Source organism: Aspergillus steynii, assembly GCF_002849105.1.
Source record: "Aspergillus steynii IBT 23096 chromosome Unknown P170scaffold_6, whole genome shotgun sequence".
Lineage (NCBI taxonomy): Eukaryota > Fungi > Ascomycota > Eurotiomycetes > Eurotiales > Aspergillaceae > Aspergillus > Aspergillus steynii.
The window spans coordinates 2,092,489-3,113,268 of NW_020194403.1; the positions used below are offsets into that span (position 1 = coordinate 2,092,489).

Here is a 1,020,780-nt window from a genome sequence, read left to right on the forward strand (position 1 = left end):
AGCAGGTTAATTATTTATTAATTATTATAATAAATATATAGTTTTTCTTTAGGGTTAAACCCTATAGTAGTAAATAAGTGTTTTTACTATAAAAAATATTTACTAGCCATAATTAAAGCTAATAATTCTGCTTTAGTAGTAAATAGTGTAATTATTTTTTATTTTTTAGCTAACCAATTAATAGGTCTGCTAAATAAGCAGTATATAAACCCTTCAGATAACTTTTTTTACAATAAATCTGTATAAGCTACATTATTAGCTATTTTTAAAAATTAGTAGTGATTTTAATTAATCTATTAAATTAAGACTATATTAAATTAAATTAAATCAGGTTCTATAAATAAATAAAATCAGGTGATTTACTATATTCATATAATTTAAATAAGGTTTGGCCATATATTCTGCAAGGATTTCGTAATTTTTTACAATATCTGGCCTAGAAATAACTACGGGATATAGAACTGAGCCAATTTTCTTTTAATAATCCAGATAATAGGGCTTAATAAGTAGTTATCCTATAAATTCGCTTAAATTACCAGATAGTAGGGGTATTTTAGGTAAATTCTAATTAGCTAATTTAAAGCGGTAAGCAACTTTTTTAATATAGTCTGCTTAATTAAGCTAAATTATTCGATTTTACTGGTTTCAAATAACCTTTATATTTAAGAATTAGTGAATTTCACCTAAATCCTTCAGATTATATATCAAAAATAATTAATTTTTTAATTTGTTAATTTTCAATTAATGATTTTAATTATATAATAGAATAATATTATCTATATAAATCATCAAAATCATATAATCATTTATAAATAGGCAGGGATCTTTAGGCACTGATTTTAGGCCTAACTTTTATAAAGTATTCCCTATTTCGCGTTGCCATAGTAATAGGGATTAGTATAGTTTATATAAAGCTTGTTTTAGTTTAAAAACCTTATTTTGTTAACTAAATCCAGGAGATGGTAAAACATGAATTAATTTATTTAATTCACTGTTTAGAAATGTATTTACTATATCTTATTAAGCTCTTTCAAGGTCAAAAGCAGCAATTAGGGCTATAATAGTCCTAAATATTTATATGGCTAAGGTAATGGCCCTAGAATTAAGATTATTAATTAATTAAAGGTCTCCGTGAATGTATATTCTTGTTTTAAATTTTAATAATTAATCTTAATTAATAAATTTATATTTTTATACCCATTTTAATAGTAAAATCTTTTAAATTAAATTATCTGTTTTAGGAATAGCTTCCCAGGTGTTCATTTTAGTTAATTAATTATATTTAATTTTATATATATTTAGCTATTCATTACGAAAGGGCGAATTCATCATTTTATTCTAATTAGTTGGCTTAATAGGTAAATTATTTCGATATAATTTATTATTGCTAATTTAAGCTAATACAAAATTTTAAGATAATTTTAAAGATCCTGGGTCAGGTGATTCTAACCTATTTCTTTTTAGGGATAATAATTTATGAAAATTGTTATAATTATTAAACTTAAATAGTAAATTATTAATAATAACTTCAGGTGATTAAAAATACAGGGTAGGAGGTTAATCTCCTAAAATCTTATTACTTTAAGTATTTAATTAAATTAGATTATTTTGATTATTTAATTTAATAATTTAATTTTTATGTTCGGGCTTATAGTAAATAGGATTATATTCATTAGATAATTCTGATTTACTTTATTTAGGTTCAGAATAAATATCATTAATAATTTTATTCTTAGTAAACCCTAATTTAGTAGTTTCAGGTAAATCAATCAAAATTAAAGAGATTAAATTATTAATTTTTTTAAAACTGAGCGGTTCGGGGTTTTCTAACCTAATTAGGTCTAATTTAAATATTTAAATATTTTATTTATCTTTATAGACCTTTATTTTATCAAAAATATAATTATGTGCTAAAATAACCTTATTTTAACTAGATATTTATATTCTCCATATATTTAGGGCAACATACCCTATCAGGTAGCTAATCAGAGCTCTCGGTTTAAGCTTACTAAGCCTAGGGATATTTAAAATCCTTATATAGGCTTGGCAACCATATTATTTTAGGTTAGAAAGGTTTAGTAGTGGTATTATATATAATAAAAGCTAATTAAGATGTTTAAATAAGGTTTTATACGGGGTACTCCACTTTAGTAAATAAGTAGGGGTGTAATTTAATATATATATTACTATATTTAATAATTCTGGCCATAAATATGGCAGTAATCCTAAATTAATAAATAAAATTTATATTTTTTATGTGATTAAAGCACCTGAACACTTTATAAATAGATTTTACTTAGATTACCTAATTAGGCTAGTACTACAGATTACCCCTTCAGATCTTGCGTAATTATAAAAATAAGCTAGATTTCTATTTTAATCTGAATAAAATCGTTTAATAGTTACATAATATTAACGTTTAATGAATTAAATTATTTCAATAATTAAATTATTTATGTAATCTTTTAATAAAATTATCTTAGCTATATAGAATTTTAAATAGGGGTAATATATATAGCTAATATATTGTTTTTAGTAGATTCCCTAATTCAAATAAATAAGGTCCTAATAAATGGTTTTAAATGGTTTAGTCCCTAATTAAATCGGAATTCGAGAAATTTAATGTTTTGAAATTAATAATTAATAAATCAGGCAATAATCTTCAGTTTTAGTCGATTTATCATTAATTTTTACTCTGTTAACTACTAAATCAAGGTGTTTTAGGGCTTTAGAGCTCGGGTGCCCTAATCTTGAATACCATAGTTCAGCTATTCTATAAGAAATAACTAGTTTATTTAAATTTCTTGTTAAATAAGCCTCTAATTTATTTACTTTAGTATTTAGTAGTAAATTCTATAGTAAATTCGGATAGTGAATATGATTATCTTCAGGAGTTAATTCAGGTAACTATTGAATTTAATCAGTAGTATTTTATTTAATCAAATAAATACCTGCAATTTCGAGGACTTTACAAATCAGGTAGTAATTAGGGCTTTTTAGGCACATAACCCTAAAATTAAGGTAAATACCCGATTGCTTTGCTTTTGAGGCAGATAAAATATTAATATAAAATTATAGAATATAGGTGTAATAATATAATTTAAATGCTGTTTTATTTTTATAGGGGTTTGAAAGTTTTAAATTAACTATTCTAAAACCTTTAATTAATATCTGTGTGTTTCCTATAGAGATTAATATAAGTGATTTATAATAATCACTGAATAATAATTGATTATTACAGATATAGGTATCTGCAGCAGTATTAAACGCCTAATTAGGACTAGCGTATTTTTCTCATCTTATTAAAGTTAAAGCCATTACAATTAAATCAGTTAAAAATTCATTATTTTAATTTATTGCTTAATTTATTGATTTTAAGCAATTTTTTATGGCTTTAAGTACTACACGAAATTTAGGATTCCTAGAGGCTCTATTAAATTATTAAACAGCCTTAGGATCATGTAACTAATTTTCTGGTTTTTTTAATAAATTATTAATATAAAAATATTAGTTAAATTCATAGTAGCCTTTATTAAAATCTGATTAATAGAGGCAGTTTTGTTCTTTTTTAAGAGTTCTAGGGTTAAACCTAGGGCTTAGGGTATTTTCTAAGATATCTTCTTTAAAGGTTGCTTGAGCGATTCGGCTTGGTTGATTTGAATATTTAAATATTAGGAATATTTTTATATAATCTCTGAATTATTTAGTCATATTAAAAAATGACAGTATTTTATTATATAATTTAATTTTATTATTTAATTTTTCGCTCTAATAATTTGTGAATATTAAATAAGACCCATAAATGGTTTTAATAAAATTATATTAAACTTGGTGTGGATTATTCACTTTGCTTATTTTAAATGATTTCGCTTTAGTATAGATGTTTTCCTATAATAAAATATATAAATTAATTGAATATTTATTCTGCAGATTTTTAAGCATATAATATTATTTAATAATATCGTGTTTTCTTGATTTATTAGTAGGAGCTAGTTTTGTTTAAAGGATCTGCAGTATATAATATGAGGTTTCTTTATCAGATACTAAAACCCTATTGGCTGATGATATTAAGTTCTTAATCAGAAGTAGAATTAAGGCTAAACCCTTATCCATATAATAATATTTTTAAAGCGCTAATTTATAATTATGTAAAAAATCTTAATAAAGCGCTCGATTATTTTAGGTTAAATTAATAATTAATCTAGCATTCTCATCAAAGTTATATAGTTCCGGGTAACTAGGCTGTACAGGTTAATCAGGCATAGTCATATGACTAAGATTAATAAATTCCCAAACATGTTTGCTTTTAGCAATTGTTTTAATCATGTTAAACTAGTATATCTAGTTATATAACTGGTTTAATTAAAAATTAAGCTTTGTATCCATAGTAATAAGCTTAAATAATCAGGATAATTCAAGTTAGTATTAACCTGAGTTTCACCTTATTTTCACCTGATTTTTACCTCACTTTTCTTATATAAATTGGTGGTAGAAGTGAGAGTTCAATAAATTGAAGGTAAAGTGAAAATAAACTAGGTGGATAGATGTCACCGGCGCTTATCTCAGCGCGGAACACGGAACAACTGGACCGCCGGAGGTCCGCAGGGTTGCCGAGGTATTCGGGAACCAATTCCCGCGAAACCCCTCATTAAAAGAGACCACCCGCTTGACCCCTAGGAGGTTAAGCAATCAATTCTATTTATTATATACCCGTCCCTTAACTCCTTGTATCTCTCAGCGCGTAGCAGGCGGTCCGCAGGCGTATCACAGGCATCCTGAACTCCTTGGTATATTTATTTAAGGGAACTAAGTACCCGGAACAGAACTTTTATAGCTGCCCCTTATAGTTTTAATTACTTCTTCTCCTACTTTACTGCTATTATATTTATATATAGATAATTTTGTGGGGAATAGAGATATTATATTTATTAAATATTTTTAAATAATCTTTTTTCTACCTTAAAGAAAGTAATTTAATCTTTTATATTAAATAATAACCTTTTTTTTATTTAAATGCTTAAAAACCATTATTCTAAATAGTCCTCTAGTTATTAAAAGGCTAGTAATTAGCCTGCGGTCTTTCCGCCGGTACAGATAACCCCTGATATGCTAGTAATACTAATAAAGACTTTAAAAAAAAATAAAAAAAAAATCTTAAACTTAAAAAACCAGAGGTTTTCAAGGATAAAAACTTATATTAATATATAATCTTTATCTAAAACTTAAAGTATTACTTCAGAAGTAAATCTTGCTCCTTTTTTTAAAAAAAAATAAAGATTTTATATATAAAAATACGCCTATTAGAATCTCTTAAAAACTTATAGTATTTAACACGCCTTGGGGATCTCCAGGGAGTAATATTTAAAGATTTTAAGACTTTTTTAATAAAATAAATAAAAAAAAAAAAAAAAACTAGAGATAAATCTATACTTATAATTTTACTTAACTAAGGCAGGGCCCTAATTAACCTGTTTAAACTATATTAAATAGATATATTTTTCTTACAGAGCTTATATAAAAGGATATTAATTAGTTTTTTATTAATTATTTTTTTGAAATATTGCAGTTAGACCTGTAAAAAGATATTAAGCAGGCCCCTGAATTATTAACTAATAAAAGGCTAAAAAATTTTATTAAAGCAGGTATTTTAGCGGAATAATATAAATAATTAATAAAATAGAATAAGAAATCTTACTAAATATTATAATTATATAGTAGATTATTCTTTAAAGATAAATATTCTTTTTAAGGGGAAAACTTCTTTCAGGAAAGGAATCTCTCCCGAGATAGTTTTTTTATTTTATAAAATAGTTTTTTTAATTCTCGGGGCGGCAGTATATTACACATAAAATATAAATATTTTAAAAAAAAAGATAGTTATTTTAAGCAGTAGATCTTTAAAGGTAAAAAAAAGTATCTAAGTAAAGATAAGTGCTATTTTATTTATAAGAAAGAAAAATATTATTCTTAAAATTATTATCCCCAGAAAAATAAGGGACTATTTATAAATATAATTTCTGGTAGAGTAAGATCCTTAATAATAAAAAAAAAAGGTAGTTTTTTTCTCTAGTAAAAAGGCGCACCTCTGATCCTTAATATAATTAAACCTGATATTTTATTATAATTCTTTTTTTTTCGCGCGGATATTTAACTATGTATAAAAAAAAATAGGCTACTATAAATATATTATTAAATATAAAAATAAATAATAATTTTATATTATATTACTAGCTGAAGGGGCAAAACTTCTAGTTTAATATTAATTAAATATTAGCCCCTGTCTGTTTTATTAGAAATCAGATAATATCTTAATACAGAATATTACAGAAAGATATAAAAATTTTTAATTTAGATAATAATATATATAGCTATATTATATAATTTTATATTATTAATATAATAAATTATAATATAATACTTGGCAGGAGCTGGATAAGTCCTATAGATCCTAATTTTAATATTACTATAGGAATCTAGCAGTACTATAGTAGATTATCTGCGGTTAGCTTAATATCCTATTATTAATTTAAATAATATTACTATATTAGAGAATCAGAAATACTACTCAGAGTAGTTATATTAAATTAAGAAACTTCTAGTTTCCCTAAGCAGTATACCTAGTTTAAAAAAATATTTTCCGAGCAAGAGATAGCGTCTATACTAATAAGATTAACAGAATATACTATTTTTTTAAAGCCTGGTACAGAACCCCTATATAGACCTTTATATAGTATATTTTATATTGAGTTAAAAATATTATAAGATTATTTAAATAAAATAGTCAGAAAAAAATAAATTTAGCTCTTTAGTAAACCCGCTGCGGCCTTTATTTTTTATATTAAAAAACTTAATAATAGCCTGTAATTATATATAGACTACCAGGGATTAAATAAGATTATAATTAAAAATTATTATTTACTTCCGCGGATTAATAAGATTATAAATTAGTTAAAAGGCGCTAAGATTTTTATAAAGCTGGATCTGCGTGACACTTATTATTAAATATATATCTGCTAAAAAAATAAATAAAAAACGGCCTTTTAAACTTATTATAAATAATATAAATATATAATAATACTATTTAGACTGTATAATACTTTTTTTATATTTTAGGCCTATATAAATAAGGTGTTATAAAAGATCCTTAATAATTACTATATTATTTATCTTAATAATATTTTTATTTTCTTGAAAATAAAGAAAAAATATATTTAATATATTAATAAAATACTAGAATATCTGGAACACTATAATCTTTTCGCGAAGATATTAAAATATATATTTTATATAAAAAAGGTCTATTTCTTAGGCTTTATTATTAGCTGAGAAAAGATTTAGTTAAACCCTTTTTAATTAAATATAATCACGCAGTAACCAGAGTTATAATTAATTTATAATATTTAGATATTTCTAGGATTTACTAGATTCTTCAGGAGATTTATTTATTAGTATATAATAATTATTACTTTTTTTATTGACCTGTTAAAAAAATTAAAAATAAGGGAATAGTTCTAGATAATATTTAAAGGATATACTGCTTTTAAAAAGTTAAAAAAATATTTATGAAACTATTAGTATTAAGATATTTTGATTCTAAATAGTAATACTTTATAATTATAGATATTTTAGGCTATATAGTAGCTGGTATCTTTTTATAACCTGTAAATAGATTATAAGGGTCCTGCAGGCGAGAGGCCTAAAAACTAATTATTTTTTATTTAAAAAAGCTTAAAAATACTAAATAATAATAAAAGATATATAACTAAAAATTATTAATAATTATTAAATATTTTAAGATATAATAGTACTACCTTACAGGCGGACCGCAGGCAGTCTGTATATAGACTAATTATATAAATCTTAAATATTTTTTTATAATAAAAACTTTAAATATAAAATAAGCCTAATAGATTAAATTACTCGCGGTTTATAACTTTATAATTAAGTATAAGCCTGGCTATAAAAACCCCGCGGATATATTATTAAAATAATAGGATTATTAGCCAAGTACTAAGGAAAAATAAAATATTAAAATATTATTAATATTTTAAAGAAAGCTGCAGCTGAGGAATCTCTAAAGATTATTTTTATAAAATAAGATAGATCCTAAGAGATTATTTTAAAAAATAAAAAAAAATCCGGAATTTTTATCTCTAAAAAATAATATTAAAATTAGAATTAATAATATTTATACTCTAGATTATATTATGCTATATAAAAGCTAAATTAACGCCTGAACTAGTTTGTGGAAGGATCAAACCAGCAAGTAGACAGAAAATAATAGTATTTTACAAATAAGCTTAATTAGCGCGCAGGATAACCACAGAAAGACTAAATATAGATTTAATATTAGAGGCCTTAAGGCCTTAATATAGTAAGTATAGTTTAAAGACACCTTTATATAATATATAACTAATTTATAATATTTATTTAATTAAATTATTTCTTCGGAGGCTTAGAGCCTCAATAAAAAGGGTCTTATATAATATAAAAGTATTTTATATATATCTCTAGATATTATACTGTAGTAAGAGCTACTGCGTGTCTATTATAATAATTTTTTTATAGGATATTTTAGATAAGATAAAATACTAGACTTTATTTATTAGTGTTTCTAGTAAGATCCTATACTAAAGGATATGGCAGATTATATTACTAGCTATATTATTTATTAGTATAATAAAACCTTATATTATTATAAGTATAAGCAGTTAAATCCCCTACTAGTCCCAAAAGGACTATAATAATTAATAATACTTGATTTTATTATAGGCTTACTACTAGCAGACTATAAAAATTCTGTTTATAATATAATCCTGGTCCTAGTAAACAGGTTTACTAAAATAGTATAATATATCCCGGTATAAGATATTATTAATGCTAAATAGTTAGCTAATATTTTTATAAAGAAGATTATTTATAAATATAGAGTATTAAAAAGATTAATTAATAATAAAAAATTATTATTCACAAGCAGATACTAGAATAAATTCTGTTAAATTCTTTAAATTAAATATTAAATAAGTATAATATTCTATCTCTAGACTGATGATTAAACAGAATAGTAAAATTAAATTATAAAAATATATTTATATTATTATATAAACTTCCAGTAAGATAAATAGGCAGATTAGCTGCTATTTATAAAATTTACTTATAATAATTTAACTTATGCCTCCTTAGGCGTGTTCCCTGAATTAGGCGCTAATAGGCTATATTTCTGTAGTATTCTAGCTATCCGACTGTGAGGCAAAAATATAGCGTGAATTAATTAAACAGTAACAGAAATATATAGATAGCCTTAGAAAAAAACTAAAAAAATATTTTTAATAAATAATTAAAATACAGAAAAAATACTATAATTATTATTATAAACTAGTAATATTTTAGGTTAATAATAAGGTTTTATTTAGTAAAAAAAACTTATTAATATAAAGGCTGTCTAAAAAGTTAAATAATAAATATATTAGATTATTTAAAGTTATAAAACCTATTAAAAAATAAGCTTACTAACTATGTTTGTCTAAACTATAAAAATAGATTTACTTAATTTTTTATATTTTTTTTTTTAAAACTATAGATTTAGCAAACTAGTAGTAGAATATCTGCAGTCTAAAAACCTATTAAAATTAATAGTTAAAATAAGTAAAAAATAAAGAAGATTATCGCGTATTAAAATTAACAAAAAAAAATTTAATATTTTATTAAATAATCTGAGTTCCCTGATTATAAAAATATATAAGAATTTATAAATAACTTAGTAAACACCTTAGAGGCCCTAGATATATATAAGAATTTAGGATTTTATTATTTTTCTTGAAAACAGAAATAATATTTTTTTTTATAAAATTTTTTATTTTTCTAATAGAAAATAGATCTCTGGTAATCCGCTTGTAGGATAATAATATATTTTTTTTTTATCTTATAAGATTAAAAATTTTAATAGTATATTAAAGGCTACAAGTCAGTGATAAAATATAAAAAAAAATAACCTGAAGGCCTGTTTTTATTTAATATAAAAAAAAAGAACTTCTTGCCCTTATTAGGTTTTATCTAGTATTTTATTATTTCTAATTATAAATATTATTTTTTTTTATACTAGGTCAAGATAAAACAAACCTAGCGCCCTTTATTATAGCTGTATAAAGCAAAATATATTATAATTTAAGAATTAATATATCTGAAGTATTTTATTTTTAACACTTTAGTAATAGCGCTTAAAGAACTTTATAATTATAATAAACTATTTATATATTTTTATTAAATTTTTATTTCTACAGGCAGTTTATATTTTACTTATCTTTTTTTATAAAGGAACAAAAACAGGCTTGTAAGGATATTTTATAGTTATATAATATTTATATATTTTAGTAGTGTATAATTAAATATATATTACTTACGGTTTTAACCCTAGCGCCTTTATATATTAAAGATACTAGACTAAAATAAATACAGCTTTAGGGGGCTCCAGGATAGAGTAAAATAATAATATAAAATAATCCTAATCTTTAAGAGAGGCCGGAAAAAATTAAAAAAATAAATAATAACTAATTTAGGGGGATTTTTTGTCCGGGACTTTAATAATATCCTCTTAAATATCCTATACAAAACCAGAAATATTACTCTTTAATAATAGAAAAAATATATTAAAATACCTTAAATTTTTATTAAGAAAAATAACAGGATAATTATTCTTAAAAAAACGGGATAAAAATAATATAAGATTTAAAAAAAAAATCTTATATTTTTTAAAGCTTTTATATCCTAGCTATTCTTATTATAATATAAATTTAAGAATATATAAGATTTATTTTTCTATTTAAATATCCTTTCTCTTACAGGATTAAATATATTAATAAGAGTTATAATCTATAAAAAAATTAATATTCTATTTATTTTTTTATACAGGATAACAGTATACTGAAGCTAATAATCTCTCGGGCTTAAAAAATAGTTTATTATCTAAAAATAACTCTAGGGCGCGGGCTAATAGGTCCTTATTAATAATAAGGCCCTTAATAGCAGCCTGGGTAATAACAGCCTTAGTAGTATAGCGGGTATCTCTGATATGCTATAAAAGATCCTATATAAATAAAGGATCTTTCTAACAGAGAAAAGAGTTATTTTATTAGTTTTAATAATACTCTTATAAGTTAGCCGCTCGGCGGTAGTAACTTTATTTTTTTTAAAAAAATAATAGCCGGCTAGCTTAATAGTATTCTTTAGTTTCTTAAAAGCCTACACGCACTTAAAATTAGCCTTATACTAGTCTAGCCTGTATACCGCAGGACTCCCGCCAGGATTTAAAAAAAAAAAACTTATAGAGGTGGCAGAGGAACCTTCTTTTAAAAAAAAAATAAAATAAATATATTTTTGCCCTGTTAGGGCTATAATAATATTAAATAATAAAAAAAATAAAAAAACTAGCTAAAAAATTAATTTTTATATAAATTAATATAAAATCTATTACCAGGGCAGCACAGAATCTTATAATTAATTTTTTTTAATATGGGAAATAAACGCGAGAATTTAAAAAAAAAAGTTTAATTTTATTAAATCTATTTATATTATTTATATTTACAGGGGGGTATTAGGTGGCCTTAGATACCTATAAAGTACCTAACTATCTTAATTTCCATACGGCGAATTAACCCCTTATTAAATAATTAAAATTATAACGGCTATAGATAAGCTACGGAAATAATTTTAAGTATAAAATAATTTTTAAAATAAAATAAAATAATTTTACTTTATATAAGAATACTAAGGCAGAAGCGCAGGACGTTATACTAAATATCTAAGAATAGCTACTTTATTAAAAGGGACATATTTATTACCAGTACTTATCTCAGCACAAAACACAAAATAACTAGACTATTAGAGGTCCGCAGGATTACCAAGGCATTCGGGAACTAATTCCCGCGAAACCCTTTATTAAAAAAAACCACCCGCTTAACCCTTAGGAGGTCAAGCAATTAATTCTATTTATTATATACCCATCCCTTAACTCCTTGTATCTCTCAGCGCGTAGCAGGCGGTCCGCAGGCGTATCGCAGGCGTCCCGAACTCCTCGGTACATCCATCTAAGGGAACCAAGTGCCCGGAACAGAACCTTCGTGGCTGCCCCTTACAATAGAAGTTAACTAAATCAGACAGGTAAATAATTTACTGTAATAGTGAATAGATAAGTAATTAATTAATTCGCGTGTATGTGAATTTAATTAATAAATTAATAAAATAATTCAAATTAATCAAACACTTCAGACAGGTGAAATAAAACACTTAAAGTGAGTATACAGGTTAAATAAATTAAATTAACATAAATAGTAAATAGTTCACTGTAGTAGTGAGTAATCAAATAATTAATTTATATATGGGTTAAATTTAATCAAACAAATAAATAATTAATTCAGGTATAGGTGTGAATTCGATCAAACATATATGAATTTAATCAGACAGGTAAATGATTAATTCACGTGTATGCATAAATAATAAGAACAAAGGGCTAGACCGGGCTCATAACTGTCAGATAAAATACTAACCCGGGCTCATAACTGTCAGATGGGGTAGGTAGATCACATGGGTTAAATAGAAATTTTAAATAGCTTAATAAAATAAAGAAAATCAATCAGTCAGATAAAGTAAACAGTTTACCTGGACCACCTAGATCTGAAATAGATAGACCAGAGCTCCTACCATTCGCTATACATGTAAATAGGTGAAATTGATTGAATAAATGAATAAAATTTAATTAAATGAATTAAGTGGGTAAATTAACTTAATAAAAAGAATAAATTAATACAGGTTATTAACTACATATTTATAAACAATTAAATTAGGGCTAATTTAATCTGGCCCTAAGTAAACATCATAAACATAAAATTATTAGATCTTTTTAGGCCTTTATCTATAAGTTATATTATTAATCTAGGCCTTCAAGATCAACCTTATAAATCATTATTAGATTAATATTTAATTATTTAAATAATTAAATAATCAAGATTTCATAATCAGAATAATCAGAACAATCAAGATTTAACATATAAATCATAATAAAATTATTTAAATAATATCAGAATAACCAGGATAGTAATATTTACTTTATGGCTTATAAAATAAATAAGCAAGACATTCTGGACCTTTTGTATTGATTATCTGAACAAAGCTATTAATCACAGTGGTTAAAATAAACTTTTAATTTTCTTAATAGGAAATTTATCGAATTATGTTTTCTGACTTCCATAGGATTCTAGCGACCGGTGATTTTCTAATTAGGAAGGTAAGCTAGTCTAAAATAGGAAATTCTTCAGAGATTTTTCTTTTTCATTTTTTGCTCACATTGAGCTCAGTTTTACCTTACTTTTCCCATATAATTTGGTGGTGGAAGTGAGAGTTCAATAAAGTGAAAGTAAAGTCGTAGTGAATTTTGAATAATTTCGGTTGTGGGGCGAGATCAGGTGATTCTGATGAATCAGGTGATGTCAGGTGACCCCAATTGACAATATAAAATAAATAAAATTAATTACTTAATTTCCTAAGAGTCAAGTAGTTAGTCTCTTTAAATAAGGGGTTTCCTGTATATAATCTTATCACAGGAGTTGGTTCCTGAATACCTTAGTAACCCTGTGGACTTCTGGCAGTCTGGTTGTTCTGTGTTCTGCGCTGACATAAGCACCGGTGACAATTAATCTTTAAAATAAAATAAAAAATTTTACTTTATATAAAAATATTAAAGTAAAAATACAAAATATTATATTAACTATTTAAAAATAATTATTTTAGTATAAAATATAAAATAACTAGACTATTAGAGATTTATAAAATTACTAAAATATTTAAAAATTAATTTTTATAATAATATTATATATAGAAAACCTTTTATTTAAAAAGATTACCTGCTTAACCCTTAAAAAATTAAATAATTAATTTTATTTTATATTTGTCTCTTAACTTCTTATATCTCTTAGTGTGTAGTAGGCAGTCTATAGGCGTATCACAGGCGTCCTGAACTCCTCAGTACATCCATCTAAGGGATCCAAGTGCCCGAACTAGAACCTTTGTGGCTGCCCCTTACAGTTACATACTGGGCACGTAACTACCCCCCCGGCGTCTGGTCCCTTACAAGGTGGCCAGGGTGGGCGACTCGCCCGGGAAATACGTTGTTAGACCTGCTTGCTTAGTCAAATCCTGTAACATCCGCGTTAAACCACCAATTCTAGGCTTTCTTTTAATTTTCCGCCGCAGCAACATTATTACGCTACTCTGGGAAAATGAAAATGTTTCCTTAAAAAAAAAGCACCCTAACAAGAACTTATTTTCTTCTGCTCAACTTAATACATTCGCCCTCTGTTTTTAGCATAGTGTCCAAGTCGTTCCAAACATGCAATCATAAAATATAGCACTGGGCACCTCCATGACTAGTGCGCTCTCCCATCTAATGATTCGAGGAGTTACTCCCCTTTCTCATTCTCATCTGTTTTGGTGCCCAAGTCACATTCTAGAGTTCTTATAATAAGAATCTACCGCCATCGCCTACATACAAAGCAACTGGTAAAACGTTACCATCACCAACATATCTGCATAATCCAAGAGGCTTGCGTTGAATGCAACTGAAATTATTGTCTGGGTTCATTTTTTTTGGCGTCCTGTCCGCGCTCCAGAAAAATGAGCCTAGACCGTCATAAGCCTGCTTCCACAGATGAGACGAATCGTCCACCGGATGACAAGCCACCTATTCGCTCTCAATTTCCCTCTTCACCTGATGTTATGAAGGTAGGAGAGCCGTCCCTTTAAGACACATATCCGATCCTCATTACCCCTAGGGAAGAGGCCCCGACGACACGACTCCATTTCTCGTTGATCTCAAGCGTAGGATATCCGAACCTGTGGTCGCGGCGTTTGTTGCCGGAGGCGTCGCAGGTGCCGTGTCTAGGACGATCGTGTCACCTCTCGAGCGCCTTAAAATCCTACTCCAAATCCAGACAGTCGGCAGAGAAGAGTACAGGCTTTCTATATGGAAAGCCCTGGTTAAAATAGGCAAGGAAGAGGGGTGGAAGGGGTATATGCGAGGGAACGGCACGAATTGCATCCGCATCATCCCCTATTCTGCTGTCCAATTTGGCAGTTATAACTTCTATAAAAGAGTACGTGCATTGGATTCCTATTCAAAAACTAGTCACTTGCTAGCCCGGTATGCCTTGGTCGGGGGGCAAATCATTGTGATTGTCCCTGCGAAAGCTAATTATTTCAGTTTGCTGAGCCCCATCCGGGTAGTGACCTGTCCCCAATGCGTCGTCTTATTTGCGGGGGCGCTGCTGGTATCACATCAGTAACTATCACTTACCCCCTGGATATTGTTCGAACGAGGCTCTCCATTCAATCGGCATCATTTGCGGCGCTTGGGCACCGGGGAACCAGTGACCGGCTTCCTGGCATGTTTCGAACCATGGTTTTAATATATAGGAACGAAGGAGGTATTGTGGCGCTTTATCGCGGTATAACCCCGACAGTTGCCGGTGTCGCCCCATATGTACGTCCCCCTATCATGGTGTTCATCATTGACTAAACCGGAGCAGGTTGGTTTAAACTTCATGACATATGAGTCCGTTCGGTCATTCTTAACCCCAGAGGGAGAGAAAACACCCAGCTCCATGCGTAAATTACTCGCTGGTGCCATCTCAGGGGCAGTGGCTCAGACATGCACATATCCCTTGTAAGATATAGCCTGTGCTGCCAATCATATCTATGCCCACCATATTGACCTGATTCCAGCGATGTCCTCCGACGGCGTTTCCAAATCAACACAATGTCCGGGCTCGGCTATAAATACAAGTCTATCTGGGATGCAGTAAGGGTCATCATAGCGGAGGAAGGACCCCGTGGACTTTTCAAGGGAATTGTGCCTAATTTGCTCAAAGTGGCACCTAGCATGGCCAGCAGTTGGCTAAGCTTTGAGCTAACGCGCGACTTCCTTGTATCCCTAGATGATTACTGATATTGCAGATTGGAAGTTGTGTATATCATTTGTATGTACCATCAGACCGGCAGGTAGTGATGAAAAGTGTCAACATCATAACGTGTCATAACCATCCATCGTCGACTCCGCCTTCTTAGATCCGGCCCTTATATAGTCTCTGGGCATTTTTTAAGGTGATAAGTTAGTTGGCCAAGCTACTAGTGATTGTAAGCTTAGGAGCCCTTGTCGGACAACCTGTGATATGAAATTTCGAGAACGACGGGAAGAAAGCAACCGATATTGACGGCTTTATATTAGTCTCGGTGGGTATGATAGTCGTACAATTGAACCGCAATATTGGAGAGCCCTAACTATGGTAAGTAGAAGGCACTCTAAATAATTGTGTCCGGTTCATTAAGTCGCGGCTTCAAAGTAAGTGGGAATAATGTATAAGTCCTCCTGAGGTGATACAAAATCGAAGCGTACTAGTAGGCTAGGTACTACTGATCAGGAAGCCTTCATCCCAGGGTGGGTCACAAATTACGGAACTTCCGCGCCTCAGTGTTTTGATTCGCGGGAGCGGCGGCAAAGTGCAGGAATGCAGATTAATCGACCCCGCCTCAAAGTTGATATGATCTTACTTCGTAGTTTGTGATATACTACTCTGTCGTCAAGTCAATGACTCCCGGATATTTGCGAATTAGTAGTCCGTAGAGATAAACTACCCTGGGCTGAGCGTACTGCGTATAGAGATCCAGTCTCTGATTCTTTGTCCCGATATTACCAGACATGATTGAGCCTTATCTAGGTAGTCTGTCTACGCAGTAGAATCTGACCTGCTTCCTGCAATGCTACTCCGTATATTCTGTGCCTTTGCTCCCCCCTCCTCCCAATCGATGCTGGCGGAAAAAGATTGATGTGGACCGGTGGAACCTTCCGTGACCTAGAGTTCTGCCGGATATACGTCGTTGCAGACTCTCTTCTTGCCAATCGTCTTAGAAACATGTGCTTGTCATAACAGGTTTTCAGGAACCCCTAGTGGTAATCAAACTGCGTGTCTGCTCCGTAATAGAGTTGGAATTCTATAGGGTATCTGGGTAACGTAAGTAGGTGGCAGGTACCTGTAGATAGTGTGTCAGGTACGGTACAGTACCACAGTACGCAGTAGGGAGTTCACGGCCGTCCGTGACGGAAGGCGGTGGACAGGAATTCTCTGCTCGAGAACTTTTTGGGCAGTACTCCGTCCGTATTACAAAGAACAAAGTAGAGACGCTGGTTCCACATTTGTTTTAGGTTAGGGCTCAACCCGCACACACCGTCCATCTGAAATTTGTAGACTGAAAACCTCACCAGCTTCACTTTGCATACGGGTGCGACAGCTAGCCAACTCCCAGGTGTCCCGTGAGATTCAGCAGCAATGGGTATGTCCGCAAATGGTCCTTTTTATCATCTGAAGCCGATTGTCAATTGGATTCGAAAAAAATTCGCAACATATTGAATTTTGAGCGTGCCTACATTGTCTCTTTACTGACGCGCAACATAATAGGTATCGACTTGGATCGCCACCATGTGCGCAGCACCCATCGCAAGGCGCCTAAGAGCGAGAACGTGTACTTGCAGGTTCTGGTGAAGCTCTACCGCTTCCTTGCCCGTATGACTTTTCTCCCATTGTCCCCGACTACGACGGTTCGATATATGAACAAAACTGATCGGTATACCTAGGCCGTACGGACGCGAACTTCAACAAGGTCGTGCTGCGTCGTCTGTTCATGTCGAAAATCAACCGGCCCCCAGTTTCCCTCTCCCGCATCGCTACCAACCTGACCGACGCACACAAGGGCAAAACTGTCGTTGTCATCGGCACTGTCACTGATGATAACCGCCTTCTCAATGCACCCAAGGTGTCGGTTGCTGCCTTGCGCTTCACTGCCACTGCTCGGGCTCGGATCGAAAAGGCTGGTGGCGAGACGTTGACCTTGGACCAGCTTGCCCTGCGGGCCCCCACCGGAGCTAACACACTGTTGCTGCGTGGTCCCAAGAATGCCCGGGAGGCCGTCAAGCACTTCGGCTTCGGCCCTCACAGCCACAAGGTAGGCCGACTTTTTCTTTGTTCGTTGGTGACATTTGGTATGCTAACATTCGCCAAGAAACCCTATGTGCGTAGCAAGGGACGGAAGTTTGAGAGGGCTCGTGGACGGAGAAGATCCAAGGGCTTCAAGGTCTAAGGGTGTCTGTTATTTGCCTGCCTTGTACCAATGGCGAAATGCAATGTGATGGAAAGTTTTATGCGGAACACCTATAAAATCATGGCGCTTTGAATTACATGGAAGTACGGTTAGCTACTCGACTCGCGTAGCTGTGGAACCAGTAACATTTTTTTGAAACAGCTGGATTGCAAAGTACAAACACTGTTGGTAATATGGAAGATACTTCTATGCAGTGCTGTTTATTGTTTTGATACTCAGCACAGCGGCAGGTTTTGGTGTTTCCATGTTCTGCTTCCATCCACATCAGAATAGTCGCAAGCTCGGTGACCCGCACCCCGCACAAGATATTTATAGATTGTCAAGCCATCTAATCCGACCGGGCCCCTTGAGTGAATCTTGTTCGTGCTGATTCCAACCTCCGTACCAAATCCATACCTCATGCCATCCGCAAATCTTGAGGATGCATTCCAGAATACACCGGCGCTGTCCACACCGTGCATAAAAGCCTGAGCAGCGTCCCTTGAACTTGTAACGATCACATCTGTGTGTCTTGAAGAATGCGAATTTATGTGAGCTATAGCGGTTTCAAGAGCAGAGTTTTCGGGTGTTGGGGCGATTGTCTTAACTGCCAAAACAAGATCCAAGAACTCAGTTTGGTAGTCAGAATCAACAGCACTCTGAATCAATGCCGGTGGTGGGCTTTTCAGGGTCTTAAGTAATGCATCCCGGCTTGACGCGTCGCAACGAAGAGACACCCCCTTAGCGAAGAGAGCCTCAGCAACAGCAGGGAAAATGTCCCCAAGGACATCTTGATGGACGAGAAGAGTTTCTAGAGAGTTGCATGCTGCAGGGTAATCGGTTTTCGAATCCACGACGACTCTCAGTGCAGTTTCTTGATCAGCATCAGAATGGATATAAGCAGAACACAGACCATCAGCATGACCAAGCACTGCAATTTTCGTATTATCCTTCACAAATCGAACCAGGTCATTGGAACCTCGGGGGATCACTAGGTCAATAAATGAATCCTGTTCCAGCAAAGATGAGACGATATCTCGTGTTTTGACAAGCTGTATGGACGACTGAGGAACCTTGGTACCGGCGATAGTTTCTGAAATAACATTTGAGATAGCAACGAACGATTCAGTCGATTCCTTGCCGCCTTCAGCCGTATTAGATCCAAGCACATGGCCTCAGCAAAATTCATGGCTTACCTTTGAGAATTGCCGCATTTCCCGATTTGATGGCAAGGGCAGCTATGTTCGCGATAACCTCGGGCCGCGCCTCGAAGATTATGAGCAAGACCCCGATAGGACAGCTAACTTTTTCCAGAATGAGACCGTCATCGATAAGGGTTTTGAGTGTCACTTTCCCGACTTTTACCAAAGTTAGTTGAAGGCCTAAGATGTGAATTACTCCCCGAGAATACATACTGGGATCATCCAAATCTCGTACGCCCAAAATCCCGTTCAGCATATCATCATATTTTCCGGGTTTGGACAAATCTAATCTTCTGAGAACACTTTGACTGAGATCACCATTTTCAGCCGCTTTAGTAGCTATTTCAAGATCTCTTGCATTTGCCTCGAGGATTTTGTTTTTATCCTTCAATAACGCATCGTGTAGCGCCGTCAGTGCCTCCTTGCGATCAGCGTCTGCCAATGTTGCTAGGTGACGAGACGCTACCGATGCAGTTTTCGCGATCTCATATGCCGGACATTCAGTGAGCGACATTTTTGCGCACTGTACAAAGTATTGGCTGCAGCGGGGGGGAGGGGGAGTTGCAATTTCGGGCTATCGTACCTAGGGACTTAGTGGGAAGGAAGGCAATGACTCTACTCTGGTCAGGTGACCGTACCAGGATGATATCACGTGGCACGGTTGACCTTCATCAATAGCTACCTACTCACAATAGCATACTCTGTGCAAAGAAGCTAGCCATATAAGACATTAGAAGATGTATTGCTTGACATTTGGTTTCACTTCCTATACTAAGCACCGAGGTCCCAACTATGAAGTCCTGAAGACTGAAGACAGTAGTGTATAAGCCCAGAAAAAAAAACGAGGTTATTTTTGAGGCTCTGCAGATTGCCAAGACAGTATTACTACCTACCTACCTACTAGTATCATAACTAGGGACGTCAAGAAAGATTCAATACACTGTACGTAGTAACATGTGGTGGTTACCTATCTACTTTAGGTACCTAGGTAATGTATCTAGTGTACTTATGGTGTGATGGACAATGCAATGTAACCAGGGGTTATTATCCGTGAGTTCATCTGCTTACGCATAGCGGAATGTGACGGCGAAACCTGCCGGATTTGCCTAACTATTTTCATTCCAACCTATTCTCTGGTATAAGGCCCACCTCTATTACATCGCCAGTACATTGCATGTGGATGCGCCTAATGCAAATCAAATGGTAGGTAGTTGTAGGAAAACCCACTCCTATGGAGTGTGGTCAGAAAGCGCTCGTAGGACTTACTAGGTAGCCAAGATTCGAGAAAGTTCGGTTATGGCATTTACCGCTAGCTGTACCGCAGCTACCTCACTCACCTTACCTACTCCTTCCTCCTAAATCTTACTTACACTATCTCCTGGATTTGGCACCAACCACCTAATCCTGACATCAACGCCAGTATCCGTGGCCAAAGCATAGCCCAGCTACCTGGAGTCTATTTCTGACAACCAAGAATAGCACGATGTCTCGCCCTGGCACTACCCTGTATGTCACCGGTTTTGGGCACGGAACTCGAGCTCGCGATCTTGCCTACGAATTCGAACGGTACGTGCCGCTCGTCGATTGCTACGCCCTACTATGACCCGACGATCCGTCTCTCCTTCTCGCAGTCTACACCTCGGTTGAATCTCGCAAACATCGACGTCGGAGCTCTATCCATAGTGTCATCATATTGATTTATTCGCTTCACAACTTATAACTTCCTTCTCCCTAAGCATTCCCAACCCCGAGGACCAATTCATTTATTGCGCGCATTTGGTCATTCTACGCCGTCTATTCACTTGACTTATGACTCCGTGTTTGTTTATTTTGGGTTTCTGTTTTTTTTTACTAACCTTGCCCCAGATATGGCCGTCTTGTTCGGTGTGATATACCAGCGCCGCGTACCCCATCTAGCAGGCTGTGTGTTCAGAAACTCCCGCAATTGACTAAGTTTGCGTTCTAATTTTTTTTTCCCTCAAGGTTCGCCTTCGTGGAGTATGAGAGCCGTCGTGATGCAGACGATGCTTACCATGAAATGCACAATAAGCGAATCGGTCGCGATGACCTACTGAAAATTGAAGTAAGTATCGCAACTTTTCGTTTTTGAGTTCCTTTACTTCTCAAGACCAAGTCAACTCGTTAACCTGGCACTCAGTGGGCTCGAACGCCTCCATCTGCTTCTTGGCGGTTCGACTCTGGCCGTGACCGCCGCCGCGACCGTACTCCTCCACGCCGTGGCCGCTCGCCATCCCCTCGACGTGCTCGTGGTGACTATTCTCCTCGAAGAGACGATAGATACGAGCGGGATTATGATCGGCATGATCGCGAATACGATCGCCGTGATCGAGATTATGACCGTCGAGACCGTGACTATGACCGGCGCGACCGCGACCGTGAACGCTCTCGTGACCGTTCTCGCAGTCCTGATGAGCGGGACCGTGACATTAAGGATGATCGTGAGCGCCGTGATGACGACCGTGAGCGCCGAGACGATGAGAATGAAAATGCACCAAATGGAGATGATCGAAAAGGTTTGTCTATGTGACCATCCACTCCAAGTGATTTATCACTCATTATGGCAGTTTCTTTAGATCCCATGACTTCGGCTCATGATGAGCTTGATACTGCTGAGTAGGTTTAAACTCACGTTAATGAAGCCGGATTCCACTTTATGCGCCTTGACCATGCTTGTTGCAAGGGGAAAAGAGAGTAAGGTTGTGTGAGATGAAAAAATTAAGGTTTATTTTGCTTTTGATGCCCATGTCATTGAGGCAACAAGAGCTTAATAGCCCTCGCGCAAGACTGTACGCCGGTATTTCATATGTTCCTGTTCTTTCGTTTTACCCTTTGCTTTTTTTTTTTCTATTTCCTTTTTGCTTTGCACCCGATCGGACTTTCCTTCCTCGCTTCCCTACTCCATCCTTCTCCCACATCCCCTCTTAGAAAAGTTGCCTTTGTGATGGTTTTCAGAGGCTCGGACTTGGTTTCAGTTTGGACATTGGTATTCATCGTGGTCAGCAGCTCGAGCCATTACCGATCGAACATCGAGCGACCGCTTTCATCTCACGCCGCGTTTTGTCGTCCTTTCCCTCGTCCCGATTCCCAGCCGTCCGTCGTCCGTCTAAAGCACAAATTAATATAAGACGATTCCATTTCCCGCTCACCGCACCCGGTGGTTGCGAGCTTTACAATGTCGTCTCGGACCGAACTAAAGCCGTCTCGGGCTTGGCGTAGTGTACGAATTGCTCTTCAACACCGTAGTCTTTGAGCCTCGTAGTTCGATCGCTTAGCATTAAAGTCAATTTACATATAGATGTAACTCATAACAGAACCTTTTGTATTTCACTATTCTTCTTGCCCTCGCAATTAGTAAGTAACCTCATGGGACACAGCAGCTCAATGGCTACCTTGCCCCGCGTGCGCAAATTTTGGGGCATGACGCCTGATGTTACGACAAAAGAAAAACTTCTTGTACATGCGAACAGCTAAAACCAAAACCTCAGTCTGGAACTAAGTTATAGGTAGGTGAAATAAGAGTACAAGGAATCCTTAGATATAGAGCCGAGATTGGCGGATTCCTGCTGCAGCATGCATGTCATGAATGGGGTCCAATTTAAGAAAGCACGTTCAACCATTGCCACCTAGTCGAGAACAGGAGAAACAGAAGCACTAATGCACAATTTCGAAATCACTGCATTTTCTCATGTGTGGCCATAAGTGAGCCTGTTTCCGTAATTAGTATGACTACTACACTCACTTTCAGAACGTTTGTGAATCAGACTCACCGATGAACGTGGTAATCAAACGAGACCGCACTTGGCAGATATCCTCAGGTACCAACCAGATAGTTGCACCTAACTTCCTTGCTATGCTGATGCTTAATTTGGCATTTCCATATGCCTCCTCATCGGTTCGGCCTGCAGTAACAAGTTCATAGTCCACATATGAACTCTTCAGCCCACTGAGCACATCCAGAAGGAATATACCAGTTCCAATTGACTGGTCTTTGAAGCTGCGAATGGATGAAGTTTTGCCTCCCTTACGAGACATGTCGTTGGACCACCGAATCATTTCAGAATCGGTAATTTCACGTTTGCCCATCCGCTGGGCCAAGCCCGAGAGGGTGTTCGTAATATCCTTCCGCATCAATTGCCATACCAGTCCTAATGTGAGGGTGCGCTGGCCATCGGTGATATCGGCCCCTTGTACACCTACAAGGGAAAAGCCAATATGCTTCCCAAGCTCGGTTGCATAATTCGTATTCTCCACAGCCTTAAACCGCATCATCTCGTTTCCTGAAGCTGGTGCTTTGTTAACATGTCTCCAATTGACACTACCCGGGATGACCTTATCGTAGGCCTGCAGCAGCACAGTGCCATCCCGAAGGTCGTCGAATAAAGAATTAACCGCAGGCTGAACATCCAAGGAATTCAGCCAGAGAGTGAACACTCTAGCTTCTCGTTCCCCTTCGGCATCGAAATCCTCGACCTCTAGTTTCTCCTCTTCGGTTATCGGCTCGAGTCCGGGGATGGTGTTGAACAAGTTGGCGACAAAAGCGAGATTGAGTTTTGGATTCCCAGCAACGAGTGAAGTGGGTGTCAAAAACTTCCTGCAGCCTACTTTATCTGCATTCCCCAAAACCTGTTCAGCTCGCTGAAGTAGGTCCTGAGTTTGTAGGGGGCTGCGTGAGCATGCGTCGGGTGCAAGTTGACTGAGAAGAACGGTATAGTTTTCGCCATCCTTCACATCTGTAGAAAAGTTCGTCACCCTGGAATGGCGATACATCAGTAATCCGGAATTTTCACACATGACGCCTTTCGTCCCTCCCACAATCTTTCGCTACCAGAGGCTTCAATATGTGGGGTCAGGGTGTCACAAGCCTACAAAACACAAGGCTGCAATATGGCCAAAACATAACGTACCTTCTATCCCACTTCGCGTTCTTGAGGTGGTAATTGAACCATCGCAGGAGAATTTGCTCCGGGGGCAGACGAAGAAATTGCTCCAACGTTTCGTCATCCTCCAAAAGCCTGTATAATTCAGGATGGAGTTTTATGTCAATCTTGCCAAGAAGACCCCGACGGATAATCTGCCAAATCAACCCTAGAATAAGGTGTTCGCGCACTTCTATAATGTCCCCGCTGCCGATGTTCACAACCGAGCAACCAATGCCCTTGGCTGAGTTTATCACAATGTTGTTGTTTTCAGTCATGTGAAATGCATTAAGCTCCTTGATTTTCTTCCCGGATTTGTTCAGAACGCGTTCGTCAATTGTATCAGGCACGCTGTCGTTGATCAATTTCGCCAAAACTAATCCGTCCTTGCACTTGTCGAACATTTCAAAGGTGTCAGTGGGGAATGGGAGGGAGTTGCCAATGTCTGGATCGCCCGCTAGGACAGCATTGATATGCCTTGTAAATTCAGTTCTCTCGTCCTCGTTAATAGTATGGGTAACATTCGCCGAGGATCCTTGAACGTGAATCTTGCCCCCAATACTGTTTCGAGGGACATGTCTAGAGCCCGTCACATTTCCCTGTAGAGCAGCTGGGGCGGGGCTATCGACCGGCCTGGTTTGATTCGGAGCAACGCGGAGTTTGGAGATAAGCTTTGGTTTGATTAGCAGGCTGGTCGCTGGTAGATTTGGTGATAATATACTAACATCAACGTAATCTTCGAGCTCCACCCGACGAGAACTGTCGAGTTCGACTTCCTTCAACGCCTGGCGTACGACATCATACGGTTGACGTTCCGATTGTTGGGTGGACTTAATCACAGTTGCTTCATCCAGGTAGCCTCTTTCATCAATGTCTAATTTTCTGAATGCATCCTGAAGGGTGAAGATCTCGCCTTGATCAAACTGCGGGAACTTCCTGCGGGCCAGAACAGTTAGAGCATTCGCTCAGGGATACACAAACGACGGAACTCGAGGAAGTGAAGAGTAGCATACCGCTGAAGTTTGATCACATTCATTTTGCTTTCCCCTTCCTTTTTGTGCCCTTCGCAGCTGACGGTACCTTTGATGTAAAAAGCGGGGGTTTGGCTGGCAGAGATGCAGGAAATAAGATTCAAGGTCTGTATTACGCACTGGAAGCTTTGTTGTTGAATGAGGAAGGAATGAAGCTGTCAATGCCTTTCTTTCCGTCACCAGTCTTGTTAAGGGTTGAGTTTTTGGGAGAAGATAAGCGAAGTAGGTCGAAGCCAGCACTGCCCGTTCGGAGTAAGTATTTAGGCAGCCTGGGTGAGACCCGCCTCAAAAAGGAGGGGTGATGGATGTACTCCGTGCTTACAATACTTACACCTTACAAGTTGATACATTTGTCCCACCTACCTTACCTACTTGTATGGGTAGGTAAAGTATGTACATGTTCTGAGGATGATGGCTTTACTTAGTTACGTAATTTACCAGCCTAGGTAGGTATGGTAAGGTAACTGGTAGTCACCAGGTACCTTAGGCACGACAGAATACAGTACATACACGGACATCATACTCCCCACTAGTTATGTACATGTACCCTGGGTAGGACGGTAGTTAGACGAGGTAGTTAGGTACTAGGTATGTATGTAATGTATAGGTATGTACCTGAAGTACCCAAGTACTTGTAGGTGTCGAACACTTCCAGGTTTCTAAGGTACTTACTTACCTACCTTCCACGTGGAAGAGTACCACGATCCTTCCGGTAAAAGGGACAATTTTGACCTTCGGGAGTTTGTCATTCGATTTATGCAGTAAGGGTTGACCGTGATAGGCGCATAGACCTTACCTGCATCTGAGGTACATACCTTGAGGTACCTGTAGGTACTCCGTAGTTTTCAATAGGTACCTTGCACTAGTTACGCGGCCGACACAATAAGTGAAATGACATAGATAGTTCTCTCTATGACGTCAGAAGTGATGGTCAGCGACCTGCTACACAGTTGGCAGTGGTACTCCGTACTAGGTAGAGAACTATCTGCTCGTAGGCCTGCATGCTTATCTATAAAACAAGGCGGGGTATCCTGCTCTCCGGTGGTATTAAATAAACCGGTAGGGAATTCGTGCCAATAATGACCTGACTTTTCGTGTTGGTCGGGTGTTTTGTGTCATACCTTACCTACAGTAAGGAGAAGGGTGCCTAATATATTTGGGGGCTGCAGGTACCTAAACATCTAGTTACGTACTATAAGAGGAACCTTTTGACTTCCTTTTTTTTTTTTTTTTTTTTTCCCACGAGCCTTTGTATAAGGTATATACTTTACGGAGTATACAGGTAAATATTAAATTGTTTTCGTCGTTGATTGGCAAGGGACCGTAGCTCGAGGACTGACGGAGGAGTGAGTACCTTATCAGTTTTATGATCCCGACGGCAACTTGGTCATAACATCATCATCTCGGAAATCCTACATGCACCCAGCCCACATTCTCACTGCCGACGCGAGAAGTACGTCGACAAAATCCTGCCAACCTGCGCAGACTGTATAGACCTGTGCTGAGTTTTCTGGCACCGCTTATACCCCCATTCCCCCTCTACAAAGCTCAATGTCCCAGGAACAGCATGGCGACCGGGAATCCTTTTTGGGAACAACATCACGGAATGTGCCTCAGCCCAACATTGTCCATAAGCACAACCAGGACGTTCTGCAACAATCCAAAGGCGAAGACCACACAGTCACACACACACATCGATTAAGTCTGCGCCGCTATCCCAGGGATTGCCCCCCTTTGCGAGTAAGATGGTTCTATGCCGTGGACTCCCCTAAATGGAAACCCCAGTTGTGGGATCAAAAGAAGGACGCCTCAAAAACCCCGCCCCCTCCTAAGAAATTCGTTCCCTTTTCTTCCAAAGACTCCCACGCGATCGAGACCGCTTTCCAAAGGCTTTCAGATATCGAGGCGGCGCACGAACAATCCAAACACTCCGAAAAGAGCGGCATGCCGCAGGGCAGTACTGCAAAAGTAGCTGTTAACGAAGACTATCTCTTCGACGTGGATGTGGAACGGAGGGAGCTTTGCCCGGCTTACTGGGTAGGGCCCGTTTACGAAGTCCGTCGTGGGACCTGGTTCTTCCAGGATGGATCTTCAATAAAGCCATGCGAGGAAAACCTAGCCACGCAACTCGAAGAGGGATACCTCAAAGTGAAACCATGGCGGTTCCACGATATCCACGACACCTCCACGCAGCCCTTCACGCAGCCCTCCACGCACTCAAAGTCTTTTGACACAGGTGATCCTAGAATCATGAAAAGCGCCGCTGCACACATCGCTAATTCAACCAAGCAGCGCCTGGGCTTTTGCCGAATTCAATCGGGCATACGGCACCTGTCTCGCCTGGTGGACTCCCGAATCATCGTCTCTTTGGTGCATATATGAGAAGTATCGTAACCTATCAGGACCACTCGGCGGCATTGATCACAAATGATGATTTCATGTCGCGAGTGAGCACAACGGTGTACCAGAAATTAGGCGGAGTGCCCGGTACAAAAATAGTTCGTGGGTTTATAGACTCTGGGAAAGAAAAGGGCATCTCGAACACGCGGAGACCAGCAGAAGAGCTGTTGCCCGAGACACCCGTGGAAGGACTGGAGGCTCATGAGGCAAACACCTATGGCTCAGTGGATGCCAGGGCAGCTTACAGCCAATATTCTCATAGAAGCTCTACAGGCGACATATCAAAATCCACGCTGGAGCAGCAGATGTCCTCCCTAACGGGTGAAACCCAAGACGAGGCGCAGCTTGAAGAACAAGCACGCAGACAGGAGGAAAAAGAGATGGAGGATTCCCGAGAAGTCGACAACGAGGACAGGGAGCGACAGATTGATCATCTGGTCCTTGTCACACATGGAATTGGCCAGCGGCTTGGGCTACGATTGGAGAGCATAAACTTCATACACGACGTGAATGTTTTACGAAAGACCATGAAAAATGTTTATAAAGCCTCACCTGACCTGCAGGCTCTCAACTCTGCATTCGCGGATAACTACACAAACTGCCGTGTTCAAGTACTTCCTGTGTAAGTTGTTGCGGTCGGAATCTACTATAACTAATAATGCAGTATCCTGGGATATAATATAACAGGAAACCTGCTGATTTCTTCTAGGTGTTGGAGACACCTGCTTGACTTCCCATATCGAGGAGCGAGACATACTCGTAAAGAGCTCGATCTTGCTGATGCTGATTCTTCCGATGACGATTTGTTCCCCAGCCTAGCTGATATCACTTTAGAAAGTGTACCGGCCGTTCGAAATTTAATATCTGATCTGGCGATGGATGTTCTTCTATATCAGAGCGATTATCGTGAGCATATATCCAACATCGTCAGTCAGGAAAGCAATCGAATTCTCAAGCTCTTCAAGGAGAGAAACCCATCCTTCAGCGGATCGGTTAGTCTCTGCGGTCACTCACTTGGCAGTGCTATTTTCTTTGATATTCTTTGCCGCGAGCAGCCTGGTCGCGAGTCTGATCAGAAGACCTCCGTAGAAAAAACAAATACACCAGAAAACAGATCACGGAATCAGCAACTGCATTTTGAATGCGAGGAGCTTTTCTGCCTTGGGTCTCCTATTGCCCTTTTCCAGATGCTTAAAGGAAAGACGATTGCAGGCAGGTCGGCGCCAGGCATTAGCAGATCCGGACTGCCGCTTTACTCTGCTGAAGAAACAGAGGGTACCCAACTATCTTGTTCTACTTTAACCATCCTTTACTCATGGTGCCGCAGGAATTGAATATTTCGATACTCAAAACATGGTGTCTTCCCCGAAATGCCGCCGATTGTACAACATCTTTCACCCATCTGATCCAGTGAGTTATCGTATCGAGCCTCTTATATCACCGGCAATGTCTTCATTAAGGCCGCAGCCTTTACCTTCTGTGAAAAAGAGCCTATGGTCTACATCTGGCCAAAGCCTTTCAATAATAGGTAGTCGCGTGGGGCAGAGTGTTGGATCTCTGTGGAACAACTTTACTTCTGGTGTTGCGAGTAGTCTGCTCAACCGCAGTCTTGGTCTAAATCCTGACGATGACACATCTCAAATTTCCTCGAGCGAGGGCATTCAAATGCAACAGTCCAAGTCATCTCCTGATGGAGACATTGCAAATCCTCATCCTGACCGGCACCCTACTCTTATAGACTCGGGCTTAGAAACACTCTATGAAGGTTTCCAGAGGACTCGGAAAGACGAAAGACAGGAGTCTTTGAACCCCAGCGGCAATTCATCTATGGAGGATGAAGGACCAGATGATCGATTGAAAAAAATACGAACCGAAGATGCCAAAGTGAGAGCACTCAACAATAATGGACGGGTTGATTACAGTATTCAAGAGTAAGAAAGCCTTTAAATTCCTTTGGGATTCTTACGATACACAAACTGTCCAAACTGATCACTTGTTAAACAGAGGAGCTTTTGATATATCTTTGATTGCTAGCATCGCTAGCCACTTGACTTACTGGGCAGATGAAGATGTCAGCCACTTTTTGCTTTCCCAAATGCTATCTAAGAAACGGCCTCATTAAGGCGACTTGAGAACGACGCCAAGTTTCTCTACTTCAATCCCTATCCCTGGGGCCAATTTTTTCAAGCAAGCGAAACCTAGGTAGCAACGAGCGTTCACGTGTGCCACAAGCCTAACAAGAATTTGATTTGCCTATTCGAACTGATCAAAGATAACCCCCCCTCCACAGACATAAATTCCACGCCAGGGGAATGTTTACTTGATGTAACTAAATAGATAGTTATTTGAGCTCTCGTAAATTTTAGAGTGGGGCGGAATTATCAGCAGCCCAATTCTCGCCATGTCACTCTTCTGTGTAAACCTGTCAAGGGCGCGTATCCCGTAGAATGTAATGACTTTTGGTACTATGTACCTACCGTGCCTTAGATAAGTAGGTACGTAAGGCCAATAGATAGACCGTCAAGGTCAGTACTCGTTACATGCTAGGGGCTGTAAGATAGTAAGGGATATTGAATTGCTGTAAGATTTTTGAGGTGGGGGGAGCAAGAAAGAAACAAAAGTTGAGGAAAATAAGCCTATCCTACATTTGGACTATTTTCATTTTTTATTTATTTTTTATTTATTTATTTATTTATTTTGTTGGAAAAAAGTTACAACCAGTGTTCTGATCAAAGGATATAGCCGGCTGGCACTACTACCGTAATTACTCATCCATAAGCGGGTTACTCTTTTATCCGTTCCGCCAAGCGATAAACTTTTATTACTCATAAGAAAAATCCCGGACCAAATTTTCTTCTTCCTTTCTTCGCACACAGACATTTATCAATAACAATGGTTCATTGGGATTGATGCGAATTTCCAGCTCCAACCTGGAGCTTGGGAACTATTTAATGTTTCTAGGTCCGCAGCATGGTTCTTCACTACCAGCAGTTTTACTGACAAGCTGTTAATGTGTGAAACTGGGTTTGCTCGCTATCTTGGGTTTCGTACTCAAAGCTTTACATCAAATGCACTGGCCAAGTACTGCTTTTTGATCAATAACTGCCCCCGGCCCCCTTCAAGTGCTGACAACTACATATTCATGATGGCTATGGGGCCCCTTTAGAGCAGTACCTGCTGTAAATTGACTTTTTGCTAATGCTATGTTGGGCGGGTATCATATTCTCGCCCCCGGGTTGATTGTCAAGCAATCAAGCAAGGATGGAATTAATGCCTCGGGGAAGGTAAAATAGAGTCACTCCGCATATATTTGCTTGATGTCTGACATCTTGACATTGCTATCTTCTTTGCATCTGGCATGAAAAACATATACTTTGAATGACTGGATTCACTCGGATAGCGAAGAAAAACACCATTCTTTTAGCTTTAGATGCCGTGTCTTCTTCATATAAGACAGGGTAATTGTGAATGGGTACATACTGAATATTTATATACTATTAGATAGATATGAACATGTATGTACCAACGAACCCTGCTGTTTATGGGGTAGCTTACGGTATAATTCGTTGCTCATGATTCTTTATTTTATCTCATGCCTTGGGGGGAATGGTGGATCTAGTATCAATAAGCCCCCTACCTAGGTACATACCTGTGGAAATAGTATAGACAACTGAAGAAGGCCAATTGATTTATTGTATTTTGGCGGATGTGTTTATAGTTGGTAGACATCTATGGATGCTGTAAGTACCTTACCTCAGGTACCTAAGGTACGTAGTTTCGTCGTACTACTGCGTAATTTGGTAAAAAATACATATTATGTAACCAGGAGCACATACCTACCTAGCTAGGTTAGTTAATTAGTTAGGAGTGTACTCTGCAGGTAGGTGATACCCAACAACTTGCCCTACCCTACACGCTGTTCATTAATCCAGGTATCCCCAAGTCACATTAATTTGTTTGATTTAGTGAGGATCTAACTGAGATTTTCACAAGCATGCTGTGACTAATGTCTATTTATAAAGTCAATAGTCATGAATGGCCCCCATGAGAAACCCAGCCCAGCGCAATTGCATGGGTTTGAGCGTGATAAAGAACCACTCGACGAAAACCACACACGAATAAGTGATGAAAGTGGGAGCATCAATGGTGACCAAAGACCTTCTCAACAAAGAGGAACTTACGGTCTTATAATCCACCACATTTCAACATCCAGCAATGAAGCTCTCATTTGCGTGTGTATCTGCATAGTGGGCGCAACATATGTGCTGCTCGGGAGACTTGGCTTGCTCCTGATTGGACTCGTTAGTGGTGTCATCTTACATTCATCATGGGAGGGAACGAACCCCAGCGACATACCGAACTCCACGACGCGGAGAGAACTTTCATTGAATGTTGTCAATAGACTACTCGATTGGCCCAGGCGCTCTGTTCATGCTGAACATGAACTTGATGAAATCCAACCATTTATCACCAAGGACCTGCCACAAATATCTGTTGATTATTCTCCCTTCCCTCCTAAAACAGCAGCTGCGTTGGATTCATTGACGGACGCAATAATTCGGGACTATGTGAAGTAAGCAGTTCACCCATTCCATGAGAATTGAGCTTACCAGACGCGAAGCCACTGGTATGAACCGATTCTGCCTTCTGAAACAACATTCCCTCGTGCCTGTCGCGAAATTTTGACCGGTTTTGTCAAGTCAATGGCCTCCCACCTCGCGCGCAAACGAACTACGGACACTTTCCTTGAGTTTTTGACCAATTCCTCGTCTATCATGATCGTGTTTCTCAATGAACTCTCAACTGCTTTTGAAAACGTCGGATCATCTACGAAGCCCGAGGAAACTGTTAGGCGCTATCTTGAACGATATCCGGAGAGCAGCCTAGCAAACGTGTTGGCTGACCAACAACAACGGAAAAAACTCAATATTATAGCCGATGATATCCTGTCTAGCTTTCTGGACACTCCAGCTTTTGGCTGTGCCCCTCTTAGAACCTTCTGTCGGGAAATCTTATGCGGTGTCGTCTTGGAGTCCACCATTTCCAACCTTTCACGACCGGAGTGTATCAACAGCTGGATAATACATCTCTTTAGCGAAGGAGAGTCTGAAATAATGAACGCGATTGATGCCGGCGTTGAGGGGGCCAGGAACCAGGGCGTAACTACTACGAAACGCCCCGGGGATGCGGATGCGCCTCGGTCAACGTCAACCGATAGCTTTGGTTCGAACTCGAGATTCTCTAGTCAGGGTTATAACGAAAAGTCTGAGTATGCAGACAAAGCAACAGAAGACGCAATAACTGAAGCAAAACGATTGAGCGCCTTGATCGCCGCTCAGGATTTACAGCAAAATGGATCCAATGATGAGAACGCCTCAGAAGCCCCTATTACTTCGCAGAAGGAGGACCCTGCCTTGGATTCTGATATTATAACGAGAAATAAAGAATCTGTACTCGAGCCAGTGGAGAGGCAGGGGCGTCCAGGAATTTTGCCAGATGCGGCCATTTCTCGGATGAACAATGCTGAACCAGAATCAGCGTTCTCATCGCCGATGCAAGCGAGTCGTCCATCGCACCGGAAGTTGGAACAGCCTTTGCAATTGCCACCTTTAACGCTTCACCGTGCATACATATCAGTGGAAGACGGTTCGGAGTCCCGTGGGGCCTTGGTTCGATCGAAACCAATGTCCAATTACATGCTTCAGGTAGAACCAACATCTTCTCAGCGAACTGGGTGGATGGTCTTTAGAACCTACAGAGATTTTGAATCGCTTCATGAGACCCTGGAAACCATTTCAAGGCTAAACAAAATACACAGTTTCGCGGACACTTACTCTTTACTACCTACGTGGAAAGGATTGACAAACGGAGCCTTAGCAAAGTCTTTGGAACAATACCTACAAGCTGCGCTTCAACACGAGTCTCTTGCAGAATGTGAAAGAATGAGACGTTTCCTTGAGAAGGAAGGTCCCGTCAGCCCCGAATTGAAAACTGCGCCCACAAGGCCTGGTTTTTTCCCTACCCAGGCGGCGTTGGAAAATGTTGGAAGGGGGGTCTTGGATGCTTTAACTAACGCACCTAGGGGCGTCTCTAGTGGCAGCAAAACTGTTTTTAGTGGGATGACTGGGGTGTTTGGAACAAATTCAAGCAAGAAATTCAGCTCGTTTCCAGATGTCGATAGCCCGCCACTTGATGGCACTGCCCAGTCCGGGGACACAATTGGCAGTGCGTCTCAGGCCATTCAAAATCCAAAAGCAGAAGATATGTCATTATCTAGGACATCCAAAAGCGGCGTACCTGTTTCTGCTACCGAGCCCTCTTCAAGTGACGGCTCCCTCGACAGTTCAAGACCCACGAGAGCGACACCAATACGCGGCAGCTCAGATTATTCTCCAAGCGAAGATCCGGTCAACAATTCGGATCTAGAAACCAGGCACGTGGAGCATGTGCCATGCTTGGATGGATCCCCCGAGAAAAGTCCAAACGCAGTCAATGTGGGCGAAGCAACTTCCGCTGAACACAGCATCTCAGGAAACCATACATCTTCCATAACACATGAAGAGACTCGTATCGCAATTGAGCTCATCTTTGCTGTTATTAACGAATTGTATACTTTGTCTTCCGCCTGGAATATACGGCGAACTCTTTTGAATGCGGCCAAATCCTACATCCTACGCCCCGGAAACCCAAACCTGGAGACAATTCGTGGTCTTCTGCAGAATTCAATGATCGATGCCAATACATCGGACGAGGCAATCGGGATCTACCTTGTCAAACTGCGTGAGAATGCCCTTCCAACCAAGTTTGAACTTGATTCCTGGCCGCCGCCTCCCAGCGAGGCCGAAAAGGAGCGTTTGCGAGAAACAGCCCGAAGAGTGTTTGTACAGAGAGGGTTACCACAGGCACTAACAAGTGTGATGGGAGCAGCTGCTAGCCGTGAGGCCCTTGAAAAGGTCTTTGACTGCCTTCAAGTCCATAGTGTCGCGAGGGGTTTTGTTTTCTCTATTTTACTGCAGGCCCTGAGAGCTATTATACTTTAGAGTACACGAAGCATGCAGGTGTGAACATATATATTTTCATCGGCAACCATTTTCCCATCAGTTGGCCCAGCACCAACCCTATTCCGCGTACGGAGTGCTCTTTTCACTGCACCGCTGCACTCGACAGCTCGCATTGATAATGGAGGTTTTTGAGTCCCTGTAGGTACCATAAAGGCAGGGTGTCTCAGTCGGAAAGCCGACGAGGAATTGTGCAGTACATACGGAGTGATGATAGCAGTGGGTAGGTGGAGCCTTCCGCCTTCCAAAAAAGGCCTAGTATGTGGCAGCACCCAATTTAATTACTACTAGTTAACTACGGAGCAGGTAGGTCCTCTGTGCCTGACCTATAAGTTTTATCATCCGAATAGCTACCCTAGATAGCTCGCTCATATCCTCCATTGAGCATGCAATACGGGACATAATGGTCTCCGAAGTCAGAAAACGTTCGCCAGAGGCTGATAGCAGTCATGGTGAACATTCTCAGTCCAAGAGAGCAAAGACCGCGTCGCTGCAAAGTGCCACTCCGTACACTCGTCCCCACTCAAAAGCATCGGTGAAGATCGATTCAAATGGGGATAAATACTGGGAACTTTCAAAAATGCGCAGAGTCACAATATCCACATTTCGTGGCAGAACCATGGTTAACATCAGAGAATACTATGAAAAAGATGGACAAGAGCTTCCTGGCAAGAAAGTAAGCTCCCTCTCAACCGTATTTCTTGCGACCAAGAAGGTATGCTCAATTGCTTCAAGGGAATTTCTTTGCCGCTCGATCAATTCGCCTCGCTTGTGACCATGCTACCCGAAATCGAAGCCGTGCTCAAGGAACAAGGGCAGTCGATTCCTCGGCCTGGGTATACGGGCTCGGACAGCCGCCAAAACGAGAGTTCTGACCCAGACGATGATGAAGAACCCACAAACTCACCGAAGAAGAACATCGAGGCAACCAGTGACGAGGACGATGATGAAGACTAAATCGCCCATACGAAGAGATATTGCTGGATGAGGGTTGGCGTGATCTTGTCGTATGATTAACGGAAAACTACGGTTCTAATTGCTGGAAGCTTTTTGCTGGTATTGGATTTTCTGGTTGAACTGAGCTCCAATCAGGCTCTGTCCAAGGTAGTTCACTATCGCAGTTAATTAAATCTACCGTCTCGATCCAGGAATTCACGGGAGCTAGAAGTAGTCAAAGGGAATTTCTTCTCGTCGCAGGCTCCCTTAGGCACCTGTTCCGAGGGAAGGAGGGGGGAGGTTGTTCTTAACACGAAATGCTCGAATCCGACGACAGTTCACTTTAGACAGAATGCTAGTAATAAGTGTTGATGTGGTCTTATAGACCAACCGCATTTGATATGTTGACTATTTTTTGGACCTGGCCAATTTGGCTGGGTAGTCGAGTACCAAGGTTTCTTCCTGGGCACTGCGGAGTAATTCCGATAGTCAAGGTCATACCCCATTATTAGCCCCTTTTCAGTTTTCACTGCGTACTCTGTCATCCAGGTACAGCTGGCTGACCGACTTGCCTTCCGGGATTTTAGTTTTACTGCCACCAATCCAATTATCATAATACTTATGTTTACTCCGTTCTTAGAACGCCCTTAAGTTAGTATCGCGGAGTGCCCTTGAAACCCCTTTCTTTAATAACAAGGATGATAAAAATAAAAATTCAACCATAAAAAAACAAAAGAGAAACCAGCAGCAGTACTACTAATGATAGCGATTCCCTGGAGGGCCAAATAAAAAGAATTCAATGTCCGAAGCCGGGTTCGAACCCGCGAGTTATGGTGTGTCCCCTTCCAAGGGAAATTCAGACCAGAAGGAGGAAAAGTCGTCTCGGGCGGCCTTCCCCCCTGGGATTTTAGTTTTACCCTCTATCCGTAGCACATGCATCCATTGCTCTCTCCTGAACTCCATTCCTCCTGATCTAACAATCGCGCCGCCCCTCTTCGCCATCATTCCTCCAAGCAGCAATCTTTATTGCTAATTACCACAACTACCTACGGTCGTATTACGACTCGGTAGGTGCTTGTTTCTCCAGAGTAACTCCCGAAGCGCTGCTTGTCAAACGGAGTGACCACCTCAGACTGGACTTTGGCTGACTCCAACCCCCCAACAGTAATTGACCCTGAGGAGTCCAGAAATCAATTCGAAGATACTTGATCCTTCCCACCTCTCGTTATATCTCCTGAACACTACACCACGAAACAATCTCAGAAAACGCAAAGACTAGTGGGGAGGGAGAATCTTGAACGGAGAGGCGAGCACTTCTGTCCTCGCGGGCCGTGGCCAACAACTATAGACAACGCCCTGGTCATGATGTGCAACCCCCAATGAATGATCAAGTGCTGCCTTGGCTTCCAGGAAACACATTCTTTGTTGAAGACCAATCAATCATCACCTTATGCCAAACCTGAATGCGGTATTATGTGCTCGAAGCCAGCAGGCACTAACGGCGAAATTCCAGGACCCATCTCACCAATTTCCATGCAAACCCGCGAGACGGCTACAAGACGGCCATCTTTCTAGAATCTGGGGAGGAAGAGTAGGATGAAATCTATAGCCTAGGTTCCCAGCAACTGCGGCATCTCTTATTTCTTGTAAAGCGGCAGGCGTATTCAACAACCTCGGGATTAATTCGCTGACGCCGTCGAAGTCGTCAATTTGCCCCGAAGGGCGCTATTACTCGGCTCTTGTCAGTCTAAGGTGTAAAGAGACAAGCTGGTAGACTTGGACATAGTCACCACATCACTCAATCTGCTTATTAACAGCCGACAATAAATCCGTGTCTTACAACGAAGAAGGCCACGAATCCAATGTCGGAAACCGCCGCGGCAACCCCCGCTAGAACAGCCTCGTCTAGGCCAATGCCATCCGAACCAGCAAATGAAATGGATCGAGTTGGAGTCAGTGGTTTCGAATATGAGCCAGTAACCGCCATTTCGGGTCCCGTCAAAACGTCGGTCACAGAGTCTCCCCCAACCAGCCCAGGTGATAGCAACATCCGAGAAGGCTTGGGAAGCTTGAACCGTTGGTCCCACTCCACAGCATCGAGCAAGAATTCAACTGATCACATTGGTTACTGTGCGGGAAGCCATTCCAGGGTGCTCAGCATCGCTGGTGGCGATCACCCCAAAGGCACACATCCAAGCGCGAACATGGGGTTCTCGACCATGCCGCCTCGTGCCACCAATTCATCCACAGGCAATGGAAATTACCACCAGTCTAACCCAGACCAGACTATAACTGATACTACAAACCCGGCGATAGCAATGTTTGAACTTGGAGGAATTGACATGGCACCAACTTTCTCAGCTGGCCTTATGAGCGTACCATCAGCGGAAGGTGATTTCTCATCTGAGCCGACAATGATTCCAAATCTATTCCAGAACCCGTGGTCCATGAACGGCGCGGAGTTGAAAAACCCCCAGCATATGCCCGCCAACAATGCTGTTGGGCTTCCCCAAGACAACGAAATCCCGGTTGACGGTGAACCACATCTATCCACTGAACGGCGGCGACGGGGACACTCCCAGAAGGCTATGCTTTCAAAAGCGCTGCAGAAAGCGAATACTGCGGTTCTTCTTGATAATGCAGCTAATTTCGAAGGCGCCATGGATGCCTATAGTGATGCCTGCCAACTTTTACAGCTGGTGATGCTTCGGAGTAACGGGGGCAAAGATGAAAAGCTCAAACTTCAAGAAATTGTAAGTCTTCAGTAACTTCGGCTCTGTACCAGGACGAGGGGCTAAGTTGTTCAGCGCGACACGTACATGATTCGAGTCACCGAGCTGCAACGCATGGACTTCTCTTTTCGGGGACGTGAAAGCAAGGCACTTCCGGAACGCCCGCTGAGTCAAGAGTCTTACGGGGGCCTTTCTCAGTCAGTTGAGGATGATGAGGCTGGGGTTTTATCTGGGGATCATGCTCAACATCTACATCGTTTCTCCGGTCCTCGTCTTTCTCTGACGGAGGAATCAAGACCACTGGTTCTCGATCAAGTTCCACCAAGACGCCAGTCGCTTTTACCTTCTGTGCTGGATGACCCGCGAAATACAACCACATTGGCGGTTCTTGATGGACATGCTGATGGTTCCCATTTCGAATCATTCCCCAGGGCTTCAGGAACGGATCATTTAGATACGTTAGCTTCACCCGCTGCAGATCGTCTTGCAGAAACGCTTACCCCATACCAAACCTTGCTTGACAATTCACGGTATTCCGATTTACCGGCGAGTCAGACACATCCTAGGGATATATACGAGTCAACCTCCTGGCTTGATACTATCGATGAATCTGGCGCATCATCTCCTGCTTCCATGGGCTCGAAAGCGTCGTCGGTGTATCTTCGTCACAGAGGAAGTCGCCTGTTCGGTCACACTACAGAGGCCGATTTTGATGCTGCTCTCGATGCCGCCGTTGAGGCTGCCTACGACGAAGGCCTGGAGCCCGCAATAGAATCAAGTGAGGAGCCCCGCAGTGATGATGTTGTAGCAAATGCCCGCAGGAATGTTGAGTTGGCAAAACAAAAAGTCCGAGAGGCCGAACGAGAGGCCGAAGTGGCTATGACGCGCGGCCGAGACGTGCATTCAAACCAGGAGCAACCGCCAATTGATCAATCTCTGGGCGTTGACTTGGGTTATCTTGATGAAGAAGCCGAGGAGGAGGAACGTTTATTGGAAGAGATGACTAGGGAATACGTGATGGATGAATTTGAATTTGATCTTCAATCCAAGTCTGCTCTTCCTCGACAATCAGATTCGAGCAACCTGTCCGGAAGAACCTGGGATAGCTCAGCGGCATCTCAAACAACCATGGCTGGCGCAGCCTTGTCTCCGCTTGCAGAAGATATCCCTAGCGAAGACGCAAACGTACAACCGAGCCGAACAGATCCAAACAATATAGCCGGTGCTTCCTCCGTCCTCACCAAACCAGCTCTTCCACCAGTGCTGGGACCAAGTGTACGAGAACGGAGAATGTCGCGGCAAAAAACGGCTGAATTGAAAATCGAAACACGGCTCAAAAACAGCACTGATCTATCTGGACAGAGTAAAGCTTCAGCGCCGCCCAGTTTTCGACCACCATCCCCACCACTTAAAGATGAACCCAAGACCGGTTTCCCCATGAACATAGCCAAGTCTTTGGACCGCCCCGCTTCAAGGTCTGCTGTACATCCAAGCAGGCGGAATGCATCTGTGGGCTCTTTCATCGGAGAGGTCCCCGCAAAGACAAGCCTCGGCCGGGCTACAGATGATGTCGATACGACCGAATCTGCAAAACTACCATCACCGGTGCGTCCAATTGGGAAAATTCCTTCGGCGCCAGATAGCTTGGACAAGCCTCACTTGGGACCGAAATCAATCCGAACCAGAAATGTATCAGTCTCGGGTCTTGATTCGACTCAAGAATCCCCAGGTACCCCATCGAACAATGCTTTCCCTCTAGATTATCAGAAGGGAACGACCGCTGCTGCTGCGCCAATTTTGCCCACGCCCACCGGCTCGAGCTTTGCTCCCAATGGTCTTCCTAGTGGCGGCTTATACCTTTTTGACAATCACATCCATTCGCCCACTAGTCTTGGTTCTCCCAACTTGATGGCCACTAATGCGCCCTTACCCCTTGAGCCTTGCCCTGAATCCTTTCTGCTGCGCCCTTTCTGGCTTATGCGATGTATTTTCCAAACGATCACCCATCCTCGTGGTGGTTATTTGACGACGAAGTTGTTCGTTCCTCGCGATGTATGGCGAGTGAAGAACGTGAAAATCAAGGCCGTTGAAGAGAAAGTCTCGAATTGTGATCTGCTAACAGCAGCATTGCTTAAATTGGCCAAGGTGGATACTTATGACGCCGATGCTGTACTAGAGGAGATGCAGTCGCTGGAAAGTATTCTCGACCAGGTGCAAATATCCTTATCTAAAAAGGTCGGCAGCGATGTTGGTGTCCAGGGCGCCATGCCACTTTTCAAGTCTTCCCAATCTACCGAGGATCCCACACACGTCGACACTCTACCCTCAAAGTCCTCAACTGGAGCTGGGAAGTCATACTTGAGCTCCTGGCGCAAACTGCGATCCAAAAACTCCGGATTTGGCGTTACAACGTCGCTTTCCAGTTCGAGGGATGCCAACAAAGACAACCTCACGATAAGCTCACTTCCTATGACTCTGATTCCCAGTGCGCAACTCATCAAACACACTGTGAATCAGCACCAATTTAGTGGACCCAACGCAAATTACATGGGTGCTTTGGCTCGACTGTGTGACGCAGCTCAAGTATTAGGTAAGTGAAAACCGGCTACCGGAACGTGTTCATCGAATTAATAATTATCCGGACAGATCAAATTGCTCAGCAAGTTGAAGATCCAGGTCTCAAGCACTCATCCCAGACACTTGTTGGTCTCGAATTAAGCACGCGCCATGCTGCAGAATTCTTTGGTTTCTACATATGCCGTTTTGCTTTGGCTGACATCGGAGTGATGCTTGACAAGTTTATAAAACGAGGTAGTGAATGGGTTCTAGTATAAGCGACTATAGATACCAATGTATTTCATTCCATCTTATAATTGGTCCCGACTTTTCTACGTTGAGGATTTTGCAATCAGTATTCGACGTGGGACGATATGTTTATTGTGTGTTTTTCTTTTCCTTCCTTTTTTTGTGTTTTCCCCCTACTTTTTTCCTCTTTTCTTTTTTTGATCACAGCCACCGGTATCCACGAGGGTTCGAAATAGGCAACACAAGTCCAAAGACGAACCGGCGCTGTCGTTGCTGCACGACACAAAGAATCTAGGTAACTACTTTCTCATAGTCCAGGTATACCTGGCCAATCAATACCTGGGTTAATCTTACTACTTGAAAATTGCAACAATGCGTTTCAAATGGGCAAGTAGGATTGGAGTAGAACAGCCGAACTAAAGCAAAGAGACCACTCCAGTCTGTTAAGATAAGAATTTCTGCTACTGCAGAAGCGTCCATGCGCATGTAGGAGCAAGCGTGCTTGGTATGGGGTTCAGTCTCTTTGAGGGGATAAACTAGGATGAGAACCGACCCCTGCGGTAGACACACCATTCGAAGTATCACCCATCAAACCCGTTGCCCTGTCGACATGAGACATATTTGCCGGCGTCTTTCTGCGTCTCTGATGATCTCTGCAGATAATTTCAAACTGGGAGCAAGATGCGCATATCTACCGACCTCCGCCATGACACTGGATATTATCCGGTCCACCTGAATTGTTGGGGGTAGTAAGATCGAAAGGGCTGGAGACATCGTTGCACCCATGATTAACAGAGTCTGTGAAACCATTGATAATGCACCCTGCCAAAGGTACGGAAGATGACCTTCGCGGTGGCTTGTAATATTTTCGAGCTGGCGTAAGGTAGCCTCCAAGCATCGTCGACAACACTCTCTCACTCCTGGGTCCGCAGATGCCTGCTCGTTTTCGAAAACAGCCAAGATGTAGGGTCGGTAGATAATTGTACGACATGCATAATATCGCAGCCTGAGAACAGTTTGAACCGGGTTGGAAACAGGTGTGTGAGAAAGGGGGAATTGAAGTGGCTGAGGCAGGTTTTCATACCACTGTGAGAGTTGGAAATCTAGCTCCGAGACTATTGGTCCAAGCGAGCCCAGGGTGAGAGAATTGTCCTTCTGGTAAATCATATGGCTCACTCGGTTGAGCAGGCGTCTCAAGGCAATCTCTGCTAGGAAGTACCAGAGCTCATCACGACCTACAGACCGACTACCATCTTCACTCCCTTGGCGTTCGCCGTCTATTTCCTCCTCCTCCTCTTCCTCCTCCTCTTCCTCCTCGAATCCACCCGGGAGATCGACAAGCTCTTCAAAGTGCACAATGCCCGAGTGTGGCAAGTCCAGCTCTGCTAGTAGGTCACTCTCGTATAGAAGCGCGTTCCAGTAAACCCTGACACTCAGTTCTCTCCATTGTGAAGGAACGCGCGAGGGATTGCCAAATAGCAACTGCAATTTCATACTAGCATTTGAAAGTAGAGCCCAGGCTTCCAGGGGCCGGACCAAGTAGAATAGGTAAGCGGAGGTAAGAATTATGCACTGTGCGGCAAGTACCGAGTTGCGCATCATGACGGATGGTAGAAGGCTCCATGCCGCTGCAAAATATGAGAGACCGGGGGCATCTTCATTTTGAGAAATGCATGAGATACTACCACGTTGGCCGGCACAACCAAGAGCTAATACCAGCAGAACAATGCAACTTTCAGGTCCTTCGCGAAATCTGGTCGAGACAGCGGCACTGTAGTACTGAGTCCACGTATGGGGATTGACACAGGCATACCATACATTAACTCGCTCGAAGAATATCTGAACATAAAGGCTAGCATTCGACATGTCGAACTCCATAAGGGTGGTCGTTCGCAGCGGCTCACGGGCCATTTCAAGCTGTAACAAGGTATGAGGATCATATGGACCTGAGACCAGGTCTCGGATCAGCGGCCACTGCAAAAGGTGCAGCGCAGGCGTAGTATGTAATTTGGGCATCGTGGATATACTTGTAGGTGGATTAGCCCAAGACCCGAGCCCAACTACAGATATCCTTCCTGGCATGGCAACGGGGTTTGACGTCTTTCCCATGACATCGTCGCTATGGGTATCATTGCTGGTCGTAGGCGAGTTTGTGGACAAGGGAAATGAAACCGGCTGGCCGGTTAGACTAGATTGCAATAATCCTTCGATTCTGTTCAGTCTTTCAATGATCAGCTTGTCCCCTGCATCGAGTTTAATGCCGGGCTCTCTGTAGATGCAGTCTACGTCGAGGTCGGTGCATAGCTGACATCTTGGCCGTGCACCATTGCATCTTGTTTTTCGGAGGCGACATATCTGGCACTGTCATTCCCCTCGGTAGTCGGCGATCAATATACGGCCATGCCAGCGAGAAGTATCGGAAGATGACACGTTGGGAAAGTTGGGGGGGCGGTGATAAGACATGGGCTATACAGGAACAACGGAGGACTTACAGCTATTGTAGCACGTCGCCGAGGGTACTCTGTCACCTCCGAATTTGAACGTTTTTTCTTGCTCGCTTGGAGACCAGCGGAAGGAATTGCAGTGGCTGCGTCAAGAAGCGCATCCCCATCTTGTTCTGGAGAAGGAGACATGGTGGATGTTGATGCCGGAATGTCTTGAACCGATGGAAGCGGGTTGGATAGATCCTGCGGATCCTTCACTAGAGGAGAGAGGCGGCGGCGCATGCACGGGTCAAGAGAAATCAATCGATCCGTCATCCACTCATTGTAGGATCAACAGCATATCTCGGATCCAAGACATTCTGGAGAAATAGAATCGGATCGGATAAAAAAAAGCGGGTTAAGGAAAGAGAGTTTGCTTCGCGGCGGTAACCATCTAGGTAGGTAGGTAGATAGCAGAACAAAGGGATCGGGCTTTCTGTCATGGTACTACGCAGTAGGAGTACTACTAGTAGGTCAGGTAAGGACCTACCTGGTACGGAGTAGGTACCGAGGAGTAAGTACTAGCGACGTTGCCATCATTTCCACCAACCATGCGGTCGTAGCAAAAAGCGGGGCGGACGCTACTCATAGGGTACTACTGTAGTACGGAGTACGGACTACGGAGTAATGTAGGTACAGTACTGTCGACAGGTCCAAGGACTGGATTACCGGCTTGGGGGCGGCCAACGGCCCGTGATCAAACCGTCTCGATCATTCCAGAGGGCCTTGCCTCGGGAGGTACCTATGAAGTAGGTACATGTCCATACTGCGGAGTATGTGCATACTACCTACGCTACATGTACTTACTCCGGAGTAGGTACATACTCCGTACATCCAGACCTGGCAGCTAGTGCGACCGGATTCTTTTGCCATTGGCCGGGCAGATTGACCGGCGGAACCACGTGCGGCCCAAACGCGTTCGGCCGCCAAAAACAAAAGAAACGCGACGGCCTCTTCCTCAAATTTGGACGTGGGAAATAAAACACAACAAACTGGCCGCAGATACTGTCCCTTTGATCGTTGACTGCCCTGGTTAACGAAACAGAGACTGCACCAAAGGCGAGAACAAAGAAAATCCGGTCGGTCGATTCGAGCTTTCATCCACAGCCAGCATGCCGCGCCCTCCCTCAAAACGAAGTCGTCCAGTCCCCAAAACCTTGACGGCCTCCAAGGAAGCGTCCCGGCGCAATGTTCGACATGGGGACGCCATCTCCGCCCAAACCCTGGGGTCCTCGCCAAAACGCAACCCGGATGTAGAAATCGCTACACATTCCAGGAGAGACCAGACTCCCGTATCCGATGCCCAGGAAGTCGCAATCGAGTCGTCACCGATGGGGGAGCGTGGAGCAACAGGGAGCCGACCACCCACTCGATCTCGTGGCTATTCATCTACGCTTTCCGTGGCCGGCCGAAAAGGAGAGACTGGCTCTAAGGTTCCCGGAACGCCTGCCTTTGAGAGTTCCATCCTGAGTAATTTCAGACGACGCCCGAGACAACCCAGTATCCTGCAGATGATGCAAGCAGAAGATGGTTCCTCAGATTTCGACGATGATGATTTTCTCGGTGGCTTCAGCCCAGAAGACGAGTCCACACCGCTGAATCTCACCAGGAAGAAATCACTCGCAATGCAGAGTGCTGTGGATTCGTCTCCATCCCAGATATCGTTGCCTCCCAGCGGTGGATCACGCAAGCGCAGACGATCCTTGAACGAAAATGCAAATCTCGAGGCACCCGTGGCTGCAATTCCTTCCAGTCCTGTTAACGCGGCAATTTCACCAAAACATCCCCGTGAACGAGAACTCCATGCCTCCGTCCAATCACAACAAACTCCAGGATCTTTCGCAGTGTCAATACAAGCAATGGAACCGCCCTTGAGCAGCAGCTTGCCTACAAGCCCCGCTCAACCGTTGACAGAGCCTCGAAACCCGACAGCAGCGACCACAGAGAGGGAGTCTGATAACAAGATCAACCTTCCGACCACCGCCCTCCAAGACAAGCTCCTTCCTAGACGACGTCAACGGCGGCGCAGACCCCGTCTCATGCCGGACGTGGAAGACCCAAACGATTCAAGCGACAGTGATGGGTCTGTGGGTGAGCAGGAGGAGGATGAATTGAGCTATCTTCCCGGCCAAACCACGTCACGGCAGCAACGAAGGCAACCGGCCAAGCCTCAAACGTTCCCCAATCTTCGCAACACACATGGGGCTCGGAAGGCCGCTCAGGCATATGAAAGCCAAGCCGCCGAGAGCTGCGATTCGACGGCCACACGTTCAAAACAAACGAAGGAACAAACCGGGAACGAGATTCGCGGGGATGCGTTGGGGACGGACAAAGAGAACAACGAATTGAACACCTCTTCCCCTATATCGTCCCCGCCTAACTCGGAGGCATCGGAACCGGAATCCCTGCTAGAAGAGATGTCAGTAAAGTTCGTCAGCGAGGAACTGAGAGCACAGGCACTAAAGTTTGCCGAGGTTGATAATTGGAAAATGGAATACGAGGACCTCCCCGCTAGCCAAGGGTGAACCAGTTATATACCCTTTACGTTAATCAGCAATGCAACCCTGGCTTCACCCTGAAATGCCAAATCTGCCTGTCGTAGAAGCCATGCGATCGAAATCCTTGTATGTACAGCATAGCGCAAGTTTCCCAGGACTTGCCGACGTTAGCCGACGGATGGCTGGCGTTGAGCCCCGCAATCAACCCCTCCGGGGCCAGCCATTCATGATTTTACAAATATTGCGTTCTTCATCCTCGATCCATGCTTTGGTAGTTCGAACACTGCTGACCCTGTTCCGTGCACATCTTTTCATCGGAAGCGGACGACGATGTCTACCTTAGAAGCCGTTCTAGCCGGCAAATATCCGGCCAAATCCCACGCGCGTCGGGTTGCTGAACACCTGAAGGCACGTGGGCATGACGGCCCTGGTGTCATTTATTTGGAGGCGCAAAAGACCCGTCTAATCGAAGACAATGACGAGCCCATGCCTTTCAGGTACACTTCGACCGCCCCCCCCCCCTCGCACAGGATATGGTCACTGATCGATTTCTAGGCAGCGCCGTCCCTTTTTCTATTTGTCAGGATGCCTGCTTCCTGATTCTTATCTAATATATGATGTGAACGCCGACAAACTGACTCTGTTTATCCCCCCGGTTGATCCCGAGGAAGTCATCTGGTCTGGCCTCCCTCTTTCCCCAGCCGAGGCCCTGGAGCGCTATGACGTCGACAGCGTGCTTGCGACGACCGAGCTCAACGAGTCTCTCCTTTCTATCGCCTCGGTATATCAAGGAAATGCCGTGGCTTTTGCCATTGCAGACCAAGTCTCGAGTGAGACTAAATTCGAAGGCTTTCTTGAAACCAACTACTCCGTCCTGAAGGAGTCCATCGAAAGGACCCGCGTCGTGAAAGACAGCTACGAGGTTGCCCTCCTAAGGAAAGCAAACGAAATTTCTGCAAAGGCACACGTTGCAGCCATCCAAGCCTCTAGGTCCGCAAAGAATGAACGTGAAATCGAAGGTGCATTCATTGCAGCATGCATTGCGAACGGCGCGCGTGAGCAATCCTACCACCCAATCGTCGCTCGCGGCGAGAATGGGGCCACCCTCCATTATGGTAGAAACGATGATAGCCTGAGTGACCCCGTGTCTCAGCAGAAGAAGGGAAGTGTACTCATCGACGCCGGAGGGGAGTATCGTACGTACTGCTCCGATGTTACCCGTGTTTTCCCTCTAGGTGGCAAATTCGCAACAGAGACTCGACAGATCTATGAGATTGTCCTCCGAATGCAGAGTGAGTGCATTGCGATGCTCAAGGACGGTGTCCAGTGGGAGGACGTACATGCCCACGCGCATCGAGTCGCAATCAGTGGATTGCTAGACTTAGGGATCTTGCGCGGCGCGAAGGACGAGCTGTTCGACAAAAGAATAAGTGTCGCGTTTTTCCCCCATGGACTGGGGCATTACCTTGGAATGGACACTCATGATACTGGAGGCAATCCAAACTATGGAGACAAGGACTCTATGTTCAAATATCTGCGAGTAAGAGGTCGTCTGCCGGCGGGATCAGTAATCACCGTTGAGCCAGGAGTAAGACCCCACTTTAGCCCTGGCCTCACTCTTGTTACTGACATTGTTTGTCCCTTTAGATCTACTTCTGTCGCTTTATCATTGAGCCTTTCTTGAAGTCTCATGAAACAAGCCAATACATTGATGCTAATGTCCTGGAGCGTTATTGGAGCGTTGGCGGAGTTCGCATCGAAGACAACATTCATATCACGAAGGAGGGATACGAAAACCTGACCACAGCCCCGAAAGCTATCGAGGAGGTAGAGGGAATGGCACAGTAAAACATGATGCGCACAAATTCGGACCAAATAGTAGCCAATCGAGTGATATTATCTTCTTCTACCTTGTACAGTACTACATGCCTTATTTTTGACTCCTGAGTATTGTTGTACATGCCAACTCAAAGGCCGCTCCGCAGTCGTTTTCTCCCACTTCCCTTAACACCGGATTCGGCTTCCGCTCTATCCTGCGACCGTTTTTCCTTGTGATCGAGAACAAGGCTGAGGACGTCGAAACAGAACTGGGGAACTTCAATACAAAGTTTCTTGAATTCTTGTTCCGCTTCATGACGCAACACATGACTCCTCATCGCCCAGAACGAAGCTACTGGCTTCCTAATCGTGACATCGTCTGTCGGCGTATGAGTGTATACATACCGGGCGTAGGCGATTTCACCTTGGGAGGTGCTGTTGATACGGTGAATTTTGGAATGAGCGAGAGTCTTCAGTGACGGAATACCCAGCTTCTCCGCCAATGTATAGACCCGTGCATGCTTTAGCAGCTGATCGCCGCTGTCATCAATTTCCCCAACGACAGCCTCTTCTGTGGACGACCCAGTAGGAGAGGCAGCGTAATCGCGCGTGTATTGGAATTGTAAAAAGTAACCGAAAGCTTCTACATTTTCGTCGGGAAGTTCGATGCGTCGCTGTTGGGGTTAGCAGATGCCCCCATTTGACCGGGATTGGGGTGTTAGATTACAGAGCTTGAAGCTTTAAAAGCCGCGACAGCCTCTGCAAGCAGTGGAGATTCTAGGAGAAGGCTTTGGTGTGCGGTCAAGACCGTTGGATCCTCTTGTGGCCCAACAACAAGTTCCACGATAGGCGACGTGAGAAAACTGGAGCGACGTAAGCAAGAGACCTCTCTCGCAGGCCAATGATCAGAGGAAGGAGTAGATGGCCTAAGCTAGACAGGCGACCGAAGGAGAGAGCCTTACTCGAGGAATTGAAGCATAGGTTTCTTCTTCACCGCAGCTGGCTCCTCCAGTGGCTTCGGTTCTTCCATTTCTGCATCTGGCAGAGGATCTTGAGTAGGTTGTGGCTGGCCTTCATTCGCGGCATCCGTGTTCTGGGTCGAGCCCATGACCACATCAGGCGCTTCATTGTTCGAAGGAGCCTGGGTACTTTCTGAAGCCTGGGTGGGTTCAGGACCGCCAACCTCTACGTGGGGCCTGTCCATCGGAAATGCCGGTTTGCGATGATCGCGTTAACGAGTAATGGACGGTCGAGGCGCGGAGAAAAATGCAGGAGAGTTGAAGGGAAACAATTGGCTTCGAGCGACGTGATTAGAAAGCGATGAAGATTGTCCGGAGTGTTGCAGGTGGAAAAGAGGGTAATCCAATGCACGGGTTGACAGGGGCAGGACGGAGCTGAAGCGAGAGCTTTGGCGCCCAGGTACCGGAGGGAAAGAACGTATGGAGTAAACGTCAACAGTTCCTGAGTTCCTGAGGCTCCTTTGACTACGAGCGGTCTACACACACAACAGACATTTCATCTCATTTTATTTTTAATTGCACATCAGGTTCTTGCCTGATGATTGATAGAAGAATATGTCTCAGTGTTCCCCCCCTCCTTTCTTTTCTCTCTCTCACCCCTCACCCTCTATCCATCTATCTATCTATTATTATTATTATTATTATCATCATCATTTTTGAGGAAATTCAGGTAACCGAGCTCTCACGGTCCATGTGTCTGTCTGAGGAAGAGGGTATTGGCCTACGGACGTATAAACTTGAATAATTGATTGATGTACCTAGGTACCTGGGAGGATTCCAGAGAGCTGTAGATATTCCGTAAGGTACCTTAGGCATGTATCTCTTGTAACGTAAGATGAGGTACGGGTATTTACCCTGGTAGGTACCGTACGTACCTACCAGGTCTAGGTACTGTACCTCTGGGGCGGTCTTTCCGCCGGTAGCCGGTCATGTCACGGTCGCAATTTTTCCACCTTGCCAGTTTTGTCAGGTGGTGAACAACTAGGTCAAGTGAAGACAACTCCGTAAGGGCTAAAAAAGACGACTGGGATTTGTCTTCTGCTATATCTCCCTGATTCCAAGCGTGGTGATCTCTCCCACCACCCGACCACCCCACCCCGCACCTCAGTTCTTACCCCCAACCCCTCCTCAAGATGGCAACCGCTAGCAACCCACGCAGGGATCCCAATACATTGAGTAATTACGATAGCTGGGTGTCGACCCATGTCGTTGCAAATTTCGCGATCCTCTTCGATGAGAAGAAGCTTGCCGGAAACGTTGTCCATAAGCTCAAATCAACAACCGATTCCGAATCTACCGAGATCGTCCTGGACACCAACAATGTGAAGATCGGGAGCGTGCAAATCGATGGCAAGTCCTCGTCGAACTGGGAGCTTCTGCCTCCGCTGGAACCTTACGGCGCTGCATTGAAGATAGTTCTTGATCATGGTGTAGGCCGCAACGAGATAGTCACAGTCGATGTATGTTTTCCTCCTGAACTTTGCCCTACAACCAATCAATCAGTCTAACATTGCAATAACAACTAGATTGCCGTCGAGACAACTGACCGATGCACTGCGCTTCAATGGCTAACCCCAGCCCAAACATCGAACAAAAAACATCCCTATATGTGTACGTTGACACCCCTCTGGAGCCGAGGCAGGGAAAGGCACGGCCGATGTGTTTCTAACAAGCCATATCTAGTTTCTCAATGTCAGGCGATCCACGCACGGTCCATTTTCCCGTGCCAAGATACTCCTGATGTTAAGTGTACTTTTGATTTCAATATCAAATCTCCACTGCCCGTGATTGCTAGTGGCTTACCTATTGACAAGGAAGAGCCGCAGTCTAGTGACAAAACATATCATTTCCAACAGAGAGTGCCGATCCCTTCTTATCTGTTCGCTCTTGCTAGTGGGTAAGTGATTACAATGGCTTGTTAATAACCAATGCTTACTTTAAGGATGACAGTGATATTTCAGAAGCTACCATTGGACCACGGAGCGCTGTTGCAACAAGCCCTGACAAACTCCAGGAATGCCAATGGGAACTTGAAGCAGATACAGAAAAATTCATCCATGCGATCGAGGTTTGTCCCCTTAGATTGAGAGCAAACAATCGTGTTCTCCTTCTAATTCTCGTTTCTTAGGCGATTGTCTACCCCTACGCTTGGGGTAGATATAATGTCCTGATCCTACCGCCGAGCTTTCCGTACGGGGGCATGGAGAATCCGATCTTTACGTTCGCCACTCCTAGTATCATTTCCAAGGTCACTAGTCCCAGGAATTTGAATCCTGCAGAGAGCCATGACTAGATGCTAACCTAAGTTGCAGGATAGGGAAAATATTGATGTCATTGCGCACGAGCTTGCGCATAGCTGGAGCGGTAACTTGGTTACGAATGCCTCTTGGGAACACTTCTGGTTAAACGAGGGCTGGACAACCTATCTTGAGAGACGGGTATGTGCTTGGCTTATGATGCTTCGTTCTCGCCTGCTCCTCAGAGAAAACACCACTAACTGCCGATTGCACATTAGATATTAGCTGCAGTGTAAGCACTCCATACGCTCAAGCTCGGCCAACCCATCCATACTAACCCAAATATAGCCATGGTGAACCATATAGACATTTCTCAGCCATCATAGGCTGGAAGTCGCTTGCTGATTCCGTGGAACATTTTGGACATGATCACGAGTTTACTAAACTCATTACCGACCTTAAAGGCAAGGACCCCGATGATGCATTCTCAAGCATTCCCTACGAGAAGGGATTTAATTTCTTGTTTCATTTGGAAACGTTATTGGGGAAACATAAATTTGACCAGTTTATCCCTCACGTGAGTTTCCTATCAAAATCCTGAATAATGAGTCACTGATCATTTGTTGTAGTACTTCATGGCATTCAAAGAAAAGTCCCTTGATTCGCACGAATTCAAAACGACAATCCTGAACTTTTTCCAGTCTGATGTGGAAGCCTATAAGTTGCTCAATGATCTCGACTGGGACACCTGGTTTTACGCGCCTGGAATGCCACCCAAGCCCCACTTTGATACCTCTCTTGTAGATGTTGTTTACGAGCTGTCAAAGAACTGGAAGTCGCTTCCTGAATCATCCTTCAAGCCCCGCCCGAGTGATATCGAAAATTTGACCGCAAACCAAGTGGTCGTGTTCTTGGAACAGATTCTGCTCGGAAATCCACTCACACCTGACCTGTCTAGGCTCATGGGTCAGATATATGGATTTGCTTCAAGTGAAAATATAGAGGTCTCAAATCTTTATTTTCAAGTGGGCCTGAAGGCCGGTGACGAAAGCGTGGTTGAGCCAACCACAGAACTACTAGGCAGGATTGGGAGAATGAAATTCGTTCGACCGCTGTAAGCTTTCTTTTGTGGCTGTGTGCAACGGGACTTTCACTGACTGGCTAATGCAGTTACCGAAACCTGCAGCGATTCAGCCGTGCTCTTGCAGTTGACACCTTCGAGAAACATAAAGACTTCTACCATCCTATTTGTCGAGCCATGGTTGAGAAAGACCTGCTCGGCAAAGGAGGATTGTAGATTGGGGGAAGTGGCCTCATCGGGCGTCATATCTTAGATGTTCGAATAGAGAGCATGCCCGATTATGGACCTTTTTTTTCTTTCTCGAAATGGAACGTGGCTTTGAGGGATTGGGGAGAGGATAACCTGAATGTTCAATAATGAACTGATGCTACTGCGAATCTCTTCAGTTCCTAGGCAATAAAACACTGGTGTTTCGCTCGCGATTTGTTCAATATATATTGTATAATTCTGGTCTGCTGTCAGTTGCAAATGGCAGTATTGGCCTTTATTATTAACATATTGCCTTGCAAAGGGCGAAGGCATAATAAGACAATAAGGAAGAAAAGGCGTGAAGGGGGAGGTTGGTTCAGCTGAACGGGATTGGATGGTTTGCATCCAGACCTGAGTTCTTGTTTATATGTGCCTCTTGAGTGCCATCAGGGGAGAGAAACTATCGCCTCGAATCCACCATAGATTTGTCAGAGACCGAGTTGCCAAATATGCCAGGCTGTTCTTTATTCCGCTCACTTAGCTGGAATATCAGATCGGCTTCGGTCACTTGAGAAAGCTCCGAGGTTACTCGCCGCATATACGAGACAACACGAGCAATTCTCGCCCAATCCAACTCTGTTCCATCTGGTTCTGTGTAGCTTGCTTTCCACAAGTTTCTCCAAACTGCCGCTCCTAGGACTGCATCTCCTTTCACAAGACCCTCGTCATAAGCCGCAAGGACTCCCCGCCACTGGATGAACAGATCTTTAAGAAACTTGTTTCGAATAGCACGGCTGGTTAAACCATGAAGCACATCCATTCTGTGTTCAGCGTTGTGAGAAAAATGATCAATCAAGTGCCTTGAATATGTCTGGAAGCTTTCATGGGATGGCAGAGCTCGCAACCGGACTGTCAGCAGGTACATGTGAAGAAATGTTACTTGTGACCAGGTCGAAAATGTCGGAAGAAGACCCAAATCTGGCCTCCAATGATTAGCTCCACAACTTCGCTCACTCAGGATACCATTTTGCTGGCTACACACCTTCGTACCACCACCCTGCCCCAACACCTAGGTCCTCGCCAGCTGCAGTCTTGGGCACCTGAGCCCCCTTTTGCGATACTTGAGGGATACTGTAATCTGCCTGCACGGAACAGGCCTCGAAGAGCTTCTGGGTCATTCCGTATGCCACATAGGTCTCCGCTGCTGAGCCCTGCCGCGGCATAACAGCTTGTGCTAGTCGCGAGGAGTTCCTGTGATGCTGAAGAACAAAGCCGGAACGGGACAGCGTCGTCGGCTGGAGCGATTGGCGTGCGCTACGCGAGGAACACGCATCTGTGGAGAGAGAATTTCGGGCTACATCTGACGAGGTGGACGCATAACGATTGAGGGTGCTTGGTGAAATCGACGATCTGTAGATGGCATGCACCTTATCGCTCACATTAGTCCCAATCCGTTGAGCACATTTTCCAAAGTCGATGCATTGCCATACCTGGGGTATCGAGCCTCGAGGACTAGGAAGCCCTCGCACTCCAGAATTGATTGTCAATGTCCTGTGTAGCATTGTGCAGGTCATTTTTCGAATATTTGGACTTGATGCATTGCTGCAAACTCATGGAAGGAGAATGGTTTTAGCGGTCGATCCCATGTTTGCACTGTTTGCCACCGATTCCTCGGCGACCGCGGAGACTCACTCCTCCACAAAGATCCTTCTCGTGGCTGGACATATTCTAATGTCGTAAATTCCCGAACAAATACTACAGGGATTTAGTGAAAGATCACCATGTTACAGAATGATACCGAGTCTTTCTAATCGTCACTATCTCCTGAATAGACATGAGTGAATATCTGCGTGTTGCTAGGGCCTTGGAACGATTTAACGAGCGTAATGAGCATACAACTGGTCCTTCATCCCTTCTCCGTGACACTGGTCCAATCAAATTTGAATTGCTTTTAATTTGTAAGAGATTGAACAACATCGCTGCATCGGTTATTAAGTAACGTTCCTCGTCCCATCTACCCGAGAAGAGGGTTTATTCTGGCTTTTCAAAGCTTCGCCATCGATGAAGGTGTCCCGTACCAACAAGAAAATAGTGGAAAATGGCTGAAAGCGTCGCTTGAATAAACAAGTCTGAAAATTCCTAGAGCATTGTTCACTTACTAGGATAGATCACACGGGGTTTGGCAGTAGATGCCAATGTTGGATAAGTGACTGGACGAAAATGCACTCTAGATGTGCAGTATTCGGGGTGCTTGGGCATGTAGGACGCAGGCATGAGGTGTCAGGGTTTAGAAGATAGCGTCCCAGATAAATCAACGATTGCGAACTCAGAGCTAAGCAGAATAGCATCTTTGTTCACTAGCACAATTTTGACCCGGCAAACTATGAATTGGTTTGCTAGGGCATGTGCTCACCTGTGATAAAGTTACCGTAAGGGGCGTCCTTATCCCTGCAAGTGGGAAGCAACTGGGTGGAGCACCGTGCTGATCGGATTTTTTCTTTGCTCCTCATGCTAGCGATTCTCAACGTAAGAGGATAATTGACAATGACGCTCTCATTATGGGAATGTGACCATTTCTAATTTCTCAAATCGACCCGTTCTAAGCGCTTCTCCAGGAGTGGCAAAGCTTCTGAAAGTCTATTGGGGTCTCTCATCACGGCTGGGACGTCGTCTCTAGTAGCTGCCAATACCTGTATGTGATCGGTTAGCCTTGGGTCTTCCATCAAGTTTTCCCTGAGAAGCTGGGAATATACCCGTCGGACGGTCGCGTAATCGCATTCTTTGGACTGATATTCTCGAATCACCTCCATGCTTTCGAAGTCGACGTAGACCCTCGTATCTCTGAGGCGAACCAGGACATTATCAAGCCTCATGAAGAATCTCGATAACAAAAGCAGTCGCTTCGGCATCACACGAATTTTACACGATAGCGTTGTGATACCATTATCAGCAAGTTCGTCTTCATATAAGATGACCTCATCAAAAAACAAAATAGGGTCGGGACGCTTCAGTAATTCGACGGGAATCGGCTTTTCTGTTGCCTCGAAGGGCAGGCTTTTAGTATGAATAGTGCCCAGATAATCTGTGCTATAAGACCAGTCGAAAGGTTTGACAACTTCCTTGATGCCTTCATGTGTCTTCTCCCTATGTTTTTCTCTACAGTCAGATCTAGGGTCTAGATTTTGGTGGGGGGGGGTCGGCTTTACCTGCTTCTCTGCCACTCTTTCGAATAAGCAACCTTCAACATCGACGCGCCCGTTTTGTCTACACGATCCAAGGCATCGAATGCGTTGAATGTTATTCCCCAGTGCCCATTTTCTTGTTCTATCGTTACATAGTTGTCTCCAAAAATCATCTCCGGCGGCGCAATGCCTAACTTTTGAGTCATATCTTCGATCGGATCGGCTTTCAGTATGGGACGTTTCTGGGTAGTGATTTTGAATCCCATGACGGAGATGGTATTGGGGCTTGGGTCTAGGAGAGACATTGTGGCTGGATGTATCGCTGTTTTCCCTTTTTTGGGGGGAGAGGTTCTCTGCTAGAATCGGGGAATCACTGGGAGCGCCTGGAGCGGCGGTGGTGAGCTACCATCTTGATGCCCCGCGGCCCCGGAGAAAGAGGCGGACCGACTGGTTACCCCGGTGATGGGTCTAGCAACTGGCCGCGGATAAACAGCCTGTCAGCTGGAGCTTCAACTTCCCTTCCCCCGTTTATTATTTATTTCATTCTTCTCTTCCGACAAAACACTCAACTCACCTCCTCATCCGATGCATCTGAGCAAGGCTATGCTACAATAATCGACTAAATTTGGAACAATCTCGTTACCTGTTTCCTCCTCTTCCTTTCGTGCTTCAACCCCACAAAGCATCCCAATGTCTACGAAGACGCTGGAAGCTCGCCTCGAGCATCTCTCCGTTAAAGATGAAAATGAGTCCGGGAATAATGTGGGCGGGTATACGAAGCATAAGGTAATATCGCACCATTCAATACGGTTACATGGCCGGCTAATGAAGTGCTTCAGAGCTCTTTCTCAACAGCGGCCTCCCTTGCGGGACTTGGGACTTCTGCACCGTTGAATAACGCCTCGAATAGGTCCAACCTGCTTAAACTCGCTTTGCAAAACACCAATGACAACAAGGTCAATGCGATGAATGTTGGGTCTTCCCCCACAAAAGCCAATTTACCACAGCGCAATGTGGACGAGAACGGAGACCAGCGTCATGCAGCACTTTACGAGCAACCGTCCCCCAAGAAATTACACCTTGGAATGTTTGAGATTGGCAAGCCGCTAGGGAAGGGGAAGTTTGGTCGTGTTTATCTGGCCAAGGAGCGATCGTCGGGCTTCGTATGTGCACTCAAGGTCCTGCACAAGTCCGAACTGCAACAGGGCGGGGTGCAGAAACAAGTCAGGCGCGAGATTGAAATCCAAAGCAACCTACGCCACCCTAATGTGCTACGGCTTTATGGCCATTTTCACGACAGCAAGCGCATCTTTCTTATCCTGGAATTCGCCGGCCGAGGTGAACTGTATAAGCATCTTCGCAAAGAACACCGGTTTCCCGAGTGGAAGGCTGCCCAGTACATCGCTCAAATGGCCGCTGCCTTGAAATACCTGCACAAAAAGCACGTCATGCATCGAGACATTAAACCCGAGAACATTCTAGTGGGAATTCATGGTGAAATCAAAATCAGTGATTTTGGTTGGAGTGTTCATGCGCCGAACAACAGAAGGCAGACGATGTGTGGTACATTGGATTATCTGCCTCCGGAGATGCTCAAACCTGGATCGCAGGACAACTTTTACAGTGAAAAGGTTGACCTGTGGAGCTTGGGTGTGTTGACATACGAGTTTCTGGTTGGAGAAGCACCTTTTGAAGATACCCCCGTCATGACGCAGCGAAGAATTGCACGAGCAGATATGTCGGTCCCTTCCTTCGTGAGTTCCGAAGCAAAGGACCTTATCAAAAGGGTATGTTCAACCCTGCCTGTTAATACACACCTGCTTACTCTTTATATATAGCTCCTCGTGCTTGAACCAGAGAAACGCATTTCTCTGGATGAGATCCAACGACATCCCTGGATTCTCAAACACTGCATCAAGGAAGAGAAAACCATGAAACGAGGCTCTGGGTTGTCTAAAGATGGTAAATCTTGAAGCGTTCACGCATTTCCAGGGGTTTTGGTGTTGTAATGTTAATTCCAAGGGGGTTATATTGCACTGCATGGGTGTTTTCTTTGTCTTTTGCTTCGTGTGGGTTTGGTTTGGAGTTTGGGGCCTGGCACTGGGCACTCCCCAGCCCAGATAAAGGTGTTATATGGTCTTCCCATGTGAGGATATTGAATAATATTACAATGATTTCTTCCAACAGGAATGAGGAGAGAGATACATGACAGAAGGGTATATATGGTATGGTATCATCGATAAATTTCATCGAAGGGTCGCGTGTCCCGGAAACAACTGTCCCAGACCTCATTGACAACTTTCGCCGCATGGGCCTCATCTTTACATCCCGGTCTTGCTCGTACTGACAAAGTGGCCCGTCTTCGCACACATTCCTGATGTTGCTGCGTGAACTTCCACTGGCCTCGACGAAAGAACTCTCTCGCCCATCTACATTCCCCACTGAGAGAACTGGCGCGGATCTGGAGCAAAGTTAAATCAACCAATCGTCTTCTAGCCACGCAGAACTTGGCCTCTTGCTTACCTCTGCACAAGCAGCATGCCGAAGGTTGTCCGACCAATTGACTTTGAATCTCAAATGATCATGGGCATGAACCATTTCATGAGCCATTGTGTCCTCGAGGTGCCCTTGATCTTTCATTTCATTGGCGCAGAGAAGTATTCCGTACTCCGGATCAAACCCTCCCGCTTTTCTATTTGTGCACCGACGGCAGTAGATATTGTGACTGGAAAGGTCCCCTCCGAGCTGTCGAATGTTGTCACTCAGATAGCGAATGACCGGGCCTAGAATCAATCTCGTTGAGCCACCTGTCCGAGTCTACCATAAATGGGGATTGAAGACGCACTCCACTGTAATAGGTAATCTCGCTGGCTTTCACAACGTTTGCAATCTTCCGCCTCATTCCGGATATCTCTTGCCACGCGGAATTCTTCCTTTCCTTTCTCTGTCATTTTCCCCGACAAGATGGCAAAAACATTGCGCCATTGGGTCCAAGCGTCGTCCCCGGGTACAAATCCTGTGTCCTGGGAGCTTTCAGGAGAGGCTGGCGTGCTCGGCGGCCGGGACTCTGGCATTGCGGGACAGATAATTGCGCTCCGAGCTGATGATTGAGGTGAATCGGTCAAACAAAGACCAGGGAGCTCCGCGGGCAAGGAAGCAGAATTTCGCCGCGTTTCTCCGCATTGGCGGTAACATGCGGCAGAAAAGGGCTGATGCCAATGAATCAGAGCATTGAATCATTGAAATGGTCTTGTCAGTTGCGGGGTCCAGGAAGTAAGCAGCCTTGCCTACTCAGAGGCTCTGCCATGGGAATTACTGTGACTTCGTATTAAATCAAGTCAGGTTAGCAACACAATGGCCTCTCCATCACGGTTAACGATTGTCATCAAGCTTGGTGCGGCCAGCCTACCTTCCTTGCAAGCCGGTCAGTGTCGATGCTGACTCCTTTCCTCCAGGAACAAGCTCTATTGTGGATGAGAATACGCATGAACCGATTCTCTCAATCCTCACATTGATAGTCGAGACTGTTGCTAAGCTTCACCGGGACGGCCACAATGTCGTCCTCGTTTCTTCTGGTGCTGTCGGCGTGGGACTGCGGAGAATGGATGTGGACGAGAGACCGGACAATCTTCCCCGCATACAGGTATAGACTATGTGCTCCCGTCACGAAGGTAAAGGCCCGCAGGCTAATTCTACCCTCAGGCGCTAGCGGCTGTGGGACAGTGCAGGCTTATGAGCCTTTGGGACGGGTTATTCTCGCACCTTCGGGTGCCAGTTGCCCAGATTCTGTTGACTAGGAATGACATCGCAGACGTGAGCCACCTGGTATTTACCGATATACGAAGCATGAGCTCTAACATCAGACCAGAGAACGCAATATATGAATGCTCAGAATACCTTCGGGCAATTGTTTGACATGGGAGTCATTCCTATCGTCAACGAGAACGATACACTTGCCGTTTCAGTATGTTTCTTCTCGGCTCTCATATCTCGAAAAGCCAGAACTGACTCGAGCCCTGTCTAGGAAATTAAATTCGGTGACAATGACACCTTGTCGGCCATCACGGCCGCCATGGTCAAGGCTGATTACCTTTTTCTGATGACGGACGTCGACTGCCTTTACACTGCCAATCCACGCCACAACCCGGATGCCCACCCAATTGAAGTGGTTTCCGATATATCTTCGTTGGAGGCGGATGTCTCCTCGGCTGGCTCATCTCTGGGTACTGGAGGTATGAGCACCAAGATTGTGGCAGCCAAACTGGGCACCAGTGCTGGTGTGACAACCGTCATTACTCGAAGCTCAAAACCTGGAAATGTTCATGAAATTGTGAAATACCTTCAGCGAATTCAAAGCGATTCTCATATTCATTCTGCACCGGGTGACAAGACAGGGAATGAGATCCCGGCGCCTCCTCTTCACACGCGATTTTTGCCCTCCGAGGATCCAATACAGTCCCGATCATTTTGGTTACTACATGGCTTAAAGCCACGGGGCACTATATTCATCGATCAGGGTGCCTTCACCGCCCTTCAGAATAAGGCCAGTCTCCTTCCAGCAGGTGTTTTAGACGTGGATGGTCTTTTTGCCCAGCAGGAAGCGGTTCGGATAGTCGTGATCCAAAGAATATCCCCTGACTCCCTCAACGGAGACTTTCTGCACCATGGCCAGGAGCCGAAGGAGGTTGGTCGCGCATTAGTCAATTACAGTAGCCATGAAATCGCGCGCATCAAGGGTCACCGAAGCACTCAATTACAATCATTGCTGGGATACGCAGACAGCGAATATGTTGCCTTGCGAGAAAACATCTCATTTTGGTAGGCGTTCCTCTGGCAAGGTAAAGAGTGCTCAGCTGCTGCGTGTTGAGGAAATTCACCCGGAGAGCTGGCCCACTGCGTTATCCCGTATCGGTCGGCTCTTTTTTTTTTTCCCTTTTTTTCCCCTTTTTTTTCCCCCTGGAGGGGGTCCTTGGTTCATGAAGGTTTTGGTTAAAGCGGTCTTTGGAAAGTACATGGTTTCTTTATTCTCCAACACGATTCACATGCTCCAGACACGAAATGACAGTAACTACAAGATAAACGAAAGATTACATTATTATGAGACACAGCCGCAATATCCATCCTAGCCCAGCCCTGCAACCGAATACATATTCGTGAAGTACATGCATCATAGTTGTCATTAAGCCTAGTCTTTCCACCTCGCCAAGAACTTTTCCATTTCCGCGTCATCGGGATGAGGTGCCGGCGACGCCTGTAATGGAAGTTAGGTTTTGCCAGTCGCTCAGAAAACAAAGGAGACTATACGCCAGGCAGGGTTCTGGTTTCACGTACCGTATTCTCGACACTGACTACTGAGTATGTTCGAGCAGCCGACAGTGTGGCCTTGACTGTAGGCGCGGGAAGATATGCCGTCGCAACACTATAGGCGCTGGTTGGAAACTGGGGGGTTGGCGACGACCTCGCGGGGATCGTGCTTCTGGGCTTCTTCGCCATTGGTGCATATTTTGTTGGGCCACTCTGTAACTGATATGGGATGGTGTACGCCCCTACAGCCTGTCTTTTCCGCAGGTCTTGGTGTGCGCGGTCATCACTCATGAAATCGACGCTGTCGTGCCCGGCCATTCCAGTGAGCGTAAACCAACCCGAATGGCGGACAACTAAGACGTCTGGTCCTGAGGCGACCATTTTCAGATAACTGCGAGGTGGCAAGACAAGCACTCCGGTTAGTCAAGAAGGTCCACCTCTGCTGGTATATGACTTAATTGCTCGTACTATGCTTCTGGTGCGTCGCCGCTAACATCTGGATTGATTTCAAAGGAGACCGAATTGCCGCGGGCAAAGACACCTCCTTGAATCAGGAAGGCGGTTTCATCCTGTACATCCCCGTTTCGATCAATTGGTGACCTCTAGCAGTAATTCACGGCAATCCAACGCAGAACCTACATCTGCACCGGGTGCGTCCCAAAGAGCACAAAGATAGAGGTCGTACTGTACGAGATCCGAGATGCGAGGAGACGTTCCCGAGTCCTTCCAATGCGCCGTCACGACATGACCAGCTTCCAGGACTGAGCCGGTTACTGGGTCGGTGAATTCGATATCTGCCAAAGCAGTCTGAAGGAAAGCACAGGCCAAGAACAGTAAACAAGAGACGTTCATGATAGCGGAGCGGGCTGGCTTTCGAGGGAGAAAAAGCATGATGGGTCAGGTCCCACCAAAAAAAGGAAGTAGGAGTAGAAAAAGAAAGGCTTGCATAGCAGGATGGCTTCTTGGTTGATGAGAGAAGGTTGACACCCTACCAACCACCCCCTTGCGAACCATTGGCATGCAGACTGGTATGGCCCTATCGCCCAGTGGATTGCTCTTTCAGGTAGGATGATTCCTTGCTGCAGACAGATGTGGGAAATGCAGCCCGGTGAAGGGATTATTAACTGTCTGACATGAGTTTTCGTACATACATGATCACGAAGCCTGTTGGTCATTGATCAGGGCAGGCCGGGTCTGTCTCTGTCCGGGTGGAGCTGCGGCGCATGGCCGGATCCAGGCTCCAAGGCAGCCAAGGGTGGCATGATCATTGCATCCATCGACTAGCGAACTCTTGCCGAACTTCAAAACAGCCAACGACCAAAGCCGGACCACGTTTGGCTTGACGATGATTACAACCCGGTTCCTGGCGAAATCCCAGTTCTAGACCACACTCGATCTTCTCGCTTCGTGTTCTCGTCGACTCCATCAATCAAGATGGGCAGTCATGCGGATTGGAGGTCCGCCAGTGGGATAGCTACAAGCTTACTTGACGGGAATCCGATTGCCATTGCCGTCACTTTTTTCATTGCCTTCGGGTTACCGGTCTTACTGCACCTGATATTCTACCGGACTGTAGCGACTCCACCGTCCAGCAATTTTCTGCTCCTTGGGCCGAGTGGAGCAGGCAAGACTGCTCTTCTGTCCCTGGTAAGTCGGCCTGTTCTTAGTAGCATGCCTGACCAAGCCTTGCAAGCATTGAAGGATGGCCATGCTGACATGATCTCGGGGACTAGCTCGAAGCGAAATCGTCTCCCCGTACGAAGAAATCCCCCGCTACGCATACGTCCCAGACCTCTACCTTTGCCACGGTCAGCCTTCCTGCTTCCGTCCCCACCGCTTCGAACCGGTACCGGTCTGTGAATGATCCCTCCCTGAAAGATGTTTCACGGAATCCTCTCAAGTACCGCGTGAGGGATACCCCTGGCCATGGGAAACTCCGCGAGTCGCAGGGACTCTCGGAGCTCCGCTCCATGTCGTCCTCAAAGGACAACAAGTCCAAGGTGCGCGGTGTTTTGTTTCTGGTCGACACGGCGGCCATTTCGGAGGCCGATGCACTACATGATACGGCTTCCTATCTGTACGATGTGCTCCTGATGCTTCAGAACCGTGCCCTGAAGAAGGGAAGGTCCTCGATGAAGGCGGCCTCGGAAATATCCGTTCTTGTCGCGGCCAACAAGCAGGATCTCTTCACAGCCTTGCCGCCGAGATCGGTGGGAGAGAAGTTGGAGGATGAGATTGACAGAATCCGGAAGTCCAAGAGTAAGGGGATCATGGATGCGAGTGCTGATCAGGGCGTCGAAGAGGATGAGGATGATATTCTGGGAAGCAGCGATGTCCGAACTCCCTTCAGCTTTAAACTTCTGCACGACGAAGTGGGTGTGAAGGTTGACGTTGTTGGGGGAGCTGTCAAGGGTGACGAGGAGGGCAATATTGGAGCTGGTGCCAGGGAATGGGAAAACTGGATCGGCCAGTGTCTTTGATTGGTCTTGGGCGGGGTTGTATGTTGCTGTGTATGGAGAAAATGTGTGAATAAGTGAATGAATTAACCGCATGATAATGAATTCAAAACTCTTTCATGTTTATGCATATATCAGTGACTCCATGAACACCACTTATTCCCTCTTGGGCTCGACAAGCCCGATAACAATGCATAATTGGGCTTCTATTTAATGCAAATCAAACGGCTATTAACAATAGCCAATTAAAACCCCTGACACAAAAATATTTTCCAGTGATCATGAGACGGCTGCCTTTCAAATCTGCTTACCAACAGGTATCAGGAGGCATGCTTATTGTGATGAAGCAGCCAGCTGAGCAGATCAACCTTTGTGGCAACTGCAACCGGCTTCATTGCACCATTTTCACCTTTTTCGGTGACAATTGCTGCACTGTTCCATTCGAAGAATCGGTTGAGAACACTCAGTGGGGTGTCCATCGTAATCTCCACAAATTTGCGATTGCGGACCTTGGAGCTTTGAGTTGCACCGGAGTCACCCCCGCTGGAGCTGGCCAGTCCCATGTCTCTGGGGTCAGTAACAACCTCGGGGATCTTGCTGAAGTTGAACATGACATCGGCAACAGGGCTCTTCCCCGTGGCCCGTCCATGCGTCAATCGACTAAGAACGTTTCCAAGAGTGACCAGCCCGACAAGCTTTTTTCCAGAAGATGCCAGAACAGGGAGTTGATCAAAACCTCGGTCTCGCATGACCTCAATAGCATTCTCACAAGGTGTGTTCGATAGGACCGTGGTGATTGGCTTCAATCTCAAGGAGTTGACCTTGGATTCAGCGAGTTCATCGCGCTGTTCCTGCGGCGCCGGGGTCGGGGCGCCAAGAGATGGCGACGATAGAAGTCCATTTGCAGCGAGCCAGTCGTCGTCGGCGAACTAGAATAAATGAGTAAGAAACCGGACATCGACGCAGGATTAGATTTGGGGAGGGGGGCCGGGATGTTCCGTATATTACCTTGGTGAGATAGCTTCTTATGCTGTCGGGCAGAACCACAACAACCACATCGTCCTTCCCAAAGTTGTTCTCTTTAGCAGCCTGGACTAATGCTGAGATGGCACTTCCACTGCTTCCTCCGACAAGCAGGCCCTCTTCGGCTATCAAGCGTCTAGCGTATTGGAAAGATTCCTTATCTTCTGTCTTGTACCATTTGTCAACAGCCTGCTGGTCGAGGACTTCAGGAATGAAGTCATATCCGATACCCTCGACCTTGTAGGGCTCATTAACATGTTCCTCGTTGAGGGCAGCTGGGAGAGCCAAGATCGATCCCTGGGGGTCGGCTCCAATCACCTGGACCTTGGAGTTGTGCTTCTTGAGACCCCGGGCCAGTCCGGTGATCGTGCCACCAGTCCCGGCACCGGCAACAATCGCCTTAATTTGCCCGTTGGTTTGGGTCCAAATCTCTTCGGCCGTACCAAATTCATGAGCCAGCGGGTTGTTCTCGTTTCCATATTGATCCAAAATGTGGGCATTCGGCAGCTCCTTCTCGAGACGCTTGGCGACCCCAATATGAGATTCAGGCGAGTCATAGGCGGCCTCGTTCGGCGTACGGATGATAGTTGCATTCAGCGCTCGCAAGACGGCTACCTTCTCGGCGGACATTTTCTCGGGGAGCGTGATGATTGTCTTATAGCCTAGCCGATGAAAGAAAGTCAGCGCACTGTGCACGTTGCTGAGCACCTGGAAAATATGGCATTACTGACCTTTAACGGCCGCGACAAGCGCGAGACCGATACCACTAGAGGGAATAGATGGTTAGCTTGATAGAGGGCCGAGTGGGTGATAAAAATAGGTGATGTACGTATTTCCACTCGTGGGTTCAATCAAAGTATCGCCCGGCTTGATTCGACCGGAGCGTTCGGCCTCCTCAATCATGCGCAAAGCGATTCGATCCTTCACACTTCCACCGGCATTGAAGTATTCTAACTTCGCATACACAGTCGCCTCGATCCCCAAGCTCTGGGGTAGTCGGTTCAGGCGCACCAAGGGAGTATTACCGATATGCTGGGTGATCCTGTCCAGAGCCACCGGAGGGATGGCGGGGGAGGTGATCGAGGACATGACGGCGGAAGCAATGATTTTCTGGGAGGCTTGGTTTGACTCAGTATACAAGGGGAGAAGCGTGCAAGAGGAGGTCCAGTGGACGAAGAAGATAATCCAGCCCGCAGGAGTTTGAGGGCCTCGCAGAAGATGACCGGTGCAATCCGCAATTCGCAATTCGGCGAAAAAATCTCACGACTTTTTCCCCTCCCGACGGTAGCCGCCTTGCATTGCATGTGACGGGTGAGTCAGCATATTGTCTTAGTCATCCGCATAAAATTGGCAGAAGAGGCTATTTAGGGTTTAAGGTTATTCGGTACGGAGTATGTAGTATGTATAGTATGTCTATATTCTTATTCTTGGGAATCGCAGGAGTTAAATAAATTTATTCTGGCTGTCCTCATCTGGTCAGGAAGTTCCTGAACTCCTCAGGTACTATGCAGTAGTATGTACTTCGTGTGTACAAACAACCACCATCGGGCGGGAGATGATCCATTGGTGGCTGTGCAGTCCTTTTTCATCTCGCTCCCTCCAAGACCCCCAAGACCCCCAAGACCCCCCAACAAGCACTAATCGCCGCCCTCGCGTCTGCCAAGGTTTCAAAGCGTGTGCATCAAATATTAATACACACCGCAGGGTCTGGCCGGAAGAATCATTTGCGGTGCGTTTTCGAGATGCACATACTCCGGAGTAAGGCTTTCATGGATAGCTACCTAGGACAGACGCTCGTTGCGATCTCGACATAATGAGTCAAGATGGACCTTCTCGGGAGTCCATCCATATATGCCAGAGTAGCTCGGTGGGTGGAGCACTGTTAATCTTACTGCTTATCACTGCCAATTAATTATTATTTGGACCTCTTACTCCGTAATGCTGCCAGCTCATCCACCGTGCACTTCTGTCTGGCGTTGCTGCAACATATTTTTTTCACTGCTTCCAATGATCTGAATCTCTTGGTGAAATCTTAATCTATCTTAACTGAGCCATTTGTGACCGGTCTCCTTGTTTGTTCTCTTCCCTCTTCTTTACTTTTTCTTGTTTTCAGCCGCCCTCCCCCCGGATTCTGACAAGACATGACGAGTCGTTTGACGGAAATCTCATCTTGCCATCCCTGACCGAATCTTCCCAGCTTGAAATGGAAAGCGCGAAACAGCAGCCTCCGACGCGACAAGAGAGCGGCAGAGTCGACGAAGGCGTGTTGAATCCCGCTCCCTCTAAACAACCGTCCAACTCGCGCAGTGACTCTGTGCTGCCCACCCACCACAACCATGGACTTCGACAAGGCCTGTTTCGCATTAACACGGCGGGAGAGAGTGGAAGAAGTGGAATTCATCCGGTTCATCTTCTAAAAGTGTGCTTCATGAGTACTTGCACGCTATCAATGCTGGTCAACGTCCTGTGGCCCTTTGTACCGGCGGCTATCACGATTTACTTTGCTCGCCCGGATCTTCATGTCTGGATCTTTACTCTCAACTACATTGCCATGGTTCCTTCGGCTAACTTGCTGGGATTTGCGGGCGGAGAACTGGCAAAGAAGCTTCCCAAGGTGTTTGGCGTGCTGCTGGAGACCACGCTGACCTCGGTGGTCGAAATCGTTCTCTTCATGGTTCTAATCCACAATGATGAGGGTGGGAACCTTATACCGGTCATCCAAGCCGCGATCTTAGGGTCCATCTTGGCGAACCTCTTGCTTTGCTTGGGCCTGTGCTTCTTTTTTGGGGGAATTGGCCGCGAACACCAGTCTTTCCATGAAGCCGTGAGCGAGGTGGGCACGGGGCTCTTGCTTGTTGCTGGCTTCGGGCTCTTGATCCCGAGTGCCTTTAACGCGGCATTGAGCGGGGGCTCGTCAAATGCAGAGATCACCCCCGAGGAGTTGATGCACTCCACCCTGGTCATCAGCAGGTCTACATCGATCGTCCTTCTGGTCGCATTTGTGATGTAAGCTACGAGCCGCCGTGCTTTCCCGGCTTCCCGGCGGAGAGGAATTCAGCTCACGTTGTCCTTTAGGTACTTGTTCTACAACCTGCACAGCCATCACAGTATATTTGACGAAGTGCTTGAGTTTGATGAGCATCGCGACGAAGATCGAGAAAAAGAACGCAATCGTGCGAAGCTCACATTGACCGAGTGCTTTTTGGCCATAGTGATATCGCTTGTTTGTGTCTGCCTGTCGGCGGTGTTCCTGGTCCAGGAGATCGAGAGTGTTGTCCATGAAAGGCATGTATCGGACAGCTTCATGGGTCTGATTCTAGTACCCCTGGTCGAGAAGGCTGCGGAGCACTTGACCGCCATCGATGAAGCCTGGTAGGTTCACCTCCTCGACAGGAGAACAGCTGCTGACGTTGCATAGGGACAACCAAATCAATTTCGCACTCTTTCACTGCCTTGGTCCCTCGATCCAAACCGCCTTTCTCAACGCGCCGCTCGCGGTTCTAGTAGGCTGGGGCCTCGGCAAGGACATGGACCTGAATTTCGAAATTTTCATGATTGTCCTCGTGGTGCTATCTATTCTAGTCGTGGGCAATTTCTTGCGGGACGGCAAGTCAAATTACCTCGAAGGAGGTCTCTGTGTCTTGATATACGTGATTATTGCCGTGTCCACTTGGTATTATCCCGCGGTCACACGGGAAGGTTCGGCCCATTAGAAAGCAGGACTAGTATAGATAATACTCCGTAGATGCACAAAGTTCTTTCAAGTCGGAGTGGTGTGTGGAGTAGCAGTACGTATCTTTGGCACTAAGGCGGTTTAGCGGGGCGGAAAGAGACACCGTGATCCACGGGGCGGTCCAAAAGTTATCGGGTCGCGGAGTTCTCTCCGGTGGAACCCAACAAACAAACAATGACGAAGTCAATCAACCCGGCCAAATCTATCCTTTCGATCTTGAAAGAACGCGATATTCCGGTCAAAGGAAATGAAGTCACGAAGGCCTTGGAGAACCAGGCAGATTCCAGCCATGCAGAATGGACGAGACTCCTAGGCCAGGATTCCCTCCTGTCGCAAGAGGAGCTCACCTTGTATACCACCTTTTCTTTTTGCATTCTTCTTCTTATCAGCATTGATACCAAAGCTCCCCATGCTGACTGAATGTGTTTCCATGACAAGGCTCCGTAACCTCGAGAGTTCGGGTGCCCTGCAGGGCATCCTCAGCGACCCCGACACCAGCAGGACGCGACCGCTCCTAGATGAAGACTTTCGGGAAGCGATTGAGTCGCTTAACACGTCGACCGCTGCGATCCAGAAACAGACTGAAATACTAAAAGCTCAATGCGAAAATTTGAACAAGCACCTTGGTCTGGAAGGAGAGCGGGCACTCGTGCAAAAGAGGGAATCGGAACGGCTACGCCAAGAACACGAATGGGCGAGGCAGGGTATAAAGAATGCGGTAATGGTTTCTGTCGGCCTTCGTAATAATGGGCAGCTGCTGAGACTCTATTTAGTCGGGTGAATTGGTCGAAGAAGTGAACGTGGACCTGAAAAATGAGTCAGAGAAAGTGATGATAGATGGGAAAAGGATACTTTCCTCACTGTCATCGCGATTGAAGGAGGATGACAGGATATTCGTCCACCTGGAGAGACTGGCATCTGAAGTAAAGTCTACTGATGAAGATGCCTTGTTATCGAAGCAAGCCTCGGGATTGTCTACAATGTTGGCCGAGTATACCACCAAGGAAATACAACACCGACTTGACAGATTGTACCTGGAGGGCATCCAGGACTGCCACGGAAACGTTGACGGCTCGGCGGAAGTCTATACTGGGCTCATATCTGCATTGGAGGAGGAATTGGAGTCTCTCTACCCGGAGATTGACGTACTCGCTGAAGTTTCTACGAAACAGCAATACAGCGAGCCTATATTACGAGAGGTCCACAATCAGCACGAACAACTGCGCGTCGTCGCACACAAGAAGCTTGACTGTGTAAGTGTCTACCTCGGTTCGATAATATTTGCTAATGTTGGGTAGATCATGGAAGTTATTGCGGACTTGGTAGCGTCTGCTGAGGGTTCGACCAAACGTCTGCAAGATCGCGAGTCCGTCTGCGGCGCTCTCGAGACTCTCAGCGCTGCCTACCAAACCGAAGTGAGAGATCAAATCCCACATCATCCGGTTTCAAGGAGAGATACCATGAAAAGGCGCTCTGTCCAATTCAAACCGATGCTGGTGCCTTCTGAAGAAAGCACGAGCTCTTCTCCCGAGCACCAGGCTCTTGCAGGCCTCTTGCGCCGCACCGGTCTATCCCTGGAGTCGGTCTTTCAGTCCGAAGAAGGCCAGGGTGGGGCCTCTCTCGATGAAAGAAGACTGGTCATGCTTGAGTGCCAAAGCGGCTATGGGGTCGCAGCCGATGCGCCCTTGATGGCTGAAATGGCCCCCACCGACCGAGCTACCCGACTTTTATCATACTATCTTAACACGAGTGGTCAGCTTGAGGCTTCGCTATGCGACGCGGGCAACGAAGACAGGCTTTCCCAGCTTGATCAACAACTGCGGCACATCCAACAGGGAATCGAGCGACTCGACCTGGAAGGGCTCCATCGACGAAACAACGACCACGAAGGTTTTATGACAAGGTGGGCATAAGGCAGCAAGCTCGTCGATTGGCGTCCATAGCCTTGTAGCGAGTCATCTTTTATTCAAGAATGCGACCGGCCGTTGTGTCCGCAGCCTCGCTGTTGAGGTCATGATCCATGCTAGTATCTCGTATCCAATCGATTTCCCGTCAGCAAGGATCAGCCACCGGGACCAAGCCCCTGGTGGCTGGTGTGATGTAGTTCTGCGCCACATCGCCTGCAAGTCATGTTCCTTTCGTCAGCCCATCAGAGGGCCGGGAACTGTCCACATGGTGTGCGAGGCATGATGCATCTAAGCCATGCGGAAAGCTCCCATGCAGTGAAAATAGCTATTGTGCGCGAACTAACCATGACGTTGGTCCCCCATTAGCCAGGAACGTTCCCTTTGCCTTGCAGCCTCTTCTGCTTTCTTCTAGGCTTCCGCTATACACGCCCTGCCGAGGGAGGCTCGAGTCACATTGCAAGATGATTCATTTCCAGAGGGAGGAAGGTGAGGGGATAAAAGGCACCGTCAAAGGAGCTGGGATGACGCTCCATTTCTTTTGCGGTTTTCTTTTCACTTTGTTCCCCCTTCTCTTGTTCCAACCCATTATTAAACTTCCTTTTTATCATTGCCTCGCCCGGCTGACTCGACAGCGCACCGTGTGACCAAGGCAAGCTGCACCTACGCACGCTCTACTTGTCTACCAGGAGACCTTTCATCCTTCCATGAGATCTAGGGTAAATATAATTTTCCTTTTCATTTTACTGGAGTGTATGCCCCGTAAATGGATGCTCTAGGCTCCAGGGGTGCATGTTCCTGAACGCCTAGGGCGGATACCCTCGCGGGATCCTGCATTCATTACACAGGACCGAGTATACCTCGTTTCTATCTTGCCATCTTTTTCCCTCACTTCACTCTTTTCTTTTCTTTTATTTCTTTCTTTTTTCCCCGAGAAAAGTCAGTGTCTCGGTCTCTTTGTCTCATTTCTATGTCTATCGCTAGTCCCCGTTACCCTCTCCAGAATAAAAGGAAACATTCCAACGATTCCATCTACATAAAATCAGACGAGTTGAACCCATGACTTCAGGCACATGTATCTCGTTCATGACGATACTTGTTTGATAAATAATTCACATCACGGGGAAGAAAGGGAAGGGGAGAAAAAGGTAAAGTGAGCTAACCGTTCTCATTGTCTACTACTTTCAGTTGTTGCTGCTATTCTTTGTTGGTTTCATGTTGATGTATGTGCTATTGAACCAGATTAGATGAATGGCTCTCTCTACCCCACGGTCTTATGTTACCGATCTCAAAGTTTTTCGAGAGCATCCTTACCAGAGCCCCTCAGAAGAATATTTCTAACAGCCATTGTTATTTTCAGGTTGAGTCCGCGCATCGTGAGGCACGCGCCCGGGAGAGCGGACGGGGGTGTTGAAGAATCGCGAGATGTGCCTCGTTGAAGAATTCACTGATGTATATCCTATGGAAGATCGATTGAGAAGAGTTATATACCACTGTTCGTCCAGCGATGGCGAAAGAACCTGCAGGAAAACTAGAATACGGAATTGTGGTGAAGTGTACCATGCTCGCCATGATCATCCGACGAACTCACCAGAGACACCCCCGTTGAGATACCGAAGAAGCCGAGCAGACCCTCAATCTGTAAGAAGGGTTTCGCCAGTTCGAAGTCGTCCATTCAAATTACGCTTTCCGTTCCTCAAGTCCTCCCCAGAGCATGTTAGAGTGCAGGAAATACAAGGACCACGAGACCGCAAAGCGACACTCGATCCCTCTGCCATAAGAGACCCACATGGTGATGATACAATGCGGTCACGACAAAGATTCCATGTATCAGCCTCCCCACGCCTGCATACGACTTCACCGCAAAGAACGGCAGGTTCGGGATCGACAGGCAGAGAACGAGAACAAGACAATTCCCTGTCCCGCGAAGCCCGCCCCCAACAACGATCTCAGGCGCGGCGCCTACCAAGAGAACGGACTCCGGTTGTCGAGCGTGTACCTCTCAGACGCAAGGACCCTCAGGCCCCAGCTCGCGTGGTGGAAGTTCACAACGACCCCCGTGCCAGTTGCGACGAAGAGCAGCATGGTCGGAGAAAAGGCGACCGGCAAGTCCGCTTTTCCAACACGATCGACTATGAGGGGGGCGTCAGCAAAGGTCGTCAATATCCCAGCACTCCAACGGAGCCGCGCCGAGACTATTTCCTACCCGGCAAGCTGGCCGATAGGTATAGAAACGTCGATCGGAGGGCAAGTCCTCAGCGTGTTTTCTCGAAGGAACGCCCATACATCGAGACCCGGACCCCGCGATTCGAAAGGTCTAGAGACGCTGCTCCAAGTCCATCTGCCTCTCTCGGACCAAACCGCCCGCAGCCAAGGATAATCCAAGATGGTAACCGTCATGTGGCAGAAGCGGGTCAGCGCATCCTCGTGGAGGCTCGAAGACGACAGACCCGAGAACGATTCACCCGCGATCTCAGGTCATATACTGCATGGCGACCGTGGAATCGGCGGTCTGAAGGCTTGCATGAATCTGATATCAGCGAAAGAATTGGGGATGACGGAGGATCCCGTCGATACAAGGGTTGGCGTTGGCGTTGAAAAAATCCCTCATTGGTGCTCTAATAGTTTTCTGTTTTTGTAATTCCGGTTCAGGTTGGTGCAGGAATTGATCAACTCCTTGGTGGCACCACGCAAGTGATGACAGTGGCTTGGGCAGAAGGTCGGCCCAATAAATGTCCGCCCATTTCGCTCCGTAGCGGTCACGGGGTACGCACTGTACTTCCGGTCCTTTGGACCAGCTACCCATCAACAATCCCAGGTAGTCCGCAAAAACCAATTGGGCCACAACATCCACAGCATCTTCCCAGGGCCTAGAAATCAGTGTCCTCAAGTACTACCCTCGGCTCTTGCTTGTACTTCACGCCCCGTTGCAATCGACTCGATCTATCGACCCTCCTGCACGCGGGGCTTGGTCCCACCATGCGATTATCAGCTGGGAACTCGTCACTTACATGTAGGTCCAAAGCCCTCTGTGGACTGTTACTCTTGTTCAATCAGCCATTTGCAGCTTGTCGCAATGAGTAGCCAGCATGTCGGACATGAAAGGGCCGAGAACGCGTCGGCCGCGAATACATCACTCTCCGAAGACCAGGCCATTGATGTCAACCAACTGCCAGCGGCTGCAGCACTGGAAATATTATGCACCAGCGTGGAGATGCTCTCTAGGGCAACCGCGGACTATTCGGATGAAGAGAACATGGACGCTGGCCCTCACTTGGTACGGAAAACTGGGATCGACAATGCATCCTTTACGCGGGCCTCGAACAAAGTAACCGAACTACATTGCTCGGCGGCGGCAGACGAGCAAGTAGGACACGATTTCTTTCAACAAAGCATGCTGTCCAAACGGTTTTTCTCCAAACGAGAGCCTGCGATCTCGCTAAAGGACTACTTGATACGGCTTCATCGCTACTGCCCCATGTCCACCGCGGTCTACCTGGCCACAAGCATGTACATCACACGCATGGCCAGCGTCGAGAAAGTCATTTTGGTTACCCCCAAGAATGTGCACCGCTTGGTACTTGCGGGAATCGGCGTAGCGATGAAAACTTTGGAAGATCTCAGCTATCCCCATAGTCGGGTGGCCAAAGTCGGCGGAGTTTCGGAGCGTGAGCTCTCCAAGCTTGAGATCAGCTTCTGTTTTCTCGCAGACTTTGACTTGCGAGTGGATGCTCATATGCTCTTCAACCAAGCCACCATTTTTGATCAAAACACTGCTTCCGGCCACGACTTCGAGAGCTAAGCACTTCCGGTCTCTGCTTTTTCTCGTTGGGTTTTCTGGGCTTCGTTGGACTTTGAGGGGTGTCTCGGATCACGAATGCGAGAGGGCATTCAGATACCCCCGTCATTATTTCTGCCCATTTGGTTTACGTTAAAGGATAGGATGTTCAAGAGGATTGTCAACATGACCAAAACGGACCATCGTTCTAGCAGTGATGTTTGAATCGCCATTTATACGGAGTATTTATTAGTGTAGAAGGAGACAACACGGCTGCCTAAATTAATCAGCCCCGTTCGAGCGCGGCTGAGTAATCCTCCACTTGGGTCCCTCTGCCTTCGTCTCCACGATTGTTGGCGTCAGTCGTGTTTGTGCATAAGAGTGTCGGCCTCCAACATAGGCTGAAGCAGCATCGTCACACGCAAGGACATTTGTCGGTCTTCAATTCTTCAGGACGAGAGATTGAGGCGCAAAGGGTAGATCCGCCGTATATGTTCTTTTAGCGCCCGTCACGCCAGTTTCTCCGAGCCAAAGAGAAAAAGACTGAAAAAAAAAAAAGGTGAAGTGTTTCTTTTCTTACCTGTCCCCTTTCCTCTCTGCCCGGGTTTTTAGTCTCTCTCTGTTTCCTCCGGGGTTTGAGCAACATCAGGGCAATTTCGTGGATTGTGGTATTGACTCCGCAATGCTTCTTTAATAATAGTCACCGCCGAACGCTTCCCCGTACTCGCATCCGCCGTCACCCTTTCCCCTGCTTCCTATCACCCGGACAAGCCACACCTCATACGGAACAGATCACCGGGGTTGCGATACACCAAATATGCCTTCCGGGACTTCCTCCGCGGAGTCTCCAAGCGGCAGCAGTTCCGCCGGTCTCAGTTCCACCTCACCATCCGCTCCCAACGGCAAAAGCACCACCCCTTCCCCGACGGTCACCCGCGAGGATGCCAGCGTCGAGCTTAAAGCCATGAAACCGGAGCGGGGGGTTGTAAAGGGCTCAATTCCTCTAGGAGAAGATATCATGCAGATTGCCCGAATCGGCGAGATCCCGGCTATGCGACGACTCTTCGATGAGAAGAAATTCACCGCCAACCACCAGGATGACGAAGGCATAACCCCTTTACACGTACGTGCGTTCCGGACTGGCTGGCAAGATGGGAACTCCTCTGACTGACATGTATGAATCTCAAGTGGGCGGCGATCAACAACCAGTATGCGATGTGCAAGTTCTTGCTGGACTCCGGCGCCGACGTGAATGCCAAAGGAGGAGAATCGGTGGCCACACCCGCCATGTGGGCGGCACAGCGGTGTCACTACTACATCGTTCACCTCCTTCTTCAGCGCGGCGCCGATCCTCTTCTCACCGACGTGCAAGGGTACAACATCCTACATTTGGCGACCATCGATGGCAATGCGTTCTTGCTTGTCTTGTTACTACAGCAAGAAATACCGGTGGATGTGGCCGACCAACAGGGCCATACGGGACTTATGTGGGCAGCTTATAAGGGATTTCCGGCATGCGTTGACCTGTTCTTGCGCTGGGGCGCCAATGCGAACGCCGTCGACGACAGTGGTCTGACCCCCCTTCATTGGGCACTGGTAAAGGGCTCCATGCCATGTGTCATGAAGATTATAGAATATGGTGCGGATAGATTCGCGAAAACCCAAGATGGTAAAAGCCCGGCAACAGTGGCCGGCGAGATGAATACAACGAGGATATGGTATCGCGCCCTGGATGAATGTGGCTTCGATCTGGATGGGAACATGAAGGTCATTCCTATGGGATTGAACTCGTGGGTCCGGAACAAAAACATCATGTCGAAGTTCTTCTTTCTTTGGCCATTTTTGATGGTCTTCGTGGCTCTATGGATCCTAAGCAACATGGCCGTGTATGCCGCCATCCCGATCATGCTGGTTACCGTCTTTGGGCTACAATGGGCTGCGCAGAAAGCTGCGAGTAGGAGCGTTCCGGAATATAGGATCCTTCAAAAAACGGTATGTTTTCACCGGTCACCCACTGCGCATTATGCAACCTTCGCTCTCTTGCTCGACACTCTTGCTGAATCCCTCATCCAGCCATATTTATCTGGCGTGTTCGCAGGCTCTTTATTCTGGGTCGGCGTTCGATACGCCCTCTATGTTCTGCCCGGTACGTCATCTTATCCCCCCATGGCCAGATTGATGAAAGCTAACGGCTCTGCCTCGTAGCCACATACTCCACTGCTCCGTTTTTGAACATCTTTTTTGTCATATTCTACGGCTTGACGACCTACTTCTATCTCTATGCCATGATCGAGGATCCTGGCTTTGTTCCCAAACTCGGAAGCCGAAATCAGCAGAGAGCGGTCATTGCCGAGCTCTTTGAGCAGTGGAAATTCGACGAGGAAAACTTTTGTGTGTCTTGCATGGTCCGGAAACCTCTCCGGAGCAAGCATTGTAAGCGTTGTGGGCGCTGCGTTACAAAGCATGACCAGTGAGAACCCATCTTCCAGGCCCGGTCAGCGTGTTTATGACTAATTCCCTATAGCCATTGCCCCTGGATCGATAACTGTGTTGGGGCGAACAACCTGCGGCATTTTGTTCTATACATCACGTGTCTCGAAGTTGGCATTATCTTGTTCCTGCAGCTAACCTTCATCTGTGAGTGTACTTGGCCGTATCGCGCTGGACTTCGCTAACGCAGGGGGGGGGGCTAGATATCAACGCTTTACCAGCACCGGCATCGCCCAAGTGCAATGTGATTAACGACGTGCTGTGTGATTTCGTGGTCCGTGACACGTTCACCCTTGTTCTTGATATATGGGTTTGTATTCAGCTGGTCTGGGTAACAATGCTCTGCGCCGTTCAACTGGTTCAGATCTCCCGAAACCAGACAACGTACGAGAATATGCGGGGGCATTCGATTGATAGAAGCTATCCGAGCTCGCGAGCTTTCGCGTCGGCTCTGGCTGCCGGGACAACTTCACTTGATGCCGCTGGCCTCTCATCTGCGGGTCAAGGACCGAACCCAGCCTTGGCGCCGGGTGCTCTTCACCGACCGCGAAGACATGGGTGCTTGCAGCAGTGGTCATCTCTTCTGGGTGTCGACACCTTCTTCGCCACCGCACGAGATGGGCTGCGGGATGGCCGCCACTCGCAGCGCCCCAAGAACCCCTTCTCGCGGGGCTTCGTTACCAACTGCCGCGACTTCTGGTGTGATCCGGCGCCCTACTTTGGCAAGCGTGAATCTGGCTCCGCAATGCTTGGTGGTGAGGTAATCAACTACAATCAAATGTACGAGGCTCCGTTGCGGATGCATACTGGGGGCGGGTACCGCAGCCTGGCCGGGGAGGAACCTGAGCACATGGTTTGAGAGCACATGGTTTGAAGATGATTTGACGATACGATTAGTTAATCTCTCGATGTGATCTCTCTGGTTTGGGGGGAGGCCGAGTCAGAAGGGAAAGTCACATTTTGGTCCTCAGAGCGATATTAACGAAACGAATATCAGAGGAACCTCTGTATAGACACGCGCATGGCCGATTGGATTAGACGGCCCCTGATGGTTGTACTTACGAACTTTCTTCTTGCTTTCGTCTCCTGTGTTTGTATAGTCGTAGATTTTTTGAATTTCAATCAATTACTAGTGACATGTTTCTCCCGGGAGATTCTTCGTCTGAAGAAGATCTCCCTCGAGTTCTCTGAGTCCTTTTGCTCGAGGGAATGAAAATAACAACTGCCGTTAAAACCAGTGAGACCAGGGCACACGGCCAAAAAGTCTCAAGATCGGATCAAAAACAAGGATCGGATCCTGGGAAATCCGTGGAGGGTCAGGAGAAAAAAAAATGTATCGTCAAGCACGCGCACTGGTCCAAGTACGGTAGGTATGTACATACTACATAGCCATCGTCCTTCGCGGCCTTCTAGCTGCTGTTGACCGAGGCAGGTATCAAAAGTGGTATCATACATACATGTTCATACATACGACATACCCTACTGTGTAACATACTGAGTGTATTGTACTGTACATACAGCTCAAGCCGACCGAAACATCCGATCTCGCAAATTCCGCGCGCCTTAATTAGCCCAAAGTCAAATGCCGCGCTAAGATCTTATCTCGGAAGGATGGACAAGTGGGTTTTTTTTTTTTTTTTTTTTTTTTTTCCTTTGTCTTTTTATTTAGTATTTTTTTTTTCCTGGGTCGAAGAAGGAGGATTGTTGAAGATTATTTCTTTTTATCAGATCGTCTTTTTTTGGGTCATAGTATCTAGTAATTTTTAAAGCCCTCGGCTCTTCTACAGTCTCGTCGGGCTATGTTTCTTAATTGCTGCGTCTATTTTCTTTGCATCCAATGTACTCCGTAAGCTCCGTCTAGGGGTTTCTTTTCTTTTCAATTTTTTTTTTTTTTTTAAAAAAAATCCAGTAATCAAAAGATGTTCTTTCCCTTTACAGTTTAGGGAACGACAAAGGCCTTGAAACTAGTGCAAGACTACACGAAAATCCCTGCTGGAAGTACATGGTCCCAGAAGTTCTGCCAGTCAAACAATCACGTCTCCTTCCCTTTCGTTCTGCAGCTGTTTTCATTGGATTAAAACGTAGAATTAGAAGGAGAACAGGATTTTTATAATTTGCTCGCAAGACAAAAACAGAGGGGATAAAGTACGGAGTAAAATAAGTAAAGTAATGCTGAAAGGATGATCCAAAGAGACCAGCAGGCTCCCCTGTTAGGATAAACGCTAAGTCGCATAGAACCGCCACTGCAGTAAGCTTCCATCAATTAAGGGAAAGGAAAGAATGGGTGAAGGTAGTGTATATTAGGCCGAATATGTCTAGATCGGCCATGGTTAGTTCCTGGAGTGTACAGCGTTTTGTCTTGCTCTGACTTGATTTGTTTTTATTTTTATTTTTATTTCCTCCCCCACTTTGGAGACCAGGATAAAAGATGATAATTAAACCCTCCCTTCGCTAAAGAGACTCACCCTCGCTAGCTCTCCTTCGGAGAGGTACGCTGAAGATGAGTCGCAAGTCCGGTCAATCAACGGGTTCTGGACCCGACCGGTCCAGATATTGCGAGCTGCGCGAGCTGTGGCATACGGGAAGTGGGATCATCGTCAGAATCAACCGAAACGGGGGAAATAGTCCGACACCAGAGAGCGTGGCATGGGTGGCATGATGGGGACAGATGGGGAACTCGGCAGGATAAATGAGAAATTCCGAGGGCATCAAGCTAGCACGGAGAGGAAAAGGGAAAGGGACGAAGGAGGGTAGGCTAGACAGGCTCCTCTCCGTCCTCCGTAGACGACGCCGTGCTTTGGTCCGAACCAGGAAACCGATGATGCAAGCAGCGGGTTAAATTTCTGGGTGGCTGTGGGTGCAGGGAGAGAAGAGCAGAGGCAAGAGCCAGTCAGAGGCAGTCTGGGCGGAGAGAAGAGGAGAAGGAAGTGGGTACTGCCTGCTCATTATCAATCAATCATTAATCAATCAGTTACCTAATCAAGCAGCTAACGCTGGGGGTTCCTGAACTTCCTGGCCGGAATTCCGAGAAAATACCTCGGACACCGAGAGAATGGAGAGGGAAATCCAGTGGGCTAAGGGGACCAGGCCAGACCAGACCCGACTCCGAGAAAAGGGCCCTGCATTGCATTAGTTCTCATGAAAATGCAGCGGTGCAGGTATTGCATGCCATCCATGGTCCATTAATCATTACCTTATGAAATCAGAGCCACAGCTTTCACGAGATCCCTGCAGATCCAGCCGGGACAGCAATTAGGGAGGGGAAAAAAAAAAGTGCTCGCAGTCCGTCAGCAGTGGGCCTGACCTCTTCTTTCCCTCGTTTTGCTGTCCTTGGCAGTGGATGCTCTGGTGGGCACGTTGAGCCTTTCAGCGTGATGGAAAGACCGAAGGATCATGGATGCAAATGGAGACGCGAGAAAAAAAAAAGAAACAAGGAAAATAGCGCGCCAGCCACGCCTCGGTCTTGGTCCCAATGCCAATTGACGGGTTGTGGGATGGCGCCATCAGATAACAGACGAAAATTTTTATCTGATCAGATTATCAGGAACCGACCGCATCTTTAATTCCTGCGCCTTGGGAAGTTGCTTGGAGACTTCCCGCAATTGGATTTTGCTCGGAGTTGACTCCCCTATAGCAATTAGTTTGGTAGCCCTCACCGAGTTTGATTTTTCTTTCTTTCTTTCTTTCTTTCTTTCTTTCTTTCTTTTTTTTTTTTTTTTTTTTTGAATGGGCTGGCTTTCTTGTGCGTGTGTGTGTGTGTGTGCGTGTCTGACGCGGTAACATCATTCGCTTGATTGTCGGCGGGTCTCCCTCTCCATCGTGGTAGGTTTGCGACACAACCCAACCAAACGGCCAGTCCACCACTCAGGCACGCGGCTAGACTGGCAAGCCAGAAAAGTTTCCCGGGAATAATGGAGCTTTTGTCTCCCTCCCCTTGGATCTGTCGGTGAAATCGTTCAAATCATTCGTGTCTACCTCTCTATAGAATGTATCTCCAAAAAATAAAAAGAAAAAGAAAACAGCAGGTTAATAGTGGTATGGAATGTACAATATCGCATGAATCTTAAATGTTCCACAGGCAACTTGAATGTATCAGTAAATTTTTGGCAAAACCCCTGTGGGGTTAACTCGGCGTATCCCTTCCCATTCTCCGGGTTCACTGTTCAGTGTTCCTTTCCGTTTGCTGGCCCGTTCGCTGCCAGAATTATTCCTTTAGCGCCATATTCGCCTAAACAAGCGGATCTGGGCCACGATATTTTTCATATTTTTCTTTTTTTTTTACCCCCTTTTCCCCATCCCCTTGGTCGATTTTCAATTAGAGCATAGCGCGGAACTTGGGGGTGTCCGGCACCACCCCATCCGCAAGCTGACTTCCAAAGAGCGAGTTCACCATCTCTCCGCCCCGAGCGGCCAAGACCGACAGAAGACTGTCACTCAGGCCATGCGTTTTCTCGTTGGATCCCTGCAGCCAGATTCCGGCCTGCGCGGCGACCTTGCTGGGGTCTAGGTCGACCCGATAATCCCGGCTCGGGTTCCACCCCTCCTGGCCCACAGGGCGCAAATGTTGCACATTTTGCAGGAGCTGCTCGTGTGCGTTGCGGAAATAGCCCGTTGCCACCATGAGGGCGTCAACCTCCAGAGTTTCTTTGCCTTCGCTCACCGCACTCTCCGTCTCGTCCTTGGCAGACTTCAGGTGCAGGCGCATCCGGCTCTTGGGTCCGTAGTGTTCGACTCGCGTAACCTTGCGGTTGGGCAGGATGCGGTGCTGCCATTGCGTCTCGTCGGGGTTCCGGACTCTCTGAAGGTACATATCATTGTAGATCTCCTCGATCAGTTCGAGCCGGACAACACTGTAGTTGGTTGCCTTGTCGGCGGCGAGGGAGCGCTGACGTTCGGCGGGCGAAAGGTGGAAGAATTTATCGACTCGCTCGGGGTTAAAGATTTCGTTGACACTGTATCCTGCATTAGCGCCGGTATCCCAAGACCGGACGGAAATAAGAGTCGCCTTACAATGGAGAATCATCACTGGGTCGCATGGCCGAGTCCCTCATGATTAGAGTAGTCCTCGACTTGGGGTATCGCTTCTGAAGGTCGTGGAAGATCTCGGCGGCACTCTGGCCGCTTCCCAGAACCGCAATGTTGTACGCTTGGCGGTCGTCGTTCAGCAGAGCGGGTAGGGTTGTGCAGTACTTGGACGAGTGCATGATTCGGAGGTCCTGGGGCAGGCCCGGGGGAACCTTCGCGATACCTCCGATGGCCATAACCACCTTACGAGCGCTCCTCGCGGTGATGTCGCCGGTCTCCACGTTCCGCGACTTCACCGTGAAGAAGTCGACCACCGAGCTGTTGGGGTCGGTCTTGCCCGGAACCACCTCGACCACCTCCTCTCCGTAGCTCACGACGTCGGAGAACCGTTGCGCGCACCAGCGCATGTAGTCTTCGAATTCCATCCGAGCGGGGAGGAAGGTGCTCAGGTTTGTGAAATGGATCAGACGATCTTTCTGGTGCAGGTAGTTGAGGAAGGTGAAGCTACTGCGAGGGTCGCGGAGGGTGGCCAAATCCTTGATAAACGAGATCTGCATTCTGGAGCCCGGGACGAGCATACCGGAGTGCCATGCGAATTGTTTCTGTCGCTCGAGGAAGCAGACCTTGGGCTGCCAACCAGCCGGGGCGGCCTTGTTCAAACACGGGTCCAAAGCATCGTGAAGCGCAATGCCGATTGCCAGGGAAGCGGGTCCGAATCCCACGCAAAGAAGGTCGTGAAGCTCGTCATGCGGCGTGGCCTTCAGGCGGGGTAGCTCTCCAGAGGCTTGCTGCTGCGTGGAAGGCATGTTGCGGTAAATAGGGAAGCCGGCCTCGGGCTTCCGTTCCACAGGCTCCATTGAATTGGATAGGATCTGATATGGAATTATAAGAGAAGGGGGTAAAAAAAAAAATAGGGGAAGTAGGAAGTTGGGGAAAAGAGAGTCTGTGAGGGGGTAAAAAAAAATGATCTCAACGCAGCTGCGGGCGAGGGGACCGTACTTTATATGTATTAGCCGATGGGGTATAAGCAGGGACAATAGCTTTTTTTTTTTTTTTTTATTCAACCCGGAGACTGGAACTGGGCCGAGAAAAAAAAAAAAAAATAAAAATAAAAAAAAAAAATAAAGAATAATAATAAATAAAATCAAAATCAAAATTCGTCAAGTTAACTTCAAGAAAGCGGACCCAGCAAGACGGTCTCTCTAGGCAAACCAAAACAGGCGGTGGTTCCTCTGACAGCGGGCCGGGAATGGCGTAGGAGAAGTCGTCCTCGGTCCCACCAACTGATTGATTAATTTTCTCGGCTGAAGAAAATTCCTAGGGGGAAAAGAAAAGAGGGGGTCGGATAGTAGTAGGCATGCAGTAGGGTGACATGATACAAATGATCTTGTATACCTCCTATGACCCGTGGGTAATACAGAGTACAGGAATCCTCGTTTACAGTCTCCCCCCATAACCCCAGGCCAGTCAAGGAGCAATCACCACGAGGGAGAATAGATAATTAAGGAGAAAAACAGAAAATAAAAAAGCCCATCCAGATCCTGCACCGCCAGCACCCTGGCCTCGACCGTCCGTTCCTACGAACGGTCGAGTTTTGTTCACAGCCGAAACACGCCACGAAGGTTCCACCGACGCTGCGTTTCCATCCATGTCCATGTCTGCAGACAGGAACAAATGACGGTATACCACTCATTGCACACCCTGCTCAGGCCACCCAGCCCGGCAGCAAGCCCCACGGCCCAAGCCAATGTGCTCGGCGTTAACTGCAAGTGGGATGATGAGACGTTTAGATTAGATCCGCTTGGCCCGATGTCGGGAAATTCGCGCTTAGCCTGTCCCGTACGTACGGTACATACCGTCTGTACTGTACATGGCGTATCGCTCGCCTGTACTGCTCGGTATCGTTCGGTACGGTTACCGCAGTGCTCCGTATCTGGTACCTTTACTTTCTACGGAGTAGGTCCCTATATACTAAGTAGATACTTACGTAGTAGACAGGCAGGCCTGCCTGAGGTCCCGCTGGAGGTACTAATCGGAGGTCCTGCGGAGAGACTCAATCACCAGGGTGGCTGCCCTGCAGCGACCGAGGGTCTGAGTGGAAAAGTTTCCCGCATGATGCAATGCCTCTGATTCGTATCCAGGCCGATAGTCCTGGTGGCCGGCGTTTCGCCATATACGGAGCATATCCCCTTGGATTCAGGGCCTCGCGCACGCACCTCTCTCGACGTCGCCAATCATCCACCGGCGTCCCCCGCCCTGAGAAATGGAAGGGACGACCGTTGTAACGGAGATGAGCATTTGTGACCCATTATTTCGATCACAACCGGATTGACGGTCATGCAGACACCCACTTATGCAGGCATCCTCGCCTGCCCCGCAGACGTACCCCTCATGTGCCCTGGGTTCTTCCGATCAAAAGGAAGGCTGACTTCGGGGTGCCTGTCCTGACCTGTCCTGGCCCAAGGGGCGCAGATCGACGGTTCGGTCTGTGGGTTGACGTCGTCTCATTCATTGTCCAGTTATATCTTCCCTAATACTAAGCACCTCTTCCAAGTCGTGCAGGCCCTTATTCTCCCCCTCTTTGTCGAGTGTTCTTGCTGAACCCGGTCTTTTTCTCACTCTTGTTTTATGCACTCCGAGGGTTGCAGGACCTTTTATGTTTATAGATGTGGGAATGGAGACGGATTGAATCAAAGATTGACCATATGAACGCCAACCGAACATTCTGCTTTATATCACAATCAAATTCGGAGGTGGTGGCCCTTGCATGAAAAGACACTGGAGTAGCAGTGACACCTGCATCCCATCCGATCTCCAGGGCAAGCGGAATACCGCACCCAAGGAAATCTTGACCAGACATCAGGATGGCCTGTCAGCGTCGGCCGTGTTGCGTCATTGGGGTCTAGTAGCTTGCCTCAAGAGCTCTGGTCTAGATCGTTCCTTGCTTGGTGAGATTACATCCCATGGCTCATCATGATGACGTTATATCGTGGAGATCAAATTGCCTACTACTCCTTGCTGGACACAGCTATCAAAGGTAAACTTTGAGGTTGCTCCATCGCGTAGCAGCACTATAGACGTGCTTGTCAGATTAAGGCTTCTATTCCGTCCGACGTTCCCTTCAACCTTAGTCTCGGGCCACCGATCCTTGCATTGGAGCAGATGATGGAGCTGGTAGTGTGCGTATGCCCGCATGCATCTATGGCGGAGATGCCATCTGCAAAAAGGTCTGTTCTGCATGCAATCTTAAATTGGGCTTCTCTATCGACCTGGTTTCAGCTAGATAGTCCATGATGCAATTAGATAACTAGCAGCAACTTTCGCTTGCTTCAAATTTACGACGACAACGGTAGGTCCAAGTAAAGGCACGGTTCAGGAGAGATGTGTACCCCGAGAAAACAAAGGGGAGAATGTGCAGATCTCATGACTATGCCAATAGGTAGATGGCCTTGGACTCGAGGTCATGCTATTTTCATGGCAACATTTGGGGCAGAATTCCTGGCGGGGGTGTGCAAAGTGGCGAGAAACCTGGGAAACTTCGGAGTATCATGGTTCGCAAGGGGCTGACCATAGTGTCAGAGCCTCGAAGAAGATCCGGACAGGCGAAATGACAACCAGGGCACACGCATGGCTAGTGGCTATTTGGGGAGGAAGCCTAATATGCGGTGTAAGGGATGGGGAGGTGCATCTACGGAATTAGATATTCTCATACGGGCGCATTGAGATATGGTTTCAGGCTAGTGGGATATATCCATACTACTAGGTTGATTGAGGGCGGATGGCGGGGTCAGAACGGCGGTTGTGCGCGGTAGGGATGAAACTCACAAATCAATTATTTGAATCAAGGGTGAAAATATTTAGTGGAGGGCAAAACTCAGCGATTACCAGACCGGTTTCTTCTGGGATTACATTGTATTGGACAACACTACCAGCAATTGGAATGGCGGTTGCTGCTCACTGCCTCGAAGCTGCCTAGGGTTTCGCTAACCGGACGGTCGCCGTGGTCGCAAATATATATCTCGGGATTATACCACCTTCTGGATCTATGTAATGCGAGATAGCTGAATAATTCATCTGCAGCGGGCAACACGCTTGGGATCCGGGAAGTGGACATGAAAAACCTGGGGGCCGTTGGCATGAGGATTAAGCTTCAATGCGGATGATGATCCAAGGGAAAATCGAGTGGAGGCTTGCTGGAGAAGGATTATCATCCTCCGTGTTGTGATTGATCTCGGGACCCTGCCTAACCTCGCCGGGGACGAGTCGAGTGCCCAGATATACAGCGGACGGGCGTAATCGAAATACCCAGACCATCGATCAAATAAGATTATCTCGGTGGGTAAATTGATTTGGCGGCCTGATAGGGATCTGGCGCTCGCTATCGGTGACGAGGGCATTGGACATGTCCACAAGAGACACGTGGTAAAGAGGAGACCCCAGACCACCGAGCAGGCAGTCCTACTGCGTACAACGTAGACCCAACGGAACGATGCCGTCGACAGGGAGACGTCGAGACGAAGATTCTAGAAGTATCCAAAGAAGACGATGGACAGGTGGACAGGTGTGGACAAGACGACAGGTGCCTGATCGGGTGCCTGTGGGTGTGTTTTTTTTTTGCCACCGCGGCACTCCGTAATTATGGAGCACATGACAACATGGCCCCCGGGTACCTTACGGAGTACGGAGCAGGTACCTCCTACGTATACGGAGTAGATTATCTTGGGTACAGGAACTGTATCAGGAGATAGGGAAAGTGGCGAAAGTCGCGTTGCAACCGAGGACGGAGGAGGCAGCGAGAGACCATGAGATCCAGGTCAATGGAAATTGGCGCACATGCAAGGGACGCGAAGGCTGGGCTGATGCGAAGTCCCCGCGTCGTTGCTTATCAACATCAGGTATTATCGATAGGCGAAACCGGTGGGTATGTGCCTTACGGAGTAGTACCTGATGAAGTACCGGCCGGGGAGGGGGGGGGTTGGGTCAGAACCTGTTTTCCGTCGCCCAAAGTGGTTCCGACCCGGGGTTCGCTGTTGACCTGAGTCTGACCGCGAGAGATGGGATCGCGACCAGCCCACGCCTCCGATGGACCGGAAGGGCAGTTCTTGAGGATAGATGTAGACCTGGTAGGAGTGTAGGAGTGTAGGAGTGTATTGTATCGTATGATGCGGACTGGGGCGCGCGGGAACCCTTGGGGCTACGCGTGACTCTCCCGGCGCTAAGCCCAAACAAGGCCCCAGTCAACAACAAAAGACGCGCTGCGCGTGCGAGAGAAAAACATCGAGTCCCGCCTGAGGATTGGCTGGAAGTCCTCGGAGGAGGCGACATGGACCTAACTGGCCGCTATTTTTTTTTTTAATTTTTTTTTTTTAATTCTCTCTCTCTCGCTCTCCCTCTAACTAGCTTCAGCTCCTGTCAATCTTCCTGCTGTGAGCAGTTTCCCTTCTCGCCAAATCCAGTCCGTGAATTCGATCCATTTCAGAAATAGAATCGCGCACTGTCTGCCAACCCCCCCTCCCTCCTCCCGCAAGGGAAATTCCTCGGGTCATTTATCCACTGAGGACGCCTGCATACCGCAACTTCATCAGCCCCTCCGTCCATCTCATCCCTTCCTTCGTCGCCTTCGCTTTTCGCGTGGCCATCGTTTTTGGAGAGACTCGACCTCTTTCGCAACCCCTTGCGCAATCGCCTTTCGCTTTATACGGTCATACAGGGTTTTTAAAGAAAGGGAGACGGAAGGGACAGAAAGTTGCTGCTGCTGCTTCTCTTTCTATCAAATCAAATCGGCCCGTCTGCGTCTCTACGAATCCTATCGGTCTCTTGCGCGTCGGCCTGTGGATTTTTCCACCCTCTAATATTTTATTTTATTTTTTGATTTGTTGTTTTCCCCCCTTCTTGCGCCGCCTTCGAATTCCCGTGTCAACCTCGTCGCGTCTATACTCGTTTCATTCGCTCCTGCATCTTCGCGACGCGCCTGCTTGTTTTGACATTTTCGTGGTCACACCCTGAAACATTCCTCGCCGAATCCCAAGCGCCGACGGATACAGCGAGCGCCGACGTACATTGTGTTTCAGGCGCGTGGCTCGGTGACCTGGGTGCACGAAGAGGACCGACCTCCCCATCTGTTGCCCTCCATCCCCCTCCCCACTTCCTCTGACGCAGTCGCGCTGAGCGGACAGAGGCATCGCCAAGTGGGTTGAGAACTCGGTCTGCCCGCGAATAATCGGGTGGGATGTGTATCCTTCGCTTGTTTTGTACAGTCATCTTGTTTTCTCCTGACACCCCCGTCGCGGTGCCTTACTTTCGCAGCATTCCGCTGGGGAATCGACTACCTTGCTACGACGTGCTTACGGGCTAAGGCACAACAATAATCGCACCGCCACAACGGACCCTACACGCCATCTGTTCTGTTGTTGTCATAGCCTGTCGCGGGTGCAGAGCCCTGTATCCATCACGAACTTACCCTTCGACTCGCTCTTCGACCCCATCCAGAGCGTACCCAACCCTCGAATCTCGACCTACCTAGATCGATCAGTCCGCTATTGATTGTTGGACAACAAACCCATCATGGTCGCGACTTTTTCACCTCACCGTGATGCGGGTGGTACCCTCCATCTGCCGTCCCACACGGGAATCCATCACGTTGATGCCAGCTCGGCCATTCGCCAGTTGCGACGATCACTGTCGCGATCCCCTTCCAAGAGTTCCAACTTCTCGTTTCTCACATCCCGGAACCAATCTCCCTCCAAAACAACGCCATATATCTCATCTCCTCTGTCGCCCTCGCGACGCTCCTCGCAAAACAACTTCGTACTCTTTCCAAGCTCCTCTCACCAATCCCCATTCGCCGTGCCATATCCTCCAAGCGCCAAAATCACTCGACCGGTAATGCGCCGTGTGCGGACCTCTCCGAGGAGTCCTGCTAAACGCGCCTTAAACATTTCTGCTGACCAGGGCAACACGAAGCCTGCACAGTCGGTCCCAACCACACCCGACGTGGAGAATTTCCCATCAGCGCAGGGCGTGAGCGTGCAGTTAGATGATGATACAAGCGGGAATGGCTGTTCAACTACTCCAGCTGGATATCCGGAGACCGCTACTCTTTCGCCGCGTCCACCTCTATCTCGAGTCGAGAAGCGGCGGAGTGGGACCTTTGGCTCGTATGCAACGGTCAGCCCTCTGAAGCGCAGCGACGGAATAATGAATCTTGATCGGGCCTCTCGTGGTAGTCCGTCGGCCAAGAGGCGGAGTGTTCACACGGCCAACCTCTCTAATGAGTTTAGTATCTTCGACAGCGAGGATGCACCTGCGACTGTCGATGAAGCCGCAGGCGAGTCGCTGACGGATGACGAGACACCCTCGTTCCCCCCTTCTGTTACCCCATTCAGCCCTTTTGCCACGATCCCGAAACGCTCCTCTTCTCTGCGACGCTCAACGCTCCAGCAACGCCAAAGCGATCGCTCTATTTTCTCTCGACCAAAAGCCATGGGCGAGGTCGAAGCCTCGGACAACGGCTCTCCCCTGAGTCCTCGCCCGCGTCTTTCCCTGGATAACAACCTCTTCCAACCAAGTCGCGATAACTTGTTCCCTCCCCGACCGGCCCCGGCCAGCCCTCTGTTCTCGTCAACAAACAATGCTAACGGGCAGCCACGGCCGAACGCGCACCCACTTTCACGGACCATTACGCAGTCGTCATCGAGTTCAAGCTTGGTAGATGACTCGCCAACCCATGAACCCGTTCATAAGACTGACCGTCCCAGAGGGGTGTTCAATTTCTCCAAATCGCTCCCTGCAGGTGCCACCCGACCAGGGGCCGTTCGTCCACTGACCCGCGAGGACTCGACGTCTTCCATGGATTCATTCGCAACCCCAGAGAACTACAAGCTCGTGAAACCTCTACCAGCTGCTTTCATGTCCACCGGGCTCATCTCGAAAAAGAATCGCAATGCCGAGGACCCCCAAAACATGATGGGTTTCAGCAAAAATATGCCTGACACGCCGTGCAAACGACCCGTCAATCTATTCCCCACCGGACAGAAAGCGCAGCCGGAGCTGTCCTTGGGCAGATCAACACTCGGTCGACCATCGGATGCAACACCCCAGTCTCCATCCAACCCTCTTAGCACACGACCTAAGCTAGGCCCGTTCGCCCGGGGCATGGGTATCTTTGGAAACTCATTCAATCGACCGGAGGCCTCGCGTCGCGGTAGCTTTGTCAGTGTAGACGGTGACGAAGGAATGCAATCGCAGTCCCCATCAGCCCGGCATGATAGCCAGCCACTCAGTGAATACGACCTTCCTCCGACACCGACCAAGCAAACCTTCTTCCCATCGCGCACCTACCCCCCAGCCACCTCGCAGATAGCTTCTCTTGAGAGACTGTCGGAGGCTATGGGGACGAACTCGAGCCCTCTCCATGACAGATTCCAACGTGGATCCCCGCGCACTCCGCAGGATAATCTCTTTCCACCTGATCCGAGCGGCCTGTCGATCTCCGCGCCCAATGACCAACATTCTATCAAGACGGACTTCAATTCCTCGGAATTGCCAGCCACCCCGACTGGTCCGCGAGAGTCCTTGCTCCAGTCTGGGAAGAGAACCAGCTTGACCCTGAGTGGATATCATGCGCCTGACGTCGATCCGAGCCTGACTTCACGCTTTGAGAAGGTGGAACTTACCGGTACGGGAGAATTTTCCCAGGTTTACCGCGTGGCCGAGCCTCACGACCAAGGCGTAGCGTCGATATTCTCAGGTCGGCTCAAATCCCCGAAGCCAGTGCTTGAGCAGGTGTGGGCAGTCAAGAAATCCAAGCAACCCTACTCCGGATTGAAAGACCGCGAGCGTCGCATTCGAGAGGTCGACGTGCTCAAATCTCTGACGAATTCCGATCACATTATCTCTTTCATGGACAGCTGGGAAGAAAACGGCCATCTGTATATCCAAACCGAGTTCTGCGAAGAGGGAAGCTTGGATGTTTTCCTTGCCCAAGTTGGACTGAAGGCGCGGTTGGATGATTTCAGGATCTGGAAGATTCTGCTTGAGTTGTCTATAGTATGATTTGACCCCCCTCCCTTCCGACGCCGTTTTCACAGTTATGCTAACCAAATCAACAGGGACTAAAACACATTCACGACATGGGATTTATCCATCTCGACCTCAAGCCGGCCAACATCCTAATTACATTCGAGGGTGTTTTGAAAATCGCCGATTTCGGTATGGCTACGCGGTGGCCTGCCGACCATGGAATCGACGGCGAAGGAGACCGCGAATACATTGGCCCGGAGATCTTAATGGGCCGTTACGACAAACCCGCGGACATATTTTCCTTGGGTCTGATTATGTTTGAAATTGCCGGGAACGTTGAACTTCCGGACAATGGTCTTTCGTGGCAGAAGCTTCGAAATGGCGACACCAGCGATGTTCCCAGCTTAACGTGGAGTTCCGAGACTGGCGTTTTCCGAGACGCGTCCGGCAACCCCGTGTCCGAAGAACCGTCCTTTGAAGAATTGTGTGCCTCGGACTTTGGTGACGATGCATTTGGCGACGACAGTTTCCTCGGCGGATCTGGCGAGCGAAAAGCTGCACCCCTGGCTCGGTCTGGCGAACTGGTCGACCCCCCAAACTTCATGATTGATGCCGGCCATGCGCAAGCCTTGGACAGAATCGTGCGGTGGATGATCTCTCCGGAGCCGTTTGATCGGCCCACGGCAGATCAAGTTTTGGAGACGTACGGCGTCCAATTTGTGGGACGTCGCCGCCGCGCTGGAGCCACAGTCTACGAAGGCAACTGGGGCCCGGCGGACGAAATGCTCGCTGAGGACGCCGAGATGATCGACGTCTGATCCCCAAGGGTTATCTGATACCATACTGATTGATGCATTTGGTTGGAGTTGGTGCTTTCCTTACAATAACATTTAATGATGGCGTTGAGGTGAAAATCTGGGATTTGAATAATTTACATGCTTCTGCTAAACCACGCAGCGGCAACATGGATGCTTCTAATGTGCAATGGGGAACGCCCACGTCATGTACTGCGGCAATAACGCTTTTTTGTTTTCCTTTATTCGACTTCTTCCAACACGCCTTCCGACCACTCCGCTGCACTACTCCAGGCCGTTGTTGGCCCGACGTTGGCCGGCGGTGCTGTTTTGGAGTCTGATGCACTCGAGTCTCACACACTCCTTTTCTCGAACGGAGTCGAATTTTCCTTTGTTCTCACCGATTGAGCGTTTGATGCTGCTTTTTCATTTCATTTCTTTTACGTGCGACTTTCCCCGTGTTTCTGTATGATTTTGAAGAAGGTTTTCTTGTACTTGTTGATGTACCAGCCCGTCTTTGCGTTTCTCTCCTTTCCTCTTCTGGCCTTCCAGAGACGTTTTCTTTTTGTTTCTCGTGCACTTTGGGCGATTTTAATGACTACTACCACCCCTTTTTCTACATTTGTACCTCCATGTGCCCGGCGGCCGTGGACTTCCCTTCTACCACTGTTATTAATCTTCTTGTTTTGTCCCTCTGTTTCATAGGTCGATGATGGGACGGCATGGCTGATATGTGATCAAGCGGGCTTGAGAGCAGGTAATGCTTGTGAATTATACTCTTGAATGCAACCATTTCTGGACGCACAAACTGCGATAGAGAAGCCCGGTGTATTGTTTACAGTGTAGTTAACCAAGTAGTAGTTCGTCAATTATGCACATACTCTGTATGTACTTGATGAATCATCACCGCATCGGCCGATTTCTTGGCGCCTCGGGAGCTTCTTTCGCATCGCTTGTGGCCGGCCAACTTCCCTTCGATCTACCCCAAATCCCTCTCATCTCAGGGCCACTGTCTGCATCACCCCTCGGAAATAGACCATCGTTTGTCACAATGTGCCTCTCGCTTTAAGTGGATCGTTCACGGAAAGATAATTGACTGGGAGAGACCATTCCCCTCGAATATTTGAACCTCAGCAGATCGGGTTATCAGAATCGCTAAAGCTGCCGCCTCCAATTATGGACAATCGAACCTTCGTATCGGATTCCCTCCTCCGCCTCACCAACGCGTCGGACCCTACCGTTGTTGATTTTGTTCTCGCCACCGCAGGCTCTGCGAAATCGGCGACATCGCTGCAAGACAAGCTCGTTCCTTTCCTAGAAGGCAGTCCAGACGACATCGGCTCTTTCTGCAGCGAGCTCTATGGACGGGTAAATACGAGCAGCAGCAGCAGCGGCAAGAATGAAGCTAGCGGTGGGGACTCGACCAGCTCGCGGGGAGGCAACGCTCCTTCGAGGAAGAAATATCGACTTCTAGAAATGGAAGAGGACGTGCCGGATTCCGCTGGCTCCCTAGGCCCGATGAATATCGAAGCGGAACGAGACCGACGGAGACGCAGGGATAACAAAGATCGCAGTCGGGGCAAGGATCGGGACCAGGAGGAGAGCCGGAAGCGGGAACGGAGTCGCGAGGAAGGGAGTCGGGATCGACCGCGATCGAAGAAGCTCCGGCGACGCGATGCGGACGATTTCGATGACCGTTGGGGCGACGAGGAGATTCACGAGGAGGAGCTCTACGAGGAGGAGGAACGGGGCGCCGGCGACTTCGCGGAGTCGCCATCGAAGCGCACGCGTCTGGAGGATGGGTCTGCGTCGCCACGGTCGCCATCGGCGGATCTGGACCCGGAGGCGAAGCGGGAGTCAGAGCGAAAGCGCGATCTGGAGGAACGAGACGAGTTTGCCAAACGGTTGGCGAAGAAGGACGATGGCAAGACGAAGAAGATTGTCGAGGACCGGACTCGAGATGGCGAGGCTGCGCGAAGACGGGCTCTGGCTGACGATTCAACTGCCCGGGCGGCTGTCATGCCAGATCTTCGACTGCGCTCTCGCCAGGAATATCTCAAGAAGCGTGAGACCGAGCGATTGGCCCTCCTTCGTAGGCAGGTTGCGGAAGAGGCCGCAGAGCTTCGCGAAAATCCGAACCTGACGCGCAAAGAGAAGGAGGAGTTTGCCCGAAATCGAGAGGTTCTTCGACTCGCGGAGGAACGACTACGGATTGACGACCACCGCGATGGGTACATGATGCCGGAGGACTATATTACCGAGAAAGGGAAGATCGATCGGAAAAAGAAGGAAGACGCCCTCTACAAACGATATGTTGACCGCGACGACTATGGACAGGAGCGGTTCGTCACGGAACACGAGGAATGGGAGATGGAGCAAACGGCCAAAGCCAAGGCCCAAATCAACCGGGCTGAATTTGTGGATGAGGGTGACTACGAGTACGTGTTCGATGATTCGCAAAAGATCAACTTCATCATGGACGCCAAGATGGAAGGCACACAGAAGCCCATGACCCAGGAGCAACGGGCGTTTCAAGAGCAGATTGACGCTGCCGAGAAGAAGGCCGCATCAATGGAGGACACTCGGAAGAGCCTGCCGATCTATCAATTTCGCGATCAGATCATCCAGGCCGTTGAGGACCACCAGGTCCTCATTATTGTTGGTGAAACTGGGTCTGGCAAGACCACCCAAATCCCCCAATACCTCCACGAGGCCGGCTACACGAAAAACGGTATGAAGGTTGGATGCACGCAGCCTCGACGAGTTGCTGCCATGAGTGTTGCTTCCCGAGTGGCCGAAGAAATGGGAGTGAAGATAGGCAACGAAGTTGGATACGCCATCCGATTCGAGGACAACACGAGTGATAAGACAGTGCTTAAGTACATGACGGACGGCATGTTGTTGCGTGAACTCCTGACAGAACCTGATCTAAGCCAATACTCCGCGCTGATGATCGACGAGGCGCACGAGCGGACGGTCCCCACGGACATTGCCTGTGGTCTCCTGAAGGATATCGCCAAGGCTCGACCGGACCTGAAGTTGTTGATTTCCTCCGCGACCATGGACGCGCAAAAGTTCCAGCAGTACTTTGATAACGCACCCATTTTCAACATCCCCGGCCGTCGATATCCGGTTGACATCCATTACACCTCGCAGCCCGAGGCTAACTACCTGGCTGCCGCGATCACTACGGTTTTCCAGATCCACATTACCCAGGGCCGGGGAGATATCCTTGTGTTCTTGACCGGACAAGAAGAGATCGAGGCGGCGGAACAAAGCTTACAGGAGACGGCACGGAAACTGGGCAGCAAAATACCGGAGATGATCATCTGCCCGATCTATGCCAATCTGCCGTCCGAACTGCAGACCAAGATCTTCGAACCCACGCCGCCGAAGGCTCGGAAGGTGGTTCTGGCTACTAATATTGCCGAGACGAGTCTGACGATCGACGGAATTGTCTACGTGATTGATCCGGGGTTCGTCAAGGAGAATGTTTTCAACCCACGGACGGGGATGGAGAGTTTGGTGGTGACGCCGTGCTCCCGGGCCTCGGCCAACCAGCGGGCGGGTCGAGCCGGTCGAGTAGGACCGGGCAAATGCTTCCGCCTGTACACCAAGTGGGCCTATCACAATGAGTTGGAGGAGAGCACGACGCCGGAGATCCAGCGAACGAACCTGAACAGCGTGATCCTCATGTTGAAGTCGCTGGGGATCGACCAGCTGCTAGAATTCGACTTCATGGACCCGCCACCGGCCGAGACGATCATTCGCGCATTGGAACAGCTCTACGCGCTGGGAGCACTAAACGACCGGGGTGAATTGACCAAGATCGGCCGACAGATGGCCGAGTTCCCGACGGACCCCATGCTTGCCAAAGCAATCCTGGCAGCGGACAAGTATGGCTGCGTGGAGGAGGTATTGTCCATCGTGTCGATGCTGGGCGAGGGAAGTGCCCTCTTTTTCCGGCCGAAAGACAAAAAGATCCACGCGGACAGTGCCCGCAATCGATTCACCATTAAGGACGGCGGCGACCATCTCACGCTGCTCAACGTTTGGAACCAGTGGGTGGATTCAGACTTCAGCTTCGTCTGGGCCAAGGAGAACTTCCTGCAGCAGCGCAGTCTGACGCGGGCGCGCGATGTGCGCGACCAGCTGGCGAAGCTCTGCGACCGAGTCGAGGTGAGCGTCAGCACGTGTGGATCGACCAACCTGATCCCCATCCAGAAGGCCATCACGGCGGGATTCTTCCCGAACGCCGCGCGACTGCAGCGCGGTGGAGACAGTTACCGGACGGTGAAGAACGGGCAGTCGGTGTACCTGCACCCGTCCAGCACGCTGTTCGAGGTGAACCCTCGGTGGGTGATCTATTTCGAGCTGGTCTTGACGAGCAAGGAGTACATGAGGAGCAACATGCCGCTGCAGGCGGAATGGCTGGTGGAGGTGGCGCCGCATTATTACAAGAAGAAGGATCTGGAGTCATTGGGATTGGAGAAGAAGATGAAGGGGACGGGGGCCGCGGGGGAGAAGAGCCGGGATTAACGTATTCATACGATGCATTGTGTTCATATCTCATTCTATTCATCATGTCCCTCTGTAGTTATTGGCCAATCAGACGGACGCGATTTCAATCGACCGCGGCTCCGACGGGCGGCAGAGTTACCTCGGCTCTTCCCATCTCCGCTTTTGCTTCGACCCCGGAATCCCAGCTGTATTTCACTCCTCCTCTCCTCCATCCCACCTCCCCACAGTCACGATCAGCCAAAATGTCCCAATCCTTCACCCCCGCCGACGTCGCCGCCCACAACAACGCCGACAAGGGCCTCTACATCATCATCGACAGCAACGTCTACGACGTCACCGCCTTCGTCGACGAGCACCCCGGCGGCGCGAAGATCCTCAAGCGCGTCGCCGGCAAGGACGCCTCGAAGCAGTTCTGGAAGGTCCGTCTTTCTAGCTACTCCTTTGTTTTTTATTACCTTTCCTCGCCCCTCCCTCTCCCTCTCCTACCCAAGCCTCGATCATACGATCTATCCGAAGGTTGAGAGGGCGGGGGAGAGGAGGAGCGGGGTGTTAAATGGACCTGTTGAGTCGAGTTGCTAATCGGTCTGTTCATTCCGCAGTATCACAATGAAGGCGTGCTGAAGAAATACACCCCCAAGCTGAAGATCGGGGAGGTGAAGGATGCCGCGAAGTTGTAATCGGCCTTTTTGTCTTTTTTGAGTCGACTCGCTCGAGGTTGTGATTGCCTGATAGAGGGATGAAGGGATGGATGATATCATCTGGGTCGAGAATGAGGAAATAACCCATTCACCCTACGGGGCGTGAACTATGGACCATGAATATCGCGACGGCTATGGCTATGGCTGTGGCTACTAGAGACTTGCGACAAAAGTGGACGTCCGTCCGTCCGTCTAACCTTTTCACTTTTGGGGATAACTGTTTGACTATTGATGTTTGTTGATGTATTGAACTATCTATCATACCTATGCTAGCGAACTTGCAGACATTGCATACTTTAGAGTGTACAAATCTTGCTGATACGAAAAAAATCCATGATCTCCACTGAATGATTGAATATACTATATTGTAATCCGAGAGTATAATCTTTCGTGAACCGAAAAAACGAAGGCCAAATCCAGAATGGTATCGAGAAGATCAAATCGAGTAGGTAGCTATCTCCCCCAAGAAACAAATGGTATCACATCCATGCACGGGACTATCGAAGGCAGATGGTAAAGCAGGGCTCCCGTCCCACATGCAAAGAACAAACAATTACATACAGAGAAACAAATGTACAGGCCAGAACGAGACAGAATTTCGCTATGCGATAACAACAGAAGAGCTTTTTTCTTTTATTCAAAAAGGGCAAGAGCGGAAGAGAGAGAAGAGTCAAGGAGGGAGGGAGAGAGTCAGAGTGGAGAGGGGAAGGAGGGTCTAGAATCCCCGGAACGGATCGTCGTTGTGAAATTGCTCGGAATCGTCATAAGGGGAGTAATTGACTTCACGAAACTTCGGATTCGGTGCCGCCCACGGGCTCGAAGCCTTGCGACCATGTCGGCCGCGCGTGGGACGGAATCGACTGGCGTCCGCCTGGTCAATGAACGCTTCCATGCGAACGGTGCCAACCGCGTCGAAGAAGTTACCCGTTCGGACACTGGTTTCCGAGGTGCGGCGACTGAAGCTGCTTCGGCCGCTGTTGATCGTCGTCGCCGGGCCGTGGGACTGCGGCCCGTACGTGTCGGAGGATCCGCGCGTGCTGGGGTTCGACGGCATCGTTCCCTGGCTGGAGAAGCTGCGAATGGCCGGGATCGCTGGCATGCGAGGGGTCGTGTTGCTGCGCTTGCGCGCGTGGTTGGAAAACCGAGGCACCGTGGGTGGATCGGCTGCGTCGATCGAGTTCGTCGACTCTCGGCCTGCGGAGATTTCCGGCACGGGCTCCGGCTGATTCAACGAGCGCTTGCTCTTGGGACCGGGTCGAGGTCGGCCCTTCGCGATCCTGATCGAGTCTCGGATCGGGTTTCGGCGCAAGGAGGCTGTCTGAGCAGGCGGCGTGAACTCCTCCTGCGGCGCCGGGGGGAGAGAGGAGAGGTCGTGGAGACCCATGGCAGAGTGGCTCAAGAACGACAGGGCAGTAAGCCAGACATAATGACGCTCGAGGCTGGTGGCGGTGAATTTGAGCGCTCGCTGGGGCGTTAGGATGAGAATGGAACGATTGAACTGGTTCTGCGGGTTGACGCCCTTCGGTAGAGGGTTGTCATCCTTGACGTCGAGCACGGACTGGATCATCACTGTTCGTTGTATTAGTGGCCATCTTTCTCGTAAACGGGGATATAAACTTACACTTCCGGCCACTCTTGCCCAGAAGGGCCGGCCCACTTGTCGGCTGCTTGCTGCTCCACATGACGGCTCGTTCGTAGGGAGCCAGCCAGACCCATCGTTTGTGCCGGACTCCACTGTTGGTGATGTTGGCTGACACCTCCTCGGCATTCCGGCCTTCCCAGTTGTCCTTCGATTCGCCGACGCCGCCAAACGATCGTCGTCGACGGATGTACTTGAACATCCACTCTCCAACCATGGTTTGTGCGATCGCGTCGACCACACTCGTCGGCTGAACCGACGTGGCCGTTGAATCTTGTCGCTCGTGGAACGGTCCGCGGGACGGGGCCGCCGCACGGTGCGTTGACCGCCGCTGGCTTGCTCGTCGATCCCGAGGCATAGTGAACTCATCAAACGGAAGAGGTGGGTGGGGCTGGGGACTGTCTTGCCCGAACGAAGAGCCGGACATGGGAGAAGAAAGACTTCCTTGTCGGTCACGCTCGGTGTGGGACATCGCAGCGGCCGACCGGACTCGTCGGAGGGTGGGACGTCGTACAATCGGCGGACGCGTTCGATCAGAGAAATTCCGGGGATGGTTGGAAGGAGTCGGACTCTGGCGGCCCTCACTCCCGGTGACTGGGAATTTCCTGGAGCTGAGACGGACCGGCACCGGAAACGGGGGAGCGACGCTCGACGCTCCGCTAGCACTTCCACTGTCGATGCTCGGCTCACTGGGACTTCGAGGCCGGATCTTTTGATGAGCGGCTGCTCCGCTGGAGATCATCGCCGCTCGCCGGATATCCTGCTGGCGTGCCGTCGAAGGTGTCACCATCCCGGATCTTTGGCCAGACTGCGAAGACGTGACGAAATCCGCGTCGTTTGCTGTAGTATCACGGCGAGCATCTAGATCGATCAGATGCTCGTCAACCTCGCGCACGGTTTCATCCACGCACGGCCGGTCTTGCGTCGAAACCAGCTTTCCGCGTTTTAATTTGTACGCAGCAAACGGCCGGTTGAGAAGGGCGTCATCGGTGAAGATATCCTTGGACTCCTCGGAGGACTCCTCGTCGCTCTGCTGCTCGAACCCAGCGAAGAGGCTGCTCGATCTGAAAGGCCGCCTAATATCCGTCTTCGACTCTTCGGACAGGGGACCGTTGTCATTGTTCCCAGGATAGGCCTGGGTATGGTCTGCGAACTTGGGTTCCGAGGCAGCCTTCGCCGGCTTTTCGTCAACCGATGACCTCGCTTTTCTTTCGCCCTTAGCCGGCCTTGGAGGGGGCGCCCGATACGGCTGCACCGGCATGTCCTGAGGGCTCATGTTGAGCGGCAGGTCTGGGATGGCCGACGGGAGTAAGCTGGCAGGCAGCTTCACGGACCGTTGATCGATCCGGATCTCTTCCGTCTGGACGCCGATCGTTTGGGTTTCGACGGCGGGACGGAGATCGACCTGGCAAGACGCGCTCTTGGTCTGGGGCGGCAGGACAACGCTCCCACGGGGCGACGGGGGATCCGAGCATGGTGGATGGATTGCGATCATTGGGACCGCGAGTTCGGGTGACGCAGAGCCGGTCGCCTGCAGACTGACACTCTTAGATTCGGTCTTGGCGGCTGCATCTTCCGTTTGCACCGAGACAGAAACCATCGCAGTTTGCTCGGGCAGCGATGGCGAAGGCGGCATTTCGCTCACCAGAGGTGTCCATGGAGGAGTGGGAAGATCCGCAACCGTCTGGCAGGACGTCGATACCATGTCAGCCGAAGCCATTGACGTGCTGCTGTCCTTGGACGAGTAGTGCGGTGCAGGCGGCTGGGCATCGTCGTGATATTCCCCTGAATACCGGCTTGACGGCAGGGTTTGATTCTTCGTGGGTGGTTTTGGAGAGGGTGGAGGAGAGTACTGAATGCCCGCGTCCCGATATACATATGATGCCGGAGCCTTCCAGGGGCTGCTCGGCTCCGACGTGCCGTCGCCTCTGGGGACATGACCATCGCCGCTGCCGTGGAGAGAAAGTCCAAGGATCTTCCTCGCTTTCGCTCCCATGCCGATGGTGTGAGAGAGATGAGATTGAACCGACACCGGCCGCTCTTCCGGAAGCGCCTCGGGGGAGGCGGGCACAACCAGATCGTCGTCGGGGATCTCGAACTCCTCATCTTCATCGAACGCCAGCTCCTGGGCAAGGTTCAGGCCGTCGTTCTTGTTGATACCCGGTACGTTCGCAATGCTTGCTACCGAGTATCGAATGTTGTGAAAGTCCCCCTCGTCGGAGCTCACGCTGGTGACACTCGTCCGGCGTCGTCCTTGACTACTGCCGGAACGAATGCTTGCCGAGTCACTGCTTTTCCCTGTGGTTTCGTCTTTGGTCGTCGTCGTCTCATCGGTCTCTTGGGCCAACTGCGACGAGCCGGCCGTTTGAGTGGCGGCCACTTCATTCAATACCACCTTGAGGCGGCCTTCTACCACATGAACCTTACGCTCCATGTTTCGGCGTTCGTTCTCCCAGGATTGTTTATCCCGCTCCCACAGGTTCAACGTCCTCTCCATTTCCTCCTCCCGGCTTCGAACTCGTTTCTGAGTCTGCTCCAGCTTTTTGCGAACATCCGAGATGTTTTCTTGCGCTTCGTCGCGCTCTCGGGCAAGCTCGGTAAGGGCAGACGAGCTGCCGCCTTCTAGCAACTGTAATTGATGCCTGAGTGAACGAGTTTCTTTGGTGCTCTGCGATAGTCGACCGGCCAGGTCTTCATTCTCGTTTCGAGAATCGTCCAGGCTTCGTTCGAGCACGTCAATGGCCTTTGTCTTGCTTTCTACATCCCGCCGGAGGGACAGAATCTCCGACACCAGGGAGGCATGCAGCGTCGGGGTGAACCGACGCGGATCGAACGGTGACAACGCCTCCTCGTCGGCGATGTCGTCATAGTCACTGCGCCCATCGGGCGAGAAGTTTTGAGAGGGGAGATAAGGAGGCGACGTCAACGGACCGGGCGAGGAATCCCCCCTTACGTGAATCGAGGGGACCCTTTGTGGGGTGGCGGACGGCGTTGGGAATGCCTGCACCGGGGGACTCCGAGGCATAGTGTCCGTAGCCATCATGAATTCGACGAGAGTAGATTTGACATCGAAGACCAGAAGGTCGTCCCCAGTTCGAACAAGTCGTGGAATCGATCTCCTTTTTCAGACACTCGATTCCATTCGACGAGAAGAGATCCGTCGGTCACTTTATGGACCGTACATTAACCTGTACGCCGGGTCAAGGTGCCAAATGACCGAGCAAAAGGAACTCTTGAAGCCAGCCGGGTCTCGAGGGTAAGAAAAAGGAAGCGCAGACCAGCAGCGGTGTCAATCGGATTCAACAGCCTGCTTCTGCAGCTAAATACACGGACCAGCGGCGTCAGCGCGATGCGGACAATGTCGCAAGCGAAAGAGGCAAGAACCAGATTAAAAGTAAGAACACGGACAGCAAAATTTCTCACGTACGTTTTCCCTCAAGCAAGTGGTCTCACACTTGCGCGGTGAGAAGCGTTCTCCTGCAAGGCGAACCAATATTCCGACACCGAATCAGGATACCGATGCCGCGCACGGTTGTATATGCAAGACCCTTTTTCTGGCCACCCGACGAAGGGAGAAAGCTATGAAAGAAAGACGAGGAAGAACAGAAAGAAGAGGAAGAAAGAAAAAGGAAAAAATAAAAATAAAAAAAATAGGGAGCCAGCACGAGGCGTCCAAAAGTAGATCGAGTGCTGGAAGCGGGGGGGCGGGCGAGGGAACGAAGATCAAGCAAAGCTCCAAGAGCAGCAAGGTTAAAGCTGCGGAGACGGCGAGGAAGTTGATTGACGTTGTCTCAGAGGCAATATTTCGGATTCTCCTCCCTCGGACGAATGTCAGAGTCTAGACAAAGATCTGAGAAGGAGGGGGGGGATCACGGCCAGTCAAGAGCCGACTATCTATCGCGAAGCACCACGACCGACGAGCGCGCATCGGGATAGACACGGCATGAAGGCAAGCCATGGCTAGGATACTAGGCAATTAGCTCGGCCAGGGGTGTTCGTTAGGGGGACGCGGAATGAGGAGAAAGGCCAGGAACGGGTCCACCGGAGCTGCCAGTGGCTCCATGGCCATTCAAAGTAGTAACAGAGAATGGGCAGGCAAATAAAAATAACCAAAGAGAAAGAGGCAAGTCGACGACGATCCCGAATCCCACAGCGATCGGGAGGTGGAACTGGAAGGACGAGTCGTCGAGGCTTTAGCGGGCCAATAGTCGCGATCCGTCGAGAAAAGGGGGAGGATTGGGAAGCGTCTGAAACACGCTCGGCCAGTCAGGAAGCCAGAAAATGGAAAAGGGGAATCATTTCTCATTTCCTCTGATTCCTCCGTCTTGGAGTATACTGCGTACGATCATACGATTCGAGATCAACCGTTTGCCCTGGAGATCTCGTTTTTGTGGTGTTTCTGTCCGTCGGTCTTTTGCGCCTCTTGATCGCCAGCGCAATTTCCAATGAGCCCGTGGTCCGTGTTTCAGGATGCCAGCGGCCTATATTTATCGGTCGTATCTGCCATCGATCAGTCTGCAGTACGGAGTCGCAGAGACAAGAGGAATCGGGTTGCCATCATCCATTCCCATCGAGGCAAATCCCCCGGCAAGACCTGCATTTCAATTTCCAATAGTGTTTCCCCCGGGCGATAATAAGCGGCGATATTTATGCATATCCACTGCCCAGACGCGCCTCGCAGGGTATGGACATTAAACAAAGGGGAATGAGGGAGTAGCCGAGCAGGGGAACCTTGGATCGCAGCTCTCCACCGGCCTGCTCAACTTTGGGCGCGCATCTCCATTTCGGAAATTACCTGGTCGTGGCTGGTTTTTGGGTCCTCTTTCCAAGCTCTTCCTGGTCGCTTTCCCGCATGCGAACCTTGGGAAATGACGCCCTGGATTCCACATGGATGCGACATGACAGGCCTTGCAGATGACGTTTTTTTTTCTCTCGCCAGTAATCTAACGGATTGGCCGCTAACCCGTCGGGATACGACTTCAAAAAGATAATTAATACGGAGTATCCCCGGGCAGAGATCGGTGATGTGCATCCAATTTAGAAAATTTAGAACGGAGCACGGAGGATGTCGTGGGAGCGAGGATGGCCATTGGATGGCAGCATCACATTCACACTCTAATGCCGGTTCCGAACGTGTGAGAAGCTGCCGACTTATTCAATCCTAGTGGCACTCGTTAGACCCACTTGGTCGCCAGGATTTCGCGCCTTCGACTCAGGGGCACCTACTCGACTGCCAGTGAGCCGCCGTAATTACTCCGTTCTTTGTCTTCGCGTCAGCAATTTCGTTGGTGGAGAGCGTGGATTGGGACGCAAATCCTGCGAGTCGATTACGGAGGATTCACCCACGGACCTTGGCCGATCACGTCGCAGATTCAGAACCACCCAATTTAACCCAGTGAACGAAAGAGGAGTCCGATGGAAATGCACCGTTGGGGAGATCATCCAGGCTGCAGCTGTCAGCCTTCCTACTCCTGGTCGGCCAACGGCCAGATGGCGCACGGCCATGCAGGCGCCATTCAACCTGAAGCGCCGGCCGAAAGTGATAATGTGATGGATCCAGAGATCGCCCGGGGTTCTCTAGCTCTGAGTTTCCCTAGTGAGTACTACTCAGAAATACCTCGTCGCCTGAACTGGTCCAGGGTTTCCTTCGGAGCTCCCGAGCCTCCCGGTGTCCATCGCCAGAAATGCCCAGCATTCCTGTCTCCTGGGTGCTCAGTGGATTCCTACAATCAGGAGGGCGTCGCAGTCCCTGGCGACTACGGAGTCTGGTAAGACATGTCCAGCGCATGAACGCCCTCCGGAGGACGAGTCTTGTTTACAGTGGACTCGACAATGGGATTGACCAGCAGAGCCATCACAAAGCAGACTTCACTCCGAATCCTCTACGGGACAACATTCTGTTGAGAATCTCGCCAGTAGGCCCATTCTCTCGCCTTTGCATACAACGACACCGACCTCCTATCTCGGTGTACTGCGTATAGGAAAGAGACCGCGGATGAGCCACGTTGGAAGCCCACGCAATCTCCGGGTGGCGAATGTCCACAGCCCTCAATCACTTGCGCCCCGATGCTAGACTGTTCACGGAGACAGACTCCATTCCATGGACCGGAGTGGCAGGGGTCATCGAGCAGGGGGGAGTGATGCCGTCTTTCATTTCTTTGTCTTTCTTTGATGGCGATGATGAAGCCCAATGTTCCCCCCGTGTCGTCATGGCGAGTCCTGATCTAGATTCCATAGAGAGCCGCGAGTCAAGTCCAGTCCACTCGAGCCTAGAAAGCCGGCGAGATTAAACTCCTGAGTTTTAATATGTCGAGATGTCTCACCATCGACAATCTACGGGCACGGCAATTGTTCCCCGAATTGATTTGACTGGAGAAAGGAGGCATCGGTATTTGGCCTTTGGGAGTCTTCGGCCCTGGTGGCCCATGCATTTTGATTAGATTACCTTCATTTGGAGCCCATTAGTTTAATATCGCCGACGATACCTAGTTACACAGCGTCACAGCATCCAGCGGTTTCCAACCCCTACTCTTCTTTTCCATGGGATGCTGGACCCCCTGTGAACCGGAAATGGTGACGTTCGGATTCGCCTTCAGGCTGAAAGTTCAGCCTGACTCCGCCCGCACTCGCATCACCGAGACTTCCCCTCTGGTATCATCTCATCCCTTTGAAACAATGGACGAGGCCTGCGATGTGAGAGATCTCGTGCTGTAACTGCTTCGCATCACTCTGACCCGCCACATTGCCTCGGCGGACGCCGTGCAACCCCCTGTTGCCCCGCATCATTGCGTGCATTTCGACACGTCCATCGTCGCTACCATTCGGTAGGAGTCGGCAACCTGCAGATGACCCTTGCCTGGAAACAGACAAAAAGAAAATAATAAAAGACCGCCATGCCGATCCAAACGCTCCCCCGATTTCTTTTCTTCGACGTCTTTGGCACCGTCGTCGAGTGGCGTCCCCGTGTCACGTCGGCGCTGCAAGAAGCCGCCGAGCAGGTCCTCAATGACCCGCGACGACACCTCGCGGCGGAACTGCGCGCTCGCGTTTCATCCATGACCGCGCAAGACTGGCAGGGAGTCGCGGAGGACTGGCGCCGATCCTACGGCCAGTTCACGCGCAACTACGACCCGTCGCAGGCCTTCGTGTCGGTCGACCAGCACCACTACGCCGCGCTGCACTCGCTGCTGCAAGACCGACAGATCGAGGCCCTCTTCACGGATGAGGAGAGATGGCAGCTGGCGCTGGCCTGGCACCGGTTGGAGCCGTGGCCCGACAGCGTGCGCGGCCTGGCGCTACTGAACCGCCAATTCCGCACCTGCACGCTCTCCAACGGCAACGTCGCGCTGCTCGACGACCTGAAACGCCATGGCAGCCTGCCCTTCACGGACGTGGCCAGCGCCGAGAACTTCGGGGCGTACAAGCCCTCGCCGCTGGTGTACCGCGGCGCCGCGCAGCGTTTCGGCCTCGACCCCGCGGAATGCGCCATGGTGGCGGCGCACCTGAATGATCTGAAAGGGGCCAAGGCCTGCGGCTTTCAGACCATCTACGTGGAGCGGCCGCAGGAGGAAGTCGTGGACCCGGACCAGGCGCGGAGGGAGGGATATGTGGACCTGTGGATCAGCCTGGAGTCTGACGGACTGGTGGAGGCAGCGAGACAACTGGGGATTCCTACGGACTGAGGGTCTTGAGACGGTAGGACGTTTGTGATGTTATTCTATAGATGCAATGCAAGAGCTGGGAAATCATAACCATCGTTTCTCCTTACCCATGTCCATCTGTCGCCCAGTCTCCCCCGATCTCTAATAAGTTCCGCTCTGCTCCCTTTTTATCGCCGGACTGTATATGTTGGCAGTTGTGGCTTGGAGAAATCTATGCTGGTTTGATCTTCATCGAAGGATCCCTACTCTCTTATGGTGCGTAAGTCTGAAAGTCCCAATATCTCAACATTAAATATCTATTACTAATTCTCCGGGGGTATGATGACACATTTCGCGATTACGCCATTCGAGAAAACGCTACGACGTTGTATCTCCGCTGCTTCTGCATTAAACCAAATCCTCCTTGGCGATGACGTTGCACGTTGGACGTGGATTTGTAAGCTTCAATAAACTATTTAGCTGGCCAACCATCTGGCATTAACCATCGGTATATAGTAATATCTACGGATCGAAGATACTTGAAAGGGACCTCATCATCCAAGATGACCGACACAGTGAGCAGATCCAGGACATACAGACCTACCGCCCCAACCACTTCCAACCCATCTAACGAGAAAGCAGGAATCCAAAATCTACCATCACGCCGACGCCGACGGGCACTTCCGTCGACAAGTCTCGTCCTTCCGCTCCTTCGTCTCGCCCGACCCGACGGCGGAATTCCCGGCCCAGAAAGACCGCTACGTGCTCTACCTCGCGTACGGCTGTCCCTGGGCGCACCGGACCAACATCGTGCGCGCGCTCAAGGGCCTCGAGGAGATTATCCAGCTGGTGGTGCTGGACCCGGAGCTGGGGCCGGACGGCTGGTTCTTCTCGGGGCGATGGGGGTCGGCGGAGGAAGACCCGCTGTACGGGTTCCGGCAGCTGCGCCAGCTCTACTGGAAGGCCGACCCGGAGTATCAGGGGCGGTTCACGATCCCGGTGCTCTGGGACCGGCGGCGCGAGACCATCGTCAGCAACGAGAGCAGCGAGATCATCCGCATGTTCTACTCGGCCTTCGACGGGCTGCTGCCGCCGGGGCGCCGCGAGGCCAACCAGCCCGGCGGCGGGCTCTATCCACCGCATCTGAGGGGGGAGATCGACGCGATGAACGAGTGGGTGTACGAGCGCATCAACAACGGCGTGTACAAGACGGGGTTCGCCACGACGCAGGAGGCCTACGACGCCAACGTGTATCCGCTGTTCGAGGCGCTGGACCGCGTCGAGGAGCATCTGGCGCAGCCGGGCCACCAGCCGTATCTGTTCGGCGAGCACATCACCGAGGCCGACGTGCGGCTGTACACGACGATTTGCCGGTTCAATGTCGCTTACTACTTGATCTTCCGGTGCAATCTGAAGATGATCCGGCATGACTATCCGCGCATCGATCGCTGGTATCGACGGTTGTACTTTGACGAGTCCGAGAGGACTCGCGGCGGGGCGTTCAAGAAGACGACGTTCTTTGATATCGTGAGTGAACCGTTTGCACTGCAGCTCCTCCCTGGCCTGAAACGCATGCTAACAGCGTTTTCTCTTGATCAGTATAAGTACAACTACTTGAAAGCGCTGGGAAAGAAGGTAGGCGGGTCTCAGACCGTCATCCCAGCCGGTCCAGTGCCGGATATCCTGCCATTGGAGAAACTGTAGCAGTCAAGCATGTCATGTAGGAAACTGTCCTCACCTGCCTGTCCGCGCGTATCATCCAGCATCGAAATCGAACGACCCGCCGTACTCCGAGCTACCGGGCCATTTGCACCCCCTGGAAGCACCTCACCTAGACCCCTGTCTTAACCACAGCCCCCGGGAACTGAAAGACCCCTCCCTCTTCTATTCCAGGACATTTCCACAGTCTGGCATCTGTACCCAACATCTTAGGCACTGATCCCGTACAGTGTAGATCTCGTTGCTGCCTAGTAAACGTTAACATCCACCGCGAGGTTGACAAAGGGGGAGGGGAGGGAGATCTAGACTATTGCTTATATTAAAAACGGCACATAGGTCAACGGCCACCCTCGAGCCCTGCCCGCCAGCTAAGCCTTTTTCACTCCGGAAATAAACACGCACTCCCTCCCGAAAGGGCTTACTGACTCTGTGGGATTCCACCGCATTTGCTCCCTCCCTGGACCAGACGGAGTAGGCTGGAAACCCGAAGTCCCGCCCGCGGACGCAAACCTAAGACCGCCACCGTTGATCGCACCCCCGATCTGGCCGAGTAGACGGGCTCTGGTACGTCATGGCGAGACGAGGATGAGAGGGTAGCATCCCGGAGGAGTTATGGACGCCCGTTGTGGCCGTGCTGGCGGCCCACGGGAGCAGATAGTATCTGATGGGGCTGTTATAGGTAGAGGGAGACTAGAAGACGACTATGTCCAGTTTTCATAATTCTAGAAGATTGTATGCTCCATCGTGGTATCTGGTTACGTCCGAACCGATCTATCTTAGCATTCTCCGGAGCGATCATGGATATCCCTCGCCCTGTAAGGATCCTATCATCAAAACCACAGCAAGAGAACAGGCCAATACATGAAGAATAATAGTAAAAAGTTAGAGGAGAGGGGAAAATGAAGAACCAAAAAAAAAAAAAAAAAAATCAACGGGTTGGGCCTCGAAGTTTCCGAGCGGCCCAAAGTAGTGGAACGCCCCTGACCCATCGCTACTCTGGAGGCGAATTGGTTGCCCAAACCAACCGGGTGGGGAGATGGGAGAAAAAAAAGGTTTCTTTTCGACCATCAGATTGGTTCGATCCATGTCGATATGAGTGCAGGGCAGGGGAAGGCAGGATGCATGCATGCAAGGGCGAGAGGTGCCGACGCACAGCCGCGGTGAGAGGGACGTTAATTTACTGCCATGTGCATACGGAGCACATCCTACGTAAATGCGTCCGGACGGTGCATCTGTAAGTCTCGTTACCGACGAGGAGAATATAAATAGCAGGGTAGGATTGGATTCCGGCGAGAAATTATCGACCGGGGTGGCTAGGGGAGCTGCATGCGCCATGCGGGATTATTTCCCAGAGAGAACCACCGAACTAGTAGAGAATGGGTTAGGCCAGGATTTCCGGAGTCGCTAGGCCGCCGTTGACACCAGACGGAATTCTCTGTGCGGTGCGCTCGAGTCAGTTTGATTATGATGGGACGGGGACGGACTAGGACGATCCTCTTGGGAAGACGGATTGCAGAGGGGCTGGACGGAGCATAAATGAACTCCCGCAGTCAGAAGTTAATAATAATATCCATGGATGACGGATCGATGGCCATGACGATGCCCCCTGCCTCGGTAGGTTCCTTCAGAGAGAGTGAGACACTGGAGACCGGCCACCCACGTGGAAATCGACGGGGCCCGGGATATTAAGGTGGATGTTTTCTGGATGGCTAGTGGCCCTGCACGCCCTCCGTCTCTTTTCGCTGCCAGCCGGACTGCCTTCTAGAAGATATCGTCCGTAGTATAGGCTAAATGGCCTGGCCAAGGACACATATCCCTTCTGTAACTGGTCGGCAGACGGTCACCAGTCGAGGCAGCCCAATCGCCAGGTTCAAAGCAGCCAGAGAAAGAAAAAGAAAAACACGGCGAATCCCTGTTGGCTCGTGGAACGCACAGTACCCGCCATGGACCGGCCCGGCATCTGGTTATCGACGGAATGGAATACTGCTGGCATCGTGATTCCTGACAGGAGGACGCCTCCAGCGTAATAATAGGGGCAGGAGGGGCAGCTGCTAAACCGTCACCCCCACTACTCCGACTTACTAGCATGGATCGTTCGGTCTCCCTGGTGCGAGTTGCTCTGCTAAGCCCTGACGAGGCGCATGGGTTTCCCTCGTAGGCTAGCCAGGTAGGGCTTGGAGGAGAGATCCCTCGCGGTGAATGAATCAAACCATATTCTTTAGGTTGAAGATACACGGTATGTTTGCTTTTGGCCCCAATGCGACAGTGGTGGAAGGCGAGAAAAGCGACGAGACGTAGCTTACGGAGTACGCCTGGAATGGGCGCCATGAGGTAATCCCGAGGATCAGGAAGATGGGATTTTAGCCCGGTGCTCAGGGGGGCGGCGGAATGTTCGATGCTGCTTCCCCGTGAAAAAATGGGGAACGACGGCGTCCAGGGGGACATGCCACGGTGGATCCGGGCATCAGGACATCAGGAAAGGAGGATGGTTCAGCATTCAGGACGGCTTCAGATGCAGACGAAGTGAGCAAGTCTAGATCGATGGCACCACATCCGCAGCTGAGCCGACCCTTGGAACCGACCGGAATCAACCCAATCGCCGTGCTCGATGACGGTGGAGAGCAGCCCTGGCCTTCACCCACTTTCGTGTCTACCCGAAACCATTCTCGCGCTGCGTCGCTTGTCGGTTTCATCATTGCGATGCGATGCGAACGACGCAAGAAACAGTCGGAGGCCAGTGGCCCTGTGTAACCCGCCGGTCGGGGACCAAATGCGCGATCTGATACGTACGGAGACAGAAGAGTCGGCGGGGGGAGGTAGACAGTGTCGAGAAGGATAGACTAGGGGATTCTTTGTATACCTGCTCCTTTTCCCAGTCTGGCCGGAGGGATCGTCTCCGCCGCTTCTCAGTTCATTTCCTGGTCGATTCGATTTTTCTGTAGCAGCAGGATAATCTCCTTTCGTTTCATTTATTTCGTTTGATTTCCAATTAATTTTTCTTCTAACATTGTTTGGGCTTAGCATCGGTCGGATTACGGAGTCGTTGGTTCGTATGGTGATTCTTCTGGTTATGATCCTTACTATTTGAGTCGGTTCGTCTTCGTCATCTCGGCGTCCTGGCTTCTTTCTTCCTTTTCTTCCTTTCTTTCTTTTCTTCCCTTTCCTCTCTCCATCCCCCTGGATCTGCCACCTTGACTCCGTTGCCAAACCGTTTGGGTTTCGCCCCTCCTCGTCCATCGGAATCTAGTCTCCCCCTCCTCCTGCTTCCTCCCACCGTCGACCAGCTCCTTTCGACTATTTCTTCCACCTTCCGACCGACATACTCCGTGCTCCTGCGTACATCCTGCGTACATCCTGCGTACATCCGCTGCGGGCGATCCCTCTCTGCCTGTCGCTTTCCCCCTCCCCCCTCACGTGGCGGATTCCAGTTGAGGCGAACCCTCTGTTTTACGCCGCCATTTGGATCCTTTTTGCTTTGGATTGATTGGGATCGTTGATTTATTTTTCTGCCCGCCGGATTTCCAACCATTCGACCGTTCTTGAATTTTCCTTGCCTTTCCTTGCCTCCCGAGACGTCCAGCGTTGTCACGAGAACCCCGAGCTGCTTGACTCGGAACCCCCTCTCTTTTCTCCCACAAATTATTTGTCACTTCGCGCCCTCTGCAATCGTGCGAATTTCCTCCGGTATGTGCTTCACCTTAGATCATTCCCCTGCAAATCAATTCTAATTTATTTATTTTTTTTCCCTTGGCTGATGTATCAGGGTCATAAATTAGACAAAAGGAAAAAAAAAAAAAATCATTAAAAAAAAAATAAAAACAAGCAGCAGAGCTGTGCGGGCTCGTGCTAGGACGGCGGTCTGAAGCAACGACGATTATTCCCGGTGGCTAATCGCGCGCACTACCAAAATAACCGTTCTCTTGGGTCCCAGCATCTCACAACACTCCGTTTCCCGTGTCCGTGCTCACCCTGGAGCATCCATACATTGCTTCTCACGCTTATTTTTCTTAATTTTCCATCTGAACTCCCTCCTTTCTCCTGTCACCCCCCCCCCCCCCCCCCCCACTGCTCTCCTCGACTGCTTTCTTTTCCCTCGACCTCCCGTCCCATTCGATCCAAAAACGCCCGTCACGCTTCCACCGTGCCCGTCGTCCTTGGGCATAATCCTCAGTCACCATGTCGGGAAAGATGACGTTGTACAAGTTGGTGGTGCTGGGAGATGGTGGTGTCGGCAAGACAGCGCTCACCATCCAGGTTAGTCTTGTCAATTCTCCACGATCCGCTGATGTCCCGGTGGGCTGACCGTCCGATCTGCGTGCCTCCAGCTGTGCTTGAACCATTTCGTCGAAACGTATGATCCGACAATCGAAGACTCGTACCGGAAGCAGGTGGTGATCGACCAGCAATCGTGCATGTTGGAAGTCCTGGATACCGCCGGCCAGGAAGAATACACGGCCCTGCGAGACCAGTGGATCCGTGATGGCGAGGGTTTCGTGCTGGTCTACAGTATCACCTCGCGCGCCTCGTTCTCGCGGATACAGAAGTTCTACAACCAGATCAAGATGGTCAAGGAATCGGCCAATTCCGGCTCCCCCTCCGGGGCCAGTTATCTCGGCTCCCCCGTCCACGCCTCGTCCGGCGCTTCGCTCCCCGTTCCCGTGATGCTGGTTGGCAACAAGAGCGACAAGGCCGTCGAGCGCGCCGTGTCGGCCCAGGAAGGACAGGCACTGGCCAAGGATCTGGGCTGCGAATTCGTGGAGGCCTCCGCCAAGAATTGCATCAACGTCGAAAAGGTGTTCTACGACGTCGTCCGAATGCTTCGACAGCAGCGTCAACAACAGGGCGGACGATCCCAGGATCGGCGACCGACCGGCTTGGGCAGCATGCGCGACCGTGATGCCGGCCCGGAATACCCCAAGTCTTTCCGACCAGACCGTTCACGACATCGCGGCGGTATCAAGTGTACCATCCTGTGAGCGGGGCCATTGGAACGATCCCGTCGTGTCGGCCGGTTCGAGCGGTCGCCCAAGATTCCCGACTGTTCTTTCCTTTCTCTCATGTCGATCTCGTGATTATTATGGCAGTACAGATGGCCTGTCCTCCCTCCCGTCCTGCTCCGAACGGTTTGCCTTCGACAGTTCATCCGCGAGAGCTCATGCGAGCCTGCTCCATGACCAATCCTTTCTCTTGTTTATATTGACTGCCACGCAAATTTGGCCGTCCTCCGGTTTTGCACCTAGCGCCTGGCTTTAGTTTTTCATCGGCAGACTCTTTCCTGCCGCCTCCTTTCCCCTCCTCACTTTCCTCCTTCGACTCGCTGGGAATGCAGCGGTGGGTAATTCCATGTGCTTGATGCATTGTCCTTTTTTTTTTTTTTTTTTTTTTTTTTGTCTTTTCCTATCATACGTGGGAGGCGATCTCTCAAATCCATCGCAGGGTGTTTCGGCTACTGGAGAATTTTCGTGCTTTACGGGGTTGGGGGACCCAGGCTCTGCCGGGACCATAGAATTCTCTTTTCTTTTTCATTTCTCGTTTTCCTTCGATGTCTTCCGCCGTCTCGCCGACGGTTCTTTTTAGTCTCCCCCACCTCATGATTTCGTTTCTTTTCCTTTTCTTTTTACGACCAGACTTTCCGAAGGGGGTGAACCTGGGCGACCGAGGTGATGCCGTGGATCAAGGCGGATCGAATTCGGAACATGGCTATGATGATGATGCAGGCCGATTCAAGAACGGAGGGGTAATTTGGGCTTCGGCGGAGGGCGACGGTGATTGTGATTTCCATGAAGCCTACAGGATGGCAGTCGACAGTTTAGCAGGCATTGCGATATGATACCCTACGGCTGAGCTTTGAGTTCTGGTTTTTGATGCATTTGTGAGTAAAATCCAAAGAATACAAGAGGTCGATCCGAAAAAATTCTCTGTCCGGGTGCAAGATAGAATATTACGATCCAAAATAGAATCCAGTTGTTTCTTTCTTTCTCTTTTTCTTCCTTTCCCCCCCGTACCTCATGCCTGGATTCGGTGACGTGGAGGGGGAGTTGAGTTACATCCGACCAACAATTCTCTCCAGTCCAGACCTGCTCTTCCACCCATTTTTTGGGTCTGCCTATCAGAGCAGCACTGCCATCCATGGATTCGGCATTACCTAAAGGTACAGAATATTGGAGCGCAGCGTGCGGGGAAAGCTCCGACGCTATCCCCAACCTCGGGCGCTCGTTCGTCGCCATCTCTGAATTGCGGTCTTTCGATGCTTCCCCGCACTCGGCCTGCGTCTGGTGGACTCGTCGTGACGAACTCCTTTTTTTTTTTCCTTTCCTGTTTTCTCCCTTGCTTCCCTTGCTCCCGCGTGCTGTGATATCCGATTGGAACCGTCCATTACGGGCTGAAATAACACGAAGCTCAGCTCAGCTGACAATTACCTCCCTCTCTCCCGCGGAGTTCTCTGGGAAAGTGCACCACCTTGCGTCGTTTCGGATTAAGAGATTTCCTCGGCTACCTACATCAAGTGATTGCTTTTTTCGAGTTTGACTTTCCCTCTTTCACCCCCTCTGGTTTCTGTAGTGTTCTATTTTTGGGATCGAGCCTATGCACGATGCCGACCCATCCCCAACACGAAGCGCATCGCTCGTCACTCGACAACCCCGAAGCTTTCTGGTCCCATCATGCCGACCACCTGGATTGGCATCGGAAGCCATCCCGGGCCATCAGCCGGACCGTCAAGTCGCTCCCCGGCGGTGCCAGTCATGACCACTGGTCGTGGTTTCCCGACGGCGAGATCTCCACGACCTATAACTGCGTGGATCGACATGTGCGGAATGGCAATGGAGACAACGTGGCCATTGTCTGGGACTCGCCCGTGACGGGGACCAAAGAGAAGTATACGTATCGGCAGCTGCTCGACGAGGTGGAGGTGTTGGCCGGCGTATTGCGAGAGGAAGGGGTGCGAAGGGGGGACGTAGTCATCATCTACAGTATGTTTCATTCCTTGCTGCATTTGTCCAGATCGAAAGATAAATCCGGTACTGTACTAACAACGAGAAAGTGCCCATGATCCCCGCCGCACTGATCGCAGCGCTGGCAATTGTCCGGTTGGGAGCCATCCATGCCGCCGTGTTTGGCGGCTTCGCGCCGAAGTCGCTTGCGCAGCGCATCGAGGCGGCCAAGCCGCGCGCCATTATGACGGCCTCGTGCGGAATTGAAGGATCCAAGGGCCCCATTGCCTATCGACCGCTCGTCGAGGGGGCCATCCAGTCGAGCAGTTTCAAGCCCGAGAAGGTCATTGTATGGCAGCGGGACCAGCTGCGGTGGAATCAACCCGACAAACGGGGCGGGCAGCGGAACTGGCAACGTTTGGTGAAAAGCGCGCGGATGCGCGGTGTCAAGGCCGGACCGGTTCCGGTGAACAGTGCGGATGCGCTGTACATCATTTATACCAGCGGTAAGAACCCGGCCCATTGTATCGTTGCTGGGTTGGACACGGCACGGCTGATATTGGGGGAACCATCTAGGAACCACCGGGCTGCCCAAAGGAGTCGTCCGGGAAGCCGGGGGACACGCGGTGGGCCTTCATTTGTCGATCAAGTCGCTGTTTGGCATCCAAGGTCCGGGCGACGTCATGTTCTGTGCCTCCGACATTGGCTGGGTTGTCGGACACTCGTACATCCTGTACGCCCCTCTCCTGGTCGGGGCTACAACCGTTCTGTTTGAAGGGAAGCCGGTCGGGACGCCGGACGCCGGGACCTTTTGGCGGGTTGTCGAGGAGCACAAGGCTAACGTACTGTTCACGGCCCCGACGGCGATGCGCGCCATCCGCAAGGACGACCCAGACAACAGCTTGTTCAAAGAGGTTGCCCGTCGCGGCGGGCTCAAGCACTTCCGGGCCCTTTTTCTCGCCGGCGAACGAAGCGAGCCGAGCATCGTTCATGCGTACCAAGACCTACTAACTCAGCATGCCGCTCCGGGGGCGATGGTGGTCGACAATTGGTGGTCATCCGAGTCCGGCTCGCCCATCTGTGGCGTGGCGCTGAAGAGTGCCGTGGGCACAGTGCAGCAGGGCGGAGACGACGAGCCATCGCCATTGCAGATTCGACCCGGGTCGGCAGGACTGCCAATGCCGGGGTTCGATGTCCGGATCGTCGACGACGAAGGTCGTGAGGTACCTCGGGGCACGATGGGCAACATTGTCCTTGCCCTCCCGCTGGCCCCTACCGCCTTCACACGACTCTTCAACGACGACGAGAGATTCTACCGCGGATACCTGAAGCGGTTCGAGGGACGGTGGATCGACACGGGCGACGCGGGCATCATCGACGAAGATGGCTACGTCCATGTGATGGCTCGATCGGATGATATCATCAACGTCGCAGCGCATCGGTTTAGCACGGGTTCGTTCTTCCGCACTGCCAGTTTCCTTTTTATCCATAACCCGCCCCAAATCCCTGACTAATCCTCATGACACAGGAGCCATCGAGCAAGCGATCCTCTCTCACCCGGAGATCGGCGAGGCCAGCGTCGTGGGCATCCCGGACGCCTTGAAGGGCCACCTCCCGTTCGCCTTCATCCAGCCACGCGCCGCCAGGAGCACGGTGCCCGCCACGCCGCGAGGCGAGCTCTTCAACGAAGTCAACGGGCTCGTGCGCGAGCAGATCGGGGCCATCGCGTCGCTGGGCGGAATGATCCAGGGGCGGGGGATGATCCCCAAGACGCGCAGTGGCAAGACACTGCGACGGGTGCTGCGGGAGCTGGTGGAGCACGGGGCGCGCGGGGACTACCAGGCGCCGGTCAGCGTTCCGCCGACGGTGGAGGACGCCGAGGTGGTGGAGGTTGCGCGGGGCAGGGTGAAGGAGTACTTTGAGCAGAAGAAGCGGCAGGTGAAGCTGTAGGTTGGCCCGTACTAGAATCTAGACGTAGATATGTTGGGAAATCCTTAGATCATTGTCATCTCTACAATAGACCAGACGGACCGATAGGCAATTAGATAAAAGATCGTGACTTCAACCATTAGGTATAAAAAGCGAAGCTGAGTATACACACAGGAGTAAACAAAGTAAATCAAAATCAAAACCTCAAAATAAATATGTATAGAGATAACCGGAGGCCAGGAGAAGATATGAACAATCCGACTTGGTTCGACGACAAAAGACAAAACAGCGTAGGGCGTGATCTGGATCCGAAGGAAACAAGTAAATAAAAAAAAAAAGTATGTATGGTATCGGTCGTATCACCAAGAGATAAGAATAGTCATGATAAATGATATCGGTTCAATCGGATATACCATACCTCCCAGCTGGAATTGGATATCGTACCGGTCTACCGAAGTAGGGGGGTAGCCTGTCCAACAGTTATGTTAGACCAGGCTCCCTACCTACATAGACACGATCACCGAGTCGAGAGATTGAGAGTGAGAGCGAGAGAGCGAAAGGGGTATAACGGCAATAGATTGAACGGATATCATATCAAGACGAAGACGAAGAGAAGAAGAAAAAAGAACCACCACCAATCAATCAACCCCTAAACCCAATCATCCATAGACAGAAAGAGATCTATCTACAGCAAGTAAGCGACCAGACCGAAGACGGTGGCGAGACCGGCCCCGGCACCGGCAGCAGCGCGCGAGGCACCGCCGGTGAAGATGGGAGCGGCGGGGGTCGTGGCGGAGCCGGAGGGCAGGACGCCCGAGGGGGCGGGGCCGGAGGGAGCGACGCCGGAGGGAGCGGGAGCGCTGGGGATCAGCGGGACGGAGGGAGCGGCGCTGCTGGAGGGGATGACCACGGAGCCGCCGCTGCTGCTGGGGGCGTTGGAGGGAACGCCGGGGACGGGGTTGACGTTGCTGGGGACGGAGACGACGGGGGACTTGGTCTTGGAGGCGCTGTTGGAGGTTAGGGTCGGAGGTTCAGATATCTAGAAGAGCAAAACATACCACTTGTTGCAGCGGGTGACGGTCGAGGTGATCAGAGGACGCGTGGTGCTGTAGCGAACGTTGGTGGCGGACGCCGGGGCGGGCTGCGATGACGGTCAGTATGAGGGCATCGTCATGGATATACCCGAGTCGACATACCTGAGTAACGGTGGTCTCAGCCGGCAGAGTCGACACCTTGGGGCAGAAGGTCGCGGTCTCGGTGACGATGACGGTCTGCACGGGTTCTTCGGCGGCGACGACACCGACGGCCATGGTGGCCAGGGCAGCGGTGGCGAGAGAGAAACGCATGTTGATTGATTGGATTGGAGTGGGTAGGACTGGGATTGGCTTGTGGTTTCTGAAGAGTCGATCGCAACAGTAAAAGAGTGACTGAGGGATATAAGAGAAAGAATGTACTCGGTCAAGACCGGGGATGATGCTCAAGATGAAACGGGCTGGAGGGAGGGAAGAGAGAGAGAAGAGAGGAAAAGGAGGCAGAGTGGGCGAGTTCGATATTTATTCTCCATAGCCAATAAACCTCAGGAGTCCACTATTAATCAAATCAGGGACCGAAAAAACGGGATCGTTGCTTGAGTCTAGGAGGCTTAGGGTTAGTGCGGTATCACCGGGGGGTGGAAATACTATATCACACACCACCGAGTACGCTGCTGAGTCCTACGAGCAGTCGATCCACGCACCCCCCTATCACCACGTCCAGACACCCCTTTTCCTCTCCACCTTTATCCTCCAGTAGCTCCGTGGCTTTGGGTAAGGATCGACCACGTTCCTTCGGGTCCAGAGCTCTAGCGGTGCCCTCGTCCACGGCCGACGTGACCATGCATCGCTTGGGCATGCAGCCTCGCAGATTGGTCCTGTTCCTGATCCCATTCCCGGGCGGATTTTGGCTCGGATCTGAAAATCAGATCGTGTTTCACTTTCTTTTTACTGTTTCTTTTTTCTTTCTTTCTTTTTTTTTATGCCCTCTGGCTCGTATTTTCTTCTGCTGCGCCCGGTCAATCCTTTCCCGGTTGAGGAGTGTCTCGACTTGGGGCCAACTTTGGGGCAAATAATTGGCATGATTATTGGGAACGGTCCGTCGTGTAATTCGTCCATTTTTCCTCCTCGTCGGGTGCCTGACCGACATGTTCTCGGATCTGTCGACTGCAGAAAATAGAAACATCCGCGGGACTCTCCACATCCACCGACTCAGTCCGTGGATCCTCATTCCCCTCTGCAAGGCACGTGTCGGTGTGACTGAAGAACTTGGACTATTTCACCTGATACTGTGAACTGTAAGGTACCGACGGAGTGATTCGCGGTTCCAGGGTTGTTGGCTGCTAGTCTCTGCGTACCTGAAGGTAGTCTAGCCGACCCACCGTGGACTCCCGTCTTCCGTTGGCTCTATCGATTCCATTCAGTATGCATACACATTCTTGAGCAGCTTAAAGGTTTACTTTGACTTCGCCTTTTGCTTTTCCTTTTATTATGACCCCTGAAGCGACCCGGATTTCGGAAGAGACTATCGTGCACGTTGACCCCTTGCAGTCGACAGTAGCGTCTTACATTTGGTCTTTTCTATTGGAGTGCTCACCCCTCGCCGCTTTTTGCTCACTGAGCAGGCCTTGAATAGAGGGGTGGATAGCCTGAGTGGGGTAGCTTAAGAAAACGCACCCAGCTAGAGATGCTCAGTGTGGTCTATGTTCATGACGACTCAACTGCGATTTGGAACTTGTCAACCAGGAAACTGCCAACGAGATGGCGTTCTCACGCACATACTTTGGTACAAGGACGACGTTGGCGCGGTGGATGGATGGGAGCAGAGCAGACTGATGAGCGAATACAGGATTTTTGAATGACCTCCTATGGTGGCATTGGACGAACCACTGAAGGTCTTCGCCAAACTGAACGCCATGGCATCAATTCTACACAAAAGCAGCGACCATTGCACCCTGGTCATCAACACCAGAGGTTCGGAAAGCGAATATATAGCGTTCCTTCCGCTAGGGTATAGAACGCGTCGTCCGCCTGTACCGTGGGCTCGTCCGGCCGGTCTGACGTTACAGTTGTATCAAAATGGCCCTCAACTCCGACTGCGCGAAGGTAAGAGATTCTGGAAGCTCTCTATATCTTTGCTGCCGGGGAGCTGCGGTGCGAAAGGCCGAGGCAGGGGAATCCGAGTCAAGATACTCCATCTCACTTAGGTAGCATTCCGCGTGCCGTGTGGATAGGTCGCTGCCAGTGTCCCTTCCGAAGGCCATTGCGTCTTTTCGCCAGTCCGAGGCAAGACCTCATTAATTAATTTGCTCTTCTGTTGGCAGAAATCTGGTCCAGTACCTTTGTTAGTTCTAGACAGACAATTACCAGGATGAACCGTGGCTGGCATCACGTGCTCCCTGGGAGTGTTGGACCGGGCTCAATTTCCAGACAATCTTAAGATACGATATCTGAGCGATGTCCGAAACATTATTCGGGACAGACAAAGAAACCAAGATTGGATGAAACTGGTACGGAGTAGAATCAATTTCCAATTAACACTAAAGACTAAGCGAGCCAAGGTATCTTATCCTCCATCACGCCACGGAAATGGCAATAACACAACAGATCCAATCCGATTTGTTCGTTGTCCCAAGTATGGATGGTGAAAGGCGGGGACATATCAGCAGCGCCCGGGAGAAGCCAGCCGAGGCCGTCCGCTCCACGAGAGCTGACCAGGTAGTCGCCGTTTCTTCATCTTGGATTTAGTTGTGTGAAGAAAGGAAAGAGAAGGGAAGCCGCGGCGGAATTTGACGATGCGCCAGAAATAAGCGAGGCGGAGAGGAACATCCTTTTGCCGCCCGTCGGAGATGCTAGGCCCAACGCGGACTAGCGCCGTCAGCTTCCCGCGGGCAACGGCCGCCGCCGTATCAGCGGCGGCTTGTCCGAAGATAGGACCTCCTCCTTCTTTAATCGGGTCCTTGGGGAGCTCCTCACTTGTCTTCTTTCCCGACTTTGCTTTTCCCCTCCGTTGTAATTCTTGCTTCCTGATCTCTTGTATACTACCCTCGACCCCAATTACAAGCAACCGACGGCATCATGTTGAGTCGTTGCGGCCGCCCAGCCTCGCGCTTGCTCCCGCTCGCCGGAAGCTCCTCCAGAGCTATCACTGCGCAGCTCCGACCTGCCGCCTCCCACCTCTCCAGATCGACTCCGCAGTCGCGCGGTGTTTCGTCCGCCAGTCGCGATGGACAGCAGCATGTATGCGCCAATTGATGGACTCCCTAGCCGAGTGTTGCCTGCCTCGATCAATGCTAATGTTATATACTGCTTCTAGTTGCTCTCCGCATCGCTCAAAGAGGAGGACCCCACTATCCACAATATCCTTGAAAAGGTGCACTTGCTCGCTGCCATTAGGCTTCATGAACAGTATACTCATAAATCCGCAGGAGAAAAAACGCCAGAAGCACTTCATCAACTTGATCCCTTCCGAGAACTTCACCTCGCAAGCCGTCCTCGATGCGCTGGGCAGTGTGATGCAGAGTCAGTACTACCGACGCCGTCGGCCTGCAATTGATGTTCTCTCGTCGCTGACCGCACCTAGACAAATACTCCGAGGGATATCCCGGTGCTAGATACTACGGAGGAAACGAATTCATCGACGAGTCGGAGCGACTCTGCCAATTGCGTGCTCTGGAGACTTTCCGGCTGAGCCCCGAAGAATGGGGAGTAAACGTGCAACGTGAGTTGTCTACTGATTCTGATTTGACATTGCGGAAGCAATTGACTGATTCGTTGCTAAAGCTCTCTCCGGTTCGCCGGCCAACCTGTACGCCATTTCTGCTCTTCTAAACACCCACGACCGCCTCATGGGTCTGGACTTGCCCCATGGTGGCCATCTGTCGCACGGTTACCAAACCCCCACCAAGAAGATCTCTTTCATTTCGAAATACTTCGAGACGTTCCCCTACCGTCTGGATGAGTCCACTGGTCTGATCGACTACGACGCTCTTGCCAAGAATGCTCTTCTGTATCGTCCGAAGCTCATCATCGCCGGCACGTCGGCCTACAGCCGACTGATCGACTACTCTCGCATGCGGGAGATCGCCGATGCGGCCGGCTCTTACCTCCTGAGCGATATGGCCCACATCTCCGGTCTGGTCGCTGCCGACGTCGTGCCGTCGCCCTTCCAGCACTCGGATGTTGTCACCACCACCACGCACAAGTCCCTGAGAGGTCCCCGCGGTGCGATGATCTTCTACCGCAAGGGTGTCCGCCGAACGGATAAGAAGGGCAATCCCGAGATGTATGATCTGGAGAACCCGATCAACGCATCTGTCTTCCCTGGCCACCAGGGTGGACCTCACAACCATACTATCACCGCCCTGGCCGTTGCTTTGAAGCAAGCGCAGTCGAGCGAGTTCAAGACCTACCAGGAGACGGTGTTGTCCAACGCACAGGCACTGTCCGATCGATTGGGTAACTCCCAGAACAACGGAGGCTTGGGATACAACATCGTGTCCGGCGGAACGGACAACCACTTGGTTCTAGTGGACCTGAAGAACCGCGGCGTGGATGGTGCTCGCGTTGAGCGTGTGCTGGAACTGTGCGGCGTGGCCAGCAACAAGAACACCGTGCCCGGTGACAAGTCCGCCCTCAAGCCTGGCGGCCTGCGTCTCGGTACCCCGGCCATGACCACGCGTGGCTTCCAGCCGGAGGACTTCCGCCGCGTGGCCGACATCGTGGACCGTGCCGTGATCATCACCCAAAAGCTGGACAAATCTGCCAAGGAAAGCGCCTCGGCCAAGGGAGTCAAGAACCCCAACACCGTCAAGGCATTCCTGGAGTATGTCAAGGAGGGCGAAGAGATCCCGGAAATTGTGCTCCTGAGACAGGAGGTTGAAGACTGGGTCGGCACCTTTAGCCTTCCGTGGGCCCAGGACGAGTAAAATGGCTTGATTCTCTATTTGTTAATTTATGACCCGGCTTCAGGAGGTGTTTTTGTTTTTGATGGCTTTTGCTTTTGCGAGCATATTTGCGTTGAATGAATTGTCTTACCCGTTGATTTTCTTTTTCTTTTTGATATATGCATGGATGTACAAATGTTCAACACATCTACTAGACTCAATGACTGGCTTTACTGGATTTCATAAAGCAATCCGAGCAGATTGTAACTGCCTGGCCTGTGCTTGTAGGTGCCTAATTTCTGACTGTGCGAAACTATGTATGTACTTGTGCATCCTCACTCATCTTACTGTAGCATTGATTTAACTGAAATGTAATCGGTACTTATTAGTTCCTTATTTCTTATTGTTTCTGCTTCCTGAGTTCCAGAGCAGGACTGCGATAGTGAGTATTATCGAATAATGGATGGCTAATATCGAAATCTATCTTCGTCCTTTGATCCTATCTTCTTGTATCCTCGTACATCTTTTACTGATGGTCATCTTGACCAAGTACATATACTTGTCTGCCTGGAAGCAATCAGCACTTCAGGCCATACTTGCTTACGGATACTAGGCACGACATAAGAAGGCTTCAGCCTCACATAGGCATCCTCGATTCGTCAGCTTCCGATTCAATGGTTCCCTTCTCCCAGTTCTGTTGCATAAATCAAAGATGAGCTTGCTGCGTATTGCTTGCGCCAGAACAGTTTCAGCCAACACTGCTGTAATGGATCACGATATCACCCACTGGAGGACAGGGATGGGATCTACTACGTTGTTGGAAGTGTGTTGAGTTCCACAAGCATGCTCACACACTGATATATTTAGTCACAAGGAATGCACGATCAAATATTTTAATCGTCTAACAACCTATGGATGCTATATACCAGTCCCACAGTTCCATTGTACTACTGCACAGGTCTAGAATCGTTGGCAGATAGGTGGTAGACCATTCCTGCGTCGCCATCGGTCTGCCATCCATACACCTCGGGAACAGGCACATCGCCATGCAGACATCGACGAATAGCATACAGGCATTGCATTGCGCTTCCGAGATATGAATTCTAGATTCCCATTTCATGAATAGGTTTAACTCCTCGAAGATGACAGGCGGTGGGTAATAGCTCCTAAGCGGGCCAGTCGTGAAGTGGACTTTCCTTGGGTCAGGATACACTCCGGCGCGATGTTGCCTTTCGGTTGTGCCCGTATTTCTTTCGGGGAGGGCAGTTGTTCCCATTTCTTGAAAAACGAAGAATCTTTGACTTCGAAGTCGAGCGAATGTGGGACTATAGAGGGCGTGAGCCGCATGTGTTCTTCTTTGGAGTGGTGTTTGTATCCCGCAGCTGCTGCGTTGTAAGAAGTACCAGCCCGGCCAGGGTCAGCTGATTCGGTATTCTCTCTCTCCCTTGATATCTCGACTCGCCAAGCTGAAACACGTAAATATCGAGGGTAGAGCTGGGATCAATTGAATGAAGTGATTCAGACCTCCCTGCTGGCAGAGACGGCCTGCTCGGCGGGTCTCGTTCACCTTATCCACCTAAAACTGGCCTGCATGAGCGCATTCGTCCGGTAGTGTTGGAGAAGACTTCAAGGGGAGAGGGCACAACAGGTGGGGGATATGGCCAGGGCCGTTGATTCATACCGACTCCAATTCGCAAGTGATAGCGCAAATGCCTTTGCCTCACGGGCTATGAGTATATATCTAGCCACCACCACTCTGTTATAAATTGTGAGGACCCCAGTTCTAAGGAAGTGTAGGTCTTTATCTGCTTCGGGTTTCATCACGCTCTCGCGACTTTTTTTCGTTCACTATGATGGGATAGTAGCAGACCGGAAACACTTCATATTTCATGACGGAATTTCGCAAGAGCACCTGAAATATGTGAAATTTGAAATCCAAGATTCGAAAGCAAATGGGTATATACATAGTTGGACTGATCCACCGGAGTTAAGTCCAGGTAGTCCGATCTTCTCTCACCAACAGCATTCACAGCAGAACAGACCGGTAGGAAAACTAACAAGACACATCAGCGACTATAAGACCTCGTCGGGGTGAACTACATACCATGAGGATCCTTTCGCGGTCTTATCTGACTTCCCCTCACGCTTGAGGGCGTTTCCTATAGCCTGGATATAAATGGCATAATCGCTGGCGCCCTCGGCCTCCAGGATCATCTTCGCCTGTCGGAGCTCTGAGACCGACAACCAGGTCAATTGGAACTCGCCAAACTTCGGTCTTTCCAGATTGACAGCACCCTCCATGGGTCCTGGATAACTCGAGTCAGCACGAGCATGAAGGCCCGGGGACACATAGCTTACGCTCCACTTTCTCCAGAGCCCGGAATGACTTCCACACCTTCACTTTCTGTTCCTCCGTGGTGGGACTGTACGCAGGGAACTTGAACACCTTCTTACCAACCCTCAGTTTCTGCCACCAGAAGTACTCGTCGCACGACAGATATTGCTCGAGCACTTGTCCCTCGCGGTATATAGCCAACCCGTCGTCGGGTAGGCCGAAGCGGTAAGGGCCAATCCCTTGGTTCATGGTCCTGGTTGTGGTGTATGTATGTCTCGGTCTTGCTCCACGCCTGTCTTGATGCGACACAGACCACTACTCAAAGCCAGTTTCCAGCCTGTGACAAGAGGACTCGACGATCTGGCGGGACCGTTCTCAGGTGGTCCAACGATTTACGTGGAGAAGTATCGACAGCTGAACTTCCGCAGTAGTTATACGGAGTAAAAAGTGACAATGGTATAACTGAACGGATGTTAAGGGGTAGGCGACGATCCTCAGCACAGCCCCGAAACTAAAAAGCCTCGACACGCATGTGGGGCAGGGAGATTGGATGGTCGCTCTCGTCCAGTCAACGTGTATACCGGCGGACCGTGGTGGAATTGGCTGGGCCGTGCTTGACTGCGTTCCTGTCGCTTTCGATCTGCAGTCGGCGTTTTTGATGTCGATACTTGACAGGTTCTGGGTGGATGGACAGAGGATGTACTTTGTTTAAAAGGACGAGTCCCAAGGACTTGGCACAGCGCTATGACGGCATGCGATAAGCGAAGGCTTATCTCTCGTCTCCGCATTCCCCGGAATTACGACATCCCTTTCATTCGGATTTCTGACCTCAATTCCTTTGTTTCCATTTCCAACGTCTGTCAGCACGGAAGACACGATTGCTCACCATGAAAGTCACACAGGTAGCTTATCCGTTACGACTAAACCTACATGTTCAATGGTTGACCTCGCACAGCTCTACACATACCCCATCAAATCCATACGGGGTGTCGCCCTCTCCGAGGCAGCGGTCACCGGCACCGGGTTCCACCATGACCGTCGCTTCATGCTGCTCAAGGTGAAGACCAGCGACGACGGCACCGAAACCCTCCAGAATATGCACGTCCCGCATTTCCCCGAGATGTCCCTCTTCCTGACCGACATCGTATTCCCCACGGAAGGCAAGAACGACGGCCAGATCCTCGTGACCTACAGACCTCCGGGTGTCGACGACAACGCCGACCCGCGCGTCAAGACTCTCGCGATTCCCTTGCAGCCTGACGTACGAGGACGGGAGGAGCTGGGCATCATAATGCACCAGAGTCCGACGAAGGGATACAACATGGGGAGCGAATATAATGACTGGTTCAGCGAGTGTTTCGGATACCGCGTTGTCCTGGCGTACCTAGGGCCTAATTGGAGACCGGTGCTCGGAAGCTTCCCGCCGGCGAAGAGTGCAATTCATGGTGGGCGGCGACAATCCACAACGTCGCCGGTCTCCACGCGGTCGCTGGCGATCCTGGCCACGCTGACGCTGCTTCTCAACGCCGTCGGGGTGCCCATGGTGCGCGAGAAAGCCGGACAATCCCTGCTCCCCAGCGTCGTAGCCACGGCGGTCGCCGTGCTCCTCTCGCTTGCCCTCAGTTACGGCTGGTCCGCAGCAAAAAAGAATGAAGAGAAAATCACGTTTGCCGACTCGTCACCGTACCTAGTAGTGTCGGAGACGTCGGTGGACGACGTGTCTGCGCGTCTGGCCGGCGACGAAGTAATGGATGTGACCAAGTCCCGGCCGAACATTGTCGTGGCGGGCGCCGCGAAGGCCTTCGAGGAGGACTTCTGGGCCGAGTTGACGGTGGGCAAGAGCGCGCGACTTCTGCTGACGGCGAACTGCGTGCGCTGCCAGAGTTTGAATGTGGATTATGCCACGGGCAAAATGGGCACCGGGGAGTCGGGCAGCGTGCTGAAGAAGCTGATGAAGGACCGAAGGGTCGACAAGGGGGCCAAGTATAGCCCCGTGTTTGGCAGGTACTCGTTCTTGGATCCGGAATCGGAGAATGTGTTGATTCGTGTGGGAGACGAGGTGGCTGTGACGAAGACAGCTGATGAGCGAACAGTATATGGTGAGTTACGAGTTCGAATGGCAAACCGGATCGCTAACTGTTCTTCTAGATTGGCCTGGTCTGAGCTAGGATATAATAGCAAGGAGACGATTTGGTCTGTAGGAATGTTTGGCCCTCACCCTGAGGGTATCTACTATACTATACTATGCTATACTATGCTATACTATGCTATACTATGCTATACTATGCTATACTTTGCTATACTATACTTTCTGTACTGGTCAATAAAAGTCCTGCGCAGGTGACGGTGCCAAGACCCGAGTCTTATCAATCCGGCCCTGCAATTCTCCCCTCACTTCCCCTCCTTCATCCCCGACTGCGGTCATCCCAGTTGCAGCAACGAGAAAGAAACCATGAGTGAATTCCCTCCTGCGAGCCTTCAGCCTCTTATCCAGGAGGTCTTTGACCTCCTCGTATCCCGCACGGAAACCATTTCCGTGGCGGAGACGGTATGCTTTCCGGACCATCCATAGAGCGATCTACTTCCTGCCCGGCGGAAACTAGTCGCTGACAAGTACATACGAACATACCAGGCCGCCGGCGGACTCATCTCAGCTTGTCTCCTCTCGACCCCAGGGGCATCTTCCATTTACAAGGGTGGTTTAACGGTACGTGAGAGCCGCGAAAAAAAAAACGGTCATGATTACGACGGGCTGGTTTGTCAGCTGCAAATCAAAACGAAGATGTGAATGGACCGAGGGTGCCGAATGAACTCTAAATCTCCAAAACGAACAGGTCTACACGTTGCCCTCTCGTATCGCCTTCGCAGGTTGGACGCCGGACCATTTGAAGAATTACAGCGGCCCTACTCCCGACATTGTGGCGGGATTGGCGGACCACGTTCGTCAGACCCTCGATGCGACCTATGCGATCAGCGAGAGTGGTACGGCCGGACCGACGGGTGGGACGACGAGGAATCGCACACCGTAAGTGTGGCAGTTTGATTTTTGATTTTTTTTCGAATCGGGATCTTCCTTCCAGATACTCGAGTGGATGTTGACGGGGTGGTTATTCTAGAGGCTATGTGGCGGTCGCGGTATCCACGGCACACGGAACGTATACCCGAGAGGCAGAGACGGGCAGCAATGACCGAGCGGCCAATATGGTCGCGTTCGCGGCGGAGGCGCTGAAACTGGTGCGGGATGTGATTCAGGGAAAGGCGGTTTTGTAAGCCTGATCGGGTCTCGGGAGTCAAGGATGGGGAGGGTTCCTGAATTGGGGCATTTGAGTGGCAGAAGGGATGTCTTACACCGGAGAAACACAGGATGGACCGTAACTACGAGGATTAAATCATAGGGAGCACAGCCCCAATGACGCAGGGCCACCGCCACAGCCCCGTGATTCGGGGCATCCGCGGATCTCATTTGACGTCGCGCGGGACTCAGCCTTATTAACTAAGCGACGGTTTCACTTGCCCGCCTCTCACTGGCCGCCGCCCGTTCCTCAGGAGCTGAAAGATCTTTCTTCGTGTCTTCGGTCCCTTTCTTTTTCACTTCCCTCCTCGTTCACTCTTGTCCTCTTTCCTCTCGCTGTCCTCCCTGCGAACTCGCCGAATTGATTGGGTTCTGCCGACAGCTCTCCAGAAACCCCCGTACCACGAAACCCCTCCATCCGGAAACCCGATCACCGGGACCCAAACGCTTCCTCTGGCCTCGCCCACCTGACACCCAAGACTTTCCCAAGCCTATAATTTTGCCGCCGACTCCGATCAGGCCGCCAGATTATCCCCTTCCCCTCCCCACCAGGGAACTCGTCCCGCCCATCCAAAGGGATCGACATAATGGACGCGGTAAACTTGCGCCGCAAAGATACGACCAAGGGTCCTCCGTTGAGGATCCTGTCGCTAGGTAAGTAGATGGATTCCAAACTTATCCGCCAAATCCCTCGAGTCCCCGGGCTAACGAATCAGATGGCGGCGGAGTCCGAGGCTACTCCATGCTCATCATCCTGCAGGAGTTGATGTATCGGATCTACGTCGAATGCGAAGGCAAGGCTCCGCGGCGCGATCAGATCCCCAAACCCTGCGACCATTTCGACCTCATCGCTGGCACCGGCACCGGCGGATTAATTGCCCTGATGCTGGGGCGTCTTCGCCTCGACCTCGAAACCTGCAAGGAAGTCTACGTGCGCATGACCCGTCGAGTCTTCGAGACCGATAAGACCATCGCCGGGATTCCGTATCGGTCGACGCTATTCAAGGCATCCAAGTTGGAAGAGGCCATCCGCGAGTGCGTCCGAGAACACACCGTCTACGAAGCCGAGGGCAACGACGCATCTCCCGGCGGTGCTCGCAACTCCATGGCGAGTGCGCCGTTCAGTCCGAACTCCCTTCCGCAGCGCTCCGGCAGTCGCGCTAGCTTCAGCACCAGCACGTCACATTCCTCGAACCCGACGAGTCAGCGAGGCTCCGCATACATCAACGGTCTCCGATGGGGAAATCCTGACGCGCTTCTATACGACAATCGGGAATATCGGACCAAGACGTAAGTTAACTGCTCTCATGTTTAATTTTCGGGGACTCAGCTAATGGCGTAGCGCCGTCACCGCATTGTATAAAGGTACCACCCGTCACGGGTCTGCCGTCCTCCTTCGATCCTACGACTCCCGCAAGGAACCTCCGCCCGAGTTCAACTGCACGGTATGGCAAGCCGGCCGAGCGACTTCGGCGACCGGCCTCGCCTTCAAACCCATTCAGATCGGCCAACATGTGTTTATCGACGAAGGGGCCGGCACATATAATCCGGCGCCCCATATTCTCGACGAGGCGGCCGTCAACGAGTGGCCCGGCCGGGAGGTGGGTGCCTTTATCAGCATCGGCACGGGTCGACGCCCGCCCGGCACCAACAACCGACAACACGAGTGGTGGGAAGATTTCTTCGGCGATGCGCTGGGCACGTTCGCTGAAGCGCGACGACGCCTGATCGCCAAGATCGAAGGCTGCGAGGATATCCACAAGGACATGCTGCGCGATCATCTGGCCAAACGCAACGTGAGCAAAGACAACTACTACCGGCTGAACGTGGAAGTCGGCGTGGGTGAATTCGGCATGAACGAATGGAACCGGCTGGTCGACATCAGCACCAACACCCGTCGCTACCTGACCCGCCCGGAGGTCAAGAAGCAGATTCTGGATGCCGGGGTGAAGTTCGCCAAGATCGAGCGCATGAACCAGCGGCTGGCGGCCCACCAGGCGGCCGGAAACGCGGACATGCCCAACTTCCAGGATGACGGCTCCATGTACATCCAGAGCCCCCGACTGTCGGTGCCGCCGCCGCACCATTTCGCGGTGGAGTTGCCCGCCGAACTCCCGGGCGACTTCGTCCTGCACCCGCCTTCCAATCCGCCGCCCAACGACGACCGACTCCCCGTGCACCCCACACCTCAAGACACGGTCATGCCATCGCCGGCACGAGGGTCGGGCAGTGATATCGGCAGCTTCTGTCCCAGCGACGTCAGCCGACCGGCGTCGCAGCAGCACGGGTCCCCGCGACGAAGTATGGACCAAGTGTTCGAGTATGGCGCACCGCCCGTGCCTCCCAAGACCCCAATCCCCTATCCGCCAGACCACCCGAGCGAGCTGGGCGAGGTTCCGATGCCGATGCCGCTGTCGGTCGCCAGTCCCGGGCGGAATGGCAAAGTGCGGCCGCCATATCCGGTGGACGAAGCGCCCCCAGTGGTGAACAAGCATCGAAAACCCAGCTATCACGTGCGCTGAGGGGAGAGCAGGCGACTCTTTTCCATGATGGATGCATTGAATGTTGATGATTTTCCTTTCTTTCTTTTACGAGTGAGGCCTTAGGATACCTACGGATACCCGATGAGTTTATAGTAATACCACACGTGACGAATGACGAGTCAGCACTGCATTTCTTGGCGCGGTCTAGACCAGAGTTTACTCTCGTGGACGCAGGACGCCTTATAGGCCGTGTCCATTGTAGATGAAGTCGACCGTGTACTCCGTACACTGTAGTCATAAGTCCTCATCAGCACGATGACTCGTACTCCGGATGCGACATGCGTCCTCCCTCGTGGCCCCTCAAGTCCTGAGAATTAATTAATCTCCGTCCCGTGAGTGGCTCCCGCCCCGCCCAACCTCGTGCTTTTCCCTGATCGGCCCTTTGTTTGTCGTTCCTTCGCTCCTTTTCCTTTCTCCTTCTTTCTTCTCCCCCTTGCAGGTTCTGCTGTTCTTGCATTCTCCCCTGATTTGACACTTTCCGCTCCACGAGGCGCCTGTCACCGTCCCCCTATCTCGACTCCCTTTGTTGAATTGCCGCCGTGACGCCGCTCTGCGTCCGCCGATCTAATGGATTAGCGCCGTCTTACCTATTTATATCTCAACTTTTTTTTTCTCTCTCTGATTGTTAAGGGTTCGTTGTCCTCTTGACCCTCGGATTCCAATTTATGTGCGCAATATTCGAAAGAAGATTATTTACTCGGACTATATAGCGATAGTTCCACGCGAATCCCGTCTCGCCGACCGTCGATCGACCAGACACTGCTGGCAGTGTTGTATACCTCCTGGTTCCCCCTCCGCTCCCCACCTCTCCGGGTTCCATGGATTTCTCCGTCCTCGAAGCACGCTCCGATTCGAGCGGTCGACCCTCGTCCTACAAGGCCATCGGCGTTTCGCTCGCCGTCGCATCAGGTGTCTTCATCGGTGTCTCGTTCGTGTTGAAGAAAATCGGCCTGCTGAAGGCCAACCTCAAGTACAATGAAGAAGCCGGCGAGGGATACGGCTACCTGCGCAACTTCTGGTGGTGGACGGGGATGACTCTGATGATCGTGGGCGAAATCTGCAATTTCGTGGCGTATGCGTTTGTGGACGCCATCCTCGTGACGCCGTTGGGGGCGCTTTCCGTCGTCATCACGACCATCCTGTCCGCCATCTTCCTGAAGGAGCGCCTTAGCTTCGTCGGCAAAGTCGGTTGTTTCACTTGCATCTTGGGCTCCGTGGTCATCGCCATGAATGCGCCCGAGCAGTCGTCCGTGAATAACATCCAGGATATGAAGGCCTATGTCATCACCCCCGGGTTCCTGACATATGCCGGGGTGATCGTCGTGGGCGCTGTCGTCACCGCCGTGTGGGCGGGGCCGCGATACGGCAAGAAGAGCATGTTCGTCTATATCAGCATCTGCAGTACGATCGGCGGGCTGAGCGTGGTGGCCACGCAGGGACTGGGATCGGCCATTCTGGCGCAGATCAACGGCCAGTCGCAGTTTAAGGAGTGGTTTTTGTATGTGTTGTTGGTGTTTGTCGTGACGACGCTGCTGACGGAAATCATCTATCTTAATGTTGTATCCCCTTGGATTCCAGTTTGATTGGTGATGATGGCTAACTACTGGCAGAAAGCGTTGAACATCTTTAATGCCGCCCTCGTCACCCCGACTTACTACGTCTTCTTCACCAGTGCCACCATCATCACCTCGGCTGTTCTCTTCCAAGGTTTCAAAGGAACGGGCATGCAGATCGCCACCGTCGTCATGGGATTTCTCCAGATCTGCGCGGGAGTGGTGCTGCTGCAGCTGTCCAAGTCGGCCAAGGATGTTCCCGACGCGGCAGTCTTCAAGGGCGACCTGGATCAGGTGCGCGAGGTGGCCACGCAGGAAGAACCCGAATACGAGCCCAAGGCCGATTCGATTCGCGGGGCGGCCGCTATCATTCGACGATTGTCGACTCCGCGTCGCACGATGGAGGCCGAGGAGGCGCGCCGGTATTACCGGGAGCGACAAGAAGATCAACAGCACCAACCGGGCGATAACGAGATCATCGAATGGGATGGGTTGCGCCGGCGCAAGACCGTTCTCGGGGAGGGCCCGACGATGTCACGAAGTCGCACGGCATCGATGAAGAAGAATCAATTGCCGCCATTGCCTCCGATGCCCCCGCTAGGCATGTCCAAATTCCCCGAGTATGAGGAGGAAACGCGCCCCACGACGCAACAGAGTGGCCATTCGTTCCTCGAGGAGATCCGCCCGCGGCGAACCAGCCGGGCGTCCACCTGGCAGCCCATCCCGGAGGAGCACGAACCGGGGATGGACCCGGTGTCGCTGACCTCCATGTCCGGGCAGCCGCGCCATCACGTCGACACAAGCTATCACGGCCACCATCGCACCGAGACGCCCCGATCGGTGGTGTCGTTTGCCAGCGAGGACACCAGGGAGCACAGTCCGGCGCGACGGCAGTTTTCGTTCAACATGTTCCATCGCAACAAAGCGGCGGCTGAAGCCCCGTCTCCCAAACCAACACGCAGCATCCTACGACACAGTCACCACCACCACAGCGATTCTCAGACGACGGAAGAGGAGCGGCTCGGGCTGGTCAAGGGGGATTCCCGCCAGGAAGAGGATGGCGACGAGCCGCTAGGCCGGGGTTCGATTGACAGCGACCCGGGGTATGAGTCTGGCCATACCACCTACCAAGGACCGAGTCCAGGCCCTCCGGGGTACTATCAAGCGGTCGGATCTTCTGATCCCCACCATCATCCTCTCCATTACCAGCCTCCTCCTCCTCCCCCGTCGGCAGCCGCATCCCGGACCCGACGGAATCCTCTGCCCCCGTTGCCTGACGAGGAGCCATTGGAGGATCCGTATGTGAATTTCGAGCCTTACGGCGACCACAACCGACACGGCTCAAGCGGCAGTGTCGGGTCATTATCGTCGGGGCCAAGTCGAGGACGAGGCCATGGATGGCGACGTCATTCAAAGACGGGAGAGGACGTATCCTTATAAATATGATTTTTTTTTTTGATTGTTTGCTTGTATTATTATGATCTTTAATGACAGATTATGTAGTATGAATGATATGATAATGATAATGTTTGACGAGCATGTGGGTATCATAGAATCATCAACTCCAGAGAAATGCAGACAGAAACAAACCTGGTCATAGTATAATATACGGAATGATCTCACCTCCCAAACCCCAACACACTCCTCTGTCCCTTCTCCGCCATCTGCATGGCAAACCGTGCTTCTGACAACCTCTTCCCGGCCTTAATACTCTCCAACACCCTGTACCCATTAGCACTCTCCCTACTAAAAAGGACGGGGGAGGACGGGGAAAGAACAAGACTCACCACTCCACAAAAACCACCTTCCACCCACGACACCCACCCCTCGCAATCTCCCTCTGCAACTTCCCGCCCGCAAGACCGCCCCCTGCCCCTGTCCCTGCTCCTTTAGACGATGGTCTGGTATTCGGCCGCCCGACAATGACGTGGGTGACGCGACGGGATAGCGAGAGGAAGACGGTGGCGCCGTGCAGCGTCAGCAGGTGTTTTAGTTTGTGGTCGGAGACGCAGGGGTGCGAGGCTGCGTTGATGTAGATTGTCAGGGTGGTGAAGATCTGGGGGTGTTGGGGTTGGGGTTGGGGTTGGAGGGTGGATGGGATGGTGGAGGGAGTTGCTGCTGCTGCTGCTGCTGCTGCTGTTGTTGTGTGGTTCTGGAGATGGATGGCGCTGGTGTTGTCGTTGGTGTCGTTGGTGTTATTGTAGTCATTGGTGGAGGTGATAATGGAAGAAGACTCTTCCAACCCATCCTTCATCTCCTCTTTCGACGACAACCCCTTCGACACAGAAGCCGAAGAGGAAGAAGAAGAAGAAGAAGAAGCTTTCCCCACGCCAAACATCCCCCGAATATCCCTCTGACCTGATCTCGCACTCCCACTCCCACTCGCACCCTCCACCCACATCCCTCTTTCCAACTTTCCCCCCGCCCCGCGCGCAACCGTGCAGTCACCGCGTCCCTCGCCGAACTGTCGTGCCAGCTTCTCCTGTCGCAGCGTCCGGTATGCCGTGCCTTGCGCGGAATCGGCGACTTGGTGGCCTGTCGAGGAGGTCGTCCAGGGGTCGAAGCGGAGGTGGTTTGTCGGGGTGATTGATTGGTGGGATGAGGGTGGCATTTTGGGGGGTTTGGGTTTGTTGTGCTGGTATTGTTGTTTGCTAGGGTTTGCGATGAGGGGGTTGAGTTATCGGTTGTGGGAGAGTGTTGGTGTTGGTGTTGAAGTTGAAGCAAAATCCGGATTGAAAGAAGCACGTGGATCCACGGTTCGCCGTGTTGATGTTTTCCCTCTTTCGGCTTAGTGCGGGACCCCTCTAGTATACCGAAGATCTGCAACTCCAAGACCTCAACAAAGAAAGTAAGTGTATTGATCATCTATTCATATGCAACAAAGCGAAACGCGAAAAGGCCCTGAAGGATCACCCCCACACATCCTCCTGCCACTTGTTCCGCCTCTTGATCCCCCGCCGCCACTCATTCACCTGCTCCTCCTCCCACCCCTTGGCATTCTTCATGACCCCGCCGACCACTGCGTCCACCTCCCTCGCCATGCCCGCTCGTCCACAGATGTAGAAATTCGCCCCCTCGTCCATCAGCCGGACGACCTCGCCGCCGACCTCTTGGACCCGGTCCTGCACGTATCGCTTCGGCGTCGCGCCGCCGAGTCGCGAGAACGCCGTCACGATGCGCAGCTTCCCCTCCAGCGCGGTCTGCAGGCTGTCCAGCTCGTCGCAGTACAGGAAGTCCTCGTCCGGATGTCGACAGCCGAAGAAGAGGATCATTTCGCCGATCTCCCGCCCGATCTGCTGCAGCTGGCGTCGCTCGGCGATGAACGCGCGGAACGGCGCGATGCCCGTGCCGGCGGCCACCATGATGAGCGGGCAGCTGCCGAGCCGGGGCAGCTTGAACCGGCTCTTGCGGAGGTGCGCGAAGACCTTGCCGCCAGTGAGGGCGTCGTTGGGGCCGGTGAGGTGGTAGGTTAGGCCCTGGGGGTGTGACGAGGAGGAATGCAGGGTCTCGGAGATGGCGAGGAGGTAGTTGGAGGTGACGCCGTGGATGAGTTGATCGGGGGCCTCGGGAACCGGGGTCGACGAGACAAGCACGGTGATGGAGGCCTTGCGCGGGGAGATGACGCTGCTGGAGGAGATGGAGTAGTAGCGTGGCTGGGTCGGGGGGAGGGTTTCGACGAGGTATGAGAGCGGCAGCTCGCTCCAGGGGGCGTCCGGGCTGGCAAGTTGCAGCAGTCGGCCGAGGTTGACGTGCGTGCGGTTGAGGAAGGCGGCGTAGCGCGCCTTGTCCTGGCCCAGTTCCAGCAGGTAGCTCTTTGCGGCCGGCGTGGGAGCGAACTGTGCCAGGCCGAGCACGTTGTCGCGGTTCACGGGCGCGCAGATCTCGAGGTAGTATCGGAACAGCGCGGCGGCACTGGTGGGCGACGGAATCTTGACCTTCGTGGCCGGGTCAACGGACTGGATGCTGATGGGAGCGTCGCGACGTGCGGATCGTCCGAGCACCTGCAGGAGACGCGCGACCTCGTCGTCGGGATTGCCCGGCCAGATGGCCAGGTGGTCGCCGGTCTTATAGCTCAGCTCGGGATGGCTGGTCAGATCCAGATCGATGTGCAGGCAGTGCCGCTGTTGCTGCTGCTGCTTGTCCGAAACCTCAAACAGCTGCCGGGAAGTGGCAATGTCCAGTGGCCGCACAGGCGAGCACTGCGCCGTGATTCGCGACGAGTCGCGGTTATCAGGCTCGCCGTGGTGCAGGTCGATCGGCTCCAAGGACTCGTCCTCCTGGACCGCCAACGTAGGCACGTACTGCACCTCTTTCTCCTCGAACCCCAGCTGGTGGCTGAACTCCGAAAACAAGGACTCCTTCCAGCCGATAAAGTCCTCCTGCGTCGCGCCCTCGGCATCATTCGCCCGTCCCACGGGCATCAAGGACTTCGCGCCCAGCCGATCCAGCGACTCCACCACAACATCCACCACGCGATTGTAGTACTTGTAGTTACTGTTCCCCAGGCCAAAGGCAAAGTACCTCAGATTCTGCAGCGTCACCTGCTCCTTAGTCGCCTTGTTGACCCAGTCCCAGAACTCCGCCGTATTATCACTGGGATCGCCCTCGCCGTACGTCGACAGCACAAAGACCACGACCTTCGAGTCCGGGATCTGCGCCACACTCTCGGGGTCAAAATCCGACAGATCGGCTGACAAGGCGCCCACGCCGAACCGCAGGGTGATCTCGCGAGCCAGCCGGTTGGCGAACCCCTCGGCGGTGCCGGACTGCGAGCCCCAGAAGACCACGAGGTCCTTCTCCGTCTCGGCCAGCTTCTGCGCGATGTTCCGCGTCTCCTTGCTGCCGGACCCGGCGCCCGCGCCGTGCTTCAGCTGCGGCCGCTCAAAGGCCAGGTGCGCGTACGGGTCGGGCTGGTCCCAGAGGAGGCCGCGCGAGAGGTACGTCGCGCCGGCCATGGAGAGGACGGTGAGAGCGACATAGTCGGCGACCCCGGTGGGGGTCATGACTTTGGAGAGATCCTGGAGGAGCTCGGGCGGGATGCGCCATTGGGAGAGGGGGAGGATGCTCATGCTCATTTTCACTCATGCAGGAAGATAGGTATAAGATGGCAATAAGAGTAAGTCGAGTGAATTGGCAGACGAAAGACAAGCAAGCAGGTAGCTATAAGTCATTCGATACGTGCTCCCCATGTCGGACTGAATTCCCCCATGGGAAACAGGCCTGCATGAACCGGAGCAGAAGCTCTCCCCGACTTGCCAAGAGGCGTCATCGGTGTTTGACCGACATCTGAGATGATCGGCATCTGCGGTGGGACGGAGTGAGAGTTGCACAGGAAGAGAAAAATTGAAACGCGGGGAAGAAAGACGAAATGCGGAGGCGGGAAATGTTTCCTCTTGTGGCCGCAAGCCCTAATTTTGTCTCTCTCTCTCTCTCTCTCTCTCTCTCTTTGACTCCCCCTTCTCCCTGTTTGTGGCGGATCTGGCCTGGATTCGTTCCGATCTATCGACGATCGCTCATTTGCCGTCGGTTATGAGAAAGTACACGCATATCATAGCGTTGGGCTTATTGGCGGAGTTGATGCCATCAATATCAACTCCCGCTGTAGCCGATCTACTTGGTCTTGGCTATTGGAGTAGGCTACGATCCATAGAAGTGCGTGTTATGTGTCTTCATAGCAATACTTATCGTTTATCTACAGAGCGTACAACGCGGCTGACTTGGTCTGGATCATCGGATGGTGACGATCGAGAACTCCTAGATTCATGGAGATCTTCGACTTTATTTTCATCTAAGACGGATTGTAGAAGCTGTACCAATTACTGCCATGAGAAAGAAACAGAATGAAATTCATAGCCCATAAATTCTAACCCACCCTAATCTATCCACCCAGTCCTCACCAAGAACGGATGATATGAAGTCAAAGTATATAAGTAAATAAAGAATCGAAAGAAAAGATAGAAGATCATAGATCGGTCCTTCGCCACACCTTCACCGGCATATCTCCCAGAATCAGATTCATCGTCTCCAGCCGCTTCAGCTCCCATCCGGGATGCGGCAGCGCAAACTCATACCGATGCACCACCGTCGCCAGGATCTTCGTCTGCTCTAGATACGAGATATTCCGCCCGATGCAGGACCGCGCCCCGGCCGAGAACGCCACGAAGTACGGCTGCAGCGCCTTGCCTTCCTCGCCGAGCCATCGCTCGGGGATGTACTGGTCGGACTTGGGGAACGCGCGCTCGTCGTGGTGCGCCACGTACGCCGACATGCTGACCGACGTGTTGCCGGGCACCCACTGGCCCAGGATCTCCATGCCCTCCGGGGGCGTCTCGCGCGGGAGACCGTGCGAGGTGGGCGGGAAGATGCGCAGGGATTCGTCCAGGCAGGCGCGCAGGTACGGCAGATGCTTGATCTTATCGTAGGGGGCGACGATCTCGTCGGGGTCCAGCACGGCGTCGAGCTCCTCGCGCAGCGTGCGCAGACAGGCCGGGTTGCGCAGCAGCTGGTACATGACGTTGGCGATGGCGATGGCGGTGGTGACGCTGCCGGCGTTCATCATGATGTTCATCTCGGCGACGACCTCGCCCCATTCGAGATTGTTGGCGCGCCCGTTCTTGTCCTCCATGAGGGCTTGGAAGAAGTCCTCCAGCTTCTCGCCCGCCTCGTACCGCCGCAGCCGCTCCATCGATCGCCGCCACACGATGTTCTCCCAGTCCTCGGACGACTTCTGCATGCGGTTGAAGTACGGGATCACGTTGACCAGCTTGTTCAGCACCGGGTACCACTCGTAGTTCCAGAGGATGAGCGATTGCTTGCGCGCCGTGGGGTACAGCGCCTTGCGGAGATTGACCTCGTACGTCGACCCGTCCTTGCGCTCGGCGATGCAGACGTCGGTCCCCGAGTCCAAGAATCCCAGCTTCTCGGACAGCCCGATGTCGGCGATGGCGTCGAGGGAGAAGAAGTTCGTCCAGGCGCGAAAGTCCACCGTGAGATCGCAGGCATCCAGAGCCTGCGTGCCGGCCGCCACCGCGGCCGACTTTGGCGGCGCCGTGCAGACTTTGTCGAAGTGGGCCACCACCTTCTCAATCTTGTCGCTGACCTTGTACTCCCACGTCTCCAGGTTCTTGAGCGCGTAGGCCGACGAGAGCACCTTGCGCTTGCGCGAGTGGTCGGGGCGATCGACCACGTCGGCGAGATGGTAGTGCGAGCCGGCCGTTATTACATACGAGGGGTCTTTGATGCAGCGCGTATTGTGACCATAGATGTCCTTGATGGCACGTACATCGCCGTAGGATAGCATGTTGGGCCCCGTGCGAATGACGGGCTTTTTCCGGTGCATCTCGTGCAGTTCTTTGGATCGGAATCCGCGCGAAGCGAGGATCATGAAGGGGATAGCAGACATGCCCGAGAAGAAGTTCATGTTAGGATATCGGCGGAGGCCTGTCATCATTATTAGCATGGATCCAAATGGGCCATCACGAGAAACCTACCCTTGGGATCTCGAATATATCCGACAAACGGACCGACCGCGAAGTACATGAAGCCCACCAGCCCCAAGACGGTGGCATAGGGGGCGATCGAGACGAGAGACCACATGTTCAGATGTTGTGCAATGGACAGACAGAGGGTAAAGAGAGGTCTGAAGTTGAGATCACTTTCGTCTGTTGATGCTTCTTCCCTTCACCACGGCCGCGGTACTTATATTCTTCTACCCTCCAGCCCATCCCTCGCGATGACCTTCTCCCCCACAGAGGGGAACCGCAAGACGCATCTCCCACATCACTATCTTGGCCAGAACAAGTGTCCATGGCGGATGGGAGGGGACGGACAAAATTCCCCTTCGCGGAGAGAATGCTAGTGGCAAGGGCGAACCGTGGATCTGCAGCCGTGGGGAAAACTTCCACTTTCAGTGCGCATCCAGACGAGAGAAATTCCCCTGCGATGCAACTCAGCCAGTCCCCACCAGTCTCTTCCTCAATCCGTCATCTGAGATCATGGCCACAACGTCATCTGGTTTCAACCTGACAGGATCTCCTCCCCCGGACGGGACGGCATTTGCCCGCGATAACCCAAGACCAACCCTAACCCGACCAGTCCGGCTGTCTTCAGGGATTGGCGGCGTCTGGGGAAACTGGGGAAAAGCTCCACTCTTGTCGGCTCGTTGATTTAGCTTTTGATTGCGTCCGTTCTGGGGAAAGACAGAGAGGCAAAAAATGACGCCTAGGGTTACAATAGCCGGTGTCTCATGTCCAAGCCATGGCGTGAGGGGAAGAGAACTAGGGGGCGGTCGCTATATCTAGATGTGATTCTTCTGGGGGACTGAACATGGGAAGGACAAGGTCAGCCTGTAGGCCATTTTTATAGCCTGTTTTGCTTTTTCCAGACAGTCATCAGTCTCCATTCTTTGTTCCTAGTGCTCCTAGTGTCTGTGTAATTGGAAGAATCAATTCGATCAGATCCACTTGCTTGATTGATTCAATACCTTCCACAATGGACGCCGACTCCCTCAAAGCCTCCGACGACAACAAAGCGGAAATTATCCACGAGGAAGACCTCGCCGCTGCAGAACTACTCGATGACTCCATCGAGAGCACGCAACCGGGAAAGGCCATTTGGCTGATCGCATGCACCGTCTCTATGGGCGGCTTCCTGTTTGGTGGGTGGCCCCTGTTTGAATTTGCCATGCATACACTCCGGTCCTCGAGCTAAGCTATATGGCTCGATATCTGCAGGCTATGACACCGGCGTCATCTCTGCCGTCCTAGTCAACCTAGGCACTGACCTTGGTAAACCCCTGAGTTCGAACGAGCAGGAATTAGTGACGGCCATCACGTCTGGCGGCGCCCTCATCGGCGCCGTGCTGGCCGGTCTGACCTCTGACAAATACGGCCGCAAGCTGGCCGTGTACGTGGGCTGCGCGCTGTTCTTCATCGGCACCATCATCCAGGCCGCTGCGTATACGCTGGCCCAAATGACCGTGGGCCGGCTGGTCGTCGGCTTCGGCGTGGGCGAGGCCGCCATGATCATCCCCTTATACATCGGGGAGATGGCGCCGGCACGATACCGAGGACGGTTGATCGTCTTCGATAATCTGTGCGTCACCTTCGGGCAGCTCATCTCGTATGCGCTGGGAGCGGCCTTCACCGAGGTGCCGAATGGCTGGCGGTATATGGTCGGCATCGGTGCGGTGCCGGCTGTTATGCTGGCCGCCACGATGCCCTTGTGTCCCGAGACACCCCGGCAGTTGATTTCACATGGCCGCATCCCGGAGGCGAAGAAAGTGTTGGCGCAGATCTTCCCACGTGCCACAGAACAGCAGGTGGCATCGAAGGCGCATCTGATTCAGCATTCTATCGAGGAGATCGCGATCTCGGTGTCTGATAGAAGCCTGTTGTGGCAGGCTAAGCAACTGTTCACGGTGGGGGTCAACCTGCGGGCCCTGGTCACTGCCTGTTCCATCATGGCTGGTATGTAGACCCCGTTGCCTTAGTCTCATGAACCGAACTGATCGAAACCGCAGTATCTCAGCTTGGCGGCTTCAACACCCTCATGTATTACTCGGCAACGCTTTTCTCTATGGTAGGATTCGACAAACCAACCGCCGTCTCGATCGTGGTTGGTGCAACCAACTTTCTGTTCGGATTTCCCAACTTCATCTTCATCGACCGATTTGGCCGACGACGTATGCTGTTCGTCACTGTCTTGGGAATGGTAGGTCACTGACTAGCATCCTCTGAGCTCAACAGAGATACTGACCATGTGAAAGTCCCTCTCCCTCGTCGTAGCCGCTATAGCCTTCCACTGGATCCCCGTCAGCCACGACCTGACGGTGGTAGAGACGCGCGAGATGGGCTGGGCCAACATCTTGCTCCTAGTGGCACTGATTGTGTACATCGCCTTCTACGCGGCGGGCGTGGCCCCCATCGCCTGGGTGGGTACTGAGTTCCTACCGCTGGAGGTGCGCGCTCTCGGCACGATGATGAACACGGTGACGTGCTGGGGCTGCAACATTATCATCTCGTCGACTTTCCTGTCCATGATGAAGGCGATGACGCCTAGCGGGGCGTTCGGGTTCTATGCTGGCATCTGCTTCGTGGGGTGGATCTTCGTCATCTTCTGCTATGCTGAGGTGCACAACATGCCTTTGGAGAGTGTCAGAGAGGTGTACATGCATGGCTTCGGGGTCAAGCACGCGAAGAAGTTGCAGCGGGAGATGAAGGAGGCGAGGAGAAGAGAGGCTGAGGGCGTGGACGGGCCAACGGATTAGCTTGGTGACTCTGTACGATAACATGATGATGATTCTCTCCGACAGTGATCTGGGAAGATCCGCAATAAGGCTTTGGATAAGTATAAAATGAATCATTTCACATACCTGATCGGGAATTCTCGCTAGAAATGCATATAGACACCGGGTTCTTCCAGTAACGTTTACCTCGTGCGAGCGTATAAAAAGCCTCGTGCACACACATAATGAGTCTCCACGCCACCACCCTTGTCATCGCTTGAGCTTGATCGTTAGCAGATTGGCGAACAACAATTCACCACATCCCCCAAACTACTCACAGAGAATTTAGCGGGAAATTCACGTTTCGCCTCGGTTACAGCAGCTACGTTCTCACCCTACTTTGCTATCTCGAGCTCCTCGCTTCTTGTCTTTCGACTTCGTTCCAAATCTCCCCTGTGGCTCATCCATTCGTTCACAAATCTACCACATCCATTCCAGAGTAAGCGTGACGCCTCTTGTTATCAGAACACGCCAGACCACAGCTTCTTCTAATCACCGTCTTTCAGACCACTCAATCACAATCCCAACCGAGATGTCGTTCGAAACTCCTCCGTACGCCCAGGAGGTTCGCATCGCCACTCTCGCAGTTCACCGCGCCAGCATCATCGCCAAGGTCGTGCAGGGCCGCGTTGACAAAGGCTCGCTCGACAAAGATGATGCCTCCCCCGTGACGGTCGCGGACTTCGCCGCGCAGGCCATCCTGATCAGCACCTTGCATCACCACTTCCCCGACGACCACTTCATCGGCGAGGAGACTGCGGACGCGCTGCGCAAGGATCCCGAGCTGCTCGAGCAGGTGTGGCGGCTGGTGTCTTTGACCAAGGACGCCGAGGTTAGCAATGTGAATGGCGGCCTCTATGAGGTGGCTCAGCATGTTAAGGACGCCGCTCTGGACACTCCCGACGACATGCTGCGGATTATTGATCTCGGCGGAAACGGCGAGGGCATGGAAAAGGGCCGCACTTGGATCCTGGACCCGATTGACGGCACTGCGACGTTCATCCGGGGCCAGCAGTTCGCGGTGTCGGTGGCGCTCGTGGTCGATGGAGAGCAGCAAGTGGGCGCGGTGGGATACCCGAATTTCAAGGACGGGGGAGCCGTTGTGCATGAGGACTCGATCGACGAGGACGACTATGGACTAGTGGTGTACGCTGTCAAGGGCCAGGGCGCATGGAAGAGGCTGATGCTGCGCCGAGGCTTGCAGCACCGCGAGAAGCTGACGCAGCCGACGACCGACAAGCTGGTCTTCGTGGAGAGTCTGGCCAGCCCGTACATCGACCAAGAAAAGCAGACAGTCGTGCGCAACCGGCTGCAGGCCCCGGAGCCTAATGCGGATCTCTGGTCCATGCAGGTCAAGTACGGCGCTCTTATTGTCGGCGTATGCAATGCGATGGTGCGCATTCCCAAGCACAAGGATCATCGGCCCTGGGCGTGGGATCATGCAGGCGGGATGCTCGTGTATGAGGAATCGGGAGGCAAGCTCACCGACCTGCATGGGCGTCCATTCCGTTACTGCGGAAGAAAGTTGATGGACAACGTCGGCTTGGTGGCTGCCCTTCCTGAGGTTCATGCCCAGGTATTGGAGGTGGCTCGACAGGTTGCGGAAGAGTGAGAGAAGAAACCGCACGTGGAGATGAGAAGATCGTGAGGAAAGGGAGATTGTCTACCAGGATCATATGATCACATTGTCTACAATTGTTTAGGAAAGTAGATCTTAGTTTTTTTTTGTTTTTTTGTTTTTTTATCAGGAATGCGATGTCATAAATCACGAAATGAAGTTTTTTTTTAGGAAAAAAATAGATAAATGCCCATACACAAGAGATAAAACAGTAGAAACGAAGGAGAAAGCACAAAACCCTCGATGCATGAATGGAGAGAATAAGCCACAACGATATAAAAATAAGAATAAACTCTCGTGATAGGAAATTCGTCACATCATGGTCGTTAAATATAGCCTCTCGCAAAACGCACATACCACAAGATGACCAAAGACAAGCACCATAACGCTGACCATCCCTCAATCCATGGACAAAGCGAAAAGCAGGGCAGCTCATATTGCCACTGCTTGCAGCAAGAAACAAACCCCAGAAAAAAAATCACATCCTTTCCCAAGTCTGCCAGCTCATTCCCATGAGGTTGGCCTAAGGGAAGTAGAACCCACGCAATATTATAATGATCGTAGACCCAATTCACCAAATGACCAGGCAGACATCCACACCATGCATAAACGATGCCGATGTTCAGTCCCTGTCTAACCCTGAATCATTAAATCAAAACACGCCGGAAAGGAAAAAAGATAACGAAAGGAAATCATAAAACAGAGGGAAAAAACACCCCAATCAGGGATACCCTGCGACTCACAGGCCATCTATCCCAAGATGGTTATGTTGCAGGTCCTCGACTGTGTAGAGGCGTAGTCTATTGCAAAAACGTTAAAAACACAAGAAAAATCTGACATGCGCTCCAGAAAAGAAGCCGATTCAATGGCATGATGCCGCTCCAGGTAGACTGTTGAATGGGCCACTTTGTCTTTATTGGATCTTTTTTCCCGCCCGGTTTTGGCTTCATGAGCCCATTCAAATGTCCGTAAAACTTTTGGCGTCTATTTCGTTAGAATTTTCTTTTTATTTTCCGCGAACAAGTGAATTATTGCCGACGGGACATGACACCGCCAGCTTTCATAGGCTGCAATGGAAGGTGCACTCCAACGGGACCGCCGACATCCGTCAAAGTCTTACGACGTTTGGAGCCGTAGTCTGCGTCGCGGCTGTCGGGCCGAACAATTCGGTCCACATCGTCATCCTCTCGGAGGCGCTTGCCTGACCCCAGAGACCCGTTCATTCCCGTCGAGTATCCAGACGCGGAATTTGACGCCACCGAGTAGTTGTCGGAGGTTGTCCCGTTGGCTGGCGTGCCACGGGTATCGCTGACAATGTTGTAAAGACTACCGGCGGCCGCCGGTCGAGGAGGCGTGTTGTAACCAGAAGCCCACTGTGGGGGAGGGCCGCCGCTCGTCCGAGGAGTCATGCGTCCGGATCCATTCTGTTGGGAGGGCGATCCGGTGACATCGGGGGTCAGCTGCGAGTGATCTCCCGTCAGGCTGCCGACAGATGGGTTGGTGGTGTACGTGTATGAGCCACGGCTAGTGTTGTAGCCGCCATTGTCGTGCTGCACATACGCGGACTCGTGTTCAGGGACATGCTCAGGCACCCCATTGCCAACATGGCCATTACTCTGGGAATAGCGCTCCGATTTCACATCGCCCGTCTCCGCCTCTTGAGGCCCGCCAGGCGTCCGTCCGGAAGGAGGGCCCATTTCATTCTTGATATAGCTGTTGGGCTGCATGCTCTGACCGTACGAGGCCATAGTTGGCTGGCTCAAGGGCTGTTGCGGGGCGTAATGGGCATGGGATGCAGGGGCAGTCGAGTAGTACGGTTTCGAGCTATCGTACCCGGACTGAGGCTGATACGACTGCATCCCTTGCAGGCCACTTCCTGGGGGCGTGGTCGCCGGCGTGGTCGGCATCGACCGTGCATTGCTCAGAGTGGTATCTATTGACAGGGGTTGTGAGTGCGGCACACCGGAATTCATACCCTGGTTTCCCCACTCGTAACCGTGACCTTGACTCGTGAGGCCCATGAGGCTTGACGCGCTGGCTGGGGGCGTGGGAAACGCGGGCGCCCGCTCCAATCCTGGTCGACCCTGAGAGCCAATGGTCGAAGGTTGGGGCATGTGCGAGGGAACAGGAGTTTGCAAGGAATGATGATGGTGCAGCGGAGGCGGTTGTGGGCCTTGCGAGGCTCGAGCTGCTTGTGGGCCTTCTAGTCGTCGCTGTTGGGATTCCTGGACCACCATATTCGTGCGGGTCTGGTTGGTGGGATGGTACAGAAGACCACCAATGTTGTGCACGAATAGGGGATACAAAAGATCCGTGATCTTTTCCTTATTCGCGAATTCCAACGCACGCTCGAAGGGAATCCTACAGGTTGTTAGTTCGACTATCTGAGTGCAGGTTGACAAATGCAGAATCGTACCACACGCCCTTCAGATGCATAGGGCCGATCTTCACCACATGTCGAATCTTCTCGCTCTTGAGGATACCGTCCCGACGGCCTCGCGTCATCCCCGCAACGTTGAGCAGCTTAGTTCCATTGATCATATGGTTATCTGTGGGAAGTTTATTAGCAAGGACATTTCAAAACCAACAAGATTTATGAAAATTCTGACCTTCTCGTCGAGCGACGCAGACACCCTTGGACTCGACTTGGTAGCAGAGACTACCCTCATCTTCCCACAATGTAGCCGTAACTCTTGGTTTGGCCCCGGGAGGAGCGACTTGTCCTGTGGCGTCATAGATGTACCCTTGCAATGGTGCACCAGTTGTGTTTGCATAACCTTGGGTTGCCACAGGGTGATTTGTCACTACTTAGAAAGTCAGTCCTAGGTCTGCATCAAAAAAGGACAGGAGTGGCAGGGGGAACCAGAACGTACCCGGCAAAGGCAACAATTGAGCGGGAACCTGGGCACCCATCGACGTCGGGGGCTGGTGCCCTCCTTGTGACGAAGTAACACCCCCGGGATAGGCATATTGCGAGTATGAGCTGGCGGGTCCGTACGACGTCGAGGCGGGTTGCAGGACTGGCGGCTGCTGGTGATATTGGTAATGAGGGATCCCACCGGCAGTGGCCGCATGAGAAGCATACGGCTGAGCCGACGACAGATGCGAAGAGTGGACGTCCATGTACGGTTGAGTTTGGTTCATGCTGCCAATCGAGCTCGCGTGTGAATAATAACCGTCGCTCACCGGGTGTTGAGCAATCGAATAGTCCTGAGGAGCGGAAGAATCCAATGAGAGCCGGCCCTGGCCACCAGTCGCTAGATCTCCGGACGGCGGCGGGCTCCTGGCCTCGTTGACGAGAGGGGTCGACCCGGACAGACTGGTCCGCGCACTGGCGTTGTTGGATCCGGGGACCGATGGATCTTCGTAAGTCGCCCGATAGGACTGGCCCGAGATGGGCGGCTGCGAGGCCGTCGGTAAGCTGAGTGCCGGTAGTTTGTCGCCAGACAACAACGGTCTCTCTGCAGCGTGGTGGTTGTACCAAGGTATATCAACAGGACCTCTGGTGTGGACCTGCGAAATCGACGGCAGCTCCAGTTTTTCGGTTGGCGGGGTAAACGGCTATAATTATTCGAGAGGAATGAAGGCGTTGGACGTTGGACTCGAACACGTCCAACGTTCCAGAAGTAACGAAGTTAGAGCTTTTTTTTGGTTTTGTTGACCCTCTCCTTTCTTGTGGTCGGGGTGTTAGGAATCAATGTCTGAAATCAGCATGCAAAATTTGCCGTCGGCGATCGTTAAAAAAAACAGAGGAAATTTGACAAAAGAAAGAGCCAAGATGGATGCTGGCACGGAGTCGGGAGGCAATGCAGATATTCGTTAATGCTTTGGAAACGCAATGCAGCAAAATGCAAGATGTGCAATCGTAGTGGGCTCGTGGCAAGTCGTAAGCGTAAAATAAAACGGAAAACACCAGAAGATTCCTAGGTGCAACTGGACAGAGAAAGTCGCTATGTAGTTTTGTGTACTGGGAGAAAGTCTAGCTCCAGAAACTTGGGAAGATCTCGGTCGTCAAGCAGAACCATGAAAGTTGCTGTTTTTGTTTTTGGTATTTCGACGAAACAACAAAGCGCTTGCAGATGGTCAACAGGAATCGCTCAACCAAATCAGAAGCACGAAATCATGGGTCTCGTTTCAAATCGTAAGAAGGGGGCGGAAAAAGGACGACGTGACAGTCCAGCATCAAACGTCGATGAGGGCCTTCTCTCGAGGATCCGGGTTCTCCCACGCTATTGTACCCGAGGAGGGAAGGGGGAGAGATCAGAGAAGTCGCAAAGACGAGCAACGAACGGTGGATCTCGGACGGTGGTGGCGATTCGTAACAGGTCGTAGCAGGTCGTCGAGTAACAATTGGCGTGAAGCTGCAGCGCAGAAATACAAGTGGAAAAAAGCGAGCAGTCTGTATGAAACAAAGCAAAAGCAATAAGTAAGCAGGGCGTTCAAGTCATCAGCATGATCATGCAGAGTCAGAAACAGGAAAAGAAAAGTCGGGTGCAGTGAGTGGTCGAGGAGAAAGAGTTCAGACGGGAAGCAGTATGTATGTATAAGAGAAGTGTCAAACGGAAGGGATGCTACACTAACGAGGCGGACAAGGGAGGATGGGGGAGGTGGGTGGGCACTGGTAAAATCAAAAAATAGAAATTCAAGCTCACGCATGCAGAAAGAGGGGAGGGGAGGGGGCAGATGAGATATGGGGATTTTTTTTTAAAAAAAAAAAAAAAAAAAAAAAGAAAAAAAAAGAAAAAAAGAAAAAAGAAAAAGAAAATAAAAAATAATCATGCAACAAAAATAAAACAAAATAGCAATGATCTCAGACACTCCGGATGAGGATCATAGCAGACCGAGAATCCAAAAAATAAAAACGAAATCGAAACAAATCAGGAAAGAAAAAAAAAGGTTCGGGGCGGTGGAGAGGGAAGACGCGCGAGAGAGGAAAATGAAATGATTGCAGTGCCGCAGGAGCAGCAGCAGATCATACACGAAAGGTGGAGGAGGCTGGGGGCGCACAGCAAACGCAGGCCCCAGACTAAGCCTAATTATTCTCTGCAGCGGCTGGGCGGGTTGGTGTTTCTGGACCACGCCGGCACCCTTTTGTCTCGACGAGAAGCAGGTCGAGTCGGTCGACTGCGGGATCTGGGAGATGGCGGGGAGGGAAGGGGGAAAGAAATACAAGACGTCGAGCCCAAAGGGAGAGGGGGGGGGGGAAGAGAGCCAAAGCACCGAAAACGAAGGGAACGAGAGCAGACGAATGAATATGAGGCCGAGGGCGAGGGAAGGGGGGAGGGAAAAGGAAATAAAAACCGAGCACAGGGAGCGAGATATACCAGCGTTAGGACATTAATTTTTCTTTTTTGGTATCGTCCCCCCCTTGTTGGTTTGGCAGGGTCGGGAAAGGGAAGTAATTGGCAGGCAGGCAAAGTACGGCAGCTGAAGGGGAAGACGATGGAAGAGAGGGGGGATTTTCAGACGAAGCTCTGAACCACGGCCAGCGAATCACTGGGTGACGGATGGGCCGAGGAGGGGAAGGTTGGGAGCGAGGATTTGGGTCGAGAGGGGAAGAGCCGGTGGAAGTACTGGCTTGACCGACAGGAAGGAAGGAGGGGGTCACCGGCCGCCGTTCCAGCTTTTCCCGCCGACTGCGAGGCTGGTTTGGCAGGCCTTGACAGGTGCAAATTCCAGCCAATTTATGGGGAATAAGACATTTCCAGAAAACTCTCTCCCTTTCAGATACTAGGTAGATCGTCGCGAACAACGCAATTCATCCCTGGACTCGTCCAGCTCCCAGTATCCTCATCCAAAGGAGAGCGAGCCGGCCTCGGGGGTTGGTACCAACGGGTGGTATTGGAACGGCCGGATATTGTATACACACCACCCGGCAGCAAGGAAGCATCCAAAAAAAACACGGAAGGAAACAACCATAAAATAAAACCATAAAATAAAATCAAAAAGAACAGCACCTCAACAACCACGAAGTCGAGAACCAGGTGTACGGGCGGTGGAAATAACACGAACATAAAATCACAAATAATGGAAAAATCATGGACCTACCGGCACGTGTCGCTGGTGATTTTCTTGAATCACCGGTTTCTTTCGAGACCTGCTGCGCGGGAATGTAAGAGAAGCTGCAAGGCAATTGTTGCTGGATTGCCAGAATGTCTCTGATGCTTCGAGCTTGAGCCGTGTTGGTGCGTTTTCTGGGTCTCGCGTTATCTGTGGGAAAGCCCCGGCTGGTTCCGTCTTCTTGGGTCCCGTTTGGATTCGGTGCTGAGCTGAAGAAAAGGGAACTTGAAGAGAGACTGAGGAAGAGAGATTGCACTGGGGATAAGTAGCAAGTCACTGGACTGTCCGTCCCTATACCTGCTAAGTACTTAACATGTCCTAGATGAAGAGAGAAAAAATGATTAAAATAAAATAACATCCATCGTAATTAAAAAAAAATAGGAAAAATAAAAAAAGGAAAATAATATAAATGTCAGCAACCCAAGGGCCAAGAGGGGAGGGATTATTAAAAAAATAACAATAATAATTAAAAATAAATAAAATAAAATGATGTTTTTTTTTTTTTTTTTTTTTTTTTTTTTGGAGATGTGGATCCCGCGATTTTCAAAAATGAAAAACAAAAAAAAAAAAAAAAAAAAAAAAAAAAGAGGATTTTCTGGGAAGACAACAACCGTGCGTCTTGCTTGCGGAAGAGCGGAGAGATACGCCGTCACCAGGATCTGCTGGTGCTGCGCTCAACTTTTTCTCGCGCGCTCTCTGTTTCTCTGGCAGGGTCCAGAAGCCCGGTGTCAAGCTCAGACAGCGAGATTCTCGCAGAACCGCCACGAAGCAAGGACCACCGGCCGGATAAGCTAAACAAGACGCCGGGCAGGAACCACCGTTTGGGCTAGGACGATGATGATCCGGTCGATGCGCTGAGGACGGGGATTGGCCAGTTGCAGAGCGAGAGGGGGGTGAGAGCAGCGGGCGGAATAGAGCGGGTGGAAAGACTCCTCGAGGAATCTGAACGAGGCAGAGGAATAAAAAGAAAAGAAAAGAAAAGAAAGTATGTCCTTCACGTACCTGTACGTCGGAATAGATTCGAGCACAATGGATTCGATCAAAAGCTGGCTCTGGAGTGGACAGCGAGGATGGTACAGATGTCCAAAGAATGTCGTCCGATTCTGCAGGGTCGAGCCACCATTAAGAAACAATTCACGCCGAGCAAAGCCTGAGTATCATATTGCTGACCACTTCGGAAGACCCATCTGATTAGGAAAGAAGAAAAAAAGTGAAAATTAAATGAAGTCCCAAATAAGTGGATGGATCGGTTTTTCCTCCCTTCAATCCCCTATTGTTTTTTCCTGGTTCCTGATGATATTACATTTACTCTCAGCTACAACTACAACCATTTGGGGAAATTGCTCTACCAAGTGAGAGGAACGCGGGAGGAGGGAAAGGAAAAAAAAAAAAAAAAAAAAAAAAAAGGAGAAGGCCAGAAGGCAGAAGGCAAAAGTAGAAAAGTACGATTGACCAGGATGTTTGGAAATAAGCAAATCAAAAAAATCAAAAGAAATTGCAAGACCCTCTGCTTCGAATTGACCGCGATGGTCGGTAGCCACTGTGAACTGTTGGGACCGATCGCGTTGCTGTAAGTCATTCGATCGTCCTGCGCTGCTGGGATGATGCTGGATCGGCCTGGAGGGACGATCGGTGAGGAGCCTAAGAAAATGCATTATTATTATTATTTTCGTTATTACATGTTATGGTGGTTATTTTATGGCCATTAATATTCCCAAGACTGGTTAATCCCCGTCAAGGAAGAGGACCAAACCCTCTGCCCGATACCCTACCGGAGTATGTACGTACATGCCTCGTTGCAACTCTGTTCTTCCTGGTGCCCCTTCCATGGGAATAATGGGGGCAATATACGGGAATATATTGGACACTACCCGGCAATCGAAGCCTATACCATTGGAAGGAGTCCCCTTGTATCAAAGTTGAAGATCTTTCAAAAAATAACAAGCGAGTTACCTTGAATTTCACTGGGGATGGTTCCCATGGAAAGAGCGGATCTTATTACAATCAGGAGTCGTACAGGCAAGAGCCAGAATGATCCAAGTCCAGTCCAGACTGATAGGCGCAGAAAACACCCCGGAGCTAAAGCGAAACAAAATGACGGATGAGATGACAGGCGTGTTCCAGGTTCGAACAGTTGTCTCCACGATGGAGGCCCCACTCCGCGAACCAAGGGCCGGCCGTAAGCTTTCCCACGGAGCCTTCAGCCATACCGAATTTCTTACGGGAAAGTATGCTGCACCAGTGGTACCTCGACGGTTCCGGTGGATGAAGAAAGGTTTTTTTTATACTTAGTACCTGCCTCCTGACCGATTGACGTACATGCTTCCTGATGGACAAGAAGCATAATGTCATTATCTGCTGGATTGGGGATTGGGTTTACGTTTTCTTTTTCTCGCGCGACAAGAGCCTACGGGGACCATCCCAGCGGTCGGTCAGTCCTGCTTGCCGAGGCGGGCAGGCAAAACAGCATAGGTGGCTTCGATTACCGACAACTGCACCTGTGTTCGGTATGCAATGTCCACGCTGATCCTGATGGCGCAGTCGGCACGACAGCTTCCCGACCCAAAACGTTCCTCGGAGCGAATAAAGGAGGCGGACCAACACCAATAATGACGATAACTGCGGAGAGGGGGAGAAATTAATTGGGATAAGGGAGCCCAGCAGATGCAAGATTCACGCACTCTAAACGTCGTGTGGATCATTGAGTATCTGTAAGAGCGGGAAGTAGGTATTCGACACAGACCAACGAACTTTCTGGGCTTACGAAGTATGTGGAATGGGGATATCTACGCAGTGGTTTAACAAGGGCAATGATATGGCGGTCTTAGACTGACAACTATTGACTATAGTGAGGATGGTGCTGAGGAAAATAAAAAAAAAAAAACGGAAATAAAAAATAAAATAAAAAGTTCGGAGGGAAATTCACATGGAATACAGCCCGAGTAGGCGGTCGTAGCTGGGGAATGTACTCTCGTACATTGTAAATCCCCTCATGTTTTGATTAGTGTTTACTATGTTAAATCCCCTCGGAGATCCGATTTTCCTCTCCCAGTCAGTGACCCGAAGTATGCCGTGGGGGAAGAAAAAAAAGATGAAAAAGGCTCAGTGAGAGTGAAAAATATTTTCCACAAGCGATCCACCCGAGACTTCCTCTTTTTTTTTTTTTTTTTTTTTTTTTTTTTTTTTTTTTTTTTTTTTTTTTCCGCGCTTCACTAATTATCTGTGATTGTTCTCTGTATTTCTTGGACAGAGAAGCTACGGAGTAGAGCCAATCCGTACGGGTTACAGAGAATATACCAGCGGCCAAACTAACAATACGAGATCTTTTGCTAGGCGCCATCCGCGAGCAGACTAGAGGACGCCAGCGATGAATAGCCTCCAGACCAAGTGGGAACCCCTTCCGGTGATGGGGGACCCATTGGTCATAGCCTTGGCCTCGGAGCTGGTGGTGTGTGCGATAAATAATTTAAGGCTTTCGGGACGATCTGGAGGGCGTTAGAGTGCGGGCCCCGCCAAATACCAACCCAAAGGCCGCTGACAAGTCACCACGATCGGATGATGGAGTATAACGAGGGTGACTGGTCAACTGTGGTATTTGCCAGGAAACAGATTTTTCTTTCCTCTTGATTGACTATATTGAACACTATCTCGAATCTTATTTACCGGCAGATACCTTGATTCAGGAAAGGGCCGGGCAAAGATCGGTAAGGGAGTTAGTTAACCGTGTTTCCTGAATTTAGTTTGATTACTGGGTTAATTTATTTTTATTTATCATCTAACCCCAAAGGGGGCGAAACGAAAGGCAGACAGAAGAAATTAAGAATAAACTAAAATAGAATCGAGCAGCGAGAGGGAGAGGGAGAGGGAGCGAGAGATGAAAATAGGTTGTATGCAAGCAAGCGAGGACAACCATGTCACACAAGAGGTCGCAGAAGAAGAAACAAACCAGGATTAGAAAGGCCTGGCAGGGGTTCGTGCAGATGGCAGGGATAAATCACTGGCTGAGAGCGCACCACGAAAGTCAAGGTGGCGTGCGAGCAACAGTCGATCAAGCTCTGTGTCTGGTCGGTCAGAATTAATGGCCGGGAAAAATTAATTAGAGGGTATTAATGAGATCTGTTCGATGTTAGGTAGGTATACTGGTCGTACCTAGTACGATGACATCCCCCTAATCGGTGGTGGCCAGGCATTCCTACCGCCTTTTTGGATTTTTGCTTTTTGGCCTCTTTCGGCTTAGTTGGTATCTCACTTCGCCCAGTTGAGCATCCGAATGAGATATATTGGCCCTGTCATAACTACCTGGTCGCAACCTCGCTCACCCACCTCAGCCCTTCTCCTCCTCCCTCCCCCCCCTTGATCTACTATTAACACCCTAGTCTCAGTTGCAATACCAATCTCTGCCCTGTCCCGACCACCCACCACGTACGGAGTATGTACGTACCATGACTAGCCAGTTTTCTCTTTTCCTATATGAGAACCTGCCGTTGGATAGATCAGACAGGCCCGGGTACGGCGAAGAAGTCGGTCAGGAAGAAAAGCCCAACCCCATGTCCCTCGCCCACGACCCTTGTGAGTCCGCCAAAATTCTCCGCTGAGGATGCTTCCAGACTTTCCCACCTGCGTGGGTCTTGAATCCAGTTACTGGATGGCTGGCGTTTCACGAGGAGGCAAGAGAAAAAGAGGGAAAAAAGCGCCCTGGTGAGAGAAGTTAGTAGCAGACGGAATCCATGCCAAGTAAAAGCTCCGTCATAATGTGATGGATAAGGAGCAAATTACCCCATCTGTCAAATTGCCTTATATGAATTAATTAATTAGTGCCGCCCTTGGGATTTTCCGCTGATCCGCATCCCTCTGCTCGAGGGTATCGGGCAATGCGCCGTCAATCGATCTTACCTTGTCTGCTTACTACTTGTCCGCTACGTCTGCTAGTGTCGGTGGGAAAAGGGTCTCGCTCGTTCTTGTGAAGTAATCGCCGTGTGTAGTACCACCCTACAAGGGGGGATTGCTGTAATTATTGGGAACTACATCTGATGAAGAAGTTCTTTTGCCCCGTTTACTCGGCACCCACGGAGACACTTGTACGGATATCTCCCTCAGAAATAGGATCATGTCCCTACATACTGCGTACATTGTCGCAGACCTACAGGAAAGCCAGTAGCTTGTTGACTAGCCTAAATTGCTGAAGGACTCCGGGCCCTGACCGATACCTCCCCAGCAGATCGAAATAGACAGGGCGCCTGCCTCCGCACGTAGATGGAGACTCGTGACGACAGAGATGTACGCAGTAGAGAGGTCCATGTACATACAGCTATTGAGGCTAGTGCGATGATGGAAGGGAGGGAGATGAGACGAGAAGATGGAGACGGTGAAGCACCGATCACGATCCTTGGGTTAATTTTCTTGATTACGCTTTGATTTCGTGTTTCTTTCCGATTCTTTTCGCCTCCCTTAGTAGCGACATCATGGGATGCAGAGGATTGATTTGGTGGATGGCTTTTTTTTTCCCGCCATGCGCAAGGGCACAAAGTCTGTACACCATTCCAAGCAGGAAGATGGGACAGAGATCAGAGATCAAGGCCTCACCGCTTCTTTCTTCGGAGGCGAAGAACTATATTCAATAGATAGGAGAGGGGCAAAGGGAAAAAAAAATTAAAAAATAAAAAAAGATCAAAAAGGTAAAGGACAACGAAGAACCAAGAAAAAAAAAGAAGAGAAAATGAAAAAATCCCATTGTCATTTGACAGACAAGCCCTACCATTCCAGTTGTTCTTTTGCTCGGCTGACGGAGAATCAGGGAAAACAATAGGCCCAGGAACCTTCTTCCTGCAGCACCTCCTCGCGACCCCTTGCGTGAAGTGGAGTCGACTAGCGATCTAGTCCACGACACAACACCCCACTGTTATTGCCTAACCCCACTGCTGTCTGGACGGACCACGGAGTACTCAACAGTATCAGAGATACGGGGTGGCAATGATGGAGCCATTCCCGTGGTTCATTTTGTACGGAGGGCTGGACCTGGGTAGTCTATACTTTCCTCCTCCTCCGTACCTACTTGGTACCCTAGGGAAAATCGAGATGGAGACCCGTGAGCCGTGACAAATCAGTGCAATACTCTGTAGTTAGTTAGTTGGTTAGCATTTGCACCGATAGGCAGATTGTTCCCATCCGTTCCGCGTCTGAGTGACATCGAGGAATGACACGACAATGTTGCCCCCTCTCTTTGACCAGATTAGGTATCCCGTCGAACCCTGGTAACCCAGAATCTACTTGCTCTGGGATGGAGTAGAGTGGTATTCCATGTCTTGCCCTTGAAACTCAAACGAGAGGAGCTCCCATTCGGAATAAAACTCCCGTTCATATGCAGCCTCTAGAGGCATATACTACTCTATGTCCTGGACACAATATCTCCTGAATAATCAAATCAAAATCACAAGATACAAGATAGATTTTAATATCGAAGCTAACGCCATGTCTATAATCCATACTTAGCCCATGTTGCTTGCTCGTGAAGAATCTCTACTGCAACCCTCCTAGGCAGTTCCTTATGCAAGTAACTATGCACAGAAGGCGAACCAATGTATGCATATCGATCCCGTCAACATCTACTCCATACATAAGCATAGGTTTGGCCGAGCACAATGCACAGGGAGGTCCGTGTCTGCTCATCTGCGCCGAGTCTAACGGACAAAGGGGAAGAGGAGGGGAAGCCGTCAGCTTAGTCCTAGTCTAGGAGACCTAGACCAGGGCGAGAGCAGAGAAAAAAGCGAGGATCGACCGAGGACTTTCGTCGCAGTAGTGACGGTTCATAGCGAGAGGCTAATATTACACTACGTCAACCCCTCAAAATGCGGCGCAGTCAAATGAGATGAGGATCAACAGATCATCGGAAGAGTTGTACGGAGTAGTTAACTGTCTTTTTTTTTTCCCTCCCTCTTTTTCTCCCTGCTACCTTCGGCTATGATTATTCTTCAAACCCCCAACGGACCCAGCTAACTAAGCATCTCTACCAATTAACCGCGAGCAGGTCAGAAAAAAAAAGGACAACAAAGAAAAACCGCCATCCACTCCCATGTCGAGATCTGAGCAAGTACCCAGTCACGCAGGATGACCAGTCCGCTACCGACGGGCCGACACCCGCAGCCGTCCGTACATACAGCAGATCTTGCGGGGCTGCTCCCCATTCCAGTTAATAACAACGGAACAACCTATCCTAGACATTGGAACTATGGGCTCCTACTTTCCCTGAAGCATATTCTCTCCGGACTGAAGCTCTCCGCTACGGAGAATACTCTCTTGAGAATAGTCCAGGAATCCCTCGTTCGTAGGCGGAAATAACCCCCGACTACTGACAGAACTATTACCGATCGATACTACCATCAAGGCTACACAACATGTCAGACCCGACTGGAATTGAATAAAATGAAAAAAATGGAAATAAAGATAAATGAGCGAAGACTGTCAAATTGATTTTTTTTTCTCCTCCCTGGTAGACTAACCGACTAGTCGTGTCTGCTGAACAGGGAACTAGACCATCCTCGTCCACTGAAAAGCCCCGCCCGCTAAGATTAGCCCCTTCGCTAGCTTGACGGCTGATAGACAGCAGCAACCATGGTCCGGGATGATTGATGAAGGAATGGATTTGCTGGCCCAGTCCAGCCTCATCTGCTAGAGTTAGCCCGTCGGAGCCAACCGTCAGTCGGCAAAAGCGCCAGTCGTATTGGTTATGCTAGTGCTGGGCGCTAGACCCGACGGTGGAAATGCGCTGTTGGTAGGTGGGTGAAGCGGTTTTCTCGGGAATTCCATCCAATATTGCCTGTGCTTGCTGACTTGGAGTGGAGTTCGCTGGTCGTTGTGATTTCTCCCAGACCCAGACCAGACCAGACCAGCACCGGGACCGGTTCGGATATTTTGGCAATTGATTAATCTCCTGGGCGTATTAACCATCAACCGCCAATTCTCGGCTTATTTGCTGAATCATGGGTTTGACTCTGGTTATCTTAATTTCAAACCATTCACACCATCCCCTCTTGGATTTGGTTTAATTATCGATTCGGAGTCTGAATGAGCTGCCCCGAATAGTGGGGCGACAGCTGAAATGTCGCAATTTGCAAGGAATTGATTTCCTTATTTCTGATTCGAATTATCAAATTTGTTTCCCCCCTCACTGGGTCGTTCTAACGGGAATCATTTTTTTGGGTTTCCCTTTCCCACCTCGAAACTCGATAGACATATGTATAATATGCACCTGTTATACCCAGGATGCACTAAGTAACAGACTGCCAAAGATAATCCGGAGACCTACAGCTGTACCTGCAGCCGGCATGCACGCAAAAAGGCCAACCGGTGTTTTCCAACCGCCGGCCCCAACAACCCTAAAAACAGCCGCCAACCAACTGAGGATGTTTTTCTGCGTCGTTGGGTTGTGCCCTTTTCTAGCCGCTCTTCCACACATCGCGGTATAGCGCGTCCAGTAGTAGCCCCTCCAACCGCAACCGTCAAAGCAGGTACCGAGTTGGAGAAAGATCGAAAAGCACGCTCCGTCGGTTCTCGGAGCATTCTCCCCGTTGGTGCTGATTTCCAGTCAGTCCGGCGTTACCCCCGTTTTTCTTTTTTTTTTTTTTTTTTTTTTTAGACCAAGTATAACTAACTTCAACTTAACTGACTAACTTGACGGACCCCTGACAGCTGGGCGGAGGAGCGGGGGCCTTGGTCAGTGGTCCCGGTCTCCCAGAGGCCGAGAGGCTGGCCCCGATTGAATTGAAGACCCAAGGCCCATAAAAAAATAAAGGAAAGGCAAGGCGTAATGGAAATTCCGCCCTGTTGTGTAACCAACCCTCATCGGCATCATCCTGGTCAGTGATTTCAGAAAGGGAAAAAAATAAGTACGCAGTATAATAAAATAAAATAAATCCCCTCCGATACTTGCTGTCCTGGGCAAACTAGTACTTGACAGGGGTAATTTTCCGGTCATTGGCGTCCGAGGATTTTCTTCCCTGGGCTCCATCCATACCGAGGCTGGATTGGAACACAACTTTGGAATTCAAGGTTACACGTACCAAAGAATGGCCTCCATCCGGTACGGTTTATACGGAGATACCTACCTAGGCATGGAAGAGCATTTGCCGAGGGAATAGATAGTATGTACTAAGGTAGTCTGCGGAGGAGATGAAGAAACCCCGTCAGGGCGGGAAACAAATCAGATTGGGTTAGTCATGTTTACTCCGGAGTTGCTTGGTATTCTGCTCCATCAGTTAACGCCCCGTAGCGCCGAAGAAGAGGGCCATCATATGAATACCCACCAGGACTGGTCTACAAAACATGAAACCTCCGTAGCACCACGAAGACATGGATCAGAAGTATGAACCACAGGTCAATTGGCCATGAACCCCTGCATTCGGCCAATTCTACGAGGATGACCGGGGGAAGGGGGCCAAAATCCCATGTGTCGCGTTAGATGAATTCGGATTCCGGTCTATTCTCGGGGGGGCTGTCGGTGATTGGGACTGGGGTTGAGAAGAGGGGGCGTAGTAGTTGGTTCTAGTTAGTCTAGTCAGTACTCCGTAGGTAGTGATGGCCGGGGGGAGAAAGAGGGACGATACTACCTACTCCGTATCGTGAGCTGAGAGGGATGTCTTCTATCCTATCATTCCGCTCCGACTTGCCTGCTACGGCAGACTAACTGACAGTAGCTCGTTCTTCCGTCGGTGCAAAATCCAAAAAGCGACATGGCGATCGAGACAATTGGGGGCCAATCAGTCGAGCGGAGATCCCACTGGATGAAAGGGTTTAGATTAAACATGATCACGAGAAGACCGATGGGCTCTCTGGCGCTCTCTACTGGCAGCTATGGCTGCACGCAGGTAATTAACCTTACATTGCATGTTCCGTAGTTACCCGTGCACAGAGATCGACTGCACGATCGGGGGGGTCGGGGCGATGATTGGCTTCTGCGCGGGTTCTCCTCCTTGAGGGCGAGGACGGACTACAGGGTGCCCTCTACGGGGTCGTAAATGACCCTAAATATAGCGTGATGTCGAGGCGTCGAGGGGACATTGTCATGCTTTGCAGGACTTGAAAGTTTATGCAACTGTTTCCGGTATAACTGTTAGTCCTGATTATAGTTGTTTATATAGTACTCGATAGAGAGAGAGATATATATATATACATCTTACCATAACTATTTTTAAATACTGGTTAAACCACCATGATAATATGCCTATACGCTGTAAAAAACTGCCTCTCCATGATCTTCCTAGCTAATTTTAATTTCAATCCTCTAGCGAATACTACCTGGTACCCAGCACCCTATAATGCTCACATTCTCCTCCCTATGAAACGGTCCTCAATTCGGGTCCGGATCAGTCGACCAGGATGGCCGGCGTTACGCCAGGCATCCCTGTCCCCAGCTGGCACCATGGCCCTTCCACAGAGCCTATCACGGACGAAGGAGGACCCCCAGCGACGATCGGAGGCAGAGAGAGAGAGACCGGATCCCCGCTCTCCTCGGACGAGGGCAAACCGCCAAGAGGCCACGGACCGCCAGGAATCAAGGAAGGGCCGGGGCGGCGTGGCGGGTGATTGGTGGAGGACGGGGTTCTGCACAGGCCGAGTGGATTGGCTGATGGGCGATCGACTGGCGGTGGGAGCGACCACGTAGTTGAGTCTAGTCGCGGGCTCAATGGCCACCGTTGACGCCGCGAACCGTCAGATTCGGCCAGCTTTTCTTATCCTGCGTTCGGTATTATTCTGTTTCCCTATTATCCATCATGACGATGATGACGACAGGGCGGTTCGCTCGTCTCTTTTTATTTCTTTTATTTCTTTTATTTCTTTTATTTCTTTTGTTTAATTTGAATTTTATTTCCCTCCCCGAGACGAAGTACGGGATACTTCCTGTTATTCTGATTATTTTATTTCCTCTTTTTCATCCGATGTGTTGGCTAGTCCTTTCCCCTATCGTCCCTCCTGTGTGATGATCCTGAGTATCATCCGCGATCTGACCACGACCACGATCACAGCCCCCAACCCTCTTTTTTTTTTTTTTTTTTTTTTTCTTCTTTTGCCCCCTTCCATTCTCGTGTCTGCCTCCTCCTTGCTGACATGCTGGCGGAACCTGTAGGGTCTGGCCCGTTTGATCTTAGTTGAGGATGGCGACGGGATCCGGGTTTCAGCTGCAACGACCCGTGGTGCATATGCGAGTGCCGACCAGGATCGTCTGAGGCGGATTTCGGGTGGATTACAGGTATTTGCTGACTTCTTGCGCCTCTCGTGACAGTTTTCCTCGAGGAGGTCGGGGAGGAGGAGGAAGAAGAGGGGGCTGGGTAACGCAATACACTTTCTTCCTGCACCAGAATCAGAATCAGAATCCCACTCATTGCATGACTCTCTCTCTCTCGAATTTTCCACGGCCAATCCCAACAACCCAAACAAAGTTCCCTCTGCCTCCATGATTCGACTCCGCAGGGACCCGCGATCTCCCGTGCAGCCGAGCCAAGGTCTAGTTGACGCGGTGCTCACTAGTCGGTCTGTTCGTGAAGGGCAGCCCGGTTGAGCTGCTTTAACTTCTCTCTACTGCGCGTATGGATGTGCATCCAGAGTCTAATAAGTGCCGCCGGGAGGAGTTCCTTCGGTCGGTGCAGTCCGGATATATGTGCATATCGCCTACTGTACCAAGGGAATAGATCATGCACGCTATAGATAGATCGTTGAGGTTCATTTTACTCTGCATAGATCGCGTCGCGTACTTTGGGTCGGCCGTTCATCGTCCACGGATGACGTAGGGAGAATGGCAATAATAACCTCAACACTTTGGCGAGACAGAGGCAAAAAAAGGAAGCAGGGCCGAAATGATAATAGTAAAATCAAATCAAATAAAACATCCCCAACCAACCGGCCGCATCAAACTATTCCTGTAGCAGGCAAAAGTTTGTCATCCCAACCCACGGAACCCACGGGTTGAACAAACCTCATCATCATGATTCAGTTTCCCTTCCCGATCAGGACGATAAGACTGGTTGACTGACCATCCCTGCCCTACCTTGACCTTGACCTCGCCTCCGAGAAGGAAAAGAAAAGAAGAAAAGAAAAAAAAATACCATCGACCAGCCACGACGCGGTATTGACCGCTCTCTCACCGTCTTTTCCCCCGTTGGTTTTCTAGACTGTTTCATCTGTTTTTCCTGACTTTCTTTTTATTTTCTTTTTCTGTGAGGCGAGTGGCAAACCGATTGTCCTTTTTCTTTTTTCTTTTGGGATACGCAGTACATACGGAATCCATACCAGGACATACGGACATGCATCCATTCGATTCGGTAAACGACGACCCTTCCATTTCCCGTGCTTGACCCCCTTGATCTGGTCGCTGGAATGCTGTGTCACCTGAGGCTTCGTCATGTGCCTTCCTTCCTTCCTTTTTCTTTCTTTCTTTTTTTCTTTCTTTTTTTTCCCGGTTCTCCCTTTCCTTCCCTTCCTGTTCGACTGATCCCAGACAGTAGGTAGTCTCCATCGGGCTGAACCTTCCACGCACTCGATGAACTAGCACGGCACGTACTCCGGATCTACTCGCTAGGTAGGCAAGCAGACAACCCAGGCAGGCAGGCAGGCAGGCCGGTAGACAATACCTAGACCACCCAACCGGCCCCGGGACGAATCGAATCCCGGCGAAATGTCCGAAGTCTGAGATGGCAAGCTAGGGAGGGGAGGTGTCGATGTGGTGGCCATTGTCGTCGTCATTCGAACCGAAACCGACTACCTGGGCCAATTGTCCATTGTACTCCGTTGCATTCATTGTTAGGGGGAGGGGATTGTTGCAAGGGGGAGGTGGGTTAGATTGGGCTGGGCTGGGTTGAGTTGCCTTGGTTATCTTTCGGTGTTGCGCTGTGTATCCGGTTGGGTAGTACATGGTAGTACACGCTATCACGTCGGTAGGAATTTATCCTACCTGCTTGTCTGCCAACGTATCGGTCCATGTGTGTTTGGGTACGGGGTCTGGGGTGTTGGATCTTATGTGTGTTGTAAAGGAGGTAGAGAGTGAGGAGGGGGTTGTAGGTATTGGGGAAGAGCAGATATTGGCACCATAGTCCATCTAATCTACTACAGCTAGCAGAACAGAGAGCTAACAGGCGGTCGTTTACCTGAACTCGTGTATGTACATCCTAACTGCCTGCCTACAGCAAAGAAACATGTATGTACCTACCTACCGTTGGACAGAGTTTGTGAGTCCTAGAAACTCTGAGACGAGCAGATTGTTCGAGTCTCAGCAGTTGTGCGCTCACCCGGGTTACATTGTTCCTGCGTCTCGGGGCATGTAGATGTCCATTTGGATGGCGGGTGTTATGTACACTGTGTATACATGTGCAAGTATGTGGATGCAGAGTATATATTTATGATTCGTTCTGTGTATAGGCCCGGATGGGTGCAGGGTTGTGCTGTCATGTGTTGCCGTTCTGCCTGAGTATTATATATGTCTCTATACAGACCTGTTTTCTAGACCTAATGTGACTTTCCTTGAATAGCTGATTAATTGTAAATTTTATCATTCAAAAGCTGGAATTTATAGCTATTTTTTTTAGAACAGGATTTTATAGTATGTCTAACAATCCCACAGCCACAACAGCGTGGTTGAGCTCGCTGGCGAGGCCACTGCTCATTAAGCTGCAAATCAAGCTGCTGAACACGACCTTGACCCTCTTGAATAGATAAAAAGGTGTCATTTCCTAGTAGACCAAGTCTTTTTGCTTGTTTCTTGTATTTTCGTTCGTTTTCAGCTCGCAGAGTCTTAATTTCTTGCTGTGAAAGAAGATTAGTATTCATCGCCATCTGCGCTGCCCTTTCTATATGATGAATATGAGATCTTAGACTGCTGGAGAGTTTTCCTTTTGCATTAAGGCGTTTTTGAAGACTGCGAACCTTGCGATTAATCTGGTGAGGGTTCTGAGGAGCCTGAAAAGCAGAAGAAATTGAGCCTTCAGCCCGTGTATATAGTTGTAAAGTGATTTTGCGAGAACCTGATCTTGATCGAGCGGTTTAAGCCCAGCTCATGCAGAACCACTGAATATATTGGCTGAATTGAATACTTCAGCGCGTGCGTCTGGATATAATGACAGAAAGTCTTCTTTATCAATGTGGTTGTTGCCGGCATTCATTCTTGCTTCAAGTAGCTTTGCATACACCCCTTTAAGCGGATCGAAAACACCAACATCAAGAGGTTGCAGAATATGAGAGGTAGCTGCAGGCATATCAAGACAGATTATTGCATTCTGTTTGCAAAAACCATCAAACCCTGCTGTAAGATGACTATTATGGCCATCAGGAATGAGTAATTGTTTCACGCCAACTATATAGCATCTAGAACATGGTTCAAACCCCCTTCTCAACCAGTAGAGGCCTATTTCATCTGTTGTCCTGTTGCCCTGTTGTCCAGCCATTCTGACTAGTTGTAATCCGCTAGCCTTTAGAAAGTGCAGGTTTTTGATACCAGGCAGCTTGCTGATTTGTTGCTTTGAGTATAACCACTGGTGGTATAACCTTTTGAACTGACAGTTTCAATGATAGTAACCCATTCACGATTGCCCTGGATAACTCTTCTAGGCTTTTCACTACGTTCTACTGCAGTGATAACATTAAGTCTATCACGAGAGTGGCTTTTAAATCATATGAACGACGGAGATCATCATCTGATAGGCCTTTGTGTATTCACAAAAGCAGTTTCGATTTGCTTCCCTTGAATTCATGTCTTGATCGTGGATTGCACATACAAGACCAACAGACATAAGATGCCTTTACTTGATGTCAATAGGATTACAGCAACAGGGCATACGTTCTTTGCTGGTTTTGTGTTTATTCATAATAAGCAGCAAAGCTCTTATGATTTTGCACTCGAAAATTCATTAAAAGTCCACATTCAGCTTGGCTTGCAACCACCGAGTATAATCCTGACAGACAAGGGAAAAGCTCTTATAAATTCATGCGAGAAAGTTTTCTCTACAGCTGACAATCTGATATGTCTCTGGCATGTCAATAAAAGCATCTTTGAATGCTGGAATCAGTTGAAACTAGAGTATAGCAGAGTCCTTTTCAGGTTCTTGTTCTTATTTCTTGAGAAAGAATGGCTGAATGAAGATACACAAGGTCGTATACTCTATTGCTATACTGACAAATTCTTTCATCTTGACATGCGTACAACCTCCCGCAGTGAAGGCGCTCGCGCGTGGCTTAAGAGAGGTCTTGCAACTTCTAATACCGATCTTCTTTACGTTATTCTATGATTTCAAAGGAGGCTTGAGCATCAACATGACTGTTGTATCAGAGCAAAAGATAATGAGTGGAGAGCTAGTCCTGTTTATGTGCTCCGTGTGCTCCTATTTGGTAACCTATTCAAAAGGATATCTCACTACGCCCTCAAAAAAGTATTTGATATCTACAACTCTCATCTGATCATGAAACGCCCTACCCCGGAAGAATGTGCTGGCATAACACGCGCTGCACGAGGAATCCCTTGTATACATGGGATCTAGGAATGCATAAATCAGAAAACTACATTGAATATTAATCATTTTCATCAACAATGGCTTCTCTACACTCCTGCTGATATGCCTTCTACAGAGCCTCAAGCGACCATCTTTTCTCCACGTGTTCTCACGGCTGTACGTGGTAGACCATCAAATACACGCGTTACGCCCTTTATATCAACAAGAAGGGATCCCTTTGGATTCGAGCGAGTTCTAGCTAAGGAGAAGATCCCTAAAACACCTAGACGGTCCAAAAGGAAGGCAGCAAGCCAGCCACCTCTATCATTGTTACTATTCATTGTCCCCTCACCCCTACAGTTGCCTCAATTTAACTCTCATACGGTCATCAACCCGGGACGATTATCCTTGGCTGATATACTGGTAACGGCCCTTGCTGCATCGAGAAGTGGTCGTGGACTCAAGCGAGTAAGCGCTCAATGGAGGCCTTTTTGGAGCCATGGTCGGTGGTTGAAATAATGAGGTTTTTTTGAACGCGTGTTGTGGGATTTTAGCGCGTCTACTCATATTTAGTGCCGAGTATAGCCTCTTCCGAAATTTCTACTTCATCTTCGTTTCTTTCCCCACTGTGTAACTCGAAGGGCCCGGCCGTTGGATAGACCCGTACCTGGAAATTGAGTCCCTTTGTCCATCAGGGTTGCACTGTGACCAGGCAGCAGACGAAGGGGCCAACCAATCAGGCTGCTCTCAACTACATCGCCTGTTGGTATTTGCTGTATAAAGAAGAGACTCCTCACTAGGTGAACCGCTGAGATCCAAGATTTTCACATCTGATGCCCCTCTAGTCTTCCTACGTGAGTTTCAAAGGGACAGAATCTCCCTTTCTCCCATCTTTCTTTCTCTAAGGCTAACTGCACCACCCCAGAAGATCATCGCCTGATCCAACTCCAACATGAAGGCCCTCCCCTACCTCTCCCTCCTCCTCGGCATCTCCGCAACCACCGCCCTCGCGGCCCTCCGCCCAGACGCAACCCCCGACGAGGTCGCCGCGGCGGAAGCCCAGTGCGGGTCCCTCGGCGTAATGAGGATCGACCCAGCAGAGCTGCCCGAGGGCGTTCGGATGACCGACGTCCGCATGTGCGCTGACCATCCCCTCGGCCCCGACGCGTCCCCGGGTTCGGGTCCTGGGGCTTTCGCCGGGCTTCGTCGGTTCTTGAGTTGGGTGTTTTGAGATGACGCCAGGATTTCTTCTGCTCACGTGCGGGCTGGCCAGTTCCTGCGCTGTACGGTGGGAGCGGCCGTTTGGGAATGTATGATGTCGGTTGATGTTGATCTTTTGGAAGGAGCTTGATTGATATAGTCTAGCTAGAGGATAATATTCAGATAAAATCACCGATAATGACTACACAATTTCCATTAAATTTTATGCTAGCGTGTTTTTCCCGTTGGACGGAACTGTATAGAGTTGGCAGCCTGTTATAGGAAGCCTTTAGCTGGGTATTCTTGCCAAGGCACTAGAATGACTGTATTCACGATCTCACTGGTCCAGGGGATAGATAGTAGATTGCCCTGGCAAACAGAAATCCTGCCGCCTGCCATCGGTCATCCGAGTTGAACATGAAAATCTGGTCATTATTTCTCAGCCGAGCCACCTTGCTGAACAAGGGGGCGGAGAGAAGAGGACAGCCTTGCACCTGTCAAGTGATAGCCTCAGATAGCAAGGCTAGGCACTCAGGGAAGTTCTTGCCTGTTGTGAACAAGCGCAAAAGAAAAGACGCTATTATTACTCCTGTGTCTCGGGTTTAAGGTGGTTGAGTTGTGAAGGGTTCGAGAGAGGGGGCGTTGATTGGCTGGCGGCGAGCGTGAGGGCGCTTTGGCGGAAAGTAGCATACGGCAAGGCTGGTAGAGAACCGCTGAGAAACTACTACCTCTGAGCATAATGCGAATATTCCGACTTCACTATGCACCCGTTTATAATAGTCTGAGCAAAAGCCCTGGGAAGAGGCTACTGGCCTTGCCCTATATACAGTGTATGTCGGCGCAAAAGGCCTTAGAAGACCAGTATATTACTGATGGTTCGATATAGCTCAGGACAAGGGGAAAGACCACAAGGAACGGGCAGCTGCTCCAGGCTATCCATATACTCCGTACTACAGAACTTATGCGGACATTCTCTAGCTGCATCGCGCCAGTCCTACACTACATGGATCAACGGGGGCGGAAGTTTCGTTGCGCCTGCGGTTACCGACCTCGCCAGCCTCTTCCTCGTCAAAGTCCTGCTCATCAAGAAGGGGACCTGTGAGCGTGCTAGCAATGAAGTGTGTGTATTCCTATCTGTAAGGACAAGATGTCCCTAGCTATAAAGACGCCACTATGGGCGGCACTAAGCTACATTAGGCAATGGAAGCAAGGGACCTAGGAGCGCCGAGTACAATCAACAGGACCAAACACGGTGATCAGCCCACCGGAGGCGGGAATCCGTTGGGGTGTGGATGGTAGTGTCGTCTCTCAGATGTAGACGCTCCTTTCTTTACGAGATGAGGTATAAAAGGCACGACCACTCCCATCCATCCAAGGTATAATCCAGCTATATCCAGTCCTTCCATTGCCCAAGAAACGCACATCTCTCATCTACAATCGGTAGGCCCCCCTTATTCTCTCTTCTGCTTCTTCTCCATCCCCATCTCAATAAGCATACTTACCCTTCAGCCGTCTCCATCCACCGCAATCCACGATGAAGCTCCCCATCACCATTCTGAGCATGCTCGCTCTCTCCTCCGCGCTCACCCTCACCCCGAAAGGCGACCCCGTCGTCGAATGTGGCGATCTCGGCGTCATGACCGTCGACCCGGCCGACCTCCCCGCGGGCGTCGCCCCCAGCGACGTCCGGAAATGCCTGGACCACCCGCTGGGCCGGAACCGGCACGTTAAGGGCGCGTCGCTGGCGCCGCTGGATGCGGTGGATGCCTCGTTCTACAACGGCACGGGGGACACCGACACCAGTCCCGTGGAGGCTCGCGTGGATGGCCTCGACGGTGCCCTGGAGAAACGGGCGTGCTACAAGGACGCGCCGTATGGGTGCTCCGGGGGGTATTGTTGGAAGGCCTGCGGGGACATGAACAAGGGTGAGTGGTGCTGGACAGCGGCGAAGGACGGGCTGGGCGCTTGGATGAAGTGTAGTACGTGGCAGCACTGCGGGACTACGTCGTATGCGTGTGGGAAGGGAGGGTGTCAGGCCTGTGGGTGCGGTTGTTAGCAGGCTGGATGGATGGCCCAGTGCGCTATGAGGAGCAGTTGTAGGGGTTGAGGTAGATAGTTTAGGCGGATGATGGACGATCTAAGGACGAACTACAATGGATACCTAGATATAGGCGAATCTCCTAATCAATAAAATGGGATAGTCCAGACAATTGATGATCGGCAGGCTACTTGAGTACTAAACAAGTTGATAAGTGTGGAACCGTCGGATTATGTGCAATTCACTTTATTCTTATCAGTTCTATAGACTTTATGGCATATTGACAGAGCAAAAAGCAAGCCAAGTATAAGCCTAATAATAGGCTTTTCCATTCCACTTGACACCTCGCTTCCATCCCACCGTAACCCGTCCTGCATGCCAAAACCAAACCTCATGAAACACATCAAGTCTTTAAAAAAAGGTACATATAAACTGAGTCATGTTCTTAAGAGTTTCGTTTCCCTGCCTGGAAAAATATCTGGTTCCAGATATCGATCCACTGCTGCTGCTTGTACGACAGCACCTTTTGCGGATCCCGGAACGTGCCCGACAAGATGTCTCGGATGCGAGCGCTGAGAATCTTGAGAGCCAGCATCGACTTCCAGTCTCGAACGCTGAATCGGATCCGGTTGGCATCGATGGAGACAACGCCGGAGTACATCTGTCGAAGATCGATTAGATTTGCTTTGGTCAATGTGATCAGTCTCAGACTTACCTTGAACTCGGGCTCGCCACACAACAAGGCAATGGCAAAGTCGTCCACAGCATTGGTCTCGAAGGCGTTATAGTTGCGATTGCGTCCTTGCATGATGTGGTAATAGGAGAGCCATTTGATGGCAGGGTCGGATTGCTTGTTCACCGACGTCGGATGCAGCGTTACCGACTGGTTGTTGGCCACGTTCCGCCATCCTTTTCCTTCGCGGGTGAGCAGCTTCGGGTAGAAACTCCAGGTGATGACGGAGTTGACAATGACATCGTTACTGCTATTCACATCGTATTCTTCAGGAATAACGAAGAACTGGCGTGAGCGACCGCCATATCGAGATCTGTCGGAATGTTAGATATAGGGCTGACGAGATTAGACAAGTCGAGAATCAAACTCGCATACCTGTTCAAGGATGCTTTTTGGGAAGGATCCAGACTCAGAATCCCCGCGTCTGCAATGGACACGATAAGCTGCATCTTTATATCCTCAATGTTCAACAGCGTCTGAGGACTGAGGAAATTCTTTCGGCAGAATGTGAATTCGCTGACGCCTTGTGTGCTTTTCGTGCGTTTCCAGGCACAGTAGGCATTGTACACGGTCAGAAGATCAGAGTCGCCTGCTACAGTTAGTTAAAGGATTGACGGCAGGTATCGCTGATCCTCACCTTTCCTGAACGATAGTCTCGCTAGGTCTTTTTGGGTATTCGAGCCCATCGTGTTCACGAAAGGCGATTTGGAGGAAAGAATAGCGGCAATACTGATAGTCGCATCCAAGCATTTGAAGAACGCGCCTTGGATAATCAGCTTTCCGAGAAAGACGTCCAGCGGCAGCTTAGCGAGTTGCATTCCCAGAGACGTGAGATTTTCCCCGTTCGTGAGAGCTTTGACCTCTTTCAGGGAGTCAATTGCTCTGCGGATGTTCTTGGATGAAGGCGGGTCGAGCGCTTCGAGCAGAGTTTGCTCCACCTCGCCCAATTTGCAAATCTTGACTCGCAACACTAGATCTTGCAATGATAACCGAAGCATCTCAGGCGTTTGTTGCTCAGCGAGCTACACGTGGTCAGCGTCCAGGTAGCTCTCAATTTCTCCGAATGAGAGGAGCCATACCGATTTTTCGTGTCTATACTTGGTGAACAAATGGAAACAGATTCCATTTTGGACACGTCCAGCTCGTCCACGTCTCTGCTTTGCGTTGGCCCGCGATATAAACGCCTCTACTAATCGCGAAAGCTGCCGTCTCTCATCGAAACTGACGCTTTATGAGTAACGGGATACGCCAAAAGAGCAGGTTCACTTACCGCATAGTTTTTTCCTTGCCCGCATCGATGACGGCAGTGATATCCGGGATGGTGATACCTAGGCATTGTTAGTGGCTACAAACCCTATTGATGCGGAATACGTACCAGTCTCTGCGATGTTGGTGGCAATGACAATCTTTCGCGTACCAGGCGGCGGCACATTGAATGCCTTCTCCTGATCTTCACTGGCGATGGAAGAGTGGAGTGCGTGGACAATCCACCCTTTCTGGAACTCGGGTTCCGACAAAATCTCATCATTCAGGCGTCGAATTTCTGCCATACCAGGCATGAAAATCAGAATGGCTTTACTATAATGCTCCATCTCTGGACTCGACGCAAGCTTGATGAGCAATTTCTTGATCAACTGATAGTCAAGACGATACTCATCGAAATTGAGGACAGTTTCCCGTGTTTGCTTGGAGTATCCTTCAAGCGCGGTTTGCAGGCCCCCTGCCGAATCACCTTGGCCATTCTCAGGCGCCATTTCGTCCGTATCTTCCTCCACCAATGCATTCGGGTCGTGCTCCGCCAACCGGTAGTTTGTCATCTCAACGGCATCCTCTAGGAACTTCATTTCCACAGGGAAAGTCCGTCCCGGGATGTTCATCACAGGAACTCCCCCTAGGTAGGTAGAGAAGCGCTGGGCCTCGAGGGTAGCCGACATCAAGATCAGTTTCAACTCCGGCCTTTTCTGCATCAACCGCCTGAGAACGATGAGCAGGAAGTCACTATCAATCGTACGTTCATGAACTTCATCGAGTACGACATGAGTGATATCTTGGAAATCGTCCGGGCGTTCCAGCATCCGTACCACAACTCCAGTCGTTCTGGTAAACATTAGCATTTAGGGCTTATAGAGAAGACACGGGGTGAGATGGGAAGCATACGCAAAGACTAATCTCGTAGACTGGCTGACTTTGCTTTCCAGCCTGACCGCAAATCCGATGAGAGAGCGGGACGTTCCCACGTCGTTCTTGCTCTCACCCAGCTCTTCGCTTACTCTTCGGGCCAAAGATATAGCAGAGATCCTTCGGGGTTCTGTGACAAATATCTTACAAGGACGGCCTTGCTGCATTTCATGCTCAAGAATGAATGATGGGATCTGCGTACTTTTTCCACTACCCGTTTCACTGCAGATGATGAGCGCACGATGAGTATCTAACGTACTGAGTATTTCGTCCTTGAAATTCCAAATCGGCAGGTTCATCCTTCCTAGGGCCATATGCTGGAAAGAAGGTGTCGATGACTTGTCTGCCCAAATACTCTGGAGCAGCTGAGACTCGGTGTTCGACGATTCCTTGCCACCAGATGACTTGGAAGGAGATTCCAATCTGTTTGGCGTTCCATTTCTTCTGCGAAAATTGTCCAACAGGACTACATCATCTTCGAAGCTTCCATGATTTTCTTGTATCAACTTCTTCAAGCCCCTCACGGCCTTCTTGTCCACCTCATCCTCTTGAAGCTTCTTTGCAGTTGCAAACTCAGTCCACAGATCTCTCCACACGGCTGGAAGACGCAGGTATGATTTCCCTTCCTTTGAGCTTTGCGGGAAGAGAATGAAAAGAGCCAACGTTGAGACAAACGCTTCTGCTTGCTGCGGCGTCGGTGTTGCCAGGTTATCCATTGATACAAAAGTGGCCCATGGGCTTGACTTGTGAGTAACCGCATCCCATTCGAACTGGAAGGGGACATCTTGTGGCTTAGAGAATCTCACTTCAACTGCCCTGCGGTTGGTATGTGATGAAGGGGAAAAGTCTTTGTAGGTGACACTTGACCCAGAATCCCTAGAAGAATAGCAACTGTTGTTAGGCGGGCTCCTACACTAGCCACGAAAGAGAACACCATAGCCATACCTTGCTCTGCAGGTTTCTTCTAACACACGTCGAGGGTTCAGGCCGGTCCATTTGCCGAAATCACGAATTGTCACAGCAGCTTTGTTTAGTTCTTCGGTGATTACACCAGTCTCCAGAACCGGCTCTTCACCCCCGAACATATCCCCTAGAAGGTCCGCAGCATCATCCATGTCCTCTTTCGAGGAGTCTTGCTCCGGCTTCCCCTCTGATTGCTCCTTGCTTTCGTTGGCATCCGGAGTAGTTTTCTTTTGAGGCTCCATTTGTCGGAGAAAAGCAGCTTCTTTGCGCAGATCCTCCAGCTTCTCTTTCCACCGATATTCAGCCTCGGCACGATCAAAAAGTACATCATTCTCAATGCTGGCAATTTTACGCTGCAGTCTTATTACTTGGGGGTTTTCACCGTTAGAGTCGGTGGTTTCTCGGCCTGACTTCTTTCCCTTTCTGGGTTTGTCGAAAAGATCAGGCTGGAGACCATATAATTTAGTTTGCAATTCCATAAACTTGGGCATGAGGGTATCAGGATCCAAAGAACTATCCGAGTCATAAGGACTCGAGGGAATTGATTCCCTTATTTCGCTTTTCGCCCTCTTGGCTTTGCTGTTATCCTGGGTTACTTTGGGGACCGGGGACTGTGCTGGCTCACGATCTAATGTCGATTAGTTATTCCAGGTCGGGACACGATACGAAGCACTTGATAGAGTTACCGTTTATCCAAGAGATATCCTTTTCATCTCTGCGCAGCTGGATGTTTGTCTGCAAGTAGGATGGCAGTTCCTCCAGCTTGCAGTGCATGGCGAGCCAGTCCAACGCCTCGTCCAGATTACACACCATGTCCCTATTGGCATAGGTGAAATTACCGGCAAAATAAAGCAGCAGGTGCTTTAAAACCTCCTCTACTCGTTCCTCGGGAAATCCGAGCTTCAGGAGGGTTTCCTTTAGGGTCCAGACTCTCCCATACAGCTCTTCCTCCGAGCCGGCCTTTTTCAGGCCAGTTGGATCGCGGCCCGGCAAGGGACTCAGTTCGCGTTCCTCCGTCTCGGCGAGACCCAGTATGGAGTCCAGTATATCCTTCGGAAGCCATTCTAGAAGGTTCAATAATACAGCCTGTTGGCGGAGAACTCTTCGCTCGGTTTCCAACTTGGACACCTGGCGGGCTGCATCATTCTTGCATTTCGCCGCGTATTTATCCACCAGAATCTGTAGTTCTGCATCCTCCAGATATTTCTCTAGTTCCTCGGGGGAGTAATTCTGGAGCGAGGAAGGTTCTTGCGTCGTTGCCACCGGTTGACTGCTCTCCGCGGGGGTAGGACGATCACTTTCCGACACCGATTTCGATTCGGCGGCCGTTGTGGGAGCTGTTGAGTCAGTAGAAGCGACCGGCTTGGGTTTCGAAGGCACCGAGACCGTCGCAAACCCTCTTGCCGGGTTGGACGCGGGCTTCTTCTTTTTCTTGTTATTTGGCGGCATAGTGGGCAATGAATCACCGGGATGGGTCGACCGGGGGGGGTATAAATGCGGGAGAGATAAAAGCGAGATGGGAATAAAAATAAAGAAAAAACTCCAAATGGACAAGAAAATCAATCCAAGGAAGCGATCTAGATCTAGAGCGAAATCGAAGGTGAGGGAATGGTCGAGCAGGAAATAACGAGGGTGCGGAGGAGAGAAAGAGAGCGAGGCCGTGATTATTGGGCGGCAGCTCTCCCCACAACGCCGAAAACTTTTATGACAACATCATCGACCGCAGGCCACAACTTCCCGCCGTCCCGACATGCTCCAGGCCCAATCATGGACGACTTTCCATGGGATCAAGTAAAGGCAGGGGACCTGGAGAGCCTGCATCTCGTTCTCTTCACGAGTTCGACCTCTCGCAGAACTCGTGCTCTCCAGGACCTGCACGATCGAATTGGTAAGAAATAGTGGCATGACCGCCGCCGTTGAGCCCCTCCCACGCCCTCGCATTCCCAGTCCCAGCGCTCACTTTTCGCTGTTTTCCCAGGCTCTGATCTACCGCAGCAAATCCGCGAGCCTCTCATCGAACTTCTCTTCAAGACCTATCCTCTCTACGTCGACCGTGCGTCCCGACAGGCCGTCCAGCTATGTCTCCGCTCGCTTCTGGTGGACCCCGTGTCGCCCGATCTTCTCAAGCTTCTCACCCAGAAGTTGCAGATTGAGTCGTCCAAGACCGGATTGGCTCCCAGCTCGGCCTTTGTGCTTCTCGAATGGTGTTCGATCCTGCTCCAGAACTTCAAATCCGATTCGGAGACGCCGCTTCCGGTCGTGTTGGACCTCATCGCCGTCGACGCCAAGGCTCTCGAAACCTGCCTCTCCGCCGGCCCCAAACCAGCCGTCAAGCAATCCGCGCTTAGAGTCACCCGACGCGCTCTGCGAGCCGTTTTCTCCTCGCCGACCCGAGGTGATGATGCCATCCGTCAATCCGTTCGTCGATTGACGAGCGATTCCACCGCGGGCCAGAAGAATGCGCCCTTCCTTGGGGTGATCTCCGGGGTCTGCGCCCGTCTGCCGGGAAAGAAGGCCGTACTGGAGGAGGAAAAGAAGGCGATCGTTGCGTTCTTCGTCAAGGAACTTGTCGGATCCAAGGCTGCTCCTCCGAACCACATCGCCGATTCCCTGTTCGATTTCTTCGTCGCATTCGTTTCCTATGAAGACGTGGTCTCCGAGATTATCCCGCCCTTGGAGAAGGCCATCCTGCGAGCCCCCGAGGTGGTTTTCAGCGGTCTCGTTCCGTCGCTCTGCTCTGCGCTCCCCGAAGACATTGACCTGTCGGAGGTTCTGCAATCCCGGCTCTTGAAACACCTTCTGGCTAGCATGAAGTCGAACAACCCGGCCATCAGACAAGGCGCGGTCCAGTCGTTCGAGTCGTTACTGTCTCGATCCAAGAACGAGGGATTGCTCCTCAAGATCGCGAGCGAGGTCATCGGTCCTCTGAAGACCCAAAAAATCACGAACCCCGAGCACCGTGCCGCATACGCCCAAGCACTCTCGGCTGCCCTCCCTTCGGTCAACCTTTCGAAGGATGTGGTCCAGGGCCTCGTTCCCGTGTTTGCGCGGGAGTCCAATGAGGCTGCACTGGAGCAAGAGATCAAAGCGTTCTGTACCCATCTGGCGGTTCTTGTCAAATCGAATGTTAAGGTCGCCGATGATGTCGTCAACACCATTGTCAAGGGAGCTGCAGAAAAGCGAATCCCCTTCCGCAAGCTGTGGCAGCTCAATGTTGGCGAGGTCTTCTGGCATGCCGATCCCACGAATCTAGTTAATCCTGAGGTTGCACCGCTCGTGACTAAATTCCTCAATAAGATGAAGGAATTGTTCACTGAAGTCTCTTCTAATCCCTTGCCATCGGCTCAGAGCGGCTCCTTGTCCTCAGCTTATGTCTTTCTGGCGCTTGCTGGGCATCTGGTTGCTGTGCAGGGCTTTGACGTGGCTTCCTGGGAAGCCGTAGTAACCCAATCGCTTGCGCTCAGTCCCAAGCCATCGTTCCTCTTGAACCCTAGAGCATACTCTAAGTTGACCGCGCAAGCTGAGGTCCAGTGGGTCGTCAGAACTCTTGCTGTTGTCTCATCGAGCTCGAAGTTCGAGGGTGCTGAAGATGCCGCTAAGGTTGCTTGGGGACAGGCATTTATCTTCGCTATCACTTTGCCTGGCCTTCACACAAACTTCCGCGAGAACTCCGCTCGTACACTATCGGAGGTTCACCTCAAGAACGTCGGGTTGATTAGCCGTGTCATAATAGATGCTCTGTGGGCCTGGATTCTTTCCTTTAGGACCGCTGAGAAAGAGTCCGCGCCAGTTTCCGCGGGCCCAGAAAGCGAACGGTTCCTTCATCTCGTTGCCAAGGCCCTCTGCCCCAGCGCATCCAGCGAGTCAGAGAAGGTGAACTCTGACCTCAAGGACCAGCTTGTCAAACTTCTCGTCCTTTGCCGGTCAGAGCTGATCCCCAATGTGTCATGGATTGCCCTGTGCCTGCGCACCGGAACAGACCCTGGGAACCTTGTTCGCGAGTTCCCGGAGGAATGCATGAAGCAATTGAATCAAATACAAGCGGTACGGTTTCGCCATCTCACTCTTCTTTCAGATGCCTATTTTGCTAAACTCCTTTGTGTACAGGATCCTGTTCAATCCAAAATCCCCAAAATCGATGATGCTACGTGGGCCGCCGCCGGAGACCTGGCATTCGTGGCTCCTGACACCATGGTTCCCCGCCTTGTTGCTCAGATCAAGGACGACTTGGATCCCTCTCGACTTTCTAAATTTACACCGACTGACGCGGCTATCGCCCGTACTCCTGAGGGCACCATGTTTGTCGATGTCTTGAGCACCAAGTCCAAGCAGCCTGCTTTTGACAAGAACACCAAGGACTACGATATCCTCAAGTGGGAGGAAGATCTGCGCTCGCAATTGGCTGCAAAGAAGGGTGAGAAACAGAAGAAGCTCACCGCAGACGAGCAGTCGAAGGTTAAGGCCCAACTCGCAAAGGAGTCTAAGATCCGCGAGGAGGTTCTTCAGGAGGTTAAGAGAATCGAAAGGGGTGCTGGTATCATTCACGGCCTCGCAGACGGCCCAGCCGTTGATGCGGATGGTTGGATCAATGCTGCCGTAAGCTCTTTGCTGTCCGTCTCTGAGGCCGGTGCTGGTCTATTCTCCGGCGATACCGTTTCCAAGGCATACGTCAAATGCTCCGAGAAGCTATCCACCCGATTGGGCCCATTGCGCACTTTTGTCGGTGTCGCTACCCTGCGAGCCCTGGGAAAAAGCAACCTTCCTGCAGAGATGGAAATAGAGCCTCTGGGACAACTCGTGACGAGGATTCTCTACCGGTTGCGTTTCGCTTCTGAACAACGGCCTTTTGATATCTCGTCTTTGGCCTACCTTCTGCCGCTGATCTTCGCCATCATTTCCCAAAACGGAGTTGATGAGCAGGATGCGGAGCAAGAGGGTGAACAAGTCCTGCTTGCTCTTGAGTTCTTGTCTTTCCATTCCGGCACGTTCGGTGATGAGCGCCTTCCTCGTGTTGCGGTGCTGGAGCACTTGCTCACCTCGATGCAGAAGTACACGCCTCATTACAAGCTGATCAAGGATACTCTGTTCGATCTGTGCAGATGTATCTCGCCAAACATTGTCAAAGAAGAGCTCGATGTTCTCCTCAAGGGTACCATCGTCTCCGACGCATCTGTTCGGACATCATTCTTGCAGGCTATCGACGCCGAGATCGATTTGACCGACCTCGATTTCTCCGAGCACATCTGGTTGGAGTGCCACGATCATGTGGAAGAGAATGCCGAACTTGCGGAAACCATTTGGGAAGATAATGCGCTGGAGGTTGATGACTCCACGTACGGAAAGATCATCCCGTACCTTAGCTCCAAGGACTCCCAGCTCCGAGGTGCTGCTGCCCGCGCGCTGGCACATGCCATTGAATCGAACCCTTCGGTGTTTGGCGATATTGTTTCCGAGCTGCAAGCTAAGTATGAAAGTGAGGCCCGGCCAAAGGCACCGGAGAAGGACGCCTACGGTTTGCCCAAGAAGATGGATATGACAGATCATTGGGAATTCCGCAGCGGCATTGCTCTTGCCTTCGGTGCCATGACCTCTGGATTTGAGGGCGAGCAGATCGTTTCTTTCCTCCGATTCTTGATTGAGAGGGGTCCTTTGATCGATCGCAGCGGTGTGGTCAGGGCTCAAATGGCCGAGAGTGGTCGGTCCGTCATTGCCGCGCGTGGCCAGAACAAGGTTGAAGAGTTAATGGTTCTTTTGGAGACTACATTGGAGACATCAGACAAGGGAAGTGAAACTTCCGACCTGCTGAACGAAGCTGTGGTTGTCTTGTACGGATCTATTGCCCAGCATCTCAAGGCAGACGATCCCCGGTTGCAGACCGTCATCCAAAGACTCCTTGCCACCCTTCCAACACCTTCGGAAAGTGTGCAGGCCGCTGTTTCTGCATGCCTGCCACCTCTTATTCGCCTTTCTGGCTCCCGAAGCGCAGGGTATGTCCAGGAAATGCTGGACGAGCTCTTGCAGTCGAAGAAGTATGCCACGCAACGTGGTGCTGCATACGGTCTTGCTGGTATTGTCAGTGGCAAGGGTATTTCCACTCTCCGCGAGTTCCAGGTCATGGCCCACCTTCGCGCAGCTGCGGACAACAAGAAGGAGCCTCACCAGAGACAGGGTACGCTGTTGGCTTACGAGCTTTTTGCAACTATCCTTGGGCGCATCTTTGAGCCCTATGTGATCCAGATTGTCCCGCAACTTCTGGCCGGCTTTGGTGATCCCAACGCCGACGTTCGTGACGCTTGTCTTGACGCCTCCAAGGCTTGTTTCGCCAATCTCAGTTCCTATGGTGTCAAGAAGATCCTTCCAACCCTTCTCGACGGTCTCGATGACACGCAATGGCGTAGTCAAAAGGGAGCCTGTGACCTCCTCGGAGCCATGGCCTATCTTGACCCGCAACAGCTGGCGGCAAGTCTGCCGGCCATTATTCCTCCGTTGACGGTTGTGCTCAATGATACCCATAAGGAAGTGCGCAATGCCGCCAACCGAAGTCTCCAAAGATTCGGTGAGGTCATTAGTAACCCTGAAGTGAAGAGCTTGGTCGGTGTGCTCTTGAAGGCTCTGAGTGACCCTACCAAATTCACAGACGAGGCTCTGGATTCTCTTATCAAGGTTTCCTTCGTTCATTATCTGGATGCTCCCTCTTTGGCGCTGGTTGTCCGTATCCTTGAGCGTGGTCTTGGAGACCGATCGACGACTAAGCGGAAATCGGCCCAGATTATCGGCAGTTTGGCTCATCTCAGTGAGCGCAAGGATCTCATCACGCATCTGCCAATTATCGTTTCCGGCCTGCAGCTGGCCATTGTCGATCCTGTTCCCACCACCCGTGCGACCGCGTCCAAGGCTCTTGGATCCCTGGTCGAGAAGCTTGGAGAAGACGCTCTTCCCGACCTCATTCCCAACCTTATGTCTACGCTCAAGTCGGATACCGGCGCAGGTGATCGACTGGGTTCTGCTCAAGCCCTTTCAGAAGTCTTGGCCGGATTGGGAACTACGAGACTCGAGGAGACCCTGCCTACGATCTTGCAGAATGTTTCCAGCTCGAAACCTGCTGTCCGTGAAGGTTTCATGACCCTCTTCATCTTCCTTCCGGCCTGCTTCGGAAACAGCTTCGCCACCTATCTCAACAAGATCATTCCCCCGATTCTTGCTGGTCTGGCTGATGACATCGAGTCTATCCGTGAGACCTCCCTTAGGGCAGGTCGTTTGCTGGTCAAGAACTTCTCTTCGAAGGCTATCGACTTGCTTCTTCCGGAGCTGGAGCGCGGTCTTGCGGACGACAGTTACCGTATCAGATTGAGTTCCGTCGAGCTGGTGGGTGATCTTCTCTTCAGCATCACGGGTATCACGGCCAAGGCCGATGACGAAGAAGAGGTTGAGGAAATTACCCAGGCCGGGCAATCCCTGCTCGAGGTTCTCGGAGAGGAGAGGAGAAACAAGGTCTTGTCTGCTCTGTTCATCTGTCGCTGCGATACTTCGGGTATGGTCAAGAGCGCAGCCATGGGTGTTTGGAAGTCCCTTGTTGCTTCTCCTAAGACGCTTAAGGACATGGTGGGCACTCTGTCTCAGCTCATCATCCGTCGCCTTGGCTCTTCGAACATGGAGCATAAGGTCATTGCCAGCAATGCTCTGGGTGATTTGATCAAGAAGGCCGGTGAATCCGTCCTCTCCACCTTGCTGCCTTCTCTCGAAGAGGGTCTGCGAACATCTCCCGATGTGGATGTCAGGCAGGGCATTTGTATTGCCCTCCGTGAACTCATCACTTCTGCATCCGTCGACGCTCTCGAGGACTATGAGAAGGTACTTATCTCCACTGTTCGCGTGGCTTTGGTGGACCATGATGAGGACGTCCGTGAGGCCGCAGCGGAGGCTTTCGACGTTTTGCAGCAGACCCTGGGCAAGAAGGCTGTCGACCAAGTGCTGCCTCATCTTCTGCTCCTGTTGAGAAACAATGAGGATGCTGAGCAGGCGCTGTCGGCGCTCCTGACGCTTCTCACCGAGCAGACTCGGGCGAATATCATCCTGCCCAACCTCATCCCCACTCTGCTCACTGCGCCCATCTCTTCCTTCAACGCCAAGGCTCTGGCCTCGTTGGCTGAAGTGGCCGGTTCCGCCATGACTCGCAGACTGCCAACGATCTTGAACTCGCTCATGGACAACATCATATCGACCACGGACGATACTCATCGCGAGGAACTGAGCAGTGCGTTCGACACCGTCTTGGTGTCTGTAGACGAGTTTGACGGTCTCAACGTGGTTATCAACGTTATGCTCACGCTCTTGAAGCATGATGATCACCGCCGTCGCGCCAATGCGGCCAACCACCTCAACAAGTTCTTTGCCGGTGCATCCATCGATTTCTCCAGATACTACCCCGACTTGATCCGCGTCCTGCTCATCTCGTTCGATGACAGCGACAAGGACGTCGTCAAGGCTGCCTGGACTGCTCTGAGCGGACTCACCTCTCACATGCGCAAGGAAGAAATGGAGGTGCTGGTTGTTCCTACGCGTCAAGTCCTGCGGGGAGTCGGTGTTCCGGGAGCGGACCTCCCTGGTTTCAGCCTGCCAAAGGGTATCACTGCTATCCTGCCCATCTTCTTGCAGGGTCTTCTCAACGGTACTGTCGACCAGCGTACGCAGGCAGCTCTCGCCATTGGCGACATTGTCGACCGTACTGCTGCGGCTTCCTTGAAGTTGTTCGTGACCCAGATTACTGGTCCTTTGATTCGTGTCGTATCCGAACGTTCGGTTGACATCAAGTGTAAGTTTCTCGTCTGTTTTGATGTTCTTTGTACAGTGTTAATGGTTGGTTATGTACAGGTGCAATTTTCCACACTCTCAACAAGCTTCTGGTGAAGATTCCGCTGGCCGTCAAGCCGTTCTTGCCCCAGCTTCAGCGAACATTTGCCCGTGGTCTGGCAGACTCGACAAGTGAGACCCTGCGCAACCGCGCAGCCAAGGGTCTTGGAATCTTGATCACGTTGACCCCGAGGGTCGATCCTCTGATTGCAGGTATGACGAGAATTTATTGCATTATGAAAGTCCAAGTATACTAAAGAGTGCCGCAGAACTTATCACGGGAACGAAGACCGCCGCCGACACCGGCGTGAAGAACGCCATGATGAAAGCCCTTCAGGAAGTTGTCGGCAAGGCTGGTGCTAATATGAGCGATGCTTCCAAGAACTCCATCCTCGCTCTTATTGACGACGATGCTAGCGACCAGACGGGTATGTTTCTCGGGTCCTATGATGGTATTCATAATCCTTTTCTGACTATTACACAGACGCTGTTGCCATTACCAATGCCAAATTGCTCGGAGCGCTTGTCAAGGTGCTTCCTGCGACCACGGCAGGACCTCTTATCAAGTACGTTGCCCTAATATTTTCGCCCTTACGTCGGTCTTTTTACTAATAGCCGATCTTTTAGGAGTCGTGTGCTTACAACGCACATGTCGCATGGCTCCGTCTTGGGACTGAACGCGCTGCTCGTCGAGTCTCCGCTGTCTCTGACGGAACAGTTCTCGTCGGAAACGCACTCGATTATTTGCCAGGGTGTCGCGCATAAGGATGTAAGTGACATCCCCTCGCTACAAGTATGGAAGTTCTTTTCGCTAATATTCGTAGCCCTTCATCGCCGACAACACTGTACTGGCTGCTGGAAAGTACTTGTTAGTGGAAGATGAACACCGCAACTTCGAAAGCACCAAGGCCATCTTCGAAGCCCTGGCTCCCTGCATTCAGCCAGGCACACCGTCCGACACTCGTCGCTTGGCCCTGGTGGTCCTCCGTACGGTCAGTCGACTCCACCCGGAGATGACTCGACCTCACCTGGCCCTGCTGGCCCCGCCCGTTTTCGCCAGCGTTCGCGACGTTGTGATCCCCGTCAAGCTGGCCGCGGAATCCGCCTTCCTGGCCATTTTCTCCGTCGTCGAGTCCGAGGGTGCCGTGTTTGATAAGTACATGGCGGGAGCTGGATCCGAACTCCCGCTGGGCCCGAAGCGCAGCATGTCGGACTACTTCAAGCGTGTTGCCCTGCGTCTCGGAGGACAAGCCCGGGAGCGCAAGGAGGCCGAAGGTGGACAAGGCGGACTGGGTCTCTCCAATGACGAGGTTGAGGATGAGAAGGAATTGTGGAGCATTGGAAAGGTGGATCTTGGGGAATCCTCTTTCGAGGAGTGATTGTAGTTTTTGTTACTCCAGCGTGCATGAGCTAGATCTATACCCCCTTTGTTCCATGAGAGGGAAGCATGTTTTGTTTTCGTTTTGTTTCTATTTCTTGTCTATATGTTGGATTGCAAAAAAGCCAAAAGTTTGTGATGAACAATGCATGATGCTATTTCTTCGTGATGATTGAGAGGTTCATTTATTTTAGAGTGTTATGGTCTGGTGACTTCTTGCCTGCGCAGTATGAGGGCCCAGGCAGGCTAAACTAGAAGGGGTAACGATATTGATCGAGAGCACGTGATGCATAGCCGGGGTCTACCGTCGAGGAAGGCCTGCGCTGAGGTTCAGAACAACAGAGCAGAGAGAAGTCTTCTAAGAAAGCCCTTGCGGTTGAATTGTCTTGATTGATCGAAGATCGACCTGCTCAAAATGATACTTTCTGTGAGCTGGGACAGTAATGCTTGTAGTTATGACGAAGGATGACTCATCCAGATGCATCGCCAAGCCCCCGGCCCGGGGCACAAGCCCTAAGGTGGAGCCGCTCGCTTAGCGACACAGTGGCTTAGCTAATCCGCCGCCCGAGTCTCAAACTCCTCAGCCGTAGGAATTCTCCCCGTCGACGAGTGCAACGAACATCATCCGCCAACGACCGTCGATACGCCGACTTCAAGATGTGAGTTTCATCTCCAGCCTCAGAATACCGTTCAGCCCGGGGAACTCCTGTCCTTCGATGGCTTCAGTTCCCATGTTCCGACCCTTCTCTCGCTCTCGTGGGGCTACGCCTGCCCTTATCTCCCCCCCATGCACGCATCCATCCCCAAGGATCTCCTGCTGACCGACGGGTTTTTTTCTGATCAAACAGGGTCAACCTTCGCACCCAGAAGCGCCTCGCCGCCTCCGTGGTGGGCTGCGGCAAGCGCAAGATCTGGCTCGACCCCAATGAGATGAACGAGATCTCCAACGCCAACTCTCGCCAGACCGTCCGCAAGCTTGTCAGCGATGGCCTCATCATCCGCAAGCCCGTCACCATGCACTCCCGCTCTCGCGCCCGTGAGCTCAACGCGGCCCGCAGAATCGGCAGACACCGCGGTCTGGGTAAGCGCAAGGGTACCAAGGAGGCCCGTATGCCCAGGTATGCACAACGACGCCCAGTTTTTTGTTCTTTTCGAGGATATGCGCAGTGGAGGAGAATGGAAGGATCGATTACATTTCCGACCGGGATATTCGAAATGGGGGAATTCTTGCGTACCATGTCGAAGGGAATCATAATGTGCTAATGGGTATCTTTTCTGGAATTTAGCGAGATCCTGTGGATGCGCCGCATGCGTGTCCTCCGTCGTCTGCTCGTCCGCTACCGTGCCTCCGGCAAGATCGACAAGCACCTTTACCACGAGCTCTACCACCTGAGCAAGGGTAACACCTTCAAGCACAAGCGTGCTCTCATCGAGCACGTAAGTTTCGCCTCCGTCTTTGCTTTGTGGCTCGGTCCACATACCTGAAACCTGCACGGTCACCACGTGCACTTGATGATGAAGATCTGTCGGACTAACCTATTTTCTTTCCACGCAACAGATCCAGAAGGCCAAGGCCGAGAGAACCCGTGAGCGTGCTCTCAAGGAGGAGATGGACGCCAAGCGTGCCCGCAACAAGGCTCTCCGTGAGAGACGCGCTGAGCGCCAGGAGGCCAAGCGCAACGCTCTCGCCGAGGGAGAGTAAATTTCCTTTGTTGACGTTTGACGGCGGTGCGGAGGTTGAAGCAGGGAAGGAACTTGGGGCAACTCGATCAGGCAACGGAAACTCGGTCGACCGATTTCCTTTCCTGCTTTGGCTCGATGGTTTGATTCATCCGGGACGGGTCTTTTTTTGTGTCATATGGAGAATCTGGATCGGGGAAAGGGTTCGTTCGGGAAAAGAGCAGGAGGCAACGTGCAAAAAGCGTTTCCTCTCTTTGGCTTTTTTCTCTCCTCGGATGGATAATACCAACTTCTGAGAGATGAAAAAGTGAGGGTGCCCAGCAAAAGGAAAAGAAAAATATCCCCATCCTATTAAATCAAAACAAATGGCATGGCGCTTTGTGTGATACGAAATCTCGAAATTTTTTTTTATTTCATTTCCATCCTCTTCCTTGATCTCCCTTTTGCCCTCAATATCAGTCTCGTCCTTTTTCCTCCGTCTCCCGACTCGATGTTTCTACCTATACTTTCCCTGGTTTTCTGCCCTCGCTCTTATTTTGCTCTCCCGATATATCTCCGTCACCGCTGTCCATGTTCTAAATCCTAATGTCGTAACGTCTCTGGAATCATCACTCTTGTCTCTGTCTTCTATAACTTATCGATATCGTATACCGTATGATTGCGACTGAGGTGAATGTCAAGTTGCAGTGCGAATTAATTTTGTGCCTTGGTCTGGATTGGTTCGACATAATTGATGCTCAATCTGTGTTTTTAGACCGGAACAATGAGGTATTTGCTAGGCTTTTGTGCGGTTTAAATATATTTTGGTTCGTCGATCTTCAGAGGCTAATACTTCATGATGGTTATATATATTTTGGTGGATGAATCAGTAAGTGGACATTGTATATGGTTTATTGCCGAGAATATATATAATATGTGTATAGGATATGAGAGTGTTTTGGATAAGGGAACAACAAAATCATAGCGGATTCGAGAACAGTAGAAGCCGGATATCAATACGGGAATTATTTATTATATTCGACGAAAGCTGACTGGAGGTGAAAATCAATTCGAGTGGGTGATATTTGATATTAATAAATCTTAATACAGCCCGCCAAAGAAACGGCCCTTCCATCAAATGGGAATAAGTGAGACAAAGTACTGATACATTATTCATACAGAAAAAGCACGCCTCGTCTCCAAATGCAACCATATCGTGACAAGCTAGAATACAGAACAGGATTAAAAGCAGAAAGGCATAGAAGGTATGCCGTACCATGCGTCTCTCATATCATGCGCCATATTTTTAATGCATTGGGTTGGTGTTGTGTCTGAGTTTCCTGCGTTTCGCAGGATTTTCATTCATGGCTCATGTGTTCATATCACATCACATATCTTCGTTGATCAGAGACCTCGGTTTGAAGACGAGCAACGAAAAGAAGTTGCTCGCTTCGGGATTCATAAACAGCAACACGCTGTGTCTCCGTGCCTCTCGATTATACCTGGGCCCGGGTGATAGTGGCAGCACTATTTCGGTCCATCACTCTGGCGGGAATCTCCAGATCAAATGGATCGCTGCGCGTGCTGCTTCGCGCCACCGATTCAGTTGGCGAGCAGAGACCTAGTTCGGCCGCCGACGCGCCGTAGCTGAATCGCCGCAGGCTGCTACCGGAGCTGCTACGCCCCGGGAGGAAGATAGTGCTGCCTAGGCTGCGATCGCTACCGTACATCGACCCTTCGTCACGCACGAAAGGAATTCCAGGACGTCGATGACTTTCCGAAGAGGCGAAGGATAAAGGAAGGGATGCGGGTCGTCGAGGGAAGCTGGGTCGTCCCGTATGCTGAGGGTCGTCGAGGAACGGGTATCGGACAGTGTTTCGTATGTGATAGGCGTTTTCTCGCATCGTCGGCGAGATTTCAGCTGGGTTGGAGTAAGGACTGGAGTGATGACTTGGTTGTTGCTGATTGGGATCATGATGATCCTCGTAGTTGGGCATTAGTGGTGCATTAGGTATGTAATTGTACATTGAACGGGTTGAAGAAGTGTCGGACACTTTCGAGGCATTGGACCGATACTCGTGGTATAATCCAGCCCCGGAGTCTGGTGACTTTCGGCCATTGTGTAGTGGCTTTTCACTGCCTCCGACACTCTGGCCGCCTTTTGTTTTCCGTCGGTTACGAAGGATGAGAAAACATATCAGAATTGCGAGGACGAGAAAGGCCGCCGCACCCAGAGCGCTACCTAGGATGGTACGCAGCGAGGCACTGCCCTTGTTGTCCTCGGACGAGGCTGGAGGTTCTCGAAGCGAATGAGTCTGGGAAGGAACACTTCCAGTGGTTGTTGAGACTAATGTAAAGGATGTTGTGGAATTGATCGTAGGTATAGGTGTATGCACAGGTATTGTCGGGCTATATGAAGGGCTGGAGAAATTCGGTGTTACACGCGACGGTAGTGCTGTGACCTCATAGGCTGCATCGTGCGAAGAGGACAAAATTTTTGTGTTTACTTCATCCTCGGTGCTTGGGAGAGAATTGGCGGGTGCAACCGACGGTATGTTTGGAACAGCTGTAGTGGTCGTAACAGCCGTTGGCGTCGTCGTAGCGGCGACCACCGGTGCCACATCCGCTGTCTGTGACGTCTGCGAAGCAGTTGTTTCCACAGCTGGTGGCGGTACTTTTATCTCTTGTGTACTTGGAGTGTCAAGGCTGTTGAATAAAGGCTCTACCCGTTGTGTGGGAGCCAGGGTCTCATCCGCAGCATCAGATGCCGTTGAAGTCAGGGAAGAAGTTAGGGCTGACAAGGAGGTGGTTGAGGGTACTGCCACGGCTGATTTTTTGTGGATTTTGGTACATCGTAGCCCGTGATGAAAGATCGCCGCAGGGCTCGACATTGACATGTCGCCTGGCCCGACAGGAGGCCTTGAACGCGCCAAATGGCGTAGCTAAATCGGGGAAGGGAGCAGACAGACAAAGCTGCAATGCATAAAGGAGAACTAAGGGGGTATAAGAGTAAGTACCACGAGGCGTTTGCGAGGTAAACCGGGGCGCCCAAACGCCGAGTCGACCGGATAATGAAGGAATGACTGTGAAAAGGGATTAAGGAACGAAAAAGAAATGATAGGCCTTCACAATATGATCAAAGAAGGGAAATGCGAACATGCTAGTTCATTCTGATTGTTTTTTCTTCTCTAGGAGGGGCAGACATCAGACTAAGCCATGACAACAGGCGTCTGAGGCGTTTTTGGCCCACGTCGACTGTGCCGTTTCAGGAACAGATGGTGAGGCAGAAATGGCACAAGCGTGGGATTCTATCACGTTGGCCAGTAAGTATATATTGACAGGCAGGTGAAGAAGACAGGGATGAGAGCCGGCCCAAAAAGATAAAATCAAAACAAAACAAAACAATGGTAGAGAACTCGAGGACGATGGGTAATTAGAGGGGAGATAGCGGAAAAAGGGCAAATTTGCTGGTCATCCAGTCAGGGCGCTTAGGGACCAATGCGGAGAGACGAACTGGTGGCCATCATTCGGTGGAAGCTGAAGCAGGGGATGAACGACTTCAGGACTCGACGAACCCATCGGGGGGTGATATGAAACAAAACCCATCAAGGAGACCCAATCCCTTGTGCAGAACAGCCTGCGACAATGGGCGGTGTTAGTTTCTTGCATGGAGAAAGGGAAGCCCCTTTGGCCCCTCGCGCCCCCATCCGAAGGAGGTCAGCCATGAAAAACCGTAATCCCGAGGGACCAATGGTGTGGACGTCAACCTATCATATTTTTTAGATGGAAAGCATCGAAATGGAGGAGGACCGAGAAAGCAAAGAAGAGCCGGAGCTGCTTCATTATTGGGACATGCGAATAGTCGGCCGCACGGGACCTCGGGGCTGACTAACACAGCACTAATCCCAGAGAGGCCTGCAGGTCATGTGCCTGTGGACCGGCCCGACTGTCTCCTTTGGGATGTCTCATTGTCTGGTGGATCGTCCCAGATTCATTCCATCAATCCACTCACTTACCCACAATGGCTTCGGGTCTCAAAGAGAACCAGCCATCGATTCTTCAGGAGAAAAGGCATTGTTCGTGTCCCCCCGTTGGCTTGCAATCGTTCTCCAAACCCCAAGCCAGACAATCTGAAGAGTCAGGGATCATCAACTTTCCTCTCCACTTGACCTCAGCTAGCGACAATCCGTGTGGACCCCGTTCCCTGCCGGCCTTCTGAATGGGCGTCAGAAGCACAGTGCATGCCAATTACGTATTATTATTGAGTGGTCCGCCCTTTTGGCGATGATACCATAGTACATCTGGCCTGGGTCTGAAGCGGATGATCCGATGTATCTGTCACTCGCCATGCGAGGCAACTACTCGATATATGGACCAAAGTCAACCGGAAATTGGACGTCGCGGGTACCACGGTACCTCGCACCTTGTCATAATGAATCCCCAATACTAACAGGATTCTGTAAAGTTCGCCTTAACCGTCTCCATTTTCCAGCGTCAACACTAGGGCCGGCCGGCTAATCCACATATTAACAAGACGCCAAGTTGAGCAGAACCAACCGCCGATGGCTTTCTCTTTCCCCCCTCTTCTCCTCTCCGCGTCTTTTGGTTCCCCCTCTCCGATCATCCGTCTTTCTGCAATTCATTTGGCGTGGCGGTACCTTTTTTATTTTTTTTCGGGGCTGTCTCAAATCTTACTCAATTTTGAGTCTCCGGAGCGAACCCTGGTCGTCGCCGAAACCCCCACCGCCGCCTGACCGTCTGGAGCCCTCACTGCGATCATCTTCCTTCATTACTGACCTGCTACGGCTTGACTTATTGACAGCTGCACAGCCCATGTGATTGCTCCGTCGCTTTCGTTTCTGAACTCTGCCCGAACTAACAGCCTGGTTGTTTTTGTGATCTATATACTCAAGTTTTTCCCATTTTCGGCCTAAGTAGAGATCGATCTTAGCCTTCCTCTCATAAGACCATCGTATCATGTTCGGATGGGCTGGTGGACTGGGTAAGGCTTCCTCCCTTTCCTTTTCCTTCGCAGCGTTGTCCCCCCCCCCGACCATGCCTTTTCGACCTTCTGCGTGCAATTTGCTTCTTCCAACACATAGTCACCATAAGCTTATGCTAGCACGGACTGCCCCTCCTGAAACGGTCGCCGCATACTCGGTGATGAGCTTACAGCTCTCCCCGGCCATGGCACGTTGTACAGCCCCTCGACCTAAGCATTGTGAAGTTTCACCTGCCTATTGATCGGCAGTAAATGACCAATTTTTCACCTCGCGCATTACTTTCCTCGTTCTAGACCAAGTCCATAAAGAAAATGTCCTATGTATTCACCCACTAACTGTCTATGCAGGCCTCGCGCCCGTGGGCTGTGAGCCTGAGAAAGAACGCCGGCCCCCGTCGGCCCCAACGAGCTTGGACTTCCCTGCCCATACCTCGGATACGACGGGGAACGAGCCCGAGTCCTCCCTGAGGGAGATAGGCAGCATCCTAGGTTCTATCAAAAGGCCGCAGGATATTTCGGCCGAAAAGTTCAAAGCTTTCAACCTGAGAGTAGAGCATGACATTCCTGCCTCAGCCATCGTTCGACAGGATGTCCCCAACTCCTGCCCCCCGCTGCCGTGGGAGGACGAGTCCCTAAATCCGTCGCCCTTGGCAGAAGATGGATCCCCTATCTTGCTGGAAAATGGTAATCCGTACCCACCAAAGGACAGATTCGAGGTGCTGAAGGACGAGCTGCTTCTTGACAATGACGATGCCTTCCGAGAGGTCGGCAGACTACCTCCGCGGGAAGGCCGCCAAAAGGTCCGGGTGACGCAGGCGAGAAAGTTCTGGATGGGGTTGGAACGTATGTCACAATACTGGGATTCGAGCTTAGATCGCTACTACGAACGTCCCGCGACGCCTCAAGGCACGCCACAGGCGACCGATGGCGAGGTACAACCACCTCAGAACGAGAGCCAGACGGGAACGGAAATGAACCTCGATGAACCGCCCACAAACAATGATCAGAAAGACGGACAAGCAGAATTCGTGACGATGTATCAAGGTCGACGCATAGCGGCGGGACATGAGATGCCAGAAGATATCCGCGAGGAGACGATTCGAGCGTTGACCGAGATGGCTGCTTGGCCCTTCGGGTGCCAGGTAGCCCTTCCAATCATGCCTCCCCGACTCACGCTCGGTACACTTCTTTTCCCCATTCGGCAGACCTTTGAGGTCGCTCGATCCCCCAAGGATCGACAATTGGCCCGAAGCGGCGTCATGGAAGGGCCTCTATTTGCAGCCCAGTGCCGACCCGAAACTTCCTTTCGAGCACCGCAGGAAGCCACGGGCTCAGGCTTCGGTGAGGTGTGCGATCTCTTTCGAGAATTAGGAAGCATGCTGCTGGCTGCCCAAGAGCGGCTGCGCCAGGGAGCGACCGAAGTCAAACCTGGCGAAGGGAAATGGTGGACGATGACGCCTCGGTGGGGTGGCGCCTTCAACGACGTTGTGGGCGACAGTGGCAACTTTAGCCATGGCGATGACAGGCCAACGCTTGATGCCGGCAATGTTCGCAAGCGATCCAAATACGAGCATCCATTCTTTGCCCCTCGAAGACCCAACGGCTCACGTCGACTGAGCAACGCGGAAAGATGGAGACTCGTTCAGCCAGGGCCCAGTCTTTGGGACCGACGGATGAGGTATATTCAAATTGGAAAGAGCCAGGACAGCGCTTTCGACGACGTAAGTTACCATGGGAGAGGGCATCTGCACCATGAATCGACTAACCAAAGCGATATCAACCAGATCTATATGCTGTCCTCGATAAACCACCACATTGCCATTCTTCATCTGCGCGTCCATCATCGATACATCGAGGTATTGACAACAGGCGACAGCGATTTCCCCCCAGACTCTGATACAGCGGACCATCCGTGGCATGTTCTCAAGATGCGGCGGACCAAGTGGTATGATTTGTTTGATGCTCAGGATCGCCTGGAGGTATTCAAGGGAATATGGACTATATTCCATTACATGCTCCGTCGGCCTTGAATTTATTTGTTTCTTCATCTTATATAGCATTGGTTTGTCGCTTTCAGCCGATCGATTTGATCTATAGACTGATATCCCCAATTATGTTATTCATATTCAACCTGTTTTCCCCTCTTGCTGATTTCACTCGTCCACGAGCGCAGACGTCGGGTCAGTTGGAGTATATAGCAGAAATACAACCATGCAGCAGAGTTGGTCTTTATGGAACTTATAGAGCATTTGCGTACTTGAAACGATACCGCGTAAAGTCCTAGCTTGCTCGTTTGAAGTCTTTTAGAATACCAACATTTCTCCTTCCATCAACCATTAAGCGGTCCATATCCAAACCTCGGCTTAAAGCCATCTCTACAATACAGACTAACGATCAATGAGCATACAGCCTTTTTCCTATCCATCCAGCCTAGCGAGTATTTCAAGCCCCTTTTCCCGCACATACTCGGATGACAGCTGGCTAACCGCCCTCTTAAGCGCCATGTATCCATTCCATCCATCCCTTTAAACCACCCCTTTCTTGTCTCGACTGATTCCCAGATCGCGACGCCATGATTGGCACATCGCTCAAACCACGTTGTTTTGATTTTCCTTTAACCCAGTAGACATATGTGTGCTCCACACAAATCCCTCCCTTTCTTCCTTCTCACATCACAGCGCAAACTCGACGAGTCGATTAGGAAGGCGATGTGTCCTCGATCTTGACATCTGAGTTTGAAGATCTGGGCCGCTTCTCGCCCACGGTGTCTGACCGTTCGGAAGATGTCTCCTGTATGTGTGTATGGCTGCTGTCCGGTGCCTGGCTAGGAAGTCGTACAGGTACTCCTTGGGTAGGTCTGGAAGCCTGCCCTCCCTGTCACTCGACCCCCTGTCCGTCCCGTTTGCCCTCTGCGGGTCGCCTGTCTGTCTATACTACATACTACCCACCATCTAGTCATCGCACCGACTAGTTTGCCTATTGAGGTTGTCCACGGGGTGGTTAGCCCAGTAAGGTAGCGACTAGAGTCATGCGCGCCGAGGGTCCAAGCTCCAGCTCCATCCCCCAGCCTTCTCCAGAACAGGTCGATACATTCCTACGGTATGCACAAAAGACTGGTACGACCTCCAATCTAGGGAGCCGAATACTTCCACCGACTGACTTGCTAGAGGTATCTGCCTGGTGGTGCAGGTACCTAGCCGCCAAAGCCGAGGGGAACGCCCGTTTCTCTCTTTTTTTATTACCTTTTATTGTGCCCCTTCCCTGCTTCTGCGTGGAGTACATATGTGTATGTCTATGTGCGTGTTATGCCTGGCACATACGGACGTGCGTACACGACGGCATGGGTCGCGTTTGCAGTTGGGCTGTCTCGGAGTTTCCGAATCAGTGGTGCCTCTCTCTCTCTTCTGCCTCGGTGTCTTGGTGGAGATGTGTCAATGTCACTAGCTGACGATATCTAATACATCCTAGGGAGGTAATCCCTCATACTGTACGGGAATCCTCGGTTAGATAATGCCTCGCACCGTATAATGCGGTTTATAAATAGAGACAGCTAGTCGGTGCGTACTTCCCTAGTCAATGTGCTTTGTTTTTGGTCTTTCCCTTTGTATTGTCTGTCCAGGATTGTAGAGCAATTCCCTATTTGGTATTAGCGACGACGACGGACATCGCAGACACCGTCGACACCTACTTCGTAAGTAGGCAGGTAGGTACGTATCGATTATTGTCACTGTTCGCCGGGCTCGCCTCACTTTCATCTTATCGATCTGCTCCGGTTTTCTCCAAAGGCGGGATCGAGGAACGGCAGGGATGGTGGCATCTACGCCGGCGGCGAGCAAATGGATGGGCAGCACTCCGGGGTACGCGAGTGGAAAAGGAAATCCGGCGCGCAGATTGGAGCAAAAGCACGGCGGGATCAACCAGTCAGGATGCTCCGTGCAGTGAGGCTCCCGAAGGTTCTGATCACGGATCATCATCCCACACACACACATCCCAGCAGATGGGAGTCTGTGCGTGGCGATGGACATCGACACATACTGCTTCCAGAGATCCCCTCCCCTCCCCCCCTGCCCTACACAACGGACCCGAAAATTTCAAGTAAGGAGGGTCCCCGGCCGGGAGGCAGTGCTGCCATTAACGATCACTAGCTGATAGTGAGGGAGAAGGTCGGGGGGCGGAGAAAAGCAGGCGAGGCCGAAAAACAAGGCGGGAATAATAATCATCATTCGACACGGCTGCCTTGCTTCGACGGGGCTCCACTTCGGTTCCTCCTACGTAGGTAGGTGTATAAACCCCGTATATGACAAGGGATGGTGAACGCCATTTGATGGTGATGGCTGACACGGGAGATAATGGCTGGTGGTGGTCACTGGCTACGTCTTCCCCTGCGTGGACAACACCGATCGTAGTTAACACTTGACGGTAGGTAGTTAGTAGTTACCTGTAACCAGCGGGTTACTTCATAGTATGCAACCATTCCTACTCCGGACTCCATAATCATCTCTCACATATGAAGAATATTTATGGAGATTCCCGCCCGAAAGGCTCGGCCGTTCGTCGGGATTGCTGATCAGGGGAAGCGGGCGGATGCCAAAAGCCTGGGAGTGTACTTTTGCAGCCGGCGATGCCCAAGACAGTAAATGCTGGACGGCAGCCTGGTTGGTTGCGTCTTGATCATTCAGAGTCCTGGTCCGGTCAATAATGTCAGACAACGGAGTCCAAGTGACCATCAAGCCCTTCCGCTTCCTTCACTTCCTCCCCAGAATCCGTCAGGTTGCAAACTCTGTGTTTCTTCAGGCGGGTATTCCAGACCAGTCCATCAATCCGGCACAGGCCGAAGAGATGGCTCAAAGAGGCATGTTGACTGCACATCGCTCAGGTCCCCATGAAGTGTTTCATCATTAAAATAATACATCCATCAAAATACGCTCGTATTATCCCCGCTTCCTGTCGTTCTCTGCCCGTCTCTGCCTACAACTACTACGCTACCGACTCCCCAACCACCGACCGACGACGTTGCCCTATCTGTGCGCAACTTGGCCACTTGGCGAGCAAACGTCCTCGGTAGATATGTCCCTACGCAAGGTAGTATACCCGGGTAAGATACTGTACACACAGACCCAAGTATTTCGCGACGGAGGCATTCTTCCATTGCCCGCTGATCGGGATCCCTTCTCGTGTCCTCAAAGCCCGTGATTTGTCACTGCCCCTATGTCACTCTAGCCAGGTACCCCCGATTGCCAAATTATCTGGGCATTTGGAAGAATACCACCTCAGAACCCCTTCAACACCAAGGAGCATCTTTTTTTGCGCAAGAACCTTTCCCCATCGGGCTCTGTGCATGTCTCGGTACCAGAAATTGAAATCGCGCCTATGTATGCACGTACGCAGGACCTATGTACCTGGAATCGCCGCCGTCGACACCCATAGGTAGACAAACGTCCTCACAGTCCGGACGTGTAGTTACATGGACATGACATGTGTCGAGGTCGATTTCTCCCACTATACCTATCGCGTTCTTTATAGACAGATGATAATATACAGAGATGAGTATATAGATCAAGATGGGGAATGGTCCACCTGCGCGCCATAGTACCAACTACTCCGTACGCGCATACATAAAGAAGCCAGAGTGTCGACAAATCTATACTAAGAAAAAAAAACCAAGACCATTGTGGAGAGGACCGTCCCCCCCCCCAACGACCACATTGCATATGACATGAGAATCATCAGCTTCGTATGCGAGAACTGATCCAACCTAACCTCCTCCAGGAACATGGCTCTCCGATTTAGCGCCATCGCGGACATGTTCGGTGCCGGATCAGGGCTAGTTCTAGGAGACAGTACTCTGTAATGTAATTGAGGTGAAAAAAAGGGGAGGAAACAGCGGAGTAGGTCGTTACAGGGTCGAGAGAGGGGAAAGACAAGGAAAAAGAAAAGGAGATTAATTGAGGTTCCAGATCAATGGAAATGTGATAGATCCAGTGGCGTCCGAGAAAATCGCGACGAGAAAGAGAGCAAAACAGACAGAGACAGGGCTCGGACTTGCCGTCACATTTTAGTATTACAGAAGGCAAAAAAAAAGAAAAAGGTATCATGTCATGCATTATGCCTTAGTGGGCTTTTTCTTCTTCCGTCTGCCATGCACCGATAAAGCAAGTCGTTAAGAGTAAGTTAGCGTTATTAATGATGACAAAAATAAATAGAACATCGACAGGGTATTCCGTCTGTACCTAAAACGGAGTTAAAAATAAATGAATAAAAAAGAGAGAGAAAAAAGACACTTTGGCCGAACGATGGTCAACATGTGGCCAGTTCGGCCGCGACAGGCCCGATATTGGCCCTTCCCTTAGCTTTTCTCTCCCCGCAACGAGCTGTGGGAAAGCATACCGAGAAAGCCTCCCGAGCCCGTCAACCAGGCCCATGGGAGCGGATGGGATGGAAGTTAGAAGTCTATCTTCGCATTACGGAGTCAGCGGGTGGTCGAGAATCTTTTTACTTTACTCCGTGCGCATTACGCATGCATACCGACGATGATCATTCAATGTGGATGTTTTGTCCGTCCGGGCCTCTTGCCGCATGACTTCCACTACGCCGATGATCTCGGGCCCTTGCGGAATGATAAAAAACTCAGTTAGAATAGATAGAAAAGAGCGGCCGTAGGAGAAGTTACACACCCCATTTCTGGCCATCACCACACAGAAAGACCTCCATCTAAGTCTGGGTTCAATCCAGACACAATAATTCGGAGAATTGAACAGATAGATCCGATGTCTTAAGTATAACACATAATGTCCGTTGCTCCCTCCCCGTTTCGGGTTAGATTCTATGCAGAAAGGAACCCTCACAGCCACAGCCAACCCAAGTTGTTTGCGTCTGCAGAGAAATTCGCTCTCCGCGGACAGGAGACTCGGGTCATTTGAACTGCAAATGAGGTTACATCAACTATATATGTATGGGGGTCGTAGTACGCAGAATGATATGGTTGTTTTAATATCCCTGCACCTCCTGTTTCAGTTCTCTTAGCATCCTATCTTAGTGCTTGCTCGCTCCCTTGATCGTATGATCCTTTAAATTATGTAAGTCTAGTACACAAGCCAGCCCATTCAGTCTAATTATCGTCTTGGACCGTGGCACAAACAATGCAGTGCTACTCTGATGCTGCGCTACACATGCAGGTTACAAGATCATAAGATCCGTTCCTGGCTTGCTGGTGGTATGCTCTAATCGATTGTGCTGCACACGCATTGTTAGGTTGTATATAAGCAGAATGATTCCTTATGGTTCTCTTGTTCTCGCAGATACATTGAGCTTTTCCCTTTCATGGCATCGAAAGGCTTCGAATTTCGTCGACTTCACGTGATGGGGGTCTGTGCATGGAGTTGTGCAAGGGATTTATTAGGCTTTGCCGACTGAAACGCGTACGGTATGCAAGTAGTGTGTATGTCGTATTCTGATAAAGCCCTCTGTGGATACTTAAAAGAAGACGCGGAGATCGCTGAGCACCTAGAGTATCACTTGAGAGGAATGTCTTCAGCATCCTGCTGTCTAGGCACGCCGACCACGTGGTTATTACGCGCATCGGTGTTGATGCCGATGGTATGATATCATATATTTGAACAACAACGTTGACCGAGCGCCGACATAATATCAACAAGCAAATATAGACGGATACATGCCTATCTTTGCCTGGGAGGGAAGGTGTACACTGGATACAAAGAAAAGGCCTCGGCTCTTCTAAAGGCTCTTCGAAAAGCCCATCCTTTCTGACGTTTTCGTATTATCCTCGTATTAATTATTGGCATGGGGTCGGAGGTACGGAGTATTGTCGGGTCCATAGTAGGAGCGATGATTGAAGACAAGGCTGTGATATGAAGGCAACCGATAACTAATCCCGTCTCTGGGAAGTGCGCATCCCGTTTACCTAGCCGAGTAAATCCTGGAAACAGTGGTTGAAAACGTGGGACGCCGACCAGATGGACAAGGCAACTAAACTAATCCTTTTCAACGGGCTAGTACAAAGTAGTGCCTCAGGTAGCGGGTGGACGTTCTCGGGGCACGAATATTCCTTCCTGTTCGAGTCATCCCTTCAATCCTTCTGATGTAACTGCTACTTCATAGTCACTTACTCCGTCCGTACTCTTCAGGAGGTGCTCGGCTCACCAAACAAAGCAAAACCCCATAACCGCCCTGATGAGACTTATCATGTACCAGTGAAATTCCCCGAAATTTGCAGCCTCACTTTTCTGGGGATCTGCGCAGTTACAGTAGAATTATGATCCGCCGGCGAACCGCCCCCTCGGAGTCACAGGGCGGGCGGTCCCGCTGTCAGGCCCTCCCATGCCCATGACCAAAATGAGGGATGACCTGCTGTCGCTATCACCCGCTGCGTCAATCATTCGTGATTATTGGCCTAGGCATGCATACTATGTAGCTTGATGGGCCAACGTTCGACACTGTTGGATATACTAGGGATGGCTGAACCTTTGGACTCTGGCAATGGAGGATCCAGAGGGGCGAGATTACGACAGCCAAAAAACCCCATGACTGTGATTGTGAGCTCTGGAGTTGATCTACATCGTCCTCGTGATGACTCGGGGTTCAACGCTCCATTCCAATCGCCGGTACTCTTCAGCCCGGTAACACCGATGTCCTTGGCTGGTGATCGATGATGAGCCACCCCGTGTCCTTGATACATGGGCACAATCCAGCGTCCGACATGATGTAGGGACTCATTTCATTGTCATTGGCTCGATTGTGAATTCCATGATATATCCAGCGGCTGGGTCAGGGTCATCCAGAGCTCAGATCGCATCGACCTTATCTTACCACCGACAACGACGTAAGGACTCCGTTGGTTTCAACCGATAGAGTTAAGAACCGTGTCAGGCGAATTTTAAAATTGCCAATCATGTTGCTTCGCCGTGACCCTCTCCGAAAGGGGCAGGGTACTCCTAGGGGTAGTACCTACGTTGTCACCGTCAAGGAATGTGGTTCTTGTGCTACCCACTGTATCACCTTCAAGGACTGACCATTCATCGACAGGGCTATCCCTTGCATTGAGTGCTTATTCATACCACCATCCCACATACATCACGCGCAGGAAACTTTGACGATCGAAAACATCCACCTTGCAAGGGGAGGAGGGGTCATACATTTTCAAGAAAATGGAGGGAGTGAAGAGGGGGAGAGGGATTTGCTTACCGGCGGGTAAAAGAAAAATAAAAATGATGACCACCGTTCTCATTCTAATTCAAACCAATCAATCGCGTATCCGCGCGGATTGGGCATCGTGACGGATGAAAAATGAGGAAAGCATGATGTTGGCGGGCTTCTACACCGTATAGTCGCTATAACCACCTATATTTATCCTTTGCCTTAGTTTTTTAGTCTAAACCCGAGATCTAACAAACACGCCGCCAGCCAACCGAATCAAGGGGTTGATCCAAGAGACGGGATCTTGAAAAAAGTTAGATTTGCGGATCAACCCAACACAACGCAGGATCTTGGTGAGCTCTGGCAATGGGGTCGCCAAAAGAGTTCTATTGGCGGTGTTTGTTAAAACAAAAAAAGGTCTCTGGCGTCTCCGTAGCACCTTTCCCCACCCGAATAACTAGTAGTTTTCATTATTACCCGGATAATACCGCAACGCGACTTGCGGCCGGAGTAGATGTATAGAAAACGACCATCCCTGTTCTCCCGTTTTTCCATCATAAGGCACAACGATTTGGGTATTTCCCCCCACATTTTACCCCATCAGAGAACAGGGTCCTCAGCGCCTCCGTCAGAAAATGTGATCAAGGCCATCCGGAGAAAGCCTGTCACGTACGGCGTCGAATGTCTTGCTGATCAACCGCGACATGTATGTATATGTATCCCGCCCCTCCCTTTTTTTCCCGAGACCGAGAAAATCCCAGCCAGAGTTTGGGGACTGTGGTCGGGCAAGTTGATTGATAGTCCGCGCTTGCAACGGAGTAAGCCGTTTAGATCCCATGTTAGACCCCACTAATAATTGTCTTCGGACTTCGGAGAGTCTGGTAACAGCGTTCCATCGGTATATATCGGTATTTGAGACCTCCTCACCGTAGGAACTCCGTGGATAGCTTGGCTCTACTACGTAAGCTTTAAAGGTGCTCGGCCAAATGCTACCTCGCGTCCTCTAGTGGTTTTGGACCGCTAAGCTATTTTAGAATGGAAGATATTTCTGACGAAAAGAAATTATGGCATCATTTGTCTATTTTTGTCTAATTATTTACGGCTGTTGATGTTGCCACCTAGATACTACACTGTAAGGTAAATAATAACCCTCCATTTTATTGTCTGGGGAATCTTTCTCAACGCAATACAATGAGGCCCGGCCATGCAATTCTCTTTGTGCCACACAAATTCGGCTGGAATGCCGCCGCCCGGAAAGCGAGGGATGCCGGGAGGGTAAATTATACCCAGGATTTGTCAGAAAATGTCACGATGTGGTACCCAAATACGGGCTGTATTCCACTATACGGTAAGGGCGTTTGAAAATAAGTCATACATCCATTCTGCGTTCCTTCATTCGCCATGAGTGTTATACCCCAATTACATCTGGAGGATAAACAAAGGGGAGAGAAAAAAAATCTACAAAACACAGGTGTATACCTAGAAGTTTATTTTGATTATAACTATAGACCATATACACCCGATGGGCTCCGAGTGTTACGGTCAACCAAGGGCGCTTCCCGTCACTTACCATGCGTTGACCTACCATGGATTTCCCGGCAGTTGGTCCTAAATCCTATCTGACCTGGAACCAAGGAACAGCTGGCGGCTGTGGAGTTTGATGTATGTCACTTTATACGTGTAAAATCCGTATGTATGTAAGTAGATAACAGCGACATGAATAGATGATCTCACCTCTGCCCCCTCTTTACGTGAAATGGTGGGGGGTTTTTAGGCTGCGGCTGGTCTTTTTTTTTTCTAAAAAAAAATCATTAGTATTTATTTTTCTTTAAGAGAGAGAGGGAGAGACTATTACCAAATGATCGACTTTAGCGTTGAGGCGAGAGCAAACCCTGAGAAGGATAGAGTTGATTTGAAGCAGAGGAAATATACTATTTTACCCTGAGGAGTAGGTATTATTCATAACATTGGTATCTCGGTTACATCTCCGCCTTTCTGAGATGGCGCTTCCCCCCCTTCCCCAACAGCTTTTTTTAATCTACGTTGTATGCAGAAAGCCTAGGTATGTAGATAGGCCGTGATTCGCTGCAGAGCACATACCGATGTATGCAGGCTTAGCCTGAGGGGGTGGGAAGCCATGACCCTTGGTGCAAAAACCAAGGGAGGACCTCAGTTGCTGAGGATTCTCATTTCTCACCGTCTTCTGATCCCGTGCGGGGCTGTGGTTAGGGAATAAGGATGCCTCCAGGGTTGTTCATGCATATACTACCTTCTTTGTTTCTCGCCGATCTCTGTCGCAATTTCCAAGATTTCTATATCTTAGTCTGACCTACTTTCGAGCTAGGCACCTGTCTACTGATCTGGATTTATCCTGAAGATTGCTTGCTGCCATCTGGAGGCCGATTCGCCGATCTTAGTTGCGGTCTTTAAATCGAAACTGATTTATCACCATTAGGGCAATCTAGTCTCTTCCCACCGATTTATTCCAGGAAGTCAGTTCACGAGGGGGGGGGGGGGGGGGGGGGCAATAAACACAGATCCCGCCCCCCTGTCCATAAGAAGCCGAGTTAAACTGGGCCACCATAGCAATGGGCGCCCAACATGCCTAAGCACCGGCGCTGAGAGGCTGAATCGGTTGACAGCAAGCATGGCCTGAGCATGTCAGAACCTGTCGGTTTCCGTGCATCTCATCCAGTCAGGTGTATCGTTTGCCATGATTGCCTGAGGGAGAATAATGTTTTTTTTTTTTTTTTTTTTTTTTTTTTTGGTTTTCCTTCGGCTTGGCGGTCCTTGTATTTGAGGATTTGAGGTAGCTCTCCGTGTATATATATGTATTCCAGCTACCTTCTTGATCGTTATGTAAACCGTCTTTAGATAATTAACTATAATGTTTGAATTTTCCCTTTGAGTTTTCTTAGGGGAGGTGAAGGAGATAGCTGATAGATAGACATGTTTCATATTCCTGTTTTTTTGCACCTCATCTCCTCGGTGTTTGACATTAGAGACTAGGAAACATCTCTCTATCTATGGTCTGACGTCCTGACCATCCACCGACCGAATTACCCCTCCTGATTTTGGGCACCGACCACTCCCTGATCAATAAATCTCACTTATCCCATCCAAGAAATCATCGGTCAGGATCCAACAGCACCTGCTATCTCCCAACGGTGCGTCCCCCGGCAATGGAATTGGGTAGTCTAAATTCGGGTGACACCTTTCTCCCATCTGCCTTCTCCCCCCTCCACGATAACCAAACCCTCCCATGTGGCACTGGAAAATCAAAGGATGGAGCTGATTGCGGGTCTGTATGACAGGATTGGCAATTGGAGTTGGTAATAAAAGCTTCCCTGAATCGCTCATTTTTCCGTTTTCTTCCATTTCTTCTACCGCCCTTCTGGCTTTTGGATCGCTCCGAATTATTACCCTCATCGTTAATATCACCATAATTTTGGTTCTCAATCCTTTTCAGCCCGTCCCGGCACGGCTGCCATCGCGGCTCCACTGCCTCTTTTCAGGATTCTTATTTGTATCTTTTTCTCAAAATTTTTATTTTATATTTTTTAATTATATTTTTTAAGGCTTGATCTTCTTACCTAGGGTGTACTGTGGTACTACGGTGTACACCAGTATTGAAAACTGAAACCGAAACCGAAACAAGGTATAGACCAGAAGAAGGAAAGAAACAGATCCCCCCCAAAACAAAAATCCAAATAAAAGAGGCCGGGTAGAAAAACGATCTGTCAATTCGTGGCTTGTGTTAACTCCTGCAAACCAGGATCCCGGTCCAGGGTAACAGGCCTCAGTCCATCAATCAATCCATCAGAAGGAGGCGCGCGTCAAAACAAAAGAAGAGCGAAGAAGACGGAGAAGACGAACAGAAACCGGGAAAAACACCAGAACGCGTTTATCAGGGACACCACTCATTTATATCCCCTACGGTTTTTATTTATTTTTATTTATTTTTATTTTATTTGCAGGAGAAAAAAAAGGAAAAAGAAGTGCCGGAAAAGCAGCTACCTATCCATTCATACTAGTATGAGATCGGGTACGACCAACTCCCTTTCCTTCCTACGGCCGAATCCCTCCACCAGCAGAAAGAAAAAAAAAAAAAAGAAAGACAGCCAGTACTGCGTAAGTGGGAGGGGCAAACCCGGCATTTCATCGTCCACCACCAAATCAATAATAATCATCACAATCACACGCTTTTTGTTTGTCGTCTGTGTGTCTATTTTTTCTTCCGTTTCCCTCCCCCCCTTTCCTTCTTTTTTTTTTTTCTTTTCTTTTTTTGATCAACTCTCTCGGTCACTATTGTCAACAGCCATCCTTCGTCTTCGACCATTTCATCATCAAACCAACCCCCCGCCTCTTTTCAAGTTACTAGTAAGTAGTAATGAGACCGAAATCCCGCTCCAAACACACCTTGAATTTTACCACTACTCCGCCGTACCAGCCAGGTATACGTGCTCCTACTAATTCATTTATTTTCTGGTTTTATTATTCTTTTTCTTTTCTTTTTTTCCATTTTTCTTCTTCCACGCGATATCAAGTCGGGAAAGCTCTTCTACTTACCTATTCTAGTTTAATCCGTGGCCCTGTGTCCGTCTGTCTATCCCGTCTTGACTCTCTCCATTTCCCCGGCGCGAGTTCTTGACCTGTGTCCCCCCCCCTCTCGCTCATAAACCGAGAGAGCCCTTTCTTTGACTTTCCCACCGTTCGATCTACCTTTGGCACCAGGCGACCCGACAGCTTGGCTTAGCTATCTCCCCAATTGATCGGAGAGCAAAAAGCAGTGCTAGTCGCGCGCCGTATTTTATTGGATTCGAGTTTACCGCCGTACCCAACCGGTATTCGGTGCCGTTACAGCGTACGTACTTCTTCTTTATTTCTCGTCAGCAGATTGCAGTTGGGTTCGATTATTTCATATTCTCATGTCACTGGCATATTATTATTATGATCATTATTATACTGTCCGTATTATTTCCTACCTGACTACATACTCCCAACTACGCACATCGTCCCCCTGATTTGATTTCCCATGGACCATGTTTGAACTGTGAATTTTGGCTCCCCCCTGGCTTGGTCTGGCTCCTTGTGCGCCTTTTTTTTTTTTTTTTTTTTTTTTCAAATTCCTTTCCCTCTCGCCCTTCGTCTTTGGGTTTCGGTGTTTCAAGAGCAGAAGAACAGGAACGAAAAAGCGTCCAAAATTACCAGGACAGGACCACTGGAACCCAGGATTACCACTACTCACTAGTAGGTCCAGTCGGGCGTGTCCACTCCAGCGATTTTAGCACCTGCGCGGATCTCCTGCTCTGTTTTTCTCGCCTCCCTGGCTTTTCCCAGAGTTGCCTTTACCTGCCTAGTGCTCCGAGCTTCGTCCTGATACCCGCTCGAATAATTACTTCGTACCGTCGCCCTGGGATTCTCGTTTGCATTAGCTCTTCTCCTTTATTTCCGCTGTCACCCTCCCCTCCTCGGTCATTTCTGGATTTTTCTTTTTCTTGTTTTCTGCTTTTCTTTATGCCTTTTGGTACCCTGAGCTGGCGGATCGCTCCGTCCTTTGCCGCCTAACGCTGACTCCTTTCCACTACTATATAGCCGACGAATTATTGGAAAGCTACCGGGCTCGCGGCCTTTGTCAGGCACATTTTCCTGGCCGATCTCTCGCCCCTCTTTGTGTGACGCAACGCCGTGAATCTAATAAACGTCCTGCCATACCCCGAGCAGTGCCAATCCACCCCCCGAAAGGAGCCAGACAAAGAAAGAACTTCCACCTGGCGAGGGCGTTGTCCAAGTCCCCCGCGCCCCCCGAGGCTAACCCCCAGCTGTTTACCGCTTTGGGAATTTCTTGCGGACTTTGCTAGGCTCAGTCCGCCGTCGCCACCAAAACAAACCGGGGCGCGTTCTCTGAGGGCATCACCATGTCCACATGATTGCATGACTTTCCCGCCGAATCGAATGTCCACTGCGCACCTGCGACGAGCCGGAGTTCCTGATCACAGTCGCGGACTCTCGATCATGGAAATCAGTGCAACGGACGACAAACCCACTCCTCTTCCCGCATATTCCGCTCCTGCTCCCCCGATGCATCACCGCATACCACCTCCCGAGGGACCCCACGGTCCGCCGAGTGACTCGGGCATATATGAGCCCCCTCCGTTCCGCCCTTTCGCGACCTCGTTCGAGGGTCGCTCCGCCGATCAACGACGAGCCTCCAACGCCCCCCAGCCTCCATTGCCGCCTCACGGGTACCCCGTCATCCCCAATCGCGAGCTACCACAGCTTCCCCCGGAGGGCCCATACGCTCGACAAGGAAGCCTGCCAGGCGCATTCCATTCCATCTCCGACGCGCATCCCCCGCATTCAACCTACCGCCCCCCCATGAACGGAACGCCGCACGAGGCGGCTTCTCATTCCGCGCCCCCTGACTATCGATCTCGCATGTCTTTTCCACCACAAGAAAGCCAAACCAACGGTGACCCTACTCCGCCGCCGGCGCACTCGCTCCCCCCGGCCCAGTTTTCGACCCCCGTGCCGCCGCACCTATCGCATACCCCCGCGCCGTACGATGCTGGGTACTACCAGAACCAAGCTTATGGGATTCGTCAGCGCAAGGCTGCTAGAGCTCAACAGGTAGACTTTTCACCTATTCTGGACGAGCGTCCACTGCGATGACCATCGTGAGAAGACCAAGATAGATGACTGACAATGCGTGTTTTTTGCAACCCGATTGAAGGCATGCGATCAATGTCGAGCGAGAAAGGCAAAATGCGACGAGGGGCGACCCGCGTGCAGCCATTGCAAAGAGAACAACATGATCTGCGTCTACAAAGAAGTCCCCCCGCACAAGTACGTGGTCCACTCATTCTGACGGTTGAGCTTGGAGGAGCGCTAACGGTATGACTCAGGCAAGAAAAGAGCACGCAGATGCTAATAGACCGACTTGCACATCTGGAGGACATTATCTATGAGAAGACGGATATCATTCAGAAGGTTCAAGTAGAGCACGGGAACCAATTGACACAGATCATCAAAAACTTTCCGCGAGAACCCAAAGTGAAGATGGGCAAGGAGTCCCAGAAGCCGACGGTTCAACATTTACTGAAGCAGGACAGTTCGGTGAACCTGCAGGAGCCGGAGGCCAAGGAGGAAACCGTCCCTGTGATTGCGGGGCAGGACTTGACCTCGAGTGAGACCACAGAAGCGGGCACTGTAACTGTAACCACCCAGGAAACGCTGGAGCCCGGGGAGGATGGCGAACTTTCGATCCCGGTTGAACATACGACTGCGGCGCACAAGTTACTGATGTGGCCGTCAATCAAGGAGCTTCTTTCTCCGAGAGAGTACGACGACGATTACGTGATGAGGCTGGAGGAAAAGCGCGGATTGATCCGTGTTTACGGCCGCGGAGAAGGCGACGATACGAGTGACGACGTGGGCCCGCCGCCATTAAAGCCAGATTACAGTCCTGAGGAGAACCACACGCAGACTGCTCCAACTGGACCCTGGGGCATTGGTGCCACGCCGCCTCCCACGCGCCTTCCAGACAACGGTCTCGACGAAAGTGGTTTCTTGACTACCGACCCGGAAACGCTCCGGCGGTATCATCGTAGCTATATGGACCACATCCACCGGCTCCATCCGTTTCTTGACCAAACCGACCTGGACAAAAAGATTGGGCAATTTATTAGAGCCTACTGCCCGCGGTCTGTATCGGATTCACCGTCTACTCTGAACAGCAACGGGGGGGATGTGCCAAGGGGTGCAAAACGCAAGCGTTCCTGTGAGAACTTACAGGGGGCAGCATGCGATATTCAATCCCCGACGGGCAGCAAGACTGGGCGCATCAACGGCCGCCGCATTGAGAGATCTGTCGGCAACGCCATCATCCTGCTGGTTTTTGCGATCGGGAGTATCTGCGAGGTCCCACTCGTTCCCGGACCCGTTATGGATGATGCGGTGGACTTCCGAAAGGAACTCATTCCCGGTCCCACTGCGAGAAGCGTTCAATCGCCTGCGGGCTCCGACTCTATTCTGCAGACACAGGGTAACGTCTACGCGCCCAAGGGCCGCGCGTTTCCATCTCCGTCGGTGATAGACGGTCGGAAATCGATGTCAGGGCGACCAGGCTACCCGGACAACCGTCACCTGAGGAATCTGGATGTGATTCCAGGCTTGGCTTATTATGCTTACGCCACCCAAATTATCGGTAGTCTTCAAGGTGCTAATGGACTGCTTCATGTCCAAGCAGCCTTGCTAGCCGGGCTCTATGCCGGTCAATTGGCGCATCCGTTTCAAAGTCACGGGTGGATCTACCAAGCGGCTCGAGCCTGCCAAGTTCTTGTGCGGACGTAAGTTAGACCGGAAATTACTTGTAGGAAAGGGGTTTCTAACTTTGTCAATGCAGGAAACGATACGAGCAGATGGACGATGGTCCACTGAAAGATCTCTATGATTTTGCGTATTGGACTTGTCTGCAACTGGAAAGGTATGTGGAGTGTGCACCTACGCCGGGGCTGACCTTGAAAAAGGCTAATCGTAGCTCCAAAATTCAGTGATATCTTAGCGGAACTCGATCTTCCAGCAAGCGGCATATCGCGTTCAGAGGCCCGTATCTCTTTGCCAAAGGGCCGTTTCACTTTGGCTCTCCCCAACGAGATTTCTGCCCCAAGCACCATGATGATGTTCTTCTACTCCGCCCAGATTCATCTCAGGAAGGTCCTCAATCGCGTTCATACCGATCTGTACAAGGTTGAAAGTAAGATACTCTCTTTACCCTAAGCGTTCGATATGGCGTTGGTGATGGCGCTAATAAATAATCCGAAGAACAAGGTCAGAACCGTTGGTCTTCCAACGTGCAAGAGATTTTGAGCATGAATCTTGAACTCTGGCGGACCAGCCTTCCTGATATTATGAAATGGAAGGACAACGACCCACCACCAAAGGAGATCAATGTCGCTCGTATGCGAGCGAAGTACTATGGCGCCCGATATATCATTCACCGGCCTCTTCTGTACCACGCTCTGCATTATGCCGCGAATCCCGATGCGCCGCCGCCGCCGGTGGACTCACCTACCGCCTCTGCTTTATCGGGATCTAAATCCCAGCAGGTTTCGCCCTCGATGACGCACAGTCAGCGGGCCTCGAATATGGTCCGCCTGTCTAGCGACCTAGGCACTATGGGTCGTAATTCGCTTTCTTCCGGCCAGGGAAGGACAATGACCTACCGTGATCTACCCACCAAGTTGCGGAGAGCTTGCAAAGTGTGTGTTGACTCCGCCATTCTGAGTACGGAAGCCTTTGATGGAATCGAGGGCCGTCCGGTTGTGACAAATATTTTTGGAACCGCCCATGCGTATGTTAACCCTCCCATTTTTATGTACGATTGGTTGCTGATGGGTTTCTTGATTATAGACAATTTGGCAATATGCTGGTTCTCTCAGCTACATACATGTCGAACCTCTCCGAGCTTGTTGATCGGAATGACCTGGAGCGACTGCTCAAACGAACGATCGGGTTTCTTCTGCAGAGTCGCTACATCTCACCCAGTCTACGCGCCGATGCGCGAATACTGACCGAAATCTACGAAAAGATCTTTGGCGAACCGGCAGGAAGCTTCTCCAGCATCGATTAGGTTCCGTTTACCGCTATATACCGCACCTCCTATGGCCTGCGTCCCAGGCTAGGCCGCGTTGTACACGCTCGTGCCTCCAGCCGAGTTCCCTAAAGGAGAACTAGACTACGGCTGGGGTAATCTTCTCAATATATCGCCTTCGTCTTTTTGCTGGCATACATTTCTATGCCATTCTTAAGATACTGGCTCCTCTACCTCCTATAATCATTTATTTTTTGAGCGACGGGGCTGCTTCCTTGAACAGATGTCCCGTCCTAACATCTCATATGACCGCATGGTGGCTCCTTGTTTTTATCATTTGCATTTTTTGCTGAAGTATCACCTGCATTCTGGGGGTTGAGCATCTGATGTGTTTTGTTGTGCATAAGGGAGGAAATGGTGGTTTTTTTTTCTGGTTGAATTGTGTCTGCTGTCTTTGTTGATTTTTTTTTTCTTTAACTCGATTTTGGTACTAAACTTACTGCCCTTTGGATTGGGAGTTGAATTGGCGTTTCTGATTTTTTCCTGCTGGTTTAGCGGACAGGAACCTGGGCATGGGAGGGAATCTTTCGTTGCATTTACAGTGGACCACGGAGAATGTCCTCCATTCTTACATTTTCGAGGCGTTCAAATTGGATGGCTGTACAGTGTGGCTGTCTAGCCATAAGAGCGGTGGTGTCTTGAATTGATTTCATTTTTTGCCCCCTGAGTGTGCTTCCCTCAACACATGGTAGCGAACCCAACGGATTGAATGGAATTTTTGATTACACCTGGACTTTCTTGGATTTCTGCACAAACGTGTTTGTGAAAAAGTGAAAATGCAGGGGCTGGTGCATTGGCAACAACGACACTAATGAAGCTTACGGAATAAAGGAGTTTTGGTCCGTCAATCATTGCGACTTCTCCCCCAAGCCAGCCTCGGTTGCCCATGATTCCGTCCGTGCCTTTTCCCCGCAACTGGATTAGGATGAGGCAGCCTTAGGAACCATCTTTATAAAGTCCGCCATCTGGACGGGGAATCGGGGTATAAGTTTTGGCGCTACCTGGTTCTTGTTCTCCACCTACTTGCTGCATAACTATCCCAAGCGCATCTACAAGTATGGCTCCCCGGGCGCTTGGCCTCTCTCGAGAAGGTATCTGGCGCTCTCTTCACTGCACTACAGGATTAGCTAGACCCGCTAATTTGATCAACAGGGTTTACCGCTGATGTGACCGGCAAATTTATCCAGCGAACGCTCCTGAGCCCCTGGAAAACATTGCCCCTGATCCTGCTGGCACACTATACCGCCAAAGGCAAAGAGATAGCTCGCAGTCACCCGCAGGCTCTTCAGGTGATCCGAGTGCTTGCTTCACTTGCCGTCCTTCGTCGCGTCAATGCATGGATCAATCGCCGCGTGTTAAATAATGGGACTTCGGATCGCTATTACTGGAATCGCGAGGTGGTCGTGTTAACCGGTGGTAGCAACGGAATCGGCAAACAGATAGCCATTCTGCTGGGACATCGCGGGATTAAAGTCGCAATCTTTGATATCAATCCGCCTGACGATGAACTGCCTCCCACGGTCCGCTACCATCAGTGCGACATCACCTCGCCGGCCGCGATCTCGGAGGCTGCGACAAAAATCCGCACCACGATGGGTGACCCGACCGTCCTGATCAACAATGCCGGGCTTTGCAGCGGCCGCACCATCCTCGACAGCAACGAGGCCCAGACCCGACTCCAGTTCGAAGTCAACACGCTCGCGCACTACTGGCTGGCCCGCGAGCTCTTACCCTCGATGGTCCAGCGCAACCACGGCATGGTGGTCACCGTGGCCTCGCAAGCGGGATACACCGTCACGCCGAACATGGTGGATTACTCGGCCACGAAAGCGGCGGCCATCGCTTTCCACGAAGGTCTGGGGGCGGAGCTGGTGACGAGGTACCACGCGCCTCGGGTTCGCACCGTGCTGATCACCCAGGGCTTCACCAAGACGGCGTTCATCAAGGACCTGAGCCCTGAAGATACCTGGCTCAACCCGCTGCTGCATCCAGAGACGGTCGCGGAGGAGATCGTCACCCAGGTCCTCACTGGCTCCAGTGGACATGTTATCGTGCCCGGGTCGACGGGTTGGCTGGCGAAGACGCTCCGTGGATTTCCGTTGTGGTTTCAGCATCGGCTGAGGTTGCGATTGGAACGGGTTATGCGGGCTTCTCATTAGTGGGGAGGACTGTTGCTATATAGGTGTTTCTGTTCCTTCTGTTCTTTCTGCTTATGTTTTGCTGGGATGTAAGGACGTTTTGCCTGGCGCTTGTGTAACCTCATTGGTCTAGTCCAATGGTGATTCCCTTCCAGAGAGCCGAGTCATCAGCTGTAATATGCAAGAGGCTGCAATCGGCACCTCCACCGTACATACTCGTCAAGCACGACGGTCGAGACAGATCGACCGACCGACTCGGAGGGAAACCTGAGGCCTTTCATTCGTCCAACTGGCTGGCGGGACCCGACAAGCACGGATGTCTTGTTGAGCCACCTCATCACACATGGCCGGAATCTCGAACCAGTCAGCGGCAAGTCATTCGGGGGGAACGCTGGTGATTGAGCTGGGGCGACAGATTATCGAAAGCTAGTTAGTAGTTACGGGGCATGACTGAATCGAAGGGGGCTGGCTGGGGACGTCCAATGCTCGTCATAATCTCCATTTGCAATCCACTTCTGGCCGGTCCAGCCTCTTGTGTTTGTTTTGCTGCTCGACCGGCACGTGCGGCCCCACCGCCTCACCGCGATTTTTTCGCCATTTTTTTCTTCATCTTCAATTCGCTTGCATTCCTCATCGTCGCTTTTTTCCGACCCAAGGTGGTTTTCCATCTCGATCCGATCTGGAATCCTGTGCTGCATCTGTTCACCATCATTTCCTCCTCGTCCACCGTGATACCCCGCATTCCCCATCGGTGCAGCCGTTCGCTCCCCTCGCCTCAGGATATTCCCCGCGGTGCTGCCAGCCATCATTATCCTTGCCTCAGGCGCTAAGGTCACTGGATCGCCCTAGTGGCCGAGTGTCTGGAGCAACCAAACTAAAAAGTTGGGGCCTCCGATTCCCGAGTGAGAAAGAACCACGGTTCAGCTCCCGTTGTTTACTTGCGCTTGCCGCCCAGCAAAAACAGCCCGTTCCACGGCTGAGCTGAACTGACCTGACGGCATCTTGCTTTGTACCTTTAGTCCCTCTTCTCTCCTCGTTTCTTTCTCCCTCCGTCCTCTTTACCTTCCCTCCCCCCTCATAAAGTATTACCCTAATCCCTCTGCTTCGATTGTATTTTATTTCGATTTCGTTGTGAATTTCTTGTTTCTTTTTTGGTCTCTCCCCCCTCCCCCTTCATACTCTAATCTTTAGGTTTTGCGACCATTGTCTCTCCCAGTTCGCCCCAGATTCCGCCATTGACATTCCACATGTGCGTCTGAATCGTTAGGGCATTGCTCGGATCGCTCTCTGCCCACCATGTTCAAGGCCCTCATGGGCGGGAACCGCTCGTCCTCCGATGTGCGCAGCAACTCGAGCTCCAAGAGCAAGAGCCGTCGCAGGACCGATTCGAAAGGATCGACAGTGAGCCGCAAGTCATCACGGGGTGACGACCGTGACCGTGGCCTGGGCGATCTGTCGGCCTACCCATCCTCGAGTAGCCGGAGTCGGCGCAATGCATCGAGTGTCGCCGGAGAATCGGTCGCTTCAAGCTACGCGACGGCGGAACCGGGCGTTTCGGGCGACCCCGATCCTCTTCTTATCGAACGAACCCCCAGGCGCCGCGATTACGACGATTCCGACCGCCGCGATCGATACCGAGATGATTATGATGAAACGGAGGATGGTCCACGTCGGCGCACCCGGGCGCGATCGCCGAGTCGAGAGCGTGAACGCCCCGGGTCAAGCCGACACAGTGGAATAAACGACGAGCATGATGATGATAATGAAGATTACAACAACAGACGGCGCGACCGTCGCCGAACCCGGTCGGGCGATGCATACTATCCGCCTGTATCTGGGCCACCTGAGGCATCCCCTCACCTGCCTCAATTTCCGCCTCAGTTTCACAACGCGAGCCCGGATAGCCTGTTGCCAGATTCGCCCCATGCGCCCGGAGCTTACGACCCTCATGTCCAACAACAATTTCCCGGCCAGTTCCCGGCGTATGTGCCAGAGACTTACAGCCCGCAAAATCCCGCAGGCGAAGCAGCAGACTACTATGGTGACCAGGGACAGTCTGTCGCACATCAGCCCGGTGTGCGGCCCAAACCCCCGCTAGTAGCCTCTCATGACCAGGCGCATTTGATGACCGCGTCGCCAACTGTCAATCCACCGCCAGAGCCGAGCAGTATGGGACAAGTCGGTGCTGCAGCTGCCTATTACGTGGACGATGATGCCGACACGCCGGCAGCCGCAGAACCCGGCAATTCGTCTGCCCCTGCACCGAAACCGCCGAGGCCGTCCAAGCCATCTGTACACACCTCCGGACCAGCAGCTGCCGCTGCTACATATGGAGTGGGAGAGGTGCTGCATGAGACTAGCGGGTCGGATTCATCGCCTGTCCTTGTTGACTCGCCAACCTCGATGCAAGCTCCGCCGACTGCTGGCAATGCTCACAAACCTCCACATTCCCATGGAATGGGCGCTGCGTTTGGAGTAGCCGCAGCAGGTGCAGCGACTGGCTACGTGATGGGTTCTCATCATCACTCGTCAGGTGCCGACCATACTTCCCAATACACCATGCAAAATTACGAGGAAATTTCTCCAAATCCCACAGGACAACCCGGCCCATCAATTTATCCGCTTCCAAATGCGCCCGCATATGCTGTCGGCGGTGGTACACCAGCTGGGTACGCTTCTGATCCCTCGCATCCTCATCATGCTGCTCTCTACCATAGCTCCCCGCTTCAGGCTGGAGCGCTGGCTTTCCAAAGACCTCAGCGCGGTCCCATGGATAAGTTCATCGACTTTTGGCGTGACCCTGAAGGCGTGGGGATGTTCGAAGACTACACAGAGGCAATCGGAGTCTGTAAATATTGCTTTGAGCCCGGTTCGACCTCTCTTGACGCCCCTCGGAAGCATAATCATAAAGCACGTCGCAATTCTGGCGATCGATACAGCAACGGGTCGCGGGTTGATAAACTGGTTCGGTACGGATCTTCCGAGGACGAGAGCCGACGACGCAAGAAGTCTTCGAGAAACTCATGGTTACCTGGAATGCTTGCTGGCTACGGAGTCAAGTCGCTCTTCAACAACAAAGATTTTGATGATACTTACAGCGTTCGATCTGGCCGCGTAATCTCGTCGCACGACAATGAGAGTGTTTCAACTGGGCACAAGAGTCAAACCTCTCGAGGTGTTTACAGGCGCTCGCACCGGAGCCGGTCTGGAGATCGCTCTCAACGCAGCTATCATGCGGACTCGAAAGTTGGCAAAGGCGAGATGCTTCGAATCACGTCTGGGTCTCAAGTTCGATCTCGCTCTCGTTCGCGCTCTCGTTCTCGTTCTTCATCGCGAACTCAAAGTCACTCCGTTCTCAGGGATGCTGCTTTAGGTGCTGCAGTAGGTGCGACAGCCATGTCAGTAGCCAAGTCTCGCCACCGAAGCAGCAGCCGAAGTCGATCGCCGCGGAAAGCCAAGAGTAGAACCTCTTCTTCATCTGACTCTTCTGTCTTGAACATCTCGAGGCCATCTGAGAAGTCCGTTGGTGGGGGGCTTGGTTCATTCTTTTCTGCGTCTTCCGAGAACCGCAAGAAGGCCCGTACCAAGAAGAAAGGGAGCGTTTTCTCTTTCAATCACAACTCCTCTTCCTCCTCTTTGGATGCTGATTTGGCCTTTGGTAACGGGTACTCAAAAGTACCGCCCGGTAAAGCCAAGAAGAAGAACCGCAAGAAGGATAAAAAGGATCTCGAAGCAAGACTGCTGGGAATGGGTGCAGTTGCAACTGCCCTCGTGGCAGCTCGCAAGCACCGCCGACCGGGTGAGATTCTTGCTGGCAAAGATTCTCGATCTGGTCGCTCCGATTATACCTCATCTGCCTCCAATGATGAGGGATGGGAGGACCTAGACTCGGGTGACCAGTCTCCCGCAAGTGTCAGTTCGGGTCTTGCCTTCGGCGGAGAGGACTCCCATTCTTCTGATTCTGGAAGATCTATATGGGGCTGGAGATGGGGAGCTAAGAAGGATAAGAAGAAGGCAAAGAAGAGGTCAGATTCAAAGGATGGCCATCTACCAAGTGCTGCTGCTGCCTTGGGCGCTGGTGCTCTGGGAACAGCCGCACTCGCTTCTTCTTATGGCCGGGACGGACGAACGGTGAGCCAGGACGCTATTAGTAGTACCGGAAGTCTTCAGCATGTAGCTCCCGTTCCTACCAGCGACCCGTCGCGTTTTGATGCCATCAGAGTGGGGTCGATGCCTCCTGGCCAGCCAACCTTCGTGCGTCCGGGGCCTATACCTCTCCAACAACCCCAACCGGTGACACCGGTCTCTCAAGCGGTGTACACATCACAAGGCGAGCCGATTCACGCGTATAGTGCACCGGCGCCCAGCGATCCAGCATTCGGAGGGGCACCTTTCCCCCCATATGAACAGCAGCCGTCGGAATTCAAATATGGACCCCGGAGCCAGAATGGCGCACCGTACCCGGATGATAGAGAAGTGCCTATAGGTAGACCGCCTCGTCGAAGTGACTCTTCTCCCGTGTTTCCTACAGAGTCCCTGGAAGGGTCTCAAGTTTCTGGGCTCAAACGTCGCTCTACCACCAAAGATCAAGCATCGGTCTCCTTCGATTTGACGCAGGAACAGGAAGACAAGGAACGACGTGCGGATCGGCTCGATAGGCTGAGGCGCAATCCTGAGTATGATGGAGGCGTCCAACTTATTGACCGAGAAAGTGAAATTGGGTCCCGGGATCCTGATCGCCGTTCCAGGCGCAACAAGGAGCGGGATTCCGAATCAGTCCGGGACGATGGATACGGTGATGATCGAAGAGACTATGAGCGGGACCCTCGAAAGAGCTCGGATTCCTCGTCGTGGATCGGTCCAGCGGCAGTAGGTACCATAGGTGCCGCAGCGGCTGCATCAGTGCTTTCCAGCAGAGCCTCTCATGATGATTCTTCAGAGACTAGCCAACGACGCAGTGAGGAGCGACGCGAGAAGCGCCGAGCACAACGACGCGGCGCGTCTGAAACCGGTTCGACGGTGTCAAGTGCGCCAATTTCTGACGTTACTGACGACCGCTCGTTCTCGCCGCGTGAGGCAGAGCATATCAAGACCTCCGCATTCCGTGATGTGTATCGCAAGAAGTCGGTCTACGATGATTACGCGCAGTTCTTCGCCCCCGAGGTGCAACGCTACAGCCCTGACACATATCATCGCCGCGAGCCTACCTCGATGCCCACGATCATTGAAGTAGAGCCGACTAACGAACGGACTCGCACGCTAAGCGAAGGTCCTCATCCGGAATATGACAATCTTCCTTGGCCGGTACCGACTCTCAAACTCATTGAACCCACGCCACCACAAAGCGTGACTGGATCGGTTAGAGACCTCGCATCGCCCGTCATGTCCACGCCTGAGATCATAGAGGCAGAAAGCCCACCAGAACGGCCAACAACAGGCTCTAGGGTCTCTTGGGGTGAGCATGAGATGCACGAGTACGAAGTTCCATCTACATCTTCCGATATCGAGTCCGTCGACCATGATCTTCCACTCCGAAGGAAACCGAATCATAAAGACGACCTCGTTGATGAAGAACTGACTCGGGATATTAGAGGTGACTCGCCTAAGAACACCTTCAGTAATGTCGAAGGGGATATAGATTTCGCCGCAACAGTGGCTGCAGCTACTGCAGCGACGGGTTTTGATCCTTCGGTTGTGATAAATGATCCAAGCTATCACACGCGGTCATCCCCTCCTGGATCGGAGATCAAGTTTGTTTCCCCTTGGACGCAGACCCCCGTTGATTCAAGGGAGCCGCATGGGTATGTTGAGGGTGAGGTCGAGACACCGGATGATGGGCCCAAGGACCGGTCGGCGCCGAGACAATTCATCGCCGACGAAACACTGTACTCGGAACCCGAGCCCGTCACCCGCGAAGATGTTGAGACCCATGAGGACCGACCCCGATCGTCTATTGCACAAGAGGTTATTGAGCAGTTGGGTTCACGCCGTGAAGGTCGTCGCAGATCCCAGTCACCCCCAGACGAGGCGCTTTCCATGCCGGGGGGATTTGACCAGGAGGACTCGCCTACGAAGCACTCGCGTGACAAAACCCGGGATGCTTCCGAATCGGCTGTCTCGGTTCCCATGCCCGGAGACTTTGAGACTCCGACCAAATCACGGTCCCGATCTAGTACCGACGATCTGAAACTCGAGGAAGACGACACTACATCTCTTGCTGATGGTGGCTCCGAAGGGAAAAAGAAACGGCGGAAGAGGCGCTCTAGGCACACCGATGATTTTGAAGACTCTGCTTCTGTGACCTCTTCTCCGGCTAGAATCGGAGAAACCCGTGACAAATCCAAAGGCACAGACGAGAAGACGGACAAGAAACCGAGCTTCCTAAGCAATATCTTCGGCTCCAGAATTTCTGAGCCAGTAGACGGCAAGAGATCCTCCTCGACCGATAGACGAACATCCCGTGAAGTTCAATCAGATATCGGGACCCGATCTTCCTCGGGGTCGAGACATCGGCGGAAGGAGAAGTCCTCCAGACGTCGCAGCTCTAGCCGTGCTGATACGCTAGAGGGTGACTCTGCCGAAGAGGACAGTACAGTTGCGGAAAAGGAGAATATTAACGTCGAAGGTTACAAGTCTAGCAGACAGCGAAGGGAAGAACGCCGGCGGCGACACGAGGGTATCCTGGATTCTGGTAAAGGAATGGGAGATGAGAAGGTATAGTTTTAGCTGTTTTCCATTTTTCTTTTTTTTTTCTCTTCTGTAAACTGTTGTGTGGTTTGCCTGATCTGATCTATTCCCGGATTTGATTTGTGAATATGTTATATGACTCATGTACTAAATGCTTTATTGCTTCTCTTTCTCTACGTACAGGCCCGAGATTCATCGCCAGACTACGACGATGAGGATACCAAAGGACTGGGGCTAGATCTTCTAGAGCAGCGGCCAAGAAGCCGCTCAGAATCGCTTCCTCTATCGGCCAAGACCATCGACTTGGAACCCAAATCGCAGAGTAGACCAACATCTCCTGAATTGGCCCGAAGGCAAGAGGATGATCGAGACTTCTTCCCTTCGCAATCTTCTGTGTCGCGGTCGATAGAATCACCTACTGCGGTGCCTCTGCATTTCCGCCGGCCCCCAACCTCACCAGGTCTCCAACGTTCACCTTCTGCCAATTTTCCCACAGCCCCGTCTCCTGGATCTCCAACCCAGTCGCGTCCACGTCGGCCTAACTCAACCGAATTCAAAACCTCGCGTGAAATTCGTCCCCTATGGCTCGTGGAGCGACATGGCTCCAGCAAAGCAGAAGCGCAGCCAGATGAACACTTGCCTTCACTCCCATCCAGCAAAACTTCGTCCGCGAATGCGTCGGTCGAGGATCTGACTGCTCTTTCGGACGAGAAGAGCTGGGAGATGCTTGATTTCAGCCATTATATCCACGGCGTGCCTCAGCCTAGAGATCTTGACCAGACTACTCCTGTTAGGCACCAAGGGAAGGAAACCAGCCACCACGACGTGCTTGGCTCTCAAGAAGGAACACCAACGGCGACAACGTTCGGCCAAACCAGTCCCTCATCAGCTAAGAAGGAGAAGCCCAAGTATGAATTCCACTCTCCTTCGGAACTCCTGCAAGACCCTAGTGCATATGGAGAAGTGCCGTCTTCTCCGACAATGGGACCCCTGCCTTCTGTCGAAGGCTCTGCAGTTGGGTTGAAGCAGGAAGATGAACCTAGGCCCTCGACGCCGCAAAACGAGCCCATTGACATCTCGGAAACAGCAGAGTCGACGCCTACTCAACATAAGACCGCTCCGCTGGCGGAGCCTAGAGAGTCTTCAAAGGGATTGGGTATTGCTGGTGCTGTTGGTGCAGTGGTCGCTGCTGCAGTGGGATTAGATAGACATGCGCCATCGGACCTGCCAGATCAGAAGCATGAAACGGTCGCAGAACGAAGAGGGGTGGATAAATCGCTGGATTTCCCACTTTCGAATGGTGCAGGTGCGGTTGCGGCCGATGGCACTCTTTGCCGCGACCTTCCGCCAGGGTCTTTCCCTACCGACAAGGAGATTGATGTTTCACAGCCTGCTTCGAGTGTTCACGAATCCGCGAATATCGAGCATTCTGTCGACTCAAAACCGACAGACGAGAAGCGTGAAATTACCAATGAACTACAGGCGGCTGGGCCAAAGGCGGAAGAGCACTTTGCAGCTAACAACGATAAAGCACTGGAAGGGACAACGGAAGACCAGCTACCGGAGGACATCAAGCCCACTGATGAAGACCGAGACGTTCAAAACGAGGCAAAGAATCTTGATACTACCGGGGAAGTGAAGGAACCCGAAACGTCAGCCGTTCCAGATACGGTGGAAGACGTTTTTCAGGAGTCTGTCAAGGACGAGTCCGAGGTTGTTGGAGTCTCAACTAATGAGAAGGGCGCCGAGATAGGCCTCGAAGCTACACCTCAAGACGAAAGCGAAACCGCCCCAGCACAAATAGAGGAACCCGCCGTTGAAGTTGCCGCGTCAGTCCCGTCCAAGAAGAAAAAGAAGAAGGACCGGAAGAACAAGGACAAGAAGGCGGAACCGAGTGAATTTGAACCCGTCGTACCGGCCGAGGATTCAGCGCCTGCGGAAGCTCCTGCCTCAGAGGAAACCCGGGAGCTCGAGATAACTGAGAAGCCAGAAGAGCTACCTTCTCAAGACCCTGCAACGGAAACCGGTCCTGATACTCTTGAAGCTAGTCGGTCGTTAGAGCCTGAAGTACCTGCGGCTCCTGAGAATGGAGAGACGGCTGCCGACACTGCCGAGATTCCCGAAACCGCAGCGTCTTCTAAGAAATCAAAGCGCGACAAGAAGAAGAAAAAGAAGAACAAGGGCTCCGCTTTGGATGAGACTCCCGAGGAACCTGCTGCCGAGGAGTCTACTCAGCCTCCCATCGAGAACGCCACCGATGACGCCGACCTCAAGCCAGTCGAGGAGGGCACAGAGCCAAAAGCGGAAGAGGAACCAGCTGAAGAAGTCTTTGAAGATTCCCGGGAACACTTTTCTCCTACGACTCGGGAATCAGAAGGGGTTATTCCAGCAGTTGCTGAAAACGTTTGGCACGATGCTTCCACGTTACCTGCCGAGCCACCTGTAAAAGCAGCAGAGACCAAAGAGGAAGATAAGGGTCTGTCGGAAGCCCCAGAGAAGCTGCAGGAGTTGACAGCCGAGCCTATCGACACCCATGAGGAATCTCCAGAATCTACCAAACCTACTGGAGAGGCCCACGTTGCAGGCGACTCTACTGGCGAGCAGACTAGAGAGTTATCTGTTCTGGATGAGACAAACGAGGCAGTTCCCACACCCGATGCTCAAGAGGGTGTCTCAGTGCAGCCAGTTTCTCCTGCAGAAGAGCCAACGGACGAGGGACAAGCAGAAAGATTCGAGAACAAAGAAACGGCAACTCCTACGGACCAGCCAGAGCCAGTAACGGGCGAAGGGCAGACCCAGGACATCAAGTCGAGCGCAGCAGTGGATGACGATCTCGCGCACAAGGGTCAAGAAGAGAACACCGACAAGAGCGTTGCGGAGCCATCCGAAGAGGTTGAATCGGCACCTGTGTCATCGGAGCCTGTGCCCGAGGTAGTTCCTGAGCCTACGGTTACTGAGTCTGGCGAAAACGACGTGAAAGAACCAGAAGAGACTCATGCGCAAGATGAGGGAATCCCAGAGAATCTAACTAAGTCCGAAGAGCCAGCCTCCGAAGCCCCCGTCTCCACAGTGGCCTCTCAAGCAGTTGACCCTCAAGAACATGCCGTGAAAGAGATCTCAGAGGGGGTAGCTGAAGAACAACCCAAGAAGAAGGGCAAGAAGAGCAAGAAGAAGCGCAAGTCGACCGTTTCTTCGCCCGAACCTTCAGCTGAGCCGGAGAAGGATACCGAGGCCGAGACAGCCAATCCCGAAGACCCTGTCCTGGTAAAGGAACCCGCCGACATCTCGCCCGCAGACCAAGTTGGTGAAGACCAGGTCCCCGCAGTTGTTGCTGAAAGCCAAGATGTCAGCGAGGAGCAGCCCTCTGGAACCAAAGAAGAGGAAAAGTCTACACCCGTCTCCGCGGAAATCGAGATAAATACCCCGGTGGTGGAGTCACTGAGTCCTGAAACCAACGATGCCGAACAGCCTGTGCCCGAGTCGAAAGCGGTTGAACCTGAACCCGAACCTATTCTTGAGCCTGAGTCCCAACCGCAGCCTCAGCCTGAAGCCGTAGAGGAGAAGGAGCCGATGAGCAAGAAGGACAAGAAAAGGAAGAAGAAGGCAAAGAAACAGAGTGCCGCCGCGGTCCCGGATGAGAATGACAATTTGGATCCTGCTCAAGCTAAACCTGAGCCCGAGACTGAGACTGCAGTCGAGCCCTCCCTGGACACCGCTGCCGCCGATACATCTAGAGACTTGGATGCAAATGCTTCTCCTGAAGCCAATGTTCCCGAAGAGAACCAGGCGCTTGTTCAAGAGAAAGGAGTCGAAGGCGAGCGTGCTTTGGAAACGGCCGATGCATTTAAAGACGTGGATGTGGATGCCTCTCCGGAAGTCAATGCCCCCGAAGAAAACCAAGAGCCTCAAGACAAGTCAGCGGAAGACAAGCCAACGGCTGAGACGGCTGTAGAGGACATGGAGAACATCAAGGTTCAGCCTCAAGAAGAGCCCAAGTTGGAGCCTCTAGAACTGCCTGAAGAAGAGCCTCAAGAACAGCCTCAAGAACAGCCCGCAGAGGAGTTCCCGGAGAAACCTAAAGAAGAGGCTAAAGAGGAGCCCAAGCTGGAGCTTCAGGAACAGCTGCAAGAGCAACCAGGGGAGCAGCCCCTAGAACAGCCTACGGAAGAGTTGAAGGAAGAGGATCCGGAGGAGCCTAAGTCGGAACCTTTGGAGCAACCACAAGAAGAACATGTGGAGCAACCTGCGGAAGAGTCCAAGGACGAGCCCAAAGAAGACCAAACGCCGACCGAAGCCGAGGTTCTAATGACCGCTGCCCAAAGAAAGAAGGCGAAAAAGCAAAAGAAGAAGAAGGATCGCCAATCCGCTTCCTTAGAGGAGACGGCCCCAGAGACGCCTCCTGCCGAGGTACCTGCAGAGGCCGATCCTGGTTCTACTGCTGAGCAGGCTGCTGCGACTACCGATATTCAAGAGGTTGAAGCTAAACAGGGCGCTTCCGATGAGTTGCCAAAATCAGACGACATGGCAGAGCAGCCGAAAGAGGAGACATCTGCAACCGTTGAATCCGGCATTCCGACTGAGGAGCCTGTCCCGTCTGGTGATTCTCAGACTAAGCCTGAGCCTGAGCAGGACGAAAACACGGATGCTATCAAGGACGCTACGGCCACGACCACGGACGAGCAAGAAAACGTTGAGTCTGCACAGGAACAACCTACAGAAGAGGCATCTACTGTCCAGATCCAAGAGCCCCTCTCAGCACCCGAGGACTCCACGAATACTGAGCCCCAAACTGCCGATGGAGATCTCAAAGAGGAGACTGCTGAGGCTAGTGCTGAAGAAAAACAGCTCGCAAAGGTGGATCCCGAAGAGCCTGGAGTAGAGGTGCCTAAGGATGTTGTGTCGCCAGTGCAGGAACCTGCCAAGGAACAGACCCAAAAGGAACCTGTACAAGAGCCAGCTCAAGCCGAAGAGGTCAAGGAAGAGCCACTCAAGGAACTAGACCAGGAAGAACCCGTGCATGATCCGGCTCTGGCAGAAGAAGTAAAGAATGAGCCAACTCACGAACCGGCACAAGAGGAACCCGTACAGCCAACGCAAGCAGAAGAACTGAAAGAGGAGGCCGCCCAAGAGCAGGCTCCAGTTGATCCGATCGGCACGGAGACCCCTGAGCAGGTAGATGGGGAAGACAAGACCGCCACTGAGAACGATGCAACGGAAACTACACCCGAGGAGTCTCAGCCTGAACCTTCTACCAAGTCCAAGAAGGCAAAGAAAAAGAAGAAGAAGACTCAATCGGGCCAGGCTACTCCAGAAGGAGTCAAGGAGGCAGTGCAGGATGAGCCAGTGGTAGAGAAACCAGTGCAGGAACCAATGACAGAGGAACCATCGCATGAGACCTTAGCTCAGGAATCCGACCAGAAGCCGCAAATGCCGGACATACCTGAAGAGGAGCAAGAGAAGAGCCAGCAGATGCCGGAGCCAGCTCTTGAACAGACTCCCAATGACCCGATCAGCACCGAAGATTCCGCCAAGGTCCAAGCCGAAGAGGATTCTGGCTCCTTTGAGAAGGAGAAGAGCACCTTGGAAGCTACGCCCAAACCAACCCAGCCCGACCTTCCTGAAACGTCCAAGAAGTCGAAGAAAAAGAAGAAGAAGTCCCAGTCAGGACAGGCTACTCCGATTGAAACAGAAGAGGTAGCTCGAGAGGAGCCAATGAAAGAGGAGCCGGTGCAAGAGCCGGTGCAGGAAGAAGCTCAAGCACAGGCCCCAAGTGACACTATCACGAGCTCTGAACAGGCCCCAGGTGAAAACGATACTGCAGCCGCTGAGAAGGATGTCACGGAAACGGCACCTGAAGAGGCTCAGCCTGACACCCCTGCACTGTCAAAGAAGGAGAAGAAAAAGAGGAAAAAGTCCCAGTTAGGACAGGCTACTCCCATTGAAGCAGAAGAGGTAGCTCGAGAGGAGCCAGTGCAAGAACCGGTGCAGGAGCCAGTGCAGGAGCCAGTGCAGGAGCCAGTGCAGGAGCCAGTGCAGGAGCCAGTGCAGGACGAAGCCCAGGCACAGGACCCAAGTGACGCGATCACTAGCTCTGAGCAGGCACAAGGCGAAAACGATACTCCAGCCGCTGTGAAGGATATCACGGAATCTGCACCTGAGGAGGCCCAGCCTGAAACCCCTGCACTGTCTAAAAAGGAGAAGAAAAAGAAAAAGAAGAAGTCTCAGTCTGGACAGACTACCCCGATAACCGAGGAGGCTTCTGAAGTGGTTCTTGAGGCATCACCCGATGCAAAGCAAGAATTTTTCGATGCTTCTGAAGACAAGCGAGATTCTCCTGTTTCTGAGACGCAGACTCCCGCACCTGAAGAGCCAGCTATTCCTGAAGAATCGGCTCAAGAGTCCAAGGTCGAAGAGCCTCGAGTTGAAGAAGCTCAGACTGAGAATGATTCTAAGGCCGAGGATCCCAGAACTGAGGAGCCCAAGGTCGAAGAACATCAGGCTGAAGAAGCTCAGACGGAGATGGAGCCTAAGACTGAGGAGTCCTATGTCGAGGGGTCTAAGACTGGAGAGGAAATGCCAAATGAGTCCTCTGGGCAGACTGAATCGACAGACCCAACCGACTCACAGAACCCCCCTGAGCCAACTGAGTCTGCCCCTGTTCCCGAGTCTATTGAAGAGCCCCAGCCCTCTACTTCCAAGAAAAAGAAGAAGGACAAGAAGAAAAAACGTCAGTCCATTTCTACAGATGAGGGCCAGCCTTCTCCTACGACCGAAGAAGCAAGCGAAATTCCTCTTGAGAAGTCGCTGGAACCTGAAGTATCTCCTGAGCCCGCACAAGAGGTATCTCCCGCCGATGCCGACAGGTCTGAAGAAAAGGCGGCATCCGAGGATCTTGCTCAAGAGATCAAGGGAAATGACACCAAACCTGCAGAGTCCGCGGAAGTCGAAGAGACCGCCAAAACCCCAGAGCCCGCCGAGACCCAAGAGACTGTAGAGATTCCTGAGGCTGAGCCGGAGCCTCAAACCGTGTCCGCCAAGAAAAAGAAGAAAGACAAGAAGAAACGCAAGTCCGTTAGCTTTGCCACGGATGAGTCTCTAGCACAAGAATCGGAACAGTCGACATTCGAACGTACAGAGCCAGCGACAGAAAATATTGAGTCTTCGAGCAAGCCTGATGAGCAAGGCCCCGAGGATGCTCCCAGTCAAGTGATTCAAGAAGGTCAGGATGTTGCGATGATGGATGAGCCTCAACATACGGACTCCCCATCTGCCGAGCCCGCCCAAGAAACTGCCGCTGCCACTGATTTGGAGGATAAGAAGCCCAGCGAGGAGGCTGTTCCACAAGAAGAGCCTCAGTTGCAAGCTGAGCCTGAAACTGAAGCACAAATGGGCGCCACGAAGTCTTCTGAAGATCTTGCACCTGTAGAGGAAAAGGCAGTTGATGAAGAATCCTCATATCCAACGCTAAAAGATGACTCCCTCGGCGATACTCCGGAGCTCTCTCAACCCAAGCAAGAGGAGCCAAAGAAAGACATAAACACTCCGGATGAGACTGAGCAATCGCCCGAAGTTGAAACCCCTGTCACGCCTACTGCTCCCGAAACAGAGTCTCAAGCTGCTGAAAATGGTGTCGAGGAAATGGCTGAACCTTCTAAATCCAAAAAGTCAAAGAAAAAGAAGAAGAAGGCTTCGGCAGTAAACGAAGACCTGCCTGCAGAGACTCCAGAGCCTATTAGCGACAAGACTCCTGCAGAAACGGAGAAGGATACTGAAATCCCGGCTCCTGAGGAGGCCGCCGCAGAACCCGCTGCAGAACCTGCCGCAGGCTCGGAGAAGCAAGAGGACGATGAATTCGCAAACATGTCCGCCAAGGAAAAGAGGAAGGCCAAAAAGAAGAAGAACCGGCTGTCCAAAATGAGCGAAGTCGAGACTCCCGCCGAAGCCGAACCCTCAGACCCTCCCCTTGAGACGGCAACTGCACCTGCTGAAGATGACGGTAAAGACAATCAGTCCCACGACACCGGCGTACATGGCAAGAACGATAAAGATCTGACTTGGACTGATAAAGTATCTTCGCAGGTAGAGCAACGGTCACCGACTCCACTCGCTGACACTCCCCAACCCGTGCCTGAACGAACCGATCCCGATTTGTCATTTGCATTGCACGGTGATGAAGAGAAGAGTGTTGCTGATAATAATGATGGGGGAGGCCAACAGGGCCAGTCATCCGTTGAAGCTGAAAAGAGAGAGGAGAAAATTGTCGAGGCAGAGCAGGAAACCGAGCCCACAACGTCTGCGGCGGATTCCGAGAAAGCAGGCGCCGATGCGACCGAGGTTCTAGTACCTAAGCATGAGGAGGGAGAAGGACCCGTGGCCGAACCTGCAGTTATCGAGGGATCTGAAGATAAACCGAAATTGGAAACTTCAGAACAAACCCCGGCAGCGGAAGAGCCTGTTCAGGCAGAAAGCCAGGATACAATTGAGACACCACCCATCTCTGGCGAAAAGGAAGAGGACTCAACGACTAGTCCAGTCACAACAGTCGAAGATATTGTTCCCCAGCCTACCGGCGATAAATCTGTGGGTGAAACAGCAGAGACAAGTCAGACTGTCCCACCAGAGACCGATTCTCTTGAGCCCGCTGCGCCGTCACGAAAACTGAGTAAGAAGGAGCGCAAGAAGAAGCAGCGCGAGGCGCAGAAGGCAGCACTGCCGAGGGAATCGGATACGCACGACCCTTCCGAGGACACAGTTCTCCCTCCTTCTGATGACCGTGAGCAGCCAATTGATTCGGGGGTTTCAGAGGCCAAGAAAGACACAGAGACTTTGCCTGAAGCATCCGTCCAAGAGCTTGAGGCGTCAAAGTCACAGGAACATGTCGAGGAGCAGCCTACTTCTGTCGAGGGCACATCACCTCCTTCCCGTGATGACCAACCAATTGATTCAGCTATTTCCGATGACAACAAAGACGCGGAGATATTACCTGAAGCACCTGTACAAGAAGCCTACGAGAAGCACGAAGAAGAACAACCTGCCTCTGCAGAGGGCAAAGAAGAGCCTGAAGAGGTCAAGGCGGCTCCGGAGACGGATGCGAACGAAGTATCTTTAGACTCGAACACTCCTATCGCTGCCGAGGAACCCCATGGAGTTGATACGACAAAGACTCCTACTCCAGAAACTACAGAAGGGGAGATCCTTCCTGAGAAAGAAACCAAGGGCCCTGAGACCGTGACTTCAGGAGAGAACAAGAGCGAAGACAACGAAGCTGCTCAAGAAACAAAAGAACTACCTCAGACCGAAGATGTGTCGGTACCGGTCGAAGCTACAGTCGATGAGGAAAAGCCAATTGAGACAGAGCCTGTCGAGCATGTGCAATTACCTGAGGCGGACCATGCGCTACTTTCCAAAGAGAAACAACCTACCCAGGAGGAGACCATTCCTGTCCCTGAAGAGGCTTCTAATGAGCAGGCACAAGCGGCGGATGCCAAAGCTCCCGAAGAAAGTGTCCCTGCGGAGCCATTAAGTCGGAAGGAGTCCAAGAAAAAGAAAAAGAAGGCAAAGAAGGACAGTAAGAAACAGTCGGACGAGGCTTCTTCTAGTCCTACACCTCTCGAGACCAAGGAAGAAGGCGCTGCCGATACTCCCACTGGAGAGGCAGACACTGCATCCGCCCTGCCAGTTGAAGAACCAAAGACTGAACTGAAGGAGCCTGAAATGTCATTGGAGGGTACGTCAGCGGAAACTCAAGAATCTGAGCGAAGTGTCGAACCAACCCCTCTTCCGGAGGCGCCTCTTCCAACAGACGAATTAGCCCGAGAGGTGCCCGCAGACACTCAAGGCCAAGTCATCCAGGAGCCCATTGAAGAACAGCACGAGGCGTCGCGAGGAGATGAGGGCGTCACGGGTGATGAAAAATCAGCTCCGGTGAAGAGTGAAACTGCTGGGAAGGACAATGCCAACACCGCTGAACTTCCAGTTGCCGAAGAGTCTGCAAATGTTGAATCTGCAGAGCCTGTCTCTAGAAAGCAGTCGAAGAAGGACAAGAAGAAGGCGAAGAAGAAGGCTAAACAGGAGGTTGAGGAGATATTGCCGCAGTCGGAGCCAGCTCCAGAGGCTACCGAAGAGTCTATCGAAGAGCCCTCTGCGGTTGAGAAAAAGGAGGTGGAGAATCTGGAATCGGATGCTGTGCAGCAATCAGAGCCCAAGCATGAGACAGCACCAGAGGCTTCTCAAAGTGTCATCGAAGAGCAGCCTGCTCCCACGGAAATACCAGTAGAGGAAGTCAAACCACAGGCATCGGAACTGCCTGAACCTCTGCCAGAGGTTTCCAATGAGCCTACTGAACAGCGACCCAGCGCCATTGAGACAGCGAAAGAGGACCTGGAGCAGCAGCCAGCTGAACAGCCTATGCTTCAGCCTGAACCAGTGCTCGAAGCTCCTAGAGACATCATCAAAGAGCAACCTGCCATTCCGGAATCAGCAGTAGAGAAGGTAAAGCCTCAGGAGACAGAACAACCCGAGCCTGAGTCAGTTCTGGACAATGTCCGGGGGATTGTTCAAGACGAAACGCCGAAGGAAATCGGGGAGATGAGAGATGAGCAACCAGAGCCTGAACCAGCTCCCGATGCTACGAAGGAGCTTGAAGAGCAGCCACCCGTTCCGGAAGCAGCAGCAGAGGAGGTAAAACCACAGGAGGCCGAACAGCCCGAGCCTGAGTCGGTCTCAGAACTTCCTAAGGAAATTGTCGAAGAGCAACCTGCCACCACTGAAACGCCAACTCAGGATCCGGAACCACAAGTCACCGAGGAGTCCAAACCGGATGAGAATCCTCCTTCGCGGACATTGTCTAAGAAGGAGAAGAAGAAGAGACGCAAGGCCAGCCAGAGCCAGGAGGCCAAATCATCGGAAGCCGGGGTCCCTAATGAACCGACAACCGGACTCGTCTCTAAGCCAGCCCGTGCACCGGAGTCGGAGGCGTCAGACCCAAAATACTATTCCCTTGATGGTGACTTCTTGCCGTCCATTGATTGGGAGAAAGGTAAGACCGATTCCAACGAACCATCTCCTCAGTCGTCGCCTGAGACTGGCCCTGTTCCATTTGAGCCAGGCATTGCTGAATTCGACGAATCTGCTATTCCAGAAGGTCTAACCATACGAGTAGAGAAGTCGGCCGCCACCAGAGGAATAGAGGGAGCATCAAAGGGACTGGGGCATCAAGTAATGAGCTCTATTCCTGAAAAGCGAAGCAAGGAAGAGCTTGATGTTTTACCACACAAACAAACCAAGGTCTCCAGCGTGTTCCCCGACCTTGAACGAGACTCATTCCAACTTCCCGCTCCCATTCAATTGTCCCAGCCAGTAAAAGATGATGCCGAGGATGAGACTGTCGCCCACAAGCAGGTCTCGGAGGCGTCTATTCCCACTGCTGATGACCAGGTTAGCGGGTACGCCCAGGAAGATACTACTTCCCAGGGGCTACAGACGGAGCCTAAGGATCGTGAACTCTTGAAGGATTCTACTCACGATGGCCGTCAATCTACTTCCATCGAAGAGCCATCCGTGGATTTCGAGGCTGAACAATCAGGCCAGAAGCCGGGAGAAAGCTCTCGTTCAATCGCAACGCAACTCCCAATCGAGCAGAATACCGGTGTTGCAGAAACCAACCAGACAAGAGGCATCTCCGATCCATTCGCGGGCAGCGAGGTTCCTTTATTCGCACCGAAGCCCGTCCACGAACTCCCCTCCTCTATCTTCGGTCCCTACGATGAAGAACGACGACAGCCTAGTCCTGAATCCTGCGAACTTCGGCGCAGTCCATCCATTCACGGACGATCCAACCATCCTCCCCGATCATGGAATCTAGAAAACGCCGCTCAGATCGCAGATCCCAGAACACCGTCGCCTTCCGGGCTCGGTGGTCCCCTAGGAACCGCCAAGGAGATGGGTTCGCCTCCACGGACACCGCTACAGACCATTACCGAACAAGAGCCAGGGGATGGCAGCCGGGGAACCACGGGCCGTGAGCGCGGTACGCCCCGTCTGGAGATGAAGCCCGAGCATATACTTCCTCGACCTGAAACGCCCGTACGCAAGTTTACCGACAACGCGTTGGCTCGCCAAACGTGGCCTACACCGGAGAAAGACACGCCCACCAGCGAGGATGGGGGAGAAATGGCCGTGAAAAAGCAGCGACAGGCCGGCAAGAAGATATCGGCGGACGTATTACAGACGCCGGAGCAAGGCATGCCGATCCTGAGGCCGACCGACAGCGTGAACAGCCTTCGGAGCGCGCAGAGCCAGCGATCGCTGCGACGAATGAACCGAAGCACTAGCGGCGATTTGCGGGCGGCGGCCAACCAACCGCCTGCGCCCCAGCCTCCTCCTGCGTCCCCTCCTCAGCCGTCCGACGTGAACTTCGAGCGCATCGCTTCCTCTTCCTCCTACGACCCCGTCACAGACAAGGGCAAACGCCCCCTGCGCACCATGACGGATGTCTTTGTAAGTTCTTTATTTCCTGGATTGAATTTGCTACAATCCATTTTTGATGATCAACAATGCTGACGAATTGTTTGTTTAGGAGGGTTGGGGAGAGACGCCGAGCTCGCCCCGGTCGCCTAGCCGACCGCCCAGCGTCCGGCACCGTCGCAGCATGCAACACCTCCAAGAACTCGAATCTCGTCTCGACCAACTCGTGTCCGAAAACCGCCTGCTTCTCGCCGAGCGTGAATCCGCAGAGGAAAAATTAAAGAAAACCAGTGTCGCTCGTCGCCGGAGTGACCATGCCCTCAACACACGCGATGCCGACCTGCGGGACAGGGAAGCCGAGGTGGAACAGCTGAAGAGTTCCGTGGACTGGCTTCAGAAGGAAGTCTCCCGATTGAACGACGAAAATGAAGGGCTGACCGCATCCAATTCTCGCCTTACTGCCCTTCATGCGACCGAGATTCAGACGGCGCGAGAATCATCCCTTCGCGAACTGGACGACTTGCGCCTCCAAAACCGGCAGCTGTCGAAGAACATGCAAGACAAGATCCGACAAGAGATCGACACTGCCTTGGCTCAGAAAAACATGGAACTGCGCCGACTACGCGAGGAACTCGAGAATGCCCGCGACAAAGTGAAGGAGCTACAGCAGCAGATCGCCGCGTCGATGAACGAGAACGTCCTGGTATTCCGCGACGAGGACTACTTCGACGCTGCTTGTCAGAAGCTGTGCGGCCACGTGCAACAATGGGTACTACGATTCTCCAAGCACTCCGACCATCGTCGCTGCCGCAAGCTGGGTGACCTTCAAGACGAGAAGATTGCCGACCGATTTGACAACGCCATCCTGGACGGCTCGGACGCCGATGCATACCTTTCCGACCGAGTGCGACGACGCGACGTGTTTATGTCGGTTGTGATGACAATGGTGTGGGAGTTCGTTTTCACGCGATACCTGTTCGGCATGGATCGGGAGCAGCGACAAAAGCTCAAGTCTCTCGAGAAACAATTGACCGAGGTTGGCCAGCGCGGCGCCATCCACCGATGGCGTGCCACCACCCTCACTCTCCTATCGAAACGTCCCACCTTTTCGCGTCAGCGCGACAACGACACCGAAGCTGTCGCATTGGAGATCTTCGATACCTTGTCGCGCCTGCTCCCCCCGCCTACCCACGTGGAGTCTCAACTCCTTGACTCGCTACGCAAGGTGCTCCGGGTTGCAGTCAACCTGTCAATTGAGATGCGCACGCAGCTCGCCGAATACATCATGCTGCCGCCGCTGCAACCCGAGTACGACACGAATGGCGACCTGGCCCGACAGGTTCTCTTCAATGCATCTCTCATGAATGAGCGCAGCGGCGAGACCACTTCGAACGAGGAGTTGGAATCCCAGCAGGCCGTCGTCCGAGTTGTTCTATTTCCCCTTGTGGTGAAGAAGGGCAACGATACCGGCGAGGGTGAAGACGAAGTGGTGGTCTGCCCGGCGCAGGTGCTTATTGCCCGTTCCTTCAAAGATAAAAGGGTATCGAAAATGATGAGTGGGGACCGCATGTCCCTGGATGCCAACAAATCCGTTCACAGTGTGGCCCCGTCATCTAATATGGACATGAGCAATGTGATCTGAGGCGTCACACTCGGATCATGAACATGACGTGTCCACGGGATCTGCACTGACAGTTGTTGGTGTCCAATTTTTCTATTTTTCTTCCTTTTCTTTTCCATTCAATCTGGAATGGTGATGGACCATGTCCAATTTTACGGATCACAAAAATTAGTACTGGGTAATGAATAATTCTGCGAGGAACCGGCCCACGGGTCTGGTCAATTTGGTTGTTTTTCTTTTGGTTTTCTTTCTGTTCCATTAACGATGCTTATGATGATGCCAACATCTAGAATTGATGATGTCACGGCCCTGTCCTTTTTTATTTTTATTTATTTTTCGATTCTTTTGATTGGGATCTGCATGTACACGAGATATGATTTTTTCTTTTTCTTTTTTTCCCCCGATTTTTCTCTTATTTTTTGATTGCTTTCCCTCGCCCCAAGGATGGAGAGAGGTTCATAATCGTTGTTGCCTGTATGTAGTATGTACCTATACCAAATGTTGTTAGTTCCAATGGCTGTTTCTGCGCGTACCAGGTACGGACCCTCTCGAGTCTCGATAGGGCGCGACCTTCCCGGGGCGGCGGTGACCTCATGTGTAGCCTGAGGCCGCCACCCCACGCGGGTCGTTGAATCATTCGTCGGCCTCCGCTGAATCCTGACCGATCTTCTCCAACAATCCAATAACCGCCGTTCTAGCTCTTGCAGCTCCCGCCTTACCTCACTTCCTCCTGTCTGACCTACTCCTTTTCAACTAGCTCGGGATTTTGACCATCGCTCACCGTGAATTCCTTGTTTCTCATTAGTGTCTCCGATGTCCAGACTCTACTCTAGGTCGCCACGCACATTCGGCCGGCTAGTTGCGACAATTCGCCCTGCACCTCGATGAATTGTCCGTAACCATGCTGAAATCTGCTACGTTCGACCTGCTGTAGCTACATGGACGTTAGGATTACACCTTGCCCCTTTTTTGCCCCGTTTATTTGTATTTCTCTCTCTTTTTCTACTGGCTATCATTTAATGCGTCCCTTTTTGGGCTGCCACCGGCAAGCTGCGTGTACTGGGGCTGTGTGAGATAAGCGATTTGGACCTCCATCCATACGCCAATTATCGTGCGGACTATTGGTTTTAATTTTCCGGTTTTTGTTTTATTCATTTTTTGTTATTTTATTTTTCCAACATGTTTCCATCGCCGTCTGCATCGAATCCATCGCCTTCCACTCCTAAAAACCCCTCCTTCAATGGCCGGCCGAGCGGTCCTCGACCATCCACCACGCGCGATTCGGCCAACTCCGGAGCTGGGAACTCGGAAAGGAGGCAGGATACACCTACCGAATCTACCGTGACCACCGGTAAATCGTCCAAACGAAAGAAGAATCGTCATCGAAAGCGTCGGAATCGTCGACAGTCATTCCTCGGTCCCGAGGAATCGCCTTCTGTCGTGGCTCCCGCGTCCGTCCCCGAGACGGAGGGTTTAGCTCCGATGGCCACCGATCAGACCAAGTCGCGAGCAGCTCTTCCGTTCTATAAGCTGGGAAGAGATTTAAGCAGTACAAGTTTGGAGAGTGAGGCCTTGTTGGATCATCGGTATGCTTGGTTTCTGGGGATTCGATGTTCGGTTTATATAGAAGGTCTTGTGACTAATTTCCGTCCATGTGACTATTGTACAGGAACCAGCCTTTGATGCGACCCCGTCGAGATAGTCGTCTGGCGCAATCGTTTCGTCCGGGAACCTCGTTGACTGGGTATCACCCTGGCGATTCCAACCCTCGATTCCCACTGTCGAGTGCTTTGCGTGGTGGCGATGATAGCGATGGCGCCGAGGCGGTGGACGACCGGACGCCATTGATCAGACCTGCCTCGGAGCACAAGCCGATTCTGCCGCGATACGGGACCGATTCAAAGTCGAGTCCGTTTTCCTTTCGCCAGAGACGGAAGTCTACTGATACAGCATCATCCCGGTGTTCACCGCGTGCCATTACGAGTCCAGCGTTCCCGGAGGCGGATCGTGAATATGACATCAATAATCCGCCGTCGATACCGACAACCCCGAAACTGGGCCCGGAGCTTGGTTACGACGATGCCGTGGTGACCGGGACGGAATTCGGTTTCTCACTCGCCCAGTCCATTGATAACCGCAGGGACTCGATGCACCGGCCTCATGACATGGTCATTGATATGGACGATGGCAGACAGGGTTCACCGCCATCGCCTCATTCTACGCAAGATGCCCTCCGTCGACGAAGAACACTCGCGCCTGAAGAGGATGTTTGCTTCCCGGTCGAGGAAGCCTCCGAGCTTGCCGACGAAGATGGACCAAGAATCCCTCGCGATGAACGTCGGAGACGACGGCGGCGAGAATGGCCCGACCTATCCGTTTTGGAGGAATGGAGTCGTGGGGAGAAAGAGGAACGGACGGGTGACTTTCGGACGAAGAAGATCAGCGAACCTATGCTTATCGAGGGCCGTTTGCGTCCTCAATATCGACTATGGCGCCGTGATGAGGACGATGTCCCGTACCGATTTACATATTTCAATGAGGAGTTCCATAGCACGATCCATGCACAGACGATCTCGGAATTGGTGCAGCCTGGAGGTAGCTTCCGAGAGCTCTTCATCCCCAACCCACCCGAGCTGGAAGATTCGTCCGATGACGAAGAGGAAGAGGAGCCCGAAAATCACCCCGTTGGGGAGAATGCGGCGGCAACCAACATCCATAATCTTCATGCCGCTAACGAAGGGGAACACATGGCCCCTACCAACGGCAACAATCATGAGAATGCGAATGATCGCAAACAAGTTCCTCGGGCCTCTATTATCAGTGAAGCTGTCTCCGACGCACGTACTTCGGCGGATGTATCGCCTGCGCGCCGGCCCCCGCTGATGCCTCCCCCCAAACCGAAGCGCTACGGACCTCGACCAACCTTCTGGCTCGACGTTCTTTCCCCGACGGACGCTGAGATGCGCGTGATCGCGAAGGCTTTTGGTATCCACGCGCTCACCGCCGAGGATATCATGATGCAGGAGGCTCGCGAAAAGGTTGAACTGTTCCGCAACTACTACTTCGTTAATTACCGTACTTTTGAGCAGGATGTCAATAGCGAAAACTATCTGCAGCCAGTCAATATGTACGTGGTTGTGTTTCGAGATGGCATCATCTCGTTCCATTTCTCGCAGACGCCTCACCCGGCCAATGTACGGCGGCGCATCCGACAGTTGATGGACTACTTGATTCTCAGCTCCGATTGGATTTCATATGCGCTGATCGACGACATCACGGATGTTTTCGGGCCCTTGATCCAGTCCATCGAGGACGAAGTCGACGAGATTGACGAGATGATCATGAAGATGCATTCGACGGTTCCCGGGGCAGGGTCCAACGACAAAGATGAATCCAGCGGCGACGAGTCCAACACGGTAGCGCCGGGTGAGATGCTGCGACGAGTCGGGGTGTGCCGCAAGAAAGTGATGGGAATGTACCGCCTGCTGAGCAACAAAGCCGACGTCGTCAAGGGGTTCGCCAAGCGGTGCAACGAGCAGTGGGAGGTCGCTCCCAAATCCGAGATTGGTCTGTACCTGGGTGATATTCAGGATCACATCATGACCATGACCAGTAGTTTGACCTACTACGAAACGTGCGATCCCGTTTTCTTGTTTTTGTCTTGATTTGAGGTGGTACAAGTTTACTAATTTCTTTTTCCAGGCTTTTGTCCCGCGCTCACTCCAACTACTTGGCACAGATCAACATTCTGATGAACGAGCGCCAGGAGCAGACTGCCGACGTGTTGGGCAAGCTGACCGTTCTGGGAACGATTGTGTTGCCGCTGAATATCATCTGCGGTATGTGGGGGATGAACGTCAAAGTGCCGGGACAGGACGTGGACAGTTTGTCGTGGTTTTGGTCTAGTAAGCGAACCCGTTGTCTCGAGTGTGCCATGACAGCATATGCTAACGAAGGACGGTGTCTAGTTACGGCGGGACTTATACTGTTTGCCTTTGCTTCCTTCCTTATTGCAAAACGAGTCTACAAAATTGTGTAGATTGCCGCGTGGTGGTTCGTGTCGAGGATTATTATATACCCTATACCCCCGAACTTTGCTTCTACTTTTGTATTTCTTTTGCTTGGTGGTTCTGGACGGGGAATCTCTGGTTATGTATATGTGCTGCCGATTAGATTGGCTGGGAAATTCAGTCCGGTGTACAGAAGGGATGACGGCTGTAGTTCTACGCAGAGGGAGAAATGAGAATCGATCCTTCCCCTTGGATGAGGTCATCATGATGCCGCGGACGGCTCGTACCGGGCGGCGTAACGGCGTGACCAGGCCCGACCCTCGCCGCCACCACTTGGACGCGTAATCTTACGGCAACGGCGTCACAGACGGTACCCGCGGCATTTCCAGGCATTTCCAGGCAGCCCTGCCTTCCGACTCTTTTCTTCCTTTGTCCCTCGTCTTTCCTGTCATCTCCTCTCCTCTTCCTTTCTCCCTCGTCTGCATCTGCATGCGGTTGTTGCATTGACCGTCCATTTTGGAATTTCTTTTTAATCCACTTCCACCGTCCGAGTCCCCAGCGTTCGTTGCCTGAAGACAGGGAATTCGTCCGCCTGTGCGCAACCCCCAAGACAGATCGTGCCGGGTCTTCTTGACGTGGGCCGCTGTCATTGGGCCTTATCCTTCCCTCCCCTGAAGTACCCTCCCACTAAAGTCTTCCACTGGGATCGTCCGTTACCGACTCTTCCTCGACGTTCCTATCCGTCGTCGCTGTCTTGATATTCCTTGCATCTTGCTGCTTTCGCCTACTGGTCCGTTTCCTCGCCTACCGCCAACTTTTCCTCCCACCCCCCACGAGCGCCAGGAATTCAACCCGCCTTGCTCGGTCGTTCCACTCCTCCCCAAAAGCGTCCCGTCGCACAGCTTCGATCGACAGCGCTCTGGTCCCCGTTGGATAATCGGCGCCGGGCGTGGATGTTCTAGACGTTCCATCTTCCCGTCGTCTGATCAAGTTATGCGCCCTATTGCGTCCGCCTCTTCGGCTTCGGTCTCTCTGCATTTGGATTCCTGCCTGGTTGCTGCTGCTGCTTCCTGTACACGGTCACCCTTCTCGTCTTTCGTCTCCCTCGCGCGGTCGGATATTCCTGTCGTCCTCCCTTGATATCTGCCCTGCAGCATGTGGCCGTCGTCTATTCGTCCCTCGACTTTGTCATTCGTGTAACGTGTTTCTGTGTAACGGATGATCGTTTGGGTTTCAAACGCGTCGACCGCTTACCTGTCTCTGTTTCTCGCTGTCGTTTTCGAATCCGGGATCTCCTGACGCCGCTTTTTCGCCTTTTTTTATTATTTATTTTTTATTTCTTGCCTTTTTTTTTTTTTTTTTTTTTTTTTTCCCACCAGGCAGATCCTTTCCCCTCGGTCACTTGCGCCCCCTTTGGGCCTTGATTGTATTGAATTTGTCCGAGACTGTCTTTTTGACGCTTACCTAGAACGGGGGGAAATCTACTAGCAGGTCGGAGGAGAGAAATCTTCCTCTTCTCACTTCCGCTATCCCGGTTCCCTCTCGGATCTCCTGACTTTCTCTCAGTCCTGTCAGCCAAAACACTGGCCTGACCGAGACCATGGCAGCGGAGTCCGAGAGGTCGCCTTACCCAAATGGTCGCTCTGGTGGATCCAGAGTGGCCCAAAACGATGAGGCTGCATCAACTGCATCCCGGCGGTCTGCCAGTGGGAGTGACATGAAAGAACTGCCACGTTCAACCTTTAACCCTCAGACTTCAGCCACCATCTCATCTCAGTTGCCTAAATTATCACCTGGCTTCTCCGCTCCCCCTTCGGCCACGAATTCGAATTTCTCCTCCCGCGAATCCTCTCCCGTTCGGTCCGTACATCGCCCCAGCAACTCGACCTCAAAATCCCGCGTCTCCTCTCGGTCACGCAAAGGCAGTCAAGATCGCAGCCCCGTACGGTCCAATCCGACCAGTCAGCCTACCGGGTCGGGTGCCCTTCCATCCACGACTGCTGTACAAAAGGTGCTGCCCAAGCCTATTGTGTTCAATCCTCCCCCCAATGTCGAACCGTCGGCCGATGCACTCAGCCCGGAAAAGCCTACCATGCCTCTATGGGCCGCCTCTCGACGACCTGAGCAAGAGACCCATCTTGCCAATACCTCCAGCAAGCGATCGATCCTCCTTCCTGCCGATGACCCTGCGGCGAAACCCGATCGAAGCGCCCCCCGCGCTGTGAACAGAAATAATGGACCCGTTTCTGCCCTTGAGACCGTCCAGGAGATGGCTAGTGACCAGTCGACTCCGTCCACGGAAACCATTTTGAATCAACCACCCCCGGAAGAGCCTCAGCTGCAGATAATCGACGAAGACCCGACCACCCCGAAAGGTCCCAAACCGAACATTGAAAGTGGCAGCGAGAGCGGAGGGAATAAAAGCTCGGAACACGTTGGGGAGAGCCGCCGACGTGCTTCTACGGGACCCCGAGGTTCCGAGACCATCATGCCGAAACGGTCAACCACCTCGCTCAGCGGTGCGCGCAACAAACCGGCGGATGGATCTGTTCGCAACATGATTGTCGAGACCGAGACGGTCAGCTCCATTCCTCAGGTTTCTCTTGGCGTCGTGACGGGCGATCGTGGGAGTTCCGGCCGTGTCGACACTGGGACTCTGCGCATGAAACCCAGCACCGAAACGATCCGCCCGAAAAAGGAAAAGAAAAGGGCCCGCAAGCCTGCCGCCCTCTCGAGCGGTGCTGCGTCTTCCAAGGCCGACATCTTTGAAGCCAAGGTCGCCAGCGCCGTCGACGAGGCCGACGTATCAGACTCGGATGAAACCTTTGTCTACGAGTCCAACCCTCCGGATCCGTATCCTGTTCGACAAACTCGATATCACTCGCGTACCCCCAGTGCGACTTCTATGGCCAGCCAGGTCGATCAGTTAGCCGGCCGCAGCCGTGCTGCAGGCCTGCGCGACGGCAACCATAGCGTGACGGGGAAGCGAAGCATGAAATTTACCAACAATGCCTACGCTGGCAGCGCAGATGGGGATGCTGGTGAGGAAAGTGGTCGCAGCCACTCCAGGGTCGATGCCAGCGGATCACACACCCCTCGCCATCATCATATCGGACGCTATGGACGCAACAATATCTATCCATCTCTCTTTGATCATGAGTCATCGCCGTTTATCCAACCTCACGGACATGTTAAGTCACCTCGCCACTTTATGGGGAGTGGGATGCGGCAGACGCGCCACCCCAGCTCCCGCGGAGCTCCCAACTACCGCACTATCTCCAACTCCAAGAAGGCGGGCGAAATCTACGCCTACGATTTTGACGCGGAAGGCGCCGACGATGAACGGACTCCCCTGGTCGGGTCACCCCGTTTGGCGCGGAGCCGCCATGGTAATCGACGGCCTAACAGCGCGAGTCTGCGCCAGATGGAGTACTTGCAGCAACGCCAGCGCAACTGCTTCTCGCGGTACGGTGCCTGCGTTGTCATCGGTCTTTTGCTGTTGGCTATCATCGGAGGTGCCACCTCGTTTATCGTGGCTATCACCAAACCGCTTTTGGACGTTCAGGTCCTTGCCATTCAAAACGTGCTCGCATCGGAGCAGGAGATCATGCTAGACCTTAATGTGCAAGCCGTGAACCCCAATCTGTTTCCCGTGGCAATCGACGACGTGGACATCAATATCTTCGCCAAAAGCCGCTTTGTGGGTACTGACAAATTCTGGCGTGATCACGGCTCCGACACCAGTCACTTTCCGCGGGTCGGCGACAGCAAAAAACGATCCGAACTGGCTCGCCTGGTACGTTGCTCAGGCGGCGGTGCAGCAGATTGTGTAGTGAATGAGACTCAATCGAATCATCCATTCATGCAATCTCGCGACGGTGTTGATAAGGGAACGGATCCTATCCCAACTGATCCCGCAGGTGATCCCCAAACGATGCTTCTCGGTCGTGTATTCCGCTTTGATTCTCCGTTGACGTTTGAATCGTCGCCGTGGAATCATTCGCCGTCGATCTCCCAAGGGCAAATCCGTCTCGCTCGACCCGGAAACAAAACAGAAGAAGGCGGTACGGAACGATGGGAGCGTGTTCTGCAGCATCAGTTTGACCTGATCGTTCGCGGCGTTGTCAAATATCAACTTCCCTTGAGCTCCCGACTCCACTCGGCTTCAGTCAGTTCCAGCGTTAACGTGACACCGGATAGCAACGGCAAGGAACCGGACGATGGCGATAATCCCAACCCTTCTCCTGGCGGGAATGAGACAGTCAGTATCTCTACAACGAGGCTGTATCGTCGAGATCTTCCGAAGCCTCGTCGACTCGACATCCGACAATCGGCGATAGAGTCTGTACGGGCGCGACTTGGAATGACCGGACGAGCTTTTAGGGCTTGATCCCACGTCCTACTCCCTATCCCTTTTAATTGCATCTACTTCTCTTTCTCCCTCCTTTGGGTAATACTCCTTTTTTGATCTTGGGTATTGAAGCATCTTTGATCTACCCTTGTTATTTTCGATCTCTACCTTCACCCTCCCCTCTTACACATTCTTCCCGCTATTGATCCGTTCTGGCGATTGGATCATGCGGTTGTACATTGATTGGCTTCTGTTACACTGGTTTCTCATCTGGATCTGCTGGAATGATTAGAATCGGCCAGTCAGTCGATTTCTGCGATCTCCCTGATCGGTCCTCCTTTTGAGATACTTTCTTTTTTTATCCTTCTATCCTTCTTTTCACTTTGCTTTATTTGCTTTCTTTTCCCTCCTTGAACACCACTGCCCGAATGACGTGACGATGATCTGACATTCTACTTTACGAAACGGCTGCACCAAAAAGCGCACAACGGAGAAACGGCACATTTCACTTTTTTCTGAAAGAGACACTTTGATTCAGGGTATGCATTAGCAACGGCGCTTTTTATACACTTTTTTATTTATTTTTATCAATTTTTGGGTGACATTTGACCGTTTTTTGCGTCGTTCTGGAAACTTTCTGTTCAATTAGAGGATGCATACATACCTGGGACGGGATAATTAGCACTAGGTGCTGCTTTATGGGGTTCGGAAGATTTGCGATTGGTTGAATAGCGAGACCTACATCTCCCGATCGATTCATGACCAGGAAGATTTTTTGATGTCTTTTTCTTTCTACGCCTGGTTGGTGATGTTACGGATTGAATGCGCTGATGCGCTGGATTGATTCATTTTTTTTTCTTTTCATTTTTTTTCTCTCTTTATATCGCAGTTGATCTCCTTCTAGGGCAAGGCTTCAGTCAACCTGGTCTGTCTTTGTATGTATTTATTATTATGTCTTGTACATAATCTTGCTTTATCAATTATGTCATATCATGTTATATGGCTTTCTGATGTCTTTTTGGGTTTTCCGTCTGTTTTCGTTTATTGGTTCAGAACAGATGGCAGGTAGAGTAAATGATCTTATAGGCGTATATACTAGATAGGTAGTTGTATAAGCATCTTGGATATACTTGGCTTATATCTTTTCTATCCCATCCGATTTATTTCCTTGTGTCTGGGCTCTATTGATCAGATATCCAGGGATCCATAGGACAAAATAATAGTATCATATCATATTCAATCATAATATAGCACATCAAATCATAACGTCAGAAATCATCATTAGGGCAATCAATCAATCTAGTCCAGATCCAGATCCAAACACCCAAGTCAACATAAAAAAGAAGGGATAAAAACAAAAGCGAGCAGAAGAATAGCGCAAAGTCATCAGAAGATCAGGCAAGATAATGAAACGAAACTCCCAAAAGATCTTCCAAAGCAGGTCGCGAATACGAGGGAGAGAAACCGAAAGATAGGAATTAAAAGATCAAGCGTAAATCTTATCGCCGAATCGTTTCAGAAAATCCTCGAATCGATCCGCTAACAGGTCGTCTCCGCGCTGAGGCAGAAGACGACCGTGAGAGTCGAACCGATCGGGTAGGTCGACGGTCGAGTCGGAATCGTTTTCGGGGTCTTTGTTGTTATGGGGTTTTTTCTCGTCTTCTGAGCGACCATGATGGTTTTTGTGCCTATGTTCAGGTCCATGTCCAGAGTCATGGTCCTCGCTAAGTCTAGGTCGTGAAGAATGAGGTGTAGATGAGGAGTGGCGGCGTTGAGGACGACGATAAGCATGGCTTCTTCCGCCGAGTGAATCTATGGTCGAGTCGCTATCGTCGGATTCATAGCCCGCGTCCACGGGTCGGCCGGTCTCGGGATTCAGATTGAACGCAACGGACTTGGGCTGAGGGGGCTGGCTGCGAGTGCGCGACCGCCGTCTCCTGCTGGCGCGCGGGGTCATTGGGGAATGCGAGTTTAGACCTGGGTGAACTGCGTCAGCTGATTTTGGATCTACACGAAACACGATTGCTCGGTTTAGTCCCTGAACCCACCATCGTATGCGTGTGATCGGGCTGTAGGAGGGGAAGAATTCCGTGCGGCACTCACATTCTCATCTGCTCTTCGGGGGCGAGGGGCGTAGGGCTCGGGTGCCGGAGGAGTTCCATAACCATATGGCTGCACAGGCGGGACCGCTCCAGGGGGTGGTGGATAATCGGCCGGGTTGTATGGCGCCACGTTCTCAGCGGGGCGAGGAGCAGAGCCTGGTGGTGGGGGGAAGTAGTTGCTGTTAGGATAATATTGGTTGTCCATCGGCGGGGGTGCCGTTGAAGGGGAAGGTGAGTAGGGCTCATGACGATAAGGGTCATCATATGAGTCTCTTTCATCAAATCCTAGATCACAGGGGGTTAGTTACCAGGAAGCTATGAGGGAAGATAAATAGAACTTACTCAGCCTTTCCCTACTTCTCTCCTTTTCCTTCTTGCGATCCTTGCGGTGCGAAGAATACTTGTGAGCGGCATATCCGACTCCGGTGGCAGCGAGTGCAGCCTCAGCTAGGTCACGAGAGCGACTGCGGAGCCCGCCGCGCTCTTTCTTTCTTCTCCTGCTCTTATCGGAATCGGAGCTGCTGCTGAATCGTCCACGACTGCGACTCCGGCTGCGGCTGCGGCCTCGTCCCCGGTGTCTAGAGCCGTAACCCGCGGCTCCGCTGGCCACCGGGTCAGATGCGTCGGAATAGTATCCCTGGGAGCTCATGGGACGGCCATAGTAGTGGGCTGCGGGAATGCTTCCATGCACGGGGTCTTCGCCGTACTCAATGAGGCCAGCTGAGTCCTTGGCAGGATCAGGGTAGAAGTCCGACGGTGCCCTGCTGCGGGATCTGGATCTCGAGCGTCGGCGTTCTCGATGTCTAGATTCGCCTCTACCTTCCTCTTCCTTTTTCTTGTCCTTTTGTTTTTCGTACAGCCCCGTGGCGGCGGCGGTTCCCAAACCGGCTGCTACGACGGGAAACGCTTTCCTCAGTCGGCTATGAGACTGAGATCGTGCGTGCCGGCCAGAGCGCGAACGACTGCGTGCCCTCTCCACCAGTCCGGCCACTGCTGCACCGGCCAATCCGGCGCCGGCCATGTGTTTTCTCCGCTGCGACTCGCTGCGGTTCTCAGCATCCGGAAGTCCCTTGGACCGCACAGAACCTGAGCGGCGATGCCGCGATCGACTGCGTCTCCCGTCCTTTTCTTTCCCCTTGTTTGAATGCTGTCTAGCCAGGGCTACTGCACCAGCAATGGCCGCCGCACCAAGGCCAAGCTCTGCGAAAGTTCGGGCGCGAGAACGCGAATGGGAACGGCTGCGGCTGCGGCGGGAGTGGCTGTAACTATGGTGATGATGGCGATGGTGGGAGCGAGAACTGCGGTCATCGTCGAACGAGTGGGAACGGTGTCGGCTCTTGCTGCGATAATAATCCCTGGCACGCGAGGCAGCATTCACGGCAACGGCACCCAGTGCACCGGCGCCAACGTCGCGGCCGATACGACCCATGCCATCGGACACATCTTCTCCTCCCTTCCTGCGGCGGCTACGGAGCAATTCGGCGGCGCCGACGCCGACCAGAGCACCCTCTGCCATATGGCGTCGATGGTGGGGGTGATCGTCGACCTCACGGGTCTCTTTGCGAACGTAGACCATGCTATCGTCACTGCTGTAGTCCTGGTCATCGCGTCGACGGGTAGCTTGAGAGACCGAGTCACTGGGACTGAGCTCCCGACGGAAGCGACGATCATCATCATACTCACGAACACGGCGATGATAATAATAGCCGGGATCACGCTCTACTTCGGGTCGGTGGACAATTTCATAGTCGGACTCACGGGGCGGGGCATAAACAGGACGAGCTGCATGGTACTTAATAAGCTATCCATTTGGGAGACGGGGGACATGTAAAAGTAAGTACATACGCTCGTAGTAGTCTCTCTCGGAGCGATAGTCATAACCACCGCGTGAGTCGTAGTCGGCATCACGCTCGTAGCGTTGCACCATGACGGGGTCTTCTCGGTCAGTGGGCCGGCGAATCACTAGTTCTCGGTCACCCGAAATGGGGTCTTCGCGGCGATACAGCAAGTCTCTGTCGCGCCGATCGTCCTCGGGGGGTATGACGTAACGCTTGATGGTAACGGGCGAAGAACGAGGTTCGTCCCAATCGCGGTCTCTTTCGCGCTCTCTGTAGATGTATGACATGAGGATGAGGAATCACAGGCGGGGAGAAGGAAGGGGAGGTGGAATTCGAGAAAGGGAAGATGGAACAAAGAAAGGTGGAGGAGGAGATCAAGCTGAAACTTGGGGAAAAAGAAACTTGAGGGAAGAAAGAGGGAGGTGGGGTAGAAGAGCGAGCGAGGCTGAGGCTGTGACGAAGGCAACGAGGCAATTGATCGACTAGTGGTGGGATGGGTGGGGAGGCGAGAGAAGGAAGATTCGAGGCGCTCGAGGCAGAGGAATAGGAAGTCGATGGCAAATTGATGGGAAAAAAAAGAAAAGGAGGGGTAGTGGATGAGGCAACAGAAGTACAGGGCTTGTCCGACCGGATGGAACGGATGGGGGAATCCGCGTGGCTGGCAGTCACAATAACGGTTGATGATGAAGAGAAGCGAAGGAAAGAGAAAACTCACTCGGGCAAAGAAGACACCACGTGAACCTCGTGACGAAGAAAAACCCGCTTCGGGCAACGGCAGATGGAGGGTCCAACCCTTTCGATTCACGATCCTGCGATGGAAGTCGAGTCCGCGACAGGAAGATCAACAATGCAAGTCATCCCAGGAAGATCACTTCTTTCCAATAGGACGAGGCCAGAGCTATTTATCTGCTACCTAATGATGACCTCATGGGGTCACGGATACAAAGGACCTGAGGCCGGGCGAGATGCGCCCCGTTTTGCCCGTCTTTGTCGCAGTCGAACTCTGTTTCCCGTTGGGCACTGATGTTGATTCTTCCCGGATACTTCAGGTACGCAGTATTATGATTCTGTCGCAAGTCTGGAACGGGTGGAGACCGTTTCCATGGAATCCGGTCTCTATTCCCGTCCGTCGACCATGGATGGATGCCATCGAACCTGCTATCTGAACGACTACCGTGCTTCCTTCGGTGTGGTGTTGTACTCCGTAAAAATATCCAACGTTGCAGCTAATGTCGATCTAGAGACTCCTAGTGCCTTATGGGTGTTTGACCCCGCCATCCTGGAATGAACCTGGTAGACGTCGGACCTGAACCTTACCATTGCAAGCTTTCCCTGGCTTTCTCGTGCCTTGTTTCTTTTACGACCAACAAGAGAATAAGAGAAGAGAAAACAAGCCACCCCCCTCCGAGCAAAGAGCAAGCTCTGTCCCATCAGCCCTTGTCCTACCTGCCAGTTCATGCCAAACCCCACTATTGTCGGACAACTTTCGCCACTCTGCAGCAGTATGCAAGGCGGGAAAGTGTTCAGGGATCTAAGCCACTGTCGGGGTCACTATCTGTTTCTAGAATCATTCGCTCGGGGCTTGGAAACCTGTCTGCGGCCTTGCTTTGCCGCCGTAGCCATGCTTTCCGTGTTGAAGCTGCTTGTGGAGCAGGATTCCACTGGATTGATGCCTTGTCTTTCAGGCTTTATATTATTGCCTCAGGCAGAGACCGGGTCCAGTCATCTTGATTCCGCCATATCCCCTTCCAACTCATCAATCAATAAATATAATAATTATCCTCACCCGCACTCTCGTCACAAGCTACACACACGAACTCCTCAGAATTCCTCTCATCCCTCCACCTCCCTCGCTCGCGGCTTCGCATCTCCATCATCCCCATCGTCATCCTCCTCGTCCCCATAACCTTCCACCCCCCGATCCTCCGGCGCAATAACCTTGTCGCCAAACGAAGCCGCAATTTCCTCGAGTGTTTTGCGCTTTGTCTCCCTAAAGATGCCACATTGTTTCAGTAAGCTAATCATATCAAAGATCTCCAATCAAAGAACGACGGTGCAACATACGGGAAGTAGATGTATGCCACGACCAGAAAGAATAGCGAGCAGGCCACAAACACGTAGTAGTAGTTCTCGTGGATGTTGGCAAATGCACTGGGCCCGGCTTCGGTGACTATAGTTCATATCGAATTTCAATTAGGCTTTCTTTTCAACGAATTATGCGGGAAGAGAGAGAACGCACTGGCGACATTCACGATAAAATGCGACGCCGCTGCCAGACCCATCACTTTGCTGCGCAGTGCGATGGGCAGGACCTCGGCCCCGTAGAGCCAGGTGGTGCTGTTCAGCATGCCGTCTATATGTCACGATCACATATCATGTTAGTAGCTCGAGATACGAGACTCGGTTGATAGCACATACAGTAGGCCACGACGAAGAGGTATATTCCTAGAATCGCAAATCCCTTCCCCACTCGATTATCGGTGTTTTGGAACACGTGCTGCATGACGGCGGCGTAGATTTCGACGACCACGATGCCGGCGAGTCCGGAGATGAGCATCCTGTTTTGAATTGCTGTTAGTCTATACAGGACAAAGAACAGAGATAAAGATGAGGGAATGCTGACTTTCGGCGTCCCCATTGATCAGTCAGGTACTTTGTCGTGAGACTGTTGACAAGGAAGGCCACGGTGCCGTAAACTGCTGCTAGGGCCAGGATTGTATGCGAGTCTATGCCAAGGGATTTGTATAGAATTGCTGTAACTTGTTAGTCATTGGGCATGTCGAGGGTTGCTGGACAAGAGGTATACTTTGATAATACTGGATAACCCCCTCCCATCAGTATAAAGTCCCATTAGTCCCATACTGGGAAATACCTACCTGGATCACATTCACACCAGTAAGGCTCGTCATCGTCTGAACAGCAACAGACCTAGAAAGACTCGATATCAGCCTTCCTCCATTTCAAATCTACCGACAGGCAAACCCACACCAACACCCGATGCCGAAACAACTTGAAAATCTCCCGATACGACGTAATCTCCCTCTCCTTCTCATACTCGATCTGCGCCAGCATAACCGCAAATTCCCGATGCATCTCATCCGAGCCCAGATCCCTGCGGATCCGCTTGAACTCGCTGCGCGCCTGCTCGACCTTCCCGCTCCGGATCAGATGGCGCGGCGAGTTGGGCATGAAGCTAATCAGCCCAAAGAACATGATGATACCCCATGGGATCTGGATGCCCAGGGGCAGTCTCCACTGCACGGGACCGTAGGGGGCATAGCTGCAGGCGTACCCGACCCAGTTAGACGCCATAGTGCCGAAGGAAATGCCGCAGCCTGAGATGCCGCCGATGAGGCCGCGGATTCGTGGGTCTGAGATCTCACTGAGGTAGATCGGTACGGTGGATACCATTCCCCTGTTCCCATGATTAACTATGAATCTGTCCTCCTTCGCCTTGTACCTTCGTGTCAGTTGCACAGGACTCACCCCACAGCATAACCAGCCAGTACACGACCGGCAAGAAACATCCCGATATTGACCGAGGCGGTCTGAATAACAGTTCCAATAGTCACGATCACACACATCAACTCCATGAACCGCAAGCGACCCAGTTTGTCGCCAATCGCCGTCTGTGTCAGCGCCCCGACAGCTTCGCCGGCAATGTAAACGGCAACCACCTGTACCAAACAAGCGTTTAGCATTGACTCGATTTCCACAAGCCACTCTGCCAATTCAGACCGAACTTACAGCACCGGTCAAACCCTCGGAAGGTTCATCCATATAATCGATCCAGCTCTGATGGGCGATCGCTGCCAGTAATCGGTTAGACGAAACAGGCCCGAGTCCGCATATTCAAGAGACACAAGAATCCATCGCATCGCATCTTGCCCACTTACTTGTCGTCGCGATGCCGGTATCGAATCCCTGTCCTCGTTAGGATGACTCCATAGACCCTACAGCCAGGTTTCATGAGATCTAATAGAAGGCAATTATCTTACAAAAAGAAACGTGCCGATGGCGGCAAATAGCGCAACACCGTAGGAATACCAGCCAGCCATGATTGCGAACGGCGATCACAGTTGGAGCCAAGGAGCTGGGACAATGATCAAAAAAGGGCCGGCACCTAATATTACCATATAGGGTAGGGTGGCGGTATATATATGAATGCGTGCATATCATATCATCTAGGGCAGACCGACAAGACAAGCCGAGGGTGACGAGACGCCAGCAAGCCACTCGGAGGAGGGCCGACGTTCAACATGGGATGGAAGACGACGATCTGGGGGGAAGCGATGTCCGTAGCTGGCAATCCCGGGGGAATCTCCACCGAGGCTGCAGGAAAGGAATGTCGTATGGACGTTACCCCGCAGCAGCTGGGATGCCGTCCCGTATCTCTCACAAAGGCGACCCGTGGAACACCGGAGCAATGGGTTAGATCTCAAATGTGCAAACCAATTTGGTCTATGAATAGTGGACTAGGACGGAAGCCCATGGTCTGTGAGTTCAAGAAAGATCAGCCAGAATTGTATTTGGCACATCTGTCAAAATCACCGACAATATGGTACAGCTCGTGTGCAGAGAAGTTCAACAATATCCATAGGGTTTGTGGACGGGCCAATATAATATCCCCGAAGTCTTGGACGTAGGCCAAGGGAAGATCGATACTACTAGCACCCGACGGGAATAGTGTGGGGGGATAATAAGACAATTCTGGACATCACCGACCGAACGCTCGTAGGCAACTCAACCCGATAGCATCTTAAGCTACAGGCCAGAAGGCCGGTATGACACATGCATAAAGCTTACTCGTTCAATCCGGGAATTCAATTCGTGAAGAGACTCATAAACTAGGAGCCATATGCTTTCTTTGGTATTTTTTTTTCTTGAGTATGAAATCCTATTTCATTTATCCATTGCCAAAGTCGTATGCCCTCCGCCGGAGCAGCTGCCTGTGCAACAGGAAACCCAGAGCCGAACAAGAAAAACACAAATCTAGAAAACAAGAGCAGCACCCTTGGTCTTCTTGTCACCACTGTAGAATCACAATCGTTAGCATCGGCCACATTCCAAGTTCGAGAATGTCTATCTTCGGGGTCAACGTACCCAAGCTCGAAGTGCTTGCAACGCTTCAGAGCGAGCTGCTTCTTGGCCTTGCAGGCAGTGCACTCCAGACGCAAGACGATCTTCTTGGTGGTCTTGGCCTTCTTGTGGAAGACGGGCTTGGTCTGACCACCGTAACCGCTCTGCTTCCGGTCGTAACGACGCTTACCCTGGGCGGACAGCGAGGCCTGTAGAGATTCACACGCATGAGTTATGTGTCGCGGAGCCAGTGTTCGAGGTCGGGCGCATTTACCTTGCCAGCCTTGTACTGGGTAACCTTGTGCTGCTGGTGCTTGTGGCAGTCCTTGGACTTGCAGTACGTCCGGCGGGTTTTCGGAACGTTGACCTGGTTGCGAGAAATCACTTATCAGCGCCTGCTTTTAGAAGCATCGTCCATGTGCTTGCAGCTTTTTTCTTGTCTCGAAAGTCCCGTCCGTCGGAGAAAGATGTCGAATTGTATCATGTTCAATTGTCGAGTTAATTTGTTGCAAAAGAAAGTCGTTGGGGAAGGGTCAAGTGATCGATGACGGTGGCGTTCTGGGTGATTGGAAAAAAAAATCTTTATATCCGATCGCACTTTCCTCAGGTGTTCATCGGGATGTCGTATCAAAATCTCGCTCTTTAAAAGAGCGCAAAAGCCCAACGTCATCGGTTCTTCGCTTTCGATTCTTTCAAATGGAAAGCGATTTCGGGGCAAGTCGTTCGATCACATTCGCATTTTTCAATATCGCTCTCACCACGCTTGTCGTTGACCCGGACAGGCATTTCTCGGCTCCCCATCGCATCCCCGGTTGTTCGACCACAAATTCTCCAAAGTCCGGGATTCCGAGATTGAAGCAAAATAACAAGCTGCAAGCATGGATGGCAACGAGGATCATTATCTTACCATTTTGACTGACTTGGCCGGATCGCGGAAGGTGCTGGTCGATGGATGTCTCTTGTCGGGGAAGAGCGAGTCGGCTGGCCGTGGGTTGTGGGATTTCGTTCGCTTAGACCCTATTTCGGTGGGCGCTAACCCGATCTGGTGTGCCGCGCCAAGACTGCCGGTGGCTGCCCCAGGCATCACAGGGCTCGCTATCCATCGAATACGTCAGTCGCATTTGGTCTCTCTATCCGTCAAATCTACATGTTCATGTTCAGTTGCTGCTGTCGTCATGTCTCTTCAGATCAAAACCCCTTCCCCTGGATCACCGTCTCGCCTCCCCCATACCATGACATCCCCTTCTTAAACGTCAGTCCTCCCTCCTGTCCAACGATCCAGTCTCCCTCCGCCGGAGCATTTCCATCCCTCTCGCGCGGCCAGTACTTCTCCCGCAATTTCACGTTGATCTGCTCGATCCTCTCCACCAACTCCGCCACTCGCTCCCGGTCAACCACTCGTGCCGCATCCGTCCCCGAACCATCTACCAGGAACCCATCCTGGGTGATAAATCTCGCAATGGTGATATGCGCAGAGGGAACCATATACCTAGAGACTGGGGAGACACCCGTCGCCGCCATGCCGTTGTAGATATCTCGTCGCAGGTGGTGATAGGTGTACCCGTCGTCCGCGGCCGTGACGAAACTCAAGGCCATTGCAGACGCATCGTAGCTGACAATCGGCTTGATCAACCGCGTCCGATGGTCGAATGTGTAGTCCGCTAGCTCGGAAACCCCTCCGCTCCCTTGGATTTGAGCCAAGAGACTCTTGATCTCCTCTTCGGTTCGCCCGGGAGCGACTTCCAGCGTGGTCATGTGCAGATAATGTGCCGGGGCAAACCACATCGCTGGTTACGTATCAACATCTAGCTCATTAGCATATCTAGAATCTAGAGCCCGTAGATCTCATCACCAGTTCCGATGGAATAGTAGCTCGCGCAAACCCCTCCGAGAAAAGACACAAGGAAAAAGGGAGCAAGGAAAAACTAACTCGGCGCAACATCCCGAATATCCCGTTGGATCTCGGCCACCAGATCACGAATATGCCGCGGCGGCAACGCCAAACAGTTGAGATTATGCCGGGGATCGACGAAGCCTTCGCTGTCAGAGTCGCTTCTCTGGGTCTCCTGCGCGAGCAGCTTCCGTAGAATCTCGTCGGTCTGCCATCCCTTGAAATCCTGGCTCAGGAGTGTGGTCTTGAACCGTGCATTTCTGTCGCGGCGGTGGGTTTCATATCGGGTTTGAATTTCAGTCTGTAGAAGTTTTCGGACTTAGTTGGATTCGGAGTCTGTGGCATTCAGGAGAGGCTGGAGATAGGTACCGGGTCGTTTTGACATTCGAGAATGAGTTGGTCAAGTGGATTGGCTGTTGGGGCTGTCATATTTGAATGGTAATGGTGATCGCTAATTTCAGAGGATATATTTCTATGGTTCTATGGTGTGTGTATTAGGAACAATTGAAGGATGAATATGTGGTTAAGACAAACGGGGCCATTGCCGGTGATATATAAATAGAAGATGAGACGGAGACGGCCCTGCAGGTGAAAGCGCAGCAACAAAACAGAGCAACAAATTCAAAAGACTATTCTCATACTACCTTTGGTGACCCTGCATCATTAATCATCTCACAAAGAAATAAACACCCAGAAGAATACGTGCTCTCATCAAGCCCATCGTGGACCACCGACCAACGCGCAAAGTCCAAGAGCAAACCGGCCCCACCAAGACAACCCCGCCACGGCGAAGCTTTCCGTCACTGACCATCCCATTCCCAGCTTACAGCCTGCCCTACTCTCTTTACTATCTCCATACAACCTCAATATCATTCCATCTCTCATCGTCTCAGTAACTCCCGCTCAAGATGTTGATCAAGTAAGTTTCCAACCCTTCTACACCCTCTCCCCCCCGTGTCCCCCGCTCCAGAAGCAACAGCGACTGACTCGTATCTTCCAATGACGCAGAGTTCGCACCCTCACCGGCAAGGAGATCGAGTTGGACATCGAGCCTGACTACAAGGTACATACCTACCTACCTACCTCTTTCATTTTCACCTATACCCCGGCTCGATGGGGTCACACTGCGCGCCAGAACCGTTGAATGAGCCAGGAGATCCGAACGTGACGCAAGGCCGAGCGACACGATCGCCGCGGTCGACATGACCTGAGACCAACGTGCTAAGGGCGTCAACAACTCTAGGTGTCCCGCATAAAGGAGCGTGTCGAAGAGAAGGAGGGTATCCCTCCCGTCCAGCAGCGACTGATCTTCGGCGGAAAGCAAATGTACGTGACATGATCGTTTTACCCCGTTCCCCGGGAACCTCCAACCTCCTGCTTCGCTATATGAGACTCCGACTCGCTTGAACTTCTCTAACCCCTTATCGATACAGGGCCGATGACAAGACCGCCTCAGAATACAACCTGGAAGGTGGCGCCACGCTACATCTCGTCCTTGCTCTTCGTGGTGGCTCCGCCTTGTAATTTACCTACCGACCCTATCTACCCACCTGCCTACTACCCTCGACTCGATTTCCCAACGACCGTATCGCACTAGAACGAAATGGAGGTTGTCGATGACCGGGAATGGGGTTTGGAAGCAGAGAACTCGTCTCTTGAGAAGTGGTAGCGGTGGATGCAGCGATAGAGCTTTTGTTTCGCGCAGTATACCCGATGAGCTGCGTGCGTGCAGGAACTTGGCTTACCATTGACTTTCGACTTTCGGGCCGGTTTCCTGATTACTTGATTTCTCCTTTCTACCCGTTAAGCATGCCTTATGTCGCATATGTCTCTTTCTACCGATTGGCACCACTAGGTATCTGTGCTATACCAATGCAGTAACGACAAATTCAGACCCAAGAAACTCCCACATGCCATCCAAAAATGCAAAATGATCAACCATGAGAACTTCTATTTTGAAAGATGCATATCCTCAAACTTGCGCCTGCCAGACCCCTTGCAAATGCATAATATGAGAGTAGAGAACCCGTCGCTCATGATGCGTCAGAATAATTGGAAAATACAGGGAGAAAATAAATATACTCATTGGATAAGTTCCCCAGCCATAGAACATCAGAAAAAGCCGGTTTTAATTCACACCGATAAGAAGGTTAATTATGTTGAACGCCGATCCTGTGAACATAAGGATATCTAAGTCTTGCAAAAAAAAAAAAAAAAAAAAAAAAAGAACAAAGAAAGAAATAGTAATGACACATAGAATGAAACACTGTAAGAAGTCGCGATATTCGAGAACGCCGTCATAACTTTCTTCGTTTCGGTTGATGAAAGACACTAGGAGGCGGTCTTTTCCGAACCATCGCAGGGCGTGGGGTTTGTTCTGGGGAAGCCTTCGACTGGCTAGGAACAGCGCCAGCCCCATTAGGGGGACTGGACACTCCTGTCCTGGCCGGAGAATGCGTATTCCCAGGCACAGGCCTGGTGCCTCTCGAGGGCGGAGGTCTTGGCGTATTTTGTTGGGAAGAGCGTGATCCTGTAGAAGACACTTCAGTTTCTGCCCGAGACGAAGCAGGTGTTGAGGCATGCAAAGTTGATCGCTGCCCCGAGGCTATTGCACGTAACCTTGCCTCCTTTTCTTGCAAGGAGGGAGGAACGGCAAGGGTGGCAGAGGATGTGCCATGAGGCCTTGGCCGACCCGGTGCTCTCAAGGCTGGAGTCGCAGGGGGCTTTCGACGAGGAGCGGCCGGGGGCTCTGCTGGACGCCTATGTTCTTCGATCAAAGAGCGTGGCGCCTGACTGATTTGCGATGCCCGATTGTTGAGGTGTTGAGTTGGGACGGCGAGAACATTATTTCGCTTTGTAGCGGTAAATATATTATTTTTCTTCTTTCCCTCGGGCAGCCGCGGAGGCCGCCCAAAGGGGCTGACAGAGGTCCCTGTGAAGACAGGTCCGATACCGCCCATTTTCCGATCATATTGAGCGTACCGTTGTCTGGCCGTTGGTTTCTCGCGAATTTGCCGATCTACCAATTTGGTATTGTGCTTCGCTCGCTCGGAACTGATCCCATCGAGGGCCATCTTCAACCTTCTCGCATCTTCGTCAAGGGCTCTTTGTATCTGCTCTCTGAGGTCGCAGTATAGATCGTATGAACACTCGGACGGCTCAGGGAGTTCGTATTGATCCCATTTCGGTATATCTCGTTTGATGAAGTCGAACCAGAGTTCTCCGTCTTTGTCGGCAATATGGGGGGATTGCGATTCTATAGATCTCTGTCACAAATGAGGGTGGTTAGACAGTGGCGCTCAGCAGGGCAAGGTGCGAATGGGTGAACGAACCAATCTTTCGGGACTTTCGATCCTAACAAGAAAAGGGCGAGCAAGCGCATAAGGGATGTTGCCAATATCGCTTAAATCTGCAGATATACTCAAGTCAGGAAGAGGTATCAAGAGCAGGCGCTGGGTGTGGACTGACACTTCACGTTTCTGATAGCAGTCGCCGTACAGAGCTGTCGTAGGGACGGCGCCGGCATTGTTGAAAATCAAAAGACAAGCCCAACAATAACGGTGGTATAAGTGATTCAAGGCAGCATATTGGGGCTGTAGTCGCAGATGAATTCCAAGTCAATAACGACATGTAATAGGACACCCGCATTGAGATGGATTCATTGGGCTTTAAATAGGAGAGGATAATGTGGTCGTTGATGAATGGAGAATGATAGACGGAGCGGATGACGCCAATCACCTGATTTCATTGGCAGGCGTTGGTCAGGATCCGCCCGCTTGACGCTGGTAATCTTCCCTCTTGAACAGTGCAAGTCCCGGGATTCATTCCGGTCGCTGTTGCCTTACCCTGAAGACCCGTGCTGCTGATTATAATTTGCATTCATTTTCTTGCTTCTAATTTCGATATGAGATCCCCATCAATAATACGCCATTAACAGCCACATCAGAGAGCGAAAGTACCCAAGACTCGAAGAAAAAAAGGACAAAATTAGAGAGCGAAAATTATTTTTTTTAAAAAAAGAACAAAATTAAGAAGAAACAGCCCAAACGTGTATCAAAATCTGCCATCTATCGTGTTAAGTCATCAGTTTGCTGGACTCGAACCAACCGAGTGCCCCTTGATTGCTTTGGCGTTGTGAGACCCGTCGACATGACTCCCAGGCGGCATTTGGGCTAACCATGACGGAGGGCTAATGCCGGTTTGGTCATGGATCGTGCTGAGAAGAGGCGGAAGGCTCTGCATGATGTTCTGAATGGATCCCAATCCATCGCCGGACTCGTCTGCCTTGCCTAAAATGAGGATTAGAGAGGTCCGAAGATAATATGCACGGATTAGAATACTAACCACCAGTCGACCACGTGGTGATCTTTGGTTGAAGGCCGTTGATAGCGGCTCCATTTGCCTTAGCCAACTTCTCATAGGTGCCGGTCTCCAGCATGCGGAATTGCAAGAAGGCCTGAGGGCCCCCGAGGACATTGACAAGGGCGCCGTAAGCCTTGGACATCTCGAGCATTCCTTCAGCCTCGCGTGTCTGTTGGTAGAAGGCTGCGTCGGCATCTTGCCTTTGGCGATAAACTAGAATTTGGGTCAGCCAAGCCGGTGGTATCTGGAGAATGCAACATACAGGCCGCATCTGCCTCCACCTTTTGTCGGTATAAGCGCGCATCGGCTGCTTTCTGCTCCGTGTAAAATGCAGCATCGGCCTTTTCCTGAGCGGATTCACGTTCGACTTTACTTTTCGTCACTTGTTCGGCTCTCAGACGCTCCAGCTCTGTTTCGGCACGCTTGTTTTCAACCTTTTTCTTCAGCTCTGCATCTCTCACCTCCGTCTCGCGCTTTGCTACGATCTGAGCAAGCTGGACACCTGAATCGAGCTCCGTCTGACGATTCTTGAGCTCGGAATCTGCCTTGGCCTTTTCGGCTTTCCGTTTCGTTTCCAGAACGGCGGTGTCTGCGTCGATTTTGGAGATCTCCTGCTTCGTGCGTCCTTTCTTTTCGGCTTCTCCTATCTCACCTCTCATCCGTGCCTCAGCCACGTCGATCTTTGCTTGGTTCAGGGCTCCTTCGTGCGCTTTTCGGCTCAGAAACGCAAAGTATTCGCTGCCAGGCGTATCTTGGAGCTCCTTGACGTTGGCATTGTAACTAAAGCTTTGTGAGATGGGGTCACCGTCGGTCGGACCGTGGCACAACTTACATCTTCAAACCGAACTGTTTCAGTTCGTTCTGGACATTATCGATGACTGTCCAGCGAAAAGTGAGCAGAATCCAACAAGGAACTTAGATAAGCACGCACCCTTATTCTTGAAAACCTGTCGCTCCTTGAAAATTTCCTCCATGGTCATGCTGGAGACAATGACACGAGTCTCGCCCTCGATAATGCCCTTGACAATGTCTTGAACATGGCCCTTCCTCTCATTATCACTTATATTCTCCTTCTTGGCAAAATTGTTCTCCGCCGTGCTTCCGGACAAAAGCAGCGCGTATTTCCTCAGCGCTTCATATTCGTTCTCAGGCCCGATCGTGAATACCGCCGGCAGGGAAAATTGGAGTTTCTCGATCGTCATCGCCTGAAGGCTAAGCGAGAAGTCAAAGGGCGCTACTGAGAATCTTGCGCACTATATGGGGAGAGAATCGTGAGTTGGATCAGTAAATCTTATCCGAGCAGCGAGGAAGCGTGCAGACATACCCGCTGCCATGGCATCACAATGGCCTTTTTGGATATGCGAATATCTTGGATCCCGGCTCCCGTGAGCACGAGATACTCGCTCGGTCGAGCGATGGCATATCTGATCGGAATATAAATTAGTATGACTATATAGTTGCTAATCTTCGAATGACCCACCGCATCTTGATTGATCGTGATAAATGAGCTCGCTTGTATAGATGATAGACAATCTTTGAGTGGGTTGATCGATCAAAAGAGGTTTATCAACCACGGAGTAATCCCGCCTATTTATACTTCTCTGAACCCATTACAGCCTGGTGATGAGCTGGGAACATTCCATAGTCAGAATGGCGTATGCGTTCCTCGCCGGGCAAACGCTTACCCAAACAAGACGTAACAAACGAAAAAGCAGTCACACCAATATGCCACCGCCAAGTGAAAAAAGAAATATACATTCCAGAGGGACGCCTCCGCAAACGAGGCGATGCGGCTGGTGGAAGGTAGAACGCCCGACGGGAGAGCCTTGGATCGAGCCGGCTGTGTCTAGGCAAAAGCCTCGTTCCCGTACGAATCGGGGGCTATGGCAAGGCTGAAGAAAGTAGAAAGTATAATGGAAAAGTCGGGGCAATGAAGCCGGATTACCCGATCAGCAGATCATGGCGTCGTTCCTGTCATCGACTTGGATATCGGAACGTGAAGGGGATGGCTGGCTCCGGTTGGTTCTTGGAAAGCTTCAAACTTTGAGAAAGGTGCCTAAGTTTCGAATCAGGTGCCTGGAGCTTTGATCTTGAAGGCAGGTTTTACGTGGTATGATTTGATTTGATTTGATTTGTTTCTTTTTCTCGTTCAAGGTCTATATAAGTACCCCGTGGGAACAGCCAGGAGCTAAGCTTGCATGCAAGATCTGTTAGGATACAGTAGAAGTGGGATACAATCGACTTTATTCCTATCGGGTCTTCCAAGGGGATATAGGGCAGTGAGATACCCCAACCATGGTTTCGACAGTAGAATGACGCTCTAAGTGTGCCAAAGTATGCGAAATCGTTTCTCATGCTGTGGCGGAGAGTTGGAATGTAAGCCGCAAGAGTAAATTGCCGAGCGTGTGTCAGACCTAAATAGTAGCTTCACCATGATGGCAGATGAGGTTGGACTCGCCAAGTTTCTCGTATATAAACCCGTAAGTTCGTTGTCACAATAAATTTATCAGTAACTCAAATGATGGACGTACGCCACCAGCCAACCATGAATTCCAAGTCCTGGAGAGCGATCTGTATACCTGGGCCAAGACCGCTGATTGGCCACTTGCGCAGCTGTCACGTGAACCAGCCCCACGTGAGCAAGCAGTGCAAACGATGCAAAACAGGCCTCTTCTGGATAGCAGGCGGGCTAATCGATAGCGGAGGGGCCGCGGGGAGCTTCCACTTCTTTTGATTGCGCTGTCAAGCCTTTCAAGCAATTCCAACTCTCGCACTTGTCTAGCATCTCAAATTGAATCAAACAGCAGACCGAACCGATTCTTTTGTCCGGTATGTATTGAATGCACCGATCCCCTCAAATCCCCACCGCCAAAAGCCATACCTGGAGGGGCTGTAGTTACCGCATCATGCCCCTCCAAGTTCCTGTTTCGATGAATTGAGCCTTTCTACGAAGAATGATGTCAAGGAGCCATTTTCATGTGATCTTTTTCTACTCTGTGTTTTTTATGTCTTCTGTGTGGATGGAAAATAGACCCTATATGAACATGACATCATCCTCCCCTCCCCTCCCCTCTGCTTTTGCCTCAATCGAATCCCCTATACTAATTGCTTTCTCAGCACCAAAGTCACCATGGCTCCCCGTTCTCAGCTGGAGATCACTACCCAATCTGTCCTGCGCCTGGTCAAGGAAGAGGCGTCCTACCACAACGAGCTGAAGGAGCAGACCGACCGGGTTCAGCGACTGGAGTCCCAGGAGAACACCGACGACGAGAACAAGGAATATACCCTGCGACAAGAGGTAATTCAGGCTCTCTGATCGAATCGTATTTGATGGCGGGGCCTTGCTAACAGGGTAATAGCGTCTCGCCCTCGAGGAGACCAAGAAGGTCCTGCCTACGCTGAAGCAGAAGATCGATGATTCGATAGCCAAGCTGGAGTCTCTGCTGGTGAGTCGCACAAGGCAAGAATGGGTGGGGAGGTTTGCCAGTTAGCTAACGCTTTGGATAGACCGAGGAGGGCCAGAAGGGTCCCGAGAGCAACGTTGAGCTGATCAATGCGGCCAAGGAGGCCATCGCCAAGGCCAGGACTGCTGAGCGGGAGATTGCGTGAGAAGGTGTCGAAAGAGCTGATGGCTCAGCAAAAAGAGTGTTTCAATTCATGAAAATGTAATCCGCTGCCATGAGTCCATAATCAAATAGATAATATTCGAATCCCTTCTCCCGGAAAAACAAAAAGAGTCAATTCAAAGATGCCCTCGCTCCGAATGTCAACGCCGCTTAGCCTAACTCCTTGCTCTATGGATTGGTTATAGTGCTCCCGACGGTCACCGTTCACGTCATGTCCATTCGGTCGGCGCCACGGTCATCCGGGACCTCCTCCCCCTCCTCCAACTCATCCGGCCGATCGCCATCTTCATCGGCAGTGACCTCGCCTTCATCCACCATGGTAGCATCTTCTTTCTCAGAAGACTGCTTCTTCTCATCACCGGCAGTCGTGACTTGCCGCAATGGCGACGCCGCTCCGGTTGTCGTGGCGTATCGTTCGGCCTGTAGACCGGCAGGCGAGCGTGCGGTGTCATCCTGGCCCTGTTGCGAGGGCGTGACGCTATCGTTGTCAGGCCGCGGGGTGTTAGCACCGCTGGACTTGCCCTTGGAGGGGACGTCCGCGTCATCCCCCTCCTCGTCCTCCTGCATACCCTCCCTGCGCTCCACTTCCTCCTTCTCGTCGCGAATCAGTCGTCGCAGCTGCATTCCCTCGTCGACGATGCGGCCAAACTGCTCCCTGCGCTCCGCCCACGTCGTAGCGTAGTCCTTGCTCTCCTTTTCCAGATCCGTGATCTCCGCCTGCAGCTTCTGCAGATTAGCCTGCTGGTCCTCCCGCGGCTTCAAGAGCCGGTTGCTCGTGATTCGCTCGGCCAGCTCGTCGTAGCTTTTGCGCAAGGCCAGCAAACGTTGTGCCTCTTCTAGCTGGACGCGCAGGTCTGCCGTGTTCTCGCGCACGGATTGCATGGTGCCGAGGATGCGAAGTTTTTCGGCGGCGTAGCGCTCGCGCTCCTTCTCATTGCTCGTGAGCAGGAACTGGATGCGTGCGATGCTCCCTTCAAAGGCGGCAAAGTCCAGCGCTACGTCCTCGCGGAAATGACGCCATTCGCCCAGCCGTTTCTGCCTCTCCGCCTCGGTTGCCGCGCTGGCATCTTCTTCGGTTCCTTCGGGGGGAGGTGTGGGAGGGAGCGTCGCATTAGAAACCACGAGCGATTCAGGATGTAGGAGGCGTTTCGAGACACGTTTAAAGGGCTTTTCTTCGACGTTCAAAAGGCGCGACTTGTGGAGGGTATCTAGAAAGGGTTAGTGAGGTGAGACGAAGAGTGGACGGGGGGGTGAGGATAGGATGGATGCTATCTGGGGGTAAGAAAATCTAGCCTGACCTTCTTCTGGTTGATCCAGTAAGCCATAAGACGCCATCTTGGTGTGTACCAGGCAGCAAGAATATATTTTTTTAATTGATTCGATCCGCAATCCTAGACGCCGATTGTTCGAGGGAGGGAAATCAGTCGGTGCTTTGCTTCGGTCGCCGAGGAGGAAAAGGTTGGCTTTCGAAAAAGGCCGATGCGAGCGGTCTGGGGAGCAATTGGCGCTAGGCGGAACCTCCGCTGGGCCAACGTGATCCTCTTCTCCGCAGCCTCTCGCAGCCCCGACGCTTTTCTCTTACCAACAAATCCCTTTTTATTTACTTCTTCCTGTGCTAGGGGGCTTGATCTTGCCAATTGTCCGTGGCCGCCTTGCTCTGACCGTCCCAATTAATACGCCCTGTCTATTTGGAGTTTATCTCTCGGAGTGGTCAATCGTCTTCCTCCGTCGCCCTGACTCTTGTTTTTTATTTTTATTTTTTTATTTTTTTGAACCAAGGCGCAACCTGCGATCGGTCGTTGCACCAAACCAGCGATGCCAATTGCTCCTTTCCACCTTGTATGCTTGGGCGGCGTTCGGCTTGAACTCAGCTCTGGGGGTAGGGAGTCATCGTGTGCATGACGAGGCGCCAGTCCTTTTCTACCCACCCACTACGGAATTTGCCCAACCCCTACCACTAGTTTAACTATGACTTACTGATGGCATCTACGCCCACGATCGACTCGCTCGCTTGTCCTGTTTCGTGGCGTCTTTTCCCCCTTCTGTCATGGCGGAAATGTACTCGGGCCTCCATGTGGGCCAACGGTTCGGCTCCTTGGAGGAGTTCAAGGCTTTGGTACGAAGTATATCGGTCCGACAGCATTGGGAGCTCCGAGTGACGCGGAGCAATAAGAAGAGCGTGGTAATAGGGTGTCGCTCGTCAGCCAATTGCTTCTTTCGCGTCGTGTGCCGGGCAAACAAGAACGCGACCTATATTAGCAGTCTCCAGGACACTCATAGCTGTCGGCGCAATGCAAGCTCCACCCCCAAGACCCCAGTGCGCTCGGAGGTCTCGCATGTCCGCTTTCTCCTCACTGAGATCCCCAAGCTATTCGATATGAGAAACAATATCAAGGCCCAGGAGGTCGTCGACGCCGTCAAGCGCTATCATGGATATGAGATTTCCATGAGACAGGCCCAGCGGGCGCTCATTCGACTAGAACAGCAGCAATCGCAGACCCAGGAGGAGAGGGCAAACACCCTCGACTCCAGTGGTGATGATCAACCGGACATACAGGCCCCGTCCGAAGAGCCGGTCGAGGGCTCGACGTACAGCGGCCTTTCGCAGAGATGGCTTCCGGAGAACATCCAAAACAGCCTGATGGAACCGAGTAACGCGGATCTCCAAGCTTCACAGCTCCACGGCGAGACACTGCAACAGCACCATCCACATATCCAACACCAGCATCATCCGGTTCAGCATCCGTCAGGTATGCACTCCCAGGGGCAACCGTCTCCAGGCTTCTCCGTCCACCACCCGGCAGCCACCGCTCATCAGCCTGCCTTTGGAGTGCCCACATCCAATCAACCATCCACACCGCACACCGCACACCCCAAGCCTCAGCGACGATACTCCAGTAGCGGCCATCCGTCTGCGCCTCAACTGGTGCTCACGAATTTCAAGATCGAATTCACCTGCACCACGTGCGGCGCTTTGAACCAGAGCTTCTTCCCCAATCACGGCAATGTCACAGGCGGGAACTATCTGCCTCAGCACGCCGTGCCCAACCCGGCCGGAGCGGCAGACGTCGCCGGGCCATCGACACAAACCGTTCAGGGAACTGCGGGACATGAACGTGTGGACGATACCCATGGGTTCGGAGGAGACACTACGGGCGGCGCCCGAGGAGTGCAATCATCCCCCTGGGCCCCTGGGAGTCTGGAGGTTCCTCTGCCGTCTGCACACAGCTAGTCCTCGTAGATTTTCCATTAGACGTTTTGTGGCTGGCCGGCTAGCTGTCTATCGGAGTTGGTGTGACGAGGCTTTCTCATTTCTTCTCGTTTCTTTTGTTCAGCCGCAGCTGCTACATACATGTTAAGACGAATTCTAGAACCAGATTTTATTTATTCTCCGAAGTGACACTTGTGTCTGACACCTCCTGGAGTAGGTTTTCCTGGCAAATGGCCAGTGGGATTCAAGAGCTGGGTCTATTCGGATTTATCTCCGGCTGATCGCATCGTCCCAACGTACAAGATGCATGAATCCACTCCGTACACGGCAGTTGATCCTCTCCATCGGACCTCCGATGCCGATCGTCAACAAATGGAGCCACAATCTCCGTGGTCTCACGTGACTGACAGCGGAATTGATCCGACGCACGGTCCAGGTCCTGCTTGCCACCAATCACAGCCCCCAAATTGTTAAAAAAATGACACTCTTGCAAACATGACGCTTGTCTGTCGGATCCTCCGAAGCGAACTCCGACATCTTTATGAGTTATCCCGGAAAAAAACTTGCATGTCTCCTTCCTTCGAACAGGATGTGCCTGGCTAGTCTGAGCTTTATAAAGCAAGGGGTCATGCGACAATTGCCGTACCTGGATGGCATTTCGATTATTCTTTCTTGTCCTACCTGACCTAAAACTCCTGGTATACGACCTATATTTAGCCTTCGGATCGTCTTGGACGGGTACTCGCCTTCAGTTCCCTCAAGTCCTCCTATGTTCATACCACCAAGGCAAGCATAGAACCGGTTAGGATGAACCGGCAGCAAGCTGCGGAGAAGGCATTGCATGACCAGACCAACATCCTCCCAATCGGTCAGCTGCTGATTGTCTTCACGGGTCTAGCCTGTTCATTACTCATCACGTTCGTGGATCAAAATGGCATCAGCGTCACGCTGCCCACGATCGCCAAGGATCTCAATGCCCAGAACACAATATCCTGGGCCGGCACCTCCTCGCTCATCGCCAACACCATGTTCACGGTGCTGTACGGCCGTCTGTCGGATATCTTTGGTCGCAAGATCGTGTACCTGTTTGCCTTAGCCCTACTCTGCATTGCTGACTTGCTGTGCGGACTGTCCCAGAACGCGGCCATGTTCTACGTCTTTCGAGGATTGGCCGGTGTGGCCGGAGGCGGCGTGACGTCGCTCACCATGATCATCGTGTCGGACATCGTGTCGCTGCGCGAACGAGGCAAATATCAAGGCATTCTGGGCGCGTCGCTCGGGATCGGCAACGTGATCGGCCCGTTTATAGCGGCCGCGTTCATCATGAAATCGACATGGCGAGGCTTCTTCTGGCTGATCTCGCCGCTGTCGGCGTGCTCGATCGTGGTTGGCTACTTTCTCATCCCGAATAACACCCGGAAAGACGGGTTCCGGGAGAACTTGCGCCGGATTGATTTCTTTGGCATCATTGCGTCCTCCATCGGTATCATCTTCTTGCTGATCCCGATATCAGGCGGCGGCTCCTACTTCGAATGGAACTCTCCCATGGTGATCAGCATGTTGGTGATTGGAGGCTGTTCTCTGATAGCGTTTCTGTTCATCGAGTGGAAAGTGGCTATACTGCCTATGCTTCCTAGTATGTTGACCAGAGGGCTCGGATCGTGACGTTTACTGACATCTAGATAGTGGTGCTTTTCAAGAATAAAGTCGTCTGCGCTCTCTTCCTGCAAAGCTTCCTCCTGGGGGCTGTGTATCAATCCTACCTCTACTACTTGCCGCTTTATTACCAGAACGTCCGCGAATGGTCGCCGATTGTATCCGCCGCATTGACAAGCCCCTTGGTCTTCTGCCAATCCTTAGTATCTGTCCTGTCCGGCCAGTATATATCCCGACTCAAGCGCTACGGAGAAGTTATCTGGTGTGGGTTCGGGTTCTGGACCCTGTAAGTACCACGGCCATCACGTCCAATATCCCAACCTAACCGCAACCAGCGGAGCCGGCTTAATCCTGCTCTTCGACCGCACCACCAACCCCGGCGTCATCGCCGTAGTCGTTGCCATTGTTGGGATCGGCGTCGGCAACGTCTTCCAACCAACCCTGGTAGCCTTCCAAGCCCACTGCACCAAATCGCAGCGCGCCGTCGTCATCTCCAACCGCAACTTCTTCCGCTGTCTAGGCGGCGCATGCGGGCTCGCCGTCTCCGCGGCTCTTCTGCAGGCAACGCTCAAATCGAACCTGCCGGATGGATTCGAGCACCTGGCCCATTCGACGTACTCGTTGCCATCGCGCGCCAGCGTTTCGGATGCCGAGTGGTCGCAGATCCTGACTGCGTATGCGAAAGCCTCGAGGAGCGTGTTCATCCTGCAGGTGCCGCTCATCGGACTGTGCTTCATTGCTTGTATATTCATCCGAGATCGGGGGCTAGAGAGGCCAAAGGAGCCAGGGGAGGAAGAGGAAGAGAGGAAGAAGCAGGACGAGGGGAATGTACAAGAGGCTGGGATTCATGCTGAGAGTCAAGTAGCGAAATCGCCCGATCCTGTAGCAGGCGTTGATCAAGGACCTGCGCGCCCTGAATTGGCAGGGAGGTCGGATCCGGAGAAGAGTGCATGATGATGCAGCCCTCCGCCGGATCAACCCCTCAGCGCCAATCCAGTACGGCTCCTACACGATCCCCCCGAACACGATCTTCGGCATGAGCTCGTACCTACAGCTCCGGGACGCGCGTATATTCCCCGAACCGGATACATTCCGGCCCGATCGGTGATTGGGTGAGCCGGTCGTTCCGAATGGCCGGCCCCTAGGCCAGTATCTGGTGCCGTTCGGGCGAGGCCCGCGCATGTGCCTCGGGATGAATATGGCGCAGGCGGAGATCTACCTCGGGTTGGCGGCAATGTTTCGGAGGCTGGATCTGGAGTTGTGGGAGACGGGCAGGGAGGCGGTGGATATGGCGAGGGAGTTTTTTGTGGCGATGCCGGCAGATGGGACGAAGGGAGTGAGGGTTGTCGTTAAATAGATGTATGTCGCTGGGAAGGGGACTGAGTGGGTGTGGGATATGGGAGATATGGTCTATGGTTGGCGGTTGTTATATACCGAGCAGGGAGTTTGGAGGTGCATCTTGCTCTCTCTTTCATTTTCCTACATCAAGAAATATCAACTTTACCAGGTCCATCTATCGAAACGTCTCCCTCACCAGCTCTTTATTCGCAGTCAAGAACTCCTTAAACGTAGTCAACTTAATCCCAAACTCGGCCTCCAGCTCCCGCGGCACAAACCTATCCTGCCGCTCCCAGAACCACAGCTGCGCGTCGACCTGGGGATTTGAGAGCGCCAGACGCTTCGCCAGATCGCGGGGGATACGGTCGACCCCAATCTCGCGCCCACTTACCTCAGAGATAGCGCTCGCCACCTGCTCCGCCGTCAGGGCTTCACCCCCGATATCGACTGCACGGTGCGAGAACCGATCCGGCTCCACGAGCGCAGCAGCGGCAAAGTGCCCAATATCGTTTGGGTCGATGAGCATCGTCCTTTTGTCGGGTGCCATAGCGGTGCGAAGAGTACGGGATCCCGCCAGTTCAGGGAAGTAGCCTCTCACAGTGGGAGGGAGGTAATTTGTCATGAAAACGGGAGGACGGAGGACCGTCCAGTGCATGAAGCCGGCGGAGCGCACGAGGCCTTTCGATGGCAGCCTTGCTCTCGAAATAGCCCTTCATGAGGCCGGACATAGTGCCGTCGTACCATCCGGGGAACTCCTCGCGCTGGTCGATGGCGCAGACGCTTGTGTAAACGAGCGTGGTGACGGTGCCGGATGCACGAGCGGCGCGCACGACGTTAGCCGCGTGCCGCAGTTCAGCCCCGTCGCCTCGGAACGAGGGCGACACGTTCAGGAACACTGCGGTTGCGTTCTGGCAGGCGGACTGGAGTGTCTCGGGTTGGTCGAAATTGCCCTCGACCAGGACAGCGCCGCGACGGTGCAGGTCGAGCGCGGCGGCGCTGGAGTTCCTCCGAACCAGGGCGTGGACGCGCAGCCCTCGGGCTAGGAGATGACGGGCTGTCGCTCCGCCTTGTTGGCCAGTGGCACCAGTGACGAGGATGGTGGGGGACATGGCATAGGATGATAGAGACTTGGTGAAATGGATCTGGATGAGAGGAGGCAGAGACAGGGATGAAGGTGATGGGAAGAGCGGGGACATGCCTACAGTATATATACGTTACAGGCTTACAGCCCTAGGTACACTCGTTAGTCAGTTCAAAAGAACTTCCCCGACTGTCTTGTTCCGAGCCAAATCAGGAAATGTCACTATTTTCAAATTTCAAATTCTTACCGAAATTATATAACAGTGTATTTATTATAATTATTAGGGAATGGTCTTATCTGCTTGATTTTCCTGGTAGAGTTGTCAGTATCTACATTTTAGGGCAGCGTTTCTGTTCGCTTTTGCTTACGAGACATTGAAAGCTCATAGGAAAACCCGGGAAATCATATATAATACTATAATCCCGTGGAGATCATTTAGCTAGAAATACTAGATCTTGCTGGAAACATAGCTATGGGGAGATATCTTAACCCCCTCCTACGTACAGTACGTGATTCCAAGCAAGTGCGACTGGACATGTATTGTTGGATATACTTGTTCTACTAATGCCATACACTTATCTCTCTCCAACCCCGATCATCACCGTCTCGACCCCATCGGCAATCTCCTCACTATACCCTGCCGGCACATCATGACCCTCCCCATGTTCCACCACCGTTACATGGCCACAAAGCTGCACTAGATCCATGCTGTGGCGGCACCACTGATCCTGCAGCCCGTACACGTGGGCCGTTGGGATGCCAATGCGGTAGGGGTCGACCGTGGCATGGAATATGCCGAAGTACGTGCGGGTGTCGATCCCGTAGTCCAGGCTGTAGGAGAAAGGTAGCGGTGACCCGATGAAGATGGCGGCCTGGAAGGGGGGTGTCTGCCACTTCGGGGGCTGGATCGAACTCATAGTCCGGCGGCAGGAGCTTGCGGAAATGGTTTGTTTGGGCGGCGAATATGCGGGCGTTGGTGCCCATGCCGTGGAGAGAGAGGATGCGGATGGCCATTCCCAGTGGATTGTCCAGAGGTATTGATGACACCCCTCGGTAGGTATGCGCCAGAACAAGTCCGGACTGTCAAGATGATCACTGCATAAGCTCCGGGACCTCCACCACTCAGGACTCGCCCCCAGCCTGTACTGTGAGCTGCCCCCCGGGGAATCCTCCGGCGATCCCGACGCTCGGACAGCCGCCTCCCCAGGATCGGGATCTTCCACAGCGTCGACTCGTGTTGAATCGGTCTACATGGACAGTATTGAAAAATACAAGCGCCGTTCTGGTGGCTTTGGTGGCGGATTCAACCAATCCTAGCGCAAATATTCCCGTTTAGTCCTTTTCCTGCCGCATTTAAGCTCTGGTCCAGCCAGGCAAGGCGTACAAGTACTTCCCGCTCAAGACGACCTTTTCCGCTTCGGTCGTGCTGTTCGAAGCGGGTAGTCTCATCGCCGGTATGATTCTCGTTCATTGGTCAATCCGAACCAACCAAGACTGAGCGAAGACCAGGTGTCGCGCAGAACAACACCACATTCATAGTGGGCCGGGCTATTACCGGGGTCGGGGGCGCAGGCATCACCGGCGGCGTGGATATCATCACTGCGTTGAGTGTGAAGCCCACGCAGGTCCCCGTGTACCTGGGTCTGCTGGGTGCTGTGTTCAGCTGTGCCAGTGTCTGTGGTCCATTGCTGGGGGGAGTGTTTACGGACAAGGCCTCATGGCGTTGGTGGTACGTTATCGACACTGTCCCTGTTATGTATAGATGTTGAGTTAAATGTTGGTGCATCAAGCTTTTACATAAATCTGCCTGTCGGCGGGTTTGTACTGCTCATCCTAATCTTCTTCTTCCATACTACTGGTCGCCACAAGCCCACACCGGCATCATGGGCGGACATCCTATTGCAGATGGACCCGCTTGGGATCTTCACTATCCTGTGCGCCATGGTGTGCTATTGTCTGGCCCTGCAATGGGGCGGCGTCCATGATCCATGGAATTCATCGCGGGTGATCGGGACGTTGATTGCATGGGTCCTGCTTACTGTGGTTTTTGGCATTAACCAGTAAATATAGGGCGAGAAGGCGCTACTGGTGCCGCGAGATCGCCGTGTATTACGTGTTTATCTTCTCATATAATTAATACTGCATTTCCTGACGAAAAACTGCTTAAAATAACAGCGCCTAGCCTTAATTCGTCCAATTTCCTGCTTATTTACAACCTTACCATCTACTTCCAGGCCATCGACAACATATCGCCCATAGGAAGTAGCATTCGTAACCTCCCACTAATGCTCGCGAGCTGTAATCCCATCCGCCTACTTCCCTAGAACTATGAACCCACTGACCATAACATCCAGCCATCTGTACCCTCCTCAGCGGAACCCTTATCAAATACGCAAAGGGCCGATTTCAGCTCTTCCTAGTGGTAGGATCCGCCGTTCAGATTATCGGCGCAGGCATGCTGTACACCCTGGGCCTCCACCCCTCCACCGGCCAGTACATCGGGTACCAGATCCTGGTGGGCGTGGGCGTGGGACTGAGTATCCAGATTCCCGTGATGACATGCCAGGCGCTAGTGGATCCGGTGGATATTCCCGTCGTAACGGCCATGGTACTGTGTATGCTATCCCCATGCCCTTCACTTCATACCCTCCCTTGGTTCACAATGTGTATAACTTATAATGTGAACAGTTTTCTAACTTATTAGTGGTGCTCTCTCTGTCTCCGCTGCCCAGAGTGTTTTTGATAACTAGCTTGTCGCCGGCCTGGCCATTTACGCCCCCTCTGTCTCGTCCGCGTCTGTCTTCGCCGCTGGAGCAACCGAGTTCTGAGATATGCTCCCAAATTCTCAGCTACAAGGCATTTTGCTCGCGTATTTGAAGGGCATTAAGGCGTCGTGGGCATTGGGAATCCGTGGTCGCTGCGGTGGGGTGATTGATGAAGTTCCTGAGATGGTGTTCGGAAGGTGTTCATCGAATATTGGCTACATATAGGTAGTGTGTGGAGGGAAGTGTTGATGACGTGTGTAGTGATCATATTGTGTGTACGGAGCAACTATCTGAATTCTGAAGGCTATTACTAGACCTCGCCAAACCCGGGTTTGGGTTCGGTTTTTGAATTAATTCAATTGATCGCGTGGTGGGGAGGTTAAAGTGGGCGGCTCGCCCGGGAATTACGTTACTAATTAAATGCTCACTATATTGAAGCTATAGAAGTAGACTCTTATCGATAAGCCGGCCCGATGCGTCTTGGCACGTCCGCCATTTCTCTCCATCCGTTCATCTCCAATTCTCCATCCATCATCCATCTTCACCTTCGCTTCCACTTTAGTCCACTGTCCATCCCATTCATCGAAATGATGGACGCTAGCCCCTTCCAACGCAATGGACATCCCTGAATCAACCTCCCGAACAAGCACCTCTTCGCCCTCACGAGACCATAATCCCCGGAAGCGCGGCCGAACCGCCTGCACGCGCTGCAAAACAAGAAAGCAGAAAGTAAGTAAACCTCGCGGTCCTGCCCGATGACTAAAGCTGATAGCGCCAGTGCGACAATGACTATCCGGTCTGCTCGAACTGCCACAAGGCAGGCGCCGTGTGCGACAAAGCCTCGGTGAGACAGGACACTGCGCAGCAGAACGAGTGGGGTTCTCTAGTCCGGTATATTGATTGGATGGAGTGCTGATCAGAGATCTAGATATACGCATGCGCTGGAAGAGCGGATCAAGGACCTCGAGTCCCAACTGACCTCGAGGCAACTGGGTGCTAGCGGCAATGGCAATGACACTGCCGCGCACCCGGCGACACCGGCGCTTTTCCCGCCCCCGAGTCATGACGCCGTGCAGCCTAGTCCTAGTCCCGCGACGGGCATCGACCACAACGCTGTTGGCGAACTGGTCGGGTTTCTGGCCTTGAACTCATACGAGGCCCCTGCGTATGTGGGTTCGAGCTCGGGGTTGTCGTTGGCCGCTAACCTGGGGGAGATGGTCCAGGCGACGGTGTGGAATCAGGTACTGGCTCCGTCACGGGGGCAGCAGCACCCGTTGAATTTGTTCGGGGGTGCACCGGGAGGAGGGGCGCCGACGACTAATGGACCACGGGGGAATGGTGGACCGTCGCGCTCGCTGAGGATGGAGGATTTGATTGCGAAAAGCACCGAGCCGCCGAACGATGAGATGGGAGCTCGGATCCTGCAGGCCTACCTGACGAGATTGCATGTGCGGTATACGTTTCTGGATCGGCACGAGCTGTGGAGGCTGCATGAGTCCCGGTTTCGGCTGGCCAAGGCGAAACGCGAGGAACTGTCCCAGGCAGAGAGGTTTGGCATTTTTAAGCTGTATCTGGTGTATGCGATTGGAGCGACGACGTTGGAGCTGAGTGAGAAGTATACCTACGTTCCTGCTGAGGTATGTTTTCTTATGTGGATGGACAAAAGGTCGTGCTAAACCCTCGCAGCGCTTCTATATGACTGCCCTTCAGCAAGTCCCCGCCATGTGCGAAGCCCGATCCATTGAGAACATCGAAGCCATGACACTCCTGGTAGTATATCATCTGCGCTCCGCCTCCAGCCAGGGTGTCTGGTACATGGTTGGACTGGCCATGCGCACGGCGATTGATCTCGGACTGCACCGAAAGGCCAACGAGACCAGCCTCGACCCGATCACGGCGCAAATGCGACGGCGGCTCTTTTGGACCGTCTACTACCTCGAGCGTGTCGTGTCCATGTCCCTCGGCCGCCCTTTCAGCATCGCAGACCGACACATCGATTTGCCCCTGCCGATGGACGTTGACGACGACGTGCGCGACCCAGCTCTTCTGTCAACCAGCACCACCTCTTCGCCAGCACCCCCCAACCGGATCACCACCCTTACCTTCGCCATCTACCTCATCCGCCTCCGCCGCATCGACTCCAAAATCCAACACAAGATCTACCGCGCCGACCGGCCGCTCCACTCCCTCCGCTCCAAAATGGATGCCCTCTTCCTCGAACTCGAAGAGTGGAAAGAATCGGCTCTCCTGCGCTTCCACGGCCCAGACCTCGACTACCCCATACTGCACTACAACCGCGCCCTGCGGCTCCTCATCCAGCCCTTCCTGCCATCCCTCCCCCTCAGCGACCCATACTACCACGTCTGTCTCCGCGCCGCCGGCAACATCTGCCAGACCCACAAACGCCTCCACCAGACGCTCGAATACGGACACTCCTTCCTCGCCGTGCAGACCGTCTTCATGGCCGGGATCACCTTGCTGTACGCACTGTGGACGCACGCGCACGACGTCTGGTCCGTGCAAATGAGCAACGATATCCGCGCCTGCTCGACCGTGCTCTTCGTCATGGGCGAACGCGCCGTCTGGGTCAAGAAATACCGCGACGCCTTCGAGCTGCTGGTCAACGCCGCCATGGAGAAGCTAGAAGTCAACGACCCCAGTCGGAAGATCGGCATGGCCGAACTCATGACCGCTCAGCATTCGGGGAGTCTTGCTAACCCCCCATCTTTCTCTCCTGCCCCTGGACCGGGCATCTTTAAACACCCGTACCCAAATCTAACAGCCAACCCTACCGCCCAACCTCCCACTCCAGCCGTGAATCTAAACCCTCATCCCGGCTCAGGAATCGGCCCCGGCGCAGGCATACGAAACCCTGCAAATTCACAGCCACAAAACCATCAACCCCAACCTTCAGACTCCACCAACCCAACAGACCCACTGCAGAACCACGGCATGCGCATGGCCTTCCAGCTGGCGCCGTGGATCGATCTCGAGGAGGACAGCCCCTTCTGGATGCCGGACTTCGAGACCCTGGAGAGTCTCTCGGGGGATTTGAATTTCTGGAATGTAGGGGCTCCGGGGCCTTTTGAGCCATTGTAACTGAACAGTGGGTAGTTGAGTCTGGCTAGTACCAGGTCTCTGAATGCGTATAGGCTGTGACCGACGCAAGTAGTTTTGTATTCCAACCGACAGAACCTGATTGCTGAATATCATAAACTTGAAGTGGAAAAAAGTAAAAGGGGAGGAGGGCTATATCACCCCTATGTCTTATGGATGACCTGTCATTGAACATCTCCGTGGGTAATTAAAATAAAAAAATAAAACCAACTATTCCACCAAAGCCCCCCTTTCCGGATCCTGCAACCTCGCCATCTCCAACATGAGCCGATAAAGATAGACCGCCCGAACCACGTCCCTCAAGGCCTTTCCAAACCAGACCCTCCCCTGGTCCGCGATATCCTTAGCAATTCCCCGCCCCTTCCCAGTCAACATGAGATAGGACACCATCTCAGGAAGCTCATGCATGGCCTGGCTGACAGGGATGAAGTGGACCCACGGCACCAGACGATCGTCATGCCACTCTCGCAGGAGGGTTTGTTTGAGGGGGGCGGATTTCGACGCAAGGAGCCGGTGGAAGCGGCCGCTGATGCCGTTTCCGTCGGTGTCGAAGACGAGGCGCGCGCGTAGGGCGTGGTGCTTGTCGGTGCGGGGTTTGAGGCGGAAGAATGAGCGTTGCTGGGCGCAGTAGGGTCTTGTGCACTGGAGTAGGGTTGTGAAGGCGACGTCGAAGAGTCGGGTGTTGAGGAAGGAGGATGGGTGAAGGTGGACGGCGCCGGTGGGGGTTTTGTGGAGGTAGTAGTAGGGATACTGGGGATGATGGCGGTGGTGTAGATTCTGCGCCAGCGCGACGAATCGTTGACGGTGGAAGTGTGGCCACTGGTCGTCGTTCGTGACGAAGCCGCCGGTGGTAGACCCGGCCCAGGAGATGGTGTTGCGCTTGTGGGCCCATTCGACGTCGTGGGCTTCGGTGTACTGGAATTCGGGCTCGATGTAGGCGGGGCTGGGGTAGAGTATGTCGCCCATGGTTGACAGCGCGCCGGTGGACAGGACAGGCACGAGGCCTTCGATCAGGCGGAAAGTCGTCGGGCTCATCAGCAGGCCGTGCATGGCGCCGTACTCGGGGTGTCGACAGAGGTCTAGCGCTGGTGGGCGATCGGCGACGAGAGGGAGGGCAGAGGGCTGTTGGCCTAGGTGGCGATTCTCCGGCACTTGGGAGGAGCAGGGTTTCGTGGGCATATTCATGACCGACTGTCTGGAGAAATCGGTTATGTTGAACTGGCCGATGTCAACCGACGACCCGCGAGGATCTGGCGGGATCATCACTCGAGGCTCGTCAAGATGATTGACAAGGAACTTGATGTCCGGTAGTGCACCGCGCAGGTCTCCCAGCGCTGTATTGAATAGGAACTGGATGCTCCTGTCGCGAGCGCGATACGGGTGCCGACAGGAAGTGTGAGCCAGGGACCCCGAGAATTCACAGAGCCACAGCTCGCTGTTCGGGGCATGATACGCGCGGCTCATGACTTGCAAAAACTCCTCGCCAGTCTGCCTCCAAAAAGGCGAAATACCACTGTAGAGCGTGTCGAAGTCGTCAATGATAGGTGAATGATGCCGCTTTGCATACTCAAACCAGGCTTCGAAGCCGGGTGGTGGTGGGACCCCGTATCGACGTACATACTCGTCACAAGCGGCAGAGTAATTTGCAGACTGGCTTTTGATTAGGCCCTCAAATTTCAGTCGAGATTCATGAATCAAAGCTTCGATAGGGTGGTCATGGGAATGAATCAGTGAAGATTGAGCGGCTCGGATGTGAAGCATGTTGTCAAGGAATGGGACCAGAGAAACAAGAGAAAAGGACCACAGCGCCAACTTTAGTCTCGGAGGCGATGGAAGCATGTGAATCATCTGGCCAAGGGCAATATAAGAGGCTGTGAGATGCAAAAAAGCCCGGGTGCCAGAAGAGTGAAGAGTGAACGGAGGGAGGGATAATGGACAGCATGCTAAACGTGCCCGCAGCACTGACGGGGAGCCAGGAAGATTGTCGAGCCTGAGATGGAGACTGTCAGTGTCGATATAGTAAATCAGTCAACTTTTATCGATATGGATCCATGACATACAACTCGAGTCATAAAATACCAGGCCAAAGCTTTCATCACGCCTAGTATCACGGCAGGCCCCATTTCGCTTTTAGGGAAACCGAAAGCAACTGTTTCAATGCCTAAGATGATGACTAGCACAGCTAAAACACGCATTGAAAGAGGGAGAGCCGCTTCTTCAATGTCGAAAGATCGAGCGGCCTTATGCGTGAGAATCACCAGGATGAAGAATTGAGCCACGACGGCCACGGTCGTAAAGACAGATGATAGGAGTATTCGAGGGTCCCAATCTGACAAAGTACCGACGAGGAATAAAGCCACCACGGTTGTGCCCCAAAGAGTATCGATAAATATTGAGAGAACCCCCGAGTTGCCCCCGGACGAACAGTCAAGATACTTGTGGGCTACCAGGAGTAATGGAGTCAATACTTGCTGTTTGCTATTAGTGGTACTCAACCCCTACTCTGACACCAAAGGATGCTTACCAGAAGTTCAATCGGGCTATTCTCGACTTTGAACCAAGAAACAATGCCCACGCTCAGAGCAACAGCCCATAAGGCCGTCTTAGAGACGGGCTGAACTCCGGTGTTGTTAACAAGCCCACCATCTGCCCTCCCAGCCATGTTGAAGAAAGTCGGCAGCAGTATCCAGCCAAGCATCTCGGAGAAGAGCTCGGGTTGTCGGGAAGATAGGAAGTCGGTCACCATCATGCATAGCAGACTTGCCCCCGCCAGCCATATAGCCCGACCAGACCGTTTGGAGTGCATCACTGTCCACTTCGCTGACCCTTTGTCAGTCGTTAATTCCCGCGAGATCTAGGACTTCGTCAGACTCCTAGCTGGTAAAGCTTAAGATCGAGGTCGCGAAGCGCTCCCTTTGTATCATCCCATTTTCCGCTCTCAATCACTCACCAATATATCCCCCGCACCTTATTTCTCCACCAGGCGGATGACTGCATCGTTCCGGTGGCTTCAAAGAATAGCTTCGTTGTTCCAATGTAAGCTCGCAATGTAGATATATTGGTGTTGGCGCGGTAGATGAGGCCCAACCGCAACCGCTATTGAAACTTGGCGGCAATAGATGCCCAGGACGTCGGGATAGTCCAGCAAACCAAGCCGAGGAGGGCTTGAAGCAAGAAGCAACGCCGTCCATAACGAAGGAGTGTTCGAGGAGAAATAGATATCAATGGATGCCTGATGAGTAGTCCAAGATTCCAAAATCCCCAAGCTGGGTTTACCGCGATGAAGGTAGGACTCCCCTGTACGACATGAAGCATCCAAAGAAGTCAAAGTGTAGATATCCGGGGGATAGATGATAGATGCTAAGTCCTAGACTCGCTAGTTGGCTGCCAAGCAGCTAGAGGGGCCAACAAAGGCTCAATCAATAGGTCGAGAGACGCCGGTCGTCCTCTTTGTGACTCTCTTGGCTTCCTATAGCATTGGTGTAATGATTAGATTGTGGCTATTATGCTGTCCATGGCGACTAGACTGCGAGTTGCTTCCTGCTTCTGAAGGATGTGTCACTCAATAAGAGGGCTTAGGATCAGACTATTTCGAATGGACATACAGACATGTAGAATGCGTGATGTAAGGTATATGAACAGGCAATAATTATGTTCCCTTCATCTCTCTAGTTTCTCTATATCTACGCTTAGTGCAGACCACGAGGACCTGACGTGACTTCCCATATCAGTATCAACATCAACAGACAAGAAGAGGTCCTCACATCAGAACATATCACCCAAATCCCGGCACAACCGTCTTCAAACCCTTCGCTATCCTCCCAATCTGACCCGAGTAATACGCCTGTTGAGATTAAATCCGTTAGCCTCTCTTCCTCTCTCCCTCCTTCTTCCTCCCTCTCAACCACCTCAAAACAAGGAAAAAGGGAACTCACACTCTCCACCCCCGCCCCCACGCTCTTAATACCCAACCACTTAATCACCCTCATCACCAACGGCGCCTGCACCTTTCCCAGCACCAGCCCCGCCTCATGGGCATCCAGGCTCTCGTCAAGAATCCGACCCGGGAGGTCAGGCGCCACGGCAGCCGGGCGGCCGATGCCGATCAGATCGCATGCGTTCTGGGCCAGCGCGGCTTCGGCGCCGGCGCGTGTGCGGAACCCACCCGTTAGCATGAGCGTGAGAGATGGGTATCGGGAACGGGTCTGTTGCGCGAAGTCGAGGAAGAAAGCTTCGCGGGAGAGAGTTGATTTGGATTTAGATTCGGATTGGGAGTTGGGGGTGGGGTCGGAGCCCAACATCTATATCATGTTATCATGTTGTGACTAGGTGATGTGCTGTGTACGTTCTTGGGGGTGGTGTGAGTATAGAAGGAAAAGGAAGGGAAACGAACTCACCTGCGGATCCTGATAGCTTCCCCCGCTGACTTCTAAAAAGTCGATCCCCGCGTCCACGAGCAGTCCGATCTGCATCATAGTATCTTCAAAGGAGGCGGAGTCGTGGTCTGCCGAGTTCAGCTTAATGCCGACGCAGAAAGACGGGGGTACAACGGCACGGATCTGCGCGATGATGTCGAGGACAAATTTGGCGCGTTTGGCAGGGGTGCCGCCATATGCGTCTGTTCGGTGGTTGGTCTTTTTTCATATGTTAGTGGAATGATCTGAGAAGGAGGGTTGAAGTGAGACAAACCTTAGGGTTGAGGAATTGATCTGCAGTTCGGGCCAGAGTTAGCCACCAATTCAGATAGGTATTCCAGACACTGAATCAGACAGGGGGGAGAATGATAATACCCAATAAATACCCATGTGCACCATGCAACTCAATCCCCCCAAACCCACTATCCGCCATCAACCTGGCGGCATCGACAAACCGCGCCGTGACGTTATCGATATCCGCCTGGCTCATCTCCCTCGGCACCGGAAACGTCATCCAGCTGACGAACCGCTGGATGCAACTATCCCCCATCTCCAAGGGGATCGCACTCGGCGCGATTGTCGGCGCAAACAGCCCGCGTTTCCCAGCGACCCGGAACGACTGCCGACCGGGATGGCAGAGCTGCACGACGGCGGGGGTGCCGTGCTGCTGAGCGGCGCGGGCAAAGCGGGACCAGGTCTCCACGAGGGCGGCGTCATGCTGGGCGTCGACGTAGGGGTGGCTCAAGGATGTGTCGAAGGGCGTGCCGAGGTGGTTGATGTCGACCTGCATGTTTCCTGCGCAGTGTTAGGTACTGCATTGCCCTTTGGGAGAGGAACAGTCTAGAGCCAGAACGATAAGTTCAAACGAACCGGTCAGAATCGATCCCCAACCACCCTGTCCCCATTGATTGTACGCTTCGATAAGATCCGGCGTGGGGGTGTTGCTCCAACCGGCCAGCATCTCGGCCATGGCGGCCTATACAATCGTCAGCGAGATCGTCTAGGAGCAGCCGAATCTTGGGTACATACCTTGACCAATCTATTCGGGAAGACCAGTCCGCAAGGGAGCTTGACCGGGTCTGTCAATTGCGATGGCATCTTGGTGTATTTCTCTTAGAGTATTTCTGGCGATGAGTGGGTGCCAGTATGGATATGAAGGAATGGACGGTACAGGGGATGGTCAAGACAAAGGATACTCATATATGAAGAGAGCAGCCGAGGCACGAATGGAAACCCTCATTGCGGTGGAGAAGATCGGCGGACTAGTTGATGCCATGGACGGTTGACAAGACGAAAAGGTCAAGCGTTGCGAGCGGCAGCGGAGGTTAATCGCTGGTCGGCCATTTCAGTCTCTCCGGCTCCACCGGGCTGTTTATTAATCACTGCCGGAGTAGTACGGCGCAGTTAGCACTACGTTGAACTACGCAAGGACATAGTTAACTACCTATGCAAGGGCAGTTGTAAGTAAATGTAAGTATGCAAATCCGAGATTCATTGATTCATCTAAATTGCTAATTCACACCCGCCCATCTAAACCATCTAGACCAAAAACCAGGTTCTGCATCGGACGGGAGGAAGCTTTTGGCCAATTAAAGAATATTTGCAGATTCCGAGAAAGAACGGGGTATAACTGAAAAACATCGGGTCTTCCAACAGGGCAAGAGAAACGCTTCAAGAAACAGAACGGGAAGGATATGTCATGAACAGGACAGGACTGCCATGAACATGGGGATCAAAAAATTTATAAAAGAGAACGCATTTACAGCTTGGCGTTCTTGTCCTCCTCGCTCGACAGTCCGTTCAGAGCGAAGGAAGAAGGTCCAAGGCTGGACAGCAGAGCGCCGACCTCACGCTCCAAAGCCAACACTTCGGTGTGGGGGTCGTACATGCGAGCCTTGATCCAGGCGTCCAGAGCCTCGTCCGTCATGTTGCGCAGAGGCGTCTCGCGGTCCACCTTGTCGATCTGGGCCGCGCGGATGACCTTGCGGGCCACCACGACGCTGACGGAGCGGATGCGGGTGAGGTCGGGATAGAGAAGACCCCGGTCGATCTCCTCCGCGGTGAGGGCCTGGGACAGAGCCTCGCCCGAAGCATAGATCATGCTGTCGGTGACCTTGACGGCCTTGGAGAGGATGGTACCCATGCCGATACCCGGGAAGACGTACATGTTGTTGCCCTGTCCGGGGTAGTAGGTGCGGGTCTCGCCGGCCGAGTTGGTGAACGAGAAGGGCTGGAAGGGAGAACCAGAGGCAAAGAGGGCCCGGCCGTCCGTGTTGGTGACAGCGCTCTCGTAGTCACACTCCGACTTGGACGAGGGGTTGGACAGAGGGAAGATGATAGGGTGGGTGTTCCACTCGGCCATCTTGCCCAGGATCTGCGGCGTGAAAACGCCGCCCATGGTGGACAGACCCATCAGGATGGTGGGCTTCACGTGGTCGACGACCTCCTCGAGGTTCTTGAGCTGCTGGCCCTGGTTGTCCGACCGGGCAAAGTACACCTTGTGGTCGGCGAGCTTGTCGCCGCGGTCCAGGGTGACGAGACCCTTGGTGTCGACGAGGTAGAAGCAAGCACGGGCCTCATCCTCGGTCATGCCTTCGCGCACGAAGAAGTCGACGATCTGCTTGGCCACACCCACGCCGGCACTTCCCGCACCGAAGAAGACGGCGCGGTGCTCCTTGCAGGGAAGTCCCGAGCGCTTCACGGCGTTGATGACACCGCCGAGGATGACGGCTCCGGTACCCTGGATGTCATCGTTGAAACAGGTGTAGGTGTCACGGTAACGCTCCAGAGCGGGGAAGGGGTTCTTGAAGTCCTCGAACTGAATCACAATACTAGAAATCCCGTTAGCGTCCGGAGGGTCGGAAGAGATTGGGACGATCGGACGGAAACTTACCCAGGCCAGCGCTCGGTGAGAGCGGTCATCAGCTCATCCATAAACTCCAGCTCCTGCTCGGGGGTGACCTTGTCGTGGCGGCTGCCCATGTAGAGCGGGTCTTCCCGGAGAGTCTTGTTGCTGGTGCCCAGATCTAGGGTCAGGGGCAGAGTGGCCTCGGGACGAATACCGGCACATGCAGTGTACAGGGCCAACTTGCCAATGGGAATGCCCATGCCGTTGATGCCAAGATCGCCCAAGCCAAGAATTCGGGAGCCATCGGTGATGCAGGTGATCTCCACATTGGGCTGGGGCCAGTTGGCAATGACGGCCGCCAGATTGCCGCGATCTTCCCAGCTCAGGTACATGCCTATTTATCCCGAGATTAGCATGCGAATTTATCCCGGCCATGTGGGGAATGGGGCAGAGCTATCGACAAGGGTTGAATGTTGGGGGTTTTTGATTGGCACATATGACCAACAGAAGAAAAAAAAAAAAAAAAACTTACCCTCAGGCTGCTGGTAGATCTCGGACCATCGCTGACAAGCTTCACCAACAACGGGAGTATAGATGAGGGGAGTCAACTCCTGCGCAGGCGTTAGAAAACGTATTCTATCTGCGATAGATTTTTACGGCGTTCACTTACCCGCAGGTGGTCCGACACGAGACGGTAGAAAAGGTGCACATTGTTCTTGCGGATGGTGCTCAGGTAGAGGAATTTGTCAATGGGCGAGCTCTTCAGGGCCAATTGAGCCAGACCTAACGATAGAATTAGTTTTCTGGCTAGAATGGTGGTGGATGGTGGGTATACGAACAGCGCGTCTTCTGAACCTCGTAGGACTCCGCACGCGGGGGAGTCAGACCGTAGGTGCGGAGATACTTGCGAATGTAGGGAGGGTTCGCGGTGTCGTAATTCGACTCCCTACGAAGGACGATTGAGTCAGTGATCATTCATAGTATACAAAGGATAGTGTATGATATTGATTTTTCAGTCCTAGGAAGAATTGGAAGACGTACACTGGAGCGGCGTGGCTCACGTTGGGGGTCGCGTGGACCGGCCGGCCTTGCTGCGCGGGATAACGAGCCATGGTGGCAAGCGGAGTGACGTGCAAACCGGGTTGAGAACGAATTCCGGGAGACGACGACGAAGTGGAAGACAACGAGGCAGTTGAGATAGTAGAGGAAGAGGAGGCAGAGAGAGAGGTAGTCAAGGGGAATGTAGAAAAAAGGGCGGACGAAGAGAAAGATCGAGACGAGGCCACAGGTGGCAGTCTGATTTTATGTAGGCGCACTAGCATTGAACCCCCCTGAGCACGAATCCACCGCATTCCGATGGACAAGAGGCAGCACCGGTTGTGATCTCCAACGAGGTCGTCGCCAGGACTAAAGAGCGCAGCAGTGGATGGGATGGAGGAAGGCGATGGCTCAGCGATCGGGAAGAGTCGGGGGCGAAGGAGCCAGTCAGAGGCCCGGGGATTGGGACGGTGGATATCGGGGGCGGCGGTTGCATGGCAGCGAACCGTTTCGACCGAGTCACGGTGGGAATGGGATACGAAGCTTTCTGGGAAATTGGGGAGGCCAGTGGAAATGGCGAAACGAATTTGGGCGGTCGTGTGGAGAAGCGAGCGAGAAAAAACGGGAGACGCTCCGAAGGCGAATGCGGAGATATTTTTTTGTCTTTTTTTTACTTTTTAGTTGAGAAAAAGGAATTTAAAAAAAAAAAAGGAATAAAAAAGGAATAAAAAAAGAAAAAAGAAATGCCAGGGACCGAATGAGCGCCCCGAAACAATGAGGTGAGGCAATTTCGATGCCTCCAGGACGATAACTACCGTGTAGCACGCAGTACGACAGGAAAAGGCAGGAGTTCAATTTAATTTGGGCGCCGAAGAGTTGGGGACGTGATCTGTCCAGTGGGGGATTTTTTTTTCTCGCGTTTCTTTTTCGAATCTATTTTAATTTTCCATTCTCTTCTCCTCATCTGGACGGTGCCCATTGGCCCCGTTGGTTTTCGTGATTGACATGGCTTTGCTTGCTGACTCCATACGAGTACTCCGGTAGAGGTTACTATTCCGCAGGTAACTATGTTTTTTTTGTTGAGATTTCCTCTGAACCCTTCCGTCCCCTGCTCTTTTTTCTTTTCTTTTCTTTCTTTTTTTGTTGAGCGTCCGGACTAAGCGAGATTTTACCTTTCTACAATTTCCAATTGAAGCAGTGATTTGTATACCTGGTCACTCCGGTCCAAAATCCTCAACATACTCCGGACTCCGCTTCTCGTCGCACTGAGAGTACTGACTACTGAGGAATTCCCACGGCCAGCATCCGACGTGCCTTTGTCTTTTTGTAATCGATTCCCTCTTGCTGGTGGAGCGTGGAGCCGGACCAAACATCCAAACCTCAACTCAAGTCCAATTCCAGAGGCTAAAAGGGTCCGGTGGAGCCGGTCTCATGTGGCAGCAATTAGGCTTAGAGTCGCTAACTTCCTAGTGACTAAATGACTAGTGGCAGGCTAAACTGCGAGAGGAAGGGTTCCAGACTGGCCAGGTGAAGCTGCGAGATTCTTCATCGTCCCCGCAGAGTCAGCGCGGCCCGGAGCCTGCCCGAGTTCGGCTTGCTTGACTCAGCGTCGGTCGGCTTGTTATTCATCTTCTCCGTATTTATCTTGGATTCTTCTTCTATTACTCTTATACGGACTACTCCATGGCGTAATCCCGACACGCGACCACTATCCAATTCGTACCTCTGCCTCGACTACATTTCCTCACCGACGTATTCTCCGGGTCCTTCCTGCTTGCATGCATGCATCCCTTGACGTACGTAATATCCCTACCTGGTAACTACCGTAGGTATTCCGTAGAGGACGGAGTATGTAGGATTCCTGCACAACCCTCCAGTTCCGCCGGATTGCGACATTTTCGCATTTCTCTCCTTCGTACCCAGTTTCCTCGCCGTGTTTCATTTCGTCGGGCCCTCTCCAAAACAACTCCAAATCCCTTGGACCTGCCTGCCCCCTTGTCCAATGACAGCCGAAACCACGATGCCTCCGCGCCGATCGGGCCCGGCCGATGGAGCCTTCGGATGGATCCCAGTCTCCTAGCTGCTCCGTAGCTTCGCTCGACCAACGCCCAGACGATAATGTGCATATTATCAATCCGCCTCCGTTGCAAGACGTCCGGAGTTAGGGCTCTGCTCTGCTTACCCTGGGCGCGCTGACCGACTAGTGAGGAAGCAAGTGAGACTTGAATTCCGAGTGCTGGATTAGTGATGGACGGCAGTTTGGACCGTTCGAGCCCGTCTCTGCAAGTGCCAAAGTACCCATTAGTCAGGGTGGGTTGGGATTTGATTTTTCATGAATAGTCAATCTTGTATTGGAAAAAGAAATATTGGAAAAAAAAAGTAAAATAAAATACTTAAAACCCAAAAATAAAAATAAAAAAAGGCACAAACCAATCAATAAAAGCCGCCGCCTCATTGGCCGCGAATCCTTGAGTCATTTATGCATCGCGTCGAGGGGGATGGAATATACGGAGTAGCCCTCATACTGTGACTTCACGGCCTTCCCCTTGCCTCGCCTCGCCTCGTATCGCGTCGCCTTCGGGTTCCTCCTTCTGGTAGTTCTGAATTCACCTCTACGAAGGCCGTCATGTCATGTCATGTCATCCACAAAGAGTCCGGTCGGATCTACACGCGACCCTATTCTATACTCTATACTGCATAGTTCCCTCTCCCAGTATCCAACTTGCTCGATAGTTAATCCCGATCTGCTCCGCTCCTCGAACTCTCCCCCGGAGTTTCGCCCAATTCATGCACTGCATGGATCACAAGCAAAAGCTTGGTCGGGGCCGCCACGGCTGATCTTTCCCCTTGTCAGTAGTCATACGGAGATTCTGATTCATCGCCCCCTGTACCTCGTAACGTTTCTCCTTCTAGAGTATGTGCATCCCGTGGAGACTCATCGCTGTACCCCAATTCCCTCACGCCCTCCGATATGCACCCCTGCAGGACGAGGTATATTCGGAACGGAGGAGGTCCAAGCCCCGGGAGGTCTTTGTCCTCTGTCGATCTGCCTCTTTCGGCTTATCGTGAACTCAGAGTCCCAGAGTCATCAGAAAACCAGTACTCGACCATCCCCCGACAGAAATCCGTTGGGGAGGAAGCGTGCCACAGGTCCCAACTGTTTCCGCCCAGCTGTCGGGCCTGGGATGTGACGAGTCGGACGCATGCGCACTTAGTCCTGGGAGGCAGGTAGCTCTCCCCGGATTTCCCCTCACCAGGTTTACCTTCAAGGGGAATAGTTCCGTCAACCGGCAAAAAGGGGATGAGTTAAAAAAGAGATGGGGAACATCAGCCACCCCCAGATTTTCCAATGGGATTGGACCGGACAGGGCTGGCAGGGCTGGAGATGGGTCGGTTGCTGGCGAACTGCTGGCTGCTCGGAGTACTGTACGCCGCATGGCAGGTCCGGGTGGGAAGAGTCTCCACATCCAAGTGACGTGCAGCGATCCTGGTTGTTATGGAGTCAGGAACGTCTCTTTTCTGCTTGGTTAAGGCTGGTTTCTGTTGATTGGATGTTTGGGATCGATCAGATCTGGGGTTTTGCAGCTTGGGAGGCTGTCGAAGGCTGTTGCTTACCTTGTTCTGTGTACTGATTCCACCAGCCTTCCAGCACAATTCCACCGCGGCTGGTTTGCGTGTCGTTTATGTGGCCAATGCACCCAGTATAGCAAGCGCAACATTCGACCGACGATACTCGATACTCCCAGACTTTCAAACCCCAGAAAGCCCAGGAAACCGCGTGGAATTCGATATCGACAAACCACGCGACACGCACTAAACCGTTTACGGTAATTTGCTGTCGAGGGCGGATGCCTGAGCTCTCAGGTGTTGACTGGAGCGTTCTTACGTCACACGTCGATCATCATAACTAGCGAGTCAACTACGCTTGAACTAAAGTTGGATTGGCCAGCAGGAATTGGTCTTGCGGGTTCGAGACCGAGTTGGTTTATGCAGCCAGTGCCGTGTTGTCTGGTGATCGGAGTCGTGAGGTTGCGATCAGTCAATTCATTGTTCCTGGGCATGGATAGATGGCTCCTCTAGAGATGGTACCGGGTGATAGCTTATTGCAATATCTTAAGGTCAGACCATCTTGATTTATCTTGTATGCTGCATCCTATCATTATCGACAGGATCTGAAAAACAGATCACCTGATGTAAAAGCGGCGACGGTGACGCAAGAGTGAAATGAAATGCCAACGAAGACCGGCTCAATGCAGTTAGTCCGCCTGCCATGACATGCCATTCCACGCCTCCGCTTTCCCAATCCCTCTCTTCCTCTCCTTGACAATCCATCCGACGACCATCGGGCATCGCACCCCCTACAAACAATTCATCCCGATAGCGACGTCGACGGGTCGGCCCATCGCCCACCATGCCGCACGAGGAGACCGAGCCGCTTCTCCCGCGATACGAGGAGGACACCACCCTCCAGCGCCGCCTGCATCAGAAGCTACACACCTATCAGATGCTTCGCGCCCTCTCGGAGGGTTACATGCCGTCGACCGACCAAGTCATCGCCAATCTCCGCACCCTATTGGCCACCGACATCCTCAATCCTCGGTCTCAGGAGATCGGCTCCGTCGGCCGCCAATTGATTCGGGATTGCCGTCTCTGGGTCCAGGTGTTCATCGAGCTACTGCGGGATAAAAATGGAACCGATCAGCTGCAGGATTTTCTGTGGCATTTGGCCCGATCTCGTGCCTCCTTGGACCCGAATCATCTCTCGCAGCATGCCGCCCAGGTGAAGGCCAGGGCGGATACCAAAACCGGTATGCATCTCTATTGTGTTCTATTCCGAGGCTTCCCGACGGGTGGGATGTCGATTACCAAGGCCTAGCTGACGAGATGCAGCGTATGATAGTCTCCGAACAGTGGGACAGCTCCTTCTGACCAATGCGGACTTTCGGCTCTTCGTCAATGACCTGACCACCGTCGGCCGTCAGATCTTCTCGGACACGGCATTCTCCCTGTCGAATGCCTCGCAGCAGGTGGGCGAGCAGCTGAAACCGTCCGACGAGGATGTACAGGCAGTGCAGAAGGCGGGTGCGGACGAGGGTCGCGCGCCGACCAAGGAGGACTTGCGCAACGAGGCCGAAGAACTGGTCGATGTGGCGGGCAGTGGGGTGGTCCGTACGGGCCGGGATGCCGTGGATAGCGCCAAAGAACATCTCGGCGAGCAAGAGAAGGAGACTCTGTTCTATCGGCTGAAACAGGCCGTTCTGAGACTGCGGCAGCGACCGGATTATACAGATTCCGTCGCGACGCTAGGACAGCTGGTGACTCGTTATGCTGCGATCTATGCCAATGTCGCCTCCGATGTCGTCACGACCGCCGAGGACGAGGTGGACATTAATGCAGACCTCAAAGAGGCGGTGGAAAGGTTCTGGGTGCTACTTCAGTCATTCGGTGACTCGAAGGAGTGGAAAGTTCTAGAGCAGGACTTCTCGCAAGTGCTGCAGCATGCGAACAAGGACCCCGAGTTTGAGACATTCATGTCAGAAATTGGCTTCTCTATTCAGGAGATGCTGACCAACCCTGATTTCTTCGACAATGCCTCGGAAAAGATAGGTGAACTAGAAGGCAAGTCCAAGAAAGTGGGTGCTGGGTCCAATTTGCGCCAGGATGTGGATGCCTTCCTGGTACAGGCAAAACGGGCCCTGCGAACCGTTCCGGAAGACACCGCGGTGTCTAAGCTGGTGGATGTCACCAACAAAATCTACAAGGATGCATGGGCGGGGTATCATGACCAGAAAAGCCGACTGCCGGTCGACATGCTCGAAGTGCTCTTCCCTCTCATCCTCCGCCACATCCAGTACATCCCAATCCCGCGCCTTGAAATCTCCGCGCCAGAACTCGATCTTCTGCTGGAAAACTTGATACTGGAGCCGGGGCACGGTGTCCAATATTCCTCATTCCTTCCATATCGGATGCACCTCACCACGCGTAACGACATCGACATTTTGAAGAGACACTCGAAGCGTACAGAGACCGATTTGAAGACCACTTTCACCGCTACCGTCATGGGCCTCAACCTCAGCGCCTCGGAATTCGGATACTGGCTGCGCACGCACTCCGGCCCATTCTGCCTCTTCAAAGACGAAGGAATCGCCAGCTTCTTCCTGGACAAACGAGGCGTGGACATCTCCCTCGATATCGAAGTCGGCCGCGAACGCCTCGAGCAAATCTTCACCTTGCGCGGTGTGCGCGTGGTTATCCACAAGCTGAACTACAAAGTTCACCGCAGCAGATGGCGATTCCTTCTCTGGCTGACCAAGCCGTTCCTCAAACACATGCTGCGCCGGGTGCTTGAGAAAAAGATCGCCGAGCAGATCGTCCAGGCCGCGTTTGCCCTGAACCGCGAGCTGGTCTTCGCCCGGGAACGGCTGCGTGCCGCGCAAATCGCCAATCCCCGCGACCTGGCTAGTCTTGTCCGCGCCATCCTCGCTCGTCTTCAGCCCGTCTCGGACGTAGAGACCCGCATCGCTCTCGACGCGCCAGGTCGCGGCGTCTTCAAGGGCGTGTATGCTCCCGGGAGTCTGGCCAAGGTCTGGCACGAAGAAGCCCTGCGGGCTCAGGAAGCCATTGAAGAGGGTGAAGAAAGTCAGGGACTAGGACGGACATGGCGAAATGATATTTTTGATGTTCCGAGACGGTGATGTGTGGGTACTTAATGATGCCTGATGCTTAAATACTGATGTCGGGGCTGGGAGTGTCTCGATGCTACTTCTCTACTGACTGATCTGATCTGATTGATATGACGATACGAGCTGTATTTTCTTTTCTTTATGTTTTTATCTCCGGCTTATTGCACCGGACAGCTGTCAAATATCTAATGAATGCTATGCTACGAAATGGTATGAAAAATCAACGCCTCTCCGGCCCGCACATTGATCCATGTCAATTTTCCACTCGGTCAAAAAGGATATCAGTCTTTACCAGGTACCTAGTAGGCTTCGGTTCTCGCGACAGGGATTGTTTCGTCACGTGTCGATGCGCAGGCTGACGTGGTAGCGGCGACTGCGCAAGATCGTCCCTTCACAACCAACCAGCTCACTCTAGAACAAGCTCCGTTAGGTCGACATCTAGACACAGATGAAATCAAAAGCACGGTCACACGATGATTACACTGTCGGATGGATCTGCGCTCTCCCGTTGGAGATGGCTGCGGCCAAGATGATGCTAGATGAGCTCCATCCGCCACTATCGCAGTCTCAACACGACACCAACACGTACGTACTGGGGCAGGTCGCACATCACAATGTCGCAGTCGCATGTCTTCCATCAGGCATATATGGAATTACCTCTGCAGCGATCGTGGCGAAGCAGATGCTGCTAACCTTCCATTCGATACAGTTTGGATTGATGGTTGGTATTGGGGGTGGTGTTCCACTTTCGGCCGACATTCGACTCGGCGATATTGTGGTCAGCCAGCCAAGCGGATGCCTACCGGGCGTTGTGCAATACGACTCGGGCAAAACAGTCGAATCAGGACGGCTGCAACGTACCGGAAGAAGGAACATGCCTCCTCAGGAGCTTTTAACCGTTGTGTCGCATGTGGAGTCGAATCGCATGGCTGGGAAGTCCCAGCTTCAGGACCATATTGCCAGGGTAACAGCGAATGAGGAGCGGTCTGCTTTCCATTCGCCGGGACCAAACCAAGACAAACTCTTCAACGCATCATATTGTCATGACCCATCCTGTCCGGACTGCTCGAAGTGTGACCAAGATCAGATAGTGGACCGCAAGCCCAGATCTTCCAATGTCCCCAGGGTCTATTGCGGGACAATAGCTTCGGGCAATCAGGTTATGAAAGATGGGCAAACGCGTGATCAACTAGCGCGGGAACTGGGCATCCTATGCTTCGAAATGGAGGCAGCTGGGCTGATGGACCATTTCCCGTGTCTGGTGATTCGAGGAATTTGCGACTACGCCGATAGTCACAAGAACAAAGCTTGGCAGGGATATGCAGCTGTTACGGCAGCTGCATATGCAAAGGAGCTTCTATCGGAGGTGCCAGTGAAACAGACACAGCTGAGTCGACAGAATAGCTTTCCCGGTTAGTATACTGCTTTCTGAAGGCAGAGTATTATGATTAACCTACAATAGAGAAGTTTACTGTTCGATCCAGTTCAATCGAGCTGCGACAGGCATCCGACCTCGTCGGACGAGAAAAGGAGCTTGCAGATATCTATCAAAAGCTCCATAATGACAACCTAAAACATACGGTTGTTCTTCATGCGCTTGGTGGAATAGGCAAGACCCAACTCGCGGTGAAATACATATTGGATCACAAAGACGAATACTCGGCTGTGTTCTGGCTGGACGCTACAGACCCTGCGACCTTGAAATCCAGCTTTGAGAACATGGCCTATCGGATTGCTCTTGACCATGCATCAGAAGAGAACTTGAAAAGCATCATCGACTTCCAAAACCCTCCCGCACAGCAGTTGTTGAAACGACTCGAAAGCCTTAAAGGCGATTTTCTCAACTCTCCGCCGTTTTCTTGGATTGATAAGATAAGAGATAATTACACGAGAGAGGAGTTTGCATCAAATCTTAATGAAGAGAGTCTAAAGGCCGACCCAAGCAGTCCTGTTGTGGAAACGATGAAGATGTGGCTGAGCCAACGAGGAAATACCCGGTGGCTGTTAGTATACGATAACTATGATGCCGAGAAATACCATGCATTGCAAGCGAACGACTCTGGAAATATTCGGTCTTTCTTACCCGGTGCATTGCAGGGACATGTTATAATCACAACTACTTCACCAAAGCTGGGATTTGACGACGTGGTCCACGTTCAGAAGATGAGCAGCCAGCAAGGCCTTCGGATTTTATGTTCAACATCAGGTCGATCGAACCTGGAAGAAGGTGCTCAACTCAACCCCAATCTACTACATTTACTAATAGTTAATTCAGATCCCTATGCCCGTGAGCTAGTGAATGAAATGGACGGAGTGCCGCTTTATTTAGCGACTGTAGGGAGATACTTAAAAAAAGTGTCCATCTCCTGTCGCGAGTACCTTGACCTATACAAAGAGGAATACTTCAAGCTTGAGGAACACGCTCCTCAATTGTTTTGTTATGAGAGAAAGATATACAGCAATTGGGTGATTGTTCTTCGGAAGATAAAATCGTCCAAGAATTCGGCGCCACTTGACCTTTTGTTTTTCTGGATGTTTTTTGACAACCGTGATCTCTGGCGCGAATTCCTACTGGGCTTTGAAACCTCGTCTTCATCATCTCTAGCTGATGATCCCATCGCATTTCATGAGGCTATGAGTGTTCTTCTTGAACATGGAATAGTAGAGGTTGCACAAGATCCGGGCAATGCAGCGAGTCAGTCCAGAGGCTATACACTGCTCAAACCCGTGCATTCTTTTCTCCCGCACTACTTTGAGTTGACATCTAACGAAGCTAAAATTCTGTCCAACTCTGCCTTCATACATGTCGGAAAATATGCGAAACAGCTACTTGAAAGCCAAAATTACGATGACTTTCATCGCTGGACTCCTCATGCGAACGGATGTTGGGAGCTTGTCCATCGGGGAATTGCTGCCCAGGATCATGAATTCGCTTCGTTCTTTGCTCAAACCTGTCATGATATTGGCCTTACCATTTGGCGAGGTAGCGGATGGATCAATCCTAGGGCCTCGGTTAAATTTCTCAACGCATTCTACGTTAACCTCTCCAGCCGTGTCGACAAGTATATCATGGCAGAGCGCTGGTTTAAGACTGCCCTAGAGATGGAGAAGAGCTCTACTGAGCCTAGTTTTGCTTGGATGACTTTACGTTTTAATGAGCTGCATCTCATGCACATGACAATGGGCGAACGATTCAAAGCACTCAAGACGGGGCTGTTGAAATTGGCCACCTATCACGAAAACAAACGCACTGACAGGCTCAACTATTACATGTGCTGGCTTGATATCATTAGACCTTTCGGGTCTTCTCTGGTCTACTACCTCACTCCGTTATTCCTTTACTATCTCTCTGTCCCTTGGTATGAAAAGGCATTCATAGTTGCTGAATTTTGCGGCCTCCTGCTATCATATGCTTTCTTCGCTCGCTGGATAACACGGTGGAAAGCTCATTCCCTCTGGATGATTCTTGTGCTAGCGTTGGAGGCCTGCTGCTGGTCATGCGATGTATTTCATGCGTTCGAGCGGGTTTATATTTCCCGATATTTAAACTGGACCTTCCAGTTACTAACAATGTCAAGTGTAGCGGTACATGATGGGCTGGAGTGGCATAAAACAGAGCCATGAATGGGTTGAATGAGTTGAACAGGATAGAGTGGACATAGTAGGTTCTTTGTTGATTTGTTCAGGGCATCTGTTTATTTTTCTTTCTCGGATCAGCAAGGCATGCATACTTTATTGCATTAGCCCACATCCTCCCCTACTCTACCATACTCTAAATCCCCCCCCCCCCCGATCTTCCAAACAGCACCAAGGACTGAACTGAGCACCGAAACCAATATCCACATCCACTCAACCCGCCCCAACCCCTCGATCCTCACAAGCATCACGAAGCAATGAAACCATACGCCCGGAGAGATCAACATCCTCGACTTCAAGCCTACCCCCGCGCGGAAACACAACCTTCCGGAGCGAATTGACCCACGGGGCCAGCGGGGCATAAAATGGCGTGAAAGACCGCCTTGTCAGGACCAGGAAGTCGGGCTCGTGGGCGACGATGCCTTTCTTGATGTCGGCGAGCTCGCGGTCAGAGAGGCTTGTGGAATTCCATCTTTCGAAGCGGGTGGAAACCGCGCCGGTGGGGCCGTGGTGGATGCAGATCCAGAAGAAGGATTCGAGGTCGTGTGTGTATGAGTGGCGCTCGTCGAGGAGGAGGCCGATGGCCATGAAGGCGCGGGTTCCTCTTGGTTTGGCTCTGGGAGGTGGGGTTGAGGGAGGAGCGTGTTGTTGGTGCTGGTCCTGGTCTTGGAGGGCGAGGTCTAGGTCGATGAGAAAAGCGTGGGAGTGGACGGGGTTGCTGGACTCGTTGAGCATCAGGTTGGTAGGTGAGATGTCGCCGTGAAGGAGACCAGTTTTCAGGTGTAGGGAGTGGTAACCTAATGGGTTAGGTTTGAATGGGAAATAAAGAGCGTTACCTTCGATAGAGCGTTACCTTCGATAGAGCGTTACCTTCGATACATTGAGCAATGGCAGAGAGGAGGGAGAGACGGGACCTTGCTTGGTAGATAGGCACTCCGTAGTCTTGGACGATGACGCGCCGATGGACCCTGTTTTCTCCCGGGTCGTGCTGGCAAGTGCGCTTGGGAGGCGACCACCGGGGGCTGAGATGGCTGGATGTCCGCTTGTGCCCGGCGGTGCTGGGAGAATGGGCAGCCTCTGCGGAGTCTGCCATGGCCTCGAAGGTGAGGAGGGTGGAGTGGTCCTGGTGGTATCTCCTGCCTTGCTTCAAGTCCAGGCCTCGGCGTACAACACCCTGGATGTCATCGTCTCTACCATGGATCTGCACGGTGTCATGGTAATAATATCGGGCCACATTGACAACGTGTTTCTCGTAGCAACACTCCTTCATGCTTTCTTCCCGGGTCCTGCCAGGAGTCTTTGATGACAAGAGGTGTTTTGTTGCCCTCGCGGCGGGCCTTCCAGCACGTCGTGGCTCGTCCGGCAATACAGGAAGGTCTCCTGATAAGCCCGTCAAGAATGAGACGCTCTGGTTGCCCATCTCGCACGATGTCAAGACATCGAGTACCGTCCGAAGTGCTAACGATAGTAGAGTCATAGCCCAATTCCTCTGTGTTCATCCGAAGAAACGCTAGAATTGAGAGAACGAACCGGACACCCTCGTCGTTGATATTAAACGGCGTAGATGACACAGCTCCCACGCGATCAAATCCCCATAACCGCATGATCAGTCCACATAGCGTAAACCCGAGGACGAAGCGACGAGAATCCTGGGCAGTGAAAACGTCCCGCGCATCCCGCCCAAGACCAATCCAGGTTCTCGAGGCTGTATCCATCTCAGGGCTCCGTTTGAGTGTTCCCACGATGAGTACATTTGACCAATTTACTTCAGATTGTTTACTGCTCGCATCTCTGGAATCGACGACCCCAACAGCTGACTGTCGAGAGGTCGCAGAGCCTTGGAGTGGCTGGTAAGGCCACCCCAAGATGCTGCGGCAGTCCTTTGCTAGGAAGTTCATCTCCGTTGCGATTCTCTTGATCGTGTCAATTATTTTGATCAGCCAATCCAGAACCTGTTTTTCTTCAGCCAGTTCAGGCCAGCCAATCCAGCCAGTCTCGTCATAATATAAGAAATCATCACCATCTTTGAGCTTACTGAAAACGACAGCAGCCACTTCCTGGAGACCATCCACAGTACCAAAGTACGCCTCGTCGAACCCAGGCACGTCAGTATATATCGAGCCTAGCTCATCCTCGAGCATAGCATCTTCATCGCCCCAGGATTGGCCAGAGTCAGAAAAAGCACCACTAGAGCAAATGGACGGCGTTTGCTCAACACGCGGTGGTGGTGGTGGTGCCGCCGCAGCGTAGACTATCCCAAACAACAGCATCCGGTTCTCGATCGAGGACCGCAACCAACAGCGGAACGATGCGGTCGAATTCAAACTCATCGGAATTAATACTTTCACTCCACCTTGCCAAGTCCCCGAAGAGGTTCTTACACCCCCCGATGGACGGCAATAACCGAGACGCAGGAAGCGCCTGCAAAGCCAGTACCAGATCCAGTGAAATATCCTGACGATCTAGCTAAGTACTGATTGATTAGAAGCGCCCGCTCTTGCTCGAGGGAAGGTAAAAGCTCTCACCCTCGGGGCTGAGATTCAGTATGGCTTCGACCGAAAAGGGGAGTCCCCTGCTTTCGCAGACTGAGGTCAGGTTGGCGCGAAAGGCATCTAGCCCTGCGCCAATGGGCTTGTGGTCGATGATCTGGTCCATTCTGGGATCTTGGAGGTAGTAGGTAGTCGCATTTGCGAGTGACTTAGGATTGATATCGAAAGAAATGGAGAAGCAAGGATAGCCTCCTTGTTTATCAACAGGCATCCGCTGAGTCATGTATGTGTGCATAAGTAGGAATAAGATCGATCCATGTCCTCATGACGGTCCTCAAGGTACGCATCTTAAGGACTATAACTCTACAGGCACAGAAGTGACAAAGTCAATTTCTAACTTATCTATATTCAAAAATTAAAATCATAACTCGTCCTTCACGTCTTCTGCAGAAGGCTTGGGCCGGTTCCCATCGGCCGCGAGATCAACCCCGATCTTCTTCCTCCATTTCTCCCACAGCGAAAAGAATTCCTTCTCCATGCCGCTTTCCATCTGGTCCGGCAGGATGACGGAGTACTCGACGTACAGGTTTCCGGGGACGTCGTCGTCCTCGTCGGACTGGTCGTGGAGATGGCCCTCCGAGTACGCCGGCATGCCTTCGCCCACGACGGTTTCCACGGAAAGTGGCTGCACGACCTGGCCGCGCGAGCGGGAGAGGTGAACGATGTGTCCGTCCAGATGCGTGAGGTTGCGCGACCACTCGCCCATCCAGGCCTCGCGCAGCGAGAGCGCCTCTTTCCAGAACAGATCGCGGCCCTTGCGTCGGAAGAAGGTCCCGTCGGTGCGCTGGTCCTCGGACTTGCCGAGCTCGGGCTCCCGCTCCTCCAGCACCAGCACCAGGTCGCCGGCGATCCAGTCGGGGCTCTCGTCCGCCTCGTTCTCGAACACGATCTTCTGCCCCTTGTCCATGCCCGGCTCGACGGTGAACGAGGTGTCGACGTCGCGCCGCACGACGCGGTGCCCACCGCACACGCCGCACGGCTTCTTCACCATCTTCCCTTGCCCGCCGCACTTGTCGCACTGCATCTGCACCTGCTGGAACATGCCCGGTGCCAGCATGTGTTTCTGGATGAACGCCCCGCGCCCGGAACACTTGTCGCACGTGATGACCTCCTTGTCGGCGGACCCGGTGCCCTCGCAGGCGTCGCAGATCTGCTGCTTCTCCAGGGTAATCTCAACCTCGCGTCCGTTGTAGAAATCGCGCAGCGGCAGGCCCACGCGGAACTCCATGTCCGGACCGCGACGGTGGCCCGGCGCGTGGCCGAAGTGTCCGCCGCCGCCGAAGAAGCGCGAGAAGATATCGAACGGGTCGTGGGATTGTCGGCCGGCGGTGCCGCCGGAGCGGTGCTGCTCGACGCCTTCGTGGCCGTATTGGTCGTAGATCTTGCGCGTCGTGGAGGTGGAGAGCACATCGTAGGCTTCGGCGATTTCGACGAACTTTTCGCGCGCGGTTTCATCGCCTCTGTCAAAGTCAGCGGGTCTTATCTGGCCCATTTAGGTGTATTGAGATTGGGAGAACGAACGGGTTCTTATCCGGATGGAACTTCTTGCTCAGCGTCCGGTACGCCCGCTTGATATCCCGCTCGGAGGCGGATTTGTCTAGCCCCAGGATCTTGTAGTAATCCTCGGCGGCGAGAACGACCTGCAGCAGACATACTGCGAGGACGAGAAAAAGGCAGAAGAGACGCATTGTGAATGAGCTGCGAGCGATGCAGCTCCTGCGTCGCGGATTCTAATGTCGGATCGGTTCAGGTATTCGATTGAAGATAACAATCTGAGGTAATTCGGTAGATAGGTGTTGAGATAGCGAGTCGCAAACCACAGTAGAATGCGGTGGATCGAGTTTCTTTATAATGACAGCTGTAGATGTCAATAATGAAATATCCAGGAGCTCGAGATCAGCCAAGATCTCAAGGTGGTGGAAGAAGCTGCCGGCGAGAATGGATGTTTGCCGGTTGGAGCTGGAAGTACAATATAGTTCTCGCACGGGGAGGGAAAGTAAAGGTGGCCTACGGAGGAGGGTTTCTCCGATCACGTGTATAGATCGGGCAACAGATTAGCTCGAGATAAGCTGCTGTCTATCTGAATACATTTATTGCTGGATACTAGGTATCTTGCCTGACAATTTCATAATACAAAAATTAAGGAAAAAAAACACCAACGTCCTCCAGATTTCCCATACACCGACAAGCAATCGTAGCACCAATACTCGACTCCTGGACCGCCCTGCGCCAAGCCAATAAACCCGGCAGAATAAGCAACACCGCACACCGCCCATCGCAATTTTATCTTCATTTTCCAGTCCGACCCTCCACCGATCTACCTACTATCCCAACCAAACTAAATCCCCCGCAACACCGCCAAAATGGTCCGACAACTCAAGCATCACGAGAAAAAGTACCCCTCCCTTCCACCCCCACCCCAGACCCAGACCCAACTAACAACTCCCTCCCAGACTCCTCCGCAAGCACAACTTCGAAACCTACAAATCCGACAACGACCACCGCGAATCGACCGTCCGAGCCCGCTACTACCTGCAGCACCCGCTCGACTACAAGAAGTACAACTCGCTCTGCGGATCGCTGCGACAGCTCGCGCACCGGCTGTCGCAGCTGGACCCCAGCACCGACCCCCTCCGCAAGAAGATCGAAGCCGACATGCTGGACAAGTTGTGGCGCATGGGGATCCTGAAGCAGAGTCGCGAGCAGGGGGCCGGGCTGTCGCGCGTCGAGCGCGAGGTGACTGTTTCGGCGTTCTGTCGGAGACGGTTGGGCGTGGTGATGGCGAGGAATGGGATGGTGGAGAATATTAAGACGGTGAGTTTTCTCTCCCCTTCTTCTTTGGGGATTAGGATGAGGGAGAGGGAGAGGGACATGCGGGTGCTAATGATATCAGGCCGTCACGTTCATCGAGCAGGGCCATGTCCGCGTCGGAACCGAGGTCGTCACCGACTCGGCGTTCTTGGTCACCCGCAACATGGAGGACTATGTCACCTGGGTGGATAGCAGCAAGATCAAGCGGAATATCATGCAGTACCGCGACAAGCTGGACGATTTCGACATGCTGTGAGGTTGCTTGTTGGGTTGGCTTGATGATATGGTAGCATGGGACTCGTGTCGGTGTCGGTGTCGATATCTATGCTTGAGAGTGGTGGATGCTGTGGAAGTTTCGCTCGATTTTACACACTTCGGTTGATATACCCTATATTTCAGTTCATATTTATGTCTGTATCTGACGATGTTGAGAGAGTTTGATTGGATTTGAGGCCACGGCGTTTTTTGGGTTTGATTATGGGATGAAAAGTTGTGGATTGCTTTATTATTATTAGCACGTTGCATTGGTAGAATTAGAATCAAGATCCATCTATATGCACATATATGCACATGGAAAGATAAAATAAAGATTGAACTCGGTTCAGTCTACTGCAATTCTCAATGGGTATCATAACTTCAAATCTCAACCAGCCAGCCAGTCAGTCAGACAGCATCAGCAAGCATCCACTCCACTTCTGTCTCCCGTCCATAGGTACGTGTGTGTATGTACCTAGGTGGTGTGCTCAACACATCCTTCATCCATAACCACCTTCTAAAGCAATATCAAAAAGCCCAGCCTAACCTATTCTTGAAAGCCCCAGGCTTCTCTTCTTCCCTTGCGATGTTGCGTCCTTCAAGAGCTATCCTCGCCGGCGCCGGATAGCCTTGCTCTATGGGGTATTTCCACGGCGTACCACCAGGGTCTCTCTCTAATCAAATCAAGCCCTCAAGCAGTATCACTTCTCGTCCTCCCCACAAGTTTTCTCTTCAAGTTCAGCCCGCGCATGGTCCCCGCTCTCTCGGGCACAGCGGGCGTTTCGTCGGGCAAATCCATACGGAAGCGACGCACGCTACCCTCGTAATTGCCCTTGCCGTCTTTGTCCTGCTCGAAGAACGGGGTGCGGTCGCCGCCGAAGCGCGCCCAGCGCGGCGCCACGCGGCGCCAGAACCCGCGCACGCCGCTGCTGGCGCGGTCGATCTTCTTGTACTCGCGGCGGCGGGTCGACGGCGAGGTCCAGTCGATGACGGTGGTGGAGGGGTGGATGGGGGAGATGGGCTCCGAGTCTCGCGCAGTGAAGGCGGAGCAGGTGCGGCGGGGAGGGGGGAAGTGCGGTCTTTGGGCGGTCCTGCTGGACATGGAGTGCAGGGTGGGAGATAGAGGTGGCGTGCTGAGGTCTGAGTAGGTGCGCACGGTGCGTGGAGGGGTGCTATGCAGGGCTCCGGTGGAGGAAGGCGAGGGTGTGTTGGGCTCGGTTTCCTTGACGAGTCCGTTGTTCTGGAAGAGGCGACAAGATTCGCGATGCAAGGCGAGGAGGTGCTGGCGCCTGGTTTCAGGGTCGCTAGGACTGGGCTGAGAGGACGGAGTGAGAGAAGAGGTGGTCACCGCGCGGCGGTGCGAATGCAGCGAGCTATGACGGCTTCCGGGCGGCGCAGAGCGTCGAGTGCTGCGTGATGTTGAACGGAGATGCTGGGAGGGAGTGGTCGAGGCAGGCGAAGGAGGTGAGGCGGTTCGCTTTCGCTTGGGCGTCCGACGTTTGGCAGACGCCGGCGAGGAAGTGGCTGCGGGCACGTCCAATCCGGTGGACGTCGACTCTTGGATACTCTCCATCTTCGGAGACGAGGGCTGCTCGACGACAGCGAGGCCTGGGCTCTCGAGAGGAAGCTCGGTAACGTGCAGCATGGTTTCCTTGACTTCCATGATATTCAGAGAGGAGATGGATTGCGAGGCAAGATCGACTTCGACAGCAGAAAGGGTTGAGACATCTCCGGGGTTTGTAGTGGGTGGAGACGACGCAAGGGCAGGCTGAGGAACTATATGCAGCGGGCGGTTATGGCTGCTATTAATATGTGCCCCATGAGGTGGACCATTGTCACAGTAGGCGCCGTGAACCGGATGGCGGACGGAGCATGTGGAGGCAGCAGCCATCAGGACTAAAGAAAGGAGGGATTCACTTGCACCCAAGCATTCACATGCCCGAATGCCTGAAGACAGCGAGGCAGGTCAGGAGCGTGAATTATTGGTGGAGATCAGCCGACCATGAGAACGGGAAGACGCTCAGTATGAATAACGATAACGATAGCGACGATCTTTTGGAGTCGAAGGAGGGGGCGGTTGAGAGGAAGACGATCGATAAGATTAGGGTTCCGAGGAGGGGAAGTCGAGTCGCAGTTTACTTTTAGTGAAAGGCCAGGAAGATAGGAAACGAAGAAAGTGATTGATGCTTTGTCGATGGTGGGGTGGACCGTCAAAGACGAGGGATTTTCCAGAGGACCACAGATCAAAAGAAAAGAACGAACAAATGCAAAAGAAAGAAAGTCAAAGAACGAGAGACGCAAGGAACGAAAGACCCAAATTGGCCGTGACCGGTCAGGCGGACGAGTCTGGAGGCATCCGCATGCCTTTTAAGCCGTCAAGGAATGGCGATGGTGTGATAATCGATCCTGCGTCTCACCGACTGGGGCGCTTTTACCTGCAGAGCCGGTCTTGACTCTGAGCGGACTTTAGTTAAGTTTTCTTGCCTACTTTAGCGGTGGTTTAGTGCTGCTTCACCGACAGTGGGTGTCCAGTTCGCGCCGGTTCAGATCGCAAGCCCCTCCGGTCTGGCCGCACCGATTCAGCAACGATTGTCCAACATGTCAAATCCCCTCCCCGCATTCGCCCGAGACACTCGAGGCCAGGAGGCGACGGTGCCGGTCGGTGCCAGGGAACGAGCCCGTCAAACCGGAATTGAGCGCCCATGGCTGCGATGTCTTTCCCCTGCATGAAGCCCGAGTCTAGATCGACCGTGCCTGCAGCCCTGGCAGGCACCGGTCGCTGCCTGAGGCCGTCCGCGCCCGGACTCTCGAGCGTCGAGTGTCGGCATCGACTCCGCCGAACCTGCGATCGACTCTTTCCTTCGAGAAAGTCCACGGAAAGGAAAAGAAAGGAAAAAAGCAGAAGAAAACAGAGGCTGCCAAAGACTAAAAGCCCCCACCGCAGCGAATCTCCGCTTCCGCGCCCCGCCTGCTCCGCCATGCCCCTCCGACGGGCCCCCTGATTGGCCCGCTCGGTTGACCGCCAGTTTCTGGCGGGAAATCGAGAGGTATTTAGTAGTGGAAGTAAGAAGTACCTATTGCAGACAAGAACTGACCAGGGCAATGAACTCCTATTTCGACCTGCGCATAGGGTAGCACGGCGTGGCTGACATCACCCGCCGGTATGTGCTCCACGACAGCAAACTGGGCTGGACGTGTCACGACTCACCTTGTCGATTCCAGCCTGGTGACCGGTCATAGTGTAGTAGGTAGGTAGGTATGACAGATCAGAATGAGCAGCGGTGCCATTCCTACGAATTGAAGGACTTGCATGAAGGATTAAGGGGAATAATCGCAATGATAATCATAATAAGAACAAACCAAAAGACATCCACCGAGCATACGTGTAGGTGGTTTCGCCGAGAATCCCCCTGGTTGACCCCTTTTGGCGCACGGCAAGAACTCGATAGTCATCACTAGTAGTACCTTAACCACCAGCCCCATCTCTCCTACTCCGTACAATCCTAAATCGACCTCCTGAATCCGAAGACCGCAGCATTCTCATCCAGAAAAGGTGATTATGTTCAGCCCCATCTTTCATAACCTGTGGTTCGGACTCCGCCTTGAGAGGAATTCGGGTGCGGCGCTGTCAGCCACGCGAGGATGACGTAGCCAAAGTGCCCCGACGGATTCCTCAGGCGCATTTCGGCGTTCGGCACGTGGGGATCGGACTGTACATCCTGCAGCTATCCTTGTCGGCCACCGAGATGATCGCGCAGGGATCAACCGAGAAGGGATACTGATGCTGCGTTGGCCGAGTCGTTTACGTTAGAACGTTAGTGCGTTAGTACTGTTAACTGTTGGTGGCATACGGTATACCAGAGAACGGATGTAGGGCTAGCCGATTATACTTTATTCAAACCTTACGGACTGACCGAATATCTAGACAGATAATCCCTTGCAGACTCTGAAGCTGTGATGGTAGAATGGCGAATCTTTTGCCATTGGCAGGGTAGCATCTTGCAGTAGGAAGGGGATCGTGGAGTTTGATGCGTTGCTGCCTGCTGCTAGCATGACGGCACGCTTGCCGCAGAAGATGCTATTTTACCAAGATTGCCATCCGCCCCTCAGAAAGAGTAAGATACTATGCAACTGTGACTTAACCTGGACGAGGTTTCTGCTCAATGCAACGATGAGGAATCATGACATGAGTTGCCGGTCGGAATGACTCCTGTCTGCAGATTCGTCTGCATGTCCCCTGCATACAAGAGCTTCCATCTCGATATCAAAATGCTGCGGAGTGGATGCTGTAGAGTAGATCATTAGCTCAGTCTCTTTTACCGTTTCTCCAGGGCTTTTCCCGTCTTCTACAGCCGCAGTACAAACCTCCCTCCCTCTAGACGCGTCCCCGAGCTAGAATCCTCGAGTATCCTCCCGGAAAACTAACTTCCTGACGCATCACGAACGAATAACTGCATCATTCAGCTTCTGCCTTCTGTTGCAACAGTAACATCGATCCCAGCAAACTTTCCCAGTGAATGACCCTCCAATCCGGCCGCTCCATCACTCCCAGAGCTTCACCCCAACCACGGAAGCTTCCACTTCACCACCATCATTCACTACGACATCCTGACCCCCCTCCAGCTAGAGCATCACTTTTTCCTATACAAATCTCATGCTCTTTTGCCACCGATTATTGCGTCGCTTACTGCTAGCGCCGTTTCCCTGCGTATAAATTCCCCCTTCCTCTCCCTCTTCCTCTTCTTCTTCCTTTCCTTCTCCAACTCCCCTCCTCGTAGCCCACCCTCTTGCAGGGCGAGTTAGACAGGAGCTGCATACTGGGGCTACCGGATGCATGACTCCTGTCACCTAGTCGACTTTTCCTTTCTTCTTCTGCTTCCTTCTACTCGCCTTATTTCTTTCCTTGTCTCTCTGCAAGCACCTCTCTCTGCTTCTTCTTTTCTTGCCTTATTTCTTTCCTTGTCTTATCTACTACTACCTTACCAGCCTTTACTTGTCTTATTTCTTTCCTTGTGTCTTTGCAAGCACTTCTCCCTACTTTTTTTCCTACATTACTTTGCCTTTGCCTTGTCTTCTCTGCTATCATCTTACCTATCTTACCTTGACTGTCTTCCCTTTCTATCTTCCCCAACCAATCGATCGAGGAAAAAAAGAGAAAAGAGAAAAAAGAAAAAAAGAAAAACAGAAAAAACAATCGGGCGGGTTACGGACGGGCAAACAAAAGAAAAAAAAAAAGAAACAGAAAGAAAAGAAAATCAGAAAAATCATAGGGCGGGTTACGGATGGCACCAAAGAAAAAAAAGAACAGGACAGAAAGAACAATCGGGCGGGTTACGGATGGCACACTAATACAATCTTCCTCTTCTCCTCCTTCTTCTTCTACAGGGACATTCGACTGCTCTTGTCTTTCTCGAAAGACACTTCCAGGTCCCTTGGTTGGGCGGTTGGGACGGGCCTGGGTTATCAGAGGGGTAAGGGAGGGTGTGGTTTGTTCTGAACAGGCTGCGCTTTCTTGGACTCTCTGGTAACGAACTTCAGTCTTTGGCTGGAGTGAAACCTGTGAGTTCTTCCTTCTTTCTTGGCTTTTTCTTTTGGTGCTTTCTGATGACGATGACTTGGATTTGGCTGACTTCTTGGCTTGGGGAGGTGGGAGGGTGGATAGGGTTGGGTTGGCAGGGTAGGAGGAATATGGAAAGACTAGGGAAGGACATGTACACAGATAGGTAGCTTCCATTCCAGCCTAGCTGGGTTTGAGGTCGCAACAGTAGAGTGCTGAGAAGTAGAGTAGAGTAGAAGAGCAACAAGGTCTTGCAGTGTAGCTGTAGCTGTAGCTGTAGCTGTACGGCCTTCCTTTGTTCCTTCCTCGCTGTATCTCTCCTCCTTCCTCTCTCTCGTCCTTCTTCGTATCTCTCTAGATAGATGGATGGTTAAATAGATGGGTATACCCTCTACTTCCAACCCTCTCGCATCCTCTCCACTATCAATCCATCCATCTACCCATCGACAAACCCATCGCTAACACCCAGCAGAAGACACCAGATGGCTATGAGTCACACCTACAGCGGTACGGCATCCTCGCGTCAGTGATCCTAATACAGTAGTTGGTTCACGATGACATCCATCTACGTCTACTCTCTATCGGGAAAATAGACCCGCATACAAGGAAGGAGAGTCAGAAGCAGGTGGTAGGAGCGAAAGAAAGAGGAAGACAAGTGTATGAGGTGGTATTCGGATTCGTTTCATTCATGTCATTTATATCGTTCATCGTCCGTCGTCCATCTCATGAGAACAGTACTGTGGTGTAGAGACGATTTCTCCACGGTGAAATAGGATAGGACAGGTGGAATCGGACGGATAAAACATACGAAACCCAGCGTATAGACAGGGAGAGATTCTCACAACGAATACACAAACTCGCTATTCTCGCGATCCGTCAGGTCCAACCATCTAGAATCATAGTTAGTATCAGTCCTAGTATCAATCAGGGGCAGTGATGGGCCAGAATATAAGGAGGTGGTGGGCAACGTACTCCTGGTTCTCCAACCTCACGTATTCCGGACTCGCTCGGACGCGGGCCTTCCGCTCATTCTCCTTCTTGTACCACCACCAGATAAAGCCCAGCAGGATGAGACAGACGCCCCAGCAGACGATGATGGTGATTTCGGCGGGGACGTAGCGCGGGGCGTCTTGTGGGCGGAAGACTTGAGGGCCTGTGCAATTCCCAGGATGTTAGACAGCCGAAACAGTTGGAAAGGGGGGTTAAGACTGGAGAGCGCACCGATGATATTCCCAGCACAGTATCCGATGAGGTAGAATGCAGCGACCGTCGTTTTCTTGGTATATCCGGCGACATTGGAAGAGATCATCGACAGTAGCGCGACGAACGGCGTCGGGCTGGCTTGCGTCATGTAGTACCCGATCAATCGACCGACATTGTTGTCCAGCGGGAGAGCGACGATGAGGATCATCCCGACGATGGAAGTGATCAGGCCGCCGAAGCTGCAGAGGATGCGTTGGTTGGTGATTTGGCCGATGTAGCCGTTCAGCAGGAGGGCGACGATCTCGACGGCGCCGCCGGGGGTGCCGTAGAGGAGGCTTTGTTTTTCGGTATAGCCGAAGCTAGTGATCTGCTGGCTGTTAGGTGGACTCAGGCGAGTTGGGCAGGGGTCTAACCAGCTGGTTGAAGAAATTGGTGATGCCGCCGTTGGGGATGTTGGCGATGAGGGCAAAGAAGAAGAAGGCCCAGGTCATGGGGTCCAACACGGATTCCTTCACCTGGTAGATTTTGAAGTACTTGTTTCCGATGCCCTGCTGGTTGATGCGCACGCGGGCAATGGCGAGAACGCGGTCCTCCTGCTTGAGCCAGCGGCAGTTCAGCTGGCTGTCTGGGACGATCCAGAGAAAGATGACTCCAAGGGCCACCGTGAGTAGACCGGTTACGAGGAACACGATCTTCCAGGGCTCGATGGCTGATCCATGTCTCTCGGTGCCGACTGCAATGCCATATGCCACGAAACCACCAAGGATTTGTCCCCAGCCATTGAAACTGAACCAGATGTTGACTCGACTGCCTTGTTCTTGTTTGGTATACCACTGACAGACTGATGTCAGAAAATACGAGACATGGAGGAAAGAACAAGAGACATACCTGAGAGGTCAACAAAGCAAACCCCGGAGTGACAGATGCCTCAAAAACACCCAGAAAGAAGCTAGAGGAGATTAGCAAGATCCCAAAACCACAGCGAGCAACTCACCGAATAGCAACCGCCCCCGGAAAGTTATGAACCGCCGCAAAGCAGCAAAGGATTGCACCCCATATAATGATACACGCGGCCGAGTACTTCCCTAGAGGAAGAAGCTGGAGCAGCCGATTTGTCGGGTATTCCCATGCCAGGTATCCTTGGTTTCGGTCAGTCTGACCGATCATCTGCATTGGCGCCTCCCAAGCACAAAAAAACTAACCGAAATAGAATAAACTGCCCAGCCACTGGTATTGATCCCCTTCCAAGCCTAGATCCGGCTTCAGGCCCATGACGCTGGCATACGAGAGCGTAGTCTCTGTCAAAAGTCGGTCAGCGTCAGTCATAACAACAACACCGCACGAGAGACACCTACTGTCCAGATAATTCATTCCGTACACAAAACACATGATCGGCATCATATGCCAGTCAATAATCCGCAGCAGCCGCTTGTTCGTCGCCTCGTCCAACGTGATCGATTCGCCCTGCAGCTCTTGGAAAGCCTTCATCGCCTCGTCGGCATCGTGGGCATGTTTCTCCAAGGTCGGGTCGACATTCTTCTTCACGTCTTGCTCCACGTCTACCGTGGGCGGGGTATTCTTTTCGTCGGCCATGGTCTTTGACAGCGAGAAAGTGGCAGTTTTATTAAAGACACACACACAGAGTGAGAGAGGGAAATATAGCACGACCCGCGCTCATAAAAATAAAAAGACAAACACGTCAGAGGAAATGGGCCGGGCTTAAAGATCCCCTCCTCGCAGCCCCCATGGCATCATTGCATCGCGGATGCACCTATCGGAGCTGCGTGATTCGACCTCGTCTGCATGCAAAGTCACCTCGTCCTGCCGATAAGCAGCTGATATCCGGGGTAGACCAAACTAACGGCCCTAGTGCAGGCAAGCTTATCGACGGCGACCAATCTGCGCTCGCGACGACCGGGACGGAGAACAGTGAGGGGAAGCGATGAGGAGAAACGACGCCATGGCGGCTTATCCATTGGAGGCCTTTGCCGATGGAACGAATCGACGGCTGCTCTCTATCTCCTCGGTTGGCGGTGCCAAGGGAGCTTGCGATCCTGGAGTGTCGATCAGGCCGGTTGGCTTTGCGGATAGGGAAGGTCAAGCATTCAGACACAACTTAAGTCGACTGACACGGCTCTAGATCTGTGTCCGATGCAGACTGCATACATCGAAATGGCAGCGACGATGAGGATGTCGTTATCTCTGTTATCATCTTATCAGTGACTAACCACTTGGTTATCGTCTCCTGCAGAGCTGCTTCTGCATCACGGCCGTTATCTGTCTCCAACCGAGATAGCTGCATCAAGGCCCGTCAGTCCATCCTCCATTCCCCCGAGACTAGCCCTGCTTCTTAGCTCTTGTGAAACAATCCCAAGTGATACGGAGGACAGTTGAATCAGTCATACTTCATAACTACCAATCCGGAAACTATTTATAAATCATGCACAAATTAACACCACCTATTGCCCGCCAACCCGCGCCAAGTACGCCTTCCAGCCCTCCTCCTGATAACGCTTCGCAGCCTCGACCGGGTCCTCCGCCGCGTAGATGCCACGACCCGCGATGATGAAATCCGCGCCGCGACCCACCGCCGACTCGGGAGTCTGATACTGCTGCCCCAGCTTATCCCCCTTCGAGGACAGATTCACCCCCGTCGTGAAGACCACGAAGTCCTCGTCCCCGCTCGCCTGGCTATTCTCCGACACCACCTCCCCCAGGGACCGGGTGGACACGAACCCCATCACGAAGCCCTTGTATTTGCGCGCGTAGTCGACGGACGCGGTCGTGTAGGCGCCCGTGGCCAGGGACCCCTTGGAGGTCATCTCGGCGAGGATGAGCAGGCCGCGCTCGGAGCCGTAGGGGAAGTCCGGGGACTCGGCGGTCTGGGCCAGGGCCTCGACGATGCCCTCGCCGGGCAGGATGCTGCAGTTGATGATGTGGGCCCACTCGGAGATGCGCAGGGTGCCGCGGTGGTACTGCTTCTGGACGGTGTTGCCGATGTCGATGAACTTGCGGTCTTCGAAGATGAGGAAGTTGTGTTTCTGCGAGAGGGCCTTGAGGCCCGTGATGGTTTCTTCGCTGAAGTCGGACAGGATGTCGATGTGCGTTTTGATGACCGCGATGTAGGGGCCGAGGCCTAGTTAGATACATAGATTGTTAATTAATTGATTGAGGGTTGCGTCTCGTGGCTGCGGGAGGCAGGGCATACGGTCAGCCAGATCCAACAGCTCCTTGGTGGTCGTCACGTCGGCGGACACCGTGACGTTGGACTTCTTGGCCTCGGCGACCTCGAAGAGCTTCTTTGCCAGCGCATTGGGGTGCGTGCTGGCCCGGGCGCTGTATGTCAATTGCGACTTGGAAGACATGGCGGATGGAGGGGTAATGCGGGGTGGTGGAGATGAGGATGATATGAGAGCTGGTGTGTTGATTGGGTTTGATGTTATGCCCTCGTGTGTCCTGAGATTTCAGCGAGAGATAGAAACAAGCAGATATAGTACGACCGAGTCGAGTCGAGATGCTATTTCGTCGGCAAAAAATATCATCGTCAAATGGAGGGGAACCACCAGCCACGGCGGTCAGCCACGGGATCGGCGGTGTGTTTGTGGCGCAGCTCTGGGGTAGACGGAGTACGATGGAGTCTTATACTAACAATCACTGGGAATCTCACAGAATATAGACTGGCTCTCTATATATGAACAGCTCAAGTATCAAAAATCAACCAACCCCAATTTGAACGATCATTTTAAACCAAACTGACACAACTTGCAGCCACCCGCCGTACCCTTGGCATAATATACAATCAAAAACTGAATCAAACCTAGGTAGTATCTACCAAGAAATCAAATCCTTCGCCACTCCAAAAACAGTCAATCCCCAAAGAATACCTTGCACAGGCCAGAACCACGACCCGATGTAGCGTCCCTTGCCCTGCGGCTTGCCCGAGTACACATAGCCGTAGAGGAAGAGCGCGCGGAAGAAGGTCCAGGCGGCGCCGAGGCCCGTCGCCAGCTGCGGGTATTTCAGGCCGGCGGCGAGCGTGAAGAACATGGCTTGGGTGGCGTTCTCCAGGAAATTAGAGTGGGCGCGTTGAGCGCAGTTGAACTGTTCGGCTTTGGGCTGTTGGGGCGAGGTTAGCTGGACTATCTATCTGGCTGGCAGGCTGGCAGTTGGCTCGTTCATCTGGGGTGGAGAGTCCTGCCCGGGTGGGGAGCATGGCCATTTGGCAAATTGATCCATGCGGAGTGGGTAAACCACTACTTATCGACGTACATTCTCCTTGCATTGCTCCACGGTCGCGTAGTTGTGCGGATACGGCACCTTGGCGTGTTTCCGGAGACTGGTGACCACGTTGCCATGAACAAAGCCCATGACGGGAATGGCACCCAGAGCCACGGCAATGACGGCGCTGCAGTCTATCAGAATAGGAATCAAATATGGAGGGGAGGGGACTCACCCGTAGTTGTCGGGGACGGTCAGAGTAGTAACCATTGTGGATGTTGTGGTGGAATAGACAGTTAACCGGTGGGTGGAGTCTGTTGTGTACTGCAATTGCAATTGGATTGAGAGAGGTGATTGAGTGATTGCGGTGAGAAGTACAGAGGAAGACCTTGCAATTTATGCAATCGGCAATGGAGACCTCCTGCAGGAAAACATGGAGAAAAGACAGGCAGCGGGGATTACGTCGGGTGCTCGGAATCCGGGGCAGAAGCTTCCACTCGGAATCGAGGCTTCCCGCGGTCCGGATGGCCCCTTCAATCTGTGGTGGTATTGACTCACTCACAAACTCCGTCGGATTTGGTTTCGAACTCCTACGTGCACGCTGTTGCCTGACCAGTCGGATTTGGTTTGGCCACATATGAAAGCAAAGAACACGTTGCAATTGAATCCGCCAATCTATGCGTGTATATATTTACGGAAGCAGGAATGAACCACCATGCAACAACTTCCTCCGATTACCAGATTAAACATCCCCATAGTAATATTTCTTCTGACCTGTCGAATCTATGCCCAAGTCACCTCACTACATTCGGCTCACACTGCCATATTTCGCTTGCCAGGCAAAAAAGTACAGCAGCGCTCCCAGAGGCTGCCCTACAAGGCAGAAGCTCACCCAGAAGATGGAGTTCCCGATAACCTTACCCAGTGGGTCCTTCATCTTCTCCATTGGAGCCGTGATGGCGATCAGCGGAAGCTGAAACAACATCCCGGCAAGCGCAACGCCTAGACATCGTTAGTTACATGTGACGCCCCTTTTATTTCTGACGCACTCGGGGATAGGGTCTTTACCGATGACATTGTGAGTGGGGATCCCCACGAGCAATTCATGCAAGAGAGCGGAGAGGGTGAACACCACCACACTGGCCGCAAATGGACTGTACCCTCTTCCGACCATGGGGGAGAACACATGTCGCTTCATGAAGAGATACACCGGTCGGTTCCATGACCGCCAGTAGGCCCCAAGACTCGAGCTGTTCCACCAATCTGTGTAGAATTCGCGGTCGCCAAATCGCATGATCTCGGCCAGAGCATTCAAGAACGACTGGAAAAGGGCAAAGAACCCGGCAAGCCAGATGACGAGAGAAATCGTGGACAACTTCATCACCCGTTCCAAGATCGACGCAATATCCATCACGGCGATTTTTTCAATCGAGTTGCGCAGCACCGGGGCGGCATACTGGGCCGAGAGAAGCCAGATAAACACGGACAAACCGAGAAATTCGAACAGACGTTTCGCGACAAACGACCAGCGGATGCGCGGCGACCGGGGATAAACAGGCTGGTAAACCAAGGTCGGTGCGAGCCAAAAGTACGTCAAGTTCCCCAGACTGATGTTTCGAGGATACGGAAGGGACGAGTATAGTTCGGGAATGGCCGACTCCGCGGACGGATTGAGCATCGCCTCACGAAGGTCGCGGTTGGTAAAGGCATAGGACCAGTTCTTGAGCGCAACGATGAGCGCGTGGACTTCGCAGACAGTACCGATTCCGGGGTGATGGATGTAGTAGTAGACGACAAAGCTGGTGACGGCGAGGTTGAGAAGGGTGTTCACGATATGGAAGAACAAGGTGAACCGCCAGATCGTGCGAAACGCCCGCTGGTCTCGCTCGTCTCCCTCGGCTGATCCGTCCTTCTTCTTCCGCCCGACGGTCTGCTTGGCTCGTCCTGCGGCAAACAGCTCAAGAACGTAGGCGATGAACAATTGGCATGGGACCAGGGAGAAAAGCATCGTGCCCAGCACGACATCCTGTTTGCGATAGTCGTGGCATTTGATACAAATGAGAACCCCGTACTATTTCGAGGTCGGGGTTAGCTTGAAACACTACAGCCCGAACTTCAGAAGACTCACTTTCATGAAGTTTTCAATGATTAATCGAAGGTTCATCGCAACTAGTCCCCGGAGAAGAAGTATTAGTTCTGGGAGCGAAAAGACGACCCAGGAGTAGAACATCCTACCTAGAACGATGACCATGAGGTTCCGAAACCCTAGGAAGCTGGTCGAGGCATCGGAATCCCGACTCAAGCTGGAGTGTCGCACCTCCGAGTGGTATGCTGCGACATGCCGGTATTTACTTCTTCTCTTGCCCTTGCTGCCTTTGGTGCTCTCGGGAGTCACGGAAGAAGCGTCGGTACGGACAGAAGTACCATTCATAGGCTTTGAGTATGAAACCCCGCTGCTCGAGGCATTGTCGGCGTTCCGGGACGCGGACGTCTTGGATTCAGTCATGGTTGTACGTTGTTGGAGAATTACTGGCTTATAGAGCCCAATCGTAGTCGACCCTGTAGCGCGAAAGAAACACCCACGCCGATAGCTGGGCGAACGCTCACGATCTCGCTGATTCTCGACTCAATTGCGGAGATAGCTCGGAACATAGGACAGAAATCCCTCGGGCCAGGCCTCGGACTGGTCACTCATGACAAAGGACACGAAAAGATTACGAGAAAGGGGGGAAGAGGGGGAGGCGAGCAGGTAATTATAGCATGGAAAGCCAACCAAACGACGGCGGGGTTGGCACGTAGCGCATTGTAACGGCGAAGGAGCAAAGGCCTCGACTTGACCGGGGGTGGTCGAAGTGTTTGGGAGTCGCAGCGGACCGTCATTGGGCAACGCATGACCGCCCGGCAAGTCGCTCTCGGTCTTCCGTCCTCAAAGAAAGTCCAGTCCCGGTCCTTTTGTTCGTCCTGCATGCACGCCATGTCGACTCCGTTTTAGCGACTGATTCCTTCTTACGCGTGTCTTGCTCTTGCCACTATCTCCGACTCTCGACCCCTGTCATGATCGCAAGCTGCTCCGATTTCCCCGTCAGCTATCTTCCCTCCCTTGTGATTTAGATACGACAGCCCCGGCTCTGTTGCGATGGCCTATTACGATGAATCGGGCGGTGATGCCCCGCCATATTCGAGAGGGCAAAAGACCTTCGAAGGTGGAATGGCTGGCCCGCGACGACCAAGTAAGATTTTATTTTTATTTTGATCTCTATTGTGGTGCATCTGCGGTTGTGAAATCACCACCGTCCTATCATTTCTTCCGCAGAAGCTAAGAGCTCTTTTCTAGGACTGGTCACGGATTATAGCTCCTCGCTCGTACAATGGATGCGCACACGACGACCGCAATACAGGGGAGGTCATCGGATGGAGGTAGAACGGCCAAGTGCAAGCTATGTGGTGGATGTAAGTTGATTCCGCGTTCTGTTGACACGGACTGTCGGACTGAAAACTAATCGATTGGATTCCTTCTCTCAGATGCTCCCTCCGTTGGCGCGCGTTCATTCTCCGGCAGACACCATTCCCGTGCGCCATCTACATCAGTCGATCGGAAAGTCGAAAAAGCCGATTACCGTGGTGCGATGGACCCCCGAAGGCAGGCGTCTCTTGACGGGTGGACATACTGGAGAGTTTATGTTGTGGAATGGGACGGCGTTCAACTTCGAAACGGTGATGGATGTACGTTTTCTACGGGACTATAGGCGACTAGGACCGCTGTCATGCTGATTGGGAAACAGGCTCATTATGATCAACTGCAAGCGGGAGTGACTTCTTTGTCCTGGTCGCACAGCCATGATTGGCTGATTTCCGGAGGACAGAAGGGTGATGTGAAATATTGGCGACCGAACTTCAACAACGTGGAAACGATTGACGATGCGCACCATGATGCGGTGCGAGACCTGGCATGGTCCCCCAGCGACAGCAAATTTCTCACGGCCTCCGACGACACGACCTTGAAGATCTTCGACTTCACCTCTCGAACTGCCGACACCGTTCTTACCGGCCATAACTGGGACGTCAAGTCCTGCGATTGGCATCCTACCAAGGGGTTGTTGGTTTCGGGATCTAAGGACCACCAGGTTAAATTCTGGGACCCACGCACGACACGATGCTTGACAACACTGCACAGCCATAAGAACACCGTGACTGCCACGAGGTTCTCGCCGGTAAACAGCAATCTTCTGGCAACGTCGTCGCGGGACCAGACCGCAAGGATCTTTGATCTACGTATGATGCGGGACATCTGCATTCTTCGGGGCCACGAGAAGCCGGTCTCGTCTCTCACGTGGCATCCAATTCACACTACACTGGTGTCGACAGGCAGCGAGGATGGATCGCTGTACCACTGGCTGCTTGACGAACCTAACATGCCGTCGGGTCAAGCGCCCACGGTCGCACCGTACGACAGCACCGATCCCGCCAATACGCCGGCGCAAGTGATTCACCCGGCCCACAAGGTCCAATATGCGCATGGCGCAACGATCTGGTCTCTGGACTGGCACCCGCTTGGACACATACTTGCTTCCGGTTCGAAAGATAATTTCACGCGGTTCTGGTCTCGGGCTAGACCCGGCGAGACTAGCTACATGAAGGATAGGTTCCACATCGGAGAAGACGCCGCGGAGGCTCAAGGCACGTGGAACCGAGGCTTTGGAAAGCGACAGATGCGGGAGGAAGAAGAACAGGAGCTGCAGGACGAGGCCGAAAGCTTGGTCGATCAGAGAAAACCTGCAGGCTCGTTTCTTCCCGGGATACAGAGCGCACCTCCGGGAAGCGGTCCCCAGAACGGGCCGGCGCCATTGTTACCTGGCATTGGCGCTCCCCAACCGCCGCCGCCGCAGGGTGGGATGCCAGCCGGAATGCCTCAAATGGACCCTGGCCGTTTGGCCGCGCTGCTGTCTACCCAACAGGCGCCTCAAGGAGGCAATTTCCCTCCAGGTGCTGGAATACCTGGATTCAGCATGCCTCCTGCTATGCCGGGAACACCGCCTGTGAACGTCGACCTTGCAGAGCTACAAAAGCAGCTGCTTTCTCAAGGCGTCTCTTTGCCCCAGAATTTCCCCCCTGCGAACTTTGGTCCTATTCCTCCGTCCATGGGCTCAGGGGGTCTTCCTGGGTTGCAAGGTGGTGGCTTTCCGGATAATGGATATGGAAGGTGATGCCTCTCGGGTTTCTGTTCGATTTTACTGACAATTTGTCCGGAGATATTGGCGTAGACGTAGGTAGCTTTTGTGCAGGATTTTCATTTCTTGCCTTTTCCCTTTTGCATGGCTTTCAAGAGCACCGGATTCTTCACTGGATGTATTATAACTCGGATATTATAAGGTTATTAGGTCTATACAATAGTACAGACACCAGCTGTGCTTGGTTTATTCCATGAAGAACGGACGGGTTGCGATAAGGTTGTGATCGTCTGCCGATTGTTGCACAGTGTTCATAGACCCCCTTGCATAGGGAAGCTAGACAGGATTAAGACTAAAACATTAATTCCACCCCAGATGATGGGTATCCAGGTCGACATTCGAAAGTTGCCAGCTTCGTAGACACTTCCTATACTAAACACCGGGTTAGCCACCATCCTCCAGATGTCATAGATCAGATGAACCAAGACTCACACAAGGCCGATTATGCTCCCGGCCATCAGCGCCTCTAAGCCTGCGATGGCAACATAGATGATCGGAACAGCCAGGCAGATCCGCCAATTCCGGCCTTGCGTCAATAGCGCACAGGCGGCGACCAATAGGTGGCTGGCTGCGTAGAAAATCAAGGTCCAGTAGAGTGTGAAGCGCCAGATGTCGCGCGTGTAGTAGAGATAATAAGCGACGCCATTGCGCCGGGGGAAGGGATCGTAGAGCGATGGGAACGGAGGCGTTTGGTAATTGATGGGGACGCGGTTGTTGGCCATGAGCTTTTGACAGAGGCGGTATCTTGCCTTGTCAACTTGGGTGGTGCTGGTATGGGATCGAATAGGGAATCATGATATCCTAGGAGTTGGATGGTGATAATACATACAGTGATTTCCCGTTGTTGAATGTCCAGGCCAGACTTCAGCATTGACGCTGGCTGTTTGCAGTGTTTGCACCTAATATCATTTGCGGATTAACCTCGGCAGCTGATCTGGGGTTCTCCGCGGTAAGGCCGTCCGTCCTTCTGTTAGACTCCCGTCGGTCCTACGGTCTCTCGGTTGCCTTCCATGCGCCATTGTTTGGTTGCCTGCCTGGACGTTGTATTCTGAAGATGGCGACCGAGCGTTCTCTAGGTGCCCTGTTACGGTCGCTCCAGTCGCCATCCGATCTTCAAGATGCCTTTACGTGAGAGAACCAGCCACTCCGAACCGCAGCTCAACCCTCCCGACTGACCTTCCCCCATCAGATTGCTTCCGACGGCGACCGGCCTCCTGTACACTCTTGCGAACCCCTTGAACTTGAGTCTCCTGTCGTCACAATTGCTTGCGGCACCCGCGATATGGGACCACGCGGTCGATCTCCACGCCTGCCGGAAGATCCTCAGCGTATTCAACACGGCTGCCATCGCATTCGTGCAGAATGAGACCTCCGACGACCCGAGGATCCCTTATGTCAAGCCCCAGAAGATTGAGCGGGAAGCGTGGGTGAAAGCCGTTGTCAGCGGAGCGGATGACAAGTCGCCGCGATGGCGACACGTGCTCCTCATCGGGGGTCTCTTGCTGGGCTTCGAAGGCCAGAATAGACAGGGGCTATCGTGGAATGTTCGCAAGAAGCTAGAAATGGCACTTGTGACGGCTGCGCAGCTGGCGCTGGAAGAACTGGACGCCGACAATGAGATCGAGGGCCTGTGCGTCACTATGGTGCTGAATTATTCCTTCGAATTGCTCTCGGATTACGAACGGACGATGATCAACTATGACCGTTTGCTCCCTGTGCTAATGCACGGTGTTTATTCGACCTCGGAGGGGCTTGAGGGGGGATACTTCCTGGGAACGGTGGATAAAGACATCGTCGAGGCGCCTGGGAAACGATTCCAGTGGCCGGAGCATTCTATTACTTTCGCGCGTATCACGGCAATCTCGTCCAGCCCGCTTATATCTGCGCTTGGTCCGCTTTCTCGGCTCATTTCACATGCCATTGAGAATGTTCGGGATCCAGGCTTGGTGGCCCGGTCTGTGGATCATCTTGCCGATTTCGTCCGGACCTTGATGGTGCAGTGGCGCCAGAACAAGTTATCGGAGGTTGATCGAGCAGAAGAGGCCGAGTTCCTGGATGCGGATTCTTTGAAGAACACGATCCCGAGCCTGTGGAAGCTGCTTCGGAATTGCTTGTATTCCGTTGTGATTGTACTGCGAGCTGTCCTGGGACGGGTTCTCAATGATCATGTGTTGGCAGCTAATAGAAGTAAGTGCCTCGTCTATCTTATGCTTGGTGTCAGCCGAGTTCAGTCACTGATTGCTTAGGTGCACCATATCTATCTATGCAATCCCTGCACATTCTCCGCAATCTTTACTTCGTTTCGTCTCGCATTGGCCCGAATGCGTCTTCTCAGCACATGTTCGTGACTTTGACCGCGGTGGATATCCTCGCGCAATACCCAGATCTTACCGAGAACTTTTTGAAAAGCATCAAGCCCAACGAACTGGGCCAGATCCCTGCCCATCCGCTTGAACGGTGTCTCGATCTGTATTTCCTGAACACAGCGGAGCTTTTCACCCCTGTCCTGTCGTCGAAATTCAGCGAGGACCTCCTCATTTGCGCCGCAGTCCCGTATCTCCCGGCCGGCGGAAACAACCATCTTCTCGAGATCTTTGAAGCCGCACACAGCGTGGTTCTCGCCGTGTTCGCGATCCCGAACAATGCAAGCGTGGCGGCCACTCATCTTCCATTCTACATCCAAAACCTCTTTGCCGTAAGCCGACACAGCCCCCCACCTCAAGTAATCACCAACTAACCACCCTCCAGGTCTTCCCCGACAACCTCTCCATCCGCCAATTCCGACTTGCATTCAAAACCGTCCTCCAAGTCACCGCACCCCCCTCCCCCATCGCAAACCAACAACCCCTCCTCCCCTCCATCCTGCTCGAAGTCCTCTACGACCGCGCCCACCACGCATCCGACAAAGTCCTCCCCCAGCCTTCCTCCACTCCCTCTCTCGACATGGAGCGCCCGCCCCCTCCCCTCTCCGAGCAAGCAGCCCTCACCCTCTCTTTGGTCGACGGCCTCTGCTTCCTTCGCGTCGAGGACCTCGAAGAATGGCTCCCCCTCACCGCCTCCCTCATCAACGTCATCCCCGACCCGGAAATGCGCGCCGCCTGCGTCGAACGCTTCTGGGAGGCGCTAAGCAGCGGCGAGATGGATGTCGACAGAGCCCACTACTGCGTTACCTGGTGGAGTACCAAGGGGGGTCGCGAGCTGGTTCTGTTCGGTCCCGAGGCGGCTGCATCCGAGCAGGCGGATTCTCAGGGCGCGTATATGAGTGGTGCGGTTGGGGGAGTTGCGCCGGAGAGTAAGCTTTAGATGTCGATGTCTTGTGGTAGGATGGTGGTTGAAGCGAGGTTTTGTTTTGTTTTGTTTCTTACAGCGAGCTTTTGTTTTTTTTTGGATGCTGATACCAGGTGATTTGTTAGATTGCTTGTACATAAATAGATAAGGTACCTAGCTATGCACTATGCTATGAGTTTATGTTACAAGTTGAGCACCTAAAGTTGATGAGTCTGGTTCCCGCGTATTTGCTTTTGATTAAATCTACGTCCGAGGCTAGGCCCCTTCCCAGTATTATCTAACGGACCCATGCCCGTCTGCTCAATTTACATACAAGGATACTTTTATGTGCGTGGGTCACTGTACTGTACGATGCACGAATCACCAGATGCCCGGGATCCCGACAATCGACCTCTTCTTGTACTGGACGTATTCGTCGCCGAAGAAGGCGATCAGGAAGCGTTCCTCTCCTGAGTACGTGAGCGATATGTTAGCAAGTGTGTATCGCCGAGGCAAGCAAGCCAACGGAGTGGAAGAACCGGACGAAAGGAGAAATACATACGCTGGATGCGACTGTTAAAGAATTTCCACAGCACGACCAAATACCCCACGAAGCAGACCACATTGCCCAGCACCAGCTGCGTGCCCAGGCCCCACCAGAAGAACCCGAAGTAGCTGGGATGGCGCAGCAGGGCGTACACGCCGTGGGTGACGAGCGTGTGGCCGTCCTTGCGCTCGACCTGGACCGTGTGGTTGAAGTTACTGCCGGCCTGGGCCATGGCGAGGGTGCGGGTGGTCTGGCCGACGGCCATGAGCAGCAGGCCCAGGACGAGCTGGATCTTGAGGCCGGCGAAGACGGGCCCGGACCAGGCGAAGTAGCTCTCTCGGGGCCAGAAGAGGACGTGGGCGAGGAGGCACTCGAGGGCGGCGGAGGTGTGGGCGAGGTTATAGGCCCAGCCGTTGGAGGAGAGGAGGAAGGCGGAGACGGAGGCGTGGCGGGTGTTGTGGGCGGCGGTGACGTAGTATTCGAGGAAGTGGAAGAGGCAGAGCGAGGCGAGGAAGAAGGGGATGCGCCAGAGGGGGGTGGTGGAGAAGAGGCGCAGCGTGAGGGCGAGCGAGGCGGAGAGGCCGAGGGTGGTGCCGATGAGGAACGCGCGCAGGGAGATTCCCGCGAGGGACTTTTTGCCGCCGGGGTAGATGGATGTGTCGAGGGGTGGGGAGGTGGAGGGCATGGTTGCGGCTGTGGGTGGTGTTATCGGTGTCGTTGTCGTTGTTGTTGTTGGTCGTTGAGGCCGCCAGGTCGGTGGTTCGTCGGTGGTGACCTGCGAGGTTGAGGTGGAAGAAGAGGTGAAGTCGGGAGGCGAGGACATTTTTTAGGTCGTTGGGGAGGGTAGTGTTATGTTCGTTGAGGATTGAGAGCTCTTTGGTGTTATACGGTGTTCCTGAGGGGATTTTTTCTCCGTGGTTCAGGATAAGGAGAGAGAATTGGAGGACGGGAGAGAGGGAAGAACTGAAGCCTAGGAGCGTGCCATTGTCAAGATAAAAAGCGTGTAAATGATGGATCCGTAGGGACAGAGTAGACCACAAGTTTAGGGAAGTAAAAGGAAGTAAAAGCAGGAACAATAGGGACGCGGGGAGAAGAATCAGCTCCGACGATTGTATTGTTTGGCCTGATCATCACGGGATTCCTCCGCGCACTCCACCGCTGACTCATCCGCTCTTTGTTGCTTCCCCGCATTCAATCCAATCCAGACTGAAGGACTAAGTAAGCATCTCCGAAGTAGATGCGCGGAATCGGCATGGCGTCCACTCAGTCTCCTGTTTTGTCCGAGAGAGACAAGATGCTCCGGGGCGAGCTCTATTACGCCTTCACCCCGGATCTGATCGCCGCGCGGGCTCGCTGTAGCCGTGCGACTCGCCAGTTCAATAACGCGGGGGACGTCTCTCGTCGGCGACTAGTCGAGCTTTGGCAAGAGTGAGTACGAGGCTAATGGCATGCCGTGGGATTCATCTCTTGGCCCGGTTTATATCGCTCTCACCTCGTCCGAATTCCCTACGGGTGTCGAGGTACTCTACTCACACGACGTCGGCAGGGTCACTGAGGATAAAACCCCTCTGCCTCCCCCGAAGGAGGACCCCGCGGAAGACGACGCTCTCTTCGAACAAGAGCCGTGGATCGAGCCCCCCGTCCGCATTGACTACGGGTTCAACGTGAGAGTAGGAGAAGGTGTCTACATCAATTCTAACTGCGTGATCCTGGATACTTGTCCGGTGACTATCGGAGCCCGAACCTTGTTCGGTCCCAACGTACACTTGTATAGCGGCACGCATCCGTTGGACCCGGAGTTGCGCAACGGGACCAAGGGCCCCGAGATGGGAGCAGACGTTGTGATCGGCGAGGATTGTTGGCTAGGGGGCAACGTGACGGTCCTTCCGGGGGTGACGATCGGTAAAGGTGCGGTGGTCGGGGCCGGAAGCGTGGTCACTAAGGTAGTAGAGTATTGGAGCCTTGGTTGATTCCGATATACAGAGTACTGATCAGATGTCTAGGACGTTCCTGCTTTTCATGTGGTTGCGGGTAACCCGGCAAGGGTCCTTCGCAAGATTGAGACGGCGATGAAGGAATGAGGGAGTGACAGGATCTCTCCCTGTCTCTCTTTCTGTCTCCATTCTTTTTTTCTTTTTCTTTTTCTTCAATGATTTTGGTAACTGGAGCAGCTCCAGTTACCAAGTCTCGTGATCAACCCGTAAATGAACATATACAGATTATATCTATTGATCCTGGATGTGGGGATCCCTGTTGCTCTCATTTGCGTTGTTCGTCCCTTGAAAGACGATGGGGTCAGTCCATGGTCCGGTCCAAACGCTCCTTGATTGCCATGAAGATGAGCCGAAGACAAAGGGAGACTCCAAACACCCGACAGGTGATGTCGGGAAGATGCCTTAGTCGGCTGCAGGATGAAAAGATGGACACATAGGAAATGCAGCGATCCTGCATTCAAGGGTCTGGCACGAACACGCTAGAAGGCCTGGAAGGTTGATGAAGTGGAGATGGGCGGAGTTTTAAGTTGAGGGGAAAATCATCCAACTAGCCGCATTATGTCATGGATGCGACGTATGCCAGGGCCCGGACTCCGGCGTATAGAGCGTTTTCTTTGTCGGGCTGGTCAATCTGTCTGACGATCCTGGTATTCCATTGACGGGCATCGGATGTACTAAAGCGTAGACGGTGGCCGATTCAAAAGACCGGCTTCCTTCGCTTGGGCCAGTATCAAAGAAAACCGTATTGGTTTCGGGAGTGGCTTGATTGATGGTCCCGTTGGATCCGTTTTTTAGTTGATTTCCCGTGAATTTCCCGCGTGGGACTGTTCAGATCATGGCGACATCATGCATTGCCGGTGGACAGAAGGCCAGTTACTCCAGAACCCTGTTTTTGGTAGTATAGTAGATAGATTGAATCTCATGAATTAGACTGATATGGCATTAATTTCGGGAACTGTTATGGACTCCAGATCTTATCCTATTCAAGGTTGGTCTCCGTGCTGACCATAACAGAAGCCGGACGCGAACACCTCCGGGCAGGGAAACAAACCCCCGAGAAGCGTCCCTCGCAGGAGAACCTGCCCGACCGCACCGCCCTGATAAGAACAGCTGACCAGATACTACTTTGTTACCTTATGATTGAGAAACTGTAGAATTCATACCTCCGTAAATCCAAGCAAAGCAGCACGACCAACCAGCGGCCCGGCGGGACTCCACCGCAACGTCAGAGCTTCTTCATTTGCGTTCTGGCTAAACCCGAAGAAGTCGGGCTGCTTCTTGTCTCCCCCTCACATCCTCCAGGCGGAAGCGGTTTGGGCTATCAAACAGGTACCTTGCCTTGCTTTCGTCGTCTGCCAGAGTCCAGACTCACCGACTGCTGCAGCTATCGCCAACTTCCGGTAACTGGTCGCAGCTGCCTGCACACCTCCGCCTAGCCTGTCCCCACAAACTTCGTTCGCTCTCTCCTCTCTCTTTCTTTCCTTCTCCCTTCGCTTGCTCTCTCCACCTTTTTTTTTCTTCTTTCCTTCTCTCTTGGACAGCTTGACAACCTACTTGACCTCCCTTTCGCCTGCCCCCCTTCCGCATCGCTCGTGCTCCTCCTTCCTTCCTCTTGACCCTTTCGTCATCCACACCTCTCTTTCCCTTTCAATCTCTTCCAATCCCGGCTTCCTTCCCACGTCTTTTCCCCGTTGCCTGTACACCTTCCCGGTTCGACAGTCCACGCGCTCTGAATCTTCCTTTGCAATTTTAATTAATTCAAGAGGTTGGTGGTCCGCTCCGAGGAAAGGGCCAGGGAAAAATGTCATGGCCGCTGCCCCGCTAGAGAGCTCTAGCACCACCCCGCCTGACGTTAAATCGACCGACTCGACGCGTCCCCCCGGCGATCCCATGGAAGATACCGACCCTCAGTCTACCCGGAAACGTCCCCGTCTTGATAGTGGAAGTGGCATTCGGGAGAACTGGTCTGACAAGACCGACGCTGCCCCAATGTCTGACCAGGCGCCGGGCGCTCCTGCTCCCGGCGATCACGAAGCTCTTGCCTCGACCCGCCCGCCCAGCAGAGTCACGATCAACGTGAAATCCCCTACCACTACAGCCGCCCCGACCGACAGTATGGCCTCCGTTTCCGCCGCCCCCGAAGATCCCCCCGTCGCACAACCCGACCCGAGCGCCCCCTCGCACAGCGCCGAAGATGCGGGGGCCAACGCCTCTAAGGCCATATCGTTATCGTCGTCACCCGCCCAGAGTCCGGAGATCGAGGTGGCGGAGTTGGAGGACATGGACCAGGACCCCAACACGTCGAACTGGAAGCCGCTGGGAGACGCGCTGGGAGAGCCCGACGTTGTGCAGCTTCAGGAACAACCTCCGTTGACGGAGACCTTCCCCAAACTCCGTCCTCTTCAAGATGCACGGGATAACTTGGAGGAAATTTGCGCGGTCATTGAGAAGGGTAAGGCAGACGATAACCTGGGCCGAGCGGTGTTGGACCCTACTAAACAATATTGCAGGACCTCCCCACGCGACTGTTTTTCTGGCGGCAAAGAATTGGCTCGACGACGTCGCGAACAATCTGGACCAGCTTACTTATGAGGTGGTGATGGCTGATCGGGACTTTTGGGAAGAGCTTCCTGGCATGGTTGAAAGCTTGTTACGCAGAGGGTGAGTACCTAGTTGGATTGCTTTGTTCTTTCTATTTCTCCGGCTGACGTTTCCTTCGCTTATTTAGACAAGATCTTCAACCCGACGAAGGCAGCGGGCCTTGGGTCTGTTTCGAAGAGTTCTTCCTCGGTTTTGCTCGCCTCGCGCTTCATTTCATTGCAATGGATACATTGGTGTTGAACCAATTCATCGAGGACACGGAGCTCCGCGTGGCGACAGATTTGATATCCAAGACCTATTTGTCGGCATTGTGTTGGATGGTCCAGATCAACCCCATTCCCTTTTACCGTGCCATGGTAAAAATCTATAGCTCAGAGGTTCCAAACCTTGTGGCGCGCATCAACGACCAGATTGCGTCCCCTCCTCTCAAATATGTGCAGCGCATGTCCGAATTTGCCTCGCGAATCCTGACTCTGATCCCGCGATGGCCCCAGCTCGCATCTCCCTTGTCGACAGTCGTCACCCTCGTTCATAATCTCGTGGAATCGGGGAATGAGCGCAGAAAGTTTCAAGCAGACGATGCTTTAATCCACTCTACCGCCTATTTGCGTATTATCAGGGACGCCTACAGCATGATCCAGCCCATAGACGAAAAGTACCAGGATGGAATAACCAAGAAATCTCCTTGGGTGACTAGTGATATTAGTGACTCGTTGCTTCGCAACATCGCGGGGGTGTATCTCACGGCATCTCTTCGCGTTCCTGACATCGCGGAGCAGATGGTCAAAAATCTCGAACTTGATCTTCCTGAAACCGCAACGGCTGAGGATCGCGCTTTCCTCATATACTATTCTTGGAAATTTGCGGCCCTGAAAAAACACATCATGGATGGTCGTATGGAACTCAGGGTTCAGGGGGTCGAGACCATGCAAACAGAGCTTGTCTCGGTGTGGAGGCTGTACATCCAACGTGATTCGGCGGGGATAGAGAATCCTGTTGTCCAGTACCTCGTGGGATTTTTGAGAGAAAATCAGATGGTCGAGTATGTCGTGGGCATCGACTCTCATCCTCAATTGATCAGCAGGAGCGGAAATATAGTCGGCTTCTTGGTTGTTACAGGCACGTACGCCGCTTCAGACACGGATACGATCTGGACGGCCGTGAGGGAAAGCCCAGACCCGAGAACCGTATCGGAGATCTTGGGCATGCTTACCCGAACGTTTCACATGCATCTGTCGCCTTCTCCAGCACTTATCTACTTGTGCTCGAAACTGCTCGACTTCCCGCTGGCTCGCTTTGATGCGCGGATGGTGGAGTTTTGCGAACAGCTGCTCCACCATATACGCGAAAAACATACGGAGAAGCACCAATTGTTGGACAAGCCGCATGTCGACGCCATCCCACTGCGCGTGTGTGTACGCCTGATCCGCGAGAGCGCTGCGGCTGAAGATTTCTCCGTGGAACATAAGGCTTTGTTGCAGAAATTCGCCAGCTCGCAGCTGCGCTCGTTCATGAACGTCGGAGTCAGCGACGTGGACAAAATGGAAACGTATGAACGGTGCGTCCAGGATATTGCCGAGATGAATGAGTTTGCGGTGGGAAGTATCCAGGCGTTGAGCGCACTTCTCCCGAACTACGACTCCCGCGAGATCCATCAGCTGGCCACCGAGTTCGATCTGATCCGACTGGTATTTAACGATATCGTCCACACGGTGGACCAGAATGGCACGGACTTTCAAGACTCGTTTTCAAAGACCGCCTTTGTTTCACGCATCCACCTACTGACCCGCATAATCGACCAGGTCGCAGAGCTCATAACGCCCGACCTTGCAGACTTGCTGTGGCAACAGGTGTTCATGTCCAACAAGCTCTCACACCAGGGTAGACGCGCTCTATGGGACTTGCTGTGTGGCTTGACAAAACAAAGCACCAAGCCAAATCCGTTCGTCGAGCGCTGCATTCATGAGTATCTTCCAGCGCTGTCGCCTAGTGATTACTTCCCGGAGGTCCTTCTCTTTGCCAAGCAGACCATCAGTTACGAAGTTCGCTTCAACCCTCCATCCATTGCTGGCGAGGGTGAGGTCGTCTCGATTCCGGGCATAGACCGGATATGGCGCTTTATTCTGACGGCTCCCCCCGGCTCGATCGAGACCGACGCGACCAACTTTGCGATTGAGGTCTACCTGGATCATAACATCATCCATCGGTCACCCCGGTCGGCAGTAGAGGCTACTCACATTGCCTTGGTGGATCGCTGTGTAGAACAGCTGAAGTCCGCGGCGTCCAGCTTAAAAAAGGCTACACCGTGCAATGACTCCGCCAATGAAGTGGGGGAGGTTCGAGCCGAAGAGCAAGGAGACAAAGTTCCTCAAGCGGACCTTCAAGCCGAAGAGCTGAGATTCAGTCGTTCGCTCCTCTTTCTCCGCCAATTCCTGCAGGGGCTGCGGAGCCGACCCCAGTACAGCCCCCCGCAAAATTCGCCTCCAGGGCTACCTGAAAGGCCGGTGAAGGGTGAGCCGATCAGCCTCCGCTATCAAGCGTTTGACGGTAGTGCACAGTCCAAAGTTCGTTCCTTGCAGATTGGGGACCTTTCGACTGCATCTGAGCTTTACGATCACTTCGTGCAGCTGACCGGCTTCTCTAAGATGAATATCATCTTCAGCGGGCGTAGAGTCGATCTTCTTGTGAAGCCTGAATTGAGCATCCGTGAATTGAAGCTCAATGCAGGGCTGGTGCTAATTCGGCGACATCCGGATAGTCGGGAGGCTGCATTGAGAGGTCAGCGCCAGTCCCTGACGTCCGTTGATTCCGAAGTGCTCAAGCACTTTGACGATCTTTATGACCTTCTCAGCCTTCAGGCCCACCTGGCTCGGGAGATTTACGACTTCCTTATGGTATTCCCTCCACAAGAAAGGGTTCTGCAGTTGGTCAAGTCTACCACCAACTCTGAACAAGAGATGTTCCCTATGGACAAACCATATAGTTTTCTCTACTCAATTAATACTCTCATGATTTGTCTGAGGGAAGAAAATCTTGAGGTTAGTTTCCTTACTCCCCTCTGCGCATGTCAAGGCTTTATTTGCTAACATAACGAACAACAGTCATCTCCAAACCAGGCCCTCGTGTCTCATAGCATTCGTGTCTTGGTCGCCGCCTTAACACGCTCCGAGATGTTTGGGTCTCTTGAGAACCATCCCACAAGACTCATGTTTGCGACGAATCTCGTCGAATGCCTTGTTCAGGCTTTGCTTGGTAACCCCTTCCTTTTCCTTTCAATAGACACATGGGGTCAATCTAACAGCTTCTTTTTCCCTTTTTAGTGAGGCTGCCAGAAGCGGATGAAGCGTCGCCCATCCCAAGTGCGGTGGCTCTAGTCCAACAATTGCAAAATCTGATAGGTCTTGGGCGAAACTTGAACCCGTCCCAATGCTCGGCAGAAGCAACGCAAAAATTAATCTGCCACTCATTCACTTGTCTGATCGAGGGCTCTGCACGCGACCACGCGTTTTGGCATGTGGTTAAGCAGCAGGTCCAGTTATCTGAGCTGCTGTTTTCGCTTCTCCTCGATGAGAGTCGCCAGTCGATCCGGACAAGTGTGAGAGGGACGATTAATGCCGCCTGTAATTCCTCGAGGCTTTCGAAGAAGCAGGTTAAATCCTCGGATACCAGCGCCCCAGAACCACGCAGTGATTCTCCCATGGAAAGCCCTGTCAGATTCGATATTTTGGCGACTATCTGGGACGCTTTTCTGCAAAACCTTCCACATACCGTGGAGTATGTGCAGCAGTCCCCGGAGTTCTTTGAAGTGGCCCTTGAAGTATTTCGCTCGGTTGCGGAGAAATCCCCTGGTGACCTCATCTTTAGCGAGTATCTCAAGCAGTGGAGCGATATCATGTTCAAACAGCCTGTCAAGGAGCTCGTTGGCCGTGAACAGGTAGACCATGTGATCTATGGCTTCAGTCGGCTCATCAGAATGTGCCTTGAAGCGGCCAACACACACAGCGTGAGAGTGGACACACTTAATCTGGCCGAGGACTTGTTCGACAAATATCTATTCCCTGATCTTTCATCGACCCCATCTTCGTACCAGGCCATTGTTCCTCGGACACCTGTCTTGCACCTGTTCACACGCCAGGAACTATACAATGTCCTCGTCTTGCTTTGCGAATACGAGGAAAATTACATCAAGATCGTGGACCGCCTAGACGATATTATCCCTCAGGGGTACACGTTCTCGCCTAATTGGGGTTACGACCGCCAAAAGATGATCCGGTCACCAGAGGGCTATGCTGGATTAAAGAACTTGTCTAACACCTGCTATATGAATTCTCTCTTGAGCCAACTCTTTATGAATGTGGGCTTCCGCGACTTTATGATGCAGCTCGGCCTCGGGAATTCGGAGTCGCCACAGAAGCTTTTGGATGAAACGAAGAAAGTCTTTGGCTATATGCAAGAAACATGGCTTAAGAGTGTCGATCCGCAAGGCCTTGTGGACTCCATCTGTACGTATGACAACGAACCAGTCGACGTCACGGTGCAGATGGACGTCGACGAGTTTTACAACCTGTTGTTCGACCGGTGGGAGGCCCAGATCTCGGACCCGCACGACAAGAAAACGTTCCGATCATTTTACGGCGGCCAACTCGTGCAGCAAATCAAATCCAAGGAGTGCCCTCATATCTCGGAACGTCTGGAACCATTCTCTGCCATTCAGTGCGACATCAAGGGCAAGGCAAATCTCGAGGAAAGTCTCCAAGCGTATGTGGAAGGAGAGATCATGCAAGGAGATAACAAGTACTCATGCACCTCCTGTGGGCGACATGTCGATGCCGTCAAGCGGGCCTGCTTGAAGGAAGTGCCCGACAACCTCATCTTCCACCTCAAACGGTTCGATTTCGATATGGTCTCGATGCTCCGGAGTAAGATCAACGACGAATTCCAGTTTCCTGAACGAGTGGATATGAGCCCCTTCAAAGTTGAATACCTCTCTGAGCAAGATCCTGAAGTGAAAGAGGATATCTTTGAGCTGGTCGGTGTTCTAGTCCACAGTGGCACGGCCGAATCCGGCCACTACTACTCTTATATCCGTGAAAGACCGGCTGCTGGCGCTGGGGGGTCGTGGGTGGAGTTCAATGACTCGGAAGTTAGTCGATTTGACCCTTCCCGGATTCCGGACCAATGCTTTGGAGGCTATAACGACAACGTCAATCCCACCGCCATGGGCCAAGTGCGCTACAACAAAGCCTGGAATGCGTACATGCTCTTTTATCAGCGCGTGTCAGACATTGATTCGGCCAGATCGAGATACCAGCCCACAAAGGAGCACTCTCCCGTGCGCGTGCAGCTACCGGTGCCGCTTGCGAATCACATCACGATGGAAAATGAGATTTTCATCCGGACATATTGTCTTTCAGAGCCGTTTCATGCTTGCCTTGCCCGGTACTTGCTCACTCGTCTCCACCAGGTCCAGCCTAATGACGGAGAAACTTCTACCTTAGACCGGAAGGTCGTTTTCATTTTAATGGATACACTGGAGCAGCTGATATCGAGAGCGAAAGAGCCACTGGGATTGGACTATACCCTGAACGAGGTCGGTCGAGCGATTGAGGAGATCCCCCGAACGGCCCATCGAATCCTCCAGTGGGTGGTGCATAGACCGAACGGCATTCGGAATCTCTTGAAAAGCCCCCATGCTGCCGTCCGCAGTTGCTCGGTCAGGATCTTCATCTGTGCTCTCTCCAAACTGCAGAGGCTTGGCGACAGTGATGACGGAGAACCCGAGAGCCTCGAAACCCAGAAGTGGCACATGCGATATTTGGATGGCTTTGAAAACGTGTTGGCTACGCTCGAAGGAATTTGGCCGATGCTTCATACTATGTTTCGAGCTTGGGATGACTACTTCGAATTCTTGGTGCTCCTTGCTAGTTTTGGGCCCGTGGAGACGGGGATGGTCCTCAACTACGGTTTCTTGCTGAAGTGTTTGGAAATCATGTGGATTGATCGAGAGGACACCAAAAAGCTCAAGCGCCATTACCTCGGCTTTTTCAAACTCCTTGAGAAGGGCCGACGATTCTCCTACAGAAAACTGATGGATCTTCTGGCCGTGTTGCTGGCGCGCATCGATTTCGCTGCTCCGCCTACCCCGGATGATGAGCGACGGGTTCTTCCGGACGACGTCTATCATCTTACCACTTCGGAAAATATCCTCATCCGATCTCTTGGAAAGCACGACGAGTTATCCATCCTGAAAAGGGTCTTCCAGAATTACAGCAGTCCACCAGCCTGCAGAAGCATCCTTAGCTTACTGTTGAATGCGGAACCCCAGGCAGACCTGATGGATCCTATTTGCAATGTCATAGAAGATGGCCTTCGGGTCGCCCCGGCCGACCTTTGCGCGCCATACCTGGACGCGACCCTGACTTTCTGTCGGTATTGTCCTGATGAAGACCGTATTACCGCCATGATCGAGTTCGTTGGAAAGGGGGTCGACTCCATCAATGATCACGGCGGCAAAGAACACCTGGCATTCTTCACGAGTCTCATGACCTGCCGCAACGACCGACTTGGCCTCGACGAGATGTGGTTCCTCTCTCGCCTCATCGAGAAAATTCCAGACTGGGTTCCGACGTTGCTTGTGTTCCCGGACAGGGCCGTCAGAACCATGACGATGGAGATACTGCGTCGCATCCTGTTCACCGGGGAGAACGTAGGCGAGGAATGGCAGTCATGCCATACCCAGGTTGCTAGAGACCTAGTCTCGTCTTGCGCCGAAAAGTTAAGAAAGATATACATGGGTGCTCCGGAAACGGGTCTTGAGGCGAAGCTCGTGGAGACGATGAAAGCCGTCATTGAACACTGCTTGGCCACCTATTTCGACGAAAGTGAGGAGGATCGGGATACTGCCAATCAGGCTCGCAGTATGTTCCACCCTTCCCGGTTGATACATGGATGCTCTCCTGCCTCTTCTTTCCCCGAACATCCGCTAACATGGGTCCAGTGTTGATAGCGGCCGTCGAAGAATTAGCAGTTGAAGTTCCCGAGGAGCTAGGATCAGGTGAGTGTTCTTTTATATTTCATTTACCTCCACATCGCCATCTAACCCCCCCTTGGATCACCCAGAGTCTGATGTACCTTCTCCAGAGGAATGGGAAGATAATTCTGTCGTGAGCGATTCGGAAATGGGGATGGCGGGCTCTCCCTAGATGAAAACAAACCTGCCGGGCATTCTACAAACCGAAAAGCAGAGAAACCAGACGCCGTGATTGTATCACATATGAGAAACGACTTGATGATGAATATTCCCTCTTATCTGTTATTTGTTGGCTGTGCCCAGTTCTGCATCGGTCGGCGTTTCCGTTGCCTCTCCCATTCTGTTAGACATGGGGTTGGTTCTGTTCGGGTGAATCTTGTGTATTCAAGAGTTTGATTACTTGCAATGTTTTCCTTTCTTTTATTCGCAGTCCTAGTGCTGTCACATGGCACTTGTGTCATGGATATTACTCGCGCTGCCCTGCTCCCTTGTGCATTGACAGCCTTATCGACGTTCTGCACGTTTTCACACTGAGGTCCAAATGGCAGTCAACACTTCTGATGGAACACAACACCAATAGAAGGCTACCCGCTGTGGCGAAGCAGGACTTTACTCAATAGATTGATTGATTGATTTGAAGCGTTATTTTCATAGTTATAATACAGGATGAATGCAAAATCGGAGTTGATAGGCCGAGCGAGCTTGACTCATTAGAGGCCAGATGAAAGCAAAGAATAACCAGAAGTCTATTCATGATTCAATGCCAGATCCAGTTGGGCTGTTCCTTCTCTTTCTTTTTTCCTTCTCTTTCTTTTTTCCTTCTCTTTCTTTTCCCCTTCTTTCTAATTGCAAGATTCAGTCCTTGGCGCCAGCGCCATATTGCGGATTTGAGATATTCACCCGGGAGGCTTGAATTACAACTTGGTGGGTTGCCATCAGACATCCTCGAATTCTTCCTCGTCATCTTCATCCGACTCCTCTTTCTTGATCTCAGGTTCCACCTTGATCTTTTTCGCGGCCGGGCCATCATCAACGGCACCAGTGGACGGGGTGGCAGACGAGGTTTGCACGCCACTCGTACCCGATTCCGCATCAAGCTCACGCTTGATCCCCGTGGCCGACGACGTCGGCGGAGCACTGGTCGGCGCACCGTTCCCGACGGCCGGAGATGCGGCATCGCTGGCCGAAACACCGCCCACGTCCTCGAACTCGTCGAACTCATCGGAGTCCTCGTCCGCGCTGCTGGCATCCTCCTGCGCCTGCAGGGCCCGCTCGCGCTCCATCTCGGCGTAGTACGCGGCCAGCTTATCGTCCAGGGCGTCGACGGCGGGCTTCTCGTCCTCCTCGTCCTTGATCTCGGGCTTGATATCCACGCCGCCCTCGCTCTTCACGCCGGTGTTCCCGGCGCCCGTGGACACGGTCGAATGCGTGTGCCACACCGGCAGGGCGTTCTGCTTCTCGACGGCGGCCTTCCGCGCCACCTCCTCGGCCTGCTCGGCGGCGCTCTTCTCCTCCGTCGACGTCAACGAGATCTCCAGCGCGCCGGCATCCGTCTTGGTGTTCCCGCGCACCATCTCCTGCTTCGACGGCACGGCCACCGCCGTCCGCGTCGGGTTGATCGCCTGGTTGCGCACCACCTCGACCTTATGGTCCCAGGCGGCGTCGAAGTCGTTCGGCGGGATCTCGACGGAGTCGATCTGCTTGAGTAGCTTTAGCATGGCGTCGAGCTGGGCCATGAGCTTGCTGTTCTTCTCGTGGCCGGTGCGGTCAATCCCCTCGGTGCCTTTGACGTCCTCTGTGCGCTCCAGGATCGCCCCGCAGTTCTGGCACTCGAATCCTTCCTCCGAGTACAGGCTCAGCACGTCCAGCTCCGTCCATTCCGCCCCGCACCGCAGACACACATACTCCTTGCGCTCTTCGCTGGGCGTGTACTGCGCCTTGATTGTGGATGTTAGGCGCGACACTTTGAACTTGATCGCGTCGATCACCGGGTGCAGCGGGATGTAGTAGTATTCGCGATTAACGGGCCGGGTCGACCCGTCGCGGATCTCGGCGCGTGTGCTTCTGTAGGTTGAGTTAGTTGGGCCGTTCTGTTTTCTTGGAAAGGAGATGGGCTGGGTTGGCTGGTTGAAGCGTACACGGAAATTAAGCGGTCCTCGCGCAACTTGGCGCATAGCTTGCGGAGATCTTTCTGTTGCATTCCTAGGAGAAAGGCGAGGTCTTCGGCGTGGAGACTGTTCGAAAGAGACCGTTATGGCTTTGTTAGAACTGCGATCTTCAATAGATGGGTGCATGGCCATGACTTGCGTCGCGAATACTATCCAGCGAGCAGACAAAGCCCAAAGCAAGGGATCAAAGCACCTACACAGAGTGGATGAACAGCGCATCCACGACCAAGATATGGCGCGTTTCGTAGAACGCGCGCGCCACGGTGCGGATGAGGGTATTTGCAAGGTCCATGGTTGGTGTGATTTTCTCCGGGGTTGGGACAGGCGCAGGTCGTGAAGTTTTAGGTCAAGAAGGGGAGGGCGCTTGCGGTGCGCAGGTCGGTCATAGGTTTGGCGTCTCTGCGCTATATAAAGGTAGGTGGTGAGGTAGGTTCGGATGTGATGTGATGTGATGCGCTGCGCTGCGATGCTTGAACTGAGCTTCCCTTCGCTCAAAACAGCCACATCCTTTCTTTCGTTGGGGCTGGGGGTTGGTTCGTTGGGATGGAGACGGGGAGGTGAAGGTTGTCGAGGTGGAGGTGCTGGTTGATCGAGTACCCGAGGGGATGGAGGACGCTGGGTCGGCGAGAGGTGTGAAAGAAACTCGGAGGAATCGATTCAAGGTGAAGCACAAAGGAATGAATGAAAGAAGAGCGGAGCGGCGGGTTTGTTGCCTGAGGCTGGCATCTGGGAGCCTTGTAGCCTGAGGGATCAACACTAGCCTGGTTGGGAATAACGTGGGGACGTCAGGGCTAGGCCTGATTGGGTTTAGACTGCGGCGCCAACGGGTGGGGTTATTTCGATGTCAGCCCTAATTGTTGCTTCTTTCGTATGCAGAACAACGGTTGACGTGCTCGATCTGGTGCTTTATCTACTCTGTTGCGGTGTTCTTGATACTGTGCTGGTGATATCTTTGCATCTTCGGTGTTGTACGTGGGTCTCCGATCTGGTGGAACTGGAACTGGAAACACAAGGCCACCGCCTACTTATAACAATCTTGTTGATTCATCACTTCGGACCTGAACGGCAAGACAGGCTTGACGGTTAAGACGATCAAGCTTACAGTCTAAATCACCCGGCACTTTGACAGTGAAACCACAGCCTATCATTGGTCACTCTGCTGAACCTTCCCTGGGTTACTCCAATCCATCCGATTGAAGCAACATCCATCTCTACAATCCACCCCAACCTCATCTTCACCATCTACCCATTTCCCCGTCAAGCGTCACCACAACCCAATTCCTCCCTACAAAATGCCCCCCCGAGAAGCCCTCACCTTCCCCGAATCCGACCAAGCATTCCTAACCCCCCACCTTCCCCCTCAACCCCCTCCCCTCAACCCACCAGCCCCCTCCCCTTCACGACCCTCACCTTCGCAACCTCCCTGGACTCCTCTCTCGCGCTGGCCCCAGGCGCCCGCACTGCCCTCTCCGGCCCGCAATCCAAATCCATGACCCACTACCTGCGGTCCCGCCACGACGCCATCCTCATCGGCGTCGGCACCGCCATCGCCGACAACCCGGGCCTGAACTGCCGCATCGCCGGCGTGGGCGGCTACGGCGGCGAGGGCCTCACGCGACAACCTCGTCCGATCGTGATCGACCCGACCGCCCGCTGGGATCTCACCGCGGACTCGAAGATCCTGGCCCTCGTGCGGTCCAACCAAGGTCTGGCGCCGTTCATCATCACAAGCACGCGGTGCACACCTCCCACAGCCGAGAAACAAGCCCTCCTAGAGAGCCATGGCGGGAAGTACATCGCGCTGGACCCAGTGTCACAGCCCCACGATGACGAGGAGAGGGAGGAGGGGAGGGAGGGAGCGAGCCACCGGATGGACTGGACGGCGGTGCTATCCTGTCTGCGATCGCAGGGGCTCCGCAGCGTGATGATCGAGGGGGGCGGATCGATTATTAACTCGTTGCTGGGGCCGCGGGCGCAGGGACTGATTGACTCGGTGGTGGTGACGATTGCGCCGACGTGGCTGGGGCGCGGCGGGGTGGTGGTTTCGCCGGATCGCAGGGTCGATGGGCACGGGGTTGCGATTCCCGCGTCCAGGTTGACGGATGTGAAGTGGTATCCGCTGGGCGAGGATGTGGTGCTTTGTGGGAGGATTAAGGATCTTTAGGTTTTGTTCAGTATGGTGGGTATGGCTTTTGCGGTGCTACTGTAATAATGAGAGCTATTAAATTGATAGTGGTAAATGGTGTATAGGGTGGTAACTGGCAATGTGGAAATCATGTGCAGTACAATACCAGGTAGTGTGGAAGTTCGTTTTAGATAGGAGCATTTTTACGGCTGGTCTGAAGTATAGCATGGCAAGATGCTATTCAGTATGACCATAAATCGAGTGTCAGGCATATCAGATCCTCATGTCATACTTTTTTGTCAATTCAGACCCACTTGATATGCCTATCTGTTCTCCACTTGCGAAATCCGTTGAAACATCCGATCGCGGGGTCTTGAAAGTGCAATTTGCGACGCAATGAAGGCGATGGCTAGGTCTTTTTGCAGGACACAGAGTTGCGATGGCATTGCAAGACAGTAGAGAGAAATAAGCCCTAAAGATCAGGATCTTATCAGATTTTGGCCAGGGAAGGATCATGCATGAGTGAGTACCTTCGGCGCTCGCTTAGGGCCCGCACGTGAGTGACTAATGCGAGGCCTTGGACTGGACGAAACGACGACCCCGCATGGCCGGTCTATAAATTATCGAAATCAGGATTTCCCATCTTTTGACAATGATCAGAATCACCGATTATCGCCTTCGCTGAGGTCATGGCTGGCAGAGCGCAAAAATGCACCACGCTGGTCCAGTCCCTTCCCGCTGCCTCGACGGAAGAGGCTGAATTGTCTTTCCAGTTCAGCAAGGAGGAACACTCGCAGGGCTTCTGGGTGGCTCTGCGACGCCACTGGCCGGCAGTCGCTTGGGGACTGTTCATGAATCTGGTATGTCGTGGCCTTGGACCGCATGCGGATCTCGGACTGACATCGTCGAGTAGGCGACCATCCTGAAAGGCATTGATGGCGGCGTCGTTAAAGGTCTGGTCGGTCTCGACACCTTCAAAGAAACCTATGGATATCAGTATAAAGGCACTTACATGATCGCTGCGCAATGGCTGTCGGCCTTTCAATACGCCAACCTCCTGGGCGCAATCGTGGGCGCCCTCTGCTCTGGGTTCGCCTACGATCGCTTTGGTCCGCGCCTGATGATTGCAGCCTGCTCGGTGCTATCCATCGGCTTTATTTTCATCCAGTTCTTCAGCCACACCCCGGCTCAGCTGTTCGTCGGCCAACTCGTCAACGGCGCCATCATCGCCTTTTACCCGATCTGTGCGTCGGCATACGTCGGCGAAGTCACGCCTCTCGTGCTCCGGGGCTTTGCAGCCACCATGACCAACTTGGCGTTCTCGATCGGCTCGCTGATCGCATCCGGTATCCTCAAGGGCACCGAGTCCATGCACAGCACTCTGGCCTATAAGATCCCTATTGCGACGCAGTGGGCCTTGCCCTGTATCATGCTTTTCCTGGTGGGATTCTGTCCCGACCCGCCGTACTGGCTTTGCCGCAAGGGCCGAGATGATGCGGCCGCAGCATCGCTGCGGCGTCTCACTACACACGGAGTGGACATCTCGCGCAAGCTGGCGCATATTCGAGAGACGCTGCGACTTGAGGAGAGCTTCCAGGGAGGCCGGCCGCACTACCTAGAGTGTTTCCGGGGGCCGAATGCGCGGCGACTCATGATCTGTGTGATGGCGTACAGCATGCAGGCGTTCACGGGGAATGTCTTTTTCATCAGTTACGCCGTGCACTTCATGGAAGTCGCGGGCCTCGATTCGTCCAACGCCTTCTCCATGAACTTGGGGCTCACGGCCATCGGGTTCGTGGGAACGTGCATCTCATGGCCGTTGCTGTCGTACGTGGGCCGCCGCACCATGTACATCTTCGGATGCTCCACGCTGGCTATCCTGCTGTTCATCATCGGGGCGGTAGATCTGGCCCCGCGAGACACGCAGACGGTCTGGGCGCAGTGTGGTGTCATGTTGGTTTGTACGCTGGTATACGACGTCAGTCTTGGTCCATTCTGCTACGTGCTGCTGGCTGAAGTGTCGTCGGCGCGTCTGCGCGGCTTCACGATTGCATTGGCTACTGTTAGCTGTTTCGTGTGGTCGGTCGTGTTCGCCGTGGTGATCCCGTACGCCATGAACGAAGACCAGGGCGACTGGAGAGGTAAGGTGGGCTTTCTGTTCGCCGGTCTGAGTGTTCTATGCACCGTGTACTGTTTCTTTTACATGCCTGAAACGAGAGGCCGAACGTTTGAAGAACTGGATATCTTGTTTGAGCGCAAGGTGCCCAGCCGGCGGTTCGAGTCGTACAAGATTGACTTGGATGTTGACGGGAGAAGGCTGGAGGAGTAGTGAACCTTCGGGTCGATGTACATACCTAGCATATACATATGATGAAACATGTATAGACGAACTTATCCATCAGGATATACTCCCGTGCTGAGGCAGGGATGATATAGTGACGTATTGGAAAGACGGTACCGTACGCCGTCTGCCCGCCAAAAAGCCAAGATCCCCGGTACGGTATGGTCAGCGACATGCCGACGGACTCGGCCCGGTATCGGCGGTTGCGGCAGCCAATCAGGGCGAGCCTAAAAAAAATGGCGACTGAAAAAGAGTCATCGCCAGCAGACAAACTCGCCCGATTTCTCTCCCTCTCTCCTTGCACTCACACGGCAGAGAAAACCATGGTGAGGCAACTTGTTTGGCAGCGGGCGACCGCCTCTCAGAGGGTAAGTTGGCGTGGCCTGGATCACTTCCTTCCCAATTCTTCCTTCCCCCCTGGCTGACCTTTGTTCTCCCGCAATTTAAAGCTGGCCCCGAAATGTCTCTCCCCACAGCGACTGTTCGGCCGCCGTGGTCTGGCCACGGAGGCCTCCTCCGCCGCCGCGGCCTCCCGGATGCCCCCGTACCCCAAGATTGTGCGCAACCTGGAAGAAGTGCGACGGGTTCTGGGTGCTGCGCGCTCTCTCACCCTTGCTGAGAAGATTTTGTACGCCCATCTCGCCAACCCCGAAGAGTCCTTGTTGACCGGCACGGAGAATGGACGCGACATTCGCGGCAAGGCCAATTTGAAACTGAAGCCGGATCGCGTCGCCATGCAGGATGCGTCCGCCCAGATGGCCCTGCTGCAGTTCATGTCGTGCGGTCTGCCTTCCACGGCCGTCCCTGCCAGTATCCACTGCGACCATATGATTGTGGGAGAGCGTGGTGCCGACACCGACCTGCCCGCCTCGATCAAGGGCAACAGCGAGGTCTTCGATTTCCTGGAGAGTGCCGCTAAGCGCTACGGCATTGAGTTCTGGCCGCCCGGTGCCGGTATTATCCACCAGAGTGTGCTCGAGAACTATGCCGCTCCGGGATTGATGATGCTGGGAACCGACAGCCACACCCCCAACGCGGGCGGTCTGGGGGCGATCGCCATCGGTGTCGGCGGTGCGGATGCGGTCGATGCGCTGGTGGACGCGCCCTGGGAGCTGAAGGCGCCGCGCGTCTTGGGAGTGCGACTGGAGGGCAAGCTGAACGGCTGGGCCGCGCCCAAGGATATTATCTTGCACCTCGCCGGCAAGCTGACCGTGCGTGGTGGCACGGGATTCGTGATCGAGTACCATGGACCCGGCGTGGAGACGCTGAGCTGCACGGGTCAGGCGACCATTTGCAACATGGGTGCCGAAGTGGGCGCGACGACATCGGTGTTCCCCTTCTCCCCCAGCATGGTCCCTTACCTGCAGGCGACGCACCGCGGCGACGTGGCCCAGGCGGCCTCGGCCATCGCTGCCTCAGGCCCGCAGAACCTGCTTCGGGCAGACACCGGCGCCGAGTACGATCAGCTGATCACCATCGACCTCTCGACTCTCGAGCCTCACATCAACGGTCCCTTCACTCCGGACCTGTCCGTGCCGCTGTCCGCCTTCGCCGACACCGTCCGCGAGAAGCAGTGGCCCGAGACTTTTGGTGCCGGTCTCATCGGCAGCTGCACGAACAGCTCCTATGAGGACATGACCCGTGCCGAGGACCTGGTCAAGCAGGCCTCCGCCGCCGGACTCCAACCCGCATCCGACTTCTTCATCACCCCCGGTAGTGAGCAGATCCGCGCCACCTTGGACCGGGACCAGACGCTGTCGACCTTTACCGAGGCCGGTGGCACCGTGCTGGCCAACGCCTGCGGACCTTGCATTGGACAGTGGAAGCGCACCGACGGTGTGTCCAAGGGCGAGGACAACGCCATCTTCACCTCGTACAACCGCAACTTCCCCGGCCGCAACGACGGCAACCGCCGTACCATGAACTTCCTGGCCTCGCCGGAACTGGTCACCGCGCTGGCTTACTCCGGCAAGACGACCTTCAACCCCATGACCGACAGCCTGAAGACGCCCTCCGGCGAGGAATTCCGCTTCCAGCCCCCGTCCGGCCACTCCCTGCCTGGCGAAGGGTTCGCCGACGGCAACCCGTCCTTCCAGCCGACCGCCGCCGTGCCCGACGCCAGCTGCGAGGTCGTCGTCTCGCCCACGTCGGACCGCCTGGCGCTGCTCGAGCCTTTTGCTCCCTTCCCCGAGGGTGAGCTCTCCGGTCTCAAGGTCCTTTACAAGGTGCGCGGCCAATGCACCACGGACACGATCTCCGCGGCGGGTCCCTGGCTCAAGTACAAGGGCCACCTGCCCAACATCTCCGCCAACACCCTCATCGGCGCCGTCAACGCCGCCACCGGCGAGACGAACGTTGCCTATGACGACGCTGGCAAGCAGTTCGGTATCCCCGAATTGGCCGAACAGTGGAAGTCGGAAGGCCTTGAATGGCTCGTCGTCGCGGAGGAGAACTACGGCGAGGGTAGCGCTCGTGAACACGCCGCCCTGCAGCCCCGCTACCTCGGTGGCCGCATCATTGTCGCCAAGAGCTTCGCCCGTATCCACGAGACCAACCTCAAGAAGCAGGGTGTCGTGCCCCTCACCTTCGCCAACCCCGCCGACTACGAGCTCATCAACGCCTGCGATGTCGTCGACACCGTCGGCTTGTACGACGTCCTGAAGGCCGGCGGCAAGGGCGAGATCCAGCTGCGCGTGCAGAAGAAGAGCACCGGCGAGACGGTGCAGATCCCTGTGCGTCACACGCTGAGTCCGGATCAGTGTGCGTTCGTCCTGGCGGGTAGTGCATTGAACTTGTTGGCGCAGAAGGCGAACAAAAACTAGACGGGGCGGGATTTAGCATGGACTTTTCGTTTCTGGGACTTGTAAATAGACCTTTTGATTTGACATCCTGTAATTGTAGCAAAAAGATTCTTTTCGTTTTGTGGATTCCTTCACCGCTTTGTCTTTCTCAATGTGCTAATTGCTTTCATCTGTTGGGGGTAATCACAAACAGGGTGGGTTTCACACAAAGAGGTTGTAAGAAGAAGGTTGGTTGGAGACAAAGACAACCACCACTGCATTGTACGCATCACGTGGTGGGCGACAACTCCCTCTTCAACCGACGACGGAGACACATGAAGCACCCCCTCTATTGCGCCAAGAACAACTGTCTTTACTCGATGGCATATCACCATATGTCGCTATATTCAAGTAAACTCCTCGTCACATGCTATGAAGGAGAGACTTGATAAAAACAGAAACGACCTAGGGCTTGGGAATAGTAAGTGCACTTCTTGCCCCTTGAGACCGAGCAACTGACGACATGTTCGTGGGATGTTTCTTCTGTCTGCACATGAGATGAAGCGCCTGGTTTGGTTTGCTTGGACAAAATTTTCAGTGAGAATCTCTGCCAACTCGAGTGAGATGCGACGAATTCCTCGATCATTGAGGAACATCCCGGTCCTCGGCTGGTAGACCCCGATCCACGTTGGCTCGCATGGATCCAGAACAGAAATGGCCTGGGAATTGATGCAATGATCGCTCTTGGAGCTCGAGAACAATAAAGCCGACGGGAATTTGCCTGCATGGTGACGGCTGGCATTGTTGGGATTACAATACTATACCTGCCGATGACACTATATAAGGAGGCTTATACTCGTGCAGTATATGACTCGGTTATCTTCAACTAAAGCTGGTCTTGACAAGTTAACAGAACGAACCCACTGCAAGGGAAGAGAATTTAAGGGTACTACAAACCAGATTCAAAATGTCGTCCACCGGGTTCAACAAACTCCCCGTGGAGCTCGCCCTGGAAATTTCACAGTACCTTGACCATGTCAGCATTGCCAGACTTTCAGGGGTCTGCAAGAACCTGTCCCACATTCTGAAAGACTCAAGTCAGGAGGCAGCACGGGAGTACGCCTTTCTTCCTACATTGCGCGCCCCGCGATGCGATGAGATAGGCGATGAGATAAGAGAATGGGACCGGCGCAGCACCCGACCAAGGCCGTCTGCATCGCATATCGAGATGGCAATTATAGAGAACCGAATTGAATCTCTTCGAGCATTTCTCGATGCAGGAGTGGACCCAAACAGTTTCGGCACTGACGGCCTTCGCTTGCTTGGCACGGCCCTCCGAAATCTCCGACTTGACGCCGTAAAAAAGCTGCTGGAGTATAAAGTCGACGTAAACTTGCGCGTGCGGTCGGGGCGTTCACCGTGGAGGTATTTTGATCGTGAGTTCGAAAATTCCCCCCTGGCATATGCCTGCCGAGCCTTAGAAGCCTTAGAAGGGCACCCTGCTGTTCCGGCATCGTATTGCCCGCGGACTAATTACGATGTTGATGTTGTCCTGCCAATCATCAATGCGGGGTATGAATCCTTTTCGTCCTTTGACATAAGTCTGCTCTCTACAAGACGCGATTTCCCCCACATCATGATATCATTATTGGACAAGGGACTCGACCTCAAGGATTTGTCCAACCCACACGGGACTGGTGCTCTCATAGGGGCTGCCTGCGATATTTTGCACTGGCCCTATACCATGAGACTGCAATATACGGATATGCTAGAATCGGCTACAAATGAGAAATGGCCAACCGGGCAGGCGCCGTATGGTGAAGACCTTCCTATGGCCGAGTACATGGATCTTGTGGCTTTTGTTTACACCAAGTACCCTGAGTTGCATGAGTGACTCTATGGTTTCATCGCGACCGCCCTACACGAAGCCATATTTGAGTCGTTCTGGCCACTAGTTGTAACCCTACTGGATTTCGGCGTCGAAGTCGGAATACCTATAAACAAAGTTGATTGCGCAGTTGATAACGAATTGGAATCGGTGGATATATTTCCAGATCGCTGTCCTGAGTTGCGTGAAGAGCTGAGGGTTTTACCTCTCCTCGAAATGAGGCTTCAGTTGGTCTGGTTCAATATCTAGGGAGAGAAAAGGTGCAATGCTGGCCATTTATCTTTTCTCGAGAGCTCTCATCCCAAATGCTCTAGGAGGCTAGAATACCATACCCCAGGTCTTATGATTAGAGAAATGAAGATGCGTATTAACCTTGAACCTTCAAAAAGGGTTGAGTAGAGCTACTGGACCCACGATCAGTGTCGAAAACTAGGAGCTATGTCTCTCCATTGATTATGGTTGGAAGATTCTCCATATTCACACTTATAATATGCATTACTATATCACAAGTTACCAGACTACATACTAATCTGCCCATAAATAAAATAGCTTGATGGAGACAGAATAGATCCCCTGTTCTATCTATCTTAAGGATAGGATAGCAGTCAAAACTAATTATTGAATTCAGTATCTAATTTTTACGCCGTCAGCTAGCCAACTAGGTAAATCGGATTATCGGTCCCTAGTGCTGCTCGGATTCTTCTTTAATTCACCGTGTCTAATATACACATCTGTGAAATGTACAACATGGAAGGACTACCAAGAAGAAGTCAATCAATCAATCAAAACTCTATTAACCCGGTAAAGCCTATCTATTGAAGCAACAGGCTATGCGGGCGCTTCTCCAGCGAAGCAGAATTCCGCGAACCATACGCCTTTTATATAAAACCCACAAACACAGTAGACGATCAAAAAGCAAAACACAACTAAAAGCAGCTGCCACACGCCTGCTGCGGGCCTACTGCGTCTCCGTGGCGCCTCTCGCTCCCTCTGCGTTCCCCTATTTGGTCATTCCATCTCTGGGTGCGTCCCCGGGGGTGGTGAGAGACATCCGCCCCTCCCCCTAAAATTCCATGTAACCATCGTCTTCGTCGTCTAGTCCGAGGCCTTCTAGTAGGCTGCTTGGTTCTGGGGCCTCCTCCTCCTCTTCGTCCCCGAATTGGGCGAATCGGAATTGCGGAGAAGGTCCAAGAAGAAGGTCCCCTCCGTTTTTCAGATCCTCTGGTAGCTACATATTCTTATGAGCAGCGATCCACAGTGGGGATTTCCCATTCTCCAGTATGCCATACCCCGTAGCCTCAAGGCTTTCTAGCCCCCCCGCCCGAGCGCGTGTCAAGAATCCGGCCCTGAGTCTGATGTGAACGTCTCCGGCGGTGGCGTGACGTTATTCGGCTTGATGACTATCGGGCTTGCGAGTCTCTCTCCAGTATGTCCGTCCCCCGGTGAGCGAGAGGCACCTGGAGTTTCTCGGGATACGGCTATCTCCGGATGATTCTTTCCTGAAGTCGGCTGGAAGAAGCTGTCTTCACTGCTCAGGGCTTTTTGATTGTGATGTCAAACGAGTTCCTGGCATACGGGAAACGACAGGTTTCCCTAGCTGAGATAATCTCTCTCAGCTCCTTACTTAATATATACAGTTCTTGTCGGCCCGGTGGCAGTATTACCTGCACACACGCTTTGTGCGGGGGCATATTATATACATGCGGTCGGTCACATATATATGTTGACCCATTCCCTCGCATGGCGCGATCAACCTCGTCCCGAAGCGCAAGATAAATCCGATGGTGGTCTCTTGGCGATTTGAGGTGTGAGGTATCTTTGTCAATAAAGATATAGAAAGTAGATCTGGAGGATTCGCTACAGAAAAAAGTTAGATAAAGCTGTCTTCTATAGTTCAGGTGTAGGAGGGCTTGCTGACTCTCGATGGGAGTAATTGTGCCCAGGGCCACCAAGATCATTTGACAGATTGAAAGGCATGTTATGGCGGTCACTTTGTGTTTAAGACTTGCAAGAGTAATCAGGTCAAGCTATCGAATGAATGCGAAGCCGGTTGGTAGGCGGGCAGTAGATCATTCAAAGGTAGGTTGTAATCAAAGAGGGAAGGGGAGCAGAGCAGAGGAATATGAAGACATTTTATGCCCCAGCTGCCTTCCATTGAAGCTATCCATATCGTTGCGCGACAAACCTTTTACGTTCGTCAGTAGAAAGAAGACAATCAACTAGCTGTAGAAGAAAAAGGAGCTGGTAAACAGATCGTTCGTTCAGGCGACGACTCACAAACATGTTAAATGAGCAAAATTCATTCAATATCTGGGGATGTTAGTTTGTAAGGAGGATTTATTCCCACTGGGACTGGTGGGAGGATATCAGGACTCTCACTCTATATGAAGACAAAAGAGACTGTTTGCTATTTGTGGCCGTATTGCTCCTTCAGCGACTACATTTGGATATTCTGTTAGAATGCTCATTTTCTATACTTTATCTACATTGCCTCAATCAGACTATATATCCAATTTATCGAAAGATTATAGGACATATTGTACACATAGACATGCAACTATGCTTCATACGAGCCCTACGGGGCTATTAGGCTTAGCCTGGCTGGAATTTCAATATTCTAATCCATTATTATTGATCTCTGCACATGACTTCAGATAGGTTCGCTCGCAGGGCCACAGAGGTTATCCCGAAGCAAAGGACCTGAAATTGCATATTAATCTCCTTCACAATACTGGCCCCAGAATAAGATCAACTGTTAAACAAGCATGATGTATGGCTTTGAGTTTGTGTTATGTGGCACGTCAACGCTAATCTGCTCTGGGGAAAGCCGCGGAACTTACTAAGAAGCTTAAGTGCACTACTGCCGCCGTTCGTCAAGCTTGTACCGGATAGTTAGCAAGCACAACCGATTTTTTGTCAAACGTTGGGGTTTGGATCTGACAACATCCTGTAATGAACAGGGAGGCTTGATGCGTTAGGTACATGTGTTTTCTTTTTTCTTTTTCTTCTCTTTCATTTGATTTTCAACCTTTCTTAGAGCTTTCCTACAAACTGAATCCTGTAAATAGATGTAAATCTTGCTCGCAATGTGACCTCCTTCAAATGATGGAGAGCAGATCTAGACGCTCAAGCCTTGCAGAAAAGACAGTCCTCTCAATAAGCAATGAGTAAAGATATATAAATTCGTACAAGACTACAGGGACAGATGATGAACGCGATTTTTTGAATTCTCCCGCAGTAGTGCCAAAATAGCTAATGCTCTTCATTCAGGAGAAGGAACTAGTATCAAAGACCCGCAAACATCCACTGGTTGGATCCAAGAACAAAGAATAGGCGTTGGAACCTCAGGTATTGCTCGCTGTAATAGATGGCTTCCCACTAGCCCACATATGGACTAGTGCCTCACGTGCACAACAGCATCGCTGCCTTAGCAGTCAGGCTAATTTCCTTACTTTGGAAGTGGAGACGGCAGATGCGCTCGGGATATGACATTTGCCGCTCGGATTATGGCAGTCGACATGATCGCAAGGACACGAGTCAGTGAGCGAATATTCCAAGCTGCGGATTGCAGTACTAAGATGAGCTCGAGTCTATCAAGATAATTTAAATCCCAATCTTTTGATCTAGAGGGAAACCAGCCACAGACTGAGTACTGGGTCTACTAGTCAGAGATCCCGGATTGTCCCGCCCGGATAAAAGCACACGAGAGCAACCAACCACGAAATGTTGTGGTGGACGGCACGTCGGGTCTGGAAAGCGGAGGTTCTGCACATATATAGTGGTGTCCCAAAAACCTCATTTGATGCCCACGCCTTGTTCGCTACGCGATTCTCGACCCAAAGTGCCGGACGGAAAATGCGTCTCCCTTACGCTCCAACTGAGCCGGCCTCGCCGGACGCCGACACGGCGGACATTTACGCGCGCATTGCCGCCCGCCGCCATCCGCGCCCGCTCATTCCTCTCGATCTGTCGCTCCTTCACTCACCCCCTGTCGCGGACGGCTGGAACAGTTTTCTCGGCGCCATCCGCACGCGCACGATCATTGATCAGGGGCTGCTGGAATTGGCCGTGTGTCGCGTGGCGGTTCTCACCAATGCCGTATACGAATGGAACGCCCATGCCCCGCTAGCTCTACGCGGAGGGGTCCGTCCCGAGGAGCTGCAGGCCGTGCGTACGCTGCCGTCGGTGGCTGTTGGCACCTCAGAGGAGCTGGCCGCTGCTGTTGAGGCCCTGGAGCAGAGTTCGTTGACTGCGCGGCAACGTGCTGCGGTTCAGTACGCGGATGAGATGACGCAGACGGTGCGAGTGCAGGACACGACATTCGCCCGTTTGCAGGAACAAGGGTTCTCAGATCGAGAGATTGTCGAGTTGACGACAGGCATCGCGGGCTATAACTGCGTGAGCCGCGTGTTGGTGGCCCTGGATGTCGGAGAGAATAATGGACGCGAGATGAAGAGTGTGGACGAGTTGGTGGCCCAACAAGGCCGTTGATTGGGAGTCAGCCTCTGGAAGTTGAGATAGTGGCAGACAAGGCTGCAATCTCAGATCCTCGACGCTGCCCGGCGTTCCTCAGATGCACACCTCATTGTCAATATACCTCAAGTTTACGAAAGCAACAATAATGCAAAGAACCAAAAGGTCAGAGCTGGCAGCAGCCTGGTTGAGAATAAATTGTGATACAAATCCAAAACTACTTGTTTAATTCAAGAAAGATCCACCGGTCACAAGTGCAATGTGATACTTTTAGCACGAGGTGCACCGCCGCACTCATACGTAGCCAACAAGGTATGGTGATCCAAAGCTAGAATCCCGGGCCAGTGACTGGCATGCGGGCAGATGACAGTCGGACGAGTCCAGGTGATCTGGCCGTTCTGCGGAGGTCCAGCGAAGACTACCTTAATGGCTGCGTTCTTGGTCCACTGGACTTGGTCTGAGTCTTCGTCGGTCATGAAGATCACCGCCATGGAGCCATCGGCAAAAGAGGCAATTTGGGGAGATCCCGCATTGTGACCGCGAGGAGGCACATACACGCGATGCCGGTGGCCCCAGGTATACCCATCATCGTAGGAAATGAGCGCTTCCAGATCAAAGGTGCCAAACGTGGTCGTCTCAAACACCATAACCAAGGCCTCTCGTCCGTTGTCATAGGTTGGGGCAATTCCATTCATGCCATCCCGGAACAGATCCTTTTCGCCCTCGAGACATTGAGGCGGTGACCATGTCGAGCCCTGGTCGAATGACCGCACCAGCATGGTGCACTGATTATTATGCGCAAATTCTTGCGAGTAGGTCAGCTGCACCTCGCCCTGTCGGCCCAGGCGCATGAAAGGCTCCCAGATTCCCAGCGGGGCACGCTTTTCTGCGGCCTGCGACGCAAAGCCCCAATGCCGACCACCGTCTGTGGAACGACAAACCGTAATCCGGAAGTGAGTCGGACCGTTGGGTCCCCGGTCATGGTTCCGAAACGCTGCTAGGACGACTGAAGGGGCCACTTCCAGTAGGAACATGTTATCGACGTCTCCATCACCCCGCGTGACTTCTCCGATATCCTCAAAGGACCGACCTCCATCGACACTCTTGGAAACGCAGAGAACCCGCGTCTTGCCCTCAAATCGAGTGAAAGATCCCAAAATCGTGCCATCGCTCAGACGAGCGAGACGGGGATACGTCCCGCGCGGATGAGGTGATAGAATGCGTTCATCGTTGTTGATGACCCGATTGCCAGACAACCGATACTCCTGGTGCGGTGGATGCTGCTGCTGTTGCTGGTGGTGGTGGTGTTGGTGTTCGTCCAAGCCAAATGTCTTGAGAATTTTCTGACCAAGATGCCCAGGCATGATGAAATTGATGAATGAGAGATGTTTAGTGTTGACTGTTGAAGAGTGGAAGAACAATACAAGCAGAGAATCTTCCGACGCCGTAAACAATGTTGGTGCGGGGTGACGTCAGCCTGCGAAATACGGCTGCCTGAGGAGTCCCAAGGTGTGCCAAGCTCCACCACGGCATCATTACGCCCATTGAGAGGCCTCGCTCACACACATCCTGTCGATCTTACTAGCCATTACGACGCATGCCTCAATTCCATGGCAGATAGCGGAGCCAAGTTCTAATGGATTGGATCCACAAGTAGACTACCAGACTGTGTTTCGCAAATGTGATTTTCTATGTACAGTACAAACACAGGACAAAGCTCACCCTCCCTCCTCACCACCGTCCGGAAGGTTGGGCTCATTATCAGATTCTGATTCGACTAAAGCCAAAGCTTCCCGTTGAGATTTGCGACCAGTTTTATCTTCCTCTTTGCTAACCTCAACAGAGGTCTGCGGTCTGGGCTTGGCCGCCGAGATACCACCAGATGTGATATACAGGAATTCTTCCTGGGGGAAATGATCGACGTGGTTAAAGAAAGACGAAAAGCTATCAGAATCGGTTAGCCAAGTCTAGACGGGGACAGAGTTGGGTAGTGTCAACTTACGCATTGGTCTCCTCCTCTTCACGGAAGATTCGGTCATAGATCTCTCGCTGCTTGAACTCGGAAATTTCCTTGGCATATCTATCAAAATTGATATGCTGTTTGCCGTTGTCACTGGCCTTTTTGTTATAACCCTCAAAGACCGGACGTTCCAGTAGAAGACCAAGGCCGGGGGCTTTGGGGATCGCGATCTTCGTGGGGCCATAACTATCGAAGATGCGTTGAGGATCACAACCACATCGTACAATCAAGGCGACCATGGCCACCATTTTGCGAATTTGATGCATCATGAAGCTTTGACCGTGTACCTTTAAGCTGAGCCACTCGGTGCCATTGATTATGACAGGACTGGAGTCGACCTTGAACGATTTGATGTGGCGTTTGGCAGAGGGGTCACTGTGAGCCTTTTGGATGGTGTAGTTGTAAAAGTTCTTTGTGCCGACATACTTGTCCAGAGTTTCTTGGATGCGAGCCAGACGAGCGGCAGGAATGCGATAAGCTCGCTTGGCTGTGTTGTATGCCGCCTTGATAGCCTTGACGGTCTCATAAATTTGTTTTCTGTGAGCCTCCTGGGCCGCGTCGAGTTCCAGGTTCTGATCCAAGGTTTCCTCTGCTGCTGACCCCGGGTTGGCTCCATTTTCGGGAGATGTCTCGGTTTGCTGCGTTACATCCTTGTTCTCCGATTCGGCCTCCGCATATTTTTCTTCGTCAAAATAGAGCGCCTTTTGCACGAGCTTTCGGATATCCTCGGGGACATTTTCGAGAATGGGTCGGATATGCTTCTCATCAGTCTCAGCCCAGTAATCTGCCACTTCGGTCTGGCGGGCGGCCAATCCCTCCAAATCTCCCTGTTTCTCGGCGATTTCCGATATCTTCTTTCCGAGGTAGGTACTAGGATGCGGTGGCAGGAAGCAGTAGGACGGAATGAGATACTCGTAGATCCGAGAATCGCACATTTGATAGCTGCTGAACGATTTGCTCGTGACTAGGATGTCCCAGATGCGGATCTGCGGGCTGAGTTGTTCGTTGATTTTCTGGACTGTGTTCGGATCCTCCACGATCATTTTCAACGAGACGATATTACCGGCAGCATGGACGCCCTTGTCTGTGCGCGCGCACCGAACCAGCGACGATTTCTTCGGATCCGCCGCATTCGCTTTGGAGATGGCCCCGGCAGCCACAAACGCGGAAAAAAGCTCTCCTTCGATGGTTTTCTCGGTGTCGCTCCTAGAATGAGACGGGGGGAAAGTGAGCCACAATTCATAAATCTAAGCATTGATGTCGTACAATTGCATGCCCTTGTAGCCTGTTCCAGAGTACCCCAGCAGCACGGCGACCTTCTTCTTCGGGCGGCGTTCTTCGCTGTCGATATCCGCCTGAGAGAAATGGGTCGCATAGACCGGGGCTCTAACTTCCTCTCCACTCTCAATTTTTCGTCGTTTAGCTTCGACCTGTTGTTCGTTTCGTGCTCTCTTGTCTATTGTTTGTCGGCTTGCTTGGTTAGCTCAAGACAGTCGCATTTCATCTCGATGACACCAACATACCTCCACTCTGCCCTTCCCATATTCCTCTTCTTAGGCTTTCGATCAGCTTCCCCGGATCCTCCAGCTCTTCCTTCGTTATTGTCCATGGTAACCGTCGTTGCCAATAATGACGTCGGGAGGGAGTATGTCTTTGGAAATACGCCGAGAAGAAGGGAGAAAGACGATGACTTTGACCTGCGAAGATTCTATACTTGCCAGAGGCGTGAATTCCGGCGCAATGTTGACGCAAGAAGACGGAGGGGGACATGAAGCAAGCAAAACGAAAACGACGAATGGAAACCTTTTGGTAGTCCTTCTCCGCTTTTAGTTTTTCTTTTTATTAATTTTTTTCCCGCCCAGCCATTGACCTAACCCGATATAGAAGCGGTGTGCCCTTCTGCCATTTCATCCCATTTAGTTGCCTTAGGCATGATTTTACGCTCCTACGCATCGCCAGACTTCGGCTTGGTTACACAGAGTTTGAGTCCAACTCTGGCATCACTACTACAGAACTGAAACCTCCTCGGCAGCAACGCTGGATCTGTCTGGCCTTCCATTCGGGTGGCAATATCGGTGGACAACACCCGTCCGGTAAGCTTTATGGCCATGGCCATCGAAAGGAGACCTGACCTGGCTCTGGATAGAGAGCTCAAAAAGGCATGAGAGCTTTTCATACATTGAGTTGAGGAGTAGTGGCGAAGTACTGCTTCTTTGATAACTTCAGACAAAGGAGAAGATTCGACACTTCGGAAACCCTCACTTATAGAGTCGTTTCAAGTGCGAAGTCTCTGGCTCACGGCGTGACCACAAGTGAAGTAATCTGGAAGAATCTCGACAGAGTAAATAGAGATAAGATCGCAAGAGACATGGTGGTTGTGACGACGCTTGAATTGGCATGACTGATGTGCTCCCTGCCTTATCTGTCGATGGCTTCTGAGCCGTCTTCTACCATGCAGCATTCAACTGGCTCACTTGCTCCCCATACTGTGTGATCAGCCCTTCCAGCCATTCTCGAACATTGTGTGACAATGTATCCGGGATTTCGGTTTCGCCATGTCCAAAGGGCTCCCTTGACGCAGACACCTCAAGGAACTCGTGGTTTCGACAAGCCTTAAAGCCCGTTTCCTGTGAATAGATATCCATGCAAATAGAGCATAAGTCAACGTCTGGGCAAGACCTGCAGACGAACCGAGACCCATGAATCCTGTCGAGGTGCCCAAGGCTACAAGATGCGTTATGATATGCAGTTCCTGCCGATATTTGTTGCTGGAAGCTCAAAAGAGCCCCGTTCGGATCCTGTAAAAAAAGCAGACAATGGCCCAATTGGTGGAATTCGTATAGCATTGTCCGCTCCGATCTTAGAATCCTTTTCGACAAGTCACATACAGACTGTTTTAATGTAATCGCTTGGACATCGTGTGAAGTGGGGATATGCGAAGAACAAACATCGTGGAAGGTGTCTGGTATAACCTGATAAGCGCTGAGCCAGTCTAGGCTACTTCTTCCATAACCGTCATGAATGTAAGAGTCTGCGCCGTGTTTGAGGAGAGATGCAGCAAGGTCAACGTGTTCATGATAAACGGCCAAATGTAGAGGAGTCCTCCCAAAGCAATCTTTTGCGTTGATATCAACTTCGAGGTCCATTAAACAGTCGACCAGACCAATTCTCCCTCCGTCTGCAATGAGATGTAGCGCATTTTGGCCATACGTGTTGCATCTGGAAGGGTCGGCACCGTGATTGAGCAGAAGAAATGCAACATCATCGCGTGAATTAGTTATAGCCGCATGGAGGGGAGTGTCACACTCTAATGTGACGTTGGCTTCCAGTCCAGCTCTCAACAGGGTTTTCACCACTTGCAATTCTCCCCGTCGCGCAGCTTCGTACAAGGCGATCTCCTTGAACTTGGTTTGGGCTTTCGCCTCTTCTAATGAGTCAACGAGCAGTTGGACAACCCGATGATGTCCATTCCTTGCTGCCTCTGGAAGTGCGTTTAGAGAATCAGGGGGTTCATTCGGATCGACCTTCTGAAGCAATAGCCATTTGATAAATGACACTTGGCCATACCGTGCAGCGTACAGCATAGGGGTCTCGCCATATTTATTTTTCGCCCTGAGGTCTGCTCCTGCTATGCAAAGCACCTGAGCAATTTCCTCATGCCCTCGTCTAGCTGCATGATGCAACGCAGAATCTCCCCTATCGTCCCTCGTGTTGACGTGGTCGCTCTTGGAAAGAAGAGCATCGACCATCTTAACCAGATTCGTGGCGGAGGCTTCGTGTAAAAGGGTGGTTCCTGCGTCGGTGTAGCTCCAGGCGTCTCCGTATATCTTCCGCAAGACAACCAGCCGTTGGCTCATGACATTTTCCAGTAGTTTTGTTTCCCTCTCCAGGTCCGGGGATTGGTCAGCTGAGCCCTTTTCGGCGTGCAAAAAAACATTGATGGTGCTGTAAGCTATGAAGGGGAACTCATGAAGGAGCCTTGTGCTCTCGTATCTTTGCAAGTTCAATCGCCCGACCTCTGTCACCAGATAATTTAAGCACGACCGATAAAGTATCAGCTGACATTCAGCTATAAGATGGCAGTTCGACTCGGTGGAAAATCTGGTGCCTGCTCGAACCCCATCAACAAACTCAGCCCCCCCTGTGTAACCAAGAATTCCCTGACAGTCTGGTGAATAGGCTGGACTATTTTTTGGTATTCTTGTGTTATACCCACGAGGCCACCAGACCAGGAATTGATCTTTGAAGCCATAAGCCTGTCATCTTTCACAAGTGTACCAGGCCCATTGAGCGGAGTGTCCTGAGGGCGACAAACAGCGCGACTTGCAGCCATTGCATACCGCAGTTCGGTCACAGACAAAGGGTTCTCACTCAGGCACACCCATTGAAACAGTCTGATCGAGTCATCAAGGTAGGTCGGATCAATTACAGACTGCAGTATATGGGTATACAAAAGTTCCATCGTATTGGGAACGTCATTAAGCCAAGAACTAATCTCCTTCATATCTTGGCCGTCATTAATCCGTTTCCTAACCAGTGGGATAACTAAGGTAGGGACACCCAGAGAAACACACCTTGAGCCCTTTCGGCCAAGGTCAAAGCCACGGGCCGCCACTCGCGTAGGCCTTCGGGATGATGACGGACCGCCGATTCTAGATGGTCGTTTATGAAAACCGCAATGTCGTGGCTGTTATGGGCCTCCATGCAAATCTCAAGCTCGGGCGACACGACTAAAACCGGGTAATGCCGGCACGACACCCAGAATTTGGCCTGCGCGCCTGGCTCGGCTGCGAGCATTTCCCCCAGATGCCCGATGTAATGTGAAACCTCGGACGCGCATTGCTCTCCTGCCTCGTTCAGTGCGTCAACGAAGATAGACACGGGGCTGCGTTTGGCGGAAGCAATAAGTGCATCCTGAAAGTGCCGTTCTAGTTCTGGCTGCTGCCATTCCCAGTTGCGCTCTCGGAGTTCGACTTCGTTACACTTCTGTGTATAGACGTCTTGCATCATGCGACAGGTGCAAGGATCCTTGCGACACAGTTGGGCCAGTAAGGCTCGGAGCATACCCAGTGGCGTCTGCTGCAGTTTTTGTCCCCGAGCATTGAAGAAAAAGTCCAGGTTGATTTCGTCCGTGGAGCGTCTCTCTTGGAGCCTGTCGCACAGGAAAGCAGCTAACGTGGACTTGCCAGACCCCGGCTTGCCCTTGATCCACAGGACGCCCTGGGTCTGCTTTGTCCATCTCTGGAAAGCCTCTTGTTCCAGGATCCATTGACATGTATTTTTGTGGGGGCGTCTGATGTTGCTGCGGGTTTCGCACATCTTCGCAAATGTGAGGGACTCTAGAAGATCTGTAGTGGATGGTCAATTAGACTTTGAGTTTGCGGTACAAAAAGGACATGTTGGACCAACTTTGTCTACCGTTACGTGTAGGTTTGGATGCACTTGGCGATGGTGTCGAGATATTAAAGCTGACTGGTCCATGAAAAGTCTGAAACCCTCCTTGATTCACCACGATCGCATTGTCGTTGTTGAAGGTCACATCGGCTGATCCTTGTCCCTCCATGATACACTAGGTAAAAGATTCCTTGGTTGTGTCACAATCGCAGTTGTTGTCTGGCTGAATGGAGGCTTGATCCGAGCTATGCGAGACTCAAGTGGCGCCGTTGACTCCCATAGGAAAATATCAGCATTCTTCGCAGTCGCTTCCTTCGAGAGAGGCTTCAGGTGACTATTTAAATCCACTACTTCAGTATCACTCTGTTTTATCAGCAGTTTAAAGATGTTTGTCTTAGCGGATAGCTACATCCCTAGGGCATAGGAAAGTCCTGCTGTCAAACAGAAAAGAGCACACCAATGGCCCCTCCCCCACACACACTTGAGCTACCATGGGGTCATCGTGCTACAAACGCGGGGAACTTGGTCGTACTAAAATCCCGGCTGCTTCTTGGATACTTCATAGCCATTGGCTTAGAGGTCCGGATCTGTATGTCTGCTGCCGCTCCGGAGCGGCCGGATCAAACCCGGGCGTCATTTTCTCGTTGTCCCACCGTTTGACAGGGTGAGATGGTCGCTGGTTAGAGACACAAGTTGCGTTCTAGACTGCGGTCCAGGCAGATCTTTGCTTGTGTTAACGAGGATGGACGCGTCTTTCTACTACCACACCATGCATCATGAAAATGCCAGCATAACCATGCGCCGGGCGGGTTCCCAATATTGTTTGAATCGTGACTGTAATTACATCTCATACATTGCCTTTCTATGCAAACCGGATGGGATATACAGGAGATTACTGAGTTACCATGCACTCCAATACCGGGACAGGCGGGATGAGCAACTTCCATGTCGGACGCAACGAAGATGCCAGAATGGCTCAGAGACTGGAAACATCGGTGCGCCCCAGGCCTCAAGGAAACAAATATTTATAGCGAGCTCCGATCCCATGAAAAAGCTCCAGTATACTCCTCAAACCACATTTGCCTGGCACCTACCGGAAAGCAAACACCGCAAGTTCGCAAAAGAAAACCCGAGAAGAGAAATTCCAAGTTATCCTAAACAACATGGCGCCAGTAGATCGCAATGGTTTCCAAGTGGCGGTAATCTGTGCTGTCAACGTCGAATCCAAGGCCATAAAAGCCATCCTTAATCCGAATTTCGGCGACGAGAACCCGTACGGGAAGGCCGATAATGATCCCAACTCCTACCAGACAGGAATGATTGGTCGACATCCAGTCGTTCTGGTCTTTTGTTCTGGAATGGGCAAAGTGGGGGCAGCGATTGCAGCCAGCAACCTCCGCATAAGTTTCCCGCGGCTTAAGTTGTGTCTACTTGCGGGCATATGCGGTGGAGTTCCCTCCGATAAAATCTTTTTGGGGGACGTCATTGTTAGTAAGGGGATTGTGCAATTCGACTTTGGAAGGCAGCATGACGATAGATTTGTCCGAAAGTCCTCCTTCTATGACATCCCTGGGCGCCCAAGTGCATCGATTCGTTCGTTTCTCCATTTGCTTGAAACATCAAAAGAGGACACTGGGTTCCAGGAGTCCATTTTGCAATGCCTCAATGCCATCTCTGCCCAAGATCCCAGCATCGCGATTCATCCACCAGCAGATGAACCGGACCAGGTGTACCCCAATCACTACGTACACAAGCATTACAATCCAGTCCCCTGTCCCACGGGTGAATGTTCTAGATGGAAAAACGTGGGCGATCCTGTCTGCAGGAATTCACGCGATGCATCATGTGGCGATGTGGGTTGTCAAGCGGCGAAAGCCACACAGCGATCACCACCCCCTGACCGATCAGGACTCACATCAAAAATCCATCTAGGACTTTTCGGCACAAGTGACCAGGTCATGAAGTCAGCACAGCACCGTGATGCATGTGTCGAAGAGGAGGGCGTCCTGGGGTTCGAGATGGAGGGTGCCGGAGTCTGGGTTTCTGATCTCCCAACAATCATCGTCAAAGGAGTTTGTGATTATGCCGACGGGCACAAGAACAAAAAGTGGCAAAGCTATGCCGCGGGAAGGGCTGCAGCTTGTGTCAAGGCGATGCTGGATCAATGGACTGAGACTGAGGCGACCCAGACACGGACTGGAGAAGTAAGTAGATTCGAATTATTTCTCCCTACCCCCTCACCACAAAGCACCTTTAGAATTCATGAGTTATCTCTAAGGCTGGATGATTCACCGGATCACTACTGACAGAGACAAAGCAGAGTCAAGGCACCTCATACCACAATACTCAGTCTAAGATTATGACTCAAGGAGGCTCTCATTCCTTTGGCGGTCGTAATACGTTCAGTATTTCTTAGTCCTCGACATCATTGAGCTGCTTGTTCTCTTCTGACTTTTAGTTACCATGCACTCCTTTCCCTCCGCTCAGTCATTACCGTTTTCTAACCCAGATTGCTATTTCTATTGTCCAGTTCAGTAGTTTAGTTCGTATTCTAGCCAAGTCATTTGATCATTTCAATTTTTCATTCCCGTAAAAAATTGTTTAGCGAAGAAAAGAAAGAAATGACAAGTAATGTCATGATATGTAGGATACTTTGCTAAGTGACCTCATTAACAAAGGCTATCACTCAATGGATTTCATGTCCCCACCTTGAAGAAATCCGACTTAGAATGCTAAGCATGAAACATTATTTTTAAAAACTTGCTATTAATGTCTTTTTGAGGACCGATTAGCAAGCTGTGGAACTATGATAGCTTGCTTTCATTAAAACCTGTGATGCTTGCTCGGACTGAATACGTACTGGAATAAAAGGCTGACCTTTCTTTCGTTCACTAGTATAACATTTAACTTGACTAAATTCAAAAACTCCCTAAACTGCGAGACTGCTCGTCTGTTCTTTTCTATCAACTTCAATTAGAACAATGATCTTCAATATCCAAAACCACATCGCTCAAAAAGAGGTTGTGATGCATGGTCACTGCAAGCCTTAGTTGTCGTTTGAAGCTTGCTCCTGATGCCAACGCTTAGACGCCATTCCCAAAAGTTCAAGGTGACCTGGAGTTGTGGGCTTATTTGCAATCCATTCTTTCATGAAATCAATGTCCTCTGACTCAAGACGCAAAGCGGCATGCCTAAGGAACATCTCCGCAACTCCAAACTCATAACGTTTCCAGGCGATTATAAGAGGTTTTTCATCAACCCATACCTCCCAAACCGTTCCATTATCAAGTTCAGGTACACAACCCTTCCCCCTGCTATGAAGGTCTATTTGTGGATGGGCCAAAAGTCGCCTTATGACAGTGAGCGCATTGTAATCCACTTGGCCTCGACTAATCGCAACGTGGATTTCCCCTCCGGCTAGATCAATGCCCCGATCGAGTAAGTAATTAGCCATTTCATAGTTCTTGACGTATAGAGCCCCGTAAAGGGCTGTTTTATTATGGCGGTAGAAGTCGCGATGATTGATGAGATCCGGCCAGGTCTCCAACAAATAATCAATTACGCTTGAGTCCATCGGAGGAAAACTCGCAAGGAAATGCAGAATTGGATCACCAAGGTAATCGCATGCGATTTTGGATAGATCGGAACCGTTCTTGGCCGCAATTCTAAGATATTTCAACATGTTCGCCCTATCATTACGCCAAAGGTTCTCGAAAATAGTCAGATCGCTAATCTTGGCTCCAGCTCTAAGAAGTGTTTCAATCATGCAGTTTCGAGGCCCTTTTGCCTGAACTGCACGATGAAGGGGGGTCGACCAGTTGTACTCACCTCGTAACCGATTGCGGGCAAATAGGTCTGCCTTGTACTCAAGCAACAGCTTGGCAGCATCTACCTGATCTTGCGTGAGTGCCTCTTGGAGTAATGGCTCCATGTTTTCAATGACCAAGTTGGGGCTCAGTCCGGCATCAAGAAACCCTCTAAGAGCATCAATGCGACCCTCGCAAACCGCTCTGGCCATCGGTGAGCTCCATGGCAAAACATCATCATCGTAGGGGGCTGCAAGATATACGGACTTGTAGCCTTTTTGGAGCGAAGCAAACTCTTTCGCTTTCTCCTTTAGCTTGGTTTTCAAAGCCAGGGTCAAGCCTTTGCAAGTACGAGAAAGTCGGCTGGCAGATACGGGGTCCATATAATCGACGCACGTCAAGACGAGCTCGACTGGCAATTTGCCGATCCCTTTTGCTTCTGCCTCTTCCGAAGACTCATTATGAGACATGGTTTCCTGCGAGTGAGTTCTCACAGATCCTTCAATGTTACGCAATTGTAAGGAACGCTGCTGAGTGTGTACTGGGAGAATAGCCCGACGATCAAAGGACTTTTGGTCTTCTTACTCTCTTTATATATACTACTCTCTTCTCGGTCAACTTATGGGGACCTCCTCTAGATTGACATTCAAGCTACTGATAGATTCCTGTTGTAGCCGGGATGCTCCCTAAAACCATAGAGGATGTACAGCATCAAGCGTTGCTGGCATTCTGATTTGTAGCGGTGATGTGAATCGTCCGAAGAAGCCTCCGGGTGAGTAGAGCAGATAGGCCATACTCCTAGTCTCCTACCGAGTGTTTCGGCAATTTCCAGCCAATGGGATGTACTATGCGTTGTAGGTGAAAGGCGTTGGTACGTTCCTGGTAGATAGATCCCCATACCTAGAGTAGTGCACAGAGGAGTAGGTGGTTTAGACCGTTGGTGATGAGTTGGTTGGTGTTGAGCAGGGAATGACTAAGCAGGCGTTGATGTCCGTCATCGATGCCTGAGGCTCGGAACCCCGCTTCTTGCTTCGTCTTCGTCCTCATCGCTGTTCTCCCGTACATCGGAGACCTTTGCGTCCAGCTTGTTTCTCATACTTGTGGACATCGGTCATGCAGTGATGCCTCCGGTGTACCCCAGACGAGCAATTCCCGATTTTGATGGCGATGACTTCACCCGCCCACGCGTCGGCTATGCCGTCGGCAGTTCGTCGGCCTTGAACTGATCCGGGGATGAACAACCACTGGTTGGTCTCTCGTGATCATGGTTGATTAATCGACCAATTTTTCTACTTTCGTCCCAGGTCACTTTTATGATCTCTTGCTCCTGACTGACAAAACTTGCACTGTACCTATACGACAACCCATCCATCATGGCGACCCCCGGCCTTCTCTACGTGACGATGCACCCCCGCGATTCGCTTCCCGCGGCCCAGTTCCACGACTGGTACAACACCGAACACGGTCCCTTGCGTTTGCGCCTGCCATTTATCACCAATGGTTTCCGCTATCGGGCAACCGACGGCCAGGAGCCCGAATGGGTAGCCCTTTACGACATCACAGACATGGACGAGCTGACCCGGGAGACCTACCTGGCTCTCCGCGGGGACGGCATCAAGACCCCGCGCGAAAAAGCCACGATGGCCCAGATCGCCGTCGGTCGTCACCTGTACGACCTTCTCGATGATCAGAAAGCCTCCGACTACCAGCCCCTCGAAAACCAACCCGACTCCGCATCCGCCGGCTCCGTCCTCGTCGCCGTCTCGCTCACCGTGCCTGCCGACGCTGCTAAAGAGGACGACCTGAACCGCTGGTACCGTGAAGAACACATCGCCATGCTGGCCCGCGTACCCGGCTGGCGACGTAGTCGTCGCTTCGTCACCGCCGCAATCGACCCGAACGCCCCCCGTGAGTTCCTAGCACTACACGAGTATAGCGCCTCCAATGGACTGGGAGGCCCTGAACATAAGGCCAGCATGGATACCCCTTGGCACCACCGCATCATGAGCGACGTGGTGACCGAGAAGAAACGCCGCGAGTATCAATGGGCTTACACCTTTGGCCCGGCACCTCGCGAGCTTTCGTCTCTCGCCTCCCCCGACGTGGCCGGGCCTTGGGCCTCCAACGACCAGCGCACGCGCACCTTCCCGTCAACCTCGCGCCCCGCCGTCGAATCCTTCGTCACCACTCCGGACGGTGTCGACCTTCCGTACCGTCTCGAAGGGAGCACAGACCCGCAGAGCCCGGTGATCGTGCTCAGCAACTCGATCCTGGTCGACTACACCATCTGGGACGGCTTCGTCGACGCCTTCTTCGCCAACCCCAAGAACCACTCCTTCCGCATCCTCCGCTATCTCACGCGCGGCCGCCTCCAGGAATGCGGCACCGCCCCCGTAAACATCGACCTGCTCGCGTCGGACATTATCGCGCTCCTCGACGCCCTGCGCATTCCCACCGCCACCCTCATCGGCGTGAGCCTCGGCGGCGTGACGGTGCTCAACACCGCCCTCCTGCACCCCTCCCGCATCACGCGATTCATCGCCTGCGACACCAACAGCGCGGCGCCCGAGTCTAACCGCAAGGCCTGGAACGACCGCGCCGCGCTCGCCGAGAGCGACCACGCCGTGTCATCGACCACCGGCACGCCGATCATCGGCGAGCAGCTAGCCGAGGCCACCACGCGGCGCTGGTTCGTCCCGGAGTCATACACCACGCAGCCCGAGGTGGCCGCGCGCGTCAAGGAAATCGTGCGCACCAACAGCCTGCACGGCTTCCGCACCGCCATGCAGGCGCTGTGCGCGTACGACGTGCGCGCCCGCATGGCCGAGGCGCAGGTCCCGGGGCTCTTCGTGGCCGGAGAAGGCGACGGGGTCCTGCCGCAGACGATGCAGCAGATGGCGAAGGACTTGAAGGGCGACGCGGAATTGAAGGTGATTCCGAAGGCGGGGCATTTGCCGATGGTCGAGCAGCCGGCTGCTTTTGCGGAGGTGGTTGATGGGTTTTTGCATGCGTAGATATGATTGATTGATTGTACGAATCTTGATTGAGTGTTTCTTTTTATTGCTTCTCTGAGATTCTTCTTTCCTCTCGTAGATCGTTCATTAAACGAACGTTCCCTATCCATCGATTTATCTCGCTAGCCCCTCAATCAAGAAAAAGCCCTTAGAATAACCCTAGCCCAACCAGGAATCCATTTACACATCAAGACCGGTAGAGAGAATAGACACAAGGAAAGATAAACCAGCAACCGGAAACAAAGATCAAAATGCATTTATTAAATAGCAGGAGGGTCCTCATTCCCACTGGATGATTCTCGTCCATAACTAAGAGGATATAAATCCATGCACCGGTCTGTACGCGCCAAATGAGTGAAGGATACTGTGTCAAGCGGGTTTGAGCATACCAAGAACTAGCCACGAAGCAAGAATCCATACTAGATTAGTATTTCTCACCGCTACAAGAAAGCCTAAACGTCCGAAAGACAAAGAGAGAACAAAAAACCATTGAATTATGGACGAAGGAAAGAAACGGCGCTATGTATCATTAATGTACGACAGAAAGAAAAGGGCAATCGCAGGGCTAGTGACAAGGACCAAAGAAAGAAACAAAGAAAACAGGCTGTGGATCCGCGAACAAATCAAGCAAGGCCTCAAGAAAAGCAAAGAAGACAGAGAAATGAAAAACTGGCCAGTTGTACATCAACAATCGGAAGGTAGGGTCGAATGGAAAGAGAGGAAAACTAGAACATCAACGAGCGGGCCTTGTTGCGCCGAGCATCCGCACTGCGAACTTCGGGCTGCGACTGCGTGTGGCGGTGACGAGGCCGCGACGACGCGGGAGGCGCCGGTACGCGCGAGGCCGACGGAGGCGCCGCCGGCACGGGATCCTTGCGCGGCGGCGGCGGAGCGGCCAGAGACGAGCGCGGAGCGTCGCCGGTGTCCCGCCGGGCCTTGACGCTGCGTTCATGCTTCAGCACGAAGTCGGTCCACGGCTTCACCTGGCTGCTGCCACCGGATCCTTTGCCGACTGCATCCGCCAGCACCTTCATCCATCCGTCTTTTTCGGCAGCGCTGTCGGCGTAGAAGTCGATCACTTCGCCGTTGCCGAAGCGGATGCGGAATCCTTCCTCCACAAACATGTATCCCTCCTCCTCTTCGGCGAAGGCGGATTTGCGGCGTCCCCCACCGCGGGTGCTGGTCTCCTTCTGGGTCAACGAAGACCGGTCGTCGATAAGCTTGGAAGCCTTGGACAGGTTAATGGTTGCACGAGGCTGCCGCGTGGTCTCGTGGAACGCTGTGAGTTTAGACCCCTGAAGCTTAAAGAAACGACGTCGCCAGAACTGTGTCACACAAAACCGTTAGCCACTACTCGTAAAAACCGCTACTTGGGGTCAATTGGGACTGTGTAACTTACCGGACAGTCTCCTCCCTGCTGGGAAAGGAATCCTTCATAGCTGCGAGCCGACACGCTCTCGGCATCCCGCATCTCCCGGATGCAAGCATTCATGCTCTTGGGCATGTCGTCGTCCTTGGTACCCTTGGGTCGAGGAACAAACAACAGCTGCAGCTCCAATTTGCCGATCTTGTAAGGGGGTCGACGCTGAGACGCCGAGCTTGCGGTGCTCTTCTTGCTCTTGACGCTGCTCGGCTGCTCCTCAACCGCCCATTCGTTGAAACAAGCGATGTCCACGGTGTACGGTCGCCCAAAGGCATGTTTTTCATGGTCACTGAGTGCCACGTACGCACGAGCAAAGCTACCGTCACGGGCAATCAGACTTCGCAGCCGATCCCACACGCCGGCGTTAACATCTTTACCCTTCTGCTGCTGCGAGGCAAGCTGCTGCTTCATGTCCAGCTCCTTGCGCTTCCGGGGAGAAGCAAACACTCGGCTGAAAGTCGACGCTTTTTGCTTGGTGGGCGACGCCGCGGGAGCCGGCTCTGGCGTGCGGAACCGCTCATCGTCAACCTTCATCTGCAGAGTGAGTTGGAATTCGAGGTCGTTCTGGACGATCAGCTCGAATTCTTGTCCGATAGGGGCGGACTTGCCCAGTTCGAGCCAGGCTGTGGTCACACAGTGCAGCCCGTTGTCCAATGTAAGGGAGAAGTACGATCTCTCGCCTGCACGGCACGAGTTTGAGTCAGCTTGTTCATTTACTGAATAGTTGATACGCAGTTTTCCACTTGGAAAATAGAGAAGATTGATTTCAGGTCACTTACCCCGCGGAACTGGCAGGTCCAGGTACTTCAGGCCAACAACCTTGACAAAGAGACGACCACGTTCTTCGCCTTCTTCAAGGGCCCCATTCAGCGCCGGCTCACTCTCCTCGATCGTGGCGGGCGTCTCTTGCACGTTGCTCTGCTGTCCGGGAAGAGGAGGCGCGGGACCCGATACGGGCTTCTTTCGGATGGCGCTCGAGGAGGTTCGAATGCTGGAACGCCGGGGCTGACCATTCCATGGGACTGTCGTCCACGTCTGCTGGCTGGCTTTGCGGGGCGAGGGCGCGGGGGATCGTGCGGCACGGGGATCGCTGGGACCTTCGGCGGGGGTAGGGGCAGGCTCTTCCTCGGGGCGACTGCTGGCGATGATCATCTTGGTGTTCTGTCGCATGAGGTAGCCTCTCTGTTTAGGGGGATGCGGGTCAGCAAATGGAATATGGGATTCCTGGGCCTGAGCAGGTCTCGTTGAACGGGAATACAGTTGGGAAAGGGACAGCTCAAACGCAACCTTTTGGGTTTCGATCACTCGGTCAAACTCCTTGTCTAGACCAAATCCAAGGCTTTCCTCCTGGATACTGAATGGGATATCGAGCTGCATCAGACTGCTCTGTCGCTGGGTGGCTTCTTTGGGCGGTTGGGGAGCGGCAAGGAATCCGTCAGAGGGGGCAGGCTTCTCGGTCGAATCCGTTTCATCCTGTTGATTGTTCATCTGAAGATTCGGCGGGGGATGTTGGCCGCTAACTTGGCGTCGGGTTGCGGCCATCGATTCAATATCCGCAGGAGTTAATGACGGCCGCGTCTTGAGACCGGCTCCGTGGGCCTTAACAGTTGCGACAGGATCGGGGATAGCTTCGTCCGCCGGTGACACGTCGCGATCGCTCTCGTCGCCACTCATGGGGTGTCTGATAACAGAGTCAGGGGTAGAGGGTTCCGATAGATCATCGTGATGATCTTCGGGGGTTCTGGGTCGTTGCAAAGACTCCCGAAGAGCCGCCATCTTGGGCGCGGAGTCAGTGTCATCAGGAATAATATCCTGGTGCTCTGCGGTCGTTGTCTTGTGCTCGTTGTCCTCCTTTCGTTCCACTGGGACGGGGGTCGACTGTCCCTCGTCGGATTGCGATCCGCGTGATTGGCCAAAATAGTCTTCAGTCTCGCTCGAGTATTTGCTCTCGTCATCGAGGCCTTGCTTGTCCTGTAAACTCTTGAAGGAGGAGTCCTTGGAGGGGACGGTCTCATAATAATCGGGTATGTCATAAAGGTCATTTTCGGGCTCTTCTTGTTTGACAATAACGCTGTTAGTGTCGTCATCGTCATCATCATCAAATTCGTTATCGTGTTCAAGCGACGGAATCGGAACGTCGGGATCGTAATGCATGTATTGTTCGTTGTCGGACTCGATCTGTGAAGAGGTCTCGAAGGAGTCGTCCATAAAGCTCTCGCTCTTCCGCAGATCTCTCAGGATCGAATCGCGGGAGATGTGAGGCGGCGAGTATCTCCCCGACTCATCCTCCACAGTCTCATCCTTGGGCTGGTTCTCGGCTGGCTTGCTTTCGTTGTCCTTGTTCTCGACGTGATCTGCCTGGGGCTCCACCTCGTTTGAGTGTCGCTCATCAAGGCCCTCGTGCTGAGGCGGCTCTTCCCGGCTGTGGCCTTCACGTTCCTTCTCCTGGATCATCATCAATCGCAGTCGGTCCTCCAGCGACATGGAAGTGTGGCTCAAATCGGTGATGTCTGCCTTGCTGTACGTAGCTGGGCCAGGGGGTGAGGGGAGGACTCGTTGACTACCGCCGCCACTTCCACGCTCAAACGCAGCTGCGAGTTTACCGGGTGACGAAGGCCGCGGGGAGAATGATGCCCCACCTGCAGCGGGCAAGGGCGGCAAAGGCCGACGCTCTTCGTTGGAGTCCATAGACTCGACACGAGAATGCGTTGCCGGCATCTCCTGGCGGGATGATGGCTGCACATCGCCACTCTCACTCTCATCGTCCTCGGTAAATGGGTCTTCGTCCTCTTTCACCAAGCCCTCGTTCGCATTGGATGGGCTCATGTAACGCCAATCCTCGGGCAGCACGACCGGCGTCTTTTCGAGGTCCTCCAAGGAGGCATCGAAACTATCATCACGATCGATGGATGATTCGCGGTCGAAACTGATGTCCGCTTCGTCCTCTTCGGAGTCGTAGCTACCGTCACGAGACCCCGATGCGATCGACGAGGGGTCCGGCGTGGTCATTTCATATTCGTTTACCTGAGGTGGCGCCGCATCGAAGGTGACGCTCTTCGTGTAGCGGCTGTCGAAGTCCGACCAGATTTCATTCTGGGGGTCGAATCCCATATCCTTGACACCGAAGCGGCTCGCTCGGGACAAGGAGGATTTCGCCGGGGGCACTTGGTCCTTGCTTGGGGATGGCGGTCGGGGACCAATTTGCTGGGCACCATCTCGATCGCTGGGTCTTGGTGATGGCTGAGCGTCCTGCAATTGCTTCTGTGGTGACTTGGTCGTCGACAGCGGTCTCTGGGGCACGTAAACCTGGGCTGGGTCGTACTCCTGATTGTGGTCGCGGAACATGTGGCTGTTCTTGACGCGCGACTGGCGCTTCAGATTCTCGAGCGAGGGCCGCTTTGATGGAGTAAAAGAAGACTCAGGGTCATAAGGAGCCTGGTTCTCCGAGTTCCTGTGGAAGGGAGAGCCAGATTCGCGACCTTGCCAGAAGAGACGCGGTGAAGCGGGTGCGTCGTAAGGCGACGACTCAATGTTTTTCGTTGCCTGCGCCGACCGTTAGTGAACCTGAAAAAAGCCGTTGCTTGTCTCCACCGAACGGTAGAAAGAGAGCCAATATCGCCGTCCACTCACTTTCATGTTTTGATTCCAGATCGGTGAATTTCTTCTCTGAGCCATGGGACTCACTTCTGATAATGGCCGCTGGCCTTGTCCAGAACTCATGGTGGAATTCAGGACTGAAAGAAATTTACAAACGCAATGACAAAGAAATCACACCGCTTCAGACGGAAAATAATTAGCACAGCTCGTTTCATCATCGGACAAGGATCGAGTGAGTGGGCTCCCTCTCTCTCCACCTCCTTGCTGGAATGTTGCACATTACCTGTTTTGGATAAACAACAACAACCGAAGCCGAATGAAAATCCGATGCGAAGAATGCCCGGAGAATTGAAATCCCCAAAGTCAATCGGGGGATTAGAAGCGTGGAGGAAAAAAGAAAGCTCGTTCAGATCATCAGAGGAAAGAAAATTGCAAGATACGTCACAAACGGCAGATCATCTATGATGGTAGCCGATTCGTCAAGAATGTCTCTCTTTGTTGGTTCCTGGTTTCACAGGAGAAAAGTGCGGTAAAAGCGAAAGAATGTAAAAGACAAAAGAGAAAAGGGAAAACGGATGGTTGGGAAAAGAGCAAATGAGAATACAACGAAGGCGAAGAGGGTCAACAACACGCCGTCCACCACCAGAGCGGAAACCAAGACAAAGGGGAGAAACAAACGAGGAACGGACGTAAGGGGAGAAGAGGGGAGGAGAAGGGGAAGGATGTTAAGTAAGTAGCAGGGCCTGTGTCAGTTGAAACCCGTGGGCGCGTAGAAACCGGATGCCAGGCGACTGGAGCTGGCGATGGAGACAAGCGACGATGTTGACATTCGCCGGCGGGAGTCTCCATAGCAACCGCCCCCGTGAAGGGCCTCGATGCCTGGGTGCCTGCCCGCTCAGGCCCCATCGCGGCTGCGGCTCCGATCGCCCTAGGCCCGGGTAGGCCTAGCGCCATGATCGGCCGCCAGCGTCACTTTTTCCGCTTTTTCTTCTCGCCTGCCAACTTTTCCTTCCGTCAAGGTCCATCCAGCCGCCTCCCCTTGCCCCCCCTGGCCGTCATGAATCGACTAGGCAGACTGTCTTTGCAGCTGCCGCCCTCGGTATGTCTATTCTGCCAGAGTCGCTCCGCTTTGGCTCCGTCCCTGTTCGGCTCTCAGTCCGTTCGTACCATTGCCGGCGGCCGTCGCCGCAGAGAGGTTGCTCGCAAAGCGCTCTCCGCCGATGTGAGCAAGTCGTCCTTGCAGCAGGATCGGTCAAAAAATGAGAAACGCGGCCCGTTTGCGGGAATGAATCAGACCGAGGCGCGCTTTCGCGATGCTCCTCGACCACGATCCGCCGCCGCTCTAAAACGATCGGGAGAGCCTGAAAGCAAGACTCAAAAAAGCGACAGTCCGCTATACAAAGCCTTGAAGATGCAAACGACATTAGCCCCGATTACCTATGGCCGTCGGACGGCGATCAAAGCGAAGCTCGCAGAAATAACCAGTTTCGACCACTTCCCTCTTCTGCCCGTTGTTCGACACTCGATTTTCTCCCAGGCCCTACCGGGTCAGATTGACGTCACTCCGACTCCGATCCAACGGTTGGCGATACCCGAGCTCCTCAGGGACGTGGAAGAGGATGTCAAATCACAACGCAAGAATGATACCGAGCCGCAGTATGCCCAATATCTTCTGGCCGCCGAGACCGGGTCCGGAAAAACACTGGCCTACCTCGTCCCCTTGGTCGATGCCGTCAAGCGCCTGGAGGCGCAAGATAAAGAACTTGAAGCGCTTGAGCAGGAGAAACAGAAGAAAGAAAGGGAGGAACGGCTGAAGAACCAGGCCTTCGATGTTGAACCCGAGCTTCCCCCGCTCTCGAACGCTGGGAGACCTCGAGTCATCATCCTGGTGCCCACGGCCGAGTTGGTGGCCCAAGTGGGTGCCAAGGTGAAAGCATTCTCGCACACGGTCAAGTATCGTTCGGGAATGATATCATCTAATCTGTCGCCTCGCCGTATCAAGAACATTCTCTTCAACCCGGATGGAATCGATATTCTCGTCACCACTCCCCACCTCCTCGGATCAATCGCCAAGACTGAGCCGTACGTGCTCAGCCGCGTCAGCCACTTGGTCCTCGACGAGGCCGACTCACTCTTGGACCGGTCCTTCCTGCCAACTACCACAGATGTCATCAGCAAGACCGCACCGTCCCTACGCAAGCTCATTCTGTGTTCGGCCACCATTCCTCGCAGTCTCGACAACCTTCTGCGGAAGCGCTACCCGGACATCAAGCGGCTCACCACGCCCCAATTGCATGCCATTCCGCGTCGCGTGCAGCTGGGAGTGGTGGATATCCAGAAGGACCCCTACCGCGGCAACCGCAACCTGGCCTGCGCGGACGTGATCTGGTCCATCGGCAAGGCCGGCGACAGCGAGCCTGCAGGACCGTTCGCATCGTACACCGGGCCGAACGTCAAGAAGATTCTAGTGTTCGTTAACGAGCGCGAAGAGGCCGACGAGGTGGCCAATTTCCTCCGATCTAAGGGCATCGACGCCCAGTCGCTCTCGCGAGACTCAAGCGCCCGCCAGCAGGAGGAGATCCTCGCCGAATTCACCGAAACCCGCCCTCCCCCGAGCCCCGAGGAGATCATGCTCGCTCAGAAGCGCCGCCGCGAGGAGGAGGCCATCCCATTTGAGATGCCGCGGGCCCCCACTTCGGACAGAAGCCGTCAGCTGCCCAACACCAAGGTGCTCGTCACCACGGACATCGCGTCTCGCGGCATCGACACCCTCGCTGTCAAGACCGTCATTCTCTACCATGTTCCCCACACGACCATCGACTTCATCCACCGTCTAGGCCGTCTGGGCCGCATGAACAAGCGAGGTCGCGGAATCGTCCTCGTGGGGAAGAAGGACCGCAAGGATGTGGTGAAGGAGGTGCGCGAGGGTATGTTCCGGGGACAGGCTCTCATTTAGAGCTCTGCCCAGTGGGCATTATCCTGATGAATCTATCAAACAATATCACATATCAGGCGCCGGGAACGACTGCCTCGGGCGTATGTATTTTCATGTACAACAGATCTCACGATGTATATTATCTATCATATCCACCATATTGTACCATAAACCCGCAGATACTGCAGTATAGACATTTCATTCACTCCACCATCAATATATACAAACCCTCCCACCACAACACAACAAGCTAAACCCCAATAACAAACGATAAATCAAACAGGAACCCTGTCCCCGACCGTCCTCCAAAACCCACACCTCTCTCTCAACCCCTTCAGCGCCACATTCTCGAACCCGCTCTCTTTGACCACGAACTCCGCCTCCGCCTTTGCCCCTGGCCCTCTGCCACCTAGTCTCGGCACCCCGGGCACCTCCGGCCCCGTCAGCTTATGTGCGTTCGGATCTCCCGTCTGGATGAAACTTGCAAACGAACCGGCATACCCGGTGTACACTAGCGGGTTGGATTGTTGGACGGGGTTGATGCGGTTCCACTATTTAGGCGGGGTTAGTTCTGATCTATCTACCTCGGGTTCTGTGCAACGAGGTCCTAGTAGGTAGTGGGGAGGATATCACATACGAAAATCGTATCACTGGCATGTTTCGCCGGCGCGATGGTATACTCCGCCAAGTAGCCGTTGTTTCCCGCGGCACGGGCGAGCCAGTACGCGGGACAAGCGAGGACGATGTCTCGATAGACCAGGCCTGCGCGGACGAGGGTGGAGTTGTAGGGGTTGAGGGTTTCGGTGGATCCTGTGGGAGGGTAGTATTTTGATTCGAGGGCGTGGAGGTCGCGGGGGGAGAGGGAGGGAAGGAAGGCAGTGAGCCAGGCGGAGAAGGAGGAGGAGTTAGCAGGGGGGTTCGTCTGGGTGAGGGATGGGGGGAGGAAGTTCTCGCCCTCGTGGGTGTTGTAGGTGCTGAAGATGGAGGAGGTGGGGAGGGAGTGGGCTGTGGCGTGGGAGAGGGTGTCGACGAGGAAGGAGTCATCGATGACGGGGGCCCAGGTGTAGGAAGAGGTGGACCATTGGTTGGATGCGCTGATGGCGAGGCTTGCGTCGCGGATGGACTGGACGTCGACGGACTTGAGGCAGGAGAGAGAGTCACGGGCTGAGGCGCAGCCGGTGAGGTTGACGAGTTGGGAGTAGATGGTCTCGGCCTGGGGGTCGTCGTAGCGGTAGGTTTTGGGCCAGAAGGGCGAGCTGGCGAGGGCTTTGGAGAAGAGCTTGGGGTTGCCGTGGCGGCCGTTGGCGAGGACTTGCGCGACGACGGACCCCCCGCCGGCGGACTGGCCCCAGATGGTGACGTTGCGAGGGTCGCCGCCGACGTGGTGGATGTGCGACTGGACCCATTTGAGGACGAATTGCTGGTCGAGGAGGCCGGGGTTGAGGTCGGCGGTGGCAGAGTCCTTGATGGCTTTTCCGGGGAGGAAGCCGAACGCGTTGACGCGATAGTTGGGGTAGATGACGACGTAGTCGTTCAGGTTGCTGACGTTGAGGACGGGGTACGATGAGGGAGGGATGGTGAAGGAGGCGCTGCCTTGGATGAATGCGCCGCCGTAGAAGACGACGAGGACGGGTCTGCGCGCGGCGGATGTGATATCCCAGGGACGGGAGAAGAGACCGAGGTAGAGACAGTCTTCGGAGCCGTTGACGGTGCGCTGAGGGCACATGTCGAAGTCCTGGTCGGTGTTGTAGATGCCATTGGAGACACGCTGAGGCGGCTGAGGCGCTCGAAAGCGGTTCGTGCCTGTCGGAGGGCTTGCATATGGGATCTTGCGGAAGTAAGAGAGGTTGTAGGTGGCATCGTATTTGCCTTGGAAGGCTCCGTAGTCGAGACGGACTAAGGGGTCATCGTATGCGCTGGTGGAAGAGACCAGCAAGAGCAAGCTGAAGGCCTGCAGAAAGCACGAGAAGAGCCGCATGATTGCCACTGACGATCTTCCCCCATGGGGATCACCAGCATGGCCAATGCCATGGTTTTATACAACAGGGGAAGTGTGGAGGTCGGTATGATAGAGACCGAGATATAAATTGGCATTCCACTGGCCCGGGGTGAGCGAGGGCTGCGATTGGTGCAGTTATATATTTCCCCAGGCGAATTCCTGAATTCCTGTGGAGATGCAGAAAGCGGGGGAATCGCTGAAGACTGGCATTTCTTCAATCATCGTGCGAGGCATTTGACCATTGCACATACAAATACACTCCAACGGCCCTGATTGGCATGAGCTGCTGCTCTAGATGCAGGATACCCAGGAAAGAACCAAGAAAACACCGAAAAATGTAGTAGAGAAACAGTCCCCAAGAATGGGAGTTTATTAATCCCTTCGCAATCAAGCCAATGACACCCAATCCTCAACCCAAGCACAGAAAACGCCCCCCAAAGTGTACAAGAAAAAGGTTTAAAAGGGGTAGAAATCCCAACGAATGCGCCCTTCTTCCAAACTCCTAGCTCGACATCCGGCATTACGTACGCAACAAAACAAAAGAAAACCCAACCGATGATACATGATGAAAAGTCGTTACATGGTCATGCGAAGAGAACGTGTCCGTCGTCGAGTCGACCGAGTGTTGCGTCGCTGCTCCTCGCACGCCTCGCTGTCCTCGGTTTCCGTGCGAGGCTCGGACAGCTCCGGCGTGGGGGTGACGCCAAAACTCACTCCGCGGTCCTTGCGGGAGATGCGCGCTTCTTCGTCGGGGTAGAGGAATCGATGCACCGTGCGATGATCCATGACACGCTCCTCGTCGTCGGACGAGCCCTCACGGTCCGTCTTGGGCCAACGAAACCCGTATAGCATCGAATGGCGCTCGCAGCGGGGACACTCGCGACGTGTGAGATACGAGTTGTGTTGTACAAACCAAGCGTTGCATGTATGGCAATCCACCCACCGATCGTAGGCCTGCGCAAGGAGCTTGGGAGTTTTGGTGTAGTCGCCAGGAACGCGTGTTCGGCGTGAACCGGCCTCCACGGACGGAACGACGGCGTGTCTGGTACGAGAGCCTCTCGAACCTTTCGTCCGCTCGACCACGGTCCCAAGCTTCTCGTCGAGCTCCAGCGATTCGGAGAGGTCGGACAATGCATCGTTGTCGCTGCCCCTGCGTAGCCGCTCCTTTTCGGGAAGCTCCGGACCAGGCTCGATCATCGCCGTCGGAGTCGGTGTCGGGTCGTTCGGTTCGCGAGGCGAAACTTCGATGGTTTCCTCGACTTTGATCTTGACCTCGCACACCGAAGTCGCGGCGGTGGACGTTGAGGAGTGCTGCGAGTCGTTGGCCTCCAGCGAGGACGAAGGGGATTCACATCCGGTGACAGCAGGAGGCGGAGGCAACCCGGTGGTTTCTACGTTGATTTGATGTTCCGTAACAATTTTCATGACAGTCGTAGACCCTGCCGCGACCTCAACGGGTGGCAGTGGCGCTGGTGGTTCTTCTGTGGAATCAGGCAGCACGACATCCTGAGGAGGCTGATCCGAAGTGGATTCCACTGACGTGGTGATTTCGGTCAGCGACACCTCGGATCTCAGCTTGGAGCTCTGCGGCATGAATTTGGTGCGCTTGCGAGGGGTGGAAGAGGGCGAGGAGTCGGAGTCGGGATCGGCTCCCTGCTTGCGTTTCCGGGGCGAAAGGTGGCTGTCCAACGATAGCGCGTCGTCGGGCAAGGCTGGCGTCGACGCGGGGCTCGAGTCGCCCGAATCCACACGAGGCGCCCACCCATTGCGAACTGCTCGCTCGCACGTCAGACAGAGACACTCGCAGTTGTCGATCCCAAAGTAGTCGTCTCCGTAGGACACGGTGATTTCCTCGCCGGTGTAGATGTCGCGGGTGGCCATCACCAGCATGCCCTCGGAGCCACGGGTGACCAGTCGCCCGTTCGCATTGCAGTCGTGGTTAGCAAACCGGGCCGGTCCCAGAAAGAACGAGGGGGTTTTCCGTCGGCTGGACATGACGATGCTGAAATCCTTTCGCTTCAGATCCAAATCCTGCTCCTCCTCGCGGGTCACAGGGACCAGCGTCCCGCCGAGGTATTTGATCTCTTCGCCCTGTTTGATGAACTTGCGGGCGCAGATGGCTGCTTCGTGCTCGGTGATCGTGTAGCGGTTGGTCGTCATGACTTCGAATGGCGAGTCCGGGAGGTACATTTGGATGTACTTGCGTAGGTGTCGCCGGAACCATTCCTTCTCGCGGTCGTTCGAGAGCTTTGCCAGGTACTTCTTGAGACCGGAAGTAGCCAGCAGTTTCTGTTCCGCTTTCACGGAGTCCTTGGCGACAATGACATCGTGAAGGATGATGCGGGCGATGTCGTCCTCGACGATGCCGCGGATGGGGTTGTATTTGGTGCGATTCTTGCGAGTCTTCGTCCAAAAGTAGGCCTGTCCTCGTGCTCTGTCAGAGTCTGGCGGTTGATCAACACTTCGAGACTTCAGTAGAACATACTCGATCAACCAGCGCGTCTGTCGCAACGTCGTCGTAGCTGGCCAACTTCGCAAGCGTAAGACGGTCGCGCCGCTCCACGGACGGACTATCTCTTGCTTTTGAAGACGGCATGGCACTCGTGGATATCAGGGAGACCTCATTCAACGGGGCTTCGGGTTCAGTCCAGTCCGACCGTGTGAATTGGCCGGACTCAAGATGACGGGGCTATGCGTCAAGGGGAGAAAAGAGGCGGAAGAGCGGAAAAGAGCAGAGCTGCAGAACCGGAAAATAGATAAAGGAACCAAGAAAAAGGAATGTGGAGGACCAGCTAGACAAGAACTGGAGGCAGACGAGTCAGACCACGTAACATCCTGGAGCAAAAACAAGAGAGAGTGAGAGAGAGAGCGAAAGAAAGAAAGAAAGCCCCCTGAGGGAAATTAGCGCGCACGACGAAGGGAACAGAGCGATATCCATGGAAGGCGCAGACGATTGACTGCGCCGTCTGGGGTCGGCGCTCGGCGAAACCCTTCCGGCCTGCTGGTTTTCTTTCCGACTCGCCCAGCCCTCACTTCACTTTCCACCCCGGCGAGCGATCAAGATGATTCAACTCAAGGTATGGCCAGAATGGGCACTTCTACTGCTTCTATTGTCTGTGAATTCACTAACCCCCGCTTTTTTTCTGACCCAGACGATGCTGAACTGCATCGACAACTCCGGTGCTGCGGTTGTCGAATGCGTGAATGTCTTGAAGAAGCAGCGAGCTGCCACCGTCGGTGCGTCCCTCCGGTCCTATCAATCCTACACTCGCCTGTTCTAATTCATTCACTCGTGTTGCGGCTACAGGGGATAAAATTGTGGTGGTGGTCCAGAAACAACGAAACTTCGGCCCCGACACCGCGCACAGCAGTGGAATCGCCAACAAAGTCCGTCGAGGAGATATTCGGCATGCCGTCATTGTCCGAGCAGCCAAGGAGATGCAAAGACCCGATGGCTCCCTGGTCAAGTTTGATGACAACGCCTGTGTGTTGGTGAACAAATCTGGTGACCCGATTGGAACGCGAATGAACGGTCCGTGATGCGCATCACTCCCTTTTCTCTCTACGGACTCATATCTGACTGACGGCTACAGGAGTTGTGGCGACGGAGCTACGAGGAAAGCAGTGGTCTAAGATTTTGTCGTTGGCGCCGATGCATGTATAAATATCCCCATGAAAGCGAATTGTTTATTACACATATCTAGTCTGTATCAATAGAATATTTTCTTTTCCCCTTGGCCTCTGCAAACAAAAACTCCATGACCATGCAATAAGATCAAATTGGGTATCGGACATATCACCGCGGTGATAACACATCAAGAATCAAACGAAGACATTACCGCAAGAACAGCAGACGTAGTAAAGTTTCTGGATATGCATTAGTCAAAGGGTCATCGAATTGGTGACAGATCACTCACCATTCCGGTTTCCGCAGATCGCTGCTGGGACTGGAAGAAGACAGCTTCGGCTTCACCGCAGCTCGGGCAGAGCTTGTTGGACCGGGGAAGCTAAAGTCAAAGAAAGAAGAGCACGTTAGCCACGGAAATTACAAGGTGTTGTCTCCATGACGCAAAATCAGGCTTGTTCCGCTCCTAAATCGGCGAGATTTCTTCCCGGTCGTCTTCAAACCGCGCATCTTCAGGAGCCTCTCCGCAGACAAAACAAGTGATTTCTTCTCCGCAATGAGTGCAGAAATCAGGGAGACAAACCGTAGGATCAGATCCCACATCCTGAGTCACACCGGCGGTGTCTCCGACTTGGGTGTTCAGCTTGTTCTGGTAGACGCAGTACGAGCTGGCGGGCTCTCCGACGTGGCAGGTTCGGCATGTGAACATCAACTGGTTGTTGACGCGGTCTTCTTTCGGATACAGTAAGTTCGAGCTGTGACGAGTTAGCAGTTGATCAGGCGCACGAGAGTACAAAGCGAGGGGATGAGCGCACCATTCGCGACAGAATCGGAAATGAACCTGCTCAGCGGCCTTGGTATCGCCACCGGCAGAGGGAGATGGGCTGGCAGACATTTCGAGTCGAGGGTGTGATGAGGATGTTCGAGGGAGTCTGGTGGAAATGCCGTTCGAGATGCGGATTACAAGAGAGACAGAGGCTGAACGATGAACTGTCGGACTGATTCAGATTGTAAAGCAAGACAAGAGCCGGACTGCAGACTGACAAGCCGCCGGACCACGTGAGCGAGGGCCGCTCAAAGAAGTCCGCACGCTAGTCCCCATCGGGCACTTCGGCGTCATCGCGGGTGTTTGTGCGGTTGGCCCTGTTTGGCCTGTTTGCAGGACTGTCCCTCCCCCGCAATTCTTCTCCATGTCGTTTGGCTCGTGTTTCTTCCATCTTGGCAGTTCTCGTGCCTCATAGACTCCGACCTCTTGGTGGACCCGTGAATTTGGATTCAGCTTTTTCTGTTCCTTCTTTGGCTTTACGTCCTTTGTACCCACATAATCATCACCATGGTTTGTTCTCCTACGTCTCTGTCAAACAGGACCATGTTCTTGGAGCTTGCTATTAACTTCTTCCCCGCCCTCTATAGGTAGAGACAGGTCTTCCAGCCGGATGGGAGGTCCGCCACTCCAACTCCAAGAACCTCCCTTACTACTTCAACCCTTCGATTAAGGAGTCCCGCTGGGAACCGCCAGCTGGCACGGACACCGAAACCCTCAAGGTCTACATGGCCAACTACCACAGCGGACCGGCAGATCGGCCTAACGGTGTAAGCCAGGGTGAAGGAAAGATTCGCTGCAGCCATCTCCTCGTGAAGCACAGAGACAGCCGGCGCCCTAGCAGCTGGCGGGAGGCGGAGATCACCCGGTCCAAGGAGGAGGCCATCGAGATCCTCCGCGGCCATGAGGAGCGCATCCAGTCGGGTGAAACCACCCTCGGAGATATTGCGATGTCGGAATCGGATTGCAGCAGTGCTCGGAAGAGAGGTGATCTGTATGTTTTAACACTCTGCTTTGTAACCGAGGCTAATCCTGCTGCAGGGGCTTTTTTGGACGCGGCGAAATGCAGAAGGAATTCGAAGACGCGGCTTTCGCGTTACAACCGGGCCAGGTCAGCGGTGTCGTGGAGACGGCTTCTGGCGCGCATCTTATTGAACGGTATGGTGTTCTTGTAAAACTCGAAAGTAAAATGCTAACCGGTTGATGTATAGCGTCCAGTAAATTTACCGGATATTATACATATTAAACATGAGTTAGAAACTTGGAGGAACCTTTGTCGTTACTCTGTCTGGTTATTATTTTGCTAGAAGCAGTCGATGATATCTAAAGGGGTGCCCAGCTCCAACCATTATTACACATCTTCCTCTTACAAGTCACCTAGCATTTCCTAGCCTTATTTCTCGGTAGCTGTCGGACCAATTTTCGAATATGTGCCAATAGTTATACCGGATTATATCTTACGCAGACCCGTTTAATATAGCGACATGTCCCCGTAAAGCTACGAGTAGCGCAGCAGCTGCAGACAAGTTGTTCAGGTGGCATCAAAAGTTAGAGGGACCTTCCAGTACCACCTCCATGGTCATGTTGCCAGTTTCCCACATTTTCCCAGCTTGTTTTCACACCTGATGCCCTGTACTTCCTGATCCCTTAGCATCCACAACTCACATACCATTCCCTCACTCTCTAACAACCATAAACCCCCTCCACATGCTTAACAGCCAATACTTGACGCCATCCCAACGTCCACCAATGCACCATGATCTGCCCAGCCTGCGACTCCAATAGCCCCAGCACAGGCTCGCCAGAGCGCTTCTCAACGCACCAAACCCCCAGCAACGACCCCGCCGCCCCGAAATTCACCAGCCTCGAAACCTTCGACCCCAAGAATCTCAAGCTACCCCTCCACCTGTGCCCAAGTCTCCCACTCGGATGCCGCCAATCCTTCGAGAGATGCCGCCGTGCCGCACTCCTCGCCTACGACGGCTTCAAGAACCTCACAGAAATCCACTCCCTCCGGTACAAAGCCATGTGTCCGCCTCCCAACCCTAACAACCTAGCCCGCCCTTCTGTCTACTCCTTCTCCCGCGCCTACCTGCACTCCCTCTCCGTCGACCATCTGCTCAATTGGCCGGTGCTGCGCGCAAACGTCGTGACTATCGCACACCCGCCTAAGATCCCTGCGGAGATCTTGTCGTTCACGGTGGATCAGAGGGCATACGAAGCTTACTTGGTGGGGTTTGAGCGTGTGCTGACCTGTTACGTCAACGGTGCGTATTGGGAGTATATGCGCGCGAAGGACGCCGTGGAGGACGTGATTGCGAAGGCCAACATGAATGTGGTGGATCGCCGCATGTGGAGGCATTTCTGGACGGCGCGGTTTCTGGTGGAGAATGAGAGTTGGGAGGAGGATTTGAAGAATATGGTTCTGCCTTCGTGGGATGAGATTGTGGAGGAGCTGGATACTGTTATTTGGGAGCGGGTGGAGGGTGCGGTGACTCTGGATAGTTTGGTTCGTGCGGAGAGGGAGGTGGTTGGTGTTGATAAGAACGATGAGGATGAATGTGAGTGTTCTTTGCTGATTGATGGTTCTCTGTTTAATCTGGGTTTAGATGGCGTTGAAGGGTATGAGATCTACGACTTCATGCTGGATGAAGATGTTATGGATGCTGGATGAAGACGCGATGGAGATGTAGGTGTTTTGTACATGAAGGGCCTTCTGGTGAGAATCCTACATCATGTACTTTGATGCTGTGCTAATTATAGGTTGAAGCAAGCCCAATGGGAAGAAAAGAAGGCCGGGATTTATCTAATCTGGATTTCTTCTTTGTACGATATCATGTGAAATTGTTTGAATAGCTTCCACTGTACGGGTTATGATTATTTACTTATTTGCATTTGCATTTACGCTGCGGATAGGAAGAACATAATCAATGTTTTCTTTTAAGAGTCTTAATACTTTAAATTTAAGTTATAATTAATATTTATGAGCTAACAGAGTCTATACGCTCTATACTCTTGATGATATGCAAGGATGTTGCACAACAGCAAATGTCACGTGCGGAATAAGCCCTATCTTCACCGTCCAAAACTGCATTTTCACTTCTCGAACAAAGGCTTATTGACGGCATATCATAGAGGAATCCCACGGTGTTTGCTTACTTCCTGTATATAACTTCTTGCTTCTCTCCGTGCTATGCTATTCAAACAGTCAGAGCTATTCCTTCTATCCGTCTATCTGTTTATTTGTGAGCAAAAACTGCCAACTTCCATTAAAACTAGAATAACTACCTCTTACGTGGTCTCTTTTCCTTCACAAGGCCCAAGCACGTCCTGGTGTTGTTTCTTTGTCTACATAATGTTACAAACTCTAAGGAACCAAGCGTAATCTTCCCTTTACTTTCAACCCATCCATGTTGAAGAATTTCTCTTTCATAACCCATGTACCTTTCCCCATTCCTTCTCTGAGGAACTTCTCAGAATTTAATCGACCAGAACAGCATAAGCCCCATTAGGTTATTATATCCAAGAATACCATAAACAAACACAGCACCAAACATCCTGGATTCCCCCACCAATCCTACCCCTCTACCTGATCGACCCCATTCCCTCTTTGTAATGTAACAAAGAGCCGTACAATGCCATTTTCACTTTCTTTATCTCTTCACTACACCTGGAACATATTAATTCATGATAAACTAGTACTTAAAGACCACACACCTACTTCACCTCGTATAACACACCGCACTATCCTAACAACCTCACACCATTCCTTTGATCACTTATATATACGCCCTACCGACCTATACCCTTCCTACTAACTAACTACCCCATTCTCCCCGAAAACCCCTCTCATCAACACAATCATCTAACCAAAATGTGCACCCCCCAAACAACCAAACACACACTCTGCGGCTGCATCTGCTCTGAAAATCAATCACCCTGCACTCTAGGCGTTTCCTGCCCCTCAAACAACAAAATGAAAATAAAAGCACAGGACAACTTCTGCCAAGACTGCCTTGTGAACGCCGAGGAGCGAGCTCGCTGGCAGTGGCTTGTGAACGAGCTGGATCCTGTGGAAGAAGATGGGCATGGGTCTGGCGAGAAGGCAGAGGGAAAGGGACAGGCCCAGGAGGACGATCGAGAAGGATCGCAGCGGAAGGATGGTGAGGAGAAGCGGGATAAGAAGGCTGCGAAAGCGGACTTGGGACTGGACGTGTCCAGGGTCTGTTGTCCCGTTACTTCGGCGGGTCTGTTGCAGAATAAGAGAGACCGGGTGGATGCGAAGTTGAATTGGCTGATGGCGTTGCATGGGGTTAATTTTGTTAACGGGGAGTTTGAGTCTGAGCCGGACTCTGATTTTTATTAGTTTCAATGTGGTGGGCGTTACTAGTGTTATTATTTAGTTACTTTTTACTTTGTTTTGAAATACTCTGAGGCTATAAATAAAGATAGGTGCAGTTTATGTACCATTCTAAAGACGGATAAACTACATCAACACTGAGCATGTAAATCATAAACTCAAGATCTCTTTCGAGGCCCTTGAATTCTCATAAAGCTTATAAGTACATCCAATTCTAATTTAAGTAGCACTAGACACTGGCGTTCAATCGTTCCAATCGCGATGTGATTGCGTCAATCACAGCAGATCTGTAAGATGTCATTAGCATATGTCGTAGATATTCCATCAGAGCACTTACTCTCGTTCCACCATCTGCATGGCATCGGCCACCTTGGCGCGCTGAAGCCTCTGCGGAACTCTCGGCTGCGAGCCACCCGGAGATGCTGGGCTTCCAGGGTCCGCAGGCACCGGAGCCTTGGCTGCAATGGACTTGGCATCAGCCAGTAGATCGCCTGCAAGATCCTTAACCTATATGATAGTTAGTATGGTTAAATGAATAGGACTATCTCAAACTCACAGCATCGATTCGTTGGGATAGTTGCTGGCCAGTTTCCTGGCTCTCGGGCTGAGTCTTCTCAAAGGATTCGGAAAGCGTCTTGACTTCGGAGACCCACGATTTCTCCTTCTCGCTGAGCGGGCGACCGCCTGACCGGAGAACTCGGGTGCGTAGATCTTCGTATCGCTTAACAAGCTGTGTCTGGCGGTCTTTCGCGGCCTGCATTCGCTTATCGAGGGCTTCATTACGAGACTCTCCGTTACGTTCATCAGCGCCGTCACTTGAGACGCTCTTGATCCGCTCTGCAACGTCGGAAAATTGCTTCAGCTGGTCTTGCATCTCTTCCTGCAGTCGTTCGCAGCGGCGGAACAGATCTGATGCCGCTCTCTCGAGGGCATTCGTATGGGCGGAGAGAATTCGATGGGCAGCAGCCACGATGTCCAGGGTCGCTGGAGATAAGCGAACCTGTTCTTTTAGATGAGCTCGCTCGCGGTGAGGAACATGCTTATCGACGAAGAACTCCAACGGAGGCTCCGAGTAGAAAACAGCGGGCACCTGGTAAGGAGGTCGTCGAGGCGGCAAAACTGGAGACCAAGGGGCCTGGTCTTTCAGATCGAACTGTCGTCGATCCTCCACTGACGGGAAGGAAACCGCTGGAGCATCCATGACAGCAGCATACGGATGGGATGTGTGGTATGTAAGCAGCAAGTATCCAAGATCGTAATCATAATATACGAGCGAAGACGGGAAGTGGTTTGCTTGGTCTTTGGCGCTGCCGTCGACCTCGTCGAGTTCGAGGATCTGCTCCCGTAATGATACCGTGCCTTCACAGAGAACCTCGAGGCGGAATGCTGAGCCCGACGTGTCCTCGGATGCGAGCTCTGCTTCCAACCTCTGCACCCAGGAAGAGAGGGAAAGGAAAACAACATTCTTTTCGTTGGTGACAAAGAAGTTGTACCGCGAATGGACGTCCCTCGTGAACGTGGTCCAGTTATTCAACGATTGCTGTTCTCCCTTGACGGTGTCCAATGATTCCACCAGGAGCAAATCGGATGGTTCGGAGGTTGGGGTGCTGAAAGCGTTTTTCTTGGCTCTTGGGAGCCACTGTCCTTCCACACCGTCGAGTTCAAGACAAATATGGATTCGCCCACTTCCAGTAGATAGACAGATGATGGTGGCAGACAGCTGGTCATCTCCATTGTCATCCGTCGCAAGGTCAATGTCTTCACCCAGCATCAGGGCATCAGTGTCGATTTTCGACGCAGTGACAAGGATATCGCAGAGGTCCAGGTCTTCAACCTCATCGCCGGTGTCTATACGGAACGGTCCTTGCAACCTGGGAATCGCGCTGGGACTGGCGGGGCGAGTGAGGATTTCTGACGAGGACCCAGTCTCGGGATCGGCCAGCACGTACAGCGGGTCCTGGTTATCGATTTCCGCCAGCCAGTCGTACTGTTGCTGACATGCGACAAGGTCGTCCTCGGCCTCAGACGGATCCTCTTGCGATGATGCCAGTTTCGGGATGATAGCTGCGGACAGAGAAGGAACAGTGGTGGCAGGCGCTCTCCACTTAGCCGGAAGCAAAGGGCATAGGGCGTAAAGGTCCCCAGGTTTCATTGCAACCCACAAAGTCATCGGCGCCCAAGCATCTTCCTTCTCGCTGCCGCTACCACCAAAGCAGGCAGATGCCACTTCCATATCAACGTAGTCGGCGGAAAACCCCTTGTTCTTCCCAAACCCCGAGGGTGAGAAATCCTGGTCTGACGAAGTTCCGTCCACCAGCTTTCTCAAGTCGATTGCCAGAGACGGACGGTCGAAAGACCAATGGTCATTTCGATCCAGCTCCCAGACCCGCACCGCTGCATCTACAGTGACAGTCACAATGCAGCCAGTCGAGGTACTGTTTGCGCCGAGCGGATGCCAGAGCGCGGATACGACAGGCGATTCGGGGATCACATGCGTCGTCGGGCCAAGCTGGTAGGATTTCACGCGGATAGGGCTGCTGTCAGTCCCGGAGAGATGCGACGGATCCGGCAGCACGACGATGTAAACAGTGTGGTCCGCTACAACCGCTAGAAAGACGCCGTCTGGGGAGGGAATGAGTTGGCGAATTTTCTCGTAGATAGGTACTGACAGTACCTAGAGTAGCCGTCATCCGTTAGCACGCTCAATTCAGATCAGAAAAACAATGCGAGACCTCATACCCTGTACTGGACATTGCGACTTGAATCTGTCTTTTCCTCAGACCTTGATTTCTGTTGCCATTCGTCTTTCACTCGCGTGAGATTTGACCAACGGATCTGATTTTCGACCACCGTAAACACCTCATTGTCTCTCTGAGCTAAGGTGCGCAAGGGGCCGGTGTAATTAAGCTCCTTGGGAGGCTTCTGCGAGGTCGTTTTCGATGCCGTGTCGGCGAAGAGAGAAGCGCCGGGGGAAGGGCGCGACAGCCAAGGAGGGGTGTAACTGATCACCTTGGGCATTGTCGCGGGATAATGAGGATCGAATCGACTGTCCTGTCTTGAAGTCAGAAATAAAGAGAAGAGGGTAGGTAAACGGGGACGGTGCACGAACACTGGTGTCCGGTTTCTCTGCGACGTGTGATCGGCAACAGTCGCAAGTGAGGCAGGAAGGACAGAAGAGTGTCTGGGACGATCTAGTTGTCCATACAAAGAGGGAGGAGCGAAAGATCGGGTTCAACGGAGATCTAAGGAAAGCAAAGCCCCGATGGTTGGCAAGGCGGGCTGCGATGGCAACAAAGAAGCGCCTCGGGGAAATTTTGGCGGGAACCTGGTCCGAGCGCCCGCCAAGCAAGTTCCTTGCGCGCCGTGAAGGAAGCTCAGCCAAACCCCATTTCACCCTCCCTGAACGATCATTGCATTTCACTTCCCCTCGCCAGGTGAATTCCTCACACAAGATGAGCACGTTACTCTACAACACCGTGGACAGGCTGGATCGGCCCAGTGCCTATTATGTTGGAAAGGTCGGTATTCACCCTAGCTTCACTTTCCAGGCTCTTAGCCGTTTGGCAGCAGCCATTGACTTGCGTCGGGGAGCAGAAAAAGCGCAGATATCAGGATGAAATGGAGGAACAAGAGGATCAGAATGCCAAGCTGAGAGGTGCGACAACTCTCTATGTTGGTAATCTGTAAGTAGTTGCCCGGAATACCCGTCGCGCTTCGCTAACCGCCCCAGCTCGTTCTATACGACTGAAGAACAGATCCATGAACTTTTCTCCAAGTGAGACCCTCGTGACCTTTGCGCCAGTAGTCTGCATACGCTAATGCACCGTCATAGATGTGGAGAGGTCAAACGGTTGGTGATGGGCCTCGACCGCTTCAACAAAACGCCCTGCGGATTCTGCTTTGTGGAGTACTACACCCATCAAGACGCTTTGGATTGTTTGAAGTACATTGGAGGTACCAAGCTTGACGAGAGAATCATTCGCACGGATCTGGACCCTGGGTTTGAGGAAGGACGACAGTATGGGTATGTGGGACTGCATCTGCTTTTTTACAACTGGGTGAACTCTAACATTACTACAGTCGGGGTAAGTCTGGTGGCCAAGTTCGTGATGAATACAGAGAGGAATACGACCCGGGCCGCGGTGGCTATGGTCGGGCATATGCAGATGATCAGCGACAACGAGAAGAAGAGGAATACGGGCAAGGTAAATGAATTGGGAACGCTTTTTATTCCAATGGCGCATGTACGGCGTTTGCATCATATCTATTCTATCAAACAATTGGCGCATCCAACAAAAATGTCTCCCAGAGCGGGACTGTACAACTCTTCAGGCAGGGTATTAGCACTGTTCTAACTTATGCCTTCGCCTGATGGAATCCTCCACCTGGCGCAACCACCATGAATGGATTCTGGCATCGCCAGTCAGCTCGGGATGGAAGCTCGTTCCAAACACGTTGCCCTGCCGGACAGCGATAATGTCCCCGGCCTCTTTCTCTGCATCGATGTTCCTCCCCTCGCTGGCCAGCTTGGCAGCTCTTCCCGGGAGAGTGGCCAATACCTCGACGTCGGTTGCCTCTGCATCTTGGGCCGCGGCATCCTTGGCGTGCTTCGAGGGAGCAACCACCGTTTCGTCTCGGTCTATTTCGTCCACCTGTACGCCTTCCTGGTGCGGTAGAATCTTCTCTACCACCGGCGCACGAATGAAGACCGCCGGGAAGGAAGGTTGGGGACCGGAAGGATCCAAGAACGGCAAATCCAACGGCGCCTGGAAACTCTCCGTCTGCCGGCCGAAGTGGTTCCGATTCACTCGCACATCAAGACCCCCGATCAGTTCTTGGCCACCTTTCTTAGTCCGATTCGCAGACTCGGCGAGCAGAATCAGACCGGCGCAAGTGCCCCAAGTCGGTTTGCGATGAACCCTACCAGCGAGTGTGCTGTCAGCCTACGAAACCATCGGAAATCAGGCGACGGGGCGACATACTTAACAAACTCCCTCAAGGGTTCCAGGAGGTTGGACCGAGCGGCGACCAAGGACATGGTTGTACTCTCGCCACCAGGCAGAACCAGAGCGTCGCATCGTTCCAACTCTGGCGGGGTTCGCACTTCGATAAACTCCCATTGCGACGGAGATGCGTTCGGGCGTGCAGCCAGCCCGGCAGCTGCCTGTTTCAGCAGCTGGACATGCTCGTAAAAAGCGCCTTGTAAGGCGAGAACGCCGACCGTGATGCCCATTTAAACTCGTAGAATGGAATCGCGACTGAGTCACGGTTTAGCCACTGCGACTGGCCGCCCTTAAGTAGGCCGGATTACGTAACAAGATCATCGTTGGGCCGGCTTATCGGCACGTGCTGCCCCGCGTCGATAAGCCTTCCGGATGGGGAAGTCAGCAGATCGAGGTCTTTCTTCTTTGGTCTTTCCTGCAGTCCGCTGGATCTTTTGTTCTCGTTGTTGTCTTGTTGTCTTGTGGGTTATTGTGCCTTTGTTTCCGATCCATTCCCGTTGCTCATCCCGACAATGATCCAATGACCACGCAGGACCAAGGACATTCATCAACCCCGCATTCTGTCCAACACACCGTAAACAATCTCCGTCTCCAATTCCCATCCCATAGACACAATGGCAACAGAACAAAGCGACCAGTACCCCCTCACTAGATGGTACATCGACACGCGTCCTCTCACATCCACCATCTCGACCCTCCCTCTCCTGGAGACCCTACAACCTGCTGACCAGGAAACCGTGCAACGCTTCTACCACCTTCGCGACAGACACATGTCCCTGGCCTCCTACCTGCTCAAGTACCTCTTCATCCACCGAACCTGTCGCATCCCCTGGTCAACCGTGAAGCTCAGTCGCACCCCGGCCCCGCATAACCGGCCCTGTTTTATTCCTTCCGTCTCCGACGCCTCCATCCCTGCCATTGAGTTCAATGTCAGCCATCAGGCTTCACTAGTCGCGCTCGCAGGGACGACCATATCTCCAGCTGCAGTCAATTCTAGCGCTTCCAACCCCATCAGCTCCACCCCCTCCCCATCCACCTACCCCGGAAACACCCCGCAGGTCGGAATCGACATAACATGCGTCAACGAGCGGCGCAACACGCGCTCGCAACCCCCACCATCCAGCATCCCTGAATTCACCTCCTTCGTCGACATCTTCGCCGAAGTCTTCTCCGCACGGGAGCTCGCTACCATTAAGTCCCTGCACGGCATCCCGCCGCACCTCAACACCACCGACGCGAAGAAGGTCGAATATGGGTACCGGCTGTTCTACACGTACTGGGCGCTCAAGGAGGCGTATATCAAGATGACCGGGGAGGCGTTGCTGGCGCCGTGGCTGCGGCAGTTGGAGTTTACCGACGTTAAGGTTTTGGAGCCCGCTGGCGAGAGCGGCGACGAGTGCTGGAATGGCCCGTATACCGGGGTGCAGACGTGGTTGGATGGGAAGAAGGTGGAGGGGGTGCGGGTCGAGGTGCTTGCTTTCCAGGAGGATTATTTGATCGCGGCGGCGGCGAGGGGCGGAGGGATTGGCGATGGGGGGGAGGGGAGATGGTTGGCGATGGAGCAGATTGACATTGAACGGGATGTGAGAGATTGTGCGATGAGCCGGTGTAAATGTTTATAGGATGAATATAGGCAGTTAATGGTCTCGGACACAAGCTGCTAGCAATTTCTTGAATCACACCTAGGAGTATATTAAATGAGTACCGAAGAGTCGGGCAGAATTGTCCAAGGCATCTCATAGCAAAGAGTAGCAAAATTTAGGGAACTCAAACCGGATAGGAACTCTTGGTTGTGTAGTACCCTAGAATAAAGACTTTTTAAAGAGTACAGAATGAGCCAACATCCATGATTAGAAAAAGCGATCTGAACATATACTCTGAATAGGCATATGTACTATACATTATCAACTTTTACCTCTAACAAACACCATTACCTTAGACCCAACCAAGCATACCACCTTCATAAAGCACACCCAAAGTGCCCAGAACGCCACTAAAACCTCGTATAACTCGACCTCTTCGGCGTAACCGCCAACATAATCGCATCGGACCCCTGCGCACCAGGCGGACCACTCTCGCCACCGGCCTCCCCACCGCGGTGATACCTGCCCGACGACCCAAACATCGTCGCCAGATGTCTCTTCGCAAACGGCTTCAACGCGGGGACCGACGCACACAAGATCCCCATATTAACCTCGACATAGGACCAGTAGAACTGCTCGGTGATGTCCCACGTATAGTCGGGGGAGGTCAAGGCGTCGAGCATCTGCAGGGTGCGCTGGATGGCGATGGCGCAGACGAAGATACCGGAGGAGAAGAGGATGATGACGGAGACGCGCTGGGCGAGACGCATGTTGAGACGCATGATGACGGGGACGGGGAGGAGGAGGGTGAGGACGTCCATGACGATGTTGGCGACGCTGAGGACGGTCATGATGGTGCGGGTGTCGATGCAGGAGCCGTGGGTGATAGTGACGTCCCAGTTCAGGGCGAGGGGGTGGCAGCGGAAGACGAAGAGGAAGGTGTAGACGAGGACGTAGGCGGAGGCGATGGCCATGAGGGAGAAGGTGAGGATGCGGAACCAGGGTTGGGGGGACAGGCGGAGGTAGAAGGCGAGGATGGAGAGCTTGGAGAAGATGACGGCCCAGGCGTAGAAGATGGTGGCGATGAGGGTCCACTGGGAAGGGGGGTTGGTTAGTGTGGTTGAGAGTGAGGGTTGAGGATTGGGTGGAAACTCACGATCCCGAGTCCGGGGTTGTATTGCGACATGGTCACGTTCCACATGTGCAGACCGACGCCGGCTTCCATGACTGGAGATGGATGGGTGTCCATGGTTAGGTACTGGATCTTGATATCGTGGGTGGTATCCGGGAAGACATACTCTTGAACGAGACGGGTATTAGCATGATGGAGCATACTGCCGCGCAGCAGACGAAGACTAGAGTCCCAGAAGAAAGAAGATTAGCTGATCTGATCCAGCTCAGGAGAGACCACACTTACCATCATCCATCTGGAACCGGGCCGCTGTGAGGAAGATGCGTGTATACAGACGGAGCCCGACCACAGCCAGGGCAATGAGCGCCGTGACGATGGCGCACGCCGCCATATTAGCCTGGATGCTGTCACCCTCAAATCGCCGTACGCCCTCCGGAGGGTCGGCCATATACATTGAGGACGATGCCATGATTCTGCTTGGGCTCACTCGCCCGTTACGCCCGAGGACCGAATGGAAGATGCAGGACGACAGTCCGGAGTATGGGGGACAGGGGAGGGAAGTCTACGGCGTATGGTGTCTATTCTCTCCTTAAAGCTCTCCATTATGTTATACCTATTCCCGAGATCGACAAGTCGAGACAGACGACCGGTATACGGCACAGAGAATGATTTTGTGATACACCGTCAAGGATCCTGATCCCAGTCAACCTGGTCTATAGAGTAAAGAGCAGCTGTCAAATATTGATCGGCACCGGTTAGTTCGGGCCGTCTGACCCACCGGCGGGCCGGTACTTTGACAGTTGGCCTTTCATAGAGCAAGTAGGCCTGCTAGCCCAGTGTTCTTGCGCCCCTGACCGGGGTGCGAGGCGCTAAAGATGCACCGAAACTGATCCGGGCTTATGGCGGAGTATAAGGATCAGGGGTCTCCGAGCCGGAGGGTATCAGGAAGCGTCTAGCACTGTAGGGACTGGGGATCTGCCACTTGGGGCTTGCTAGCCTGCCAAGTATGTTCTTGGCCTCGGGGGCCAGAAACGCTGGACCTGCGCCGCAAGGCATCACCGCAGGTTAACATGACCAATGGAAACCATGTCTGGGGTGCTGCACTGGACTCATCACTCGGGGCAACTTTCTGATGCTTGCACTGAGACAGTAGCATCAATGAGACAGTTCAATGGCCGAGTGGGGTCATGGGTAGGACGAGGCCTTACAGCTGCAGCTATTCATGACTCTGGTAGCGGCCTCTGGTCTTGATTCATGGAATCCTTTGACCCACGCATCCTCCACCCCATAACTGTTGGACAGTTGGTACTCCACCATCTGAGTAATGCACCACCCGCGGACTGGCACGCCACCAGGATTCTCCAGTTCCCTGTACGTACCGAAGCGAAGCCGAGCAACGTGGGTCTGATAGGAGAACAGGTCAGTTCTGTCGTCCACAAAGGTTGAATTTAACTGCACTCACCTGCCTGACTTCCTCGTATCCCTGGTGTCCCCGTCCACATCCATTCTAGTGACCTTCAGTCAGGCCTCTTGGTACAGCATCCGTAACGTTGACGCTTCGGAGTGAATATGGCACTTGAGATGCTCTTTTCACTGTCCCCCGCAGCCCTGGCAGTGGGCCTCGCAATCCTAGGCTCGGCGTACTGGTTAGCCACCTACGCCTACCTCTACTGGTTTCATCCCCTATCCAAATACCCAGGCCCTCCTCTCGCCGCCGTCTCCGAGCTATGGTATGCATCGGCATGGACCAGCGGCTTCTGGAACCGCAAGATCGAACAGGCGCATCGCCAATATGGCGATATCGTCCGGATTGCGCCCAACGAACTCTCGTTCGCGACAGCCCAAGCCTTCCGCGACATCTACGGCGCTCCCTCGAAGACACGCAAGCTGTTCCTCAAGTCCGACCGCTTCTATGACAACGGACACCCGAACATCGCCTTCGTGCTGGACCCGGAAGAGCATGCCCGCCAGCACCGCATCTTCGCGCCTCAGTTCCGCCCCTCCGCCGTGCGCACCCAGGAGCCCATCATCCACGCCCACGTCGACCGGTGCGTGGACCAGATCGCAGCCCGCAAGGACACCCCCCTCGACGTCTCCAAGTGGTTCGAGTGGCTGACCTTTGATATCATCGGCGAACTCACCTTCGGCGAGTCCTTCAACGCCGTCCGCGATAACAAATCCCACCCCTGGGTCTCGATCCTCCTCGATGCCACCTACAGCGGCTCCATCTTCAATCTGCGCAAGCGCCTAGCCTTCGTGGGCCCCCTGCTGCGCTGGATGCCGTACATCTCGCCCACGGCCCGCGCGGCCGTCGACTCCATCACGCGCCACGGCGACATGACGCTGGCCAAGACACGCAAGCGCATCGAAGTCGGTCCCGCGCGGACCAACAACCCCAACCACACCCCGGTCGATGACTTCCTCGCGCACGCCATCCGCGCCGGCGGGATGTCCGACACCGAGCTCGCCAACCAAGCGATGGTGATGCTGACAGCCGGCGCAGAGACCAGCGCCACGGCACTCACCGCCGCGCTATGGTACCTGTCTCAGGCCGAACAGGCACGGTGCGTATCTCGACTGCGCGACGAGGTCCGCGGGGCGTTCGGCAGTCCCGCCGAAGCCACGGGGGATGCGACGGCGCGGCTACCGTATCTGAACGCCGTGCTGGAGGAGACGATGCGCCTGTTTCCGCCGTCGCCGGTGGGACCGCCGCGCGTGAGTCCCTGCGGCGGCGAATCCGTCGACGGCACCTTCGTTCCGGAGGGTGTCTATGTCTCCGCCGACGTCTGGAGTATCCATCACGATGCGCGCACCGTCGGCGACCGTCCAGATGAATTCCGACCCGAGCGGTGGTGCGATGGCGTCGGAGCGAAGCCGCACACGGTCCCATTTAGTATCGGCCCGCGCATGTGCATCGGGGTGACCCTCGCGTGGGTTGAGATGCGCATTGTCTTGGCAAAGACGGTGCTTGCGTTTGATTGGGAATTGGACGAGGGTGGCGACTGGGTCGAGGAGGCGAGGCTGAAGCAGTTGTGGAAGAAGCCGCCTTTGAAGATACGCTTTCGGCCGGTGGGGGGGTAAGCTTCATGGTGCACACGATTTTTCAACTATAATATCAAAACTGATTCCTTCCTGCTCATCGGGTATTGTCCTTTGCGCCGGTTTTGTAGACTGCTTGTATAAACGAAGCCTTTTCATAGCGGACAGCTCGAGGCCTATTGTCCGCGACCTCCGGGTTCCCTCACGTATAGGGCCATCGATGCACTTCCAGGATACTGAGCATGTCCTCGGCCGGATGACCACTTGCTTCGTTTCTTGAATTATCTCCTTGAAATAAAATATAGAAGGATCTTTGATTCTGGCCCCAAGTTTACGCCGGCGTGCTGTTGAACCATGACTCTATACTGGCAGCATCTTTGGCTTTGCCGGATAGAGAGGCAGGGATCTACGGCCCGGGGCGTAGTATGTGGCAGCATGTTGAAGAATACTACCCGCGGTGTAGAGTAGGTACTGCGTACTACAGAGCGGAGGTGCGCCGTGGGGTAACAGAAATATGACTGGTTCAACTAGTGGATCTAGGGCTAATGCTGTGGAGCCTAGTCTGTCAATATAAAAAGCCATTTCCCGCTACTGGCATTCATCCTTTTCTTCGATTTTTTCTCCCCTTTGGACTCAACCACCCGCCGACCGTGAACCCAACCAACTATCCTGCGGCCGTCTTTGATGATCACAGTGTTAGAAAGAGTTCGAATGATCATTAAATCGGCGGATTTTTCTTTAAAAAACAGTCTGCAAGCCAGTCCAGTTGGGTTCCGTCATAAGCCAGCCAGATTGGTGTAGCTGGTAACATTCCTAATGACGCGCAGGTTCGCCTGTGCCCTTCGGGGGTGGGAGTCCCGGGTTCGAATCCTGGATCTGGTCGATTTTTTTACCTCCCCGGAGAGTGTACATTCATTCTATTTACTTTCACAGAGCAGAGTGTCCAGATACCCGTATAAGCTGTTTCTCCTTTATTATTTCAGCACACCTGGCGTTAAACCATGCGAAACTGAATTTAACCTGGCGTTAAACCATGCGAAACTGAATTTAGAACAGATCTGAATCAACGTGCCCTACATTCGTTTTCAATCATTTTGATGCAGGAGTAGATATACCATACTGGGGCATCACGACTGTTAACATTAAGTTTTGGGGGAAACGGCTGCTTTATCATCGAAGAAGCTCCACCCATTAAACCAGCGGGTCCATGAAGCCACTATACGGAGTATTGTGTAGAACTAGGAATATCAGACCCACACACCGTGTGGCTGGAGATTGGCCTTGACTACATCGGAAACACAAATCCAGCAAAATAAACAATATTATTATGTACACTCTAGACAATTCATCACACCAGCAAGCACCCCGACCGACACACAGGAACGAAGCAAATAACGCGAAAGCAATAAAGAGCCCACGTGCGCACTCCTCCCGTCTATAAATAAGGTAGGTTGGGTATTCGTTACGGGTTATACCGGTTTGGAATCTGTAGCAAGGGTCCACTCCGCAGACAGGAGGACAGTTGAGCAAGAGATCTGGTTTGGTCTGATTGGTCTATTTATGTCCTTTTTCTTTTTCTTTTTCTTGTGTTTTCTGGGGCTGCTTGTCCGTCTGTCTGTCTGGATGAGTTGCTCATCGATCTCATCTCTCAAGACTGTAGTCACGAGATGTAGATGAGGCAGCTTTTCTGAGACTAGGACTGGAACTGCGTCGTAGAGAATGAGAGGAAGAGTATAAGAGAGAAGAAAATGCCAGAATGCAATTCATATCTCGTTTCGCGTGGTCTGCGACCGTTTCACACGTGCAGGTATGGTATTCAGTGCACCGGTGCTAAAGAAAGAGGGAAGGAAGGTAATCGATAGAGCGGAGGGATTGATATAACAATGCGGATATGGATGTGGGTGTGAATGTCGGGAGACACTAGTCAGACCTCAGTCTGGTCATGGTGTCGAGTAAGAATAACAGGTGTCGCGTGTCTATAAAGCTCCAGAGCGGCGGAGACTGTCTAGATCTCAACTGCGGAAGAAGTGGCCTTGGCTTCGGCGTTGATTGCAGCTTGGCTCTTGTCTTTTTGCGACATCTCCAGGAGGGTCTTGAGCATCGATTCTTGGGTCGATTTGGTCAGGTCGTCGACGTCGGCGGGGGTTAAGCCTTCGGTACTAATGGGGGGAAGGACTGATTTGGTCAGCTGAATTTCTGAGGACTTCAGAAAAGAAGATGCAAAAAAAAAAAAAAAAAAAAAAAAAAAAGAAAAAAGACATACCCTTGATATCGATAGTGCCCGCATTGAACCTCATATTCCGAGGCGACAGGATATGCGAGTAGCTCTCCACCACGACGGGCACAATTGGCACGCCAGCCTTCACGGCCAGATGGAACGCACCCTTCTTGAACGGCAGCATCTCGGGCTCATCGGAGTAGCTTCTCGTGCCCTCGGGGAAGATAAAGACGCTCTGACGGTGGTTGCGCATTTCATTCGCGGCGCTGTCGAACGCCTTGACGGCCGTCTCGCGGTTGGCGCGGTCGATAAAAACGGTCCGCGAGAGGGCCATGAACCACCCCAGGAAGGGCACATACTGCAGGGATTTCTTGGCCGTGACGCTGCAGTAGGGCGGGAAGACGGCGCCCAGCATCAGCACGTCCAGCTCCGACTGGTGGTTGGAGATGAAGACGGCGGGCCGGGTGGAGAGGTGTTCGTTGCCGGTGACGATCTTGAATTGCACGCCGGTGGTGCATCGCATGACCCACTTGAAGCTGCGCGCGGTGGCCCATTGAGAGACTCGGCCGTAGCCGACGAGACGGAGGAGGATGGAGGCGACGACTCCGTAGGTCGCGCAGAGGAGAAGCGAGCCGTAGGCCGCCAGGCAGCGAGCGACGAAGGCGGCGCGGGGAACCTTTTGACCGATGGCGAAGAGAGACAGCGTGACGACGACAAACGAGCTGATGCCCGAGGCGATGTAGGAGAAGAGCGACATGACGAGGCGACAAGAGAGGGAGCAGGGGAGGGAAAGATAAATCTGAGGTGGAGTTTCTCCGGCTGGAGTCTGGGGTTAGAGATCTATTATATCGACTCCCGAGGCCGGGGTACGGGCAGGGATTCTTACTGGAGAGGGCCTTGTGCCTCGGAGAACCCGTGAATGATGCGGTCAGGCGAGAGACGCTCGGGGATGATCACACTAAGGGTGCACTAGAAACAATGGGACATGACCAGGAAGAGAGAAGACAATAAAGGATATGAAAGAATAAGGATAGGAAGATCCGCGTCTGCCGAATCGGAAGCAACAGATTAAAAGGATGGGATTCTTTTTTCTTGACGGGAGGTCGTTGGGCGCCTCACCGCCTTGGCCCCCAACGGATGCCTGAGGCAGAGCGCAGTTCATGCTTTACTGCCTCACGGGGACGCCGTCAGGGATAACAATACAAATGAACTATGCGAATTGCCCGGTGACAGACTATATGTTCATGAATCTGTCGCCCGGCCTGGTCGTCTCTCATATGCAGCCAAATGCCCGCCACGACAATGCCAACCCACGCTAATATACAGAATCAAATCCCTCGAGTCCTCGAGAGCCGGATGCACGGCAAAATGCACCCTCTACCCAACCAGCCAGCTAACGCCTGGAGAATGCTGATGCGTGCGCAAATGGAATCCCAGCAAGAGAACCCAACCAAAATCAGAAGAATACGGAGACACCAAAAGAAGGGAAAGAAACAAGTAACGCCGTCCGTCATGAATATAAGTCCCCGCCAGACGGGAGTGCAGGAAATGCCAATCACGCCATATCTTCATCGTCCTCCTCGTCGTCATCCAGGGACTCCATGGCGTCCTTAATATACTGTGCCGCCTGCAAAGGAGAAAGAGATGTCAGCGATGGAACAGGTCTCGGAGTTAACTCGGGTACCCTTACCTTGGGATCCAGGTTCAAAGCCGTCGTAAAGTGCTTGATGGCGTTCCCCTTGTCATGCAGCATCTTGTACAGTTTGCCCAGGAGATAATGTACATTGGGCTCATCCGGGGCCATATCCTTGAGGATCTTCAGTTCCGTCAGGGCGGCTTTCAGCTCGTGAAGCTTCATGCACACGCGAGCCTTGCGGAATCGGGCAAGGACGGAGTGCGGTGCGAGCATGCAGGCACGTCCGTACTGGGCCAGCGCACCGCGGGGGTTGTTCATCTTCTCCAGCACGAGACCGATGCAGCAGATGAGCACGGCGTTGGTGGGATTGATTGAGGCCGCATTGCGGAAGTGTTGTTCGGCGAAATCAAGCTTGCCCATCTTGTCATACACCGTGGCCAGGCCGTACCACGCGTTGTAGTGCCTGCTGTCGGCGCTGATACCGTGGCGATACGCATCAAGTGCCTTGTCATATTCCTCGTTGGCGACATACTCGTGTCCCTGTAGAGTAAACCCATATGCGAAATGAGGATCCAATTGAGTGGCCCGCTTGAAGCATTTCAACGCCTGGTCATGATCCCGTTGGTGGGAGAATGAGTTGCCAATCGCACACCATGCCTGAGGCGACAGACGATCCACGTCCATCAGTTCATGCGCAAGATATGCCAACTCGACGTCGTTTTTCAAATGCCACAGAACAGTAGAGTAGATCTCCATATCCTCCAAGCGGGACGGCACCATGGCGCGCACCCGAACGAAGTATTTCTCGGCTTCGGAGTACATCGCTTGTTCGTAGTACGCCCGGCCGATCTGCGAAAGAACCCATGGCGTCTCTCGTTGCCCTTGCGAAAGCGCGTTGAAAATCTGAATAGACTCGGAACACCTATACCGAGTCAAGGCGAAATGCCCTGAGGCTAACTTGGAGAATAGTTCTAGCAACCACGTGAGTGCCTCTATCGACTTCGACTTCTCCATCGTGGCGGCTCGGGATGATGTATGCTGGGTCCCGCTATGCATAGACGTGGTTCGGTGTTCTCTGCCGTCACTGTCATGGATGTCACTCGCCTGCTTCCTGCTGCCGCTGACCACGCGACCCATGGTCGGTGCCGTTGTCGTGCGTCCCTTGGCTCCGGTAGCCTTAACCTTCTTCAACTCGCGACCGTCTTTCATGCCTAGCGCCGCTCCCGAAAGTTTGCTCGTCGTCGGTTTGATCTGATTGAAAAGTCGTACGCTGCGGCGTTGCGGCGCTCCCGGCTCTGTGGGCTGTGACGTCGACGAGTGAGCTACCTGACCAGAAACCGTTCGTTTGCGGTCTCCGACGCGGGAGCTTGGGACCGATTCCTTTTCTGCCTGGGAGTTTACGTGCTCCTCCGGCTCAACCTTCGTCCTTGTTCTCTGCCGGATGCCCGTGGGCTTCATCTTGGGAGGCGGATCCATTCCATGGTCGGCGCCCACTGATTGGATGGTGCGATTCTTTCGCGTAGGAGCAAGGGGTGGTTCCATCGGTGCATCGGTAGTCCCCGCGCCATGGCCGATGCGGAACTCATCGGATTCACTGCTTTGGCCGCCCGGTGTTTCGGTTCCTTCGTGTACCATCGGTCCCGACGCCCCTGTGGAGGCCACGCTGACCGTACTTCCGTTTAACTTCTCCCATAAAACCGAGCTTCCGTGTGTGAGATTCGATTCGCCTCTAGACGTCGCAGATGAAAACGGGTCCATGGTGGAATTTGTGTTTGCCTGCGATTGCAGGGGGCCGGCTGCAGGGGTGGCCTTATCGGAGGCGGCAAGATCGGCGTCCTCCTGCATCGAGGAAGAGACGACCGCGAGTAGATCGGAATTCATTTTGTAGATGTTAGGGACACGGACGTTGACACCTTCGAATCTCAGTCAGTCATCCGCATTACCATACTCTGGCATCAGAGCTCACCAGTTTCACATAATCCCATAAAGGCATCCCACATGAACGGATTCAACCTCAAGGCCTCGACGTAGCAGTCTACCGCCTTGGTGTTTTCTTTGTGCGCGTACCACAATTTACCCAGCAGACACATCACGGCAGCCGCGTCCGGTAAATGTTGCCTGCGCGTTTCATTGTGCTTGTCTAAAATTTCACGAGCAACCGAATTAGCCTTGAATGAACCAGAAAGCGCATTGTGTCTTGGCCGAGTTGCGTAGCACAATGTCGCAAGAGCGAATCCAAAAGCTTACTCCAATGGTTTTTCGAAGCCCACAGGCTCTTGCTCCGTTCCAAAGCCTTGATGCCGTCCAGATCTTTCCCTAAATCCAAGCAAGCTTGCGCGTATACATATGAACAGCCCAGGTGGGTACCCCGCGATCCGAAGTTTCTGCTGTAATCCAACGCCGATTTCACTTGGCCATTCAAAAGGTGACACAGGGCGAGTAGGTATGAAGCTTCCGACGTTCGAGGCTCGTAAGCGTGCAGGCGACCGGCGAGGAAGAGGGCCGTGCGGATCAAGTTGTTGTCCAGATGGTAGTATATTAGCTGCCGCAGCTGGCTCGAAATATGAGACGTTGACGGCGACATGATCACGGAAAACTGAACCGTTCGGTCTTGAAGAAAAGAATTCGCAGGACCGAGAACAAGGAGCGGTGTCGTTTGCCCGCCTCGGGGAGCGAGGGTGTAAGAAAAAGACCGACGGACAAGAGGATTGCGAAAATGTTGGTCGAAAGGTAGAAAAGAGTTCTCAGCACGGGAGAAGCATCAGGTCAATAGCAGTCGGGTCGTGTGTTCCTTCGTCTGACTTTCTGGCGGCGCCGCGAGACGAGGTGAGGAAACAACGATGGCGGCGAGAAAACCGAGTGAGAAAAAGGACCCCGAAACTGTCAAATCCCAGCTCCAACGCGCTTTTACCGGTTGAGTCTTTCTTCCTATATATTCACTTATCTTACCCTGGACCACGAAGTGAATCCAGCCAGGTCTTGTCTAGGGGAGCGAACAATGAATCCGGATGGGCTCGTGACGCCCCTTTGGGCCAAGCAGGAGCTCAGAGAAAGGCAAATTGCATATCGAGAAGGACGGAGCAGAGTGGGGGCAACAAGCCAGGGCCGGCAACAACAGAGGAAAGAGAAGGGGGAGGGGAGCGGATGCAGATGCGATCGATCAGGCGATGCAGACTGTCGTCACGGTCTTTGTCGATGTTTTGGCGGAGAGTCCAAGTTCGTTTCCCGTGAGTGGCTCGTGCCGCCGGGCGCTTGTCCCGTTGTGGTGGGCAACGCCATTCTCTCGTCCGCCGTGACTTCCCTCTCTCTTACTTGCCTTCCCTTGTCTTCCCTCGTGTCTAAACCCCGTCTTCTTGGTTGTCAGGCATCATGGCTCAGGTCAGTATCCCTGTCATTGTACTTTACTCTCTCCCTCTCTCTTTGGACCGGTGAATCAAAAGTCACAAGGTCCATTGAAGTCCATGACGTTTCTGTCCATGAAGCCAACTAGCTCACTCCCCACCAGAAAGCAGCCAAAACCCTCGCCGCGCGCAATGCCTCCCTCTTGCTGCGCACTCATATTATAACTCTCGGTCTACACGCCGTTTTCCTCATTCTCCACTGGACCTTTAACCGCCCTCGTTCCATGACCCCGTACTTCGTATTTGCCTGTCCAACGCTCGCCATCGAATTCTATCTCGACCGATTGGGTCGTCCGCAATACAACGCCGCCGACGGGTCTTTGCGCGCGCCCGGGGAGGATCTAGGTGCTGCCGGGCTGACGGAGTACATGTGGGATGTCCTGTATTGGACCTGGGGTTGCATTGGTGCGGTCTGCGTGTTCGGCGACCGTGGCTGGTGGCTGTGGACCGTCATTCCGCTGTACTCGGTGTGGCTGGCATACACCACTTTCACCGGCATGAAGAGCGGATTCGCCGGAATTGGAGGAGCCGGGGATGCCGAGCCCACGGCCGGAGAGAGCAAGAGGCAGAAGAAGATGGAGAAGCGCGGAGGACAGCGCATGCAGTATCGGTGAGAAGCGAGGGGGCGGGGATAGTTGAAAATGTTGGATATTCTAGGACATATTGATTACTGAACGCAGATTTTCATACTTGTGGAAGACAAAAGATGAATTAATCACATCTCCGCAGGAATGGATACGGATTATTCCCTGTCTATGTGTTCTTTATAGATAATTCATCTCGCCGTAAGAGACACATAACTCGGTCAACAGGGAAGAACAATACAGGAATGTAAAAACACAGCAGGGGGGAAGCACCAGAGGGGCAAAAAAAGTACAAGAAAGGAGAAAAACAAGAAAGCTCATCAAGGCAACATGATATATCGTGACGTGCTCGTGGTAAAACTATATGGGGAATAAGCATGGTCGTGGGCAATCTCAGAACATTCAAACCAGAAAAGTGCGACTGGGGATATCACGCATGTAGGTAGCTAGATCAGACAATTTAAGGGCATCAAATCCAGAAAGAATAGGAAATTTCGCTTGTCGGGATTGGTGATTACAGATCCTCCTTGCCGGGAGCTTCGCTCGCATCGCTGGACGCATCCTCAGTTTGCGACTCGGTAGAAGAGGAGTCTTCTTCGGAAGCCTCTGGATGCTCAGACTCCTGAATCGGCTCCTCCTCGATGTCGGATTGGGTTGGCTCACTAGCCTCCTCGACTATAGGAGTCTCAGTCACCGATGTGGACGATTCGGTGGGCGTGTTGTCGTTTTCACCGACATCAATAGGAGACGATTTACCATAGATAGCATGCAACTTTTTCATCATGTCTTCAGCAAAAGAGGGGTCTTTGCCATCAAGTAGTTGGGAGACAAGATCTTCGACCGCGGCGTAGTTGGGAGTTGGCTGAGCTGGGTTTTGAGCCGTGTCGGAAGTTTGAGGCTCGTTGGCTTGCTTGATTGGTACTTTGTCATCGGCGGCATTCAAAATGCTGTGTAACATCTCAATGGGTTCGTCAACACTTGGTGCGTCGTCGCTTGTTTCAACGTCAGCCGCAACAACGCCCCAAGAAGACCGCTCAGCATCATGTTCAGCTTCGTGGCTCTGCTCGTTTGCAGACAGAATTTCCTCTTCGTTGTCAGTAGGCGCTGACCAAGAACTCTGTTTCGGCGATTCCTCTGAGTCTTGGTCATCGGAAAGAGGTGCGTCGTCTAGGCCGGGTTCGGTGTGAGAGATCGTATCAGCGTCGCGATCTGCGGCATCCTGGTGGTCCAGAGGAACCTCCTCATCCAAGTCCACGGATTCTTCTCCCGGAACTTGATCGGAGGTCGTGTTTCGTTTGGGAAGGGCAGGTGGGGGGCTCGACCTCGTATCGAAATCCTCGCTCACTTCACGGGCCGCGATTTTCCACTTGCCAACATCCTTAAGTCTGGCAAGCTCCTTCGCGGCGTTTTCAGCGGCGTCCATTCCGCGGCCCAAGATGTCATCTGCGAGCACTCGAGCCTCTTCCACTTTGATATGTTGTAGCCCGACTGCGCGAAATTGGCTCCTCCAGCCGTCAAACTGTGCCTTCAGGGCATAATATTTTTCCCAGTCCTTGTAGGTGACGCCGTCCATCCAGGCCCAGCGTATCCCGATCTCTTGAAGCCCCAAATCGCGGATACTGTCTAGCACGTTTAGAGTAGTGTTCACGGCATCCGAGACGCGACGCTCGATCTCTTCGTCGAACGTTCTGTGCCACTGGCGAAGTGCATGAGCATGATCTCTGATGGTAATTGCAGCTTGTTTGATGTCCGATGAGAGATTCGCCTGTGCCACTTCCTCCTCTTCAGGAGCCTCTTCAACGGGCAAAGGCTCGGTGAGCAAAGTAATACTTTGCTTGATCCCAGCCAGTTCATGTTGCACAACCTCCTCTAATGCTGTGAAGAGGCTCTCCCCGTGACTTTTCGCTCCGGTGTCTATATAACTGTCGACGATCACTTTGATCCGGTCTTCAAGGTCCTCGACCCCTTTGTCGGCGGCAACGGCGAACTTTTGCTGCCATGTGCGAAGATCGGATTCAATCTTCTCACGAGTTTGGGCGGCCAATTCCGTGGGAGACAGGGGCTTTGGTGTTGACGAGGCCTCTGCCGCAGTGGTTGTAACCGGCGACTCGGCCTGCTTTACCGATGAAGTTGTTGGGTCGGGCTGGTCGGAGGAGCTACTAGACCACAAGATTAGTCAACTGCAGGGATTTCTCTCATACGTAAATAGCTCACCTATCAACGTCGTCCACAACCTTGCGCAGCTGTTTTCCCTCGCGGTAGCTAGCCAATCTCTGTCCAATTTTCACCAGCTGAGGCTCAACGTTCTCCGAGTAGAGGCCAGTGATCTTCGGCCACAATGAGCTGTTCGCAAAATAGATGACGGAAGACCAGCTGGTTTGCGCATAAGGCATAACCGTAGTTGTGAGTATATCCTGGCCAGACGTGTACGTCTTTCCGATAAATGGCCTTGACTGGGCGCAGAAGGGCAACACATATCCCCGGAACACCGAACTTAAAGCGTCGTTGGTTTTCTGATAATATGGCGACAACGCGATTTCCACCCGCTCAACGTGAGGCGCTACATCGGACTTGTACAGCCTAAACGCACTATCCTGGGCGGACTGCAAGTGAGGAACTACTTGTCTTTCCCACTGCTGCTGAGTATACTGCTGAACCTGATCGAAGGCCGGAGCACCATACTTGTCGTAACCCCATTTGGCAACATTTGCGGCGGGCGTGTAGACCTTTTCATTGAGTGTGCGCGCATATGGACGGGTGAGTTCGACATAAGGTGCGCCGTAGGCCTCATAGTAGGGAGCAATATGGGGCTCAACGTAGGACCGAGCGACGAGGTATGGTTTGCAAACGCGCGGAGAGGAATCGTTCAGTTCGGAGAGGTGGGACGGGCATCGAAAGATGGGAGTCAGCAATGCATACCAAATACAAAGGCTAGATAGCGAGAGCTTGTTAGGCCGAGATCCCCGAATAAATCATCTAGTGTCAAACATACCGCACGAACACCCCGAGGGTCCACCGAAACGGACTTCTGCGCTTAGATCTCACACGACTCTCATAAGCGCCAGCATTTTTGTCGATACCCTCCGCGACACGAGCATCGTCGATGTTGGTGGTCATAGTGACCTGGACGGTGCTCTGTTAAACAAGGCCCAGCTCGCGTCGATTTTCAAATCTGCTGGCACGGAAATAGGGAATCTTTCGTAATCTGTAGAATCCCTAGATCATGACAGAGAAAGCGCCCACAGATACAAAGGATGTAGTGAGCTTGACTCGCTGACCGAAGGTTGGTCGGTTGTGAGCTGGAGGAGAGTCCGGAATACTCGAAGGGGCACCACACGCGACTATGAGGTCTGGAAGTCTTGGCGCAATTTTTGGTTTTTATTATTATTATTTTTTTTTCTCGGAGGAAAGGCTCCTTTTTCTTTGAGCTGTGTACAGTAAGCGACCCAAGGGGCAGTGGATATCTAAGATAGTGAAAACAATTATAACTACGGGACCAAGCCAGAACAACCCTTTTATCCCCTGCAGGTGTCGGAACTAAAGAGAGAGATGATGCATTGTGTTTTTCCTGCTTGGATCGGTGACCTCATGCCTGCAGTGGCGCAGTCTGACTTAATGCTGCATAATACACGCTCAATACGCATTTTGACCCTTAAATGACCCGTTCCCCCGCCAAATCGGCCGTATTGCTGCTCCCCGCCGGTAATACGACATTATCACGTGTCAGCCTCCGCGAAGGCGAGGTCGTTTGCCGCTGAGTCAGCAGGCTCTTTGACCTGAACCGCATTTCACGGTGGCTTCCATTCCTATCGTCAACCTAGGCAACTTGCCACCAGTTGGTTCCTGTCGACTTGCCGGTAGTCTTTTCTTTGAGTCCCTCTGACAGCGCTGTCATTCTGTTAAGCCGACCTCACCACGGAAACCTCGCTGAGTTTGACTCACGTGTCCCTATCTCGAAAGTCGCGCCCTAGCGGTTCTATGAACATGACATCTGGCTATCACTACTAAAGACGATCGGACCGTCGAATGACGTTGTCGCCAACATGGAGATTCCAGAATACCAAGGCCCAGAATATTCGGGCGCATCATCTTTTCCAGACCTGATGAATGATCCAGCCTATGCTACCAACACCAAAGGGAAGGGGAGGGACCTGGAGGACCCAGATACTTGCCGAATATGTCGCGGGGAGGGAACGGAGGACGAGCAGCTCTTCTATCCGTGCAAATGCAGTGGGAGCATCAAGTTCGTTCACCAAGCTTGCTTGGTTGAGTGGCTGTCGCACTCCCAGAAGAAGCATTGCGAGCTGTGTAAAACGCCATTCCGATTTACCAAACTGTACGATCCGAACATGCCTCGAAACCTCCCCGCGCCGCTGTTCATGAAGCAGCTTTTTATACACAGCTTTCGGACAATGGTTACGTGGCTTCGCTTTGTTCTTGTCGCCTTCGTTTGGCTCGGATGGCTGCCGTGGTCGATGAGGGCAATCTGGAGGGCGCTCTTCTGGCTGGCAGATGGTCGTTGGTCTGGAGGTGATATACCTCGTCAAGGCTCTGTTGCCAGTCATGCTGCCCATTCCGTCGAGAATGCATCGGGTTCGTTGAGCAGTGCACCAGCCGCCATCTCGCCCAGCTCGAGTGATATCCCGTCGTCCGTACCGTCAATGTTCGGCTTCTCATCGGGTGAGCCTTTGATGTTCAGTCTGATAAAGAATGCCTTTTCGAGTCTTTTCTTTCCCGCGATGTCGTCGGGGGCACGCCATACGGATGCGGGATCATCGAATGCTACTCTTGGGCTTTACAAGCCCCGGCGCTCCTCCTGGCTTTCTGATGTCAAATTTTTGAACGCCTTGACTCCATCACCGACATTTAACAACATCGTGATCGACACTTTGGAGGGACAACTCATTACGGTGTTGGTTGTGGTCTCCTGTATACTAATATTTCTGATTCGGGAGTGGGTTGTTCAACAACAGCCAACGGCCAACATCGCAGAGGGGGAGCGAGAGGCGGCTGTTCAGTTAATCGCTAATAATCGTCCAAATCAAAACGAAGACAGACCTGGACCCGACCAACAGCCTGTTCCGCACACAGAGGAACCTGTACACGAGCATCACCGGGTGAATGATGGGTTTGGTCTCGCGGACGGGCCGGAGCCTCCCCGAGAAGAGTCAGGGTCTTTTCACGGACACTCCTTTGTTCAAGGTGATAGCTTCGCCCACCCAGAAGGCGCTGAAGACTTTGGTACATCGTCTATGTCCCGGCACTACGATAGCAACTCGTACGGAGAAAATGTCGACCCTTCAACGGGAGAGCACTATCGCCAAGTGGGTCAAGTCTGGCCTGGTACTGATATTTTCCGGGACCTATGGTCTCGGGCTCAGGGTGATCCCGAACAGGTCCTCAGGATCATCAGAGAAGAAAACCGTCAGGCAGAGTTAAACTGGATCGTCACTGCGATGACCAATCTGCGGCAAAGTCGACCTCCCAACTTCTTCGGCAGCGACACGGCCGCCCAGCCATATGAAGCACTCCCCGACACGGATACATATGATGCACATGTGTATGATTCCCAACCTAAGTTCGCGGAGTCCTCTCAGTCGGCGCATGAATATGGACAGCAGGGCGATGACGATACCCACTGGGAGGCTGGGGATTCGTTCAATCCAGAATTCGAGGGCTATCACAACACAGGTCAATCGCGGAACCCTTTTGCATTCAATTTTCCAGATCCGGGGCCAGATACTATGGATCAGCATCAAGATGATATCCACGCCACCCAACCCTATGATGACGAACCTCATGTTCATGAAGCTCCTGTCACAGCCCCTGTTGCAGCTCCTGCTTCAGCCGAACTTCCTAGGGCTGATGATTCTTCTGATAGGGCTGGGGGCGCCCCGGAAAGCGCCCCGCAATCGGCTCCTAATGGCAATCAGGCTGCTCCTGCTCCTCCCAAAACGTTGACCACTCAGGTCCTCGACTGGTTTTGGGCCGATATCACTCCAGATGAGCCGGCTGAAGAACCTCTGCATCAGGATGGAGAGCACATAGTTGAAGATCCAGCTTTGGAAGAACCTTTCGTGCCCGTGCAAAACAATCAACGCGCGCTCAACAACGCTGCACAGGACAATCAGGGGTTCCTTGCGGATGCTGGACTTGATGCGAACGATCTTGAAGCTATCGAGGATGGCGACGACCTGGAAGGAATACTAGAGCTCATTGGTATGCACGGTCCGATTTTCGGTCTCCTGCAAAACGGTGTCTTTAGTGCTCTCCTCATCTCGTTTACGGTAGCAATTGGAATCTGGCTTCCTTACCTATGGGGAAAGATTGCTCTTGTTCTGCTGGCAAACCCCATTCAGCTTGTCTTTGGTGTACCAATGACTGCAGTATCGGTCTTCGCTGATATCACCCTTGATACACTAATTGGTAGCCTGGGTTATGTCATGTACTGGGTCACTCTTCTCTGCAAGTTGTTCCTTAGTCCTCTCAGTGCTCTGTTGCCCATAGGAAACTGGATTCCTCACACCAAAACACTTACCAGTGCTTCGCTTTCGCTCATCGATGCCAGCAGCCATCGATTGAAAAATGTGGCTAGCACATTTTTCGTTTTCCATGAAGCGGATGTTCCTATGTTCTCCGTTCTCTCTCACCAAGCATTGATAATTCACCAAGCACGAATTGCCACTCTCCTGCGATCCGTTTTCGTTGCGGTGAAATTTGTATTGCACGATTTACCGCTTCGGATTATAACCCATGGAGCCACTGGCGCCCTCGCATTTGATCGCGAAGCCATTGATCTTACCGATCTGTTGTCCCAGGCTCGGTACCAGATCAGCGACTTTGTGGATAACATCATGTATTCCTTGAATGGCACAAAGTGGTTCAGAGCCAACATGATGGGCGTACCGCCAGTATCTAGCATTACCCTGGATTACGATCTCGCTGTGTGGGATACACAAGATCGTGTGATTGCCATCGTCATGGGCTATCTTCTTGTCTCGGCTCTAGGCCTTCTCTACCTACGTGCTACCGCTCTACTTTCTGGCGTGGCTCGAGGGCAAAGGGTTGAAGGCATCATTGCCGAAGTTCTCAACCAAGCTGGAGGTGTCATGAAAGTCATCCTCATCATTGGAATCGAAATGATCGTCTTCCCACTCTACTGCGGCTCCTTGCTTGACGTTGCATTGCTGCCTCTTTTTGAAGGCGCATCCATAACCTCCCGGATCGAATTCACTTCCTCATCACCCCTCACTTCACTATTTGTCCATTGGTTCATCGGCACCTGTTACATGTTTCATTTCGCTCTCTTCGTCGCTATGTGCCGGAAGATCATGAGGAGTGGAGTCTTGTGTAAGTGCTGCCTGCTTTTTTTTTATCTTCCCCCCTCCAAGAGGACATGGCTAACTTGATCCAGATTTCATTCGCGATCCGGATGACCCGACCTTCCATCCCGTGCGTGACGTGCTCGAGCGCAACATCACCACCCAACTGCGCAAAATTGCGTTTAGTGCCTTGGTCTATGGTGCTCTGGTGATCGTGTGTCTTGGGGGTGTCGTGTGGGGGTTGCACTTTTCCTTTGATGGCGTTTTACCAATCCAATGGTCTGCCACTATCCCGGTCCTTGAATTCCCGGTTGATCTACTCTTCTACAACTTTGTCATGCCGCTTGCAATCCGCTCCATCAAACCTTCTGATGGCCTACATGGCCTCTACAGTTGGTGGTTCCACAAATGTGCCCGCTTTTTGCGCCTGACAGAGTTCTTCTTCGGAGACAGACAACCCGACGAGGAAGGACATCATGTGCGACGAACATGGTGGCACTTGTTAACAGGAGCTAAGGGTGACGTGGCGCAGCCTGTTGTTGCCAATAAGAACGAACAAAAAGTGCCAACTGACAGGTCTCTTGACGTCTACTTTGCCCGGGATGGGAGATTCGTTCGTGCCCCCGCTTCTGATCAAGTCCGCATTCCCAAAGGCAGCCATGTATTCTTGGAAGTATCTGAAACCAACGAGCGGGTCGATGGGGCCATGGATACGGATGAAGGCCTCCATGGCCGGAAGAATGACATGTTCACCAAGGTTTATGTTCCTCCGTTCTTCCGAAGCAGGATTGCTGCCTTCATTCTCTTGATTTGGGTGTTTGCGGCCGCCACTGGCGTAGGCACCACCATTATTCCGCTGATCGTTGGGCGCAAGGTGATGTCGTCATACTTCCCCAACCGTCCACTGAATGATATTTACGCCTTTTCCACCGGCATTTGCATAGTCGGTGGGGCTGGGTTCGTTGCCTGGTATTGCAAGAACCGCGCTGCAGTGGTCAAAGACCGCCTGGGACCGTATTTGCAGTCCCCTCGACAGGCCTGTATCGGATCAGCCAGTGCCGTGATGAACGGCCTCCGTCTCATCTACATCTTCACCGCATTCTCTGTTGTGTTGCCTTCGCTATTCGCTCTGGTGGTGGAGCTTTACGTGCTGGTCCCAGTGCACACATACTTGGGCGGCACCCAGGCCCATGTCATCCACTTTGTGCAAGACTGGACACTTGGAGTGCTCTATGTCCAAATGACCGTTAAATTCGTTCTGTGGAATTCTGCTTCTCGCCCGGCGGCAGCCTTGAACGGCATCTTCCGCGATAGCTGGTTAAAACCCAACGTGAGCCTTGCCACGCGGGCACTGCTGCTTCCAATCACGCTCTTGGCGGCTGTTGCGGTGTTCATACCACTCTCTTTTGGGTTCATTGTGAACTCGACCGTGTTCCACTCGGCTCCCGAGGTGCAGTCCAAGGTTTACCGCTATGCCTACCCGGCGACGTTGTTCATGAGCCTGCTGGCCTGGCTGGCCTATCTGGTCCGTCGACAGGTGGAGATCTGGCGAGTCAACATCCGGGATGATGTCTATTTGATTGGAGAGCGTCTCCACAATTTCCGTGAGAAGCGCGCAAGGGATGTGGGTGTGCCTCGACAGGTAATCACGGGATGATTGGAGCGACGTGAAGCAGGAGTGGTAATTCAAAAACATGTAGCAACATTCTGGTTGATTTCTCTTTTCTTGTTCGTACTCGTCGCAAATCCTTGTGATTATTATTTTCATTATATTTTTTATTATGATGAATCATGAATAGAATGTTAAAACTTCTAAGGCAAAACTTCAGTCATCCGAGACCGATGGAATTAGGGCATGATTTCGGAACTGGACCTGCATTCTTAAAAAAAAAAAAAAAAAGAAAAGAAAAGGCTGCTGCCTAATTGCCGTAGGCGAATCGTTTAGATCCGTATGTGTTAAGGTTTTCCCGAACTGCCTGACTCTTGGATTGTTGCTTGTATTGACTTTTAAACCTACTACGCAGTAGTGCTAGTAACTTTAATATGTAGAAATTTAGGACCCGGAGGGCCACCGCAATGATAAGTAATCTCAACCAAATTTACATATGTACCTGGTATCTTGACCTTTTCCGTAAAAACTGTTCGGTTCCGGCATTCTAATTAGTTCTAGTAGCCTTATCGCCGTCGGGTATTCTGCTGCTCTACCATAAACTTTTCTTACTTCTTTCTACTTACCTTTCTACTTAGTACTTATTAAACACGAGTATAGTAGGTAGGTTTGCGAACTACCGTGAGTATGGGCTTACTAGCCACTATTAGTACTACTAAGCCCCTGTATACGTGGGCTTGCTGGCTACCGTGGGTACTACTAAACTTCTTTTATACACTAGGCTTACTAGCTACCGACGGTGCTACTAAGGCCCCGTATATATAGGCTTTCAGATTTAATCAACTGGCTTACTTGAAACGCTCAAAGGCCGCTGAAGGCTAGTATCAGTGTACTATAAGGACCAATTCGTTTCTTCCGCCGCCAGCATCCCTAAATACCACATACCCATCAGCACAGTGAGCTGGCAAGGCCTCCTGCTTTCCAAGGGATCGCCACAGAAACGGCCAGATGACCCCTCGTCTCAAGACGCTTAACAGCCACCAACTCAGTATCTATAGTCACAAAGCCATGGCGCGCGCTATGCTGGCACATATAGAATGCACCTGCGCCAGATAGATATTTTAGGAGAGACTGGTTGTCCATATTGCAGTACACCTTGTGGATGGGATTTAGAAGTAATACTATCGCTGAATTGAATGTGTATCAGGGTAACTAGGCGAAAGAGGACAGAGAAATGCTACTATGAATGACAAGAGTTGGGGAAAGCACAGAAATACATACGGAGTAGAGACAGGCAATAGCAGGCGGTGGATCTGATTCGGGAGATCCGATCGTCTGAACCCCACCCGACCCGTAGCCCGGACTAAATAATCTACCTACAAACAATCCCCAAAACTGCCTCCCGCTCCAGCTTCTAACAGAGCAATGCATACAACCAGCACTCCCTTGGCAGAAGTAGATCCCTCCAAAATTAAGATCATCAGGGGGATCTCATACTCTGATGCATCTTCAATATTTGAGGTAGATCTGGATGGACAAAAGTACGCATTGAAACTTTATCACGACGAGGGCGAGCCGGGATACTCCAAGAAAGGCCGTGACCTAAATCGATTCCGTTGCGAATACGGTGCATATCAGAAGCTCATAGCTTCTGGTGCCTGTGATAGCGGATTTGTTCCAAAATGCTACGGCTACATCGATCGAGTGGATCCGGCTGCCTTCCATCCTGCTTTCGATAACTTCGCCCAAGACAAGATGAAGCCGAGGGCAATATTGCTCGAATACCTCCCAAATGCAGAGAGTTTGAACTGCGTTAAGTACTCGGATACGCTATTTCCCCAGGCAATTGAGGGCATGAAGGAGATACACAGGGCGGGTGTTTACCACTACGATGTCTGGCCCAGAAACCTTCTCCTTGTTCGTGGAACGCCTGATAGGCTGGTCTGGAGTGACTTTGACGTTGCGATGACCTTCACCGACTTTGGGCCTCAGCAACTAGCCCGCTGTGAGCATGAAATTGCGTTGGTACAGGGAATTGGGGATGCACTGGTAAGGTCTCCATTATCATGTGTCAGAGACATTGATCCTGCTAACTGATGAATATAGAGAGAAGACCAGGCGGAGGGACTCCCTCCGAATACGAAATTTTATTGAATGGTCTATAGAATTTTAACGATTTAATGTTTGATGGTGTTTATGCCATGGGTTCGGTGGATTTTCAAGAAATGGGTGTTTTGTTTCGCTTTAAGATCATGGTTCATGGGATCCACATTTCTATCCTCAAGGCTATGCATAATTAGATCCTAATATGGTATATCGTACGCATACCCGGTGACGGAGATAGATTGAAAATGAGAATACAAAAAAAAATCAATACTCGTGACTATGCCTAACAAAGACTAGCATGTGTTCGTCGCTAGGCTTCGAGAAATCACCCCAAAGGTAGGCAAGTATCTTTCTGCCTGCTGTTTCAGTTTAAATCCCGTGCGAGATTTTCACCGGAATGGCGGGAGCCTAGTATTGGAGGTGTCAGTCGAGTAAGGAATTCTAAGGGCCGCTCCATGTTGAAGGGTCGGTCAATCTTGAAAATCCATCCCTTGTATCTGGATTTGCACCCTAAGCCGAGTTAATCTGGACATCATGACATCGTCAAGCACTAAGAAGCCTTGAGACTGGCGAGGCACGGCTGAGTCAGCCTGCAGAGTGGGCTCGTGCACGTGCCCACCCGCGGGCGGCGGCCAATCAGGGCACGTGGCCAGAGGAATCGCGGCTGCCTGCCACGTGACGCGCCAAGGTTGCGCGGACGTGTGGCTTGGCACAGGAGGCTTTGCAGCACTCGCCACTCCCGATTGGTTAGGCAGCAGAATTCCTTGCCCACCGGCCTTTCTATTCTTATTCCTCCCGTCGCCTTTTTGCCCCTCAGTATTAGTCCCAGCCTATTATCCTCGGATGGACTAACGTCGCGCTTCGCTCTCTTCTCTCTCTCCATCCATTCCCCCCTCCTGCCCTAGACCATGTCTTCCCCCTGATATTGGTGTTCAGATCTGTCCCACTCGCTTGACATGCTCCTGAATTCCCGCTAATTCGTCTCGTCTTGATCCGTCCGCAAGAGTGCGCGCCAAGATGTCCGTTCTCCGTCATGGGGGGTCCTACCTCCAGCGACGCCTCACCAAGATGTATACCGACACCAAAACATCTTGTGAGAGCGTCACCACCGCCTCCAAGGCCGTCGACGACCCCGAGCTCGTCACCCTCCACCGCAGCTTCAGAACCCAGAGAGATCGGCTGTTGGCATGGGGCCTCGATTGGAGCGACGCTAGTGCAGCACAGCCCAACGATATCGACGAGTCGCTGACCCAGGCCGGCTTCAGCGACGTCGTTGCCAGCGTCATGTCGTCAATTCAAGAGCTCCTCAACGAAGCTGAACGTTTGCAGCACACAGGAACCTCCGATATCCTGCCGCCCAAAGGCGGCCGCGCCGACCCTCCGTCGAAGGATGCGAAAGACGCCCTGAGCCGCCTCCCGGTCAAGACACACTGGACAAACGAGGATATCAATCGATCGAAGACCCTTCTCTCCGACCTGACCTCCTGCATTGATACGCTCTACGACCTGTCTCGCTCTCGGCGCAACATGGCCGCCAGTGGACAGTCTGGCTGGTCGCGGCAATACTCTGCCTCCCAAACCCCGACCGCGGACTCCAAATCCTACCACGGTCCGTCCTACGATTCGAAGCAGATGTATGCGAGCCCTATTTCGAAGCAGGACCCGTTCGAGTATTCGCCGTACCCCCATCACAATCTCGAGAAGCCAAGGCTTGAGAACCCCTACGCCCCGGCGCCTGTGTCTTCGCAAAATTACCTCATTGATCGCTCGGCGCTGCAGCTCTCCGGGGCATCGCACGACAACAGCCCCCCGCCGTACGAAATGGTCGCCGCTTCCACCAATTCCCGCGCCATCGGTCGCATCAAGACCTCGGCATCTCCATTTTTGCGTGGTTCCAAAGACTCGACGGCGACAATTCTCGTTGAATTCACACCCATGATCCTAGAGTCGTCGGGCGCGGTCGCGGTACCCAGTAACAAGCGTCTCGATCACGTCAACCAGACTCTTGATCAGCTTGTGCAGAATGCGCGAGTTTCTCATCTGGGACTGTTGAAATTTCTTGGTTACTATATTGACATGCCTAATTCCCGTTATGCTATCATCTACCAATTGCCGATGGACTACTTTCCTTTTCTGCGCAATCCCACCGATTTATTGCAAGGCTTGAAGCCGAAGCCCTTGGTGTCTCTGTTCCAGACCAAAGAAGACAACCAAATCCCCAACCTCGAAACGCGATTCCGCTTGGCTTACGATCTTTTGATGGCTGTGCTTCAATTAAGGAGCCAGAACCTTGTGCACGGAAACATCAACAGCAGCAATGTTCTTATCTTCCCTGGACTAACAAACGCGAACAACGACGAAGTCAGCCTTACCGAAAACCTCCAGCGCCCTTACCTGACGTCGTTCGCCCAATTCTCTGGTAATGGGTCTTCGCCCGAGCCTCTGTCGTCAAGTATGTATCGTCATCCCGACGATAAGCGGTCGCTCGAGGACGATGCCGCCTGGGCTTACGATCTCTACTCGCTGGGGTTGGTCTTGATGGAAATTGGATTGTGGGCGCCTGTGAGCCGCCTGTGGAAGATGAAGTACAACAACTCCATGTTCAAGCAGAGGATCGAGAACGTTTACCTGCAAAAGCTGGCCCCCAAGTGTGGTAGTGCCTACCTTCATGTGGTGCAGCTATGTCTAGATGCGCCAAACTTCCACCTCTCCACGCAGCCTTTCGACGACCTAAACCTGCGGGTGCCCCAAACCTTCCATTACCCCGTCCTCGATCTCTCCGAGCCCCACAGCATCTTTTCGTTCTCGATGAATTTCATTTACACCATGTCCAAAATTGCCTGGTCTTGCTGCAGAATCGACCTGTTTTCGGCGCCGAATGCCGACGAGTTGGACGATTGCCTGCCCCTTGCTCTTGTCCCTCGACCCGACGTGCATGATTCGAAAGCGGCGATGACAGAATATGAGCCTGTGCATACGCAATCCGTTCCTGTTGCCGAGCCATTTCCGATACTGCCTCATGCGGACATGAAGGCTCTACGAGGGAAAATGGGTCTCGACGAGCCACAAACCCGCAAGCGAACGTTCAAGAAGCTCACCAACGTCGAAATTCCACAGGAACATTTGAATGTGTGGAATTTCCAGATGCTCCCTCGACTGCGGAAGCTCCTCCAGAAGATCTTGAAAGACTCCTCCGAATCATGCGGTGTCACTCTCATGATGACTGGCGATGCGGCGGAGAATGCTCGAACCACGATCTGCGTGACTTGTGCGAGCGCAAAGAAGGTCCGGGCGGCGCTGAAGAAATACTTCCCGCTTGAGAGCGAGGATTGGGATCTTCTCGTGCTCCGGGGCGACATCCAACGGTCCAAAGTCCCGCGGAAGAAGCGCCGCAGGCCGGCGAAGACGGGACCGGAAAGAGCAGACCCCCATGCCTCCTCCTACCAAGACCCGAATCCTTGTCACCAGCAACGGCCTCTGTGCGGCGCATCCATGGGTGCATTCATGAATGAAGAGCATCTGCCTCCGGTGACTTACGGTGGCGCCATACTAGTCGATGGCATGCCGTATGGGATGACCGTTCACCACATGCTTGAAGCACCTAGTGATCAGGAGGATGAGGAGCAAGATTCTGGGGGCCCTTTACGATCAGCTGGAAACTGGCCGCAACAGTCAGGTCCGCAAGATGCGGAGTTCATGTATAGCTGGTGTGATGATGACGGGTCGTCGGATGTCGATCTTGAGTTTCAAATCTCGGAAGACGAGGATGGAGACGGACATTCCTTGGATGGGAACTACGAAGAGTTCTGCCTGTCTGAAGGCTATTCCTCAGACGAGGACGCATTCAATATTGACGATGACGAATACGAAGATGAGGATGCGGCATCAATCGGTGATACGGCGGGTATCGAGCCTGGAGATGAACCCCCTTTATTTGTCACGCAGCCCGCGATCGACGATGTTCGGGAGGATTTCTTTCCATCCCCCGAAGACCGCGACGATGAACACCTGGCTTCCCACTCTTTTGGGTTCGTCCATGCCTCATCTGGTGTCCGACGCTGGACGCGGAAAGGCATCAAACACGAGATTGATTGGGCATTAATCAAAATCAACGACGATCGGATCGATGTCCGCAATATTGTTTACGATAAAGCATCGTCAACCAGGCCAAACGCATCCAGACGACGATACGGAGACCGCAGTCCACTTCCGCAAGGCGAAGTCATCTATCTCAATGACATTGCACGCCTCGAAGATATCAGCGGTTTGAATGTGCACTGCTGCGGTCGAACGAGTGGCCTGCAAACGGGACAGATCTCAAGAGCAATGACGATCGTCAAGCTACATGGCCGCCAGACCTTCTCGACGAGCTTTTGCGTGGATGGGAATTTTGGGGGTAAGTAAGCACACCACAGTTCACAATATGTGTTGTCGTCTTCATACCGTCGATCACATGCTAACTCAATTTCTTTCTAGTCCCCGGCGATTCAGGCGCTTGGGTCTTCGAGCGGTCGACCGGTCGTGTCTGTGGCCACGTTCTAGCTTGGTCCGACAAAAGCCACACGGCCTACATCGCTCCCATGGAAGTCCTCCTCGAGGACATCGCGCGCACCCTCAACGCATCCTACGTCGCCCTCCCAGGGGGTCCGGATGGGTCGCTTGCATACGCCATGCCTCACTCCAACACCCTCGAGCCCCAGAATCCGCGTTACCGCAATCCCCTTCCACTCCCCGATCAGATCCCTGTTGACATCGGCCGACTCCGCATCGACGATCCCAGCATGGGGCCCGTCAACACCAGTCGTGGCCTACGAGAAGTCTCCACCCCGTACCGGGGCATGCCGCCTATCTTGACACAGCCTCGCAGTTTGGAAAGACAAATTGCTTGAAGACTTTCCTTTTCGACATCACCTACCTCCTCCCCCTCTTTCCTTTGACTGGAAGTGCCTATACCACCCACCGCATTCACCTTCCCTCCCTACCACTATACTACTCCCTTCTCTTTAATTTCCCCCTCAAACCTCCCTGCCTAATTCTGACGTACATTTATACGAATGACCTGTGAACGAGCGGATAGGAACTTCCTTCCTGATTTTCTCTTTTGTTTTTTTTTTTTTTTTTGTTTCCAATTCGAAACCAACAATACCCCCTTTTGCGTTTTTTTTTTTCTATTTACATCATCTTTGTCTCCTAGCTTCCATGACTTCCTTGACTGGACTTGGCAATCAAATAAATACCCTTTGATACTTTTCAATCTTTTGATCTTTTATCTTCCTTGTAGAGGGAGAGACATTACCTTACTCTGGCATGGGTTTTGTATTTCATTTTAGTTCATGTATCACGGGATCAACACAGCATTAAAGTCATGGGTAGAGGGTAGATAGGAATATATCATTAATTGAGCAATAACTGAGTTTTCTTGGTTTTGGGTTTACTGTTCTTCTTTATCTTTACTCTGGTTGCGCTGTTGTCCCTCCAGGTCCAGATCCTAGGTCTTTTATCTCCCTTGGATAATCAAGTAGATAACTAAGGAAAGTAAAAGAAACTCTAAACCAGAGAAATCCCGTTAATAACTATGCGAATCCAGGAAATTTAAATAAATCTTTCAAATAAAATGAATAGATGTATATGTGCTCAATAACAAGACAGAAATCAGAAACCACCGTGTATGAACAAGACAAGAAAAGACATTAACATCACATAACATGCATCAAGAAATCAACAATGAAACGACATAAACAAAACCATAAAGCCGCTCCTCTCCCGATTCATCCGATCCCGGAATAAAAGAAACCAAGGTATAAAAAGATAAGAAAATGAAAAGTTTTGCCCAAAAGAGACCTCTCTATCTCTTTTAAATATCCTTCTCTCTCTCTCTGCTGTTTTTAAATTTGGGTATTTGGATATGTTCAAGAATAAAAGGGGAAGAAATGAGAACGGCTTAAGACGATGCCAAAAGCTTCAGAACAGCTTCCTTCTCTTCGACAGGCAGCATGCTCAGCACCTGCTTGACACCCTTCAGACCACCGTCCTTGTCGCTGATCAGCAGCTGGGCAACATCCGCAGCCACACGCTGGGTCTGGAGCGATTCGACCTTGTCCTGGATGAGAGTCTTGTTCTCCTCGAACCAGGTGGCGACGCGCTGGTCGTCGTTCTCCAGTTCATCATCCAGCAGACCGGTCCAGGAGCGCAGCATCCGGAGGTGCGCGGCGCGGGCCGTCTCGGTGGTGTCGGTCAGGCGGCCAGTAGGAGCGGCGGAGGCGATGGCACCGCTGCCCTCGCGGTAGTCGGGAGAGGGCACGGCGGCGACCATACGCTTGACGATGAGCTCCTCGCTGAGACGGCGGCGCAGACGCCAGTAGAAGAAGCGACGGGCGTTCTTCCAGGTGAGAGAACGGCGGATGGTGTTCTTGGCCTTCATGCGGCCGGCGCGATCGTGGAGATCAGCAAACTGCAGAGCGATCTGAGTGTAGACGGGCAGGAGCTGCTCCTCGCGGGCGGCCATGCGGGTCTTGATCTCAGAGAGCTGTTCCTTGCTGAGGGACTGATCCTCCAGGGAACGACGCAGCTCGCCGTAAGTGGGATCCAGACGAGCCATGGTGTCGAGCTGCTTGTCGCGGCGGTACTTGATGCCGACGATACCCTCGGGCTCGAGGACACCACCACGGGCATCCTCGTCGGCGTACATCTCCATCTGGTCGGGGTTGATGGTGGGATCGACGACGACCCACGAACCACCACGAAGCTCACCGTAGGGCGGGATGTAGACGAAGATGGGTTGCTCGTACTTGACCAGCGCATCGACGATGTACGATCCGTACTTGAGGACCTCGTTGTACATGTCACGCTGTCCACCAGAGAAACCTCTCCAGTTGGCAAGGATCATCACAGGCAGCTGCTCACCGTTGTTGAAGTCACGGAGGGCCTGAGCGGTCTTGTAGGCGGAGTTGGGGTACCACACACCACCGGCCTCGCTGCTGATCATCTCCATGGAGTCGGGGTTGGCGGGGTCGGCAGGGGTGACGTTCTCGACAGAGCGAGTCTCGACGGCAATAACACCCATAGGGATACCACCCAGGCGAGCACGACCGACAACAACGGAGCGAGCCCATCCACCGAGAGCTTCCTCGAAAGAGTTCGCGTCAAACAGACCGGGAAGGAAGCCCTCCTCGTCCTCCTTACCGTTGATGAGCCAGCGGGGGTCATAAGGCTGCTTAGGAGGGGGGAAGTAGGCCACATCCCGATCCCAAGTGTCGGACCAGGGACGGACGGGGCTCGGGCTACCCTTGCTCTCGGGAACGAAGGCCATCCACTCAACGATCTTCTGCACACCTTCGAAGTCGTCGTTGGCAGTCATGTGAGAAACACCGTTCCTGTACATGATCTGAGTGCCACCGAGCTGCAGGTTAGAGGTGTAGACCTCACGGCCCAACAGCTTGTTGATGGCAGGGGCACCGGTCAGGATGATGGGCTGGCCCTCAACCTGGATGGCACGCTGCCCCAGACGGACGAGGTAGGCACCGATACCGACGGAACGGCAAGTGACCAGAGTGATGGTGAAGATGTCCTCGTAGGCCTTGGAGGTGGCACCGGCAATGAGACCGGATCCCTTCAGACACTCGACACCCAGGCCATCCTTGGCACCGATGACGGTGGTGATCTTGTGGCGCTCCTCACCCTCGTCGAAGATCTGCTCGGTAATAACCTCGTTCTTGCGGCTAGCGTCAAACTGCTCCTTGATCTCAGGGGTCAAGTACAGGTACTTGAAGCCGGCCTCGGGCCTCTCAGGGTTGTTCCAGGCAACCGAGAAGTAGGGGATGAGTTCATCGGCCATACCAATACGGGCACCGGAGTTGGCAGAGAGGTAAATGCGAGGAATGCCGAGCTTTCGTGCCAGCTCGGTACACTTGTTGAAGAACCGGTCCTCCAGAGGACCGAACGAACCGATCTGGAAGGTGATGTCGTTGGCCACGATGATGAAGCGACGGCCGCGGGGGTACTCGGGCGTGCGAGCAGTCACCAGCCATCCCACCATGCCGTGAGTGTTGGTACCAGGACCTCTCTGGATCTCCACCAGGTTGTCGGTGTCGTCAAGGACAAGCTCGGTGTAGTCGATGCACTCGCCGACAGGGGGGCGGCGATCCGCCAGCGAGGGAACCTTGGCAATGGCGCTGGTCCAGCTGTTCTGGAAGGCCTGGCGGAAGAGCTCGGGGAAGTCGTACACGTACTGGGTACCCATGAGATGGGCCTTGTAACGCTTGGGCTGGAGCCATTCCTTGGTGGGGTACGGGGTAGCCACGGGACGCAAGTGCATGGAGCCGAGCTTGTTGGTGCCACCAATGCTCTGGAAGATGTACTCGCCCTTCTCGGACTTCTTCTCGATGTACAGCTCGACCTGGATGATGAATCCGTAGGTGTTGGTGATGATCACCCGCAGAGGGTAGGGCAATCCGGTGGCAGGGTCGGTGCAGAGAATGCGGATTTCGGCACCGGTCACACGCAGGCGCCACAGGCGACGACCAAAGCGATCCAAAAATCCAGCCAGAGCCTGCTCAACGTCATTGGGCTGCAGGTTGAACACGGGGGAGAAGTTGATGAAGATGTGGTTCAGATCGGAGTTGTTGTTGCCGATGATCTCCAGGGCATCGAGAATGTCATTCATCAACCTGTCGGCCTCCGAGATCAGGTACTCAGCCGTGGGGATGTCGTCACGCAGGCGACCCGGACGCACCACAGCACGAACGAAGTAACGCTTGTCAACGGCCTTGTCGTTCTCGGGTCCCTTGCCGATAGCCTCGTAGACGTGGATGTTCCTGTTTTCCGTGAAGACAGGCTTGATTCGGAATTTCGACAGGCGGCTAAGTTCCAGCTGGAAGGCCAAAGCGGGCTCGCTGTGACGAATGCTCTCATCTTCCTGGTAGAGGGGTCCGCGGAAGGTGTAGTAGCCGGGGTAGATACCGTTCTTACCGCAGATGAACGTCACGCGACGAACGCGGCGGGCGAGCAGTTCCTCCTTGACATCGGCGAGAAGTCCGTTGATCTGAGCAACAATCTGGTTGTCATCCATATCCTCAACGTCACGGATGGCGATATTGAGGACACCCGTCAGCTCGCTGTCATGCTCGGGGCGGGCAGCGGGGCGGCGCTTGCCCTCCAGGTCTGCAATGAGGCCGTCGGCAGGCTTCTTGGCCTTTCCAGTGCGGGGGAACATCTCGAGAGCCCGGGGAAGGTACTCCTCGGCATCCTCCAGGTACTGAATGGGCAACATAACACCCTTGCGGAGATCGCCGCTACCGGGGCTGACCAGATAGGACATGTCACTGATGGAGTTGATTCTCGTCAGTGGGTTGTGGGCCTCGGTCGTCGGGGTGCTGGGGGCCGAAGGCTGCGTCGACGAAACGGGACCGAATTCGGGCTGGCCGAGCTTGTCGAGAGTGAAATCCCACGAGAGCAAAGGCTGCTCTCCGGCGGGGCTGTAGTGCATGCTCTTCAGGGTGTAGGCGCGATACGCACGGCGAACGTAGACCTCAAGCGCAGCCAGAGTCACCCAAGCGTCCTGGTGAACGAAGAAGCGCGGCAGCACGTCGAACACGGTGTACTTGGAGTCAACAACCTCCTTCAGAACAGCGAAGTCGGGTTCCCGGTGATCCCAGCCAGTCTCGCCATATTGGGACTCCACGACGGAAGAGCGCAAGATGAGTTCCATTTGGGACAGACGCTCCTCCAGAGAGGGAAGAGCGCACTGGATGAGCACCTCACGGGCCTTCAGGGTGACCTTGGCAGCGGAGCGCGACTCGAGCTCCGTCAGCTTCTTGAGGATAGGCTTGAAGTGCTTGCCGACGTTGCCGACGCCGGGCTGGTTCGGGCGGTACATGGCCAAGATAGCGAGGACGAGGTTGTTCTTCGAGCCGATACGGCTGTGAGAGAGCACCTTCTGGACGACGCTGGTGATATCGTCCTTGTTCTCGTCACGCAACTTGAGGATAGCATCTTCGTCACGGGCGTTACGGGCACCGAACAGCTTCTCCACCTCGTAGTACTGCTCCAATAGGCCGATGAAGACTTCGAATTCGTGAGTCTTCAGGCCATCCATGTACTTGTTGATGACCTGCAGCAGAGGCAGCAGGGTGGTCTTCAAGATCTCAGCATCGGCGGGGTTGACGTTCTCCTCGATGAATCGGGTGATGGTCTTCTGCAGCTGCTTGGCGGGGAACTCGGCCTTGCGAGACTTGGCACGGTCGACAACGTTCTGAAGCTGAGCGTCGAGTCTCTGGGGCATACGGGAATGCAGGGCAGACGATTGGGCATTCCATTCGCCGTAGGGCAGCTCGGGGTTACGGAGCACCTCCACCAGCTCCTTGAGGGTGGAGCCCATGATGACCTGGTTGTCAAATCCTCGCAGGATGTTCTCCAGAATGCTGTGCAAGAGGAAGAACCGCTGCGGGGGCTTGCTACCGACGACCTGGGGAGGACCCAAGTCGGGAAGCTGGCCAGTGAAAGGCTGGGCATGCTTAACACGGGACGGGTCATCCAGAGCCAGGATACCGAGGATATCACCGGCCTCCAGCGTAGCACCAGGCTGCTTGATCAACTGGACGATACCATCCTCCTGCGCGATCAAAGGCATGTACATCTTCATCACCTCGACTTCGGCGTAGGCCTGGCCGGCACGAACGTGGTCGCCGGTCTCCACCGTGAACTTAACGAGCTTTCCGGGAGAAGGCGAACGAAGCTGCGTCGGGTCGTTCTCCTGTTCCAACAGGCAAGTCTTGCCGTCCACACTGATACGGGTGGCGGCCGCTTCCTCCTTCCAGTAGACGTTGTGGCTGCGACCGTTCAGCAGGACAAGCAGACCCCCGTCAGCCAGGGCACGGACGCCCACGGAGCACTTGGAGCCGTTGATGAACAAGTGGTAGCTGTCCAGAGAGGCCCGGGTGGCGGTGAACTTGTAGCGCTGGCCCTCGTAGATGAAATCCACAGGGAAGACGGTCTTCAGGACATCCTTGGAAGGAACCTGACCCTTCTCGAGACCCTTGCGGTACTCCTCCATGCCGGCTTCACTGGCCTGGTGAGCCTTGGTGACAGCTCCGCAAAGAACGGCGACCACGGTGTTGGGGCGCTCGGCGGTCAGCTTGTTGGAAATGAGCTGATCGAGCCACCCGGTGGTAATGGTGTTGTCTTCGAAGGCGGGCGTCTCCAGCAGCTTGATCAAGTACTCGATGGTGGTACGGAAGTCACCACGAATGCTCAATTCCTTCAGCGCGATAACCATGTGCTTCCGGGAAGCGGAACGGTTCTCACCGTAGGCGAAGATGTGACCGAACTGACTGTCCGAGAAACTGTGAATTCCTCCGGACGTACCGACGGAGAAGTAACCCCACACGTTCGACGAACTACGGAAGTTCAGCTCGTGCATGGTACCGCTGGAGGGCTTGAATCCCTCGCCGGGATCTTCAGAGGTGATACGGCAAGCGGTCGTGTGACCCTTGGGCTGAGGACGACGCTGGATCTTGAAGCTCTCCTCGTTAGAGAAGTCGAAGTCAATGTCGGAGGAAGTGTTGGGGTCAACACCGTAGAGGAGACGAATGTCACGGATGCGGTGCAGGGGGATACCCATGGCAATCTGAAGCTGAGCGGCGGGCAGGTTGACGCCCGACACCATTTCAGTGGTCGGATGCTCGACCTGGAGACGGGGGTTCAGCTCCAGGAAGTAGAACTTGTCGTCGGAGTGGGAGTACAGGTACTCGACGGTACCGGCAGACACGTAACCGACCAGTCGACCCAGGCTGACGGCGGCCTTCTCCATGGCCTGGAAAGTGATGGGCTTGGCGATGGTCACGGGAGCCTCCTCGATGATCTTCTGGTGTCGTCGCTGAACCGAGCAATCTCTGCCAAACAGAGAGATGTTGTTGCCGTACTGATCAGCCAGCAGCTGGACTTCCAAGTGACGAGCGTTACCGGCCAGCTTCATGATGAAGATCGGCGATCCGGGGATTTCGTTCGCGGCGGCATTGTACAGGCTGATGAAGTCCTCTTCCTTCTCGACCTTACGAATACCCTTACCACCACCACCTTCGGAGGCCTTGATCATGACGGGGAAGCCAATTTCCTTGGCCTTGACGAGACCCTCCTCGGGCGAGAAGGTGCAACCCTTGTTGTAGATGTCGTCTTTCACCGTGACGATACCATGCTTATCAATCTCCACATCGTCGACGCCAGTTCCGGACCAGGGAATGCAAGGAACGCCGGCGTGCTGCGCAACGATTGTTGACGAGATCTTGTCACCAAGCGAGCGCATGGCAGACGAGGGGGGACCGATGAAGATGATCTTCTTGGGCGAGGCAGCCAAGGATTCGGGAAGTCGAGGGTTTTCAGAGGCGTGACCCCATCCAGCCCACACGGCGTGGACGTCCATTCGCTCCGCAACATCCACAATCAACTCGACGTTGGCATAGTTGTTGTTATTCGTACCACCGGGCACCTGCGAATCATCATCTATCAGCACATTGTTTCCGGCATTTTCGACCACATTAATTGCCCGACAGCTGCACATACCTCGACATATTGGTCCGCCATCCGAATGTAATCCGCGTTGGCGTGCAGATCTTCCGGGGTTGCCATGACTGTGAATTGAATGGCACGCTCGTTGCCAAATGTTTCGTAGGCCCATTTTCGTACGGAACGGATTTCTTTTACAGCGGCAATACCGTTGTTGGCAATGAGGACCTGCAAGGCACAACCAGGTTAGATTCCCCCTCTGGGATGATAAAGTATGATAGCGCCAGGGCCAGGGAACCGGCAAACTCACGGAACTGATGACGGAGTGACCATCGTGTTTGGCCACAAAGTCCTTGACGCTGCTCGGCGGCGCGGCTTCGAGGTGGTTGCCACCGATGAAATGTGAAGGAAGATTGTGCTTCTCAGCGGTCGAGATTCCGTTGGCGGAGGCCATGATGGAAGCAATCAATTAAGGATCATAGACTTCTCGTATAGTAAAAAGGCGGTCACCAGGATGAGAAGAGAAAAAAAAGTGTGCAGAAGAGAAAGCCGAGAAGAGGATTAGTGGCGTAGGCAGAGAAGAGAAGAAACCGCAAAAGATCGTCTCGCTCGTAGTGATACAGGTCTAGAAAGAAATGCGAAGAGAGAAGAGGATGAGAGAGGAAGAGACGAGGAAGAAACGAGACTGTCTCCAATCGTGAGTTCACACGGTGTCAGGAGGAATTATCTAAGTCGTAAGAACGGGAGGAAGTGGGGGCTAGGATGAGAGGAAGTACCCCAGCTGTGTCAGAGAGAGGAGGGGGGAGAGGTCAGCAAACTAGGGTTTGTGAAGAAAGACGAGGAAGAAGAAGAAGAAGAAGGGATCCCTGGGCCAGAAGAGATGGAGAAGAAAAAAGGACGAAGCGATAAGTCGAGGACAGCACAGACAGGCAGACCGACCAGACCAGGCAAGAGGGTCGGGCAAGGCGGAAATGTCACCGAGAGCTAGTCCGTAAACAGGGGGGAGGAGCAGCAGCCAGCGCGGTGCGGGAGCTAGTGGGATCTTGGGAACTGCGACGCCGGGACTTACCACGGATCTCAACAGGAGGGATTAATGAGAGGGGAATAAGAGATGAGGGCGGAGGTACGGCAATGGCTACAAGGATGAATGGAGAGGATGGTGATAGAAAAGGACAGAACACCCGTGGATGAATTGGAGTTATACTGATAGTACTCCGTAGCAGAGCATCAAGGGACGGAGTATAGTAGGGAGCTGGGATGAAGAGGGAAAAAAAAAAAAAAGCCGGGTGGATCCGCCCCAGCCAAAATGCACAAACACGCCCAAAACGGAGGGAGCGACCCCCCAACTGCGGCAGAACAGAAGGCGGTCGCCTGCTTGTTGGGCCCCGTGACGTTGTTTCGCCGGTGAATCCCACCACTTTCCGGTCAACAACTCGACAACAGTGGGAGTTGAGCCGGAGAGACCCAAGGGCAGCCGTCTCCACCCCAAGGAACTGCCGGCGGCCCTCGCCAATGATCCCGTTGCAATTACGGCGGCCCCTCGCTCGATTCATCCTAGTCCTCACCGTCTTGACTCCGGAAATGGTGCGTTCGACCTCGAGTTCGATGGCCCTATCGGCTGCACTGGCCGGTCCAACCTTCCTTCGGTAATCGGAGCACTAAGCAGTCGCATAGCTAATCTTCCCACGGGCCTATGAGTGTCTTGGTCTTTAATTAATCCCGTCGGGGCAGATCGCATCGTCTCAGCAACCAGAAAAAAAAAAGAAAAAGAAAAAGAAAAAGAAAAAAAGGTTCCGTCTTAAACTCCGCATGGCTTAATTACTCCGAACCTCGTCGGGACTTTTTGACTTGGGATTATATATACCCCAGCCCAGGTTACTATTGATTCCGATCCACCCGCAATCTCACCCTGTGACCATCCCCTATTCTATTCTATTCCCGTCATTCAGTTCGTCGTGAACTCCGTGATTCCATAGGGCTTGGAATCCATTTTCAGCCCTTCGGTCCGAAACACCGACCATCGCAATATCAACACGACCAAAACCCCCCGTCGATCGACGGTGCCCCTACTTGGCAGGAGACGGGCGCTGCCAACCACATCCGCTCATTCGGCGGGATGAGACCGTCGTATTCTCGAAACCCACAGAATATTGGGTCGAAGATGACAGAATCCCATCGATAGTTCCTCCCAGTCTCAGGGGGGGTAGTTACAAAAAAAGAAAAAAGAAAAGAAAAGAAAAGAAAAGCAAAAAAGAGTAAGCAACCCTTTCCTCTTTATCATAAGCACAATTATCGACAAAATCCAAAAACCCTCCGGTCAGCCAAAAAACCGCCGTTTCCGGAGTAAACCGATTATTCTCACGACCCGCCAACACGGGGAGGAAGACGATGATCATTAATAACTGAGCGACCGCGCTGTCAGATGTAGATACCTAACGCCATCGTAGCCCAATAGCACCCAGGCACTAGACACGCAGACGAGTCGATCAGCTCGAAGCGACGCCTACAACCCGCCAGCCCTGTACCTGAATCAGACACTCATTTACGTAGCACTCAGTCCCAGTCTCCCGGAGTCTCGGACGCTCAACCAGACAATGTTGACGACTGGATCTTCCCCGTCCGCCCCTCCCTCCCACCAATCCGCACGCGGCCCTGCATTCTGGAAGAAATGGCCGTTGCCCCGTTGGGGAGAGCGGGTTCTGGGATGCGGATCGACCTCAGCAAATTCCAGACTCCATTTTTTATCCTATGCCGTTCCGCGTTTCCGGCCACGACTCGCGAGTCGCGATGTTCATCGTCTTCGAACCGTTGGAGATGGAATACGGAGTAGATTGATAACTGGTTGGGTTATATGATAGATATATCTCATTGTCTGATTGTTTTTAGGTTTATCCATATCAGCGTCGCGACCATTGGTAGTCGGTGTGTGGCTATTTAGTTGCCTAAGGCAAATATATATAGTTGCAAACTTGTTTCATTCGAAAAGATCTTCATATCCTCTATTTATCTATCTTAATCCGCTTCTTACAAGGAAGCAAAAACACAAGTAGTTCTTCTCAGCAGACGAAAATTCCACGAACACCTCTAGATCCACGAACCTAAGACTGCAGGAACTATTCACCAGCTACATGCATTCGGAATCGTCCACGAGACCCCAACAAAAGCAACTTTTTATGCCGGAGGACAGTAGGACGATTATTCCGTGATTTTAGAATGCCATGATTACTACGTGGACAGGACAGCCACGTTCCACACATTTTGGCAAACCATCGCATGCAGAGTACTGTGGGTGGCCCCTTACCGTCGGTTGCGTATATATATCTCGCCCAGAAGTATCTCACCACATTGTAGATTTCAAAAACCCACAGTACCGAATGATTTAGTCAACTGCACAATGGTAAACAATACTAGGATCCAATATAGATCTAAAAAGCTTAATTAATTAGGTCCAATCCCTGTCGAATAAACACCGACGAGAAGAAATACCAAGTGCGAGTTGACCAACAAAGACATTCGCTCACTTTTAGCCCTCATTATATCTAGTTTATTATACTTAGATAACCCAAGCTCGGCCCCAACCTAACGGAGGAACTGGGAAAGAATTACGATCCCGCCCGGTCGAATGACTAAAGAAGCATCTAGATTTCACTGAACACAACCAACCAAACTACGTCATTGTCAGCCTTCTACTACCCAGACCAAAATAGGTATCCGCCGACTGAGCATTTCTTACGAACCATCCTATCTGGGAAAACCAAATCCCATGTAGTACAGCATATCAAAAGACGAATGACAGATTGAAGCAAATATATTCACCAAAAGTAAACCTATCAAATCAAATCCCGTTGCAGCAGGCCGAACCACGGCTTCTAGAAACCCAAGCCACGAAACTGTTAAACTGGGTATTGTGCAACACCTAAGGGCAACAAACGCAACAGATGTAAAAAAAAAAAAGTAGACAACCAAAAGAAAAAGGTGTAAGATGCTGAGTAACAGCTTGGACGCCGATGGGGAACAAACCCCTTGTTAAAACAAGAGGAGGAACCCCCGGCCGGGAACAACATAATCGATGCGCCGTGAAAAGAGACCAGACACATTCGCCAACTCCGCCTTCCGCCGAAAACCTGATTGTACAGACGAGGTATGACGATTATCGAGATCGATGCAATAAACACACGACAGCGCCCAGGGGGAAACGGGAAGATATTTCTCCCAGGTTCTATGAACAACCAGTTTCCCGAAAACAGTCCTCCAATAAGGTAATAGATGCCCCGGTCCTCAGAACTGGAGCGTTTCAAACAAATACAATGAACTTTGCAAAAGGGGTAGTTGAGTCAAGAGGGGTAATCAAAAGAAACAAAAAGAAAAAGGTTGGGATGCAATGAATGACAAGAAAGATAGCAATCTGGATATGGTATGAAGTTGAAAGTGAACAAAACCCGCGTACCAGCCGTGAACGTCGTAAAAGGAAGAAACAAGCAGAGCCCCTTCTATACGATCTTTGCAATATAGAAAGAGGCATATCTAAAAAGACAACCACAAACGTCTAGAACGTTTCACCCAAGTCGTGGGCCTGGGGTTGCGGCTCAGGTAGTGACCCCATGTTGATTTTTCCCCGATCCAGCCCGCTATTGGCCCGGAGGCTTCGAGGTGCTGGGATGGCAGAGATTCCACTAGGAGTGCGCTTCTTAAGCCCATTAACTCCATTGACTCCATTAACCCCATTAATTCCATTAAGCCCGTTGGGGGTGGTGGGGGTGCTGGAGGCGGAGGAGGAAATTGAGCCGAGACGGGTCTCGCGAGCCTCACTGATCTTAGCCCGCACAGACATGCGGAGCGCCAGATCCTCGTCCTCGTCAATGTGAGCCATCCCGTTCACAGGAGCGCCGTGAGTCGACGGATTGCTGAGAGAGGAGCGAGGTCGCCGACTTTCCGTGGTCGGGTTGGTCGAGTAATGTCCGAGCGGCGTCTTGGTGCGACTCTGACGACTCTCGGGACGGGTGGACGGCGTGATACTAGGGTGGGTACTCTGGCTGAACGAGCTAGAGTAGCTGGTGCGGCTACTCGGTCGGCTATCGCCCTGAGTCCGAGCGCTAAAGGATGGTCGATTGTGCGTCAGATACGATGAGGAGCTGTCGGCGTGAACCGACGAACTGAAACTGCTGCCACTCAATCGCTTGCGGGAGTTTCGGCGAGCCGTGATGGTCGAAGCGACGGGGCTTTCGCCCACCACGGATCCCGAGCGCGAGGAGGCTCGGGACGGGGAACTTGAGGGCGGAGGCAGCTTCGATTTGGCCGACTGGACCCTCTCTTCCAGCTTCTGCATCTTGCCGATCAGGCCACGGATTTGACATAAGGATCCCGACTTGGGAAGTCCCGAGGCCGACGACCGAGTGGCGGCCGTGTTGGCTTTCGGTAGACCGGGACGAGAGGTGATCGACGAGTTGGGGCGGCCAGTGCTAAAAGCAAAGGAAGTTGCACGAGAGTGATTGGGATTGTGGTGGCTGCCGTTGCTGTTGTGATTCGAGTAAGAGTGAGAGTTGTATCTCTGCGTCCGGGAGCCATGCAAAGACCGCGAACCAAGCTCGGAAGCCGAGGCCCTTTGGAAAGGGAAACCAGGCGTCGCCGTGATGGACTTTCGCATGCTACTGGACGACTCGGAGATGGGTGGTGAAGGGGGAGTCGCAGCGGCAGAGATCAGCGAATGTTTCATCGGGGGCGTGGCAAACAAAGGCGAGGACACGATGGACGTTGCTGGGGAGCGATCGAAGATTTCGGGGGTCTGCGGCGTGGACGGGCTGCGGCCCAAGGGAGCGGGTTTTCTGCGTCGGCTGCCATTCATATCGGCATTCCGAAGTTTCTCCTGTACGATCTCGGTTTCGATCCTCTGTTCTGACAGTTCACCGCGAATGCGTTGATTCTCAATGCGAAGGTCTTCCCGCTCCTGTTCCCCGGTCTTGATTTCCTCCTCCAGGAGTACTCCTCTTTCGATGGCCATGTTGTATTTGAACTCCAGATCCTCCAGGGATGAAGTCGTATGTCGGGCCTGGCGTTCGTAATCATCATTTGCAACTTCGATGTCTCGTAACTTCAGCTGAAGAGTTCGATTGGTATCACGCAGCGAAGTGATTTCTTTCTGCAGGCGATTCTGGGACGCATCGCCCTCCGACTTGGACTGCTTGTATTTGGACTGCGGGAAAACAAACAAACCGTTAGTCCGGCTGGTTCTCAACGGCGCAACTTCCCCTTCAGAGTAATATCAACCGGAACATACCTTCCATTCCTCGACCTCATATTTCATAGCCTCCACCTTCTCCTTCAGTTGTCGTTCGCGCTTCTCCGATGCCTCGATGTCCTTTTCCAGCTCCGCCTCCAACTCCCGACTGGAGGCCTGGAACTCCGACAACTCCGACTCGAGTTGTTCATATTGCGCCTTATAGTAGGCCAGCTCCTCTCGGCTTGAGCTGGTACCATTGGGTTTCGCGGAAGAGGACAAGACGTCGGCTGAAGGCATTGTTGGCGTACCGGCCACCGACGCCGGCGAGGGAGAGAAACACGTTCGAGAGGACCACGTTGGGAGATCGTCACCGCCGGAAGAAGGGGGGGAACTTGCGCGCGCAGGCAACCTTATCCGAAGACAGGGTTGAAAGCGAGAGCCGGAGATTCCCCGAATTGAGAACTATCCACCGGGGATAGTCTCGAAGCAACCGTGCGTGAACAGGTGGTGGTCGTGGTGGAGGGGGGCGCTTCCCCAGGGGAGGCGGTGTCGCAGATAAGTCGATTGCGACGGGCTTGTGGACTTGAACCAAGGAGAACGAACCCAGGGACAAGAAAGGAAACGAAAAAGGGGAAAATGACAGAGCCACGGACCTGAAAGACGGCCGGTACTCTTTGCGATTTTGACTTACCTGGAGAGAGAACCAAACAGTCCCTCACAGAGGGGCCAGGATGGGTCAGTTGTTGTGGGATGTTATGGGGGGGGAGAAGAGAGAGGGAGTGATGCGATGGCGACTGGGCCGGTGATTGACCGGCGGCGTGTCCACGGGAACAAACAATCAAGCGTAAGCGTCAGGTACCTTACGGCCAACCAACGGATCCTGGCAGTTACGGTACGGGAACGAGGTGGGATCCGGACGTGGACTTGGGCATCGACGGAAGGGTGTTAGGCCCGACAAGTACCAGCCAAGTACCACTTTCCCTTACACCGTCGTCATAACAATATCCATACCGCTATGCCTGCCTGGGCTTAGCGGCACCTGACACACGGGCTCCGGGAGGCTCGTGCTCACCGCCTGCGCTGTGCGTCTTCCGAGCCGTCGTGTCTGGTAAGTGCGAATGTTTGGGGATCTCTGATCGTGGCCGGATCGCCTGTTCGTCCTGTAAGTTGATGCTTGTTTCCTTGCCCCTGTCACTGCTCTTGATTAGTCCGCCTCGGATCGCTGCATCGGAGTGTGGTTGTCCTCGTGGCTCTGCCCTCGCTCTCTGCTGTCTTCCATTCTTCCCACCCCCCCATCGTCGTTGGGGAGAGATCCGCCTTCCCCGACTCTGGGTTGGGCGTCGCTGGTCTCTCTCCTATGTCCACGCACAATGCCATCCCCGGTTCACAGCACAATAGTTTGGTTCTCGACAGTTGAGATGTCGATTGCTTCCACGCACCCAGATCTAGATCCCTCCGTGGTTTGATGATTCGAGGGCGTTTTCTAGAGCTTCTCGCCATTTTCTCTGCAACTGTCATGATGACTTGGACGGGAGTCCCCTAATGCTGATGCCCGATTTCAGACCTCTTTTGTCTTTCCCCGTGGAGATCCACTCCCTTAATCGCAATGGCCGACCCCACCGATCTGAATCTCGATGCGCCGAGCGATCTTCAGGACATCCCGGAGATGGCCATGCAGTTGATTCCCCCTCCGGAAGGGACGTATCCTGACAAGTAAGTTGCCTGGTTTTCGGTTTCTTGGCACGGCCGTGGAATCTATGCGATCCACCAAGATTGGTCTATCATCTCTAAGGCCTCCATCGAATTGTTTCTCTATTTATGGCATTTTTACATGGGTCTACTTACTTACGCTGCCGGTCACCATCAAGGTCATCTCTTCTGACGGCAGTCCAGGCGCACGGCAAAGCACATGGATACAATGTCGTCGTGAAATCGTCCAGTACCCCCACCGAAAAGAAGCCGGGCCGTACGGCAAAGGTGTGGCTTCGATGCGATCGGGGTGGGCATTATCGTCCTCGGAACGGGCTCACCGAGGAGACGAGAAAACGGCGGCGAACGTCCCGTCTGATGGACTGCCCGTTCATGCTAGTCGCAGCCGGAACTCCTGGCATTTGGACGTTGACTGTGTTGAACCCGACTCACAACCATGGCCCAGTGATTGAGAAGCCGCGGCAAGTTCCTCATCATAAGGTCCGGAAGGGCCAGATTGCCGCAGTCCCTTATGACTGGCCACACGACGCTACTTTGACGCCATACACGACTGCGTTGGTGATTGTGGACATGCAAAAGGATTGTAAGTTGCACAGCTCCATCACTGTCCTCTGAATAGCACTAAGACGCCATAACAGTCTGCTCGCCGGGTGGATACCTAGAATACCAGGGCTACGACATTTCAGCCACACAGGCACTTATCGTCAAACTTCAGCATCTTTTAGGAATTTTCCGTGCGTCCGGGTTTCCGGTCTACCACACTCGCGAGGGTAAGTCCTGTTTCTCTCACTTCTAGAACAATCTCTGATCCGATTAGGCCATCGACCCGACCTATCTACATTATCTAGCCGAGAAGCCTACCGATCACGGAACAATGCTTCCGGGCTGGGAATTGGCTCGCCTGGCCCACTCGGACGCCTTCTGATCCGCGGCGAAGTTGGCCACGACACCGTCGACGAACTATATCCGATCCCCGGGGAGCCTGTCATCGACAAGCCGGGCCGCGGCGCATTTGCGCACACCGACTTCGAACTTCTGCTCCGCAACAAAGGCATCAAGAACCTGGTCATCGTCGGCGTTACCACTGACGTATGCGTCTCGACTACGATGCGCGAGGCCAACGACCGCGGGTTCGATTGCGTTGTTCTGGACGACGGCACGACCGCCAGCGACCCCAGCCTGCACGTCAGCACGATGGACTCGGTGAAGATGGAAGGCGGAATCTTCGGCGCGGTGGCCAAAATGGAAGATGTGATCAGCGCCGTGGAGAATTTCAAATCGGTCACTGTGAAGAAGCTGGCTCCACAGATGACGGTTTAGATTGACATGATTGGAATGGGCGGAAGACTACCTTACCATGCGAGGCATGACATTTGGCCTGGTTGATTCGATTGGCCAGAATTTTCTATTCTTGTTTGATGTGCACATTCAGCGACATGAAGGAGTGATTGGAGCAGTTTTCATTATTTATTTTAGCCACGATTTATTGATTGCTTAGTCTAGATAGTTTCAAGGGCCTCGAACACGACAAGATGAATCACGAGAAATGACCCTTGATTTAATATCTAGTAGAAATGAAATGTAAATGTCCAACCCAACGCCATACGCTCAATAACAGATGCTACATATACACCCTCACGGTAACTCTCACCCATCTTCCGTCCCCTGATCCAAACCAAAACCAAGCATCAAAGCAAGGTAACCCCCCTACCTCACCAACCCCCGCCCTCAGATAGTCTGCAGAAATGTTCTCCTCAGCCTGACATCAAAAAAAATCTACAAACACCCCCCACCCCTAGACCCCTGTAGGCCGGCCCCCTAACAAACCGAAAGATAAACCAACAAACTAAAGCCACTTCCTCCCCGCCCCGACCACCCTCCCCCTGAACACCGAACTCTTAATCTCCCCCCCCTGCCGATAAAACGGACTCATGACCGTCTTGACGTAGTTCTCATACACCTCCGTCATGAACTGGCGCACGGCCTCCTCCGTCTGCGGCGACGTCGGGTTCGCAGCGATGCTGGAGGCCGAGGCGCGGGACGAGGAGCCGCCGCCGAGGGCGGACGAGGAGAATGAGGAGCCCAGCAGGGAGGAGGAGGTTCCAGGGGCGGAACCGCTGGTTGAGGAGGGGAGTTGGGGTGGTTGGTGCAGGAGGAGGAAGCGCGCGCCGGAGGGGGTCAGGAAGGCGGTTATGTAGGCGCTCGAGGGCGGGTAGGTGTCGATGTGTTTGAGGTACCTGGTTTTTGGTTGTTAGTTTGTTGGTTGGAGGTGGGGAGAGGGGGTGGTTGGACTGGGTTGGGTTTGGTTGAGGGTGCTGGGTAAGGTGAAGGGGGGACGTACATATTCCCGTTCATCCACTGCGCCTCCTCCAGGATGTCCAGACTCGAGTGGATGATGAACTGGTTCATGTACTGCGCTGTATCGGGGAAACGGAAGCGCGCGATGCCATCGCCGCCGCTCTTGGAGGTGCCGAAGGCGAGGTTGAAGAGGGGGACGTCGGTGGGGGAGAGGATGGTGAAGTAGTAGGACATTCTTTGGTTGTGTTGTGTTTCGGTTCTGTGGTAGAATTGGTGTTGTTGACGGCCTAGGTAGGACACGGGGATTGAATCCCGAAAGACAATTGGAGCTGTAGGTGGGTTGATTGCAAGGAGGAGAATGAACGTGTTGAAGTATGCAGTCTGTACTCCGGATTGTCTCCGACGGAGGATATTCGATGATCGGAGCCATTGGTTTGTTTGCGCGGTTTGCATGGACTGATGCTGCTCACGTGACTGATAAGATAACCGGCTCTCAAGTCGCATCTTCTCCGTCTCGACTCTCGACTCGAGTCGAACTCATTACATTACTTACAATCAACATATATACCTTACCCACATCCCTTCTCTCACCACTACCCGACCAATAAACCACACCATCAACCGACAGACTGCCACAGAAAATGCCACCAAAACCCTCCTACGGCCTCAGCCTCCCCAACAAGAAACCACCCGGCGGCGCCCCCGGCGGCCAAAAGCGCAAGAAAACGATCTTCGACTCCGACTCCGACGACGACACAGCTGCAGGCCAAGACGGCGACAGCGGCGCGGTAGAAATCTCCACGATTGGCGGGCTCGGCGAAGAGAAAGAGGCGCCGAAACCCGCGCCATCAGGCCTGAAAATCAAACCCAAATCGACAACGACCTCGCTGCCGCCGCCGAAACGAAAAGTGCCGTTCAACGGAGCCGGAGCCGGCGGAAAACCGAACGTGAAGCCACTGAGCAAGAAGTCGATATTCGCAGACGAGGACGACGAGGACGAACAGGGCGGGAATAATGAGGAACAGCTAGGAAGCGGACCGGGGACGGCGGGGACGTCGTACGGTCTGAACACAGCTCAGGGACCGGGACAAGGGCAGAAGAAGGATCAAGGCACGAAGGAATACACGAACCTCTCGGCCTTGCATAGCAGTCGCAAACACGCGGAAGAAGCCTCGGAGCTCGACCCCTCGATCTACTCCTACGACGCAGTGTACGAGAGCCTGCACGCGAAGCCCGAGAAAACAAAAGCCGCTGAGCAAGGATCCAGCGAGGTGCCGCGGTACATGACGAGTTTGCTGCGGAGCGCGGAGATCCGCAAGCGGGATCAGCTGCGCGCGCGGGACCGGCTGCTGGCGAAGGAGCGCGAGGCCGAGGGTGACGAGTTCGCGGACAAGGAGAAGTTCGTGACGTCGGCGTACAAGGCGCAGCAGGAGGAGCTGCGGAAGGTGGAGGAGGAGGAAGCGGAGCGGGAGAGGCAGGAGGAAGAGCGACGGAAGCAGAACGGCGGATCTGGCATGATTGGGTTCTATCGGGATGTGTTGTCGCGTGGCGAAGAGCGGCACGAGGCGGCCGTGAAAGCGGCGGAGGAGACGGCGCGCAAGGTGCAGGCGGGTGAGGTGCCTGCGGAGACGGATGACACGAGCAAGGAGAAGACGGATGCGCAGAAGGCGGCGGAGATGAATGAGCAGGGCGCGCGGATTGCGGTCAACGAGGAGGGCAATGTGGTTGATAAGCGGCAATTGCTGTCGGCCGGTCTGAACGTGGCACCAAAGCCGAAGACGCAGGGCGATGCGGCAGCAAAGGCTGCTCGTCCGGCGGCTCGACCGCGCTTCGACTCGGGCAACCAGGCTGGTGGCCGGGCTGGTCAGCGCGCGCGCCAGACGGAGATGATCGCGGCGCAACTGGAGGAGCAGGCGCGACAGGAAGAAGAGGCCGAGGCGGCCAAGCAGAAAGAAATCGCAGAGCGCAGCCGCAGCCAGAAGACCAAGACCGACGTCTCGAGTGCGCGGGAGCGATTCCTGGCGAGAAAGAAGGAACGAGAGGCCGCCAAAGGGGGCGCATCCTGATTATTTACTTCTTTCCGGGGGAGGTCGATTGCATACAAGGCGTTTGGTCTACGAGATATTTCCAATGTAACATAACTGACATATACCATGAGACGACGGCTCAGAACCGATTTCTCAAATTTAGTAGTGTATATAGACTAGTCTAAAACATGGTGTTAGCTGCCGGAACAATGTACCATGGCCATCTCTATTGACAGTGAGATATCAGTGTGATGTGTTCACATGTAATGCGGCATTTTCCCGAAAACAGTCGTGACTCGTTGGAAAAATGTAGTAATAAACTCCTCTGGATGCTACCGTTTTGTCGGATTCTATGTCGGCCTGCGAGCTATCCAACCGCGCCGAAGTGAATGAAAAGAGAGACATATCCCAATAACGCCGTGAAAGCCCATGTGGTAATAATCTATGCGGTAAGGGCGAAACTGAGGCCCATGAGACCCATTCCACCTATGGCAAATCCTATGCACATTCCCCGACGGTGGGTTAGTGCGAGACCTTCGCTGAATAATTGCAAGGCCACCGAGGTCATGACGCCGGCTGTCGCGGCAAACATGCCTCCGTACACTCCCCAGGAGGGACCAGAGCCGTCTTCCCCGGGCTCCCCGGTATGACTAGCACCCCAGATCCAGAGGGCTGCTAGAGCGGCGCCGGCCGGCTGACTGATGCCGCCGAGAAGACTCGACCAAAACATGGCCTTCGCCCGCGAATGAAGAGCAAGGTAGAGAGGCAAGGCCATTGCAAATCCTTCGCTAATGTTGTGGATGAAGAGGGCGAGAAAGACCGTCAGCCCCAGAGTGGGACTGGCATGGTTGGTGGCATAAGTGATGAAGCCCTCGGGCAATTTATGCAAGGCAATGGCCACCGACGTTTGGAGACCAATGGCCAAGAATGCATTCTGGGGCACGTGGTGATGGTGCTGGCTGCTCCCGGCAGCCTGCGACTTGACGGCGTCCTCTGCGTCTGCATCACCAGCAGAATCCTCCGGCAGCCCGGTATGCGAGGAAGAAGACGAAGGCACGCTGACCTTCTGCTTCGGTATCTGCTGTGGGACTGACAGATCGGTGGCTGGAAAAACCAATCGATCTGCATCGTGCTGCACGGGAACGGAGACGGAGCGCGGGATGGCGGGGCGGAGGCCATCTTCGCCCGGACCAACCAGGGTTTTCGAACATTCAAGGCCACAGGCCTGCGAAATTCCATAACACGGGCCATTCTCGTCGCATTGTGCCTTGACACCACCCATCAGGCGACTTACGCGCCGGACCAGTTGGCCGCGCCAAGATTCGCGGAAGACGGCTCGCTCGGCATCCTGAGGGTGAGCTAGTGGGACACCGGCCGGCGTAGATTTGTGCGACCGAGTCAACAGGGGAGTACGTTCCGTTGACGCTTCAGTCGTCTCGGGAGGGTGTGAGTGATCGTGATGGTCATGGTGGCCATGCTCGAGATCGGAAGCGGGGTGTGGCTCGTGGGAGTGGGCACAATCCACCACGTGGGAGGGAATATAATGATGAAGAAACGCGGAAAGCAATCGGATAACAATGACACCGCCGAGGAAAAGTCCAATCAAGGTGTATGCTGCGGGCGAGGGCGCTAATCCGGCACGGGTCAGGTACTTGAGGGAGGTCGGAAGCATGCTATACAGAGAGGTAAAAAGCTGGGAGGTGTTAGCAGCTTGACAGACAAACCCTAGAGGTTGAATAGGGGCGGTACCATGACGCCTGCACTGAGACCGAGCGAAGCCGACAAGAAGCCATTGTGATTGACAATCTGGAAGTTCTTGCGGTGAGAGAAATGGCGGAGAATTACATCGATACATATGACGGAGGAGCCTAGAACGCAAGCTGGAATGCCGTTAGGATGGTGGCGTTGGAACTGGCATTGAGGGTGACTTACCCACGCCGGAGACGGCGCTCATGACCCAACCGCGGAGATCGTTACTGGCGGCCATGATGGGCGAAGGGATAAGAGGTGTGGAGAGAGAGCGAGAGGACCGGGGGAGAAGCGAGGAAGATAAGAGGGACTGAAGGAAGGGAAAAGGCGGAGAAGGAGCGCCGTGAGAACCTTGGGGGAAAATCCCATGATCTCATGAGTGGATCGGCTGCGTCTGAATGGCCGCTGTTGGCGCTGGAGCGAAGGGGCTTTGTTCTGCAGGCCAGATCGGAGGGAGTCCCTGAGGATCCCATCCCGGCAGAGGCCTGGAATAGAACGCCATGAAAGCATCGGAGATGTTCTGATCGTCATTGTTCCTGTCCTGCTTTGTTCCTCGTGTTCTACAAATGCCGGTCTTCTGATTGGCCGACGGGCCACTGCAGCCCTAATCCATCAGACTGCGATACTTCCAGGTTGATAAGGTACTACCTTAAGGACAGTCATTGCACTCCAGCTGTTTCATTTATGCATGTCAAGTGAGACACCGGAGATTGAGAGACTATGGAATTTAAGTCTATCTCCTTGAAACGCGATTATTCGATGTAGTCACGTCAGCATGGTACTTATACTAAAGTCTATTCACAGAGTCAGATCGACAAGTGTACTTCTACAGAGGGTTAAATCCTTTATTTGAATGGTTTGAATGACTCTCTTGTCTTAAAAGCCTGCAGAGTTGATACCATTGAGCTCTGTAATACATGCTTCTACTCTAACGACTGTTAAACCTTACTATTCAAGCTTCAAGTAAGTCTTCGGATATCATGTGCTCGATAGCTGCCCCATCTCATTCATTGGTAGCGCAGAACGAAATTAAGCATTTGCTCATCCCGACTAGTGACTCAGATATGAGGCCTTATATTGTCCAATTGGCCAGACGGTGCAACGATGCCAAGAGCCTCGGATCATCTGAAAGGCTCAGCTGCATCGGTCATCGGAGGGAATCCACGTTACCTGCCGGGGAGACTGCCTATATATTGAGCCGATCAACTCTCATTGGATTTGCCTCTTGATTTGTCTCTTGATGTGAATCGAGAGTGTATCTCCAGGTGTAGTTGAGGTGCTGTGCCTTGTCTTATACTTCAAGTGGAGCGCAGATCGGGCCCTGATCACCTGATTGGACAAGCCTCACTGTCTCTGTTTGGCGATTCTCTCTTTTCTTCTTGTCCTCCACCTCCACCTCATCTCCCTCCCTCCATCCCATATCTTTATCGCCATTCTTAGTCATGTCCAAGGCCACCTTCGCCGCCATCGCTGCGGCCAGTGCGGCCACCGGGGCTGGCTTGACTGCCCTGGTCTATTCCGCTCGACCCCAACCTCCCCATCCTCCACAGCAACAGCAGCAACTTCCTCCGCCGACTCCCTTAACCTCCACGAAAACTCCCGCCTCTCAACCCGCGCCGCCTTCGCTCGCACCGAAACCCGCCGCCGGCTCCCCTGTCGACCCGTCCGGAATCTACCAATATGGCTTCCCCGGCCCGATAGCCGACACTCTCACATCACTCCCCTTGGCCGGCGCCTACGATCGTCGCACGCGCAACCCTTCCTGGGTCGCCGAACACATCACCCCCGCGTCGCTTGCCCTCAAGAATGCCGACCGCAAGAACAGCACCTTCTACGAAGACACCACCATCCCGGCCGCCTTCCGCGCCAAGCTGTCCGACTACTTCCGCTCCGGCTATGACCGCGGACACCAGGTGCCCGCTGCCGATGCCAAATGGTCGCAGGGCGCGATGGACGCGACGTTCGCTCTGACCAACATGTGCCCCCAGGTTGGTGAGGGGTTCAACCGCGATTACTGGGCTCACTTCGAGGACTTCTGCCGCAACCTGGCGAAGAAGTACCCGTCCGTGCGCGTCGTGACCGGTCCTCTGTATCTGCCCCAGCGTGAGGCCGACGGCAAATGGCGCGTCTCCTACGAGGTCATCGGCACTCCCCCTAGCGTGGCCGTGCCGACGCATTTCTACAAGGTGATCTACGCGGAGGAGGGACCGGCTTCCGCGGCTGGCAAGGTGGCGCTGGGTGCGTTCGTCCTGCCCAATGCTCGTATCTCGAATGAGAAGCGATTGGCTGAGTTCGAGGTGCCATTGGAGGCGGTCGAGCGTGCCAGTGGACTGGAGTTTGCCGCCAAGTTGGAGCCCACCCGCCGGAAGAAGCTGTGCCAGGAGGTTAAGTGCGAGGTGACTGTGCGGGAGTTTAACAACGCTTCCAAGCGGAACTAAACTGAGAGGGTTGGACTTGGAGATGAGGGAAGGATGGGATCCTCAGAATACATAAGAACGGCGGGCCTTGGTTTAACCGCCTAGTTCTGTTCAGTTTATATCAGACTGTCGCGGCGTTTGTAGCTCGCATGCGTCAGACCTTGTACCTATACATACCTGTTTCTATAGACCGGTGCTCCTTTTGGTATCCTTATTATACATACACCTACCATAAAATATTCGAGCTTGACCATCAACATTGGAACGCAACTCCCTTCTTGGTTGCAACATTCCCTCCACGTCCAGCAAACCCCGTTCCCTCTGAACTCACCTCCACCAAACCAGGCCGAATGCCTTCCTTATCTTTCTTCTTTTTCTTCCCGGACTCGTCTTTCCCTTTCGAATCTGGCGTGACATCCGTTTCGCAGACGTAGCACAGAATCCGCCCGTGAAGCGCAGCAGTCTGCTCCTGCTCTTCCTTCGTAGCATGAGGATCCGGTGCATCGTGAGGTGTCATGAATTTCGTGACACATGGCTGACAAATAATATGACCGCAGGGTTTCGTTACTGTCAAATGTCAGTGACACGTCCCATCCTGCCGAGTAGAGATAGAACATACACATCGCCCTCAATCCATTCGTGAGCGTCTTCTTGCAGCTCGGACACACACGGGCTAACGTGCCATCGTCCGTTTTCTCCTCCGTAAAGTGCACGTCGACCAGCGACTTGAGCGAATAAGCGTGGCGGTTGGAGTCCGTCGACGCGGGACAGATCGGGGTCATTTTGACGGCCTTGTTGGCGGCGATTTCATTCGCATCCGTCGTCGGCGTTAACGAGGGGACCCAGAAGGAGGGGAGGGCCGATTTGCTCGATTCCGACTGTATAAGTAGGTAGTCCGTTAGCGAAACCCATCCAATCCCGACCAGCCTCTGGATAGGGCTGAAACCACAAAGTCACTAACCTTCTCCCTCTTCAACTCCTCCTTCAACCTCTCCTGCTCCTCCCTCGCAACCCTCGCCATCTCCTTCTCATCCAACTCAAACACCTTCTTCCTCTTCCCATCCACCTCGACCTCGCGCGCCTTAAACGCCGCAACCGCCTCCGCCTCCTCGGCCTTCCTCTTCCTCCCCGGCCCAGCCGTCGTCCCCTCTTTATCCGGGCCCTTCTTCCCTCCCTCCAGCCCCATACTCACAAGCTCAAAGTCACGCAGATCCCGCTCTCTCGCCTCCTCAAGCGTGCGCTCCTCGTCCTCCGCTAGACGCTTCTTCGCGTCGTCGCGCTGCTTCTCGAGACGCTTGATCTCCTGCCGCTGCGCGAGGAGGTCGTTGATGGCGCATTCGCGACAGAAGAGGTCGCCGTTGGTGGCGCACGCGACGACGGGCGCGCGCGCGGGGTGCAGACAGAGTCGGCACGAGGCGAACGGGAGAAACGAGTCGCGGCCGATGACGCCGCGTTGCGTGCCCCATGAGGCGCGCAGGAGGCCGCGCTCGTAGGACGTGAAGTGTGGGAGGGAGGTGTTGCGTTTTGAGTGGGCCATCTTGTTATCTGGATGTGCTGGTGGTGGTGTTGGGTTGTGATGTTGAGTTAGGATGGGGAGGGTTGGTGGGGCATGAGGATTAAGGGGATGTTATTTGAGAGGATTAGAGAGTGGAGGGAGGAGTTGAGAATATGAATTGCATTGATTGAGTTAAGAATGAGATAGATGGATTCGGTGGAGAAAATCCGAGGCATGACATAATCACCGCCTCGTCTTGGTTGTTCAATTTGGATACTTCATCTACTTACTCAGGAAACAGAAACAGAAACAGAAACAGAAACAGAAGACAGCAACACATGGAAAACAGAAAGGCGAAAACATGAAAATAATGGATATTTGCTCAAGAACAGCAGAAGGAGCATAGACTGAAGCTTGTGAAGTTGAAACGAGGCACACTCCACCATGTGATCTGTTGGCAGGCAATCAATTGCCTTTGGCTGGACCCTTTCCTTTATTCTTCTTCTTGCTCTTCTTCTTCGTCTTCTCCTTCAGTGGCACTACGGTCGACACTGAACCTGTGTCAGATACTTCAGCCTCCATGCTCGAACTGCCCTCCCCTTTCCAGCTCGGCTCAATTTCACTCGGTGGTGCAGGCGAGTCATGGTGTTCTTTCTCAAACCGATTCCACAGCTTCTTGATCTCCTCATTAAACCCCTGGCTGATTTCGTCAGAAACAGAGGAATCCGAAGTGGGATTGGCGCGCAATGCCTGTTCTCGTGAAGCCTGCACGGGCACCTGCAACTCGATGGCCAGCAGCCGCGACACCTCGTCCGATATCGCTTTCTGCTTCATCCTGTTGATTAAATCGAAGGATCGGATATACATCTTTGACAATTCCTTCCAGTCGTGGTCCTTGCGTGTTTCGTCGAATTCGTCAGGACACACCAAGTGGGTAGCGTCTCCTACCTCCGGCCCGATTCGCGCCTTCATGGTGTCGGTGAGGCGCCGGTATTGTCCCACGCGCAGGTATTCGTTCGGCTTAGCAAGAGTCATGGCTTGGAGATCGGCCTCCTCGAACAAGTTGAGCTCTTCCCCTTGTCCTTCGGTTGACATGCCCCAGGATGAGGTTCCGAATCCCGGCATCTCTTCAAGGTTATGTCGCCAGCGCGTATATTTTCGCCGAAACAGGTCCTGGGCTGGACGCAAAGCTCGAATGCTTGCTATCGCCTTATCCAGAAAGGTGACGGCGCGTGCAATGTCTGAATGGAACCCGGCAATGATGGCTATGTGCGCCCAGGTATGCGCGATGCGGAGGGAATTGTACTCCAGCACGACGAGACGGTCCAGGAGGTCGCAGGCGGCGTAGAAGACCAACGCTGGTCGGCGCTCGAGGACATGAGGGCAATTCATCAACAGATCAACATCGTTCTGCTTCTCGTATGTCTGTTCAACGAAGGCGCTCGGCTTGGAACAATAGTGGCATGCGCAGGAGAAATTGACCCTTGCAAGACACATCATCTGCCTCTGCACAAACACGCCATGGAGCGGCAAGTAGGAAATCGTGATCTCTTCGTCCTTCTCGATATTCTTCATGGCTTTCACCACTGCACACGTCACCACCGGCTCTTCGGGCATCAGAAACTCGCCCCCGGCCGCCACCGCCGCCCTCGCACTGCCTTTATACGGATGCCTCTTGACCAGCGTCAGGGTACAGTTCGGCACGCACGAATGGTTCAGCCACGCGAGGCCCAGCCCCAGAACGCTCGCATCCTTATCATCCGACTTCGCCGTCAGATAATACTTGCTCCAGATCTTCACGCACCGACCCCCAGGCCTCTCTCCTATATTCCCTTTCCCTGCACCCGCATCGACATCAGCACCACCACCACCACCACCACCCAGCTCCAAAAACTTCTCATGCCACTCATACCCCATATCCCTAGCCAAACTGTCCAACAAAACCTCACTATCCCACGGATCCCGACAACTCTGCATATCCTCAGCGCGCACACACATGACCTGCTCACTGAACACGACACTCCCCATGGGAATAGCCTTTTTCGCAAACAGCCCCATCCCGGTATTATTCTTGCAGGGGCGCCGTTCGATATCGATCGCGAATGTAGGCACGCACACTTTTCTCGCGGTGTTGAGGATCCGCTCGAATTCTTCCTCGGGGCCGGGCGTCGTGCGCAGAGGACATTTGCATGGGCTTTTGCAGTGGAGGAACGAGGGGAGGGGGTTCTTTGAGGAGGTGGGATTCTCGAGGGGGTAGGATATGCGGCTGGTTGTGGGGAGGGAGGACATTTTGGTGGATGGGTCTTGATTCGAGGGGTTCATATGGATTGGTTCGTCTTCAGAATCGATGAAGAGAGTGAGTGATTTATCTGCTAGGTGTAGTGTCTTTCATCTAGATGTACACTTGAGCAGATGACTTTCAGCAAGGCGAAGCGATAGCCAAGTTGTCAGAAACGAGGTTAGCGATAACGACGAAACCCAGCCTGAGCAACAAGAACAGACACCCAAGTAGGCGAGTAAAAGAGCTCACATAGATATATACACACTTCCCGGTAGGAGTAGGCGGAAGATACCATTATGACTGAGGATCTGGAGAATCACAGCCTGCGCATCCCTATACAGACCGGACGTTTCCGAAAACTACGTGGGTTTCCTTCTCTGGTGACATCGCTTTAGGGGATGAGGCTTTCCTTGGTAGATCTTCCATGCTGGATTGCTATTTTTGGATGCTTATTCACTGACCGTCTGTTGAGATGGTATATGGACGTCAGGCAGAAAGCGGCGAGACCTCTGGTAGGCAGAAGCTTGTACTGCGACTGAGCTCTCTATGGAACTGGAACGGAGTATCTCAGTTCCTAGGAGAGCTAAATGATAGGCTTCTGGGTCTACTCTATCCTATAGATGAAGACAGTCTTTCAGCGAGATCACCTGAAATGAGCTAAAGGTCTAGTTCGAGTGAAGATAAGTTGATATTAACCCTCACTACCTTTCCGAGAATACCTCGTTCTCGCTTCACATTCCCATTTCCTCTGAATGCAATCTGAAAAAAGACCTATCCCAAAGTACAGATCAGAAGGCCTGAACTTCACTGTTCATGACAGAATTCCTCGGCGGGGAAGACGTCCTCCTCATCAGAGTCAACAACATGGCCAGAAACACGACCTCCAGAAACATCACCACGAGCAGAAACAACGCCTCCAGAGCCCTGACCAACAGAGCCCTGAACATGAGAACCAGAAGAAGCTTCACCCTCCCCCTCATCCAAAGTAACCCTCAACACCGACTGAATAAGCTCACTCAACCAATCCTCATCCAACTCCCCCTTCACCTCACCCTCACCCTCACCCTGACCACTCTCCGCAAAAGTAACCTTCTTCTCAGGGGCCGTGAAATCCCTAGCCATCACCGCATGCCTCCTCTTCAGAATCCCCCTCACCGGCGACTCCCCACCCGGCGCGTATCCCCGCGTATCAATCGACTCCCGGAACCCCGAGCCCTCCGCCGCGCGCCAATACGCCGCATTCAAGTCCTCAGCCCGAAAGGGGTAAGAGGTGCGTCTGGCCGAGGCCGAAGCCGAGGCCTGAGGCTGATACTGAGGTGCCAACGCAGGAGACAGGGAAGAGGTTCTATTGCGAGCGCTGGCGCTGGCGCTGACGACGCGTCGGAAGGCGGAGATGGAGGGCGACGCGGAGCCTTTGAAGCCGGGGTTGGGCGCGCCGGAGGGCGTGATGATGAGGCCTGTCTTTCGGGGGGAGCGCGTCGCTGCGTCGCGGGTGGCTGCTGCGTGCTGGGAGGTGCCGATGCCGCCTTCGTTTTGGATCAAGTGTCTGTTCTGGGGCAGGATGGCGTCGGAGGAGGTGCTTGCGTCGTAGAAGGAGAGGGAGCGGGGACGGCGGTAGATTGGGGTGCCAGGTTCTGTGTGAGAGCTAGTTGTGGATGGCTTGAGAGAAGTAGGAGCTGTGGCTGGAGCTGTAGCGGGGGGAGGAATGGTGGTAGGGATACGGACAAGAGTAGGGGAACGTGGAAGTCCCGGTCCCGGTCCTGATGCAGACACTGAGGCAGCAGCAGCAGCAGTAGTATCAGTAGCCACGACACTCGAAGACGCAGTGCCACCATCTGTCTCAGCAGAAGTCGACAGAGAAGGGAAAGGCAAAGACCCCGAAGCAGCAGAAGCGGCAGACACAGTCAGAGCAGCATCGCCACCATGCAATCCAGCAGGAGTAATAGCAGGCGACGAAGAAGGAGCAGACAGAGAGAGCAATGGTCCCGACACAGCCGCCGGCGCTGATGCTGAGATTGGAATCGACACTCGAGTTGAGAGCGACTCGATGTCAGGGATCGTGACCTGTCTAGATTCCGATGCATAATTCATAGCAGCCAAGACGCCAGCAGCCGCAGTGTGTGTGGGAGTGGCTCTATCGCCAGAGGGGGCTTGGCCAGCTAGGACTCGTTAGCTTTGGTCTCTGTCTGTGTTCCTTGTTTGATAATGCATAGTAGCAGGGCAGGCATTTGAATACAACCGCAGATAAACAGCAAACAACTCATCAGGCAGAACTGAGAAACACATAATGCATATAGAGATCATCTGCAATAAAAGAATTCACAAACACAGACAAACATACACAAATAAACAGACAGACAAGGTAGAAGGCACCAACAAAAAGAGAAGGGGATAGGGAGATGAGGAGGGATGCGAGAGCCTCACGTGATGATCCAAGACCTAACGACAACAGCACACGGCGACTCTGGCGGCCAGCCGGCTCAAACTTCCTGGGCTTATCAGTCATAGTGTTTGTTGCCTGATGACTATTACTAGTTAGTACTGACTATATCGAGATGGAAATCAACAAGAAAGAGATAGGATGGATGGGCAAGGCGAGACAGTGGGTGGATGGGTGAGAGATGGATTCATACGGGTTCAGACCAGGATCACAACAACATAACAGATCAGAAGCAAGCAGATTGAAAAGGGCCTATCGAGATTCAGCATGAGAGACAGAGCTGAAGAAACTTACCAGATTCAAAACCATAGAAGGAAAGGAGAATGGTAGGGTCTTTCTTGCGTACAAGAAGACCAGGAGAGGAGGGGTGAGAAGGCGTGAGGAGAGAAGAAGAGGAAGAAGGGGGAGGGAAACGAAAGGAAAGAATCAAAACATAACACCCAAGGAAAAGATTCACTTTTCCTTTTCAGAGCAGGCTGCGTGCAATTGGGTGAAGGGGTTTCTCGGCGTCGAGTGCCTAGTGTTGCGATTGCGGTGCCTGACGACTAAGCAGATAGATGAGTGTTTGAGTATTAGAGTGACTAGGACTGAACAATAGCGAACAGATTTAGGTAAGGCCAGAAACAATGTATTAAGATATGGATTGTTGGCTTGATGAATCTAGAATGCTTTTCTACAATGACATTGATACTCCGCTTTGGCTAGCTACATATAGTAATGACTAGAGGTTTTTATATTTTGATATAATAGTTCTAATTGGAAAATATCAATGTATTCTAAAGTGTAATGGCTAAATCTCTTTGATATCTACACCTGCCTCTCACGGACTGGTAGTATACCTGTCCTTGAAACTGAGAAACCATAAGGATCAGAAGCTCAAGTATAACCCTCCACAGATCAGTCATATACATCTGACAGTATCAAGTCTAGCCAGAAAAGCCATATCTGCCAAAGACACAGGCGCAGTAAGAAAACACATAAGCCCACATACAATCCGGATTGCCCTGTAACCAAAGAAGTCTTTGAAGGACAGCAGATAGGCAAATAGGTATATAGATGAATAATTACGATTAGCTATTAATTATTATATAAAGTATTCCCAACTCTAATAAACCCCCAATCCTTCTATATCAATCATCCTCCTCCCTATCATCCTTCACCACGCCCCCAGACACCAAGAACCCCCATGCAGTCTTCAAAATCCAAAACAGCCAAAACAGATTCAACCCCTGCAGCGCAGCCAGCAGCCCGAACGTGATGACCTGGCTGATCCTGCATTTATATTCCTGCCGGGCCCAGTGCAGACCCCACGGGCCTGCGGTCTCGAAGTCCGTGAGAATGGAGTAGAGGGCGCGCAGGTTCATCACGTGGCGGGTTTGGATCCAGACGAGGGCGAAGACGGCGAAGTAGGGGGCTTGAAGGGGGTTGTCGAGGTAGTTGAGGAGTTTGGAGGTCTGGAGGGTGGCTGTTAGTTATGGTCCTGGGTTGGAAGTTGGGGAAAAGTGGGTCGGATTTGAGCTGTCTTCGAGGGATCATCAAGAACTCACCGCAAGAAAGAAATCACTCGCATCGTGGGTCACGAATATCACTACCCCTAAATACGTGAAATGGAACCTCCAGCTCAGCGCGATCAGTCCGACCGTGACGAAATGGTGCGTCACCAACGCGCGGAAGTCCTTCCGTGGAGCCTCTAGCCCCAGCACCAGGACGAGCATTTGCTGGGCCCAGAAGCTTGCCTGGAGCAGGTAGAAGGCTTTGAAGAGAGGCGAGTGAACAAGGTGCGGATAGTGCTGGTACATGATTTCAGTGTTCAGGTGCATGTTTCCGAGAACGGAGAGTGACCAGGTTGATGGACTTTGCGAAGAGAAGGACAGAATCTCGGTGTCCATGAGAAGGTAGATGCCGAATATGCTGGAGACGAGCGTGTATAGAGCCGTGTAGAGTTGTTCGCTGAACCGGCCCTGCTTGCCGGGTGAGGCGATTCCTGCGCGTCTGGCTAGAGCGGGCAGGAGATATGAGACGAGGAATTCGCGGGCGAAGGTGAAAACGAGGGCGTAGAAGGACACGAAGAGGATGTCCGCGGGGCCTTTTGCATATTGGGCCCGACTGTTCCAGGAGAGGATCGACTCCGATTGTTCACGCGCATTGTCTGGACCTGCGTAGGAGAGGAAAAGACAGGCATGCAGGGGGTTATTGGCCGTAGGGTTGAGGAGGTAGAGGGAGAGAGCTGCAAGGCAGAGGAGGAGAGGACTGAGCCAGGTGTGTTGGAGAGAGGTTTCCTTCCATTTGCGTAGATTTGGTTGGATCAATCGGAAAGGGGAGAACTGTTGCTAATCCATGGTCTAGTTAGAAACCTCATAAGCTGCATATGGATGGATCTTACCGATAATTGAGGGTGTGGCCGCTTGGTAGCTTTAGATCTGCTCAGATCATTCGTTACAGCATGCGCTTTGGCCATATTGAATCGATCTGAAGAGAGGGATAGCTGTCCATATTGAATTCGGCCAGACGCCTCTCTTTAAGAAGGGAAGCTATAGAGTGGATCAACGCCTCAGACTAGCTTGTTCTGGGGGGAGCTTGCGAGCCTTCAACCCAACGCGGTCTAGAGGCAATCCTGCAGTCCACGATTTGGCCCCGATCTATACAGTCTACAGCTATTCGGGTGGTATTCAATAACAACTCCACATCCATTGCGCCAACAGAGTCTAGATCCATACGCTAACCAATGCAATCGTCACATTCCGTAACCCGCTATTCTAAATGAAAAAAAGGCCGCGCAATGAGACAATAACATGACAGGAGAAAAACAAGGGGTATAACGTCATAAATGAGAAAAACCCGATTTTGTTAGCGGCTGAGAAAGTAAAGTAAAGAAAAAGAAAGGGTATATCATGCATTGACTGCCTGCTCCGGTGGACTCGGGGGCATCTTTTGTGGCGTGTTCTCGTCGACAGTGTGATCCGCGTCTGCGCTGGAGTGCGGTGGCACTCGCTCTTCATTCGGGGCGCTGGCTGCCTCCCGGAAGGGTGAGACGGGGGCAAAGAGTGATGAAGCTGCACTCGTCGTCTCCGCAAGCTTGGAATCAATTCCAAGTGCGTCGTCACTTTTGGCTTTGATTTCTCCGTACAGTCGACCGGCCGCTTCCTTCGATCCGTCGGTCTCCGGCTCTTCAGCCGTCTGGAAACTCTTTCGGGTGGCCGTACTGGGACTGCGCAGAGACTGAACGTCCGTTAGATGCGTAGGCTCGGACATGATGGAGTCGGCACTACTACCGACCCCTGCTTCGCGCGCTCGCGGCTCATCAGAGGGCGTAGGCTTGCGCAATTTGAGCCGCTCCTCCGGTGGCATATTCTGCCATTCGGACCCAAACGTCACGATAGATGCCTTCTTGCCATGCACCGTGAAGCTGGCCGATTTCCGCGACAGACCCTCTCCGCCGGTGCCTCCTTCCTTGGCCCGATGATCATCTTCAAGCGCCGCCATACTGGATGCAGAGTCGCGGGATTTCTTGCTCCGGGGGTAGTTTCCATGACCACTGGAAGTATCGCGGAGGGTACGATGTAGACTGCGACGGACTCGGCCCATCCTTTCTCCTCCCGTCTGGGAAGACGATCCATCCTGCTGGTGTGCTTCTTCGTGTTTATGTTCATCACCCTCAAAACCGATGACTGAAGATGGCTTCCGGGATTGAGGAGATCCGTTGACGTCCAGCAGCCCCGTCTCGCGAAGCAGACGCTCTTCACCCTCCTCGAAGCTGTTAGGAACCGTGAGCTTAGAAGTTCGTGATCCCAGGCTGGCAACATCCAATTTACTACCAGCGCTCAGCACGGACGCCTCCCTCTCCAGCCTATTGGTCGGAGCTGGTGACCAGGACTCTGCGCGCTCTTTCGAGTTGTCCGCAGAGAGTCGTCGACCGGCGCGAGGAGCGATCTCCGACGAGGTGATGGACACCGGAACACTCGGCCGCCGAGCTTCGGTGGGCAACTGCTGCTGTGGGGGTGATTGTGGTACGGGAATCATGTGCGCGGACGCTGTCGGACTCTCCGGCACTGCCGCCACCTCTGCCTCTACCGGTGAAGCCACCAGAACCTCATCCACTGGGGAGGTCAGCTTTTCGGTTGGAGTCTTTTCGGCCAAATCCGGAGTCGATGGCACGACGTTGGTCGTGGGGATCTGTAGATGTAATGACTTCGGATCCAGCGGCGGCGGCCTCGGCTTGTCCTCGTCGAGATCTTCGCCCAGGTCCCGAACAAGGACCTCCCGGTAACATTTGGTGCGCCAGATATCCTGTCTCACCCACTTGAGTTTCGCAGCCATGCGGCCGGCCGCCATGATGACGTGTTCTCGGGCCCGCGCGTGCACGGGCGTCAGGACCTGGAGGTGTCTGGCGTTCCGCAAAAGATCATCCAGCTGCCGTTGACCACTAAACAGTTTTTCATTGGCCTCGCGAATCCTTTGTCGGATGAGATATTTCCGGGCTAGGACCACGTCTCGAGAGACGTCGGTGTCGGGATTAGGCGACGGAGGCTCTCGATCAGCCGAGAAATGGGAGTTGGCAGAGTCGGAGGAGCCTCTGCGGCTCATCCGGTTTCGCTGGGCTTCGTAGTTTGTAGCGATCATGCCCTGTGTCCGTACGCCGGTCGTCCGGAACGTCGAGGCATAATTGAGTTTGGCCAGCCAATCATTCATGTCCCCTTCGGTGTTGGCCAGGAAAACCTCCTCCAGAGCATTGTGGCGCACGAAGACAAAGGCGTGTTTGTGCTTCTTGTAGCCGGTGTCCAGCAAAGCCACCGCACTGTCCGTCGACATGATGCCGTCCGGCTTGAAGTCTGTCAGAGGGGGTCTGAACACGACCGCCCGTCGAGGTCCATCTTTATGATGAGCTTCATGCTGCGCCATCAGGGATTTGATCCACGTGACGTCCTTGAAGAAGTAGAGCTGCGACAGGGTCAGAACGGCACCCCATTCCTGCCACGGCGACCGGGCCCTCTTCTTCTTCGGGTCTTTTCGCCAGAGCAATCCAACCTTGGCCACCTTGATGTCCACCAGTCCCGGATTGGAGTCGGCCGGGTTCTCCATGCTGGCTGGCATAAAGGCATCCGGCCGTGATCGCGGAGACAAGATCTGGAGAATTCCGGACTTGGCAAAGGCGTAGTGTAGACTGCTCATGTCAGGCGGCCCTTCCGTGCCATCACAGCGGTAGGTGTCCTCCAGATTCATGACATCCTTGAGGCTGGGTCGCAGAGAGTCCAACTTTCCGTCCATGATCAGCGTGTAAGGGTCCACGGGTTCACGGGAAACGCGGGAGAGGTGGTCTGAGCTGGCCGTCTTCAACAGGGTCCGCCGAGGCTTCGAAAGATTGCGCCCATTCGGATTTCCGTCTTCGATGTGGATAAAAGGGGTGTAGGAGATATTCTCGTAGAAGCATTCCAGAATGTCTTCTGCGAGCCCTTCGCCTCGACAGTTCTTCACATAGTCCGGTTTCTGCATTTTCCGTTTGTTATTCTTGTTGAACACATCCGTATGCAGGATCAGAATAGAAAAGGCAATAAAATATGCTTGATCTGCGCGGAAAGTTAGCGACGCGTAAATTTGGAGAGAGCACATTGACTTACCGGTCGAAGCAAAGATACCCGGATTACACTCGTGATATCGATCGGCGAAGCTCTGGAGGAAACGATCGATTTGCTGCGTCTCTTTGGGAAGTTCCACCTCCATCAAGAGTTTGCGAATCGCCATATCGATGGGATCACCAAAGAAAGAGAAACTTCGCATGTACTTTCGCAACGCAGTCTTGTAAAATTCGTCGTTTGACTGGGCCAGCACCCCGGCAATCACACTCTTCGGGGCAGTTTCTTCGAGTCGAGCGAGATACGTGGCCGGCGTGTCATTTTCCTGCTTCTGGGGATAAGACGGCGCACTAGGCTTCGCCGGCGGTGTCCCAGGCCCAGCACCAGGAGATCCATTCCGAGGGAAAGGCGGCTCTGAATTCTGCCTCAGTCGCTGCGTAATATTGAAAATATCACCGAAACTCTTCCGACCGCTCGTAGAGGTGGATGTCCGTCCGGATGCGCTGAGATGAGGGGACAGGCGTCCGCCATCCTGCGCGTTGGCCAGAGAATCCAAGGTTGAAGATCTCGCTCGGGTAGCGGCTTTATTCCGGCTGGCATTGGAAGGGGTCGAGCGGAGGGAATGCGTCGAGTTGGCGGAGTTCATCCGCGGTAAGTCAGGTCGCGGCGCCGAGACGCCTACCGAGGATCGGGACGGAGAGGGGAGCGGCGAAACATGATCGGGTTCGTCGGAATTGTTGGGTTTACCCGCGGATCTATCCTGTTGGATCGCAGACTGGGATGCGGTGGGTTTAGGGGGCAAGGGGAAAAGAGGGTGGCGGTTCCGTTTCAAGCGCGGCATCCGGAATCGTTTACTAACGGACGACGCCGTCGACTCGCGGTTTAAGCCGTGATCGCCCAGACTCTGGTCGGAACGGGAGGATTCGGAAAACCGCGCGTCCGTCACCGAAGAGCGCTGGGAATCATTCGTCTGCTCGCGACTGCTGCGAATGGACGTCGTCGATAACCGCCCGGGTTCCTCGTTGTTGTTGGTCTGAGACTTCGACAGAACCGGATCTGGTCGCTGGGTCTCGGTCGAGCCATTAGAGGTATGCCGGGGCTTCTCATTCGAGTCCGGTTGTTGCTTCGGCCGTTGTGCAGGGAGTTCTTCGACGTACGGTTTCTTCGAATCGGAGAAGAGCTTAAACTTGGTCTTGGTGCGCTTGATAGGTTGGTCTACTTCATGACTCGTGGGAGCAGTGGTGATGATGGTGGGAGCTGTTTCATGCAGGGCATTTATTAGCCAGGCAACCCTTTAATATAAGCGGAGGGGACATGGATATCGGCTGCTTACGGGGTAGGGAGGGAACGGGAGGTACATCTTCCTCTCCCTGTGCATACGATTGCGAAAGCTGGGGGTCGGACGCATGACGCAGTCTCATAAAGCTGAATCGATTCCTTCGCCAGCTCGAATTATCGCCAGGGGTCAACCCTGTCCGCACTCTTGGTGTGGGGGCCGGCAGGTTATGGGAGCGACATGCGGCAAGCTGCGATCCATCGTTGTCGGGATTATCATCGGTATCGGGACCGACCAGCGACGGAGAACGAGGGGCGGATTCGGACCTTCTTGGAGCGAGATTGGAGGTCGAAAGCGTCGGACGAGGCAGCTGCTCACTATGGCGGGATAGCGATTGGGGCTCGAGTAGGGTTCGTTTCTTGTCGTTGGCGTCCGAGGTACCAATCCGTAGACCTTTCCAATGCATGACTAGGGGGTGAGAGAAGGACCGCAGAGAGAAGTTTTGTTATGTTTCCCAAGTGTAACCCATTCGACAAAGGATGCAACCGACACCGAACGATTGATCTGACGGTGTATTTTTTTTGTTTTTCCGTTTACTGCAAAGCAAATCCAGGGGGAGGGAGGGTTTTGTTCTCGCCGAGTGGGGAGAGGGGGGGAAGAGCGAGACGCGAGGTCAGGGCGATTCCCGTTCGGGACGGATTCCAGGGGGCGAGAGGATGGTCTGCAGGCGTCACCCTTAATTGGAATCAATTGGCATTGCGAACGAACTGGTGGAGGGAGGGAGGCCAGGCGCGAGCAGGCGAACGAGAGAACGGGCACCGATAGGTGGAGGCGCGATTTAAAAAGGGGGAAGACGGAGACGGTAGGGGTCGATCATCAATGAAAGAGTAGGAGCAGTAGTTATTTTGGCTTGTCCGGATGAGAAGCAGGAGCCAAATGAAGGAATTTTTTTACATTTCCATTTGCATAGGCACACGTAGACGGAAGGAAGAGAATGGTTTAACTAAGACGGCTGACGATTGGTGTTTTTGAAACACCGACGGGGAAAAGAAAAAAAAAGAAAAAAAAGAGAGAGAGAGGTCCAGGTATATGAGGGGAGCGAACCGTGCAGCCTTGGAGAAAGGATGGAGGAGGGGTCGGACCAAACAGGCGATCGTAGGGAGAGAAGTGGAAGAGTGGGATGATTGACGATATCAAAGGAAAGAAGGGAAAAGAGCGGATGAGATGCGGGCAGCGATGGAGACGAGGGCCAAGCAGGAAGAGAACCGGAATTGCGAGGATGACGGCGATGACGATGGAGTGCCTGGGCACGTGTTCCGCCAGACACCACAACAACCGGAGACATACATTCCAGTCCATGCGGTTGCATTCTGTCGAGGATTCCTCCCGGAATCGATGCTTGACAATTTACGGGTTAATAGTTACCTACTTCCCAAGAATATATTGCATCTTGTCTACTCCCACGATGTGATGCTATAATTCTATAATTAGTCGTTGGCGGAAAACACCGCGGATGACTAACCCGTTCCTGCCCCAGGCAACGTCTTTGCCTGGACTTCGTGGAGAATTACACAGTATTGACTTCACCGGATATCATCTTTAGCCAGAAAAAATTTTAAAAAAAATTGTCTCGTCCCGGACAGAGCATCGGAGATCGGCTGCGTTAGTGAGCACGGATTTCCATCGGTCCTCTAGATTGTCCGGCTGCAAGCGTGGAAGCCTAATATAAAAATCCCTACATATATCAGCAGGGATCCGCTACTTGCCACGAACCATGTCGATAAGCCGACCAACCCTGGAACCTTTTTTGCCAGTGAACTATCCTGCCCCTCACCGGTCTCTCCGGCTGGATATTCGCTTCTTTGAAAAAAAATACAAAAAAAAAGTAGACAGCCGCCCTAAGCCTAACCCATACGGCGGAGTTATCCGACACGCAAGGTCGAGAACTGACAAGGATGGACACCGGGACTGGAACCTCCCAGCATCGCGGGACCTGGAACATGGAATCAATGGTTGCCAGTGCTCCTTGCCTGGGTGTGTGGACGAGGGCAGGGCGTCGTCAGCCGAGCCAGAAGGCGAGAATTGCAGGGAGGAAAGGCAAGTCGGCGACGACGTTCCAGAAGGGCCGGAAACTTAATCGAAAGTGGAGCCGGTGGGGGACGAGAGGCTCGTTGACAGCGATCGATGCGATGCACTTTTTTCATAATGCCATTACTTAAGTCGGAGTCGGGGGATTGATGATGTTTCGCGCTGATCATCGTTGCTACCGGCGGCTTGGTTCCTCGGTCGGTGGATGGTGGGAGTGGGTTGAAACGTCCAGACGGAAGTGCATGGTGGCTATACGCTGTAGACGGGCTGGCATCAGCTGGTGTTGCAGGGATAGCGATCGCCAGTTCACATTGGGTCCTTCATCGGATGCATAAGCGGCAGGTTTTTATGTTCCGATCGAAAATACGCGGGCAGCCTGAGGTTGCCAATTCCGGCGTCCAGCGAATGTGTCTGCCTGAGGCACGGACGAGTCATCGTCACTCCGCATCCGCACTGCCTCATCTCTCTCTCTCTCTCTCTCTCTCTCTTTCCCTTCTCCTCACATTTCTTGCTCCTTTCCTCTCCCCAAATATCCCCTCCCTTCACTCTGGAAGGATGCTAACTTAGTGTCCGGCGATCACAATTGGACAATGCGTCAACTGCTTTCCCTCATTCTGGTTCTGGTCGCATCGACCACCCTCGTCTCCATCGTCTCCGCCGTCCCCGCCGGCTCCAGCATCACTCCACCGCCACCCATCGAACCGCTCCAGCTGTTGTCGCAGCCATCTAGCCCTCGTCGGCCATGGACCCGGCTCCGAGATTGGGTAATTGAAACGATCTGGGGCATCCCGAAACCCAGTTCTCCTCGCTCTTCCTTCAAGGATGCCTCGCGCGACCGCTCGCCCCCGTCCCGAGTGCTGGCCCGCTACGGGAGCGATGTCGTCCTTCGATTCCACTTGCGTGACACCCAGGAGGCCGAGACCTTGGCCCAGGCCACCGACATCCTCTTCTTGGATGTGTGGGCGTCGACGCCGGAGTATGTCGATATCCGCCTGGCAGAAGAAGTGGTAAGTTAAGGCCGGACCCGGCATCGGATCACATGCGTTGCAGCTCGGCTCTAATTATTCTATAGATTCCTTCGTTGCTAGGCTTATTACCGGACTCCCTTCAGACCGCATACACCCCTCTCATTGATAATCTGGCCGAGATGATTTACACGTCATACCCCAGCCGGCACCCGATAGGACTTGAGCATCCGGCCGGACTGGGGTCGTCTCGGCATTCGTCGCAGGTGGGAGATCTCTTCTTCCAGGACTACCAGCCCTTGTCGGTTATTGTCCCCTGGATGCGGTTGATGGCCTCCATGTTCTCGTCGCACGCTCAGCTGATAAACGTCGGGGTGTCTTACGAAGGCCGCGAGATCCCTGCTTTCCGGCTCGGGTCTGGACGCGGCGATGGCTCCTCCAGGCCCCGCAAAACCGTGGTCATCACCGGTGGAAGCCACGCGCGCGAATGGATCAGTACGTCCACAGTGACTTACGTCGCATACAATCTGATCACCCGGTTCGGGAAGTCGCCCGCGGTCACTGGCCTGCTGGAGAACTATGACTGGGTTCTGGTGCCTACCATCAACCCGGACGGATACGCCTATACTTGGGAATCGGACCGTCTGTGGCGGAAGAACCGACAGCCGACGAGCTTGCGATTCTGCCCGGGCATCGACCTGGATCGGGCATGGAGCTTCGAATGGGACGGCGAGTCTACCCGCTCCAACCCTTGCTCGGAGAGCTACGCGGGCGACGAGCCCTTCGAAGCGACAGAGGCGCAGCAACTGGCCCAATGGGCTCTCAACGAGACCGAGACCAACAATGTCGAAATCGTCGGTTTCTTGGACCTTCATTCCTACTCGCAACAGATCCTCTACCCGTTCTCCTACTCCTGCTCCTCCGTCCCGCCCACCCTCGAAAGTCTCGAAGAACTCGGCCTAGGCCTCGCCAAGATCATCCGACAGACCACCCACGAGATCTACGACGTAACGTCCGCCTGCGAAGGCACCGTAACGCCCATGGACCGCGGCGCGCTGAAAACCTTCTTCCCGGTCGGAGGCAGCTCCGGCGGCAGCGCCCTCGACTGGTTCTACCACCAACTGCACGCCACGTACGCGTATCAGATCAAACTGCGCGACCGCGGCAGCTACGGCTTCCTACTTCCGTCCACGTACATCATCCCCACGGGCAAGGAAATCTACAACGTGGTCGTCAAGCTGGGTGAATTCCTTGCGGGGGAGAAAGTCACCACCGACTGGGCGGGAGAATACTTCCGAGACATCGACATCGACATCAACCCCCCGGAAACCCCGGAGGATACGAACACCACCACACCCCTCAATTCAACCACAGAGACCACCTCCGACGCGGAGAATGACCCCGAAGACGACGACGATGAAGACTGGGCCGTTATCGACTGGACCGAGGAACTCCACGCCTGGGACCTGTAACGCTCACCAGTCCGAGTCTGGCTTCAGGGTCATTCCATGAACTTGTATTTTTTTCTCACGGTTTTTATTTGCAGGTACTGTATTTTGGTCTGTTCATGTTTGGTTATATAGTGATCGGTCTCAAGGCATTATGATAGTTACGGTATGCTAGGGTATGGTATGGTAGGTAGTTAGTTTTTTTAGGTAATGGGTCGAACGAACCTGGAAATGAAGATATGACTTGATATGACATGAAGCCTTCTCGGTACTTGCGCCACGAACACATGACTTTTGGTTGCTTGAACAATCGACTGTTACTTATGAGTTGTTTCCCTTTCTTATTATTGATGAGACCGTGTTCTTTCTTTGATTAGGGGTTGCTTTACATGGGATCTCTCTCTGATAGTAGGATATATACCTACATAGTCTAAGTAGTCTTCCTAGTATTATAGTGTACCCAACATATACGGCCAGGTATTTAGAGCCCATGCAGGTGACACTGGGCAAGGAAAGGAAGAATTTCTACAGAGGTCGAGAGGACGACGGTTATACGCACCGGATAGATCGAGATTTACACACCAAGAGCTACACACGATACGGAAAGTACAAACTCCAAAATGATCTGAGAGGCTAAGAGGAAAGAGGGAAAACCACTTCATGAACATTACCAAGCATAACGGAGGTATAAGATACATATATCATCATCGTGAGGATCATCCAAAAGCGCGAACCCATACAGGGTCGAAAGTTTCAGAACAGCCACGACACGAACTTGCGATAGAACCAGTTCGCGCCGGCATGCTTCTCCTCCTGGGTGGACTTCCAGGCCAGATACTCCTGCTCCTCGCGGTCGACCTCGTCCTTGCCGGACCAGAGGTCGGCCTCGTGCGGGGGGATGCCCTTGCAGCCGGTGGCGAACTTGTAACCGAAGATGAGGATCAGGTAGAGCGGGATGCCGAGGTAGGCGGTGATGAACTTCTTGTAGTTGAAGTTGCCCCATTCCTCGTTGTAGGTGAAGACGTCGTAGCTCTTGGTGAAGCAGATGATGATGCAGAAGACGAGGGCGCCGTAGGAGCCGTAGACGCCGAAGGGGGCCTTGTAGGCGAGGTCGGATTCGGGGACGCGCTGGGCTTTGCGCGCGCGCACGAAGTAGATGTGCGTGACGAGGAGCGACACCCAGGTCAGGAGACCGAAGATGGTGACCAGGTCGACGAAGTAGCCGAAGACGGTCTTGGAGTCACTGGAGACGTTCATGTAGGCGAGACAGGCGATGAGGGAGCACACGCCGAGGGCGAAGACGGGCACACCGCGCTTGTCGGTGCGGGCGAAGATGGCGGGCGCCTTGCCCTCCTTGGCCAGACCGTAGATGGTACGCGTGGCGATGTAGAGATCAGAGTTGGCGGCGGAGAAGACGAAGAGCAAGATGCAGGCGTTCAGGATGTGAGGGAGAGCGGGGATCTTGGCCAGCTGGATGGCCACGACGAAGGGGGAGGCGGCGGCCGAGTTGCTCTGCTTGGTGGCGAAGATGAGGTCGGGGGAGTTGTAGGGGACGAGCGTGCCGACGAGCAGGACGCTGGTCACGTAGAAGACGACGATTCGGTAGAAGGTCAACTTGATGGCGCGGGGGATGGTCTTGCGAGGGTTCTGCGCCTCGCCGACGGTCACACCAACCAACTCAGTACCCAGGTAGGCGAAGGTAGCGGAGACCATGGTGGCCCAGAAGGCATAGAATCGACCGGCCGCGCCGTCATCGATATAGGTGTTGAACGCGCCAGGCTCTTTCCAGTAGCGGAAACCCTTGCGGTCTTTATCGGGGCCTCCTCCCAGCATCAGGATGAAGGACAGCAGGATCAGACCGAGAATGACCACGACTTTGAAGGAAGACAGCCAGAACTCGAATTCTCCGAAGAACTTGACTCCGAAGTAATTGATACCGACGATCAACACGAGGAACACTGTAATCCATACGCCTGCATTGACCCGTTCGGTGTCTATCCAATACTGTATGACCAACGCGCCTGCTGTTAATTGATTTGGCGTGACGATGATATATTTAAACCAATACCTGCGCGACTCGTCAGCGAAATTTCCCTTGTAACCTCAGAGGGGGAGAAACGTACGTCCAGCCGATAGCAAAACCCATAGCAGGATCGCAGAAGCGCGCGGCATAACCAGTGAAACCAGAAGAGAGAGGCAACCAAGCGGCCATCTCACCGAGACCGCACATGACGAGATAAACGACGAAACCGACGACGGAATACGAGATGAGAATAGCAGCGGGCTGTTACGAGTTAGTTGATTTTTTCGTTCGAATATTAGTGCACCTACGCCAGCCCTAGCGCGGAAAACCTGTTAGCATGAAGCACATCGTAGCAATTGAGTCCAGTCCACTTACTTTGCCAAAGCCGAACCCGTTCCAATAATAAGACCAGTACCGATAGCACCACCGATGGCTACGAGAGTTAGCTAATCGCTCGTCGACAGCCAAACATTGCGGAGACCGACCAATCATAGTAATATGACGGGCCTTGAGATCACGGTGAAGGTCGGTATGATGGGCCTGGTTCACGGTGCCCTCTTCCGTCGCGGACAACTCATTTTTGATGGGCACCTCCGTAGAGAAATCATTGCCCTTGTACTCCGTGACTCCCATGGTCGCAAGGAGGAATTTCACAACCAACTGCGGGGAGGGAAGAAGGAAGCGGAATCGCGTGCGCAAGCAGGCAGGCACGCTCTACCGTCCGATGGCGACGGGATGGAGATATTCCCTCCGAGATGGGAGTAAAATGGGGAGGAGGGACGGGAGAGAGGAATGGAGGTAGGGAGAGAGGAAAATATCCAGTGGCAGGGAACGGGGGAGGGAGGGAGTATTTAGGCGTGGATGGCAAACGGCAGTAATGAAAATTAAAAAAAAAATAATACGTATCAAATAATCAAATAGAATCAAATCAATCGGATAATAATCAGACGGAGGCTGTGAGATAAGCGGGGAAGCTATCACGACAACGTGTGAACTCTCCCAATTACACCATGAGAATTCCGAATCCACGATTAGCCACCGCGGGCCAATAGCTAGCTGGACTCGGTATGATTTGCCTCCGTGTACGGACGGCCAAGCCGACGGAGTGGGAATGCAGCCATGGACATTGACCCGAGTGACCAGGGGCTACTAGGAAGGTAGGCTTGGCCGTGCCCGACCTGCACGAGGAGAGCCGGGGAAAGCGAAAGGCTTGGGTCGAGATTAGGCTTTGTTGTTAGTCACGGAAACTGCTGTTATCCGGGGTAATCTGGGTCCCTGGAGAGACTAAGAGAGTACGGTAGGTATTGTACCTAGATGTAGTAGTGCCATTGCTGCGTCGTTTACTACGATTCTGTCCTCTGGGTTCCATGTTCTCCGATGGCGAGGTACTGTCGGCTCTGACTTTCTTCCGACTTCTTCCCACTCATCCTCGCAAACAAGCACGCATAAGCCGAAGCAAAGCGAAGGGGCAAACCTTCTCGGCCACCCCCGCAGAGGCAGACCAATGGGGACGGGGGCCCTGGCGGTCTTGGCACGGCTTGGCTGTCACCGTGGCGCCGACCAATGCAACCCTGTCGTTTCCACGACGAGAGGCAGGTTGCTCTGGCCCGCCAAGACGCCTATCAGCTCTATCTCGTCAGCCGGCACCGGCCAATCAGCCACCCCCGCTTATCTGCTCGGTTTTCTAGAACCCTTCGGCCATGTGGAATTCCTCCTCGTCGCATCCTGGCAAAGACCTGCCTCGAGGCCGTTAGGACCATCCGCGAAAATTCTCCGATCGGTTCGCATGGGACCGACGATGGATGCCCACCGAGGTATTCTCCGACACCGTATAAAGCCCCCAGACGTCCCCCCTCGTCTCTCCTCCCTCCCAAAGGATTCCTCGCCCGTCGCGTGTGGGGAGCCTGACGGTCCTAGTCTCTTAGACCCGAGGCGGCCAACCTGAACTCGGAAGTCGTTAGGTAATGGAATCCGCTTTCCCCGGGATTCTTATCTGGTCCATGCCGTCGGGGGTGGGCCACTCGCAGAGGAGATCTGGTCATCTGGGCAGCTAGATAACCTGAGGGATTTTTCCCTTGCCATTGACAGGATCTGGCCATCTTCCCAGTGAAGCAAATTGGAAAGGCAGCTGGGCGAGCATTTCGATAAGACTCCGCCCAATGGGAGAGAGGGCGGAATCCTAGTAGGAGCGGGATACTAGGTTAGGTTGGGTCAGGAGACTGCCAAGTCCAGCATATCAACGAGATACGCGGATGATTGGGCCCGTTATCTAGGGGCGGTGATACTGTAGGACTCACCGGAGCCAGGCTCTTCGACGCGCCCTGGATGCGGTTAGGTCAGTGTCATCTGCATCCTCGCGTCTTGGTACGGGCCCTGCCAACGGTCTCCGGTCGCACAGTAATCTCTAGACCATTGAGTCTGTCCTACTCTATCCATCGCTATTGCCCTCCAGTGCCACGTGAATTACCCTAAGCCCTTCCTTCCCAACATTCTAGTACTCCCAGCCGCCCCAGTAGCATATTTCTCCCAACTAAACTCTATAGCGGTCTTATCCCACCGACGGCACCGGCTGCAGGGAGTTCGCCTCGGTACACCCGGATGATTGTAGAGTAGCAGTCCTGTCAGGCGTCAGAAATGTCTTTTCGCTCATCAGCATTTTCGCAGTGTTGATAGTGAGTTCAGGAATTCTAGGTCATCTGGGTAGATATATAAGATGGAAGGAATTATGCACATGGACACACATCTACTCCCCACCATCTTCCTCAAAGAGGAGGCTGAAGACATGCACACGAATGGAGAGAAAAGTAAAGCAGAAGAAAGAAAAAGAAAACCGACAACTCCATCCCTCTGCCGAAAACTACGAACCCCACTCACTTCTTCATCGCCATGTACACGCAGAGACCCAGAGTTAAGCGCTCGGTGCCAATAGCGTCCAGACGAGCGGGGATACACATAATGACTCGTACGGGAGAAGAACGGACATGTCCCAGTTCAGTTAGCTGGGTTACTCGAAGCTAATGGAATGCACGAAGGCGTGTGCTTCAACGGCGGTTGGTTGAGGAACTCCAAAGGGGAAGTATCTGGACTCTAGACTCGCTGGATGGCGTCTAGGTGGGTATAGGTCTGCAGCGTGGAAAATGGCGCAGAAGTGCGGCTGAAGTGACGGTATCGTTGTCTTTGGAATCTGTTGTGGCTTGCTCTGGTGTCATTCGGCCCCCACATTGGAATCTTGATGGTGTGCAGGGTGAAGTCTGTGAACTGGTAGTGGTTGCACGGATAAGATGGTGTGGTGTGGTTCGTGTCGACGGCCTGATCTCGTGGATACTTTGCATCTTATTACGTAGGAACAGCCATGCTGCGTAGACAGTGATAGTGGATTCGAGGAGTCCTCGAAGATGCCATCTGTAATCGAAGAGCACACTGTCGTCTACCATCTACTTGTGATCTCCATCAAGCCCTCATCCATCAACAATGGTATGACCGATAGACTCATCATACAATATAACCAAACGAATCAGACCCCTTAACCTACCGCCCAAATTCAATAGTCGTTCCTGCACAGACAAAAGCCTCAGCGGGGTCAACACCACCAGCACGTCTGGACTCCCAAAGCGGACAGAACAAAGAGGTCTCCACCACCTGCGGCCCGAAGGAACAACCAAAGCCGCCTGTCAAAATCCCCGATCAAGCGCGCAATCTATGCAGCCGTTCAATAGTTCGGAACAAGTGCTGATGATGACATGGCAGCGACGCCCGAGAGACCTGATGACGGGACGCCTGCAGCAAGAAGCGGGGATGGGCGATAAACAGGCCCCTCTGGGTGGACTGAAAAGAGGGTTAATTTCCCGCCAGTCCGTGGTCGAGTCCGGTTCCCCGTCCGCTCCGTGATCGACTGGCCGCTGCACGCTGCTTAATTGATGCTATTTTGGTGCGGCGAGGGCCAATGACGGCGGGTGTGATATGCAGGAGACCGCAGGCGTCGGCGCTTAAACGGATTCATCGCGAAGTGATTGGCTTCCGGTAAGTCGGGATGCGAGGTCATTGGTGCGACGCAGGGCGCATTTTGCTATGATTAGAACAGCTAAAATGGCAGATTCATTGGGTCTTCCCCTCTTCCTGCGGGCTGCCAGGATTCGTTCTTCCTGGTCAGGATGGCCTGAGGAATGGGTTTATTTATCTCGACTCATTCCTCTGATCGGACCGGATCTTTCTTCAACGGCCAGTGTCCTGGGTTGTTGTGGTTACACCACCTTGATCTTGATCTTCATCCATCTTATACATCCTACATCCTACAACTGCACCATGGGTGTCATCCGTCTCCCCCGTCCGACAGCCCTCTACGTCCCCAACCCCAACTCCCCTCCATCCCCTTCATCCTCTGCCTCCTCGTCAACCCGCACCCTCACCCCCGACATGATCTCTCCACCGCTCTCCCCCGACTTCACCTTCGACTCGGAGACCCTGCCGGCCTCCAGCCTGCCCGCCCTCGAATACATCTCCTCTAAGCTGCAGCAGAAAATGATGCATGTCACGCTGCTCGTCGGCCGCGGGAAGCCCTATCCCACCGGCACGCCCTCCGACCTCATGGTCATCCCCATCAGCCCGCTGGACCCGACCTCGACGCGGATCCTGCACCGCACCGTGGCCAAGGGCGCCGCCAAGTTCTCGCTCGGACAGAGCTGGACCGACGCGCTGGCCCGCGCCCAGTACGAGCGCCACGCCAACGAATACCTCATCCAGCAGTCCATCATGCAGAACGAGGTCGTGTTCAGCCGCGAGGGCCTCACCCTGCTGAACGTCGACCGCATCTACACATTCAAGCGCCGCCTGTGCATCCTGTCGTCGAAAGGCCCGCACGTCGAGGACGAGTATGTTGGCTCGTGCGTGAAGCTGCTGCACCGCACCATCCAGGACTTCCAGGGCCGGCCGTTCAGCAAGGCGTTTTTCCATCGCGTGTACGAGCAGCTCGACGTCCGCGACGAGCTGCTGATGCACATTGCCGCCGTGTATCGCCGGTGCTATGGCGTCGAGGGCATCGTGTTGCCGGAGAGGGGCGGTGTCGAGACTGCGACGCGGGCGCCCGTGTCCAGCAAGAAGTCGGCGTCGAGAATGGGGAGCAGGGCTGCTATGAAGCCGGTCATGAAGCCGGTCCCCGAAGTGGAATGCACACAGCCTGTCGCACCCACAACCACAACCACAACCGCACTGACATCGACTACGACCGCGACAACCACTCCTGCCATCAAGATCCTTCCGGCAAAGCCCGCCCCCGGTAGCAAGCCCCTGCCCGCCAAACCAAGCGCGGCCACCCGATCGGTGCGGAAATCGCCCCTGCGCGGCGCCATCCGGTCGCCGCGCGAGTCTGGGCCGCCGCGATCGCGGATGCCGACGAAACGAGGCCCCAAGACGCCGCAGTCGGCGTCGGACGTGACGCCCATCACGCGGAACGAGTGGAACATGCTGGTCGGGACGGACTTCCGACACGCCAAGCCGACCGTGACGAAGTGGACGCCGTCGCCGACGGTGATGGCGGCGGCGTGATTCTGTCTGGGGTCAGTCAGTCTTGTTACCCTCCTGTGTGGGTATACTCTGCCGATAGATGCCGACCCTACGGAGTGAGCACTCGGCAGAGACAAGACCGGGCATTTTCTCTTGATAATTCACATTATTCCACCGTCCGACTGGACCGGCCCAGAGTCCGGCTAAGACAGCGATCCACCGCGCTTGGGGCACTCGGCGGCCATTCAGAAGGCGCGCATCGACGGTTTTTGTGTCGTTGCCGAGCGGTGGGGCTGCGGCGTCCAGTCGGCGAAGGCAGACAGCAGTGAGCACAGTCCGATTCGGATGGATCCAGAGACACATTCTGGGATTCACTTGGGAGGATTTGACTTCATGTACATACAAGTATATATACCCTTGACAGGGACGAGTGATGATAATGATAATGACTGAATGAATAAACACACATTGAGCAACTCTACCACACGCAATAGAAATACTTCTCATGCAAGGAGATAAATCACCATCAAGTAATCTGCGCGGCCGACGGCCATCTGGAGGGGTTTCGGCGGACAACGCAAGCTTTTTTCACGCCGCTAAGGGCGACTAGAAAACGCATAAGACCCCGAAGGATGATCTAAAATTTCCTTGCCCTACGAATATCCGTGATTCCGTTCTCCACACGACAAGAAATGGCATTGCTCGATTGATATTGATAATTCCTTCTTATCTCTTATCGGGTTGCTTCCCCGCCAGAAAAACCTTACTCTTTACTGTCATTTTTAATTCTGACATCGTCAACTCTCATCTGCATTACGCCATCTTTCTCTATCTTTCTCTATCTTCCACGCTATATACTATACAGTACCTGATATAGGTTGATATTTCTTCAGTATGCGGGACTCCGCCATCCTCGAGTCCGCCCCGGACGTCCCGACATCCCCGCATTCCACGCCCTCCGACTCCAAGAAATGGTCCCCCCAGGCTCTGATCAGACATGCCGAGCGCTCGCACAGTCGCATGCCGGGCATCCGCAAGGTGCCGTTGCGCGCCATCGCGGTGATCTTGTTTGTGGCGTTGATGAACGTCGTGGTGTGGATTGCCGCGGCGATTCTGCTGGTAGGTGCATTCGTTTGGTCGATGTCGATAGGAGTATGGCTAATGAGTGTAGCGTTACTATCCGTATGTGATGTTTATGCTCAGGAAAGGGCTGTAGTGATTTAACGGACGCTGATCGTGTAGGTCGTTGGTGTCGAACGCCGTGCTTTCGTATACCCTTGGCTTGAGGCATGCGTTTGACGCGGATCACATCTCGGTATGTATAACCTGTAGCTCTTTTGGAAGCATGAGTGTTAACGAATCCAGGCCATCGATCTGATGACTCGGAGACTGCTGGCCACCGGCCAGCGACCCGTCACCGTGGGCACGTTCTTCTCCCTCGGCCACTCGACGTAAGTCCCGTGGATCTGAACACCGCTACACATCCTGACCCCAGCAGCATCGTGATCATCACGTCCATCGTCGTCGCCGCCACCGCGGCCGCCGTGTCCTCTCGCTTCGACAGCTTCAGCACCGTCGGCGGCATCATCGGCACCTCGGTCAGCGCCGCCTTCTTGATCCTCCTGGGCCTGATGAACGGGTACATTCTGTATAAGCTGTACAAGCAGATGCAGAAGGTCCTGGATCTCCCGGAGGGTCAGGAGGACGAGGCATGGAAGATCGAGGGCGGGGGGATCATGTTCTCCGTGTTGAAGAAGATGTTCAAGCTGATTGATCGGTGAGATTAACTCATCCCATGATAGACACAGAGAGCTGACCACGCAGTCCGTGGAAAATGTACCCGCTGGGAATCCTCTTCGGCCTGGGCTTCGACACGTCCTCGGAGATCGCGCTGCTCGGCATCTCATCCATCGAAGCCGCCCGGGGGACTGATTTCTGGGTGATTCTGATCTTCCCGATCCTGTTCACAGGTAAGTCACCCCCCCCTTTATGCCACACACCAATCGGAAGACTAAACCCACCAGCCGGAATGTGTCTCCTCGACACCACCGACGGAGCCCTCATGCTCTCCCTCTACATCCAACCCGCCACCAACTTCCTCCCCGCCAAGCGCGAATCCCCATCCACCCCGCTCCTCGAAGAGGGTCTTGACACTCCCCCGGAGGAAGTCGAATCGCAAAACCACCGCGACCCCATCGCTTTCCTCTACTACTCAATCGTCCTAACCACACTGACCGTGATCGTCGCCATCGTAATCGGCATCATCCAGCTCCTAACCCTCGTGCTGAACGTCGCCGAACCCACCGGCCGCTTCTGGGACGGCGTCCAGACCGCCGGCGACTACTACGATGCTATCGGCGGCGGGATCTGCGGCTGCTTCATCGTCTTCGGCGGGATCAGCGTGTTCGTGTACAAGCCGTGGAGAAGGTGGATTGCCCGTCGGCATGGGCAGACTGTCGTGGCGGATGAGGAAGGCCACGAGGGGCGGTTGAGACCTGATACGCCGATTCTGAGCGAGGAGCGAGGGTCGCAGGGTAAGAACTATGGCGCTGTAGACGGGAAGAAGGATACTAGGGTTGTGGTTGATGAGAGGGCTGATGGGCCGGCTTAGACGGATGTGGATGAAACCAAGATATAGCCGTTGAGCGTGGAAGGGGGTTTCACATACGATGGACTGGATGTGATTTTGTTTTGGCTACACTACCCTACTCGCACTGAATCCAGAAGCTGGTTGAAAAGGGAAAGGGTAAAATAGCAGTGAATTCAGACAATTTAGCTTATATCCAGTATATATACCCATAAACCCAACCCATCCTTCAATTCGTCGACATTCGAACGCGGTCCCCAATTCCCCCCTCCCCCAAAAGAAAAAAAAAATAAAATAAAAGATCTAAATCTCCCTCCCATACGGCCTCCCCTTCAACCGCCCCTCCGAATGCGTCGGCAGTGCCACACAAGGCCTAAACTCCAGCTGTCTCACATTACTCTGTTTAAACCGATCATAGGTCCGGCCCAGGGTATTCCGATCCACGGTCTCTAACCACTTGCGAATATCCTCCCGGACGGCCGGCATGACGCAGTCCTTGAACCACGCGTTTTGAGCCGCGTGGTCTGGCTTGTGGCGCGTGTAGTAGGCCGAGTAGAATGTGTCGTCTATCCCCTGTGTGTTGTCGGCTTGGTTCGTCCAGGGGCAGCGGTAGTTGTAGGAGTAGTAGAAGTAGCCGTTTTCGGTGTGGGGCATTTCTTTTTCTTTTTCTTTTTCTTTTTCTTTTTCTTTTTTGGGAGGGGAATTTATACTTCTCAGTTCTGAAGGTGAGACTGTGATGCTGTGGTGGATAAGTGGGTATAGCAGCAGCAGCAGCAGAAGAAACAATACTGATTTTGATAAGAAGAGGAAGACGAGATTTGAGCCAAGGTTGGGAAAGACTGGAGAATTTATACCCACCATTTACTTTTACTCACAAGGGAGGGGTAAATCACAAGGCTGTGTTCAAGGCGCTATAGCCTATAGGTAGAGGTAGCTAGACGGGATGGCGGATGTAATACTTGTCAGTTTGTCCGGTTGTGTTGCTCGAATGGCTCATCGCTCTCTGCAGGGAATGCTCATCTGCACTGGAGTCTGGATACGAGATGTGGCTGTATTCGTTTATACGCTATACTGCGTAATATGGATTGTTTATTCATGGGGGTTGGATGAATTCAATTTTCAGTGCGATGCGCTGGCGATGTTTGCTTTTTATAAAGGACGGGCCAATAACCATAGGAATGGTTTGTTGGAATCGGGTATGGATCTACAAATCAGAGGATAGGAGCACGGGTATATGCCAGAGCTAGATCAAACTACTAGCGTATGCTTGCGTGTTCTAATATGCAACTGGGATGTTGCATCTGAGCTTAGGATTTCCGACTCTGTTTATTTATGCCGTGTTGGCTTTATCGCACAATCTCCTGTTGCTTGTTCGTACATGCTAAGCTGTAACTAGCCATGTGCACTGATTCCCCGGTATGATATGCATAGTGAAGGTGGTGCGCGTTTCTATTTACTCCATTTATCAGGGGATGGGTGCAGATGTGAAAGCTTGATGCTGCTGTGAGTAGTGCTGTTACTCCAAATCCCTGTTTTTAATTTGAGTTGATGTTAGTTGTGTGTGCTACCGAGGTTGCTTATTGTAAATGCACAATCAGGTGTAGGATAATTCCAGACTATGAGTAAAAAGCCCCAGATCGGCTGCCTGGTTTTATGTCAGGTGTTTGCTTGTCAGAGAGACCAACACAGGAAGCGCCACCATAGAATAGGATCTCCTAACATTTCGTCCTAATCCCTATCTAGCTCCGGAATACCAAATGATCTAATAGATAGATTAATAAATCTACAGCTGTCTGATGGCTGCCACATGGTCCGTCACCAGGCACTCAGGCTCGTCTGAGCCGTAGTAAATCATGTTACTATCATCCAACGACTAATCGCCGTACTACTAATCTAGAGTGCCTAACACGGATGTTATATTTAGTATTATCTACTGCGATAGTGTCTCCAGACTATATTAATTGAAGATAATATTATAATTCTTAAATAAATATGGCTTGCCGGCCGCCTTACAGGCCGCGCGGGTGGGCATAAGAAGATATACTATGTATTACCAAGGGAATTACATTATTTGTCTACCAGCTTTAGGGGGAATAATATGTTCTATCTCATCTACTAGTTCATCAGTAATTACTCTTCATTAAGACATTCAGACTACAAAACCTCAGATGGGACTGGGAGACATTAGGCAAACATAAGTTACCAGAACAGTGCTCATGCATCCGCCCCCTACTCCAACCATCTCTAGTACATACAACCAAGCCCTCTCAAACCCCCACAAACCACTCATGCCCCAACGCCCCCCAAGCCGTGAGTCTCTTTCCCGGATCAAGATTCGTCAGACCCCCAATGAGATCCTGGAACGTCGCGTCCCTAGCATCCGACCACTCGGTAAACGGCCGGTACGGGATATTCTCGTCCAGCCGGTCGTCCCACAGCATCTGCAGCGCCTGGCAACTAAGCTCGTCATCCGCAACATGCCTCACCAAACCGCCCAATCCCTCCACATCCCCGAAATAAGACACCTGCCGTTGAAGCCGGATGAGCTCCGGCAGGGCCCCCTGCGCCTGATGCTTCTCGAAATCTGCGTCGGGGCCAAAAGATGACGCGTCCTAACATAGCGTAGATACACTTAAGCGAGTCGGGTTAATCTTGACTCACTCTACACTCCGTGAGAAGGGGCAAAGAACGGGAAACACGTACAACTACGCCGAAAGAGAACAGATCCGTCGGTTTGTTCAGCTCGGCTTTGAGATGGGCTTCAGGGCTGCGCCAGTTGTCGTTGCCGGCTAGCATGCCTTTAATGCAGCGGCGGGGTGGGAGGTAGGCTGCGTTTTCGAGATCGATGAGTTGCACCCGGTCAATGGAGATCTCGTCGGTGGAGGAGCTGGAACTGTCGACCATGATGTTGTCCGGTTTGATGTCTGGAATAGTCAGCGCTCAGCACTCAGAACCCGTGGATAAGTAGAACGTTTTGGGGAGGGGTTAAGGACCCAGATGAACGATATCTCTATCATGAAGCGCTGCAATGCCTAGTAGACTGGACTTGAGGATCTTCTTTCGAGCGGAGACAGGGATTCCGCGCTGGACGAGATCCAGAAAATCGTCTTTCAGGTGCCTGTAGACGAGAATCCGTTCGCCGGGGATGGTGTCATGGGGTAGTCGGATATAGGGATTGGGGCATTCAGTCAGCCGGGGCAGGATTTGCTCGTTGAACTTCGAGAAAATGGCTTCTGGAATGTCTTTCAAGATGAATTGATCTCGACCTGCCCTGGAAGGTGTTAATGTATACAAGCTTATAAATAGACGGAAAGGGCTCGTACGTTGCCAGCCAGACTCGACCGACGTGAGGTCTGTCTTGAATCAGATCCTTGAACTGGTAGCGACGTCCAGTCGCGCCGATGCCATCTTGGCGAGGGTTCGTCGGAACATGCTGTGTTGTCTACTTCGAGTAACCGCCGGCGAGAGCAAGCGGATGGCAGTAAAGGACATATACAAGGCAATGCCAGATCAGAAGCCTTGTTTAGGGCAATCCTTCATGGACAAGGTTGGTTTAGACAAGGGGGTGTACAGAAGGAGATGTTGCTGCAGGATCTTGTAAAATGGGTTATGGATTGGGAGTAGATTGAGGCTGGTGGATTGAGGAGTCAGAAACGCCCTCCTGTTTAGAGGTGTTTGTTTGGTTGATATTTGTCGACTGGATGGTATGACTTGAACGGAATAAATATCAAAGCTGGATATGATATATGGTATATGACCTGGCTAGATAGAATGTAGGTAACGAAGAGATTGATACCACCGCAAACCAATACTACATGCTTCATTTCTACCCATTTCGCAGTTCTCAAGTGTTAATATCCCAGTTCATGCCATGACCAACAAAGTCCAACGGTTACTATATATATAGATCAAAAAATTAAGATAAAGAAAGGAAGAAAGTTAGAAGATCAAAACGAACACCTCCCCTCCGGCCCAACCCACCTCCCCCTCCCCACAATCGCCTCAAAAACCAACCTCTCTCGCTCCTCCCACGTCTTCCCCCTCGCCTCAAGATCCAGTACTCTCCCTTTGCCATCACGCTCGCGGACCCCACTGGAGTCAAATTTCCAGTTATGCTCCTTCTTCGCGAGCCGGCGCAGGTCCCGCTCGAAGGTCGTGTCGCCGGTCCAGCCGAGCACGGCGCATCCGATGCTGCGCCAGGGGGAGACGATGATGTCGACTCTTTGGTGGGGGTTTGTGTTTTTATTCTTGCCTTTGCTTTGAGGGGGAGGGTGGGCGTCTGAGTCCGTGCTGGGTGGGATTGGATCCTGCCACACTACGAGGGCTTTATCGAGGGTATCGAAGTGTCGTGATCCGTCGATGGCGTCGCCCCGGTACGGGAGGGTCTGCTGATCGCGGTCAGAAGTCGAGAGGTTCAAGTGCAGGGTGTGGGTGATGTAGTGGGATGCTTCGAGGGAGGCGAGGACGTCGACGACGAGGTTATGTGTGATGGCGTCGTCGCGGTGCGTGAGGATGAGGTCGACGTCGCCGCAGCGGTCTTTGCCGCGACGGTATCCGCCGACGATGATGCATTCGATTTCTCCTTCTCCATCGTCCGGACGGACGAGGTTCGCGTGTCGGTGGACAGTGGAGGCGATGGATTCAACTTGGGGGCGGGATATCCCGAGGAGGAACTCGTCGTAGTATTTGACGCCAATTTGCTGGACGCGAGAGAGCCCGGACCAGCCGTGGAGGATGATGTCGTCGAGATCGCGCCAGTGGCGGGAGTAGTAGAAGTCGCGGGCGGTTTTGGCGCCGACGCCCCAGATCTGGGTGAAGGTGTGGAGGGTGCGCAGGGTGGCGTCGGTGTCGAGTTGGGAGGCGGCGGCGAGGGAGCCGGACGCGCTGGACTGATATTCGGAGAAGAGGTGGGCGGTTTTGGCATCGCAGCCGGGCAGGGATAGGATCTCGGAGGCGCGCCGCAACTTGTAGGGGTAGGCGGCGATGGCGGCGATGGATGTGCTATATGCGCGCACGGCAATCTCGTCGAGCGTGAGTTGGCGGATCTGGCGGATCTTGAGCAGTTGGTGGATGAAGCCTTCGTTGGGAGGGTGTAGGGGGGCATGGCGTTGGCAGGCATAGGGTAGGCGGTTGCGCACCCAGTCGGGAGGTGGTGGGAGGTTGGTTTTGTCTTCTTCAGCTTCGGAGGTGGTGGTGCGATGGAGTTTAGGTGGATGAGAAGGTAGTGCAGAGACATCCTGTCTTGCTCGTTGGATGATGCTAGTTGATTTGGTAGATGGCGATGTCGCAGGACGAGCAATCTTGCGAGCTCGGTATATCAGATATGGATCCATAGGAAGGAGGGAATCCGAAGTGAGACATCGATCGAGCCAGTCTAGTTTCACGACTAGAATGAAATCTTCCTTCCTCGTCGCGCCTGAAGAAACGGACTCGGACTGCGGTCTCTTCAAATGCTTCTCGACCCGATGTCCTTCCATGCCATCTTCCTCACTTTCCGTCTCGGTGTCCAGTTCAACCACCTCTTTCGCAGGCCCTGTCAAATAAGAGCCCTTACCTTCCAGAGCTAGCCCATTTGGCTCATTCCCCGTAGATACCCTCGCCTTTTTGGACGGTGGCTCATCCCCACGCCCCCTCCCACCAGCCAGATCAGAATCCAGGACCTCTTCAGTCCACACCCCTCTAGCCCTCAGCTCCAACGCAGCCCTCTTCTTATGACTCAGTCGTCCGAGGACCAGGCCCGCCTCGGAGACGTCATACGTTAGATGAGCAGCGCCGCGCACCAGATGGTCCTCGACCGAGTGGAGAGCGTCGAGAGATAGATGCGTCGGGAGGACAAAGACGAGAGGTAGAGATTTGAGATCCAGTCTTGATTGGGGGTCGGATTTCGTTTGAGATGGCAGAGACTGAGGTTCAGTTTGGCTCTGGGATTGAGATCCAGCCTGTATTGTTCCTTGCGTCGACTCTGAGGGTGCGGACATTATGGAACTGACAGTCCCTATTCGATGATATATACCGTTATCGTGATGGTTGGAAGATATTCGTATATAAATAAGTCAAAGCCGAGATGGATCACATCTCATCCATGGCGTAGACGATATAAATCAGAAAGAAAGATAGTAAGATAGATACTATAAGCGCCGAAGAACCCTTCTGGGCATTTCGATTTTCTGCCGACCACGACAAGTCCGGTTGGGTAAACGTTGAGTCTATTTAACCAGGAAGCATCCGTAAACTGTATGATATGTTACATTCAATCCCAGAAAGTTCCACAGGATAGCGAGCGGGACTAACTTGTAACCGACCGTCAGGTTTCATTCGAGATTTGAATATCAGTTATCGCATGATACAAACAATCATCTAATCATCTCGACGGGTTTCTTTTCGAATATCAACGTGGCCGAAATTTATGAAGTGCGAGCTTATGACTCCCAAGTAGTTTGCAGATCGAGTTGATTTAGAAGGTGACTTGTCAATGTGAAAGAAGTGAGGTCTTCGGATTTCGAACGGCGTGACGTCACGTTATCTGGTGATAGTTGGTGCCTGAGGTGTCTATTTGATCCGGCCTTCTACGGTGGATTGAGCATACTGACAATAGTCCTGACTGGTATAGGATCAATCCAGTCAGATCACCCAGATTACTCAGAGAAATGAACACTTCGAGAAACTCGAAAATCTTAGTTATATAATAGCGAACTAATACATATTCAGACACGATAAAGTAAGATCAAGTTGAGAATCGCTCAAGCATAGCCAGCCTAACGGAGCTCAAGATCAGAATCAGACAATCAAAAAGATAAACAGTCAAGAAGGAAAGTCAAAAAACAGTATAACACATCATTAAACCAGAGCCCTGGAACTAGTCATTTCACCATATCTACCTCTTCCCCTCGTGGTATCGTAAGCGTTGACAACGCGCATCTGCCCGCCCTCGTCCGCCTGACTGAACGCGTACCCGCGCTGCTTGCGCATGCGCTGCACCTGGCGCACCTTGCGGATCGCCTTCTGGAACTGCTCCATGCGCGGCCGGTAGTCCTGGACGTTGTACTTCTGGATCTCCTGCACGTGGTGGTAGTGCTGCGGGTAGTACATGCGTTTGGCGTATTTCCAGGCGTAGTCGCGCAGGAGGCAGACGCAGGGGAGGACCACGGCCATGAGGTAGAACACGGGCGACTTGAACAGCCGCGGGATCGTGCCGTAGTATTCGGTCGAGAAGCCGATGGCCGGCGCCGCGTAGCCGTAGGCTGGCAGGAACGCCAGCCAGATGACCATCGATCCGGGGATGGCGATGAACGTATACTTGGTCCAGATGTTGGTGATGAGCGCGGCTTTGCCGAGCACCGTTGCCAACACGGCCGTGTAGAGGGCCGAGCCCCAGACCCAGTGGCCGGCGACCATGCCGTCGGCTTGGGGAAGATCCCAGAGGAAGATCAATTCAGAAACGATGTAGAGAATCAGGGAGTGATAGAAGCCGTTGAGAACCCAGGACCAGAAACTGTGTCGCTTGAAGAACATCCCTTTCTGTCCAAGCTGGTACAGTTGAGGATATCGATCGAGTAACCGGGCGGAGATAAACTGGTCACAGATGCCCATGGCAAACGGGGGGAGCACGGTGAAAAAGACGTTGTAGAAGGAAAGAGTCCACGATTCGTAGATGACTTCACCAGAGAACGCGTTTTGGAAAGAGTACTGTGGATGTTAGTAACCAGGAATGACCAAGATAGTATCGACATACCCAAAATTGAGTCATATAAAGCGCAATGTTCTTATAGAACGAATACAGAATAACCCGACTGATTCGATGGTAGCTCCACGCGCCATGCACCAGAAGTAGTTTGCGAAGAAAACGGAACTGGGCAATCGACACATCGGCGGACCGCGCAGCTTGAAGACCTTCGACACCGCTGATACCGACGCCAACATGAGCGGCCTGAATCATAGACACATCATTGGCGCCGTCACCAATGGCGAGAAGTAGCGACTTGAGATGGCGCTTGACCAATTTGACGACCAAAGCTTTTTGAAGAGGAGAAACACGACTGACAGAGTTAGCTTTTCCTCCTAAAATGAAGGGAGTGACTTACCAGCAAACCACCGCCTTACATTGCACCGCCAAGTCCAAAAACATCTTCTCCATATCCTTCTCCAAGGCAAAAGTCAAGGATCGTCCGTCGATCACAAGAGCCAACGGTTCGGTCTCTCCGGAAGCCGACTGGGTTTGGACAGCCTGCAGCTTCTTCGAGATGTTGTCACTGGTAGCTTGCGCCGTTTCCTCGTTGATCACCAACAGAGTCATGTCCTCCGAGATCAGTTTGCAGGACATGCCAATGTTAATAGCCGTTTCCTGTCGGTCACCGGTCAACACCCAGACCTTGATTCCGGCAGTCTGGAGCGTGTGGATGGTGTCCGGAACTCCATCCTGCAGACGATCCTCGATAGCCGTGGCGCCCAGCAGGTAAAAGTCCTTCTCGATCAGCTCCGACGCTTTGTCCAGCTCATCCGCACGATTACCGCCGACCGTCGTCGCTGCCTTGTCGAAGATCTGGTACCACTGCTGGAACTCTTCCTCGGGGATCTCACGCATGGCCAAACACAGCGTGCGAAGACCTTCCGAGGCATAGTCTTCCAGATGTTGCAAAGTCGATTCAACGATGGGGTTGTCCGAATTCAGACGCTCCAAGATGACGGTGTCTGCACCCTTCGTGTAGATACGGACCTTGCCATCGGGACAGCGGAAGATCGTCGACATTCGCTTTCGGGTGGAGTTGAACTCGCAGACCGCCAGTAGTTCGTATTCGTATTCCTGGCCACCCACGCTGATGAGCACCGAACGAGGTTTCCGGTTGGTGAATTGATAACCCAGCTGTGCCGCGCCCTCCACCAAAGCACCCTCGTCCGGAGACGCGGCTTGGTATTTGATCTGGTCCGGCTTTTCGTCGTTGCGCTCCGGGATAACAGTATGGCATGTAGCAAGCAAGGTCAGGAAGTGGTGCATCGCGTCCTTCGTCCGATGAGACTGCAGGTTCTCGCGCAGCTGTTTGAAGTTGTGGACACCGACTTCAACGCCGTCTTCCACCGTAGCCCGTCGGTCTTCCGGAATGTCCTCGCCGTATTGAATCCCGCCTATCGTGCACTGCTTGAACTCCATCATGTTACAGGTCAGCGTACCCGTCTTGTCGGAGAAGATGTACTCGATCTGGCCGAGTTCCTCGACCAGAGAAGACGTTCGACAGGTTGCCGGGGTGTCGGTTTGCTCGTAGTAGATATCCAGATCAGAATTGATCAAGAAGGCCTGCGCATACTTGACGATTTCGATGGTCACGAACAGCGAGATGGGAACCAAATTGGAGTAGAGAACCCAGTAGGTGAAAATATCGAGCACAAACTGCTTGACGGGGTTGACGCTGCCGTAGTCCAGATACGCCAGTCGGTGGTCCTGGGTCTGCCGGATGATCAAGTCACCCACGGAACTAATGACGCTCAGAGCGATCAGAATGCCAACCAACATCAGAATCTGGATGTTGACCATGCGCTCGACCGCGGTCCGCTTGATCGGAGTTGCCGTGGCATTGCGCATCAGTTTCGTTTCGTGACCGGTGAAGACGACGATTCCGTGCACCCATGGCGTATTTCGCAGTGTCGCGCCTCGCAGGAGAAGTTGGTCGGGAGCCAGAGGCAGTTCCTTCTCTCCTCCTCCGGCGTGCATGGTCAAAGTCGCCTCGTAGGTGTACAGACTGCTGTTCGGCTGTTCGGAGCGAACGCGGCCGCTCAGCCGGCTGAGGTCGGCCGGGCTGACGAGATGCGCGGTTTCCGGGATCGCCTGCTTGATCTTCAGATTGGTCTCTCCGTCCAGATTGGCCGTCTCAATGTAGCACAACCCCTCCGGCTCGGAGGATGCCAACAGCACCAGATCAGCCGGGAAGGGCTGTTCGGATTCGACCCGCACGATATCGCCCACCGACACATCGATCCATTTCGTTTCGTGGAACGCAGATCCCTTCAGCACCTGCGTTTTCGAGTAGTTCAGTCCCTTGTCCGAAGCCCTTCGCTTGTAATCCTCGACAAGTTCCTTGATCGCGGAAACGAGCAACACAATCAGCAGCGGACCAATGGTGGTGTATCGATTGGTCGGAGACACGTTCGGAATCTGCTGCAGAACCGCCGTGAACAAGAAAAACAGGTTGGCGTATTTGGAGAACTGTTCGTAGAGGAATTTCGGCAGGAAGGTGATGACATTGTACTTGGCCGTGGACACGTGGTTGTCGACGAACTTGTGCACCGCGTTGGCCGGAGGATTATTCAACACAATCATGCGAGGACCCAGCGTGGACGGGTCGACCTTGCTGCGGCCAAAGCCGAACTTGAAGTTGGACTTCTTGGGTTTCGTCGGCCGGGGAGCAGCGGCGCCGTGAGATTCGTCCGGATCGGCACTGTCGATGCGAGCCGCCCTCGCGCCGTGCTCCGTCAGCGGCAGATCCATCTCCGAGTATTCAGGAGCCATGCCCAGCATGTGCTTTGCCCGGCCCATCAGGCCGCCTCCCAGGCCCAGAATGCTGTTCCGCTCGGTGGCCTGCCGTACGCGGTGGCTGGAGTGCAGGGGGTCCTCCCCGTCGTCCATGTTGTAGTATCCATGGTCGTCGTCGTAGTCGTCGACGGAGTAGCGACGGTAGTTGCTCAGTCCGGAAGTCTGCGAATATGTTCTGGAGGCCTCGGCGCCCATATACGGATCGGACATGTAGGCTCCGGACTGGACGGGCGGATGCGCGGAGGTCATCGCATGGGCGCCGGAGTGCTGCTGCTGGTGTCGTCCGCCAACGAAACTATCGTAGGACACGGAAGGCCGCGCTTGAGGTTCATCGGAGTCGTTGATGTTGAATTGTCGCAACAGATGTTCGTCGTTGACAGGCGGGCCCTGGCCGGGATTGTACAAGGGAGTCGGTTCCTCCAGCTGCAGCAGATCGTCATCGCGGCCAGCGGCTGGATGAAGTCCTGGAGGCCTACCGCTGGCCATGATGATGGGGGCGGACAGACACCGTCAGAGCGATGGAATGCCCCTGGAGCATTGATTAGGGGGAGGGGGGAGGGGGTTGGGAGAGTGGGAGTGCCGAGAATGAAAAATGCAGGTCAGAGGGGATGCAAGAACTGTCAAAGCGAGAGAATCCGATTGGGAGGGGAGGCACAGAGAGAGAAGGATGAATTCTGACTGCCTTCGGGGGGAGATGCGTTTTGGCACTAACGAGGGCGGTGCTGATTTATGGATCTCCGCCTGTGGCTGGGGAGGCGTTTGGCTTTCGTCCTGGTATTTTTAGGGAAGGATGAAAATAGGTTTTATAGTTCCATTTTATTTTAGAATCCACGATATTTGGAGGAATTAGCATTGGGAATCTGGCAGAAGCAATTATGATCTGATCTGGCGTCTCGTGGTTATGACGTCCGAGTGCGAGTCTAGACGGCGGTGGCACAAAGAATCCATCCCAGCCTCAGTTTCACTTTTATGATCAAAGGACGGCTACTCGGGGTCATTGCGCATTATTTAGTTATCATACATCGATTGTGTGGTGTAATTTATTTTAATAATTCCGTTCATCGATCATTCTCTGCGCGGGATTCCTCTGCCATGCCACGCTTGGCCCGTCTCGCTAGATCGGCCTGAAGAGCCTTGTCGACCGTCGCATTGATCTCCTTGACTTTCTCCAGCGCCACATTGGTCTTGGTGACAAACACCATCGCTTCCACGGGCGATCCTGAGAACTTGGACAGGAAACACACGTCCCCGGCGCCGTTCATACCGATGATGACGTCCGCTTCCGACGCCTGTTCTTCCTTGCGCGTAGCGTCCAGAATAACCACCTTGCCCTCGTCGAAGGTGTGGAACGTAACGGAGAGCGGCTTGTGTGTAATGTTCAGCGGCACCGGCACCCGTTCGTCAAGGCCGTAGACGATCACCTGTCCGTCCTTGACCACCGCGTCGGGACGGCGGAAATGCTGCAGTCCGGCCATCACGCCGATGCAGGCCGCATCGATCAGGTTCCCGTCGTAGTCGGTGATGTGGACGTCGGCGCGGACACTCCAGCAGCTGACACCTTTGAGGATGCAGAGCGATTCGGTATCGAGGGCGTTGGAATGGCGGATGACTCGGTCGAGGACATTCGTGACGTAGGTTTCGAGATCTCCTTGTCTGTGCTATGTTAACGAAGGGGTCCCAACCATGAGAACGAACGTAGTAACCTACCGGCCGTTATCCCACGCCGGAGAGCCCATGGCGGTCAACTCCATGGCGATGGCGAAGGTGCCGTCGAAGGGACGGTCATCGTGAGGTTTTGACACTTCGGACGAGATGCGCACGATCAAACTGGACTGTCAGCGAATTCGTTGAATTGTTGAATTGTCTGGAGGACTGAGGTACCTCGTCTTGCCAAGCTGCACCTTCACATGGCCGTACTCCTCGCCAAAGGAGACGCTCAAGGGGCGGAACTGGTCGGCCTGGCGGCCATCGAGTCTCACGTGCTCGCGCAGAGCATTGACGATGAAGTCGCGCTCAGAGATGGAGAGCGGTGCTTCTTTGTTCATGGTTGCGGAGGGGAATCGGCCCCAGCGGGGTCTGCAATTGAAGATGCGACGGCGATTTTTGTCTCCGCGGCGTCATTGTCGGGCGATTGTTGTTCCGGACAACAGCCAATAAGATGCCTCAGGCTTCAGGCGGTGTAGGCTGACTCAGCTACTCGGGCCTCATTCAGTCTCGATTCTCAGCCTCTCTATTCCACTGTCCAGACACAACGAGCCACCATGACTACCGGTATGTATCTGTTTATCTCTCATATACAGCATGTGCTAACCTCAGAATAGCCCACAGACCCACATTTGATCCCGTATGACCTTCTTCTATAACCGTTCGCAGACGTTCGAGACTGACCATCCTAGGCGCAAGGGAAAGAGGCCCTCCGTGGCCCAGCCTACCACCAGCGACTTCTCCCGGCGCACACGCATCTGAAGACTCGGTATGCTGTCAAATGAGGTCTAACTGCGTTCAACTGCGCCATCTAACTCGTGCAGGCAACTGGGTCAAGGCAGTGAAAACGAATCGCAGCAACGCGACCTGCGCGCCGAACTCCTCCAGGCCGAAGCCGCCCATTTCGCCAAGAAGAATGGTGTTCCGGTGGATGCGCCTGCCCTTGAGAACGCTGCGCCGAAACGCCAGCTCGAAGGAGCGCCTGCTAGCGGAGAGGAGGGGACGAAGGAAGAAGACCCGGAAGCGAAACGGCGGCGAATACTAGAAGAGACGCGAGACATCGATGCAGATTCGGACGGGTCAGAGGAGGACAGCAGTGAGGACGATAGGTTAGTGGGATGCTGGGAGTGTGAGGGCATTGCTGATTGAGGATAGTGACGACGACGAGGACGAGGCTACCGAGCTGATGCGAGAGCTGGAGAAGATCAAGAAAGAGCGACAGCAGCAGAAAGAGAAAGAGGTATGTCGGCATGGTAGATATTGGGCCAATTGCTTATGCTTCATAGGAACAAGAGCGCGCCGCCGAGGAAGAGGAACAACGCGAGGTGGATATTGCACGAGGCAATCCCCTGTTGAACTCCCAGGACTTCAACCTGAAGCGGAGATGGGATGACGACGTGGTTTTCAAGAACCAAGCTCGCGGGACCGAGAACAGGGGCGACAAGGAGTTTGTCAATGTAGGTTGGCCGGTACTGATTGACTGGGACTGGGCTAATATTTTCTAGGACTTGCTGCGATCCGATTTCCACAAGCGTTTTATGGTGAGTACAGTCGCGAGTGTCCTAGAGAATGACTACTAACGGGGTACAGTCCAAATATGTGCGGTAGAGGTCTGGAGCTGCTCTCCAATTTACTTATCGAGCCCTTTTGTATTACCGCAAGGGACACACCCGAGATCCTAAATGATCAGCCGATCATTGAACTGAAGGCAAGCACTGGCAGGTTCAACAATCAAAACCAATGTCAGACCGGGACGCATAGTCTGGCTATCAGAGGCCTCAAGGGAGGAAGGAGTCTGGACAAGGCTCGCCAAATACCTTATCACAGGCCAACAAGTACCATTATTCTCGATAATCACCAGTCAAATGAAACCTTTCTATACTTGTAGACTCTCATAAACATCATACATTTCCCCATATTAAACCCATACTAAAATGTCGGTGATCCACCGAATCAAACTGCCGGCAAAACATCCCCTCCGCATGACCGCCCAGCACGACAGCCAACCACCGACCGACAATCCCTCATCTTTATCCAGGCTCAAAGACACTCTCTAGCCCAACAGCTGAATTAATCGTGACCATGGACTCGCAACCGTCGTCAAAAGCACTGCACAGTATGTTCTAACACTCATTGCCCCATCTGTTTCTATCCAGTTCCAGTTCCAGACCGGCAATGCTCACCGTCGCAGATCGCATCAACACCGACGTATCGCAATTACTGCAGCGATTCGAGAATATCATGGCCACTGCTACTGTACGTCCCCTCGTTCCTTTCCTCTGACTTGGACATAGTATAAGGAATACAGCTAATGATGAAACTGCACCAGGTCGAAAGCACAAACCACACGTCCACCGCCGTCGAGACCTACCAGCTCGATGTCGAATCTACAGCTCTGGTACATACCCTACCGTCTACCTTCTGTTTCCTCGTCCTTATCTCCACCGACCTATCCCCTGGCGACCCTCACTAACTATAATGAAACAAATAGGTCCGCGCCGCAGAAGACCTCCTCTCCCTGTCCCGCACGATGAAAGAAACCTGGCTCTTCGGGAAACTGGACACGCTTGGCGAAGACGAAGCGGACGTGAAGCGTCGCGAGGAGCTGGAGCGGGACGCGGAGGCGATTCAGAAGGCTGTTGAAGACGGGGGGTTGTTGAAGGCTGCGAAGTGACCTTCCTTCTTTTGGTATGCTGGAGTGTATGTGTATTGAGGTGGGTTGTATATTATGCTGGTTGGGTTCTGGGTGCTACTGTTACAGGGCGGCGGTGATGGCGTTCGGATTAGTTCTCTGGTCTGGGTTGTATCATGGTATTTATTTCTGGGAGTTGGGGGTTGAATATAGTGATGTTATGTAAATTGAGAGAATGAGATACCCTTTGGTTTAAGTGGTTTAAGTGAAGCGGGGCAGGTCATTATCAGGCCGATCGTATCTGAACTATCTCGGAGTAGACTCAACTCCAACTTTTCTCCATCATTCTTCATCTTCACAACCCACCTCCACCTACCTACCACCTACCTGCGCATACTCTACCCTCCACCAAACCAAACCAAACCGATCTGATCCGAGAAATCCACCTCAATCGCATAACCACCAAAGACCAACAACCAGCACTCCAACCAGGGCAACATCATGCCCCCCTCCACGAACCCCTCGCAACCAGAACCCCAACCCCAACCGCAATCAACAATGCCCCTCCCCAAAAAACCCCTAACCCTAATCGTGGCCACGACCCCCCTCACGAGCCCCCAATCCGGCCACCAGCGCCTCGGCATCGGCCTCAACGGGACCCTCCCCTGGCCGCGCATCAAAACCGACATGTCGTTCTTCGCGCGCGTCACGACCCGCCCACCGTCTGAGATCCCGGGGTCCACGAACGCGATGATCATGGGGCGGAAGACGTACGACAGCGTGCCTGCGAGCCTGAGGCCGTTGGGGAAGAGGCTGAGTGTGATCCTTTCCCGGGGAGGCGAGGGCGGGAAAGGGGGGTTGGGGGAGAGAGTGAGGAGGGATTTGGAGAGGAAGTTGGAGAAGGAAAAGGAGAGGGAGAGGGAGTTGGCTCAGGAGAAGGAGAAGGCTCAGACTCAGACTCAGGAGCAGGGGCAGGGGCAGGGGCAAGGCACACAAAAGGGCGAGGAGAAACGCGGCGGAAAACAAACCTCCGCGATAATCGCCACCTCCCTGCCCTCTGCGCTAGATGAGCTCGATCACACCTACTCCAAGCCGGACTCGCATCCCCTTGTCGGGCATGTCTTTGTGATCGGCGGCGCGGAGATCTACAGGTCTGCGCTGGACCTTCCGTCGACGCAGCCCTTGCGGATCGTGATGACGCACGTGGAGAAGCTGAGCGGGGAGAAGTTCGAGTGCGATACGTTTTTCCCGGTGGATGAGGAATTGGAGGATCCGGGGTTGTGGAGGACGGCTAGCGCGGAGGAAGTGACGGGGTGGGTTGGGGAGGTGGTGACGGGGGAGTGGATAGAGGAGGGGGATGTGAAGGTAAGGATGGTTGGGTATGAGAGGGTTCAGTAGGTTTATGGGTTTTTTGGGTCTTAGTTGGAGGGGTGGTTTATGGATTTCGTGTTTGACTCAAATCTATATCTAGATTGATATACCTTTACTGTCTATACATTCATCTACCAACTCTTAACTCTATTCAACTTGAACCATCCAACAAAAGACGAAATGCAACGCTCAAACAACAAAGAAAGGCTAGGCTAGCTAATATACACCAAATATAGCATATCCAAAGAATCGAACAATATATGCAAACTGCCAAGCATCGAATGCATCACACCAAAATATGAACCTGAACAGCCAGTAGGCAAGACTACCTATACAACAGCCTACTCGTTCTCTTTCATGAACTTCACAAATGCCTTCTTATGCACCAGTCCCGCGTACTGCCCGTTCTGAAGAACGCACAGATACCGCAGACCCAGCTTCGCAAAGCATTGGTAAACAAGGTCGATGGGAGAGTGGATGTCAAGAGAGATAGGGGCCTAGTCGGGTCAGTCAGGTACAATAGAAGATGAAGGCGGGGACCTACGGGATCAATGTACTGTCCGAAATTCACATGATCCGACTCCCCTTCGTCGTCCGATAGAACGGAAGACGCGTCCAGCGCCATCAGACATAATGTGTTGTCCTCATCCTCCAAGTCATCCAAGGCGAACTCGAGCTCCGGCGCGGGAATCAGTCCCGTGAGGATATTATCCCGCAAAATGGGAAGTCCGCTGTCGAGTTCGCCTGCCACGAGCAGGTTCTGCAGTTTCGAGCGAAGCTCTGTGGCCGCGACGAACGGCGAGTCGGAAATATCGATGACCCGGCTCTTGCGGACAGGGCGCACGATGTCACCTAAGGCGGCGTCGGAGACCACCTGGATCTTGTTATCCAAGAATGGGTAGGAGTTCATGTCGGTTAGGAGATCCTGCTGCAGTCAGTATAGATCGCCATCGAGACGCCAGGAAACGTACGTAGATACTGCGCGGCTCGATCGCGTCGGCCGTCCACTTGGCGCACAGAACGGCCAGCGAAAACGGCAGCACATGGTCCAGACTGCCGGTCAGCTCGAACAGAATGACTGCCAATGTCACGGACAACCGAGTCACACCGCACATCGTAGCTCCGGCAGCCACCATGGCGTAAACACCCGGGGTCACGCAGGATTCCATGCCGGAGGTGGCGGGACACGACGAGCCGAATAAGAAAAAGCTGGGATATTTCACCACCAGATACTGCGCCACATGTCCTACGATTCGTCCCATGAGACCACCAACCACCATGGACGGCACGTAGATTCCGGCCGGAAGCTTGATACCAAAAGTCACCACGGTGAGAAGGCTCTTGATGACAAACGCCACTAGAAGATAGCTGATGATCTCGCCGATGCCGTCCTCGCCCGGACACAGTCCCGTGCGCGATGTGGATTCGCGCTTACACGGACTTGCCAGTTCAAACAGGAGCTCCGAAACAGGAAGCTTGGTATATCGGTTCCAGAAGCTGGTCACTCCGGTGAGCAGCGCTACGAGCACGACCTCAAGCATCGGCCAGCGCTTGATGATGGGGATTCGTCGGAAGGATCGGGCCCACAGGCTGGACGCCTTGATGAAGAGAGCGCCCAAGACACCTCCCAACACGCCAAGGAAGATGAAGATCGCCATCTCAAAGAGCTCCCAGTCGCCCAGATACCGCACCTGGAAGAGAACGATCTTCCCCGTGCCATACGGATTCAGAAACTTGAGAGACAGTGCCGCCGCGATACAGCAGAAGAACGTCCTGAAAAGGGTCTTTGGGGGGAAATAGTAGCTGACTTCTTCCAAACTGAAAAGAACACCGCCGATCGGAGCCCCAAAGGCAACCGCCACGCCGCTCGCAGCACTCGCACTCAGCACCTCTCGTCGCTTGCCATCGTTGTGGCTGTATTTGGCAAACAGTCGACAGCAGATGTTCCCTACGCACGTGGCAATATGCACGTACGGACCCTCCTTGCCGAGACTGAGACCGGAAGAAACACTGAAAACCAGGGCAATCGTTTTGATGACCAGCGTTTTGAAGCCGAGGTAGCCGTGTAGCACGAAGCCACTGTTGATGACCTTCACCTCGGCCACCCCACTCCCGGCAGCGGAATAGTACACCATGTCCGGGCGAGTGCGAATCGGACCGTAGGGCTGTGGATGGTCCGCCGGGTCAGGCGAGTCCGCGCCGTCATTGCGTTTCGTTCCGCGAGACGAAGAAGCCCCCAGATTCTCGTCCAGTGTCGTCAACGAGATGGAGGAGGGAACCACCGTTTTGGTAAGCAGGGTTAGAAAGCAGGAGATCACCGACAGAAAAAGCACCCAGAACATGAACATAACGAAGTCCACGCCCTGGTTGTCCGTCTCCGACGACCGAAGCATCCTCGACCATGGCCGCCACGCCCCGCAATTCGACTCGCCTAGACAACAGCTCTGCCGGCTGTGAAACCACTGCGTCGTGCAAAAGCCCTCTTTCAGGTCAAACACAAAGTCCTCGGTGACGTCCACGAAGTAGGCGAGCGCCGCCGTGATGCACCCGATGACCGCTACCAGAATCCAGCCCTGCGCTCCGTCGAACCACGCGAGCAGTCGCCCCCGGACATCCTTCCGCATGCGCAGTTCGCGCAGTCTAGCTCCGTCGGCAATGCTGTCATGCACCCAGTCGGTGGAGGTGAACTGGTCGTACCAGGTCCGTTCGTCCAGGAACGATGCCGTCATGCCATCTTTGGCGGACGCAACGAGACTATCCGCCTGGTCGGCATCCAGACTACCCCGCCGACTAAAGCGAATGGTCTGCGAGTTGGCGCGACTATGATGTCGGGATCGACGCAGACTCCCGGCGAGCAGCGAATGTCGAAACGGAATTTCGGCCCCCGAACCACCGGACAAATTGGTATACGACCGTCGCAAAGTCCCTTTCTGGTTCTCCTGTGATTTCCCTAGAAGACTGGTGGTCTCCCCAACCTCTAGCGGCGTATCTAGCGACTCATAACGAGTATGAGATTCGGACAGCAAACTGTGGCTTCGTCGGAAGGCCGCAGGGGACGGCGGAGCGGTTCGCGAGATCGAGATCGAGGTCGGACGGTCCGCCGGGTCCGTGGGAATTTGATCCTCGTCCGGAGGGATGTTCGGGAAGTAGGAGGAAATCGAGCGAGGCATAATTTTTTTTTGGGTCGGAGATGCGGTGACGAAAGCCGTGGGAGCCTCGGAGTTTAAATTCAACGCGCTATGACCTTGGGTTAAGACGGTCCTCGTCCGGGACGGGAGCCTAACGGGACCAAAACAATCCTGCGCCGGCAAACATGTCTCGTCTCAGGACGAGAAGAGAGACCGAAAGACCAAAAGAGGACCGGTGATGGGGCGTTGGGCAAGCAAGAGTCCCACGATTGGCAGTCCAAACTCCCCGCAGTTCTCCAACGGCGGTGTAAGGAGTAGATCAAGTGCAAAAGGAATGGGTGGACGGCGCAAGAACCGGGGGTTGAAAAGGGGCAAATCTGACGAGGGAACGGGCGAAAGATAAATCGGACGGCAACAAAGAGGGGCAAACAAGAGAAGTTGGAGACTAGCCAGGATCAAGACGAACAATGCGAATACTAAATGAAGTTAAAGAATAATGAAAGGGTCTTTCTTGGGGTGCAGGCAGATGACCCGCTCATCGGGGGCGCTAAAAAGCACATCATCTGATGGAGATCCTCGTTGGACGTGGAACATGACGAGTCCGACAGGCGACCCGTGGATGCGTTTGGCCCTCATCTTGAAGATCTGAACGTCCATTGAAGGCAGCCTCCTTCATTCCTCTGCCACACGTGAACTGTCACGCCGCGTGTCTGGTCTTTGTCAGCCATGCCTACCCTGTAGTGAGTCAACTATATGCTGTTAATGTCGATGAAATAAATAAACGCAGAACATCTAGACACTCGCCTTCCCCGCACATCATTCGTAACCAGGAGGACTGAGCTCTCGCCGCCACTCGGGGAAGCAAGCTACCGACCCTCTTCCTTGGGCTCGAGATCCCCTGCACCAGTCATGGCAGGCGATAGACCGATGTACATCAACGTCGCATGGACGGTCGCATTATAGTCGCCTTCTTATCAATCTCAGTGGCGGGGGTCCAGTCGTGACCCACCAACCCTGCATGCATCGAGACCGCTGTCTGTCAAAACAAAGGGTTCCATGCTATGCGCTGTCGGCGCTGAAGCAGGTTAATTCGATTTGACGACGATCGGGACGGGATGATCCGGGCTGTTTCTGGTTTGACTGAAACAAGATTGATGGCTTTAATATATTCAATGGATGGGGATGGACAAGGATGATGGAGGAGGGAGAAGAGAGGAATGCGGGGATCATCCCCCGCCGATAACCAGTTGGTCTGGTTGCCGCGAAGGGAAATGAATTCCAGATGGCATGAATTCTGAATGAACAATACGACAACGCTGGTCAATGTCGATTGTACAATTTGCGACATGACGCTCAATTCGTCTGATTTCGAGTTTGACCTGGCCTACATGTAGATCGCTATGGACAACACATTGCATGTAGCAAGAATACCAATTCCCTGGTATGCCGACCACTCTATTCCTGAGGCGCTGCAGGCTTGATGTACTAGAAGATCAATCCCTATTATGAAAAGTTGTGGGCTATACGTAGATGCAATTAGCAGATTTTATTTAACTCAATCCTCTAAAAATCAATAACAAAGGTATCCTCAGAAGCCCTGCAGAAAAATCAAGTCGCTATCATATTTTAAACAAGAAGAACCCTGTTTCCGTTAGTCAGACTTTGGTCAGAGAACAGTGTATCAGGATGACTTACGCATTCACGCAACCGTCGTTCTCGGGGTTGTCTAACAAGAATTAGCCAATCGGTAGAATCTGAACACTCGGTCAAACTTACTGGTAACCTGTGCCCATTTACCCCAGACCACCTTTCCTGACGTAGTCACCATTCCCAGGTCACTGACGTTGACTTCGATGATGGTACCCCGACTCAAAACTCCGAGACGGGTGTACAGGGGGTTGTTCGGGTTCTTCTGGACGTTGAGGATAGGGACCTGGATCGTAACACCCAGCTTGGGGTGGGTGACATTCGCCTTCTTGTAACGCAAACCCATCGGTCTAGAAAAGTCAGCCATCACCATCACCTTCATCCTCACCCACTCCTGATACCCAATCCGCAAAGACATACCTGATAAACCGCTCATATTTGACATTCTGCCGCGTAAAGTCCTGCCCGACGAAAGTGGGTTTCGTGATCATGCGCTTCCACGCCTTCTTATGGGTCTTCTTGCCCGTGTTCACCACCTTGAACATCTCCTCCTCCGAGATACCGCGCACTTTAGGGATCGGCACGGCGAACTTGGCGGCCTTCTCGTTACGCTTGTCCTTGATGGCGGAGGACAGGGCCTTGGCGTTGGTGGCCTCGGAGCGGTCGAGCAGGTAGTGCGGCACGGCGGACGACAGATCGGCGGCTTCGGTGTTGGACTTGACGTTCTTCTCCTCCTGGGCCTTGATGCGCTTGCGCATCTGAATCTTCTCCTTGTGGCGCTGCTGCTGGTGCAGCTTGGCCCGCAGACCACGCAGGTTCTGCGCATCCTTGGAGGCCTTGTGGCCTTCACGGGCCTGCTTCTTGCGAGCCTTCTCGTCGGCGTCGAAGCTGGGGGGTTTAGCAGGACAATCGGGAGGTTACGGGGATTAGTGTGCATACCGCTTTCCGTGCAGCTTCTGCCATCTCTCGACGTATTCGTTCTGGGGCATGGTGGCGGCTTTCTGAGGATCTGAAAGTGCGGAATGGAAAGATTGATGGGATCTCGATAAGGATTATTTGGGTGGGCATTTTCATTTTTCTCGGCGCTGTGATTGGTGGGGGGAACGGGCGGTGGCAAAAAATGCGACGCAGTTGGCGGTGAGTCACGTGCCATTATGGCCTGGCGTCGTTGCCTGGGGAATCAGGACAACATCAGTTTACCCGCTATCTTTCCCTACTCCATAGGGAGTATACGAGGGAGTAGTATGAAGAGCCACACAGTATTGCCATGCGGCGGCCTATCACTTACAGTTCACCTCTTATCCGCTATCAAAATGTGTCTCCTCGATTTACCCGGACATCGATGAAGAATGCTTTCCATCGAAGAAACCTCAACACTCGATCCTTCGGTTCATCAGCGCAGTTATTCGCAAGGGTAACTTCACCCGTCAAATCCGCAGGATCAGATCAAGACCTTTTTTCTTATACGGCGGGGCGCTACATCTTTAACGAAAAGCTTCGCCTTGAAGAACGATATGCTGAGTTTAATGTCGAAGCGCTGAAAACGGTGGCCGCAGGCAGCGTCGGTAGAGACACTGTCGTTAATATAAAGAAACTCGCGGGAGGGTGGTTTCAACCGAGTCTTTGTCCTCACGATGGACGACGGCTTAGAGGTTATTGCCAAGATTCCCTATCCACTCACAGCTCCCAAGAAGTTAGCCACGGAAAGTGAGGTTGCAACTCTTGACTTTCTGCGGACGAAAGGGATACCCGTACCGCGAGTTCATGCATATGCTTCGGAGAGCAACAACGCCGTGGGAACTGAGTATCTAATCATGGACAAAGCTTGTGGACAGCCATTAGACCGTCGCTGGTTTGATCTCACCCCGAAAGAAAGGGTTCGTTTGGTGACCAGTTACGTCGACATCGAACAGAAACTGTTCTCGATCCCATTTGGATCTTATGGTAGCCTCTACTATACACATACTGTACAACCAAATCTCCGAGCTGATCTTTATCAAACTCCACATGGGCATCAAGATGGCCGATTCTGTATCGGGCCTTCCGCCGATTACATGTTTTGGCGAGGGAAACGCGCTGCCCTCGAGTTGGACCGCGGGCCTTGTTAGTCGCCCGCTCCTTTTTTTGTTTTTTTTTTTTTTTTTTTTTTTTGCTAATTGTTTGAAATTTGTTTCTAACCGTGTGTAGGGAGAGACCATCGGGATTATATTCGCAGCGTCGGTCAGCGCGAACTCGAATGGACCAGCAGATACGGCAAGCCGCAACAAAATGATTTCCCTCATAACACCATAGTGAAGGGGGAGGTTTCTCCAGGAACTTATCTCGACCTTCTCAGGAAGTTTATCTCAATCTCGCCATATATTCTTCCTGAAAGCCGCGAAGACCCCATGAATATGCCTACCCTGCGACATCCAGGTAATAGCCGTGGTTAACTTCCGTAGCCATTCGATGCTAATAGGGCCCAGATCTAAACCCATCCAACGTGTTTGTCTCGGACTCTTGCGAAATCTCTTGCATTGTTGACTGGCAACATAGCTCTATCCTTCAGTTGCTACTCACGGCGGGTAACCCGCCACTCTTTGATAATCCAGACTCCGAGCCGCCCAGCAGTTTGGAAAAGCCCTCCCTCCCCGAGGACTATAGTTCTTTAAGCCGCGAAGAACAGTCCAGGGCTGACGAACTCCATCGCCGGAGAATGTTATTTTATCTGTACATGGTTTTTAACGGCCGAGATAACAAAACTCATCTCGAGGCACTTCGATATCCCCTCTCGCCGCTTCGACAGCATGTAGTAGACCGAGCCGGCCGCCAATAGAGCGGAAATGTGATTACGTTGAAAGGGGCCCTTATGAGGCTTATTGAGCGTTGGGGACAGTTAGCGAACAACACAGGGGGAAGTGGTTGCCCCGTTTCTTTCGCGAAAGAGGAAAGGGAGGAATTCTATCGGATTGAAGAGAACTGGTTGAAGGCGACGGTGTTGCTCGAGCATTGGCGGGCTCTCCTGGATGATCTAGGAGAATATGGATAGGTGAGGCATGAATCATACGAAGCAGTCATGCAGACTAACAAGCAGCTTAAGGGGGAGTGGCTAGCTGAAGCGGAAGACGAGGAAGACTTCAAGTCGGTGGATTTGTTCTGGCCGTTTCAGGATCACGAAGAAATGAATTAGGAAAGACCATACATTTCTATACTTCGAAACGCAATACACATTTCTCCATCATTTCTCGAACTGAGCATGTCTATCGATCAGAGTTGAGAAGAGATGACACGGTACAAATGAAATCATCTGTTGAAATCTCCTTGTTGTCCATGAGGACCTTGAGGTGTTCGACCCTATCATTGATCTTGTCATACGCTGCCAGATCGTCCAGCTTGTCGGCCACAAATTTCTCAGCATCCTCTGCATCTCTATGCTCCTGCATGCGCTCGTCCCACCATTCCGCACCCTTGTGATTTCGCAACTGCATGTAAGGAAAGGTTGGTGTATCAAAAAAGCCGCTTGATAGAAGCATATGGAGCCACATAGCGCCTGAATCTTTGGACCATTTGACCAGCTCAGTAAGTTCTTTCCGGTCGCTTTCTGCCGTCTTTTCTTCCTCCTCTTCTAGCACACGTATAAAGATCTCGAGGCATGTGAAGTAGCGATCGGTGGCTTTGGGAGCCTCTTCCTCCTCAAAATCCCACTCCTCGGTGACCGGGCGATCGAGAAGAAGCCACCAGGGAGCAGATCCAAATAGCTGGGCTGGCCCGGCATAGACCCACTCCATGTCTACTACCCCGGTGATAGTAAGGTCATCCTTACTTCGTACAATGACATTACCCAAGCCGAAATCGTCGCAGATCAGCTTGAAGGGGCCGTTCTCATAGGTATGATTGATAATTCGGGGATTAAGGATTCTAATATCTTCAGCGATGCGTATCTCGACCTGGCACTCCGCGGGCCGGCGATTGAATTCGGTTGAAATCGTAGTTGTTGCCAGTCTTGATTGTTAACGCATTGAAAGTATTCTCTAGTCGTAGGGAGCATCTCGATCTGAACATCTGTTGTTGTTAGTGGAGTTCCTATTTCAGGCCACAGATAGTACAAACCAGAGGTGCTGACACCTCCTACTCTTAGTATTTCATGCATCTTCCATGTGAGTGGGCGTTTTGGCGCAGGAAAGTTTGTCGTTGGCATGGGCAAGCTGCCAATATGATCGAAATCGATATTGAAAAGCTGCAACATAAAGCGTGCCATCTGCCTGTAGACGGTTTCAATCTGTGCGGAGGGAATTTCATCCTTCAGCAATCTGGAATCATCTCCGCCAAACACATCATTCAGGCAGATGCCATTGATGAAGCTCATCAAGATGAAAGGGCCCAGCCCCAGTGTATTTTCCCTTGCTAGGCCCCAGGCGTAAACCTCTGGAACGGGGATGGACGTTTTTTCCCTGATAAGTCGGAGAGCTTCCACCTCCATCGCCACCTTCTCGTCGGCATATTCCGGGGCAACGCTCCGAGCACGAGGGAGACGGAGAATCCAGATTGTTCCGTCATCAAAGACGAATTTTTGACATACATTATATGAGCCATTCATAAACCCTCCATCCAATCGAGACGGATGACTATCGGGATGGAAGCCAGTAACCCAGCTGCAAATCTGCCCGCTCAGACGAGCCATATTCACTTTATTCACCCACTCAGTCTCCTCCGCCATGTGAAGGACATCGAGAGGCTTATTGTAGTCCATTCGGGAAGATTTGCCTTCTGTTGGCTGGAACACAAGTCGTATGGAGGGAATTGAAGGAGCACACGCTTGGCAGGGGCGTTATTTGTCCACTGACTGCCGAGGGATTGTCAAATTGCGACCAGTAGAAATGGAGGAAGCCCGATAGGTATCAACAGTAAAAACCTACTTACATCTCGCTTGGATTCAGACCATTTGTCTGACTTCAGGGAATTCGACCCTGATCAGTGGCAAGAGAATGCGACAGGACAGGATGGGGCGGATGGGATGGAACAGAATGGGCAAACAAGCCTCGGAACTCGAACATTTGTTCTGCGTGAAATGTGAGAAGGGAAAGAGGACAAAGTGAAGGCAACTATAGCAGGGCCCAATGCGACCAAAATGGATGAACATGGGGTGTCTGGTATGCCAGTAAAACAGTTTTAAGGCATAACTACTAGTTCACGTTTACCACTGTTCAAGATATTCTGTTTCAAGGAGCTCCAACGATTTCACCAGATCACAATGTCTACCAACAGAGCTAACATTCATCATGCTGTTACTGAACGTATCGCCGAGACTCATTCGAATACTATATCAGTTATCGTCAATACCGGCAAGTCTTCTCAGATGAAACGAGCAGAGAGCCGTGCCAAAAAAGAAGCCCGAGACAATGGGGAGAAGAGTGATAAAACAGGCAAAGCGGATGTTGTTCATCTACCTATGTACCTTTGGCTATTTCCAGATCTTTGGACTTTACTGATTATGATTCATAGACGAAACACGAATAGTGATACAAGACACGATCAAATTTGCCAGCGTCTTTTGCTCATGAGCATTCGTTATAGCCCTCGCGGCCAGATACCTATTTTGTCTATGGGATTCACATTCTTTTGCTATCGCTAAAACTTCATAAGCTATGTCATAATCGCTATTCCTTCTGGTCAAGTGAGAGGGAGAAAGTCTGTGTCCATAGCCTAATGATGTAACTGCAATTTAGCTATTGATTGATGAAGACTTCATGCAACGAAAGTTCCTTTCAGAACATTGCGAGAGCAAAGATAATTATGATAGGAAGGAATTTAAACTAGTAGGCTGACTACAGCCAGGACCGATCTACCACAGGATGCTCTTGAAATTAAGTCCAAGTTGTTCATGTGCCTCTAGGTTCGTAAAATCTTCTCGATCGAAACGGTTTGACAGTTAGCAAGCGTAGCATTATATCCTGCAAGAAATTGGATAACACAGATAGGGTAATAAAGGACAAGGGGGAAAAATAAAATATAAACACCTCGTATATATTAGTCTCTAGGGCCTAGGCTACCATTCGGAAGAAGGGTTTCCTCCGCGTCAGCATGTCCTCGTCTATCCCAAAGCTATTATTTGATATCTTCTCGCCCACCGCCTCAGTCATCACGCTGGTAGTCGTATTCTAGAATCAAATCGGGTCCGGGGTCATCGGGATGGGTACTCTCCAAATCAAGAGGATAAGTAAGGAGACAATGCGACCGTATAGAAAGTGGCCCATGATATGCAGGCGATCTGGAGGTTCGTGATCTCGAGATATTGACGCCTGGGGGGAATAACTAAGTCGAGACTTCTGACTCATCTATTCTACGTTATTAATTATATTCGCCGGGGAAAAGCCGATGAACGAGTCTTATTCAGTTCTTGCTTTCCTTTGTTCCCTTCTTTTTTTCTTTTTTCTTTTTGTTGTTTTAAATATTTATTGCCCTCGCCTTTCGAAAAGACCATGCGGATGTCGATTCCGCCCGTCCTGCCAGACCCATGGTACCAGAGAATCGTCTTCAGATGACCCCTGTTCGGGAAGAAAATACAAAGAGCCATTCTAAAATAATGATCTTAAGAAGTCCTGCATAGAAGTGCGCCAGATCAGGTCAGACAATCCGCTAGTACCATCCTGCATGGAACCACTGCCGATAACGAGATCTACTTGGCCTTACCACTCCTTCGGACTCGAAATGTGGCGTGTGGGTTGACTTTCTTATCTTCTATTTCTTATTGTCTCGCTCGTTGAATTCTACTAAATCATGAGATCACGAACCATTAAAATAAATGATCAACTATGAAGTCATTACCTACAGCCTCCATCGCTAACTCTGGCATCCTGAGTCTTCTCCACAATGCATCTCCATCCCACTCATCCACTTCATCGATATCGTCCTACTAGATATATCAGACCAGATCGGATCAAATGCAATGAACGTCTTCCCCGAACAACCCAGCCTGATCAAGCTCGACGCCTGTCTGGGCTCCCGAGACGCCGCAGCGATTACCATTCTTCTGGAAGCATTGCAGTAAGTAGGATCCATCCCATCCAGCCAATCCGTCCTAGGATATTAAACAGTGAGTATAGTCTTCCATATACGCTGAGTCTCTTCACACCACATCCATTCCCTCCGGTGCACCATGCATATTTCACCGACATACTCCCCGACGGAAGCAGAGTCGACCTGAACGACGTCCTCGAAATAGCATCGTACCTCATCGACCGGTATGAGCAGGAAAGGCGACTTGTCTCCTACAAGCCTGGAACGGAGGAAGATTTCGAGGTCTGGCGCTGGGTGCGACTTTGGTCTGAGGAGCCACTCCCTGCAGCACCGGCTGATCAGGCAGATGTCGTACGGAGAATGTTACACCGGTATCTCCTTCTCGAGCAGCGATTGCAGAATCAAAGGAGCGGTGGGTATTTGGTGGGAAAGAAATGGTGAGGACGTTCTTGGAGCTGCCATCTTGAAGACTGTTGTGAGTAGAGCTGACGATGGTATACGCGCAGTACGATGGCGGATATTCTCTACTTCCCTGCCATCGCGGCGGCGGAGTCTCTCGGGCTGGATCTGGAGATGTTTCCGGAGCTGACGGCGTGGTTTAATCGGCTCTGGGGATTGGGAGCAGTGCGCAGGGGAATGGAGGCTGTGAGGTTGGCGATTAGTTGAATTACTGGAGGGGAAATGGACTGGCTTGCTGGCGTTTGGCGTAGTTTATTTTGTGCAACTATACCCAAGACATGATCAGGTTATATGGAGAAGGAAATCGAATCAAGAGTACTTTTGTTCTGAGCTACGTCAGTCATCGTCTGATCCGTAGCCAATTACTTCAAGTTCCCCACTCCAAGCCACCTTCCCACTTTAGATATCCTGATGCCCAGGACGCTGTCATTGTTACTTTGCAAGAAATCCATCCTATAACGAGTCCGCGTTTCCGCCACCGGCCAGCTGGATCAGCCCATCGTTCTTTGACGGCTGCAGATGGTGAATTGGAGAAGTGGGAAGTGAATAAGATTGCAGTCATACTTTTATTCTATTTATCCCGCCTTTTTTCTCTATTTTACGCTTTTACCTTCTTACCCAAACTCTCACTTTCTCACTTTTCTCTCAACGTCCTTCTTTTCTACACCTTTATTTATCTACCTAATCCACTATCTTACTTTACCTCCATCTACAACCTCCATCGACAACCTACACTGCAACTTACACAACCGACCAACTAATCATGTCCCGCAACATCGGCATCCTCACCTCCGGCGGCGACGCCCCCGGCATGAACGCCGCCATCCGCGCCGTCGTGCGTACCGCCATCCGCTTCTCCTGCACCCCCTACGCCATCCACGAAGGCTACGACGGCCTGATCACCGGCGCCTCCCGCATCCACCCACTGACCTGGGAAGACGTACGCGGCTACCTCGCCCGTGGCGGAACCCTGATCGGCTCGGTGCGCTGCGAGGCCTTCCGCCACCGTGCCGGGCGTCTGCAAGCCGCCAAGAACCTTGTCCTGAACGGCATCGATGCGCTGGTCATCTGCGGCGGCGACGGTAGTCTGACGGGCGCGGACGTCTTTCGAGGCGAGTGGTCGGGTCTGCTGGACGAGTTGGTAAAGAACGGAGAGCTGGACGAGCAGGCTGTCAAGGGTCATGAGAACCTGAGCGTAGTGGGCTTGCTGGGGTCGATTGATAATGATTTCTCCGGGACGGATGCCACGATTGGATGTTATTCGGCGCTGGCGAGGATCTGCGAGGCCGTGGATGATGTCTTTGATACGGCGAGTTCGCATCGCAGGGGATTCGTGATCGAGGTGATGGGGAGGCATTGCGGATGGTTGGCACTCATGGCGGCCATCGCGACGGGGGCCGATTGGTTGTTTATTCCGGAAAGACCGCCGAGGCAGGGCTGGGAGGATGATATGTGTGAGGTTATTATGAAGGTTGGTTTCCTGGACTTTTGGCAAGAGGCATCAGGGCTGATGGCTTCTAGAATCGCAACCGTGGCAAACGACGCACGATCGTGATCATGGCAGAGGGCGCCCAGGATCATAATCTGCAGCGCATTTCCTCCGACACCGTCAAGAACGTCCTCAGTACCCGTTTAGAACTCGACACGCGTGTTACGGTGCTCGGCCATATCCAGCGCGGAGGCAGCCCATGCGCTTACGACCGCTGGCTGGCTACCCTGCAGGGCATCGAGGCCGTCAAGGCGGTGCTGGATATGACGCCCGACTCGCCGTCGCCGGTTGTGACGATTCAAGAAGCTCGCATAAAAACGTCGTCGCTGGCAGAGACGGTGGCGCTGACGAAGGAGGCCAATGCTAGTCTACAGGCGAAGGACTTCGATAAGGCCATGAAGCTGCGAGATCCCGAGTTCATGGAGTATCATCGGGCATATCGACGATTAAGCACGGCAGATCATCCACGCACCATGCTACCCACGGAGAAGGTAAGTCGACCTCACCACTACTGACCCACTACACTCATACTCACGATGCCACAGAGAATGCGCATCGCCATCATCCACGTTGGAAGTCCCGCCGCAGGCATGAACGCAGCCACGCGCGCCGCCGTAGCTTACTGTCTGACCAAAGGCCACACGCCCATCGCCATCCACAACGGCTTTCCGGGGCTCTGCCGCCACCACGCCGACACGCCCGTCTCCAGCGTGCGCGTCCTGCGCTGGGAGGATTGCGAGGACTGGGTCACCGACGGCGGCTCAGACATCGGCACAAACAGCGGGCTCCCATGCGCCGACCTGCCCACAACCGCGCGCTGCTTCGAATCGCACGCCTTCGACGCCCTCCTCGTCATCGGCGGCCTGGAAGCCCACGCAGCCATTCACCAACTGCGCGCCGCCAGAGCCACCTACCCGTCGTTCCGCATCCCCATGATCCTCCTCCCCGCTAGCATGGCCAACAACGTTCCGGGCACTGAATACAGTCTGGGCAGCGACACCAGTCTGAACACCCTTGTCTACTTCTGCGACGTCGTCCGCCAATCGGCCTCCTCATCTCGCCGCTGCGTCTTCGTCGTCGAAGCCCAAGGCTCTTCCGCCCCTTGCCCTAGCCCTTACCCCGGCATTGACCAATATCCCAACCTCAACAACAACAACAACAACAGCGACAACGCCTCCGCATACCTCGCTACGGCCGCCGCTCTAACCGCCGGCGCTATGACCGTCTACACGCCTGCCCACCCCATCACCCTCGACCGCCTCTCCACCGATATCTCCTACCTGCGCTCCCAGTTCGCAAACGACCACGGCGCGCCTCGCGCCGGCAAACTTATCATCCGCAACGAGAGCACCTCGCCGCAGTACAGCACCAACATGGTTGCGCGCATCATCCAGGGTGAGGCGCACGGCCGGTTCGAGGCCAAGGGCGTCGTGCCGGGCCACTTCCAGCAGGGCGGGAAGGTGTCGCCGATCGATCGCATCAGGGCGTTCAGGCTCGCTGTGAAGTGCATGGAATGGTTGGAAGGATGGGCGGGCCGGACGGTGGATGCCGGAGAGGGCGAGGGCGTCGCGAGGATTGGCATCCGCGGGAGCCGCGTGTTGGTGGAGGAGATGAAAGACGGGGAGGGAGAGGCAGAGACGGGTGAGAAGAAGGTCTGGGAGGGATTACAGGATGTGGTGGATTTCTTGTCGGGGAGAGCCGTTTGATACACACTGACTGGCTTCGGCGAGTCTGGCTATCTGGTTCATTCACTAACGATTTTGTTGGCTTGTTCTTGAGCGACTGATTGCGGGTTTGTTGCGTCTTGCTAGTACTGCCTTTTCTTATTCTTCTGTCTTTCTCAATGAACTCACCCATGTAATGCATCATAGATGCTACATACCACCTACAGCATAACATACCATCTACTCTACATTCCATAGACCAGACCAGACCAGCCCAAACTGGCTTTCTAAGCACACACACACACACACATAGAGAGCGAGTATGTGTGAGAAATTTATAGAAAAAGAGAATAAGCAGCCTGAGTCACCCCATGCAGCAACAATCATCAAGTACTCTGGCACACAAACTAGATATTTCCATTCCATCCCATCCTACCCCACAACATAACATAACCTATCTGGGCCACAACTGCCATGTACTATACATGTACACGCGGACACACATACATACTTCGGCCGCCGAGATACTAAACCGGTCACTGGCATCGGTCTCGACCGAGGGGTTGTATGTGAGGTAGACGGTAGGTAGCAGGTAGGTAGACACGTCATTGAATTCAATCCAATTCTGTTCTGCTCAAGTGAACTAAGCTGTAGCTGGATGCGAGCATGGAGGTAGAGGGTAGAGAGGGAGGTGGCGTGGACTTTTTGCTTTTTGCTTTTACTTCTGTCTTTTTTGCTATTTCTTTATCCTTCGGGTGAAGGCTTTACTGCGGGATGGGTTGGATCTGGATCTTGGTTCCTAATGTGGGGATTTTGTTGATTATTATTCTCCTTGGATGCAGTTGATGTGAGCACTGGAAGAAAGGAAGAGAGTAAGAACGTGAAAAGGAAAGGGGAGAAGGAAAATGCATCGTGAACATCATCGCAGAAAGAGAATAGATGGCCCAGCATCCGGAATCCACCCAGGCAGAAGAATTAAATCAGATGACCGAAGACAAAAAAATAAAAATAAAAATGAAAATGAAAAAAAAAAGGACAAAGAGAGTAAAGCCAATATCAACCTATAAATCTCCCCCCTCCAAAGACCCAACCAACAGATCCAACCGTCGACTCATCTCCTCGCAGAGTCCCTCGTGGCGTCCGGCACCACCACCGGGTACATTGTCTCGCCCCAGGACATCGACCAGTCGAATCAGACAGAGTCTAGCGCGTTTTAGCTCCCGAAGGAGAAGAGTCCGACAGATGGCCTTTTGCTCGACGAGGTCGATCTCGAAGACTCCGAACCGGATGAGTCGGTCGCTGTTGCTACTGCCGCAGGGATTGTTGTTGGCGGTTCCGTGCAGATTGGTCGTGTGGTGGCTAATGTAATTGTTGCTGCAAGATTCTGGCCCCTCCATGCGGATCACAAAGTCGCGATACCCCGCGGTGAACAGCCCGATGATCTTGCTCAGCGCAACGGTGAATAGCATGTGCGTGTCGTAGCAGCATTCGAAGCCCGGGGTTTCGGTCATGCGCAGCAGCGTGCTGAGGTAGCGTTGATTTGCAGCGAGGACGGAGTCCACGGTATGCGCTTGTCCCGAGGTGGTCTGGTCAATGTCGTGCAGGAGCTGGAGGTAGTGTGAGCAGCTGAGGACGTCGAGGGGGCGGAGGGAAGGAGGCCCCGACAATGGAACTGCATCTTCGAAGATGTATTCAGGAGGCGTGATAGGGGCACGGATGGATGTGATGCTAGTTCGGCGGGGATCGACGCTGCTGGTGTTGCTGCCGGAGTCGAGGTCCCAGTCCTGGTTTTGGGTCTGCGTGAGACTCTGGACGTGGGCGTGGTTGAGGGCATGGTGGATTTGTCGATCGACGATGGGCAGGGGAGGAGCTTTCGCTATGCTGGGGATCTCGAGGCCAGGTGTGGGTAGACCACAGGCACTCAGTTGGTCGAGATCTGTGGCCCAAGACAAGTAGTTGAGATCTGGCTGTCCGAGGTCGACGTTGGTGGAGAGAATATGGGGCGCATTGGATGGAAGAACATCTGGTGGAGGAACCGGCTCCCCAGGATGGGCGTCGCCTGCGTAGAATGGAATATTGCTGGTGTAATCATGTACAGCGGTAATCATGGATGAAGGATCCCTAGGGAATCCTGTCAAGACCGTAGCCTGAGGTGGTGGACGAGAGGCGGGAAGGTCGTCTTCCGGATGCTGCAGAGATCGAAACGGGTGCAAGGCTTCATTCGACGGAACGGGATTGGTGGGAGACGGGAGAGACGTCGAGGAAGTTGAGTTCAGCGTTGATGAAGACGACGAGGCAGCCAACGCTGCTGCTGCTGCCGCTGCTCGATTTGCCTTACTCCTTTTCCCCGGGACTTTGCCGATTCTTGAGATGGAGAAGATGCAGACCAATCCCAGATTGGCACACCGTTGGCATCCTGATTTCTCACCCGAGCAGCGAACCTACCGGCAAATATTAAGCAACCTGAAACATAAGCCCAAGAGACGGTATGAATCACCCACCTTGGCCGCATGACACTCGTTGCAGGCTGCCCGGAGCTTTGGGGGTCGTTTGGCGGTAGTGCATGCTCTGCTGACAGAGTCAGACTAGGAAAGCCTAAGCTGGACAAGAAAAGAAAACTCACGAAGCCATCTGGAAAGGGTTGGGCACAATTTTCTCCGACAATCTTCAACGGAGCCAATGGCCAAGACAAACCAAAGATCCGCGAAGAATGAAACCCACCGAGAGCCAGCAGCCCAGCGACGTCCACGTATCTTCGGTTATACTTATGTATCAGGGAAGGCGTGGAGAATAACGACGCCTATCACGGTGTCCCAACCGGCCGTCGAGTGCTCTACATCCCAGTGACCTGCGGCAGGACAATCCACGCAAGCCCCCTCAGATCCCTCCAGTCCCGAATGCATTGCACTCGGATGCATGGAAACCTAAACGTCCGATATCTGATCTGATTTGGCAGGCGGGGATTCGCCTCTGGATGGGGACGATAAAAATAGCGTAGGGAGGAGCTCAGGCCATTGAGACGAGCAGGACGAAGAGATGATGACGAGAAAAGAATGCACGGCAGAATGTCTTCTTCAGGGTTTTAAAGCGCACGGGGTTGGAGTGGGCGGTCTAGTCCTGGACCGGCCACTCCTCGGAGCACTTCTTCCTCTCCCACTCGACCTACCCACGGTAGCTCTGGCATCCACAGCGAACGACTCTTTCAATTGGCATCGCGATCTCTCTCGCCATCAATATCCAATCTTGACCCACTCCTCCCCCCAAGTCAATTCTTCAACCCAACCCAAATCTCAACCAAGCCATGGCCAGCACTCAGGTTGCACCAAACGCTGTGTCCCCCGCCAGGGCCCTATAGATGGACAATTCGGAACCCAACGGTACGGGTCAAAGCATTGGCTTAGTTCACCGGCATGAATCGGAGCTCCAGGCCAGGGCCACAGTAGGACATTGCCAGCCATGAAAGCCCCGGGCTGAACTTGATGGCAACAACGTTTCTTTTGGGGGTGCCACGAATGCCTCCGACCAGATATTTAGACACCCAGTTTTCCCACTCCCACCCATTTGCTTGGCCCAATGACGTGACGCTCCGGGGTGATCCAGACGATATATGTATATATCGACGGCAATCTCGCCTGGCTTCATACTGTCAGGTCTTATCTAGCCGTGGTGACGGTTTTGGATGGTGGGCCATTGACCCTGATGGCGTTGGACGGTTTCCATCGAACGGTGCATTCGGTGAAAGGTTGGGTACTGCTACTGCCACCTCTACGGTTACCTGGTGTTCAAAGCGCAGGCTAGCTTGCCTGTCAGTCTGTTGACCTGTCCTAGCCATGCCGGTGCCCTTCGCTCAAGTACATTGCCGTGGTGCTATCCCTTCGATCCGAAGGCTCCGGTCAGCTCATCTCCAGCTGTAGACATGTTTGCTTCTTCTGAAGGTAGAAAGCCTCGAACCTCAGTGCATGGGGTACTGGATGCCGGTCAGACCGACGGTACAATACGCAGCATACTTCTTGTTGGGTGGGACCTTGTTAATGGTTCACAGCATCGTCTGACGGATGCACCGTCCAAGAATTGCCACCGTGGAGCTTGACACAGGTTCATTCGCTCTGAGCTTTCTGGATGCCAGCGTTCGTAAGGAGTGGAATTAGTAGGGCACCAAGTATCCAGGAATCAGCCATATCGGATCGGGCCTTTCCGTACCCCGTTGGTGCTTGCAACATCAATACTACATAATGTAAGCAGCCATCATGATTCCAGAGTCACCAAGCTGATTTCCCCTTTCGGTTTCGGTCTGTCGGTAGTCCAGATCAGAATCCATCAGATCTCCGATCATCTCGATCATCTCGCCCCACCAACAGCCTTGTCTCTACAGACATCATACGATTGCCAACCTGTAGAACCACCTCTCCGTCAAGACGCCTACATCAAGGTTCAGAGCCGCCGAGACTTTATCTCCGATCCAGATACACAATGTCCTCCCGAACAACCAGGTATCCAACGGATTTAAGTCCCGCCAATCCCGACTTTATCCTGACACCGACTGGCTTAGCCTTCTCTTTCTGACTTGATATTTCAGTTCCATCTATGGCCCTGCCATTTAGTATGCAGAATATGTCCCATCATTGACGGTCTCGTTTGCTGTGAAACCTCACTTCTTGGTAGAATTCCGAGGACTACCGCTGGCTTGTACATAAGTACGTGCTGGATCCATCCTTGGTCGGATGGGTTAGAAACCGAGCTCGGCTAATCGCGTGGTAATCCCTACTTGCTTGCCTGTACAGGTCCATACCGGTGATCGCTGTGGACATTTGGACTTGGAAGTTGATTACCGCTCGGGATTCCACCTCCCTTGCTTTTTCTCGAGTGACAAGGCTTGTTAAACAGTTTCCCACAGCTGTGTCTGTGCTTCCCTTCGAGGGCTTGATCACGGCCAGAAATGCAGAGGCCAGCCTGTTTGTTATCGGCAATCCCGAGTAGACGTCATGGTGCGTTGGTGAAAGCTGTCTTATGGCTTGCAGTCTGCAGCGACTGGAAGCCCTGCTCGCCATCGCTGTTGAATGAAGAGAAAACACATCTCCAGATGGATAGAGGAAGCCACAGAACACTTTCTTCTTTCTATTCCCACATTGCTCCTGTGATTTGCTCTCTCGGCTACTACTTTTCTTTTAATTTGAATATTAACCCATTTATACTGACCGGTCATCATAAGGTCTTCGGAACCGCTTTCATAGGCAGCTAAGATTTCGTTGCCAGACAATGTTCGGGTTTCAAGGCGGATTCTCCGGTTGCTTTGAGACCCGACTCAATGCTCGATGTCAGATGTATCCTCAGCTCTCTGAATCACCCGGGTGAATTGTTGACAACTCACATAATACATATTTGGGATCACCCACCTGAAAAGTGGTAACTATTTTCATCTGACAGAGGATAAAATGTGTGGAGAACAAATGGTCTGGAATCCCGACTAAGGCAGTTCAAGCTGACGAAAGCAAGCTTTTACTAGTAATAAACCCCCACGACTACCCCCTTGAATGCAAGTTTATGGACTGAGGATTAGATACCCGCTGAACAGCTATACATTCCTAGCCTAGACAGCAAAGGCACCGTGATGGCCTTTTCCATCTCTCTACAACAGTCTCGGACGGTGCCGTAATGAGCAACCGACCGTGTCTCAAGTTTTCTAGTCGGTTCAACAAACTGTCAAGGGCACTAGGAAGCCTGACTGTCAGCTACAGGACACGAAGGCAAGAACACCATGACGAGCGCTGAAAACTAGTTCGTCTCCCGTTCGCATATAAAAATCTAGCATGTGAAAGTGGGCCGAACTGCAGACCTAGATAGGATATTATTCTACCAGCAGGCTCAGTCATATCCTAGATATATGAGTACGGCTTTCTGTCTCTCTTTCTGCCTGTTTCTACCCATGGCAACATTACGGAGAATGCTAACATCCGTCATCACAGCCCGAGCCAAGATACTTGCAGTGACGATCCGACGATGACTTCATTCCCCCGTTGAACACGCAAACACACACACAGAGCACAGACGCAGACAGAAGACAATCCATGGATAAAGACAACCCCTACTGCGTACATCTATCAACAAAATCACCTGACCACAACATGACAGGCCAAGATCCACGGAACCGACCTCCCAACATCCACCATGGATAGAATAGCCACGCTCTACCAACCCTAACTTTAATACCAGGCCCGACCCGCAGCACCATCCCTATTCCTCGCTGGTCCTGGTCCTGGTCCCAACCCCAGTATCCTATGGAGTACGCAGTAAAATGAAACAACCCCCAGACAACTAACCACGATATATTACATTGTCCTCCGTAGAGTCCAGACTCCAAACCCCCTCCTCTCTCTCCACCGACCTGCATAACAGTCGACGCACCTCCGACGAACAATGACAAGCAGAAATAACAAAGCCAAAGTACCGTGACGGATCCACTGCCACTTCCCCGTCGGGCTTCGGGGACCTCCCCGCTTGGCGACCAATCGCGGTCCGCAGGGGGACTGGTCAGGTCCCCGAGGTGGAGACAAATGAATGACTAAGCGGTATGCGTACGGTACGGCGGTCAGGTGATGTCGGGACTTGATGGACCTCGGCTCTTGCAGACGATCCACTATCCACTATCCAGTGGTATCAGTTTAGGTACTACGAGGAAGGGAAGTTTAATGAAGGACCCGTTGGCTTGGATGTGGACGCACTGAATTAGGAAAGTCGACTTATGGATATATATGTTCAAGATCGACAATTGATAGGTATGATAAAGTATTACCCGCTCACTGGCTAGGTAGAATCAACAGGAAGAAAAACGCCAACGCCATGCTCTTCAATCAGACAATGCCAACATAGTACTCATCAGGGAATGAAGAGAGGAAACCATGTAACCGGATATAGACAGACAGACAGAAATAAAAAGAATGGAGGGATCAGGTATCGTCGCTAAGCCAAAAACTGCAAGAATCGAAGAGAAAATCGCCGCCGACCCGAAAGAACGCTTTTTTTCCAGGGCCAGATGATAAATGACTGTAAACCAATTCTCTGCAACGCTAAATTCAGTATGGAAAGGGATATAGGAAAAGGGGAAATGTGCCGGTGGGCGGCGTCGGACGTAAAATCTTTAGCAGCGCCTCAGCCGGCTGGCTCGGAAGGCCGTCAGGTCCAGCGACTCCACGGACGCGGTACCGTCGTCGACCTCAATCTCTCCACTGTATGCCGGAGGCTTGTCTTCCGTCTTAACCGGCTCGACCGGCGCAAGCTCTTCTTCGGCGTCGGTGTCTTCTTCGGACGGCGAGTTGCTCTGCTCGGCCTGCAGGCGCGTAACCTCCTTATTGGCGATGTCTAGCAGATGCTTGAATTTATCCTCCACGTTACTCAGCTGGGTGGAGCAATCCCCCGAGCGCAAAAACTGGTAGGCAGCCGTCTCACACATGCTGTGGGCGATCTCGAGGTGTTTTTCCGCAAGATCAAACGACGAGTCTTTCGGCGTTGGCGCGCTGGGAGCCCCCGGCATGTTTCGTGCTCGTGCACTGCGAATGTTCGACAGTAGTTGGTCCTCCGGGGTGTCGACCGCGGAGGGCGTCAGTCGCGGATCTTCACTCCTGCGTCCGCCTCGACCGAAGGCGGCGCGGCTGCGAAAGCCCCCAAGCGGGAGCTGGGACATGCGGCCGCGACGGATATTATTTCTCGCCGTTCCAATGTATCGCACCATTTCCTCCAACGACTTCTGGGTGTGACCGTCGTACTGGATGATCAGGTTGTGTCGCGGGTGCACATACGAATATCGATCGTCGTCCTCGTTATCGATCGACGCTTCGTCGGTTGAGCGCTTTCTGGGAATTCGAGAGGAAATCGGTTTCGAGTCGCCGGCCAGCTGAGTCGGGCCGTCGGGCACGCATTCGTCGGTGCGGATAGAGCAGATGGAGCTGTTCTTGCGACGCCGGGGCTTCGCCACGGCATGCTTCCTGAAGTCCTCTGCATATTCGGCACGTTTGGCGGCGGTGTAGGTGGCCAGCTCAGACAATCGCGTGATCCACTGCGGTAAATTTTCCGAGAGATGGGAGAAAGCCCCCAAAGCGTCCATGGGGCCGGCCGGCATGGTCTTTGCGAATGTTGTCCTCCGATGACCGAGTAAACTTCAATGGGTTCAAAAGGTGCAATCTGTGTTCAGGAGGATCCCTCAGATCCGGATGGGCAGTCGTGCGGTCGTGCGGTCGTCAAGGTGGCGGTCAATGATCAAGTGTTGGTGGTATAGTATAGTCCGTAGAAGGTACTAGTAGTAGCGGCAGCCGGGGTCCCAACCCAATTCGGGTCGCTAGTTGAGTTCCATGGAATCGTAGGGAGTGAAATCGTGGAAGGTCGGGGGGCTCTCCAAGGGTCAACCAGGGAGGGGGAGAGAGAAGAAGAAAGGAATCAAGTGGTAAGAAGGAGGGGAAGGCAGTTCAGAAAAGAAAAGAAAAGAAAGCAGAGAATGACGAGAGCAAAAAGGGAGGGCGAGAAGAAAAAACGCAGCGACCGGGGCGAAGGAAGAGCGGCAAAAAAACCGGAACGATACGATACACATTACGAGAAGCCCGAGCGTGGGGCGACGCTGCAGCCGCCCGCAGCTAAAAGACCCCGTATTCAGCGTCAGGACCGTACCGTACCGTGTGGATTCCTTGGGCATCCTTGGTTGCCTCCTTAGGAAGTCGCTCGTCTTCTTTTCTTCCTTCGTCTCTCTTGCTCTCTCTCTGCTTCCCCCATCCCGGTCAATGCGTCAAAGGAGCGGTGTGTTTGATTGCTTCCATCCCGTCGGTCATTCCGTCTCATCATCTCACGATGGCACAAGCTTCTCACCACGATCATTTCCATCTCCGAACCCTCGAGGCCAACGATTGAGATCGCACAGAACGGCCCTCGAACCAACGGCCGTCAAACGAGGCAACTAGAAGGAAACCTGCGCCGTTCCGTTGACCCTCTCCGCATCCTGATTTCGATTTCCTGAAGAATGGGCAAGATCGACAACCCCCCATTCCCCCTCGCTCATGCCAGACAGACAAGAAAAGCCTGCATATCAAACGGTCTCTTTCCCCAGAACGGACATGACACGTAACGGCCCTCCCGCGGCTTCCGCTGTGCTCATTGGAAGTCCTGAAAAAGGGCACGTCACCCAAGAAGCTAAAGGACGCATCCACGGGGGCATCTAATCATAACGTACGGAGTAAACGAAGGAGAAATCTCGCCGCCCGGAATTCTGAATTCCTATTGAATCGTGTCCGACGGACTCGTTCGGCGCAGCCTTGCGACCCTCGGAACTAAGACGAGGACGGTCTAAGCCGGTGGAGTTCACCCTGGGCCCGATCGTCGGACAGCCCGTGGTTGCAGGTTTATTGCCTGTTTGGAACATGCGAACAATCAATGGGAAGGCGAGCTGACACGCTTTCATTTAACGCGCAAAAGAACTGTCAGAAATGTTTCCCAGACTCCAAAGTCCAGAATTCTTCGTGATAGGGGACAGTGGAGATCGGACACGGAATTCTATCAAGCCCCCCACTCTTAGTTACCTGTCGACTGTCCACTGTCGAGTCAGAATCGCCCTTTTGCCATGAACTAACTGATTTGCCAATGGATTTGCTTTTTCTCCCATCCAGTTTTCGGTAGGACACTGCGAGGCAGCAGGGATGCGTCTCCTTTGATGTCATCCGATCGATCAATCAGCTGATGCGATTTCACAACCATCGGGGTTTCTATCGTGGAATCATCACAGCCATTGTTTTTCCGCTCGGAATAATCATAAGACAAAAATCGAACAACTACCCCTTCATCGGAGAGCAAACATGTCGGCCGCGTTACACAGCGCCGCAAGGGTTGCACTGTAGGCCTGTGCATCTGCTGGAATACGTCCCCAATACTTGACATGTGTGGCTACGTGCCTGTTTGTCCACCATAATGCCGAGCTACGTCCCAACTTGCTGGCCAGTTGTGATCCGGTCTGTGGTACGGAGTACATGTGATGTAGTAGTGTCACCCTCGTTGCTCATGATTATCTGGTACTTTCTATGGCTCTTTTTGTCGCTCTTTTTTTTGACGTGCCTTTCCGATTATCTTGTACTCCAACAGGGTATAATATTTATGCGTTGACCCTTCTTTCTCGACCCATACATTGTCTACTTAACATTTCCCACTCGTCCAGGCTCCTACCCAGCTCTCCAGCGTCGTTTGGACCTCACTGAAAGCCTTCATGGCCTGTGCATACTGCGTATTACATGCCACCACTCTCTCCTCCAGTTGACGCCCCATGACGTTGTGAAGAGACAGCGTCGCCGCGCCCTCCAGACTTTCCAAGGCTGGGAACTTTCGCGGGGCGGGAGCAGTTGATGGCCCGGCCTCGGCGGAGGCTGTCTGCTCCTGTGCTGTGGTGTTCTTCTTGGACCGCTTGGTCGCCGGGGGATTGTTTCCCTCGTTCTCCTGGGCTGGTTCCTCAGATGATTGCTTCCGAGGCCGTCCGCGGGTCCTCCTGGCTGTTGTAGCGGGCTCTGCCACTTCCCGGGCTGGTTCTTTTCCCTTGCCCTTGTCCTTGCCCATGGTAAGCTTAATCCTTTTCAAAGGTTCTTCGGACTCTGGCTGTACCTGTTCATCTTCGGTATCAGCATCGGCTTTGCGTTTGCGCGTCTTGGTAGATGAACTGGCGGGTTCGGGGGCGACTGAAAGAGTCAGCTTTTTGTTCAGACACAGAAACAAACTTGACAGCGGGATAGGCGCTTACCTTCTCCATCTTCCCCGATCGGACGGCGATGATTACAGCGGACCTTCGACTTCCTGCAGCTATCGCACGCCGGGGTCTTTTTGACCTGAGATTCCGAATCAGCTGCAGCGGACTTGGACGCTTTCGTCGCCTAGAGGACTCAAACTTAGCATACAGAAGAGACCATCAAGCAAGGGCCAGAGTTGCTTAGCTTACCTTCTTGCCGCGGGCAGTCTTCTCCGGCTGGACGGAGCTCTCTGCGGGCTCCTCTTCTGCGATCGTCGGCATGGACGACTTGCTGGCCTTTCTGGTCCTCATCCTGGTCTCGGGCTCCGCAGTCGGCGATGTCTGACCCTCTGACGGGGGCTGTGTCGACGGGGGAGCGTCCTCCTGGGCGGACTGCAGAACTGGTTGTCAGTAGAGGACACGGTGGGTAGGATCTAGGCTTGTTGCATGACGCACCTGATACTCTTCGTCACTCATGACTTCGTACAATACTCTAACAGGGATGGATTTCTGTTTCGCGAGTTCGCAGAGTGTTGGTGCGAGATTGAAAGACGATTTGAGATCGCTGGACGAAAGATGAAAGTGTTGCTAAACTAACACGACAACGAGAATAGGAAAAGGAGGATGCTCAAGGCTCGGGAATATCGAAATACGATCAACGTATCTTTGGAAACTCTCTATGGAGACGGACAGTCGTTGTTGCTGTGGGTGAGATGGTTGCTGGGAACAGGAAGTCCCCGTAGGTATAGGTATCTTATATAGGCCAGATGGGCCAGACAGGCCAAATTGGAGACAAAAGACTGCATAATTGAGATGAATGAAATGAACACGGTTCTTTGGTCTGGTTATCGTCGGTGATGAAAGCCTCATTATCTATTTCTGTAGTTCTCTTTTCTTTATATGGCCGTGGATAGGTGCACGCAACAAAGAGCAATGGTTATTGTCTGCGCTGTCCAAATGTGAGCAATGAAGCGTGCCTTGAAGTGCATTCACTGCTTTGTCTCCTTTATACCTGTCTACACAACACAAACTACAAACATGCAGCAGTAAACATGCACCAGCACAAAGAATCCACTCCTCTATAGGTATCTAAGCCGTTGACATTGCCAACCACAACCAACCAACCACCCAATCAACCCCACTCAGAACCACATAATATACAATCCATCCATGGAAAAGTGTTAGAGTGTAAAAGCCTACGGCCACAACTCCACCTCCTTCCACTCCTTCTGGCCCTGCTCTTCCCCTTCCAACGCCCACACCTTGCGCTCCATCGTCTCCACATTCAGACTTTCCACCTCCTCCGGTATGATCACCATCACGCGGAAATTCGCCCGCGCGGCCTCATCGTTCAGGTCGGTCACCTTCTGGCCGAGTTGGGATTGTGGGTTTGAGTCCTGTGCTGTGCGCAGTCGCCCGGGGGGTGGGTTTTTGAATGTTCCTGTAATCGGAGATAAGCTGGTTAGTATTGTTTGGAAGGGACGGGGTGTTTGATTCACTGGTCTGGTCTGCTTCACGCCACTGGTGTCCGTTGGTACGCCCAGAGCTACAGCCAGAACCCCAACAAAGCCAAGAAAAGCAAAGAGGAAGGGATGGGGGAAACGAACCTCTCATCCCCGGCGACAAATTCGCAAAATAAGCCGCCACCTGCCTCTCAAACGACCACTCCCACTCCCCCTCCTCCCCCTCATCCTCAGCCGCCTTCCCCTCCGGCGCTAAGAACCTCGACGCCCTTAACACCAACCGCCTCGCTCTCTCCTCCTCCTCACCCCCGGCCATGTCCCCAATCACGCACGCCGTCCCCCGCACCCGCCACTGGGTCCTCACGCCCTCAACCCAAAACACACACTCGACTGCCCCGCCCGACATCCGCAGCTGAGACACCTTCTCCATGCGCGCATCCGTCGTCAACGAAAGACAGTCGCTGACGCAGACGGCCGGGTTCAGGCCGATGCCTTGTTCGTGTAGGGCTGAGATGGCGCGCGGGTCGAGAGAGGGCGTGGCCCAGAAGCCGCGGAATTCGCAGGTGCGGGCGCGCGGGAGGGGCTGGTTCGAAGCGGAGAAGGCGATGGTGGAGAGGGTGAAGGAGGTGGTGGAGAGGGTGAAGGAGGTGGTGTTTGTGGTTGTGAGGTGGGATTCGAAGGGGGGGCGCCAGGGGGCTGGGGGTGGGGCCGGGGGTTGGGGGGACATATTCGATTGTGATCGTGATCGTGATGGAGAGATTAATCGGTGAGAGGCGAAGGGGGGTCGTTTGTGGTGAGAGGATAGATGGGTGAGTCGTCGGAGCGCGGTGGTGATGGTGGTGGTGGTGGGGTTGGGGCGGAGAGGAGCCACGATGTCTCTGTCGGTCTGGGGCTCGTCTAGAGTGTAAGGGTTTGGAAAAAGCTGAGATTCTTGGTTGGTTGGACAGATTGTAGATCGACAGAAGCCGGATGGAAGAAGTGAAGTGGAATTGAATTGCAAGAAGTGCAATGATGACGTTGAGGATGGACGGCACGTGTCTGTTATCTTATCTGATCTGATCTGGTCTTTGGTTGGAAGTCGCAGCGAAGGCAATCGCTCCTCAGTTCTTGGTTTTCTGCAATGTCAAAATGTCCGGGTTGGATGAATTTAATATATCCCTAAGGTCCTTTAAGCCGTCTGTGTTATTTCGAAGTAGCCATAGTGTTTATTACTGGCTGGATGCAACTAATCAGTATGGAACTGATGTGGTGGTTCTAAATATAGCTCTGACTTGAGTGTCCAACAAAGACGAAGAACGGAATTAAAAGAGAGTTAAAATAAAAAAATTAATAAAGGAAAACAGAAAATCAACCATTAAATGTAAGAAAATTTGCAGTGTTCTGTCAAAATGTCATTCCTCCGCTCAAAATGTGTTCTACTTGGCCAGCTGGCGAGGGAGGTGAGGTGAATGAAATAAGACGATATAAATTACCAAAATTATTAGGAACTAGTCTGAGACGCTAAATACCTAGACAAAGATCAGGAAAGAAAATGGGCTCTAAAAAAAGTACTCCTCCAGAAATAAATTAGTCTTGAATCCACGCCAAAAAACAAACTGAAGAATAAACCCCGAAAACGATACAGCAGTCTAGAAACCGATAAACCAATACAATCATTAGAGCTTGACAGGAAGATGAGCAAACATGTCATGAAGAGCCCCAACAAGAAAGGTGAAATCAACAGTTCGCAATTTCCTGCTCTAGCTCCTCGAGCACAACGTTGAGCATGTGCTGGGTGTGGAACTTCGAACTGGCTATGACCGATAGATTCCAGGACTCTCCGACGGGTTTCGCCAGAATGAATATGAAGTCCGCGTAGATCGGTCGACCTTCGCGCATATAAGCCGCCAACGTATTCTCAGCTTCGAGGATACTGGTGCCGGCGTCATGCTCCATGTTGTCCAGATTCTGGAACTGAACGACGAGCTCTGGCGTGCGAGAATCGACGGGCCAGTTCGTGCAGTGGGCCGCGATGTCACCGAATTGGCTGTTCTCGTAGGGCAGACCCTTAATGTGCTGTTCGTGGACCGAGTCCAGTTGCTGCTCGAGGACCTGACTGGGGGTCACCCGCACTCGAACCGGAATCGTATTGACGCATGGTCCAGCAACGTTCTGCAGGGTAGCGGGAAGCGAGGCCCGACCGGAGACGATTTGACCGAAGACCACGTCGGTGGCGTCGGCGACCTTGGCCAACATGCGCGCACAGAGAGTGGTAAACACTGTCGCCGGAGTGAGTCCCTGGCGAGGTTGTGGAGCAGGGATGCTCTTCTTGGCTTGGATCATCCCACCGACATGTTGATTGGGGAGACAGCGGCCATCGACAGCTGAAAGAGACTTCACAGGGGTTATGGAGGAGTTTTCCAGGAGAGAGCGCCAGTAGGGATGCGCGGTTTGTTGCTGCTGTTGGACGTGTCGAATATATCCCGAGAACTTGGGCTCTGGGGCTGGCGACTCGCCTCTGTAGAAGGCGGCAAAGCACGAGAAGATTAGTGGCATACTGAATCCATCATATTGCGCGTGAGAAAGGCGGATGGTCAACCGGATGCCACCGCCCGGAGTGTGCGTGATGAAGAATCGAGTGAAGGAGCGACCTTGCTCCAGAGGGCTGTCGAGGTCACGGCGATAGACAACCTCGGCACACGCTGCCAAGTCACCATGGGCTTCATGAATGACAATGTCGGGCTCATCAGGGTTGAGCACGACTTGCAGCTGGCGGTGGCCGTCGACAATGAAGACGGTGCGCAGGATGTCTAGGTGCTGCCACAACGCTACACAGCTCTGACGGACAAGGGCAATGTCTGCACCCACCGGGAGATCCATGTAGATGTGCTCGATTTCACTCTTTCGTGCATCCAGCGCAGACGACACGTAGAAGTCTTGTAACTCGGTAGTGGGATAGACATCGCTGATCTGGGTCTGAGGACAGTCGAGTAACGGAAGAACGGAGCTTTCGAGGAAAGAGGGAAGGGAAGAAGGAGGAAGGGAAAGCAGCGAGAAAGGCCGAGGGTTATGGTAAGAGGACCGGCCTTCACGGAGACACAGGGCCATGTCGCAAAGACGAGGGTTGGCGAAGATGTCAGGGACTGCCAGCGACAAGCCTTCGTCGCTGGCCCGCTGGCCCAAGCGGATGGCTGCGATTGAATCGCCGCCAATGCGGAGGAAGCTATCATCGGCGGCGATCATGCTGGCATCAAGGCCCAAGACGGCAGCCCACAAACCTTGCAGGAGCCACTCCATGTCGGTTGTTGGGGCCTGGCGTGCACCCCGAGAAGGTTGCAGCTCGGCCAGCTCGGCCAGGGTACGCGAGGCTGCGGCTTGAACTAGACGAGATCGATCAGTCTTGCCCGACACGGTCATTGGAATGTCGACGACGGGAATATAGGCACTGGGGACCATGAATCGTGGGAGTCTTCTGGCGAGGTACTCGTCTAGACCCCGGGTACGATCCGCCAGGACGGCTCGAACCTGATCAGTAGACGCGGCGGCGACCTCGCCCAGGCCGAGGAAACAGACGAGCATAGGGTTGTTGCTGCCTTGAGGTTTGATAACAGCGGCCAAGACGGAGCCATCGTCAACGTCGTGAATGCCCTGCCGCACATGGGACTCCACCTCGCCCAACTCCACACGCTGGCCGCGAATCTTGACTTGCCCATCCTTCCGGCCGACATAGAAGAGTAAGCCATCCGAATTGTAGCGTACGAGATCTCCGGTGCAATAAACCCGGCCCTGTCGACCTGAGAAGCCGGGGCTTCCGCGGCGCAGCCAGCTAGGGTTCTCCACGAAGCTCTGTGCAGTACGTTCTGGGAGCCCAAGGTAACCCCGGGCCACCATGGGGCCTTCTAAGCAAAGCTCACCGATGCCGCCCACGGGAACCAAGCGATCTACATCCGTAGGATCAACGACCCAGGTGTTGCAGCCGACGGCAGTGCCGAGGGGAGGGTCCCGGGGGTAGTTTCGGGGAACCTGAAAAACGATATCCGCTCCGGGGCATTCAGAAGGTGAGTAGGTGTTAAGGATCTCATGCGCGTGCGGTGCCCATTGCACGACATCAGCGTGAAGTAGAGGCTCCCCAACCAGTGCCAGAGTATCGAGGCACGGAGTCTCTACCGGATTGAGCAGCCGAGCAACGGTGGGGGTCAGAGTGACATAGTTAACCTGGAACTGACACATGGCCTTCTCGATATCAGCCCGGCGCTGCGACTCGTGGGGTATGCAGAGACAGCCGCCGGCGACCAGCGGGTGGAGCAGGTTGCACCAGGTCACATCCCAGGCGTAGGACACAAAGTCGAAGAGACGAACGTTCGGACCGAACGATATGGCCTCTTGCTGGTAGAGTATGGAGTTGCTCATGTCAGAGTGGCTGACGACGACTCCCTTTGGCGTGCCTGTACTGCCCGATGTGAAAACCACGTATAGTGTTTGTGACGGATCCACTGACGGACATACTAGATTTGATGGAATGGAGATGTCGGAGAGCGTCATATCGTCGATCGCAACTGCCATTTGGGCGCCTAGGGTCTGAGCGATAAGATAATTGTCGCGGGACGACAGGAGAAGAGCGGGTTGAACCTGCTGCACCATCACACGGAGGCGCTCCGGCGGCTGCGTAGCGTCCATAGCCACGGACGCGCCACCAGCCTTCATCACTGCGAGAGCAGACACCGGCATCCACCGGGTCTTTTCAAATACCAGCGGGACGATGCTGTTGGCTCCGACCCCGAGGGCCCCAAGGTGAAGGGCCAGGCGAGTTGAGAGACCGTCTAACTCCCGGTATGTGAACTCGCCATCCCACGCGCAGATTGCCTGTGCATCGGGTCGTTGTCGGACTTGGTCGGCAATCAAACCATGTATGGTCGCGTCAATCGTGGGCGGAACGGTAGCATTCCAGCTCCAGATGAGCTCTTGGTCACGGTGGCCTGCAAGGTCGACTTGGGCGGCAGTTTTGGCGGGCGAACGAATGATTCCTACTACCGCTTGCAGCAGAGATTGTACCAGACTTTCGGCCTGTTGTTCAGATAGAAGTGACTGGTGATAGGTGAATGTAACCGCAGTGTCTTCGCCCCCAAGGCCAACATTTAGCATAATATCATACTGTTAGATTGTGTTAGTCAAACTATGCTCTAGACCGGGGATTGGGTCGAGATTAACTACCTCTGTTGGGTCATAACCATCTTGCTCGTCCAGACGAAGGCTAAACTCATCATCGTCGCTGCAGGCCTTGAGGCCCATCCCCTGTACGGACAAAACTGTGTTGAATAGAGTGTCCGCTGATGCACCAGAGGATCGAAGAATTTGCGCTAGAGAGCTATGCTGGTGGTTGAGGCTGCTCACGAAATCGGCCTGATTCTGTTGCATCATGGTGACAAGGGATTCCTCATTACCGAGATGGATCCTGCTCACAAGTAAATTGATGAATGGTCCGATGGTTCGGTCGGCTCCTTCGACAGGAACATCCCGCCCTGACATCAGATAGCCAAAGCACACTGTGTCAGAACCAGTATAACAACGCAGAATAAGGGCCCAGGCCAGTTGGAAGAGGTTTGCTGGGGTGAATCCGTTCTGTTGGCAGAATGCACGCAGAATAGAGTGGGTTTCCCTATCAAGCGAACGTGTTGTGGAACCTCTGGACTTACGGCCCTCGGAGGGTTCACAAAGAGACGGGAAAAGACAGGCATTGACCCCTTCGAGATACTCTTTCCAGTAGTTGACGCTTGCCTCAACACTCACACTCTGGATATGACGGATATAATCACTGTATAGTGGTCCCGTAGTGTCCGGAAGCATGTTGTCGTACGAGGCACATATCTCGCGCTTTAGCAGTGCCGTGGAGGTCGCATCAGTAATGGCATGGTTCATCTCAAGGTCACAGAATATGCCGTCTCCAGAGGGTGTTGGGCATAAAACCAGGGAGTGAAGTGGCTTGTGTACGTGCGCTTTGGACTCCCAGTGGCTCGTAAGGGCTGCCGGCGGATCGGAGGAAGAGATTAAATGGATCTCGGGCTCGCTGGCTTTCATCACTAGTTGATCCTTGAAGCGATGGGGACAAAGGCTCTCCACAAACACCGTCCGGAGCGCCGGATGCCGGGAAACAACGCGCTTCCAAGCTTGTACGATTCGATCAATACTAACTGAGGGGGAACGCCTTGACGGTCGTATGAGCCACCGAATGCGAGTCCAGTAGAGATGAGGACTTTTCGCTTGACTCAACAATATTCCCTGCTGGATTGGTGTGAGAGGATAGATGTCCTCTACCAAGCCGTGGGCGAGCCGAAGATGGGGAAGGATGTGATCATTTAGCTTCTGCAGGGCTGGCTCGGTCAAGGAAAGTAGCGGGAAGTCACATAGTGTGTAGCTGGGTGGACGCTGAGGTAGCTCTTGCGCGGCAGTTTGCAGCGAGGATTCGTACTGAGCTATCCAGGTTGGTATGTCCCCCGAATGCTTCATATGTCGGTTAAACATGAAGCCAAATTCAAGGCGACCCTGAGAAACCGATGCCATGACTTCAATTAGCGCAAAACGGCCCATTTCATTGGCAACGTCCGAGAGACTGCATTCAGGTGGATTGGCTGGCGCAAAAAGGGATTCATGGCGTTCGAGCTGCTGGTAGAGACCCATGTAGTTGAAAGTGACTTCGGGAAGACCATAGCCTCCAAATACCTTCCTCCCGTCGTCATTTAGGTAGCGAGAAGTGAAGTAGGGCCAACCATTGGCCGGCACCTGTCGGCGACCATCCTTGGTACGGCGGACGATATCATACAAGGTATCCTCGTTCTCGACCGAAGCAGGGACAACCGTGGGGCTCATCGTAGTAAACCAGCCTACTGTACGTGACAGGTCGATTGCTGAGTCCCAGGGTTCGCGCCCATGTCCCTCACTGAAGATGGTGGGGGCCGGACGATCCTGGAATGTACGGATGAACGAATGGAGTAACGCTGCCTGCAGGATCTCGACTGGCTGTGTATCAAGTGCCTGATTAGCAGGTCCTAAAAGGCTATCGGTGACCTCTTTACTCAGGCTGAAAGTGCTGTGAACGGTGTTTTCGAAGGTGTTGATCGCAGGGTCCAGACCCCAGTAGTCTTGGGGTGCAGGAATTTCGACAGGGAAAGCAGTTTTGGGGACCAACTGATCTCTGGCATACTCAGCTTGGAGTCGGGTCCAGGTCAGGAAAGGTAGAGGTTTGAAACCCGAGACCTTGCTAGTGGTTAAATGTTCCTCCATGTCGCCAAGGATGATCCTCCATGAAACCAAGTCAACGGCTAGGTGATGAGCCACGAGGAATAGGTATTGGCCCTGGGTGCTAGTATCAATCAGATCCACGGAGAATACCGGGCCAGCGTGAATATCAAGGGATAGTTGGCTTCTGTCCAAGATTTGCGATGCCTCAGAAAGAGTCCTCACGCAGTGCCGCTCATATCGATAGCAGTCTGGGGCGTAGGGCACAATCCGTTGAGTCCAGTGTTCATCAGCATCTTGATCAAAGCGAGCGCGCAACATCGCATGCTCAGCCACCACAATCTTAAGCGTCCGCTGAATATCCTCAGACTGAACTGAGCGTGTGATGCGGATGAAAAAGCTCTGGTTGAAGTGGTTGGATTTGGCAGTATCAAAGAACATCTGCTGGATGGGTGAGAGTTCGAACGATTCGTCTTCTTTGCTCTCCCAGTCGAGGAGTTGCTGCTCCGTCCGACTTATTGCACTAGGCGCGATTTTTGCAATGGTGCCGAGCTTGAAAATATCAGGCACTGTTACTCGGAGGCCTGCTGATCGTGACTTGGCAGAAAGCTGCATAGCAGAGATCGAGTCACCTCCCAAAGAGAAAAAGCTATCATGAGTTCCGATCTGTCGCTGGTCGATATTAAGCACCTCAGCCCAGAGCTTCTGAAGCTGCAGCTCGGCCTCAGTTTGAGGTAGCTGTCGCTGGCCCTGCGTTGGTTGCATCTGTGCGAGCTGGTTAAGATTTAATGACGATCCCATATCGCGTAGTCGCCGGCGATCCGTCTTGCCGCTGATGGTCATTGGAATTTCTGCTATAGGGACATAAGTTGTAGGCACCATGAATTGGGGTAGCTTTTGGGAAAGAGCATCTGCGAGCCCTGCCGTGTAGGGACTCATTGCTGCGTGAATGCTCTCCAAGGATGAATCGATGGTTCGTCCGACATTGAGGTAGGCCACAAGCATTGCATTCGCACTGCCCAATGGCTTGATGACCTCCACGACGGCCTCAACAGCCTGAGAAAGAGCAGCATGAAGATGGAATTCGATTTCTTCCAGTTCTACACGCTGACCACGAACCTTGACCTGACTATCCTTGCGGCCAACATAAACAAGACTTCCATCGGAATTATACCGGACGAGATCTCCGGTCCGGTAAAGTCGGCCTCGTCGACCTGGTATCAGGGAGGACCCCTGTAGAAGCCATCCCGGGTCTTCCACAAAGCTTGCAGCAGTCTTTTCGGGCTCACCGCGATAACCGAGTCCCACGAGGGGACCTTCCAGCCATAATTCGCCAACGGCACCAACGGGGGCTAGGCCTGCTTCACCAACAACCCAGGTGTTAAGACCAATACCACGGCCGATCTTGCCAACTTGTCCGGATTCTAGGTTGACAGCAGTCATCGTAGCCGCGACTGTACATTCGGCCGGGCCATAAGCCATCCGGAGGTTTACTCGCGGCGCCCAGGTAGCGATGTCCTGTTTTGACAGTGGTTCGCCTCCAAGAATGAGAGTAGTCAAAGATTTGACCTGGTTCGGATCTATTGTGCGAGCCATAGACGGGGTGAATTGGACATGCGTGACCTGCATGGCCTCCAGAGCTTCTGCGGTGCCATCTCGGCGCACCGACTCAGAGGGAACGCACAAGCATGCCCCGGCAGCCAAAGTATGGAGCATATTCGACCAGGCTACGTCAAATGCGTACGAGACAAAGTCGAAAACACGAGCATCAGGGTCCAGTGCGAGAAGGGCCGGCTGGTGAATAATCGCGCTGGCAAAGTTGGTATGGCTGATTGTGGTACCTTTGGGTTTGCCTGTACTGCCGGAGGTAAAGACCACATAGAGTGGGCTCGATGGAGCCACTGCTGGTAGGTTTCCAGTGTCTGGGACTGGGAGCTGGGAGAATAGAGATTGCTCAATGGGAAGAACATGCGTGTCAGTCAGCCCCTTGGCGAGCTTATGGTTGGCATGAGATGATAACACCAAAGACGGTTCGATATCATGCACAATTGCTCGTAGGCGCTCCTCTGGCTGAGTCGTATCCAACGCCACGCAGGTGCCTCCTGCCTTCATCACTGCGAGCGCAGCAATTGACATCCACATTGATTTCTCAAAGCAAAGGGGGATTGCGTCGTTATTAGCACAGACGCCCAAGTCAACCAGGTGTCGTGCAAGTCGCGTGGAGAGATGATTGAGCTCTTTGTAAGTTAGATCACCATCCCATGCATTGATAGCTGCGGCTTGAGGCCTCAGATGTGCTTGTCTTTCAATGAGATCATGCACACATGCTTTGACTGGTTCTGCAACATGGGCGTTCCAAGACCAGATATCCTCCACATGTCGGGGACTCATCAGGTTCACATCTCTAGCGCTTTGTTCAGGATAATCGATCACCTCTACGACGGCCTGTTGGAACAGCGCCGCAATTTGCTCCGCTCCATCTTTGGATAGTACCGCGTTGGTAAAGTCCAGGGCTAGGCTGGTGGCGTCTTGGTCATGGGAAATTGCAATCGCGATGTCATACTTGCGAATTACGTCAGTAGTGAGGTCAGTCAAAGAACGCAAGTGATGAACACACCTCCGGGGAGTCTTGACCTGTCTGGTCGATGAAAGAGATTTCGCTTTCCGTGCTCGGAGGGACTATGCCACCCTGTACTGATATGCCGGTGTTAAAGAGCCCTTGACCAGGCTGCCCGGAGAATTGTAGAATCCTAGCTAATGGAGTGTGTTGATATTCGAGGGCGGCAATGTAGTCTTCCTGGTCTTGCTGCAGAGTTTTCATGATAGAAAATGGCTGGCCGAGGTTGAGTCGGCATACCAGCATGTTGATAAATGGGCCTAGGGCCCTTTCCACGCCGGGGATTGGAATGTCACGTCCAGAGGTTAAGTAGCCGAAGCATACGGTCTCTAAACCGGTATAAGCGCGTAGCACAAGCCCCCACGCTAGATGAAAGATACTGGATGGTGTGATTTCAGATTGCTGACAGAACTTCCGGAGCGCAAGGTGCGTTTGATCATCCAGATCTAGGAAGACGGACTGGCGTGCATTCGAATTTGCGAGTTCAGGTTGTCCCAGAGCGGGAAAGTTGCAGACAGGAACATCGCGAAGGTAGCCCATCCAGAAGTCCTTATCTGAGTCGACGGGCAAGCTCTGAATGTAACGCACGTAAGCTTCATACGAAGGCCCTGCGGTAGGTGAAATACTGCCAGTATATACAGCACAGAGCTCCTGTCGAAGCAAGCCTAAGGAATAGGCGTCCATCATGGCATGGTTGATTTCCAGGTCACAGAAGACTGTACCCGACGTCGATTGACTCAAGGTCAATGCATGTTGAGGTGAATCTCGCTTGCTGGCCACGTCTGTATGCCACTGACAGCCCGTTACAGGGTCAGTAAGCGTCTCAGTTTGCAGCATCTGGACATCGGCATCAATCGCTTTCACGACGACTTGATCCTTGACGCCTCCAGGCCGGACACTATCAATAAAGACCGTTCGAAGAATAGGATGGCGGTCGACCACTCGCTGCCAGGCCCGTTCCAGGCGGGGGCAATCCACTGGCGAAGGTCCTGTGGGCTGCACAAGCCACCTCACCCTTGTCCAGTACAGCTCCGGATCCTTTGCTTGGCTCATCAGGATTCCTTGCTGAATAGGAGAACAGGGATAGACATCCTCGATCTGGCCATAGGAGAGGGAGTGTGCAGGTAAAGCCTCACTAACAAGGAACTCGAGCGACGCTTCAGTCAAAGACATCAAGGGAAAGTCGCAAATGGTGTAGGTCGGAGATAGGAGAGGGAGTTCGTGTGCTGCCATCGTGAGTGACTGCTCACATTTGGCGATCCAACCCTCGATCTTGCTTCTATGCTGCAGATTGCGATTGTATAAGAACTCTACCTGGAGCTGGCCATGAGTGACATATGCTGCAACGTCGATTAAAGCAAAACGAGAAACGTGGGGAGCGGCATCGGCTAGTTCCGATATAGAGACATTTGACTGCTGGAAAAGCGCATCTGGTCGCTCTAGCTGCTGATACTGTCCAAGGTAATTAAAGATGATTTCAACCGGTCCACCGATACGGAAGGCCTCCTGTCCATCTGAATTAAGATATCGCGAGGCGAAATAGGGCCTCCCATTGCCTGGTATCTGCCGGCGGCAATCCTTAGTTCGACGAACGATGTCAGTCATCTTGTCGTCCTTGGTAGCGGCAGCCACCACTGGGAAGACTGTTGTAAACCACCCAACAGTCCTGGAAAGGTCAATCGCAGAATCCCAGGCTTCTCTGCCATGTCCTTCTGTAAAGATCGTAGGGGATGCTCGATCCGAGAATGACTGTGTAAAGGAATGAAGAAGGGCTGCGTGAAGAATTTCAACGGGCTGGGTATTGAACACGGAGTTGGCAGGTCCCAGGAGGAGGTCGGTCAGGGATTTCTCAAGGACGAAGCTGTGTTTGACCGTAGCATCCATAGTATTCGCGCCTGGGCCCGGAGTGAACCCCCAGTAGTCGTACAGCGGCGGGGTGATTTCAAATGGAAAAGCATCTCCCGGAGACAGATAATCTCTAGCATGATCAGCCTGAAGTTGACACCATGCCTGGAAGGACAAGGATGGATAGCCACTGATCCTTCCATGTACCAAGTATTCTTCAAGGTCACCAAGAAGAACTCTCCAGGATACGAGGTCAACGACGAGGTGATGCGCGACCAAATATAAAAATTGACCATCTTCGCTCGTATTGATCAAATTAGCCGCAAATATGGGTCCGCTCTCGATATCCAGCAGTTCCTGACTATGGTTAAGCAGTGGTCTCGCGTCACGGAGGGAACCAATGTCATGAGTTCGAAGCTCAAAGCTGCCACACGAATCGGACAAAATCTTTTGAGCCCAGACATTATCCGAGTTTTGCATGAAGCGCGCTCGCAACATCGTATGCCGCATGATCAATCTTTCTATTGCATCCTCAAGACGGTCAGGCTGGATAGGTCGAGACACGTGGACCAGGAAGCTCTGATTGAACATGTTCCGCTGCGCATCTTGGAAATCAAAGAACATTTGCTGCATTGGCGACAACTTGAAGGGCGTGTCGATCTGCTCTATGATACTGAGAGACGCAACATCTGCGCGCTCTGATCCTGAATGGCTCGCCAGCTGCGCCACGGTCTTGTGTTTGAAAATATCCGCCACCTTAATGTAAAAGTCGACGGATTGTGATCTCGCAGACAATTGCATCGCTGTAATCGAATCGCCCCCAAGTGAAAAGAAGCTATCCTCGATCCCGACGAGTTCCAGGTCAATGTTCAGGACTTCTGCAAATAATTGTTGCAGTGCGAGCTCCACAGAAGTAGATGCTGCACGGTCACTGCCTCGGGAGGGCTGCAGTTCAAGCAACTGACTTAGTGTTTGGCTGGACCCCAGCCTACGAAGCTGGGTACGATCGGTCTTGCCATTGTGAGTTAGAGGGATCTCAACAACAGGAACATAGATGTTCGGCACCATATAACTAGGCAGGGCTCGTGGTAAACCCGAGCCTAAGATATCAGTGTAGTAGCCGAGCGCCGTGCGTATGCTGTCAACCGATCCAGTTGCTTGATCGCCTAGTGCGAGATACGCCACTAAGGCTTGACTTTTGCTTCCCTTTGGTGTGATGACCTCTGCCACCACTGGGATATCTGCGTTGGTTGGTAAAACCTGGTGGATATGGTACTCCACTTCTGGAAGCTCCACGCGTTGACCTCGAATCTTGACCTGTGCATCTTTGCGGGTTACAAATACCAGGGCCCCGTCTGGATTATAGCGAACCATGTCACCTGTTTTATAAAGACGACCTGTCCGGGGTGAGTGACCAGGACATCCCCGGGCCAACCAAGGGGGCGTGTCTACAAAACTGGCCGCTGTCTTTTCCACTTCATTGAAATATCCAAGGCCAACAATAGGGCCCTCGAGCCATAGCTCCCCAGTACAGCCAATGGGACTTAGTTGATCTTCGCGGTTTGGATCAACAACCCAAGTGACGCACCCCTTTCCGACACCCAGCTGAATTCGATCGGTTGGACGACGATAGGGTTCGAGGGTAGCCCAGGGAGTGGTTTCGCAAGGACCATAGGCATGGACAAGAAGGGTATGGGGTGCCCACTGCTGCAGGTCTGTCAATTCAGTAGCCTCGCCAGACAGGAGGAGGCCTTGCAAGGGTGGAATAGCCATCGGGTCCAGTAGACGGGCTATACTCGGCGTGAGAAAAGCGTAGTTAACCTGCAACCTACGCATAGCGGCACTAATATCCCCACGGCGTTCCGATTCCATAGGGACGCAAAGGCAGGCTCCAGCCGCGAATGTATTCAATATGGTCCCCCATGCGACATCGAATGCGTATGACACAAAGTCTATCACCCGACAGGTAGAAGTTAAGCCCATGGAGCCTTTTTGGTACGTGATCGAACTGGTAAAGTTAGAGTGGCTGATGACTGCCCCTTTAGGCGTCCCTGTGCTACCAGATGTGAAAACAACATAAAGCGGACTGGCAGGATCGACCGAAGGAAGAGATGCCTTCTCAATTGGTACCATTTGAGAAAGACTGGCCTGATCCACGCAGACGATGGTGCCGATCCCGAGAGATCTAGCCTTGCTGAGCATCGTAGGGGAGGTGACCATGAAATCTGTTTTGGTCTGCTGGATAATCGTGCGGAGCCTCTCTTCTGGTTGCTCTATATCCACCCCCACTACTGCAGCCCCGGTTTTGATAACGGCGAGACCGGCAACTGACATCCACTTGGACTTTTCGAAAAATACAGGAACCAGCGTGCGCGGACCAACACCGACGGAGAGTAGATGGAAAGCCACTTGTGTAGACAAAAGATCGAGTTGTTCAAAGGTCAGGCCACCGTCCCATGAGCAGACAGCCGGCGCATCAGGCTGCATTCGTGCTCTCTGTGCAATCATATCATGCATACAGACTTGGATGGGCTCGGGAACTACTGCATTCCAGTCCCAAATACGCTGGAGACCCTGTTGACTGAGCAGATCGGTTTCATGAGGTGTTCGATCTGGGTGGTATATTGTCTGCGAGACTGCTTGAAAAAGCAGATTGAGCGCATTTTCAGCGTGGCTAGCAGACAAAATTGAATCATTGAATGTGAAGTTGACAACCGTCTGATTGTCGTCGACACCAATGTTTATCATGATATCATACTAGAAGGGGGGTTAGCTGACAGGGCGTAGTTCCCTTGTATACGTTACTCACCTCAGTCGGATCATCGCCTCCAATGTCTGACAGCGATATGGACGATTGGACATTATTGCCCCCGAACCCGCTCGCCTGGACAGAGATAGCAGTGTTGAAAAGTTCTTCGCCGGCCAAGTCCAAGAAGTGAATCACCTTCGCCAGAGGATAATGCTGGAACTCTAAGCTGCTCAGATACTCGTTCTGGTTGTTTTGCGCTAGAGCCACTAAAGATTCATTGTTTCCCAGTGTCACCTTGCTCGTGAGCATATTAATAAAAGGTCCAACGGTCCTCTCAGCTCCCGACACGGGAATGTCCCGACCTGAAGTAAGATATCCAAAGCATACCGTCTCCAAGCCAGTATATGCTCGCAGGACAAGTCCCCACGCAATATGGAACACATTGGAGATCGTCAGTCCATGATTAACACAAAAGTGGCGCAAGGCATAGTGCAGGTCTGGATCAAATGGCCTCGAGATGTGAGACTTAGAACGAGGGCCGTGTGGGTCCCGCCCACCAAGAGAGGGAAAGACACAAGGACTGGCCCCTGAAAGGTGCTGCTGCCAATATTCCTGGGCGTTTTGTTGTGGTAAGGACTGAATGAACTGAATGTATTCGCTGTATAGACCGTCCGTGCCAGACGGCAGAGAGCCATCGTAAGCGGCGCACAGTTCGTACTTGAGGATTCCGATGGAAGAGGCATCAATCAATGCATGGTTGATTGAGAGCTCGCACATGATCCCTGTTGCTGTTGTAGATAAATATAGAGAACTGTGGGTTGCGTATGGCTTCGCCGGTTCTTCGGTTGCATCACTCGGCGCAGAAGAGATGACATGAACGTCTGCTTGGAAGTCTTTGATAACCAACTGGTCTTTAAACCCATCTGGCATTATGCTGTCAACGAAAATAGTGCGAAGCATTGGGTGTCGGTCCACCACCCGTTGCCACGCGTGCTTAAGTCGAAACACGTCCACTGGAGCCGATTGTTCTGACGATTTTGCCAGCCAGCTGATTTTGGTCCAGTAGAGTTTGGGGCTTTTTACCTGACTCATCAGGATTCCTTGTTGCATCGGCGAGCAGGGGTACATATCCTCCACCTGACCATATGAGATGCCAAGCTGGGAAAGGGTTCTACCCAGCTTATCTAGCTCCGGCTCTGTCATGCGCAGCAGAGGGAAGTCACATATGGTATAGCTTGGCTTCAAAGTCGAAAGCTCATGAGCGGCAGCCTCGAGAGAGGACTTGCATTCGCTGACCCACCGGCGGATTCTTCCATGGTTTTTCATATGACGATTGTACAGAAAGTCCACCCGTAGACAACCATCGAGCACGGAGGCCGAGACATCGAATAGAGCAAACCTACTGAGGCTTCCACTAATATCTGCCAGTTCATGGACACTAGCAGGCATGTCAGATAGCCGGAAGAGCGAATCTTTCCTTTCGAGCTGCTGATATAGACCCAAGTAGTTAAAGATAATCTCGACAGGGCCGTTGATCTGGAAGGTCTTTTTGCCAGAGTGATTCAGAAAGCGCGACGTAAAGTATGACCAGCCGTTGCCAGGAATCCCGCGCCTGGCGTCTTTGATACGGCGTACAAGAGCTGAAATCTGCTCTTTTGGATGCACGGCAGCCATGACAGGGAACATAGTAGTAAACCACCCGACAGTGCGAGAGAGATCAATAGTGGAGTTCCATGGCTCTCGTCCATGGCCTTCACTGAATATACACGGTGGTGACCGATCGCTGAAGGCTTTGGCAAAAGAATGAAGCAGCGCGGCATGAAGAATTTCAACAGGCTGCGTGTTAAATGCAGCATTGGCAGGTCCAAGAAGAGTCTCGGTCAACTGCTGTGTAAGAATCACGCTGCCTTTGGTAATATTGTCAAAGGTATTTGAACTGGGCTCAACCTCCCAGTAATCATACTCGGGGGGAGTAGGACTAAACGGCAAAACCGTATCGGGAAGAAGATGATCTCGGGCGTGTTCAGCCTGAAGCTCGCACCAGGTCTGGAAGGACATTGGTGCAAATCCCGAGATCTGCCCAGCGCTGAGGCATTCTTCCAAGTCACCTAGGATGATTCGCCATGACACAAGATCAATGACCATGTGGTGGGCAACTAAGAAGATGTATTGACCATCCTTCTGACAGTTGAGAAGATCAACTGCGAACAGCGGTCCATCTTGAATGTCTAAGGAGGTCTGGCTCTGGTTGATGATATCTGATGAATCCTCAAAAGAAGCGAGCTCATGAGAGGAAAACCGATAACTCCCGGCAGACTCTGCAAGAACTTGCTGAGTCCAGATGTTCTCTGGGGCCGAGTTAAAACGCGCCCGGAGCATTGAGTGGTGCGCAACGATGGCCTCTAAAGCACTTCTGAGCTGATTGGAAGCAATTGAACGGGTGGCTCGCAGCAGGAAACTTTGGTTAAAATGGTTGTCCGCACCTTGCTGGGCATCGATGAAGAGCTGTTGGATAGGCGACAAGCCAAAAGGCACACCGAGGCGCTCTGCTGTATGGGCCACAGTCTGGCTGATGGTGGCCGTACCGTGTGCCAAGCGTGCTATGGTCTTGTGTTTAAAGATTTCGGGGACGGTGATCTGAAGGCCTGTAGACCGGCTCTTTGCAGAGAGCTGCATGGCTGATATAGAATCACCTCCAAGGGCGAAAAAATTGTCGTTAACACCAATCCGAGTAGGACTCAAGTTGAGTGTCTCCGCCCACAATTTTAAGATACGATGTTCCATCTCAGTCGTAGGCGCCTGGCGCTCACCCTGGGTTGGTTGAAACGCCACTAATTCCTCCAGCGAGCTCTTCGCTCCAATCTCACGTAGTGCTCGCTTGTCAGTCTTACCAGTTGCGGTCATTGGAAGCTCGGCCACTGGAATATACATGGTGGGAACCATATAGCTGGGGAGCTGCTCCGCCAACCGACCATTCAAGTCTTCGGTATGGCTTTTGAGTGCCTTCCGTACCGTCTCGATGGATCCCAGAGCCACCTGCCCTAGCTCAAAGAACGCGACCAAAATAGGGTTGGTACTTTGTCTGGGAGTGATGACTTCTACCACGACTGAGACACCTTGAGCGCTTATGGGCAAGGCGTGGTAGAGGTGATGTTCGACCTCCGCAAGCTCCACTCGCTGACCTCGAATCTTTACCTGGGCATCTCTGCGACCCAAGTAAAGTAACGTGCCATCAGAATTGTAGCGGACAAGGTCACCCGTCTTATATAGACGACCGTGCCGGCCGGGAAACCCAGGCCCTCCCCGTAGCAACCACGGTGGATCTTCGACGAAGGTCACCGCATTGATTTCGGGCCTAGCAACATAGCCGGCGCCGACGAGAGGCCCTTCAAGCCAGAGCTCGCCCACAGCTCCATAAGGCGATAAAGTCTGGGCATTTGAGGGCTCTAAGACCCAGGTAACCATCCCTCGTCCAGCGCCGATGGTTCCTGGTGGGTGGTCATTCTCGCCCAGATTGAATGTGGTAGATATAGCACTGCACTCTGCAGGGCCATATCCATTCTTCAGCTCGACATGCGAGCTCCACTGTGCGATTTCGTGCGTGTTGACCGCCTCGCCGATAAGAACCAGGCATCGGAGATCTGGTACACTAGTGGGGTCTATCAGTCGTGCGGTAGAAGGAGTGAGATCCGCGTATGTCACGGCCATTCGGCGCATGCATTCCACCACGTCATTCTTTCGTTCATCCTCTGACGGAATGCATAGACATGCTCCGACGGCCATTGTGTGTAGGAAGTTAAGCCAAGCTGCATCGAAGGCGTAAGATGAGAAATCAAACACTCGATCTGTGGCTAGATATCCTAGCGCTTCCCGTTGGTGGTAGACCGCACTGGCCATATTGCGGTGGGTCATGAGAGCACCCTTTGGCACACCAGTACTGCCGGACGTAAATGCAATATAAAGGCCAGCGGCGGGTCGAACAGTGGGCAAGACTGTCTTCGTCCCCAAGTCAAGTGACACGGGGTTTTCAGAGACTTCTCGTGAAACGACGCGCACTGCCTTCTCTGTTATCCGACCTGCCAGTTCTTCTTCCTCGACTGAGCTAAGAACAACAGGTGCCTGCACCTGCTGTACAATCAGTCGAAGTCGGTCCTCGGGTTGAGTTACGTCCATCGTCACGGAAGTAGCGCCAGCCTTCATGGCGCCTAAAATTGCGACGGGCATCCACATAGACTTTTCGAGACACAGAGCGACAATTGAATCTGGAAGGACTCCGACTTCAATCAAGCGATGTGCTAACCGAGTCGAGAGGGTATCTAGCTGGCCGTAAGTCATTTCTCCGTCCCAAGCACGAATGGCACTGTTATTAGGTCGCATGTGGACCTGCTGCACGATCAGATCATGCATGCAAGATTCTACTGCGACGGGCACCGGTGAGTTCAGTTCCCAAATACGCCGAAGATCGGCTTCACTGGCACTTTCGAGGTTGAAGACATTTAGATCTTGGGAAGATTTCACGCAAACAAGACGCAGGATGTGCTCCAGTTGTGCCGCCATCCTCTCGACTTGGACAGGCTTCACCACGTGAGCGTCGTAGCTGATCTGGATGGACACGCCATCGCCTGTTAGCTGACACTCCAACATCATGGCGTATGTATTGAAACTGTTGAGAGCCGATGGGCTGAGCGAATCGCCCTCTTCTCTGAATAACCAATCACCTGCATCATGTTTCGCTGACTCGGGGGCCGGCTGGACCACGAGTAGCGTCTGGAACGCGCAGGCAAGGTCTGTCTCAGGGCTGATACGTCGGATCCGTGGAAGCCCGGCTTGCTCAAAAGGGATCATGTTGATGGACTGCTGCTGGATCTGATCGAGAAGGCTCGCGACCGTCGCGTTCTCCTGAATATCCACACGGACCGGCACTGTTGCGATTGTAGGCCCTTCCACTAACTCTACTCCGGGGACGGGTGCTTGACGGCCTGTCAGCGTAGAGCCGAATATGACATCATGTGATTGGGTGTAATGGGATATCAGAATCGCCCAGGCAGCGCGTAGAGCCGTTGAAGGGGTCGTGTTGTTTTGTGGCCACTGGACGTCAGTAATTTCATGGTGCATGACCTCCTGAGCACGGGGTTGGTATTGAGCAGAGGGTAGGGCTGGGAATTGCGCAGCTCGCGAGCCCTGAAGTTCTGCTTGCCAGTACGTGTCAGCCTCAGGTCCTATTTCAGTAAGATACTTCACGAATCCCGCGAATGATGCTAGGCCGTCACTTTTCGATCCATAGTAAGCTTTCTCGACCTCGTTCAAGAGTAGAGGCAATGACCACCCATCATAAAGCGCATGATGTAGCGTCCATATAGAGTAGAACCGGTTATCAACTCTGTCGTGCACCAAAGCAAATCGTGCGAGAGGGGTCCCAAGCCCGACGGGTATTTGCTCATCATGCCGAAGAAAGGCAGGCAGACTGTCGCTCTCTTGCCATTCTGGAGACTCCTTGGTGACGACTTGAACCAGCCCTTGTCCCTGGAGATCAACTATCCGGGTTCTTAGGATGGCAGTGGACATGAAGACCTGGTCGCAGGCATTCTTGAAGCGTGGAATGTCTGTATTATCATGCAGTCGCATAACTTGGCGGATAACATAGTCTCCAGGGCGTTTCACGGTGAGTGACAGTAGTCCCTCTTGTAAAGGGGTACATGGCAAGACATCCTCTATAGACGCAGGGCTCAGCCCGCATAGGGCTGCGCATGCTGAGTGGGCCTGATGCGGATCCAGCCCTGGCTTAAGCAGCGACAAAGGCGATACTTTCTGCTGAGATAGAACTCCCACCTTCACTGCCCGTGCCATCTCGCTGAGGATTGGGGCATTGAATATACTGCCGACTGTGAGCATGAGGCCCTGCTTCGCTGCCAGTTGAACTAGTCGAATTGCTGCAATGGAATCACCCCCAATACGCAAGAAACTGTCATTGGCCGATATTGTGGTAGGCTTTCTACCAAGGATAGTAGCCCAAAGGCGCTGCAGATGGTGCTCAATGATTGTTTGGGGCTCACGCCGCCCGCGGCCTAAGGGTTGCATCTCAGCCAATCGTTCCAGACTAATCGATGAACCAATTTGATGTAGTCTTCGGCGATCCGTCTTTCCAGTAGTAGTAAGTGGAATTTCCACTATCGGGAAGAGCATGCTGGGGACCATGTAGCTCGGAAGCTGTTTCATCAAGCTTTCCTCTAACCCCTCGGTAAAACCGCCCAAAGCCTCGCGAATTGCTTCATCAGGACCCTTGCTCTTCTCGCCCAGAGGAATAAAAGCCACCAGGATTGGATTATTGTTTCCTTTGGGGTGGATAACCTCTGCCACGACACGCAGACTCACGTTGGCGGGTAAAGCTCGGTGGACGTGATACTCGACCTCCTCGAGTTCAACACGTTGGCCACGGATCTTCACTTGACTATCTTTCCGGTTAACATAGAGTAAGGCACCATCTTCACGATACCGAACTAGGTCGCCCGTCTTATAAAGCCGGCCGCGGCGGCCCGGATTCCCACGCGCTCCGTTTAATAGCCAGACCGGATCCTCAACCCAAGAAGCGGAGGTTTTGTCGTGATCTCCTAGATACCCTGAGCCCACAAGCGGACCTTCTAACCAGAGCTCACCGACGGCTCCAAGGGGTGCGAGACTTGTGCCTTGCAATGGTTCGACAACCCACGCAGTCAGTCCAAAGCAAAACCCCAAGGTGCGTGGGGAGTCACGTTCGTTGTCAAGGTCGTGAAGTGTTGTAGCCATGCTGCATTCCGCGGGGCCATATATAACCTTGATGTTCAGATGGTTCCAGGTGGCCACATCCTCCGACGCTATGGCCTCCCCGCCTAGAAGAAGGGTCTCTAGACTAGGAACCGTCACAGGGTCAATTGTCCTGACCATCGAGGGGGTGATGAAGGTGTAGTTGACCTTAAGTTGCTCCATACACTCCGCAGTTTTGTCCTTTCGCTGCGCATCGGACGGAATACACATACAACCACCGGCAGCAATAGGATGCAGAAAGTTAAGCCAAGCCGCATCGAAAGCGTAGGACACAAAGTCAAAAACACGGGATGAGGAGGTAATCCCAAGGGCTTGACCTTGATGATGAATGGCAGAACTGAGGTTTTGGTGTGAGATAACAGCGCCTTTTGGTGTTCCTGTACTCCCCGATGTAAATGCAACGAAAAGTGGGTCCGCAGGGTCATTTTGTGGGAAGCGATATTGCTCTGGAAGACGGACAGACTTGAGAAAGCCGATATCAACGGTCACCACTGTTTCCACGAGACTGGATGCCAACGCTCGTTGCCTCTTGGATGTCAGGACAAGCGGCGGCTGGGTTTTCTGTATAATATGTTGTAGGCGCTCCACTGGCTGCTGAGGATCCATTGCTACACCCGCACATCCTGCTTTAAGCACACCGAGCATCGCTACTGGAACACACATAGACTTTTCAAAACACAAGGGAATAATTGACCGTGGGGTGACGCCTCGTGCGGAGAGATGGTACGCAAGTTGGGAGGATAATCTATCAAGTTCACCATAGGTCAAATCCCCGTCCCAAGCGCAGACCGCTGGGGCTTCTGGCTGTTTCTGGATGCGAGCTTTGATCAAATCCGTGACAGAGTTTCTCACTGTCTTAGGAGATTCCTTGTTCCAAGCCCAGATAGCTTCTAGGTCCCGTGGACTGATGATTTGCAAGTCCTCCACGTTGGTCTCCGGTCGAGTTATCATGGCCCTGACAGCCTCAAGGAATGTACTGGCGACGGTAGCAGCTTGGGCCTCCGAAAGCAAGTTGAGGGAGTAATTGATGGAGACCTTGGGGTTGGACTTGCGCAAGAAGACGGTAGTGGCGATGTCATACTCATTTGGATCATCCCAGGTTTCATCATCGAGTGAGATCCCGTAAGCCTGTGTGTCCTCATTTAGCCCGCCACTTTGCACCGACAATGCAGTGTTGAAATAGGGTTCCGAATCGGCATTTAAAATATGCAACACTTCAGCTAGCGGATAGTGTTGGTACTTGAGACCCTCCAGGTAATCTGCCTGCTGGTCCTGCATCATGCTGAGCAGAGGACGGCCGCTGACGAGCCGTGCATGGTTCACAAGAACGTTGATGAAGGGTCCCACAATGCTGTCGGCTTTTTCAACGGGAACATCACGTCCGGAGCTCAGAGAAGCAAAGCAGACCGACTCGGTACTTGTATAGCATCGAAGGACTAGGCCCCATGCAAGGTGAAATACACTTGACGGTGTAAGCCCGTGAATCCGACTGAAGGTTCGTAAAGATTGGTAGATTTCTTCTGTTATTGGCTCGGATGCTATGCCTCTAAGATCAGTAGGCGTCTCGTTGAGTGTCGGGAAGATGCATGGCTCAGCACCTGCCACGCGGCTTTGCCAGTATAGCCGGGTCTCTGATTCCGACACTGTTTGAATGTGCTGGACATAGTCACTATACAAGGGTGCGGGCTGAGCCGGAAGGTTGTCATCATATGCAGCGCGCAGATCCTGCTTGATGGTTTTCATGGATATGGCATCGATGAGTGCATGATTTATGTCAAGCTGGCAGTAAACAGCTCCCTGCAATGTAGGACAAAGCACAAATCTATGTAAGAGGTCCTTCTGCTGGACAGCGGTTTTTTGGTACTCTGCGAGCGCTGCCACGGCCTCCGTTGAATTGCGAGCCGACATAACTTGAATTGGAGGCGAGGCCTGTTTCAGCACTATTTGATCATTGTATCCGTCGAACACAAAACTACCGGTGAATATTGCTCTGAGGGTAGCGTGTCGAGCAACGACCTGGCACCAGGCGCGAACTAGTCGCTGGACATCAACGGTCTCATCTGACTGCACAAGCCAACGCACCCGGGTCCAATACAGATTGGGGTCCTTCGCCTGACTCAGAAGAATTCCTTGCTGGACGGGAGAGCAAGGGTAAATGTCCTCTACCTCACCGAATGAAATTCCAAAATCCTTGAGGGCGTCCAACTTGCGCCGGGTTTCATTAGTAGGAGGCAATAGGGGGAAGTCCGACACGGTATATCGAGGTTGAAGAATGGCCAACTGCTCCGCTGCCGCTTCCAATGTACTTTGGCATTGTGTAATCCACCTACAGAGAGCAGGCTGTTTCTCCATATGGCGACTATGCTGAAAGTTAAATCGCAGGCAGCCATGGATTACCTCGGCTTCAACATCAATGACTGCGAATCGGTATATGTTGCCGGCCACATCAGGGACCTTGCCGTCAAGGTCCTTGCAGGGTTGAAAGAATGCGTTCTTCTTCTCCAATTGTTGGTAAAGGCCAAAGTAATTGAACACAATTTCGTGGCAATCAGACGTCCCGAATGCCTCCTTCCCAGCTGCGTTCAGGTAGCGAGATGTAAAGTAGGGCCACCCATTGCCCGGCGTTTGCCGACGAGCATCCTTGGTTCGAATGATAATCTCAGCAACACTGAGATCAGAATTGGCTGTCACGACTGTTGGTGCGATGGTTGTAAACCAGCCAACGGTTCTTGAAAGGTCCAGCGAGCTGTTCCAGGGCTCTCGCCCATGCCCTTCGGTCAAGATTGTAGCAGGAGCGCGGTCGTCGAATACCTGCATGAAAGAGTGTAACAATGCCGCTTGAAACAGCTCGACTGGTTGCGTTTGAAACGCTAGATTCGCAGCCCCCAGCAGTATATCAGTAACCGGCTTGGGCAGGGTGAACCCTCTTTCAAGAATATTTTCATGGGTATTTTGAAGTGGATCCAACCCCCAGTAATCCGTGCGAGGGAATTCAAGGTTGAACGGCAGCGCAGTCTCCGGGGACAGGTGATCCTTTGCATAGCTCGCCTGCAATTGACACCAGGTTTGGAAGGAGAGAGGCGCGTCGTTGGGGAGCGTGGACCGAGTAGGATCCGTTAGATATTCTTCAACATCACCCAGCATGATACGCCAAGAGACCAGGTCCACAACGAGATGGTGGGCCACAAGGAATAGATACTGCTTGTCCTCGACTTCAATTAAATGTGCACCGAAAAGAGGACCAGTCTGAATGTTCAGGGATTGCTGGAGAGTAGTAAGGGCCGGAATTGCATCCTCCAATGAGGCCACGTTATGAGTTTCAAAGAAATAGGATCTGTCAGTGCTGGGCGTGATGCGCTGAGACCATCTTCCATCCGTGTCCTGGTGGAAGCGAGCCCGTAGCATGGAGTGACGGTCAACGATGTATCGAATACCACGGAGGATGAACTCCGGACTCTGGGGCTTGGAGATGCGCACGAGAAAGCTCTGGTTGAAGTGGCCATGGATGACTGGCTGGCTGTCAAAAAAGAATTTCTGAATAGGAGCAAGCGTGAAATCAGCGTCCAATTTCTCCGTTTCATTTACCGCGAGGTCCTCGGTCTTATTCCCAGAGTGGGCCAAGCGTGCAATGGTCTTCAACTTGAATATATCGCTCACGGTGATACGACATCCGATCGATCGCGATTTGGCTGAGAGTTGCATGGCCGATATTGAGTCTCCACCAAGAGAGAAAAACGTATCGTCGACACCAATTTTGGAGATGTCGATATTGAGAACCTCTGCCCACAGATGTTGTAAGCGGTGCTCTAGTTTAGTCTGTGGGGCTCGTTTTTCAAGCCTGGAGGGTTGGAGCTCTAATAGCTCCTCGGAACTCAGTGATGATCCTTGTTGACGCAGACGCCGTCGGTCTGTTTTTCCTGTAGTAGACAAGGGGATTTCCACAACAGGGACAAAGAGGTTAGGCACCATATAGCTCGGTAACCGGTCGCTTAGGAACTCCTCCAACCCCTCGGTGTAACGGGAAAGTTCTTTGCGCACGCTGGGTGGGGTTCCTGTTGCGGCTTTACCCAAGGCAATGTAGGCCACAAGGGTCGGGCTCGAGCTACCCCGTAGAGTTATTATGTCGGCTGCCACGATGCCGGTCGTTTCGCCGAAAATCCTCTGTCTAAGATGGCACTCGATTTCCTCGAGCTCGACCCGCTGACCTCGGATCTTCACTTGCGTATCCTTGCGGCCGATATACGCTAGCGAGCCGTCCGAGTTATAACGCACGAGATCCCCAGTCTTGTATAACCGGCCCCGGCGCCCTTGCCCCGGACGTGAAGGCGGCCCACGTAACAGCCAGGCAGGATCACTTATGAAAGTGGCAGCTGTTTTGTCAGGGTCACCAAGATATCCCGCTCCTACCAGTGGTCCCTCTATCCACAACTCCCCAATGGCACCCAAGGGAGTAAGACTGGCACCGTCCAGGGGTTCAACGACCCACGGCTGAAGGCCTACCGTAACACCAATGGTATTCGGATGGTCGTCGGGGTCTCTGAATGTATGGATAGTCGATAAGGCGCTGCATTCAGCTGGACCATATCCATTTTTGAGAATCACATTTGGTGCCCATCTCTGGACGTCTTCGCTAGTTACCGCTTCCCCGATCAGCATCAGTGTTTTCAAACTGGGAATGGTCTTCGGGTCAAGAGTGCGAGTCGTGGACGGGGTCAGAAGGGCATAATTAGCCTGCAGCATTTCTATTGAGCCTGCCAAGTCATCCTTTCTTTGCATATCTGATGGAATGCACAAGCAGGCACCTGCGGCGAGCGCATGCAAAAGGTTAAACCATGCAGCATCGAAGGCATATGAGGAAAAGTCAAATAGTCGCGTAGACCTATCACAGCACGCCATCTCACTATGGTATTCAATTGCACTCCGGAAGTTTCCGTGCGTTATAATTGCCCCTTTAGGAGAGCCTGTGCTACCAGAAGTGAAGGCAATGTAAAGTCCGCTGTCCGGGTTAATGGAGGGAAAGATAAATTGACCAGGGGCCGGGTTGGCCATGGCTTTTAGAGCGGCAGCATCAACGGTTACAACCCGTTCGACCAGGCGAGACGCAAGCGGCGTATACATTACTGAGGTTAGGATCAGGCGAGGTTGAATTTGTTGCATAATTGACTGCAAGCGCTCTTCCGGCTGACTTGGGTCAACTGCGGCGGAGGTACTGCCGGTCTTAATGGCCGCGAGCATTGCCACCGGTGTCCACATTGATTTCTCAAAGCAAATAGGGATTATGACGTTGGGACCAGCACCGAGAGAAAGAAGAAAACGGGCTACCTTTGATGAAAGGCCGTCTAGTTCCCCATAGGTCAATTGACCATCCCAGGCGCAAATAGCTGGTCTATCTGGCTGTTCTTTGACGCGCTGCGTGATAAGCTCATACACACACCCCTCGAGCGATGGAGGCACCGTTTCGTTCCAGCGCCAGATCTGGGCAAGATCCTGGTGGCTCGCAGCTTCGACCGACTTGACCAGCTTCTCTGAGGCATCTTCTTCACAAATTTGGCGAAGCACCTCTTCGAACTGCCAGGCCATTTTCTGCGCCTGTTGTGTCTCGATGACCTGGGGGTCGAAACTCATCCTCAGGAGCATTCCATCAGGTTCGAGGCGACACTCTAGCATGAGCGCGTACGTGTTGATACCCGCTAATTCATCGTCGCCACCGGACGGGTCTTCTGGGAACAAACGTTCTGCAGCAGGGCGAGCTGTCTTCAAGCTTGCCGGTTGCACGACCAACAGAGTCTGAAATTGTGTCGCATGGTAAGCGTCGGAATCGATATGGCGGATTCTCTTCAGACCCGTTTGTTCGTAGGAAATCATATCAACCGCCTGCTTCTGCAGGATCTGCAGCAGATCCATCACACTCAAATCCCCGTTTACATTCACCCGAATTGGTACCGTAGCAAAGGTCGGGCCAGCTATCCTCTCCATGTATGGTACAGGCGCTTGTCGGCCCGTTACTGTGGCTCCGAAGATTACATCACTAGTCTGTGTGTAGCGAGCTGCTAGAATTGCCCATGCAGCTCGTACGGCAGTAGAAGCCGTAATATCGTTCCCTGGCCAGGTCAGATCGGCAATGTGGTGCTGTAGTAAATCCTGTGATGTCGGCTCGTATCCAGGGGAAGGTAGCGGTGGGAAAACGGGTGCTTCAATGCCATCCAACTGAGACTGCCAGTATTCATCTGCATCATTTCCAAGCTCTTTCAAGTACTTCACGAAGCCGTTGAACGGTGCTGATGTATCGCAATCTCCACGCCAGTATAGGCTTTCGACTTGTTCAAGCAAAAGCTGCATGGACCAGCCGTCGTATAAAACGTGATGAACCGTCCATACCAAGAATATTCTATCCTGGGATTCATCCGTCACCAGGCCAAAACGAGTCAAAGGAGTCGTCAATCCCATCGATCGTTGTTTCTCGGATTGCAGGAAACTGGCCAGATCAGTGCCGAAACGCCACTCTGGCTCGTCGGCTAGAACGGCCTGGAGGAGGCCTAAGGTTGGGAGTTCGACGACCCTGGTTCTCAAGACGGGTGTCAGATGGATGACCTTCACCCATCCGTCGCGAAAACGAGTCAGATCGATATCGGAAGGTAGCTCCATGACCAGGCACCGGACATAGTCCCCCGGCCGCTTACTTGACAGAGCCAAGAGGCCTTCTTGAAGTGGAGTGCAAGGGAGTAAATCTGCAATGGAATCTGCAGGAACACCACACTCTTGCGCCGCGAGTGCGCATGCATTGTCGACAACGTCATCACCACCGGGTAGCAGGCTGAAAGCGGGTATTTCAGTGGGAGCAGACTGCTCTAAGAGAGCCGCCTGTGCTAGCTCAGAGAGACATGGATGGTTGAAAATTTCTGCCACTGTTAGGACAAGACCTTCTTTCCGTGCGAGCTGCACGAGCCTGATCGCAGCCACGGAATCACCTCCAATCTGAAGGAAGCTATCGTTTGCGGCAATGCTTCGAGCATCGATGTTCAATGCCATTGACCAAAGACGCCGAACCCGCCGCTCCATTTCGGTCTGAGGTTCGCGTCTGTTTCCACGGCCCGGCTGCAGGTCGGCCATTTGTTGTAAGGTCAGCAATGAGGCGGTTTCACGGAGGCGCCGCCGATCAGTCTTTCCGGTGCCAGTCATAGGGATTTCAGAGACTGGGATATAGAGACTTGGCACCATGTAAGTAGGTAATTGCTCGTTCAGCCTCGTACCGACTCCGTGCGTGCAGCGACGAAGCTCATCTCGCACCCGTTCCGGTTCCTGTGTTGCTACCAGACCGAGTGCTAAAAACGCGACTAATATCGCACTCTTGCTACCCCGGGGAGTGATAACTTCAGCCACTGCCGGTATCGTAGGATCGGATAGAGCGTCCTTCAAGTGATATTCCACCTCGCCCAGCTCCACTCGCTGGCCCCGAACTTTGACCTGTGCATCCTTTCTAGCAACGTAAACCAAGCGGCCATCCGGATTATACTTCACGAGATCTCCAGTCTTATACAGACGGCCTCGTCGTCCCGGACAGCCCGGTCCTCCGCCCATCAACCACGGCGGGTCATCCACGTATGAAGCAGCGGTTTTTTCGGGGTCTCCCAGGTATCCCTGTCCGACAAGTGGGCTTTCCAGCCAGAGCTCTCCGGTGCCGCCCAGCGGAAGCAATCTTGTTCCGTCAATGTCAACCACCCACGTATTGCAAGCGACACCTTTGCCCATGCTGCCATCCCAAGGTCTATCGTTGGGGATGTCCTGGAAGGTAACAGCCACGGTGCATTCGGCGGGGCCGTAGGAATTGATCAATCTGCAGTGCGGCGTCCACTGAGCCACATCTGCCTGGGTCATTGGCTCTCCGATCAACAGGATCAATCGCAGCAATGGAACGTCCTTGGGGTCAATCAGTCGGGCGACACTAGGCGTCAGCTGTACATGGTTCACATGAAGCCTGCGCATTGCCGCCGCAATGTCTTCGCGACGTTCGCCTTCATGGGGTATGCAAAGACACGCGCCAGCCGCTAACGTATGAATAATGTTACCCCAGGCCAGATCAAAGGCATATGAAGCGAAATCAAGGACTCGGGCGGTACTGTTCATGCCCAAGGCTTCCTGCTGGTAGGAAATGGCGCTGCTGAAGTTCGCATGATTGATTATGGCGCCTTTCGGTGTCCCTGTGCTACCAGAGGTGAACACGACGTACAGTCTGCTGGTCGGGCTGACTGGAGGTAGTTCCTTGCATTCTAATTGGGGCATTGACTCCAGGACGCTGCGATCCAGAGGAATGACTTTTGGGGCCCCGAGCCGTATCGCGACATCCCGCTGTGCTGGAGAGCACAAGATCCAGGTAGGCTGCAGCTGCTGTACGATCACTCGAAGTCGATCCTCGGGCTGCGTCGGATCCATAGCAGAGATGACAGCCCCCGATTTCATAACGCCGAGAATAGCCACCATCATCCAGACGGACTTTTCAAAACACAGCGGGATAAAATGATGCGAGTCGGCACCCAAATCGATCAAGTAGTGAGCCAGGCGTGAGGAAAGCTGATCCAGCTGCTGATAGTCCAGCTCGCCATCCCAAGCACAGACTGCTGGGGCGTTAGGGCTCTCACTGGCTCGCTTGCTGATCAGATCGTGCACACACGTTTCGACCGAGGCTGGCGCGTGGTGATTCCATCCCCAGATAGTGCAAAGATCGTCGTCGGAAATGGTCGCCATATCCTCCTGTGGTTCTACAGTGCCCCCGAGGATTGTCGATTGACGCGCAGATGCTTTCACACGCTCAACGAGCCGCTGAGCAAACCTCTGGGCAGACTCAGCAACGGGGCAGAAGATTCCCAAGTCCATACTTCCGCGGTGAATCCAGCAATGGACTTCGAAGTCATATCTACCATGAGTCTCATGGGGCCTGGGCTGCGCTCCCGTGGGATCCGTGAAGTGTAGCACCAGCAGGGTACTGCCTTTGGCATGTCCAGCTAGATGGGCAGAAACCACGAGCACACGATTGCTTTCTTGGCACCTATACACCGTTTCCTGAATATCCTTCTCTTGCATCTTCCCCAGCAACCCCGTCGGTCTGCCCTTGAAATGAATTCCCACATCCACCGCGGCGGTCTCTCCCTGCGCCGTGCTGCCTATCTCCATGCTTACATCGTCAGAGTCAAACCACTGCACGATGTGGAGGACCCAAGTGCGCAGAGTAGTCAGAGACAATTCCACCGGGTCCTGGCAGTGACTGCCGGAGACCTGGTGCTTAATTTCGACATGCTCGATCGCCATGTGCACGACTCCTACAGTTTAGCCCGTTCGTATAGATACAATAGTCTCACCTAATTCTGTCTTCGTGGACGATTAGCAAGACATTCCTGGGTGTCTCGATCCATCCTCCATTCCGGGGCATCACTTACGAATGGACAGGACGGTCTCGATCGTCCAAATTCAATCGCTTTCACGTCGTATCGGCTTTCACGCTGCAAGCGACGGATAATCCAGCGCCTTTCTTATATCAAGGGCGAGCATGTGCAAGAACGTTGACTGCAGCAGTCCCTCTTTATCCTCATCCGGCAGGACTATGGCACCATTCCTCCACCCAGCTTTGGTATTCTACCACAGGATCCCTTGCGTGGGGCATTCAGAGCCTTACCATGATCGATTGGCGGGCTCCTACCCGAGCACCGACCTCCTTGCGGTGCACAATCCAAGTATGCGGTCAACCTGCTGACTCCAGCAGGTAGTATTTCGGTCCCATTTGACCTCGGGAAGCGCTGCCGCGTGCATTCCCGGGAGGGCTTACAGGGTTGGCTGCATGGCCCTGGATTCATCCGAACCAGATGCAGACATGATATAGGAGGATCCGGCAAGCATGAGGGCCCTTGCACGAAGAGGTTCCCGGCGGCAGTGGCTGAAAGCCCGGTTGACCGAGTGGCCGTCCGCGAGCTTCGTATATTGGATCAGTCATTGGCGGGATGGATGGCATACTAACACACTCATGAATGAGCGATGACGCGAGGAGAATTGATGAAGGAGAGTAAGACAGTGAGATGCGTGTCTGAGACGGGGTGGGCCCGCGGAAATCCACCGTGCTAGCAGCCGGTCATGTGCTTTGGCTGCCTGAGGCCTAAATTCCCTTCACTCATGACCACAGGGGTTGGAATGTCGGAGTTTCGCTAGGAGGCTAGATGAAATGTTCCTGAAGAAGACTAGTTACTAGCGAGAAACGTTTCTATAGCGTAGAGCCAGAATGGAGGAGCAAAACGAACGATATGTCAGAATAGTACCTAAGGACTCAGTGGAGAGAGGGGTCCTTCGATTGGATTTTCTCGATTTGGTAGGAACTAGGAAGAGTATACGTAAATGTTATTTAAAATAGAAGTATGAGGCAGTGCTTGACTCGGACTACGTATGTATATTGTAGCCCAGTGCTAATCCATCCTCTTCACCCAACACTACCACCCGGTCTCTACTCGTAAACGTCAAAGACCAGGACAATAAAGAATTGTGCTTCGGTATAAGAATAGAACACACGAATTAATGAAGACAAAGTTCTCTTCACTATAGGAGTGAGTTTAAATTTCGAACAACACGGTGATCACAATATATAGTTGCAACGGTCAATACAACTCTATAAATGGACACGTGAAAAGCTTGTCTTAAGATCAGGTATGCCCGGACGCCCAATCACTTATAGTTATCGCCACATAGATTTATATACGCGAACCAGAAGTATAATATCTTTGAAGATCACCAACAAAGTCACCTTTATAAACAACTGTATCGGCCTGATTAAAGATCTATAGAAACAAATCGCCCGGAAACTTAAAAGTTCAAATAGTCAAAAGCTAATCCCACTTTGCTAGGTGCTGCATCCTTATTCTTCCAATATTCACATGTTTTGATCCAAACATGCCCAATTGACGTGTAGGTTATTGCCCGTGACACTCCATGACTTGGGTATGTCAATCTAAAAACAGCACCAAATATTAAATTATGATAATTAAAAGCCCGATTCCCGCACCCAAGCCTGATCTGCCGCCCGAAGAGCTGTGTTCATCCGCTCGAGGATCTCTTCCGGCTCCTCCAGCCCGGTAGAGAAGCGAATAATGGTCTCTTTGACGCCATATGCTGCTGCCTGATCTTTACCCTGCTGCATTGTCATCTGCACGTATGGGGTGGCGATGCTGACGTCCGCTCCAAAGGAAAAGCCTTTATAAACATGCAGATGGTCAAAGAATGTAGCAGCGGTCGCGACTGTAGCAAACTCGATGGTGAACAGCCCCCCGTAGCCCGGACGAAACTCTTCCGTGTCAGGGCGCATTTGCCGCTCGTAGAACGGGAGGGACGAACAGACAGAGGGATAGAAGAGCCGAGTGATTGGACTGGAGGGATCTGAGACGAGGGGCGCAAGACTTTTGATGAGATATAGCGTCGTCTTGTTGATTCGCGCCACCCGATCAAGGAAATCCCGACTGTTGTATTCCAGCCGAATAGCGTCGTCAATGAATAGGTCATTTTGGTAGAATGAGGCCATCTGCTCATGAAGTTCGGCCCAATGCGGGGAATTGGGGTTAAGAATTACACTATCTCCTGTCAGTAAGTCTGGCAGAGGCCAGGTGACTTGTCATTGAAGTGATTGACCCACCTTCCGGCCATCACGTCGGCCTTTCCACTAAATACTTTAGACAGCGAGGTTATCACAATATCTGCAACCCCCAGCATGTCGACGTTGGCAAAGCTTCCAATGCTGTCGTCGACGATCAAGACCATATCGTATTTGTCTGCTAGTTGGCGCAAGCGGTGGAAATCGACGGTCTTGAGCAGGGGGTTGCTTGGACATTCGCACCAGATCGCTTGTATAGGCCGACCTTCTTGGGATAGCAGATCTTGCTGGGTAGCAAGTCGATCCAAATCCGCCTCCGTTCCCAGACTGTAAGACCAGAGCCCGGGGCCCCGTGTTTCCAGGACCTTCAGTGTCGGCTCGTAAAGAAAGCCCACATGGGCTGATTCACCTCCACGCCAGGCAACAAGCAATTGCTGCACCTGATATACGGCTGCCATTCCGGATTGGTATAGAAACACATCGGAAGGGGCAGTCTGTTTACATCTAACCGGGGGCGTTGGGGCGCGGTCGAGCAGACCTGCGATCCTGGAGCGGATGGTTTCATACGCGACATGGTGAATTGGTCTTGGAATGTCTCCAGGAACGGGACGGAAGGACACAATTCGCGCGTTGTCGAAGCTCTGGAGACAGTACTGTGCTAGTCGGGATGAGATTCCAGGTCCAGCGCGTTGCCAAAAGGCACGCGCAAAAAAGGACGCTTCAGAGCGGAACAAAACAGCGTGGAGCAAGGGCTTCGAAGGACCGTCCTCATAGTCAAGACACAAGGGTTTGAAGTCGATGGAGTGCAACCTGATGGAATCGCCGTTTTCTGTTGAGTCCTTCTCATGTCGCAGGAGGTGAATCATATATTCCCTACATGAAAGGGCGAGTCTCGGATTGGAGAACAATAAGACTAAATGATCTTCATCTCCCTTGTGAAGCTTGGCTTTTATCCGGGAGCCGAGCTGCGGTCCTATCTTAGTCCTTGTTTCACAGGCCTCATATGGCAAAAGACTCTTACGTGGCAAACATCCGGATGGAGGATGGATCTGGGATAGCCGTGGGTGACAGCCGCCAGGTGCTGCGGTTTCCCCTGACCAAAATTGACCATATCCGCCCATGTTGGTATCTGAGACAACAGGGTGTGTTGACGACCGGGATATGGATCCCCCAGCTGGAGAGCTTGGACGGTCAGTTTCGACGACGCTGACATTTTCGACAGGATAGTACCTCTCATTCACTTTGCAACAAGCGCGAGAGTACCTTGACCTCCTCTTTCGCTCTCATCCTGCGCTGGTTGGTGTGATGCTGCTGACTTTGAATGCAGGGCTTCCACTTGGAGAGGACTCTGTAGAACCAAGGAATCTGATAGACCAAAAATGAGCTCCGATATTCTGCACCTCGGCAATAGTTCCGACCGGCGATTATCCCTGGCCTTCCAGGAGGCAATAGGTGACAGGCAAGGAGGAGTGGGGCGCATATCTAGGAGACATGTCGGACCTAAACAAAGAAAACAATTCTTGGGTTCGGGAAAAAAAAATAAAAAGAAAAGCGTGCATACCAGTCAGTCTCCTTGCGATAGATATCATGCTATGCCCATGACTACACCACGGCCAAGGTGAGAGATATCGTGCACAATGCAAACCGGCCTTGTTCGGAAGACCTTCCAACCCTTACTCGGAAGCAGTTTGGAATGAAATCTCCGAGACAGACTAGCTATTATCTCTCTGTCCTTGGTGCTGAGGAGTTAACGATATAGGCTTCAGGTTGATCCTACCCACTTGATGATCCAAGTATGTCGATCCATTGCGAAGTGACCTGCATGTCCTACCGTAATCTGGTATTTGTGTGAACATGTCTTGGCTAGGGTGGAGCTTATAGGGTTCTACAGTCCAATGTGAGCTGACAAGCGATTTTCCCGGCAGAATTAGTGAAATACTGTACCGGCTTTGATAGAAGCAACCTCAGTGAGCTTCCGCTCCACCACATGAGACGAGTCATAGAGTGGATGAGTGTAGATTTGACCGCCTGATCGCTCGGAGTACGTCAAACTGCCTGGCCTCCTTGCGGCAAACTCGAGTCAATCGAACACTCCAGGGATGGAAAGACCACTACTCCGCACTATGTACAGCCCGACGGCGATGTAACCCCCGAGAACCAAATCAGCTCCAAAAATTCCTGTGGCTTCCTATCTACATCGCTGGCGGCAGACAACGTATGTCCGCACAGCTTTCTTCAAACACGAAGCTTCTTACCAGATGCACGGCGCGTCTCATTGCACGACGGGTTGAAAAGTGGCATTGCGCCACCTCAGAATTAGACAGGTCGGCCTTTCCCGTCCTACCGGAGGATATCTGCTGAGTTGTGGGGCTCGATCTTCCACGCTCATCCACACTGAGTCAGTGATCCTACCTAAAATGTAAAGCACTCAAAACCATGCCCGGTACAGGGCACCCTTCGGTCACGGAGTAAGACATCCTTACCCACACATACGGAGGTTTCTCTATACCTGGCGGGCTTTCAAGGGATAAGCAGGCATGGTTGTCGATCATCACAGCGCTGTGGAGTTGCTCGCCGCGCAACACTATGCTCTGCCCACCGTTGGGTCCTCGGAGGCTTTCCTGCTGCCGGAACTAGCCGTATGGAATGATGGGGGAGAACCCGATGTTCGTGGTCGAACGTCGCCTTGCGTCTCACAAATCGCGCAGTACTTTAGTATCGAACCCCTATTCACGACGGTGAGCTCGTCAAGTGGTTACGTGATCGACTCTGTGTTAGTGCAGATCCGAGTGGGTCGAAATGGTCTCAGTATGGCCTTCCTTGCCCGCTAATCGCCTCCTTATGACCAATCACATGTGTTAGTAGGGAGGTTCCTGAGACTTGGTAGCGCTCACATGGGTCATTTTGACCTAGGCCCCGATATGGCCGCCCATCTAGACGAGTCTCAATGCAGGTTCGGACTGTGAAACCTGAATCGCTCTTTTCTCCCGCCCACCATGACCTCAACTGGTACGGGCCGCGTGTAACGTATTCCTATGTATGCATATTCAACATCTAAATCGATTCGGACTACAGAGTCGAAACTTTAAAACCCGAATCGGATAGATTATCTCGGATCGTTGGAGTGATCGCCAATTTGTGCCCTAAACCCTGATGCTCCATTCATTCTACCTGTATTGCTCTCCGAGCGTGTTGGTGTTGGCGTAGAGCCGTGCACGATCGAGCGTGGCCATGGCCGGTTAAAAGGTCAACTTTCTGGATCTCGCGGGATGGAATACCACCGACCAAAGGCCACCGAGCTGCTTGTTGTAGACCTCTCCATCAGCTGTCAGCTCTAGAACAAGCCATGTCGTCATGATATCAGGAGAGATGCCATCCAGATGCCAGGAGCTCCACTCGCTCAGTTCACTTTCTTGCCTACCTTCCGGGTAGGATTTCCAGCGGACGAGCACACTAACGTGAGGCCAGCAACTGAATCGGGTCCTCGTATGATGGCGAAACTATCAATGTCACCTGGAACTCGGTCGTGAATTATTGTTCCGTCCCATTCCTAGCTGAGTGGAGAAACGTCGACACCAGGTCCGAACGCCGAGTGGAATGTGGTGACCTGGACTTTTTATTCTTCTCTCAACAAGACGTGACATTCCTGCTTTTCTTGAACATACGGGGAATGTGCGCCACAGGCCCTATCACCGCTCATGCTAATGACCCGGGTTTTCGGCGAGAAGATGAGCTGGTAGAGGCCGAAAGGGAGCAAATATATTCCAAATTGCCGTGCCACCACGCTCGTGATCGCGGCATGATACGGGGGTGATGACGCTAGCTGATGACTCCAATGGCAAAGTCGGGTCCTGACGCCACGGCCGGTCCACATTGTATCCTTTGGGGTGATGATAAGTCCAGGCATCATCAAGAAGGTGAAGCATCGTCAAACTCGCGCGATGCAACTGCCGCTAGTGCGCCTTTAGGTCTAGCGTGGTCCAGTGACCCGTGCTCCCCGATTGGGTCACCTCCGCAAGCAACCAACTTACTCCGCCGGCGGCCTCCATCCAGGGTTCACCAACACTCGACGATGTATTCTCCCTTTGTCCATGATTCACGCCGTCTGAACATGGATGGTCTTTGGGCAGCCGATGAATCATGGCATTGCATCCGCAATATCGATGACCGTTGGATGCAACATGGGTTGAACGAAATGGACGGGCTCGCAAATTGATAAGATGGCAACATCGTGGCCCCAGGTCGAGTATAATGACAAGTTTGAGAATCCAGACGTTCTCAGTAGCTCGGTGCACGTTTACCAACCAACAGACTCGTCAAATATGTCGAAAACAAAAGACGCGAACACAAACGGCTCCCAACGTCTTCTGGATGACGATTTCAAGGCGGTGGTGGAAGTGACGATGGAAAGATGGAAGATTCCCGGAATGGCTATTGCAGTAGTCGATGGGGGCAACACCTGGGCCGAAGTATGGTCCTTGTCAATGGTATCAAGTATATGATGGACTGACCACTCCTTTCTTAGGGATATGGCTATGCTCAGCTTCCCGATACCCCGGTCACCCCAGACACGTTGTTTTACGCCGGAAGCACGACCAAGGCATTCACTGCAGCCACTCTGGCAATGCTGGTAGAAGATGACGAAAGCTATCCTCAGGTGCAATGGGGTACCCCTGTGAATCAGTTGATCCGCGATGATTTCGTTCTGAGTAACGAGTGGGACACCGATAACATCACCGTTGAGGACATCCTCTCCCATCGGACGGGCATGCCTCGCCATGAATTCGCGTACGGGGGAGATTACGACGGACACCCGGCGACACTGCAGGATATCGTGAGGAGCTTGCGCTACCTACCACGCAGCGCGCCGCCCCGGACTACCTTTCAGTACTGTAATGTGATGTTCATCGTCGCGTCGCACCTCATCGAGTCTCTCACCGGTGATTGGCTGGGCAACGTCTTCCGTCAGAGGATTTGGGACCCTCTTGGGATGAACATGAGCTTTCTTTCTCTGCAGGACGCACAGGACTCCGGGGCCGAGCTTGCACAGGGTTACTGCTATAACGACGATGCGGACAATCCCGGGTTTCAGAAGGTGCCGTGGAAGAATAAGCCGGAGGTATCCGGCGCTGGAGCTATTATCAGCAATGTCAATGATTACGCCAAATGGGCCGCTACATCGCTCCGGCAGAACTCGCGCTTTTACTCCCCGGCTGGGTACTCGAGCATCTTCACCCCAAGGACGCTGGTGCCGTATCAGAAGCCCTGGTCTAAGCCCTCGGCCTACGCACTGGCTTGGTACACCGACGTCTACAATGGGGTGGAAATTGTGTGGCACGACGGCGGAATCGACGGGTTCGGGGCGGAGATTGCCCTGATCCCGTCGCTGGACTTTGCCGTTATCACGATGGCCAACACTACCTATTCCTCTAATTATGCAGGGACCGCGTTGGTGTACCACCTGATCGATAATAAACTGGGTCTCCCATCGACGAAGAGATTCGACTGGAATGCATACTACGAAGATCTGGAAGCCCAGATGGAGGCTGCTCTCGATAACGCCTTGGAAACATTCTACCCTTCTATCCCATCACCCGCTCGGCCCCCGTCCCTCCCTCTGGCCCTCTACATAGGACACTATTGCCATCCCGCGTACCGCCGATTATCGATTCTCTGGGACGAGGAGAAGGGTGTCCTCCATGCAAGCCGCCCGGACTCCACCACCCCGTGCACGCTAACGTTCTCGCCGGTCAGCGGGGACTTTTTCCTCGTGACCGTGCAGATCGTCGGCGCGAAAACCGTGCTCCCCGCGGAATTCCGCCTAGGACCGGACGGCACGCCGTCTATGGTTGGCATCGCGTGGGAACCGACTCTGGGCGACGAGAAGATCTGGATGGTAAAGGAGGACGAACGGGGCAGTCGGAGGAAGAAATACTTGGCAGGGATGCCTCGTGGCGTGATTGACCCCCTTCATCCCATCGACTTCTGAGTTGAACGGGTCAGGCTGTGTCTTTCTGGGCTGGAGGGCTTGTCGAGAAGTGGGTGTGCGGGTGATGGTCAACTACGTATGTAACTACATGTACTTGATTTCTAGGATGACCAGCCCGGTTCGCTTAGAAAGCTCTCCGCGCGCATTCGTTAGTTGTTTTAGCTCCTGTCTCGCGGCCAGGAGGCGACGGCCGCCTTGGGCTCATATTCATTCCTAGTTCAATAACCTGCAGATCTAGCAGCCCCCGCACAAGTGGATAGGGCTGTAGCACTAGGCGTTCAACGATAATTCTGTTGGAGATCGTGCCTCTTCCATACTAGGGCAGGCCCAAAAATATCATGTTCCCGCTGGTATTCTGCCGGCAGCTAGATCATTTGTATACTCCATACCTACTCTATATAATGAACTGCGTGAATAAATCGCTTAAAGAAATAACTTATATATTTACCTAAATTGAATAATGGCTTACAATACCAAGTCAGGAAGACTCCTGCGGTTTTTATAAGAATTCTGCTATCCAACCTACTATATACATCACTAGACAACGTTGGATCAAACTTACCTACCTATAGTTAGTCAACCTTTATTAGTAATTACTACTACGATATAAAAAATCACTAAATTGTATTTATAATCCATTCAAGCAATTCGAGCGATTCGAGCGATCAATTCGAGACGTCAATTCGAGACGTCAATTCGAGCGATCACTTGGAATGATTCATTCGAGCAATTTATTGAAGCGATCATTCAAGTGAGTTGTTCAAATGGTTAATTCAAGTAATTATTGAAGTCAGCCAAGTAGGCAAGGGAGCAAGGTAGGACTTCCTCACTGACAATTAGCCCATTCATGCCGCCCGGATCAAAGGCATAAGACTAAGAATAAAAATGATTGCCGTGTAGCTACAGTCTCGTATCACTCATTCTACATTCACTTCACAGTCTTTCGTTCTTTTACTTCAGATTCCGTCTAATTCAGTCATTCTTTATAGATTCTATACTAGTATAGATCGTCACTCCTTACGACGCCTCATTCTCTAAAGCTAATTACCTATCCTGGCGGACGAATCCGATCAACATGCGAAGCGCCATTGCTATTTCCCCGGTAGCGGCCCTTCTGGCCACTCTTCTCCTGCTGCTGCGCGTCACCTCCGCGGTGCCAGTCACCACCGAGATCGCCGTGCGTGCCCCTACCCCAACGGAAAAAGAAGTAATCTCGGTCTCGTTCTACGTCGACAAGATCAAGGAGATGAACCTCGTTAGCGGCAAGACCTGTCTGTTCTACTTCCGCCTGAACGGCGCAGAGGGCGAAGACACTGCTCGTAACTGGTACAGGAAATATGGGCCCGCGGAAAAGGGCTCCCTTAGCCCCGGGTCGAAGAAGAAAGACCCTGTCACCTACATGGATGCTGCTCCCTCCTTGTTTAGCTACCGATTGAGCATGCCCGCGATGGTGTCCACGCCTCCGAACATGAAGAATGACAAGACCGCCGGTGACAAGATCACATCTCGGTGGATCGCCAACGGACTTGTCTCCCAGGCCGTGGCTGAGAGCTGCGAAGGCGATGCCTACTTCTTTACACCAGAGGGCACGGATTGGACGGAGGTGTATCCGTATAAAGCCTCCCAGACCAACTTCTGGTGGGACTTTGAGTGGCCCGCTCTCTTGAAGAACAGCAAAGTCAACAACGTCTACCAGATTGATCCGACCAAGGCCACCGAGGTCCCCAAGGAACCTATCTCCACGAAGGGAAAGGTAGCCAACCAGGAGTACCAACCCGACAAGAACCGTCCCCTCGCGACTGGCTGGGAATACGATCCCAACAAGGCCGAGACTGGTGCTTAGCCGGCTACCACCAGCAAGGGTGGCGATGCGACCCAGCCAACCTAGGTACTCAGCCCGGCAACAATGGTAACACTGAAAAGAAGGGAGGCCACAGGAACTAAACATCCCTCTGCGCCTGGCATCCATTGTAAACCGGCAAGCATGGCGAGGGGTTACGTCTTGGTGTCTTGCACTGCACTCTGCACTAACGGCTTGAGTGTAGTTGCTTGAATAGCCCGTTTTCCTCCGCTGTTCATGTATTGTCTACTAACTTTGTGGTTTTTACCTTGATTCAGAATGGGAGGGGGGTTGAATCTATATATTTATTTCTCAGTCTTCGAGACTATCATTAATTTCACTACGTACTCTATATGGAACAGCCTGCTTATGATTGTAGTATGCCGTCAGCCTCGGTGCCAGATGAAGAGCGTCTTTCCGACAGACTGACGATGAATGTATCCCTGGGTTGTTGGCAAGGGACATAGATGTCATAAGGATATAAGACAGGAAGAAACACGAAACCCAATAATTCAGACAAATCGTTGTTATGTTGCTGTGTCTGCAGAGAGAACACTTAGGGCTTGGCACATCACCTGGTCGAACCGCAAACATGTCATGGGCTTCAACTGGTGGACCTGAACTTGAGCTTGGAGAAGAGCGACCATATAATACTTGCAGAGCCAGATTTAATGGGCTTGTTCATTTATGTGAATAACTCCGAGGATTGCGGCCCACAGCCTAGGATATACTTCAACCAATTTCGCAGACAGAAAACAGCACATACTCATGGATGCATTCCATTTGTAGCAATCATCTTGAACAGAGTGAATCTCATCGAGCATGCTCCTCAATCTCCAATTCCACAATTGACAACAAACTTTCGACCACGACATGACAGCTCCACGATTGAATACCAGAAAATAAACCAAGCCACACAATTCAAACCACTCTCCAACCAAATCTACCCATCTCAATCGAAATATCCATCAACATCACCGTCAACATCAATATCATCTCCACTATCATCCCCACCCTCCGTATCCAAACGCAGCCGCCCCATCTTCGCAACAACATCCCCATCCACATCGCCACTCCTATCCACAAACACCGCATGAGTCCGCTCCAGCCGTCGATTCTGACAAATATACCCCATCGGCGTGTGGCTAAACTCGCGACCCTTTCGGGTCACCGACAGCCATTGCTGAAGGAAGATCAGGATGGCGCTATCTCTCGCGCCATTTCCATGTTGGTTCAGGTAGTCGACGATGGCGGTGTACTCGTCGTATGTGAAGAAGAGGCAGCCGGATAGAAGTCCGAGCTCGATCTTGAGAGTTGATGGGAATTCGTGATCCTTGGGGAGAGTTGGATAGGCGTAGAAGTTCAGGGAATTGAAGTGGACCATAGTCTTTGCGAATGGGGCAGCGTATACCAAGAGGTGGGTCGGTGATGGGTTAAGTGGCTTGAGGAGCGATAGCACACATTCTGCTTCTTCGGGGATGAGGATGATAGCGGTTGATGTATCCGGGCTCCAAAGGAGCCAGTGCACGGGGCGCTAAATCTCAAGTTAGTTGGGGTTTCTAAGGAAAAAGAAAGAAAAGGAATGTAGGCAAGGAGGATGTATTTCGCAATGTCCGAGGATACATACCAGAAAGTCTTCACGCCAGTATCCTTCTTGGCGAAGCTGGATAGTCCGCGTGAACTCGTCCGAAATAAAGAGTCTTGAACGTTGCTCGATCCGCAAACGATGTTTCCTGCCTAAGGTTGTCTGTTGAAGAGCCCTGAATGGAGTTTCATAGCCAATTGATCCCTCGAGACGGCCTGTAAGAGCAAACTGTCTGATAGCGGGATGCAATCCGGGGAAGACACAGTGCGCAAAGCGTGTAGGTCGCTGGGCTTCCCGAATTTGCTCAACATGGTACATGCACTCGCGTTCTTGTTCAACCTCTGCAAAGGCAAACGTAGACGCGGTGCTCAAGGAGGCGCCATGTCCAAGACGTTGGCTATCAAGACTTTCGCCAAACTTGATAATCTTCTGGCTCATGTAAGTGCCACCAGCGAAAGCGTCGAATCTCGGATTGGGAGTATAAATCTCCTTGAGGGAATGTTCCTCTTTTTGGAGCAATGTATCCAGAAACCTATTCCGGTGCTCTGGGTCTTTCAGAAATTGATCATTCACGAAGGCGGCATCGGTCCGCCGACAAAAGTCGTATCCCTGGGCCAGATACAACGATCGGAGCTGCTCATGATGGCGACAGGTTTGCTCAAGGAGCCAGGCGATCACATCAGTCGAATCAATCGCGTCCTTTGACGACTTTCGACGAACATCCAAGACACTCTGATGGGCCTCGGGCGATGCAACGAAAACCACCGACTGTGACGTTCCCAGTTGCCGAAGTCTCATTGCGGCTTTCAATGCATAAAGGTCAATATTTCATCAAACATAGAGCGTTCAAAAGAGGAATGCATGTATTTCTCACCTTGCACGGTATGATCTTTGGTCTGACCCAAACTCAGCGTCAGCGCTGCCCGCGACGAGGGCGGAAACTTCAAATCTGTTCCTCTGGTATGGGCCTCATCCAGGAACACAAGACACTTATCAAGATCATTAGTAAACGAAGATGCAAGAAGAGGAACCTCCTTGTAATTGCGATCCATGACCCAAGGTTTGCTACCAGAGTCGAAGTACACCGCCGCAGGAGCTTTGTAGTCGATATCCAGCCATTTGCGCGCGAGACCCTGATTGCTGTGTTCCAAAATATGTGCACCAGCATCAATTAGAATGCGAATGTTCATGGCATTAAGCTTTCGGATGAACTGCTCTTCTGTGAGACGCTTGCCATTCTGGCCCGAAGCCACAACATATGATCGATTTCGGGAATGCAGCAGATATGAAAGGACTTCTGCATTAGTGTGGGATAATGCCGGCAGGTCATTCTGCTTGATCGTGAGGGGAAGGAGAAATCGATCATCGTTTGTTCCACTGAACCCTGTTGTGTGCACTGCGGGTTCTTTCTCCTGCGTTGAGAATATCGGGACATCCCATCCGGACAACTGGAGCCTCTGGGAGAACTGCTTGGCGTGAACAGGAAAGACACAGTGGTCAAGGAAGTAATTAATCAACGTCACTCCGTATCGAAGATATGACCAGATCTCTCGAACCTGCATGTCGTCGTCAATGCTAATCAAATTCCAATGTCGCAGCGAAGCAGGAAGGTTGTGCACGTATGCTCCCCAACGGCCGTATTCTCCAGCCGGGTCATCGGAGTCGGACAGACTGTGCAAGCATTGACGCAGCTGATCAACCGATAATCCATCGTAGTAGAATGCGAGACAGGTAAGCAGAATAGACACGTCTGGATGTCCCCACTCAGCCTGCTCAGATGGCACACCCTTAGCATGAAAAGGCACAGCGATTGGGCTCCGAGATGGATGCAGCCCGTATTGCACATTCCACCGTTTCTTCAGACAAAGCAAGAGAATCTCGTGGCTGATCAATCCGCGTAGCAGAAATAGGTTCTTCAGGGCGGTGGACTCTCCGTTGAAACAATGCACCGCAGCCTCGCAAGCGGATTCGTCAAGCTTGACTTGAGATATAAAGTTCCGCACCGCATCCTGGTTGTGCGGCGGGACTAAAGGAAGAATGTTAGTTTTACCAGAGCACAGATCGCTTGTCAGTCTCGTGAGCAAAGCTTCTTCGACCATTGGCTGGAGGATATGGACGAAGGGGAAGCCGCCATTTGGACGTCTTACAACCTCAAGGCTCCCAGGAAATTCGGTTTCAAGATCTGTCAGGTGCTCCTCAACCATTCCTAGTAGTATGTGCGCCGTTCTCCATCGGTGTGGATGGCCATCCAAGGACAACTGCGACCCACTAGGATAAATAAGCTGTGTTTTGACGGCCAAGGAGAAATCACACTCGTCTATCACGTCTCGGGAGACGCGCGTCAACCAGGAATTGGTAGATATAATGGCGCTAGCCGACTGGATCTTGGAATCCGAGAGGCATTGAAACCCACTCAGCTTGAATGAAAGAACGTGTTCCGGGAGCGTCAAGATAATTCCCGAATTTTCCAGAACCTTTTCATGGAGCGCTCCGTACTCTTGGATTGCCGCCGGCTCTATGGGAGATTTTCGCGAAAAGGGAATGTGAAGAACCTCGCGGCCCACCAAATCCCCAAGCCTGGATTGAATGGTCTGTGCTGTCTGCAGAAGGAGAGACTTGGGGACCATCAGGCGCCCGAGGTTCTTCCCGTTCGCAAGAACACATAAGGCCATGGGCATCACCACCGAAGTTTTGCCTGTGGGAATTAGAGAGGCTCATATGAATAATCGCATAAGCCATAAAGCCTTACCTTGACCCATGTTCATCTGAAGAACAGAATTCGATCCCGAGGAAGGGGATATTGTCGCAAGTGCAACATCCACTTGCGTTTTTCGAATGAGTATATTGGCATCAATCTCCATGAGTAGCCAGTCAGGGAATCTCTCGGGCTGCCAATTTTCATGTCCCATGTTCTCGAATTCGTCCCGTGAGCGCTGAGAATCACTCCTCTTGACAGCGTCGCAAATTCGCAATAACTGCTGCAGTTGAGTGACCGCTACGCCATAGTCGAGAATGGCTTCTTTCATTCCACTTCCAAAGACTTGTTGGCTAGATGATCGTAGGCGTTGCAGTATGGTGATAGGAGTCAGACAGGGCCAGAGCTGTCCTGCCGAGAGCCACCTGTGACGAGCATCAGATGCTGTTAATGATCTAACAAATCTTGAAAGCTGCTGCTGCACCGAGTGCTGAGATTTGGGAATTTCCTCCTCCAGGTAATTTAGACTTGTAACTCGTGTGCTTGAGCCCTGGTGCGCTTGATAACTTTCCAAAGCGTCTAAGCTACTCTTTAAGTTGTGAGCATACGCTTGTCTGCCTTTGGACGCCGATAGCATCATTTCATCAACTAAAGCCCTGAGCTCCCGAGTTTCGCGAGAGCCCTTTCGTATGTTGGAATTCCTTTCTCCGTCCTGCGTCGGGGGATAGTGATTTGCATATGATCCTTTGCGCCATAGGTGGCCAGATGCAGGGCCTTGCATACTTTTGTGCCGATGGTTTTCAGCTGATCTGTTCTTCGAAAAGAGACTCGCCATACTTGGAACTGCTGCAGTCCTATGGGGAATGGGGTATGATGCTGACGCATCTATACATTCTGGAACAGAAATTCCATAATCTGTTTGGTGCATGTCAAGGACCTCTTGTACTTTGCAAAGATATTCCTCGAATTCCATGTTTCTGAAAAGTCGTTGCCAATCCGTTTCAATTGACTTTAGCATGGCGTCCATTCTAAATGTCTTTACCTTCATCTGAGGACGGGTTATGAATTGGCTTGGCCATTGATCCAGGATCTTGGTGGCGAGTCTATGAGCTTCCCGCTGAAACATGATATTGAAGTCTGTGAAACTTGTCGAAGAATCCACCCTGTGTTCCTTGATCGCCTGACGCAACGATTCTGAGGATATCTTCGAGTATGAGTGGATTAGTTCCTTGATGAACCCCAACGATGGCCTTTCATTCAAATGAAAGTCAACGTACTTGGCATGCTCTGGAAGAATGACACCGCGCATGCCACTGTAGATGCAAACAGCAGCTAATGTTCGCAAAAGGTCCATGTTCACATCTTTCGCAAATCCAAATGTCGCAAGTTTGAACATGATATCATACCGGCCTTCGCCATATTGACGACACATCTCAGTCAGCGGCCCCCATTCTTGGATCAAATTGCCCTTGAGAATGTCATTCAACGAAGCATTGTTGTGTTTGCCGATGCGCCCGGTGATAAAAGCCGCCTGGTCAAAGATCGCTGCCAACGACGACGGGGTCCGGATGTATGATGGTGAGTGCAGCAAAATATGTACAACCTCGTAAACATTGGCTCTTTCTGTGCTGTTTTGACGGTTGTGTCGACCTAGGTAAGACGCATCTCTAGGCTGTGTCAGCCCAACGATGGTTGATTCCCCTCGCTCAAAATTGCGGCGACGAAAATAGCTTCTATCTCTAAGGTGAGGCACGCCTTCTGAGCCAAGTTGCAGCTGGTAACATTCATCCAAAGCAAACATTCCCAGCCGCTCCAACTTGGTCGCCATGGCCTCGATAATAGGACGATATAAATCATGCTGGATCGTGACCGTGAGATCTTTATCCCAAAATACTTGCTGCTGCCGCTTGAGATGCACTGGGTAGTAGGCTCGTCTAGGAGTAAGCTGAGTAAGGTGAATGAGAGGGTCTGCTCGAGATGGTCCCACAGGGTTCCAAGGCTGACTCGATGCGGAGTTCAAGCAGGCTATTGCTTCTTCCGTCCCCGTACGGCCAGTGAGAGTATCAGGGATTGGGAAAGATGTAAGTGCATGCAGCAGGGACTTTGTATGCACCAGCAGTGGATCTGGCTCACATTTCAACCTGCCAAGTGTGCTATCGATCAAGTATCGACCATACTGGCCATCATTCGTCATCTTTACCAGAACATGTGGCCCACAACGATGGTAGCGAGGTGACCCAGTAGGGACAATAACACTCCGTTGCCTGCGGTTGGATGTCTCACGCATAACAATCCCGCTTTGCAATCCGTACCATGTGCCGGCATCTTGATCTGGGTCAATTTCCGCGTGAAGCTGCGTGCATACCAGATTCCCTTTGGCATTCACGTTGAAACTCAAATCCATTCTTTTCATTTCGACGAGAATATTTCTTGATGTTGGCTGGATGACCGAGATATTCTCCCTGTCTTCGAACCCGTCAAAGATCTTGGCTACCTGTCGAAAGAGGCCGCTATGGGGGTCCACAAGATCGCCGGTTTTGCGAAATGCCTGGCGGGTAGGAATGTCAATCGTCCAATTCCCGACACGGTTGAACCACCACATATTTTTCTTTCTTCGAACCTCTAGTTGATTTGTCTTCAGGTTGAGCCAATGAAAGCAATCAATTAAGAGGGTCGCTGGGAGATCTGCCTGCCCCCCTGTTCCAAAGCTTTGTCGGGGTACAAGATGCAAAAAGTTTCCTTTGACATGTGCACGTACAACTACCTGATCTTTGATTCGACCAAAGTGGACTGTGTGGCGCTCCCTTGGGGTCGCAAGCATAAATTCCATACCTCGCATGGCGGATGGAAATATCAGCAAGTGTTCGTTGCCAAACAGCTCTTGTACATTAGGCGAATCTCGGAACTGTGATGGGAGTTTACCAACAGGCTTCCCATCCACTAAAAGATGACCATCTAATGGATGATAGTGGACATTTTGTGATCGAAAGAATTCTGTTGCAATGATCTGGGACTCCATCCACCAGTCTGATTTTCGAAGCATCTTCCAAGGGCCGTATGCTCTCTCGTCACTCGCTGCATGGGGCCAAACAGTTTTAATGGCAGACTCAATGCAAATAGGATCGAGAGGCAGATGGTTGCGCAGAAACAAGTCCATATAAGAGGTTACTCTAAGGTCACGCACAAGAATCTTCTGGATCGTCGGTGGAAGCTGTGTTGGATCCTGAATGTTTTCTTGGACAGCAAGACATGCTGCAAAAAAGGTCCGCAAGCTATTGTAGTCGGTGCTTCTGCCTTCAGGGATTGAAAATGTTTGTTTGCATAGAATTCCAGATAGTAAACCATAAATGCTCAGTCGCTCGACCGTCTCAGTTGGGACACCGCCTTGAATTTCGTGGCGTATTTTCTGGGCCCATTCTGAAGTAACATGTCGGACACGATGTAAGAGTCGAAGGGCTTCCGTTGCAACTGACTTCGGTCCAAGGTTGAGAATACGTAAAATCAATGTTAGCAACATGTCCATGCAGAATGACTCCCGCCAGTTGTTGCAGATCTGGCTCAAAATCCTTTCGACTTGGGTGGTGAGCTGATGGCAAAACTCCGCGTCTTCGAAGACTTCATGTACTAAACGCAAGGGTGTATGGACAGGATTTGGACCAGCTTGTAAAGCTAAATAGCTTATAAGATGCATTGTCGCCTCCTGACTGAAATTGAGATTCGACGAGCCGAGCTCACGGAGAAGTGACAGCCATCTAGTTGCCTGGCCTTGTAGGAGTCTTTGGTAAGTAGTGTACTCATGGACCGTTACGTTGACAGGGCACTCGTTCTGCCTAGTCATGATCTCGTAAGAGGACCGTCCGTCGGCACCCGCCGCAAAATTGGCGTCATCTTGGAGACCCATGAGGGCAAGAACAGACGAATCCAGGCCGAAATGATGCGCGAATGTCAGATCCATGGGTAGCGCAGATGCCCATCGTTCATTTCTTGTGTCATAGTATCTAAGCTCCGGCCCAAATGGTAGAAGCACCTGGTCGCTGGGGGCCGGGAGGGAGGAACCCTTGTAGTGTGAAACAAGAAAAGATTTCGTTATCGCCCCCAAGTGAAACTTCAGTCTTTTATGCTGATTGTACGGCTTTAGGGAGCTATAATCACGCAAAAGCCCTCTGAGTGGCGATGGTTTTGCAACTGCGCTATGCTCTGACATCCCGAACCTGCTTAAAAGTCTCCATGTAGTGTCCCGATATACTGCCAATTCGACTGGCATAGCAAGCTCAAAGAGGACAGCCCTTCTAGGTATGACTTCGGTGGGCAAGAAGTCTTCGTGTGCGTAAATGATGAGCTTCTTCCTCTTCTTCTTGGCATTGCAGTGAATGCATTTCTCGCGAATCTGTCCAGGTTGACGTGTACAAGGCAACATGACTTGTGAACACAATTGAGAGTACCGCCCATTGACCTGCTGCAGCTCTATGCTTTTCTTCATTCGTGCTTTGTCGGATGCCTTTTGAATCTCGCGTTCTAGCATTTGAAAGCGCTGCGTATCAGCAGAAAGCCGCACATACTTGTCAGAAAATCCCTTTGCCTTCGGGTCGGAAAAGATTGTGAGACTTCTAAACTGAGACTGCTTTTCACGTTTGGTAATGTATTCCTGAATCTTTTGCAGGCGAATCAGATCATCAAGTGATGAAAGCTGCAACACATCCAGTATTTTCGATTTGAAACCACAGCTATACTCTGCCAGTAAGGGGTACTGCTGGACGGCATTTGTATCCATAATGACCCACAGTTCAAACAGATCAACCATCATCAAGCTCAGCTCTTGAACATTGCCCTCAATTACAGACACCACATCGAGGTATCGATTCATCCACCCGGCAATCTCTGTACAGCTTGTTTTCTTGTGAGCTAGCACAGGCCGATGGTTCTGGAATTTGCGCTGCAGTGTATGCACCACGTGGTAGCGTTCTGAAAAGCTTTGGTAGTGCTGGTTGACCATCTTAGGCAGGTCTTTCTCAATTAAGCTCTTGTCTTGAGCAGCCTTCTTGTTGAATGGTAAATTTAGAATGCTCTTCAGGTGTCCAATACTGTTCGGAAGTTGAAGGCACATGTCACTCTTATCTGCCCGAAGAGGGAGAGCTGGTATACACCTTTGAGTAGCATTCTTGAATTTCCTCCATTCCGCGTCCATGGACAGTGTAGCCTGTTGAATGATCTCCGAGAAGTTTGCAGAACAGCTATCTAACAACCCACTGTAAGTATTGCACGAGGCATCGGACCGCTCGGCTTCCAGTTTGCTGAGGCGTCGACAAAGCTTGGCCCGAAGAAAGTGACAGAGCTCTACTGGCAGCTTTCCGGTGGCGTTTTGCAATAGACGAGCGTGAACCATGGCAATGAATACCTTGTAATACGCACGTCCTTGTTCTGGCCCGTAGATAAAATATAACATCCTCTGAATGCAAACCCGAATGACCAAATAGAACGGACTCCGCCGCCATGGGAGAAAGGCGTGGTTCCAACAGACATCATCCCGGATTCTCTTCCGAAGGATCGGAACGGCTGTCTGCGACCCATGAGCTTCCAAAAGGCACATGAGCATTTGTGTGATGAGGTCTGGGGAAGCAGTATCGCGAAGCTCATTAACAGTTGCTCCAGCCTTTTTTGACTTCGCAGCGAATCGATCTATCAATTCTTCGTCGGCCTGTTCGAGGAATGTTGCCAGGACTTCCTGAAAGGACTTTCTCTGGCAGGTATCTAGCGGGATTGTGACTGCACTGCCGGGGTAATCGCATTTCAAGGCACCAGTGCAGGCGAGTACACTCTGAGAGGTCGGTGAAGCTTCGAAGCATTCTACAGCAATCTCTTTTATGACACGATCTCTTTCCAATCGCAATTTATATCAGCAACTAAATCTCTGTGGGGAGCTGGGATACGAACTTTATGACTGGCAGAATCAGAAGCCCGGCATTCTGTTGCGAGATATGTAAAATGAGGCACGCCGTTTCCTTTTGCCCGCTGAATGCATCTCGAAGTCTGTATCGGTTGATGTTGCCATCTTCGTGGATCGACCCGCAGAGATAAAGTGACTGTTTAACAAGCGTCCAGACATTCTGGTACTCGGTTCCTGTCAGTGAAAAGAGAGCTTCCGCAGCTTCGACTCCGTGTTTGATGATTCCTTCGTTTATCTTTCCCACATCGTCATCACTGTGGTCAGGTAGACGAGGTGGTAAAGCGATATGATTGAAGACTTGCTCAATCACGGCGGGGGCGTAGTTTGACATCGTAACGTGTATGGAAAGTGATGATTCTATGAGATGTTGATCATGAGATAGCAGATGATTTGAGAGAAATGATAGAAAGGAAGGGAGGAAGAAGAAGGATGTGAAAGGAAAGATTGTCGAGGGGGGTGGAAGACAGCGTCAGTCGCAGGTAATGAGCAAACGGCGGCAAAGTCTCAGCCGCGCTGGTGACCAGGATAAACAAGGCTAGCATCCCACCAGCAGGCTCCAGTCTAGGCGGGGCAGTAAATGTTTTATTTTTCTTTTTCCTTCTTCCAAGCCAAATCCTGGCTCATTTATTCCGCATATTTCTAACTGGGGTCTGTCCAAAGCATTTCACCGCACTGTTTATCCGCCTTCTGCCCTATACCATGGCCATGTCTCGCATGCATCCTTTAGAGGACGCTTCCCATTTTGAGTTGTAATACTAATATTTAGGGGATGTTAGTGAGAGAGGGTTGGGATATGTGCTATTAATCTCTAACTCTACATCATTCTAGGAGCTACATCTGCCAGTGGAGGTTGACAGGAGACACAAACAAATCCACTGCGGAACTATCTATTACTGTACATGCAGAGGCAAAAGCTCCATAAGATGTATGAAGGTGAAAGGAAAACCAAACTTGAACTCGTCTTAGCTTCGCCCAAAGGCTACTAGTCACCGGCACTGCGTAGAAGTGCGAGTTCGTCGCCGGTGGCCCCTCGCCTCAATGGTTGATACCACCGAGGCTCATCAGGGCCTAATAATAATACAAAAGAGTGATACAGGGTAGTAATAGGGGATAGTAAAACAGCAGGATAGTGATGGGGGATAGTAATACAGCAAGATAGTGATGGGGGATAGTGATAGGGGATAGTGACCAGGGAAAGTAATGCAATAGTGATGAAAGAAAGTAATGCAATAGTGATGGAATATAGTGATGAAGGAAAGTAATATCATAGTGATGAAAGACAGTGATGGGATAGTGATGGGATAGTGATGGGATGGTGATGGGATAGTGATGAAGGAAAGTGATGAAGGAAAGATATAGAATAGTAATGAAAGACAGTAATGGGATAGTGATGAAAGATAGTAATAGGACAGCAGTGATAAAGGAAAGTAATGGGACAAAAAAACAGGAATGAAACAACGGTGATCGATGGGGAAGAAAAGGAAGAAGAAACAAACATCGCAGTGGGAGCCCTCAGATAAACGACATTAGGCTACAGCGCTATTGAACAGGAAGCTACAACACTGTGCTGGAAGGTGCATTCATTGCCATGACGAAGATTCTTGTCATGAGGTCTTCCCTAGGAAGGAACGAAAGTGACGACAAGTGATTTTTACTTAAGCTGGGGGCTGAACAGTATCTCTTTTTTGCGATTTTAGACTGGCTAGGGAGGCAAATAAGTGACTACTGTAGCTATAGCAATTGTAGCAAAATGGCTGGGTTTCATCGAGGTAGTATAGCTGAGCGCCCAAGGTATTGTCAGCTTGCACATGTAGTGATAAAGGATTGGCATATTAGGAGCAAGAAATTCTTTGCCTCATGACATGCACACATACTCAGGGCGAACATTATTATCAAGGGTGTGGTTCAACATGAGAATCTTCTCCCTCATTACAGCCCTCCTCACAGTTCTTTCATTTGCACCTTCAGCACCATACCATCGCACCTGGGCTTGTGTCGTCGGCTCAAAAGGCTTGTCTTCAATTTGCTCGCCATAATTAAGATACCAGCGCCGGTACTCACAATGGTGGGAACGCGGAGGGTCTCTTGCCAGCGGTCATCGGCTGGAGTGTTGGTAACTCCTAGCACTCGCTCATAAAAATCCCATTAAACTTCTGAGTCACTTATTATGCAGTGGTTACGTTGGGAACCAAGACTTTCACAGGAGATGGCGTTAAGGCACGGATATAAGGGTGCCAATAGACATGCAAATGAAGCATGGTACAATTCATACGCAGTTTCACCTTGTTCATAAGGTTCAAACTTGGCAGCTATAGTGGGTTGGTATCATTCCAAATATCAGTACGCGTTGGCCGAACGATAAAGAGAAGTAAAAGAAATCACACCAAACACCGTGTAACACCCCAATAAGCTTTTCTGTATTGTTCTTTTCAAAGACCGAAAAAGTCGGCCATGATTCCGTGTCTTCGTCCGTCTTAAGTCCAACCGGAAGTTTCGATTAATCACATCTGCATCTGTGCATCCTCATCATCGTAGCCCACATCGAACGCACCCCCGGGTATCCGACCCTCGTTGAGCTCCTTCTCTAGTCTCGAGATCTCTTGCAAGCTCTTAGCCTCCCGGATCAGCTTCTCGACTCGCTTCCGCTCCTGGTCGGTCAATTTGACTCTCACGGCCTTGTCGGCAGGGGCCCGGTCCGCGGGACCTCCAGAGGGAACGTCAAAGGTACGCGACTTAATGCCGATGATCTTCGAGGCTAGGGCAGACGGCTCTTCGGCGGTTCCAAACAGCTCCTTGGCCTTTTCGCGCTCGGCCTCCTTCACTTTCTGGTAGTCGAGGAAACGCACGCTGGGCAGTCGCCAGATGACCCAGTACCGGTAGTTCTATGATAGGTTAGCATGAAGTAAATGAAACCAGCGAGCATCGTATATGATTCGCATCCAAAGCGACAACGAAGTCGATGCGCAACACAGGGAATCTATACCTCTTTCCTCGTGATCGGGTTCTCCAGCAACACCAGATGCGTCAACTTCGGCAAGTTACGCAAAGCGTCTAGATCCGCCAGCTCTGTCACATTATTCGAGTGCAACACCAACGTGCTCAGGTTCGGGATCGAGGAGGCTAGCGAAGGCTGAATCTGCTTGATACGGTTGCGCGCGAGGAGAAGCGTGTGGAGACGGGGGAAGAAAGGGAAATTCCCGAGCGAGGAAATGCTGTTATCTGTGAGGTCGATTGCATCTTGTTCCTGTTCTTTGGTGAGCCTCTTGTCTTATTGAGGGTTCATCGGGGAAGTAGCAAGCAACGCGGGTTGAACGTACCCTGGCAATACCCAAGTTCTCAATCGCGGGTATCTTGTGTCCTAGAACGGCGCAAACACAAAACGATATCAATCCAGCTCATTTCAAAAGTGTAGTATGTGTCCTTTTCAGGCCCATATGTAAAACGCACCTCGGAGATCTAATTCTCGATCCTTCAATGGGTTGATGTACGAGAGAGAATTCTGGATGAGTTCGACGGTCAATCGCATGGCGGCGGGAGTGTCTTGTCTATTGGGGTATCATGCAAATAAATAGAATACTAGATAAATCGAAAATTGTAAGGAGTCCGCGAAGACGGGACTAGATCAAGCGAATTCAAGATCAAAGACAACAGGATGGATAAAGTGAAGCTGGAGCTCTTTGCGCAGGCCCAATCGTCGGAGCCGCAATTCTCCAAGGATTTTGCCCGGGCGGTGAGACGATCAGTCAGCATCTGCCGCGTTCCGTAAGTAGTAAGGTGTATTTTGAGTCCGCACTAGGCCCAGGCAGGCTAGGCTTATCTTCTAGTAAACAAAGACCTCTACAGCCTCTTGCTTGAGTTTTCGACATATCAGCTTGGTTTTATTGTCATATAAGGATGTATCTCACAAACAACGGTCAACTCACTCAGAATATCATGCGGCCTCTGCATTCGCAAAACGGCATCGAAATTTGGAAAAAACCAACCCAACACATCCTGTGGGAGGCAAACCCTATACCATAGCAGCTTTACGAACTCCCTCTCCCTTACAAGAATCAAACTCCATAATCAATCTGCTCTCATCGACTCATTCCCACAATTCACACCATTAGCTCTCTGCATTTCAAACTTCCCACCATGTCATTAATTCCCTCGACTCTCAGGTCATCAAATGCCCCGCGCATGTCCGACCGGAGCGGAGCGCCTGCACAATTTGAACTCCTGCGACGGATCAGTTAGCTTAATCCGCGGCTGTTGATTGATCAGTTGCCTTACTCCCACACAGTGCAGGAATACCCATCGGTGACCATCATGGAGGAGATAGCCTTGTTCCTGGAAGCACAACTTTGTCAGCTCGAGCTACCCATTCCGTTCTGTTTGGTCTCGATAGACTACTGATATACTTACCATGTATCTCCAGGAAGAAACCAAGAGCACATGTCCAAGTCGCAGAGGCCCATCCTGTCTCCTTGGCGGTTGACCTCCTGCCAGACGGTGACCTACACAGAGTATCAGATCATGTTTCGGGGCATGAAGCAAGTACAAACATGAAGAATCAAATGAGTATTAACTCGCATTACTTGGGCAAGGAGAACGTTATCCACTTACTACGTCGATCTCTTGCCCGTCGGGTAAGAAGATGGGCTGAGCTGTCGCAGTCACGGCCAAAAGGCCAAGAAGACTGATGGTAGCGGTCTGGAGGAACAACATTTCGATTGGAAGAATATGGTTCTGTTGTCTGTGTATAGCGTAGGAGAAGACAGCAGCTCTTGTGTGTTTGGATAAAGAGATACCGTAGGAGCAATCGGTTAGTAGAATGACTGCCTCATATGGCCCCGACACCTAGCTACAATTTCTTCTCCAAAGCTGTCAGTGTCTTAGGATAACTTACTAGATCGCGTTGAACACTAAACAGAGTGGACGAAGCCATACCGACAGAGCATGTGATCATGCTAGGATTGCAATATAGCCCGGATCAACGGTATCATGCAACCTTCCCCGGACAATCAGATTGGAATATCTCACCCCAAGCGTTCCACAGAATAGTAACTAGTAGCTTGTAATTTTGATCGCATGATGTCCTTTTAACCAAGAGACCAAAGGTTGACGTCAAATTGAGTGTGAAGTTCCCATTGCCAGTAGTCCCGAATCGTATCAGGTGTCGGTCGCCGAAAAAGCCAAGTGCGAACTCGCCGAAGCCGATATTAGAAACTCCCTAGAGATCGTTTCTGGGTGCGGTAGTGTGCTCTCACCATTCTCTGTCTAGACCAGTAGCCCTATCTTTGGAAGTGTTTATTTATTAGTGGGATGAGATTAAGTGCCAAGTGCCTCTACTTCAATAAGACACCGGCGGTCGAGTAGTTCGAGAGTACTGTCCGGAGTCATTTCCAGCGGATTTTTAATGCTCGTACTCTGTTTTCATTTTCTCATTGGAATGTGTTATCAAGGATATTTTAGGGGTTATAAGTAAAAATTTCCCTTGTCTGCTCGTCTAGTACTGGTCGAAGAATGCCAAAAATATATAATGAGCTTGCCGTCTTCATGACCGTTCTGTATAGCTCAGAACCACCGACATTAATTGACTTACGGTTACTTACAATCCCAAGGAGAAGTATCCTTGTGTAATTCTAGCCATACACTTAGTCCCATATCTCGTGGCCTCGTGAAGCCCAAACTAGCCGAGCCCCAGCTCAAACCCGAGCATAGCTGCACTAAACCTCCAGATGAGGAAGGAATATAATTCAGAAAGAGCGAGCTACCTAGTTGACCTTAGCTTGGATTCCAGTACTCACAGCCCGCCTACTGTATAAGCTCATTCAATTCTCATGGAGTTCGCCTATGGCGTAGCTCGACTTAGACGGCGACTTATCAGACCCGATCGTCCTCTGCCATATTACCATCATCACTTAATAACCAGACCCGGCACCACTCAACTATCTTCCAACCCCCTCCTATCAATCAATTCAGCTCATCCCTTGCTCGAGTCCCCTTCTCCAAATGCAGGGGAGCCACAGCAATAATTACAAACATGTGAGATCATCACCATACAGCCAGCGACGCCAGGTTCATGCATTCTGCACGATGCAGGAGCCTGTTATCTCCCGCCAATAACCAATCCAACGAGTTTCGCAGAGCTAAACTCTCCAGGGATGCGCGATCCGGGGTCCCTCTCTAGACCAATAGAGGTTCGTTGCAGATTCGCTATCTTATCAGGGTTCGTGATGATCGTCCGCCGTGGCCGATAACAGCGCGAAAGGGTTGAGGTTGGTTATATCTACTGGGCTCTTGGCTCTTCCCGATAAGGTGGGAACTATGAGTTCAGCTCTGCGATCGCATCCTGGAATGTAATGGGCCAAGACATTGCGTTTCAGCCCTGGGCGGAGGATGGGGGGTAGATAAAGGTGATGGAGATCGCGTCCACTTTTGAGGTTGGGATCAGAAAGCCGTCGGTCGGAATTTGCGATATTCGTGCTAGAGCTGCTGTTTGGTTTTAGTCGGTTTCGAAGGCAGTTTGACAAGCCTATCATGTCCGAGGTGAGTGTTTCTGCTCTATTGAGTTTCAACGATATATAACTCACACGATCGGTTGAGAAGCCAGTGTTCAATGCCTCCATGGCGCAAGGCGGCAATCCGAAAGAGATCGATGTCAACGCGCAATATTCGGGATTCGAGTACAACTACGTCTATATCCTCGCATGCACCTTCATCGTCTTCCTCATTCTCCCTGGTATCTCGCTGCTCTACGCCGGCTTGGCTCGCAGAAAGTCGGCACTGGCGTTCCTCTTCCAGGCATTTATGATCCTTGCAGTGTAAGAGCCCATTGTGAACATTGTTCGAGTCCGAGGACTGACTTCAAGGCAGAACCACATTTCAGTGGTTGTTCTGGGGGTATTCCCTAACATATTCCCGAAATGGGGGCCCTTTCATCGGCACGCTGCAGAACTTCGGACTGATGAACGTCATGGTGGCACCTTCTCCTGGCTCCGCAGTACTTCCGGAAATTGTCTTTTGTCTATTCCAACTGCTGTTCTGTGCCTGCACGGTAAGCCCTTTTTCTAAGACCAATGTGAAGGATAGATGTTTCTAACAGCCTCCAGGTGATGATCGTTGCCGGTGGTGCCTTTGAGCGAGGACGCATCCTACCGTCTTTAATTTTCGGCTTCTGCTGGGCGACGATTGTCTATTGTCCCTTGGCCCGGTGGACATGGAGTGAGCATGGATGGCTATACAACCTTCCCGCGATCGACTTTGCCGGTGGTGGTCCCGTCCACATCGCGTCGGGCTGCTCCGCTTTGGCATATGCTATTGTGCTCGGCAAGCGGAAGCATTACGGCGATCCATCGCTGCGGAAGCCACACAACACCACGCTTGTGTTTCTGGGCACCGTCTTCATCTGGACGGGATGGCTTGGCTTTAATGTACGCACTCTGCACAGAACTTCCCACCAGAGGCTAATTAAGTACAGGGAGGCTCGAGCCTTAACGCCAGTATGCGGGCGATGATGGCCGTTTTCAACACCAACACTGCCGCGAGCACAGGAATTCTAGGATGGGTCTTGGTCGACATGCTTAAACACAAGGGCAAGTTTTCGGTCGTCGGGGCTTGCGAAGGTGCTATTGCCGGACTAGTAGGAATCACTCCGGCTGCAGGCTGCGTGTCCATCTGGCTGGCGGCTTGCATTGGATTCATCACGGGCATCGTTTGCTCTCTGCTCCAAAACATCAACGACTGGATGAACATCGACGAAGGAATGGATGTCTTCAAACTGCACGGGATCGGCGGTATGGTGGGAGCCTTCCTCACGGGGATCTTCGCGACCGATTCGATCTCATCGCTCGACGGCTCTTCCCTGGCGAGCGGAGCCATCGACGGCAACGGGGTGCAAGTGGGAAGGCAACTGGCCGAGATCTGTGCGATCGCGAGCTACTCGTTCACCGTCTCCTGCATTCTGCTGCTGATCCTCAAATACATCCCGGGGCTGCATCTGCGGGTGGACGAAGAATCGGAGATGGTGGGGCTTGACCGAGCGCAGTTCTTCGACGAGCAGATTGGAGACTGGTCCATGACGCCGGAGCACAGCACCGCGACCTTGTTGGGAGTGTCCAAAGAGCCATCGGAGTCGAAAGATGAGCAGACCGAGTCACGGGAGATCAAGGCAGGTGACATCTGAGATCGCGAGATAGTCACGTCATGCCTGCATCCGCATCCCACGTCGGAGGGCGCGATATGATCTCGGCAGACCTCACCTAGAATAGTAGCAAGTAAAATAATGCCACCGTAGGTTCTCCGAGTATCTGATCTGCCCCGAATGAACCCTCCAAGAACTACAAGTACAGAGTCGGATAGCCTGAATGGCGTCATGGGCGACGGGGCTTGAATTATTGGCCAACGGCGGAGTACGACGACCTGCATGAAAGGCCCAAGTAAAGGGGGGTGACGAATGCACCAAGCTTGGCTGGTTTTGTTTTGGCCGCGCAGAAGCTGCAATGGCTAATCTGGTTTGGATGCCAAGTGCGCCAATCAAACGGCCGGACGGGCCCAACTTGCATGGGCTCTGGACTCTGGAGGACCCGGAGCTTACGTCAATGCGACCAGGATGTGCCCCCCATTCGAACTTTGCTTTTTTTAATTCGCTTTTTTTTTTTTCTTTTTCTTTTTTCCCTTTTTCCCTTTTTCCTTTTACACTTTTCCCCTATTGTTTAGGAGGCGTCTTATCGGCCCTATCAGCATCGATTGTCCTTCTATTATTATTGCAAATTCAAGACATCGATGTCCTTGCCGGTCACCTGGTTGTCTACGGTGCTTCGCATCGCTGCGACAGTGGGAGACCGCATGCCCGCTCGTAGGGCAAAGGTCTAATCTGGTTGACGGTTGGAATGCCGATCGCGAAGTCGATGGCAGATGGTGCGACTGACACGGGCTGGACCGTCGTCTACTGCGCTCGGGATATTTCAGTCTGTGTTTAGGGGGGAGGTCTCTGTGCGCCGTGGACTCAGGGAGGATTCTAGACTATATTACGGGGTACGGGATACGGTGCCGAATTCCTTCACTTTAATGAAAGTGGATTGACGAAGGGTGTCGAAATGGTCAATGTTACCCCGAGTTATCTAGATCCTGATGCTAGTGGCGACGCTCTTTTAGAGGTCCCGCCTTGGATGGCACTAGGCCCGGTTGGTGCTAGTCCGGTACTGTTACTGGCCGGTATAATTTACTCGTCCCTGCTGGAGTATAGAAATAGAACCGGCATCCAGACAATGAGAAGCCCTTCGTAAACTCAAAGTTTCACCTCAAAATCCAGCTTCAGCAAGGGAACAGAGCGACGATTGATTCTCAGTGTCTTTCTTGGACACAACTCCCCCCTTAGAAGAGTGCCTCCCTCGCCAAGTGCAATGTCACCATGTCATCTCCGGTAATCTAACGCCGTAAAGGGTCCGTAATCTCGATAAAACCAGACCCTTCCGTTGGTTGCGCACTAAACCCCATCCGGCCTGCTACCTGCCTTAGGCTCCCCGCTGTCGCGTCCACTGCTGTCGCCATCCGCTCCCGTCCGTTTTCTCTTCTTATCATTCATCCGTCACTTTTCCCTTTCCTTTTCCCTCCTCCCCTCCACCTCCGCATTCTCCCTCTCCTTCCCGTCCAGAGGTACCGTGTTACCGTCGTTGCTGGCTGTAAAAGGGTCCTCCTCGTGCTTGGACTTCTTCCCCCTTCTTCTCGCTGCGTCTTATCTTGCTCCCTTGAGCAAGGCCATTCGTTTTTATCCAACCTCTCCCCTCCTCGCCCCCAACCTCGAATTCCTCCCTGGTCTTCTTCGCCCTTCAACGACCAATTCCGAATCGAGACTGCCAATTGATAAATCGGATCGCTCCCCTTCCACTCGCTTCATTCAATTCATCCCGCCCGGTGGTCATGCTTGTCGGTCAAATACAATAATCATAATCTTTAATATCTTTCCCAATGGGCAAATGTAACCGGACCTTCCCTTTGCGATCACCCTTGCTAGTACTAATCTTTTATATGATAGGGCATTATGGAGTTGTCCTGGACGCAGGATCGTCTGTAAGTGTGAGAAATTTCAGTCTGTCGGTCGTCTCCTAACCCCTTGCGACAGGGGACTCGAGTACATGTCTATCGCTGGTTGAACAACGATGTTGCGCGAAAAGAGTCCGATAAGAAGGACCTCAAGTCCTTGCCGGAAATCAAAACGAAATCCGACTGGACCAAGAAAATACGACCTGGTAAGATTTGGAAAATTATAACGGGCAGAAGAAGGAATGCGCCGGCTTTCTAACACAGTGGTCACCAGGAATATCTTCTTTCGCCGATCGACCCGAAGCCGTTGGACCTGAACACCTTGCGGAACTTTTGGAACACGCTCTCAAGATTGTGCCGGACGATGCTATCAAGGAAACACCCATTTTTCTGCTCGCCACGGCGGGGATGCGACTACTCCCCGACCTGGAACGAGGCTTGCTATTGAATCAGATCTGCTCTTACGCCCGCGCGAACACCGACTTCTTGCTGCCCGACTGCGACGTTCACATCCAAGTGATTCAGGGAGACACGGAAGGCTTATACGGATGGGTGGCATCCAACTACTTGCTAGGCAGTTTCGATGCCCCGGATAAGCACGATCACGGCAAGGGTCACCACACATATGGTTTTTTGGACATGGGAGGCGCATCGGCGCAGATCGCATTTGCGCCTAACGCCACCGAGAGCGAGAAGCATGCGAACGACCTGACGCTGCTACGTTTGCGCAATGTCGATGGATCCGCCCAAGAACACCGGGTTTTCGTTACGTCTTGGCTGGAGTTTGGAGTGCGCGAGGCCCGTCGGCGTTATCTAGAATCGCTCCAGGCCGCCAGCGGAGTCGACACTGTCAAAGAACTTCCCGATCCTTGTCTACCAGCGGGGCTCCGAACCACTCTAGAAGGACAGACCGTTTCGTCAGACGAAGCACAAGCCAAAGAAATGTACCTTCTGGGAACCGGAAAGTTCGAGGAATGCCTTCGACAAACATTTCCTCTACTGGACAAGGACGCCCCGTGCCCCGATGCTCCTTGTCTCCTTCACGGGATCCACGTTCCTGCCATTGACTTTGACGTGAATCATTTCATCGGCATCAGCGAATACTGGCATACGACGCATGACATCTTCGAAATGGGACACAAGGACAAGGCGTACGACTTTAATACCTATCAAGATCGTGTCCTGGCCTTTTGCTCGCAGGACTGGAGTACTATCGAGGATGGCATTCACGAGCATAAGTGGGGGAAAAAACTGGATGTCGACAAGGCTCATGAGCTTTGCTTCAAAGCGTCGTGGATCATCAATGTGTTGCACGACGGAATCGGAATCCCTCGCGTGGGACTTGAGGATACGACAGGCTCTGGCCACAACGGAACCGAGGAAGTCATCCAAAAAGGCGAGGACCGGGGCTACCTGGATCCTTTCCAAGCAGTGAACAAGATCGACTCAACGGAAGTTAGTTGGACCCTGGGCAAGATGGTGCTGTACGCGTCTTCTCAGGTTCCCGTGGAAGTCGAAGAATCCCTGCCGGTCGGATTCGGAAGCAACGTTGCTGGTGTTCCCAACGACTTCCAGTACCCGAGTTCTGAGTTGATGCCCACGCCCCAGGGACCTCACACCACCTCGTGGCATGATGCCTTGTTCGAAGAAGCCTCATCTCGCCGAGCTCCTGGCTTTGTACTATTTTTGCTTATCATTGTCATGGCATTATTCTTCCTCTGTGGGCGGAGCCGTCGCCTGCGAGTGTACCACAAAGTCAACACCTGTCTCCACCGTCGCGGACCGTCCCACCCGAACCACCCCAAGAAGCGGAAGTTTTTCGGTGGCAAGTTACCATTCTTCGGCGGCCAACGAAGTCCTTCGTACGAGCGTGTCCTCGAGGATGGGGCTCATGAATTTGACTTGGGGGCCAGTCACTCCGGTCGCAGCTCGTTGGACGACAGTCGTTCCTCTGACGCTGATTCGGGCTTCATGCCACCTAAGCGCGCCGCCAGTTGGGGTAGCAGCACGCCGACTCTAAAGTTCGGACTGGACAACTCTTCGTCGGGGACCATCGGTCTAGGGATTACGGCGGGGTCTGCCATGGACCGGGCAGGCCTCGTCGTGAGGACTGAAAGTCGGGATCATCTGGCCCCGATAGCATTGGGACCTACGACGAACGGCCGGCGTTCAAGGACCGGCAGTCCGTCCAGGTCTCACCCGCATCGATCGCCAATCACGACCCCTTTGACGCAAGAATAATGCCCCATATAATGACCTTTTCCTTTTGTTTCCTTTCTCCATGCATATTTACGAGGAGTTATATTCACGCTTTTTGAACCAGAACCAATCATTGGCAGGGCAGCTGACACGAAGCAACCGAATAAGCCTTAAGTCAGCTTATCGGCAATCCTTCCATGTTTGATCACAGCTTTGTTTCAACTATCCTCCCTGTCTGATTGAACCACTGATTACTGGTCGCTTCTTACTTGTGGAGTTACATGGGCTGGCTAACCATTCCCATTTTTAATTGTCATCCGTCCTTTTTTCCGGAGTCAATTGTTCTGCACTGGTTGAGGATATATACGTTTAATGATGTTGTATGTATAATAGACTTTCCTTGTTTCGAACTTGAAACCTCACTTGGTAGCCTGGTCTTCAGGCTGTATAGGCACCCTTTGTTGGATAGTCAATTAAATATGAATATTGAATGAAGTATTTGTATCCTTTACAAAGGCAGCTAGTCCACTGTACTGTCTTGATTATTTGTATCTCTACATCACGAAATTTGCGGATTGAAAGTACGCAAGAATTCATCTCATGGACAGTTTCCATGTGCTCGCATGTATTTCTGCCCGAACTCATGGTCAAAGCTCAGCACTTCAAGCGCATCGAAGCGTCCAAAAGGCCCGTCTAGCCCTCGATGCCATTACGGCATACATACGCTATGGACGTAAAAGTTTGATGGAGGTCAATTAACCAGACTAATATACTATACTCTCTGCTCGGGCTCTATTTAGTGACGTGACCAGCTCAGGGCGCCTAGAAAGTAGCGAGGGGTAGATTGAAAACGGAAGAATTGAAGTATTGAGGTGTCTAAACAATGCAGCTGTAGAATTCTCGAGGGGTATGATAACAAAACAAGAATGGGTATGGATATAAAATGTTCGTAGGGTATACACAGCAAACCAGAAACAAAAGTAAAAAGTAAACACGCCTGTCAGCCAAATCCAAAACCAGGATCAGTATTCCGATCAGATCAGATCAGATCTAAAGACCAACAGGGCGGGTAGGAAGGGAGCATATAAACGCAGAAATCTATCACAACTTCGACCCCGTCGTGATATCCTTCCTGCGTTTCTGTCGCGACGACACATCCACGCTATCCTCGGGGTTCGGGCTCGCCGCGCTCTGGAACAAGATCCGGCCGACGGCGTCAGACATGAGGAGTACGCGCGAGGAGACGGTTGCGCCGTCGCGGCGGTTTTTGCTAGAGATCGTTAGTGTGCCGATCGTGGGCGCGTCAGGGAAGGGCGAACGCGAACTCACCCTTCACGTCGAGATTGGGCGATCAGCTCCATAAAGTCCCATAGACGGCCTCGGGCCAGGATGTTTCCAGTGGCGGGGTCTCGCTCGGGGGCCCATTCCGGAGCGATGCGCATGACGGGCGAGGCGCGGGATTCCTTGCCCCTCACGACAAGGATGATGCCCTCTTCGGCGAATCGCTGGTAGGAGTTCTTGAGGGTTTCTTTGTTGACGGCTTCGAAGTAGGAGAGGTCGCCTTGGTGGTAGAGGGTTTTGCCGAGCTAGGCTGGTTAGTTTGGGCAGAGAGGGATGGATAGGGGAAAGGGGCGTACAAGCTGGGCGTTATCTTGGGCCTTTTTCAGGTCGATCCAGACCTCTTTGGGTCCGTCGAGGGGAGGGGTGAGGCCGAGGAGGGATACGGTGCCGAGCCAAGAGGCCTCGATGAATGGCCAGATGAGGAAGCAGTAGAAGTCGTAGTTCTCTCGTCCGCATTTGCGTTCGGACTCGCTCAGCTCGACGTAAAGGGGCGTTCCTGAGGGTTCGCGGGTGACGGTGATCACGTCGTCTTTTTCGAGTCCTTGGATGGTTCGCTCCAGGTTGGTGGTTAATCCTTCTGGTGGGAAGATGAATTCTCCGCGGAAGAGCTGGGCGTGTTAGCAGAATCCTTACTATTGTCTGACAGTACATACCTGTGACAAAAAGGAGACTTGGCTCAAGAGATCCGCATAGGTGATACGTTGGTATGACGGACCACCGCCTTGCTTGATCCGTGTGTACATAGCTGCAGATACCAATGCCTCGGTGATGAACAAGTGGATGGTCATGTTCCGATAGAATGAGAGCTGGAACCGGTCCACGGCATAGTAGGTCGGCTCTACCAGACCATCTATTTCGCCCACGATCTGATGCCCCAACACTTCGATTGCGCGGTCAACGACCACTTCCGTAGGATATCGATAGAAATGCGCCACTCGGCCTCCTTTTCCGCGAACGCGCTCGCAGAGCCATTCGACTCGTCGTACCAGTTCTCCCTTGCCGACTCCGCGTCCACGGAGCGTCAACAGAACAGTTCCCACCAGGGCAGTAGGCATCATGACGGACACGTCGTTGATGTCGGAAAGCACCCGGTAGCCCAAGGCACGAAGTATCCGGCCCCTTTCTTTTTGATTCGGCTGAGAGCCACCGTTGGGATCGATCTGATTCGGCAACCGGGTCAATTGCTGACCAATGAACTCTTTGAGACTCCACGGCTCGTGGAACCGGACATCCACTCGTCCTAGCTGTAGCGAGAGGACAGAAGATGCGGACAGGAAATCTGCAAGGTTCTCTTTCGGTTTTGGTTGGCCGAGCAGTTCACTGATATATGACCTGAAAAATGTTAACAGTGGCACAAACAGGCAATGGAGTGTCATACTCAGTCTCGATAACCTTGTCATACTGCGTGCTGACAGGACAAATGATAGTGTCATCAACACGTCCCGATATAACGCTGTCCAGGATGAAACTGAGAATTCCGAATTTCGGGGACAACAGCTTTCCCGTTCTAGATCTTCCACCTTCGATGAAACACTCGAAATTGAACCCCTGCTGCAAAAGCGTGTCGATATACGCCTGCACGACAGTATGATACAACGGGTCGTTTCCAAAGCTTCTCCGAATCCACATAGCCCCTAAGTCGGTCAGCAAGAGCAAGCCCCAGCGCACAGCCAGTCTTACCTGCATGCTGCAAGAATGGCCCCAGCATGGGAATATTGAGGTTATCACCGGCAACCACCACCGGAAGGCCAATTCCCAGACGATAGCAAATAAGCTGCAGAGAAACGTAGTCCACGTGGGACTTGTGGCACGGCAAGAAGACAGTCGACTGCTTCTTCCTGGAAGCCTCCTCGGCGACCGATCGTAACCGCAAGACCTCTTCGCTCGACACATGTATACCTACGTAGGTTCAATCAGCCATTGACCAATAAAACACCAACCAAACCGACCTTGATGATACGCGCGCGTCAGAAGCTGCGTACACAGATAGTACGCGCCGCGAATAAACCGCTTGCTCTCCATCTTGCAGATCATATTATCCAGCATGGAATCCACCACCTCTTTCAAGTTACTCTCGAGTTCATTCCGACGCTGCACTCTGCGCCTGTCCAACGGCCCCTCTCTTATATCTAGTAACCCTTCCTTCTCCTCGACGGCCAGCCGCACCTCGGCCAATTCCGTGACCTTCCCGCGCAGCATGGGACTGGCGAGGATGTTCGCCTTCATGCGTTCCGAAAAGCCATTGTAGAAGATGGGCTGGCCGATCACGTCGTCGTAGGCGCGCCACCCGGTGCCGGACATGTAGAGGCTCACTTCGCGCAGGAAGTCGAAGGGGTTCTCGCGGAAGCGCGCCATGTGGTGCACGAGATTGCGCTCGGTGATCTGGTCATCTTGCGGCTCGGGCCCGCCGGTGAATCCGCTCGGGTGGATGGTAAGCTGGTTCCCGACGATCTCGAGATCAGGGGCCGACTGTTCGACCGGCGGCTTTTCCGACGGCATCGTTTACCGGTGGCGGCAAACAAGTTGGGTTCGGAGGGTTCAACAGGATTGGTGGCGGCAGGAATGGTCAGGGGGTTGTCGTCAGTCAGGGCAGACGGGGAGATGATCGAGGGCCATTGAAGGGGCGAGTTGAGAAGAGCAAAGTAGATTGAATGCAACTGAGGGGAAAGCTGGGCGATCAATCCCAACAAAACGTACGATCATCCCCGGCTTTTTCCCCGGACTCGTGCCTCGGCCGGTCACGTGGGGATGCGGTATCGTCCCGATACGCCGATACCGCGCGGTATCAACCATGCCCGATCGGGTAAATCTGCACTACGCCGTTGGGGGCCGCGTCGATTCTGCTGTTGACATCACCTGGGAATGGGCCTTCTGTCTTCCTATTCCTTAGTGCCGAAACACCGTCTTCATTTTAACTCATCTTTTTTCTCTCATATAAGCAAAACGCCATGAAGCTCCACGGGGCGGCCATTGCCCTTACGCTGGCCAGCTCAGTTCAGGCCTACAGTCCTGAAGGTACTTGCTACAGACAACTCGGGGACTCCATGCAACCCCATAACACATACACCTACCAGATGCCCACTCTCAGCATGAGGGTCTGCGGCCAGCAGGGCCATCGCTACGTGGCGATTCGGGGTGTAGAGTGCTACTGCGGCAGCTCGAAACCACCCGAGAAGTTCGAGGTTTCGTTGGAGAATTGCGATACGCCGTGTCGGGGGTGGCCGAGTGATAAATGTGAGCATATCTAAGTTCTGCAATATCGAGTACACGGGACATAATAGCATTGATTGGAGCATTCAACTGATGGCTTACAGGCGGCGGCAAAAAAGCCTGGTCGGTTTACTCTACGGAGCATTTCTTTAAGCCGCGCTCTTCGTCTTCGAGGACGAGTACGACGAGCATGAGTGAGAAAGCTAGCTCGACTTCGGAGGTTTAGGCTACGTCCGATGGTCCAACAAGCTCTTCGCCAAGTGCGGTGGACAGCACATCGACCGGCGAGACTCCTGCATCTACATCCGGAGCTCTTCGTGGCCTTGCTTCCCTAGTGCCTGAGGCGGTTCATAACTTTGCTGCCTTCGTTGAGGCTCAGGTACTAAGGGTGCAAGTGAACGAATAGTCGCGAGCAGCTACGGGTATGATTCTAGTTGGTCGATTTGGGATTTATGGCGGAGTTAGGTTTAATCGTGATGACCGATATATATAGTGGTAAGGGCTACGACGACTCATAGACTGGGCATGTATTAATATTAAGACAACTCAAACACACCCTCGAAACTCATGTACAGTATAGAACAAGAAACAATCAAGAAACAATCAACCAAGTCTATAAAAGACATGGTCAAGAGCAGCTACGTTCCTGAACATTTATGCAACCATGCGCATAAAATACACAACAGAGTCCGCATGACAATACAAAACATGACTGTCTATCTTATCACCACGTGACCAACAGCTGACCGCATTTCCGCCCGCCGAAGCCGAAAGAGGCAGTGTTTGCTCAGCGCGCAAACCGCCACCCGCAGAGCAAACCGTTGAGTTTCGAACTCTCGTTCGAACCTCCTTTTCTATAAACCCACCATGTTTCGCTGGACGAGAGCCTTCCAACGTATGACTCCCGACTCACTCTAACCTATCCAATCCATCCACACCCCACCACTCAATCCATTGATCAATCTAACAAACCAAAAAGCAACCATCTCGCGACTCACAAAACCCCCCACCATGTCGATGTCCACCGCAGCCTCGCCCTCCCCCATCCAAGTCTTCCGCGACCCCTCCCCCCTCCGCCAATGGCGCCGGCAGCTCCTCCTCTCGAACAAAAGCCTCGGGTTCGTGCCGACCATGGGCGCGCTCCACGAAGGCCACCTCTCGCTGATGCGCCAAGCCGCCGCTGAGAACACCGACATCCTCGTCAGCATCTACGTCAACCCGACGCAGTTCGGCGTGAACGAGGATCTGTCGAGCTACCCGCGCACATGGGACAGCGACGTCGCGAAGCTGCAGGCGCTGAACGCCGAGCTGGACGCGCAGGGCAAAGCCGGGGGCCGAGTCAGTGCGATCCTGGCGCCGACGAGCCGTGTGATGTATCCGAGTCTGCCGCCGAGTTCGGAAGTCGATGGCGATGGGTCCTTTGTGACGATTACGCCGATCTCGAGACGGTTGGAGGGCGCGTCCAGGCCGGTGTTCTTCCGTGGCGTGGCCACCGTGTGCATGAAGTTGTTTAATCTGGCGGCGGCGGATAGGGCTTATTTCGGACAGAAGGACGTGCAGCAGACGGTGGTGATTAAGCGTATGGTGAAGGATTTTCACATCGATACGGAGGTGCGCATCGGGGCGACGGTGCGCGAGGAGGACGGGCTGGCGATGAGTTCAAGGAATGTGTATCTTGGGGAGAGGAGGAGGGCGGTGGGATTGGTGCTGTATCGGGCGCTGAGGGCGGCTGAGGAGGCGTATGCATCTGGGAAGACGAGGAGGGAGGAGATTCTTGGTGCGGCGAATGAGGTGGCGCAGGGGGTGTTGGCGGAGCAGCAGGCTCTGAGCCCATCGGAGAGGGCGCTATACGAGGTGGATTATATCTCGTTGGCGGATCCAGAGAGTCTGGATGAACTGGAGGTGGTGGATGCGGCGCAGGGGGCGATTCTGAGCGGCGCGGTGAAGATGGCGCCGCTGGAGGAGTCGCGCGAGGGTGAGGATTGCGGGCTGGGCGATGGGCAGGTGCCGGTGAGGCTGATTGACAACTTGATCATGAAGCCTCTTGTATCTTAGGAATCCGGCGATGCGATGTACAATATCAACCTGAATATAATACCCAAGTACTAGAAGACCAAACAGGAAATTAGGGCACGATCGCAGGGCTCGGAAGCAAATCGGGCCGGCAGAAATTTCCCGTGCCGGCGGCCTCAGGCAGTCAGGCCCAGACATCGGACCCATAAAAAAAAAGTTACTCCAAGCCGCAACACCGACAACCACCAGACAACTCCCCTACCTCCCTCTCGAATCACTACCAACAGAGAAAATGGCCGACGACGGCCTCCTCCTCAACTTCTCCATCCCCGGAGACAACGACTTCACCAAACCCGAACCCAAGCTGAAAGGCGGTACGTGGAAGGACCGACTCAGCGCGAAGAAGAAAGCGCAGCATCGCGCAAAGAAGCCGCGCGATGGCGATGACTCGAACTCGAACGCGAACGCCGACCGTCCGGTGCGCAATCCGAACCGCATCCAGGTGAACAGCGACTCGAGACCGCAGAAAAGACAGCGGACAGACGGAGGATTTGAGGGGAAGCCGCAGGGACAGGGACACGGAAAGGGACAGAAGAATCAGCATCCGCGACAATTCATCTCGTCGCTATTCTCGAAGAACCCCGAGGCGCAGAATGTGGAAGATGAGGATGTCAAGGACAAGGACCAGGACGTGGAGGACGCCAAGCCGACGAATGCGCCGCTGATCGACGGACTCGATACATTTACGAACCTGGGACTGTCTCCGACCCTGGCGGCGCATTTGCTGACGAAGCTGGAGCTCAAGGCGCCGACGGCGATTCAGAAGGCGTCGATATCGCAGCTCCTGAAAGACGAGGACAGCGATGCTTTCATCCAGGCGGAGACCGGTTCCGGAAAGACGCTGGCGTATCTGCTGCCGTTGGTTCAGCGGATCATGGCGCTGTCGCAGTCTCAGAAGAAGAGGACCGCCAGCCAGGCGGAGGGCAGCGAAGGCGATGTAAATGTGCACCGCGATAGTGGGCTGTTTGCGATCATTTTGGCGCCGACGCGTGAGCTGTGCAAGCAGATCTCGGTGGTGCTGGAGGGTCTACTACGGTGCGCGCATTGGATCGTGGCAGGTACGGTGATCGGAGGAGAGAAGAAGAAGTCGGAGAAGGCGAGGCTGCGCAAAGGGCTGAACATCCTGGTGGCGACGCCGGGTCGATTGGCGGATCACCTCGACAACACGCAGGTGTTGGATGTCAGCAACGTGCGGTGGTTGGTGCTGGACGAGGGAGATCGGTTGATGGAGCTGGGATTCGAGCAGGAGCTGCAGGGCATCATCCAGAAGCTGGACGCGCGACAACGGCCTAGTCGCATCCCCGGGGTTCCGACGAAGCGGACGACGGTCCTCTGCTCGGCGACGCTGAAGATGAACGTGCAGAAGCTGGGCGAGATCAGTCTGAAGGACGCGATCCACGTCAAGGCGAACCCAGAAGACGAGGACGGTGAGCCCAAGAAGAACGAAGACGAGGCATTCCGGGTCCCCGCGCAGCTGAAGCAATCCTACGCGATTGTCGCAGCCAAGCTGAGACTGGTCACGCTGACGGCGTTCCTGAAACGCACGTTCATGCGAAAGGGCTCCGTCATGAAGGCCATCGTGTTCGTGACCTGCGCCGACTCGGTCGACTTCCATTTCGAACTCTTCACCCGAAACCACTACTCGCGCGAGGACGCCAAACGAAAAAGCTCCTCCAGCGACAAGGAAGACTCAGACTCGGACTCAGACGAAAACAACTCCTCTAACGACAACGACGACGCCAGAGCGAAACTCTCCCCCCACGGCACCATCGCCCCCGCCACAGCCTTCTCCACCAAAACCAACCCCGTCACGCTGCACAAACTCCACGGCTCGCTGCCCCAGCACGTCCGAACCTCGACCCTCACCTCGTTCGCGCGCAGCCGCGACCCCTCCGTCCTGATCTGCACAGACGTCGCCTCCCGCGGTCTCGATCTCCCCAACGTCGACCTCGTCGTGGAATACGACCCCGCCTTCAGCGCAGACGACCACACGCACCGCATCGGGCGCACAGCCCGTCTCGGCCGCGACGGCCGCGCACTCATCTTCCTGCAGCCCGGCTGCGAGGAGAACTACGTGGAGGTGCTGAAGCGCGGATACCGGGACGGGGGGAAGGCGCTGACACGCACCACAGCCGCGGACATCATCCAGCGCGGGTTCAGCGGCAACATCCAATCCGAGGGCAAGAACTGGGAGGAGAAAGCCACCGACTTCCAGATCGACATCGAGCGCTGGGCCCTCGACAACCCGGAGTATCTGGAGATGGCGCGTCGGGCGTACCAGTCGCACATCCGCGCGTATGCGACGCACATCGCCAACGAGCGCAGCATGTTCAACATCAAGGAGCTGCATTTGGGCCATTTGGCGAAGGCGTTTGCGCTGCGCGATCGGCCTAGTAAGATCAATGTGCCGGGTCTGCGGCCGGGGCAGGAGGACACGAAGAAGGATTTCAAGGCCGAGCGCAAGACCGGCTCGGCTGGGAAGAAGAGGAAGGGTGGTGTGGGTGGTCGCGACGACGATGATGATGTCCCTCGCATATCGGATACAGCCAGTGCGGCGCGCCTCATGAGAGCCAAGGTCAAGGAGCAGATGGCGGGTGCGAATGAATTCAACCTGGCTTGATCTATGGGGGTGGTTGCAATCGTTGACTTGACTTGACTTGACCTGACTTGTAATGTACATAGGTATATAGCATTGACGAAGCCAAAAGTAATTTCTTTCCATTCAATTGAGTCCTTTCAATAGACGTCCCACAACGAGATCTTCCCGTCTTTAGACCCAGCCGCTAACCAATGTGTTTTTTGGACCTTGTGGTTCCGTTGCTGCTGGACAGTCGCGAGTGAGAATTCTTGAGACATGCTCCCTGCCTCTGCCTCCGACCCTGAATCTGCTACCTGCCCCCTAGAACGACCCTCACCTTCAACACCTGCAAACGCCACCGCATAACACCCCTCCTTATGCCACTTCAAAACCGCCAGCTCCTTCATTGTCTTACACGAATACACCCGCACGCGAGAGTCCCACCCCGCGGTGGCAAAGATCTTCCCGTCGTCTCGAATCCGAAGACCCTGCTGTCCTGCATGCTTCGTATTCACCGTCTTCAGCGCTTTGCCTTCCCCAGCAGGAGCAGAAGAAATAACATCCCCAGGAACCGGATGTTTCATAAGCACCGCATCCGCGCCAGACGAGAGAATATAGCCTCCTGAGGCAGAGATATCGATCGACAAGACGGGTTGCGTGTGAGCGCGTGATACGTACAGGGTTTCCCAGTCCCACTTCTTATTCCATGGGGACTGGTTAGAGGGCTGAGTTGGGTTCCAGGCCTTGAAGATCCCGCGACATTTGAAGACCATCACGTGGCCGTCTTCGTAGCCTGATGCGGCGTAGAGATCGCCCGTGTGCGAGGGGCCCAGGAAGAGTTCCACGGCCATGACCATCCCCGGCTTGATGCTTTCCGGGGGCGGGATCGTGCAGACTCGTCGCTCGAGCGGGAGATGGAAGAGGTCGATGGCGCCGGAGTCGAGGGCGTTGGGGGCTGCGAGGAGGCGGTTGGATGAGGTTTTGTTAGGTGGTGTTTCCTCGTCCGGGGGGTGTGTTGTGTTTGTTGGAGGTGTTGAAGTAGATGGTTCTGTTTGGGACTGTGCTTGTGCTTGTGCTTGTTCTTCTGGATGCGTCTGCGTATCTGCCTTCTCCGACCCCGTAAAGGAGGAGCCATCAACGAACAAGATCGAAAACGCACAGAAATTCAACGCATTAACAGGTAGCGAATGCACCATCCACGGCTGACGGCCTTCATCCCCTCGCTCCCTCCCCTCGTTCGCATCCACAGGGAGCGTCCTCTGCAAGACAGGCTCATCCTGCGCGCGGATATTCCACACCCGAAGTTTATGGTCTCGGCCGTGACTATCATATATTAGCTTCGTCTACGTTACTCCACGAGAATAGCCAAGCCAAGCGATCCAACACAGCCCTCTACACAGAGCATAGCATAGAGCAATGAAAGACAGGGAATACAAACCTATACACCTGGACCCCTTCAGCCACAGAGAATGCCCTAACCTGAAGAATAGCGCTCTCGTGGCCCTTCCACGCCGCGACGGGCCTTTTCGACACTAAATCCCATACCACGATCCAGCCGTCCGCGTCGGCGGAGATCAGACGCAGGTTGTGCTGGAAGATGTGTAGGCTGTGGATGGCGGAGGCGTGGCCGCGCAGGATGTACGTTGGGGTTAGGGGGGGGTTCATTTATTTTCTTATAGAATGAGATAGAGAAAAGATTGGTTGAATAGATAAAGAAGATGGAGATGATCGAGGGGGTATAGATTGTGGTTGATGGAATCTGCGGATGTTGAATGGAGAAGCGAAGATCTTGGGATCATCCGGTCGAGTCTTGGCATTGGCGGGTCGGATCTACTGGTTGCCCTTTCATCTCATCTTCACCTCTTCGTCATTTTAATCTCATCGTCGTTGACCTCATTTTCATCAAATTCCTTTCTTCGTCAAGCCATGATGTCAAATCGTCTGGATACTGATCACTCGCTCAGTCACTTTGACCATCAACTTACCCCATCATAAGATCCAGAGCGTCTAGATACTCTGTCTTCTGTAATGACGGAAACAACGCAATCTGGTTCTTTCCTTAATTGAGCATCTAGTACAAGGTGAAGAAACCCCCTCGACTTTAGAATAAGTCCCTCTACCTATAAATGCGACTTTGAATTCCTCGTCCCCTGCGGAATAACTGCGATGCGTACGTGGATTTGTCGAGAAAAACCGCGCAATCCTCTGACCCCTAGATACTCATAACTAGAACTCCTCGGCTGGGGCAAGCTCCATGCGCGCCATAAACATCGTCGCAAGACGCCTCAGCCCCTCAAGACTGTACTCGAAGATGTCATTTGGATCGTGGTTATCGACCGAATTCCTCCCGAATAACTGACGGCGTGTGACCTTGACGACATCATTTTGCCCAGTTCCATCTAGAGGTCGGGGGAAGATAACCTGCGAAGCATCAGATCATAGTTCCAACCCACTAAGCTATCCATCCATGAACCAAGGCAGGAAACTTACTAGCTCTGCTCCCCATCGAACAGGCTTCCCATCTTCACCCAAGACATAGACCTCCAGTATGCCACTAACATGCACTCCATCTGCATGTATCCTCCACCTGGCTATGAAGACCACTTGGATCTCGCCCTCGCCACCGATGAGTAGCAGGTCCTTATCATTCTGCATTTCCGGAAGACTCTCCTCCCACCCGCTCTGCATGACAATCGGAGGTAGGACCTGGGCCCCAGGAAGAACGAATAAATCCGGGTCTTTACGTGAGCCGCGGTATGGTCCTGAATCAAACCCGAGTGCTAAATAGATCAGCATCAGCGTCAGTCCGAGCTCTCTGAGCCGTGAGCACAAGCATACTCGTCCCAACAAACGGCCTCAGATACTTCAATTCGTCTAGCGAAATCATCCCATGACCCATCCAGCTTATCATTACATCCCGATTCCACACCTGGATACAGTCATGCAGGAAGTTCGGCATGATCTTTACCCAGAAAGTGTGCGTTACTGAGTTATACGTTTTTCTGACAACCCATATCCATGTAGTAAATAAATACCCTTCATTAAAGGAGGAAGGAGAAGAGAGGAGGATTAAACGAACCGAAGACTCCTCTCCTCTTCTCCCTGCTCAAGCACGTCCCAAGTATCATGCGCCCAGGTTTCATTCACGTCTAGGTACACGAGGTGAAGATCGTGCTCGGCTGATGTGATCTGGTCCAAGAGGTGGGCGAGGAAGTCATCGTATTTGGGGAATAGCGAGGCTGAGAGTCTGAGGACTGAGTCTGACATTTTGGTGTCTGGGTCTGTTTGTATGGAAGTTGAGAGGTGATGTTATGAGGAAGAGGGGCTTTGAAGTTGGAGAGGTGGTGTTTCTATTGGGACAGCGTCATAGGAGAGTCATAGAACTCAACTTTCGGGATTATAGAAGAAGGTTTAGTAGAGGAGACGTTCGAGATAGGATTCCCTTAGAACTATCAAACTTGATCCCCGATAAAGTCATTGAGTCCCTCAATATACTTACTGGTATCATATAAAACCCTTTACACAATGATCCGAAAACGCCCCATACAGATAGGATATATACAGAGCCCACTAAACTAGCTCGATTGCGGCTAACCCCTCGGCTTAACATAAATCCCCTGATACGGATGACTCTCCAAGTCAAAGTCCGCGAACGCCAGCAACGGATTCACCACGACCGGAGAATGCAGCTTCAGCATGGCCGACGGGTCCGGATCAGGGGTGAATGCGTGGTCACCGAACAGACTATCCACCTCAACTCCGACGCCCACGCCCACGCCAACCCCGACATTGTGTCCGTGGGCATGCACAGTCCATCCCCAAGCCTCCTGCAGCTCCTCTTTGATGTGCTCGACCGGGCAGCCGGTCTCTTTGATGCGGTCGATCGTGGTGAGGATCTCGTCCTGCGCGTCGCGGGTGGCGAGGCAGGAGGCGGCGATGAAGAGGAAGCGGGTGCAGAGGGTGGAGATTCCGCTGATGATTGATGTTAGTGAGGAATTCTGAGGTTAGGGTGGTTGAGGAGACGCACCGGTCTTTGGTATGCGCTATGATGCCGCAGATATCGTGCGCATGGCTCTGCTGCACGCTCTGCATCTCGGGACTGTATTCTGATTCTAGCGGGTGGATCTTGGTCAGGAGGATGCGAGCGGTGTGGTAGAGGAGTCTAGCGATGATGGACGATCGTTTGATCAGCCTAGCAAGTTAGCAGTTAAATCAGCAAGTAGGTTGCGATTTCATCCTGCGTAACATACCATATTTCCGGGAACACGGATTTCGAATGCGTCTGCCACGGCTGCAGGTAGCCAAGCGGCGTCATGGAACGTGGCACGGCATTTGCCCACTGGTCGCACCACTCGCTGTACGTGCACCAGTCTCGATACCATTGGTCGATCTGCGCGGTGGAGTGATCGAGGCCCTGGACGTGGGAGAAGGAGGATCGGAAGTTGGCGACCTTCGCGCAGATGTAAACCATGCGGTGGGTCCAGAGTTCCTCGTTCCCGGCGACGCTGGGCTGCGTCTGCTCCATGTTCATATCGACGCCCCAAGTGTCGGGATCCCAAGTTAATGCCCAGTTGAAGTGCAGACAGCTGAGCAGCTCCAAACTGATGTTCAGCCAGAAGCACGCCCCGCCGAGACCTTGGCTGGTTGCGTCCCATCGACATTCCTTGACCAGAGCCCTTGCGCCGGCGACGTGGTTCATGCCGTGGACTGAGAGGGTCGACCGGGAGCACATCGACTCGTAGACATTCAATATAACAGCGGTCGTGGCACAGAGGACGGAATCGCGATCCGGGTCCTGTAACATGCTGAGAAGATCTTGCGATGCCAGGTCATGGAAATAGGACGCCTTGCCCTCGCCGTATGAAGGATTCACATGGAAGAGGTGGCGAGCACCGCAGGCCATGAACGCCTTGAGGAGCATCGGTTCCTCCAGCGCATGGAACGGCAGAATGTTCGTAAACTTCGAAATCAGCCACAGCTCAGCTTATACAGGCCAATGACTTACATGCTTCGTTTCGTCCATCGAATCCATCCACGGGCCCACCTGCTCGACAAACGTCTGCACCAAAAACACTTCTTCCGGATTGCTCAAACACGCATTACTGGCCCCTCGCCCCTGCTTCGCCGATCTAAACGGCGCAAAAGATGCACTCCTATCCGGCACCAGCTGAGGCGTTGACACCGAACGCCCGTTCGGCGAGTACGCGACCCCCTCAGACTGACCCATCCCCAGACCCGACCTCCCCGCCCCCGTCGTATTATACCGCCCCGACAGCGGGGGACTGACCAGACTGTCCCTATCCACGGACACCTCCACCGTCGGTGGCGGATACCTCTCAAACCCACCCACATACTCGGACGCAATATGCCTGGACTCATCCCGAAACGAGACCCGATGCCCAGGTTCCGGGGTCAAGTCATTCGGCGGCTTGACGACCTGCGTATCGATGAAATTCAGCCTCACGCCGCGGCGACACACGCGGCCGGACTTGCGACAGTTCTGGCACCGATGCAGCGCCTCGTCGCATTTCAAGTGCCGCTCGCGACAGGTCAAGCAGCCGGTGCGCACGCGGCGGGACTTCCGGATGACGGCTTCGCGGCGCCGCGTGGTGTCGCTGCCGGGGGTGCGGGATGCGCTCACCGCGCTATTCGGCGTCGGAGTGTCCTCGTCTTCGCGAGCGGCCTCCCCCGCGGGGTTGTCGGACAGTGAGACGCTGTCGTTGGACATCTCGATGCCGAGGATTTCGCCTGCGCCGGGCAGGTCCATGGCGATGTCTAGGTCCAGGGCGGGGAAGACATGGTTGTCCATGGCAGAGGCCATGGTTGTGACGATGGGCCTTGTGACCTCAATGTGATCCAGTCCCGGTTCTTGTGTGTGCCTCGCTATCAGCCCTTTAAGCTATGATGCTTGCGCATCTTGACGACCGAGGATGTCCTATCTGTTCGAGACTCCGCTGTCTGGCTGGAGGGGTATACGTGGCGATAGGCAGGTGAGGATGGATCGATCGATGGATAACGAGAAGATAAGCTGAGAATACAACGACGAGACAATCCGATCATTGAACGGCGATTTCTGGGGTCGAACACTGGAGCGGTTAGCAGCTGCGGAGATGCCACGTTCGCGGAAACCGAAGACCAAGCCAGTCGCTTACCGAGAGCAACGAATGCGATTCTCAACCGTGCCTAGGGACCAAATAGAATGAACTCAGCCGATGCTGCAGAATTGCTGGTAAGCGACGTGAAGAGAGAAAGAAAGTCGAGTCGCTCGAAAGATTCGCGGGGAATCCCGACCGCCGGCTAAACCCGGAAGAGTCTAGCGGCTGCCGTCGGATCTGATAATCGATGGGATTGACAAGTATAACTTCTTCTAAGTATAACTTCATGGACACTTCCTTTTATTGATGGTTCATTTTATACAGTCATTCTGTTCATATCATGAAAATCACTTTTGTCTAGATCTCTTCAGAATCTCTCATACATCATGCAAATGCTGAAATACACCCTTGCTGCACTAGCTACCGGAACCAAAGAAACTACCACTTACAGAACATAAGACCAGCAAACTCTGCTGGAAAATATCTCAGTCTAGGCCTTACTGCCCAATCGAGGCAACCGCAGTCGAAAATGCATGAACAGCATCATTGCGCCCCAGAGTGCCGCAGACCCGAAGGTGACACGAAGGGCGGCGGCATACGCTGCAATCACTGCAATCCGTTAGCAAACATGACTCACACGGGACTTGCATCCATGCAAGGGAGTCCCGGAAGACTGGGAGCAACTGACCTTGCTGCTGATGGACAGGGTCCAATGTGGCGACGGCCTGGACGGACTTGCGCACCAGGAAGATGATGTGCTCTTTTTCGGGTCCGGTGACGAGCCGCTCGAGGTGGTAGACCAGTGTGTTCTGGAAGATCCAGCTGCTGGTGGCCACGCCCATCACGGAGCCCAGGTTGCGCCATAAGCCCAGCGTGGTTGTTGCCACGGCCTGCTCGTCGTGCTCGCTTGTCGCCAGCACTGAGACCATCAGCGAGGGGAAGGAGAATCCTTGCCCGAGGCTGGAAAGGGAGACGCAGATCATGGCGATGGCGTCCGGGGTGCCCATGTTCATCGCGGCTGCGGCACAACCGCCCAGGAAAAGAAAGACATCTCCGATAATCACCGTCGGCTTCAGACGTTTCGACCAGGTGATTAGAAAGCCAGTCGAAACACTGGACACGGTGACGGCCAGAGTAGCTGCCACCAGGCGGAGTCCCGACTCGGTCGGGGTGGCCAGTTTGACGGCTTGGAAATACAAGGGCGCGTTAAAAACCATGGTGTTTACGGATATGGAGCCGAAAAAGTTGCCGAAGATGAGATTCGCACGAGGCTGCCTCGACAAGAACGAGATGGGCATGACGGCACGCTCCACGGTGCGTTCATAACGCACAAACACAAAAGCCAAGACGAAAGCCATCACCAAGGACGTGATCACGACGGGATGCGTCCAGCTGTAGACGTTTCCGCCCAGGTTGAGGCCCATGATCAGCGACGTGACCGCCAGGACCAAGAACAACGAACCCACCAGGTCGATTTGCTTGATCAACTGACGTAAAGACAAGCGTTCGGCCCTGGCCCTCTTCAGGCCCAGATCGGCGGGGGTGGTCCACGCTGCGACAATAAAGTAGACGAAGATAAAGGGCAGCTGGACGTAGAACGCACCTCTCCATCCGATCTGATCGCATAGATATCCACCGAAGGCAAGGCCTAGGCAACCTCCGACCCCGAGGAACAGGTTGATGTAGGACTGGTAGACACCACGGTATTCGATGCGCACCAAGTCGCTGGACAGGATCATGCCCATGGAAAAGACGCCGCCGGCTCCCAGTCCGCAAAAGGCGCGGGCGGCGATGAAGCTGCCGATGCTCTGAGCAGAGCCGCACCACGCCGTCGTCACAAAAAAGATGGCGATCGCGAACAGGTAGACGGGCTTCCTGCCGAAGGTGTCGGAGATGCGCCCGAACAGAGGCAGGAAGGCAGTCGAGGTCAATAGGAAGGCCGTGGACAGCCACGACGCCGCGTTGGAGGCGTGGAAATGCGAGGTAATCACCGGGTGACTGGAGGCCATCAGGGTCGAGTCAAAGAAGCCGATGACATAGCCCATCAAGATGCCGGAGAAGATCAGCCAGAACCTCACGGGCGAGACGTTCATAAAACGCGACGCATAGCCGGAGCTTTCACTGGGGGCGCTCCCTTCAGGATCCGTCGGGGCGGGCTTCGTGATGGAAGGAATGCGCTCGAGATTCGGCTCGATTTCTAATCCCTGAGGGACCGAATTCACGCGAGAGAGACTGAGGAGAGTGGGATCATCGTCGGACGACAGCACGGTGGACGATCCATTATCGGTCGCGGCGTTGACTTCGCCAGAGTAGGAGGGCAAGTGAGAGGAATCACTGTTTAATAGCGGGGTTGACTCGCTGATAGAAGCGCCCCGAGGCTCCCGCGAGGTTCCTGGCATTCCTGAGCGGTGGAGAAGTTGAAGGAGATTTCAGGAGAAGGAAGTGAAGGGTTTGATGGCTAAGAATTCACCCCCAGAAGACAAACATCCAACAGGACTGTTGTCAAAGTTTTCTATCTTGCCGGCCAAACCAGAAAAGCAGAGAAATTTATAGAGCGACGACGATATACCGACCGACGACGCTAATGCAGCGCACTGGAGTATGACTCGATTCCACTGCAGTGATATTGGGGATCCACTTGCTGGTTTTGCCGTGGGGATTCAATCCAAGAATCAGGATGTTTGATCGCAAAGTCCTAAAATCGGATTAATTTATAAGCAATCAAATCCTCAGCAATCCTCTTCGCATTCACATCCAGCCTGGTAGCAATTTCTCGCGCACAATAGAACTGTATAAAGATTTTTAACAAAAAGAAAAGAAAAATCCCCCAACGCAACCCCTCTCGACAGACGCTAAAATCGCAGAGACTAATGCTTTAGTCCAACCAGGCGCGTTTCCCGTCCAAAAGAATCCACATCGCTGATTGATCAGAACAAGCTAACATTGTGTCATCGGACCTACTGTCGCATGCAGCATTGGTCTCGCTTGGAGGATATCGCGGGAATGAAGCAGGGAGGTATTTCCTGGTGGACTGAGAGTCATCGGATTGGTTTTTCTTTTTCTTTTGTTTGGTTTTGAGAGACTATTTATGACTGAAAAAGATGGACGAGGGTTGACGAGGTCAGGTGATTTTGTCCTCGTTTTTAATATTTTATTTGATTTCAACTCTTCAACGATTTGAAATATCCCAATTAGTAGTCTAGCCAGAAAGGATGAATAAGAATCACCAGAAGAATCTTAAATCGACCTCGCTGTCATGGTTTTACCGGTCTGCGTGGCCTAGACGAAGCTCGGTCGGTCGCGTCGGATAGGGATCTATAGACAGCTGTACCTATTAACTCTGCGAAAATTTGTCGTTCCATGCTCTTGAAAAATTCCTTATACGCATATATGCCATTAGAATACCTCCATTTCCTTCACAAGCTATAAACGTTTAAGATCTATCAAATACAGCAGTGTTTGTTGTCCAATTATTTCGTTGTCTCCCCGACCACATAACCCCCCTTGCCCGAAGCCTCCACCGTGCCATCTTGCACGCCTTGCTCTTCGTCTTGGACTGCGCTGGGCGCGACTTTATCATGCTCAATCGGCGTATGGTTCTTAACGACCAACCAGGTAGGGAACACCGCAATTCCTGTGAAAATCACGTATCAGAATGTGCTTCAATTCTAGAGTAAATGGTTGGATGCGAACATACCCAGAAGGATAGTATTGACCGCAAGAGGAACTCTACCCCCGTGCCAGTTGCGCGTGTTAATGCCGAAGGAAATGGCCTGCGCGAAACTCTCCTGACCGCGCAGAATACCGGATAACCGGGCTGGGATGATTAGCGTCGTCCACGCAAAAGAACAAGAGCAAAAGAATAACATACACAGCTCGGAGATATTATCCGTCATCGTCGAGAGGAGATAGTACAGCAAATTCTGCAGGGCCTGTTGAGTGAAACCTAGATCGGGTTAGCTGTGTTGTCTGGCGAAGAAAGGAATGCCATACCCCATAGGATCAGGACGAAGAATCCCTCCACGAAGCCTTTGTCGGTCCAGTCGTAGGATGGCGGGTTGGCGGTGTATTTCTCTTGGACCACCCAGGCGTAGACCCAGGCGATGATGTGGATGACGACCACGTAGTAGAAACTATGCCCGTTAGATTTCGAGGTTCATGGGATAGGGGTTTGATTCGTACCCATATGTGATGCGCTTCTTGACGGACAATCCCTTGTAGTCTAGGAATCGGCTGATGATTCCCGAGGAGAGAAGATTGGAGAAATTGCCTTGAATAGGTCAGTCTAAAACTTTGACGAGAATGAAGCGGAACTCATAGTAGCACTTACTGACGAATCCGATCAGAGCACGGGCTCGTACGCCAAAGTAATAAGCTTGGAAGTCTTGGGTGTGGTCAGCATCTTACTTCCGAAACAAGACAACACGAAGCCATACTTGACGAGTATTGGTTGAAATACGCTGCCCAAAACATGGGCAACATCATAGCAACCTGATGAAACCATGAGCCAACTGTCAGACATCTAAACCCAAACCATTACATACCTCTTTCCGGCAAGACAATTTCCAAAGCTCTCGCAGTTCGGCGCGCCACGACTCCTGCACAACGATTTTCACTTTACTCCCGTCGCTCCGCTGAACCTTCTCAGGTGGCGAGAGGAAGATTGCCAGAGGCGTCGCGAGACATTGCAAGGCGACGAAGATGAGATAGGACTCTGAAGCAGTTAGCCAATGGATCGTATGGTCGGATTCCGATAGACATACGTGAGCCGACTTTGCCTTTGCTCTTTGCATCGGCGGAGCTGGTTCGGATTAGCAGAGGACTCGATGTTTGCGACGTGGCGAGGAACTCACTGATTGAGAGCGAGAAGAATGGCTCCGCCCACCAAAGGGCCTCCAGTCCGGAACCACAGCCAGATACTATCGAGGTCAGCTGCTGAGCTTTCGAGGCTTGAAATGTTCAGGTTAAACTCACTTCATGTATCTGCCACGTTTGGATGGCTCTGGATACCCAAGTGCCACAGCACCTTCAGAAGCCCAGAACAGGCCCGCTCTGTCTTGGTCAGTTGATGCACAAATCTGGGCTGAGCTCGTCACTCACGATAATCCGCATGCGACGGATCCAACCAGCACAAACCACACGTTTCCCTGAGACATGTTAGCAAGGATTCAGCGCCATCGAGCGGGGTGAAATACATAGCGGTTGTTCGTATACAAGGCAGCCCTTGAATTCGACCATTAGTGACTCCCCTTGAGACAACGGAATCCGACAACCGCTGAGAAACATACGAGTAGATGGGATATCCGACCGCACCCAGTAACAGCGTCCAGTTCAATCCAATGCGATTCGCAATGGGACCGCCGAAGAGACACAGAAATCCCACTGTCAAAATACCATTAGCTCGAGGTTCAAATATTGCTTAAAACCCGACACGCAGTCAAACAGAGCCAGAAACTGGAAATACTAACTGAGACCAAACACCAGCGCATTGGCGGCGTTAATCAAATACGGCGACTGCGCACCGCCAGCACCCAGGGAATTCATCGCATTCCACAGACCGGGGGCCATGAAGCCCACTCCTCCAATAATGAAGGCATTGAACAGCGTGCTGTGGTACCATACTTTCTTCTCACTCTGCGTCGTGGTGGACGAGACCGAGACGGAGGGTTGTTGGCCCGTCATGACGAATCGCTATTACCGCGTAGTACAGATCCTCGAATCTAGTACTGTATGTCCGATGCCAGACGTGCTGAAGGTTTGAGAGCCAAACTTGGAACAGAAAGATTTTCACGGTGGACATGTCGCCTCTCTTGAATTTTCCGCCCACCAAGGCCTCATCGGTGCGACGGATTGCGTGCTTTGCAGACTCTCGCGATAGCGTGCTATTTCCCATGTCACCATTCCAGATCGTCTAGTATCCAAGCCTGTAGGCAGTCGCCAAGGGCCAATCATGAAGGCGTCGGTGGGATTGTGTGGGGATGCAAAGGTCTGCGGCGTTCGGGTTGGACCGCCGTTCGCTTGCAGTTGCGCTAATGGCCCTACGATTAACCAGAGGTCGTGGACATTAATTGTTTGACATTTTCAATTTGAATACCTAGACTGTCCTGCTTGAAATGTAGAGAAGGATATGAGAAAGAGAATAGGAGGGATCCAGAAAGAAGAAACTAATGTGGAAGGGTATCTAATGGCGAGATTGTTAAGAGATCACATACAAGGAAATTCTGGGCCAAGCTACAACTAATTCATGGTACAAAGGCACTACTCTTCGCCAATCTCTTAATGATCTGCTATTCAATCACTCCTGCCGTGGTCTCGATTCAGATGGCGGAAATAGATTCCGTTAAACTGCCAAATTGCGAACAAATTCAAGGGGCATGAGCTCACAATGTCGTATTACCACTACTAAGTACCACAGGTCCGTCACCAATGGTTCCATAATGGCTCCATATATGTACTCGAACAGTTTGAACAGTTTCCCCGTAGCTTCACCTTCATTGCCCCTATCAACAGCGCTACTGCCACCTCCCTCTCTATCAACCACGATCATGTCGTACTTCTGGTCTGACGATGAAGAACCTTTTCTGACGAAGCTGGAAGGAACCCAAATCACCGTGGGCCAGAACATCTATCGACTAGGTGAACTGGTCTCAGAAGGCCACAGCATTAAGATATACGAGCGCCATGCTCATTTCATCGCACAACGAGAAAGCGACGGCCTGGCCTGCATGGCGCGGCTCCGTTTACAGTGCGTTCCCTGACTGGATTCTTAACAGAGCGAACTACTATCCTAATACTATCCTTGAATGAAGGACAAACAGGGATGGCCATGATGCCAAAGACATAGCTTACTGTGCCGAATGGGGGCGCCAGATCTTTGAGAGGGAGATTCGTCCTCTTCAACTGACGGAATCAATGGCTGCGACTCCTACTCTCCTTGACCATGAAACGGTTTTCCAAACTGCCGTCCATGGATATCCGGGTGGCTATATCAACGCTTTCATCATGTCGAAGGTGCCTGGCAGGCCGGCCGAGGAATACGAGCTCAGCAAGATTGAAGCCGGTTTCATCAAACGCGAGGTGATTCAGATTCTCGAGTAGGTTCATTTGCTCAGCTACCCTTCTTCCTCTATGTCTGACCGTGTTGTTTACGCTGTCTACAGTAGTATGCAGCGTCTCGGCTGGGCGATACCCCAGGGATTTCCCGACATGGTCCATTACGACCGCGAGACCCAGACTGTGTAAGGCACTGAGGAAGCTCACGTCATGATGATCAAACAAAAGGCTCACGCAGAAAACCTAGGTCAATGACGGGACTGGATAGGGGGACTGAGTGGGATCCTAATGACACCGAACCAATCACCGAGGATTCTTATCTGGTGAGCCAATTCGGCGAGGATATTTGGTGGAGTACGACTTCTTTTGGTTCTTCAAGCGAGTCTTGAGAGTCTTGAGGTTTAGATCTCGAGGCCCCGCGTAAGCTTAAGTATATTCTTGCAAGGAAGAATTGCCGGACTGCGAAATTGAGACAGTGTTGAGCTAAGTCCGTGGCAAACGACGAGGATAATGCAAGTTGATAAGATTAATCCATGGCCGTTTGTACCCGCAAACATATCAATGTAAGCAAGATTGCCTGATCTCTTGATCCTTAGACAGTATACATTATCAACAGACCGAACATCCATTACTTAACCCGATTTCCTAATCAATGCACGATAAGCCCTCATCCATCAAACATATCCATTGGTCACTTTCTAATCCAGGCGTCCTACAATGTTCAGTATCGCAGAACATCAAACATGACCGATACCGTCGGAGTTCCGCCACCGTGAGCACTAAATCAGCCAAGATGTCCAGACCTGACCGTCCGCCATTGCGAGTTCCTGAATGGTAGGAAGTGAAACATGTCAGGGATCAAGCTGAGGTAATATTAGACATTGAAATCCGTGGACTTGGCATAAATGCATGTTTGCTATTCGCAGAAATCACAGTTTGTACGCATCGCATTGGTCGAGAACCAGAGGCTCCCACGGAGTTGCGATTTAGCCTGCCTTGGCGTGTTATAACGTCTGGAAGAGACTTCGTAGACTTCAAGATGGCCCAATGAGATTGTTTGTATGGCTCTGGTTTCAGTGTTTATGCTCGATGCAGAGAAGTAAGCGGAAGGGTTGCATCGCTGCCAATGCCAATGCTATCCTGCACAACACATTCAAAGGTCCTGGATCGCTTCTCGCCTAACAGCCACATAGTGCTAGGCACTCCTTTCCAGCCAGTCAAGAACCCAATCACTCCTCGCCAAGCTGTTGGATCTACCAGCCACATCTTGCCTGATCATTCATCAGCATCGGAAGCGCTCATGATCCTAGCTGCTGAACACGCGTCCAGAGAAACCATTATGCTCCGTCATCTTTGAAGGATTCAAGGCCAAGCAGTATGCCTAGATGTGCGGCTTGCGACGGATATCAACTTCCCGTTGACATCGAATGTCAGACCAGTACAATTTCTATGGGTTCCAATATAAGTGGACCAGTATCTCATGGCTATGCCCCAAAGGCCTTGTGTTAGACAGCCAATTCATCATGGCACTCCATAATGTTCGAAATGCCTCCGACACGAGTGTATACAAGACGCTCAGCAGCATATTTGACTTTGCAGACGAGGACCAGAAGCAATGGTGGCACAGCACCGCCCCCATGTTCGCGGACATGCTGCAGGCTTCCGGATACGACATCCACTCGCAATACAAGCACTTGGGCATCTACAAGAAATACATTATCCCGTTCCTAGGATTCTACCCCGTCGATGACGATAACCGATGGCTCAGCATCCTCACGCGATACGGACTACCGTTCGAGTTGAGCTTGAATTGCTCCGACTCGCTCGTGCGATACACCTACGAGCCCATCAACGCCGCCACCGGAACCGCCAAAGACCCATTCAACACGCACGCCATCTGGGATAGTTTGAGTAAACTCCAACTCCTCCGGAAAGACATCGATCTCGAGCTATTCCGCCATTTCAAAACCGACCTGACTCTGAACGCGGACGAATCAGCCTACCTCCTCGCCCACAACCTCGCCGGCTCCGAGATCAAGACGCAGAACAAGCTCGCCCTCGACCTCAAACACGGCGACTTCGTCGTCAAAACCTACATCTACCCAGCCCTCAAGGCCCTTGTCACCGGCCGCTCCATCCAAGACCTCATGTTCGACTCCGTCCACCGCTGGTCCCACCAATCCCCCACCCTCCTCAACCCCCTCTCCGTCCTATCAGACTACATCCAATCGCGCGGCCCAGAGAGCACCATTACACCTCGCCTTCTCTCCTGCGACCTCATCCACCCGTCTAAATCACGCGTCAAAATCTACCTCCTCGAACGCACGGTCTCACTTCCATCCCTCGAAGACCTCTGGACCCTCGGCGGCCGCCTCTCCGACCCCTCCACGACAGCTGGACTCCTCCTGGTCCGCGAACTCTGGTCCCTCCTCCAAATGCCCTCTGGCGTTCTCTCCTACCCAGACCCCTACCTCCCCCTAGGCAGTATTCCCAACGAACAACTCCCCCTCATGGCCAACTACACGCTGCACCCGAACGACCCCCTCCCGCAGCCGCAGGTCTACTTCACGACCTTCGGCATGAACGACATGGCTGTTGCCGACGCGCTGGTTACGTTCTTTGAGCGCCGCGGATGGGCAGATATGGCGGCTTCGTATAAGGAGAGTTTGCGAGGGTACTAGTAAGTCCGACTGATTGGTCTCGATACCAGCGAGTAGACATGAGCACCGGACAGGGTGAGCTGGACTAATGGCTAACCATCCCTCTCTGTCTGATTTAGTCCGCACGCAGACCACAACGCCCTGAACTATGTCCACGCGTACATCTCCTTCTCGTACCGCAACAACAGACCGTATATGAGCGTGTACTTGCATTCCTTCGAGACGGGGGACTACGCCATCAGTATGTGCTGACTTTCCTGACCCCGAGACAATACTTGTGTTGTCCTAATTCGTCCTCGATAGCGAGATTACAAGCACCGGAAGTAAATGCTTCTGTTGAGATCGTGTCGTGAATGGGTGAATTGGCGCTAAGAACGAGTGTTTAGGGTTCATGTTTGATGGTTTCTCGTGTTTCGGTTCTGCCTAATGAAGAATGCAAGTCGCATTGGGAAACTACCTATCTACGCAGCAAAGACAAGTGTCCCGCACTTTAGTATTATAGCAGCCCTAGCGTAATCTATTCTATCTTCTTGTACTTCCTCAATCTGGGCAGTCTCGTTGACTACCTTGTGTTTATACCCACGCATAATGAAAATGTTAGTGGAACTCTTGCTACTTGGGATCTCCGAGAAAGACAGAAGAGCTAGATGGTGAAGGTGAAACTACAGGAAATGAGAAACAAGATGAACAAAACTCTATATAACTCCCCGAGTTTAATATAAGGTCCCAAACCCCCAGACGAAACGAGGTCGTAACAAAAGAAATACACTCGGCCGTTAAAAGCCTCGACTCCACTCGACATGGCTTGGCTTAGCTTGGCCAGTCAAGTCTCACAAACAAAGAAGCTTCCCAGTCCTCGAGGTTGAGTTAAGCCTCTCTCAAACCGTTTGTTCCGGGCTTCTCGCATTCGTTGTCTCGGTTTCAGCTACCGGGTCTACTCGGCGCCATGCCAGCCAACCGCCTGCCCATGGAACCCGGACACAAGGAAAGAGTCAAAGTCGAGGGGAAGATCAGCGCGGAAGGATTTGACGTCGGTACTTTTCTTCTTTCCTTCTAGCTCGCGGGGTTCTATCCATCTGGTGTTCTTAGAGCCCGTTAGAACAAAGGCAGATTACGTGCATTGTGTCCGGGCAGGTCCGAGTCCTGAAACGTGGGGCTAGAAGCAAAGATCTTTCGATCTTTGATTCCAAGGAGGGAATTTCAGGATCGAATCAAAGAGCGATGTAGGTACATTCCATCCGACAGGTAGTTCTACATACAAAGACAGCCTCATCCAAGACACTATAAATTGACCGGTGTGTCACTGCTCCTCCTGGTCGGTCATTACTCATTCCACAGATCAACTCCATTTTCTTCGTATTCTCGTCGAACAGTTCAATCCGCAACAAAGTGTTATCAAGATGTCTGTCGTCGTCAGATACCAGGAGGATGATACGATGCCCATGCTAGCGGGCGTGATTTCCCAGCTCCTGAGGGCGGAAAACATTCCGTGTGTCCTCTGGGGACCAGGATATAGAAGTCTCTTGGCAATGGAAGACTCAAGCCACCCACACTACGTAAGTTCCCCCCTCCCCCTTTACCGGTTTATTGTATCCGAAGAAAAAGAAGGAAAGCTAATTCTCAGCAGCGCGTTGACTTCGTGATCGAAGACGAGAACATGAACGGCGCAATCCGCGCGCTCCGCAAGGCAGGATTCATAGAAGACGGTGTTGGCGCTACCTGTGCTAACTGTATGCACGGGCCTGAATTGGAGCCTGAAATCATTCACCAAGCCATAGAGCTCGGGGATTCCAATTACTGCTTTCGTGCGAATCCTCACCCCATAACTCGCAGCGACTACCAAAGCGACCATGAATTCGCGGCCGCGCTGAAAACTCTGGAGCGGCGTATAGGATACACGCCCAGACCGTCGATGTATCCGCATATTGGCCTGTTTCTGAAATCCCAGCACATGTGGACCATGCCGAGGTTTAAGCTTGACATTCCGCGCGAGGACGACCAGTGTTTCATGCTGGCCAGCGACATTGCGTTCCCGGGGACGAAGCCGCTCCGCAGGCTCCGCTACAGCACGGCCTACGGGCCCGTGGTGACGGTGAACCCGGTTTGTTTTGTCAAAATTCTCATCCTAAGTGTCGTGCGTGGCGCGCACCTCACGGGCGATGTCAATTTCGAAGAATCGATTCCCATCAATCTGATGAGAGTCGCAGACCGTGTGGGGCCGTATTTCGAAAGAGACTCTCATGACATTTTGAACTATGATCGTTATTCCAAGCGCCTTCGCGGGATCTGGATGCTCATCAACTCGATCGAAACCAAGGACAAGGGGATGGCAGCGCAATTCGGCAAGCCGGCGACAGATGATGATGAGGACGCCTTAAGAAAGCGGATCCTGCAGGTGGCCAAGGAGATGGCAGAAGATTTCGATTTTCCAGAGACCCCGACCTCTTGGCGTTTTAAGCCTAGCCAGTAGCCTAGTCATTTAGCTAGAGCTTTCTGACGGGTAATTGATTTTGTACATTGTTTTGGACTTGTAAATGGGCCGCAGTTTAATGTGATTGTGTTATAGCTTTTTGTGATTTAGGAGAGGAGAAGAGAAGAGAAGCAAAAAATAAAGAGGGGACAGTAAAAAGAAAGTAAAGGAAAAAGAAGAAGAAAAGGAAACCAGGAAAAGAGGAAGGAAGGAACGGATGATAGAGAGGCAAAAAGAGAGCGACAGAGAAAATAGGAGGAGAGGGAATTATGGTAGTAGAATCGTGAAGATCAACGGTGTACGCTCCATCCCCAAGTCCATGTCACCGACCACATGACTTGATTCCTAGTACGACTTGTGTACCTCAGAACCAAAACAACAACAACCAATATAACGAGAGAAACTCCCAGCGCTAGAAAAATCACACTTTTTGCCGGGGCATTGGCAAGCTTCAGAGGAAGCTTGGGCATAACAGCCGGGGACGGAGAGCGAATGGAAACGGGAGGAGTTCGGGCGGAGATGAAGTTTCCGTCTGCCTCCTCGCAGGATTCCAGTTTTGAGGGATTCAAGAAAAGTCCATTCCTTGTCAAAAGTGTTTGGAGGAACGGGCAATTGCTCCAAGTCTCAAAATGGACTACCTTGTCGAGCGAATATGTGATGGCATTGATCTCCCACTCCTCCCAGTCACGGGTTCCACCGACGTGCTCTGCGAGCGCATTGGCGTGTCGCAGGTCCGTTAGACCCCCACGGCGCTCTTTCCGAGCCGCACGGTAGAGCTTAAGAGCCAAGAGGCTCTTTTGCAAGACGCAGGGGAATTTTTTAAGAGTATCTTCGCTGGCATCCGAAATCCGAATCGCTTCGGCCGGGGGATCAATGACCCCATTCCTACCGGGAGGCATGACCGAGTGGTGCGGCACAAAACGTGCTCTTGTCTTCATCTCACCATGCTGAATGACAAATCCGTTTTTGGGGTCCTGCGTAAAAGTGCGGCTGTCAAGCTTCATAAGGGCCTGTCTGAGACTAGACTCTGGACCGTCATAGGTGGTCAAAAGCTCCAAACACTACTCCATTTGTTAGCGTTCACGTCTCTAAATGAATCGGTGCATCATACATGGCCATCCTCGTATGTCCCTACGTAGTTGTAGTAAGGATAATCTCCTATAAAGATGAAACGACAGTTCGCCAAGTTGTGTACTCGGTTCAATGCCTGCCGGTCTTTTATCTTGCCGGCTTTGCCGGCCTGAAGTTGCCATAGGGTTTTGAGCCCCTGGATGAGGACGATGGCTGCTTCCTTCAGATGTGGGTCATCGTGAAATGGCATCGTGGTGTAAGTGATGGGTAAAAGAAGAAACGGAGAAGAAAATAATAGAGGTAAGTGTGCAGGTTAGAATTTGAAGGTTGGTGGTGTGAAAAAGCGTCGCTAACTCTTGATTCCTAGGAAGGTCTGCGAGCTTGTCCACGACTTTATAACAATCATTTGAAGAGCAGAGTGCCTGTAAAACCACTTGCTTGCTATGCGACATTTGAGTCTCTTCCAATCCAACGTTGTGGCAGACATGGCTGAGTGTGATCGTGTTCAAGAAACCTTGTTTCGTCCCGGACATACACTGTCTAGAAAAGATTCTAGAATTAGACGGGCTGATCGATAACTTCTCCTGTCAGCATCACGGAGAGCTAGCTCCCCTGGATTCACCAAAGGTGTGGCAGGCGGTACGAGTGTCTTATTCGAAGGTAGTCATAGCGAATGACATCCCGAGCGAAATTATGTTTTGTCTCAACTCCTCACCCACACCGCTTCATGATTCACAACTGACTGTCAAATGTCTCGACGAGATCGATCTAGGCCTTACGACCTTCCCTGGAGAAGCTGGAGAAGAAAGTTCTAGATTCGGATTGATACGCAGTCCGACTTCCTAATCCAGCCATTTGATCTAGAATTCGTTGGTGAAGGGCTTGCAATGTCTCATCGCGGGACACGTATCCGGGGGTCCCGGGAAGGGAAATCCTAAATTCAGCCTATCGGACCGCTGGCACCTGGAAAGCCATCAAAGTCAACAGATACCCTTGGCCCTATATCACGTCTATATCATCTCCGAAACAGACGGGGCACCGACGACGGCCATTGGAGAGGAGGAGTATATTAGACCGGAATAACGATCAGCAGCCGAAGCCCGAGACAACGGGGCTGGGATCTCAGGTAGAGGCGGATGTAACTTCCATGACACAGACGCCACACAGGCGCTCGTTATGGCATAGAGAGCAAGGCTGATATGCATCTATCCGCGTTGGAACACGAGATACCCTGTAGATTGGGCAGATTGGGCTTCTAGAAGGCCGTATAGGGCATCCAGATCTGCCGATTGGACCCAGTATCCGCTCCCCCGTGGATCGGCGATCCCGAAACATTGAACCTTCACTTCGGCCTTGCTAAAAGTAGCTCAACGATGGCGGAACAAAGCCAATTAATCCTGCTGGAAGACGTCGTATTCGGTTTGGTGTGCAGTACTGACTCTGCTTTCGCGAGACCATTTCATGGAATTTGAAACCGTGCAGAAAAGAAACATGCCCATTCAATCACGATGGAGTTGGAATCTCGCTCTCCGTGAAGGTGTCCTCCAGCTTGGAGCACTTGCTTTCGTTAGAGAATGCAGACGAAGTTCTTTCTGAGATAGAAAACATGGATGAAGGAGCACTACACCTAGCTTGGTCCAGTGTATGTCATATTGCAGCCGGCTACAGTGCAGATCAGGGACATGTGGGCAAGCGCGTTAGTTCATGTAGGGCTGATGACAGACTAACAGGTTCATCCGTCAAATGGGAAGAACGACCCTTGCAAGCCACAGCAAGTCATCTTACCGCCTATCTAACCGCCTGCCTATTCACCCCCAATTTCGATTTTGCCAAACTATTATCGGAACAGTATGCGTAGTAGATACTCCATGCGACTATACGGCTAAAAAGACCAGCATAAAATCCGCTACGGACTTTTTGCTCTATGGATCGGTTTGATGTCCGTATTGCTGACCTTCAATCAATCGCAAGGCAATAATCACCTTTTTCGATCATCATCTATTTTTTATTTGCTTTTGGAGTAGCGGCACACATTACGATGACTAATCACGCAGTGGCGGGGCTGATCGGCGATGAATCCGATCGGAATGCGAAGTACTCCACCAACTCCATCACCAATCTTGGATTCCACGCCTTCCACCTTCTCTCCCAGACAGTCTTCCCTTTGCTCTTCCATCATGGCACCTCTCCGAATCGCCGTCCTGGAATGCGACACCCCCGTGGATAAAATCAACGCGAAATACGACGGCTACTGGGGTGTTTTCTCCTCGCTGCTCCGCGCCAGTGCCAAAGCCTTGGACCAACCCGACCGGTTAAACCCCGAGACCGGGCTCGACATCACACGCTGGGATGTAGTCACAGCGCAGGAGTATCCCAAGCTCGAGGATGTGGATGCGCTCTTGCTGACCGGATCGAGTGAGTACTTCTAGTTCGGCTTCCGCTTATCGCATACCTTCCATCTAGGCCCTCGTCTCCCGGACCGATTATCCAAGCTAATATGCCCCAGAACATAACTCCTTCGACAACGATCCCTGGATCCTCAAGCTTGTCGAGTACACGAAATCCGCCTTGCAGGATCCCCGCATCAAACTCCTCGGCATCTGCTTCGGACATCAGATCATTGGGCGTGCGCTGGACGTGAAAGTCGGTCGCAGCGACGCTGGCTGGGAGATTGCGGTTTGCGACATGGATCTGACGGATCAGGGGAAGAAGCTGTTTGGTAGAGATAAATTGGTAATACCTAGTTCTTCCGTGCTTTTCTATGTTCGTGGAGAATGTGCTGACAGTGGCTTTCCAAATCTAGCGCATCCAGCAAATGCATCAGGATATTGTCTTTGAGTATCCTGCGAATGTCGTCCCCCTGGGCTCGTCGCCCCGATGTGCAGTGCAGGGCATGTATCTACCGGGTCGGTTTGTTACCGTGCAGGGCCATCCCGAGTTCAACGAGGAGATCGTCACCGAGGTGGTGACGCTGCGGGGCAAGGCGGGGGTCTTCTCCAAGGAGCAGACCGAGGATGCGCTGGAGAGAGCGAAGAATGAACACGACGGCGTTGCGATTGGTTCGGTTTTCTTGAACTTCTTGCTCGAGGAATAGACTATAGGCGATGGACAGGGACGCGGCAACGATGTATATATAACGCCGTCCCTGTCGAGCTCTTCATATAGATCGAAAGATGGATGAATATTTATATAGATGATACATATATGAGACACGCTTTGATTAACAGAAATGCTCCTATGATGCTTGCGCTTCCAAGCCTGTCCGGATTGACAATAAACGAACACCTCCAAAGGAACCGAACAAACCATACTAAACCGACAATGCAACAAACCAAGTCCAACAAATACATCGAGCAAACTCACTATACCACCACATCACCCCGACGCACTCGGATCCTCACGCTCCAGGAACGTCGGGTCCATATCAACCTTACGCTCGAACTTCGCCCACCAATCTCGGAACGCCTTCATCGGCACGACCTCCTGTCCTTTCTCCGACGAGGCAAAACTCGCCAGGAAGTTGAACGCATTGCCGATGATGCGCTGCGCCAGGACCTTCGTCGTGACCTCTTTCTGCTGCCTCGTCTGTCGCACCAGATGCGTCGACGGCGCCGCACCGGGCGTCTCTGCCTCCAGCGCCGCCAGCTGCGGCGCAACCGACTGCACCGGCTCGATGGAAATCCCTAACGTCACCGTTCCCGTCGTGCCGGGGCCCACGCCCGATTGCCCCGCGCCACCGGCGCCGTCGTCCAGCATCTCGTCCTCCTCCTGGGCCTCTGTGCGACGCGGCTGCGACGGCGGCGGCTGCACCTGGAACACGGACGAGGGCTTCTCGTTCGCCAGGGCGCCGATGAAGCGGAACTCGGGCCCCGTGGGCGGCGGGTTGGCGTCGGGGAATTGCACGTAGATGGCGGCGGCGGTGTCCTGGGGGAGGACGGTGCCCGGGAGGAAGAAAACGACGAGCTCGGTGAAAGAGGGCTCGAGGGGGAAGGTGAAGGCGAATTTTGTGGCTTGGCCGTTGGGCTGTGCATCGACTGCGACGATGTCGGTCAGGCAGGGTCTGCCCGGGACGATGACGGAGAACATGGCGGAGATTTTCTGCGCGGGGAGGACGAGGAATGGAGGGGTGGAGATCACAGGAATGCGGGTGAATTGGATGGCATAAATCGGGTATAGAGATGGGGTATATAGCAGATTATAAGGTAAAGGATGTATAATTCCAGATCAGAGTCAATTGCGAGCAGCGTAGCACAAAAGAAAGACAACTGAAGGATGGAAACCGGCAGAAGGAAGAAAGCAGGAAGAAAGCAGGAAGAAAGCAGGAAGAAAGAAGGCGGCAGTGACGAAATGCCTTATCGATAAGAGCGGGCCTGAGCTGCAAGGCATCCTTCCCGTTGCGGCGGCGGATTTACTTCAGGCGTATATAATTCTCCTTCTCCATCTCTCTCTCGTTCTACCTTGTCTAACCATTCTAGCAGTATCTTATTTTCTCTCTCCCATCCATCCCCACATCATGGCGAAATCTAACCTTGACCTGGTCAACGAATGCGACAAGTACTTCTTCTCTCCCCTATCACAACCCCCACCTTGAGCCATACTAATACTCTCACCATGACAGATTCCCATACCACCAAGATGACCCCTCCTTCTACGCCGCCCACATGAAAAACTTCTACCAATTCCGAGTGAACGGCTGCGATGCAGTTCTCGGGTACATTGCCAAGTCGGTCGCCGAGAAATTCTACTGGTCCCCAGACAACTGGGCCGTGGACACCACGAAGCAAACGGTAACCCTGACCACGGCGGCGGACGCGAGCCCAGAGCAGCGCACCCAGGCGGTCGCCCAGACGCTCAACGAGGCCGTCAAGCGCGACACCTTTCAGATCCTCAAGGGCTGGCGCAACGAGATGTACCCCGTCTTTGCCCCGGGGGGTCAATTCCTGCTCGAGCTGGAGCGCTCGGCGAGTCCGCTGTTCGGAATCGTCGCGTACGGCATCCACTGTACCTGCTACGTGCAAGACGATCAGGGCCTGCGCATCTGGGTGCCCAGACGCTCGCGCACCAAGCAGACGTACCCCGCGATGTTGGATAATACCGTGGCCGGGGGGATGAGCACCGGAGAGAAGCCGTATGAGTGTCTGGTGCGCGAGGCGATGGAGGAAGCTTCGCTGCCGGAGGACGTGGTCCGGGCCAACTCGACGGCCGCCGGCTGCGTGTCGTATATCTATGTGCGGGACCCGCGGGCGGGCGGGGAAACAGGCCTGTTGCAGCCCGAGGTGGAGTACGTCTATGATATCAAGCTCGGGGCGGATGTCATCCCCAAGCCGTGCGACGATGAAGTCGAGGCGTTCTACTTGTACACGGTGGACGAGACCAAGAAGGCGCTGGCGAATGGCGAGTTCAAGCCGAACTGCGCGGTGGTGCTGATCGACTTCTTCATCCGGCATGGCATTCTGACGCCCGAGAACGAGCCCGATTTCCTGGAGATCGTGGCGAAGATTCATCGTCGGCTGCAGTTCCCCACGGCGTCTCACTGCGCGAAATGAGATACCCCGGCATAATCGTATGATTTCTACAGCGGATTGCATTGAGAGGAAATTCTGAGATTCTATTGGATTTTTTGTGTTTACCCAGCCAGTCACCAATCGAACGCCGACGCTGCAATTAAATCATCCAACCAATGTGCACTTGTTTCTGTCTTTCGGAGGTCTTTTGTTTGTTGTGGTCCTGAGACCAGAGTATTCAAAGAGAGCAGGGTCCATAGATGCCCGATTCGAATATACGGAACATTCACAACAGCACGGGCTTTGCCATTCTATTTCTTCATGAGCAGATACACGTAGTCGATTCTCAAGGGCGCCAGCTTCTTGTAGGGTCCTTCAAGGTAAAGCAACAATCCGCCGAAGGAGATAAACACCGCCCTAGCAATCATCAGCACGTTCCTTTCATTTCTACTCGGGATCGCATGCGCCCTCCACGCCGACCCAAACGCAGACGATCAACTTACATATTCCCGGCCGTCGAACCCTCCTCGAACCGATAAACCTTGCCGTGGCAGACATAGTCGTAGTCGTTGGCCAGAGTCTGCTCGCCCATGCCGACGTCCCTCCAGCCGGTCTTTGTTCCGCTGTCTTCCTTGCCGTCGAGCGAGAGCGTCGACGCCAGCGCCATCGACACCGACTCGCCGACCACGCACGGGTACAGCTCCGAGTTGACGTCCAGCGTGAAGCTGCTGGCCGTGTCGGACGACGTGCAGGTCAGACGGGCGACGCGGTCGTATTTCTGCGAGTTGATCCCGGTGATCGTGAAGGTGTCTTCGAAGAGGAGTGGGTCCGACATGGTTGCGAGTGTTGTGTCAATCCGATGGAGGAGGGAGGGAGGTTGATGAGGGGATCCGTCCGGTAGAGAATCGCAGGATGGGAGGGAATCGGACGGCGGATAGATGAGATGGTCGACAGGAGATTGACTGAATGATGCTGGAATCGGGAAGACAAAGCCGCAGCTTTTTTTTTCTGCTGATTTTGGACTCACCGCCGCTTTTACTGCCGCCCGCAGGACCGTCCGCTGCCCGCCAGCCCCGCAGCACGACTGTGGAAAGAGAAAAAAAAAGTGCAATCAACGTCCGATTGTTGAACAGCGGCTCAGAATGTCTTTTCGCAAGAGAAATATAGGCTTGTCGGCTGGCGCGGATCGTGCGTCTGGTCAGAATCCCACCGCGCCTGTGCTGCAAGCTGCAGCTGCGCCGGAATCGAATCCCGGTATTCGACCCTCTCCCGACGATGGACGACCGACTACTTCGACGGGCGCGCCGTCGCTGGATAATCTCCTTGCCGGGCACGGTGGACTCCCGATTGGAAAGACATTGTTGATTGAGGAGAACGGGACTACGGATTTTGCGGGCGCATTGCTACGCTACTATGCGGCCGAAGGTGTTGTGCAGGATCAGAGAGTTCACGTCGTCGGAATGCCCGAGCAATGGGGCAGAAGTCTTCCGGGTCTGATTGGGCCTGCAGAAGCTGCGGATGATAAACAAGACAAGCGCAAAGGCGAGAAGATGAAGATTGCTTGGAGATATGAGCGGTTGGGCGAATTTGGGACTGGAGTGGCTGGATCAAGAGGTATGGAGCATCCCCATTGGTTTGGTAGGATTGATGATTTATTAACAGACACAGCTTCTGCTGCGCCCACCGGGGATCAAAGTCAACAGACCGGAAACCAGGCGGAGCAACCGGCGTTTTGCCACGCCTTCGATCTCACGAAGCGTCTGACCCATCCGGGTATCACAAACATAACCTACGTTCCGCTCGCACCGTCCAAGGAGCCATTGTTTGTCTCAGTCCACAAGCGACTGCAGGCCGCCATCGCTCAGAGTCCACCAAATACCGTCCACCGCATTATCCTGCCTTCCTTGCTTAACCCCACGATATACCCACCCGAAGTCTGCCAGCCCGAGAATTTATTGCCATTCCTCCATTCCCTCAAGGCGCTGCTGAGTTCGCCCAACGTGCGTGCAACGGCCATGATCACAATGCCATTGTCCCTGTTCCCGCGGTCTTCCGGCCTTGTGCGATGGATGGAAATCTTGAGCGACGGAGTGTTCGAGTTGTGTCCTTTCCCCCATTCCGCAGACGCCCTTGCAGCCTCGGGAGCCGCGACAGCTCATGAGGAACCACCGCAGGGCATGCTCAAGGTGCACCGCTTGCCCGTGCCACATGAACGTGGCGGAGGCAGTGATCAGAATATCGGGCAGGACTGGGCGTTTACACTGAGTCGGAAGAGGTTCGAGGTTAAGCCGTTCAGTCTACCGCCGGCTGAAGGAGACAAGGAGGCGCAGGACGGAGCTGCAGCGGGTGGGATGCCTAAGAAAGCAGATCTCGAATTCTGAGCAGAAAAAACCACCACAGATGTAGAAACGACATCGATCATTCTTCGCGGTCAGATTCCACCAGGTTCTCCAGCTCGATTTGTTCGGACATCGCAGGCCCAGAAGAGGCCATTGTGCGGAGGTAATCTCTTCCGTACGCGTCGAGACCCGGTCTCAGCGGAACTCTGGGGAATTGGGAGCGAAACCGACTTCCGAGACACGACGACAACGCCAGCCAAACTGTCGAGGTTAGCCCAACACGAGCATTCGAGGGTCAGAGTACTCACCCAAGAGTAAGAGGACGGGTGTAAAGAACACCAGAAACATCAAAAGGAAGAAGTTCATGGTGGCTGCAAGGCGTGGGGAGCTGAGATAGAATAGATAGAAGGAGAGAAATACCATCGGGTTCAGACGGTCTTCGTACTCCGCTTTGTGCCTCAGGCAGCAGCAGTGATGGCCCGTGCATATGACTCGCCCAAAAAGGGATAGCTCGGTCCGCCAGGGCTTCTTTTTCTTCGACTCGCACCCGAATTTTCTCTTCTTTCCCACCTTCACCATCTCAATCGACCGGCTCTGGTTCTGCTGGACAATCCAGAGCACGTATTTTCATGTGCCTTGTACTTAATGGTAAGCTCATATCCTTCTGTCTTGATGCACAAGCTGTTCTCCTGTTCTTGCATGATTATATAACTACTATAATCTGTCAATCCCCTGAAGCTCATTTTTATCTCTATAACGAGCATATGTGACTGAGAAACGTATTCAAATGATTTGCATTACTTCTCTGGTTTTGATGTCAAGCTACTTTGTGAAGCTCAAGCTAACGTCAACCTGATTACAGATCTTTGTTAGTTTGACCTCGTGTCCGTTGAAATGAATTCGGAACCCTCCCTTCCCATCCCGATCTCGTATATCGCCGGGAAATACTTTCTCTTCTCCATTGATGCAGTTACGTATTTGAGACGGGAGCATCATGTCTGCGGAGTCCTGTCCGGCACTCTGCCGCAGATCCCTCAGCAAAATATCTTCCTGGGGTTACCCCTCGAGCTGATGCCCGAGGAGGCAAGGTTGCTGGTGGAGAAAGGTGTAGCTTGCATTGTAGACGAGGTAAACGCTCAGAGACATGGAATGAAGGCCCTCATGGAGGCGGACCGCCAGAAGTACCTTCACGATCTAGAATCCCAGGGCCTCCAAGCCATGCAGCTGCAGAATAGTCGCAAAGAGCAACAGAAGGAGAAATCTCTGCAGAAAATAGCTGCCAAAAAGGCGAAGAAGGCTGCCGAGAAGCAATCCGGCGATAAAACTGAGGAGCCAATTGTTGATTTCTTTGCCGATAATCAAAAATCCGAGTCTAGCGAGACTGCATCAATTTCGGCCACTTCCGACCCTGCCCTGGGGATAACCCCTGCGACGTCCGTCTCGCTGCTTCCGTCGCAGCCGGCCGCTGAGCACTTGATGCCTCTGCCTGAAGTTCCCTCGTCGTATCCTTTGTTTGCCCACCTGCATTCAGAGGGATACTTCCTCTCCCCGGGTCTTCGATTTGGCTGCCAGTACCTTGCCTACCCGGGTGATTCCCTGCGCTTCCATTCCCACTTCCTGGTTGTCTCGACGGAATGGGACCAGGAGTTGGACTTGATGGATCTCGTTGCGGGTGGCCGTCTAGGCACCGGTGTGAAGAAGGGCTTCCTCATCGGAGGTGCCGAGAAGGATGAAACCGGGGAAGGTGAGAAGGTCAGGACATTCAGTCTCGAATGGGCTGGAATGTGAGATGCATCAGGTTTGGGTTCGTTCTACCTGCCATATTCCAGGAGTGGAATATCTCGGCCATCGCCGTTCGGCACTCCCTTGGGGACTCGCGTCAAGGATGGAGACGAATGGTCGGGTCTCCTGCCATGTCGCCTGTATGGCTACGGGCAACACCAGTCAACGCTACGAGCCTTAGCTTCGAGCACTGGATGGGCGTGTGGCTCTGCCACGTCTGCTACGACACTGCCTACTATTGATTTCTTGGACATCTACTTTGGGATAAAATATCCAGAATTTCTGAAGGTAGCTTGGCGGGCTTCATTCAACTTTGAATAACTTCTTCCATCTAATCAATACAACGAACGATTTATCGATTGATATAATCTCGAATATTTTAGAAATTAGTAAGACAGATAGGGACGTTAGAGCTTCAAGAAGCGTCGCCGTCGCAGTGTAGTATGTGCCATGTGGCTGTTGCTGGTGCCATTAGGCGACCCTGCCAGTGTACCCGGCCAATGTCCGCAGGATGGCTGTTATGGCAGGTCGCCACGACGGCGCGGAGCTCATGCAGGCGCACTAGTGCATACATCAGGGTATATCAGCCCGTCTCGAGAGCAGGCTCATTTATTTCACGGTCTGATCTTTCTCAAATGATATGACGGACTCATCGTCTTTGGAAGTCCTCAACCAATAAGCAAGACAAAACGACCACAACTCAGAGATACTCCACGTTGCGCCATTTGAACTTCTTGTTTGCGCGATCGACAGGCCGGTTCAGGAATTGACTTCCATGCAACTCGAACGTGAGCTCTTTCTTTTCGGCATTCTCATCCTTCTGGGCGTCTGACTCGACAGAGCCCTTCGACTCCGGCAACGGCACCGTAAACCGAAATATCGTCTGTTCTTTCGGAATGGCTGTACACTGTTAGTTATCATTCCCATCCTCAACCACACCAACACGCAGCCGCAAATCACCCCTCTCCATCCAAAAACCAAGGGCAAAGGGCAAAAGAACTCACTCTTAACCACATCCCCCTCCGTAACAACCACAAACGTAAACTTCGTATCCCTCACCACAATCCCCTTCACCCCGACTCTCCCCTGACACCGACTCCGAACCACCTGCACCTCCGCGCCATGAAAGTCCGCACTCGCCAACTTACTCCCATGCGACAGCGGCGTGACCACCGCGCCCACATTCCTCCCCGCACCCCCCTCCTCCTTCAAATCCAGTATCTCCTGCATATACCCGGCCCAGAGCCCATTCAGCGTCTTGAAGATCTCATATTTGCACTCGCTCTTCCCTGCCCCCGCCTCCGCCTCTGAAGTAGAAGTGGTGAGATCGTAAATCCCACTCGCGCGCTTCTCGCGAGCAGACAGCGCCCGCGGCTTCTGCTTGCGCAGGAAGTACTCTTTCTTGCGGAGACGGTGGTGGCGCCGGCGGTCGCGGTTGTCGGCCGGCGTGGGCGAGGTCGGGCGCAGGTAGAGCGGTTTCTGTTTGATGCGGTCGGCGAAGAGGTCGGCTGCTGTGTCGGGGGAGTGGGCGCGGGAGAGGAGGGTTTGGGCGATGTGGGTTTTGGGGGGTTTTGTTGATGGGGTTGGGGTTGTCATTTTATTATGGTCTGGTTCTGGTTTTGTTTTTGATTGGGGGAGGATTGGTTATGAGGGCATTTGGGAGATGCGAGATGCGAGATGTTTGTTGGTTGGAGAGACGATGCGGAGTTGGAGAAATTTGTTATCGCGATAAGAAATGTCACATGCTCGGGGTGCCCTAATTCTTGTCTCGGTCTGGGTTATGTAGATGGGTAGGAGGGGAGATGGGTTAGTAGGGAGGAAAAGAAGATGAATTATTTGGATATAAATTCTTTGGGTCAAATTGAGTATCAAATGTAGTAGTGCTGCTTGAAATAATTGCTCTAATTGTGACATACAGATTTTCTGGGTCTTGGTGCACCGGGGCAGCGCTGAATATATAAGCTCTCCGATGTCTCATTCTACTAGGATAGTAAGACAACCAGACATCCCTGCTGAAGTTTAAATAACCTTTATTTAAACAATGGCCCCTGACTCAGATGGCAAAAAAAAAAAAAAAAGGCAGAAACAGTCTCAGACATGATGCAAAGCATCCCGAAAACCTAATCTGGATCATGTCGGATAAGACAGCGCTCAAGCCATGTTTCATTCTGTTTAACCTTAAGCAAACACGAGCCTACAAAAACAAATCAAAGCTTGTTTCTACGACGTCGCGCCACTGGGCTGATGGCTTGGAAGTATAATGACTGTCTTCAACTCTCTACCACAAACTTACTATGAATTCAGTCAAGTGAGCAGTCCCACCAGGCCAGCAAAAACATCCACTGCTAGCTGGAAGTGGACAAGGCCATTCTCAGAATGGCCTGAGAAGCAAGGCTATCAACTCAGGGGCCAGGAAGAGAAGTGTCGTGGCTGACTATTCTTGGTCTTTTATTCACTCACCAAAACAACCAACAACACAGCCACGTGATGAGGTCGTTCACTTCTACCACTGATCTGATCTTCCTCAGTCACTCATCCCATCAACTACCTCTCAATTAACACTGTGCCGTTCACTTAACTCTACTCTGTACCTGCAAGCCAGACTGTCACGTGCAGTGAATGCCCTATACAAAATCCAACGTTCATCTCAACACAGCAGGTGATCAACAGGACTGATGATGTCGCTAGCCACAGAATACGGGCTCGGTATCCTATATCCTACCTGAGATTGACCATGGATTTTGTATTACTTTACTCTCTTCCTGGCTCAGTTCATCCTCACACATACATTCACTTCCATCTTAGCGTTGCAGGCTGATCTCAACATACACATACTGGTCGGTTCCAGTTCTCGGCAACATCCGAACCAAACTTCTTCACAATTCACCTCCTCTACAGGGGTCAACACTATCATACTGGTGTTAGGGCTGGCTGCAGTTAATATGGCTCACGATGTTTTCTCAATTCTTCTCTTCTATACCCCTCAACGCTCCAGACAGACCTCATCGTTCTGCTCAGATCTTTGAAAGCCGACAAGAGTTGCACTCGGAATTCGGGCTCACAAGGCCAGAATGGAGTCTCCAATGGGCTCACCGAACACACCCTCCACACCCTCCACACCGTCGGTCCGAGGGCACTTACTGGCCTCACTTCTTTCAAGCCCCGTGACGGCCTCACCGAGTAGTCCAGCTTCATCCGTTCAAACGCCGCCGACTTCGCCGCTGCAGTCAGAGGATTCGAACTACAAGAGCAGAACACCTGATGGTATGTCTCGTGTTCAAATCCAGTAACATATGGTGCTAACAGGCTCACCAGACATCTATGCATCGATCTTCCGGTCCCAAAATGAGCAGTCACAGCTCGCAGGCCGCCGGAGCAACCATCCTGAAAGCTCGGAAAATGCAACCCACGAGATCAACCGACGAAAGAAAAACTTCTTCGCCGCCATCAGCAACCTCTTGTTTCCATTGCTGGAAGACAGTGACCTGGAGTATGTCGATGAACTGGTTCATTATGCAGACGCTGAGATCGTGCCCTTCGAACGTGTCGAGCATCCCAAGGGGTAAGTACCGCAAACGAACATCAAGACCTCGAACTGACTATACTTCAGTGTGAAAGCCGTGCTCAAGCCCCACCAACGGGAAGGACTGGACTTTCTTGTCTATTTACGACGAAATGGCATCGGCGGCATCCTGGCGGATGACATGGGCCTTGGGAAGACAATCCAGACCCTTGCGTTGTTCCAGCACGTTAGGGAAAATGATCTGAAAAGCGACGAGGCACCATTCCTCGTTGTCTGTCCGTTGAGCGTGATAAAAACTTGGGTGTCTGAGATTGAGAAATGGACGCCCGGACTGGCTGCGATCAAATTCCATGGCACCGCTGAGGAAAGAGAAAAGACCAAGGCTCTTGTCCGTCGTGCGAAGAACTCAAAGAGAGGTATATCTTCTGTGGTTGATATCGTGATAGCATCGTACGAAACACTCATTGCCGATATTGTGTGGTTCCAGCGAGCCTTTGTTTGGAAATATGTCGTGCTCGACGAAGGGCACAGAATCAAAAACGGACAGTCCAGGAGGGCTCAGATACTGGGTCGAGTGCGCGCAGAGTTCAAGCTGGTGCTTACGGGGTATGTAACTGCAGTCTGTCTTCGGTCCAGGAATACTAACAAGAGATCTAGAACGCCTATCCAAAACAACCTCAAAGAGCTTTGGTCAATTTTGAACTGGCTGTACCCAGAAGTGTTCATCCGATCAACCGAGAGGACTTTCGACGAGGCTTTTTCTCTGAACGGCGGCAGGTTCGATCGTCCGTTCTTAGAGCGTATCAAGAGAGTCCTGAACGTGATCATGCTCCGTAGAGATAAAGAGTCTCCCGGAATTAACCTGAATATCCCGACCAAAACGGAGACAATCATCTCAGTCCCACTGTCTCCCTTGCAGCACTCGTGGTATCTTAGGATTCTGACCGGCGCCGAGGCACTTCTTGATGGATCGGAAAAATCGTCATTCTTGCGCAGAATTCACGAGTACAAGCAGGCCAGCGGGTTGCAGCTCCCTGAGACAAAAGACGTCGCCAACGACGCTTCTGGCTCTTCTCAAGCTCCGCAAGCACAAAAGAGAAAGATCAGAATCCTGGATAACATCCTGATGGAACTGCGAAAGGTACGCCATCCCACCCCACTCGCATCGCAATCTGACATCCCAGTGCTCAATCCACCCCTACCTCCTCGACGACGCAATACCAGACCCCTACACCCTCGAACCCCACATCGTGAACAACTCCGGCAAATTCGTCGTCCTGCAGAAATTCCTGCACCATTTCGTCCTGGCCGAACGAAAGAAAGTCGTCATCTTCTCCGGTTTCGACCAAGCGCTGAACCTCTGCGAGGACCTCGTCTCCATGCTCGATACCACCGATCACAACAAATGCGTGCGTCTCGATGGAAAAACACCGAGTGCTATGAGGAACCTCTCTCTGTATCTATTCCAGAACGACCCTCGTTACATGGTCTTCCTTGTGTCCATCCGAGCCGGCGGCGAGGGCTTGAACCTCATCAGCTCTTCGACCGTGGTCTTCCTCGACGAAGACTGGAATCCGCAGGTGATGAAGCAGGCGGAGTCGCGGGTCCACCGCATAGGTCAGACGAAGCCGGTTGAGATCTTTAGGATCCAGGCGAAAGGCACGGTCGAGGAACAGATGGCGCGGCGGTTGGTCAAGAAGGCGTACTTGGCTAATACTATCACTGGAACCGCGGAGAGAGATCTCGAGACTTATTCTCCGATGCAGAGCCTTGGGTTTGGTGGCTATGAATCCGAGTCTCGTTCCGCCTGGAGCGATGGTTTGGACGATCTTTTTGGCGCCATGGCTTCCGGGTCTGTGAGATCGTTTGGTACCGGGGATTTAAACAACTGTGACTGGACGAGTGTTCTCGAACTATGCGGTGTTCGTCAGCACGGGCCTGACTCTCCTCAGTCCTCGTTCTCGATCGACGCAGAAAAAGCATGGATGGAGCGTTCTGCCCGGGTGAGAACCAACCTGTACAACGGCGAAACAGTCGACACCAGCGGGCGGTCCCTTTCGTTAAATCCCGAGAAGGTCCCAGTGAGCTTGTGCCGGGCTGATCGACGAATTGGAAAGGAGCGCATAGTCATGATCGACGGGTTTGCAGTCTCGAAGCAAAGTCTCACCGAGGGCAACCCAGCCCCTAAAGCCAAAAAGACAGCCTCGTCCCAGAAAATGTCTCACGAATCTGTACGTCAAGCTCAAGTCCTCCACATTTCGTTCGGTCAGCTAACAGTTCAGAAATGCTTCTCCTGCCATGGGCACAATCCCATCGACTGTGCCATCTGCCCGCGGGCCTTCCACCAGAAATGCCTCGAGGACATCGACATGCTCAAGTGGTCAATTAACCGGATCATCTGCCCGCAGCATGCCTGCTACGAGTGCGGCAAAAAGGCACCACAGGCGGGTGGTCTGCTGTTCCCTTGTTTGAAGTGCGTGAAAGCATACTGCGAGGACTGTCTGAATTGGCCTGGCACGAAGTTTGTCGGCGAAAACCGTCTCCACAAGGATCTGGGACATGCTCCGAGTAGCAGCTTCTATATCGAATGTGTGGGTTGTACTCAGAAGGATCTGAAGAGATATTTGCGCCATGAGATGGTTGGATCTGTGAAGCGCGCTCGGTTGTCTGATTGGAGGTCTATGTGGCATGGTGCGAGAAGAGGAAGTGTTGGAATTGGGTCGTGACGAGCTGGTCGAAGGATGGCATTGTTATGGAATGTGTGGGCTTGGTGTCGTTGACTGCATGTTATGTTGCTGGCTGGTTATTCTTCGGTCTATTGTCTAGGTGGATTATTCTTCGATTTGGAATTGCAGGGACTTCGTTTTTAAAACAATTCAGGACAGATTCTATTGGAGCTGATGGTCGCTGTGCACTCGCTCAGTCTATCATTTATTCATCTTCGTAATATCTGCGATGTTTCCTGACTTAGCTTTAACCTTTGTATTCGAGAGACACTTCCCACTGGCAAAATATCTAGCAGTGGATTCCGTATGCTTGTATGGCACTTTGGTCTACCACATTAGGAACAAGCAGGACATTAAGCCCTTGGGCCAGTAGCAAACCCAAATCCCAAGCAAATGAGCATGTCTCATACCCTGTCCCATTTATTGGATCCCCGCATCGAGGGAAAACAGGCAATTCTATCCTATTCCATTTATTGTATGACAAGACTAGCTCCAATTGCCCTGGAGATTTACAGAACTATTGGGCTGTCCTGTTCCCACAATTCTATCCCGCAAATATTATCTAAAACTTTGACTGTGACTCTAGACGTGAAACAAATGTTTGACTGCAACGGCTGATTATTGTATATTGCACCAGTAAGAGTAACCAGCCTCAAATGATCTAGACTCCTGCAAGGAATTGACTCGGTCTCCTGCGTCAACACCAAAGCCTTGCATGGTACTGCCACGATCCGTTGAATACGGAGATAGTCATTCGATTCCCCGTGGCAGATAAATAACTCTCCTGGCTAGTGGATACACAAAAGCCAATCATTGTCTGAGAACTATACTCGTACAGACAAAGGGCTCTCAAAACATCTAGAGAGCAACATATATTCCATTTTAATTAATCTGAGAAGCTAACATTGCAGCACCACTCCTTTGAATCAGAGCGCCAAGTCAGGAGGATAAACATGGAGCGGCCAGACCATTCTAGAGAATGGCAGCTGTCACCACCTTGCGTCGGCTCGGATTGAAACGCGTAGCCTGGTGTCCCTTGCATTAACCCTGGTGATCCCTTTCAGCATGCAGAGCTACCGCATGAAGGGTCAGTTCGTGGGTCATTCATCCCGTCCTGATTTGCGGTGCTTGCAGCTATATCTATTATCTCATGATATAATATTGGACTCGTCCGTTGTATACACAGCGCATTTTTCTTTTCCTGCGAGGAGAAATAAAACTAGAGGTTATGATTCCTTACGTGCCTGCTCAGTGTTAACACAGCCAGAAGACCACGCAAGGGATAATTAACACTTACTCCATATAGCAGAGCATGCTCAAGTGGGTTTTCTGTTAAACTACACAAATGAGATATTTGAGATCGCGTCTATGGAACAAAGGAAGCCAGTGATACTGTCCTGCTTCAAGGTCCTTGCCCAGAAAGAATTACCCAAGGGGAAAATAATCTTGAACATCCATATGTCACCATCTAAACTTCACCGATACCTTGCACATTTCAGCCTCACACGCTCAACGCATACTATCCAGAATCTAATCACCAACCAACTGTCTAGTTCGACTTCTCCCAAATATACCTTCTCAAGTAATGGACCATAAGACAATACAATAGCCTTCCATGCACCACGGCGGAAGTGGGGAGATGCATCCGTTCACAATCCAGGATGATTTGTCCAAAAGACATTCAGACTGATATTCAATTCCTCTTCTGTTTCCTTCCACGTGCATAACGTCATGTGCAGATGCACGAGACGGGTAACCAAGACACGTCCATCTTCGGCCCGAGAAGGACACGCAGGAAGCAGGATTATGACCTAGAATTTTCGTCCGATGCGCGTTACGTGTCTGAGGGGTATACGCTGGGAGTTACGAAATACCGCATTTGACCGCTATCATTTTCCTTTTTCTGTAAGTCACCTGGAGCAATTCTGGGAAGGAGCTAAAGTCGCAGTGGTAGTCTGGATTTGCGAGTCCAATAGGACTGTCCATGCAATTGTACCTTGTGCTAACAGCCGATTGGATCTACTGCTCCCTCCTTTCGCCTCATAATGGAAGAACAGTTGCTTGCAGCGATAGAAGAGCGCAATGCCAAACTAGTGACACAATTCCTGGATGCTGGGGCATCCATGAATTTTGAGCTATTTATCACGGCGGCCCAAGACAAGCAGTATACAATTCTCCAGTCATTTCTTGATCACGGCTGGGATATCAATACGGAATCCACTCTTGATAGTAAAGTACCTTCAGTTCTTGCACTCAGGTAAGTTATACCTAGCTTCTTGTTATTTCTTTCTTTCTTTCTAGTATCTAAAATGTCATAGCTGCGCTTTCAATGATATTAGCCTAGCAACATGGTTATTAGAACATGGCGCCGACCCCAACAAGCGCTGCCAGCTACGGAATGCTACTCCCTTGTCATACGCGGTCCACGAGGCTCCACGCGAAATCATCGACCTCTTTTCCCAGTACGGAGGATCAACCGAACATGGCCAGCTCTTGCACTTCGCCTCCATGCGTGGCGATTTACCAATCCTGCAATATCTATGCGATCAAAGCCCGCGCCTTCTAGGTGGCATCAATCGCTTTCTCGATGAAGGATCTCCAGAATTCGAGATAAACTACAGGCTTGGACTCCGCACACCCATTCAGTATGCGGCAACAGCTGGCTCCGTAGAGTCTGTCAGGTTCTTGGTGGAACACGGTGCAGATTCATGGCTCTTGGATCCTTACTCGCGAACGGCATTGACCTATGCGGTGTACAATCGCCATGAGCCGGTGGAACACTACCTGAAGAGTCTTCAGCAACAGACCAGCTCTGCTTCTTCATATCGTTAGCGTTACCAGATCTTATCAATGAGATAGTCAATGCTGCGCTGCTTGGTCTTATAAATAGGGCAACGTAGGTGAGGCAACGAGCTTACAATAGTACTATAGGAATAGAAATCACGTATTGGAAACATGAAACAGCTCCAGTATCCCACCGTCACTGCACCACGGAGTATGCAGTAGAAGGCAACCCCACTACCCAGTACAGTACTTTTGTAGTCCCTGCGTCTAAACATCCCGCATAAATATTTATACATCCCCTAAGCATAACTCCCTAAACGTCACCCTGCAGATCCCACCTCAGCGGCGCAGCTGCATCCAGCCCAGTCCGGATCCCTGTCCCGTCCCGCCTGGACGTCATCTGGCGTTTTATTTCATGGTAAGGCGATAGTCATGATCGGCATATAACGTCCGGAGGGCGTACTCCGTACAGTGGAGCATGGATGGCCCCACAAGGTAATAATGCCAATAACTATAATAACTATAATAATAACCCAGTCAGTCTAGGATTCTCCTCCTAGACCTACTCCTAGACCACGAGTCGAAGCCCGGGAAGAGCGTACTAATGGATCCACTATCGTTAATGCTCGGAGAGAGTGCCCGAACAGGCAGGAGACTAGATGTCGGTTGGTTTCAGGGATTAGACAACGCTCGAGGATGGTTTAGGTATGGTGTAACGGTTTTATTGCAGGCAGTTATTTGTGGAGGAGCATGTAGTAGTATTTTTTTTTAAATCAATTTGTCAATTTAGCGGCTATTTCAAGCTAGAATTGATACTTCGTCGAGGTTAGCTTGATGTCAAGCGGATGATACAGCACCATGTCTAGATTCTGTAAGTGCATAACCCTTCCTGAATAGAGTGAAAGAAAAAGAATTGTCCTAGAGCCGATGAGCCATAGGCGTAACCGGAATACATAGCCGGACTTTGATAAGAACGGAATGAGCAGTACAGTAGCAGCTCTATGCTACCATTCAAGCTTGGAGATTCGGGATGCTCGTTTGCGAGCCAGTTGGAGGGCTGTGGAGGCGCCGAGGCCGGCGGTTTCTGGAATATTATCCATTGGCATGAGGGTATGTGTGAGGTGTGGAGTGGGATGAGTTACCTCCGGTGATGAAGATGGTCTTCCCATCGAGGTCGGGCAGGTCGGTGGTTGGGTTGAATGTTGATAGGTCAGGCATTTCGATAGTATAGTATCGAAGGAAATATTTCTCAAGGAAAGGATAAAGAACGAAGGCTATCTACCTGGACCTAAGATCTTTAAATAGAGTCCATAACCCCTAAAGATAACCAAAACTCACAATCCTGTGCCACAAGGCCTCACGAAGTTGTAGGGCTATACAAGCACCAGACTGGACGGCTCGGGATTCAGAGCTGCTGATTGACAGGATGGTTGGGGCCGCGCGATTCCGCGAGGGAGTAGATTTCGTTTTGCCCGGCACTTGCTCAGTTCCAAATCCATGGAATGCATCTCTCATCTCTCTCACCTAGAGATTCGTACAGACTGACTGTCTACCCGTGTAATAGATTCCTCGTGGCCTTTAGTTCAATGAAACGAGCGCCATAGTTTGAAAGCATATCCGAGGCTGGCAAGTGTCATTTGTCGGTCATGATATGGAGAATGGCAGATGCATCAGGCAGAAGAGTTCGAAAAGCTGTACGAAAAGAACTTCATACAGTCTGAACCAAGTGAAGTAGGTCACGATCTGTGCTTCCTATACTGCCTAGGCAAAGAACATCTCCACAAAGCAAAAGGCTTTAGCATAGCACAGAACGCTACGTATCAGTCGATCCAATCAGACTTGAAAGGATCAGGTCCGTTTATAAATTGAGAACCTTTCAGGGTTCTGACACCGGTGTAGCGATTATAATGAAGGTATTGCTGAGAGCACCAGATGCACATCATTGGGATCTAACGTCTGTCCTTGTCTACGCAGTATAATATCGACATAACTAATTATGAACATAGCATATGTAATCCATCTTCACAGTGGCTAACCTAAGACACATTCTAATTTACGCGTTACAAAAAAAGACAAAGAAAAGAAAAGAAACTAAATAATACCAATCCTTCCCCCTACGGATTAAACAGTTAACAAAATTACTATCGGTACCTAAACCAAACCATCCTCAATCCGGCCCGCTAGACACGCTATCCAACACCGGCTCAAACTACATCCTACTAAAGAAAATCCTAATAGATTAAAAATAAAACAGAAGTTAGACTAGATTTCCAGTTCCGTCGCCGGCCCCGAGTCTCTGCCGACCCGGTGGCTCGGGTCTTCCGTTGTCTCACTCTATTTTCATTTTCCATGCTTGGGTGATTGGTTCTAAGGTGGGTGTTATTCTAATGGATCCTTTGATTTTGTTGTCTCTGTTTTCTCTTCGTGTGAATATCGTACGGGTAGAGGAGATAGATGGGTATAGCTAGGCGAATTGCATTGTCTGTGTGCAGAAATGGCATGCACTTTGGACAGATAAGGAGACAAGCGAATGGCCCAACCACTGTACCTATCCTGTACTTGTGTATACTTGCAACCAAATGTCATGATCGTAAGATAATCGATGAATCATCGCTGTTCATCGATGCATACTTAACCACTCCACAGTACAGATATTCAATCAGACAAGTCAACCCAAAAAAAAAGAAACAATAGAGAACCAATTCTCGGATAGCCGTCTACTCCGCAAGCCTCACACTCGCCAGCCGCTCTTCGACCTTGCGCACAATCTCAGGGTCTGGTTCCGGTTTGATTTTCTTAGGCCTGTCACATCAATTAGTATCTGATTCTTCAAGCCAGGTGAAGGACGTACGGTTCACGTATAGTCTCCGCGCATCGCTCCTGTCCGCAGTTCGCACAGTTCTCCTGGCCAGACTTATACAGCGTAGAGCACCGATGGCAGGTATATCTGACTCTCTGGCGCGGCTTTCTCCACGTCCAGGACTGCGGTTCGAGCGGCGGATCGACGTCGCCGGGGTATCCGTCGGGGTATTTTTCCGGCTTAGGTCTGTCATCATCAGTACTGCTTCATACCAAGTAGAAGAAAGAAAGCTTACGGATCCCTCGGACACTTCTTGCAGCGCACATGCTCACACCCCTCACACTGCTTCGAGCCCGCCATAAACACCTTCTCGCAGCGATGACAGGTGCGGCGAACGCGCTGCACGACCGGCTTCCGCACCAGATCCTGGCCTCCCGTGCGCGACGGGATCTTGAGCACGTATTCGGTGGGGTTGCGATGGTGCGGGTGTTTCTGATGTGGCTTGAGCTCGCCCTGCTGCGGTTCCCGACCAGCCACGCCCTTCCCCTTCTGCGCCAGGATGTTGCGCAGCGCGGTCTCGGTGTCTTCCGCGGGTTTAGGCGCCGGGTGGCGCGGGCAGCTCTTGCACCGGGTGTGCTGGCAGCTCGAGCAGACTCTGGCGGGCCCGAACGGCGTCTGGCAGCGGTGGCAGCTGCGGCGCACGCGCATGCGGATGGGCTTCGCGACGCGCTGGACGGAGGTGTCGACGGGGCGGCAGTCGTCGTGGGCCAGGCTGAGGCCGTATTTGGCGAAGAGGGCGCGGGTGCGCTCTTCCTGGATGGCGCCCCAGTGGGAGATGACGATGGGTTGGGGGGAGGTTGCGGGAGGTGGTTTTGCAGCGGTAGTGGGAGTGGGGGTTGCGTGTCTAGATGAAGATGTAAGTTAGGATGTTGTGCGATTGTCTTGATAAAAGCTACTCCGTAGAACATACTTACCCCGCTTGTTTATCCTCGGGCTTTTCCATGTTCGCAGAAGCAGATCCCGACTTTGCGATGGACCCTCGTCGCAGCACCGTCCTCATGCGCTTAATATACTTCGACAGGCCCTCTGGCTTCTCGCCAGCGGGGTTGGGTTTCAAGGCGCCAGGCATTTTGTATTACAGGGAGCCGAATAAAACCGATGGGCGTAAGGATGAGCGAATCAGTGATTGTGTGGCGTCGGGACTCGAGTTGGGAAATCGGGGCGACAAATAATTGCGTGGATGGCGTGGAGAATCGACGGTCAAGGGTGAGGGCTGGTGGTCGGTAGTTATAGTTCGTCAGGTATAGGCAGGTTGCACCGAAACCAGAGACTTGGGACCCGGCGAGACGGTGAGCCAAAGCACGAAATTAAAAGAACACGCAGACCGGCGTGGCTGATTGGTGGACTGGCGGTCAGATCACTTCAGGTCTCCACTGAAGGAAGCAGTGCAGGAGGCTTTGTTGGCCGAAGATTAACCAGACCGTTGGGTCGCGAGAGAAGAAAAACGAATCCACGGAGTCGCAGGAGGGAGTCGGCGATAAATAGAAGGCGAAGGACTTTCTGGGGAGCAAGAGGGGTGGAGGGGGCGAAAGGGAGTGGCACAGGGTCGTTTTATTTTATCATTTTATTTTAAAATAAAATGAATAAAATAAAATGAAATAGAGAAAATAATGGAATAAATAATAATGCCAATATTATGGAAATAACCCCGGTCACTAGGATTAGCATTAAGGAGTCGGGAAGAGAATAGTTGGACAATACAAGGCCATATACCTTTTACCTAAGGAGCATATGTTAATTAGCACCAAGACTGAATAATGTCTTGCTAATCCAAATGACAATGCCCGTACCGTGGAAACCGCATGGAACGATCCGTGCGGAACGAGTGGAGGAATTGCCTGGTCGAGGATTGTGGGTCGAATCCCGCCAACCCGACGGTCTGGAAGACTCGTTCTGATTATTTTAAATAATAAGAAGAAATGTCCGTACTGCGTAGATGAAGTGGCACTGATCCCGCCCGGATCCACGCCGAATGCACCAGAGTTTGACCAGCGAACTCTACCGAGATCGAGCATCCCGTGCAATTCCAATCACCTCCGATCATTGCCAACGGGCCTGTCAGACTGCCAGGCTGGACTCTTCCTCAGAGCACTCTTCCAGACCCAACGCCATTGATTCTTCCCGCCAAAACCGCCGGCGACGGTACCTACATGGGGGACGCGGCTAAGTTAGCTGCAGATGGGATCCATGTCCCGTCCTTAGTCTTCCTACTCGGTGGTAGACTAGTGCAGACGCCGTGCTCCGTCCGTACACAGCATGTCTGACCGACGTAGCGGTATTTGCCTCGCGCCATGGATCGTGCAGCGATCGAGTTCAGGCAAACCTCGTACGAGTCATCGTTCGATCACCCGTCGGCCAGCGATCGACACTCGCACTTGCATCAGATGATGCTGGGGAGTTCATGAGGACTCCAGAGACAAACGGTCGGCATCTTCTCCGGAGCCTGTCGTCATTCTGCAGTTGGGACTGGCCTCGAATCCGGATTCGGGGGAAGGTCAATGCTACCTTGTCGTGGAGACTAACGGCGGTTGGCATCCTGAGGGATGGAATCGCCTGACAGCGGATTGGCATCCTGGATTCGGCAACCCCGTCGGTGCCAACGGTAACTGCCAGCGAGTGATGCATGGAGAAGGTTAAGAAAGAATTCGCAGCACAGTCTGTCTGCTGTCGACTGTCGAGTCCCAGACCTCCACACTCCATACCTCCGGATCATCCGTCTCTATTGTCACTAGTCAGCATCATGCCCCCTTAATATATTAATATCGATGCAGAATTCCGAAGACCTGATGCGAAGAAACGCCTCTCCTTCCCCTCACCAGCGCACTGGACTAACCCGCGACGGAGGATGCATGATGCACGACAGGAGGGGAAGAAAGAAATCCACCACGCAACCCGGAGAAACCGCAACGGCTGCCTGCAGGCCGGCGTCCATTCCATTGGCGGTCGCTGTCTTTTATTATTTCCGTTGACATTTATTCTGATTATTATAATCATTCTTGCTAGAATTTTAGTAGCCCTCTTCCCCTCTCGTACAGCGTAATTCGTACTTTCCACCCTTCGATGCTTCTAGTCTCGTCTCATGCAGGCTGACGAGAGCCGGAGAAATTCTACCTACCGGCTTCTTCTCTCTTCCCCTCTCGAGTCCCGCTCGGGTCGACTAACGGTTTTCATGATTCTGGCGGTGATTCCGTGGTTGCACGGCACCCCTGACTGATAAGACTCGAATGAGGTTTCTCCCGGATTCCCCCATCTGGCATCGATTCGACCGCAACCAAATCCGAGCACAGCATTATTAGTGAATTATGAGTGAACAACAACAGCGCGCACGGGAAACAAAAGTCCCAAAACCCGTCCTCCGGTGGAGACTAGACTCCGGTGGTCAGTGCCTGAAGAGCCGACGACTGGAGAAATGTCGTCAGACTCACTCCCTACTCCTTCTCCTAGACTCCGACGCGACGCACGCAGACTCGGGCCCAGTCTGACGCTGAACTTTCTAAAGCCACCGGAAGTGAGCAGCGATCTCCGGTCATTTTCTTTTCTTTTTTTTGCCCTTTCCAGCAGCCCGGACTGGACCATGCCAGTGCCAGCTGTCACGACGCGGCAGACGTCGGGCGGAAAAGGATTGAACTCCTACCCAAACGGGCCCTAGTCGCGATGATTGTCCCTTCTTCCGTGAGAGGGAGGTCCACTGTGGGGGTGCTGATCAGCTTGGTGGGATGGCCTTGGCCGTGTTGGAGCGGAGGAGTAGGAGTTGTGCTGGGTCCGGGTGGGTTTCAATGTTCTAGATGGTGGGCATTACGATAGATGTGGTCGTGTGGATTACTTGGGTTGTTATTGGAGTTGGACTGATGGAGTAGATACGGAGTAATCCTTTCGGTCGAGTACTCCTATCATGAATGTAACAGTCGTGTTTGTTTGTCTGTCGGTTTGATTGTCCTGTTGGTTTATTTATACTTAGTTGAAACTAACGTATTCCACAAGCGAGTCGGCACCACAAGCGAGCCGGCACCCCCGCTCCAATTTCTGCCCGCGGACCAAATACTAGAGGCTTTATCAACGAAATAATTGCATTTCTATATAAAAACTAATTAGGAACTCGATTGGGACATTGTAACCGTCTATGTCCTAGAATATGACAATTACTGCAGCGTGGTGGCGCTCGTACGCGTGGCTCAACTGCAGAAAGTGCAGGGTCTAGAGGAAGCGTATTTTAAGCTTCATCAACCTCATTCTCGCGCTGAAATCGCTCTAGGCCTTCTTGAATAGCTGATCCCTCTGTAATAGCTAGCTGCCTAGTAGAGCGTTTCTTTTTTTGAAGCTTCTTTTCATGAGAAGCGCGTAATTCACGGATTTCTTCGCGTGCAAGAATAAGCTCATTAAGGTGTAATTCATGACCTTTAATAAGCTTATTAAATCGTATCTCTAGCGAAGATGAAGGGCCCTGCGTACGCGCTTTAAGCAGCTTCTTTGCTGTAGATGCCTGCTTTTCAAGCTGCCTAGTTGTATAAGGCGTTTTTGGCGCTGTATTGGTAGATCGACTGCCTGGTGGTGTAGGGGTCTTTAGCTGAATATTCAGCTTACTGAGTACCTTATCTGGATTAAGTGGAACTAGACCAGCATCTGTGAAGCTATTCCGAATAGTATCTGCTTGAAAAGCGCTTTCACGAGCTTGTGGAAAGGCCTCTAAGAAATTAAACTTATCGATATGATTGATTCCCAAGCGTGCCTGTTTCTCAACTAAGCTGCCGTACGCCCGCTTTAGAGGTGAGAAGCAGCCAACATCTAGAGGCTGTAGTAGATGCGATGAATGTGCAGGCATGCAGATAGGAATAATATTATTCTTACTGCATATCTGGTCGAATTAAGGTGTAAGATGGCTGCCATGACTGTTAAGAACTAGAAGACGATATCTTCCAGTTATATGACTAGTAGTAGTCGGAATAAAGAGGTTTTTAAGCCAGCGAAGGCTTATCTCATTAGTAGTCTATCCATTAGGACTAACTTCAATCCTGCTATCGCGTGGGAGTTTGATATCTTGATACCAACCCTCTATATGGATCTTTCCTTTAAAGATCACACATGGAGGAAGTGCCCAACCGGTTGAGTTAATATACTCGATTGAAGTAACCCATTCTCGATTGTTAGGCTGTATAAGAGAGGCCTTTCCGTAGTAATTAGCTCTAGTAACTACTTGAGCAGTAGCTACTAAGCCTATAGTGAAGCCAGTCTTATTAAAATTGTAGATATCTTCCTGTACAATTCCATGTTGTATTATAATGATTTGTACGCGATCAAACCACTCTCTGATAATCTTGGGGTCTTCGCATTTAGCGCGCCAATAATCATAGCGTCGAGTATAGCGAGTTTTCAAGCGATCTTGTCGTTTAATGAAGTTGGAGACCCAGTTCACTCCGACTGATTAAACTGGGGTAGTATCGCGCGCAGCAAGAAGAATATTGGCCATTTCTCGTATATGGGACGGTCGGGGAGGCGCTCCACGTCGATCTAGCGATAGAATCCATTGTATAAGCGATTCCTCTTCATTTTGAGTTATTTTATGACTATTGGCACGTGTTTCTGAGCGATTTGTTTTTCCGCGTAGCCGATCTTGTAGAGTAGAACGAGGCATATTATAATGACGCGCAGCTTTAGTAATTTGGGTAATTTGTTTATTTTCTATAGCAGAGATTGCTAATAGAATCCTCCCCTCCTGCTCGGCTGAATTTCCTGACTTTTGACGCGCTTTTGGAGGCATGGTTAGTGGTTGAATTGAGTAAGGTTTTTGATCGCGGTCAAAACGCGTTGGGGTGCCGGCTCGCTTGTGGTGCCGACTCGCTTGTGGAATACGTTACTATACCATGTGATAGCAATTGTGCATTCAAAACCCAGTCATTCTGACCATTCCTCCGTCTATCCAGAAACCAAAGAACAAGATGAACAAAAGCGGAAGAAACACCCCTAGCCTATATCATCACATCGAGTTTCAGTTCCGGTGGGATGTTAAACCCGTCCAACAGCAGCTGCCATGGTTACACTTCATTTCCACAACTCCAGATCAGCCGCCCCTTATAAATCGGCTTTTCTTCCTCTCTTTCTCCCTCTCTTCCTCCCTGTCTTTTTCTGTTTATCTTTTCTTGCTATTTCTTCATCAAACTAACGGTCATTCTTAGAATGAATACATTCGAATCTTCAATCCAAGTCGGCCTGACAAAAAGCCGGTAAAGAAGGCTCTGGGATTAAGCCATTAAACCCTCTCAAAGACTTTTTCTTATCCATAAGAGAGCTGTTCTTCTAACTCCAGTTCGAATGAGAAAAAAGGGCGGAATAAGATAACTCAATACCTACCGTCCATTATCAGTCTATCCGGCCAGAAACGCACTCCAATTCGGACTCAACCCGCTTGATTAAGATCTAATACGATACCTAGAGTACCGACATAGCTCTCCACCTCGTTTAGCTCCTCTCACGCACCCTCGCTCAATCGATAAGTTCAAATGACATAGACATGATATTAGATATATCAACTTGAACTGATTCCCATCGATACCTCATCCACGTTGATCGATGAACAGTGCTTCGGGCCTTTGACAGGTCAGAGAGAGCCGGAGTTGTTCCTTTCTCCTTCATCTGCAAGGCTGAGACATTTCTCTTGGTTCGGTCTGTCTGTTGTAGCGAGTAAGGATTGGGAATGGCGTCTGCTTTGGAGACTACATTCTCCCGAGAGGACTTTTCGGATAGCCGAATACTTCCAGCTACATTGGAGCTTAGAGATCAACACTGCCTATCACGTCAAATGATTTGCTCATGGGCTTGGGAGGAAGGAGGTTAGGTTAAGCCTCATCCTGTATTTTGGGTCTTGGATGCAAGAATTCCTAGAGTTATAGACAATGCTTCTACCTGTGGTATCCGATAAGCTGGCCGAGTCGATGGTCCGGGGGACAGGGGGTAGATGTGTTCTATGTGTATTCTTGGTCTTGATTACCACGGGTTCTATACGAATGCTTATTCTACTTACCTACTCAAATTGATGGATCTGAAACCTAACACATGCTAAATCTGCCAATCTAAGTACTTCCCGGCCCTCATTAACCCAATACATTAATCTTCTCCCTCCCCCCTCCTCCTCCTTGCCCGTCAAACCAAGCAGCGCTATACCTAGACCCGACAGGCACAGCATAAAACAAATCCCACTCCATCCACCCTCCATCTCATCTACCACACCAACCCACACCACCCACCGGATAATCCCTAAATTTAATCCTCACTCTGCAACCGCGCCTCAATCCCCGTAATATCCTCATCCTCACGCACCTCAATCACACGGTTCACCTCCGCCACGTTACGCATCAGCTCGACGGCGCCCGCGTACATCATGCGCGCGTTCGGGTTGCAGTTCACGGGGAGGTAGTACAGTAGGACGTAGGGGACTGCGAGACGGCCGGAGCCCTGGATTTTAATCATTCGTCAGTAGACCTTCTTATCGGGTGGTGGAGGTGAGGAGGGAGTTCTTGGTGGTGGGAGGTAGCTAAGGTGCTAAGGACTAGGGCATACCAAAGTCAGCGGATAACTCAGCAGAATGAAGCGCGGCGACGACTCCGGGAGCTCGTCCGCCAGCTCGTCCATTTTCGTGTAGACTTCGCCATCTTCGGGGCGGATTTCTTGGTTCTTGTTGTCGATTATGTCTGTTTTTTTTTTTCTGTTTGTTAGTTTGGGTTCTCTGTTGGGATGTGGGTTGGATTTGTTTGCTTGGAGATGATGGTATCTGCGCTGATAGAGTATGTATCCATATCCAATCATTCCAAACCACCCATGTATGTATATCCCGCAATCCGAAACCAACGAAGCAGAGCAAAAAGAGAGCAAGAGAAGCATACAAACAATAGCCTGCGGATCCTTCGCTCTGGACGTGCCGAGCCGGAACTTGCGCAGCTTCTCCTTGGTCTCCGGCGAGAAGGAATATAGCCGGGATTCAGACTGTTATGGTCCATCAGCATGGACAGTTTTGCGCAGAAATGTCGGAGGTGATGCGGGGCAGGTTTGACGGACCATGATGGGGTGTCTGCCTGTCTGGCTGGTCGGGTGGGTTTGGTGGATGGTGGAGGAGGATAGGATGTAATCGAAGTGGTGCTTTTCAAGGACCTGGTATCTCTCAAAGACACAGGGTAAAATGTACGCAGTAAGATGATTGATTGTAGAGACAGACAGGTCGCGTGGAAAATAAAAGGTGGGATGACGATACAAGCCAAGGCGTCCCCACTTCCATCCATCAAACATCAACCAAACAAGTCATCCGCTTTCGGTTCCGCCTTTTTCTCCTCCCGCTTTCTCATCTCCTCTCTTCTGTTGTGCTTCTCTGTCCTCTATTACTCCGTATTGCTACTCCCATTCCATCCTTCTTTCCATCCCCCATATCTCATGTTCAGTCGTCTCAATCTCCTCGCCCGCCATCTACCACGTCCCTCGCTGACCCCGTCGCTCCCCGCCTCCGTGTCGCCCTTTCGTGCTCCGTTTCCGAAGATGACATCATCCGCGGTCCTGAACAGTCGGAAGACGATACATACGGCGGCTTGTCTGATTATCGGGGATGAGGTGCTAGGCGGGAAGGTATTCATTCCCTCTGGTTGATGCTGGGCAAAATCTGTGGGATGGGTTTAGCGGACAAGGTCTTGTGCTAATGGGATCGCTCCGGTCTAGACCATCGATACGAATTCCGCCTTCTTGGCCAAGTACTGCTTCTCGTTGGGGATCCAGCTCAAGCGCGTGGAGGTGATTGCCGACGATGAGAGCGAGATCATCGAGGCCGTGCGGAGGATGAGCAATAACTATGATTTCGTCGTGACGAGTGGTGGGATCGGGCCGACGTACGTATACCCTGCCCTGCCATCACCCCTTGGTCAGATCGGGGTTCGGTAAACTAACACATCCAGTCACGACGATATCACCTACGAGTCGATCGCCAAGGCATTCGGCCTGGGATTGAAGCTCCATCAGAAGGCCTTCGAGCGCATGAAGAAACTCTCCAAGCCGCACCCCATGCAGCCGCAATTCGACTGGGACACCCCATCGCCCAACCTCACCGCGAAGCTGCGCATGGTCGAGATCCCCCACGACAGCACCCTGCCTGAGGAGCAGCAGGCCGTCTTCGTGGCCGAGGACATGTGGGTGCCGATCGCCATTGTCAATGGCAACGTGCATATCCTGCCCGGCGTGCCGCGCTTGTTCGAACGACTGCTCGAGCACCTGAAGCCGTCGCTGCTCCCGCGGTTGACCAACCCCGAGGGGAAGGGCATCTACCGGTATCTGATCAGCACGCCGCTCCCGGAGAGCACGGTGGCGCCGTACCTAACGGACCTGGCGACGCGGACTGCCGCGCGGGGCATCAAGGTCGGCAGCTATCCTCGCTGGGGGAAGAAGCGCAACACGGTCACGCTGGTCGGCACCGACAAGGACTTTATGGACTCGTTGGTCGCGGAGGTCGAGCAGAACGTCCAGGGCAAGCAAGTGGCGCAGGAGGATGAGCTGGACCCGCCTTCCGACACGGAGGAAGGAAAGCCGAAGGAGTACTCTCAGTGATGCACATACTTGTGATTTTAGATTAGACCACAATACCACCTGTTGATATCCACCATCTCTTCATGACCCACCGATAAAAATCACTAGATCCATACGACCGCATCGAGTTAATCGTGATGAGACAACGGCAAGAATATCCAAACAAGTAAATTGACCAATATCTTCAAGAAGTGTAATACAAAAACGCAAACAATGAACCCGATCCTGATGCATGCCGTGGAATGAGGGTAAAAAATCGCGGAATGATGTCGATCCAAAATGCAATGCGATGTCGGCAGGATTTCTGTCAGTTGAAGGAAGGAACACGTTAGAAACAAGTAGAAATTATGGTCCATATCCCAATAGATCGATACATGAAATGGAGACAAGATGGCGTTTTGCAGTCCTGGAATAACCAGTGCGTCCGGACCATGACAATAGCGTTGTACCTATATAACTGCACAGATTCTATTGACAGGCTGATCCCCCGGACAGGGGATTATCGAGAACAATCTCTCCCAAAAAAAAAAAAAGAAAAAGAAAAAAAATCAAACTGAAACAAAGGGGGAATCGAACGTTCATGGAGACGATGATAGCATTAGGGTGGGATGGAAATTCGGTGGTGAAGAAGACATCATCTGATAGCGGCCTCGTATGGTATAAAGTCACAATCCAAAACGCGTCGACAAGTCAATCGTGTCCAAGCGATCATCCGGTCGGCCGTTTGTGTATAGTCGAATGACAAAATTTTGTGGTTTTCTCGTCTTCCGTCTCTTATTCATGGTTCTTTTGTATCCTTTCGTATGTTCGACTTGTGCGCGCCTTGTAAAATCCTATGGTATTAAGTTCAACGTCCGGGTCTCCCCAATTACATAACAATACACTTTCCACAGCAGCCGGCGTTGTCGCCGGGCTCGCTCACGTCCATCTTGCCTTCGGGGGCGCGGGAGCCGAATGCGCCCGAGCCTGATGGGTACGACGACATCTCTTTGTTGTAGCGACGGATCTCACGGACAAGGTCGTAGAAAGCGTTTTCAACATTGATACGGGATTTCGCCGACGTCTCAATGAATTTGCAGCCGAATTGACGGGCCAAAGCCTCGCCCTCTGCAGAATGTCAGCTCTGAACTTGCGGGATGAGACAGAAGGCTCATCGCCATCCTCAACCGATCACCCACCTTGTTCCGTCACGGCTCGCTCCTTCTCTAGATCGCACTTGTTTCCAACGACGATAATAGGGAAGTAGTCCTTGTCCTTCACGCGCAGGATTTGTTGCTGGAAGGTCATGATTTCTTCGAAGGATTGGCGAGATGTTATCGAGTAGACCAGAAGGAAACCCTCTCCGGTTCGCATGTATTGTTCACGCATTGCCGAATATTCCTCCTGTCCGGCAGTATCCAACACGTCCAACAAAGCGACCTCATCGTCGATGACACACTGCTTGCGGTAGGAATCTGTTGACAGAAGAGGTTCGAATAAGCCAGATGATCGAGATAGATCAAGGATTGTAGCGCCCACCTTCAATTGTCGGATCGTATTCATCCACGAAGTGACTCTGGATTAATTGAATCGTCAAGCAAGACTTTCCAACTCCACCACCTCCGACGACCACCAACTTATATTCTCTTAGGAACTATCATCACATCGGTAAGCAATCTGATCATGGTCGATGCCCATGACGAACAAGGTTCAGGATGGGATGGAAATGTCCGGAAGGGCGGGATTCGCAGTAAGGGAAAAGGGAGACGGGAGACGGGAACGAGGCGAGCGAGGATGACGGGCTTACCTTTGAAGCCATAACGACGGACTCTGATCCTGAGACACGTTCAGTTTGAAAGGGAAAAGGGAAATAAGAAACGGTGATCGGAAGCGATCCCAACAGAAACAAAAAGGTGACAGCGGGTCGACGAGGTGGTAGTCCAGCAGATAGCAGAGTAGTACGGAGTAGCAAGCAAGCAAGCACAAATTTCTTTTGCGGCAGGGTCGAAAGGTCGGGGCCCAGGTCCTCGGGAGTTTCGCGCGAAAACAAAAAAAGGCGCCTAAAGGGCAAAGTCCACAGCAACGGCGGGTCAACTTAGCGACTTGGGCCAAGCTTAAAGAGTCGCTGGTGGGAGGATCAGGGGGGGTTCGTGGAACTTTGCAGGCGGGAATTGAGACTGAGTCGCCTGCACCTGTCGTTTGGTTTAATTCTTATTGATTTTTTATTTTATTTCCTGCTGGTTTTCTTTTTTTTTTCTTTTCTTTTTTTTCCAGGCTGTCGAAACTAGAAGTTCGGCGGTGGTTCTTCTTCTTTACCCAAAACCGTCTAGGGAGGGATAAAAGCGGGTTAACAAGAACTGATCCGAAAAATCGACCAAACGGGGGGGAAGGACAGAAGAGAAAATCGGAGCGGAGCAAGAGAGGGGAAAGGGGGGAAGAGGTGGATGGAATGATGGATGAAATGATGATTAAGGGGGAGGTTGAAAGGTGGGGATGCGGACGAGACCTTACTCGGACAGGAGAGGGCGCTGAAATGACGATGGAAGAGGGGGAGGCGGTGGTGAGATCGAATCGACTAGTTCAATAATCAGAAGAGAATCAGGGGTTTGCGGCGGCCGGTGCGTGGCAGTACCCGTGCAAGCGTGGTCTTTTACAGTTATTCTTACGGGTTGCCTAACAATCATTTCTATCAGATTGTTATTGTCCTCCGTAGGACAAGAAACCAAATTGTCTACGGAGTACGGTGTAAAAGAAAAAACAACAGAAACCATTACTGCAGTACGCAGTAATAACTAACAACACCCTACGGAAAGGGGCAGAAAATCCCAATCAAGTGGACCGCGAAAAGGGGGCCAATCCTCGTCTTCCCCTTGGCCAACCTCCTTTCAATGCCAGCCTTCTGAGATTAATCTTCATGGAGTTCCACTCCTTAGCGTGCCGGTGATAATGCTTCTCATTCATCCACTCCCCCTGGAACCGTTTGTCACCTCGACGCAGGCGTACGAGTACGCGGTTTAGCCAGCGACCGACTGCAATCCCACGCCAATCATTTGTTCATGCACGGTGGGTTTAATCAGTTTAACTCTACTCGTTTCCCGTCCTCAGTTCTTGAACGCTTGGCTCCCTCGGATGAAGCAATCAACTTGGGAATAGCGACAAACGCGCTCGATAATCTTCGGCGAACCAACCTGCATCGGCCTTTAATTAATCTCCATCCGACAGAATTGGATATCAATATTAATTGCGATCTCTTACAGTTGGCTAGGAAGCAAACACCGAGATACTCCTACTCCATCCTACGCTGTACTGCCACCCGGATTATCACGACAATCAACACGGCCGACGACCGTTGCTGTGCTTCCAGAACCATCCTCAGCCTTAATCGGTATCCGGAGTCACCACGCAGCGAAAATCAAACCTTACAGCCCGTCCGACCGGCACTTACATCATCTCAATCATGAATTTGTCAATTGACCATCCTTGAACCTTGTCCGCAGTCAACATCCCAGGAGCCAGGAGCCAGGACAGTCCCTGGATCGCGTGGATGTCGCGTTGCGGCTAATTTTCTTAGTCCACGATCTAAGCCAGGAGAGTTTTCCGGCTCCCCACGCCTCCACTCCCCAATGATAAATGGTCTGATCCCTTGCTGTTTCAACCACGGAGCAGACCGATTTCGATCGTCATTGGTGTTGACAGAAGGGATGGAGAGCCAGCCTCCGGAGTAGGCCTCTCGAGCTCCATCCATTTGGTCCTTTTTACGCCTGTCATGGAAAATTGGAGACCAGCATCCACGCCCCAATGTGATCTATATCAACCTTAAACCCGAGGAAGCATTTCTGCATCCTCCGGAACCCTTCACGCGCTTCCGTCCATACGGAGTCCATCCAGTTGCATCATCGTACATCGGCCCTAGAACTACTGCAGCGGACCGCTGATCTTTCTGTCTTGGGCTCTAAGCACTTGCTGTGCTCCGTAAAGTGTTATCGCAGTTAGCAGTTCGCTTGAACATGGTCACACGCTGTACGGAGGACGAAGGGGATTTTTCCGAGACCAACGGGTCGTTTTCTGCCCCAGGGAATTCTCCGTTATCCGCACGCGTCTGCCAACTTCTCCTTCTCATATCCTCCTTCCTGAAAGGCCGAAAGAATGTTGATCACGGAGAAATTTTCCAACACTTTGAGTTCGGCTACTCTGTACTCGACAGCAGGCCTGTGTGTTGCATTAACTCCAGCCACCTGCAATGCAGCATATACGTCGTTCTCTATGGAGTACGTACGCTACGTACTCCATACTGTCAAGATCACTGCCTTTTCCGATAGATGAAACCATCGACCAACTCTTCCGAAATCCAACCTTGGAACTTGGACCGCCAAAAGCCAACGCGAATTCCCGTTGGTTTTCCAAAGGGCCGATCCTCTCGTTTAGGCAAAGCGCCTGCGATTCCATGCTTGGCGCGGATGTGCGTGGGTTTTGTTCACATAATAACATTACTCTGAATCAGAGTCAGTGTACGCAGTAAACTCGCAGAAACATTCATGACCCGATCATCCGCGTTCTTACTTCTTTCGGCTTCTCGCCCTTGGGACTACGACCGCGTAGTCCGGCGAAGTGGTGTTCACCGCGTCCATCACGATCAGCCCAGCCTTTTAGTTTACCCCGTAGGATTGCTTTCCTCCGTTGCCTGGCGTTTTCTTTTCGTTTTCGATGCATAGCCGTCGGAGTGCTCCATAATGGGTTATAGCAGGGAGCTCCTGCCCATATCTTTAGATTAAATTTTATTGATGACATCAGTCCCGAGGTTTGGGATATAGTGCCTCGTGATATCGTTCCTTTGTCTTGCTCCGACGGATCCTCGTCGTTTATCTGCTTTGTCTGTTTGCTTTACTTCGGATGATATTGTTTAGATGGCTATAACATTAGGTATATCTCTACGCTGTACACTTCGCTCCGAATTCTCGCAACCCAGTCAAACCCGACCCATCCTACGCAGTCCAAAGAACATACGCACTACAGCTAAGTAAACAGAAAGACGGCGAAAAAAACCAAATAATGCTAGCCAATAGACAGTAGACAACCGGTAAATATATCCTCTAACCGACACCCGAGAGCTCCAACCTGCAGAACCAGAACCTATCAGACTTCTTCCAGAATGCTACGTCCCACGGTTCGGCTGCTGAACCACAGTTGAAGATGTCCTCATCCTCGATCCGAGCGAGTGGACAGTGGATCCGCCCTTTTTTGGACATGCATTCTTGCTGGATTCAGTGATGTTTGTGTTATTTGGATTGTTAACTAATTGCTTATGCCCCGTGGGTGAATATCGGTAGGCTTAGGGAAGTATATATTTGAATGGATGTATACTTGGATTTGGTTTACGGGTAGCGGTGGTATGGTGGTCGGTTGTCTGCGGCGGCACAATCTGCCAGCCATCTGCCAAGAGCTCGCCGTTTGCTTAATACCAAGCCTCTCCTCGATAGAAGCTCTTCCGAGGACTGGTTTGCTCATAATACGTTGTCAGCACATTGCATGATTACACCTGGATTGATGTCGCTTGGATCGGATGTAACCCGTGTCGGTGTATCCATCCCTGCATTGACGCTTATCGGTGAGGTCGTAGGATTCGGAAAGATGGAGATTGAGCTGCAAGGACTTAGTTTCTAGTTGAATCATTCATCCGCCTATCTGCTTGGTTGCTGGTTGCTGGTTGCTGTAAGTGTATGCAACCCATGTTATCTGTCACGTTCGGGGGCGTGATTGCCGTGCATATTTGACACCCGCGTCGGGAACTGTCGGTCTGGCTTCTAGTGTCTGTGTCTAATGTCGTGGAGGGCAATGAGTGGTTATTTATAAGACGCGCTACAGTACAGGTGTCATGCATGTGGGGTACTTTGCTTAGATTCGTGTTTGCTAGATTTATAATATGGTGTGATGTAGTGCATGACTCGTGTCCATCTTCCTGTCTAATTGCGGACTCTACGTGGAATTTTATATATCGTTTGTTTGCGGTCGAGGACAAGCTTGTTTAAGACCGGCGGTGCATGGCGGAGGGGGAGGCCTGGAGAAGGTTAGTACAGCTATCGCGGGTGATGGGCCAAACATGAGCCAATTCAACTAACCTGGTGGCTAGGGAAGACCAAAGTATCAGCGATAACGACGTTCTCTCGGCGGCCGGCAGCGAAGACCACGACTTCGGCGATGTCGTCGGGGGTAAGGGGCTCGCAGCCTCTGCGACACGTCAGTCTCTATTATCTATAGATCGACAGTGGCGAAGGGAATCGGATCTCACGCATAGACAGCATCAGCCTTGCTCTTGTCGCCATAGAACCGAACAACGGAGAATTCCTACGCAGTGACCACGTTAATCTCCAGACAGCAAATTAAGGGAACAGCCGGGTCTTACCGTCTCCACCTGGCCCGGGTCGATCTCGATGATGCGAATCCGCGAGGCGATCAGCTCCTTTCGCAGGGCGTCCGTGAAGGACCGGATCGCCGCCTTCGTGGCGCAGTAGATGCTGCCGCCCGGGTAGGCCTCGCGGCCGGCAATGCTGCCGATGTTGATGATGTCGCCGCGGCCGCCGTCGCTGCGCTTCTGGAAGATGGGCAGGATGGCCTGCGTCATGTTGATCAGGCCGTTGACGTTGGTGGTGAACATAGTGTCGATGTCCTCGGTGGCGATCTCGGGGGCCTTGGCGACGCCTTTGACGAGTCCACTATTGGTATATTAGCCGGGGTCCTGGGTTGGTATCAAGGTGCAAGACGCACGCGTTGTTAACCAGGACATCGATTTCCTGGAATTCCGCCGGCAGGGACGGCACAAAGTTCTTGATCTCCTGGGCGTTGCTGACGTCCAGCTTCACGGGCAGGACCTTGACGCCGTCACCGACCTCCTTCTTGATGTCTTCCGCCAGCTGGGTGAGGGACTCGAGACGGCGCGCCGTCACGATCAGCTTGAGGTTGTTGGGCGAGGTGCGCGCGAACTCCTGTGCGGTGCTGCGGCCGATTCCGGACGATGCGCCGGTCACGAGGATCGTCTTGCCTTCGAGGCGCTTTCCCATTGCGGTGGCCATTGTGCGTCGGAGAAATGCCGGGTCGGTCGTGGCACGGAGCGGGTTGGGGTTCGTTCGAGAGAATGCGGAGAGTAGGATTCCGGACGGAGGGGAGACGAGGCGCGGAAGGAGTTTAATTGAATTGAAGCCCGCTCGAAACTTCATAAAGTGATTTGGATGGAGGATTCAGAAAGGGGTTCCAAAAGAGGATCAATTTTGGTCGGATTCGAGGGGTCGTGGATGGAGTCTTTTATATCATAGGCAGACGATGACGTGCGGGGAAAGACTGGCCGTGATTCGGCTTCGGCGCTGCGGGGCCAATCAGTTGCGGCTGAAGGTTTGCCCGATCGGACTCTTTTCCGAGTTTCAGTTTACTTCGGTATTGTATATATAGGGATTGCAGTGAACTGGGATTTGATTCTAAGGAACAGTGGGAATGTTAATTGCAGATTATATATTCTTTCTGCGATGTTGGCAGAATGAGTTATACGTACAAGAGGAACCTAGTATCTAGAACTTATAGTATATATAATTGCGCCGAGCATTCTCCGTTGAATTCTCTCCGAATAGAGCCCCAAAGTATTTCAAGGTGAAATCAAACTGGTATGCCTTGCATTTCTATGTTTAACTTGTGCCATGGTATTAATACCGCATCTTTGCACTGAGACAATGAATTGTTCAGCTTGCAGACCAGAGGTATACAGAAGTGGAAACTCGAGCATCTTGCAGGATGCAGACTATACGAGTAACTAGCTCATGATTGGGTTCTATCCATTGCAACATTCTTATGGCAATTTCAAACTGTATGCCAGACAATGCAAAGTACACAGATCCTCCTTGACAAGTAAACTGACTATCTATCCTTGCAGTTCATCCTAGAATCGTATACAAAGCACATGCAAACAAACAATGCCACTGTCTCCAGGCCACTATCCTCAGACCACAAAGATAGCCCTGGGTCGATGACAAAGAATATCCTCGCAAAACAAGGACTTTGGAGATCCATAAACTGGGGGATTACCTTCCATCAACATGACAATCTCTCCCACCCCTCGTAGGTCATCTGGTAGCTTCCCACCGCACTGCCTCGCTCCGTAGACCGTGAAAGCAGGCTTCAGAGGGAAGATCCCATCAAGATAGATATGCCTGGAGCCAATCATATCTGTTGCTGGGCTTGAGATGGGAGGTTCCTGTAGATGCTCCAATCAGGACGCTCCTCGATGGGGAACTTCCAGTATCTTCACTTCTTGCTACCGGAGGCTCCCTGTATACTGTCCCTGAGGCTGTCCTGGCCTCAGGCTTCATCCTCTGGAGCTTCAACATAAATAGCACGTCGATGGCCGCCCTTCTCCCACTCTCTTCTTTCCCACTACTTTCCCCAACTACAAGCGTATCTTCAAAAGATTTCATCCTCTTGAAGTCAGACAGTAAGAACTGTTCACGCTTGTTTAACATCTTTTATCAATACAACTCTACTGACAAACTTCTTCTTCTTTTATCCCAGCACCCTTACCCTACTACCCTTACATTCGATGATGCCCTCCTTCACCGATAAGATCAACAACATCATTCCCAAGGCCTTGACTGTCTTCAACAAGGTATTTTGAATCAACTGTTTTCTCTCATCTTATATAAATCTTGCTGACCTGACTCCGTTGATCAGGTCTTCGGTGCTTTTCCCAACTGCACTACTGAGAAGGCTGAGGACACTATGGCTTCCTCTGCCATGGCTGAGTTCACTTTCGCCCGGATGACGCGGTTCGAGTTCGACTATCTGCCCCCCGACAGCGTGGACGAGGCAGAGGACGAGTTCGACGAACGTCTCCTGGGCGCAACCCTGTGTGAGTCGAAGGCCGAATTCGAGGGACTCGACTACCAGGACTGTTTCTCTTTCCCCTGGGATGAGGCGGTTGCGGAGCTCAATCGTGAAGTTGAGAGGATCGACAGGGAAGAGTTCGTCTTTGTTGAGGAGGCTGACTTGAAGGGGTACGAGCCATATGACTATGGCTCGGACTCTGACGAGGAGTTCTACGACTGTGTGACCGATTTGTACGAAGCGGACCCCGTTTCGGCTGATGCCGAAGATGATGGGTTTGTGGTTGTGCAGGCCACCAGCGCGGAGAACTTGCCTCCTCCCCCCGTCCATGAGATCGACTGGGACTCTAACTGGGATCTCTTGGACGAGGTGGTCAAGGTTCTGAACTCGTCCCCCGAAATCGAAAACGGTCCCGTCGATCCCGACAGTGACGACGACTGGGAGACCGTGGAAGATGAGGAAGTCGAAGTCGACCTGGAGGATTGGTATCACTCCGCAAGCGATGCCGAGGGAAGTTCTGATGGTCCCAACAATGACGATGGATGGGATCTCCTCGGAGACGGAGAGATCCCCCAGAAGATCGAAGAGGTGGAAGAAGATTGGGATTCTTCCTCGACCGAAGCTGGGGATGTTGATGGCCCCGAAAACGACGACGGATGGGATCACCTCGGAGATGAGGAGATCCCCCAGGAGACGAACGGGGCTGGAAAAGGGAATGGCATGTCTCCTCCCGCTGCTGCTGACTCTGAGGATGGCAATGAATCTGACTTTGCTTTTGCCGTTGACAGTGTGGAACTCGTTGAAAGACAACGCGACGAGTTGGAGGAATCGACCCCTTCCGCATCTACGTCTAACGAGAGCGGAATGGGGTTCGTCCTTGTTCGGCAGCCGGAGGGGGTAGATTTGGAGGGAGACGAGGAAGAGAGAGGGGAGGAGGAGAACGAGGAGCGCCTGAAAGATCTCCTCAGTCCATCGACGTTTGACTGGATGGACGAAACCGAGGATTGGGAGGAAGGGGAGGAGGAAAAAGAGGAGCGCCTGAAAGAACTCCTCCGTCCATCTGCATTCGACTGGATGGACGAAGCCGAAGATGACGAGAGTGCCGTGGTGGGTGGAAGCGAGGACGACTTCCCCAGAGGTAGGCTCTACAATTTTATGCCCCCGGATGAAGATGTGCCGATGAACATCGGGCTAATGCAGACAGACCTTAGCGTCCACGTCGATACGCCAGCTGCTCCCTCTTCCGGTTTGATTTTGACCGATGGCACTGAATGCTACGTGGAAGGAGCTCTTGATGATGGGTATACAACGGACGAGACTCTCACGGAGCAGGACGGTCCCCTGGTTCATCATTACAACTGGTATGGGGCCCCTGTCTTCGTGCAGAGCAGCACTCCCCCGGAGGTTTCTCTCCTCGTCTCGGCTGTGGGACCCAAGATCTCAGATCCCCACGAGGAGTGCCGTCTGTACTCCATCATCAACCGGGCTTGCCTCTACGTGGACCCGGTAATTGTCATGCTGGATGAGGGAGACGAGCTCCAGACGGAATTCGAGAGCGTCATGGAGCTTGTCCGCTATGCTACGGGCCGGACGTTTAAGTTCTACTCCCCGTATGGCGCGTGGGTTGGAGACAGCCTAGACGACAAGGTTGCTGTCGACCAACAAAGGTACGATGTTGATACTTGCGAGAGAAACATCGTCAGTAACGAACGCCTGGGCTGCGGAATGACCTGCCGCCCAACGTCCAGTCTGGAGAGGAAGTTGCGCGCTCGGCGGGAGGCTGCAAGGGCCAGAGCTGAGAGCAAGAGGCCCTCGCCATTGAGGCAGGTCATGACGAACGAGGACCTGCACTCGAAAGGTGAGACAGTGACTATGTCGACTCCACTATCTACTGCCGTGCTAACTTGCGACGCCAGAGATGAGGCCGCGATGAAACTTTTGCCCGCGGCCGTGGCCGAAGAGTCCATGCAGGGGGGCTCTGTCGGCTATGAGTCCATATTAGAATTTAACCCTGCGGCTCAAGATTCTCAGTTGGATTTTGAGCATAACCCCAGCTCATTGTTCGATTCTGACTCAGACTTGGAAGAGATCGAGAGGTCCGATGAGCTAAAAGACATCGACATGGAGGGCAAGAAGCCTGAAGGTAAGGTCCTCGAGTCACAGAAATCCGGCTTGATTCCGGATTCCGATTTCGAAGAGCAGTGGTCTAATATTTTGAAAAAAAGCTCTCAGCCCAATGACCTATGCCTTTTTGCGCTCATTGAGTCATTGAAGTCTGACTTTTCGAGCATGCGCTGGGTCAAAGACTTCACATTGTCAGGCCCGGACCCGGACTGGAAAGTCGAGGGTCTGGGTCATAATCCCGCGGATGGCTTCGTGCCTTTTGTGGATGTCACTGTCTTCCCAGTGCTACTTGGCCTGGAGTTGGAATATGCTCCTGAGCGCCAGTGGGTTGAGCTGAACGTTGAGGACGACTCATCCCTATACTCCCGCGACATCGACGAGAGGAGGTACTCCTACGAACTGGAGTCCAACATCTCAGACTCCGAAAGACTACCCTCGATCGACCTTAGACGCGCCGTCAGCGAGTACAGATCGATCGTGGCCCGTGAACACGAGGCCGCCTCTTTCTACGACGACGCGAGGATCATCTCCAACTGGGAGCTTCCTCCCATCCCCAATCCTTTCCCCAGCCTGCAGCCATTCTACTCACTATATTGGCCTGCTGTGGTGCCCCTTCCTCTGTCGCCGCTCCGGCGGCCTAGAGCCCTCAAGAAGCGGACCCCCAAACCCCGTGCCAATATCAAACGGCACATGACTCTTCGGCGCAGGCTGGACCCTCTACGCACGCCTCGGCCTGTGAGACAATCCCTCTCCACGATGGCCCACAAAAGCAGAAGGTTCCCCCGGAAGAGGTCATCACCGAAGGTGCCTGCAGCAGCACATGAGTCCGACTTGTCAGCGTCGGATGCTCAATGCAGGTTCCCGGCCGTCTATGACTCTTTCGACGAGCTGGGGGTAGAGCCACCAAGGAGACAATCAAAGCCCCTGGCTCTTCTTGTGAAGTGCGTTTTGAAGGTCCGTAACGGGACCCGTGCACTTCTGGAGAAGACTAAGAAGGGCCTTGCTCCTAACAGAGAGGACGCACCAGAGGGGGGTGAAGAGAGAGTGAGGAGGAAGCTACAAAAACGGAGAAAGTAGAGGAGAAAAGCGTGGAGAAAATGGAGCAGTAGACTCCCCCATGTATTCATTCTTTTGTTATCTTCTTTTGTATTTCTCACCACATTCCTTTGTTTGGTTGTTTTTCTTTCTTTCTTTTGTCATTGTGACACCTGATGTGACGCTGGATGGGATCTCCTTGGAGTCGAGGAGATCCCCCAGCAGAAGGAAGACGTGGGAAAAAATGTTAAAAAAGAAAAGAGACAAAAAAAAACCAAAAAAGAAAAGAGACAAAAAAATGTTAAAAAAAAAGAAAAGATACCAAAAAAAAGACCGAAGATACAATGCTATTGATGTAAAACATTTTGCGATAAATGATTCCGAAAATGTAAGCCAAACAATGTATATAATTTTAGTCTACATCTGGAAGATTACTGTAGTTGCTCTGTAATCGACCTGATGCGTATACTTTCTAGAACTGTAGGTGAGTATCTCGATCCTAAAATTCCCAAAGAACAGTAACTATATCCACGGCGGAATCTCCACGGAGATTCTCGATAATATTTTTATGGTTGACTATGTAGCGGTCACGAGGTCCTCAGGTGATCGTCAGGGGCAAACAAAACAAATGAAAGCGTCAATTCCTTCTTCCCTTCTTCCTTCTCCACCGAGCGATCGTCGCGACTAGCCTTAACAGCGGTCATACTACGCTCTATTATGGATTAAGTCTCTGACACCTCGAAGGATCGTCCGTCACACTACCCTTTCCATTTTCCCAAAGACCTGCTGACAGCGTATGATCTGCTATACCAGAAACCCGAGAGTGATCACGCAAGGAGGTGTCTTCGAGAAGACAAAATTAACAATGACATGTACGATTTACTTGCGGGATTGCTTCTTCGGGAGCCTCGATAGTATGCAGGTATGCAGGATGCACGCCCACGGGACCAGCTGCAGGGGTATCAGATCCAAAGAGCACTGCGAGAAAGGGAAACTTATCGCGTCAATCAGCCTTAGCTGCATATATTCAGCCAGCATCTCCAATAGTGGCATCGAACCACGCGGCTGGGACAGGACCTCCATTCTCATTGATCGCCTTGCGAAACAATAGTGTGTCTTGTTTCGTCACTTTTCCTGCATGTCGTTTTCGGCGACTCTCGTCCCGCTTTGCGTCCCTTTCTCCTTATACTTGCATGGCCATGCGTCCTGCAGGTATATTTCCATTGGCTTGGGTCAGATCGCTTATCGGCGTGGGTGAGGTCCACGAGGCTGTATCTCGGTTGATCAGGATTCACACGTGGTGGATGGTTGGATGTTATGCATTTTTCTTCGACGTGAATTAAAGCGAGACATTGAACCTCGTGACGAGGACCATGAAGGTAATTGCGTGGCCCGACCTGACGAAGGTATGCCCTCCTTAAATTATGTTGATGTTTTCAAAATCAACTACTAAAGGAGGTCATTCAGAAACCATCTAAACCGCATCAAGTCGATACAATCTTAGTCGGGGCCGAAGATCTGCGACCTGGTCGTTTTCTAATTTCGGCACTTTGAAGATATTCTCCAAACAACAAGACCACGTCTTCAGAGAGCAAAAGAAAAGCCAACTAGTGCCGTTAGATTGTGCAAGCGGATCTTGCAAGAACGGCCAAGAAACCAGTCGGCGCCGTCATGCGTCTATCGATCCTCGGATCTTTTAAAGGATTCTGTCATGTCGATCATTATTTGAGCCTACTCGGGACAATGATAGAAGATCCTTATCTTCAGCTTGCAGAACGTTCATCGGTCGCAGACTCGCACTGATCGAAGACTACGAACGAGAAAAGATTGAGCGAAGAGGCAGAACTTCAATGTCTGAGACTAACGTCAAATTGGTCCACTGAAAGTCAAATACTGAATCGCTCGAGCTCATCATTGACTTCGTGGGAAACTTTCGGGGACCCATACCGCCATTTAGATCGAAAAAACCCCGAGGGAGGCCGGTGACTACGTTTCAGCACTACTTGAGACTTGTCTGAGGCAAGAGTCATGAATAATGGCATTTAGTCTGCAATAATCATTGCGGAGTATTATTCTCGTCTGATTGCGGACCCACCGCCACTCCTGGGATTAACAACTTCTGACCATAACAGAACAATCTATGGCAGACATGATCAGGGTTCCAGGGGCCATGCGATCAGACTGCACTATGCGGTAGCTGCATAACTAACCTGGTCCTTCGGTACGAACTGTCGTGTACTAAAACGTTCTGGGAAGTCCGAGAAGGCTTAATCAAGATACCCACTGCATGCTCGTGGCACGATGGGCAATTTCATCAAGCCGAAACCGAGCGGATCTACAGTTCGTCATCAGAGAGCTCCGAGATTTTACTCCATTTTTGGGGAAGGGACTGTATATTTCATTGATACGTTGATTATTGTGATTTCATTTACGCCGACAGCCATTCTGTTTAATTCATGATTTTCCGATCTTCCCCCTCGCTAACGTTGAAATTCTCTGCGTTCATGCGACCTGATTCATACACGACAGTCCAAGTTGAACCGGCTGCCCGGTGGAGCAGAAGCTGCCGAATCATCAGCGCCAGCACTGCCGACGGATCCGCTACGTGCCGTCAGAGTTTCTAGCACCGTTCGTGACAGGGGAAGTATTGCAGAGACAGGAGTGGCGTTCCATGGAACCAGTGTCCATTGCCCAAACGAGGCATCATTGACAAGACGTTGATGCCAATCACTCGCACCCACCTCGCCCACGACGCATGTGGACCTACCCTCAGACCACTCTCCTATTGCAAAGAATTAACAGCCACTAGCAAGCGAGGGTGAAAATGAATGCCCTGCTTCCACGAGGGTTGATGGCGCTATTGAATACTATCAAACCTTGGTTTGGGGTAGCGGGTGGTAGTAAATATAACAAAAGCCGTCATCCGGAGTGACAATCATAGACTTGACTAACCGACTCCAGTCGCAGCTTGATGCTGTCTTTGCCCAAAAAGGTTGCTACCCCAACATTGGGTTAAGTAGCTGGTCTACACTTCTAGACAAATAGACAATTCGGTCTTCTGTCTTACACTCTTGAATCGCATAGAGTTGATGCCTTGTCATCATGGACGACTTTCACAATAGCTTGATCCCCAGGTCTGAAGGGGATGGCGCCGGCCGAGGGCAACGAGCTCTGGTGGTCACAGGCATCTTGACAGGAATCGCTGCCGTCACCGTCGCAATGCGATTTTTGGCTCGGGTTGGACTGATGAAGACCACGGGTCGTGAGGACTGGACTATTCTACTCTCTCTGGTCAGGAATGATGTCTATCTACTCATTGCTTACCATCGCTAATTTATCATAGGCATTTTCAATCGTATATCTCGGTCTAGTTGCATCCGGCAAGTCCAAACCTCTATAGCAATATCCAGCCGTCTAACAAAGCATAGAAACACACTACGGCCTCGGAAGACACTCAAACGAGCTCTCTCCCCATGACTTCCAGCAACAACTAAAAGTAACTCAACCACCCAACCTCCCTCTACTCAACTAACATCCACAGCGCCTCTGGGCCGCCATCCCCATGTACAACGCCAGTCTCGCCTGCACCAAATACTCCATTCTCTTCCAATACCTGCGCATCTTCCCGGACCGCGGCTTCCGCATCACCTGCTACATCGTGATGGCCATCGTGGCAATCTACTCCTCGTGGGCCATCGTCAGCGGCTACGTCAACTGCGTGCCCGTGGCACGGTTCTGGAACCGCGAAATCCCCGGCTCCTGCCTCAGCTTCGAGGCGTTATGGTTCTTCAACGCCTCCATGAACATCGCTACCGATCTGGCCCTGCTCATCATGCCGATGCCTCTCCTCTCTCATCTGCAGCTCCCGCGCATGCAGAAACTCGCGCTCATGGCTGTCTTCGCTATCGGTGGACTGTATGCCCCCTCTCCCCTCACAGCATACCCCTCCGCCTCCCAAAACATAACTAACAACCCCCCAGCGTCGCCATAACCAGCATCCTCCGGCTCTCCAGCCTCCGCACCGTATCCAAAAGCCCCGACACCTCATACAGCAACGTCGCCGCGGCCTACTGGACCGCCGCGGAATGCAACGTCGCGATCATCTGCGCCTGTCTGCCCTTCTTGCGTCCTCTGGTCAGCCGCCTCTTCCCGAAGCTGCTCTCGACAAATAGCTATAATCGGTACTCGCACTCGCGCGGACTCACCCTCGCCACGAATACGAACGCGAAGTCGAAAGCGAGGAGGTCGCAGGTGCCTAAGGTGCCGCTTTATTCGCAGGATCGCGAGTTTGGGCTGTGTACGGTTGATGTGGAGGTGCAGGCTGGGTTAGGGTTAGGGTTAGGAGGTGGGAGTGGGAGTGGAAGAGGGAGTAGAGAGGGGGGTGCGAGTGAAGGGAGATCGGGGAGTGGTGAGGGTGGTGGGATTGAGGTGAGGACTGAGATGACGCAGCAGAGTTCGGTTCAGGGGGAGGAGTCGACGAGTCAGAGGAGGTTGGTTATGGATGTATGATCGTTTTGATTCTAATTCTACTTCTAATGAATGTATATATGTACCTCAACGGACCTATTTTTCTACCACAGCGTAGATTCCCTACTAGAGGTCTCGCGACTTCAATAAGGGTACGTAGAGGGCTTGCGTAGTATGGATTTTATATCAACGCAATCAGGTACCAAACCGGGACCCGTCAACGGGATAGTTCTGCGAATCCTCGTCCTATCAGAAGTCTGATGGAATCAATTTATATGGTTCGACCGGCGTGTCGGACGCCGACCTCCGAAGCCCTCGGCCTTCAACGCCGTCGTTGACCGACGTACTTCACGGCACACTTCGCTTCTTCATTACTCTATTCTACACAGCTGGGCCTCTGGAACGAGTCGAGAATTTCTTCCATGACCCGCTCGAGTCGAAGCTTGGTCGATGATCATTATCATCGCCCCGAAAACATGGGCCTCGGGATACCGACCTTCACCGAATCCTCGGCCTCGCACTCATAGTGAACCGACACCACCGCTTATATAGACATGTCTGCTCGTCAGGTTCCTCCTCACGATGCACCACTTACACGATCTCTGATTCACCGTGCTCGAGTCTCATTCCACGGGTGATATTTCACGATGACAATCCGCAGCGAGCCCGAACAGCGTCCCAAGATCGCCATCATCGGCGCCGGACCGGGCGGTCTGACTCTGGCTCGTCTCCTCCACCTTGCCAACATCCCCTTCACGATCTTCGAGAGCGACAAGTCCCGCGAGGCTCGCCGTGTGACCGGAGGCGTCCTCGACCTCCATCCCCAGTCCGGACAGCGTGCCATCCGGGAAGCCGGTCTCTGGGGCATCTACCAACAGCACGCCTCCTACGACGCCGAGGCGCTGATCATCACCGACCACCACAACCAGGTGTTCTACAACACCAACGGCGCCAGCCGCGGCCGACCCGAGATCGACCGCCCCGTGCTACGCGACATCCTCCTCGATTCGATCCCGGAACGCCACGTCCGCTGGGCCCATCGCCTCCAGCGCGTGGACCTCGACGGCACGTTGCATTTCCCGCACGGAACCGAGACGGGGTTCGACCTTGTCGTCGGAGCAGACGGGGCCTGGTCCAAGGTCCGCCCGACGCTGGGCTTCATCCCCCCCTTCTACTCCGGCGTCGTGTGTCTGGAGCTGCGGATCTCGCGGCCCAGCGAGGTCGACCCGGCGATGGACCGCATGCTGGGGCCCGGGTCCTACCTCGCCTACGGGGGGGACGATGACATGGCGCTACACACACAACGCCAGGGCGACGGGTCCCTGCGCACGTATGCGCTCCTGCGCCGGCCGGAGTCGTGGCTGCGCGATTGCGGCGTCGTCGACCTCGCAGACCGGGAGGCCGTCACGGCGCTCCTGCGCCGCGAATACGCCCACTGGCACCCCGACCTGACGCGTCTGATCTCGCGCTGCAACGAGCCCGTCGTCAACCGCCCCCTGTACATGCTGCCCGTCGGCCACCGCTGGCCGCACCGCAGCCATCTCACGCTTCTGGGCGACGCCGCCCACCTCATGACCCCGTTTGCCGGCGAGGGCGTGAACACCGCCATGTGCGACGCGCTGAGCCTCGCGCGCGCGATCATCCACCACTACTACTACTCGAGCACCCTGGATGAGGAGGTGCGCGCCTACGAAGAGGAGCTGGCGGCTCGGGCCACCAGAGTCCAGCAGGTCACCTGGGAGGAGCTGCTCGGGATGTTTGAGCCGAATGCCGGACAGCGGCTCGCGGAGCGATATGACGATCTGGTCGCAGCTGGGTGAGGAAGATATGCAGGGCGCCGATAACTCCGTCGTAAATTAGGTGGGGATGCGCGTCTTCCTCGTCTGGGGGTGTACGTGTGTCCATCTTCGTCCGTGGTGAGGCCAAGTAACTAGTGTAAAATAGCCATCATTCCAGTCTAGACACGAACTATTGTACTATACATCTTAAATAGAGAGGATCAACCTATCCTTCTACGCATGCGAGCCTCCTAAACTTCTCTGTTAACTGATCTTAAAGCTCGAGTACGGCCTTTTGGGTCACACCCGAATCAAAGCCATGACGCTGGGAGTAACTCGTGGACATTTGGAGGCAGAGAATGACCAAGAAAATGGATTAATAGTTAATAAGCATAACTATGGAACGAACCCGACGAGAACCCTTTGTAAATCCTCGTCGATGATGTCTCTCTCTGTCTGTTTTTATCTACATACTTTCTATATCAGTGGGTAATTATAATCGACGATGCACGATATGAAGATCAAATTCAACTCCGACTCGAGTATTCGCATCAAAACCCATTCAAAACAGCAATTCCCACCTCCGCCAGAGGTCTTGCGGCTGCATGATTTACAGACGAGAAATATAGTCTGTAGCCATTCCATTAAAGTAATCGAAACCCCTACTCCCTATTAACACCGGATATCAATTCAAGCCCAAGTCGACACCAACTTCCCCATCTCCATCTACATCTCCAGCGAGAACAAGCGGTCTATCCCATGACATAATTTCATTCCTCATCGGGCATCGCAGTTCACAGAGTAATTTCATCAAAAGAGTGATAGAACTCATCGAACGAAAGAAGCTCTACATTCCTTCGCAGGCAATAGCGTTGAAACAGATACGGAAGCTCGACACGGATGCGATAGACAACCACCTTTTTTAACGATATCGCTAGCCTGTCTTCCGCCTCTTCGAGATTGAGATGCATCGTGTCGATTGTGAAGAGGAAGATGAGTACTAATGCACTGATGTCTGGGATCCTGGAGGGACTGTTAGCTGGTTTGTGACAGTGGGCTATCTGAAGGATATATAACGCGAGATCGGGAATTCCGAGGGATATATGGATACTAGATATAGTACCTACCCGAAGAAAGAAGAAGAGAGAATATAACCTCGTAGGGTAGTGGTCAGTTGTACAATCAAGGTACTGCTATAACAAAGGAACGAAATGATAGCCACGGCGATACCTGCCACGCCATGATGGTAAGCTAATCTATACTCTGACTTTGATCAATCATTTTTGGTAGGGGATACTTACTACGATAAGGCGCGGGCCAGGCTCCCACTGACAAAGTGAGAAGAGCTGTCTTCCACACGATATGGGGGATAGCACCAGGAGGAAGGGATAGACCCGACAATTTGGACAAGTACAGTACATAACGCACTAGAAGATCGAGCAGAATAGTCCCGATAAGAACACTCCGGAGGCCAAGCCTCCTTGTTGCACGCAGGAGGAAGAAAACACCTAATACCGTGAAAAGGATCGTGAAGAATAGCGTCAAGAAGATGAACTCGGCACTCATTTGAGGCGTGTCTGGGGTTGTTTCGCCCGTCCCCAAGAGCGCTTCATAATCGAATCCCACTAAAATCAATGGCAGCAAGAGCACAAGAGAAGGTAAAAGGGCTCGGCAGATCTTAAAGTTACTGACTAGGGTCCTCCTAGACGGGTTGGCTTGACGACGACCGCCCATTTCGAATCGATGATGAATTCGGAACAGATCCTGAGCAGCCGCAAGGCCGCTGGATCGAAAGGAGCGTAGCGCTCTGTATGCATTCCGCATTTCGTCTCTGGCGATGAGCGCGTACGGTGATTCCCACGACGTCGTGACCGCTGCCAGAAACATCACATGGAATAGCAGAGCCAAGCTGGTCAGCATGCCCAACAAGAATTCCTTCAAACCACGGACAAATTATACGATTCTATGGACCTTGTTAATGGCCGTGTGTTCTGCCGTTAGAACTCCAGACATATCGCAGAAGTACTTACCCTATCCATGCCGCAATCCGATAGCCCCGTTGCATGGGTTCACTGATTTCAGCCAAATAGGCAGGCGCCGTACTCATCTGGACGGTCCCTAAAACAAGGAGTAACGAAGTATGGATCTGGTCCTGGTAATAACTGGCTTTGTCCCCAAATAGGACTTCAAATATGGAGCGAATAAGACCGAGAGCCCCGGTAGCGAGCAGAATATTCCGCGACGTAAGCCATCGGCTTAGGAGTGCTGTGAATAAACAGGCTGACAGACAGAGCACCCTATCCAGTCCCCATTATTTAGACGGGCGTGGACGTTTTGCATAGAATACTCACACGTAAAGCCAACTCATTTCCTCATAATCATCTTCGTCGCGATGGAATGTTGCCTTATTTTTTACTCGAAAGCCTGGAGGAGCTATCTTGTGATAGGAATGCGGAGGGCTAGTAAATTATTAGACAAAGGTCTCAATAGTTAGGGGAGGGGGATAGGATGAATGAAATCTAATTGTAGATTCCTACTCCTAGCACTATATTAATATATTCCCGGTGCTGTACCATAAAGGCATAGCCTTCGCTGTAACAGCCTAGACATGTCGAGGACCGAAATGTGATAGATTCAGACCATCAATTACTTGCACATACCGAGATCTATCTGCCTGCTCTACCCTAACTAAGCCATCAAACACCGTTGCAGTCTAATACACGCGCCAATTCCGAAAAGATAATCAAAGTCAATCCTCAGAGCAGAGTGCGATTGAATGAAACCAGTAAACCAACAGAAATCCACCCTGATATAAATCTTTTCTGGTAAAATAAGGAAACCCGCTTGTCCCGCCAGCGCTTCAAAGCATCAATAATATAAATAGACAAAGAGAGAAGGAATGGAAAACTTTTCCTTGCAAATTATTGCACAAACCCCGTAAAATCAATCGTCGAGTGACGTGAGAAGGAAAAAAGTGGTATCTCAAATTGAGTAACGGCGCCGGGTGTACAAATCGAGAAATGGAAAGGCCATGAAACATTGACGTCATCATTGTCGTCCGAGTTCTGCCAATTCTCGCTCCTTCGCGCGCAGCATTTCGCGCATCTCTTCGGCTTCCCGTTGGAGCTTGGCGCGGCGATCCTCCTGGAATCGATCCAGTTCGGTTACGCCGGGAAGCGGTTGGGAGTGCGACGGCGCGAGTGGGGGCTGATGGGGATGCTGTTGTTGGCGGCTGAGGGCGGCGAGAGACGGGTCGAGACGGGACTCGTCGTGGGCACCGGAGGGGTTGAGGATGGACGAGATGGAGCTCAATCGAGCCGGAGGTGAGGGGTTGATGGAGGACATGATCGGAGGGAGCTGATTGGAGCCAGATTCCAGCGTCGTTGGGACGGCGACAGCCTCGGCCGATGACGCGGTTTCGGCGAGAGTGCGTTTCTTAGGATTGGCTGGATTGGGGGAGAGCGAGCGACGCCCGAATTGCGGCACGGGCGAATGGCTGGGCGCCAGACGGTCTGGCTCCAGCAGTCGCGGTGGGGGTGGATGGTGTGGTAACGACACCGTCCCAGAACTGAAACCGGTGAAGTCCACGGGCGGCGGCGCGAATCCAAACGACCGAGCGTGCGGCGACACTCGGTCGGGCATGTGGCCGTAGTGATCCATTGGTTCACTGCTATAGTATCGATAATGGTCTTCGTGGCCGTGAGCGAGGGCGGCGGGCGATGCCTCGGGGGATGCAGAGGAACCATTCGACGAGTGCGTCGCTCCCGTCGGCGACGATTCCCGCAAGGCCGGAACAACTCGCTTCCGTCGCTTGATGATGGTCTTCTTCATCGTCGTGGGCCGGTAGCATCCGTGTAATTTGTAATAGAGACCTGCTTAGCGTTAGGAAAATTGTTCGATACACAAAGATTGGGTGGGCAAAAAAAAAAAAAAAGGAAGAGAGGGAATAAGGGCGGCGGCCAACGTACCACATGCATTGCAGATGGGATGTCCATTCTCATCCCGTCGCCAGAGAGGCGTCACCGTAGTACCGCAATTTTGGCAAGATACCAACATGTTCCCATCTGCTCCGGTAGGTATCCCAGTCTTAACAGCCACATCCGGCTCCGGTAGAGGGACGGGCTTTTCGACAGGGGGGTTGGGGGCCCGATTCCAGGCATGTACCGGGACAGTGCCTCGAGGTGTCGACTTGTAGACCCGGTTGTTGTAGGCAGGGCATCCATCGCAGCCCTCGGCGCCACCGGTGCCGTTGCAGCTTCCTCCGCCAGGACACGATCCCGTCGAGCCGTGGCAGCCCCCTCCCTCGCTGTGCGTGTGAGGCTGGTCCTGCGGCAGATTCGAGGGAGTGCCCGTCGGCGGCACACCAGCTTCCGGGCTCGTTTGTACGCGGTTCCGTTTCGTAGGCCGGGCGACATTTCGCGCCTTCAGGTAGAGGCCACAGGCGTTGCATATCATCGCACCCGTAGGCGATCGCCGCCAGAGCGGCGTGCTCTTCGTACCGCAATTACTAGATCGAGTGTCAGCCACAAAGCAACCAGAATAAAAAAAATGAGATGACTAACCTGCAAGAATGTCCTAGAAACGAAGTGTCCTTCTGGGATTTAGGCGATGACGATAGCTTGTCCGAAGCCGATGCGTTCATCTCACCGGACGCATAACCGGCGTTGTCAACCACGGTATCCATCTCATGTCGACTGCGAATCGGATCGGCCTCGTAGCTTTGAGCCCTTGTTTCATCTCTCGGTCGTTCGACGGGGTGTTCCCGACCGGCTTGGGCCGAGGAGATCAGTTGTTGGGCAGCGTCTAGATCCTCCGCCGACGGGTGTCGCGCAACGACATCGGGAGTACGAGGGAGCGATCGCACCGTTTCCATCTGCGGAATGGAAGCTAACATTTCCACCATGTAGTTTGTCGGAAGGGGAGGAAACCCTGGTATTCGCAACCTCCCAGCGAGGGAAAGGCAAAGAGGGAGGGGCCGGACGATAAGGGTAGGATAAAGTTGGAGATGGACGGTCGAAAGAAAGGGGAAAGCGCGTTGTGAGAGGGAGATGTCGCACCACAGTCGGGGGTTGTAATGTATGGTATCACAAAGTCAAAAGTCGGTCAAGATGACGGTGCAGGAGAAAAAGAAACGAAAGGACTAGGAGGGCGTCTGGCTGGAAGGGCGAACGGTAGGTAAATGCAGCTAGTGAGACTCCAAACCCAACCAGGCGGAGCCGGGGAAGAGGGACGATGATCCCTGACAGCGGTCCAGAGATACCGGGGCGGAGTACGCAGCGGCCAGGAAAGAATTTTAAGGGAAAAAAAGAGGGTCAACTAGCAGAAGTGCGAATTTAAAACGACCACGGAAATTTGCGTAGGGTGTCGACCGTTCGATTTGGTTTGGCGAGGCTGAAAGGGTGGCGGGATCGTTTAGGCAGACACGCTGGAAGGTGAAGAATGATGAGTGATTAATAAAACAAATAAGAAGTGAAATGAAGGATTCACGTCAGGAGAGGCGCAAGCCAAGAAACAAGCGAGAGAAGACAAGCAGACGAAAGGAATTAGGGGAAAGGAACGGGAGATAAGGTGGTGGTGGTTTAGGGGGACCAAAAAGCGGACGGACAAGAACGATCGACGGCGATCAATCAAGCGACGGAATGTCGGATCAGATATGATGTGGAGGACGGGAACGAAGGGTGAGACGAGACGGTATGCGTGGCTGGAAGGCAAGGGCAGGGGACACAAAGCAGCAGGCAGGCGGCGAGGAAATGAGGAAATGAGGAAATGAGGGTGATGAGAAATGGAAATTGAGTTGACGGCGATTCGACGGCGTGGAAGGGGATCGAAGACAAGTGGGTAACGAGGGTGATATGATCGATAATTGAGGGATCTTACCAGCAGTCCAAGACCATGAGGCTGTTCAGCATTCCACGCGTGCAGTCTTATCGAAAACAGCGCTCGTTATCGATCTCCCAGGGGGATCTACAGCCGGGGTGTGTTGCGTTCTAAAGTTCAGTCCCCTTGAACTGGACAGCGCAATCTCGGTCGGTTTCTTTTTTTAGTCTTTTTGGGGGGGGAATGATTTGCCCCTGCAGGTCAATAGTGTCAAAGTTAAGGGAGAAAAGGAGAGGGAGGGACACGACGAGAGGCAGATGCAAGAGCAGAGATTACTGGAGTAGAGTTCGGGGCTCTGAGTTTTCCTTTTCTCTGACATCAACAGAGTTGCCCCTTCCCTTTTCCTCTTCTTCTCCCCAGATCGTATCATCCCGGATCCACCGCTCCCCCTTCCGGTCTAGCGCACCGGGGCCGGTGGGTGGCCGCTTGCCCCCATCGGGCCTTAGCGCGTCCGTGCTCAAATAAGCCTGATTCTTTGGCCGGTGATTGGCTGAAACCGGGTTGTCTCTCATGTCAGCGGCATTTTGGGGCTGCTGATTGGCCAACCGGGGCCCTTCCATGGCGCTCTTCGCCTTCGGTTGCATTTCTAATCGACGGCTTCTGACTGCCCACGGAGTGTCCACTTTCGACTTTTTCCTCGTCGGCTTCTCGACCGACCCGACACGCCTTGCTGCTTCCGGTAATTCTGCTCTTTGCCATTCGCTTGTCTTCTTTTTCGCCGAGCCTGGACTGCACTATTATCTCTTACTCAATCCACCGCTTCTCGGTGGTTATCTCCTAGCCCGATGACGAAGGACCCGTTTGATCGATCGTGCCGCTGATTGGCTCGTGGATGGTGGCTTGCTGCGCCTTTTTCCTTTTTCTTTTTCTTTTTCTTTTTTTTTTTTTTTTTTTTTGCCCTTTTTTTTGTGTTCGGCCGCTGATGCTGATTATCCTGATTATCTCTGCGTGATTAGCATTTCGGACAGGGGTCCGCGCCACGGTACGCAGTACAGTCGTTAACCTTTAGCCCGGTACATCGGGGGTACACAACGGACGCAAACTGGGTCGTCTGCATGTATTTCGTATTCTTATTCTTCGCGGGCAGGCAAAGGGGGCGGCCCATTATTGATCTGGATCTCACCATTATTGAAGCCGTGTGACCTTCGCCTGCCAACTCAAATCGTAGGGTAATATTTCTCGGATGTCGGCTTCCGGACTAAAGTACCCTCGCCTCGGTCTGCATGGCACAAAGTACCGTTCCTCCGTCTGACTGTGTTGTGTCTGTCTGTGTCTGTTGGCTTTACGTCATTCGATCTGACCAGAGGAGTCAGTCATCCAGCCTGACACTGACATCTGTTCGGTTCGTAGATCTACTTGCATATCTGGATTATCGGTCCTGGATAAGCCGTCGTATCCGTATCCAGTACATCCACTTACGCCTAATACTACTAAACCAACCACCAACCCAAACTAAAACAAAATTGAGGCTACGTAAACCACTTCGACCATAAGGAACTGGCAACTCGGCTTTCGGCCCCGTCAACGTATACTATTCCCCTTGGACCTTAGTGTACGGCCGACTTACCTCGGAGGGTCTCGTACGACCGATCAAGCATTGAGCGTTATCTCCGACGAATACTCCGAGCAATCTATCTCGGTGTTTCGGTATGGATAAGGCAGGTAGTAGTTCACTCTGCTCGAATCCATCGCAATCTCCGGCCCCATTCTGATACCACGCATATCACATGAGGCATTTCCATCTACCTTTTTCTGGAACGTCGTACCAAGGTCCAGGTAATAATAATCCCTATTATTGATCTGATTTGATTTCCTCCGTAATCTGATCCGATTCGATTGCATTTATGTAATCGTGGTGGCGTGACCGGTGTCCGGTGACTTCCTACCGGTATAACTCAGATGGAAGTGACGGAGTCGATACTTCGGAACCCAGTATGATTCATCATCGTCGCAATCATTGGAACAAGTCCAGGCTGGCGTGATGTGGCTTGATTGGGTGACCGATGTGATCAGTCGACTGCAAACCTAATCAATCAGTCGATTTATCAATCGATAGTACGGAGACTCCGTAATCAATCAGTCAATCGGTCATGCCACGCGGCTGGTCGAATGGGAGGGTTTTTAATTGTCATTTGTTGGTTATTGGGTGGTATTACCCACTGTCAGTCAAGGACCCATGTCTACGTGAGTAGAGTTGAATGTTGCCATGAGAAGTCGTTTATTTGCTACTGCCTGCCAGATCAGACCAGACAGACAATCCCGCTTATGTCTCTTTCTTATATTACAAGGGTCTCAATGAAATAGCAACAGTATCAAATCAAATCTGCCACGCCACTGTGGTCGGGAAGAAAGAATTAAATGGGAAAAAAAATAAAAACAGAGAATCTGAAAAGTCTCTCCGGTGAAAGAAAAAAAGAAAGAAAATATAAGAAAGTGTAAGACTATTCCAAGAAAAGAAAATCAACCCACCCCGACAGACAGCAGATCATCTCATGAGATAAATGAAATCACCAGACGCAGTGCATCGTTGTCAATGCATCCGTCCTTTCTCCCCCTCACTCCTTTTCTTCGAAATGATCCGCGTGAACGGGCATCGCTCGGATACCATCATATAGATTTTCATCGCACTCGTACATCGTCGTCCATCGCTGAAATCACTCTCGGCGGATGGTTCTTATGCTTACTCTCCTTCCGTCTTTTGTATTCCTCCTGTCAACCTCCTCTTTTCGGCCGGTGCTGCGGAAGACCACGATGTAAACCGACGGATTATACATCACAACCTCCCAGTCGATCCAGAGCAATGATCAGCCCGTTTAGATCTGTTCGGCGCCCCAGGCCTGGTCGGTCTCGCGCATGTTCGAAGGGGGCTCGATGGAGGGGACGAATTCCAGAGCGAGGTAGCCGACGCCGATGAATCCGACGATGGAACCGGCAATGTAGCGCAACACGTGGTCGTGCAGGAGAATCGAACCGACGAAGATGTAGACTGTGATTGCCCGACCAGTCAACAAAGCGATTCGAAAGGGTCTAGATCAACCAACGCAGCAGAGGAGACACTTACAAACACCTCGGCCAAGGAACGAGAACAGGAAGGAGGCATAGCGGTAGACATAGTCGGGGACGTTGGGCAGGAATTCCAGCCCACCGATCACTGGACAGGGATTCATCAGTATCGTGTTCCCGCTTTGGGCTAGTCGGTCCAGTCGATCCATTACTTACGGAGTCCGAAGATGATCACATATGCTCCCACGATGATGGAGCCCAAGGACGGAGGGAAGAATTGGGCAATACCGCCCAAGACCATGATCACGCCGACGGCGATGTTGATGATCCGGCTGCCACTGATTAGCTGCTGCTTCTATAGCCCCGTGGCCATTCACGCGCCATCGGATCTCGGAGGATATCGTACAAGATGTTAGAGAGATCCATTTTGATGAGTGTCGGGGTAGACAAGATTCCGCAATCGACTTCGGAGGTGTAAACAAGGTGTCTTCGGAGGAAACGGTAGGTATATGTTCTGAGTAAAAGCAAGCGTTAGGAAACCATGTATCTAGGATGGATCAACTCTTGGTCCGGCGTGCGGTCGACGAAAGTCGAGGCTGGGAATGTCGTAGCCTGAGCTGAGCTGAGCTCGTGGTAGTGGACCTGCCACTGGAGCACAATGAAGCACCGAATCGTCGCGTGACAGGCAGTGGCTCTATTGGCTGGTATATGACCTTAGGGGACAGGGGGTAATCACCGTACCAAATGAAGCTTCTCAGCAAGCCAGAGCAGGAAGAAAGTGTGGAATAGCAAGGAGATGCGAGACTCAGGCATCCCGTTGTTGCGCCGTCGCAAGCAGCGGGTCTGCCAAGAACGCCGTGGCTGACTCAGCGTCCGGATGCGTGCCTCAGGCGTGACAGCTGGGATCGCTGTCTCCGGAGAATTCCTCGATCTACTCCGTAGTACTATGTTTATCTCGACAACTAAGTTCGATACAGGATTGCTACATACAGGCTGACTACACCAACAGCTCGCCCTGCCTATTCTCCAATCTCGCAACGGACAATCCGTTCGCTAAGCGGCTCATCTTCATCGAGTCCTGTTCCAGCTCCGAGTAGATGGCATCCAAATCGGTGCCCAGTCCCACCTGATCGGCCGTTTTCAGGCTTCGTGTGTCGACGAACGGGGCAATGGAAGGCCAGACGCTCTGAACATTGTTGAAGAAGAGCTCGACGCCGAGGTCCCCGAGTCCTTTGATCTCTTTGATCAGCTCGCGTGTTCTAGCTCGGTCATGATGCGCCTTTTCCCAGAGATTGTTCAAGTCCCCATCTATGTCGGTTAGACAATGCTAGACACTTCAAGGTAGTTGTCGTAGAAAGCATAGGAATGACAATAAAACATACCATATTTCTCATCCACAAAATGCGCCAGATCCCCGAGATTCGTCGCCCCCTGCTCCCGATACCGATTATATCCCCCATCCCTCAGCACTGCCGTTCTCTCTTCCCAGCTACTCTCCCCCAGCTTGTGGATATCGTGATACCCAACCTCAATGACCTTGCTGATGGCCCGCTGCGACAAGTCATGTGAAATCGGCCGCGACTTCAGCATCGCGTCGATGACCATCGCAAGCACCGTGTCCGCCGACGCCGTGAGAGGCTCCTTGCCTATGGACGTGCCGTCCAGCGGTGCTCGGCCCAGCTGATCGATGGCTTTCTGTACCTCGGGGTGCTGGTGCTGGTGCTGGTGCTTTTTGTCCGCTCCTTCTTCCTCGTCCAATGCCGCTGCGTCGTTCTCTTGCTCGTCGGGCTCGACGTCTTCGTCTTCGTCGACCTCGTCGACTTCCTCCTCCTCTTGGACCGCTCCCTCTCCGTCGTCGCTTGCATCCCTCTCATCAAATTCGCCCGTCTCGTCCTCTTCGTCGAAGTCGTCCTCGTCGGCGGCCGCGGACGCCTTGGCTGATTTGGCGGGCGGCTGGTCCTCGTCTTCTACTGGGTTTTGGTCCTGGTCCTGGGCTTCGTTCTTCGGTGCTGGCTTTTGTGTGGCGGAGATGTACTGGAGGTCGCGGGAGTTGCGTTTGCGCTTCAGAGCGGCGGTGCTTTCGTCGGTTTCCGGGTACTCTTCTACTTTTGGGGGGTTGTATTTCATTTTGGCTGTGAAATTGAGTTGGAGGATCGAATTGATGAGCAATTGGATGGTTTGTTGGTGTGGATTTCAGATGGAGGAATGGATGGTTGAGTCTGGGGTAGTCCGGGGTATAACTATGAGCCAGGTGCATGTGGTGACGTCGTGATGATGAAGGTGCCATCTCCGCTATCGGGGCGTGGGTGATGGATCCATCCTGGCTTTTCTAATTGGGGGTTTGTTTTCAATGTCATGTTGATGTTCATTCAGTCTTGTCTAGGTCGTGTCTGGCGTATCTATGGTGTACGTATGTATATACTACTCGTACGACTCAAGCTTACAGCTTGGCGCGGTCTCTCCGCTGCGAGAGCACCTCGTTGGCGAGCTTCACTGCTTCCGCGGCACATCCGTACGAAGCCTGGTATCCAAATCCTCCGTGGCCGTAGTTATGCACCACGGCCACCCCGTCGACCTTGTCGATTTCTATACGCGGTCCACCATCCCGCAACGGCCGCAAACCGACCCCGTGCCGGATGATGTCTAATCCCTCAATGCCCTGGCCCTCGCGTACTAGATCTGGCCGCAGCGCAATAGCGCGTTGCATGATGCGCACCGCCAGGTTCGGGTCGGGCAGCGGATCCCACTGGTCTTTCTGGTAGGAACCGCCGATGACGGTGCCGCCGCCTGCCGCCCGAGTCATCATGTAGACGAGCTCATCTGGCGCATCGTCGGTGCCGGAGATCGAGACCATGGCGCCGGGGTCGTTCCGCACGACGACGATCTGACCTCGGCCAGGGTGCAGCTTGTCATCATTAACGCCGCCCAGCTTTTTGGACGAGAGCCCTGTGCAGTTGATCACCAGGTCGGCTTTCTTGCCGCTGTGGTGGGCGTCTGCGGCCTCGGTGACGTGTTTAAATACGCCGCGCTTGAAGATCGCGCCGTTTTTGCGACATTGGCCCACCAGCCAGGGGAGGTAGACCGCCGTGTTGATGCACACGGAGGTGAATCTAGATGCATTGTCGGCACCAGGGGGAAGTTGATCGTCGGGGACGTTCCGGAACTGGAATAGATTAGTCCTGTTTGTTTCGACAGAGTAACTTAAGGAGCGACATACGTTGGGAACGACATCCTTATACCAGGGGTCTTTCTCCGTCAGCTCGGCGAACCACGTTCCGGTCGGGGGTTGGCTGTCCTTTTCACGATTGTTTACGATCGCCTCTGGTCATGATCAGAAATCGTCTGTTACAGCGAGGACATCGACAGACCTTGGAAATGGACCCCCGCGTCCAAATGGTTCTCCGCCAAATCTTTCAAGGCCGGCCAGGTCTCTCGCTCCCATCGGGCATGGGCGCTTCCGGGGACCCCAACCCTGTCGCCGGGTTAGTTTCAGACCAGTCTAGACGGTGGATGCAGACATACGGAAGGTAATTGGCGCCCGCCCACGGAGAGCAGTATTCGATGTCATAGTCGCCGGGCATGTGCTTGGCGACCACGGTGATGGAATTGGAGTCATCCTTGGATAAGAGATAGGCCGTGGTGAGTCCGGAGACCCCGGCACTGAGGATATGTCAATTTGCATTGAATGCGAGGTGCAGGGCATCGACGTACCCCAGGATGACGACGTTGTTTTTGGCGGCCATCGTGGTATTGCTTACGTGGGTACGGAGTATAAAGATTAAAGAGTAGGTCGTAACTATGGAGCAGGGAAGAAGAATGCGGGGTAAGAGTGGGAGAAGGGGAGACCTCGTGCAGGTCAATGAGAACAAAGAAAGAACGAGGACATCAAGGGCAACAGGCCGAGAGAAGGGATGAATTTAAGAGGCAGCATGATTCCCGGCGGGAAGACAACAAAACACCGGCGGACGAGAGGAGAGGCTGGGAATCCCCGGATGCGGAGTAAGACGGAGAATACGGCCTCGGGATTGTGGTGAGTTTGAATCAGTATTCAGACACAATGGGGTTGTTGACACCGTGTTAGACAGTGTCACATAGAGAGAGTCACGAAAGTAAAAAGAAAGAAAAGAATAAAAGAAGAAAGAAAGAAGAATCAAAGAAGAAAGACAAAAAAACCATGAAATCATCAGCTCCCTCACGTGGCCGCAGCCAATCACACCGCGCCGATCCGCTGACCGCCTCGCGTACTTCGCGTTGTGCGAGTCGCCTTTCGCTCTCTTTCTCTTCATCCCAACCCTATCCTGATCCTCGATCTCTCGTCGACCTCGTGTTTTCCCTCTCTTTCTCTCCTCTCTCCTGGTTCCCCCCCCTCATAATTCCCTTCGTTCTGCCCTCTGCTCGACGAAGCTCCGTTCTGTCCTTCGTCTCCCTCTTCTCCCAAATGCGGGCCTTTCGTCGGGCAGAGCTACGTTCCAGTCATGGCGGATGTTCCCAACGGTGGCAGAATCGTGCCCATTGTCTCGCCGGCCCGTCAGCAGCAGCTCTACGCCCTGCCCTCGCCTCCCGCTGAGCCCGCCGACGACCTCCCTCAATCCCTGCCTCCCTCCACGCGTCCCAAACCCGACGACCCGGCATGTCTGAAACTCCCGTGTCTCACCGAGTTAGGGCTCTATGCTCTGCCCACCGAGGGTGACGGTAAGCCTTCCCGTCTCCCGTTTGCACGGCTGTCTGCATTTTGGCGTTGCAACCATGGCTTGCAATGGCTGCATCGACGTCGAGATCTCGATCGATCTATATATAGATCGACCCATTTTGGGTTTGGCTAACGTCCGTCCTAGGCAATTGCCTGTACTACGCGCTCTCCGATCAACTCTATGGCGACTTCTCTCACGCCGACCCCATTCGCATCCGTCTCGCCGACCATATCGCCGCCAATCGGGACTACTTCATGAGCTTCATAGCTGCCGTCGGTGGGGAGCGCCGGGCGCCTAGACGGGCTGCCGCGTCCGCCGCTCGGCATGCTTGTCGCTCCTCTTCCTCCGCTAGTCCGGCGCCCGTCGCGGTCTCGGCCAAGGACAAGGAGCGCAGCTTTGATTCCAAGGTCGCCGAGTCGCGGAAACGGGGTGTCTGGGGTGGAGCCGAAGAGATCCAGGCGTTCTGCCAGTCGTTCAAGAAAGACGTCAATGTCTACACTATGTATGGCATCCAGAATTTCCGTGATGTCCATGCCCCCGACGAGGAAGAACGAGAGACCGTCCATATTGCTTTTCACGTAAGACTCCGATCCTTGTCCTGCGCAGCACCGCCTCTGACTCTACCAGGACTTTCACCATTATTCTTCCGTACGGCATACGCATGGCCCCCACGACGGCTTGCCACAAATCCCCAAATACGATAAAGCTCTCGAAAAAGAGGCTTCTGCTGCCCCGAGCACGGTCGTAGACCTGGCCAGTCCGTGGAAGATCTCGGCGATCCAGGAGGGCCTCGGCGGCAAGTATGACCGAGACGCCATCGTGGAAATGCTTCAACAATGTCGAGGCAACATTGACCGAGCCTTCACCAATCTACTGGGTGAGGGTACGACCACGCAGCAGCCCGCAGAGTCGACCTCTCGGGCGATCATGAAGTCACGTCTCCAGCCATCTTCCTCGTCCCGGTCCTCGTCGCCCTTCAGCACGGGGAGTAAACGCTCCGCCGATGACAGCGACTCGGAGGAGAATCCCCGCCCGGCCGTTCGGCGCAGTCGAGCCCGTGAGCAAAAGAGACGGATTCTCCCGGACGTCACGGTGGGGATCGCCTTCCGGGACGATCAAAACGATCTGGTTTCTCTTCGACTGCGAGTCAGCCCGGATGCGGTCGCGGAGAAGACGATCACCAAGCAGAATGTAGACGGAGAGAACTCGACGGAGGCTGAACCCGAAAAACCACAGCCCGTCATCAAAGACAAGAAACCCAAGGCTAAACCTAAGGCTGTTGTCGGAAGTGGGATCTCCAGTCAGCCGAGTGAATCGAGTGAAGATCGAAAACCACGACGCAGCCAACGCATCTCGCGCAGCCGCAACCCTCCCCCAGCGGCTTAACCTCACCCCTCTACCCTTTTGCCTACCTTTTCGCCCTTCTTTGGATGAATTTCGTCACGCATACGAATGTCACGACCCCTCATACACTTTGGCTTCCGGCAGTTCTGGGTTGCATTTCAAAGCGCGTTGGGAGTTATTTATTCTTTCTGTTTACCCGCTTTAGACACCTGGATTACTTTTTTCCCATTAGCGACAAGCGGTTGATTTATTTACAGATATCGATCTAAGATGATATCATCAAGTTACGACTTTCCTTTCTCTCTCATACACACGTCCACCACCTTTTCTCTCTTTTCTCCACATTCCAAAGGCGTTGAATCCGGGTGGCATACATCGATTCGAAACGATTGCATTGGGAGGCTTTCTCTGCATCAAAAAAAGTTCTACAAATCTTCCTTGGTGTCTTCATCTGCTTTTTCCACATCTTTTGAGATCTACTCGTTTCCCAGGAGGAAACGATCCGTCTTTCGTCAGCACTACTTGCATCCCTGGCTCTGGTCATTCACCTTGGTCTTTCTTGCCTTGGCCTTTGTTTTTCGCTGGTTTCTCCTGGACTTGGTGAAGCGCTGGCTCTACGGTTCTACGGTATCTGGATAGATCGGGCTTAGAGACTTGAATATATTACATGATGCTGGCTTTCTTTTAAACATCTAACGTCTATGGTATTTTGTAGCTTGTAGGCAGGGTTTAGGTTGGTTTGAGATGTTCCTGGTTCGAATATAAGTAGTCTGAGTTAATTAAGGTTCCCTGGAGGAAATCTACGGTTGGGTTGTACTTCTGATTTTTGGGCTCGTCTATCACAATCACCGGGTTAATCAATTAGCTTGACTCAAACACAGGAGAGGAGGGGGGGAAGTACACAGCAGAGCCGTGGCATGTAATAGATAGGTAGGTGGCTGGGATCCATTCATGCGGCAGGGCCTTGTTTGTTCGTTTGTTTCTAAGACCGAGCTGAGCAGGGATATTCCCCCATAGCATAATGCATGTGCTATGCAATGCGTCTTGGGGAGGGAAGGGGTTCGGAAAGACTACTTGGTTTCTCTGGCTATCTTTCTGTCTGCCAGTTTATCGACCTGGTAGTGGTCAATTCGTTGCTGTCGATGTATTTCTATTCTCTTTGGGCTACTACTATAATATTCATATGGGATGGAATCTGATGGGGTAGTAGTAACTAGGTGAGTTACGAACAGGAGCAGATTTGTTAATTGGAGATATGCTTATTGTGTATTGTTGGTCTTGTTGAAAAGAGTTAGATTATGTATGTTGTATTATATCATGTGATACGATCTCTAAACCTCCCAAAGAAGCCATCCGGTCCAGTAGTAGACTCCAAAAAGAAAATGAGGTAGATAAATGATTCGTTAAGTACATTATTCTGCGCATGTTCGTATGCTTATTCCATGCATACATGCTCAGACGACGACGGACAATCCCAGCAATGGATTATGCAGGTCCAGGCTTCTCAGTCTATAAAGTTCTCTGAGAACACAAATGAGAGTAGATTGCAGTAAATCAGATGATGTGGGTATGGAGGGGGAGGTCTGGTTAGGAGACAGGGATTGCTCTTCCTGGCTCCTAGAATACGGGGATCCCCTGAAAATAGTCTAGCGAGTCACACTGGTGCTCACTAGCTGGTAATAACACCGTGTGTCATAACCACCAGTAATAGTTACTGCCAAAGGGCGGGCAAGATATGGGATCTTGACCAATGTAGTAGCGGCGCGTGGTCGACAACGCTATCATCGTAGGATGTTCTAGCTGTGGTATGTCCTTAAACCAACCGCCTAACTGCGCTTGCAGGAGTCTGGATATAATTCCCAAACAGACTCAAGTAACGGTCGATGGGCGGGTCGAAGGACGGGAAAAGTCCGGTCGTAGGCGCACGCCCGGAGAATAGCACAGGTTGTACAGCTCGTCGACATATGTGTTGGACGCCATGTCACCGGCAACCACAGTTGTATGCGACGCATGTCGTCCCAATGTGGACTCGACCGTGGGCTCCGCCAGCTTAGCGACATCGACCTTCACTTCTCGGCGGACCATGATCTCCGGGGTCAGGGTCTTGTCGGCAAGAGACTCTTGCGAAACATTCTGGGCTTCGGATCCGGGTTGTTTGCGCTGCCAGAATCGCCGGGTGGATTTAGTGGAGGGCGCGACCTGGGTGATGTCGGATTCAGTGGCCGAGCTGGTGCGCACATTCGAGTAGAAGAGTTCCTGGCCGAGCTCCTTGGCGAACCCACCGGAGTCGGCAACGCCGTCGTTCACTTGTTGCTGGACACGGAACAGTCGGAGGGGCGTGAAGGTGAAATCCGGGTTGGAAACCTGCGTGTCGAGAGATCCGACGACACAGAACGGCAGGAGCACGCAGTTCTGTCCGTCGGCGATGTTTGGACTGCGGCAGGGCGCGATCAGAGGACGCGCTGAGAACTTGGACGCGGCGTTGACATCGGGGGGAAGGGCAGAGGACATCTCTGACATCGCTCGGATCATTTGCTCGCGGAACTCGTCCACTTCCTTGTATGACCGGGCGGTATCAGATTTCAACCAATCTAAGCACGTCGAGATGGCCCATCCTTCCATATGCGCGATCAATTCTAGGTGGTGGATTTGAAGTCGTTTGGTCGGTAAGGACACCGACGGCAGTGGATTCCCGATACCTTTCGCGGTGAGAACCTCGAAGTGATCATGGATCGTAGGACGCATGACGAAAGAAATGAGATGAACTCCCGGCTCGTAGTTTCGACTGGAAGTAGCATAGTCGCGCATATCGCGTAGATGACCGCCCAAAGCGCTGGTAGGAACGTGCATGCGGCGAGCCATGATCGAAGTAACGTTCTCGATTGTGGTGAACCGAAAGCCTGCCGAGGCCATGCGAGTGGCTTCCTGCTTCTTAAGCTGACGCACTGTGAACAGCAACTGACCCTTGCCGGCCCGCAGCCGTGAGTATCCCATGGCACGCGAGAAGCGCGAGTACGGGGCAGTAGTAGCCAAGACATCGTCGTAGAGCATACCCAGAGCCGGCAACGGTTGTCGGACTTCATCGGCAAGATCCTGGGCAGCCACGCAGAAGTGGCGCTTGAACAAATCGTCGAAGTTGGACTGCAGTTCCGTGTCCTGATCGGAGACAACGCCCTTGGAAATGTAGTGTTCCATCATCGCCTCGTCCGATTCGATACGACCTCTCATGAAAGGAATGACATCCTTGACCAACCCCCAGTTCCTACTCGCTCGGAAGGCCCAGAGAAAGGCGGGGTGGGTTCGGGTCAGATCATCGTCATTGAATGTCTATATTTCTCGCATTAGTATGAGAACGTTGTCAAGAGAAGGGCATCCCACATACTCTACCAATGTAGCGGTCGACGATCTTCCGACTAGGGAGATGGGCGTGCGGCGTCACCATGACTCGGCCTTCAGGATCGAAGAAAGCACAGGTCAAAACCAACTGTTGAGCCCGGGATCTCGATCGCCTGTGACTTCCACCAGCAGCGATGGCACAAGCGGACAACACTCCGCAAGCAGCGCAGGCCTACATTTGTCAGCAAGGATCCCCAGCGTATATGATCAAGAAAACTGACCAGAACGGAGCAGATGATGACGGTCTGGCTTCGAGATAACTGCCCACCATGTCTCATGCTTTCGTCGTGTTCCTTGTACGTCGTACCCACTGCGGCCGTCCAGTGCATGCCCGAGACGGCAGCAGCAAGAAAACATCCACATAGCCCTCGTCTCCACCAACTATCAGTCCAGGTCGCTCTCCATCGGAAGAAAACACCAAGCGCGGCTGTGCTGGCGAAAACGGCGATGATGGCAGAACCGGCGACATTCCCAGCGGCATAAGAGCATCTGTAGTTGGCAATACCAAGTTGACCGACATAATGCATACCACAGACCGAACTGCCCGTCAGTATGCCGCCCGTCAGGATTCGGAGGTATCCGGCTTTCTCGCTGGCACCGATGGCGTAGAAGGCTGTGAGAAGAACGATCACGGGTAATACGAAGGAGACGCCGGTGAAGGTCATGCTGTAAAGGATCTGGATATTAGGTTCCCCATCGCCCAGCACAATCGCTCGGTTTCCAATAAAATGCATGCACCAAATGCCGATGCCACCCATGGTGATTGAGGACGTGAGTAGAAGATACCTAAGTGCAAGGTCAGATATGAACATCTGTTCGTCCAGTTAACGTGACATACCAGTTATACAAACCAGCCCTTGAGGTCCGTCGATGGAGAAGTTCCAACGTGGTAGTGCATCCCATCACACTGACCACATAAGACAGGAAGATGTAGCCAGCGAGGTATGACACCCCGACGTTTGCCCCATATTGGCGGACGTCTGCATTCGACATTTTGCGAATGAGATGTAGTTAAGCGCTCAGGAGTTTGGCAGGGTCATTGAGCAGGGGTTATCGTAAGGAGTGTGTAGAAAGAGTGTCCAGACGCATTTGTATCTGAATAGAGCCACCAGGGAAATCTACAAGGCTGGAAATGAGAGGATAGGCAACCCCAAGAAAGAGTCCAGGAAAAGAAAAAACAAAGAATTAAGGTTGGTACATAAGCAGGACCGGATCATCCACGCGGAGGGCCAGATAATAATAATAAATAATGGTGTTAATCCAAGGCCCTAAAGTTGAACTAACCCCTGGTCGAAGGCTCCTCCAGGTTCCAAGGGTATAATGTAGCGGCGAATGATTATTGGAAGACAAGACGAGGGGAGGACTAGTCCGTCGCCTTCTGCCTCGGGTGCCGATTGGTCTCCTATATACCCTGGTTCACCCATGCACGTTAATTTATCAGGAGCGCTTAAGCAGAGACATTTAGTCCGGTTTCATGGACCACTAAAAGAAGCCGCGAGGGGTGGGAAGAATCGTGGGCTCCATCGTAATCGCTGGAATGAGTCGAATCGCAGTTAGGTGCGGACAGTCCGGGCAGATTGGATCTACGGAGTATAGATCAGAGATCGTAGTTGGGTACAGGGAACGATGGGGCAAAAGGGCACTGGCAATCAGAATCCAGGCCAGCCGGACCTGCGGGAAAAGGATCCGGAATTCGGGAACGTGGTTGGTCAAAGTCTGCTTCGGTTCCTTTTTTTTTTTTTTTTTTTTTTTTTTTTTTTTTTTGTCTGGTGGGTGGTAGGTGGATATCAATCAAAACGCATTCTCCGTGTCAGAAAGATGGGTCTGGGCCATGAGCATCTGGCGTATCGACGTTGGCGAAAGGCCTTCTCGAAGGCGCTAACCAAAAACTCAGCTGCGCCGCAGCATTCTTAATTAATTGTGTCGCTCTTCTCCGATTCGCAAGTCTTCAGCCGAGGCAGCACGGACGAAAAGAAATTTGCAATCATTTTTGAGCGTAAACATTCCTGAACGGGAATGGCCTTCAGAAAAAGGTCTTATTATTATTCCGCGGGACAACAATGCAAAAGTCAAAGTGGATGGAGGGAGGGATCCAAAATGCTGGGAATCCCATCCGTACTAGGGCATAGCCTCATCGGGAATATCGGGCCATGACCATGGTAGATACGTAATTGTTTGGGATCCTGTTAGTTCGTCGACCATGTTGGAAAAGGCAGTTAAACCAGCAAAGTCAACAAAGCCTCTACTCCATCGTCAGGGCTGGTCAATTGCCGGAATCGACATTGATGAACGGCAGTTTGTGCCCAAATGTTCGCCACATGAAACTCTGGCATCGAACTGAAATTGAGGCAAACCGACGGTGAAGCATGTGGTCGAGGGTGAACGGTTAGCCTGACTCGTTAGCGCACGCTCCAGTGTTTAGGCGGGTTAGCAAGCGACGCAGGCGAAACTCTACCGGAGGAGTTCGCTGACACGCCAGGACCAGGTGACAATCAAGCGAGATCATAAGACTCATGGACCGGGTGAGACATCAATTAATCAATCCGGCGTGAGGGGTGGAGTCTTCGAAAAACAACAGACCAGATCGGAGCCAATGCGAGGGGAGGAAGGAGGAATTCCGAAGGCGTGGGACGGTTGAACGTGGGCGAGAGAAGCAAACGAATCTCTCGCCCGACGAGACGGACTTGGCTCCAGTCCGATCGGATCTCCGCTAGTCCGGATGGGGTTAGCGCGGAGGGAGTCGCCACGGGCCTGAACTCGCTTGTTTCATTTACCATCTCTACTCCGGAGTACGGAGTACGATGTACAGTAGTAGTGGTCATCAACTTATCTGCTGCACAATCGGCTCTACTCGTATTTCCAATCCTCATCACTAGCCCGTGTCACTAGCCCCGAGACTCGTGTTCCTCGATTGACCATGCCTATTTGGCCTGCCCCAAGGATCACTAACCCAAGCGTCAAGCTTCCAACAGGGTTCCCAATCCATTCGGACGCCACGCTGGAGTAATTCGGCGATATCTTAGCTATTCCTTGCCTCAGGAATGTCGAAAAGGGATAAAGTCTCCTATCCCCTGAGCTGAGCAGTCGTATCCTGCACGTCAAACACTACGTCCCCATTGTATGAAACAACCAGGATCATTCACCCCAAAACCACCAAGAATAGAAACCTGCCAGACCTCACGCAAGACACACATACCACGTTCCCCGTGTTCTGGCCTGGGCAGAGCCGCCCCTTGTCATAGTCGATCTACATACCACATACGTAACCCATTCCATCTCATGCTCAAGCTGAACAGACAGCGAAAGCATCAACAAACAAACCAAACAACCGGATATAGATCCCTGTCACTATAGCGCCACCTCATTTAATTCAAATGCACGAGCTGTTTTGCTATCAACTTAGTCCCTCCGACTTCCGTCAAGCCACCAAACATAACAATGTGCATTGTCAATGTTCCGGTATTCCGGTAGCAACTTCAATCATCTGCTGTCTCTATACTTCTGTTTCTATCCTACCAACCAAGATGCATCATAGAAGATCCTACTATACGGGGCATGCTCCGTACTACTCCGTAAACACCCAAGACGGCGTTCGGAACGCTCGGTCTCGACTGGACCGGGTTCCCTGTAGTGGCAATTTAACGTGTCTGACATCTGCCAATCCCATCCGCTCCCTTGGGTTCCGTTAATATCAATTAATCTATTTCTCTAGGCGGTAAGCATCGTGTTCCTGGCTCCATTCCGGTAGCTAATAGCTGTTCCTACAGAGCAGTTCCTACCAGGAGTCAGGAGCCAGGAGGTAGCTGCGTACTGCGTATGCAGTGTGTAGTATCTTATATCGCCACCATAGTATTAGTTTCATCATCGACATCATCTTGATCCTAACTAGGAGATTATTTCCAACAAGATAGATTAATTAATCAAAGATCATCCCGAAAGAGTTAATGCATGTTTACATTATGCAACAAAAACACACTTCCTCGGCGCCCTGACTATCTCGCAATCCAAAGTCTAGACCGATTAATCAAAACATCATAGCTCCAGCGACGGAGCCGATGGAGATTCCCACGTAGTACTCCATAGTCAACAAAAGATCTGCAGACCAGGCTGAGCTGAATTACGGAGTCATCCGTACCCACGGTGTCTACGGTCTATACCGTCGCTCTTTCATAGAACTAGACGGTAGGCGACTCCCAGCGGAATACCCTGTCCGCCGGAGATTAATCATAGTTAATGTAATTAGAATAGCCCATCACCGCGTCGATTATATCACACCCCAAGTACACCTATGCCTAGACCCCAGAGCCCCTATGCACATGCACCATGCACACGGAACAGACACTAGGGAATCGACCATCGAATCAAACCATCTCGATCCATCTCCTCCGATCCGAGATCTCGTCCCCGAGTCTTCTCCGGCCGGATGAATCCTGCGTCAGCACTTGGGCCCCCCCTCCACCCCTTTCTTAGCCCCCCTGTCTAGCGGCTCAACTACGCCGTAGTTAATGGACTAAACTGACCCGGGTAACTATCTTGCATTTGACGCGCGAGACACTCACTGCGGACGACGACGCTAAACGGTCTCCCCGAAGAGTTAAGTCAGGGACTGGGACTGGGATCAGCCCATTTCTGTTGCTGTCAGTTGCGATCGGCACGGCGATGCACGGAGGCGGGGTGGAGCTGACGATCGGAATTATGCCGTTCTCTTGGGTTCTCGTGTTCTTGCTCCTACTGGAGTATGTGGGAGAGACGGTGTCGGTATAGCGTACAAAGTAGTTAACTATTGGAGGTGGTTTGGTTTGGTTCGGGGTAGGCTGCTTCGATATTACTTTGACTTTTTCTCCTGACATGGATGTTCCTACTACGCCTATCTCAGTACGTCGTACTCCGTGGAATAGAGCACACCCAGCATTAAACACAGTACCTACTGCGGAGGTACTCACTGCCCAGTGGACGAATGATGCAGCAAACGCCACAAACGCAAACCCGCTGCCAGCTGGCCAGGCACAGCCAATAACATGCACCATCGGGCCCTGCATTTACATTTCCACTGCGTCGGCGTTGCAGTGCATTGCATTCCCCTGTAATGCTACATAACTCGTGCCGAGCGCCGGCCAATGGCTCCCTAGTATGCATGATTGCGGATATGATGGAGACCCTGTGTAGCCGAGACCTAGGGACTCCATTATGCCTAGAGTAGGGGAGTTGGGACTAGGGTTCAGCTGGAGATTTCTTCTGTCTCTATTTAGGATTTAATCTATTTAGCAAGGGGGAGGGGGCAGTAATTAAATTATGCAGGCTAATAGTACCCTGTGTGCTGGCAGGCATCCTTGTTGATTGTGCATGGGTGCGAAGGTATTAGTTGAGTTGTTTGGTGGACTAAGCGAGATACCTATTGATCAGGTTGTCTTGGGCTAGGGCTGGGTCTCCTTTGTAGATCAATTATTCTCCTATGGTGTAGGTACTTTTACTCTAGGCTTTAGGACGACTCTACAGATACTCATGTAGATATCGCAGACTTCCCGATTTCAGAGTTTCCTTCTTCACCAGCCTCCTGCCATCTTTGCTCCAATTTATCTAATCTAACATTCCCATAATGCACAACATTCACGAAAACAATCTAGAGATTAGCCACATGTCAGCTTCCAGCTTATTCCGACGAATCAAGAACCGTGATCTTGACCACAAGAATGGGACACTCATATTGAATGAAATACAACACCTACCGCAACCCTGAAGAATAGAGACTATTCTACTTTAACTCAAACGATAGCATCGAGTTGCTGACCTATCCATAATCCAATCGATCCTACTAAGATGCAATTCTTCACCACCGGTCTAGCCCCCGATCTAGATGATGCATGCATGCAGATATGGCATGTTCGATTCGACCCTGGTCTGGTGTTGCCGGTTGTAAGCACTTAATTTGGATGTCCCGATGCCGTGGGTTGGTGAGATTCGTGCTTACGAAGATTAGTCGACATCTAGATACTCGAACCGAATCGTACTTAAACCGATCCGACTTCATCCAGTCTGTACAGCAACCAAGTCATAATCTTACGAGTCTACAATCGACAACAACACATGACAGCCAAAGCCAATCATATTCCAACCATTAACATAAAAACCTAAAAGGTATATCTTTCATTCAACAAAATACAAAAAAAAAAACCCCGCACTGCGTCACACGTCTAAGCAATCAGGGACTTGATGCCAGCCTCCAGGGCGGGGGGGTTGGCGCCGACGACGTCGGAGACCTTCTGGCCCTTGTTGAAGAGCATGAAGGTGGGCATGGCGCGGACGCCGAGCTCGGCGGCAACGTTGGCGAGCTGGTCCACGTCGATCTTGTAGAACTTGGCCTGGGGGTAGGTGGTGCTGAATTGGGCGAGCTTGGGAGCGATGGCCTTGCAGGGACCGCACCACTCGGCGAAGCAGTCGAGGACAACGAGGTCCTGGGACTCGAGGACCTTGGCCTTGAAGTCGGCCTCACTGGTTTCGTTAGTCATTGTTCATGCAGGGATGGTTTTCGAGTGGAAACGGGTGAGGTATGGGAATGAGCAGTGATTTCGGGAATATGAGGAGGGGTAAAGAGGGGCAGGCGAAGAATCACAAAAAAGTCACACATACGTGGTGATATCGACAACGTTTCCGCCAGCCATTTTAGCAGAGGAGGGATTGAATCGGACGGAGGGAGTAGAAGAAAAGGATCTGGTGGGAGCGAATTGGTTGTATGCGGAGACCCGGGGGATGGAGGAACGAAGAAGAGTCGATGCGATTGACGCTCTGGACAGAGATCTAGCAGAGAAGGAAGAGGAAAGGCGGAGAGACGCCACGGTGGAGGGATTAAAACTATGGAAAATCGCGAAAGATGATTAGCTCGAAATGAGGGGCAGCGAAGGAGGGGCACAAATTGGAATTTATAACGGATTGCCGGAATGACGTTGCGACCGCATGAGTAATCCGGCCGGCCGTCGCTGCGAACACGGCTGCAAAATCCAAAGACTCGACGGGGGACGCTTACCAAGAGGCTCGGGTGAGACGGAGCAGATTGGTCGTGGATTGGCTGGAATACATGGTTTTCGGTCCTTCTAGGTTACAAAGCAAATTGACTGGCTGATGGAAGATGCAAGAAAGGCTGCTAACCGGCTGAGCTGACCAGGAGAGAATCCGCAGAGGACACGAAGGTGCTGGGAGCTGCCGGCGTAAAAGCGGCGAATGGCGTGCTCCGCTGCTTATGAAGCAAGTCGGTCTGGATCGTGCGCGTGCCTCAGGCAGCCTCGGTGACAAATTCAGGCCACCATCAGGCACCAATTCTACACCTTTCTACGATACTACTCTCTGAAGTCGCAGATGACTCATTCCGATATGATTAAACAATAATAGTGTCCAAAGACAGAATCAATATGTCCATTGAATTGAAGAAAATGAGAATGCTCCAAGTCTATCGAAAGAATTTTCATCCAGAACCCTGGACACCTAGAGCCATGTTGCAATAGGCACTGCAAGCTTCATCCAAACTTCCGCTGATGTGGGGGTATCAACAAACACAAGAACTAACAAAGTCCACCAACACTAAATCCACTAAGCAGGAACATGGCGTGTGCTTAGTTCGCATTGGAGCATTCAAGAAATACAATGGTGGCAACGTCCAGTACCACCGAATGGTTGAAAGCCGTATAAAAGGGGATGGGGTCTTTTAACATATGAAAATATTGTGACAAAAGAAAATGGTCCAAAAGAGTGACTGGGGGTATATACTTCGAAACGCATATTAAATATCTAAGATAGAATCGGAGAGGCTCAGAATCTGAAGGGGGTGAATGGTCCAGCACGTCACAAGAGGATCCCGAAAAAAACGAGCTGTTCCTCAGTCATTCAAAGGCACAGCCCAATTCCTAGCACCAGCTAGTGTTTTTAATGGCCATGGCCACTGTCATAGCCGTCATCTTTAGCGAAATGATACTCGGCAGAGTGCTCCTCGATAGGACTAAACTCCTCGTCCGCAATGACGGAGTTGAGAATCCCTTCGTTCGATTTCGGTCGGATGGCTGGAGTGACGAGAACCGGCCGCCTCGCAACATGGTCGTGCCAATTCTCCTCTGCCGGTGCCGGTGCTTGAGCCATGTCGAAATCATGGTCGTGTTCGCTGACAGCGTGACTGGCTCGGAATGTCTCATCGTTGTTGGTGCTGAACTTGACCAATTCGTCACCGTTGGTGGCAACCTCGTCTTGTTTCGGGGGTTCTTCGTTGCCTTCGTCCAATCTTCTTCGGGATGAACTCAGACTGGGACGGACAGGGTTGTTGGTTCTTTGGGAGATACGGCGTAAGAATTGACCAGACATCCAAGACCCTTCGGAATCAATCGATGCCAGCGACTGGGACAAGGGTACGTTTTCCGCGTCGCCTTCCATGCTCTCGCCGGTCCAGGAATTGTGGTGGTTTCCGTTGGCATCCGGTAGGTCCACGTCGGAGCCCGGAATTGGGTATTGCGAACCGATGTGGGCAGTGGACTGGTCATTTTCGACTTCGAGTGGTTCTTCGGGAATGTCCGGTGACTGAAGACGTGAGTCAGGAGGCGAAAGTGGCTCATCTCCAAAGTGTTCGGTAAACTTGGACTGAGAGCGCTTGATGGTACCCGAATGTAGGAATGTTTTGGGAGGGACGTAAGGTGGCGGTCCAGATGACTGGGTGGACACCTTGAAAAAGGATTCATGGGAGGTATTGTTGGAAATTTCGGATCCCCGATCGTGGAATCGCTCACGGTATCTCCGCTTGAGACGTGAGCTGCCTCGCCGGAAGATCGACGATATCGTATTCATCCGTCCACTGCCGTTGTCGGACAGACGTCGCTCCGAGTCGACAGTGCGTGATAAATCTGAGGTGGATTCCCGGCCCATTCCAACCTGGGATGAGGAGGGACTGTGCAGGGTACTTCGCGACATGCCCATTTCCTGAGACGGGGCAAAGCTACGGCGCATGCCCAGCTTCGGTTCCCGGATAGAGCTGTCGTCGATGTTGCCGATAACATTAACACTTTCGGTAGAGGCGCGGACATGTCGGTGGGCTTCCTTGGAAGCATCTCGCAACCAGGAGCCGGCAGGGTCGCCGGACCGGACGACGGCCATCTCGTTGGCTTTGGACGCAGCATCGTCGCCCGCACGGTCGGCTTCAGCTTGGTCCTCGGCACCTGGCCGGCCTCGCTGAACCTGAGCACTGTCCTCTTTTTCGTCCTGCTGGACACGAGATGCAGACTCACGCTCGGCTTCCAATCTCTGCCGCTCAGCGGTCCGTTGGAGTCTACGCTGAAGTTTCTCCTGGTCTTCGATCTGCTTTCTCTCTTTTCGACGACGATCTCTTTCCAGCAGCTCCCTCAGGGCGCCCGCATCCAGGTCATCGGCGAGCCTATCGACTCTTTTCTTCGAATAGCCGGTCTCCTCCGAAACCGAGACAGCCGGTGTCTTTTCCTTCCGAGTCGACCCCTCGGATGTTTTTTGGCTCTTGGCGGTCTGCAGTCGAGGGGCTTCGACATATCGGATGACGGGACGGGGGGTCCAAGCACTGAACCCGTTCACTTTAAACGTATAGGAGTCCGCGAAATCGGAGAGTGAGGATGTAGAGTCACGCAGGGAAAGACTGAGATCGGATTGATGTCGATCAGAGCGTCGACTGTGAGTTCTCGGAGGTCGACGGGTATCGACGGAGAGGTTGTCTCCGGGTTGAGTGGAACGGTGCGGAATGTCAATCGGAGAGGAAGCCATCAGACGGATTTCTCGCTCTCGGGCGATCTCGTAGGCCTTCCGCTTGCTCAACTTTTTCTTCAGGACCGCGGGACCATTGTCGTTACGTTTCGACTTCAACAGCAGCGAAGCATTTCTCGCGATCGAGGGGGTGTGGTCCTGACCGATGGTCGAACGAGAGGCGTGGCCATCGCGACGGGAGCCTATCCGGGAGGGCTGATCCCGTGCCTCTCTCATCGGGCCAACCTGTTCGTTGTCTGACGTAGGTGGAAGGAGGCGAGTAGGCTGAGAAGGGGGCGAAGCCTCGCTCAGGGAGGTGGAGAGGTCGCCGGCGGGGTTAGAGTGTCGGTTCTTTTGTCGCTTCGACTGCTTGCGTGAAGGTTTCCTTCCCAGCTTGGTGTTATCCAAACTATGACGTTGTTCCTGCGCCAAGTGGGCATCTTCGACAGCACCGGCATCCAACTGGATGGTATGCCGCTTACTTTTCCGACCAAACGGCCATATCGCCATGGCGCCCGGTCACATACACCCCGCGCACGAAGTCAAAGGTGGACAGAGCTGAATTCGGATGACAAGTGGGCGCGGGTGACTGGAGTCATGGGTGGGAGAGGATCTCTCAGAAAGACGAAGTGGCGCGGGCACGAGACGGGGGTGGGTGGGAAGTGAAGGAGCCCCGAGGACAAGCTTCCTTGCGAAGGAAAAAAAGGTAAAAAAAAGAATTCTTAGCCAGCCAGCGAGCCGGCAAGTTAAAAAAAGGATTAATGGAGAATAATCGGAGTCAGGTTCTGAGCTCGAGGGGGAGAGTCGAGACCTGGCAAGCGACAGTTGAGAAGCTAGAAAGCAAGCACCAAACAAGATTTTTAGAAGACGGTAGGAGGGAATAGCGTTTGGAGTACAGAGGAAGTAGTAAGGATCCCCAGGTGCTGAGAGGGACCGGGGCAGCAGAACTATTGGTTTAGAACGAACGGATAGAAGAAGTAGTGAGGACTATCAGGCGGTGGTGAGACTCCAAGCCACACACCACATGGAGTGGCAAATCAAGAAAGTCCTCGAAGGAATATCGCCCCGTATGTAAATCAAACGAAAGGAACCCGGGGGAGGGGGAAAGGGAAGAAAAGGGACAACGAGGAGCGAAGGATGGAAAACAGGAAAAGGGAGAAGAGAAAAGAGAAAAGCGACAGGGAAAAAAAGAAAAAGGGAGAGCAGCAACTGCAGAGAGAGCCCGACAAAACAGACCCAAACCCCAAGACCCAGACGAGTCAAGTCAGAAGGAGGCCGTGAGCGAGGGACGGGCCTGGCGAACTAGATTATTAGTCCACTAGGAGGGACTGCGAGGGCCGAGACAAACAAACCGCCCTTTTTTTCTGGGTCACTCAACCAGGGGATCGTCTCTGCTGGTTACACCGTGACTGCCCCCGGGCCGTCGACCTGAACCAGAAGATCCGCTTGAGGTCTGCATTCTCGGCTTTGTCTTTGGTCTTGACTCTTTGCTCTTTGGTCGTTGGCCTTGGGACTTGAGCTACGGGGTCAACGATGCCGGTGGTACTGATTACCCGTACATACAGATACCGACGCCGTAAAGCGTAAACACTAAAATGTCTCTAAAACGGTCCCAATCGGTTGATATGCATCTTCCCGCTTCTCTGTTCTTAGAGAACCTACTCCGTACGCAATATTGATTTCATTCGAGATACCTACTCTTTCCTTAGTACGGAGTATATCTATCCACACGACCATAACCAATAGAGATCTGTCTGTCTGAAAAGGGAATAAATCACGAATAAAAAAAATGAACGAAAGAAAAGATAAAACTCTTTAACGGTGGGGGAAGGGAGTCCCCCAAGGCCAACCCACAGCCAGATTGAAGCCCAATCCCATTGTTACCGCGCACTAGGACGAGCCATTATTATTGGTACCTGCCTTAGGGGACCGCCGATAGGTGTACTATCGAAGCCGCCGCTCTCCACCTTGCCATACTTAGAAACACTTTTGCCCGCTCCGGTGGGTAATTTACCGTTTGGTACCACTAGCCGCTCCACCCACCGTATGTACCGGCCGTACGGAGGACACACGGCGTATGCGTATGCGTATAGCGTATACTGCGTAGGGGAAAGGAGTCAGTTCCCTCCAGGGCTACCAGCAGGGTGCTATAAAAGTCGGCTCGGTAGAACCTCAAGGTGTCATCTCGGGACTCACTCGACTCGAATTCTCTCCCCGTCTGCAGCTCGCTGCGCTTGATCAAACCCCATGAGTGACAGTTGTTCCTTCCCCTCCGCAATGCAATCCCGTTTAGAATCCTCCTGCAGGGGCCGCCCGAGCAATCCATACTCAGCGAGGAAGGGCGGTGTTGGCTCACATAGCCTATTGCACTGGCTGCCGGGTGCTACTGCTTGTTATCTCTCGGCGGCCATGATCTCTGCTGTAACAGTCGAGACCGTCAGGAATCGCTTTGTCGGTCCGACTACTCTGTAAGTAGGTAGGTATGTTGGTACGAAGGCGTACGAACCGTATGCAGGATACAGCCCAGGTAATCGTCAAGGTACTGCCCCAGTGCCGGGCGGAGATATCCCAGGTACGGATGACAAGAAGATGACGATGGGCGATGAGGTCAGCGGGTCCTGCAGCCAGGCGGTGTGATTGGGCGTGCAAAATGAAGAATTGAAAAGACCAGCAAATCATGCGCCGAAGGAATGTTTTGGTGGAGAAGTTCGAGGCATACCCGTAACGCTAAATCTTAGTCTCGCTTACGCAGGGCAGACACGATTTCGAGCAGTCCGGAGTCCAGAGTACTGCGTAAAAGCAGGCTGCAATTCCTTTGGAATCACAACAATGACGAACGGTTGGATGATCGTTTCCTACTCGGTCCAGTCGTTTTGATTTTTCATGGAGTAATCAGCATCGAGATCATGACTACGGAGGTGTTCTATCAGAGCAATGGCGAATGTGCGGTGTTCACCAGAACTAGTAATAAGTCGCATGTATCGGCAAATCCATCCCTTCCCAAGGAACAAATCGGAGCGTGAAACCCTCAATCCCATGCGTCCAGCATTCCCGTTCTCGCCCATTTCACGCTTTCCTGACAGCAATTGACAGGTCCAACGCGCATGGACCAGACGGTGCAGAATCCTGCGCCCATCGATGACATCGTAACGGTCAACCCGCCCGAGTGAGTTATTCGTCCGGTGGGGCTTTGTTTTGATCAACTAAATCCTCAGGATCCAAGGTTCAGAACAGTCAGAACCCTCAAGGAGCGGGGGGAGGAAGACACTAGAGAGACAGCTTCAGTCTCAAGAGTCTCAGACGCTTGAATTTTCTAATTTCCTGCGCCAAAACCCGTCGATCCTTCCGTCGGCCATCATATCCCTGGGTCACTGTGTCAGTCTACGTCGGTCTGGACGTTCGTCGAACCCTCGCGAGTGGAGTTGCCCGCCGAGGAATTTTTTTCACCATCGCCCTTAGGCCCTTAGTAATGGTTAATTAAACAGTCAATGTCTGGGCTTTTTCCCCTCTCCGAATGAATAGCGCCTCCACTGTCCAGTCCGGGACTGAATTCCCGCGTCTCTCCTTCGTCAAACCCACCCACGGGTCATTTCCTTCCTTGCAGATTTCATCATATCGGGTGGGTTCTCATTACAGTGTGCATTCCCATTGTACTGTATAGCAACAATGTCAAAGACAAGGGGGACAATGTCCTCTGTAGGAGTAAAGAGGGGGGGAGAAAAGCAAGCCATCATTAAATGAACTGAGATCCCGAAGCCCCCACCCCCGTTTCTAGGAATACCGAAGTCAAGCCAGCCGTCCAGGACCCAGGACTTCCAGCGCCATGGGACAATTTACCCGACTTGTCAGGTCCGAACCACACGTATCTCGCATTGGCGTGTCTCGAGCCCCAGATCTCCATCAGACTAGGAGTACGTACGACAGTTGACTTCCGTAGATGGGCCGGTGGCCCCGACTTTCCGATATTGCCGCCGACGCTGTCATCAACGCCGTAATCACTCTCGTACCCTGTTCTTCCTCGGTTCTCGAGATTAAATGTCTCTCTTTTTTGCATATTCGGTGCAGTGCTCGTACGTACGCAGGTGCAGGAAGGAAGAGACGGGTAGGGTCCAGTCAACGTCGATTCCGGTGAATACGGGAGGGTGCGCTGTTGAGTAACGCGGGCTGATTGAAGTGCCTGGATTCAATCAACACTGACCAAGGGCCATGCGGCGATAATCAGTGGAGCAGTGCGTTCCTGCATCTAATTTACCACATTGGTCCGGCCAGATCTCAATCTCGTGAGGGGATGGTATTACTTGTTCTTATGAAAGTGAAACATTCCCGTCGTGTAGGAGTCAGAGGGGAAAAGGGCATGGGGCATGGGGCATGCTACTGGCGGTTGTCCTTGCATGGCGGAAGCAGGTACCTCAACTCAACTCCTCTCCGGAAGGGATTTCGGCTGCCGTATTTGCATCCTAGCATCAGGTACATGCCTGCTCAGTCACAACGTCGGGCGTCGTTGCTGGGCTCTCTGGCGAGGTCGAGGGAGGGGAAATTGGTCCCAACGTGATGCCGCAGCCGATACGAAGATGCGCATTCTCATCTCCGATACAGAGAGATCCGTTATGCACGTCATCTCCAGGGTAGAGGGCTCCGTAAAACGACGGCGATTGTATTTCCTAGGCACATATTCGTAAGACATGGTAACCTGGATCATCGCCGGTGATAGGCGGTTTAATTTCTTTTGATCAAGTCGATCGAAGCCGGTGGGGTCAGTGTCAGCCGTGGCTGTCGGGTATAGACTTGTAACGTTACTGCCCTGTGTTCGGTATCCGTAAAATAAGCAGGTACATGCCCTATACCACGCCGTATACCCTGGAGACTAACACAGCCGACCAACTTGATTACCGATGCTATAGAGCAAATCCTCTCTAGTTTCGATCGGAATCTGATCGATACGGAGCAGATGGTCCGTGAAGATTGGCTTCGTTGCCCAAGTACTCCGTAGCTCCCAGCGAAATCCCGAGGTCCCAGTCCTGACCCATTGCAATCCTGACCAAAGTACTGTTTCTCCACGATAGCCGCCCCCGTTGCACAAGCAGCGAGGGGGTCGGCCACAGGATCGGTCACTTGGGTGATGATTTGGTATGTGCATCGGGAGTCGGTACATACATCCTGCCTACTCGTACCTATCCATTATTCATTAATGAATCTTACCTCGATACAGGCTCCTGTATGGATATGTGTTCACCGTAGAAGAGTGGGCGACTCGCATGCGCCTACCAATATTACCTGTCATATAACATGCAGCGCGCCGACCAACAGAGTCAAGCAACCCTAGCACCGACTACGGTACAGAGTATTATCCCAACTCCCCCACGACAAGTGGTATTCGGCAAAGATACCACCGACATGGCCAGAGAAAAGCGGGATGACAATGGCTCGACATGACCCTGTCTCGCGACGAACTTCCACCCACACTGGTAGTTCAGGTTACCTGCAGCTGCTGTGGCGCTAGAGTGTCTGGCACGGGGCCTAGAACGGGCAGCGGAGCGTTGTAGGGCACCACGTTTGGTTTGCGTTGGCAATGGCCTCTGAGTAGGACTATGATTTGATCATGGAAGACACCACTTTCTCCGGCTGTGGCTCCAATGGAGTTCTTGGAACTCTAACCGGAATTGTCTCCGGTGGTGACTTAAGGCTTTTGGCTCCTGCTGCTGCTGGCACTTACTCCGAGTAGGGTCTTGGCTTTGGTCTGTGGCTTTGGGTTATTTCGTACATCTCAACGGTTTTTACTTCTTTTCGGTCTTTGTTTCTGCGGTTTCGTTTTTATTTATTTATTTCTCAGATACATACGGGATATGCCCACGGACTTTCTACGGAGTAGTCTAGTTGAATCCTTCCATCCCTCTCTCGCTACATACAAAGACGATAATCCAACTCTGTCCGACTGGGATAAAGAAACGCGAACCGAAAAGAAACTACCGACGGAAGCCTACAGTATACTAACTTCCCTCCGACACAAGGCCAATGAACACCCATTTGACACTTTCTATCTACTACTAACCTACCAGTATTCTTCAACGCCAAGCCAACACCCATTGGATCCGGCCGTCAACAAACGGAAAAATAAGAAAGAAGAACAAAACGCACCGCCAGCCCAAAGATGCCCGAAATTCAGTGCACACCGCGTGTTCGGATATTCTTTGCCATGGCATTCATGTCAGACGGGGTAAGGGAAATAACAGCAACATGACAGAAATCAACGCCAGGACTAATTCCTTGAAAAAGAAAAAGAGAAAAAAAATCATACAAGACGGACTAAATGACACAACCCCAGCCAACTAACTCGAATCAACCAGATCCATCGACAAGTCGTGGGCCTATGCATTAGTCTCCCCCATACAGTACAGAGAATTCATACGAAGTATGCATGCATCCAAGAAGGAGTCATTCTCTCGACCCCGTCCCTATACAGCAGGATTGCCGGATCCAGCAGCCGAGCGTCAGATAGAGGAAAGACAGAATCCCTGTCGGCTGCAGTCCGCCGTATACTCTAGACCACACGGAGGAGAGGTGTAACCAGACGGAGCAGGGGATGGATTATCGGGTCGAGCGTTTCCTGAGACGGTTTGGTTCCTTTTCCAGAACGCGGTATCGGCGACTCACGTGGCGGCTCAGAAGCCTCTTTATTGACCACGAGTCATGGGCGTTGGTGTTGTCATCGTCTCCAGCTCCCCGGCCATCACCGCTGCCTGTTGCAGGGCGAGATGGCGACTCCCGCCGATGCGTCTGTTGCGGGCTGTTCTGCCCGGCGCGATAGTACTGGTTTCGTCCGCGGAGGGCAGTGGTCAATGACTCTGAGCCCATTCTCTCATAGGATGGAGGGCGTGGTCGGAATTCTTTTTTTTTCTTTTTTCTTAACCAAGGAAATCGGAAAAATAGTAATATTTTTTCACTTGGTATTAATTTATGATGTATGTGCCTCCGCTAGGTGGGTTTAATGCTGACGAATAGGTCCAGAATACAATTAGATCAATAATAAATAGATTGATATGGACTTTTTTTTCTCGATTTTTTCCTTTTTTTCGCGAAGGGCTTTAGAGATTCTAGGTGATCGGGATTTGGTCGGCGAACCAGGGTATCGTCGGGCGAATAACTAATCCCAGTCGGTTGAAAACGGAAGACAGGTGGTGGGGGGATCTTGCTCGGATGTCCAGCGGAGGCGATGAGACAAGGAGCCAGGATTATAGGCAGGTAAGTCGACTGTCGAGGTCGGAACGAGGAACCGGTATAGACTATAGTGGCAGCGGAGGGTGTATGGTGGAAGACTTGTAAGGTCGGTGGGTTTTTTTTTTCCCCCTTTGACTACGTGTACTGTTTTAGCTACTCCGTATGACTTTCTATTATTATTTATCGTTGTTGACTTCGGTCTGACTTGCTTGACTACGGGCGTTCCATGGTCCATCTCGGGGCTTCGGAGGGGCTGTGAAAGACTGAAAGGTTCCAGAAAACTGACTCGGCCCAATCATCGAGTCCCCTCGTTTTCGGGTCAGGTCCCGTGAGCGGCACGTGTCGAGTCCCGTGACTGAGTCAGTCTGGGTTCAACACAATTAATATTCACTGCGGTTGTGGACTGAGATGTTTATAAAAGACGGTGGGAGTATATGCCAGTCTCATAGATGATGGTGGTTGGTGGTTAGCAGTCCCGTCGTAGCAGAAAGTGCCGTAGAGCGCATACGGCGTCAACAGCACATGACGTCGGAGAAACATTGTCAAATCGATGACAATGAGTTTAATATGACCTAAGAATGCAGGGAAACCCCTCACTGTGCCGAAGCATCCTGAAGTCACGCGAATTCCTCCTGCCTCACCGCATGGGATCTGATAAGGCGATCAACACACCGCCAGATCGCGGGACTAGCGAGAACGGGGCAAGAGATCACAAGAGTTCAGGCAGGAATGAGTCAATGAATTCTGGTAGACCAGGTCAGAGTAGTCCCTCATAGCAGTCCCTAGTAGATGCCCACATTGATCAATTCACGTCCCTCCTCTACCATGTACAAGAACTACCCCCAGTAGATCGTCAAACCGCGCATTGAGATTCAGACCCTACATTCCTCCTCCGTAGTAGACAGGGAAGAAGCACCGTAGATCCCACCCGTCCTTCATCACACTTTCATCAACGAAGATCTCTCGTTCGAGAGAATTCCAATCACATCCACCATCAACCGTGATTGGGCTGGATCCATCACAAAATGCCCCCTTCAGACCCAAACGAAACCCCGCATCTTTGCCCTTCGTGCAGGGATGTCGACGGATTTGCTCCCGTTGCTACCTGATCCGTTCAGGGACGGCATATCCGTATGCACGTTGACTAAACCCCGGGGAATTTCCAATTGTTCGTTCGTATCCCAGGAGGGGGGGTCATTTAAGCCCGCGACGTCCCATCCCTACGGAGTACACCCAGGGACTTTCTTAACTGTACCACTCTACCGTGCTACTATGAAGTTCGCTATTTGAACGAAGCTAAATATATCGATGGTTTGAGTTTCCTCGACTCGCTATCCTCTCCTCTCCTCTCCTCACACCCTAATCTCAACAAACCATCAATCAAAGACATAATGGCCGCTCTCTGGCTCTTCGTCGCCTTCGGCTACCTCCTCTTATACGCCTTCGCCTCGCTGCAGCCCCTTCAGCCCGTCATCATCCCCCTCGGGCTCATTGCAAACTGAAACCGCCCTCACACACGCCGGATTGGCTTCTGGCTTCTGGCGTCGGAGGATATCATAAAACGAGACAAACACAAATGCTATTCTTGGATCGAAGAGAAGGTTTCTTTAAACTTGTTTGCGCAGTCGGCCTCGAACCCAACTTACGATGCTGTTTCGGATGGAGGGCTGATCGTCTGACGTGATGGGCTCTTTTCGAGATGAGTTCGCGAGCTTACTATACCGCCCGACCCAGCTGATGTGGTGGGCGGATGAGATGATGCGGCTGAAGATGGTTATTTGCTGTCGTGGTTGGGGGGTTGGTTGTTGACTGCCGGCGCTTTTTGGGCTGCTGCGGTGGTGTATACTGTACATGGGTGATGGCCGGCCTGTGTCTGAGTTTGTGGAGGCATTTGGCCATCGCTGCTTTCGAAATGATGGGTGGATTGACATTGGGTTGTGTCATTCATCGCCCGGGGAATGTGTATAGGGTCATTCAAGGCAAGGGGAAGATGACGATTTTGGATGTGTTCAGGCGCAGGTCTTGACTGGGTTTATGGTTTACGGGTTTACAAAAGTTCTAACGACTGATGATTGATGACATGATGATTTTTATGTTTGATATGAAATGGCGCAGATGGTATCGAGTATTTAGACGGAGTACATGAATATACCATGAATGACGAGTTACATTTTTGTCCATAAATCATTGGCTTGAAGATAGTGGCATTTCAGACATTCCTTGATGACCTTTTTTTCCTTCCCTAGGTCGCTATTCTTTCTTCTCCCTGCGGTAGTGCATTCCGCCCGGTTGACTAGATCCCTAAGCCAACTTTCGCCCTGCCGTCCATCTCGGTCGATGATGAAAATGACCTCATCGGAATGTTTGGTCGACGATCAATCTTCGATAGCCAACTGAATGACAATGGTTTATGATGTAACCGAGTAGATCATCGAGAGGGCTAAGACGCTGGCGCTAACCATCATCGCGTGAATCTGTACTGGCGTTGCGGCCGATGCATAATCTTCCTTCGTGAGTCTCTTGATTTATGTCAAGACCCAGATGCCTTATGTTAACAAAAGCCCTCGGTGCGGGTATATTTTTGGTACTCAAACGCCGGTTCCCCTCTACCTAATTCGTGGCAACCAAGGCCTGAAGTTCGCAATCGTAAAGACATCCAATTAAAACCAGATCTTGATGAGCTCCTCACTAACAGCACTGGGAGTGAGAACGCCACTGTCGGTAATCAATGCAGAGATCAGATGAGGCGGTGTGTAGTCGACCACCTCGGAGCTGTGCGCCAGCTGTTGCTTGTCGCCGTCCGTAATGTCCTCTTCGGTCTTGAAGTCGATCACGTGTTGCTCGATAGGCAGATCGTACTGTCCCAGCGGATAGAGTCGGACAAACTTGTGGCTCTCCGCCACAACGTAGAAAGGCTTCCCCATGGCCTTGGCCAGGAGACCGATCTGATACGTTCCCATACGCGACACGATGCCGCCGTTCTCGACCACACCCTCCGCACCCACAATGACGGTGTCGGTCTTCCCTAGAGCATACGCGACGGCAGACTCCGGGATCGTAGAGACAGGGACGCCCTTTTCCCGCAGCGCACGCACCGTCTCCATGCCCTCGGGTTCCGCAGAATCAGAGAGCACGTAGATCACGCGGAACCGGACAGCCGACGGTCCGCCCTTCTCATCAGCAGCCTGCTGCAGCAGCGACGCGACGACTCGCGATCCACCATTCGTCAACACGGTGCTTCCGTCGCGCACAAAGCCCCGTCCAAACCCGGCGATCTTGTCTCGGCTCTCTTTCGCACGTCGGATGAACAGCCGCCCGTTCGAGAGTAGATGGGCTCGAATGGCATTGAAGTCGCCCGCGGGTCCGAGCTGACCGGGTCTTTGTAAGGTGGTAATGAGGTATCGTTGGAACAGATCGGTTCCGGCAGAAAGACCAATGGGGTTGGGGATCGACTTCTTCAGGTGCGCGGTGGACTTTTCCAGCAGATCGAGGGTCTCCGATATCGTAGACGAGGGCGAATGTGTGAGAAGTAGAACCAACGCTTCGATGGCAGCGATGGGCATCGTCAGGTCCGGGTCCGAGCGAAGCAAGTCATTGTAGGTTGCAACAATGCTGTTGAATGGGATTAGCAGGCATGGTATGAGGTGAGGGATCATCGCAAAGGAACGCACTCAAAAGGCTTGTTAGCCGGCGTCGAGCTGGAGTCGGCGGCTGCCATTGTGAATTCTAGCTGGCCAGGAAGCTCTTTATGGGAACAAGGGACCTTTCGTTGCGTAGACGCAAAGCTATATCGCAGTCACTCACGCCGCGAAAGAGTCATCGAAAAGAGACCGTGGAAGTGGGTGTTTGCGCAGTTTGCATCTGCCCCTCCCGACCGCGCTAATCCGCTTCCGGTTGCCATGCAGAGGCCTTGCGGTAAACAATCATCATAACATTCAGTCGGTCCAGCTGCCCCCTCACCATTACGAGCTTCCACGCCCTTCTCCTTGGCTTCCTCATCGCAAAGAAATTTCGATTTAGCTGTCGCGATAAGCGTTTCACACCAGAATGGCGTACAGCCATCGAATGAGCCAGCAATTCCATGGCTCCCAGCAGCATCACAACAGGGGCGGTCGGAAGAAGGAGGATGATAATGATGCTCTAATGCGCCTGGTGGGTTGACCTTCTATGCGCGCATTTACTCAGACCGTGCTAACTATTAGAATAGCCTGACAAGGAAATCGCAGGATGTATCAATGATATCGGCATCCCTTTCACCTCGGCGGACCTGATCAAGCCCAACCCGCAACAGATTCAAATGGTCTTCGAATGGTTTGCAGAACTCCTGATGAATGTCACCCGCGACACGGTGGAGCCTGGGATGCGCGTGGCAGCGGACGATATTGGAGGGGATTATCCAGACATCGTGCCTAACGACACGCGCAATCTGATGGGTTTTTTTATGAGTTTGCGGCGGTTGATGATGGAGGTATGTATTTTTGAAGTTGGATGTCGCCTCACTTTGAAGCTTTACTAACTCGGGATCTGTATAGTGTGGAGTAAACGACTTTACTTTTACCGACATGACAAAACCTACGCACGATCGACTGATCAAGATCTTTTCGTACCTCATCAATTTCGTCAGATTCCGCGAATCCCAAACCCCCATCATCGACGAGCACTTTAATAAAACCGAGAAAACAAAGGCGCGCATCGATACCCTCTATGGAGAGAACCAAGAAATGGAAGGACGTCTGGACGAGATGCGGCGCAGCCTGAAAGCCAACGAAGCACAAGTGAAGGAAAAGATTCGAAGAAACGACGAGCTCAAGGCGCGACTGCTCGAATTAAGGCGCAATCAAGAACGGGTGTCCGACACTCTCGAACGGGCCAAGACAGAGAGGAGTAGACGGCAAGCAAGCTTAGAGGAAAAGACGGAGAAGGTCGTGCGTACCCGGCAGGAGGTTGAAAAGCTGCGTCCTTACGTGATGGAAAGTCCCGGTACGCTTCAGGCCGCTTTGACCGATCTTTCGGAGAATTTGCTGCGTGAGAAGGCCCAAATCGATGCGATGGAGAAGAGAGCGAGAGCGCTACAAACCTCGTCGGACACGTTTACGGTTGTGAGCAATGATGTGCAGGCCTGCATCAAACTTCTCGAAGACATATCCGTGGAGCTACAAAAGGAAGAGGAGGAGGAATCGCGAGCATCCCGGAACAAGGAAGCGATTTCGGACCGAGGAAACAATGTGAGAGAGGTGGAGCAAACAGAGAAGCTACTTCAGCGACAGCTTGCGCGATGGAATGAAAGGATCGACACGCTCCGGAAGAATGCTCAAGAAAAGGCAGATGTGGCGCAAGCCCGTATGGAAGAGCTACGAAATGTCCAGAAGCAGCTTCGTGAAGAGCGGGCAGAAAAGCAGCGGGATATGGAGAGAAGGAGAATCAAGATCGAGCAGATCGAGAAGAAGGTACGCTGATCCTCGCTCCTTCCAGCTGATTATACGTGACTAACCTCTATCTAGATGGCCGATCTCAAGGAGAACATCGAGAGTGAAATCCAGAGCGCCCACGATGAATATCTGAAGCTGGAATCGCACATAAAGCTTTACATCACCGACATGGAGAAATGTCTATGAGTCATGGAATTTTGTTGATACATGCAGTTCAGGAGTTTACGGTTGGCTCTGGGATACCCCGGTGATTGAGGCTCATATGACAGAGTTCTTTTGTTATTTTATTTTCATAGTCATAAGAAATATTTACACCTCCGGGTTATTTGTAGTCGAGATTCTCGGATCGCTGAATACAAACCACCGCTGTGCTATTCGCTTCACAGGAACGCTCTGCCCGCCCCATGTACTTTCGTCCCTCCCTGTTCGTACTGAACTGTTGAGCAACGGCACATGAGCATTCCACAATGCCTCGCCGCTATCTTCAGGACGTGCAACATCTTGGCATTCGCAGATTACAAGGTCCACTGCCTCGCGCGAAGAAGTCTCGACCGCGGCGGCAAGCGTTCTGGACAGTCCCTGCGCAGCAAATTCAGAGGTTGAAAGATGTAGAGCCAACGGGTCAAGAATCGCCATTAACGGCCGGCACAGCTGTTGGTCCTCAGGAGCATTTGTCTCTTGCTCAGCAGCGTTGTTGAATTGCAGTACAGATAGGTAAGCTCGAAGATGCTCCAGGGTCGGACAAAAGGCCACTTGGGTTCGCGATGACTTGGAGAGCAGGCCAAGAGTTTTGGTCACCAATTGACGGCTATTGGCGGACTCATTTGACTGCGTGTATACAGTGGCAAGCAGTCGTCGGAGAAACTCATCTCTTTTCGAGCAGATTATCAGGAGAATGGTGCTCGCATTATTGTCGAGAATGTACTGTAGAAAACTCGACACATGGTTCTCCAGATATATTTGCGGGACCCTGACAGCACCCATGACCGCAGATAATTTGCAGCGAATCACAAATCCATGAACAGTAAATTAAGACAGATGGCCATGTTTGCTTAACATCCATCAACCCATTGAGGTCCGGACCAATATAAACCGGGTGGGCGGTGGATGTTGAGGGAGAGAGTCGACTGCGGGGAGGCTCGTCAGGCACTCGGCCATATCGCGTCACCTGCCCGCCATCCGCCAAGCTCCCTTCTTCCTGACTTCAGGAAATCTTGCCCCCCTTCCTCAGCTCGAATTCGTGCGCGTGCCCCTCCAAGGGCCTTCGGGGTAAAATGGAGACCATATCTCGGATTTCCTCGATGCTGGAAACAGGTAAAGTGACCATGGACCACCCTCGATCGGGCCCTTTCTGTGATCGTGTTCGGCCGGCTGACGATGTGTGAACAGCTCGAGAACTCACCCTCGAAGCGGCGCAGTCGGCAGCCAACAGTCGAGGGCCGGGTATAGGACAGTCGTCCCGAAATCTAAGTGCATCTCACATCAAGAAACTCCTCGATAGTCGCAGTGACAGGGAGGTTTTGGATGGTATGCGGAGGGTCATCACGGTAAGAACCCGCTAGCCCGGTCGACTGGGATAATTGCGCGTTCTAACAAATCCCTCAATTTCTGCTCTAGTTGATGTACCGCTCCGAGCCTTCCGTTCCCTTCTTTTCCGCCGTCGTTAAAAACGTGGCAAATGCAAGCTTTGAGGTCAAGAAGCTGGTCTACATCTATCTGGTTCACCATGCCGAGACGGAGCCCGACCTTGCGCTGTTGTCCATCAACACAATTCAGAAGTCGCTCACGGACCAAAACCCTCAGGTTCGCGCAATGGCACTTCGTACAATGTCTGGAATCCGCGTGCCTGTCATCAGCCAAATCGTTTCCCTTGCGATCAAAAGAGGTTGTGGTGACATGAGTCCGCATGTGCGCAAAGCGGCGGCCTTGGCTATTCCCAAATGCTACCGTCTGGACCCAAGCACCCTGCCGCAGCTGATTGGTTATGTCTCTACTCTACTGGGTGACAGCCAATACTTCGTGGCTGGCCCTGCTGTCGCTGCGTTCCTGGAAGTGTGCCCAGATAGAATCGACCTCGTTCACCCGCACTACCGCAGCCTGGTCAAAAAACTAGTGGACATGGACGAATGGAGCCAAATAGCGACTTTGCGTCTTCTGACATTCTATGCCCGCAGGTGTTTTCCTCAGAAGACCCAGAAGGGCAAAAAGGCAGTGTCAAAAGGGTTCTATGATGATGAGAACACCACCGAAGGCGAAGAATATGAGATTCCGTACATAGACCCGGACCTGGAGCTTTTATTCCGAGCATGCAAGTTACTCTTGCACAATCGCAACTCTGCGGTTGTCGTGAGTGTCGTGAGTTGCTTCCTCTATCTCGCTCCCCTGGATTACCTCTCCGCCACTGTTGGGCCACTGGTTGCCCTGCTTCGAAGCCCTCAGGATATCCAGCATATCGCATTGTACAACATTGTCGCCGTTGCTTTGCGCCAGCCGAAACCTTTCACAAGATATATTGCGCACTTTTTGGTTCGCGCCACTGATCCACTCCACATCTGGCGCCTGAAACTAGAGATACTCACAATTCTCTTCCCACACTGCGGATTACACCTCAAGGGAGTCATAGTTAGCGAGCTGCAGCACTTTTCCCAGGGCCCGGACCCGGCCCTTGTGCGTGAGAGCCTTCGCGCTATTGGGCGCTGTGCCCAAAGCGACCCTAGCACGGCGGAGCATTGTTTGAAAATCCTCCTTACTCAGATTACGAGCCTCGATGACAATCTGGTATCTGAATCGTTGACCGTGATTAGACATCTAATCCAGCAAGACCCAGCTTCACACGAGCAAACCGTCATTCAGCTGGTCAAGCATCTCGGCCTGACTAACAACCCGGACGCAAGAGCGACAATTGTGTGGCTGGTGGGAGAATTCGCCGGGGCTGAACCGGAGAAAAACATTGCACCGGATGTGCTACGAATTTTGGTGAAAGACTTTGCCAACGAAGAGGAAGCCGTGAAGCAGCAGCTCGTTCTCTTAGGTGCCAAAGTGTATCTGCACCACCTTCTACGCAACCCTCCCAAAGAGGAACCTCAGCCAGAACCCAAGGCTCAGCCACAGCCTCAACCGGAGTATCCCAACGAATGGAATGATAAGCCAGACGAAGGGGAGGGTGAACAGAACCAAGAGATTCAAGGATTTGAAGGAAGCAGCCCCGAGCAACAGCCCGAGCCGGAAGATCAAATCACTCTCCTTTGGCGATACATTCTTCTGCTTGCCAGATACGACACTTCCTACGACCTGCGGGACCGGGCGCGGCTATACAAAGCACTCCTCGGCTCGCCATCCTCGACCCAACTAGCTAATCTGCTCCTTCTTGCTCCGAAGCCGGTCCCTCACGTCCCGAGTCCCTCTGAAACCCGCAAAGATCTACTGATCGGCTCCTCTACACTGGTCATCGGGCCGGATGCCGGCATCCATGGTCTGAAGGGCTATGAGAACATCCCAGATTGGGTACAGGCGGGACAAGAACCTGACGCCAGCCTCCGCGCGGTGGACGTGAGACCGGATACGGCGGAACGAGCGTCTATGACTGCAGGCGAACGCCTCGATAAGGCCCTCAAAGAGCATCAAAGCAATGCTGCAAAGTCAAGCAGGGGGCCGAACGGCCGCGTACAGGCTGGCGCATCAGCACCCTCTAAGAACAAGACTCTTGATCAGTGGTTAGAGGATGAAGAAAGCGAAACAGAAACTGAGGAAGAAACCGAAGAGGAAACAGATTCGGAGGAAGAGGTTACGGACTCTGAAGAAGAGACCGAGGAAGAAACGGACGAAGAGGAGACCGACTCGGACGATGGGGAGGAGGGCCGACAACTCCTGACCCAGCGAGGTGATACCCGGATTCAGGGCTCCTCGAGGGACGTTGCTTAAAGTCCACACGCGTATAATCGATATTAGAGCACAAAAGCCCGATAGAAATTGATCTGTCTTGAAACCCAAGCTGGCAGTAGTACTTCTAGATGAAATGGCGGTCTGGCGCGGCAGAACAGGACCTCCGCGGCCCAAAGAAGAGATACTCAGCGGTCTCAATCCTGGGATGGCATTCTTCGTTTTTAATCTTCTTCTTCCCATGGATCGACAGCGAACATTTGCCCATCAATAGCGTCTGACCATTGAGGAATTCCCTGTCTTCACTGACCAGTGTTCACCGTATCATCTACTAGCCGTCTAGTAGTTTGGCCTCGTGCTGCACGGGTTCCGCCCGCGTTGCCCACTCTGCTTTCTCCGTCGTGGTTTTGTCGGTCATGATGCGAATTACTGCAGGAACTCCTCAGACAGACATATCCCTTTTCGAGCCGACCCGCATAAATCTCGCCTTCTATCATCCCCTGCGTGTTTATTGATTGATTCCTGAAGGGGCGTGCACACATTGTCAGCGACACCCGCGCCCTATTTTTCTCCAGCCTTACCCGTGTACAATTATACTCGAATTTCTGGCGGTGTTCTGTACTAGATCGGATTCCTTTTTTCATAATGCCTGGGCTACCAGGTAGGTTTTGCTCCCCGGAACTCCTGCGTCGGAGTCGGTCGTGTCATCCGTGGACAAGGGGGCTGACGCTACCGCAGCTAGTATCGACCTGGACGAGTGTATCGAGCGGCTCTATAGGAAAGAGCTGCTGGCAGACTCGGTGATTGAGGCAATATGTGCCAAAGCGAAGGAATTGTTAATGAAGGAGAGTAATGTGGTTCACATTGCCGCGCCGGTCACGGTGGTCGGAGACATCCACGGGCAGTTCTTCGATATGATCGAAATCTTTAAGATCGGGGGGTTCTGCCCGAACACGAATTACTTGTTTCTAGGTACGTTTGGGCGTGTTTGACTCCGGCATATCACGCCGAATGGGTTATGCTAACGGTTCCCATCGCGCAGGCGACTACGTCGATCGCGGCCTCTTCAGCGTCGAAACCATCTCCCTCCTCGTCTGCCTCAAGCTGCGATACCCGCACCGCGTGCACCTCATCCGCGGAAACCACGAGTCCCGCGGCGTCACGCAGTCCTACGGCTTCTACACCGAATGTGCCCGCAAGTACGGCAACGCCAACGTCTGGCACTACTTCACCGACATGTTCGACTTCCTGACGCTCAGCGTCGTCATCAACGACCAGATCTTCTGCGTCCACGGCGGCCTCTCCCCCTCCATCCACTCCATCGACCAGATCAAAATCATCGACCGCTTCCGCGAAATCCCGCACGAAGGCCCCATGGCCGATCTCGTCTGGTCCGACCCGGACACCGAACGAGACGAGTTCTCCCTCTCCCCGCGCGGCGCCGGATACACCTTCGGCGCCCAGGTCGTGCGCAAGTTCCTCGAGGTCAACAGCATGTCGCATATCCTGCGCGCCCATCAGCTTTGTCAGGAGGGGTACCAGGTCCTGTACGATGATCGACTGAGTACCGTCTGGAGTGCGCCCAATTACTGCTACCGGTGTGGTAACCTCGCCAGTGTCTTGGAAGTGAGCGATACCGGTGAGCGATACTTTAATATCTTCGACGCCGCGCCGGAGAACGATATCCATCGTGGAGAGCAGCAGCAGGCCCAGCAGAACAAGGACGGTCAAGGCCCTGTGATCGATTACTTTTTGTGATACCCTTTTTTTTCTTTCTTATATTTTATTTCTTGCATCCTTGTGCTTTTTTTCTTTTCTTCGACTTTTTATTTCACCATTTAGGCTTGCGCACGTTTGGAGTTTGGCAAATGTAAAGAAAGCATTTATAGATGGCATTGAGATGGGATGTTAAAGAGGGGACAGACATCGATCTCACTGATGACAGGGGACCCTTTATACCAAGCATGAACGAGACCCGATGCCTCCCATATAGTCTTATGCATGAACTACAGACATTTGAGATGACGATGACGACGACGATGAGAACATCAAGTGATTTGGATTGATTTGATTAGAAAGGATTCCATGTCAAGATTTCAATAATCTGTGAGAAGGGGCTGTATGTAAAGTGTAGAAGAAAAAAAAAAGGATTCAAATATGTAATTGCAAGGAATCAAGTCCAACGCTTGGAAATTTTGAAACACAAAACGAATATGCTGTTCATAAATATATTCATAGTTTCGTACGCAGCACCGAGACCATTATCAGCTCTTTCGTGTCCTCTACCAGTCCTTGGCGATGTCAAAGGCCCATTCGAACTGCAGGTGGTTGGTGCTGTCGTCGTCCAGGAACTTGGAGACCGCGTTGTAATGGCCACGTGCCATCATTCCCGACGGCGCCTCTTCGGCATGGACTGTTACTTCGTTAGTCACAAGCCCTAAAGCGATAGACCATCACTGGGGAGGGGGGCTTACATTTCTTCTCATATACCGGCTTGTCGGTGGTGCTGGGAGCATAACTTCCCTGTAGGTGAATTTTGGGTTAGCAGATCTTCTCCCCCGAATACACTCGTGGCGCGACATACCAGCATCTCCTCGTCCTTGCTGACCCGGATTCCCTTCCGCTTCACGACCTGCAAGTACTTCAGACCGCTCAGGACTTCGTGGTGCACCTGGAACACGACTTTGATGCGGAATGTGGCGCCCTCCTTGATGGTGAACGGTTGGTTCTTGAGGTTTTCGAGCGCGCCGGGCGCAGACAGCTCAATCACCACGTCCGGCCGTCCCTCGACTTCCAGAGCCAGACTCTTGATGATGCATTTCCGGGGGTCCTGAGGATCACCGATAGGCGTGCCAGTGGCCAGACCCAGCGAGGCCTTCCATCGGTTCAGGGCTTCGTCGTCCTTGTCTAGAGGGTAAAGAGAGATTGATCAGTGATTGTTTGGGTATGTCGATGTCAAGCCTAATGGTTCGGCCCGCGTGGCTTCTGCGGGGAGCAGGTAAGGGGGGCAGAAGGAGGGGGAGGAAGCAATCAACAAGCAACCCCACAGGATTGGTTCCCCCAGGCTTCGGTGCAGATTGGAATGCCCTTGGACGGGTACAATACATGACACATGGAAGTGCATGAACACGAAGACCGGGAGAGGAGAGCAGGATCCACATTCTCACATACCAAGGTTCTGATATTCCTCAATGGTCTTCTTCTCGCCCACCTTGAAACCCTCGGTGGTGGAGGCAACGAGATCATCATCGTGTTCGGTCATTGTGGTGGTTGACGGTTCGGAGGGGTGAAGAGAAATGGGGGGAGGGAGGATTAATTTTTAGGCGTTTGGCGGGGTACTTGATCTGCCCTTTTTCCAACGGTTATTTTAGTTATCCGTGCCTTACTTCCCGGGGATGGCGATGCTAGTAGGAATCGATCGCCAAGATCGAGGGGTGATAACGGGGAGACGGAGCGAGGGAGAGGGGATCGCAATGCAAGATGCAGGAGGGCTAGTCCACTTACCAGGGGCTAGTCGAATTGACCAAGGATTGCTAATAGGAGGAGAGAAGGAGAAAGAGAGGGAAGAGAAGGAGGAAGAAGAATAACAGGTCGATACCTAAGAATAATGGCCAACACCACCTACTAAGAGGGGTGGGTTGTTTTGGGCCCGTCCGGCGTCGCTCATTCGTCCGCTCGGGGCCCGGTGGGGAGGCTCTGGGACAGGCGGTGAGGCCGGTCGGCTTAGACTGGGTGGAATATTATTATTGTATACTGCTGCAGAGCAGTAATGATCTGTGGCATGTTATGGGGGCCATTCGGACAGGGAGAGGGAGAGCGAAAGAGGGCGATGGGGAGGGAGTCAAGATGGAGGGGAGCCTGGCCATGTGCCACGGATAGCCTCAGGCTGCCTCAATACGGAAGGAGCCCTCCTCTCCACCTAAATCTAACATGGGTGACAATTGAATCTAGTACCTACCAGGTAGGTAGGCATATTCAGACCGAATAAAGACCGAGCATGACGGTGAGAGGGATTGGGAGCACCCTGAGTAAGGTCTTCATGAATATACTGTTTGTTTGATGTGGTTGTTGTGGTATATGATAGAGTTTTGCACTGTGTCTCTCTCTCTTTTTATATTTTTATTTTATTTATTTTTTTTCAATAAGTATATATTCTTTGTGCTTTATACTTGATGGATGAAAGTTGAAGTATAATAGTAATCATTTATATACTGACCCGTCAGTGTACACAATCATACTGCGACATATGTACTCGACAACGCCCGCATGCTGATGCAGTGACGGACATACCGATACGTACGAAGAGTCTTCCAAACCTACTCCGTATCTACAAAAGACTCTGTCAATATGAACAGTCGACTGCTCCGTTTGCCAATGGATGTATCAACCCGGCCTGCGATGCTCCCATTCTTCGACGTATTTCCCGTCACGGGGCCAACCGGATTACCCGCCAGATCCCCAAGGCGCCAGGGCATCAATACCGTTCCGTACGGCAACTGGCTGCATCAGATACCGGGGGATGGGCCCCGCGACGCTGATACTTACCGAATCGGGAAACCACACTGGAGGTCTCCGAGTCCTGAGTGGTGGACTGCGACCGTGTCGGGACTAGCGTGATACAGCAGCGCGAACGATACGGTCACGGGCCCGTACGGGCAATCGCCCACCCCATTTTCCGATCCATTTATTATTTTCCTCCCCTGCGACTTACTGTACTTTCCTTATCAGAGAACTCGGATTGACCTCGACTCGGTTTTGGATTATCATCTGGTCGCGGGTCTGTCGTCCGTGTGTCATAGGGATTATCCCGACTCAATTGTCATACCATCGTTCACCCCTCCCTTCCCTCTTTTGTGGTGGTGACGTCCTTTTCTTCCCTTAAACCCTCTGCAAAGCCGCAAAAGACGCGCCTGCAACGTGGCCGACGTTTTGGCGTCGCATCCTATCTCAACATCCCCCTCGGAGAAGATTTTTCTCATCGTCATCCCCAATATCCATCCCCTATAATTCCGCCCCATTAGTTGAACCCGCCTGTTCAATCACCATGGTGCGATCGCTCCCCAAGAAAAACAACCCGCTCATCCTGGCCACCGAGGCTCCTGCCTGTAAGTTTACATCTTCCCCGTGGCGCAAGGACGGCGAGGCCAAAGCTGCGCAGTGCACCGCCGATCTTGAAGCTTGATGGTCGCGCCAGACTAACGCGTTGCCTCTCTTGCGATCACAGACGAGGAGCTTCTCGTGCGTCGCCGCTTGGGCAAAACAAACCTTGCCGTGAAGCCTACCCAGATTGGCACGTCGAACGCGACGAAGCCCGAGAACCTGGGACCATTTGAATATGCTCACCTGCGCGCTCCCTTGCCCAAGGATCTCAAGGGCTCCGAAATCTTCCCATCGCACACGCCCCAGCAGCATCCGGAAACGTACTTCCTGATGGTAAGTCGCTTTTATTCTAGTGCTCCACTCTTTTCATCGATACACCGCGCGACATAGCGACTAACCTAAACGTCTTTCAACGTCAATAGCGCCGGAGCAAGGATGGTTTTGTCAGTGCTACCGGAATGTTCAAGATTGCCTTCCCCTGGGCGCGTCTGGATGAAGAACGAACCGAGCGAGAATATTTGAAGTCCCGAGATGAGACTAGCGAAGATGAGATTGCCGGAAATGTTTGGATCTCACCCATCCTCGGTAAGCGCACACTCGTTTCGACTGATATCGATGAGATTCTGATTGTTCCCTCCAGCCCTTGAGCTTGCCAGAGAGTATCAGATGTATGACTGGGTTCGCGCCCTGCTGGACCCCACGGACATCGTGCAAAGCCCATCGAGCGCAAAGAAACAGATTACGCCGCCTCCTCGGTTTGACCTGCCGCCTATTGACGCACCACCTCAGCTCTCGGCCCCCGCATTGCGCAGAAGTCGCCGTTCTGCTTCCCCGAGCAAGAAGCTCGGTTCCCCACGCAAGTCTAGACAAACGAAGGCCATGAAGGAAGCCTCCGCAGCTGCCACCATTGAAGCAAACGCAAGCCTGCAGTCGTCTTTGGATGCCACGGCGGACCCAGAGCCGCTAAATGGTATCATCCAGCCTAGCGTCGAGGTCGACGAGGAGAAACTGGTTCTCAGCCCGGCGAAGTCAGCGAAGCAGGCAAAATCGGCGGTGACGCCCAAGAAGCCTATTGCTACACCAAAGGTGAAGAAGTCTTCTAAATCCCGACGTTTCGAAGAGCCTGTGGAAGATTCCGTGGAAGAGTCCGTAGAGGACCAGGTCAAGATCGAGGTGAAGGCTGACGCCGACACTGATGCCGATGCCCGTGATGACGACAAGGAAGTTCAAACCACCCAGACGACCGTTTCGGTCGAGATGCCTATCACTCTCCCCGAGGCTCCATCGGCAGAGGATACCGAAAAGATGATCGCCCAAGCAAAGGAGATGGTCCAGGAGGCTGTCAAGCAAACTACAGAGCAGGAGCCCGCGGAATCGTCGGCTGCCGCTGCTAAGAAGCGCAAGACTGATGTCCTAAGTGAGGATGAAGAGGACGAAGAAACCAAGGCGGCTTCTTCCCAACGCGTAAAGAGGGCTAGAGTCCTCGAAGAGAAACTGAAGCGCGAGCGTGTGAGGAATCGTGCCCTTGTGGGCGTCTCGGCTGCGTTTGCACTTGCGTGAGTATATTCCTTGCCTAACATGTACATCTTTCAGACTGCTAATTTGTTTTCAGGGTCTCTATTCCTTACTTTTTCTAATAACTGATCCTCTGAATTGAAGATATTCTTCAAGTTGATTACCCATCACTCACCCCCAAGAACCTAGTCCTCTCCCTCCTTGCGCCCCTCTATACCAAGTCCAGTGGACGTTGAATACCTTTTTCTTTTTTTTATCTGGAATGTGTACACCGTATCTACCTACCCTACCGATTATTTATTTCTATTCTCCCCTATGTCCTAACCTTTTTTTGGCCAATCTCCTGTTCCCCGAATGCATGTTGTCGAAAGGATGCTATCCCTATGCCGATTCTTGATGTACCGTATTGACATTTCTACACCTTTTCATTTTCTTTTCATTTTAATTTTGCTCCTTGGTTGTTGGGAGAGAAGCACAGTCTACGAGGAGGAATGAGTGGCATCATCGATGATTGTGGTTGGAGGTCCTGGAGATCGTGAAAGAAAACCTCGATTTTCATTCCGTTCCTTTGATGTGCAGCCCCCCTTTTTCTTTTCATCCTGGATACCTGATATATGTCTTTCATAATTGTGAGTCAGTTCATTTTCTCGAATATTATTCCACCCCATCGTTAGGGTGCTTTCGACGACGGCGTTGATCGGGGCTTGCAGTCTGGATTGGTTCCCTGAGGGGTTTTGGGAAGGAGAATCGGCCGGGGATAGATAGAAAATGCACATGGTAGTTTAATCATTCTTGTCCAGAGCCATAGAAGTACGTAGGAACGCGGCGTATTGAATGAATGTCGAGGCTGTTGAGTAGTAGTTTGAACAACCGCGGATTTCCTTTGTCCGACGAGATGCAAACACACCAAACACCGTCATCTCGAAGCTCCCCTCGAACGCAATCCTTCTTTGAACTTTTGCTTCGGCATTCCCTCTAATCTCTTCCCCAGCAATGCAATGTCTCTCCCGGGATTAGATCTTACGCAGCCGTCGGTGGAAAGGGAGTTTGCCCCTGCCCCGCCGACACAGATCAGCCTGTCCAAGGGCTCGGAATGGCGCTTTGAAGTCGCATTCGGCACGATCGTCCGAGTCAAGGTAAGTTCCTCTGCGACACGACCCATTCTCCTCTTTCTCTACCCAGTGAGACTCGAACCGGACGACTGACTTATCCTCGAATCTCGAATTGGAGGGTGGATTGTAGCTCCTCGCTGGCAATGCAGAACTTTTTGGCACCGAACTAGCCACCTCGCAGACCTATACCTTCTCCGGAACCAAAGCCGCGATTTACACATGGCACGGCTGCACGCTCGAAGTCAGCGCGGGCGATACCATCTCGTCTCTTGACGGACTGCCCACGGCCGGGGTGAATGGCTCCGCTGCGCCCGGGCACGGCGCCGGCGGCTGTCAGAGCGAGTACACCGCGGAGGAGACGCCGATGGTGGAATATGCCAACGTGCACTTTGCGCTGGAGACGCTGCGCCAGGAGGCCAAGGCAGAGGGCAGAGACGGACCGCGCGTCCTCATCCTGGGACCCGAGGATGCGGGCAAGACCAGTCTGGCGAAGATCTTGACGGCTTATTCCACCAAGGTCGGTCGGCAGCCTATCGTGGTCAATCTGGATCCGACGGAGGGCATGCTGAGTGTCCCCGGTACGTTGACGGCGACTGCGTTCCGCACGATGATTGATGTCGAGGAGGGCTGGGGCAGTAGTCCCATGTCTGGACCGAGCGCTGTGCCGGTGAAATTGCCGCTGGTTTACTTCTATCCGATGCAGAACCCGTTGGAGGACGATGGGTCAATCTACAAGCCTATTGTGTCGCGATTGGCGCTCTCCGTCACCGCGAGGATGGCAGAGGACGAGGATGCTCGTGAGACGGGGATTATTGTGGACACGCCCGGCCTTTTCAGTCAGAGTAAGGCTGGCAGTGTCGAGATGATCAACCACATTGTGACGGAGTTTGCAAGTATGTGTGATTTGTTTGGCCCGAAAGTAAATGCGGTTGCTGATCTATTTCTACTATTTCTGCAGTCACTACTATTCTCGTCATCGGCTCGGAACGTCTGTATAGCATCATGATGAGGAACTACGACAATAAGCCCAGTGCTAGCGCCTCGGCTGCCGCGTCGGACGAGCGCATTTCCGTCGTGAAGTTATCGAAATCCGGCGGGTGCGTTGACCGCGACGCCGCGTTCATGAAGGGAGTACGCGAATCTCAGATCCGAACTTATTTCTTCGGCAATCCCATTCCCTCGACTGCATCGGCTGCTCTTTCGGTGTCGGCGTCGTCGACCACCAACGTCACACTTTCTCCCCACGCCCAGCAACTGGACTACGACTCTCTCGGAATCTACAACTACACTCTCGCATCTCTCGAAGAAGACGAGGACGAGTATGATCCGGCCCAGTTCGGCGCCAACGATTCGTTTCTCCCCGGCGGAAGCAACGACGCCGAGACCACCGCGGTGCCCCGGTCGCCGGATGGAAACGCTGCGCCGTTGCTCGGGGTGATTTCATCCACCGAGACGGCGCCGCAGCCGCCCGCCGCTACGACGATGGTTCCTTTGAAGAAGACCCTGCCTCCAGCACCGAGCACCCTCGCCAATTCCCTCCTCGCCATCACGCATGTCCCGCCGACGGCCAATCCGGCCGATATTCGGGATAGCAGTATCATGGGATTCTTGTACGTGGCCGATGTGGACAGCGAAAAGGGCAAGATCCGAGTTTTGGCCCCAGTCGGAGGGCGAGTACCTCCGCGGGCGATTGTCTGGGGGAAAGGATGGCCTGGAGAGGTGGTCGGATTGGTTGGATAGTGGGATCTTCTTGTCCCTTTCTTTTTCTTTGTTTCTTCTTTTCCCCCACGTATAGAGATGATTTGAGAGTGGGTCCTGGAGTTAGGGGGATGCATATGTTTTACTATTATTTGAGGCAATAATCAGGAATGCTGAATCAGACCACGCGATGGATTTAGTGTGCCGGAATCCACATCACGAATGCGACCTGTCGAACGAGGTTCAGTCGTCGTGTCTTGGCAGTTGGCAAGGCTGTCGGGCTAAATGAGCATCGCCACTTGGGCGCGGGACGAGGGGATAATAAAACCGGGAAATCCCCGTGTTGATGCTGGAAGACAGCTTGACAACTACTCGTATACATTGGAAGATCGATAATTCAACAGAGACCCCAAATCACCTGACTCCGCTTGTTCTTCTCCTCATTTCCCCGTCTTTCTCCTTCTCCTCTTCCCTTCGCCAGTCTACTCCGTCCGGGGTAGAGATATTCGTGCCAATGCCAATTGCTTGGCTCCGCAACTTCTTCTCCCGGTTTTCGGACCTTCGTCGCCAACGGAAACGTCCTCGATCGCACAGCCAGCGAGTGCGAGACCGCGAGCGAGAACTGCGGCGGCGACGGGAGGGTCCGACCAAGTTCAATAATCGCGGCGGGAATATCGTTGTCGTGTGGAGTTGAATCCTTTTATTGCATTCAGTTATTCTCAGTTTTTCGTGAGCATCTGGGGTTGTTTGGACCAGTCTTAGTCATTGCATTCAACTGGGGTTGGACCGCTGAAGGGATGGTGGGTACGCTCGCTCTTTATTTATCTCTAACTCTATCGCCGATCTTGGAGAACTCCGTGTTATCTTAACTTCAACTGACCTCATCCACCTCTATCTAGCTACTGTGATTCTCAATCCACAACCACCAGACAGAGGACCATGACACATCCTTGCCTCGCATTACCACCGTCAACCTAATCAATCAATCACCAAACAACAACCAAAACCAAACCCCCAGAAAAACCAATGCAATGCTTCTCCGTCTCCCCCGCCGCAAACTCCGCCGTCTCCTGATCATGCTCCTCCCTTTCCTCCTGACCCTCCTTCTCCTCACCCCCTTCTACATCATCTACAAGCCCCCTAACCTCCTCATCCGCTACTTCCAACACCGCTGGCCCGACGTCCTCTTCCACCTCCCCCCACCTCCCAACCACCATGCCTCATCCACCGAAGGCCGCCAAAAACTCATCGCCCTCACCATCGACGACGCCCCCTCCCCCCACACCCTCGAGATCCTCGACCTCCTCTCCCACCACGACGCCCACGCCACCTTCTTCCTCATCGGCTCGCAGATCCCCTCCCGCGAAGAGTCCCTGCACGAGCTCCTCCGCGCCGGCCACGAGCTCGCCAACCACGCCATGCGCGACGAGCCCTCCCGCGCCCTCTCCCCCTCCGACCTGGAGGCCCAGATCCTCTCCGTCCAGGACTCCATTCGCGCCGCGTACTCGGTTGTCGGGCTGCGCGAGCCCGCGGGGAAATACTTCCGACCCGGGTCTGGCTTCTTTAGCGCCGCGATGAGAGACGTGGTCCGGAAGTTGGGGTTCCGCATTGTCCTGGGGAGTGTGTATCCGCATGATGCGCAGATCCCGTGGTGGTGGGTGAATGCGAGACATGTGTTGAGTATGGTCCGCGAGGGGAGTATTATTGTTTGTCATGATCGGAGGGAGTGGACGGTGCCGATGCTGGGGGTTGTGTTGCCGGAGTTGAAGAGGAGGGGGTATAGAGTTGTGACTGTGAGTGAGTTGTTGAATGGGGTTGAGGGGGGAGAGGAATCATAGGGTTATACTACAGGGCTGTGGCTCGGTAATTTGATCTCTCTATATATACTATTATCTGTGGAAGACGGACGGCTGATATCGGCCAATGGTCTGTTCTATCTTGTTTTGATTCGTTTCTGGTGTTACGGCATGGCCATTGGTCTTGGTTTCTTGGTCAAATCATTTCTTGTACATACATATTTACTATCTAGCGACTGCTCTATATCCAATATCCAAATGGTGATACACCGGTACATTTTGCGTTGCGGGAAGCACAAGAAAGCAGAACCAGACATGCAAAGAAAAAGAGAGAAGAGAAGAGAAGATCGGAGAGATAGGAGAAGTAGGAAAGTAGAAAGGAAAATGCAAGAATGCAAAACGAAAAGGAAAAGGAAAGGAAAAGAAACGAGAAGGGAATCGGAAAGAGAAAGAAATAAAGAAAAGAAAAAAAGCCAAAAAAGAAAAAAACAAAAAAAAGGACAGAAAAAGCCGCCGAAATAAGTCGCCAGCGACTTATCTCTCCCAAACAAGTGATCATGATGCATCCTGTTCTCCTGCCATGTTCATAACTTGTATGTCATCTCGCCATATGTTCAAGTTCAAGTTCAAGTTCAAGTTCAAAGTCCAGCCAGCCAGACATCCATTCTACTCCCAGGCTTTCCATTCTTCGAGATTCTTCCTCAGCTCCGTCTCACATTCATATCCACGCGCTTCATCATCCAATAGTTCTTCTTGTCGTTCCCGGAATCGTTGTTCCGCGTCAAATCGCCGCAACGCAGCCAGCTTCAGATACATCAGGTCGTCGCGCTGCACCGCGTCCCGGAACTTGGTGCGCATGCGCGGCGAGTACAGTTGGCAGCTTGCTTCGCGGCATCGGGAGGGCCCCTCACCCGGGGGCAGGCGCATGAGGGTTGAGAATTTGCGCGCAATCGGGTGGTTGGCTTTGACGAGGGGCCAGACAACATCGTCGTAGCAGTCCTCGCACACGGTCAGCTCGGGGAGCTGCGGGATGTAGTGCCAGGTGTTGAGGACCAGGCGGTCGCGACGGCAGTCGCGGAGCACGACCTTGCGGCGGGCGTAGGCCATGAAGTCGCCGAGGTCGGGCTGGGAGGTCCATTCCATTTCGGACCGGTTGGCGGCAATGTCGAGGTAGTCGATGTATCGGACGAAGCGGGGGCTGTCGGTCACGAAGTCGCAGACGCGGGCTTGCAGGGCCGTGCTTCGTTTGAAGGTGTTCCGGTGGGGAGGCATCAAGGTTCGTAGGTTCTTGACACACGCGGAACAGACGTTGAATTTGGGGAGGAATAGACCTGTGTCCGGGTCGACGACGCGGTACCAGTGCTGTTCACTGACGATGCGGCCAGGACATGGCTTGCTGCCTGATGATCGGGTCCGCGTGATCTGTTGGAGGAGGTCAAGGTGGTCCAGTTGTTTCTTGACGGTTTGCATCCAGGCCAGCCGGGTCCACGGCTCGCTCATCGAGCAGCGGATCATGTCGCCACGGGACCGAGGGGTTCCTAGAATGAAGGCGTCCCGGAATTTGGACTTGCGCATCTGCTTCATGCATGAAGGGCAAATATTCAGATGAGTCATCCCTCGGATCGTGAACCAGTCTTGATAACCGGCCACCGGAACGGATCGAGGGCAGGGCAGCAGGCAGGATCCATCCTTGCTGGGAGAGGGTGGGCGAACGGAACCTTGGGGAGAGTTGCTGCGAGATGATTGTAGTTGCTGGACAATGTCCGGTTCAGCTTTCCGGTGGCACGAAGGCGGCTTAAGTGCATCTTCAAAGAAGGATACTGTGCGCCTGGTGGTCATACGGCTGGATGGCACCTGATCTGTAGAGTGAGATCGCTGCTCCGGGCCAACAGCCAATGGCGGGCGTCGTGGTCGGGATAAACCTGCTGGCGTCACAGTAGCAAACGAGGCTGAGAAGGGATCCTGCTCGGCACTTCGTGGGCGATCAGGCTTCGGCGACGCCGTCTTAGGCCGCGACGGGGGCCTCTGCACAGGAAGCTCAATTTTGCGCTCGAAAGGCTTCGGAGGTTTGGCGGCCGACAAAGGAACGGATGGCTTTTGCACATCGCTGTGTGCCGTGCCCTTGGAGTCACGTTGTTCCTGTCGCTGCCGCAGCTTTTCCTCCAATCTCTCGGCCAGGGTGGGCGTGTTGGGAACGTCCGCAACAGTCTTCAGATTCGTTGAGGCCCGTAGGGGTTCTGGACGATCGCGCCTGGTCTTGGTTTTGGACTTGGCTGCATTCGAGTCAGACAAGTAACCCGAGGAAGAGCCGGGCCGCTGTGTATCTGTTGCTGAGCGTCTCAAGGGCCGTGCGGATTTAACACTCTCTGATCGTCGAGGAACGGACGATGAGGCGGGTTCCGACTGCTGTCCATTATGGGTGTGGACCCGGGACAGACCCTTCCGGAGTGCTGGAGGAGATTCCTTGGGCCCTGCCGGGATGGCTTCCTTCCGGGTTCGAGTGCTCCTGGAACTGGGATCGCGTTGGCGAGAAGAAGACCTCGATCCTGCGCTGGTGGTGCTTTGGGGGATATGTCCTGGGTGCGACGTGGTTCTCTGGGGTGAAGGGCCTGGAGGAAGGGCCTTCTGAGATGTTGGTGGCAGGGAAAAGGGGGACGGACCAAAAGGGAAGTTATTCAAGTCGAGTTTGCTGGCGAGGTGCTGAGGAATTGAAAACTGAGGGAAATCCGTGGGCGGCGTTGGCGGCCCGGCGCTGTCATCCGAAGAAGAACTGGGTTCCCGGGAGAATTCCTCCACAACCAAGGTCTCTTCTGAGTAACAAAACACGTCCATGATCACGGGATACTGATCAACGGTTCCTCTGGCACACACTCCTTCGACTCCGGGGTTTTCTCCAAGGTTCGACAGTCCTTGCCATTCACGGGAAAGGGATGCAACTTCGTCTTCTACAGACGGCAAAGGGGGCCACTGGGGCTTCTGGCGCCAAAAGGGCATGACTGGATCACACAAGGTATTCTCAACAGAGAAGTGAAAAAAGAGGCAAATGGATTGTTGGCAAGTCCAATGGGTCAAAGGGGAACGAGATGTGGTTCCTCTATCTTTTTGCGACAACAGCTATCCTGTTGCAATGGCACGGCAAATTAGAGTCACTCTCCTGGCTGCTGTTGGCATGTTATACCCGTCGTGTCAAACTCACTCGGGAGTTTCCAAGGAAGAAAGTCAATGGCAAAGCAAAAACCAGCTGCAGAGACAGTGAATCCAATTGGCTGAGCGGGTTAGATAGAGTACAAGCAGTGGTCAAGAATCAGGCAAGAGACAAGAATAGAAAAGTGGAAAGGCCGCCAGGGTCTTTCGGAAAGCTATTAGATATTAATTATGCACCAAAAGGATTAAGACAAAAAAAGACTTTTTCTGTTATACAACTAGGGATAGAGGAGCTAGGACGAGGGAGGTGGGGAGGCGTATATAAATCCCAATGAAAACCTGGTCGGGCAGCGCCTCCAATCGTGGAGGCCCTATCAGGGCATGGGGCCTGAAAGGTTGGGCGTTAAGAGGCGACGAATCAGGCCATGCAAGATGAAACACGGCGACCATGGCCATGCGCTGAACATGAAAACGAATGGCTCTCCGAAGGCCATGTCAACAGGCACAGAAAATCGAAACGTGATGATCCTGGCCAGAAGGTATCGCTGCCTGCAACCGGTGACGTTGTCGGTTAGTAGTCATCGGCGGAATCCACAATTGCTCTCAGTCCCATCAAAAAGGGAATTCTGGCCTGTGATCATCGACCGAAAAATAATACTGCGAGAGAGGGGGCGCAAACAATTGTGGAGAGACGATGCAGAAAAGGCAACGGCCGTGTGGAGGATTGGATCGAGACAGTTGTCCGCGGCAAGGTTATAGGCAAAGAAGTCGCGGCCAGACGAGGCTGTGTGGAGTCAGGGAGCGCCTCGACTTTTCCTTAACGCCATCGTCGACATCTTGCAGTGGTTGGGCTCCCTTGACTACAGGACTTTGCCCAGAACGATGCATGTCGATCTGGTCCTTAGTGGGATGTGCTGTAAGTAGGTTCCTTTAAAGGGAACCTCGAGATGAAGCTATCGACGACTGTGGGTCACTGGACCCGCTAGTCCCAATGGGGAAGCGTAGCCCTATGCCGGTTGCGATGAGAAGGCTTGGACTGCAGCACTCCTGCCAATCAAGCCATATTGCTGTATTTTGATCATAAATCCTGGGTGTCTGTGTGCCGATTGCCGGCTGCTGCCATCGAGCCAACTCGATCGGTGGTCAGATGTTGAATTCTACATAGGCCTTCGCCCAATAGACCAGTTTCTTGTAAGTAATCGCATCGTACTACACCGGAACATGGATGGGATGAAAGGACTCTTAGGAAATGAAAACCAAGTCATATAATAGAAGATTTTCAAATTAATAATAGTATCTGACGATCTTTATCTGTGTCTATGAACATGGGTAATTATGGCTAAAATCAGCTTACGATCATATTGGTAGGGTCATGTGAATTGACAATGACTTTCATTTCACTTCCCACAATCCATATTTTGAGTACATAAAACCCTATACACTTAAAATTCCAACCGTTTAAAAGATTTGAAGAATTTATACGATCAAGCATGCAAGTACCCTGCCGCAAGAAATTGGTTGGTTCGGACTGCTTGCTCTCGGGCTGATTTCACAATAACCATCCATAAAAGTCATAAAGCAGCAAATCTTCTCAATAATCAACACTTAATGACAGTTAATTGTCCCTTACATTCGGCGACTATTTCGGAACTAAACAATGCATGGAACTGGTCAGATTTACGATTAGTTAAATAAGCTTCATCATGACTCTAAAAACAATTGCTATCATTTGTTTTACCTGCATATTGAGTCTGGCCGCTATAGCCGCCCATACCCGTCAGTGCAGAACAATCTTGGCATTCAATACATCAGAGGCCATCCCATATGTCTGGTATGAACAGTGACTGAATAGCGACCTAGCCACGATGGTAGCAAATTGCCGTCAATAGCAACATGCCCAGTGTCACCGCTGTCGACATCAGGCCCTTACAACACCAACACCATTCTACCCAGCTCATGGTGAAAGACGATTCGGGGCAGTCACTGTTCGCAGAGAGCGAGACCCTACCGACCCCATGGACGAGCATCACCGGCCAAGATGTCATGCAAATTCACCAGAGCACCTTCGATATGGGTGACTCGGCTGGCATCGCACAGGTCGAAAAATGATGAGTGATATCATAGCAGATGCGTGGCAGTGAACTGGCACCTCTGTGGCTTGGGGCTTTACCTTCCATCGGAAATTCGATAATATTACCCCAGGACCAAATCCATTCCGTGATTGGACTAAGAACGCACGAAAAAGACAGAACCCTGCAGAAAGAAGGGGCTATGGCGGGTTTGAAGAAGAGCATAATATGATTGGCTGCCGAAGCGATCTCGTGCTTGTGTACCGCAAAATATGTACATCAGAGTAGGTACTCTGATACCAGAAGACTCGCATATTGTTTTGCTACCAAGCTAGCACCAGATTTGAGGCGAACAGTTGTTTGACTGCATCAGAATAGCTTAGCGAACACAGCCGCCTAGCGTGGTGCTTGGCCGGGCTGGAATGATATCATATGTACTGAGCATCGGATATCATTCGAATCAGGTACCTACGCTTCCGTGCCCATGGCATCCTGGTTAGTTGGTTAGCAGGGGTTGCCCGAGAGGCAACGAACGAGTATGACGACGTTGTTGTTGCAGGAGGGGCAGCAGCAGATGATGGCAATGAGTTGGCTGATATGAGATGGACATAGGAGCTGAAAGACGGAATAGGGATCAGCTGTGAAACACCAGCAGAAACCCCTCCAGATGACAATAAAGATGACAGGGGAAGAAGGGTGAGTGAGTTGGATCGAATCGAGCGAGACCAAATGGCCTGTCATGCGCGTGCATTACGAGCGTTTATGCCAGGAATGACTCAGCTGTGCGTGTCTGTCGGCAATGCCTCCGACAGTCCGATACTCCGATTCGGAATCGGATCTCCGCCGACGATGGCGTCATTTCCGATGGACTTGGATGGATCGGAATTGAAGGTACGGAGTAAAAAAGCGATATGAGTTAGCGTAGAAAATGATTAATAAACGAAATAGTGATGCGGAATATATCCGCCATCCATTGATAATGAGAAATGCCAATTTGTACTGTCGATGTGGTGATTCTTGTCCAGATGGGAATGCGGGGAGAGACTGTAGATGAGATCAACGCGAGATAACATGGACTTACTAATGTTGAACCCCCTCATATCCAGGGAATATCCTTCATCCACATCTCCATCGGCAGCACTTCCTGGACGATAACTACCCGCCATCCCCTCCGCATGTCTCGCAATCGCATTTTAACTTCGCCATCCCACTTGACCTCCCTCCTCCGTCCATCAACCATCGCAACGCCTTCTCCCAGCGCTGCTCGTCTATCGGCAATTAGTGGACATCTTCGCCCATCCCCGCTAACTCAACCAGCTCAAGCTCGCAAAATGTCCACCCCATCGACCATGAAAGCCGTCATTGCGGAGAAAATCGGCGGCCCCGAGGTCCTCGAGTTCAAAACGGACCATCCAGTCCCCACCCCCAAGGAAGGCCAATTGCTCGTGAAGAACAACATCTCCGGCGTGAACTACATCGACACCTACTTCCGCACGGGCCTATACCAGTCCCCCAAGCCCGAGATCCTCGGTCGCGAAGGCGCCGGCACCGTCGCTGCCGTCGGACTCGGTCCTAACCCCTTCAACTTCAAAGTCGGCGATCGAGTCGCCTGGCTCACGACGGGCGGCTATGCGGAGTACACGGCGGTCCCTGCGGACCGGACGGTGCGCATCCCCAACGGCGTCAGCGATGAGGATGCCATTGCTTCGTTTCTGAGTGGTATGACCGTGCTCTCGTTCAGTAGGGAGACGTATAACGTGCAGAAGGGCGACTGGGTGCTCTTGCATGCGGCGGCCGGTGGCGCTGGCTTCCTCATGACGCAGCTCCTCAAGGCTGTCGGCGCGAAGGTCATTGGGACCGCGGGCGGTCCGGAGAAGGTAGCCTTGGTGAAGAGCTTGGGTGCGGATGTTGTCATCGACTACCGGAGCGAGGAGGGCAAGGACTGGGTGAAGATTGTTAAGGAGGTGACTGGGGGGCAAGGTGTCGACGTTGTGTATGATTCCGTTGGAAAGGATACCTGGGAGGGAAGTTTGGAGGCCGTCAAAAGGAAGGGCACAATTGTTTGGTTTGGAAATGCCAGTGGCCCGGTGCCTCCTATTGCTTTGCCGTAAGTTTGACGTGCTGTCTCGGTGGCTATGGTGGGATTCAAATGGCTAATGGAACCTAGGAAACTCTCTCCCAAGTGTGTCAAGATCGCCCGGCCAACTCTGTTCGGGTACATCGAGACTCGCGAGGAACTGGAATACTACGTGAACGAGCTGTTCAACCTGCTGAAGTCTGGTCAGCTCAAGGTCAAGATCCACAAGGTTTATCCTTTGGAGCAAGTGGCTCAGGCCCATCGCGATCTTGAAGGTCGCAAGACAACGGGAAAGCTTTTGTTAAAACATGAGTAACGGGCATGCAGTATATAATTCAATCTGAATTTAGAGCACATGTGAAAAGACAAGTTCGATTTGACCTTAAAGGTTCTCGCAACTTGGTACTATCAATCTCGTAACTACGTACAGTAGGGCCGTATTTCACTTGGTCGCCCCGCCATTTCCCGCATTCTCATCTTTGTCTTCACCAGCATCGTTATCGTCCTCTTCATCGTCCTCTCCGTTCGTCAGATCCCTTGGTTTCTTCCATCCCAACATGAGATCGTTGCAAAGGACCGTGTAGATAGAACAGTACGCGGTCTGAATATCCTCGAAGAAATGCAAGCCGCAGTTCAGTTCCCACACCGAGGTCATGATTTTCATGCCAGGATAGCAATGCTTAAGCAATTCTTCCTCCAGGAAAAATTCAAACTCGGGCATCTGTATGTTGCCAAGCGCCCATTCCAGACGTTCTTCCTGGCTCAGATCATACGCCGGCTTGCCGGGGTCAAAGTATGCTCTGCCAGTAATTCTTCCGACAGGATGCAGATCGGGGGCATACTCCTGATAAAAGTTCCTGACGTCAGGGTCAATCGGAAACACGGCGGTGACTTCAAAGCCATGAATATCCTCCACGAGCATCGCACGCAGGGCATTGCTGTTTGCAAGATCCCGAAATCGCTGGGCCTGCTCATTGGAACCAGCACCAGCCAGGGCAAATTTAACCACTTTGCGAGCAATGTCTCTGGTCATCCGCACGCCATTATCTTTTGGATTCTGCCACTTATCGTCTTCCACATACATATCGTAGAGGAAGCCCCCAAAGAGGGTGGAGCAAGCGGCGTTGAAGTCCCCAGGCGCCTTGACTGTGAATTGCTGGTTATCCCAGAGTTCTTTAGAGGCGATATCGCATGACCTTCGGGCCGCGTCGATGCTTTCGTTGTGCTCAGGGCAAACATCGTGATAAAGAAGATAAGACAGGAAATTGCGGATCGTGACAGTACCCAGCTTGATCGTCTCTTCAGTTTCGGGATTAAAGAAGTACGGGAAGTAAGAAGTCCTGCAGGGATTGCTTGTTAGTTAATGGACAATGCCGAGATGGCTGAAATAGTCGGCCTTACAAGTAGCCTTTGACCACGGCGTCAAAATCAACAAGCAGGTTCAGCTTCTCATGGTTGATGCTTGTTTGGGCTCTAGCAATCAGGATCTGCTCGTTGTCCATTTCCTTCATATCCTGTTCATCCACGCCGGCAAACATTTTGGGACCAACTTCCACACCACCGTAGGTGAGATACTTCATGAAGATATGGCGTCGGTCACTCTCGATGCGGCGGTTTTTCATGTAGCGCAGCAGGGCATCTTCAATTCGACTGGGTGGTATTAGCAAGTGGTAGCACATATTCAAGTATTGAAAGGGGCATGCAACTTACTAAATGAGCGGTCGCGAGCTTTGACAAGTTGGTTAGATGTTAGTTCTTTATGCAGCCAATGTCAACTTTTACTCACACGTCATAAATACTCTTCTCCTCTTCAAACTGCTCCGGGGTCATAGGAGCGTCGACATAGTATTCCTCGAAACCAGTAGGCTTGTTCTGTAGGATGTTAACCCAAATCAGGGTGGATAATGCAGTTCAGAGGGGAGAACCTACTTTTCCGCGCTTGCTCTTGGGCTTCTTCTTACTTTTCTTCTTCTTCTTTGGTCCCATCAAATCCACATAGGTAGTCATCTGGTCGTCTTCCTTTTCATCATTTGCCCCAGGGTTGTCAGGCTTGGGGGTCAAAGATGCCTCAGACTTGCCATCTGAATCCGGAGAAACTGAGGATGACTGGACAGGCTCCTTGGCATCTTGACTTGGTGCAGGACGGAAGGGAAGGTTGACGGGGTTATCTAGGGCCTCCATAGTTGAGGTTTGAATGCAAAAGCATGATAGGACGAGAGGGGTAGATGAGGGAAGCAGGTGCGGTGCTCGAGCAAGAAGATTGCTTAGTCTTTGGCCCAAGTGAATATAGAGTGCATCGGTGGAAAGTGAAGAGTGACTGTCCCGAGTTGCCTTTCACCGTGGTCACGTTACTGGGGGGATTGGGGAGGACAAGTCGTTGTTGTTGTGGCTCTTGTTGGCTGCACCTTCATTTGATTCCGTTTGCGCCCTGCAGCCACCCATCATATCGACCCCCGCAAGGACATGTCAAAGGAAGACGTGAATAGATGTTCTTAGGACCAAAAGCCAAATGAGAGGAAACTTCTTTTTCATTATTTACATGTGAAGGCTGCACGATGGTCCTTATTTGCCGAACCATCTGGATAAAATCTAAACCCATGTATTGGCAGGATATACTAGCATTGGACATTTCCCTTCTGACACCTGATCTTGACGCAAAGGATGATTCTTCAGGGAGATGAATAGTTCCCCGGTGTTTAATTCGCCTTTGAGAAGCTCTCTCTATCTTCGAGGAGATGATGCATAAAATCTTCTAATTGTCATAGTCAGCTTTCGCCCCGAACGTTTCCCCGCCATTTTTCAGATAGGCAATCTCGTCCTCCGTGGATGTCCTGCCTAACGGCGTGTTGCGATGCGGGTAGCGACCAAAGCGTTCGATCAAAGCAGAGTGCTTCTCTTCTTCATCGGTACATCTTTTAATGTATTCTCGCACCATGTCTGGCTGCTCAGAGAAGACCCGGTAGCAATCTTCGGTCTCGGGGTCCATTGAAGAATCCTTCCCACTTCGGATTAACTCCTCTGCGTCGTTTGAAATCTTGTCATACTGGAGTCTGGCTATTTTATGCGTTTCCAGGTTCTCGGTATGCATCAACGGCAGATAGAACCACACCCGATAGGCCAATTGGTATTTGATCGGCCGCGAGTCCGGAACCCCTTGCTTGATGGCTTGCAAGGCAAGTTCCGATGCCAATGGGTCAAACTGAGTGAAAACCACTGCCGACTGCAGGTCTCGATAGCAATTTCTAGACATCTGATCCAGCAGCAACAGAGTACTGAGCCAGTCAAGAGGAGACTTGAGGTTAAGAGCCGTTCGAAGCTCGGTTGCGGTCACATTGGCTTCCCGAATAGCCTCCAGGGCGGGCAAGAATTGCCGTCTGGGAACAAGTCAGGGTTTGGTCTCCAACGTCTGTTCTCGAGGAGTGAGCTGAACATACGTGCATAGCTTATCGAACTCCGCGTCTCTGCTGAACCAGCGGGCTATGTCGCTTTGTCCCGGCAGGGCCGAGTTTGACCCCAGCTTTTGGCGCTGAAACCAGAAATCCAGCAGGCTCTCTCGGAAAGAGGGGGTCAGAATGCGGGTGAACTGAGAAATTCGGGACATGCTGGTGGTGGCAGCGCAGTGAAGCAATCGTGATGGGTGAGTAAGCCAGGGATGAAATGGAGCCCTCAACCACGCTTTCTCTGCATCCAAATCACATGATGCTGCGGGTCAAATAAGCTTGCAGGCATTTTCAGTCGATCCCTGAAGGGACAACCCAGGACCGATGAAGTGGAAGGGGCGTTCATGATAGCATGAGCTCCCATCAGACTGAACGCTGCAATCTCTTGTTTTCATCGAGACTTTGGCTGGGAATCTGCATCGGGAACCGCGTCAGGCTGGACTGAGATCTTCGTCTCTTCCAGGTGGGCAGCTCCGTCGACTTCCACAATGGTAGCCCATAATAGCCCTGTCAGGAGCTCGATGGGAAGACTTCAGTACAAATTGAGAATCCCGCCGAGTGCAAGTTGAACCAGAGAACTGCAATTGCATCAATGAGCAGATTGTATGGCATGACTAAGCAGTTGTATACGTCGTTGGTTGCGCATATCTTATTGTTCTCGAAGAGATAAAGGGAGATGAATTCACAGTAAATATTCTGAATTGCAAAAGGTCAGCTCAAAGAATGATGGAGCTCATGTTGTAGAGGTACAAGTACTAGTAGTACTATGGCGGTTTCGTGGAACTAGAACGATCGTATAGCATAGAAATATATAGTGTGACTACCGCTGACGAAAATAAGAATTGGAAAGGATGGGATTCGATTGCCTAGAGCAAATGAATGGAAAAGAACATAAAACCCAACCGTAATGATGACAGCATAGTCGGTGGTTGATCAACATGAGACAGCCCTCGGGCGGGTCGTTGAAAGGGATGATGCGATAGAGCTCCATGTTCCACAAGGCTGACGGGCCCGTCAGATTTGTCTCCTTTCCCCGTTGTCTTTGCGCCAGACCCTGGACCCAACCAAACACCCTTGCTTCGTCTCTCCTTGTGTGTTTGCTTCGCTTGCTGCGTATTTGCTTTAGTTCCGTTTGGCATTTTTCGCCTGGTCGGGCTTTGTCCTTTCTCTCTACCGCTCCTTTTTGTCTTTATCGCGGCCTCTACCGGAATGCAGTGCTAGCCTCGGCCGGTCTCACTTGGAAACACTCGATTCTTCATCTGAACCACCGGAATCATGACAACGTCATCTTCTAGATCGGAGAGTGTGAACCCTCCGCAGCTGGACAGCAACAGCTTCGTCGCTTTCGACCATGCCGCCGCCGGACAGTAAGTTTCTTGACCTCGTCCTGGGAATCGATCGTCGCTCTCTGAGTGGTGCCGGATGGCCGCTTTGCGATGCGATGCGATGCGACTTGATGACTTCGTGCTCGATAATTCTTGAGAAGCAACTTGCCACCAGTTCAGATACTGACGCCAGCTCTCCTAGTGACGGTGTCCGCTGTACGCCCTCCGGCTCCTTGATTGCGAAACCCTGTACCCACGAAGAAATCGCTTTCTACGAATCCAGCGCCCTCCATCCCACCTTCAGGGATTTCATGCCCACGTTCATGGGAACCTTGTCATCGGCTGACCAGCAAGACCCGCTTGCCCTCGCCGCCTCTCAGCAAGGTGGCGCTGTCGTCTTGCCCGAGTCGGATTCCACGTCTACTACGAATACTCCCGCGACCACCGACCCATCTGCCACACCCTCGCAAACGGCACCGGATACCACAAAGCAAAAAGAATCTTGGGTGCCATCTGGAGGGAAGAAGCTCGAGACTGGCCTCTCAATCGTGCTGGAAAATGTGGCGTCAGGCTTCACCCGGCCCAATGTCCTGGATGTTAAGCTCGGGGCCCGACTGTGGGCGGACGATGCGCCCCCTGCGAAGCGGGCTAAACTGGATGCGGTGTCGAAGGAGACAACGAGCTCTAGTCTCGGGTTCCGGATCGCCGGAATGAAGGTGTGGACTGGCGTCAATGGGGAAACTGATGCGGGAGGCAAGACGGACCCGTATGACGTGCGCCACGAGGGGTCCGAGGGTGCCAAGGGCGAGGTGATTGAGAAGGATGGCTATAAACGTTACGATAAGTGGTATGGACGGTCTTTCAGCCAAGAGAATGTCAAGGAAGGCTTTGAGGCCTTCCTGGCCGGCGCTAAGGCTGGGTCCATTGACCGAGCCAAGTTCCTGGCCAAGCGGCTGGCCGACGAGCTGAGGCGCGTGCAGCAGGTCATCGAAGCCGAAGAGAGCCGTATGTATTCGTCAAGTGTCTTGATTGTCTACGAAGGAGATCCTACGGCGATGGAAAATGCGCTGGAAGAAGAAAAGAAGGCCATCGAGCGGGGGCCGGAAGAATCTGAGTCTGAGGATGAGGAGTTTGAACTCGAACTCCAAGAAGACGGGTCCTATCAGATAGTCGACCTACCAACTGGCCCAGGAGGCGCCACGCAGCAGGTCAATGCCATCAATATTAGCATTGACCCGGCAACCGCCCACCTGGGTGATCTGGGCGAGGACGAGGACGAGGAAGACCCTCCCAAGGTGCATGACCTGCGTCTGATTGACTTTGCGCATGCCAGCTGGACACCTGGCCAGGGACCAGATGAGAACGTTCTCACGGGCATCCGGAGCTTGGTCAAGGTATTCGACGAGCTGGCAGTCGAATAGCCCCAACTGTACTACTGTCTTACTATCTATCCAACAAGTCGCTGGCGACTGCGGAACATCTGTTTTCATATAGCATGAGCATATCTGTCTTTATTTGCCACTGTTTTCTAGCTGGAGTGTATAATAGATAATCATTTGAAAAACAATCAACCAATAGTATTTGTACACTATTTCTCAATTCTCTCTTATCCATCAACATCAACATCTTCGCCGATGTCGATGACCCGCTTAGTCATCCGATTTTCCGCTCCGACACAATTTGGCAGAACATCATCGCAACAGCGCACCTGTCCGTCGAAGCAGCAGCGCAACCTGTCAAAATGATTCCCACTCTTGCCCGGCTCGGCCGGTCCGTCTGGAAAGGTAAGAATGATATATACCCAATTCAGCTACTCCAAAAACTAACACGCTATCCCTCCAGGCCCGAACATCGTCCCGTACGTCTATCCATCCACTCCAACCCAAGATCCGACCTCGAATACATTCCCCAGAAAACACTCCCATGACATGACACACTCGAATCCAGAAGCATGACAGCAAAAGAAAAATGAAAGAAAAAAACAACACCTCTAACCTCCTCCATCTTCTAGTCTCCCTCTCCCCGCCAAACTCCCCCCTCCCCCGGGCACGCCGCCAATCCGGACCCAGAAGCGCGCCGCCACCATCCTGCCCAACTTCGTGGGGTTGAAGTTCTCAGTCCACAATGGCAAGAATTACCAGGATGTGTTCATCACTGAGGAAATGGTAGGGCGGAAGTTGGGTGAATATGCGCCGTATGTTTGATCCCCTTCCCTTGGACTTCGACGTGGATTCTTTTGGGACTATTCTATTTCTCGGCTTGGTTTTGTTTCTTGGTGTGGAAGAAGTGGAAGCTAATGTGAGGTGTGTGCAGGACTCGCAAGCGTTTCACCTATAAGTTGTCGAAGAACAAATAATTGCGTGCGTTGGGATTGCGAGCTTCGGGATTTGCTGCTGTGCTTGCTGCTGGTGTTTGTCTAGACGGGTTCGTGGGCTTCTCTTGGTTGCTATCCAGAGTGGCTCTGCGTTGCTTTTCATAGACACTCATGCACGCGCAGTGGACGAATCCGGATTCGACGCATGGAAAGAGGTTAGTCAGTCAGTCAGTCAGGATGGGATGGGATGGCTTGGCGAATAAGCTGTCTCGAGGTGTAGAAACTCGGTGGTCTCGACTCGATTTGACTCGACTCGACTTGCTGTGTGTGATTTTCTGTGGCGTTTCGTTATATCATATCATTGTGTATATCTACATCTTTGTCATTGCATGTGTAAAATTAGTCGATTGCGGAGTTTGATGTTCGGGGGTTGAAAATTATCAATCGCTTTGATCTATTCTATTCTATATCTGGATTTTGTGTAGGCTGGTTGGTGTTTGGTTTTTGAGTTACCCGGGTTTCACGCCATTCGATCTAGGTAGGTTGTGACCGCTGCGTGATTGGGCTCTGGAGATTTCAGTGGTAAGGTATAGGTTCTTGGACAGGGGTGAGTCCTACGCTTTACCTACGTTCTTACCTAGGCGGGAAATTTTAAGATGCCAAATCTCCTAGTATAGGAGGTAGAGCTATTCAGGGAAAAAAAGCGAAAGGAAGGAGTAAAGGGCATTAGAATTGACCCCAAGAACTACCTAACTACCGTTGACGCCAGACGCAAATTCCAATAATGTAAAAAGGAAGACCCAATGTAGGATATCGTTTGTCCTCGACCCCGTATTTACGCCTGAATGCAGCCTAATCAAGGCGACAAACACAAAAAGTAATGAATGCTGCCATTCCCCGTTGCGTTGTCACGAGTGGCTCGGCATAAAACCCCCAAAAGACGGGTATATCCATCTCTAGAAATGATTCGAAAAGGGATATCAATCGATTTGATTGGGCTCTGTCGAGCCCAACCTCATGAACAGGGTCATCATAGCATGAAGGGGAGTGTCATCCAAATGATTCCCGTGAATAGTTCCAGAGCCCCGTTCACCCACGCAGGGCCACAGAACAACATGCTGTGGTGTAGTTGTTTCTGAAATCAGATTACCGGTAAAATTCCCCCCTCTTGACGCTCACTCCATATTCAGAAACTGCCATCCCCAGGTCTTCCATGGTGAGCACTGTCCGCCCTTGGCCTGAGCCGCCGGACCCACCGCCTCCAAAACCAGGTCGCTGGATCCCCAGATGTGTACCGGCTTTGCCTTTGGCTTCGCCACTAGAGACGCCCGCCGCAGCCCCCGCAGCACCTGCGCCGGCGGCACCTGCAGGCATGCCAAGTCCCGACGCGGCGTTGAGACTGCCCATGGGGTTACTGGCGGAGGAACTGTTGGAGGCGCGGATACGCGCGTATTGGTAGGAGTCGGCTGCGATGTCGGCGATGAACTTTTGCGTGGCGAGGGCGAGGAGACGGGCGAGGTGAGGAGGGGTTTGGTTGGGACCGTTGCCTGGTGGTGGCAGACCGGCGAGGGTGAGGTAGTGAGCTGTTACGGCGTCGGGAATCTATTTGGAGTTAGTATAAAGTGAGAGAGATAACTAAGACAGATAGAATAAAGGGGATGTAAAGAAACAAAGAGGTAAAAGCGAAACAAAACGGCCTCCTTACGATCGGCGCATATTCATCCATCTTGCCTAGGAACTCGCGCAGGCTAGTCTCTTTCTTAGACGGCGCCGTGGCGGCAAGGGCATCGACCGAGTCTGCGGTCTGAACCGGATTTCCCAGAGGGATGTTCTCATCTGCGTCGGCTGCGTTGGCCATGTCGATATTATTGTCCGCGGTGCTGTCAGCTACTCCGCCGAGTTCGATATCTTGGTCGATGGAGGCATCCAGGGCGGTGGGATCGGTATCGGGTTCTTGTTTGGGCACGACAGTCGCCTCCGAGTTGGTTCCGGATTGCCCTGCAGCTGCCGTAGTCGATGAAGAGGGGGGTTCTTGTGATGCAGACTGCGATGCAACGGGTGGAGGTTGCGACGAGGATGACACAGGAGGTTGTGATGACGATGGATCAGCCATGGTTGGTTGTGACGGGAGAACAAAGCAAGGGAGGGGAGGACCAAGCGACCGAATAAGGCAAAGGACAAAAGCAAAAAATTCGCCAAAGAAAAATGCCGGGTTGGACAATGGGCGCGTTGGCAATCCAGGGTCCTTTGAACTCGGGTTGCAGTTGGACGGAGGTAGTGAAAGATGTACCGCCGCGGTACGTCGCTGGAGGGCGGAGAACCGGTGTCGGCCCGACTTTTCAGGTGTCTCTCCCAGACAACTACGAGTAACCAAGTAGATCCCTATTAATGTATGTTGGACGACACAACCGTTCAACTTGATCGTATATCTCCCTAATAAAATACATGCATGTGCAGGCTAAATCCTTCCGCCGTCCTTGTAACAGATTACCCAACGATATTTTATCTTACAGAAACATTTGGTATTATCGCGCCCAATCTCCAGGTCCTTTGCATGACAAGCGTCAAGTAAAGGGAAAATCTCTTGCTGTCGAGGGGATCAAGCCCTGGACACCCGGAGATAAGAGAGAGAAAAAGGAAAACGCCACAAGCGAAACAGAACATAGATGGCTGCAAAAGCAATTGGAAAGAAAGAAAGAAAACCACCCCAGAGTTATTGTCCGACATGCATACTGGGATCGAGGTGATCCTGATGGTGATGGTGATGGTGCTGGTGTTGTCCAAACTGATCTCCGTGAACCTCTTGACCGAGGGTTTGCATCAAATTCTGCTCGGCCGTCTGGTCAAATGCCGAATGGACATGATGATGGTGGTGATGATGGCTGTTGGGGTCGGGAGCCAGACCGGGCGAGGCAGACATAGCATCGTGTCCGTGACCCATTGCAACCTGCTGGGAATGCGCTCCAGCAAGTGCCATCATTCCTTTAATTCCCTCGACATGCGCCTTATCCTCTTCTCCTTGCTTCTTCTGTCGCTCCCGCGCCTCACGCTTGGCCGCCTGGGCGGGTGCACGAGTCTTGAGCTCACCAGTGACAAACTTCAAGTAGTAAGGAACCTCGATCCCGCTTTTGAGGAAGAAGAGCTTCAGATTGCGGGCCTTGTCCTTGAGCTGTACTTGGTTGCGATCTTTCAACGCTTCACTGATGGTTCCTCCCGGCCCGAACATCGCGAGGATTTGACTCCAATGAGGACCTTTCACCCGATCAAGTCCTGCCATGAGGGCATTTTCTTCTTCGGTGGTCCACGGCCGACGCTGGCTCGGGAGACCGGACTTACGGCTGCTCGGAGACGACTTTGCCGAGGCCGCCATGCGAGCGCGTTCGTAGAGGACCTGCGTTGGCTGAGATTGGGAATAGTGGGGAATCCCGGGCATGTATCCATGATTGGCAGCCGCTGAGCTAGGCCGCCCAGGAACAGACATAGGAGCAGTCTGGTGAGTGAAATGTTGGAAGTTCTGCTGAAGAGGACTTTGCTGGAAGGTGAGCTGTGTGGGCGCTTGCTGGTATCCCGAGGGCGTGGGGCTGGGTTGGTAGTGGTGTTGTTGCTGCTGTTGTTGAGGAACTTGCTGAGGGGGGAGCTGGTTCGTTGGCTGCGCGGGCGAATATCCGTGAGGAACCGGCGTGCCCTGGTGTGACCCCTGCTGCGACACTGGCTGCTGAGGTTGCGGGTGTTGAGGCTGCTGGGCCGAGGTTTGCGGCGGCTGCTGGGTATGTTGTTGAGGCTGGGTCTGCGGCGGCTGCTGGGGTTGCGGGTTCTGCTGCTGGTTCTGCTGCTGAGAGCGTCTCAACCCGTGACCCTGCAATGCGATCTGTGCCGCACGAGCCGCACGAGCAACGAGATCACCATGCATATTTCGGTCGACAGGAACATCGGGAGTCTGCGATGCGACCGGGAATTGGCCTTGAAGAGGTGCGCTGGAAGTCTCTGGCGCATCTCCACTAGACGAAGAAGGTTGTCGACCCTTGGTAATCTTCTATAAGACCTTTTAGTAAAAGTCACCAAGTCCGGGGGAGAGCAAAAGAGACACGAACCTGCTGATTGCTGATGGCATCAAAATTCTTGGTGATGTACGAGCTCAGATCTCTGAGGAAATCCTCCCAATGATACTTGTCAGGCAACGCCCTCATCGCCTCCTCGTTGTTGATATCGTTGAGAAGAATGTCACGGCGCGACCCAGCGCGCTTCACGAAGTCAGTTTCACTCGGGGCGGGCTGCCGTGTTCCAGGGCGTCTGTCGAGAAGACGTTGTTCCAGGTCATCGGGAAAGAGCTCGAACAGGATCTCAGTTCTGGATCGCTCTTCGTTATTCATAGAGGCAATGAAGGCCTGCGTTTTGAGCTCTAGGAAGAGAGCACCTTGAACTTTCAGTAAACGCCCGCCTTCCGGGACGAAAACATCAAGGAAATTGTCGTTCAATTCAGAAAAGCCGATTTCCTGAGTGCCGAAGATGCTGGAGACGAACGACGCTAGATTCGCCTTCCGAATGATATCGACTTGCGAAGACTCGGTAAGTTCCAGTTCAATCGCCGATAAAAAAGATTTCTTCGAAGAGTAAACCTTCTTTGTATGATCGAAAAGGGAACGCATGGTTGCATAGGCCTGGCCATTTTCCGAATCCGGCTCCGAAACGAAGGAGGTGATGTCTTGATAAGTCGACTTTGCCAGCAGTGATAGAATCTGAGTGGACTAGAGAATATTGTTAGAAGCAATTCGATGCGCAACGAGGCTATGGAGAAATAGCTTACTAGATTATCCAGGATGGGTAAACTCTGCGTTTTCAGATGCGAGTTTGCCTTCACGAATACCATACCCTTTGGCGTTGACTGGTCGGAAGTGTCGACCAGTTGCTGCTGGCCGAGGACACATTGCTCCTCCACCCGTTCCGCATGGTTCATAATATTCGAGATCACTGTTGCCATGTCTGTGTCAATATCCTGGCTTGTCTCCGGTGCCACAGGGGCTTCTGCAGAGCTGTCGATCTGACCATGTTTGTCATCTTGATGCTCCACCGTGTCAACTACGCCGGGGCCCAGAGCCGACGCCAATTCTTCTTCAATTTGGTTTCCAGGAATCTGGTCGTCCAGTCCAGGTTGTGACGGGGGAAGGACGAGGTCGTCCGGTTGCTCGGACTCTAGGCGCCGTTTCTTGGGGGCGCGAGGAGATACGGAGCCGTCATGTTCGTCGAGAGGGTGCGACAGTTTCGGAGAGACTACCGGCAATCAAGTCAGTAAGCCATGGTTTCAGCGAAGGCTATAACAATGGTCCCAAGAGACTGAAAACAAGAAAAGACAATGGGCCTTGTATGTTTTTCTGGCTGCTGAAAGTCGGGTGGCAGGGGGGGCGGCAGCAAACGGACACAGAATAGCAGGCGTGGAAGACTAACCAGGATCCTCTTTTACGGGAAATGGAGAGGCAGGAAGCTCAGAAGGCTCCTTGAAATCAGTAACAGGAGCTGGGACTCCTGAGTCCGCCATGTTATGGTCGGTCAAGAGGGTATGAGCAGGGCGTTGGCTTCCAAGAGCAGAAATGAGGGCTTAGGGGTAGGGCGCAGGCGTAGGGCTTGCGAGGTTGAGACGGAAGACGGCGTGACAGATTTTTCGCCGGGCGGAGACACCTGGAGATGACCGTTAATACGGCGTCTGGAGTAGCTAGAGGGCCTAGGTAGAAGTGAATGGTTTTAATTCCTCGGCGTGACTGGGTTCATTGTATTCACCTCTCCAATTCAGCGAGAAGAAATCGATTCACGGCAGCATGTCTCTGTAGGTAATCTCGTAGCCAAACATACCACGCGATTACCGCCATTATTACAAGCATTTCATCCTGGGATATTTGCTGACTCAGTCTTGATCACGTGTATATATATCCCAAACAGGCAAGCGCCGTCTCCCCGGGCGGGATTGGATGCCTGAGGACGAAGCGTCAACCGTCCGTCTCGACCGTCAGGATGACCCGAATCCAACTCGGACGGAATACTGATGGCGGGCGCCGGACGTTTCCTCCCTCCTGTGCCCAGCAACCTTGAAGGTTCTGATCCATGGTTTACTATCTCTATACCACTCTTGGATTCATGTCTCTTGTACAATATACTGCTTTGATGGTCGCTTTCAGTCGTTCTCGGTGCAATGCTACCTTCAGGTCTACACGTCATAGACCAACCATCGGATAAAGCAAACTGCAACAGACTGACGTGCTCTAGAGAAATGTTGAATCTTTAGTAAATTTTGAGTCGCTTGCTACCTATGCCATCGTGCATCATTTTTCTGAGTAGCAAAAGTGCTTAAGCCCCCCTGGAAGCTATTCGCAATGAGTTGCTTCGGCATTAGACTTCCAAGACATGGCGTACTGATCCTTAGTAGCTGTCTCAAAGTCAATCAATCTGATGAAAATTATCCATCCAAATCTATGGGGTCCACTGCGTATCAGGCCCATAGCAGTTCCTTGGGGCGTAGCATTGCCCTAGTTCCTGGTACTCGGTGGTCCCAACGCAAAAACCATAGTATTTATGTCGTCACGTCGCAACTCAGCCAAACAGAGGGAGAGTCTAGACGCCAGTGGAATCCTGACTTCGACGTTTTCAGAAGCACACTTCCTGCATGCTCCTTTGGCTATTCCCTCGCGTGTGGCTGCTTTATATCTTAGGCCTGCGAGCTTACCGGCAAGGGAGTTGTTGCTTTTTCCGCAGCAACCTTCGCCGCTCATTGGCAGCACACGATCCAAGAATTTGATTATATGCGTTGAGGAATTTGGTGATCAGGAAAAAGTCATGGCAGCCTCCGGTGTTTATGCCCTAACCTTTGCCGCTGCTGCGTTGGTTCACTCTGCATCAGCTCAAGATCTCAACGAGCAGGTTTGGGGAGTTTTCGCTTTTACTCTCCATGGAGATAGTATACCAGCAGTTTTGCCGCAACCTAAAGCACTGACTCCATATGGCGCCGGTGATTTACATGCAGCAGGATCCGCTTTCCGAAGCCGCTATGTTGCAGTTCAGGGAAACAACGACAGTTCAAGCACAAGAATCGAAAGCCTATCGCCATACGTGCTCGACACCGGTGAGATTGAGGTTTTGTCGACTACCAGTCCATCTGATGTTGCCTCTGCCCAGGCTTTCATGCAAGGACTCTATCCTCCTCTCAACGAGACCTATACCGGCACATATGTTGACTTTTCATTGCAATTGGCCAACGGCTCTACGATCACTGCTCCGTTGAAGGGATATCAATATCCTCGGATTCTGACCTTGAGCTCTGACGACCCACGATCACTGACAGTGGATGGCCAATCCTCTTGCCTCATGCATCAAGTAGCAAATGCCGAATACCGATCCAGCCCAGAGGTTCAGGAGATTGCGCAAACCTCCGAAGCATTTTATAACAACCTCTACAACCAGGCCTTGTCCGGCGTGCTTGACCGGTCATCGGCCAACTATCAAAATGCTTACCACATTTCCGAGTTCCTTGACTATCAGTATGTGCACAATGAGACCTTGTTACATCACTTGAACCGGGACGAGATCGAGCTTGCCCGATCATATGCAGACCAATCTGTTTTCGCAATGAACGGCAATACGTCCTATTCGTCAGCCATCGAGAGCCCTGATATTCGCACCATCGCCGGACGCACTCTGGCTGCGAACATTTTGGATACATTCGATAAAAACGTCCATTACCGTGGTACCGACGGGAAGATGACGCTCGTTTTTGGTGGCCCCGAACCTGTTGTTGCTCTCACGTCTCTGTTGCAGCTGGCATCGACCCAGAATAGCAACTTCTATTCTCGCCCTATGCTTGGAGGCTCGGTGATTCTAGAGCTATATAGCCTAGAAAGTGCGGCCAACCCGACCTATCCTGACCAGTCTCAACTTTATGTGCGATTCCTTATGCGCAACGGCACTGATTCTCCTGAATTTCGGGCATATCCCCTTTTCGGACACAGTCCCAGCAGTCTTGCCATCCCTTATACGGAGTTCCAGGCGGAGCTAGAGAAGTTCGCGTTGGGCTCGACTCGGGAATGGTGTCTTCAATGCGCCTCGGAGGCCGTGTTCTGCTCTGGGGTTCTTGAGAGGGAGCAAAACTCACCATCCACCGACAATGGCAAAGGCCTACGTCCTGCGGTCGCCGGTGTTATTGGCGCCGTTGTTACCCTCGCTGCTTTAGCCATCATTGGCATAATTGGGTTCCTGATTTTCGGTTTCCGAACCAATCGATTTCACAGGTCGGCTCTCAAAGGATTCAAAGGGAGCAGCAAAATGGCAAGCGATCCTGATATTGCTTTCAAATCCCCAACATGGGAGGATGTCAAGCCGACCACCGACCAGGATCCTCAGAACCCAGGAGCTACCGGCACTATTGTGAGAGGGCACGAGCGCTCGGGCAGCTGGGAATTGAAGAATCAAAATGGAGACAATGATGTCAACCATGCCCAAGGCGATGATGCAGTGTCTCCATTTGATGATGACAATGAAGAAGAATGGCGTACACACAGTGTTTTGCAGGCAGTCACGGCTCGTGAGCATGTCTGAGAAGTCCAAAAGCTTACCGGTTTATTTTGGGAGTTGTGCATTATTACTGTTTTACTTAATCAGAGACTTCTTTTTTACGGCATAATTATACTCCATTTACTACTTAACTAATGAAATTTCTTTGTTCAAAATGCGTCTCTTTATTTCTTGCTCTTCAGTACTTCACTGGCCTTCACTGGTGGGCACCTTCCAGATTGGGGCGACGATGCGATTGTCCATGCATTGTCAGCTGTTCACTTGTCTTTTGTCGTCTTTTTTCTTCCCCCTCTTCCTCTTCTCATCTTTCTCCTCCTCTCTGTCTCCCTCTCTCTCTCTACCAGTCTCTCATCTTTCCTGTCCCCCTAATTCTATCATCAGCCCCTTCTGCCTACCAACTCTCGGTTCGCCTAAAGCAGCGTCAAACATGAAGAGATACGACATTCCAACCCTACTGGGGTTGTGTCACAATGGCCGGATCCCTCTCGATCGGTTCAGTGGCCCAGCGGTGGACAGTACGTGTCTCTTCACTTCCCACGCTTGGAGCCGAACTCGGTTTGCTGACTTTTCCCGATTCTGTCCAGACAATCTGGTCCGCTTGCAAGCTAGAAACACAAACCCTCTGTCCGAGCAACCTGTCAATCAGTCAAAAACTGTGTTTGACACCCCGCATCCAGGAGGACCCATTCCGGGATTACAACCCTTGCCTCGTCCTTCTCCCCATACCCCAATCCAATCTTGTCGGCCTATCTTGAGCCAGAGCAATGATGGGTTTCAGCAGTTTGTGAAAGCACATTCCTCTCCAAAGCATCAGCGTGTTACTGCTGGTGGCCGCATTGTGCCGATGGAGCCACAGCTTGCTGTTTCAGAGTCAAGCTTCCCTCAGGCGGGCGAACTCGAGGCTAGAGAACATGAGCCGTTTAGCTCAGAGAACACTCCAACACAGGCCATGCACACTGACCCCTCTACTGGTAACAAATTGGATACACACCATGTGGCCCCTGTGGATTTGCCAGACCTTCGCCAACAGCCCATTCCCAATAATGATCTATGTCAATCCCTCCATACCCTAGGCTTTGACGTGGGATACGGCCCGGGATGCGCTCCAATATTCCCACCAGTGACTCCAGCTCCAGGCATGTTCCTGCAGCCTAACGTACCTGTTGAGTATAGAAGTCAGCAGTATGCTCATAGAGCGGAGTGTCTACCTCAACCTTGTTATCAGCCAGTGCTTTCAGACCCTCACATGTATGGAGTTGGGGTACTCGGGGTGGACACTCCCACTTGGTACCCAAATGTGTATCCGGTGATGAACACACAAAGCCCTGTTGCTCCTTTGCCCCCCGCAATTCAGTCTTACAACTCTGTCGCAGCACTCGCAGGTTTTATACCAGGTCACCATCATCGGACTGCCATGGCGCCTTCGAAATTCGGTCAGTATGCCCAGTATCCAACCCCTCCTGATACATGTTACGCGAAGTCGACATCCCAAGGGATATCAAGTACGCCGAAGGTAGCCCAGCCTGTCACTCTGAATCAACCTCCCGTCCTTTCTGGGCCTTCTATGGCCGAGATGCCAAGCCGCAGGTCTTTCGAAGAAGCCAAAAAGCGGCATGATCTTCTTTCCGGGCAACTGTCTCGTCTGGATAGATATACAGCTTTACACTCCTGGGAGATTGACCCCGAATCCAAGAAGTTATTTGTGCAGCAGCGCATGTCTCTGGTAAAAGAGTTGGACACGATTCGGCTGTACAGGGAGCAGTTGGATGTGATATATGGGGGCTCTCATGCAAGCGCTTTGAGCGACAAAGCACAAACAGTCCCTATTCACCAAACCCAACCCAAATCATGTAGACCGGGGAAATTTACAAGCAAGCACGCTCCTCGGACTCTCCCTTTGTTTTTGTCTGGTTCACATTCTGCTGACCCAGGTTGTACCACCCCGGGTCTTGTCGTGCCCCCGGCTCATCCAATTCATGGATCCTTTGAGCAGCCATTCGTGAAGCAAAGTATGGAGGATGCAAACGGTTTGAGTCACAATGCCGGGGTTAAAACTATACCATCCGGATGCGAATCACTGACGGAGTCGAATCTTCTCTACAACGAGCAAATCCGCCAAGCAGATTTTGCTCCTGTTAAGCGGGCCCTGCATGCACAAACCATTAAAGCAGCGTTCCCCGATGACACCGGACGTGGAACAGTTCTACAGAATGGAACCTCGCAGCTTCAAAAGTTATTCAATAGAATCGAAGCAGCCAACACTCGGTGTGAACCAGTCGATGGTTTGCTCCGAGAACTATCTGTCGTGACTGCTGGACTTATCAACGACAGGAGCAAGCAAGACGATGGGACAGGGCCAAGGATCTTTGGACGACAAGTCCCTCCAACCCATGAAAGTCAAACTGCAGGACATCCATCAATTAATGACTCGAGTTATGTCCCTGAAAAATACCGTGGCATGCAGCACATCAGGAGATTCTGGGAATCCGAGCCCTCTCCGGAAATCTGCAGCAAGAAGCTCAGGGATGTTTCTCCTGAAACGGATGATGAAACCCATAGCAGGCCTCCCTCGTCGCACGTATCCACAACAGATTCATGGACTACAGTCAATAAGGGCGAGTAAGTTTGCCCTAGCATGAACCATATTGTATCAATGGAACATTTGCTAAGGTCTGCAGTAAACGTTACTTCGGTAGGGATTCGCTCGTTGATGAGCACCCTGGAAAACGTTTCGAGTCGATCTGGAAAAGGTAAAGAGAACAACCAACCTCTTGGTCGTCTATCCTTAATCAAATACGGTCCGAACGACTGGCTAACTTTACAGAATAGCCGTCCCGGGGACCGTCTCCATACCGCTGAACCGCGACGAAAGGAAAACACCGAAGTCACTACATGCGGAAGTTTGAATACGAAAAGTGGCGCGAACAGGAAATCAGTTTCGATTATCCAGAAGCCCTCCGCCCAAAAAGATGCGCACACTAAAGGTTTCGTGGCTCCCTTCGATGGGGCTGGCGATGTACCCGACACCGACGGTGCCTCCTCAAGGGACCGTGTCGACCACGACCGGGTGCAGGCTCCGGAGCCATGGTACCAGAAAAAGGAACGTGTCAAGGCTAGCTATGCAGTGGTACGTGAATTTCTCAGGCGCATTGAAAATGAGGAGAAGAACATGGTTTATGAGTACCGAATGGCCGGACCGGCATCTTGGTGGTAGGCCTGAGTCCTTCGGTTGCAGTCCTTCCTTTTGCCTCCTATGGACATCCCCCTATCGCTTTCTTTTCCGTTATTTTCTTTTACTTTCGCCCTATTTCCCTCTTAAATTTGGGTCCTTGTGGAAGGCATGAGTGGACACCGAATTGGAGGTGATGAACCGGGGGGTTGGGTTGGTAAGGATTTGGTACATCGCAGAGCACCATGATGTTTTCTTCTGCTCCTCGGTTGATAGGTTTCTTTTAGCCCCTTTGGCACAACCCCAGGACAATTGGCGGTAGACTTATGCTTCTTTTGAGTGTCATTTAGAAATCCAGCATGTTTTTTCTTTGCTCATCTGGTCCGGAGAGGGTCCCGGGAGTCGGCTTGAAAGCGATTGACAGTTATACATAGCCCCGTCACTTAAGCCGTCAATGGACCTAGGAATATGAAATTACTGCCATCATAAAACCTATCTGAAACGTTTCAGATGAGCGTAGAAGAAGCGGCGAGAGGGGAAACATTTCACATTTGGGCCTTGTGGCTCGATCTCCTGCAAGGGGGTAAGTCGGCACTAATCAAATTGTGCTTACTAGCTGGACTCTCAAACATTTCTGGGTGACTGCATGTTTGTCTCTCTTGTTCCAGCCGGGTTCTGCTGACGCAGGCACTAATTCAACGGTTATATTTTTCCATTCCTCGAATTCCAGGCCCAAGTCGTACATGGGATTTGGAATCCGCCAAGTTGCTGTACCGACGAACTAGACTCGCGGTGGCTGCAGAGTGGCTGCAGCCAGCGGTGAACCTGTCGATTGCCAGAAAACCCGGTTATTGCATCGCTACCGAGATTTCTAGTCGGCTGTGTACTCTGCTCACTGTATACTGTGTAGCTGTTGAAGGAGCGAAACGGCTCACTCTCATAGATCGTCATACGATTCACGAATCATGAGAGAGCACCGAGGGAGCCCCTGGGAAGGATCATGGAAGGCGCTCTACCGTGTTTCGTTACTAGAGATGTATGTTTCCAAGGAAGTGGACACTCAAGGGAGTCCCCGTACAAGTGGATAGGACTCTTGGAAGCGGCATTTTCCTTACTCATTGCCAGCCAATGCCGCTCTGAACCCCCACGATATACAGCCGTGCATGCTAGTAGATCTATCTACATTTTCTTTGGAGAAACCAAGGCCCAGCCTTGTGTTCCACCTTCGAGTCTTAGCGTGCAGGCGGACTGAGCACCACGTCACCCCACAGGCAGGGAGTGAATCTGGATGCATCCGTTGCAGGATGGACGGAGACATTTGTCAGACGGGAGGTGACCGCGGATTACCAAGAAACCGGATCAGGGCCGCAGCCAGAAGAGGCTAAGGCCATCCATGGTCGGGAACGGATTAGAATTCAGGTTCGAGGTTAGGATGGCATATCCGGAGGGCCAGCGAAAGGCGCCGAACATCCATCGAAGAATGCCGACGGGAGGGATGTCACTCTACCTTGCATTGTGAGCCGTTGGACGGGCCACTGGCGTACCCGGTACCAGGCGGTACCTCGCCAGGGCCGGAACGCTTGACTAAGCCTGGAATTCCTCCACGTCTCCACTTTCGCCTCCCCGTCGCTCGCTCCCTCTTCCTTCTCTCCCTCTCTCTCTTCTTCTTCCTCTTGCTTTCGTTTCTCTCTCGGGTCCATCCTGTGTTTCGTCTCTCTGCCTTCGCTTTCCTCGTGTCTCGCGTGTGGAATTTGCCCTGGTCTGCGAATTCCCCCCCCCCCTCTTTCTTTCCTTCGGTCCTTGCGTGCTGGATCGCAGTGGCTCCGACGCCTCATGCCCCCATTCGTCCCCGAGCGGATGTCCCTTTAATTCCAGGCCAGCACCGCCTCCTCGCCTCCCCGCGGCCTTTTGGTCCGCTCTGCTGCTAGCCAGCCCCGTTTTTATCGCTCGCCGGATTCCGCATTCCCGATTCTTGCCTATCTCTTGGGACTCGGTTTTGATTTTGATTTGATTTTCTTTTCCTTCTGAACGCATCGACTTCACGTTCATCCCTTCGCCAAACTCTATTCCCTCTCCCCCGAATCCTGGTGCAATTTCCAGTGATCGACAGGCATGACGCAGCTTTTCGCCTCGAGCCCGTCCAATGTGACAAACGAAAAACGTGGGAATTTTTCCGGTCTCTCCATGGCGTCCAAGAAGCACCCCGGCGAGTCGAGCCATCTTCCGACCAAGATAAAGAATTTCTTTCGCATCAACAGCTCCGGCGGCAATTCGTCCCACCAAAGCCATCACCACAGTGGCGACCGGGATCGCGACAGTTCGTCCGGCACCGCCAAACTCGATACCAAGTCGACTTTCAGACAGTCCCGTTTCCTACCCACCATTGGTCGCAATCGCTCAACCACCGTCGCGAGTGAAGGCAACCCGCTGGATGAGGGAGTCTCGCCTACCGCCACGGCCAACCCGTATTTCGTCCACCAAGGACAACCCTCTCTGCAACATCGCAATGACGGCTCCGTCCCCTCTTCGCCTCCGGACACCCCCGAACTGCAAGTGGACGGCGTCTCCGCCGCCGAGCAGGCCACCACTGCCAACAAGGAGGAATTAGCACGGAAGCTTCGTCGCGTCGCTTCCGCGCCGAACGCGCAGGGTCTGTTTGCGCGGGATGAGGCCGAGCGCCCCCAGACTGCTGAGCTGGGCAAGGAGCCGTTGGTGGAGCAGGCGGGCGCCGTTGACTCGCAAGTCAGCCTTCCCGGGGATAAGGAATTGAATCTTGCCGTGCCCGCACTTGGCGCCGATAGCAAGCTTCCTAGTCCGGGTCAGATCCGCGACGCGGTTGCTTTCCGTAGGACGTATAGCTCCAACTCGATTAAGATCCGCAACGTGGAGGTCGGACCAAGCAGCTTTGACAAGGTCAAACTGATTGGTAAGGGTGATGTCGGCAAGGTCTACCTTGTCCGTGAAAAGAAGTCGACCCGACTGTATGCCATGAAAGGTAAGCCTATCGGTCTTGTTCACGAGAACGGAGCGGGTGTTTTCTTTGGTTCAAGCGGGAATGATCGCTGACAACGTCCAGTTCTGAGCAAGAAGGAGATGATCAAGCGAAACAAAATCAAGCGGGCCTTGGCTGAGCAGGAGATTCTCGCCACGAGTAACCACCCGTTTATTGTTACCCTCTATCACTCTTTCCAGTCTGAAGACTACCTTTATCTGTGCATGGAATACTGCAGTGGTGGTGAATTTTTCAGAGGTACGTTCGACATTAATGTCCAGCGCCTACGCCATCTACTAACATGTAATTTCCAGCTCTGCAAACGCGTCCCGGGAAGTGCATTTCGGAGGACGCTGCACGATTCTACGCTGCGGAAGTCACTGCCGCTCTCGAGTATCTTCATCTGATGGGATTCATTTACCGAGATTTGAAACCAGAGAGTATGTTCATGTCGTTTAGAAACCCTAGTTGAGTGCTGGACTAACAGTGGCCCGTAGACATTCTTCTTCACCAGTCAGGTCACATTATGTTGTCGGACTTTGATCTTTCCAAACAGTCTGGCCCGGGAGGTGCACCCACGATGATCCCAGGACGTAGCGGTAGCTCGACGACGTCTTTGCCTACTATCGACACAAAGTCTTGCATCGCTGATTTCCGAACCAACTCGTTTGTCGGCACGGAGGAATACATCGCTCCCGAGGTCATCAAGGGATGCGGACATACCAGTGCTGTTGACTGGTGGACGCTTGGTATCCTAATCTACGAGATGCTTTACGGAACCACGCCATTCAAGGGCAAGAACCGGAATGGTACCTTTGGCAACATCCTGCGTGATGATGTACAGTTCCCCGAACACGCAGGGGCGCAGCAGATATCGAAGTAAGTTCCCACTCAACATTCCGTGCCATACGTGGCAGGATGGCTGACCATGTAATAGCACCTGCAAATCCTTAATCCGCAAGCTCTTGATTAAAGATGAGACGAAGCGTCTTGGGGCCCGAGCGGGAGCCTCCGATGTCAAGACGCACCCCTTCTTCCGGCAAACGCAATGGGCGCTTATTCGCCACATGAAACCACCCATGATCCCTAACCAGGGACGCGCAACCGACACCCTGAACTTCCGCAACGTCAAGGAAAGTGCCAGTGTCGACATCGGAGGGAACAACCCCACCAAGATGAAGGGTGTTCCCATGGATTCTGGCCTTGCCACACCCAACGGCGAAATCTCCGACCCGTTCGAGGAATTTAACAGCGTTACCCTTCACCATGACGGGGACATGTAAAATCCGCTGATTCATGAATCTGACGACTAAATCTCTTTTTTTCCTTCTTTGCGAGACTGTCCGAGCGTTCTCTGTATCGCATGCAGCTCAGTTACGACGATGATGCGAGAAGATCTTTGTATCCGAAAGCAACAATATCCCTACCGCTATAACCTGGAGTATCGGGAGCTTAGAGTGTTTATTGGGTTTGTTTTTATTTATGCCTCCTGTTTTTCCATCTCTATTCCTGCTCTTGTTTTTTCTTTTTTCTTTTTTCTATACTTTGTTGACTGTCGACGGTGGCTGAGTGTGTCCTCAAACCCCCTTTCACCCATGGGATAATTTTCGGGGTTCGTTTTGTCTTTCATTGCAGCACTATACACGACTTGTGTGCTTGTTTCTCTACTGTCATTATTGCAGAAGACGGCGTTCGCGATTTCGGAACCATTTGCCAGCTGTCTTCTGCTGATCATCCAGCGAAGATGCGCCAAGGCAACACTTTGGGGATATTGTTTGATATCATTTCGTCGTTAGAAGATCGGGACTTTGGACGCCTGGTCTTGTTGACAGGCCCGGTGCTTGTGGACTTGGAACTATAACAATTATTCTTTGCGGTGGCTCTCAGTAATTTACCATTAATTGTAGATAGATCCGATTGTTGAATATATGTAAAACAAACCAATTCATTGATTTTGAACTAAAGACCTGTGGAGTACTGGGTAAGGTACCTAGTTATGGGATTTATCAACAAAACAAGAGCCGTGAACGAACCTCCGACGGAGACGCCGCAACCCAAACAAACCGAACTTCCACCACAACCACCACCACCTCAGATCTCTACCTTCCAAAACAACTCACCTCACCCCATCCCTCCGACGAAAAGATCAATCGCATTACCTCCTTCATCCAACCTACCCAAACCCACCAATCCACCATGTCCACCCCCCTCGACGACGACCCCGCCACCACCACGCCGCGGGACTCCTCCGTGTCTGAAAACCCGCTCCTGCGCGCGTCGAACCCCCTCGTCTCCGATCTCGAGCAAGAAGTTCTCGACGAATACACAAGGCTCCTAGGAAATGTCAATAAGGTGTGTCCTCCCCTCCCCAAACTCCAACCTACCGCTCAAACCCAACCAACCCCCAAACTAACGACCCCGCCACGACGAACACCAGCTCTCCGACAAACTGTCCGACCTCTCAGGGGACCCGTCCTCGCTGACTCTCGACGGGCTGCGCCATCTCGAACGCAAGACCGCGACCGTGTGCACGCTGCTCAAGGCCAGCGTCTACAGCATCGTGCTGCAGCAGCAGATCTTCAATGAGAGTGAGGAGCAGCAACAGCAACAGCAGCAGCAGGAGCAGGGTCAGGGAGGGGCGTATGATGGAGACGGGGATGTTGATATGGGGTATGAGGATCAGTATCAGGGGATGATGTATGAGGGGGATAGTTTTGAGGGGAGGTATACTTGATTTCGTTTTTTTGGGGTTTGGGTAGAGGTGTTATGGGTTCTTTTTCTTTGTGGTTTTTGTTTTAAATGTGATGTATGTGGCTATGCCTATGATACCCGGTTGGAGTTGAGAATACCACGTCTGGCTGGCCCTATTCCTATTCCTATTCAATGATGCATAATATGACAAGGGAACTTTGCAAATACAAATACATATGGGAAAAAGAAAACCAAAATTATATACACAGCTCTAACGCAAAAGACATGATTCGCACATGTCGCTGAACTGTGCCTTCGTAGTCATACAGTCAGTCAGTCGATTCTGTGCGTGAGGATGACCGTCCAATTCAGATTCAGAAATTGACATAGCTCAAGGCCCCGAAATGAAACCCGTTTAGGCATGTCCGGAGTAGTAGACCTTGCGCACGTCCACCAGCTTCTTTCCGCGGGCCCGGGCAATCTGTTCCGGGCTGCGCTGGCTCATCAGAGCGTCGTAGGCGGCCTTCACCGTGTTCATGGGGTTTCGCGAACGACCGACACGCGCGGCGAGATCGGAGATACCGGCGGCGCGGCACATTTCGAAGATCAGATGTTGACAGCGGAGACCAAAGCCTTGATGAAGGTTAGTCAAAGATCCTCGAATATAAACGTGGAAAAGGTTAAAACTTACCGGGAGGTCTGGTCATCAACTGCAGCTCAGTAGCTCCCACCTTGCCCTTCACGTCACCGAAAATGGTTCGGTTCTCGTACCGCGGGATGGGCTGCATGTTGCGAATGGCTCGGTACCGGGATTGGGTCTGGGCATCGGTACCTTCCTGTGACTTGGCCTCACCAATTCCCAAGAGACCGTTGGAGTTACCGGCGATGGCGAGAACATATATACTCCGGATCTTACCCAGACGCGTCTGGTTAACGACCGAGTGTTGGACAAGAATCTTCGTCCTGATCGCGTTGATCTCGTGCACACTATAGCCGGTGGACAGCACAAGGTTTTTCAGAGCATCCGTCATACTGTCGGACTCCTTGTTCTGGGATCCTGGCTTTTCCAACTCGAAGATCCTCGGACGCTCCTCCCGTTCGCCAGACAAGTTCTCTCCGGGCTGGAAGAAATCCGGGACCAGCGCACTGTGGGGGTTCAATTCGTTCTCCTCCTTGCCCTTGGTCACCCGGAGAGTCTCCAAAAACTGCACCCATTCCCCCACGTTGACGTTCTCGGGCATTTCGGCAAAGTAGCGGGCAAAGTCGTCCACGAAATCATTGTCGTTCTTGAAGGTCACGTTGTAGTCGGAGTTGGACTTGGGCGCGCGAACGTGCCTATCCACTCCGGGTTCAATGACGGAGAAATCGTCCAGGTACCGGAGCGCCATGGGGTCCCGACGAACGGCGAACTGGTCGGCCATATCCTTCGGGTCGACGGCGGCTTCACCGGCCTCCACGGCGGCCATCTGCTCGGGGGTGTACTCCTCCGCTAGGGCCTTCTTTTCCTCCTCCGAGTACGGCTTGAAGTCCTGCGGCTTCATTTCCCGCCTGATCTCCTGCAGGGTCTTGCTTTCCGTGGGCGGTTCATTGGGGACTCCGGGTTTCCGATCCGAGAACTGAGTCGGCGAGAGGTGGAATTGGCGACGAGGCACGCGAGAGACCGGAGCGGCAGCGCGAGAAAAGCTGCAGAACAGGCATCTGGCCGGGCGAGCGAAGCTCATGGTGAGGAAAAGAAAAAGCTCTCTGGCCCGCAGAGGCCACTGGAGAGCAGATCCGAAGAGGAAAAGGAAGGAATCGAGAGGGAGTGGGGGGTCGGGGGAAGAAGACGAAGGGGAGGTCGGGAACGGAGACGAGAGAAAACGAAGTTGGTGAAGGTCAAAAGTCGGCCGGGACTTTCATCTGAATTCTCGGCGGCCCGCTCGACCAATCCCCGCCCGTCTTTTTCCTCTCACTCATCACGCCCGTTCCTCTTAGCTTTTTTCTTCTTTTTTCCTGCCCCGGACTCTCTCCCCCCCTCTCTTTCTCCTCCCTCGTCGCCTGTCTCTATATGTTCCGGAAGGCCTTTTCTTTCGTCGCTCGAACCAATTGGTCGCATCTCTCCCAGCTCCGCCGTTTCGCTCACCCCAGTGCTCCCTCGCCTCGACCCTCACATGCGCAATTCTCCGCGACCATAATGCCGAACCCTCCCAAGAGACCCAACCAAGGTGGAAGGCGCAACAAGAAGCCTAGGACGGAGAAGAACACCAAGAGCAATGGCCATGACGAGGTGCTCCAGACCGACATTGACCAGCTCTTGCGCAAGAACAAGCCGGAGACCGAAGTCGCTGCCGACTCTGCAGCAGATACCCCTCAACCTACGCTCCCAGAACCCTTCACCGAGATCGAAGTGACTGTCGCGGAGCTGTCATCTACAGGTGACGGTCTTGCGCTGTCGGAGAATGCCGACCATGTCTACGTCGTGCCTTTCTCCGTGCCGGGCGACAAGGTGCTGGTGAAAGTCGTGCGACACTTCCAGTCCCTGTCCTACAGCCTGACGGACTTCCTCAAGGTCATTGAAGCAGGCCCCACGCGCGACGATTCCCTCATTGGATGCCAATACTTTGGCAAGTGCTCCGGCTGTCAGCTCCAGATGATGTCGTACGAGGACCAGCTGGCCCACAAGAGGCGCATCGTGGAAAAGGCGTACGCCAACTTCTCCGGCCTCATCCCGGAATTGATCCCCGCCATTGGCGAGACTTTCCCATCTCCTCTGCGGTATGGTTATCGCACGAAGCTCACGCCGCATTTCGCAGCTCCTCCCGGAAGCTCCAGGAAACAGAAAGAACCCGCCCAAACTCATACCGAAGTGCCGCCTATCGGCTTCACCTACAAGAACCGGCGCATGGATATGGATATCGAGGACTGCCCGCTGGGCACCGACATCGTTCGCAAGGGTCTCAAGAGCGAGAGGAAGAGGGTCGCGGATAACCTAGGACGCTACACTAAAGGCGCGACGCTTTTGATGCGGGAGTCCACCACGCGCATCCCCAAGGACCAAGCCAACAATACCACCGCCGAACCCAGTACCGAAGAACAGCAAAACGGCAAAGACTCAGGGGACGTGATCCGCGTCGAGCACGACAACTACGTCGAGGAGAAACGCTGCGTGACAGACAACAATGCGACCTCGATCGAATACGTCGACGACTACATGTTCACCAACAAAGCCGGCGCCTTCTTCCAGAACAACAACTCCATCCTCTCCGGCTTCACGGACTACATCCGCCAACAAGCCCTGCCCCCTCACACCCAAGACGCCTCCAAACCCCTCAAATACCTTCTTGACGCCTACTCCGGCTCCGGCCTCTTCACCATCACCCTCTCCACCATCTTCAAATCCAGCCTGGGCGTCGACGTCGCCGGCGACTCCATCACCTCCGCCCGCGAGAACGCCCGCGCCAACAACCTCCCCAACACCGGCTTCGCCGCCGCAGACGCCGCCACCCTCTTCAAAGACGTCCCCTACCCGCCCGACCAGACCCTCCTCGTCATCGACCCCCCGCGCAAGGGCTGCAGCGAAGACTTCCTCCGCCAGTTCCTTGCGTTCGGCCCCCGCCGCGTCGTCTACGTTAGCTGTAACGTGCATACGCAGGCCCGCGACGTCGCGGTCATGGTGCAGGGCGATGAGCAGAAGAAGGTCCGCTATGAGATTGAGAGCATCAGAGGGTTTGATTTCTTCCCTCAGACGGGACATGTGGAGGGCGTGGCTATCTTGAACAAAGTGAATATGTAATATCTTGCATCTCTGGAGTACGGATGTCTATATATATTTATTATCTATCGATTGAATAGGTTGGGATTCCCTTCCATCTGGTGTGAGTTGAGACATCAGGTGAAGAATAAAAAAAAGCGCACGTTGCCAATTTACCCAAAATCTATATATACTAGACAGGGAACCCTGGACAGATCTAAGCGAAAGTTTATTTCTTGATACTCGTGAAGAGAAACCTAAGGAACAAGTATACTATAGACAAGGGCAAAAAATAGTAGCTAGCGAAGATAATAGGTAGACATATTCTTTGACAGGCGGATTGATCTTGCAAGTTTTACGAGCTGCCGGGGCCACCGAGAAGAGCGAATCTCCGGACAATGCTGGGGCCTATTTCGTCGTATTCTGCCTTGGTGTGGCAGTAGCTTCGGAATTCGGGCGTCTGGCCCAGCAAGCTTCCTCCGAACCACGGACCGTGTCTCTGTCTCTTGTGCGTCACGACGGCCACGTCCAATCCACCGCTTCGAGCTCCGCCGCTGCGTGCCTCCGAGGCCCGGATACGCGCGTCCACCAGGTGCCGGATGTCACGCTGTAAGCGTCGGCCAAAGTCCTTGTATAGCGTGGAACCTCCGGACAGAACGATGTTCTTATACAGGCCTCGCCGAACGTCGATGGGGGAGGACTGGATGACGCCGTCGACGACGGTCGGCAGGGGGGTCAGGAAGTCGGAGGAGTAGATTTCGGGGTTGAAGAAGATCTCGGGGGCCAGGAATCGTTCGTATCCAACATCGATTTGCACGCTGCGGCCGTTGGGGGAGGTCACGGTGTGCTTGAGGAGACGGTCCGGCTCGCGGTCGTAGCGGGCGAATTCCTTGACGATGTCAGGGCTGACGTAGCAGTACTCCTCCTTCACTTTCTCGGCCGTCTTCAAGCTGCTATCGGGCTCGCCTCGGTCACGCAGCAGGCTCTGTACGAAATAGGTGATGTCTCGACCGGCAATCGGTATACTCTTGATGGACGATCCGATGACATATCCTTCGGCGACGGGGATAACGTGGGTGACACCGTCACCGGAATCGATGACGGTTCCGGTGAGAGACCGGTCGGTCACCTTGGAGGAAGTCCACGAGGCGGCGAGCGCAAGCACGGCTTGGACGGCGATGTAAAGACCGGCGCAGTTGAAGGACTCGAACATGATCTCCGCAGTGTTCTCACGGTTCTCGGGGGGATTCAGGGGCTAGACAGGAATCACACATGCGTTAGGTCATAAACTGTTCATAGGTACCTTGTCCAAGTGGGTTCGAGACAGCTGCCTTACCGGTTCAGTGAGAAGGAAGTAGTGATCCTCGGGCTCGACGCGCAAGTACTTGAAGATCGAGTTCGACCAGAACCGTTCCATCGCATCCCAGTTCTCAATCTGACCGTGGCGGATGGGATAGTTGATGCCATATCCGGGTCCATTGGCGGCAGCCAGAGCTTCGTCGCCAATGAAGAAATCCAGGTCCTCCGTGCCACGCTTTGAGGACAGGTGTGAGCCTGCTCCACCACCTCCGGCCAAAAACGAGGGCTTGTTTGCGACGGCGGGCCTGGTCGCGCCGCCGGAGCTGCCGGGGCCACCTTTGCTAGCAATTGCCGTGGGGAAGACGAACGAGGGCGAGTCGTTACCGGCGAAACCTGGGGTTGACTTGTCAGCCTAGAGCGATTGGGGCGAGTTGGAGCAAGGCTCGAGGGTGCAGTTCGGCTCACCGAGCTTGGAATAACCAGTTCCGCTGGCAGGGAAGACTCATGTTAGCGAACGGGAGACCATGAAGAGGGGATATCAGGGGGATCAAGGTCGGACGTACTTGTCCATGACAACGGCCGGGGTTTGGGACGCCATGACGAATGGGCTGAAGCGCACACGCACACACTTCCCCTATCTTCGCAGGTGGTAGAAATCGAGGTTTACTAGCTGCAGGGGAAAGAGTAATTGGGCACAACTAGGGTAGACCGGAGATTATTAGTAGGGGCCGGGGAATAAAGGAAAAGGAGAGAACGGAGGAATGGCGGAGGAGGGGAGAGGGCGGGCAGCAGTCGGTATGGCGATGATGGGGAGGTGCTGCACTAGACGTGAGCCCGTGGGACGTACCGTTCCTTACCAGTCCGTACCGGCCCGTACGGCGGCTCTGCTGGGGAACTGGAGGTAAACACCAGGCACCGGGAATACCGTACGGTATGGGCTGTATCGTACGCAGACGCATGACATCGACGCCAAGCCTGTCACGTGCCGTCACCTGCCGGCGCCCAATCGAGTAATCGCAGCGGAAGTAAATCCTCGTCTGGCGGCATTTCCATCTTTCTTTCTTCTTTCTCTTCCTCTTTTTGGTTTCTCTGACAGCCTGTTTGCTATGACTGCCGCTGTGGCCCAAGGCAGCTGCCCTGGCAGCCCACTGGTTTGATCGGATCGCTCTTTGGGAAGGTACAAACTACAGACAGGCCGACAAACACCATTCATCCATTCACTGAGCTCTATCTGCACTTTCTCTCTTCACCTATCCAGTATCAATTATCCTATCCATTCCCCTCCTCCCTAAGTTTCTCTCTTCCTATGCACCTGTGGATTTCAATCTTTGACTCAATGTCGTTTATTGTCATTCTCTTAAAACTTGCAAATACGTATTTGTACATCTGTTAGACTTCCTGTCTTGTTGACACCGGCCTTTCAACGACCAGTTGCTGTGATTTGTTTTCAAGTTATTTTCCACCTCAGTCAGACAAACTGCTGGATCCGCTTGTTGTGTCAATCAGGAGACATTTCATCGGAGGTCATGTTGATCCAGTGGACCATGCCAACCGTCCGATCTCATTGAATGGCAAAACTCGATTCACCTCTGCAATCACTAGTTTTCAACTGTACTCAGGCGGTATCCAATCTTCCCATCTCTCCGTATCCTCTGCAGCTGGTTGCAACACGCGTCGACTCTACGACTCCATCCCCGGTTCCACCCAAACTCACCATGAGTCGTTCGCAGAAGGGCGGCAACACGTCTGCCATTTTTGTCCATGCTGGAGCCGGCTTCCATAGTCTACACAATGAGAAGGCTCATCTAGAAACATGTGAGAAGTAAGTTATTGTCGTCGGCACTTCTATCACTGCCTTTGTCGACAACCTCCCATCACTCATTTCTAACTTCGCACAGTGCATCTAAAGTAGCAATGTCTATCTTGAAAAATGGTGGCTCGGCTGTCGATGCCGTGGAGATTGCAATCATGCTGCTTGAGGACTCCGAAATCACAAATGCTGGATATGGGAGCAATCTGACCATCGACGGCGCCGTCGAGTGTGATGCTACAGTTGTGAATCACCAGGGAAGAAGCGGTGCGGCTGGCGCGGTTGCTAGTGAGTTCTTCCTCTCATTCACTTCTTCCCACCCGCAAGGCTAATCGGATGAAAGATGTTAAAAATCCCATCTCTCTTGCTCGGGTCATTTTGGAAACTTCATCAAAACCATTGTCATTGCAGCGGGTGCCTCCCAATTTCCTTGTTGGCCCCGGCGCTACTGATTTTGCCTATGAGCATCGGCTGGTCGTCCTTCCTGATGATGGCCTGGTATCTCCCGCAGCACGGGAGAGATGGCATCGCTGGCAACAGGATTTGGTCGCCAACGAAGGAATGGAGAAGCAACATCATGGTCACCGTCAGAGCGATCGCTTCAAGTCATGGATCCGTCGGCCGATACATCTTCACCCCGCTCAGCTACTTTCGTCTCATACGAACGCACACCCACCCTCGTCTAGCCCTCCTATGCATGAGACCAACAATGATCCGAACCTCCCACCGAATCACCCAAACAACAGGCCCAGAGGCTTCGGTGTCACACCGCCAGCGGATTTCGGCACGCCCTCTTCTGACTCGTCCCGGACCAGGGATGGCGAGTACATAGATGGTATGTCTTCACAACCCGAGCAAGCCTCTGTCAGCGCGCTGGAAGAAACATTCGCCGGGTCAGCCATGGAAGTGGACTCGACATCGGAAATACCTGGCACACCGGCGAACCATCAGAAAAACGACGAAATCGCGCTCGATCCAACAATGGACCGGATAAATGACACCGTTGGTGCGGTAGCAATTGACTGCCATGGCAACATTGCAGCAGGTTCTTCATCCGGTGGCATAGCGATGAAACATCGGGGTCGAATCGGACCTGCAGCGTTAGTGGGTATAGGCACCGCCGTAATCCCGGTGGACTCCAGTGATCCCGATCAAACTAGTGTTGCCGTTGTAACGTCCGGAACTGGGGAGCATATTGCTACCACCATGGCTGCTAGCACCTGTGCTTCTCGTGTTTACTATAGTCACCGGAAATGCGACGATGGCGACTTTGAAGAAGTGACCGAGGAGCAAGCTGTGAGGGCGATGATAGCATCCGATTTCATGGGTAAGTTCTTTTGAACCTTAAAAGAACGCTGGTGGCTAACTACCTTTCCTATAGAACACCCCGGCGTAAGAGGCAGCCATTGCCAGGGTGCCATTGGCGTGATGGCAGTAAAAAAGACGAATGACGGCACATTCCTCTACTTTGGCCACAACACAGACTCTTTCGTGGGTAGCCTTCTGTTATCCTGCTGACTTGGTACTAAACACCGGTTTGCAGGCCCTTGCATCGATGTGTAGCGAGGACAAAAAGCCGACCTCCGTGATGTCTCGTAGTAATGGGAACGGCAGCATCGCCCAAGGAGGTCGTGCGTATCGTTGGAAAAGGTAGAAACATAACTAAGCTTTCCCTAATGAGGGCTGACAGTACTGATTCCCACGGTTTATAGATACAAGGTGGCCGAATCATCGACGTAAGTGCCTCTTGGAGACCATAAACATGCCGAAATGAGTCTTCAATTGTCCAATTGTCTCCGGTTATATACGTTCGCTAATTCTGATTCCCTAACCAGTAGCTAAATGCTTGCATTTCAGTCCAATCGCAAGATCCAATTGCATCCTCATGACCACTTCGTGGGCAGTCAAGTCCCAACTGTCTACCGCTCTGCCTCTCCCTTTGTTGCGTTTGCCGCCATGATGAGCCTGACCGCGTTGGCATCAACGACCGTGCGTTATTTGCATACCAAATCGCAAGAGATGCTGTCTCCAAATCTGAGTCGCCTCGCTCGCTCAGATGAATTTTATCCTTGATTGACTGGGTTTGCTGAAGAGGTGGGTGGACGAAATGGAATGTCTTGAATGGCTTTGGTAAAGGCTGTTGTCGAGGTAGCGGTCCGATCCACATCGTTGTATGAACCTAGGATACCAAATTACCAATAGACAGAAATAAGTCTCCTTGAGCTGAGATACTCCAGTCGTAGGATCTCGACAGACCAGTTGTCACCAGCACAAATGCCGCGCCTTCTCCGACATGTAGTCGTCTAACATCCAAGGTGACTGAGCGACATCCCCTCCTACAGTTATCATTGTCGTGTACTTCTTCCAGCAGCCAAAGCCTAGCCTCAAGGCCCCGGCGTCGGCGTAGGAGTTGGCGTCGCCGTGCCCGACGGGCCATTCGCCCTCGGCTTCTTCTTCTTCGCCTTCTTCCGCGCAATCAGCGCCGGCTTGGCCCCATAGTCACCCATCTCCAAATGCGTCCCACAGGTCAAACAATTGCCGTTCTCGGGCGGCTCACAGAAGATACTCAGGCAGATGGAGCACACAAACCCGATATCCACGACCCTGCGGTGACAGAAGCACGCCGCCCGGAAGTCCACGTCCACGCGCGTCGGCAGCACCAAGTGTCGTCGGGACCGCTGGTCCGGCAAAAACGCCATCATCAGGTACTGCAGCAGGCCGCGCGGCTCCGTCAGCGCCATGTACGCGCCCCGCGTCGCATCCGACGCCTGCTGCAGGAACACCGCGTCGCCGCGCAGCTTGCACACGTCGATCGGGATGTGGAGGCGCTGGCACGCAAAGATCCCGTTCATAATGGGGATGTACTGGTGCGCGGAGTCCGAGGACCCACTCACAGACACGATCAGGATCCGGGACTGCAGCCCTCCCTCGGACGCCGATGTCCCTCCTGGCCCAGTGCCTGGTCCGGTGCCCGGCGCGCCACTGCCCCCGTCTGCCGTCGAGGTGTCCCCGCCGTGCGCCTCGGACCAGGCAATGCTGCGCCGGTTGATGTGGCTCAGGGCCAGGGTCAGCGCGCCGGCCATCATCGTCGCCGACGTGGACTTGACGTCCGACACGGAGGTCTCGGCCATCAGGGCGTGCAGGTTCCGCGTGACCTGCTCCTCGACGATCCGGAAGGGCCGGTACTTATTCACCTGGCTTTGTGGGACGCCCGTGGTTCCGTTCTTGTCCACGGCGGACGGGTTCTGGTTCTCCTCGCGCGGATACAGCCATGTAGCTTGTTGGCTGTGGGACGCGACGACTGCGACCTCGTTGGCGTAGTTGCATGCTAGGTGGGCGTTTAGGAAGACGAGGACGTTCGCGATGGCTTTTGATAGCGGGAGTTCGTTCTCGAGAAGGGCCCAGGCGTGCGGGTTGGTGTCGAAGATTACGGTGAGGAGGGAGGGGGCGGGGTCTGTGGTTTAACTCATGTTCGTTAGCGAGTTGGTGTAGAGGGGTGAGTGGTGAGGGAGAGGGAGAATTTGTGAGGGTTTAGAGAGGGGAGGGGAGGGAGGGTGACTTGCCGTGGGCACTGGTTTCGTAGTGCTCTGTTGCGTCGACGGAGTTCATTTTTCGGTTCCCCTGGTTGGGTGATCCTGGAGAGGTTCAGGGTATTGGAGGGAGTGCCAAAACTGGATTTGTATCCAAAAACGGAGCGAGGACGAGATAAAGGAAATTTGGAGGCGGATGCGGAGAAGAATATTCAAAGAGCTTGGTTATGTCATTGCATGATTTTGAGGTAGATATGGACGATGATGATAGTGGTTGAAGGTAGGGACTGCTTTTATGATCAATACAGCTTCCAGAGCTGGCCGATTTATTTGATGTGTTCTCCGAAGCTGGAGGTGAGAAAGACAAGTGAAGCTTGGGCGAGCTATACCGATGATCGTCCGGCACGTGATTGCAGCCTGGGCGATGAGGCAGAAACAGTCAACCAGACTGGATGGCAAAGAAGTCTCGGCATGCTTCAATTTACCAAGAAAATAGAGTAGAGAAACTAATCAATTATCTGCATTGTACAGCATGTGCCGGTTGTTAAAACCAGCCTTCTATCGCTAAACTAAACTATCCTGCAGTGGATACGGTATGTTCGCATGCAAATGATCAAAACCATCCATCCAGCAGAACAAACGAACGTGTTGTGCAATGAATCAACAAAAGCCTTCGCTATCACGAGATCCAATGTTGAAGGTCTCAGAATACCTAGCACATTTACAAAATCGATTCCGGTTTGATATGCAGGTGGTTGTCCTGCACGTCGGCCTGGCTCAGAACGGGGATCTTCAGCGACTGGTTCATGGGGTCGGAAGTGGGCTGAGCGAGCGGGCTGGGTTGAGGAGTAACAGCCGGGGATGGGTTATCCTTGTTCTGATGCTCTGTGAGTCCCTTTCGGATGGCGAGAACGGAGTCCACGATGACGGCATCAATGCCTTCGGCAACTTGGAGCTGTTGGACAATTAGCAACATTCCGATTGAGTGGTTGTCTGCAAGCGTACCTTGACGTTGGCAGGTTTGTTGTTGATCGCTCCGTATGACACGCAAACCAGACCGGATTCCTTCACCACGCGCACTAAACGAGGGCAGAGAACCAAGGCCTCCGCCTGGGTGACGACACCGAGAAGGTTCCATCGAGACGCAAACCGGACGGCTTCTTGGAGGCTGCTGGCCCGGATATCACCGGCCGGCGTGGACCCGGAGTCGGTCAGGAACAGAACGGGAATGGAGGGTTGCTTGAAAGATAGCAAAAGACACATGTCGGGGTTGAAACTGGAGAAGATCATGTTGCGACCCTGTCCCAGATCATAAGCCATGCGGAGAACCGTGTCGGCAAACGAGTTCAACTCCACCGCATAGGTGTCCATCTCTTCGTCCTCACTCTCAAAGAGCATAGGGTATTCTGGCGATCCCAGTCAGATCGTCTTGTAACCGTCCTTTCGGGGGGTGGTATAAACTCACTCAGCTCGATGTTAAACCCAACGGATTTGGGTAGCTTCCTAAACAGCTCCTCCAACGTAGCAAACGGCGCTTGAATGTGGTTACCGCGGGTGTTTCCCTTGAAGCCCTTCTTCTTGAAATCACGCGTATGCTTGATCTTCTCGTTCAGTTCCGAAGGATCGAATTCAGATCCGCCGACAGACATGGACCGCTGGCGCGTGTTCGCGTCCTTTCCTGGAACGTCGGCCGATTGTCCTTTGTCGCCCAGCTGGAGGAACTGCTCCAGAGTCAAAGTGTGGACGGGAGCGTCGATGCCCGTTTCGCTGACAAGGAAGTCATGGTAGATCACTGGGACGTGATCCTTCGTCAACTGCACGTCAAACTCCACGTAGGACGCGCCCAGATTAGCCGCTGCGATAAAAGACTGGATCGTATTCTCTCCAAGTTGTAGAGAGTTGCGACTGGCAAAGTTTTTCCCTAGTCCGCGGTGGCCGATCACCATGGTTGAGCTGCTCATACTCTTCCAGTAGGTTTGGTCACCGGTGATGGACATGTTGGGATGCTGGAAAGGGGTGACGATGAGGAAGTTGAAGGTGACGGTGCCAATGATTTCCAAAGTGTTGGCTGCGATGATGGGCACTGTCGAGTCACCCTTCAAGTTGATGCGATGGGATCCAACGGTTGGTTTGATACTAGAAAGCAACGCAACGCCTCGTCCCACAACCTTATCTTTCGAACCAGCGTATGTAGGAATCAGATCGAACATCAGCCTAACCTTGGTTGCGTCCGCGGCATGGAACACCATGGGCTCGGTCGAGATGTTGTCTTGCACGGGAAGATCGATGATCTCCGGTTCTCCGTGGGCTCCAGTAGCCGAGACCACGAGGGACAAAGCTGTATCCAGCTGAGTCGAATGGGCATTTTCCATTGGAATGCGGTCAAGATTGACGGATTCGATGGGTTTCCGGGTATCCATGGTCCCCAGGCTGACCAGGATCATGGCTTCATCGGTGAGATACCGGTGTCCAAAAGACTTAATAGGCTCAGAAACCCGCAAGCTAGAACTCCCGGCGGATGTCTGCGTGTTGGATCTCCGGTCCGCCAGGGAGGAGGGCGGGGGAGAGGAGTTGGATGACGGAGAGACCGAGCGCGTAGGAACGGGGATGACAGGCTCGGCCTCGTTGACTTCGGGCTCCGGCGTAACTTCTGCAAGACGCCGAGCCACGGCAAGGTGACCTCGCAGAGCAGCATGTTCCTTCGCCGTCCAGCCGGAGGAATCGGGCTTCTCCAGATCGGCACCGGCTTCGATCAGCAAGTTCACCACGCTGAGCGCGTCATCGACGCAGGCGATGAACAGCGGAGTCCAGGAATACGTGTGCTCTGCGAGCTCAGTATTGGCCTTCTGCTCATGGTTGCCGTCCAGCAGGATCTTGGCACATTGGTCGTGGCCAAACCGGGCTGCCACATGGAGTGCGGTCTCGCCCTGTTCGTCCTGATAGTTGATATCCACACCGGCATCCACCAAAAGTCGAACGATATCCACGAAGTTCGCCTTGGTAGCCAGAGCAAGCACCGCGCTCGACCGGGACACCCGGTTCCGGATGGTTATCTTCTTCTCCTTCGGTCCTTGCCAATTTTCCGCGTCCAGAAGGGTCCGGGTCGTGAGAGGGTGGCCGCCGACTACACTCAAATGGAGGGGCGCCCATCCGTCGTGGTCTTGCCACGAGGGCCCATCAATACCCCCGCTGACGTCGAACATATCCCAGGCTTGGAGGTGCTCGATGATGACCTCGCATACAACCTTGAAGCCGTACTGGGCGGCGTAATGCAAAGGCGTTCGACCAGAGAGGTCCCTCGCCAACAGGGCGGGTCGCTGAGAGCTTTGAAGCTGGTCGAGCAGATGCTGCAAAAGCGACACGGAGGGGTCCGAGCGCTCGAGATGCTGCGGGAAATCCGCCTCCTTTACTACGGATCGTGGGGGTTGCAGGGTCGGCAGGGCGGCGGGAGTGATGTAGTTTGACGTCTCCAAGGGAAAGTCAAGTACCATCGCAGCGGACTGCTCCGAGTCCGTGGTGGATTGCGCCCGACCAATTGAGATCACCAGTCGGTGAATGCAGTTGCGCTTGTTGATATCGTCGTCCTCGTTCAGGCTGCCCATCCGGCCCAGGAGGGTCGAGATACAGGACTTAGCGCGGTAGTAGATGCATCGCTGCAGGAGATTGCTGAGGATTTTAGTGTAAGTGCCCTCTGCGTTGTCATCCGCAGCAGACTTGAGCGTCTCCAACAGCTCCAGCATCACATGAGTGTCGTCCTTGCGCAGGGCATCGTCGACTGCAAGCAGCAAGCTCGTCGGCAGGTTCAAGTTAGGACGAGCAGGGCCCCTCTTCAGAGACAGAGAGGAGTGGGTGGAGCTGGCGTCGTCGTTGGCCTTTTGGTCACCCAGTGTAGACAGCCAGTCGTTGATCCTTTTCAAAGACTCGGAGACTCGAGCATTAGAGGCAAACGGGGAGGGGTCCACCTTGGTCTCGACGTAGGTCTGCTGTGCATGAGCACCCACCTTTTTGTCAAGCTTCTTGGTGATCTTGATGAAACCGCGGCGGTTGACCTCGCCGTACCACTGCAACTTGCGCAGCTGTCCGCGCAGCTCCAGCAAGGCAGCTAACAGATCTTCCACCTCCTCGGAGTCCAGACGGTGACCGACATCAAGAGATTGGCCATACCGCTCCTCCAGCAGTTTCAAGCGGCGCGCAAAATCCGAATATTTCTTGTTGTAGAAGTAATCCACGTCCTCGAGATTTCGATCGAGGGAGTAAAAGAATCCTGGGGAAGGAAAATCGAGTCAGGAAGACGGCTCTGCGGCCGGACAGACGTAACCAAACAAAAAAACGAAACAAAATCAAAGCAGCTCACCGGCGAGGTCTGCCTCATGACCAGCCTTCACATTTTCCGCCGCCGACTTGATGAGTTTTTTCAATGCCTTGTACTTGATGTAGGAAGCGCTCCACTCGGGAACGACATTCCGGGGTAGATTGCGGCCGAATTTCATCTTGACGGTTCAATTGCTTTTAACTTTATTTAGAGGGCAGAATCAAATCCAACGCGTTCTTTTTGATGTTTGTCTATTGGCTTCCGCTTCCAACGGGAACCTTGTATCGAATTGAATGGAGGTGAGTCGTAACGGTTCTATCCACGGACAACGAATAGTATGTATGACGGGGTCTTTAGGTCCACAGAAGATTAGATCGATGAACGTAGGCGAGTTGGAGGAAGGGAAGAGGAAATAGACAATTGCAGAGTCGAAGACAGCAGCGCCATGTGTTGTTAATTGCAGGAGGGCATGAACAAAGAGTGCTCAATCGTTTGGGTGTTTTTCTTTTGGGATGTAGATTTCAAAGGGACCCCAATGTGGCGCAACAGGCACAAAAAGCAACCAGGCCGATCAATTATGAACACTAGGGAGCTGTGACTGGGGTGTGGCCGGGATGGTGAATGGCAATAGCAATAGTCCGGAGGGATTTAGTTCGGGACTAGACAATGAAGCGCATCAGCACGTGGAAGCCCGAGGATCGGCGGACAAAGACAGAGGAGCAAAATTGCGGTGAGACGACGGATTGAAAGGAAGGGGACTGGTAGGGAAGTCACCGGAGCTGCAGGAGAAAGGAAGATGCAGAAGGAAGCAACGCAGAAAGAAGACAGAAGGTCAGAAGTTTGAGGATCCTTGGAGCGGCAGGAGTGTGGAGTGGGATGCAGGCCAACGGGCTGAGCCAACGAGACGAACGGGCGAGAACATACCTTTCGGTCGGGAAATTCCCGGGTGACTGGTTCGGTGGAATTATTCGTCCCTCGCAGCAATCCGTAACGAGTGCCTCAATAATAAAAGAAGAAAGAATCCAGCGGTGGCGAGTCGCTGCTCGGCGTGGACGGCGGGCGGCCTCTGATTTGCCCGCGAGCTCCAGCGGATTCCGCTTACGGAGCAGAAGTAGCTTTGGAGCGTGTCCTTTCGTCGTCAAGTATAGAGTCTGGATGCACAGCGGACCCCAAAGAAAAAGACCGAAAAATGGGAGGACACGGGAAAATAGAGCCAGATAAGAATCCCTCCCAGACACAGACCGTCTCCCCTCCCGACGGTCACAGTCACAGGCCCGCAGTCTGTTTTCCACTCGGCTTCATCCTCACGACAGGGCGGGATTGGCGAGATCGCCGGGGCCTCCTCCACTCGATAGGTTGGTGGGTCATCCTGCCTGCATCGTTGGCTCGGATCATCAGGTCTTGCTCCGACTCGACTGGTCAGGTCAATCCTTTCCTTTCTCTGCCGTTGAGTCGCGGATTCTAGATTTGTTGGGGGGGTTTAGTTCGGTCGACATGCAGGCGAGACGAGCGAGGTTCCAATCTCGACCGCTTTGGAGAGGCTCTCAGTCTGAGGAGACCGAGTATAGTCGTAGTTCCATGCGACAGACTGCGGTGGCACTCCGTACTACGTCGTATGTAGTGTAGTCCATATATGTCGGTAGTAGGGGGGACCTGGTTGGACCAAGCGGGGGGAATCCAATGGAGGGGGGAGGTATACTTCCTTAGGTACGGGGAGTACGATTGGACTGTTGCAGATACTCTCCGGAGGGGAGAACCGCTCCGTCACCTGACGCTGCGAGGCAAGGCGTGACATGCCCCACGTTGTGATCCTGAGGTTATTACTGTCTTCTGCTCCGTCCTCCGTTCTATACCGAGCATTGTCTACGATGGATGCCACCCCCCGGTCAAGCCACGGCTGCCTTCTCCCCCAACCATCGACGAGCACATCGCCGAGCATCCCGGACAGGCTGGCGAGTGGCGAGGATCATCCTCCCATCCCCGCTTTCTCTGACGTCGATGCCCCCTCACTTGCGTACGGAATTGGCCATTGAAATGGTGCATCTCGTTTATCATTCAATATGTGTGGACTCCTCATCCGACACTAGTAGTCATGTTCTATGCAGATGAGCTGTGCCCCTTGTATCCGTCGCTCGTAATCCGGATCTCGTCATACTTGTATACCCCCAGAAAGAAGAAAGCCAACGTCAAGTGAACCGGATAAAATAAGACCACGCCGTCCTAGAAATAAGAAAAAGCGAAAGGGCGCCGAAAAATTAAAACGAAAATAAAGACGACAATACAACAGCACGAAACACCAGCTGAACGAATCCCATCCCGGGTCCAAAGGATTTCAAGCAACGCTAAAGGATCTGAAGATTAAAGACAGAAAAATAGGGGAAAGAACAGAAAAGAAAAGAAAAGAAAAAAGAAGAAGAAAAAGAAAAAGAAAATTATCGTCAATCCTCAGGCCACCAAAGGCTTCAAGGCTTCCACCCCCGTCTGCAGGATAGTCGGGTTCGAAGTCTTCTTGAGCACGTTGGTGAGCGTGTCGACGCCGCCAGCGCTCTTCACGGCGTCCCTGGCCCGCCGTCCGATGTCTCCGGAGGCGACGCAAGTCATGTTGCGCAGGCAGGCCACGCCGCGATGCACCAGGCTTTCGTCGTCTTCCTGGCACAGTCCCAGCAACAGTTGAACGCCGCGCGGTCGGTCGAGCACGCCCGCGATAGCCGCGTCAAACTCGGTCAGCATGGCGAGCCCACCCCCGGCGGCGCGTCGGGTCGCCGCGTCGTCGGCATCGGTGAGAGCCAGGAGAATGTGCAGGCGTTGGGCCGCTCGCTTGGACCCGTCGGCGAACTTCACGACGCCGGCCTCGCAGGTCATGAGATTGCAGACCAGCTCGCAGGCGGCGCGCTGGATGGGCGGGCTGTTCGATAGGAGGAGATCCTCCACCGCCGGCCACGCTTGCCGCACTATGGCATCGGGCACGGCTTCGTCGGGGTACGAGGCCAGATTGGTCAGGGCCAGCAGGCTCTCAAAGACGGGCAGCAGATCGCGGGGTTGCTCGGCAGTGAGGCTGGTGGTTTCGGGCGACGCCAGCAGGGATGCCAAAGGTCGAATAGCCGAGGTCACCTGAGGGAAGCCCGAGGAGGGGAAGACGTGAGAAGGGTTGACCGAGATCAGGATTCGTGCCAGTGCATGCGATCCGTTCTGCAGGGCCTCGTGCGAGATGGACCCGGTGCTCCCTTGCCGGGGCACTCCCAGTTGAAGCAGCAGCTTAACGGCTCCTCTCTGCGCCAGGGGACCTCGCGACTTCCGGTCCCGGGATAAGGAAAGCAGGATTTTGCTGACCAGCCCCTGGATCGAGGGCAGCGCCGTCTTCCCGCAGTCCACGAGAAGAGGCATGACGCCCGCGGTGACGACGGCGTTGCAGCGAGCCACGACGTGCTCGTCACTATCCAGCGGATCCGGCCCCGAACGGGCATTGGGAGAAGCCTCGGCGTAGGACTTCAGCTGCGTCATCTTCTTCTGTTCTTCCGAGAGGTTCGGAAGGAATTGCGTGAGGTTCACGATGATCATCAGGCCCCCGTAGAGCACCGACGAGTCGGTCAGATTCTTCTGCAGAGTGCTGATAAGGTCTTGCAGGAACGCCGGGTCGTTGGCCAGTTGCTCCTTGACGGCAGGTTTGACGGACGAGTACGCCAGCCCCTCAACCACGTTCTGTATGTTTTCACCCTTGTGTCTCGACATCAGTCCCTTGAAACGTTCAACCAGCTCCAAGACCTTGCTTTCTTCCCCCTGAGCCTTACCGTTTGCCTCCGATCCATCCTTTTCGGACGTCCGAATCTTCGCCAGTACCACCGCCGCCAATTCCGAGGTCTGGTCGTCGCCATTCGTCAGAGTATGCGAGAGCCAGTCCGAGAGGTTCTTGGCAATGGCCTCCCGGCACGGTTTGTTGATGCACGCGGCATTCAACAGTTCCAGCAGCGAGGCCTCTAATTTCCGACGCTTGGCGTCCCGGGCGGCCATGGGCATCAGCACGGGCATGAAGCCTTCGGAAAGGAAGAGCGAAGCGGCGACCTCAGGAACCACCGGGAACACGGCGGCTGTGGCGGAGAAAGCGACCACCAGGTCGTCATTCCGAGCCTTGCTAACTTTGGCGGATATGAGCTGCGAGAAACTCTTCTCCCCGGTCTCTCCGGAGGCTTCCAGGTACTTCACGGTAGCCAGGGTAGCTTGACTCCTCAACTCCAGGGGCAGCCGATTATCCAGCGACGACAGAATCACCTCCAGCCCCTCATCATCCACCAGGTCCTGCAATTTCTCCGCATCGACGGCCAGCAATCGCGCGATACCCTTGAGCGACCGACCGTCTAGATCGTGCCCCGACTCCATCAGCTTGGCGATGAACAGCTGGAAAAGCTCCCGTTCGCAGTGCAACCGAGTCTCCTCCGACGGCCAGACGCCGTGATCCAACACCACCGTATCCAGGCAGACCGCGGCGTTGTCGCCTCGGTCATAGATTTCATCGAAAAATGTCGTCACCGAGACCTGCAGCTGGTCGGAGAAGTGCTGACGTACGTCGGTGCTCTGGCGCACGAGACCGGCGATGATCTCATCCTGCCGCTCCGACAAGGCATGCGCGCGTTGGGCTAGCAGGAGTTTGGCACATTCCAGCGCAACACCCTCGGGGGGTTTCAGGCCGTCGGTGCGCAGGTACAGGGCGGCGTCCTTGCCGGCATCTTCCTCGCCGCGGGTGACATATCTGCGGCACAGGTCGAGCAGGTGGTGGCCGGTCTCTTCCTCTTGTTGGATTTTCAGGAATGCATCTTTGACGGTCGGGTTTTCCGGGGCGAGAGACAGAGCTTCTCGGAGATTTCGCGAGGCGGCCTGTGCAAGACCTCCGACGAGCGGAGATGGAGTTAGACCGATGGACAAAGGACGAGAGAGAGAGAGAAAATTCAACCCTCGACAGCACGAGGGAGGGAGAGAAAAAAAAAAAGAATAAGGGGAGGCATGAAAGCCAAGAAGAACGCAAAAGGACCTACCTCGCGATGGCCGGCATCTACCAATTCAATAGCCTCCCTTGTCAGGTGTACAGCGCGTTCGTCACCCGTTGAGTGAACCATTTCAGGCTTTGCGGGGAAGGGGTTGAAAGCGAAAACGCGATAGCGAACAGCAGGAGGGGAGAGGCGAAGGGGAAGAAAAGAAAAACGGAGGGTTTGTGGATAAGACGATCTAAATGAATAGTGGGAACGGGGAAAGTGGGCGACGGTTGGAGATTGGAGATAGTGGCAGTATCGCTGGACTTATCGGGAGGCAGGCGTAAGTAAGCTGGGAAAAGTCCGATAACGCAAGAAGGGTTTTACCGTTTTATTGTACGGAGTAGTTGACTGGTTTCTTTTATTTCATTCGGAGAAAAGAAAAGAAAATAAAATAATTATAATAATAATAAAAGGAGACAAGTAAAAAAAGAAACGAAGCAAAGATAGAAAAAGGAAAAGGAAAAGAAAAAAAAAAATGAATAATACACCGAATTAATGGTGATTGATAAGTCGCAGCATCATTTCTGGAGCATCGACTGCATCATCGGCGGCTTCGCTGGTCCGGCGATGACCCCCCGGACATCCGACCCTCGGACTTCCCATCGGTCATGTCAGATGGATTCCAAGGACTGCACCCCCCACGGGACAAGATAAACCCCAACCAACTTCCCCTTCTTCCAACCACCGCCGTCCACCTCATCACGTTGCTTCATTTGCTTTTCCATCCCCCACGGACCAAGTCCTGCGGTTTCTCTAGTCTGCTGGCACTATTGGATGCTTCGCAGGGACCAAGACCCCTTTCGATCTGCACCGGTCTCGGGTCCGTCACTTCAGTAGTCTAGCCTAGTGCTGCCCCCGGTCGCCTTCGTCTAGGGAGATAGATGGTCGTACTCAACCTCAACATCTCCGCTGCCCGTCTTGGCGGGTGATGCAGAAGAATTAGGGAGAGCGAGGCGCGCTTCCACGGCTGCGGATGGCTTTCCGACTGGCGAATTCGCGGCCTCACCTGACCGGCCGCTCCGCCTATCTTCCAGACCTTCCAGACCTTACTTCCTGCTACGTCCTGCTACTTCCTGGCTCGCCGAAGGGTTGGAGATACGCCGGTGGAAATGCGCCCATCGACCGACTTGGCGGTTGCATTCGCCTGCCGTGATGTTCCACCGTCCCGGGTGTATGGAAACTAAACTGCCTCGTAAATCCAAAATTGACAACCACCGCTTCACATGGGCGCGTCATGCCTTGCATGGCTCCACGTATGCACACCTGTTCTCCCTTCTATACCTGCTGCTTGGCCTCCGCGCTTGGATGCCTGAGAGGTCATCGCTGATGTCATGCTCCTCTATGGGGGGTGGGTTTCTGGTGCTTTCTCTCTTTTTTGCTTTTTTTTTCTCGACATTCTTTGCTTCTTCTGGTTATTTCCTGTCTGCTTTTAATCCGCCGCCAAACTCTCGATCGCCTTCATTGCGACCCGTGTACGACGTCAATCTCACGGCCAAGCCTCTCTGTCCATCGCCAAGGCGTTTTATTTAGCCTCGCTTACATCAGGCATCCCTCCTTGATGCTTGAGTGTAGATCACTCATGCCCACTCTGACCCGTCGCACGCCCGGGTTTCTGTTCTGGCTCGGCTGGGTTTTGGGGCGACCGTCAGTTCCGGGCGATTCAGCCCTCGCTCCGCTCATCACCGGAGCAATAAACTCCCGCCCCAAGGGCTCCGCGGGGGGTTCCAGGGCGAAGACCTCGACCATCCACTCGTACCACACCTTTCGGTCGTCCGTTTGCCGGTACATGGTCACCACGACCTCGCCGTTGTCTGGCACGTTAAGAGGTGTCTAGACAATCGACCAGAGTTAGCCCGCATTCAGATCGATCGCATTCTCTTGGCTCCCGCGGGGACTCGGTGTGCTTGCTTACCTTTAGCGGAAAGTAGATGGGGAACCAGCTGATCATGTTGGCACTCTTATGATCCATGGTCACGGGGTTAGTGGACAACTCGACGTCCCGATACAGGACGGTTTCAAAGTATCCCGCCAGACCGTGGCAGACGCCTCGGTTCTGAACGGGAAAGGCCAACCGCGTGCGCCGCACGTTGTGCGCATTCGAAATAGTCGACGAGGACAGGGATTGAGGCGGGATGTGCTTGTTAGGGTGGGAGAAGGACCACGCGGTCTGCACAAACGGGGTAGGAGTCTCGGACCCGGGAAGGGTGGCGATGGATGACCGAACGTTGTTGGGATTGCTGCTGGCCAGGTTGCTGTTCATGATGCTAGCAGCGGACGGCTGGTTGGCCGAAAGAAAGTCGATGGCATGCAACATCACCACATATGGCGTCTCGGGAGCCGCGGGATTGGAGGTTGTCTGGTGCATGACATCGGCATGAAGCTTGGGTGCCGAGATGGGCGTGAAATGGGCCGTGTACGAGGCCGGAATGGAGATACCGTGCACGGGATTGATGAGGTGAGTAATTCCGTCCAAGCATTCGGGCGAGAGTTCGTTGTCGCCGAATGAACCCAGGAGCTCGGAGATTACAATGTCAATCGTAGTGTAGCTGAGCTCCGACGCAGTCGGTTTGGCCTCGGATTCGGGGTTTTGCGCTGTGTTCGAGTCGTAAAGGTACGAGTTCTCAATGCCCAGAGACTGCCCAACTGGAGCAGCCTGCTGTGGCGCGACGTCCTTCTTCTCTACTCGGGGTCCCTTCCAACTACGCATATCGGACTGGACCAGAGTAACTTTCCCGCCCCAGAGGTTCTGGTTGTGGCGCTGGAGGAGCACGAAGGCGTTGGGGTTCTTCTCAACCACCCACAAGTCGATGTCAACGCCCGTTTCGGCACTGGCTTTGAGTGCTCGGGTGACCAAAGGTCCTCGGCCGGCACCCACCACCGCCACAACCACTCGACCGTCTGGGTTGGAGGTGGGCTTCTTCTGCGTTGACCAGTCGCTCAAAGCCTTGGCAATGGCTCTTTCGTACCATTCGTACTTGATAGGGTCTTTCTCAAAGACTTCGTAGGTGATACTCTCCAGGTTGACGGTCAAGGGCTGCAGCGGAGCTTGTAGATAGTCTTGATAACCGATTCCAAACCTTTCGAGGGCGCTTCGTGGCGGCTGCCGATTCTGAAGATTCCGGATGTAGGACAAATGGGGGGTGGGATCATGGTGTTTCTTATTCGACACTGCGGCCTGGGCCAAGCTGGGGTAGTCAGAACCAGGCATGTGATCAGTAAACGTCTCGTCTGGTTCCGCCCCTGGGATGGGCCCGACATCGCAGAGGAGAATCCACGGGGCCGTTCGAAGACGCATGAACCGAGCGATCAGAGCTTGGTGCGCTTTCGACAGGACAGGGTAGCCCTTCTGGTTCTTGATAAAGGAGTTCGCATCAAGAGTAAGCATGTGGACTGGCTCGGAATGCCACCGAGACTGGACGGACATGGGCGGGAGATGCTTTGGCAGGGAAAGCGCTAACAATAGTGTCTTAGTAGCAATATATCGAGGCTGAGGAGATTCTCAAGAGCGCGTTGTAGAAGTAGACAACGAAGTGATCAAGAGGGAGGTCCTTACCTATGAAAAGTCTCGAATGGTATCTACAAGTTCTTCTAATCAGGTCCCAGGCATCCCATGTTCCAAAAGGATCCAATCTCGACGATGACCCTCCAGGAAATCCCTCAAGGAATTCAGCACGGGGTGTCAAGTCGCCTATCTCATCTACTTCCAGATCCGGGTTGTCAACCGTCCTGAGCCAAATGTGAAACTGGATGTAAGGTCCCAGGTTGATCGCATCCTGGATCGTTCGAGCATAGTACAGCAATCCTTCCGAGTGCATGTTGCCATGGTGCAATTTGGGCCCCGGAACCAAAAGGTATCCAATGCCGCAAAAAGCTGCGTAGGCGACTTCCAACATCAACACCTGGCGGGAGATGTCCGCAACCAACGGATCCGGAGAGCACAGGTCAATCCAAGAGCTAGTAGCTCCCACCAATTGAGACATCGCCTCATTCGGGGTCAAATGAGTATCCGACGGTCCCAGGGGCGGGATGACCAGAGGCTGTGTATTCTCGGTGTTCCCCAAGGTCCCATGCGCATCATGAGACACCGCCGACGTGTTGGACAGATGAGACGAGAGCAAGCCGAGAACCCGGGATTGGAAGTGGGAGGTAGTGATCGGGGTGGTAAGCATGTCATACTAGGCGAAGAGACGTTAGCACTTTGTAGGACTAGAAATCAGCCGCAAACTAATCCATACGTTACTTTCATGAGCTGCCTGCACTACCTCGGCAGTAATTGGTTCTGTGCGCTTGCTCTCATGCTGCCCAATGCAGAAACTGACACTCATGTCCTCAGGGTTGTAGTCCATCTTGTAAACACGAAAAGTGGTTTCTCGGTGTGAACAGTTATCCAAGCGAGACGAAACTGAGTAGTTGCCCTTCTATACAGTGAGCTTCCAAAAGGTGACCGCAAGAGCTATGTCAATACTAGATTTCAAACAAATAGGACACGCTCCGAGAACTCTGTAGATTAGAGGGCCTGGAGAGTGGGCTGTTGTTGACACGGAGGATCTGCGTGTAGAATTAGCTCCGGGTAGGCGATTGTAAACAGTAGAGTGATCAACACAATTACTGGCTCCCAGTCATCATCAGATCAAGAGCACCAGAGAACACAGAAGGGGCAGATTAATCCTCGGAGCAGGAGCTGTAGGACAAAGGAACGAGGACCCCCTCACGGCTTCACGGCGTCCCTTGCGCTTTTCCGTGGGGTTTTCCCCGGCAGAAACCCCGGGCGGTGAGGCGTCTGCGCAGCAACTGTGGCGATGGGCGGCCGACCTGCCGTATCGGGATCGGGCTTTTTTTTTTCTTCCTTCACCGTCGTCTGCGGAGAAACACCTTCGTCCCGAACAACCCTCCCAGCCTTTCCCTTCTCCCTGCTTTTCCCCTGGCAAACGTCATGGTTGACCGACGTTCAGATTCTGAGGACGGCTCGCGTTCTAAGCGTCAGAAAATGGACAAGACCGGCACGGATCCCAAAGACAATCCGTACCTGGCTCACATGTATGCGGACTCGTCCTCCAACGGTGGCTCTCACTCATGGACCGATGGCACTATAGACCAGGACTCCCCTTTCGCCAAGGTGAAGAGACATCAGACGACTGCTGCTCAGGCCAAGAAGATTGAGGATGGCGACATCAACCCTTTCAACAACCGGCCCTTCTCTAGCAAGTACATGTCGATCTTGGAGGCCCGTCGCGATCTCCCCGTCCATGCTCAGAGGTAGGTGTCGTGCACCCCCCTCCCCCTCACACTCCAGTCACTAATCTGGTCACCTTTGCAGAGATGAATTCCTGCAGCTCTATCAGCAATCCCAAATCCTGGTCTTCGTCGGTGAAACCGGTTCCGGAAAAACCACCCAGATTCCTCAGTTCGTCCTATTCGATGATTTGCCACAGTCGCAGCGCAAGATGGTTGCCTGTACCCAGCCTCGTCGTGTGGCTGCGATGTCCGTCGCCCAACGTGTGGCCACTGAGATGGATGTCAGCCTCGGTGAGGAAGTGGGTTACAGTATTCGTTTCGAAGATATGACCGGCCCCAAGACTGTCCTCAAGTATATGACCGACGGTATGCTTCTGCGCGAAGCCATGAACGATCACAACCTCAACCGATACAGCACGATCATTCTTGACGAAGCCCACGAAAGAACCATGGCGACGGATGTGCTGATGGGTCTTCTCAAGGAGGTCGTCCTGCGCCGACCGGACTTGAAGATCATTATTATGTCTGCTACTTTGGATGCCCAGAAGTTCCAGCGCTATTTCAACGATGCTCCTCTACTCGCAGTGCCCGGTCGTACTCATCCCGTCGAAATCTTCTACACCCCTGAACCCGAACAAGATTACGTCGAGGCCGCCATCCGAACAGTCCTCCAAATCCACGCCACCGAAGGAGATGGCGACATTCTCCTGTTCTTGACCGGTGAAGAAGAGATTGAAGATGCTGCGCGTAAGATTGCTCTGGAAGCGGACGAAATGATGAGAGAAGTCGATGCCGGACCTTTGAAGACCTACCCACTGTACGGTAGCTTGCCGCCGCACATGCAACAGCGCATCTTCGATCCGGCGCCAGGACCCCGTCGCCCCGGAGGCCGCCCCGGCCGGAAATGTATCATCTCGACAAACATTGCCGAAACCTCGCTGACCATCGATGGTATCGTGTATGTCGTTGACCCGGGTTTCTCCAAGCAGAAGATCTACAACCCCCGTATTCGTGTTGAGTCTCTTCTGGTTTCTCCCATCTCCAAGGCCTCTGCGCAGCAGCGAGCTGGTCGTGCCGGTCGTACGCGTCCCGGAAAGTGTTTCCGCCTGTACACCGAAGGCGCTTTCAAGAAGGAATTGATTGACCAGACTTATCCCGAAATCTTGCGCTCGAACCTTTCGTCTACCGTCCTGGAATTGAAGAAGCTCGGCATTGACGACTTGGTTCACTTCGATCTGATGGATCCTCCTGCTCCCGAAACGCTGATGCGAGCTTTGGAGGAACTGAACTACTTGGCGTGTCTTGATGACGACGGCAACCTGACCCAGTTAGGTCGCCTGGCGTCTGAGTTCCCTCTGGACCCTGCCCTTGCCGTCATGCTGATCAGCTCGCCCGAGTTCTACTGCTCTAACGAGATCCTCTCCATCACTGCCTTGCTTTCGGTCCCGCAGGTGTTCGTGAGACCTGCTTCTCAGCGCAAACGCGCAGACGAAATGAAGAATCTGTTCGCTCACCCCGACGGCGATCACCTTTCTCTCCTTAACGTCTACCACGCTTTCAAGAGCCCAGATGCGCAGGAAAACTTGAAACAGTGGTGCCATGACCACTTCCTCTCGTTGCGTTCCCTCCAGTCGGCAGACAATGTGCGCATGCAGCTCTTGCGGATCATGGAGCGCGAGGAACTGGAGATGGTCTCGACTCCTTTCGAGGACAAGAAATACTACGAGAACATCCGCCGGGCACTGTGTGCTGGATTCTTCATGCAGGTTGCCAAGAAGGAGGCCCAGGGCAAGAACATGTACACCACCGTCAAAGACAACCAGAACGTTCTCCTCCACCCCTCGACCGTTCTGGGCCACGAGGCCGAATGGGTTCTGTACAACGAATTCGTCCTCACTACCAAGAACTACATCAGAACCGTCACCGCCGTCAAGCCCGAATGGCTCATTGTAAGTCTTGACTTCTCCCTCCCAATTCTCCCATCGGCTTTAGAACATCCGACTAACCTATCTACCCTTCCTAGGACATTGCCCCTACTTATTACGATATCTCATCCTTTGCCAAGGGCGACATCCGCTCCTCGTTGCTTCGTGCCGCGGAGAGACTCACCCGAAAGGAGAAAATGCGTTCTGATTCCTCGAGGAGGCGATAGACTTTTATTCCCATGTTTTAATGAACACATAGATCTGTTTTTTCTTTTTTCTTCTGCTCTCAGATTACATCAGATTTTCTTTTCCAAAGTCGATATGAAATACCATGCTTGGAGTTTCTTTTTTTCCTTCCTTCTTTTTCTATAGATAGTATCATATATCAAATCGTGATCAGCTGGAGAATGATGTCATGCTATCTATACATCCTTATTTATAACTTATAGTAAGAAGGACTCGTAGAAAACGATAGTGCAAATGGGAGAGGTGAATATTGTCCAGCGCCAGAAAGCCTGGTGGTAGTACCAAATCCGATATCATTATAATGTACATGTACAATTCAGTCAGGAAGGTAGGTAGGTATATCAACAATGCAGAGAAACAACAACCAACAATCAACCAACAAGTAAATCTAAGTGTGTAAGAACTCCCAATGACGCCCGCCAAGGTCCCCTATTTATGACAAATACATTTTTAATCGCTCCTCTGTGGCTACAAGCACAGCACGAGTACAAGCACAAGTACGCGATAGACGCTGCGTAAACTCATGGTCTCCGGTATTGAATGGTGATGTGCGCGGGCGGCTCTGGAGGGCCGGTTTTGGTCGAAGAGAGCTGGGTCTTCAGTTTCCCGAGGTCGGTTTGGGGGGTTTGTTCCGGGGTAGGCGCTGGCTTGTTGGATTCGGTTCGCGTCAGTTCGAATACCATTCGTTTCAATTGGGAAACCTCCGCCTTGAGAGTTGAGATCTCCTCTTGGTGCGCTTGAGCAATCGTGTCCGAATATGAGGATAGGGGTATTCCGTCATCCGGGTTGGGTGGTGTTGAAGAGGCGTGGCTCCCTGGCTCTGCAGTCGACCTTGACTCTCTGTACTCGGTAGGGGCGCCAGAGACCACGGCTGAGTAAACTTGCTGGGAATAAGCGCTCATCAGTTTCTGCCACCGGCGTGCAGAGTCGGCTTCGGGAATAGGGAGGTCGTTCAGCGTGTCAGAGATGGTGTTGACGAAGGCGTAGGACTTTTCCCAGGTAGGCTTTTCCAGCATCTCTGTTGATGAAGATTCCCGCGCATCCTGCCACCGGCGGTATTCGGGATCTGCGTGGAATTTCAAGTCTGATTGCTTCTGGGCAAGCATCCAGTCGAATCCACTATTCACGGCACCGGAGATAAGAGCCTCAGAGATGTCAGATCTTTCGCATTTGTCGCAGAAGCGCACCATCAGTGCGATAAGCCGCTCGAGTCGAGCGACCGGGTGTTCGGTAGAAGATGCTATGAAGGCCAGTGCCCTTTTCATGGTGTGCAGGCCCTTTTCCCAATCCCCTCGAATAGTGTAGAATTTGACGTAGGCATTGAGAGTAGCGAAGCTGTCCATGTACCCAATGGATCTGGCATATTGGAGATAGGCATCGGCTCGGTCAGGCTGGTCGAACCGTAATGATGAGAGTATTAGTGTGGAAAAAACAACACTGTTGGCAGAATTGACGGGTGGAACCGTAATTTGAACGCCATTGACGACTACTAGTTTATAGTAACTCAGCCTTCTCATGTCGAGCGGGTAGCCATCTCCTCGAAGCATTTCCAGGAACAAATCGAACCCTCTCAGGTTTTTTGATTTCCACAAGTAGTTGATTATGGAGAGAATCAAAGTAGGGGTCATAGGAAACATGTTAGGCATTACTGCCTTCAGAACTAGGTCGCACAAGTCACTTTGGCGGGTCCTCGTGAACGCCATGAGCATATATTTCAATGATCGTATTCGATCCGGATCACGGACCTTGGTCAGGCTGTGCGCCAGCTTAATGAGAAGCTCATCAAGGGATATATCCCCGCACAGATAGTCCTCGATATCGAATCGAATTTGTCGGTCCAACTGACTGTTTTCAGCTGCCAAATCCGGGCCGGCCTCGGGACTGAGGTCTGGGATGATATCAAAGATGGCGGTTTTCTTTTTTGTCTTGAGGTTCAGCATCCTGTTTTTAAGGGTATTCAATTCGGCTAGAAGCTGCTGGGTGCGCAATCGAGGCTGTGAGCGGTCGATCTTGTATTGTGCTCGAAGACCCAAGTAATCGTGTGCAATTGTGGGGCGCAGCAGGAATCGGATTGCGAGCTGTCTCAAAGCAACAACTCGTATAGCCTTCATGCGGAGCACATCCTTTTGAAGCCAGCGTGGTATCGTATTGTGCTGATAAGAAGCACCGCGCTCGTCGTCCATCAATGGACGCTCACGGTCCGGGTCTGGACTCATCTCCCATCCCATGTCTTCCGAAAACAAATCTTCATCATTCGGGGTATCGTCATCGAGCTCATTCTGCACGGACTCTCGGAGCTTGTCGTCGATAAGAGTATCCGCGGACTCCTCTTCGATGGACCTTTCCCAGCTTTCTTCCACCATGTCCGGATAGCGGCTAGCATTCAATTCATGACTCTCGTCGGGATCCATTCCCAAATTCTCTAGGGAGGCTTGAGAGTGGTAGGAGCGAAGCGATGGTTGTCCCGGGCGACTTGGGAATATCCCCGCGGTCATCTGGAACGGACGGTACTGCCGGGGGTAAAACGTTCCGTTGAGGGGTTTGGATTTTTGCCGTGCTGCGAGAGCCTCCAGTAATCGCTTTTCCTCGTCGACCAGCTCGTTGACCTCCTCCTTAACCGCAGCTATTTTTTCCTTCCATTCCAGACGACGTTGGTCCTTGGCCTGGGCATCCGCCAAAGCGGCCGCGGCGAAGATGCTGGTGTACAGTGCCGTAACCGAGTTTCCGATCCGCAGTCGACGTTTGCTGGCGGCCGAAGCTGTCCGAGAGGCGAGCCCTCCCGAAGTCGTACTCAGACATGAGACGCATCGACAAGTCGACTGCGGCTGGGCGGCGCGGGACCAAAGGCGTAGCATTATCCTGACATTTGCCTTGCACAAAGCCCGAGGAGTAAACAAAGCGGATTTCGAACTCCAAGGACACCCCTTTACGGGTCAATGGCCTGTGCCAAGGGAGGTGGGCGAATGCTCAAGGTGACAGAGGACGGTGGGAGTGGATGAGATAATTATGGGATGCCTCTGCGTCGGCAAAAGTCGTAAGATCGGATCCCGCCGTGCAAACAGTGCAAACGCCGGCCCCGTGCGTTCGGCTTATCACCACGAAGTACTATCGAATACTGCCCCCATGCCGCAACTTGCTTAGTTCTTGCTGACTCTTGTTTACACGTTTTCTCTTTCTGTCCGCTAGATTTTGGTGTTCTTCTGGCCTAATTGATCTGATTTTTCCCTTCTCCTGAATCAACCATGCTTGCCCGCTCGGTCACCCTCATTGGCGCGTTGCTTGCCCTCGGAGGCAGCTTCGCAAATGCGCATGGAGATCACTCGAATGACCAGCCTCCTTCTTCGGACTGGGCGACGCGACACATGCAAGGTATGATACCTCTGAATATGTCCAAATATAAGCGGGAAAACTACATGGGCGCAAGACAATGCTAACCAGACCCAATCTTAAGAGGAGCACCACGTTGATAACTTCGATGCATCGTCCTTCTTCATACTCCACGATTATGACAGCTCTGGGGCTTGGACGGCGGAAGAGGTTCGCAAAACATACGGACTTGATGATGAATCGAACGCGGGTGTAAGCGAAGAGCGCAAACAGCAGGCCGTGCGGGAGGTGTTCGGTCTTTTCGATCCTACCAACACCGGCGTCATCACCTCAGACAACTGGATGCGCCTCATCTCGGAGGGCACTCGGTTGCCTGACTTTGGATTCGGGCCGGGCCATCACGGCGACATCGAGTACGAATACGAGATTCATCACTTTGAGAAGTACCACGGAGACGATGCGACGGTGGACGAACTCACGCACCCCGAGGATATTGAGCACTTCCGGCGCCATGATGAGGAAGACCTTGCCGCGGAGAAGCTTGAAAAGCTGGAGAGAATGGAGATCGTCGAGGCGAACATCCCTCAGAAATTCCTCAAATTGGCTTAGAATGGCGTTTTTGTTTTCTGTTGGTGTATATATGTTTTTGCTGACTTTCGTTGATCCTCCGTTCTTTGACCTTTTGTCCGATATGATGACACGTGTGATCTATGTACATTAGGAGCGTATTGATGCGATATGATCATGTTTCAAGATTTTGCCGTCGCCGAGAGCGTGTCCAAAGCGTATTGCCCTCATACTGATCTGTGCAGATTAGACTCGGAGGATGGCAATCGCATGTCGAAGACACAATGCATGACACCCGGCGCATAGGTCTTAACTTGTTCGACGTGCCGACATTCCACAGCTGTCTCGGCGCCATTGAGTACTTGCGCTCGCAATACCCCCAGCTCCTTGGCAATTTCTTCCCTTTTCTCTTCAATTTGATGGATATCCACATTCTCGTGCACATGGACCCAGCCACCTTTCTGCAAGTCGATCATCTTGCAAGCATTACCCCAAGCGGCAGAGGATGACGGAAGGAGACCGAGATTAACATGTCGAATGCTGCTCCAAGACTGCCGAACACTCAAGGCATCTCTGATTTCCCTCAGGATATCAGCTGCAAACTTGTTGTCACCATGAAAGATGACCACTTTGTCCGAGTCCCGAAGATTCCCAATCAGTTCGGGGATGGGTTCGCTCAAACTGCCATCATCATGGACTCGCACGACCTTGCATCCCCATCCATTCTCGACGCAGCCTCTTCGCAAACCCTCCACCGACCAACCATTGATCTCCCATCCCCACACCCGCTTGACTCCTCGTTTCAGATACGAGAAAACAAAGTAGCCGATGCCCGCATACATGTCCACCACACTTATATCTTCAGTTGCATCCTCTCTCAGCGAGACCGCATCGAGTCCCTCGAACATTGCCCCATGGCCCAAGATACGAGCTTTCTCAGTAATATTCCCGCGCGAGAACATAGTGTAGAGCGGGGCCCAGATCTGAACGATCCCATGGTTCTGTACGGTTCGTACCCAGAATGCGCGCCGCAGGTCGTCCTCCCCGGGCTGTCCGGTCTCGTCGTTCCCTGATAAAAGGGGCCCGAAGTCACCATACAGAGGGACCAGTCCCACGGGACTTCTCATCTTGTTCTCGTGCCCTTGCACGTCTGTCAATGCAATGGGCGCATTGATGGCAATATGTGTAACGCCAAAACGACTGAATGCCTTCGCTATAGATGCGTAGAGAAGCTGCCTCTCCTCGTGGCTGAGAGATTGGTAGAGTGCACTCCAAGCTGGAGGGGTGCTGAGCGCATTGACTGGCAAGAGCAGCATGGGCTCGTAGATCGTATACCGTTTAGGAAGCGTGGGCAACAATATCTCTGGGGATATGCTATAGTCTGAAAGTACAGAGGGGGATATATGTGTTGTCAGATAGTCATGGATTCCCTTTTGAAGTGGGTTCATGTTCTTCGGTGGCCGTTTGCCGGGATATCGCTCGCTTTTGGCATCTTTTGACGCCGGAGTCGAGCTGAGACGCTCTCTTGGGCTCTCTGTGGCCATTGTACCGATATCTATTGTATTATAAGGTTCGGTATCATGAGATGTATGGCTGCCCAGGAAACTGACGGTTCAGAGGCCGAATCGCATTCTTGTTTTTGTCCGAGGATAGTAGCGAAATATATGTTGGTACCAGCGCGAAAGGTTGGTGATATAAAACTGACTCTGGCCCGAGCACTTTATTTGATCATCAGTGTGCCATAATATTCCTCATCTTATGAGCTTTCCAGATATTGTGGCTTCTTGTTGATTATATCGAATTCTCGGCGCGGCGACACGCAATTATCCACTTCCCACCTTCCCCAAGGTGTCGTGTCATGTGACCCATACTGGGATTAGATGGACGAGGATAGTTGCAACCTAAAGGTGTGAAATTAAAGGCATATAGATTATCATAATATTATAATATCTTATAGAAATTATGAATGTGTGACATCAGAAGGACAATTATATCTATGATAGACAAAACATGGCACAGCCTCGTGAAAGGGTCAGATAATCCAAAACTGACCATGCAGACAACACACAAGGGCTCTTTTTTTCTCAGACCGAATGCTATGAGCCTACAAGAAGTATGGGAACGTGGTAGGAATCTAGTAGACTGGTGGATCATGAAATTGGAGAATAGGTGAGCTATTATCGTTTGAGATCTGGATAGAGGCGAGTGTCTCGAATAAAAATGTTAAAACAGCCGCCACCGAATGTAGTATGTCAGGGACGCCGGACAAGAAGAGGAAGAAAGAAAACCGTCGCTGGCAACAATGAATTTATATAATTATGGAGATAGATCATAACGAGCGTAAGCGCTAAATGAGCAGCAAGGAAATGCGGTCAATAATCTGTGACAGAATATCCAAGCCTGTCGTTGGAATCAAGCACCCTGTCATTCTCAGTTAGTATTTTGGAATGGCATCCGAACCGACAAGAAAACTCACGAGTATTGTTTTGTCAGAGTGCCTTCGCCTCCCTTGGAAAGATCAATGCTGAAAACATAGAAGTTGCCATCGCTAGTCACCACCATGACCTGGGGCATGTTGCTACTCATTGCAACAACGCTTCTGAGTGGACCGGCGTTTCCATTTGCTCCGGCCCCTTGGTTTGATTTGGGAAGCTTGATCCAGGCGAAATCCCGCGCGGGTTCCCACATTTCACTCACTCCTTTGGGGAGGTAGCCGCCCACCCTAGCAGCAAATGAACTGCCGACGTTTTGCGAAGTCCGACGAATCATTCCCATGAGAGTCCCGTTATGCTTCCTAGAGGGCAATTCCGAGGAGTCTCCATCTCCAGGTAGGTCGTCTGCATCTGGAGAATTCCCAAGCGAGCTTTGACTCAGAGTCCTTTCCCGACCCGTGGGGGAGGACGACGAAGGCGAGCCCTCCAAATTCTGGTTTTGGTGACTCAGTTTGAACAAATGTATCGTTTCTGTCGAAGAGGACACGCATAGGAGCGTAGATGTTGTGTTGAAAGACATGCTGTAAATCCGGGAAGGTATCGAGCCTCGTCGAAATTGATAGAGCTTGTGACCGTCAGGGACGGAGAACACCCGGATAATGGTTCCCTTGTCCGACGCCGTGGCGATAAGGGTGCCGTCACCATTGAGCGTGATGCAGGCGAGCGGTGACCGATGGGCTTCAATAACATTGATGGCTTCCAGCTTCACAGTATCAAAAATCATGACTTCGCCGCTTGTCGGAGAGACATGTGTCGTTCCAGGAGGGGCATGGGACGGAGGATTGAACGATGCGGTTGGCGCCTTTTGAGGCAGCGGATATGCGAGGTAGCAGTTGTCGGAGGACGGAGAAAGAGCGCAGATCGCTACTGGACGTTAGATTTCGTGGAAAACAACGCTATCTTCGGTATCAAAAGCTTACCGTTGGGATTTGGCGATGTTTCAATGGCATATAGCAGCTTCATAGTTTGGATATCATAGAGGTAGATCTGATCCTCCAAAACAATCACCAGCCGCTTGCGGTTCAGTTTGACTGCTAATACGGTGGTTGGGAACGTCAACTCGCATATCGTAGATTGGCGCTATATGAACCGAAGAAATAGACAATAGGTCAGCATGTACTGGGCGATAAAGCGCATCAAGCAACGTAGATCCCTCCGTTGCCATGTAGAAGTTATGCTTGTCACGGGAGGCTGCACAGGGATGTTGGACGAACCTTGGTATTAGTGATCTGAAGACGACGCGGCGACAATATGAGCGCAACAAGGGACGTCGAGAAAAGCATTTCTATTATTGCGATGTTCCCTTCCTTCGTTTCATAGCTTTTGGCGAACGGTTCCGTCGTAAAGACCCGAAAGCCTTTCGAGGTTGCTGAGAAAGGTCAGCCGGCGCACGCGGCTCAAACGAGAGGCCCAAGGGGAGTCCTTACCTACAGCCAAATAGCTGTAGTCCTGGTTGAAAGTGACGTAGTTCATTGCCATTTTGTCTGCAGCAGATCACTTGGATCTATGACGTCCAAATGGCCTTGTTCCTCCAAGCGCGTCTTGCAACCGTGAGATGCTCCGTGGTGGTCAGGTAGATTTAATCGAAGACGAGAGGGTACGATTTGGAGTTTCCGACGAAAGGGGGATCTCTCGACAAGTTTAACGAAGGGTATTGAAAATGAAAAGATACCTCGGGGAGACCCGAGTTAAATAAGCTAGCAGCGGAGGGGTCAAAGTGACCCTATCACAGGACCGTTTCGTCACCGAGGGTCCCTACCTTGCATGTCCCAGCGCCCAGAGAAATTAGCGATGACCCTGACGAACAGATATCACACGCAGCGCATGCGCATATGCGACGACGGGACGAAAGAGACGGAGACGAGTGGCTAAAGGATGCGGAGCATCTGGGGGATCGCTGAACCGCAGTTCGTTGCTCCTGCCGCGGTCTGCAGCAGACGCGACAAGCGAGACCGGGCGCTTGGGCCACACCTTGATTACTGATTCCTGATTAGCGGCCGGGAAAAAATTGCCTTATCGTCCAGCTCCAAATTCCCCCGCGGATGCCCCTCCGACACGCTGAACACACTGAACAGTGAACACTAACCAGCTGCGCCATGGTCACTGCGAAGAAACCAGCCATGGTTGGCGTCCCTTCCAAGGCGGAAAAGGAAGCGGACTTGGTGATGGGAGTAAGTTGTCAATGCTTTGGGATGATGCCTTTGCGCGTTTAGTTGCAGTACTAACGACGTGCCTGGCTTCTCTGTTGCCGACTCTGATAGACGAACAATAGCAGTATTGTATCTAAGCGAAGTGTCGAAATGTCCTACTATCCCAAGCCGCATTTTTTCCGGTATTTCGTTAAAAAGCCGCAGAGGCGCTCGCCTTTGATTAACCGTGGTTACTGGCTTCGTATGCACGCGATGGCAGAGACCGTGCGACAATTTATGAGAGAACCCTCGGATAGACCCAAATTCGTCTTGAACCTTGGATGTGGATTGTGAGTCGTAGTATGGAGATAAAACCATAACTGGACTGCCTGCTAAGTTGGACTACCGTAGTGATCCTCTGCCCTTTATGCTCCTGAGCGCCGAGAAGTCGTTGTGTAGAGATACAACATTCGTGGACATCGATTATGAGAAACTCATGATCAATAAGAAAACGGCCCTTCGACAAACAAGCGAGGTTACGGAGCTCCTCGAGGATGTAGAATTTCTTCCGGACGAAAGCGATTTGCAGATTCGCAGCAAACAGTACATCGCCATAGGCTGTGACTTGAAGAATCTAGCTAAACTGGACCATGTGCTTAAGACTCAAATTCTGCCATCCAAATGCTCAGTTCTTTTTCTCGCCGAGGTCTCTTTAACATATATGGATGTCGAGTCCGCGAATGCGGTGGTCAATTGGGCTTCGAAATTAAGCGATGGTTGGAATTTATCCCTTCCCAATTGATGCATGTTTATCTCAAGAGGAAATCACTAACCGATACGATGAAGACTCTCAGTTTTGCATTTTGGAGCAATTTTTCCCTGATGGACCAGACCATCCGTTCGCATCGACCATGATGAAGCATTTCAAGAAACTCGGGGCACCGCTTTACTCAATCAACGAGTACCCGTCATTAAATGAGCAAGAACAGCGTTTCAAGAACGCCGGTTGGCTCCAAGCACATGCGAGAACTCTTTGGGATTTGTGGTCAGACGACAAATTCGTTGATAGCTCCTTGCGGATGTCATTGGATGCAGTCGAGCCATTCGATGAGTGGGAAGAGTTTGCTTTATTCGCATCACACTATTTTCTTCTCATTGCTTCTACAAGACCGCGCGAGACGAATCAAAACTTGGGAGAGGAACCGGTGGCACAGGCCAGTCTGTCGAGCCAGTATAAGCTTCTTCCCAATTGTCCCGCTGGAAGTGGTCAACGGAGATTCGGGGCTTTGATACCGGATGAGGGCTCCTGTATTGGCCATCATTCCGGGTTGGGCCGTCAAACGCGACTTGCAACAACTGATTTATACACCAATTCGACGAAGGTTTCCAACCCCCAAGAGCCTTTCCCTCCTCGAGACGTCTCTGCAAGGATGTGCCACACTGCTACTGGTCTGAGCAATGGGGAATGCTTGATTGTTGGCGGTCGAACGTCACCCGCGAAGAGTCTCGAGGATTGTTGGTTAAGACAAGGAAACCAATGGCGCCAAATCCAACCCTTGCCAACTGGGCGGTTCAGACATAGTGCCGTCAAGGTCAGCTTGAATGCGGAGTGTGTTATCGTTTATGGTGGCAAGGCCAGCGACGGCAAAGTGTTAGGTGATTGGCTGCTTTGGAGCAATAATGGGGAAGGATGGAAGACAGTTGATTGCAATCAATCTTGCCTGAAGCCACGATTTGGAGCAAGTTTGGGAAGCATCGATAGCTCTTCAGGCGTTGTATTTGGCGGCATCGGACAAGATGGAACTGTGCTGGGAGACTTCTGGACTTGGAAGTTACATGAACGAAGCGACGGGTCCTTGTTTTTGGAGCTCAACGATCAGACGAAAAGCCTCCAAGAAGCCTCGCCTTTGTTCAAGTACATCCATCGATTTGGGGCCACTGTCAACACAATTTCAGGGGGCCTAATGATTGTCGGGGGTATAATTCCAGAGCAAACGGTTCCATTCGACAAGGAAATTATGCTTCTCGACCTAACTCAGGTCTCAAATTTCCTCAATAGTCGCCCATCCTGGAGCTCTAGTGCCTTGTCAGCAATAGGGCTTGGAGCCGATTTCGATGGACCACGACCTCTACTAACAGGTCATGTATCGTATGCCATTGATCCCAGTCAGGTTCTAATTCTAGGAGGCGGAGCAGTGTGCTTCTCTTTCGGAACATTTTGGACGGAAGGAACTTGGCTCTTGAAGGCCATAGATTCGAAAATCAAGAACGAATGGACGATGGTCCCCGAAATCATTCAACCGAATCAAACTGCGCCGATCTCTCAGCCTTCTGCCCCCCCAAGGGGCGATTACAAGCCGGAAGAAAATATTACGGCGATTCCTCGCGTTCGAGTGGAGAATTCCGCGCAGTTCAAGCAGATACTGGCTGATAGCAAACCCGTCATCATCGAAGGATCTGATATTGGGCCATGCACTGATCTTTGGACAAAAGAATACTTGGCGAATGCCATCGGCGAGGACCGTGAAGTAAGTCAATATCCATCTTGATACCTGGCGCCATGACTTGCGTGTTAAGAGCGATCCGTTAGGTGGTGGTCCATGAAGCCCAGTCCGAAAATATGAGCTTCCAAACCAAGAACTTTGCCTACACCACCAAGTCATTCGGCAAGTTTCTAGACGAGGTGCATGCCGGTGGTCGCCAATATCTTCGAAGCATCTCTGCTGAGCAACCAACCAAGCTCCCTGCGAACCTAGCTGCTGATTTCCCAAATTTGGAAAACGATTTCCACCTACCAGAGTCACTCGCCGTGGTCACTGAAAATGCCCACAGCTCTCCTTTGAGGATCTCGGGGCCCGTTATCCTGTGGCTCCATTATGATGTGAGTGCGATATAAATGGATACGACAACGCAACGTGGAAAGTACTGACACCAGGATAGGTGATGGCAAACGTGCTATGCCAAGTACGTGGTGAGAAGAGATTGATTCTTTTCCCACCACAGGATGTGCAGCATTTGTCAGTCCCAGCCGGTGCCTCAAGCTCAACCGTCAACATATTCCAAGGCTCGGACAACGGGGCCATCGCATCGATTCCACACACCTCGCCACGTGAGGCGAGACTGAATCGCGGTGACATCCTTTTCCTCCCCCCACTCTGGCTTCATACAGCATCACCGACCGGCCAAGTCAGCGTCGCGGTGAACGTTTTCTTCCGCAATCTCTCGAAAGGTTACGCTGCTGGCCGGGATGTCTACGGCAATCGCGATCTGCAAGCCTATGAGAAAGCCCGGGCTGACCTCCAAAAGATGGAAAAGTCATTCGAGGGACTTCCAACGGATATGGCTCGGTTCTACCTGCTCAGGCTCGCACAAGAGCTGAAAGAACTTGCCGAAAAATGACCGAATCCGAGTTGCTGCAGAATCGGTGCGAAGCGTGTGAAGTTTGCAAGAGTTTGTTGTCAGCCACCATTTTGATGAAGTATGCTTCCAGGTGGTGTATCATCCAATCATTTATTCGATGGTTGGCAGGTAGTCCGTTACCTGGGCAGAAAGTTGGGCTCGTTTGACCAGCGCACGAGACGATCATCCCGGGCTATGCAAATAGATTGCATGCATTGTGAAGCCCGACCACTTTAAAACTTACTCCTATGGATGATTGCAGGGTGTTCAGAGATCTGCAAGCAAAAAAGGGGCCAGCAAAACATTCCCACACACATAAGAAAAATACATACATTCAAGGAGAAAGATAGAGGAGCTGGTGGGACGAGCTGCCAATCCCCCGAGGACAACACAGTGTTGAACACGTTGAGCGGCAAACTGCTAGCCGAACTGATGACGGTCGAATATGAGTCCTGGTATGAGCCGCATGAGCTCTTGTTTTAGTCCTATGTTGTCAGCACGAAGTTGACGCTGTCGCCGAAATGAGTCTTTGTTTATTCCTCCTGCTATAGAGTACTGCTTAGATTAGACGCCACCGGAGTAACGGGTTATATACAAAATTGACTTTCACGGGAAAACGCTGTGACCGCCGATCCGGGGTTGGGACCAAGGGTGTAACCATTGTCATCATTGATTATCGATCCAAGGGGAAATGATCGTGCCCCAAACCCTATCGGCCTGGTAGACGTTTTTCAAAAAATCACCGCATACAACCGACGAGTGGTTTCAATGGCGGACCAAGCGTTGGATGCCAGAAGGCAGTAGAAACCTAAGGAACGTAGGCAAGATAGGTGATTGTTTATAGATGAAAGGCCGACACTATCAGTGGAAGTAGCGAGTCGCTAGTTATGCTAGTCATGCCGGTCGCTGTGCCTAGTACCTAATAGCTACCTGGGATTATTGCGGATGTGTGACTGACTACGGAAGGAAGAGAGGTGGGCCCGGGGGGCATCCATTCCCAAACTATTCCCCCCCCCAAAACCTGCTAGCGGCTCGGAAGTGCAATAATTCCACCGCATGTAATCGTCATTCCAAACACAACACCCCATTTCCGCGACAGTAGTGGCAGTTTCAAAGGGGCCAGCCGACGCATGACTCGAAGGAACCATGGAGCCGTGCCACCAACGGTTGCCATTAGAGATAGTGAAAAATGGGCGGACGAGGCAAAAAAGAGGGACGGGGAATTTCGCATTACCAATGGCAAGGCCGGGATGCCCCTACTGAGTTTGGCACCAGCGCTGCATATGCGGACGGGAGGGGAGGTCCGAGCGCTGATTCGCCCAGATAACCGGCTTGCGCTCGACGTCGGGTTTCCTCGCGCCCCCATTGGGCGTTGGCCCGGGAGTGTTGGCGTCAAGGACTCCAGGCTTCCCGGGGTTCGTCGAAGGGGAGGGCACCGATCGGGATTAGCGACTGGCACACAGCCTATCATCGGTTTCGGTGACATCGGGGATCTAGGCTGGAATGGACCGGGGTGGAGGGGTCATTGGCCGCAAACGGCATCAACCACAAGCAGGAAGGGACCTTATGTGGAGACGCTGCCCGAAATCAAGGATGGGAAGGGGGGGACGGGGTGTAACGGGAACAATGAAGAGGGCCAAAGGTACCTGGGAAAGGCACCACGGATTGTGCCACTGCCGAAGTCCCTTGAAACGAAGCTGTACTTAGAAGAGTCGAAGTAGGTAGCAAGTTATCTGCTGTAGCAACTCACAAGTCCCAAGTCAGCCAAGCACCAAAACGGAAAAAAGAAAGTAAAAAGAAAAGAGGAAATAAAAAAGAAAAAGAAAAAAGAAAGAAAAAAAAAAAAAAAACCAATCCAATCAAGGGATTTCTCACTATCAAATCCCAGCACGAGCCACAGCAAGCCCCGGCAGCCCACTTGGTGACCCAAGGCAGCTAGTCGGCTCGTTAGTTCGTGACTGACCTGCTTTACCCCTCCCCACCCCCGTACTTCGCTGCCCTCCCTCCAAACATCACCATCGGTCGTCTTGCTGCTTTTTACGAGGTCCGACAACTATACTTAGGCCTGCCCTATTATCTTCCCTCCTCCGCCGTCTTCTCTCATTGCCAGCTCACCATCCTTCGGCCCGCACTTTCGTTGCTGAGCAGTCTTAAGCCGCCGCGTCCCCTCCCTTATCGCTGTGGGGTTTATCTACGGTGGGTATACCGCAAGAGCTAAAACGGGTCTCCTACGTAATGACTCCTTTGTGATGGCCTCGCTGTTGTGATTTCCCAATTCACTGGCTCATCTTTCATTGCTATCCAGGTCGTTCGATGTTCAGCGTTGCCTCCTGCCGCGACTCGGGTATGCTCTCCCCCCTTGAGAGCCGGTAGAAACCTGCCGTGCTTCTTCCCCGGCACTCTTTCCGATGCTAATGAACCGCAATGAATAGGCATTGCGTGCGCATGTTGATACACTCACATTAGAAGAGACTCGAGACTTGGATAATGTGTGATTGATCAACATTCCCATTAGAATCGGTGTTCATAAACGTTTTGGGAATTTCGTTACATATTCGATACCTCAGACCATACCAATCATCATGGCGACCGTTGTGGTGCAGCAGCAAACGCTGCGGCATTCGACTCCTCCACCTACGGGAATTTCCCCGGCATTGAGCCTCAACCGGAACTCATCCCCAATCCCCAATAAACATTTGCCGGTGTGCCCGACTGGTCCATCACCTGTCACCTCCCAGACCTCGTCTCCTGCAGCTAGAACTGAGAATGGCGACCAAACATCCTCGCTGCTCTATCCGCCAGATGCCTTCATGCAAATCTCGGATTCTCCTCGGTTCTATGCCCTTGAGCCCCAGCCGCTGGCTGCTGCCCTTGAATATCAGGCGTCTCTGCCGTTGCCGGATCCCAGCCAAGTCTTCCCGTGGTTGCATGGACTTCACCCCGAGAACCATCTGCAGCTGGGGTTCTTCACCAACCGAAAGCGCTCTCTTCGACGCACCCCGAACTGCTGGCGTGGTATTACCATCGTGAAAGTTGGGGGCGATTTGAGTAGGGCCAGGCTCAAGGGGGCCGTATCTCCTGCAGAGGTTCTTGCGCCGTCGGGGTTCGACTTCATCCCCGTGGATCCCCGCGAGGGATTTTCAGTGCGAAACTTTCAGATTCAGACTGCGAAGCTGGCGCCATTGTCTGACATTGTTGTCTATGGCGACGAAGATGTCAGTTACAGACAGCTTCTAGATGCCGCCGAACAATTTGTATCCGCTCAGACCCGCTGGAGGGAACAAGCTGATCCAAATTATACATTGCCGGTGTATAATACTTTTGTTCTGTCCTGTTAGTCTCAGTACCTGTTTGAGGTTTACCGGGCGCATTTGCTAAATCATTCCTTAGGCCCGTTCTCAGAACTTGAGCAGTCGACGCCAAGCTTGGTCGCAGTCAATTCTCGAGGCCAGCTGACAGGGCAGGTCATGGATTTCTGTGAGTTATGACATGGTTGTTTGGACCAAGCGAACTGAATCTGACATATGATAGTTCAATGGGAACGACTGGAGATGTGTGAAATGTCGCGTGCTTCGGAGTTCTCCCCGAACGTTTGGCAAGGCCCGACTCCGGATTTTCTACTGAGACCTGGTTCTTGCGACCCTACACCTGGCGACAAGTTTGATCTGTTAATCGAGACGAGCGATCATGCGAGCATCCCGGGTCCCCGGTATCTAGCTCGGCTAAACAAGCAGCTTAACGAAGCCCCCCAGCGATTGGAATTTCCTTCCTCGGGATCAATCCTATTGCCAGCGGGAGAGAACAGGGAGGTGGATGACCTTGTGAGCACGATTCGATGGATTTACTATCTGGCAAATCCAGAAGGGCCCGCCCATCAAACAGATTCTGATGGGGACATTCATATGACCTCCCATCCAAAAGGATCACGCCGGGTTCTTATGCATTGCCCAGATGGTTATACTGAGAGCTCTTTACTAGTCATCGCATACCTAATGTTCGCAGAAGGCATACCAGCGCATGACGCTTGGCTTAGACTCCATCGCGATAAGAAGCGCAACTTCTTTGCTTATCCCTCCGATGTCACCTTCCTAACAAATGTGGAACCGAGGTTGCTGCGCGAAAGTCCTGCAACGCGATCCCACAACCTGAATATATCTCCTGCTCCCGCATGGTTTGACCACTGCGATGGTTCCCTCCCGAGTCGCATTTTGCCATACATGTACCTTGGAAACCTAGCCCATGCCAACAACCCCGAAATGCTTTGGCAACTAGGCATTCGACGCGTGCTAAGTATCGGTGAATCCGTTACTTGGGATGACCCAGATATTGCCAAAATCGGCGCAGAGAACATCATGCACATCACTCGGGTTCAAGACAATGGCATAGATCCGTTGACGCAGGAATTCGATCGGTGTCTTGATTTCATTCGTGAGTATTTCAGCATGGCATCTCTTTACATTTCTAGGGATGACAACTGACTTATCATGTTTTTAGGCAAAGGAAAGCACGACGGGGCAGCTACATTGGTGCACTGTCGTGTGGGAGTTTCGCGATCCGCTACTATTTGCATCGCTGAAGTTATGGCTTCCTTGGGTCTATCCTTCCCTAGAGCATAGTAAGTCATGAATCTGCTTCTCGGACGAGGTTGTGTGCTAATACCTTTCACCAGCTGCTTTGTTCGAGCAAGACGGCTCAATGTTATCATCCAGCCCCATTTGCGTTTTGTGTAAGTGATATTTGATCCCAGGATGACATCCCTTCTCTCCCCACATTTGACTGACATCATCAAGCTATGAGCTCCTTAAATGGGAAGAATTGCAGCTGCGCAAGAACAACAAACACGTGAAAAGAGAACTAGAATGGACCACTGTGGCCCGTGAGATTGCGCTCATGAACAAACCCTACTCAAGGTAGCTACACGCCAACAGCTCCTGAACATCTTTTGGCATATTCTCTCATTCATGGCTGCCAGCCAGGGGTGACTTGTTTTACATACAACATTCCACTATTTGACGCAACAGAACCAACAGAACATTTCTTAACGACAATAAATATGGATACCATGAGCAACGAACGGGTACGACCGGGATGGATAATGAGCACTTGTTTCTTTCTTTAATTTTCTTCTTCTTTTGGCGTTCGAAGAATTCGACTCATTTGATTCTCTGATTACGCAAGTTTGACGGATCCATCTTTCTCTTCTGATTTTGGGGCGGCGTTTTGTGGCATGATTTTGTACCGGGATTTTCGTATCTAGGCATCCATTTTTCTTCATCAACCGGACTGACTGGTCGTGGGACTCGACTCTTTATTTATGGCTGATGTGTAGTAGGGATATCTGTTGTATGCTGTATAATCTCATTGTGATTATGATTGAACAACTGTGCGGGTTATCTGCGAAACGCTAGGTGTTGACTTCCCCTTCAGCGCCGCCTTTCGCTCACTCTGTGCCAAGCTGGATCAGACTTGCGACGGCTATAAACCCCATGCCTTTGGCTACATTTCATGGCAGCATCTGTATGGCAAGTGTCTCTATCTTCCATTGTGAACAGGTGCAATTGCGTGATATTATTGCCCTCTTTGCCCCAAAGCAATTGGAGTTTTTGTGGAGTGATCCAAATCGTCCGCCGTGCCCATACGTAAGTTCCAAACATTATGAGACACTATTTCATATAAATTCAATACGCCCTAATATCAATCAATCGCAGAACCACAATTTGGCTGAACCCAACAATCAATCAGATCACATGAAACAAATATGACTGACAATCAACTCAGTCTTTCTTTGCCCGCCCATACCCACTCTCCTGTTCAGCACAAATAAAGCCCATAATCACCCACTCTACCCACAAGAGTCAGCATTTGCTATTACTCGTGAACATCATACCACTCACCCGAGAAAGAGATCCTGGCGTCCGAATTGGCGTCCGAGAACTTGAAAAAGTCCGCGACTTGCTTCTGATTCTCGTCCTGGCAGGCGTCGACAAATTCCTTTGCAGAAACATACCCTTTTTTTTTTTTTTTTGACAAAGGTTAGCCCCTATCTCCGTCTCATCCCTCCCATACAAATTGTAACCTACCATTCGAGTCCTTATCCTGCGTGCGTCCAAAATCACCCAGAATTAGCCACGCTTAGCTTGAACCGCATGCATGCATACACACTATGACAAGCTTGACCATACTTACAGCACTGAAGAAATAGAGCAGCCAATCCTGGATCGCGTCCAAGGAGTATACAGCATTCTACCCGGAATCCGTTAGCAAGAGCCGAGGCGCGGGTTGGGATAAATTTGGACTCCAGACATCGGGATTTTTCTTCTTCAGGACTTGTTCGAACAGCGGCCGCAGTGTCTTTTCGGCCAGCTTCTCTTTTTCGGAGATCGAGCGATCCAGCTCCAGCTCTTTGATCTGCGCCAGCGCATTGTTGTAGACTTGGATGGACACGGCCATAGTGGTTCTTGTTCTTGTGCTTTTTGGGGGGTTTTTTCTGGCGGTAGAGGGATGGCAAAATGGGGAATAGTGGGTGAGATTACTTTCCTAAGGACAGAATCAAGAGAGGTCAATGCTGGATAGATGGGCTTTTTATGTTGACTTGTCGGTGGCTTGTCCAGTATAAACTGAGACCCCGCATCCCCCATCATTTCACATGCCATGAGATACTCACTCGTTGACGTGGCATACAAGATTAATACCCATGTTCTGGGACGATCTAGACATGCTCGCACCACACCCGACATATGTACAATGGGTAGTGGTCAACCTGCTGTCTCGGGTTCATCACAAAAGTCTATGCCTCGATGAGAACCCTGATCTCGAGGTAATAAAGCTAGGAGAAGCAGGTTCGAGACGATGAATCCAGTGGTCCTGCTCGAGATGATTAGAAAAGTACTTGACATCACAGTGTCTACACATCATTCTGCGGGTGGAGGACGCCAGTATAAACGTTGATGTGCGCCAAGTTGGACCTAAAGCGGAAGGGGAAAGTCGTTCCCGCGATTTCCTCAGGAATCCAGTTCGGTGGTATTACACAGCTAGATAAATCTACTAGTTACTAAGAAAGCTTCGAAAAGCATCTTCGTAGATCCTACTTTTTCTGGCGAATGTAAATCATACACCCAACGTTCGACACTGCCCATCACTAAATAACCCTTTGCATAATGTCGATATTACAAGTAAAGAATCGATCTGCTAAAGTAAAGCTGTAATGAATGTTTAACATCGCTCGAACACCCGATATAAGCCCTTGAGATCTGCTACCTCGACAACGCCCCGAAGAAGTCGTGTCGTGGCAACAAGACGGGCCCGAAGCGCTGGAAATACTACATGCTCCAGCATGCGAGTGATTTGCTGTCGGCGCTGCGTGATAGCTTCGTCCTCGTGAGAGTTCTGCGGTCTCACGTTCTCATCAGTATTATCTGTTCTTGAAGCCTCCTGCTGCTGCGCCGGGGACGGAGGAGTAGGCAATTGCTCTGGCGTATAGAAAGCGGCGAGTTCACGGAGGAATGTGCGGAAGCATTCGCCCTCGTTTGACCAGTCGACGTAGGGGCCCAGGCGGAGGAGGAAGCGCGGTAGTTTGGCCAGTGAAGGGAGGTATCCTTTCAGTAAAAGAGGGATTGTGAGGAGGTCGCCTTGTTCTGAGATCTGGAGGGAGAAATACTCGTTGAGCATTTCTCGGCGCTCGATGAGCGTCTTTGCGACGATGTCCGGGGCGTTGATGAAGATCTCTTTGGCTTCTTGTTCACGTTCTCGAGTCGGTTTCTTTTTCTGACGGGCGGCTTCGGATTCGTGTTCCTCGCGTTCGTTGTCCGCGGCAATTCGTAGTAGATCAAGGAGTTTGGGTGCTGGGTCTAGCTTGATGACGCCGAAATTGCCGAAATCCGTAAGGCCGACTTGGTAGAAGAACTCGCTGCAGAACATCCCGTAGTCGACTAGGTAAAGCTTCACGCCGGATTGTATAGCGGCCATGCGGCGTCGTTCGTCGACTAGTCCGACATACGTATGGGAAGCGATCGTTTCGGTCAGGTTGTTGTGCATCGTATTACGGACGTTGGCCCGTAAGGTTTTAACGGTTGTTAATGCGATTCGAATTGGTTCCCGCCCCGTCTTTTCGTATTGCAGTCCTTCATCGAGGACGCTGGGAGAGGCATTTTCTGCATCTGTGGCTTGATGGACTGCTGGTGATAGCATGGATGTGATCTTCCGAACTTTAGAGTCTGTCCGAACAAGATTGTGCTCGTATGGCTTTTTTGTCGTCGAGGGTGTCTTAGGGACTGATGTGCCAGCTTCTGTAGACTCATCGTCTTGCCCTGGAGGATCGAGAGACCTGACTCCTGGGAGAAGTGTCTGTGTTAAGAAGGTACGGCTTGAGTCTACTTGAGCCAACTTTGACCTGATCTCATTGCATATGGATTCGATGATCTCGTCCTCGTTTAAGAAATTCACCTCCCGCTTTGTGGGATGTACGTTGACATCCACTCGCTGTGGTTCAATTTCTAGGTCAATGTAAACGAAAGGATGGCCTCCTTTTGGTAAAAAGCTGGCGTAGGTCTGTTCAACAGCTCGCTTTACAGCGGTAGATTCGACGGCCCGGTGGTTGATGAAGAGAAGGATAGTAGTTCGTTTGACGTGGTAATTTGCGTTGGTGACAAGGCCCGACGACTGGAATCCCAAGTTGTTGTCCTCAATCTTGAATTCGACAAGTTCGTTGGCGACTGCACTTCCGTGAATTTGGCGGATCCGGTCCGTGGTATTTGCAACAGCTGGTGTCGAAATGCTCACGCCCGAATCCCCATGCTTGCGACAAGAAAATGCGACGCCGGCGCAGTGGACTGCGTAGCGGCCGACAACATCAAGGATTTTCGCGTACTCTTCACTCGCTGATCGGAAGGCTCGGCGTCTTGTTGGAACGTTGTAGAACAGATCCTCGACCTATTGCGCCATTAGCTTTAGTTATTCAAGCCTTAAAACAATTTCTCTATACTCACGGTGATCTGAGTTCCGCCTCGTCCAGCTGTAGCTTTTGGAGCTTCGCTTTGCCCTGGTTTAGCAGGGACAAGATGTCCATCGCCATAATGTGCCCTCCATGCACAGCTTGAACCGGCGGTCTTAGTGGTCACGGTAAGGTGGGCAATATGGCTTATACTGGCCAGTGCCTCACCGCGAAACCCGTATGTACCAATGGATGAAAGGTCTTCAAACTGTTTTAACTTGGAGGTTGTGAATCTCTCACAGAGAATGGGGAGGTCCTCTCGCTGTATGCTGATATTAGTGACACCAACCAAAAATCTATTCCGGCGTGTCTCACATCTATGCCATGACCATTGTCGGTGATTTGAAGTAGTTTAAGTCCGCCGTCTTTTACCAAGATCTCGACAGAGGTAGAGCCAGCATCAACAGCATTCTCAATAAGCTCTTTCAAAGCATGCATAGGCGCCACAATAATCTCTCCGGCTGCGATTTTGTTCACAACATCTGGATCGAGCGCCTGTTGCTGATGTAAGCCAGGGATTCACGACAGATGCCAATCGCCAGTAGGAACAGACCTTGATTCGCTTGGGTTTTAATGAAACCTCGGTGTCTTCGGCTGGTCGTTTCGTGCCCCGGGGATTTGGACTATCCAGATCCATACTAGAATCCATGACAGAGGCAGACCATTAAAACTAAGATGATTGTGTTGTAACTGTTTTCTCTGCTTGAATTGCGTACTGATAAACTTTTTGGTTCCCCAACAGCAGCTTCTAGAGAAAAGAAAGCGAGACCTTTGGTGGATGGAGATGATTCAGATTCCCAAACCCCGATGTATAAATCAAACGAGAACGCAGCAAGACGCGGAACGTTGGAGGAAGCGGTGGAGCCCGTGACTGATTCGCGACGGACCGATAAGCCGGCGATAACGAGGCAGGCCAAGCTTAACTCCTTCGCCCAGCCACGCGCCGAACCTCATGCCATCTTCTCCCTCGCGCCTGCAAATGGCATTTCCATACTTCACAGCTCTCTTGGGCCTGATTTCCTAATGCTCAAACCATGCTGCCTTCCAAGAGGCAGCTTCTGGCCGATGAAGAGCTCGGGAAGAAGGACGACGATCATCGACCGCGAGCCAACCGCGACCAGGTCTGGTTATCGAAACAATGGAAGCCTCCTCGTCGGCGTCGGTTCCTCTGGGGATTCCTTGTTTTGTGTCTGATATATTTGTTTCTCAGAAACTTACCGGCCGATCTTGCTCCTGCAAACGCTCGATCCAACCCCTACCTCTCCCAAGAGCGACAGCAGTCACCAATCACAGCATCCTTTCCTCCGCAGGAACCTCCCCCGCGAGATGAATCTGCGGAAGCCAATAACGATTATTATTACGAGGGGAAAATTAGGTTGGTCTCTTTGGCAAAGACGTTACAACGTTTCCAGAATCCTCGGAGTCGTTATGGGAACGCAGCTAGCGGCGTTGTCATGTTTGGCGCCGCAAACCTCAAAGCTGTGTCGGATTTACTGCCTCTCGCTTGTCATATGACACGCCAACAACTGAATGAAGTTCATTTCGTGCTCATGGGAAGGGATGACATACCAGTTGAGACAATACAGCATCTAAATGGCATAACGGATGTGGACTGTCCGATCAATTGGCATGGTTTGTCCAGACTATCCGAATTGCTGCGGGACTGGAGCACTAATTATTGAGCATGTAGATGCTCGACCGGACTATGCACAGTGGTCTACTGATCCTCGGATGGAGGAAGCTGTCCTGCTTGCTCTTGGCTATTTGCAACTTTATCTTCGTCCGCAGGTTATGATAACACAAGGGATGACACTAGAGGACTCGTTTTTCTCTATAGGGGTTGAATTAGCGGCCCAAAGACTTGGATTACCTCATATCGTGCTTCCTGGTTATGCTCAGGACTTAATGTGGATGTCACTTCTGGACAGCAGTGCTCTTCAAGGTAATGATTCAATGGTTTGTGGAATTGCCGAGTGGACGTTTTGCTTACTACTCTACAGCCTGGAACGAGCTAAAGATCGAAATTTTAGTCCAGGCTCCTTCGGGATCTTCTGGGTCTATGATCAGGTTGCTTCGCTCTTTGGAAGAAGCCGACTACCTTGGATCAATACCGGGCTTGGTCATTGAACTTCCCCAACATGTAGACCCACATCTCCTTCGATACCTACGCGAAATGAAGGGGCCCTTCACGTCGAATGAACAAGTAACTCTTCGCCGTCACATACAGCCACATACTTTAAAGCCGGCAGAGGCCTCTTTGGAAACTGTAGAGGCTTTCTATCCTAGAGATTCAAACACGTCACATGTCCTCATGATTTCGCCCCAGACAGAGTTGTCGGCGTCTTTCTACCACTATCTGAAGTATACTATACTAAAATATAGATACTCACGTGGCACGGGACAGTCCTCTCAGGATCTGTTTGGGATTTCACTTGAGCTCCCCTCCTCGCTCCCTACAAATGAAGAACCCTTCAGCCCCCGGCAGACGGACATCACCTTCATTGCTGACAAGAATTACGGAGAGACACTGCCCTTGTTTCTCTGGCAAGCCCCAAACAGCAACGCGGCATTGTATTTCGGGGACAAGTGGATAGAGCTCCATTCTTTCCTTTCAAGTCGCCTGACCCTGCAGGAAAGTACAGCCCACGATACCGCAGAGGAAAAAGTAATCTCAAAGAAATACCCGGCTGTGATGGAACATCTTCTCGAGCTTATGCGCGGGCGTGGATATTACATGCTTTACCCAGCGTTCGAAGTCAAAGGACCTTCACTGGTTACGGTTCACCACGAATTGTACCACGCACCGGAAGAATTCAGGCCCGATGCCTCATCAAAGCTGCCTGATCGTGAAGAGATAGATGATTTGTCTCGGCCACCCAAAGCGTCCGCGGAGAAACCCGTGAGTCGAGCTTTCACATTAATGCCTTTGTTGGACCAGTTCTCAATGAGTCTGCCTGCGATCGATACAATGCCCTTGCTGTCGTACACTGGTCACGAAACATCTCGCGCGGACTGGAGCCAAAACACCAGGAACTATGTAGAAGAGTTCAGGATTCGTCATGGTGGTTGCTCAACCCAGGACCCTGCAGATGCAACCCCGATGTCGTTGTTTTGCATGAACGAGGAAGACTAAAGGGGACAGAAAGAGTGAAACCACGACATATACATCATATATTCCAAAGATTTTGGACATTGGGAACCTTGAGGATAGTGGTTCCATGCTTTTCTATAGTAATCTTTCCCTCGGATCCAGTGGAAGACGAGGAACGACTGGGACTGGAACGCGGACATCCAATATCTTCTCACGATCTTGTAGACTCCACAGTAATTTTAAAGCCATTCGACATATTCCAAGTAGAGGAAAAATCCGCAACATGGAAGCATAGAATGCATGAATAACAGCGTCATCGTCGCTGCCATTTCTTGGCACGACCCTGTTACATAAGCAGGCGGAAGCTCCACAGGGAGCGCAACAACGCCCGAGCGGCGACGGGCGAGAGCTCTCTGCTTCCATCAACAAGCTTATGATTCATTCCCTGCCCCATCACCTGGTGCACAGAGACTCATTCTAATCGCTTTCTCGCCATCTCGATACTCCGCCGCTCTCTTTCTTTTCCCCTTTCTACCCCGAGTTTCCGATCCCCCTCAAGGACCTACTCGCCAGATACCCGTCAGAAATGGCGAAAGAAGGCGAGCGGTCAGCTCCCGCCGACAAGGGCAAGGGCAAGGTTGATGATGTCAAGGAGTTGTCTGGAGGAAAGAAGCCTCAGAACGAAGAGAAGCCGCAAGCAGATGGAAAGAAGCAGGATGAGGAGCCCCAAGAAGGTGAGAGCGTGCCTTTCCGATTCCATGCCCACTCCGGGAATTCTGAGGTTTGCTGACGTGTGGAAATCTTCCAGAGGAGCTCAGTGAGGAGGACCAGCAGCTGAAAAATGAGCTTGAAATGCTCGTCGAAAGGCTAAAGGTACGATTTCGCCGCTTACAATTATGACATGACGATGGATCGATGACGTTGACCCTCCTCTCTATCTAGGAACCCGATACCTCACTGTACGGTGCCGCCTTGGACGCGATTAAGACTTTCATCAAGACATCGACTTCTTCTATGACCGCTGTTCCGAAGCCTCTCAAGTTTTTACGACCATACTATGATGACCTCACGGCGCTCTATGACAAGTGGCAGACCGACTCAGTCAAGGTGGGATTTTCTTTTCTCGCTTACAAATGAATCAGTAGATAGGCTAATCGTGCCATGATTTGAACCTTACAGGAGTCGTTGGCGGATATGCTGTCGGTTCTTGGAATGACTTACGGAGACGAAGAGAAACTCGAGACGCTCAAGTACCGTCTTCTGACGAAATCGGAAGATCTCGGCTCTTGGGGCCACGAATATATCCGTCATCTCGCTTTGGAAATCGGGCAGGAATACCAGAACCGGTTGAACGCCGAGAAGGATGTGCAGGACCTCATTGACCTCGCGCTGTCTCTTGTCCCATACTTCTTGAGCCACAATGCTGAAGCCGATGCTGTTGACCTTCTGAGTGAGCTGGAGATCATTGAGGAGATCACCGGCTTCCTGGACGAAAACACATACTCCCGCGTTTGCCTGTACATGGTCTCCATGGTCAATCTCCTGACGTATCCAGAGGACCAACAATTCCTTCGCACCGCGCACGAGATCTATGTCCGTTACAAAGAACTCACCAAGGCCATCGTCCTTGCCATTCGCCTGAACGACACCGATCTTATCAAGAGCGACCTCAACGCCACGTCGGACCGATCGCTTAAGAAGCAGATGGCTTTCCTGGTCGCTAGACAGCAAATATGGCTCGATATGCCGGAAGAGGAAGAGGACGAGTCCTTCATGGAGTGCCTGAACAACACCTCGATTCCGAACCACTTTAAGTCGCTTGGGAAGGAGCTTAACATTCTCGACCCGAAAATGCCCGAGGATATCTACAAGACACATCTGGAGAGTAGCCGCGGCGCCGGCCTTACAAATGTCGACTCTGCAAGACACAATCTCGCCAGCGCCTTCGTTAATGCTTTCGCCAACTCTGGTTTCGGTAACGATAAGATGATGCTCGTTGAAGGTGATAAGGGCCCCTGGGTCTGGAAGACAAAGGACGATGGAATGCTGTCCACGACGGCCTCGATGGGTATGCTCATGCACAGAGATCCCGAAGGTGGTCTGGATAAGATCGACAAGTATACCTATGCTTCGGAGGAGCAGATCAAGGCCGGTGCGCTCCTGGGTATCGGTATCATTAACTCCGGTGTTCGTCTGGATTCCGATCCAGCCCTGGCTATCTTGAGCGATCCCGAGAACCTCGAGGCCAAGAGCGTGCCTATGCGAGTCTCCTCCATTATGGGTCTTGGCCTGGCTTATGCTGGTTCGAATAAGGAGGAGCTCCTCGAGGTTCTGCTTCCCATCGTTGAGGATGTTTCGCTCGACATGCAGCTTTCTGCTATGGCAGCTGTCTCCTTGGGTCTTATCTTCGTGGGCTCCTCAAACCACCAGGTTAGCGAAGCCATCGCCACCACGTTGATGGACGAGGAACGACAGAAGCACCTCAAGGACAAGTGGACTCGCTTTATGGCCCTGGGTCTGGCGCTTCTGTACTTCGGCCGTCAAGAAGAAGTCGACGTCATCCTTGATATCCTGAAGGCTGTCGATCACCCCATGGCCAAGCCCACTTCAGTCCTAGCATCTGTTTGTGCGTGGGCGGGAACCGGCACAGTGTTGAAGCTGCAAGAGCTCCTTCACATCTGCAACGATATCATTGAAGAGAACGATGAGAAGAAGGGCGATGAGCTTGTCCAGTCGTACGCCGTATTGGGTCTGTCGCTGATTGCTATGGGAGAGGAAGTCGGCCAGGACATGATCCTCCGTCAATTCGGCCACCTGATGCACTACGGTGCGAGCAACATCCGGAAAGCGGTCCCCCTTGCCATGGGCCTGATCTCCCCCAGCAATCCTCAGATGAAGGTTTATGATACGCTATCCAGATACAGCCACGATAACGACAACGACGTGGCTATCAACGCGATCTTTGCGATGGGTCTGTGTGGTGCTGGTACTAACAATGCCCGTCTGGCACAGCTGCTCCGACAGCTGGCAAGCTACTACCATCGCGACCAGAACTCTTTGTTCATGGTCCGTATTGCCCAAGGTCTTCTGCACATGGGCAAGGGCACCATGACCTTGAACCCCTTCCACACAGACCGCCAGGTTCTGTCCCGCGTATCAGCCGCGGGTCTGCTCACCGTGCTGGTGTCTTTGATCGATGCCAAGCAGTTTATTCTTGCTGAGCATCACTACCTTCTTTACTTCCTCATCACTTCTATGTATCCGCGATTCCTCGTGACGCTCGACGAAGATCTGCAGCCCCTCACGGTGAATGTCCGTGTTGGACAGGCTGTTGATGTTGTTGGACAGGCCGGACGCCCCAAGACGATCACTGGCTGGCAAACGCAAAGTACCCCAGTCCTTCTGGCGTACGGCGAGAGGGCTGAGCTTGAGGACGAGCAGTATATCCCTCTCAGCAGCACATTGGAGGGCTTGGTTATCTTGCGCAAGGTAAGCTATTCGTTTCCGACTCAGTGACATGAACCAAAGGCTAACATGAATTTCTAGAACCCTGACTGGGAGGCTCCGGCCTAAATGTGATGATTTTTAGATCTAGTATTGGTTGATCGAACCGAGTGCAGGGCGGCTCAAATGGGTATAAGTAGATCTAATGTATTCCGATCGAGTCGAAAATAGCATGCGCAAACTATAGTATGATAAATTCAACAAATTACCTTATTATTGTCTGCTTTGGATCGATTTTGCTCCAGGACCTTGGGAGCTGTAGAGACGCCGGACGGCCGAATCAGGAAACTAGGGCATAGGGCACCGCCACCCGTATCTTTTTCCCGCATCGACTTGTTGCGCCTCGACTTTCAGGACCAGTTCCCTTCAACAAGCTGCTCTTTTTGTCATATCCGCAGTAAAAGAGCCCAGATCACCATGAAGCTCGACCCCAAAGCCATCCGATATCTCACTTCTGAGGATTTCCGCGTGCTTTCAGCCGTATGCCGCCCCGAACCCCGCCTTGATGCCTGGACTATTGCATACGGCCCGATGCTGACCCAAGAATTCTTCTGCAGGTGGAAACCGGAAGTCGGAATCACGAAGTCGTCCCGACTCCTTTGATCGCGCAAATCTCCGGCCTTCGGGGTGGGAGCGGAGTGCATCGAGCCATTTCGAACTTGGCCAAGACAAACCTGATTGCGAAAGTGAAAAATGCGAAATGTAAGCGCCGCAACATACTTGAGATACAAGCAGTATGCTAATGCTGGGGCTTTACGTCGGATTTAGATGATGGCTACCGACTCACCTACGGCGGTCTCGATTATCTCGCCCTCAATGCCCACCAAAAGAACAAATGCATCTACTCCGTCGGAAACCAAATCGGAGTCGGCAAGGAATCAGATATCGTCGTGGTCGCAAACAACCAGGGAACGCAGCGCATCTTGAAAATCCACCGGTTGGGTCGTATTTCTTTCCGATCAGTCAAGACGAACCGGGATTACTTGCGCAACCGAAGCACGGGATCGTGGATGTACATGTCGCGGCTGGCAGCGATGAAGGAATATGCGTTCATGAAGGCCCTCCGCGAGAACGGATTTTCTGTACCGGAGCCCATTGCGCAGAACCGTCACACGATCGTAATGGGCTTGATCGATGCTTTCCCCCTCCGTCAGATCGCCAAGGTCCCTCGGCCGGCGCAACTATACTCGGAGCTTATGGATATGATTTTGAAGCTGGCGCGCTACGGACTGATCCACGGTGATTTCAACGAGTTCAACCTTCTTATCAAGGAGGAAGAGGACCCCGAAGCAAAGCGAAAGGCCCCCGCAGATGCAGAGGATGACGAGAACATCAAGCTTACTCCGGTCTTGATCGATTTCCCGCAAATGGTGTCGGTAGACCATGTCAATGCGGAGATGTACTTTGATCGAGACGTGAACTGCGTCAAGCGATTTTTCAAGCGCAAGTTTCATTTCGTGAGCGACGAGCCAGGCCCCTTCTTCGCCGACGCCAAGAAACAACTACGACAGAATCCCGGGAAGCGATTGGACGTGGATGTTGAGGCGTCTGGATTTTCGAAGAAGATGGCTCGAGAGCTGGAGGCATACATGAAGGAAGTTGGTGCCGACGGTGATGGAGAGGGTAGCAAGGAAGAAGGAAAGGACAGTGAAGATGAGGAAGAAGAAGAGGATGACGTGCAATCAGGCTCCGAGGGCGAGGCTGCCGGTGACAGTAGCGAAACTGAGCAACCCAAGGAGTCTCAAGCAGACGAGGTCCATGACAGTGCGCAAAAGCTAGAAAAGTTGCAGGTTTCGGAGTCGTCTGCGCAGTAGGGGCACTGGGATGAAAAAAATTCGTTGAATGATAATGACATGATGAGCAATATAGACTTTTAATTTCTTTTTCTTGTCGTCTACTTCTTCTAACTATCATTATGACTATGTTTGAAAAGAAAAGAAGAAACCAAATAATCAAAATAAATCGCTTCTATTGGCGTACAAAGTCGATTGTAGTATGTCCTCAGGCCTAGAAACCAATACGGCACGTGGTGCGGCCACCCGCGCAATTTTGCTCAAAAGTTCCGCCGAGCATCCATCCGATATTCCCAAGCAATCCTCTTTTTCTACAACAAACCCACCCACACCCTTCCCAGGTCCCTTTTTCTTCGCTCCATCGATTCAATTCGCCATCCCGGTGGCACAGGAGCCAAGATGGTCCGAAAATTCTCCAAGTTCCCCAAGAAGCCCGCGGGCTGGCTGCCTCCTTCGGCGCCGCTGTCCATGCGGAAGCAAATCTACCTGTACGCTCACCCCCGTACAAACAGACGCAGGACCCTCTTCTCCTCCCCTGCCCTGTTTCAACATAATCGTGTACTAATCATCCCAGTCCCGACTTTACAATCGCCCTCATGCGCACGCCTTACCTCCCGCCCCGATATGCCTCCTTCTACGTGCCGCTGAACTTCAACAAGCTCGACATCCGCGACTACCTCCAGCGTCTGTATGGCGTCGACGTGCTCAGCGTGCGAAGCTTCGTCGAGCAGCAGAAGGTCACGCGTTTGAAACCCAAGGACAAGTTCGGCTACGGAAAGTGGAGGAGGCCCATGTCGAAGAAGAAGATGACCGTCGAGATGAAGCAGCCCTTCGTGTGGCCTGAGACTCCGAAGGATATGGCTCCGTATGTTCTCCCCCCCTTTTTTTCACCTTGTTTTATGTTATGGTTTGTTGGGTCCGTTTGAGACGAGGGCCGGCGGGTTGTGGTTTATCTGATTGCTGCATTGCGAATCTGTATGGGAAACTGAGACTAACGAATGCGCGACAACCTAAACAGATGGGAGAACGAACAATTCCACCGCGCGGCCAAATACCAGAAGCAGCTCTCGGACTCGCAACGACCAGAGGCCGGCACCAAGCCGGACAAGGACGCCCGCGAGGCCTACGAACAAGAAGCGAAGAAGCTGCTGGACGGCTCGAAATCCTGGAGGCCGACTTGGCGCGCCCTGGGCCTCAGCTACGACCGCCCCGCGTTCGGGGTACCGAAGAACAACTCGGGCCCTGCTTCGAGCAGCTCGTAAGCTGGTGGATTGAGGGTCGTTGGGATTGTTTGTCTCGGGTGGTTGGTTGGATAGATTAGAAAAGCGGATTGGATCTTTTCTCTGGGCTGGGGTGTTGAATCCTTGGTCTTTTCTTTCTTTTTTTCTTGTTATGTGCTAATTGTCGACAATGTATTATATTCCATGTCTTATATAAAGAAAGACTTATCGAGAATTCTGAATAACTAGATTCACCGTCTGTGTTGAATTCATTGAAGCAAAAGAGAAGAGAGCTATTTACAGCTATCGAGACTGATGCCAGGTACATGCAGTCGACCATTATATTCACGTACTGGAATGAACACCAGGCCAAATGGGTTCCATCAGACGCTATGCAAAACCCACGAACAAGAAACGAGTGCGCTGCGCTGAAAGAAAGACGAGAGTTTCGAACACGAAAAAGACAAAGGACACAGCAGAGACCAATTTAGGAAACACAGAAGAGCACTATGAAAAGAATGAGGGGAGATTACAGGCGGCTCTCAACGAAGTTTACGTGGTGTTGGCCGGGCCAGTGAGCATCGGGCCACACCTGTTGGATGGCCTCCCAAATGTGCCTGTCATCGGGTTAGTTTCGATCAACACGGGATCGAGATACGATAAAGACTTACTTGACGTAGATAATCTCAAGGCCATCACTGACTTCCTGCGGAACGTCCTTGACATCCTTGCGGTTCTGGTAGGGCAAGAGAACGGTCTTGACGCCTGCGCGCAGTGCCCCGATAAGCTTCTCCTTGATACCGCCGACAGGCATGACTCTTCCTCGAAGCGAGACCTCACCGGTCATTGCAAGCTGGGGAGGAACAGCCTTACCGGCGAACAACGAGATCAACCCGATGGTGTGTGCGAGTCCCGCAGACGGGCCGTCCTTCGGGATAGCTCCCGATGGGCAGTGGACATGCAGACTCCGGCTCTTCATGATGTCCTCGTTGGGATCGGGAGTCAGTCCGAGCTCATAGGAGTGTGCCTTGACCCATGTGAGAGCCACTTCCACACTCTCCTTCAGAACGTCGCCCAGCTTTCCGGTAAGTTGTACACGGCCGTTTCCTGGCATGTCCGCAACCTCGATGAACAAGATACTGCCTTGTCCTCCGGTGGAATAGGCGACGAGGCCGGTGACAACACCCGGGCGACCATGCTTCTCGGCGATCTCTTCATCAAATCTCTCGATTCCGAGGATCTCTTCCAGATCATCAAGAGTAACAACGGGGTTGTAGGTTTCAGTACGGCCCGCATCCCCTGCATCTGCGTACTGAACGGCCTTATGGCGGCAGATTGAGCCAAGCTCGCGTTCCAGGTTGCGCACTCCGGACTCGCGCGTGTAAGAAGTAATCGTTTTGTCGATAACATCATCGGAAAGGACCACCTGGCCGTCCGAGAGTCCGTTAGACCTCACCTGCTTAGGAATCAAATGTCTCTTAGAAATGTGTCGTTTCTCGACCGTAGTGTAGCCAGACAGCGTAATTGTCTCCATACGATCGAGCAAGGGAGCAGGAATAGTATCAAGCGAGTTGGCAGTGGCGATGAAGAGCACCTTGCTCAAATCGATAGGAATGTTGATATAATGGTCGGAGAAGGAATGGTTCTGTTCAGGGTCCAAGACCTCAAGCATAGCTGCAGATGGATCGCCTTGGAAGTTGGCACCACCGACTTTGTCGATTTCGTCAAGCAAGAACACCGGGTTTGCAACGCCCACTTTCTTCAAGCCGCCGACGATCAAGCCCGGCATGGCCGCAACGTAGGTCCTCCGATGACCTCTAATCTCAGCTTCATCACGAACACCACCCAGGGAGATTCTATGGAACTTGCGTCCAAGCGAAGTGGCCACGGACCTTGCGAGACTGGTCTTTCCAGTGCCAGGAGGACCAACAAGCAACAGGATCGGCGACTTGTCGGTCATACGCCTAGACTTCAAAAGATGCAGTTTCGCTTCAACGGCGACACGGTCTGCCTCTGAGAGGGTCGGGGGTGCCTTTTCGAGGTCTCCCCCGTCCGCCTCCTCAAGGTCCTTTGTCAGCGCAGCAATTTGCCGTTCGACATCCTGATTAGTTGACTGCTTGAGTCTCAACACAGCCAAGTACTCAAGGAGTCTCTTCTTAATCTTTTCCAGTCCGTAATGATCATCGTCCAGCTGCTGTCTGGCCCTCTTCAGAGTTTCGGGTCCAAGTTGGTCTTCGGTGACTTTGGTCCATGGAATGTCCGCAATGTTCTCCAGGTACGTCCGGCATACCCCGTATTCCGCGTTTGCTGGGTTCATCTTCCGAAGACGTCGTAGTTCTTTGTCCGCAATCTTCCGAGCTTCGGGGCTGAGCTCAGCCTCTTGCAGCTTCTGCTGGAGTTCATCAACTTCGTTCGTCTCTTTCTCATCACTGTCGCCGTTCCTTCCACTCGCCGCCGTTCCTGGAGGCGTCATGCCGGTAAGACCTGCCATGGCTCGCCTCGCCAGAAGCTCTCGGTCACGTGGATCGATCTGATTGATGTCGAATCCGGATTGAGGGAAGCTATTCGTCGAGAAGGTGGTTACTTTGACGGTGCTCTTGATGTTCTGGACTTGTCTGCCGAGCATTTCGACCACCCTTTCCAACCTGGTTCTCAAGTCCAACGACGAGAGAACCCGGAGCTTTTCTTCGAAGCTTGAGTCAGCAATATCGGCCATGAAATCCGCGAGTCTGCCGGCCTGGGAAAGGTCGGTTTTGGAAATAAACAGCTCGAATTTCCGGGCAATCAAAGGCGACAGGCGAGTTGATGGGGAAGGCAGTAGCGAGGAAAGGCGTAGCAAAGTAAGAAGTTCGCGCGAAAGCTGCCTTAACTGCTGGAACGATTCGGCGGTTTCTGCATCGTTTGTAATGGAATCTGTCACGATTGATGAGCAAAGCACTAGGGACATTGGATGGTGGCGGAATAAGCGAAAAGAAAGGCACGAACCCTTGTCATCATAGAGAATTGCCTCTGCTTCGAAAAAGGGTCTTTCCCGAGTGACCCGTCTTATAGTGAAGCGCTGGACTCCCTGGACCACTAGCGACGCCTCGGAATAGGCGCGGCGCTGGACGCCAACCACCTTTCCAACGGTACCGTATCGGAAGAGGTCTTCCTTTCTGGCCTGGCCAGCATCAACCATGTCATATTCCTCCTTCTTCTCATCATCCAAACTTCCGTCGTCGATGAGATGTTGGCCATCTTTGCTTAGGAACGGAGAGCCAAGAGGAACACATCCAAACGCGATGGTGTTTCCATCACGCTTTCCCGGTGGCGTCCGATCCAGGAGCGACGACAGAAGATTGGAAAGATCGGGGCGATTGGCGACAGGAATGCGCAGTGTAGCTCCCGGGAGCAGAACCGAGCCTTTGGGGAGCGGCACCAAGGATAGCTTGGTAGTCCTGGCGTTGTTGGAGCCCATCTCAGTCTACCACGCCTGTGCGAGAGATTGATAAAGGGCTGTAATAAAAAGGAAAGATGGTGTTTTGATCGATGCTGGGGGACGTGAGGGGGTGTAGAGGGGATCCACAGGGAAACAAAAGAGGGGGGAGGAGTCGAAGGTTATAAAGGCTGAGCAAAGGACGGGGGGAAGAAAAGGTTCCAGAACCCCATAGATGAGGCGACTCTGGGGAGGCGATCGCAGAGATAAGCGGTCTTCCGATGCCGAGGTTCGCCTACGTCAGTCCGGCGTCGGTCAGGCAGTGATGCCGCTGTCGAGTCGGCGTGACACGGCCTGTACTGAATCCTGCAGCAAGTGGATATTTCTCCGAGCAATTCAATTGCCCTAAAAGTAACAATAATACCAAAAGATTGAAGAAATCCGGGCCTCGCAGGGCCTCCGATGGAATCAGAGCAGCCGGCACAGGCCATCCCGTGATCGCCGTAGTCATCAATACCGGTAATTTACCGCCGTCGTATGACTCCGGCTGCGGAACTCTCTCGGCTTCATTGATTTGATTTTATCTCCGCTTGCGACTGCTGTCGGTCTTGGATTCCAGCAACTGTCCTTTCGCCGTTTATTCGCAATTCCTGTGCGATCCGATCTCTCTGAAACTCTTTCCCCTCTTTTCCCTCTGGTCCCTCTTGGCTCATCTTCCCCCTCATCCTCATCATGGCCTCTGCCCCGCCCGCCCCGCGGAAAACCTTCACCATCGGAACGCGCAAGTCGAAGCTTGCTCTGTCGCAGACCGACCTGGTCCAGAATGCACTGCAGGCAATCTGGCCAGACCACACGTTCAACATCCATTCGCAGGAGACGGCCGGAGACCAGAATACCACCATCGCCCTCCGCGATTTTACGACCAAGAACCTATGGACGCAAGAGCTGGAGGAGCTGCTGATCGCTGGAAAGGTGGACTTTATTGTTCACTCCTTGAAAGGTGTGTCTTGCAGATTGACAATGTTGGACAACCTGTACTGATTAGACTGGATGTCACTAGATGTGCCCACCCTCCTGCCCCCCACCTGCACCCTGGGCCCTACATTGAAGCGCGAGGATAGCAGAGATGTTCTAGTGATGAAGAAGGGCCTGCCGAACATGAGTCTGGCGGACATGCCCGCAGGGTCCGTGGTCGGAACTTCCTCGATTCGCCGCACCGCCCAGCTGGCTCGACGATACCCTCACCTGAAAATCATGGATGTCCGTGGCAACATCGGCACGCGGTTGGCTAAGCTGGATGCGGAGGATGGACCGTTCACGTGTATTATTCTGGCTGCCGCCGGTCTGCTCAGACTGGATCTACATGACCGCATTTCCCAATATCTTGATTCGAAGAACGGTGGAATGCTGTATGCCGTTGGACAGGGTGCCTTGGGTATTGAGATCCGGAAGGATGACCAGGTCATGCATGATATGTTGAAGCAAATCTGCGATATGGATGCCACATATGCTTGCTGGGCCGAGCGAAGCTTGCTGCGAACCCTTGAAGGTGGCTGCAGTGCTCCGCTGGGTGTTGAAACCGAGTGGATTCAGCTGCCCGACGGATCCAAGAAACTGAGAATGCGGTCTATAGTTGTCAGCGTGGACGGCAAGGAAGATGCGGAGGTTGAAATTGATGGCACCGTCGACTCGGCAGAGTCGGCAGAGGAGTTCGGTGTTTTAGTGGCCAAGGAGTTGGTGGCCAAGGGAGCAGGCAAGATCTTGGATGACATTCAACGAAACAAGCAGACGTCTGCTTAAGTTGTTTATACTACAGAACATATGATTTCCTCATCGACAACATCGAAGGAGGTGCTGGTCTTCTCCCCGATGTATGTGATCAGAGGGCCACGATTTAGATACATACCTCTACAAGGGGAAAAAAATGAACATACTGTTCGAGGTCATAGATGACTGTCTATCATCTATGCACTGGTTGAATTTTGCTCAGTCTATACACCGAGAAATCCTCCAATAGTAGGTTCGCTCCTTTAGTATTGAAAAAAAAATGCATGCGGTAAATATGTCTTCAAGTCCACAATAATCGTAAGAAAATCATCTCTTCCATCATAATCAGACATGAAACAGCACCGTGACTCTCGTTATGTATCATTAGCCTCTGTTCAAGGTATTTCCAGACCCTCTAGGATTCGCTTCCTTGTATTCGTCCCAGGCTCTTGCCTTCATCGTTTCTTCATCAGCCCTATCAAAATCATCCTCGTCAACTTCTGGCTGAATACCCGAGCTTTCTCCACCTTGAACAAAGTTGCCTCGCCTCTTCTCTTCGTCGAGATATTCATCAATCGTCATGGTGGGCAAGTTATGGCTCGGACGGAAAACCCCCTGCTGAAGCTGGGTCCGGCGATCGAGTAACGTGAATGGTTGCATTGGCTTTCCTTCCTTGCTCAAGATTGGTCCGAACCTGCCGCCTTGTAGAAGTTGAGATATCGGAGGGTCCAGTCTGTCCGAGTACGTCGAACGGCCTGCGGTATTCCGGCTTCTCGGGTCATCTCGCTGGGTTTGGTCGGGATTGGGTGCCATATTGCGCACACTCGATAGCATGGTAAGCTCCTGCGAGATAAGATCTAGTGATTGGAAGGTCTGATGGATATATAGGTGAATCTCCGCGAGGTAAAGCTGCCTAACGTCATCCTCGTCACTCTGAAGTTGACCTTGGTTATTCGATATGTACTTGAGACAACGTTAGTAAAGCTCAAGCTATTAAGAATACGTCCAGACCTACCTCGAGTCTTTGTTTCAGCTCTTTCTCCTCCTTGAACCGTGTGATCTTGACTTCTCTTCGGGTGGCAGCGTCATTGACGGGGGTCAAGGAGAACGTGGACGGGTTCTCGGTGTATCGTTCGTAAAGCTTTTTGTTGCTGTCGTTGAGCAGTTCGTAATCATCCAGGCGGGTAAGGTATCGCTCATATTGCTGCAGGGCACGTCGGAGACTTGCTTCGCGGTCGGAGCTGTAGGATCTTTGCACAAGGTCGGCCAGATGATAATCAACCGTCAGATACCTAAACCACGAGAATGGAATTAGCTCGGGTTCAAAATTTATGGGGTTTTGCAAGGCCGTATTCACTGTAGATCTCCGGTCGTAATGTCTTCCAGGGGTTCGTTTGAGCTGAACAGAGATAGCAAGCTAACGAGTCGGTGGCATTCCTCGAATTTGGCTATTGTCGCGCTGACATCATTGCGATACTGGTCTGTATTGGTGTCAGGACGGACCTCCAAGGCGGTCTTCTCCGCCTTGGCCTCATTGAAAAGAGATCGCAGATTCTGGGGTTGTTCCATTGCAGACATTGTGCTGATAATTCCTGGGATGGCTGCAAGGAACAGCTCCGTTGGAGAAATTCAGCGCAGAAATGTTGGATCCGCCCCGCACGCCCCGCCATCAGCGCTTCGGCAGTTGTCGAGACTCCATCGCGTATACTCCGTTTCTTCCCATCTTCATCTTCTCTCTTTGCAGCTCAGCTCTGGCAGGGATGGCACGGAGATCAAGGGCAAGGAAATAAACTTCAATACCTAGGTATCATTCGTACAAAATGAAACCAAATAAATGCCTTTGCGGTTATTGTCTCACAGCATATTTGTCCCCGCGTTTGCAGCAGCGTCCATCGTAAAAAGCAAGTAGTTGTGTCCTTGTCCTCCTCTACTTTCTCATTCACTTCTCATCCGAGTTCTATTCCCACGTTTCTACTTTTATTAGTCTTCTTCTTTTTTCATCTCACATGAACAACCAGATCTTAATCACATCATCTCATTCGATCGCAGAGAGTCATTTGTATTGCCTCAAGAATGGAGGCACCCGTGCCATCTCCTCGATCACAGGACCAGAAAGACCAGGCACTATTACACTCTGGAGATGCCTCCCTTATTTCCGACGGAGTTGCTGAGAAAGATGACAGCTCTTCAGATGAATCGCACGATGACAACAATGACGAAGGGTCCAGTCATAAACATATCACCCAACGCCGAAAGCATCAGAACGCAACATTTGAAGCATTGTAAGTCCTCTTCATATATGGAATGACCTGTTTTTGACAGTCATTTAGACTTTCCCAACGAGTCGACCTCGATTCGATCGAAGAAGCCCGACCCGCGATCCCGAATGTGCCAGACGCCGAGCTCTCCACGGCTCACTTGGTAGCAAAGCAAGATCTTGGAGCTGGTCTCTTAGACCCAAGAGAATACCAAGTGGAACTTTTCGAAAGGGCCAAGTCCCAGAATACAATCGCCGTTCTTGATACTGGTGTGTCTCTGCATGTCCTGGCTTTTTGCCGGCAAGACTGACTGATGGTAATCCAGGATCTGGAAAGACATTGATAGCCGTACTATTGCTGAAGCATATCATACACAATGAGTTGATTGACCGCGCGGCTGGCAAACCTCATCGTATATCGTTCTTCCTGGTATTCTTTTCTTTTTCTTGATCTGCGCGACATTCGAGCCGCGTGTATATTAACTCATCGATAGGTGGACAGTGTGACACTCGCATTTCAACAGGCCGCAGTTTTGCGCAATAACATAGATCAAGATATAGCCCACTTCTTTGGGGCCATGGGAGTTGATCTCTGGAGCAAGCAAACTTGGGATGAGCATTTTCAAAAGAACATGGTCATAGTCTGTACAGCAGAGATACTGAATCAGTGCTTGCTGAGCTCCTATATCAAGATGAACCAGATAAACCTGCTTATTTTCGATGAAGCTCATCATACAAAGAAGGATCACCCCTACGCGCGGTTCGTGTCTTTATTTGATGCATTTTGTCAAGTCTAATCTTTTCCAGAATCATACGGGAATCATACCTCAAAGCAGACCCTCTGCTACGTCCTAGGATCTTCGGAATGACCGCTTCACCTATAGATACCAAAGGAGACATCATAGATGCCGCGGTGTTTGTGCGCCTCCATGTTGGAGTGATATCGACTAACGTATTTCAGGTCCCTCGAGACTCTCCTGGACAGCAAGATTGCCACCACATCGAAACCAAATCTTTTACGGCAGTTTGTCTATCGACCGGTGGAAAAGACTTGGGCCTATGATAAGCTGGGAGCACCATTTGCAACCACGTTGTACAAAACCATGGAGGATCGCTTCGGCGACATTGCAGCTCTAGAATGGATATTTAGATTTGCTCGTCTGGCAAGTTCTGAGCTAGGGAAATGGTGCTCAGACCGAGCATGGTTGCATGCACTGGCCGATGATGTGCTACCGAAACTCGAGAGCACAGTTAGCAAGCCACTACAACCAGGTAGCTCGTCACAGGTCCCTGAAACTGCATATAAGGAAATCTCGCGGATCAAAGAGGCTAGTGAGATAGTGAAGAAACACACTTTTGGGAGCCCCAGTTTGCCAGGCGAATTGAGCCCAAAGGTGCAGCTCCTTCGCGATGAACTGAAAGCATGCTTCAGCCACTCGGCGGAAACAAAATGCATAGTATTCACAAAGAAGCGCTACACCGCCAGGATGTTGTTTGAGCTTTTCACAAAACTGGAAATCCCATTTATTCGACCGGGGGTCCTCATAGGGGTGAGGTCCGGTGATGTGGCAGGCATGAATGTGACTTTTCGGCAACAGTTCCTTGCGCTGGTCAAGTTCAGAAATGGAGAGATAAATTGCTTGGTAAGAGCCTTTGTTTTATCCTGGAAGATGTTCGCTGATGAGTAAGTTTGCTACTTCTGTGGCAGAGGAAGGCCTTGATATTCCGGACTGCAATTTGGTTGTCAGGTTAGCCCCTCTTGTGACGTTTGTTTCCGAGCAATTTACGCTAACTGGAAAGGTTCGATTTGTACAACACTCTCATTCAGTATGTGCAGAGTCGAGGTCGTGCACGCCATCGGAGTTCGACCGTAAGAAACTATACATGCCGAGTGGAGAACAAGTTCTGACCTACATGTCCACAGTACGCAGTCATGGTTGAAAGGATGAATAGCGCCCATGAAGAACTGCTGGAAGACACTCGAGCAGCTGAAGTCAGACTTTACACCCCTTTCAATCATCTTACAAAATCTAACGGCGTTATAGAAAATCATGCAAAACTTCTGCGAGACCCTCCCCGAGGACCGTATACTGCGTGGGACCGACTCCGACTTAGAGTCGATTCTTGAGAAAGCTGAGGGAAAGCGAACTTTTACAATCAAAGCAACAGGGGCAAAATTGACCTATCATTCGTCCATCGATATTCTAGCACGCTATGCTAGCTCTCTGGTACGTCAGGCGTTCCTTGGACTGCTAGTAGTCTACTGACACGGCTTTTTACGGTAGCAATATGAGAAAGATAGCCTCGCCCAAGCAATTTATGTCGTCCTTCCTGTGCACAATACATTTGTTTGCGAGGTCATTCTCCCCGAGAAATCTCCAATTCGAGGACTCACCGGTAGTCCTGAAATGAAAAAATCCACCGCAAAACAATCTGCAGCTTTTGATGCGTGCCTCATGCTTCGAAAACACAAACTTCTCGATGACTATTTCCATTCAATCTATCACAGACGCCTACCTGCCATGAGAAATGCGAAACTGGCCATTACGTCCAAGCGTACAAACCAGTATGCCATGTTGCCAAAACCTTCGCTTTGGAAGAAGCAACAAGGAACTATGCCATATCAGCTTTTTGCTACAATCATTACCTTGGCTCCCTCAAAGACTCTTAGCCGAGGCCATGGAGGTCTAGTATTCTTAACTCGCCAAAGAATGCCAAAGTTTCCTCCATTTTCTATCTTTCTAGACGACGACATCGAGACTACGCTTAATTGCGAGCCCCAACAAGAAGGTCTGACAGTATCTCTCGAAGATGTGGAGTTACTGACAACATTCACGCTTCGTGTTTTCCAAGACGTCTTTAACAAGGTGTATGCGCGAGAGGCCGAAAAACTCCCGTACTGGCTTGCTCCAGCAAAACTAGACGGTGCATCAGTGAGTGCCAGTGATCGGAATGCGGTTGACTGGGATATATTATCGTTCGTCAGTGAGAATGAGGAGATCTTGTTCCCTGACAATGCGGATCCAAAAGCTCTGCTGAATCGCTTCGTGTATGATAAATGGGACGGGCGATATCGGTATTTCAGCATAGCCATTGACGAGACGTTGTCTCCATCAAGTCCGCCACCATCATTCGTGCCCCATCGCAGACACATGAAAGATATCATGAACTATACATTAAGTCTTTCAAAGAATTCGCGAGCTTTGTTTCTTTCCAAATGCAAATGGGATCAGCCAGTCGTGCGAGCGGAGCTAGTGCGTCTACGGCGAAACCTTTTGGATAAAATGACGGAAAAGGAGAGGGATATCAAAACTCGATGTTACATTTGCATTGAACCACTGAGAATTTCCGCAGTGAGTCTACCTTGGTATTATTACTGTGCTCTCATATACATTTGTTAACAGGCTACCGATGATCTAGATTCCAGCGTCAACTGCAGCTTCCTGCCTTGCTTTTCCTGCGATTCTGAGCAGAATGGAAGCATGTTTGGTTGCGCTCGAAGCATGTGAGAAGCTAGAGCTGGCTGTAAATCCAGAGTATGCCCTGGAAGCGTTTACCAAGGACTCTGACAACACAGAAGAACACCGGGCCCTCCAAATTCATGTCCAAAGAGGCATGGGAAAAAATTACGAGCGCCTTGAGTTCCTAGGCGATTGCTTCCTTAAGATGGCTACATCCTTATCTCTTTTCATACAAAATCCTGATGACGATGAGTTCGATTATCATGTGAATCGCATGTGTCTTATCTGCAACAAAAACCTTTTTAACTCGGCGACGAAGAAGGAACTGTACCAGTACATCCGCAGCCGAGGGTTTTCAAGGTATTTAACTAAACATGATTAGGTGATTTAGACTAATATTTCTGTTTCGAGGCATACGTGGTATCCTGATGGTCTGAACCTTCTTCAGGGTAAGGATCATAGTAAGAAGGTTTCTTCCGAAGGCAAGCATGCACTTGGCGAGAAGACGATTGCAGATGTTTGCGAAGCAATTATCGGGGCTTCATTGCTCTCCGGTGGCGTTGAGCATCGATTTGATGTTGCTGTCAAAGCAGTGAGCGCATTGGTTGACAGCAAAAGTCACAGTCAGTCATGTTGGAGAGATTACAACGCCTCATATACGATTCCCAGATATCAAGCCCAACAGCCTGATGGGTTCGAAATTGACCTTAGCCAGAGGGTAGAGAAGAAACTGGGTTACAGCTTCAAATACCCACGACTTTTGCATTCGGCCTTTACTCATCCCTCATACCCTTCCGCGTGGGCTAAAGTACCGTGTTACCAGAGACTTGAATTTCTAGGCGACTCGCTCCTCGATATGGTGTGCGTGGAAGACATATTTCACCGATTTCCCGACCGAGATCCTCAATGGCTCACAGAACATAAAGTACGTTTGCTTGTCAGAAGATTCTAGATATAAAAATGCTGATCATAATTTTCTAGATGGCAATGGTGTCGAACAAGTTTCTTGGTGCTCTTGCGGTCAAGCTAGGGCTTCATACACATCTGAAACATTTCAGCAGCCCCTTACAGTCGCAAATTACACACTACGCGGAGGAGATACAAACTGCTGAAAATGAAAGCGAGGGAGCAGTAGATTATTGGATCGTCACCAAGGATCCACCCAAGGTATGAATCTATCCGCTGCCGTGCTGTTCCCTCTGCTAACGTAGCATGTTAGTGCCTTCCCGACATGGTTGAAGCATATCTTGGAGCTGTTTTTGTGGATTCAAATTTCACTTTCGAGGTGATAGAGGCGTTTTTCGAGCGTTTCATCAGGCCTTACTTCCAGGACATGGCAATCTATGACACTTTCGCCAACAAGCATCCTACGGTAAGATATCTTGGCAACCTTGAAACAGAAACCACATGCCTCGGTTGTTTTCTTATTTATTTCTTTTGTCTTTTTTTAATTATCATTACCAAGAAAACCCTTGCTTGTGGAAATAATGACTAGGGTTAGACGTTTCTGCATAACAGATTGACCAACGAATTCGGTTGTATCAACTATTGTCTTAAGGCAGGTGAGATACCCGCTGGAGATGGGGGCCCTGTCAGCGTTCTGGCTGCTGTGATCATACATAATACCGTGATTGCCGAGGGAACAGCCTCATCAGGCCGCTATGCGAAGGTTAAGGCGAGTGAAAAAGCACTGAGCGTCCTCGAAAATACTGGGGTCCATGAGTTTCGCGCGAAGTATCGTTGCGACTGCCGAGCAACTGATAGTAGCGGTCAGAGCGTGGACATCGGAACTGCCATATGATGGTTTTTATTGTATCTAGGCATTCGTGCTTCAGGAGATGTAAATCCAGACTGATTAAACCAGGTAGTACCACGGTTGAGCAATTACCATAAGTTCAGTCATGAATCTGTAAAGTGATGGCAAGTAGTATATATACAGCCAGCATGCGAGGTTAGTAGATGGCATTTTAGTATGACAGAATGGCGGGTAGTCGGTGCAGCCTTAATATGCTGTAGGACCAGCCACAATAGGAGCTTCAGTATATCATTAAGTATCCCATACTCACCGAGTACGCATACTGCCATACTCCGTGATGTCAGGAACCTGCACGGGAGCGACGCTGAGGGAGCCGTGGACCGCCTGGCCGTTGTCTGGCGCTAGTCCTGTTAGGGTATAGCGCATCTCCCCCTGAAGTAGACCGAGAGAAACGCGTCCCGCTGCATTGGACACCGATCTATCGACCTGGAGCAGGGTAAGAGTGCAACAAAGGGACATAGACCATGACTATCTGACCTCCGACCGGTCCTTTCATTTACTACTCCTTTTAATCTGCATATAGCTCCCACTTCTTCTCTTCTCTGTTTCTATTTCTTCCGCCCTCGTGGAGATCCCGACATCCGAGCGAACGTCGCGACCGGTGTGCTTGCTGTCAACATCGCAGCAGCCTTTCCTCCCCTCCTTCCTTCCCTCCATGATCAACATCGGCCGCCCTCATTAGATTATCGCAAAGATGGAGATCGCCTCTCATGGGGTCTCTAACGGCGTCGCAACGTCTACCCCGACATCCCTGGTAGATTCAAGCGCCGTCATACATTATTTGACCGAAGTCTTGCAAGTGACCTTGGGAGCTCTGAAAATTGAGCTGGAAGGCGCTGGTAGCTTGCTATCCAAGGAAAAATATGAAGAAACGGTGCAGAGATGTACGCGATTCGCATCGGAGTCTCAGGTGGCTCTCTATGTGCAGAAGGATATTGTCGGATCGGATGTGACCAACGGCGCAGATGATGGTGAAGGTAGGTTTATTCCGATGACTCCGTTCAACCGCTTAATGTACGAAGGGGTTAACCAGCTGTAGCATCGTCGACCCAGTATGTGTATAACATTTCCACCGAAATATCCTCGTCCTCTACCACGGTCGCATCCGTCGCCTTCATAAAACGTCCGGCCTCCATCGATCCTACGCTTCCGATCTCCTCCCAGATTCAGGTGATGAACCTTCCAGGTTTGGCATCACTCAACACCCAAGCCCCGCAAGGCGGATCTTTGTCTCCGTATGAGATTCTGCATTTGCTGGTCCACCATGCCCTCAGCCCGTACTTCGAAGCCAACGCCCGGAACCAGGATGCCATGGGTGGTTTGAAGCCGAGGACGGACACGGAGGTGAAAACCGGTGTTCCGGGGACGAAGAAGAAATTTGCGGAACTGGAGCTTGGCTTGTTGCATTTGCAGCAGAATGTCGAAATCCCAGCCTTGAACCTGCCGCTTCATGAGGTCGTTCAAGCCGCCCTCGCGGAGGCGGAAAGACGACGAACAAGACCTTCTGTGGAGCTGGTCGACCCGAAGGTACTCGAAAGTAGCACCTTTATCAACAGCATCCAGAACAATGTGAATGCCTGGATTCGATCCATTCAGACAATTACGAAGATGTCCCGTGATGCCGATAGCGGTTCGGCAGCGCAGGAAATCAATTTTTGGTTGTCGATGGAAACTGCTCTCGAGGGAATTGAAAATCAGTTGCGCGGAGATGGTGTTCAATTGACCATGGATATCCTACGCCATGCGAAGCGATATCAAGCGACTCTTAGTTTTGTGGCCGACACTGGTTTGCGAGAGGCAACAGACTTGGTTCAGAAGTACAACCAGCTCATGCGAGATTTCCCTCTAGACGAACTCTTGTCCGCCACTACTCTGCAAAAGGTGCAAGAATCTTTGAGTTTAATCTTCAATCACCTCAACAAGAAGTTGAAGATTTGTCCCTATCCGATCAAGCGAGCTCTTGCGCTTGTCGAAGCCATCTCGGGAGACCTCGACACTCAGATCCATACTCTCCTGCATGGTAGGACCATCTTGCATCTAGAATACCGCGAGTTTCGTTCCTTGATGAAGACTGCTGGCGCTATCTGGAGGACTTGGGATGAAAACCTCAAAGAGTTCACCAACGTTGCCCGAGATTCTACGAGACGTCGAAATGAAAAGTTCATCCCGATCAAGATCACCGCGCGTCACGAGAAGACCCAAGAGCGTTTGAAATATATCAATACTTTCCGCGTCAATCACGAGCAACTTCAAAGAACTATTGTCAACGTTCTTGGACCGAGCACTTCATCTTCAGCAGAAACTGCCGCCGGAGCTGGCTCCGATGGTGCTGTCGTCGTCGAGGAGATTGGGGACGTGGATGCTGTCGAGGAAGTTGCCGAGGCGTACGCTGCTTTGAAGAACGTTGATGTGCTTGATGTCTCTGAAGAGGGCACTGAGCAGTGGATCAAAGAAGAGATCGCGTACAATGAGCGTACTTCCCGCGTTGAGAACTCTATTATTGCGCGCCTCAGAGATCGTCTTGCGACTGCAAAGAATGCCAATGAAATGTTTCGCGTTTTCTCCAAATTCAATGCCCTCCTTGTGCGCCCCAAGGTCAGGGGTGCCATTGTGGAATATCAGACCCAACTCATTGAGAATGTCAAGCAAGATATCTCCGCTTTGCATGAACGATTCAAGCAACAATATGCGCATTCCGAGGCACACGCCATGGCACAACTTCGAGATCTTCCTCCAGTTTCTGGTGCCATCGTGTGGGCACGCCAGATCGAACGCCAGCTCGATGGGTACATGCGCAAAGTTGAAAATGTGCTGGGTGAAGATTGGCATCTCCATGCGGAAGGTGAAAAACTTGATAGCGAGGCGAAAATGTTTCGAAAGAAACTCGATACTCGCCCGGTTTTCGAGTCGTGGTTGCATGACGTACAGAGACGCCATATCACGATCTCTGGCCGACTGTTCAACGTCGTTCGCAATCGTGCTGCGGGCAATACCTTGGAGCTAACCGTCAATTTCGATGCCCAGGTTATTGCTTTGTTCAAAGAAGTGAGGAACCTGATCTGGCTTAATTTCCAGGTCCCTCACGCCGTCAGCAACATATCGAAAGAAGCCAAACGAGTTTACCCCTACGCCATCAGTCTCATGGAAAGTGTTCGCACATTGCTCCAAACGAACCGCTCAATTTTAGGCATGACCGATGTTGCGATTTTGCTGAACGGCTATGTGAATGATGCACAAGGCATGATTGTCAAGGGTGTTCCCCTCCGATGGGAATCTTTCGTTCATTCGTACGAACTTCATGTCAAGCAGTCGGCGTTGGCTAACGGTGCTATCGACTCGGCCATCCCGGGGCGAGGAGAAAGTAAACATGTACAGTTTGTCCGCGAATTCGCCGGGTCAGCGTCCGTTCTCCAGTCCAAGACGGCTGTTTTGACGGCGATCAACGAGAATATCCAAAAGGCAATCCATGAACTGAAAACATGCCCCTATGACTCTTCCGCTTTTAAACAACGTTTGGATGCAATTCAAGTTGCCGTCGATAAGCTCAATCTCGAGAACTATGTCAACCTCGGATATTGGGTTGCCAACCTTAACCAGAGGATCGAGTCTATCCTGAGCGACCGTCTCCATCGTGCAATTCGGGAATGGATCAATTCCTTCCAGGAGGCAAAAGACCAGATGTTGAATGGCAGACACCATCTTGCCACGAGTGAGACGGAGGGCCCGGCTTACAGTATCGAATTCTCGGAACTTGTTCATGAAATATCTATGCGCAATCAAGTTCTTCATCTTGACCCGCCTTTGCAATTTGCTCGTGCGAGCTGGTTTGCGCAGTTCGATAACTGGCTGGGTGTTGTTTGCAACCTGGAGAAAATCAAAGCCTCTCGTTACCAAATCTCAATTGATATTCAAAAGGTCCACCTGTCTGAAGCTTGCTTTGCAATTCTTCCGCAGCACTGCACGAATGAGCTGAGCCAGGTTTACAATGCCGTCGAGGCCAGGCTGAAGGAAGTATCGGAGTATGTTGATAAATGGTTGCAGTTTCAGTCATTGTGGGATCTACGATCTGAACAGGTTTATGACATCCTGGGTGACGATTTGTCTCAGTGGCTTCAACTGCTCCAAGAGATCCGGAAGAGCCGAGCTACGTTCGACACCTCGGAAGTTAGCCGCTCCTTCGGCAACATCAAAATCGACTACGAGCAGGTGCAGACCAGAGTCAATGCCAAATATGACCAATGGCAACACGAAATTCTTCTCAAGTTCGGCTCCAAACTTGGGGGCCGTATGAGGGAGGTTCACTCCGAAATTGCCTCAGCGCGGCGTGATCTGGAAGGACAGACTCTGGAAGCTGCCTCCACCGCCCATGCCGTTTCTTTTATCACGATTGTCCAGCAGTGCAAGCGGAAAGCCAAGGTTTGGGAGCCGGAAGTCGACCTTTTCCGCCAAGGCCAAGCTACACTTGCACGCCAGCGTTACCAATTCCCGAGTGACTGGCTCCATGTGGAGAATGTTGATGGCGAATGGGCAGCTCTGAATGAGCTGCTTGCCCGAAAGAGCAAGATTGTGCAGGACCAGACCGAGGGTTTGCGGGCCAAGATTGCTGCCGAAGACAAAGTCATCGGCGACAAGATTGCGGAAGTCATTGCCCAATGGAACGAAGAAAAACCCGTATCCGGAACTATTCCTCCCGACGAGGCGTCTCGTACTCTGAGCTCGTTCCAGTCACGCCTTGAATCTCTTCAATCTGAGTTTGAGATGGTCTCTAAAGCCAAGGAAGCTCTGGACCTCCCAGCAAGTGTAGAATCCTCTTTGCCGGCAATATTGGAGGAGGTGCAGGACTTCATGTCCGTGTGGGCTGCTCTGTCTACGATCTGGAAGAGCTTGAATGACCTCAGGGATACGTTGTGGACGAGTGTGCAACCCCGAAAACTTCGCCAGTCCATCGACGGCCTGATTAAAATGACCAAGGAAATGCCCAGCAGGATGCGCCAGTATGCTGCTTTCGAGCATATCCAAAACGTCCTGCGGAAGTTGCTCAAAGTAAACCCGTTGCTTTCTGACATGAAGTCCGAAGCTGTCCGAGAACGACATTGGCAGAAGATCTACAAATCGCTCAAACCAGGCCAAAGGTTTTCTCTCATCTCGCTTACCCTTGGAGATGTCTGGGATCTGCAGCTTGTCCCCAGTGAGCCTGTGATTCGCGGCATCATCGCCCAGGCGCAAGGTGAAATGGCACTGGAAGAATTCCTCAAATCAGTCCGCGAAACTTGGCAGAACTATTCTCTGGACCTTGTCAACTATCAAAACAAGTGTCGACTGATTCGCGGCTTTGACGATCTGTTTGCGAAATGTAGCGAGAACCTTAACTCCCTGCAAGCGATGAGGCATTCCCCTTACTATAAAGAGTTTGAAGAGGAGGCTTCATCTTGGGAAGACAAACTGAACCGAGTGCACGTTCTCTTTGACGTGTGGATTGACGTTCAAAGACAGTGGGTTTACTTGGAAGGCGTGTTTACCGGAAATGCCGATATCAAGCACCTACTTCCTCTTGAGTCAAGCCGCTTCCAGAACATCAACTCTGAGTTCTTTGCCGTGATGAAGAAGGTCTATAAATCTCCTTTTGTGCTCGACGTGCTCGCAATCAACGGTGTGCAAAAGTCCCTAGAGCGACTGGCCGAATTGTTGAACAAGATCCAGAAGGCACTGGGCGAGTATTTGGAGCGAGAGCGTATCTCCTTCCCTCGTTTCTACTTCGTTGGTGACGAAGATCTCCTTGAGATCATCGGTAACAGTAACGATATCTTCCGCGTGGCAAAGCACTTCAAGAAGATGTTTGCTGGTCTATCGGGTGTGTTGATGGATGAGGAGAATAACATCACCGGCTTTACTTCCAAGGAAGGCGAGGAGGTCCGGCTGAAAAAGGAAGTCAATCTCCTCAAGACTCCCCGAATCAACGACTGGCTCAGTGCCCTGGAGAGCAACATGAAATTGACTTTAGCCGAACTTGTTGCTGAGGCCGTTGAGCAATTCGAACCTCTCTACCATGCCTCCGAGATCGACAGCACTGCTTTCAATGACTTCCTTACCAAGTACCCGGCCCAGATTGTCGTGCTTGCCTGTCAGGTGGTCTGGACTAGCGCTGTGCAGAAGGCCCTAGAAAATGAGGGCTCGAATCTTCCCGCGTTGTTTGATGCCCAAGTGCGAGTTCTTGATTTGCTGGCCGCCACTGTCCTTGGCGAGCTGGACTCGATCACTCGAAAGAAGTGTGAACATATGATCACCGAATTTGTGCACCAGCGTGATGTTATTTCCAAGCTCATCACCTACAATGCCTCGACCCCTATGCACTACTTCTGGCTGCTGCAGATGCGCTACGTGTATCATCCCGAGGGCGACTTTATCCAGCGCCTCTATGTTCATATGGCTAACGCTAGACTGCACTACGGATTCGAGTATCTCGGAGTCCCCGAGCGCCTTGTTCGTACGCCACTGACTGATCGCTGTTTCTTAACACTCACGCAAGCCCTGTGTCAACGATTGGGTGGTTCGCCGTATGGTCCAGCTGGTACCGGAAAAACAGAATCAGTGAAGGCTTTGGGTCTGCAACTTGGTCGCTTTACGCTTGTTTTCTGCTGCGATGACACGTTCGATTATCAGGCCATGGGCCGAATCTTCCTGGGTATATGCCAAGTTGGAGCATGGGGTTGCTTTGATGAATTTAACCGTTTGGAGGAGAGAATTCTGTCCGCTGTCTCTCAGCAAATTCAAAACATCCAGATTGGATTGAAGAATGTCGAATCCGACGACAAGGCTCAGATCGAGCTTGTCGGAAGAAGACTGAGTGTTAATCCCAACACCGGTATCTTCATTACTATGAACCCTGGCTACGCAGGCCGTTCTAACTTGCCTGACAACCTGAAGAAGCTTTTCAGGAGCGTTGCGATGTCTAAGCCCGACAAGGAATTGATTGCGGAAGTTATGCTATTCTCGCAAGGTTTCAAGCAAGCCAAGCGTTTGTCCACGCAGACCGTGCCTTTCTTCGACCATTGCTCTTCAAAATTGACAAAACAGGCCCACTACGACTTCGGTCTACGTGCCTTGAAGAGTGTTTTGGTTAGCTCTGGAGGTCTCAAGCGTACCCGTATCGCAAACACTGAAGGTGAACTTGGTCCAGACGAAGTTGTCGAACCGCAGATCATCGTTCAAAGTCTCCGGGAGACGATCGCTCCTAAGTTAGTTCGGGAAGATGTTGATCAAATGCTTGAGATTCAGCAAGAAGTGTTCGCCGGCGTAGAGTATGTTCCAGCGAATTATGAGCAGCTTACGGCGGCCATCCGTGAGATTGCTCAGGAGCAGCATTATGTCGACAGCGAAATGTGGATTACCAAGGCCTTGCAACTTTTCCAAATCCAGACTATTCACCATGGTGTCATGATGGTCGGTAAGTCTGGAGCTGGTAAGTCGGCTGCTTGGAAAATCCTTCTTCAAGCTTTGCAGCGAATCGAGGGGGTTGAGGGTGTTTCCCACATTATCGACTCGAAGGTCATGTCCAAGGAGGCGCTTTATGGTAGCCTGGACAGTACTACAAGAGAATGGACAGACGGATTGTTTACCGGTATCTTGCGAAAGATTGTTGACAACCTTCGAGGTGAAGACACGAAGCGACACTGGATCGTGTTTGACGGCGATGTTGATCCGGAGTGGGTTGAAAACTTGAACAGTGTTCTTGATGACAACAAGCTCTTAACACTTCCCAATGGTGAGCGTTTGAACTTGCCGTCCAATGTTCGAATCATGTTCGAAGTGGAGAGTCTCAAGTATGCGACACTGGCAACGGTCAGTCGTTGCGGTATGGTGTGGTTCAACGATGACACCGTCACACCCTCTATGATGATTTCCAACTACGTTGAGTCGCTCAAGACACGCACATTTGAAGATTTGGATGACGACAGTGCCCCTGCCGGCCAAGCTGCTATCAAGACCCAAGATGCACAGGAAATGGTGTCCGGTATATTCAAGCACCTTCTTCAGACCGACGGGCTCATCCTTAAATCTCTTGAGGAGGCCAAGAAATACAACCACATCATGGAATTCACTGATATCCGTGCCCTCAACACTCTGTTCAGTTTACTGAACAAGACCTGCAGGAATGTCCTCGAGTACAACGTTCAGCACATTGACTTCCCACTGGACCCGGAACAAATCGAATCTTACATTTCCAAGAAGCTGCTCCTTGCTCTTGTCTGGTCCTTTACGGGTGACTGCCCCTTGGGAGATCGTCAAGCATTCGGCGGGTTTGTGTCTGCTCTAACGACGACCGATTTGCCGCCTGACGGTGTCTCGTCTCTCATCGATTACGATGTCACTCTACCCAGGGCAGACTGGACAAGCTGGCAGTCACAGGTTCCCTCCATTGAGATCAACACTCACTCTATCACACAGACTGATGTTGTGGTCCCCACAGTGGACACTGTTCGTCATGAAGATGTTTTGTATTCATGGCTGGCAGAACATAAGCCACTGCTGCTTTGCGGTCCTCCAGGTTCTGGTAAAACCATGACCTTGTTTGCTGCTCTTCGGAAGCTCCCGAACATGGAGGTTGTTGGTCTTAACTTCTCTAGTGCCACGACTCCTGACCTTCTGATCAAGACTTTTGAACAATACTGCGAGTACAAGAAGACACTGAACGGTGTTGTTATGTCTCCAAACCAAATCGGCCGTTGGCTGGTCATTTTCTGCGACGAAATCAACCTTCCCGCCCCTGACCGTTACGGAACTCAGCGCGCTATTGCTTTCTTGCGTCAACTTGTTGAGCAGAATGGTTTTTGGAGAACTTCCGACAAGACCTGGGTTACTTTGGATCGCATCCAGTTTGTCGGTGCCTGTAATCCTCCCACCGACGCTGGACGTACGCCCATGGCTGAGAGATTCCTGCGTCACTCTCCTTTGGTCATGGTTGACTATCCTGGAGAGCTCTCACTCACGCAGATCTACGGAACCTTCAACTCGGCTGTGCTCAAGATCCTTCCCTTGCTTCGGGGATACTCTGACGCCCTCACCAAGGCTATGGTGCAATTTTACTTGGAGTCTCAATCTAGATTTACCGCTAAGATTCAACCTCACTATGTGTACTCTCCTCGTGAATTGACCCGATGGGTGCGTGGTGTGTACGAAGCGATTAAACCTCTTGAGAGCCTCTCAGTCGAGGGTCTTGTCCGTATTTGGGCGCACGAGGCCTTGCGTCTCTTCCAGGATCGTCTTGTGGCAGAAGAAGAGAGGAACTGGACTGGCGATGCTGTTCGCCGCATCGCACTTGAGCACTTCCCGAATATGGACGCGGAAGAGGCTTTGAAGGGCCCGATTCTCTTCTCGAACTGGTTGTCTAAGAATTACGTGCCCGTGGAGCAAGAGCGACTGCGCGACTTTGTCAAGGCTCGTCTCAGGACCTTCTGTGAAGAAGAAGTCGACGTTCCTCTTGTTCTGTTCAACGATGTTCTGGAACATGCTCTTCGCATTGACCGAGTCTTCCGCCAGCCTCAGGGTCACCTCATTCTCATTGGAGTTAGTGGTAGTGGTAAGACCACGTTGTCTCGCTTCGTTGCCTGGATGAACGGATTGAAGGTCTTCCAGATCAAGGTGCATGGAAAATACTCATCGGAAGATTTCGATGATGATCTCAGAACTGTCCTCCGCCGAGCAGGCTGCAAGGGAGAGAAAATCTGCTTTATCATGGACGAATCCAACGTCCTTGATTCCGGTTTCCTCGAACGCATGAATACTCTCCTAGCAAACGCCGAAGTTCCTGGTTTGTTTGAGGGAGATGAGTTCTCCTCCTTGATGACCGCCTGTAAGGAGGGTGCACAGCGCCAAGGCCTTCTTCTCGATACGCAAGAAGAACTCTACAAGTGGTTCACGCAGCAGATTGTCAAGAACTTGCACGTCGTGTTCACTATGAATCCCCCCGAAGAAGGCCTGTCGTCGAAGGCTGCCACGAGTCCTGCGTTGTTCAACAGATGCGTTCTCAACTGGATGGGCGACTGGTCTGACCAGGCTCTCTTCCAGGTCGGTTCTGAATTGACACAATCGATTGACCTGGACAAAGCAAACTTTGTTGCCCCAGACAGCATCCCTGTGGCATACCGCGAGTTGAGTCTTCCGGCATCACACAGAGAGGCCGTGGTCAATGCGATGGTTTACATTCATTACTCTCTGCAAAGATTCAACGGGCGCCTCCAGAAACAGCAAGGCAAAACGACATTCCTTACACCCCGTCATTATCTTGACTTCGTTGCCCATTATGTGAAACTCTTCAACGAAAAGCGCGAGGATCTAGAAGAACAGCAAAGACACTTGAACGTGGGTCTTGAGAAGCTGAGGGATACTGTCGTTAAAGTTCGCGACCTGGGTGGTAGTCTTGACCAGAAGAAGCTGCAGCTCGAGAAGAAGGACAAAGAGGCGAACGAAAAGCTCAAGCGCATGGTTGCTGACCAACAAGAAGCCGAACAGCGTAAAGCGGTTTCTCTAGAAGTCTCGGCGGCACTCGAAAAACAGGAGAAGGAGGTCGCTGAACGAACGGAAGTTGTCCGTAACGACCTTGCCCGTGCTGAGCCTGCGGTTCTGGAAGCCCAGAAGAGTGTCAGCAATATTAAACGTCAGCATCTCACGGAAGTCCGATCCATGGGTAATCCTCCCGCCAGTGTTCGTTTGGCGCTGGAGGCCGTGTGTACGTTGCTGGGCCACAAGGTGGATAGCTGGAAAACCATCCAGGGTATCGTACGAAAGGATGATTTCATTGCCAGTATCGTCAATTACGACAACGAGAAGCAGATGACAAGAAACCATCGGAACAAGATGCAGAACGAATTCATCTCGAAGGAGGACTTCACCTATGAGCGAGTGAACAGAGCAAGCAAAGCCTGCGGTCCCTTAGTTCAATGGGTTGAAGCTCAGGTGAACTACTCGGCGATCCTGGACCGTGTTGGACCTCTGCGTGAAGAAGTTGACCTGCTGGAGGACCAAGCCAAGCAAACCAAGGCTGAAGGACAAGCCATCCTCAACACCATCCAGGATCTCGAGAGCAGCATTGCCACCTACAAGGAAGAATACGCTGCCCTCATCAGTGAAACTCAGGCGATCAAAACAGAAATGTCGCGGGTCCAATTCAAGGTTGACCGAAGTCTTCGTCTGCTTGACAGTCTGTCGTCTGAACGTACCAGATGGGAAGAGGGCAGCAAGTCCTTCGAGACTCAAATCAGCACCCTTGTTGGCGACGTTCTGATTGCTGCGGCGTTCCTCGCCTACGCCGGTCTTTATGACCAGCAGTTCCGTAAAGCCATGATTGACGACTGGGCCAATCATCTGGTGCAGTCCGGTATCACATTCAAGCCACATAACCCCATCACCGAGTACTTGTCCAATGCCGATGAACGCTTGACTTGGCAAGACCACTCGCTTCCAGTTGATGACCTATGCACGGAGAATGCTATCGTCCTCAAGAGATACAACAGATATCCGTTGATCATCGATCCTTCTGGTCGCGTAACAGAATTCCTGCAGAAGGAAAGCACAGACAGGAAGCTTACAGTCACCAGCTTCTTGGATGATTCTTTCGTCAAGCAACTGGAGAGTGCCCTACGATTCGGAAACCCGATTCTGATTCAAGACGCTGAGCATCTGGACCCCATTCTCAGCCACGTTCTCAACAAGGAGTACCAGAAGACCGGGGGACGTGTTCTCATTCAACTTGGCAAGCAAGAAATCGACTTCTCGCCATCATTCCGGCTGTTCTTGTCAACTCGGGATCCATCCGCAGCTTTCCCGCCGGACGTCTGCAGTAGAACAACCTTCGTCAACTTCACTGTTACTCAGAGCAGTTTGCAAACGCAGTCACTCAACGAGGTCTTGAAATTCGAGCGACCGGATGTTGACGCACGCCGCAACGATTTGGTCAAATTGCAGGGAGAATTCAAGGTTCATCTTCGTCAACTTGAAAAGAGGCTTCTCCAAGCCTTGAATGAGTCTCGTGGTAACATTCTCGATGACGATAACGTCATTGAGACTCTCGAGACACTGAAGAAGGAAGCCGCCGAAATCTCCAAGAAGATGGTCGAGACCGAGGGAGTTATGACAGAGGTGGAGAGCATCACCCTCAACTACAACATCATCGCCCGCTCCTGCAGTGCTGTATTTGCCGTGCTGGAACAGCTTCATCATATCAACCACTTCTACCAATTCTCCCTTCAGTACTTCGTCGATATCTTCAGCTCAGTTCTCTACCAAAACAAGCGTCTTGCCCAAGAGAAGGAGCACAACGCCCGAGTGCAGATCATTCTCCGTGATCTGTTTGTTACAACCTACCAGCGCACCTCGTTGGGCTTGGTCCAGAAGGACCGCATCACGTTCGCCATGCTCCTGGCGCAGGCCTCTCCTTTCCCTATGGACAAAGACATTCTCGATACAATCCTGGATGAGTCAACGGAGAGTGTGGACCTCTCGACATCGCTTGAACTGAAGGACCAAGTGATGAATAAGGTTTCCAATATGTCCATGTTCAAGTCTCATTTCTCTACCGTGACTCCAGAGCAATGGGAGCAATTCTTCACAGAAGAGCTGGCTGAAAACTCCGTCCCCACACTCTGGGAGGAAAACACAGCGCCACTCAACCGATTGCTCCGATCATTGCTGCTCGTGAAGCTATGCAGAATGGACAGGTTTGTGCCAACCGCAGAACGCTTCATCGAGGCCGTCTTTGGTCGTGAGTTGTTCGAAGGCAGCTCTGATCTGAAGGACATTGTTGACCAAGTCACGGCAACCACTCCTATCGCTCTTAGCTCCAGCCCTGGCTTCGATGCTAGTTACAAGGTGGATGCTCTCGTCGAGCGTGTGCAAGCCACGTGTTCCAACCTTGCCATGGGTTCCAACGAGGGTATCGAGACTGCCGACAAAGCCATCAGCAGCGCCGCGACTGCAGGCACCTGGGTCTTGGTCAAGAACGTGCATTTGGCACCATCCTGGCTGCAAAGTCTCGAGAAGAGACTCGAATCCCTCAAGCCACACGAGGACTTCCGTCTCTTCCTTGCCATGGAATCCAGTCCCAAGATTCCGGTCAATCTAATCCGTGCCTCTCGTGTACTCATGTACGAGCAACCCGCCGGTGTGCGCGCCAACATGAAGGACTCGCTGTCCTCGCTATCCACCCGCGCTGGCAAACCACCAGTAGAGAAGGCGCGCGTGTACCTGCTGCTCTGCTTCTTGCACGCCGTTCTCCAGGAGCGACTTCGTTATGCACCCAGTCTTGGCTGGAAGGGATTCTGGGAGTTCAACGATAGTGACGTAAGTTAACCACATCCGACCGGGTCATTTCACGACAAAAGCTAACATTGTAAATTTTTAGTACGAATGCTGTGCCTTCATCATTGATCATTGGGTCGATGTGGTCGCCCAAGGTCGGTCCAACGTGGCACCTCAGAAACTTCCATGGGACATGATCCGCACGCTCGTGACCGAGACATACGGCGGTAAAGTCGACGACTACGCCGACTTCAAGCAGCTCGAAAGCCTGGTCCATAGCTTCCTCACACCCGCGGCCTTCGAGGACGAATACAAGCTTGTCTCCGGCGTCGAAAATGATGAGTGCCTGACTCTGCCCGGACAGACCGGTATCCGCGATTTCGTCGAATGGGTCAACCGACTGCCTGAGAGAGAACCCCCGACGTACCTTGGTCTACCGGCCAACGCAGAGAAGCTGCTGCTTGTCGGACACGGAAAGAAAATGGTGTCGGATCTGGCCCGGGTCACGGAGCTGTTGGACGAGGGTGAACAGTTGATGATTGATGCTTAGATTTAGATGTTTGGTTTGGGGGCCTTAGCTGTGGGCTAGGACTTTTTACGTTCTCCTGTTCTTGGTGGTCTAGATATTCTATCCTCCCTTTTTTTGTACTGTTATTATCTTTTTGTCTGTTGAAATTTTTCTAGATCAGGATATACATGTGTATAGTGTATACTTTAGAAGCCGCAGGCGGGTTTGCTGTACTATCTTTGTATGAAAGAAATCAATGTTATTTGTCTGGGTTCTGTCCCTGCCTAAACTCCAAACGCTCATGACCTTGCTGGCCCATGTACAATTTCTTCCATGCTCCTTGCCTGAAATAGGTTCATACAACACAAAATGACAGCCTCAAGAGACACAAATTCTTGTAAAAACTCTCCTGCACTTGCTGAAGCAGATTGTCAAAGGCCTTGTGGTCGAACTCAAACTGCTGCTCTGGCATTATCATGTCGATACCCGTAAGACCATCGTTCACATCGCATTCACATCCAGAGAATCGAAAACAGGCACTCGGAATCCTAAATCCTTGCAAACACAATATCATCATGATCAGAGATGTCCGAAACCGTAAAGAGTGTGGCCCATCTAAACATGACCATATTAGCTATCATTTTCGTTGAAAGGCAGTGGAATCGCAGCGTAGGTGTTAAGCAAAGGACTCAAGACTGAGACAAGGGCTGGGGGACGTACTCTGTTCAGTGCATAAACAACCTGATATTACCGAGCGACCTTGATGTCAGTCATTGCGCTCTATTTACAAATATAGCCCTTTCTGCTCTGATGAACTCACGTCTTTAGTAGTCACGATCTAGAAATCATTAAAACATGAACAATTAGCCAATGGAAATACCCAGCTAAGAACAACAAGATCACTTAACTTGCCTTTCGAGGTCTCTTCACGGATTCGGACGACTCAACGACCAACACGACTTGCTTGAGGATCTAGAGTTCTTAGTACACTTGTACAGTACAAAAGGGATTCACGAGGTGACCTACATCATGTAGACGCTCGCGTATGGACAGCCGGACTTCGTTGTAGATTTCTTTTTTGATGCGGATGATGCCGCCTCGACGGGCTAGTCGACTGGGTCGGAGCGAGAAGCGGTGTTAGAGAGCAACGTGATGGATGGGGTCTCGGAGGTGGGGGTTGGTGGAGGTACCGGATGGCAGGGCGGGCTGAGATAGATAGTTAGAGCTGGATTTTGATGTTGAGTCAGGGGTTGGGGGACTTACTGATGCCCATGATGTTGTCTCGGAGTTTCCTGTGGATGTTAGTGGGAGTGGTTCGATACGGGTGTTCAGTGGCAGGGTTACTTCTGGCGGCGCCTTATGTTGTTGTAGTGAGGTCTGGCTTTGAAAGGGTCCATTTTGGAGAATCAGAGACGGCGAGGATGTATTCAGTTGAGGATTGTTGGAGTTTGTGGGATTTCATAGGATTGAGAAGCAAGGAAATGAGGAGTGGAAGAGTTGTATTGCATGGTCTGGTATGAGAGGTGGTCGGTGTTTAGGGGTAGAGTAGAGATGGTTGCTGGGTTGGGGTGAATGAGACCAGGTATAAGAAATAGCAAATGGCTGGTATTCAACATAAGGCAAAGTGATGGTTGCTGAAGTGAAGTGAATGGGGGTCTAAACACAAACGCAAGTGACCAGCCACAAAGGAACTATGAAAAGTAACCAAGACGAGATTTCTGGGTGAGAAAAGAAAAGCCAAAGTATGTGTGATATATTCAATAAGTGACATTATTTCTTATGTTTGTGAATTATTAATGATGAAGGTCCGCGTTGCATATGGATAAATGTGAGCCAAGGAAAATATATCGGTCATGAAAAAAACGCCATGGACAAGTCCCCGAGAATCGTGGTCTATGTACGTCGAATCATTCAGGAGATGAAGGTGGCCTCGCAGAACGTGGTTCCCTCCTCGGTGATCTCATTGTCGCCGATCTTCAGCTTGAGAGTGAGTTTCTCTTGCGGCGAATACTATGTCATCATTAGTATAGATGCTTTTATGAGGATGCGGTGAGCCTGAGCCTTACCTGGAAGATATACGGTCGCGTTCCAGCGACACTTCCTGCAATGGACTTGATGAAACCGGGAACCTCGGCCATCACGTCAATCCGATCCAGTCTCTTGCCGACCGGACCCTCCAGATGGGCGGCAACCTCCTTGCCGTCCTTGGACTTGCCATCCCACACCCATTTGATGGACTTGGGTTCGGGCCACTCGCTTTCGTGGTCCTGAGTGATCTCGGTGTGAGTAGCAGAGTTGTCGATGCCGGCGTAGACGACCTCTCCGTCCTTGACAATGGCACCAACATTGACCACGGTGGATCCGTACGATGGCGGCGTAGTGTATTCCATCATGACGGCGGTGTACGAAGGAGACTGGAAGTTAACAAAGTTCCATCGGGCAGCTGCTCCATGGTCAGCATCATCAGATGGCTTTTCGGGTAGCACGGCTGCTTACCAGCATGATGAGGCTTCATGCCCTGAAGACCTTGGATGAACATGCCGCGGCCCTTCATATCGTAGGTCTGTTCCTTGGTGGTAATGGTTCCCTCGACACCACAACGAGGCCAGAAAGCGTGGCGCATCGAGCCCCAAGGGTTCTCGGGGTCCGTGCCGAAGTAGGAAGTGCCGTCCTTGCCGATGACGAAGCCCGGAGTGTTGCGGGTGAAGGTGACGTTGACCAAGCAGTCTTCATTCACGGCGGATTTGAGGGTGTAGGCATCGCCCTCCTCGTTGAGAGTCAGGGTAATGTTGTCGGCCCAGAAGGCAAGCATGCTCTCGTCGAACATGAAGTTGTACAAGGGATCGGAGTACCAGCCGTGAGGGGCATCTCCCTTGAGATTAAAGATTTTGCAGTTGAATTGCGCGGTCGTGTGAATGCCCCTACAGTGAGCGATCCGTATTAGAGGGGACGAGGTTCCGAGATAATCACCAAGGGGAATCTGCAAGCGGAAGACACTCACACGATGTTGCTGTAAATAATCTGGACGAAGACCAGAGTACCGTTGTCGGCCATGATATAGAAGGTTTGAGTTTCGACATTGGTGTACTGGTAGGCCCGCCAGCGCAAATCATTCTTCGTCAGCTCGGTATAGGGGACCTCTTGCGCCTGTTTGGCGACAGACTGGATGGCCTCGGGGCCATAGATCGGTTCTTGCGTACCGGCGACGCTTGCGAGACTAGATACGGGAAAGCAATCAGCACACATGCATTTCTACGAAGGAAAGCCACGGAGTTTTCGGGAAGGACGTACGTCGACTTGAGCCAATTCATGACGGGCAAATATGAGGAGTTGTGGTGGGAGATGAAAACGGGAGAAAAGCGAAAGTAGACCAAGGGAAAGGAAATCGATAGCGCGTGGGGTCACGGGGAGATCTCTCGGAAGTACTGGGAGCACGAGAGAAGGAGAGAAGGGCCAAGACTAGGGGTTGGATAACCACGACCAAACCGCCACAAACACGTCGGTGCCGATCTCCAGATGAGGTCAGCAGTAGCGGTCGAGAGTCTAGCGAGAGAGCAGCAGCCACGAGATGAAGCCGGAGAAGCAGAGCAGCCAAAGGATTGAGGAATGACGTCCGGCTCGATTCGCTTGTCGAAACGGCAAGTAACTCCGGCTCCGCGCGCCTTGCCGCTTTGGGCTCGAGTCCCGTGTTCTTTCTTGGCCGCAAAACCCGCTCCGTCTGGCGCTTCTCCGTCTCTGCGTTTGCGTTGACTGCCATTGCCATCCCTACCCCTCATTCACCATGGCGAAAAAGGCGTTGGCCAAGGATCAAATTGTCAAGCTCATTGTGGGCGCCGGTCAGGCCAGCCCCAGTCCCCCGGTCGGTCCGGCACTGGGTAGTAAAGGTGTGAAGAGTATGGACTTTTGCAAGGTGAGTTGAACCAAACACAGCAATGCCTCTGGAGAATCTTTGGGGTCCGGAACAATATCTAATTATTCCTTCTTTTTGTTCTGAAAGGAGTTCAATGCTCGTACCGCACACATCAACCCCGGTGTTCCCGTCCCTGCGCGCGTCACCGTCCGACCCGATCGCTCTTTCACCTTCGACCTCCGCACGCCCACGACGACCTGGCTGTTGCTGCAATCTGCCAACGTGGAGCCTCGCAAGAACCGTGTCCGTGGTGCCATGAACCCCGGTCACGAGATCGTCGGCAAGATTTCCCTGAAGCATGTGTACGAGATTGCCACCATCAAGCAGAGCGAAACGCGATTGTCGGGATTGAGTCTGGAGGGACTATGCAAGAGCATTCTTGCCCAGGCCAAGTCCATCGGCATCCAGGTCGTGCCATAGAGCAGCAGCTGGAGGTGCCGAATTCGAGTGTAATATGTATATGAGTCCACGACTCTTGCACGGCTGCAGCGACTTACAGCCCTGGAGTCACGACACTGGCGTTTAGGATGGTTCTGTCATCAATTGTATTATAGGGAATTGCATCTGATATAGAAAGCGTTTACAAATACCCGCAGCTTCTGCTTGACGTGGATCATTGCTTTCTTGTCTACATATGGACCCGTTTCCTGATCTTGATGGGAGGCGAAACTGAGTCGCGATAGCCTGGTATTGTATGCTGCAATCCAAATTTTCCTCAAGTCAAGAGAATCGCAAGACAGCCGTTGTAGACTGGGATAATCGGACTGGTGCCATCCCGAACGATGAAGCTATCCAGCATTCACTTATGGAGCAGTGTAGATTAACTATTCATGCAAATGACAGTAATCATATATACTCAGACCCTAGATGTATTACCTCAATTACCCATTATGGGGCATTCAGGGTCTAGATTGATTAGTCACGAGGGAGAAAGGGGCCGTGATGGGGACGGGACTGAATATCATTCAGGGACCAAGGCAGGGGGGAAATGATGACGAGGCAGAAGCATAAACGGAAGGGGGGAGAACTAAAACTGGATCCAATATTGAATTGCTCGGGATCATCCACCCAAGACAAGGGGCATTTTCCAGGCAATGATCGCAGATCTGAGCCATTGCCGGGGACCATCAATGGCAGGAAAGCATGGATCTGTACTACGTTTTCTGGAGTGTATGCTTGGGAGGTGACTGTCCGGGCACTTTTGGACAGTTGCACCCATCTGCGACCCGAGGGCCCTGACTCCTTGTCGATGAACAGACCAGACCCATTTACTTGGCGAGTATGAGGGCTATGCATCTCCACGCAATCCTTCAATAATTGCAAGCTTGGCAGCAGGCGACGAAACTCAGCACTGTCTCACAGGAGCAGTCCCCACTCCATTCCCCTAGACCCGAGGGTTGAGTAGCGGCGGATGGGAAGACGACAGCTCGTCAAAGGGACCCTCAGCATCAACATCTGGCATTGTCCACAGGTTGTCCACCAGTTGAGCGTTGAAGGCATGGAGAAGGACTCCGCCGGAAGGGCTGCCATCCTCAATCGATGGCAGGTCCCGTGGAAGATCTCCCCGCTAGCCGCATGCGGTCTAGCGGCTCGATCACGGGCGGTTCCCAAAGCGGCAAGCCCTTCGGCCCACTTCCCTCCCCACCGCGAGAATGTCATGATGACATTGAGTTGGATTCTTCCGAGTTCACCATTCAGTCGTTTCTCTGTCAAGTAAGGTTGGCAGGGTTGGCGATGGCATTGACTTGGCGAGCAAGGTCCGGCCTTGGGTCATCGCGTCCAATTACGAACGAATCAGGCGGGTGGGCGCCGATGACCATCCCCTCTGCATCACGATGCATGCGCCAGAGAAAATCCAGAAGAATCTAGCGGCATTGCCTGGAGGGTCGCTCTCCAATCCTGTTCGCGGACAGATGGACTCGGGCGGCTAGACGGCCTCGGTAACCTTTTCCTTGCTGATAAACGCACTCGTGCTGAGCAGTTCCAGTCACGTCCTGACTCACTCTCCTGCTTTCCGTATGCGTGGAACATCCCCGTTCGAATGCGCCATGCATGGGCCGAAGAAGTGTCGCAGAAGTTACACTGCCGAGAACTCAGGTTTCCCGGCTGCCATCTCACATGGCCCGCGTCCCAATGCTTCCTCTGCGGCACCCAGTACTTTATTCTGGGAAGACAGGATGTCCTGCGCACCGGAAGGGAACGATGGAGACAACCGTAGGGACTTTCTCCGAGTGGTTCCGAGCACATCAATCAGCTCCAATCTCAGGCCTTCCCTCGAGCACAGGGAAGTTTAAATGGCGACGGAGATGGTAAAGAGAATGGACTATCGAAGGCAGCGGACATTCTTCCGAACGGGTCACAGGCTTAACCATTAATAATGATTAATGAATCAGTCAATAACCAACCCACTAAGCAGTAATAACTAATAATGGATTTTATCTTCCTGTCTTGGCCCGGCAACCTTCCCTTCTTGGATGAAAGAGAAGAAAGAACCAAAGGACTATCTGGAGTACTGTCCGCAGTAGAAGGCCAAACCATGCATGGTTTCATGGACATTCCCCCTAGAGTAGACCCTTTTTTTAATTTCATCAGACTCCATTCTCCATTCTCCATGTTATACACTCCCCGATATCTGCGACAGGAAGTCTAGCCCTATCAAAATGACGACGGTCCAGCCCAAGCCCACCGTGGAACCGCTGGAGTGACTAGTCTTAATCCTCCTCCGTGGCCGCCCGCTTCCTCCTCCAAACGATCCCGCCGCTCTTGCTTTCTCTTTCTCCCTCGCTCTCCTTCTCTCCTCTTTCTTTCTCTTGTTTTGTCGGCGGTCTTAGTCGAGTGGACCTTTCTCCCCTCTTCTTGTCTCTTGTCTCTTGGTTCGTTACCTTACCTGCATCGGCTTGGTTCCTCTTACCTACCCTGCTTCTTTCTTCCCCCCCTCTCCCCTCCCCCAGAGTCTTAATCTAATTCCTTTTTCTGTTCTGCTCTTCTTGTTCTCTTTCTTCCTTCCTTCCCCCCCGTATTGTTCCTTGTGCTTTTTCTTTGATCTCTTTTTGGATGGCCCCCAATCCCGACCGCCTCTTAACGTATTCCCTGCCGGCGGAAGCTCCGTGAGTAACGACGACCAACGTCCCTCCGTCTTGCATACCAAATTCCTCCGCGCATTTCCATCTCGTCCCACGGGGTTGTTTCCGGCTGCAGCTTCCAAGCAACAGCCACCTCGCAACGTCACCGACCTTCCAAAACTCAATCCTCGCCGACCATTTACCATCAGCACTGCGTCCGGAATCGAGTGATTTCTTTTTTCGTTTTTGCCTGATTCTGTGGTCGGTTTCACCAAGCAGGTTGTGGAGGGGTATGCGTCCCGCAACGTGCTTTTGATGAGTATGACGTCTGAAGCGACCGGTTCTGCCCATGCAAAGATGGATTCTGGTGTGCCACGCTTTCCCGCCCCAAAACGTACTCTTGCTCTAACGCAGTCCTCTCCCTCAGGATCTAACGTTACCTCCAACCCCGCCCAAATGCCTGTCCAGCCGGGCGCGGATTTCTCCGACCAGGACAACAAGTCCAAGACACAGCCAGGCCAGGTTCGGTTTTCGACGGTAACCGAAGAAATCGAGCCTTCGGATCCATCGGCCTCTGCCTTGCCCGCTGGGAATCAGCCGGCCGACAATCAGAAACAGCAGGATGAAGAATTACGGTCGCTAGCAGCGAGTCTGCAGCGGTCTCAACTGCAAGAATCGCGACTGGGGAAATTCTCATTTGACCCCGTTTCTTTGCCGTCCTCAAGAGTAAGTTTCTACTCGGTTATCTCTTACGAATCTCACTCGTTACGCCCCGCACTACTTGTCAGAGAATATGAAAACTAATTCCTTTTCCCCCCTTCCGATAGGTTGCATCCCGAGAATCGAGCGACCGCAGCGCGCGAGAACCCAATGGATCTGGTTTGCCGTCTCCCCATGCCTCCCCACCGGTGTCAACGATGCAGTCTCCGCCTCTTACCCCCGCGGCCACCCATTCTCGTGAATCCAAAACTAATGACACTGCTTCGACGTCGAATGCGACAGACCGAGGAACCGCCCCACACTCTGCAGCGATGACCCCGGAGACTTCCCCGCCTACGAGCGCGTCTACGAGAAGCAAGGCCCCTCAGAGCGCGCCGACGTCGCGGCCGGCATCTACCGAGCAATTGTCCAAGCAAGGCAATGTATCGCTAACGTCATCCCACCCTTTGAACTCGCCGAAGCATCGTGCGCAGTTTTTCATCGGCCCCGAGGGAGGCTCTCAGGAAGAAAGCCCCCCAACCACCCCGAAAGATTATGAAAACTTCACGCCCCCGGGCACCATCACGCCCGTCGGAGAGCCGAATGACCCCTATGCCCGCAGTAAACGACCACCGCAGCCCAAGAACCTCGGCCAACTTGATCAGCGATTTATCTTTGGAGGCCGTGATTTAAAACGAAGGGGACAAAACTCGTCAACATTTCCCCTCCCTCGCCCCGGAACGCCTCGGTCGGCCAGCGCCAGCGACCTCAAAGCCAGCGAGAAACGCAGTGGGTTCTTTGGCAGTAAGAAGGATGTGCGACAGCAGGAACCGGAAGGCAAGCCCCAGGGGCACATGGCGGAGTTGAAGCGGTTTTTCAAGATGGGCCACAAGCACAAACGAGCGGATTCTCCCTCGCTCCCCAAGAAATCGAGTCGCGGTTCTGGAAAGAACACCCCGTACCAGATGGCCCCGGACAACGTTCCCTTTGCTGATGATCATGGACTCAACTCCAAATACGGCAAACTCGGCAAGGTCCTTGGATCCGGGGCGGGAGGCTCTGTCCGGCTGCTCAAGCGGAACAGCGACGGCGTGACTTTCGCCGTGAAGCAGTTCAGAGAGCGCCACTCGTGGGAAACCTTGAAGGAATACTCGAAGAAGGTGACTGCGGAATTCTGCATTGGGTCGACTCTGCACCACGGCAACATTATCGAGACGCTCGACATCATTCAGGAAGGAAACCACTGGTATGAGGTCATGGAATACGCTCCGTTTGATCTGTTCGCCATTGTCATGACCGGGAAAATGGTGAAGGATGAGGTGGCATGCGCCTTCAAGCAGATCCTGAGCGGAGTGGCCTATCTACACGGCATGGGTCTGGCCCACCGCGACTTGAAGCTAGATAACGTGGTGGTCAACGAACACGGTATCATGAAGCTCATCGATTTTGGAAGCGCCGTTGTTTTCCGGTACCCCTTCGAGAACGATATCGTTTCTGCATCCGGTAAGTGAATTCATTCCTTCGGGTGAAGAGGAGAATTCGAGCTTACGCAAACTCTAGGTATCGTTGGTTCCGATCCATACCTCGCTCCCGAGGTATACGATGAGAAGAAATATGACCCTCGCCCCACGGATATTTGGTCCCTCGCTATCATTTTTTGCTGCATGACTCTGCGTCGATTCCCTTGGAAGCAACCTCGCGTTAGTGATAATTCCTACCGGCTCTTTGTGTCCACGCCTACCCCGGGCACTCCGGTCCCCGACGCGGATCCACGGCGCCATCGGATTTCACGATCGACTCCCGATCTTCCCTCGTCCGCTCACGACAACCAACCGTCTCAACCCCCTCAAAACAAAGACCCTGAAAAGAAGCCGGCAGCGCCTGAGCAACCGAACGGGCAGCAGGACTCGCCGAAAGAACCGGCGAAATCCGAATCCAGCAGCCACGAAGACAACAATCGCCCCGAAAGCCCTCAGGACGACAAGAGTACAAAGACCACTTCCAATCAGAAAAATGGCAACAATAAGCCGACGCGCACAACAAGCAAGGAGGCCCCCCCTCCTCTCCCCGGCTCGACCCAATCATCGGGCCAACGGCAGGAAGTGATCAAGGGCCCCTGGAGGCTTTTACGACTTCTGCCACGTGAGAGCCGGTATATCATTGGCCGCATGCTCAAGGTGAGCGTGAAAGATCGCGCCAGCCTTGATGATGTCTTGACCGACGAATGGGTTCGAAACATCAAGGCCTGCCAGCAAGAGGTATCGGGCGAGGTGATCAAAGCTCCCGGTCATACCCACATCCTCGAACCTCCTTCGTCAAGCGTCCCCGTGGCCAGCAAGGCCAAATAATTGGGCCAATCTTGGTCCTGTCTATAATGCTACGTGCGATGTCCAGACTCTGAGGTATTTGTATTGTCTTCTTCAACTCGTTTTTTTGAGTGTCTTGGGCTGTTAATATAATTTTTGCTTCTTCCTTTCTCTTTGATTCCCTTGGATGCAGAGCTCATCTTATTGAACTGGCTCGTTTTCCCGCATGATGAACATCCTACCTTCTTTTTTCCCGCTCGTTTCCCTATTTTCTTATCCCCCGTGAACCTCAACAGTTCCTCCGTTCGAAGACCTTTTTGCTTTGCTGCTTCCCTTCGTGTCTGCTACTTACCATTATAGTGCGGTGAAGACGGAACGACACTTGCTTCGCCCCTCCCTTCTCGCTTTGTTCCCCTTTGTTTCTAATACGGGCGTTGTGGTCACTATTTTATGGAAAGGGGCTGCTCCAACGAAACCACCCCTTTTGCTCGCGAATAGAGGGTTGGCAACTAGATTTCTATTGATTATCGGGCCCTCATATCTTCTTCCTTTATATTTTTTCTTTCTTTCTTTTTCTTTTTGTTGGTATTGCTGTGCCAAGGCCAACTTGTTCGGATTGGCCATTTTTCCGATTTGTGTCTTATTGTACTTGCCCTCAGTAGGTAGCCTAGTAGATATTATCAATCCATGGACAAACGATCAGGACTCGATTGGATTGTATGCCTGGTTTGTAGACTGACGTAAGGCGCCGATGCGGAGATAGCGGAGTTTGGGGGCAGCGATAATCGGAATTCGTCAAAAAAAGCTGCCGCGGGATCTCCGCGCTTTTGGCGGCCTCCGTCATTCCATTCCCATTCCCTCCTCCGACCTTCTTCTGCCCCCTCTAATTGCATATCAATCACGAGCTGGTCCTGCCCTGGTACATACATCCGTGCATCCAATCTTCCGAGAGACTGGCCACCTGCTGCGATGCTCCTTCGGTAGATACGTCATTGTCACAACTCCCTATAACCACGCCGACCCTCCCTACGATGGCCCAGCCCTCCGACTCGGAGCCATTGGTCTCCTTGTGGACCAGATCCCTACTTGTTAGCTTGAAACATGCCCCTGGATTCTACACAGCTATACATCCAGGACTCCCAAACTGACACTTTTGGCGCGCCTCATCTAGTCGGGCGCAGTAGCCGGTCTGACCGTCGACTGCTCCTTGTACCCCTTGGACACCATCAAAACACGCCTTCAAAAAGCCCGGCACCATGCCCCGACAGCTCCCGCTTCTAGCTTGTCGTTAAAGCAGACCATCCGCGGTATCTACGCCGGCCTTCCCTCCGTCCTCTTTGGCTCCGCCCCCTCCGCGGCCTCCTTCTTCATCACCTACGACGGCGTCAAACGCGCTCTCCTGACGACGTCGAACTCGGAGGCTCCGTCCCGGACGCATGTCCTCCTCACTCACTCGCTCGCCTCCTCGATGGGAGAAATCGCCGCGTGCGCCGTCCGCGTACCCACGGAGGTGGTGAAGCAGCGAGCGCAGGCCGGACTGTTCGGCGGCTCCAGCCTGCTCGCTCTGAAGGACATTCTCGCACTGCGCCATCCGGACCCAACCACCGGTGCCAAGCGCGGCTACGGGCAGGTTCTTCGGGAGCTGTACCGCGGCGCGGGGATCACCATCGCGCGAGAAATCCCCTTCACCGTCCTGCAGTTCACCATGTGGGAGTCGATGAAGGAGGCGTATGCCAAGCGCTCGCAGCAGCAGTCCGGTGCCGTGCCGTCTGGAAGCCAAGTCCCGGCCGCCACGAGCGCCATGTTCGGCAGCGTTGCCGGTGCCATCTCGGCGGGGCTCACGACGCCGCTGGACGTCATCAAGACGCGGGTCATGCTGGCTCGTCGGGGCGACGGCGCCGCGGGAGAGGAAGGGGCTCGCGTGCGCGTTAAGGATGTGGTGCAGGATATCTCCAAGGAAGGGCTTGGGGCCTTCTGGAGAGGCATCGGGCCGCGGGTGGCTTGGATTGGAATCGGCGGTGCCGTGTTCCTGGGCAGTTATCAATGGGCTTGGAATACCCTGGAGAGAAAGGATCGAGAGGAGCAGTAGAATGCTGTACCATAACTCGCTGGTTTGGGCATTATAGAGGTATATATAGGCTAGACAAATTATGTACATTATGCCATGAGCTTATCGTGACCCGTTCAATTTAGTTGGTATTCGACTACATAAGACAATTTCAATTCCATCTTTCAGTCCCTCCGACGCATCCATTGGAGCTCTCGCACCTGTTCCGGAGTCAACAACTGGTCCATCATCTCCGCCGTTAAGAAATCATGGTCTGCAAACTCGAAGCCTGGCACGACGGTTTGTTACGTGTGTGGGTCGTCAGTTTTACGTTCACTATACAACCATAGAATCAACAACGAAGGACAGCCAACACGAACCTCACTAATCAGCAATCCCGAAGTCTCATCGGAATCAGCATCCGGCAACAGATAGCTGGACTTGAATTTGCCGCCGTCCACAATCCACTGCAGTCGCTCTCCCTCCTCGATGCGATGACCCACCACGAACGACTCGACGGGCGCCTTCCCTCCGTTTCGAGCGGCCTGATCGGCGTGGATGATGACGTAGCGCCCCCGGCCGCGATGCAGTGTATGCACCGTGCGACTGGCATTGCGATGGAACACCCCCAGCGGAGACGACGGCGTCAGCATGTAGTATATGGTGGTGCTGGCTGCGCGGGTCGCATCGTCGCTCTCGACGGCGGGGTTCAGGGTTGCGTCGTGGCGATACGGATTGGGGATTCGTAGCACGCTGCGGTCTGTTTCTACGTAGAAGCCTCCTTCCGGGTGAAGTTGGAGGTTCAGCGTTTGGATGGTCTTTTGGATCCTGGGGGAGTCGGTGGCTTTGGAGTGCGTGGTTGGGGATGGGGTCGGGTAGTATGGTTTGATGTCGGTGATGGGGATGTCCATTTTGGATGGCGGTTGCTGCTTGGTTTGCTGTTTGAAGAGAGGCCCAAGGGGTTGTCTGTCTCTGTTGGAATGACTCGTTGGTGGCTCACGCAAGTACTGCTTACGACGGTCTTGTGAGGGTGAGATGGAAGGATGGAAGGATGGCAGCCTGGCGTGATGTCACCCTCCAGTCGGCTATTACTTTGGTCGGAGGAGCCATAATCTCAGTCCGGCGTCCGGGTTTCCAGAAGACATGGACGGTGGATCATCAGCCAGGGCGTCCCTGGTTCCTTCGGGGCATTGGGGAACCGGTCTTTGCTATACTTTCTGGCGCACACCCCGAAGTCTAACGGAACTATGGGTCGGTAGAGGGATCACACCGATGTACTCTGTGCAAGGTAGAATGGAGAGAAGATCACAATAAAAACATAAAACCAAAGAAGATCAAGAAGATCAAAAATCGCCGGGCAAAGAATCTGACAGAGGGTTCCCCAGAAGTTGTGCCTGGCGTGGCGTTGGCCAAGTCTCCGCACTTCGCATCGCTTGAATCCTCCTTTTACTCGCTCTTCTTCCCCTCCTCCTCTTTCTTCCTCTTCCACCCCTCGGCCTTGTTGCGTTCCTCCTTGCACAGCCTGTTGCTCGTTCTATTTTTTGCTCTCCACCGGTGGCTTTTGTATTTCTCTTCACTGCTCCACGGGAATCGCATCTGTCGGCCGTATATATAGTCGTGTGCTCTCGGTCTGGCCGGGGGATGTCTCCGTGAGCGATCGCCGCCCACTTGGTAGCCTCCGCATTTCACTTTCCTCGGGGTAACACCACGCGGCATGGCTCGAAAACCAAGTCACCAGAGGGTCACTTACGGTATGCTGTCCCCCTTTTTCTCGTGCTTGTCTTGCGTGTGAGCTCCGGTTTACAACTTGCGCCCCTCCTGGCGCGCACAGCTGCCTGGCCGCAGATCTTCGACTGACCGTCCATCTGCTTCTCTCTTCCAGTTCTCCCTCTGCCCGACGCCCCGGGCGGTCATCGACTAGGAGTGAATGGCCTGACCATTGATCCCGATAACTCCATTCTGTGAGCCTCCTCGTTCCCTTCCCTTTTTTTCCGTGTTAGTTGCCGGTCTGGAAACCATGCACACTTCCGCTGTAAGCGACGAGCGCAGCGCATTGCCGTTCCGATCCGCGTCGCCTCATTGCAGTTTCTGACCACCATCTACCCCCAACCCAGGTATTCCGCTGGTCGCGATGGCGTTGTCTGCTCGTGGGATCTCAACTTGCCTCTTGCGAACTCCTCGGCATCATCGTTCTCGAACGCGAAGCCTCCGCCGACGACGTTTCGGAATCAGGTTCAGGCCCACAGCCACTGGATCAACGACATCGTCCTGACCCAGAATAATTCCGCTCTGGTCTCTGCTTCGTCCGATACCACCGTGCGACTGTGGCGACCGCACTCCGACTCGACTGAGGTGCCGGATCCGATTGGGAAGCATGCGGATTACGTCAAGGCCTTGGCCACTCCGGGGAGCCATTCAAACTGGGTCGCATCGGGCGGTCTCGATCATAAGCTGAAACTATGGGATCTGAATGGTGGCGGCGAGATTCTCAATATCGATGTCTGCGGCGACGATCGTACGGCCAAGGGCTCGGTCTATGCCTTAGGAGCCGTGTCGTCTGTCCTCGCCAGTGGCGGGCCCGAGAGCGTGGTCAGAACCTGGGATCCGAAATCCGGAAAATTGATCACCAAGTTTGTCGGTCACACCGATAACATTCGCGACATCCTGATCAACCGGGATGGGGATACGGTCATGACGGCGTCGTCCGACCAAACGATCAAGATCTGGTCCCTCACGGCAGGAAGGTGCATGCACACCTTGACGATGCACAACGACAGTGTCTGGTCCTTATACTCCAATCATCCGCAGTTGTCGGTCTTCTACTCGAGTGACCGATCCGGCTTGGTCGCCAAAACTGACACCCGCCATTCCTCGGACATTGAGCAGGGAATCTCCATTGCGGCCTTGCAAGAACATGAAGGCGTGGTCAACGTCGCGGCCGCTGGCGACTACATCTGGACGGCGACCCCTAAGTCGAGCATCAACCGGTGGAACGATATTGACACCACGGCCGAGATTGACTCGCCGAGGGAGCGAGAGACTGCGCCTGCGAAAGACGAGAAAGAGTCTGCGGCAAGGGAACGGGTGAAGAAAATCCCGTACGAGTCGGTGTTGCAGCTGTCCAACACCTCAATGTTTCCCAAGTCTCGCGTTCCTGAGGGAGTGGTGCCTCGGTCAATGGCAAATGGGCAGCCGCCATCGCCCGGATCGGACATGGAAGATGAACTAGGACTTACACTCCCCGTGTACTCCTTGCCCGACGACACGATAGAGGGCCAGCATGGCTTAATCAAGCACTTCTTCCTAAATGACCGGAAACGAACATTAACCCAGGATTCCGCTGGGGAAGTTGTTCTGTGGGATCTTCTCAAGGTAATCCCCCGAAGTCTGTCATCATGCTGTTGCATCTCAGTCTAACCCTTTTCTCCAGTGCGTGCCGATCCAGTCCTTCGGCAAGCGTCACATGGATGATGTCGCATCTGAGATTAACACAACCGAGAGCATTGCTCACTGGTGCACAATCGACATCCGTACCGGACGACTTTCCGTGATATTGGAACCAGGCCGCTGCTTTGATGCGGAGGTATACGCAGATGAGGCAGATCTATCGGATTATTCTCATATCCGCGAGGATCAAAGAAGTATGTCTGCTTATCATTCCAATTCCTTTGATCGAATTTTGTGTTTAAGCTTTGCTAACCGCTACATAGTCAATCTGGGCAAGTGGATTCTCCGGTGGCTTTTTGCGCCTTTGGTAGAAGAGGAAATACAACGAGATTCTCAGTACCGCGCCACCGCGATGGCCAAGGCTGAAGAGTTGGCTAAACAGAATATGAACACCACAGCACCAATGGACATTCCGACCATAGATGGATCGAGAAACTTTGGCACATCTCTGGACCCTTCGATTTCCTCCCTGCGGCAAGGATACGACACTCTCGGTAGTCCCACGACACCCGGGTTTGGCATCGGGTTTGCCAATAGCCCTGGCTCATTTGCCGCGACACCGATGTTCAATCAGAGCAGCTCTCAGAACAATAGCAACCATTTCGGCACGTCTCCTTGCGAGCTTTCCGATTTTATGACGTCACAACACACCACAGACCCTACCAGAAGCTCAATGTCCGATAAGTCCAGTGACTATTTCTCCTCGCCCCGAATGCAAGGTCTGCCTCCCTTGGATACAGAGCGTGCACAGTTAGCAACTCCCGGAGAGCCGACACCGACGGCTCTTCCTCAGTCACCAGCGGAACCCGATAAGGAGGAGCGCAAGAGAGGTGGCTCACTGTTCGGCAAGAAGTTCCGCATGGATTTTCCCAAGAAACTTGGCCGGACTTCGTCGGAGGTCAAGCCGCAGATCCAGGAGGAGAAGGTAGAGGAGTCCGATAAGTCTTCTGTCAAGGAGGAGAAGGTGTTCGAAAACAACCTCAGTGGTTATATTGACCGTATCCGTCACGAATACGAAGAGTCGTTGTCGGCCAATTCTTCACAGGACTTGGCCTCAGCTTTCGCGCCAAGTCACGAGAGCGAAACGCCGGCACTGGCCATTCCTTCGCGCACGGCTGTATTCATCCAGGAGGAATCGGGTGATACAGCCGTAGCTTCTGATCTCTATCGCGGAAGTGTCGGTCGAATCAGTCAGGAGGTCGACAAGCTTGAGAAATCAATCCCGCTGTGGCTTGCCGACCTTCTACTCAAGGTCCGTATCCTCGTGTGTTTTACCAATATTCAGGTGTGTCTGACAGTTGCTACAGAACCAAGTGCCGTTCAAGGAGCCTATCAAGATTGCCTTCACTTTGAAGCCGTATGACGATTTGCTGCCGCCTGTGGTCAAGCCCGATGTGTATGTATAAGAGTGATTCTAATCCTTTTCGTCTCTGTGGACTGACAGCCCTGCTTTCTTACCAGGAACACCGCCAACGGCAATCCGACGAACAATTCGCGCCTCAACGCCAACCGTATGCTCCGGGCTAAGAAGATCCTGGCATACATCGCGGAACGAATCGACCCGCCCAACCCGGATGAGCCTGAGGATAATCCACTGAAACCGGAAGAGTACCTAGAACTGTACTGCCAAAAGACGGTAAGTGTCTATATATCTGCTTAACTGATGTCACCTGCTGACTAGCATCCAGCTTCTACCCCCGAACATGACTCTTGCGACCATGCGTGCCCACATCTGGCGATCATCGGGTGACATGATCCTTTACTACAAGGCCAACGGAAAGAAGGAAATCCGGAACCCTGAGACCGAAAGGGACAACGATCAAAGTCAACAGGCTCCTGAAACCGGTTTGAATCCACAACGGCTCGCTGAACCGGGCAGCTTGATCAACGGCGACGGCAAGACTGCTCCCTCGGGAAGTATCCATTCTCTAACCGCGTCAAGGTCTGCATCGGCCTCTATTAGTAACTCCTGAAAGAGTTTCCCAGGAGGATTCCATTCTTTGTGACATTATTTTTATTCCCTGTGGAGATATGGCCGGGGGCCAACTTGTGTGATATATTAGTCTAGTACAGTACATACATACATGTAACATTCTTAGCTTGCAATTTTATTGAATATATCTTAGCCTATTGTTCTTCTGCTGTGATTTTGGATTGTCAGATTATAACATTTGCCGTGGTTGAACTGCGGTCTCTATTTTCGTAGGTGAACTGGAATCATTGATGCCAAGACTTGCGCTCGAGATATAAAAATCACCGCCGACTCCGGCTGTCCCATTCCCTTTCCACTACCCTCTCGAACAACCATCCCACAACCCATGGCAGGATCATGTCTCCTGCGCTCTTCAAATTCAGGAGCCATATCCACCCCCAAGTTCCTTGAAAATTTCAAGCGAGTATGGCTCGAGTCGCGAGCTCCACGGGCAGAGCGGAGACGCGAGACTCGCCTGCCTCGCCGCATTGGTATGTGTCCCCTTCCCCTTTAACCATGACATTTTAATTCTAATCAACTTATAGGTCTGGCAGTAAGCGGAGGGGCCGATTCCATGGCTCTAGCATATCTGTGTCGACAATGGGAAAAGACCCATTCGCGCGATGATGTCGCCGTCACGGCCTTTGTAGTCGATCATAAAGCGCGAGCCGAAAGCACGCGGGAAGCCGCTACGGTGACTCGGTGGCTCACTGACCTGGGTACGCTCTATATATCTACCCCTGATTGGTCTGAGGCCATAACCGATGACTGACCGCAACTCAAGGCATCCATACCCAAATCCTAGAACTCTCATGGTCCCAGAGCACCCAGTCTCAGACTCCCTCTCAGGTATCTGCTTTCGAGACCCATGCTCGACGACTGCGGTTCCAAGCTCTCGGCACGGCATGTAGAGATCATCGCATTCAGGCCTTGCTGATGGGTCATCATCAAGATGATAATGTCGAGACCACGCTCTGGAGACTTTGTTCCGGAGCTAGGGGCGCAGGGCTTGCTGGGATTCCAGAGGTGAATCCCATCCCTGAATGCCATGGGCTTTTCGGAGTGGCGGAGAGTGGCTCGTCGGTTATCTTGCAGGGTGTATCCTCTGCATCTCGGCGGATCCCTATGTCTACAGGCGGGATCTTCATCTGCCGTCCGCTCCTTTCTTTTCCCAAGGCTAGGCTCCTAGCTACTTGCCATGACAATCACGTTCCATATGTTTCTGATCCGACAAACTTCGACCCGACTCTCACTCCTCGAAACGCTATCCGGAGCCTCCTTTCTTCGGATAGGCTCCCGCGAGCTCTTCAGACTCCGTCGGTTCTGTCTCTCGTGGAGAAGAGCCAAGACCTCGTAAGAGATACTACAGATCTTTCAAACGAGCTTCTCCAGAAGTGCAAGATACTAGATCTGAACCTCGCGACTGGGACGATGACGGTTCAATTCCCGTCCTCCTCAGCAGCTGCCATTCCGAATCTAGCTCCCAGCATAACCCATCAAATCCAAACCACCACCCTGCGACGCATCACAGATCTCATCGCCCCGTTCCCAGATAATCACTTCCCGCTGCGCAGCTTCGAGGACTTCACGTCGCGTGTCTTCCAAGACTCCGGCGCTACAAAAATTCAAGCGTTCACCCTTGGAGGCGTGATGTTTCAACCTGTTGATCAACATCCTACGCAGGAAGTATCAAGCACCAAGTTCCAAGATCCTCAGCACCCAAAACCCCTCGACACCTCCCCATCAAGTACTAATAATAACCATCCCCATACTCCTCCCCTTAATCCCTCGCCTAATACCACCAACAGCACCTGGTTTCTTTCCCGCCAACCCTTCAGAAAAAACTGCCTCCCTACTCTCAATCTCTCCATCCCCATTCCCACGCAGACTCACCCCGAGAAAAACACCTCCACAACAGAACCCCAAGACAATCACCTAAAGCTGAAACAAACCACCCCCTGGACCCTCTGGGACGATCGCTACTGGCTCCGCTTTTCAATCCTGCAGCCCGGAGCGACGCACCAGAACGCGCACCAGAACAATAACAAGAACGAGAACGAGAATGGAAATGAAAAAGCCGCCCTCCCGCTCGTCCTCCGACCCCTTCTTAAATCCGACATCCAACTCATCCGTCGGGTTCCTCAAATAGGATCATCATCATCATCATCCGATCCTCAGATCGCTGAAGAATCTACACCGCACAACCCGAAACCTACATCTAGATCTAAATCCAAACCCAACCCTCACGACCCGAAAAAGAACAAAAACAAACCACTCGACCAGTTCCTGAAACGACTAGCAAAGGAAGCACCGGGCCTGAGTCGATTTACTTTGCCGGTGGTGGTGATTCCGAAGGGAGAGAGCGGATTGGAGGAGGATTTGCCGGTGGGGTTGCCGACGATGGAGCAGTGGGTTCCGGGGGCGCAGGAGGTGATGAGGTCTCGATCTATTGCGGGGGGATGCTCGGTGGAGTGGGAGTGGATGTATAAGATGGTGGATACTGAGCCTCTGAGATTGATGGGTGGGTTGGAAAGAGACCCCTAAGCTAATTGCTAATTCTTATTATTTTACACACAAAGAAAATAATAAAAAGATAAAAGAAGTGAATGTGAATGTGATAAGAAGGAAAAGGAAATGCAAGAAAGAGGCACGCTATTCCAGTGCTAAGTGGATGCGATCAAAATCTGCCCAATTGAACCCCATTGAATGCATTCAAGAAAGCCAAAGGAAAAGAAAAAGGGGCTGCGCAGTATGTTGCAATGTGGTACAAGAAGGAATAAAAAAAGGGAAGGAAGGAATGGCCCTATCAACAGAAGTAAACCAGAAGGTGATGACACGAAAAGGACAGGCCGGAAATGGGCATTCTTCAGAAGGAATGGCTGCCATTCACCAGTGTTGCATAGACGCCAAAAGGGGAGGTCAAAGAACACCATCAAAAGAGGTCAGAAAAGAAATAAGTCAAGGAAAACAAAGGAAGGTCCTATCTTTCAGTGATATGCGTGTACTCATGTCCAGTTCAGAGATCCCCGGGGGAACGGAAGAGTCGAGATTCTATTCACTCGCCTTCAGCAGGGCTACCGCGGCTTGCTGGGCCCGTAAGCCGGCGACTTCTCGCTTGAGTCGGAAATTCTCCTTCTTCAATCTCCCGATATCGTCTAGTGCGGACGACAGTTGAGATTTGATTGCGTCTTCGGCATTGCCTGTCCGCACCTCTTTGGAGATCTTGCTCAGCTCCGAGTTGAACCGATCATACAGGGCCTCGTTCTCGGCGCTGGCTTCCCGATAGAGCTCGTCAAGCTTTTTGGCTCGCTTCTCGCTGACCACCAGGGATGACTCCAAGTCCTTCTCGATGGATGTCGTGCGTCCCTGGAGCTCTCCGGAGAGCGATTCGAATTTCCTCTCAAGATCCTGAACCCGTGATAGAAGGGCTGCGCTTGCATCTGGGAAAAGCGGATCCCCTAGTAATTTGTTGCTCTCCTCTGCCCGAGGTCCGAGCCTGAGCGCCCGTAGTTCATCGCCGATGAGGTCTAGTTCATCTTTCAACCCAAGCTGTGCGGTGGCCTGGCTCCTTTTTTCATTTTGCAGACGGTCTCGAAGCTGTTCGTGAACCAAGTTAGTATTGCACTTCATTCAATGAATTCACTGCGGGGGGGGGGGGGGGGGGGAAGGACACAGTACCTTTTGTGGACTTTGCATCCGCAGCTTTTGCGGTTTCTGGGGGGATGATGAACTTGAAGGACGCTTTGTATCAGACCCGTTAATCGGAACCGCACGCTCTTTCAAGCCGGGATGTCTCGAGGAAGGTATGCTGGTAGCTCGGGATCGTCTTTTGAGCTCCCCCGTCGGTGACACAGATGCGTCCCCCTTCTTCCTGGGAGAGCGTTCTGTCTGCGATAGCTTTGGGTCGATGTTTTCTTTTCGACTGGGGGTAACGGGGCGTGTGGGAGATCGCCGGCTCGGGGAGGTCAACCGGATCGGGGAGCTACTCTTTGCAGGAGACGTGCTCCGAACCGTGGATCCGGAACCATGGCTGGTTTGCGGACGATCTTGCTTTGAAGGGGTCATTGCTTCAGCTTGGGCAAGATTCGACGAGGACGCTGGAGTCGTCGGCCTCTGCGCTTGACCCGGGGACACACCGGAAGCATCACTTGAGGCCGTCCCCGGTCTCAAATCCGACAAAGAGCTCCGTCTCTTCCGGCGCACTTTCACTACCCCGTTTGTTGATATGCCTCGGATCGAGGACAGCGATGCGGTCTCTTCTTGGGAGCTACCTGGCCGTCGGATGTTTTCCTGGGAGATGGAGGCGCCCGTTCGATCGCGAGAGCCGGGGCGCAGCAAATGGGCTAAGCTGGTGTCTACATCGATTGATTTCGAACGCAGCAGAGAGTTCCTGGGAGTATTGGCCTCGGAGTCGTTGGCGTTTTTGCTTTTGCTGAGGGTCCGCAAGATCGACGAGACCTTGCTCTCTCCTTCCACCTTGGAATTTTCTCGATGTAGGCCAAAGCCAAATCGCTTGCGAAAGGAGGACGCGTTAGAGTTCATGGACCCGGCAGTTTGCGACACAGATAGTGTCTGATCGCAGCTCAAGGCCCCCTCCACCGAGGCACCTCCGGGGATAAATTCGTCGAAGAGGTTGTCGAAGTCATCAACTAATCGGTCCAGCAGAGAGATATGTTGCATCGGGTCCCCCTCAACCGTTAGGACTTCGGCAAAAGCTGCGGTCAAAGCCCCTCGGTCCCCGTCGTTGCCAGAGGCATCGAGTAGTTCGGCCAGTAATCGCACCAAGGAGGCTAATGCACGGCGGTTCTGCGGGCTCATATCTGCTAAAAACCTGCGAAAATTGTCGTCAAAATCCCGGGGGAACATGGTGTCGAAATGACTTTGAAGAAGCTTCATCGAGGATGGATCTAGAACGGGCCCCATCTGCTCCCGCCAGGCGTTTGCCATGAAGGTCTCGAAAGCCACGAAGAGCGTGTCAACGGGCACCTCGGCCGCCATCTGAATTTTGCCCGGGTCTTCCAGTAAGACATTGTAGAGCTCATTGACGGCGGAGCGGTCGACATTGTCCCTTGCCCGCAGCGTACGGCCAACGATGTTGCCACTGCGTGACTGCAACGCAAGAACATAAGCGGCGAATGCTTGTTCAAGCACGCTAAATGGGCTTTCCGACTCTTTCGAGGGCGATGCGCTAACCATGGAAATCTTGCTTGGGGTTTCCTCTTTCTTGTCCTCCTTTGTCGGAAAGACAGAGGGCAGGGTGTTGGAACGCGACATGTTACCACGGGGTGGCGGCATCTTGGGAAATTCGCCTAGCAGAGTCGCAGAGGTGGGTGTTTTGGAGCTCGACGTGTGCGTCTCTTTTGATTGATTCCCTCCGAGAAGGCTCGAAAGTAATTTGGACGGGGAAGGAGGTCGGAACCCACGGGGTGTCTTCAGCTGTGGCATGAGATAGCCGGCCAGATAGCGGAGGATCTCGAAGTTGGAGTGAACGATAGACTCAGTCATGGTCCGATTTTGAGGGCCATGCAAGGGCAAAAGCACGTTCAGGACTACAAAATGTCAGCACACATGCACATCGAGAGCTAGATTGGCTCTAGATACTTACGACGCTTGGAGAGAACGGGCACGAAACTATCCGCCGTGACGATATCTGAGGACGCGGTGCCAACTATGGTGTCTATGTCCACTCGAAATTGGTCTTCACCCGACACGGTTATTCCGACAATCACCTCTAGATCCGAAGAATCCAATATTGTCCTGCTCGTGGCTCGGGGGGTGTCAAACACAACACGGATTTTGGACATGCCGACCCTGTTCATCAGCGACCCCGGTCCGTCTTCCTTGCTCTCTTCCTCCTCAAACACGCACGCAAAGATGCCAAGATTTTCGACGGTACCTGTCGGGCTGCGCAGAGACCACTTGCCATTCTCTCTTTCCGCCTCGGTAAAGCGACCTGCAATCTTGGCCTTGACAATGTCTTCGATGACGCGAACGGCGCGGCCCTCGTGAGTCGAAGTCAGCTCTAACGCTAGAAGATCCACCGTCGTATTCTGGTTGGGCCTCGATTTGGCGGCCGTGGGAGCGAGAAACAGGATCCGCCCACAGCTAGATTGCGTACAACGTACGGTGTGAAGATCGTACACCTGCACGACTCGGATTTCATTGGGGGGCAGCGATGCCGGGGAGCCACTGGTGGCGGAAGCAGCGTTATCCAGCTCTGCCAGCAAGCCTCGCGCCATGATTTTGCTGCCCGCAGCCTTCGCCAGCAACACCAGGCAATTCTTGTAAACCAACATGATGCCAGGGTTGGGGTCCAACGACGGTGGATCCACATGGTAAGGGGGCGACAGCTCATTGAAATCCACCGCTGTGATCAATCGGCTAGAAGGCAGTATCGTGGACGGCCACCCGTCTACTAACTCCTTTAGTCGGCGAAAACTGAGGTCGTGGTTCGTTGACGACGAGTCATCCAGAGCACAAATCTCATTGATGACGTCCCGGGATTTCAAAAAAGGTCGGATGGCCGGATGGACCAACGGGAGGCTCTTCATCATGGTGTCAATCAAGAGACTGTACCGGGGCAGACGCTGCACGGGCTCCATCAGTAAGGACCGGAGCATCTGCTCTCCGGTGTCATGCACGCGCTTGGAGAAACTAGACTGCTTATCCTTCATGAAAGAATTCAGCACCTGCGTAAAGCTGTTATGAGCATTCATGTAATCGGCGTAGGGCTCCGAGAATCGAGGAAACCATTCGAGAAGCGCGTTGGCTAATACCACTGCACCAACCGGATCCTCTCTGTCGTCCCTTGACGGGGTGCGTTGCGACATGGACGAAGACAGTTCGGTGTCCCGTGTCATATCCTCGATCGCCTCCCTCTCTGTTTCCTCGAGGACCAGACGGATCACCTCCAGGAACCCCATGTTGACTTCGAGAATCGCGTTCAGACATGGGGGGAACAGCTTGGCCAGATCTGATTCGGTGGGGCTGGTGCTGGATGACCCTCTTCCTTGAGCCTTGATGCGGAATTCCTCCGCCACATTGCGCACCAGGGTAAATAGTTTGTTCACATATCTTTCCTCCGTATCCACAAACTCACACATCGTCAAGCGGAACGCCTGTTTCTGGCTCGTCGAGAAGACACGGGATCGATTGACCTTCGTGGGCTGGGACGGGGCTCGCTTCAGTCGCGATGTCGGCAAGAACACAGGTTTCCCCAGCGATTGAACGAGCAACGAATACTGGCCATACTGGGTGTCGGGAGGGTCCTCCATGTCCGCCAGATCATCCAGGTCGTCCTCCCCAGGTCGCTGCGGTGGTTGGATGATGCCCGGGGGAAACACGACATCGAGATCTACCCAGGGAACCTTGCGCTCCTGGAAGGCGCCACGGATGTCGCGCACGATGTCGGCCGTGTATTCCACCCTTGTCATGCGATTTGCCAGATCGGCGGCATGCATCTCGTCGAAGAGCTTAGGAATCTGACCCCCCGGCTTGCCGGAACGCGCGAAGGCCTGCAGACAGTCCTTTGCGGGGTCCGACAGGTCGGCGAAATATTTCAGCATTCCCACAGCCAGACCGCGACATACTTCATCGCCTTGTTTCTCGCGGGGGAGGTGGTTGACGGCGGCGTACAACGGGGCGGCGGGGGAGACGGTGATGCGCGGATAGCTCTGGAAGCCGGCGGGGGTCAAGACATGCGCCTGGATGCGCGAGCTACTGACGGTGGCATTTGCGGTCGCGACGGGACCGTAGAAAACGAAAACGGAGGACAGGTAGGGATCGGAGGCCTGGTAGAGAGCGAGCTGTTCCAACGGCAGGTCCGACGGGGCGCTTGTCACGGTCGCCATCGTGGCGGAAGCAGCGAGACTGGCGCGCAACCGGGGGGAAGTCAATGAAAATGGAAACCACGAAGCTAGTTGGATTAATACCGCTCCACAAGAGAAATGAAAACAAAGAAGATAAGGGAAACAGCAAAGAAAAAGAACCACGGTGGATTACACCAAAGAAAGCAAAGAACGACGAGCAAGCGAGAGGAAAGTTGCACACGCAAAGGCCACTGATACTCTAGAAAGAGACACGAGGGAACGACTGCGCCAAAGGCATAATACTCATCAGGAGCAGGGATCAGGAAAATGACCGAGGCTCAGAGGAAAATAAAAATAGCGAGAGACGGTCCTCATGCAGTCGACGGAGGAAGAACAGGATTCCCCTCCATGGGAAGAGTCCAGAGCGATGATGGCGGAGAGCGAGGAGCAGCCGAGCAGAGCGAGAGAGGGACGCGTTGAGGAACCCTTGGGGGGGGGAAACCCGGGAGGGCAAATCACTGGAGCATGGATGAGTTGTTCGGAGCCAGACGAAGGACAGCGCGAGTGGGGACGCAGGCGATGGTTGGGTATTGTTGTGGTGGTCGGGATGGTTGTTGTGGTGAAAGAAGGATGGGATGACTGCAGATGATTTGCATCCAGTCGAGGCGATTAGCCACAGGAAGTCCATGCAGGCCGACGAGGGGGCAACCAAGTGGGGGGATTCCTTTCGACGCCCGTCTATCTGCCTAGTCTAATTCTAATCATTCTACGGGGTGCCAATTCTAGTGATCATCATCATAGTTAATCCCCGAGTTACAGGCTCTGATGGACGGTACTTTCTCCCGATGTACCTGCCCGCGGCACGGTCGACGTACAGGTACTCCGGGCTCAAGTAGCTCTACTTCCATCACAACAATCCAACCGCCGGAACCATGGATGCAGTCTGGAGATCCCGAACCCGACCCAGACTGCCAGTTAGATTCTCGTTTGACCTCCCATCTACCAGACCGAAGGGTCCATGGAACAATGACCGATCCCAACGTGAGCCCCGAATGGTTGGGTGGTTGTTGACTTGATTGATCCCAGCCCGAAGTACGGAGTACATCTATCACCACGGGATCAGGTGACGTTGCTGCATCCCTGCCGGTTGGACCACTCATGCCTGTCTGTAGGAATAGAATCATAGAATCACAGAGCTTGGGAGCTGCTCATCTCTGCTTGGTGATTTCCATTGTTATTCTCTAAACGTGCGACCGCACGAGCCTGGCAATGGGCAAGTCACTGGCAGGTACCGGCGCCCGCCAAATGGCCGCGTGGAGGTACCGCCGCGGGACTTGGCGCCGCTGAGTCAGCCCCCGGACCAACTAGGCCGGATCGGGGCAGCAGAACAGCTGTTGTTCTCGCGCTTCTTCTTCCTTTCCTCTGCTTCGTTTCTCGCTCTCGCTCGTTGCTGCGCTTCGACTCTCCCCGTCGTCTTTACGTCAAGGGCCATGATCTGATCTGGCTCCGTTGTCGGGCTTTCTCTCTTTCCCCTCCCCCATCCCCTCCCCTGGTCTCTCGCTCTCATTCAATTCCTTCTCCCGTCATGTCGTCCGCCTCCCTTCCTATCGCCGTCGATCCCGTCGCTTTGGTGACTACAGAATGTATCACCGTCACGTCGGCTATGCGCAAGCATGCCCGCTGGGCTCACTCCTCCGTCTCTGCCATCCTGGGCGGAACCACCGTCTCCCGCGTCTACGATCGTGATACCTCCGCTCCTCCGAGTCCCCGCAATGGCTCGTCGACGTCTCGTTCCGCATCCCGAACCCCCGCCATCGACGACGATCATGCTCTGGCCAATCGATGGGGCCTGAGGGGGAAGAAAGGCAAGAGCATGCAGGACAACCCCCTCATCTCGGCCTTCACGCGACTACGGAGTGATCTGAAAGGCTGCAAAGACATCCGCACGTTCGATGCTCCCGCTCTCCTCCATCCGTTCCTCCAGGTCGTCCGCTCCTCGTCCACCTCCGCCGCCATCACCTCGCTGGCCTTGGTGGCCCTGACCAAAATCTTCTCATATAACATCATCGGCCGGGACTCCCCTCGACTGTCCATGGCCATGCAACTCCTTTCCGCCGCCATCACCCACTGCCGATTTGAAGCCAGTGACTCCGCCGCCGATGAAATCGTCCTGTTGAGGATTCTGAAGTTGATGGAAGGCGTCCTGTCTCGCCCGGAGGGGGATTTGCTTGGCGATGAGAGCGTGTGTGAAATGATGGAAACCGGGTTAAGCATGTGCTGTCAGGTCCGTCTGTCGGAAGTCCTGAGGAGGTCGGCCGAAATGGCCATGGTCAACATGTGCCAGGTGATTTTCATGCGCTTGTCCCACCTCGAGATTGCAGAGCCCTCCGAGGAGGTCCCCGCGCTTTCGATTGCAGGAGGCGATAAGCCGACCAATTTCAAGATGGACCCTTCGGTCGACGGAGACACCGTGACCTCGCAACATCCCTCCGCCATGGGGTCGGACACTGCCGTCCCGGAGCGAGACCGCGGTAGTAGGGAAGAGTCCCCGGAACAAACCCCCAACGGCAGTGCCGTCGCTGCTCCCCCCAATCCGCAGGACGACGCTGGGGACGACGCCGCGCCCTACTCTCTGGCTTCGATCCGGGAACTCTTTCGCGTGCTGATTGACCTTCTGGATCCACACAACCGGCAGCACACCGACCCAATGAGGGTTATGGCGTTGAGAATCATCGACGTGGCGCTAGAGGTTGCGGGGCCGGATATTGGCAGACACCCCAGCCTGGCTTCGTTGGCCCAAAACGACCTCTGCCGCCACCTGTTTCAATTGGTCCGATCGGAGAACATGTCTATCCTGACGGAATCACTGAGAGTCGCAGGCACTCTGCTGCTAACTTGTCGCTCCGCGCTCAAGCTCCAGCAGGAGCTGTACCTGTCGTATCTGGTCGCTTGCCTTCATCCGCGGGTAGAAATACCCAAGGAACCCGGTATCAACCCGGCCCTTTACGACGGGGTGCCACAGGCGCCCAAGTTAGTGAAGCCCCCTCCGTCCCAGTCCAATAGTGGCAGATCCACGCCCGTTCCCGTGAAAGATCGGCAGAAGTTGGGGCTGGAAGGAGGTTCCCGGAAACCGGAAACGCGAGAAGCCATGGTCGAAAGTATCGGCGTGCTGGCGCGGATTCCGAGTTTCATGGTAGAGCTGTTTATCAACTATGATTGCGATGTGGACCGTGCAGACCTATGTGAGGACTTGATCGGACTTCTCTCGCGCAGCGCCTTCCCTGATTCCGCCACCTGGAGTACGACCAACGTGCCTCCGCTATGCTTGGACGCTCTGCTTGGCTACATCCAGTTTGTGTACGATAGAATGGAAGACGAGCCTTTGCAGGCGGGCTTTCCTGCGCGGGAGGATTTGAAGAACCAGCGCAAAACCAAGAAACTCATTATCACCGGCGCACAAAAGTTCAACGAGGATCCGAAGGCCGGTATCGCCTACCTGGCCTCTCACGGTATCATCGAAAACCCCGACGATCCTGTTCTGGTTGCCAAATTCCTGAAAGGAACCACCCGGCTGTCCAAGAAAGTTCTGGGCGAGTTCATCTCCAAGCGATCCAACGAAGCGCTCCTGGACGCCTTCGTCGATCTTTTTGACTTTTCGGGGAAGACTGTGGTCGATGCTCTTCGCGATCTTCTCGGGGCCTTCCGGTTGCCTGGCGAGTCTCCGCTCATTGAGCGCATTGTCACGACGTTCACGGACAAATTCATCGAAAAGGCGCATCCTCCCGGCGTCGCTGACAAAGATTCTCTGTTCGTGCTAACATACGGCATTATCATGCTCAACACGGAGCTGTACAACCCTAATATCAAATCCCAGAACCGCATGTCCTGTAATGACTTCGCCCGAAACCTCCGGGGTGTAAACGCGGGACAGGATTTTGCGCCAGAGTTCCTACAGGAGATCTACGACTCTATTAAGCAGAACGAGATCATTCTGCCGGATGAGCACGACAACAAGCATGCTTTCGACTTCGCTTGGCGAGAGCTATTGTTGAAGTCCTCCTCGGCCGGCGAGCTGGTGGTGGGTGAGACTAACATCTACGATGCCGAGATGTTTGAAGCCACTTGGCGACCAGTGATCTCAACCCTCTCGTATGTCTTTATGTCCGCCTCGGATGATGCGGTTTACTCTCGGGTGGTCCAGGGATTCGACCAGTGCGCTCAAATCGCTGCCCGGTACAGGCTGACGGAAGCTTTTGACCGAATTCTCTTCTCCCTAGCTTCCATTAGCACACTTGCCACCGATACTCCTCCCAGCACTGCCCTCAACACGGAAGTGCAGGCTGGAAAGAAGAGCGTTATGGTCAGTGAGCTTGCCGTGAAATTCGGCAGGGATTTCAGAGCGCAACTGGCCACGGTGGTTCTCTTCCGAGTTTTGGCAGGCAACGAGTCTGCCGTTCAAAAGAGCTGGACACATATCATCCGCATCCTCAACAATCTCTTCATCAATTCCCTCACTCCTCCCTTTGATACCAGCTTGAACTCCGAGCTTGAGATACCCCCTATTCCGTTGCACTTGCCGTCGCAAGTTGTGGACCGTGATGGGCGTGGAAACGAGACGGGATTACTGTCTGCCTTCACGTCTTATCTATCCAGTTATGCGGCGGATGATCCTCCGGAGCCATCCGACGAGGAACTTGACAACACTTTGTGCACCGTGGACTGCGTTACCGCTTGTTCCATCAGCGATATCTTGACCAATATCAAGTAAGTTTATCGCTAACTACCCCCGTACCCATTCATCGGAACTCAAATAACATTGCTAGGTCCCTTCCCCTGGAATCCGTTTCGCTAGTGGTGGAATCGCTATTGGCCCAGTTGCCCGAAGAATCTGCGCCGGCAGTCATTGTCGTGAAGCCCGAGAGACCGTCTGCCTCGTCGAGGGCAAATGGTAAAACTGATGCAAGCCAGTCGAAGTACGATCCTGGCATGATGTATCTTTTGGAGCTGGCGACCATCATCACCCTTCGCGACGAGGAAACATTGAAGACCCTGGGCGAGCGGCTCTTGACTTCCCTGCAAGCGTTTATTCGGGATGCTCGAAACCTGCATTCGCTGGCCTTGTCGCGAATCGTTTATTATTTGCTGAACCTGCTGCGACTCAGCCATGTATGGATAACCATAATCCCCTCGGTCGTGATCCAAGCTTGCTGACTATCTGCTAGGATCATTCATTCATGCGAGTGCCTGTTGTTCTACACGGCATCTCTGGATTCGATCAAGATATATTGGAAAGCGTTGCCATCCCCACCGTCAAGGGACTCACCCGCTGCATCTCCCACGGGGGTCTTTTGCGCAATGAGATCACCATTTCCCCTGATTTCTGGTCAATCTTGCAAAGACTACACCAGCACAAGGAAGCCGGTCCGTTGGTGTTCGAACTCCTCCAGCACGTTATTGACTCTTCGCCGCCTATCATCACCGCCGACAATTACGAGTCAGCCGTTGCTCTGGCAAATGACTTCATCAGTGCCGGCAGTATCGGGTCCATTGACGAAAGGCAAAAGGACGCGGTCTCCCGGCGCTCTAAAGGTGTCAAGCAACCTAGATCAAGGTATGCTCCTCTGCATTCGAATTCGTCTAGTCTTATCATGATCAATTAACCAGAATTCGGAATAGTGAGAATGAAGTGGTTTCCCGAGCATTGAAGGCGATCAGTCTCGTCTATCAGCTCACCGGACGAGTGCCAACTTTGATCAAGCAGTCGCATCTTGAAGACAATGAAGGTTCGTGCAAGTTGCCTCGGCTCTCAAATACCGAATATCTAGCTGATGCTTCAACTTCAGCCTGGTCGGCCTATTGGTCTCCTATTTTCCTTTCATTGACTGCTCAATGCATCAATCCCTGCCGAGATATCCGGCACAATGCCATTTCAACCTTGCAGCGCTCGCTTCTCTCTGTCGAGATGAATTCCACCGACAGCAAGGAGTGGACTGCCATCTTCGATCAAGTGCTGTTCCCACTCGTGCTCCGACTACTGAAACCTGAAGTTTATCATTCGGATCCTGTCGGAATGAGTGAGACCCGCGTTCAGGCAGCAATTTTGGTCTGTAAGATCTTTCTGCGTTATCTTGATCAGCTTCCGAACCAAGACGCTATGCTGGAACTCTGGCTCAAGATTCTGGATATCCTGGATCGGATGATCAACAGTGGCCAAGGCGACAGTTTGGTATGTTGTACCCTTGATATCAATTTGCTTATCAGTCGGTCGAGTGCAAGGCTTTCCAATGCTAACTACTTCTGCAGGAGGAAGCAATCCCGGAGAGCCTCAAGAACATTCTACTGGTTATGGCCGACGGGGGATACTTGGTGCCGCCCACTCAAGACGCCACCAAAGAAGCGATCTGGACCGAAACCAAGAAGCGCCTGGACAGATTCCTGCCTGACTTATTCAAAGAGATCTTCCCCGACGTCTCAGCCGAAAAGTCGCCGGTTTCTGCCGTCGCGTCCCCCGCCCCATCATCAGCCACCGAGCCTTCCAACGACGAGAAACCCAAGCAAGACCAGACCCCTGCCGACCCTCCAGCCCCTGCTCCTGAAGCTGAAGCCGAAGCTGAAGCAGGAGACGAAAAGACTGGAGAGCAGCCAAGCGAATCCTGAAAACCAGAGTAACCCTCCTTCTAGACCATCTTCTCTTTTACATCTACCCGTCGGGCATTTATAGCGTTGGTAATCTGGTGTCTTTTGCAACCAATTATACATAACATGTAAATATAATGATGCTTTTGTTTCTTTCCATTGCTTGTTGCTTCTGTCGGATACAACTAGCGGATGTAGTCAATGTTTTTCTTTATCGCTCTGTTTACACATGTCTCAGTCAAGTTAGATTTCCGATTGGTCTGGTGCTAGCCACCCTTGTTCGTTCTTTCTCCTCACTTGTGGGCAGCATTGTTTACTACTTGTGATATACTGACATCAACCGTCCAACCCACCCACTATTCTTCAGCAAACATTTACATATTGTCGTGTAACCGTGGAGTGTAACAATACTACAATATCTATCCAACCATCATCGACTTCAACTTTAATTGTTCGCTTACGATAGGGCGCATAACTAATGCATAACAAACACCAACTGACTGACTGTAAATGTGACGTTCATTTATACAGAATGTGAATTGTCAGGTATCACAATAGATCACATCGCCAATCCGACTGGTTTGGATTGTAAAAAAAGAACCAGGTAGCAAACAGGACAGAAAAAAAAAAAAAAGAAAAGAAAAGAAAAGAAAAGAAAAGAAAAGAAAAGAAAAGAAAGGAAATGATAAAGCAAAGGTGGTACAGGAAAGACAACTATTCAATGCCAATGATGGGGTCTCAGAACAGGCGAGAGAGAGCCTAGATGGAATGGCATAAAACAAATTCACAAAACTGGCAGGTCAGATAGATCGATATGTGTTACAGAAGAATGAGAAGGAATAAGCGAAAGGAGTGTGACATTTCATGCGTTATTGGTGAGGTCCGATGCGACTAAGCCAAATAAGAGTGAGGATGGGAGAGGGAGGAGAGAACCAAAGCGGAGACGAGTCTCGATGGATGAGAGGAGGGAAGTAATGATAAGGCAAAGAGAAGAGAGAGAGTATAAAAGATAACTGCATTCCTCCTTTTCTGTCTTCTATTCGGCATCCATATCATCGTCGAGGTCAATGGCATCAGGGTTGACCGGAGCAGCCGGTTTTTCTTGACCAGCGGGAGGAGGCCGATTGCCACCTTCGGGCCCAGTACTGGCGGCGACGAAGCCCACGGGGGCACGGGCTTGTCGTTCCAGGGCTGCCATAGCGTCTGCACGCTCGGCCGCACCCTCGCCGCCATCCTGCCCTTCTTCGGTGGCTTGGTCGCCATCTTGCGGCTGTTGTTGGCCACGGGCGATCGCTTGCGAGGCGATGAAGTTGACATCCGTGCTGTTGTTCCAGAGTGGTTAGCTATCAACGTTGTGTTTGTCTTGGGGAAGGTAGAATCAACATACTTGTACTGTGCTTGAACGCTTCGCTTGATACGAAGCATCTCCTTGAAAGTGTCCTCGTTTCCGTGTTGCACTTCAAACGCTTCCCATTTCTGCCAGAAACCGGCGTTGGTGCGAGGATCGCAGAATTGGGAGGCGTGGCCGTAAATGGCACGGGCGCGGTCGATTTCGCCCAGTCTCCGTTCCATCTCAGCGAACTTGAGACACATCTCCTTGGCTTCCTGGTCGGGCAGAGCCGCAATAGCACGCTCGTAGATAGGTCTCGTGGAAGTCAATCCGAAGTTCGAGGCCGACTTCGTGATGTAGAACTCGAACATCTCGAATCGGTCTTCGTCGGACACCGCACGCGTGGCACGCTCGTAGATTCTCATGGCGTGTCGGGCCAATCCCCGTTCCTCTTCCAGGTTGCCGTACATCAGGTAAAGAGGCTTGGCGAACTTCGGGGGACATCCATCCAGGGCCTGTTCGAACAGATCCCTCAGTCTCTCGATTCCAATCTTGCGGTCGACTGCCTTGGTCAAATACAGGTTCCAGAGTTCGAACGCAACGGGGTAACTGAACAGGTCCAATCCTCGTTCGTAGACCTTGAAGGAATCTTCGAAATACTTGTTCTCCTCGAGAAGGTTGGCGTAGTTGACGACCGTCTGAGGGGTGGCGATGCGCAGCTCGAAGATCCTCTCATACACTTGCTTGGTCTCTTCCAGCGAAGCAACACTCTCCACAAGGTCGACATAGAAGCTCCATAGTTTCCAGCTCTTGTGAACTCGTTGCTGAGGCGATAGCGCTTCGTCAAAGTAGTCGACGGTGGATTTCTTCGGCGCTTGCGTTGCCTTCGCCATAACCTCGACGGCCTTGTCGAAGTTCTCGCCGCGAAGTTCCATTTCCGCCCACTCACACCACAACTCTGCAAGCTCGGCGACGGATTTGAAGGGCACCTTGACGGCCTTTTCAAAAATGATTCGGGCCGTATCTAGGTCGCTGCCAGACTCGTAAAACTTAGCGTAATTGACCCAGAGCTCGGAGAATTTGCCATGAGCCTTTTTGGGGTTAATGGCCGCAATGGCTGCCGTGTAGGTTTGGACGATCTCGTGTTTGTTATCGCCCCACAAAGCAACCCTCTTTTCCCATTCAATGACATTGTTGGGGTTCTGTCTCAGGAGCACGTCGTTAACAAGGAACGGCCGTCGGTCCATCAGTTGTTCGAATCGAAGCATCCGCAAATCGAGATCAAAATCCGCATCTTCGTCGGACTGACCGCTGTCAGCCCGAGTCGCTGCAGATTCCATTAGGCTCCCGATGATCGACTCTTCAAATTCAACATAAGAGTCGAATATCAACGTGAAATCCCGAACGGTCATAACGGTGACAATACCCTCTTCGAAGACATCTCTCGCTTTCTCGAAATTTCCCTTGGTGATCCAGTATGTCGCCAATCCAGCCCACAATTTACCGCGTTGGTCAGCAAACCGTTCGATTCCGCTGCGCAGAATGGCATCCACATCGATCCCAACGTGTAGACCGGTTTCGATCTGCTTAGCTTTCGACACCAACAGGTCTACCATCTCTGTCCACAACTGGAAATTGCTCTTTCCTTCCTTCGATTGGAATCGCGGGTTGTCCAGGATCTCCATATACCGCTTCACAGCTTCCGTGTACTGGCCCATCTCGACCAGTAACTCGATATATTCCTCGGCGTTTTCGGGATGGATTTGCATATAGCGAGACCAGATCTTCACGGCGGTTGGGCCGGAAGCAGACCGAGCGAATGGCTTGTAGAGTCTCCAAATGCGGTTGTGTTGGGTGATTGGGAGGGCGCGCAAAGCACGGTCGAAAGTCCGCCGGGTCTGCGTCACAAGTGGCTGCTGCAGCAAGAAAGAGAGATACATCTCCCATATCCGCGGCATCTTGTTGAGGAGGATTAGGGCGCGTTCGAAGAGCGCGTTGACTTTCGAAAATTCGGCCCGGTAGACAGTCGGGTTCCGGCTTCGCAGATGGTTCGTCCGGAATTCCAGATACTGCAAAGGTCAGCATATGAACGCGACGACAACAATCGACAAGGGAAAAATAAAGAAAATGAATAGAAAATACCATTTTCCATAATTTGTAAGACCTGGGGAGCTGCTTGCACGCGCGCTCCATTACCTAGATAGAAAATGCAAGATCAGTCAAACGTCCAAGTGAGACAATGCGCCTCGAGGATACTCACAAAAGCCTGCTCATAGAGCGTGCCATGTTGCCGCTTGTACTCGACATAAGCAAGCCATGGCTTGACGTTGCCCGGATCGCGAAGCAAATCTTGTTCATAAACCGTGTCCTGATCGGCCTGTAATCACATCACACCATTAGCCCGCGCCGCCTCGCAATGCAATTGCCTAACCACTTACGATCAGATAAAGATCCGGCCCAGAGGCCGTCGTTCGGTCCATCTGTGCGTGTTGCCGGTGGGATCTCGGGGGCAAGAGTGTCCCCGGCATTTCGCCACTCAGTCGAGCGGGATCAGCTCACACGGTGAACACGAAGTCGGATAGAGAGGGTGTACCGCATGAACGGGGGGAGCTGGAGGCCTTTCTTTTCGTTTCGCGCTGGGCGAGAAGAAGACCCGCCGAAGGACTCTGAGATGAAGTCGTGCCGCACGTGACGGGTTGTCAGGCGGACTGCGGGCCACCGCCTGCCCCGTGCGTCCGCCATCGTCGCGCCGCATCGTCATGTCCGCCCAGTCGCTTCGCTCTCCGTGGCCTCTACATCCCACTTGAGCGTCTCGTCTTCGTCTATCAGTCATGTCGGGTGCCGTGGTATGCTGGCCCTCTCTGCTGCATTTCTGCTGTCCCCTCAAGACCTGTACTAATCTCCGCGTGGTTGCTAAGGGCCGTGAGCCAGTCTTCCCGACTCGTCAGTCGCTGGGGTTGATGAAGGGTAAGCTGAAGGGCGCTGAAATCGGCCACAGCTTGTTGAAGAGAAAGAGTGAGGCATTGACAAAGTAAGTCTCCGACTACCCAAGCTACTGTATGAAAGATCGGTCTGCTAATCATGTGTTTACTACAGGCGATTCCGCGGTATGATACCTCCTGGATCGAACGTCCCCCCGCATTACCCCGACACTGACGTGGGAAGCTAGAGATCACTCGCCGTATTGATGAAGCCAAACAGAAGATGGGTCGGGTGATGCAGATTGCCGCCTTCTCCCTGGCGGAAGTGAGCTACGCTGTCGGAGGCGATATCGGATACCAGATTCAAGAGTCCGCGAAGCAGGCCCGATTCAGAGTCCGGACCAAGCAAGAGAACGTGTCCGGTGTCCTATTACCTCATTTCGAGAGCCACACGGAGGAATCCATCAACGACTTCGGTCTCACCGGTCTTGGAAAAGGAGGTCAGCAGGTGCAGCGATGTCGGGAGACCTATGCTAGGGCGGTGGAGACGTTGGTTGAGCTTGCGAGTCTACAGGTACGGAGGCTATTGTTCACAGTGCTATGTGCTATACACTTGGCTAATTGGTGTTGATTAGACCGCATTCGTCATTCTGGATGAGGTGATCAAGGTGGTTAACCGAAGAGGTAAGTACTCGGCCATGTCTATGAATTCTTGCTCATCTACTAACCTCAATCATAGTCAACGCCATGTAAGACATTCTTTCCGAGAGTCTAGTGCCCATCAGCTAACCCTATCTAGTGAGCATGTTATTATTCCCCGTACAGAAAACACCATCAAATGTGGGTATACCCCCGGCTACTTCATGCTCATTACCCGGTTAACGCATTTCCAGACATCAACTCCGAACTTGACGAACTCGACAGAGAAGAGTTCTATCGACTCAAGAAGGTTTCGGGCAAGAAACAGCGCGACAATGCTGCTGCGGACGCCGAGATCATGGCTGCCCGCGAGAGAGAAGCAGCGAAGCAGCTAACAGAGGGCAAACCTGAAAAGGACGAGACGCCCGACGCCCCGGACGTTCTTGGGGAGTCGGAAGACGCAGATGTCATTTTCTAACGGCTAATTTCCTTTCGTCGCACATTGTTATTTCCTATACCGTTTCATGTAACTAGTATACTCGTTTTCTAGCATGTAGCTGTCTTTTTTGCTTTTTGATATCATTCAGAAGCTATTTCTTTTCTTCAACTCTTCTCGCTCATACCAAATCCGAGCTAAGATACAAACAATAGGAAAGAGGCAGCGCGATTACACCCCCAATGACAAACAATTCGTACATTTCTCTGCAAATTCTAATCGAGATTCCAGAGAGCATGGAAAGAATAAACCCCACCCCAACGCCATAAAATAGGTAGTTCCTCGGGTCCTCCGCAACCCTCTCCAGACACTCCGCTACTGTCTCTGGTACGTCACGCGAATAGGCTTGCCATTCTCGCCCATAGGCATACCCGATGTGGCCTCCTTCGCGCTGATCGCGCCAGACTCGCTCTCGTACTCGACGAACGCAATCCCCTTGCGACCCGGCACCAGTCGGACTTCCTGGAATCCTTCGAACCGACCAAACACGGCCGTAAGGCTGTCCTGGTCCGCGGTGTCGGGCAGGTCCCGCAGGAACAGAATCTTGTTGGGAGGCAGGTACTCGTCGGGGATGACGGCCGTGGCGGCCCCGCTGGTGGGCTTGAGACCGGCTCCTTTGGCGGTTTTGGCGGGGCGCGTGGAATCGGGAGCGCCGGGGGGTCGTTTGAGTTTCTTTTGGGCCTCGAGAGCTTCGTGGGCTTGTTTGCGCTCTGGGGTGGGATCGCTGTTAGCAAATACGTTCACGCCGGTAGTTTGGGGGATGATCCCGAGGTTTCTGGGCTCGAGAGACCAGCAGAAACCCCGTAATTCATGAGAATGAGACGGAAAGAAAATGAAAGAAAAGAAAAGCGCACCCTTCTCAGCTAGCCGCCTCCTCTTGTGAACCTCAAGCTCCTCATTCCCGCCTTCCTGCAACACGGTGGCATCGCTCCTCGTCTTCGCATAGTCCAGAACCATAGGCTTGTCGAAGAGATCGAAGCCGTTGATTTCGTCAATAGCGCGGGTGGCGGATTCCACGTCGTCGAACACAATGAACGCCTGGCCCTTGGCCTTCAGGTTGGTCTTCGCGACGATCTCGATGATGTTGCCATATTCCGAGAAGATCTCGTCCAGAGCGACCTTCAGCTGGTCGACTTTGATTCTCTCTTCCAGGTTACGGACCTAGATATCGGCGGGTCATGGTTAGTGAGGACTCATGGCGCAGTCTGGGAGTAGGATCTTTCGCGGAGGTTGGCGGTGGAACGTACATAAACTCTGTCGGAAGAGGGCAGTTAGCTTGAGGGATACTGTGTAGAGAGAGAAGAGAGCGAGGAAGCTAGACTCACGTGTTATTGGGCGGGATAGCTCCCGTGGACGTTGATACGGCCGCCATGATTTGCGACTGTCGGGGTTGTGATCGATGAGCAAGTAACTATCTCGAAGGAGCTGCGGGACTTCAATGCGGATGCTGATGAGCTCCGGAGGAGTGCTTTAAGTTCATGATGTCAAATAGTAAGTCAGTTTACAAGCAACGAGCATCATTGGTCTAGTGGTAGAATTCGTCGTTGCCATCGACGAGGCCCGTGTTCGATTCACGGATGATGCATTCTTTTTTGCGTTTTTTTATGACCGTTTATCAAAGCGCCGGTAGTCAGTCAATCACCCCATCAATTATTGGTTTTTGTTCTTCTATTTCTTTTTCCCTTTTCATATTATAATCCGTTAAATTTGATGCTGTGTACCTTCCTATACACAGCATGACTGCTGGCAAACTGCGACAAATCGTAAGCCTCAAGGGAAGATTCAAGGAGATCCCTCCCCAATGAATAGCACCAAAGTTATATCTACAACCCCCATGTCTCCCGTATACCTCCTACAAGACCCTTCAGTTCTTTTGGCTGCCTCGTCCAATCTTCATCCTTGACCTTGTCGGACACGGTCTCCATGAACAAATATTCCGCGATGTTACTGCGAACCTATATAGAGTCAGTTGTGATCCTCATCCTTCTACAAAGTTGAAACATACTCTTGGAAAAGGATGCAACAGCATTCCCGTCATCTTCTTCAGAGCTTCAGTGCGCAACGACTCCAATCGAGACAGGCACGCATATACTCGGGTAGCTGCTTCTAGTCTTGCGATATTGGAGGTTTTGAAATGCGCCTTTTGGACAAGGACAAACAGTTTTCGGAAACTGCAGGTGTGTGTTAATGGCTGTTTGGTCATTAGTAAAGGGTAAAAATATGGAACTGACCTTGGCTCCGAATTGTCGGGAATTGCCAGGATGTATCCATCTAGCAGAAATGCGAGCAGCTCCATAGCTGGTATAGCATAGCGGTCATCTTGCAGGTTGTCATTCAGTACAACCAAAAGGTCTTTGATAGCGGAGACCACTGTGGCTTGCTGATTCCCGGCCTCCTGGCTGTTAATCCATTGAACCAAGGCTGAACGCGAAGAACGAATAACCCCCTCCGCTCCGGCGACGGCCGAAGTTGCGATGCCCTGGAAGATTGGGACACGCAGCCATTCGACTGCTTGCAGGTCGAGGAGCTGCAGGAAATAATCTGGCGAAGACACATGGCTGAAATGCTCGTATCGTCTATCTTGAGTCAGCATTGAAGTTTCATTATTTGGTTACACTGTATCGATCCGCACCTCTTCAGTTGTGGAAATTCAGTTGCTGACTCCCAGAAGCTCTGCAAGCATAGCCAGGCTTGAAGGCGGACTTTATCGAGCTTTTCAGCTGCCAATCGACAAAGGCACCCGACAATATTCTGAACATGCAACGCATGGGCTGTAGAATTCGAGTCCTTCTGAAGGATAATGCATGCCGACTGGATAGCCTCTAGCCGAATCTGAGATCCAATATCACCACGTCTATCAGTAGTATAGTCATTCAAAAAGCCAATTATGTGGTCAGAAACAGCATCCGTCCCGTCTATTTCATGGTCAGCTTCTTCCTTTCAACACAGTGGATTTGCATACCTAGATATGGGAGAACACCTGAAGTCAAACTCTTCACAGCCATTACTCGCTTCTCAATCAACTCATCTTTCTCGGTGCATCGCAGCAACTCCTCCACAATCGACTGCCTCAGTTCGCTCGCTTGGTCAAGGTGCGTGAAAATAGCACCCAGAACCGAGATTTGGCCGCGGCCAGTTGGGAGCTTCCGAGTGGCGCCAATGTGTGAGAACCAGCCGTGGATTACTTCATCCTGTCTTTTAGAAGCCAAAAGAGGGAATATACCAGATAGCGACGAAGAGGAAGTCTCAATAGCAATATCTTCGCCTCGGGAAACGCAGAGCAAAAGAGTCTCCAGGGCCTTATCGAGCAGATCAGTGGACGGCCGTGGAACATTTGGCACCGTCTCTTGCGACACTGAGCGAGAAAGAGCAGAAACCAAACATGACAACGCTTCGGCCGTCAATTCAGGACGTGAGATTTGAAGCGTCAGGTCCTTTTTAGTAGGGCCGACTGGGGAATTGAACATGTTCCAGAGCTCTTCCAGTTGAAGTACAACGTCTTCTGCCTCAGTGCTATCTTCAGAATCAATACGACAGGCATTGAAAGCGTCAACTGCCGCGGAAAGTGCTAGCAAGCACCCATGCCTCCCCTCGACATCACTGTGAGGAAGATTGTTAAGCTTGTTGATCAGTCGATGAAGCACGATTTTGATCGATTTGTAAGAGTTCTGTGTACTCAGATTTCCGATGGCTTTTGCTGCTTGCCTCCTAGACTCGGCATCTGGGGACCCAATGCCTCTCCAGTGCATCAGCGATTCAACGAGAGGGCTCCAATAATGAAGGCTCAGGTCTGCGGTAGCTTTTGCGACATCATTCATTGCCCTTGAGCGACGAGCCACGGCGTGGTAATCAACCACTTGGACCAGTGGTATTCCCTCGGAAATGGTATTAGGATGGCGTCCAATTAGCTCCTGCAAGGCAGCAGATGCACCTCTCCGAATATTTCCCGACGGATCCACACAGGCAGCACATACTAGCTCTATGGCCAGCATCTGCAGGACGTTTGTTTCATCCTGTGCTGTAGATGTGCTGATTGTCTGCGGTCTTAAATCCAGCAGTTCCTGGGTTGTATACTTTCGAGATATCGCCCATATGCCAAAGCAAGAGGCATCTCGTACGCCCGTACCCACGGAGCTTCCAGTGGATGATCTTTGCTCAAAGTCAAGCCCAGAAATGAGCGGCTGGAGTACTTCAGGCAGTTGATGGGTGGGCGGAGCGCGACGGAAGAGAAGATGTCCCAATGTAAGTATCAGTCCTTGCCATCGCTGAGCATCAACTGCACTGAGGTTTCGTTTCATCTTATTGGTCCCAAACATCCGTGCTTCTAACTGGGTCACTATCGTACCATCTGGCTTTTCATACAGGATATTCTCCTCCAGCGAACCGGTGACAGCCTCGATGACCTCAGTCGCCATTTCCGAGTCAAGCTTCAGCGTAATTATACTCAACGCCTTGCTTGCAGCAAACCTCACTGGTGTGTCTTTATCAGCCAAAGCCACCAGAAAATGATCGATCGCCTCTTCTAAGATTGAAGAGAACTGATCATCTGAGAGTGGATTGTCCGCTCTTTCGCTCAGGGACAAGGCCATCACCGTCACCGATCGGAGAATCTTTATGACAATCTTCCTTGCCAAGGCAGAAGACTTGATAGTCTCAGATACGTCTGACGTTCCCTGTGCAACGAGCAGGGTCTTCTGGAAGACCGGTACGATGAGCGGAGCAAAGTCCTCGACCTGGCCAGAGGCCCCGAGGCGCGCAAGAAAAGACAGCACTCCAATACATGTGTAGACAGTCGGAGGCTCCGGTCTATCCGCAGGCTCAACGATAGAAAATGCCCATTCGGTAAGATACGTCAGGAGCCCTAGGGATTGCATATCCCCGCGGAGCACCAGACGTGCGAGAAGCGCGGTAGCAGCCTCTCGCTCTTTCCCAGGAACGTTCACATAATTCAGCGACACCGAGAGAATAGACTTTGCAATAGCCGGTGTCTGCGGTGAGAGCGGTTTAAGCTGGTCCAAGTTATCATATGGAACCGGAAGGTCATCCGATGACATTGAGGACAGGTCAAAAGGGGCCAGCAGCAAATGGGAGAGCCAAATCAGCATTACATAACGCTCTTCCCAGATGAGTCTCTGCGAATTATCATCGAGAGAACTCTCCAGGTTCTCTTCTTGACGAATCGCGTCCCATTCAATGAACGCTCGCAGCAAAGGATCAAGATATTTTGGCTCATTGTTGAGGAATCGGCTGATCACTTTGACCCCGCGGACCTTACAGAATGTGTAAAGAAGCCGGCAAATCGCCCTTGGTAGAGGGTAAGCAGACTGCTGCTGCTGCGAGTTGGCTGGTTTCAAAGCATATTGATCGCGATGCTTGAGCAAATACGCTAAGAACGCATCAACCAAGGAGGGCAGTAGTGTTTGGAGGTGTGGATCCAATAACTGAGGCCATTCTTGAAAAGGCTCTAGCTGTAGCGAGCATCACTATTAGCAATTCAGGATCGGATCTGACATTGCAGTCGGCATTTACGTGATGGGAATGCGATTTTATCAACTTACAAGGCTAACGAGTCTCTCTGTCTTCGCGGCGTGCGTCCACCTTCGCGGGACTCGGACCTCCCCCTGTTCGGTAGCGCGGGTTTTCCAAAGCAGAGATGGCAATTTGTCTGAGAATTCCTTCACGAGATCACCAGATGCGCGCTGGAGCTTAACTTCCCGGTCATCTGCTGCATCCATGATGGGCCACTTGACCTCGACGGGATGACAGTCGTTTTTTATCCAATGGCGACTGGTTCAGATGGCGGGGATTCGGTCAACATGGACCCGGTCATGTGACCTGTATAGCTTCCTATGCATTTTGGGCAACGAACACAGGGAATTCTATATTAAGTTGGAATTTTGATAAATAAACATACTCCAGTATATCTTATTTGTCGGTAAATATATTAACTAAGATAATAACAATTTTTGTTGAGTATTTCAACCGTGAGAGTCAAAGAAACGGGTGAATATATATCGAGTTCACATATGTAGTATGTAAAGTACTGGATAAATAGAGGTTGCAAATCAGAATTATGAATTCAACCAATAGCGCAGCAACGCAATCAACGGTCTATATCCGGTCCTGTATCCAGCTTCTCTCCCTCCATAAGCTTTCTATACCCAGCCACTTCATCCTCTGCTAGTTGCATCATGGTCCTACGGATATGCATGACCGTGATTGCAATTGCAAGAGAGTTCCACACATCCTGACCTCTTTCTCCCAGATCAAACTGACACATAAAGGTGCTGTCCGAACTTTCGCTCGCGGTCGGGTCCGAATTACGAGTTAGGATGACAACAGTGGGACCAGAGACGATGAATCCGATAAGAATGGGATAATTTCGATGGGACAGCCAGCGAGAGGAACTATTGGCATCTGCGTTGGATACATTGCCATTTCCATCTGCTGGAGATGCACCCAGAGCATTCTGATATCGTCCGACAAGCTGACGCAGGCGTCGGTCGAGTCTCTTCAAGGTCTCCATGATGCCCTCTCGCTGAGCGTAAATAGCATGAAGAGGGATCGCATCCTTGGAAATACAGACTCTGGCATCGCGCATGGCCCATTTTATATAGCCTTTGATAGCATGCCTTATCAGGGGTTCGGGTTTCTTCCGCAAGATCTTGCAGTCCCTAACACGCCCTCCAAGGCTGAACAGGGTGCCCAGTGACTTGATTGCTAGGAGACGTATGAGCATGTTATTCCAAAGACAAGAAGAGGACTTAATCGACGACTTACCATAGAACTCAGAGGCAAATATCTGTAGCATAGGTTCGAAGCCTAGTGTCGGGTCGGGAAATAAGGAGACTGGGAGCGTTGGGAAGTCGAATTTCCAATGACTAGGGAGAACGGGCTCGAAGCCACGCATCGAAAGTCTAACGTAAAGATCATGCTCTGCTCCATTGAACATATTATCCGGCAGATTGATTGCGTCGGTCCAGCGTCTAGCCTTCTCCGTAGAGAAGTCAAAGACAACTTCTGATTTTTCATTCTGGGAAATGTGAATGGAATCGTCCGAGTCATTGTCTTCGTCGTCACTGTCGGGTACAAATGCGGGTTCATCGTCTTCGTGCGTTATACTCTTCCTTTTGAATTTTGATTTATCCCAGCCGACATGACCAATGCTGTTCTTGTGAGGAGATTCGAATTTGACGTGAGTGATCGAATTTAGACGGGGATAGTCTTCGTCCGCCATGCCTCTGACCCCCTGAGGCGTAAGTGAATTCTCTCTTTTCACAACGGTTGTCTTTTTCTTCAAAGATCCACCATTAATATTGCCCTTTGGTGTTCCATACTCCTCTCCATAGGAACTTGTTCTTCCCTTCTTCGCTGCCGGCTTAAATTCGGGAGTGACAGGCTCATCCCCCATGTCCTCTGAATCATCATCGTATGTCTTCGGTGCATAGGCTGAACCCTGGGCCTTTTTCTTGGGAGCTTTCCGCTTTTGTGCGCGAGGAGTCACTTCATTGAAGGTGCCGCTTCTATCCGGAGCATCAGCTGGGGGCGACTGCGTGGCCCTCTTCCTCTTGGGTATGCGGATGATTTCCTCGTCTGAATCACTGTCTCTGTCCTGGCGGATGGGAACTATTCTCTCACTCATTCTTCGATCGGTGTTGCTAGGATTAGGACGGTGACCGTTGGTATCGAGGAGGGGATAGGCATCAGCCAATCCATTTGACGTCCCCGAGAGAGGTTGGTGCATTTTTTTCAAATCACCGGAGGCGAGCTTTAAGGACGGGAAGCGGATGCGTTGTCTCGTGAGGTGCCGAAGTAGCGATGAATGACCGTAAGTGCTGAGGATGTCGAGTATTCAATCGAGAGAAGGAGACACGAAGAGTCGATCCGCTCGAGGCAAAAGTGGGCGATTGCTTGTAGTTGGCGATGAGTACAAAGAAAAGGCAAACTAGGGACCCCCTTTGTCTTTGATTTAGCATTCAAAATTCGTTCTTGGATGACAGACCGGACATTTCTTGTTGATTTCTCTGCCCTCATATTCAAGCACTGTTCGTTGTGAGCACACAGGGGAAGGACACAAAGGAAATGACAAAGATGGAGGCGGAGCAGGTGACAAGTGAATGACACCGAAAGCGAGTGAACCAAAGTCCGGCCTTCCCTGAGGAACAAAGGGGTTACGGAGTTACAGGCGTGTGCAGATGGCATGAGAAGCTGGGAGCAGAATTACATTCCGAAAATAGGAATTAATTAAACCGTCCAAGGCAATGAAACGAGCAGCGTAGAATGCTGGACACAACAGAAGAGAAAACGAACCGCCCCCAGAAACCAGCCCTATCCATTCCATTCCGCAGTCACAAAGACGGCAAAGCTCTCCAAACTCTCAAGGGTATGTGAAACAACATTTCCAGCGCAACCAGTGCTACATACAGCTGGCAACGATCAAAAGGACGGACGAACGCAAAATCCCGAAGTGCACAGCGAACAAATGTAAACATTAAACGCAGTCTAACACAGACTGTCCCCGCTAACAATATATTCGATCAAGCGAAGTCTGCAGTGTAAGAGAAGCCACGGAACTCTTCCTGCATGGCTTGGGAGAGGACTGAAAACGTAGGCATTAGCATGTGGATAGATCGTCTGAAAGTTTATCCATGTCTTACCTGACTGCACCGGTGTAAGAACCGGTGTGACACTGGTGAATTCCTGGTCGAAGTTGCTCGTATCGGTCGGACTGGCGATGGTAGGCATGAAGGGCGGGGGAACGCGCTTGTGGTAGATATCATCCCAGTTGATATTCCGGAAGAAGGCGTGGGACATGACCTCCTGGGCATCCGTTGGTCCCGAGCCCAGTCTTAGTTCGGGCTCGCGGGTGAGAAGCTTCTGAAGGATAGACACGGAGTCCCGAGGCATGTGGATGGGATAGAGCGGTTCATCAGCCAGAATGGCATCGTAGATCTCGTCTTCGTCTTCACCGCGGAAGGGAGACTGTTGGAGCAGCATCTGGTAGATGAGCACACCAAAGGCCCACCAATCAACCGCTCGGCCGTATTTCTTGTCCAAGAGAATCTTTGAGTGACATTAGCAACGTTGATTCATGACAGATAGATCATAAGTGATGGGGCCTACCTCGGGTGCCATGAACTCAGGGGTACCACAGAATGTGCTTGTGGTTGCCCCATACCACATGTTCTCCTTGCAAAGACCGTAATCAGCAATCTTGATATGACCGTCCAGGGTCAGAAGAATGTTATCAAGCTTCAAGTCACGGTAAATGACACCGTTCTCGTGGAAGTATTTAAGTGCCAGCAACACTTCCGCAGCGTAGAACCTGTGAAGCGCAAAGTTAATTTCTTTTCAGAACCAAATCTCAAACACAAAAAAGGACGCCTCCGGAAACATACTGTGCTCTTTTCAGGCCGAACTGGCCGCGCTGAATGTGCAGCATCAGATCACCACCACTGATGTACTCCATGACGAAGTAGACTCGAGTCTCGGTCTGGAAACAAGCATGCAGGTTGAGAAGGAAAGGATGACGCTCCTTGTTGGCGACCAAAAAGACGCGCTTCTCCGACTTGGTGCTCTCCACTTCGTCGTTCTCAATGATGAACTCCTTCTTCAACACCTTGATGGCATAAAGCTTCTTGGTGCTCTTGGTTTCCGCCAGCATGACCTTTCCGAAATTACCCTTACCCAGGACAGCCAGGAAATTGAAGTGGTCCAGCCCAATTCTGGTCTTCGGTACTTGGGGAGGCATGTCTTCCTTCATGGCCATCTGCTGTTGCTGCATGACTGGAATAGGCTGTTGCTGCTGAGGCATTCCATAAGGCGAGGCAGCCACCTGCTGTTGTTGCGGCTGCTGCTGCTGCTGCATCGCTTGAGGCGGCGGGATGCCCTGCTGGTAGGAAGCGTACGCCGCAGGGTCATAATGGGCATGCGGAGGCGGTTGGGGTTGCACAGGACGACCAGCATCGACTTTGAAATTAACCATTAGTTCTGTCTTTCCGGCGGCAAGAGCTTGAATAAAGTTATCGGGAGGAAACATACCTGGAGGCTGCGTAGGCGAACGCAGACCGGTTGCCACGGCGGCGGCGGCAGCAGCAGGGCTGTTGGCCGACGAGGTTCTCGGGGGCATCTGTTGACGCTGGGCGGCAGTTGGTGACTGCGGGGGCATATAAGAGTTAGTCGCAGCGCTAACAGCTTCGGCGGAGGGCTGTCTCTGAGGGGCCCCGTAAGGGCTCTCGACAGGTTTCTGTGGGTAGGCAAGAGCGGCATTGTCCGTCGAGGCCTGCGGCGGGCCTCCTGATCGAAGGGTGCGGCCACTAAGACCGGAACTAACAGAGGCGGATTTGTTGTGATTCTTGGCTCGAATCAAAGTCTCCAAGATCTGGTTGGCAGCTTCCATAGACATGCCACAGAAATCAGGTACCAGATGGGTACAATTGGCATGGCACGTAAGGCCACATTCTACAAGAAGAGTAGGGCGTGTCAGCGTGTCTGATAGGTCGGCCTGGCCGAAAGATCATACCTGAGCATCGTTTGGCACTTTTGCGCCCAAAGGGCAGCAAGTACCCGCAGTGACAACACCAGTTGGCGGAGATGTTGGAAAAGCCCTCGAAGCGATGTGGGATGCGGTGGTTGATTTTCTCCTCGTCGGGGTCCGTTTCGTAGTTGGCCTTGCTGATACATTTCGTGACAACCTTGGGGTAACACTTGCGGTGACAGGTGTACTTGCAATCAGCGCACTGCATACCGGCAGCGTACTTCAAGAAGTCGCCACAAAGCGCACAGCGCATGATGTTGTAGAACTGCTGCGTAACAAACTTGTGACCTTGCTTTTCGTGCACTTCCTCCTTCTTCTGGCGAACCGCACCTTGACGATTCAGACCAATGTCGAATGGCCGGCGATCCTTCAGCTGCTTGGCTACGGCGTTTGTCAGCGCCACTTGACTGCGTGGGATAGTGCGCATGCGAAAGGGACCTACCGAAACCCAGCGATAGCTGAATCCGCCCAACCGGCTCGAGCGCGAACCAAGCATCGACCATCACGGGGCCGCCACCAGGTGCGCCGGGAGGAGCACCTCCGTAGCCTTGGCCCGGGGCACCAGGGCCTGGAGCACCGGGTGAGCCCATCTGCCCGGCCGTGTCGGGCCGTCCAGGCGTGCTTCCATCCTCCATCTTATCGGCAGAAACCCAGCCGGATGTATTGAATTCGGTCTCGATCTTCTTACGACGCATCTCCTCGGCGATATCAGAAATGCGCACCCACAACATACCGATCGGAGTTGGTCTATCGCCCGATTTGTCGTATACGGTAAGCTCGATCTCGTTCGCCTTGTCGATATCGATGTTGAACATCTCATCTTGCCATCTGTCGGTTCGGGTAGCCTTCGTTCTGGCTTTAATGGCATCCTCAACCTTCATGATCACGAATGTCTCGGGGCCTCTGGAGAATCTGGAGCCGGCAGCATGGTCTACATCCTTCACAGCGAGGATGCGCATGGTCAAGGAACCGGTGAGGGGTTTGCGCAAGTTCGGCGTGCTTAAACTTTCATCTGATCGAAAAGAAACCGGACGAAGAAGCGTTAGCGGCTGGTATGACGGCGACTTTTGGAGCAAGCACGGGGGGAAGCCCTACCATCCGGAGTGTCTGAAGACTCGATGTCGACGTGAAGATCTTCATATCGCTTAAGGGCCTGCTTCAATAATTGGATCTTCTGATTACTCTCGATTCGCCGACCCTCGGCATCGGCGCGACTCTTCCTATCGCCCTCATCCTGATAGAGGCGAACCATCTTCTCAATACCCGCCTTGTACTGCTTCTCCACACTCAGCTTGAACTCGAGCTGGGACAGCATGAGCTGGATCTTGGGTCCAAGATATTGAGTGTCGTATTTAATCAGATCTTTGGGCGCCGCACACAGCATAGGTTAGACGACTGCACACTGAACCGCTCTGCCTTCAACGTTCGGGGATAAGTCTTACCAAGCTTCGTATAATTGGGACGGGCCTTGGGCACCGGAGCAAAGGGTCGAGGATCCTTGAAAGGAGCGCCGGCCGGCATGGAGCCGGGCCCGGGATAGGCGGCCGAAGACTCTCCATACTCTCCCTGCTCGTCACCGTAGCCCGTGTAGTCCTTGGGAGGAGGAGCCGGTCCATCTTCGGGACCCGGCGGGAGACGCTTCTCCGTAGGGGAGCCGCCGTCGTTCTCGATGCGGCGAATCTGCAGCTCCCTCATCTTCTCCTCCAGGTAGGCAATGTTCTTGCGGCCATCGCGAATGTTGGCGTCGACTCTTTGCTGCACGAGAGGGTTGTCGGTCGACTGTCGCATATTCGAGGCCGCAGTGATCAGGGCCTTTTCCCGCTCGATCTTGCGGTAGACCGAGGCGATGAGGTCGTCCCCGTCCATGATGAAGGGGGGCCCGGGGGGGTCGGGGTTGGGTTGGGTTTCAGCGGCGGCGGAACGAGGGAGGGGGAAGAGGGACGAGGGGGAACAATGCGAACCGCAAAATTCCCAAAAGCGAGCCCGAGCGAAGAGAACCCCAGAGGAAGCCAGAGAGCCAGCGGATAGAGACCGTGGGGGCAAAAGAAGGGAGGGGTGGTCGCGGGGCTCTTGTTGACAGGTGCAGGAAGAGAGGGGGAAATGATGGATCGATCGATCGCAACGGGAACTGTCAACGTTAATTAATTAAGGCCACTCGGGAAATGGTGAGACAAATCCCCGTCTCCCAGGTCAACACCCCGGCTGAAGAAATGGACGAACAGAAGAAAAAAATATGAAAAATAAAACACAACGATTTCAGAACGCACCACGAGCACAAGAATGGGATTTTAAATCCGTGCGTGCAAAAGGGCTGGTGGTGCTCTGTTGCGACCGCCCACAATCAATCCGTCTTCGCCTTCAGGCACGATGGACCGTGTGAACGCGATCAATAATTCCACCCAATTAATCTCCGGGTCTGCAGCGCCGGACAGTTTCAATCCTCGATGATCGCCCACGTTCGTTTATCGTCTATGGTCAAGAAAAGCACTTCGGATGGAAAGTCCGTCAAGCGAAGGGGAAAAAGCTGCCGAGCAAAAAGGAAAACAAAAGTCATTGGGGTTTGGAAATGCAGTTCTGGTCGTGGCGATACAAAGGCAAGGCGACTACGTCGACTCTCTCTGCGCCTGGAATCTGTACGGCGGAGTACCAGGATTTCCTGGAATTTGTGAATGATCTCTAGGGCTCTCTACTTCGTACCGCCTCTTTGTGTCTTTGCTCACATTTCTCCCATGGATTGCTCGCAGAATGGTGGTGTCGCTAGGAGTGCACGAGACCCTCTCTGCCTATGTTGACATTATCTGGTCCCTCGAGATCTTCCTTCCAATTCCCCTACCCATTTACTTCTCTCCTTCCTGACCAAGTAGGTTGTTCCTGAGACCACCCACCAAAACGAAGCATCCCACCCTTGCTGCGTTCCCATGGCTTTGCCGCGGCAATGAATGATAACGCGAGTCTCATGGGACCCAGCCCGATGTACATTCCTTGGAATTGAATGTGCTGGTCTCCTTGAGTCAGCCAGTTGAGTTGATGATGAAACAGCACGCAGGGGATACCCGCGAGACCCCCTTGCTGGAGTCGCGGAGGGGTCCGAAGTAATTAGGTCGCTCTCTGGTCTTCTCCAAGGTCATGTGGTGCATCTGCCATCTTGTCCAATTACTTGGTTGGAGCAAAAGCTTTCGCGACTCGTTTAGGGGAGATGTCTTTGTTTATCTCGTGTCCTGCGTGGAAATAGGGGACCATCTATCCCTGGTTTCTGAAATCGAAACCAAGGAAGTATGGCCTCTGGTGAGGTCCAGAACGAAAAGAACGAGTGAAGATGGAAAGCCAGGTAGATGCTCAGGTCAACAAGCGACCCATGAGCGTCACGGCGTGCAATTCCATACAAATTCTGAGCCAACAATTCGGCGAAGAGTACGACGCTCAGGCTGTTGCCCATCGTGCTGATGAACCCAACTCGACATTTGCATCTTTCGAGACAAGAGCTTGTTGGACACTGCCGTGGCGCAAGGGTGAACGGGGCTCAGCGGCAGACCCATGATGGCGACAGAGACGGCGTCTCCGATCACATTACGAATCAGCCAAGTAATAAGCTGAAATCCCGCATATCGTACCACCAGCAGGACTATACGCAGTAGAGAGCTTCTCTCTAGCTCTGCGGATGGGGTGTTAAGGAACGAACGAACCACCCAACGGTGATGCCAGCTACCAGTCTAAGTCCCGGCACTATGCTCCGAAGCCAAGGTTGAAACCAGATATAACCTAATCGATAAAGTACAAAAAACGAGGCTATCGCACTGCCCAAGATGCTAGAACAATTGCAGTCAGAAGTCTCAAAGTGCCGCCTGTCTCATTATCACCGTGAAGCCCACCACACCGGCGGCGTTATTTGCAAGATTGGCCCCGGAAACACTGTTCAGGGCGAGGTATAAGACCATCCCAAATCCTAGAAGAAAGGATCTAGCCACCGTCGCAGGGAATGTTGGCTTGCAGATGATGAGTGCATAGTTAGCGCCAAGTACCAGTATCTGGGCACATAGAGAAAGCGCAAGATCTGGAGCGCTCCAATTGGTCTCTAGAAACCGGATGCAGCGAGGATGGAACCATCGGCGTTCGCCACAAATACCCCGGAGACGACGGCATAGCCGATATTATCGTGCTTCTCCATGTGAGGAGTCAAATAAGCACTCAGCAGCCGCTAGTTAGTTCGTATTAGATAAGTCTATAGGAAGGAGTACGAGCAGTGCCTTTCTTATCTTTGTGCATTGCTGGCATGTTGCATGTAACACGAATGCTCGTAAGCATCGTAGTGTTCCCATGGCTCCGAGAGAAAAGAAAGTCAAGCCACAGAAGCTCGAGCGACAATCGACCCAATGGATCGAGGCTGCCCATCTGGGAAGGCGCCTCCAAGGTACCGGAAGGGGAAAAGTCCCTCCGCTCGGCGGCCCGCAAATTTATTTCAATTATTCGACACTCTCAAGCTTCCATTATTGACATTCTGCCCATTCGAAAATACTCGCTCAGCGACCCTCTTCCGACTGCGATTGATAATTAAATTCTCTCCGACACACCGCAATCCGCACTGCACCCTCCCTCCCAACGATCATGGCCCCACCTCGGCGAAAGATGCTGGCTACCGCGGAGGAGACCTTGACCCCGCCAGACGAGCTTCTCCCGGGACAACAGATCGCGCGAGCCATCAAAGCTGCGGGCAATAACCTCTATGCGGTGGAATTACCATCGAAGGAATCGATTCTCGTCGAACTACCCTCCCGCTTTCGTTCCACCATCTGGATTAAGCGGGGATCCTACGTGGTGATCGATACCAATTCTCTGGAGGGTCGAGACAACAAGCTCAGCGGCGAAATTATTAACATTGTTCGCGACGAAAAGGCCTGGCGCAAAGCTCCCTTCTGGTAAGATTGCACACTTCCTCCGATTTCGGACGCCTCCTGACCTCATCTTGCAGGCCTAAAGAATTCGTCCGGCAGCCGACTTGGATATCATCAGATGACGAGGACGATTCCAACGTGGGGAAGTTGCCCCCGTCAGATGACTCGGATGCATGATAAAGAGGCCCGACCAATGGCGGGAGGAAAAATTCACAACTGAGGAACATCATTTACTTCTATACAGGGAAATGACCCTCGTGTTAGTTCACATGTTCCTTCCTGCTTGCCCTTGGCTTCATGCTGCCGAATGCATTTGAGCGATTCACAAGTACGCCAAAGACCTGGACGGCGAGGGAAAAGACGACAACCAGAGAGCTTGAGTTTGTGCTGGGGAAGGTGTTCCAGGCCCATTCTTGAAGCGCCCATAGAGCGTATAAGAGAACCGGATGAACACCCGCCCGCCAAAGAAGGAAGGGCGTCGCCCAGCAAATATAGGCGAAGAATTGGTAATGAAGAGACCTCGCACACAGAAGACCAATGGCGAGGGAGGTTAACAACACGGTCGTCACAAACTGCTTGGAAAGCGGAGCTCCACGGTGACGTCCTTGGAGTAACGTTCGGAAGAAGTCAGGAAGGCTAGAGCCGGATGGTTTCAACCAGGCCGTAGCTGCAAACACGCCCAGCAACATCACGTGCAAGGCCAGCAATGCTAGGGAAAACCTTTTAGATAAGAATGCTTCTTCACCCACGAACCTCCAATTGACCGTCCATTTAAACATAAACTGTCTGGTCAGCTCAAAGGCCCGCGAAAGATACCCGACGGGGTTAGTCTGCAAGAAAGGTAGTGCAAGTATAATCTGTGCCTTCGTCAGTCGACCACATACATATGCTCTACGAGCCAAATTGCCGAGTGCATACCTGAACAAGCAAAGCCAGAACCCCAAGTCGGAGACTGGGCAGAATGGATAAGTTGAGCACCGTCAGCACCGCAATGGCAGGAGCAAGAAGCAGCAGGGTCATTTTGACGGCCACGCCCGTGGACCAAATGATCACCGCAGGCGCCCACTTTTTATTCTGGAACAACAGTATAGCCACCCACATAGCCAAGGTCGCGAGGCCATCGTTGAACAGACGCAGAACGAAGACGCTATGAAGCCGTTTGGACAAGATCAGCAGCGGAAACAGATACGGAGGAGCACCCGACTGCCTGTAGCATGTCATCACAACCACCAAGGTAGTGATGTAGAGGGCGGCGAAGAGGATCTGGCCGAAGAGAATGTCGCGACCTTCATCGGTCAGGTGGTAGAGTATCGTGTAGCTGTACACATGCGCGGCGGGGTAAACGAGAGGTCCGGTCGATCCTTTGATGAGGGTATAGTCGCGCTCGCCGGAGATGTATAGAGAGATTTGCTGCATGTATGTTGTCCAATCAATCTCGGTGTCTGGGGGAGCAGAGCTCAACGATTAGCGCATTGTTCGGGGCACGCGGCGAAGGGTTCGGAGGTATCGCGAACTCACATGGGATCTTCCAGATGATCAAGGCACAAAGGAGGACATCGCCGAGGACCAGGAGCGGCGCGATCCATTTTGTATGCCGCGGGTTAAAGAGAAGCTCGCGGACGCAATGCTTCAGGTCCATTGTGAGGGTTGGCAGCAGGAAGCTGTTGCTGTTGTGCTGGAGTTGCATGTGGCCTTCCCGTCGGAGAGCCAATGAGGACCGTCCCTTTGCGGCTTAGCGCACCGTGTCCGTCGGGATGGCCTGAGGTGTGGACAACGGACACATTGGCTCCCAGGTACCTTACTCCGTACTATTGTGAGATACGCATGGCAATCGATGGCGAGAAGGAACTCAATGGCTCCAATGTTCATTCAGTGTACATGCATAGCCCTAGAACTATCAATCGACGCTTCTAAAATACTATCTATCTGTACATGGGTATATGGCTGACGCGGGGATGGTACCTCGCGACACGGCAAGACTCGATGGCAGCTACCTTATCCAGCCGTAAACAAGCCTTAAAACATCCCTTTCAAACATTTTCTGAGAAATCCTCCCAATTGGTCCATGTCCGGCGCCTTGTGGCATGATTCTCCCTTCCTAAACGACCGATTATTGCCCCTCTCTCCCGGGGGCCTGATGCAACTGTGTATCCTTTTGAGATGGGAAACCGAGTAATTCACCGATCACACCACGGGGTTTGGGGACAGGGCACTCTCTGCCCGTCTTAGCCAACCGCTCTGCTTCTTCCTCGAGTTGTAGGAACGTGGAGACTTCGTCATCGGGGGTTTGTTGTGTGAAGGAGGGCGTGGTTTCATCTAGACCAGGAACATCCTTCCGTCTCCTCCGGCGAGCTCTCTGAATCGGTTGTCCATCTTCATTGACCATCATTTGGGAATCGGCCAGGGTGCGACGCGGGGCCGGACAAGGGAAAACATGCGGGATGCCGACGACGCAGAGGGAGGCTAGGAGAGTGGCGGCGAAGAGCGAGGTGGTCGACCGCGACCGAGGATGGAGATGTGGCGGCATATTGAACGATGGATGAGAGACAAGGGTGGATTCTTGCGGGGAGGTGGCCCGTCACGTCGACATGGGAGGTCTTCTTTTTGCTGCGGCAGGATTCATCAGCCAGGATCAGGCCACACGGTCAGCACCAGGACATACCTGTGGGAACAGCCCCGAGAGGGCAATTGGAGGGAATCAGAGCGACGAGGGCAAAGACAAGTCGAAGGAGGGCATGGCCTCAGCACAGACACCGCAAATGAAGGCGCGGGAGCGACGGAGGAGCGACGTTTCTCGCCAGAAGAATTCGGCCGGGACTTGGCGATCAGATCTAATCTTATCTGTGGGCGCCGTGATTGGGCGGCGGGGGCGCGCAGAGCCCGAGAGTTGACAGCGCGCAAGAAAAGACCTCGTCAGCTCTCCATCTCTCCTCCTGGCCCGGCCCGTGTTTTCGCTGTTGCTTCGCCGCTCTCGCTTTTTCTGTTTTCCTCGGGTGGCGCGCCAGATGAGAAAAATGCCTGTCCTTCTGCAGTTCACATAGTGGTTTTTCTGTTCATTCTTTCCTGGGTCCCCCCAGGCCTAATCGCGTCGACTTCCTCCCCCCCTCCCCTCCATCCTTTGGCCGCTGTCAGGACCCGCCGATCAGCATAGACGCAGTTGTCTTATTCCACTACTTCTTCCGTTCGCTAAATCAATATGAGCGACCTTGACCAGTAATTACTCTGACTCCGATCCCTCCTCTGTCGGTGAAAGAAAAACAAAGGGCGCCATCCACTGACTACTATCATCTTCTCCGCAGGGCGATCGCGCAGCTACGTGCCTGCCGCCTGATACCCGAGACACAAGTGCGAGAGCTCTGCTACAAGGCGCGAGAACTGTTGATAGAAGAGGGAAATGTTGTCAGTGTGGATGCCCCAGTCACCATTTGCGGAGACATCCACGGTCAGTTCCATGATCTGATGGAACTCTTCCGCGTCGGAGGAGATGTCCCCGACACCAACTACCTATTCATGGGCGACTTCGTCGATCGTGGCTTCTATTCCCTTGAATCCTTCCTCCTTCTCCTTTGCCTCAAAGTGCGCTACCCGGATCGCATCACCCTGATCCGTGGCAACCACGAATCCCGCCAGATCACAACCGTTTACGGCTTCTACGACGAGTGTATCCGCAAGTATGGCAGCGCCAATGTATGGCGCTATTGCTGTGAGGTGTTTGACTATCTGGCGCTCGGTGCCCTTGTCCTCGGAGCGAGCTCGGAACTGGAGCCCTCGGGCCCCATGGTAGACACGACTCAGTCGACCATGCCCATCGATGACGGGGAGCTCGAGACCGAGGTGTTGAACTCGAAGGGAGAGGTTACGATGAGCACCTACCGACAGAGACAGCGAGCTTCCTCCGACGCATCCACAGATTCCAGAAACATTTCGCCCCCAAGAGATATCTCGGCCGCCCCTGGCCAAGCGCCGCTCCGAGCCGGCGCCCCCGGCACAGGCGCCTCCGGGGATGGCGCCGGCAGTCTGTCCAACAAAACCGGTGCCGTCCTGTGTGTTCACGGCGGACTCTCGCCGCTCATCGACACGGTCGACAAGATCCGTCTGATCGACAGAAAGCAAGAGGTTCCCCACGAAGGCGCCATGTGCGACCTGTTATGGTCCGACCCCGACGAAATCGACGGCTGGGGACTGAGCCCGCGTGGAGCAGGATTCCTATTCGGCGGGGATATCGTAAAACAATTCAACTACAAGAATGACTTGTCACTGGTTGCGCGTGCCCATCAGCTCGTGATGGAGGGTTACAAGGAAATGTTCGACGGCGGGATCGTCACCGTCTGGTCCGCCCCGAACTATTGCTACCGCTGCGGAAACGTCGCCGCCATCCTGGAACTCGGCGAAGACACCAGCAGCGGCGGCACCGTCACCAGAAGCAACGGAGACTACGGCCGAAGCAACGGCGTCCTGCCGACCGAAAAACTCGGCATGAGAAGCCCCGGCAGAAGATACAGGGTCTTCGAGGCCGCCGCGCAGGACACCAGGGGCATGCCCGCGAAGAAACCTGTTGCTGATTATTTCCTGGTAAGAGCCCTCTTTTGCACAAAAAAATACACTTCCTCATAGGCTTCCCGCTAACCTCGCCTCCTCCCAGTGATACCATTAACGTCTCCTTTCACCTTTGTGTCATCTCTTCCTCTACCCTCCTTCTACTCTAATCTCTCTCGATCTTTTGGTCCCTATATAGGCCGTTGGCACCCCATGGACTTCTCTACTTCTATTTTCTTCAAGACCCAAGTGATGATCTAGATATGTGTTCGTGTATTTTCAAGTTGATAGTCGGAGTTTATTAGCTTCTGCGTTGTTCCGTCATTGAGCCTAATGCAGTGAATTATAACAGTCCTCAGAATTCGATTCTACTTTTATTGTATGTGTTGTTTGCGATCAGATGCTAGGGTTGAATGTGTTTACTCAAGAGTCAGTACTTGATCAAATGATGTAAAATCCGATTGATATCAGCTATAGAATCGCAATTCTTCTAGTTTAGTACAAGTAGATCAAAGAAATAAGTAAGTAACATCTACAACGAACGCGCCCCAACCTCCCGCCCGCCAGGAAATATACCAACCAACCCACCACGACATATACTGATTGCGCAAATATTTTGACAGAAGAAGGTAAGGTAAACCAGAAAGAGAACCTTGTACATACATAGATGGAATGATTCACGGAGGGTGGGTTTCTTGTTATTTTCTTTTCTTTTCTTTTTTCCAAACGCTCACAAGGTGGAAAGACAGAGTCGATGGGATGTGGTTAGAGACACCAAGATAATAAATAGATGAAGATGGGGGGGTAGAAGAGACCGGCCTGCCCGTGATTAAAATATCGTCTAATCCGTAACTTCAGAACATCATATCATAATACAGTAATTCCCTCGAGAACCACCCCGAGACTTATTGTTGGAAGTTGTTGGAGAATTCTATGTTGGTGAATCCGGGGACGGTGGGACCTGGGTCAGGCCGCACGACGCCAGAGGCCATTCCGGTGGAGAATCTGGCTGGGTGTGCTTGTGGTGGTGGCTGTGGTCGGGAGGTATGACTGTCAGGGTCTGACGGCTGTTGGGGATTAGGAACGTAGTTCTCAAAACGCGGATCGGATGTCGGGCCTGGGAATCCAGGGTTCCAGCTCTGGTTCCAGCTTCCCATCGCCAGATTCAGGGCGTGCGGGTCACGAGACCACCAGTCTTGACTCTCTTCCACGAGGTTTTCCGGGGTGTCAAAGCTCGTGACTGGGGATGAGTCTGCGGTGGCAGGGATGCTTTGCCCAGAACCCATGGCACTTATTTGTGGTTCGTTTGGGTTGAACCATGCGTCATGCTGGGCCAGCGGGACAGGCTGCAGCGGGCCATAAGCATGCGTAAGTGGCCTCAGATACGTTGGCTCCGGGAGTGATACATCTGTTCGAGCAATCTGCGCGCTGGCAGCCCGATGGGCGGTGCGCATAGCCGAGACAGTCTCCGACATCGACCCCCCGGCAGGGTATCGAGAACTTACAGCCCCCATCGAGGGTTGGGAGGCCGAGACCGAAAACCCGACGTGCTCATTCAGAGACGCAAGCCTCTCAGGCGATCCCAAGGGCTGCGTGGTGACTGCGGGCGGCGGAGCTATGGGCGAGGGTATGTCGGAATTAGTGGGAGATGATGCTTGGTCCCACGACCCCCAAGAGCCCCATTTTTCATGCGTCTGCTCGAATATTATCGTCGCCTCGCTCGGGAGACTTACCTGCCATTTGTTGGCAGATATGTCAAGGATTCGCAGTGTACGTCTGGCGCAAAGCCAGCTCTCGCCCATCTCCTCCAGGTGCCGGAGACCATGAACAAAATCTCTCTGGGCGTTCTTTTCGGGCAGGTTGAGTAAGTGAATCGTACAAGCCGTGTGTGCGATATAAACTGCAATATTGCAAATCTGCTTGAAGCCGTAGGTGCGTTTGTATAATCGAAGGAGCTTGGAGATTGCTGAGGCAGCTTGAGTGCATAGTTTGCGAGGTGAAGCGTATGCGGGGAGCGGGGAGTTGGCTCTGGTGTATTTGAGAAATGGTCGATATAGGTGTATAAAGAGCAGCTGGTAAAACATGCTAGATGACCGTTAATTCTCGACGTCTTGGGTTGGGTTCTGAACCTGTTCGATTGACTTACTGCATGAGAAGGGCTTGAGGGAGTTGCCCTTCCTTTGGTTCCAACTCCACGGGTAATTCTCGTTTCCAAGCAACCAGCTTCGTATGCATGTCGGAAAGCTTTTTCACCTCGGCCTGTTTGGAAAGAGGCCGCTCCCTGGGGGTCGGGTCGTAGAAGAACACAAGCACGTTGCCGCTTATTTCACAGAGTTTTGCGATTTGAAGCGCCACCGTCCTCGTTCGCGATGGCTGGGCAGTTTCACGGATTGCTCCAGTGTCAGTGTACGAGGACCAATGTCCAGCTTCCTCGTTGGGTAGAATATCCATCTTTGGAATGCTGACACTAGATGTTGGCAACTGCGGTTGGCGACCGAGGTAATTAGACCAGCACCTGTGAAGCAAGGTTAGACATCATTCAACAACTAGGAATGGCAGCGGTTACGAACTTGTCAAACAGGAAGCAGCCCCAAAAGGTGATTCGCCGCGCGTCGAGTTCCTCTTCGTCGAGGTTGCGTGCCCCAAAGGTGGTCGAGTCGAAATTCAAGCCTAGGTCCAACGCCATGCGAAAGCTCATTCCGCTGTAAACCCAACCCTTGCCTTCGCGCCCGCACCCAGCCTCCCGGACAGACATGAGGGCGAGCGCTTGAACGGTACAGAGCTTAGCGTTTACGTGCTCGTCATTCTCAAGGACCAGCCGTTTGGCTTCCTTGAAGAAATGGTCTCCCGCCGTCGCAGAGTTTCCAGGATCTTCTCGAGCCCCGTTCCAGGTGCTAAAATGACAGCCTAGAGCCAGCATCGTATTGACCAGTAAAGACGAGCAATATTGGCTGGAAACCCCGCGGATATAATCCCGATAGAAGAGGTCTTTGGACAGAGTGGTGAAAAAGGGATAGTGCCATGTAAAGTACATGGTCAAGAGGTGACTGATCAGCTGCTCGTCGTTAGTCACCCTAGTCCACTTGGTGACCGAACAATCCTGTGTCAGATCGAGCCCATGATCATCCATAGATGAGTTGAATTCATTAAGCTCGGAGCCAGGCGGTAAAAAGATTAGGTTTGAGGTGCCGCCGATAAGCTTGCGAGAGCCATCCAGCATCAGCTCACTCATCTTGCCGGAAAGCTCAGATTCGAACTGATCTGCCGGGGACGAGGTCTCATCCCCAGTAAGCACTGCGTCCCCTGTGGCCGCCATCGAATCCTTCTGCTCGCCTATGATCGACTGGGCAACATCCTCCAAGTTGTCGCATGATCGGATCTGTCGTACCAGCTCAAAAGCGTCATCCTCTTCGTAATTCAGCAAGGCCTGTATCAGGGTCAGAAGCGTTGTGTTTTTGGTTCTGAGCGTGTCGGTGTCCTTCTTATACACGCCCTTGCGGCGGTGATCGGAGTTGGGGTCGTAGACACCTAAAACTTATATTAACCAGGGCCGCATGTCAGTTGGGCCAGACAGAACATACATGTCGTATGGTACACGGAAGAACAGGCCGCACAGCTGGGGAGGTTGCCGTCGCACTAGATGTAGAAGTCAGCCAGAGATGCTCGGTCCGATTGAAGATGTCGAGGCGTGCTTACTTTGGACTTCCTCCTTCGACAAGCGATACACGCCGTGCTGACACAGCGTCTTTTCGACGCCGATGCCTCATTCGAGCTTGCCGCCTGGGTTCTCGCCGACGACTTGCCTCGAGAGGCTTTGTATGCAGGCCCCGAGTCCGCACCCGGGGCCTTCTGCGCCAATGTTTCCTCCATCACTGTCCAGTCCACCAAGAAACGATCGAGGCAAGTACGGAATTAGAAGGAAGCATGCTTATCGGGAAGCTCTCGGCGAATGGGGTGAGCGACAGCTCGCGGCGACTTCTTGCGATCAGGCGCGAGACGACGCATAAGCTACGACATCAAGTTCATACGTTCTGAGACGAAGGTCGGCGCATTAGTTACTTAGGCGCATGGCGGTTATGGGGGGGCATGACTGACACAGTTGCATGATGAGCATACATGGGCAGGCGGCGACAACGGAGCCAGCAATACTCAGGGCTTTGGCTGGCAACGAGCCCGATCCAGCGAATAGGACGTGAATCGAATAATCGAGGATAAAACCTGTTCCCCAGAACTTCGATGACCCGCTAAGTGGAGGCGGGGGGAGCCGCTGATGGTGATGGAGGAATGGCAAGGAACCGGTCAGGGCGGGCTAGCAGCGATAAGAGAGCGGACGATCGGATCGGTGATTGGACAATGGTGACGAGGCAATCTCAGGCAAGAGGCCCAGCAGGCAGTAGGCTTCGAAGATCTCCTGGAAGCACACCTCCGGGGGATATTTTGGTTGGAAGGCAAATCTCCCGCGGGCGACTCCAGCAGAAGTGCGGCTGACTAAGCGGCCACGGGGTTGGCATCGCATGACGCATCGACGGGAATACGAGCCATTCCTCTGGTTCTACTCTTCCTCTATCCAGAGTATCTGGGAATTCTGGATATTGGAGGGATCGGCTGGGCCAACGGAGTGACAGGTCGAATTGGATCGACGCACCCCGGACGTTCTTATCGGTCCAGTCATCACCTATCTATTGATATCATGTCGGCACTAGTGCTCCAGCCAAGTGCCAAGGACAGGCTCGAAGTCTACAGAGTGATAGAGGATTGTTATTGATCATTGGATCATCGGATCATTGATAGTAGACTTGGAAAAGGCGATTGAGAGGCCAACCTCGGCTCCCTGATTATTCATCGTGGCTCTGATTGTACAGACTCTGAGACTACAGAGTCAGGCGAGTGGATTGTTTGTTTGTCGACTCGTAAGTCTCGTATAGTCCGTACCGAAGGGAACCCTAACCCTACCTAGAGGGGCTGCAAAGAATGCCTCTGAATAATAGAATGCAAAAAAACCAAATAAAAATAACACCCCCTTACCGCTGGTCCCGACCCAAAAGAACAATAATGGGAATTATCAATAGCTCGGCCAAAGTCCATGCAGACGAGGCGATTAGTCACGGGTCCACCGGCGGCATCCAAAACAGCATTAGGTAACGGTTATCGAATGGAACATTCTTTAGTGGAGCCTTCTTCCGTGCACATTTCATTGATGGAGCACGGAGTCAATAATGGGATTGCCGAGATCCGTCTTTCATCTGTCGACATCCAAGGACAAGACACTCAGAATACGGGTACTTCAAATTCATACTTCATGCTAGAAATGAATCCTGGAAATTAAGGGGAAATGTCAAGTGGTAACTGTCATGTACGGAATCCTGCGCAGTATTACCGGTACGGTAAGGATGGACCCTGAGGCCTCACCGCCTCCCTCTCCCAGCCACGCCGCCGCGCCTCAGGGCCTCACCGCCCGGGGGTCCCACTCCGGCCGCCTCCACGGGTGCCGCGGTAAGATTACCAGCGGATCCCGACGTGACAGTCAAGCGGCAGAATCTGCTTATCGATTGTTCTCCCGTCGGTTTAGCCTTTCCCTCTTCCTCTCCCACCGACGCAGTCTTCCGTACTCTTGAGGTCATCCTTCGCCCCTCTGGCTGACTTTCACTATTCCTGGTTCTCCCTCTTCTTTTCTTCTGCTACTCTTCTCGTCTCTTTCCTCTCTGGCTATCCGATCCATTTCCTTTTCCTTCCTTTGTTCCCGGCCGTCTTTTACTGTATCCGCCGACTCGCGTGCCTGCATACGCATCCGGGCGGCTTCCCGCATTGGGTTCTCTTTGGGCTCCGCTGGTTTGGGATCAACTGCCAACACATACCACCTGCGCTGGACCGATCCGTTTGATTATTTATTCCGTCATCTTCCCGGGGGAAGCTTCCGTCGAGGACGCCCTCTCTCTCTTCGTTCCCTTGATTCATCCATGTATCTCGTCCAGACTCTCGATCAGAGTGCCTCGTCAGGCCTAGGCCGTCTTATCAGTGCTACTACTTCTACCACCACCACCACGCTCCGCTGCAACCCAGATTATGATCACATCTTGTAAAGATGATGGTTCCTAGAGCTTTTCTTTTCACGTCCGTGCCGTCGCAGAATCCTTCCTGGAAGCATGGCACGCGAAACCAACCCTCGTCCAAGTCCGCCGCAGACTTCGTGACCCTTCCAGATGTCGCTGGCCTCGATTTCCCCGACAAGGAAGCGTCTGAAGCGATGCATACCAGTCCAGTCGTCATCCCCCCAAAACGCACTTCTCGCACCTCTCCAGCATGTCCCGAGACGGGTAACAAAGCCCCGCGGACACCCCGAAACTCCAAGACCGCACGAAGACCGTCGTCGCTCGCTTCGATTCTAGAAGCCACGGCGATTCCGGTTCCGCGACGCAAGTGGTCGACCCGGGAATCTCGCAAATTGCCTCGAGGCGACCATGTGCAAGATTTTAGCCGATTGTTAATGGATGGGGTGGACTCGAAAAATGACCAGCTGATGGAGGGCAGTGGAAACACCGCGCTCGACCTTCTCCTCAGTCCCCCCGAAGAGAATGCGATTGGAAGTGACTGTGGGAGCGAGACGCCGTCGTTCTCTGGTCGCTCCATATCTCTCGAATCCACACCGTCGCTCGATCATGACATAGAGTCGCCGTCCAGTTACTCTCTGTCGCTGACGCCTTCTAGCCAGCGCAGTCCCTCGGAACGACGATATCGTCGCTTGTCGCAATGCGAGGATTGCGCATTCGACCATCCTTTACTAGACACCGATCCTTCCGATTATGAGGAGCCTATCATAGACCACAAGTTGACGACTACGAATCCGAACCCCCCAAAACCCCCGGCGCCCTCGTCCCGACCCTCTGCAAGCTTCGGGTCCACATTCAAATCTAACCTGACGGCTTCGCTGCGCGCCATAAAATCTGCAGCCCAAACAGTGTCAACGTTTGCGTCACCGTCGGTCCAACCCGACGACTTTCTGACACGATCCTTATTCACGATCACCCCGGAGATGACGGACGACCGTCGGCCTCCGCCGATGAAGGAGCCGCCGTCGCCGGCACTACGACGCTATCTCAACCCGATTACAGCCTCGCCTGCGGAGATGAACGCCTATCACGACCACCCGCATGAGTCGCTTGATCCCCGAAAATGCCCCGTCTCCGTTCAGATGCAAACGTACCATCGTTCCGGCCGGCGTGGCAGCCGGAAGAGTGGTTTCCATCTCATTGGCTCGGAGGGTCGCGACCGACAGTTCCATCCGTTTGACCCAGAGATCCCCCCGATGACACGTCAGCGCGAGCCCCGAGAGAACAGCGATTTTCTGCGCATGGTCGTACTCGAAATGAACATGCGACGCAGCGGCAAGCTACGGGATGACATCCCGACTCGGGCTCGAGTATGTCTTCCTCCTCGCAAGGGGAACCAGAACCGTTTCATGCCTTACGATGATTACGAAGAAGTAGAAGAGAACTCTATTCCGTCTCGATGGGTCGGGATTTCGGCCGCCTGAGCAATCCTTCTCGCTTCTTCTTTTTTTTTTTTTTTCTCTTTTTCTTTTTTCTCTTTTTTTGGTCCTTTTTCCTCATTGGGAATTCAATTTTCTTTAGTTCGCACAGCGCTTGGCGTGGCATGGTTTGGATTCCTTCTTTTCCTTTAATGGCTGCATTCCTCGGCCCCTTTTTTCCCCCTAACTTTCTCAGAATGTGTTTATTTTCTTTTCTCGATCTTCCTTTTTTATTCTGTACATATTTGTTCGTGCTTGATTCGACCGGCCCCCAGCATAGAAGAAACCCAGAGAGCGGGCGCAAGGCGTTATTTCCGGGGAAGTGCAACGGCACCTCCACGGGGCATTCCTCGTTGCTTCCTTACATCATCTATTTTACTAGCGGCCAGGAACACCGCTTCCTTCGCCCATACAATGAATTCCAATGCATTACACCGTCATGATTACCTTCTGTCTCTCCTATTACACCATCGTGCGTGGTCCGGTCGATCTGGGCCCGTCCATCTGTCTTCCGCCTGTCTTCTGCCTATCTATCTGTCCAGACGTCATCACGCGACCGCCCGCCTTACTCGCACAAGGCACCTAAACCTAGGTCAGGTCCTTACCGTCCTACCTCGCAGGTAAGGCGGACGCGACTATTGAGTCAGCCAAGGAGATTCTCTTGGCTTACCGCCTGGGCATTCTGTACGTCCAGTACTTCAGCCTATGTATGTACGGCGTCGGTATGTATCCCAGTACAGTGTAGGGGTCCCTGTACGCATGAGTACTCCGTATAAATGGATTCTGTATGTGCCTATACGTACTTGATTTTCCAGGACGACCGTAGACTTCCTCTTTGGGTCACCGCTCACTGAGCAGTTCTTGCCCTCCACAGACCGCCTTCCAGTCTGACAACGCTTCGTGGCGCGTGATCTGAGAATCTGTCTAGTCTTGAAGCGGTAATTGATTGACGACTTGTCGATATCGGTCGGAGATCGGCTCACCTCATCCTCATCCATACATTCAAGAGAGTACCAAACTTTCCAAGATTCTTCTCATTTCGAGCTTATTGATATTCGGTGGTTGAAAGATGGCACTACCACTACAGGAGCTGACCTCACCGCCGCAGGAAAAGGCATCGCCACTACAGGAAGTGATATCACCACCACAGAAAGAGACATCACCACCCCAGGAAGAGATATCATTACTGCCACGGGAGACATCACTACCGCAGGACGAGATATCACTACCTCATCGGGAAGAAACATCACTAACACAGCATCATGCGCCCATTATAAGCGTAGCTGCGAAAGCTCTGGCAAAGAAGGATATCCCCGTTGTGGAGTATGGGCAGCAGATACAGTGGCGCTACGGAGACCCTGTGGTCCTTCTGGTAGGCGTCAAAGAGCTTTTGTGGCACTGACTAGTCGACTCGTTGGGCATTTATAACGTCTTGAATTCCAGCGTGTGGAGTGGGCAGTCCCCGATGAACTGCTCTCGATCGCGTCAGAAACTCTATCGGACTTGGATTTCCCTCGTGTGCCCCCGTCCACAGAAGCCGTTGTTTACTTCTACGGAGAATGGGAGCGAGCTTGCATTATCCACCGGTTGGGCCAGGGATGTCCGGTATATCTCTACTCGCGGTCATTCATCGGCCTTGCGCTTCAGGACACCTGCCAAGTCACATCCACCTTTGACCGCACACTCAAGATCTTGACGCCCAAACCCCCCAAATATATGGTGTCGTTGCTTCGTCATCTCCTCAGCCACCCGCTTGATGTTTTCAGACTTCGAGTAAAAGATGATCTACTGTCTTTTATATGCTTTTACATTTTGCGTGAAAAGCCGCTGAATACGAAGGTTGAGGGATGGGACGACGAGAGCGAAGAAGATTACCAAAAGAGAGTCGGAGAAGCATTGAAGGAAATGGAAACTTGGGATTGGGGCGCTGGTAGAGAGGAATATCTCCGCATTTCTGAATCTGTTCTCCGAGACGCTCGGACTATTGACCAGTTAACTTGCTGATGTGAAAAGACCATGTCCGCATTTCTGAGCTTCGTCCACTCCCTCAATCTATGAGCAGCACCCCCTTCTTATTCCCATCAACTCGAGTTATCCCACGGAAGTCTGGAAGTCTGGAAGTCTGCGAAGCTCCAGAGATGTTCACCCGCCATGCACTCGGATGATCCGAGAGAATGAGGACTGGACTCATTTCTTCGGAACTGAACTGCCTCATGCGGCCAACCTAGTAGTAGCCTAAGAAATTTAGCAAGAAGAGCAGGCAGATCGTGACGCTATCATAGATAACAGACCAAGTCATCATGTTTACTATAGTCCACGAGTGAGCCGGTGGCGCGAGGTTGCTGTTGCTTACATCCATGACTCCACAGTAAACCCCATAAACAATAAGACGCCACGGAACTTGGCGCTTTGCAACCCCGCAGAGGATTGAAATGTCCGCGAAAACTACGCGAAATTGGCGCGAAATGCGGAAGCCCTCACACGCCGGGCCCCGCATCTGCACCTCTTCCAACTCGTTCATCTGTTGGATGGGCGATCAGTCCCCGGAGTGAAACCACTCAGGTATAAACAAGCGGTCTTCGGCCTCCCATGGACTTGGGGCGAACTCACCCGTTATCTTCGAGCTCTCCATGATGCTTGGTGTCCTGCTCGTCCCGTTCGCCTTGTTTAGTGTACTGTTTCTCGTTTTGAGAATTGGCAAAAGGGACACACGCCTTCCTCCAGGTCCGAGCACCAAGAATCGAAATGCCAAGACAGAGAATTGACGTTTACAGGACCTCCAACGTTGCCTGTTCTGGGCAATCTTCATCAGATCCCACGGAAAGGATCTTACCTGAAGTAGTTCCGGGTGTCCTACCCCCACACCAATACAGGCCCTGACCTTTCAGTCTAGATTTACCGAATGGGCCAAGCAGTATGGTGGTCTGTACTCGTTGAAATTGGGCACTGCCACCGCAGTAGTCATCACCGATCGCCGTATCATCAAAGAACTGGTCGACAAGAGAAGTGCAAAGTACAGCAACCGACCCGTCTCATATGTCTCGCACGATCTCATGACATCGGGAGACCACCTTCTGGTGATGCAGTACGGACAGCAATGGCGGTCCTTGCGCAAAATCATCCACCAACATTTCATGGAGACGATGGTCGAGAGACATCATCTTGAGGTCCAGAATGCCGAAGCAGTGCAGATGCTTCGTGATATGTGTGTGCGCCCGCATCAACACATGCGTCATCCTAAACGCTTCAGCAATAGCATCATTATGAGTCTGGGTATGGTGCTCCACAGAAGCTATTCCAAGGACCACGGTCTCTCACCGGGTCAACTAACGACTTTTCGCAGTATTTGGAATTCGGACACCCTCGGTGGATACCCCGCACATGACTCGTCTGTATGCTATGATGGTGAGAATGAACTGGTCGATCTGGTATTGCAAGGATTCACATCTAATCAAACTCTCTGTGATATAGGAGACCTGGTCGCAGTTGATGGAGCCCGGTGCTACTCCTCCGGTCGATATCTACCCACTGCTCCACTACATCCCGCAGAAACTGTTTGGCAACTGGCGCGCAAGATCGCAGGCCGTGGGTGCAGAGATGAACGACTTATACGCAGGCGTGCTGGACCGTGTTCGAGAGCGCCGCAAGTTGAAGGGAAGCCAAGGATCGCTCATGCATACTGTGCTAGATGAAGAGGAGAAGTTCAACCTCAACCGCCATCAACTCTATTTCCTAGGTGGCGTATTGATGGAAGGGGGCTCTGATACTACGAGCTCCCTTCTTCTGGCATTTATCCATGCTATGACCAAATGGGGTCATGTACTCCAGAAGGCGCAAAGGGAGATTGACAGTGTCATTGGCGACGATCGAACTCCGGTTTGGTCGGACTACGCACAGCTGCCGTACGTGGCGACGATCGTGAAAGAAGCCCAGAGGTGGCGGCCTGTCGGGCCTCTTGCCTTTCCCCACGCAGCTGCCGAAGGTAAGTTCTTGTTTTTGATAAGTAGAAGCACATAGAACTAACGAAACAAATTCCAAAGATGATTGGATCGACGGTTACTTGATCCCCAAAGATGCCACCGTCATTATCAACTCGTGGGGACTGCACCACGACGAAACTCGGTTTCCGAGCCCCGATATCTTCGATCCCGATCACTACAAGGGCCAGACGATGCTGGCCCCCGAGCTCGCAGCAGCAGCCGACTACGAAAGCCGTGATCACTACGGCTATGGGGCGGGACGTCGAATCTGCCCCGGTATTCACCTCGCGGAACGGAATCTTTTCCTGGCGATTGCCAAACTTATCTGGGCGTTTTCGATCGAACCCGACTTGGATGAACAGGGTCAACCGGCCAAGTATGACTTTAGCCCACACACGGGGTACAGCGAGGGCTTCTTGGTGTGTGTGAAGGACTTTCCTTGCGTGATCAAGCCGAGATCGGAGGCCCGGCAGACCACCATCATGAGGGAGCTGGAGGTGGCCCAGAGGGATGTTTTCTCGCGATTTGAGACCTAGTATGATTGCACATGTCCACTGCGTAAATAGGCGAACTTGCCCAATGATAAACGACATCTAAAGTCAGGGTAACGATATATAGTGTATAAGGGTATGTCATGTTCGACTCCATTTCGTAATGCTGATTGACCTCAACGTGGACACGATGGCAGGAATTAAGATTCAACACAGATATGGCCAATTGCCATACTGCCCCGACCTACAACTGACGACCCTTTCATGTACTTTTCTTTTCCAGTGCAAAGTGAAGATCAGAAGTTCCGACTGACCTGTTATAACGGACGGTTGTCGACACGGAGGGGATCTGTGCGTTTAGTGATCATCCTACAGTCCCAATAAATCGCAAGAACATGGATGGGCGAAATCTGCACGAGGTTTAACCGAGAGAATCGAATCCGAAGATCAGGACGGTCGCACTATCTTCGGCGTGATTCGGGTATCTATCTGTCGTTATAGAACTACACACTAGACATCTCCTTTTAAAGACGCGCCACTCATCTGAGATACCACGCTGTTGCGCATACCTACTCAGACAAACATGACGCCCTCCCTTACCAACGCCAACGGCTCAGCCGACTCGTGCCACGCAGTCGATACCGAGTTTCTCATCGTCGGCGCAGGCCCTGCTGGCGCGGCACTGGCTTGCTTTCTGGGGTCTCATGGTATGTGATGGACCTCAAATTCGTATGGGCCTGTCCACTGGTGCTGTACTTAGTTCTGAAAGACTGCAGGGCATCATCATCAGCAACGCGTCGGGAACAGCGGATACGCCTCGCGCGCACATAACTAATATGGCAGCATTGGGTCAGTAATCGGCCAACTTAGCACATATCACCTGGTCACCGACTCATGCAAACTGCGATCTTTAGAATGTCTACGCGATATTGGGCTATACGGCGAATTGGAAGGATTGGGATGCAAGGGGACAGACTATATGCAACACACCCGATGGTGTCATAGTATGGCTGGCGAGGAGTACGCGCGCATCTACTCCTGGGGAAACGATCCTCGACGAAAGGTGAGAGAGAGGGGGATCATGTCGCTTCTCTCTTCTTTCTTTCATCGCGTGAGGATGACTGACGGAGGATATAGGGAGACTATGAACTATCGAGCCCCTGTGATCCATTTGAACTGCCGCAAACCGTCTTGGAGCCGGTTCTGGTTCGGCACGCAGCGTTGAAGGGCTTCAAATGCCGCTTCGATTCCGCACTGGCTTCCTTCACGAACGACCCCGAAACCGGCCTGATCACCGCCAACATCAAAGACAAGCTGTCCCACCAGGGATACCGGATTCGAACGCGATATCTGTTTGGGGCGGACGGTGCCCGCAGCGAGGTGGTAAAGCAGCTGAATCTGCCGCTGACAGTCCAGCCGAGTCAAGGAGCGGCAATCAACATCCTCGTGAAGGCCGACCTCTCTCATCTGGTGAAGAACCGGACGGGCAATCTTCACTGGGTGATGCAGCCGGATCGGGAGCACCCAGGATTTGGCTGGATAGGGATTGTTCGCATGGTTAAGCCATGGAATGAGTGGATGTCCATTCTGTTCCCCGATCCCAACCGCTCTCGACCTGACGATAGGCCGTCTGAGAGTGACCTTCAGAGACGCGTTCGCGAGTTTATCGGCGACGAGACACCAGCAGAAATCCTGAATGTTTCAACAGATCGATCCCTGGAGAGCCTGTTTCCACAATCGACCTTGCTGGTCACGGCTCGTTTGTCCTGTTGAGTGGAATCGGTGGTGGGCTGTGGAAGAAGGCGGCGGGGGAGGTGAGCGTCTTGTTGAAGGTCCCGATCACGGTGCAGTCTATTGGATTTGGAGAAGACTGGGGGGGATGTTTACTTTGACTGGGAGACATTGCGAGGCGTGGAGGAATCGGGGGCCGTGTTGGTGCGGCCCGATCGCTTTGTCGCATGGAGGGCACCAGAGGTTCTCCGGAATGCTGAAGAATGCGGGTCGAAGCTTCGAACAGTTATGAGAAGCATCCTGGGCTTTGCTGCATAGCTCTCACAATGTTATATCTCTTCCGATCCTGGCCTAGCTTTGTACATGATATGCCGTTTAGCTGAAGACAGGCAAGGAATACGCTTTAGAATACCGGGGAAAAGATGGACTTCTTTATCAATTCTGCCAGGGAATGATCAATAATATAGCTTTGAGGATGGATGGCCCTGCCATTCTACCACTCGGCCAAAAGGGTAGCCATGAATCAGCTCCAAACATATTTACTCATAGTAAACTCTGTTGACCAATGTCCCAATGTTCTCAACCTCCACTCTCATATCATCGTCGTCCTGTAAAACAACCTTAGGTGTAAGCATAGCTCCAATTCCCGGGCCTGTTCCGGTCATGATCACCGTGCCCCGTTTGAGAGTGGTTCCCTGAGACAGGAACGAAATGGTTTTGGCAATCCCAAAGATCATTTCCCTGGAGGATGTATCTTAGCTACATACATCGATTGTGGAATTGACACGGGGTCAACAATGTAGAAGGGACTGTAAACTGACCTGGTGTTCGAGGCTTGCACCACATGGCCGTTGTGGATGGCTCTGATTCTGAGACTATGGGGATCGCCAATGGCAGATGGAGACACAAGAACCGGGTCTAATGGGCACGATCCATCAAGACCTGTCCAAGAGAATTCAAGAGTCAGCTCTGGGTCGACGAAAAGATGAAAGTGACATGCCCTTACCCTTTGAGAAACACCACTGGCTGTTCTTGAACTGCTGCGTTCGAGCACTAACATCGTGGCTACAGGTATACCCCAAGACATACGACATTGCCTCGGACTCCGGTATATCGCGGCCTGTCTTGGACAGGATAATGGACAGCTCCGCCTCGTAGTCGCTATGATCTGTCGGTTCGCGATTATCCCTATCGACTAGAGTCTGCAAGGCAGCCTATCATGTCACTTCCTCAACACCCGGACAGTCTGCCAAGAGGCCTAAGCCCAGCTCACGAGACTGGCGGCTATGGCGTTCAGACAGTTCAAAAAGGAGGAAGAATCCCGTTGTATTGTTTCCAAGACAAAGCGTTTCTCCATTCCAACGAGCCCGAAAGAACCGAGATTTTGAGCCGTACAAAATGAATCCACATCCGTTGCCCAAAATGTACTTCAAATGCCACGAGCAGCGGTGTCAGCAGCGCCGACTCGATGGTGGCACACGATGTCAGTATCACACATGCCAGGAAGCGGGATGCATCAGGCCTGTTAGGAGCGAGCGTCAGTTCTCTCCTGAAAGCACTAGGCTCTACTGTGCGGATCATGCCTGCACCAGGAGATGCCGAGTCAATTCAACGCTGCGGGCCTGTCCGAATCGTCGGCGATTCCAATCTACAGACTGTGAAGGCCATGCAGTCGGCTGCTTCGACTGCCGAGGTCGCGAAAGACATATGGTTGCCTGCGAGGGCAGGTATTACTGCGATCAATGTTGTAAGAGCATTTAATCCGGAATGGAGTTACTTGAGTACTGACTTGATTCGGTAGATCTCATCAAGTATGAACCGCCGCTGAGTTCGGGCGCTTCGGTCAGCAGCGGCATCACTTCCTCCTCCGTATATACCCGGTACAGCTGCTAGGCTTTGATATGCCTGGCTGGAGAAGATGACGGATTGTCGGGACACGAATAAACACGATGTTGTGACGAGCTTGGTAGATTTTATGGGGGTGAATATGGAGGCAATTAGGGTGTAACATATCAGGTGATCTTCCCACTCCTTGTGCAAACAGAAGTCACCGCGGAGGAGCAGGTCTTTATTAGATTAACTCGCCGCCCATTGTAGGAATGGTCTCTTCGCTGGGACTGAGGTGTTTGATAGAGGGGCAGGGTTCTTTTAGCGTGCACTGCTGTGGTGTTAGCTAAGCTGTGATGGGATCGAGTTTGATATAAAGAATCGCCGGGAAGTGATGGGAGTGAACGTGTTGATCAAAAATAATAATTTAAAACTAGCCCTTCTATTGATTGAGATTATTCTATTTATTATTGAGAGTGTACTTTTTAATAGTTAAACACGGATGAGAATCTTCTTGGCTGATTTAAATTCTATAGACCTATCAAAGATCACGACTGGACCTGATCTTGAAGTTGATCACTAACTCTATATATAGGGAGGCTGTATGGCCCAGTAAGCCCAAAGGCGACTAATTGTCCCTGTCGGGCGAACTTAGCGTCAGGGCAACACTGGGGTAAAGTCAAGTATGGGAAGTATGAAACGGTAAGAAAACCAGATGACGTATGCCATCCCTACTGGCGATAGGATAAGAACGGCAGAAAAAGATGGCCTCAGACAGGGTAAATCGATAGATAACACATACGCAGTAAAGCAGATGATCATCCAACCTGTCACCTCCTGTCTCGTGATTCACACCAGTCATCACACCCTACCTAGTCTCAAGGCTCTAGGCTCTAACACACCCGACTGGCCGGTGTCTGAGACAGGCCTTATCTCTGTCCAATGGAGGGGACGGTAGGTATTTCTAATCGAGGCGCTGGTTTGAGTTTAGTTTGATTTGAGGGATGATCCTGTCGCTTGCCGTGGTGGTTTTGGGTAGGGTTGCAGATGCTGATAAGAAGGTAGTGATTACTACGCAGTATTCCCTAGGGAGGTATTGGTGTGGGGTGTGGGGTTACAAGATTATATAGTAGTACTAAGGTAGGTTCCGGACTTATCGCTATCGGAGCTGAGAGGGGCGGATTAGGGTGGTGGTGGTCATGGGAGTTGACGTAGGTTTCCTTCCTGTTTCCTTTTTCTCCTCTGCTTTCTTCTTCTCTGTCGATCCTAGGAAGATGCTAATGCTAGGGTAGGGGGAACCCTGTAGATGCCGGGATTAGTGTTTCGCCGCGGTACGCAGTATATCTCACGCCAATCACTTACTTTCTTCGTCCAGGAGGGTGTGCTGCTCCCAACTTTCTTCGATCCATTTGACGCTGACGATATGGGGTAGTTTCTTGCGGTGCGTCGCGGACACTGATTCTCGAATCAGGCGGATTGCCGATGCCGGGGTCTCTGGGTCCACAATGATGTGAGTGATGGTCTGATCGCTGGAGGACTCTGCGACCCTCGCCCCTGCAAATCTGGCTGTGTTGGTTGCCAGCTGGAGGCGATATGAGTGACTGTCGTCATCTTGCTTGTGCGGATGGAAGTGGAACACCAGGCCTTTGAACAGCCAGCCCCAGGGCATCTCCCACCCCGAGTCTACATTATCCTGGATATCTTCGTGGAGCTTTCTCAATGCATTAGTGTCTGGAGGGAGGTCGAAGTCGTGGTCTTTGGTCATTTGGTCCAGGATCTAGAAGGGTTATTAGCACTGAACACGACTCTCGTACTGGTATTTACCTCGCTAAGTTCCTCGCGCGTAACGTCGCGGGCATAGCTATCGTTGAACTCATCGACGTTGCGGGAGACTTCTTCCTGCTTCTCGGGGGTAGCATGGAACATGTGTCTAGATATGATTTAGCAGACAGTCCGTCACGGCGAAGACAAACACAAACCGTGGCTCGAGCGGAAGAAGAAGGTCCGGAAGCCCTGCATCAACCACATTCTGGTGGACGCAATCCAAGATCCACGATGGACGGACGATGTTCGTATTCTTTTTCTGCACGGCAGCCACCTTGACCGTTCCTGCTTAAGTGTCAGCCGCTGTAAGGTTCAAATACACGATCGCCTCTTACTTCGATCTGCGATGCATATGGTATCTGGAGCAGCGTTGTCTTTCTGGAAGAAACTGGCCCCGTTGGCCTTGACGAGCTGCTCCAACTCCGATTTCGTTTTCTTGTCCCGGGAGTTGGAATCTGTCAAAACATCTGGTCCGGGTTAGTGAGATGCGACTGATAGAAGTATCCGAGACGCCACATACAAAAATTGAGTCCCTTGAAAACTTCCCCAGATGGCACAGCATATTTTACTTCTGCCTCCTCATCGTACCCGGCAATAGCAATAGGCTTTTTAGTAGTTGTTTTTGTCCGCTTCTTGCGGGAATTGTCCACATCAAACGCCTTCTCCTGGTGTTCCTGTTCAATGTTCGACTTGAGATCCAGGAATTCTTGCACCGAAAGGGCGCTCTTCCAGTTCTTGTCCATCCGCAGCTTCTTGAAACGTGGAAAACGCAGCGTCAGTCCAATTCGAAACTGATCACTGACGGACACCGAGGCCGCTTTGACACAGAGAACAACCGAGTCTTCTGGCTTAATCCACATATCAGGGCGCTCATGCTGAGTATCCCCTCCAGCTAGTTCGATGTAAGTCGTCGGTGGCTTTTTGGGATTCCAGTCCATCCATTTGCCATCCGTGTGATGCCGGATGTTCGCATAGTCGGCGGCGTTGAACCCTCCTCCGACTTTACAAAACGAGTAGCACTTCGTCGGGCTGGCGCTTTGCGACGAGCTGGCCCCGTCGGCTCGTAATCCACACAGGAAGCTCGAGAGAGCACCGCCCCGATGACCACTGCCGTAATATCCCCCGATGACAACAACATCCAGCGACTCTCCAAATTCGGTCATGTACTCTGGCTTCACTTTCATCCAGTCGTCATGTCTTTCATTCAGACGATAGGGCGAGCGGGGGTTCTTGAGCACCAGCCCCTCGGAGGCTTCTGCGACCACTTTCCTGAGCGCCGTTTCGACCTCGGCTTTGCCCGTGGCTTCCTCGTAGGGGTGGATCTCAAACCTGCGATGAACGGGTTTGATACACTTCTGCAGCGCATTGCGACGGTCGCGTAGTGTATACCGCGTAATGTCTCGTCCATTAAGATATAGAAGATCAAAGACGCGGAACAGCGGCCGGGCACCGTTCGAGAATGGATTCCTCTGTTCGGCCAACGCAGCTGTCTTGAGGGTACCGAACGGCGCCGGGGCATCTTGCTCAGGATCCCAGGTAATCATCTCACCGTCCAAGATCACACTCTTGACTCCGTCGGCAAACGCATCCTCCAGGTGTCTCGTCAGGGCCCCGTTGTCGTCGTATATACCGTTGCCATAGAGATATGTGTAGTCTTTCGCCTTTCTCGACCAGAAGCGAAATTTCCTTCCCCCCGGCACGGAGCTGTCAGAGTCCATATGCATTTGCATGCGCTCGCCATCGAGCTTCTCCTCGATCCAAAACACAGGATCTTCCTCGGTCGGCTTCATCCGACTGATCATCCGATCCAGCGAATGCATCTGAAATTGCGCCAGCTGCGGCTGGTAGCATTGCATCAGCGCAATCCCCTTATCTTCCGCATCCAACCGTATGTTCGGATCATGCAGTTCCCAGCACACCCGCCGAAGGCTGCTGGAGATGTTGTACAGAGTATCCGCATCGGGATGCCAGACATTGAACAGGGTCCGCTCCGTCGCGCCGACCTTCATCTGCCGCAGGATGATCCGGATCAACCACATGAGCTCCTCAGGGTTCATACGCCGATAGAACTCCGCCAGAATCGGCTGCTGGTCCTCCTCCCTGGACGCCGTCGAGAGCAGATCCAGCTTTTCATTCACCTCCTCGATCGTCATATCCCCGACCTCCGTGCGCATCGGCCGCTTGGAAAGCACATCGTAGCATCGGCCCGCGAAATCGCCCGCCATGCTAGACGCGGTCGCCTGCCCCGGTAGCTTCCAATTCAACAGATTGAACCCGTCCTCGGAATTCTTGTCGATCTTCATGATCTTCACCAGCATCTTCCCGATCACCTTCTCCTTGATCCCGTACATCGCGCGGTCGCGGTCCTTGTCCGGAAGTATCAGTCGGAAGGCGGGGTATATGTCATCGCCGACATCCTTGCGCCAGCGCGAGATGAAGCGCTCGATCACATCGCGTCGTCGTTCGAGGGGGTTCAGGTTCGCCGAGGAGTGGCCTGAGGGGCCGAGTTTTCGGCGCGGGCCCGCAGCTCCGGCGGGTTTCTTCTTGATCTCGCTGAGAGGGTTGAAGAGGGACTGGAAGAGCTCGTGGAATGGAAGCGTGGAGGAATGATTGCGCGGTCGGTTGGGGAACCTGGGATTGAAAGGTGCATGGTTAGTGAAGTTCAGCAGGGACACGGCCGGGCAATTGGATTACTTTTCATCCAGGTCAGACTCATCTTGCTCCGCGGGGGGCTTTGAACTGCCCGCGTGTTCCATTACGTCGTCCGAATCCATCCTGGAGGTTTCTCCTGGTAGAGGGTAATCGTGTGCTGAGAAGCGCGATCATATCTGAGGAATGGGGATATTTGTACCTGCGATGGATGGGACTAGGCTGCAGCAGGCACCGATAAGATAGCGGCCATGTGACATCACTCCGCCCGGCTGGAAATACTATGAGAGAATAATGAAGATTAGGGTTGTAATATAAGCAGAGAGTCTATTCATTAATTAATTTACGGCCTCGCTTGCGGTGCCATCACCTCGGCAAGTTTGGCTAATGTCACTATAAATGTCCTCGATATCCCCCACGAATTAATCCCCGCCAGAATCGTGCACCCAGCCCTCAGAATTCGCTCCGGACCATGAGGACTGCAAATATCCCCCACGCCAGTAATGTTTGCTCTCATGACCTGGCCCTCTCGTACAAACATTTGAACCAGTTCATCGTCGCAGGGGCGATCGAGGTGAACGAAACTGGGCTCCTGGGAAGGTCTGCGCATCGATCCGGCATAAGGACCAGTGGCTCCAGGCGACGCCTGGGGATGGCAGAGTCCGTAGGCCCAGAGAGTGAGGATCGCGAGGAAGGCGGCAACAGGCTCATGGAACGCATTGGTCGAGTATCTTTGGATATGCCATAGCGATGTGCCCGCGTGGATGATCGCAAGGCGAGCTTTGTATTGGTCGTGCTTGATCCATCGTTGTATGTAATGCCACTCGATGGCTTGTTGTCTCTCGCTCCATGCAATCTTTCCTGTCGCCAAGGAAGTGGCCAGGGATCGTATCTCATGGAAGGGAGCGAGGAGCACGATTCGGGCTTCATGAAGATGTAAGACGGTCGGGTGCTCAAGTCCTGCTGCCTTGGCAATAGTGCTGTTTGCCGTCCAATGGAGGATGTCTAGGCAGTCGCACGCACTGTTCCGCCATTTCGAATATGAAGGAATTCCTGGGAGCCACACGGAGCCCGTTGGGATGGCTGCTTCGCGGGACTGCTTCTTCGCGGTCGGATTCCAGAACGATAAGGGGCGACGAAAGTAGTCGCCAACCTCCCACATTCGATGATAGAGGGCGTGGACTAGGAGGATGTGACTGAAATCTGCCATACTGGGAACCAGTCTCTTTTCGATATACATGATTACCACGGCATCGTACAGAGAAAAGTTTCCTCGGCCTGGTGACCAAACAGTTAGCCAGATTCTGTGAGAACAGGCTAAAGCACATACCCAGAGCTTTATCATGAAGCTGTTTCCAGGCACCGGCTGACTTCGCTTGCCAGAGGTTTTCATGGGAGGGAAGTGGCGCGAGTCCATCGTCAAGAGACAGTAACGGTCGGGCGTCAAAATGGTAGGTAAGTGTACAATCCAGAAGCTTGCAGTATGTTAGGACCTTGCAGTGGTTGAGCAGGTATCGTAGATCGTCCTTACCCAGATCAAGTAGCCTGTCCGTCTTTTCAATTCATCTTCAACCCATAAAGTCCATTGTCGCTCCACTGGGTCTCCACTTGAGAAGAGCTCCGACTGAGTCGAACACAACAATCCCTCCTTAGTGGCAAGGTCAACTAGGCTTCCAAAACTGCTGAGGGCGTTTCGTCTGGTGCGTTCATTGTTGCCGTGAAGCAATCCGATGTGATTGAGTGTCGATGCTTGAATAAGCCAAAGGGGTATCTGATCGGCGCAGCTTTTCTCCTTCTGTTATATGCGATTATTAGTTATAAAGCGACTGCTGTTTGTCTCAATGCAGGTAGCATACCTCCACATTAATAGCCCGGCGGAGGAATTCATGAAAGGCTGCGCTAGACTCTCCTTGCCCAGTAAAGTCCGCAATATGGCATCCTATTGCCGACACTGCCAGAATCACTAGCCAATGGCACTTGTTTGGATCAAAAGTAGCAGGGTGAAGAATAGGATAGACTGGATGAAAAGAATTAAAGTAAAGGTGAATGAAGCTGGAGAGCGCATTCGAGGCAGGAAACCCCTGAGACCCAAATTTTGGGTACAGAATGTTCTCCGAGCAACAGAGCTCTGTAAAGGATTTGTGAATTGTATCGTACGTAGAGGCATCGATCTGAAAGTTGGCAACGTGTTCACCAGGAGGAATAATTTCTGTTTGTTCGATCGCAGGGAAAGAAAACTCCATTGCATCGTCAGTGTGTCGTAGTCGAGATATAATATCGGCAAGCTCCGCAGATTGTTCATGCCAGGAGTTCTGCCTCCGTCTGTACTTTGGAAGCCTAGCACCATCACTATCTATATAGTGATCTGCTGAGCGTTTCGTAGCATTAGACTCCAAGTTTGACGGTGTTGATGATATGGAAGCAGATAGTGAAGATGAATGGCTGACATCCTGTCTGAATTTCTCAGGGCCTGGCATGTCTGATCCCAAGGGCACATTTCCTGCTGGCGACTGGGAGACATTCTCAGGTAAAGTTGGACTATTACCCATGTTGATGACGGGAGGTAGCCATGGCGTTCGACCCCAAGGACTATCCAAAACAGCCGACTGGAATGAATGCGATGACAACCGAGATGCAACAGGCCTCTCATTGGCAGCATCTAGCAGTAGGTCGTTTGGTAGCCAATTTATGGTAGAGAACATTGATTGATCCAGGAAAGACGACGCAAGCCCCAGCGGCGCCTGCGAACCAGTCCCTCCTGTCGAGATATCCACATGAGGGGTGGAGCTTGTCCCTCCTGGCTGAAAACTGCTCATGTGAGTGCCGGGTGGTAGTCTGTGACCATCAGAAAGCGTACTCCTATCTTCTGATATGGGTAGTTGTGGATATGCGCGCTGGAGCTCTAGCCCGGGGTACGACTGCAAGGAAAACCGGCGGCTGTCAGCTGGTTCACTCGCCAGCCCCAAGCTTTCAGCTTGGGAGGGCCTCCGGGCATTCTGAAGGTCATCTTGCTGCATTCTTGAGAAATTATACGAGTTTCGTTCGGTCGTCACATTGGAAGACGTGTTTGGGCCGTTCATACTCGAAAGCTGAAGTTGGAATTGGCCAACCTGGTATTCAGGAGGCCGATATGACGGATTCGACTCAGTTCGGCTTCGAGATACATCTTCTTCCGTCATCGAAGACATAACGTTAGAAGCATGTATAGGCGAAATGTTGCCATTGTTCAGCATGCCATCAGAGGAAACATCCTTGCGCGCCTTTACCTTAGACCGCCGCTCCGTCGGGTATTGACAGTCGAGAGCCCGGTTTTCGCAACGGACACACGGAGTGCCCCCGCTGCACCGCACTCTTGCTACCGCGCATTTGAAACATGCTCGAAAGGTCTTGACTGTGATCCGATGCGTGCGGTCCTTTCCGCCCTCGGTTCCCAGAGTATGGTGACTCAGCTCGTGGCGATGAAGGGTGTCACTGACGAATCAAACGAACTGTCAGATCAACGTGTTAATTACCTCTTGCAGAAAGGAGTCATACGTTCGCGAGAAGTGTCGTCCGCATTGCGCGCATTCAAAGGGCTTCTCTTTCGTGTGACTACGGAAGTGTCGCTTCAGATGCTCCGGGCGCCGAAAGGTGCTCTGACAGATCGAGCACTTGGTTTGACCGCTGGTCACAGAACTAGGCTGCGCGTCGCGATCCTCGTCGGTAGGTCCCTCGTGGGTTGTCTCGTCGGCCTCAGGGAGGCTTGCAACTTCTGTATAAATATCGCGGTTAATTTGGAACCCGGCCCTTTTCCCGTTCCATGGCTCGCGTCAGCGCACCACACAGGCCTAGATTAAGCATACCTAAACCAGCATCGCTTTTGTCCGACAACATGGCGTCTCATGGACGATTGATTCCCAGGATGTTGGATAGAGGAAGTTGGCATGGCAGCGAAAGCTCGCATGAAGGAAAAGCAAAGAAAAGCAAAGAAAACTTTCTTTGGTAGGGCCCGAAAGCATATCACGATCGGATCTGCAGCCGTGTCATCATGGTCGACATCACCACACAGGATCCTTCAAACATTGCCAGCATTCGACGGATGCAAGCAGGAGCAGGAGGCGCAGCGGGGAGGCAACAGGGAAAATCGACAGTCACGCCAGACGGAGAAGTGGCTCGCTAGGCAAAGGAACGAACCGTCAGGGGAGCAAGAAGCGGGGGAAGCAGACGGTTCCCGGGGGCGCCACGAGGCTAGTCGGAGTAGTTGGAGGCCGTTGAGCGACCAGAGCCACGATGCCCCCGGGGAACCCTAAAAAAAGGACGATTCCCGGGGTCTGATTGGCCAATGCGCCGGGCAGGTTCCATGACGAAATGGCGGTCTTTCGGGTAATTTTAGATGCGTGGTTAGCGAGCTTTCGATATTAAGTCGCTGCAGCGTTGCCTGGTGATTGGGTCGGTTGCCCCGAGGTCAGATGCACGTAATCTATTCTTCTTCGACAAGATGCACCTGACTGCTGAGAATTTTTCGCCTTTTTTTTTTCTTGTTTTTTGTTGAAGAAACGTGAAGGATCTGAGGAGCAAAGTGCCGGAGGTGAAGAAAGACGGGGAGAAAGAGAGATCGGCTAAAAGGACGCTCCCGAGGAGGCCTAAGCTTTCAGGCAGCACTCTGCGGAGAACCCAGTTGGCAGTCCAGCGAAGGGGCGTCCGAATAAGCAAAACATAAGAAAAAGCAAAGAGACAAAAAACTGGTTAGACCGAGCTGCTCCTTTCTAATCCCTCCCGCCCAAAGCATTTGGAAATGTCTAACAGAACTGGCAGTTTCGACGAACCGGCAGGGATCGCATCCTGATCGACTGCAGGCCCATTCGATCGGCCAGCTGCATTTATTTGCCTCGGTTTCGCGCATCGTCGGACAGAAACGGGTATGTAGTTGCAGATTCTAACCCAAAATCTCCATTTTGAGTCCTACTGGGCGATATATATATTTCTCGTCTATCGCAGAGGTTGAACGATCGAACAAAGCCATTTAAACTATCAGGCCCTTCAAACCCTACCGACTAGTTGAAACGCCAGAAGGGCATTGTGGTGGCCTTAAAACTAAAAACCCATAGGGATCTATTGCCGGGTGTCTAGCACGAAGAACGGCATTGCTGTGTCTGTCGTTATGCCTAGCCCTGTCGTTTCAGACACCGAAGTAAATCTTTGAGTCTCTAAGGAAAGAGAGTTTGAACGCATGAAAAGAGAAAGAGATAGAGAGAAGAAAAGACAAACTTCTCGAGAATAAGAGACACTGTGAGATCCTTTTATCAGGTTAGAAACCCTGAAAGATGTCGCAGTCGCTGGTGAAGCCGATAAACTCTCGAGGATTCATCGTGCAGGCCACTATGTACGGATAGGGGGAAATCCATTCAGGGGCTCAACAGATGGGGTCGAAACCAGAATCATGGGTCAACTGCGACCTGACAATCAATTACTGCGTACACAATCCTGCTCGAGTCGTTAACACAACCCAATCTAAACCGAATGTCGCCAAACCAGAGGGGGCCAAATTGTGGAGTAAGGTAATGGTGAAGGAGAAGGCAGTGCCGGGATCTCGCCGAGTCTGAAATAAGAACACCAGTTCAGGCAGAATCTCGACAGGGGATCAATCTTATGTGAGACTTGTTGTTCGATTGAGAGTTCTATGAAGAAATGACAATATCCAAGACAAGAAGAAGTCAGAAAGTGACTTGGCGCCGGCTGCCAGGTACGGCGTTGCGGGCTGAGTCGTTGACCACTAAAGACCGCCAGGACCCGCCATGATGCATACACGAGTTGGGGCCTAACTGGATGTCGATACTGATCTACAGGGTCGGTCGCTGGGGTTGATGACTCTGGCGCCTGAACGGTCGTTCCTGGCAAGGCTGAAACTACTAAGCATAGCAGAAGATGTCGTTCCATATTTGTCTTGTTATCGAGCTGGAAAATCCTTCCACAAGGGTGGACCGTTGTCCTTCTTCAGTGGGGGCTCAAAGGAATCTAGATGCCGCTGTGCCTTTCCCGACCATCAGGAGATGAGCAGCCAAGAGATTTAGCTGCTGACTTTGGGGGCCTTTTCGAAATAAATCGTTTGAAGGAACGGGCATAGAGGGTGGCGCATGGCGTAGAGAATACAACTACTGCTTCTTAAGGGAGCCCCAAGCCCCATATTCTCTTGGGAAATCAGTCCTCAATAAACCCTAGCAATTGACCTAGTAACCGAGTCCTGAAGTTAGTAGTGTGGTCTTGAAAGACTTCTGCATTGCTTGCTACTTGCATCTGGACCACGATGCTTTCCATACTACCTCTTCTGCTTTTGGGCGGCCTCCTCCCCGGGGTCAACGGCCAGAACTCCGACAAGGAGGTGCTGGCGCACTTTGCAACCACGGGAAACTGCTTCATTTATGTTGACGGAGGAGACATTGAAAAGGGCTCCTCTTCATGCAAGACATACTGTCCTGAGCATGAGGGCAATGAGGGGATGGGTGTAAGTTTTACCCTACTCTCTATCATAGCGACTCGAGCGACACTATTATACCCAATACAATGGTGACTAACTGATCCGACCGCAGTGCCACACTCCCGTGCTCGACTTCGATTCGATAGACCAGTCGCTTATCAACAGGGACGACGACGGTAACCGGTGGCTTGCAGGAGACTGCGTTTGCGGAAACCCCCAGGACTATCTTCCTCTTATCGAGCCGGTGATTGAAGGGCTTTCGCGCTTGGACAACATTATCTGCGCTGTTTTCTTGTCGAGTCTCGAGACGGTCTTCGAAATTGGTATCAATGCTGTGCCTGGCGGCCAGGCCATCAATGGCGTCCGAAGGGCTGTCGAGGGCGCCAAAACATTTGTTGATAACTCATTGGACGCGGCTTCGTTCTTTGACAACTGGATCGGCGATGCCTGTGACGTTCCGGATTGGAACTTTGATATTATGGATGGGATCTTCGGCAAATTGAACGATGCCACGGATGACATGGGAACCAGCAAGGGATGCTTCCAGAAGAAGAAGAGTCTTTGCAAGGATAGACGCAGCAATCCCAAGAAGGACGATGACAAGAAGGATGACGACAAGAAGGCCGACGATAAGAAGGATGATGACAAGTGCAAGCGTGATGGTAAGTCCTGCTTCCAAAGACGAATATATACCGAGCAATCTGTTAACTCATACACCTTCCTACAGGCAAGGATTGCAAGAACAGCACCACGAAGAAGGATGACAGCACTACCACCAGTACTTCTACCACGAGCACGTCAACCACCACCAGCACCACCTCCAAGAAGACCCGTCGCCCCAAGACCAGAACTACGCCGTCTTTCCCAGCGGTTCCCACCTCTACACCGGCGATATTCAATCCCACGCCGGTTGCAGAGGCTATTCCTAGCTCGTCTGCTCCGGTCATTCCCTCTCCGTTCTAGTGTATAGTATATTTCATCATTTAATCATGTCATGTTCTGTATATATAGTTTAGTCTATAGATCTGAGATTCGGTTTTTGGGCGTGGAATCCTACGTTTATAATATCCTACTTACTATTTATAAATGAAGAGTGATCTAGCACCACAATTGAAAATCTTATGAAAGATACTGCATTGCTACTATCTTTTAATATGATTGTGATCGCTAGGGTTCCGAGTAGCGCTGGATGAATAAATGGATAATGCCGCATTTATGCATTCTTAGTCAGCGCAAATTATGCACACCCCTGGCGGTGTCGGAGTCAGGCTCAGGGTCTCCGAGCGAACTAGACTGACGCCTCGCGGATCCTCCTTTCTTCTGACCGGTCAGCGCTGAACACTCCCGACCGGATCTATTGCTCTAGTTGCTCCACTCTCTGACTACCATCTCCGATGTCCTGTCATGGCTTGACCTCCATCTTCTGCCTCAACACGCCCTTCCCTGGATGAATTCGACGAGCCACGTGGCTCGTCCTTACCTAATCGCCGACCCGGAATGGCAGGCTCAACATCCAACGGTCTAGACCCGCGCGCAGCTTCGCGGGTGTCGCGCAACGATGCTACTCATTCCCTGACTGCGCTCCAAGGTGCTCTCAGTGCGTTTCACGGGCCTCCCTCAAGAGGTGTTTCGCCCGCTGCTACTCATAGAACTGGCATGACCATGGATCACGAACCTGGCTCCGAGCCTCAGTCCGAGGCCGACACGCCTGAAGTTGGCTCGGTAAAGGACAAGATAGGGAGGTTCACGGCCCAGTCGCAGCCCCCCAAATTGCAGACGACGCCCGAGAGGACCCAGATCCATAAGCCAATTACGAAGCAACGGTCTATGCATCAGATCGCGGCCCAGCTTGCCGCCGAGAAGTCCTCGATGGCAAGCGCAAAGAGAGAGCCCTCCCCGGCGCCGAGTATGCATTCGCAAAGGGCACATAGGGCTCCAACTGTCCACCGCAACCAGAATCAACCTCTTGACTTGTTGACTGGGGATTCTATGGACGACATGACGACAAGCACCAGCTCTACCCCTAGTATCTCGGCAGATGAGCAAGGCCTCCCATCCAGGACCAGGTCTATTCAACGAAAGCCAGTGGGAGAGATGTCCCCTACGACGATTGAGCCTATGAAGACGGCTACAGCGAAGCCTCGTCCCGTTCCGCCGCTGCCACGGAAACCTCCAATGGCCACTGGTGGTCCAAATTCCACGGGACCCGCTGTTCCTATCCAAAACCAAACGCGAAGTCATGCGCAGCCTTTAAGTTCCAGTGCATCAGTTCGCTCCAAGGCTTCATCCACCTTTTCCGACGAGAAAGCACCCCCACTCCCGGCTCGACCAGGCACCTTCCCCAATCCGGGGCTGAGAGACCATCGAAAACTCCTAGATACCCCAACCCCTCCCAGACGACCAATCAGTCCAAGCATTACCTCGGTATCCGGTCGCTCACTCAACACCAGCAGCTCGAGTCTTCTCGACATGGACGAAGAGGCTCTTTCGGATGCCATCGTTGCGTCGTCCTTGGCATCCAGCAGGGCACCGCCGGCTAGGAAAGTCCCTCCCACTCCTCCACCGCAACGCCGGCCCAGATCCCGTTCAATCCTACGCCTGCAACACTCGGGCAAGAGCCAACATTCGATATCATCCAGTCCCCCGGGCACCATGCGACATACTCTCCGCGACCCGGTCAAATCCGACGACGAGGAGGGACATCACCAGCGCCACCGGAAACATCTCGTTCGAAAACACCCCCACAAGCACCACGAGGGGGATCGAAAACGGTGGCGCAGCGAAATCACGGAAAAGGAGCGGAAGCGGTACGAGGGGGTCTGGGCTGCCAATAAGGGGATGTATATTGTCCCCGCCCTACTCGATAACCCGTCAGCACAGCAAGATCAAGCGGCCAGTGGATATCCAGTGCAGGCTTCAGACATGGTTGTGAACGTCGTGGTTCAGGATATCTGGTCGCGCAGTCGCTTACCGACCAACATGTTGGAGCAGATCTGGGATCTCGTCGATGGGCAGAAGATAGGCATCTTGAAGCGGGAGGAGTTTGTCGTGGGAATGTGGTTGATTGACCAGCAGTTGAAGGGCCATAAGCTCCCTGCCAAGGTCCCCGACAGTGTTTGGTACAGCGTGAGGCGCGTGCCGGGCGTGACGCTGTCCCAGCAAAGCCTCATATAACGGTGGATCCTAATTGTCTCTCATCTTATAGCCCTACTGCAGAGCGGTAGCTAGGCCCTAGCAATAGTCGAAGTTTATTGAACTCAACGTAATGAAATCGGCGTGACTATCAGCTGTATATAGGATATAATGGTCCAAACATCGCCCCACTGCTCTCCACTGCTCCTTGCTCAGATGTTCCCCCTCGGCGATGTGAATGGCCTCAGGACTGCTATGGGTATAATCGCTCAACTGCCCCTGAATTGCATCCATTGACCGCCTTTTTCGTGTTCCTTGATTGTTTCTTCCCAGGTGCTGGCCGTCGCCGCGGTCTGACGCAAGATAATATAGAGATAAAGATTGGAGTGAAACCGAGCGCCGATCCGACTGCCATGTACGAAATGCCTTGACACCATGTACACAACGCAAGGCGCTTGATCAGGCGGATCAGCAGATAGACGACGGAGCTGTCTGTGGCTGAATCCGGAAGCGCAGCCCACTCACGACGCATTGATTAATTGCAGTCCCGCCCTGCCACAGCGTTGGCCCGAATAGGACTACGACTGCGAGGGATCACCCTTTGCATGCTCAGACAGAGAATGCGAATAATTAGCTCAACGACCGTCCAGGCACATGACCGTTATGTATCATATCGATCACCATGGGAGGCTTCCTAACGTCACACCTGCATGGCGCGCGCATTCAACCCTGCGGCTATCTATCTAGAAGGCCGATCGCACTGGCATTCTGACTGCTTGGTAGGTGAGGCAAGGAAGAGTTTCCACCCGGCGCAGTTCGGCGTTTTCGAAGACACCGTGGGGTTACTGGGCAGGTCTTAGTTTGTTCGGCGATCCTTCCCTGAGCCTTAGTTTAGGTAGACAGGCAAGCAAACTATGCAGTAAGCTATGCAGCAAATCGTGGAACTGGACCCCTGATTCAAGACCATGGCATTGTGCCGATCCTCGAGGGGGGGGGGGGGGGGGGGGGGAAATAAAAAGAAAAAAAAAAGAAAAGGAAAAGACAAAGGCTTTGAGCCTGATCTCAGCTGCATTCCAATAGGCTAGAGGCCTCGAAAAGAACTCTCTTGTCCTGTCAGTTCGTTCTCCCATCGCTCTGGCATGGCACCACAACGCACCGGACCAGAAGTCGACAATCCACAGTCGCAAGTAACCGCCAGGACCATGAATCGATTGACCGATCTGATCTGGATCGAACAAAGGCCCCACCTTGTTTCTTAGTATAGTTTCAGACCCAACGATGTCGACCATGGTTCATGCGCCGCAGCACCATACCCATGTCGCCAGTACTTTTGTAGGGGAGCTAAGATGGAACGGCGCATGTCTCGTCCTTCGTAGGTCGACCTACATATGCAAGTCTTGACCCCCTTACCCAAAGGATTCGGTTGCTTTTTTTTTTTTTTTTTTTTTTTTCTCCCTCGGCTCCCCACTCCGGGTGTTCCAGGATTTGGGATTCTGGAAATTGATCTCTCCGGATCTCGGAATTCGCGCCGTAGGATTGCATAGCGCTGGAAGATCGAGCCGGGCAACCTTTAATACGTCATGTCGTCATGTCGTCATGTCGCGCTCTGGACCTGTAGATAACTAGATATTGGGCTGGGAAGTGGAGTCGAGGGTCGGAATAGGGTACGAATGGGGACGAGGATCCAAGGGCTGACAGCGTCCGTGGTGACAGGCTGGACTGGCAATCAGGGACTCGCCCGAAGGAAAGAATGTGCTCACGGCGACTGCCGCATTCGCTGCCATCACGTGGGTCCACGTGACCGGATCCCGCAGAGGGCGGCCGAAACAGGCAGGAGCCTCGGGGCGGAACGAATCGACGCCAAAAAGCTAAGCACCGCGCAGCCTCTCGAGCGACGAGATGTCTGGCGCGTCGCCTGCACGGTGCAGGGCGCTGGCCTTGGTACGCTACCACCGACATATATGTATGCAGTCTATCCGCGTCCACTTGGGAGGGAATCGTGCAACGCTAGGCCGATCGTCCCGCCGGATCCTTGACTAATCATCGCGAATCCGGCGCCACATTGTGAAGCAAATCCCGGCCGCTGCCTCTCGGGATTTGCTTTTGATTGGCGATGGATGATTAAGCCCGCCGTCCTCCCCAGCTTTCCATCCTTTGGTATATCAGACCACTTCCTCGGCGTCTTGTCCTGTTCTCCGTCTCCGGTTAAAAAGAGGGGGAAGAAGAAAAAAAGAAAAAATCAAAAAAGAATTCCAAGAAAATCCAGACGAGCATTCAATCGCAGAAAAATTTTCATCAGGCTTGTTCCCCTCCCCCGGCACAATCGAACGAGAGACAGCGAGAGCTCCTCCGTCTTGAACTGGCGCTCTGTAGTAATGCGCCATTGGAGCGTCTAACCCGGTAGAGGAAGTCGACGGTAGCACGCTCGTTCCTGTTCGCAGACTGCGTTGTCCGACAAAGTAGCCCCCGACAACCGTTCGCCATGGTCCTGGGCAATTTCTCAAGCTCCTATGACAATGGAGTCACCACCACCACGACAGTTACACAGCCCAAGATGGCCAGGACGACTGTCGTGCGCAAGAAGTTCGCCAAACCGCCTGTCAAGGTAGCCTGTCTGTCCTGGTAAGTCGTTTTGCCATCCTCTCGGTCTGCTCTGTAAGGCTAACGGAGATCGATATTCGAACAGTCGCGCGTCGCGCACACGCTGTGATGGACAGGATCCATGCTCAAATGTAGGTCTCTTTTTTGTTTGCTTGGTTCTATCTAGTTTCCGCCCCCTTAAGCACCGTCCTTACTGAATTGGATTTCCCCGCTGGTCTGGCTTTCAATGGTCTGCCCATACCACGGCACTATCACTCGCCGTTGGTTCCTCTTCTCTCACCCTGTCTTTTCCCATCAATTCTACACCAGAATTATGTGCTGACGTATATGCTCCAATGTGTGAAGTGTCTTGGCAAGAAGAAGAAATGCTCTTACATGCCCAGCAAGCGCGGTGGTCCAAGGAAGAAGAAAAGGTCGTCCATCCCGACAGTCCAGCAGGATGACTTGTCGGACTCGAATATTCCACCCCCTTCGACCGGCTTTGACGATTGTACGTGAACACGATCATCAGCCCAGTTCAATCATGTCGCTAACTTGAGATACAAGCCCCGGGGATGTTCGGTCAGATCGATGTGCTTTCCATCCCGGGTGCAGGCCTGAGGAGTTTGGATTTCACTTCCGATGTCCACACCATGTTCGCCGATCTATTTGCTCCAAATGATGGACCCAGCTCTCATGCTCAGATGGAGCCGACTCCTTCGCCATCGAGTGTATCGTCGCCGTCCTTGGTCAGGGCATACGCTCATGAGCACGATATGTGAGTTTCGCTCGGGATCGCTCTACTCATCTTTCGCTTCGTCTAATAGCTGGCCAGACTTAATGCCTACTACTTCTTCATCCATCCATATTTCCCTCTTCTCCCCCCAAGAGTGTTGTCGCCATCCCCCGACGTTCCAATGGAGGGGGCTGGATCATACTCTGATTCCCCATCCGAAGAGCCTGTCTTGGTATACAAGCCACGCTCTCCTCTTAGTCTCGCACTATCCGCTATTCTGGCCCTTGTCCCGCATCCAAATGACATGGAGCCGTCGTCTCCGATTTCGGTCATCCGTCGCAGGGCCTACGCTCATACGTTTGCACAATTGGCCAATGCTAGTATCGAGGCCGATTGTGAGCTTCAAGCCTCATCTACGGACCCCTCGCAGGCTCTGTCGGGGGATCGGCCTGCAATCGACCGCGAGCCGTTCCATTCTCGAACGCCAGTGGAACTCGAGAGCGTCCTCGCCCTCTTGATCCTTTCCATCTACGAATATACCCAGCGAGGCAATCTTCTCAAAATGCGGTACCGTGCCGGCCAGGCATTAGCCATCGCATTGGATATGTCTCTTCACGCTTTGGGAGAGGAGCATGACGAATTTGCGGAAGCGCGGAGAAGAGCGTGGTGGATGACGGTATGGATATTCGCAGTCAATTTCATGGACGCGGTTGCTAATATTGGTCTTTTGCAGTATTATTGTGTTTTGCAAGGATCCATTGTCAGCACGACGGTAAGCTATCTCCCTCATCTCATTTTTGACTAGAGGTTCAGTGGCTAATACAGAATGCAACAGCCACTTTCGATCGTTGCTAACGACCCGCAATTCGTAACACCTTATCCGCGATTTTCTGCAGATCCAGATGTGCGTGTTCATACTCTTCCCACGCGGTTCCCTCCAAAAAAAATGACATATTAATGTTTCCACAGGGATGGTCCGTTCTGATGCAAGCTCAACAAGTCCTTGTCTCGGCGACCCAGTACATTATCGACTTGAACAAGTGTATCGCAACGAGAACAAACATGCACTACATATATGAACGCATGCGACAACTTGATGCTTGGGCTAGTTCTGCGCTGGCGCAGTCCAATTTGCTCCCCATCGTTCCCCAATCTGCAAACCGCGTTGGCGATATCGAGTACGCCACAGCTCAAAGCATTCGAGCAATCTCGCGCATCAAGATATCCAGGTGGGTGCTTCCCAGGCAGCCAAGTGGTTAAGCATATAGCTAACATTGGTCCAGTGCACAAATCAAAATCCATCGTTTTAGGGCATTCTCGGACATTCCAATCTTCATCAAGAAACACTGCGATCTCACTGCCGCCAACGCCAGCAGCACGGCCCCGGGGAATCAAACCAAGCAAGCGAAGGCTCTTAGCGGGATCAACACCATTCAGTGTTCATGTGGAGGGTTGGAACCACCCCAGCAGCCTTCGAGCGAGCTCACCCCCTCATCGATGTCCTCGGCATCATCGGATTACAACTCGATGTCGCAATACTCGTTCACGAACGGATTCCCGTACAGCAGTCAACACTCGGCAAAGATATGTCTTCGGGCAGCTCTTCTCATCTCGCACATGTTCCAAAGTCTCCCGCTGCCAGAACCGCTAGGCGAAGGAAGTAAAAGCCAGCAGGGCATGTCATTAATGCCGTCAACTGAACTACCGCGAACCATGCCATCGTTCGCCTGCTGCTTGATGCAGGGCAGCTATGCCATGTTGATGATCTTCTACAAAGCGCGAGTAGAGAAGCAAATGTCGCCAGAGTATGGGAACAAATCCCCAGACAATCCCTCTGATCGACTCATCGAAGAGATCCGCCAAGGACTAGAACGCATCATTGCCACCGTGTCCAATTACGCGATTGCTTTCGAGGCGCTGGATGGCATGAGAGGTGAGCACTATTTTTTCTTGATATCATTTCAACTCCGCTAATTCATGGATCTCAGATGAAATCGAAGGCGCATATCACACGGCGTTTCCGGCAACGTAGAGTTTCTTGATTCTTCCCTCTTTTCTTCCCCTCCCCACTTTCACTTCTCCTATTACTTTTTCTCTCCTCTTCTTCTTCCCCATTTTATATAATATAGTTTTTCATTTTCTTCTCCTGCCAAGGAAATACATCTTATATAGTATCGGTTTACAAATCAGGGCATCGGACAACGGGCAAATATAACGGATCGGATGGGACTGGACTGGAATGGACTGGGTTTTAACAATGGATAAAAAGGAAAACATACCCCCAAGGCAATACAATATACCTTTCGCTCGCTCACGCTGCTTTACTCTTTACTTTACTGGCTTACTTCATTTCTGGTGTCTCGAGTGGGTTAAATGGCAACTTGTTCTATTCTCTTCTAACGATCGCGCTCATGACTACTTCCTTCACATACCCTTCGTTTTTTTTCTCGATTGATTTCTACATTGGTTCTATCTGTCTGGTTGGTGGATGGGCGTTTTGTGTCTTTCGTTTCGTTTCTTTCGTTGTTTTTTCTTTTCTTTCTATGTACAATTATGTGGTTGAATCTATCTTGGAGTTTCTGCCGATAGAAATGCACCGATTGATCTATGATCTATGATCTATGGGCTTGTTTTTCTCGTGGTTTTTTTAGAACTACCATATCATGCTTGGGTCTGATCTTCGATACTTCAATAGGGCATGTTGTCCGTCTCCTCCGACAGTCTAGACAGGAGATATGATACAACCTAAATTAGACCGGATAAAAGCAAGGAGGGGAAGAATCACGATATTTCAAAAGAACCAAATTGATCTGTCTGTCTATTTCTTAATTCGTAAGGGGGAAATAGTAGCCTGTAGTTAGTACAGTATATGGACATGAAAGAAACAAGGCAACAGAAGTAAGCTAAGGCTAAATGGCGGGAATCGGGATGAGCTACGGCAAGAAGATCGATTGATCTAAAGTTTAGATCTGATTCCTTCCAAGCGGAACTTGACGTCTTTCAGGACCTTGCTGGTGGGTTTCCATTCGTCGAACTGGCGGAGGAGTTGCATGGTTTCGTCGTAGAGTTCGCGGCGCACGAACTCTTCCTCGAGTAGACCGCGCATGGCGAAGGGGAGGATGTACGGGTTTACTTGGGACGAGGGGTGGCTGCGGCGGATGTCTAGGGTTGAGCCTTGGACGTTGGAGGTTTCGAGGGCGAATTCGATGGCCAGTCTAGATTGGTGTTAAGGGGGTTGATGCGTTTTTGGGTTTATTTCAAGAGTTGGCTTACCGATAGACGGCCTCGTCGTCGTAAAGTCGAGAGTGGCCTTCGCCGCTATATAGGCTGCCGGCGAGTGGAGAGCTTAATTCGCGGATGAGGCCGTGGTCAGGGATGCCCAGATTCCGGAGTTTCAGAGCAAATCCGACCAGATGTGAAACGCTGTTGGTGTGGTTAGGCGGGTGGCTGTGTTGAGTTGGTGACGTGGGTTGGTTTATGGGGACTTACAAACTTGGTGCATGGACTCTGCCATCGACAAACACGGCCCGATAGATATATGGATGGGTAACTGGTGAGAACAAAGACGACTGAAAGAGAGCTAAGGTTAGTGCGTGTCTTCCCGGTTCTAACAGTAGGCCAGATCTTACCTCAAGGGAGACGAGCTGGTCGTCGATGCTACCGATGTATGATATCCGGACTCCGAAATCAAGAGAGGTTTTGAGGGCGGCCTCGTAGTCTTTGGAAACTTGGCTGTAAGGCAAGGCAAATTCGAACAGTTCTCCTGCAGACCCGCTTATCCACCGTGATCGATATTCGGAGAAGGGCCCCATGTTAACGCCGGCCATGGCACAGACACCCACCCGAGCAGCATTGATACATCCGAAAGAGATCAACTTGGCCACCAACATGAGTGTAACGGGAACCCCTTGACTGTGGCAGGCAAACAAGATGAAATCAGCGTTCCGGATTTCTTCCATCCAGTTCAGCAGTAACTTCCAGAGGAGGTCCACCCGCTCAAAGATGCGGCCTTCGCCCTCTAGGGCTATTTTTTCAATGTTGCATGTGTATCCGTGATCGTCGACCCATTTCTGGATAGCGTCGGCTGCCATGTTCGAGAACCTGATGGATGTTCCCGTTGGTTGACCAAGAACACTCCGAATCAACGGCATAGGGAAATATCCATGAATCCCGATGGCAAGCGCTCTCTTTATTGGGGGTGTATCCCGGGTCATGTAAACATGTTTATTATTCGACTCCCTGTTGTAACTCAGGAATCGACCGATCGTCTGGAAAAAACTCGGCCTTTCCTGCAAGGCGAACGTTTCTTTGAAGCGTGGAAGAACCTGGTTAGGCAGTATTTTCTGAAGCTGTTTAGACGCACCAGCTTCCGGAGCACTTGGCGTTAGGGCATTGAGTTTGGCCTCTGGCTCCGGCACGGCCGGGTCAGGTGCTGTAGAACTGCCTTTCGAGTGTTTGATTTTGACTGTCCCTTTCTTTGAAACCTCTGCTTTCTGCTCTGACTCTGACTCATTAATATCGGGCTTTGGAATGGATGAATCTTGTTTTGTCGCTTCCGCCGATTCGACTTCTTGGGAGTTTGGCTGTGTTGAATCCTGCGAAGCGTCTCGAAACCAAAACGACCATCCTGATGGCTTTACATTTTTAGCGGATGACTCGTTAGAGGGTGCATCAGCTGGCGGTTCCGATTCTCCCTGGTTGTCGGTATCATGATCCGTCGTAGATGTTGAATGGGTATGTGGAGGAGCAGTCTCATCCCCTGTAGGAGGTTCATCTGCGGCGGCTTCTACGCCTTTGGGTGGCGGGGGCACGCCGTACCACATCTGGAACCAGGACCGTTTTTGAGAAGTTCCTGTGATCTCAGAGGTTTCGGGAACGTCGTCTGGCTTTGTTGGCTCTTGGTCGGTGACCGTGGTGGTGTCCTCCTTTGAAGGTTGATTCTCAATGGAGGGAGCGGCCGGTGTCTCCGTCGTTGAACCCGCTGCAGTATCCTCCTCTGTTGTCGACGGTTTGTAAAACCATGAAAGCCAGCCACTTGGTTGTGCCTCCGACGAGGGTTGATTTGGTTCCACAGTATCAGGATTTGTGTTATTATCGTTGGAGACTTCGGGTGATGGATTCGATTGCTCTTTGTCGGCGTCCTCTCTCGTGTCTGTATCTTTATCGTTCACCGTCCCTTTGTTTGCCGTCTCAGATGTCGAGTCTGCCGCAGGGTCTGCCTGAGAGTCCACCGCTGGCGTGGAAGTAGAACCATCCGAGGCGATGTTGATTTTGGTTGTCGTGGCGTCGGCGGGGAGAGACCGGGTTGACGCGCCCGCTTTCCTCGTGAGCTGAAGAGAGGGATTGCGATGTTGTTTGATGGAATCGAGCTGGGAGGTCGATGAGGAAGTGATGTTCGACGCTACGTTCTGCGCAACCGAAATGCTCTCACGGGCAACCTCGGTTACCGGGGCCGCTTTGGATGATCTAGAAACGGCGGGCCAAACACCGGGGTACCAGTTCTATGGAAGCTCATTTATCAGTCATATACACGAACAGAAAGTCTAATGAACGGTGCATGAATGTGGTTCTCTATCTTTGTTGGACCCCGGTCTGAGTTACCCCGAAAGATGGGTACTTACAACGCCTCCTTGCTTTTGTAGACTAGAGCGTTCGCTGCCCGCGGGAGATAACGTAGCCCCATCGTTCGACATCTGGGGGTCCGCGCCGGACGGGCTGGGTTTTACTCTCTTTCGAGATCCCGAGGGCGCCATGGAAGAAGGAAAGAGAACATTACCAGCGACCAAGCAAGCAGAAAGGCAGGAGGGGGGGGCAGAATAGCCTGTAGGATGGGGGGGAGAGCCAAGTCAGCGTTGAACGCCACGGGAGTCGATCCGCTCAACGTTGATGTCACGTCACATGCCGCCTCCCTGCCTGACCGCCTGGTGCTGCCTGAGGCCGCAGGAAATGTGGCGGTGCCTCCCCGGCGGCGCACCGCCACGCCCCGGCCAGAAAGGGGAAATTTTTCTGCGGGCGGTGTGGATCCACTGCCGGCGATAACTTTTTTTTTCCTGCGCCTACCAACCATCACGGCTTCTCGATCCAGTCCATTCGTTTGAATCGTCGTCGCTTGATCTGGGTGTTTTGGGTCTCGATTGACCCTCTGCCATAACTGAAAATGGCGATCCAGAAGAAGGTGCGAACATTTACCCCTTTTGCCATTGTTTCTTGTTTTTATCGCTCCTTTGAAAATGTTCTCACTACTGACTCTATGTAGCATGGTAAAGGTCGTTTGGATAAGTGGTACCGCCTTGCCAAAGAGAAAGGATATCGAGCTCGAGCTGCGTTCAAGCTGGTCCAGCTGAACAAGAAATATGGATTTTTGGAAAAGAGTAGAGTCCTTCTGGATCTTTGCGCTGCGCCCGGTGTATGTTTTCCCTGTCTTCTACTAGGTTGGCTCTCCTAACAACAGTATTAGTCGTGGTGTCAAGTCGCTGCAGAATGCATGCCTGCGCAGAGTATCATCGTCGGTGTTGATCTCGCCCCAATCAAACCCATCCCTCGAGTGATCTCCTTCCAGAGCGACATCACAACGGAAAAGTGCCGCGCTACGATCAGATCGCACCTGAAACACTGGAAGGCGGATACGGTTCTCCACGACGGTGCGCCCAATGTCGGTACGGCTTGGGTTCAAGATGCGTTCTCTCAGGCGGAGCTGGTGCTGCAGTCTATGAAATTGGCTACGGAGTTCTTGGCCGAGGGTGGTACTTTCGTCACCAAGGTCTTCAGATCGAAAGACTACAATCCTCTGCTGTGGGTTTTCAAGCAGCTGTTCAGCTCAGTCGAGGCTACGAAACCCCCGTCTTCCCGAAACGTCTCCGCCGAAATTTTCGTCGTCTGCCGCGGCTTCAAGGCCCCGAAGCGTCTCGACCCCAAGTTCCTCGACCCGAAACATGTGTTCGCCGAATTGGCCGATCCCACTCCCAATAACGAGGCGAAGGTGTTCAACCCGGAAAAGAAGAAGCGCAAGAGAGAGGGTTACGAGGAGGGTGACTACACCCAGTACAAGGAAATCCCAGTTGCCGAATTCATCAACACCACGGACCCGATCGCGATCCTGGGAACATGCAACAAACTCAGTTTCTCAGAACCGCCGGGAGGCGACATTGCGCTGGCTACGATCAATCGACTCGAAGAAACGACGGACGAGATTCGGGTCTGCTGCGAGGATCTGAAGGTGTTGGGTAAAAAAGAGTTCCGCAACCTTCTCCGGTGGCGGTTGAAGGTTCGCGAGAAGTTCGGTCTCATTGTGCGGAAGGGTCAACACAAGAAAGAAGAGCCGCAAGAAGAAGTGGCCGAGATCGCCCCTATGGATGATGAGCTGGCGATTCAAGAAGATTTGCAACGACTTCGGGAGAAGGAGAGCACGAGAACCAAAAAGGAACGACGAAAGGAAAACGAGAAGAAGCGCAAGGAAATCCTCCGCATGCAGATGCATATGACGACTCCTATGGATATCGGTATGGAACAGCATGGTCCCTTTGGGGAGGATGCCACTTTTTCGCTTAGACGTGCCGAGAGAGAAGGCGTCTCAGACAAAATTGCCTCCGGTAGAGAGGCGCCAGTGGAGAGTGACAGTGAGGAATCCGAATCCGAGTCTGAGGATGACGAGAGCGACGAGGAGGGTGATCGATTGGAGAGAGAGCTTGACTCTCTTTACGAGCAATACCAAGGGCGCAAGGAGGATGCAGATTCGAAACTGAAAGCCAAGAAGGCCCGAAAGGACTACGAGGCCGACGAATGGGAAGGAATTTCGGATTCTGATAAGGAGGGAGACTCAGATGAGGAATCTGACTCTGAAACGCTTACCACGAAGCGGGAGGCCCCGAAGGGTGGAGCTCTCTCCAACAATGCTGCCATGTTCTTCGACCAAGACATTTTCCAAGGTCTGGAGGACTTGGAGGATGTTGAGGACGAGGACGAGGACGAGGACGAGGACGAGGACGACGGCAAGCAGAAGAGCAACGGCACTGTCTCGGAGAAAAAGAGCGCCAACGACAAGAAGGAGAAGGAGAAGACGAAGGAGAAGGCCAAGGCGAAGGCGCAAGAGACGGACGACTTTTCGGATGATGACGATGATGAGCCCGCGGACCTTGGAGAGGACCCAAGGAAGCAGAATGGCCAGCTCGGTAAGCTTTCACCCAAGCTCGCACTCATTTTCTCCCGACACTAATGATCCGTACACAGACATCGATATTATCACCGCGGAAGCTATGTCATTGGCCCAGCAGATGGCCACCGGCGAGAAGAAGTCCCAGGACGTGGTTGATGACGGTTACAACCGGCTTGCATTCCGGGATGTTGACGGTCTCCCTGACTGGTTCCTGGACGACGAGGGCCAGCACAGTAAGGCGAATCGGCCCATCAGCAAGGCAGCTGCCGCGGCTATCAAGGAGAAACTGCGCGCCATCAATGCCCGACCGATCAAGAAGGTGATGGAGGCCAAGGGACGAAAGAAGATGAGGGCCGCGACCAAGTTGGAGAAGCTGCGGAAGAAGTCTGCGCTGATTGCCGAGGACGAAGGAATGAGCGAACGGGACAAGTCGCAGACCATCGCCAGGATGATGAGCCGGGCCACCAAGAAGAAGCCCAAGCAACAGGTGAAGCTGGTTGTTGCCAAGGGAAACAACCGGGGTATCTCTGGTCGTCCCAAGGGCGTCAAGGGCAAGTACAAGATTGTGGATTCCCGGATGAAGAAGGATATTCGGGCTCAGAAGCGACTTGCGAAGAAGAAGAAATAAAGGAGGGCGTGTGGAAGGATGGATGTATAGGCTCTCGACGGTTGATACCCGGTGCATTCTCCCCAGTGTTTTATAATGGATATGTGTCTTTACCGCGGATAGATGTATATAGAAGTATACATGACGGTCTGTCAGTATTTGTGGTATAGATCCCCAGCATAAGGAGTCCACTGTAGTACCCTACCTATATCCATGGACAAGTATACAAACTCGGAGGGGCGCCAAGCCACATGGCGCTTCCGATCGCCGGCAGCGCCTGCCGCTGATTGGCCCCCTCGGACTCTCGTGTCCGCCGGTCTTTTTCAGCTTCTCTCGTTCGCTTCGGATTTCTTCTCTTTCGCCTCTCCGTACATTCATTACTCGGCCATTTTCACCGTTAGGTCCCCGTGCCGCCGGTTTTATATTTATTGTCTTTTAGTACATATGTCGCTTCGAGTTTTTTCAGCCTGCACGCCTTGTCCATAGATTTTGCCACGCGTCTCCGTCTCAGCCACATTATACTTCCCTCCCCCCGCCGCCATCTTGCGCCGCCCTGACTCTGCTCGATGGGGTTTTTTGACCATCTCCAGAAGGGAGGAGCCTTTTCCTTACAGCCGAAGAAGACCCAGATTCGCAAAGTCGTTCAGACGCGCCCTGCCCCTCCGTCGAGATCTTCCTCACTCACCCCGGCCACTTCGTCGCGAATCTCCCCGTCTAAAAAAGCCCGCAGTTCCGAGAGTCGGTCAGCATCGAGAGACCCCGACCATCTTACCTCCAAACGACGCCTAGGGACTCCGCGACAAAGCCGGAAGCGCCCAACTCCAGAGCAGCGACTGTCTAGCGATGAGGATGAGAGCGACACCGACGCCTCCTTCGAGGTACGCAAACGAGCCCGGACAGGCGATAGCGCGGAGCCAGACCTCGAGAGGCGCGTGCGCTCATTAAAGGCTTTTTCCGAGGACCACGTCAAACCGCTACCTATGGTCCACGCAGCGGATATCACCTCGATCCAGAAAGCGGGGAATTTCAAACCTGCATTTGGCGAGAAGGTTCAGTCTACGGAGATCGCACTGCAATATCCCAGTGCTTCTCCTAAAGAACGGTATGAGATCTTGAGCGACAACAGATACCTTGTGGTATACGCGGTTTTGCTGACGGATTTTCCCTTTCCCCCTTAGATTTAACCTCGTGGTACCTCGCGACAACGATGACTTCAAGCCCATCGACGATATATTCTCGGTTGTCGATACCGTGTCTCAGACCCACATCCCCGAAGATGAAGCCGACCAGTTCAACAATGAGTCGACGGGTATCAAGCGGAGGTTGCGACGGGCGCTGGCACAGGGTTCCGAAAAGGACTTTCGTCAAGTCGTGGCGGATTATAACAACGCGATAGACCGGCTGAGGCGCAGTGGGAGCATCGCGAAAAAGTTGGATTCGACCCATCGGTTGAATTTGCCTCTCGTGGAGCGGATACTCACCCAGATATATTCGCGCACTGTTTCACCCCGAGTCGAGTCCCTGCGTCAGTATGAGAACGGAACTGACAACGTCTACGGCGAACTGCTCCCTCGGTTTATCAGCACGATTTTCAAGGAAACGGGTCTAAAGTCTGGCCAGGTCTTTGTCGATCTGGGATCCGGCGTCGGCAACGTCGTCCTGCAGGCGGCTTTGGAAATCGGCTGCGAAAGCTGGGGCTGCGAAATGATGCAGAATGCGTGCGAGCTCGCCAACCTTCAGCAGGCCGAGTTCAAGGCCCGATGCAGACTATGGGGGATTGCCCCCGGCAAAACGCACCTGGTGTCCGGCGACTTCTTGCGAGAACAGAGTATCATCGACGTCCTGAAGCGGGCGGACGTGATTCTGATCAACAATCAAGCCTTTACGCCACAACTCAATAACGAGCTCATCAACCACTTCTTAGATATGAAAGAGGGATGTCAGATTGTGTCGCTCAAGTCATTCGTGCCGGCCGGTCATAAGATCCAGTCCCGGAACCTGAATTCCCCCATCAACCTCCTGAAAGTCAAACAGAGGAACTATTGGTCCAACAGCGTGAGTTGGACGGATGTTGGTGGAACCTATTTCATCGCGACCAAAGATAGCTCCAGACTGAAGGCTTTTGTGGAAGACCTAGGGTGATGCCTGCTCCATCCCGTCCTTCGCCGCTTACTCTCCTGTGCGAGCTTCGAAACCCTCTACCTCGATGACAGACCACGTGGCAATCATGGTTTTCTCTGTATTTATTAGATGATCCCCCTTTTCTCTTTATATTCTTACCTGGAAATATCCCCCTTGCCTAGAGAGGGGCCCTGTTTCTTGTACAAACTTTGCAGGCATTACTATATAACAGGCATGGTTGTTTCCCCTCCTTGTCTTTTTTACCGGTTTCTTCTTCGTTCATGTTTCTTTTTCTTGGGCTTGCCATCTAAATTTTGCGGTTCCTATCGCCAAGAAGGCAATGAAATCGGCATTGGCTGCGTTGTCATTCAGACACGATGTGAATAAATCATGGGTATCATACATATTGTGCATAGAGATAATGGAAATAGATGAGTCAACATCACTCCCAGGCTCGAAACAAGACCAGAAATTAAAAGATGTCTCCCGACTAGGAGAATTCTGGGCCCAAGGCTGAACCAGTAAGGGTTCAAGGCCGTCGAAACGAATTTCAAGAGTACCGGGAAGCGTCGTTCATGGCGTCTGCTTCCCTACCCATCCGAACCATCCAACGATCCACAAGCTCCTTGTTCTCTTGTTTCAGCTTGTCAGATTGCTCTTCGGCCATGTTCAGCTGAAGGGTAAGGGATGCCATTTCATCCTGGATGTCCTATAGAGGTAAAGCAAATCAGTGATATGCAGGACAGGCAGCAGACAGGGAAGAGACCGGACCTCAAGCAATTTTGCCTTGCCTTTCAGCTCCTCGTCACGATCCTTCAGGCGCATATGGAGATGAGTGACCTCATTTTCTAAATTCGCAATCCGCCGCGCATCTCGGGTGCCGTTCTTTTGCAGCTTCTCCAACTCGGCAACTGTACGGGTCAACCGGTCCTGTAGCTCCGAGCGAGATCGTTGCGCCTCTGACAGCTCGGCACGAGCCTCGGAGAGAAGGTCATGAGCAGACGTTTCCGGGGAATTCGACGGGCGTTTTCTGGGATCGAGCGCAGGCGAATGTGGTGCAGAGCCCGCGGCTTCGACCTTGCCTGATATCGTGGGGTTGGTTCCGGCGGTTGTGGATTGGGCGGTCCGATCAGCTAGTTGGGTATCTATCACGATGGGTTAGATATCAAGTTCGCCGGCAGCTTCATCCAGGTTCGGGCTTTCTCATAACGCACATGCATTGTAGATAGCAAGGTTGGCCTTCTCTCGGCGATCGCGAGCCGCCAAAGCGGCAAAGTACTCCTCTCTCCAGTGGGCCATTTGATAGTCGCGATAAGACCAGCGAGGTTACTCCGTATCGAGGACGATCGGGATTATGGGGCCATGACAGCCCGCGGAATCGAGGAATGAGTAGAAGCCCAGTAGAACAAGATCGACAGTGATGAACGCCTCTTGGCGCTAGGACGCACGTAAGAAGAAATGCTGGCCACGATGCGTCCCAGCCATCGCATGAATGATGAATCTCTGGTTAAATAAGAAGAGCGGGTCTTCCCACGCCATCGCTCACCGCCCGCCCCACCGCCTGCATCATCGAAAAGCAACGGTCTCCCGTTAGCTCCTCCTTCACCACTTCTACTTCATACCGCAAGACGTGCTCGCTTGTCTCTTCCACTCTCCGTCTCGCACTGGCTCTTGTGTACAGGCCACCTATCTCTCTTTCCCCTCAACTTCACTCGACCTTTGCGCAGCGTTTCCGATTACGCTGGAACCCGTCTTTTTGCTTATCTTTACTCAGCCACAGCTATGTCGGCACGGAAGAAGGTCCTATTGAAGGTACAGCCGCGCAGCACCCCTCCCATCTACCCTGTAGGGATGACAGTAATGCTAATTTTTATTTTTGATTCTCTAGGTGATTATCCTCGGTGATAGTGGCGTCGGTAAAACGAGTTTGATGAACCAATATGTCCGTAAACCTACACTAGTCAATCCTCGCCGTCTGCGCGGTCCTGGCTAATCAATTCGGAGTGGAATAGGTCAACAAGAAGTTCAGTGGAAGCTACAAGGCAACGATTGGCGCCGACTTCTTGACCAAAGAAGTCCTAGTGGATGACCGACTGGTTACGATGCAGGCATGTGCTCCCTCGCCTCGAACACCCCTGGGGATACAACTACAGACAGCCACTAACGTTGACGGGCAGATCTGGGATACTGCGGGCCAAGAACGGTTTCAGTCATTGGGAGTTGCATTCTATCGCGGAGCCGACTGCTGCGTCCTGGTATATGATGTCAACAACTCCAAGAGTTTCGAGGCCCTCGACAGCTGGCGGGACGAGTTTCTTATCCAGGCCAGCCCTCGGGATCCCGAGAACTTCCCATTCGTAAGACCTTCTTGCTCCTTGTTCTGCGGCGGATATTTTCATACCGACCCTCTGTTCGACGATTGCATTTGCTGACGGTCGCATAGGTGGTGATTGGCAACAAGATCGATGTCGAAGAGAACAAGCGCATGATCTCGTCGAAGCGCGCCATGACGTTCTGCCAATCCAAGGGCAACATCCCTTATTTCGAAACGAGTGCCAAGGAGGCCGTCAACGTGGAACAGGCATTCGAAGGTAAGCGCCTTGCTTCGGCCGGCTGATCTGTCTGGGGCGCATTGCTGACCCGTTCCCAGTCATCGCTCGGAGTGCTCTAGCCCAGGAAGAAGCCGAAGAATTCAGCGGTGAATTTAGCGACCCGATCAACATCCATCTCGACGGTGACCGGGATGGATGTGCCTGTTGATACCCCCGTGACGGTCGTGACTGCTTTTAAACGATTCATATTTCATGACAAGATCTGCCTGCTTTTCTGTTTGAGTTCCTGGTTTTGTAGAAGACCTTCCCCCATGCTGATCTGAGCCGCCTCAAGCTCTTCCTATATAACCCTGGGAGTTTTCTTGCGCATCCAAGTCTCTGCTCAAGTCTCTCGGTTGAGCTGCACGGGGTCTCTGTTTACAAGTCGGTGTTTTACTGTTCGAGTCTTTTTCATTATGTCTCCCACGTCAGCGTATTCATTCATTAGTATACTATCTAGGAGTCTGGAATAACCACTGCTTCACAACTGTCTTGCCAGGATTTTCCATAAACACCTTACTTCCAGGGATCCCCGTAGATCCCCGTAGATCACAGCAACCACCGAGAGAAAGTCACAGCGTGACAAGTGACAACACCTCGTGCGGATCGCGCCATCTCGTGCAGCTTGGCGGTGTGGAGGGTTACGGGCTGCTGACTGGCGCTCTCTTATCGCCGACGGTCCACTCCGCACTCCAACTATCCCTCCCTTGCATCCTGCATGACCGTCAACATCGCCCTTGACTAGTTGGCACCTTCGGAGTCGGCCGTTCGCTCCTCCCGTGCCTCATGATCGTTTATCAATCTCCAGCAACCTCGGGATCGCACGCCTCTCGTCTCTCTCGGTGACCGCGGAAGAAACAGAATCCTTCCCCGCGCCACCTCCAGGACCGGCACTTCTATCTATTTACTGGTCCCCGTCGCATCGCTCTCATCGCATTCACTTGCTCCGAAGGTGTTTACATTGATGGACACCAGTGCTGCCTCATGGACACCCTTCCCAAACGCAGTGGCCCGGCGCTGAACGGTGTCGCGCGACGATCCCTCGGCATCGGTCTACTTCTGATAGTAGTGTTTCTATGGACAGCGTCCAATTTCCTGGCTAGTGTACGTGTTTCGTCTTCGCGATGGTCCCCAGCATGAAAATGCCTTGTTTGCTAAACTGTGCGGTGTTCCCGGGGTGACTGACTGACGTATCACACTTGTGTCGCAGACCATCTTTGCCGACGACACATACTCCAAGCTGTTCTTTGTGACGTACATCAACACTTCGTTGTTTATTCTGCCCCTCTTTACGATCCTCCTTCGCCGGGTCTGGAATTTATGGCGTTCGGGAAAGACATCCCGCATAAACTCGTTTCGGAGTCTCCTGCGGCATCTGGATTCGCACGACCCTGATGCGGAGACGCAGAGTATCCTACACCATGACACGGGACGGGACAGCGAGGACGCACTCAGCGACCCCGAAGCGTGGAACGCAGCCCGGCTGGTGCCGGAGGGGAAGTATCAAGAAGACTCCAAGCTGGGCTTGAGGGCGACGGCGAAGCTGAGCTTTGAGTTCTGCATGCTATGGGTAAGAATCGCAGTCTCTTGCTCTTTATACATACAGACAGGCTAACACCACTTCAGTTCTTGGTGAGTTGCGCTCAAGGCTGCAAAACAACCCCAAAGCGGGTTCCCATTCTCGTTCGACTAATCCCGAACTGTGTAACTAGGCCAACTATTTCGCCATGGCCTGTCTCCAGTACACTACCGTGGGAAGTACCACCATTCTAACCTCGACGAGCGGTATGTCCTACACAAGATGACACCGCGGTGGCAGAAGCGCAGCCATTAATGCTTTCTCACAGGCGTATGGACCCTAATCTTCGGAGCTGTCATTGGCGTCGAGAAATTCACCGTCCGCAAACTCCTCGGCGTAGTCGCATCCTTGATCGGCATTATGCTTATATCCCGCGTCGACCTGTCCTCTTCTCCCGACATTCCGCCCGCCGACGACAGCAGCAGCGGTGGCGGCGGCAGCACCTTTCCCAACAAGACCCCAGCCGAGATCGCCCTGGGCGACGCCATGGCGGGCTTCAGCGCCGTCATGTACGGCGTGTACACCATCGTCCTGAAAAAGCAGGTCGGCGACGAATCGCGCGTCAACATGCAGCTGTTCTTCGGCCTCGTCGGCCTTTTCAACATGTTCCTGCTCTGGCCGGGCTTCATCATCCTGCACGTCACAGGGATCGAGACCTTCGCGATGCCCGACACCAGCCGCGTATGGACCATCATCTGGGTATGCATGCATTTCCCCCTTCCTCATCCCTCCACCCTCCATCTCTTTCCACTAACACATCCCTAATTACCAGACCAACTCCTTCGCCTCCCTCGCCTCCGACATCTGCTGGGCCTACGCCATGCTCCTGACCACGCCCCTCGTCGTGACCGTCGGCCTCAGCCTCACCATCCCGCTCTCCCTCGTCGGCCAGATCATTCTTCAAGGCCACTACGCCAGCGGCCTGTACTGGGTCGGGGCTGCCATCGTCTTCCTATCCTTCTTGATCGTGAACCACGAGAGTCAGGAGGGAGTGGCGCAGGAGGAGGAGCGTCCATCTGGTGCTGGTTATGATGCTATTCCTAGTGAGGATGGAGGGGGGAGGTAGGTGGTTCGTTGTAAGATCTGACGGCCGACGGGGTAAGGTATATAGAATCCCTGATATGTAGAAGGGCAGGGTGGTTGGGCGGGCTACCTAGCTAGATTACTTCAGAGGTTATCGCTACCTAGGAAGAACTACTAAGTAGGTGTTTAGAGCCTATGTGTTCCATTGCTAGGGGGTAGCGTTTCGGTAGTTTTATAGTTTTATATATCCGTCTGGTATCTTTACATGTAGAGAATAAAAGAAAGAACATTGACTCTACAGCTCAAGTTTAGGTATTAACATATCAAAAATTACAATTAAACGGTCTGATTCACAATATAACCTAGAAGTAGGTAGACATAGTAGGTAGTACATGATATTACATAAATGCATAGAATAAGTAGGTAGAAGGGGACATATTGATATTACACGTGGATCCGAAAATCAAAAGGACCAATGATTCACATAAGACAGAGGGAAGGCCTTGTCTGTCCATGTCTGACAAATTAGAGGATCGAATTAAAACATTAGAAAAGTCCAACATCATCAACGTTAGTCGCTGGCATGGGAGAAGATAGACAGAACGAAAAGAATACAGTTCAGAGCCGGGTGATTCGAATCGAAAGCTCCGGAATATGAAGTGTGGAGAAAGAAAGGGGAGAAGTCAATATCGTCAAGAATTGTGGGTATGTATATCATAAGCCAAAGAGAATAATGGGTCACAGAATGAGAAAGGAATAGTAGCTAAGAGAGCGATGGAATGATAGACGGTCAAGATGCCATGAAGGAAAAGGATCTTGAGAAGTATGTATAGTGGGAAGTATAAAAGAGAGGTCAAGAGAATGGGCAAGAAGGTTTATTGGTGGACTCTTGAGATGTGATGGTTGGTTGTACAAGGCGCTTCTTACGCGGCGACAGCGATGGGACCGGTAGCTGGCAGGGGCTCTCGCTTCTTGCGGGCCACAAGGATGCTCTTGAGACACCCGAGCCACTTTGCGAGGGATTCTTCGTCCGGAGTGCAGAGACGGAAGGACTTCTCTTCCGCGATGACCTGGAGGCAGTAGTGTTTGGAGCGGGACATGGGATCGACCTCGGCGGCGTCAATCACCTGCGACATTGGCAGGATCTTCACAGCCGAATATTCCTAGAAGCGACAAGTCAGTCACCTGGCTGATCTGAAACATCGAATGAAATGGCACATACCTGCTCGTCCTTATAGAAGCCAAGACTTTTCGGACGGAGAACAACCCACAGCCGTTTCCATTGGCGCACCGCGCCTTTGATTCTCAGGCACTGCAGGTAGCCATTGCAGATTACCCTCTCGGGGTCGCGCAGAATCCCCGCTTCGCTGTGTCGGCCCAGGTCATTCGACATGGGCGACTGGCCGGCAGGAGCAGAGGCAGACAGAGTCTGGACCTGAACCGGGGTTCGCGGTCTCGGGTTGATACTCGAATTGCTCGTCGGTCCGTCCGACCACTCGGAGTACGAGGTGATGTCGTTTCCGGGCTGGTCGAGGTGGTTGTCAAGGCGCTTAGATCGGTAGCTCGAAGAAAGCGCCCGTCCCAGTTCGGGGGAGCTTGCTCGGCCCATCATCTCAAGGTCCGAATGATCGGTGGTGTCGTCAACGCGCTGCCGAGGGACCGCCACGGCATTTCCTTGCTGCGACAAGGCCAGGAAAGCCTCGTCATCTTCGTCCGCGCGAGTTTCGGCGCGGATGCGCTGGATCCAAACGTCGGTCTCTTTATCGGACGAGGTCTGGAAGCGATAGTTCTTCGAAGGGGAGAAGATGCCGAAGACGTGCTGCCGGCTGGATCGGGCAGATCGGACGGGCGCGACCGCCGTCACCTCGGATAGGGTGATGGAGGCCCGGAGCCGAGTCGCTTCTTCGTCTTTGTATACGGACAGGAGGTTCGGGCGGAGAACGAGGTAGGCGGGTTTCCAAGAGGCTCTAAATGCCTGAGAGAAGGGGTTAGCCACGAGGAAGGCGCATTTCCATCGCGATCTGGGCGAACTCACATGCTTGTGCTTGACCCGGCGGTTCACTCGACCCGTCTTCAGCACGCGGTCAAACTCGAAGCTCCCATTTTCGTTGACGGGCGAGAAAGTATCTAGATTCACATGGCCGCTGCGATAGGTCGCGGGTGGAGCAGGGGGGAGGTGGGCGCTCTGTTGGACAGTGCCGTCGGGCAGTTGGATTGCCGGGGCTTTGGCGATCTCCGACATTGATGGGCACGAGGACGACAGCGGCTGGGCCATCGAGTCGCACAGCTTCTGTCGGGCTCGTAGAAGAGAGATGAATAGCGAACAATCAAGGCGAGAAAGACCTGCGCGATGCAGAAAATAGGCGTTGGTAGACTCCTGACCGCACCGCGCAAACACACATCGGGACAAGCTCAACGACCGGGCAGACGAGGACGAGGACGAGGACGACGATGAGAATGGACGTCAAGAAACACGCAACAGTAATCAGAAAGGCAGAAGGATTTCGGACGTGTATTTGGCTGACTGCTAGGTAACTACCTAGGGAGCTTGAAGCCGCGGTGGGAAGATGAAGTAAGAAAGGTGCCAAGGAGTGAACGAGGTATGACGGCGAGAGGGAAAAAAAAAAAAAGAATTGGGGAAGGAAGGAAGAAAAGGCCGAGAACGTGAAGCAGAACGGAGGCCGATCCACCGTCTCGACTCTTTTTTTATTTTGCTCCTGTCACAGAGACAAGTCGCCTGATCGGGACGATTGGTTTGAGATGATTTCAGAACGAGATGATTTCACCACTCGCGAGTGTCGCAGGAGTTCCCCCCTTCTTGTCTCTGCGCTTCCCCCTCTTCTCTCCTCGAATCCCCTTCTGGGAATCGGGTCATTTCCCACGGCGCATGGACGTTGTTTCAAGGAGATCATCCATCCCTTTTTATTTTAGTCTGGTTTCCTTTCCTGTCCCCCGAGAATGACGATCCCCTCCCAGGCGTTGCAGCCCTCTGTCGACGCCGTCCCAATTCCACGTGGGACGTTTGAAACTGGAATGCCAGGAGCAACGTGCAGAAACTGTCTTACAGCTGTTCACATGAGCTCTCTTCTCCAAGACTCTCACGAAAGGCTTGATCCAGGGTCTCGTCGCGGTTCTTCACGGCCGAGTCAACCGTCCCCACCGCCGGGGCCCAGGCTAGGGATGCTAAGGATACTAAACGGGGCTAAAGGATGCTAAGGACAATTGCTCTCGACTCGTCGCTCTCGCCCATCCCCGAAAATGGAAAATTTCAGCACTGACTTCGCCCTTTCTAGAAGGGCGGGCGACCGGTCCGCTCTCGTCTCCTATTTCGAAGGCCTTGGCTTCAGGCCTGTCATGAAGGTTGTAGGAGATCTCGGCAGATATAGATCCTCTTGGCCAGCCTTACTCGGTCATCGAGTCTTGCGTGAATGATTTTGAATCGAGCTTGGTCCGAAGTTGAATAGAGGGCATACTATGATACTACGTAGATTGACATCGACTCCAGTGTATCCCAGATCACCGGTGCGCGATGCTGGGAATAGCTTCAGCTTGGCAAAGCAAAACAACGGCCATGCCTGACATCGTCTGCCGGTGAATACGGAGGATTGTTGGAGCGGAGGGGAAGGTCTTTACCTAAGTCGACCCCTACATGCAGGTTTCGCGTACCTACATATTGGAGTCTTGGGACCCCTTCTGCATAAGCCTCGTTGTGCAGTCCATGGATCGGACTATTCGATAATAACAAAAAGCAAAAGGCCACCTCGACACATCCGCCGCGTCACGTGGGGAAGCACGTTATTGCCGCCTGATACCGTGTATTACACCGGAATCTAGTCGGGCCGACTGCTTGCCCCCGTTCTAGCGTATATTAACGTTACTCCAGAGTAAGATTACTGAGATTAGGTAACTGCCTACGTACGTTGTCTCAGATGTCTTGGAATACCTACAGTAGGGTAGGGTAAGGTAGGGTAGGTACTAGGTACTAGAAAGGTGTTCGAAGCTGTCAGGAGTGACTACCGATTGGTGATTCCCTTTGTTATCACGCATCACGTTGGCAGGCTGCATGGATTAACCATCCACACCCATGTCGCTACCGATCCATATCAGAGCCTGCCCACACTTTGCCATGACCCTTATCTTCCTTGGTAAACAAGAACCGACAACCGTTGGGGCCGACGTTGTTTGCTATTGGGAAGGGCTGTACTGGGCTGTATTGGGGTCTAGTAACCAATTTACCAGAAGGCGGTTGGGACGGTTAACAGCGCCCTACGGAGTACACAACTGGGCAGGGGAAAAAAAAAAATAAATCAAAAAAGCCGACCCGTAAATAGAAATACCCCATATCCTTTATTTATTTGATCTCTCTGCCCTTAACTGCTTGGAGGGATTGACCCGCAGATCATGAACCGAAAGACTTGCAGGGTCGAGCCGCGTCTTCGGCGGCCGGATAAATCGATGGCGTTGCTCGATTTGGCGCCTGAGGACGTGGCCTGCAGACGGTTCTACAGTAATTAATGAATCCAGAAGGGACCGACTCTGGGTGGAAGTAATCTCGCAGACTGTATGAGGTATTCTAGATTTTAGGGAATTACTATGGAAGATTGAAAATATTGAAATTATCTAGAACATCTAGAATATCTAGAACCATCCACCCCGTACTATAGTACTGTAGAGCCTGGCAATACCGGGCAATACCGTACCGGCGATAGATTACAGCCGTCTCTCCCGGACGGCCGTAACGATACCGTCCGCTTGCGCCTCCCTGGCCTTGGCGAGACTTCCACTCATCCCCATCCCAAAATCATCCCGTCGAGCCTTCATCTCCGTCGATTGCCTCCCGCAATTCTCGACTGCCAGTGCCGTGATTGATGATCTCGTCCCGTGCCCCCCGTGTTTACGGCCCCGTTGCTTTGGACCCGAGTCCCCTGCGTTGCTCTCAACGCTTCTTCAACTGATCTTCCCTCTCAACCCCGACTGAGAGCGAAGAAAAAAAAGATAAAAAAATACCGGTTGGAGAGAGACTGAGAGAAAGGAGGCTTTCCCTCCGGACACTCGTTTACTTTACTCGTCTTTAATTCTTCTCGTGTCTCGTCCTTCCCTGGACGGTCCTCTTCCATTTCTTCTTTTTCCCTTCCATTCTAATTGTCGATTATTCTTATCTCGGTTGCCCTTATTGGAAGCATCCCGTGGCTGGATTCAGGACGGCGATCTCGTTTTCCATCATTGCTCGCGTGCCCACACCGTTGACCCAGTTTTCCTTTAATTGTCCTCTCGACTTAATCGCGCCTTGACCGAGGCCCTCGCATCTTCTGGGAGCCTTCCCTCAGCGCGTCGGCCGCATCTTGACCCCGGTGTCCCACCCAATCCCCTTGGGACAACCACACCCTGGATACTCGCACAATGGGCTTGAAGCAGCGACTTTCGAAATGGCTACCCTCCTCGCCGAGCCTACCTCTAGATGACTCGTCGCGCGAAAAGGGTCGCAACGTCTCCAGATTCGCCTTTTTCAAGCGGAGGATACGGCTGAAGGGCAACTCGTCGATTTCGATACCCCTAGGATTCGTGCTCCTCTTCCCATGTCTCGTGATAGTTCTTGTCTTGCTTCTCTTCGTCCGGCACCCGGCGTCCCCTGGGGGAATCCTCATTCCTGCCGGCACGCCCCCATCGATAAGGTTGGTTGAGCCCCTGAATTCTAGACTTCATCGTCGTCCCTCGCTCTTCCTTTGCTGACCCAACCACCTCCCCACCACAGGAAAATCAGCGAAAAGTACGATAAGGTCTTCGCGACGGGATGCCGTCAAGTTGAGAAAGAGGTGGAAGGCAAGCGAGCCAACGCCGCATTCGTCGTTCTGGCTAGAAACAAGGAGATCGACGGCGTGGTCCAGTCGCTCAAATCCATCGAGAGGCATTTCAACCGATGGTTCCACTACCCTTACGTGTTCCTGAACGACGGTGATTTTGACGACGACTTCAAGAACGCCGTGAAGAACTATACCAGTGCTCCCGTGGAATTTGGAAAGATCGATGACAGCATGTGGGGGTATCCCAAGTGGGCCAACGAAGAGGTGGCCAAAGAAGGTATCAGAAAACAGGGTGACGCTGCCATCATGTACGGAGGAATGGAGAGCTACCACCACATGTGTCGATTCTATTCCGGGTGAGTATCACCGATCCGCTAAACACGCCCACGGCCGCTAATATTCCCCAACAGGCACTTCTACAAGCACCCCCTTCTGATGAAATACGAGTGGTACTGGCGTCTGGAGCCCGAGATCAAGTATTTCTGTGATATCACCTAGTAAGAACAAGCCCCTCCCTCTTCCTCTCGCCACCCAAACGGCGGTTTTGCTAACATTCCTCCCAGCGATCCCTTCGTTAAGATGGCCGAGGCCAATAAAACCTACGGGTTCACCATTGCCGTCAAAGAGCTCCGCGAGACCGTCCCCAACATCTTCCGATATGCGTCTGCTTATAAGCGAAAGAACAACCTGAAATCAAAGGGCCTGTGGGAGATGTTCCTCGAAAGGGACCCCGAGGAAGAGCCCAAGCCTGAGGAGGAGAAGCAAGACAAGCTCCCCGAGGAAATTTTGCAGAACGAACCCGGCGAGAACACCGTTCCCGACGTCGACCCGGAGGCCATGGAGGGCGAGAAATATAACATGTGTCATTTCTGGAGTAACTTTGAAATTGCACGCCTGGATTGGTTCCGCAGCAAGGAATATGAGGAATTCTTCGAGATGATGGACCGAAGTGGGGGATTCTGGACCGAACGAGTACGTGCCCGTTATTCCCACGCCTTTCATGGATCGATTTTGGCTAACAACTTCATCGTAGTGGGGTGATGCGCCGATTCACTCACTTGCCGCAGGTGCCCTCCTGTCGCCCTCCGATATCCACTACTTCCGTGACTTTGGCTACCGCCACACCACCATTCAACACTGTCCCGCCAACGCTCCTGCCCGTCAGCTGCCCCGAATTCCCTGGCTTGAAATGACCACGCAAGACGAGAAGGAGCGGTTCGAAGAGGACGAGTACTGGGCGAACGCCGACCCGGTGAAGGAGAACGGTGTCGGCTGCAGATGTAGATGCGATACGGATATTGTGGATGTCGAGGGCAAGCAAGGCAGCTGTCTCGCCGAGTGGGTGGAAGTTGCGGGAGGCTGGGCGTCGCCCTAGACCTGAGGCAACCTTTCTTGCTTGTTCGCTGTATAACTTTCGCCTCATTCACGTACCCATCTGTTCGACTATGAGCATTACTCGGGTCGCCCTTGGAGTTATTTGCTTGCGCCTGCATATTATGTTGGGCCGTGGGGTTCTGGACGGCGTTTTACGGATCTGACGGCTTATATCGAAGACGGTGTGACCATTCTCATAAATATTGACAAATTCATCTAGCGTGCTTTGTGTGTTTTATTTGGATTGTCGCGTTTCTCTCCAGAACATATCCATTATCTCGAAGGGGGGGAGGAAGAACCCATTGTTCGGCCATGAAGCGATTGCGAAGGAGTGCCAACCTGAGAGTCTCTGCGCACCATCCGGTCCTATATTCCCACCGATTGGGACCTTTCGGGAATACCGAATCAATCTTGTCTATCGCCATTTGCTGCGGACGAGTGTTTCTAGTCCACCGTGGATCCTCCCAACACCCCAGGGCGCCCAACCCTCTTCTATGGTCCCCGCCCCTTCGATTTTCAGAACATAGTCTGGTGATGATTTACGGTTTCTGTGATTCTCAAAGGCCATAATTTGGACCGAGGTGGATGGATTTACAGTGGCAGGATACACGACCTTGGTTCGCTTGGCCCGACGACAATTGTTACTATAATTCTTTCTGCCTCTGTTTTCTCCCCTGATTTCACCTTTTCCTCCCATCCTCGATCTTGCGCGAAATGTTTTTTGTCATAACTGTCTTGCTTGTCCTACTTCCACTTCTACCCCTCTTCTTTTTTTATTTCCCTTTATTATCCCTTAAATCATCATGTCATGAAATGTACATATCCATTCTCCTTTTTTGCAGTTCTCGTGAATCAGGGTCTTTTGTTTTTCCCCATACCCTATTCAACACATAACCCTATCAATTCCAAGCCACCGGTCCAGAAATGATTGTTTATAGAGTATGAAATAATTTGACTCTTGTGAAGAACTGTACGGTGGAGGGGCATCCGCCTTATCATCTTGTATGTTTATCCTCATCCAATGGACCCACGAGAGGGATGGGCTCTTCTGGAACGCTGCATGCGATCAACGGAAAGCCTCGCAAGGAGGTCTGCATCTTGCAGATATCTATAGAGGTGCGGGATGCATGGTAAGAGGCTCGTTGATTTTCTTCTCTTCCAAATGCACTGACGATGAGATGGGTGACGACAATGCCCGCCTGCTTAAGTAATATACAACACATTTAGAACCAGTTTGTATAATTGGTTCATACCGCTTAATACACAGACCAACCACCCCTGTGGATCTCTTTGAAACATTCCAAAGGGCATGGGGGGCAAGTGGCCGGGGTAGACCCTGGAGAGAGACGAGCAGATCATACATCCAAGACCGGGGAAGTATAGAAGACCCACCAGGATCTCCGGAGTCCCACTGCTGGTCTTGATGGCAGGAACTAAGCTTCGAGTCGACGAGTATCCCACGGCGGGATTTCGCTGCGCAGGTACTTCCAGATAACATCAGTGTAGTACTTCGCCGGATGACTCGTGCTCCGTCCGGTCGCGTCAGGTGCCCCGCGTTGCGCAGGCAGTGACGCTTCCCTGACCATCTTCTTCTTCCCTCCGTCTCGCTCCGTCTCTCCCTCTCTCCCCATCTCTTTTATCGCTCTGATCGACTCGGCTTATCCCTTGGCCTCTCTGGCATATCGATCTCTACCCCTCCTCCTTTCCCTGCATCAACCTTCCTTCCCTCCTTCCCCTCTGCACCGGGATTCCAACGACACTCCGTAACCCCCCACGGTGCTGGCGGTTGTCTCCATGGGAGCAGAAATATTCCTGACAGTTGTATTCGGTCATTGCCGATCCACCTGCACCTGACTTTTGACATTCTTCCGCCCGGCGCCGTTCTTCCTCTCCCCACACGCCGTCCGCCTCGTCATCGGGCACCCGCCTATTAGGCTGAGCTCATCGAAGGAAGCCTACCACCAGAGCGAAAGAACAGAACTATCCAGCTTCCTCTGCGCAGTTAACGTATCCTCCCGTTGATCCTCCGTTCTATTATATATTGATTTGATCGCTTTCTTCCCGATTCTCGGTCGAAGATCCGTTCGCTCGGCATCATCGGGCTGGATCTACATTCCCCTCATTTTGCGCTCCCATGACACTTACACTGCGTCAACATGGCTGACTCTCAAGAGCCTTCCTTCAGGCGCCCGGCTACTGCTTCCAACGCTTCCCATCTACGCTACCCTACTCTACCACCCCTGAGCGGTTCTGTCGAAGAGTGGCTTTCTCGCTCGCGGCCGATCGCCATGACGTCAACCCCTCCGCCAGAACAGCCTTCTAAATCGCTGAGCGAGAGTTGGGCAACTCTGAGTGCGTCCGATATCCACTCGGAGGACGGTGCTCGGTCTGAACTCACCGATGCTGGATCCTTGATCGATCAGCCCGGTCCCGACGACGTAGCCAGCCTCGATGAACGGTACAGCTGCAGCGAGACCGACGGAAACGACGAAGAACCATTCGACGGCGACGGCTATGACTCCAACAGTAACGTCTCCGACTCGCAGGAACTGCCCTCCCTCTTTTCCCAGCTTCGGGGCTCTATCGACGATAGCAATATCACGGCGAAGACCGCCTTTCGTCCACCAGTCGAGTCCATTGAATTCACTGAGCCCGAAGAATGGCCTGCCGCCGAACGGGTGGAACTGAAACAAAGGATCCGCACTTTGGAGGACTTTGAAGCTGCAGAGCTGCAGCGACAGCTCCCCTTCAGTTTTGAAGACTCAACTCTGATGGCCACCGCCCAGCAGACGATGACCAAGAGAAGCCTCGATACCGACAAACCATTCCGTGTGCTGTATGTCGGTAGTCCCGACTTTCGAAACATCATTCTGGACAAAATCGGTGACGTTCTCGTATCGAGTACTTGCAGCGGCTTTGAGAGCAGCTCCACAGAGTCTTCTAGATACCATGTTGTGCCGACGTCCTATGGCGTAGGAGCCGTCCCCAATTTTGCGGAGCTGCTTCCGATTCACGTCCAGCTTATCGTTGATGAGTGTCTCGAGGCTTCTTCGGACAGCCATGAAAGTTTCGGTGCAATCGTCTTGAACTTTAAGAACAGGCCGGCCAGCACGTCCACATGGACGGGGAGGGAGTATTCCATCTCGTCCCGCTCCGAATGGACACTACCCGATGTAGCCATTATCTTCGTGTCCAACGCAGACACCCCCGCGACTACGGAGGCACAGAGATTGGCTCGCATCGCCATGGAAAGACATGACATCCCAACTATGATCATTTCGGAGCGGCCACTCTGGAAAATGACCAAAGAGCCGATTCCACTGAACCACAATAGTCTTCACATGTGCCTGGAATCCCGCCACAAGCCAACCGGAAAGATGGCCGTGGTGAGACGGTACCCGATTGATCTGAAGACTTTTGAAAGCGTTACTCCTAGTCAACTGAACCGCAACCTGGCCTCCCTAGCGAGCAACAACCCTAAGCAAATCTGCAAAATCACAGCAAGGGAACCTCAACCGGCTCAGAGCACGTTGTTTCTCGAGTCCAAAAAGTACGCAATGCGCTTTTCTCCTCTTGCCTACTTGGGCGACAAGTATGGGTCGGCGCTGCCATTGTGTCTACTGGGTTTGACTTTCTTGTCTGCCATGATTATCGGCTTCTCTCCCTCCGCTATATCCAACAACCTTGAAAGATCTGGCTTGAGCACAGTTCCCCCCACTAGCGTTATGCCGGTAGATGATCAGAGACGAACATCGCTCTCGGTCTCGGTCATGTCTTCGACCTTTGGAATGGCTCAGATTTCAGGATCCCAGTCGCATGGACCAGGACGACTAGAAGACCTGCTTGGAGAGATGGGGCTCTCTTCGGAGCAGCGGGAGAGATCCGATGGCTTTGAAATCCAGGTAGTTGGCGACTGCCACTTGGTAATCAAGCCCCCGCGGAAGACCCCCACCAGCAAAAAGCAGCCTAAGTTCGGGGTGCAGGTCAGTCGGCGGGAAAAGATCCTGACTTACGAACTTTCCAAGTTATTCGAAGATGTATACAGCCTCAAGTTGGATCGGGGCGACGCATACGGGATAGTGAACGTCACCATAACCACTCAATCCAAAGCCCCTGTTAACGAGACGATAACGGTAGATCTGGGCACGCCATGGCTGAAGATTGCGAACTGGAAACGAGCCGCCCAGGTCATCACTTCGCAGCTGATGAGGGACTTTAGCACCGCGCATAACGGATTTTCCGAGGCATATGGCCGGCTCTTCACTGACTTGCAGGTACTGATGGGGGACGTGGTGAAAAGAGCCCATGTCTTGCGTCGAGAAGCTGATGAGTTGCGGCGTGACTCGTTGGGGCTTTCAATTGAAACTCGTGATGTGGTTCTGGGCCGGTCCAAGCAGTTGTCCGAGGCCATCAAACGCAACGCCGTTCAGCCCTTCCTGGCCGCATCGTCGGTATTGCAAGACCATACCAACAAGGTCAACCGAGAAGCTAAAGAGATCATGAGCGACACGTGGAAGAGGATCAGTACGCGCGCCCATGGCCTTGACACGGTGGCATGGAAGGATCATGTGCGAAATGCGAGGAAGTGCCAGGCTTTGGACAGAGCACAGAAGAAAGCAAAGGGTCTAATGCACTGGACCCATTTGCCAGCCCGCTGAGGTGCCTTTGGATCTCTGATAGTCATCCAGCTTTTTACGACTAACGCTGTTTTCTCCGGTCTTGAATTTTGCTGTCTCTTAGTCTAGTTTAGTTTATTTCATTTTATTCTACTTCCTTTCTCTCCTCTCTGGCCTGCTGGGTTGGGGTAGTTTATCTTCAGAGAAATGGTTAAACAGTAAAAAGAAAAGGAATAAGAAGAAAGAAAGGGAAATTGAAGAGATGAGTGGGAGACATGCTGGGGAAATCCCGGTGATGGATTCTTCTGCAGACTTTGGGTGGCAGCGGTGCCTCAGGCAAAGAACCTTCCCCCCACCTTCGTAGAACAAAAACATCCGCTCATATTTTCCCACTTCTCTTTCTAGACTCATCTTCCCCCCATCGATTATCCCACCCCTTTTCTTCGGGTATTCAGGTACACTCCCCCGGGTTCCCTCCTAAATCCCCTGGAATTTCCTTGGTCTCTTACAAATCGTCTTGTGATTTTTAGATCTCCATCGCATCTTATCACCATGTCCGACGTCGCTGAGCCCAAGCCTGACCCCGCCACCGGCGCTCCTGAGGCCGAAAAGCCCCAGGAGACCACCCCCGCCACTACCGAGGCCACCAAGACGGAGGAGGAGAAGCCTGCCACCGAGTCTGCTGTCGATGCAGCTAAGGAGGCCACCACCAAGACCACCGACAGCGTGTTCTCCATGTTCGGCGGCGGTCCCAAGAAGGAGAAGAAGGAGGAGCCCGAGGACGATAAGAACGAGCCCTCCGGCTCTTCCAAGGCCCAGAAGAAGGCTGAAGAGGATGTGAGTGCTGGATTTATTCTTTCTTCGTTGATTTTCTCACGTCTCTGGGTTTTGCGCCCTCTTTTCCTCGCGAGAAGTGAGACGTCTGAACACTTCTTGTTCTTCCTGCTCTTTTCCCCCATTTTCTTTTCTTTTCTTTTCTCTGCTTATTCTGCGGGCATTCTGGGGTCCAAGAAGTAGATGCAAATGCGTTATATCTATTCCTATTGAGCCTTTTACTAACGTGTTCATCTAATAGGACGAGGCCCCCGAGTCCCCTGAAGTTCACTTCGAGCCCGTCATCCGCTTGACCGAGAAGGTGGAAACCAAGACCAACGAAGAACTCGAGGAGCAGATGTTCAAGATGCGTGCTAAGCTCTTCCGATTCGACCGCGACGCCAAGGAGTGGAAGGAGCGTGGTACCGGAGATGTTAGACTGCTCAAGCACAAGGAGAACCAGAAGACTCGTCTGGTCATGCGCCGCGACAAGACCCTCAAGGTCTGCGCTAACCACTACAGTATGTCTTATCTTGAGCGCCCTTGTCCTCGGGGGCTTGTTCATAATATACCGGATGCTAACGAGATTCCAGTTGTTCCCGACATGGAGCTGAAGGCCAACGTTGGCAGTGACCGCAGCTGGGTTTGGAACGCCACTGCCGATGTCAGCGAGGGTGAGACGGAACCCCAGACCTTTGCCATCCGTTTCGCCAACAGCGAGAGTGAGTTATCACCTGCCCTAGAATGGCGCTCGAAGATCGCATGGCTAACTCGCGTTTAGACGCCAACCTGTTCAAGGAAGCTTTCGAGAAGGCCCAGCAGGAGAACGAAAAGATCCTTTCCCAGCAGTAAATTAGTGCGGTTGCGAAACAATAAGGATCATTCTCCGTTGGAGATCCCATATTTGGTCATCTTTCTGATTCCCTCGCGCTCCAGCGGTCTCTCTCATGACCGTTCACGAAGACTTTATCCCCCAATACACCATACCAGAATTCCCCTTTTTCTCGACACACATTGCCCCATCGAATCCTCCTTCTTTCTTAAACCCCCTTTACCCTGATTAATGAGACCGGCGTGACCCGGCTGTGAACCAGCCTGTGACGCGGGAGCGACGCCGATTTTCTCCCCTGTCGCATCGAGTGTCGTTCCAGGCGCCACCGGCCGTAGATAGATGTCCCGATCCCCAAATATACGTTTTGAAATGCATTATTACTGCCCTGATCTGATGTATTGAGACTTGAAACAATTTAAAATGATAGACTTGCTCTGGGTGTGTTTCTCTGCTGGCTGGTGTTTGTAGGAAGACGCAGCGAACGAGAGTAAAAGCAATCGGAGAACTCCGTGAACAAAATGCAGGAGTCGTGAAAACACTGGGAAATCCGGTGCTTTGGGAGTGGCGGGCAGGAAGCCTCCGGGTTTCGTGAAGTCGGATCGCTTCATCTGCCGCAGAATCCCATCTTCTCTTTCTCCCCCACTCCAGCTTCACTCTCCGCCCGTCACTTCTTTCTAGACACCCTGCAAACTCGCGCTCCCCACCAACATTTACTGCAGTTCTTGCTGGTTCTTCTTCATTTATTTCAGCTTATATACCATCCAAGGTAGCCCCCCCCCACTCGAGCTATTCTGATCGACCCGCCGACCAACATCTAATCTCGCTTTACCCAACGTCGCGTTAACCCAGAGCTTTCTAGTCTACTGTCAATTCCCCCTTATCACCTCACTTAACTCGTCACATTGGCCTAGTGTCTGTTTTCACAATGCCTGACGTAAGTTTTGTGTGCCTGCCCTGGTCTATTGTGCTTTCAACCCTGGCGCTCTGCTGCGTGACGCACGTCTTTCACCCCATGATTTCTCTGCTTTCGCATGTTACTAACGCGATTTCCTTGTTCTCGACATCCAGGTCAAAAGAAATATCAGACTGGTCACAGAACAGCATGTTGTGTATGTTTTGAAACGAGCTGCCCCTGCACACCTTCACGCGCCTTTGTCGACAGCCACCCACCTGCCTACCCTTTCTCCCTCCCTTCGCGACACGCCTTCGTTTTCTTGATGCGGTGGATGTCGCGTGGCATTCTATCGGCTGCGCTATAATAAAGCTTTCCATTTCGGTCGTGTCCACGATGGTTGGATACCGGGTTAGATTTTGCATTTGCTGACGCTTTGCGTCCACAGGAACAAAGACTCTGGCGTTGAAGGGTTCCCTCTTCGAGCGTGGTCGATTGAGATTTACCTGCTCAATGAACACGGTGAGCAGGTGCCTGCAACTGTCTTCGATAAGGTCGTGTATTCGTTGCATCCTAGTTTCGGTGATAGGTATAAGCAGAGTTCGTCTCCCGTCCCTTCCGTCTTTGTCGCTTTTGTTTTCATCTCCCAATTGCGTCCATTTGGCCCTAAGCATATGGGGTTTGCCATCAAACTTGTGAATTGAGGATGAGACGCAAACTACTCTGTGGACTAGGGACTCGTGCTAACGGATAATCCACAACAGCCTTCAAGAACCCTCCTTTCAGGATCGCGGAGGAAGGATGGGGTGAATTTGACATGCAGATCAGCTTGTTCGCTGACAAGGAACATTCCGTGACGCACGATCTCAACTTTGCCCAAACACGCTACGAGTCTAAGCATCCTATTGTGAGTCACCACTCGCCGATACCCCGTTGCTCATATGAACACCTGCTCATCGATTTGATTTTCATAGACGTTCAAAAACCCCAAGCCTGCCTTGCTGGCTGCTCTCCGTGAATCGGGGCCTGTACCGGGAGATGAAAACGGGGTGAAGGCGAAGCGTTCGGCGGGAGCCGATGAAGGGTCCAAGAAGAAGAAGCGGACGGAGAAGAACGTAAGATGCCCCGGATCTGACCGACACAGAAGCACTCCTAATGGTACCGTGCGATGCAGGTCGACATGGATAAGCTGGCCGACGGCCTCCAGAGACTCGGCGAGGACGACCTTCTCCAGGTGGTGCAGATGGTCCACGACAACAAAGCACCAGACTCATATACCAAGAATGACGTTGAGCGTAAGTCCGAAGCCATCCCTCTTTTCATTTGCAGTCCTAACTCATCGATCAGAGGGAGAATTCCACGTCGATCTCTACACCCTACCAGACGCCTTAATCAAAATGCTGTGGGAATTTACGCAAGAAAAGGGAGCTCTGTAAGCGCTGGAAAAGGGGGCCATAAAGCTTGGATATACTCTTGCATCGAACTCCTCTTGATCTATGTTCACGTCCTTTTTTTTTCCCTTATGAAAACGCCGTCTCCATAATACCTTTTTCTTTTCCTCTTCTTCCTCTCTTCCTGTTCTATTTCAAACTCAGACTCTATTCTATCTCCAACATCCTCTCGACCTTCTTCATCGTCATTAATGTTATCTTGTTCCATCCCTCTCCCTCTTCCATCTCTCTCTCTTGATTCCAACTCCCTCCTCGTTCTGTTCTGTTTTGATTCTCTCCACCTCTTTCTTAAGATGTATCCACCCGGATCATCCGGATCTGTGTCTCTACGGTAGTCTTCGGGGCTGTTTCTGTTCAAGTATTCGTACAGGTTCTTTTCTTTTCTGAAAGTCATGCATGCACCGCACTCTTTTTGTTTCTTTATTCTGCAGCTGGAGAAATTAGAAAAGATGTTTTTTTTTTTTTTATCGGCTCTTCGATCATTCGGTTATTGGAAGTTCCGCAAACCCAACTCAAGCCAAGCCAAGCTCAGATCGGATCGGACTGAGTATGTATGTTTAATGCTGGTACTGGGGATGTAGAAGTAGAAGGGGGAGGTGGAGATGGATGGATAGTTAGGGAATGGGTATGTGTATGGGTATGTGTATTACTTCGTGCGTATGTCCAGTCCTAGGTACAGGGTAATATCATGCTTGCTTGGGTTCTATCCTTGATTCTGTGGTGGTCGATTGTTGGTTTAGCTCAACGGGATTATTCGGTCGTGTCATTCTCAGTCGTGTCGTGTTATTTGGTTCAGAGTGCATTGGGCGCGGCTGAAAAGATCGGATGGCACGACAAGTTGCAAGAGTAGATTTCCTTACTTAGATGAATGATTCGAAGCATCCGGTGACTGATGATCTTGGTGAATCATGGGACGATATGGTTGAGGTAGAGATAAATGGTGATGGGATTATGTAGTTACAATCATTCATTCATTATTCATTCATTCATTCAGTGAGTCAGTCGATCAAGAAAGATATAGAAGCGAAAACCCTCATCCTGGCATTCTGAATTATTGATTTAGATATGGGATGAGATTATGAATAGGTGCAGCGGTGGGTTCGTATCATATTTATCAAAACTGAATTGCAGTACATACAATGAACGAGTTGGATATCTCAAGTTCAACCATCAAAAAAATTAGACATAAAGATCCCGATCAGTCAGGAGACGTTCACCAAGACAAGAAGAGCAGACAAGCACAAAAAAACAAAAGAAGGACTGATTGCCAACCCCCAACACCTGTATATCCATTCATATGCACCTAGTAGATCATTCAAAGAGAGACAGGCAGTAAAGTAAAAAAAATTTGACAAACGACAGATTGGGATCTTAAAAATTGTAGTAAGAAGATAAGACAGATCTCGAGCAGTCAATGCTGGAGATGAAACGAAGAGCAGCCCGAGCGCCCGCTGTGCTTCAATCGATGAAACATCCGGTTCCGGTGGGAGGAGTGGTATCGAGGAGTCTGGTAGAGGCTAGTGGATGAGGAATAGGTAGTTCACAAAACTCGATTCCTGCGGTTGGTTCCATGGTAAGCGTGTGAAACACCAAACAATAGCCAAAAGCTTGCGGACCCACAGATAACGGAAAGGGGTTAAAGTTAAAGGGCAGGGAAAGAAGGGTCAGAGGGTCAGAGAGGTGGGATGCTTACATTTTCAGTAGATCCTCCAGAGTGTCGGCGGTGCAGCTCTTTCCACGGGGGATCTGTTGAGGAATCTCCACAATGGTAGCGAAAACATCCCCCCCTTTGTAGGCCAACAGGGCAGGAGCCCGGATATGGTCCATCTCGGCGATTTCGTAATGCAGCTTGATGAAGTGAACGGAGGGTTGGCGGCGAGCAATCGATGCCAAGCAGTCTTCCACTTGAGCGCTGGTTTTGGACTGGAAGAAAAGTTAGCATGCGCAAAACCCCCTTTTCTCTTCCCGTATACCCGAAGACCGGGTAATGATGTCACGTACCTCGGGATCATAGACACACACGACCACTATCGTATCCGACGTCACCTTCTCAATGGCATCCAGATATCCAACCGCGTCGACTGTGTCCACCGAGCCGTACATTTTCCGGCGAGGACTCGCTCGCCGGTGAGGAACCTGGCGCAGCTCCGCCATGCGCGACTCGCGCCACCGGCGAAGGAACCGATCCTCATCTTCTTCGCTGCCAGAGCCATCCGGGGGTGTAGAGTTGTGTAGAAGGGTTGCGTCATCGGTCACAGCCTTGGAGGGGCGCGAGTCGCCGAACAAGGTGCGGCGGAAGGAACCCTTACGGGCACGTTCGAAGGCCTGGGCGTCGGCAATGACACCTTTCGGGCCGGTGTTGGCATCGTAGACCATGTTCGGGACATGGTAGGTACTTGTGCGAGACATGTTGGGATCGTGGTCTTCGTCGTCGGAGTACTGGGGTTGGTCGTTGGCGTCGTCGTCCGAGTCGGGAATGGAGTCACGGTCAGAGTTGTCACGGTCTTCAGGATGGGTGGAGTATCGCTCCCGGCTGTTATGGGCGAGGCGATTGAACTCGTCTTGTGCAGAGGACATGGTGAAAGAAAAGGAAACACGAGGGGGGAGGCGCGCGGGGGTAGGGCGAGCTTTTATAAAAGCCCAACGAAGACAATGAATTGATTAGTTGGTATAATTAGAATCGGGCTGATCTGCGTCAGGCAAAGGGTTTCCTCTTTTTTTTTTCTTGGTTCAATTTGCCAGCGAAGCAAGAGAGAAGGAAGAGAAAAAGAAAAAAAGAAAAAGAAAAAACCAGACTCGTATCAGAGATGACGACTCGCGGGGCCAAGTGGTTTCAGATGCTTTTTTAGTTTTCCCCTGAGAAGCGTCGATGGTGGACTCGAAGGCGAGAACTAATCCAGTGAAGGTGAGTGGTACGGAGACGATCGTCTTCCGGGGCTGAAAGTGGCGGGAGATGAAACAATCGACCCGGAGGGAGGACAAGGTGAAGCGAAAGCGAGGACGATCGAGGAGCCGGGAGGGAAGAAAAACCGTGGAAAGCGGACGGGGTCTCCGAGGGGCAGCAGAAGGATCATCATCCCTTCGACGGATCCTTCTCAAGTCGCCTTCCTCCCCCTTTTCGTCCTAAACGGAAGTTGTTTTAGAAAGTGGAGGCCGTCTCAGCCACTCCGAGTGGGGTGGAAGACACGAAGAATCTTCCATGGTCCTCCCTGGCAATCGGAGCCATCATAAAACAGGGCTGTTGGGCATTCTCGATGGAAGGCAAGACCTTCTGAAACCGCGAAGATCCACGGTTGAGAAGTGGATATCTCGGTCGTGGCGCCGAAGGAAAAGAAGTAGATGAAGAAGATGATGATGATGAAGAAGAACGCGGGCCAAAGCAACGACGTCAAACCACCAACCGACCGATGCGGATGCCACGTGCCAAAGACCCGGCACTTTTTCCTCTGCCGGTTCTTCTCGTTGCCTTGTAGCCTCGTCTCTTCGGTTTCCCTCGTCCAACGTTCTTGGCTAGTACGAATATGCAGCAGCTACGTCTCATCCTGCAGGCAGAGTCATCTCGTCACCTTCATCAATCATCCCTCGACAGATACCGCCAAAGATTGATCGATCGAGGTCGAGTCGTCTCTCCGCACGACCACAATAGACCTGTTTCATGCCATCTTCTTCGCCAATGGCATTGTGCGCCGGTTTGCCGATCCCCGAGTCCAATACGAGGAGTCAAAGATGACAGGTATGGTGTAATGTGTATAAGTGGAGATGTGAACTCCAATTCGCCCTCCCCGTTAGAGTTCGGACACTGTCCCATCCCAGATCCTTCACGGGATAAAAGAGTAGAAACGCAGAGAACGGTGGAGCACGCCGTCAAGGTCGGCGCATTCGATCCACCCGAATGGGCATGGAAGGATGCATCGATTGTTGGGGCTGATCCTCCGAGCCTGGCGGTCTATAAATAATCATTAGGCCGTCGGTCAGTTGGGCTGTCAACAAGTCAGCATGATCATGGATCGCTCTCACTCGACAATTCCTCGAGCTAAAGGAACGGACGTCGATTCCCCCACCCACATGTTGAGGCCAACTGCCGTGCAGCTCGTCGAAGGGGCCGTGTCATATCTGACTGACATCCTGGGGTGCCCGGTCATGCGAGCAATTCCTCACCGGTCGTTTCACCTATTTCTCACCCAGTCGGGCAGAAGTTGCCATATCCCGGGGGACAAGGGACTTGTAGACTACTGCAAGTTAGATTCAGTCACAGGATGCTTCGTGAAACTACTACTAATGACACATATATCACTTTCAAGACAAGTAAGTTGATTGATTAGTTGGGAAAGAAAAAGAAATCACAAATCGTCATGGCCTATCCGGAAACATTCCCTCCCTTCCCATCGGCAATAGAAATAAACAAAAGAGATCGAGAAAACAATTGGAAATCAATGCATCAAAAAAGGCTTTCAAAAACAAATCAATGATGATAATAGAAGGGAGATAGAAAAAAGAAAATGAATAAAAAAAGGATGAGAAAGAAAAAAACGCTCCATTTCTTGGAGGTGGGGGGAAATAAAATTAGGGAAGAGAAGAATTGACATGAAGGTAAAGGGGCAAGATGAGAAAATGGGACAACAAAAGAAAAGAAAATTGTATCTTGAAGCTCACAAAGATGGAGCATGAGATGCATCCAAATAACCACCTTGACTCCATGGCTGGTTCGACACTGCATCCATAACAACTTGCCACAGAATCACTGCGCTCAATCATTGAAGATCGTCGCTGTCTTGTCGTCTTAATCGCTTGATCCTTCTTTTGGGTTTTCTTTTCTTTTTTTCGTTTGGGTAAATATTCTGACTCTGCACATCCGCTCGGAGTTGTGATGGAGTCTGAAATCAGTGGTCGGGACTGATTTCAGCTCCGGGTTCATGATTCGGTAGTGAATGACTTCGCCCGCGGTTCCGAGATAGTACATATTATGGAAGATAAGGCGACCAACTGCTCCTCGGTAAATAAGATTATCGTACAATGGTGGACATTCGACATATTGGTGAAAGAAAATGGAAGAAACTCTCGATGAGGACATCGCAAAAGACAGGGACAGGGTATCTTTGCTTTTTTTTTTCGGGGTTTTCGCGGGTTTACCAGGCCCAGACCTTGAGCTGTATGACGGGTTATGGATTAGTAGGCTGCATGGCAATATTAAATGGTCGGGCATAGAACTCACCAGAGAATCCCAAGATCCGGTACACAGACTGATGCCATCATTGCTGACTCCCAAGCAGCTTACACGGTTCTCGTGGCCACTGAGGGCGCCGACCTTGTCGCCTCGGAGAACGTCCCATACCTGATATCACGTTAGCCGTTAGAACTGGGCATTGCGGGACTCGGGCCACAGGAAAGGCACATGAGAGAGGGACAAGACATACCTTGCACTCGAAGTCATCGTAACCCGCAAAGAGCAATCTTCCGGAAACCGAGAAGGCAACAGATGTGATACCGCACATTATTTGCTCGTTCTGAAAAAAAAAAAAAAGTCAGTTTCCGCTCCCACAAGCACAAGCGGTTCGTGGGCTTACCTGGTAGATGTTGAGCTCGCGGTCGGCGCGAATGTCGAACAGACGGCAGGAGGTGTCGTCGGAGCCCGTGCCAAAAGCATTTCCGTCGGGGAAGAATTGGATGGCGTTGATGTCTGACTCGTGGCCGGCGAACGTCTGGACGGCCTTTCCGGTACGGATATCCCACAATTTGGCGAACGCGTCGCAGGCGCCGGAGACGAAGATGTTTTGGTTGGTCGGGTTGATGCTGATGGACATGACGTCGCCCAGGTGATCCGCAAATTCAGTTACTTTCGAGCCCGATTCAATATCCCACAGCATACAGGTCATATCTCCCGACGAGGTAATGATGCGACGATCGTTGATAAAGCGACAGCACGATAGATAGCCGGAGTGGCCGGAAAGTTCGCGCGCGACCCGGGTGGGACCCTCGTTGGCGGAGACGTTGTAAATCGAACAGATGTTATCCAAACCACCACAAGCGACGAAGTTTCCACTGGGGGAGTAAGCACAGGTCATGACCCAGGACGACCGGAGCGGGATCGCATGGATTTTGTTGGTGGTGTAGGCGTCCCAGATGATGAGCTTTCCGTCTTGCGAGGCAGAGACGAGATGGCGACGGTCGGTTGCCCAGTGCATGGCGTAGATCTTGGCCAGATGTCCCTTGAGCGTGCGTCGGGGCTTCATTGCGATCCGAGGCAGGGTATCCGTTTGGCTCTGCGCGACCTGACGAACTGTTGGGGACGAGGGTTAGCCAGTGCGGACGGGTCAATGGGGCGACCCGCGAGGGCGCAATCGACGCCATCCACGGGCGTCGAGGATGTCCGCGGAAGGGGATAGGGGCTGCATACGAGTGGTATCGGCCAACTCATCCTTTCTGCGCTTGATCTTGTCCTTCAGACCTTCGGCCTCTCGCCTGGCCGCGGTGATCTTGGCCTGCATCTGCTCGCCGCTCATATCGGCTGCCATCTTAAGTCGAGCCCCTGGAGGAGGATTGTTGACAAATTGGGAGAACACGGACGGGGCCGTTTGAGAAGGGGGGGAGGAGGAGAGAGGGAGAGAGAAAGAGAGAGAGGAAGGGAGGAGGTTGGGAAGAAGATCGAGTCGGCGTCGTAATTATCCAGGGAACGAGGAAGGCCGGAAGAGGGGGGTGGACGCGGGAGGGCGGTGGGTGAGGAAGAAGGGAAGGGGAGAAGGGAAAGAGAGCGAGGGCGAAGAGAGAGGGAGAGAGAGAGAGAGAGAGGAAGAAGAACGAGGAGGGGGTTGATTGGGTGTGGAGCGAGCACGGCGGAAGCGACCGAGCGAGAGAAGAAAGTTTCGAGCCGGGGCAATCAAAGGTGGTTCGGGCGTTTAAGCAGAGCAGAGCAAAAGCAGCAGCAGACGCGGACGAAGCACCGACAGAGCAGAGCAGAGCAAAGCAAAGCAAGCAGAGCAGAGCAAGGCAAGGCAAGGCAAGGCAAGGCACAGGGGCGGCTGCAGAGAAGAGGAGAAACGACGGAAGAAACGAGAAAGGGGCAGCTTGACCCGGAAAAAGATTCGGAGCCCCAAAAACCAATTTAATTCCCGTCAAATAAAAGCGTCGGGACGGGCAGAATTTTGCTGCTGACAACAATGTCAATATAATTAATACCTGCCTCTTGGGGGGGTTTTATTTGTGTTATTTTAAATTTTCTGGATTTTCTTTGTGTTATTAACCTATTATTATTTAATCCCGACGACGACTGCGCCCGTACCGTAACCAATCCTTTCCTAGAGCGGAGGTTGGAGGTAACGTAGACCGGGAATAAGACGGCGGCGCCAATCGCTGGGATGATGATTGCCGACTTTCGCGTCCGTCAGACCCTCTCTTCGATTGCCAGAATTCACAGCAGAGGCTGTCGGGTTGGGGGTAGCATTCAGAGAGACAGGGTGTCTACAAGAATACCGAGCCTTGCAAGACAGAGGTATATCCGCACGAGTCTGTCCGCCGGTCCTCGTGGATCATCGGCTGGAAAGAATCAGCCATCTGCAGCCAGAGCCTCCTCCGGATGTAGCTGTCGCTGTCCATACGCAGTACGATGCACATACTCCGTCTACCTCCCGAGTACACCGGAAGTGCCTCAGATGGAGGGAGCATCTCCAGGGGGAACCTTAAGGGGGGAGCAGTGGGCCCTGGGCGGACGGGCGTTCCTCTGGTTGGCCGTCCGCAATCCGTGGGTGGGGAGGCGAGTGGGGGTTCAGCACCGACTAGGAAAGCGCTACTCTGAACGGAGCATCTCCAAGCTTAGACATGGTCCGTGACTGCATGGTAAAATACTCCCGACCGAACAGGAGTCCTGCGAAAATCCAGTCTTGGCGCCACGTTGGCTCGGAGCCTGGATGAGCAAGTATAAGTACGGAGTCATCCTAGAAAAGCTGACTGCCAGCCTGAGCTGCTGATCTAGGGCGGATGCATGTGTACGGCAGTTTGATGTCAATTGCATACTCCAGTCCCACCGAGGTCATGCAAATAAAGGAAGTTGGGGATCGACGACCGATTTCGAATACAACGAATGACTACTTACTATAAAGATTGCCTGCCCATGCTGGAGAATGGAAGGGGGTTCCGACCGGAGCCGGAGACCTTTGATCCGGGGTAGAGACCTTGGGGAAATCAATAATTACCTTCACTCGCAACCCCCGCCTACGAGGATCGGAAAACGACCAGATGCGACACTGATATATGAGAGTTCGTAACCTCGATTCGAAATGAACACCTGGAAGTCGCCAATAGTTGCACCAAATAACCTGAATTCAAATTAACATCCTTTCCAGCCGCGCCTCAAGATCTCCGACCCATCATCCTCTCCGGTCCTTCAGGCGTCGGCAAAGGGACACTTATTCAAAGGCTGTTTGATACATATCCCGGTACCTTTGGATTCACCGTATCCCATACGACGCGAAAACCGCGGCCGGGCGAAGTCGAGGGCGTCGCCTACTTCTTTGTCTCCCCCTCCGAGTTTTCCTCCCTCTGCTCTCAAGGTGCTCTCGTAGAGCACGCGTATTTCAGTGGCAACTACTATGGCACGAGCAAGCAGACCATTGACGATCAGACCAGCAAAGGCTTGGCTGTAGTGCTCGACATTGAGATGCAGGGCGTCCAGCAGATGAAGGCCAACCCCAGCATCGATGCGCGATATGTCGTTATTAAACCGCCAAGCTTCGAAGCTCTTGAGAAGCGTCTCAGGGCCCGCGGGACTGAGAATGAGGAGGACGTACAAAATAGGCTCACCCAGGCTCGAGTGGAACTTGATTACGCCGACTCTCCGGGCTCTTATGATAAGATCATTGTCAACGATGACATTGAAGCGGCGTATAAGGAGCTTGAGATGTTTGTGTTTGGACCGACGTAGCGAGATAACACTGCATTTCCTACTAGATCAGAATGATACGCATAAATGCTAGTCGTGACAGCTCCACTCGTAATCTTTGTCTGCGGTACGGTAACGCACCCCGTCGGGCCTCCCATAAGCACGGCCTCTCGGCGGCGGCGCACGAGCGAAGGGTTGCATATGCGGTCTCTTGGTACGTTATGCAGGTTAATAGGATAATTGTACGTAGTAGGTATCTCCTCCGTACTCTGTATGTCCATGCTCACTATTTTTGCAGCGGTTCATGCCTCGGCTTGTCCATGCGCTAGATTACAAGATATACTTCGCAGACTGAAATACTCGATTGCTCGATGGATGTCCACTTGCGCCGTCCCAGGGATTCGAAAGCCCATCCCTGTTGCCAAACTTAATTCCTGGAATCCGATAAGCTTTCTTCTACCAAGCAGCCGGGGAGGTGCAAAAACATCAGACTATCGACTCTGTAAGACTAGAGTACGAGCCAAAGCGGAGCAAAAGCTGCAGAAATTATGGAGAATTGTTCTGTAGCGCCCGGCTTCATTTGCTGCCGGCCATGTTTCAAGCCTTGAATCCGTTAACCTGTGCGACGGTCTGCTCCGTGGTCTACGGGGTATACTTTGCACAACATCTGGTCGATTCAAGGGCAAGTCCGCCAGGGTTTGCGTACCTCGAACTTTCGGCGGCGGATACGTTCTTTATTGGCCCTTGGCATGCGTTCATTTGTCATCTCGATCAGTCGGCAGATTCCCAGGCCAATGGCAACCCCTTGGACTTGTTGGTCAACGGCTAGTCCGATGCCTGCACCGCACAATGAATAATATCTGACTCTCCTTTCAGCCCGTGCATGGGATGATGATATGACGCAATCTTATGGCAGAAGAATCATAGTATTATTAATTCTACGGAGGCGACGCTATGCAGAGTCAGAGCTTCATCGTGTCCGACGCATGTCCATCATTGGATGCCTACTCTGGCTGTGAAGACGGATAGTCTCCGGCACCATCCTTCGTCTCTGTCCATCCCTGCGAGGCACTCTTGGTCTTGCTCATCGTTCTCCCCAGCCGACGATTAATTTGAGGCTTTGGGGCCAAATCGAGGCAGCCACCGTCCGTACGTCACTAGCAGTGCGGCCTGCACAGTCTCTCCGGCGCACTACTCCGTTCTCTGTAAGAAGGCAGTATTTCGCGACCACCTGGTAATCCCGCGGAGGCAGCATTGGGCCATGATTTGTGGATGGCGATGGTCAGGAAGCGGGTCTCCGTCTGGCGGGAAATTGCCCATCCATCGACTAGTAAGTACATGCAGCGGTAGTCTCTGGGTTTTTTCCCTTCTGGAGACATGCGACTCCACTGCTAAGATGATCGCTTCAAACGGTGCCTGACTAGCTTGGCGGAGGCTTTTCCCCCTCTCCTGCAAGTTGCAACCTGCAACAAGTTCTTCGGTCGGTCTTCACCCGGATTATTAATGACTGCTGTTGGTGTTGACTTACTCCGTACATTTCAGGGGTAGTGATCCAGTCGATAAAGACCCCTCAGGTTTATCGCGATGCGTTCTCTCGATCCTAACTCCTCCGTAGATCGTGAGGCAGGGCTGCGCAACTGGGAATCCTCGCAGGACGGAGGATGTTCGGTCGATCTAACGTCCTGCAGCCCCAACCCCTGATTCCAAGTCCCAACTGATTCAAAACGTGCTAACGGCTCGTGTCACCCAATTTTGCGGTTGCCAGTCGAGCTAACTCAACGGGTTGGACCTGCGAGCCATGCATTCAGGCCCAGGACCATTGTCAAGGTGAAACCTGCGCCTTGGAACAAGCGCCGCGACAGTCTAAACATAGACTCGAGACGTTCTAGAAAGTGGACGTACCACACTCGTTGGTCTACGGTGTAGGGTGTGCGCCCGTCGCGCGCGGTTCTTTGTTGTTGCGTGGTAGCGGTCCCCCGGCAGCGCGACGGCTCGGCGGTTCTGGTTCTAAATATAAAACCACACCCATGCAGAACCTAGAACTGGAGTCTTGGAACTAGGCAGGGCGTGCAGGGTTTCGGGGGTGGAAATAAACTACTCTGAGCCAGCGGAATCCGCCATGGACGATGCATGTACCCCAGACCATGCCCTACGGAGTACGTACCCGTCCATTCAAGCGATTGTAAACCCATCCGGGATCCAGGATGAGCGAGGCAGGCGGCTACGGAGGCATGGTCGGCAGGGTTCGCGCTTATGTGCGCGGTTTCTAATCATAGAACTACCTGACTCTGCCAGGACTCCCAGGGCTCCCAGGCCTGTCTGTGCGCCGGGATGGAGGGCACCGGCCTTGGTTCTGATGAATGGCGACTTGCCAGGGATCCTTGCCAGTTGAGCGGTTGGCTGAGGCTGGGTCTGATGACGGGATGATTGTGGCATATAATAGGAGTATTTATAACTTGCGGCGGATTCAAGCCATGGCGGGGTGTGGGCGACGGACGAATCAGCGCCGAAGTGGACTTCCATCTGATAATCGAGATAACCGGGATAGCCGTAATATTTCGATGTTCTCATTTACATTTGATATTCGATAGTATATACGATATACTCCATTTCGAGGGCTCCAAGAATGGGAAGGGACAGATTAGCATCAACATGGGGCGACCGCAAAAGGCTTCAGGACCGAAGACGGGGCCGAACTATTGCAATAATGAATGATTTCACGGGCAGGCCAGCGGTGGGTTCTGGCGTTGGTCTTTGCTCCCCGATCTACAGATGACTCCGCCCGTCTGGGAAACCGGAGGCCTCCTTTAATCAAAGCCATCAAGGTCCTGGGCAGGGAGTTCTCCTTTCCTTGGTCGCTGGGAGAGCAGGGGGGATGAGGTGACGGGGTGAATTCTTCATAAATCCGGAGTAGTCAGCAGTGCATGCAGAGGGCAGCGTTGGGATGAATGGAAGCGTCCGCGGTTGACATCATCGGAGGCTGAGGCAAATCCGATCTGAAGTATCATGAGGGATTTGATTTGGGAGATTTGGGATGATTTGATTCGATCCGAAAAAGAAAAAAGAAAAGAAAAATCAAATCAAAAAGGCGGTCATACCACAAGAAGGAGTCAGCAACCAGAATCTTCGGAGGCAACGCCAAAAGTGGCGGGAGGCAGAAAGGAGGTCGGCCAGAAGAACGCAGTGAGAATCAATAATCGGCGGGGAATCCATCGGATGATTACGATTAGGAGGGGGAGATTCCTCTTCCAGACATTAATATTATTATCTGGATGATACGAGTATTAATATCAATATCAATATTAATTACTGCGTACTATCATTCATCCCGACGGCGGGACATTCTTCAGCACCTGCAAGCAGAGCCTGAGGCGCCCGACACCTCCGCTTTCGCCCATCGACTTTCCTCTTTCCCTCATTTGCCCCCTCGGCCATTTCTCCCCCTCTCCGTTTCTTCTGTCCGGTCATTTGCCTTCTTTCTGGCGCCTTTGCCTGCCTTCGAATTGCCTGTCTTCCGTCTTAGGGGTTTTTTTTCGGGTGCTCTGCTTTTCTTCTTCCACCTCCGCCCTGACAAATCCCCCTCCGTCGACGCCGCCCTCTCATTCGTGAATCATCGTGGCCACCAGGCTCTGACGGACCGAGTGTCTTGGCTCGAGCAAACCTCCCTTCCACGCCTCGTCGGTTTGCATCCGTCTTCATCACTCCCCCGTCAACGACCGCTCGAGGATTCCTGTCCCCCCCCTTGATCACTGCGGCTTCTCCGTCTCGCTGCCCCATGATCTGCCAGTAAATAACACGGACCCCCTTTCACCACGCTCGTCCGTCTCGTCCTTTTGCCTCTTTGGCTCTCCCGGTCACGTTGCCGACAGGATTCGATTCTCGTTTTTAGGGGCTGAGCCCAATCAGTCATCCTCGGTCGAATCTTTTCCATCGCCCTGATCCCTCTCGCCGACCCTTCTGTCCTTTCGACTCCTCCCGAGTCCGACTCTCATCCTCTCGCCCATCATGCGGGAGGTCAACTTCAGTATTCCGAACGTCAACAAGGCTTCGGTCAATATCACGACCACCCTCTATGACCGCCGTGCCCTCGACTGCACATCGACTCTCCCGCTGATAAACTCGCTCAACCACCTCGCCTACCTCACCACCTCCTCCGCCCGTATCCGCGATATCCTCACCGTCGATGGCGGCATCGAGAGGCTCGTCTGCATCCTCAAGGAGGGCCGCAGCCGAGACCTGATGGAGATGTGGAAGTGGAGCCTCGCCTTCCAGTGCGTTGTCAACATCGGAGTGCGGGGCTCGGAGAGCGTTCGAACGAGAGTCGTCGAGGCCGACATGGTCCCCGTCATTGCGACCATTCTGGACAATTACATCAAAGTCGTCGACAAGGCGCGGGCACGGGCGGACACCGAAACGCAGCGGCACTCGTCAAGGCATCACGCCAAAGCCGTGCCCGGCTCCAGCGATGCCGCCACCAGTCGTCCGTCTTTCCTCGACCAGTCGTCGAACGCTGAACAGCGTGCCTCTCGCCGCCAGGCCCCTCCGCCCAACATCGAAATCCCCCCGTTCTTCCAAGAAAACCAAGCGACCGACTCCAATGCCATGGATGTTACGTCTTCGCCTCGCATGACCTCCCCGCCGGAAAGGAGTCGCCACGCACAGGAGGCCCCCAGCCAGAGGCCCAACGAGGCTCGTCATACGCACTCGGGCCACCGTCATCGGGCCATCCAGCCCCTTGCCACCATGGATACTGCCGATGGCTTCGGTCTGCGCCCGGTGCGTGACGCCGAAAGACTCCCCAGTATGCTCCCTAGTCTACACAATGGTCTCGCCTCGCAGCCCGATTCTCCCACCACCCCGAGCGGCCCGGCGCAGCCTCGCAGCGCTGCCCAAGCCCACGCTGCCCGACAACGGCCCGCCCTGCGACAGCAGATGTCGGCCTCGGGCGAATCGGACGACGGAAACGGAGAAGGCTCTACCATGGAGGATGATGCCGGGTCTGGCGAAACGACCGAGCCGATCGTCGGTCTGCAGAATCAGATGGAGATTGATGAAGTTGGCGACCGACAGGGTATGCTCGAAGGCGTTTCCAATGCCCACGACCTGACGGTAACCGATCCGTCGGAGGGAAACGAGGCCGAGACCTTCAACATCACCCACCGGTCTACCGTCGATGGCAGCATCATCAACAACGACACTACGCCGACGAACGGCGGGCTAGGCTTGTCTCCGACGCAAGCCGTCAACAACGCCAACTCTCCCACTCTTGTCCCTAGCCCCTACTCCCTTTACTGGCGCGACCGATCGACCACCCAGAATGTCGCCCAGAACGTGTTGACCACGATGCCCCGCGAGGAGGATGTCTTGATGTCCCTTCAACTCCTGGCATACGTGTCCAAGTACTGCAACCTTCGATCCTACTTCGAGCACTCTCACCTCGTCCCTAAACTCAAAATCGACCGTGACCTCCACATCCTCGAGGACGGGGCCTCGCCGATCGAGCCCGCCGAAGACGAGGACGAGTACCTTCTGCCGGACGACGTCAACATCTTCCCCCTCGTCGAGAAGTTCACGGTGCGGCATCACTCCAAGGACATGCAGTCCTGGGCCTGCGTGGTGATGCGCAACCTCTGCCGAAAGGACGAGTCTCGGGGTGGCATCCGGCAATGTGCGTACTACAAGTGCGGCAAGTGGGAAGAGTTCCAGCGTCAGTTCGCGAAATGCCGCCGTTGTCGCCGCACCAAGTACTGCAGCAAAGATTGCCAAAAGGCCGCGTGGGTGTACCACCGCCACTGGTGCCACACCACGCCATGATATGAACGTACGAAACTGTCTAATTCTTAATGCATACTGGCTTGCATAGCGTCATATCTGCCATGTGTTTCTATTTCGCTTCTTCGATTCCCACGGTTTTATATCTACCAGTGCATGGCATTTCAGAACCTGGCGGCGTTCCTATTCATCACAAAGATACCTTTTGTCGTCAACTTTTTTTTTTATCTTTGCTTTATTTTGGTTTTCGTATAGTGCAGTTTTCTTCATCCATCCTCGACTTTCACCATTTAGCACCTGTTTACTTGCACATCTAACATTTGATCATGGTTTGGTTTATTTTCTTAATTGTTTCATTAACGCGGGACCCAAAGCCTGTCTACTGCCTCGATGGATTACAGCCTTTGGTCATCATGAATATGCACACATTGCCAACTTACCATCTGCGATTTCGTTTCTTGCTTTTCGTTTTGTTTCCGCCGTCTCCATTCCGCCAGTATCCTATTGTCTTGACGCCGGATGATTCTCCTTTGTCAGCACCTGTCTAGCATATTCATCCACCCCACGGTCCCTCTGGAGCGATTTCATTTGGTCTTTCGTATCTCTTTTTTCGATATCCCGTCATTGGCAATTCTTGGTCTTGGCCTCTTATGTATGTGCCCGTGGATGGCAGATCTTATCTATGGAGTCATATGCTATCATGTGCATAGTATCTGTTTTATCTCTTCTATCTGTGACGAATTGAATAGTCAGGCCTTGGCCTGTTACGTTAACGGTTCACCTCATTTATGAATTTTATACCGTAAAACAAGCCCTAACAGACGTTTGTTACGACTCTTCTTTCTTGAAGCCGTACGTCGCCGCCAATCGCGACTCCAGATGCTCGAAGGCCGTCAGCGCGCGCTTCCCCGGCTCCAACTGGCCAGCGCCGCCGCCAAACCCGACCTTCTCGTCGTACGTCCCCGTCTCCTCGCACCGCTTGCGATACGTAGTCACCACCTGGCTCGGAACAGGCACCAACTCCGTATCGTTCAACGGATGGCAAAAGAAAACAATACTATATCGGTCCCGGGGATTCGGACTCCGCTGCTCCGCCAAGGGAAACACAACCCGATGCACCGTCGACTTGAGCAACCCATCCGTCCAATAACTCAGCAAGTCCCCGATATTCACCAGGATCGGCGGGAAGACAAACTCCTCCTCCTCCTCCTCCTCCTCCCCCTTCCCTTTCTCTGCCCCCTCCGTCGAGGCGGCGGAGAAAGGGGAGGAGAGGTCGTCGGCGGTACTCACCCCCGGCTGCACCGGCACCGGGGCCCACGTCTTCTCGGGCGTCAGAATCTCAAGACCCGGCTGGCCGGGCCGCTGGAAGAGAAGCGTGATACTTCCGTAGTCGGAGTGTGCTCCTGCGCGCACGTCCTGGTCGTGTTTGTATGATGACGTCGCGGGCGAGAATATCGACGGGTAGTACAGATAGCGCAGGATGCTGCCCGTCGAGCCGTGGGTGGGGTCATGGCGGGTTGTGAAGAAGTCGTTGGGGATCTAGATTCTCATTCCCTCGGTTAGGATGGGTTGGGTTGTCCGTATCTAGCTCTGGCGTGGTATTATCTAGGTGGGGTGGACGTACCTGCAGACCTAGGGCCAGGAGCTTGAGGATCCGATCGCATGTCTTGTGGCAGAGGGTCGCGAAGTGGTTGATTTCGGACTCGTGCGAGGCGAGGGATGGAGGGAGGGGTTGTTGGGCTTTGCCGTGGCGGAATTCGCCGAAGTTGAAGCCTCTATGACAGGATGGTTAATGGGTGGTGTGTTGGAAAGGGTCTGTTGTCGTACTCTTTGAAATCGCCCGTCTATGGACTGGTTAGTATACAACTCGACAGGGGAGTGGGGAGTATAGGTATGTACATACCCGCTGATGCTCCGGATCCAAAGTTTCCACATGCATACCGGACCAGCCGCGATTCTTATCAAATCAGTGATCATTCGTCCCCATCTATACACAGATCGGGTGGATTGATTGGGTGAACAAACATTCGGCTCAATGCGACAACTCGCCTTCTCGTCTACCGGCGACATGAAGAACTCTTTCGACTGCACCGAGATAATCAGCTTAGATCGCCAGGTCCGGTACAGAAACTCACCAAACCAAACGCCCTTTCCACATCCCCAGGCGTAAAATCCGTCCCCTGGCTGTTCACATACAAAAAGCCATACTTGGCCGCAGCGTCCAGCATCGCCTTTCCCACGGCGGGGTCGTCGGGGTTCGAGATGTCGATGATGGGGAGGTCGATGGGGGGGCCGGAGGTGGAGTCGTCCATGGTGGGTGAGTGTACTGTACCTATTCCGTAGATTCGTAAATTGTAGAAAGACAACGTGGAGAGAGAGGTATGGAGGAGTAGTTCTGACTTCTGGGAATCCTCGTTTAATATCGTCTGTCGGCAAACATTCCTTATCCTTATCAACGTGGAGAAGATCGGAGCCGAGCGAGCGATAGATGTCGCCGTCCAATGAAGGGGGAGGCTTTGACAAAATGGTTTCTCGTTATGGTTGTGGATCCACCGGTTCTGGAGACGATATTGCCGGATTTGTCGGGGGATGGACTTGATGTTCTGTAGACAGTAGAATATAGAAGGGGGAGGGTAGAGTACGGGGTAACTATGGGCAGTAGAAAGGCTACGGTTATATGTATCCTTCAGGTTATAAATTATGGTTTTCCGCCCTAAAAGCTCTGCTTTAGGTTCTTAAATCTATTACACCTATTTGATTTTAATTTACCCAGCGATAATGTATATTACTAATTTAATTATATAACTACCACTTAACATCAATATCTCAAGCTTAAAAAAGAACTTATTAGTTGTTACTATTCGAAATATTTTCTATTTGCAACTACCTTGAATTATTATAAACGTTTATATTATTATTATTATCATTATTCCGCTAATCCGCTGAAACAGGTGCTCCTACTTCGCCCAGCTGAGCCCAACAGGACAGAGTCCATACAATGGTTATCTCGCACCTTCTACGCGCCATGTGAGCCACAAGTGTCCCAGCACTGCCATGATTTTCAACCCTCAATTGCCTGCAGCGGCGGGTTAAAACACCAATCGAATGAAGAAGTTATAGCTGTTGCCCGGGCCAAGCGATACCAGTACGGGAATGGCCAAGCTGTTGAAAGTCTTACCAGTAAATTCAATATTGCATCCAATCTTCCTTCGAGTCATCGGAAGATTTGTGGTATTCATGCTCCACCAACCACTTCTCTGCGGGAGTTGGGGTGCCGTATTTCGCATAGAAGTCGGTCAAAGCACTGTTCAAGTCTGGTTCTTACTGTTAGTAGAAAATTGAAAGATCACCCAGTAGGCCATACCGTTCAATGACATAGGAAATGATGGCTGAAGCGAGAACCGACTACGGATATTCCGCTCGCGAAGGAGAATCAGAGTTCTCGGTATGGGCGTGTCTAGATATTTAGCTGGTTTGTTTAATCTGGAGGGCCATAAATCCGCACCTTTTGGGATACACAGAAGGTGAGGGTCCGCAGACGGCTGGCTATCCGCTAGGTTGTCGAGGTAATAGTCAAAGGACATTCGCGTCAGTTCTTGCATGAAGAATGTGTTAGGCATGAAGAGCGCTCCGTTCGAGACTAGGGATGATGTTAGTAGTATAATAGTGAAAGGTAAAGCTGACGTAACTCGACTCAGACACCTCAGGATAAATCAGTCCGTCTTGGGAGACATTGACGGCATCGTCAACTTCACTATCCCCCTGTTGCTGCTTTTTATCGTAGAGCTGGGACTCGCGCTTGAATTGAAGCCGATACAATGTCGCGGGAAACGTAGAATGGACTGAGACGAGGGAGAAGTTACAGCGATTCTTAAGGATGTTGTTGCCGCGAACCGCGGGACGGTGAATGATTCTCTTGAACATGTCGAAACCGTAGTATACTGCTCTGGTGTCCTCGAGTAGATGGTTTCCATGGAGCTGGTCACCATGAATCTAGGCGCTTGGTCGGTTGGGGGTTTATCCGAACCCGATGGCTGTAATGGCGCATGGATAAACTACATCCTCTTACTTCACATCCACCATGTCGAACTTTGTCAAGTCCTATACTACAATCCCGAAGGAGCTGTTCCGTATAAACAATGGCCCTGTTGTTCGCCTGCGTGCATACCCAGGCCCACGGAGGCCACCGGGCCTCTTTGATCTATTAACATACGCAGGAAAGGTCAAGCCAAAAGCGCTCAGCCCAACCACATATAAGGGTGGGAACATACATCAATAAGGCTTCAATATCGAAGGCTGATTTGCTTTACTCTTGTGCGGTGTTTTAGCGCCCAATGGAGCTTCGATGCGACCGAATACCCCCAAGACGCAAAGACTTGTCAGCACCCTTAGGGGCACGTCAGCTTGCATCTATTCCATTCCTGCAGGTTTGAGATCGCGGGCTTAATGTACCTGGCTAGGTTCTGAAAAGAAGTAGGGGTCCGTATTCCAGATGGGCTCATTCTCGTCCATGAGTTCAAAGATCATTATTCGCTGCAAGCAGGGGAAGAAACGACGGTAGATGGTGAGTCAGAAGCTCGATTGCATAGTTCGTTCGAATACTGACTGTCGAAGCCTTGAATGCTAGAATCACGGATTTCTTGCAGTCGAAAGGTCAATGTTTAACAAAGGAAGAATGGCTGTTGCAGTATCCGAAGCCAACAGAGACTGAGTGAACGGTTTCCATATGTACTGGGCAGGTGTACTGCATACCAAGTCAGTGGATGATTTGACGTACAGCGATAGGCATATACCTCGTTTCATGTCGGCAACATTCCTTATCAACGTGAAGGCAATAGATGTCACCGTCAAAGGATGGGATCGCCGTGGGATTTTTATTTTATGATAAATAGTTTAGTTTCTTGTTATGAATATGGATTCACCGGTTCTGGGGAAGATATTGCCGGATCTGTCGTGGATGGACTTGGTGATGTATGTGGATGTGTGTGTTGTAGGCTGGTGGGTGTGGCTGGTCTTGGGGTATTCTGGAATATTTAAAAGGTATGAGGTTTTAGATCTTATATTTATGCTTATTTGTTTACTATGTAGGTTTTGTGTTTTTGTTACTGGATTTCTGTTTCTGTTTCTTTTTCTTCTACAATATTTATGGTAGTATGTTTACCAGTATATGTTAGTAGCGGATGTAGTTATATATCACCACAGTTAATAGTAAATACTTCACAGATGAACTATAATGACCTTCACTAATACTCGTAATTAATTCCTTTCAATTCCGGCTCCAGTTCTAACATCAAACCAACTCAGAGGATAAACTCGAGGGGAAAGTCAGAAAGTGGGACAACAAACCGCTCTTCCGCCCGATTGGATTCTCCCCGTCATTCTTCACTTCTTCCCCTTCAGCTTCTCCTCATCCCACTTGGCTTCCTTCTTGCCAGCCTTTCCACCCCCTCCGCGACCTCACTTTCCTTCCTTCCTCTCCCTCTCTCCTTGACCTGATTTCCACTCCTCTCATCTACTTCTTCCTCCCCGCCATCGGGCTCATGCCTGACATTGACCTCCGCTTCTGTTTCCGTGACCTCACCTCAAGCTTCAACAATGCCGAGTAAGCTGCCTGACTACCCCCCGCTGGAATTTATTAACTCACCTGCGCTTCTCTCTACAGTCCGTCTCTTAGATGAATGGGCCGCCCCCCGCACCCAATCCCTCCCTATCTCGGCCCTCAAAGGCGCCGTCGTCGGTATCGATGCGTCGCACTACATCTCCCAGCACCTCCTCCAACCCTCCACCCGCGAGCCGCTTCTCGTCGCCCTGGGTGGCTTCCCGTTCGCCCTGAAGACCAATATTGAGCGAGAGCTCCAAACCTTGAAGGAATTGGGCGTCGGCTGTCTCTTCGTTTTCAATGGCCTGGGTTTCAGCACGAAAGACCAGCGGCCCGCCGTGCAGCCGGAATCCGTGCGGGCATTCGAACAAGCCTGGGACCTTTATGACCAACAGCAGGCCGATCAGGTCGTCGATGCTTTTAGTGGTGCCGGTAGGTTGCTGTGCGCTCAGCGCTTCGGTTGCTCGCACTTGTCAACATGCGCTGATACTTTTCGTCTGCAGGCACGCCTCGACCCGAAACTCTCTACCGCTTTCTGCAACGCATCCTTCGCGCACATGACATAGAGTATATGGTGGCTCCCTACAGTGCCGCGGCTCAGGTGAGATGGCATTTTTTAGGCCCTACTGTGGTGTCTTCTGACCGCGATCCTAGCTGTCCTACCTGATCAAAGGCTCGAATCCACTGGTCGACGCAGTCTGGGGACCATCGGAGGTGCTGCTTTTCGACGTCGACAAATTAATCATCCGAGTTGATATCGACCCGTCGCAGTTTGTCTGGCTGTCCAAACAGACCTGCCAGGATGACCTGGGCCGACTGAGCCAGGATCAGTTTGTCGACCTTGGCCTCCTCCTGGGATCTTCGTTCCTGCCAACATGCCCGCTCATCGAGAACTCGGCCTTCCCCGGCAAGAGTGTTACCATTCGCGATGCCCTACAGCTTTTCAACACGACGGGACGAAGTGCGCTGGCTCTCTGCACCAACTACGAGGAGGACCGCCGGATACAGGAGACCCATTACACGGAGCGTTACAAGCGCGCATACATGTCCATCAAGCACCATGTCATCATGGACGAGGAAGGCCGCGTTGGCCCGTTGGATGCGGACAACGCTCCCTCCGACGTGCATGAACTGACCAGCCTCCGGTTGCCGGAGGAGCTCTACTTCTACCTGTCTCGAGGCCTGCTGGGGACCGACGTGCCGAACTATCTCACATCTGGCGAGGTGCTGGTCTCGCAGCCTCTGGGTGTGGAGGACACTGATATCTACCGTCAGGTGTCGAGCCGGACGCTGACTCCGATCCGGACGCAATCAATCGGACTACTTTCGAACTCGCTCCATAGATTCTACCAGACCAAGGTGATCAGCGTGCGTCCCTGGTACGACGAAAAGGCCGACATCACGATCAACCTCAAGAGTCTCCCCTCGGTCAAGGATTCGATCCAATCGTGGAAAGTGCGCACCGATCAGCTTCCGGAGGGAGTCAAGAAACTCCAAGTTAGTGAGCCCTGTTATGTTCAACCGCCGTGACTAACCGAACAACTAGGAAACCTCGGGACCTTTCAGATTTGCAGTGCAAAGCTTGAAGGATTCGGATGTCGTATCTAAATCTTTGTCGTCCAAGGACGTTCCTGTACGTTCCACTCCCTTTTGAACCGGACATAGACAAGGTTCTAACGGCTACTAGGCACTGTCGTCGCAGGACGAGATTTTCAGCAACGTTTTCTGGCGGTTCCTGCAACTTCGCGGTTACATTGATCAAAGTACACATCAGCTCACCCCGTGGGGACTCTGCCTTGAGCAGGCGCTCTCCGTCCTCGACCCCGACGACTCGCTGGAAGAGGCCACCTTCCTTGCGATTGAGATGCTTCGACTTGGACTGGTCAATTCGAAGCAATGGTTCTCTCACGTGTCGGGAGGTCCCATGAGGGGAACCGGTAAGCATAGTCAACCAGTACTGGTGAAGAAGCCGCTCACTCAATGATTTCTAGACGAGGATAAGAATTTCAACATGCTGGTGTCCCGGATTGCGTGCATTGGCAAATTGCAGCACAAGAGCATCGGCTATTCCGGGCCCTTGAGCCGACAACTGCTCTGCTATCGCTCTCTGATCTCGGAGGTCCGCGCGGCGCTCCGGAGCCTGATCGAGGTCGTCCTGACCAGCCTGTTCCTCAGCGGGGATGCCGAGCGGGATCGCAAGGACTGGGGCGAAATGAGCCTGAGGTACGTGGAATATGCCGTGGGCATCTTCTCTTGCTGACGATGTAGACTTCCGTTCATCAACGACAACGACTGCGGTCTGGGCATTGCCGTCCGCACGTACCTGGATGACCTGCCTCTGCAGAACAACCCGACCTCGCTGGAGGCACGGGCCGAGGTCAAATCGAAGGGCAAGGATTGGTTCCAGCACAGCGACAGCTTCACCGGCAATCTGGACCGGGCGTTCAAGCTATGGGATGCGGTGAGTACAAGATTCGTTGATGATCGAACTCTAGCTGACAGGGTGCAGGTCTACAAGGGGACGCAGCATGCCGACAAGGAGTTTAAGGAGGGGGCGCAGTTTGAGAAGGCGAACCAGTGGCTGAGCGAGCGGCGATGAGCAGGACTGGGCTACAGCTACTTTAACTACAGTTAAACTACCATCAATGACTACAGTTACTGTAACCACAGGACCTGTGAATTAATTAATCTGGCATGGTCCCTCCCGTACGCCGTATCGTCATCCTACTTTCATCACTTGCTTCTTCGTGTTTCCAAATCTACATAGTGGTGTAGTAGTTGTAGAATGATAGGATGGTGGATACCAGCGACTGGTGACTGTTTTGCTAGGCATGACAACCATGAGAACAGCAGATGGATGGAAAACCGTGAATTCTTCTGTATACTATTCTCCCGACTTCCGAACAGGAGACTTGGAACTCACAATCTCTCTAGGGAATTTCTCCCTTCTCCAGAGGGGCTTTCCTTGCATGACCTGTTATCTGCAAATACCTGCTCCTATTGAGCCTTTGGGCCGAAGGGACATGGTTAAATGTGATTACAGAGGAGAGGTGCATATTTCTTAAATCTTACTCCCAGGTCAAGCAGTGAGCTATGTAGTCCTGAGATGTATCTGCCAAAGACGATCGACCAGCCATCGCACAGGGAACCTCAACGGAGAGATGCTCTCTGGCAGATAAAAATACCAGTCATCTTTATCTATTAAACTCAGAGTACATGTCAGGACAGTGCACTCATGGTAAAAGGGATAGAAACTACTATCCTCCCAGTCGATAATCCCAGTAAAAACGTATTTGCCGCCGGAGTTAGGATCCTATTTCACTATTATATTATTAGTTCTGACATCCCCATGCGTGAACACCGATCCGCGTGTCAATATCGAAGGGTTGAGTTCGAGAAAAAAATAAAGAAGCCTCACATAAGTAGTGCTGCTATAGTGACGAACGGAAAATTGTAGATTATGGAATTCTTCTGCCATTATGATACCTTTAAATAAGGCGCATTTATTAACGCGAAGCTCGTTAACTCTCTCTCCGCAGATCCCACCAAGCGCGCTACTGTTCTTTTATTGGATTATTCTTAGACGCAAGAAGATATTGTCCAACTGGCGTTAGATCGAGAGTTTATTTTTATATTATAGGCTAGACTATACTTCGGCTAAGGTGGTGCCAGAGATGTACGACATAAATATAATCCTTAAAGTAAGAATATCGGGCGCCTGATCCATCAGGTATTGCATGCTCGTGTACTCTATATAATCATTGATTTTAGTTATAACTTTCGCAACGATATTTTTATCACACTTAATTACTATATTTCGGATAGGGCTCTTTTAGAGCTTCTTTAAGGCCCAAAGCAGTCCTTTTAAAAATAAGATTGGGGAATTTTTAGCACTAGTCAGCTTACTGTTTAGCTCTGAGAATTGAGCCAGCAGAGCGGTTATCTTATTAGATAATAGATGGATTATTGTAGTATTCTCCGCAAGGTCGAGACGTGTTCTGAACTCCGGGGGCGAATTTCCGGGGGATTCCTCTTTTTTGTTGATTTTTAGTCCTTTAGCTATTTCGATTCTGCGAGAATAGTTCTTCAGGAATATTGATAGCAGATAGATTTCTGGTTCGCGTCTTAGTTTAGTATAAAGGCCCTCTATGACCCGAAAATTGATTGTCGCAGTATAAGATAGTCGACCATATTAAGCGTTACAATGCTTATGGATATAAAAGTCAGGGAATATAAATATTAGGTCTGCTGCAGGGTATTTCTCCAACACAGCCTAAACTTGAGTATGAGCTGTTTGTTCCATTGTGCGGCGTCCGTGTTGGGGAGAGATATTGGCGATGTCTGCTGTCCATGATGGTTGATGCTATAGTTGCAACCATTGACTGCGATGACTCAGCCGGGAGTTACCAAGTGTCCTCTTCCGCCCCACTTGGCCGGAGCTTCCATGCAATCATGAATCATTAATCATTCCAGACGCTGTAAATACTCCCTCTCTCCGCTGCACCCTCGACCCTCGACTTCCCCCCCATCTATCATCCATCCATTTCCTCACCATGGCTCGATTGAGTGTCCTGCTCGTGAGCTGCCTCGCCTTCCTGGTCGGCATCGTCGCGGCCGGCTCCGCGGTGGTGGATCTGATCCCCAAGAACTTCGACAACGTCGTGCTCAAGTCCGGCAAACCCGCTCTGGTTGAATTCTTCGCTCCCTGGTGTGGCCACTGCCGCAACCTGGCCCCCGTCTACGAGGAGCTGGCCCAGGCCTTCGCCCATGCCGAGGACAAGGTGACCGTCGCCAAGGTCGACGCCGACGAGAACCGCGACCTCGGCAAGCGCTTCGGCATCCAGGGTTTCCCCACGCTGAAATGGTTCGACGGCAAGAGTGACAAGCCCGTCGAGTACTCCGGCGGCCGCGACCTCGAGAGCCTGTCCGCCTGGATCACCGAGAAGACTGGCGTCAAGCCTCGCGGCCCCAAGAAGGAGCCCAGCAAGGTCGAGATGCTGACTGACGCCACCTTCAAGACCACCGTCGGTGGCGAGAAGGATGTTCTGGTTGCCTTCACGGCGCCTTGGTGCGGACGTGAGTTGCCCATACCCTTATAAACCCTCGTTTACCACCTCTCCGGACTGAAAGCTGACAATTTGTGAAGACTGCAAGAACCTCGCCCCTACCTGGGAAACCCTCGCCCACGACTTCGCCCTCGAGTCCAACGTCGTGATCGCCAAGGTCGACGCCGATTCCGAGAACGCCCGCGCCACGGCCAAGGAGCAGGGCGTCACCGGCTACCCGACCATCAAGTTCTTCCCCAAGGGCTCGACCGAGGGCGAGACCTACTCGGGCGCCCGCTCCGAGGTCGCCTTCCTCGAGTTCCTGAACTCCAAGACCGGCACCCACCGCGCCGTCGGCGGCGGCCTCGACGAGAAGGCCGGCACCATCCCCACCCTGGACTCGCTGGTCGCCAAGTACACGTCCTCCGAGAGCTTCGAGGACCTGGTCAAGGAGGTCAAGAAGGTGGCCAAGGACCTGCAGGACAAGTACGCGCAGTACTACGTCAAGGTTGCGGAGAAGCTGAGCCAGAACCACGAGTACGCCAGCAAGGAGTTTGCGCGCTTGAAGAAGGTCCTGGCCAAGGGTGGTTCGGCACCCGAGAAGATCGACGATCTCATCTCGCGCAGCAACGTGCTGCGTCGCTTCCTGGGTGAGAAGAAGGAGGAGACTAAGGACGAGTTGTAACTATTTTAAATGTCTTTGGTTTTGTCTGGATGATTAGGAACGGCATGATATAGCGTACTATTACTATTTACTTGTGGAATCTATGTATGACTATAAATGAATACTGACAGATCGATGAGTGTATTCTGAATCTTGGGTAGAGTTGATGGGCAAGATATTAGACATGACCGTTTTAATGAACACCTACAGTCTACGGAGTACATCTCGAGGTAATACGAGTATATGCCATAAGCCATATTAACCAACCACAGTGAGATAACTCGCGGAAACTTGCCCATCAACCCGTCAGCGCATGACGATTTGTAACAGATGCCATCATCAGCCAAGCCTGTGGCGCTCGTTTGGCTCCATGTTAACTAATTCTAGTTAGCCAGATCTGTCTCTTTCTCAACCCTAGTGTTAATTGGTGGAGGGCGTCTTTCTCCGTCGTCTGCGTGCTCGACAAGCAACTTTCTGCGAGGCTTGACCTTTTTAGATAGATGAGATTAGAAATTCTGTCGGTTCTTTTGCTTGACGTGGTGATGGTGATTGTGATGATGATTATGGAAGAATGGAGAAAGGAGAATGTCATTTGTAATGGATAAGTGAAGGTCTGGATGTGTATATATAGCTCTAGATATCTCCTCTCGTCGAGATAGAAACGGATTCAAGTCATTCAGCTCTCTACCCCCTTGTCTTCATCTTCATCTTCCACCTGAAATCCAAGACTCAACTATGCCTTCGTATCTCATCACCGGCGCATCCCGCGGACTCGGCGTATGCTTCCCCAGGCACGAAACCCTAGAGTGTCCTGACCTGACCTGAAATAGTTCGAATTCCTGCGCCAACTCTCCGCCGACCCTAATAATCTGGTCATCGGCCTTGTGCGCAACAAGCCTGCTACCGAAGAGAAGGTAGCGGCCGAATTCCCGGGACGGAACGTTCATCTCGTGCAGGGTGAATTGACGGATTACGAGGCTCTTAAGGTTGCTACCCTCTGTCGTTTATCTTCAGGATGAGAAGAAGAGTTATGCTGACTAGCGACTAGAATGCCGTCAGCGAGGTCGAGAAGATAACACCCAGCCTGGACCATCTCATCGCCAACGCAGCACACGTATCGTCCTGGTCAGCGTACGATGGGATCGGAGATCTGTACATCTTCCCTCCTAGTACTAACCCAACCCATCACTGCTGACAATCATACGCAACAGTGCAGCTAAATCCCCCCAAGAGCTCAACAACGACATCCTCGAATCCATCCGCGTCAACGTCCTCGGCAACATCTCCCTCTTCTCGCTCTTCCTGCCGCTGGTCCAGAACGGCACAGCCAAGAAGATAGTCACCATCACGACGGGGATGGCGGACCTCGAACTCATCTCGGCGTTCGATGTCGTTGCCGCAGCGCCGTATTCGATCAGCAAGGCGGCGATGAATGCGGCGTATGCGAAATTTAGTGCCCAGTATCGGAAAGACGGGGTCTTGTTTATGGGTGTGAGTCCGGGGTTGGTGGATACGGGGAATTATGAGGGTGGTCAGTTCATTTATCTCTTATTTACCTGCTTACTTGGGTGGAGGGCTAGGGTTATGGATTATGCTGATTGTGAAACGCAGCTACCCCCGAGCAACTAGCCGGGATGCAGGAGATGGTGAAGCAGTTCGCGACGTATGCGCCGGGCTTCAAGGGCCCGATTACTCCGGAAGAGTCGGTGGGATTTGTTCTCGAGACGATTCATAGGGCGGAGATCAGTAAGGGGTATGCTGGGGCGTTTGTTTCGCATTATGGGAATAAGCAGTGGCTTTGAATGTCGATGTGTCTGAGCTGTCTGGATGGATAGTAGACAATGCTATGTTATGCACAGCTGCGAGAGTTGAGTCGATATGACAGCTGTGGGATTAGTAGGTAGTCAGTTAGGAGCAACAATCAAAAACAGCCAGCCAGTCAGTCCACTTCTTTGGATCTCCTGAGTATTGTCTAGATCAATATATTCAAACACGAAATAAATCTTAGGGTATCTTCAAACAGCACGGCACCAAGGCCTAAATGCAAGCTCTAATCTCCTCTTCTTTCACTCACTCTGTCCAGTCCACGCATTATCTATTAGTTCTCCCCCCGACCCACCCTCCATCTGTATGTATGCAAGCCAACGCAACGCTAAAACCAGAGAGCAACCCGAGAATCCATCACTTCGAAGGACTACTCGGCCCCGCGTCCGAGGCACTATGCATCGAGGCCTCGAGCTCGTCTAATCTCCGGACCATTTCATCCACTGTCGCACAAACGCCGGTCAGCATGTCGACTGTCTATCTGGTCTTCCTTCTCGCGAGAAACCCGCAGCCAAAAGGAGGAAGGGAGGGAGAAGGAAGGAACGCACACTTCCCAAACATCTCCTGCGACACGTTGTCGAATTTATGCTGCAGCTGGTCCAGCAGGTCGTCGACTGCGGCGGTTAATTGGGTTTGCGCGGAGGGGTCCTATTCGATGTTAGCTGCCATTGGGGGTCTTTGTGCCGGGTGAGTGGACTGTGAATTGAGGTAGGACAGTGGAGCGGAGTATAGGATAGGACAGGGGTATAATATATGCTATGCTGGATGCGCGGGTTGCGAACCTGGTCACCGGCAGGAGAAGCGAGGGCCTCTGATGTGGAGGCTCGTTTGGATTGTTCGGCCATTGCGGAAGGGAATCGAAATTAAGGTAGTGGAGTCGAGTCTAGAAGAAGTGTAATATGTAATGTATAATTGACAGCCCACGCGCAGCGCCCAAGTAAAGATGAAGACAGACCAAATAAACCCCAGTATGCCGTCTGCAGGCGAAACATGGAAGACAGCTGATAAGCACCGGATCAACCATTTCCCCGACATTCCCTGCCACACTAGCCCCATCCAGCCTAGTGTTTTCTTATCACCAGCCTAACCGGATCCAGCCTAGTCGCATCTCAAAAAAATTCCCGTGCTTGTCGGAAGTCCGCAGCTGCGGCAGCTTTCTCTCTCTTTTCTTTTCTCTTTCCCAATTTTCTAATTTTTGACAATTAGACTTCAGAAGTTCACTTTCAAAATGCCCAAGCGCAGTAAATTGCTTCAGGCGCTGGATGACCACCGCGGTCGCGACTACGATGCTGAGAAGCAGAAGAAGCAGGTGAAGGCGGCGGCGAAGAAGAAGGCCGCGAAGGGTCTGAAGGTTGAGGTATGTTCTTTTGGGTTCTGTTCTTGGGGATGAAGGTTAGCGATTATAGATTAGACTGGTGCTGACAACTTGCAGGAACCTTCGAATTCGAAGTCCAAGAAGCAGGCCGCTGCTGAGAAGCCCGCCCCGGAGGAGGAGGATGAGTCCGACGAGGAAGAGGAAGAGGAGGAGGAGCAGGACGTGAGCGTGGTCGAGGACAAGGCTAGCGACAACGAGGAAGAAGACGAGGAGGAGGAAGACGAGGAAGACGAGGAAGAAGAAGAAGACATCCCACTCTCGGACCTCTCCGAAGACGAAAGAGAAGACGTCGTCCCGCACCAACGCCTCACGATCAACAACTCCGCCGCCATCAACACCTCCCTCAAGCGCATCTCCTTCATCACGCCGAAGACGCTGTTCTCCGAGCACAACTCGCTCGTCTCGCAAGAGCCCATCGAAGTCCCCGACCCCAACGACGACCTGAACCGCGAACTGGCCTTCTACAAGGTCTGCCAGGCCGCGGCCGCCTCGGCGCGCGGTCTGCTGAAGAAGGAGGGCATCCCCTTCACCCGCCCCGGCGACTACTTCGCCGAGATGGTCAAGACGGACGAGCACATGGGCCGGATCAAGAAGAAGCTGTTCGACGAGGCCGCGGCGAAGAAGGCGGCCGCGGATGCGCGCAAGCAGCGCGATCTCAAGAAGTTCGGCAAGCAGGTGCAGGTGGCCAAGTTGCAGCAGCGACAGAAGGAGAAGCGTGAGACTTTGGATAAGATCACTGCTTTGAAGAAGAGTACCCCTCCCTCCCTCCCCTGCCGTTCCTCTTCCATTTGGATTTATAAAAACTGCATGCTAATGAATCCCTTGTCCAGAGCGCAAGGATGACACCTCCGGTCCCACAGATGACACCAACAACCTCTTCGACGTCGCCATCGACGACAACAACCAGCCCGCCGGCCGCAAGCGCGGCCGCGACGAGACCAGCGGCCCCTCGATGAAGCGCCAGAAGAAGAACGAGAAGTTCGGCTTCGGCGGCAAGAAGCGCTTCGGCAAGAGCGGCGACGCCGCCTCCAGTGGCGACATGCGCGACTTCTCGGTGAAGAAGATGAAGGGCGGCGCGAAGAGACCGGGCAAGAGTAAGAGGGCGGCCGCGAAGGGTCGCGGTTGATTGATTCCACATGTACTTATTTATTTATTCTATTCTCGCGCTGTTTGTTTGGGTTTGGGAAATAAAAGCTGGTTGTTAGGCTTCTCTGATGGGAAGTGAATGCCTCTGTTTGATCATAGTCTTACGCCTGACCTGAACATTGGATCTACTGTAGACTTTCGGGTCTGGTGTTCCTGTATATGTTAGCCATGGATACGATCCCAGACCGAACTGGCTGAATAGCAATCCTCGATTCATCTAATAGGTATCATCCGAAAGTAAAGTAGCAAATTCGTATCACCCATGATCCCATAATCAACAACGCCTCATCTCAACTGACGCCTTTTGCGTAATCTGCATGCGCATTCGCTGTCTTCCCGTCCCGTGTTGTGTCAATTATGCATTATCCGCTGCGTAGGCTTAGGTCCTAGACTTGGATGCAACTCACTCGTACCCTAGTAATAATAGAAATCTGGTAGTTGATTGAACCAAGAGAGCAAGAGGGAGGAAGTGGGTGAAGGACCAGTGAGTTGCTCTCGGTCTGAGGAAGCCGTCGACTATTTATTACTTATGTCCCGATTCCATTGACTCCGTTGGTCTCGATCGGTTCGTCTGTTCCGCCGGTCACGTTGGGAAGTTGGCTCAACGTCCCCATGCCTTGGATGTGGCTGAGGAGATGGTCGACGCTGAAGCCGAAGTTGAGGCGTTGCTCGGAAAAGACGAGGTCGACCTTGGCCTTGGTGTCGTCGGCATGGGCGAGGGAATGGTCCTGGATCAATTCCTTGGCCCGTTTGGTGCTGCTTTTGTAGATGACTTTGTCGCAGCCGCGGATCTGGCACATCCATGTGTCGGATGGTGCGTCGTCCCCGGTGGGTTCCGCGTCGGATACGTCCTGGTCTGCGAGAGAGACGGAGGTGTTTCGGCTCTGGAGGGTTTCTTGTAAAGGGGTCTTGTGGATCGGGGTCGATCCCGAGTCGGAGAGGATGGAGCGAGTGCGGCGTTTGGCACGCGTGGACAACGGATCGCGGACCAGATCGTGGCCGCGAACTTTGCTCGGGGTCTCGAAATCATCCATCGTGTCCATGTTGGTATCGGACGCGTCTTCTTGATCGGTGGCGACGTTCCTCGTGCGCTTGCCGGTTTGCTTGGTAGCGACGGAGCTCTTGGGTCGCAGGACTGACTTCCGGACTCGACGTTTTCGCTGCTTGGGTTGCTCCTCCTCATTTTCATTCTCGTTTTCATTCTCGTTCTCATTCTCGTTCTCATCGTCACTGCCTTCTCCGGGAGATTCGACGTTCGTAGTCCGAGGCCGCAGCGGAGTGAGAGCCACGTGCTCCAGGCCATTCTTCTCGGACGCCGACTTCAGCTCCCGGTAGATGACCTTGCGAGACCAGTCAAAGTTCGACGTCTTGGCCTCATCCATCAGCTCGAGGATGATCCCGGCCCTGGAAGCGATCAGGTCTTGCGCATATTCGACACTGTCCAGCTCATACTGCCCGACCATAGTCGAAGCGACAAGATCGAGATTCAGCTGCCGCTTGGCCAGATGGCCTGCCTCTTTAAGATCCAGAACGACCTGATACACGGTATCTGCTTGGGCTTTGGGGACCACGGTGGGATCCAGCGAGTGGGTCTTTCCCGACTTCTTTCCCGACTTCTTGCCCTCGACGTCTTCCTCATTTTTGTCGGCCGGGTCTTCCTCTTCTTCCTGAGGTGGTTCCTGCTGGGCTTTGATCTGCTCATACGACTCCTAACTCGGACGTCAGAACTGACAGTCTGGATAAAGGAAGGGGACGAGGTACCGGGAACTTCTCGCAGAGATGCCCAAAAACACTAGTGCTGGTCCACTGGACTCCTTCTTCGCCCTTCAGCATCCGAGAAAGTAGAAAGGTATGGTGTTTGTAGAAAACTTCGGCTGAATCGTCGGCATCCTCACAGATCCCATGGGTATGATTCACGTACTAGTTCCCCCACTCCATGTATCAGCCACCAGCGCAGTCGCATCCATTGTCAAGCACACTCACCTCCTCCAGGAGATATTCGACGCTGGGGTTCCAGTTCTTTCCCTTGCGGCGCTTCGACTGATGCCTATCGGCCAGGAAGTAGAACAGATCGATGGCCTCGACCACGTCGTTGAACATGGGCCGGTAGCCCCTCGCGGGCGAGATGGAGAACCAGCCCGCCCGTCCGGCCACCCAGAATCCCACCTCGCCGTCATTGTGTTGGCCGTAGGCAAAGTGCGTCACGTTGTCGAGAACGATGCGCTTCGTCAGGTAGTCGGGGTCCAGAACTAGACCACCAGCAGCACATCAGTCAAGAGTGGAACCAGCAGACAGGCAGGTAGGCCCTCACGTACCTAGCTTTTCCTGCTCCTCCTCCACCTCCTCCAGGGTGCCTGTCACCTGGACCGGATTGTCTTCGGACGCCGCGAGCAGGTTGGCATAGCGCGATTTGCCGGGGACCAGGACTCTGACCTCGGCCAGGCTGAACTCTTCCCAGTCGTTCTCGTCCGTAACCGACGGGTTGCGGGCGGCCAGAACACTATCTTCTCGCGAGGTCATGTCGCCGGGGGCAGCATGGTGCCGTGGCCGACACACGAGAGGAGATCAGATGGGGAGCTCGCGAGGCGAAAGCAGAGCGAAATGCAGCGGGGATGGAGGGAAGAAGATGAAGGGAAGAATTCCAGACGACGTCGAGAGAGAGAGAGGAATAGACCCATTACGGGAGTCGTACGCCGCATCGGTAACTTACGCACTGTGCGGGGGTAATTTACGCCGCCGGGGCGTTCCCGCTTGTATGAATCTTACGGCTTCTTTGCGTCTTCTTTTCTTCTTTTCGTCTTCTGCTTTTCTTCCTGCAGCTTCACCATTGCCTTCGTTCTCGCTCGTCCTTCCAATTCCTCCTCTCCCTGTTAATCGCGACCGATGAAACTCCGGCGCGGCCTGAAACTCTTTCGCAACACCATGTCCGGAGAAAAGATCTACGAGGGTGTCTTCGGTATGCTACCCTGGGCTTCCTTAGCTTGACGGCGCAAACTAACCCCCTCCTACAGCGGTCCACAAGCCCCAAGGGGTCAGCTCCGCCGATGTCGTCCGCCACCTGCAGCGCAACTTCAACCGATCGAAACTATTCGAGCCCTGGCTCGAGACCGAGCGAGCCCGACGCGAACGCGAGAGCCAGTTCCAGCGCCGCCGCCGTCGCCAGCAGGCGCTGGACGTCAAGATCGGCCACGGCGGCACCCTCGACCCCATGGCGACGGGCGTGCTGGTGGCGGGAGTCGGCAAGGGGACGAAGTTCCTGAACAGCTTCCTGGGATGCACGAAGTCGTATGAGACGGTGGTGCTGTTCGGAGCTGAGACCGATACCTACGACCGGTTGGGGAAGATTGTGCGCCGCGGGCCCTACGAGCATATTACGCGCGAGGCGGTGGAGAAGGCGCTCGAGCAGTTCAGAGGCAAGATCATGCAGCGGCCGCCGATTTTCTCGGCGCTGAAGGTGAATGGCAAGCCGATGTATAAGTATGCGCGGGAGGGCAAGGAGATTCCGATTGAGATCCAGGACCGGCCGGTCGAGGTGACGGATATGCGCATGGTGGAGTGGTACGAGCCCGGCACGCATGAGTACCAGTGGCCCGAGGTGGAGGCGGAGGGCGAGGAGAAGGAGGTTGCCGAGAAGCTGCTGGCGCGGGACGCCACCGTGTCGGTGGTCTCGGAGGCAGAGGGCGCCGCATCGAATGAGCAGCCAGAGGCATCGTCGACGAAACGCAAGTCCCCGCCGCCCGCCGAAAGTGCCGAAGAAGGCGCCGCCGATGATGCAGCCACCCCGGCCGAAGCCCCCACGTCGAAGAAGCAGAAGGTCTCCGCTGAGGGTGATGAGGCTGCCGCCGAGCAGCCTGCCAGCCCGTCGCAAACGAATGAGAAACCCGCCCAACCGCAGCCGGCCGCCGTGAAGATCGTCATGACCGTCACCTCGGGCTTCTACGTTCGCACGTTTGCCCACGACCTGGGCAAGGCCGTCGGGAGCTGCGGTCTCATGAGCTCTCTGATCCGCACTCGCCAGGCCGACTTTGAGCTTGAACCTGAGAAGGTCCTGGAGTACCAGGACCTTGAGGCCGGTGAGGAAGTCTGGGGGCCCAAGGTGAAGGGCTTCCTTGACCAGTGGGAGAAGAAGAGGGCGGCCGAGGAGAGCGGCAACTGATCATCCTTTGTATAATAGATATACCCAGTCACTTGAAGTGGCTGAAAAGTTTAACATTATCTGGTACAATTTAATCTGCAAGACAAACTTGCAGTTGTGAAGAGCAAGGTGTGTTGCCGATTTACTATGTTGATCAGACTTACGTCGTGCCGGAATATGATATGGTATTCTTGCTCCATCTTGAAGGGTAGCATGCAGACCACTCCCCCCATATCCTTGAATCGACAACCGGTTGTGCTCGATATCCTCTGCATTTGGGAATCCGTAATCGAGATTGATGTCGACGCCACATGTCTCTGAGTCGAGTGCGTGCAAGTCGCCGTCTAAAAGTCCTGCAGTTCGTCTATACGATACAGTCGACCGCCACGCCTCGCGGTCCGCACAAAAGGGGCTCGTAGCGTCCGTACGAGCTCGTATAAGCGTCGGACATGGTGTCAGCTGGGCGGTATAGATGATAGCCATGCATGAGGATAAACATGGCGATAGGATAGTTCCATGCATCGGGGCTTGGGGCGTGGGATTCATTGACTCGTGCGACCTGCCGACCCGATGGCGATACAGAAGCACTCGTCAGCATATACACTGAATGAGTCTGCCTCATCAATACCAGCCCAAACAAGAGACCGGCCAGTTGCGTACTTCGTACTTTGACCACAGTCGGCCGATCGCTGCAGACGGACTTTCAATCTCAACTAGCAGTCAGCGGCCCTTCACCTCTAATCATTCTCCATCGATTACTCGAGCGAATCAGCTCGTCGCACCCCTCCACAGCCCACGCCCACTTGCGCAGGAAACCCGGCGTGACCTCCCAGCTCTCCATCCGATACGGTTCTCCCCAGACGATTAGGCCGTTGCGAGACGTGGTAACCTCGTCGTCCTCGCTTTCAGATATCACCAACTGACCAGTTCCATCCGGGGACGGGGACGGGGACGGTGGTGTTTGAACCATCCCCGAAGACCGATATTTCTTCCCATCGACAAGGTCCCCGACCAAATCGTTCACCATCTCAGAATGATCATAGCACAGATCCCACAGGACCAGGTTCTCTCGCATCCGCGGGAACGGAAGCACGCTGATCCATGTGGAATGCGTCAGGTTCATCTGCAACTCAGTCGGAGCAAGGCAGCCCGGTAGATCGGACGTCGCGGGGAATGTCACTGCGTAACTGGGGAAGTCGGCGGGGCTTAGGATCTTGGGGTGGTCGTCGTGGTCCGGGACTAGAGATATTGCTGTCTGCGATAGGATCTCTTTGTTTCGATAGAGGGCGCGGAAGACGTTGTAGTAGATTAGGTGGAGGAGGTGGTCGGCGGATGGGGAGCTTTTCCCGCTGATTGTAAGGTTGGCAGCGTGTTGGATTATGCTGGTGTTTACTTCTAGGTTTATGCTGTGTTTCTCGTCGGATGGGGGCTTTGAACTCCAGTAGGTCTTAACGGCTAGTAGGCGATGACCGCATGGTCTACTGGTCATATCTGGTGCGGTCTGTGCAGATCGAGGCGATTGATCCTCAAGTCGCCAGCGATGCACCCGATACGGCTGTCTCGGGCCCTTCGTGTTTCCACTCTGCTCGTTCCTGAGCCCTGACCACGGTGAGCTACTGAACTATGAATGACCATGTTGGGAGCACTTACGACGTGCCCTTTGGTTCAATCGATTCTGGAGCCTCTTGCGCTCCTTTCTCTCGGGGTCTAATATGTTCCGAGCCATTTCTTTCTCTTTAGACTATATCCAGAAACAAGGAAGAAGAAGAGGAAGAGGAAGACAGAACGGTTCAAGCATGTTGGGAGTAGAAACAGCCCCACGCTAGGCTGAATCGGGTAATCCTGGTCAGCCCTCGGCGCTAGACCGGATCTGGTAATAAGTGTCAGCCAGAAGTATGAGGTTTGGAGTATCGAGTCATGGCCTAGATGGAGGCATGGGAAGGTATAAAGAGGCGTGGATTTCCAGGAGTGCTGCTCCCAACAAGACTTCAGTTCATCTCTTCTCAACTTCATCTCTTCCTTTCTCTAAAACCAATCAAGTTACATACTCCCAATTAACCACAATGTCCACCACCACAACCCCCCCTCGCCCAACCGCCCTCTCAATCATCCAGTCGGAAAACATGGCCTCCCGTCTGACCGACAAAGTAGTCGTCATCACCGGGATCTCCTCCGGCATAGGCATCGAGATCGTGCGCGCCCTCGCAACCACAGACGCAACAATGTACCTTCTCGCGCGCGACACACTCAAAGCGCAGCACGCTCTCGGCGCCATCTTCAACCCCTCACGCATGCACCTCGTGCAGGTCGACCAGTCCTCGCTATCCAGCGTCCGCGCCGCAGGGTCCTACATCCTCTCGCGCACCCGCACCGTGAACATCCTGATCAATAACGCGGGCGTCATGGCTGTTCCGGAGCGGCGGGTCACGGAGGATGGAGTTGAGATGCAGTTCGGGGTGAATCATCTTTCGCACTTCTTGCTGTTTCAGGTGCTGAAGGATGCGATGCTCGCTGCTACGGAGCAGGGGGAGTTCTGTTCCCGGGTTGTGAATGTGTCGGCGTCGGGACATCGCATTCATGGGCTGAACGCCCCCGGGGAGTATGGTTTCGAGAAAGGCGGGTATGAGCCCTGGAAGGCGTATGCGCAGTCCAAGACGGCGAATATATACATGGCGAACGAGCTGGAGAGGCGGTATGGCGGGGTAGGGATCCATGCGACGAGTGTGCATCCCGGGCTGGTGGATACGCCGCTGGGACGGTATTTGCCGGCGGAGCATGTGGAGGCGATGTTGAGGAATGAGGCGGTGATGAGGGCGTTGAAGAGTCCGGAGGAGGGGGCGGCGACGACGGTGTGGGCGGCTGTGGGGAGGGAGTGGGAGGGGAGAGGAGGGAGGTATTTGGCGGATTGTAGGGAGGCGGAATGGGGACCGGATGACGGGGATCGCATGAGTTCGGCGTATACGGGGCATACGTATTGTCCAAGGGAGGAGGGGAGGCTGTGGAGGGATTCGTTGGAGATGGTGGGATTGGAGGATGTTGAATGATAGATTTAGTTTACGTTGTCTTGTCAGATTTGGAGATCAATGTGTTAGGTGCTATCCAGTAACTAGGGCAAAGTTCAGTACAGTTAAACAATAATTGATAGGTATATAAACAATAAATCTACAAACAATTTCACAACGAAAGTCATACATACAACCGAATATCCATGCAGGTACCTGCCCACGAGAAATCCATCAGGCTAATACTCCATGTGCGGAAACCCTGCCTCGTCAAACAAAGTGCCGCGTGCCTGCACCATGGCCGAAACCTCTAGAAGAAACTCGTACAAGATCACAACGTTGGTGAGCACGTGTCCGAGGGTAGACACCTGGGGCTCCTCGTCGGCGATTGCGCTCTCGTCCTTGTCTTCCTCTCCCTCCGCCTGCGTCTCCTCTTCTTGATCAGGTGCCTGCTCCTCTGGCGAGCTCGTCTTGTTTGGCTGGTCGAGATGGAAGGGCTGCGCGAGTCGTTTGCGGAGTTCCTCCGCCGCAGTCACCCGGGACGCCGAAGAGTCACGAGATGGCGGGGAGTGGTCGGAATAGCCTACTGGAGGAGCTCCCACCGTGGCGCGTCGTGGGGAAGATCCGACGCTGTGTTGGGCCAGAGGCCGCGATGATCTGCCACGAGGCGATCCGAGGTCATCTAATGGTGCACTTCGCACGGCTCGATCGGTCGGGGGCATAGAATGCCGCGGGGCCCCGCTGGAGGTTGTCGCCGGCTTGTCTCCATGGTGAAGCAGGTCTCGCCGGGCTGCGACGAGTATGTCAAAGTCCGGTATATCTTTGCGCCATTGATGAAGCTTCTTCACAAGGCCCTTCAACACGCCCGTCAGGGTTGGGGTGTCGGATTTGGACCATGCAGGCTCTTCGTAGGCCAATTGAATCTGGTCCAAAACATTCGTCTGTTCATTTTCCGTGTCCTGATGGCCATATTTGTATTTGGCAGGATCCACGAGCAGCCAGCCATCCAAGGAGAGGAGGTGCGAAGACGCAATACTCATGAGAACCTCCGTTAAAGCCAGATTGACGATGACACTGTTGGTGAAAAAGTTGTCCAGACAGTTCAACAGCTCCTCCACAATGGGGTCATCCTGTTTGATTTCGAAAGGAATGTCCTCCTCCGGGTCGTCATCCTCGGCTGGTGGGAGGCACAGGTGAGATTCCACGATCAAGGAGGCGTCCTTCAGATAGTTCTCGAAAGAGTCGTCCAACGTAGGCTCGTCGAGAATGGACGTCGCCATCCCTAAGAATTGTCGTAGTTCTGCGTTGAGGGCGCCAACCGTGCGCTGCTTGGCGGGCTGACCGGGAATAGTCCGGATAAGAGATCGAGCAAAGGTGTGATGTCTTTGGAGAACGACTGCCATTAATCGAAGTGTGGCCAGAACGGTTTGGCGGTTCGCAGATTGCATTCCAAGTAATGCCAAATCTCTCAGATTGAACAGGGATGGCGATGGTCGTGCCGCTTCCTCGGAGAAGGCAGCCAAGACGTCCAATGATTTCCGTCGACTGACGGACATATCCACGCCTTTACCCACCGGCGTCGACTCGAATCCCGTTGGGGAGGCCAGCAAGAAGTGAAGGATTCGATGCACCAGGTCATCCTGATCTATCGACTCTAGAATACGATACAAGTATGTAAGGACCGCAGCTGTGGAGCCTCCTTGGACGTCCGACGACTCCAGTAGAGATGGGTATCTGGAACAGTTAGTAAGATGTAGGGACTAGTCAATCTGATGCTTACAGAAGCTGTTCGAGGAACAAGACCTGGAAATGATCCAGCAGTGTACCATTGACCTCGGCAGACTTGCAATGATCGATAGTATCTTGCCAAAACAGGAGGTACGACATGAACGAGTCCATCGTCACACCCAGCGACGGCGGAAGGGCCGTGTATTGGTTTCCATGGTCTGACAACGCGATGATAGCCGGGACCTTTTCCTCCGGCGTTTCGGTGAAGGTCAAACTGCCAGGGTCAGACTCTTTGTTCTTATGTCCTGTTCGGTAGAAACTCACCTTCCCAGCTGACTATAAAGCGCACCCAGGCCCGTTGCCATCAACGTCGCCAGATCACTATCAATCAACCATCTTTCCAAGGCGTTGGATCGAGATGCCGTCTCGATGAGATACAGCAGCCCGGTGCGGGCAAAATCACCCGCCCGGCCAGCATGATGGACATATTCCACCAGGAGATAGAACAACGGGAAATCATCCTTTCTCGTCGCACCGGCAAACTCGGCCCCGCTTGAATTCTGCCGCTCGCCGTCTTCCTCCCCCCGCGGCGCGAACCAGGCCGGGAGGATGTCCGGCTGCAAGCGAATATTGTTGGCGACGCCGAATAGCAGCTCGACGAGCCTCCCCTCGACGTCCTCCGAGCTCTTGTCTGCGCGGCGAACGAGATCCACCAGGGCGCGTGCGAAAAGTCTGTTATCTACCACGCCGTCGACTTCGGAATCAATCAGGGTGTTGAAGAACACGGTTGCGGAACGCAGCATGGCATCATCGTAGGAAGACAGGGCGAGTTTGGTGACCGTCACGAAAATCTGGGAAGAGGAGGCGTAGGCGAGGCACGGATGGGGAGCAGGACCGCGGGATTCATCGCTGAGCACGGAGATCAGCCGGTCGACGGAGTTGCGCGCATGGGTTGTCGCAGACTGGTCGCCCGAGGGGGTGTTGGTTGAGCGCCATATTTGCTGGAAAATAGACCGGTTAGCGTCCCAGACACGGACTCATCGGCAGACATCTCACCTGTAGAGTATTGCACGTCCGCTTGAACGCCGCCAATCGCTCTGTAGGAGACGTCGCCCGAAAGCTTTTAGTAGACAACGAACGGGAGCCGCCAATTAGACGAGACCACTGCTGCGCGTTAGCTCTGAGTTCAGGGGTTCTGTGGGCGGCAATGGAAAGGGCCGCAGCAGGTCGACATACAAAGTCCATGATTCCGTGATAACAGCATGATACTACTCTGAAGAAAGAGACATGGTCGGCGGGCGTGGGGAGCAGATGACGGAGGCAGAGGAAGTGCTGCAAGGGCAACAGACCGCCCAAAGCGGACTAGCGCCGAGCCTGGCCGAGTCGGGACTAGCGGCCCGTGCCCCTGTCTGCCTGAGGCCGCCTCCCGTGCTCGTGCTCCGAGTCGCGCGTCTGCCGAGGCTTATCGACACTCGTACGGGGTCCTTTCGATGTCTACATTCCAGTGGGAGGATGGGTTTGAACAATCAAACTGTCGGAGACCCATAGGCCCCGAATCGAAATAGGAATACCAATAAAAACCAAATCACAAGAACTATGGTATGCACATCGCGAGATGCAAGCCCAACCGCGCCCACCACCACAACGCCAAGAGAGTATGCGCCCGCTCTCCATCCCGGTCTAAAAGATCGCCCATCAAAATCATTCACAAATAGAAGAGAGAAGAGAGAAAACGTGAAACGGAAGCAGAAGACAGAACGGAGGAAGTGTCGCGTCGCCGAGCCTAGTCGCTGTCGTCCTTCGGCTTGCGCCCGCCACGCTTTCGTTTGGGTTGCTCGTTCTGGTCGCTGCCGTCGTCGTCGTGCTTCCTCCCCGAGGGCTGGTCCGGCACCTTGGCGATGATGTCGGCCAGGAAATCCAGCACCTCGTCCTTGGCCACGGCTTGTTTGAGATGCGACGCGGTGACGCGTTTCGAATTGCGATCCTTGGCTTCCTTGGCGGCTTTTGTGACGAGGGAGATCATGAAGAGTTCGAGTGCTTTCGCTGTGGCAATCGTTTAGCAGACGTGAAGAAAATCGAGCCGGAAGACGCGTCGCGAAGAAAAACAAAACAACAAATCGATGGACCAAAGGGGATAGCACTTACAAACCGCAATTGGGGTCACTTGGGCCACCTTCCCGACATCCTCGTCCGCCTGCATGATGCGCTTGATTCGCGCGACGGGAAACTTCGTCTTCACCTCGACGTTGGTGATCGGGGCGGCCGGTTCGACGGGCGCGTCCGGCTCCACGGGCGCGTCAGGGAGTTCCGATACTTCAGGGACTTCAGGGACTTCGGGCACGTCGGGCTCGACAGGGGACGGCGGCTGAGGAGGCTCCTCCTCGGACAGCGCGGGCTCGACGTACCGGGACTCGGGCACGGGGGCGACCTCGGCGGCGCGCGCGATGCGGGAGGACCGACGAGCCATGCCGGCGGGATCTAGATTGGTCGGGGTGAACGGGGGGAAGACCTGGGGAGGGCTCCTGGCCAGCGGGGCGTGAGGCTGATGGTATTGCGGGGTGAAGAAGGGCGAGGCGTCGTAGGAGGCGCGATGAGCCAGCGGACTGGACAGCGGGTAGACGGGGTGCGTGACGGCGGGCTCGAGGGGGGATTGCAGGGAGGAAAAATCGGGAGATTGGGGTCGGTAAGAATTGTCTTGATCTGTCATTGCTAAGTGGGTTCTCAGCGAGGGCTCTCTGACCGGCGAGGATGCGCGCGTGCGCCAAAGCGGAAGTCGCTAGTGGAAGAAATATGGGGATTGGGGCGTACCTTGGTGTCCACCAGCACGAAGAGGTTTCAGATGGGATTGGAAGATTGATTCCGATTAGGATGGAGGGGAACTACTCCGGAGTAAAGGGGATACGGGGATCCGCGAGGATGTCGGGAGAAATCAATGCCAGGCGGGCGATTGAATGCCAGTCCAGCAGTCCAGGGACTAAATAATGGGAAGAAACCAGAAGAGTAAGAATGACAATAATAAATAAAATGGTCCGAGCTCAGTGCGTGCGCAGAATGGCAGGCCGTGGCCACAAAGCCAGAGATGAGAAGGACCGGCCGCCTTTTCTTCCGCAGAGCAGCGCGGCGCCCTTTTTAACCCCGTCGCCCGCGCTAAAATCTTTCTCTGGACAACTTCTGCAGTCTTTGTCTTGAACCATTGAATGCACTCACAGCAGTCTGATGCAGATGTCCTTTTTTATATTTTCATCTTTCATCTTTTCTATATCCACATTTTTCAATTTCTCTATTTTTCTAATTCTCCATCTCCATCTCTCTCTCTCTCTCTCTCTCTCTCTCTCTCTCTCTCTCCTGTATACTGATGAATTCATCGCCACCCCGTAGACTTTGGTTCGTCCAGCCTGCCGCTGATTGGATCCTTGCCTTCACTCCCGTCCAGGAGATGGTCGATGATGTAACGAAGATGCCGGTACCGCGTTTCTTTATGCGTTCGTATTCCTATGACCAACGACGCCAGATGATGATACGATGAGCTCCCGAGATGCTGCCAGGCAGACGGATGACGCGCCGAGACCCCGTGGTATCGCCGTCCCCGACTGTCATTTGCAGCAGCATCGCTGACGGTGAATAACTTGATCTAATCTGATGCGCGTCCTGGTCTTTAGTGTAAAGTTGTCTTTTACAATACCAGATCGTATACTAGGGAGAAGTAGAACTACCAGTAGTGAGCCTAGTACTGTATAGCCTACTAGTATAGTGTAGGCAACCGTCCTAGGCGCCATCTGATGACTCGTCTGACATGTCCACAACCACCGGTCGCGTGTGATCGACAGGTGCGGTCGGCCACACGTTCTGGTCGCGATTAGCTCGTAGGAATCCAGAACCGGTGGAAGCGTTCTACTCGATTTCAATGCCAACGCTCGACCAACGGCCTTGCAGCGAGACGCAGGAGCTGCCGCAGTCGGAGCCGACGTTGTTCCGTTCCGATCCGCCGGCGGCTTTTGCTCAGGCAAAACGTCGATTCACTTGCGACAAGACAAGCCTTCCGACATCTCGTTGCTCGCCGCCGTAGGCCATGGGTATTGCCTTTTGATTGATGGCCCCTCGAGTCATGTCGTCTGCCTTTGCCATCTTGGCCGCCTTTTCGCTGTCCTAAGCCTCGCTGGCTGATCTTTGCTTTGCAATTCTTTCCGCTGCTTTCTCGCCCCGATCCCGACGCTCCTCATGGCTGCGGCCGATCCGCCTTCGGGCTTGATGGAGATTGCTAGGTATAGTATTTCGCGGTGACGGGCTGCTGTGTCGAAGATCCGATGGCTAATTCTCTTTCCCTCCAGCTCCCTCACGCAGGAGGAAATCCCGTTCAAATTGCGATGCGCGATTTGTAACAAGCTCGCCGTGAATGCGTTTCGCTTGCCGTGCTGTGACCAGGCCATCTGCGAAGGCTGTATGTTTCCCATCCTGATTCGTCCTTGGATTGGGTCTAACGAAGAATGTAGGCCAAGCATCGCTTCCCGAAACATGCCCCGTCTGCGCGCATACGCCTCTTTCCTCCGACCTCTGCAAGCCGAACAAAGCCCTCCGCACCACCCTCAAGGCCTTCCTGCGCACCGAAGAAAAGAAGCGCGAGAAAGAGCGACAGTCCGCCACGCCGGCGGTCGCCAATGGCGCGACCCCTCTGGAAGGAACCCCCGCGCAGCCAGATGCGCCAGCCCCTCCCGATGGCTCCGAGGAGAATGCCCCCGAGGAGCAGCCCCAATCCTTGCCTGTGACCGACGGTCTTCCGGATCAGCCCCCCATCGAAGCTCATGCCGTGGAGAATCAACCCCATCATGCGGAGCCCGGACAAGAAGGCCCCGAGGAGACTCCAGCTCAGGTACGCTCACTTCCTGGCGTTGACCTGACCGATTTGGCTGACTCTGTGTGAACAGGGCGATCATCCCGAAGCGTTGCCTGCCGATACCGCTGACCAGGCTGATGATGCACCACAGGGCGAACCGGCCGAAGGTGAGGGAAATGCCGAGAACGCGGTCCAATCCGTGGAACAAGAAGTATCCCAGGATCAAGGACCGAACCCGATGGCCTCCAACGGTATGGGATTTAACATGGGTCCCGGAGCTTTCCCAAACATGGCTTGGAACAACAATGGAGGGTTCAACCCGATGTCCCAGCAGTTCATGGGCGGCGGCATGTTCAACTTCCCGAATCCAATGGGTTAGTACTTCTTTCTTCTACGCACAACCCAAGACGATCACTAACAACATCCGACAGGAATGCCTGGCATGGCGATGGACCCGATGGCCGCGAATCAGGGGATGATGGGAGGCTTCGGGATGAATATGAATGGCATGAACAATGGCATGAATATGGGCATGAGTTACGACGCGGGTCAAGGGATGTACGGGGGATGGGACGGCTCGCAGAACAATATGTGGAATGGAGGCCAAGATAAATTCAATCCAAATGCTTTCGCAAATGGTATGGGCTCGCAGTATGGGCCCCAACCTGGATTTGGCGGATATAATATGTCTCAACCCAACGGAGTTCATGCTCAAATGCAGCACCAGCAGTTCCCTAGCCAAGATTTCCAGTCCGGCTTCCAGGGCTCTGGTTTTGGCAGAGGTAATTTTCGAGGTCGCGGTCGGGGCTTCTTCGGTGGTCGTGGTCGAGGCGGTTTTCCCGGCTCCGTGCAGGCTAATTACCCTCCTAATGCTAACTACCCAGCTTATGCGAACCATAACTCCCCTAGTGTCCATGCCGACGCATCCCCGTCTCAGGACGGCGTATCTCCGGACATGTCGGGGGATGCTGCCATGGCGGACGCAAAGGAGGTTGACGGAGCGGACGAGAATCAGGGCAGTGAGGAAGCCCACCAGATCCCGTCCTCCACCGATGTCCCCAGTGGCGCCGACGGCAATGCGGAGGGTGTTCCAACCGACGTAGCCGGCGAGGCTACGGGAATGGAAGAGGACTCCTCTCAACTTCGTGGTATACCGACTATCGATAGCCTCGACGAGGCCAATGCGCAGGCGATGTCCGGCGGCCCCATGGGTATGAACGGTCCCATGGGCCCCGGCTTTGGACGAGGTGGCTACATGCGTGGATCTTTCCATGGCGGTGGTCGCGGTGGTTTTGGTGGTCCTTTTATGCCCCAGCCTAACATGCACCAAGTCCCTAGGGTCGTCCCCGGCGTTGAAGGTGCCCCTGCCGCGCCTCGAGCCATGCGCCAGGGGCTTCCTAACACCAGCGTCCTGCGCCAGCGAACTTTCCAAGGACCGGGGCGATCTCCTATCCCCAGGCCGGATGCGTCGCACAGGTAAGACCTTTTGCTCCAACACCTTCGTCCTAGTATTGACAATTCGTGACAGTGCTACACCCGCAGCGCAAGAAGACCAGCAGCAGCAGTTCGAGCCTAACTCGCGGTCCCAATCTCGCGCGAGATCTCCATCGAAACCCCGGGATCATTCCCGTTCCCCTGCCCGATCTCCCTCGCACCATGACCGCGCCTATCGTCAACGCTCTGCAAGTGGCGATAGAAACACCGATGACTCCGAGCGGAGACGCGAGCGACGCAGAAGGGAGGAGAGACATGAAGACCATGCCGCTCCCAGAGATGACCGGCGCACTCGGTCCCCTTCTGTCGAGTCTCGAAAATCGTCCTACCGTCGTGATCGAGCCCGAGACCGACGAAGCGATCGTCGGTCGCGCCGCTCGCAACGCCACAGTCGCAGCCCCAGTCGCAATGGTGACTCGCGTGACGCCGACCGTCTCTCATTAATCCCCGAAGAAAAAGGCACCAACTCGCGAAGCAGAACCCCGGCTGCCGGGGATGCCGTGGAGTCTTCGAGCCGACGGTCCGGACGGGATCGCCCCAGTCGTCGCGAAGAAGAGCGGGAGAGAGAAAAAGAAAGCAGACGTCGCGACCGCGATCGAAACCGCGATCGTGACCGTGAACGGGATCGAGACCGGGATCGGGACCGCGACAGGTACCGCGAACGAGAGCGAGACCGTGACCGAGAAAGGGACCGGGATCGCGACCACCGTCGGAGCCGCGATAAGGATCGTGAGCGCGACAGGAAGCGCTCTCGTCGCGATCGCACTGCCTCCCCGGCCGACAGCGAATACTCCTCGCGCCACCACTCCCGCCGCGTCAAGCGCAGCCGCGACGACGATCCTCGTCCTAGCGATCGCGAGCGCACCAAGGACAAACCCAAAACCACCGAAACCGAGAAAGATCCGCACACCCTCGAGCGAGAAGCCCGCAACCGAGAACGCCTGCTCAAGGAACAGCAGCGGCGCGAAGCCATGCACGCCGACGGCAGCGGAGGAGGCAGCAAATCCGGCCGCCGGCGCGACAGTCGCCAGGAGCGAGCCCTCCCCGGCGGTCGACGACTCAGCTACAAGTACGACGACGAGGAGAACGACGATGCGCGTGCGGCCCGTGTGGAAAACGAGCGCGAGGCCAGCCGTTGGGCATGAATGCCCCTTGTCTCTTTCTCTCCCTTCCTTCCTCCCTCCCCCTCCTTTTTCAAGCGTACCAAAACAGCATATAGAAAGACGACGCATATGTCTGGTCTGGCATGACGCACCTCTTCCTCCGTTTTGCATGAGGGAATGTCTTGGCCTGGAACAAATTGCCCGGGGTAGATTTCTGGGACCGACGGAACCATATACTACGCCCTTTACGTTCTCTGTAGATATCCGGTTTTGTGGGGGATGGATAGCTCTAGATAGGACAATTTACAGATTCTCAATCTTTGGTTTATGGTAAATTGTGGTTTGGTTCTATTAAATGGGTTGCTTTTACGTTTAGTTAACAGACCCTCTGGGCTTATTGTTGCGTCGTACGGTAGTCGGGGAGTAGGAAATGTATGTTCATGAAGGCCCGTCTGAGGCTAAACGGGTAGTTCACTTATTAACCATTAAAACCAACACCGAAAGGAATCGACACCCTGGGCACGTAGAAGAAACTCCACCCGATGTATTGGCCACTGGTTTTGTAAGATGAAGGGAAGAAATCCCTGGCAGGTTGTCTAAGATACTGCGTACTGCGGATGGCTGGATCCTGCGCCGAGCTCTCTGGATTTCCGAAACAGGCAATCTTCATCTTCTCGCGGCGGGACGTCGGCCAGGTGTTACAACAGGAACCATCCACTCTACAGCGGCTGCCTGAGAGCGTCACTAGACATGTCAAGTAAATAGGCGCTACTCGTGGTCTTTGCTTGAATGTCTCGCTAAGCGTGGATGGAATAATTGGTAACAGTGGTCTTGAAACAGCACATCAATGGATCAAGTCTCATTCGCTTGTTGATCGGAAAGTTGGCGTCTCGCCTTTTTGGAATACAGTCTGTGGCTTCGTCTGTCACCAGAGCCAATGGACTGGGGCTGGATTCGATGTCTTTTGCTCTTAGGGCTCGTTGTATCGTGCCGACTCCGGGGATCGATGCTTTCTGATCGCCGGCTGGGGTTTGTTGTGTATCATTGATAGGCGTGTCCATTTGAAGGGCCAATGGCAGCCTCACACTCGTTTCGATAAGCCTGGGCCTCTCCAGTGCCGAAGAGAAGAGTAGACAGTGCCTGTCCCGCAACGGATCGGTCAATGCCTGGTTTTGATCGACGCATGCGTGATTTTGACCAAATCGCGGGAATTCGTGGCCCACGGAATGGAGAGGAAGGTAGGCAGCGGGCTTCTGAATGGCTGGATGGCTTAGACAATGTTCCATACGGAAGGGAAAGGATCAGCTCGGTGGCTAGAAAGACTCCGGGCTCGCCGCCTGGCCACGATTCCATCAGGTCTGCATCATGTGCATACCGTAGATGGGTTTCTTCAAATGGAGACGCCAGAGATGGTCACCAGAGTAAGGCCGTGGATTGGCAGTCTATCGTAAGATAGATGGAAGCCGATATATTCATACATTAAATGGCTATGAGACAAGGAGCTGGTGTGTTGGTCTTGTGTGTATGACAAACGCTCGAACAGGGGTATATTGCCGCTTAGACACCTGGATCTTCCCCAAGTCAATTGCCAGAACCTCGACCTTCAGGATAACATGCCTGACTTCAACGGGTCACCATCATCTGAGTTGCAGACGGAGAGATAGTACACGTTCGTAGCTGTTGTTTACATAAAAGGACGACGCTCGGGAACCAAAGATGGCCACAGAAGCGACTACAGATGATTAAAATGACTCTGAAACAAACGGAAACAGAGGACAGACAGCAGACAAGGATTATACGATAATAATGTCAATAATTATGAAAAGGGAGCGCATCAGGGAGAGACAAACCCGTTTGCCCATCTTTACTGCTGCACCTCAGTAGCCCCTCCATCTTCTGTATCAAAACAATCCCGTCAACCAATTTGAAGTCACCCAGTGCATTTGCATCATCCGTCATCTGATTGTCTATCAAATACTACTCCAGCTCGTCTTATCATTCTGTACTTCGGCGATCTACTCCTAGCCCCATCTCCCTCTCCCTTTTCAAAGTTGACTTGCTGTATAATCCTTTCATATTCTCTGTACAAGATGAAAAAGGCAATCTGGAATGCGCAACAGCCCACCGAAACCAGCCAGTTGGTTGAATTCCTAGCAAATGGCAAGATAACTGACTGTGAACGAGAAAGCAAGGCACTGCAGGCGCTCAAATCGCAGATGGTCCGACTGTTCAAGGATGAACCGCAACAGGCCTACTGGGAAGACGCGTCAACCCTTTCCAAAGTCGTCACCGGGGCGGAATTCTGCGACATCGTTTTCGGGTTTTCGAATGCCATCGCAAAGGATAGCGCGAACGGATCGAGTGTGAAGTTGGGCTTGCTTAGGTGCTTTGCAAGTTGTCTTCGCCAGAAAAAGCATGAGATCTCGTATAACGGCGCGAAACTCGGAGTAGCCCTGGATGGCCTGAACAAGCATCTCACCGGAGCAGGTCGATGCGGCGACCTCGACACTGAATACCATCTAGTCAGCACGATTGGCATGCTGCTGGATGCAATGGTGGACATGGAGATCACCGAGATCGACAGAGAGTCGTTGCACGAGCCACTGAGGAAGAAACTTCATGGCTTGTCGGGCAGCAAGGAGCCACGCATAGCCCAGGCCGCGAGCTATGCCCTGCAGGCTCTGCGCAGGGTGCCCGATAATGAGGCCCCATGGGAAGCGTTCTTTAGACATAGTGGCACAGCCATCCAGGCTATAGCCACTATCGGCAGTGGTGTGGCCACATTGAACCCCCAGAAGTTCATTGAGGCTGGTCCTGACGTCCTGAAGTTGCTAGCCTTCTTCACTGACGTCGCAAAAGGCGGCATGGAGATCTGGGATACCCGAGAAGACCTCAAACAGATCATTGAGGCAATGGTTGATGTGTCGGCGCGACGAGGTTGGTACGATGCCCTTCGGCAGACTGTTTTGTTTATCCAGTCGGGAGCGTACAATGGGTTGAAGAAGGCCATGCCAGCACTGAACTGTTTGAACAAGGATATGTTTTGGTGTGGCCTGTATTCTCAGCTTGAAAGACAGTGGATCTCGGACGAGTCCTCAAGGGAGAGCATCGAGGAGTTCATTGAGTGGACTCTCGATCAACCATATTTGCACAAGATCCGGTCCAAGAAACAGCCTGTGAAAACCTGGATCGGATTGATTGCTGATTCGGTCGGTCGACCCCAATGGAAAGGGGTCGAGCCCACGAGAAGATGTTGCCTGCAATGCTTCTCTAGGTCGGACAAGAAGCCAGAGATCAAACTCAAGTCCATCCCCCAATCGAACGGTTCAGAAACGAATAGTGGTTCCAACCTGCTCAAAGAAGCCATGAGGCACTGCGCGGAAGCCCAGCTATTCTATGCAGATGCCACCGTTGCCCAATACTATATGAAGGAACAGCTGCTTGTCATCAAACGCCTGTCAGGAGATCCAGTGCCGATGGAGAGCTGTTATATCAACCTCTCACTGATTGAATGTCAGACGGAGAACGAAAAGCAGGGAGAAGAGTCTAGATTCTCACTGTCAACACGACTTCAAGCCGAAGGCCCAAACCTGGAGAAAGCAGTGCCTCTACAAGACCTGTTTAAGGAGAGAGCACTGCGAAGTGGTCGTTGCGAGAGACCTCGTCGTGTTCTGATCCGGGGTCGTGCCGGTGTGGGCAAAAGCACACTATGCAAAAAGATTACCCACGCGTTTCTCCACAACGATCTGTGGGCATCTTCCTACGATCGAATCATCTGGGTTCCGTTGCGAAAACTCAGAAACCATCTGACCTTCGAATGCTTTCTCGAGGGCGCTGTCTTCAAAAGTGCGCCGAGAAATGACAATGACGTTCTGTGTAGGGCATTGAGAGAAACCCTCGATGACCCTCAGAATACCCGAACCCTGTTTATATTCGATGGCCTGGATGAGATAATTGATGCCCAACCCAAACCGGATAGCAGCATGCTCATTGACGATCTGAAAGAAATTTTGAACCGGAAAGACGCCATTATTACGTCTCGACCACATGCCATATTTCCATCAAGACTTGATGCATACGACCTTGAGCTTGAGACGGTGGGATTCAGCGACGACCAGATATCCGATTATGTAGAGAGTTTCTTTTCCGATAGCGTCCAAAGATCGGAAGTAATGCGATTCATTGAATCACATTGGGAATTCAAGAGCCTACTACAAATCCCTATTCAACTGGATGCTTTCTGCTACACCTGGAACGAGTTTGCCATCCGAGAGAAGCCATTGACAACGATGACTGCTCTATACCAGGCCATCGAGATCAAGTTATGGCGCAAAGATATGGTTCGAATGAGCCGAACAGTCAATGGCGTGCTGTTGACCGAACACGAGGCTTCTAAAATTGGAGCTCTTGGACGGATCCACAAAGTGATGGGCAAGGAGATCGAATCCATTAGATCACTTGCATTCTTCGGGTTACACAACAACATCGCCGAATTCCGATGGGACGCTCGAGAGTCATTCGATTCACATAACGATGGATTCACTACGCTGGACGGGGTTTCCTTCATGCGCAGCTCGGACTCCGCCCTCGATCCCCGGGACCAAGACTACTACTTCATCCATCTATCCTTTCAAGAGTACTTCGCCGCGCATCATTTTGTGCATTGCTGGACCCTGGGCAAAAGCCTAGAGACCGTGGATCTGCAATCCGGGAAGGTGAACATCATCTCGCCGGCAGAATTCCTCAGCCAAGAAAAGTACAACGGACGCTACCACGTCATGTGGCGATTCGTTGCGGGAATTCTGGCCGGGGAGGGACAGGGACACCTGGTGAGGTTTTTGCAGCAGATCGCAGCAAAACCGCGCGATCTGCTGGGAAGTGCCCACTGCCGGATCCTCATGCATTGTTTCAACGAGATTAGTGGGGTCGACCCAGACGACGACTTGAGGCCACTCAGGGAAAACATGGAGGCCGAGCTATCGCAGATCTTCCTATTCGAAAGCAAAAAGTTACAGGGCCATGATGAATTAATCGGACATGAAATGGAGTTTCCTGAACACATCTTGTCGACCTTAATTGAACAAGGTGACCCATATCATCAGCACCGTGCTCTACGGACACTCTCACTGCGCTGTCACATATCCCCAGAGGTTTTAAACCAAGTGCTTTGCTTCGCCGACTCAAGAGAGCCTGGGCCGAAAGGGGACGCAGAGCAAATCGTTGTTAACAACCTGGGATTCTTTCCGGACGCCGTGGTTACCCGAATTCTTGGTTGCCCGAGATATATCCCCGGTTTCCAGTATCACCTGGCAACACATCGATCATTACCCGAGCAAACGTTGAGGGCAGCAATGTCCACATTCAAGAACAATAATCGAGCCGCGAGTACTCTGATTGGAAATCAACGTCGCCTCCCTCCCAGTATTGTTGACGACCTAGCTTCCTGTCTTACCCACAAGGATCCTAGTTATCGCCGACTGGCTATTGAATCATTGAAGGGAGAGTCCTTGTCCAACAAGGCCATCATCGGGGATATTGCAGCCAGAGTAGACGACCTGGATGATGATGTGAGAGTCGCAAGTTTGCGCACTCTTTCTCATCACTCCGATCTACCGCCCTCCATTTGTGATCTCATTGTGCCCAGAGCACTGATGAATTCCGTTCAGGATAAAGACGAGATGGCTTCAGCAATGGGTGTATTAGAAACCCAAGATATCCTGGCGCCTGAAGTGATTGAAAAAATGTGGCAAATGATTCATTGCGAAGAGAAGGAAATCTCGGAAAGGGCGATTAAAATCCTGCTGAAGAACGGCTCCATATCTCCAGACGCATGGATAAAAGAATTGAACAGATCCCAGTCCAAAGACGCCCTTGCAATTAACATAATCCGGGCTTTCTTCAGTCACAAGCTATCCCCACCCGAGGATATTCTGCATCGATGCGTTTCTATTGCGCAGTCTGTATCGTCAACTGCAAAGCTCGCAATTTCGGCTCTCGATAAATGCCAATCGCTGCCAGAGGATCTCTTGAATTCGTTGCTACACTGTACGGATTCTCCCCGATACCATCAGATCTTGCACGTCATTGGATCCCAAAAATCCTTGTCGGAAGATATTGTCAATCATATCGGCACCCGAATCAAAGATGAAAGGGATAAGCTCATGCGATGGCATCTGACAGGTGCTTTGGCCTCACAGCGGATGTTACCTGATGGAGTTCTCCAAATTATCGCCGATAACATTACGAAGAACGGTATTCTTGGGTTCGGGGCCAAAATACTGTACGAACAACAATGGCTAGCGCCTCACATGCTGGAGTCCGTGATGCCTTTTGTTCTTTCGCCGAGTTGGCCCGAGAGAGAGAACGCAATTCGGATATTGAAAAAACACGCGGACTTTAGAACACTTCTTCCACGCTTGGGGAAAGAATACTGGGTCGCTATCTTCCAATCGCTTGCACGCGAGCCCTTGGGCCAAGGCGATCCCTGGATTGTGAAGGGGGATTCCTTGCATGTTGTTTCGCGAAAACGGTCCTGGTCCGTCAAGATCGAGCAGCCCGAGCAACGTCAGAAATTGGAAGAGGCTCTTAAGGCTGTATATCAAGATATTCAAAATTCCTTGGGTCCTTCTTGGAATAGGCTTGGATTCGGGGCTGTGGAGTGGGAGAGCTTTCTTTGAATCTCAGTATTGCGGCTTTATTTAATTCTAAAGATTCGTCCCAATCTCCGTAAACACATTCTTAGCGTACAAGAAAAGAAGGCTCTCGTGCTTTCACCCGGATGAGAGTCAGACGGTGCTGATAAATGATTGAGGATAAGAATATAACTGTAGAGGACCATTGGTCTCACATGAACCGTGATAAAACCTTGAATGAAATCCCAGCTACCGCTCAAATGACACCAGCTTTGGCCACCCAGAAGATGTAAAGCTGATCAAAAACCAAGGCATCGTGACAATAACCGGCTTTCTACTACGGCCCATTCAGGTCTTGGATTTGATGACGCCTGTCAGCGTCAGTGCTCCCCGGGTCACCAGCTTGTTATGACGCTATAAATTCTAGAAGATAGGTAGGAGACTGGACATCGAAAAGAACTAATTAATCACATCACGCAGGCAGTAAATTACCAAATGCCAGAAATATGTGGACTCTCTGACTCTTCTATTGCAGTTCTTAATTCACGCCATATATCTTGATTGCTTTATATCATTACCCTTTCATGCCCCTGATTCATTGACAGAATAAACCAGGTATAAACATACCGGGATAGGTCCCGTAGAAACCATTCAAAGACAAACGTTCTCATAGCTGAGCACAAAGCCTCTTTGTATTAGTTAATAAGCTTAAGGATTGTTCCGACAAAGGAAGAGTAGATCTTTGTGTGCAAAATCCCACTTCATTGTTTAATATGCTAACTCCCTTACAGAATTGTGGATCTCTGACCTGGTATTTCCTACCGTGAAGATATAAATAGAGCCTTAAATACACTTCAAACGAGCATATCTATCCTCTGTTTATCTTTGCTGACCCATTACCGCGGAACCTACTACATCTGCTTTCGAACGCTACTACTCGCTCTTAAAGCTAAACAACCAAAATGAGCGAAAGAATTACTCTGCTGTGGCTGACTATTGAGGTGCATGTTCGTTGTCGCACCAAAATTCAACTGTATGACTATTTTCTGCAGGCTCTGGAACAGGATGAGTTCACAGTCACGGACGACCTATTTGAACTCACCGACCGAAATATTGTTGACGTTGCTCACGAGCATATCCTTGAAATCCTAGGGAGAGATGATATCCCCTTCGCCCAACAATGGGACACTATTCGACAGACGGCCAAAGATAAAGTCCAGCAGCTCAAGGAAATCGAAGAGCGTCGACTTGGGCCTCCGCCATACGAACCGTCTCAATCGCCGCCCCCATATCAACCGTCTCAATCGCCGCCCCCATATCAACCGTCTCAATCGCCTCCCCCATATCAACCATCTCAATCGCCTCCCCCATACCAACGTCGCACAGAAGGAGAGTGAATGATAGGTACCATGACACCCACTTGAATCGTTAATCGCCGATCAAGTCGGAGTTTTTGTAATGTGAATTGCTTGAAAGGTTGTGTTGATTTGTTTTCAGGATTGGCTGTATAAGTTCAAGATGCAATGTTGGAGTTGTAATCTTCATTTTCGTTAACTTATCAGTGGCATATGAAATAGAGTTGTTGAAACTACTGATTGTTCTAAACTCAAATTGATACATTGATTATGTTTTGATTGAAATTAAAATTTAAAACCTCCTTCAGGCGGACTTCGACTGGCGCTCAGTCCATCCCAATCTTAAATATAAGTAAAGCCTTTCTTAATACATACTCTTATGACCAGATTATATAATGTGGGATTACGCGGTGCAATGAGTAGTTGGTTTCAGGGATCAATTCAATTTATTCATGATCAACGAGGTGCATCTAAGGTCCATCTATATGAAAGAAATGGATGCATTTATACTGCACCACGTGGGATGGGACCCTCCGGTAGGCCTTCAGCAATTCCGTCTCGTAATACACGCTGATTAATATCTTCATAAAAACAACGGAGGCCTCGGAAGACATCAATACTGGAACCATCATCCTGATTTACCTGGCGGGTATTAATAGATAGATCTGTCACTTCTAGATGATATGATATGAAAAATCTCACTGACGTTCATTGATATGAACCCTTGATGTACGAATAATATCAGTTGAAATTAGCCGATGCGCAGTCCAAAGACAAGCTAGTATACATCGATGAGCCTTCACTTTAACACGCTGGGCTAAATTCTGCCAACACCCTATTTCCGATTGAGCCTGTTGACTTTCGTAGCATGATCGTAAATAAGCTTCTTCGCTTCCTCGCTAAAAAGAATAGTCAGCATTGATCCAGCGCAGAGCATCAGGGAACGAACTCATCAAGGAAGATCGTGAAGCCGTCGTCGTGATTCCGCCCATAAGAATACCCCGAGTATCCATACTGCCAGTACATATCCGACATCCTCTCCTCGACGCTAATGCGCTGCCATCCGCCCACAGCCTCCAGACGAGTGATATTCGAAACAGTCCCCAGATTCGACATGCGTGCTTCCGGCGTGAGCCATCCTACTCCCGCCGTTAGACCATTCCACGATCATCTCAGACGGAGCAGACAAACATACCGTACTCCTCATGCACCACCGGCTTCTTCGCCCGGCGCATCGACTTCGCATGGTCCCGAATCCACTGATCTGTCCACTTCACCGTCTTCGTCCACCAGTCCGGATAGGAGTGGAACGTGCCGAAGTCGATGTTCTTGAGGCGCAGCTCCGCGTCGAAGTCGCCCCCGTCGGACCCGTTATACGCCCAGTCGTCTGAGTCCCGGTTGAATCCTCCCTCTCCACCCCAGGTTACCAGGTGATACGGGTCCAGCTTCTTGATGTACGTGCTCATCTCGTCGATCCACCCCGTCAGCAGCTCCGGACTGCACTCGTCGCTTGCCGGCAGGTTGCGCACGCCGTCCGCGCCGCAGCGCGGCTCGTTCGCTAGCTCCCAGGCCATGATGACGTTGGAGTCTCTGTAACGCGTCACCATCTCTTTGACGTATCGCTTGTACGCGGCCTTGATCTGCGGCAGACGGTAGAACTAGAATCGAACAAACAGCCTGCGTCAGTTCACCACCAACAACCGGAAGAGAGTTCACTCACATCATCATGATACCTCCCGCCCAGATTCACCGTGTAAACATCCATCCCTCCGTAATCGGCCCAGTTGTTCGTCAGCGCCACAACCAACTTAATGCCCACTTTCTTCGCGGCATTGACCACCTTGTCGAACGGCTCCAGGTCGATCGTCGACGTGCCGTTCGCCCACCACTGGAACACGATCTCCGTGTCTCCGGCCCCTTCGCCGCCGTAGTCTGGTAGGCCTCCGGTGACGTGCGTGCGGTTCTTGTCGTTGAAGCCCCAGGTGCGGAAGGCCTTGAGTCCGGCGTCTTTAGCGGCTGCGAGGCCGACTTCGACATCGTTTTGGTTCTGTGCTGTTAGCGTCCCGGCTGGAAGCATATCGTGATCTGAGAACTGGAGAGAAAACGCACATTGTTAAAGGGGAAGTAATACGCATTGCTGCCGGCGAAGTAGAAGTCCTTGCCGTCTAGTTCGAACTTGGTTCCTGATGTTGTTACGAAGCCCGCGGGAGCTCTGGGACGGGCTGTCGCCCCTGTGGCCAGAAGGCCGAGGAAAAGGAATTTGGATAAGTCAAGAAGCATTGTGTTGCGGCACTGCCAATGTCTGTTTTACTTGAGCTGGTGGAGTTTATGGAATATTTATGTCGATCCGGAGCCTTCATTTCGCACGGAGAAATCCCCGCCTTGGCTGTTTGCTTCTCCGCACCGGATTTGGAGCAATTAATTTGGCAGACATATGGTTCGATGTCTGCAGGATGGAGAATAGATTGATTGTTTGGACAGTCTTGGTGCTAATTTCACAATGTATTCTTGACAAAGCCATTGACGCTATTGATGTGTGCCGAGCTGCAGTGTGCGATTAATACTTCCTCCTGAGACACGGCTGAGTAGTATATCGGATTCAAGTCCAAGCGGTCGCTTCACTGAAACTTAGTAGACACGTCTGATCCTTCGGACGAGAGGCAATAATCTGGTCATCAATCGACATGTCGCCCTTCATCTCCTCCGAGACCGTAGTGGTGAACTTGCTGTAGAGTTCACGTAGGAGGGTCTTCATTTCAACCACGGCGAGACTAGAGATCATTAGCACTACAGTCCACATCCAATAGAAAGTAGAAAAGGGAAAGAAAAACATACTTCCTACCAATACACCCTCTCCCACCGGCCGCAAACGCAAAGAACAGTCGGTTCCTCTCCAACTCCCCCTCCTGCTCCAGCCACCTCTCTGGCCAATATTCCTCCGCATGGGGAAACACGCCCTCATTAAGCCGATGCACGGAGTATGCTTGACAGCTGACAATCTCGCCTGCGGGAAGAGTATATCCTGCGATCGTTCGGCCGTTCAGCGGTACATATCGAGGAAGGCTCATAGGGATCGGAGCGAACAGTCTGAGTCCCTCTTTAATCACCGCGTCTAAGTACGGTAGCTCGTCAGTCTTCTTATCAAGGTTTTGACGAGCCTCGTGGCGGAGCTTCTCCTGGATACGTCGCGACCGAGGCAGCGACAACTCATGCATTAGGAAACACAGACTGTCGCCCGTGGTCTCAATACCCGCAGCCATATGGTCCATGCATTCGGCGGCCATCTGGACACGCTCCAGATCTGCGGATTTGCTCTGCAGCTTGGATAACAGGGAGGAGTCGTGCGGTTGGGAATTGAGAGTTCGATCGAGCACGAATTCTTGAGATAGGAGCATTTTGCGTGGTTGGTAGAAGGTCAGAATGGTGTTGAGCCAGGGCCAGTAGTGCTGGATGACTCGCTCTAGAAGGGTTTAGCCAGGGTGGGACTTTGGGAGTGTTAAGATCTTACGTTTTAGGCTGTCGTGGTGAGATAGTTCTTCCATTAGCACCACGTCTTTTTCATTCAGGGTTTGAGTTCCCCCGGGGTTGAAGAGGAAGTGCGATGCGCAGTCCAGTGCGTAGCAGTGCAATGTTCCCTGTATCGCGTCAGTCAACATATCTTCAAGGGCTATGGTGATGACGATACTCACATAGATATCGAGGTGGCCGCCAATTGACGCTCGGCATTTAGCCACGACCTGTGCTGCACGCTGTCGGATTCCATCCATCACGGGTGAGCTCACAATGTTGGTCATGGCGTAGCGGTCTGCAAAAAGCCTTCGGCGCTGGGAATGCTATACAGTTGTTAGCGAGCCGAGTAATCATTGGTCTGGACGGATGACCAACATCGTGTTTATTCAGAGTCGAGAACATTGTTCTATTGTCTGAGTTAGCTCTGCTATTTCCCTAGTTGAGATGTCATACCGATGATTATACTGCCTGAAAAGACCATAGAACTCCGTCTTATCATAGCCACTCCCCCCACTTTGGTAGATCTCCTTGACGCCGTCCAGGTTGGAAAAGGAGACTTCGTTTGGGGCCAGCCGAACCACCGTACCATAGGCCTTGTGTAGATTATGGATCCAGAGACGGCGATTACGAGTGAATTCATGGTACTTGAGCACCAGACTGGTGAGCTTGGTATACCATGGTCCAGGGACTGCGGTGCGATGGACCCGAAGAGTGCGGAAGAACAAAGAGAGGACGGCGAGCAGAGACAAGAGGTAGAGTGCCAGCATTATGGAATATGTAACTCATTAGAAGAAACTAACGACACTTCTCTGGGGAGAACCTGGTCTTTATATTGAGGAAACCTCGGATTCTTTGATTATCTCGAGCATCATGCACTAGTCCCGATCCGGTAAGTCGAGGAGATCGGCTTATCGTGCATCCTCCACCAGTCCAGCCTGCACTAGGAGCTGATTTACCGGCCATTGAGCTGCGGAGGATTACTTCCCCGGCATCTTCTCCAACCGCTTCTCCTCAAAATCTAACTGACGCTCTCTCATCACGGTCGCGTCATGAAAAAGATGTCAACAAGTCCAACAAAGACAAATCCACCGCCGTGGCCTCCGATCGTCCGTCTCTTGTCCCAATTAATCATCTTCAAAGAATGAACGGACTATCAAGTGTCGAAACAGACTCAACGAAAGGCGAATACTGTGGTCGAGCCCATTCTTGTCCGTTAACTGCCTACCATCAATTTCCACCAAATTCCAACTGACCTACTAGTGTGAGTAGTAGGCTACTACTCACCGGCTCTTGTTATATTATCCGGTATCCCATCACCCAAGATCCAGGCTGTTAAGCCACATTTCGCTACTATTACATCTATGAGCAGATTGTCTCAATGGCCTGTTGTTCTCGCTCTTAGACACTCGGTAATGGCCTTCACAGCTCTCATCGCTCGACTCTTGCATGGAATCTTGCCTAATTCGTGCTGGAAGCTATGATACTGGATTTCTTCGACCTGCTCTTCACTCCTGCGTCATGGTTTGGAGAGGAGACTGCGTTGCGTACCCAGTCTGCTTTATTCAACCCCTGTCACTGCGCGATGTACTCGGGAAAAGTCGATTCCTCCTGGTGCGTTCCCGTCAACGGCAACGGATTATTTTTCTCATGTCCGCCAGGCCCCATATTCCTGCCATTGGCCATGGGGAAGATGGCACGAGTTAATTCAAGCCCTGGTAGTGGTGACAGGCCTCGCAGTCCTGGGTTAATATCTATTGCAGACGTCTGGGAGAGGATAGGTTCCACCGGGATGTCTACACTGAATTTTAAACCGGAAATGAACCCATTCTTCACGCAATTGACTCTGCCGTGAATGTGATATTGCTAACGACCAGATACACTACTGGATGAGTCCATAGCACTATTGTGTGAAAAAGTTGATCGACGACTTGGCCATTCTCAGTCGCCACCCTTGAGCCCAACGGACCAGAATGAAAACTTTCCAGAGGATCTGCATGAAATACCCTCGAAGCTAGCCAATGTCTCGAGCACCTGGGCGACTGTCAACAGCCGGACCTATTCGCAACCGTCTCAATTCTGATTTTCACTTCCATCCGGATCCAGTCCAGCGGGAAACCCGCCGGCAATCATGAATCATGTCTCCACCGGACTCGTCTCGAGGTACCCACCGCGCACATCTTCAACTTTATACACCGATTCCAACTCATAACTTGACGTCATGCCCCGGTGATTACCAATCCTCTGCTGTTTTTGAGACCTCAAAAACGGGGACACCCCTGTACAGGCCAGACATTGAACCCTCTCTATTGGCCTTTTACAATCTCATACCCTGCACCGAAGCACCCGCAATGAAAGAAATCATTAACCTCGCCGGTCCAACGGTGAACCTCATCGACAGTTCCATCCCTGAGCCCAACGATGACCAAGTCCTGATTAAGGTCGTCGTCAGCGGCTCGAACCCGAAAGATTGGAAATGTCCGGATCTAGCGGAGATTCCTGATAGTTTTATTCTGAAGTTGTATCCTCATCTAAGCGAGGGGGTCAACCAAGGAGATGATATCGCCGGGGTGGTGGAGAAGGTTGGGAAGAATGTGTATGAGTTTAAGGTATTTCATTCTGCTCGCGTTCAGAAATCCCCTTGGTGGTGGAATCCGGATGCTAACGACATCTATAGCCTGGAGACCGCGTCGGGGCCTTTCACGAAATGATCGCCCCGGGGGGATCCTACGCTGAATACGCCCTTGCTTACGAGCATACGACGTTCCATCTTCCTGCGAAGACGTCGTTTGAAGGTGCGAAACCCTTCTCACCAAGTCAACTTCCCCAGACCAGAAGAACAGAAAGACTAACCCCCCACAGAAGCTGCAACCATTCCCCTCGCTGGCCTAACCGCCGTCATCGCACTGTACCACCACCTCGGCCTCCCGTTCCCGTGGAAGCCCGCGCAGAGCACCATCCCCTGCGTCGTGTACGGCGGCAGCACGGCCGTCGGCGCCTTCGCCATCAAACTCCTGCGCCGGAGTAACGTGCACCCGATCATTGCGGTAGCAGGCAAGGGAGCCCCGTACGTCGAGCAGCTGCTAGACCGCAGCAAGGGCGACACGATCATCGATTACCGCGGAGGATCTGAGCAAACGATCCAGGGCATTCGCGACGCCCTAGGCGGAAAGGAACTCCACCATGTCCTCGACACCGTCGTGAACGAACAGACGACGCAGATCCTGAAATCGGTCATCGCGGCTGGCGGGAACGTCAACGCCGTTCTTGCAGGAGACCGAGACGTCTCTCCCGGCGTGGCGACGAATACGGTCGTGTCAGGCGCGCATGAGGTCGGTGGGGACAATGACTGTCGCGAGCTTTGCTATTTGTTCTGTCGGTGGTTTTCGAGGGAGTTGCAGCACGGGTTGAAGGGGGAAAGAGATGCGTTTTCGGGTCATCCGTATGAGGTGAGGCCTGGGGGGTTGCAGGGGGTGAGAGATGCGCTGCAGGATTTGAAGGATAATAAGGCTTCGGCGGTTAAGTATGTGTTTCGCATTGCGGAGACACCGGGGTTGTAAGTTCGATTGGAAGGGGTGTTCTATGTAATTTTATATTGTAGATGGTGGTTAGAATCCATGTACAGTACGTGATTTAGTTCTTTTCCTCCCTGAAGGATCCATAGTCCGCACATCATCAGATATTATATTCTTGACGAATATCTAATCCTCCACCGCTACAGCTAAGCATGATAAATATAAAGCTACACCTCTCGCCGACCACTATGTTCCGCCACATCAACCACATACTTCTCAAACCCGCGACTCGACACCCTCCTCTCAAACAGAATATCCAGCTCCTCGAACGTCCGTCCCTTCGTCTCAGGGAGACAAAAGAAGCAATAAACCGTACACAGCAGACTCAGACCCGAGAACAAAAACCCAAGCTTTCCGCGCCAGTTGCCCTCGTCCTCGTTCATCGCGTAGGGGATAACCACCGAGAAGACCAGCGACATGATATGGCAGGTCACAGTGGCCAAGGCGATAGTCACGCTGCGCAGCTTCGCAGAGGAGACCTCAGCCAGCAGCACGAAGCAGAACGGACCGACGGTGAGGTCGTAGATGAAGTTGCAGACGAGGATGAGCGCGCACTGGGCCCAGACGGGGGCGGTGGTGCTTGTTCTGGGGGCGAGATCTAGGGCGCCGATGACGAAGAGGGCGATGGTCAGGCCGGCGCAGCCCCAGAGGTAAGCTGCTCGACGGCCGACGTACGAGAGCAGTGGCCAAGCGATGCAGGTGCCCAGGAAGCCGATGGCGGTTAGGCCGACGTTCATGGAGAAGGCGTTGGAGTTGTTCAGCCCGGCCATCTCGAAGAAGTAGACGGCGTAGTTGATGAAGAGGATGTTGCCTGTGAAGGCCTGCATGTCGTAGGCCATGACGCAGATGACTAGTCGACGGAGGTTAGGCCCCCGGAAGCAGGTCAGATAGCTCATGCGAAGGCTCAGCTTCTCTGTGCTCTGTTGGAAGACGTCTTCCAGCCGCAAGGTCTCCCGTATATGAGCCAGTTTGAGGCTCACGTCGACGCCAGGTGTGGCTAGTCGGCGTAAAGACTTCTCGGCGGCCTCGTAGCGGCCTTTCTTGCAGAGCCAGAACGGGGGATCCGGGCAGAAGTAGATGAATGCCAGGATCACGACGGGGAGGATCCACTGCGTGGCGATGGGGATACGGTACGCGAAGCTGTTGTCCAGACTATCTGTGCCTTTGAGAATCCCTGACGCGATGAGCTGCCCGACGACAAATCCCAAGTTGGTCATAGACGCAGCGAAACCACGCAGAGAGAGTGGCGTCACCTCGCCCACGTACGCGGAGGCGCAAATGGGATAGAAGGCGATGGTGATGCCGTTGAGGAGCTCACCGACAAACAGTTGAGGGGAGGAGCTACTGAAGAACTGGATGAAGAGAATCGCAATCGAGAGCGACGAGCAGATGGTCATCATCAGACGCGGCCCTAGACGGTCGTAGGCCCAGCCAGACAGTAGGGCGCCGACGATGCCTCCGAGGGGATTCGCATAATTGAAGGCCGATACCCAACGCGCTGGCACGACGTAGTTTCCTTTGTATTCATAGCCAAAAGTTCTTTTGAATGGCTCGAGACCGACTAAGGAGCCGACAATGCCGCCGTCCTGGAGTCTACATTAGATCTGGTGATGAGAGAAGAAGAAGATGTTTACCTACCATGCCTTTGAGAATAGTGGCCTTGAAATAGAGTCAGCACTCAAAACGATAGCACGAGTATAGCAGAGAAATACCAGGTTGATGAACATTGACCACACCACAGCCGGCCAGTACAGACCCATCGCATCCCAGAATCCAAGCGAATGCTCATACTCCGTGAACTGGAGACTCTTCTCCGCTTCTTCAGTGATCGACTCCGACGCGGATTTCGAGTGGACCGAAGTTCCATCCTTCTGGGCTCCTGATTCCATGGTGAGGGTTGCAATCAAGACGATATGACTTCAAACAACAATTCCCTCGGCCAGGGAGAGACTTAAATACCCAGGCATTTCCATGCCAGCACAAGACAAACCCCGAGATATTCGTGCCTAGATAGCCACCCCAGTCTAGCTGATAAGCTCATCCTGTCAGAACGAGGCGGTTTATCATCCTGGTCGTCGCGAAGGATCGCGCCTTTCCCTGACAGGCAAGTCGAACAGTCGTGCAGGCTAAAGGGTTAACGCCTTGGCTGTTTCCCCGCAGAATCCTGGTCAATAATGCCATTGACTATCGAAGGTAGATTGATGCATCCTCGTTCCTTTGAATGGAGGAAGGTCCAAACGAGAAGCCTCAGATATAAATACGCCATTCCAATACCCTTCCACCCCGCCAATATCACTCCAACAAGCCTCTATTACCATCCATCCACTATGCCTGAACCAACCACCCCAATCACCCTAATCGAGCTCACGCCCACCGAGCTCGAGTCCAAAAGCATCAATTCGCATAACCTACAGCACTCCCTCGAAGCGCTGCACCGCGATGGCGTCGTCGTTCTCACGAACGCCGTCGACCCAGCGCATCTCGACCGCCTCAACTCGCGCATGGTCCCCGAAGCAAAGCAGCTCTATGCGCAGGCCTCCACCCACCGCAACTTCGGCCCTGACACCGGCAACATCCAGCAGGAGCCTGTCTGCTCGCCCGAGTACATCTTCTCCGACGTCATCGCCAATCCCTTCGCCACGGCGGTGATCGAAAGCATGATCGGCCCGTCGCCGCACCTGCGCTTCTACAGCGCCAACACGGCCTTTAAAGCCACGGCTCGCCAGCCCGTTCACATCGATATCGACTTCGATATGCCGAGAATGCCCTTCGCTTTCTGCGTGAATACCAACCTCGTCGATACGGAGCCGCAGAACGGCGCCACTGAGATCTGGCCCGGGAGTCATATCGACACGGATCGCAGCGTGCTGGACCGGAACTTCTCGCATAAGCAGATCAAACAGGATCTACTAGATGCGAGACGTGCGGTTGCTCCGCCCGTGCAGCCGGCCCTGCCCAAGGGGTCGTTGATCATTCGTGATTTTCGGCTGTGGCATGCCGGCATGCCGAATTTGACGGACGAGCCGCGTGTGATGCTCGTGACGATCCAGTTCGCGAGGTGGTATCGCAGTGAGCAGCGATTCGTGCTGCCTAGGAGTCTAAAGGGGAAGATTGATTTTGGGAATGTGGTGCCGTGCGTGGAGTGGGTGGATGAGGAGTATGATTATTTGCAGGGGAGGCATGATCATGACTTTAGGTTGTTGGATTGATCGTGCACCTAGTTCAAGTATTATTTAGTATATGGATGCGCTGTAGATATACGCGAGAAGCAAATACAACTATCTAAAAGATTATAGGAAGTTCACCTCCCGCCCTCGTCCCCGTAGAATCACCTGAATGCAATCCACCTTCGCCATCCCATCCAGTCCCCCAACGCGTTGTTCCGCATCCTTCCGACGCCAAACCTCCTCCATATCCCCTTTTATGCGCCGCAAAGACGGAAACCGCCGAGAAGCATACATCTGCTCAAACCGATCTCGTGCTAGCTCCCTCTGCGACGGAAGAATAGCCTCACAGCCGGCCGTGAACAGCGGCCACCCATGCGCCGACACCAGCGGCGAGGTCGGAAGGGCCTGAGCCAGCGCCGACAGGCACTGCTCGACGTGCTCGAGGGTCGCGGGCGTCGGGGCCCCGGCGTCGAACCAGACGCGGTATAGATAGATGAATGCGGCGTGGCGGTATGCTTGGACCGTTGCCTCGGTGTCTCTTTCGCAGCTGGTCTTGGGGGTTTCGGACAGTGGGCCCAGTCCATGTAGGGATATCTCGATCGCCGCGGCTGTGACGTGGAAGGAACATACATCGAACCCGGGCTCTGTCTTAAGCTGCTGCAACTGACTGACGCGAGCAACGAGATGCAACACAGCAGTAATCCGCTGTAACCGCACTACATCCTCCACCGCGACAAACCCAACAGACTTCCCCAGTGGCGGAGCGCCCCGGGAAACAGACGACAGGATATCATGGTACGAGAAGAGACTCAGCAGGAACCGCTCCGCAGGCGTATACTGGATCTCTGCGCTGCCAAACCGTCGACCAATCATGGCGCTGGCACCCTGGAGATGGTTTACGCAGTGAGCTCCCTCGTCCTCGTCGAACAGTCGCGTGGCAACTAGCATCATCAGTACGGCGGCCAGCGTCGTCTGCGCTTGGCTCTGCACCGGATCGCAGACGAGTACTTGTAACCGTCGCAGAGCGCTCTGTTGGTGTCGGTATGCCTCTGTTTGCAGGGACGAGTCGTCCATCGAACGAGCCAGATGGTTTGCAGACATGCACAAGACGATTGACTGCAGGGCACTAGGCTCGAGGACCATGGCGCCCAGATGGACGACGAAGGGATTGCGTTCGCTCGGGGCGCCTGATGCAGATAAGAGGCCTGACAGGGTATTCGTCCAATAATGCAGTAGCCTCTTCTCGCTGCTCGCCAGTCCACTCGTGGACAGACCAGGAGACCACAACCCCAGCTCCAGTCCCGTGGCTTCATTAACTCCCCGATGCTGAACCATGGATGTCGATCCCTGAGTTCGAACCGGTCGCCAGCGACAGCGAACGCCGTAGCCCTGGCATCGGATCTCGAGGCGCAGACACCGGCCGCAGAACGGCTTCTGTTCGTCGCATTTATATCCGGCGTCGCGGCAGGTCCAGCATCCGGTTCTTGTTCGCTTCGTGCGCATTGCGGTATTCGGTCTCAGTTGGCGGGTCGAGACTGGAGTGAGGAGTCAGCGATAAGGCTGCAGCTGAGTGGGACGCGTCGATTGTCTGGGCTTGGGATCTTGCCTGATGAAGTTTAGTTTGGCGTGGCAAGCATTAGGGATTTGATCCTGATCCTTTCTTGGTCTGGGCTTGGGCTTGAGCTTGGGGTAGTCGCTGATAAGGCTTTTGTGGTCGATGCAGCAGGTAGATTTTGTTCCTCACAGCTTGTTGAGGCATTAACAGTTGTCTCCGTCTTTGGGGGCGTACTTTTGCATTTCTTGGTTTTATAGACAGGGATTCCACTGATAGCATGTCTTTCATTGGCGAATCCGGCGAAACAAGGTCTACGATGGAACATTTCCATCGCCCCAAACGAGGGTAGACTGTCCGTAGAAATCGAACATCGTGAAAAGAGGCATAATAGACTCCTCTGCGCTGATGTTAATTTGAACATAAACCTGAATGCACTATAATATATTGCCATTCCAAACCCTGTATACGCTACATGAATAGACCTAAAACATCACTCATTCTGCGGATGCGCCGAATGCACCGAAAACGCCCTTGTAGCCAAGATACTATTCAACGGCAGCTCATCCCCCGACTTAAACGCCAGATGCGTCGTCGATTCCCCCGGCCAGTACCGCCGTCCAGACCGCTGCTGCCTCGAGTCGAACCCGCTCTCGCCCGTCTGCCCATGGCTCTGTGACTGAGTGCCCTGCGACGTGTTGAAGCGATCTGAAACCAACTGCAGCAGCGGCCGTAGGGTTGGCAGGCAGGCTGAAATAATCCCCGATCCGACCTCGATCACGCACCATGCGTTGGTTTCGGAGAGGGTCCCTGTTCGAGTTAGTCATGCAATGGATACTGTAGTGTATGGGGGACAGGGGAAGACGTACAAGTCATATCGCTGGGTTGGAACTTGAACAGCGTGACGAATCGGTAGATACTCGCGAAGACGACGCTAAAGAATGAGCCCCGGTCAAGTTTTAGCAGGAAAAACACTTACAAGCTTCCCAGCAGAAAGATACCAATAACCGCAAGCCGATGCGTCAACGAAGCATGCAGCTTCCAGACCTGACGGGCCGGCAAACTCAGATTCGCGATATCAGTCATGATATTCGGCACGGCGTTCCCAATAAACGATCCCTTCAGGTTAATGCAATGGCCCGGGAGGGTGGGATTCCACGTCTTAGCGACGGGCGTGCACTGGAAGATCGAGACAAAATTGATCGAAATGACCCAGGAGATGGTGACGGCGGCCAGGATCAGGGTCGCGACGCGCGTGACCCGGTCGATGAAGATGCGGCGGTACATGGCCAGGATGGATAGCTTGATGATCCCGACGGTCGTGCAGTAGACACACTCCATGCTGATCAGGAGCTGCGGGTTCATGAGCATTCGTGCATCCTGCAGAGGAGCGGACGTACCTTGCTGACGGTCTCGAGATGCTGCGGTGGGAGCTCGGACTTGTGGACACCCAGGCCATGTGCGACCACTGTTCAGGATCAGTTGTTGGTCTGGTCTGGCAAGATGTCGAAGGGTCAAAACATACTGGCTAGGTTAATGCCTAGGACCGCGAAGGTGAAAATCTGACCTAGTCAGCGACTAGAGGCTCATCAAGGGTATAGAAACACCATACCAGAGCCAAGACGAGCATATAATCGTCTATCCCATACGGAGTCCCCCGGACATACCGCGCCACGAAGCGCAGAATCACAAATGCCACCGCCAGCACCGTGATGGTGATCGTTGCACCGCGATTCTCCGACTGCTGGCTGGCAGGCATCTCGGCCGACAACTGACGTGCGATTAAGCAATTCACCGAACGCTGCCTATACAAGGATCACGCTCCCTTGCTAAGAAAGGGGCCTAGGGCATGGCTGAATCCCGACACGGTGTATGCAGTCGACGAGGATGATACAAATTCGACCGTGGGGGCGAGGACGACCTTGGGGTCAAAACCCGATCTGAGAGTTCGGTCCCAATCGTAGTTTGGTTCGGCTGCGTGCTGCAATTTACTTTTTTTTTCTGGTCCTGTTGGCTGGCTGGCTAGTCCTTGGGCCGTGCAATTTCCGCAGCACGGAGTAGAGTGCAGTCGGCCAGGACTATCGAGCGCTGGCCAATAGAACGGTGTAGGCCGCGCATGAATCGCGATCTAGTGGGAAACTGTCGAACTAGTTCAGCGAAATAGATTGATCGCGTGGTTTCCAACGAGTGAGAGATCCACCAAACGCCGAGGAGAGACAGACGACGACGGCCCGGTGTCTGGGGAGCCGAAACATCCGCAGACTTCCGAGCATTTTTTCTGACCAAAACCCGGCCGACAGGTGAATTGGTGACTTGTGTCAAGAACAACTTAATCGGCACTGTGTGGGTGCGTTCCAAGGAACCGAGAACTGCAAATGCACCGGACCTGCGCTTGCCAGCCCGCGTGGTGGACCCACGGTGGAGATCGCTCGCCCGTGATAACTTGATAAGAGAGCATTTCCCCCAGCGATCGTCCCATTCTCAACTCCGTACTCCGTATTCGTGCGCACTCCTGCGGACTCGGACCATGAACTCGACCGTCGTTCTCGTGCCGGGCGCCTGGCACCTGCCCACGTGTTTCGACCAGCTGCGCCAGGAACTGCACGCCTTGGATATAGAGTCTGTGGCCGTCGCCAATCCTTCCGTGGAGAACTGCCAGCCGCCGAAGAACCTGACGCACGACGTGGCCAATTTGCACGCCGTTCTGGCCCGCCTGGCCGACGAGGGAAAGACGATCACGCTCGTCGCTCATTCCTACGGCGGCGTCGTAGCCTCGGGCGCAGCCCAGGGGCTGGGTCTCGCCCAGCGACAGGCCGCCTCGCAGAAGGGCGGAATCGCAAGAGTGATTTATCTTGGTGCCTTCGCGGTGCCGGCAGGAGTATCGGTACTCCAAGCAGTCGGAGGCACGGCTCCTCCCTGGTGGGAGTACAAGGTTCGTTGACCTAAACCATAGCTGTCGGGATGCTGGAGACAAAGTTTCTCTAACGCCAAAATCAGGATGACCAAGTCGTAGTGAGCGATCTGCATGCGTCCAACCCAGCGCACATCTTTTACAATGATGTTCCGGTGGAGATTCAGAACCATTGGATCTCCCAGTTGCAGCCGCACACGGCCGCTTCTTTCCAGATTCCCAACACCTACGAGCCGTGGAATGATATCCCGTGCACTTACGTGTTTACCGAGCAAGACAATGCCATCCCATTGTTTGCCCAGAAGGCTATGGCGGGTGGCATGGGAGACATATCGACTGTCAGCTTAGATGCGTCTCATTCGCCGTTTCTGAGCATGCCTAAGAGAGTGGCAGAAGTGATCCGGGATGCGAGTCAATAAGGTACGAAAACAGGAATGATAGGGATGTGAAAGAGACAGAGAGAGAGGAAATCCAGAGTTAGGGCTGGCCTGTCACGGGACTTTCCGGGATGCACAGAATCGACGCCTTTGGATCGGACTCTCATGTCCCGCTCAATTAGCAGTTTGTCTTGTCTCTGAAGTTGCCTGATCTGTTTAGAAGCCGCATCTGGGCGCATCTCTGGATGACTACAGCATCTGTCTGACAAATTTCAGCCGGTCTGAAAACTACCTTACAATCTTACAAATCTACTGGGACTTTGTGATTATCTTAAAGCAATATCATTGAAACTATTGCGCAAAATTGCGCTCTCAAGCCCCGCATATCGCGAAAGCTGATCGAAAATCTAGCTTGGAATGACAGTGAGCGACTCTCTGCGTCACGGACAAGAAACTCGAGCTACTAGAACTTGTTCATAGTAGTCGCATTCTCGTCACGCATTGCCTGCCGAGCGGCCTCTTCTTCCTCCCATATAGCGCTGTTCAAACAGTTGGTGACAATCCGACGGGCTTCCGCGAAGGCGGCGCGCCGCAGCTCCGGATTGTCGATATCAGCGTCGGCAGGAGCCTTACACTCCAGCACGACACACAACGAGTTGTCCTCTTCGACCGATGCGAAACTAGGCACGATTCTAGCCGTTCGACCGTTGGCCTGTCCTTGCGGATGCTCGTCGGTCGGGATGGTCAAGAGCGATTGCTGCCACATGTCGACTTTGCGTTCCCATCGGGCGCCGTGGGGGCAGAGGACAGTGATGCGCCTGAGTTTAGACCTTTTGAAGATATTCGATGGAAAACATGAAACCATGGTGGCGGAAACTGGGGGTAATGAAGGGTTACTTGACCCAAGTTCGATTCAAGTGAAGTTAAGAAAGATGACTCGACGTATGTTTGGATCAGGTGCAGTGTGTGGTGATGGTGATGATGATCAGATCCTAGGAGACTACGACGTATTTATATCTGCTCGCTGCAGTCCTTGTTCCGGAGATTCCCTCTTTTGTTGGAATCCACATTCGGAGTTTACCACGCATGTCAATCAACCGCCAGGCTAATTCTGTCTATCACAGCGAGAAACGCCTGCTACTATGTACCGTGAAGCTCCAAGAAGTTGCCCGGAGAAAGGATACATCGGGTTAGCTACTGCTAAGTATTACATCTTACGGGATGATTTTTATAGACTGTCCAAGAGGATTCTACCGACCACTGCGATCCTTGATCCAGGGATTTCCTTTTGTTGGCATCCACCTTCGGAGTTTACCACGAGAATGTCAACCAACTGTCAGGCTTGTTCTGCTACGCTACCACGAAAGGCAGCACATCCATGTACCCTGGGGCTCCAAGAAGCTGCGTGTAGAAAGGATACACCCGATTGACTACTACTAAGTATTACATCTTACAGCATGGTCTTCATAGACTGTCTAAGAGGATTCTACTGATCGGCTAAGTAATTGTTGAAAAAGCAAAAAAAATTGGATTTTATATTGAATATCGTATCTCGAATTTGTGCTCTTAATTCCGCAAACAAATCAAATATTGAGCGGGTTGTAATCAGGGATTCTATCCAGCAGGAGCCTGGGAGGAGGTGACCGGCGTGACCGATATCCCTCCGAAGATGTACTAGACGATTCATATGGCGGAGGCGGTTGAGACTGTTCGTATGGCGGGGGCTGCTCAGGAGGTTCGTATGGCGGAGGACATTTAGGACGCCACCCCCCTCGAGACAGTCGAGATAGAAGAAGCTCCTGAGGTGCTTTGCATCCGGGACAGATACACTGTCCGATATCGCCAGATGCCGGGTCAATCGCATGCTCTGCTCGCGCCATGCGCCGGCGGGTCTGCTTTAGGGCTGCCTCTCGCAAGTGTTCATGTTGCTGGGAGATTGGAATATTTCGCTGCAGCTTGACTTCAACTCTATAATCCATCGAAAGCGTGCGAATATCCCCGCTTGTTTGGACCTCAAACATATTGCTTTCTAGGGCCGCCAGAATAGGAGGCTTGCTCACGAAGCAGTCACTACACAGGCAATCAGCACGGACAACCACCCACACCCAGTCTATTCCCAATAACCTCAGGTCAAACCTTTCAGCCATCATGTGAAGGTATATATATTAGATTCCGAGATAGTGGGCCAATGTGAGTGAATGGGTGATAAATATGCTGGTTATATCTGTCTATCAAGTTCTATTTATACGTACACAATAGGAAGTCCTAAATCGGAGGTTAACGGTTTACCTATGAAGGGATTTGAACCAAGGCTTGGTGACCAATACAAAGGCGCTTTGTCCTGGGTTAGGATTGCATTTATGTCTTTGAATGGTTTCTATGGGAACCATACCGGTATAGTAACAGCTGGCTGGTTCTTTGAATGAATCAAGAACAGAAAAAGGCTAAGACATCAAGATATTATAGTATATGTTATGGGTTTATAGCTTAAATAAATAGTTCAAACGTCAAGGGGTTTGATCAGTCACTAAATTAGTATGTTATGAAGTTGATAAGGAAAGGGGTGATGTGACAGTTCCAAGAATAGCAATAAATCATCCTGTTATAGTTAATATCTTTTTTAATTATTTATTTGAGTTTGAACTGTAAGTATTTTACTGCGTTCTGGGTGGTTCTTTGTATGAACAAAGAGTGTATATGAGGAAAGCATCCGGACAGTTCACATATCATTGGCATTCAATATTTTGTTGCCCTTTATGATAATACTGGCTTAGCAGAAATTCATCCGATGCCTAGTCTCTATACCTCTCTGCTAGAGTATAATAGTAGGGTTCCCTTTTAAGCTGTTCTTAGTTTAATGTACACTACGACAGTATGAAGATAGCATAAATCGCATATTCGCATATCCGCGGAACTATCATTTTATATGAAGCAGACGAGGCTATCTTGCATCGGGCGTGGACCATCGTGAAATGAGCCATCTGAAATTGACAGTATAATATCATGAGTCGTCAAGTTGTACAAATATCTTTAAGACTAGTGTTTTTATAATCATCAAATGGCTGCGAGGATTAGAAGTCTCACATATTGGCCCGCAAGCAACCACAAGCTGAAGCCTCCCTATGCAGCGACTATTAGAATAAGAGAGGCGCATACGGCCATCGACGCCAATTTCAAGAACTCATCAGCCCTAATCCCCGATGCACCAGACACATTCCCTTGACCATCGCCGGGGGTTCCATCAGCGCCGGCAACTCCACCGCCGGAGGTTTCTTCGTCGTCGTCGGAATCCGAACCACTCGTAACGGTTATTGTAGCAGTCGCGTCAGAGAGGGAGGTTGTAGTCGATGTCGACGTCGACGTGACAGTGCAGTATCCATCAGCGCCGCATCGCTCGCTCGAGTCACAGCATCCATGCTCGCAACAGGTTTCCCCCTTGCGACAGGCGCCCGACGAGCAGCATTTCTCGGTAGATGGCCTATAGCAGCTGCGCGATGACCGACAGCATGAATTCCCCTTGGGACACGACCACGAGAAGTCGCCGTCTGTGCAGCAGACCGACAAGATCGGGTCGTAGCATTTATACGAACCACACTTTCGTTTATACCCGTCGCAACATCCCCCGTCGACGCAGGTGTCTCCCAAGGGGCACGTCTTTCCATTGCCGCAGCACTCATCCTCTTCCGGGTCATAGCACGAGTCCGAGCCGCAGCTTTTCCTGCCCTTCTTGCAGCACCCGCCGGAGGGGACGCACTCGTACCCCAGATCGCATCGAGTTCCGCGAGCCTCGCAACATGTTTCGACGTCGGGATTGTAGCATGAGTCGGCGCCGCATCCTATCTCGGGCTTGTCGCAGCATCCGCCCCTGACGCAGTTCTGGTAAGACTTGCAACATTTACCGTCCGAGCATTCATCTGCATTTTCTGTAAGTTGGGGTCGTGTTCGGTTGTAGGGCCTCTTACGTCCTGTCCCGCAGGTGGACTGTCGCGGGAAAAGATCTAGGCCAGAGAGTGACTCGAAACCGGTGAAGCTGGCGTTTACGAGGCGCCCTGCTCCGAACTCGCCTTTGGCTTGAAGTGCGGACTTGACGTCGCTCAGCTCTTCGGATGCAAGCCTGGGGCTCCCGGCGAGTCCTACGCTAGAGAGAGCCAAGAGGCTGAAGATCGGGTGTCGCATACTTGCTGCGTAGTGTCAAGGAAATGATGCGCTGGTTGGCAGACGCAGCGAGACAATCTCTCCTTAAGAAGGCTCGGTGACCAGGCTGGCGGCCCAAGCAGTGAACTCGTATTCTGCGGCTCGTGATAGCCTAGTCAATCCGCTAACAGATAGTTGTTGGAAAACATCAAGGGACAGGCCGTATACCTCGCGAGCTAGACTTTGTTCGTCCGATGGTCACTCTTGGCGATGGTATTCTCGCGATCCTATCCGAAACGAGGCTCGCGTTGAGGTTACAGTGGTATTCGAAGTAAATCTCGCGGCCCAACATGACTTGAACAAGTCCGCGGCCTCGCGACTTGGCAAACAGCGCAGCTTTTCAGTCATTTACCTTGCCCGGAGACTTTGCGGTACAGATAAATAGGCTCTGCCTGACCTTCTTCTCGAAAAGATGTCGATATGATGGCGATGACCACGGGTTTTCTGGCCGGACATCGGCTCACATCGCGCAGCCAGTCTCGCGAGACCCTCAATCTGAATTAAATATGATACCCATGCAGATTTGCTCATTCAGGAAATGTCTCTGCAGACATTGCCTCCTGCAAGTATGACGCTCGACTCGTCGGTAGACATTATTCGCCGTGTCAGCGACTGGCAAAACAGCTCGGATTTCGGAAAGATAAATCCACGAAATATTGCAGAGAATGGTAGGGGAGAGGGATATATGGTGCATTAAAGAGTCTCCAGGCTCAAAGATTATTCAGAGATCAACCGAGGAAAATTCCGACGAGCGATCCTACGATTCATGCCGGAGCAACTGTACCGCGAGCTTCGTATTCGGGGACCAGCAGGCCAATGGCATCGTTCGTTAAGCGATTGCCAAGCCGGTGATTTTATTGCTGGCTCATGTTTTCTTTTTGGCGCCATGATGTTCCGCTGTGAGCAGCACCCTACAGGAGCTGTCTTGCAGATAAGACCGGGGCGGGTCCATTCACCACGTGCGACGGACAGAGTCGGTCTTTGGAGATCAGAAACAGCTACTACCTTAATCTGGACACTGGCTGAAGAATGCAGATTGGCCAAAGCTATCCGCCACGTTCCGAATGGAGTAAAACTTGCCGGCCATGAGCCATGCTTGTGACAAAAGATAAAGAAATCAGCCTTGTGAATTAGGAACTGACCGTGGCTTCGACGCCACCAGACATCATCCCCTATCACCAGAGGTTTCAAGGCAGATTTCAGGATTGCAGAGGGCTGAGCTGCATTAGCCCGCTGTACTAGGTCAGGCGTGATTGCCCGTTGACAGTCGAAGATTGACTGCTACCTGGACATTAGCTATGGATAGAAGCGCAGAGCTATATAAGATGCACGAATCCCCGTTCAGTCCTGGGGCAGAAAGTCTGTATCGTTGGATACCTGCTAGGCCCCGTTAAAAACCGCCAGGATGGCAGATGAAACCGATTTCAAGAGCGATTTGTACAAAGTCTCTGTCTCTCCGTTTGTCCTAGAGCGAAATGGACAGTATGACAACGCCATCACAGCATACCGCAATGCGACCGAGATATTGGATGTGCTGGTAAAGAAATTGAAGAAGTCGACGGCCCCAAAGATCAATCGAAAGATGTTTGAGCGACAAATCAAAGTGCATAGTGAGCGACTGGTATACCTCGAGGGGTTGAAAGCCAAAGGAAGCTTCGACAGCATCGTATTGCCTCCCACCGTCCTGGACGCAGTGGCGGAATTAGAAGCAACGGAAGGACCGAGAACATTAACGCAGGTCAGTGTACCCTTTGACGAGACATGTGTCAGCTGACAAGTACAGGATCGCAAAGACCTCAATGAGTACTCCCAGGGCCTTCGAAAAGAGAAACTCGAGTCCAGCCCGGCTCCGGCGCATCTTCAGGCGCTGCTGAACCCGAATTCCGAGCAAATCCCCTTCTTCAGTCCGACGCTTGATCCCTCAATGCCGCCGATCACCTACCGGATCACACACTCCTCTGAGCTGGTTGCCCTCGGGATGCGATCACATTGGTATTTCGTCAAGGATGCCAGCAACACTCACGTTCTCTACGGGCTCCAGTTCGTCTGGAGTGATAGCGTGCCTATCGTCAACGCGGTGCTTCGTCGAGCCGGCGAGTTCCTACCGGGTATGGGCGCCGTCGGAGTGCGTCTTCGGAAAACGCCCGGCGGCAGCTTTCGCGTCGAAACTACGACCCTGCCGGACATTGGGGCCGTCATGGAGACCCCCGACGGCGCGAAGCATCGGAAGGATTGGTCCCCGCGGCGATTCACGTATGGCGGTAGGAACTTCGTATGGAAGAGCGGAGAGAAGCGCATGTTCAACGCGTTTTCCTGGGAAACGCTCTACGAGACCAAGCGAGTGTGGGCCAAAGAAGGCAGTCAGACCGGGAAGATGGAGGACGAGACGGTTGGGCCGCGACTCTGCTGGGGTGAGAAGAAAGGAGGTAGCGGCGCGGACCACACCATCTATATGGCCCACGGGCTGGACATATATTTCCGAGAGCATTTGCTGGCCGTGCAGTTGGCAAGACTGGCGCGGACGAGTTATCCCCCGGCCAAAGACACATCGGGCGTCGAGGCGGTTGGGGCGGGTTTCGCACTGGTCGGGTTTCTGGAAGCTATCTCTTAACTCAAGCAGAGATATCCCTGCCAAAATGCCAGTTCATACGACAGAATTGCGCTTGCTAGGCAAAGAGTCGTAGCTGAAAATCACCGGCCAGCCCCGTGCACGCGGCATGCCAATAGACTTTGGCCGCCATGAATCCAAGGCAAGGCTCGGAACTAGAACGGGGCCTTCATGATGAGGTCAAATCATACTGCGAAGACAGGTCAGAGTGCCCTGAATTCCCAAAGGGACAGACGCGACCAGACGCCATTCAATTGTCTGCACACCCCGTGTGCTATGTCATGCTAATCATCGGTTAAGCATCTGAGACTCGAAACCCGTGGAGTCAGAGGTTGGTTAGGCAGTCCAGCGCCCGTTTCTGGGTATTCGCAGGACCGGACAAGCTGTCCAGTTGATTGAGATGAATGAAAAAGACAAATGATCAGGACGTGGATGAAGCATATAGCTAAAGGCGCCAATTGGGCAGGCGGTCAGCGAATGATCTTGTCCGGATGCGGCCTAGCGCGGGTATTAGCCGGGTATAGACGGGTATTGCCGGGCAGTCCCGGGTCTTTCTGCGGAATCAACTATGCTTATTTGTATAGGTGTATACCGTGTCACTTTATTTAGGGCATAGACTCTATTCACTTTAACCAGGGAGGTTTTGTTACAGATAGTAACTGATAAGTCTTCTCAGTAACTACTACATGGCTCACACTATATATTTTGTTCATTGGTGAAGTACCCATGTCTTATTGATTTATTTTGTCTATACCTTCAGCGAGGGTTAAGTATCAATGGATATTACCCCTGTTGCTGAAAATATTCATGGACCCGACAAGAGACTTATCACTCACCCAGTAGCTGAAAAACATAATCTCTCTATCCCGACCGCTGCTCATTTTCTTCAACTCGTCGTTGGGTTCCATCATCCTTCTCAATACCATCCAGAACATTTTCCATGCCAGTGGGCACGATGACACTCTCCTCAACAAAATAGTTTGTCTGGCGCACATAAACTATGATGACGTAGTACAAGCTGCAGATACCGACACAATACAGAACCAGCTGCATAATAACCTGATTTCGGAATGACATTCCTTGCGAGTCAACCGTGAAAGAGACACACATACCCAGGCTAACAGTCCCTTTAGACGCGCCAGAATAGCGAGCACAGAGAGCAGGGTCGTTCGTCAGTGCGGCAAGGGTCCATTGAACGCCGATCTGGAAGCAGGCGTAGACAATGCCGAAGAGGATATACAACGCCATAGCTGCAGCCGAGCTGCTGTCAGTCCAGTCGACGGCAGAGGGCCTTTCGCGATCTACTTGGTTCCGTATCACCCAGGGGAGAAGGCCACAGGTCGCGCCCATTGTAATCAGGGATGTGAAGGTAGTGCCCATTACACCGCGTAGCCTTCGGGATTTAACGTGCTTGTTATCGAGTATATATGCTAGTATGAGCGGGGTTGGTATCATGACTGCTTGAAACAGAAGATTATTGAGGGAACGCGTTCGGAGATTGAAGTAGTAAGCTAAGTAGGCTCAAGATTAGCTGGAGTTGACCAAGAAGATACCAGTGTAGGTATATACCGTTCACACTGCTGACCATTGCTAGACACATTTCTGCCACAAACATAGCCGGGAGCATAATTATAATCTTCGGGTCAGTCATCACGGACAGGACACCTAGGATCTCTCTCTTGACCGTTGGTTTTTCGAATGTGGCAATATGCCGGCCATCATCTCGAACCACGTCCTCGGGGTCAACGATAAAAATGGCTGCTCCGACGATTGCACTTCAATGCCATGTCAGTAGCTGATCAAACGAAGCGCTTGGGCCGGAATATCTTACACTGCCATCACTAATATAAACGCAATGTATACGGCGCTGGATACTCCGGATTCTTGGCCCCCGTTCATAGTAACGCCGAATGCGACGAGTGCACCAACAGTGCTACCGCTGGATTGAAGAATGCATTGCAAGGTAATATACTAAAGATGCATCGGGTCAAAGGAATGCCGAAACAACGGACGAGGTTGGGACATACCGTAGCCTTGTCTTTCTCCTCTGGATAAGCAAATTGTATACAGCCGGATGTTGTCCACAAAAGACCGGCACATATACCAAGAAGCGCCGCAGCTAAGATTGTGTCAGTATGAACGGCCTAGATCAGTCTAAAAGATAATGGACCTAAAAGAGGAAAGACTTGTCCACCCGCTCGGTCATAGTACCACAGTGACCCAACATAAACAGGATACCCAATTGCTCCTATGACTCTGTGCACTGACATGTTAGAAGATCATGATCTTGAAAGCCAGGCAAGGGAAGCTGCTCACGCAGTCCATTTCGGCTTTAGGTGGTTCAAAACAGGCCCAGCGCACCATCCGGCAACCGTAAAGACCCCATAGAGAATACTTCAAGTCCACAGTTAGCAAAGATAGCAACCGGTCCGCATTTCCAACGAACCTATTGGCCAAAGCAGTGGTCTCCTGTGAGCTTGCCTGCCCCCCGCCAGCCCCGAGGCCAGTTAGGGCGATATAGATACCAGGGAGGCAAAATAGAACGCTTCACAAAATCAGTAGGAACCCCCAACGAGAGCATTAATGAAGCCGTACCATCCCATAACAATATTCTGGACGAAGGGGGAATAGAGGCGTAGCTTGCCAGGTGCATTAAGAAATTTGGGCGGCATAGTGCTGTCGTAACAAGGCAAGAATGAATGCCAGTTCCTATCGAATTATATAGAGATTTATACAGACATAAGGTCAAACATTGCGGGGAAGGGAGAACCAGGGAGGTATATCTTGCGCCTGAACAGATAGGAGGATTGCCACCGCCATCCCGAAGAAGTGTTGGTTCATGCAAGTTGCTCCTAGTTTGCGAATGGAATGCAGGAGGCTTTTCTATGGAATGTGGGGATCTTTCCAAAGGGGATCTTTCCAGACCGATCGAAGAACGCTATCCTGCCGTTCTTCTGCGGAATTTCACAATTCCTGTGCGTTACGAGGTATTTAGTCGGAGAGTCGTCACGTCCCTAGGTGGGTATCCTCCAGCCCTGTATCAATAGCTGGAATTGAGGGATTAATCTGACGCGACCGCCCTCGTGCACATGGTAACAACGCAGCAATTGAGCGCCTAAAGATCCATGACTGTGGATGTGACAAGACCTGCACGCTGCTTTTCCATCAGCAAAAGCAAAACTCCAGCAGATTGCCATCTAGAGGTTTCTGTCTGGGGAATATGACGTCCATCAATGCACTTGTTTCGGAGGATTGCTCGCGGCGTATGGAAGGCTTAGGCTAAAGAGATTAGCACAAGATATT

At 52.1% G+C, this 1,020,780-nt stretch overlaps 350 protein-coding genes, 1 non-coding gene and 1 pseudogene across 352 annotated transcripts; 180 read left to right on the forward strand and 172 right to left on the reverse strand.

Annotated features, from left to right (window-relative positions):
• Positions 1-327: 327 nt before the first annotated feature.
• On the reverse strand, positions 328-477 carry P170DRAFT_363528 (uncharacterized protein; the record flags this gene model as incomplete). The annotated part of the gene is made up of 1 exon (XM_024844580.1): positions 328-477. A coding segment is annotated over one exon (150 nt), but the record flags the coding sequence as incomplete, so codon positions are not given.
• Positions 478-14,247: 13,770 nt separating this feature from the next.
• P170DRAFT_438719 (putative mitochondrial carrier protein) lies at positions 14,248-16,082 on the forward strand. The gene is made up of 5 exons (XM_024849669.1): positions 14,248-14,772; positions 14,823-15,143; positions 15,251-15,529; positions 15,576-15,712; positions 15,772-16,082. Exons 1-5 carry the CDS (start codon positions 14,665-14,667, stop codon positions 15,992-15,994), a joined length of 1,068 nt encoding a protein of 355 aa, XP_024702308.1. The 5' UTR covers positions 14,248-14,664; the 3' UTR covers positions 15,995-16,082.
• A 1,290-nt stretch (positions 16,083-17,372) lies between these two features.
• P170DRAFT_448700 (60S ribosomal protein eL18) lies at positions 17,373-18,180 on the forward strand (the record flags this gene model as incomplete). Its single annotated transcript, XM_024850986.1, has 4 exons — positions 17,373-17,376; positions 17,502-17,606; positions 17,678-18,045; positions 18,103-18,180. The coding sequence occupies 4 exons, from the start codon at positions 17,373-17,375 to the stop codon at positions 18,178-18,180; spliced, it is 555 nt and encodes a 184-aa protein (XP_024702309.1).
• On the reverse strand, positions 17,931-19,955 carry P170DRAFT_388100 (glutamate-5-semialdehyde dehydrogenase). The gene is made up of 3 exons (XM_024845829.1): positions 19,596-19,955; positions 19,377-19,538; positions 17,931-19,324 (listed from the first exon to the last, which is right to left on the reverse strand). The coding sequence occupies exons 1-3, from the start codon at positions 19,894-19,896 to the stop codon at positions 18,417-18,419; spliced, it is 1,371 nt and encodes a 456-aa protein (XP_024702310.1). The 5' UTR covers positions 19,897-19,955; the 3' UTR covers positions 17,931-18,416.
• Positions 19,956-20,865: 910 nt separating this feature from the next.
• P170DRAFT_362980 (RNA-binding protein) lies at positions 20,866-22,020 on the forward strand (the record flags this gene model as incomplete). The annotated part of the gene is made up of 5 exons (XM_024844546.1): positions 20,866-20,948; positions 21,249-21,305; positions 21,366-21,465; positions 21,541-21,916; positions 21,968-22,020. 5 exons carry the CDS (start codon positions 20,866-20,868, stop codon positions 22,018-22,020), a joined length of 669 nt encoding a protein of 222 aa, XP_024702311.1.
• A 697-nt stretch (positions 22,021-22,717) lies between these two features.
• Positions 22,718-25,610, reverse strand: sac6 (fimbrin). Its single transcript, XM_024849670.1, has 5 exons — positions 25,333-25,610; positions 25,045-25,255; positions 24,308-24,990; positions 23,171-24,153; positions 22,718-23,108 (listed from the first exon to the last, which is right to left on the reverse strand). The coding sequence occupies exons 1-5, from the start codon at positions 25,353-25,355 to the stop codon at positions 23,074-23,076; spliced, it is 1,935 nt and encodes a 644-aa protein (XP_024702312.1). The 5' UTR covers positions 25,356-25,610; the 3' UTR covers positions 22,718-23,073.
• A 1,291-nt stretch (positions 25,611-26,901) lies between these two features.
• Positions 26,902-30,123, forward strand: P170DRAFT_457411 (DDHD family phospholipase; the record flags this gene model as incomplete). Its single annotated transcript, XM_024851717.1, has 5 exons — positions 26,902-27,586; positions 27,640-28,372; positions 28,460-29,025; positions 29,078-29,681; positions 29,755-30,123. The coding sequence occupies 5 exons, from the start codon at positions 26,902-26,904 to the stop codon at positions 29,870-29,872; spliced, it is 2,706 nt and encodes a 901-aa protein (XP_024702313.1). The 3' UTR covers positions 29,873-30,123.
• Positions 30,124-31,661: 1,538 nt separating this feature from the next.
• On the forward strand, positions 31,662-34,813 carry P170DRAFT_511669 (PX domain protein). The gene is made up of 2 exons (XM_024854912.1): positions 31,662-32,323; positions 32,372-34,813. The coding sequence occupies exons 1-2, from the start codon at positions 31,782-31,784 to the stop codon at positions 34,788-34,790; spliced, it is 2,961 nt and encodes a 986-aa protein (XP_024702314.1). The 5' UTR covers positions 31,662-31,781; the 3' UTR covers positions 34,791-34,813.
• A 323-nt stretch (positions 34,814-35,136) lies between these two features.
• On the forward strand, positions 35,137-35,948 carry P170DRAFT_438727 (transcriptional coactivator p15/PC4 family protein). Its single transcript, XM_024849671.1, has 2 exons — positions 35,137-35,484; positions 35,544-35,948. The coding sequence occupies exons 1-2, from the start codon at positions 35,212-35,214 to the stop codon at positions 35,763-35,765; spliced, it is 495 nt and encodes a 164-aa protein (XP_024702315.1). The 5' UTR covers positions 35,137-35,211; the 3' UTR covers positions 35,766-35,948.
• A 2,210-nt stretch (positions 35,949-38,158) lies between these two features.
• On the forward strand, positions 38,159-41,310 carry P170DRAFT_363268 (uncharacterized protein; the record flags this gene model as incomplete). The annotated part of the gene is made up of 3 exons (XM_024844567.1): positions 38,159-38,497; positions 38,552-41,066; positions 41,123-41,310. 3 exons carry the CDS (start codon positions 38,159-38,161, stop codon positions 41,308-41,310), a joined length of 3,042 nt encoding a protein of 1,013 aa, XP_024702316.1.
• A 559-nt stretch (positions 41,311-41,869) lies between these two features.
• P170DRAFT_363359 (putative C6 finger domain protein) lies at positions 41,870-43,914 on the reverse strand (the record flags this gene model as incomplete). Its single annotated transcript, XM_024844573.1, has 2 exons — positions 41,870-43,636; positions 43,774-43,914. The coding sequence occupies 2 exons, from the start codon at positions 43,912-43,914 to the stop codon at positions 41,870-41,872; spliced, it is 1,908 nt and encodes a 635-aa protein (XP_024702317.1).
• Positions 43,915-44,596: 682 nt separating this feature from the next.
• On the forward strand, positions 44,597-46,440 carry P170DRAFT_231453 (uncharacterized protein). The gene has a single exon (XM_024842897.1). It carries the CDS (start codon positions 44,877-44,879, stop codon positions 46,287-46,289), a length of 1,413 nt encoding a protein of 470 aa, XP_024702318.1. The 5' UTR covers positions 44,597-44,876; the 3' UTR covers positions 46,290-46,440.
• A 152-nt stretch (positions 46,441-46,592) lies between these two features.
• On the forward strand, positions 46,593-48,110 carry P170DRAFT_428258 (aminopeptidase P family protein; the record flags this gene model as incomplete). Its single annotated transcript, XM_024847834.1, has 3 exons — positions 46,593-46,759; positions 46,818-47,850; positions 47,910-48,110. 3 exons carry the CDS (start codon positions 46,593-46,595, stop codon positions 48,108-48,110), a joined length of 1,401 nt encoding a protein of 466 aa, XP_024702319.1.
• Positions 48,111-48,142: 32 nt separating this feature from the next.
• Positions 48,143-49,474, reverse strand: P170DRAFT_412498 (uncharacterized protein). Its single transcript, XM_024846933.1, has 3 exons — positions 49,043-49,474; positions 48,808-48,943; positions 48,143-48,754 (listed from the first exon to the last, which is right to left on the reverse strand). The coding sequence occupies exons 1-3, from the start codon at positions 49,282-49,284 to the stop codon at positions 48,230-48,232; spliced, it is 903 nt and encodes a 300-aa protein (XP_024702320.1). The 5' UTR covers positions 49,285-49,474; the 3' UTR covers positions 48,143-48,229.
• Positions 49,475-50,084: 610 nt separating this feature from the next.
• On the forward strand, positions 50,085-52,835 carry P170DRAFT_511676 (bifunctional aminopeptidase/epoxide hydrolase). Its single transcript, XM_024854913.1, has 10 exons — positions 50,085-50,559; positions 50,626-50,710; positions 50,783-50,996; positions 51,050-51,167; positions 51,228-51,347; positions 51,412-51,541; positions 51,619-51,628; positions 51,685-51,913; positions 51,966-52,450; positions 52,507-52,835. Exons 1-10 carry the CDS (start codon positions 50,233-50,235, stop codon positions 52,631-52,633), a joined length of 1,845 nt encoding a protein of 614 aa, XP_024702321.1. The 5' UTR covers positions 50,085-50,232; the 3' UTR covers positions 52,634-52,835.
• Positions 52,836-53,066: 231 nt separating this feature from the next.
• On the reverse strand, positions 53,067-53,829 carry P170DRAFT_448712 (uncharacterized protein; the record flags this gene model as incomplete). The annotated part of the gene is made up of 2 exons (XM_024850987.1): positions 53,067-53,584; positions 53,649-53,829. The coding sequence occupies 2 exons, from the start codon at positions 53,827-53,829 to the stop codon at positions 53,067-53,069; spliced, it is 699 nt and encodes a 232-aa protein (XP_024702322.1).
• Positions 53,830-55,182: 1,353 nt separating this feature from the next.
• P170DRAFT_477883 (TIP41 family protein) lies at positions 55,183-56,093 on the reverse strand (the record flags this gene model as incomplete). The annotated part of the gene is made up of 3 exons (XM_024853510.1): positions 55,183-55,296; positions 55,360-55,750; positions 55,813-56,093. The coding sequence occupies 3 exons, from the start codon at positions 56,091-56,093 to the stop codon at positions 55,183-55,185; spliced, it is 786 nt and encodes a 261-aa protein (XP_024702323.1).
• Positions 56,094-56,346: 253 nt separating this feature from the next.
• Positions 56,347-57,949, forward strand: P170DRAFT_457421 (aurora family serine/threonine-protein kinase). Its single transcript, XM_024851718.1, has 3 exons — positions 56,347-56,574; positions 56,628-57,575; positions 57,627-57,949. Exons 1-3 carry the CDS (start codon positions 56,479-56,481, stop codon positions 57,759-57,761), a joined length of 1,179 nt encoding a protein of 392 aa, XP_024702324.1. The 5' UTR covers positions 56,347-56,478; the 3' UTR covers positions 57,762-57,949.
• On the reverse strand, positions 57,911-58,905 carry P170DRAFT_412508 (mitochondrial inner membrane protease ATP23). Its single transcript, XM_024846934.1, has 3 exons — positions 58,634-58,905; positions 58,312-58,571; positions 57,911-58,249 (listed from the first exon to the last, which is right to left on the reverse strand). The coding sequence occupies exons 1-3, from the start codon at positions 58,860-58,862 to the stop codon at positions 58,022-58,024; spliced, it is 717 nt and encodes a 238-aa protein (XP_024702325.1). The 5' UTR covers positions 58,863-58,905; the 3' UTR covers positions 57,911-58,021.
• A 70-nt stretch (positions 58,906-58,975) lies between these two features.
• On the forward strand, positions 58,976-60,848 carry P170DRAFT_231633 (glutamate 5-kinase). Its single transcript, XM_024842898.1, has 6 exons — positions 58,976-59,061; positions 59,131-59,182; positions 59,244-59,431; positions 59,491-59,601; positions 59,657-59,752; positions 59,813-60,848. The coding sequence occupies exons 2-6, from the start codon at positions 59,143-59,145 to the stop codon at positions 60,608-60,610; spliced, it is 1,233 nt and encodes a 410-aa protein (XP_024702326.1). The 5' UTR covers positions 58,976-59,061; positions 59,131-59,142; the 3' UTR covers positions 60,611-60,848.
• Positions 60,782-61,944, reverse strand: P170DRAFT_412514 (putative beta-1,6-glucan biosynthesis protein (Knh1); the record flags this gene model as incomplete). The annotated part of the gene is made up of 4 exons (XM_024846935.1): positions 60,782-61,039; positions 61,120-61,483; positions 61,561-61,661; positions 61,732-61,944. 4 exons carry the CDS (start codon positions 61,942-61,944, stop codon positions 60,974-60,976), a joined length of 744 nt encoding a protein of 247 aa, XP_024702327.1. The 3' UTR covers positions 60,782-60,973.
• Positions 61,945-62,230: 286 nt separating this feature from the next.
• Positions 62,231-63,681, forward strand: P170DRAFT_438738 (signal recognition particle receptor subunit beta). Its single transcript, XM_024849672.1, has 2 exons — positions 62,231-62,739; positions 62,826-63,681. The coding sequence occupies exons 1-2, from the start codon at positions 62,527-62,529 to the stop codon at positions 63,570-63,572; spliced, it is 960 nt and encodes a 319-aa protein (XP_024702328.1). The 5' UTR covers positions 62,231-62,526; the 3' UTR covers positions 63,573-63,681.
• Positions 63,682-63,868: 187 nt separating this feature from the next.
• On the reverse strand, positions 63,869-65,660 carry P170DRAFT_363129 (cystathionine beta-synthase CYS4; the record flags this gene model as incomplete). Its single annotated transcript, XM_024844556.1, has 4 exons — positions 63,869-64,477; positions 64,557-65,233; positions 65,303-65,337; positions 65,401-65,660. The coding sequence occupies 4 exons, from the start codon at positions 65,658-65,660 to the stop codon at positions 63,869-63,871; spliced, it is 1,581 nt and encodes a 526-aa protein (XP_024702329.1).
• A 1,114-nt stretch (positions 65,661-66,774) lies between these two features.
• Positions 66,775-68,284, forward strand: P170DRAFT_363550 (hydrogen/calcium exchanger domain-containing protein; the record flags this gene model as incomplete). Its single annotated transcript, XM_024844581.1, has 3 exons — positions 66,775-67,577; positions 67,647-67,943; positions 67,990-68,284. The coding sequence occupies 3 exons, from the start codon at positions 66,775-66,777 to the stop codon at positions 68,282-68,284; spliced, it is 1,395 nt and encodes a 464-aa protein (XP_024702330.1).
• Positions 68,285-68,478: 194 nt separating this feature from the next.
• On the forward strand, positions 68,479-70,217 carry P170DRAFT_477891 (uncharacterized protein; the record flags this gene model as incomplete). Its single annotated transcript, XM_024853511.1, has 4 exons — positions 68,479-68,654; positions 68,743-69,022; positions 69,078-69,557; positions 69,603-70,217. 4 exons carry the CDS (start codon positions 68,479-68,481, stop codon positions 70,215-70,217), a joined length of 1,551 nt encoding a protein of 516 aa, XP_024702331.1.
• Positions 70,218-71,567: 1,350 nt separating this feature from the next.
• P170DRAFT_438742 (putative RNA binding protein) lies at positions 71,568-72,892 on the forward strand. The gene has a single exon (XM_024849673.1). It carries the CDS (start codon positions 71,634-71,636, stop codon positions 72,804-72,806), a length of 1,173 nt encoding a protein of 390 aa, XP_024702332.1. The 5' UTR covers positions 71,568-71,633; the 3' UTR covers positions 72,807-72,892.
• Positions 72,893-73,642: 750 nt separating this feature from the next.
• On the forward strand, positions 73,643-74,382 carry P170DRAFT_438744 (putative cyclin-dependent protein kinase complex component). The gene has a single exon (XM_024849674.1). It carries the CDS (start codon positions 73,687-73,689, stop codon positions 74,008-74,010), a length of 324 nt encoding a protein of 107 aa, XP_024702333.1. The 5' UTR covers positions 73,643-73,686; the 3' UTR covers positions 74,011-74,382.
• Positions 74,383-74,556: 174 nt separating this feature from the next.
• Positions 74,557-77,604, forward strand: P170DRAFT_438745 (palmitoyltransferase AKR1). The gene is made up of 6 exons (XM_024849675.1): positions 74,557-75,109; positions 75,175-75,978; positions 76,060-76,132; positions 76,192-76,456; positions 76,511-76,623; positions 76,680-77,604. Exons 1-6 carry the CDS (start codon positions 74,804-74,806, stop codon positions 77,333-77,335), a joined length of 2,217 nt encoding a protein of 738 aa, XP_024702334.1. The 5' UTR covers positions 74,557-74,803; the 3' UTR covers positions 77,336-77,604.
• A 2,839-nt stretch (positions 77,605-80,443) lies between these two features.
• P170DRAFT_412534 (L-ornithine N5-oxygenase sida) lies at positions 80,444-82,447 on the reverse strand. The gene is made up of 2 exons (XM_024846936.1): positions 81,487-82,447; positions 80,444-81,428 (listed from the first exon to the last, which is right to left on the reverse strand). The coding sequence occupies exons 1-2, from the start codon at positions 82,356-82,358 to the stop codon at positions 80,792-80,794; spliced, it is 1,509 nt and encodes a 502-aa protein (XP_024702335.1). The 5' UTR covers positions 82,359-82,447; the 3' UTR covers positions 80,444-80,791.
• Positions 82,448-88,065: 5,618 nt separating this feature from the next.
• Positions 88,066-91,340, forward strand: P170DRAFT_448724 (tyrosine protein kinase SWE1; the record flags this gene model as incomplete). The annotated part of the gene is made up of 2 exons (XM_024850988.1): positions 88,066-90,549; positions 90,612-91,340. 2 exons carry the CDS (start codon positions 88,066-88,068, stop codon positions 91,338-91,340), a joined length of 3,213 nt encoding a protein of 1,070 aa, XP_024702336.1.
• A 4,670-nt stretch (positions 91,341-96,010) lies between these two features.
• P170DRAFT_438750 (cytochrome b5-like heme/steroid binding domain-containing protein) lies at positions 96,011-96,840 on the forward strand. Its single transcript, XM_024849676.1, has 2 exons — positions 96,011-96,256; positions 96,437-96,840. The coding sequence occupies exons 1-2, from the start codon at positions 96,080-96,082 to the stop codon at positions 96,512-96,514; spliced, it is 255 nt and encodes an 84-aa protein (XP_024702337.1). The 5' UTR covers positions 96,011-96,079; the 3' UTR covers positions 96,515-96,840.
• Positions 96,841-97,023: 183 nt separating this feature from the next.
• P170DRAFT_232592 (putative nuclear migration protein) lies at positions 97,024-101,432 on the reverse strand. The gene is made up of 2 exons (XM_024842904.1): positions 98,157-101,432; positions 97,024-98,104 (listed from the first exon to the last, which is right to left on the reverse strand). Exons 1-2 carry the CDS (start codon positions 101,215-101,217, stop codon positions 97,251-97,253), a joined length of 3,915 nt encoding a protein of 1,304 aa, XP_024702338.1. The 5' UTR covers positions 101,218-101,432; the 3' UTR covers positions 97,024-97,250.
• Positions 101,433-105,067: 3,635 nt separating this feature from the next.
• Positions 105,068-105,856, forward strand: P170DRAFT_363763 (haloacid dehalogenase, type II; the record flags this gene model as incomplete). Its single annotated transcript, XM_024844604.1, has 1 exon — positions 105,068-105,856. One exon carries the CDS (start codon positions 105,068-105,070, stop codon positions 105,854-105,856), a length of 789 nt encoding a protein of 262 aa, XP_024702339.1.
• A 521-nt stretch (positions 105,857-106,377) lies between these two features.
• P170DRAFT_477901 (uncharacterized protein) lies at positions 106,378-107,518 on the forward strand (the record flags this gene model as incomplete). The annotated part of the gene is made up of 2 exons (XM_024853512.1): positions 106,378-106,389; positions 106,457-107,518. 2 exons carry the CDS (start codon positions 106,378-106,380, stop codon positions 107,516-107,518), a joined length of 1,074 nt encoding a protein of 357 aa, XP_024702340.1.
• Positions 107,519-108,221: 703 nt separating this feature from the next.
• P170DRAFT_232509 (uncharacterized protein) lies at positions 108,222-109,081 on the reverse strand. Its single transcript, XM_024842903.1, has one exon. The coding sequence runs from the start codon at positions 108,866-108,868 to the stop codon at positions 108,416-108,418; it is 453 nt and encodes a 150-aa protein (XP_024702341.1). The 5' UTR covers positions 108,869-109,081; the 3' UTR covers positions 108,222-108,415.
• On the reverse strand, positions 109,082-110,065 carry P170DRAFT_232467 (uncharacterized protein). Its single transcript, XM_024842902.1, has one exon. The coding sequence runs from the start codon at positions 109,976-109,978 to the stop codon at positions 109,295-109,297; it is 684 nt and encodes a 227-aa protein (XP_024702342.1). The 5' UTR covers positions 109,979-110,065; the 3' UTR covers positions 109,082-109,294.
• A 1-nt stretch (position 110,066) lies between these two features.
• On the reverse strand, positions 110,067-111,224 carry P170DRAFT_232466 (uncharacterized protein). The gene has a single exon (XM_024842901.1). The coding sequence runs from the start codon at positions 110,768-110,770 to the stop codon at positions 110,168-110,170; it is 603 nt and encodes a 200-aa protein (XP_024702343.1). The 5' UTR covers positions 110,771-111,224; the 3' UTR covers positions 110,067-110,167.
• A 367-nt stretch (positions 111,225-111,591) lies between these two features.
• Positions 111,592-112,926, forward strand: rasB (Ras small monomeric GTPase RasB). Its single transcript, XM_024854914.1, has 2 exons — positions 111,592-111,787; positions 111,859-112,926. Exons 1-2 carry the CDS (start codon positions 111,710-111,712, stop codon positions 112,507-112,509), a joined length of 729 nt encoding a protein of 242 aa, XP_024702344.1. The 5' UTR covers positions 111,592-111,709; the 3' UTR covers positions 112,510-112,926.
• A 276-nt stretch (positions 112,927-113,202) lies between these two features.
• Positions 113,203-113,942, reverse strand: P170DRAFT_232462 (uncharacterized protein). The gene has a single exon (XM_024842900.1). The coding sequence runs from the start codon at positions 113,758-113,760 to the stop codon at positions 113,368-113,370; it is 393 nt and encodes a 130-aa protein (XP_024702345.1). The 5' UTR covers positions 113,761-113,942; the 3' UTR covers positions 113,203-113,367.
• Positions 113,746-116,515, forward strand: P170DRAFT_438755 (putative acyl-CoA synthetase). The gene is made up of 4 exons (XM_024849677.1): positions 113,746-114,504; positions 114,576-114,971; positions 115,042-115,917; positions 115,994-116,515. Exons 1-4 carry the CDS (start codon positions 114,126-114,128, stop codon positions 116,413-116,415), a joined length of 2,073 nt encoding a protein of 690 aa, XP_024702346.1. The 5' UTR covers positions 113,746-114,125; the 3' UTR covers positions 116,416-116,515.
• An 85-nt stretch (positions 116,516-116,600) lies between these two features.
• On the reverse strand, positions 116,601-117,975 carry P170DRAFT_511698 (putative GPI anchored protein). Its single transcript, XM_024854915.1, has 3 exons — positions 117,591-117,975; positions 117,453-117,535; positions 116,601-117,401 (listed from the first exon to the last, which is right to left on the reverse strand). Exons 1-3 carry the CDS (start codon positions 117,738-117,740, stop codon positions 117,080-117,082), a joined length of 555 nt encoding a protein of 184 aa, XP_024702347.1. The 5' UTR covers positions 117,741-117,975; the 3' UTR covers positions 116,601-117,079.
• A 2,411-nt stretch (positions 117,976-120,386) lies between these two features.
• P170DRAFT_438759 (serine hydroxymethyltransferase) lies at positions 120,387-122,619 on the forward strand. The gene is made up of 5 exons (XM_024849678.1): positions 120,387-120,665; positions 120,742-120,798; positions 120,854-120,947; positions 121,009-121,146; positions 121,209-122,619. The coding sequence occupies exons 1-5, from the start codon at positions 120,504-120,506 to the stop codon at positions 122,351-122,353; spliced, it is 1,596 nt and encodes a 531-aa protein (XP_024702348.1). The 5' UTR covers positions 120,387-120,503; the 3' UTR covers positions 122,354-122,619.
• Positions 122,620-123,261: 642 nt separating this feature from the next.
• P170DRAFT_499163 (uncharacterized protein) lies at positions 123,262-123,673 on the reverse strand (the record flags this gene model as incomplete). The annotated part of the gene is made up of 1 exon (XM_024854141.1): positions 123,262-123,673. A coding segment is annotated over exon 1 (326 nt), but the record flags the coding sequence as incomplete, so codon positions are not given.
• Positions 123,674-124,085: 412 nt separating this feature from the next.
• On the reverse strand, positions 124,086-125,311 carry P170DRAFT_466394 (uncharacterized protein). Its single transcript, XM_024852412.1, has 3 exons — positions 124,670-125,311; positions 124,416-124,617; positions 124,086-124,364 (listed from the first exon to the last, which is right to left on the reverse strand). The coding sequence occupies exons 1-3, from the start codon at positions 124,893-124,895 to the stop codon at positions 124,325-124,327; spliced, it is 468 nt and encodes a 155-aa protein (XP_024702350.1). The 5' UTR covers positions 124,896-125,311; the 3' UTR covers positions 124,086-124,324.
• Positions 125,312-125,323: 12 nt separating this feature from the next.
• P170DRAFT_511701 (MOSC domain protein) lies at positions 125,324-126,939 on the forward strand. Its single transcript, XM_024854916.1, has 3 exons — positions 125,324-125,548; positions 125,602-126,745; positions 126,795-126,939. The coding sequence occupies exons 1-3, from the start codon at positions 125,534-125,536 to the stop codon at positions 126,812-126,814; spliced, it is 1,179 nt and encodes a 392-aa protein (XP_024702351.1). The 5' UTR covers positions 125,324-125,533; the 3' UTR covers positions 126,815-126,939.
• A 159-nt stretch (positions 126,940-127,098) lies between these two features.
• P170DRAFT_363102 (CinA family protein) lies at positions 127,099-127,916 on the forward strand (the record flags this gene model as incomplete). The annotated part of the gene is made up of 4 exons (XM_024844555.1): positions 127,099-127,194; positions 127,279-127,353; positions 127,481-127,671; positions 127,763-127,916. 4 exons carry the CDS (start codon positions 127,099-127,101, stop codon positions 127,914-127,916), a joined length of 516 nt encoding a protein of 171 aa, XP_024702352.1.
• Positions 127,917-128,525: 609 nt separating this feature from the next.
• On the forward strand, positions 128,526-130,460 carry P170DRAFT_448736 (putative Patatin-like serine hydrolase; the record flags this gene model as incomplete). Its single annotated transcript, XM_024850989.1, has 3 exons — positions 128,526-128,592; positions 128,655-129,228; positions 129,281-130,460. The coding sequence occupies 3 exons, from the start codon at positions 128,526-128,528 to the stop codon at positions 130,458-130,460; spliced, it is 1,821 nt and encodes a 606-aa protein (XP_024702353.1).
• Positions 130,461-130,869: 409 nt separating this feature from the next.
• Positions 130,870-133,561, forward strand: P170DRAFT_438763 (DUF803 domain membrane protein). The gene is made up of 2 exons (XM_024849679.1): positions 130,870-132,037; positions 132,092-133,561. Exons 1-2 carry the CDS (start codon positions 131,300-131,302, stop codon positions 133,472-133,474), a joined length of 2,121 nt encoding a protein of 706 aa, XP_024702354.1. The 5' UTR covers positions 130,870-131,299; the 3' UTR covers positions 133,475-133,561.
• P170DRAFT_511705 (uncharacterized protein) lies at positions 133,562-134,729 on the reverse strand. Its single transcript, XM_024854917.1, has 2 exons — positions 133,822-134,729; positions 133,562-133,756 (listed from the first exon to the last, which is right to left on the reverse strand). The coding sequence occupies exons 1-2, from the start codon at positions 134,643-134,645 to the stop codon at positions 133,654-133,656; spliced, it is 927 nt and encodes a 308-aa protein (XP_024702355.1). The 5' UTR covers positions 134,646-134,729; the 3' UTR covers positions 133,562-133,653.
• A 214-nt stretch (positions 134,730-134,943) lies between these two features.
• P170DRAFT_466399 (NADPH cytochrome P450 oxidoreductase family protein) lies at positions 134,944-137,325 on the reverse strand (the record flags this gene model as incomplete). Its single annotated transcript, XM_024852413.1, has 1 exon — positions 134,944-137,325. Exon 1 carries the CDS (start codon positions 137,107-137,109, stop codon positions 134,944-134,946), a length of 2,166 nt encoding a protein of 721 aa, XP_024702356.1. The 5' UTR covers positions 137,110-137,325.
• A 671-nt stretch (positions 137,326-137,996) lies between these two features.
• Positions 137,997-139,630, reverse strand: P170DRAFT_511707 (cytochrome P450; the record flags this gene model as incomplete). The annotated part of the gene is made up of 2 exons (XM_024854918.1): positions 137,997-139,474; positions 139,525-139,630. 2 exons carry the CDS (start codon positions 139,628-139,630, stop codon positions 137,997-137,999), a joined length of 1,584 nt encoding a protein of 527 aa, XP_024702357.1.
• An 894-nt stretch (positions 139,631-140,524) lies between these two features.
• Positions 140,525-143,931, forward strand: P170DRAFT_412578 (myo-inositol transporter; the record flags this gene model as incomplete). Its single annotated transcript, XM_024846937.1, has 5 exons — positions 140,525-140,690; positions 140,767-141,501; positions 141,555-141,745; positions 141,801-142,217; positions 142,639-143,931. The coding sequence occupies 5 exons, from the start codon at positions 140,525-140,527 to the stop codon at positions 143,929-143,931; spliced, it is 2,802 nt and encodes a 933-aa protein (XP_024702358.1).
• Positions 143,932-144,669: 738 nt separating this feature from the next.
• Positions 144,670-147,206, reverse strand: P170DRAFT_233123 (KilA-N domain-containing protein). Its single transcript, XM_024842905.1, has 4 exons — positions 146,811-147,206; positions 146,547-146,741; positions 146,357-146,486; positions 144,670-146,298 (listed from the first exon to the last, which is right to left on the reverse strand). The coding sequence occupies exons 1-4, from the start codon at positions 147,079-147,081 to the stop codon at positions 144,966-144,968; spliced, it is 1,929 nt and encodes a 642-aa protein (XP_024702359.1). The 5' UTR covers positions 147,082-147,206; the 3' UTR covers positions 144,670-144,965.
• A 1,530-nt stretch (positions 147,207-148,736) lies between these two features.
• On the forward strand, positions 148,737-149,647 carry P170DRAFT_233154 (uncharacterized protein). Its single transcript, XM_024842906.1, has one exon. The coding sequence runs from the start codon at positions 148,879-148,881 to the stop codon at positions 149,413-149,415; it is 537 nt and encodes a 178-aa protein (XP_024702360.1). The 5' UTR covers positions 148,737-148,878; the 3' UTR covers positions 149,416-149,647.
• A 10,667-nt stretch (positions 149,648-160,314) lies between these two features.
• Positions 160,315-160,642, forward strand: P170DRAFT_438768 (uncharacterized protein). Its single transcript, XM_024849680.1, has one exon. The coding sequence runs from the start codon at positions 160,369-160,371 to the stop codon at positions 160,573-160,575; it is 207 nt and encodes a 68-aa protein (XP_024702361.1). The 5' UTR covers positions 160,315-160,368; the 3' UTR covers positions 160,576-160,642.
• A 5,452-nt stretch (positions 160,643-166,094) lies between these two features.
• Positions 166,095-166,857, forward strand: P170DRAFT_412582 (uncharacterized protein). The gene is made up of 2 exons (XM_024846938.1): positions 166,095-166,318; positions 166,390-166,857. Exon 2 carries the CDS (start codon positions 166,417-166,419, stop codon positions 166,693-166,695), a length of 279 nt encoding a protein of 92 aa, XP_024702362.1. The 5' UTR covers positions 166,095-166,318; positions 166,390-166,416; the 3' UTR covers positions 166,696-166,857.
• Positions 166,858-167,954: 1,097 nt separating this feature from the next.
• P170DRAFT_438773 (uncharacterized protein) lies at positions 167,955-168,896 on the forward strand. The gene is made up of 2 exons (XM_024849681.1): positions 167,955-168,104; positions 168,174-168,896. The coding sequence occupies exon 2, from the start codon at positions 168,199-168,201 to the stop codon at positions 168,718-168,720; it is 522 nt and encodes a 173-aa protein (XP_024702363.1). The 5' UTR covers positions 167,955-168,104; positions 168,174-168,198; the 3' UTR covers positions 168,721-168,896.
• Positions 168,897-171,216: 2,320 nt separating this feature from the next.
• P170DRAFT_233343 (putative ATP dependent RNA helicase) lies at positions 171,217-174,252 on the reverse strand. Its single transcript, XM_024842909.1, has 3 exons — positions 173,263-174,252; positions 172,559-173,204; positions 171,217-172,489 (listed from the first exon to the last, which is right to left on the reverse strand). Exons 1-3 carry the CDS (start codon positions 174,023-174,025, stop codon positions 171,550-171,552), a joined length of 2,349 nt encoding a protein of 782 aa, XP_024702364.1. The 5' UTR covers positions 174,026-174,252; the 3' UTR covers positions 171,217-171,549.
• A 48-nt stretch (positions 174,253-174,300) lies between these two features.
• P170DRAFT_412586 (putative translational activator) lies at positions 174,301-182,972 on the forward strand. The gene is made up of 8 exons (XM_024846939.1): positions 174,301-174,464; positions 174,555-176,620; positions 176,684-181,388; positions 181,448-181,639; positions 181,696-181,854; positions 181,911-181,992; positions 182,054-182,195; positions 182,251-182,972. Exons 1-8 carry the CDS (start codon positions 174,344-174,346, stop codon positions 182,803-182,805), a joined length of 8,022 nt encoding a protein of 2,673 aa, XP_024702365.1. The 5' UTR covers positions 174,301-174,343; the 3' UTR covers positions 182,806-182,972.
• Positions 182,973-183,729: 757 nt separating this feature from the next.
• Positions 183,730-184,820, forward strand: P170DRAFT_438775 (60S ribosomal protein eL19). The gene is made up of 3 exons (XM_024849682.1): positions 183,730-183,922; positions 184,091-184,241; positions 184,363-184,820. The coding sequence occupies exons 1-3, from the start codon at positions 183,735-183,737 to the stop codon at positions 184,504-184,506; spliced, it is 483 nt and encodes a 160-aa protein (XP_024702366.1). The 5' UTR covers positions 183,730-183,734; the 3' UTR covers positions 184,507-184,820.
• A 1,030-nt stretch (positions 184,821-185,850) lies between these two features.
• P170DRAFT_233473 (uncharacterized protein) lies at positions 185,851-187,729 on the reverse strand. Its single transcript, XM_024842911.1, has 2 exons — positions 187,621-187,729; positions 185,851-187,456 (listed from the first exon to the last, which is right to left on the reverse strand). Exon 2 carries the CDS (start codon positions 187,358-187,360, stop codon positions 185,960-185,962), a length of 1,401 nt encoding a protein of 466 aa, XP_024702367.1. The 5' UTR covers positions 187,361-187,456; positions 187,621-187,729; the 3' UTR covers positions 185,851-185,959.
• A 1,711-nt stretch (positions 187,730-189,440) lies between these two features.
• P170DRAFT_448745 (uncharacterized protein) lies at positions 189,441-191,495 on the forward strand (the record flags this gene model as incomplete). Its single annotated transcript, XM_024850990.1, has 3 exons — positions 189,441-189,465; positions 189,814-191,186; positions 191,250-191,495. The coding sequence occupies 3 exons, from the start codon at positions 189,441-189,443 to the stop codon at positions 191,493-191,495; spliced, it is 1,644 nt and encodes a 547-aa protein (XP_024702368.1).
• Positions 191,496-202,242: 10,747 nt separating this feature from the next.
• P170DRAFT_233739 (uncharacterized protein) lies at positions 202,243-203,380 on the forward strand. The gene is made up of 3 exons (XM_024842912.1): positions 202,243-202,276; positions 202,394-202,998; positions 203,108-203,380. The coding sequence occupies exons 2-3, from the start codon at positions 202,654-202,656 to the stop codon at positions 203,267-203,269; spliced, it is 507 nt and encodes a 168-aa protein (XP_024702369.1). The 5' UTR covers positions 202,243-202,276; positions 202,394-202,653; the 3' UTR covers positions 203,270-203,380.
• A 1,172-nt stretch (positions 203,381-204,552) lies between these two features.
• clcA (putative C6 finger domain protein) lies at positions 204,553-208,249 on the forward strand (the record flags this gene model as incomplete). The annotated part of the gene is made up of 7 exons (XM_024850991.1): positions 204,553-205,248; positions 205,352-205,464; positions 205,524-206,966; positions 207,023-207,103; positions 207,171-207,373; positions 207,442-207,970; positions 208,030-208,249. 7 exons carry the CDS (start codon positions 204,553-204,555, stop codon positions 208,247-208,249), a joined length of 3,285 nt encoding a protein of 1,094 aa, XP_024702370.1.
• An 820-nt stretch (positions 208,250-209,069) lies between these two features.
• Positions 209,070-210,897, forward strand: P170DRAFT_388223 (short chain dehydrogenase/reductase family protein). The gene is made up of 2 exons (XM_024845830.1): positions 209,070-209,361; positions 209,423-210,897. Exons 1-2 carry the CDS (start codon positions 209,328-209,330, stop codon positions 210,427-210,429), a joined length of 1,041 nt encoding a protein of 346 aa, XP_024702371.1. The 5' UTR covers positions 209,070-209,327; the 3' UTR covers positions 210,430-210,897.
• Positions 210,898-211,704: 807 nt separating this feature from the next.
• lah (involucrin repeat protein) lies at positions 211,705-217,128 on the forward strand (the record flags this gene model as incomplete). Its single annotated transcript, XM_024844571.1, has 2 exons — positions 211,705-212,126; positions 212,190-217,128. 2 exons carry the CDS (start codon positions 211,705-211,707, stop codon positions 217,126-217,128), a joined length of 5,361 nt encoding a protein of 1,786 aa, XP_024702372.1.
• A 7,690-nt stretch (positions 217,129-224,818) lies between these two features.
• P170DRAFT_233870 (uncharacterized protein) lies at positions 224,819-231,324 on the forward strand. Its single transcript, XM_024842913.1, has 4 exons — positions 224,819-225,091; positions 225,175-228,133; positions 228,257-229,593; positions 229,673-231,324. Exons 1-4 carry the CDS (start codon positions 225,086-225,088, stop codon positions 231,200-231,202), a joined length of 5,832 nt encoding a protein of 1,943 aa, XP_024702373.1. The 5' UTR covers positions 224,819-225,085; the 3' UTR covers positions 231,203-231,324.
• Positions 231,325-232,360: 1,036 nt separating this feature from the next.
• On the forward strand, positions 232,361-235,220 carry P170DRAFT_477928 (putative cora family metal ion transporter; the record flags this gene model as incomplete). The annotated part of the gene is made up of 4 exons (XM_024853513.1): positions 232,361-232,767; positions 232,851-234,815; positions 234,884-235,086; positions 235,150-235,220. 4 exons carry the CDS (start codon positions 232,361-232,363, stop codon positions 235,218-235,220), a joined length of 2,646 nt encoding a protein of 881 aa, XP_024702374.1.
• Positions 235,221-236,791: 1,571 nt separating this feature from the next.
• P170DRAFT_362051 (putative phospholipid metabolism enzyme regulator) lies at positions 236,792-239,581 on the forward strand (the record flags this gene model as incomplete). Its single annotated transcript, XM_024844503.1, has 1 exon — positions 236,792-239,581. The coding sequence occupies one exon, from the start codon at positions 236,792-236,794 to the stop codon at positions 239,579-239,581; it is 2,790 nt and encodes a 929-aa protein (XP_024702375.1).
• Positions 239,582-241,028: 1,447 nt separating this feature from the next.
• P170DRAFT_428301 (DUF3824 domain-containing protein) lies at positions 241,029-243,769 on the reverse strand (the record flags this gene model as incomplete). Its single annotated transcript, XM_024847835.1, has 4 exons — positions 241,029-241,519; positions 241,591-241,929; positions 241,987-243,426; positions 243,490-243,769. 4 exons carry the CDS (start codon positions 243,767-243,769, stop codon positions 241,029-241,031), a joined length of 2,550 nt encoding a protein of 849 aa, XP_024702376.1.
• Positions 243,770-245,263: 1,494 nt separating this feature from the next.
• Positions 245,264-247,689, reverse strand: hxt8 (putative MFS monosaccharide transporter (Hxt8)). The gene is made up of 12 exons (XM_024849683.1): positions 247,481-247,689; positions 247,379-247,406; positions 247,230-247,291; positions 246,969-247,159; positions 246,469-246,897; positions 246,359-246,410; positions 246,289-246,298; positions 246,106-246,235; positions 245,901-246,040; positions 245,722-245,835; positions 245,547-245,652; positions 245,264-245,472 (listed from the first exon to the last, which is right to left on the reverse strand). Exons 1-12 carry the CDS (start codon positions 247,538-247,540, stop codon positions 245,316-245,318), a joined length of 1,479 nt encoding a protein of 492 aa, XP_024702377.1. The 5' UTR covers positions 247,541-247,689; the 3' UTR covers positions 245,264-245,315.
• Positions 247,690-248,321: 632 nt separating this feature from the next.
• Positions 248,322-250,955, reverse strand: P170DRAFT_457457 (60S ribosomal eL42 domain-containing protein). The gene is made up of 6 exons (XM_024851719.1): positions 250,822-250,955; positions 250,492-250,753; positions 249,837-250,348; positions 248,836-248,928; positions 248,586-248,770; positions 248,322-248,514 (listed from the first exon to the last, which is right to left on the reverse strand). The coding sequence occupies exons 1-6, from the start codon at positions 250,879-250,881 to the stop codon at positions 248,475-248,477; spliced, it is 1,152 nt and encodes a 383-aa protein (XP_024702378.1). The 5' UTR covers positions 250,882-250,955; the 3' UTR covers positions 248,322-248,474.
• A 363-nt stretch (positions 250,956-251,318) lies between these two features.
• P170DRAFT_438793 (NEDD8 family protein RUB1) lies at positions 251,319-252,384 on the forward strand. Its single transcript, XM_024849684.1, has 4 exons — positions 251,319-251,371; positions 251,461-251,515; positions 251,696-251,778; positions 251,886-252,384. Exons 1-4 carry the CDS (start codon positions 251,361-251,363, stop codon positions 251,974-251,976), a joined length of 240 nt encoding a protein of 79 aa, XP_024702379.1. The 5' UTR covers positions 251,319-251,360; the 3' UTR covers positions 251,977-252,384.
• A 269-nt stretch (positions 252,385-252,653) lies between these two features.
• P170DRAFT_388248 (RNA polymerase II transcription factor SIII subunit A) lies at positions 252,654-254,138 on the reverse strand. Its single transcript, XM_024845831.1, has 3 exons — positions 253,921-254,138; positions 253,785-253,861; positions 252,654-253,718 (listed from the first exon to the last, which is right to left on the reverse strand). Exons 1-3 carry the CDS (start codon positions 253,976-253,978, stop codon positions 252,750-252,752), a joined length of 1,104 nt encoding a protein of 367 aa, XP_024702380.1. The 5' UTR covers positions 253,979-254,138; the 3' UTR covers positions 252,654-252,749.
• A 178-nt stretch (positions 254,139-254,316) lies between these two features.
• Positions 254,317-256,364, reverse strand: P170DRAFT_438795 (flotillin domain protein). Its single transcript, XM_024849685.1, has 7 exons — positions 256,295-256,364; positions 256,139-256,238; positions 255,746-256,067; positions 255,647-255,692; positions 255,077-255,594; positions 254,797-255,027; positions 254,317-254,741 (listed from the first exon to the last, which is right to left on the reverse strand). Exons 3-7 carry the CDS (start codon positions 256,014-256,016, stop codon positions 254,536-254,538), a joined length of 1,272 nt encoding a protein of 423 aa, XP_024702381.1. The 5' UTR covers positions 256,017-256,067; positions 256,139-256,238; positions 256,295-256,364; the 3' UTR covers positions 254,317-254,535.
• A 1,168-nt stretch (positions 256,365-257,532) lies between these two features.
• P170DRAFT_388255 (putative tubulin-specific chaperone Rbl2) lies at positions 257,533-258,502 on the forward strand. Its single transcript, XM_024845832.1, has 4 exons — positions 257,533-257,643; positions 257,932-258,112; positions 258,174-258,260; positions 258,322-258,502. The coding sequence occupies exons 2-4, from the start codon at positions 257,945-257,947 to the stop codon at positions 258,421-258,423; spliced, it is 357 nt and encodes a 118-aa protein (XP_024702382.1). The 5' UTR covers positions 257,533-257,643; positions 257,932-257,944; the 3' UTR covers positions 258,424-258,502.
• On the reverse strand, positions 258,323-259,890 carry P170DRAFT_388258 (uncharacterized protein). The gene is made up of 2 exons (XM_024845833.1): positions 259,739-259,890; positions 258,323-259,648 (listed from the first exon to the last, which is right to left on the reverse strand). The coding sequence occupies exons 1-2, from the start codon at positions 259,773-259,775 to the stop codon at positions 258,645-258,647; spliced, it is 1,041 nt and encodes a 346-aa protein (XP_024702383.1). The 5' UTR covers positions 259,776-259,890; the 3' UTR covers positions 258,323-258,644.
• Positions 259,891-262,857: 2,967 nt separating this feature from the next.
• P170DRAFT_457465 (MFS transporter) lies at positions 262,858-271,644 on the forward strand (the record flags this gene model as incomplete). The annotated part of the gene is made up of 5 exons (XM_024851720.1): positions 262,858-263,287; positions 263,338-263,593; positions 263,643-264,236; positions 269,420-270,128; positions 270,178-271,644. The coding sequence occupies 5 exons, from the start codon at positions 262,858-262,860 to the stop codon at positions 271,588-271,590; spliced, it is 3,402 nt and encodes a 1,133-aa protein (XP_024702384.1). The 3' UTR covers positions 271,591-271,644.
• Positions 271,645-271,773: 129 nt separating this feature from the next.
• P170DRAFT_438804 (uncharacterized protein) lies at positions 271,774-273,559 on the reverse strand. The gene has a single exon (XM_024849686.1). It carries the CDS (start codon positions 273,445-273,447, stop codon positions 271,819-271,821), a length of 1,629 nt encoding a protein of 542 aa, XP_024702385.1. The 5' UTR covers positions 273,448-273,559; the 3' UTR covers positions 271,774-271,818.
• Positions 273,560-274,946: 1,387 nt separating this feature from the next.
• Positions 274,947-277,382, reverse strand: P170DRAFT_438805 (NADH:flavin oxidoreductase/NADH oxidase family protein). Its single transcript, XM_024849687.1, has 9 exons — positions 277,053-277,382; positions 276,894-276,999; positions 276,399-276,818; positions 276,298-276,317; positions 276,006-276,242; positions 275,544-275,909; positions 275,373-275,452; positions 275,214-275,317; positions 274,947-275,154 (listed from the first exon to the last, which is right to left on the reverse strand). Exons 1-7 carry the CDS (start codon positions 277,119-277,121, stop codon positions 275,384-275,386), a joined length of 1,287 nt encoding a protein of 428 aa, XP_024702386.1. The 5' UTR covers positions 277,122-277,382; the 3' UTR covers positions 274,947-275,154; positions 275,214-275,317; positions 275,373-275,383.
• A 106-nt stretch (positions 277,383-277,488) lies between these two features.
• Positions 277,489-280,128, reverse strand: P170DRAFT_438806 (NAD-dependent malic enzyme). Its single transcript, XM_024849688.1, has 6 exons — positions 279,913-280,128; positions 279,711-279,817; positions 279,542-279,654; positions 279,404-279,482; positions 278,917-279,265; positions 277,489-278,854 (listed from the first exon to the last, which is right to left on the reverse strand). The coding sequence occupies exons 1-6, from the start codon at positions 279,981-279,983 to the stop codon at positions 277,783-277,785; spliced, it is 1,791 nt and encodes a 596-aa protein (XP_024702387.1). The 5' UTR covers positions 279,984-280,128; the 3' UTR covers positions 277,489-277,782.
• A 3,947-nt stretch (positions 280,129-284,075) lies between these two features.
• Positions 284,076-286,838, forward strand: P170DRAFT_438809 (uncharacterized protein). Its single transcript, XM_024849689.1, has 2 exons — positions 284,076-284,717; positions 284,800-286,838. Exons 1-2 carry the CDS (start codon positions 284,321-284,323, stop codon positions 286,602-286,604), a joined length of 2,202 nt encoding a protein of 733 aa, XP_024702388.1. The 5' UTR covers positions 284,076-284,320; the 3' UTR covers positions 286,605-286,838.
• Positions 286,839-286,998: 160 nt separating this feature from the next.
• P170DRAFT_388283 (uncharacterized protein) lies at positions 286,999-290,324 on the forward strand. Its single transcript, XM_024845834.1, has 3 exons — positions 286,999-288,004; positions 288,055-288,819; positions 288,868-290,324. The coding sequence occupies exons 1-3, from the start codon at positions 287,041-287,043 to the stop codon at positions 290,214-290,216; spliced, it is 3,078 nt and encodes a 1,025-aa protein (XP_024702389.1). The 5' UTR covers positions 286,999-287,040; the 3' UTR covers positions 290,217-290,324.
• Positions 290,325-290,386: 62 nt separating this feature from the next.
• Positions 290,387-292,883, reverse strand: P170DRAFT_511741 (protein kinase family protein; the record flags this gene model as incomplete). Its single annotated transcript, XM_024854919.1, has 5 exons — positions 290,387-291,025; positions 291,099-291,429; positions 291,491-292,374; positions 292,445-292,690; positions 292,754-292,883. The coding sequence occupies 5 exons, from the start codon at positions 292,881-292,883 to the stop codon at positions 290,442-290,444; spliced, it is 2,175 nt and encodes a 724-aa protein (XP_024702390.1). The 3' UTR covers positions 290,387-290,441.
• Positions 292,884-293,114: 231 nt separating this feature from the next.
• Positions 293,115-294,730, reverse strand: P170DRAFT_466426 (putative DnaJ domain protein). The gene is made up of 2 exons (XM_024852414.1): positions 294,299-294,730; positions 293,115-294,237 (listed from the first exon to the last, which is right to left on the reverse strand). Exons 1-2 carry the CDS (start codon positions 294,463-294,465, stop codon positions 293,139-293,141), a joined length of 1,266 nt encoding a protein of 421 aa, XP_024702391.1. The 5' UTR covers positions 294,466-294,730; the 3' UTR covers positions 293,115-293,138.
• A 180-nt stretch (positions 294,731-294,910) lies between these two features.
• P170DRAFT_388287 (snoRNA-binding rRNA-processing protein IMP3) lies at positions 294,911-296,156 on the forward strand. Its single transcript, XM_024845835.1, has 3 exons — positions 294,911-295,172; positions 295,231-295,591; positions 295,671-296,156. The coding sequence occupies exons 1-3, from the start codon at positions 295,141-295,143 to the stop codon at positions 295,842-295,844; spliced, it is 567 nt and encodes a 188-aa protein (XP_024702392.1). The 5' UTR covers positions 294,911-295,140; the 3' UTR covers positions 295,845-296,156.
• A 378-nt stretch (positions 296,157-296,534) lies between these two features.
• Positions 296,535-297,734, reverse strand: P170DRAFT_448773 (uncharacterized protein; the record flags this gene model as incomplete). Its single annotated transcript, XM_024850992.1, has 1 exon — positions 296,535-297,734. The coding sequence occupies one exon, from the start codon at positions 297,732-297,734 to the stop codon at positions 296,535-296,537; it is 1,200 nt and encodes a 399-aa protein (XP_024702393.1).
• A 4,419-nt stretch (positions 297,735-302,153) lies between these two features.
• Positions 302,154-304,233, reverse strand: P170DRAFT_388290 (allantoate permease family MFS transporter). The gene is made up of 8 exons (XM_024845836.1): positions 303,959-304,233; positions 303,806-303,901; positions 303,598-303,742; positions 303,492-303,552; positions 303,017-303,436; positions 302,622-302,970; positions 302,373-302,553; positions 302,154-302,290 (listed from the first exon to the last, which is right to left on the reverse strand). The coding sequence occupies exons 1-8, from the start codon at positions 304,194-304,196 to the stop codon at positions 302,239-302,241; spliced, it is 1,542 nt and encodes a 513-aa protein (XP_024702394.1). The 5' UTR covers positions 304,197-304,233; the 3' UTR covers positions 302,154-302,238.
• A 754-nt stretch (positions 304,234-304,987) lies between these two features.
• Positions 304,988-306,118, reverse strand: pyrG (orotidine-5'-phosphate decarboxylase pyrG). The gene is made up of 2 exons (XM_024845837.1): positions 305,812-306,118; positions 304,988-305,739 (listed from the first exon to the last, which is right to left on the reverse strand). The coding sequence occupies exons 1-2, from the start codon at positions 305,966-305,968 to the stop codon at positions 305,063-305,065; spliced, it is 834 nt and encodes a 277-aa protein (XP_024702395.1). The 5' UTR covers positions 305,969-306,118; the 3' UTR covers positions 304,988-305,062.
• A 150-nt stretch (positions 306,119-306,268) lies between these two features.
• Positions 306,269-307,265, reverse strand: P170DRAFT_438817 (MAPEG family protein). Its single transcript, XM_024849690.1, has 3 exons — positions 307,057-307,265; positions 306,873-307,008; positions 306,269-306,719 (listed from the first exon to the last, which is right to left on the reverse strand). Exons 1-3 carry the CDS (start codon positions 307,089-307,091, stop codon positions 306,432-306,434), a joined length of 459 nt encoding a protein of 152 aa, XP_024702396.1. The 5' UTR covers positions 307,092-307,265; the 3' UTR covers positions 306,269-306,431.
• A 219-nt stretch (positions 307,266-307,484) lies between these two features.
• P170DRAFT_438819 (putative diacylglycerol O-acyltransferase (DgaT)) lies at positions 307,485-309,615 on the reverse strand. The gene is made up of 4 exons (XM_024849691.1): positions 309,057-309,615; positions 308,950-308,990; positions 307,890-308,892; positions 307,485-307,823 (listed from the first exon to the last, which is right to left on the reverse strand). The coding sequence occupies exons 1-4, from the start codon at positions 309,325-309,327 to the stop codon at positions 307,624-307,626; spliced, it is 1,515 nt and encodes a 504-aa protein (XP_024702397.1). The 5' UTR covers positions 309,328-309,615; the 3' UTR covers positions 307,485-307,623.
• Positions 309,616-309,787: 172 nt separating this feature from the next.
• P170DRAFT_412677 (WD40 repeat domain-containing protein) lies at positions 309,788-312,225 on the forward strand. Its single transcript, XM_024846940.1, has 4 exons — positions 309,788-310,051; positions 310,156-310,271; positions 310,344-310,544; positions 310,604-312,225. Exons 1-4 carry the CDS (start codon positions 309,958-309,960, stop codon positions 312,023-312,025), a joined length of 1,833 nt encoding a protein of 610 aa, XP_024702398.1. The 5' UTR covers positions 309,788-309,957; the 3' UTR covers positions 312,026-312,225.
• P170DRAFT_234760 (uncharacterized protein) lies at positions 312,163-312,879 on the reverse strand. Its single transcript, XM_024842914.1, has 2 exons — positions 312,482-312,879; positions 312,163-312,421 (listed from the first exon to the last, which is right to left on the reverse strand). Exons 1-2 carry the CDS (start codon positions 312,769-312,771, stop codon positions 312,301-312,303), a joined length of 411 nt encoding a protein of 136 aa, XP_024702399.1. The 5' UTR covers positions 312,772-312,879; the 3' UTR covers positions 312,163-312,300.
• A 145-nt stretch (positions 312,880-313,024) lies between these two features.
• Positions 313,025-315,523, forward strand: pex8 (putative peroxisomal membrane protein Pex17). The gene is made up of 4 exons (XM_024851721.1): positions 313,025-313,177; positions 313,239-314,236; positions 314,296-314,744; positions 314,798-315,523. The coding sequence occupies exons 1-4, from the start codon at positions 313,104-313,106 to the stop codon at positions 315,350-315,352; spliced, it is 2,076 nt and encodes a 691-aa protein (XP_024702400.1). The 5' UTR covers positions 313,025-313,103; the 3' UTR covers positions 315,353-315,523.
• Positions 315,524-315,697: 174 nt separating this feature from the next.
• Positions 315,698-316,548, reverse strand: P170DRAFT_448781 (protein-S-isoprenylcysteine carboxyl O-methyltransferase; the record flags this gene model as incomplete). Its single annotated transcript, XM_024850993.1, has 2 exons — positions 315,698-315,786; positions 315,879-316,548. 2 exons carry the CDS (start codon positions 316,546-316,548, stop codon positions 315,698-315,700), a joined length of 759 nt encoding a protein of 252 aa, XP_024702401.1.
• Positions 316,549-317,069: 521 nt separating this feature from the next.
• Positions 317,070-317,923, forward strand: P170DRAFT_234803 (sugar O-acetyltransferase). The gene has a single exon (XM_024842915.1). It carries the CDS (start codon positions 317,312-317,314, stop codon positions 317,831-317,833), a length of 522 nt encoding a protein of 173 aa, XP_024702402.1. The 5' UTR covers positions 317,070-317,311; the 3' UTR covers positions 317,834-317,923.
• A 1,740-nt stretch (positions 317,924-319,663) lies between these two features.
• On the forward strand, positions 319,664-328,157 carry P170DRAFT_466437 (putative ubiquitin C-terminal hydrolase; the record flags this gene model as incomplete). Its single annotated transcript, XM_024852415.1, has 7 exons — positions 319,664-320,309; positions 320,368-320,518; positions 320,586-323,496; positions 323,560-323,710; positions 323,779-327,375; positions 327,456-327,512; positions 327,599-328,157. 7 exons carry the CDS (start codon positions 319,664-319,666, stop codon positions 327,658-327,660), a joined length of 7,575 nt encoding a protein of 2,524 aa, XP_024702403.1. The 3' UTR covers positions 327,661-328,157.
• On the reverse strand, positions 328,138-330,302 carry P170DRAFT_511754 (putative transcription factor TFIIE complex alpha subunit). The gene is made up of 3 exons (XM_024854920.1): positions 329,854-330,302; positions 329,627-329,722; positions 328,138-329,552 (listed from the first exon to the last, which is right to left on the reverse strand). The coding sequence occupies exons 1-3, from the start codon at positions 329,946-329,948 to the stop codon at positions 328,424-328,426; spliced, it is 1,320 nt and encodes a 439-aa protein (XP_024702404.1). The 5' UTR covers positions 329,949-330,302; the 3' UTR covers positions 328,138-328,423.
• Positions 330,303-330,337: 35 nt separating this feature from the next.
• Positions 330,338-332,039, forward strand: P170DRAFT_457487 (RibD family protein; the record flags this gene model as incomplete). The annotated part of the gene is made up of 2 exons (XM_024851722.1): positions 330,338-330,360; positions 330,965-332,039. 2 exons carry the CDS (start codon positions 330,338-330,340, stop codon positions 331,818-331,820), a joined length of 879 nt encoding a protein of 292 aa, XP_024702405.1. The 3' UTR covers positions 331,821-332,039.
• Positions 332,040-332,357: 318 nt separating this feature from the next.
• P170DRAFT_388320 (putative MFS alpha-glucoside transporter) lies at positions 332,358-334,162 on the forward strand. Its single transcript, XM_024845838.1, has 2 exons — positions 332,358-332,641; positions 332,695-334,162. Exons 1-2 carry the CDS (start codon positions 332,471-332,473, stop codon positions 334,108-334,110), a joined length of 1,587 nt encoding a protein of 528 aa, XP_024702406.1. The 5' UTR covers positions 332,358-332,470; the 3' UTR covers positions 334,111-334,162.
• Positions 334,163-334,408: 246 nt separating this feature from the next.
• On the forward strand, positions 334,409-337,047 carry P170DRAFT_457489 (aconitate hydratase ACO2). Its single transcript, XM_024851723.1, has 2 exons — positions 334,409-334,490; positions 334,572-337,047. The coding sequence occupies exons 1-2, from the start codon at positions 334,446-334,448 to the stop codon at positions 336,942-336,944; spliced, it is 2,418 nt and encodes an 805-aa protein (XP_024702407.1). The 5' UTR covers positions 334,409-334,445; the 3' UTR covers positions 336,945-337,047.
• An 822-nt stretch (positions 337,048-337,869) lies between these two features.
• Positions 337,870-338,796, forward strand: P170DRAFT_477968 (uncharacterized protein; the record flags this gene model as incomplete). The annotated part of the gene is made up of 1 exon (XM_024853514.1): positions 337,870-338,796. The coding sequence occupies one exon, from the start codon at positions 337,870-337,872 to the stop codon at positions 338,794-338,796; it is 927 nt and encodes a 308-aa protein (XP_024702408.1).
• A 3,515-nt stretch (positions 338,797-342,311) lies between these two features.
• P170DRAFT_438829 (carboxymuconolactone decarboxylase family protein) lies at positions 342,312-343,481 on the forward strand. Its single transcript, XM_024849692.1, has one exon. The coding sequence runs from the start codon at positions 342,646-342,648 to the stop codon at positions 343,279-343,281; it is 636 nt and encodes a 211-aa protein (XP_024702409.1). The 5' UTR covers positions 342,312-342,645; the 3' UTR covers positions 343,282-343,481.
• A 30-nt stretch (positions 343,482-343,511) lies between these two features.
• On the reverse strand, positions 343,512-344,627 carry P170DRAFT_362838 (sialidase family protein; the record flags this gene model as incomplete). The annotated part of the gene is made up of 1 exon (XM_024844539.1): positions 343,512-344,627. One exon carries the CDS (start codon positions 344,625-344,627, stop codon positions 343,512-343,514), a length of 1,116 nt encoding a protein of 371 aa, XP_024702410.1.
• Positions 344,628-345,011: 384 nt separating this feature from the next.
• Positions 345,012-347,076, reverse strand: P170DRAFT_388333 (pseudouridine synthase PUS2; the record flags this gene model as incomplete). The annotated part of the gene is made up of 4 exons (XM_024845839.1): positions 346,807-347,076; positions 346,550-346,753; positions 345,266-346,489; positions 345,012-345,207 (listed from the first exon to the last, which is right to left on the reverse strand). Coding segments are annotated over exons 1-4 (1,710 nt in total), but the record flags the coding sequence as incomplete, so codon positions are not given.
• Positions 347,077-348,468: 1,392 nt separating this feature from the next.
• On the reverse strand, positions 348,469-349,077 carry P170DRAFT_314337 (ankyrin repeat domain-containing protein; the record flags this gene model as incomplete). Its single annotated transcript, XM_024843271.1, has 2 exons — positions 348,469-348,588; positions 348,841-349,077. Coding segments are annotated over 2 exons (357 nt in total), but the record flags the coding sequence as incomplete, so codon positions are not given.
• A 2,763-nt stretch (positions 349,078-351,840) lies between these two features.
• On the forward strand, positions 351,841-353,093 carry P170DRAFT_477973 (purine and uridine phosphorylase; the record flags this gene model as incomplete). Its single annotated transcript, XM_024853515.1, has 2 exons — positions 351,841-352,881; positions 352,998-353,093. The coding sequence occupies 2 exons, from the start codon at positions 351,841-351,843 to the stop codon at positions 353,091-353,093; spliced, it is 1,137 nt and encodes a 378-aa protein (XP_024702413.1).
• Positions 353,094-354,397: 1,304 nt separating this feature from the next.
• P170DRAFT_428334 (uncharacterized protein) lies at positions 354,398-354,953 on the reverse strand (the record flags this gene model as incomplete). Its single annotated transcript, XM_024847836.1, has 2 exons — positions 354,398-354,423; positions 354,506-354,953. 2 exons carry the CDS (start codon positions 354,951-354,953, stop codon positions 354,398-354,400), a joined length of 474 nt encoding a protein of 157 aa, XP_024702414.1.
• A 586-nt stretch (positions 354,954-355,539) lies between these two features.
• P170DRAFT_438831 (putative alpha/beta hydrolase) lies at positions 355,540-357,531 on the forward strand. Its single transcript, XM_024849693.1, has one exon. The coding sequence runs from the start codon at positions 355,857-355,859 to the stop codon at positions 357,495-357,497; it is 1,641 nt and encodes a 546-aa protein (XP_024702415.1). The 5' UTR covers positions 355,540-355,856; the 3' UTR covers positions 357,498-357,531.
• Positions 357,532-358,222: 691 nt separating this feature from the next.
• Positions 358,223-362,640, reverse strand: bud4 (putative GTP binding protein (Bud4); the record flags this gene model as incomplete). Its single annotated transcript, XM_024844524.1, has 5 exons — positions 358,223-358,822; positions 358,897-359,600; positions 359,700-360,102; positions 360,208-362,463; positions 362,551-362,640. The coding sequence occupies 5 exons, from the start codon at positions 362,638-362,640 to the stop codon at positions 358,223-358,225; spliced, it is 4,053 nt and encodes a 1,350-aa protein (XP_024702416.1).
• An 890-nt stretch (positions 362,641-363,530) lies between these two features.
• On the forward strand, positions 363,531-365,656 carry mrh4 (ATP-dependent RNA helicase MRH4). Its single transcript, XM_024849694.1, has one exon. The coding sequence runs from the start codon at positions 363,575-363,577 to the stop codon at positions 365,471-365,473; it is 1,899 nt and encodes a 632-aa protein (XP_024702417.1). The 5' UTR covers positions 363,531-363,574; the 3' UTR covers positions 365,474-365,656.
• Positions 365,657-365,661: 5 nt separating this feature from the next.
• Positions 365,662-370,360, reverse strand: P170DRAFT_457496 (alpha/beta-hydrolase). The gene is made up of 4 exons (XM_024851724.1): positions 369,937-370,360; positions 368,134-369,872; positions 366,090-367,368; positions 365,662-366,003 (listed from the first exon to the last, which is right to left on the reverse strand). Exons 1-4 carry the CDS (start codon positions 370,045-370,047, stop codon positions 365,728-365,730), a joined length of 3,405 nt encoding a protein of 1,134 aa, XP_024702418.1. The 5' UTR covers positions 370,048-370,360; the 3' UTR covers positions 365,662-365,727.
• Positions 370,361-370,483: 123 nt separating this feature from the next.
• On the forward strand, positions 370,484-371,184 carry P170DRAFT_438836 (mitochondrial 54S ribosomal protein uL14m). The gene is made up of 4 exons (XM_024849695.1): positions 370,484-370,528; positions 370,604-370,688; positions 370,759-370,983; positions 371,045-371,184. The coding sequence occupies exons 1-4, from the start codon at positions 370,514-370,516 to the stop codon at positions 371,113-371,115; spliced, it is 396 nt and encodes a 131-aa protein (XP_024702419.1). The 5' UTR covers positions 370,484-370,513; the 3' UTR covers positions 371,116-371,184.
• On the reverse strand, positions 371,119-372,101 carry P170DRAFT_438837 (DNA-directed RNA polymerase II core subunit RPB9). Its single transcript, XM_024849696.1, has 3 exons — positions 371,892-372,101; positions 371,369-371,831; positions 371,119-371,318 (listed from the first exon to the last, which is right to left on the reverse strand). The coding sequence occupies exons 1-2, from the start codon at positions 371,969-371,971 to the stop codon at positions 371,543-371,545; spliced, it is 369 nt and encodes a 122-aa protein (XP_024702420.1). The 5' UTR covers positions 371,972-372,101; the 3' UTR covers positions 371,119-371,318; positions 371,369-371,542.
• A 204-nt stretch (positions 372,102-372,305) lies between these two features.
• pin1 (peptidylprolyl isomerase ESS1) lies at positions 372,306-373,281 on the forward strand. The gene is made up of 4 exons (XM_024845840.1): positions 372,306-372,412; positions 372,490-372,893; positions 372,941-373,057; positions 373,111-373,281. The coding sequence occupies exons 1-4, from the start codon at positions 372,410-372,412 to the stop codon at positions 373,118-373,120; spliced, it is 534 nt and encodes a 177-aa protein (XP_024702421.1). The 5' UTR covers positions 372,306-372,409; the 3' UTR covers positions 373,121-373,281.
• Positions 373,282-373,655: 374 nt separating this feature from the next.
• Positions 373,656-374,573, forward strand: P170DRAFT_477983 (uncharacterized protein; the record flags this gene model as incomplete). The annotated part of the gene is made up of 2 exons (XM_024853516.1): positions 373,656-374,460; positions 374,509-374,573. 2 exons carry the CDS (start codon positions 373,656-373,658, stop codon positions 374,571-374,573), a joined length of 870 nt encoding a protein of 289 aa, XP_024702422.1.
• Positions 374,574-376,404: 1,831 nt separating this feature from the next.
• Positions 376,405-379,528, reverse strand: P170DRAFT_412732 (uncharacterized protein). The gene is made up of 5 exons (XM_024846941.1): positions 379,369-379,528; positions 378,999-379,310; positions 376,816-378,933; positions 376,597-376,766; positions 376,405-376,546 (listed from the first exon to the last, which is right to left on the reverse strand). The coding sequence occupies exons 2-5, from the start codon at positions 379,275-379,277 to the stop codon at positions 376,489-376,491; spliced, it is 2,625 nt and encodes an 874-aa protein (XP_024702423.1). The 5' UTR covers positions 379,278-379,310; positions 379,369-379,528; the 3' UTR covers positions 376,405-376,488.
• Positions 379,529-379,658: 130 nt separating this feature from the next.
• Positions 379,659-380,550, forward strand: P170DRAFT_466451 (nuclear cap-binding protein subunit CBC2). The gene is made up of 5 exons (XM_024852416.1): positions 379,659-379,777; positions 379,854-379,942; positions 379,990-380,034; positions 380,092-380,283; positions 380,340-380,550. Exons 1-5 carry the CDS (start codon positions 379,712-379,714, stop codon positions 380,470-380,472), a joined length of 525 nt encoding a protein of 174 aa, XP_024702424.1. The 5' UTR covers positions 379,659-379,711; the 3' UTR covers positions 380,473-380,550.
• Positions 380,471-381,516, reverse strand: P170DRAFT_388362 (pyridoxal 5'-phosphate synthase subunit PdxT). The gene is made up of 2 exons (XM_024845841.1): positions 381,242-381,516; positions 380,471-381,179 (listed from the first exon to the last, which is right to left on the reverse strand). Exons 1-2 carry the CDS (start codon positions 381,490-381,492, stop codon positions 380,600-380,602), a joined length of 831 nt encoding a protein of 276 aa, XP_024702425.1. The 5' UTR covers positions 381,493-381,516; the 3' UTR covers positions 380,471-380,599.
• A 171-nt stretch (positions 381,517-381,687) lies between these two features.
• Positions 381,688-382,937, forward strand: P170DRAFT_466452 (4'-phosphopantetheinyl transferase family protein; the record flags this gene model as incomplete). The annotated part of the gene is made up of 2 exons (XM_024852417.1): positions 381,688-382,845; positions 382,896-382,937. The coding sequence occupies exons 1-2, from the start codon at positions 381,877-381,879 to the stop codon at positions 382,935-382,937; spliced, it is 1,011 nt and encodes a 336-aa protein (XP_024702426.1). The 5' UTR covers positions 381,688-381,876.
• A 318-nt stretch (positions 382,938-383,255) lies between these two features.
• Positions 383,256-384,446, reverse strand: P170DRAFT_448802 (uncharacterized protein; the record flags this gene model as incomplete). The annotated part of the gene is made up of 4 exons (XM_024850994.1): positions 383,256-383,939; positions 384,002-384,072; positions 384,144-384,200; positions 384,263-384,446. 4 exons carry the CDS (start codon positions 384,444-384,446, stop codon positions 383,256-383,258), a joined length of 996 nt encoding a protein of 331 aa, XP_024702427.1.
• Positions 384,447-385,546: 1,100 nt separating this feature from the next.
• On the forward strand, positions 385,547-387,058 carry P170DRAFT_412741 (cytochrome P450; the record flags this gene model as incomplete). Its single annotated transcript, XM_024846942.1, has 1 exon — positions 385,547-387,058. One exon carries the CDS (start codon positions 385,547-385,549, stop codon positions 387,056-387,058), a length of 1,512 nt encoding a protein of 503 aa, XP_024702428.1.
• Positions 387,059-387,802: 744 nt separating this feature from the next.
• P170DRAFT_t145 lies at positions 387,803-387,898 on the forward strand (annotated as a pseudogene). The gene has a single exon. The product of its transcript is annotated as a tRNA-OTHER (tRNA).
• A 1,123-nt stretch (positions 387,899-389,021) lies between these two features.
• P170DRAFT_448804 (1-acylglycerol-3-phosphate O-acyltransferase SLC1) lies at positions 389,022-389,991 on the reverse strand (the record flags this gene model as incomplete). The annotated part of the gene is made up of 2 exons (XM_024850995.1): positions 389,022-389,191; positions 389,280-389,991. The coding sequence occupies 2 exons, from the start codon at positions 389,989-389,991 to the stop codon at positions 389,022-389,024; spliced, it is 882 nt and encodes a 293-aa protein (XP_024702429.1).
• Positions 389,992-390,789: 798 nt separating this feature from the next.
• Positions 390,790-393,454, reverse strand: P170DRAFT_361875 (anaphase promoting complex subunit bimA; the record flags this gene model as incomplete). Its single annotated transcript, XM_024844484.1, has 4 exons — positions 390,790-390,861; positions 390,925-392,783; positions 392,837-393,010; positions 393,118-393,454. 4 exons carry the CDS (start codon positions 393,452-393,454, stop codon positions 390,790-390,792), a joined length of 2,442 nt encoding a protein of 813 aa, XP_024702430.1.
• A 712-nt stretch (positions 393,455-394,166) lies between these two features.
• Positions 394,167-395,087, forward strand: P170DRAFT_438844 (SND2/TMEM208 family protein). The gene is made up of 2 exons (XM_024849697.1): positions 394,167-394,248; positions 394,376-395,087. The coding sequence occupies exons 1-2, from the start codon at positions 394,240-394,242 to the stop codon at positions 394,883-394,885; spliced, it is 519 nt and encodes a 172-aa protein (XP_024702431.1). The 5' UTR covers positions 394,167-394,239; the 3' UTR covers positions 394,886-395,087.
• Positions 395,088-395,257: 170 nt separating this feature from the next.
• Positions 395,258-397,972, reverse strand: P170DRAFT_448811 (uncharacterized protein; the record flags this gene model as incomplete). Its single annotated transcript, XM_024850996.1, has 4 exons — positions 395,258-395,301; positions 395,519-397,011; positions 397,070-397,786; positions 397,848-397,972. The coding sequence occupies 4 exons, from the start codon at positions 397,970-397,972 to the stop codon at positions 395,258-395,260; spliced, it is 2,379 nt and encodes a 792-aa protein (XP_024702432.1).
• Positions 397,973-398,675: 703 nt separating this feature from the next.
• P170DRAFT_388381 (E3 ubiquitin-protein ligase SSM4) lies at positions 398,676-403,995 on the forward strand. Its single transcript, XM_024845842.1, has 2 exons — positions 398,676-402,205; positions 402,270-403,995. Exons 1-2 carry the CDS (start codon positions 398,899-398,901, stop codon positions 403,832-403,834), a joined length of 4,872 nt encoding a protein of 1,623 aa, XP_024702433.1. The 5' UTR covers positions 398,676-398,898; the 3' UTR covers positions 403,835-403,995.
• Positions 403,996-405,176: 1,181 nt separating this feature from the next.
• P170DRAFT_511778 (uncharacterized protein) lies at positions 405,177-406,071 on the forward strand. Its single transcript, XM_024854921.1, has 2 exons — positions 405,177-405,835; positions 405,893-406,071. The coding sequence occupies exons 1-2, from the start codon at positions 405,212-405,214 to the stop codon at positions 405,938-405,940; spliced, it is 672 nt and encodes a 223-aa protein (XP_024702434.1). The 5' UTR covers positions 405,177-405,211; the 3' UTR covers positions 405,941-406,071.
• An 838-nt stretch (positions 406,072-406,909) lies between these two features.
• P170DRAFT_477997 (uncharacterized protein) lies at positions 406,910-410,781 on the forward strand (the record flags this gene model as incomplete). Its single annotated transcript, XM_024853517.1, has 2 exons — positions 406,910-410,288; positions 410,369-410,781. The coding sequence occupies 2 exons, from the start codon at positions 406,910-406,912 to the stop codon at positions 410,779-410,781; spliced, it is 3,792 nt and encodes a 1,263-aa protein (XP_024702435.1).
• Positions 410,782-410,794: 13 nt separating this feature from the next.
• On the forward strand, positions 410,795-411,306 carry P170DRAFT_235151 (uncharacterized protein). The gene has a single exon (XM_024842916.1). It carries the CDS (start codon positions 410,947-410,949, stop codon positions 411,220-411,222), a length of 276 nt encoding a protein of 91 aa, XP_024702436.1. The 5' UTR covers positions 410,795-410,946; the 3' UTR covers positions 411,223-411,306.
• Positions 411,307-411,833: 527 nt separating this feature from the next.
• P170DRAFT_363677 (acetyl-CoA carboxylase ACC1) lies at positions 411,834-418,844 on the reverse strand (the record flags this gene model as incomplete). Its single annotated transcript, XM_024844596.1, has 3 exons — positions 411,834-418,373; positions 418,448-418,618; positions 418,701-418,844. 3 exons carry the CDS (start codon positions 418,842-418,844, stop codon positions 411,834-411,836), a joined length of 6,855 nt encoding a protein of 2,284 aa, XP_024702437.1.
• Positions 418,845-422,936: 4,092 nt separating this feature from the next.
• On the reverse strand, positions 422,937-424,904 carry nde1 (nuclear distribution protein NudE; the record flags this gene model as incomplete). The annotated part of the gene is made up of 2 exons (XM_024853518.1): positions 422,937-424,580; positions 424,665-424,904. The coding sequence occupies 2 exons, from the start codon at positions 424,902-424,904 to the stop codon at positions 422,937-422,939; spliced, it is 1,884 nt and encodes a 627-aa protein (XP_024702438.1).
• Positions 424,905-425,743: 839 nt separating this feature from the next.
• Positions 425,744-427,911, forward strand: P170DRAFT_438850 (cysteine hydrolase family protein). The gene is made up of 4 exons (XM_024849698.1): positions 425,744-426,320; positions 426,476-426,900; positions 426,956-427,087; positions 427,135-427,911. Exons 1-4 carry the CDS (start codon positions 426,214-426,216, stop codon positions 427,635-427,637), a joined length of 1,167 nt encoding a protein of 388 aa, XP_024702439.1. The 5' UTR covers positions 425,744-426,213; the 3' UTR covers positions 427,638-427,911.
• A 252-nt stretch (positions 427,912-428,163) lies between these two features.
• P170DRAFT_363072 (TRAPP subunit TRS20) lies at positions 428,164-428,849 on the reverse strand (the record flags this gene model as incomplete). Its single annotated transcript, XM_024844552.1, has 2 exons — positions 428,164-428,554; positions 428,659-428,849. 2 exons carry the CDS (start codon positions 428,847-428,849, stop codon positions 428,164-428,166), a joined length of 582 nt encoding a protein of 193 aa, XP_024702440.1.
• A 298-nt stretch (positions 428,850-429,147) lies between these two features.
• Positions 429,148-430,785, forward strand: P170DRAFT_438851 (splicing regulator NSRP1-like domain-containing protein). The gene has a single exon (XM_024849699.1). It carries the CDS (start codon positions 429,257-429,259, stop codon positions 430,679-430,681), a length of 1,425 nt encoding a protein of 474 aa, XP_024702441.1. The 5' UTR covers positions 429,148-429,256; the 3' UTR covers positions 430,682-430,785.
• Positions 430,786-432,813, reverse strand: P170DRAFT_511785 (Zn(2+) transporter ZRT3). The gene is made up of 3 exons (XM_024854922.1): positions 432,575-432,813; positions 432,392-432,522; positions 430,786-432,335 (listed from the first exon to the last, which is right to left on the reverse strand). Exons 1-3 carry the CDS (start codon positions 432,627-432,629, stop codon positions 431,085-431,087), a joined length of 1,437 nt encoding a protein of 478 aa, XP_024702442.1. The 5' UTR covers positions 432,630-432,813; the 3' UTR covers positions 430,786-431,084.
• A 641-nt stretch (positions 432,814-433,454) lies between these two features.
• On the forward strand, positions 433,455-435,194 carry P170DRAFT_438854 (DNA/RNA non-specific endonuclease). The gene has a single exon (XM_024849700.1). It carries the CDS (start codon positions 433,834-433,836, stop codon positions 434,827-434,829), a length of 996 nt encoding a protein of 331 aa, XP_024702443.1. The 5' UTR covers positions 433,455-433,833; the 3' UTR covers positions 434,830-435,194.
• Positions 435,062-436,345, reverse strand: P170DRAFT_478005 (putative RING finger domain protein; the record flags this gene model as incomplete). Its single annotated transcript, XM_024853519.1, has 3 exons — positions 435,062-435,375; positions 435,428-435,686; positions 435,770-436,345. 3 exons carry the CDS (start codon positions 436,343-436,345, stop codon positions 435,062-435,064), a joined length of 1,149 nt encoding a protein of 382 aa, XP_024702444.1.
• Positions 436,346-437,278: 933 nt separating this feature from the next.
• P170DRAFT_321607 (SET domain-containing protein) lies at positions 437,279-438,364 on the reverse strand (the record flags this gene model as incomplete). The annotated part of the gene is made up of 2 exons (XM_024843315.1): positions 437,279-438,126; positions 438,175-438,364. Coding segments are annotated over 2 exons (1,038 nt in total), but the record flags the coding sequence as incomplete, so codon positions are not given.
• A 1,024-nt stretch (positions 438,365-439,388) lies between these two features.
• Positions 439,389-441,090, reverse strand: P170DRAFT_466469 (uncharacterized protein; the record flags this gene model as incomplete). The annotated part of the gene is made up of 2 exons (XM_024852418.1): positions 439,389-440,648; positions 440,926-441,090. The coding sequence occupies 2 exons, from the start codon at positions 441,088-441,090 to the stop codon at positions 439,389-439,391; spliced, it is 1,425 nt and encodes a 474-aa protein (XP_024702446.1).
• Positions 441,091-442,103: 1,013 nt separating this feature from the next.
• P170DRAFT_412787 (longevity assurance proteins LAG1/LAC1) lies at positions 442,104-443,483 on the reverse strand (the record flags this gene model as incomplete). The annotated part of the gene is made up of 3 exons (XM_024846943.1): positions 442,104-442,478; positions 442,572-443,354; positions 443,408-443,483. Coding segments are annotated over 3 exons (1,183 nt in total), but the record flags the coding sequence as incomplete, so codon positions are not given.
• A 359-nt stretch (positions 443,484-443,842) lies between these two features.
• Positions 443,843-448,604, reverse strand: P170DRAFT_235286 (Arf family guanine nucleotide exchange factor SYT1). Its single transcript, XM_024842917.1, has 3 exons — positions 447,928-448,604; positions 446,640-447,851; positions 443,843-446,588 (listed from the first exon to the last, which is right to left on the reverse strand). Exons 1-3 carry the CDS (start codon positions 448,334-448,336, stop codon positions 443,914-443,916), a joined length of 4,296 nt encoding a protein of 1,431 aa, XP_024702448.1. The 5' UTR covers positions 448,337-448,604; the 3' UTR covers positions 443,843-443,913.
• A 1,944-nt stretch (positions 448,605-450,548) lies between these two features.
• P170DRAFT_448824 (M14 family metallopeptidase) lies at positions 450,549-452,395 on the forward strand (the record flags this gene model as incomplete). The annotated part of the gene is made up of 2 exons (XM_024850997.1): positions 450,549-450,965; positions 451,031-452,395. The coding sequence occupies 2 exons, from the start codon at positions 450,549-450,551 to the stop codon at positions 452,393-452,395; spliced, it is 1,782 nt and encodes a 593-aa protein (XP_024702449.1).
• A 534-nt stretch (positions 452,396-452,929) lies between these two features.
• P170DRAFT_438860 (dicarboxylic amino acid permease agtA) lies at positions 452,930-455,260 on the reverse strand. Its single transcript, XM_024849701.1, has 5 exons — positions 454,880-455,260; positions 454,770-454,827; positions 454,703-454,709; positions 454,495-454,655; positions 452,930-454,439 (listed from the first exon to the last, which is right to left on the reverse strand). Exons 1-5 carry the CDS (start codon positions 455,025-455,027, stop codon positions 453,125-453,127), a joined length of 1,689 nt encoding a protein of 562 aa, XP_024702450.1. The 5' UTR covers positions 455,028-455,260; the 3' UTR covers positions 452,930-453,124.
• Positions 455,261-458,696: 3,436 nt separating this feature from the next.
• On the forward strand, positions 458,697-459,935 carry P170DRAFT_362958 (uncharacterized protein; the record flags this gene model as incomplete). The annotated part of the gene is made up of 2 exons (XM_024844544.1): positions 458,697-459,431; positions 459,675-459,935. 2 exons carry the CDS (start codon positions 458,697-458,699, stop codon positions 459,933-459,935), a joined length of 996 nt encoding a protein of 331 aa, XP_024702451.1.
• Positions 459,936-460,579: 644 nt separating this feature from the next.
• P170DRAFT_511797 (HoxN/HupN/NixA family nickel/cobalt transporter) lies at positions 460,580-462,680 on the forward strand. The gene is made up of 7 exons (XM_024854923.1): positions 460,580-461,012; positions 461,065-461,075; positions 461,136-461,208; positions 461,259-461,344; positions 461,392-461,670; positions 461,718-461,863; positions 461,918-462,680. Exons 1-7 carry the CDS (start codon positions 460,788-460,790, stop codon positions 462,502-462,504), a joined length of 1,407 nt encoding a protein of 468 aa, XP_024702452.1. The 5' UTR covers positions 460,580-460,787; the 3' UTR covers positions 462,505-462,680.
• Positions 462,681-462,738: 58 nt separating this feature from the next.
• P170DRAFT_235392 (uncharacterized protein) lies at positions 462,739-463,566 on the reverse strand. The gene is made up of 2 exons (XM_024842918.1): positions 463,501-463,566; positions 462,739-463,432 (listed from the first exon to the last, which is right to left on the reverse strand). The coding sequence occupies exon 2, from the start codon at positions 463,339-463,341 to the stop codon at positions 462,784-462,786; it is 558 nt and encodes a 185-aa protein (XP_024702453.1). The 5' UTR covers positions 463,342-463,432; positions 463,501-463,566; the 3' UTR covers positions 462,739-462,783.
• Positions 463,567-464,747: 1,181 nt separating this feature from the next.
• P170DRAFT_457524 (kinase-like protein) lies at positions 464,748-465,972 on the reverse strand (the record flags this gene model as incomplete). Its single annotated transcript, XM_024851725.1, has 4 exons — positions 464,748-465,092; positions 465,184-465,404; positions 465,474-465,751; positions 465,911-465,972. 4 exons carry the CDS (start codon positions 465,970-465,972, stop codon positions 464,748-464,750), a joined length of 906 nt encoding a protein of 301 aa, XP_024702454.1.
• Positions 465,973-466,344: 372 nt separating this feature from the next.
• Positions 466,345-468,930, reverse strand: P170DRAFT_466478 (terminal deoxynucleotidyl transferase; the record flags this gene model as incomplete). Its single annotated transcript, XM_024852419.1, has 3 exons — positions 468,772-468,930; positions 466,462-468,712; positions 466,345-466,375 (listed from the first exon to the last, which is right to left on the reverse strand). The coding sequence occupies exons 2-3, from the start codon at positions 468,456-468,458 to the stop codon at positions 466,345-466,347; spliced, it is 2,028 nt and encodes a 675-aa protein (XP_024702455.1). The 5' UTR covers positions 468,459-468,712; positions 468,772-468,930.
• Positions 468,931-469,186: 256 nt separating this feature from the next.
• On the reverse strand, positions 469,187-473,816 carry P170DRAFT_412808 (aminophospholipid-translocating P4-type ATPase DRS2). The gene is made up of 3 exons (XM_024846944.1): positions 470,562-473,816; positions 470,213-470,516; positions 469,187-470,166 (listed from the first exon to the last, which is right to left on the reverse strand). The coding sequence occupies exons 1-3, from the start codon at positions 473,486-473,488 to the stop codon at positions 469,318-469,320; spliced, it is 4,080 nt and encodes a 1,359-aa protein (XP_024702456.1). The 5' UTR covers positions 473,489-473,816; the 3' UTR covers positions 469,187-469,317.
• A 128-nt stretch (positions 473,817-473,944) lies between these two features.
• P170DRAFT_438868 (exosome non-catalytic core subunit RRP45) lies at positions 473,945-475,068 on the reverse strand. Its single transcript, XM_024849702.1, has 3 exons — positions 474,884-475,068; positions 474,710-474,829; positions 473,945-474,655 (listed from the first exon to the last, which is right to left on the reverse strand). Exons 1-3 carry the CDS (start codon positions 475,045-475,047, stop codon positions 474,061-474,063), a joined length of 879 nt encoding a protein of 292 aa, XP_024702457.1. The 5' UTR covers positions 475,048-475,068; the 3' UTR covers positions 473,945-474,060.
• An 80-nt stretch (positions 475,069-475,148) lies between these two features.
• Positions 475,149-476,587, forward strand: P170DRAFT_438869 (spliceosome-associated CWC15 family protein). Its single transcript, XM_024849703.1, has 8 exons — positions 475,149-475,273; positions 475,324-475,346; positions 475,399-475,475; positions 475,531-475,815; positions 475,862-475,946; positions 475,993-476,163; positions 476,212-476,247; positions 476,297-476,587. The coding sequence occupies exons 1-8, from the start codon at positions 475,264-475,266 to the stop codon at positions 476,312-476,314; spliced, it is 705 nt and encodes a 234-aa protein (XP_024702458.1). The 5' UTR covers positions 475,149-475,263; the 3' UTR covers positions 476,315-476,587.
• A 163-nt stretch (positions 476,588-476,750) lies between these two features.
• On the forward strand, positions 476,751-477,582 carry P170DRAFT_388444 (RNA polymerase II mediator complex head subunit MED22). The gene is made up of 4 exons (XM_024845843.1): positions 476,751-476,822; positions 476,898-476,962; positions 477,036-477,104; positions 477,198-477,582. The coding sequence occupies exons 1-4, from the start codon at positions 476,789-476,791 to the stop codon at positions 477,378-477,380; spliced, it is 351 nt and encodes a 116-aa protein (XP_024702459.1). The 5' UTR covers positions 476,751-476,788; the 3' UTR covers positions 477,381-477,582.
• Positions 477,583-477,673: 91 nt separating this feature from the next.
• On the forward strand, positions 477,674-478,814 carry P170DRAFT_466483 (dihydrofolate reductase; the record flags this gene model as incomplete). Its single annotated transcript, XM_024852420.1, has 2 exons — positions 477,674-478,703; positions 478,761-478,814. Exons 1-2 carry the CDS (start codon positions 477,840-477,842, stop codon positions 478,812-478,814), a joined length of 918 nt encoding a protein of 305 aa, XP_024702460.1. The 5' UTR covers positions 477,674-477,839.
• Positions 478,815-479,050: 236 nt separating this feature from the next.
• Positions 479,051-481,879, reverse strand: P170DRAFT_478023 (chloride channel protein; the record flags this gene model as incomplete). The annotated part of the gene is made up of 3 exons (XM_024853520.1): positions 479,051-479,206; positions 479,254-479,634; positions 479,681-481,879. The coding sequence occupies 3 exons, from the start codon at positions 481,877-481,879 to the stop codon at positions 479,051-479,053; spliced, it is 2,736 nt and encodes a 911-aa protein (XP_024702461.1).
• Positions 481,880-483,352: 1,473 nt separating this feature from the next.
• On the reverse strand, positions 483,353-484,514 carry P170DRAFT_438873 (rRNA-processing protein NSA2). The gene is made up of 5 exons (XM_024849704.1): positions 484,424-484,514; positions 483,905-484,372; positions 483,614-483,834; positions 483,533-483,563; positions 483,353-483,479 (listed from the first exon to the last, which is right to left on the reverse strand). Exons 1-5 carry the CDS (start codon positions 484,471-484,473, stop codon positions 483,464-483,466), a joined length of 786 nt encoding a protein of 261 aa, XP_024702462.1. The 5' UTR covers positions 484,474-484,514; the 3' UTR covers positions 483,353-483,463.
• A 215-nt stretch (positions 484,515-484,729) lies between these two features.
• Positions 484,730-486,685, forward strand: P170DRAFT_511807 (aminoglycoside phosphotransferase family protein). Its single transcript, XM_024854924.1, has 3 exons — positions 484,730-485,587; positions 485,672-485,899; positions 485,950-486,685. Exons 1-3 carry the CDS (start codon positions 485,119-485,121, stop codon positions 486,297-486,299), a joined length of 1,047 nt encoding a protein of 348 aa, XP_024702463.1. The 5' UTR covers positions 484,730-485,118; the 3' UTR covers positions 486,300-486,685.
• A 38-nt stretch (positions 486,686-486,723) lies between these two features.
• On the reverse strand, positions 486,724-488,144 carry P170DRAFT_448837 (phosphotransferase family protein; the record flags this gene model as incomplete). Its single annotated transcript, XM_024850998.1, has 4 exons — positions 486,724-487,381; positions 487,411-487,492; positions 487,574-487,700; positions 487,797-488,144. 4 exons carry the CDS (start codon positions 488,142-488,144, stop codon positions 486,724-486,726), a joined length of 1,215 nt encoding a protein of 404 aa, XP_024702464.1.
• A 2,265-nt stretch (positions 488,145-490,409) lies between these two features.
• On the forward strand, positions 490,410-491,146 carry P170DRAFT_478027 (glutathione S-transferase family protein; the record flags this gene model as incomplete). The annotated part of the gene is made up of 3 exons (XM_024853521.1): positions 490,410-490,507; positions 490,567-490,917; positions 490,987-491,146. The coding sequence occupies 3 exons, from the start codon at positions 490,410-490,412 to the stop codon at positions 491,144-491,146; spliced, it is 609 nt and encodes a 202-aa protein (XP_024702465.1).
• Positions 491,147-491,440: 294 nt separating this feature from the next.
• Positions 491,441-494,314, forward strand: P170DRAFT_438874 (pyrophosphate-dependent phosphofructo-1-kinase). The gene is made up of 3 exons (XM_024849705.1): positions 491,441-492,410; positions 492,461-492,919; positions 492,974-494,314. Exons 1-3 carry the CDS (start codon positions 491,703-491,705, stop codon positions 494,132-494,134), a joined length of 2,328 nt encoding a protein of 775 aa, XP_024702466.1. The 5' UTR covers positions 491,441-491,702; the 3' UTR covers positions 494,135-494,314.
• An 839-nt stretch (positions 494,315-495,153) lies between these two features.
• P170DRAFT_511810 (Zn(II)2Cys6 transcription factor domain-containing protein) lies at positions 495,154-496,723 on the reverse strand (the record flags this gene model as incomplete). Its single annotated transcript, XM_024854925.1, has 3 exons — positions 495,154-496,533; positions 496,594-496,660; positions 496,716-496,723. 3 exons carry the CDS (start codon positions 496,721-496,723, stop codon positions 495,154-495,156), a joined length of 1,455 nt encoding a protein of 484 aa, XP_024702467.1.
• Positions 496,724-501,227: 4,504 nt separating this feature from the next.
• P170DRAFT_363686 (uncharacterized protein) lies at positions 501,228-502,205 on the reverse strand (the record flags this gene model as incomplete). Its single annotated transcript, XM_024844598.1, has 1 exon — positions 501,228-502,205. One exon carries the CDS (start codon positions 502,203-502,205, stop codon positions 501,228-501,230), a length of 978 nt encoding a protein of 325 aa, XP_024702468.1.
• Positions 502,206-504,256: 2,051 nt separating this feature from the next.
• P170DRAFT_511812 (uncharacterized protein) lies at positions 504,257-505,313 on the reverse strand (the record flags this gene model as incomplete). The annotated part of the gene is made up of 4 exons (XM_024854926.1): positions 504,257-504,789; positions 504,852-504,981; positions 505,047-505,229; positions 505,293-505,313. The coding sequence occupies 4 exons, from the start codon at positions 505,311-505,313 to the stop codon at positions 504,257-504,259; spliced, it is 867 nt and encodes a 288-aa protein (XP_024702469.1).
• A 719-nt stretch (positions 505,314-506,032) lies between these two features.
• Positions 506,033-507,005, reverse strand: P170DRAFT_327383 (uncharacterized protein; the record flags this gene model as incomplete). The annotated part of the gene is made up of 2 exons (XM_024843348.1): positions 506,033-506,277; positions 506,444-507,005. Coding segments are annotated over 2 exons (807 nt in total), but the record flags the coding sequence as incomplete, so codon positions are not given.
• Positions 507,006-507,762: 757 nt separating this feature from the next.
• Positions 507,763-520,153, reverse strand: P170DRAFT_388469 (acetyl-CoA synthetase-like protein). Its single transcript, XM_024845844.1, has 3 exons — positions 516,129-520,153; positions 511,490-516,073; positions 507,763-511,429 (listed from the first exon to the last, which is right to left on the reverse strand). Exons 1-3 carry the CDS (start codon positions 520,104-520,106, stop codon positions 508,016-508,018), a joined length of 11,976 nt encoding a protein of 3,991 aa, XP_024702471.1. The 5' UTR covers positions 520,107-520,153; the 3' UTR covers positions 507,763-508,015.
• A 300-nt stretch (positions 520,154-520,453) lies between these two features.
• P170DRAFT_412849 (acetyl-CoA synthetase-like protein) lies at positions 520,454-526,356 on the reverse strand (the record flags this gene model as incomplete). The annotated part of the gene is made up of 3 exons (XM_024846945.1): positions 525,640-526,356; positions 520,783-525,588; positions 520,454-520,730 (listed from the first exon to the last, which is right to left on the reverse strand). Coding segments are annotated over exons 1-3 (5,790 nt in total), but the record flags the coding sequence as incomplete, so codon positions are not given.
• Positions 526,357-528,429: 2,073 nt separating this feature from the next.
• Positions 528,430-533,970, reverse strand: P170DRAFT_362047 (acetyl-CoA synthetase-like protein; the record flags this gene model as incomplete). Its single annotated transcript, XM_024844502.1, has 2 exons — positions 528,430-533,403; positions 533,455-533,970. Coding segments are annotated over 2 exons (5,490 nt in total), but the record flags the coding sequence as incomplete, so codon positions are not given.
• A 4,570-nt stretch (positions 533,971-538,540) lies between these two features.
• Positions 538,541-540,356, reverse strand: P170DRAFT_511815 (cystathionine gamma-synthase; the record flags this gene model as incomplete). The annotated part of the gene is made up of 3 exons (XM_024854927.1): positions 538,541-539,123; positions 539,186-540,108; positions 540,165-540,356. The coding sequence occupies 3 exons, from the start codon at positions 540,354-540,356 to the stop codon at positions 538,541-538,543; spliced, it is 1,698 nt and encodes a 565-aa protein (XP_024702474.1).
• Positions 540,357-540,715: 359 nt separating this feature from the next.
• On the reverse strand, positions 540,716-541,463 carry P170DRAFT_438877 (uncharacterized protein). The gene is made up of 2 exons (XM_024849706.1): positions 541,088-541,463; positions 540,716-541,028 (listed from the first exon to the last, which is right to left on the reverse strand). Exons 1-2 carry the CDS (start codon positions 541,142-541,144, stop codon positions 540,906-540,908), a joined length of 180 nt encoding a protein of 59 aa, XP_024702475.1. The 5' UTR covers positions 541,145-541,463; the 3' UTR covers positions 540,716-540,905.
• A 217-nt stretch (positions 541,464-541,680) lies between these two features.
• On the forward strand, positions 541,681-542,109 carry P170DRAFT_511816 (uncharacterized protein; the record flags this gene model as incomplete). Its single annotated transcript, XM_024854928.1, has 2 exons — positions 541,681-541,951; positions 542,006-542,109. The coding sequence occupies 2 exons, from the start codon at positions 541,681-541,683 to the stop codon at positions 542,107-542,109; spliced, it is 375 nt and encodes a 124-aa protein (XP_024702476.1).
• Positions 542,110-543,451: 1,342 nt separating this feature from the next.
• On the forward strand, positions 543,452-545,364 carry P170DRAFT_438878 (putative penicillin-binding protein). The gene is made up of 2 exons (XM_024849707.1): positions 543,452-543,612; positions 543,669-545,364. Exons 1-2 carry the CDS (start codon positions 543,466-543,468, stop codon positions 545,130-545,132), a joined length of 1,611 nt encoding a protein of 536 aa, XP_024702477.1. The 5' UTR covers positions 543,452-543,465; the 3' UTR covers positions 545,133-545,364.
• Positions 545,365-546,207: 843 nt separating this feature from the next.
• On the forward strand, positions 546,208-546,975 carry P170DRAFT_428392 (uncharacterized protein; the record flags this gene model as incomplete). Its single annotated transcript, XM_024847837.1, has 1 exon — positions 546,208-546,975. One exon carries the CDS (start codon positions 546,208-546,210, stop codon positions 546,973-546,975), a length of 768 nt encoding a protein of 255 aa, XP_024702478.1.
• A 733-nt stretch (positions 546,976-547,708) lies between these two features.
• On the reverse strand, positions 547,709-557,665 carry P170DRAFT_412866 (uncharacterized protein). The gene is made up of 5 exons (XM_024846946.1): positions 557,184-557,665; positions 551,307-557,125; positions 549,432-551,252; positions 548,600-549,360; positions 547,709-548,506 (listed from the first exon to the last, which is right to left on the reverse strand). The coding sequence occupies exons 1-5, from the start codon at positions 557,525-557,527 to the stop codon at positions 547,925-547,927; spliced, it is 9,327 nt and encodes a 3,108-aa protein (XP_024702479.1). The 5' UTR covers positions 557,528-557,665; the 3' UTR covers positions 547,709-547,924.
• Positions 557,666-559,492: 1,827 nt separating this feature from the next.
• On the reverse strand, positions 559,493-560,863 carry lea1 (U2 snRNP complex subunit LEA1). The gene is made up of 4 exons (XM_024849708.1): positions 560,644-560,863; positions 560,514-560,554; positions 560,180-560,440; positions 559,493-560,078 (listed from the first exon to the last, which is right to left on the reverse strand). Exons 1-4 carry the CDS (start codon positions 560,720-560,722, stop codon positions 559,698-559,700), a joined length of 762 nt encoding a protein of 253 aa, XP_024702480.1. The 5' UTR covers positions 560,723-560,863; the 3' UTR covers positions 559,493-559,697.
• Positions 560,864-561,293: 430 nt separating this feature from the next.
• On the reverse strand, positions 561,294-562,183 carry P170DRAFT_511820 (uncharacterized protein; the record flags this gene model as incomplete). Its single annotated transcript, XM_024854929.1, has 5 exons — positions 562,126-562,183; positions 561,802-562,051; positions 561,601-561,692; positions 561,469-561,525; positions 561,294-561,414 (listed from the first exon to the last, which is right to left on the reverse strand). The coding sequence occupies exons 2-5, from the start codon at positions 561,901-561,903 to the stop codon at positions 561,294-561,296; spliced, it is 372 nt and encodes a 123-aa protein (XP_024702481.1). The 5' UTR covers positions 561,904-562,051; positions 562,126-562,183.
• A 1,400-nt stretch (positions 562,184-563,583) lies between these two features.
• P170DRAFT_388498 (ammonium transporter) lies at positions 563,584-565,330 on the forward strand (the record flags this gene model as incomplete). Its single annotated transcript, XM_024845845.1, has 4 exons — positions 563,584-564,002; positions 564,055-564,235; positions 564,291-564,611; positions 564,659-565,330. Coding segments are annotated over exons 1-4 (1,371 nt in total), but the record flags the coding sequence as incomplete, so codon positions are not given.
• Positions 565,331-565,627: 297 nt separating this feature from the next.
• P170DRAFT_235915 (uncharacterized protein) lies at positions 565,628-566,286 on the forward strand. Its single transcript, XM_024842919.1, has one exon. It carries the CDS (start codon positions 565,680-565,682, stop codon positions 566,037-566,039), a length of 360 nt encoding a protein of 119 aa, XP_024702483.1. The 5' UTR covers positions 565,628-565,679; the 3' UTR covers positions 566,040-566,286.
• Positions 566,287-566,877: 591 nt separating this feature from the next.
• Positions 566,878-569,583, forward strand: P170DRAFT_235918 (putative nucleoside diphosphatase (Ynd1)). Its single transcript, XM_024842920.1, has 4 exons — positions 566,878-567,157; positions 567,215-567,249; positions 567,302-567,428; positions 567,497-569,583. Exons 1-4 carry the CDS (start codon positions 567,148-567,150, stop codon positions 569,461-569,463), a joined length of 2,139 nt encoding a protein of 712 aa, XP_024702484.1. The 5' UTR covers positions 566,878-567,147; the 3' UTR covers positions 569,464-569,583.
• Positions 569,584-570,210: 627 nt separating this feature from the next.
• P170DRAFT_438884 (lysophospholipid acyltransferase family protein) lies at positions 570,211-573,430 on the reverse strand. The gene is made up of 7 exons (XM_024849709.1): positions 572,712-573,430; positions 572,443-572,661; positions 572,141-572,396; positions 571,416-572,094; positions 571,059-571,370; positions 570,751-571,007; positions 570,211-570,691 (listed from the first exon to the last, which is right to left on the reverse strand). The coding sequence occupies exons 1-7, from the start codon at positions 573,259-573,261 to the stop codon at positions 570,523-570,525; spliced, it is 2,442 nt and encodes an 813-aa protein (XP_024702485.1). The 5' UTR covers positions 573,262-573,430; the 3' UTR covers positions 570,211-570,522.
• A 195-nt stretch (positions 573,431-573,625) lies between these two features.
• Positions 573,626-574,547, forward strand: P170DRAFT_511824 (WSC domain-containing protein). The gene is made up of 2 exons (XM_024854930.1): positions 573,626-573,996; positions 574,077-574,547. The coding sequence occupies exons 1-2, from the start codon at positions 573,711-573,713 to the stop codon at positions 574,196-574,198; spliced, it is 408 nt and encodes a 135-aa protein (XP_024702486.1). The 5' UTR covers positions 573,626-573,710; the 3' UTR covers positions 574,199-574,547.
• A 395-nt stretch (positions 574,548-574,942) lies between these two features.
• On the forward strand, positions 574,943-576,105 carry P170DRAFT_438886 (pantoate--beta-alanine ligase PAN6). Its single transcript, XM_024849710.1, has one exon. It carries the CDS (start codon positions 574,984-574,986, stop codon positions 576,025-576,027), a length of 1,044 nt encoding a protein of 347 aa, XP_024702487.1. The 5' UTR covers positions 574,943-574,983; the 3' UTR covers positions 576,028-576,105.
• A 115-nt stretch (positions 576,106-576,220) lies between these two features.
• Positions 576,221-578,769, forward strand: dbp7 (putative ATP-dependent RNA helicase). The gene has a single exon (XM_024849711.1). It carries the CDS (start codon positions 576,278-576,280, stop codon positions 578,663-578,665), a length of 2,388 nt encoding a protein of 795 aa, XP_024702488.1. The 5' UTR covers positions 576,221-576,277; the 3' UTR covers positions 578,666-578,769.
• Positions 578,770-578,781: 12 nt separating this feature from the next.
• P170DRAFT_363296 (WD40 repeat domain-containing protein) lies at positions 578,782-580,288 on the reverse strand (the record flags this gene model as incomplete). Its single annotated transcript, XM_024844568.1, has 2 exons — positions 578,782-579,946; positions 580,062-580,288. 2 exons carry the CDS (start codon positions 580,286-580,288, stop codon positions 578,782-578,784), a joined length of 1,392 nt encoding a protein of 463 aa, XP_024702489.1.
• A 227-nt stretch (positions 580,289-580,515) lies between these two features.
• On the reverse strand, positions 580,516-581,890 carry P170DRAFT_412890 (uncharacterized protein; the record flags this gene model as incomplete). The annotated part of the gene is made up of 4 exons (XM_024846947.1): positions 580,516-581,044; positions 581,159-581,403; positions 581,462-581,625; positions 581,703-581,890. 4 exons carry the CDS (start codon positions 581,888-581,890, stop codon positions 580,850-580,852), a joined length of 792 nt encoding a protein of 263 aa, XP_024702490.1. The 3' UTR covers positions 580,516-580,849.
• Positions 581,891-582,174: 284 nt separating this feature from the next.
• P170DRAFT_235990 (Zn(II)2Cys6 transcription factor) lies at positions 582,175-584,620 on the reverse strand. The gene is made up of 4 exons (XM_024842921.1): positions 583,629-584,620; positions 582,874-583,583; positions 582,651-582,815; positions 582,175-582,595 (listed from the first exon to the last, which is right to left on the reverse strand). The coding sequence occupies exons 1-4, from the start codon at positions 584,442-584,444 to the stop codon at positions 582,214-582,216; spliced, it is 2,073 nt and encodes a 690-aa protein (XP_024702491.1). The 5' UTR covers positions 584,445-584,620; the 3' UTR covers positions 582,175-582,213.
• A 588-nt stretch (positions 584,621-585,208) lies between these two features.
• Positions 585,209-587,117, reverse strand: P170DRAFT_361895 (putative MFS multidrug transporter; the record flags this gene model as incomplete). The annotated part of the gene is made up of 2 exons (XM_024844486.1): positions 585,209-585,327; positions 585,407-587,117. The coding sequence occupies 2 exons, from the start codon at positions 587,115-587,117 to the stop codon at positions 585,209-585,211; spliced, it is 1,830 nt and encodes a 609-aa protein (XP_024702492.1).
• A 1,071-nt stretch (positions 587,118-588,188) lies between these two features.
• P170DRAFT_457550 (MFS general substrate transporter) lies at positions 588,189-590,411 on the reverse strand (the record flags this gene model as incomplete). The annotated part of the gene is made up of 15 exons (XM_024851726.1): positions 590,187-590,411; positions 590,007-590,100; positions 589,914-589,941; positions 589,819-589,865; positions 589,693-589,770; positions 589,572-589,637; positions 589,482-589,519; positions 589,263-589,432; positions 589,155-589,209; positions 589,049-589,102; positions 588,901-588,988; positions 588,712-588,851; positions 588,590-588,664; positions 588,416-588,535; positions 588,189-588,352 (listed from the first exon to the last, which is right to left on the reverse strand). Exons 1-15 carry the CDS (start codon positions 590,398-590,400, stop codon positions 588,189-588,191), a joined length of 1,431 nt encoding a protein of 476 aa, XP_024702493.1. The 5' UTR covers positions 590,401-590,411.
• Positions 590,412-591,263: 852 nt separating this feature from the next.
• Positions 591,264-592,160, forward strand: P170DRAFT_478052 (uncharacterized protein; the record flags this gene model as incomplete). Its single annotated transcript, XM_024853522.1, has 4 exons — positions 591,264-591,463; positions 591,537-591,812; positions 591,879-591,956; positions 592,019-592,160. The coding sequence occupies 4 exons, from the start codon at positions 591,264-591,266 to the stop codon at positions 592,158-592,160; spliced, it is 696 nt and encodes a 231-aa protein (XP_024702494.1).
• A 941-nt stretch (positions 592,161-593,101) lies between these two features.
• On the forward strand, positions 593,102-594,871 carry dmaW (tryptophan dimethylallyltransferase fgaPT2). Its single transcript, XM_024849712.1, has 3 exons — positions 593,102-594,451; positions 594,551-594,672; positions 594,735-594,871. Exons 1-3 carry the CDS (start codon positions 593,295-593,297, stop codon positions 594,782-594,784), a joined length of 1,329 nt encoding a protein of 442 aa, XP_024702495.1. The 5' UTR covers positions 593,102-593,294; the 3' UTR covers positions 594,785-594,871.
• A 960-nt stretch (positions 594,872-595,831) lies between these two features.
• Positions 595,832-596,901, forward strand: P170DRAFT_428406 (uncharacterized protein; the record flags this gene model as incomplete). Its single annotated transcript, XM_024847838.1, has 2 exons — positions 595,832-595,987; positions 596,059-596,901. 2 exons carry the CDS (start codon positions 595,832-595,834, stop codon positions 596,899-596,901), a joined length of 999 nt encoding a protein of 332 aa, XP_024702496.1.
• A 23-nt stretch (positions 596,902-596,924) lies between these two features.
• Positions 596,925-598,292, reverse strand: P170DRAFT_466509 (uncharacterized protein). The gene is made up of 2 exons (XM_024852421.1): positions 598,013-598,292; positions 596,925-597,962 (listed from the first exon to the last, which is right to left on the reverse strand). Exons 1-2 carry the CDS (start codon positions 598,220-598,222, stop codon positions 597,192-597,194), a joined length of 981 nt encoding a protein of 326 aa, XP_024702497.1. The 5' UTR covers positions 598,223-598,292; the 3' UTR covers positions 596,925-597,191.
• A 1,778-nt stretch (positions 598,293-600,070) lies between these two features.
• Positions 600,071-601,197, forward strand: P170DRAFT_466510 (type 1 glutamine amidotransferase). Its single transcript, XM_024852422.1, has 3 exons — positions 600,071-600,387; positions 600,479-600,705; positions 600,776-601,197. Exons 1-3 carry the CDS (start codon positions 600,150-600,152, stop codon positions 601,064-601,066), a joined length of 756 nt encoding a protein of 251 aa, XP_024702498.1. The 5' UTR covers positions 600,071-600,149; the 3' UTR covers positions 601,067-601,197.
• P170DRAFT_438899 (OPI10 family protein) lies at positions 601,169-602,268 on the reverse strand. Its single transcript, XM_024849713.1, has one exon. The coding sequence runs from the start codon at positions 602,056-602,058 to the stop codon at positions 601,348-601,350; it is 711 nt and encodes a 236-aa protein (XP_024702499.1). The 5' UTR covers positions 602,059-602,268; the 3' UTR covers positions 601,169-601,347.
• Positions 602,269-602,413: 145 nt separating this feature from the next.
• Positions 602,414-603,757, forward strand: P170DRAFT_412911 (thiamine pyrophosphokinase-related protein). The gene is made up of 2 exons (XM_024846948.1): positions 602,414-602,526; positions 602,591-603,757. Exons 1-2 carry the CDS (start codon positions 602,486-602,488, stop codon positions 603,516-603,518), a joined length of 969 nt encoding a protein of 322 aa, XP_024702500.1. The 5' UTR covers positions 602,414-602,485; the 3' UTR covers positions 603,519-603,757.
• P170DRAFT_438901 (DNA-directed RNA polymerase core subunit RPB8) lies at positions 603,562-604,497 on the reverse strand. Its single transcript, XM_024849714.1, has 2 exons — positions 603,980-604,497; positions 603,562-603,893 (listed from the first exon to the last, which is right to left on the reverse strand). Exons 1-2 carry the CDS (start codon positions 604,309-604,311, stop codon positions 603,788-603,790), a joined length of 438 nt encoding a protein of 145 aa, XP_024702501.1. The 5' UTR covers positions 604,312-604,497; the 3' UTR covers positions 603,562-603,787.
• A 121-nt stretch (positions 604,498-604,618) lies between these two features.
• Positions 604,619-606,187, forward strand: P170DRAFT_466514 (elongator complex protein 4; the record flags this gene model as incomplete). Its single annotated transcript, XM_024852423.1, has 2 exons — positions 604,619-605,090; positions 605,139-606,187. 2 exons carry the CDS (start codon positions 604,619-604,621, stop codon positions 605,855-605,857), a joined length of 1,191 nt encoding a protein of 396 aa, XP_024702502.1. The 3' UTR covers positions 605,858-606,187.
• Positions 605,895-606,181, reverse strand: P170DRAFT_478061 (uncharacterized protein; the record flags this gene model as incomplete). Its single annotated transcript, XM_024853523.1, has 2 exons — positions 605,895-606,076; positions 606,124-606,181. 2 exons carry the CDS (start codon positions 606,179-606,181, stop codon positions 605,895-605,897), a joined length of 240 nt encoding a protein of 79 aa, XP_024702503.1.
• Positions 606,188-606,393: 206 nt separating the features above from the next.
• P170DRAFT_438903 (tRNA splicing endonuclease subunit SEN34) lies at positions 606,394-607,937 on the forward strand. Its single transcript, XM_024849715.1, has 2 exons — positions 606,394-606,463; positions 606,678-607,937. The coding sequence occupies exon 2, from the start codon at positions 606,710-606,712 to the stop codon at positions 607,601-607,603; it is 894 nt and encodes a 297-aa protein (XP_024702504.1). The 5' UTR covers positions 606,394-606,463; positions 606,678-606,709; the 3' UTR covers positions 607,604-607,937.
• A 75-nt stretch (positions 607,938-608,012) lies between these two features.
• On the reverse strand, positions 608,013-609,471 carry P170DRAFT_388547 (RNase P/RNase MRP complex subunit). The gene is made up of 2 exons (XM_024845846.1): positions 608,602-609,471; positions 608,013-608,497 (listed from the first exon to the last, which is right to left on the reverse strand). Exons 1-2 carry the CDS (start codon positions 609,191-609,193, stop codon positions 608,298-608,300), a joined length of 792 nt encoding a protein of 263 aa, XP_024702505.1. The 5' UTR covers positions 609,194-609,471; the 3' UTR covers positions 608,013-608,297.
• Positions 609,472-610,668: 1,197 nt separating this feature from the next.
• On the forward strand, positions 610,669-613,846 carry P170DRAFT_428415 (putative nucleosome remodeling complex ATPase subunit (Snf2h); the record flags this gene model as incomplete). Its single annotated transcript, XM_024847839.1, has 5 exons — positions 610,669-610,861; positions 610,904-611,159; positions 611,208-611,726; positions 611,778-612,261; positions 612,305-613,846. The coding sequence occupies 5 exons, from the start codon at positions 610,669-610,671 to the stop codon at positions 613,844-613,846; spliced, it is 2,994 nt and encodes a 997-aa protein (XP_024702506.1).
• A 3,788-nt stretch (positions 613,847-617,634) lies between these two features.
• On the reverse strand, positions 617,635-617,848 carry P170DRAFT_478066 (uncharacterized protein; the record flags this gene model as incomplete). The annotated part of the gene is made up of 2 exons (XM_024853524.1): positions 617,635-617,714; positions 617,773-617,848. The coding sequence occupies 2 exons, from the start codon at positions 617,846-617,848 to the stop codon at positions 617,635-617,637; spliced, it is 156 nt and encodes a 51-aa protein (XP_024702507.1).
• A 1,499-nt stretch (positions 617,849-619,347) lies between these two features.
• P170DRAFT_361913 (uncharacterized protein) lies at positions 619,348-620,559 on the reverse strand (the record flags this gene model as incomplete). Its single annotated transcript, XM_024844488.1, has 5 exons — positions 619,348-619,432; positions 619,482-619,676; positions 619,726-619,922; positions 619,968-620,334; positions 620,405-620,559. The coding sequence occupies 5 exons, from the start codon at positions 620,557-620,559 to the stop codon at positions 619,348-619,350; spliced, it is 999 nt and encodes a 332-aa protein (XP_024702508.1).
• A 5,927-nt stretch (positions 620,560-626,486) lies between these two features.
• P170DRAFT_438910 (GMF family protein) lies at positions 626,487-627,674 on the reverse strand. Its single transcript, XM_024849716.1, has 4 exons — positions 627,537-627,674; positions 627,365-627,464; positions 627,042-627,172; positions 626,487-626,936 (listed from the first exon to the last, which is right to left on the reverse strand). Exons 1-4 carry the CDS (start codon positions 627,537-627,539, stop codon positions 626,745-626,747), a joined length of 426 nt encoding a protein of 141 aa, XP_024702509.1. The 5' UTR covers positions 627,540-627,674; the 3' UTR covers positions 626,487-626,744.
• Positions 627,675-628,007: 333 nt separating this feature from the next.
• P170DRAFT_448867 (flavin adenine dinucleotide pyrophosphatase) lies at positions 628,008-629,063 on the forward strand (the record flags this gene model as incomplete). The annotated part of the gene is made up of 3 exons (XM_024850999.1): positions 628,008-628,094; positions 628,185-628,351; positions 628,418-629,063. 3 exons carry the CDS (start codon positions 628,008-628,010, stop codon positions 629,061-629,063), a joined length of 900 nt encoding a protein of 299 aa, XP_024702510.1.
• Positions 629,064-629,654: 591 nt separating this feature from the next.
• On the reverse strand, positions 629,655-631,184 carry P170DRAFT_236410 (Ras family protein). Its single transcript, XM_024842922.1, has 4 exons — positions 630,829-631,184; positions 630,561-630,675; positions 630,221-630,496; positions 629,655-630,149 (listed from the first exon to the last, which is right to left on the reverse strand). Exons 1-4 carry the CDS (start codon positions 630,838-630,840, stop codon positions 629,911-629,913), a joined length of 642 nt encoding a protein of 213 aa, XP_024702511.1. The 5' UTR covers positions 630,841-631,184; the 3' UTR covers positions 629,655-629,910.
• A 1,922-nt stretch (positions 631,185-633,106) lies between these two features.
• Positions 633,107-633,467, reverse strand: P170DRAFT_478071 (uncharacterized protein; the record flags this gene model as incomplete). Its single annotated transcript, XM_024853525.1, has 2 exons — positions 633,107-633,230; positions 633,298-633,467. The coding sequence occupies 2 exons, from the start codon at positions 633,465-633,467 to the stop codon at positions 633,107-633,109; spliced, it is 294 nt and encodes a 97-aa protein (XP_024702512.1).
• A 1,576-nt stretch (positions 633,468-635,043) lies between these two features.
• P170DRAFT_478072 (oxidoreductase, short chain dehydrogenase/reductase family) lies at positions 635,044-636,088 on the reverse strand (the record flags this gene model as incomplete). The annotated part of the gene is made up of 5 exons (XM_024853526.1): positions 635,044-635,076; positions 635,138-635,246; positions 635,308-635,363; positions 635,422-635,731; positions 635,784-636,088. The coding sequence occupies 5 exons, from the start codon at positions 636,086-636,088 to the stop codon at positions 635,044-635,046; spliced, it is 813 nt and encodes a 270-aa protein (XP_024702513.1).
• A 1,514-nt stretch (positions 636,089-637,602) lies between these two features.
• P170DRAFT_499431 (uncharacterized protein) lies at positions 637,603-641,084 on the forward strand (the record flags this gene model as incomplete). Its single annotated transcript, XM_024854142.1, has 2 exons — positions 637,603-637,665; positions 637,731-641,084. The coding sequence occupies 2 exons, from the start codon at positions 637,603-637,605 to the stop codon at positions 641,082-641,084; spliced, it is 3,417 nt and encodes a 1,138-aa protein (XP_024702514.1).
• A 3,060-nt stretch (positions 641,085-644,144) lies between these two features.
• On the forward strand, positions 644,145-645,551 carry P170DRAFT_363022 (PTH11-like integral membrane protein; the record flags this gene model as incomplete). Its single annotated transcript, XM_024844550.1, has 6 exons — positions 644,145-644,333; positions 644,386-644,426; positions 644,466-644,538; positions 644,584-644,957; positions 645,023-645,373; positions 645,449-645,551. 6 exons carry the CDS (start codon positions 644,145-644,147, stop codon positions 645,549-645,551), a joined length of 1,131 nt encoding a protein of 376 aa, XP_024702515.1.
• Positions 645,552-645,883: 332 nt separating this feature from the next.
• Positions 645,884-647,504, forward strand: P170DRAFT_438914 (FAD-dependent oxidoreductase). The gene has a single exon (XM_024849717.1). It carries the CDS (start codon positions 646,157-646,159, stop codon positions 647,327-647,329), a length of 1,173 nt encoding a protein of 390 aa, XP_024702516.1. The 5' UTR covers positions 645,884-646,156; the 3' UTR covers positions 647,330-647,504.
• A 577-nt stretch (positions 647,505-648,081) lies between these two features.
• P170DRAFT_478076 (uncharacterized protein) lies at positions 648,082-649,207 on the reverse strand (the record flags this gene model as incomplete). The annotated part of the gene is made up of 2 exons (XM_024853527.1): positions 648,082-648,310; positions 648,621-649,207. 2 exons carry the CDS (start codon positions 649,205-649,207, stop codon positions 648,082-648,084), a joined length of 816 nt encoding a protein of 271 aa, XP_024702517.1.
• Positions 649,208-650,335: 1,128 nt separating this feature from the next.
• On the reverse strand, positions 650,336-652,190 carry sreA (siderophore transcription factor SreA; the record flags this gene model as incomplete). The annotated part of the gene is made up of 3 exons (XM_024847840.1): positions 650,336-651,159; positions 651,256-651,794; positions 651,850-652,190. 3 exons carry the CDS (start codon positions 652,188-652,190, stop codon positions 650,336-650,338), a joined length of 1,704 nt encoding a protein of 567 aa, XP_024702518.1.
• Positions 652,191-653,436: 1,246 nt separating this feature from the next.
• On the reverse strand, positions 653,437-654,762 carry P170DRAFT_428427 (uncharacterized protein; the record flags this gene model as incomplete). The annotated part of the gene is made up of 3 exons (XM_024847841.1): positions 653,437-653,888; positions 654,584-654,616; positions 654,732-654,762. The coding sequence occupies 3 exons, from the start codon at positions 654,760-654,762 to the stop codon at positions 653,437-653,439; spliced, it is 516 nt and encodes a 171-aa protein (XP_024702519.1).
• A 1,215-nt stretch (positions 654,763-655,977) lies between these two features.
• On the reverse strand, positions 655,978-658,294 carry P170DRAFT_448891 (uncharacterized protein; the record flags this gene model as incomplete). Its single annotated transcript, XM_024851002.1, has 5 exons — positions 655,978-656,150; positions 656,226-656,315; positions 656,384-656,499; positions 657,211-657,475; positions 657,550-658,294. The coding sequence occupies 5 exons, from the start codon at positions 658,292-658,294 to the stop codon at positions 655,978-655,980; spliced, it is 1,389 nt and encodes a 462-aa protein (XP_024702520.1).
• Positions 658,295-658,513: 219 nt separating this feature from the next.
• On the reverse strand, positions 658,514-660,282 carry P170DRAFT_388582 (FAD-dependent oxidoreductase). The gene is made up of 5 exons (XM_024845847.1): positions 659,879-660,282; positions 659,690-659,827; positions 659,536-659,639; positions 659,385-659,488; positions 658,514-659,330 (listed from the first exon to the last, which is right to left on the reverse strand). The coding sequence occupies exons 1-5, from the start codon at positions 659,908-659,910 to the stop codon at positions 658,608-658,610; spliced, it is 1,101 nt and encodes a 366-aa protein (XP_024702521.1). The 5' UTR covers positions 659,911-660,282; the 3' UTR covers positions 658,514-658,607.
• A 360-nt stretch (positions 660,283-660,642) lies between these two features.
• Positions 660,643-662,244, forward strand: P170DRAFT_448875 (OTU domain-containing protein; the record flags this gene model as incomplete). Its single annotated transcript, XM_024851000.1, has 3 exons — positions 660,643-660,859; positions 661,003-661,436; positions 661,486-662,244. 3 exons carry the CDS (start codon positions 660,643-660,645, stop codon positions 662,242-662,244), a joined length of 1,410 nt encoding a protein of 469 aa, XP_024702522.1.
• A 19-nt stretch (positions 662,245-662,263) lies between these two features.
• P170DRAFT_236815 (uncharacterized protein) lies at positions 662,264-662,880 on the forward strand. The gene has a single exon (XM_024842924.1). The coding sequence runs from the start codon at positions 662,473-662,475 to the stop codon at positions 662,839-662,841; it is 369 nt and encodes a 122-aa protein (XP_024702523.1). The 5' UTR covers positions 662,264-662,472; the 3' UTR covers positions 662,842-662,880.
• Positions 662,881-664,071: 1,191 nt separating this feature from the next.
• Positions 664,072-666,591, reverse strand: P170DRAFT_428432 (MHYT domain-containing protein; the record flags this gene model as incomplete). Its single annotated transcript, XM_024847842.1, has 4 exons — positions 664,072-665,529; positions 665,585-665,770; positions 665,820-666,384; positions 666,437-666,591. 4 exons carry the CDS (start codon positions 666,589-666,591, stop codon positions 664,072-664,074), a joined length of 2,364 nt encoding a protein of 787 aa, XP_024702524.1.
• Positions 666,592-671,789: 5,198 nt separating this feature from the next.
• P170DRAFT_412964 (thioredoxin family protein) lies at positions 671,790-672,357 on the reverse strand (the record flags this gene model as incomplete). The annotated part of the gene is made up of 1 exon (XM_024846949.1): positions 671,790-672,357. Exon 1 carries the CDS (start codon positions 672,102-672,104, stop codon positions 671,790-671,792), a length of 315 nt encoding a protein of 104 aa, XP_024702525.1. The 5' UTR covers positions 672,105-672,357.
• A 1,155-nt stretch (positions 672,358-673,512) lies between these two features.
• On the reverse strand, positions 673,513-675,846 carry P170DRAFT_362517 (uncharacterized protein; the record flags this gene model as incomplete). Its single annotated transcript, XM_024844528.1, has 1 exon — positions 673,513-675,846. The coding sequence occupies one exon, from the start codon at positions 675,844-675,846 to the stop codon at positions 673,513-673,515; it is 2,334 nt and encodes a 777-aa protein (XP_024702526.1).
• A 1,449-nt stretch (positions 675,847-677,295) lies between these two features.
• On the forward strand, positions 677,296-677,968 carry P170DRAFT_438924 (uncharacterized protein). The gene is made up of 2 exons (XM_024849718.1): positions 677,296-677,435; positions 677,533-677,968. The coding sequence occupies exon 2, from the start codon at positions 677,614-677,616 to the stop codon at positions 677,806-677,808; it is 195 nt and encodes a 64-aa protein (XP_024702527.1). The 5' UTR covers positions 677,296-677,435; positions 677,533-677,613; the 3' UTR covers positions 677,809-677,968.
• A 1,534-nt stretch (positions 677,969-679,502) lies between these two features.
• P170DRAFT_236903 (uncharacterized protein) lies at positions 679,503-680,112 on the forward strand. Its single transcript, XM_024842926.1, has one exon. It carries the CDS (start codon positions 679,698-679,700, stop codon positions 680,013-680,015), a length of 318 nt encoding a protein of 105 aa, XP_024702528.1. The 5' UTR covers positions 679,503-679,697; the 3' UTR covers positions 680,016-680,112.
• A 5,099-nt stretch (positions 680,113-685,211) lies between these two features.
• P170DRAFT_448879 (translation initiation factor eIF2B subunit alpha) lies at positions 685,212-686,269 on the reverse strand (the record flags this gene model as incomplete). The annotated part of the gene is made up of 2 exons (XM_024851001.1): positions 685,212-686,163; positions 686,223-686,269. The coding sequence occupies 2 exons, from the start codon at positions 686,267-686,269 to the stop codon at positions 685,212-685,214; spliced, it is 999 nt and encodes a 332-aa protein (XP_024702529.1).
• Positions 686,270-686,496: 227 nt separating this feature from the next.
• On the forward strand, positions 686,497-688,297 carry nuf2 (kinetochore-associated Ndc80 complex subunit NUF2). Its single transcript, XM_024854931.1, has 4 exons — positions 686,497-686,703; positions 686,759-687,019; positions 687,084-687,998; positions 688,053-688,297. Exons 1-4 carry the CDS (start codon positions 686,599-686,601, stop codon positions 688,164-688,166), a joined length of 1,395 nt encoding a protein of 464 aa, XP_024702530.1. The 5' UTR covers positions 686,497-686,598; the 3' UTR covers positions 688,167-688,297.
• P170DRAFT_438930 (uncharacterized protein) lies at positions 688,278-689,087 on the reverse strand. Its single transcript, XM_024849719.1, has one exon. It carries the CDS (start codon positions 688,962-688,964, stop codon positions 688,290-688,292), a length of 675 nt encoding a protein of 224 aa, XP_024702531.1. The 5' UTR covers positions 688,965-689,087; the 3' UTR covers positions 688,278-688,289.
• A 92-nt stretch (positions 689,088-689,179) lies between these two features.
• P170DRAFT_466536 (AP-3 complex subunit beta) lies at positions 689,180-691,962 on the forward strand. Its single transcript, XM_024852424.1, has 3 exons — positions 689,180-689,294; positions 689,370-689,527; positions 689,598-691,962. The coding sequence occupies exons 1-3, from the start codon at positions 689,255-689,257 to the stop codon at positions 691,899-691,901; spliced, it is 2,502 nt and encodes an 833-aa protein (XP_024702532.1). The 5' UTR covers positions 689,180-689,254; the 3' UTR covers positions 691,902-691,962.
• Positions 691,963-692,029: 67 nt separating this feature from the next.
• On the forward strand, positions 692,030-693,845 carry P170DRAFT_237005 (serine/threonine-protein phosphatase). The gene is made up of 3 exons (XM_024842927.1): positions 692,030-692,520; positions 692,598-692,831; positions 692,902-693,845. Exons 1-3 carry the CDS (start codon positions 692,505-692,507, stop codon positions 693,615-693,617), a joined length of 966 nt encoding a protein of 321 aa, XP_024702533.1. The 5' UTR covers positions 692,030-692,504; the 3' UTR covers positions 693,618-693,845.
• A 43-nt stretch (positions 693,846-693,888) lies between these two features.
• Positions 693,889-695,462, reverse strand: P170DRAFT_438932 (rho GDP-dissociation inhibitor). Its single transcript, XM_024849720.1, has 5 exons — positions 695,364-695,462; positions 695,031-695,208; positions 694,444-694,766; positions 694,334-694,382; positions 693,889-694,272 (listed from the first exon to the last, which is right to left on the reverse strand). Exons 2-5 carry the CDS (start codon positions 695,119-695,121, stop codon positions 694,142-694,144), a joined length of 594 nt encoding a protein of 197 aa, XP_024702534.1. The 5' UTR covers positions 695,122-695,208; positions 695,364-695,462; the 3' UTR covers positions 693,889-694,141.
• A 1,441-nt stretch (positions 695,463-696,903) lies between these two features.
• On the forward strand, positions 696,904-698,596 carry P170DRAFT_478091 (DNA-binding domain of Mlu1-box binding protein MBP1; the record flags this gene model as incomplete). The annotated part of the gene is made up of 5 exons (XM_024853528.1): positions 696,904-696,964; positions 697,084-697,292; positions 697,382-697,544; positions 697,600-698,515; positions 698,572-698,596. 5 exons carry the CDS (start codon positions 696,904-696,906, stop codon positions 698,594-698,596), a joined length of 1,374 nt encoding a protein of 457 aa, XP_024702535.1.
• Positions 698,597-699,472: 876 nt separating this feature from the next.
• Positions 699,473-701,326, forward strand: P170DRAFT_478092 (cleavage polyadenylation factor subunit CLP1; the record flags this gene model as incomplete). The annotated part of the gene is made up of 3 exons (XM_024853529.1): positions 699,473-699,610; positions 699,717-700,479; positions 700,545-701,326. The coding sequence occupies 3 exons, from the start codon at positions 699,473-699,475 to the stop codon at positions 701,324-701,326; spliced, it is 1,683 nt and encodes a 560-aa protein (XP_024702536.1).
• A 188-nt stretch (positions 701,327-701,514) lies between these two features.
• Positions 701,515-702,147, forward strand: P170DRAFT_237057 (uncharacterized protein). The gene has a single exon (XM_024842928.1). The coding sequence runs from the start codon at positions 701,631-701,633 to the stop codon at positions 701,976-701,978; it is 348 nt and encodes a 115-aa protein (XP_024702537.1). The 5' UTR covers positions 701,515-701,630; the 3' UTR covers positions 701,979-702,147.
• Positions 701,945-703,399, forward strand: P170DRAFT_438936 (chitin deacetylase CDA4). Its single transcript, XM_024849721.1, has 2 exons — positions 701,945-702,088; positions 702,184-703,399. The coding sequence occupies exon 2, from the start codon at positions 702,316-702,318 to the stop codon at positions 703,120-703,122; it is 807 nt and encodes a 268-aa protein (XP_024702538.1). The 5' UTR covers positions 701,945-702,088; positions 702,184-702,315; the 3' UTR covers positions 703,123-703,399.
• A 347-nt stretch (positions 703,400-703,746) lies between these two features.
• On the reverse strand, positions 703,747-706,074 carry P170DRAFT_362782 (uncharacterized protein; the record flags this gene model as incomplete). The annotated part of the gene is made up of 2 exons (XM_024844538.1): positions 703,747-704,939; positions 705,003-706,074. The coding sequence occupies 2 exons, from the start codon at positions 706,072-706,074 to the stop codon at positions 703,747-703,749; spliced, it is 2,265 nt and encodes a 754-aa protein (XP_024702539.1).
• Positions 706,075-706,656: 582 nt separating this feature from the next.
• Positions 706,657-707,557, forward strand: P170DRAFT_428444 (uncharacterized protein; the record flags this gene model as incomplete). The annotated part of the gene is made up of 4 exons (XM_024847843.1): positions 706,657-706,794; positions 706,984-707,140; positions 707,405-707,415; positions 707,519-707,557. 4 exons carry the CDS (start codon positions 706,657-706,659, stop codon positions 707,555-707,557), a joined length of 345 nt encoding a protein of 114 aa, XP_024702540.1.
• A 614-nt stretch (positions 707,558-708,171) lies between these two features.
• P170DRAFT_237116 (uncharacterized protein) lies at positions 708,172-708,619 on the reverse strand. Its single transcript, XM_024842929.1, has one exon. The coding sequence runs from the start codon at positions 708,516-708,518 to the stop codon at positions 708,276-708,278; it is 243 nt and encodes an 80-aa protein (XP_024702541.1). The 5' UTR covers positions 708,519-708,619; the 3' UTR covers positions 708,172-708,275.
• A 735-nt stretch (positions 708,620-709,354) lies between these two features.
• On the forward strand, positions 709,355-710,746 carry P170DRAFT_412991 (quinone oxidoreductase family protein). The gene is made up of 2 exons (XM_024846950.1): positions 709,355-710,400; positions 710,461-710,746. Exons 1-2 carry the CDS (start codon positions 709,469-709,471, stop codon positions 710,684-710,686), a joined length of 1,158 nt encoding a protein of 385 aa, XP_024702542.1. The 5' UTR covers positions 709,355-709,468; the 3' UTR covers positions 710,687-710,746.
• Positions 710,747-710,812: 66 nt separating this feature from the next.
• P170DRAFT_363673 (uncharacterized protein) lies at positions 710,813-712,356 on the reverse strand (the record flags this gene model as incomplete). Its single annotated transcript, XM_024844595.1, has 4 exons — positions 710,813-711,710; positions 711,772-712,020; positions 712,157-712,242; positions 712,300-712,356. The coding sequence occupies 4 exons, from the start codon at positions 712,354-712,356 to the stop codon at positions 710,813-710,815; spliced, it is 1,290 nt and encodes a 429-aa protein (XP_024702543.1).
• A 766-nt stretch (positions 712,357-713,122) lies between these two features.
• On the reverse strand, positions 713,123-713,971 carry P170DRAFT_363613 (DUF924 family protein; the record flags this gene model as incomplete). The annotated part of the gene is made up of 2 exons (XM_024844585.1): positions 713,123-713,744; positions 713,805-713,971. The coding sequence occupies 2 exons, from the start codon at positions 713,969-713,971 to the stop codon at positions 713,123-713,125; spliced, it is 789 nt and encodes a 262-aa protein (XP_024702544.1).
• Positions 713,972-714,823: 852 nt separating this feature from the next.
• Positions 714,824-716,700, forward strand: P170DRAFT_438938 (inositol polyphosphate multikinase). The gene is made up of 2 exons (XM_024849722.1): positions 714,824-715,177; positions 715,338-716,700. Exons 1-2 carry the CDS (start codon positions 715,086-715,088, stop codon positions 716,554-716,556), a joined length of 1,311 nt encoding a protein of 436 aa, XP_024702545.1. The 5' UTR covers positions 714,824-715,085; the 3' UTR covers positions 716,557-716,700.
• A 147-nt stretch (positions 716,701-716,847) lies between these two features.
• Positions 716,848-717,897, forward strand: P170DRAFT_438939 (mitochondrial 37S ribosomal protein uS19m). Its single transcript, XM_024849723.1, has 4 exons — positions 716,848-716,919; positions 716,978-716,993; positions 717,147-717,329; positions 717,449-717,897. The coding sequence occupies exons 1-4, from the start codon at positions 716,877-716,879 to the stop codon at positions 717,489-717,491; spliced, it is 285 nt and encodes a 94-aa protein (XP_024702546.1). The 5' UTR covers positions 716,848-716,876; the 3' UTR covers positions 717,492-717,897.
• On the forward strand, positions 717,321-717,911 carry P170DRAFT_237163 (uncharacterized protein). Its single transcript, XM_024842930.1, has 2 exons — positions 717,321-717,329; positions 717,449-717,911. Exon 2 carries the CDS (start codon positions 717,621-717,623, stop codon positions 717,867-717,869), a length of 249 nt encoding a protein of 82 aa, XP_024702547.1. The 5' UTR covers positions 717,321-717,329; positions 717,449-717,620; the 3' UTR covers positions 717,870-717,911.
• Positions 717,912-718,174: 263 nt separating this feature from the next.
• On the reverse strand, positions 718,175-719,735 carry P170DRAFT_438941 (putative TFIID and and SAGA complex TAF10 subunit). The gene is made up of 2 exons (XM_024849724.1): positions 719,155-719,735; positions 718,175-719,051 (listed from the first exon to the last, which is right to left on the reverse strand). Exons 1-2 carry the CDS (start codon positions 719,560-719,562, stop codon positions 718,596-718,598), a joined length of 864 nt encoding a protein of 287 aa, XP_024702548.1. The 5' UTR covers positions 719,563-719,735; the 3' UTR covers positions 718,175-718,595.
• A 125-nt stretch (positions 719,736-719,860) lies between these two features.
• Positions 719,861-723,259, reverse strand: P170DRAFT_457588 (putative MYB DNA binding protein (Tbf1)). Its single transcript, XM_024851727.1, has 4 exons — positions 722,892-723,259; positions 722,254-722,717; positions 721,541-722,194; positions 719,861-721,482 (listed from the first exon to the last, which is right to left on the reverse strand). The coding sequence occupies exons 1-4, from the start codon at positions 722,980-722,982 to the stop codon at positions 720,163-720,165; spliced, it is 2,529 nt and encodes an 842-aa protein (XP_024702549.1). The 5' UTR covers positions 722,983-723,259; the 3' UTR covers positions 719,861-720,162.
• Positions 723,260-724,194: 935 nt separating this feature from the next.
• P170DRAFT_413002 (uncharacterized protein) lies at positions 724,195-728,625 on the forward strand (the record flags this gene model as incomplete). The annotated part of the gene is made up of 2 exons (XM_024846951.1): positions 724,195-726,012; positions 726,680-728,625. The coding sequence occupies exons 1-2, from the start codon at positions 724,272-724,274 to the stop codon at positions 728,623-728,625; spliced, it is 3,687 nt and encodes a 1,228-aa protein (XP_024702550.1). The 5' UTR covers positions 724,195-724,271.
• A 1,885-nt stretch (positions 728,626-730,510) lies between these two features.
• P170DRAFT_237231 (uncharacterized protein) lies at positions 730,511-731,144 on the reverse strand. The gene has a single exon (XM_024842931.1). The coding sequence runs from the start codon at positions 731,004-731,006 to the stop codon at positions 730,599-730,601; it is 408 nt and encodes a 135-aa protein (XP_024702551.1). The 5' UTR covers positions 731,007-731,144; the 3' UTR covers positions 730,511-730,598.
• Positions 731,145-731,283: 139 nt separating this feature from the next.
• On the forward strand, positions 731,284-733,446 carry P170DRAFT_448902 (putative serine/threonine protein kinase (Nrc-2); the record flags this gene model as incomplete). The annotated part of the gene is made up of 5 exons (XM_024851003.1): positions 731,284-732,166; positions 732,248-732,421; positions 732,478-732,603; positions 732,661-733,042; positions 733,101-733,446. 5 exons carry the CDS (start codon positions 731,284-731,286, stop codon positions 733,444-733,446), a joined length of 1,911 nt encoding a protein of 636 aa, XP_024702552.1.
• Positions 733,447-734,142: 696 nt separating this feature from the next.
• On the forward strand, positions 734,143-735,216 carry P170DRAFT_237245 (DASH complex subunit DAD3 family protein). The gene is made up of 2 exons (XM_024842932.1): positions 734,143-734,515; positions 734,601-735,216. Exons 1-2 carry the CDS (start codon positions 734,360-734,362, stop codon positions 734,895-734,897), a joined length of 453 nt encoding a protein of 150 aa, XP_024702553.1. The 5' UTR covers positions 734,143-734,359; the 3' UTR covers positions 734,898-735,216.
• P170DRAFT_438944 (mitochondrial 37S ribosomal protein uS5m) lies at positions 734,956-736,708 on the reverse strand. Its single transcript, XM_024849725.1, has 2 exons — positions 735,546-736,708; positions 734,956-735,487 (listed from the first exon to the last, which is right to left on the reverse strand). Exons 1-2 carry the CDS (start codon positions 736,573-736,575, stop codon positions 735,270-735,272), a joined length of 1,248 nt encoding a protein of 415 aa, XP_024702554.1. The 5' UTR covers positions 736,576-736,708; the 3' UTR covers positions 734,956-735,269.
• A 319-nt stretch (positions 736,709-737,027) lies between these two features.
• On the forward strand, positions 737,028-738,626 carry P170DRAFT_428457 (tRNA (uracil(54)-C(5))-methyltransferase; the record flags this gene model as incomplete). Its single annotated transcript, XM_024847844.1, has 1 exon — positions 737,028-738,626. One exon carries the CDS (start codon positions 737,028-737,030, stop codon positions 738,624-738,626), a length of 1,599 nt encoding a protein of 532 aa, XP_024702555.1.
• Positions 738,627-738,804: 178 nt separating this feature from the next.
• On the reverse strand, positions 738,805-740,678 carry P170DRAFT_438945 (actin-related protein 3). The gene is made up of 4 exons (XM_024849726.1): positions 740,447-740,678; positions 740,349-740,371; positions 739,921-740,276; positions 738,805-739,839 (listed from the first exon to the last, which is right to left on the reverse strand). The coding sequence occupies exons 1-4, from the start codon at positions 740,479-740,481 to the stop codon at positions 738,940-738,942; spliced, it is 1,314 nt and encodes a 437-aa protein (XP_024702556.1). The 5' UTR covers positions 740,482-740,678; the 3' UTR covers positions 738,805-738,939.
• A 294-nt stretch (positions 740,679-740,972) lies between these two features.
• P170DRAFT_466553 (threonine aspartase 1) lies at positions 740,973-743,433 on the forward strand (the record flags this gene model as incomplete). The annotated part of the gene is made up of 6 exons (XM_024852425.1): positions 740,973-741,705; positions 741,782-741,981; positions 742,037-743,020; positions 743,075-743,184; positions 743,237-743,343; positions 743,406-743,433. The coding sequence occupies exons 1-6, from the start codon at positions 741,452-741,454 to the stop codon at positions 743,431-743,433; spliced, it is 1,683 nt and encodes a 560-aa protein (XP_024702557.1). The 5' UTR covers positions 740,973-741,451.
• Positions 743,434-743,968: 535 nt separating this feature from the next.
• On the reverse strand, positions 743,969-745,393 carry P170DRAFT_237283 (TFIIH/NER complex subunit TFB4). The gene is made up of 2 exons (XM_024842934.1): positions 745,257-745,393; positions 743,969-745,147 (listed from the first exon to the last, which is right to left on the reverse strand). Exons 1-2 carry the CDS (start codon positions 745,300-745,302, stop codon positions 744,078-744,080), a joined length of 1,116 nt encoding a protein of 371 aa, XP_024702558.1. The 5' UTR covers positions 745,303-745,393; the 3' UTR covers positions 743,969-744,077.
• A 551-nt stretch (positions 745,394-745,944) lies between these two features.
• On the reverse strand, positions 745,945-749,713 carry P170DRAFT_363515 (glycerophosphocholine phosphodiesterase; the record flags this gene model as incomplete). The annotated part of the gene is made up of 4 exons (XM_024844578.1): positions 745,945-746,178; positions 746,229-746,629; positions 746,689-749,487; positions 749,578-749,713. 4 exons carry the CDS (start codon positions 749,711-749,713, stop codon positions 745,945-745,947), a joined length of 3,570 nt encoding a protein of 1,189 aa, XP_024702559.1.
• A 1,865-nt stretch (positions 749,714-751,578) lies between these two features.
• Positions 751,579-754,942, reverse strand: P170DRAFT_438949 (UNC45-central domain-containing protein). Its single transcript, XM_024849727.1, has 2 exons — positions 754,563-754,942; positions 751,579-754,404 (listed from the first exon to the last, which is right to left on the reverse strand). Exons 1-2 carry the CDS (start codon positions 754,641-754,643, stop codon positions 751,981-751,983), a joined length of 2,505 nt encoding a protein of 834 aa, XP_024702560.1. The 5' UTR covers positions 754,644-754,942; the 3' UTR covers positions 751,579-751,980.
• A 614-nt stretch (positions 754,943-755,556) lies between these two features.
• On the forward strand, positions 755,557-756,234 carry P170DRAFT_237366 (uncharacterized protein). The gene has a single exon (XM_024842936.1). It carries the CDS (start codon positions 755,712-755,714, stop codon positions 756,087-756,089), a length of 378 nt encoding a protein of 125 aa, XP_024702561.1. The 5' UTR covers positions 755,557-755,711; the 3' UTR covers positions 756,090-756,234.
• On the reverse strand, positions 755,950-759,044 carry P170DRAFT_237348 (protein arginine N-methyltransferase). The gene is made up of 4 exons (XM_024842935.1): positions 758,795-759,044; positions 758,113-758,734; positions 756,472-758,012; positions 755,950-756,389 (listed from the first exon to the last, which is right to left on the reverse strand). Exons 1-4 carry the CDS (start codon positions 758,903-758,905, stop codon positions 756,096-756,098), a joined length of 2,568 nt encoding a protein of 855 aa, XP_024702562.1. The 5' UTR covers positions 758,906-759,044; the 3' UTR covers positions 755,950-756,095.
• Positions 759,045-762,202: 3,158 nt separating this feature from the next.
• P170DRAFT_438952 (uncharacterized protein) lies at positions 762,203-764,947 on the reverse strand. Its single transcript, XM_024849728.1, has one exon. The coding sequence runs from the start codon at positions 764,818-764,820 to the stop codon at positions 762,487-762,489; it is 2,334 nt and encodes a 777-aa protein (XP_024702563.1). The 5' UTR covers positions 764,821-764,947; the 3' UTR covers positions 762,203-762,486.
• Positions 764,948-765,027: 80 nt separating this feature from the next.
• Positions 765,028-766,054, forward strand: P170DRAFT_413038 (nucleobindin SSP120). Its single transcript, XM_024846952.1, has 2 exons — positions 765,028-765,334; positions 765,417-766,054. Exons 1-2 carry the CDS (start codon positions 765,208-765,210, stop codon positions 765,899-765,901), a joined length of 612 nt encoding a protein of 203 aa, XP_024702564.1. The 5' UTR covers positions 765,028-765,207; the 3' UTR covers positions 765,902-766,054.
• A 32-nt stretch (positions 766,055-766,086) lies between these two features.
• On the reverse strand, positions 766,087-767,636 carry P170DRAFT_413041 (tRNA(Phe) (4-demethylwyosine(37)-C(7)) aminocarboxypropyltransferase; the record flags this gene model as incomplete). Its single annotated transcript, XM_024846953.1, has 1 exon — positions 766,087-767,636. The coding sequence occupies exon 1, from the start codon at positions 767,401-767,403 to the stop codon at positions 766,087-766,089; it is 1,317 nt and encodes a 438-aa protein (XP_024702565.1). The 5' UTR covers positions 767,404-767,636.
• Positions 767,637-767,967: 331 nt separating this feature from the next.
• Positions 767,968-770,248, reverse strand: P170DRAFT_413044 (phosphoinositide binding protein ATG18). Its single transcript, XM_024846954.1, has 5 exons — positions 769,779-770,248; positions 769,566-769,720; positions 769,272-769,431; positions 768,336-769,215; positions 767,968-768,280 (listed from the first exon to the last, which is right to left on the reverse strand). Exons 1-5 carry the CDS (start codon positions 769,828-769,830, stop codon positions 768,232-768,234), a joined length of 1,296 nt encoding a protein of 431 aa, XP_024702566.1. The 5' UTR covers positions 769,831-770,248; the 3' UTR covers positions 767,968-768,231.
• A 182-nt stretch (positions 770,249-770,430) lies between these two features.
• Positions 770,431-774,229, forward strand: P170DRAFT_388673 (tRNA methyltransferase PPM2). The gene is made up of 6 exons (XM_024845848.1): positions 770,431-770,522; positions 770,613-770,830; positions 770,892-771,256; positions 771,327-773,008; positions 773,071-773,361; positions 773,421-774,229. The coding sequence occupies exons 1-6, from the start codon at positions 770,448-770,450 to the stop codon at positions 773,877-773,879; spliced, it is 3,090 nt and encodes a 1,029-aa protein (XP_024702567.1). The 5' UTR covers positions 770,431-770,447; the 3' UTR covers positions 773,880-774,229.
• Positions 774,230-776,461: 2,232 nt separating this feature from the next.
• pps1 (tyrosine/serine/threonine protein phosphatase PPS1) lies at positions 776,462-778,793 on the forward strand (the record flags this gene model as incomplete). The annotated part of the gene is made up of 6 exons (XM_024847845.1): positions 776,462-777,212; positions 777,270-777,356; positions 777,411-778,307; positions 778,374-778,494; positions 778,549-778,605; positions 778,670-778,793. The coding sequence occupies 6 exons, from the start codon at positions 776,462-776,464 to the stop codon at positions 778,791-778,793; spliced, it is 2,037 nt and encodes a 678-aa protein (XP_024702568.1).
• An 860-nt stretch (positions 778,794-779,653) lies between these two features.
• P170DRAFT_478121 (EF-hand domain-containing protein) lies at positions 779,654-780,596 on the reverse strand (the record flags this gene model as incomplete). Its single annotated transcript, XM_024853530.1, has 6 exons — positions 779,654-779,721; positions 779,774-779,887; positions 779,960-779,975; positions 780,066-780,122; positions 780,183-780,366; positions 780,544-780,596. 6 exons carry the CDS (start codon positions 780,594-780,596, stop codon positions 779,654-779,656), a joined length of 492 nt encoding a protein of 163 aa, XP_024702569.1.
• A 414-nt stretch (positions 780,597-781,010) lies between these two features.
• On the reverse strand, positions 781,011-783,701 carry P170DRAFT_511894 (mismatch repair ATPase MLH1). The gene is made up of 4 exons (XM_024854932.1): positions 783,422-783,701; positions 783,184-783,363; positions 782,864-783,130; positions 781,011-782,807 (listed from the first exon to the last, which is right to left on the reverse strand). The coding sequence occupies exons 1-4, from the start codon at positions 783,515-783,517 to the stop codon at positions 781,092-781,094; spliced, it is 2,259 nt and encodes a 752-aa protein (XP_024702570.1). The 5' UTR covers positions 783,518-783,701; the 3' UTR covers positions 781,011-781,091.
• A 118-nt stretch (positions 783,702-783,819) lies between these two features.
• Positions 783,820-786,173, forward strand: P170DRAFT_438960 (uncharacterized protein). Its single transcript, XM_024849729.1, has 3 exons — positions 783,820-784,500; positions 784,559-784,810; positions 784,869-786,173. The coding sequence occupies exons 1-3, from the start codon at positions 783,903-783,905 to the stop codon at positions 785,999-786,001; spliced, it is 1,983 nt and encodes a 660-aa protein (XP_024702571.1). The 5' UTR covers positions 783,820-783,902; the 3' UTR covers positions 786,002-786,173.
• Positions 786,174-786,364: 191 nt separating this feature from the next.
• P170DRAFT_438961 (proteasome regulatory particle base subunit RPN1) lies at positions 786,365-789,670 on the forward strand. Its single transcript, XM_024849730.1, has 5 exons — positions 786,365-786,693; positions 786,768-786,832; positions 786,902-787,066; positions 787,139-789,448; positions 789,506-789,670. The coding sequence occupies exons 1-5, from the start codon at positions 786,546-786,548 to the stop codon at positions 789,530-789,532; spliced, it is 2,715 nt and encodes a 904-aa protein (XP_024702572.1). The 5' UTR covers positions 786,365-786,545; the 3' UTR covers positions 789,533-789,670.
• A 157-nt stretch (positions 789,671-789,827) lies between these two features.
• P170DRAFT_511897 (protein kinase RIO2) lies at positions 789,828-791,332 on the forward strand. Its single transcript, XM_024854933.1, has 3 exons — positions 789,828-789,943; positions 790,021-790,165; positions 790,232-791,332. The coding sequence occupies exons 1-3, from the start codon at positions 789,881-789,883 to the stop codon at positions 791,275-791,277; spliced, it is 1,254 nt and encodes a 417-aa protein (XP_024702573.1). The 5' UTR covers positions 789,828-789,880; the 3' UTR covers positions 791,278-791,332.
• A 229-nt stretch (positions 791,333-791,561) lies between these two features.
• On the forward strand, positions 791,562-792,732 carry P170DRAFT_438963 (mitochondrial 54S ribosomal protein uL23m). Its single transcript, XM_024849731.1, has 3 exons — positions 791,562-791,744; positions 791,831-792,121; positions 792,275-792,732. The coding sequence occupies exons 1-3, from the start codon at positions 791,656-791,658 to the stop codon at positions 792,516-792,518; spliced, it is 624 nt and encodes a 207-aa protein (XP_024702574.1). The 5' UTR covers positions 791,562-791,655; the 3' UTR covers positions 792,519-792,732.
• Positions 792,719-796,292, reverse strand: P170DRAFT_438964 (putative LON domain serine protease). The gene is made up of 3 exons (XM_024849732.1): positions 795,462-796,292; positions 793,157-795,389; positions 792,719-793,126 (listed from the first exon to the last, which is right to left on the reverse strand). The coding sequence occupies exons 1-3, from the start codon at positions 795,931-795,933 to the stop codon at positions 793,105-793,107; spliced, it is 2,727 nt and encodes a 908-aa protein (XP_024702575.1). The 5' UTR covers positions 795,934-796,292; the 3' UTR covers positions 792,719-793,104.
• Positions 796,293-796,498: 206 nt separating this feature from the next.
• P170DRAFT_438965 (porphobilinogen deaminase) lies at positions 796,499-797,873 on the forward strand. Its single transcript, XM_024849733.1, has 2 exons — positions 796,499-796,891; positions 796,952-797,873. The coding sequence occupies exons 1-2, from the start codon at positions 796,624-796,626 to the stop codon at positions 797,689-797,691; spliced, it is 1,008 nt and encodes a 335-aa protein (XP_024702576.1). The 5' UTR covers positions 796,499-796,623; the 3' UTR covers positions 797,692-797,873.
• Positions 797,874-797,919: 46 nt separating this feature from the next.
• Positions 797,920-799,264, reverse strand: P170DRAFT_511901 (IGBP1/TAP42 family protein). The gene is made up of 3 exons (XM_024854934.1): positions 799,016-799,264; positions 798,674-798,950; positions 797,920-798,621 (listed from the first exon to the last, which is right to left on the reverse strand). Exons 1-3 carry the CDS (start codon positions 799,234-799,236, stop codon positions 798,043-798,045), a joined length of 1,077 nt encoding a protein of 358 aa, XP_024702577.1. The 5' UTR covers positions 799,237-799,264; the 3' UTR covers positions 797,920-798,042.
• Positions 799,265-799,731: 467 nt separating this feature from the next.
• On the forward strand, positions 799,732-805,177 carry P170DRAFT_413077 (putative RNA helicase/RNAse III; the record flags this gene model as incomplete). Its single annotated transcript, XM_024846955.1, has 16 exons — positions 799,732-799,940; positions 799,989-800,185; positions 800,242-800,345; positions 800,410-800,675; positions 800,723-800,830; positions 800,877-801,558; positions 801,605-801,663; positions 801,716-801,785; positions 801,840-801,908; positions 801,961-802,173; positions 802,201-803,268; positions 803,336-803,736; positions 803,788-804,301; positions 804,358-804,543; positions 804,596-804,748; positions 804,878-805,177. 16 exons carry the CDS (start codon positions 799,732-799,734, stop codon positions 805,175-805,177), a joined length of 4,599 nt encoding a protein of 1,532 aa, XP_024702578.1.
• A 478-nt stretch (positions 805,178-805,655) lies between these two features.
• On the forward strand, positions 805,656-819,247 carry P170DRAFT_466574 (dynein heavy chain). Its single transcript, XM_024852426.1, has 3 exons — positions 805,656-806,169; positions 806,226-818,527; positions 818,589-819,247. The coding sequence occupies exons 1-3, from the start codon at positions 805,887-805,889 to the stop codon at positions 819,033-819,035; spliced, it is 13,032 nt and encodes a 4,343-aa protein (XP_024702579.1). The 5' UTR covers positions 805,656-805,886; the 3' UTR covers positions 819,036-819,247.
• Positions 819,248-819,896: 649 nt separating this feature from the next.
• On the reverse strand, positions 819,897-820,390 carry P170DRAFT_478132 (uncharacterized protein; the record flags this gene model as incomplete). Its single annotated transcript, XM_024853531.1, has 5 exons — positions 819,897-819,965; positions 820,020-820,107; positions 820,184-820,199; positions 820,257-820,285; positions 820,338-820,390. 5 exons carry the CDS (start codon positions 820,388-820,390, stop codon positions 819,897-819,899), a joined length of 255 nt encoding a protein of 84 aa, XP_024702580.1.
• A 514-nt stretch (positions 820,391-820,904) lies between these two features.
• P170DRAFT_362251 (survival factor 1 family protein) lies at positions 820,905-822,304 on the reverse strand (the record flags this gene model as incomplete). The annotated part of the gene is made up of 5 exons (XM_024844520.1): positions 820,905-821,003; positions 821,060-821,436; positions 821,490-821,914; positions 821,995-822,210; positions 822,285-822,304. 5 exons carry the CDS (start codon positions 822,302-822,304, stop codon positions 820,905-820,907), a joined length of 1,137 nt encoding a protein of 378 aa, XP_024702581.1.
• A 408-nt stretch (positions 822,305-822,712) lies between these two features.
• P170DRAFT_511906 (mitochondrial 54S ribosomal protein uL11m) lies at positions 822,713-823,709 on the forward strand. Its single transcript, XM_024854935.1, has 2 exons — positions 822,713-822,903; positions 822,991-823,709. Exons 1-2 carry the CDS (start codon positions 822,775-822,777, stop codon positions 823,321-823,323), a joined length of 462 nt encoding a protein of 153 aa, XP_024702582.1. The 5' UTR covers positions 822,713-822,774; the 3' UTR covers positions 823,324-823,709.
• Positions 823,710-824,259: 550 nt separating this feature from the next.
• On the reverse strand, positions 824,260-824,562 carry P170DRAFT_478135 (uncharacterized protein; the record flags this gene model as incomplete). Its single annotated transcript, XM_024853532.1, has 1 exon — positions 824,260-824,562. The coding sequence occupies one exon, from the start codon at positions 824,560-824,562 to the stop codon at positions 824,260-824,262; it is 303 nt and encodes a 100-aa protein (XP_024702583.1).
• A 1,859-nt stretch (positions 824,563-826,421) lies between these two features.
• On the forward strand, positions 826,422-836,437 carry P170DRAFT_448929 (WD repeat protein; the record flags this gene model as incomplete). The annotated part of the gene is made up of 12 exons (XM_024851004.1): positions 826,422-826,691; positions 826,889-828,167; positions 828,225-828,991; positions 830,142-831,055; positions 831,207-831,289; positions 832,900-832,978; positions 833,132-834,389; positions 834,448-834,658; positions 834,728-835,716; positions 835,772-835,860; positions 835,926-836,100; positions 836,153-836,437. The coding sequence occupies 12 exons, from the start codon at positions 826,422-826,424 to the stop codon at positions 836,435-836,437; spliced, it is 6,399 nt and encodes a 2,132-aa protein (XP_024702584.1).
• Positions 836,438-836,774: 337 nt separating this feature from the next.
• On the forward strand, positions 836,775-838,980 carry P170DRAFT_413099 (tRNA lysidine(34) synthetase; the record flags this gene model as incomplete). Its single annotated transcript, XM_024846956.1, has 5 exons — positions 836,775-836,927; positions 836,982-837,155; positions 837,221-838,098; positions 838,153-838,572; positions 838,696-838,980. Exons 1-5 carry the CDS (start codon positions 836,783-836,785, stop codon positions 838,978-838,980), a joined length of 1,902 nt encoding a protein of 633 aa, XP_024702585.1. The 5' UTR covers positions 836,775-836,782.
• A 507-nt stretch (positions 838,981-839,487) lies between these two features.
• On the reverse strand, positions 839,488-844,286 carry P170DRAFT_363615 (putative Rho guanyl nucleotide exchange factor; the record flags this gene model as incomplete). The annotated part of the gene is made up of 3 exons (XM_024844586.1): positions 839,488-840,033; positions 840,115-841,985; positions 842,042-844,286. 3 exons carry the CDS (start codon positions 844,284-844,286, stop codon positions 839,488-839,490), a joined length of 4,662 nt encoding a protein of 1,553 aa, XP_024702586.1.
• Positions 844,287-845,697: 1,411 nt separating this feature from the next.
• P170DRAFT_388728 (Sec7-domain-containing protein) lies at positions 845,698-851,187 on the forward strand. Its single transcript, XM_024845849.1, has 6 exons — positions 845,698-849,008; positions 849,068-849,410; positions 849,467-849,855; positions 849,921-850,027; positions 850,088-850,470; positions 850,548-851,187. Exons 1-6 carry the CDS (start codon positions 845,830-845,832, stop codon positions 850,899-850,901), a joined length of 4,755 nt encoding a protein of 1,584 aa, XP_024702587.1. The 5' UTR covers positions 845,698-845,829; the 3' UTR covers positions 850,902-851,187.
• A 303-nt stretch (positions 851,188-851,490) lies between these two features.
• P170DRAFT_457622 (mRNA splicing protein SYF1) lies at positions 851,491-854,836 on the reverse strand. The gene is made up of 5 exons (XM_024851728.1): positions 854,649-854,836; positions 854,471-854,587; positions 854,353-854,406; positions 852,268-854,279; positions 851,491-852,202 (listed from the first exon to the last, which is right to left on the reverse strand). Exons 1-5 carry the CDS (start codon positions 854,736-854,738, stop codon positions 851,917-851,919), a joined length of 2,559 nt encoding a protein of 852 aa, XP_024702588.1. The 5' UTR covers positions 854,739-854,836; the 3' UTR covers positions 851,491-851,916.
• On the forward strand, positions 854,797-856,430 carry P170DRAFT_388734 (H(+)-transporting V1 sector ATPase subunit D). Its single transcript, XM_024845850.1, has 8 exons — positions 854,797-855,056; positions 855,129-855,241; positions 855,307-855,317; positions 855,380-855,705; positions 855,767-855,815; positions 855,871-855,880; positions 855,931-855,971; positions 856,025-856,430. The coding sequence occupies exons 1-8, from the start codon at positions 855,042-855,044 to the stop codon at positions 856,246-856,248; spliced, it is 789 nt and encodes a 262-aa protein (XP_024702589.1). The 5' UTR covers positions 854,797-855,041; the 3' UTR covers positions 856,249-856,430.
• P170DRAFT_511917 (uncharacterized protein) lies at positions 856,332-862,016 on the reverse strand. The gene is made up of 10 exons (XM_024854936.1): positions 861,825-862,016; positions 859,229-861,734; positions 858,899-859,181; positions 858,498-858,842; positions 858,272-858,437; positions 858,123-858,221; positions 857,592-857,647; positions 857,514-857,520; positions 857,121-857,427; positions 856,332-856,976 (listed from the first exon to the last, which is right to left on the reverse strand). The coding sequence occupies exons 1-10, from the start codon at positions 861,999-862,001 to the stop codon at positions 856,582-856,584; spliced, it is 4,341 nt and encodes a 1,446-aa protein (XP_024702590.1). The 5' UTR covers positions 862,002-862,016; the 3' UTR covers positions 856,332-856,581.
• On the forward strand, positions 857,781-857,851 carry P170DRAFT_t146. The gene has a single exon. It is a non-coding gene; the product is annotated as a tRNA-Gly (tRNA).
• Positions 862,017-862,369: 353 nt separating the features above from the next.
• On the reverse strand, positions 862,370-863,574 carry P170DRAFT_413116 (uncharacterized protein; the record flags this gene model as incomplete). The annotated part of the gene is made up of 3 exons (XM_024846957.1): positions 863,047-863,574; positions 862,726-862,986; positions 862,370-862,683 (listed from the first exon to the last, which is right to left on the reverse strand). Exons 1-3 carry the CDS (start codon positions 863,501-863,503, stop codon positions 862,370-862,372), a joined length of 1,032 nt encoding a protein of 343 aa, XP_024702591.1. The 5' UTR covers positions 863,504-863,574.
• Positions 863,575-864,803: 1,229 nt separating this feature from the next.
• On the reverse strand, positions 864,804-868,669 carry pkcA (protein kinase c; the record flags this gene model as incomplete). Its single annotated transcript, XM_024844498.1, has 9 exons — positions 864,804-864,865; positions 864,924-865,329; positions 865,390-865,591; positions 865,665-866,235; positions 866,308-866,727; positions 866,789-867,184; positions 867,246-867,815; positions 867,899-868,165; positions 868,246-868,669. The coding sequence occupies 9 exons, from the start codon at positions 868,667-868,669 to the stop codon at positions 864,804-864,806; spliced, it is 3,318 nt and encodes a 1,105-aa protein (XP_024702592.1).
• A 2,736-nt stretch (positions 868,670-871,405) lies between these two features.
• On the forward strand, positions 871,406-871,869 carry P170DRAFT_448938 (putative eukaryotic translation initiation factor eIF1a-like protein; the record flags this gene model as incomplete). Its single annotated transcript, XM_024851005.1, has 2 exons — positions 871,406-871,716; positions 871,770-871,869. The coding sequence occupies 2 exons, from the start codon at positions 871,406-871,408 to the stop codon at positions 871,867-871,869; spliced, it is 411 nt and encodes a 136-aa protein (XP_024702593.1).
• alg3 (dolichyl-P-Man:Man(5)GlcNAc(2)-PP-dolichol alpha-1,3-mannosyltransferase) lies at positions 871,485-873,344 on the reverse strand. Its single transcript, XM_024852427.1, has 3 exons — positions 873,211-873,344; positions 872,611-873,134; positions 871,485-872,549 (listed from the first exon to the last, which is right to left on the reverse strand). The coding sequence occupies exons 1-3, from the start codon at positions 873,329-873,331 to the stop codon at positions 871,953-871,955; spliced, it is 1,242 nt and encodes a 413-aa protein (XP_024702594.1). The 5' UTR covers positions 873,332-873,344; the 3' UTR covers positions 871,485-871,952.
• A 296-nt stretch (positions 873,345-873,640) lies between these two features.
• On the reverse strand, positions 873,641-874,464 carry P170DRAFT_511922 (uncharacterized protein). The gene is made up of 2 exons (XM_024854937.1): positions 874,355-874,464; positions 873,641-874,299 (listed from the first exon to the last, which is right to left on the reverse strand). Exon 2 carries the CDS (start codon positions 874,217-874,219, stop codon positions 873,803-873,805), a length of 417 nt encoding a protein of 138 aa, XP_024702595.1. The 5' UTR covers positions 874,220-874,299; positions 874,355-874,464; the 3' UTR covers positions 873,641-873,802.
• Positions 874,465-874,604: 140 nt separating this feature from the next.
• P170DRAFT_413126 (serine/threonine-protein phosphatase) lies at positions 874,605-876,656 on the forward strand. The gene is made up of 3 exons (XM_024846958.1): positions 874,605-874,905; positions 874,992-876,264; positions 876,335-876,656. Exons 1-3 carry the CDS (start codon positions 874,889-874,891, stop codon positions 876,335-876,337), a joined length of 1,293 nt encoding a protein of 430 aa, XP_024702596.1. The 5' UTR covers positions 874,605-874,888; the 3' UTR covers positions 876,338-876,656.
• A 477-nt stretch (positions 876,657-877,133) lies between these two features.
• On the reverse strand, positions 877,134-880,098 carry P170DRAFT_362606 (putative C6 transcription factor (NirA); the record flags this gene model as incomplete). Its single annotated transcript, XM_024844531.1, has 5 exons — positions 877,134-878,313; positions 878,375-878,743; positions 878,799-879,756; positions 879,810-879,864; positions 879,925-880,098. 5 exons carry the CDS (start codon positions 880,096-880,098, stop codon positions 877,134-877,136), a joined length of 2,736 nt encoding a protein of 911 aa, XP_024702597.1.
• A 1,706-nt stretch (positions 880,099-881,804) lies between these two features.
• On the reverse strand, positions 881,805-882,172 carry P170DRAFT_238242 (uncharacterized protein). Its single transcript, XM_024842937.1, has one exon. It carries the CDS (start codon positions 882,032-882,034, stop codon positions 881,846-881,848), a length of 189 nt encoding a protein of 62 aa, XP_024702598.1. The 5' UTR covers positions 882,035-882,172; the 3' UTR covers positions 881,805-881,845.
• Positions 882,173-882,310: 138 nt separating this feature from the next.
• P170DRAFT_363720 (uncharacterized protein) lies at positions 882,311-883,759 on the forward strand (the record flags this gene model as incomplete). Its single annotated transcript, XM_024844601.1, has 1 exon — positions 882,311-883,759. One exon carries the CDS (start codon positions 882,311-882,313, stop codon positions 883,757-883,759), a length of 1,449 nt encoding a protein of 482 aa, XP_024702599.1.
• A 1,063-nt stretch (positions 883,760-884,822) lies between these two features.
• Positions 884,823-885,757, forward strand: P170DRAFT_362036 (uncharacterized protein; the record flags this gene model as incomplete). Its single annotated transcript, XM_024844500.1, has 2 exons — positions 884,823-885,125; positions 885,197-885,757. The coding sequence occupies 2 exons, from the start codon at positions 884,823-884,825 to the stop codon at positions 885,755-885,757; spliced, it is 864 nt and encodes a 287-aa protein (XP_024702600.1).
• A 540-nt stretch (positions 885,758-886,297) lies between these two features.
• On the forward strand, positions 886,298-888,334 carry P170DRAFT_457632 (cytochrome P450). The gene is made up of 6 exons (XM_024851729.1): positions 886,298-886,477; positions 886,528-886,591; positions 886,647-887,026; positions 887,097-887,158; positions 887,225-887,735; positions 887,794-888,334. Exons 1-6 carry the CDS (start codon positions 886,384-886,386, stop codon positions 888,267-888,269), a joined length of 1,587 nt encoding a protein of 528 aa, XP_024702601.1. The 5' UTR covers positions 886,298-886,383; the 3' UTR covers positions 888,270-888,334.
• A 473-nt stretch (positions 888,335-888,807) lies between these two features.
• P170DRAFT_413137 (FAD-binding monooxygenase) lies at positions 888,808-889,997 on the forward strand (the record flags this gene model as incomplete). The annotated part of the gene is made up of 4 exons (XM_024846959.1): positions 888,808-888,935; positions 888,994-889,073; positions 889,139-889,287; positions 889,362-889,997. 4 exons carry the CDS (start codon positions 888,808-888,810, stop codon positions 889,995-889,997), a joined length of 993 nt encoding a protein of 330 aa, XP_024702602.1.
• Positions 889,998-890,428: 431 nt separating this feature from the next.
• P170DRAFT_511928 (fumarylacetoacetate hydrolase family protein) lies at positions 890,429-891,312 on the reverse strand (the record flags this gene model as incomplete). Its single annotated transcript, XM_024854938.1, has 4 exons — positions 890,429-890,696; positions 890,777-890,897; positions 890,962-891,169; positions 891,229-891,312. 4 exons carry the CDS (start codon positions 891,310-891,312, stop codon positions 890,495-890,497), a joined length of 615 nt encoding a protein of 204 aa, XP_024702603.1. The 3' UTR covers positions 890,429-890,494.
• P170DRAFT_511929 (uncharacterized protein) lies at positions 891,306-892,219 on the forward strand. Its single transcript, XM_024854939.1, has 2 exons — positions 891,306-891,702; positions 891,757-892,219. The coding sequence occupies exons 1-2, from the start codon at positions 891,354-891,356 to the stop codon at positions 891,846-891,848; spliced, it is 441 nt and encodes a 146-aa protein (XP_024702604.1). The 5' UTR covers positions 891,306-891,353; the 3' UTR covers positions 891,849-892,219.
• A 768-nt stretch (positions 892,220-892,987) lies between these two features.
• P170DRAFT_457633 (DNA ligase (ATP) DNL4) lies at positions 892,988-896,439 on the reverse strand. Its single transcript, XM_024851730.1, has 6 exons — positions 896,301-896,439; positions 894,127-896,237; positions 893,942-894,073; positions 893,762-893,891; positions 893,607-893,712; positions 892,988-893,559 (listed from the first exon to the last, which is right to left on the reverse strand). The coding sequence occupies exons 1-6, from the start codon at positions 896,378-896,380 to the stop codon at positions 893,137-893,139; spliced, it is 2,982 nt and encodes a 993-aa protein (XP_024702605.1). The 5' UTR covers positions 896,381-896,439; the 3' UTR covers positions 892,988-893,136.
• Positions 896,440-896,577: 138 nt separating this feature from the next.
• P170DRAFT_388771 (putative C2H2 transcription factor) lies at positions 896,578-900,400 on the reverse strand. Its single transcript, XM_024845851.1, has 6 exons — positions 900,098-900,400; positions 899,790-900,006; positions 898,112-899,726; positions 897,787-898,050; positions 897,586-897,730; positions 896,578-897,533 (listed from the first exon to the last, which is right to left on the reverse strand). The coding sequence occupies exons 1-6, from the start codon at positions 900,126-900,128 to the stop codon at positions 896,599-896,601; spliced, it is 3,207 nt and encodes a 1,068-aa protein (XP_024702606.1). The 5' UTR covers positions 900,129-900,400; the 3' UTR covers positions 896,578-896,598.
• Positions 900,401-902,454: 2,054 nt separating this feature from the next.
• Positions 902,455-903,672, forward strand: P170DRAFT_511932 (uncharacterized protein; the record flags this gene model as incomplete). The annotated part of the gene is made up of 3 exons (XM_024854940.1): positions 902,455-902,736; positions 902,822-903,371; positions 903,437-903,672. The coding sequence occupies exons 1-3, from the start codon at positions 902,539-902,541 to the stop codon at positions 903,670-903,672; spliced, it is 984 nt and encodes a 327-aa protein (XP_024702607.1). The 5' UTR covers positions 902,455-902,538.
• Positions 903,673-904,040: 368 nt separating this feature from the next.
• irs4 lies at positions 904,041-905,991 on the forward strand. The gene has a single exon (XM_024849734.1). It carries the CDS (start codon positions 904,207-904,209, stop codon positions 905,881-905,883), a length of 1,677 nt encoding a protein of 558 aa, XP_024702608.1. The 5' UTR covers positions 904,041-904,206; the 3' UTR covers positions 905,884-905,991.
• A 418-nt stretch (positions 905,992-906,409) lies between these two features.
• On the reverse strand, positions 906,410-907,275 carry P170DRAFT_238460 (uncharacterized protein). Its single transcript, XM_024842939.1, has one exon. It carries the CDS (start codon positions 907,128-907,130, stop codon positions 906,684-906,686), a length of 447 nt encoding a protein of 148 aa, XP_024702609.1. The 5' UTR covers positions 907,131-907,275; the 3' UTR covers positions 906,410-906,683.
• Positions 907,276-908,062: 787 nt separating this feature from the next.
• Positions 908,063-911,293, forward strand: P170DRAFT_238419 (uncharacterized protein). The gene is made up of 10 exons (XM_024842938.1): positions 908,063-908,463; positions 908,528-908,573; positions 908,788-908,932; positions 908,989-909,199; positions 909,257-909,833; positions 909,891-909,929; positions 909,993-910,061; positions 910,127-910,386; positions 910,441-911,090; positions 911,146-911,293. Exons 1-10 carry the CDS (start codon positions 908,324-908,326, stop codon positions 911,187-911,189), a joined length of 2,181 nt encoding a protein of 726 aa, XP_024702610.1. The 5' UTR covers positions 908,063-908,323; the 3' UTR covers positions 911,190-911,293.
• A 643-nt stretch (positions 911,294-911,936) lies between these two features.
• On the reverse strand, positions 911,937-913,248 carry P170DRAFT_438998 (uncharacterized protein; the record flags this gene model as incomplete). The annotated part of the gene is made up of 4 exons (XM_024849735.1): positions 911,937-912,372; positions 912,431-912,580; positions 912,647-912,726; positions 912,787-913,248. The coding sequence occupies 4 exons, from the start codon at positions 913,246-913,248 to the stop codon at positions 912,114-912,116; spliced, it is 951 nt and encodes a 316-aa protein (XP_024702611.1). The 3' UTR covers positions 911,937-912,113.
• Positions 913,249-915,217: 1,969 nt separating this feature from the next.
• On the forward strand, positions 915,218-918,066 carry spb1 (rRNA methyltransferase spb1). The gene is made up of 4 exons (XM_024846960.1): positions 915,218-915,332; positions 915,414-915,563; positions 915,615-917,325; positions 917,384-918,066. The coding sequence occupies exons 1-4, from the start codon at positions 915,315-915,317 to the stop codon at positions 917,935-917,937; spliced, it is 2,433 nt and encodes an 810-aa protein (XP_024702612.1). The 5' UTR covers positions 915,218-915,314; the 3' UTR covers positions 917,938-918,066.
• A 223-nt stretch (positions 918,067-918,289) lies between these two features.
• dot1 (histone methyltransferase DOT1) lies at positions 918,290-920,058 on the forward strand (the record flags this gene model as incomplete). The annotated part of the gene is made up of 2 exons (XM_024851731.1): positions 918,290-919,018; positions 919,095-920,058. Exons 1-2 carry the CDS (start codon positions 918,483-918,485, stop codon positions 920,056-920,058), a joined length of 1,500 nt encoding a protein of 499 aa, XP_024702613.1. The 5' UTR covers positions 918,290-918,482.
• A 231-nt stretch (positions 920,059-920,289) lies between these two features.
• P170DRAFT_439001 (ATG16 family protein) lies at positions 920,290-921,520 on the reverse strand. The gene is made up of 3 exons (XM_024849736.1): positions 921,252-921,520; positions 920,809-921,182; positions 920,290-920,746 (listed from the first exon to the last, which is right to left on the reverse strand). Exons 1-3 carry the CDS (start codon positions 921,334-921,336, stop codon positions 920,588-920,590), a joined length of 618 nt encoding a protein of 205 aa, XP_024702614.1. The 5' UTR covers positions 921,337-921,520; the 3' UTR covers positions 920,290-920,587.
• Positions 921,521-921,651: 131 nt separating this feature from the next.
• rab7 (Rab family GTPase YPT7) lies at positions 921,652-923,125 on the forward strand. Its single transcript, XM_024849737.1, has 6 exons — positions 921,652-921,849; positions 921,926-921,979; positions 922,050-922,145; positions 922,215-922,394; positions 922,481-922,628; positions 922,688-923,125. Exons 1-6 carry the CDS (start codon positions 921,820-921,822, stop codon positions 922,795-922,797), a joined length of 618 nt encoding a protein of 205 aa, XP_024702615.1. The 5' UTR covers positions 921,652-921,819; the 3' UTR covers positions 922,798-923,125.
• Positions 923,126-923,334: 209 nt separating this feature from the next.
• Positions 923,335-925,520, forward strand: P170DRAFT_439003 (uncharacterized protein). Its single transcript, XM_024849738.1, has 6 exons — positions 923,335-923,732; positions 923,839-924,198; positions 924,255-924,260; positions 924,341-924,413; positions 924,476-924,906; positions 924,980-925,520. Exons 1-6 carry the CDS (start codon positions 923,613-923,615, stop codon positions 925,271-925,273), a joined length of 1,284 nt encoding a protein of 427 aa, XP_024702616.1. The 5' UTR covers positions 923,335-923,612; the 3' UTR covers positions 925,274-925,520.
• Positions 925,521-925,974: 454 nt separating this feature from the next.
• P170DRAFT_238674 (PH domain-containing protein) lies at positions 925,975-927,846 on the reverse strand. Its single transcript, XM_024842940.1, has 3 exons — positions 927,266-927,846; positions 926,453-927,205; positions 925,975-926,393 (listed from the first exon to the last, which is right to left on the reverse strand). Exons 1-3 carry the CDS (start codon positions 927,503-927,505, stop codon positions 926,154-926,156), a joined length of 1,233 nt encoding a protein of 410 aa, XP_024702617.1. The 5' UTR covers positions 927,506-927,846; the 3' UTR covers positions 925,975-926,153.
• A 2,784-nt stretch (positions 927,847-930,630) lies between these two features.
• Positions 930,631-932,406, forward strand: P170DRAFT_478170 (glycosyltransferase family 15 protein; the record flags this gene model as incomplete). Its single annotated transcript, XM_024853533.1, has 5 exons — positions 930,631-930,902; positions 930,983-931,387; positions 931,442-931,528; positions 931,595-932,003; positions 932,065-932,406. 5 exons carry the CDS (start codon positions 930,631-930,633, stop codon positions 932,404-932,406), a joined length of 1,515 nt encoding a protein of 504 aa, XP_024702618.1.
• Positions 932,407-934,561: 2,155 nt separating this feature from the next.
• Positions 934,562-937,063, forward strand: P170DRAFT_362996 (uncharacterized protein; the record flags this gene model as incomplete). Its single annotated transcript, XM_024844547.1, has 1 exon — positions 934,562-937,063. The coding sequence occupies one exon, from the start codon at positions 934,562-934,564 to the stop codon at positions 937,061-937,063; it is 2,502 nt and encodes an 833-aa protein (XP_024702619.1).
• A 510-nt stretch (positions 937,064-937,573) lies between these two features.
• P170DRAFT_413177 (Ran GTPase-binding protein YRB1) lies at positions 937,574-939,088 on the forward strand (the record flags this gene model as incomplete). Its single annotated transcript, XM_024846961.1, has 4 exons — positions 937,574-937,858; positions 938,097-938,355; positions 938,428-938,556; positions 938,616-939,088. 4 exons carry the CDS (start codon positions 937,574-937,576, stop codon positions 938,684-938,686), a joined length of 744 nt encoding a protein of 247 aa, XP_024702620.1. The 3' UTR covers positions 938,687-939,088.
• A 215-nt stretch (positions 939,089-939,303) lies between these two features.
• Positions 939,304-941,448, forward strand: P170DRAFT_439006 (putative transcription initiation factor subunit (TAF30)). The gene is made up of 8 exons (XM_024849739.1): positions 939,304-939,432; positions 939,526-939,600; positions 939,735-939,775; positions 940,007-940,158; positions 940,323-940,465; positions 940,533-940,673; positions 940,733-940,853; positions 940,906-941,448. The coding sequence occupies exons 2-8, from the start codon at positions 939,592-939,594 to the stop codon at positions 940,992-940,994; spliced, it is 696 nt and encodes a 231-aa protein (XP_024702621.1). The 5' UTR covers positions 939,304-939,432; positions 939,526-939,591; the 3' UTR covers positions 940,995-941,448.
• A 984-nt stretch (positions 941,449-942,432) lies between these two features.
• On the reverse strand, positions 942,433-943,743 carry P170DRAFT_238869 (phosducin family protein). The gene is made up of 3 exons (XM_024842941.1): positions 943,011-943,743; positions 942,703-942,932; positions 942,433-942,565 (listed from the first exon to the last, which is right to left on the reverse strand). Exons 1-3 carry the CDS (start codon positions 943,584-943,586, stop codon positions 942,550-942,552), a joined length of 822 nt encoding a protein of 273 aa, XP_024702622.1. The 5' UTR covers positions 943,587-943,743; the 3' UTR covers positions 942,433-942,549.
• A 2,392-nt stretch (positions 943,744-946,135) lies between these two features.
• On the reverse strand, positions 946,136-947,521 carry P170DRAFT_448959 (WD40 repeat domain-containing protein; the record flags this gene model as incomplete). Its single annotated transcript, XM_024851006.1, has 5 exons — positions 946,136-946,156; positions 946,222-946,341; positions 946,424-946,513; positions 946,574-947,286; positions 947,404-947,521. 5 exons carry the CDS (start codon positions 947,519-947,521, stop codon positions 946,136-946,138), a joined length of 1,062 nt encoding a protein of 353 aa, XP_024702623.1.
• A 1,300-nt stretch (positions 947,522-948,821) lies between these two features.
• On the forward strand, positions 948,822-949,923 carry P170DRAFT_466612 (guanylate kinase; the record flags this gene model as incomplete). The annotated part of the gene is made up of 3 exons (XM_024852428.1): positions 948,822-948,839; positions 949,103-949,259; positions 949,346-949,923. 3 exons carry the CDS (start codon positions 948,822-948,824, stop codon positions 949,921-949,923), a joined length of 753 nt encoding a protein of 250 aa, XP_024702624.1.
• Positions 949,924-950,437: 514 nt separating this feature from the next.
• On the forward strand, positions 950,438-950,833 carry P170DRAFT_439011 (uncharacterized protein). The gene has a single exon (XM_024849740.1). The coding sequence runs from the start codon at positions 950,474-950,476 to the stop codon at positions 950,708-950,710; it is 237 nt and encodes a 78-aa protein (XP_024702625.1). The 5' UTR covers positions 950,438-950,473; the 3' UTR covers positions 950,711-950,833.
• Positions 950,834-953,886: 3,053 nt separating this feature from the next.
• Positions 953,887-955,695, forward strand: samB (MYND-type zinc finger protein MUB1; the record flags this gene model as incomplete). Its single annotated transcript, XM_024847846.1, has 1 exon — positions 953,887-955,695. The coding sequence occupies one exon, from the start codon at positions 953,887-953,889 to the stop codon at positions 955,693-955,695; it is 1,809 nt and encodes a 602-aa protein (XP_024702626.1).
• Positions 955,696-956,377: 682 nt separating this feature from the next.
• On the reverse strand, positions 956,378-958,271 carry P170DRAFT_439015 (putative oxidoreductase, 2OG-Fe(II) oxygenase family). Its single transcript, XM_024849741.1, has 7 exons — positions 958,054-958,271; positions 957,789-957,985; positions 957,679-957,738; positions 957,557-957,610; positions 957,481-957,497; positions 957,278-957,428; positions 956,378-957,192 (listed from the first exon to the last, which is right to left on the reverse strand). The coding sequence occupies exons 2-7, from the start codon at positions 957,963-957,965 to the stop codon at positions 956,482-956,484; spliced, it is 1,170 nt and encodes a 389-aa protein (XP_024702627.1). The 5' UTR covers positions 957,966-957,985; positions 958,054-958,271; the 3' UTR covers positions 956,378-956,481.
• A 348-nt stretch (positions 958,272-958,619) lies between these two features.
• Positions 958,620-959,600, reverse strand: P170DRAFT_439017 (uncharacterized protein). The gene is made up of 5 exons (XM_024849742.1): positions 959,343-959,600; positions 959,159-959,293; positions 959,018-959,110; positions 958,832-958,967; positions 958,620-958,729 (listed from the first exon to the last, which is right to left on the reverse strand). Exons 1-4 carry the CDS (start codon positions 959,575-959,577, stop codon positions 958,840-958,842), a joined length of 591 nt encoding a protein of 196 aa, XP_024702628.1. The 5' UTR covers positions 959,578-959,600; the 3' UTR covers positions 958,620-958,729; positions 958,832-958,839.
• Positions 959,601-959,734: 134 nt separating this feature from the next.
• Positions 959,735-960,695, forward strand: P170DRAFT_511951 (uncharacterized protein; the record flags this gene model as incomplete). Its single annotated transcript, XM_024854941.1, has 4 exons — positions 959,735-959,912; positions 959,982-960,080; positions 960,131-960,217; positions 960,268-960,695. 4 exons carry the CDS (start codon positions 959,735-959,737, stop codon positions 960,366-960,368), a joined length of 465 nt encoding a protein of 154 aa, XP_024702629.1. The 3' UTR covers positions 960,369-960,695.
• Positions 960,696-961,038: 343 nt separating this feature from the next.
• On the forward strand, positions 961,039-962,108 carry P170DRAFT_239165 (PIN domain-containing protein). The gene is made up of 2 exons (XM_024842943.1): positions 961,039-961,684; positions 961,756-962,108. The coding sequence occupies exons 1-2, from the start codon at positions 961,249-961,251 to the stop codon at positions 961,917-961,919; spliced, it is 600 nt and encodes a 199-aa protein (XP_024702630.1). The 5' UTR covers positions 961,039-961,248; the 3' UTR covers positions 961,920-962,108.
• Positions 962,109-964,343: 2,235 nt separating this feature from the next.
• P170DRAFT_457654 (uncharacterized protein) lies at positions 964,344-965,706 on the reverse strand (the record flags this gene model as incomplete). Its single annotated transcript, XM_024851732.1, has 6 exons — positions 964,344-964,565; positions 964,596-964,814; positions 964,905-965,062; positions 965,159-965,376; positions 965,523-965,615; positions 965,660-965,706. 6 exons carry the CDS (start codon positions 965,704-965,706, stop codon positions 964,344-964,346), a joined length of 957 nt encoding a protein of 318 aa, XP_024702631.1.
• Positions 965,707-965,710: 4 nt separating this feature from the next.
• On the forward strand, positions 965,711-967,096 carry P170DRAFT_466616 (protein disulfide isomerase family protein). Its single transcript, XM_024852429.1, has 2 exons — positions 965,711-966,328; positions 966,399-967,096. The coding sequence occupies exons 1-2, from the start codon at positions 965,806-965,808 to the stop codon at positions 966,980-966,982; spliced, it is 1,107 nt and encodes a 368-aa protein (XP_024702632.1). The 5' UTR covers positions 965,711-965,805; the 3' UTR covers positions 966,983-967,096.
• Positions 967,097-967,696: 600 nt separating this feature from the next.
• On the forward strand, positions 967,697-968,763 carry P170DRAFT_363137 (NAD(P)-binding protein; the record flags this gene model as incomplete). The annotated part of the gene is made up of 5 exons (XM_024844558.1): positions 967,697-967,738; positions 967,792-967,947; positions 968,010-968,113; positions 968,173-968,489; positions 968,573-968,763. The coding sequence occupies 5 exons, from the start codon at positions 967,697-967,699 to the stop codon at positions 968,761-968,763; spliced, it is 810 nt and encodes a 269-aa protein (XP_024702633.1).
• Positions 968,764-968,931: 168 nt separating this feature from the next.
• On the reverse strand, positions 968,932-969,744 carry P170DRAFT_439023 (heat shock factor-binding 1 family protein). Its single transcript, XM_024849743.1, has 3 exons — positions 969,568-969,744; positions 969,334-969,433; positions 968,932-969,228 (listed from the first exon to the last, which is right to left on the reverse strand). Exons 1-3 carry the CDS (start codon positions 969,628-969,630, stop codon positions 969,143-969,145), a joined length of 249 nt encoding a protein of 82 aa, XP_024702634.1. The 5' UTR covers positions 969,631-969,744; the 3' UTR covers positions 968,932-969,142.
• A 193-nt stretch (positions 969,745-969,937) lies between these two features.
• P170DRAFT_466618 (EBP2 family rRNA-processing protein) lies at positions 969,938-971,485 on the forward strand. Its single transcript, XM_024852430.1, has 3 exons — positions 969,938-970,142; positions 970,218-970,911; positions 970,991-971,485. Exons 1-3 carry the CDS (start codon positions 970,014-970,016, stop codon positions 971,284-971,286), a joined length of 1,119 nt encoding a protein of 372 aa, XP_024702635.1. The 5' UTR covers positions 969,938-970,013; the 3' UTR covers positions 971,287-971,485.
• A 15-nt stretch (positions 971,486-971,500) lies between these two features.
• P170DRAFT_439025 (uncharacterized protein) lies at positions 971,501-973,921 on the reverse strand. The gene is made up of 4 exons (XM_024849744.1): positions 973,622-973,921; positions 973,290-973,555; positions 973,068-973,226; positions 971,501-973,015 (listed from the first exon to the last, which is right to left on the reverse strand). Exons 1-4 carry the CDS (start codon positions 973,824-973,826, stop codon positions 971,834-971,836), a joined length of 1,812 nt encoding a protein of 603 aa, XP_024702636.1. The 5' UTR covers positions 973,827-973,921; the 3' UTR covers positions 971,501-971,833.
• Positions 973,922-974,228: 307 nt separating this feature from the next.
• P170DRAFT_448968 (pseudouridine synthase PUS4) lies at positions 974,229-975,462 on the forward strand (the record flags this gene model as incomplete). The annotated part of the gene is made up of 2 exons (XM_024851007.1): positions 974,229-974,262; positions 974,318-975,462. The coding sequence occupies 2 exons, from the start codon at positions 974,229-974,231 to the stop codon at positions 975,460-975,462; spliced, it is 1,179 nt and encodes a 392-aa protein (XP_024702637.1).
• Positions 975,463-975,933: 471 nt separating this feature from the next.
• P170DRAFT_239279 (DUF3425 domain-containing protein) lies at positions 975,934-977,173 on the reverse strand. Its single transcript, XM_024842945.1, has 2 exons — positions 977,092-977,173; positions 975,934-977,033 (listed from the first exon to the last, which is right to left on the reverse strand). The coding sequence occupies exon 2, from the start codon at positions 976,928-976,930 to the stop codon at positions 976,151-976,153; it is 780 nt and encodes a 259-aa protein (XP_024702638.1). The 5' UTR covers positions 976,931-977,033; positions 977,092-977,173; the 3' UTR covers positions 975,934-976,150.
• Positions 977,174-977,504: 331 nt separating this feature from the next.
• P170DRAFT_363718 (putative short-chain dehydrogenase/reductase) lies at positions 977,505-978,485 on the forward strand (the record flags this gene model as incomplete). Its single annotated transcript, XM_024844600.1, has 1 exon — positions 977,505-978,485. One exon carries the CDS (start codon positions 977,505-977,507, stop codon positions 978,483-978,485), a length of 981 nt encoding a protein of 326 aa, XP_024702639.1.
• Positions 978,486-978,558: 73 nt separating this feature from the next.
• Positions 978,559-981,465, reverse strand: P170DRAFT_413218 (uncharacterized protein). The gene is made up of 5 exons (XM_024846962.1): positions 981,408-981,465; positions 981,228-981,335; positions 980,496-981,172; positions 980,224-980,445; positions 978,559-980,177 (listed from the first exon to the last, which is right to left on the reverse strand). The coding sequence occupies exons 1-5, from the start codon at positions 981,414-981,416 to the stop codon at positions 978,683-978,685; spliced, it is 2,511 nt and encodes an 836-aa protein (XP_024702640.1). The 5' UTR covers positions 981,417-981,465; the 3' UTR covers positions 978,559-978,682.
• Positions 981,466-981,721: 256 nt separating this feature from the next.
• On the reverse strand, positions 981,722-983,261 carry nctA (negative cofactor 2 transcription regulator complex subunit BUR6). The gene is made up of 3 exons (XM_024849745.1): positions 982,980-983,261; positions 982,317-982,880; positions 981,722-982,214 (listed from the first exon to the last, which is right to left on the reverse strand). Exons 2-3 carry the CDS (start codon positions 982,876-982,878, stop codon positions 981,955-981,957), a joined length of 822 nt encoding a protein of 273 aa, XP_024702641.1. The 5' UTR covers positions 982,879-982,880; positions 982,980-983,261; the 3' UTR covers positions 981,722-981,954.
• Positions 983,262-983,956: 695 nt separating this feature from the next.
• P170DRAFT_439030 (uncharacterized protein) lies at positions 983,957-987,899 on the forward strand. The gene is made up of 6 exons (XM_024849746.1): positions 983,957-984,433; positions 984,500-984,609; positions 984,662-985,038; positions 985,094-985,376; positions 985,434-986,478; positions 986,531-987,899. The coding sequence occupies exons 1-6, from the start codon at positions 984,390-984,392 to the stop codon at positions 987,639-987,641; spliced, it is 2,970 nt and encodes a 989-aa protein (XP_024702642.1). The 5' UTR covers positions 983,957-984,389; the 3' UTR covers positions 987,642-987,899.
• A 1,790-nt stretch (positions 987,900-989,689) lies between these two features.
• Positions 989,690-994,276, forward strand: P170DRAFT_511962 (uncharacterized protein; the record flags this gene model as incomplete). Its single annotated transcript, XM_024854942.1, has 1 exon — positions 989,690-994,276. The coding sequence occupies one exon, from the start codon at positions 989,690-989,692 to the stop codon at positions 994,274-994,276; it is 4,587 nt and encodes a 1,528-aa protein (XP_024702643.1).
• A 917-nt stretch (positions 994,277-995,193) lies between these two features.
• Positions 995,194-995,628, forward strand: P170DRAFT_478193 (uncharacterized protein; the record flags this gene model as incomplete). The annotated part of the gene is made up of 1 exon (XM_024853534.1): positions 995,194-995,628. One exon carries the CDS (start codon positions 995,194-995,196, stop codon positions 995,626-995,628), a length of 435 nt encoding a protein of 144 aa, XP_024702644.1.
• Positions 995,629-996,421: 793 nt separating this feature from the next.
• On the reverse strand, positions 996,422-997,866 carry P170DRAFT_511963 (glycoside hydrolase 5 family protein; the record flags this gene model as incomplete). Its single annotated transcript, XM_024854943.1, has 5 exons — positions 996,422-996,485; positions 996,536-996,725; positions 996,782-997,244; positions 997,307-997,633; positions 997,696-997,866. 5 exons carry the CDS (start codon positions 997,864-997,866, stop codon positions 996,422-996,424), a joined length of 1,215 nt encoding a protein of 404 aa, XP_024702645.1.
• Positions 997,867-998,116: 250 nt separating this feature from the next.
• P170DRAFT_466626 (cytochrome P450) lies at positions 998,117-999,868 on the reverse strand. Its single transcript, XM_024852431.1, has 6 exons — positions 999,550-999,868; positions 999,472-999,502; positions 999,276-999,419; positions 999,095-999,221; positions 998,422-999,046; positions 998,117-998,357 (listed from the first exon to the last, which is right to left on the reverse strand). The coding sequence occupies exons 1-6, from the start codon at positions 999,861-999,863 to the stop codon at positions 998,186-998,188; spliced, it is 1,413 nt and encodes a 470-aa protein (XP_024702646.1). The 5' UTR covers positions 999,864-999,868; the 3' UTR covers positions 998,117-998,185.
• A 1,576-nt stretch (positions 999,869-1,001,444) lies between these two features.
• On the forward strand, positions 1,001,445-1,002,647 carry P170DRAFT_388852 (zinc-binding alcohol dehydrogenase family protein; the record flags this gene model as incomplete). Its single annotated transcript, XM_024845852.1, has 3 exons — positions 1,001,445-1,001,702; positions 1,001,771-1,001,888; positions 1,001,956-1,002,647. Coding segments are annotated over 3 exons (1,068 nt in total), but the record flags the coding sequence as incomplete, so codon positions are not given.
• A 188-nt stretch (positions 1,002,648-1,002,835) lies between these two features.
• P170DRAFT_362244 (sugar transporter) lies at positions 1,002,836-1,004,557 on the reverse strand (the record flags this gene model as incomplete). Its single annotated transcript, XM_024844518.1, has 3 exons — positions 1,002,836-1,004,254; positions 1,004,307-1,004,327; positions 1,004,381-1,004,557. The coding sequence occupies 3 exons, from the start codon at positions 1,004,555-1,004,557 to the stop codon at positions 1,002,836-1,002,838; spliced, it is 1,617 nt and encodes a 538-aa protein (XP_024702648.1).
• A 415-nt stretch (positions 1,004,558-1,004,972) lies between these two features.
• Positions 1,004,973-1,005,932, forward strand: P170DRAFT_439033 (phytanoyl-CoA dioxygenase family protein). Its single transcript, XM_024849747.1, has one exon. The coding sequence runs from the start codon at positions 1,004,996-1,004,998 to the stop codon at positions 1,005,875-1,005,877; it is 882 nt and encodes a 293-aa protein (XP_024702649.1). The 5' UTR covers positions 1,004,973-1,004,995; the 3' UTR covers positions 1,005,878-1,005,932.
• Positions 1,005,913-1,007,534, reverse strand: P170DRAFT_511967 (Zn(II)2Cys6 transcription factor). Its single transcript, XM_024854944.1, has 2 exons — positions 1,007,442-1,007,534; positions 1,005,913-1,007,370 (listed from the first exon to the last, which is right to left on the reverse strand). Exon 2 carries the CDS (start codon positions 1,007,336-1,007,338, stop codon positions 1,005,959-1,005,961), a length of 1,380 nt encoding a protein of 459 aa, XP_024702650.1. The 5' UTR covers positions 1,007,339-1,007,370; positions 1,007,442-1,007,534; the 3' UTR covers positions 1,005,913-1,005,958.
• A 346-nt stretch (positions 1,007,535-1,007,880) lies between these two features.
• Positions 1,007,881-1,009,453, reverse strand: P170DRAFT_413233 (uncharacterized protein; the record flags this gene model as incomplete). Its single annotated transcript, XM_024846963.1, has 6 exons — positions 1,009,000-1,009,453; positions 1,008,913-1,008,949; positions 1,008,788-1,008,855; positions 1,008,367-1,008,740; positions 1,008,257-1,008,321; positions 1,007,881-1,008,197 (listed from the first exon to the last, which is right to left on the reverse strand). The coding sequence occupies exons 1-6, from the start codon at positions 1,009,144-1,009,146 to the stop codon at positions 1,007,881-1,007,883; spliced, it is 1,008 nt and encodes a 335-aa protein (XP_024702651.1). The 5' UTR covers positions 1,009,147-1,009,453.
• Positions 1,009,454-1,009,775: 322 nt separating this feature from the next.
• P170DRAFT_511969 (alpha/beta hydrolase) lies at positions 1,009,776-1,010,988 on the forward strand. Its single transcript, XM_024854945.1, has 2 exons — positions 1,009,776-1,010,319; positions 1,010,385-1,010,988. Exons 1-2 carry the CDS (start codon positions 1,009,915-1,009,917, stop codon positions 1,010,715-1,010,717), a joined length of 738 nt encoding a protein of 245 aa, XP_024702652.1. The 5' UTR covers positions 1,009,776-1,009,914; the 3' UTR covers positions 1,010,718-1,010,988.
• Positions 1,010,989-1,012,258: 1,270 nt separating this feature from the next.
• On the reverse strand, positions 1,012,259-1,012,822 carry P170DRAFT_478203 (uncharacterized protein; the record flags this gene model as incomplete). The annotated part of the gene is made up of 2 exons (XM_024853535.1): positions 1,012,259-1,012,745; positions 1,012,812-1,012,822. The coding sequence occupies 2 exons, from the start codon at positions 1,012,820-1,012,822 to the stop codon at positions 1,012,259-1,012,261; spliced, it is 498 nt and encodes a 165-aa protein (XP_024702653.1).
• A 973-nt stretch (positions 1,012,823-1,013,795) lies between these two features.
• P170DRAFT_478204 (uncharacterized protein) lies at positions 1,013,796-1,014,851 on the reverse strand (the record flags this gene model as incomplete). Its single annotated transcript, XM_024853536.1, has 1 exon — positions 1,013,796-1,014,851. The coding sequence occupies one exon, from the start codon at positions 1,014,849-1,014,851 to the stop codon at positions 1,013,796-1,013,798; it is 1,056 nt and encodes a 351-aa protein (XP_024702654.1).
• Positions 1,014,852-1,016,123: 1,272 nt separating this feature from the next.
• P170DRAFT_239444 (uncharacterized protein) lies at positions 1,016,124-1,017,687 on the forward strand. The gene is made up of 2 exons (XM_024842946.1): positions 1,016,124-1,016,607; positions 1,016,683-1,017,687. Exons 1-2 carry the CDS (start codon positions 1,016,275-1,016,277, stop codon positions 1,017,478-1,017,480), a joined length of 1,131 nt encoding a protein of 376 aa, XP_024702655.1. The 5' UTR covers positions 1,016,124-1,016,274; the 3' UTR covers positions 1,017,481-1,017,687.
• A 651-nt stretch (positions 1,017,688-1,018,338) lies between these two features.
• P170DRAFT_511972 (MFS general substrate transporter) lies at positions 1,018,339-1,020,149 on the reverse strand (the record flags this gene model as incomplete). The annotated part of the gene is made up of 8 exons (XM_024854946.1): positions 1,018,339-1,018,988; positions 1,019,047-1,019,252; positions 1,019,309-1,019,448; positions 1,019,505-1,019,596; positions 1,019,648-1,019,733; positions 1,019,794-1,019,871; positions 1,019,924-1,020,022; positions 1,020,073-1,020,149. 8 exons carry the CDS (start codon positions 1,020,147-1,020,149, stop codon positions 1,018,339-1,018,341), a joined length of 1,428 nt encoding a protein of 475 aa, XP_024702656.1.
• Between the last annotated feature and the right edge of the window lie 631 nt (positions 1,020,150-1,020,780).

Bases quoted from the DNA above. Each gene is read 5' to 3' on its own strand.
- P170DRAFT_438874 (XM_024849705.1), top strand. From the start codon at position 491,703: ATGTCCCGCAACATCGGCATCCTCACCTCCGGCGGCGACGCCCCCGGC. The intron at 492,411-492,460 runs GTTGGTTTCCTG...GATGGCTTCTAG, and splicing joins TGTGTGAGGTTATTATGAAG to AATCGCAACCGTGGCAAACG. The intron at 492,920-492,973 runs GTAAGTCGACCT...ACGATGCCACAG, and splicing joins CCATGCTACCCACGGAGAAG to AGAATGCGCATCGCCATCAT.
- P170DRAFT_388258 (XM_024845833.1), bottom strand. From the start codon at position 259,775: ATGGCGTCTTATGGCTTACTGGATCAACCAGAAGAAG. The intron at 259,649-259,738 runs GTCAGGCTAGAT...AACCCTTTCTAG, and splicing joins ACTGGATCAACCAGAAGAAG to ATACCCTCCACAAGTCGCGC.
- P170DRAFT_438805 (XM_024849687.1), bottom strand. From the start codon at position 277,121: ATGCCATCGCAATTGACAGACCCGGTCAAGCTCCCTTGCGGACTGGTC. The intron at 276,819-276,893 runs GTTCGTTTGAAC...AACACTGCGCAG, and splicing joins TTGGGGATCGATTCTGACCG to GAAACATGCAGGTCGACATC. The intron at 275,453-275,543 runs GTGAGTTCCCTT...TAATCTCAACAG, and splicing joins TGGGGGCGGGGGTGGAGAGT to GCGTATTACTCGGGTCAGAT.
- P170DRAFT_388547 (XM_024845846.1), bottom strand. From the start codon at position 609,193: ATGACAACCCCAACCCCATCAACAAAACCCCCCAAAACCCACATCGCC. The intron at 608,498-608,601 runs GTGAGTTCTTTT...AACAGTGTACAG, and splicing joins GGAGGGGGATGTGGTTAAGA to CCATTCCGAAAGAACAGACG.
- P170DRAFT_232592 (XM_024842904.1), bottom strand. From the start codon at position 101,217: ATGATGGCTACGGACACTATGCCTCGGAGTCCCCCGGTGCAGGCATTC. The intron at 98,105-98,156 runs GTAAGTTTATAT...TACAACGAACAG, and splicing joins GGGCAAGAGTGGCCGGAAGT to TGATGATCCAGTCCGTGCTC.
- P170DRAFT_238674 (XM_024842940.1), bottom strand. From the start codon at position 927,505: ATGGCCCAGCCGCTGTCGTCCTCGTGCCCATCAATGTCGGAGATCGCC. The intron at 927,206-927,265 runs GTGAGTTCGCCC...CCCTTCTCTCAG, and splicing joins GCCGGGTCAAGCACAAGCAT to GCATTTAGAGCCTCTTGGAA. The intron at 926,394-926,452 runs GTATGTGCCATT...TGTCGCTTCTAG, and splicing joins GCTTCTATAAGGACGAGCAG to GAATATTCGGCTGTGAAGAT.
- P170DRAFT_234803 (XM_024842915.1), top strand. From the start codon at position 317,312: ATGCCGTGGGATTCATCTCTTGGCCCGGTTTATATCGCTCTCACCTCG.
- P170DRAFT_438755 (XM_024849677.1), top strand. From the start codon at position 114,126: ATGCCGACCCATCCCCAACACGAAGCGCATCGCTCGTCACTCGACAAC. The intron at 114,972-115,041 runs GTAAGAACCCGG...GGAACCATCTAG, and splicing joins GTACATCATTTATACCAGCG to GAACCACCGGGCTGCCCAAA. The intron at 115,918-115,993 runs GTTCGTTCTTCC...CTCATGACACAG, and splicing joins AGCGCATCGGTTTAGCACGG to GAGCCATCGAGCAAGCGATC.
- P170DRAFT_511897 (XM_024854933.1), top strand. From the start codon at position 789,881: ATGAAGCTCGACCCCAAAGCCATCCGATATCTCACTTCTGAGGATTTC. The intron at 789,944-790,020 runs GTATGCCGCCCC...ATTCTTCTGCAG, and splicing joins ATTTCCGCGTGCTTTCAGCC to GTGGAAACCGGAAGTCGGAA. The intron at 790,166-790,231 runs GTAAGCGCCGCA...CGTCGGATTTAG, and splicing joins GAAAGTGAAAAATGCGAAAT to ATGATGGCTACCGACTCACC.
- P170DRAFT_511807 (XM_024854924.1), top strand. From the start codon at position 485,119: ATGGACGACGGCTTAGAGGTTATTGCCAAGATTCCCTATCCACTCACA. The intron at 485,588-485,671 runs GTTAGTCGCCCG...AACCGTGTGTAG, and splicing joins CGAGTTGGACCGCGGGCCTT to GGAGAGACCATCGGGATTAT. The intron at 485,900-485,949 runs GTAATAGCCGTG...AATAGGGCCCAG, and splicing joins GCCTACCCTGCGACATCCAG to ATCTAAACCCATCCAACGTG.
- P170DRAFT_438884 (XM_024849709.1), bottom strand. From the start codon at position 573,261: ATGCCGTCGGAAAAGCCGCCGGTCGAACAGTCGGCCCCTGATCTCGAG. The intron at 572,662-572,711 runs GTCGGTTTGGTT...GAACCTACGTAG, and splicing joins GACGCGCGCGTATCATCAAG to GTATACATGTGTCGAGCGAA. The intron at 571,371-571,415 runs GTATGTACTGTC...TAACACGCCCAG, and splicing joins AAGTCTCCTTTTTGTCACAG to CTCTTCCGCGGAGAATTCAT.
- P170DRAFT_439030 (XM_024849746.1), top strand. From the start codon at position 984,390: ATGGCTGCGGCCGATCCGCCTTCGGGCTTGATGGAGATTGCTAG. The intron at 984,610-984,661 runs GTATGTTTCCCA...CGAAGAATGTAG, and splicing joins CCAGGCCATCTGCGAAGGCT to GCCAAGCATCGCTTCCCGAA. The intron at 985,377-985,433 runs GTTAGTACTTCT...AACATCCGACAG, and splicing joins CAACTTCCCGAATCCAATGG to GAATGCCTGGCATGGCGATG.
- P170DRAFT_457633 (XM_024851730.1), bottom strand. From the start codon at position 896,380: ATGGATTCGGACGACGTAATGGAACACGCGGGCAGTTCAAAGCCCCCC. The intron at 894,074-894,126 runs GTATGTGGCGTC...AACCCGGACCAG, and splicing joins TTTCAAGGGACTCAATTTTT to ATGTTTTGACAGATTCCAAC. The intron at 893,713-893,761 runs GTTTGTGTTTGT...AATCATATCTAG, and splicing joins CTTCTTCCGCTCGAGCCACG to ACACATGTTCCATGCTACCC.
- P170DRAFT_438750 (XM_024849676.1), top strand. From the start codon at position 96,080: ATGTCCCAATCCTTCACCCCCGCCGACGTCGCCGCCCACAACAACGCC. The intron at 96,257-96,436 runs GTCCGTCTTTCT...TTCATTCCGCAG, and splicing joins CCTCGAAGCAGTTCTGGAAG to TATCACAATGAAGGCGTGCT.
- P170DRAFT_236410 (XM_024842922.1), bottom strand. The intron at 630,497-630,560 runs GTGGGCGCTACA...TTCTGTCAACAG, and splicing joins ATACGATCCGACAATTGAAG to ATTCCTACCGCAAGCAGTGT. The intron at 630,150-630,220 runs GTGGGTGATCGG...GACATTCTGCAG, and splicing joins GCGAGCCGTGACGGAACAAG to AGGGCGAGGCTTTGGCCCGT.
- P170DRAFT_233870 (XM_024842913.1), top strand. The intron at 228,134-228,256 runs GTAAGACCGATT...CCATACGAGTAG, and splicing joins GTCCATTGATTGGGAGAAAG to AGAAGTCGGCCGCCACCAGA. The intron at 229,594-229,672 runs GTAAGTTCTTTA...TTGTTTGTTTAG, and splicing joins GCACCATGACGGATGTCTTT to GAGGGTTGGGGAGAGACGCC.
- P170DRAFT_239279 (XM_024842945.1), bottom strand. From the start codon at position 976,930: ATGACCAGTAGACCATGCGGTCATCGCCTACTAGCCGTTAAGACCTAC.
- P170DRAFT_388362 (XM_024845841.1), bottom strand. From the start codon at position 381,492: ATGGGCATCACGGTCGGCGTTCTCGCCTTACAAGGCGCTTTTTACGAG. The intron at 381,180-381,241 runs GTATGTCGCCCC...ACTCGCTGGTAG, and splicing joins CCCTTGAGGGAGTTTGTTAA to GGTTCATCGCAAACCGACTT.
- P170DRAFT_412911 (XM_024846948.1), top strand. From the start codon at position 602,486: ATGGCGAAATCTAACCTTGACCTGGTCAACGAATGCGACAA. The intron at 602,527-602,590 runs GTACTTCTTCTC...TCACCATGACAG, and splicing joins CTGGTCAACGAATGCGACAA to ATTCCCATACCACCAAGATG.
- P170DRAFT_238419 (XM_024842938.1), top strand. From the start codon at position 908,324: ATGGTCCTGGGCAATTTCTCAAGCTCCTATGACAATGGAGTCACCACC. The intron at 909,930-909,992 runs GTAAGCTATCTC...AGAATGCAACAG, and splicing joins GATCCATTGTCAGCACGACG to CCACTTTCGATCGTTGCTAA. The intron at 911,091-911,145 runs GTGAGCACTATT...CATGGATCTCAG, and splicing joins GGCGCTGGATGGCATGAGAG to ATGAAATCGAAGGCGCATAT.
- P170DRAFT_511705 (XM_024854917.1), bottom strand. From the start codon at position 134,645: ATGCCACCCTCATCCCACCAATCAATCACCCCGACAAACCACCTCCGC. The intron at 133,757-133,821 runs GTGAGTCTTGTT...TAATGGGTACAG, and splicing joins AAGGTGGTTTTTGTGGAGTG to GGTGTTGGAGAGTATTAAGG.
- P170DRAFT_438806 (XM_024849688.1), bottom strand. From the start codon at position 279,983: ATGGCTCGTTATCCCGCGCAGCAAGGCCGGCCGGTCCACGCGACCCCC. The intron at 279,818-279,912 runs GTACGTCTTCCA...CGTCCTTCGTAG, and splicing joins GTGAGCCACGCCGCTCCAGT to GGAGTCGAATTACGACACCG. The intron at 278,855-278,916 runs GTAAGTTTCCGT...CGGGATTTCTAG, and splicing joins CTCACCGAGCGCTGGCCTGG to TATTGTGATTCAGTTCGAGG.
- P170DRAFT_237116 (XM_024842929.1), bottom strand. From the start codon at position 708,518: ATGCTCTTCTTCAAACCCGCCATAGCCCCTTCTTTCTGCAGGGTTCTG.
- P170DRAFT_511824 (XM_024854930.1), top strand. From the start codon at position 573,711: ATGAAGCTCCACGGGGCGGCCATTGCCCTTACGCTGGCCAGCTCAGTT. The intron at 573,997-574,076 runs GTGAGCATATCT...GATGGCTTACAG, and splicing joins GGGGTGGCCGAGTGATAAAT to GCGGCGGCAAAAAAGCCTGG.
- P170DRAFT_511778 (XM_024854921.1), top strand. From the start codon at position 405,212: ATGCATACAACCAGCACTCCCTTGGCAGAAGTAGATCCCTCCAAAATT. The intron at 405,836-405,892 runs GTAAGGTCTCCA...TGATGAATATAG, and splicing joins AGGGAATTGGGGATGCACTG to AGAGAAGACCAGGCGGAGGG.
- P170DRAFT_438775 (XM_024849682.1), top strand. From the start codon at position 183,735: ATGAACGAGATCTCCAACGCCAACTCTCGCCAGACCGTCCGCAAGCTT. The intron at 183,923-184,090 runs GTATGCACAACG...TCTGGAATTTAG, and splicing joins AAGGAGGCCCGTATGCCCAG to CGAGATCCTGTGGATGCGCC. The intron at 184,242-184,362 runs GTAAGTTTCGCC...TCCACGCAACAG, and splicing joins AGCGTGCTCTCATCGAGCAC to ATCCAGAAGGCCAAGGCCGA.
- P170DRAFT_232509 (XM_024842903.1), bottom strand. From the start codon at position 108,868: ATGGCGCATGCAGCTCCCCTAGCCACCCCGGTCGATAATTTCTCGCCG.
- sac6 (XM_024849670.1), bottom strand. From the start codon at position 25,355: ATGAATGTGATCAAACTTCAGCG. The intron at 24,991-25,044 runs GTTAGTATATTA...ATCAAACCAAAG, and splicing joins AGCTCGAAGATTACGTTGAT to CTTATCTCCAAACTCCGCGT. The intron at 23,109-23,170 runs GTGAGTCTGATT...TTACGGAAACAG, and splicing joins TTTGATTACCACGTTCATCG to GCTCACTTATGGCCACACAT.
- P170DRAFT_466626 (XM_024852431.1), bottom strand. From the start codon at position 999,863: ATGCTGGCACTCTACCTCTTGTCTCTGCTCGCCGTCCTCTCTTTGTTC. The intron at 999,503-999,549 runs GTATGACATCTC...CTCAGACAATAG, and splicing joins TTCAGGCAGTATAATCATCG to AACAATGTTCTCGACTCTGA. The intron at 998,358-998,421 runs GTATGTTTTTCT...AATGATCTCTAG, and splicing joins AGAGGGTGTATTGGTAGGAA to TCTCGCCGTGGTTGAAATGA.
- P170DRAFT_438773 (XM_024849681.1), top strand. From the start codon at position 168,199: ATGAAGCTCCCCATCACCATTCTGAGCATGCTCGCTCTCTCCTCCGCG.
- P170DRAFT_439003 (XM_024849738.1), top strand. From the start codon at position 923,613: ATGGACACCCTTCCCAAACGCAGTGGCCCGGCGCTGAACGGTGTCGCG. The intron at 923,733-923,838 runs GTACGTGTTTCG...CTTGTGTCGCAG, and splicing joins CGTCCAATTTCCTGGCTAGT to ACCATCTTTGCCGACGACAC. The intron at 924,907-924,979 runs GTATGCATGCAT...CCTAATTACCAG, and splicing joins GCGTATGGACCATCATCTGG to ACCAACTCCTTCGCCTCCCT.
- P170DRAFT_466394 (XM_024852412.1), bottom strand. From the start codon at position 124,895: ATGAACCAAGGGATTGGCCCTTACCGCTTCGGCCTACCCGACGACGGG. The intron at 124,618-124,669 runs GTAAGCTATGTG...CGAGTTATCCAG, and splicing joins GGCTCTGGAGAAAGTGGAGC to GACCCATGGAGGGTGCTGTC. The intron at 124,365-124,415 runs GTATGTAGTTCA...GTGTCTTGTTAG, and splicing joins ACCGCGAAAGGATCCTCATG to TTTTCCTACCGGTCTGTTCT.
- nctA (XM_024849745.1), bottom strand. From the start codon at position 982,878: ATGACAGATCAAGACAATTCTTACCGACCCCAATCTCCCGATTTTTCC. The intron at 982,215-982,316 runs GTAAGTGCTATC...CGATTGCCACAG, and splicing joins AGTGACCCCAATTGCGGTTT to CGAAAGCACTCGAACTCTTC.
- spb1 (XM_024846960.1), top strand. The intron at 915,564-915,614 runs GTATGTTTTCCC...CAACAGTATTAG, and splicing joins ATCTTTGCGCTGCGCCCGGT to TCGTGGTGTCAAGTCGCTGC. The intron at 917,326-917,383 runs GTAAGCTTTCAC...ATCCGTACACAG, and splicing joins GAAGCAGAATGGCCAGCTCG to ACATCGATATTATCACCGCG.
- P170DRAFT_388734 (XM_024845850.1), top strand. The intron at 855,706-855,766 runs GTACGGAGGCTA...GGTGTTGATTAG, and splicing joins TTGAGCTTGCGAGTCTACAG to ACCGCATTCGTCATTCTGGA. The intron at 855,972-856,024 runs GTGGGTATACCC...ACGCATTTCCAG, and splicing joins TACAGAAAACACCATCAAAT to ACATCAACTCCGAACTTGAC.
- nuf2 (XM_024854931.1), top strand. From the start codon at position 686,599: ATGGCGTACAGCCATCGAATGAGCCAGCAATTCCATGGCTCCCAGCAG. The intron at 686,704-686,758 runs GTGGGTTGACCT...CTATTAGAATAG, and splicing joins ATGATGCTCTAATGCGCCTG to CCTGACAAGGAAATCGCAGG. The intron at 687,999-688,052 runs GTACGCTGATCC...ACCTCTATCTAG, and splicing joins TCGAGCAGATCGAGAAGAAG to ATGGCCGATCTCAAGGAGAA.
- P170DRAFT_511701 (XM_024854916.1), top strand. The intron at 126,746-126,794 runs GTGAGTTACGAG...CTGTTCTTCTAG, and splicing joins TGATGAGCGAACAGTATATG to ATTGGCCTGGTCTGAGCTAG.
- P170DRAFT_438850 (XM_024849698.1), top strand. From the start codon at position 426,214: ATGGCCGACCCCACCGATCTGAATCTCGATGCGCCGAGCGATCTTCAG. The intron at 426,321-426,475 runs GTAAGTTGCCTG...GTCACCATCAAG, and splicing joins GAAGGGACGTATCCTGACAA to GTCATCTCTTCTGACGGCAG. The intron at 427,088-427,134 runs GTAAGTCCTGTT...TGATCCGATTAG, and splicing joins GGTCTACCACACTCGCGAGG to GCCATCGACCCGACCTATCT.
- P170DRAFT_438851 (XM_024849699.1), top strand. From the start codon at position 429,257: ATGCCACCAAAACCCTCCTACGGCCTCAGCCTCCCCAACAAGAAACCA.
- P170DRAFT_511906 (XM_024854935.1), top strand. From the start codon at position 822,775: ATGGCGAAAAAGGCGTTGGCCAAGGATCAAATTGTCAAGCTCATTGTG. The intron at 822,904-822,990 runs GTGAGTTGAACC...TTGTTCTGAAAG, and splicing joins AGAGTATGGACTTTTGCAAG to GAGTTCAATGCTCGTACCGC.
- P170DRAFT_438899 (XM_024849713.1), bottom strand. From the start codon at position 602,058: ATGTTCTCCGTCATCGTCCCGGGCAGACCCTGCCTGACCGACATCGTC.
- P170DRAFT_438727 (XM_024849671.1), top strand. From the start codon at position 35,212: ATGGTCTCCGAAGTCAGAAAACGTTCGCCAGAGGCTGATAGCAGTCAT. The intron at 35,485-35,543 runs GTAAGCTCCCTC...AATTGCTTCAAG, and splicing joins AAGAGCTTCCTGGCAAGAAA to GGAATTTCTTTGCCGCTCGA.
- P170DRAFT_511894 (XM_024854932.1), bottom strand. From the start codon at position 783,517: ATGGATTCTAGTATGGATCTGGATAGTCCAAATCCCCGGGGCACGAAA. The intron at 783,131-783,183 runs GTGAGACACGCC...ATCAGCATACAG, and splicing joins ACAATGGTCATGGCATAGAT to CGAGAGGACCTCCCCATTCT. The intron at 782,808-782,863 runs GTGAGTATAGAG...ATGGCGCAATAG, and splicing joins GAGGCGGAACTCAGATCACC to GTCGAGGATCTGTTCTACAA.
- P170DRAFT_438836 (XM_024849695.1), top strand. The intron at 370,689-370,758 runs GTGCGTCCCTCC...TTGCGGCTACAG, and splicing joins GCAGCGAGCTGCCACCGTCG to GGGATAAAATTGTGGTGGTG. The intron at 370,984-371,044 runs GTCCGTGATGCG...TGACGGCTACAG, and splicing joins GATTGGAACGCGAATGAACG to GAGTTGTGGCGACGGAGCTA.
- P170DRAFT_388444 (XM_024845843.1), top strand. From the start codon at position 476,789: ATGGACTCGCAACCGTCGTCAAAAGCACTGCACA. The intron at 476,823-476,897 runs GTATGTTCTAAC...TCACCGTCGCAG, and splicing joins GTCGTCAAAAGCACTGCACA to ATCGCATCAACACCGACGTA. The intron at 476,963-477,035 runs GTACGTCCCCTC...AAACTGCACCAG, and splicing joins ATATCATGGCCACTGCTACT to GTCGAAAGCACAAACCACAC.
- P170DRAFT_235915 (XM_024842919.1), top strand. From the start codon at position 565,680: ATGGCTAATCTGGTTTGGATGCCAAGTGCGCCAATCAAACGGCCGGAC.
- P170DRAFT_438944 (XM_024849725.1), bottom strand. From the start codon at position 736,575: ATGAGCTTCGCTCGCCCGGCCAGATGCCTGTTCTGCAGCTTTTCTCGC. The intron at 735,488-735,545 runs GTAAGTTTTAAC...ACCTTCATCAAG, and splicing joins GTTGATGACCAGACCTCCCG to GCTTTGGTCTCCGCTGTCAA.
- P170DRAFT_457588 (XM_024851727.1), bottom strand. From the start codon at position 722,982: ATGGCGGACTCAGGAGTCCCAGCTCCTGTTACTGATTTCAAGGAGCCT. The intron at 722,718-722,891 runs GTTAGTCTTCCA...GATTGCCGGTAG, and splicing joins TCCCGTAAAAGAGGATCCTG to TCTCTCCGAAACTGTCGCAC. The intron at 721,483-721,540 runs GTTCGTGTCTCT...AAGGTCTTATAG, and splicing joins ATGCCATCAGCAATCAGCAG to AAGATTACCAAGGGTCGACA.
- P170DRAFT_388582 (XM_024845847.1), bottom strand. From the start codon at position 659,910: ATGGCCGCCAAAAACAACGTCGTCATCCTGGG. The intron at 659,828-659,878 runs GTACGTCGATGC...ACATATCCTCAG, and splicing joins AACAACGTCGTCATCCTGGG to TGCCGGGGTCTCCGGACTCA. The intron at 659,331-659,384 runs GTATGTCGCTCC...AATCTATTCCAG, and splicing joins ATAAGGATGTCGTTCCCAAC to TTCCGGAACGTCCCCGACGA.
- P170DRAFT_511797 (XM_024854923.1), top strand. From the start codon at position 460,788: ATGCGGGACTCCGCCATCCTCGAGTCCGCCCCGGACGTCCCGACATCC. The intron at 461,345-461,391 runs GTAAGTCCCGTG...TGACCCCAGCAG, and splicing joins TTCTCCCTCGGCCACTCGAC to CATCGTGATCATCACGTCCA. The intron at 461,671-461,717 runs GTGAGATTAACT...CTGACCACGCAG, and splicing joins ATGTTCAAGCTGATTGATCG to TCCGTGGAAAATGTACCCGC.
- P170DRAFT_412534 (XM_024846936.1), bottom strand. From the start codon at position 82,358: ATGGAGCCTGTGGAACGGAAGCCCGAGGCCGGCTTCCCTATTTACCGC. The intron at 81,429-81,486 runs GTAAGGCGACTC...TGCAGGATACAG, and splicing joins CCCAGTGATGATTCTCCATT to TGTCAACGAAATCTTTAACC.
- P170DRAFT_466426 (XM_024852414.1), bottom strand. From the start codon at position 294,465: ATGCGTCTCTTCTGCCTTTTTCTCGTCCTCGCAGTATGTCTGCTGCAG. The intron at 294,238-294,298 runs GTTCGTTCTCCC...TGACTTTGACAG, and splicing joins TTCCATCCGGATAAGAACCC to AGGCGATGAAACCGCGCGCG.
- rab7 (XM_024849737.1), top strand. From the start codon at position 921,820: ATGTCGGCACGGAAGAAGGTCCTATTGAAG. The intron at 921,850-921,925 runs GTACAGCCGCGC...TTGATTCTCTAG, and splicing joins GGAAGAAGGTCCTATTGAAG to GTGATTATCCTCGGTGATAG. The intron at 922,629-922,687 runs GTAAGCGCCTTG...ACCCGTTCCCAG, and splicing joins CGTGGAACAGGCATTCGAAG to TCATCGCTCGGAGTGCTCTA.
- P170DRAFT_439001 (XM_024849736.1), bottom strand. From the start codon at position 921,336: ATGGCCCACTGGAGAGAGGAGTACTTTGCCGCTTTGGCGGCTCGCGAT. The intron at 921,183-921,251 runs GTGCGTTATGAG...CCATCGTGATAG, and splicing joins CCTTGCTATCTACAATGCAT to ATACCCAACTAGCTGATCGG. The intron at 920,747-920,808 runs GTCCGGTCTCTT...TTACCTCTATAG, and splicing joins GCAAGGCAAAATTGCTTGAG to GACATCCAGGATGAAATGGC.
- P170DRAFT_235286 (XM_024842917.1), bottom strand. From the start codon at position 448,336: ATGCATTGGAAAGGTCTACGGATTGGTACCTCGGACGCCAACGACAAG. The intron at 447,852-447,927 runs GTAAGCAGCCGA...TGCATGAAACAG, and splicing joins TCCCGTTCCCTCCCTACCCC to CTCCCACCATCATCACCACT. The intron at 446,589-446,639 runs GTAAGTCAATGT...CTTTCCGCGCAG, and splicing joins GGGTATCTTTGCTTCGACCG to ATCAAGCATATTTTATTGCC.
- P170DRAFT_388248 (XM_024845831.1), bottom strand. From the start codon at position 253,978: ATGCCGGCGCCGTCCCTACGACAGCTCTGTACGGCGACTGCTATCAGA. The intron at 253,862-253,920 runs GTCAGTCCACAC...GTATATCTGCAG, and splicing joins TGCTATCAGAAACGTGAAGT to ATTTAAGCGATATTGGCAAC. The intron at 253,719-253,784 runs GTTCGTTCACCC...CATTTGTGACAG, and splicing joins TCGAAAGTCCCGAAAGATTG to AGATCTATAGAATCGCAATC.
- P170DRAFT_412677 (XM_024846940.1), top strand. From the start codon at position 309,958: ATGGCCTATTACGATGAATCGGGCGGTGATGCCCCGCCATATTCGAGA. The intron at 310,272-310,343 runs GTAAGTTGATTC...TCCTTCTCTCAG, and splicing joins GTGCAAGCTATGTGGTGGAT to ATGCTCCCTCCGTTGGCGCG. The intron at 310,545-310,603 runs GTACGTTTTCTA...ATTGGGAAACAG, and splicing joins ACTTCGAAACGGTGATGGAT to GCTCATTATGATCAACTGCA.
- P170DRAFT_235990 (XM_024842921.1), bottom strand. From the start codon at position 584,444: ATGGCCTCTGCCATGGACAACCATGTCTTCCCCGCCCTGGACCTAGAC. The intron at 583,584-583,628 runs GTAAGTCATTGG...CTGATTTCGAAG, and splicing joins CGATGGACGAAACGAAGCAT to TTTACGAACATTCTGCCGTT. The intron at 582,596-582,650 runs GTGCGTCTCCTC...ATCAATCATCAG, and splicing joins ATAGCGCATACCAAAGACCG to CGGAATCTCCACCCTCTGCA.
- P170DRAFT_238242 (XM_024842937.1), bottom strand. From the start codon at position 882,034: ATGCGGGAAGCCGCCCGGATGCGTATGCAGGCACGCGAGTCGGCGGAT.
- P170DRAFT_438873 (XM_024849704.1), bottom strand. From the start codon at position 484,473: ATGCCCCAGAACGAATACGTCGAGAGATGGCAGAAGCTGCACGGAAAG. The intron at 484,373-484,423 runs GTATGCACACTA...TAAACCCCCCAG, and splicing joins CAGAAGCTGCACGGAAAGCG to CTTCGACGCCGACGAGAAGG. The intron at 483,564-483,613 runs GTAAGTTTGACC...AATTCTTGTTAG, and splicing joins TAAATGGGCACAGGTTACCA to ACAACCCCGAGAACGACGGT.
- P170DRAFT_388223 (XM_024845830.1), top strand. From the start codon at position 209,328: ATGGCTCCCCGGGCGCTTGGCCTCTCTCGAGAAG. The intron at 209,362-209,422 runs GTATCTGGCGCT...TTTGATCAACAG, and splicing joins GCTTGGCCTCTCTCGAGAAG to GGTTTACCGCTGATGTGACC.
- P170DRAFT_511698 (XM_024854915.1), bottom strand. From the start codon at position 117,740: ATGCGTTTCTCTCTCGCCACCGCTGCCCTGGCCACCATGGCCGTCGGT. The intron at 117,536-117,590 runs GTATGTCGACTC...CCGTCATCGCAG, and splicing joins CTGAGACCACCGTTACTCAG to CCCGCCCCGGCGTCCGCCAC. The intron at 117,402-117,452 runs GTATGTTTTGCT...AACCTCCAACAG, and splicing joins GTCACCCGCTGCAACAAGTG to CGCCTCCAAGACCAAGTCCC.
- P170DRAFT_438831 (XM_024849693.1), top strand. From the start codon at position 355,857: ATGGCGACCCCCGGCCTTCTCTACGTGACGATGCACCCCCGCGATTCG.
- P170DRAFT_439006 (XM_024849739.1), top strand. The intron at 939,776-940,006 runs GTATGTTTTGAA...TTGCGTCCACAG, and splicing joins GTCACAGAACAGCATGTTGT to GAACAAAGACTCTGGCGTTG. The intron at 940,674-940,732 runs GTAAGATGCCCC...CGTGCGATGCAG, and splicing joins AGAAGCGGACGGAGAAGAAC to GTCGACATGGATAAGCTGGC.
- P170DRAFT_439011 (XM_024849740.1), top strand. From the start codon at position 950,474: ATGTTTCAAGCCTTGAATCCGTTAACCTGTGCGACGGTCTGCTCCGTG.
- pyrG (XM_024845837.1), bottom strand. From the start codon at position 305,968: ATGTCTTCCAAGTCGCAATTGACATACAGCGCCCGGGCCAGCACGCAC. The intron at 305,740-305,811 runs GTATGCCCTGCC...GTATCTAACTAG, and splicing joins GCTGTTGGATCTGGCTGACC to GCCTCGGCCCCTACATCGCG.
- P170DRAFT_412498 (XM_024846933.1), bottom strand. From the start codon at position 49,284: ATGGACAGGCCCCACGTAGAGGTTGGCGGTCCTGAACCCACCCAGGCT. The intron at 48,944-49,042 runs GTAAGGCTCTCT...ACGTCGCTCCAG, and splicing joins CCTATGCTTCAATTCCTCGA to TTTTCTCACGTCGCCTATCG. The intron at 48,755-48,807 runs GTAATCTAACAC...TAACCCCAACAG, and splicing joins CTTTTAAAGCTTCAAGCTCT to CGACGCATCGAACTTCCCGA.
- P170DRAFT_235918 (XM_024842920.1), top strand. The intron at 567,250-567,301 runs GTAAGTGTGAGA...CCCTTGCGACAG, and splicing joins TCCTGGACGCAGGATCGTCT to GGGACTCGAGTACATGTCTA. The intron at 567,429-567,496 runs GTAAGATTTGGA...AGTGGTCACCAG, and splicing joins GACCAAGAAAATACGACCTG to GAATATCTTCTTTCGCCGAT.
- P170DRAFT_233154 (XM_024842906.1), top strand. From the start codon at position 148,879: ATGATTGCAGTGCCGCAGGAGCAGCAGCAGATCATACACGAAAGGTGG.
- P170DRAFT_438932 (XM_024849720.1), bottom strand. From the start codon at position 695,121: ATGACCGAACACGATGATGATCTCGTTGCCTCCACCACCGAGGGTTTC. The intron at 694,383-694,443 runs GTATGTCGCGCC...ATTCACCTACAG, and splicing joins GCAAGGACGAGGAGATGCTG to GGAAGTTATGCTCCCAGCAC. The intron at 694,273-694,333 runs GTAAGCCCCCCT...ACGAAGTAACAG, and splicing joins GCCGGTATATGAGAAGAAAT to TCCATGCCGAAGAGGCGCCG.
- P170DRAFT_438930 (XM_024849719.1), bottom strand. From the start codon at position 688,964: ATGGGTGCTGTCAGGGTCCCGCAAATATATCTGGAGAACCATGTGTCG.
- P170DRAFT_438963 (XM_024849731.1), top strand. From the start codon at position 791,656: ATGGTCCGAAAATTCTCCAAGTTCCCCAAGAAGCCCGCGGGCTGGCTG. The intron at 791,745-791,830 runs GTACGCTCACCC...TAATCATCCCAG, and splicing joins ATGCGGAAGCAAATCTACCT to TCCCGACTTTACAATCGCCC. The intron at 792,122-792,274 runs GTATGTTCTCCC...CAACCTAAACAG, and splicing joins ACTCCGAAGGATATGGCTCC to ATGGGAGAACGAACAATTCC.
- P170DRAFT_412586 (XM_024846939.1), top strand. From the start codon at position 174,344: ATGGACGACTTTCCATGGGATCAAGTAAAGGCAGGGGACCTGGAGAGC. The intron at 176,621-176,683 runs GTACGGTTTCGC...CTTTGTGTACAG, and splicing joins AATTGAATCAAATACAAGCG to GATCCTGTTCAATCCAAAAT. The intron at 182,196-182,250 runs GTAAGTGACATC...TAATATTCGTAG, and splicing joins AGGGTGTCGCGCATAAGGAT to CCCTTCATCGCCGACAACAC.
- P170DRAFT_438869 (XM_024849703.1), top strand. The intron at 475,347-475,398 runs GTATGACCTTCT...TGACCATCCTAG, and splicing joins ACAGACCCACATTTGATCCC to GCGCAAGGGAAAGAGGCCCT. The intron at 476,164-476,211 runs GTAGGTTGGCCG...AATATTTTCTAG, and splicing joins GCGACAAGGAGTTTGTCAAT to GACTTGCTGCGATCCGATTT.
- P170DRAFT_438939 (XM_024849723.1), top strand. From the start codon at position 716,877: ATGATTCCCACTCTTGCCCGGCTCGGCCGGTCCGTCTGGAAAG. The intron at 717,330-717,448 runs GTATGTTTGATC...AGGTGTGTGCAG, and splicing joins AAGTTGGGTGAATATGCGCC to GACTCGCAAGCGTTTCACCT.
- P170DRAFT_438878 (XM_024849707.1), top strand. From the start codon at position 543,466: ATGTCGAAAACAAAAGACGCGAACACAAACGGCTCCCAACGTCTTCTG. The intron at 543,613-543,668 runs GTATGGTCCTTG...CTCCTTTCTTAG, and splicing joins GGGGCAACACCTGGGCCGAA to GGATATGGCTATGCTCAGCT.
- P170DRAFT_412732 (XM_024846941.1), bottom strand. From the start codon at position 379,277: ATGCCCAAGGTGATCAGTTACACCCCTCCTTGGCTGTCGCGCCCTTCC. The intron at 378,934-378,998 runs GTATGAGGTCTC...CGGCTACTCTAG, and splicing joins GTCGCAATGTCCAGTACAGG to GTACTGTCAGTACCTATCTA. The intron at 376,547-376,596 runs GTAAGTGCTCTG...GACATCTTACAG, and splicing joins ATGCAGATGGTGGAACGAGA to ATCTGCTGTGATTGACGCAA.
- P170DRAFT_438763 (XM_024849679.1), top strand. From the start codon at position 131,300: ATGGATTTCTCCGTCCTCGAAGCACGCTCCGATTCGAGCGGTCGACCC. The intron at 132,038-132,091 runs GTTGTATCCCCT...AACTACTGGCAG, and splicing joins CGGAAATCATCTATCTTAAT to AAAGCGTTGAACATCTTTAA.
- P170DRAFT_438768 (XM_024849680.1), top strand. From the start codon at position 160,369: ATGGCCGGCGTTACGCCAGGCATCCCTGTCCCCAGCTGGCACCATGGC.
- P170DRAFT_388290 (XM_024845836.1), bottom strand. From the start codon at position 304,196: ATGGCCGACGAAAAGAATACCCCGCCCACGGTAGACGTGGAGCAAGAC. The intron at 303,743-303,805 runs GTTAGTTTTTTT...ACCGAAACCAAG, and splicing joins GGGCAGTTTATTCTATTTCG to GATACCTGGCATGGGAATAC. The intron at 302,971-303,016 runs GTTAGACCCCTG...AACAGCCAGCAG, and splicing joins CCAATTTCTTCAACCAGCTG to ATCACTAGCTTCGGCTATAC.
- P170DRAFT_466451 (XM_024852416.1), top strand. From the start codon at position 379,712: ATGAGCACGTTACTCTACAACACCGTGGACAGGCTGGATCGGCCCAGT. The intron at 379,943-379,989 runs GTAAGTAGTTGC...TAACCGCCCCAG, and splicing joins ACTCTCTATGTTGGTAATCT to CTCGTTCTATACGACTGAAG. The intron at 380,284-380,339 runs GTATGTGGGACT...ACATTACTACAG, and splicing joins GAGGAAGGACGACAGTATGG to TCGGGGTAAGTCTGGTGGCC.
- P170DRAFT_511669 (XM_024854912.1), top strand. From the start codon at position 31,782: ATGAATGGCCCCCATGAGAAACCCAGCCCAGCGCAATTGCATGGGTTT. The intron at 32,324-32,371 runs GTAAGCAGTTCA...CCAGACGCGAAG, and splicing joins ATAATTCGGGACTATGTGAA to CCACTGGTATGAACCGATTC.
- P170DRAFT_438860 (XM_024849701.1), bottom strand. From the start codon at position 455,027: ATGGGAGTCACGGAGTACAAGGGCAATGATTTCTCTACGGAGGTGCCC. The intron at 454,828-454,879 runs GTCGGTCTCCGC...TAACTCTCGTAG, and splicing joins CCGTCATATTACTATGATTG to CCATCGGTGGTGCTATCGGT. The intron at 454,440-454,494 runs GTACGTTTCTCC...CGAGTCGCGCAG, and splicing joins GGTTTTGCTATCGGCTGGAC to GTATTGGTTTAAATATATCA.
- pin1 (XM_024845840.1), top strand. The intron at 372,894-372,940 runs GTATGTTTTAAC...ATCCTGCTGCAG, and splicing joins GCTCGGAAGAGAGGTGATCT to GGGCTTTTTTGGACGCGGCG.
- P170DRAFT_438809 (XM_024849689.1), top strand. From the start codon at position 284,321: ATGCCGCACGAGGAGACCGAGCCGCTTCTCCCGCGATACGAGGAGGAC. The intron at 284,718-284,799 runs GTATGCATCTCT...GACGAGATGCAG, and splicing joins CAGGGCGGATACCAAAACCG to CGTATGATAGTCTCCGAACA.
- P170DRAFT_239444 (XM_024842946.1), top strand. From the start codon at position 1,016,275: ATGGCAGATGAAACCGATTTCAAGAGCGATTTGTACAAAGTCTCTGTC. The intron at 1,016,608-1,016,682 runs GTCAGTGTACCC...GAGTACTCCCAG, and splicing joins GACCGAGAACATTAACGCAG to GGCCTTCGAAAAGAGAAACT.
- P170DRAFT_438945 (XM_024849726.1), bottom strand. From the start codon at position 740,481: ATGGCGTCCCAAACCCCGGCCGTTGTCATGGACAA. The intron at 740,277-740,348 runs GTGAGCCGAACT...AGTCAACCCCAG, and splicing joins AACTGGTTATTCCAAGCTCG to GTTTCGCCGGTAACGACTCG. The intron at 739,840-739,920 runs GTAAGGCAGCTG...ATTCCTGTCTAG, and splicing joins ACTTCCTTCTCACTGAACCG to CCCCTGAATCCCCCCGAGAA.
- P170DRAFT_237366 (XM_024842936.1), top strand. From the start codon at position 755,712: ATGTTCCACCGTCCCGGGTGTATGGAAACTAAACTGCCTCGTAAATCC.
- P170DRAFT_233343 (XM_024842909.1), bottom strand. From the start codon at position 174,025: ATGCCGCCAAATAACAAGAAAAAGAAGAAGCCCGCGTCCAACCCGGCA. The intron at 173,205-173,262 runs GTAACTCTATCA...AATCGACATTAG, and splicing joins GGATATCTCTTGGATAAACG to ATCGTGAGCCAGCACAGTCC. The intron at 172,490-172,558 runs GTATGGCTATGG...CTATTCTTCTAG, and splicing joins GAAGAAACCTGCAGAGCAAG to GGATTCTGGGTCAAGTGTCA.
- P170DRAFT_511676 (XM_024854913.1), top strand. From the start codon at position 50,233: ATGGCAACCGCTAGCAACCCACGCAGGGATCCCAATACATTGAGTAAT. The intron at 50,560-50,625 runs GTATGTTTTCCT...AATAACAACTAG, and splicing joins ACGAGATAGTCACAGTCGAT to ATTGCCGTCGAGACAACTGA. The intron at 50,997-51,049 runs GTAAGTGATTAC...TAAGGATGACAG, and splicing joins CTGTTCGCTCTTGCTAGTGG to TGATATTTCAGAAGCTACCA.
- P170DRAFT_438744 (XM_024849674.1), top strand. From the start codon at position 73,687: ATGTCCACCGCGGTCTACCTGGCCACAAGCATGTACATCACACGCATG.
- P170DRAFT_233739 (XM_024842912.1), top strand. From the start codon at position 202,654: ATGAGATCGGGTACGACCAACTCCCTTTCCTTCCTACGGCCGAATCCC. The intron at 202,999-203,107 runs GTAAGTAGTAAT...TTTATTTTCTGG, and splicing joins CGCCTCTTTTCAAGTTACTA to TTTTATTATTCTTTTTCTTT.
- P170DRAFT_438961 (XM_024849730.1), top strand. From the start codon at position 786,546: ATGGCGAAAGAAGGCGAGCGGTCAGCTCCCGCCGACAAGGGCAAGGGC. The intron at 786,694-786,767 runs GTGAGAGCGTGC...GAAATCTTCCAG, and splicing joins GGATGAGGAGCCCCAAGAAG to AGGAGCTCAGTGAGGAGGAC. The intron at 787,067-787,138 runs GTGGGATTTTCT...TGAACCTTACAG, and splicing joins GGCAGACCGACTCAGTCAAG to GAGTCGTTGGCGGATATGCT.
- P170DRAFT_237057 (XM_024842928.1), top strand. From the start codon at position 701,631: ATGCTGGAAGACAGCTTGACAACTACTCGTATACATTGGAAGATCGAT.
- P170DRAFT_457496 (XM_024851724.1), bottom strand. From the start codon at position 370,047: ATGCCGTCTTCAAAAGCAAGAGATAGTCCGTCCGTGGAGCGGCGCGAC. The intron at 369,873-369,936 runs GTATGTTCTACT...GCACGAGGACAG, and splicing joins CAGACGCGCTGGTTGATCGA to GCCTACTTTTGGACGAAGAC. The intron at 367,369-368,133 runs GTCCGAGCCTCG...CTCTTCCACCAG, and splicing joins GTCACCCCCACGCCGGAGCT to CGCATACGATGACCCCTTAG.
- P170DRAFT_457421 (XM_024851718.1), top strand. From the start codon at position 56,479: ATGTCTACGAAGACGCTGGAAGCTCGCCTCGAGCATCTCTCCGTTAAA. The intron at 56,575-56,627 runs GTAATATCGCAC...GAAGTGCTTCAG, and splicing joins GCGGGTATACGAAGCATAAG to AGCTCTTTCTCAACAGCGGC. The intron at 57,576-57,626 runs GTATGTTCAACC...CTTTATATATAG, and splicing joins CAAAGGACCTTATCAAAAGG to CTCCTCGTGCTTGAACCAGA.
- P170DRAFT_439033 (XM_024849747.1), top strand. From the start codon at position 1,004,996: ATGCCTGAACCAACCACCCCAATCACCCTAATCGAGCTCACGCCCACC.
- P170DRAFT_238869 (XM_024842941.1), bottom strand. From the start codon at position 943,586: ATGTCCTCTGCACAAGACGAGTTCAATCGCCTCGCCCATAACAGCCGG. The intron at 942,933-943,010 runs GTACGTGACATC...CTTTTCTTCCAG, and splicing joins TGTGTGTCTATGATCCCGAG to TCCAAAACCAGCGCTCAAGT.
- P170DRAFT_511754 (XM_024854920.1), bottom strand. From the start codon at position 329,948: ATGGACCTTGCAAATACCCTCATCCGCACCGTGGCGCGCGCGTTCTAC. The intron at 329,723-329,853 runs GTAGGTGCTTTG...TCTTTCGAACAG, and splicing joins GCGCTGTTCATCCACTCTGT to TCTCCACGCCGAAGACCTCG. The intron at 329,553-329,626 runs GTACGCTTCAAC...CTCAACCTACAG, and splicing joins GAGGACCGCTTAATTTCCGT to AAGCACACGCGCCGAGATCC.
- P170DRAFT_438829 (XM_024849692.1), top strand. From the start codon at position 342,646: ATGCGTCTCCCTTACGCTCCAACTGAGCCGGCCTCGCCGGACGCCGAC.
- P170DRAFT_388673 (XM_024845848.1), top strand. From the start codon at position 770,448: ATGGTCACTGCGAAGAAACCAGCCATGGTTGGCGTCCCTTCCAAGGCG. The intron at 770,523-770,612 runs GTAAGTTGTCAA...CGACTCTGATAG, and splicing joins AAGCGGACTTGGTGATGGGA to ACGAACAATAGCAGTATTGT. The intron at 773,009-773,070 runs GTAAGTCAATAT...GCGATCCGTTAG, and splicing joins CCATCGGCGAGGACCGTGAA to GTGGTGGTCCATGAAGCCCA.
- P170DRAFT_466574 (XM_024852426.1), top strand. From the start codon at position 805,887: ATGGAGATCGCCTCTCATGGGGTCTCTAACGGCGTCGCAACGTCTACC. The intron at 806,170-806,225 runs GTAGGTTTATTC...GGGGTTAACCAG, and splicing joins CGGCGCAGATGATGGTGAAG to CTGTAGCATCGTCGACCCAG. The intron at 818,528-818,588 runs GTAAGTTAACCA...GTAAATTTTTAG, and splicing joins GGGAGTTCAACGATAGTGAC to TACGAATGCTGTGCCTTCAT.
- P170DRAFT_438964 (XM_024849732.1), bottom strand. From the start codon at position 795,933: ATGGGCTCCAACAACGCCAGGACTACCAAGCTATCCTTGGTGCCGCTC. The intron at 795,390-795,461 runs GTTCGTGCCTTT...CAATCGTGACAG, and splicing joins AATTCTCTATGATGACAAGG to ATTCCATTACAAACGATGCA. The intron at 793,127-793,156 runs CTACGTCAAGTA...TATCGTATCTCG, and splicing joins AGTGATGGCCTTGAGATTAT to ATCCCGTGTTGATCGAAACT.
- P170DRAFT_438877 (XM_024849706.1), bottom strand. From the start codon at position 541,144: ATGACTCGTCTCATGTGGTGGAGCGGAAGCTCACTGAGGTTGCTTCTA. The intron at 541,029-541,087 runs GTACAGTATTTC...ATTGGACTGTAG, and splicing joins GGTTGCTTCTATCAAAGCCG to AACCCTATAAGCTCCACCCT.
- P170DRAFT_388320 (XM_024845838.1), top strand. From the start codon at position 332,471: ATGGCTGGCAGAGCGCAAAAATGCACCACGCTGGTCCAGTCCCTTCCC. The intron at 332,642-332,694 runs GTATGTCGTGGC...ATCGTCGAGTAG, and splicing joins GGGGACTGTTCATGAATCTG to GCGACCATCCTGAAAGGCAT.
- P170DRAFT_438759 (XM_024849678.1), top strand. From the start codon at position 120,504: ATGTTGAGTCGTTGCGGCCGCCCAGCCTCGCGCTTGCTCCCGCTCGCC. The intron at 120,666-120,741 runs GTATGCGCCAAT...TACTGCTTCTAG, and splicing joins GTCGCGATGGACAGCAGCAT to TTGCTCTCCGCATCGCTCAA. The intron at 120,948-121,008 runs GTCAGTACTACC...GACCGCACCTAG, and splicing joins GCTGGGCAGTGTGATGCAGA to ACAAATACTCCGAGGGATAT.
- P170DRAFT_438941 (XM_024849724.1), bottom strand. From the start codon at position 719,562: ATGGCTGATCCATCGTCATCACAACCTCCTGTGTCATCCTCGTCGCAA. The intron at 719,052-719,154 runs GTAAGGAGGCCG...AACTCCAAATAG, and splicing joins TGGATGAATATGCGCCGATC to ATTCCCGACGCCGTAACAGC.
- P170DRAFT_235151 (XM_024842916.1), top strand. From the start codon at position 410,947: ATGACCTGTGAACGAGCGGATAGGAACTTCCTTCCTGATTTTCTCTTT.
- P170DRAFT_236903 (XM_024842926.1), top strand. From the start codon at position 679,698: ATGGGGCATGCTACTGGCGGTTGTCCTTGCATGGCGGAAGCAGGTACC.
- P170DRAFT_438817 (XM_024849690.1), bottom strand. From the start codon at position 307,091: ATGGTTACTACTCTGACCGTCCCCGACAACTACGG. The intron at 307,009-307,056 runs GTGAGTCCCCTC...GATAGACTGCAG, and splicing joins ACCGTCCCCGACAACTACGG to CGCCGTCATTGCCGTGGCTC. The intron at 306,720-306,872 runs GTACGTCGATAA...TCGCCCCAACAG, and splicing joins TGGAGCAATGCAAGGAGAAT to CCCAAAGCCGAACAGTTCAA.
- P170DRAFT_511967 (XM_024854944.1), bottom strand. From the start codon at position 1,007,338: ATGCGCACGAAGCGAACAAGAACCGGATGCTGGACCTGCCGCGACGCC.
- P170DRAFT_438949 (XM_024849727.1), bottom strand. From the start codon at position 754,643: ATGGTTCACTCAACGGGTGACGAACGCGCTGTACACCTGACAAGGGAG. The intron at 754,405-754,562 runs GTAGGTCCTTTT...GGTCTTGCACAG, and splicing joins TAGATGCCGGCCATCGCGAG to GCCGCCTCGCGAAATCTCCG.
- P170DRAFT_231633 (XM_024842898.1), top strand. From the start codon at position 59,143: ATGGCCTCTCCATCACGGTTAACGATTGTCATCAAGCTTG. The intron at 59,432-59,490 runs GTATAGACTATG...TTCTACCCTCAG, and splicing joins ACAATCTTCCCCGCATACAG to GCGCTAGCGGCTGTGGGACA. The intron at 59,602-59,656 runs GTGAGCCACCTG...ACATCAGACCAG, and splicing joins CTAGGAATGACATCGCAGAC to AGAACGCAATATATGAATGC.
- P170DRAFT_388255 (XM_024845832.1), top strand. From the start codon at position 257,945: ATGGCTCCCCGTTCTCAGCTGGAGATCACTACCCAATCTGTCCTGCGC. The intron at 258,113-258,173 runs GTAATTCAGGCT...ACAGGGTAATAG, and splicing joins AATATACCCTGCGACAAGAG to CGTCTCGCCCTCGAGGAGAC. The intron at 258,261-258,321 runs GTGAGTCGCACA...CGCTTTGGATAG, and splicing joins CCAAGCTGGAGTCTCTGCTG to ACCGAGGAGGGCCAGAAGGG.
- P170DRAFT_237348 (XM_024842935.1), bottom strand. From the start codon at position 758,905: ATGGACTACAACCCTGAGGACATGAGTGTCAGTTTCTGCATTGGGCAG. The intron at 758,735-758,794 runs GTATGGATTAGT...CTCTTCGCCTAG, and splicing joins AGGCAGCTCATGAAAGTAAC to TATGACATGCTTACCACCCC. The intron at 756,390-756,471 runs GTAAGCAAGCAC...TCGATTGTCTAG, and splicing joins CCATCTACTTTCCGCTAAAG to ACACCTCTTAACGTGCCAGA.
- P170DRAFT_439017 (XM_024849742.1), bottom strand. From the start codon at position 959,577: ATGTTCAAGAGAATCATTCACCGTCCCGCGGTTCGCGGCAACAACATC. The intron at 959,111-959,158 runs GTGCGGATTTAT...CTAAATATCTAG, and splicing joins CCTTCTGTGTATCCCAAAAG to ACACGCCCATACCGAGAACT. The intron at 958,968-959,017 runs GTATGGCCTACT...AGTAAGAACCAG, and splicing joins ATTTCCTATGTCATTGAACG to ACTTGAACAGTGCTTTGACC.
- P170DRAFT_438936 (XM_024849721.1), top strand. From the start codon at position 702,316: ATGCTTCTCCGTCTCCCCCGCCGCAAACTCCGCCGTCTCCTGATCATG.
- P170DRAFT_511901 (XM_024854934.1), bottom strand. From the start codon at position 799,236: ATGTCTGCAATGGAACAACCCCAGAATCTGCGATCTCTTTTCAATGAG. The intron at 798,951-799,015 runs GTGAATACGGCC...CTCGTGGTTTAG, and splicing joins ATTACGACCGGAGATCTACA to GTATCTGACGGTTGATTATC. The intron at 798,622-798,673 runs GTAGGTCTGGAC...CGTTGTCTCAAG, and splicing joins AGCTGAAACAAAGACTCGAG to TACATATCGAATAACCAAGG.
- P170DRAFT_457457 (XM_024851719.1), bottom strand. From the start codon at position 250,881: ATGACAGCCCCAACAGCCAATCCACTTGACCAACTCATTCTCGAATGT. The intron at 250,349-250,491 runs GTTAGTTTTTCC...ATACGTAACCAG, and splicing joins TATTCGGGATGTTGCGCCGA to CGATGTGGTTTGCCCCGGCA. The intron at 248,771-248,835 runs GTAAATGCGCCC...GAATCTCTACAG, and splicing joins CCCAGTACAAGGCTGGCAAG to GCCTCGCTGTCCGCCCAGGG.
- P170DRAFT_438965 (XM_024849733.1), top strand. From the start codon at position 796,624: ATGGCCTCTGCCCCGCCCGCCCCGCGGAAAACCTTCACCATCGGAACG. The intron at 796,892-796,951 runs GTGTGTCTTGCA...GGATGTCACTAG, and splicing joins TATTGTTCACTCCTTGAAAG to ATGTGCCCACCCTCCTGCCC.
- P170DRAFT_438960 (XM_024849729.1), top strand. From the start codon at position 783,903: ATGCTGCCTTCCAAGAGGCAGCTTCTGGCCGATGAAGAGCTCGGGAAG. The intron at 784,501-784,558 runs GTTTGTCCAGAC...TTGAGCATGTAG, and splicing joins CTGTCCGATCAATTGGCATG to ATGCTCGACCGGACTATGCA. The intron at 784,811-784,868 runs GTAATGATTCAA...ACTACTCTACAG, and splicing joins GGACAGCAGTGCTCTTCAAG to CCTGGAACGAGCTAAAGATC.
- P170DRAFT_388469 (XM_024845844.1), bottom strand. From the start codon at position 520,106: ATGGTACCAATTGAGAAGGCATCTCTTCCTTCGGTCGATCCTGCCAGT. The intron at 516,074-516,128 runs GTGTGTTCATCA...GTAATTCGCAAG, and splicing joins CAGGTCAAGACTCCCCGGAG to TATGACATCGCGATTGCAAT. The intron at 511,430-511,489 runs GTAGTTAATCTC...ACAATCTAACAG, and splicing joins ATGGTTATGACCCAACAGAG to TATGATATTATGCTAAATGT.
- P170DRAFT_511917 (XM_024854936.1), bottom strand. From the start codon at position 862,001: ATGGATGCAGCAGATGACCGGGAAGTTAAGCTCCAGCGCGCATCTGGT. The intron at 857,648-858,122 runs GTAGGAGGTATA...CAACCCCGACAG, and splicing joins CAAAAGAACTGAAGGGTCTT to TCGCAAATCATGGCGGCCGT. The intron at 856,977-857,120 runs GTGCGCTTTTCT...ATCCCACCCCAG, and splicing joins GAGGCGGCTAGCTGAGAAGG to AGCGCAAACAAGCCCACGAA.
- alg3 (XM_024852427.1), bottom strand. From the start codon at position 873,331: ATGGACCTGAAGCATTGCGTCCGCGAGCTTCTCTTTAACCCGCGGCAT. The intron at 873,135-873,210 runs GTGAGTTCGCGA...CTGCTCCCCCAG, and splicing joins GATCATCTGGAAGATCCCAT to ACACCGAGATTGATTGGACA. The intron at 872,550-872,610 runs GTATGCACTCGG...ACGAAGGCACAG, and splicing joins TTCTGGCTTTGCTTGTTCAG to ATTATACTTGCACTACCTTT.
- P170DRAFT_237163 (XM_024842930.1), top strand. From the start codon at position 717,621: ATGCACGCGCAGTGGACGAATCCGGATTCGACGCATGGAAAGAGGTTA.
- P170DRAFT_438837 (XM_024849696.1), bottom strand. From the start codon at position 371,971: ATGTCTGCCAGCCCATCTCCCTCTGCCGGTGGCGATACCAAGGCCGCT. The intron at 371,832-371,891 runs GTGCGCTCATCC...AACTCGTCACAG, and splicing joins TTCCGATTCTGTCGCGAATG to CTCGAACTTACTGTATCCGA.
- hxt8 (XM_024849683.1), bottom strand. From the start codon at position 247,540: ATGGCTGGCTGGTATTCCTACGGTGTTGCGCTATTTGCCGCCATCGGC. The intron at 246,411-246,468 runs GTGGGTTTGCCT...GAGTCTTTCTAG, and splicing joins TTTCGGCATCGGGTGTTGGT to GTCTGTTGCTGTTCAGACGA. The intron at 245,473-245,546 runs GTATGTTGCACC...TGGCATCTTTAG, and splicing joins GTGGCATACATCTACTTCCC to GGAGACAAAGCGCAAAACAC.
- P170DRAFT_438924 (XM_024849718.1), top strand. From the start codon at position 677,614: ATGCAATCCCGTTTAGAATCCTCCTGCAGGGGCCGCCCGAGCAATCCA.
- P170DRAFT_234760 (XM_024842914.1), bottom strand. From the start codon at position 312,771: ATGGCCAACAACCGCGTCCCCATCAATTACCAAACGCCTCCGTTCCCA. The intron at 312,422-312,481 runs GTGAGTCTTGGT...CCCGGTGTTTAG, and splicing joins GGGAGCATAATCGGCCTTGT to TATAGGAAGTGTCTACGAAG.
- P170DRAFT_232467 (XM_024842902.1), bottom strand. From the start codon at position 109,978: ATGTCCCCCTGGACGCCGTCGTTCCCCATTTTTTCACGGGGAAGCAGC.
- P170DRAFT_439023 (XM_024849743.1), bottom strand. From the start codon at position 969,630: ATGGCCGAACAATCCAAACGAGCCTCCACATCAGAGGCCCTCGCTTCT. The intron at 969,434-969,567 runs GTTCGCAACCCG...AACATCGAATAG, and splicing joins CTTCTCCTGCCGGTGACCAG to GACCCCTCCGCGCAAACCCA. The intron at 969,229-969,333 runs GTGCGTTCCTTC...TTTGTGCGACAG, and splicing joins GCAGGAGATGTTTGGGAAGT to TGGATGAAATGGTCCGGAGA.
- P170DRAFT_438910 (XM_024849716.1), bottom strand. The intron at 627,173-627,364 runs GTATGCTTCTCT...AAAAAAAAACAG, and splicing joins GGATCCGCAGGCTATTGTTT to ACATAATCGACAACAAGAAC. The intron at 626,937-627,041 runs GTATGCCCTAGT...ATTAAAATCCAG, and splicing joins TGAGTTATCCGCTGACTTTG to GGCTCCGGCCGTCTCGCAGT.
- P170DRAFT_466618 (XM_024852430.1), top strand. From the start codon at position 970,014: ATGCCCAAGCGCAGTAAATTGCTTCAGGCGCTGGATGACCACCGCGGT. The intron at 970,143-970,217 runs GTATGTTCTTTT...GACAACTTGCAG, and splicing joins CGAAGGGTCTGAAGGTTGAG to GAACCTTCGAATTCGAAGTC. The intron at 970,912-970,990 runs GTACCCCTCCCT...TCCCTTGTCCAG, and splicing joins GATCACTGCTTTGAAGAAGA to AGCGCAAGGATGACACCTCC.
- P170DRAFT_236815 (XM_024842924.1), top strand. From the start codon at position 662,473: ATGATATCATCAAGTTACGACTTTCCTTTCTCTCTCATACACACGTCC.
- P170DRAFT_439015 (XM_024849741.1), bottom strand. From the start codon at position 957,965: ATGGACGACTCCACCTCCGGCCCCCCCATCGACCTCCCCATCATCGAC. The intron at 957,611-957,678 runs GTTTGTTCACCC...TGATTTGATAAG, and splicing joins GTTGTCGCATTGAGCCGAAT to AATCGCGGCTGGTCCGGTAT. The intron at 957,193-957,277 runs GTACGTCCACCC...ATGAGAATCTAG, and splicing joins TCCTGGCCCTAGGTCTGCAG to ATCCCCAACGACTTCTTCAC.
- P170DRAFT_388100 (XM_024845829.1), bottom strand. From the start codon at position 19,896: ATGTCGCTCACTGAATGTCCGGCATATGAGATCGCGAAAACTGCATCG. The intron at 19,539-19,595 runs GTATGTATTCTC...CTTTGGTAAAAG, and splicing joins ACGAGATTTGGATGATCCCA to TCGGGAAAGTGACACTCAAA. The intron at 19,325-19,376 runs GTAAGCCATGAA...ATACGGCTGAAG, and splicing joins AAATGCGGCAATTCTCAAAG to GCGGCAAGGAATCGACTGAA.
- P170DRAFT_232462 (XM_024842900.1), bottom strand. From the start codon at position 113,760: ATGGCGACGAACGAGCGCCCGAGGTTGGGGATAGCGTCGGAGCTTTCC.
- P170DRAFT_438901 (XM_024849714.1), bottom strand. From the start codon at position 604,311: ATGTCGGACCCACTCCTCTTCGAAGACACCTTCACGATCACCGGGATC. The intron at 603,894-603,979 runs GTAAGTTGATCG...GATGATTGCTAG, and splicing joins GGTTCGACGGCCGGGAATAT to GGCGGTGTTTATCTCCTTCG.
- mrh4 (XM_024849694.1), top strand. From the start codon at position 363,575: ATGAATCGACTAGGCAGACTGTCTTTGCAGCTGCCGCCCTCGGTATGT.
- P170DRAFT_438738 (XM_024849672.1), top strand. From the start codon at position 62,527: ATGGGCAGTCATGCGGATTGGAGGTCCGCCAGTGGGATAGCTACAAGC. The intron at 62,740-62,825 runs GTAAGTCGGCCT...CTCGGGGACTAG, and splicing joins AGACTGCTCTTCTGTCCCTG to CTCGAAGCGAAATCGTCTCC.
- P170DRAFT_438804 (XM_024849686.1), bottom strand. From the start codon at position 273,447: ATGCTTCCATCGCCTCCGAGACTAAAGTTGGCGCTGTGGTCCTTTTCT.
- dbp7 (XM_024849711.1), top strand. From the start codon at position 576,278: ATGGCCGACGACGGCCTCCTCCTCAACTTCTCCATCCCCGGAGACAAC.
- P170DRAFT_438938 (XM_024849722.1), top strand. From the start codon at position 715,086: ATGACAACGTCATCTTCTAGATCGGAGAGTGTGAACCCTCCGCAGCTG. The intron at 715,178-715,337 runs GTAAGTTTCTTG...CAGCTCTCCTAG, and splicing joins GACCATGCCGCCGCCGGACA to TGACGGTGTCCGCTGTACGC.
- P170DRAFT_237005 (XM_024842927.1), top strand. The intron at 692,832-692,901 runs GTACGTTTGGGC...CCCATCGCGCAG, and splicing joins CACGAATTACTTGTTTCTAG to GCGACTACGTCGATCGCGGC.
- P170DRAFT_438854 (XM_024849700.1), top strand. From the start codon at position 433,834: ATGTCCAAGGCCACCTTCGCCGCCATCGCTGCGGCCAGTGCGGCCACC.
- P170DRAFT_438742 (XM_024849673.1), top strand. From the start codon at position 71,634: ATGTGCCTCGTTGAAGAATTCACTGATGTATATCCTATGGAAGATCGA.
- P170DRAFT_237283 (XM_024842934.1), bottom strand. From the start codon at position 745,302: ATGAACTCCGTCGACGCAACAGAGCACTACGAAACCAGTGCCCACG. The intron at 745,148-745,256 runs GCAAGTCACCCT...GTTAAACCACAG, and splicing joins CTACGAAACCAGTGCCCACG to ACCCCGCCCCCTCCCTCCTC.
- P170DRAFT_388287 (XM_024845835.1), top strand. From the start codon at position 295,141: ATGGTCCGACAACTCAAGCATCACGAGAAAAA. The intron at 295,173-295,230 runs GTACCCCTCCCT...ACTCCCTCCCAG, and splicing joins CTCAAGCATCACGAGAAAAA to ACTCCTCCGCAAGCACAACT. The intron at 295,592-295,670 runs GTGAGTTTTCTC...TAATGATATCAG, and splicing joins TGGTGGAGAATATTAAGACG to GCCGTCACGTTCATCGAGCA.
- P170DRAFT_466536 (XM_024852424.1), top strand. From the start codon at position 689,255: ATGGAGACCATATCTCGGATTTCCTCGATGCTGGAAACAG. The intron at 689,295-689,369 runs GTAAAGTGACCA...ATGTGTGAACAG, and splicing joins TTCCTCGATGCTGGAAACAG to CTCGAGAACTCACCCTCGAA. The intron at 689,528-689,597 runs GTAAGAACCCGC...TTTCTGCTCTAG, and splicing joins GTATGCGGAGGGTCATCACG to TTGATGTACCGCTCCGAGCC.
- rasB (XM_024854914.1), top strand. From the start codon at position 111,710: ATGTCGGGAAAGATGACGTTGTACAAGTTGGTGGTGCTGGGAGATGGT. The intron at 111,788-111,858 runs GTTAGTCTTGTC...GCGTGCCTCCAG, and splicing joins AGACAGCGCTCACCATCCAG to CTGTGCTTGAACCATTTCGT.
- P170DRAFT_233473 (XM_024842911.1), bottom strand. From the start codon at position 187,360: ATGTCAATGTCGAGCCCTGCGGCGATCTTTCATCACGGGCTACGATGT.
- P170DRAFT_388381 (XM_024845842.1), top strand. From the start codon at position 398,899: ATGGAGATTCCAGAATACCAAGGCCCAGAATATTCGGGCGCATCATCT. The intron at 402,206-402,269 runs GTAAGTGCTGCC...AACTTGATCCAG, and splicing joins CATGAGGAGTGGAGTCTTGT to ATTTCATTCGCGATCCGGAT.
- P170DRAFT_439025 (XM_024849744.1), bottom strand. From the start codon at position 973,826: ATGACCTCGCGAGAAGATAGTGTTCTGGCCGCCCGCAACCCGTCGGTT. The intron at 973,556-973,621 runs GTACGTGAGGGC...CTGGTGGTCTAG, and splicing joins GGAGGAGCAGGAAAAGCTAG to TTCTGGACCCCGACTACCTG. The intron at 973,016-973,067 runs GTACCTCGTCCC...CGTCCGAGTTAG, and splicing joins ATCTCTGCGAGAAGTTCCCG to GAGTCGTATGAGCAGATCAA.
- P170DRAFT_412866 (XM_024846946.1), bottom strand. From the start codon at position 557,527: ATGTCAAACTACGCCCCCGCCGTGATTGAGCAAGTCTTCAATCATATC. The intron at 557,126-557,183 runs GTTCGTATCCCA...GCGATTGGAAAG, and splicing joins CTGATTCTGCCAGTCATAAA to AGATCGTGTCATAAAAGAGA. The intron at 549,361-549,431 runs GTGAGAAATACA...ATGCATTGAAAG, and splicing joins CAAAGATCATACCGTGCAAG to CCGCAATGAGACTTCGGCAA.
- P170DRAFT_237245 (XM_024842932.1), top strand. From the start codon at position 734,360: ATGTCCACCCCCCTCGACGACGACCCCGCCACCACCACGCCGCGGGAC. The intron at 734,516-734,600 runs GTGTGTCCTCCC...GACGAACACCAG, and splicing joins TCCTAGGAAATGTCAATAAG to CTCTCCGACAAACTGTCCGA.
- P170DRAFT_238460 (XM_024842939.1), bottom strand. From the start codon at position 907,130: ATGGTCGACATCGTTGGGTCTGAAACTATACTAAGAAACAAGGTGGGG.
- P170DRAFT_466616 (XM_024852429.1), top strand. From the start codon at position 965,806: ATGGCTCGATTGAGTGTCCTGCTCGTGAGCTGCCTCGCCTTCCTGGTC. The intron at 966,329-966,398 runs GTGAGTTGCCCA...CAATTTGTGAAG, and splicing joins CACGGCGCCTTGGTGCGGAC to ACTGCAAGAACCTCGCCCCT.
- P170DRAFT_412808 (XM_024846944.1), bottom strand. From the start codon at position 473,488: ATGGCCAGCGGTAGGCCTCCAGGACTTCATCCAGCCGCTGGCCGCGAT. The intron at 470,517-470,561 runs GTAAGTCACTCC...TAACTCTGTCAG, and splicing joins TGTAAGGCGGTGGTTTGCTG to TCGTGTTTCTCCTCTTCAAA. The intron at 470,167-470,212 runs GTATGTCGATAC...TAACATCCACAG, and splicing joins TTTATATGACTCAATTTTGG to TACTCTTTCCAAAACGCGTT.
- P170DRAFT_438745 (XM_024849675.1), top strand. From the start codon at position 74,804: ATGCCTTCCGGGACTTCCTCCGCGGAGTCTCCAAGCGGCAGCAGTTCC. The intron at 75,110-75,174 runs GTACGTGCGTTC...ATGAATCTCAAG, and splicing joins AAGGCATAACCCCTTTACAC to TGGGCGGCGATCAACAACCA. The intron at 76,457-76,510 runs GTGAGAACCCAT...AATTCCCTATAG, and splicing joins TGCGTTACAAAGCATGACCA to CCATTGCCCCTGGATCGATA.
- P170DRAFT_412582 (XM_024846938.1), top strand. From the start codon at position 166,417: ATGAAGGCCCTCCCCTACCTCTCCCTCCTCCTCGGCATCTCCGCAACC.
- P170DRAFT_438903 (XM_024849715.1), top strand. From the start codon at position 606,710: ATGAATTCGGAACCCTCCCTTCCCATCCCGATCTCGTATATCGCCGGG.
- P170DRAFT_511785 (XM_024854922.1), bottom strand. From the start codon at position 432,629: ATGGCCGCCAGTAACGATCTCCGCGGTTGGGTCATGAGCGCCGTCTCC. The intron at 432,523-432,574 runs GTAAGTCACCCT...ACGGCATTCCAG, and splicing joins GAGCGCCGTCTCCGGCGTGG to CTTGCGTTCTAGGCTCCTCC. The intron at 432,336-432,391 runs GTACCGCCCCTA...AACACCTCCCAG, and splicing joins GTCTCAGTGCAGGCGTCATG to CTTTTTACCTCTCTGTATAG.
- lea1 (XM_024849708.1), bottom strand. From the start codon at position 560,722: ATGCGATTGACCGTCGAACTCATCCAGAATTCTCTCTCGTACATCAAC. The intron at 560,555-560,643 runs GTGCGTTTTACA...GCGCCGTTCTAG, and splicing joins TCGAGAATTAGATCTCCGAG to GACACAAGATACCCGCGATT. The intron at 560,079-560,179 runs GTATAGATTCCC...AACCTATCATAG, and splicing joins ACCCGATCACGAGGAAAGAG to AACTACCGGTACTGGGTCAT.
- P170DRAFT_457622 (XM_024851728.1), bottom strand. From the start codon at position 854,738: ATGCCGGGGACACTCTTGCCCCCGAGATCCCACCGGCAACACGCACAG. The intron at 854,588-854,648 runs GTAAGTGGTTAG...ATGTGATTACAG, and splicing joins GGCCGGATCTTTATCTGATC to GCCGATCAGGACACGGTTTA. The intron at 854,407-854,470 runs GTGAGTATCCTC...TTTTCTATCTAG, and splicing joins CGCTCTATGAGCAGGCTTTT to GTAATGGAGCGCGCGTGCAA.
- P170DRAFT_412991 (XM_024846950.1), top strand. From the start codon at position 709,469: ATGTCTCGCAATCGCATTTTAACTTCGCCATCCCACTTGACCTCCCTC. The intron at 710,401-710,460 runs GTAAGTTTGACG...AATGGAACCTAG, and splicing joins GTGCCTCCTATTGCTTTGCC to GAAACTCTCTCCCAAGTGTG.
- P170DRAFT_466509 (XM_024852421.1), bottom strand. From the start codon at position 598,222: ATGCCATTTCACGATGACCCACATCTGAAGGAAGCAGCCATCGTCCTC. The intron at 597,963-598,012 runs GTATGATGCACC...CAAATGGAGTAG, and splicing joins GGACATACGAGGATGGCCAT to TGTTTGGAGCTTTTGACCAC.
- P170DRAFT_438795 (XM_024849685.1), bottom strand. From the start codon at position 256,016: ATGACGATCGAGAAACTCCAATTTTCCCTGCCGGCGGTATTCACGATC. The intron at 255,693-255,745 runs GTGCGTGCTTAT...TTCGCTGGACAG, and splicing joins ACAGGTTTTCAAGAATAAGG to TCATCGATAATGTCCAGAAC. The intron at 255,595-255,646 runs GTAAGTTGTGCC...ACAAAGCTTTAG, and splicing joins AAACAGTTCGGTTTGAAGAT to TTACAATGCCAACGTCAAGG.
- P170DRAFT_457632 (XM_024851729.1), top strand. From the start codon at position 886,384: ATGATGCTTGGTGTCCTGCTCGTCCCGTTCGCCTTGTTTAGTGTACTG. The intron at 886,478-886,527 runs GTCCGAGCACCA...TGACGTTTACAG, and splicing joins GGACACACGCCTTCCTCCAG to GACCTCCAACGTTGCCTGTT. The intron at 887,736-887,793 runs GTAAGTTCTTGT...CAAATTCCAAAG, and splicing joins TCCCCACGCAGCTGCCGAAG to ATGATTGGATCGACGGTTAC.
- P170DRAFT_511969 (XM_024854945.1), top strand. From the start codon at position 1,009,915: ATGAACTCGACCGTCGTTCTCGTGCCGGGCGCCTGGCACCTGCCCACG. The intron at 1,010,320-1,010,384 runs GTTCGTTGACCT...CGCCAAAATCAG, and splicing joins CTCCCTGGTGGGAGTACAAG to GATGACCAAGTCGTAGTGAG.
- P170DRAFT_438793 (XM_024849684.1), top strand. The intron at 251,516-251,695 runs GTACATACCTAC...CAACAACTCTAG, and splicing joins ACATCGAGCCTGACTACAAG to GTGTCCCGCATAAAGGAGCG. The intron at 251,779-251,885 runs GTACGTGACATG...TTATCGATACAG, and splicing joins ATCTTCGGCGGAAAGCAAAT to GGCCGATGACAAGACCGCCT.
- P170DRAFT_438868 (XM_024849702.1), bottom strand. From the start codon at position 475,047: ATGAACAAAGAAGCACCGCTCTCCATCTCTGAGCGCGACTTCATCGTC. The intron at 474,830-474,883 runs GTACCTCAGTCC...CTGACAGTCCAG, and splicing joins GTGCAGCTTGGCAAGACGAG to TTTGATCGTGCGCATCTCGT. The intron at 474,656-474,709 runs GTAGGTTACTAC...AACATAGCACAG, and splicing joins CCGGCGTGGGATAACGGCCG to ACAAGGAGATCTCGAAACCT.
- dmaW (XM_024849712.1), top strand. From the start codon at position 593,295: ATGGCACTCCATAATGTTCGAAATGCCTCCGACACGAGTGTATACAAG. The intron at 594,452-594,550 runs GTAAGTCCGACT...TGTCTGATTTAG, and splicing joins GAGAGTTTGCGAGGGTACTA to TCCGCACGCAGACCACAACG. The intron at 594,673-594,734 runs GTATGTGCTGAC...CGTCCTCGATAG, and splicing joins GACGGGGGACTACGCCATCA to CGAGATTACAAGCACCGGAA.
- P170DRAFT_457489 (XM_024851723.1), top strand. From the start codon at position 334,446: ATGGTGAGGCAACTTGTTTGGCAGCGGGCGACCGCCTCTCAGAGG. The intron at 334,491-334,571 runs GTAAGTTGGCGT...CGCAATTTAAAG, and splicing joins GGGCGACCGCCTCTCAGAGG to CTGGCCCCGAAATGTCTCTC.
- P170DRAFT_388728 (XM_024845849.1), top strand. From the start codon at position 845,830: ATGTCGTCCGCCTCCCTTCCTATCGCCGTCGATCCCGTCGCTTTGGTG. The intron at 849,009-849,067 runs GTAAGTTTATCG...TAACATTGCTAG, and splicing joins GATATCTTGACCAATATCAA to GTCCCTTCCCCTGGAATCCG. The intron at 849,856-849,920 runs GTATGCTCCTCT...AATTCGGAATAG, and splicing joins GTCAAGCAACCTAGATCAAG to TGAGAATGAAGTGGTTTCCC.
- P170DRAFT_388283 (XM_024845834.1), top strand. From the start codon at position 287,041: ATGAAATCAAAAGCACGGTCACACGATGATTACACTGTCGGATGGATC. The intron at 288,005-288,054 runs GTTAGTATACTG...AACCTACAATAG, and splicing joins TCGACAGAATAGCTTTCCCG to AGAAGTTTACTGTTCGATCC. The intron at 288,820-288,867 runs GTGCTCAACTCA...TAGTTAATTCAG, and splicing joins TCGATCGAACCTGGAAGAAG to ATCCCTATGCCCGTGAGCTA.
- P170DRAFT_388771 (XM_024845851.1), bottom strand. From the start codon at position 900,128: ATGTTGTCGGACAAAAGCGATGCTGGTTTAG. The intron at 900,007-900,097 runs GTATGCTTAATC...ATATTTATACAG, and splicing joins CAAAAGCGATGCTGGTTTAG to AAGTTGCAAGCCTCCCTGAG. The intron at 898,051-898,111 runs GTATGCTACCTG...CGCATATAACAG, and splicing joins GCCGGGCTATTAATGTGGAG to AAGGAGAAAAGCTGCGCCGA.
- P170DRAFT_438719 (XM_024849669.1), top strand. From the start codon at position 14,665: ATGAGCCTAGACCGTCATAAGCCTGCTTCCACAGATGAGACGAATCGT. The intron at 14,773-14,822 runs GTAGGAGAGCCG...CATTACCCCTAG, and splicing joins CTTCACCTGATGTTATGAAG to GGAAGAGGCCCCGACGACAC. The intron at 15,144-15,250 runs GTACGTGCATTG...TAATTATTTCAG, and splicing joins GTTATAACTTCTATAAAAGA to TTTGCTGAGCCCCATCCGGG.
- P170DRAFT_237231 (XM_024842931.1), bottom strand. From the start codon at position 731,006: ATGAGGCGTCGGAGCCACTGCGATCCAGCACGCAAGGACCGAAGGAAA.
- P170DRAFT_466510 (XM_024852422.1), top strand. From the start codon at position 600,150: ATGGCACCTCTCCGAATCGCCGTCCTGGAATGCGACACCCCCGTGGAT. The intron at 600,388-600,478 runs GTGAGTACTTCT...AATATGCCCCAG, and splicing joins GCTCTTGCTGACCGGATCGA to AACATAACTCCTTCGACAAC. The intron at 600,706-600,775 runs GTAATACCTAGT...TTCCAAATCTAG, and splicing joins TGTTTGGTAGAGATAAATTG to CGCATCCAGCAAATGCATCA.
- P170DRAFT_413218 (XM_024846962.1), bottom strand. The intron at 980,446-980,495 runs GTGAGTTTCTAC...TGACCCTGGCAG, and splicing joins CTTTATAGTCAGCTGGGAAG to TTTGACCTTCACCGAAACGC. The intron at 980,178-980,223 runs GTAAGCATCAGA...TAACTGTTCCAG, and splicing joins TTGTTCCTCGAACAGCTTCT to ATACCCATCTCTACTGGAGT.
- P170DRAFT_412508 (XM_024846934.1), bottom strand. From the start codon at position 58,862: ATGCCAGAGTCCCGGCCGCCGAGCACGCCAGCCTCTCCTGAAAGCTCC. The intron at 58,572-58,633 runs GTGCGTCTTCAA...GATTGATTCTAG, and splicing joins AGATTACCTATTACAGTGGA to GCCCGGTCATTCGCTATCTG. The intron at 58,250-58,311 runs GTAAGCAAGAGG...ACTTTGCTCCAG, and splicing joins GGCATGCTGCTTGTGCAGAG to ATCCGCGCCAGTTCTCTCAG.
- P170DRAFT_438952 (XM_024849728.1), bottom strand. From the start codon at position 764,820: ATGCTACGCCTTTGGTCCCGCGCCGCCCAGCCGCAGTCGACTTGTCGA.
- P170DRAFT_438914 (XM_024849717.1), top strand. From the start codon at position 646,157: ATGACAATCCGCAGCGAGCCCGAACAGCGTCCCAAGATCGCCATCATC.
- P170DRAFT_413038 (XM_024846952.1), top strand. From the start codon at position 765,208: ATGCTTGCCCGCTCGGTCACCCTCATTGGCGCGTTGCTTGCCCTCGGA. The intron at 765,335-765,416 runs GTATGATACCTC...CCCAATCTTAAG, and splicing joins GGCGACGCGACACATGCAAG to AGGAGCACCACGTTGATAAC.
- P170DRAFT_239165 (XM_024842943.1), top strand. From the start codon at position 961,249: ATGCCGAGTAAGCTGCCTGACTACCCCCCGCTGGAATTTATTAACTCA. The intron at 961,685-961,755 runs GTAGGTTGCTGT...TTTCGTCTGCAG, and splicing joins CGATGCTTTTAGTGGTGCCG to GCACGCCTCGACCCGAAACT.
- P170DRAFT_511922 (XM_024854937.1), bottom strand. From the start codon at position 874,219: ATGCCGCCACATCTCCATCCTCGGTCGCGGTCGACCACCTCGCTCTTC.
- P170DRAFT_235392 (XM_024842918.1), bottom strand. From the start codon at position 463,341: ATGGTGGGTATAAATTCTCCAGTCTTTCCCAACCTTGGCTCAAATCTC.
- P170DRAFT_413044 (XM_024846954.1), bottom strand. From the start codon at position 769,830: ATGGCAATGAACTACGTCACTTTCAACCAGGACTACAGCTATTTGGCT. The intron at 769,432-769,565 runs GTTCGTCCAACA...CGGTTCATATAG, and splicing joins TTCAGATCACTAATACCAAG to CGCCAATCTACGATATGCGA. The intron at 769,216-769,271 runs GTAAGCTTTTGA...AACGTCCAGTAG, and splicing joins AACATCGCCAAATCCCAACG to CGATCTGCGCTCTTTCTCCG.
- P170DRAFT_232466 (XM_024842901.1), bottom strand. From the start codon at position 110,770: ATGGACGAGGAGGGGCGAAACCCAAACGGTTTGGCAACGGAGTCAAGG.
- P170DRAFT_511929 (XM_024854939.1), top strand. From the start codon at position 891,354: ATGAATCCACATCCGTTGCCCAAAATGTACTTCAAATGCCACGAGCAG. The intron at 891,703-891,756 runs GTAAGAGCATTT...TTGATTCGGTAG, and splicing joins GTATTACTGCGATCAATGTT to ATCTCATCAAGTATGAACCG.
- P170DRAFT_233123 (XM_024842905.1), bottom strand. From the start codon at position 147,081: ATGAACCAAACTCAACCGTACATGGACGTCCACTCTTCGCATCTGTCG. The intron at 146,487-146,546 runs GTCAGAATTTTC...AACTTCCCACAG, and splicing joins CTGCGTCGCTCGACGAGAAG to ATAACCATATGATCAATGGA. The intron at 146,299-146,356 runs GTGGTACGATTC...AACAACCTGTAG, and splicing joins CCTATGCATCTGAAGGGCGT to GATTCCCTTCGAGCGTGCGT.
- P170DRAFT_231453 (XM_024842897.1), top strand. From the start codon at position 44,877: ATGCCGCGCCCTCCCTCAAAACGAAGTCGTCCAGTCCCCAAAACCTTG.
- irs4 (XM_024849734.1), top strand. From the start codon at position 904,207: ATGGCAGGCTCAACATCCAACGGTCTAGACCCGCGCGCAGCTTCGCGG.
- pex8 (XM_024851721.1), top strand. From the start codon at position 313,104: ATGGCGACCGAGCGTTCTCTAGGTGCCCTGTTACGGTCGCTCCAGTCG. The intron at 314,237-314,295 runs GTAAGTGCCTCG...CTGATTGCTTAG, and splicing joins TGTGTTGGCAGCTAATAGAA to GTGCACCATATCTATCTATG. The intron at 314,745-314,797 runs GTAAGCCGACAC...ACCACCCTCCAG, and splicing joins ACATCCAAAACCTCTTTGCC to GTCTTCCCCGACAACCTCTC.
- P170DRAFT_438886 (XM_024849710.1), top strand. From the start codon at position 574,984: ATGTCGATGTCCACCGCAGCCTCGCCCTCCCCCATCCAAGTCTTCCGC.
- P170DRAFT_438819 (XM_024849691.1), bottom strand. From the start codon at position 309,327: ATGACTGAATCCAAGACGTCCGCGTCCCGGAACGCCGACAATGCCTCG. The intron at 308,991-309,056 runs GTAGGATGTTCT...TCCGGGGACTAG, and splicing joins CCTCATGGTCATCGTTCTAG to TTGCGATGAACCTTCGATTA. The intron at 307,824-307,889 runs GTAAAGACCCTA...AACGATGTCTAG, and splicing joins CCCCACTCACAATGTCATCG to GCGTTGCGCTTGCCGGGATG.